The 1,153,433-nt window shown below is 37.6% G+C and overlaps 1 protein-coding gene and 1 non-coding gene across 2 annotated transcripts; both read left to right on the top strand.

The window, feature by feature from the left end:
* The first annotated feature begins 114,431 nt into the window (after positions 1–114,431).
* Positions 114,432–863,466, top strand: SOX5 (SRY-box transcription factor 5). The gene is made up of 16 exons (XM_052640182.1): positions 114,432–114,488; positions 276,812–276,853; positions 462,884–463,115; positions 520,194–520,404; positions 607,990–608,076; positions 619,697–619,869; positions 624,720–624,788; positions 702,805–702,928; positions 735,173–735,258; positions 774,577–774,723; positions 810,346–810,523; positions 823,835–823,980; positions 850,782–850,890; positions 853,448–853,621; positions 860,689–860,905; positions 863,163–863,466. The coding sequence occupies exons 3-16, from the start codon at positions 462,885–462,887 to the stop codon at positions 863,464–863,466; spliced, it is 2,256 nt and encodes a 751-aa protein (XP_052496142.1). The 5' UTR covers positions 114,432–114,488; positions 276,812–276,853; position 462,884.
* Positions 715,129–715,200, top strand: TRNAC-GCA (transfer RNA cysteine (anticodon GCA)). The gene has a single exon. It is a non-coding gene; the product is annotated as a tRNA-Cys (tRNA).
* Positions 863,467–1,153,433: the final 289,967 nt, after the last annotated feature.

Consider the following 1,153,433-nt stretch of genomic DNA (forward strand, 5'->3'; position numbering starts at 1 on the left):
TCCAGCTTCAGGAGAATTTTTGCTGGGTGTGGGACTTAGTCCGACAGTGCCTTAAGCAGTGCATGGTACACTGTTCACACCTGCCAAAACCTGTTTAAACAGGTCAGATCTACACTTTCTGATTCTTAATGTCCTTGGACAGAACCCTCCTTTTCCAGGAAGTGTTCTGATCTTTTCTGTTGTTGTTGTTGGTCGTGTTCTGTTTTTTAAGAAATTTGTAGTCTGAGGTGGAGAGGTGAGAGATAGCTTTCCTCACCTCTCCTTCTCCCATGTATTCACGTAGGAATCACAGGAAGATTTATCTCTTAAGTCAAATTGAATAAGGCTGCCTCACCCTCCTTCCCTTCTGCTGGTCACTCTCTATCTGCTTACGGAATTTAAAGCGGATTCATTTTCATCACATGCCACTGATACGTCAGAAATGATGTGTATCCCCTCCATCTCTGTTAATCAAGTGTCCAACAGAATCATAATCACTGTCACAAAGCATATTGATTTCAGTTCTAAGGACTGACATTGCTCTTTGTTACAGTTATGCATGTTCCAGGACTTCCAGCAATCCCTGAAGAGGTCCCTTTGCATAGTGTGGATAAACATCAGAACACAATCTCATGTGTTTGAGCAGTATCATTTCCTTTATTTTCTACTACTTAATGTAATTATTGACATCATTATCTTATATTAACATAATTAGTCATAATAGCATAATTATTGACTCTCAGGCCACCATTCTACCAGAGTGGTAGAAAATGTAGTATCTGTCCTTCCTGTGTCTTCTGAACTCATCCCTTTGATTAGGTTGTCAAAAGTCTTCCAGGATCTTCCAAACAAAGGTAACAATTGGGGTGGAAGATGCCTCCACATTATTCCGTTATCTTTACATTGTGGTAGCAAGACCTTCTGAAGACCTGACATAAGTCAGGGATGTTGGAAACGGAAGGTAGGAGTTAGATGGATGATGATGGTAGCTAGGCTGAATGAAAGGTTGGGGGTTAGGGAGGTGGAGTCTTGGAGCACTGAATCAGCCACAGCACTGAGAACAATGAGAAGGAATATAAGGGACTTCCCTGTGGTCCAGTGGTTGAGAATCTGCCTTCCAGTGCGGGGAACTGGGGTTCGATTGCTGGTTGGGTAACTAAAATCCCACATGCTGTGGGGCAACTGAGTCCATGCGCTCCAGAGCTTATGTACCACTGTGAAAGATCCTGCATGCACAGCTAAGACCTGTGGCAGCCAAATAAATAAATATTTTTAACATTCTTCAAAAAGAAGGAATATAAGAGGAGAGCAGGTTGGCGAGGGGGGATCATGTATAAACTGGGAGACATGTGAATGGCCATGTTGGAAATGTAGATCAGGAGACAGATCTGAGCTAAACTAGAGAGCAAGAAGACAGTGCAGCCAGGGAGAGAAGTCCATAGGACCCACTGCTGGGGAATGGACTCCCCCTCCTGTTCCAAGACCTGTGATCCTCCTTCAGGCCATGTGGCTGCCAGATGTTTATTTCTGAATCACAGCTCTGCAGGTAGTCTCACCTTACTCAAAAATCTTCTGTGACTCCTCTTTAGCTGAGTTCTTTGATTTGGAATTCATGATCCTCTCTGTTCTAATCCATTCTCCCACTGTAGCTTCATCCTTCCCTTTCCTCTACCACATATACATCCTTACACTAAAACCAAGACCATTTTCAGTTTTTTTAACAAGACCTTGATTCCCTACTTCCATGCTTTCCTTTTTTGTTCATGCTGTTCCTTTTACTGGAATTCTCTTTATTCTAAAAGCTACCTGTCCAAATGTTTTTTCCTCTATCCTTTCTTACAAATTATTTTTCTCTTTTGAACTCCTGTACTTAGTCATGCCTTATTAAACATATGTACTCTGATATATTTTTGTCTGGTATGTGCCATAAATTCATAGATTCTCTGTGTGTTAGAATTGGAAACAGCTTTAGAATTCCACTAGTTCAGGTAGCCTCAGCATTGTGTTTTAGTGGAACATAGATTTTAATAATTGCTTACTTCTCCCAATTTTCAAAAATGAAACAGTTAATGCATAGAACTTACTGAGTTTTAAGTTTATCTGTTAGGATTGTGCTCAGTCGCTCAGTCCTGTCCGACTCTTTGTGACCCCCTTGAAAGGTAGCCTGCCAGGCTCCTCTGTACATGAGATTTCCCAGGCAAGAATACTAGAGTGGGTTTCTATTTCCTTCTCCAGGGGATCTTCCCAACCCAGGAACTGAACACATGTCTCTTGTGTCTCCCTCACTGGCAGGTGGATTCTTTACCAATGAGCCACCTGGGAAACCCCACCTACTGGGGCTGGTGGTCTTTAAGATGTCTCTCACGGGATTCCCCTTGTGGTTCAGTGGCTTAGACTCTCCCTTCCTAATGCAGGGGGCCTAGGTTAGATCCCTGGTCAGGGAACTAGATCCCACATGCTGCACCTAGGAGTTTGCGTGCCACAACTAAAGATCCCACATACTGCAACTAAGACCTGGAGCAGCTGAATAGATAAATAAGTGAATAATTTTTTTTTTTTTAAAGATGTCTTTTGCCAGAATCCTCACTTCCTGGAACTGATACCGAGGTATAACCCTCTCTCCCTGAGTGTGGGCTGAACTTACTGACTTGCTTAAAACAATGATCACAAATAGAATACAGCGAAGGAATGTGATGTCTCTCATTTATTTACATGAGATATTATTGAACAGTGCTGAAAGCACAATCATTTAATGCAAGTAATAAGGGAAATTGTATAAGCTGTCTTAACCTGTAATCATTATACCTGGAATACCTATATTATGGTATTCATAAATCAAGTAAGTTTTTTCTTACAGTTTATCATATTTTAAGGAATGCTAGCTTTAAAATGACCTATTTTTTTGATACTATAGTTTATAAATGGATTCCTTAATTCCAGTGATTCAGAGTACTTTTACTCTTATCAGGGGCAGAATATGTTTCAGTTGACATGCTTCAGTGGTCAATTAGATATGTACTTTTTGATTTTTGTTAGCATCACATCTAACTTCTTTCTCCCTCTACTCTATACTATTAATATAGCATGCTGCTGCTAAGTTGCTTCAGTCGTGTCCGACTCTGTGTAACCCCATGGACGGCAGCCCACCAGGCTCCCCCATCCCTGGGATTCTCCAGGCAAGAACACTGGAGTGGGTTGCCATTTCCTTATCCAGTGCATGAAAGTGAAAAGTGAAAGTGGAGTCACTCAGTCGTGTCTGACCCTCAGCGACCCCATGGACTGCAGCCTACCTACCAGGCTCCTCTGTCCATGGGATTTTCCAGGCAAGAACACTGGAGTGGGTTGCCATTGCCTTCTCCGATTAACATAATATAACATACTATGGTATTATTATTAAATTTGGGGTAAGGCAAATCAGTCATTTCAAGGTATTTCTGGATTTTATTTGGATGTGTATAGAGTTCATGTATTTTTGGTGATATTAAGAATGTATGGCTATAACATTTGCCTGGGTATTATGTTTTATATCCTTCTTTCTCTTTCACATATCAACAGATATATATATATATATCTGTTGTGTTCCATGTTTTTTGATGTCTTTCCTCTAATAACAGTGGATATAAAAATGGCCTCTTTTGTGAGATTTGTCTTATGTTATGCATGCTCTTTCCTTTGGTCCTTCTAATTCACAATGAATCCTGATATCCTTTTAGATTTGGTGCAATTTTTGAATGTGTGTTGTTTTTTGAGATTTAGTGTTTTGTTGTTGTTCCTCTTGTTGTTTTCCCCCCATAACTAATGTGAAGTCAGCAATTTCATTTTCCCTACTCCAGGCGCTCTTGTCATCAGCTGTCCTTGTATAATGGCTTTTGATATGTCCCATTGTGACACATTGGACCCTGTCCCTAGTTAATCACTCATTTTAGGAGACTGATTCTGGGCAACAATGATTATATCCTCTCTTCACTTTCAGTGTTAAAATCCTTGGCAGTTCTTTTTACTCTACCATTTTCTGTGGGCTGCAGCTTAAAACACCCAGCCACATTAAAACTCGCAGTAGAGTTGGCAACGTGTCTTTTCTGGGTACTCTGAGGAAACTCTCTTAATCACACCAGTGGCCTAGGACCTTGTAGTACTTAGTATGTGCTTAGTCTCTCGGTCATGTCTGACTCTTTGTGACTCCATGGACTGTGGCCCACCAGGCTTCTCTGTCCATGGGCTTTTTCAGGCACGAATACTGGAGTGGGTTGCCATTTCCTCTTCCAGGAGATCTTCCCAACCCAGGGATCAAACCCACGTCTCCTGTGTCTCCTGCATTGCAGGAGGATTCTTTACCTGCTTAGCCATCAGTGAAGCCCCAAAGCCTCCTATGACTTATATTTATGCAAGCATCAGCTTGAAGTTCTTTGAAAACATTTTCCAAGTCCTTTCTTACAAAGTGATTTTAGTACAAATTATAGTGAAAAATACTTATATAAAGCTATTCTCTATGGGCCTTTGCAGATATATTCAGCAGTCCAAGAAATCAAGGTATTTATGAATAAATAAACAATGAAGCTAAATTCCCATAAGCATATGCATGTTGCTATTTTGTTGTATCTTCTTTTAGTTGAACGAACCCTACAGAGGCGCATATGTAGGAGTGTGTGTGTGTGTGTGTGTGTGTGTGTATGAGAGAGAGAGACAGAGAGCAAAAGAGGTGTGGGAGAGAATGGGAATGCATATATATGATATAGAAATACCTGAGGGGACATTTTAGGACATGTCTGAACTCTCTTGCATCTGACTAGAAGATGCAAGAGACATCTGACATGACAAAAAGATGAGAACTTTCTACCAGTTGGATTTTCATATTTTATTTTGGGGCTTAAATAACAAAGAGATACTTAACAGAGGAAAAAAAATTATTAGATTAAATTTATTGAGCTTTTATGAAGACCTTATGAATGTATATTTGTATATGCATATATGACTAACTGTATGTATATAATTTATAGCAAAAACTACTCTTGCTTCTGGTTTTGCTGAAATTGATCCAGTTGACATATATTGCCCAAAGAACAGCACTGAAGAAAAACATTTTCGATGTGTTAAAATCAGCTTTGATTGCAATCATTTTATCCCTAATATCTGTAGAGTTATTGACTTCTTGTAGAGACAGGAAAATGCCTCTTTCTCCATCCTCCACCCCAGACTGCATGAGCATACATTTGCTCAGTCACACTGGTTTGAAAAAATAATAGGAACTTCCCTGGTGGTCCAGTGGTTAAGAATTCGCCTGCCAATGCAGGGGACACGGGTTCTACCCCTAGTCTGGGAAGATCTCACATGCCGTGGAGCAATGGAGCCTGTGTGCCACAACGACTGATCCTGTGCTCTAGAGCCCGTGCTCTGCAACAAGAGGAATCACCCTGCAGTAAGCCTGCACACCACAGCAGAGAGCAGCCCCTGCATGCAGCAACTAGAGAAAGCCTGTGTGCAGCAACAAAGACCCAGTGCAGCCACAAATAAATAAAATGAATATTTTTTTAATAACAGAGAAAGGATAACTTTGGAAATAAATATGTTTAGGTCAGAACCACTCATTGTTAGAGGGACTGAGGAATTTGGATGTTTTTTGTCTGTTTGCTTTGCATTAGAACAGTATTTTATTAAGTAGCTAGTCAGTTGTTCTGTCATTGCTGGAAACTTTCTAGAGAGTTACATTTTGGCCCTTGCTCTTTTACTTAATTGTAGAGATGTGGCATGTGCATAATTCATGGTTAGCATAATATATCTTAACATGTATTCATCATTATCATAAGAAATTTCATGGTTATTATAAGATAGAGCCACTGAGACTGATGCTTTCAATGAATAATCCAGACACTTAGGGCATTTTGAGCAACTTTTTTTAAGACAGCTGTCATGGCATCTCAGTACAAAGTGGACTATGTCTCAGCGAATTAAATTGCCTCTTGAAGTGGAATACTTTTTTCAATAACTGATATTGGCATTAGAGTGTCAGGATCAGCAGTGACTTCATGCTTTCATTTGGGGGTGAATTAGGAAGCCAAGCTTGCAGGTTTCTTGTGTATCTGTCTTCCACGTGGCAGAAGGTGACAGCTGCTGCTGGCTCATGGCAGGAAGTACTGAGGCAACCTATAGGTTAGGCTAAAAGTCTGGAGACCCCGGGCTTTTGTTACTTCTGACATTTGTAGTGGCAGGGCGGAGGAGGAACATTTTTCTGTATAAAACTATGCCAGGATCATTTGAAAGACGGAGGTCAGCATGCTAGATAAACACAGATAAACTCTCAGTTAATGTACACATATATAAAATGTGCACAGACACATGGTGGTAGAGCAGAAAGAAATTTTCAACTGAGTGCCTGATTCCCACCCCCTCCTGCCCCAGCGTTAAAATATCTCTGGGTTCTCACAACTTGTGCGGGACGTGTAGACTCTCAGTTACCCAGGAATTTGGGACTATATGAATAGGCAGTACACTGATTTTAAGACCCAAAATATGAAAGTTGAAAGTTTTGGAAGAACCATTACTGGATGGCTTCCTGGAAGAAAGAAGTTGTAAGGAGAGATTAACAGAAGGAATAAAAAGTCTCTCGGTTCACAGACTGAAATCCATTATGCTATAGGATCTTTACCATGATTTGAGTGGTCTGTTTTACTGTTCAGGGGATATGTTGCTTAGTGAATATTGGTCTTGTTGCAAGGATAATGTCCTATATGAGTCCAGAAAAGCTCATGCATCTCTCTTGTGTTTAGTAATAAATTGCCACTAACCATCAGGTAAAAGTTCATTTTACAGGATTCCAGATGGTGCATTTAACACCATTTTTAAGGCTTCCTGTAACTAGCTAACGTGTACAGTCAATGAAGATATATCTGAATTCCTGGATCCTTTAATTCTTATATGTAGGGTCTCCCCTTCATCTTTCTTCAGGCTTTTCCCTTTTTTGGCATGTTTTTCTATTTTTCTGAACCCAGAACTTACACTGGCAGGATTTCAGCCTCAGAATTCTGTCAGCCTTTAAAGACACAGCATTGTGCTTTTGTGAAAGTTATTTTAAAGTAAGTTTTAAATTGTTGATGACAGCAATGTTTGATTTGGTGCTCGGGTATTCCCTGAAGCCTAGGGTTGTTTCTTTCTCATTGAAGCACTTCAGGAAAAGTTTGTACTAACCTTTGTTCCTTTAGGAAAGCGCCTCTAGATTTTTATTTACCTTCGAGATTGTCTTTGGAAAATGAAGGGTTTTTATGCCCTGTTTAGTCTTAGCAAATTAAATACTGTGTGGAAAGGAGAAGAAGGAGTCATAAAATCAAGGGAGGCAAAGATGATAAGCATCAAATCAGAAGAGATAAATTTTTGCCGCTAATAATAAACCTTTGTTTGAAGCAGGACTTTGGAAGCACTTAGTTGACACAGTAAAAAAAACAATGACATTCACTAGGGATAGGTTTGTTTTCTTTTTCTGAAATTAATTTATTAAATGAATTCATGTTCATGAGTCAGTTGGAAAGGCATATCAGGAAAATCAAAAGTGTGACCACATAAACTGTCTAGGATTTGTTTATTTTGAATTTATATAGCCTCTTTTCTCCAGAGATTTGAAGACGCTGTGGAGAAAATTTTAAATCTTTTAAACAATAGACAATAAGTCGTAAAATGTGAACTCCTGCCTGGATAGGTTATAATCTCTAAGGTTTTTTAATGTACCCAGATATAAGCACTTCCAGTTATGAAGGAAAAATACTTAAAATATGAGATTCTCATCTGGCTGGATACCAAGAATGAGAGATACTTTGTGTGAACCTTCATTCTTTTAGATTTAGGTCTGTTTTTTCCTACTTATTCTGACATTTGAAGTTAGGGATTTAACCTCAAATATGAAGCATGTTGTAAATTACTAATATGAAACTACTCTTTCATATTCTGGAGGAATTGAGAGTCAAAGCTACTCAGGCCAGTGATGGAAATGTGATTTCCTCCAAGACCAGTGGTAGGAGAATATTGGAGATGACACAAGAGGATAAAGACTTAACCAGAAGCACAAAAGTGAACCGTGTAACTCTGTGTGGGGTAGTAAAAAGTGGGTGAGTCAAAGCACTTCTCTCATAGTGTTTTTCTTAGATTTAAATGAAAAATAAAAACCATGTTAAATACTGGAATTAATGTTTTACACATAGCAAATGCTCTGCTAGTGCTATTGACACCACTGCTAGGAGTACAACCACAGACTATTTTAATGTAGCATTTCTACATGTTGCAGTTCATGGGGTCACAAAGAGTTGGATGTGACTGAACAACAACAACGTTTCGATGTAGCTGATTTTTACTTTATTCCTCACCTCCATGGAATGAAATATCTTGATACCTTTTTTAAAATATTAAGAATCCATATATATTTTCCTAGGCTTGAAATTGGAACTTAAATTTGGGAAAGTTTCGTAAGATATTTTAAAATCTAGTTTCTTTTGACTTAAAATTGCCATATTGGGACTTCTCTGGTGGTTTAGTAGCTTAGACTCTGCACTCCCAATGCAGGGGTTCAATCCCTGGTCAGGGAACTAGACCCCACGTGGCACAACTGAGCGATCACCTGCCATAACCAAAGATAGCACATGCTTGCAGCTGAGACCTGGTGTGGCCAAATAAATAAATACATAAAAATGATTTTTTAAATTGCCGCTGTTGAAGACATTGTCATTTTGAAAACTGGAGAAATGTATATGGCAGGGCGGTGGTGAATGACTTTCCATTGAGAGTTTGTTCACTTGCATATGTATTCAAAGCTGTCATCCACATAAGGAAGTAAGAATTTGAAGAAAAAGGAGTGAGGAAGGGAGAGGGGAGTGGAAGCTGGCTGCGTAGTACCTCTGGGTGGTAGTGTTTAAAGAATCAATGTTACCCCCTGGGAGCACACAGTGGTTGTTGTGGGCCACCCACTGGTACACTGTGCCCTTGTGCAATTCTTTTCCTTAGGAAAATGTCCTGAGCACTCACACACAGTTCCAGACCCACAGATGGCTGAGTTTCCACAGGACCGTAGTTCCTCAAGTGTTTGCCCTGACCTGAAGCACCAGAACTGCAGTGAGAATACAAAAGACAGTCTTACAAAGAATCATGCCCTATTGGCTTGTTGAGTCATTTACCTGCTATGAAGGATCTGTTCATTATTTTAAGCCATATTATAGCTTTAGCAATGTTTAAGGAAATTTTTACCTATTTTGGTTAATTGATTTAGTGTCGTAGTTAATGAAATCCCATTTCCAGATATCCATGCGACAGTCTGGGACTGCTTTTGTAGCTCGTGATATGTAGAGAAAGGAAAGAACAGCTTGTTTTGTTGGAAAGAGAGAAAAAAGCCTTTTGAGAATGAGAAAACTGCAGAAGATGAAGCTCAGCCCTGATTGTTTTGAACAGAAAGATCCAGTGATTTAAAAACCATAAGTGCTGTCCTCTGAAATATACATCATGTTAAGTAAGCCTGCTTGGTAATAAGCATCAGTCACTTCAAGATTGTGACCGAATTATAGGTTAGATCCACAATTTTAATTACAAAGAAGAAACTCAAGTAGATGAATAAGAAAGACTCTAAACTATATTTTAGCCTCCTTTTAGTAAAAACTGTAAACCACTTGGTGAAACTACCTTTATGACTATGGCTGTTAAAATATTTTAAAAAATCATTAATTCAATGAATTATATGGAAGTTGGGGTGATGTGTAGATTAGGGATCAACAGTTGTTGGTGTGTAGGTGTTCGTCTGTGTGTCTTTCTGTGTAGGCCCATGTGGAGTTGTGTGGGTGTCCTAGGTGGCAGAAATTGTATAATCTAGGAAATAAAATGGTTTAGCCTTTTTCAAACTGTTCTTTCTTAAGATCACAATATCTGATGAGTACAAGTTTGCCTTCTAGAACTGGGAAGTGATCAGTTTTTCATTAGGAGATCTAGAGAACAACGTTGCATAGAAAAATTTTGTGTTGTTTTTACTGCCCCATTGTTTTACGTGGTTGCTACAGTTAAAAAGTTGGATCACCAAGAATCACAATGAGAATGCCACAGCTGTTGCTTCTCAAATCTTCAAAAGATATTTTCCTTACTTATTTATGAGTTTTACAGAATAAGTATTTAAATCTCCAGGTCATGCTTATCCCTGACAAACGTGTAAAAGGTGAAGAGAGAAACTAGCATGAAAAGTACCTGTCCAAGACTGATGGTTGTAGAGCCTGGCTGGGTGTGTTGGGTATTTGGTCCTGACCAAGGACACAGAGTTTTGCAGGTGGTGCTGGAGAAGGGGCATCTTGGGCACAGTGTAATGTAGTCTTAGATATTTGTGACTTCCCTAATTTCTCGGTGAGGAGACCTCAGAATCATGTGGTAACAGAGTTAACTTTTCCTGTGAAGTTGTTTTGCAGCATTGCTACTGAAAACTTCATGAAAAAAGACGAGGCAGATGATTATATCTTCAACAAATAAAATCGGCTTTAAAGAGATATTTCTTCTCTTCAAAAGTTAAATGTCCTGTAATGGTCCATTGGAAAGCAGAGACATTACTTTGCCAACAAAGGTCCGTCTAGTCAAGGCTATGGTTTTTCCTGTGGTCATGTATGGATGGGAGAGTTGGACTGTGAAGAAAGCTGAGCGCCAAAGAATTGATGCTTTTGAACTGTGATGTTGGAGAAGACTCTGGAGAGTCCCTTGGACTGCAAGGAGATCCAACCAGTCCATTCTGAAGGAGATCAGTCCTGGATGTTCTTTGGAAGAAATGATGCTAAAGCTGAAACTCCAGTACTTTGGCCACCTCATGAGAAGAGCTGACTCACTGGAAAAGACTCTGATGCTGGGAGGGATTGGGGGCAGGAGGAGGAGGGGATGACAGAGGATGAGAATGCTGAATGGCATCACCAACTCAATGGACGTGAGTTTGAGTGAACTCCGGGAGTTGGTGATGGACAGGGAGGCCTGGCGTGCTTCGATTCATGGGGTCGCAAAGAGTCAGACTCTACTGAGTGACTGAAGTGAAGTGAAGTGAAGTGAATGGTCTCAGATAAACTTTTGTCTAGGGTTCTAGTGAAGGATATTATGAAGTTTCTCCAGCATCATTTTAAGATGTGTTATTTCTTAGACTTAGTTTTCTTTTATTCTTTTCATGAGTGACTCAGATTTCAAAGATGAGACACCTTCCAAAATAATACTCTAGGTAAAAAGAAGTTTATATTTAATGCTTAACAACATTAGTCTGCTGGGTACCACATACAAATCCTGATTTATATAGTCTAAAGCCTGCATACTAGATGCCCCAAATGAAAAGTAGGATGTAAAGCAAACTTGACAGAGCAAAATATCCTTTCATGGAGCAGACCCCAACTTTTTTGGCCCTAGGAACCGGTTTCATAAAAGACAATTTTTCCACACACTGGGCCAGGGATGGGAGAATAGTTTCAGGATGGCTCAAGCACATTGCAAAATGCCACTGCTGATCTGACAGGAGGTACCAATCTGTGGCTGAGAGGTTGGGGACCCTTGCTTTAGTGTATACAAATAATGCAAAGTTTAATGTTTGCACACTTTCTTTTTGAATTTCTTTGGGCTAGATCCACCATGAGTATTATTTAAAATTCTAGGATTTGTGTTTGGGGATGCCTGAGGTAACCAGGTAGGCTGCAGTCCATGGTGTTGCTAAGAGTCGGGCATGATTGAGCGACTTCACTTTCACTTTTCGCTTTCATGCATTGGAGAAGGAAATGGCAACCCACTCCAGTGTTCTTGCCTGGAGAATCCCAGGGACGGGGGAGCCTGCTGGGCTGCTGTCTATGGGTCACACAGAGTCAGACAAGACTGAGGCGACTTAGCAGCAGCAGCCACAGCAGCCACAGCAGCAGAGGTAACCAGTATGTGCATTATTCCTTCACTTAATTTTCTAAATTGATGAGTGTGTTTAAACAAGGGGGAATTAGAGGAAAAAAGTTAGTCATAGAGGAGAATTCTATGGTCTGAGGTCCTCCAGCAATAAAGAGTAATTAGCATAGAAAAATTTTGCTGCCAGTTAAAGAAACTAGAAATGTAAGTGTGTGAGTCATACATGTGGATACACATATTTCTTTTATCTATAAGTTCATACATATATATATATTATTAAACATATCTGTAGTGTATTTTATCATATACTTGTGCCATAGATTTATCGTGACTAAAATCCTGCAAACCTGGGAATGCTTGTCAGTTTCCCATATTATATTATGTCAGTGGAATTCTGTCTTTAACCTTTTGTGGATGTGAAGACCTGATGTATTTTCAGGAAGAAGAAAGAACCCAGAAAATAGAGCAATAGGCCAGTGGCATGGCCAGCAGCAGTGCATCCTCTAGTTTCCAGATATCAGATTTCCCTACTTGACTGCTGCCAGCTTCAGCCTCTGTCAGGTCAGAGCCACTTTGTATGTAAGAACATCACTTTATTTTCAGGGAAACTCGGTTGCCTTTAGTAAGATGCAGCCACGGAAAAATCCAATCCACCAACAGATAAAGATTAACATGTACTGTCTTTCTCCTGGAGATTTTGTTAGTGGTGTCAGTTGTGTAGACTCTTTCAAATGGTTGGATACTGGGCATTGATGACTTCATTTCCTGAGCCACATCTGAGCCTTAGAAAGTGGAAGAGGTTCCTGCTTCCCAGAGTGGGAACACTTGCTTGGAGATGTTCACATTTCCATAAGAGGACATTACACTGGATATTAATATTAGTTACTGAGGCAAAAATCAGGTAGAGGGAGGAGAAAGAGAGAAATCACTCAAGGCTAGTGCTGTTTTCTTAGGATGCTGTTGGAGTGTTAAGGAAGAAAACCCCCTGAGTTACTGATGAGGCAGCTGTAAGGAAGGGAAATGACAGATGTGATGAAAGTCTCAGGGCCTGTCCTAGAAGAGGTCCCAGCACTGGTTGTGTGAGCATTATTTACATGACGACAAACAGATGGATATGTTTGATCAGGTTCTCTGTGGGCCCCCTTCAGAATTCTGTTTAGCATTCTGAATCTGCAGTTACAAACGTGTGCATTTCTGATGCTTTTAGAGGAGCAACTTCCGTATCTTATTTTTTTGTGGGACTTAAGGTGAAGAGCAACTAAAAAGCCTCTTGATGAAAGTGAAAAAGGAGAGTGAAAAAGCTGGCTTAAAGCTCAACATTCAGAAAACGAAGATCATGGCATCCGGTCCCATCACTTCATGGGAAATAGATGGGGAAACAGTGGAAACAGTGTCAGACTTTATTTTTTTGGGCTCCAGAATCACTGCACATGGTGATTGCAGCCATGAAATTAAAAGATGCTTACTCCTTGGAAGGAAAGTTATGACCAACCTAGATAGCATATTAGAAAACAGAGACATTACTTTGCCAACAAAGGTCTGTCTAGTCAAGGCTATGGTTTCTCCTGTGGTCATATATGGATGTGAGAGATGGACTGTGAAGAAAGCTGAGTGCCGAAGAATTGATGCTTTTGAACTGTGGTGTTGGAGAAGACTCTTGAGAGTCCCTTGGACTGCAAGGAGATCCAACCAGTCCATCCTAAAGGAGATCAGTCCTGGGTGTTCATTGGAAGGAATGATGTTAATGCTGAAACTCCAATACTTTGGCCACCCGATGTGAAGAGTTGACTCATTGGAAAAGACCCTGATGCTGGGAGGGATTGGGGGCAGGAGGAGAAGGGGACGACCCAGGATGAGATGGCTGAATGGCATCACCGACTCAATGGACATGGTTTTGAGTGAACTCCGGGAGTTGGTGATGGACAGGGAGGCCTGGTGTGCTGCGATTCATGGGGTCTCAAAGAGTCGGACATGACTGAGCGACTGAACTGAACTGAACTGAAGGTTGTTTACCTAATGTTAAAAATGACACTTTGTTATTTAATGTAATTGTTTCTATTGTGTTACGATTTCTTGTGTTGTGGTAATTTATTTCACTAAACACACTGTAAGACAATCATAAGAGATAAACTAAATTTGATACTGTATGCTATTTTGTGAGGAGACATGTTAAAGAACTTAATAAACAATCTTGTTTTCATAGTGGGGCTTCCCTTGTGGCCCACCTGGCAAAGAAACCACCTGCAATGCGGGAGACCTGGGTTTGATCCCTGGGTTGAGAAGATCCTCTGGAGAAGGGAAAGGCTACCCACTCCAGTATTCTGGATTGGAAAATTCCTTGGACCATAAAGTCCATGGGATCTCAAAGAGTCGGACATGTCTGAATTCACAGTAAAGTAGAAAAGTATAATTTAATCTTCAGGAACTGGGATCAATATGCTCTGTCAGCAGGGTGGTGGTATTATTTCCCTTGGCTTAAACAAAATTAGAGTGAATGTGGAAAATTAGTAAAACTTCACAGTCCTGTCAGCCTACTTTCTGGAATATTAATGTATGTCTCTAAATTGCAGAACTCATGAAGCTTCTTTTCTTCTAATTTTTTGGCTCATAATTTAGCTTTTTCTTGCCACTTAGCAGCCCTTCGTGGGTTCATACCCTTCTTCCATCTCTGCTGGCATATCCAGAGCTGTTTGTGCATTGTGATGACTCGGTTTGTAGATATATCAAGTGCCTGTTAAAGGAATTGTTGCAAAAGATTTACAGAACATTTCATAGTTTATGTTAACTGATTTAACCGATGGCCAGGGCAACCACCTGAACTTTCAGGTCACAAGAATTAAAACGCTTTGATGAGAACCAGAGGTAGTTTTACCTTGAAGTGAGGGAAGCTTACGTTCATTCCATGGCCTTGGTTGAGTCCTAGTTAAGTGTTCACATGGGCACGTGTGTTTGTTAAATTTGCAAAATGATTGGTGTCACCATCTATTTGTATTCCAACTTCTTCTCCATCACTATTCACCTTAATATATAGTGTTGGAATGATTAGGGCATTTGAGGAATCATGTAAAGAAAAACTGATTTGGGGATGCAGTTCATTTAGGTTGAGTGGGAAATATTTACATCAACCATTGCATCAGTCATTCTCATTGCTGGTTATATTATTTGTAGCTGTTCCCTAGGGCTCCTAAGAATGATCCTACTGCTGACTTCTCTAAGTGTAACTGCAAGTTTTAGGGCCAGAATCACACTGTTTTATGAACATCTTCTCTGTCACCAGAATGGAAATGTATTAGTCATGGAAGAGAAGCTGCGTTTGAATGTATGGGTGTTGTTGTTCAGTCACTAAGTTGTGTCTGACTATTTGCAAACCCATGGTCTGCAGCACTCCAGGCCACCCTGTCCTTCACTATCTCCCCGAGTTTGCTCAAACCCACGTCCATTGAGTCAGTGATGCTATCCAACTATCTCATCCTCTGTTGCCCCCTTCTTGTCTTGCCTTTAATTTTCCCAGCATCACTGTGTTTTTCAGTGAGTCAGCTGTTCACATCAGGTGGCCAAAGGATTGGAGCTTCAGCTTCAGCATCTGTCCTTCCAATGAGTATTCAGGGTTGATTTCCTTTAGGATCGACTGGTTTGATCTCCTTGCAGTCCAAGAGACTCAAGAATTTTCTCCAGCACCACAGTTCAAAAGCATGAATCTACGGAAAATTCCTCCAAATCCTGTACCTCATAAGAAACTTTTTAAAGGCTTTCATGTATTTGTTACAGTCCAAAAATTTTACATAGCCTTACCAAAAACAAGTTGTAAAGTTGAAAGAATCTTTCCTCGACTGTCTTTAACAGCAGGGAGAAAAATAAAATCTATCAACCATGCTATTAGAAATATTGAGTTATCTTTCTCTTATATGTATAATTCTGTTAATTAAATTATTTTTGTAAAATTCTACTCTATACACAAAATCCTCTCTGTGAAGTTATGGTTACTGTGAAGAGATCATAATTTTGCATTTTTTTTTTTTTTTTTTACAGAAGGCATCCCAAATCATTTACGTTTCCGGCTTCTTAAAACTTTTATCCTCCCCTAATGGGGACACATTTTATAATACTTGGATAAATGCTACATACTGAATGATCATTGTCCTAGTTCAGTCGTTAAGTAATGTCCAGCTCTTTTGCAACTCTTAAGAATTATGGCCCACCAAGCTCCCATGTCCATGGGCTTTCCCAGGCAAAAATACTGGAATGGGTTGTCATTTCCTTCTCCAGGGGATCTTCCCAACGCAGGGACTGAACCCATGGCTCCTGCATTGCAGCTGGATTCTTTACTGCTGAGTCACCAGTGAAGCCCTTAAAAGAGTAATGAATCAACCATATCCTCAGATTTCCTTTAAATACTGAAAAATACTTGCTATATGACTAGGAATTTGATTGAATTAATAGAATATCCCAAGTGTAATTCTGAGTGTTTTTTATAAGTCCTAGTCAAAGTTTTATTTATGCAACTTCAATTGGTTTTTCAAGTTAGTAAACCTCAAGAATTAGTTTCCTTTTTAGTCAGATTCTGTAGAAGAATATCCATCTTTTTCACCAGTAAATTTATCGCCCAGTGTGATGAAATTGGATACAATTGATAATGTTGATGTCAGTGATTCTGATCCTGGACTGTCATTGATCTTGGTACCCTGTCCCCACTGTTCACTTTTGGCTCAGGTAAGAACTGGAAGCAAATGTATTTGAAATGCAGGAAGCTATTAGAACCTTTTCTTTTCCTTAGTTCCCATCCTTACTTGCACCTTTCATTTAGATTTCTTTAGTTCTCACTAAAGATAGAGCAGACACTCGCTAAATGTTTGTGGGGTGAATTACAGTAGTTACTTATTTAGCCATGTGTTACCGCTACCTTCAACTCCTCTAGACCACTGGCAGATATAGGGCATATACTCCTCCACTTTTCACAGCAGCCATCCTAGTGTCTTTGGTATAGTGACACTAAATACATGTGGTGTCCTAAAAAAGTCAAACTCTAATCCATCAAGCATACTGTTGTAGTATTTCACTCTTTTGATAAACATACTCCTTATTACCTCACTTGCCAATTCTGATTATCGTCCACTAAACTGTGTTGAATCTCTGTTAAAATGTACATGAATTCCTGCAACTTAGAAAGTGTTGCTGCTGCTGCTGCTAAGTCGCTTCAGTCATGTCCGACTCTGTGTGACCTCATAGACTGCAGCCCACCAGGCTGCTCTGTCCACAGGATTCTCTAGGCAAGAATATGGAGTGGTTGCCATTTCCTTCTCCAAGAAAGTATTGCAACTGGACTCAAATCTTGGGCATTATTTTCTTGAATTTCTTGCTTCTGTTTTCTGTTCCTATATGCACACTTTGTGTGAATAAGATGAGCATTAGCAGATTTATCTACATCTCTTCATTTCTATTCTACAGCAATAGCTCCTTAGAGTAATATCTGAAGTTATAGTAATTTTCCTCATATCAGAGACTTTCTAACTATGTTAATGGAAGTTAGACCGGTTGCAGAGACATTCGTGAGAACTACCTATGCTGTAACATTTAGACAATTTATTTGATCTCTCTTTAGCTTACCTGCTCATGCCTTTGGAACATTGGTGTTGACCTTGTTGGAACTTTGTCTATAATCATGATAAGTCCTTCAATAAACTCTAACAGAAAATGACATTTAAATTTCCAAGTGATTTATTAACCCTTTCAGTGCTTAGGGATGTGCCGTGTCTACCCTAGAAAAGCGGTACTCTTGTGACACTGTTTTCATGTATTATGTCTTTGAATGCCCAATGCTTAATGACTTCAGATTTTTTTTAAAAAGAAGAAGAAAAGTATAAACATGAGATAATACTAGCATTGCCTATTGCTGATAAAAAGTGAGGAATAATCTTTAAGGAAAGCGGGAAATAATAAAAATTCATCAGCCATCAAGGGGCCACCATGTTTTTCAATGCAGCGATGTGACTAGCCTTGTGTCTGGGGTTCCATGTCCTCACTTGTAAAAATCAGGGAATGCATTGCCCCTGTTTCTTCACCTGGCCTACTCTTGATTAGCCAAGATTCATTTCAATCATCCTTTCATTTGGAAGACATTGCCGACTCCTGAGGTGGCCAGGTCCCTTCCCTGTACATACGTATGGCATTCTGTTGAAGTTAATTGTTTATTACTTTCTCTCCCTTTTTAAACCATGAGTCCCTCAAAGCCAGGGACCATATCTCTGTACCACCAATATGAGGCTCAGAGTGGAACATGTAAAAGAAAGCTGATTAAAAGGGGAGGGAGGTGGGAGGGGGGTTCATGTTTGGGAACACATGTAAGAATTAAAGATTTTAAAATTAAAAAAAAAAAAAAAAAGACAAGCCAAGTTCACATTCCATCCTGAATGCAGATCTTTGCTCCAATACCAACTGGCTATGTAGTCTTGGCCAAGTCACTTAATTTACATAGTTTTTTGTTTAGAGTATTTCTTTTTAAATTTATCTGGCTGCACCAGGTCTTAATTGCAGCATGCAGGATCTTCAGTTGCCGCATACAAACTTAGTTGTAGCATGTGGGATCTAGTTCCCAGACCAGAGATCGAAACTGGGCCCCCTGCTTTCAGAGCATGGAGTCTCAGCCACCGGACCACCAAGGAAGTCCAAGGTCTTTGTTTCCTCCTGTGGAATGGGGATAATAATGGCTGCCTCATCTCAAAGAATCACACATGACTGAGCGATTAAGCATAGAGCACATCAGTGTTATTGTCAGACTAAACTAGTTAGTAGTATTTGTTAAGCTCTTAACAAAGCACCTGACTTATAGAAGTCAATCAATTACTGCTACGACTATTATCATTATTAGCCAAATACCTTTTTGTTGAAATAAACTTAATATATGGTCATTTCATTCTGTTTACTAAGAAAAAAATAGGTCCTTCTGAATTTAGATATAGGACAAAATGGCCATCTGTTGGAAGAGTCTGCTAATGTTGTTTGTGTGCATTTTTAAGAACTTTGAAGGGTCTAAAATTTTTACCCTATTTGCAAGCTAATGCATTAGCCTGCCACAGTTTCACAGACATTGACAGAAGACACTAAAATCCTGGATCAGCAACAAAGGACAGTTTTCACTCACAGCAATAGTAGTAGCCAGAGTGTTAGCATTTATACTAGTTCCCTGAACCCTAATTGCCATTCAGTTTTTCCAGTTTTTCCAGTAGTCATCTATGGATGATTTAGTTTTTCCAGTAGTCATGTATGGATGCAAGAGTTGGACTATAAAGAAAGCTGAGCACAGAAGAATTGATGCTTTTGAACTGTGGTGTTGGAGAAGACTCTTGAGAGTCCCTTGGACCACAAGGAGATCCAGCCAGTCCATCCTAAAGGAGATCAGTCCTGAGTGTTCATTGGAAGGACTGAAGCTGGAACTCTAAATTTTGGTCACCTGATGCAAAGAGTTGACTCATTGGAAAAGACCCTGATGCTGGGAGGGATTGGGGGCAGGAGGAGAAAGGGATGACAGAGGATGAGATGGTTGAATGGCATCACCGACTCAATGGATATGAGTTTGGGTAAACTCTGGGAGTTGGTGATGGACAGGGAGGCCTGGCGTGCTGCAGTTCATGGGGTCACAAAGAGTCAGACATGACTGAGCAACAGAACTGAAGTGATTCACAGAGAGCCTGGCAATGCATACACTTCAGGGGAGAAAGCCTGAGCTTAAGGAACCTGACTCTTTTATATTAGGAATTTAAGCATACCTAACTTTTGCCACTGAGTAAACTTGATCCCGTGTTCTTGCCTGGGAAATCTAATGGACAAAGGGGCCTGGTGGACTGAAGTCCATGTGGTTGCAAAGAGTTGGACATGACTTAGCAACTAAACAACAACAACAACAACAAAACATGATCCTTATTATACTGGACAGTGGAACAAACCTCCCCTATGCCTAGGAGGGGGGACCCTGCCTCTATCTTCTAAGGTTTTCTCTATACACGTGTCCTTGAAAAGGTATTTCTGAAGAAAGCTGCTTCACAAGCGGTAGAGAAACACAAAAGACCTCTAGAGATTGGTCTTTCAATGTGGGAGTTTGTATTTCTATACAGCAGGTTTGCAGCTTTCGTAGATTATTGAAAAGATTTGTTATTTTTCTGTTGCTGCCTTCTTCAGCGATCAATGCAAAGATACAGAGGAAAACAATAGAATGGGAAAGACTAGAGATCTCTTCAAGAAAATGAGAGATACCAAGGGAACATTTCATGCAAAGATGGGCTCAATAAATGACAGAAATGGTATGGACCTAACGAAAGCAGAAGATATTAAGAAGAGGTGGCAAGAATACACAGAAGAACTGTACAAAAAAGATCTTCATGACCCAGATAATCACGATGGTGTGATCACTCACTCTTACCTAGATCCAGACATCCTGGAATGTGAAGTCAAGTGGGTCTTAGGAAGCATCACTAAGAACAAATCTAGTGGAGGTGATGGAATTCCAGTTGAGCTATTTCAAATCCTGAAAGATGATGCTGTGAACGTGCTGCACTCAATATGACAGCAAATTTGGAAAACTTCACAGTGGCCACAGGAATGGGAAAGGTCAGCGTTCATTTGAATCTCAAAGATAGGCAATGCCAAAGAATGCTCAAACTACCACACAGTTGTACTCATCTCACATACTAGTAAAGTAATGCTCAAAATTCTCCAAGCCAGTCTTCAGCAATACATGAACTGTGAACTTCCAGGTGTTCAAGCTGGTTTTAGAAAAGCAGACGAACCAGAGATCAAATTGCCAACATCTGCTGGATCATCGAAAAAGCAAGAGAGTTCCAGAAAAACATCTATTTCTGCTTTATTGACTATGCCAAAGCCTTTGACTGTGTGAATCAAAACAAACTGTGGAAATTCTGAAAGAGATGGGAATACCAGACCACCTGACCTGCCTCTTGAGAAACCTATACCCAGGTCAGGAATCAACCATTAGAACTGGACATGGAACAACAGACTGGTTCCAAATAGGAAAAGGAGTATGTCAAGGCTGTATATTGTCACCCTGCTTAGTTAAGATATACAGAGTACATCATGAGAAATGCTGGACTGGGAGAAGCACAAGCTGGAATCAAGATTGCCAGGAGAAATATCAATAACCTCAGATATGCAGATGACACCACCCGTATGGCAGAAAGTGAAGAGGAACTAAAAAGCTTCTTGATGAAAGTGAAAGAGGAGCATGAAAAAGTTGGCTTAAAGCTCAACATTCAGAAAACTAAGACCATGGCATCTGGTCCCCTCACTTCATGGGAAATAGATGGGTAAACAGTGGAAACAGTAGCAGACTTTATTTTTTGGGGGCTCCAAAATCACTGCAGATGGTGATTACAGCCATGAAATTAAAAGACACTTACTCCTTTTAAGGAAAGTTATGACCAACCTAGATAGCATTTTAAAAAGCAGAGACATTACTTTGCCAACAAAGGTCCATCTAATCAAGGCTATGGTTTTTCATGTATGGATGTGAGAGTTGGACTATAAAGAAAGCTGAGTGCCAAAGAATTGATGCTTTTGAACTGTGGTGTTGGAGAAGACTCTTGAGAGTCCCTTGGACTGCAAGGAGATCCAACCAGTCCATCCTAAAGGAGATCAGTCCTGAGTGTTCATTGGAAGGACTGATGTTGAAGCTGAAACTCCAATACTTTGGCCACCTGATGCGAAGCTCTGACTCATTTGAATAGACCCTGAGGCTGGGAATGATTGAGGGCAGGAGAAGGAGATGACAGAGGATGAGATGGTTGGATGGCATCACCGACTCAATGGACATAGTTTGGGTAAACTCTGGGAGTTGGTGATGGACAGGGAGGCCTGGCATGCTGTAGTTCATGGGTTCACAAAGAGTCGGACAAGACTGAGTGACTGAACTGAACTGAACTGAAGTGAAAGTTGCTCAGTTGTGTCTGACTCTTTGCAACCCCATGGACTATGCAGTCCTTGGAATTCTCCAGTCCAGAGTAATGGAGTGGTAGCCTTTCCCTTCTCCAGGGCATCTTCCCAACCCAAGTATCCAACCCAGGTCTCCCACGTTGCAGGCAGATTCTTTACCAGCTGAGCCAGAAGGGAAGCCCAAGAATACTGGAGTGGGTAGACTATCCCTTCTCCAGTGGATCTTCTCAATCCAGGAATTGAACTGGGGTCTCCTGCATTGCAGGCTGATTCGTTACCAGCTGAACTATCAGGGAAGCCCATTGCTAAATCATGTCCAACTCTTTGCACACTCATGGACTGTAGCACACCAGGCTTCCCTGTCTTTCACTATCTCTCAGAGTTTGCTCAGATTTGTGTTCATTGAGTCAGTGATACTATCTAACTGTCTCATCCTTTGCCACCCCTTTCTCCTTTTGCCTTCAGTCTTTTTCAGCATCAGGGCCTTTTGCAATCTTAAACAGAATGTGAACTAAAAAGGTTGCTTTTAAAGCCCTAATTCGTCATTCAAATGCTGACATATCTGAAGACACCAAAGAGGTAAAGACTAAGGAAGAGAAATACTACATACAAAATACGGACGAGATACCGTAATGCGTCCTTATGACTGAGGCAACTTGCTGCTTCCAAATCAGGGACTCTATTTGGCTCATGTTAAGACTGGAACTAAGCCCGGAGAAGACAGCCTGGACCCTGTCCATAGGAAGCAAGCGTTGAGAGCCATTGCTTCGGGGAAGGTTTTAACAGGGCAAAGGCGAAGGGTGACATTCTCTGCAAAGAGGATATTATTACTTATTATGATGCTTATTGAAATAATTTAGCACGTCAAAAGATAACCGACTTTATTTTTAAGATTGGATGCACATTGTTGTGATTATCTGATGTAAGCTGTACATAATAGGAAAGTCAAAGATCACTCGCATAACTGAAATAAATTTCCATTTTCATTTCATATTATTGAAATGTATGCTTCTGACTTTCCCCATTTACTTCGCTTTATTTTCAACATTCTTCTAAGCAAAGTGTTATAAATACCACGATGAATTATTTTATGATCCATTTATCTCAGTAATGGTGACCTCTGTCACTTGAACCACTGTTCAACGTATTGCCAAAGAGCAAAGATTAAGGCAGAGGGCATTTTGTGGAATTAGTGACTACCGAAGAGCTGATAGCCTAATGCCAAACCAGTCATTAGGACTCAGGAAATGTTACAATCTGAAAGCATTATGATTATATAACAAAAATAAGAGACAAAAACAGATGGCTTAAATAAAATTGCTGCTAAACCAGGGTTTCTCCTTCTTAACACTATTTACATTTTGGACTGGATAATTCTTTGTGTTGGGGAGCTGTCCCAGATGTACTCAGAGATGTTTAGAAGCATCCCTGGCTTCTGTGGTCTAGAGTAGTGTCCCACCCCCGCCTCGCCCACCAGTGTGACAATCAAACATGTCTGCAGACATGGCCAAATGTCCCCCAAGGGGCAAAATCACCCTTGGTGGAGAACCACTGTGCTATTTCCATTTTAAAAAATGGGAACATCTATCAACGAATAAGAAGGTAAATACAGAGTGTAGCATAATCCTAGTCAATGTTCACAGCTCCAGAAATAAATGAATGCTTCGGTGATTTGAAGGTTTTCAAAATGACCTCTCCAAACTGCAGGTGGCCTTCCCCAGTAGCTCAGCGGTAAAGAATCTGCCTGCAATATAGGAGACAAAGGTTTGATCCCTGGGTTGGGAATACACCCTGGAGGAAGGCAGGCAACTCACTCCAGTATTCTTACGTGGAGAATCCCACGGACAGGCGGACTGCAGTCCACGGGGTTGCAAAGAGTCAGACGTGACTGAAGTGACTTTGCACACACAGGTACTGCAGATACTCTGTTACAAAGCATGGCGGAGAAGAAAGAAGACAGGACTTGGGCTCTTGCCTTTTTTATGCTGCTTTATAGTTTAGTGACTTGGGAGTCACATCACAATTTTTCAGATTTGTTTTAATCTGTAAGAGAAGGATCATCCCAGTCATCCCTACCTTCAAGGATTGCCGCAAGGATTAGATCTGATAGTTTAAGTGAAAATGACTTGAAAAGTCTAAAGAGCTCTGTAATTGTTAGGCTGAGAGGAATAAAATGGTTTTGTTTTAAGAACTTCTTGAAAGTTTTGAGCATTCCTTGAAATAACTAGAGGAACCCTGGGGCATCACAAAAAAGGATTTGAGAATCACTTCTTTTGAAGTTGCCCTTTAGCCCTGCTTAGCTCACTTGTCTGTGTTCTTGGTTGCCGTGTGCTGAGTGGCTGTGACAGAAGGCACGCTTGAAGGAGTGGTGGAAAGGCTTGGCTGACAGCAGCGAGGAAGCCATGCTTGGTGTTTAAGAAGCTAAGTACTTTGTTCATGTTTCTTCAGAATCCAAGAAGTATCTATAAATTGAGTAGCTAGAGACTTTAAAGAGGAGAAAATAAGGTTAATAATGTAAATTTATTCAAAATGGATATTGCTGATTTTAGTAACCATATTTCTGACTTATGACGTTATATTTCTTTTTATTAACTAAAAATACTTTGTGAGTTTTAATAGCTTTATTTTGGTCAAAAATGAATATCCTTTCTCTATTTGATGCTGAAACATTGTTAATGCAGAATTGCCACAAACTTTTCCCTCTTTTAAAAAATCAGTGGGAGATTTCCTGGCCTGAAATTATATGAAAATATATGCCTGAACTTTGAGAAATAGAATAATTTAGTCTAAGGTTAGAATGGATCTTAAAAGCTAGATGATCCAATATGTCATTCTGTTCAGAAATCCTTTTCTTAGACCTCTGAGACATGGTCTTGCTTTACCTTCTCTGCCACCTTCTTTGGTAGAGAATATATTTGGAAGATTTTGCAGATGAAGAACTGAGGTTAAGTGACTGACTATGCCCAGGATCAGTTGGGTAGTATGTAGCAAAGCCAAAACGTTAACCCGGTCTCCCTGAATCTAGAGCCCTGGCTTAAACCCTAAATCATTTGATGTGCCTCCAATCAGTCATATTACTGGGCAACTAATTTAAGAAAAAGTTGGTTTTCACAATGTACTGAAATCTAGTACCTCCTCATAATCCTGCCATCAAAACAAAAACAAAAATATGACTTTGTTCTCATGTGAAACATGAGACAATATGTTTTGTCTATATTTTTCCAAATGGCAGCCCTTGAAATATCTGATTGAACTTAGTGACTGGTGCCCTTTCTTGGTCATTTTTTTTTTTTTTAATTTCACAACTTCTTCTTCTTATTTTATTTCTGGCTGCACTGAGTCGTCCTTGCTGTGTGTGGGCGTCCTTTAGTTGCAGTGAGCTGGGCTACTCTCTAGTTGCTGTGCTTGAGCTTCTCATTGCTATGGCTTCTCTTGTTGCGATGCATGGGCTCAGTAGTTGTGAGGCATGGGTTTAATTGCTCTGAGGCTCATGGAATCATCCTGGACCAGAGATCATATCCGTGTCCCCTGCATTAGCCGGCAGATTCTTAAACACCGAACTGCCAGAGAAGCGCTCTCTTGTTCTTCAGTTGAATCTTTTTCAGATTCAATGCATCTTGTCCTCCTGTTTGTACTTGTTTCAGCACGGTTGTCATACCCACTGTGTTTCTGGTTGACTTTTCTGTTTTGAATGCTTATCCAATCCCCCGTCTACTGGATGAAAATCGGTTTTGGAACCCATATTTAAAATACTGCCTTATTACATATAGAGCATTGGTTATATCTAACTTGAATTTGGACTGAATAGTTATTAACTATATTCTCTTCTTTCCACTGCCACATCTCATCCTTGCTTGCATTGTGATTGCTGCCATTAAAAATTACAAAGTCTTGTGTACTTATCTGAAGATTATCTGAAGCAGATCTTTTTGTCTTAAAATTTTTATAAACAAAGGACTATGTTAAAGTAGGTTAAAGTTTCAGTGCATGGATTTATTTCCGTTATTTCAATTTAAAGATCCTTTTATGTTTTAAATTTTCCTTACAGATTAGAGTTCCAATCTGATAAGTATGTCTTCATCTAGCCCTATGATTACTGCATAATTATTCAAGTGTTTAGAGTAGGATAAAATCATAAATATTATTTGTATCCTTTCCCATTAATTATTAAGCACATGTCTGTTTCAGGGAAATTTAATCTATATGTTTGATTCATAGTCCCATAATTTTTCAAAATGTAATTTTGTAAGAGCCATCTAGCGTCAGTCATTTTTATGGTGTGTGTGTGTGTGTGTGTGTGTGTGTGGGTGGGTGGGTGCGTGCATATATGCACACACACATTCCTAACATCAGAAGGTCATATTTTGTTTTTAATAAACAAATACCTACAGATTAAACATGTCTATACTTGGTTAACTAGTTTCTGCCATCTACCACTGGAAAAATATATTTTCATGACAGATTGAGCTACCCCCTTAAAATAGACTGACCAGATTCCCAAAATGTTCGGCATTTGGGTAGAATTTCTTGGGGCAGTAGTAGGTTTCTGTTGCTCCTTTATTGGTCCATAGATTAAGACAAATCAATTTTAAAAAAGCAAGATATAAATAAGCAATTGGCAAAAGATATGGGATAAGATTAGATTGGTACATGAATGCATTGTGAATGTTATATGTAGGGAACCATACATTGGGCATGGACTATATTGGACCAGCATGCTGGGCTCCATGCTGTTGAAAGGGTCTTATACCTTAGGTGGCCTTGACCTGCTTCAAGGGAACTATGAATAAAGGATAAATCATGATTCTGCCAGTAGGTGATAATAAAATAAGCACTCTTTATGGTCAGCAGGAAGACAGAAGCCACTGTGATTATTTTAAAAAGGGGCATCTAATAGTGAGAAATTGTTGCACATTGACAATAATAAACCGTGAAAAAGCAACCTAGAGGTCAGGAGCAGGAAGAAGTTACTACCACCCTTATGCTGGAGACAAAAGGGATGAGTTTGGCAGGATGATCACAGGGTTGCTGGGGTCACTGGACACAAGCGGGAACCAGGGGAGCCTGTTCAGCAGGAGGTGGAACCTGGTAAAAATGGAGCTGCTGCCTGAGACACATAGCAAAGGAAAGAAAGAGGGAGAGACTCAAACAGCAGAGGGTCGAGAGGTGTTGAACCTTGGAGACAGTCAATGGGAGTTTGTTTTTCTGAAGTCTTTATTTTGAATGTGTAATTGTCTCTATGATAAAATGTTTTTAAATAGTAAATGGGAGAGGAGACACAGGAGTGCATGTGTGCGCATGTGGCTGCCTGCACCCCCTCCACACACATACCCATGTGTGCGCCCATGCAGTTTTACACCAAGCTCCAGACTACCTACTCCCAGTATCTTAACTCACCTGCAAGCTGACTACCAGGGGGGCCAGGGAAACTTAACCCACAAGACTGAGCACATGTCAGGGGTCAGCAGACCAGGAGATGGACAAAGAAAGGATCTTAGGCAAAGACGCTAGCAGACCCTCGCCCAAGATAAATAAGGCAGTGACTTTCCTCTTGCACAAAGTTCTAGAATTTCCCATTGGTCCTCTGACTTTCTCAGTCCCTCACAAGGTACCCTCTACCACAATTTTGTTCCTATCAAAGTGGGACTGGGCACACATCATGTAATTATTTGACCCACTCTCTGTCACATTGAGCCTTTGGATACTGGAGTGTCCATGTAACACACCAAGTTTTTGCACACTTCTAACACACTTTCCCGGACTGCAAGGAGATCCAACCAATCCATTCTGAAGGAGATCAGCCCTGGGATTTCTTTGGAAGGAATGATGCTAAAGCTGAAACTCCAGTACTTCATGTGAAGAGTTGACTCATTGGAAAAGACTCTAATGCTGGGAGGGATTGGGGGCCGGAGAAGAAGGGGACGACAGAAGATGAGATGGCTGGATGATATCACGGACTCGATGGATGTGAGTCTGAGTGAACTCTGGGAGTTGGTGATGGACAAGGAGGCCTGGTGTGCTGTGATTCATGGGGTCGCAAAGAGTCGGACACGACTGAGCGACTGAACTGAACTGAACTGAACTTTCCGGAGAAGGCAATGGCACCCCACCCCAGTACTCTTGCCTGGAAAATCCCATGGATGGAGGAGCCTGGTAGGCTGCAGTCCATGGGGTAGCTAAGAGTCGGGCACGCCTGAGCAACTTCACTTTCACTTTTCACTTTCCTGCATTGGAGAAGGAAATGGCAACCCACTCCGGTGTTCTTGCCTGGAGAATCCCAGGGACGGGGAAGCCTGGTGGGCTGCAATCTATGGGGTCGCACAGAGTCGGACACGACTGAAGTGACTTAGCAGCAGCAGCAGCAGCAGCACACTTTCATTTACATGCAGTCTACGTGGTTGACTATACAAGCACTGATAAATTTCAGACAAACTCCAGATTAGTTGGAGTTTTTGTTTGAAATCCTTACCTTGCATGGAGAGTGAGGACTTGGGCAAGATATGATGGTAATGACAACATGGGTTCTTCTGTAGTGATGCTCTTCAGCACACATTGAATGCAGTTAGTTGATCAAGAAAAACCGTGCTCAAGTTTTTTATGTTCAGCTTTGAAGACTGATAATTAAGATAGCAAAATGGGAGTACACTAACTTTATAATTATTTGAATTAATATATAAAGTATTGGAATCCAGCTGTGCTGGTTTTGTAATAATAAGTGGGTAGTTGATTCTCAAACATCTTTAACTCCATGGGATGGGGGGGGTTATGGAAGGGAGGAGATATATACATATATAGCCAATTCACTTTGTTGTACAACATTGTAAAACAACTATATTGTTCCTTGCTTAGTTGTGTCTGACTTTTTGTGACCCCATGGACTGTAGCCTTCTAGGCTCCTCTGTCTGTAGACTTCTCTAGGTAGGAATACGGGAGTAGGTAGTCATTCCCTTCTGCAGGGGATCTTCCTGACTCAGGGGTCAAACCCAGTTTTCCTGCACTGCAGGCAGATTTTTACCATCTGAACCACTAGGAAAACCCAAACTATACCCCAATTAAAAAAAAATCTTTAACTCTAAAAAAGGTGGAGTTTGATTGTATACTACTAGAAATAACACTTTTCTAACCAAGAAAAATATGAAGTCTCTTCTGGGGCCGTCGTATATGACTGTGCAAGTAATATATTTTATGGATTGTCCACCTCGGGGCATCTTCTCTTATTCACACCATCAGTTGACATGCCAGCAACAGCCCTGATTTCTCAACACTGACATTATCAGGGGAAGTACTGCCAGGAGAAGTTTCATGGCCTCCTCTAAAGAATGAGGTTGACTTTTAGTACCCACACAGAGATTCTAAGAGGCCCCTGTGAAGAGTATCTTGATTTTGAACAGGGCAGAGCTATTGCTGGTTTTAGATTTTCATGTTTGCCTATTTGCCTTTAGGCCAAGAATAATTTTATTTATCTTTACTACTTTCTTGTTAATACTGGCTAAACCATTGTGTAAGAACAAAACTTTTTATTATATTAAATGATTATTAAAACTATGGCATGGTCTCAGTGGAAAGGTACTAATATATTTTTGTGTGTATGTGTGTGCATGTGTGTGTTTGTGTGCACACATGCATGTTCTGTTACTTAGTTGTGTCCAATTTTTGCAACCCTGTGGACTCTAGCCCAACAGTCTCCTCTGTCCATGAGATTTTCCAGGCAAGAATACTGAAGTAGGTTGTCGTTTCCTCCTCCAGGGGATCTTCCTGACACAGGGATCAAACCTATCTCTCCTGCATTAGCAGGCGGATTCTTTTACTGCTGAGCCACCTGGGAGGCCCAGTGTATCTTTGTACTAATATAGAAATCAGCATTTGTATATTTTACAAAAGTAGTTTAGTAGCTTAGTTTTGAAAACTGGCCTAAGTCCTGAATTTTAAATTGTTAATACAGTTTGACTTGTTCACACAAAGGGAAAGCCACCAATACATTGAGGAAGAGATTTTTAAAATCGGGTTAAAGGGGATACGTTTTCAGGAGTGGATGGCAGACTCAGACCATGCAGTAGTGAAGTGAGAGGTACAGGCATCAGACTAGGTCAAAGGTCAGACCTAGCACCACTTTATGTTAACTGGTTCAGTTTCCTAACTGCTATGTACCTTATGCTGTGAAACATACCAACCTGTAGAGATTTCTGTCAAGATCCAAGGGTAAATGGATCCTAGAGTGGCGCATGATAGAGTGGGCCAAATAAACCTCTTATAAAAGTTTATTTTTCTTTAAAAAATGTCAACTTTTTCTTGAGCTATCGTTTATGTTCAAGTTCAAATTAGGTAACATTTTTCCCCTTTGGCTTTCTTACACCTGTGTGTTGCTTCTGTCCTTGTTAGCGCCCTATCTCTAAATCCTTATACCCAATGCTATTCTTTTTAATATTTTATTATTATTGCCTGCGCTGGGTCTTAGTTGCGACACTTGGGATCGTCAGTCTTTATGCCAGCATGGGAACCTTTATGGCGGTATGGGGGATCTAGTTCCCCGACCTGGGATCCAACCCAAACTGTCTGCATCGGGAGTTTGGAGTCTTAGCCGCCAAATCATCAGGGATGTCCCCCAGTATTGTTCTTGAATTGTTCTGAGGTAAAGGTTTTTGATATTAAACATCTGGATGTGTAGTTGTTTTGTGAGATGTTTTTTTATTTCTTTTCAGTATGTTCCTTATTTATTCCTTTTCCTCATGTCCCTAACATATCCTACTTATTGATAATGTATGTTTCCCTTGTCTTTATTAGAAAACAGAGAATGGCAAAATGCAGCAGCATTAAGCTTTAGCTATGCATCGGTGTAGTGCCTCCCAGTTTATCAGCTTAAAAATCCTTTGAATCTCTGAAATTGAAAAATCTGAAATTTGAATTGGTGATGCATTTGAAATTATGTCAGAACACCGTTTTACTCAGGCCTCCTTTTTGATGTGTGTGTGTGTGTGTGTGTGTGTGTGTGTGTGTGTGTGTGTGTGTATTTGTATGTGTGTTGATTCAACATGTGTATATATTCTATTTTCCCCATCTGGCATCTGATTTAGCACCAGCCTATCTAGCTGTTCTGTGTCAAGAGGGCTTTAGCCTTTTCACTATGAAAGAGAAAGAAATGAAATAATAAAAAGGAAAAGTCTTCCGCTATCTCCTCCTCCTCACTTTTTGTTTAGTTGTTTCTAAGCAAGTTTCTTGCCATTTACCTTTGCATCTGCACTGCTTATTGATTGGCAATTTTAAAATTGTTTATTGTGCTCTTTTGTTTCACTGTTCAAGAGCTAAAACAAAAGCTCCCGGGCCCTGTGAGGTACACATTTGCATGCGGTGAGCGTTGCCCGAGGAAAAAGTAATTGCTAATGCATATTTATGGAGCACAAATTTGCCATTTGTTTATGCATAAAATTATCAATAGTGCAGGGCGGCCCAGCCGTAGAAAATGGTGACCTTTTTAGCTTAATAAATAGAAATCAGCTGTTATTGTGAAGAGATCAGCCATTTATTCTGTGTTGAGGGACATTGCCGGGAAAATGCAGATTGGGGCTGGCAATATCATTAAATGGAAGGCCAATGACCCTTTCCGTAGAGTCTATTATACTTTATCTAATAGGGGATAAATGACTCTGGTTGGCAAATGGAAAAAAAAAGAACAACAGTTTTTTTTTTTTTTTTCTTTTGTAGTTTTATAACTCTGTGGATTTTAAGCCATAAAACTGAACAGGAAGCCTCATACTGACCTGTTGCTAGGATTCTCTCAAAAAATATCTGTTTTAAAGTTGCTTTTCCTATTGGTTATTCTCTATTTCAGTTTGTACCCATCAAAACAGAAAGTCTACAGGAGTATTTGTATTTTACAGTAAATGTATTTTACATTGGATATCTTAAAAATATTAAAAGTAGAAAACGATCCCCTCAAAATAAAGTTAGCAATAAATTGTAAACTGAAGTTTTCTTTTTAAAACTAAGCATAAGACTTTCTCACTCATAAGAATGGCTTCTGAGAGGACTTCTCTGGTGGTACAGTGGGTAAAAATCCTCCTGCCAGTGCAGGGGATATGGGTTCCATCTCTGATCAGGGAAGATGCCATGTGTCACAGAGCAACTACTGACCCTGCACTGTAGCGCCATCGAGCTGCAGCCCTGAAGCCCATGTGCCTAGAGCTTGTGCTCTGCAACGAGAGAGAAGCCCCCACAATGAGAAGCCCATGCAGTGGAGGGAAGAGTAGCCCCACTCCCTGCAACTAGAGAAAGCCTGAGCACCACAGGGAAGACCCAGCACAACCACAACTAATTACTTTTATAAAACCTTCTCATCATTTCTTTTTTTTTTTTTTTTTTTTGCCATACCACATGATTTGCCAGCATCTTAGTTCCCTCAACAAGGATTGAACTCAGGGCCGCGGCAGTGAAAGCATGGAGTCCTAACCACTGAACCTTCAGGGAACTCCCAGCATATTTTCTTACTATGTAAAAACCAACAGACAGTCATTGTATCTTTTTTGGTTGTTTCACTGAGATGAAATGCCCTTAGTTTCCCCAGAGCTTGCTTGAAACTATGGTTTAATGTGGTGTGATCTCATGCTACATTTTTTTGGCCAGTGTCTCTCTGGTAGGCTAGTGATCATTTTGGTCTTTTAGTTTTTGTTTTTGTTTTTTTTTAATTGAGTGTCCTCAGTCATTATAGAAGTCACTATGAAGTGGAAGTTGTGTTTTCTTTTTCAGTGTTATAATGATTTGATGCACTGAAAATTTTATGTAAGTTACAAGACAAGTTAATGCAACAGAAATGTGTGAATCCGCCTGGGAAGATGGTGGAGCTCTTGGAAGCTCCATGCATGCTCCTTTGTAATTGTGAATCCTAACATGAGTGCCCTGGACTAGGTTTCAAGTTTCAACAGTGGTGGATTTGCAGCACCAGTCTTGCCCTCGTGCCACACTTGAGCACGACAGTCCATTCTGCAACATGTCACCAGTGACTGAATAACCTTTTACTGGCAGAAGTAGGTCTGTTGTTCTCTTTTAAAGTGGAGGTTGTAAATAGGATTCAGACACTAGGGTACATTAGTCCATAAAATGAATATATATTTTATGTCATTTATAAGATATTGATTTTAGGTCCATTAGATTCATGGTGCCTAGTAGGAGAAAAAACAATGATTTAATGGGTAGGTTGGAATTTCAGAAGGAAGAACAATGGTGATTAACCCTTTCTTCTTCAGCTTCCTGCCCCCAGTGTATAATATTGTCAAGGGGCTGAGGAGAGGACACTAGGAGACAGGGACACTTTATCACCTGTCTTCCCTGCACTTTACAAGGGATCACAAAACAAAATTCAGCTAGATTATTACTATGTCTCTGAATGTGACAGAACAGATCACTCTCAGTTGATGACTTGCCAAAACTATCTTTTATAAGGTAATTTTTAAGTTGATGGATATATTTTATTTTCCAAAGCTCAGAGCACATTTATTTAGAGACTTAATAATTTAAGATATTGCTTATGGAGATTAAAGATATGAAGAATACAGCTTAGATTTTTTTTAAGGGTCTTTTTCTCAACTCTAAGAAAGGAAAGATCATCCAGCTGTCATGTCAGTTATACCCTTTCTTAGGCAAGTCTTAAGTGATATTGATGAGAATGACCACCATAATTTTTAAAGTAGGGTGTTGCCTGTTCCAAAAATACATAGATAATTACTGGTTTATATAAGCCTCTTTTTTGATAAGAAGATGACTGAAATATCACTTCATTTCTATGTTATTTGGATATAAAGCACTTATAATAATTCAAGTCAATTTCGCTCAACTAATGTTACTACTACCTGAAAGGAATTTCCTCTTAGGCTGTTTTGGCAGCTATATCTTCATTATTATATCTGAAAAAACCTAATTACAATATAGGTATGAAGATTTTAAAAATTCCAATCATCATTCCAGTCTTGTGACATACTGATATATTATGGTTAAAGAAAAATATGCCAACTGAAATCTGATTAGCTTAAAACTTGACCTTACATAAAGATTATGGTATCAACAAACATTTTTTTAGAACATATTTTAGTTCAGGTTTTTCAAGTTCTGGGACAAAAATATAAAAATGCAGGCTCCCTCTTGTGGGTAAAATTACCAGCTGTGTATTTCTGTATTGCCCACTTATGGGATATGACAAACTTTTTTGTTTCATTTTTAAGTAAAGTCTACTGTGGCAGTGTCTTTACAGTTGCTTAGATGTGCCATTTCACTTAATTGATAAAAGTAAAGTTTGGGGTGCCTGTTTAGTATAATTTATTTTTAATGAAAATAGACAGTTTTTTTTTTTTAATTGGCAGACCGTATGTAGACAACCTTTATTTTACTGCAACAGCATAATTTCTCTTTTTTAAAACTTTTAATTTTATATTAGAGTTTAGTTGCCTAACAATGTTATGGTAGTTTCAGGTGTACAGCAAAGAGATTCAGTTATGCATATATACATATCTACTCTTTTTCAAATTATTTTCCCATTTAGGTTGTTCCAAAATATTAAGCAGAGTTCCCTGTGTTGTGCAGTAAGTCCTGGTTGGTTATCCACTTTAAATATAGCAATATTTACATGTTGATCCCAGACTCCTTAATTAACCTTTCAACCCGTCTTCTCCCCCCCCACCCCCTCTTAAGCATGAGTTAGTTCTCTAAGTCTGTGAGTCTGCTCTGCTTTGTAACTTATTTTTATCATTTCTTTTTAGATTCTGCATATAAGCAGTATCATATGGTATTTCTCTTTCTGACTTGCTTCACTCAATATGACAATCTCTGGGTTTATCTTGTTGCTGCCAATGACATTATTTCATTCTTTTTAAAGGCTAAGTAATATTCCATTGCATATACACACCACATCTTTTTTATCCATTCATCTGTCAATAGACATTTAGGTTCCTTCTATGTCTTGGCTGTTACAAACAAGTAGCAGCATAACTTCTGATGTTCAAAATTTAATAACTTTTGTCCCTTTTAAATACTTTCCAAAGCAGTAATTAGTGAATTGATGAAATGATGTGGAGTCTTCTGTCAATGTGGTGACTTTTTGTGCTTATTAACAAAAGATCTGATACTGGAATAAAGTAAAAGCCCCTCTACTAATCATGGTTTAGATGGATAACAGTATGGTAGTGAAACTACCCTAATACCATAAGCCTTGTGACCAAAATAGTGAATAATCAATGGCATAATAAGAATGATGATGAAGAATTACTCAATTCTCCATAAATTGAACTGATAGTAAAGAGGCTGAACTGGCGCCAAGGCTGTGGCTACCACCAAGTACTGATTCTTTGCTTTCAAAAGTCTGATTCTTGAGAATTTCAACTGATTGCCAGAGATAGTTTTTGTTTTAGAACTGTCTAAGCGCTTCCCTGGTGGCTCAGAGGTTAAAGCGTCCGCCTCCAATGCGGGAGACCTGGGTTCGATCCCTGGGTCGGGAAGATCCCCTGGAGAAGGAAATGGCAATCCACTCCAGTATTCTTGCCTGGAGAATCCCATAGACGGAGGAGCCTAGTAGGTTACAGTCCATGGGGTTGCAGAGTCTGACACAACTGAGCTACTTCACCTTACCTCACCTAAGGAACTGATAACAGCCAGAGTTTCATTCACTTCTGAAGGTGGCAAGAGCAATATTTTTGAAACTGGACTGGGCAGAGCAGTCACAGAGACACAAGCAAGGAATGTCAATGTAGAGACAGCTGAATGGCTCCCACTAGACAGCTGTCGTGTTGACCTTGGCTGGCACACATTTGAATGCAATCAACGAGGACACTTGAAAGTTTTTCATAACTCATTCCAAGAAAGAAGAACCTTAATGCTACCTGTCCTAAAGTATACTCAGGATGTTTATATCAAAATTGTACAAAATGAACAACTTAAGATTAATAAATACAGAGGAGGGGGTGACAGAGAATGAGGTGGTTGGATGGCATCACTCACTCAATGGACATGAGTTTGAGCAAACTCTGGGAAACAGTGAAGGGCAGGAGGAAGGGCAATAGGAAGCCCGGAGTCCTGCAGTCCATGGGGTCACAAAGAGTCTGACACAACTGAGTGAGTAAACAAAAATAGCAAATTAATATATAATGCCTTTAACAGAATTTATATGTATATAATAGTTTTTGGATTAATTCTTGTGGTATTATGATATCAAAGTAATGCCTCTTTTTCAATAAATAATAACTATGTATATATATAAAAAGATATTTATGTATCTATATAAATTTATTTGAAAACCATAGACATCTCATGCTTCTAAAGATTTATATCTTGATATATTTACTAAAAAGGAACAATGCACTGTTAATGGTCTACTTTTATTTTTTCTAGATCCCTCTTGCTAATGACACGAGTCCTGTCTGAATCTACTTACAAGATTCTGAAGCCTGAACAGAAAATTTTGGCACTGCACTGGGTAGGAAAAAGATACACTCATAAAACACATAATACATACCTTTGAAAAAATTGATTATTTTAAAAATGGAAGTTTATGTGCCTTATTTTTAATTTATAAGTAAAATATGTGACATATGCATATAAAGCTATAATACATAGTCTTTTATGTTCAGATGACAACTGAATTTGTAATTATAATTTTCAGACTCATTATGAAGGTAATGTTTCTAAACTGGCAGATGAAAGCAACATTTCTTTTCTTTTCATTTCCTTAATGAGATACACATTTCTTAAAGTTGCAAAAGCTTTTCTTCTTCATTGAAATGTTTTAAAAAAAGCATTTGTTACTACTTTTTGTTGTTGCTGAAAAAGAAATACTCTGGGTCACAATGGGTAGGTCACAGATTTTACAAAACTTCCCATAGGCTATTAAGTATTTCAGGGTATGTTTTTGTAAACACATACAAAAGTACAGGTTTGCTGAGGCCAAACAGGTATTTTCCAATTTGCTTGGCAGGAAAATTTATTGGGCATCTATCTGTGGGTGCGTTTATGAAATGCTTATAAAAGTTATACTCTTGGGAACAGGAATTGAATGTTTGACCACAGACCTGGAGTTAAAAATCCTATTATAGTTCCATGACTGACTGACTATCATATGAATGAGAGCAGAAAAGGTTGGAGGAAAGGGGTCCTATTGTTTAGAAATGTGTTACCAGTAAAATGGAAAAGGAATTACCTTTCTGTTTAGTTGAAGAGAAGAGTGAAAAAGTTGTCTTCCTGCAGAATGCATTAAAATTTATTTCCTAATATACTTGAAAAGTCATATGATTTATGTTTCTAGAACTTCAAGATACAGGTTTATTTGTGAAAACCTTTACATTCAATGGTAGTTTTTTTATCATCTTTAAAAATGGAATTGTTTTAAATCCCCCAAATACTTTAAAATATTCATAAATAAGACTTTATATATTCACAGACAAATGAATCAAAGTAATATGGGAGAAAGCATTGTGAGTATAGCTTTAATGATAACAGAATGGAAATGGAACTGGAATAAGTCACGAATTATTGCAGATATGAAACTTTTATAGTTTTACAAGTAAAAACAGAAATATAAATAAAATTAAATGGGAAATGGAAAACTAGGACTACTTTTAATAAATACAGCAAACATCATATGTAAAGAGCTATTATTATGAGAAAGGCAGTAACATCTTAATTTAAAACATAACAAGATATAAGAACAAATAATTAATGAAGAATCCAATTCTCATGCAAACGGCTAGTAAAAGAAATGCAAAGTTATGCTTCACTTAAAATCAAACTAGTAAAAAGTAGTTTGGAATAATGTTGTAACAAGAATGTAGGGAGTTGGGTGCGTTCAGTAATGTTGGAAAAAGTTTATATTTGTTCCGCTTTTCACAAAACGATTTAACTATCTCTGTTAAGAGCCTTAAGTGTTTCCAAAGCATTCTATGCAACATTTTCACTTTACTAGTTTGGAAAGGTTTGGTTGGAAGTAATCCAAATTGTTTTTAAAAAGGTAGAACTTTATCTTTTCTTATGTGACGTCTGTGTAAAGAGATCATCAGGAGGTTCCTTAGTCTTTAGGGACCCAGATCCTTCATCTTTTGCTCTGTCTTCCTGAAACTTTTACCTCATGTTTTGGGATATCCAGTATTGATATTCCATCAATAAAGTCAATATCCTAGCAGCATGAAAAGAATATTTCTAGAAGATTTATGCTCTTTCCCTGTTGTTATTGTCGCTAAGTTGTGTCCAACTCTTTGCAGTCCCATGAACTGCAGCATGCCAAGCTTCCCTGTCCTTCACTATCTTCCAGTTTGCTCAAACTCATGACTACTGAGTTGGTGATGCCATCCCACCATCTCATCCTCTGTCACCCTCTTCCCTCCTGCCCTCAGTCTTTCCCAATGTCAGGATCTTTTCCAGTGAATCCACTCTTTGCATCAGATGGCCAAAGTATTGGAGCTTCAGCTTCAGCATCAGGCCTTCCAATGAATATTCAGGGTTGATTTCCTGTAGAATTGACTGGGTTGATCTCTTTGCTGTCTAAGAGAGTCTCCAGAATCTCCTCCAGCACCATAGTTCAAAAGCACCACAGTTCTTAGTCACTCAGCCTTCCTTATGGTCCAACTCTTGCATCCATATGTGACTGCTAGAATAACCATAGCTTTGTCTATATGAACCTTTGTCAGCAATGTGATGTCTCTACTTTTTAATATGCTGTCTAGGTTTGTCATAGTTTTTCTTCCAAGGAGCAAACATCTTTTAATTTCACGGCTGCAGTCACCGTCCACAGTGATTTTGGAGCCCCCCAAATAAGCTGTCTCTGTTTCCACTTTTTCTCCATCTATTTGCCATGAAATGATGGGACCAGATACCATGGTCTTAGTTTTTTGAATGTTGAGTTTTATGCCACCTTTTTCTTAGCTGAAACTCTCCTTTTTCATCCTCAACAAGAGGCTCTTTAGTTCCTTTTCACTTTCTGCCATAAGAGTGATATCATCTGCATATTGTTGATATTTCTCCTGGCAATCTTGATTCCAGCTTATATTTCATCCTGCCTGGCATTTCCCATGATGTACTCTGTATGTAAATTACATAAACAGGGTGACAATATACCACCGTGAAATACTCCTTTCCCAGTTTTGAAAACAGCAGGAAATATTCTGGCAGCAGGAAGGGAATATTTCTAGAAGATTTATGTTCTCTCCCTATATGGATATCTTTTGAAAAGTGTCCATAGCTGTTCCACTTATATTCGATTGACTAGAACCAAGTTGCCGTACCATGACACACTTATAAAGAGTTTGGAAGATATAGTTTTATTTTGGAAGATAAATTTGAGGAAATTACTATTGTTGGAGAATAGAGGCTAGATATTAGGGCACAACTAACATTATTTGGTAATTTCACTTCCAGAATTTCTGACTTAATGAAATAATTAAAAGCAACAAACTTTATGTAATTATCATTTGGAATGATGCCATGATAATAGTTTTCTGAATGTTGAGCTTTAAGCCAACACCTTCACGCTCCTCTTTCACTTTCATCAAGAGGCTCTTTAGTTCTACTTCACTTTCTGCCATAAAGGAGGTGTCATCTGCATATCTGAGGCTATTGATATTTATCTTGGCACTGTTGATTCCAGCTTGTGGTTCACCCAGCCCAACATTTCTCTTGATGTTGCCTTCTCTGATGTACTCTGCATAGAAGTTAAATAAATAGTGTGACAACATACAGCCTTGACATAATATCCTTTTCCTATTTGGAACCAGTCTGTTGTTCCATGTCCAGTTCTAAGGGTTGCTTCCTGACCTGCATACAGCCTTCTTAAGAGGCAGGTCAGATGGTCTGGTATTCCAGTCTCTTTCAGAATTTTCCACAGTTTATTGTGATCCACACAGTCAAAGGCTTTGGCATAGTCAATAAAGCAGAAATAGATGTTTTTCTGAAACTCTCTTGCTTTTTTAATGATCCAACGGATGTTGGCAATTTGATCTCTGGTCCCTCTGCCTTTTCTAAAACCAGCTTGAACATCTGGAAGTTCACAGTTCACATACTATTGAACCTGGCTTGGAGAATTTTGAGCATACTTTACTAGCATGTGAGATGAATGCAATTGTGCACTAGTTTGAGCATTCTTTGGCATGGCCTTTCTTAGGGATTGGAATGTAAACTGACCTTTCCAGTCCTGTGGCCACTGCTGAGTTTTCCAAATTTGCTGGCATATTGAGTGCAACACTTTCACAGCAACACCTTTTAGGATTTGAAATAGCTCAACTGGAATTCTGTCACTTCCACTAGATTTGTTCATAGTGATGCTTCCTAAGGCCCACTTGACTTCACATTCCAGGATGTCTGGCTCCTGGTGAGTGATCACACCATCGTGATTATCTGGGTCGTGAAGATCTTTTTTGTACAGTTCTTCTATGTATTCTTACCACCTCTTCTTAGTATCTTCTGCTTCTGTTAGGTCCATACCATTTCTGTCCTTTATTGAGCCCATCTTTGCATGAAATATTCCCTTGGTATCTCTAATTTTCTTGAAGAGATCTCTAGTCTTTCCCATTGTATTGTTTTCCTCTATTTCTTAGCACTGATCACTGTGGAAGGCTTTCTTATCTCCCCTTGCTAATCTTTGGAATTCTGCTTTTAAACGGCTATATCTTTCCTTTTCTGCTTTGCCTTTTGCTTCTTTTCTTTTCACAGCTATTTGTAAGACCTCCTCAGACAGCCATTTTGCTTTTTTTGCATTTCTTTTTCTTGTAGATGGTCTTGCTCCCTGTTTCCTGTACAAATTCACGAACCTCCATCCATAGTTCATCACGCACTCTATCAGATTTAGTCCCTTAAATCTATTTGACACTACCACGCTATAATGGTAAGGGATTCGATTTAGGTCATACCTGAATGGTCTAGTGGTTTTCCCTACTTTCTTCAATTTAAGTCTGAATTTGGCAATAAGGAGTTCATGATGTGAGCCACAGTCAGCTCCTGGTCTTGTTTTTGCTGACTGTATAGAGCTTTTCCATCTTTGGCTGCAAAAAATATAATAATCTAATTTCGGGATTGACCATCTAGTGATGTCCATGTGTAGAGTATTCTCTTGTGTTGTTGGAAATCATGAAATCATTAGCAAGTTTAATTTTCTTTATAGTTTGTACACTTTTAACAAATATGATTTAGCATTACATATTTAATATTAATTATTGAGAAATATGAAAAGTATAGAATTCCAAATGGTTACATAAGTTGCTTAGTGCCTCTGTCTAAAATACTCTGTGTGTGTCTTTTCAAGGAGAGATGAAACAGCTTATCACTCATCTTTTTTGAGTGCTTTTCATGAAGTCAGATTGCAGTAAGCTTTTCTTCTCAGTAGAGCCATATACAGTTTCTCAGAAATCTTGATTGTATTTCATCCCAGCTACATATTTTTATATTAAGGCAGATTGAGATATTTTTCAGTGGCATTTGACAAGCACCTTAAGGTTGTTGATAATCATTCTGATTTCAAAGACAAAGTGCGAAACTTTGAAAGACTTTTCTTTCTTGTGTCTAAGTGACAGTATTTGAGTACTGCAATTCTGGACTAAGAATATTCTCTTTTTTCTAGGAGATTTTTTTTTTCTTTTACCATATTATATTGCATTAGAATATTAAAGGAGTGAGAATTTTTCTGGAAGTAAGTGAAAACTCACAATTAGCAATCTGTGAGAAATCATGGCAGAAGTTAGGATGAGAATGTTTTTTTCCTGCTGAGCCTAAGCTGACTTAACTCTTTGGAATTTATAAGAGAAGCATAATGTTGAGATGCATCAACTTTGCAGACATGCTGTTTGGGCTCAGTTTCTGACAATACCACTTAGGGCTGTCTACTGTTGGGTATGTTCCTTAAGCACCAACCATTCCTCGCATGTAAAATGTAAATAATAATGGAAAATGGTTTCAAACAAATACCACATGGACACTGGTTTAACTACACTGGTTATACAAAATAAACTTTAAAAACCAAACCATTACTGGAGATAAAGTTACTCTATAAGTGATTGAAGTTTAAATTTGATTGGAAGATAGAATGATATTAAATCTAAGTGTCCCTAAGAGCATAACCTCAAGACAGATTAAGGAAAATTTGACAGAATAGAAGGGAGAAATAAACAATACACAGTAGCAGTGAATATTAACTTACTTAGTAATTGATGGAATAAAATAGAAAAGAATCAGTAGAGGGGGATAGAGTTGAAATATAAGACTAAGAAACTTGACATTGTAGACATATATAGAACCTTGCATGCAACTGCAAAATTCACATTATTTTGAAGAACAATGGAATAATTACAAAAATTGACCGTATGCTGAGTCATAAATTAGGTCTCAACTGTTTTCAAAGAATTGAAATTATACCAGTGAAATTAAGCTGCAGGTGATAACAAAAATATAGCAAGAAAAAGTTTAAAAATTAAAAAGAAATCACAATAATAATTATAAACATTTTAGACTAACTAAAAATGTGTATCTTATAAATAACAATTGTAGAACACCATAAGAAGCATTTACTGGTAAATTTATACATTAAATGTACTAAAGAAAATAAACTGAACATTAATAAGTCAAGACTTTATCTGAAAAAAAAAGAATTAAAGTACAAAATTAATGAGGTCAGAAGCAAACATATAAAGAAAAGAAGCAAGACAGCCTAAAATTGTTACAAACGCTGAGTAAATGTTTCAACATTCTGATGAGACTGAACAAGTGAACAAGTGACGAGAGGAATATCTAGTATCAGAAATGACAAAGTAACATCACAACAGATGTACAGATATTAAACAGCTAATAATGAGTATCAGGAACTTCATATTACCAGGTTAATATTGGGAAATAAGAAGAGTTAGATGAGTGGTCAAATTCCTAGAAAAATACATCAATGATCAAACTATTCCTAAAAATACATAACTTAGCCATATTTACTTTAAAAGAGATAACCTGAATGATTTTATTAACATTAAGGAAATTTTATTTAGTAATCAAAAATTTTCCTACAAAAGAATTCCAAACACAGAAGTCTTCACAGGCCAATTTAAAGAAGAAATAAGTCTAATCCTATGTAAGTTTTTGTTTTGTTTTGTTTTTCAAAAAATAGAAGAAGAGGTAATAATCCCCAATTTATTTTATAAGGATCATATAATCTTGACACAAAACCTGGCAAAAATAGTATAAAAAAGGATATTCAGGCAAATCTCTCTCATGAATAAAATGGAAAAGCTGTCAATCAAATATTAGCAAACCAATTTCAGCAATATATGAAAAAGTTCATTAATCGTGAGCAAATTTGTTTACTCCAGAAAATCAGCATTTGTTAGCATGTAAAAAAATCAGCCAGTGTAATACAAATTAAAAGATGATGATATCACATGGTTATTTCAGTTAATGCAGAAAAAGGATTTAATAAAATATTTCATTTATTCCTTATTTTTGAAGTTCCTAAAAACTAAAAACAGGAAAGAACTATTTTAGTGTGATAAGAAATACCTATTGCAATCATAAATTAAAATAGTAAAATGTGGAACTCTTTCCTAATGAGATCAAGAGCAATATCAGGATATTTGTCATTGAGCATTTTACCTGTAGAGCCTAGACAATGCAATAAAGCAAGATAAATGCAACTATTGGGATTGGAAAAGAAACTACCATTGTTATTGGCAGATGGTATGAATTAATATGAGCATTTAAATTTGGTGCAAACAATACAATATGTACAAATCAACTATATTTCTATATATCAGCGTCAATTTTTACCTAGTATTTAGTAACAAGAAATGAGTAGTACATCTATAAGGAAAATTTTGAAAGTTCGAGAAAGATTTTAATGTATATTAAATGAAATAAATGGTGAGATATACCATATTCATGTACAGAAAGAGCCAATATTGTAGCAATGTCCCCTAATCCAAGTAGATTTGCAATCAAAATGCCAATTGCTTGTTTTGTCTTTGTTGGTTTTTGTCTTTCTTTGTTATTTGCTTGGATTGTGTGTTTGTGTGTAAGGTTGCACGCCTTTGTGTGTATTCACCCATGTGTATGCATATGTGTGTGAGTGTGAGTAGTTGTGTATATGTGTGTGAGTGGGTGTGTAATGTGACAGGTTGATTCGAACATGAAAAGACAAGAAGAGTCAAGACACTCTTGAAAAGGGGGTGTATGGGTAGGATTACTTGTCCTGTTAATTTATAAAGTATTATAAATTCTGAAAGTGTGGCATTGCTGCTGGGGTAGGCAAGTAGACAAATGAGAGACACTAGAGAGCTCAGTTAAGAAGCAACAGTTAGAACCCTGTATTTAACAACTGATTTATTCAAGATTGAGAAAGGAGTATGATGGGGCTGTCTGTTGTCACCCTGTTTGTTTAATCTATGTGCTGAGCACATCATGAGAAATGCTGGGCTGGATGAGTTACAAGCTGGAATCAAGATAGGAGGGAGAAACATCAACAACCTCAGATATGCAGATGATACCACTCTAATGACAGAAAACAAAGAGGAACTAAAGAGCTTCTTGATGAGGGTGAAAGAGGAGAGTGAAAGAGCAGGCTTAAAACTCAGTATTAAAAAAACTAAGATCATGGTGTCTGGCCTGTAGAAATAGTGACAGATTTCCTCTTCTTCAGCTCTAAAATCACTGCAGATGGTGACTGCAGCCATGAAATCAGAAGACGTTTGCTTCTTGGCAGGAAAGCTATGACAAACTTAGTGCGTTGAAAAGCAGAGACATTACTCTGCCGACAAAGATCTGTATAGTCAAGGCCATGGTCTTCCCAGGGGTCATGTATGGTTGTGAGAGCAGGACCATAAAGACGGCAGAACTCTGAATAACTGATGCCTTTGAACTGTGGTGTTGGAGAAGACTCCTGAGAATCCTTTGGACATCAAGGAGATCAAACCAGTCAATCTTAAGGGAAATCAACCCTGATTACTTGTTGTAAGGGCTGATGCTGAAGCTGAAACTCCAGTAATTTGGTCATCTGATGCTAACATCTAACTCATTGGAAAAGTCCTTGATGCTGGGAAAGATTTAGGGCAGAAGGAAAAGAGGATGTCAAAGGATGAGATGGCTGGATGGCATCACCGATGCAATGGACATGAACTTGGGCAGACTTTGGGAGATGGTGAGGGACAGAGAGGCCTGGTGTGCTGCAGTCCATGGGGTTACTAAGAATCAGACACGACTGAGCGACTGAACAACAGAGAGCTCAGAAACAACTCTTGCATATATGGACATTTTATTTATAATAGGGGTGGCACTTCAAAGCAGTAGAGAAATAGCAGACTTTTAAAAATACACGGTATTGGGAAAATTGACTCTTCATTGGAAAAAATGAAATGGAATCCCTACCTCACACACACACAGATATCAATTTCAGTTAGTGTAAGATGTGAAAAAAAGAGAATCTCTTAAGATACTTTCTGGTAAGAAAATCTGGGAAAATAACTTTATGACCTGAATGTAGAGACATATTCCTTAGATTAAAATGCACACATTCTACATTATTTTTTAAAATACACTTAATCTTTAAGAGCAGTTTTAGGTTCACAGCAATATGAGCAGAAGGTTTAGAGGTTTCTCATATACCACTCCCTGCAACCCCCCTACACACACACACATGCCTAGCCTCCCGCAACGTTAACATCCCCCACCAATGTCAACATCCCTCACCAGAGTGGTACAATTTTTACAACTTCTGACACATTAGTGTCACTCACAGTTCATCATTTAGGTAGGTTGTAGTTTATTTTATTGTTTATCGAGAAAATGAAACATAAAAATGAGTGAAAAGAGAGGACATGGAGTGGCAGAATAAATTTGCAAAGATTCATTGACACACTGATATCCAGAATAGATATTTTAAAACCACAGATCAATGTGAAAATTCACATAATCCAATAGAAAAATGGTAAAAAAAAGAAATCCAAATGGCCAACAATACATCCAAATGTCAAAACATATGAAAGATGCTTAATATCAGTAATAGTCAAGGAAATACAAAGTGAATTCACAGTGAGATACTGCTACATATGCCTCAGAATGGGGAAAACTAAAATGGTAAGCAGGTCAAAGCAATGACAAGATTGCAGAACAATAGCAATGTTCATACAGGGCTGATCAGAACAGAAATTGGAACAGCTACTTTGGATAGATAGCTCCTACTTAAGCATAGCAATCCTAGGTATGTGTATCCTAGCAAAATATGTGCATATGAGCACCAAAAAATTGATGCTTTCAAATTGTGGTGCTGGATAAGACTCTTGAGAGTCCCTTGGACTGCAAGGAGATTAAACCAATCAATCCTAAAGGAAATCAACCCTGAATATTCATTGGAAGGACTGCTGCTGAAGCTGAAGCTCCAATACTTTGGCCACCTGATACGAAGAGCCAACTCATTGGAAAAGACCCTGATGATGGAAAAGATTGAAGGCAGGAGGTGAAGGGAGTGACAGAGGATGAGAGGGTTGGATGGCATCACTGACTCAAGGGACATGAATTTGAGCAAACACTAGGAGTTAGTAGAGGACAAAGGAGCCTGGCTTGCTACAGTCCATTGGGTCACAAGGAAATGATCACAATTTAGTGACTGAACAAGAACTAAATATGTGCATACATGTATCAGGAAATACTTACAAAAATGTTCACAGTAGAAATATTTGTGTTTGCCAAAAATTAGAAATAATTCACTGATCAAGAATAACATGGACAATTGTAGAATAGTCATCATGTGAAGCAATGAAAATGGAAGGCTTTTAGTGATCTACTTAATATTAAGCAGAGAAAAGCAAAGACATAATACAAACAGATGATGTATGGTTGATGTGTGGTAGATTCTAGGCAAACAATTGTGTTTTTCAGAGGTGCATTATGGGTGGTAAAGCTATAAAGAAAATCAGGGAAACATTACTGTAAGAGTCAGAGGGTGCTGATCTCTAGGAATGAGGAAGAGACTGAGCTCATGGAGGGAGAATTTGGGTGAGGGAGCATTTTGGGTCCAAGGGAGAGTGCCACTGGTGCCCTTCTAGTGATTATGTGGGTGTATGCTTTCTTATTATTTGCCTAACTGTACATATGGTATACACATATTCAATATAATTGTTAAAGTAGTACAGCAAATAGTTATAGTAAGTTTTATTTATTTCTTTAGTGGTATATATTTTCATGAGGGAGAACTGGTTGCAAATAGCATAAACTGATACATCTTTCAAAATTAGGTAAAATAATTGAAGGTGTTTGTAAAGAATCTCCCACATTGGAAATGAAGAATAATAGACTAGTAAAATAGGCAGGTATTCTTTTCAGTGTTCTTTTTCTAAGACATGTAATAAAGGATATCAGGCATTGCCTTTAGATTGACTAGAATGTTTTGAGAACTATAAAATTATAAATATTTTATTTGTATATGAATTGAATGCATTGGCAGGTTAAACCTTTGCACCCATCAACAATACCCACAAAAAGACTTTGTTGGATATCTGATTTTATACTGCATTGACCAAAAATAAGTTCTACACAGAGGCTTGTAAATCTAAGATTTTACAGAGATAAGTTGAGGATAGTGGTTAGTTATACCATTGGTGGCAAGTTATTTTTGTTTTGCTTATTTCCTTCTGCATTAACATTCTTTTAAAATGTCACTGCATTTATAGTTGTTTGCTTTAACCACTTAGCCAGTTAATAATTTGTGAACCTAAGTGATTGTTATTTGTGTACGCCTTTGGTCACCTCTCTCTTTTACTTGCAAATAAGCAAGCTCTTTGCTTTAACTGTTTATCAAATTCACCTTTTTTTCCCCCCAGTCAACCTTATCTAGAAAGTAAAACTCTTTGCTGCCTGAAAAAAAAGAGAATAATCCCAATATATTGTAAATTGTCAAGTGAGTTCTTTATAATTAAAGATTACTCTGCAATATACAATTTTTAAGGCATTTATCCCGACAGGGTTCAGTGGCCTTTGAGAATGAGCCACTTTGTTGACAAATCTATCATCTAAATTGTGCAACATTAATGAGAACTCAGAGCAGCACACGTTTACATTTTAATGTGGGTGGCAGTTTAAGAAGAAAAAAAAACCCACCAAAACAAAATGCTGAATATGATTGAAGTTGATTTAAAAAAGGTCTGCCACCTGTGGATAAAAATGTGCATAACTCTGAACACATAATAATTAACAAGACTGAAAGGCCATGGCAAAATCCAATGACTCTCTGAAATCAAAACCCTGGTTATTATTAAAAAAAAAAACACACACACACACAAAAAGAAGACACCAATTTTCATAGTAAATATGAATAACGGGCTTGTAATGTCACTTACCTGTGCAACTAATGATCCTTGCTCCATAATTTAATCCACAGTTCTTTACTGATGTATGGTAGAATCCATTCCTAAAAGTATGGTCTTTGATATGAAAACCTCATTTCTTAATTAAGACCTCATTATGTGGTCTTATATTTACTGAATTGTATAAAATTTCTATATCTCCTTTTTCATAACCATTTATAACTCACTGTAGGTCATCTTTTATTGCTGCACCTCGATCTCGTGAGTAAAATTCCTTTTTTTAATACACTTTCAGCCTAGTTTTCTCAAGTTAACCTTATAAGTAACACCATGCATATTTAAATCTAATAGCACTGGACTCATAATTTCTTCTCAACTCAAAGTTATTTGTTTAAATGCCTGATTATGCTTGATTGTCTTTATGCTCTACCTACAAGTATCTAAGCTCCATCTGCATAGTTTAGCATAAAGTTATTAAGCTTATTTTCTGGGTGTTTCAAGTGTATGTACATATAATGCACTGGGAGAATTTTATTAGCACAATTTGAATTGCAGAGTTCATTTCAAAATGTACATCAGCTTAAGTAACATAATACAGTCACTGTTGAGGTATTGTACTGGTCTTGGAACGAGATATTGCTACTTGAGTAGACGATGCTGATCCTCTTAAAGCAGACCTAAAATACTAACCTGGCAGAAAATAATAGTTTATGTAGAATTCCTTTGACTGGCTTTTAGCTTTTTGATTGATAAAAAATAATGAGAGAGATTCATGGAAAAATCACAGAAAAACTAGAATTTTATTACTTTTATTTAAAAGTCAGATGATAATATATATCTAAATCCTTTAATAATAATTGCTTGAACAGTATTCCCTTATTCAGCAATTGTTTGTAATTAAGAGGATTTTTCCTTCTAAATAAAATAATGCATGAATTGTTGACCAAAAGGCTTTAAAATACTGTATATAAGCAAGCAATTTCTTAGTAGTTTTGTATCTTTCTTTAGAATACTAAGCAACAAGGAAGCAATTCTAACAATAATAATTTAATTTTAGAAAAAAACCTTGAACCCAAACCATCTCCATAAAACTTTTTGCATAATTAGGTTATATCTCTTCTCAATGGAAGAAGTCTTGCCCAGAGTCACATTCTGTAAATGAAAATACATTTTGCATAAATTAGTGAAGTTGACTGCTGAGATACTTTATAAAATGTAATAAATATGTTCCAATTTTTAAAGTCATTAGGAACCATAATTTTAATTTTCTTAGGTGATGTGTGTATCTATGTATCTTTTAGAGAATTTAAAAAACAATACATACTTTATAGTGAATAATTGGTGTTTTATAACATAATATTATTTGAAATGACATAATGTAAACATGATGTTTGACCTGTAATTAGGAAATTTTATTTCCTCTTAACATGGTAAAGCTTTTTTATACAGTGTTGTTTTAGGCATTTCAAATCTGTGTGAAAGGAATGAACAATTTTCTTCTAAGTATTTGGAAGAAAAGTTAAATTTCTATACCACTGTCAAAACAAATTCCAGGAGGATTGAAGTTTTAAATTCTTAATAAAAGAAACTATAACAGTATTAAGAGAGTATTGGTGAGTATTTATATAAGTGGAGGGAGAGTTGGAAGTTATTATTAAGCATTGCACCAAAGGCAGAAATCACGAAGGAAAACTTTTTCTAGGTTTGATCACAAAATTGTAAAACCTTTGCATCTTAAATGATAGAAGAGACAAACCAATGAGAAACTAAGAAATGTATTTACAATATACTGGGTTTAATGGTATAAATTGCTGTTAAAAAATACTATTGGCAATTTAATATGTTAATTATGAAATTAAAATATAATTTAAACTGCTTACAAATTAAGGGGAAAATAGAGTTACAACTTGAATATTGAATTAGAAGGAGGAAATCACATGGGGGCTCAGTTCAGTTCAGTTCAGTCTGCATATCTGAGGTTATTGATATTTCCCCCGGCAATCTTGATTCCAGCTTGTGTTTCTTCTAGTCCAGCGTTTCTCATGATGTACTCTGCATAGAAGTTAAATAAGCAGGGTGACAATATACAGCCTTGACATAATATCCTTTTCCTATTTGGAACCAGTCTGTTGTTCCATGTCAAGTTCTAACTGTTGCTTCCTGACCTGCATACAGGTTTCTCAAGAGGCAGGTGAGGTGGTCTGGTATTCCCATCTCTTTCAGAATTTTCCACAGTTTATTGTGATCCACAGAGTCAAAGGCTTTGGCATAGTCAATAAAGCAGAAATAGATGTTTTTCTGGAACTCTCTTGCTTTTTCCATGATCCAGCGGATGTTGGCAATTTGATCTCTGGTCCCTCTGCCTTTTCTAAAACCAGCTTGAACATCAGGGAGTTCACGGTTCACGTATTGCTGAAGCCTGGCTTGGAGAATTTTGAGCATTACTTTACTAGCATGTGAGATGAGTGCAATTATGCGGTAGTTTGATCATTCTTTGGCATTGCCTTTCTTTGCAACTGGAATGAAAACTGATCTTTTCCAGTCCTGTGGCCACTGCTGAGTTTTCCAAATTTGCTGGCATATTGAGTGCAGCACTTTCGCAGTGTAATCTTTCAGGATTTGAAACAGCTCAACTGGAATTCCATCACCTCTACTAGCTTTGTTCGTAGTGATGCTTTCTAAGGCTCACTTGACTTCACATTCCAAGATGTCTGGCTCTAGATTAGTGATCATCTCTTCAAGAAAATTAGAGATACCAAGGGAACATTTCATGCAAAGATGGGCTCGATAAAGGACGGAAATGGTATGGACATAACAGAAGCAGATGGGGGCTAGATATATAAAATTTTTTTCTAAAATTCGAGGCATGCAAATTAATTGTGAGAGCCTAGTTCATTTAGCAAATTGGCAAAGATTAAAAATACCACCATAACCGAATACTGAAGAAATTTCAGTGACATGAAGCCTCTCATTTACTGAGAATAGTAGTGTCCATTGTACTGCTGCACCAAAGATTTAGTTCATGCAGTGCATGTTAAAATTTGATAATGTTGATGCTTGTGCTCTAGGGAGTCACCTTATATTAGACACAAACACACACACATATATATAAAATGTGTGTGTGTGTGTGTGTGTATATATATATATATATATATAAAATGTGTGTAGTAACACAAAATTTAGAACAGCAATTTGTAAAAAGTATGGGTTTTGCATTAAAGATATTGTAGTATTTTTATATGATAGAATATTAATTTCATGTAAAAATGTTATCAGTTCAGTTCAGTTCAGTCGCTCAGTCATCTCCGACTCTTTGCGACCCCATGAATCGCAGCATGCCAGGCCTCCCTGTCCATCACCATCTCCCGGAATTCACTCAGACTCATGTCCATCGAGTCAGTGATGCCATCCAGCCATCTCATCCTCGGTCATCCCCTTCTCTTCCTGCCCCCAATCTGTCCCAGCATCAGTCTTTTCCAATGAGTCAACTCTTCGCATGAGGTGTCCAAAGTACTGGAGCTTCAGCTTTAGCATCATTCATTCCAAAGAAATCCCAGGGCTGATCTCCTTCAGAATGGACTGGTTGGATCTCCTTGCAGTCCAAGGGACTCTCAAGAGTCTTCTCCAACACCACAGTTCAAACGCATCAATTCTTCGGCACTCAGCCTTCTTCACAGTCCAACTCTCACATCCATACATGACCACAGGAAAAACCATAGCCTTGACTAGGTGGACCTTAGTTGGCAAAGTAATGTCTCTGCCTTTGAATATACTATCTAGGTTGGTCATAACTTTTCTTCCAAGGAGCAAGCATCTTTTAATTTCATGGCTGCAGTCACCATCTGCAGTGATTTTGGAGCCCCAAAAAATAAAGTCTGACACTGTTTCCACTGTTTCCCCATCTATTTGCCAAGAAGTGATGGGACCAGATGCCATGATCTTCGTTTTCTGAATGTTAAGCTTTAAGCCAACTTTTTCGCTCTCCCCTTTCACTTTCATCAAGAGGCTTTTTAGCTCCTCTTCACTTTCTGCCATAAGGGTGGTGTCATCTGCATATCTGAGGTTCTTGATATTTCTCTGGCAATCTTGATTCCAGCTTGTGTTTCTTCCAGTCCAGCGTTTCTCATGATGTACTCTGCATAGAAGTTAAATAAGCAGGGTGACAATATACAGCCTTGACATACTCCTTTTCCTATTTGGAACCAGTCTGTTGTTCCATGTCCTGTTCTAACTGTTGCTTCCTGACCTGCATACAGGTTTCTCAAGGGGCAGTTAGGTGGTCTGGTATTCCCATCTCTTTCAGAGTTTTCCACAGTTTATTGTGGTCCACACAGTCATGGGAAACAGGAACTGTCATAAATATTCAAGAAATATTTGTTGAATGGATACATGGATGTGTATGCACACATACACACAAAGGGTTTCTATCATGCATACACAAAATACTGACAGAATATATGCTAAGATAAATAAAATACTCAATGGCTAGATTACACAATTATCTGTAATCTGATTTTTTAAAAATTTTACCTTTTAAATTCTATGTATTAGCTACCTTTCTACAATAAAAATACATTTTTCTTTTAAGAAGAAATACATATTTTTTAAACTATAAATGTAAGTGTAGCAATCAAGCAGCTTCCCCCCACCCCCCCCCCCCCGCCATGTTTTCTTCTAGTTTAATGATTTGGGATCTTATATTCGAATCTATTATCCATTTCCAGTTTATTTTTTGTGAGTGGTATATGATAGGGGTCCAATTTCATATTCCCATGCACAGTTGTCCAGCTTTCCCAACATCATTTATCAAAGAGTCTATTGTTTTCCCATTTGGGGGCCCTCATTTCTGTTCCATTGGGCTGGCTGCCTATTTGATGTCAGTACCATACTGTTTTGATTTCTATAGCTTTGTAGAACTGTCAGTTCAGTTCAGTCATGCAGTCATGTCCAACTCTTTATGATGCCATGGACTGTAGCATGCCAGGCTTCCCTGTCCATTACCAGTGCCTGGGGCTTACTCAAACTCATGTCCATCGAATTGGTGATGGCATCCAACCATCTCATCCTCTGTTGTTCCCTTCTCCTGCCTTCAATCTTTCCCAGCATCAGGGTCTTTTCACATGAGTCAGGTCTTCCCATCAGGTGGCCAAAGTGTTGGAGGTTCAGCTTTAACATCAATTCTTCCAATGAATATTCAGGACTGAATTTCCTTTAGGATGAACAGGTTGAATCTCCTTGCAGTCCAAGAGACTCTCAAGAGTCTTCTCCAACACCACAGTTGAAAAGCTTCAATTCTTTGGCACTCAGCTTTGTTTATCATCCAACTCTCACATCCATACAGGACTACTGGAAAAAGCCAAAGCTTTAACTAGACGGACCTTTGTTGGCAAAGTAATGTCTTTGCTTTTTAACATGCTGTCTAGATTGGTCATAACTTTTCTTCCAAGGAGCAAACATCTTTTAATTCCATGGCTGCAGTCACCATCTGCAGTGATTTTGGAGCCCAAAAAATAAAGTCTGTCATTGTTTCCACTCTTTCCCCAATTATTTACCATGAAGGATGAGACTGGACGCCATGATCTTAGTTTTCTGAATGTTGAGATTTAAGCCAACTTCTTCACTCTCCTCTTTAAATTTTTTTTCAATATAAATTTATTTATTTTAATTGGAGGCTAATTACTTTACGGTATTGTATTGGTTTTGCCATACATCAACATGAATCCACCATGGGTGTACACATGTTCCCCATCCTGAACCCCCCTCCCACTTCCCACCCCATACCATCCCTCTGGGTCATCCCAGTACACTAGCCCCAAGCATCCTGTATCATGCGTCACACATGGACTGGCGATTCATTTCACATATGATATTATACATGTTTCAATGCCATTCTCATATATCATCCCACCCTCGCCCTCTCCCATAGAGTCCAAAAGACTGTTCTATACATCTGTGTCTCTTTTGCTGTCTCGCATACAGGGTTATCGTTACCATCTTTCTAAATTTCATATATATGTGCTAGTATACTGTATTGGTGTTTTTCTTTCTGACTTACTTCACTCTGTATAATAGGCTCCAGTTTCATCCACCTCTTTAGAACTGATTCAAATGTATTCTTTTGAATGGCTGAGTAATACTCCATTGTGTATATGTACCACAGCTTTCTTATCCATTCGTCTGCTGATGGACATCTAGGTTGCTTCCATGTCCTGACTATTATAAACAGTGCTGCGATGAACCTTGGAGTACACGTGTCTCTTTCATTTCTGGTTTCCTCAGTGTGTATGCCCAGCAGTGGGATTGCTGAGTCATAAGCAGTTCTATTTCCAGTTTTTTAGGAATCTCCACACTGTTCTCCATAGTGGCTGTACTAGTTTGCATTCCCACCAACAGTGTAAGAGGGTTCCCTTTTCTCCACACCCTCTCCAGCATTTATTGCTTGTAGACTTTTGGATAGCAGCCATTCTGACTGGCATGAAATGGTACCTCATTATGGTTTTGATTTGCATTTCTCTGATAATGAGTGATGTTGAGCATCTTTTCATGTGTTTGTTAGCCATCTGTATGTCTTCTTTGGAGAAATGTCTATTTAGTTCTTTGGCCCATTTTTTGATTGGGTCATTTATTTTTCTGGAATTGAGCTGCATAAGTTGCTTGTATATTTTTGAGATTAATTCTTTGTCAGTTGCTTCATTTGCTATTATTTTCTCCCATTCCAAAGGCTGTCTTTTCACCTTGCTTATATTTCCTTTGTTGTGCAGAAGCTTTTAATTTTAATTAGGTCCCATTTGTTTATTTTTGCTTTTATTTCCAGAATTCTGGGAGGTGGGTCATAGAGGATCCTGCTGTGATTTATGTCAGAGAGTGTTTTGCCTATGTTCTCCTCTAGGAGTTTTATAGTTTCTGGTCTTATATTTAGATCTTTAATCCATTTTGAGTTTATTTTTGTGTGCGGTGTTAGAAAGTGTTCTAGTTTCATTCTTTTACAAGTGGTTGACCAGATTTCCCAGCACCACTTGTTAAAGAGATTGTCTTTTCTCCATTGTATATTCTTTCCTCCTTTGTCAAAGATAAGATGTCCATGGGTGCATGGATTTATCTCTGGACTGTCTATTTTGTTCCATTGGTCTATATTTCTGTCTTTGTGCCAGTACCATACTGTCTTGATGACTGTAGCTTTATAGTAGAGCCTGAAGTCAGGCAGGTTGATTCCTCCAGTTCCATTCTTCTTTCTCAAGATTGCTTTGGCTATTCAAGGTTTTTTGTATTTCCATACAAATTGTGAAACTATTTGTTCTAGCTCTGTGAAAAATACTGTTGGTAGCTTGATAGGGATTGCCTTGAATCTATAGATTGCTTTGGGTAGTATACTCATCTTCACTATATTGATTCTTCTGATCCATGAACATGGTATATTTCTCCATCTATTATTGTCCCTTTTGATTTCTTTCACCAGTGTTTTATAGTTCTCTATATATAGTTCTTTTGTTTCTTTAGGTAGATATATTCCTAAGTATTTTATTCGTTTCATTGCAATGGTGAATGGAATTGTTTTCTTAATTTCTTTTTCTATTTTCTCATTATTAGTGTATAAGAATACAAGGGATTTATATGTGTTGATTTTATATCCTGCAACTTTATTATATTCATTGATTAGCTCTAGTAATTTTCTGGTGGAGTCTTTTGGGTTTTCTATGTCGAGGATCATGTCATCAGCTCCTCTTTCACTTTTATCAAGAGACTCTTTAGTTCTTCTTTGCTTTCTGCTGGTAGAGTGGTGTCATTTGCATATCTGAGGTTATTGCTATTTCTCCCAGCAAACTTGATTCCAGCTGTGCTTCATCTAGCCTGGCATTTTGTATGATGTACTCTGCATATAAGTTAAGTAAACAGGGAGATAATACGCAGCTTTGATGTAGTCCGTTTACGATTTGGAACAAGTCTGTTCTTCCATGTCCAGTGCTAACTGTTGCTTCTTGACATGCATACAGATTTCTCAAAAGGCAGGTCAGGTGGTCTCCTATTCCCATCTCTTTCAGAATTTTCCAAGTTTGATGTGATCCATGCACTTAAAGTCTTGGTCATAGTCAATAAAGCTGAAATATATGTGTTTCCGGAACTCTCTCACTTTTTTGATGATCCAGCGGATGTTGGCAATTTGATCTCTGGTTCCTCTGCCTTTTCTAAATCCAGCTTGACCATCTAGAAGTTCTTAGTTCACATACTGTTGAAACCTGGCTTGGAGAATTTTGAGCATACTTTACTAGCATGTGAGATGAGTGCAACTGTGGTAGTTTGAACATTCTTTGGCATTACCTTTCTTTGGGATTGTATTGAAAACTGACCTTTTCCAGGCCTGTGGCCACTGTGGAGTTTTCCAAATTTGCTGGCATATTGAATGCAGCACTTTCACAACATCATCTCTTAGGATTTGAAATAGCTCAACAGGAATTCCATCACCTCCACTAGCTTTGTTTGTAGTGATGCTTCCTATGGGCCACTTGACTTCACATTCCAGGATGTCTGGCTCTAGGTGAGTGATCACACCATCGTGGTTATCTGGGTCATGAAGATGATTTTTGTACAGTTCTTCTGTGTATTCTTGCCACCTCTTTTTACTATCTTCTGTCTCTGTTAGGTCCATACTATTTCTGTCCTTTATTGTGCCCATTTTTGCATGAAATGTTCCCTTGGTATCTCTGATTTTCTTTAAGAGATCTCTAGTCTTTCCCAGTCTATTATTTTCTTCTATTTCTTTGCATTGATCACTGAGGATGGCTTTCTTATCTCTCCTTGCTATTCTTTGGCACTCTGCATTTAAATGGGTATAACTCTTTTTCTCTCCTTTTCCTTTTGCTTCTCTTCTTTTCACAGCTATTTGTAAGGCCTCCTCAGACAATCATTTTGCCTTTTCGCATTTGTTTTTCTTGGGAATGGTCTTCATCACAGCCTATTTTACAGTGTCACAAACCTCTCTCCATAGTTCTTCAGGCTCTCTATCAGATCTAATACCTTGAATTTATTTCTCACTTACACTGTATAATCTTAAGGGATTTGGTTTAGGTTATGCCTGAATGGTCTAGTGGTTTATCTTCTTTCTTCAATATAAGTCCGAATTTGGCAATAAGGAGTTCATGATCTGAGCCACAGTCAGCTCCTGGTCTTGTTTTTGCTGACTATATAGAGCTCCTCCATCTTTGGCTGCAAAGCATGTATCAGTCTGATTTTGGTATTTACCATTTGGTAATGTCCATGTGTAGAGTCGTCTCTTGGGTTGTTGGAAGAGGATGTTTGCTATGACCATTGCATTCTCTTGGCAAAATTCTGTTAGCCTTTGACCTGCTTTGTCTTGTATTCTGAGGCCAAATTTCCCTGTTACTCGTATCTCTTGACTTCCTACTTTTGCTTTCCAGTCCCCTATAATGAAAAGGATATCTTTTTTGAGTGTTAGTTCTAGAAGGTCTTGCAGGTCTTCATAAAACCGTTCAACTTCAATTTTTCAGCATTACTGGTCAGGGCATAGACTTGGATTACTGTGATATTGAATGGTTTGCCTTGAAAATGAACAGAGATCATTCTGTTTTTGAGATTGCAACCAATTACTGCATTTTGAACTCTTCTGTTGAGTATGATGGCTTCTCCATTTCTTCTAAGGGATTCTTTCCCGCAGTAGTAGATATAATGGTCATCTGAGTTAAATTCACCCATTCCAGTCCATTTTAGTTCGCTGATTCCTAGAGTGTCGATGTTCACCCTTGCCATCTCTTGTTTGACCACTTCCAATTTGCCTTGATTCATGGACCTGACATTCCAGGTTCCTATGCAATATTGCTGCTAACAGCATTGGACTTTGCTTCTATCACCAGTCACATCCACAACTGGGTGTTGTTTTTGCTTTGGCTCCATCCCTTCATTCTTTCTGGAGTTATTTCTCCACTGATCTCCAGTAGCATATTGGGCACCTAGCGACCTGGGGAGTTCATCTTTCAGTGTCCTATCATTTTGCCTCTTCATACTGTTCATGGGGTTCTCAAGGCAAGAATACTGAAGTGGTTTGCTATTCTCTTCTCCAGTGGACCACGTTTTGTCAGAACTCTCCTATACTAGTTTGAAATCAGGAAGTGTGATACTTCCAGCTTTATTCTTCTATCTCATGATTGCTTTGGCTATTCTTTTTTTTTGTTATTGTTGTTCCATACAAATTTAAGTATTGTTTTTTCTATTTCTGTGAAAAATGGCCATTGGAATTTTGATAGAGATTGTATTGAAAAGTTGAAAGTTAGTCACTCAGTTGTGTCTGAGTCTTTGGGACTCCATGGACTGTATAGTGCATGGAATTCTCCAGGCCAGAATACTGGACTGGCTAGCCTTTCCATTCTCCAGGGACTCTTCCCAACCCAGGGATCAAACCCAGGTTTCCCTCATTGCAGGCGGATTCGTTACCAGCTGAACCACAAGGGAAGCCAAATGTTTTTCTCATGATCGCATTTCTTTTTTTCTAATTATGTCATTTCTATAGATGTAGATTGCTATATAGACATATCTAAATATTTTTGCTATTTTAATTAGAGAAGAAATTAGGATGATGAAATGTTTTTCAGAATTTTCAATATATTAATGTCTATGTGGCTAGGATAATATGCTATAATACTGCCACCAAGCTTATCTGGGATTTACTTACAAAATGCCAGTGGTGGCTTTGGGGTATACTGCTTCAGAGTTGTCTGGTGTTACATCATTCGATCATTCATGTTGTGCCAACTTTTGCCTTCATTTGAATCCCACTTGATGTCCCAGTGGCACTGAGAATAATACCCTAGAAGTCAGATTTTAGAATATTTTGTGTAATGGACAATAGAAATCACTTCTTTTTAAGATACTCACTTTTGAAAACCATCATTAAATTCTTCTACCACTCTCCTAGCATTTTCATCGTCCCTTTTTAAAAAATGAAGCAGTTATCTCATTATCATGATCATAATTCATCTATGAATTCATAGATGTAACTGCAGTTAGGTTTTTAAAAAGTTCTCCTGCATTCTCCCTTTTTCTCACTTTCATAACTGAACCCTTCAATAAAAAAGTGATTATTACCATAAAATGATCCGGAAGACAAAGCAATTTGTTAAAATAAAATAAAATATATTTGATAGATTGTTCAAATGAGCTCATCTCTTTGGATTAAAAAAATCCCTCACAGAATGAATTCTATAATCTTCCACTATCCAACATACCTCTGGTAGATACATGAATTTTGGTGCATGACCATTTACTATATCTTTAAATTTTATAGGTACTGATATTTAAAAGCATAAAAAAATTTTACTTTTAGGAATAGTTTTTTAACAGTGAACAGTATGTTTTCAGCAGTAAACAATATGATTTTAAAAGAAAATGTGTACATTAACACTAATAATTTTATAAAGGAGTAACAGTTGCTGACTTAATAGAACCCACAATGTTGATAGACCCTTAAATAGAAAATATTAAAATGTTTATGTAATGCCATTAGAATACAGAAGGGTAAGTAAACTGAACAGAAATGGAAGATCAAAGCTAATTTTAACATTTGTATTTATTTAAGAAACCACTGTATTTATTATCTTTATCCCCACGTCTCTCTTTTGTTTTAAAAGTACTATTATTTAAGAGTAAGAAATGTCTATGTCAGAATACCCAATTTACATTAAAAACCAGACCTTAAGACTATCTGTGAGGCAGAAATAATCCAACTGTTATTTCTGGTATAAAAAGTTTTCTGAATAACATCATTTGCCCAGAAGCTGTTTTCCAACCTAATAACTCTTGGAATTACAATCTAAAATTTTCGGAGGATTAAGGCTACATGGCACTAGAAAGTATAAGTGTCCAAGAATGTGACCAGGGGTAAAATCTGATTTAAAATCTCTTTGAGAAAAATCCAGTTTGAAACAGTAGTCTTGAGAAATGTATAAATTTTTCTCAGCAAGCTTGTCTTAGTTAAACATGTACTAAATACTTCATGAATCTCCAAGACATTCATTAACAGGGGTTTTAATCTACTTTTAAAAAATTTTAACCACCTGCTTCAGTTCCCTTTGAAAAAAATTACTGATGGTGGACAGAAATATGGCACCACACCTTCTGTACTGGTTTGCCTTTTTAGTAATTTCCTTCCTTATGAGATATTTTGGAGTTGATATGTGATGTAAACCAAGTGTGGAGATGGCATACCCATTTAAAATGTGCCTACCATCTTTCTATTCCAGTATGTTTGTAAATGTATCAAGAGTTGGTTGGATAAAAAGAAAGCAGAAGACATCTCTGTGTAGCAGTTGTTGGTGTCATCAACATGTTGATGATGATACCATCAACATATCAACCATGATGCCGGTGGTGGCAGAGGATACAGCAACATGTTAAAAGGGATAAGTTAAAGTGAGTGAAAGTTGCTCAGCTGTGTCTGACTCTTTGCGATGTCATGAACTGTAACCTGCCAGACTCCTCTGCCCGTGGAATTCTCCAGGCCAGAATACTGGAGTGGGTCTCCAGGGAAATCTTCCCAACTAGGGCAAGAGGGATACTGGGCCTAAAAATAATTGTAAGGTATCAGGGTATAGTTGACGGTGAGTGCATCAGTACCTCTAGTAAAAGGCAAAATGCAAAGATTCATAGTTCGCATCTGAGAACTTCTCTTCTGGATGCTGTCTTTCATAGATGCCACTTTTCTCAAGATGGTATCAGCTGACCAGTAGTTTAATCATAGGCGTTTACTGTAATGTTTGTCCATGTTGAGAACCTGAACTTCACATCTTTTAGAAACAATAATTTAAAATGTGTTGTTCCATAATGTCTTGGAGAAACCCAGTGATCACAACTCATTTCAGATCAGTTCAGTCACTCAGTCACGTCTGTCACCTTGTGACCCAAGGTGTGGAGCACACCAGGTTTCTCTGTCCATCACCAACTCCTGGAGTTCTCTCAAACTCATCTCTATTGAGTCAGAGATGTCATCCAACCACCTCATCCTCTCTTGTCCCCTTCTCTTCCCACCTTCAATCTTTCCCAGCATCAGGATCTTTTCCAGTGAGTCAGTTCTTTGCATCAGGTGGCCAAAGTATTGGAGTTTCAGCTTCAACACCAGTCCTTCCAATGAATAGTCAGGATGATTTCCTTTAGGATGGACTGGTTGGATCTCTTGCAGTCCAAGGGACTCTCAAGAGTCTTCTCCAACACCACAGTTCAAAAGCATCAATTCTTTGGCGCTCAGCTTTCTTTATAGTCCAACTCTCACATCCATATATGACTACTGGAAAAACCATAGCCTTGACTAGATGGACATTTCTTGGCAAAGACATGTCTCTGCTTTTTAATATGCTGTCTAGGGTAGTCATAACTTTTCTTCCAAGGAGTAAGCATCTTTTAATTTTATGGCTGCAGTCACCATTTGCAGTGATTTCGGAGCCCACCAAATAAAATCTGCCACTGTTTCCACTGTTTCCTCATCTATTTGCCATGAAGTGATGGGACCAGATGCCATGATCTTAGTTTTCTGAATGTTGAGTTTAAGCCAGCTTTTTCACTCTCCTCTTCCACTTTCATCAAGAGCCTCTTTAGTACCTCTTTGCTTTCTGCTGTAAGGGTGGTGTTATCTGCATAACTGAGGTTATCAATATTTCTCCCGGCAATCTTGATTCCAGCTTGTGCTTCATCTAGCCCAGTGTTTCTCATGATGTACTCTGCATATAAGTTAAATAAGCAAGGTGACAATATACAGCCTCGATGTACTCCTTACACTATTTGGAACCAGTCTGTTGTTCCATGTCCAGTTCTAACTGTTGCTTCCTGAACTGCATACAGATTTCTCGAGAGGCAGGTCAGGTGGTCTGGTATTCCCATCTCTTTCAGACTTTTCTACAGTTTATTGTGATGCTCACAGTCAAAGGCTTTGTCATAGTCAATAAAGCAGAAATAGATGTTTTTTCTGAGACTCTGTTGCTTTTTCGATGATCCAGTGGATGTTGGCAATTTGATCTCTGGGCACTCTGCCTTTTCTAAATCCAGCTTGAACATCTGGAACTTTATGGTTCACATACTGTTGAAGGCTGGCTTGGAGAATTTTGAGCATACCTTACTAGCATGTGAGAGGAGTGCAACTGTGTGGTAGTTTGAACATTCTTTGGCATTGCCTTTCTTTGGGATTATAATGAAAACTGACAATTTCCCAGTCCTGTGGCCACTGTGGAGTTTTCCAAATTTGCTGGCATATTGAATGGAGCACTTTCACAGCATCATCTTTTAGGATTTGAAATAGCTCAACTGGAATTCCATCACCTCCCCTAGCTTTGTTCGTAGTGATGCTTACTAAGGCCCACTTGACTTCACATTCCAGGATGTCTGGCTCTAGGTGAGTGATCACACCATTGTGACTATCTGGGTTATGAAGATCTATTTTGTATAGTTCTTCTGTGTATTCTTGCCACCTCTTCTTAATATCTTCTTCTGTTAGGTCCATACCATTTCTGTCCTTTATTGAGCCTATCTCTGCATGACTAGGACTTCCTGGTGGCTCAGATGGTAAAGCGTCTGTCTACAATGTGGGAGACCCGGGTTCAATCCCTGGGTCAGGAAGATCCACTGGAGAAGGAAATGGCAATCCACTGGACAGAGGAGCCTGGTAGGCTATAGTCCATGGGGCCGCAAAGAGTTGGACACTACTGAGCGGCGTTCCTGTATTCCGTTTCTGTATCTCTGCATGAAATGTTTCCTTGGTATTCTAATTTTCTTTTAGAGAGCTTCAGTTTTTCTCATTGTATTGTTTTCCTCTATTTCTTTGCACTGATCACTCTATATAATCATAAGGGATCTGATTTAGGTCATACCTGAATGATATAGTGGTTTTCCCTACTTTCTTCAATATAAGTCTGAATTTGGCAATAAGGAGTTCATGATCTGAGCCACAGTCAGCTGCTGGTCTTGTTTTTGCTGACTGTATAGAGCTTCTCCACCTTTGGCTGCAAAGAATATAATCAATATGATTTTGATATTGACCATCTGGTGATGTCCATGTGTAGGGTCTTGTCATGTGTTGTTGGAAGAGGGTGTTTGCTCTGACCAGTTCGTTCTGTTTGGAAAACTCTGTTAGCCTATGCCCTGTTTCATTCTGTACTCCAAGGCCAAATTTTTCTGTTACTCCAGGTGTTTCCTGACTTCCTACTTTTGCATTCCAGTCCCCTATCATGAAAAGGACATCTTTTTTGGGTGTTAGTTCTAGAAAGTCTTGTAGGTCTTCATAGAACCATTCAACGTCAGCTTCCTCAGCATTACTGGTCAGGGCATAGACTTGGATTACTGTGATAATGAATGGTTTGCCTTGGAAATGAACAGAGATAATTCTGTCATTTTTGACATTGCATCCAAGTACTGTATTTTGGGCTCTTTTGTTGACTATGATGACTACTTCATTTCTTCTAAGGGATTCTTGACCGCAGTAGTGGATATAATGGTCATGTGAGTTAAATTCACCCATTCCAGCCCATTTTAGTTCACTGATTCCTAAAATGTCGATGTTCACTCTTGTCATCTTCTGTTTGACCGCTTCCAATTTGCCTTGATTCATGGACCTAACCATTCCAGGTTCCTATGCTATATTGCTCTTTATAGCATCGGACTTTGCTTCCATCACCAGTCAAATCCACAGCTGGGTGTTGTTTTGCTTTGGTTCTGTCTCTTCATTCTTTCTGGAGTTATTTCTCCACTGATCTCCAGTAACATATTGGGCACCTACCAACCCGGGGAGTTCATCTTTCAGTGTCCTATCTTTTTGCCTTTTCATGCTGTTCATGGGGTTCTCAAGTCAAGAATTCTGAAGTGGTTTGCCTTTCCCTTCTCCAGTGTACTATATTTTTCAGAACTCTCCACTATGACCCGTGTGTCTCGGGTGGCCCTACACGGCATGGCTCATAGTTTCATTGAGTTAGACAAGGCTTTGGTCCATGTGATTAGATTGGTAGATTATGATGAGATATATAGTATTTAGCAAATATGGTTTGAGAGATATGTAATTCTTTTGAGATACCCTGAAATCCACCTCTGAACTAAGACAGAGTTGCAAAGAGCTGTGTCCCTGACTTCTGATGACTCCAGATAAGCAATTTTTATGACTTATGCTTTAATGAGGTATCACTGGTCCTCATTGAGGGCTGCTATATGAAGAAGCCCTTATGGGTATTTTATGCCTACCAAGAGTTGCGTCACAATGAAGTTGCCTATTTCATTATGAAGGCAGAAATATTTCATTGCAACCTACTGTATCCACTCTTAAAGTCTACTTGTGAGAATTTTCTAACTCCTCTTATCAAATGCTGTTCCTGATATATATATATATATATATAAAATATTTATTTATATAAAATAGTAAGTGCCATTTATCTAAAGCATGTGTGTGTGCGTGGTAAGTCGCTTTAGTCATGTCCAGCTCTTTGTGACCCTATGGACCATAGTCCTCCAGGCTTTCCTCTGTCTCTGGGATTCTCCAGGTGAGGATGGTGGAGTGGGTCACCATGCCCTCCTCCAGGGATTCTTCCCCACCCAGGGATTGAACTTGCATATCTTAAGTCTCCTGCATCAGCAGGTGGCTTCTTTACCACTAGCACCACCTGGGAAGCCCATCTAAAGCAGGAGTACATAAACTCTTTTCATGCATTTTATGCATTTACTGTTCATCCTCTTTAATGCTTAAATCAATGTGACTACATTTTTTAGTAGACAAGTTAGCTGAAGGAGGTCCAAAGATGTTAACTTACTGTTATAAAATAAGTTGTGTGGATGTAGTATACTGGATGATGACTATAGTTACTAGACTATTTTTGTCTGATGATGCCTGTGTATTGTGTAATTGATCAACGTTCCTTTACTCATTCACTACTAAAAAGCTTTGTGCCAAGATTGGAGTCTCCCTAGCCAAAGGTATAGATATTGATGGGATGTATTTACCATCATTGTGCCCCTCCTTTTGTTTTTATTTCTAGCATGTCATATACTTCTAACTGGTATCCTGTTATATTTCATGTATCAGAGAAGGAAGATATTACACATGCAGGGAATGATAGAGGGACAAGCTGTGGAGAAAGAGTGAGAATTCCAAAAGACATAGCTAACCAGTCCATTCTAAAGGAGATCAGTCCTGGGTGTTCATTGGAAGGACTGATGCTAAAGCTGAAACTCCAATATTTTGACCACCTCATGCAAGGAGTTGACTCATTTGAAAAGACCCTGATGCTGGGAGGGGTTGAGGTCATGAGGAGAAGGGGACGACAGAGGATGAGATGGCTGGATGGCATCACTGACTCAATGGACATGAGTTTGAGTGAACTCTGGGAGTTGGTGATGGACAGGGAGGCCTGGCGTGCTGTGATGCATGGGGTTGCGAAGAGTCAGACATGACTGAGCGACTGAACTGAACTGAACTGAAGAGAGTGATATCTGAGGTGAACCTTGAGTGGTGAAAATGAGGAGAACTTGAGACAATGTTAGCAAAGGGGCTGAGAAAAACCATGAGGTTCATTTTGGCTTAGAAATATTAAGACAGCAGTGATATAATCAGTCTGTAAATTTGAGGTTGTTTAATCCAGGGACATTATGCCTAATCTTATCTGATTTTAATAAATAGTAAGAGTCCATTGATTTGTTTTCTCCCTAAGAAAAATGTCAATATTTAGCATGCTTTTTTCCCTACAACAGGGCTTTTATATGGTGTGTGGCATGATATGGATTTTGGGTGAGAGGGGGAATTGTTGGAATTCAAGAGACCAAAAATAAAATGTAATATAAATTCCACAATAGAAACTTTATAGATGCATTTGATGAGAGTAGTGCTAGTAACCACGGTGATTCTACAAATTCATCTGAATGACACTTTATTATACAGCTTTATGGCTGATATACTACCAAACTGTTTATACTGAGTCCATCAGCTAAAGTCTAGCTGAGTCCATCTTTTCTTTTCTTTTCTATTTTCTTTTTTTTTCTCTTCTCATCCTTTTCTCTTTTCTCTATTGTCATTGTTTTGAGTATACATGTTTATAATAAAATGAGGTATATATTGACATGCAGTATTATATTAGTTTCAAATGTCCAACAAAGTGATTCAATATTTTTGTATACTGTGAAATGATCGCCACAGTAAGCCTAGTTGACAGCCATCCCCATATGTATTTATTTATTGATTTTTCTTATAGTGAATTTTAGGGCTTCTCATGTGGCGCTAGTGGTAGAATACTGTAGTGCCAATGCAGGAGATGCAGGAGATGTGGGTTAGATCCCTGGCTTAGGAATACCCTTGGAGGAAGGCATGACAACCCATTCCAGTATTCATGACTGGAAAATCCCATGGACAGAGCAGCCTGGCAGGCTATGTACCATAGAGTCGCAAAGTGCTGGACACAAATGTAATGACATAGCACGCCCAGGAATTTTAAAATCTTCTGTCTTAGCAACTTTCAAATATACAATACAGCATTATGTACAATCTACACTCACCGTTCTGTACATCACATCCTCATGACTTAGTTCTTTATTCTATAAGTTAATACCTTTGGACCTCCTTCAGCTAACTTTTCTTCTCAAAATTTTAGCCACACTGATTTAGGCAGTATAGAGAGTGAGTAGTAAAAGTATAAAAAGAGAGTTAAAAATATACTCTTGTTTTAGATATACTGCAGTTAATTTTTTCTCTCTAAAATTTAGTGTTTCCCATTTTGTCACAGTCTGTATTTTAAATCTCAGTGACAAGAATATAGCTAACATATGTTGAACACTCATAAGCACTTTATAAGCATTTTACATGTGTCAACCATTTTAGCTCTCAGACAATTCTATGAGATGTTTTATTATTATTTCAATTTTGCATTTGGGAGAACTGAGGCACAAAAATTTTTAAAGTCTTGCTCAGGCTTACACAAGAGAATTAAAAGACAGCTTCTGAATTTGAATCTAGACAGTCTTGTTCTGGGTCTTATACTCTTAATAGTATGCTATTTCATGAACCCAAAGTTGAGGGACATTATTACCTAAATTTAATGTCCCTCCAGAGACTAAAATATGAATCCTCGATTAACCTTCTAGATTTATCATCAGAACTCCAACCCTTGAGAGCTAAGAGGCATATGATCCACCTTCCCATTCATTGCCAAAAACCTCTTTTCAACATTATTATAGATAATTTCCCCTCCTCATCATAGATCCTTTAAAAAGAAAGGTTAATGCATCACAAGAAAGTTCATTCTACTTTGGAGCATCTCTGTTTGAAAAATACCACCCTAAAACATCTGTTCTCTCCTTTACCATAGTTTTTACATCAATTAGACATGAGTGAAAACATACTGGTTAGCAGTGAGTGTTTTGTAGTAATAATCATAGCTAACATTTATTCAGTACTCACTGTGTGCTAGGGTTTTTCTAAATGATTTCTGTGGATTAACTCTGACCGTTATTTACAATCCAGAGACATGGATACTAAGTGAGAGGGACGTCAAGTAATTTGCCTGTGTCCACAGTTAATAGACAAAACCAGCCTTCTATCCCTGTACAACTCGTACCAAGCCCTGTCTCCTGAGTTACCTTTTCTCCATCATACTCTTTCCCCTCAATCAACCCATCTCTTATCATTGACTCAATAAAATTAAAAAAGCCTCTTGATCATGCCTTTTAAGTTTGTCTCCTTTATGCTGAGACAGCTTTTATTCTGATACTTCCTACCCACTTCACCTCACTCCATCTCACCACCCCTCCTTCAAGTTACTATTTGTATCAGTGAGGTAGCTTTCTTCGAGTTGTCTTTCCTCCAAGAGTTTATTATTTCTACTTCTGTATCTTTGCACCTGTAATTCTACTTGGAATTCTTTTTTTTTTTTCACTCTCTTTGTCACTTTTTAAACTTTAATTTTTCTTTCAGAGTCTAATTTAATACCAGACCTCTTCAAGAGAACAAGCAAAATAAAGTTTCCTCCCTTGCTAAAGAATTATCCTATGGAATTAGAGAATCTAAGACATGCAAAATGACCCTGGACAGTTTTTAGGCTGGTTCAACCTCATTGCAGAAATTCTTTCATATCATTGTTTGTAAATCACCATCTCACTTGAATGTTTTTGGTCATGGGTATTTCATTTCTTTTCATATCAGTCAGATTCAGCGTTGGACACCTCTGATACTTAGAAAGAAAGTTTTTCCTTTTAATAAGTTGTATTTTCCCTCCCAGTAATGGCTTGTCATTGATCATAGTGCTTTCATTTAATCTATTTCATTGATTGTATTCCATTTAGCACTTTGTAGTATGTTAATTGTATGGTTCTTGAGATCTGTCTCTCCAGTAAGTCTGAAAACCCCTTTTAATTAAAAATCATAATTTATGCTTTCCTTTTTCACTCAGTGCCTTACAAACTTTTTAGCATAGACTAGATATACAGTAAATACTCAGTAAACAGTACATTGAACTAGACTAATAGTTCAATTTATGCGCCTGTATTGTTGTTTGGTCACTAAGTTGTGTCCAACTCTTCACAACCTCATGGACTGCAGCATGCCAGGCCCCCCTGTCCCCTATCATCTCCCAGACTTTGCCAAAATTCATGCCCATTGAGTTGGTGATGTGTCCTACCATCTTATCCTCTGTCGCCCTCTTCTCCTCCTGCCTTCAATCTTTCTCAACATCAGGGTATTTTCCAGTGAGTTGGCTGTTCATCAGGTGGCCAAAGTATTGCAACTTCAGCTTCATCAGCATCAGTCCTTCCAATGAGTATTCAGGGTTGATATCCTTAGTACTGATTGGTTTGATCTCCTTGCAGTCCAAGGGACTCTCAAGAGTCTTCTCCAGCACCACAGTTTGATTGCATCAATTCTTCGGCACATGTGTATATGTGTGTATTATATATATAGTTATGCAAGTAAAAGTGGATTTTTTTGTATTAACCTAGCAATTACACACAATAATAATAGTGCCCAAGGATAGTTAGAGTAATTCCTAACTTATTTTCTCTCTCTCTCTCCCTCTACACACACACACACACACACACACACACACACACACAGCTTGCACTTTGAATGTATGGGATGGCAGGTCCCTATGGTGTCCAGCACACATTCATATCACACTTTTATGACAAATATTTCAAATATTTTAATGTATTTTGCTCATTAGGAAAAACTACCAGAAATCGAGATCCGCTACCCAGTGAATTGAAACCTAGATAGGATAGTACCTTTACTTCTGGAGAGGTGGACTAGAAGAGTGAATAAGAGTGGAGCTTTTGGACTTACCAGTCCCTGACTAGCTGTGAGATCCTGAGCAACTTCCTCAATTACTTGTTGCTCAGTTTTTCCATCTCTAAAATTGAGATAATAATACCTATTTCGTGGACGTTTGAGCATCAAATGGATTGATGTATAAGGTACATAGAGCACATATCTAGACTTCAATAAATGGTATTATTACTGGTAGAAAGAACTCACCTAGCATCTGAGAGAAATATTATAGCTAAGATAATATAAGAAGGAGCTCTAATGATCCCTAGTGATCATACTTACTTTAGTTCATTTTTCAAAACTCTATACATGTTTATTTTTCAGAGAAATTCTTATGATTTTTCTTTTGCAGTGGAGCAGCTAGTTCAATCCACCTTACTTTTTAGACATTTTCTGGTATTTATTTAACATTTCTGTTTGTTTAATATTTCTATTATTTGCTAACACAAATAATATCTATTTTGATATTTTTATCAATGTTATTTTTAGAAAACAGCCAAATAATCCTCAATCTTGACTTATTTTTGATTGCCCAAGCATTTAAAGCGACAAATAAATGTAAAAGTGTCAAAGGAGCTTAGTTTTATAAGCCAGTGATGATAAAATGCTATTATGATGTTTTATAGCACTTTGCAGTTTTTAAAGTGCTTTCTTATGCATTATGTCATTCAACGTGCTAACATAGTAATTCTCATTTATAGTTACTACTCTGATGTAAACCATGTTCCATTTATCAGCTGAGTCTAGCCAAATTTACGGAACTTTTGGAGGCCATGGGCTTTTAAAATAAAATGTAAAAATATATTCAAGAGTCACCAGTTGTACAATGAAAAGCACTGTCACCCAACTCCTTGCGTGGAAGGTTGGAAGAAGGACTAAATAAAAACTGGAGCTTCTATCCTGTCAATCTAAAATTTAGAAGCCAAATTATGATATAGAGAAACCAAAAGGCACCTGGAAAAACTTTGTGGATCATTCATGTATATATACATGTGTTGTATACATAAAGCTATATGGTAAACATAGGAAAATATTATTTTGAAAAACATGATTTCTGCAAAATACAAAGCATAAGATCAAATGAGACAATGATTAGAAATTTGAAGATGCTGATTTGGAAATTTTGTTTTTCATAAGAACTTTGTCTGACTTTTTGATTACCTTGAATACCTCTTCCCCGCAAGTAAGACTGAGAATATGGGTCCAGGTATAAGGTAGCTGACCATGACTTTCTGTACTCACAAAGCAAAGCTGGCCACTCAAACTTGTAAAAAGCCCTCCACCTCTCTTCACACTTCCAAAGGGTTAACTGAGAAGTGATCTATTGTATTCCTGATGGTTTTCTCCAGGGAAAGCCCAGTGGACTCTTTTAGGGGACTCTAAACAATGAGCTCAGTGAGGCTTTTCTGTCTAATTACTCAAAGACAGGGATGCTAAAGAGGAATTAATGACAGTTGACAAGTGCAATTAATAATTATAGCAAAGCCCGGAGTCATGCAGCAGGCAGATGACAATAACGGGGTAGCTGTACATGGCAGCTTTCATCAGTGTGTGCTCTGTGTGTGTGTTTAAAGTGAGAGGCTTTGTGCAGAATGGGCCACGCTTCATGCTGACAGGGTAGGAACTATAATTCAGCAACTCTAATGCATTGAGTCAGTCATATTCTCATTCATGCTCTCTTCTCTCTCTCTCTGCTTCGCCCCCCCCCCCCGACCCCCCCCCCCCCCCGCTCCTCCCTCCTTGCTTTCAGCTCTTCCAATCTGGTGGAAGATGCATAGTGTAACTTAAACAAAACTTAACAGGAAAGAGCTACAGTTTAGCTTGCAGGATCAGCTGGTGACAAAGCTACTTAAAATTCTTGGTGGGCAACTGAGAGAAGGGCCAGGAAAAGGCGGTCGCAGAAGTGAGATTTCCATATCAAAGGGCAAGCTTTGGCTCTGAATGGTAATTAAAGTACCCCAATTTCATCTTTCTGGTCAAGTCATGAAAGAGGAAAAAAATTAGAGAAGAATTTTTCACTCCCTTCAGACTCCAGAAACGAAAGCCGCAAATTAAATGAAAGTTGAGCTAAAAGGTGTCTAACACTTCGATCTTTGCATCTAATAGAAGCTATGAATTTTCTCAAGCATTTATTCAGTTCACATCTTCATTCGGCCTGATTATGAAGGGTATAATGTCTGCTTACGTTTATTGCTCACACATCTTGGGCTTCCTGAGTTTGCAGAGGGTATTAGTTTTCATTACACCACCTTGGCAGTCCCATCATTGGGGAAGGGTTTGTACACTTGGAACAAAACTAACCTGCTTTAAGAATTACTTCTTCAGGTAACAACAACAAAAAAGCATAAACTGACATCATATTCAGTTTTAGATAGCTGTTGCTATGACTTAGCAAATACTTGTATCTCAAAACACTGCAGGTTGGATTTTTATTTGCTATAAATTGTGCCTCTGCTTTCATTGACTGCTGGAGCTATTTTACTGTTTCTTCTTCAACACTCCCATTTCCAAGGTCATTGCTTTATGAAATAATTATTTCAAATTGAAGTATGGGATGTATAAGCAGTTTCACATTTGTTAAAGAAGAATACCACTTATGTTCTGGGAAATAAGGACTTAGAAATCTTGTTTCTTTTTTTTTTGGATGAGATGTTAAACTTGGACCTACCTCTCTATTCGTTAAAGATCATAGAGCTTTTTTTTTTTTTTTTTTTTAAAGAGCCCAGAAGCCTGGCCAAACTCCAATGTAGATAATTACATTCCACCTACCTAATTCCCTAGCTGCTTTAATTGGAAATAATTCCACTCTACTCTGCATCCCCCTTTCTTCTTGTCGTTAAACTGCTTTGTAGCTTCTTAGGCATCTTTCATGAACTACCATAGATCTTCGACCTTCATAGTATTCTTTTGGATTTGGGATAAAATGATTTATACAGCCATGGATTAGTACTTAAAGGTTTGCTCAACACAAAACACAAGCACACAACACACATACATAGCTCTAACTGCATTTCAACTCACCTTCCACAATTACATGGGACCCAGTTTGCTAAGTGGAAATCTGTTTTCATAAGAAGAATTAGTCCATGAATTCTCAAATGGTATTGCTGCTAAACAGGCAAAACTTGGTTTTTAGGAGGTAAAAAGACTTACCCTTTGAGTGCTAAAAGCACAGATACATATACAGTAAATATACAATATATCTTGTGTATGTATTAAAATTTCACAGCGAGGCCTTAAGGGAAAAATGTCTAGAAAGGTTCATCAGGGAGGATGTTAGTGAAAAAAAATAGAGACATTGATTTAGCCCTATAAACACCTGGGTTTAATGACAATAGGGGAGAGAAAGAATGGCAGAGTCCAGAAGAACCCACCTCCACTCTTTTTGCTTGCTTTCTTTTCTTGTTACTCTTCGTTTGTCATTGAAGTTTGTGATACAAATGAAGAACCAGTGTGATCTGTTACTCTTTCTTACTGCTTCTCAAAAAGTGACATGGTTGGACCATGGAGTGGAGTGATGAATGATGGAGGAGATATATGCTAAAGGAAGCACTTAATAGAAAAAGGGTAATCAAATTAGAGCCAAGGAGAAAGATCACAAACAACATTAAAAGTATAATATATTAAATCCTATATTATATTAGAATTAGCATTGTAAAGATAGTAGGAAATATTAGTTACATAGATATTTTAAGGAAGAAAAAGTATGCATAATCTTCTGGACTTTAGTAAAGAAAACAATGAAAACAATAAATTAAATTAAATTCAAAGAATGGGTTGAATATAGTGACGCATTTTCTGACTTTCTCTTCCAAGAGAGTGTACTGAGTCTGGAATATCACAAAAGAGTTAAGAATATTTAAAAACTCTGGGCAGATGAGACCCTGAGTCTATCTAGTTCAGTATTGTACAGTGGCACCAAGAATATATTATATGAATACATTGTTAGCCTATAGGTCAAACAGAAAATGTTGATAACACCCAAATAACTAACTGTAGCTTGGAAAGCAATGGATGACATGTTGGTGATGATGGTAGTGGTAATGGTGGTGGTGGTGGTGATCATACTGATGTGACGTGAGCTTTGAGTCAGGAGATGTTTAAGCACTTTCCTTATATTAGCTAGTTTAATTCTCTCAAATACCCTGAGATAGTCCCTTTAGCCATCATCTCTATTTTTATTGACGAAGAGGATATGGCATGGATAGTTGAACAACTTGCCAAAGAACTATTTTTGAGTTTAAGGATTACAATAGCGCATCATCTACAAAGCTTTATTAGGACTTTATAATCTTGTTTTTATTTCCATTGTCTTAGGAAGGATTAAATACCATGATGAATAACAGAAAATATAATACTATCTGTTCACAGGAAAATATAGGGTTTTCAAGGTTTTATGAAATGATCTTTTTATTTTCCTTTCCAAAGACAAACTATGTTCAGATTTTTACTTTGAAGTGTGCTCCACATTCTTTTTATATGGTAACTCATTCAATTAATTGGGGAATTATAAAGTCAATCTTAAAAGATATCTGTATAGGAATTTCCCATTCCTGTTTGAATAGACACTGTGTTCTGGCTTCTCTTTTGTTTTGCCCTTTCCATCTTTGCCTTAAAGGCAAAAAAAAAAAAAAAAAAAAAAGACTTGAGGGGACTTCCAGAGATGAATAAGATCTATTGTGTCTTTTGTACCATTTCTAGTTCAGAGTTTACTAGATAAGTTTTCATGTGTGGTTCCCATGTTGGTATCAATAATTAATCAATCAAAGAAAGATAAGATCTTAGATCCTTTTCAAATTATCTGCAAACTTTCAGAATAAAGAAGTGGGGAAAAAAAAAAAAGAGATGTAATTGTGTTTCTCCAATCCTGTCTATGAGGAGCTGGGCAGGAATTTAAATAATAATCTTACTCTCTAACAAAAGTTTGTGTCTGAACTGCTTGGTAGGGACACAATTGCCTTCTGTCTCCTGGCTTTCTCTTTGTTCCCATTTCTTTCCTTTTTCCTTTTTCTGGTCTTTCTTTTCTTATCTCAACGTCTCAATGTATCTCTCTTGTTTCCTAGCTCAAGTGCATCATTTTCTGCTATTGTGCTTAAAAAACTTGGCTGCAGGGGCTCTGAAATGAATAAAAATGTAATCCTCACTGTGCCCATTGTGTGTTCTCATTTGTTTTTGCTGTATCGATTTATCAGCGGAGGGAAATTACTTGCTGGAAGAGAGGATGCCAGTCAGAATGACATTTATTTCATAGTACAAGGAGGCTCTCCAGCGTGTTTCCATGTAACCCAGATATTGGAGCTGTAAAAGGGCTTGTAACAAGGTTTAGTGCTATGATTAGATCGTGTGGAGCACCTTGCTTTCATAACAACAGGCACTCTGCAGGAGCTAGGGCCTCGGGTTATGGTCAACCCCCTCTTTTTTTTTTTTAAGCATAGACGCAGAATTCAACAATTCCCTCTCCACCTAAACTGTTTCTATTCCAAAAGCCAAATCTTGCAGACTTATAAGAATAAAAGAGTTATATTTTTAGATGCCTAAAGCCTTCAGAACATCAAATTAAATGCAAAAATAGATGAAACACTTGCCTATTAATCCCCTTAACTTTTTTTTGGCCTTTTTCCCCTTTATTTTAGAGAAATTGTTCCATTTTAATTCACCAAAGCAAATCTTTTCATTCAGTGATTGTAAGTTACATGTGCTCAAGGCTACCAATTACCTGTGAAACCAAACACATTCTCTATGTAAAAACTAAGGCAAGTGTGGCAAATTTTACAGCAACTGTTTTGGGCTTAGATACTTAGAGGTAAAATTTCATAGGTCTTTGCTTTTATTCTTGTAAGCCTTTAATTTAGGAAATTAACTGGTTTCGTTGTCTTCTGAATTTTCCATAGATCTGATATAACTGCAATTTTTCATGGTCATTTTTTTAATCCTTTATAGAATGAGAGAAATGAGTCTGTTTTCTAGGGAACTGTGTTCATTTTTCTGAGTGTAGAGAAGATATTTTCTTTTTTGCCCATCTTCTTTTCTTCTCATTGTCAAGATTTGTTCATTTTATAATGTTGAGATCTGTACAACGGAAACAGTAAACTTAAGCTGGTAAATTAGAAAGAAAACTACTTTTTTTTTTTTAAGCAGTGCTTCCTTGAACTGGGTTTGTGTTACGAGGTATATTGTGCTCTGATAGAATATATGCCGTGTAGATTCCTTTCTAAAATATTTGACAAGGGACTTCACTAGTTATCCAGTCAGTGGTCCAGACTCTGTGCTTCCATGCAGGTGGTGCAGGTTCAATCCCTGCTGGGGGAACTCAGAACCCATATACCTTTTGGCATAGCCAGAAACAAACAAACAAGCAAACAAAAACAAACCAGTGATCTAATCTTTAAAAAAAAAAATGACCAGCTGAATTCAATAAGGACTGGGATCTTTTCCTGTGCTTAGTCCCTCCGTTGTGTCCAACTCTTTGCTTCCCTATGGACTATAGCCCGCCGGGCTCTTCTGTCCATGGGGGATTCTCGAGGCAAGAATACTGGAGTGGGTTGCTATGCCCTCCTCCAGGGGAGCTTCCCAACCCAGGGATCAAACCCAGGTCTCCCACACTGCAGGTGGATTCTTTACTATCCGAGCCACCTGGGAAACCCTCAAATTTAGTTGTAAAATTTAATATAGACTGTCAGACCAGAGGAGACAAGGCAATATGTGTGGTATCTATTTTATTATGATTTATTAAATATAGAGAGTCATTTTTGGAATTCAGTTGAGTCATCTAAATATTGAGTGAGGGAATAAAAACTACTGTTCTAAGTCATACCTCTGACATATAGTTCAAGATTGCTGTTGTTCAACATTTGTATGCTTTTGGATGTGAGTTAGATACAAAATTAAAATTTTATCAGCTCCTTAAAAATTAGGATAAGAATGAACCAAGATAATTTCCTAAATACCAGGTTGATAAGAATAATAGCTAAGAACTGTTATTTATCTTGAAGAAGTACATACAGTAGGTTTAATTATACAAAGTCTTAGTAGAAGTAAGTCTTTGTGTTAATCTCAGTTGACTCACTCAGCTTCTGTCTGCTACCCAAACAGTGTACAGTTCTCTTTTGAGCCTTCCAGTATAGAACAATATAGCTGCCAACTCTAGGAGATTTAGTCCTGGATGTTGGTTTTTACTGTAATACTCAGATGTTAAGTTTAACTAGAAAAGATTACAGGAATTATAAAGGACAAGTGATCTGGAATCTGATTTTTCACACTCTGAATGGAAAGACCTTCAATTTGAGAGCCGGTATACAATACTCAGAATTGTAGGCCTGCCTCTGTTAAGTGCCTTTCAATTAGAGTTGTTGGGAATGCCCAGGGGAAAGGTAGGGCGTTTAAATTAAACATATTAGACCTTGGCATATATTCTCAGAATTGGAATTCTATTTCGGTACCTTTAGTGATAATTCTTAATGAACTTACTTTGTATCTTTGAGTAAGTTGACACGCTAAATGACTGGGCATCATATTTGAAAAACTACATTAAAATGGAGTTTTGAAAAACCCAATTGTCCATGTTGTTCTTTGTTGAGCTTTTTGAATTCCAAGATGTTTCAGAACTTCAAAAGGAAATGCTGCGGCCTGTAGATTTTTAACAAAATCCTACAATGGCTGAACCTTTCAGCAAATCTGTCAGCTTCTCTGTTCCAAGGACAACTGCAGTGTCATTTTCTGCTCCTGCTGATATTAATGGAAAACCAACCTTTTGACATGTTTAGGCTGTGTCTCAAAAGTTGTCTGTCTTACAGGGGTAATAAAGGTTAGAAATCACTAGCTGCAAGTGATTTGTGTCTTAACTAAAATTCCTTCCATAAGACCTGCTTGGAATAGGTAGCCATAAATACTGCAGTGATGATGTAAAATGTGCGAGGTGAATAAATTATATGGGGAAGATGCTACCTGGTAAATTTATATACACACACAAACACACACACAGAACAAAACTTTACTATTACAGACTTTCAACTTTCAATTTGTGCTACTGACAGCAACTTTATTCTGCTGTACTTCAAACTGGAGTTGGTTTTGAAAATAGGCAGTTTAAATAGATTTCTGAAGTCTTATATCTTGGCGATTTTACTATTTCCTAACTCCTATGATCTCTCATTCTCTGAATTTAAACTGGACATATGCCCACTTCTGTATCTTAAGAAACAGGGTTTCCTTGTGGTCTAAAGACCACAATACCATTTCCCTTCTTTTTTTCTTTTCCTGTAGGAAATCAACTTGAATAGAAAGGGAAGAAAAACACTAGTATCAGAAATAAGTACCAGAACAAAAGTGTTCTAAGGGTACTGCGTGAAATAAAAGGCCATTTAATTTGAATGTGATGGTAGGTTTTTAGTGGTGAGATGCTGAAGTAAATGTGCAAGTATGGGACCTGTTTTATTTCAGAGAGGTGGTTTCCAGCTACAGTGGTTCCTTCTAGGCTGATCAGTGGCATGGTGGCCTGGGATCTCACCCCACTCTTTGTGATGCCATGTGATTGTGAAGCAACGTATGTGAACTTGCCTGGTTGACAGCTGTCAACTGTAAATGGCCATATGTAATGATGAGTAAAGTTGCTGTCAACTGTCAATAGGCCATATGTAATGATGAGTCAAGATTCAGGCTGCTTTCTGATTCGGTGTAAGAATAGAAATAAGAAACAACACTGAAACCTACCCCTGAAAGGTCTAAGACAGGTATTCTATTTTTAAGGGGCTTGTGGGAATCAACACTTGTGTGCCCCCTATTTCTCTGTAGACTCCTTTTCTCGCTGTATGAGAAAATTTTTGCTCATTCATGCCTGACTCTGAACTGAATGGAAAGAGTCTTATCAACCTTACAAATCCAAGACCAGAACCAGTGATTGCCCAGGGGGACATTCAAATGGGAGGGCATTTGGTTTGTAGGGTAAATACAAGCCTGTGAAAGAACTCTTTGTAGTCAATCTCCCCTCCACAGTACAGAAGGAAAAAAAAAAAATCATTCAAGACTAAGCAGTTACCAGGCTCTATTCTTAGGCTCTGTTCTAATATGATGGGCAAGTATGGAAGTATTGCTTTGGGACAGATATTGTCAGTCCAGAGAGATGATCAATGGCAAAGGAATCCTGGACTTGTAAGGCTGCACAAGCCATTCTTTAGCATCTTTTCTACTGAAGGGACATGTTTTTAACCACCAGCTCCACAATCAGTCACTCTTGTGTGATTTCTTAGACTTTCACTGAGTACCACCTGCATTTGATCATTTTAACAAAAAGATCCTCTTCATTATGTCTTTCACGACTTTCATACGTTCACTCAGAATGAAATATTGTGGAAAACACAATCAAGTAGTCTTAACCACGTTAGAGAGAAACACTCTGGAGAGAGAGATGATAGACATAAAGAAGCTACAGTTGGATGATGACTGTCAAAGAGAGAGAGTGAGTGGACCTAGCAAGGCTAAACAGAGGAAAACAAGAAAGAAAAAATCAGCTTCCTATTTCCTCCTACGAATAAAGCAGTGGGTACCATCTATTTTTGCCTCCCAGCTCCCTGACTGCTACAATCTATTGAATGTGAAAGTGGCTCAGTGGTGTCTGACCCTTTGTGACTCCATGGACTGTAGCCTGCCAGGCTCCTTCGTCCATGGAATTCTCCAGACCAGAATACTGGAGTGGGTAGCTGTTCCCTTCTCCATGGGATCTTCCCAACCCAGGGATCGAACCCAGGTCTCCCGTATTGTAGGTGGATTCTTTATCATCAGGGCCACCAGGGAAGCCCAAGAATACTGGAATGGGTAGTCAATCTGTTTACCTCAGGAATGTTGGTTCTCTGAGCCTGGTGTTTGGGGAGCCACTCTAAGAATTTACTCTCCAGAGGTAAATCACCGCATGTCAAACCTGGATCTCCTCTGCAAGTCTCCCATCCAAAGTCCATAAAAAGTGCTTCCAGAAAATTCTGTTCTTCCCATTTTTCCTCCTCTGAAAAGGGTGGTGCAATACAATTTCTCCTCAACCATTTATTTTCTAACAAGTTCAGTAAAATTTCATCTGAAACAATTAGCTCCAGAAAGACTTTTCCTGGACCCTAAACTTTAAGAGACAATATGGGGAGAAATTTTATAGGAATTGACTCTTGGCTTGCTTTTTAAAATGCTCTAAGAGCTCCTTATGGCTTTTTAGTAAAGCCTTAATATGCCCACAGGGCTCTGCTTCTCTGGCTCAGCCTTATCTTACAGTGTTCTTTGCTTCAACTGCTCTGATCTTTCTTTCCACTCCTCGAGAGTCTCAAGCTCTTTCCTGCCCCAGGACTTAGCATGAACTCTTCTCTTTCTGCCGCTGTCTTTGTGTGTTTTCTGTTTCTCTCTCTTTGTCTCTGACTATTTGCCTCTCTCACCCTATCTCTGTCTGTCTCTTTGTCTCTGCCCTTTTTTTATTTGTCTATTTATTTGTCTCTGTCCCTATCTGTCTCTCATGCTTTTAAACCACCCTCACTATGTTCTGAGTGAACTCATAGTCGTCAAACAGATTTTATTTCAAGCCTAAGTTCTTCAAGGAGCCTTCCTTAAGTCTGAGTCTAGCTATGGTTTCCTTATTATCCATCCTCATAGTACCTTCCTTTCTACCAGAACTGTCTTGCTCTGGAATTACCACATACTCATCTTTTTGTGGTTAGTGAGTTAATGTCCTTCTCCCTTCCTTGGAGCTTTGAGTTCCAAGCAGAGACCAAGCCTTTCTTTCTCCCCTGTCTCTACCTCCCAGCGCAGGGTTTGGCAGAATGTATATATACACACACACATTGTACTAATGAGTGCTCCTTCTGTGGCATCTCCAAAAGTAAATCACTCTTGTTGATAGCTGATACATTTCTCTTTTCTTGAGGAATAGACATACTTTTTATTACTTTTAATGCTCTTTTTATATGCCATTATATTTCTATTTTGAAAATGATTGATAGGAATCTTGTAATTTTTTATTCCCAGTTGCTAGAACTTCTCATGTTTTGACATGACTATTTCATAAATCTTTTCTCTTTTACCTATAGTCTTTTTACTTTGTATTTCATTACAAGCTATCTCAAAACTTTTTGGAAATATTTAGGGGTGTCTGATAATAAATAAGTGAGGTGAATCCACCCCAGGCAAGCTCATTTCCTTACAATTATAGTGGTGTTTTAATACTTTATTCTTTTGTAAACATGGCCCAAGAAGAATTTTGGTTTTTTTTTTTTTCTCAATTTGTGGGAAACATTTAAAAAATATCTTTTACTTTGCACCTGTACACTACTTCTCTTCCAAGAATATTTAAGCTTTAAGCACTTTCCAATCATTACTTGATTAGCTGCCAACATTCAGTGTTTATAATATGGTGGAACTGAGGCAAAAAGAGCCAAATTTTTAGAATTAAAAAAAGAAAGTTGATAACATGAGAATGTATTCCTGGCTCTTAGTCTCTTGCAGTTTCACTCAGGTGGTATGATACTAGGGTGATAATCATTGATGTGGAATTATTATTTTAATTTCCTTGAGCTGTTTTTTTAGTTTGAAACATTGAAGTTTTATATGACTGACAGTGACTGATATGATCATTATAAAATATTGCACTTCTAACAGTCTTTTTGAATAATCAGTATTTATAAATAATTTGAGAAAATCAACAGGAAAAACAATATTCAAAAAAATTAAAATAAGCAATTTTTAACAGTCAACGTGATGTGATACCTAAGTAGACATTTTATGAGAAATATTATTAAAATGTAAGATTCAACAAGATTAAAACCAAAATTTTTAATGTATATGCATACCAACTACATAATGTTGAAGGTATAGATGTCATGGCCAAAGGCTGAACTTGGCTCACATCTGAAATGTTCACTCAATGCTGCTGCTGCTAAGTTGCTTCAGTCGTGTCTGACTCTGTGTGATCCCATAGACAGCAGCCCATTAGGCTCCTCTGTCCCTGGGATTCTCTAGGCAAGAATACTGGAGTGGGTTGCCATTTCCTTCTCCAATGCATGAAAGTGAAAAGTGAAAGAAAAGTCACTCAGTCGTGCCCGACTCTTAGTGACCCCATGGACTGCAGCCCACCAGGCTCCTCCGTCCATGGGATTTTCCAGGCAAGAGTACTGGAGTTGGGGGGGTGGGGGTCACTCAATGCTAGACACTGATATTAGTGCTTAGCAGATGAACTAATAAACACAAAATACTTGATACATATATAATTCTTCATTGAATCCATTTTCTCTTTTGGTTAAATAGAATGTTGAATTTTTCATAGGTTAAGACAGAAAAAAGTCTAAAATGGATATTTCCTTCTTTCTGTAACTAAAGGCAGAGGAAGCCAGCAGAGTACAAAGCTGCCTACATTGGCTTCTTATGTATCTCTAGGCTCCATTACTATCTGCATGTCTCAAATCAACCCCTGGGAAGTCATCTTTCTTTAGGCTGTAACAGAGCACCCCTGGACTTTCCACCCAGATCAACTCTAAATTATATGGCAAACTCATAGACTCGAGATGAGTGAAGTACAGTACAACAGGCAGCGTGGGAGAACTTTCTTCTTTCTCTGTTTCTGCCTCCAAATAGGGGAAACAATGGTTGGTATAAAGCCATCAACCTTTACACCAACTTACAATTGGAATCTTCACAACACATGACAGAAATGACTGCACACACGCATACAGCACTGTTGGATGGTCGTTTTGATCAGTTTGCAAATTAGTAACAGAGGCACAGAGACCATAAATGGAAAAGAAAAACATGAGGTTGTTTTGGCTACTTCAAAATTAGGAATATTGCTAGTCAGGTGGAAGTTCCAAGTATAGTTCAGTGTATAAACTGTTATTAAATAATACTGGGACCTTACTCTGGTGTTATGTTAAAGGACTTTCAGTAGATACAGTTATAAACATAATATGTTTATACCTTAAAGTTACATAATAGCTACATGTATACATCATGCAAAATCTTGTTTTCTTGTGTTACGTGGTTAGTTAAATCATTAATATTACTATTCTATGAAGCGTTAGGGTTTTTAGAATGATTTTAGTTAAATATTATATGCAAATAATACATAAAGAGTAATACATGGATTGGTTACATGAAAAGAGGATCATTCATAGAAAATGAAAAATTAACAAATTAACCAGTTAAAGTAAAATAGTTCATGTTTGGAATAACATTTTTAGTGTTAATTCTTTTTCTTCTTGAATTACTAAAGAATGTATTATTGAGCATTTCCTACTTTTAATGGTTTGGTTATGGTTGAGATAAATATAGAAATTGCTGTTATTACCTTAAATTGGAGTATTATTTATATATTTATAACATTCAGCAAAATATATTTTACGCAGAAAACATTATAGACTCTGAAACAAAGGAAATAATAGAGATTATTTATAAGCTGGCAACAGAAATAGAGCTTTGTTTGTTAAAACCTTTATAATACATCTCTAGTAAATTATGCATTTATCTAAATAATATATGTTTTATGATATAAAAGTAAATTAGCTAGAGTTCCCAGTTCATGGGGCTATACATGTATTTTAAAATTTTTGTTGCTTTCTTTCTGATTATAAAAGAAAAACTTATAAAACTAATATTCAAAGTAATGGAATTACAAACAAGAAAGCAAAAGTCTCCACAATTGCATTTTTTCCAGAAATAACCACTTTAATAGTGTGTCTTATATCCTGTTACTGTATATAAAGATATCTCCCCCAGCTCCTTAAAATGGTGTCATAATCTTAATTTTGTGTTGATTGACATAAGAGTTATTTTCCATTATTTCCTTTGGCAAATTATGTTACAAATGAATATTTTTATTCATGTATCTTAGCACACTTAGGTGATTATTTTGATAGGATAAATTACTAGAAGTAAGAATTAGTGAGTTTAAACTCTTATACATTTAGAATTTTCACACATGCTGCCAAATTGCCCTCAGAAAGAGTACAACTTTATACTCTCACTCACTATATATGAGGATTTGTTTCCCTCCCAGCTATTAGCACTGTGTCTGGTCTTTTAAAATTTTATCAGTTGGATAGAAAAGTGATATTTCATTGCAGTTTTAATTTCTTTACTTTGGTTATTACTGTATATACATGTTTAGAATAGAATAGGATGGTTTAAGAAGAGGAAACAAGCTATATTTATACAGTTCAGTGTGAATAAAGATCAGGTTGGTATAGAAAATTGAAAATGGGCCTTTCATATTAGTGTATTTCATACAGTGTTTACAAAATGCCCTCATTTTTTTTTGTAAAAACAGTTTGCCTATCATCATATATACATTGAACCATTTGCTTCAGTGGAGCAATGTGCAGAACTGTAGCAAAACCTTTTTTGTAGTGAAATTATTTTAATACTTTTCAGGCAAGAAATTAGTTTCATCAAGAACATTGATTTAATTTAGAAGAGATGCAGTATTTATAGCCATAGCCAGGTTAAACATTTTCCTCCATTTCTATATCAGAAAATAGCTTCTAACCAGTATCTAGCTCCAAATCAATTAGTTCAGTTTAAGGTTTTCAAATTTTATTAATACTCTTCCCATCTTTATGACACTTCTTTCTCTGTGCAAACCTTTGAGTTTCTTCCCCTAAGTTTACAAAATAGACAAGATGACTTTTGATGACCAGCTGACAGGCCCAAAGAAAAGATTGCAGTTTTGACGATAATAAATTATTTTGGTTTACAAAGATGATTCACAGGTTTTTAACCAAAACCTTCTGGTCTTCTTAATATTACTTTTCCTAAGTGTCCCAAAGTTCATTACCAAATTAAAATTGTCTACAGTAAGAAAGCTTATTTTCTTTTCAATGGCTTTAATAACAGCCAGAGATTTTTAGCAACTGGTTGATTTTTGTGAATCATCCAATACTTGCTATATTTTAGAAATATAAATTGAAGGGAAATCCAGAATACTGATATCCTGCAAATGTAACTTTGCTGTTTGCCAGACCTGCAAGTTGTAGATTTTAGCTACACAGTTTTTGAGTAGAGACTGAAAGTGAAGTAAATTTTCCCGTGTCTTCTGCAGGGGCCTCTCTGGTCATCTGAATGTTGCAAACTAGAAATGAAGCTTTGATCCATGGAGCATACCTTATACAACAATAGTGAAAGTAGAATATGGCTTTTATTTGTTACTGAGCTTCATTTTAGATAATCTCAGGATGTGAACCTTAGTTCTGATTTAAGAGGCTTTCCTGCCGAAGTCATGGCCAGTAACAGAGTGGGAGTTTGTTTTCAATTCTCCTAAATTTTGTTCTTAATGTGAGAAGTATTTTAAGTTTTAAATTTTCACTGTAATTATTTTAAATCATAAAATAGGGACAAGGAGGATTTTGTAATCAAATCAGGCAAAGTCCCTCCTATATTTAAAATATGAGTATCTATATTGAAATTATTTTAAGTTGTGCCCAAAGCTATGTTTATTGAACTAGTAAGAAAATATCTTGTTGTTTTAGATGTGTTGATATACTCTGGTATTATACTTTATTTTTTAATTGCAAATAATATGGCTTAATTATAACTAAGGGAAATCTTGATAATGAACCTTACATTCTTTGCAGTAATATCCAGGTGTGCTTGGGCATTCTCTACTGTTAAAGATTTGTTAAAACTGAAGGAGGGGATTAAAAGTTCATCTAATCAGTATTTCTGTTTCATGGTAACACACGTAAACCATTATGCTTAAGTGAAACTCTAACCATGTCAAAGAGGATTGATAATCTATTCTCAGTGAATACTTGAGTTATACATTGTTTTTAAATCATGCCATTAAGAAAAATCAATACAGTAATAAGTATCTCAAGTTAAAAATGTGCATTGCCTATTAATTTTTCTGGACAAACAGAATGACCATGTGAAAAGCAACCCCGTCACCATAGATGTTGTTTAATAGTAACAGCCACTTAGTGGAATCACAGTATTTTACATGCGAATTTCCTCTGTTTGCCACCAAACGAAAAGTGATCTGGGGTGAAATTTAGCTTTCAGTCTTACCAGTCTTGAGATATATAGTTAGACACTAGTTTGGGATAGAAAGTGAAGTTTGCCTTTATACTGATTTTACTGGGGGAAGGAAAGAGAAGCTAATCTAAATAGGAATTTGGCCAATGAAACAGTAATGTGTAAAATAAAGAAGTTGAATACTTTGCATGTGTGTAAGGATTTAATTTTGTCACCTGAAAGTGTTGGCATTTGACTTGAAGACACAGTGTAGCCAAATTACCATACATTGCATTTGTGTACAGAAAACTGATTGTTTTTTGGAGAGATGTAGTTTTTTAGAATTTGTTGCAACTTGACACAGTGAATTTTCAGTATTGACAAATGAAGAGCAAGAAGCAAACAGCGGTGAGTGAGGTGTTAATGGTCTGCCATTGAATTACCATTGACCTCCTACTAAAATCAGAATTTTAATTTTAAGCTTGAAATTTGGCTATATCTTACACATTAAAGAAAAAGAAAACACCTTAGATAAACTAAAATGATTTTTTGAGACAGGTTAATATGAATACAGCCACTACTTGGGGGTTTTATTTTTTAAAATGAATAGTCAGGCAGTAAATAGGATTTCAGGCTATGTCACATTTAAGGATCTCTTTATATAGTGCCATAACTTTATGTGTATAAAAAGATACATACATTTTGCTAAAATTAGCATAAGGCCTCTTATCTGGGGCTGCGTATTCCCTCTGTGGCAATACAGCTTTATTTCTTATGCCTTCTATACCCTCATCAAGCGTATATACTTGGGACATTGGCTTGAAAGGGAATGGGCAGGTTAAATCTCCTTTTTTTAAAAAAAAATTTTTAAATGGCATAAAAATAAATTGTAGGGGTGTCTTCAGACATTCTGAACCATCTTCGGGCTCTGAGATAAGACTTTTCCTAGTAGAAAACTTTGTTTTCTAGTCTTTAGCCATTTCTCTTCTGAGTGTTAGATTAGACATTTCCAAGCGTTTGTCTGGTGTGAAGTTTTTCAGGTGATTTCAGTTTAATGCAACCAGATAATTGTAGCTCCAGGGCTTAGTTAGGTTGTAAAGCTGCTAATCCAGACAATATTACGCAGTCACATGTTGTGCTTATAGGAGACACCCCTGCCTCTGCCTTTAATGATCTCTCCCCATGCTGGCGATTTTGAGTTTCAGAAGCCCTATAAAAATGAGGCACACTAGGCCAAGATTAAGTCTGGACAAAAGAAAAGTAGAATATGCAGTTTGGGGCAACAATGTGAAACCTTAAATCTTTTGACGAAGATAAAATTTGATATCTTTGTGGCATTAGCTGCTGCTTTATCCCTTACCGTTCTTAAGAAAATGTAGTATAGAATTTGAAAACTGTGTCTTCTTTTTTGTTTAAATGAGCTCCTGCCATAGCAGCTATACTCCAAGCATTTATAAATAGTTTAATCAATGACTGCAGTTACTCTGAGTTATTTAGAGGGATGCTCCCTTTTAGTGGAGTGCAGTAATTCACTTTCCATATTTATTCCACTCAGAACCTCTTCTGAAGAGCAGTTGTAATGCAATATTAAATAATTATAATGTTGGGATTCTGAAGGTTGTTACCTTTATCTCTCACCCTGACCAAAATTTGGTAGTTCTATTGTAGTTAATATAAAAACAGATGCTTATAAATAAAAGGCGCATCTCTTCATTTGTCAAACGTTTGTTAGCTCCTGTGGTTCACAGGCTGAGGAACAACTGGGAAATAAAACAACATCCAGGAAAGGCAGTTTATATGTGATTAAGCCTTTTTATTCTCTCATCAGATGTTAGAGATGGGTAGACGTCCTGCTTTAGAGTACACTTCAGGATGGCACGTGCGAATGGGAATTAGGATTCTATTATGTCCAAGGCTAAGTTCAGGATTTGGACAATGTAAAATATGTAGGATCTAAAAGGACAGAAAAGCAGTTAGAAATTGAGAGCCCAAGCACTGGCTTCATTCAGGATAACAAGTCACCTCGGGGCAGGAAGACTGTCCTCTGCAAAGTGCTTAGCACAGGGTTTAGCTCCCTGTAAGACAGCTTTTATTCCTTGCTTCCTCTTCCCTTCCCCCGTTTTTCATCTCTTCCTCCCTGCCTCCCTCTGCCTCTCTACTATCTATCGTGGCAGGAAAGGATGTACTATTTTACTCAAAAAAATTTTTTTCTTTTTGTTTTTTTTTTGGTGTGGACGATTTTTAAAGTCTTTATTTAATTTGTTACCATATTGCTTCTGTTATTTTTTCATGATTTTTTTTTTTTTTTTGGCCTTGAGGCATGTGGGATCTTAGTGCCCTGACCAGGGATGGAACCCACACCCCCTGCCGTATTAGAAGGTGAAGTCTTCCTGGACCACCAGGGAGGTCCCCTATTTCACTCCTAAAGTGTCCTCATCTGTAATCCATTCTTCCACTAACTTTATGTTTTCCAAAACCTTCCTGTTTTGGTGCATTAGCAATTATACTGAATCTCTTTGTCATTCTGGAAGGAGTTTACCAAAAAGGGAATGGGCAGTTTTGACTTGTATTTTTTGTACCTTGGATTACAGGGAGATTTGTTCCTCTTCAGCTGAAGTTGCCAACATCATGGCCATTGAGTTGCTTCTTAGTTGTTGTGACCCAGCAGGGTCCTCTCTGGGCTGTGAAGAGGAAGGATCAGGGATGCCTAGAGACTGTGTTGGCCTTTCCATTTCCCCTACCCTATCATTTTCCTTCATAGTCTCAAAAGTTGCCACTGTCCACAGTGGTACAGAATGCATAAATACATGGCAGTACTGTTCCATTAGAGGTGGTCGTGACAGTGGGAGAGGGGCTGTAAAGAGGGAAAAGAAAGTAAGAGAAAAGAAGCCACTGTTCTTCATTTAAACATGTGGAAATATTCCATACTTTGCATTAAAAAAATATAGCTGCTATATTTGTTATCCTAAATTCAAATTAGTGTGGACTGACTTGATCCATTCTGGTCATCGTTCCACTTTGAATGTCAAAATTTTAAAATTTACTTAAAATGTATAATTTTGCTTTAATGATATAACTTACAAGGTGATCATCATTTGCACTTGATGCTATCTATGGAGGATATGGGAAGTACTGGACAAAGATACTCCAGAATAACATTGTAGGGTAGCTGTGTGAACAAAATTTTTACATATGAAATAAGTAAGTAAATGAAATAGTAAATGAGTTTTAAATAGCTTATTCCTGTTTTGAAAAGTACAGCTTGTTTATTTTAAATATTTAATAATTTTTTTATTGATTGTTGCTTTACTTATTAAAAGCAACTTTAAGGTAGGTCTATAGGCTTAGAGCTTGAATTATTCAAATTGTAAGTTAGTTGGAAGACTATTACAAAATACAGTTGGACTTCTAATTGTTAGAATGTTTATTGTTATTATACAGTATTCTATATACATGAATTAAACTTGCTTTATTAATAACTTTGGTATTGACTAATTAAAGTTCAGTTAATAAATTGAGGTTCATTTGGTTCCATATCAAGTAACCTAGTTAGCTTACTTTTTTAAATTGTGGAATATTGGAGCATCATAATGGCCCAAGTCTTGGATAGACAAGATCCAGTGTAGCTCTGGTGAACTTGCCTCAGGAAGAGTTAATGGACACCTCTCTAACTCCAACCCACCCCAGTACCACCCTGCTCAAACCAGTGAAGTGATTCAGCTGCCCTGACTTCCAATGGATCCCTGAAATGAAAACATTTATTCAGACCCAATGACGTACTTAATTCAGGATATACATAAACCACCAGGAGATATACTCTGAAGTTATTGTACCAGTTTCTAAAGAAAAGCAGCAATCTATTGGCAACCATTTCATTTTCAAAAGGTATTTGCAGCTTTAATGTTCAAGAGACTTTGACAAAGTTCCTTGTTACTTTTCCCACCTGATACCCTATTCTAAGCTTCTGGACTCACCAAGCATTCCACATCTATTTGGGGGGTTGTATTCATAGATACCGACTTATTATTTTTTTGGCAGAGGTTGACCTTTCACTGAACACCGCAGTGTTTATTACTCTCACCTGCTTCAATGCTCTTGTAGCACCCTATCTGAATAATGCCAAAAACGCAGGCTAGTGTCGTTATGGTTAGAGGCTGAAAACTTTCAAAGAAGAAATGGTGTCTGATAAATGTCTTTTATTGCCAATCAAGTGCTTTGCAAACTTGTCCAGCTCTGCCTCTTGTGTATATTCCTCCCCTGGTTTCCAATGCTGCTTTTCAGATCCTTCTAATTAGAAGATAAGGAAACGATAACCAAATAGCCCTGTGTATATATATCAGGCAGAGACTTGCTGAGGCGGGGGCAGCTGCAGTGAATCAGGTTTCAGATCTCTGTGCTCCTGGTCCGGTTTTCTCTGGATGGCCTGCAATAATCTGGAATTTTAAATTTCTTCCTGTGGAATTTCTAAATTTTATCTTCAGAGCCTTCTCACATTTACAGTTGATAACTCTTTTGTCATTAAGTTAATTAATTTCATGTGTAGCCTGACTGACTAATGTTTGGGGTTAGAAGAGTAAGCAGTGCTCCTTAGCACTAGGTATACAGATGAACAGAGTAAAAGCAGAATGGTACACATCCTATCACGTGATACAGTTAATCTTCTCCATTGCCCAGGATGGGTTATGCTTGACTAACTAAAGGAAGCCTTAGGTATAAGTTACCTTATATATATCTTGTATGTAAGTAAAAAAAATCAGTTTTTACTCTTGACTACCTTAAATAGCTAAATTTGACTGTGGAGACTTAGATGAAAATTATATCATTAGCATTTTGAAGTATCAACCTAAATCTCATGTTAAAATTAAATACATAAAAAATAAGCACATACAATAAAGGCTACTCTTAAAAAGGTAAACAATTCTGCCCTTCCTCCCCCAGGTCTTGTTTATGAGGTTCATTTGGCTACAATAATTCTTAACTAAGGGTGAAAGGCATATTTTAGATCAGCTTTTTTCCAAGATATGATCAATCCTGTGTTAGTAGTATACAGATTAATACAGTCATTCTGTTATTATTTTATTTTATGTGTTTTTTGTTTGTTGATTCTTAGTTTTGAATAAACTGCAGCAATACATATTTGAAGTCTGGTGATTTCTAGTAATTAGAATAGATATAAGCCAAAATTAAGCTTAGAAAATTGAAAATAATTTAATTAGCCTATGTCTCTGAGCTACTAAGCTGTACTCATATGATAGTTCTAAAGCCTTTTTTTTTTCATAGGTTACATGGTTGTAATAAGCTTGAAAAAAGGTTTTCCAGGTCCACAGCAGAATAATGTAGCAAAGCAGAAAGATGAAGGGCCATTCCATAGGTGTCATAGAGTGAGCCGGTGCAGGGGAGGAGACAAAGCTAAACAAAATAAAACATAAAAATTCGATGCAAGTGCTGCAGCCAGACTAGATTGATCCCATTTAGTGGAGTACAGGACTCACATCCTACACACTGTTGACATTTTGAACTGGTTAATTCTTTTCGGGGGGAATGATGTGGTGTATCTGAAGGAGGAGATGTTCTGTGCATTTCAGTATGTTTAGCAGCAATCTTGGCTTCTATCCACTAGATGCCCGTAGCAACTCCTCCCCCCGCCCATTTCCCCCACAATTGTGTAAACAAAATTGTCTCCAGACAGTGCCAAAGGTTGGGATGGGGGCACAAAATCTACTCTTGTTGAAAACCACTGATGTAGCATTTAACAAATGTATAAACCTTGATAGTCCTTCAAAGTATGATTGTGATATTTATTATAACTCTAAGTCATCAAAGTTTATCTTTAGCTTTCTGTCTTTAAGATGACAGGTACATATGTGATATATTTTAGAAAGTTCCATATTCTACTGTTTAAAAAATTGATATTGTTTACGTGATAAATGCCAGTGATTTGAGAATTTCAAGTACAAATAATCCTTTATATTCCTGTGCCACTGGAAAAATAAAACTTCAAATATCACTATTCATGAAATATTTGCCTGCCTAATTATGCAGTCAAATATTATAGGTCCTCTGGCATGACCCTTTAAACTGATACTAAAATTATCCCTAGTTTTGTGAGCACACATTATAAGAGAGAAGGTTGGAAACAGCCCTAGCACAATAGGAAGCATGAGGAAGTTGGCCTGGGATTCCATGTTTAGATTTGGATAGCCAAAATTGGATACGGGTAAAGAGCCTGTGAAACAAAGAAAATTTCCTTAAAGATTGTTCCTGATTCTTTGAAAAGCAAGTTATACCTTTCCTTTATTCTACTGAGTATATTTTCCTACATAAAAATCACGACACAAGCTCCAGTCTTTGATCTGTTCATAATTGAACATATTGGAAAAGATTGCTTATAGTCTCCAGCTTGTTCTTTCTAGGGATCTATTTTAAAAATCTATCTGGTTATTTAATGCCAAATATGCATATAGGCCTTCCTTGTGCTGGTTACATAGCATCCAAGTAGGATCAAATAGCATAGTTGACAGTTCGTTCTATTGCTTTCATATTTTGAATGTTTCAGATTCTGAGAACTCTCAGACCTTACCAAGTAGGTAGTCCCTTCGAGAAAACAAAGGTTGTGGAGGATTGGCTCCCTGTCCGCAGTTACCTCAGATTAAAGTCTGCTTATGTAATACAGTCAGACTTTGGATCCTACGTTGCCAACTTAAGTATATTATTTTCACTCTGCTACATTTTCACTCTTATTCTTTGATCCTCTAGTTCTAATTTGTGTCTGCATTTGCTTAATATAGTTTAGTGTATGACGTGAATCTATTGTTTTATGGTATGCTTTTGGGATATTAAGGGCTTCCCTGGTAGCTCAGCTGGTAAAGAATCTGCCTGCAATGCGGGAGACCCTGGTTCAATTCCTTGGTCTGGAAGATCCCCTGCAGAAGGGATAGGCTACCCACTCCAGTATTCATGGGCTTCCCTGGTGGCTCAGACAGTAAAGAATGCGCCTGCAATTCAGGAGACCTGGGCTCCATCCCTGGGTTGGGAAGATCCCCTGGAGGAGGACATGGCAACCCGCTCCAGTATTCTTGCCTGGAAAATCCCCATGGACAGAGGAGTCTGGCGGGCTACTAATTTTTCTTTATATTTTTTTGTTTTCATAATTCTATACAATTTTTTTCCTATTACTTTTATTTTTGGTTATAATTTCTTTGTGTATCTCATGTTTTTCCATTATAATATACACATTAGTATGTTCTATAAAAGCTTTATAGGCTTCCCAGGTGGTTCAGTGGTAAAGAATCCTCCTGCCAATGCAGGAGATGGAGGTTCAGTCCCTGGGTTGTAAAGACCCCCTGGACAAGGAAATGACAACCCACTCTAGTATTCTTGCCTGGAGAACTCCAGGGACACAGGATTCTGGCAGCCTACAATCCCTGTCATCACAGATGAGTTGGACACAAGTTAGTGACTAAGCAACAACTACATAAAAGTTTTGTATCCTTATTGTATTTTCTTTGCATTTACTTTAAACATTGTTCATTTACTCATTTCTTCTGTGTGACTCTTAGCTTGTATTTTTCTATTGGTTTTTACACTTTTCTCTTTTATAATAAGGCTTGGCATAAGAGGAACAACCATAAAATCTGTTGAGATGGCTAAAAAGTTCATTTGGGTTTTTCCATAAGACGTTACAGAAAAACTCAAAAGAACTTTTTGGCCAATCCAATAAGTTCTGAGAAAGAGGTTTTGAATATTTTACTTCTTCAGTACCCTAAAGCCTACTCTAAAATCTTGCGTGTCAAAAATTCAACAGGAGCCAGACAGAACTGGTGAGGCCTGGATATGTGTCCCAGTCACGTGGGCAGCTTCCATGTAATACCAATAGATTGATGCCATGTGAGAGGGTGGGAATAACTTTGCCAGATCTTCCAAGTTTTTGAAAGGTATCAGAAATATGGATTCTCTTAATTTCTAAATACTGCAAAGTGCTTTAAAATTATTAATGCAGCACATGTCAAACAGAACACCAGCAGTAGTATCCAGCTACTTCTTAAGAGTGTGTTGGTCGCTCAGCCAGGTCTGACTCTTTGCAACCCCATGGACTGTAGCCCACCAGGTTCCTCTGTCCATGGGATTCTCCAGGAAAGAGTACTGGAGTGGGAAGCCATTCCCTTTTCCAGGGGATCAAATTATATTGCTATCCAATAGAATGCTTAATTAAATCAAGAGGTTCACTCTTATCATCGTTCTAAGAGCCTGCCTTTTTGTTCTAAGTGCTGCTCTAACAGTTTTAATGTTTTTTTTTTGGTGATTTTTTTTGTTTTGTTTAGTATTTTAAAGTCTTTATTGAGTTTTTTATAATATTGCTTCTGTTTTATGTTTTTTTCCTTTTTTGGCTGAGAGGTATATAGGAGGTTAGCTCCCTGATAAGGCATCAAGCCCATACTCCTTGCATTGACAGGTAAAGTCTTAACCACTGAACCACCAGGGAAGTCCCCTAGCAGTTAAAATCTTAATGATCAGGATTCCTCCTTCTTTTAGGAATATATTTATTTTATGGTTTTTTTACTTGAATTTTGAAGGTATTAAGTACTAGAAGATTTCTCTTTGTATTAAGAAATTGCCCTTAAACATTAACAGCCGTCGTGTGTGGTCCAGTCTTCTTGTTCTTTGTTACTTTTATTTTAATACTACCTATAGAATTCTTATTAAATGTAAAGGAAATTTCTAGAATTCTCCCCAAACTGTCATAAGGGCAAAAAGATTAGCCAAAGATATTAAGTGTTTTAGAGAATATTAAATAAATTGAATGTTGAATAAATAGAAATATGCTAATTGTTGAATGAAGTATAAATTAGGGGAATGATGGGTGTTTTTGGAAAAAAACAGTATAATCTTGCTTTCAGGATATCATAGTAAATTGATCAAGAGAAAAAAACTCATGAAAAAATGAATGAACACAAGATGAAGTTAACTAGGATAAATTACAGAAAGTCATTGTTCATAGATTGATTTTCTAGACTTGTTAAAAAACTTTTAAGAGAATTATAAAATTTAAAAGGAATTGGTAATCCTGTTATAGATTTCTAGGTCCTAAATACTTTGTATTTTGGACCCAGCACTAGTCTAGAAATAGTGAGGGTGTCAAAGTGAAAATGAATTGAAGGTTTTTTAAATGTCTGAAATACGTTTTATCATTAGACACTTTGAACAACCCTATGGAGTAATCAGGAGACATTATCCTCATGGAAACTGAGACCGAGGAGAGTAAATGATGTTTCCTAAGACACACAGTTAGTTTTTACATGTCATTAGTATAATTCTAGCCCTTTCCTTCCTATTCTGTCATGCTGTTCTGCCCTGTTATCATTGGTCGCTGGCGTGGTCATCAATCATGAAACATACTGGGGAGTCCTTTACTCTTTGAGGGTTCATGTGTGGGGATGCTAGATAATACTCAATAATTGACAATGTGTATGTCACTTCAAGTTTGAGTCTTTTTGTTTGTTTTTAATGCTGGTTAGAATGTACAGGCAGCTAACGGTAAACCTCTAACCTACACTCCTTTTTGATTACATAGTAATTTCAGTTGGGTGAACTATGTGCTTAAGACTTTTTTCCCCAAGAGTTGTGTTTGTGATTGAGCTTATTAAGTCTAAACCCTTCATATTAAATAAATGAGAAGTAAGGGAAGTAGTCACAAAACATAATCCTGGGGATTTTCTTGTTTCATCCATGTGCTGATTTTCCACTGATTGTTCTAAGCATGGGGCTTGGAAACAGAGAAGTAAGCCTTGTCACTGACCTTTCAAAAGAAAATAATTCTACTGTGACTATTTTCAAATGAAATTTGAAGAAAGGGAGGAGAACCTTCAGCCTCTTGAAATAATGGCTCCCTTCATCCTGTTCAGTTCAGTTCAGTCACTCAGTCGTGTCTGACTCTTTGCGACCCCATGGACTGCAGCACACCAGGCTTCCCTATTCATCCTGTTGGTCCACCTCAAAGCAAGAGCTTCTACACGAGGCAGAGAGAACCAAGGCATCATCTCTGTGCACCTTATTGTTGTTGTTATTTCTTCTCTTAATCCTATGGAAGCCTTGCAGGTTAGATATATGGAAAAACTCCTGATATGAATTCTTCAAAAATAAATAATGCAAAATGAGCACAGGGTCCTTCAGTAGTGGTTGATAGTTCTCTTGATTTTTAATTTTTCTGTTTCTATCTTGCCAAGAGACAACAACAACAAAAACTCCAGCAGGTCAATATCATGTGTGCTTTTGCTGATACCATGTGTGCTTTTTGTTGATATAATATTTATGTATATGTCTACGGACATTAATAGGAGACCTCTAAAAATGGCGAAATTTAGCCTCTGTGTGAGGTTCCTGTCTTTTCCTGAGATCCGGAGCTGATCTAGGTGAATTTATTACTCCTGGAACGGTCTTGCTTTGTTTTCTTTTGTTTTTATCATCTTCCAGATTGAACCCTGATCATAGGAGTGACAGTTCAGTCCAGCAATTTGTCCTTTTTCATTCAGTGTCCCCTGTCCTGTCTCTTCTTCCTCAATTTCTCTCTCTGCTCCAGCCCATTGCATGTTTTTTTCTGGAAGTAAACAGGAGATGTTACAGATATTAACACTGTGCTCCAGTGCCATGCGTTTGGGTGTGCTCTCTGTGCATTTCCCTGGCAGTCATAAATTAATTAAAAGTAGACAGGAACCACAGGAAAAGAAAGTTCTCCCTTCTTCTCCCCACCCCCGCCCCCCAGCCCTTTCTTTTTCTACGGGTAAATAGCTAGTTCCTTTGTTCCTGGCCACACTATTTCATTTCTGCCATCATTGTCCTCATTGTTCTCTGAAACAGGAGGGGTCTAGGCCAGGAGCAGCAAGGTCTCAGCTAATGACGGGAAGTCTTTAAAGTTTGCGCTGCATTTCATCTTCTCTGTGGGAGTTTTAGGACGTATCCAGTGTTTGATCCCCACCGCGCAACTTTGCTTCTAGTTAATTAACAGATCCCCCATTACACAGTCTCATCTAGAAGCACGTGGGAGGCCTATTGGGAGGTAATTCAAGGCCAATCTGAGTGATGGCAGGAATTAGAGAAATCAGTTGTTTTAGGGCTAATGTTCAGGAAATAAAGATGTCCCATTTTAGAGATCGCATTGGAAATTTTTGAAGATTTTTCTTTTTTATTCATGACAACAAGATCAGGGAATTTTTGTCCACATAACCTTCCCGTGACTATTCAGGGCAGTTTGAATTTAGAACTCTATAACTACCTGGAACAAAATTTTTAAAAGACAATATTATGAGATGTAGCAATGCTAACAAGAATTTGAGTCTCTCTTTTATTGTTAGTGGTCTTTTTTCCTGCCCAGCCTATTAGCCAGGTCACAACTGTCCACAGCGAATTTTCCAGGGCACAGGAGGCAGATAGCTGGTTAGGACAGCTTAGTAGTGGCTCATTTTACAGCCAAGGCTAAATCATACTTTGTTCTTGTGTTGTTGCTTTTGTTTCAAGGGTCTCAAAGTGATTTACAAAGAATACACAATAGCTGTAGTATTAGGAGCCCTCCCCCTTTTAGCCTCTTTCCAGATGAACATTGCCAAATAAAGCTCAATTGCCCAAAGTTAGAAGTTGGCATATGCGTGCCAGGAACAGAGCCGTCATGTTTCAGTGACTCTGAGGATCAAGGGAGCCCAGGTTTTGATGGCGCTTGAAAGGAAGAATGCCTTGTTCAATTTCTTACCCTTCTACAGTTTCCTGGGCCCTATGAGCAATGACCCCCTTTATCTAATGAATTAGGAGGTACTCCTGCCTTGCAATTCTCAGTTCGACACTTGGCAATGAGAATCAAGCCGGGGCTATTTAGTGCAGCAGTAAATGGCCCGCCACATTAGCCCCCTGGCATGCTAAGCTATTAGGTTGTTTTACTGTTGTTAAAGTTACATTTGTTAGGTAGAGTTGCTGCCCTTCCACACAAAACTCAAGCAGCGCCTGCTACTTGTGGAGGCAACACATGCAGGAACCGTGTGCCATCCGGGACCTGACTGGTCAGGCAGCATGCCTGGGGTGCAGAGAAGTATTCTTCTGTCTGAGAAAGTAGGAGCCTGGATTATGATGATTAAAAGCGAGCAAGAAAAGGGGACAACTGGACAATACTGGTTTTTGCACTTTGCTGTGACTAAATTAATTACATGGGCTTGATTAACCATTCATTCCTAGCAGTTCTTAAGTGAACCACTAATTGTCACAGTGCCATAGAGAAGGCAGGCCAGAGGTACTGAGTAAGCTGGGGGAGGCCGCCACACAGACCAGCAGCCAGTGCCACACACACTGGAGCTGCGCAGAATCTGAGAAACCATGAGATCTGCATGAAAATGAAGGAGGAATATTCAGGGTGCTTTGGTGGTGTGTGTGTGTGAGGGAGAGAGGGGGGGAAAGAGAGAGAATATTTCTGCAAAGAAAGGAAAATGCCAGTACTATATAGCTCGACGCAGCCAGCTTGCAGGGTTGAGCTGGCATTTGGCAACTTGGTAGCGGCTGCCAGTGTGTGTGTGGTGGGAGAAGAGGGAATAGACAACAAGAAAAACACATAGAGCTTAAAAAAAGATGTAAAATGATTCACTTCATGCCATATGGACAAAAATGTTGTCACGAAAATAAGGCCAAAAAATAGTGCCAGGTTAGACTTTTAGTTCAAAAACATATGTATAATCATCCCCATGAACATGAATTTTAATTAGTATTTTGATAGAGAGAAACCAGATATTTTTTTAACCTGCTCTGTTCTTGTTTTCTGTTCCTCTCCCAGTTTTAGCCTCCATTAAACATTCATATACTGTATGTTTTGTGTCTGTATGAGGAAAATGCCTTATCCCTGGATTGGTGGGAATGCAAACATCTTGGTTTTCTGTGGCATACAAAATATCTTCCCAGTGGCGCTCGCAAGCAGACACTTATCACAGGGAAATCTAGAGCGCGCTCAGCCCTGGGTACACCGGGAAGGAAGGAAGCCATATGCCTTTTCCCTTTGTCAATGGAGGCATCTGCACCCATTTGGTTCCCCAGATCCGTTCTTCACACCCATCCACATCTCGTCTCTCTGGGATGCCTTTTAAAAAAGAAATAAATTCAGTGTATGTACATATCACAATGTGACAGGGCAGTTCCAGAGAAAAACAGATGAGATGGTGACTTTAGAACCCTGGAAAAATGTTACCTTATTGATGAATAAACTTAATAAATGTTCACACTTTATTATTAGTTACATCTCCACCTATTCCTAAAAGGGATTGGAGATGACAGTACTTATCGGAAGAGACAGTGCTGAATCATCTTCTCTTAGCAAATTCTTTCCCACCTTAAATGAGGTGCTTCGATTAATGCCCTGCATGTGATAATGAGATGATGATATAACAAAATGCTTATATTAGCCATGATCTTGCTGCTTAAGGAGCCATTGACACCCCAGATTTTTTTTCTCCCTAAAGGAAGACAGGGGAGTCAGACACTTGAATTTAAAAAGGATGCAAGTGAATAACAAAATCTGGTATTAAAAATCAAATCTTGTTGCAAAAGATTTAACCTATTTCATCATCTTTATTAAAATCCCTGAGCTTTCCTCTGAATGTTAGCTGTATTTCATTCTACTCCATTCTACCAGGGGCTTTCCTGGTGGTTCAGATGGTAAACAATCTGCCTGCAATGCAGGAGACCTGGGTTCGATCCCTGGGTTGGGAAGATCCCCTGGAGAAGGAAACAGATACCCACTCCAGTATTCTTGCCTGGAAAATTCCTTGGACAGAGGAGCCTGGCGGGCTACAGTCCATGGTGTTGCGAAGAGTTGGACACGGCTAAGTCGCTGAGGGTCTGACTGGAGAAGGAAATGACAACCCACTCCAGTGTTCTTGCCTGGAGAATCCCAGGGACGGGGGAGCCTGGTGGGCTGCCGTCTATGGGGTCGCACAGAGTCGGACACGACTGAAGCGACTTAGCAGCAGCAGCAGCAGCAGCTTTCACTTCACTTCATTCTACTCGAAGGGCAAAGGTAAAATGAGCGGCAGTCTTAGGAAAGGTACATTTTACCATCTTCTGGGTTCTCTCGGGGATTTCTCAGACTTTTGTGGTTTTTTGGCAAACACTAACACAACCAGTCTTTTTCTCTTCTCTTCTTCCTCTTCTCCTCTGAGGAAACTTTGGTCCCTCCAGTAAGTGTGTGATGCCTCAAAGGCATTGGTTGAGTACATCTTCTTGCTGCTGGAAGTTTTCTCTGGGCTTATTGTCTAACTTCTACTCTTCCTCAAAGCCATTAGTCATCATTCCTTTAATGGCTACAGCAACAGCGGGTAATGTGACCACGGTGACCTCAAGCCACAAACTGAGATTCATGTCTATCCATCACATCAGGGCTACAGCAAAGACGCCTGAGCATTATTTATGCTGCTGCTGCTAAGTCGCTTCAGTCGTGTCCGACTCTGTGTGACCCCATAGACGGCAGCCCCCCAGGCTCCCCCGTCCCTGGGATTCTCCTGGCAAGAACACTGGAGTGGGTTGCCATTTCCTTCTCTAATGCATGAAAATGAAAAGGAAAACTGAAGTCGCTCAGTCGTGTTTGACTCTTAGCGACCCCATGGACTGCAGCCTACCAGGCTCCTCCATCCATGGGATTTTCCAGGCAAGAATACTGGAGTGGGTTGCCATTGCCTTCTCCAATGCATGAAAGTGAAAAGTGAAAGTGAAGTCGCTCAGTCGAGTCTGACCCTCAGTGACCCCATGAACTGCAGCCTACCAGGCTTCTCCGTCCATGGGATTTTCCAGGCAAGAGTACTGGAGTAGGGTGCCATTGCCTTCTCCAGCATTATTTACAGGCTGCCTTATTTTTGGAAGAGTGGAACAAAGCTATTGCTAAACACATATGCTTGCCTTCAGAACAGTAACTCAGGCTTATATTTCCTCGAGATTGTTTCTAAGCTTTAATGTCAGACTTTTGTTGGGTCCAGTAGATTCAATAATTCATTCTCTCATTCATTTATTCATTCATTCAATGACTACTTTCAAGCTCCTAAGGTTCTAAGTGTAAGGAAAGTGAAGGGTTGCTCCTTGCTACCTAGATGTTTATACAAAAGAGAATGGTTTCTGATTCTTATGTTTTTAGGATTTCTAGTGGATTAGATTACTTTAGCATATCAAGAAAGTCTTGTGAAACAGAGAAAAATTTAGAAAAGTTCTAAAATTCATTTTCTGTCCCTTCATATAAACCAAAACTATTTCATGGTTGTTTTACTCATGAATATCTATATTCAAGACTAGGAATAAATTTGAGCTCCAGTAAAAGCACCAAAGTTAATTCAGGCTTCCTAACTGTACTCCTCTCCCATGCCAGAAATGTGATATCAGTTGACACCAGCTCAAGTAGATCAAGGCAACCTGCTGACCCACCAGTGGTTTTTGAGAATTACATGAGGAGTTAACAAGATTATTTCAGTTTATTAATTGTAACATTATTTGCAATTCTAAATATTGGAAATAACCTAAATCTCCATTCATAAAAGACCTGTTGAATAAATTAAAGAATGTCCGTACAAGTAGCATGCAATTCTAAAAAATAAGGTGGAAGGTTTCTATGCATGAACATGGAGTCATTTCTAGAATACATTTAGATAAAAATTTTTTGCAGCTTCAAAGATTGGAGACAATATGCTATTTTTTGCATTGAAAGAAGGGCAAATAAGAATAAATACATATATTAGCTTATTTTTACAAAAAGAAATACAGGAAGAATAAGCCAGAATTAATGAAAATAATTGCATATAATGTGTTGGAGGGAGTAAACAGAAGTGATAGAGATGGAAATAAGTCTCCTAAGATCTTCCCAGGTGGCGCTAGTGGTAAAGAACTGCCTGCCAATGCAGGAGACTCAGAAGACGCTGGTTCAATCCCCAGGTCCTGAAGATCGTTGGTCGGGAAGGTCCCCTGGAGCAGGAAATGGCAACCCATTCCAGTATTCTTGCCTGGAAAATCCCATGGATAGAGGAACCCAGTGGGCTACAGTCCATGGGGCTCCAAAGAGTCAGACATGACTGAGTGTGCTCACACACACACACACACACACACTCACACACGGGAGTTACCTGTATATATAGTTTTGGCTATGCAAATATCATATATATTTAAGAAATAAAATTTAATCAACAAGGATGGAAAAATATGTATGATATTAGTTACTAACATTGATGGAAAGCTGAATGGTGATCATTGTTGATGATACTTTGGACCATTACTCTACTAGAGGACAAAGAGAAAGTGAAGGGGGAAGCACTTAAGAGATTGATACCTACTAAATTATAAATATTACTGCTACTTTCCTATTTAATCTTCACATTTTGTTTATCTTTAATTTCTACAACTAATATGGATACATTTTCCCTCTCTCATATTACTCCTTTTGTCAAGAGAGGAGAATAAGTGAAAATATGATTATGTTCTTTGCAGCTGAGTGTGGAGAAGCTCTATATAGTCAGTAAAAGCAAGAGTCGGAAAAAGTAAGATCTGACCATGGCTCAGATCATAAGTTCCTTATTGAAAAATTCAGGCTTAAATTGAAGAAAGTAGGGAAACCAGTAGGCCATTCAGGTATGACCTAAATCAAATCCCTTATGATTATACAATGGAGGTGATGAATTGATTCAACAGATTAGGTCTGGTAGACAGAGTTACTGAAGAACTGTGGACAGAATTTTGTAACATTGTACAGGAGGTAGTGACCAAAATCACCCCAAAGAGAAAGAAATGCAAAAAGGCAAAGTGACTGGTTATCTGAGGAGGCTTTACAAATAACTAAGGAAAGAAGAGAAGGACAAAGCAAGGGAGAGAGGGAAAAATATGCCCAACTGAATGCAGAGTTCCATAAAATAACAAGTAGAGATAAGAAAGCCTTCTTAAATGAACAATGAAAAGAAATAGAGGAAAACAGTAGAATGGGATATACTAGAGATCTCTTCAAGAAAATTGGAGATATCAAGGGAACATTTCTTGAAAGGACAGGCATGATAAAGGACAGAAGTGGTAAGGACAGAAACAGAAGAGATTAAGAAGGGACAAGAATACACAGAAGAACTGTAACAAAAAGGTCTTAATGACCTGGATAACCACAATGGTGTGGTCACTCACCTAGAGCTAGACATCCTGGAGTGTGTAGTCAGGTGGGCCTTAGGAAACATTAATTTTTCCATCTGATGCTAAGAGCAAACTCATAGGAAAAGATCTTGATGCTAGAAAAGATTGAAGGCAAAAGGAGAAGAATTTGGCAGAGGATGAGATGGTTAGATAGCATCACCGACTCAATGGACATGAATTTCAGTAAACTTTGTGAGAGTGGAGGACAGAGGAGCCTGGTATGCTACAGTCCATTATGTTGCAAAGAGTTGGACAGACTTAGTGACTAAGCAACAATAGTTTTATCAACCTTGGCAATAATTTGAATCAGTGATGTAATTTCATATCATGTACTCTGGGACAAGGTCAGGTACAGAATCAGTGCATATATTTTGCCAGTGTCTAAGTCATTGTGACTGGTAACAATGTAACACATTATTGAAAGTATAACTTGATTCCTGAGTCATATTGTTTTTTCTTTTTAATTGTACTTACAGCACAAACAATGCTAGTAATATACCATTTTCTACTAATACATGAGTAGCTCCCTAGGAGTACAACGTGCTTTACAAGTTAATCCTTTACGAGTCAATAAAGTAGAAATTATTAAAATTATTTTGAGAAAATTAAATATGCCTATGGAAAGGAAGAAGAAAAAATATCTGATTGTTTCTTATTTATTCAACCAGTTGGTTTTCCAGTGGTTCGAAGTATCAAAAAAAGTTTTAAAAATTTGCTAGCATCTGCCCTGGATGATTCTGATTCTACATGTTCATGTGGGCTATTTTGTAAACAAAGATATGAAGATGTGTATCATTTTTAAATTGGTTTTTATTGGGCCTATTTTAGGCAATGGATTTTTAAAAAATTCCTCACCCTCGCTTTGATTTTGGCAATGGGTAGGTATAGCTATAGCTTCCTCTTATCAACTCTTGATCCTGATGTTACTCCTCACACGAGGGAAGCAAAGGAAGAAGCGTTCTGTTTGAAAAATCTTGAGGTTCACTTTCTTTATCTGTAGTATTTGTGTTCAGTGTAATAAAATTTTATGAGTACCTACTGTGTGTCTTGCATAATTCATTAAGGACTTGAGTCATTTTTTTAAAATCTAATGACTTTCTGTTTATAAAGGTAAAATTTCATAGAATTTCACACAGTATAAGCAGACAGAGGATTAAATACACATAGTGGATAAAAAGCTGGAAGATAATAGAACGATGTATAGAGTGAGCACCCTGTATGTTTCTAACGAGAATGAAAGGAATTTAGGAAGCCTAAGGAGACTCTGAGAGGGTAAGGTTTTAGTTATAAGTCAATGATCACGTTATTAAAGTTGTACCGTTGTACTTATCAGTGCTTTTCATCATGCAGTGACATAGTGAAAAAAATAATGAAGTGGAAAAGTCAGTTCCCCATATCAAAAGATCTGAAATAAAAGTGCTCTCAGCCAAAGAAGACAAGATCTGGAATTTTTTAAAAATGTGGATATATAGAATAAATATGCAACCCTCCTGATAATGTTGGCTGATGAAATGAAATTCACCAACTGTAATTCTGGCACAGACACACATAGTGCTGCACACACACATGCACACACACACACACCACACACACACCACACACACACACACACACACACACAAACACCCTCTGCATATCCTTAATCATTTGCTATCTTATTTACATTTCATTTACTAGAGTAAATTCTATCATTTGAACTTTTAAAAAATATATTTCAATATTACTTAAGGAAAAATAAGAAATAATGTGATTGGCTTTCAAATAGCTTATTACCATTCAAATACTCTCAAGCTAAATTATATTAGGAAAAAAAGGAAGAAACCCTGTTTCAGCTTCCAAAACATTCTAAATGGAGACTTAGCTCTAAGTAATCAAAATTGCTTTAGTTGTGCAGAGCGGCATTAAAAGCCTTGTCCACTAATTGAGTGAAGCGGCACTACTGGAGCAGTCTTGTCCCCTCATTAGATGGTCTTGCAGGCACTGTTTGTCATCCTGGGTTGCTGGGCTCAATCTAACAGTACTGCTGGCTCAAATTAATGGTAATTCATTATGACACACTATGTCCTTCCCCTCAAACAACAATGTGAAGCCTGTAGGGCATCTGCCTGCCACTAGTACTTATTTATCATGTTCCTTCCCACTTTAGTTCAAGCAACCACCTTTGTATGAACCTTCTGACTACTTTAGCTAACTGGTGATTGGAGATGGAACTGGACTGAAGAATTACATTCAGTTCCCCTCCTCTAATGTTATTGGGAATAAGAGAGTGTCTAACAATAGGCTGGAAAATGATGCTGTGTTCTGAAGGAAGCATGCATTTGTACCTGTGTGTATAGAGACTTCTGTTGGAATACAAATACCTCCCCTGTAACAAATCACGGGGAATATTGATAGAAAACATTGAAGCAGAATGTTCATAAGTGTGGTATAAATCCAAAGAAAATAAAATTGTTCTGACTATATGGGTTTGGTGATTTAACACATTTAGAAAGAATCTTCAGATTTATGCGATGAGCATTGCTGTTCAAAATGCTGCTTTTCTACTTTGGCAAGCAAGCAGGATGCTACTCCTAGGGATGAGGTTCTAGTGGTGATGCAATTGGACACTTCCTCCCAGCAACTCTGAATTGCATGTTTGCATCTATCAGTTATTGTGTTGATTCAGATCATTTGTTCTGTCTATGGAAGAATGACTCAACTCTACTGGTAAAGAGGAGCTGAACAATGTTTGAACACAGCTTTTCTCTGAAATCCTTAAATGGCCCAGGAGTGTAATAAAGGTTGCATGTATTGACTAGTTGACTCCATAGGTTGGAATTGGTGGTTCATAGTCCATATGGGGTACAGGAGAGTTGTGGCACTCACTGTTTTCCCAAGGCAGTGTCTAATCTCACTGTAGGGCATCTACTCCAAGCAATGTGGGCCTGGTGGGATTTTAACAGCATTAAAAGCCTGCCTACTCACACACCATTTATTGTTCTAAATCCCACAATTAAATTAATTCCTTTGGGCTATATATATATTAAAAAAACATGACAATTTTCTTGATATAATCAAATTGCTTAGACTAGTTAATAGACTACTATTAATTAGCAACCATTTATTCATTTATTTATCTAATGTTTATTTCTGTTAACTCTATTCCTTCGTAAAATACACTTCATAAAATGTAAAACAAAATCCATCCGTTCAGGACTGCTCATTATTTCATTTCACAAAATTCTTTGCATAAAATATAGATATATCTGCTTTTACATAGCAGTTTTTTGCTTTTCTTGACTGAATGCCTGCTCTCTTCACCAGATCGATTCCATCTACATTTTCTTCATAATTTCAGTGAAGAACAGAACTCACACCCATATCCAGTCCATTTGCAAATCCTATCTCTAAAAAAATATGTATTCTTATTTACCACTGTCGCTTTAGCTCAAGATGACATAAAGTATTGCCTGGAATATTAAAACAGACTCTCCACTACCATGGTCTATTCTTAAGAGAGCTTTGGAAATAAGTGGGGTCATTTTTAGTTGTCAGAATTTCTGGGGATTATTATTGGCAATAGGTGAGCTGAGCTTAGAGATGCTAAATGACATGTTGTGTGCTTGAGGTCAGGACAGAGGGGAGCTGGCCACCCAAAATGCCAGTAGCAACTCTATTGAGCGACACTGAGCCCATTAAAAACTTCAGACATAGAATATCCTACTTCTGTCCAAACCCCTCCAAAGACTGCTATTTTTTCTAAGAATAAAAGCTAATATCTTTCCAGTGGCATATAGGCCTGACACAGTCTGTCCTTTCCCCTGCCTCACTTATCTGACCTCATTTCTTAATACTCATTCATCACTCATGGCACAGCAACCACTCTGAAAATACAGTCATGCCAGCATGCTTTTCCTGTTGACTGAAAGTTCCTTTTCTGGTATGTACCTCTCACTCCCTCACCTCTGTATTCAAAGGTCCTCTTTCTCAGTTATTCTGCTTAAAACTGTGAATCCTCCTCTCAGATTCCTACCTACAGCTGTTTGTCTCCAGAGTACTTGTCAGAATCTAATATATTATGTTACATTCTTGTCTATCTTCCCTCACCAGACTATGAGCTGCATAAACAATTCTTGTCTGTTCTGTTCCATGCTACTATGACATCTATTTCTGCTTTATTGACTATGCCAAAGCCTTTGACTGTGTGGATCACAATAAACTGTGGAAAATTCTGAAAGAGATGGGAATACCAGACCACCTGACCTGCCTCTTGAGAAATCTGTATGCAGGTCAGGAAGCAACAGTTAGAACTGGACATGGAACAACAGACAGGTTTCAAATAGGAAAAGGAGTATGTCAAGGCTGTATATTGTCACCTTGCTTATTTAACTTGTATGCAGAGTACATCATGAGAAATGCTGGACTTGAAGGAACACAAGCTAGAATCAAGATTGCCGGGAGAAATACCAATAACCTCAGAAATGCAGATGACACCACCCTTATGGCAGAAAGTGAAGAGGAACTAAAAAGCCTCTTGATGAAAGTGAAAGAGAAGAGTGAAAAAGTTGGCTTAAAGCTCAACATTCAGAAAACGAAGATCATGGCATCTGGTCCCATCACTTCATGGGAAATAGATGGGGAAACAGTGGAAACAGTGGATGACTTTATTTTTTGGAGGGCTCCCAAATCACTGCAGATGGTGACTGCAGCCATGAAATTAAAAGATGCTTACTCCTTAGAAGAAAAGTTATGACCAACCTAGATAGCATATTCAAAAACAGAGACATTACTTTGCTGACTAAGTTCCATCTAGTCAAGGCTATGGTTTTTTCTGTGGTCATGTATGGATGTGAGAGTTGGACTGTGAAGAAGGCTGAGCGCCAAAGAATTGATGCTTTTGAACTGTGGTGTTGGAGAAGACTCTTGAGAGTCCCTTGGACTCCAAGGAGATCCAACCAGTCCATTCTGAAGGAGATCAGTCTTGGTATTTCTTTGGAAGGAATGATGCTAAAGCTGAAGCTCCAGTACTTTGGCCACCTCATGTGAAGAGTTTACTTATTGGAAAAGACTCTGATGCTGGGAGGGATTGAGGGCAGGAGGAGAAGGGGACTACAGAGGATGAGATGGCTGGATGGCATCACTGACTCAATGGACGTGAGTCTGAGGGAACTCCGGGAGTGGTGATGGACAGGGAGGCCTGGTGTGCTGCAGTTCATGAAGTCGCAAAGAGTCAGACACGACTGAGCGACTGAACTAACTAACTATGACATTGGTTAGAATAATGTTTGGTGTGTAATAGGTGCTCAATAAATAGTTTTTGAATGGATGAATTTAAACTCATAACAACCTTGAGCAGTATTGCATTAAAGAAGTGGACATTTAAAAGCTGAGATGTCGGGGACTTCTCTGGTGGTCCAGTGGTTGATAATCTGAGTTTCCAACGCATGGGGCACAGGTCTGATTCCTGGTTGGGAAAACTAAAGATTTCACATGTACTGGTGCCATCAAGCATAATTATAGTAAAAAACTAAAAAATGAGAGGCTGTTTGATTTGGCAAGAGACATATAGCTTACGAAAGAGAGAATTTTGCATCTGTTTCTACATACATTTATTTATTCATCATCTAAGTATTTCTTGAACTCCAGTTTAAATCAGGCACTGTTCTAGGTACAAAAGGTAAAGCAATGAAGAAAATTGGCAAGGTCATTAAAAAAAAACCAACAAAAAACAGTTTTAGAGATGCTAAGTGCTATGCAGCAAATAAAAGGAAGAAGGGATTGTGACAGGTGGTGGGAGAGTGCCTCCAATTTTTGTACTTTTCCCAGTTTAATCTGACTAGCTCACATCCATGTTAGTAACAATTACTTTGTCTGATATATTGGCAAGCACTTGAGAAGGCAATAGGGAACTGATACATGGACAAGTATCTTTTGAAGTTGTCTATGTAGTCTATTCAGAGAAGGCAATGGTACCCCAAGAAATTTTAGTTGAAGTATAGTTTACTTATAATACTGTATTATTTTAGGTGTAAAGAGGGGAATAGTGATTCAGTAATTTTGCAAACTATATTCCATTATAGGTTATTATAAGGTAATGGCTTTAATTCCCTGTGCTATACAATATATCCTTGTTGCTTATCTGTTTTATACATTGTAGTTTGTATCTGTTAATCAGTTCAGTTCACTCACTCAATCGTGTCCGACTCTTTGCAATCCCATAAACTGCAGCACACCAGACCTCCCTGTCCATCACCAACTCCTGGAGTTCACTCAAACTCACGTCCATCGAGTCGGTGATGGCATTACATACCCCTAACTTGTTCCTCCCCCTACCTTAACAACAAGTTTATTTTCTGTATCTGTGAGTCTGTTTTCATTTTGAATATTCATTCATTTGTATTTTTGTAGATTCCACATACAAATGATACCATACAGTGTTTGTCTTTTTCTGTCTGACTTATCTCACCAAGTATAATATTTTCTATGTCCATCCACATCCCTCCGAATTACATGGCTGAGTAATATTCCAATCGTCTTTTGGGGCATTTTGGTTGCTTCTGTGTTTTAACTATTTTAAATAGTGCTGCTGTGAACATTGAGGTGCATGTCTCTTATCCAGTTAGTCTTTTCATTTTTGTCCCAGATATATACCCAGGAGTGGAATTTCTGATCATATGGTGGTTCTATTTTTAGTTTGTTGAGGCACCTCCATAGTGTATCCCATAGTGGTTGCACCAATTTTACATTTCCACCAACAGTGTCCAAGGATCCCCTTTTCTCCATACCTTTTCCAACATTTGTTATTCGTAGACTTTTTGATAATAGCCATTCTGGCAGATGTGAGATGATACCTCAGTGTTATCTCTGCCACATACTGACCATGTGACTGTTAGCAGATAAGTCTCAGTGTCCTCATTTGTTATGTGCTCACAGTGCACATTTCATAGAGTGGTTGTGAAGTAAAGAGCCAGTGCAGATAAAGTGTCTAGTGGGTAAAAATGAGTTAGTGATTTTTTTTAAGTCTTGGTTAATATTTAGAAAATAGACGTGGACGGAGTACTCCAGTGGATGTCTGTGTTCTGGGGAGGAATATAGGGTTATTAAAAGGGCACTAAGTGCCAACTCTGGAGAAGGCAATGGCAACCCACTCCAGTACTCTTGCCTGGGAAATCCCATGGGCGGAGGAGCCTGGTAGGCTACAGTCCATGGGGTCGCGAACAGTTGGACACACGACTGAGCGACTTCATTTTCACTTTTCCCTTTTCACTTTCATGCACTGGAAAAGAGAATGGCAACCCACTCCAGTATTGTTGCCTGGAGAATCCCAGGGACGGGACCCTGTGGGGTCGCACAGAGTCGGATACGACGGACGTGACTTAGCAGCAGGTGCCAACTCAGAACCTTTTCAAAGCTGTTTTATCCACACACTTAAATAGCAGTATACACTTTGTATAAAAGTTTTGATGTTCTATTTAGTAACCTTTTTGTTACTATGAAAGTTATATAATTTATTGGAGAAATGTTTAAAAAATGTAAATTAGCAAAAGAAACTAAGAAACTTTTATATTCTAAAACTAACATTGTAACATTTTGGCTTTTTTTTTTTTTTGAGTTGTTTTTGTATCTTGTATGTGAGCCTGTGTGTGTATCATTGGTTATATAAACTACAGATCTTCAGTCTATTAACCAGAATTAATCTTTCAGAACATTAATATTTTGGAACAAAATTAGTGCTTAGAAACTTTTGGATGCTGGAGTCAAAGGAATTTGTATTTGAATCTGGGTTCTGCTAATTATTAAGCCTCTTTTCCTCAGCAAATTAGTAAGGAGATAATCTGTAGTTTATTTAACCAGTGCTCCTGTTAGCCACTTTGACTCACTCTATTTTTATGTTGCTAATAATTTCTAGATGAATATATTTGTACATACCTTTTCTGGTTTTTGGAATTCTTTACTCAGTATGTATTTTCCAGAAATGAAATTGCATATGAACGTGTGTGGGCTTCCCTGGTGGCTCAGACCGTAGAGAATCTGCCTGCAATGTGGGAGATCTGGGTTCGACCCCTGGATTGGGAAGATCATCTGGAGAAGGGAATGACTAACCCATTCCAGCATCTTTGCCTGGAGAATTACATGGACAGAGAAGCCTAAGGGGTTATAGTTCATGGGATCGCAAAGATCCAGACATGACTGAGCAACTATCACACTGGGATGAACATGTATAAGATTGCTGGTATAGATGATTCAAATATTTTTTCAAAAAATCTGGACTACTTTTAACTTTCAGTAGCCACACTTGAAAGTCCTATTGAAAGACTAATCTCTGAAGACTAGTTTAAAAGTAGAACGCTTTCCTTTTATTTTATTATTGGTATTTAATCTTGACATGCTATTAATATTATCTGTCGAGGAATAACCTATCAAAATATTAAATATCTTTTGTATCATCTTAACATAGACTTTTCAAGACAGATGTGGTTAATTTTCCTTTTAAATGTGGGATTAATGTGTTAATGTGCCTTTGCTTTATCTATGAAATTTTTTAAACTTGCTTTTTTGATTTATAATTTATATACTATACAATCCACTGATTTAAAAGTGTGCAATTCAGTGTTTTTCAGTAAATTTAAGAAGTTCAATATTACCACAATATAACTTTAGAACATTTTCATCTAACAAAAAGAAGCTACATATTCATTAAAGTTACTCCCCATTACTTCACAAGTGTCTTCTCCCTGTAACTCTAAGGAACTGCTAATCTGCTCAGTGTCTTTATATATTTACCTATTCTGGACATTTCTTAAAAATGAAATCATATAATGTGTGGTCTTTTGTTACTGGCTTCTTTCATTTGGTATAATATTTTCAAAGATTATCCATGTTGTAACATACTTCGTTTATTTATATGACTGAATAATATGCCACTGTATGGATATATTACATTTTGTTTGCTCATTCATCAGTTGATGGACACTTAGACTGTTGCCACATTTTGGCTATTATAAGTGGGATTACATTTGAGTACAAGTTTTTGTATGGACATATGTTTCATTTCTCTTGTGTATGAACATAGGAGTGGAACTGCTGGCTCACATGGTAACTCTCTATAACCTTTTGGGAACTGCCAAACTATTTTGCAAAACACTTGAAGAATTTCACATCCTTATCTGTGATGTATGTTTTTTTCCAATTTCTCTATACCCTTAGCAGCACTTGTTATTATCTTTTTTAAAAAATAGCCATCCCAGTGAATGTGACATAGCACATCATTGTGATTTTGGCTTGCATTTACCTAATATTGAGTATCTTTCATGTTCTAATTGACAATTTTTATATCTATTCTGGTAAAATGTTTATTCAGATTCTTTGCTTATTTTTTAATTGGTTTGTTTGATGTTTTAACATAGAGTTGTAAGAGTTCTTTCTATATTTGTATACAAGTCCTTTATCAGATCTATGATTTGTAAATATTTTCTCCCATTCTATAGGTTACCTTTTCACTTTCTTGATGGTGTACTTTGAAACAAAGATTTTGTCTTTTGATGTAGTTCAATTTATCAATTTTTTTCTTTTGTTATTTATTTTATCTGTTGGTGTTATATTTGAAAAATCATTGACAAACTCGGGGTTACAAATATTTATGGTTTCTTCTAATAGCGTTATGATTTTTAGTTCTTAAATTTATTTATATGATTCATTTTGAGTTCATTTTTATATGATTTTGAATTATGAATCTAATTCCATTCTTTTGAATATGGATATCCAATTTTCCAGGACCATTTGTTGGAAAAATGATTATGTTCCAATGTGTTCATCATTCCAGTCAATCTGATGCTATTTAGAGTTAGCACCAGATCTCACAAGCTAATGGGTAAGGTCCCCAGGTAGATTGCCCTTACTTCAGAAGACAGCTACAAGTGGGGTCCCCAGGCAAGGGAGACTTTTCCCAGGGTGAATTGGATATAGACTTAGGAATTCCCATGACACTTCTTCAGGCTCAGTAATGTACTAGAATGATTCATAGAATCCATGAATGTGGTTACTTATGATGACTTTTATTGTAAGGGATTCAGATGAACAGAAGAGGTAGAGGACACGTCTAAAAGGGTTTTGGTGCAAGAGTCGCTGTCTTGTGCCATCCTCCTTGAACATCATTCTGTTCACCAGGAAGGAAATTCTGAGATTGTTGTTTGGAGATTTTACTGACATAATTATAGGCGTGGTTGGCTTAGTCATTGTTATACTCAGTCTCCAGCCTCTCAGTCTCCTCCCCCTAGAAGTCAGTGTAGGGGAGAAGGTCAGGGGTTGAGGGTGGGAGGTGTCTCAGTGTTCCAGCCCTCGAATCACTTGCTTGCTTTTTCTGATATCCTCCCCCAGCCTCAAGCGGTCTGGAAATCCTCTTAAGAGTCATTTCACTAGCATAACGAAGTCATACCTGTCACTCAGGGAATTCCAAGGGTTTTCAAAGCTGCCTGTCAAGAACCAGGAACAAAGACTAGATTTATTTATTTTTTTGCCATACTGTAACTGTTCTCTACACCCGCCCTGCCCCCCATTGAATTGTCTGGGCAAGTGTGTCAAAATTGATTGACCATAAATGTCAAGGTTTGTTCCTATGCTCTCAATTTTATGCCGTTCATCTGTATTTGTATTTTTATATCAGTACCACACTGTCTTGATTACTGTAGCTTTGGCTTTAGTTTGGAAGTTGTGAAGGATGCATTCCCCAACTTTTTATTCTTTCATAGGATGGTTTTAGGTGTACTGGATCCCTTGCATTTCATATGAATTTTAAGGACAGTCTGTCGGTTTTTACCAAAAAGGCCAGCTAAAATTTTGATATTCTGTTAGATACACTGATCAATTTGCAGAGTACTTCATGCTAAGAATATTAACTTTTCTGATCCATGAATGTGGGATGCCTTTTCATCTTTCTTAGATAGTCTTCCATTTCTTGCAGTAGTGTTTTAATTTTTAATATGCAAATCCTCTACTTATTAAATTTATACTTAAGCATTTTATTTTTTCATGTTGTTGTAAGGGAAATGCTTTCTTAATTTTATTTTTGGAGTGTTTATCACTAGTATATACAAATCCAATTGACTTTTATGTATTGATCAAGTATCCTGCAACCTTACATTAGTTTTAATAATGTTCATTACTTTTAATCATTTCTTAAAAATAAAATATCAATACTTAGGATTTTCTAGATAAAAATAACATTGACTACAAATAGAGATAATTTACTTTTTCCTCTTCAATCTGGATGTGCTTTATACCTGAACATAGCCTCCCTTTTAATCTTGAATAGACGTGGTGTGAGTGGGCACTATTGTCTTATTTCTGATAGCAGGGGGAGAGCAGTCAGTCTTTTACTACCAAGTATGATAGTTTTGAGGTTTTCATAGATGCTCTGTATTAGGTTGAGGAGTGAAAGTGAAAGTCATTTAGCTATGTCGAATTCTTTGTGACCCCATGGACTGTAGCCTGCCACTCTCTTCTCTCCATGGAATTCTCCAGGCAAGAATGCTGGAGTGGGTAGCCAGCCCCTTCTCCGAGGGATCTCCCCAACCCAGGGATCAATCCCAGGTCTCCTGCATTGCAGGCAGATTCCTTACCATCTGAGCCACCAGGGAAGCTTTTTGAATGTTTATTTCATGAAAGGGTGTTGGTATTTGTCAAATGCTTTTTGGCAGTTATAGAAGTGATCAAATGGTTTTATCTTTCATTAATATGGTATTAAATGTGTTATATTATTCGATATTTAGATGCAAAATCAACTTTGCATTGTTAGGATAAATCTGGTCTAGAAAAGTTTTACAGTGAAATTACTTAATATTTCTTCCAAAGTTATGTAGTAGAAATCTTGTTTAATTCCCTTTGTAACATTTATTTTTTTTCACCTGACTATTTTGAAATTATTTTGATTTGTCACTAAATACATTTCTTTCTTTTTTCTTTTTCTCAGCATTGCAAGAAGTAGATAATATCAAGGACATCAGGAGTGGGAGAGATTGGAGACTCAGCAGGTCAGAATATTGCATTATCATTTGCTGATCATTCTTGTCATTAATTTTGAAATTCTTGATCTCTTGCCACTTGTTTATTTCTTATCTGTGATTACTTGGTGTGGTCTTCAGTGTTGCAGCTAACTACTAGAGCCTTTCTATAATAGGTCCAGCACTTGGGCCTTCTCTTTTTAAGATTTGAAGGTAAAAAGTAATTTGAAGAGATTTTCAGGAACAGAGGACATTTTCTTACCTTTCAGAGTTACCCTGATTTCTGTTATCTATCTTATTGTGTGAATAGTTTTGAAATGAAGACTTTTCCATGACTTTTTCGGAATCAAAACCTTAAAACACAGAAAATATCATTACTTATGTAACTGTAATGGCAGAACAGTTGGGTCATGAAAGTCAAGTTTCCTTTCTTTTCTGCTGGTATTCTCTCGGTGCAAGGACACCTCTAAGAACTCACAATATTCTTCGAGTCTGTTTACTAATGTTAATTTTAACTACTGAATGTTGGCTACCATATATAAAGTGAAGGTTAATTAAATAATTTCTCTGTAGATAGAACAATCTCAATAGTCAAAGGGTCTACTGTGAGCTTTTGTCATCTAATGTGGAAAGTTTAGGGTAAGACACACTCCTCAGTAAGCTGGGCACAGCCATGTTGGTCTCTGCAGTCCCCTTGGTCCTGAGAGTCACCATGAATGACTGATGACTTGTGATGACTGATCTCTTGCTTCAGGGAAGCCTCCCTGTGGTTGTCTTAATCAGTGGTGATAAGTCTTGCTATTATGGCTTAGTTATTTATAGAAGCTTGGGGGTCCTCTCTTATAAGCCCTCCAGTGTTACCACTTCCACAAGTTTACTGGAGTTTGACTTAATGTCTCCACACCCAGGTCTCCTGGAGAGCAGCTACCAGTATTTTTTTTCATGTTTCATCACACAGATAAATGGCTTTGTTCTTCAGTCTGATCACATCTCTTCAAGTGAAATGGTTTATTCAGAATGGAGCTAAGCTTAAAGTTCTTCTGCTTGGTGCTTCAGAGATTTAGTCGTTTTCTAGCATTAAGAACTAGACAGATTTTTATTATGTATCTTGTGAGAATACTACCCTCCAGCTTAAAGGAAAGATAATTACAAGTGCATCTTGATGCATCATATGTACTCAGATCTCTGCTCTTAGCTAAATTAGGTAAGAGTCCTTCAAAGAGCTGTGTTTACAATGATATGCCCAAGAAATTGGGTTTATAAGTATGTCTGCAGTGATTCTTAAAGAGTTGAGAAGCACTTTTGGGTCATACTTTCATAAGGAGTTTTCTGGTAGTTAACATCTCTTGACTTTCAATCTGTGACTATCATTGGACTAAACATTAGAAAGAAGCATATTGAAACCAATGGCAGTGAATTTTCTTGGATACTGGCAGTTATGTATATATTGACCTTAAATTGAACACAGTTGTTGTTTGAGTTTTGCGTGTTTGGAAGCAAAATCAAGAAGGAAGAGACAAATATCTCATAGATCCCTGATAGTCTTGAGGGATAGAGAGAGCCTCAGTCTCATTCACCTGTTTTACAAACCTACATTGCCTCCCACGGTCACATGAAATATTAGTAGCAGAGATGAATCTGTGTTTCTTGACGTGCTGCAGATGCAGTGCATTGTGGGCTTTACAGCTATGGAACTCAAACAGTTCTGCACCCAACATTGTACACGCAGATAAAAAACTATCTTCATCCTGTGTCATCTTCACCAGTATATATTTTGATAAGGAATGCCATTGATACTTGTACTTCACTTTGCACTGATATTCAAAGATATAAGATTTTTTTTTTTTTACTGTTGTGTCTCTGGAGAAGTTTCCTATTTAGTTGGATGAAATGAAAAGATGATCATTCATTCATTCATACAACAGAAGTTCCTTTCTTCCTGGAGCTTTCATTCTAGTGAAGGAAAACCTAAAATGAAAATTTTAATGTATATGTTAATAGGGATACATACTAAGGAAAAAATAAAGCAGAATAAATACAGAATGATGGGAGACTGTATCTGATACTATGTCTAGGGAAAGCCTTTCTGCTAAGGAGAGAGTGAAGCGCAGACCTGAATGCAGCATGAGAGGGGGAAGTGTTTAGAGATATGAGTGAAGATTTACAGTCATGGGGAAGAACGAGTATAAGGAGCATGCGGTTGAAGGGTTGTCAAGAAAGGTATTTGGAGAGTCAGAGGAGAGTGAAGAGTGGACAAGTACAGTCAGAGGAGAGTGAAGAGTGGACAAGTAAGAGATGAGAAAGCGTGATGTGATGTTCATTATATACAGTCTGGTAGACTGCAGCAGGATCTTGGCTATTATTCTGAGTGAGATGCGGATCATTAAGGGGACTTTAGCCAATAAAAGGGCCTGATGTAGCTTGCATGGTTTAAGGATCACTTGGACTTACAGGTTGGGTAAAACATTAAAAATTTTTTCTTTATATACAGAATACAAATTATGAATGAAAATAAACTTTAACAATGATTAGGGCAGCATTATCTGATTAAGGTTTTGACTGATGAGACTGTGTTCAAGGAGTTCATGTTAAATAGTACAGCTATCACCTTTTGTTTTTGTGTCCTTAATTTGTAAAATTCCTTAGATTTATAATCATGTTCTTGGGTTTTGTATAATAGCTTATTGTTTCATAATAGTTGTATTAATGACAAGGATATATACCAGAAGTTTCTGTATCTTCTAAAGAAGTTTGTGTAACTTTGGTTAGTTGCTTTGCATACTTGAAATTCCCATTTGTTTGTCATTTTTAATTTAAACTGAAATTAGGTTGTGTAAGTCCATAAAAGTCATGAATTTTATCTTCCAGTTGTAAGGGAGAATTTTTGAAAATTATGTTATGGTTTATTGTAATGATCACATGACCCATAAGGCTATTTATAAGAAGAAAATGTGGAATAGTTAAAAAAAATTAAAACCTTCATAGGACCTATAGGGCATGAATTCTGGAATCCGCTTTGAAATTTACCAGCCAGATGACTTAGGGTCTTTAACCTGTGTTTGCCTGCTAAGTAACCAGCACTGCTTTCTCCCATAAGAAGAATTGCATTGCTACTGTTATCTCTGCAGTTCCATTACATTTGTTGAACCAGTATGCACCGTGTGTAAATCAAATTTGGTTGAATTAGGAATCATTTTAGATGTGACCATTATATATATATTGTATAAATGAAAAAATAAGGATGCTTATAAACAACAGAGGAAATTGTTCATATTTATTTTCAGAAGAATTCAGAAAAAGGTATGTTGATATTTGGAAGGAAATGTTGTTTCTAAAATTCTCGTTGCTATCATGTCAAAGAATCAAAGTGAAAAGTGAAGTCGCTCAGTCGTGTCCAACTCTTTGTGACCCCATGGAACATAGTCCACCAGGCTCCTCAGTCCATGGAATTTTCCAGGCAAGAGTACTGGAGTGGGTTGCCATTTCCTTCTCCAGGGGATCTTCCCAACCCAGGGGTTGAACCCAGGTCTCCCACACTGCAGGCAGACACTTTACCATCTGAGACACCAGGGAAGCCCCAAAAGAATCAAAATGATTATTAAAAAAGGAATTTAGGAGGTAGGGTTGCCTTCTCCTATCTGTCTGACAGCAGCAGTTTCCAACTGCCCAGTGACTATTTACTAGAAATGTTTCAGAATTCTGAGAAAGAAAAGAAAGAAAATGAAGTTGCTCAGTCATGTCCAACTCTTTGTGACTCCATGGACTGTAGCCTACTAGGGTCCTCTGTCCATGGGATTTTCCAGGCAAGAATACTGGAATTCTGACTTAGAATTCTGAGTCAATGCGTTAAAAAAGTATTTTAAAACTATAAGTAGGAGTATAAGCTTAGATTTTTATTATATAGCTATTAGAATATTTATGTAATACATGTATTTTATTTTCATAAATAAATATATAAAATCTATTTTCTTATATATATATATATCCTTAAAGTTTTAACTTATTGTCTCCATTTTCTTTCTTCCTTTTGCTCCTCAATCCTCTTCTACTTCTCTCATGCCAAACTTTGCTAAAGTCATCAGTAATCGCCTTTACACTAAATCCATGTGGTTATTATCAGTCATTATCTCATTTGGCCCTTGAGTTCATCCAACTGCTTGAATGACTTTCCACTCCACTTAAACTTTTTTTCTCATTTGCCTTTTGCTGAATGAATCTTAGTTTCCAGTGTATCCCCGAAATATCTTTCAAAGTGTTTTGCTCATAGCACGTGCTAAATGAATTTAGCTAGAAGATCCAAAACCAAATATTACAGTGTGAGACATAATGTCAAAAAGGCTACATAAGATCTGCAACCTGGCATTCTATAAGGGTTTTTAGAAAAGATAAAGTTTCATAGACAAAACAGTATTTGAGCTGAATCTTTAAGGATGCCTGTGTAGGGGTTAGTTAATTAGTATATATTAAGTATGTATACATTATTCATTAATATACATTAATATATTAGTATATATTTACATATATATATATATATTTACATATATATACATATATATATATATTAAGGTCCTGGTGTCTTAAGTGTCTTTTTCAGCTTGGGTTGTTTGGATACAGCACAGAGTATATACAAAAGGAAGATGGTGACTGTAAAGATATGGTGGGCTCTTTACAACATAAAGAGACTTTATAATTCAAAGTCTGTAAAGAGGACTTGAAATCTCATGCTAGTGATTAGACTTAGTTCAACAGGACTTGGGAAGCCATTATTATTATTATTATTATTTTTTTTGTTTTTTAAGGGAATATGGGTGGTGATCAGTTCTGTGCCTTGGATTAATTAACTAACTAATATAGTGGTAGTATGAGGTTGATTGAAAGGGGAGAAGCTGAAAGGGGATGGTGGGACATTATTGTAGTTGTTAAGCAAGAGATCCAGAAAGTCAGGACCAAGATAGTAAAACCTGGGGACAGATAGGAGCAGAAATCCTAAGATGGAATCAATAGGGCTAGATTTCCTGGTGCAATAAGGGTTTATATTTTAACCTTGAGTGATTGGAATAAAAGTTTTGCAATTCACTGGTACACGAAATCTAAAAAATTTTTGTCTTTATTTATGTATTTTTATTGATGGGAAGTACATGAATTGTTTTGAGTCTGTACCTTTGAAATATCAGTGTTGATATGTTGAAGATACTGGGACCAGGCAGGGGAGTTGAGGATGACGCTCTATGAGATTAAATAATAGTAAAAGTTGCCTCTTTAGAAGAACAGTTTAGAATGAGGAAATAGCCTGAAAGACCAACAGTCTTGAATGCCATGTGGAATTTTGGAGAAGACCAAATGGAATGGTCGGCATGCAAAAACTCTGATGTTTGACTTGTAGTTTTGCTGCTTGACAAACTACGTGGTTCTGAAGTAGACTTTGGTTTATTTATTCATTTATTTTGGATTTCTGCACAAGTCCTGCCTGAGTGGTCTGCAAATCATAAACACTAAGTGCACAGTCAGTTGGCCCCCTAGAATATAATCGTTTCTGGATTATGAAACTTTTCTGATATATTGAAAATTGTTTAGGTGTTCCTTAATTTGTTGGTTCATTCATTCATATATTCTTACTGAGTCCTAACCTGTGGCACATGTCAATCTTTTAATTATATTAACTTTTCCTCTGTCCATTCTTGACTAGAATTTTCACTGGCTCAATTTAGCCTATATTCTCCGTAAGTTATAGGAAAAATGCTGATTGATTTAAATTTTGTCCATCTATAGAATCACGCCATCCAGATCTCAGATGATGTCTGCTCTTCCTCAAGTTGGTTGGGGGAAGTGATGGAGAATGTTACTTTTACATTTATAACAGTAGGAAATACATTCATCGTGCTGATTCCCTTTGGATGCTTGTAGTGAAATACTTAACTCAGGAATGATTTAAATCATCCTTCTTAAGAGTAGTTAAACACGCTGATGTTACAGAGCTCTGACAAACATAGCTATTATCATATGACTACTGAGAAGTTTTTGGACAGGCGTGCCAGTTTGAAGCAGGGAGCTCTCTCCCTGAATGCTGAATGAGTGCTTGCCTGGGGTGTCCCCAGGAACAGGAGCTGACACAGGTGTTCAGCACAGTTGCTTACTGCTTCCCATCAAGTAGGATGGGGGGTTCTTAGCGCTGCTGGTTTGTGGCACTCAGCATATTTGGCAAGCAGTCAGCCCTGGCTGCGGATTTCCCTGGGGAAAATAAAAGCCACAGGGAAGTCATCAGTGTGACCTTCTGCGGGGTAGTTGGCACACTGCTGCTCCACAGGAAGGCTTTCAGTTGTCATTTTCTAAACGGGTAGATATCAGGTGCTGATGGAGGCTCTCCATTCAAGGTGGGAAGTGGTGAAGGAGAGAAAATATTGAACAGAAGCTTACCAAATAATTCCCAGTCATGAAGCTTAACACCAGCTGATCTGCTGATAAAAGGGATTGTTTTGTGTGTGGGGGAGGGAGTTTCTTTGGTTCTGCAAGCACAATTATAAGCTTTCCTATTTAAGTCTGACCCATCATATTGAAATGCTGTCACTAGTATCATTAGCAAGTAAAGTGTTGATAACATAGTCAAATGCACAGCAGAGTTCTGGCTCTTAAGTGTCTGGACTAACTCCCAATATTAGGAATAGGAGTCAAACTGCCATCACTTTTCCTGTGCTAACAGACGCCCTGCCATTAGCAGTCTGAAGGCAATTTTAATAAAATACATAGCCCTGCTGAGTTGGTCTCAAAAGATAAATAAGCAACGTAGAAAAGAAGCTTTTGTTTAAAAGTAATTATTTAAACTATGCATTACAGGTAATTTTCTTTTACCAGTACGGCAAATGCTATCAGAATTTCAATAATGATTTGGTGGCACTTATCTAAATAATGTGATATTGTTGTTTCAAAGACTTAAAGCATCGTTTTATTTTCACATATATACAAAATGAGGGCAAATTGGATCCAGGTATCAAGTGCATGTGTTTTACAGTTTATATTACTTTTTTTTGGGGGGTGAACAGTGTTGTATTCTTGGACAGATTTATGGAAATGTAACAAGCTGGTGATAGAGTTCTGGAAACTGCAGGCTTGACTTCCAAACACAGATTAAGAACAGGAGGGCAACGAACATCTTTTTATTTTTCCTTTTGCTGTCGGAAAGGGAATCATATTTCAGTTTTTTTTTTAACTCTTTTAATAGGATACTTGTACATAAACCACAGTCACAAGGGTGCAATAAATGTGTGCCTGTATCAGAGGGGCCAAAGCTTTGTTTGCCAAAAGGTAAAGAAGTCTCAGAAAGCTTTTTAAGAGTCTGTTCGGAAACCATTTAAAGTACCCCCTTTCTTTCCCTTCTTAATAGTGACACGCTGGCCTGAGATCCATAATACAGAACTAGCTCTGGCCTTACAAAGGGCCCAGTAAGAACTTACTACATAAATGTGAAATGTAGAGCATCAGGAAGGTTCCTGTTTCTAAGTGCCAGTCAGGCAAAAGGCTTCCCATGTGGTGCTAATGGTAAAGAACCCGCCTGCCAATGCAGGGGACTTAAGAGACAGACATGGGTTCGATCCCTGGGTCAGAAAGATCCCCTGGAGGAGGGCATGACAACCCCCTCCAGTATTCTTGCTTGGAGAATTCCATGGACAGAGGAGCCTGGCAGGCTACAGTCCATAGGTTCGCAAAGAGGTGACGTAACTGAGCATGCGTGCAGCCAGACAAATGTGCTTTGGACTGAGGCAGACCTCAATTCAAATCCCACTCAAATCCCAGCTGTTTTCTTTTCTTGATGTATCAGTTTTATCGAGTTATACAGCTTCTCTAAATCTTTGTTTTCTCATCTATAAATTGGAAATAATAAAACCAACCTTGTCTGATTGTTACATGGACATAATGAGACCATACATGTAAAACATTAAGGATGGTGTCTGACACAGAGTGAGCACTTAGAAAATGTTTGTTTTATTTTGTTTGTTTATTTTTATATTAATGAACTTCTAACACAGTTTTATCGGAAGGTTACATGTTAAATATTGTGCAAGGAGTTGGGATAAATAGGTTGATCAATATATGGTCTCCACTTCAAAATTTAAATCTAATGCAAGACAGAAATGTTAGCAGGTAATTCAAATACAGTGTGTCTGCCACTTGTTGTTTTCTTATTGGTCTTGTGGACATAAATGGGGCAGGGCTTAATCTTGACCATGGGAAAAAACTACTGTAAAATCTTTGTTTATTAAGCTTCTAAAGGGATGATGCTCTGTATTTCCACTCTGAGCTGTTGTGGTCAAAACTATTTTTTTCCAAGAGTGATTTCCCAGCTCCTCCTTCTTTCTCTTCTTTTACATTTATGTGAACTTTCTCTTTGATTGTTAGTACCATAGTTAGATGATACCTGTAGTCAGAGAGAAGAGATAGGCATAAATCAATACTCAAATGCTGCTCAGCACCTCTGCTAAAATAATTTGGAGGAACAGTTAAAAACATAGATTTTATTCTCATACACTGCTGAATGGAATGAAAGTTAGTACAAGTCTCTTGGACAGGAATTAGATGATGGCTAACAAATCTACATATATATACCATTGTGACCCAGCAGTCCCATTATTAGAAATTTATCTTGCAGATATGTCTTTAACAATGTAGAATCACATGCCCAAAGTTAGTCATTGTGGCATTGTTTATAAATGTAAAATATTAAAAGTTATCTAAATGTTCGTACATAGGAGAGTAGTTGAATACATGACTGCACTATGGCATCACCTTATAATGAGGTACCATGCTGCTGTGAAAAGAATAAATGGATAGAGAGTCCTTTTCAGTCAATACTACTAAGTGAGAAAAAAAATAAAGAAAAATAATATCTAGAATTAAAGGGGAATAAGAAAACATATCTGATAATTGGAGAAAATAGGAAACGTTAAGTCAGGGACTCCTGAAATTGGTTGTTACTTATAGAGGTTGGGCTCAGTGAATGGGTATTGATAGAATGAAAATAAGGTAGAAATTGTGGCAGAGGAGGGTGACACTTTATCTGAATATCCTTTTTTTTTTTTAATAGCTCTGAGTTTCACTTACTCAAAAATAAGTAATTAATTAAAATGAGCTTCGCTATTCAAGGAGCCTCACATGAAAACCAAAAAAGTAGCAAATTGTATTCATATGAATTAAAAATGAAGAGGGAAGGGGATAAAGAGTTAATTTGAGTAACTTTGCCAAACAGAATTTTGATTTTATAATTTAAGATTAAAACAAAATAACTATTGAAGTCTTATAAGAAAATTTGTTTTTCACACAGTATAGATTAATGATTCTGTTTTTCAGTATCAGGGGTGAAAGTTAACATTTCTGAACTCTTGGTTATATCCGGAGCTTGTGGATAATAAGGGCTATTTTTCTCACCATAAAAGAAGGCTAGAATGAACCCTGTGGTGTTGAATTGGAATCTGAGTTATCAATTGCTTATGGCATGTGTTATAAAGAAAGAATTGTGTGTGTGTCTGTGTGTGTATCCATTTATACATTCTCTATCTCTGTCTGTTGGAAGGATGTGAAAGCAATAATACCTCAATACTGATGAGTACTCCTAGTACCTAGATCTTGGTTTCTAAGCATCATTTTCCAATAAAGGACACTGAGAACCTTTGTAGAAATGGATGATTTTAGCACAAGTACAGGAAAGTTATATGATGAGAAACTGGAACATCTTGTGGTTCAAGAAAGTAGGGAATGACTTAAAAAGGATGAAAGCATGTGGAAAGGACATAGGAGTCAAATTGAAGTGACTCACAATGGCCACATCTGGAATATTTCAGCAAGGAAATATGATAATAATGAATTATATGCAATATAGTCCATGATGCTATAAAAATGAAAAAATAATAAATGGGAGAGAAAGGAAAGCTCTTTTATAACAGGAGAATATCAATTAATAACTGTAGAAGAAATGATGGAGATAGAAAATGACTCTTTGGTAAATACCACATTAATAATTTTCACAGGCAAGAGTCAGACTGGATGCTAAATCAGTGGTGAAAATCTGATGATAGATAGGATACTTACATAGTGTCCAAATATTAATATACCTTCTCAGAATGATTGCTATTTACAAAGGGGACAGTAGCAACTTTAGAGTGGAATATCCTGCGAGACACCATCTAAAACAAGTGATCGAAGTATCCCCAGTAATGAGACTAACCAGCATCATGTGCCACTCGTGTGACTCACTGAGAAAGGTACAACAAATCATTTTTGTTATTTTCTTACCTAAAATGCATAATATGAATTGTCTCATGAGGAAATACTGGACAATTGTAAACCAACAGACATACTACAAAATAACTGAGCAGGTCTCTTTAAAAGTGTCAGGGTCATGCAAAACAAATAAAAATGGCAATTGTCCCAAATGAAAAGGGACTAAGAAGACAGGATAGCTAAATATCAGCTCCTGGTCCAAGAAAAGGACCTGAGTGAGACAATTGTTGAAATTTCAATAAGCCAGTATATAAGCCAGTTGTTTTCTGTTAATTTCTTGCTTTTGCTCATTGTGCTGTGGATTTGATATTTGTTAATATGCAAGGAAGCTGGGAACTTTGTACTATTTTTGAAATTTTTTTCTAAATGTGAAATTATTTCAAAATGAAATGTTAAATTGAAAAATAAAAAAATTTAAATATGTACCTTAAATAAGATGTGAAAGTGAAAAGGGAAGTCTCTCAGCCGTGTCTGACTCTTTGCGACCCCATGGACTGTAGCCTACCATCCTCCTCTGTCCGTGGGATTTTCCAGGCAAGAGTACTGGAGTGGGTTGCCATTTCCTTCTCCAGGAGGTTTTCCCGACCCAGGGATCGAACCCAGGTCTCCTGCATTGTAGGCAGATGCTTTACCAGCTGTACCACCGGGGAAGTCTAAATAAGATGTATGTCTATATTACCGATTCTTCTTTACTATCATAAAAGAAAGAGTTTGTTTTGTAAGAGGACATCATCACTGGGCTCTCAGAACAAAGAGTCATCATAGAGCATCATGTATATTGCACTGTGAACTTGGTCTTATTCTGTTAACTGACTGTCATACACTGTGTAAACCTTGAGGGTACTTACTATCCCTTTGCATTTTCTAGTCTATTTGCCAATAAAATAGGGCTAATGATCTTAGCACTATGATTTCTAACTATTCACATCAATAGAGTAGAGCAGAGGTGTCAAGTGTGGAGCCCGACAACAATGATTTTAAGAAGCAATCAAGTACAGATCAGGATTTAATGCCAGTGAAGGACCAAGTATCTTCTGGGTAGGTGTAAAACTCCAGAGTATAAAAATATTTCCAGAGAGGGAAGATAGAGCTAGTACATTCAGTTCAGTGGATGTGTATGAAGAGATCATAATCAGACCAAAACTAGAAAGTCAGTAGGAGCAGAGTACATAGTGTGGCCAGTCAGTGGTTTCTGAGAGTCCAGAGTCTTAAGTTATAAGCAGGGCTTGGCAATGCTGGTGAGCTTGATGGTGCCAGTGAGGTGGTGGTAGTATTGCACATGCTTGATGACAGCATTAAAGGGCTAGGATGAAGGATTGATTGCAACGTGTGGTTGCATGGAGTTCTGTGTACAAGCACCTTGTTTTCACATACATTCCTACTCAAAAATTTCATGTTTAACATCGTTGGAAGATGTAGGTGAGGAGATTGATTTCATTACCTATGTTTTTATCGATGAGGAAACCCAGATTCAACATTTCCAAAATCCTATGGCTAATAAATACAGAAAGAATTTGTAGTCTGGTCCAGAACAGTCACTTGAGTTTACTTACCTCCTTCTAGCATCAGAGAAACCCTTTTATATACATGGCATTTTTGCAAATAAGATTATTCAGGGACATGTTTTTCCTGATGGAAGAATAGATCGATTGATTCTCTTTGATTTTTCAGAGGGATCTGTGACTTAAAAGAGAATCAAGTATAGATTTTTTCCTTCCACACTAGTGTACAATATGGAGTGGAAGTATTTTTGCCAAACTTGAAGATACATAACTCTGCTAGTAAATGTACTCAAGAAGCATCATTATCAATAGCATTTAACACAGAGATTGTAGGACTTGCCCAGAATCCCAAGAGTAAGCTGCGAAAATAAAATGTGAACTTTGTTGCCAATAGTCAGGACAGAGATTATCCTTTGGCCAGATTATGAATTATCTTCAGTGAAGATGGTTCTTTGATAGTCCAGCACCAACCAAGGGGACTAGATATCTGCTTCCTAGGCTGGGTAACACTCACTGGAAGAGGACGGGTCCAAAGGAGCCTGAATAGCAAGCAGTGGAGTTCTGATGCTCTGTTGTGACGTTAATTAGCATTTTGAGCATTATGGTAATTTGAATAAAATTCTGTAGGGTTGCTTGAGAATCTTGGGAGTGGAGTTAGAGGCAATAGTACCTATGTAGAATGAATAGCGTTCTTACCTATGTAGAATGAAAAGCAGTTGAAATCTGACAGAGACCTTGGGATGAATATTCTGAGCGTGTTATCGCATCCAACCCCTGAGAGTTTTAGCTTCCCAAAGTACTCTGGGACATTGAAGAAGTTCCTCCTTCTTCCCTTTGAAGAATACTTTGAGTGATGTCAGAGTCTTTATATGACTGACATTTGCCAAAAAGATCATGGTATCTGCTAAGACACACAAATATTGTCCTATTTATGAATGTGTATATTTCCACGACAGAGTAGATAACAAAAGAAAACAAAACCCTATTTAGTTCTTTACCATTAGATCAAGAGTTCCTTCTAGAGAAGGGAGTGGCTACCTACTCCAGTGTTCTTGCCTGGATAATTCCATGGACAAAGGAGCCTGGTAGGCTACAGTCTAGGGGAATCACGAAGAGTCGGACACTACTGAGCGACTAACACATTTCTGAAGAGTTCCTTGTCTGTTACATATATTTGACTTCCAAATCAAGGATTTATTAAAGACTTAAGAGATTTATAAAGACCATATAAAATGTAAACTTTAGTCTGATCACTGATTTAGAGCTTAATACTGAATCTAAGTGCTAGATGATGCTTACCTATTAATAAGTCTCTGATTTTCTAGACAAGGAGTGAGGCTCAGTGAAGTTAAATGTTTCATCATTTTACACAGTTAATAAGCGACAGAGCCAGAAAATGAACCCAGATTTCTTGATTTCAGGCCCAGCTTTCTTTGCACTACGGCATGGTGCCTTATGACACGTATGAGATTAGAGCAAAATTATATTTGTTGAAATGCATGAAAAGTGTTGTGGGTCTTTTGTTGATGTTTTGTGAAGAGAGTGAGTTTATTCCCTCCTTGATTATTTTTTGTTTTACACTGCAATTAATAAATGAACAATATCCTCTGCCTACTTCAGATAGATAAGGTTCTATTAGTTTTTTGTTTTTTTTTTTTGATGGTCTGCCGATAGGCTTGGAAAATCCTTTCTTGTCTCAGGACTAATACATGCATACCTTTGAGTTGCTAGCACTTGAACTGCTAGTCCATTAAGTGACTAACCTGAGAAATCACTTCTCTCCTGAGAGGTGCCCTGGATTGCAAATGTCTTTTGATAGTACTGCAGTGGTAGTGTAGGGATTTGCAACTGGCAGGCAGGAATTGAATTGCCATCATTTGGCTTTAGTAGGAGTTAGAGTCTTGTCTCCAACATAAGCATGAGCCAAGGTACTGTCTTCTTTTTTCTAATTTTAGTTGGAACCATTGGCACTGATCTTACCTAGACAGACTAGTGTTATTTCTACCCAGCACAATCTGCTGGCATGGGCTCTCTTCCAAGCCATGCAGTTGAACTTCTCCCCCTGGTTTACCAAACAGAGAGAGAGATGAATGGATGCAGAGGACAGGAGCAATCACCTTTTTCATTAGAAGCCATCCTCTCAGGCATAGAAATTCTAGATTTAATTGGTTTGATGTATGACTCAGAGAATTGGCCCTTACAACTGAAAATTGTGGCGTGCTTTAATTGTGGGTTATGAAATAACCAATCCAGTGTTTTGGTTTTGGGAAATGGCTGTTGGTATATTTAACTGCTCAAGGGTTGGGAGGAAAGGAGAGAAGTGATGTCTGCTCTCCAGCCCTCGCCTGTTCATTGCTGGGGAAGATGAGTTGTACAGTTGTCCTGTCATTACCCCTAGTCGTGGGCACCCATCCCTGAATGCGTCTCTCAGGGCCTCAGTCACACTGGCCACGCTGAGGCTTCCATCTGCATCTCTTTATCAGAACCCTCGGTGAGACCCCTATCAGAGCATCAGCATTCCCCCTCAGGTAAGTCCCATGCCATGGCAAGTGAAGAGGGGACATCAGAGCCTCTGCAACCTTGACCCTCTAGGTAGCCATATCTGTGCCCTTCCTCCCTACTTCAGTTTGTCATGGGATGTCTGCTACAAGGCTGCTGTCTCACAGAGGGCCATTCAGAAAGCAGGCCTCAGAAATAGAGGGGTTTATACGATTTCCCATTCTCACCCCAACCTAACCTGCTCTTGACCTGTGGGAGCAGGAGTGTGAGTTCCTCATATTAGCATTTGAGGTCTCTTCTCCCTGGTGACTCTTCCTTCTAAGTTACAAGTGCCCATAACCCTCACATTCTTTCACTGTTTCACATAAATAATGGTTTTCCATACGTAAAAGTAGATTTTTTTTTCTGGTTTCTTGTGACTCATCTGAGAAAGACTATACATGGGGTCGCAAAGAGTCGGACACGACTGAGCGACGGAACTGGACTGAACTCTACTGAACTGATACGTGGGATTCCCTGGTGGCTCAGACGGTAAAGGGTCTTCCTGCAATGCAGGAGACCCAGGATCCATCCCTGGGTCAGGAAGATCCCCTGGAGAAGGAAATGGCAACCCACTCCAGTGCTCTTGCCTGGAAAATCCCATGAAAGGAGGAGCTTGGCAGGCTATAGTCCATGGGGTCACAAAGAGTTGGGCATAACTGAGTGACCTCACTTTCCTCACTTTCTTTCATACAAGGAATGGGGGGTTAACACATAGTATTATTTCACAGAACATTATGCAGGAAACCCAATAGTCAAGAGAAAAGACACAGATTATCCTCATGGGGTGCACAGTGAGATCACACAGAGTTTATTAGTTATTATTGTTCTTCAACACGATAGATACAAACACAATCACAAATAAGAGATTCTAATAAACAACTAGAGAGTATGTTTACATTTTATGGAAAGGAGGGCTTCGAAGTGTGTACCACATCCTGAAGGTCTGGTTGAAAAATAGCAAATCGTTATCCAAGTAGAAAAGAATTCCATAGATTTATTATTTATTCATGGGCTTTCCCAGTAGCTCAGCAGTAAAGAATCCCCTTGCAAACAGGAGACGCAGGTTTGATCCTTGGGTTGGGAAGATCGGATCTCCTGGAGAAGGAAATGGCAACCCACTCTAGTATTCTTGCCTGGAGAATTCCATGGGCAGAAGAGCCTGGCAGGCCCCAGTCCATAGGGTAACAAAGAGTCAGACACGACTGATACACAGTCCTGATTTATTTGGCTGTGCTGCATCTTAGTTGCGATACACAGGATCTTTCTTGTGGAGCACGAACTCTCTAGTTGTGGTATGTGGGCTCAGTAGTAGCTGCAGCACATGGGCTTAGTTGCTCTGCATCGTATGGGATCTTAGTTCCCAGACCAGGGATTGAACTCACATTCCCTGCATTGCAAGGTAGTTTCTTAATTACTGGATTATCAGGAAAGTCCCAAATTCCATAAATTCAAACCACCACTCTTCTCTCTCTCTGTCCCTCCCTTTCTCTTTAACACTGTTTTGTCCCCGTGTTGGATAGTCATTTTGGTAAAACGTCTGGGCTCCCTGTCTACCATAACCTGTTGGCTGACTTTTGCCTCCTTTTCAATCATGAATGAGCTGCCCTCTTCTAGGGTGGTAGCCTGATACAATTAATAATAATGAATAATAATCATTAAACACTTAGATCTTGATTTATGATGTCAGATAGATTATGTTGCTTAATGATCAGAGCAGCCCTTTGGGAAAGGTACCGCTATTATCCTTATTTTACAGATGAGCAAGTTGATGCAAAATAAGAGAGCAGGCAACCCTGAAGCACATACGTGGGCACCATAGGATTTTATATGCCACCAAATTCTGAGTCTCTATCGCTTAGGAATTATTCAGTTTCAAATAATAGAAACCTGAGTGATGGTAATTTGAACAAGGTAGTTTTTCTTTAACTATACAAGAGGATCAGATGCGGTGCAAGCTGCTTCACCATCCTTTGAGGGATCCGGACTCCCTCTAGTTTTCTCTTCCACCACACTTGGGCTACATCCTCATTCTAAAGATCACAAGAGACTGGGTATGGCTTTAGCAGTGTAGCTCTATCTCACATCAAGGCAGGACACAGGAAAAGCACAAACAGCGAAGAACAAAAGTGGCCAAAACAGTCAGAGCTGTCCCCTTTGAAAGGATTTTCACTGAATCTTCCCCCAAGTTTCTACTTGTATCTGAGTGCTTTTAGTAGGGTTCTATTTATGCATTTAACTGTTCTACTTGATTACTGGGAAAGCATATCAGATGGTCAGTTAGAGTTCTCCACCATACTTCTCTATCTCCCTGACATGTTGCGTTTTCCTGTAGCGTAAGAATAGGAACAGGAAGTGTTTTAATTATTTAAAAGAAAACAAATTTTCCTTTTTTATTATTATTTAAAATAAACCAAATTTTATTTGTTTCTTTTCAAACTGACAGTTTCTTTGTTTCTTCAGGTCTCCTGCATGGTTATGCTTATTAAAACACACACACACACAAACACACACACACATACACACACACACACACACAAATGTATGTCTCTTGAATGGAAAGATACCCATCTTCTGATGGGATATTTTCTATAGAATCTTCAGCACATATTTAGCACACGCCTGCTTATAAGGAGATATTAAACTGGTCTGGAAATGGGGAAATGAGGCAACATTACCCAAGTGTAGAGAAACTGTCAGGTGATTAAACCTTGCCTCTATCTTCCAAAATGCTAATTGACAAATGACTCGTTATAGGGATAGAAATGTTTTCCTGTAGAATAGACCGTTCTGAGTTGTATGTATTCCATCATGTACCATAATGAAAAAAAAAATTGCTAGTCAGAGTATTATATGCAGGAAGTAGTATGCTTCCACATTTATGAGACTATAATCCTATGAAACTACTTACTCATTTATCCCAACATTTGAATAAAAACAAGAGGTTGACATTTAAGTTGTGAGAGAGTATTTGGTTGAAAACTACAGTAAATTGTCGTGTGGATTAAAAAAAATCTGATCCATCTGTCTTTGACAAAAATTTACTAGTGTTTTCTCTGCTACCTCAGTTTCTCCCTTTAGAAAATGAAGGATTTTTTTGTGGAGTTTATGTCAGTAAGATATATTGCAATACAATGATAATTCACAGGAATTCTGACTAGCTCAGTGCTAATGCCATGCTATTCTGTTTTTAGACATCTGTAGTACAGATAATTGTTTTATTATATCATTGTGAATGTGGTTAAGATAAATATACTATTGTTGTGATAAGAAATTGATCTTCAAATACTTTATCTATAAGAACCATGTGCTTCAAAGTAGGTAGTACAAAGCTGGGACAAACCAAATAAACACTTATCAGTGGCTTTATGTATGAAAAATATGTAAACAATTAGGTTGACTACATTCACTCCAGATATTTCTTGAGGTTTTGGGTTTATTCTTAATAAATCCCTAACACCAGTGTTTCCTAATTTAGTTAATTGAATTCTTTTTAAGCAAGGATTTATAGACTTTTAACATTGGTATCAATTGTATATATTCTCATCCAATTTGGTTTAGCTCCATAAAAAGAAATTTGGGAAACTGTGAATATAAACTAGAGTTAAGCAGTTAGGATCATTTAGGTGTATAACCTTCTCTGATACTGATTAACTCTTCTTAATTTTAATTGGGCACGTATATTGCATTCTTCTCTTTCCTTTCTTGATAAATTTGCCAATGATTATTATATGCACAAAGTAAATATGTATGATAAAGCTAATTAGTATAAAAGTTTTTGCTCTATTTATTTTACTATTTCATGTGAAAGTATTAAATGGGCCTAAATTAACTGAATAATTGTTAGCTCCTCTTAGTTTATATGTTAAAATCATTTTTCAGCAACAGAAAGTGAGCTGGATTTTTAAGATTTGGCCTTTATGAACAAGTTGGTTATTTCCAGAAATATGAATTTACTTGTTTTTGAAAAGATGACTATTTTAAGAATGGAATTTCACATGATATTCAGTATTCATGACCTGACCACATACATATTTTAGTGTTGTCTTTATAAAGCAATTTATTTTAACTTGCAGCTAGTAGATAATTCATTAGTGTTTTAGAGATAAAGATCACTTAATTTTTGTAATTTTCCAAAACATAATTTTAAAGACTATACCATGGCCATTTCTAATGCCAGCCTTTCAATATAGATGATCTTGCAATCACATCTACTACCTAAAGAATCTAAACTGTTTTTTCTAGTCTATAAACTCCTATAGTTGACAAAGGGATGTCTAAGAAGATAATTCTATTGATTAATTCAATTAATTTCTGGGTTAGACATAATGTTATAAATTGAGGATTACTCATAGAAATTGAATATAGAGAGAAAATATTTTCAAGTCTTTTTTTTTTTTTTTTGGCATATTGACTAATACTGAACTCCTGAAAGCTTTCCAACCTCACAGAGCTTCAATAAAATTCTAATGGGGTCCTGAATGCCAGCTCTAGTTTTGTTGCCTATAAGGTGGATGTATGAACAACCTTTTACTAGCAGGATGTCTTTGTTTTAATTTCCATTGAAAAACTCATGGACTAACACTTCAGTTCAGTCGCGCAGTTGTGTCTGACTCTTTGCGACCCCATAGACTGCAGGACTCCAGGCCTCCCTGTCCGTCACCAACTCCCGGAGTTTACTCAAACTCATGTTCATCAAGTCAGTGATGCCATCCAACCATCTCATCCTCTGTTGTCCCCTTCTCCTCCTGCCTTCAATCTTTTCTAGGATCAGGGTCTTTTCAAATGAGTCAGTTCTTTGCATCAGGTGGCCAAAGTATTGGAGTTTCAGCTTCAACATCAGTCCTTCCAATGAATATTCAGGACTGATTTCCTTTAGGATGGACTGGTTGGATCTTCTTGCAGTCCAAGGGACTCTCAAGAGTCTTCTCCAACACCACAGTTCAAAACCATCAATTCTTTGGTGCTCAGCCTTCTTTTCAGTCCAACCCTCACATCTATACATGACTACTGGAAAAATCATAGCTTTGACTAGATGGACCTTTGTTGGCAAAGTGATGTCTCTGCTTTTTAATATGCTATGTAGGTTGGTCATAACTTTTCTTCCAAGGAGCAAGCATCTTAATTTCATGGCTGCAGTCACCATCTGCAGTGATTTTGGAGCCCCCCAAAATAAAGTCTGTCACTGTTTCCATTTTTTCCCCACCTATTTGCCATGAAGTGATAGGACCAGATGCCATGATCTTAGTTTTCTGAATGTTGAGTTTTAAGCCAACGTTTTCACTCCCCTCTTTCACTTTCATCAAGAGGCTCTTTAGTTCTTCTCAGTCTCTGCCATAAGGGTGGTTCCATCTGCTTATCTGAAGTTATTGATATTTCTCCTAGCAGTCTTGATTCCAGCTTGTGCTTCACCCAGTCCAGCATTTCTCATGATGAACTCTGAATATAAGTTAAATAAGGTGACACTATACAGCCTTGATGTACTCCTTTCCCAATTTGGAACCAGTCTGTTGTTCCATGTCCAGTTCTAACTGTTGTTTCTTGACCTGCAAAGAGATTTCTTAGGAGGCAGGTCAGGTGGACTGCTATTCCCATCTCTTGAAGAATTTTCCACGTGTTTTTGTGATCCACACAGTCAAAGGCTTTGGCGTTGTCAATATAGTAGGAGTAGATGTTTTTCTGGAACTCTCTTGCTTTTTTGATGATCCAACAGATGTTGTAATTTGATCTCTGGTTCCTCTGCCTTTTCTAAATCCAGCTTGAACATCTGGAAGTTCATGGTTCACATACTGTTGAAACCTGGTTTGGAGAATTTTGAGCATTACTTTGTTAATGTGTGAGATGACCACAACTTCGGGACTTCTAATATCTTAGCAACTAAATAGCAGCAAATATGTATTGACCTGTTGTCCCTGAAGTATATTTTTCATATAATTATAGTTAAGCAAACTGGATTTTTGTCTGTATCTTTGTATGTGAAAGCAGGCATCTCGACATATATATGTATGAGCTGTGAAAGTGTGCTTAGTCGCTCAGTTGTGTCTGACTCTTTGTGACCCCACGGCATGCCAGGCTCCTCTGTATATGTGTAGTGTCCATATTTATTACATAGTAGTTAGTCTGTTGAGGGTTTCATCAGATAATAGATTCTCTAATGCAGAAACTGTTTTATTCATATCCTATCACCCCCAACAGAGTATAATACAATGTCTTTTACACAATGGTTGCTAAATTAGTGGTTGTAGTGAATGGTGACCCAAAGAATACACATTTAATCAGAGAGAAATGTACTGTTTGATTCTGATACAGGTACATGGGAAAGATGTCACTTAAAGAATGTCCCCATTATTGTCAATTAGAAATACTTTATTCTTATCTACTTAGATGGAAGCTAAGCTCTGCCAGTTTTATATAGTTTTATTTGTAATTGTGAACATGTAGAACCACATGAGGCCATCAATCAGAAGAGAGATGAAGGCCCAACAGAATTATTTCTGTAGGTGGCCAGTTTTTTTTCAATCAAGGACAGCTGAAAGGTCATGATTAAAACAGTGATTTTCCTGAAATTGTAAGTAACTGTTAGTGACTGTTTTGCACAAAGATGTCAAAACTACTTTTTTGCCTCTGAGAAGGAAAATTATAAGTTCTTGAAAATGCTGGCAGTGCTCCAAATTTCACTTGCACTACTGTAATGTATTTTAATTACTGCACTTGAGTCAGTTTCTTAAAAATATGAGGAAAAAATAAAGTAGTGTGATAGTAAGCATAGAGTATAAACAGTAGTCATCTAAAGCCTTCTTGATAGGTGCATACTCATTACTCAGAATTAGCCGAGGAGTAGGACTTAACAGTTTTTGCCCAAGGAGTGTGCATAGCATTAATTCATAAATCTACAGAGAGATGAGGAATGATATCACTGTATATTTTAATTAGATTATGGCAGTGATATTTGAGATACTTAGTAATTTTTTTCACGTAGGTCAGTTAGCAAAGGCAGCCAAGGATAGCGAACGTTGCTAGTGATTTTTGTAGGTGGCCCTTTATTTTCTGAGTCAGAATTGACTCTGGTCCCTGGGTGATGGCAGGGAGGACTAACTGCTGGTTGTCATCATCCTTCAGATGAGGTGTGGACGTGAAGCCCTAACCATTTTGTAGTCATTAAAGATTCCTCGGAAGCTATGTAGCAGAAAGAGTTTTAACCACGGTGTCCTGGTCAGTTGCCAAATCCGGTAATTGCATTATGCCTTCCTGCAGGTTCTGTTTTTGTTTATTTGTTTGTTTGGGGTTTTATTGTTATTTTTACTTGCATATATGGGGCTGTAGTTTTGGGGGGTGGATCTCTCCTTGGTTTTAAGCTCTGTGTGCTTTTAGTCTTCCTTAGGCTGTACAGGAATAGAACTGAACAGTTTTGTTAGATGCACATTATTTTAGCCTGCCTTAATGGTTTATGTTCCATCCTTTTTACATGGGTTTAGTTTCATATTTGGAGAGACATGTATAAGGGAACAAAAGAAATGAATAATGATGTAAGGGTCAACAAATATGGTGACAGACATGGGCTGCTTTTTGAGATATAGTCCCAGTATACCTCCTTTACCTTGGAGGAAAACTCCAGAAGGCAGAGAAGATGAATGTCACTTGCTGGGTTTGAGGAGGGAATCACAAGAGAACATGAGAAGTGTTAGTTCACTTAGAATTAAAAACTGGTAAAGTTTCGTTTGAGTCCAAGAATGACATGGTTCGTTTCCATGTTAAATGTCAATCTTTTTCTCCCATTGATAAGCTTGTTAAATTTGGATTTGTAAGGCAGAAGGATATGTCTCTGATTTTAAGAGCAATATTTTGATATGTCATAATTTTGATGGCCATGTTTTGAATTAGATATTTCACTCATGATCATTTTTTTTTTGTAATCTACAGGAAGATAAAATTCTATCAAATCAACATTTACTGGATGCCATCCATATTAAAAGAATTGCATTTGATGTATTACTCTTGAAGATACTTTATTTGGTCCAAAAAACACTGTACCAAGTATTTATCCTGTTATATCCCTATTGGGTTGAAAGCATTTTTTTTTTATTCGTTTTGTTGTTATTTTATTTGTTCAACAAGGAAATGGTAAAACAAAATTTAGAGTAATTTAGTTCTAGACTAAGCATAAATTTCATCCATTAGTCTCAAAACTTATCCTGCCAACAGCATTATATAGTAGAAAAAGCATAAGCTCATGTGTCAAAAGAGCTGTTTTTTAATGCTGGCTCTTACAAAGTCTATGATTTCCAAATGGGTAAGTTGCTTTAACTTGTGTCAGTTTTTTTCATTGTGAATAGGCATGATTGTAATATTTTGACCTACCTACAGAAACAGTTTTAATCAAAGGGAAAAAAACACATTTCCTTTTGAAGTAAACTCTAATCTATAATATAGTACTTTCCTCACTAATATTATTTATATTTTAAAATATTGTTGAAGTGTAGTTGATTTACAGTGTTGTATTAATTTCTTCCATACAGCAAAGTAGCTCAGTTATGTATATATATATTTCATGTTCTTTTCCATTATGGTTTTTCATAGGATATTGAATATAGTTCCTTGAGCTATACAGTAGGACTTTGTTATTTATACCTCACTAATGTTTTATCTTTCATCATATTGACTCTACATATAATCTTCAATTAGAAATTACTCTTCATAGATTTTCTGGAATCTTAGTTTGAGATTGAAGCTATTCTGGGTTCTGTGTGGTAGAGTGATTCTCTTCTGTTATAGCCTCTATAATGTTTTCCCAATACTAGATAGTTTTATTTTCTCATTCATCTTTTTACCACATCTAAATCATGTAAGATAAATAAATGAAAGACTTTAATACTTCTTTGCCAGGCCCAGTTAATCTGAGAGTATCTGGACCTGACAGAATCCGTTGTCATTAGAATGGCAGAAGGCTGAAAACTGAGTGTCAATCAGCCACAAAGAGTAGGTGATTGGAGCAGATCTTAGCAATATGGGGAACTCATACCTATGAAGCATCAGTGACCTCAGGGAAGGAAAAAATCTTGTTAGACTGGCTGTGGGCAGTGCAGTTTTCCTGGAGGTAAGGGTGACCTGTCATGACTGGTAACTCCATCAACAAATATGAGGAATGATCAAAACGATCAGCTGGCTGTGAGTATCAGAGACCCTTGACAGAAGTAGCAGACAATCCCAGGAGACTATTTTCAACAAGATAAAAAACCCGATGACCAAGACCGTGGAAGCTAAGTGTGGACTCAGTAAGGAAGCAAACACAAACGTTAAGTTTACAAAACTGCACTAAACAGTGGGATTGTGGTGACTCAGACCTTGAGGTCTGCCTGGTTGGAGACCAGAGAGTGAAGTAGCTCATACCAATATCACTCTCTTTGGCTTTCCTGCTGTAAGATCTCTTATCAGCTACCTCCTGTCTCACTCCCAGATTCACACAGGGCAGGAGAAGAGAGAACTTACATCAATTTGAGAACATGACTCTTATTCTCTTCACTTTTACCTCAAACTAAAAGGTTATTACTACCTTATTTTCTTCTGTTTTCCCTCAGCCATCTTTTCCTCTTGAAGTTTCTGTAATCATTGTACAAAAGTTGCATAAAAATTCATGTGGTTTAAGACACATTTTAGCACTTTTTAAACATATGACACTGTGATGAATCTTAAATCTCTGTGTGCATGCTCAGATGCTCAGTTGTGTCCAACTCTTTGAGCCCTGGACTGTAGCCAGTGAAGCTCCTCTGTCCAAGGGATTTCTCAGGCAAGAATACTGAAGTGCGTTACCATTTCCTTCTCCAGGGGATCTTCCCAACCCAAGGATTGAACTCGCATCTCCTGCATTGGTAGGCGGATTCTTTACCACCTTACCACCTGGGAAGCCCCTTAAATCTATGACTTAATTTAATTGACTCAAATTTTTTCTTGGTGATGAATAAAATATTGGGTTGTCCCCAAATCCTGGATGAAATACAGAGCTTACCTGAGTCAATTGTTGCCAACAGTGGCTTCAAAGACAACCTGAATCATAAAGACATATGATATCGCTGATAGCACATGATGTCACAGACACTGATGGTCACTGGTGCTTGAAGGAGCCACAGTATTTTGAAAAATCCCCCGAGAGACTAAGCCACCTATTCTCCATCTTGCCACATTCTCATTATAGAGGAAAAGAGCCATCAGAGAGGATTCTGCACAGGAGACTCCATACAGGTTTTTAAGAACTCTTGTCTTCAGAGCAGGATTTTTTTGCATCTGACATCTTTCTGCTCATAGAATGTTATGAGTCACCGCTTAAGTAATGCCTGTGTTCTCCTTTTGTCTATGTACATGCATGTGTCCACAAATGATGTCCTGGTGTTTGGAAAGAAAAGCGAATCTCCTTTCTTTAGTGGGTTCTATCCCAATACAGAAATTCTGCTTAGTTTCCTGAGATTGAGGCTTAATTTGGCATTTTCAATATTGATTTCTTTGGTCACACTATCCTCCAAAAATGCTAATTTTTATTTCTAAAAGAAACATAACTTTCTGACCAGGACAGTTGAATAATACATGGAACTTTAAATTTTTTCTCATTGCCTACCTGAAAACAAACAAACAGATATTTGCACAGTAATTGTATCATTGTTTACAGTTTTGCTGTTGAATTAACATATGTGTTGTTCTATTACAAGTAGAAGGCTTTCTTTTCTTATTGTTAAGTGCTGTAAGGTATCTGCCATTTGGTAAGCTGAATGTTTGGAATGTGTCCCAGTATTAGAAACTTGTCTCAATTGTTGTTCGGTCCATAAGTTGTCTCCAACTCTTCGTGACCCCATGGACTGCAAGCACACAAGTCTTCCCCTGTCCTTCACCATCTCCTGGAGTTTACTCAAACTCATGTCCATTGTGATGCCTTTCAACTGTCTCATCCTCTGTGGTCCTCTTCTCCTCTTGCTCTCAATCTTTCTCAATATATCTTAATATTTGGGCAATGTCTTGATTTTGTTGCAGGAAGGGGCGCCTCTTCCACAGCCCAAAAGTGGGCTCTTGTCTAACACTTGGAAGTGAATTGTCTAAGGAGACATACATGCTGACAAAACAAGAGACTTTATTGAGAAGGGGTGCCCAAGTGTAGAGCAGGAAAATAAGGGAAGCTAGGAGGACTGCTATGCTACGTGACTTGCAGTCTTGTGTTTTATGGTGAAAGGATTAGTTTCTGGGTAGTCTCTGCCCCATCATTCTGACTCAGAATCTTTCTTAGTGGTACACGTGTTTCTCAGCCAAGTGGGATCCTGCGAGGAGGATTCTGGGAGGTAGTAGGGCATATGGTGTCTCCTTTTGACCTTTGCTGAACTTTTTGGGTTGGTGGTGGCTTATTAGTTCCATGTTCCTTACCAGGACTTCCTGTTGTAAAGTAACTCTTGCAAATAGTTACTATGGTGTCTGCCTAGGTTGAGCGATCTCAATCAGTGCTTCCTCTGCGGCTGCTAAGTCACTTCAGTCATGTCCAACTCTGTGCGACCCCATAGACGGCAGCCCACCACCTGGGATTCTCCAGGCAAGAACACTGGAGTGGGTTGCCATTTCCTTATCCAGTGCATGAAAGTGAAAAGTGAAAGTGAAGTCGCTCAGTCATGTAAGACTCTTCGCGACCCCATGGACTGCAGCCTACCAGGCTCCTCCGTCCGTGGGATATTCCAGGCAAGAGTCCTGGAGTGGGGTGGCATTGCCTTCTAGCAAGTTCATAAATAAAGCATATAAACATAACATTTTTTTATAAAGTATATATACATAAAATTCTTTACACAAAGTTTTCATAGGCAGAAAATAGTATATAGTGTCAATGAAAAAGAAATACAGTAGGACTTGAGAAACGAAGGGATTGTGAGTAAGAACTAGAATTATAGACTAAAAAAGAACAGCTATTTAATAATAAGGAGTTGTAGGTTTTGATACTCTGATTTTCTCAAAGACAAAGACCTCATCTGAAGGCTAGCAGGCTTCCACTGAGGGAGAATTGGATATTAAGGGAGACTTGGTGAGACTCCTGGGTGAGACTCTCCTAGGTGAGACTTGAGGACACTTGTGCTTATTTGATGTCCTCGCTTAGAAAAACTGCACACTCATTTTGCACTATACTCATAGTTGGTACAGTGTTAGAGAATACTTGAAGTCACCTCTCAACAGCATCCCAAAAAAGTGTATGTATTCTGAATATTGGTGATTACATGAATGTGAGAAAGCGCTCTCTTACAAAAAGTAATTTCCATAGTGTTTCAAACTTAAGAATTTAAAAGACAAATACGGTTTTATTTAACATGGAGATATCTCAGGCTCTTAGGTCTTTGAAGTATTTGAGAACAGATATGTTCCTGTTTATTATGCTCTCATCGTATATTTCAGCAATTAGCAGTCAGGGAGAGACTTCTATGGATACTTGGATACTGAATGTCTGTACTATTGGAGTTTGAATTCTAACAGCCATCTCAAAGCCCTGTCTACTGAGCTAGTTTCCAGTGACTGTCAGTGAGTAAGAGGAAACTGAGACATGTATGGGGAAAAGTTATTGTAGCAAAAGCAAGATGGGATATGGTGTACTTGACTTAGGATAGGCATTCCCTTTAGGTTTTCTATCCTTGTAGATAATATTTTCTGTGGAATACAACTCATGTAGTAGTATTGAAGCTAATGGAATATAATTTTCAACAAATCATTTTTGGTTTTTGTTATTAAAATATTTATTTATTTGATGTTTAGTGAGCTATTAGCCAGCATTCGAGGCCCAGTTTAAATGTCTTCCTATTTATAAAATTTTCACTCACTGTTTTCAAAATATTATTTTCATTTTTCTCTTTTAAATAAATATATATTAGTGGATTTATCTTGTTTCTCCACACAGTCTATACATAATAGATGCATTTGCTATTACAAAGAACAGAATACATTGGATGAATTGTTAGCAGTCCTTGGCTATATATTTCTCAAAATATTGATTATTCTGAGAGCTTTATATCATGTGTGAGTTTTCCAAAACTTTTGGAACGTTCTAAAACAATTTTTTCAATTTATTTTTAGCCATGTAATGCAGCTTGTGGGATCTTAGTTCCCTGACTAGGGATGGAACCCAGACCGAGGCAGTGAAAGTGCTGCGTCCTAACCTCTGGACCACCAGAGAATTCCCCAGACTGTGCTTTCTTGCTTCATCTTCATGCTGCCTGTCTCAGGCTTTTTGCCTTATTCATTTAAATTCTACCTTAGGAAGTGCAAAGGAAGAAATGAAGGCTTCAAATCATTTGAAAAAGAGGAGAAGCATTCAGCCTTTGTTCACTCCTGGCTTTTGATCATAACCATAATTCTCTGTAAGCAATCCGATAAAACTTCCCATTGAGTTGCATTTGTGTTTCCTTTGAGCTTGAATTTACAGACTACCATCAGTAGATTAAAAATCCATTAAAATCTATAAGAAAGCTGAAGTTACGTATTCCTTTTGCTGTAGTAAAGATTTTTTCTGAAAGATTTTACATTAAAACTCTGTTCCTAAGTAGTGATATTAATAGGCCATTTTAAAATCAAACTTGGCTTGTCCTCAAGGCATGGAAGACTGCACAACGAGTAGCTTCCCATATTCCATGCAATTGCATTTTGGACAGATGACTGAGACATAGTTGATTCTTTTCTCATGTCAGAAAGACAATGCTAGACTCTATTAACAAACAGCAGACAACCTCAAGGATAAGTGGTAATGAGGGTAGTTGGCAAAGAACATACTAGGAAGGGGTGATAATAGATTCAGAGAGAGAGAAAAAGTGCCCAAGTAATTGTCCCGTAGATAGTGAGAAAAATGAAACAGGAGAAGGGATTAGAGGTCAAGGATAAAGATGTAGATTTAAGCTAATATATAGATTAACAGTAACCAAAAATCACAATGACCAATTTATAGACGCACTTAGATAAAGTGCAGACATGAAGAAAATGTATTCCTGTCTGTGCCTTTTCAAAGTGATGCTTTTCTTTGAATGTGATGCTTTATACTTTTTCTGCAAATTATCATGCTCTCAGCATCTTACCATCTTTGCAGATATTTAAGAATTAAATATAATGTTGAGATGTCATATCTGTCGCTCAAAAGGCAGCAAGACTTCAGTGGGTTAGAATGCTATGCTTCCCTGTTTTCTCGGGTGATTTTTTCATTACCAAGTCTTAGATCAATCAATTACACTAAGATGCTATGAAGTATTTCTTCCTGTTATCTTTCTACTCTATGTGATACCCAGATTCTTCTGAGCCCCCCAAAGTAAATGTCCTGGATACAATGTCCTTATATTGGGTTGATTTTTTTTAAGCTAGAGTTTATTTCTATTTAAAACTGCTCAAGTCTTTCAAATGTCCAAAGCCCCAGGGATATCTGAGTTTAATACGGTGTTAACAGTCAGGTTGTGAGTGTCGGTTCATTCATTGCTAATGCCTCAGAAGGATCCAGGGAAAATTATACAACTTAAATTTTTTTCTTGTATTCTTCTGTGAAAGCTCATGTCTGGTTTGCTTCCTACAAAGATGTTAATTCAGTGATGAAGAAAAAAATGCTGGTAACAAGCATTGTGTTTGCAAGGGAGAAAGGTGTGTGGTCAGAGAAGAAAACCATCAAAGCATTGACAAGTAACAATATTACTGCACTACAGAACAAATTGATCACACGATCTCAGTGTTCGGGGCTCCTAAATTATGCTGAGACAATTCAGAATCCTTTCTCCATCTTCTCCTTCTCCACAGCGGCCCTATCTAACTGCTTCCAAGTTTTGATGCTTCTAATTCCCAGATTACTGTTGGAGTTTTCCTGAGCTTTTTACTTTTTATCAATATAGTTTACCATTTGTTTTTACAAACGCATGCCATGTTCATTGGAGAAATGCTAGGAAAAAAAGATCAGAAAGAAGAAGATAATGTTGAAAATACAGCTCTCATTCTGCTATCTAAAGATGATGACCAGTAAGATTTTGGCATACAGTCTCTTATTTTAAAAATAAATTTGTCTAATAAAGATATATAGAGTATATTAATATGTCTATAGTAAATGTTTTATACTGTAATGTTTTTAGAGTATACTTTTTATATTTAATGGTATGAACATCTTTTCATGTAGTTGAATATTCTTCATATATCACTTTAATGACTGTATAGTATTCTGTATTCAACTACATCAATATACCAGAGTTAATGTGTCAAACTTCTTGTTTTGGAGCAATTGGTCTTGCTTTTTCTTTCCTACTTTCTGTTCTCATTTCCATTCCTAGGTCAGTACTCTCATCCTACCTTGCTGGGACTATTTTAATGTTAATTGAAATGATTGCTTGCGTCCAGTGAACTACCTAATCCTTCCATAGTATGTTAAAAAGCAAAAGCAAAAAAATGAACAATTCATAAGATTGTGACTTGAATAGAGGCTTTAATGGTTTCAGTTTTCTTCAGGTTAAAGTTTACATTTCTTAGCATTTATGTTTGGCTCTCCTTTAATTTAGTCATAATTTAACCTACATTCACTCAGCTCATACTGTTCTTGATTTCCTGAGTATTTTGCCACCTCTTTGGCCAGTGCTCTTTCTTTTGCCAAGACTACCTTTTACTTTTGTTTCTTCCTGGCAGAATCCCACTCATTCTTTAAAAGTGAGTTCAGTTCCGCTTCCCTTACCCTCTCAGTCGAATCAATTGCTCCTTTCTCTGGGCTCCTAGAGAATTTTGTTGTTTCCCCTGTTGTGTCATCTAATGGGAAGACATAATATAACAAGAAGCACATAGTCTTTGGACTGTGACAGTCCTGGGTATGAAGGTAAGAGTCAGCTCTTATAACTTCTCCATCTCAGTTTCATCATTTATTCATTCATTCAACATATGTAAGTAAGTGCTTCCTGTGTGTTAGGCCTTGAGTGGAACTCTGAGAGACAACAACAAATAATATTTATAATGGGAAATATTTATTATACAGTACCTGTGTTCCAAGTACTTTTCACGTGTGAACTCATTTAATCGTGACAACAGGTTCTATTCCTAAGTACCATTTATGAACGAAGGAATTAGGGTGCCAAGCAGTTAAGCATTTGTGAAGGTCACATGGCTAGTAATCTGCAAAACAGGGATTCAAACTCAGGTGTTCTGATTGCAGAATCTGTTCTCATAGTCGATATGCTTTATTGTCTCCTAAAACAAAGTTAAACACACAGACTCTGCCTTTCTGAAACTTTCAAGCAAGTGGGTGAGGCATATATCAGATAAATATAAACAAATATAAAATTATAAACAACAAATATAAAATTATATGATGATATAATGCAGGCAAATATAAAATTATATAATGGTAAGTGCTTGAAGGGGACGTGCAGGGTACTAAGAGACACAATAATAGATTTGACCTACTCGTGGGAGTTAGACTATGTTTCCTAACTTCCTTCCTAACAATGCACCGTTTGAACTTAGTTTGGCAGGAAAGTGGGAGTGAACCTAGTAAGGAAGGGAGAGAAGAATGTCACCAGGTTCAGCAAACAAAATGTGCAAAAACTCTGAGCCGAGTGAATGTAGGTTAAAAACTCTGTATGCCCTGTAGAAGGGTCTGAGAACAGTGGCATGACTGGAGAGAAGCTGAGGTTACAATTAGGTGGGAACCAGAGTCCTTTTGGCCATGTTAAGTCTTATCTATTCCAGGAGCAATGGAAAGTGATTACATGTGTTAAGGAGGGGATTTCATGAGCATATTTTTATTCTATAAAGGTCTGTGTGCCTGTAATATAGAGGAGGCTTTGCGATAAAGACAGCAATTTAATACCTGTATAGGGGAAAGTGACACTTAGGGGAAAGTGTTTAGTAGAGTATAAGGTCTGCAGTGGATGCTTTCTAAATGCTGGTGTCCTTCTTCTTTCACTGTTATATCCATCAGATCTAATATAGTACTTTGCAAAATGTAGTAAGACAATAAGTGCTTGTTGATTGACGGAATGAATCAATAGGTCATTATATATTTCTCGAAGATTTCCAGAAGCAGGAAACTCTGTGCCACACGAAGCAGTCCATTAAACAGCTTTATGTGTGAGAAGCTATTTTTTCCAGCCAAAAAAAGCTCACTTCCTATAATTCTACTTAATTTTGCCTTGTGGACCTGGGTAGAGTAAGTATAAATCCTCTTCTGTGATAATCCTTCAAGTAGTTGAAGACAGTTGTTTGAAATATTTCTGTCTTCAGCCACATAACATATCACCCAGACTCTGCCTCATTCTGTGTGCCATCCTGAGGCCCCTTTATTTCTTCAGCTGTAGCACTGAGTCAGAACACCCCGTGTATTCCACCCAGTTCAGTAATAGTGAGGCCATTAAGCATTCAGGGTGACTATTGTAATTCACTCAGCTCAAAATTACATGAAATGTTTTGAAAGTGATATAGCCCATACTTGAGCTGTGGATTGTTTGAGCTTATCTAGGCTACTTTAGGAGAAGGCAATGGCACCCCACTCCATTACTCTTGCCTGGAAAATCCCATGGGCGGAGGAGCCTGGTAGGCTGCAGTCCATGGGGTCGCTAAGAGTCAGACATGACTGAGCGACTTCCCTTTCACTTTTCACTTTCATGCATTGGAGAAGAAAATGGCACCCCACTCCAGTGTTCCTGCCTGGAGAATCCCAGGGACGGGGGAGCCTGGTGGGCTGCCATCTATGGGGTCGCACAGAGTCGGACACGACTGAAGTGACTTAGCAGCAGCAGAGGAAACACTGATTGAAATCGTTCAACCTAGCCAGGCACTTCTGTTACTCTAGGAGGTGGGTCATAGAGGATCTTGCTTTGACTAAGTTCAAATATATATATGTTGGCTCAAGGATCGAAAGTTCTCATGTGCTATAGAAAAGCTCAATCAAATCAGTGAAAAATTTGTGATGTTTTTGGTAAGAATTATTTGGAAATTTGGGTGTTTTCCTCATATTTCACATATGGAATATTTTCTCATACATTGTGTTATGCCTGAAATAATTGATACACTATATATTTAAAATGACTTACTAGACGTTTACTGTCTAGTGAGCACAGAGATGAAGAAACTTGGACTCAGAAAGATTACACATAGGGACAGCTTAATTCTGTTCCTTGTAGTGCACTGATTTCACAATAGCAAATACAAAATAAATTTAGTTCTAGGGAAAGACAGGGAGGTCTTTGCAGTCATTTATTGAATGCAAGAAAGTTCATGCATACTATTTTCAATACATTTAAAAATTTTTAATAATGTTAGCTCTTCATGAAATAGAAAATTAGGAGTCAAAATATTTTTTCAGTAATAGAGTAGTATATTGGAACATAAAAAATATAGCATAAGTATGGCCCCAAAGAAATACATAATCTTCCAGAAAATGGATACAAGTAACAAACACAGTTGTCTTGCATTTTGATGCTGAAATATGGATCTTAGCTTCTTTGTGGAAGAAATATCATAATGATGTAAATTATGATGCTGGTGAATGTGGCACTACCTTCAGAAGAATTATCATTTGGAAATTTGAATTTTTTTCCTAATCATTCATTTAGAAGTTTCCCAGTGAATTATATCTATATCAAATGATCTGTCATTAAGGTGTATTGAGAAAGTTTTACCTTCATTAAAAGTATCTCGTAGGTGAAAATAAAACAATCTCAATAGCATATGTTTTTCCTTTCCTCTCCATCATCAACAACAAAACCCTAATTTGGACAACTAATATGCCTAAGTATTCTCTGAAAAGAGCTACAATATATTTGAACTGTTTAGTTGCTCCCACAAATCATTTTGCTGTACAGCTTTGATCTTGAAATATGTGGAGTGATGCCTGATTTATGCTCTTGGTCCTTCTTGCAGACAGTTAAGTGTTCTCACTTAATGGTATTAAGTAAGCCCAAAGCTGCGAATGGGCTTCCTTGACCCGGGACATTTGAAGAAGACCTATTCCTTTAAATTATATACCTTGTCTTTTTGGTTCACTTTGTTATGGTCCACAAATGCCTTTTTGTTCTTTAGGAAAGTATTTGTTCACTGTTGTTTTCACTTGTCATGCCCTGAAATCTCCTTGAGTTATAGCTATTATCTTTAAATATTTGGGAGACAATATTCAAAGAAGGTCCAGTTCAGTTCAGCTGCTCAGTTCAGTTCAGTTCAGTTCAGTTCAGTCGCTCAGTCGTGTCCGACTCTTTGCGACCCCATGAATCGCAGCACTCTAGGCCTCCCTGTCCATCACCAACTCCCGGAGTTCACTCCGATTTCATGTCCATTGACTCAGGGATGCCATCCAGCCATCTCATCCTCTGTTGTCCCCTTCTCCTCCTGCCCCCAATCCCTCCCAGCATCAGAGTCTTTTCCAATGAGTCAACTCTTCACATGAGGTGGCCAAAGTACTGGAGCTTCAGCTTTAGCATCATTCCTTCCAAAGAAATCCCAGGATTGATCTTCAGAATGGACTGGTTGGATCTCCTTGCAGTCCAAGGGACTCTCAAGAGTCTTCTCCAACACCACAGTTCAAAAGCATCAATTCTTCAGTGCTCAGCCTTCTTCACAGTCCAACTCTCACATCCATACATGACTACTGGAAAAACCATAGCCTTGACTAGACGGACCTTCTTCGGCAAAGTAATGTCTCTGCTTTTGAATATGCTATCTAGGTTGGTCATAACTTTTCTTCCAAGGAGTAAGCGTCTTTTTAATTTCATGGCTGCAGTCACCATCTGCAGTGATTTGGGAGCCCCCAAAATAAAGTCTGACACTGTTTCTACTGTTTCCCCATCTATTTGCCATGAAGTGATGGGACCGGATGCCATGATCTTCGTTTTCTGAATGTTAAGCTTTAAGCCAACTTTTTCACTCTCCTCTTCCACTTTCATCAAGAGGCTTTTTAGTTCTTCTTCCCTTTCTGCCGTAAGGGTAGTGTCATCTGCATGTCTGAGGTTATTGATATTTCTCCTGGCAATCTTGATTCCAGCTTGTGTTTCTTCCAGTCCATTGTTTCTCATGATGTACTCTGCATATAAGTTAAGTAAGCTGGGTGACAATATACAGCCTTGACGTACTCCTTTTCCTATTTGGAACAAGTCTGTTTTTCCATGTCCAGTTCTAACTGCTCAATCATGTCCAATTCTTGGTGACCCCATGGACTGCAGCATGCTAGACTTCCCTGTCCATCATCAATTCCCAGAACTCACTCAAGCTCATGTCCATCAAGTCGGTGATGCCATCCAACCATCTCATCTTCTGTCGTCCCCATCTCCTCGTGCCTTCAGTCTTTCCCAGCATCAGGGTCTTTTCCAATGAGTCAGTTCTTTGCATTAGGTGGCCAAAGTATTGGAGTTTCAGCTTCAGCATCAGTCCTTCCAATGAATGTTCAGGACTGATTTCCTTTAGGATTGATGGGTTTGATCTCCTTGCAGTCCAAGGGACTCTCAAGAGTCTTTTCCAACACCACAGTTTGAAAGCATCAATTCTTTGGCACTCAGCTTTCCTTATAGTCCACCTCTCACATCCATATATGACTACTAGAAAAACCATAGCTTTGACTAGACGGACCTTTGTCAGCAAAGTAATGTCTCTGCTTTTTAATATGGTGTCTAGGTAGATCATAGCTTTTCTTCCAAGAAGCAAGCATCTTTTAATTTCATGGCTTCAGTCACCATCTGCAGTGATTTTGGAGCCCCCCAAAATAAAGTCTGTCACTGTTTCCATTGTTTCCCCATCTATTTGCCATGAAGTTAAGTGCCAAAGAAGGTTATTTGAGTGCAAAAACTATTGTCCTTTCCTAATTTAAAAATTCTAAGTAGAAAGTACTTTACAGAAAAAAAAATCTGGCTCTACAAAAGAATAAAAAGTTGGGTTTATTTTACATTGTACATACGTGGAGGTGAAAACTAAGGAGGTTGTAAGCATACCCATTTGGCAAATATAGACCAAATTCTAAGAGGTATATATATAGAGAAAGCTATTTTGAATTATTATTGTTCATTTTATTTTTCTTTCCCACTGAACTTTCATCTGTCTAAGAGTGAAAGCTTACTCATTGTTGCCTCCCAGAACCTAGAACTATATTCAGTACACTTGAAAATATAATGATAACATTAATATTTTTAATTGCTCGCTATGTGTCAGGCAGTATTCTAAGTTCTTCCCTTGTGTTAGATCATTCACTTGTCATAACAACTCTTTTAGACAGCCATATAGTGATCTCATTTATGAAAGAGGAAATTGAGGCATGGGGATCTTAAATGTCTTGAGTACCTTGCTCATGATTACAAAGTAAATAGAGATTTATACACTAGAACAGTATAAATGAGTGAAAAGAATTTACGTCTTATATTTTGGTATATTATTAGTAAGATATAATTTATTACTCTGTGATTAATTTAGCTGTATTCATTTTGCCCTGGTTATCCTTGGTGAATGAAAATAGAGGTGGGATTGATTGACAGAATACTGAGCAGCAGGGTAAGATGATTAAACCTCCAAGCATAGAGAGTGGAACAATAATTGACTAGGCACTATCTATTTTGCATTTCAGTAGAACCAAACCCAAAATCGATGTTTAGGGTGAATATCTGCTATCATGAATCCTTGACAAGCCCCAGTTAGTCCTGTCACTGAGACCAATACACCATTCCTCAGTGAGGTGCAGCCTCAACTTCAGAACATTCTGCTGCCTCTGCAGGTAAGGAGTAGGGGGAGTAGACAGCTTGTCCTGAGAACCTATGCAACATGAAAATACTTCTCTTGAAACACTGGTATTGCCTTAATGTGAGATGCTCATACCATGGGAGACCCAGGAGATTCGAGGCTTAGAAAGTGGTCGATTCACATCTCCCATGTCATGCTCACCCTGGATCATGAGTGAGCTGAGTAGAATGGTACATAGTTACTTTAACAACAAACTTCCTCCTATTTCTGCTATGTTGAAATAATTGAAATTCTCATAAGAAAAGGCATGGATGCTGTGACACTGAAGTATGATGCACGTATAACCATGCAATTTGAAATATATATATATATATGAAGGAAATTTTATAATTTGTAACATAAGCATTGCTTTAACTTCTATGAAGCTTGAATTTATGCTCCATAAAATTCTGGATAAAGGGAAGGATGAAGAAGAAAGCCGAAGGAATGTTAACTGAGAGAACAGATTAGAGTGGCACAGAAATGCCAGGCATAAAAGGGCCGCATGCACGCCCCATTGTCGTTAAGTGATTGCCATCTTCCAGACTGGGCCATTTGGGATGTTGAAAGGTCTATAGCACACTGCATGTGTGCTAAGTCACTTCCGTCCTGTCCGACTCTGTCTGACCCTATGAACTGTAGCCTGCCAGGCTCCTCTGTCCATGGGATTCTCTACGCAGGAATGCTGGAGTGGACTGCCATGCCTTTCTCCAGGGGTATCTTTCCGACCCACAGATCAAACCTCTGTCTCTTATATCTACTTTCATTGGCAGGTGGGTTCTTTACCACCAGTGCCATCTGGGAAGCCCACAAACACAGGTCCTTAAACTTAAGATTTAGAGACTCACTTGCAATGGCTCTTCTAGGAATGACTGGATCCCAAGGACTAATTCCTATTAACCAAATTTACTAGAAATTGATGTATACAGTTAATTTGAGACATTTGATAACTATAAATTTCCTCAGTAGAAAGACTTCCTTGGGCCACTTATTAATATATTTCTAAAGACTGTTTCATGAACTCGACTGGAGGAGGGAGTCAGTAAGATGGTTTTAACTGAAGTCACTGGGCTCTGAGGCCTTATATGCCCTCTTCTCTCCTGGAAGATTTAACTTATTAACTCACTAAATAGACCAGGATACTCAGCCAACTATCAATGGTAACGTACAGGGCCTCTTTTCTGTGGAAAGTGTTGAAAATAAATAGTTCTCTTCTTTTGGCTCCTTTGTGTTTTGTTTTTCTAGATACCATTCAGTTATATAGAGTCTTCTCTAACTTTAAATGTTTATTTCGCTCATGGCTTAAATAATTTGCATTACTTATGTTTTAGATTCCTTGATAACATTTGAAGATCTGAATTAGGTTTAAGTGGTACTGTGATACCATTTATATGTTAACAAACCACTTCTCTAAGTCATTTTTTCCCTGGGGATGTTTTATATTGATTTCTATTAAATTTCATTTCAAAAAGTTTACGCTCTGAAACTGTCATCAAATTCTGTTTCTATTTGGGCCTGTAAATGATGGGTATAGTGAGGAAACCACAACTTTTGAAGTTAGGCGGATCTAGATGTAAACACTAGCTGAACAATCTTAGTATATTACTTGATCTCTCTCATAGTTTCCCCATCTATAAAATAGGAATAACCAAACCTGTTTTATAGGTTTCATATAGTATAATATGGAGAAGGAAATGGCAACCCACTCCAGTATTCTTGCCTGGGAAATCCCATGGACAAAGAAGCCTGGTGGAGTACAGTCCTTAGGGTCACAAAGAGTCTAACATGACTGAATGACTTTAGCACACCACTTCTAAGGGGCATTTGCTGAAGAGTTCACTGTAGACCACTCACTCAATTCAGTCCTTCCAATTACCTCTCTACACCTTTGCATCTGGTACTCCGTCAATACAATATCCTTTTCCCAGTAACTCTTCATTTTATGATATTTTGACTAAAGAAGAACAAAAGAAGGTGAGTAGAAATAGATATTTAAGTGCTTAAATTAAAAAAAAAATCAAACTCATGTTTTGGTACTACATGTAAGGTGGTCATACTTTCCAAATTGATAACTAGCTTGACTCAAGGTCTGAAGGTGATGCTAAGTATTCAAAACTGAAACTTCCATAAAGAAAGTTTGTTACCATGACTCTGAACCATAGCCAGTTAATGCTGTTGACTGATCACCAAGGATTTTCAAGGGTAGTGGTCAGTTTTATCGCCCTTGTCTGGATGCCCTGGAGTCTGGTGGCAACTATGTACCATTTGTAAAATTGAAGTGCTACATTCATCCTTGAAACAAATGGCAAAGCTATTTAGGATTGGTTTTAATCTGATGGCTCTGGCAGGGATCCCACTGGGACACACAAATTAAAACATAGTCTTGGGTCAATTATAGCAGTGTATCTTTTGAACAAGAAAGAACTCAATGACTGGCTGGACAAGAGTCTGGTGACTTGCTGAGTATTATTAATTTTGTTGTCCCGAGAGAATAATGAAAATAGGACCTATTGTTTAGCCCTCCAGCTACAATTGTACACCATTGTCTATATGAATAATATCTTAAGTAAACCCCACAGAATATACTTATGGGGGAGGGAGATAAGCACAGTCATTCCTTTAATATAGAAACAATCATTAAATACAGAAATAGTGGGATGACTGTAAATCCCAACTGTAGAGTCTGTGGAAGAGAATATTCTGGAGACAGAAACCTTGGATTTTGTTTCAAGATTATCCTGACAGTCGCTGTCCCCATAATCTTCTGTTTAGGAAATAACCATAAAGTGTCACAGTGAACATGACAAAATATCACATTTGTATTTTTCCAGGGTTTTTATGATGATTTTTCTGAGTGTGCTCTCTAGAAAGGCACAACAGTGCAAGGTTCAGAGATTGCCTGTATTTGAAGTCAGGCGCCAACATTTATTAGCCAGTTATGGGAGCTTAAGAAACTTACTTAACCTCTAGGTTACCTCACTTTCCTCAGCTAAAAAAATGGGATAGTAATAATACCTTCCTAATAATGTTTGTGAGAAAAATAAATGATCATAATCTCCATCCACAGAAAGGCCCAATAAATGTTGGTCGTTATTGATTCTTACCTTGGTCTAAGATGCACTTCAAACACAACCCAGGTTTAGATAAAGTGCTCTATGATTATTCAACCTAGTCACCCAATCTAAACAAAATTGATAAAAATAAAGCTTGACTTGGATGTTTTAAATATAGTGTGTGTGCATGTGTGCTCAGCCACTTCAGTCGTGTCTGACTCTGTGCGATGCTATGGACTGTAGCCTGCCAGGTTCCTCTGTGCATGGAATTCTCCAGGGCAAGAGTACTGGAGTGGGTTGCCATGCCCTCCTCCCGGGGATCTTCCCAACCCAGAGATCAGACCCATGGCCTCTCCTGCATCTTCTGCATCGCAGGCGAATTCTTTACCACTGAGCCACCCAGGAAGCCTAAGTCACTTCAGTCATGTCTGACTCTTTTTGACCCTATGAACGTGGTCCACCAGGCTTCTCTGTCCATGGGATTCTCCAGGCAAGAACACTAGAATAGACTACCATACCCTCCTCCAAGGGATCTTCCCCACCCAAGCATGGAACCAAGGCCTTATATCTGCTGCATTGGCAGGCAGATTCTTTACCACTAGAGACACCTTCTGTAAATTATCACATCTAGAAAAGATCATTTGGTCTGCTAACTGACAAATCACCAGAAATTAGCTGTTTGTCCAAAGTCTGAAGTTTCAAATACAGATACCAGGGAAAAGGGACTTTTAGAGGTATTAGCAAGGATGGGCAAATTGAAAATATGAGACATGTAGAACATTTAAGTCCAAGGTTTTCTTGGTCTCTGTCTCTTCCCCACTCTAGTCCAGTACACACAGTAGTACCAGGGAACAGGAAGAGACCGCTCACTGCGGTGATGACCTTGAATATGGCAATGGACCTTTTTCATTTAAATTTAAGCTTTCTATAGTCTATCAGCCCTACACTCATTTGCACTACCTGTCTGCTCACTTGGTATGAAACTTGCTTATATCAGAAGTGAAGTGAAAGTTGCTCAGTCGTGTCTGACTCTTTGCAACCCCGTGCAATTCTCTAGGCCAGAATACTGGAGTGGGTAGCCTTTCCATTCTCCAGGGGTCTTCCCAACCCAGGATTGAACCCAGGTCTCCCACATTGCAGGCTGATTCTTTACCAGCTGAGCCACAAGGGAAACCCTGTATCAGGGTTCTCCTTAAACCCTAGCAGTCTGTGGGTGGCCTTAATACTTGGCCAGTGATTTAGTGTAACACAAACTACTATATGTTTATAAAATAATTAAAACATAGTCTTTAGTAAGTTTTTCCCACTCATCTATAAAGATTTAATCATATGTGTTTTCTCCACAGTAAATTTATTCTCCATTATTTTTTTTTTTTTAGCTTTAAAAAAAAAACCAAAAAACAGTTTTTGTCTGTCTGAGGAATCTCAATGGGATTGTTTTTAATGGGACCTGGCAGACATTACCTTTGGGGGGAAGAAAAAAAGCAGCTAGTTATATGATAGAGGGGTCATTGCCTAGGACAGGGTGTCCAAGATGAGAAACCAGATACCTGTAGTAACATGATCTGTGACATCAGAGGAGCCCTCTCCAGGGAAGATATTTTAAATTTTGTTAGTATAGGCAGCAGATAATGTTAATACACCCATTCCTATGTTATTTTGTTTCTTATCAGTTCAGTTCAGTGGCTCAGTCGTGTCCGACTCTTTGCGACCCCATGAATCGCAGCATGCCAGGCCTCCCTGTCCATCACCAACTCCCGGAGTTCACCCAAACTCACGTCCATCGAGTTGGTGATGCCATCCAGCCATCTCATCCTCTGTCGTCCCCTTCTCCTCCTGCCCCCAATCCCTCCCAGCATCAGTCTTTTCCAATGAGTCAGCTCTTCGCATGAGGTTTGTTGTTTCTCATAGCTCTTAGGTAATTGACCCTTGTCATGATGGCTCCAGGGATCTTGTGGCATGTATCGTGCCCACTGAGGACAGAGTGAATGGTGGGGGGCATATAGGAAGCTGTATATGAATACATAGTCTATAGGTGCAAAAGACTATGACCTTTGCCTCCAGTGAACTTTCTGTGCTTTCTGTGAAGAAAATTGATGCTTTATGCACCATTGTGGAAACAGAGCTTCCAAGAACAGAGTATGGCTTCCATGGAAATACTGTCAACCCAAATCATGACTGCGCTTTTTTGATATGTCCTAATTTTATTTTGTGTTGGGGTTGTTTTTCCCCTTTCTGGTGTTCCAAAGTTAGATAACACCTAATCATCATGTTTAATTGAAAGTACTACTTGGAAAACTGCTGGAAAATCGTCCTATTACATGAAAGGTACTAGAGAACTAAACAAAAGGGATGCCAAGAAGACAAAATGTAAAGGGTTTAAGGTATGATTCTAAATATAGTTGTAAAAGTTGAGGATATTTGCATCCTGTCTCTAGTTTTTGAACAACTATGGACCATGTTTTTTGGACCTTCAGGTAGGGTTAGCCTAGAATGTTTCATAATCAAAAAGCTCTTAGTTCTCTAGGCAAGTAATTCCAGAAGTACAGCTAGTCAAAAAAGTTGGCTCTATGTATCCGCTTAGGATTTCTGCACCTTGCTTTCTGTTAATCTGTAATCACTAGTTGGTTGGTTGGTTATTATTTTCTCACAGAGTTGTGTCTACTTCTAAGAAAGGAAACTTGTATATATTTCTTTCTCTTTTTGTGTTTTTTCCCTATTCTTTTTCCTCACTAATACCTGGAGTAGTAATTTGGCATGGTCCCAGTGATTTTCCCCCAGGCTCCTTGGATCTCTCCAAGCGATGATCATATCTGCTAGAATAGACATAGGAAAACAAAACGAAAAAAAGGGCAGCTGTCTGTAATTCTTTCGGAGTGGTCCTTTAAAGTTGGGTGATTCTAAAAGTCATCTAAAAATTATGTCAAAACTTGGGTTTCTGGGTCCCACTGCCCAAGATTCTGATTCTGTAGGTGTTAGTGGCTCTTTAAAAGCTGCATTTTTGCCTGCTTTCCTAGTGAGACTTTGCTTTACGGATCCATCATTTCCACAGCTGGTAGAAACTAGGGGTAAGTAACTGATACAGTCTTATTCTTAAATATGACTGGACATCAGAATTTACAGTGGATGTTTATAAAAATGCCTGGACCTCACACCCAGAGATTCGGATTTATTAGGTTTGATGTATAGCCTAAGCATCTCTGTTAAAATATTAAAGTAACTCTCTCCCCACCACCACACTCCACAGGTGATTTTCTTCTGTGCGACCAAGATTGATAACCACTGCCTTAGCCCTTAACCTCAGTGTGTCGTTATTCGAATACTCCTCAATGATTACCAGGTAGAAAGCTGGAAAAGGTTGCATTCCTTGTAAATAATGAACACAGGGCAGAAAAGGCCATTTTATCAGCTGCCCCTCATTCAGGCATTGATTTAGTCTCCAAATATGACAAGCTGGACTTAATTTTTTAGGGAAAGAGTAAATGAGACCCACAGATAGCTGGAACACAGAGACCTCTTGGTTTATTTCTGAAGTGTCATGTCAGTCTGCCCACTTAAGTGATTAAAGGAGAAGCTCTAAACTGCAAAGGGAACTGGGCCCTGATTTGTTCAGGGTCAGGAGCAATGGCTCGAAACCATCTTGTTGGCAGATATTCCTTTCATGTTATTAGGCTGTCAGTTGACAGACTTTTGCAAGATTTATGGCTCAAAACTCAAGTGTCCACATGTGTGTGAGAAGTGGGATGTTGCGATGGGTCTGATCCCATTGGATGAGGTGAGGGAAGAGGAAAGGCCTGAGGCTACCAGGAACCAGGCCCTTTGGGGGCTTCGACCTCCCAGTCCCACTTTCTCTGTTTTATTTTTTCCTTCCTCTCATTCCAGTGAACCTTGTATTTCGTTTCTGGGAATTTCTGCTCTTGGAAATTAAAATAGAAAATAAGACTTCAAAGGGAAGCACCTAATTTTTATGAAAAGATTCCTAGGGTGCTTTTAATAAAGTCCTCTTGAGGGTGTATTAAAAAAGATTTAGGAGCCCTGTTCCCTGCAACTTGAGAAAACTGTCCTTTCAAAGCAAAAGGAACTGTACTTTGTTGGACCTTTGTGAGTCTTTCTGACATATTTGAATTGAAATTTCTGATATTTAAAAGCTCACATTCTCTTCACAGCAGGGACAGTAATTTCCCTGCGTCTCTCTGCTTTTCCCTCAGATGTTTTTCTCTCTCCTGCCAAGAGAGACCCTGCTGCCTGTCTCTGTCAACTTCCCTCCTCACTGGCTTCCCTCCTTCACTTCCTCCATTCCACACAGAAACTTTCTCAGAAGAAATGCTACCATGATCCTAGTCTGCTTGAATCCTTCTGTGATTCTCCAGGATGTATGAAATCCAAACTTAGAACAGGATACAAGGCATGTCTGGGGCTGAGAATTTGTTCCTACTCCAACCTCCAAGCCTGCTTGCACACACGTGTGTGTACATGCATACACACACACATGTAGTTTTCAAGCCATATGAATTATTGTCATTCCTCAGAATGCCATCTTTTCATATTCTTCCCTATCTATCCACATTCTCTTCTTTCTCTCTAGTAGACACCATAAACACCAACCCTAACTTTGAGACTCTCCTTAAATACCTCTTTCTCTGTAAAAATGGAAGCTTTCCACCTTAGTCACAACCTGTCAGGGATATCTCCTTATACTTGCATGCATGCATGCATGCCTGACTCTTTGCAACCCCACGGACTGTACTCCATCAGGCTCCTCTGCCCATGGGATTTTCCAGGCAAGCATACTGGAGTGGGTTGATATTTCTTACTCAAGGGGATCTTCCTAACTCAGAGACTGAACCCCCTGCATCTCTTGCGTCTTCTGCATTGGCAGGTGGACTCTTAAGCACGGAACCACCTGAGAAGTCCTAACTTCTAATACAGTCTACCAGTAATCATGCAGTATTGGTGTGTTGTATGGTTCTGTCCCCAGAGATACTGTTTGAAGGCAAGTTTTGGGTCTTACTTGTTTTACTACATTGCATCAAAAAATGCTGAGCAAAGACCAGTCAAGTAGCCTTAGAAGCTATTGGCTGACTTAAAAAAACAAAAACAAAAACAAAACACCTAAAACTAGGGCTAGGAATTGCTCAAAAATATGTTTTGGGGGCAGAGGAAAAGGCTTACAGGTAAAATATATGGAGAATAAACGGATTCACTTTTGTCCTATTTCTAAGGCACCCTAATTTCATAACCAGACTTACTAATACCCACTGTATTCTGAAATTCCAGTAGACCAAAAAAGAGCTGAAAAGGATACTTCAGTGGAATAGCTATTTGCCAGGCCACATTTCTTTGTTTTGGTGGCTCAGGGACAGGGCTGTATGTGCTCAGTCATGTCTGACGCTTTGCAACGCCATGGACTGTAGTCTGCCTGACTTCTCTGTCCATGGGATTTCCCAGGCACGGATACTGGAGTAGGTTGCCATTCCCTACGTCAGGGGGATCTTCCCAACCCAGGCATCAAACTTGCGTCTCTTGTGTCTCCTGCATTAGCAGGTGGATTCTTTACCACTAGTGCCACCTGGGAAGCCCAAAAGGGAGGAGTGATTATCTCCAAATTCTACATGAATGCATGTGAGGTCGTAGATGAAGTAAAGAAGGTGCAGTGACTTGGCAAAGCCTTTTCATTAGTGATATCCCAATATGCTGTGTCCTGTGAATGCAGAGCGTCTCTTTGGCTAATAGATTAACTTCAATATTGAAAGCCAAATTCCATTATTTTTGGTAATTGGGAGGAGTATTTTGTGCCATATGTATTCATATATGCTTGATAATTTATGTATGAAAAACTCATACAGATATTTTGTTTAAACTCAAACTAGATAGTATAAATCTTTTTTTCTAAAGTAGTATAGATATCCATTGATTTTCAAATTGTATTGGTTATATTCAATACTTGTATACATGTGGGGAGATGGGGTTTTCTGTGGGCTTAGAGAAATGGCACATGACAGAGGGCCCAAGAGCAAGTTTTAAGACTGCATCTCCTGCCACTATATATGTCTGAAGGTTAAAGAAAAAATATTTTCCCTACCTGGGAAAGCAGATCAACTCCCATCCTTTCTTCTGGCTTTTTCCTACCCAAGAATGTGTCTCACACGTGCTCCCAAATATGGCACCTGGCTATGTGTGGCATTTGCCCTGTTTCTCCTCTTTGACTGCAGCAGAGATGCCACCTTCCACCCTATGATCTCCTTGCAAAAGGCTACAAGTTCCCTTGCACTGGGTCTGCCTGCTATTTCTTGGGTGGCAAAGGAGAGCTGGCTTGTGTTTTTAGTGTTACCCATGAATTTTGTGAAACAACCCTTTTATTTCATATTTGTCTTTTCTTTTCTCTGGGACTCTGGCATGAGTCTGTGAGAGAAATTGTGGGGTCAGAAAGCAATCTTAAGCCATATAACCCACTGTACTTAGATGTGACACTCTCCTCTGAAATGAACTCATTGTCCTTGGACTCAGTTTATGAGCCTCTGTTCTTATTTTCTCCCAGGATGCCCTTGGTGCTTCAGGCAAATCTACACCTGTTGGGCTTTGTTTGTCCTCCGGACAGCAGGATATATATGAATTTGTGCAGCCAACGGGCTCTGGGGGTGAGAATGGCTTAGGTCAGTCAGATCTATGACTTACTCTATACCTATAGTGACAGTTATATAGATGAAGGGCTAGAAGACCCCCTAAGTCCTTGAGGGAAATCATTTGCTCAAGCTATAATCAGACAGTATCACATTGGGCACTCTAGTCTATGTCTAACTCCAGAGTCATATACTTTTAGTATTTCTCTTTTCTTCTCTCTCTTTAGCCTTCTTATTATTCTGTTGCTATGTCATGTCTGACTCTTCGCGACTCATGGACTGCAGCATGCCAGGCTTCCCTGTCCTTCACTATCTCCCAGAGTTTGCCCAAGCTCATGTCCATTGAGTCAGTGGTGCCATCCAACCATCTCATCCTCTGTCATTCCCATCTCCTCCTGTCTTCAGTCTTTCCCAGCATCAGGGTATTTTCTAATGAGTTGCCTCTTCACATCAGGTGGCGAAAATTTTGGAGCTTCAGCATTAGTCCTGCCAGTGAGTATTTATGGTTGATTTCCTTTAGGATTGACTGGTTGGATCTCCTTGCAGTCCATGGGACTCTCAAGAGTCTTCTCAGCACCACAGTTTGAAAGCATCAATTCTTCAGTGTTCAGCCTTCTTTATGGCCCAACTCTCACATCCTTACATGACTACTGGAAAAACCATAGCTTTGACTAAGTGGACCTTTGTCAGGAAAGTGACATCTCTTTAGCCTAGGTGAAGACATGTAGTAGGTATAAAATAAATGTTGAATGAACAGATGAATGTTGTTTATATCAGCATCACATGCATTGCCTGGCAAGTTGGAAATACTGTGAAGACAATGCACAAGTAACACTACTGTGTATAAAGGGTTTATTTAAAAAATATCACTTGTTAAAATCTAATTCTGAAGAACCGACGTAGGGTTAGAATTTAGTATGCTGCTGCTGCTACTAAGTCGCTTCAGTCATGTCCGACTCTGCGACCACATAGCCGGCAGCCCACCAGGCTCCCCCGTCCCTGGGATTCTCCAGGCAAGAACAGTGGAGTGAGTCGCCATTTCCTTCTCCAATGCAGGAAAGTGAAAAGTGAAAGTGAAGCCGCTCAGTCGTGTCCGACTCCTAGCAACCCCATGAGTCCACCAGGCTCCTCTGCTCATGGGACTTTCCAGGCAAGAGTACTGGAGTGGGATGCCATTGCCTTCTCTGTGAATTTAGTATAAAATCTTGAATTTTTAAAGCCCCCAAAAAATAATAATAAATAACCCAGAGTCTTTATGGTCTTCCTCAGAGTTGATGATAGTTTCTGACAATAAGTATTTGAAGTGAATTTTTTTGGAGACTTAAACAAATCCCATAGAATTTTCTTCCTTTTTTTTCTTATAAATTAATTTATTTTAATTGGAGGCTAATTACTTTACAATATTGTGGTGGTTTTTGCCATACATTGACATGAATCAGCCAGGGGTATACATGTGTCCCCCATCCTGAACACCCCTCCCACCTCCCTCCCCATCGTATCCCTCAGGGTCATCCCAGTGCACCGGCCCTGAGCGCCCTGTCTCATGCATCAAACCTGAACTGGCCATCTATTTCACATATGGTAATACACATGTTTCGATGCTATTCTCTCAAATCATCCCACCCTTGCCTTCTCCCACAGGATCCAAAAATCTGTTCTTTACGTCTGTGTCTCTTTTGCTATCTTGCATATAGGGTCATCATTACCATCTTTCTAAATTCCATATATATGCGTTAATATACTATATTGGTGTTTTTTTTTTCTGACTTACTTTATTCTGCATAATAAGCTCCAGTTTCATCCACCTCATTAGAACTGATTCAAATGCATTCTTTTTAATAGCTGAGTAATATTCCATTGTGCATATGTACCACAACTTTCTTATCCATTCATGTGCCGATGGACATCTAGGACACATGTACCCCAATGTTTATCAAAGCGCTGTTTACAATAGCTAGGACATGGAAGCAACCTAGATGCCCGTATAATTTTCTATAAGATGTATCTTTTAGGTGTATACATTTTTAAATAGTGCAGTTTGTGTCGGTACCTTATTTTTTAAGCAAGACTGTAGCAAACATTGGGAAGCTCATATCATACTTAAAAGGGCTTTTAGGGAATCCCCTGGTGATTCAGTGGTGAGGGCCTGGCTTCATTCCATAGTCAGGGAACTAAGATCCCGCAAGCCACATGGAATAGACAAAAATAAATAAATGACTTTTATTTACTTGAGAAGAACTTTATAACCTTGAAAGATCCTTCATTTTTATGCGGTTGTTACCATTCATTACAAGGATCATTTCATTCTCCTCTTAAGTTCACTTTTACGTTTGGAAAGTAGTTGATGTGTCTACATGGAAAATGTTACATTCAAAACTGCACATCCTCTTTTTCACAGAAATTCAGGTTATAGTAATAATGTTTATTTTCTGATATTCACAACAGTGATACATACTAGACTCTGCATAGAATAATATATATGGATACATTTACATACATACACATAAGAATGAGTCCCTATTAACACACACATGCTCGCCTGCCCATCTTTTCATTGATATGTAAGATTTTCCTCCCACCCTAGGAGTTTGAGTTACACAGTGATAGGACTTCTTTTATACTTGCTAATTCTATTCTCTATTATATTCCAAAAGGCATCATATTATCTGCCTTGTCCGATTTGCTTCTGTGCTCATTAAAGTGGCCTGCTGTGAAGTTAATTTTTCTTGCTCATTTTATTGGTATTTTGGGAGAGTGAGATTTTTTCCAAGCAGTTTCAGCTTTAGTATAGGGTTGTAGTAGCTGTCAAAAGAATGCTTTAAAAACCATCCTCTAAAATAAATCAAAAATAAAAGCTGCTTATTTTAGCATCTCTATTGAAATATAAATTACAGGTCATTGATCTTTTCCCCCACTTCCTTGCAATTATTTTTATTGAATTTTTTAAAAAGTAAAACAATGCAGTGTATTAAAAAAAAGCAAATAAACCTCTATGATAAGAATAGTACTGAATGGTTTGTAAATGGCAGCAACACATTTTTTTGTAGGAAAATAGCATAATAAAACCTAGCTTTGTTTTAAATCTCTACAATAGAAAATAAAGTGTAGCAGTGATTAGGTGAGTATACTTCTGAGTCAATCTAAAGTCTCAGCATGGAGGGACAGTTTTAAATTCTAAAAGTTTAGATTCAATTACTCTTGTCAGTTCAATGTCTTACATATATCTAGACATAGATTTATACATAAAATATAATCCATAATGTATAATAAAATATATAAATAATATATAATTATATATACAGCATAGATCTATAATATATAAAATATCTGAGTATATATGCAAGTTGAAATATATTTTAAATAATACATATTTATATATGTAGAACAATATAATACATCTACATATACACACACCACCAGGTACAAGATGGATAGCTGATGAGAAGTTGCTGTGTAGCAACTTCTGGTGCTCTGTGATGACCTGAAGGGATGGATATAAGGAGAGGCCAGAGGCTTGGGTGGGAGAGTATGTTTGTATAATTATAGCTGATTTGAATTATTGCATGGCAGAAACCAACACAATATTGTACCAATTTAAAAAACAAGCCAACAACCAGAATCTAAAAAAGTTATATAATGTATCTTTTAAATACTACATAGTTCAGTTCAGTTCAGTCACTCAGTCGTGTCTGACTCTTTGTGAACCTGTGAAATGCAGCACCCCAGGCCTCCCTGTCCATCACCAATTCCCAGAGTCCACCCAACTCCAAGTCCATTGAGTCAGTGATGCCATCCAACCATCTCATCCTCTGTCATCCCTTTCTCCTCCTGTCCTCAATCTTTCCCAGCATTGGGGTCTTTTCCAATGAGTCAGCTCTTCACATCAGGTGACTGAAGTATTGGAATTTCAGCTTCAACATCAGTCCTTCCAATGAACACCCAGGACTGATCTCCTTCAGAATGGACTGGTTGGATCTCCTTGCAGTCCAAGGGACTCTCAAGAGCCTTCTCCGACACCACAGTTCAAAAGCATCAATTCTTCTGTGCTCAGCTTTCTTTATAGTCCAACTCTCACATCCATACATGACCACTGGAAGAACCATAGCCTTTACTAGATGGACCTTTGTTGGCAAAGTAATGTCTCTGCTATTTAATATGCTGTCTAGGTTGGTCATAAATTTTCTTCTAAGGAGTAAGCAAGCGTCTTTTACTTTCATGGCTGCAGTCACCATCTGCAATGATTCTGGGAGCCCCCCAAAAATAAAATTTGGGACTGTTTCCACTGTTTCCCCATCTATTTGCCATGAAGTGATGGGACCAGATGCCATGATCTTAGTTTTCTGGATGTTGACCTTTAAAGCCAGCTTTTTCACTGTCCTCTTTCACTTTCATCAAGAGGCTCTTTAGTTCTTCTTTAATTTCTGCCATAAGAGTGGTGTCATCTGCATATCTGAAGTTATTGATATTTCTCCCAGCAATCTTGATTCCATGTTGTGCTTCCTCCAGCCCAGAGTTTCTCATGATATACTCTGCATATAAGTTAAATAAGCACGGTGACAATATACAGCCTTGACGTACTCTTTTCCTATTTGAAACCAATAACGATACCAAAAAACAGACAAGGGATGATGCCAGTAAAAGCAATATCATTTTTTTTTTTTTTTTCCGAAAAGATAGCAGTCCAGTGCTTTGCCTGAGACGCTTTTGGCAGGTGAGGACACAGAGGAGCCAGAGACTGCCTGGTTTTCAATCCTGGCTCCACTGATTCACTTCATCTCTCTGAGCCTCAGTTTGCTTATTTGCATAGTAGGGATAGAGTGCTTTCCCTATAGAGTCTTTTAGTGGCTTACGTGAATTTGTATTTGTAAGGCACTAAGAAAATAATGCCTGATATACAGTAAGCTTTGTATTGTGTTTGTTTAATAAAGATCTCAGTAGCTGGAGATGATAAGAAACAAAATAAATGTTATTTAGAATAACAAATTGCTATTTTTACTATAGGCCTCCCAGGTGGGTAAGTGGTAGAGAATCTGCCTCTAAATGCAGGAGACACTGGTTTGATCCCTGGGTTGGGAAGATCCCCTGGGGAAGAAATGGCAACCCACTCCAGTATTCTTGCCGGGAAAATCCCGTGAATAGGGGAGCCTGGCAGGCTATAGTCTGTGGGGTCGCAAAGCATTGGATGTGACTGCATACACGCATTTTTAGTAAAATAGAGAAAGTGTGTAACTTCTCCAGATCCATTTAGAATTCAGCATTTTGAGACATAACAAATTATTTTCCTTTGGAATATATCCTTAACTAAAAATCCCACAGTATGGTACAGGGTCAGCAAAACAGTGAGAGGAGGAAGTCCACATCATATTCCCAGAACAAGTCCAGGGGCCATGCTGGAATCACAGTACTGCTTCTAAAGCTTTTATCAGTCCAACAATGACCACTGAGTTAAGCTCATCTCTTCCAACTTGTTCCACAGGCCAAGAGTTCTCTAAATTAATAGGTGTGTTTGGAAGATGTTTGTAGGCAACGTAAGTTTGCCAAACACTGGAGTAAACACAGTTTAATGACAATCTTACAGTAATGGGAACGTGTGTTAGTATAACATATTATAGTACATATTATTTTACTTTGTGGAAGTAATGCAAATATTAGCTGAGTGTACTCAAAAGGTCTTTGAAATAGCACTTGAAAGGTTTAAAAGTCATTATGTTTGTGTTCTCTTTGTAAATAAATGATGAAAGAAAAGGATATTTACAAGTTATCTGGAATTATATTCAATTTCCTCTATACTAAAAAGATGGTCTATTTAAAAAAATAATCTGTACTGCTTATACACTGGATTAAAAAAATGATTTGCAAAAATATCTTTTTGTGTGCATTTCATTATTAACACTAAAATTATGTCACAAAATGCAATTCTTTTTTTGAAGGGAAATGAACAAAATGGCATGTTTAACTATCTTTTACTAATAATTTTTCTAATTTAAAATAGAAAAGTAGGGGAAAAGAGAAGTAACATTTTGATGTAGGAAGCATTCAGGAAGCAGGTGAAAAGTAACCTTTAAATATTTTCCCATCTATTCCCCCGGTTTTCACTTTCTTGCTGTAAATACTTACAGATACACAGAACTAGTGGCTTGCTAGTTAGCACATTACTAGTGATTTATTGTGAATTAACTACTTGTTTCCATTCATGGACATCCAGAATAATTAGCAACTGGGACTTGTGAATCTAATTTACAATTTACACTTTAACACAATTGACATAGGGCATGCAGTTTAGTAAACAGACAGCATCACTATTTTTCTTTTTGATAAATAAGTTAAATGATCATTTTGGTTTTGAAACTGAATATTACATGCATAGGAGTGAGAAGTTAAGTATAAATATATATGTGTATTGGAGCTTTCTTAGTTAAAAAGAAAAGCATATATTATTGTAATGTTTAATTTTGACAGTAATTTAAGGAAGAAACTTTTAAGTTTATACACACTGAAGTGTGTATATGTGAACAATAAAGCATAATCACAATTGCTACTGATGGGTATTACTTCTATCTCATAACAGCTAGTGCATTCTATATCACAGAATATGGTGTTATTGTGTGCCAGGGGACTCACTGAAGAAAACGGAGTGAAAGGTACAAACTTATGGAATATTTCCTCATAGAGATCCTTCTCAGAAACCATATGTAGACAAGGATTGTTGACCCGTGGGCAAAGATGTGAAAAGTGAAGTCGCTCAGTCATGTCTGACTCGTAGCAACCCCATGGACTGCAGCCTACCAGGCTCCTCCGTCCATGGGATTTTCCAGGCAAGAGTACTGGAGTGGGTTGCCATTTCCTTCTCCAGGGGATCTTTCTGACCCAGGGATCGAACCCGGGTCTCCCGCGTTGTAGACAGACGCTTTGCCATCTGAGCCACCAGGGAAGTCCATGGGCAAAGATACATGTTTATTTTCATAATAAACCACTCAAATAATCTGCAATGTATACTATACAGTTTAATTTCCAGTATATTATTTCTCTTTGATTGGAATAATCTTATTGTGATGAATGGTTTGAAACATGTCTGCCATTTTCGTCATTTTATAAATTGGAGATCCAAGGCTTCCTGCACCTTTTGTCTGACTGGGGATATAGGGATACAGTGAGGGGAAAAAGAGACGAGAGAGATGGGGGAGGGAGAAAGGGAGAGAAAGAAGAGAGAGAGGGAGAAAGGGAGAGAGAGATGATAGATGAAAGATATACATACATACAAGCATATATATGTATTTCAAATCAGTTCAGTTCAGTTCAGTCGCTCAGTTGTGTCCAACTCTTTGCGACCCCATGAATCGCAGCACACCAGGCCTTCCTGTCCATCACTAACTCCCGGAGTTCACTCAGATTCATGTCCATCGAGTCAGTGATGCCATCCAGCCATCTCATCCTGTGTCGTCCCCTTCCCCTCCTGCCCCCAACTTTCACATCCATACATGACCACAGGAAAAACCATAGCCTTGACTAGACGGATCTTAGTTGGCAAAGTAATGTCTCCGCTTTTGAATATGCTATCTAGGTTGGTCATAACTTTTCTTCCAAGGAGTAAGCGTCTTTTAATTTCATCACTGCAATCATCATCTGCAGTGATTTTGGAGCCCCAAAATATAAAGTCTGACACTGTTTCCACTGTTTCCCCATATATTTCCCATGAAGTGATGGGACTAGAAGTCATGATCTTTGTTTTCTGAATGTTGAGCTTTAAGCCAACTTTTTCACTCTCCACTTTCACTTTCATCAAGAAGCTTTTCTAGTTCTTTTTTAATTTCTGCCATAAGGGTGGTGTCATCTGCATATCTGAGGTTACTGATATTTCTCCCGGCAATCTTGATTCCAGGTTGTACTTCCTCCAGCCCATCGTTTCTCATGATGTACTCTGCATATAAGTTAAATAAGCAGGGTGACAATATACAGCCTTGACGTACTCCTTTTCCTATTTGGAACCAGTCTGTTGTTCCATGTCCAGTTCTAACTGTTGCTTCCTGACCTGCATATAGGTTTCTCAAGAGGCAGGTCAGGTGGTCTGGTATTCCCATCTCTTTCAGAATTTTCCACAGTTTATTGTGATCCACACAGTCAAAGGCTTTGGCATAGTCAATAAAGTAGAAGTAGACGTTTTTCTGGAACTCTCTTGCTTTTTCCATGATCCAGTGGATGTTGGCAATTTGATCTCTGGTTCCTCTGCCTTTTCTAAAACCATCTTGAACATCAGGAAGTTCGGGGGCATGTAAAAGAAAGCATTTTGCTGAAAAAGAAGTTGAAGAAAAGATATTTTTTCCACCTTTTCATCCCACTAACATTTTAGAGGGACTCATCATCATTATCTGAAAACATTTTGAAGGCTCATGTGGCATTCACACTCTTTCGAGTTGTTTAGACTAACAGAATCCTTGTATTCTAGGTGCTTATAACTCAAACCAGATAATGCCAGCCTGAAATCTACAAGGCGGAGATTGTATAATAAAGCATAGAATAAATACAGGAAACGGAAATTACTTAAAGAGAAGGCCCAAATATGGGAGTTTGAAGGGTAGACAAAAAGAGTGTTGCTGAAGTTTGATCTTCTCTAATGCAATATCTGCAAGTAGCTTTGGCACCAAGATCATAAGGCTATCTCCCAGAACCTGGATCAGAAGGCCTACTGTTTGTGAAGACAAATGCAGACGTGTCTGCAAAGGGGCAATTCAGAATAACAGACCTTCTTACTGCTGTGTGGTTAGTTTGGAATGTTCTTAATCATTTGCTTTAGGTCATTTATGAAAGCTCTATTGTGTCATTAACTAGATGATTCTATGATTTGAGCTTATTTCTTGATATTTAAAAAGCTTTCCAGGGCTACCCTTCTCCGGTTTGCATTTAAGTGAAATTAAAAGTCTGACTGTTCGGTACCGCCTATAGACTAGCTGAAGTAGTTCCTCCAGCTCACATCCTTAGGGCCTCATTAGGAGGAAGTTCACAGCATGCCTGACACTGGTTAATATTTGCAGAGCTCATTTACCTACATTGGAAACAAACCAAAAAAAGGCCAGTCAAATCCTCCTGAAGTGAAGAAGGCTGAGGGCATCAGTGCCCATCATCTGGGTCACCTCTCTCTGTCAGAAGTGGATGACCCACCAGGCGGTGACTTCTTATCTCTTTTAAGCTGAAAGAGACCTGTTGAAAATGTGTCTCCAAGTACCTTTGTTGTTAAAGATCTGGCAGGACAAAATAGGTAACCCATAAACCTTGAGAGAAAAAGTGATAACAGAAAGGATTCCTTTCCAGAACAAGATGTGTCCTTTACATAAACCTAGTTAGCCAGAGAGTTTATTTTACAAGATAAAGGGCAATTTGGCTGCCCTGTTGGAATTCTAATCTAATGCTGCTAAGTCACTTCAGTCGCGCCTGGCTCTGTGCAACCCCATAGATGGCAGCCCATCAGGCTCCCCTGTTCCTGGGATTCTCCAGGCAAGAACACTGGAGCAGGTTGCCATTTCCTTCTCCAATGCATGAAAGTGAAAAGTGAAAGTGAAGTCGCTCAGTCGTGTCCGACTCTTTGTGACCCCATGGACTGCAGCCTACCAGGCTCCTCCATCCATGGGATTTTCCAGGCAAGAGTACTGGAGTGGGGGTGCCATTGCCTTCTCCGTTTTTCCCTATTCAGAAATGCAGGGTATGGTGATTTGTAGTTTTCCGAGAAAACTGCTCAACACTGTCTTCATTCCTATTTCTCATTACTGTTTTTATAATTCCACTTTGTGATATTGTCTGATATATGCCATTTACATTAATGTATCCATATTGGGCTTCCTTGATGGCTAAGCAGTAAAGAATCCACCTGCTACTGCAGGCGGTGGGTATTCTATCCCAGGCTTGGGAAGATCCTTGGAGAAGGAAGTGGCAACCCACTCCAGTATTCTTGCCTGGAGAATTCCATGGACAGAGGAGCCTGGCCAGCTACAGTCGGTGGGATTGCAAAGAATCGGACATGACATAGCAGCTAAACAACAACAATTGGGAAATTAGATGTGAATAGTTATGGGCAAAAGTCCTTAACAGTTGAACTCTGTCTTCTCATTATATCAAATGTATTTAGGAACCATTGTGTTTGTTCTTTCATGAAGATGATTTTGGCTACATTGAGATGAGTGTGCATAAATCATAGGTACTAGCCAGTTAATCTAGAAACATCCTCAACCTTTGTACATTATTGGGCTAGAGATTATTAAGTACCTGGTCTCTTTGCTAAAGAGGGTCTGGTCTATTGCGCTTATTATGATAAAAGCATCCTGGAGAACATATGTCAAAAGCTGTTGAACTCTAGTAGGATTTTTAGTAATTTAATTACTCTCAAAAATTAAAGTGATCAACCCTAGATTCAGGGTTTTTCTGTTTCCTCTACTTATCCTTTTCTTTCTGCTTTTGTTGAACAATGGTTTTTTTGAAAAAACAAGTTTTGAATTTTTACTAATGACAGTTTTATTGAGGGTGTAAGTGTTTTCACATTGTCCAGCAGTTTCCTTACCAATGATTTCCATTGTTTTCATGTGAACCATACAGTTTTTTCAAAACCATATTTTTGTATCCTTAGTTTGTGGAATTCTGATTTTTGTAAATGAGTAAAGTTCTTAAATTTGCAGTTATTAGGAATGAATGACACACATTTGTGGGTTTTGTTACTTAATACTCTGCTACTCCAAATGATATTCCAAAGAGCAAAGTGCAACTTTCCCTTTTGTCTGGATCCTAAAAACTGTATTTTTCTGTTTGTTTGTTTGTTTAGTTTGTTTTGTTTTGGGAAGTTTCTGGATGATAATTTTTATAATTATGAGCAATAGCATTTTGAATTGTCAAATTCAATGAAATGCTGTTAGTAATCACCTTCCTTTTCCTCTTTGCAATATTTGATTCTGTTGAGCATAGCAATTACTTTAAGCTTTCATCTCCTCACATTTTATTTTCCTACACTTAATTGGTTTTTAGCCTACTATTCATATTTGTTCTCTTTAGCTAATATTCATTAATAGTAAACTTACAGGCCCTGACACTCATGTTCTGATATTTATAGTCTCTGCTTCAGGAAATAAATCCTATGGATATATTCAGAATATACCTCTGCTTGAAATACCGTGTGTGTGTGTGTGTGTGTGTGTGTGTGCACGCGCGCAGATACATGCTCAGTCATGTCTGACTCTTTTGCGACCACATGGACTGTAGCCCGTCAGGCTCCTCTGTCCATGGGATTTCCCAGGCAAGAATACTGCAGTGGGTGGCCCCTTCCTTCTCCAGAAGATCTTTCTGACCCAAGGATTGAACCTACATCTCTTGAGTGTCCTGCATTGGCAGGTGAATTCCTTGCCATTGCATCACCTAAAAAGCCCAGGAAATAGTAATTATCTTCAAATACTTGATACAGGGTGGGACTTAAAAGAGTGCTAGCAGTACCAAAGCCACTTTAGGAAAATTAGTTTATTTTCTAGTGAAAAAATATTATTTTTTTCTTAACCATAACAACTGAGGCTCAGCAGGAAGTAATTTTCTTGGCCAAGAGTGTATGGTTAATAAGTAGAAGATTCAAGACTTTCTAGAAAAGGTACCCATTGGAGGGTGTCTTGGAAATACCTGGAGCTGAGCCCACCTTATCATCTCTGAGCTTTAGTTTACTCGACTGCAAAGTGGGAATGATGATGTCTATTTCAACAAAGCTGTTGAGATCATTAAGGAATGTATATGAAAATGCCTTGTTAACTTTAAAGCTCTGTAGGTGAGGAGTATGTATTTTTATGAGTGTGTTGTTATTGCTTGTGCCTGAGGCTGTATATATGAGTCTTCTCCTGAAAAGTAGTTTTTACAGCTTCTCTATAAAATACATCATGTCTTCACTGTCTAGAATTTTTTTTTTAACTAAGCTATTCTTCTCAGTGATGTGCTGTTTAGTTAATTCAGTTTGGGTCAGAAAAATATAGAGAAGAAAACAGTTCAGTGAGGTTGAACTGTGTATATTAGTCAGAAGTGTCTCATGTGAGAAATGGCAACTCACTCCAGTATTCTTGCCTGGAGAATTCCATGGACTGCAGAGCCTTGCAGGCTACAATCCGTGGGGTCCCAGAGAGTGGGACATGACCTAGCACACATACATGTATGCCTGTATGTTTCGTGTGCACTCTTTCCTCCCTCTCTTTCAATGTAACCATGATAATATTTTATACTTTTTTTCATCATTCACCTTGTAGTCTTTAACTAATCTTCCTTCATCCAGTCTCCTCTCCTACGTCAGTCTTCTATACTGCCAATGGAGTGATCATTCTAATAAAAGAAATTTGATCATTTCATTGCACTGATTATAAATATTAAATGGTTCAACATTGTTGGGACTTTCCTGGCAGTCCAGTGGTTAAGACTCCGTGCTCCTGATACAGGGATATATCATGAAAGCTCCATGAATGTTATAAAATCGAACATATCTAACTAAATGCAAATTGTTTCTTATATACTCACTCTCAAACACTGAAAATTGCCAGCCATTTTATAAACAGAATTACCTTTGACATTTTTATTATTTCAGCAACTTCATGTTAGAAAAAAATAATGGTATGTAAAGCTAAGTGCTAAGATGTTTAATTTTGTCTCTTGATTGAAAGAACAATGTATATGGCAATAATCAGTAGATTTTGCTTGTACTTTTCTAGACGTATGGTTATTTACATTAAAACTAAAATTATTGGGGAAAAAGTTAATTATTGGGATAAGAATTTTTGCCTAAAGAAATGTCCTGGTTTAAAATTGTTTATTATAAAATCTAAAAATTCTAAAAATATTATAAATGCATTTTATTTATAATGATTTGTTGTTGAAAATATTGGTGTGAATATAATTTTCTCTCCAAGTACAATATCCTGAATAATGTTATATCCATAAGGATTGCAGATCTTTGCAGTCTGTTGGCATCACGTTTCTGCATAATTATTCACCTTGTCAATTACTTGGATATGAGTGTTGAATGCTTTGAGTGTTAGTTTGAATGATACTGATCCCAGAATATTCCCTGGAATCTGTTCCTTAAAATAATTGATAATATGAATTTGTTTTATTATCATATGCTGTCTTCTAAAATTAAGATTAGGGAATGGGAATATGATGAAGAGCTGTTAATGAGATGCTGAGTGATTATGCCTAAATTATGGATATTGAGTTTATTGGGTGAAATCTATTGAGTTTCAAAACCAAGTGACAGGTTACTCTAGTTGTTGGCAGTAACATGGAAAACAAGAATCTCAAAGTCAGTAAATTCACAGAGTATTTTCTCTTAGAATACTCTTTGTAACAAAATAAATGTTTTCCTTAAGATTCAAATTATTTTGAGCAATTTTCTATTTAGGAAAAAGATAATTGATTTGTAATGTTTATAGGGAAAACCCAAGAACATAATATAGAAGCAGGGACTCTATCTTACTCATCTTGTGGCTTTGGATTTAGTTTGGTACATTGTAATAACTCACCAACTGTTGTTTAATGAATGAATGAATGGTTAAGGGGATGATTGGACAGAGAGAGGGGGAGTGGGTTAGATGAATGGATGAGTGAATGAAGTAAAGATCTGTCCAGAAGTCAGGGAAAAAGTTATAATAAATATAAACAATGGTTTTAACAAAGTCCTATATATATGATATACCCAAGAATGATTTCATACCACACTGCATTATATCCCTTCAAATGAATGTCATTTTTCAAGATTATTTTGGTCTATGATTGCTACTGTTTAATTTTGAAAATATTATCTTATTTTAAATTCATAATAATTTTGAAGTTATGTAATAAAACACCCACTATGCCTCATTATTTTATAGGAACATCGCAATACTTTAACAAGATGTTTTGCCAAGTGTTCTCACCCAATTCAGGAGACCAAAAACAGGCTTGAGATGACTTTTGTGTCTCTGAAACCACATATGCCATCAGAGGAGTTTTGCTTATTGAGATGTATCTCAAAAGTATGTTGCAGTTTCTGAATGACAGTTCCAAAAACAAAGCAATGGAATTACTGAAATAAGTTTGTTGTTTCCAAAGAGACTACTTCGAAGGGGAAAAATTCATTTCAAATACGTTTAAAAAACAGTCTCATTAAATTGTTGTTCATACCTTAAAGCTATGTTTAATGACATAAAGATAATGTGATTTGACCCACTAAGAAAGTTACAAATATGTATCAATGATTTTCTATAGAGTCAATATTTTTTCTAAGTACATATTCGTTCTAAGTGTGAATTATTCCTGTAGCATCTTGGACAATGATAATTTGGTTTGATTTATTCTGTAAACTATTGCCCTGTATTGAATGAAATTCTGAAATTTTAAAACGTAGGACTAATGCTTTGTTGATTCCAAAGGAGTTACGGATTTTTATTTCATTGAATAAATATTTTTATGCTGTTAGCTAGTGTGGTATAAAACAGTGACATGATATGCTGTCTTTTCTACCACTTCTTTTATGGAAGTGTTAATGTGACCTACATGCTAATTAATATTATAAAATTATTTGAAAAGTTTTGGTTGTCTAAATGTGTTGGGTTTTGGTTTGAAAAAATCTGACCTAGGTAAAACTGCCTTTGCTTTAATAACTAGTTCATCTTTAACCAAGTCTTAAAAATTCTCCTTAGGAAAGGAACAAAAGTAAAATAAGTAAGGTATCTTCAGTTAGCAATTAGTATGAAAACAAATTACATATATCCTTTTATTTTGGAACATTTGGAATTGTTATATAGAGCACATACTAAGTATAAAAGATTAGTAGAAGTGAAAAAAAAAAAGATTAGTAAGAAGTGGAACTTGCGTGATGATTACTGCTGCTGCTGCTGCTGCTAAGTTGTTTCCGTCGTGTCCATCTCTGTGTGACCCCATAGATGGCAGCCCACCAGGCTCCCCTGTCCCTGGGCTTCTCCAGGCAAGAACACTGGAGTGGGTTGCCATTTCCTTCTCCAATGCATGAAAGTGAAAAGTGAGAGTGAAGTTGTTCAATCCTGTCTGACTCTTAGCGACCCCATGGACTGCAGCCTACCAGGCTCCTCCATCCATGGGATTTTCCAGGCAAGAGTACTGGAGTGGGGTGCCATTGCCTTCTCTGTGATGACTACTGGAACTCATGTAATTACCATATTATTACTCTATTTACACTTGAGTAAATAGAGTTTTGTTTGTTTGTTTTTTGCTGTTGTTTAAAGTTTTGTTTTTATCTTTTATTTTATTTTTAACCACATTGTATGGCAAGTGGAATCTTAGTTCCTTGACCAGGCATTGAACCCTTGCCCTCTGCGTTGGGGAGATGGAGTTTTAACCACTGGCCCCCAGGGAAATCCCTTACATATGTTTCGATAAATAAATATTGGTACTTCACTTAATGTAACTGATGGATTCAAGAGGAATGACTTGGCTAACTAATTTTTTTCATCTACATTATATGAAAGCATATTTGTTAGCTTTCTGTCCAGACAGGTCCTCCAACAAGAGTTCACTTGCAAATCAGTTGTTGAAATTGAGGGTAGATTGCCTATAGGATTACTGTTAAGAGCTGGATCTGCAATCTGCCTACCTAATTTCATCTAGATATCTAGTTTAAGCATACAGATTTATTGCTTTAAAAGTTTTAGTCAACCAGTGAACAAATGGGTCACTGAAGATTAAATGAAATTAAATGAAAAAAATATACCTACTAAGTTATACCTGTTAACATTGAAAGGTGAGAAGAAACTTTTAATTATGAGTTACATTTGTTTTTCTGCATTTGTTTAATTATTGTTCTAATTAAGCTTATAATCTCTACAGAGTGTACTGTTAAATATATTTCACCTATTTTGAACTTAGTACAGTAGTATTTAAATGTGTTACGATAATTGTGTGCAATTCCAAGCATTAATTTAGTTCAATGAAGATTTTTGTTTTGAATTTATATTTATTTAATCAAATACTTATACATTTTAAGACATTAAAATATGCTTAACTATGAGTAAGAATGCCAGAATACCGGAGAAATGCTATTTAAACAAAAATAGTGATCAAATAGCTCATGAAGTTGAAATGAAACTCAGTGAAATACAATGAAATGAAAGATAATGAAAATGGAAAGAGAACACTGGAGTTGAAAAATTTATATTTACTTAATCAAATACTTATATTTACTTATATAAATATAAGTCAAATACTTATTTTTACGTAAATACTGACATTTATATTTACTTAGTCAAAAACTTATACATTTTAAGAAGTCAAAAAATGCTTAAGTATGTGTAAGAATGCCAAGATACCATAGAAATGCTAATGAAACAAAAAATAGTGGTCAAATAGCTCATGAAGCTGAAATGAAACTCAGTGAAATGAAATGAAATGAAATGAAATGAAACACAATGAAAATGGAAGGAGAACACTGGAGATGAAAAATTGGAAATATGAAGGGAAGTAAAATGTCTTTAGACTAATCAAAGAAACTAGGGACACTTCAGAGAACTTAATACTGTTTTCATACCACATATAGCTTTCATCCCATGGGCTCAAGCACTATTACTTATAAAAAAACATACATACCCACAAAGTTTACCTTCTTAATGAACTATTCATTGATAGAAATTTAAGTCCATGGACAGAATATGGTGATGCTTTCAGAATGCTCTGTTTCTTTTGTTGTGCACAACTGATGCTGTTCTTTCAAGAATCAGCCTTAGAACTTATTAATTTATTATTATTAACGTATCCAAGAAAAATAAATTTAAAAATTGTTCTTCATGTTAACCTGAAACTGTCACAACTTCGTTAATCAGCTATACCCCAATACAAAATATAAAGTTTTTAACAAAAAGAATATGAAAGAAAAATTGCAAAGAACTCCCTATATGGCCACATTCCATTTGTACCATTTTGTAGTATATGAAAAAGATTGTTCTTGCAGTGAAATATATGAAATATGATTTAGTTGCATAGATTTTATTAAGTACTAAGTTCTACTAGAATTATGCTGGGCACCAGTGATTTCATATACACAACAGGTAAACACTGAGAATATGATCTAGTATAAGTTCTGGGAACTGATGTCAGGGAGGAATGAATACAGGAGGGAAGAAAAGGCAGAAGGTAAAGCAGGGGAAGAGGAAATAGTGATGTGCCCTGCCTCTGAGGTGTATATTAGTACAGCTCCCCAGAAGCAGATCCTGAGACAAGGATGCAAGTGCAAGTTATTTATTGAAGAAGTGCTCCCAGGAGAAACCAGTAAGAGAGTGGAAGAAAAAGGACAGGGAAGGCTTGATTTCAGAAGTATGATTTCAGAGAGGGTGTGATTTCAAGAGAAGTCCTGAACTAGCCTTGTGGGGCACTTGGGTTATAAATTATACCTTAGAGTTTTAACCTTCTCAAGGCAAAGGAGTTGGATGTCACTCTGCCCTACCAGACAGTCATGGATTATAAGCCGACAGAGGGTAAGACCTGCATTTCCAGGCACTTTCAGCTCCCTGCTCCTACAATACAACGGTCCCTAGTAGTCTAAGGGGAATCCTCAGAAGAAAGTTGCAGGAGCTAAACAGGAGAAACAGAGCACATGGAAGCTGGGAATTGGGTCCTTAGAACCACTAAAGAAGGGGTCTAGTCTGAGGGGACACAATAGGGTCCATAAGTAGAGTTTCAAAATACAAGCTCTTTTTTGTTGTGTCTCCACCGCCCATCCTGCTCTTTCTACATCTACTCCCATCCCTTGCTATTGCTCTTGAGAGTTTTTAAGTCCCTAATACCCTACAGCTGCCATTCCCGTGCAGGTCCAGACTTTTCTCAGTTGGTGCCACCTTTTCTTTTCTACAGCTGAATGACCAACTTATTTCCTTTTTAAAATATTTCTTTATTTTTAAATTTTTATTGATTTGGCTGCTTCAGCACATAGGATCTTTGATCTTCCTTGCAGGGTACGGGATCTTTAGTTGCCACATAAAAACTCCTAGTTATGGCAGGGGGCGGGCAGTGTAGTTTGCTGACCAGGGATCAGATCTGGACCCTCTGCCCTGGAAGTGCAGAGTCTTAGCCACTGGGCCACCAGGGAAGTCCCGGGTCTCATTTTCTTAGCTCAGCTAAGCATTGAAGATAGATTGGTTTGAATGCATTCACATTATCTTTTAACAGCTGTGTATTAACTGAAGTGAATATCTTAGTCATGTTATTTTATTTTAGACCGTTTAGTGAAGAGAACTTGACACTGTACAAGGAAAGAGATTTTCCACTGTGGAGGCCACCAGATGGGCAGAAATAGCCCTACATGTTAGACTCACTTTCTGCACCTCTGAACCCAAAAGGTTTTCAGTAGCTGCAACTTTTTTTTTGGTTTGTCTTAAAATGACTTCATGTCATGATAGTAACACTGAGGAAGCCGCGTCCAAAAAATTGAGTTTGATACTAAGGAATTTTGGAAATTATTTGAAAATACTCAATTTAACCAACAAATGATGAGTGAAGAAAAAACTATAACTCGTTTTTCATCTATCTTAGAAATCATGAATGTATTTTTTTCTATTCCCAACAGTGCTAGTAGAGTATGCCTAATTAAATTCTCCTGTCTTATCTAGGATTGACATGCATATAATTTTTTTGTAAGAAAGCTGTGAAAAATACATATTGGAATTGTTCATTAAATTCTGCAGATGTTTGTAGAGATGCTTCAATATGAGGAGACTCCATTTAGTAATGCTTAGAGCATGATAGGATTTCCCAGGTGGCTCAGCAGGTCAAGAATCCACCTGCAGTGCAGGAGACACAGGAGACATGGGTTTGATCCCTGGGTAGGGAAGATCCCCTGGAGGAGAAAATGACAACTCATTCCAATATTCTTGCCTGGAAAAGGCAAGAATAGACATAGGAGGAGGAACCATAGACAGAGGAGCCTGGCAGGCTGCAGTCCATGGGGTTACAGAGAGTTGGACAGGACTTAGCGACTGAACACACAAACAGAGCATGAGAATACTTGTTCTCAAGGAGGACACACTCATCTTTATTCAATTTCAAATTTTTTGCAGAGATTAAAGGATCAAATAGAAATAAGAAAAGATACTCTCAAAGTATAAATTTGTTCCTTTTTACAAGGCATGATTTACTTCTACGAATAACCCCTAAGAAGTTTTTAAATTTTTTCTATTTTCAAAATAAAGTACATACTAAGTTTCAATATAAAACAGTACTTTACTATTTTATTTTTCATTATAATAATATAACATACTAATTATAACTTATATATTATATTACAAAAAATCAGAGTAGAAGAAAGAGGAGAAACATGAATGCATTTTACCCCACTAACATAAGATAATCAGTTTAAATGGATTTTTTTGCTGCCTAATATTTTACTCTTTATATGTACATTTTTGTGTCCTAGGTTTTTGTTTTTCACTTAACTTCAAAATATACACATAGTTCTGTTGTAAACTCTTCATGAATCTTTTTTAATGCCTCCCAAGTGTTTCACTGAATAGGTCATTAGGTAACAATTCCCTAATTATCGGGCATCTAATTGTTTACAAATTTCTTCTCTTGCCGTTTCTAAAGGATAATCAGCTGGACTTTTAGTGATCAGACCTCTCCAGTTAGCTGTGCAGAAGGTGTATTTACACTTTGTTGTTTAGGGAAGCTTCTGTGGTTCTCTTATATTTCCTTCTCCTGCCAACTGAAGCCATCTACTTGGAAGAAAACTTTATGTCAGGGTAGGTCCTAGACAGGGCTGACTAGGCCTGGAGCACCATAATGCCTGTGTGCTCAATCGTGTCTGACTCTTTGCAACCCCACGGAGTGCAGCCCACCAGGCTCCTCTGTCCATGGGATTTTACAGGCAACAATACTGGGGTGGGCTGCCATTTCCTTCTCCAGGGGATCTTCCTGACCCTGGGATGGAACATGTGTCATTGCATTGCAGGCAGAAGAGAATGTGTCTCTCTTGCACTGCAGGCAGTGGTAAACACTGAACCACTTGGGAAGCCCTCAGGAGTCCCTGACCGTTATCCAAAGTCAAGCAACCTAGATCTGAATGGCCCTATAGAGCTTATACTTGACAAATGTTTCCACAGGCTGAGATTTTCTATCCATAGTAGTGAAGGAGCACTGTGTATTTTGAAATCAGAAGACCCTTGAGAGTTGCTCTTGAGTAGAGTGAAAGTTCCTGTGGGCTTCCCTGGTGGCTTAGAGGGTAAATAGTTCACCTACAATGCAGGAGACCCAGGTTCCACCTCTGGGTCTGGGAAGATCCCTTGGAGAAGGGAATGGCAAACCACTCCGGTATTCTCGCCTGGAGAATTCCATTGGCAGAGGAGCCTGGTGGGCTACAGCTCATGCAGCCACAAAGAGTCGGACATGATTGAGTGACTAACACTGCACACACAGAGTGAATGTTCCTGCCATTCTCCTGGTTTACCTGGAAAATCTTCTAGAAGAGGAAGATTCCCATGAGCAGCTTGTATAAAGGAAGGCAGGCTAAATAGAAGGTGGGGAGGTGGGGTGTTCTGGGCATGGGTTAGTCTGGTAGGCTGCATGTTCCTTCCCCATCTCCCAATTTAATTCTAGAAACTGAGGATCTCAGTAACCAGGGAGGCAAAAGTACTTTGGAAATAAACCCGCATGGAGGTACGTGTGTGCGCACGCACTTTTAGAAGAGAACATTTGTGAAAGGCTTGGCTAGTGCTTTAAAAGGAATGAAATCCCTTTTACTTTTCACAGACCAGGATAATCTCTTTGGTAAGAACTTAGGGCAGTAATTAGTCCGACACAGAATTCCACACCAGAATTTTTATCTATGTTTAATGTCTTAGAATAATTTTAGTTTTATTGTAAGGTTGCTCCTTGTCACGAGTTTGGCAAAGTGTGCTAGAACAAAGGTAAAGTCACTAGGATCCAGGGAAGATGCTGTTAATCTGAGAACTGGACCATAGATAGGAGAGGTCGCAGTCAGGATAAGTTTACTTATTTTAGTAGTCTTTGGTTTTCTAGAAAACTCTTTTAGAAAGGACATACTACTTTGAAACAGCAGTAGGCAAAAGCAAGACCAAACTGTGATGTAATCATCAAGAAAACCATATTTATAATAAGGTTAATTAAATTTGCTGCAATCTTGAGACAAGCATCCTGTAAGTGTGCCAGTGAATCTGGTCTTGCTTTATCAGACTGAAGGGCACCCCCTCCTCCTCCCAGAATGAGGAGCTCCTTGCCAGGGGACGCACACAGGCTGGCAACAATAACTAATACGTTATGAGAGGTTAAACAAGTTTAAATAGAATTCCTCTCTGAACTGAAGGGCAAATTGTCAGAAATTTCTTTGTCTGCTGGTGATGCTGTTAAATTGAAAGCACACTGGGAGACTTGGTAGAAGCAACAATGGTTGAAATGATGGCCTGCTGTTTGGAGCAAGCATCCTGGCTCCACCAATGGGCCAGACATCTGCTAGCAACTCCTTGTCAGGTTCTGCCCCACACAGGGCGCAAGAACACTTTGCAACATCAGAATCTTTGAGTTCTACAGTGTATGCTACCTCAAGAATGTTTATGTTCTAAAACAGAGCTAATTAAACATTTCAAAGGGAAACATTATTTTAACACTAATTAGATATGATTACAGCTTTTTTTTCTGTGTGCTCAGGCAGAGCTGCACTAAGCACCTTCATTTTGCTTCCTTTGCTCGGTTTGGTAACTGAGTTTTGCCAAATAACGCAGTGCTGTCCTGCCTTGTGGTGTTCATTCCAGCATGCTGACAAGTTGAAAACCTTTACCAAATTTAAGATGATTTCAACAAAGAACAGCAGCAGTAACAACAATGATAAACTGGATTGTATGCTTCTTGGTAGGAAGGCGTGTTACCATAACTTATACCCACTTGTGGCCTTTTTTGAGACCCTTTAAAGGTGGATTCTTTTATTTATTTCAAACCTGTAAGGTTGATACAAGCCACAAATATCTCAGTTCCACAGATGAGGAATCCAGGACTCAAGATAAGCAGGTCTGAAGCAAAGCAAGACTGGCTGAGATGCACAGTTCAGAGCTTGGTTTCTGGGGAGCATCCCTTTAGGAGAGCTAGAAAAGTACTTTTGCGCAAGGCAGTTAAAATCCACCAGATAAAAACTTATCAAATATTCATGAAAGCCATACTGGATTGGCAATATATAGACATGAGACCTCTTTAATCAATAACATAAGAAATGCTGCAGTATACTTTTAACTAATGACCAGAAACATCTTAAACTCAAAGAAACTAGTTTTACCCATCCATTCATATGACAATTTACATTTTTACTTGTGTGTTCAGTATGTTAATGGTCTTCCTTGGTGGCTCAGATGGTAAAAAAAATCTGCCTGCAATGCAGGAGACCCCGGCTTGATTCTTGGGTCTGAAAGATCCCCTGGAGAAGGGAATGGCTACCCACTCCAGTATTCTTACCTGAAGAATTCCACAGACAGAGGAGCCTGGTGGAAGCCTATAGAAATTCACAAAGATTCAAGATAAGATTTCTCAGAATCGAAAATGCTTGCAGTTGGAAAACAAATTAGTTGAAAGCCTTTCAGTGATAGAGGGAAACCAAGGATTTTGAATGTTTACTTCTTAATGAATTCAATGAGATGATACATTTCTTAGCTTCTTAAAAGCTATTTATGATTAAGAATACAAAGTATAGGGAAATAGGTATCAAATGGTATTATGATAGACTGAATATATATTATTTTCTGTGATCTTGAGAAATACTGCACTTTTTATGCCTTTTCTCAAATTCTATGAAATCACACTTTTTACAAAAGAAATAGAGAAGTTGGTTCTCTGCAGTCCTAATTAAAAAGAACTTTAATGAAAAGTTCTACTTCCAACCCAAGCTTGAGGGCATAGCAGTAGCAGGGGAGTGTTGTGTTCATTTGCTATTTGAGTAGTTGAGGAAGGAGTTGCCTTTCAAACAGCAAGCAACTAATATGATGCCCTCAGGACACTGCTGTCACATCAAAGTTGATTTAAAACACACACACACACATCATTGTCACCATCATCATCATCATCACCAAGTAGTTAAAATTTTAACAAACATACCAGAGAATTTTCTGCAGTTATAATTATGCAGTTGAAATGATGGCTATGATTTTACCAATAACACCCGAATAAATGACAGATGATACCTTGTCTCACTAAGTGGGTATATCTAATTTTAATAAAAATTTCCATGACTGTGTAGGATTTTTTTCATGAATTATGGATTCCTTATGTACACCTTCACCGATATCTCTAAAGCTTGGAATAAGAAACTATAGAAGGATAAAAGTACTTCCTAAATTAGAATGTTCCTCTTTCTTCCTCCAATTAGATTTCATTCCCTATTTTCTCATTGCTATTAATATCCCTATTTTTCCAATCTGCCATGACTTTAAATGTGGAATCTCCTTTTAGTTCTTGCTCTCCTTGGCATCAAATGCATTCATAAGTTATATTATTTTTTTTTGTCTATGATGTTTTTCAATGATTTCCCTTGCTATTCCATGGACACCATTTTTTAATAGACCCTTTTCAGCTCTCTCCAATACATTTCACTTGTTTTACAAGTGGTCTTTTTTCCTAATTCTCTTTAAACTCATCTCTCAGGCAGTTACCATGATATCTTCCTATAACAAAGCCTTTTCTTTGTTGATTTTTTTGTTTGAGAATTTCCTTACTTCCCACTGGAGTTCTTGCCTCTACTACCAACCTACCTTGCCACAGCTCTGTTCTAGCCAGAATCCCAGATCGTCTCCGTTCCTGTGCCTAAGAACCCTGATTTTACTTAATGTCTGTGCTTCATGTGAGATGTTGACTATTTCTCTTTAAAATTTTTTTCATCTCTTTTGGCTTTTAAGACAATGCTAAGCCAGCTTTTCCTCCATCTTTCTACCTACCTTACCTTAGCATCCTTAATAGCATTTTTCTTCCCCTGCCCACACCTTAAATGATGGCTTCCTTATAGGTTCTATTTGATCTTTCTCCTCTTACTTTGCCAACCTTCTTGGAGTAACTCTATTGACATCAGTGGCTTTGACTACCGCCTAAATGCCAGTGGTCACTAATTTTTATCTTTAGCCTGTAAACTCAGCTATTACATGTGCTTACTGGACATCTGCACTTGAAGGCACTACACATACCTCAGTTTTTAACGTTTCTAAGTTGATATTATTTTCCCCACTCCAACCAAAATCTTTTCTTAATTCTATAGTCTATTTCGTTGTGAATGAACCCATTACTTCTGCATTTTGGCTGAGTCAGAGCCTGAGAGTCTTCCTAGACAGCTTAGCATGCAGAATATTATTTAGAACCAACTGTTGGTTGGGTGAAGGATATGGCAGCCCACTCCAGTATTCTTGCCTAGAGAAGCCTATGGACAGAGGAGCCTGGTGGGCTGCTGTCCATGGGGTCGCAGAGTCGGACACGACTCAGGCGACTTGGCATGTATGCCTGCATTGGAGAAGGAAATGGCAACCCACTCCAGTATTCTTGCCTGGAGAATCCCAGGGACAGAGGAACCTGGTAGGCTGCCATCTATGTTGTCACACAGAGTCGGGCATGACTGAAGCAACAGCAGCAGCAGCAGCAGTTGGTTGGGCATATCTTTATGCATTCTTCATGTAGAAGGGGGAAAAAAACAAATAATATATAAAAAAGTACAATAATGATAGTTTCTAACTTTATTGAGGTATAATTGATATATATTTGCAGATTTTGTAGTGTACAGTTTGATAAATGTTGACGTATGCATACACCCCAAAACAGTTAACTACAATTAAGACAGTGAATATTATCTCCAAAAATTTTCTCATGTCTGTATCTTCTTTCTGTCACTGTATATTAGTTTGCATTATCCAGAATTTTATACAAACATGATCATCCATTATCTATACACTTTTCTTTGATCTACTTTCTTGCCATAACTAATTAGATTTATCCATGTTATTATGTATATCATAATTCATTCCTTACTATTGCTGAATAGTGTTCTTCCCTGCTAGCTCAGTGGTAAAGAATCTGCTTGCCAATGCAGGAGATGTAGGTTTGATCCATGGGTCAAGAAGATCTCCTGGAGGAGGAAATGGCAACCCATTCCAGTATACTTGTCTAGGAAATTCCATGGACAGAGGAGTCTGACGGGCTACAGTCCATGGGGTCACAAAAGAGTCACACATGACTTAGCAACTCAGCAACAACAACAACAGTATTCATGGTACAAATATACATAATTTATTTATCTATTCACTTGTTGATAGATGTCTGGATTGCTTCCAGTTTGACTATTGCCAATAAAGTTGCTACTATCATTCATATCTACATTTTTTATGGCTATTATTTTTTAATGTATCTAGAGTTAGTGCCTAAAAGTAGAATAGCTGGATTATAGGATAGATGTGTGTTTAACGTTTTAAGACACCGTCATTGTTTTACCCACCAACAGTGTCTGGGGGTCCTGGTTCCTCTACATCCTCACCACATCTTGGTGTGGTTAATATTTTAATTATTAGTCATTCAAATAAATGTGTAGTTATAGCTCACATTGGTTTTGATATTTTTACCAAATAACTATGTTGAGAGGATTTATATGTACTTATTTACCATCTTCTTATCTTCTTGAAATGTCTGTTCATATGCCTTGCCTGTGTTTAAATCTGGTTTTCTCATTCTTTTTATTATTGAGTTTTGAAAGGCCCTTATATACTCTGGACACAAATCCTTCATCAGTATATTGATTTGAAAATATTTTGCTGTGGCCCATGAGTTGACTGTTTTATTCTTTAGGAAGCATATTTCAAGGAATCCAGCTTTATATTTTTGATGAAGTCAATATTTTTTTTTCTTCTGTTATTTATGCTTTTGGTGTTGTATCTAAAGATACAACCCAAAGTCACAAAGATTTCCTGGTATGTATTCTTCTAGAAGTTGTATAGATTTAGGATTTATATTTAGGTCTTTGGGAGTTAATATTAGTAAATGGTGCAAAGTGTAGATCAAGGTTTTTATTTTTTCACATGAGTATTCAGTTATTTCAGCCACAGTTTTTGAAAAGGCTATACTTTCTCCACTGAATTTTCATTTTGCACTTCTGTCAAAAGTCAGTTTTCCATATGTCTATGGGTCAGTCTCCAAACTCTGTCATGTTCCATTTGTCTGTTTGCCCCTTTTTGTGCCAGTACCACAGTTTTTCAAAGATTGATGTAGTTTCATAATAAGACTTGAAATAAGGTCAGGTTAATACATCAATTTTGTATTTTTTTCCCTCAAAGTTGTATGGCAATCTCAGGACCTTTGCATTTCATATGAATTTTAGAATGAATTGGTCCATTTGTACAAAAAGTCCTTCAGAAATTTTGATTGAAATTTTGTTGGAAACATTTTTTGTAATGTGTAGAATAATTTGAGAATTGATATCTTAATAATATTGGGTCTTCTGAGCAACAAAGTAGACCTCACCATTTGTATACATCTCTATCTTGAGAATGATTTATAATGTTCAGTGTAGGTATTGCACTTATTTTTCCATCAAATCCTTATTTTATAATTTTAGTGCCATTTTTATAAATGATACTCCATTTTAAATTTAAATTCCTGAATGTTTCTTTTTGGTATAGAATATGACTGATTTTATGTATTATTTTTCTATTCTGCAACACTGATAACTCATTAGTTCTATAGCTTTATCATAAATTCGTACTTTGCTGTATAGACAATTATGTTGTCAGCGAATAAAGAGAGATTACTCATTGCTTTCATATCTAGCAGCCTTTTGTTGCTTTTTCTTACCTTATTGTACAACCTCCAACACAAGGTTGAGAGAAATTGTGATAGTGGACACTTCGTCTTATTCCTGATCTTTGGAATCCATTCTTTCTTATTTAAGTCTTATGCTACAATCTAGGGTTTCATTTTTGTTTTTTTTTTTGTAAATGTTCTTTATGATGTTGAGAAAGTCCTTTGTACTTTAAGGACACAGAATTTTCATGAGAATAGATATTGGACTTTATAAATGCTTTTTCTAATATATTGATATGGTCACACAGTTTGTTAATATTGTCAAGTTTACTGGCCAATTTTAAAACTTTAAGACAACCTTGCATTCCTAGTATAAACTCCACTTGACTTCCATTGGCTAACATTTTGTTAAGAATATTTTCTGTCTATGTTTGTGAGTGATATTTGTCTGTATTTTTCTTGTATGTCTTTGTCTGGCTTGGTATTAGGGTATGTTGACCTTACAGAATAATTGGAAAAGTATTTTTTCCTTTTCAACTTTGTGGAAGAATGTGCACACAAATTATTCTTTTATTAAATGTTTGATGGAATTTACCAGTGAAGCAATTTGGAGCTAGATTTTTCTTTGTGGAAAGGTTGGTTGGTTTATTTAACTAAAAATCTCATTTTTAAAATAAAATGAACAGAATGCTATTTGTGTTATCTAATTTTTTTTTCTTATGTAAGCTTTGGAAATTTGTACCTTGTAATGAATATGTTCATTTGGTACAAGTTGTCAAATTTTTTGTCACAAAGTTGGTCATAATAATATTATAACAATTTTAACATCTGAAGAATCTCTGGTGATGCCATATCTCTCATTCCTCATGTTTATAATTTTTAGCTCCTTTGCCTTTCTTTTTTTGATCACCAGCTAGAGATTTGTCATTTTTATTGATCTTCTCAAAGAAGTGTAATTTGGTCTGATTAACTTTACCTATTGGTTTTTTAATCTTTTATATCATGGAAATAGTTCTTCTGCTTGAAGGACTTCTTTTAGAATTTCTGTGTCGTGTATCTTTTGGTAGTTAATTTTTTAAACTTTGTATTTCTATTTGATATTTCACCTTTCTTTTTGAAAGATACTTTTTTTGGGTATAGAATTCAAGGTTGTCAGTTGTTTTCCTTGTTTTATCTATGGGTTTATATGTTTCATAAGATTTGAAATTGTTTTCTGCCATTATTTCTGCAAATACTACTTTTCCCTCTTGACTTCTGTTTCCCCGTCTGCACATATAGCAGAATGTATGGCTCTTGGAATTATCCCACAGCTCTGAATCTCTGTTCTTTTCTTTTTTTTCCCTTTTTGTGTCTTTTTTAGTTAGGTTACTGTGTATTTCTATTCAAGTTAATGCATTTTTTTTCTTTAGTCTCTTATGGGTCATTTGTTCCATCCAATATATTTTTAAATTTTAGGCATTGTTCTTTTTTATCCCTAGAAACACAGTAGTTTTCATATCTAGAAATTAGGTTTGGGTCTTTGTAAGATTTTCCATATCTTTAGTTAACGTTATCTATCTTTCTCCTAGGTTTTCGGACATATGAAATAAAACTAAACACGTGCAAGCATGCTAAATCAGTTCAGTCATGTCTGACTCTTTGTGACCCTATGTCCTCTAGCCTGCCAGGTTCCTTGGTCCAAGGGATTTTCCAGGCAAGAATACTGGAGTGCGATGTCACGCCCTTCTCCAGGGGAAATCAAATAACTAGCTATTATTTAATATTTTTGCTAATTCTAAAGTCTGTGTTAGTTTAGGATCAGTTTTTCTTCTAATTTTAGGTCAAATTTTCCTGCTTTTTTGTATGCCTGGTAATTTTTATCAGATGCCAAATTTTGTGACGTTTACCTCATAGGATGCTGGATACTTTTGTACTCCTGTAAATACTTTTTAGCTTTTTTTCTGGAGCTCAATGGAAGCAGATTAGTCCTGTTGGATGTAGATTATGGTTTATAAGTTGGGACCAAACCAGGATGTTTTTTCTCATATCAATATTTTTTCTGCCATGAAGACAAGACACTTCTGAGTGCTCTAAGATAGCTCAGTGAATTGTTAAATTGTTAGTTTTTCCAGTGTGGTTGATGGGAATAGGCTCTATTAGCTTGTGTGAAGCCTAGTTACCGTTTCCTCTCACTTTGGCAGGTGGCTCTTTTCCTAGCCTTGGGCAGTTTCCCCACACATCTACCAATCAGTGTTCTGCTACCTCCTTGAAAGGAATCCTCTACATCTCCCAAATTCTCTGTTCAACTCTCTCTTCTCTAAGGGTTGGTGCAATGAACCCTAGCAACCTTTGTCTTCCTGGATTCCTTTCTGTTTCATCAACTCAAGGAGTCTGTCAGGTCCAACTTTCCAGAGCCTCCCCTCTCCCCAACTTTCCATCAGCTCCCCTTTCCAGAGCCACAACCTCTAAACTCTCAAGACTTTAGCCTGGGGCAATAATAGAGCTCATTTCATTTGTTTCCGGGTTCTCAGCAATCAATATCCTCTGTTGCCTGGTGTCCAGTTTATTAAAAAGTGTTAATTTGCATATTTGTTTATTCTTTGTTGTTGTTTCTGGTGACATAGTAAATCTAATCCCTGTTACTTTATCTTGTCCCAGTAATATGTGTTTTAAAGGAAAAATGAAAATGCATAAGTGAATAAAGTAAATGTTGATAAGAATCAAACATTAATACATTTTTCAAATTAAAGAAGGAATTCCCTGGTAGCTCAGTGGTAAAAATCCACTTGCCAATGCAGGAGACATAGGAGACGGTGGATTCAATCCCTCTATTGGGAAGATCCCCTGGAGTAGGAAATGGCAACCCACTCCACTATTCTTGCCCAGAAAATTCCACGGACAAAGAAGCCTAGTGGGCTACAGTCCATGGGGTGGCAAAGAGTTGGACATGAGTGAGAACCACAACAATGATGGCAGAAGAAGGTATCTTTATCAACACCCTCTCCACCAATTTCCCATTATAGAGAGGCAAAGAGAAGTGGAAAAGATGGTATTTCTGTACACCACTATTAATACTATTAGCATCAAACTTTTGTTAGACATAGTCTAGAACAGATCTCTATTTCAAATTTTATACCTCATTAGAGGCATGACATAGAGATCAATACCCTAAATCTTTCTTCCATATTTTGGGGGCTCAGTGTTATAAGGACTTTTATTTAAATTCCATCCCAAGTGATAGAATGGAGAAAGAGGCTGGAGAGAAGAGGGAGTGCCATGTATTTCCCTCCTTCTGGTTTCTTTTCTCTCTGCATTATACTAGTCAGCACCTGGTAGTACCTTTAATGCTTTTCTTTTCCTGGGAAAAACTGACCTTAGTTGAGGGTCTGATCGCTCCTTTTTCAAAGTGGGAAAAAATAGGACAAGAAGAGATTTTCTGTATTTCTCAAAATTTGATTCAAAGAGAAGCACATGAAAGGGGAAATGTAAAATAAAGCCTGGTTAATTTAATCCCAGATATTTTACTACTAAGAAACCTCCAGCAGACTTTGAATAGCTTACCTCATCAGCCAGTGATTAATTCAACAGTTGGGGTAATTACATTCCCGAGCCTCCTGAAAACTATACCAACTTGCCTTTTATCAGATTTCAGACCCTAATAACCCACATTTTTATTACCACCTGTTTACATTGTTATTAGAATTTTGGACATATGGCACATTGCTGTAGTCATATAAATAATAATCAAACAGACCAGTTTAGAGTATTTGAGAAAGAAATACTTTGTTATTCAGATGGGTTTTATAAAATCTGTTCCATTTGTGTGTGTTAGGATTAACCTGTATCAGAGAAGTTACATTTTCTTTGGGACAATGAGTGTCCTTTCTGAAATGGGTAGGGGGTCATTCGGCCCCTGAAGGATTATTCCAACTGTTTACAATGCAATAGTCCATACTGGTCAAAGAGAGACTGTTTAATCTAGTATTTTCTCTTGTGAGTGTGTGTTAGTTGCTTGGTCTTGTCCGACCCTTTGTGACCCCGTGGACTGTAGCCTGCCAGATTCCTCTGTCTATGGAATTCTCCGGGCAAGAATACTGGAGTGGGTTGCCATATCCTCCTCCAGGGGATCTTCACGACCCAGGGATCAAACCTGCATCTCTTATGTTTCCTGCATTGACAGGTGGGTTCTTTACCACCTGAGCCACCAGTATTCTTTTCACAGTCAAAATTTTTCTTCATACCACTGGTAATATTATTAATAAACTTCCATTCTTTTTTTAATTTATCTGTACACATATTTAAATTTGAAAACCTTCTAATTCTCTTTCAGTATATCCATCATCTTCTATTACTCAAGTACAGCTCCCAGAATTGTTTTCTTAAAACTTCTTGCTGACAGATTTTTTTCCGTCTTTTAATAATACTTTGCAACTCTTTGGATATAAATATGTTTCACCTGGTATGCCATTTTAATAACAACCTGAATTAAATCATGTAGGAGAAGAAAGATTTCAAAGGAGATTTAAAACACTCCATATATACCTTGTTTTTAGAAGTGAAGGGAGAGGTTTGCAGAAAGGTTTCAGAGCCATTTATAAAATTTTGGGAAGGTGTGTCTTTTTTCCCAGAATGTGCCAGTGGGTTTATATTTGTTCTGTTTCTGATCAAGAAATACCTACCTAATGCATATGTCCTATTCCTTCCGCTAAAGCTTTTGAGCATTAGTGATTTTTAAAAGCTATCTTTTAAAAATATGTGTCATTTGATAGAAATTTACTTATGTGCTACTTTAAGTGTTAGGATATTTAGTTCAATTTTTCTATAAATTTAATTGAAAATCTGAAGCTGATTTCAGCTGTTATTAAGCAACCTTAGTATTTAAAAAATAAATTTTGGTTACATTTGTGCATGCTTTGGAAAAGTAGAAGATTTATTTTTACTTTCTATTCAATGCCAGCAATGAATGATATACTACTTAGGAGTGAGTACATATATTGTTGAAGAGATTTTTAAGATCTTTTGTTAAGGAGGAAGAATGTGTTATCTGTCTTCATACAGCAAGCTACTAGGTTTGATCTTTTGTCCCAAACAGAGGAACTCTCAAACTAGTAAATTTTTTTGATAACCTGAATATATATATAAGACATCTCTTGATTCAAAGCTGAGCTATAAAAATGTATTCAAGTGGCATTGGTTTTTCAATTAAGACATCATTGGGATAAATGTTACCTACAGGATTATAGTCTTTATCTGTGAGGGTGAATATGATCAATTCCACATGCCATTTTTGGAAAATTATTTTTTTTCCTAATTTACATTCTTAATTCATATGACTTCTCTAGGCGTGCATTACTCATCATCCTTTGATGGAAAAAGCCTTGGCCCATTCACATATCCTTCTTAACAAAACCTTTTCTTTTTCTGAACATCACTCCTTCTTTAGTTCTCCACTTCACATGCCCACCCCTTTGCCACCCGTATAACTTCCCATCAGTGACATCATCTGTATGATTAGGATCAGAAATGCCAACCAGCCAGCACTGACCTGCACTGTAAGACCATCCATTACTTTGGACTCTTTATCCTTGAAAAACACTTAAGTGACATGAAATGTGGTACAGGTTTTTGTGTGTTTTGTTTTCACAGCCAGGGTGAATTTGCTTATAGAAGTCTGGAAGTAAGCTGTTTATCCAACAAACCCTAATACATGGAAGCTACACCACCTCAAGAATGGTCTGAGGCTGTGATGTTTTCTTTTCAATTCGGATTCTAATTATGGAACATATATTCATTTGTATCTAGAAAGGAAAGGATTTTTTGATCCAGGCAGAGGGCAGGCGGTGAACTCTTGTGTCCCACAAAGCTTGCCTGAGAGCTCATTTCTTAGCACCCTAAGCTGTCTCCCTAAGGCACTCCATTGGCTAAAATCACCCTTTGAGCCGAATTTGAAATGCACCGACTTCAAATATGAGCATATAGAGAGCAAATGTCCTCCAAAAGATTAAAAATTACAGTATGTATCTTTAAATATAAAATTGCTCAAAACAGCAAGATTGAAATGGTTTATTTATTTATTTATTTGAAAAACCAACAAACAAAAAACTGTTTTGTGGGCTAACCACAGAAACAGGTTCTAAATACATTAAAATATTTTATCCCATTATTTGTTTTGACCAATTGACCACAATATTAAAAATTCAATCATGGAGCAGCTGACAAGTGCAGTTGCCTAATTTTATTTAAGAGTTTTTTTCCTTTTTCCATTTTTCCATCCTGTTAACGCTGCTGCCTGTGCCCAGACAGTAATGGGCTTCTTGTATGCCCACGACTGTTATGATCATGTAAATTTATTGGTGCTTAGAAGAAGCGAGCTATTAAAACATCACAACAGCCATTACAGCCGGGCTCGTGTTGGCTTTCGCTCCCAATGAACATATGCTTCCGAGTGAATGCCTAAACTCTTATTTATGGATTTAATTTAATATGCGGAAAGAATTCAAAATTAAATTTTGTGTCTGCCTCCAGAGAGTGTCAGTGTATAATAACATGGTAATTTTTACACATCTTTATGAGAAATGGGAAAATTAATTCTTTCTGACAAGTTGTAATTATTCGACTTGGAACAGTTGCAGCTGAGCAGTTTGCATGCCTGTTGTCTGGTGTTTCGCAGTGTAAGGGGAAAACTCAGGAATGGAGATATATTGTGCATCTGAGAGTTTCTAATAGCTTCTGACATTTTAGCCTTGCATATTACCAGGGTGCTCTTTAAGGAGTCGAGGTATAATCTATTATGTTGCCTGGGACACACACAGTTCCAATAGCTGAAACATCTACAGCAATTTTTTAAATATGGGAAATATCTCTCAGATCATCCTGTACATAGCTGCAATTTATGGGATAAATTTTTATGTCTCTTAAGTGTGTCTATTATTATCTGCTTCTTCACCTGCATGTACTGAGAACAGAAGGTCATGTTATATGAGGAGAATTTTAGACTAGTATTTTTAAGAGTAAATATGTTTAAAATGAAACTGTGTGTTTTCTTACCTGTCCCATGACCATGTTTTCCCATCCTGACCCCTCACTATCTACAAAGGTTGGGTTTTGATTATAAATGCCCATTCTCCATCTAATCTTTAGATTTGATACTTAAGTGTTCATGAAAATGTAGGATTAATTTAATGCACAACAAAACCCAAACACCACTGGCTATGTTAGCAAAGAAAATATGGAACATGTTGTATGTGAAGAGATGGTATGCTGATTGACAGGCCAGCCTGGAGGGGAGTGGTGTCATCTCTGTGTGTAGGATCAATATAGTCCTTGCAAAATAAATGCAAACTTACAATGTAAGAAAGTGTTAGCAGATGAACATGAGAAAAATTCAATTGTCAAAAGCAAGCACATTTCCTTTTTTGCTTTGGTGCTTCTGCTACGAAACACAAGGATAAACAAGTGACGTGCTTCTGTTTTCTCAGTTGGTGTACTGAAACTTTGACATTGTTTTAACTGGCAAGGTTTTGTTAAAAGTTTATCTTGAACAATGAGATGTGAAGCAGAGTTCTACCTACCAGTGGCCTCCAAAATAGCAATAATGCCTGTGCGTATGAAGGCTAGAGTTCTAACCAGGGAATTGTTTTCTGCCATGCACTTGTTTCTTACAAGTGCCATTAGCTACCAGTTTGTTTTTACTTTCCATTCAAAACCCCTCAACAGTGGACCTCTCTATTCTAAGAGATGCTGCACCTCACCAGCTGTGGTGTATCTGATTTTATCTAGTTAAAAGGCACAAACAACATCATGATCCTGGATGAAGACAACTCTGGGCTTCACATATTCCCTTGTCACTGATTCTTACAGGTCAGCTCTCACATATTCTCACATTGTAATGGAAGATCAAGAAACATGACTTCCGCAGGTTGGAAATGTATGCATGATAGTGTGTCAAGGTTAATGTTAAAAAGTTCTAGAACAGAGTAGGAGACTCACTGAAGGGAGCTTGAATACAGACTCCTCCAGGCTCTCCTCCACCCTATAGCAGAATTTCAGGAGAGGAGGTGACTGGCAAAAGACATGTTATTTTATTTTACTAGACCACAGAGGCCACCTATAGTTGTCAATGACTGTACTTATTTTGGTGTTTAATAAATTAACAGTTTTTCCCATGCACTACAAACCCATAAAAGAGGCTGGGTTTTGAAACCTAGACAATCCATTTGAAATGCAAATAGTATACTTCATTTTTATCTGTTCTTATAAAACCCAGATACTTTAAATTCTGGACCTTGATTAGCCCCGTTTAGGAATAAATGGTATTTTTGAAGTATAGCATAAGATTTCCAGTGAAAACAGATCTAAAAAGATTTTTTATAGCATAATAGACTTATTAAAACTAGTTTATTTGAGGTATATTAAAGACCCTCAATCCATCTGAATGCATCAGATAACATCCATATTTAGAAACAACCCCAAACAAACAAAAAACAACTTGAGAAGTAGAAGCAGGGTCTTTTCCAAAGCGGAACTTTGATGGTAAAGCCGCTTCTAAAAAAATAGGCATAGCAAGTCCTCCCCTTGAGGTATGCTTGAAAGGGGCCAGGAAGAGCCCCTGATCAGTCAGAACTGCTTTGCCACCCCCAGCCCTACTGCCATGAGAGGCTGAATTTCACTTAAAAACTAGAAGCGCTTGGTCAGGCACTCCACTGCCCCCATTCGTTTAATTTAGTCATTCACTGCACCTAAGACAGGCACCATTATAGCCCTCTTTGCATGGAGGAGTGGTTGATAATTGCCAAGGTCACATAGCCAGTAATCACTGAAAGTGCAACTTAAACCCATGGGGTTTACCTTACAGTTTACTGTAAGTTATTCACTTCTTTTAGTGGAAACTGTTGCTCACCCTCTCTCCAGGGCAACTACTAACACAGAACAGAGAAGAAACGGGAATTTGGACCTCTGTAGATTGGATTGAGAGGGAGTGTCCGCCCAGGACTCTCCTCCCCTCCTTTCCATGGTCTCCCATCTGATTTCCCCACTTCTTTTAAGGGCTTCACACCTCAGTCCTCCTTGATTTCTGTCTCTTCTGTTATCCTGTTCATCACCACTGACTAATATTATTTTGCCTTTAATGTCTTTCTTAGATGCTTCTTTCCTTTCCAGTCCTGTTTTCACCATCTTACTTCAAACCCTGGTTCACTCCCAACTTGTGTTAAGTTGTTTCAGTCGTGTCCGACTCTTTGCGACCCTGTGGACTGTAGCCAGGCTCCTGTGTCCATGGAATTCTCCAGGCAAGAATACAGGAGTGGATTGCTGTGCCCTCCTCCAGGGTATCTTCCTGACCCAAGGATTGAACCCACATTTCTTATGCCTCCTGCATTGGCAGGCAAAGAGTCAGACATGACTGAGCAATTTACACTCACTTTCCTTACTCGTTACCACTAATGCCACCTTGCTCCTATTGGGACTGTTTATAGTAGCCTTCTGTCTTCCAGCTGTCTCTCCTTGGGCAAACTGTTGTCAGGCTCCTCTGAACTCTGTTCTCCACTAAGCTATGCCTTCTGGTCTTCCATCTCTGCCTTTGCCCTGTCCAGCTTTAGCATGAATCTCACTGAGTCAATTTAGCCAGAACCCCTCCCTCCTCAATATCAGCTCGCCTTCCATGATCAGGTTCTTCCGCTTCCACAATTCCCCAGGTGATGTCTGGTCACCTTGCCTGCATTTAGTAAGAATCCTATTTGGTTGATCTTGCCAGAAACCCCTTCTTATCCCTGATGTTTCCTCTCAGGAATTTCCATTCACTGACCCCCACTCTACTCCCTTGGCTATACATTCCCACTTTCCCTTTTCATATTCAGTGTTGAGCCTAATCTCTCTCCTGTACTGCAAAATCCCAGTGTAGTATTGTAGTCCCTATTCTTCTTCTGAAGTTCCTTGGAATAAAATCTGCCTTACTGTTTTAACAAGTGGCATGAGTCACATAGCTTCTTTAACACTTTCCAGTCTCTCATAACTCCTGTTGGTTAAATCACCCTGAAGTACACCTGTGATGGAGCTGTTGCCTCGTTCAGCAGCCTTAGTGGTTCTGTGTGTGTGGGTATGCTCAGCCCCTCAGTCATGTCCAACTCTGCAGCCCCATGGACTGTAGCCCACCAGGCTCCTCTATCCAAGGAATTTTCCAGGCAAGAATACTAAAGTGAGTTGCTGTTTCCTATTCCATTAGTGGTTCCATATCATCTACAAAAAAATGTTTTAGTTTCATATTTCCGGCTGATTTCCCAGTAATTTCACGCGTGAACTTTGTGTCCCAACTAAACTAGGTTGCCATTCCCTGAATACAGGTAGGTCTTCCCGGTCTCCATGCATTGGTTCCTCTTTTCTCCTCCACTGCTTGCCCTGAGTCCTCATGACATCTCTTTTAACCAGGCCACATGCTATTTTCTCTCTATGTACCCATGGATCCCATCATGATGGTCATCCTCTGTCCTCCAGAGCACTTGGTACCTTTCCTGTTGTAATCACTATTGTTGTTTAGTCGCCCAGTCATGTCTGACTCTTTTGCGACCCCTTGGACTGTGGCTCGCCAGGCCTCCCTTTCTCTCACCATCTCCCAAAGTTTGCCCAAGTTCATGTCCATTGCATTGGTGATGCTATCCAGCCATCTCATCCTCTGACTTCTCCTTCTTCTCCTTCTGCCCTCAGTCTTTCCCAGCATCAGGGACTTTTCCAATAAGTTCACATCGGATGACCCAAATACTGGAGCTTCAGCTTCGGCATCTTCGGCATCAGTCCTTTCAATGAGTATTCAGGGTTGATTTCCCTTAAGATTGACTGATTTGATCCCCTTAGTGTTCAAGGGACTTTCAGAAGTCTTCTCTAGCATCACAGTTCAAAGGCATAAATTTTTAGGCATTCTGCCTTCTTTATGGTCCAGCTCTCACAACCGTACACGACCACTGGGAAGACCGTGGCCTTAACTATATATATGGACCTTTGTCAGCAGAGTAATATCTCTGCTTTTCAGCACACTGTCTAGGTTTGTCATAGCTTTCCTGCCTACCAAGAAGCAATTGTCTTCTGAGTTCATGGTTGTAGTCACCATCTACAGTGATTTTAGATCCCAAGAAGAGGAAATCTGTCACTACTTCCACCTTTTCCCCTTCTATTTGACATGAAGTAATGGGGCCAGATGGCGTGATCTTAGTTTTTTTAAAACTAAGTTTAAACTGGCTCTTTCACTCTCCTCCTTCACCCTTTGCAAGAGGCTCTTTAGTTCCTCTTTGCTTTCTGCCATTAGAGTGGTATCATCTATATATCTGAGTTTGTTGATGTTTCTCCCTCCTATCTTGATTTCAGCTTATAAGTCATCCAGTTTGGCATTTCTCATAATGTGCTCAGCGTATAGGTTAAACAAACAGGGTGACAGCAGACAGCCCTGTCTGATGCTTTTCTCGATCTTGAACCAATCAGTTGTTCCAAACAGGGTTCTAACTGTTGCTTCTTAACCTGCACACAGGTTTCTCAGGAGACAGGTAAGATGGTTTGGTATTCCCATCTCTTTAAGAGCTTTCCACAGTTTGTTATGATCCACACAGTCAAAAAGCTTTAGTATAGTTGATGAAATAGTGGTAGAAGTTTTTCTGGAATTCCCTTGCTTTCTCTATGATCAGCGAATGTTGGCCATTTGATCTCTGGTTCCCTTCCTTTTCTAAACCCAGCTTCTACATCTGATAGTTCTCGGCTCACATAATGCTGAAGTCTAACATGCAAGATTTTAAGCCTGATCTTACTAGCATGGGAGATGAATGCAGCTGTCTGATGGTTAGCACATTCTTTAATACTATCATTCTTGTGAATTGGGAATTGTAATCATTATATGTGGTATTTATTTACATTATTTTACATACGTCTTGTCTCTCTAAGGTAGTAGGTCCTTAGAAAGCAAAGAATGTGTCTTATGTTCATTTATTTTCCCCAGAACAGTAGTGAATCCCATAGACTAGAAGCTCAGTGCTGCTGCTGCTGCTGCTAAGTTGCTTCAGTCATGTCCGACTCTGTGCGACCCCATGGACTGCAGCCTACCAGGCTCCTCTGTCCTTGGGATTTTCCAGGCAAGAGTACTGGAGTGGCGTGCCATTGCTTTCTCTGGAAGCTCAACAATTGCTTGTAAAAAAAAAGTAAAAGCGTCAGTTGCTCAGTCGTGACCAACTCTTTGCTCCTCCATGGACTGTAGCCCACCAGGCTCCTCTGTCCATGGAACTGCTTACTGAATGTATTAAAAAACCTAACCAGCTGAAAACCACCAAGAACAAGCCTGTAGTCTGACAAAATCAGAAATATTGACTTGTAGTAAGGGAGGGGATTTCAAAGAACCATGGAATTGGATTGACAAGAGTTAGGAGGGAGCAACTTTTGAGGTAGGGTTTCTGTTAAAGGGTTCTCAGGAGAACCTAAGGGAAGGAATGTCAGTTGATATTTCTTAAGTGGGATTTGAAGTAGAAATTAACTCGGAATTGGATGCTGTCATAGTTTAGACAAGTGCAGGTCAGCTGCAATTGGGTATTCCTAGTAAGAATGAAAATACCAAATAGGGCTGGGGTGACGTTGGTGAGAGAGGTCCTAAGGGCATTGTACTACTACGGCATGGTCTCGGAAGAAACAGTGTCTTCTGTTTTTAGTGTTTGGCTTTTTCTGTGTCTGTCCTCCAAGCCTGACATAGGGCAGGGCTGCATTTCCTCCTTTTCAGCCTCAGTTCATTTTCCTTGTTTCTGTTCAGGACAGATTTTGACATTTATAAATAAATAAGTGAATTTTTAAAATACAGAGGATAATTACTCTTACTTTTTTGGATTATGACTTAATTGGAACCTGAAACTAAAATTGTTGAACGGTTGGGAGGGTATTACTCACCCTGTGCTCAGTGGTTTAAAATTAAATCTTCATACACTCATATGCTAACTCACTTCGGGTGTGTCTGACTCTTAGTGATGCTGAGGACTGTAGCCCACCAGGCTCCTCTGTCCATGGGATTCTCCAGGCAAGACTACTGGAGTCGGTTGCCATGCAACCCATGCATCCCTCCTCCAAGGGATCTCTGCGACCCCGGGATCGAACAGGGTGCTTTAGCTCTCAAGCTAACTGTCTCAAGTCATGCATGAGCCACATGTCTCAAGTGAATTGACACTTATGTCTACTTTTCCTTTGAACAACTTTCTTTTCCTTGCACCACCAGATAATTCTGTATTTTTATTCTACTCTCCATTTTCTGGCTCATTGTTTAGTCTTTAATTATAGATATGGAGCTGTAGAAATGTGCTAAGAACATTTTCACAATTTCTTCACATTCTTGTCCACCTCCCTGCCTCTCAAATGCCTTTAGTTTAATGGATCAGAAGCCCGCTTTTGTTATGTGTAAGTGTTTGTGGGTGTGTGGTGTAAATAAAAACACATTTACACCCACCCCAACACACACACAAGAAAACGAGTATACAAGATACTTTTTTTTTTTTATTAAAGTTTTTCCCTAGAGCAGAAACAAGTAGAATCAATGTTAGAAATTGTTAAGCCATTTTCCTTTGATCCTGCAATCTTCAAAATTAGGTTAAAACTCTTTATGGCGGGCTTTTTCATGTCTTTAGACACAATATTCTGTGTTGTAGAATTTCTCATGGTGGTGATTTTTAAAAAGTACCAGATTCCATCTATTCCAGGATACTTTCCCTCATTCCTTTTGAATAAACCCACTAATAAAATCCCTAAAAATTTATTTTTTCTTTACTTGGATACCACAGTTGAAATCATATATTATTTGGCTCAATTTAAACATTAATGTTTTGTCACCTGAATTTATCAACCTGTCTGCAGCCAGATTGTTTAGAAGCAACAATCCAAAAAAAAAAAAAAAAAAAAAAAAATGACCTCACCATTTTAGAATTCACAACCAAAGGTGTTCCATTAGCCAAGGGCTCCATTTCAGATTCAAGAGAACAAGGTAATTTGTCCTAAAGTAGAAGCCTCCTTTCCTAATTTTGTTGAATGTTACCTGGGCAGCCCTGGTCATACCACAGAGAGAGAGCATGTCAATATTTCTGGTGTGGGCTATATATCAGAATGTGATTATAATCATTATATCCGTATTTGCATTTCTCTGGTGCTCTGTTTTCTTTTTAATTGGGTTATAAAACAATTAGTTATCACCAGGTCTTTTTAGAACTCCCCGAGTGGGCCCGGAGCTGTTTGTTCTCCGAGGACCTTAGGGGAGGGGGCCCTCAGGAATCTCATTTAGTTACAGCAGGGTGAAGGTCAGAGAGAAACAGTTTTTGTTCTTTTGCTATTGCTCTCTGTTGTGACCTCTGTTGCATTGTTTGGCTTCCCTGTTCCCCCCTCCTTGTGCTTTGAAGAGCCGCACACCAGGTGTTCCTGTTCTGAATTACAGATGAAAGCAGCTCATCCCTGGACTAATTAACTAGTAAACTGTACCCGCCTCCCATGGGTTTAATTGATGCTGCTCTTAAAAGGGGAAGGCACTTCCCCATCCGTTCCCCCCGCCCCCAACCATTTCACACCAAAGTCCTCTCTTCTTTATTTTTCTCAAATGTAGAGGATGTTCCAGATAATTTTGACATCTAGATAAGGTCTGGGGCAGTAGCATAGATCATAAAATGATCACTCTGGATGAAAGGAAACCACTCTGAACTTTTTTCATGACTTTTTAAAGCTGTGTGTGTGACTCTTTCTCCAGGGAGTGTCTTGTCCTGAGTGATCTACTTGCTCACAGTAGCAAGACCCAGAATCTCATCAGTAACTTTCTGCATTTCTGCATCTGATTTTCCTTGCTTTCAAAGCAAAAAGCCAATAGGCCAACCAGTGTTGTCTATTTTTATCTTTGATTGTGGTATTAGAAATACTGAAGAGCTATCACATTTATAGTATTACGTAGCATACTATCTTGTTTTCTAGAACCCCAAAGCTCGTTGATTTTATTTTCATCTGCAAGTATTCTTTTCTCCTAACATAGTGGACTTATCCTGTAGCCAGTTTTTTTGACAGTGATGGGCATTTCGGGGAAGTGCAGTGATGGGCGCATGTGCAATACAGAAGTCTAGCTTTTCCTTTATTCTTGTCCTCATCTTTGAAGTGTCTGATCCTAGTTTTTTAAACATCAGGATTTCAAATTTGTTGTATGGATTTTGTAACTTTTCCCATCGTCATTCTGCTGTGATCATATTGCTGTTGTTGGTTTTAAAACTTGTTTTGATCTTAAAACTAGAATTAAAATATTAGAAGTAAGTTTTTATGTGTGAGAATGTTTAAAATGCTCTCAAAGCAAAATATTTTGTGTAACCTTTCACATAATTTCATTAACTATGTATAGAGTTGACAGTGCTGTACTGGATATTTATTTGAAAGTTGCTAAGAGTAAATCTTAAAAATTCTCATCACAGGAAAAAAATATGTATGGGTGGTGGATGGTGATAAAGCTTATGGTGTTGATCACTTCACAGCATATAACAAAAAAGAAAATGAAAATTATTTCTGTATAAATTTGGATTCCTAAGACTACTTTTCAGGATCTCAGCCCAAGTATATAGATATTTCTGAGTAACTTAACCTTAAGAACCCTCCTTTCCTTTTCCTTGTTTTCCTCTTTCTGTAAGCCCTGATGGACATTTATTTTGGTACTAACTTCCAGAACAGGATGTGAAAGACGCAATTTTTAAAAAAGTCATACATATAATTATTTCTCTAAAGTGTAAGACAATCCTCGTTTTTGTTTTTGTAAAAGGCATTACACCTTAAAAAACAGATCAATCATTGTGTTGGAAGCCTTTGCTCTATGGCTGAAGGATTTCCTTATTGGATTGCACACTAGGTATGCGTGATGAGATTAGAGGTCAAACATTTTTATCCTGAACATTTTAGTTTGCTTAATTGGAAGCTACTTGAGAATGGCTGTTGTCTGAATCTATCATTTCTGTATCCCAACCCATAGCAGAATGCTTTGGTGCATGTGTGATCAATACATCTTTGCTGAATGTAACTGAATTGAGCTAAGTAAATTTTTACTATGTATTAGGTGTTGAAGAGGGCCAGGAATGGGAAGGGAACTCAATAGCATGGTAGAGCAAACAGCCTCTCTTAAATTATTAATGAAATGATAACAAAGCTGTGGTCATGCTCCCTGAGTCTTTTAGGACTTGATTGAGTCTGAATTAGCCTCTGACATGAGACGGGGTAAAGGGAAGAAAAAATGCTGAGAATCTAGTTCAGTGTAGACAAAATGTGGCTGTAGAGGATTTGTCCCAGCGATCCTGTGAAGTCTGAAAGTGCTTGTTTTAAACATAGACACAGTTTTAATAACACAGATGTGTACCACTCTGTCTCTCTCTCTTTTTCACACATATCCTACACATGAATTTATCCTATATGCCATTACTCACGTAGTTCATAATTCTTAAAGTATAAATAATGGCAGCTGCCGATCTAGTCATCCACCTGATATTCACTTATGTTGTACGTTTTCATCTTCTGCATATTCTTACAGTGAGATTATAAATATATTAAAGTTAATGCTGCATGTTTAAAATGTTAGTTTAGCAATGCATTTTAATATAAAAGGATTACTTTTAGAGAAATGGAATCAAGTGGTATAAATAAATTCAATGAGTAATAGTTGAGCTTTTACTTATATGATAGATGCCGTACTAGATTCTGGGTTTTGAAAAATGCATTAGATAAATCTCTGGCCCTCTAGAAACTGCCAATCTAATGTCAAGGAACTTCAAATGTATAAAACCATGCAATACAGTGTTGTACATGCTTTAATAAAGACATTTATAAGAACTGTAGTGGTACCCAGAAAGAGTACAATCTCTGAAGAGATTGATGAAAGTTCAGAGCCTGGTATGCTGTAGTTCATGGGGCTGCAAAGAGTCAGACACAACATATTGTCTGAACAACAACAGCATCACCTTTGGAGTTGAATCTAGAGCAATGAATTTTTGAAGGCAATTCAGAGATTTCTAGTTTGGAATAATTAGAAGAATGGCAATGCTTTGGGAATCAGAAGGTATAGGTCTGAGGAATGGAGAATAATGAGTCACTTGTGAATATGATGGATGATAGTGGCTTAAGTCACCTTGAGAGACAGCTCTAGGTAAAAAATATGGACCTGGCACTTAGGATAGAAATGAGAGTTGAATATGTGCATGCACACACACACACACACACACACACACACACACACGCACACACACACACATGCACTTACTTGGTTGTTTTTGAGATATAACTGCTAATTGAAGAAGCCCAGAGTTAAGCAGATTTGCCCATGCAGAATATGTGGAGGAAGAAGAGGAAAGTCCACATGGAAAAGGCCTCCAAAAGGTAAGGAGAAGAGCACAGTGGTCAGTGTTGTCTTGGAGTACTAAAATCACTGCGGCTCCTGTCTGCTTCCTGTTCTCTTTAAGGATCTGAGGAGTATGCGGGGCTCACTTGTTTTCTTTTTTTCTGCTCTGTCTTCCCCACTTCCATAGTCCTTACTCTCAGGAAATATACACTTCTCTTTCTTTCACTGCCATTCCCAACAGACGATCCTTAACTAAACTTCAATAATTGAAATGAAATATCCATATATGAATAAGTTACAAATTTTGAATTCCAAAGTCCAGCAGATTGGAGCTGATTCAGATTTATATGAGATTCTTATAGAGCATGATTTTTTACCATCTGCCCTTTCTCTTGTTCAGATAAGCAGATTGTCCTTAGCCTTTCATGTTCTCTCCCAATATGTATCTTACTCATTGTGCTAAACAGACTTTCACAAGACATACTGTCCACATACGTTATTCTCCCTAGACTCATAGTTGTCTTCAATAATAATAATTTCATATCATAATTTGTTGAAGCATTTGAATATATCAGCTCTATATTTCCACACCACTGCTTTTGAATATGTTATTTCAGATCTGTCTTCCTTTCTCCTTGGTAAATTCCTAACATATCCTATAGTTCTTTCTCCTACTCCAATCCCTATTTATTCTTGCCTATTCCAGAGGCAAGCACTGTTAACAGTTTCTTGAATATCCTTCCATCTATATGCAATCTTAAATACATACACACACTTGCATTTCTGACGTATTCCTCTCCCATACTTGTAGCTTGGGTGTGAACTCAGCCCATGTCTGGCTTTGTACATGATCTTTGCGGCCACAAGACAGAATTGTACAGGGATGGGTATGTACCCAAATCAGGCCTTCTCTGGGTTTCTTTGAGTTGCATACAGAGGGTAGTTATCCCTTTCTAATGGAAAACTGGAGCTGTTTTGTTTGAAAAACATACCCATTTTGTTTGAAATTTTACCGTGGGCATATTAGAGTTAGATAAAGATAAATATATACAATTCTACTCTTAAAAATAAAACAAATGGACAGAACTCCCACACTCTATGCTTGGCTTTTCGATCTTTCTAATCTTCAGTTTCATTCTTTTATTTTTAGTTTCATTCTTTAAAACTCTTCACCCTGTATCTTTTGGGTTCCCTGTATTCAGTGTGTGTCCCTTTATGTAATTAGGACTCTCAGTTTAGCAAAATGAACTCAACTCAGACTAATTTACACTGGTTTGCGTTTAGAATCCGTTTTCCTCTCCTCCTTCTGTGTCATCTTCTAATTGGCTCTGCTCTGATTTATTGCTGGGCTTAGGCTATACTCAGGTGTCCTCCATTCTAACAGCTCCAGTTCTCCATTAGAAAGGGATAACTGCCTTCTGTATGCAATTCAGAGAAACCCAGAGAAGGCCTGATTTGGGTACATACCCATCCCTGTACAATTCTGTCTTGTGGCCGCAAAGATCATGTACAGAGCCAGACATGGGCTGAGTTCACACCCAAGCTACAAGTATGGGAGAGGAATACCTCAGAAAAAAAAAGAGAGTGCTCTTTTTTTTTTTTTTTTTTTTCTGAGGCATGGGATCGCATATGGGGGCGATGACATGTGTAGCTAACACACTCCACAGCATTTCTTTTAGAAAAATAGTAAAAGGTACATTGGCCATAACAAAAATAATATTCCTATTATACTCAACTTCTTTTTAAGAGACAGACTAAACTCTTAATATGTTGCTAATGACAATAAAGGGCTTATTCAACTGAAAAATTGGTGAGTGTTCCTTCAAAAGCAACTTCATTATGGATGTATTTTCAATATTTAAACTGTTTTTTGCTTTAAATTAGTATCATCCATCCAACTAATTATTCCCATTAAAATCACAATGAAAGTTAAGTCATGACTATATGTTTATGTAGATTATTAATCGTCAGATATTCTGGTAAATGTGCATAATTATGTTCAAATCTATCAGCAAAGCCCAGTATCTCTATGTGCAAATTCTATCTTGAGGCTTTCCACTTCTGTTCTTTTCTCCATTGCCACTGGAAGGTGGCATAGGTGGAGTAGGAATATTCCACCATTTTTCTGCTGGACTTTAGCAATAGTTCCCCGATGGGCCACTCCACTTACCGTCTCACTCATCTCCTACAAATCTGTTTTGGAGGAACATGTCACTCTGCTTTGACGTGAGAACATGTCAAACACTGTCTGCAAATCAGAGCCTTTGCATACACTGTTCCTGCTGTGTAGACCTGCCCCCACCCCCACAGCCACCCACCAGATTCTGCTGTTTCTCATCCTTCAGGATTCTGCCAAAATGTCAGGTTTAGAGAATTTTCCTTGCTATCCTAGCTAACTAGTTAGCTTTAAGTGCCTTCCCAAGAATCCTGTTGTAAAATTTTCAGAATCACTTCCTTTATGTGGGATGAAATACTCACTGGTGCTTTATAATTGGAAATGACTTCTTATAGAGTAGCATACAGATGGAATACTACTGGAAGGAAGTAGAGCCAGGTGTTGATTGTCAACAGTGAGAGGATGGAGAAGTTGTCCTCCAACCCCTTGGAGCCAGTGATTTTTAACAAGGCATGATATCTTTAGTAAATTGCCAGGGATTCAGATAACTTGCTTGAATAGGAGATTTTAAAAAAACAGTGCATTGTAGGCTGATACGACTCAGTTGCAATGTTTGTCTTTTATTGTCTAATGGTTTCTTGTTTTCCAAGAGGAGCCTGGCGGGCTATAGTCTGTGTGGGGTCACAAAGAGTAGGACATGACTGAGCAACTGAGCATGCACACACCCTATCTCATTTTGTATCCTTCCCTTTTTCTCTCTGGTTTTCCATCTTTTTTTTTTTTTTTTTGGTATGCTTACAATTATATAATTTTATGTCATTATGTTTACTTATTTACTGCGTATCTGTCTCCCCTACGTCATTGTCAGCTTCAGGAGAGGAGAGTAAAGGTTGGTGCCTGTTTCTTCACTGTACACTATTAGTATTTACTTAGCACAGTGGTTGGCACAGAACTTTTGCTCAGTAAATACTTGTGAGATATCTAATAGTATGAATTAAAAATCCATTCATCTAAGAATTAATTAAAAATATTCTTCTACATGATATTAAAAATAGCAAAAACAAAACCAAAACACCAACAAGAGCAGCAAAAACCACTGCTAGAAAGAGAAAGGAAGCTTGTCAAAATATGGGACTCAAAAACCCCAAAAGAACCTCCAGAGAAATTAATCAAGGTTGGCTGGATGCTTACAAAAAGACAAAAATGATTTCAAGAGTAAAAAGCATCCATAATAAAGCATGTTGTACCAAGTCACAGGAGATTGGGGTATGTGTCTGGTGGGATGGATCATATTTCCCTCAGGAAAATGGTACACTGCCAAGGGGACATGGGCTTACGTGAGGGCTGCAGGGAACAACTGATGTAAAAATTTGACCAAACTACATGGTATTACTGTAAGTCACTCACTTTTCTATGAGTTTGGTTTGGGGCTTAAGCTTCCCAAGTTAAAGTCAGGTGGGTATGTTTCATACTCGTCCAAAAGGGAGTTGTGATTAGTTGTCTCTTTGGGGAAGGACTCTGAAGAGATTCAAGAATTTAATGGAACCCTGTTCAACATTTGGTAACAGCCTAAATGGGGAAAGAATTTGAAAAAGAATACATACATGTATATGTGTAACTGAATGACCTTGCTGTACACCTGAACAATAACACCATTATTAATCAACTATACTCTTTACCAAAGCAGGAGTATATGAGTGGAGTCTCTGACTTTATTTCTAAACTGTGGCAGCAGGAATAATGGCAAAATTATGAGGGAGAAGCTTAGGAACTCTGTCAATCTCTGCTTTCATGTTGCTTATAAATGAATCCAGAAATACAGAAATTGGGAAGTGTCTGGCAGCGTGATTTGATAACATTGATAAGGTAATGATCTAAACTCGGTAATCAACTTAATTTGTTTTATTTGGTCTTCATTTAAAAATATTTATTTATAATGTGCAAACTTACACTACATCCTTTTGTAATATATATCAATCATCCTATGCTCATTCACACTAGCACATGATTTTAAAACTAGTTTTTTGAACTTCAAAAAAGTCATCCCTGAGAAGCCTTTTTAAGATTGGACCTGAAGCAGGAGGTACTTAAGTGAAAGGTGGGAGGAAAGGAAAGAATTCTACCAGGTAAGGAGCAGTTCGTGTGAAGGTGGGTGTTGAGATGAGTCAGTCCACTGTGGGTAGTGATACCAGAGAGCAAAGAGTCAGCGAGCTAACTTATAAGGTAGAGTGCTACATACAGCTAGATTATAAAGAATTGTGTGTACAGGTGTAGGATTTTGACAGAAGGAATCCAAGAAGCTTATGTTAGCTGAAGAATGACAGGGTCAGATTTGCATCATAAAACAGTGTTTCTGTAGCCTATTTCATTAGTCCAAACAGATTCCTGTGGGCAGAGTAGGATGCTGGTTATGGAGATGCAGAGAAGCTGAGATTAAAAACCAGTTACATCTTGTAGACTCTACAGGATATAATTATTTATTAGTTATTTGTTAGTTAATTAATGGGCTTCCCTGGTGGTGCAGAGGTTAAAGCGTCTGCCTGCAATGTGGGAGACCTGGGTTCGATCCTTGGGTCGGGAAGATCCCCTGGAGAAGGAAATGGCAACCCACTCCAGTATTCCTGCCTGGAGAATCCCATGGACGGAGGAGCTTGGTGGGCTACAGTCCACGGGTCGCAAAGAGTCAGACACAACTGAGTTAATTAATAATTATTTACTAGTTGACTAAGGATATGAAGAAGGAAATGGCAACCCACTCCAGTACTCTTACCTAGAGAATTCTGTGGACAGAGGAGCCTGGTGGGCTGCTGTCTATGGGGTCACACAGAGTCAGATATGACTAAAACTACTTAGCATGCATGCATGCATTGGAGAAGGAAATGGCAACCCACTCCAGTGTTCTTGCCTGGAGAATCCCAGGGATGAGGGGGCCTGGTGGGCTGCCGTCTATGGGGTCACACAGAGTTGGACACGACTGAAGTGACTTAGCAGCAGCAGCAGGCTGAGGATAAGGTGGGGTGAGGAGAGGAGTAAGGATGATTACCTGTTTGTTTGTTTCTTCCTAGAGCAGCTTTGTGGTGGCCTTACTGAAATGAGGAAGGCTGCAAGGGGTGCCCAAGGTAAATGGATCCAGTTTTGAGCAGGTTGATTGTGTGGGTTCTTAAAGGCCTCCAATGGAGACACCATTTATTTGAGTAAGTGGGTTTTGAGCGTATTATAATTGTCCGGGAAGGACATACAGATTTTGAAGGCACTGGCATGACATGTAGGTGGGAATTTAACATACGGGAGTGGATAAGATCATATAGTGATTGGAATGCAGGTCTGAGGGTGGCCAATCTTCAAGGATTGAGCTGAGGAAGGAAAAGGGTTCAGAGAGAAGGAAAAGGTGTCCCAAAAACCTAGAGAAGAGGCCACATATAAGGAAGGGAGAGGCCAGCCATCATTGAAATGCTACTGAGTCATCAAGCAAAGTGTGGATCCGATCCCTTGGATTCGGTGGTGAGTGGGTCACTAGAGGCCTTGAATCAGTAGCTTTGGGAGAATCATGGTTCAGAAACTAAAGTTGTGTTGAGTGGGGAACAGAGTAAGATAGTGAGGGAATGTCAAAAAATGAAAGTCTTAGGTTTTTCCCTCTTTGGAGGGAAAGTGATGTCTAAGGAAAGTTTATTTTTTGTTTTTAATTTTATGTTCTTAAGAGGACAAAGGCTTTTGTTTGTTTAAATGCTGAAGGAAAGAGAGGGAAGGGTGTTCAGGTACGTGTACTGAAAATGCGTGTGTGTATATATATATATACACACACATATATGTATATTTATTTTAACCTAACCCATCTATTAGACCAGCATAGATACAGTTTTTAAATGTTTTCTGAGTTTTCTTTTTCTTACTTCTCAAAGATCAGGGTCAAAGGGAAGAAAATAGAAGGGGCAAAGAGGTACCTTGCAGTGATTGAAAAGCATATTAGATTGTACTGGGTCTAATTATGTTGCCACCAAGTTTGTAGGTGCTCAGTAACTATTCATTGAATGACTGAATAAGATCAATAGTAAGGAACAAGCCTGCAACTGTTGTTTTCTGATGGGATCTGTGTTTATGTCTTCAAAGTCTTCACGTCCCTCATGAAATTGCTTTGTGATTCCTTCATTAAGGAAACTTTGACCTATATTATAAATCCACAAAGAAAATTTTATAATGAGGAATTGTTTTTGCATTAAGAATAATGGTTTCTAATATATTTTTGACCCATGATTAAAAATGAATCTAATTTTGATGTAATTCATTATTCTCTCTTTGGGAAAAATTAGCTATATTTATAATCATCAGAAAATGTCTCTCATCTTCCTTCACAGAGATTCTCTTTGTGCTTAGAGTTTGAAGAAATCTATGATATCACTCCATTATTCAGAAAGGAATCCGGAGGAAACAAAACCCTGTTTTACATTTACCAGCGTATCTGAATATGTGCCACAAACGCTACCATCTTGTATTTATGGTCCCTCTTCATTTCTTATATGCTGGATGACTAAATTAGAATAAAGGCTGAATAACCCCTTTTAGATTTAGAAAGGACAGTGGCTATCTGAGAAATATTTTATTCCATTTAGTCCATTAGTCTCTCATGGAGACAGTGCTGAATGTAGCTCACTGGACCCTAACTGTTCTCTTCCAAATAAAAACTCTTGACCAAATTTGTGTGATGATGTAGTCCTGGGGATCTATTCAAAATGCATTTTTTTTTTCTTTTTTTGGTATTATTTCATAATATTCCACAAGTGATTTATGCAAGAATATTTGCATAACGAAAGGTGGTTTTAATGTATGCTATTTTCAATGAGGCCTGCACTTTCATATTGCTCTTTTTGCTGGAGGAATTACTGAAGAGTCTCAGGGGTTTGGCTTTCACCCTCCTCTGTAAACTAATCAGGAAATGGTTTTTTTTTTTTTGTCAGGAAAAGCCAAACTCCAAAATTATTGTGTGGGAGAAGAACAAGTACAAAGTGATTTAGGACAGCAGGGAGATCAAGGGAGGCTAGAGATTTTTTTTTTTTTTAATTAAGAAAAATACCTATAGTATTTCACGTGCAGTTCATGGACTTGCAGTTGGACATGACTTAGCTACTGAACAACAAAAAATTTTATGTGTCTGTTACTAGTCTAGATTTCTTTACAAAAAACTTTTACATGAGTATTTTATCAGCCATTTGATTGAATTTTAAAAATCAACATAACTGGAGACTTCCTTGGAGGTCCAGTGGTTAAGACTCTGCCCTTCCACTGCAGGGGGTGTGGGTTCAATCCCTGCTCTGGGAACTAACATCCCACATGCTCTGGGGCAGAGCCAAAAATAAAAAAAAGAATACAGCTGTTTATCAATTTTTAGTCACAAAAAGGGTGGTACTGTTCTTTCAGGGAGAGGTGAGATTTTCTATATTAGCATGTAACTAACTTCTGGAAGGATACAGTGAGAATTAGAGGGGATGGGGGACAAGGTCACTTACTCATTTGGGAGTACCAGCTGCTCAACCCCGGTACCCAATGGGATAAGGATGTTTAAGAAAGGACATCTTCACATTCTACATGCAGTGATGATTTGCAGTTTTTGTTTTTTTTTTTTCTTTTTGGTACACACAATTATAACTGTCTCTCTGTTTTTGGAATATGCCTGATATGTATACCAAAGTGATTTATACTCAACTCCCAATTAAATCTGAGCATTGGCACAAGGAATAAAAAGAAAGGTGTCTATCTTCTTGTAATTTAAAATTGCTTTTGAGATATATTCTTTGACTTCCTGCCACATACACAGCTTCCTTATAATGTTTTTAGTTAAACTATCCAATTATTGATATTTCAACCACATGATGGTTGGGCAGTGAAAAATGGCCTGTAGGTAAGATCTAATGAAGGAAAGAGTTTGGAGAAGGTACAAATTGAAGCCGCTTGCTTATGAAGCCTTGCCTGTAAATAAGGAGATGGGAGAGGATGAGATGGTTGGATGGCATCACCAACTTGATGGACCTGAGTTTGAGCAGGCTCTAGAAGTTGGTGATGGACAGGGAAGCCTGGCGTAATGCAGTCCATGGGGTCACAGAGAGTCGGACACAACTAAGGAACTGAACTGAACTGAAATAACTGTGAGAAGGACTTTTTATGTTGTTGGTTAGTATGTATATTCAGTGTAATTCAGAGAACTTAAAAAGGAAAGAAAGTATTTTCTGTGTTTCTGAGATGTAGTGGTGCACTTTGTGGTATTATCTGCTGATTTTTTAATAGTATTGGTGATAGAATCTTTCCTATGCAAGTACTTCTTTTCAACAAACAAAAGAAACAGCTATCAGGATACTAGTGGGTTAGAAGAAATGGGCACTAAGGAAGTTGCTGTGAAGAAGATGTGTGTAGGGAGTAGTTGTCTGTATACCTGGGTGAGGCCAGAGGAGATTCATAGTCAATGAGAGACCTGGCTGTGACTGCTCGGCTCTCTTCTGTAATGATTTTAACAAAAACTTGCTGGTGAAATCTTGGCTTTTGTTGGTAAGCTTTGTGCTTCACCTCTCACCTTGGTTGACATTGAACTTGCCTCTAAAGGCTTCACAGCAGCCCAGCAGTGATTTCTCAGCTCCTTAAGTAAACATCACATTACTTCAAGTTAACATCACATTGTGTCCTTCAAACACTGTTTCTGTAGAGTTATGTTTGGCTGACCTCTAATTCACTTATAGAAATTGCTTTTTAGAAACTTTCTCCTTCATGTTTTTCAGAAGAGAAATGGAAACAAAATAGCAACAAAAGAAAATTATGTTGGTTTATCTCACTGAGCTGTTTCAAGAGCATGATGCTTTATCATTTAAATATTAAGGACAGTGACATTCATTTTACTAATTAGCCAGATATCTTATTTATCCTACTTGGGTATGTTTTTAAGATATAGATTACCTTTTAATATTATGATCTGTTGTTCACTTTTGTCTTACAGACAAAATATCAAAAAGATGCATAACATTCTGTGAAGGCACTTCGATGCTTGGGGTGATAATATGCTTTAATCTGGGATGGCAGTTTGTCTTGGGTCATAACCTTCCCCTTCTTACTGAACCAAACTTTTATCTTGTACAGATATTTTGAATGCCACCATTGAGCAATTTAGAATTTTATAATGCTTAAAAGTAGAGGAGGAACTTCCATCTGAGGAAAGATACTCAGAACCAGTGTCCCATTGTCTTAGCCTGTAAGTCAGGTTCTTCCCTATGTTATATTTATGGATCTGTAGTCATTTTCAGTTGTCATAAAAATTTATATAATCTGGAGCCATTTTCTAAAATTCTCTAAGTCTTGATAGCTTGTTATAAGTGCTGGATTCTTCCAAATTAAGTGTCTTCTTTTGTAAGCATTTAAAGCCCACAGTGAGGAAAGTAATGTAATGAGTGAAATGAACCTGGTCTAAGAATTCAACTAGCCCCCGATTTGCAAGTTGGAGCTCAATTCTGCTCTGAGCCCAAACCTCATGTTACAGATAACTGAGGAGGAGGGGGTAAGGGTGACCCTGGGAAACCCTGGAGAGCATCTGCCTCAAGCAAAGGGAGCTGTTTTGATTTTTTTTTTTTTTTCATATTGGGTTTATTGTTACTCAGGCTTCTCTCGTGGCTCAGATGGTAAAGAATCTGATTGCGATGCAGGAGACCCGAGTTTGAGTCAGGAAGCTGCCCTGAAGAAGGAAGTGGCAGCCCATGCCAGTATTCTTGCCTGGAGAATTCCATGGACAAAGGAGCTTGGTGGTCTATGGTCCATGGAGTCACAAAGAGTAGGACATGTCTGAGTGACTAACACTTTTACAACTTGTTACTCAGTCTTTTTTTCCAGCAAAGTTAGAATTCTAGGTGCTTAAGTAAAGTGTCCTGATTTTTGAAGGTTTTAGATGTTTTTCTAACAAGGAACACAGATGCACACTGAAGACTAAATAAAACATAACTGTAGAGTCACACCTGCTCTTTAGATAACCTGTTTATGTCTTTTGCCATAAAGAAAAGCTATATGTATATAGTATTATCTTTTTTTCTGTCAATTCAATAGATTATGTCTTTACTTAGTCTTAAAAGGACTAATAGAACAGTATATATATATATGATATTACGTGGGATAAAGGCTGTTCAACCCTTGACTTGTGTATTTATTTTATTTTTGGATGCACTAGGTCTTTGTTGCGTGCGGACTTTCTCCAGTTGCTGCAAGTGGGGGCTACTCTTTGTGGTGGTGCACAGGCTTCTCATTGTGGTGGCTTCTCTTGTTGTGGAGCATGGGCTCTGGGGGTTTGGTCTGCAGTTCGTTGTGGTGCACAGACTTACTTGCTCCATGTGATGTGGGATCTTTCTGGACCAGATTTCGAACCCGTGTCCCCTGTGCTGGCAGGCAGATTCCATTTCACTGTGCTACCAGGGAAATCCTAACCCTCTGTTTTTGAAAGCCAGGTCATAATTTCTAATGGTACTTCTCGTTCTTAGCTCCAAATAAAATCATTTAAATTTATGTTGGTTGGGTGATGGGCACGGGGTTGAAAAGCTCTGAAATAATAGTTTGAAATACTTTTATTATACATAATAATAAATGTATATAATATGTATATACTATGTATAATAAAAGCATTTTTGCTCTCTGGACCTTTATTGCTTGTGGCATTTAGAAAAGTAGCCAATTTAAAGTGGCTGACTTTAGTAAATATTCAATTACTGGTTTAAAAGTAATAGCTCTTTTAAACAGAAAATAGTCTTGGTGTGGATATGGAGACTAGAGCTCTAATGATACTGTTAGTGAGAATATAAATTGGCACAACCACTTATGAAACTTTAGTATCTACTAAAGTTGAATATATGAATGAATAACTGTAATTCCAATTCCACCTCTAAGTATATATCCGATAGATATGCTTACATATGTTCCCTGAAAGATATGTACTAGAATGTTTGGAGTAGTACTGTTACAATAGCCCAAACCAATAAACTATACAAATGTCCAACAAATATAGAATGCATAAACAAATCATTGTTTATTCTTAATGGGGAAAATTATAGAGTAGTGAAAATGTATGATCTATAGCTAGCTGCACACAGCTGTATACGAACTGCACAAGTGTAATGCTTAATGCATGAGCCAAACACAAATGGATATTACTGTTAATATGAGTCCACTTATATAAAGTACAATAATTGACAAAGCTGTTCTATGGTGCTTCTAAAGCAAAGATAATTGTTACCTTGGGAATATTAATAACTGGAAAGGAATAAGCAGAAGGGCCTTTTGGGGAAGCTTGGCGATGTTTGATTTCTTGATTTAGGTATAGGATTTTACAGATAAACTCAATTATTATAGAGATTGAGCTGGATGCTATGACTTGGGCACTTTTTCTTTGTGTATTATTCTTTAATAATACATTGAAGTAGAAAAGAGTAATAGGTCTTTTAAACTCAATTAAATAATTATTTGTAATAAAAGGAAGTATATTTATCTTTAATATCTTCTGATATTACCTATTTCAGTGTAAAATTAGGATAGAGTGGAGTAAGCATTAAATGGAGGTACTCTGTAAATTATGGTTTTACATAATTACATTTAAAGTGTGACGTTTGCCAAGTTCAGAGATATTTTTAAGAATTTGCTTTCATTTGACAAAGTTTTTAAAAAGTAAAATGTCCTCTCAAGTGTAAATCAGCTGATCATGTGTACAGCATACTCAATATAATGCCTATAATTTTTCCATGATTTCTTACAGTGCTTACTAGTGAATAGTTTTAATGATGCAAAAAATTTTATAAAATGGGAACCTTCTATTTCAATTTTGAATTTTAATTTAATTCACTCTGAGGGTTAAGGAATTTTAGATTTGTTACTTGGAGGATTATACCCAGACAAAGTTCAGGAATATCCCTTTCAAACAATCCAATGCTTGTTTAGTGTCTAATACTAAAAGGAAATTCCAGTTTAAATTTGAACCATAGATTAAGTTTGAAATTTTTAGACTTATATATGACCAAAAATTATTATACAATAATCCCTCTTCCTTTTTTGGCATGAGAAAACAATATCAGAAAGGTTAAGGGATATGTCTTCACTGTAACACATCATTAATACTTCTTTTTACTGAGACCAAAACTCTCCAATATTTCCCAATGCTTGTCTCTTCGGTCTACAGAGAGCTTTCAGGTACATGATTTCAGTTACTTCTGGGTTTAACAGGAACACATTTGAGTAATTTAAAGTCATTCTCATTTATCTGCCACATGCCTGTTTATAATAACACTACATTGGTATTGGAATATTTTCCTATTTTGTTATTCTCCTTGACACTGTAGAGGCCTTGATTAAGAAAAAATGGAGGTCGATTAGATTCTATTTTACTTGAAGCTTTTTCAGGTTTGGCCAAGGCAATAATGTCTGCTTTCATCTGCAGATGAATTTTCCTGCCTGCAATTGAATAAATACAATTACTGTTGAATAAGGATTTCCTAGCATTTTTAAAAAGGATCTGCAATCATGTCAAGTAATCTCATCTAATGTTTTTGATATTATCAAGATGTTTAATCACGTTTCATAGTTTCTTTTTGTTATTGGGGCATCAAGAACTGTCTCTGCCAATGATTTCAAGGTAAGGGCCTAGGAATTCTTCATTTTTATCTAATTATCAGTTTGAGATATATAAGGTCCAGCATTTTAGTATCATTAATCATATATACATGTACTCCCCATGAATGATCTCTGTTTCCAAGGCAAACCATTCACTATCACAGTAATCCAAGTCTATGCCCCAACCAGTAATGCTGAAGAAGCTGAAGTTGAACGGTTCTGTGAAGACCTACAAGACCTTGTAGGGTGTTAGAACTAACACCCAAAAAAGATGTCCTTTTCATTATAGGGGACTGGAATGCAAAAGTAGGAAGTCAAGAAACACCTGGGGTAACAGGCAAATTTGGCCTTGGAATACTGAATGAAGCAGGGCAAAGGCTAATAGAGTTTTGCCAAGAGAACGCACTGGTCATAGCAAACACCCTCTTCCAACGACACAAGGGAAGACTCTACACATGGACATCACCAGATGGTCAACACCAAAATCAGAATGATTATATTCTTTGCAGCCAAAGATGGAAAAATGCTATACAGTCAGCAAAAACAAGACCGGGAGCTGACTGTGGCTCAGATCATGAACACCTTATTGCTAAATTCAGACTTATATTGAAGAAAGTAGGGAAAACCACTAGACCATTCAGTTATGACCTAAATCAAATTGCTTATGATTATATAGAGGAAGTGAGAAATAGATTTAAGGGCCTAGATCTGATAGATAGAGTGCCTGATGAACTATGGATGGAGGTTCGTGACATTGTACAGAGACAGGGATCAAGACCATCCCCATGGAAAAGAAATGCAAAAAAGCAAAATGGCTGTCTGAGGAGGGCTTACAAATAGCTGTGAAAAGAAGAGAAGCTAAAAGCAAAAGAAAAAAGGAAAGATAAAAGCATCTGAATGCAGAGTTCCAAAGAATAGCAAGGAGAGATAAGAAAGCCTTCCTCAGCGATCAATGCAAAGAAATAGAGGAAAACAACAGAATGGGAAAGACTAGAGATCTCGTCAAGAAAATTAGAGATACCAAGGGAACATTTCATGCAAAGATGGGCTCGATAAAGGACAGAAATGGTCTGGACCTAGCAGAAGCAGAAGATATTAAGAAGAGGTGGCAAGAATACACAGAAGAACTGTACAAAAAAGAGCTTCACTACCCAGATAATCATGATGGTGTGATCACTCATCTAGAGCCAGACATCCTGGAATGTGAAGTCAAGTGGGCCTTGGAAAGCATCGCTATGAACAAAGCTAGTGGAGGTGATGGATTTCCAGTTGAGCTATTTCAAATCCTGAAAGATGATGCTGTGAAAATGCTGAACTCAATATGCCAGCAAATGTGGAAAACTCAGCAGTGGCCACAGGACTGGAAAAGGTCAGTTTTCATTTCAGTTCCAAAGAAAGGCAATGCCAAAGAATGCTCAAACTACCATGCAATTGCACTCATCTCACATGCTAGTAAAGTAATACTCAAAATTCTCCAAGCCAGGCTTCAGCCATATGTGAACTGTGAACTCCCTGATGTTCAAGCTGGTTTTAGAAAAGGCAGAGGGACCAGAGATCAAATTGCCAACATCCGCTGGATCATGCAAAAAGCAAAAAAGAGTTCCAGAAAAACATCTATTTCTGCTTTATTGACTATGGTATGGTTTTTCCAGTGGTCATGTATGGATGTGAGAGTTGGACTGTGAAGAAGGCTGAAAGCCCAAGAATTGATGCTTTTGAACTGTAGTGTTGGAGAATACTCTTGAGCATCCCTTGGACTGCAAGGAGATCCAACCAGTCCATTCTGAAGGAGATCAGTCCTGGGTGTTCTTTGGAAGGAATGATGCTAAAGCTGAAGCTCCAGTACTTTGGCCACCTCATGTGAAGAGTTGACTCATTGGAAAAGACTCTGATGCTGGAAGGGATTGGGGGCAGGAGGAGAAGGGGACGACAGAGGATGAGATGGCTGGATGGCATCACCAACTTGATGGACTTGAGTTTGAGTGATCTCTGGGAGTTGGTGATGGACAGGAAGGCCTGGCGTGCTGCAATTCATGGGGTCGCAAAGAGTCAGACACAACTGAGCAACTGAACTGAGCTGATATAGCAGTATATATATATATTTCAAATTTTAAGTAAAGTTTTTAAATGTTTTAATCAAATAATGCATCTGTCTGTGTTAGTCCCTCAATCATGTCTGACTCTTTGCGACACCATGGACTGTAGCCCCCCAGGCCTCTCTGTCCATGGGATTCTCCAGGCAAGAATACTGGAGTGGGTCACCAGTTCCTTCTCCAGGGGACCTTCCTGACCCAGAGCTTGGACCTAGGACTCCCACATTGCAGACAATTTCTTTACCATCTCAGCCACCAACAATCAAAGTCCATGGCAACTGTGCTGTACCTTCTCACATCCACCAGCCTTATGGCATTTTCCAAAGGAAAACATTTTTATTTTTTTTTAATTTCTTCTCCATACTTCTGTGTCAGGAATTTTTTTAACACGGAGTTGATTATTGAGGTTCCTATGCTTGGATAGTGGGGTTAAAGTTGCGTACAAATTGAAATTTAGCATAGGCAGCCACCCACAGTGGTATTAGTAGTATTGTGACTTTATCAGTGGTATTAAGAGAATTCAGATATATTTGCAAATGAATTGAAGTTGTTACAGTCTATCTTGAAATATTGTTTACACTCCTCTCTACTTTTAAATTAGATCTTTTTATTTAATGCATTAGTAAGGAAACATATCTATCACTATATCACAGATTTGTTTAGTATTTTTATGTTTCAGGATAATTGATTTCCTTTGCAATTCTGGATACTTTGTTTTGTGCCTTTAAAATATTATTTTGAGAATAGTTCCATAGGCTTCACCAGACTGCTAGCAGAGTCTATGCCAAGTATATGTTAAAAATCTATGTTGTCGATACTATGTATATAGCACTGTTTCTTGATTTATCAAATGGAGTCATTTTGAGGCATCCACTGGGTGCCAAAAAGAAGAAGATTCAGCTCACTTAAAACATTCTCTCATTATTTCTCCTATCTTTGATATAGCACACAACTTTGCTTCTCTATTAGTTATCTTTTAAATTTAGGTTTCTATTTATACCTTTAATTAATATTGCTATTTGCTGTGGCTTGTGATGTTCCATTTTACTAAGGGAGTATTAGCATTCCTATCCTTTTCTTTAGTTTTCATTTATTCCCTCCTCCTTCACAATTTCTGTCATCTATACTTCTATATTAACAGTGTCAAAGATAGTAACATTTGCATTTTGTTCTAAAAACCTAATGATGTTCTGAAAACATAATTAAATCCCCAATTATTTATCTATATGTTGATTCTAAAAGTTCAAGATCAGTAAACAGTATTTACCTTGTAATGATTATGCAGATTTTTACTGTACATCTAACAAGCAAACTAAGATTATATGTCCTTTTTGAGCATCTCTTTGTTTTTCATGTTGAAATTTCAAATTGCCTTCCTTTCTTCTTCTTCATTGATTTCTTTGCAATATTTGCCTTCATCATATCCTCAATTGTTTTCTAACTCTAGCATATCACTTATTCTAGTATGCACCTTCCTCCCACTTAAGGATTTTTCTTGTTTTTTCTTTCCTACAGACTTCCTTTTCTGAACTCTTTTCTGACTTATTCTCATTGTGTTTTGGATTTGCTGCAGAACTTATCAGGGTACATCCTCAAATAACTTACGAAGAAACTATGTGTAGGAACAAACATTCCTGAGACCTCACGGTCTCAAAGTGATTCCATTTTATTCATACACTTGATTTTTATAACTGTGGAATAAAGAATTCCCAGTTGATAATCATCTTAGCTTTTTAAAATTGCATAAAGATATATCAGAACCAGTAGTTTATTTAATTGATATTTTGCCTTTTAAAAAATAACCTATTTTTAAAATTTTATGTTACATTTATTTATCTGGGGCTGCATCAAGCCTCAGTTGTGGCACACGGGATCTTCCTTTGTGGTGCAGGGCCTGGCTAGTTAAGGGACGCAGGCTCAGTAGTTGTGGCCTGTGGGCTTCGTGGGACCCAAGGCATGTGGAATCTTAGAACCCTGACCAACCATGGATCGAACCTGAGTCCCCTATACCCTAACTTATTAAATTTTAGGGTAACGAGACTAGACCATCGGTACTTTTATTGAGAGTAGTAATGTCTTCCAGATTTGATTAATTATCCTTGATTTCTGTCACTTTATTTTTTCTTTTCTTTCTGTGTTAAACTTTCTGTATTGATTCTTCATGGATTTTCTCATATATTACATGGTAAAGTGTCTGCCTGCAATGTGGGAGACCCGGGTTCTATCCCTGGATAGGGAAGATCCCCTGGAGAAGAAATGGCAACCCACTCCAGTACTCTTGCCTGGAAAATTCCATGGATGGAGGAACCTGGTAGGCTATGGTTCACTGGGGTCACAAAGAGTTGGACACGACTGAGCGATTTCACTTTCAGTTTTCAATCTCTAAACCTATTTTTGGAGTTTAAAACAAACTCAGTCTATCCACTTTTGATATTTAAGTATACTTTCTTCTTCTCTGATACTTCTTTATTCATAGAATTTTATAATTTTATAAAATCATTGTCTTTTCAAGTCTCTGAAGATTTTGAGATTTATTTTTAAAATTTTCTCTGCCTTGAATTACATGTTTCCTCTAGAATTTCTTTTTTTAATTTGATCTTTTTTTTCCCCCAGCTGCAAACTTTCTTCAAATATTGCTGATTCTTCATTGCCTGTGTGTTTGTGTGTGCTAAGTTTCTTTGCGATCCCATAGACTGTAGCCCTCCAGGCTCCTCTGTCCATGGGCTTTTCCAGGCAAGAATACTGGAGCGGGTTGCCATTCCCTCCTGCAGGGGATCTTCTTGACCCGGAGATCGAACCCTGCATCTCCTGTGCCTCCTGCATTGCAGATGAGTTCTTCACTGCTGAGCCATCATGGAAGCCAATTTATAATTGCCTATATAAAGTTGTAAAGAGGAGTAGACTGAAGTCTGTGTCTGGACAGTGCTTGTCAATACAGGCTTCACTTAGAGGGGTGATCAGAAAACCAGTTTTTGTCTCCTCAGTCCTTCAAATCAGAGAGATCTTTTCTTAGAAGATTGTCAATCTCATTAGCAAAATGCTTTTTTTTTAAATGGGATTTTTGCATATTGCTGAATTCTAGGCAACATGCATACCATGAGGAAGCTAATGAGTGGGGTTCTGAATCCATTAATCATCAGGTTTTCCATTTCACCTTCTCTTCTTGCTGTTCAAATTGAGGAGAATTTCTGAGTCCTGAACCTTCCTAAAGCTTATCAGGGCATCTAATTATATTGTTATTTGTAGCCTTTCCCCAGCTCTTCCAGGTTACAGTTTCTCTGTTCTGTTTCACCATTTTTTTTCCTTGTCCTTTTCATTGCCTAATAATCCGTCGCAAATTCTTATCAACTAACCCTTTCATCCCATGTTTTTATTGTTGTTTTTTTATGTCTCTTTATATTTCTGCCTAAGAGATTGGACTGCCCACAATCCTAAACCAGAACCCTTGCTCAGTTGAGTTGCTCAGTCATGTCCAACTCTTTGCAACCTCATGGACCGTAGCAGGCCAGGCTACCCTGTCCTTCACCAACTCCTGGAGCTTGCTCAAACTCATGTCCATTGAGTCAGTGATGCCATCCAGCCATTTCATCTTCTGTCATCTCCTCCTCCTGCATTCAATCTTTCCAAGCATCATGGTCTTTTCCAGTGAGTCAGTTCTTCGCATCAGGTAGCCAAAGGATTAGAGTTTCAGCTTCAGTGTCAATTCTTCCAGTGAATATTCAGAACTGATGTCCTTTAGGATTGACTGGTTTGATCTCCTTGCAGTCCAAGGGACACTCAAGAGTCTTCTCCAACATCACAGTTCAAAGGCATCAATTCTTCAGCGCTCAATTTTCTTTATAGTCCAATTCTCACACCCACACATGACTACTGGAAAAATCATAGCTTTGACTGGAGGGAATTTGGGCGGCAAAGTAATGTCTCTGCTTTTTAATATGTTGTCCAGGTTGGTCATAGCTTTTCTTCCAAGGAGCAAGCATATTTTAATTTCATGGCTGCAGTCACCATCTGCAATGATTTTGGAGCCCAAGAAAATAAAAGGCTACCATGGTGGCTAAGATGGTAAAGAATCCGCCTGCAATTTGGGAGACCTGGGTTCAATCCCTGGGTTGGGAAGATCCCCTGGAGGAGGAAATGGCAACCCACTCCACTGTTCTTGCCTGGAGAATCCCTACGGACAGAGTCTGGAGGGCTACAGTCCAGGGGTTCACAAAGAGTAGGACATGACTGAATGACTAAGCACAGCGAAGCCTTGCATACCATAGAGTAATAATACAGGTTTTGTAGCGTTTATAATTATTTGAGCTGAACTATAATTTTGTGTTATATACAAAAACAAAGCATTTTGTATGGTTTCAGTTCAGTTCAGTCGCTTAGTCGTGTCTGACTCTTTGTGACCCCATGAATCGCAGCACGCCAGGCCTCCCTGTCCATCGCCATCTCCTGGAGTTCACTCAGACTCACTTCCATCGAGTCGGTGATGCCATCCAGCCATCTCATCCTCTGTTGTCCCCTTCTTCTCCTGCCCCCAATCCCTCCCAGCATCAGAGTCTTTTCCAATGAGTCAACTCTTCGCATGAGGTGGCCAAAGTACTGGAGTTTCAGCTTTAGCATCATTCCTTCCAAGGAAATCCCAAGATTGATCTCCTTCAGAATGGACTGGTTGGATCTCCTTGCAGTCCAAGGGACTCTCACGAGTCTTCTCCAACACCACAGTTCAAAAGCATCAATTCTTCGGTGCTCAGCTTTCTTCACAGTCCAACTCTCACATCCATACATGACCACAGGAAAAACCATAGGCTTGACTAGATGGACCTTAGTCGGCAAAGTAATGTCTCTGCTTTTGAATATACTATCTAGGTTGGTCATAATTTTTCTTCCAAGGAGTAAGTGTCTTTTAATTTCATGACTGCAGTCACCATCTGCAGTGATTTTGGAGCCCCAAAAAATAAAGTCTGACACTGTTTCTACTGTTTCCCCATCTATTACATTATTTTTTTGAGAAATGCAACCCTAAAAATGATAAAACAAAGAAAGATTGTATTTCATTTGTTCTGAACAGCACTAAGGATGTTTATCATATTTAAATATCTCTTTACTTTATGATACTTGAGTTACCAAATAACAACCCCTTTATATCAACCTGTACCTTTACCTCTGCCTTATTAGTGATTTACACGTAGTGGAAGATCTGTTTGTAAATCTAACTTGATTATTTTTTTCTTCCAGTGTAGATGTATTCAGTATTTGTATATTTGAATACATATTATTTTATTATAAATTATTGTTTTTTTTCCTTCCTTTATATTACGGTTAGGGCATTATATTGATTAGGTTAAATTCAGTGTCTGAGTAATTTAAATTATTTATTACTTTCATTTCAGAATAATAAGGGGTCAATAAAAAAATCTTTAAAAATGTTTCTTGGGTCTGATAACATTGAAAAACAGTAATCTGAATCATTGGAATAATTTTTTTTTTTTTTACTTTAAGTCTTTATAAGGGGCATGAAAATAAACTTACAAATATTTAAAGAGAGAAATTGAACTCTAAAAAAATGTTTTTTCCACTGATGCTTTTTAAAAGCAGTGATTCAGAAATAACTACACAGAAGTGTTCTATATCCCTGCATATGATAATAAATCAGCCACATTCTATCTGCCTGTTCTTTACTCGATGAAGTCTTACTTGGATGTTTTCCAACAGAAGCCAAAAACCTTTTGAGATAAGGGTCATAGAGTAGACAGTTTAGGCTTCATGGACTACATTGTCTCCATTGTCTCCGTTGCAACTACTTAACTCTGCCATCATGGCATGAAAGTAGCCATATGCAATTCACAGTGTGGCTGTGTTCCAATAAAACTTTATTTACAAAATTAAGTGGCAGCTTGAATTTGAAACTAACAGGCTATAGTTTGCCAGTCACTGATCATTATGATTATCAAATCTTTCCATTCGAATGGAATGTCATTAGTGATGACTTTTAAAAAAATTAATTTATTTATGTTTTGCCTGCCCTGGATCTTGGTTACTGTGCACAGTCTTTCTCCTGTTCCACTGAGTCGGAGCTACTCTTCATTGAGGTGCATGGGCTTCTCACTGCAGTAGCTTCTTTTACTGTTGCGCACAGGCTCTAGGCATTCAAGCTCAGCAGTTGTGGCACACAGGCTTAGTTACTCCAAGGTAGGTGGGATCTTCCTGGACCAGGGATTGAACCCATGTTCCCGGCATTGGCAGGTGGATTCTTAAGCACTAGGCCAACAGGAAAACCCAGTGAGGATGTTATTATCCATTCCAAAGGCAAAACTGCTTAAACATCTTGAAATATTTGCCTGAATTTTGTAGTTTAGCCACGGTAAATACGGCTTTAGAGGTTCCTTCTTCCCTATTTGGCTGTTTGTTGTGATGATTGATAACCCTAGCCTTCTTTATATGTGGGAAGAAAAACACTATTAATCTGCACCATTCTTGGTGAAGGCAAGACCCTTTACAAAAGCTGAACCAGAGATTGTTCCATTAAAAAGGAATGTAGAAAGAGTGGAAAATATCTATAGTGAATTAACCTAAAATAATTAAAGGTCATTGAAAAATAAATTTATGAGTAATGATTGAAGTTATGATTAGTAAAGAAAGAAGGAAGCTTTTGAGTGCCTTATATGCGTCATCACATATTTGAAGAATTGCCATGAAGAAGAATTCTAAGGTTTAATGGTTAAGTTTCTTTTTTTTTTTTTTCTGTTTCAAGATATTTAACAAGAAAACCTTAAAAAAAAATCCACTTCATTAGAGGTTTACACGTAAGAAACCCCATGGTTGTGAGAATCAGTGGATTTCACAATTCAGTCTACAATTAAAATTATTGGAATTTCCAACTTTAAAGGGTGTGAATTCAATAAACATTGATTTAGAGCAAAACCAGACAGATAATAAATTTCTTCTCAATGATATATACAGATTTATTGGTAATAAAGCAACTGATACACAATGCTCTTATTAGTGGTAGTAATGACCTTCTCTTAATTGTTTCAGTTAGACCCTGGTAAGACCCAGAAGTTGACAGTGTTGACTGGTCTAATATATCACTCATAGCTACACTGTACACACTCTTCATTCCTTACATCACAAACGTATGTTTTGACTATGAACTTTGCCCTTTGATAGTTGTTATCTAATGTTTAACATATTCCATGAAGCCTTTTCTAGATTTCTCTTGGTAATTTCAAGTTTAGAAATGTTATTTGTTTACTACAAAATTCTCTGCTGGGGGTGATTTTAACCCCCAGGGGACATTTGGCAATGTCTAGAGTCCATGGGGTTGCTAAGAGTTGGACACGACTGAGTGTCTTCACTTTCACTTTTCACTTTCATGCATTGGAGAAGGAAATGGCAACCCATTCCAGTGTTCTTGCCTGGAGAATCCCAGGGACAGGGGAGCCTCGTGGGCTGCCGTCTATGTGGTCGCACAGAGTCGGACACGACTGAAGTGACACAGCAGCAGCAGCAGCAGCAGAGACATTTTTGTTTGTCACAGTCTGAGGATGTTATTGGCATCTAGTGAAGTAGAAGCCTTGGGTAGTGCTAAACTTCCTACACAGCACAGCAGTCTTCCAGAATAAAGACTTTTCTGACCCACACTGTCAGTAGTCCTGAGGTTGAGAAACCCTGACTTAGTGTAAAATTTCGGAAATAGGCCTTCAAGATCCTTTAAATCTATTCCATGTTAATTCTCCTCAATCTGGTCTCCGTTGATGGAGATACTTGAAAATGCAGCACTTTCCTATATATATTTGAATCATAGGGAAATTATTGGTTGTCATTGTTTCCTTTCAGATCAATCATCCATTTGTTTATCAAATATTTAATGAGCGCTTGATGTGAGACCTAGGCTGACTGTACAAACTAATTTAGTTTGAGTGAAATACACACACACACACACACACATACTACCAGTGTAAAATAGATAGCTAGTGGGAAGCTGCTGTATAGCACAGGGAACTTCAGCTTGGCGCTCTGTGATGAGGGGGGTGGGGGGAGGGAGGCTCAAGAGGGAGGGTGTATATGTATGCACCTAGCTGATTCACATTGTTGTACAGCAGAAACTAACACAACATTGTAAAGCAGGTATATTCCAATAATAAAGAATAGCTGGTAGTTCACGGGAAAAACAAAACAAAACTAAGAGAAGGCCTTAGTTGAGATTGTTGTTAGGCTGTTAACATGGTTCTGAGACCAATTCCAATGTGGGGAAGGGAGGCTCCCCCACACCTTCAACATGCAGTTCTTGGATAGCAGCAAGGTATTTGACAATTCATCTAAGTTATGACACAATCTATGGCTTCCCTGATAGCTCAGTTGGTAAAGAATCTGCCTGCAATGCAGGAGACCCTGGTTTGATTTCTGGGTCAGGAAGATCCGCTGAAGAAGGGATAGGCTACCCACTCCATTATTCTTGGGCTTCCCTTGTGCCTGCAATGTGGGAGACCTGGGTTTGATCCCTGGGATGGAAAGATCCCCGGGAGAAGGGAAAGGTTACCCACTCCAGTATTCTGGCCTGGAGAATTCCATGGACTGTACAGTCCATGGGGTTGCAAAGAGTTGGATACGACTGAGTGACTTTAACTTCACTTACATCACTTATAGAGAGAGCATCAGATTGTAGGTGAAGGGCTCAGGACTACAAGACTATTGCCCACTCACTGCTTCAGACACCAGTTCAAGCCAAATTTATCACCTGTGCTTCTGATTGACTGATTATAGATTGGAGGCTTCAAGACCCCCTTCTTAGGTTCCATTAATTTGCTAGAGCACCTCACAGAACTCAGAGAAACATTTTACATGCTTGATCATCAGTTAATTATATATAACTCAGGAATAGTCAGATGAAAGGGATGCACAGGGCTCTCCAGGTATGCTACCATCACAGCACCTCCACATATTCACCAAGCAGAAGTTTTGGTGAATCCCATTCTTTGGGGGATTTATTACATAGCTAGGATTGTTTGAATCCTTGCATGCATGCTCAGTCATGTCCAACATTTGTGACCTCATGGAGTGTAGCCCGGCAGTCTCCTCTGCCCATGGAAATTTCCAGGCAAGAATACTGGAGCAGTTTGCCATTTCCTTCTCCTGGGAACCTTGGGACTGAACTGTGTCTCACGTCTCCTGCATTGGCAGGCATATTCTTTTACCACTGAGCCACCTTGGAAACCTGATTGAATCCTTGGCTGTTGGTAATTGATTCCATCTCCAACTTCTCCCCATTTCCCAGGAAGTAGGGGGTGGGAAGGAACATTCGAACCCTCGAATCACATGGTTGGCTCCTCTGGCAGCCAGCCCCCAATCCCTAACCTGCTTCCCCAGTTAAGTTCCTCATTAACATAACAAAAGACACCTCAATCATTCTCAGCACCTTTTGGGAGCTGTGAGTCAGGAAGACCTAATATATATATCTATTTCTTTTAAATCACGATGTCACAGTCATTAAGGTGCTTACACTGTTGTTGTTGCTCTATATGAATTTGATAATGTTTTGTTACATGATAGCAAATCTTTGGGCTTTATTAAAAGCAAGGATAGGCTTGTCGTGAATTTTGGGAAACTTTATTTGCATTGGCAAGATGATGGCACAAGATAGTTGGTTTATAGCGTCTTTTGGTTCTCTGTCTTTGCTTAAGTGCTACATAGATCCAGCCAGTTGGAGAACAGTTGATGAGTGTTGATATCTCTTAGAGGCAGGGGGGTAAAGCCCATGACTTCTGTCAAGTTTGTTTTGGAAAGGTGAATATCATTATTCCATAATGTGTCATCAGACAAAAATGTCAGTGAGATTGGGATTAAAGTTGGCATTAAAGTAAGTTTGTGCTTTAGTATATTTGAACTTGTGGATATATGTTTTGTAGTAATTCTGCTTTATTGTTTTTGGAAACTAGGACATAGATTGTATGCTTAGTTTATGAATGTGGATTTTAAAATAATAGTTTTTTAAAATAATCAGAAATATTTTTAGCATCTAATATTATTAAAATATTTTACCATTAGTTATGTTGAAGTGCTTTTTGTTTTGCTGTTGTTTGAAACTCATTTTCTTCTTTGTGCTATTAAGTGAGAAAATAAGGAAACACCTATAAAGAGACCAATCTATTTTTACTGTGTAATGATCCCCCTAGTGGATATGAGAAGCAGCTAAATTCAGGATTTGCATAAAGAAGCAGGTGATTGTGGGTGAGACTTCACTACTTGTTTCTCACTTTCAGAAGTGTTTTACCAGATCAGGACTGTTTCTTCTGTTTTTAATAAAGGAACTCCCAGTGATTAAATCAACTATTAAGAAAGCCTTAATGAGGCAGAAAGTGGTAGGAGTGTAAAAGTCTTCAAAATTGCAAAAAAGATAGACATCTTCAACAAAAATTGAAGTGATGCTTTTCAAAATACTAGATAAAGATTAGTGTTTGTACTAATTATTTGTGCAAAACTTATTTTGTATGCTTTCATTTGAATTGGCTATTTTCAAGTAGTCATAGTGCAACCTGGTGTGGCTATATATCCGACCTGGAGTTGGAAGATTTTTTTTGAAAACAAGAATACATGTGAAGGAAAATTGATAATATAAAATTGGTTACTTACGATGAAAGTGCTGTTTGAAGTCATACTGTCAAAGTAAGATGTTTAAAGCAACTATTCATAGTAGCAATATAATAAAACTTTCAAAGTGAAGATTCATTTTTTATTGAGTAAAATGTTACTGTAATATTAAACATACAGGTTTCAAATATTGGAAATATTTCAGAAATTGGAAATAGGAACAACAGAATAAAGACAAATGCCCTGTGAGGCAGAAAAAAAACTTAAAACATTGCTAGCTCAAAGAGCTTTACTGTGTTCAAGTAAAAATAATGCTGCTGCTGCTGCTAAGTCGGTTCAGTTGTGTCCGACTCTGCGCGACCCCATAGACGGCAGCCCACCAGGCTCCCCCGTCCCTGGGATTCTCCCGACAAGAACCCTGGAGTGGGTTGCCATTTCCGTCTCCAATGCATGAAAGTGAAAGGTGAAAGTGAAGTTACTGAGTCGTGTCCAACTCTCAGCGACCCCATGGACTGCAGCCTACCAGGCTTCTACATCCATGGGATTTTCCAGGCAAGAGTACTGGAGTGGGATGCCATTGCCTTCTCCGAAAATAATGCTAATCTTGACCATATAATGAAGCCAATATCAATATAACATGGTGTTGCCTGCATGAACAGTGCTCTGACTTCCCCTCCCCCCACGACCTTGTTGGCTCATGGAACTGCTACTGCTCTGAGAAAGGTAACATTTCAGTAGGAAAATAGCCTGTTTCTTTGAAAAGGGCTTAAACCACAGTAGAGGATAGTACTCTGTTAAACAAGATGCATTTTGTAAATGTAGTGTATCAATTAGTCATGTTTGATATTCACTTTCTATCATAAAAGCTGTGTAAAATATAGAATAAATGCATATGGTATTCATGTAAACATAATTGTCTTAGTTTGTAATGGCCATCAATAATGTGATTTTAAACTTTTCACTGTCTTTTTTTATGTTAAAAAGATACCTGTAGAACAAATAACTAAATAGTTAACTGTTTGACAGAAGTGAAGGATACAGTGTGTGTGATATAGTGTAGTAAATGACATATAACATCATTCAGGTAATGAGAAGTTCTACAAGTTTTGCTTGATTATGAAAAGAAAACCCCATTTTTCAATGATTAACATTCTTTGATGACAGTAATGACGATGCATGAATTGGATGAGAAGATAGGAAACAGGAAGATAAAAGGATGGAAAATCTATAATTAACAAAAACCATACACAATAATTAGTGTAAGTGAAATATATTTCCGTAGAATAAAAATGGAACAAAGTTAACAATGAAAATCATAGACAATTAGGGTGGATGTAGCTTGAATCATAGAAATAGTGAAAGGCAAAAGATAATATAATATAACTTGTACAGAGAAACAATGGAAATCTGTTCAAAAGCTCTTTTAAAAGGCCTCCCCATCACACATAATGTATCCTATTCTGTCTTTTCATTAGCATGTTTTCTTTAATGTTTTTAACTTACAGGATGCCTGAGGAAAATAAACACTTGGCTTGATTTGAAAACTTTAGCTCTGCCATATCATATTTTGAATAAGTATATATGATATATGGATTTACTTAAATATTTACTGGGCTTTGCTTTTGAGTGGCCTGCTGGTCCAAACTGCCTAATATTTAAATGTTACCATAGTGATGAGTAGTAGGCACTGTCATCTTTCTCTTTTTAATTAAGGAACAGATGCAGGTAATGCTGATCTCTCAGTGACCCTCTTTAAGTTGGCATCAACACATTGATTGTTTCAATTCTTTTCTCTCCCCTGCAATCTTAGCATTGTCCTTTCTTCATATCAAGGTCTTCATCCTCTTAGGTTAAAGATGCTGAAATTTCTTTCAAAACCCTTCCTTTGGGAGCTTTATCTTAGAGAGAAAAAACACACACTTCCACTAAACACCAGTGAAACACTAATGCGTTTTTGTTTTGTTTTGTTAACGAGAAACCCTGGCTTTTTCCACTTTAAAATTCAGTATCGTGTGAGTGGTAATTTGTTAAAATTCTGTATAGCCCACAAAGACCATAAATATTTCACAACTTCTTAAGAAAACAAAAATGCCTTTTCCTGTTTAGTGTATTTACCAACAAAGTATACCTGGAAGATTTAAGTAGTGGTATCAATGCTATCATTCTTCATTCAGCTATAATCTCCTAAACTACACTAATACTCTAAGTACATGCATGGTGCTGTTTTAGATGTTTTTATTTTTTCAAATAAGAAAAATTGATGCCTCGAAGATGTTCACAGCTTGTATGTGAAAGTGAAAGTCGCTTAGTTGTGTCTGACTGTTTGCAACCTCCAGGCCAGAATACTGGAGTGGGTAGCCATTCCCTTCTCCAAGGGATCTTCCCAACACAGGGATCAAACCCAGATCTGTTGCATTGCAGGCAGATTCTTTACCAACTGAGCCATCAGGGACGCCCAAGAATACTGGAGTGGGTAGCCCGTCCCTTCCCCAGTGAATCTTCCTGACCCAGGAACCAAACTGGGGTCTCCTGCATTGCAGGTGAATTCTTTACCAGCTGAGCTACCAGGGAAGCCCTTATTTGTATGTATGCTTGTATGTGAGGTAAACAGTAATGAATATTTAAACCTAGTCATAATATGCTCTGATGGAAGAAATGATATTTTCCTTGAGAGAGTAGAGAAGGGGATTAATAGATACCCAATAGACAGAGGTACAGAATATACATAAAATGCTTGTCCTAACCAATTTGTATTCCTTCCACTTAGGATTTAACTTTAACATTAACTCAATATCTATGGTTCTTCCTTATCTCACCTCAATTTTATGGCAATTTTATTTCATTTGATTTTTGTATTAGATTTCATTGATGTTGGAGACTAGCTAATCAAATTTATTATCCCTTTTAAGGTATTTCTAATTTCTTTTATGCATGTTAAATAACATGGATTCCAATGCATTTTTTTTTCCTCTTTTGATTTCAGCCCTTTTGACTTCACTTTGTCTTTGTGATCTTTAGGCAGGTATATTTCATGAATCATTTCACATTTTACATGGCATTCGGAAACCATTATGCACTTTTGAATATTTTCCCAGTAGAATGGATGGTCTGTAAGTATGCAGATCACGTTTATTTATACAGTTTTCAAACGATGACTAAAGGAAGTACTTCTTATTTTTTTATTTGAAGCTTAATTTATTGATATATTCAATTAACTGTTTCCATTTATAGTATACGATTCAGTAAGATGTATGTACCCATGATATCACTACCAGTCTACTTACAGGGCATTTCTGTCCTCCAAAATTTGCTGATGACCCTTTGTAGTCAGTTCCTTCCTTTACCTCTGGCCCCAGACAACCATTGATCTGCTTTGTAGATGTATGAATTTCAAATAAATGGAATCATACAGCATGTACTCTTTTGTGCCTGGCCTTTCACCTAACATGTTTTTGAGATACAACATGTTATTGTATGTGGCAATAGTTTATTCCTTTTCATTGTGAATTTCATTATGCGGATATATCACATTTTTTAAACCCTTCATCTTATGAAGAGTATTGGAGTTTGCTTTTTTATTTCATTTTTTGGCTATTCTGAATAAAAATACTGTAACTGTGTGCAAGTTTTTGTCTGATATATATTTCATTCTTTTGGGCAATTACATAGGACTGGATTACTAATTATATACATATACATATAATTAGTATATGTATATAAAAATTGGCAACATTCCAAAATAGATGTGACATTTTTATATTTCCATCAGCAATATATGAGTGTTTCTGTTACTCCATATCCTCACCAACAGTCAGCATTGTCAGTCTTTTAAATTATAATTATTTAAATATGAAGAAGATGATCTCTCATTATACTTTTAATTTATATTGTCCCAATGCCTTGTGAAGTTGATTGTCTTTTTGTGAGCTAACTGGTCATTCATATATCTTTTTTGGTGAAAAAAGTCTGTTCAAACACTTTGTCCAGTTTTAATTGGATTGTTTATTGTCTCTTGAGAGGTTTTATGTTTTTCTGGATACAGCTTCTTTGTCAGATACTTGTATTGCAAATATATGCTCCTGTGTTTGCTAGTGTGTGTTCAGTCGCTCAGTCATGTTTGACTCTGCAGGTCCATGGACTGTAGCCCGCTAGGCTTCTCTGTCCATGGGATTTCCCAAGCAAGAATACTGGAGTAGATTGCCATTTCTTCTTCCAGGGTAACTTCCCCACCAAGGGATTGAACCCACACCTCCTGAGTCTCCAGCATTGGCAGGCGGATTCTTTACCACTTCACCGCCTGGGAAGCCCAGGTGGTGTTTGCATGTCTTTTGTTTTTTTTAAACACTGTATTTTTAAGTCCAAATATTTGATTTTTATAAAATTTAATTTTTACCAATGTTTTATTTTATAATTTATGCTTCTTATGTTTCCTTTGACAAATCTTTGACCTCCCAGGGACAAAGGTTTGCTTCTGTTCTTTTAATACTTTAAGATTAAGAAGTAAGTAGTAATATGGTGGCCTAGTCTATTTTATTACTGAGACAGGATCTTCTCAGTTATTAAGGAAAGAATGAAACAGGGTTTCCTAAATTGTGAAAAATGAAAGTTACTTACTAAATTGTTTAAAATTGTATTAAAGCTTCTCTTGCCTTTTGTCATTGATCAAAATTTGTTCTGAATATTTTTCCCAGAATATTCTAATTTACATTCTCTGAATATAGTAATATTAAATGATCAAGTCATTGATGGCAAAAATTTATTGTCTTAGAGTTGAGAAACTATTTCACATTCTTTATGTGCAAATTGAAATTATACAAAGTTATATTTTGCCAAGTCTTCAGTTTACTTCTTGCAGGTTTGTTACTATTCCCTCTAAACATTTTGAAAAGCAAAATGGGATTGAATCATTTACTTTCTCTTTTCCAACCAAGAAGAGGATTTGGATGAAAAACTGATAGTATAAATTCTAAGTAAGTGTGGTTTAGGGGCGAGTTTGTCTTTGACTTGGCGAATAAGGTAAGATAGAGGCATTGAGATGAATTTATCAGCTGCCAACAAATGTAGCTGATATTATCAGAAGGACTAAACTAATGATTGCCTTCATTCTGCAGTAAATGATACACAGTGTCTCTTCTTCTTAGTAGTAAACCATTCTAAGGGCTTCCCTGGTGTTTCAGAGGTAAAGAATCTGCCTGGAATGAAGGAGATGTGGGTTCAATCTCTGGGTCAGGAAGATCCCCTGGAGAAAGAAATGGCAACCCACTCCAGTATTTTTGCCTGGGAGAATTCCATGACAGGGGAACCCAGTGGGCTACAGTTCATGGGGTCACAAAGAGTTGGACATGATTTAGTGACTAAACAACAACAAACCTTTCTAAAGGAGTGATCAGACAACTCAAAATAATAAGTCAGATCTGACTGGACTGTGTATGGCTTGAATGAAACAATGGCAGTCTGAGATTGTACGTAATGATCAAGGCTCCCAGTTGTGTGGCTGTTTTGGAATAAAGTGATTGCATCTAAAACCCAGCTGTTGCGCTGGACATAATATTGTATTCAGGATAGACCAGAGTTCTGAATTAATCTGCATTCATCTGCAAAGAGATCTTTTGTTGGATACATTTCTGAAAGTGTCCTGCTTCTGGCACTGCTCAGCTGGTTTATGTTGATGGTTTATTGGGCTTCCCTTTAGCCTCAGATAATAAAGAATCTGTGTGCAATGCAGGAGACCCAAGTTCGATCTCTGGGTTGGGAAGATCTCCTGGAGAAGGGAGTGGCACCTCACTCCAGTATTTTTGCCTGGAGAATTCCATGGACAGAGGCACCTGGTGGGCTACAGTCAATGGGTTGCAAAGAATCAGGCATGATGGAGTGACTCACACTTCACTGCTTCACTTACTGCATCATCATTAGTTATATGTTAACAACTGTTTGCTGTGCCACTGTATCAGGAGTCATGATGATGATATCTGTGTCTTAGATCCTATGTTATTTAAATTTTTCTTTAAAAATCATTACTTTAATGGAATTTTTTCAGAGCTTGCTTAAATTAGTCTATGAAGTAAATTGCATGATCTTCTAAATACGTGCATTTGCTTTCCCAGAAGTTGTCTTTAGATTATAAAAGTAGCCTTTACAGTGAGTAAATATTTCTTTGGCCTTTGGAACAATAGAATCTGTAGTTGATGGTTCCTACTACCAGTCCATTCTGAAGGAGATCAGCCCTGGGATTTCTTTGGAAGGAATGATGCTAAAGCTGAAACTCCAGTACTTTGGCCACCTCATGAGAAGAGTTGACTCACTGGAAAAGACTTTGATGCTGGGAGGGATTGGGGGCAGGAGGAGAAGGGGACGACAGAGGATGAGATGGCTGGATGGCCATATGAGTGGCCATGGGTGTAATCTGAGTGAATTTCGGGAGTTGGTGATGGACAGGGAGGCCTGGCGTGCTGCAATTCATGGGGTCACAAAGAGCTGGACGCGACTGAGCGAATGAACTGAACTGAACTACTTAGAGTAAATAATCAGTTGAAGCCAACAGTGGTCATTTCAGTACAGGCTTTGTGAACTCATTTTGTTGTGGTCATCTTTCCTTACGTCTCCATTTCTCAACACATTGGTTTTCTAACTTCAGTATTAATATATACTCAGTAAATCTTCTTGTGTGTATATTCACAATGAATGAACCAAAAACACAGATAAAATTTTATTCCCTATCTCTATCAGGATGCATGTGAAATTATAACATTTAAAGAATAAAGAGATTCAAAATTTGATCGCAAAATAGACACTCAAACTTTTTTATACCCTCTTTTCTTGTTCTAGAAAAGCAGTCCTCATAACAGTTTTATTCCTTCCAGCTTTAAACCTCCAAGACTTTCTTTAATGATTTTTTTCTTACCAGAAGACACATATGTTGGCTATGAAAGGAAACACTGGTATTGTTTATCAGGGAGAAGATGTTAATGAGCTACGAAAAAATCATAACTCCACTACATTGTGCACATAGATTTGTATCCCATAGTTGAGAAATTCCACTCGAATCATCGTTCATTGCATAACTTTGATATACGTGATTGGCTTCTTCCTAGGATGCTATGTAATAAGTTCACTGTTTCATTCTTTCATAAGTTAGACTATTTTATAATGCTTTTACACTTTCTTCTTCACAGTTCAAGTGATAATTAAGATAATGACATTGAGGGAAAAGTTATTATTGAAGACTTCTGAGTTCCTGGAAACTAAGAAGGCTGAATAATTTATAAAATGCAAAGCAAAGATTTTAGCATCTTCTCAAACAAACAAACAAAAAAATAGCACACAGCTGCTTAGGTAACATCAACAATTTACTTTAAATGCTTCTTTATTTATTCCTTGTATATGAACCTCTGGTACAACATATAACAATTAGAGGCCAACTTTAATTTGCTTCGCAATTTGAACTTGGTAATAACAATGTGTTTCTATTATGGATCCTTGAAGAAGCCTCTTGGGTTCAACCCGAGATTGTTTCTCTCCTTTACATCTTCACCCTTGCTATGTTAGCCCAGGCCTATTAGTCAGGGATTTCATTTTGCCACCTCAGAACTGCTAAGGCAACCTTGTCATTGTAATTTTCACGCCCTTTCTTTTTCTTTGTTCTATATGTCAGTGAAATCTTATCTCCACAGTCTTCTGTCATAGGTTAATAGCTTGGAACAAAGTTCAGTCAGAGTCTCGAGCATAATAGAACAAAATGCATAGATGAAAAAATTAGTAGCCACTGCCCTTCCTTGTACTTCATTCAAGGGCTCTTTGTTGAATTTTGCTCATCGGTGAAACTGAATTAGTAGATTTGGTGGGATATTGTCAAATGTGCATATACACATAGATTTTGGAGACTTGAATGCAACTGTGTTCTAGATGTGCCAGGGACATTATAGTGCCCTAGATATGTTCTTGATGTAGATTTTATTCTCTCATTGATGTGATATTTAAGCATATTGTTAAATCCCCAAACTCTGAATAGTTTGTGGAAATTTAACATCTGAACACTATCTTAACATTTTTAAGCTTTTAGAAAAGAAGTATTGGTTCATTTCCATATACTGCATTTATTCAATTAAAATCACCTTAGCTAACAGGTTAAAGTCATGGGTCATTGTACTTATTCTACTCATGCCGCTGCTTGCTCAAGGTCATTTGGAAATTACACAGCGGAGAAATTTTCCATAGAAATAAATGGCATTAGTGCAAATTTACTAGCTGGATTATTTGAGAAGAAATATATTGACACCATTGAATATTATCAACAATTCCACTGCCATCACTTCCTCCTCCTCTACTCAATGAGCTGTTAAAAGACACAATTTGTTGTACTATGTAGCTAACAAGAAATAAACAACATGCAGCAGGTGCTATCCAGGAAGGCACTGAGCGTTATTGTACTAACTGTGCCTGACTAATTCTAGCCAAAACAACAGCTCCATATTCAGCAAAGGAGAAGAACAGATAATTTAATGGAGATTTGGAGCCTAGTTGTTTATCATGTTGGGGTTATACTTGGAAAATAGAACCAAGTGAGAGGCATGGCGTGAGGAAATCCTTGGCTGCAGAGACCTTATCCTCAACTCATGAGCATCCAATTCAATGGAAGATAATGGTGTGCTGATGACTTAAAATATTGGATAATCCAAATTTTTTTTTCTGTAGAGTTTTAGAAGAGCTATAGGATCATTTGGGCATGAATCTACCCTCTACATCATACTTCTTTTAATATTAGCATTAAAACTGACTCGAGTTCACTAAGAAAGTCACACCAATTTATACTCTAGGGAGGTGAAGGACACAGCATGGTAGAAGTGGAAAAAAGCTAGAAATAACATTTGCCATTCATAATCTGCAGAAAGAATAGAGATTTTGAATGATATAAGTTCTTTTTTCTCTCGTACCAGTGAGTTGATGTATATCGTTTTGCTTATTCATTTACTGAATCATTACTAATTTCTATTTACTATGCTTGGCATCTACTATATGTCAGGAACTGTGGACAGAGCAAAACAAAAGACAAATGAGGTCCTTCTTGTGTAGTGACTGTATTCTACTGGGAGAAGTAGACAATTATTAAGTTAGAAAGAGTAATTATAGATTGAAATGAGTGTGAATTTTGAAGGAAATAAAAGGATGCAGACACTTGGAGAGAACTTCTATAGGAGGTTTTCCTTTGAGTGTGGAGCTGAAGGGTAGGAATGGGTCAGACATGACAGGAATTACAGAGGAATATTTTCCTGGACAAGGAATAGCAAAGGAGATGTCTTGGAAGGGAACAAACCATTGCCAAGTTCCAGGAGCAGGAATGAAACTGGTATAGTTAGAGTGTCATAACTGATATGGAGGGTAATTTTAGAACATAAAATTGGAGAGATAGGCAAGAGCCAGATCAGGGGAGTGTCTTATAGGCAGTGGCTCAAAAGCTTAGTTTTCTCTTTGAGAGTAATAGAACCAATTAAAGGATTTTAAGATGAGAGTGGCTTGAACTGATTAATTTTTTTGGGGAAAAAAAAAATAGTCTCTGTCCTCTTGGTGGAGAAGGGATTGGAGAGAGGAAGAGTAGAATGGAAAGATTCCTTATGAGTTCATTGCAACAGAGTTGATAGATGGAAGGCTAGGGATGTGATTGCAGAGCTGAAGAAAAATGTGGAAGTTAATGCATACTGCAGAGCTTAAACTGACTTGACTTGCTAATAAACAGGATAAATGGTGAGGAAAAGAAAGAGATCAATATTTTCCTGATCCATATTTTCAGACAGGGTACTGGATAGAGGCACATGACATTTAATAAGATGGGGAAAGCTGGGGAAGTCCAGGTTTGAGCAAGTAAAGAGTTCTAGGACTTTTTGGATTTATTAAGTATGCAAAGCCAATTCTGCATTGAAGCAGAGATGTCAACTAGGTTAGTTATGTAAGAGTCCAGACATTTGAGGAAAGATCTGGGCTAGAGATATAAATTTATTCCTCATAAGCATATAAAAATGGCATCTAATGTCATTGACTTTGATGAGCTCCCCAAAAAGGAGTGTAGATAAAGAAGAGGTCTCAATACCTAGACTGAGGTACTCAGCTTCTAAGACTGAATAATGGAATGAGACAAAGAAAGAAACAGCCAGGGGCATAAGAGGAAGCCAGCAGAGGAGAGAGTGGCAATGGTGTCGAGACTACTGACTCTGGAAAAATTAATTTTTAACTTTGAAATGAACCATTTTCATGCAGTGGTGAGGAATGGGAGCAAATTGGAGTGAATAGATTTAAGAATGACATGAGTGGTTTGGAAGTGGAGACCTTGACTTCAGAATTGTTATTCAAAAATTTTATCTGTGAATGGGGAGGCTTAAAGAAGGATAATAGTGGATAATATAGGCATTCAAGGGAAGTTTTATTTGTTTAATTATTTAATTTAAATACGTATAGTTATTTGTTTGGCTGCACCAGGCCTTAGTTGGGCACTTAAGATCTTTAGTTGCAGGATACAAGCTCTTAGTTACAGCATGTGGGATCTAGTTCCCTGACCAGGGATCAAACTTGGGTCCCCACATTGGGAGGGTGGAGTGTTAGCCACAGGGAAGCCACCAGGGAAGCCCCTATTTGTTTATTTATTTTTTTAAGATCAGAAAAGCCAGAATACGTTTGATATTCTAATTAATTTTTTTAAGATGGAAAAAGCCAGACTATGTTTGATTATCTAATACCCACAATCCACTGAAAAGGGAGAGATTGTAGATGTAAGAAATGGGGCTACGAACTGAAGTAGAGTAATATTTTAAAAGAAGCATAATATCCACATTTATTTATTTATATTTAAAAGAAGCATAATATAAACTCCATGAACAGCATTTGTGCATCTGCAGTACACTTACTGTGGCATAATATCATTATCATCATACAAGAATAGGGTTGGAATGTACCATTAGAGCTCATCACAAGCAAATCTCCGATTTTACGACTGACTAGTGAAGGTTCTGATATAAGCTGAGACATACACCTTGCCTCACAGCTAATTAATGAAACAGGGAATGTCAATTGGGCACTGTTTGTTGATAAAGGGGGTGTATATGGGGGAGAAAGCTTTTTCCTACTTAATGTCATAACCAGTGTATTTGTATCCATGAGCCCACCTAGTGCCTCTTAAGCAAACCACTAGGTAGAACAGTGGCTCAGGTTGAGAGGTAGTTGGCTTTAGTACAAGGCACATTGTGTCACCCAGTCTTCTCTTCATGATGAAGCACTCATTGCCTCAGCTGCTGGAATTGCTGGCATCCCCAAATTCTCAACTGAGTCACTTTCTAAGACTTACTTCACCCAAAGAGAGCTACTTTGCCCCATGACCCACCCTCTTCCTGTGGGCACCCTGCATCCAGTGATTGGTCAATGAAGAAATATAAAGGTTTAGCTCCTTCACCCCAATTTAGAATAACTCTGAATGACTGCCAAAAATGCTTGTAGAATCTTCTGAGGCTTCATATTAGTATTTAGATCACATTACACTTTAGCTCCTCTCTCTGACCAATCCCGTTGCTTTCCAGTTTATACTCTTAATCCCAAGAGTATGTCAAGTAATCTTACTAGTACATTTTCATCCCAGGATCTGCTTCCTCAGCGATCTTGACCTTTAAAACCCACAAAGAATATAAACCAATAATTAAAACTACAATACTAATCTTGGGGTTAATCAGATACAGCTTAGTTATTAAAGTAACAACTGTTATATAGATTATTTTAGCAAAGGGAATGACTGAAGTCTGACTCTATGTCAGGGTTATGTTGGTGGAAAACTAACTCCTTTTGAAATGAGACCTTAGCTGGAAATGGGAAATTTCTGGGTATCAGGTTTTGGTCTTATAGAGAAATAGAAGATAAAATTTTTGAAATGATCAGAGCCTCAGCTCTGAATTTTATGCACAGAAATGATTCCAGGACTAACCAATAACCTTTGGCTAAGCATGAAACATGTTGATATATAGTGAACAAGAAAACTATGCTGGGAGTTCCCTGGTGGTCCAGTGGTTAGGACTCAAGTCTTCCACTGTGGGAGGTTCCTCCTTGGTTGGGGAACTAAGATCCCACAAGCCATGTTATTGTTTAATCTTTAAGTCATTTCTTTAGTTGCTCAGGTTTGCAACCCCATGGACTGTAGCCCACTAAGCTCCTCCGTCCATGGGATTTCTCAGGCAAGAATACTGGAGTGCGTTGCCATTTCCTCCTCCAGGGGATCTTCCCAAACCAGGGACTGAACCCACGTCTCCTGTTTGACAAGTGATTTCTTTACCACTGAGCCACCTGGGAAGCCCCAAGCCATGAAGTGTGGCCAAAAATGAAAACATCAACAACAAACTGCACTTTGTGAAAGACACATAGATACCCAGGGTTAACATATGTCTGAACATATGAACACGTATAGCTAATTCCAGAATTTTCTTTCTGTTGAGAATATGGCTCCTGGCTATTACTTCCCTTGGTCAGTGTAGGCTCAGGAGCTGGATAGACCTGCCTCTTTAGGGAGAAGGATGTAACAGAGAAAGGCAGGAGAAGGTGAAAGCTGAAAGTTCAAGATAGAGAAACTTTATAGATTTCTAGGAAGAAAAATTTCTGTACTAAAGGAAATTTTGTCTTTGTCCTCACATTTCTAGATTCCTTCTGATGTTCAAGAATATTTAGTTTTTCAAGGGGGTAGTAGCATTCAAGTCCGTTTGTGTAAGCACTGTGTCCATTTCTTAAAACCTTTCCCTGTTAATAAGTCCTGAAATTTATAGGTAGAGGCCATTGAGTAGAGGCCAATGAATTCAGTAAAATGATCAAATTAATACCAATGTTTCAAGCAACTGAAAACTCTTTGTGTGTATGTGTTTGTGTTGTTAGGGCCGGAAATGAAGAATTAAAGGAGGGTTTGTCGTGCACAGCCTTTACATTTTAGACTACCATCAATCATTTCAGAAGGGAGGCTCTACTTGTAAATTATTTTCCTGGGGAAACAAAAGAAAGGAGGAAGTAGCCAAGATAATTTTGAAGAAGTACAGATTTATGGATGACTTTCTCTGAAATCCCATTACTTATTACAAAGTGAAAAAAAATTAGAGAATATGAAATTGGCATTCAGTTCATCATATAGAGCAACGAGGGAAGACTTAAGGGTCCAGAAACAGTTAAATTCATATATGAAAGCATGATACTTGACAGTGGTAGCATTAAAACTCGGTAGGGAAAGTACTGGCTCTTCAGTATATGGTGCTAGGACAATTGGTTATCCATATGGAAAAAAGTAAAATTAGATCCTAGTGACAGAATAAATTCCAGGTGGCTTTAAAATCTGAAAGTTAAAAGCAAAACTTTAAAAAATTCTACAGTCAAAAATAGGAGTATTTTTATGACCTGAGGTTAAGGAAGGATTTCATAAAGGAAAAGATTAGTAAATTTAGCCTCATTAAAACTGTATTTTCTATACATCAAAAGATACCATTAAAGAAAAAAAAAAAAAAACATGGACAAAGGGGAGATATTGGAAAACCTATAGCCACCAAAGGATAAGGATTTAGAACTTTAGCATTAGGAAAAAGGTGAACACCCTAATATTAAAATGAGTAAAGGAAATAAAGAGGTATTTTACTGAAGAAAAAATATAAGTATTGAATAAAATGATCTACAACATCACGAGTTGCGGTGGAAATTCAAATTAAAATAACAGGCCATTTCAATCTCATTATATTGCCAAAAATGAATGACAATACCACTGTCTGGGAAAGTAAAGAGCAGTGGGAACTCTCCTACAATTCTCGTGGCAGTGAAAATTGATATAGTCACTATATCAATGGAGAGCAATTTGGCAATATGCAACTAGGAAAAAATGAACAATCAAAATATTCTCAATAGATAAAAAATAAATTATAGGGTTTATTCATCCAATGGTTAAAAGGAATGAACTGGGTTAAAAGGAATATCATCTAGATAAATATGAAAATGTTACATTCTTTAGCTAAAATTGATCCTCTTTGGACAGCATGGAGAAAGGTTGCTTTGAAAATGTTGATGTGGAACACACAGTTTAGTGATATTTTAATTGATTGGATAGCCCTAACTGTAAATATTGATTTGTGGATTGGACAAGGTGTTCCAACCATTAGCATTTTTGATAATTAACAAATCACCCTAAACCTATTGGCTTAAAACAGCTATTATCATTATTATTATTATTATTTAGCTCGTGTTTCGGTGGACTGGGTGGGATGGTCGAGACTGCTGGGAAAATTGTGTCCTTTTTCCATGTGGTCTGATATCTTCTAGAGATTAGCGCAGGCGTCACATGGTGATCTCTGGGTCCTAAAGACCGTCAAGAGAGGACATATCCCAAAGAACAAGTACTTTCTGGGACCACAGCTAATGTTCAGTGCTCCAAAGCAAGTCACATGGCTATGCTCAGACTTATGTGTGGAGAAGCCTCCACCTCTTAAGGAGGAGCTTTGAAGTTACATTGCAAAAGGGCATTTGCACAGGCATGGGAAGAATTTATGGACATTTTTACAATCTATTACAGATATCTTTATATAGGTATCTGAACTTGGCCTGGGAACCTCTCTTATATTTATGTGGATGATGATCCTTAAGAGTTATCACAAGATGCAGCTTTTATTAAAATGGCTATACCCCTATTTTAGTATCCAGGACCATTATATCTAACAACTTTCTGGCTGAATAGACTGTAGGCTTTCTGGACCTGACTGTTTCTAGTAGGGTGGAATTTACTGATGAAGCAGTCTACTTCAGGGGCTCTGTGTAGTTCTGCCCCTACAGTTTAGGATAGATATCACTACCCAAGACTGGATATGAAATAAAATCCTTTGCTTCCCTGATAATGTAGAGGCCCTATTTGTGAGGAGAGAATTCCCCTTGGTATGATCTTTAAAGTAGATCCAATAAGAGAAAAACTCAGCAACATTTGGCTCAGGCTTGGAAAGTAAATAGTGGCTTCCCTGGTGGCTCAGACGGTAAAGAATCTGCCTGTGATGCAAGAGACCTGGGTTCAATGACTGGGTCAGGAAGATCCTCTGGAGAGGGAAATGGCAACCCACTCCAGTATTCTTGCCTGGAGAATTCCATGAATAGAAGAGCCTGATGGGCTACAGTCCGTGGAGTTGCAAGGAGTTGGACACAACTGAGGGAGTAATGCACACGAAATTTCAGGAGATGGAAAGAGTGAGTGGGTAGGTAGACATGAAAGGATAGTTAGTGAAAAGAAATGACTGGATCACTCTAAAAGCCCCTACCTCGCCAGGGTTTTCATATGTCACAGATTGAATGATTGGATTCATTTAAAGAAAAATACTGTATTTTCAATCTTAATATGGATTCTTATGTTTTAGTAAGTAATCAGGGCCATTTGCCCCTATCTCACCCCATTCTGGGACTGTCTTATTAAAGTTCTTTATAAAATGTCATCATCCCCTATTCAATTATTACCTCTTCTTTCAGGGACGAACATCTAATTTTTATTTTTTTACTTTGAGAAACTTCTCAAGTTTTGCCATCAGCTTTAACCAGTGAGACACCACGGATATAGTGTATGATGAAAAGATATCATCATTTTATTACTTACAGAAAGTATAATTCATGATTCAGAATTTAGTGTGAGTCAGACTGTAGAATTATACTTCATTCATATTCTATATTCTCTTTATCATGTGTCAGTTTAAATACAAGACTTGTGATGTTTAAAAACACCAACACTTAGTGGGTATTCCTCTCAGAAGGCGAGCATCTCCAAAACATGGTGATTTCTTGTCAGGCAATGTCACAAAACAAGCCTTTTTTTTTTGAATTGGTGAACAAAGAACCAAACTTAAGAATGCACTTGGTCTTTGTTATTCCAAAGTTGTTCTGAATGATGATTAAAAGAAAGAAAGTAAAGAAAATATAACAGCAGAACTCTTGCTCTCTGGAATGTTTTTCTGTTTTTTCCATAAGGTGTCGACAGTTCTCTGTCAACTTGAAGGCTTGAAAAACAAAAAGCAGTCTTGTTTGTCAGGTGTTCCGCAGTCTCCCTGCCCCAATTCTCCCAAGTGCACAGAGCTCTGGTTCAGATGTTTCAGTGTTATGTAATTTATTCTGTCGCTAAATGTCATTTCCCCGCTATCTCATGATTTGCTTTCAGATCCAATGCCTACAGCACACCGCCAATTACCCTGAAAAGTGCTTGTGGTACATATCTCCCTCTATCTCATATGGGTAGTGCATGGGTAAAACTCAGTTGCTAACAAGAGTAATGAAACTTTGATAGTAAAATATACATGTATTTTGGATATATTTTAATCCAAATATTTGAATTTATCCAAATATTTGTCACATATTTTGATGTTATTTTCATTGAGGGGACTTCTTGATCATACAGTTATTTTCTTATTGTTTGTGTTTCCTTTACAAAGACTCACACTAACATGTGATTTTATCAGTTCACTTACTGGTAACATACGTTTCTTGGAGCTCTCGGAGGTGATTCAATCAGTGGTCTGTAACCCAACTATAAGAAAGGAGTAATCTTCATGGTCATGTAGACATGTAGTGAATGTGACTTTATGTTTCCCCCTTTTTTAAAAAAAGTGTTTATTTTTAACTGGAAGATAATTGCTTTACGTTATTGTGTTGGTTTTTGCCATATATCAACATGAATCTGCCATAGGTATACACGTCTCCCTCCCTTATAAACCTCCCTCCCTCGGTAGCTAAGTTGTGCCCAGCTCTTTTTGACCCCATGGACTGTAGCATGCCAGGCTCCTCTGTCCATGGGATTTCCCAGGCAAGAATACTGGAGTGGGTTGCCATTTCCTTTTCCAGGGTCCATCTACCATTCATTCTAAAATGAATACTTGCACTGAGTTTAAAGTTAAGGATTTGAAAAAGGCACTTGTAAACTAGAGATTTGCTGTTTCCTTTAAAATCAAGATCTAAGTGAAAGAAAAGTAGTGAAAAATGTTTTAACAAGGTTTTTAATAAAGTGGTTTAAAAAAATGAAGTGATATCCATTTTCTGGGGATTTTAAGGTATTTTAAATCAGATATTAAGATTCTGTTAAACATCTAAAATATTTAATTACTATATGTATATTTTGAGCATACTTGTTTATCATCCTTAAGTGATTCTACTTAGTCTTACGTACCAGTTCCTTTCATTGCAGGAAAAAATATATATGTACTTTCCTTTTCTTTTAATATATAATAGAGATGGTTTAATAACTGTAGAAACTCACTAGAACTACCTTATAATGTTTATTATACCAAATCTAGTAGAGATCCAACTAACTTTACATAAATGAAGAAGGAAAAATAGTATCTGAGAATCCCCATGTTCAGAACACATCTTTCATTTACTTTATTCAGGTCTCATCTTAAAGAATTCCTTATAGGAATCTCTATGGCAATCTGGTGTTTAGACCAGGGAGGAAAGCACAGAAGGCATGGCATTTTACCAGTCTTTCTGCTCTTTGTCATCTGCTGTTTGGTTATCACCTAGAGGGTACTTCTGTGCCTCAATTTCCCACATTTATCAAAGATGACAATATAAGCTCTGGAGTATATACATTAAAAATTTCACCAATGTTGAATTTCCTATTTGGTTAAATTTTTTATATGCGTGAATATTATAAAGTATGTATAATCATATATAAATTCCTAATATTCATGTATAAATACAAGCCTAAAGCTTTTCCTTTAGAAAGTCAGGACATTAAAATATTCATGCCAGTTTTTCCAATATATCAATTTATGGGACTGGATCTGGCAAAGCTATCATTTGTAATGACGACTGGAATGCAGATGGATTTTAGTGACTGTATATAGAAACTGGGGGGAAGGGAGCAGCAGTCGTTCTTTGTTGTTCAGGATGAAGCAGAAAAATCTGCTTTCTCCTATATATGGAAGAGTTTGTTAGAAGCAAGAACTAAAATAAGGAATTACTGATCGGCTAGAAATTGCATTTCTTTTATCTTCCCACTTCACTAATATTTTTACCCTCTGGAAATGTACAGATATTTTTACAGAGATATATTACTGACTTTTGGATGAGTACCAGTATTTTTCATTTGCAATGAGGAGAATATAACTGGTGTTATCTAAATATTCTTTAACGAGTCATCAGAAATTTTATTATAGGCATCTCAGGCATAAAAACTGATAATTAAACATTTTATTCCATTCTTAAGTAAATCGGCAATGATCTCAACCAAGTGACACCACATATCTATCGACTGTGATGTGATTCGGAAAGCACTTTAAAAGTACTTCTATTTTAAATATATGTCACAAAAGAAGATTTACTGCCATAATGGGCAACATTGCCAATAGGGTTATATACTGTTTCTCAAGTGTGTTGAGATGGAAATGTTTGCAGATGACTGATTTAGAGGACAGGATGATGCTTTATCATTGTAAGACTCTATAGCCCTATTCAAGTGGAAACATCTAATCATCTGAAATAGTAGTGATTAGAGGATAGGTAGATAGGAAGACTGAAGTTAGTGTTTAATAAATCACTCAAAATATCTTCATTAATATTAGATTGCCAAATTATTCACTTACATTCAAATAGTCAAATTCATACAAATGTTTCCTCTTGGTGCTTTTCCTGTTCACCAACTAGTATTTTCTTACCTTTTCTTGATTCAGCAGGTATGGGTGGAAATGTTTTGTAGCTCAAAGCCTATGGAAACTTCAGTACGGTAGCTTTTAGTAGTAGAAACAATGATACTATACTGTTCTTATATAAATGAAAGAAATTATTTCAGCATATAAATGAAAACAACAGACAATTGCTAAGACAGATTATTCAGAACTCCTAGTTACAAGGAATAGGGGGAAGTCTGTCTTCAAAATGAACCCTTCCCCCTAAAATCCATATTCACCATGAGATTATGCTGAAAATATAATCAACGTGTTTTTGATTCAGTAGCCCCATATTGACACATGCTTTATTTTTTTTAAAGGTGAGATTTATGGAAAGTCATATCTATACTTTCTGTGTTTTTAAAATGTGAGGGCAGAGATACTTATTGATTGCTCACAAACTTCCCTCAGGGAGGAGGGATGTAAGTTTCTCCTCTTGCTTTTTGGCCTGTTTCTGAGATAATCAGTAGAAACTCACTAATGGGAACAGTGGTGAGGACTAAAGAACCCTGTCTCTCTTTTTCATTAGACTGAGACCCTGTTAGTTCTGTTAAAAGGAGAGGGAAACAAGAGTTCCTTTTATTTTTGCCCGTTGTTCAAATACATGGAGACTGTGAATATTTAGAGCAGTCTATTTTTAAATCATAGCTCCTTTCAGTATTTTAATCTTCCTTTTCCAGTGGGGAAAGAGTATTTAAGAATTATCTCCTAGAAAAGTGTAATGTGATTCCCCCCCGACATGTTCTAAACACATTATCTACTGTAGTAAACTCAATGATCTCAGAATTTATAATTAGGGGTCACACCTTAACTTGAAGTGCTTTGCTCCCCAATATATCACATTCCTGATTCCTTTTCAGAGTATTTGCTCTCTGCTAAAATAAAAACTACATAATATGGTATTTTAATCTTCTTATCAAATAAATCCAGCCTCCCCACACAGACCTTTACACCCTTGTAACCAAATAAATTTGTCTGACACTTGTAGGCAAAACACCCAGTTGGTTTTACCTGTAGACTTTAATAAACACACAAGGTAAAAATAGAAACAGCAGTAGATGAGTAATAAAGATAAGAGATATTTTCCTGCTTCATAGTACTCTTTTGCATATTAACATATGTACAGGGTAAGTGTTTCATTTAAAACTTAATGTCTCTCTTTGAAAATTTGTCAGTATAGCTTTTTGTCTTATTAACTCATTTCATTTATATATTATGATTGAAATTTTAGTAATTTATAGACCAATAATTTTGATGAATTCTTAGTAGCATTGATTATATAATTAAAACAATTCTAAAATTTTATATGTCTTTATAGATGTACATATAAAATAAATATAGCAAGAGAGAGGAACACCCTGGATGGTTCTTTAAACGTGTGGTTCAGTGTAGCTACCTGATCAGTGTCCAACATGAAGAAACATATACAGAAGTCCTTGGAACTAAGTTAATTAAATGTATATTTAAATAATTAATAAAACAAGCCCCTGTAAGTTTTGTGAAAACATGATATCTGTACATCATTTTTGTTTAATGATCTTAGAACCCTGTCTTTGGTTGGTACTTTCAGAAATACTCTTGAAATGTACTGTGACAAAAATGAAGATTTGTTGAATGAATGAATTATAACATTCTAAACCTTGAATATTTGACCACGCTTTCATATTTTACAGTTATGTGATCATCAAGTTTGGGAATTCTCAGCCTTAGTGGATTTTTATCTAGTGACTAATTTAAAGAAAGAAAATACTTTAAAGCATAACTGTTTTCCTGAATTTTGACTCTCCTAGATCTGTCAGGCCACTCAGATTCCACAGAGAGAACCACAGTTATTAGAAATGAAATAATAACATTATTTTTAAAGTCTGGTTTTATGGATGATACATCAGTACCTGGGAATTCATTTCTGAAATTTTCTCCTCTGACTAGCCCCATTAATATAATTGGAAATGAGTTTTTCCTAAGGCATAGCAGTTTGCTCCTCCTTGTCTTCTTTCTCCACTCTCTCTTCCTCTGTCTCCATTAAATTCTCACAACAGCTCTATGCTTAGGTCAAGTTAGAACTTGACGTAAGAAGGGAAGGAGGCCCCCTTCTTGTTTATTAAATTCTGTAGTTCAAAGTCTATATGTTTAAGATTACTTTAAAAACAGACAGGTTTTCTATTCTTGAGGCACTTCTGCAACCCTCAGTTTCCCAAATCATTTCTTATGGGAAAAACATAATGAGTGTCTATGAAACTTGCTATATATACTGATTTTACCCAATTGGAGTTTCTTAACTAAGAGTTTATTTTGACAATGAAAAAAAAATTGTTCAGTATTTTCTCTCCCTTAACAGCCAAATTGTGTTTGCCAATGCTTCCTTTGGAAACAGACAGTAATAGGTAAAATAGTTTTAAAATCATTTTGAATACTCTTGGCTTTCTCAACTACCCAAAAGAAAACTTTTGATTTGGCAAAGCTAGTTTGAATTGAGAAATACTTTAAGAAGTATTTTACTACCAAGTAAAATATTTTTAGTGTAATTTAAATACTTTTTTTTTTTGGTAGGCCTATGCTTGCTTGTCTGTATGGACAACTTAACACTGTTTATCTTACCTTTGGGATTTTTTTTGTTTTTGTTTTTGTTTTACTAATTTAAATGTGCTGACTTAAAGCTTTTATTTAGAAGAGGATGTCAGAGGGATGGATATTTTCAGTTAATTGCTTTGCCCATTTAAAAATTAATAATAGTTTTTCTTTTTATTAATAACAAGATGGTTTTTCTTTTTTTTAAAAAAAAGGATCACTACTTCTTTCAAATATGGCAAGTTTGAAATCATTGGTGAAATATCTTTCTAGATGCACCTCCCTCCCATTTTATTAGAAATTAGTTAACTAAGGAAATAATAGACTTATTCAGCCCATGATCACTAGCACATATGTATATTCAGTTCAGTTCAGTTCAGTCGCTCAGTCATGTCCGACTCTTTGCCACCCCATGAATCGCAGCACGCCAGGCCTCCCTGTCTATCACCAACTCCTGGCGTTCACCCAAACTCATGTGCATTGAGTCAGTGATGCCATCCAGCCACCTCATCCTCTGTCGTCCCCTTCTCCTCCTGCCCCCAATCCCTCCCAGCATCAGGGTCTTTTCCAGTGAGTCAACTCTGCGCATGAGGTGGCCAAAGTATTGGAGTTTTAGCCTTAGCATCAGTCCTTCCAATGAACACCCAGGATTGGTCTCCTTTAGGATGGACTGGTTGGGTCTCTTTGCAGTCCAAGGGACTCTCAAGAGTTTTCTACAATGCCACACCTCGAAAGCATCAATTCTTCTGCTCTCAGTTTTCTTTATAGTCCAACTCTCACATCCATCCATACGTGACCACTGGAAAAACCATAGCCTTGACTAGAAGGACCTTTGTTGGCAAAGTAATGTCTCTGCTTTTGAATATGCTATCTAGGTTGGTCATAACTTTCCTTCCAAGGAGTAAGCGTCTTTTAATTTCATGGCTGCAGTCACCATCTGCAGTGATTTTGGAGCCCCCCAAAATAAAGTCTGACACTGTTTCCAATGTTTCCCCATCTATTTGCATGAAGTGATGGGACCAAGTGCCATGATCTTCATTTTCTGAATGTTGAGCTTTAAGCCAACTTTTTCACTCTCCTCTTTCACTTTCATCAAGAGACTTTTTAGTTCCTCTTCACTTTCTGCCATAAGGGTGGTGACATCTGCATATGTGAGGTTATTGGTATTTCTCCCGGCAGTCTTGATTCCAGCTTGTGCTTCTTCCAGCCAGCGTTTCTATGATGTACTCTGCATATAAGTTAAATAAGCATATTATAGCCAAATAATTAACAAAATATAATCATATAAAAATATGGAATAAAATGATGCTGATGCTGAGAAAGATTGAGGACAGTAGAAAGGAGTGACTGAGGATGAGATGGTTCGATCGCATTATTTACTCAATGGACATGAGTTTGAGTAAACTCCGGGAGATAGTGAAGGACAGGGAAGCCTGGCATGCCGCAGTCCATGGGGTCACAAAGAGCCAGACAAAACTGAGTAGTCACAGCAGCAACAACAGTGAAATGAAATCCTGATTTAGCATAATGATATTTGCAATACTTCATTGTGACTAAGGATAAAGGCTCTGAAGACCAAATGCCTATGTGACAACTTAGATGCTTCCATTAACTAGCCGTGACCTTGGGCAAGTTAGTTAACCTCTATAAAATGGGCAGAGAACTTGGCCTAACTCATAGAGTCATTGTGAGAATTAATGGAGACAGTGTATATGGAAACAGAATACATAGGTGGCCAGAATTCACACTCAATTGTGTAATTTTTACATAGCCCAAAGGTGCCCAGTCAAGGAGATGAATGGGGGTTAATGGGACTGAAATTCACCCATTGGATCTCATGCTGGCCATGCTCTTGCTTGCAGGACAGGACCAGTGAGTGGGAGGTGTCTTTTTGAGTAAAGGTCATGGATAGGGTAGTGGTGGCTCTGTATGTCAACTGTCTTTATTATCATCCTAAATTAAAACACACACCCTCCTTTTTCAGGTGGTCTTTGGGAATTTTGAAGTCATCCTGTCTTCCACATAATTGTTATGAAAATGTGATGTTAAGGTAGTTAGAAAGCAAATAAGGCAGATATCCAAGTGAATATGTTTAAGCTCCATTTAGCCTCATTGATATTATGTAGAATTTATCAATCAGGGAAAAGATACCCATAGTTAGGATTTAGCATTCATAATAATTAAGGTAGAATGCATAGTGATGAGATAGGGCTATCCATTAGAGGACAGCTGCTAAAGGACAGTACATGCCTCGTCAATTTATATTGATTTTTCCTGGTGGCTCAGATGACAAAGAATCTGCCTGCCATGCAGGAGACCTGGGTTCGATCCTTGGGTTGGGAAGATCCCCTGGAGAAGAGAAGGGCTACCCACTCCAGTATTCCTGCCTGGAGAATTCCATGGATAGAGTTGCCTTGCAGGCTACAGTCCATGGGGTTGCAAAGAGTTGGACAAGATTGAGTGACTAACACTTTCAGCACTTCAGTTTATAGAATAAAATAGGAGGCAGGTCACAATTAGAAACTTCATGAGGAGGACCGTTTTTTAAATTAAGGTGATCATTGATAATAACTACAGGTATTGTAACAGGTAGGATGCAGGGATGGATGTTTGGATTGGTACAGTGTACCATATTTATATTTTATTTTCATTATTTTCTTCAGACAGTAAAATGTATAGAAGAATATTTTTGTTCTGAAATTTTATTTTTAAAATGTCATATAGGGTTTTAATTAAAGGACAATGAAAGAGCAAAATAATGAATTAGGAATCTTAGGTCTTGGAGAGTTACACAGAATATGAAATCTATTATATTTTGAAGCTAACCTTGCAGGGAAAAAAATTAAAAAAGCTCTCTCCCATATTTTCAGTGACATGAAGGAAGTTAAGTGTGAATCCCATCTCTGTGGGGAGACTGTTTCAGTCACCCCTTTACTGACTCCACCCTTTTGCTTTCTGAATCTAGACCCAAATTCCATTTTCTTTCTTAAACCTGTCTTCTCTCTCCACCCCCTCTATTCAAATATCACTTAGATGTATTAGGTTCGCAATTTCACATCATTCAATGGTATAGATACAGCCATCCTGGTGTAAAACCTTAGAAGTCACATTAACTCCCTTAGCCTTCTCAGCTGCCATATCTGGCTTCCACAGCACACAGATTTTTTTTTTTTCCTCTCTATCTTTAATGCATCTTCTCCTTTCGTTTGGCACAGCAGAGACAAAATACCCTCTATCCCTTCCAGCTGAAATCCTGAAGTAGCCTTGAAATTCTTTACCTCACTCTTTGTCTTTTCCAACACCAATCAGTGGTTTTAAGAGTATCACTGAAAAACCACTGACTATGCTGTGGCCCCAGTCTAGGTTCCCAGATCTATCTTGCCTTAATCGCATGTAAGCAGCCTCCATAGAGACGTAATGGGCCACGGATATTCCTTGTTAAGATCTCCATGTTTCAGTTTCTTTTGTTTTCATTTCTGTTCCTTCTTGCTCCCCTTCTACTCTTTCCCCAGGGTACGGTCTTTGTTTTAACCCTATTCTTAATCTTAATACACTTGCCATGATGCTTTTCAGATGGGTACTCTATCGCTCCATAAATTAGCTCAGCTTGCCTGCCATAGTTGTAGAGAACCTGCACTTTCCACTTGTGGAATGAAAGAAATCTTATACCTATTTGTGTATCTGTATCACTTCATACAATGGGAGCCATTATGCTGGTTTAGTTGCAGGTCTTTCCAGCAGATTATAAACTACATGAAGACATCTTCAGTGTATATTGGAATTTACCATTACCTGGTGCAGTGCCTGGAAGATAGCATATGCTTAAAAATACCATAGAATAGATGTTGCAGAATTTTGGTGGTCAATACACATTTTAAACCACATACATATGATTATATATATTTTGGTCTTTATGATTCACAGCATAATGTCTGATGGCATAGTCACTATTAATAATTTTTTCCATCTGCTATAAGAAAGAAGTCCCTTAATACACTTTATAGTATTTATTCTTACAGTGTATAGAAAGGAAAAATGTAATTTTTATTAGAAAGTTAATTGGAAATATGAGAAATTATCAGGTATTTGATTAGTAAATCTATTTTTAGTTATCCTAACACATGAAAATGAATATACTGTAAAGGCAATGGTCATTCTAACATGTAAGCAATTATAAAAATTGTGTTCTGTAATATGAGAAAAAGCCCTCTTTTTAGTATTAGGTCTGCTGAGAATATCCAAAATAACTGTGATATCCATCATCAGTACTATAATTTTATACATATATAAAATTATATATACATGTATAAATCTTTGTAAAATCATCAAATGAGAAGTATACTCCTAATAATCAGTGGTTTAGAATAACTGTGAAAAATAACTTCCAAAGTGTATTAACGATAAGAGAATCAATAGCACAGATATCTATGAGTTAAATTAAAACAAAAAATTAACAGGGGGAAAAAGGCAAACAGCTTTTGTATTCCTGCAATTCAGGTGAGGTATCTTCATTTTCCTTGTATTTTTTTTTTTTCTCATTAACTGTAGAAACCCATAGAAATAAGTCTCTGTGCAGCTCCAAATGTCCCCATTTCATTTCAGATAGTATTTCCAATAAGGGTACTGTTTTCTTGCAAAGAATATTACATCTCACTAATTGTCCTACAAATCCCATTCTTAATTAAAATCAAAATCTTTGTAACAACTTTACTATATAGCTTAAGAATATGTGATCTTGTTTGTTTGGAGGACGATGCTCTGGATGCATTTTTTCCCCCTTTCAAAAAGGAGCAGCCTGGTGAGAAAAATTTGCAGCAATTGATTTTGTTTGTTTGTGGCTGCAACCATAAAAACTCCCAAGCAATACTAAATAGTGCTTGTGGGGCACAGGTCCGGCAGTTCATGGGTATACAGTAAGTTTTATAATACTATTAATACTAGACAATAAGACAAGATATAATAATTCCAATTTCATCATCTATCTCTGTTTTATACTAAATTGTGCACTCTATTAGAATAGGCTGGCTATAACATGGCATATTTAATTCTGCATTTAGTCTCTGCTTTGTTACTCGTGCACAAATATAGCAAGTTTGCTTCTCAAATGCCATGTCCCAGCCCTCTAAGAACAACAACAACAAAAAATTAAATACAAACTAAGTTTGAATAACAGTAATGGTGGGAAAATCTATCCCAGGGTTCATTCTTTTTACAGGGAGTTGGCAAACCAGGAAGAATAGACTTTGTCATGTGCAAATATGGTGACCATAAATGGTGCTAGAGGCTTTTCCATTGTCCTCTGAGTTTGCCATGAGAGAAAGCGGGTGAGAGAAAGAAAGACACGTTTGATAGAGTTGTGAAGAATGTTTGAATGGCTATTGGGTGTTGAGCATTGTCTTGCAGTGACCTCAATTCGGTACAGTAGAGACCCTTGAAAGCACTGTCTGAAGTCACAATACCACTATTCTCCTCCATTTACTAAAAGGGATTAGTTAAAAGGGTGACGTTCCGTGCAGAGAGTTCCAAGTATTCCATGAAACAAAAGGCTCTGAAATGTTTTTGAAGTTATTTTTAATTGAGTTGAACTAATTTAATAAAGGTCCTAAGGAGGAAAAAAAAATAAAGGAATGTGATTGTTTTATGATTCCTCACAGATGGAATGGACATTTATAGCATACTTTTCCTTTAGTGTTCCAGAGAACAGTAGCTCCATTTACAGCTACTGTTAGCAATTTAAAACTGCTCCAAAATGAAGTCTTTCAAGAAGTTGACAGCTTATAAATAAATCTGTCTGATAAAATTGAACATAAACTGCATCTGTGGTTAGTTTGCCAAAATTAATTCTACATTTAATTAGAGATAGCAGTCAAACATATTTAATAAAAAACAGTCTTGGAGAGTAAATCAAATGAAGTCAGATTTTAGCAGACGTTTTGCATTTTTTTTTTTTTTTGCGAGGAGTGATGAAATGACCTCACCTCTCCTATTCCCAGTTATATGGCAACTCTGTAGAGTTATGGGGAAGCCAATGAGTTCATGCTGTTTGGAAAGGTTCCTTGCTCAGCTTAGGGTAAAGAGAGAAAACGATCATTTTGTGATTTTGCTTGATTCCATCATTGGGCTATACTTTGATGCCATATGTATTAAACTAGCAAGTTATTAAGCATATTACTGCTAATGATTACAGAGACTAAGCTAAGGTGATTCTAATTTTTATATATATATATATATATATATATATATATATATATTTATACACACACACATATACAGGTTCATAGAATTGCCCTTAAACACTTTTTGCTTCCTTGGCAAACATTTTTTAAATTATAAATTTAACCATTGCAATGAGATATGTTAAGATCATATATTAGATACAATGCCTTTTCTTCCCTCCACAAAGACTTCAAAAAATTAACTTTGCTTATCAAATATTTGTGCTCACTCTGCATAGTGTAAGCAGTATGGTATAGCTCTGGTGTCCTGGGGAAGATGCAGAAGCACACAGATCAGTGAGAATGCAGTGAACAATATTTTGGAACAAAAGTGACTTACAGTCCAAAGGGCAGAGAAACAGATCTTCAAACACTGGAAGTTTCAATACATAGTCCATAGTCCTATGTGAAGTCTACAGACAATAGAAACTAGTATTAGCAATAACAGTTTCAAATATGTATAAAAATTGTACAGCTTATATGTACCTGCACTAATGCACATAAAAATTGATACCAATTAAACCAAATTTTATTTTGATCTTTTTAATGGTGTGATGTTACTTTCTAGCAATATAGAAGGATATAAAAAAATAATATGGAGATACCATTGCTGTAGATAGTTAATGTCAAATTTGGAGTAAAAAATATTTTTTATCTCCTCTATGTGCCTAGCATTGCAATTCTAGAGACAGTTAATCTATACTAAACATTTTTCCAAAGTATCGTCTTATTTTGGTGTCATGTCATTATTCATATAATTTCTGACTAAAATATGCAGGTGTTTCTCAGTGACATAGCTTTTATGTGTCTTTTAGCTTTTTCGTCCTTTCAGAATTGTATTTTTATTTTAGATACATGAGTTTGCTTCCTAAGGTACTTTGTGAAAGTTTTGCTAAAATTTTTTAGAATAGTAGGATGTAAAAGTGATATACCTTTATTCCTGTATTTAAACAATATGTAATTATTTTGAGGTTTGACCTGTGAGCCTTACATTACTTGTACTGTGAATAAGTAAAGCAGTAGAAAATATATATAACACAACAATTTCTGTTCACTAATCACTTTTAAATAATCATGGAATAATTATGCTGTTTTAAAACACACCGGTCAACTTAGATGCTAATGCATTATAGTTTCGTCATTTATCAAAATACAAAGCAACTACAGACTATAAATAGAAAAAGGTATTTAAAAAATCAGTTTACTTCAAAAGGAAGAGTTGACCAGTTCAGTAATTTTTGTAAAGTCTTAATGATCAGTGAACATATCCCAAATGATTGACTGACCTCATTAACAATTTATATATTTGAACTGATGAAACAATCATTTTAATCAATGGTCTCAAACTGGTATATATATTTCAGTACCATTGGAGGATTGGGATATTATTAATGCAACTTTGTAGATAAAAACTAAATGACTGTCCCTCTCCTTTAACAAAAATATAAATAAATAAAACATCTTCCTTAATATAGGAAATATATAAAAATACGACATTTTTTGATTCCCATGTCATGCAGTTTTGTAGATCCTTGGAAAATAACTCCCCCCTCCCCAATTTCATTAACAACTTTGTTATCATTTATAAAATGAATAGCTTCAGAAATACGGGTTAATAGTTACATGATTCCTGTGGTGGTGTTAGAAAAACTCTTCCAGCAGTTGATTTTATCTTGGGCAAATCGCTTAATCTCACTGGGTCAAGGTTTCTTCATCTTCAAAGTGAAAATATTGACTAAATCCTTATGCAGCTTCTTTGTCTTTAATTCCATGTAGAGCTTTCTAGCCAGTCTCCTTTTTCTCTAATTTCAAATAGATGCCATGTATTTTCGTCATTTTGGCTGGTTTGATGAGGTGACATTGACCAGAGCAAAACTAGTGGAAGGGGAGACACAGTCTGTAACCGACACAGTTCATTTTTGCTCTATCATCAGGTGTAGAATATTAATGACGATTAGAGAAGTAGGTCAGTTGATGCTCCCGAGGCATTTGGTGCAGAGGTGCTAAGTCACAGTAACTATATTTTCATTAAAAAAAAAAATCTACTCAGAGTAAAACTTGTCATTCTTTCATTGCTAATGAGACTGAGAGGTTTGGTTAAGAAATGCCTGAAAAGGTGCTCTACAAAGATATATATTCTAAAAGGCTAAGTAAACTTTTGAAAAGCCATGTAGTTCCTTGATATCAATACTTTTGGATGTGTAAGTTTAGGACTTTATGGAGAACACAGAGAAAATTGCCCTTTGGTGTCACTGCTCCCACCTCACTTGAGGTTCTCACTGTCTGTCCATGTATCATAGAATGCTCTTGAGTGGACTCCTCGCCTCCTGTCTCTCGTTTCAGATCAATTTATTTCATTGCTGATGCCAGTAATGGTTTGAAAAATGCAGATCTGGGTATGACATCTTCCTGATTGAAAACCTCTAATGACTTTCAGTTGCCTCCTGGATAAAATCTAAACACCTAGCCAGGTAAACAGGACCTTGATCTATCTAACCCCAATGCTGCTTTCCATCCTCCTCTTTATATAGTTACTTAAGGTATTCAGATCCATTCTGGATGTGTGTCTTTCCATTTAGAGCCTTCAAAACTATGGGTCATTTTTAAAAGGCAGAACAAACATCCTCTCTTTGGTCACGCTTTCCTTTTCTCAGGCACTTCTCTGGTTTATCACTCTGTGTTTCTCTGTATCTCCCCGAGTCCATACGTAGCGCTCCATAGTCATCTTTTTTTTTTTCCTAATCAGTTTTTTTAAGTATACACCACCAAATGAGACATATATACTTAAGAATAAATAAATCAAAGGTAACTCTGTAAGACAGTGAAATACAGCTGATAAATGAAATTTATGTTGTTGCCATGTCTTTTATGGAGGTCATGTCACCTATGTACATATTATAAGTATTAAATTTATGCCTCTTTCCAATTCTAATATGCCTATGCATTGTATTTCAATGAAAATGAATGGTTCTTAAGGTTTTTCAAAGTCTATGTATTTAATGTAACATTCATAATTGCTGTGGATATGTTGTTAAGATTTTAAATTGCCATTTTGAAGCCAAACGTGAGATTTCAGTTTACATACATATATGTGTATATAAATGAAAATACCTTTCAAAGAGAAGTACCACCTTCCATAAATTAGTAATTTCTTTTAATTGCCTCAAATGTTTCAGTCTCGTGTGGATTTTTGAAGTTGTATGCAGCTTTGATGTTTTATTAATTATTTTCAAGGTGGCTGTCTTTCCAGAGCGAAGCATACATATTGATTTTGTGTACGATGAAGACTGAAATTTCTCTCTTGGCACTGATACTTTTTGCAATCAGATCTAGAAAGGGTTTGATCGTTTTTGAGCAACTCTCCAACAGTTAACTGCTGGCTGCCAAAGTTCAATTTAGATAACTGAAGGGGAAGAGTTTAGAAATTTCACACATTAAATGTGTGATGGGAAAGACCCAATATAATGTATTAAAGATGCAGCCATTGGAAGGAAAACATGGAGTATCATAAGAATTGTGTGCCAGTCTCCAAAGGTTTTCAGTCAGGTTTGGTTCAGAAAAGCCCTTGAATGTGTTGGAAGCAGATCTTGGAAGGGATTGTGTGGTGTGTCGGGGAAAGCACCAGAGTAAGTCTTGGTTACACATCGTCTGTAAAATCGACTGGGGTAGCATGACAAAACTTGGTCTGTGTAGTTTGCCACTGCCAATCTTCATGATTGATACAGATTGTTGGAGCCATATCTATCATATGGTGCTCCATATTGATTGTTAAAATCTGCAAAAATGAATTATTTGGAGTGTATTTTTTCCATATCATTGGCTAATTTTCCCTGTGTCAAAGAGTTTAAAAGCATTTGACCTTTGCTCTGAATTTGCGGTTGTCACCATGACTAGAGGGAAACCGTATCACCACTTCTTTATGCATTATACTTGAATAATGATATTGTAATCAAATTCTTAAGGAACATAGTAGAGGAGAGAAGGTTCTCAGTAAGTCGGTTGTTTCTATTTTTAGGGATGGTTTAGATATTTTGTTTTTAAAATTGCCATGTAGACTTTAAGAGAATTAGAAGTCTCCTGCCAAATAAATTCTTTAGAAGAGCTTTCCATCTTACCCACCATTACCAAAAAAAGGAGAAAATGGCTTTGGATCTTTTTTAGTATTGGGATTCGTCCTGTTTATCTATAGAATTCAAATGTGATCAACATGAATATGAAAATGCGCCAGACTTTTTCAAATTGAAAAGAATCTGCATGTTTGCAAGAGACGAGTGGCATAGGAGAGTTTCCTTTAAATCACCTATAATATCAGGATCATTATAAAGTTAAGCAATCCAGAATGCAGGATTATACAGCTGGAATGAACCCACATAAGAATGAAAACAGATGGTATTATCATTCTATCCCAAGCACTGTGTGGATTTTTTTGGTCAGAGTCTGATTAAGGTTTCTGAAATTATTAAGTGGGTAGATAATAGAGAATAAGAAAATGAGAGCACAGAGGGCTTGCCAAGTCTTTAATGCTCCCTTAAAACTGCCTGCAGGTTCAACAAACCCATTCCTGGGTTTTGTGGGTTTACAGGGTCCCTCTCCAGAAAAGTTGTTTTGGGTGATGGTCACCATTTTAATTAAAGGAATATCAAACTATATGTTTAGAAAGATAATAATAAGCCACCCAAACCCAGATGCTAGATGCCACACATGTTGGAAGAGGGCTAAAGAAGAAGAAAATCCAAAAACAAAAAATCAAAACCCCAAACACTCCCTTTTTCTACAAGCTGGATTTAAGTTAAGCCAGTGGGGATAAAGTTATGAGCATTTTTGTTTTCCATCTGCAGTCTTCCTTCTCCGTTTCCTCACTCCCTTACTCCATACCTAATTATCAGCTATTCTATTTCTTACTCTTCAGTGAACATTTGTGTTTTCTGAGTGTTTCCTTTGTATCACATTGGGCATCAGTATAATTCTACTTTGACCTCTTCAGCTCCTTTAAAAAATATCATGAATGAAACAGTTTAGCAAAAATCAAACAAATACAACTCAAGCCATGAGATTCTTTGATTACTTCCAGTTTTATTCCAACTGGGGAAGACTAAAACTTTATTTCAACCACTTTTTTAAAGAAATTGTGGTTCAGTCATACCTTTAATTTTCTTAAATAAAATAATAAAAGTTTCTCAAATTCAAGTGGACAGTTTTAGATTATGACTCCATTCTCCCATATATCTGTCCTCAGTTTTATAGTAAAACCACTTACAAAACTAAATATCTTTTCCTTTGTTCCTACTATGCAGTCAACTCAGGTCATAGCCCTTTTATGTGAAATACAGAATTTTTACCAGTGACACTTGTCTCTCAAAAGAAAAATTAGACAACATATATTCTTGATTTTCCATTTAAGTCTTAAATGCTATGTTTCTAAATGCCAGTGGTTATTAATGAAGTAAATAGTCTATCAGTTAGTGCTTCTATCACCAGTCACCTCCACAAATGTGTGTTGTTTTTACTTTCTCTCTGTCTCTTCATTCTTTCTGGAGTTATTTCTCCACTGATCTCCAGTAGCATATTGGGCACCTACCGACCTGGGGAGTTCATCTTTCAGTGTCCTATCATTTTGCCTTTTCATACTGTTCATGGGGTTCTCAAGGCAAGAATACTGAAGTGGTTTGCCATTCCCTTCTCCAGTGGACCACACTTTGTCAAAATACAGCAAAGTCCGATGTTGTAAAGAGCAGTACTGCATAGGAACCTGGAATGGTAGGTCCATGAATCAAGGCAAATTGGAGATGGTAAGAGTTAACACTGACACTTTAGGAATCAGCTAAAATGGATTGGAATGGGTGAATTTAACTCAGATGACCATTATATCTACTACTATGGGCAAGAATCCTTTAGAAGAAATGGAGTAGCCATCATAGTCAACAAAAGAGTCTGAAATACAGTACTTGGATGCAATGTCAAAAATGACAGAATGATCTCTGTTCATCTCCAAGGCAAACCATTCAATATCACAGTAATCCAAGTCTGTGCCCCAGCTAGTAATGCTGAAGAAGCTGATGTTGAACTATTCTATGAAGACCTACAAGACCTTCTAGAACTAACACCCCCAAAAGATGTCCTTTTCATTATAGGGGACTGGAATGCAAAAGTAGGAAATCAAGAAGCACCTGGAGTAACAGGTAAATTTGACCTTGGAGTACAGAATGAAGTAGGGCAAAGACATAGACTTTTGCCAAGGCAACACACTGGTCAGAGCAAACACCCTCTTCCAACAACACAAGAGAAGACCCTACACATGGACATCCAAGATGGTCAACACCGAAATCAGATTGATTACATTCTTTGAAGCCAAAGATGGAGAAGCTCTATACAGTCAGCAAAAACAACACTGGGAGCTGACCGTGGCTCAGATCATGAACACCTTATTGCTAAATTCAGACTTAAATTGAAGAAAGTAGGGAAAACCACTAGACCATTCACATATGACCTAAATCAAATCCCTTATGATTATGCAGTAGAAGGGAGAAATAAATTCAAGGGATTAGATCTGATAGACAGAGTGCCTGATAACTAAGGACGGAGGTTTATGACATTGTACAGGAGACAGGGATCAAGACCATCCCCAACAATAAGAAATGCAAAAAGGCAGAATGGTTGTCTGAGGAGGCCTTAAAAACAGCTGTGAAAAGAAGAGAAGTGAAAGGCAAAGCAGAGAAGGAAAGATATATCCATTTGATGCAGAGTTCCAAAGAATAGCATAGAGAGATTAAAAAGCCTTCCTCAGTGATCAGTGCAAAGAAATATAGGAAAACAATAGAATGGGAAAGACTAGAGATCTCTTTAAGAAAATTAGAGATACCAAATGCAAAGATGGGCTCAAAAAAGGACAGAAATGGTATGGACCTAACAGAAGCAGAAGATATTAAGAAGAGGTGGCAAGAATACACAGAAGAACTGTATGAAAAAGATATTCCTGACCCAGATAATCACGATGGTGTGATCACCAACCTAGAGCCAAACATCCTGGAATGCAAAGTCAAGTGGGCCTTAGGAAGCATCACTATGACCAAAGCTAGTGGGGGTAATGGAATTCCAGTTGAACTATTTCAAATCCTGAAAGATGATGCTGTGAAAGTGCTGCACTCAATATGCCAGCAAATGTGGAAAACTCAACAGTGGCCACAGAACTGGAAAAGGTCAGTTTTCATTCCAATTCCAAAGAAAGGCAATGCCAAAGAATGCTCAAACTACCACACAATTGCACTCATCTCACATGCTAGTAAAGTAATGCTCAAAATTTTCCAAGCCAGGCTTCAACAGTACATGAACTGTGAACTTCCAGATGTTCAAGATGGATTTAGAAAAGGCAGAGGAACCAGAGATCAAATTGCAAACATCTGTTGGATCATTGCAAAAGCAAGAGAGTTCCAGAAAATCATCTATTTCTGTTTTATTGACTGTGCCAAAGAATTTGACTGTGTGGATCACCACAACTGGAAAATTCTGAAAGAGATAGGAATACCAGACCACCTGACCTGCCTGTTGAGAAATCTGTATACAGGTCAGGAAGCAACAGTTAGAACTGGACGTGGAACAACAGACTGTTTCCAAATAGGGTAAGGAGTACATCAAAGCTGTATATTGTCACCCTGCTTATTTAAGTTATATGCAGAGCTGGGCTGGAAGAAGCACAAGCTGGAATCAAGATTGCCGGGAGAAATATCAGTAACTTCAGATATGCAGATGATACCACCCTCATGGCAGAAAGCAAAGAAGATCTAAAAAGCCTCTTGATGAAAGTGAAAGAGGACAGTGAAAAAGTTGGCTTAAAACTCAACATTCAGAAAACTAAGATCATGGTGTCTGGTCCCATTACTTCATGGGAAATAGATGGGGAAACAGTGGAAACAGTCCCAAAATTTATTTTTTGGTGCTCCCAGAATCACTGCAGATGTTGACTGCAGCCATGAAATTAAAAGACGCTTACTCCTTGGAAGAAAAGTTATGACCAACCTAGACAGCGTATTAAAAAGCAGAGACATTACTTTGCCAACAAAGGTCCATGTGGTCAAGGCTATGGTTTTTCCAGTGGTCATGTATGGATGTGAGAGTTGGACTGTGAAGAAAGCTGATTGCCAAAGAATTGATGCTTTGGAGCTGTGGTGTTGGAGAAGACTCTTGAGAGTCCCTTGGACTGCAAGGAGATCCAACCAGTCCATCCTAAAGGAAATCAGTCCTGAATATTCATTGGAATGACTGATGCTGAAGCTGAAACTCCGATACTTTGGCCACCTGATGGGAAGAACAGACTCATCTGAAAAGACCCTGCTGCTGGGAAAGATTGAAGGTGGAGGAGACGTGGATGACAGAGGATGAGATGGTTGTATGGCATCACAGACTCAATAGACATGAAGTGAAGTGAAGTGAAGTGAAGTGAAGTGAAGTCGCTCAGTCATGTCCGACTCTTTGCGACCCCGTGGACTGTAGCCTACCAGGCTCCTCTGTCCATGGGATTTTCCAGGCAATAGTCCTGGAGTGGATTGCCATTTCCTTCTCCAAGGGATCTTCCCAACCCAGGGGTCTAACCCGGGTCTCCCGCATTGTAGACAGACGCTTTACCATCTGAGCCACCAGGGAAGTCCCAATAGATATGAGTCTGAGAAAATTCCGGGAGTTGGTGATGGACAGGGAGGCCTGGCGTGCTGCAGTCCCTCCGGTCGCAAAGAATGGGACATAACTGAGCGACCAAACTGAACTAAAATATCCTATTAGCAAGAAAGCAGCAGATTTATATTGGAGGGTAAAAAACAATGCAATCTAAAGAGCAGAGACCAAATTTCTCGGACATACTATAGTCATTAAGATTTCAGCATAGGGCACAAAACTTTTGAGAGAATTGTGATAAAAGTCTCAGATAAATTGTGAAAGCTAATTCGAGTGTGGTTTGGAAGGCTTTGGGATTTTCTTTTACAGGTACAAATTTTGTTCATGTGAAAAAAATTAGACTGCTTAAATTGAGGTTTATTTGGTAATTTACAGAAATAAACATTGAGCATGACACCAGGTTTGTGTGGGAGTAAGGTAAATTTGGGCTCAATGACTGATGTAATGTTTGAGTATAAACATTAGATTCCATATTGCAACTGTCTGTCACTACTCTTGTCATTAATCAAATAGGTTCTAAGATGTACAGCGATGTTTAACTGTATTTAATATTGTTAGTTTTTATAATCACTGCTGTAGCTATCCAGGTGCAGATGGTAGCTTCTTTTTTTTTCTTCCTGATTTAAGATTGTGAGATCATTCACTGTCTTTCTATAGAATTAGAATCAGATACACAGGTTGGATTTGATCTATGGAGTTTGGTATCATCTATGATCTAGTGGAGATGTAGAATTTCAAAATTGTTTGCAGATGGTGACTGCAGCCATGAAATTAGAAGACACTTACTCCTTGGAAGGAAAGTTATGACCAACCTAGACAGCATATTCAAAAGAGACATTACTTTGCCAACAAAGGTCCGTCTCATCAAGGCTATGGTTTTTCCAGTGGTCATGTAAGGTTATGAGAGTTGGACTGTGAAGAAAGCTGAGCACCGAAGAATTGATGCTTTGGAACTGTGGTGTTGTAGAAGACTCTTGAGAGTCCCTTGGACTGCAAGGAGATCCAACCAGTCCATTCTGAAGGAGATCAGCCCTGGGTGTTCTTTGGAAGGAATGATGCTAAAGCTGAAACTCCAATAATTTGGCCACCTCATGTGAAGAGTTGACTCATTGGAAAAGACTCTGATGCTGGAAGGGATTAAGGGCAGGAGGAGAAGGGGACGACAGAGGATGAGATGGCTGGATGGCATCACCAACTCGATGGACATGAGTTTGGGTGAACTCCGGGAGTTGGTGATGGACAGGGACCCCTGGCATGCTGCAATTCATGGGGTCGCAAAGAGTCGGACACAACTGAGCGACTGAACTGAACTGAACTGAAAGTGTTGAGAGAAGAGGAAACAAATTCATATGATTTTTGTGTGTAGCCTGATGATAGATCAAGCACACCTATAATCTCATTAGTAAATGTCTATGATCTTACAAGTAAAAAGTGGTTTTTGGGAAAAAAAAATGGAGGCAGTTAGTTAAGTGAACTTATTCTATATATGTCTACATTGAACTTTGATGGTAACAAAGATAGTTATGTATTGAGTGCAAATTAATATATATTCAGCATCTTTATAGTAAATGGTGGTGGTTTAGTTGCTCAGTTGTGTCTGACTTTTTGTGACTCCATGGCCTGTAGCCCACCAGGCTCCTCTGTCAGTGGGATTGTGAAGGAATAATAGTGGAGTAGGCTGCCATTTCCTTCTTCAGGGGATCTTCCCAACCCAGGGATTGAACAACCCAGGTCTTCTTCATTGCAGGTAATTTCTTTAACCACTGAGCCACCAGGGAAGCCCCTTAGTAGTGTTTAATTTCCAGTGAACCAAATTTACTTTAAATCTCACGGATTAAAGACTTAAGCCAGCTTTTAAAGACAAGATATTTCTTAAATTTCCATGTTATCACGATTGTAACTGGTACACTCTTTAAGAGTCATGTTATAAGGGACTAATTAGAAAAAAGGAAATACATACGCTGGTCAAAAAAGGTAACTTCTTAGACTACTATGATTTTATTAGAAATTTATGAAGAAGTTGTCTGATAAATTTGTCAAGAAGTTTCCTCTATGTTCAAGTTTATTATTTTGCCTAACAAATAGTCAAAAGCTGAGAGCAAAAATAAAGTAGAAAGGCAATAAATAATTTTTTAAATTGTATTTATGCATGGTTTACAAAACCAATTGCTTAAATTCATTGTGTGTGTATTTTTCTTTTAAGAAGAGATCAGAAGTGTGCAATCAGAGCACTTTCTAGGTAACAGATCTAAATTTGAATCATTATTGAAAACTTCTGTTTTCTAATACAGATGTTCATTTGAAAATGATAGATGGTCCTTCAGGAACCCAGAAGTGTTTTCATAGATTCTCATGCCTAGTTGGCAGTTTTATTGAAAATGACTGTAAATCAGGAAAGAGAGCTGAAAACACATTTCATGTCATCTTTAAAGAAACCGTAAGTTATTGTGGCAGAAAATGAAGAGGCCATTTTTATAGAAGATAGCAAGATAAGATGTTGAAATGGATAGGGGGAAAAAAAAAAAAAGACATGTTTCAAAGAAGTACCTCCAAGAGTTACTTGTTAGTTACAGTATATATGGCAGGGGTATGGAAGATAAAAATTAAAGTTGTCTATGAAGTCCAAAGTGTAAATGAGCTTTAGCCCATTTACATGTGCAGCTTCTTCTTCATTTTTTTTTTCTTTCTTTTTTTTCTTTTTTGGTGATGGTGATGGTGTGCTTCTTTTACAAGATGTTTATTCACTGGAAAAATGAATTTGAGCTTTTATACTGTGCTTCTTCTTCTTCTTCCCCGCCCCCCCCCTTTTTTGGTGATGGTAAGTGTTCTTTGACAAGATGTTTATTCACTAGAAAGTTGAATTTGAGCTCATATAGTGTAAGAACCAGGTGAACTCCCATTCTCCAAATGCATCTGTTGTTTGCTTCTTCCAGAATAAATATCACAATTCTGGATGAACAACAGCTGGAAGGCTTGCATGTAGTTCCATTCCTCATGGGTCCACAGGATGAAATCACTTGTGCATCACTGACAGTTTCAAATGGAGAAGAAAAGTGCATTCCATCATGATATGTCACAGAAAAATCTTTTTTAAAAACTATATTTTCCATTTTTGAGCTGTACACTTTAGTATAGTGAATGAGTTGAAAGACGTATCTTACACCCCAACCTTCTCTAAGACTTATTTTTGCTTTTTTTTTTTTAAGTAATCTTTTCTAAATTAATGTGTCCTAAGTACCAAAGTCTAGTTTGACAATGCAGTCAAAGTACAAGCTGTTTGATCATTGTACTGCTAATATTTGTATGGGTATCTTTTAAAGCATGTAAAACTTTAATATTAATGTTTCATTTTATTTTACTTGTTCAGGTGAGGAGTAGGTTTTCTTTGGCAACGTCTCATGGAGTAGTGGGTGAAACAGTGCTAACAGACAAAATCCTGGCCTGGGAGTTAGTGGCTGTGGCCATACTTAATGCTGCTACGGAGCTTTGCGGCCATGGGTCAAGGCTCTCATCTCCTTGTGCACATTTCCTCCTTGATCAAATGGAGGGTTAGCTTTGGATGATTTTCTTTTCAAACCTGGGAGCCTGCAGTGTCTTCTAAATAGGTCTCAAGTTTCTTGATATTTGCTGCCATCATTGTTCGCTGGTATTTCTGACTTTCACTGTAGATACTACCAGTTCCATAAATTTTGGTGGTTGAGTATATTTAATGATTTACTTTATCATGCAAATCTTTTATATGGCAGTCTGTTTTTGCATTCAGGAGCATACATTAGTTGTCACTGCTCTTTGCAGCATTGATAAACTTATCAGATTTAGTTGCAAACATATTTAGAAACCATGCCATGTGCTTGATTCACAACTGAAGAAATAGAACATAGCTAACACATTAATGGGAACAGAGAAACCTGAATTCCAGTCCAAAGTTTAACATTAGCTGACTCTGGGTCTTTGAACAGGTCACTTGTGTTTCAGTTCATTCATCTCAAAAATAAGGGGAAGAGGGAATTCTTTGGTGGTCCAGTGGTTAAGACTTTGCCTTCCAACGCAGGGCGTGAGAGTTAGATTCCTGTTTGGGAAGCTAAAATCCACATGCTTTGTGGCCAAAAACCCCCAAACATAGAACATAAACAATTTGTAACAGATTCAATGAAGACTATTGGAAAATGGTCCCCATAAAATAAGGGGAAGAGACTAAGTAATGTCTAAGATTTCATCTGACATTCAGGTTCTATCATTTTTTTCCTATAAATGTTATCATCAAAGTGATAAACAAATTTGCTTAGCATTTTCATAGCCTACTCTTTCTCAAGCATTTTTAATCCTCTTTTAATTCAGTGATGTAACACACATTTATTGACCACTTACTGTAAACTAAGCACTCTGAGTCAGAAAGTACAAGATTTGAATACAGTTATTACTTAAAAGTGGGCAAATCTTCTCACCTTCTTGAGCCATCTGCAAAATGAAGATAGCAATAGCTGCCATACAGGGTTGATAAGAGGATTAAATAAGGCAATAAAGTCAATAGCCCAGTTCCTGCCAAATAGAATGGGATTGATATTCTTATTAACAGTGTCTTATGCTATGCATTTAATTTTAAACCATTAATCACAGGGCATATTTAATGGTCTATACAATATAAATATAGTAGAATATCACTTGAGTGTAATGGATTTAGAATTTCAGATGCAATTTTATGTTGATTGAGTTTCTTATCCTTTCTTTTGGAAACCTGGTACAGAAATACTTGTCTCCTCTTGTACTTAGGATTAACTGAAGTTAAAATGAGATAAGGCAAGAAAATTTGCAACATAGTATTTGGCATGTAACACTTGAAGATGTTTGTTTTAGGCAAAACTTCCCAGGTGGCTCAGGCAGTAAAGAATCTGCCTACTATGCTGGGGACCCGGGTTTGACCCCTGGACCAGGAAGATCCCTCGGAGAAGGAAAATGGCTAACCACTCTAGTATTCTTGCCTGGGAAATCCCATGGAAAGGGGAGCCTGGTGGGCTACAGGCCAAGTGGGGTCACAAAGAGTCGGACACAACTGAACGACTAACACAAAAACTACTACCTGTGGCAATTAGGGAAAATTAGTCTAGTTTTGCTCTAGACAAAATTTATCCATGTATTCATTACCTGTGGTAGAGAATTGACTTGAGAATGAGTGGAAATAAACCATCTGGGGCAACAGAAATATGTTACCTCTTAACCTGAATGTTATTACATAGATAAGTACATAGGTAAAAATTCTTTTAGCTGTATTAAGACATTTCATTGTACTGAATGTAAATTATACCTAAAAATACTCATTTTAATCCCAACACATAAATGCTACATTATATTTTATAGCTAGGAAATTATCAGTTAATAATAATGTTTTTCTAATGCCATAGCTAAAATGTTACTCTCATACAATACTTTTTTCAACAATACATAAAAGTGAAAAAGAGCACCATGATTCCTTGAAGCCCCTGGTGCCTGAAAGTTGTTGGAGGAACACTCAGCGGTTCTATGTATTTCACCACCCAATTGTTTCAATTTGGCACATCATATTTTAGGATATTTATTGCCTGCTTACTTCTGAAATCTATTCTTTCCCCAGTGCAGACAAAACTGTACATCATCGAGTATTATTCTTATGAGGGCCTGGTCAAAAGGACCTGATCAATCCTCTGGCCTCTTTCTTCATGTATTTATCTGAGATGAGGACTAACTTATGACTTCTTCCAATCAGCCTTTATTTAGGATCGGGTCTGTAGGATGGAGTGGAAATGGCGGGGGCGGGAGCGGAAGCGAAAGCACAAATATATACATACAGTGTGTGAAAATAAAGAAAGGCATCTTTTGTTACAGCTGGTTGCAAAAGAAGTTTCTGCTTGCATGGCTGAAGATGGTATGAGATTAGTGGGGTTGCAGCGTTGTCAGGACAAAGACAGGCTGTGTGCGAGGGATCAGTGTGTTTGTTCAGCAGAGCTTTCTCTCCAGTTGTTGACAGATTTAACTGGTGTAATGTCAGGCCTGGCTAACTCCTCCCCATGATTGTCAAGAGGCAGTCTTCGCAGTAGTAAATGGCCATGTGGAGTATACCATGAATTCCCTATTTGTGTAGTAGCTGTAGCTTAGGGTGGAGATTTAATATTGAATGGACTCCAGATTGTCTAAATTGCAATCACAGTGTTTATTTAAATAGCCTATGGGGACCATTAAAGCATTTTAACTTTTGCTCCTATGTTTCTCATGTTATGAAATCTTGAAGCACATGGGGGAGAAAAGGAAAATCCAGCCTTGTAAAAGCATTAGGATGCTAAAAGTTCTCCCTGCTGCCAAAAATGCTTCAAGAGGTTCAGTTCTCTGAGCTCACATGTAATGTGATGGATGGGATCCTGCTGTGGTCCCTAACTAGGGGATTTTCCTTATACAGATACACTCATCTGTCACAGTGTAACCACTACTGTCTCAGCTCGAGATCCTTCCCAGTATCTGATCTCCACTTAGGTCTGTCCTGATTACAGTTAGTTGTTACAATGCTGCAGCTCGAAAACTGTGCAAAACTCTCTTTTAATCACCTGAAAACTGAAAGTCACTCAGTCGTGTCTGACTCTTCTCAACACCATGAGCTATAGCCCGCAAAGCTCCTCTGTCCATGGAATTCTCCAGGCAAGAATGCTGGAGTGGGTAGCAATTCCCTGCTCCAGGGGATCTCCCTGACCCAGGGATCAAACTCGGGTCTCCTGCATTGCAGGCAGATTCTTTACCATCTGAGCCATCAGGGAAGCCCCTCATGTAAAATTAAAAGCTTAATAATTTCATGGCAACTATGTGATTAAAAAATTATTAAGCTTTTAACTAACCCGAGTTCGGTCCTTGGCTCAGGAAGATCCCCTGGAACAAGGAATTAGAACCCACTCCAGTATTCTTGCCCAGAGAATTCCATGGACGGAGGAGCCTGGCAGTCTATGGTCTTGGGGTTGCAGAGTCAGACATGATGGAGCAACTAGCACTTTCACTTTTTCACTTTTCCATAGAGAAGAGCTATGTCTTTTATTCTTCTGGGAAATCCAGGGTGAAGGTGAAACTCACTTTGGTGTGTGAGGCCATGGACTTGCCATGCAGAGGAAACATGTCCATCTGTTTCTAAAGCAGGACTTTGGAACACAGAGCATGACTTTAGTTTCCATGCTGTGATTAAAACACAACACAATTAAAAACACTTCACAGTCATTGTCAAAGGGCTCACAGAAAGGTCTACAGTCAGTTCCCTTCTTTAGGAAGATTTTTCTATTCTTTTGAAGATACAAAAGCCGGGGTGCATTTGAAGATACTAAGTATTATTTTCTGATTATGGCAGCAGTCTGATCCAAGAGATCTTTCTGAATCACTGAGCTCAATTTTCAACTTAAGAAAAATCCGTACTAAGTTTCTAGGGCTGTGCTAACTGCTTGGGGGTGTGTTGAAATTGGTTTCTACTCTTGAGGCTCCAACTCTAGGTGAGAGGACAAAGCATGCCTCAGTAGACTAGTTCAGGGCACTTTGAGGGCTCACTAGACCAGCCCCTCTGCATCATTTTGCCTTGTGTTTATAGTGTGACAACAATACCTATCTATCTCAGAAATAAACTGGCGGTTAAGGTGCTAATATATATGAAAGGCTTTGGCCTTTCTTGAAATAAAAATACTGTAGGAATAGTTTTGCCAAGGGCGTGAGAAAATCAGCAGTAGCATTTTGCAGCTAGGCAGTGGCCATTTAACTTGACTCAGATCATGCACAGCTGAAAGTTCTTTTTCATCACAAGTTTTCTGAAATATCTTTTTATGTATCCTCTCGATGTATAACTACAGGGTTAATTACTTCCAAATACATCATAATGTAGGAGTAGACATTTCCCTAATATTCTTTATTCCACCTTAGAATAAAAAGTCCCAGATTTCTTTTGATTCGGTGTTCCAAATATTTGGAACAATGTTATCGGTATTCCCCTCTTGGCCTGTTGTATACTTGCCTCTCATCTCTGATTCTTTTTTTAGAAACATTGTTGACAAAATCCATACATTTTAGAGAAGCCCTTTTTTACCTACTATTTTCCCTTTCTTGTTACAATAAACTTTTTTTTTAAGAATTGATCCATAGCTTCTTTATTCTCACTTTTAGTTTCCTCTTGCTTTTAACTACCTCTTCTTCACTCTATCTCCTCTCTCTTTCTTTCCTAATTGTGTAAGTATTGTGAACTATCAATAAAAGCTGTATAGAGGGGAGTGCAGAGAATGCTTAATCCATAAAACTGATGATCAGTCTCAGAATAACAAGAAGCTGACCATATGTCTCGTACTAGAGGGTGATATGTGCTTCCTGGGTGGCACTAATGGTAAAGAACTCACCTGTCAAAGCAGGAGACTTAAAAAACTGGAGTTCAGTCCCTGGGTTGGGAAGATTCCCTAGAGAAGGGCATGGTAACCCACTCCAGTAGTCTTGCCTGGAGATTCCCATGGACAGAGGAGCCTGGAGGGCTGCACGTCCATGGGGTTGTGAAGAGTTGAGCATGACTTAGCACATAGAGAGCGATACAGTATATATGACTAATTAGAAGAATCTCTGTTTGTTATAAGAGTTATACTAGATAAGAGTACATATCTTTCTTTTATCTGATATTCTTCTAATTTCCAGGGATATTTTTTCTAGGACTATCATCCCCCAAAAAGGATATTTTAACTTAATATATTGTTGAAAAGCACTGGAGTTTGGGACTAGAGGGGACTCAGAATTATTTTATTTTTCTGGAGCAAACTCTTGGTACTAATACTGTTGATGGTTGTTTTTTACTATATTACATTTTGCTGAGCCTGGGGACTGCTTTTGGAAGGTTTAGAAGTATCCAGGGAGGTGCCTGCCTCTTTGATTATTCATACCCAGCTCTTTATTTTTATTTGAGACATAAAATAAAAACACACCCTGGCTTCTGCTCAACCTCAACTGGCGTTCTTTTTAAAAACAAACCCCAAACTGACCAAATGGCAGCAGTACAAGTTTTTCTGAGAGTGACTCATCGTTCATGTCAATCAGAGTTCATTTATGGAAGCATTAAATTCTAGTGCCAGCCAGGCCACCTTTAGCCAAGTTAAAATGGGTTGTGATTTGGTAGGCTTGGAACGGAGGACCGAAAGGAAAACCAGAGTGATGCTATGACTCAGAAAGTGACTCTTTTTCTTCTGAATCAGATCCGAGCCACTGGTAGAATCAGTTCTCTTGGGAAGATGGCAACCTTCAGGTGAAAGGTTAAATGGAATCTCTGACCACCTATGTTCATCTTGTTGTTGGTTTCAACTCTGTGCCATTTTGGATAATTGCTTACTCTTCACCTTTTCCCCCATTGCTTAGTTGCAAATAAGAGTAATTTTTTCCTTTCTGTGTGCCTTAAGACATTTTTAAGGGTGACTGTGAACTTTTAACCACTGGTACGTTTTATACCAGAGGTGGTTTTGCTGCTTTGTTGTTTTAACTGATTTCTGCAAAAATGTACCACACTTTTGCCACTCTGCTCTTCTGATAAACACTGAAAAATGTTTCTGTAGATACTTACCCTCTGGAATTTGCTGCTTATTCTATTTATGTACAAACAACATCAATTCTAGTTTTCACACTTTTTTGTTCATTCTTTTTCTTAGTATTTCTCAGTTCAGTTCAGTCGCTCAGTCATGTCCCACTGTTTGTGACCTCATGGACTGCAACATACTAGGCTTCCCTGTCCGTCACCAACTCCTGGAGGCTGCTCAAACTCATGTCCATCGAGTTGGTGATACCATCTAACCAACTCATCCTCTGTCATCCCTTTCTCCTCCTGCCTTCAATTTTTCCCAGCATCAGGGTCTTTTCCAGTGAGTCAGTTCTTCATATCAGGTGGCCAAAATATTGGAGCTTCAGCTTCATCATTAGTCCTTCCAATGAATATTCAGGACTGATCTCCTTTAGGATGGACTGGTTTGATCTCTTTGCAGTACAAGAGACTGTCAAGAGTCCTTTCCAACACCACAGTTCAAAAGCATCAATTCCTTGGCTCTCAGCTTTCTTTATGGTTCAACTCTCACATCCATACATGACTACTGGAAAAACCATAGCTTTGACTAGATGGACCTTTGTATTTTTCTCTCTCTATTTTACTTCCAAAATGATTTAACAGGGATTAATTGCTTTAGAAAGCACTTACTGATCACCTATTATGTGTGTCTACTTCATCTTTTTTTCACTATGTCTTTGTCAGAAGCTCTTGAGTTGACCAAAAATTTGTTTGGGTTTTTCCATAATATGTTAAAGGAAAACTGGAATGAACTTTTTGGCCAACCCAAAATTTAGACTGTTTTTACTTCCATATTTGATTGATTTCTTTGTTGTTGTGTTCAGTTGCTAAGTCATGTCTGACTCTTTGTGACCTCATGGACTGTAGCCTGCCAGGCCACTCTGTCTTCCACTGTGTCCCAGGGTTTGCTCAAATTTATGTCCATTGAGTTGGTGATGCTACCTAACCATTTCATTCTCTGCCACCTCCTCCTTTATTAAATTAATTTAGTAGATTGATTTCTACTTCATGCCATCTTAAAGTTCAGGATTTTATTAAATCTTCCAAATACCTACATTGGTCAAATTGTGTGTGTGTGTGTGTGTTTTTCCTGTATTGACTCTTTTTAGTCAATAAGATCAAACTTTAAGAACACTCTACATTTCTCAGCCCTCCATATCAACCGATAATCAGGAGAGGGTTTATATCTTTTTGGCAAATTTATATGGTTGGTTCATTACAGAATTATGACCATTTTAATCCTCAGGACATTTGTTCATTCTGTATTTATTATTTTAATGCACAATTTTTGAAATCCTATTATGTATCTTTAGGTTATAAGTTCCTTGAGGTATAATATTTTTGGAAGGAAAAAAATAAAGGAATGCATGGATTAATAAGCATAGCCCCTTCTTAGGAGCAAAGCTCCTTTATAGTGAAGTTGTCTATGTCCTCATCCTACTCTAAATTAATTCAGGATTCATGTGGTTTTGTAATTATAGGTACTGAGCCTTTGTGTTGTTGGCAAAGGAGAGACAGAAAAGGTAAGGATTGATGCTCCGTGGAAATCAAGGGCCTGGGACTGAGGTGAGGAGATGAGAAGGTTGACGGTGGTCATTGTGGGCAACTGACAATTTAAAGTCATGGACTTTGGCATTGAACCTATTTAGTGATTAATCATTTTGGAGGTATCTGTCCCCAGTCTTTATCTTATTAGCTTGAATATTCTCAAATCTATCATCATGCATCCCAAGAGTTGATTAGAAGCAAGTGGCTTGCCTGTGGAAACTGGACTTCTGATCTTTGATTAGCAAGAACATCACTACCACACAGCATCCATATGGTTCTTGCCTTTTTCATGTCGTTGTATTTGATACCTGCAACTAGTTCGTTCCTCTTCCTTCATCTTCAAGGGGTTGGAAGACACTGAGTAATCAGACCTGGAGTCCAGAACAAGCGGCTAGTCAAGATCAGGTTCTTGAATTTAATCTCTCCGCCAATCCATTGTTGTAATTATGGTAACTGCACACGAATCTGACCATTGCATACCCTCTAATCCCCAAACTATTATACCCTTTTGTCCCTCATTGCAAAGCAAATTGCCATTCTTCATCAGGGAGGCTTTTCTATGCAACTGGGTTTAATTTTAAAATTAAAGCATTTGGAAATTAAGGATAATTACCTTCCAGTTTTCATTTTCAACCTCAGCTTAAAAATTAGTATCTCAGAGGAATGTGTATGAAATCTCTTTAGCTAATAGCCTATATTTGTGCCCTGTGTCCCTATACTCTTCTGAAAAAGAGAAGTTAGGCTATAAACTCTGTCATGTGAACACATCCTCATGTATTAACAGGCATATATTAAGAGTGCAACCCTTCTGAGATGTGAGTTCTTGAGTCATGAGTAAGTCATGAACCCTGAGGAAGTTCATATATGTGTATATATATATATATATATATGTATATATATATATATACACATATTCATTGTTCTATATAACATATTTATTGAGCACACCCTTTTTGAGTCCAAGGTATAGTAGAGAGCAAAGTGAGGTCCATAACCATAGGAAGACAAAGACAGTAACCTTGTAATGTTTTAAGGAAAAATCAAGCACATTTAATTTTACTATGGATGCAAAATTATATTATCTTACACTTGTTATTACTATGAATGTTTAAGGAGTTCTCATTGTTTTAATGTTATGCTTTTATGTATTTAAAAGCAGTTTGTCAACTATAAAAAGCTGGATATATAAAACATATGAGTTAGCACACAACTCTCATTGGAACTGATCTTGTGCCATAGCTACTGGATTTTCAAAAGTAAATTTAAAACATACTATCCCAGTGTATACAAGTTATCTCAAGTGCTTGAAATATTGCATTACAATCTCTTTGGATGAGGTTTGGGAGCCTGTAATTTTAACAAACAAACTAGCCAACTATAATGCTGGCTGTGGAAGGACCACACTTTGAAAAATGCCATATTAGAGAGTTTATCAGAGGGGGGCTTGGAAGGGACCCTCTGAGAATTGAATGCATCTCTCTTGTTGGTGCCTCCAACTCAGCAGCTGACATTGGTGATGCGTTCAGTATTTTTAGGCCATCCCTGTGCTAGGTACAAGCTCTGTAGAGATAAGTAAGTCATGGACCCTGAGCTCAAGGATCTCACAGTTTATATACAGCATTCTAGACTTCTCTGCCATTTTATAACTAGTTGCCATGCTATCCTGTGGCATTTTCCATTTATCTGCTATTTATATACTTACATATTAGTACATTGCCACATTGATCCTGGATGCTTGAGTTTTTCTAAATTACACATAGTTGTCATTACAGATGAAAACAGAGGCTCAGGGAAAACTAGTTATGTTGGCCAATTTCTGGTTATGTAGAGCAAGGACGTGGCAGAGCTCGATCCTCTGATTCTAAGTACAGAGTTTCTTTTTTTTTCTTTCCACTTCATTGCATTTCTGTGCCTTGTGAATATGAGTTTAGAATTTAGAGTATTTCTTTACCTCTCACAGGTATATCATAATATTCAGAAATTCTTCAATATGTGTGCAGGTTGTTAGTACCATGTTCCCAGCCACTGAAAAATGAACTCATTCAGTATCCTTAAGTAAAGCCAGATGGCTCCATTGAGAATGGCAAGGATCTCTTGTAAATAGGATTACTTGTACATTCCAGAAACTTATGACAACTGACACATGAACTAATACTAGGAAATAACATATAGACTTGCTGGGAGGGAGCCAGACTTTGACCACCTCCATTTGAAATGTTTCTCACATTAGAGACTCCTCTTAGTCTAACTAGTGCCATTGCTAAAGTTTATTTTTTGATTTACTATGTCTAACTGTTATTTGTCTGTTCATTCACTCATTCAATAAACATTTCCTGAGCACTAATTGTATACCAGAACAGGCCAAGTCACTAGTTATAAAATCATGAATGAGGCATGTTCCCTACCCAAATAAGAAGCAAACTATATGTAATGACCACAGAGGCGTGAATAAGGGTCTTTTCTATGATTTCTCAATTCTGACAGTTACCAGTGGAAATACTGGTTGGGGAAGTGAGTGTGTGGGTGAATTCTTCAGGAAGGGTTGAAATTTGTTATAGCTACGCATCTGGCAGTACTTAAGAATTATGCATGATTTCATGTTTCCATGGGCACATGGTACATTATAACACATTATGTAATAGGCTGGTTGATAAAGCACTTTAAAATAGTATAACATTGTGCCTCTCTTTCCTCATCCTTAAATCACTGTACACACATCAGTTCTCATAATATTATTCCTAGGAGTTGTTGTGAGGATGTTTTTATTATCAGTCATCGCTGTGGTAACATCAGTCCAGAGCTGAAGAAACTGAAATGCAAAATAACTTGCCCAGGGCCACTCTACAAAAGATTGGCAGCATCGCATCTCCTAATTCTCTTTCATTTTCTGAGTCTCAGAATTTCTTTGAAAGACTTGCTAGCCTGGATATTTTGTTCATTTATTTTCCTATAACTTAGCATGGTGCTTCATATAAGGAGTAGACTTTTCTGTGGGTGGTCCACTGGCAAGCTCTTAACTCTCCAGGGCCTTGTCTTGAGGAAGATATGGTTCCCACTCTTCTACTGTTTCCTACAGAGAAACCATAGTTAAAGAGCTCTGGCCTGTATACTAAGGAGACAGGTCTTTGTGGACTTGAATTTCAAACTTTGTAGGATGCTCATCAGTTTCTGTCACTCAGAAACACTTAAAGCCATTGATATTTAATCAGTTGTCCAGTTAGTTTCTTTTCTGTAAATATCTGCCTTATTCTGACATCATCTAGCATTCTTTAGCACAGACCGCAAGCTTACCATGTCAAAGATCAACTGTGCTAAAACCAGGAGAAATAAGAACTAAATGTGAAGATCTTTTCAGACTTGATTCCACTCAATGCTTCTTAGCTATGCGGTAGAGAAGCCTGGAAGAAAGGAAAAAAAAAAGCATTTCAGAGTCAGAGAAAAATTTTCTTTGCTCAGGCAGGTCAAGTCAGTTACTTCTCCCTTTCTTGTTGCTGTTTCACATCAGTTTACCAACTGCACAGTCAGGAAGGGAGTCTATCTTTTGAGTTTAGAAGCCTGTGATGTATGACTTGGTGTACATATGAGGATGTCATTTGATGAAAATTAGTTGACTCAACTCTTATAATATTGGTTTGCTTCTTGAATATATCTTTACGTTTTTTTCTCTCTCAAACTGCTATATTGAAAAAGAACAAAACTCCCGTTCGAACACAACAATTATTTGAAACCATTTTCCTCAGAGCAAGAGAATACTTTATATAGTAATGAGTAGCAAGCCGTGTTTTAATGTTCGCATGATTGACGCAATGGTTCACAACAGTTCCTCTGGAACCATTCTTGCTTCTTACATTATAAGTAAAGTCTGTTCAAAGAAGGGAGCAGAAGAAAGAAAGTTTCTTATCTGTCAGGTTGATACAATGGGTATATGGCAACCATATAAACCTCAAGTGACTCAGTTATTACAAGGGACCTAATTACTGACCTTAGACTTTTGGGTGACACTGAATACTTTTCTTAGGACCAGATTGCTTAGCTTTTCGCAAAAAAAAAATCCCTGTTTAGAGTTTTGCACAAAAGTTGTTAAGAGTGCAGTAGTAGCGAGATGAAGTGGGGTCTTGGTTTTTATAAAATGTTACTTCTATCTGGATAATCATCTGGATATGAGACCGAGTGTTATGACTACAGCGTGGGCACAGTGATAACTGGTTCTGGCTCCTCGGCAGGCACAGTGAGGCCAGGTGGAAATACTAACACAGATTGGAAAGCAAGACAAGCTGACTTTTGGTGGTAACCTTAATACTTGATGTTGTTGTTCAGTCAGTAAGTCACGTCTGACTCTTTGTGACTCCATGGACTGCAGCATGCCAGGCTTACCTTTCTCACTATCTCCTGGAGTTCGCTCAAACTCATGTCCTTTGAATTGGTGATGCCTTCCAACCATGCCATCCTCTGCTGCCCCCTTCTCCTCCTGTCCTCAATCTTTCCCAGCATCAGGGTCTTTTCAGTGAGTCTGCTCTTCGCATCAGGTAGCCAAAGTATTGGAGCTTCAGCTTCAGCAGCAGTCCTTCCAATGAATATTCAGGGTTGATTTCCCTTAGGATTAACTGGTTTCATCTCCTTGCTGTACAAGGGACTCTCAAGAGTCTTCTCCAGCACCACAATTAGAAAGCATCAATTCTTTGGCACTCAGCCTTCTTTTATGGTCCAACTCTCACATCCATACATGACTGCTGAAAAAACCATTGCTTTGACTATGTGGACTTTTGTCAGCAAAGTGACGTCTCTGCTTTTTAATACACTGTCTAGGTTTGTCATACATGTACACACATGTTCATTCTCAGTCATGTCCAGCTCTTTGCAACCTCATGGACTGTAGCCCACCAGGCTCCTCTGTCCATGGAATTTTCCAGGCAAGAATACTGGAGTGGGTTGCATGGCAAACCTGCATCTCCTATATTGGCGGATATGTTCTTTACCACTAGCACCACCCAGAAAGCCCAGCCTTCCCTGAGTACTTGCTAATTACAAGTATCTTAAGTTCTTCACATACATTGTCTCTGTGAGGTGACTTATTACCCTGAGCTGGCTGTAGGTGACAGAAACCTAATTCGAATATGCTTGAAGGAAAGGAAGTGTTATTTCACATAGTGTTTCACAAACTGCCTAGCTTTAGGCACAGTCATTTCAAGGTTTATGTGCTCTCCTTATCTCTCATCTTTCTTTGCTTTTCTCTGTGATGGCTTCAGTTTTAGACAGGCTTTTGTGCATATGACCTAAAAAGTTCAAGCTTCTTTCCTCATAATTCTATCAGAATTCCAACATAGGTTATCTGTTGGTTCTGCCTGTATATTGAGTCCATACCTGAACCCATTTTTGTGGTTGAAAAGATAAAATGCCTTTTTTTTTTTGGCCAGGGCATGGTTTGAGAATGAGGGACCAGTTGTTTCCCACAGGGAGAAAGAAAAGAAAAAAAAAATTAATGTGAAGTTGCCAGGCAGGTCAAAATAATTAATCTCCATGACACCATAGCAGTATCATTTTTTCTTATTCACAAATATAAGAACATTGCCCAAGGTCACAGAGCAAATATATGGGAGTACATGGACTATAACCCCATCTGTATGCCAATGCCCGTGTATCCGCAAGACACCTAACAAGGTTGAGTGTAAGACTAGAGGCAGAAGGTCTGGATGTGATTCTGACTCCACCTACCACTTACTAGAACTGTGCCTTGAGGAACAAGGTAATTTGTCAAGTCTTTGTTTCATTACCTATAAAATGAGAATAACAATTGTATCTAGTTCATAGGGTAAGACTGAAGATTAAGTGGCATCAGTGAATGCAGAGTGTTCTGCAGAGTTCCTAACATATTATAAGTGCTCAGTACATGGTGACTAGTATTATAGTGTTTTGTTTTGTTGTTTTATTTACCACAAAACTGTAATTTAAATCATCAGTTGTTCTGACTTCACATTTAGTTGCTCATTTACTCTAGGTAAAAAAATGGATTAATAAACCCAAGCCATCACCTGATCAAAACTCCACATTCTTCCATTACTTAACATCGCCAATTCCGTACATTTAATTTATTTTAAAAATATTTTTGGTATTACTTTTGTAGTCTGATACAATTAACTCTTTACTATTGCTTGATGAAGCAGTAAGTTTGTACAGAAAGGGAACCACATTTGTTGTGCACCTAAAACTAACACAATGTTATAAATTAACTGAGTAGTGAATGTTAGTCACTCAGTCATGTCCGACTCTTTACGACCCCATGGACTAGCCCACCAGAATCCTCTGTCTGTGGAATTCTCCAGGCAAGAAATTGGAGTGGTTGCCATTTCCTTCTCCCGGGCACCTTCCCAACCCAGGGATCGAACCTGGGTCTCCTGCATTGCACGCACATTCTTTACTGTCTGAGCTACCAGGGAAGCCGCCAAATTAATTCTACTCTAATATAAAATGAAAATTTAAAACAAAGGGGGAACCACATTTTTTTCCCCTACTGTATGTTTCACAGTACTTAGCACTTTGTGTATACAATGTAGATATTTGTTGATTTCATTTATTATTTTTCTGTACTTCTGATTATGGCTGTATCTTGAAAGACCCCTCATAGGAAATTAGCAGGCAAGATGTGGTTCCTTTTCCTTGAAATTTATAGGTGAATCCAGATTTGAGGGTGAGGCTGGGAATCAGATACCAGAAATCTGTGGGAAGAGAGGGCATGCCCCCTCCCCAGGTGCAGACGCAGCAGAGAAGACTCCTTGTTGGGCCTCTAAGTAGTCCATCCAGCTTTTCTTGCATGTCTACCTCATTTTCAAATAAATTTAAGGCAGCACGGTGAGAATAGAATTTTCTTTAGCAAATGCATTAAAAATCAAACTTTGAACTAGGTAAGTAGAGTTTTCTAAATTGTTTCAATGATTTGCAATGTCCCAGTGCCAAATGTGGGCTTTATTTATCCGAGAGGAAGAAAATAAGCTACTTAGCAAGATCACTCTTCTAACCACCAATCTAGCCTATTTCCTTTTAAGATAATTAAAGATTTCGGTAATACGGGAGTGTTTTGAATATGGATTTACTATCAATATCACACAGGAGAGCTGATTTCAGAATAAGGTGCAATTTAATGCCAGAATTTCAATATTTAAATGTCTTAGAGATTAGACTATAATGATAAATATGATATGCATATAGTATTTGTATATATATATGTATAAAACATTGTATATAATTACAGAGAGACTACTTCTGTAGCAAGTGATAATTTTAAACTCCTGAAATGTTATAATAAAGTGAAACAGCATAGTTAGATTAATGAAGTGTTTCTTGAGTCTTGGTTATAGACTATTCAAAAAGGAAGCACATATTTGACATATATTCTCGCAAGAATCATGAAAGGCTCTTTGACATTTGTCTTCACATTATTTGACCCTCCCACCAGAAGAAGTGACTTGAACAGAGCCTTGCTGCTGCTGCTAAGTTGCTTCAGTCGTGTCCGACTCTGTGCGACCCCATAGACGGCAGCCCACCAGGCTCCCCCATCCCTGGGATTCTCCAGGCAAGAACACTGGAGTGGGTTGCCATTTCCTTCTACAATGCATGAAAGTGAAAAATGAAAGTGAAAAGTGAAAGTGAAGTCACTCAGTCGTGTCCGACTCTTAGCAACCCCATGGACTGCGGCCCACCAGGCTCCTCTGTCCATGGGATTTTCCAGGCAGAGCCTTAGACAAAGCTATTTAAACCACCTTTATTTATTTATTTTTTAAGGAGTTTATAACAGCAACCTGGTCAAGGTTCAAGGTCGTGTGCTCTTTCCATGTGGTGAAATACTTTGGCCACTTTCTAAAGTGTAGCATTTGGACTTGCAGCCTAAAGGCTAAAAAGCCTATATCTTTTAACCAGCATAAGACAATAAGTATTCCCTCTATATTTACAGAATTTTTTTTTTCTTTACAAAAGTAATAACACTAGGTAAACAACAAAGTGCTGCTAGCATTTTGGAGTTTTCAACTAATTTCTCAGCAAAGAAAATATACTGTGCCCCGGTTGTATTTAGTGTAAAAATAAGAGGAACATCCTTGAGACAGAAGTGATTTTTCTAGTAGGTTACCTACAAGGATATATATTGATTTCTATTGGTAGTACTGGCTTCTGCCTACAGATGTACATTGTGTCCAGGGGTTTAGGAAACAGAGCTTTTAATTCTTTGTAAATAGTAGCATTGTATGAGAGGGAATTTAGTTTTTTTCACTGCAACTACAAAAAATATTGTGCACGTTGGTTTCAAATGAATTGACCTTTTGTTTCAATGAGGGCGGTGTGTTACTTGTTATGGAGTGACTCCATTTGCCCATGCAAATAAGCACAAAGCCAGGATATTATCAGGCAATGGCAAAATTAAGAGGTAGGTCAGATTTAATGGAAACATCTGTCATTAACCCTTTTACAGAAACTGCCTCGGGGAATCCTTGCAGATAAAAGCTATGCTAAGCTATCTTACCTTGCTTTGCAGAGCTGCAAAGGCATGGCAATCACAACACAGAAATTCTGCTCAGAGAATGTACTTGAAAGACTGGCGCGTTTTAGAATATGGAAGAGAACAACAAGGTTTATTTCGTGCGGCATTCTCTTTATAAAAAATTTAAAGTCAGTAGAACAATTAAGGCTGCTATTAATTTTTAGATTTTACACCACATAATGTTCCCCACTGTTGGCTACATTATGTCATTCCAGTGTCATCATATTAATACCTCAAATCACAAATGAAATATTTACAAGCTATTTTCTGAAATTATGTAAAACACAAAGTTAGAAAAAAAAGTGTACCCGTATCTGCACATGGTACTCCACGTTTGCCTATGTTGTGCAGTAGTGATAAGAGAAAGTTAATTTTGCTAACCGAGCATTTATTGAAGATAATTTATGAAAGTTGCAGTCACTTGGATGCCGTTTATTTTTGTTGCTTTAAATTATCTGTTACTAATAAAAGTATATATGAGTTGATATGCATTTGCAATGGAATTTAAGACACAACTTTAAAAGATCATAATCATGCAGTAAACTGCATTTGAAAAACATTTTTAAGTTTATGTAAGTGAACACTTAAGTCTTAATGTTAATTTGTTTAAAGAGGGCTGTGGGAAATCCCTGATTATCTCCATAGGGGGAAACATTCCAAAATGATATTTCAGGTATTTTAGTTATGTTTATTCAGAATATAACTGCCTTTAAAATTATCTTGCCTCTCATTTCTCTCAATATTTTTGTTTTCACATTTGCCTTCATTGTCATTTTTTATTATTTCTTCTTTATAGGATTGTTTTTGTCTCCTCTTTTAACCTTGTCTTCTTACTGTTCTGATGAGTATGCTGCTGCTGCTGCTAAGTCGCTTCCGTCGTGTCTGACTGTGTGCAACCCCATAGACGGCAGCCCACCAGGCTCCCCCGTCCCTGGGATTCTCCAGGCAAGAACACTGGAGTGGGTTGCCATTGAGTATAGCCTGGCTATTTCTTTCTTTTCCGGGATGCACAGGTGAAAATGCACCTCTCTTTTTACTGCTTCTTCTGTTAAATAAGGCTTTGCTGTTGCTATTCAGTCACTTAGTTGTATCCAACTCTTTGTGACCCCATGGACTGCAGCACACAGGGCTTCCATGTCCTTCGCTATCTCCTAGAGTTTGTTCAAACTCATATCCATTGAGTCAATGATGCCATCCAACCTTCTCTTTAAACTTATCTTAAAAAGCATTGTAAAATGAATAGAAGGATCATTTGCTTTCTCTATTGGGGGGCTTTTTATACAGTGTCTGATCCCTTCCTTTAAGTGGGAGGCACCCACACAAGTTTGTGTCAACTGCAGAATGATAAACCATTTTAACACATAACCAACCTCCTCAAAGCCATGAGCTTGAATTAGGTATAATTATTCCAAATATCATTTTAGACAGATTGAGAGCGTATGGCATGAAAGAGAATTAGTTTTAACCATGGATATTTATCTGCTCTAAAAAATACTAATATTCAATTTGTAAATTTAAACATTAAAGATGTTTGAAAACTATTATTGGACTTTAAAAAAGTCAAGTAACCTCAAGCTCCAAACATAGATTTAAATGGGCTTAACATTATTTTATGTTCTTTCAGAATTCCCCTATTAATTTTGCATTGATCACAAATTAGCATTTGTTTTCAAACTATCAGTCATCTTAGTTGCTTTCTGTGGACATGTGAGCATGGATTCCTATTACTGGATCTGTTCCTCTAGGACCATGAGCTGCTCAAAGGTGGGGATACGTCTGTCTGCTCTGACGATTGTACAACACTTATTTCAACAATATACACAATTAGGCACCCAATTAGTGTGGTTCTTTATTGACAGATGCTTTCGTACTCTAATACTCGATTTCAGTGTGTCACTCTGCCATGTATAGAAAGGCATGACATAAGAACCATCAAAAATCTGTATCACACATGATCCTCCACTTGATTAAATATCATGTTCAGTGCTACCCCCTTCTCCCAATTATGGTGGGGAAGGCCACTGGTCCCAAAGACCAGGCAGACCTGCTTAGTTATTGCTAATGATTCCAGCTACCTCCCAACAGCTCACAAAGGCATGATCTTTCCCTGAATATTTTTCTTTCTTACTCAGCTTAATAAACCATGGTATCTCTTACGTGTCATTGTACTTTGTTCTCATTTCCTAATTCATACTATTCTTTGCATCCAGTGACTGGACAAGATGTTTTGGAGATATTGACATTTGACTGAAATGTCTATTTTGAAAGAAGTCTTCTTTTTTTTCATGCTTATCATGCTTTAATGATTGTTGTCTAAGAACCCTTTTGATGATTTGTCTTTTTCTATACAATTTTTTTTGCTGTTGTTACAAAGAGACAGCTGTGAAATTTCTCCTCTGAATTTTTATCTGAGGCAAGACATCAACTTTTTTTTCCCTGTCCCATGGACGGTTGACCTGTATGTAGCTAGAAGACCCCTATCAGTTCACCAAGCTGTTTGGTATCTTCTCATTATATCTCTCTTTGATAATCAGGACATGATTCCTTGGTTTCAGTCAACAGAGGCCTCTTTCTTGAAGGAATTATCTCAAGTAGAAGCATCAGTATATCTGACTGATAGGCCTGCTTGACTTAAATCTAGATTCTTAACATGAAACATTCTCTTGCTGCTGATTTTTTTTCTCGAAACCAAAAGAGTGTATTGTTATACTAATAAGATATTCCGAACAGTCTGTTGGAATTATCTTTTAATTCTCATTTGGGAAAAACTTCAATTTACTTGATTGCATTTATTGGATAGTCATGCAATTCAGAATTCAAAAAGTATAGAAGTGTGTACCATGAAACCCAATAAAATGCACCTAAGTCATCAAAAAAACAAAAAAGAGAGTTTGTATCATGAAGAATATTTCCCCATTCCCGTTGTTCATTTGCCCAATTTCTGCTTTCTTCACTCCCTGAAAGGAACAGTTGTTAACTGGTTAACTTGTATGTTCTTCTAGACTTTCTTTGCTTGCTGATTCTTTGTGATAGTTCAGACATTCCCAGTCTCCCTGTTTAATGCATGTCCATGTTCACTTGATGTTCATAAAGTGTCTTACTATGAAGTGACATTTAACAATGTGCGTGTTGAATCTGGGTACTTTTTGCTTGGCTTTGCATTCATCTTTCCACTTATGTTTTGAAGAGAAATTTCATATTTTCTTTGCTCTAATTCTGGTTGCCAGGATGGCTGAATGCCATTCCTGGAAGGGGTGTGTGTTAGCGCTGGCACAGACGGAACCACTGGCACAGGAAAAGGAAACCATTCCTGTGTCAGGAAGATTTATCTATTCATTATTTTAAAAATTGTTATTGTTGCCATCATTGACCATTTATTGTGTGTGACCCATGTTCTGGGTACCATTTTAAACAAAGAACAAGGCATGTTCCTGGGTGGTGCCCAAGGAACTCCCAACTGGGCACGTTGGGACTCTGGTATGGTAAGATTACAATTTTGGTAGCCAGATCTTTAGCAGTAAGGAGAAAACAGTCTAGTATAATTGTTTCATCTGAGAAAAGCTATAAGCTTTTTATATGTGACCCTGGGGCCAATTAGTATACGGAAGGGGAAAGGACATAGCCTACCACTTTTATCTCTTTTATAAATTTTGCCCTTATAAGATTTCTCTTGGGCTTCCCTAGTGGCTTAGCAGTAAAGAATCTGCATGCTAATGCAGGAGATGCAGGTTCAGTCCCTGGGTTGGGAAGATGCCTCGAGAATGAAATGGCAAACCATTCTAGTATTCTTGCCTGGGAAATCCTATGGACAAAAGAGCCTGGTGGGCTACAGTCCATGGGGTATCAATGAGTCAGAGTGAGTGAGCATGCACACAAGATTTCTATTGGAGAAATATTTCCACATCTTTTAAAATGTTTGAAATCCCAGGCTGTAGAAAACTAAATGTTATGTACTAAGTAGCTTCAGTCATGTCTGACTCTTTGTGACCTTATGGGCTGTAGACTGTCAGGCTCCTCTGTCCATGAGATTCTCCAAGCAAGAATACTGGGGTGGGTTGCCATACCTTCCTCCAGGGGATCTTCCCAACCCAGGGATCAAACCCAGGTCTCCTGCCTTACAAGTGGATTCTTTATTGTCTGAGCCACCAGTGAAGCATACTGGAGTGAATTCCGGTGCCCTCCTCCAGGTTAATCTCCCTGACCCAGGGATCTAACATGGGTCTCTTGCATCTCCTGCATTGGCAGGTGAGTTCTTCACCACTAGCGCCATCTAGGAAGCCCAGATGCCATAGCTAGAGTCAAGAAATCTTTCTTAAAGCCTTGCTGTGCTTCATTTTCAATTCCATGTTGCATGAGGTGCTACAATCTGATGAGAACAAGTAGCAGCCCACTTTTCAAAAGAGATCCCGCTTTGGAAGAAAGAAAGTGAAATCGCTCAGTCATGTCCGACTCTGCGACCCCATGGACTGTAGCCTGCCAGGGTCCTCTGTCCATGGGATTTTGCAGGCAAGAATAGTGGAGTGGATTGCCATACCCTCCTCCAGGGGATCTTCCCAACCCAGGGATCAAACCTGGGTCTCCCGCATTGTGGGCAGATGCAATTTTGGAAGAGTTGAGTGTAAATATAATGTGATTGAATTGATTTATGCTTTTCATGCATTAGAGAAAATCACTATGTACTGGGATTCTGTAGGCAGGTTTTTTTTTTTTTTTTTTTGTAAAGTTAAGGATCTCTTTATAAAGTGAATAATACCCCATTTGTTCTTTAGGTTTGCGTTTTTGATTTATATTTTCTTTAAGGGAGAAACATATATCAAATAAGAGAGTGCACAGTAGCACTGACTTCCTAAATTATCCAAAAGGTGTAACATTCAAGGATACACATATCAGAGGAAAGAAAAGAAGAAGCGAAGGGGACTACCGTTTCCCTGGTGGGCCAGTGGTTAAGACTCTGCACAGAACATACGTAAACACACACACACACACACACACACACACACACACACACACACACACACACAAAAGGAGCAAGTAGAGGATGGAGAGGGGACTTATTTACAAATAATGTATAAAGGGATTTCCAGGTTTTACAGTGTTAGTAGAGGAAACATGGCAGCAGAAAATGATCTTGCAATATTTATTGATGGCTGTGTAATGAGGAATATAAAGACACCTATGTAATTCTCTCTCCAATATTTTTGCTTAATTCTACTATTGGTTACAAATTATGGAAAGGAAATTATTTCAGAGTTAAACTTCAGCACTTTCTTAAAGTTGTTACTTTATATTGTGAAGTCAGTCAGTTTCATTTATCTGGTTGAAGTTTACATGTTAAGGCTAACTATAAAAACAATGTTTCACATGACACTAGCAATAAATAGATGATGACCGAGCTCTATTAAATACAGTCAGATACATCCTAATAATTGTAAAAGCACTAGCCGTCTTTAAATAGGTTGTGAAAACTTTAAAAAAAATCAAGACAATGTGAAATTAGAAAACATTTTTTTACTTTAAATTGGTTAATTCATTATAGATGTCAGCATATGTAAGGCAACTGAGTAGTAGCAGAAGAGACATTCATTAAGTTAAATATTAAAAACCTTTTAAAATTAGCAAATTAGTATTAAACGTATTGAAAGTAATATAAGTAGAGATTATCCATGTAAAGAAATCCATCCCACTGGAACCTGGAATGTTGAAAGCCGTGTTTTGTTGTTTTGTGTGTTTTTTTTGCTGTTGTTGAGTGCAGTCTTCTATTTACTCAGTCATCAATAGTTTTCTGGGTGTGTCATTCCTTTCTAACTTTGATCTATATGCCTTGGGTGGGGCAGGAATTGGGGCTTCCCAGGTGGTGCTAGTGTTAAAGAACCTGCCTGCAGTGCAGGAGACATAAGGGACATGGGTTCTATTCCTGGGTTACGAAGCCCCTGGAGGAGGGCACAGCAACCCACTCCAGTATTCTTGCCTGGAGAATCCCATGGACAGAGGAGCCTGGCGAGCTACAGTCCATGGGGTCACCAAGCATTGGACATGACTGAAACAACTTAGCACACACACACAGGACAGGAATTAATCGGGAAGCACAGACTTTGGGGATTCCCCACGTGAAGAAGCTGTGGAGGAAGATGAGGCAGAGAGACTGAGAAAGGCCAAGCAGAAAGGCAACAGAGTCGCCCGAGATGCCTTCCCAACTCCTCCAGGGAGGCCAAGAGCTGATGGATTTGTGTGTGATGGTCTTAAATGCTAAACAGAGGTTAAAGAGGATGAGGCCAGAGAAGTGGCCGCTGGACTTGGAAATTAGGTATCAGTTACCTTTGGGAAAAGAGCTTCCATGAGAAGGTAGGAGCAGAAACTCCAGTGGATTGAATACTGTACAGGAGATGAGTGCGGAGAAAGTCGACGGGGCCAAGTTTTCGGGCAATATGGTTGTTGGTGAAAAGGAAAAGGAAGCAAGAAATAAGGGAAGCTGGATCAACAAAAATAATACAATGATTTACTACATGTTTGAGTACTATTTGTTACAAATAAACTTCCTTAAAAGGCAGTTTTCTTCTTTCCCTAACTTACCCCAAACAAATCTTGAATGGTTAGCACTTTTTTCAAAGACTTTATAGCAATTTGCTTGTGGGTTTTCAATTTGTCTATTTTTTAAAAGTAAAAAATTACCGGAGTAGGTGTTCTTGTATTGAATCAGCTTTTCACCCTTGCATTGGACACTATATGATTATTTTTTAATTCACACTTGTGGTCTACTTGGTAGAATTTGCTTTTTTTTTTTTTTTAAGTGATTTTGGTCTGTAATACTGTTTGTGTGTGGTATATACATGATAATGGCACCCCACTCCAGTACTCTTGCCTGAAAAATCCCATGGACGGAGGCCTGGTGGGCTGCAGTCCATGGGGTCACAACTGAGCGATTTCACTTTCACTTTCACTTTTCACTTTTATGCATTGGAGAAGGAAATGGGAACCCACTCCAGTGTTCTTGCCTGGAGAATCCCAGGGATGGGGGGGCCTGGTGGGCTGCCATCTATGGGGTCGCACAGAGTTGGACACGACTGAAGTGAGTTAGCAGCATACACATGATACTGTCATGGTCTGACTTGGTATCAGGATTGTGGTAATGCTATAAAAGAATTGTGAGTCTTTTAATCATTTTATTGTTTTGGGAAATGTTTAAACAAGAAAAAAAAATGTCTTCAGCTTAGTTTTATTAGAATGAATATAAAATTATCTGAGTCAGGAAAAAAAAGAAATATGTCTGACATTTTTTTAGAGATGGGTCTTTAACAATCATCTCAGTTTTTCTTATGGTCATTCTCCTATATAGGCTTTCTGTCTCTTCTGCCTCTTTGTAATTTCTCTTTAAGAAAATCATTTTTAGGATGGGGAAAAGAGTATATTTTAGCCCATGGAGAAGGAACTAATAGATGAGAAGGAATTTATGATAGAAACAGAGGACTAATGTAATTAAGAAGAAAATTTTTTTCTGGAGGAAGGGGTGATGGAGTAAGAATATATTTAGAAGGGTCAGAAAGAAGCAGAAGCATTTATCCTTCAACTTGAGAGAGGCAGGTAAGGTTTGGCCAAAACAGGCTAAATTTAGAGGTGGAGGAAACTGTAATTAAAGGCGAAGAAAGCTAACATTTATTCGTTTATTCTCTGTCAGGCATTTTGCAATGTGTTATGTGGAAATACTCACACTTAATCTTCATACAACTCTATGAAGCAGGTTTTATTCTCTCTATTCTGTAGCTAAGGACACCAACAGGTTCAGTAATTTGCTCAAAGTATCACTTCTGGAAACCATGAATCTTTTATTCGTATTTACGCAATATGATTACAGAGCTTTAAGTGAAAACAGTTATTTTTGTTTCCTATGACTAGAATAAACGACAGAAATGGTATAGACCTAATAGAAACAGAGGATATTAAAAAGAGGTGGCAAGAATACACAGAAGAACTATACAAAAAAAGATCTTTATGACTCAGATAATCACAATGGTGTGATCACCAACCTAGAGCCGAACATCGTGGAATGCCAAGTCAAGTGGGTCTTAGGAAGCATCACTAAGAACAAAGCTAGTGGAGGTGATGGAATTCCAGTTGAGCTATTTCAAATCCTAAAAGATGACACTGTGAAAGTGCTGCACTCAATATGCCAGCAAATTTGAAAAATTCAGCAGTGGCCACAGGCCTGGAAAAGGTCAGTTTTCATTCCAATCCCAAAGAAAGGCAATGCCAAAGAATGCTCAGACTACCACACAATTGCACTCATCTCACACGCCAGCAAAGTAATGTTCAAAATTCTCCAAGCCAGGCTACAACAGTACGTGAACTTTGAACTTCCAGATGTTCAAACTGGATTTAGAAAAGGCAGAGGAACCAGAGATCTAATTGCCAACATCAGCTGGATCATCAAAAAAGCAAAAGAGTTGCAGAAAAACATCTACTTCTGCTTTATTGACTATGCCAAAGCCTTTGACTGTGTGGATCAAAACAAACTGTGGAAAATTCTGAAAGAGATGGGAATACCAGACCACCTGACCTGCCTCTTGAGAAATCTGTATGCTGGTCAGGAAGCAACAGTTAGAACTGGACATGGAACAACAGACTGGTTCCAAATAGGGTAAGGAGTGTGTCAAGGCTGAATATTGTCACCCTGCTTATTTAATTTATATGCAGAGTACATCATGAGAAATGCTGGGCTGGATGAAGAACAAACTGGAATCAAGATTGCCAGAGAAATATCAATAACCTCAGATATGCAAATGACACCACCCTTACGGCAGAAAGTGAAGAAGAGCTAAAGAGGCTCTTGATGAAAGTGAAAGAGGAGAGTGAAAAAGTTGGCTTAATACTCAACATTCAGAAAACTAAGATCAAGTCATCTGGTCCCATTACTTCATGACAAATAGATGGGGAAACAGTGACAGAGTTTATTTTGGGGGGCTCCAAAATCACTGCAGATGGTGACTGTAGCCATGAAATTAAAATATGCTTGGTCCTTGGAAGAAAAGTTATGACCAACCTAGACAGCATATTAAAAAGCAGAGACATTACTTTGCCAACAAAGGTCCGTCTAGTCAAAGCTATGGTTTTTCCAGTGATCGTGTGTGGATGTGAGAGATGGACTATAAGGAAAGCTGAGTGCTGAAGAATTGATGCTTTTGAACTGTGGTGTTGGAGAAGACTCTTGAGAATCCCTTGGACTGCAAAGAGATCCAACCATTCCATCCTAAAGGAAATCAGTCCTGAATATCCATTGGAAGGACTGATGCTGAAGCTGAAACTCCAATACTTTGGCCACCTGATAGGAAGAGCTGACTCATTGGAAAAGACCCTGATCCTGGGAAAGATTGAAGGCAGGAGGAGAAGGGGATAACAGAGGATGAGATAGCTGGATGGCATCACAAACTCAATGGATGTGAGTCTGAGTAAACTCTGGGAGTTGGTGATGGACAGGGAGGCCTGGTGTGCTGCAGTCCATAGGGTCCCAAAGAGTCGGACATGACTGAGCAACTGAACTGATGACTGGATAGAACACATCTACTGTTAGGCATATATGCTTGTATTTGTGTATATTTGTATATATGGTCACAACTGCCAATAGATTTTCTGTGTATCTAAATATACAAATATATAAGATTAGGTATGTGGTTATATAATTCATGTGAACAAATTGTACAGCTAGAGATTTACCTAGAAGGAGCCCTCTCCAGGGTAATAATAGCAACGATGATAATAACTTCATTTATTGAGGAATTATGTATTGTCTAATTGCTGACAATTTATATTTTTTATATTTTGACTCTCACCACAATCATAAAAGTAAGAAAAGTGATCACTAGTTTTATCGATGAGCTTATTAAAGCCTCAAGAATTTCAGAAACTTGCCTGATGTCACAATGATGGTCCTTACTAAGCAGGCAATCAAACCTAACTTTAAAGAACTGTATTTCTCTATCTACCAGACACATCTTCATTTTGGATTTTCATTTATTATCTCTCAGAATTATTTAAGTTGCTTTTTTCTGTTCACGGAAGCCCCTCGAATGATACTACTGACTTTCCAGATTCAGCTATGTGAATCTTTGATGGTTGAAGGACTTTTTTTTATGACTCTGCTAGATAGTTTTTCTTGGCCTAAGGTAGTCTATTTGAAAAATCAAAATAAAATTAAACAGACCCTCATTCTTACTCCACTGAAATGGCATGCACAGGGAGTACATTTACAAAATGTTTGTTGATGATGTTTGTGACCCTCCAGATAAGGCATGCCTTATTCAACAGGACTCAAGAAATGATACACCTGTTTATTTGTACAAAAATGAAAATCGACACACTTTTTAAAAAATCCCGTGGCCATCTGACTGGTGATTTTTCTACTTGGTAAAATTAATCAATGTCAACTTTGGACAATTCATAGTTCAAGGAACTTCAAAGACATTTGTCATGATCATACACAGTCACTTACTTACTCCCTTTTTCTTTTTCGCTTTTACTTTTATGCCTCTGTGCCCACAGCATGTGAAAGCATTGAAAGAAAATAAGAATCTTAGACTCATAAACATACCTGCTTACCATCTGGCAGGCATCCCAGCAGTCTGGTGATCTCCTTAGTTATCCAGCAGATAGTAGAAAAACAAGAGCCCTGTGAAGATTTCACATGTTGCCATATCCCTGCCAGATGGTGATTTGTAAAACATGGACAAATTGCACTGGCTCCACTTTCCTTCCGACAATCACAACAGAAACACTGTAGCAATTGTGTTTCATTTGAAAGCAACTTCTATTAAATAACTTTTAAGGCATAAACATCTGAAGTTGATTGGGATAAAATGTAGTGTCATCTCCAAAGAGCTAGTCCTTTACAAACGTGCTCTGTGCACTGCCACTTCCAGCGTGCATGCTCAGTCATGTCCTACTCTTTGCGACCCCATGGGCTGTAGCCTGCCAGGCTCCTCTGGTATTTTTCCATGCAAGAATACTGGAGTGGGTTCCCATTTCCTTCTCTAGCTACTTCTAGGATTCTCCCTAACAACAACAACAAAAAAAAGTCTATATAGGGTTGGGAAATGTCAACATCATGGGACATTTGATTACTACCTACTGATTCTTTGCCGCAACAGGATGTTTTTCCGGCATCTAATGATGGGCTGCAGGGCTAAAAACTTGTATTGACAGATTTGCCATTTGGGGCAACTACCTCACATTGAAATGCGAAGAACTGAATATGGGTAGAAGCAGGGAATTCTACTCTGTGTGTTAATGATGAAACAGTACGTAGTTTTAAAATAATATTTTCTCACTGTTTCAGTTGTTCTTGTGGCTGCCTACATAATACTCAAATCACTGGTGAGTTCAGATGAAAAATGTCAAACAAGCGGATTAGTCCTGGGTAAACAAACTTGTAGTTTGTGGTTCTAACTTTTTCAACAAGTTCTGGTCTCAAAGCATACTTGGCCAGAGAAGGATATCTTTTCAACTTTTTCAGTGATTCAGAAGTCTACCTGGATCTAGCAGACAAAAACTTTTCTGATATTGAGAGAAAATCATAGAAGATAACCAACCCTTCTTCCCTATTGCAGTAGTTAAATTTGCTTCGTTGTTTCTCTGCTCTGGATAGAGTGTACTGGTTGTTTTGTCCTGATGATATGGATGCAGTTAACTTTTTTTCCTTTTTCAGTGGGAGCTTTATTAAGATATATTTAAATACCAATTATCCATTTAAAGCATACAATTTGGTTGTGTTAGTATATTCATAGAGAACAGTTGGGGAAACATCATCATCATCATCAATTTTCAAACATTTTCATCACCCCAGGAAGAAATCCCAAATTTGTTAACAGCCATTCCACATTTATCCCCAAACTCCACAGCTGCAGGCAACCACTAATTTACTTTCTCTGTAGAGTTGCCTGTTCTGGACATTTAAATTAGGTGGAATCATATACGATCTTTTGTGACTGATCTCTTTCAATTAGCATAATGTTTTCAAGTTTCACCCATGCTGTGTGTCAGTATTTCATCCTTTATATTGCCAAGTAGTATTTCCTTGTATGGATATACCACATTTTATGTATCCATTTATCATCTGATAGACATTGGAGTTGTATCTACTCTTTGTGAAAATGTAGTTATGCACATTTGAGTACAAGCTTCTGTGTGAATATATTTTATTTTTCTTGGGCTTATATACCTAGTAGTGGAGTTGCTGTGTTAGTTGGTAACTATATTTTTCAGCATTTGAAGAGTACAAGGACTGTTTTTGTTTGTAAGTTCTTAATCCTTACAGGCCAGGAATGTAGTTAGACTGTAGACCCACTGAATGTCTGTAAAATCTAGTATTTCAATTCCTATTTCAGACTAGTAAATGAACGTGGATTTCAGAATTAGGCAAACCTAGATTTTAACCCCAGTCTCACCACTCACAAACTCTATGATATTGGGCATATGACCTAATATCTCTTAAATTTCATTCCATCGTCTGTGAAATAAGGATAATAATACCAGTTTTGCATGCAGTTTGTGTGCATTGAATGCGATGATGTATTGAAAGCAACTAGCACAGTCCTAATTACACATCAACTTTCCAATAAATGTTATTTTCTTTTGATTTTATGCTTTTGAGTACCTAAGATGTAGGAATCGACTTAAGGAAAAACTCTGGGGTTGATTCAGGTGTTCAGGTGCATGTCTTCTTGGCTGAATTATAGACTACTTGGAGGGAGCAATCACATTTTTATGTTTATTATTTAGGACTATATTTAGAATTTAATAATCAGAAAATCAGGAAAAAAATGAATGTATTCAAAACACTGCTGTAAATTTTAAGAACTCGGTGTTAAAAACAAGACTTTATTGCAACACTTATGCAGTTGTGTCTACAACATTTTAGTATTGGGGGGCTTATTCTACATGTAGACCATCTCATAAGGAATTGAAATAAGAAGGAAGGATGATTCTGAGGATTCTTTTTGTGTTTTTACTGAAATATATTTGATTGGCATATAACATTGGATAAAGTGTAAGGTATTCTGAGGGCCTCCCAGGTGGCACTAGTGGTAAAGAACCTGTCTGCCAATGCAGAAGACAGAAGAGACTCTGATTTGATCCTTGGGTCAGGAAGATCCCCTGGAGGAGGGCGTGGCAACCCACTCCAGTATTCTTGCTGGGAAAATCCCATGGACAGCGGAGCCTGGTGGGCTACAATCCAAGGGTCACAAAGAATCGGACACGACTGAAGCAACTTCGCAAGCACACAAGGTATACTGAGCAATCATTTCTAGTTAAAGTTTCAAAGTGAGACCTTTCCATAAGGACCTTTCAGATAATTTATGATTTTCAAACACTAGGCCTTTGGCTGACCTAGAATTGGGATGTCCAATTAGTTCCATAGAGATGGAACTTCCTAAGAAAGGTATTATAAGTCATAAACATCTGAAGTCTTTAAGATGTCTTCAGGGCTGTCTCCTTGACTTCAGCATAAACCTTGCTTAGAGCACACAGGACGATGTGAGTATTGAAAGGTCATGAGCAAAGGGGATTTCATCTTCTTTCCCAAGATTGAAATACCCAATGGGAGATGATTTTCTGCATGCAAAATCTGGCGTTATATTATGTCACCTAAATCCTTTTTGCTTCATTTAAATCCATTTCCATTAAATCCATTTTCATGAGTCCAAGGTATTATTAAATAGCATGACAATCTGTTAAAAGAGCAGGAAAATATCTATCTAGATTAGCAGGCTTTCTCCATATCCCCTAGTCTTTTAAACTATCCCAGAAAGGTGCAGTGTGGCATCTATGGTTGACCAGTGAAATTGACATATTTCCTTTTACCAGTCTTTGGGGGTCAATTGTGCTGACCCCTTGAAGCTTTAGAAGTATTTGAAGAAGCCAAGAAAGTTTTATTCACGGTTCTAAAGAGAGGTGGGGAGAAGAAGAAAAGCAAAAGTGTAAATGGGCTGGGAGATGGGGCTCTGGTTTATTAATAATATTGTTTATAATTATACTTGGACACATTTTTAAACCTTTTTTTATGGCTTCAATCTCCAAGTTTAGGTAACCTTTTTAAGTTTACCCTTTTAAGATAATAAATTTGACTTTGTTAATTATATGTATTATCATATATCTCTTATATTTTTGTGTCAAAACAGACTATTTGAATTCTAATAATTCCAATCTGCATTATTAAAATACACTACTGGACTGATATCACAGATATTAATAAACTTTCCAGGTGGCTCAGTGGTAAAGAACCTGCCTGCCAATGCAGGAGACACAGGTTCGATCCTTGGGTCGGGAAGATCCCCTGGGGGAGGAAATGGCAACCCAGTCCAGTATTCTTGCCTGGAGAATCCCCGTGGACAGAGGAGCCTGGCAGGCTACAGTCCCTGGGGTCACAAAAGACTTGGACATGACTGAGCATGCTTGCTAGACTGAACACTTCTCACAGACAACTCATGCTTTCTTTTAAAATGAAATTTGAATTTCAAGCCTAGATTACTTCATAGTGTCATTTTAAATCGATAACATCTGGAAGGGGTGGGGAGGGGAGGGGAGGGGAGTTTCCCTTTCAGCTCTTAGATTGTGTTTCAAGCCCACCAGAAAATTTGGACTGCTGCAAGTTTAATTTTTGCATCACTGCCGTTTTGTTTTGTTTTGTTTTGTTTTCTTAAATTCTCTCCTCGCACACTCCTTCCCTCTGATTATAGTCTCCTCCCCTGCTCTTAAATGTGTCTATTACCCTCAGGCTTTGACCTTGGGCAGACTGTGAGCACAAAGTCATGTTATTTAGAGTGAAGTAACACCAGTAGTCAGGAAGGAACAATGTAGTTCAAGCCAGATAAAATAAATCTCTCATTTCCTGTCAAGGGGCTGAGCCAAAAGCAATGATGAGAGACAGAGGGGGCAAGCCGCGCAACTGGAAACACAGACGCTGGGGAAAGGCAAGACCACAGGCCTGCTTTGAATGCAGACAACAAAGCCCAACCGAGCCAGAGTGACAGGAGAAGCCGGAGAGCTCGGGAGTAAACCAGAACACAGAAAACGGGGATCTCGGCAACTCCCTGCCGTCCCGAAAGACGTATTCGAATTGTTTGAGTAGAGCGGAGACTGAGACATTGAGGGATTCCCCTGCACCCACTGGGAGTTTCATAAACTTTGAAACACACCTGTGGAGCTGCTGCTTTTGACTCAGACAGCTTTAGAATGTAAGCCAGACAGCATCTATCTCTGAGTCACTGTGGGCTGCATATTAAATATGCAAATAGCCACAGGAAGGAGCTCTGGCACTCAAAGGACTGACATCGAGGTGATCACTGTCCCCATCTTTAAGAACTTTGCCTTCTGAATGACTGCTCATTTACTAAACGAACACTTCTGGAGCGGCTGCTAGGTACAGGTGCTGTTTAAAGTTATTTCAGATATTCCTCTAATCCTTAAAACAAGCCAAAGAGGAGGCACCGTTTTCCCCTTTTTTTATCATTGAGAAGCCTGAGGCACTGAGAGGGGAAAGAACTACTTGGGTCTCGTGGTACGTGAGGCATAGAGCCTTGATATGAAACCCGGCCCTGCAGATCCAGAGTCCACTCCCTTAATTAAGCCGCTTTGCTGGATACATGGCCACACTCTACTAGCATGACATTTTATGTACCTTAGTTGTTTGCAAGCCCTGCTCAGATTCTTTTGAAATCCCCTTTGTTTCAGGAGCACAGTGCTCATGTCTGTATGCTCCTGTCAGATCCAAAAGAGATATAAAAATTAGTGAGTGTGTGCTACATTCATTAACTAAGACGTGTGTGCTAACTTAGAGGCTCAATCGTGTCTGACTCTTTGCACCCCATGGACTGTAGCCTGCCAGGCTCCTCTGTCCATGGATTCTCCAAGCAAGAGTACTGGAGTGGGTTGCCATTCCCTTCACCCAGGCGATTTCCCAGACCCAGGGATGGAACCTGAGTCTCCTGCATTACAGGCAGATTCTTTACTGTCTGAGCCACCAGGGAAACCCACTAGCTGTGCAGAGTATTTCACTTTTTGTCTGAAGCTCTTCCAAGATGGTAAGGGACTGAGGATTTGTTCATTCATCCATTTGTTGCTTCAGCAGATGCTCATTATTGAGTGCTCACTACACGTTACACACTCTGATGGCTGACACAGAGTCAATCAAGGATGCATTTTAGATCCAATGTGGAATAGGATATACTGTGTAAGGGGGCTTCCCAGGTGGTGCTAGTGGTAAAGAACCCACCTGCCAATGCAGGAGACTAAGAGATGAGGGTTTGATCCCTGGCTTGGGAAGATACCCTGGAGGAAGGCATGGCAACCCACTCCTGTATTCTTGCTGGGGAATCCCATGGACAGAGGAGCCTGGCGGGCTACAGTCCCATAGGGTTGCAGAGAGTCAGACATGACTGAAGCGACTTAGCACCCACAAGCATACTGTGTGAGGAATCCTTCACAGATACAGCAAAATTCTTAAAGATGACTCCTAGTTTATATTTGGAGATAGGAATTTTTTTTAGGATGAAATATCATTTAACCTTTTGAATCAAACATTTAGAAACTCATGTAGAGATAGGAGCATTCTTTAAGAGACTCTATCCACTTAGTGCCAAATAACAATGGACGTGAATACTTTAGAAAAAGCATGCCTCATTGTGAGAATGTTTCTAAGGCTTAATTTGTAGTCTTCTGTAATCCTCCTTGCACCTCTTAGACTAGAGAAGGTAGCAGCATTTTGGATCTAACCATACACTGTGCCTAATTCTCTTGTGGCACATAACATATTATTCTACACTTAGGTGCAATAGCATATTTACCTGCTAAACTAAGCTTCCTGAGTGGGGTATTGCATTCTTCCTCTTTGTGTTCTACTGCCTGTTGTAGGATCTGGAATTTAAAACTTACTCGATATACAACTTTTGAATTAATGAATAAATACATTTTGCATATACACATAAATCAGAGCCATGCACACACCTTTCCATGTGTAATATTATGCAAATCATGGATGGTTCAAGACAAATTGTGCTATTAAAGGCAATGAGTGTTCCTTTTATAAAATAATAACCATAATAATATAATAGATAATTTATTTGAATGTTTACTATAGGAAGCCTAATAAGATCCGCTTCTATGTATTTAGTATGGGCTATTTAATTTAATCCTTACCCTAATTTTATGAAGCATGTACATGCTTTGTTTTAAGGTCCAATGGAAAATGAGGGCATTTCCCTGGAGAAGCCCATGTACTGCAACGAGAGCGTAGCCCAAGCTTGCTGCGACTAGAGAAAGCCCACTGTATTACAGATTCTTTACCATCTGAGTTAACAGGGAAGCCCAGAGAAAGCCCGTATATAGCAACAAAGACCCAGCACAGCCAAAAATAGTTTAAAAAATTTTTAATGCACCATAACTGATGGACTTGTTACTTTAAATATTATATAATTAAATATATTCTGTTACTATTACTAATGAAAAAGACTCAGGGAAATAAAAACATGTTAATCTCCCTCCCTTTCTAAGAAATAATAAAGTAGTCCCAGTTCAGGAGGTTGATATTTTTTTTTCTTTTTAGAAATTCCATAAAATTTCCAGATCCTCAGAAAAGAGAAGTAATGTAACTCAGGGAAAGGTTTTGTTTGGGTGATATGTGATTGTATGAGGAAACTTGTGCATTGTTAAGATAGGTGAGCCACAGTGATACCCCATAATAGACTAAGAAAACCCTTGCCTGAACCCCTGGAGAAATTCAGTAAGAAAATTGTATCAGACCAGTCAGACACATGTGGGTGGAGAAGATTGTTCTAGCTCTATCACGCTTAAATTTGAATGAGAAAGATCCCTTTGATAGAGTTTGAATTTTGTTTGTTGAATTGTGTTTGTTGCATGTTTAGTAATCTGTCCCTATGTGACAGAACACAAACTATTTTAACAAAATGAGGAAACTAATTCAGGCGTTCAGACATTCTGTTTCCTGATGCCCTAGTACATGCACATCCAGGTACCCTATAAATACGGACTAGTCTTTTGCTTTCTGATATTTGTTGACCTTTTACCTCTCTGCTTTGTCATCTGTTGACAGAAAATGGGACTTTTGCTTAATCTAACCCAGGATGTTTCCTTTAAACAAAACAATTACTTCCTTTCGACAGGAAATTTATGAACCAGAAAGTCTGTGTAGACAATTCATCTCTTCTTTAGGTACTTTGCAACACAGTGTGAAGCTAAGGTCGGCTCAGGCTCTGGTGGGGAATAATATCAATTATTTTTATGAATCAAAATGCCCCAACTTGGGCTATCTGTTCCCATCTCTCCTCTGCTAATATTCATAGTTAGGATATGACAATTAAACACTGGTAAATCATAGATAACGCATTCTTGGAGAACTGTCTTTGCTGAACGGATTGTGTGCTTCACAAAAGCAGAAAAATGAAATCATCGAGAAACAAGGAATGGCAGACGCTAGTACTGACTGTAGTGCAACCACGTGTAAAAAGTGAAACTCAGGAACTATTCTCAGTATGGACAGAAAATGATAACGAAAATACATATCTATTGGTGGATTTCTTTACCTTTCCTCAGGAGGAAACAACCCATGAAATCAAGTATAATGATCCAAACAGATAAAAGGAGATCTATTTTATGCAACATACAACTAAACTGTGGAATTCATTGCTGCTGTCACTGAAGCAAATGGCTTACTTTAGTTTTTAAAAAGGGGTCAATCATTTTTATGAACATGGAGAGCCCTGTGATTACATTATCTTGAGCAACTTTAAGAAAGTCCAGTCAATCACACTTAAGGTCAGATCAATAGCTTGGTCAGGAAAAAATATTTCCATATTTTGTTCATACAGCATACTTGTTGGTATAGCACACTTGTGGGCTTTACTGGTGGCCTAGTGGTAAAGGATCCGCCTGTGACTGGGGAGACTCGGGTTGATCCCTGGATCATCCCCTGGAGAATAGAATAGCGGCCCTTTCCAATAGTCTTGCCTGGAGAATTCCATGGACAGAGCAGCTGGGCAGCTACACTCCATGGGGTTAAAAAAAGAGTCAGACACAACTTAGCAACTAAGCAGCAACAAACATATAGTACACAATATATTACTGATTTCTAGATTTTGTTTTTGGCCAATATTCATGACAGGTTCTAGATTAGGATAAAAATGGTACAAAATGTTTTGTCAGTTTTAACTACTTTATTGCTGCCTTGTATATGTGATACTATAAAGGTACATATTGATATTATTGTGCAGAAATTAATGAATAATTATCAGAACTAATAATACTAAGGCTTCCTAAAGTTGTATTCTTTTTTTATATATGTGTCTTTTAGTCCTTTATTTTTGTGATAAAAATCTGATGTTAATCCAGTTCTACATTAATTTTTTTCTGATATTTGAAGACATATTAAAAAGAGTTAAATGTAGTATTGCTTAATCACTTGGAAATTAGGTAAAAGTGGTCAGTACTGTGTCTTGCGCATGGCAGTTGTTAAACAACTTTAATGATTAATTTGGGGCTTTAACAAAAGGACTTAGTATTACTTAATGTGTACTTAATGTTTATGTTTAAATGCAGTTTAAAATAACAGTTACACTTATTATTAACCAATGCATTAAATAAAGGACATCTCACCCAAATTTGTTAGTTTGCCATTTGTCACAAGAACATTCTCAAATTTAGGGGTGGTGTTTTGAAAAATTACTGATTATTTCTTTATAGTCAGATCAAATATTGTTACCTAAAGATGTATCTAATTTTCACTTAGACATTTTGATGTTTCCTGAGCATGGCGAGCAATTTTTTATTTCATCTGTGTTTTAATTTTTACAAGGCTCTTGCAATATTCTGTTCAACATTAGGCTCCCCTTATGTGAACAGTCTGGAAAGTGATTTTTTTTTTCTTGCAGTTATAAATTCACAAGAGAAGCTCAACTTTGATAAAGAGATAAAATGAATGGTTTAAGGACTTTAACATATGTGGTTATGGTATTCTATTATACATATATAGTCTTTAATCAAAGGAACTCCGAATACTTTAATGTCCTCATAAAATTCGTTTTATAACTGACAGTATGTCTTAAACCCCAGATTGATTCCTCTCTCTGTCTTCTCAATCCAAGAACTTGTCATTTTTCTTGCACATGGTATCACTAGTAAGCAGTTCTCTGGAGCTTGTAACTTAGTATTCTCAACTTGACAAACATGTTTAATGTTTATAATAAAGGGACTGAAGGTATACATATATCCAAGATAAACTTACTTAGTAAGTTCCCGAGTATTCAGTGAGCCTTATGACAAACAAAGTTCTCCTATAGGGTTCAGAAAACAGAGAAATTCCCCTTCTTGGCCCCCACAACCATCAAAACTAACCTTCAGGACTGTTCACTCTGGTGTCTCTGGTCCCTTTATAGAAAACTGCTGCTGCTGCTGCTGCTAATTTGCTTCAGTTGTGTCCGACTCTGTGCGACCCCATAGACAGCAGCCGTTTTCCTAAATGTCGAGATTTTCTACTTTAAGAAATATTAGTGCATTTTGATTACTGATGAGGGGGGATATTCTTTAATTTAGAGCTATACTTAATTAAAGTATGCTCGGGGTTCTTCACAAAGGTTTTTCCCCTAATCACAAGATAATCCAAACGTTCAAAGGAATTTTTAATAAGCATTGCAGACATTTATCTCAAGGAAATATATAATATTTGTGGGGCAACATCAAATCGTTTACGCTTTTCAATAATCAGAGAGAAATCGTGCAGATTTGGAGCAATCCAAGTACATAATGTCTTGTGACAGTGTAATAGCAATAGTGCTACAATTACTTTCTTCCTACCATGAGCGAGTATTTACTAGGGATTTATGTTGGTAGATTTGTGATATTTTTCACTTGACAAAGTTTCATCACAAGCCATTTTATAGTTTAGGAAGTGAAAACTCAGAGTTGTAAAAGTAACATGTCCATGGTCATAGAGTGAGAAAGTTAGGACTATCAACTCTAATTTCTATTCATTTGTCTAAGTGCTAAAGAAGTGATATTTAGAACTATTTTTTTCTATGTGCTAGTCTTTTGAATTTATCTCAAAATATTTCCATAATTCTGCATTAAACACTACTGTATGCTCACCACAGTTCTAGGTTTCACATATACATGACTCAGAAATCATGTTACATTTCCTGGGAAAATAATGCTAACATAATTGAACCAAGACAAGCCTGTGTGAGCACTTTGGTATGAATTTAATTTTTATTTTTTAAAAATTGATATGTATATCTTGTTTCCGTAATAAGATTAAAATCAGCAAAGTTAGGAAATAAGTATTCACTTCTATTGTATCTGCATAGATAGGCTTGCTATGGGACCTTGCCACTTCTGACTGGACACAATAGGTGATTGATAAAAGTTTCTTGATTAAATGAATAGCTTTTCCTTCGGTAAGTTTTTAATTCAATATGTTTAATACATTATCCTTCTCATATTTCTGTGCTTAGAAACATATGAGAGAGTTCAAAGGAGTAGGGGAAATTAATATGTATATATTGTAGGATTTGGATAAAATTTTCACTGATATGAAAATGCTGAGATTCTTCTATCATCATTATACCTAGAAAAATATTTTACCATTTTTGTAACCATTTGAGCTTTAACTACTTTAAGTATATATGATTTGCCTTTTGTTAAATATGAACCATATTAGATTTGTTAATATACAGGCGAGCCCTATTAGAATTGACTTTTATAGTTGCAGTGTTTCAGAAGTTTTTTTTTGTTTGTTTCTATCATCAATGAACTTAAGAATAGCCCCTTGCATCTAACTCATCTCTGTATTATCTATCCAGTGTTGACTTTAGTGAGACCTTGAACAGTCACCACTACACAATATGCTTTAAAGTTTTAAAAGCTATTTGTTTTGGCTTGTTTTAGTCTAGCAATTGAGAAATTATTTAGTCATAGCTGATCTTACTTACACACAGGAAAAACCATCAAATCATCATCTCTTTTTGAATCTCTATGTTTTTTCGGAAGGCTTCATTACTTCTGGGGATATAAGTGAGTCATATGTGTTGGGAAAGCTCACAGTTTCCATGATTGCTCACATTTTTTGACTTTAATATTTACCATTAAAAATGACATTTTATTCTGCCAGGAATATGGGAAAGGGGGTCGATCTCCAGAAGTCTCTTTTCTTCATAGTAAAACTATGATTGAATAAGACTATGCAATAAATAGGTGTTCTTGTTTTCATTCTGATGCTAAGGATCAGAAGAAAATGTAAGAAGTAAACTAGTTGTAAAAAGCAGTGATCAGCGTGAGAATAATAATTTATAATTTTTAATTGAAAAGTCCACATAAAAATCATAGAGAACTCTGCAGCTGACTTGAGGCTGATGTGCTCCAAGTCTGCAAACCAGACTGAGGCACTGTAAACATTGATGAAAGTGTATTACAGCTTGGAAAGAAGATTCAGAAATAACAGATCAGCTGATGTCCATTCATTTTCTATCATATACTGCTCAAGAGTGAATAGTATAGTATTGAAATATTGAATTATTTTCAGTTGAACTTCAAACCTAAAATATGTAACTTCTTGTCATGGGTAGTAGATAAAAAACATCTTCTTAATCTTCCTTTACCTGAATTATGTTGGGCTTTACCTGGACCTCTTTGCCCTCCTTTGCAAAAATGCAAAGCAAAGTGGGGGTTGAAGTTCCCATTATGTCAACAGGTCTCAAGAATGTGGCAATGTTTGGTTGTGTAACTAATTTGTTTTACAAAAGGAAGAGCCCTCCTTAGGATTTTTGGAGCTAACACTGAAACTCCCCAAACCTCATCACACGTCACAGGACTGTGGCGAAATACTGTTCTCTGGGTCATTGGGAATCACAACAGAGCAATTCCCTCTTGACCCCTGGCTTCTAGAGTTGGCATTGTCACAGCTCCAGAAGGTAATGGGAAAGCCCAAACTTGACAGTGCAATGAATATGCACGACCACTGCATTCCCTGTGTCTCTGCCACTGACAGAGCTTCCTGGGAATTCAAGGCACATGCTTTGCTCTGAAAAAACCTCCACACATTCCACATGGTTTCTGGCTGAAAGGTTTATTTGGTGACTCATTTACATTTATCTTCCTCTGTTAATTTTGGTAGGGTATTATCTTTGTTTCTAGCAACTATATGACGAAAGTTCTCTAAACATGAATAAAATATACGGGATAGTTTTGTCAGATTTTCAGTCTCCATTTCTACTCTTTTCCCCTTTTGGATCTCTTTTTAGGGAAAGGGGAGTGAGTGGTTTCAGAAAGCATCTTTAAAGTATTTACAGCATCCTGCATAACTCTTTACGGGTTTAGCTGTCAAGTTTGGCTACTGCTTTTATCACTACTCTGTGTAACAATTTGCAGTAGACCTAGTAACACTAGCATTAAATGTACATTATAGCATGTAGTGCCACTAAAATGCAGAAGTAGTGTTGGAAACTGCTAGACAGACACCAATTAGTCTCTATTTTGAGGAAATATTTTAGTGAAAGTGAATAAATAATTCTTGTAACTATAGATATGTACAAATGCACATTTATGAGATGTAACATCTTTTCATAAAATTTTATATTTAACTTTGGAATAGAAATACGTTTGACTGGAATATTTTGAACTTTTTAAGTTAAATATCACTTAAATGATATATTTCATCATATACTTCTCACTGCATTTTTTATTTGCCAGCCTCCTTGACTCTCCCCCAGTATAACTCTGATCGTAGACTGAAGCATTTTAAGTCAACATCGGGACAAGGTAGCTGTCTCTTTTTCTTAGCTCATTTAGCTCTTTTAGCTGTAGTTGATTCACAGCAAGTTTATATCCAGATTCACAGAATTATTGATTAAAGTCATAAAATATCATTACCATCCATACATGGGAGCTCGTCTTGTGCCATCAATGACAATGCTAAGGAACAGACTTCAAAATGGTTAATTTCAAGGTATCAACCTATCCGCTTTATCAGGATTCACTCTTTTCACTATCTGTATATCCGCTCTATGTATGTGTATATATGTTATTTATTGGAATTGTCTTAAGTGCATACTTGAATAGCTCACAAGGGTCAAAGAGAGTTCAAATGATAGAAAAATGGTTTGTTATTTTCTCCCTCCTCCACCCCCCATCACTAATACTAACTGATGAAGAGTGCAAGGCAGAGTCCTTCAATTTAAAGAGACAACCTTGTTCATTCGGAGGGTGAGAATGCCATTTTTGTGAAATACTGTAAATAGTAATTCACAAGAGGGTGACTTTTTTATTGCTTTTACATTGATAACATGCCTTGTGAAGACTTACAGTTATTCTGCTGAATTTAAGAGAGATAAGGATGGAATGTGTGTGTTAATTTAAACATCTGTACATACAATGAAAGAATCCTTTATTATGCAGGAAATCAGATCCTTTCATGTGTTTACCAATATCAAATAACTTTTAAAGTTGTTATCCAATATGTGAATACTTTATTCCTTTATTCAGGTTTTCCTTCCACCCTGCCTTCCTGAAATATTGAGAAAAGGGCCCTGATCGTAATATAAATCCCTGAATCTACAGTTTATAAAAGTGAATTTAAATCACATCTAGAAGGAGTATCACTAGCCATAGCAGCATCCAACTGCAGAGCAAACCACAAGAACTGAGAGCTGATGTCGACCAAAATAAGGGCAGCTTGCTGTGTATTCAGTTTGTGTACAGCCTATTATTCAGCTTGATGAAAAATAACGGCCACATGTACAGGTTGCTGGTGAACATAAAAATCACATACTGATTCACTCCTCAAGAGAAGTACCTTAGCAATCTCAGTTGGCTACCTTGCACATTAACCCTGTATACCTTCATGATATTCTTTTTGGTAAGGTACAGTAGAAGCATTTGAGAGTTGGAATGCAAAAAGCTGTTAAGCAAATGTAGTGTTGGAATGTTTAATGGCGTTAATTATCATTTATACACGAACCTACTCCTTCTTAAGGCCCAGAAGGCAGTGAGTCACTGGGTTGTCATTAACTGTCATTATTGCTGGTCAAGTCAACTTCCTATTCATAAAAATAAAGAAAAAAAAAATAATGGTGAAAACATGTCATTCTATATACAGTATTTGTGTTGCTAACTATCTTATTCCCTATTCTGTAGGCATTTGGAAATTAGCTGGATCTCAATATTTTTATCATTACAATTAAAGCTTTAAAAAAAAATCTCTCTGTATATGTGTGTATAATTTTTTCCTTTCCTTGAGATTCTCCTTGTATGGGGTGGGGGGAAATACCTTACAAAAGATCTGTAGAGAAGTTTTGTTTTTGTTTTAAATTGATCATCTCTGAGGGACAGAGATCAATTTGGAAGGATAACTACCTAGAGATGGAAACAAACAGCTGGCCAGTTCAGGGCAAAACTTTCTCCAGTCTGAGAATTTGGCACTGTGCAATTAACCATTCATATTTTGTAATGAATGAGGGGCAAACAGTATAATGAATAGTTGTAAAAGTTTAAGTTTCATAACGTTAAAATATGTGCAATTATACTTAGTGAGGGAGATGCTTTTCTTTCTTTCATTAGGAAATTATTTATACATAAGGGCCAGTGAGTTGAAGGACTGTGATTTATTTTTTTGACCTAATATAGTTATTACATTTTATTTATGGTCACTATTCCTGGATGTGATATCATTTACTTTTGGTTTCTGACAAAAGAAGGAAAAATATCCCCGTAGTTTTCTTCTCTGCTGTTTCTTTGTTGCTTACTTTCTTTGTTTCAGGGTTGCTGCTTGGTTTGATTTATACATTGTGCTAGCTTCAAATGATCCATCAGGAAAGCTGGTGTTTATTTCTGATTTTGAATTTTTCTTTGTAAATGTTTATTTGTAACTGTTGTTTTAGGGGTTCATGTGTGGACTGTGTGTACTAAGAGTGTACGACAGGCTGAAATGTAAACTATGGTTGTTATCAGTGGTTAGTATTTACTGAGTAACTGCGTATTCTAAGTCCGGAGTTGGTGAAAGTAAAAAGTAGATGGCATTAGGATAAGATATAGGTACAAGTTGCCAAAAGTAATTATTTTAAGTCTTCGACCCTCGGAGTCACATAGAATCTTCTCACAGCGGCCAGTTCTGCCATCATGTAGTATTTATTGAGAAGTCATAGTTTGCGAGGTACAGAAAGAAGCACTGGAAGAGAGAACCATGATTTCAGACAGAAATGTAAAACAGGATTTGGGAGACTTTGAGCTTACATCGTCAGGAGATGCTGGGGTTTAGCATTCTGTTTCATGTGGAGACCCGCAGTTAATATGGTCCTTGTTGAAACTTAAAACAGCTCTATTAGGAGCTTGATTGAGAAGTGAGGGAAGAAGGCTAGAGTAAACAAAAGTGTGCATTTTCAAGACAGCCTAATTGTATACAGTACATTTGCTTCCGCAGTTCCTTCTAATCCATCGAATAGTGAAAACACACGAGTTTGTTCTATTAAAGTAGATAAAATTGTTAGGTAAGTAGAATACGTAGACCAGAAGGAGGAATGGCATCCGTGTAACAATTCCCTATTGTTCAGAGGATCACAGAAGTACTGTTGCCTGCCTGTCGCATTCAATCAACTTGGGGAAAATGCTGCTTTGGAGAAAAGGGAGAAGGAAACTCTGAAAGTATTTGCTTACACCTTTTTTCAAAAATTCCTCCGGAGTGGTGGTGATGAGCGTCCCAGGAGCAAGGGAGAATGTGGGTTTGTGAAGTGAAAGAGTTATTGGCTTCCCCTCACCCCCATTCCTGTCTTTTACTTTGGTCCTGCCCAGGAAAACTGCACGGCAGTCGGAACTAATTGTAACTCACTCAGGAAAGTCTTCATTAGCACCACCACACATGGTTACCAGATGTGCTGAAAGGCAAGGCTAGGGAGACCGGGGCTGAGACATCCAGGGAGAAGAGAGAAACAAGTAGCTTCATTTGAAAACTTAATAATCTGCCTTTTGTTTCCAAGTGCATTGTGTTAGAGAAACTGGAGAGAAGGGAGTTTGGGAAGATGAAATGCCTCCTTATTCACTCATTCTCTGGAAGCTCAATGAAATTTTTTTTGTCTTCTTCCAAAGATCAAACCTTTCTGTGACCATCAGTGGATTGGGAATGTTTTACTTTCTCTGTCAGAAGTGAAAAGTACCTGGATTATCAAAGGAGTCATGTTTTTCTCATGGCTGAGATTGATACTTCTAAATTGGTGGTCTTTGAATAGAAAGACTTATAAAAATGTAAATGACATGTAAAAACTGTTGTGTTCAGATTGCAATTCCAACTGAGAGTTATTGAAAACAGGCGAACAGGGTTCTTCTCACCTATTCCTAACCTTGATCCAAGTCAGGCATTGAGTGAAAGTGTGAAAGTATAAGTCACTCAGTCGTATCCAACTCTTTCCGACACCATGGAATTCTCCAGGCCAGAATACTGGAGTGGGCAGTCTTTCCCTTCTCCAGGGGATCTTTCCAACCCAGGGATCGAACCCAGGTCTCCTGCATTGCAGGCTGATTCTTTGCCAGCTGAACCACAAGGGAAGCCCAAGAATACTGGAGTGGGTAGCCTATTCCTTCTCCAGCGGTTCTCCCGACCCAGGGATCAAACCAGTCTTCTGCATTGCAGGAGGATTCTTTACCAGCTGAGCTATTAGTGAGTGTGGCATTATGTCTTCTTTCAAACAAATTGTGCTACTTTTGGCAGTAAAAAGTACTGATTAAAGACCCTGAGATTAAATATTTTATTTGCAGTACCTATGGATAAGTTCCCTGGAAATTTGGATTTATTCCTACTCACTGTATGTTCCACAAGAGATTAAATGTGATCACAGAATTTCTGTTTCTGAAAATGTATTCACCATCTTCTGACTTAACTGCATACCTCTGTCTAGAGACACAAGTTATTTTGGAAAGCCAGTAAGAACACTCCTATCTAGATGAAACCTCTCGTTCTCAAAATGGAACCTTTTTCACTGCAGGAAATGATGACATTAAAAAAATGACACAGTAATTTGGATTCTCATAAAAACATAGCAACTTTGTTATTTATTTATTCAGCGCCTGGACTGGCATATTTTTTGAAAAGTTCACTTTGCAGTGATCCTGGAGTTTCAAAGTAATTTTTAAAATTAGATATCAAAAATCTTGAACTAATGATTTGTAAAAATCTTGAATTCTACAACTGAAAATGTCAAGACTGCCTAGGTATTTTACTAGCAGTTTTAGGACAGCACCTTTTTGGATGATGCTCAATTTACCCTTCCATTTCTAACACTGCAGTAGAATTATACAATTGGTCTTGTAAGAACATGGCTTAATTTTATTGTTAGATAAATGACTAAGTGGTTATTAACCTGTTGGGAGTCATGGAACCATTTGAAATTTTGATGAAATCTATGGACCTTCTTCTCACAAATGTATTTGTACACAGACTTTTAATGTAATTTAAGACAACAGCAACCTCAAGTGTTATTCTAAGAATTAAATGTAGAGACTTTCCTGGCAGTTCAGTAGTTGGGACTTTGCCTTCCAATGTGGGGAGTGCAAGTTCCATCCTAGGGTTCCACATGCCTTGCAGCCAAAACAAAACAAAAAACATAGAACATAAACAATATTGTAACAAATTCAATAAAAATTTAAAAAAAATAATTAAATGTATTGATACATATAGTGAGTGAGGTTGGAACCCAAACCTTGCAGATATGAAGTGCTGCACTGATGCCATGTTTGAGCTATCAATGTTCTTCAATTCTTTAATTAAATAGAGTGATCTAGAAATACCGTATGAAAAAGGATATTGAAAATTAATTGTCCTCCTATTAAAAAATTTATCTTTAAACTACTATATTTCAAATTTTTAGAGCTTCTTTCCTAACTCTTCTTCATTCAGGAACTTAAAAAAGCATAAGAAGTTAGGAAAGAAATAATATTAGAAGACAATGATCAACATTTAATCCATACAAATGCAAAAATATCAACCCAATTAAAGAAGTATTCACTGTTCAGGCAAAGCTAAGGCAAAATGAAGTTGCATCTAAAAATAAAAATGTTGGGTAAGTTTTGGCTCTTGGTAAATATTTCATTGAGTACATTTAAATTAACTGTGCTTTAAACTTATGAGGCGATCTCTCAGTTTTAAAGTAATTATTAACAGTTGCTAAGCGATATAGAAAATAGACAACAATGTAAATTTGCTATTAAAAATGTCATCATTGTGTGGGAGAAACTACTTTTTACAATTTCTTGCTATGTTTCTATATAGGAGAATATGATGTCATTATTATTTCTCATAAATATAAAATAAGGTTATTGATTTTTAAAATAAATTTGCTTAGCTTCTAAATAGCACCAACTTATTTGTTGACTTAGGTCCTTAACATTCTTGTGTTTGGGTAAAATGTCTTTTTTCTTTATTTGTTTTTAGAAACTAGTAGAAAGTATATTTTAAATTAACTAAATAATATTAAATAGATGTTTACTGCTAATTAGTGTATGGTTTGAATTGTAATTATGTCATCCAAAGGGACTTTATAAATATAGTCTAGTTAAAGCGTGATTCAATCTTCAGTGATTCACGGAGGCATACATTCATTATTATTCATTTAGTGCTCTCTGATTTGAGCTCTAAATGTAATCCAAGAAAAGATGGAGGGATTTTACTTTTATTGTCATGATTTAATATAGCAGGTCCCTTAGTTATCATCCTATACTAATCCAGGGATTGTTACAACTTCTTAGAGTCTGTTATTTGATTTTTAAATCAGTCTGTTTATCATACTAGCAGAGCAGCATGTAAATTCAAGAGGTTAGAGGAAGATAACCCATCTCATTACAAGACAATAAGCATATATTTTTCTACTGTCCAAATTTTAGTTTAACTTTGCTCTTGGATATATTACTATGTTAAAAGTCTTAACCATGGTTTCTATTCATCTAAATTATAAAGAAATTACCAACTTCATTTATACAACAAACTTTATTAAGTCCTAAGTCCATGTTGTGTGACAGGCATTGTGCTAAGTGCTCTGAATAGGATACAATTATGATCTGCCCTGAGAGATCCTACAGACTAGAATAAAACACTAAAACACTGAAAAAGTACTATTTATTACGAAACTGTTGACTTTTACAAAAGTTTTTTTTAAGATTTATCTGTTTAGTTATTATTACTATTTTTTGGCTGTGGTTGGTCTTTGTTGCTGCGAGAGGGCTTTCTCTAGCTGCAGCGAGCTGGGACTCTTCTTTCTTGCTGTGTGTGGGCTTCTCATTGTGGTGGCTTCTCTTGTTGCAGAGCACAGGCTCTAGGCACTCAGGCTTCATTAGCTGCAGGATGTGGACTCAGTAGTTGTGGTACATAGGCTTTCTTGCTCTGTGTCATGTGGGATCTTCCCGAACCAGGGATCAATCTGGTGTCCCTTGCATTACAAGGTGGATTCTTCAGTCCTGAACCACCAGGGAAGCTCCCAAAGTTTCAACTGCACAGAGCGCTCAAGAGAAAAGGCAGCCAGAGAAACCCATCTCACTCCCAAATCCTCGAAGTCATAGAACAGCATTTTCCAAAGCTCAGAACTGCAAGGTGAGAAACATGGAAGAGCAGAGAGAATTGTGAACAAGCAGTTAATAGGGACGAGCCTGGGGAGGCCCTTGCAAGCTTGTTTAAAACTGCTGGTCTTTTCTTAGACTTGCGGTGGTGATGGAAACTTTGATGTGATTGGATTTTCATTTTTACTAGATGAGTTTAGGTGTAAGGTCGAAGATATATTGGAGGGGAACAAGACTGGAGACAGAGTGATATGAATAGCCTATGATAATGATCTAGAGAGAGATTACAGTAACTTAAAAGCAGAGCCAATTTCTAATATTGGGGGACTTGAGGGGAAGAAGGAAACTGGTGGAAGAGTGAGCACATAAAGAGGGGGTTTCCATTTGAGGACCTCTGTATGTCCTAGTCTTGCTTTCACATTGCCATCCTTAGGACTTTTCATCTTGGTCTTAAAAAATACCATGTTATACTGCTGCTGCTGCTGGTGCTGCTAAGTCACTTCAGTCGTGTCCGACTCTGTGCGACCCCATAGACAGCAGCCCACCAGGCTCCCCCGTCCCTGGGATTCTCCAGGCAAGAACACTGAAGTGGGTTGCCATTTCCTTCTCCAATGCTACCTTCAGATAACCACTTAAATAACCTTTACAGAAAGAACACTGCTTTTGGAAATCATGTTGAAGGGAAGTTGCTGCTGCTGCTGCTGCTGCTGCTAAATCGCTTCAGTCGTGTCTGACTCTTAGCAACCCCATGGACTGCAGCCCACCAGGCTCCTCTGTCCATGGGATTTTCCAGGCAAGAGTACTGGAGTGGGTTCCCATTGCCTTCTCCATGAAGGCAAGTTATCATTCACCAATTTCTATCTTATCTTACCTTGCTCTTTCCTTATCTTGCTGTGTCTGCTCAAAGTAGAGTTATAGAGGACAATAGAGTCAGACTTGAGAGGTATTTAGGAGGACAGATTAATGTCACCTAATCTTTTGCTGGATGTTGGAGATTATTCCTGAATTTCTAGCTTTGGAGTTTCAGTGAATAGTGGTGTTGTCTAGAAAATACTGAGGAGAGGCAGGAGGAGGTAATAAATTTGATTTAATTTTTTTTTCTCTTTTTTAAAATGTAAATTTATTTTAATTAGAGGTTAATTACTTTACAATATTGTATTGGTTTTGCCACACATCAACATGAATCCGCCACAGGTATACACGTGTTCCCCATCCTGAACCCCGCTCCCTCCTCCCTGGCCGTACCACCCCTCTGGGTCATCTCAGTGCACCAGCCGCAAGTTCTTAACATACATACTAAATGATAGTACGTGGAACCTTTATTCATCCAGTAGCAGTCCCTTGACTGTCACTTTTATTTTTGTCAAGTGGTTGGGCAGCTGGCCGTTTTCAGCACATTGTACTGGATTAGTGAGAAAAGGGCTATCTGAACTCTCTGACCATACCTCAAAAATGAAAAAGACAATGGGGCACCACATGATTTAAACCTGACTTATGAGATTATTTATTTTTTATTTTTTTTACTTTTTAATTTTTTTTAATTTTAATTTTTACTTTACTTTACAATACTGTATTGGTTTTGCCATACATTGACATGAATCCGCCACGGGTGTACATGAGTTCCCAATCCTGATCCCCCCTCCCAACTCCCACCCCATATCATCTCTCTGAATCATCCCCGTGCACCAGCCCCAAGCATCCTGTATCCTGTATTGAATATAGACTGGCGATTCATTTCTTACATGATAGTATACATGTTTCAGTGCCATTCTCTCAAATCATCCCACCCTCTCCCTCTCCCTCAGAGTCCAAAAGTCCGTTCTATACATCTGTGTCTCTTTTGCTGTCTCACATACAGGGTTATCGGTACCATCTTTCTAAATTCCATGTATATGTGTTAGTATACTGTATTGGTGTTTTTCTTTCTGGCTTACTTCACTCTGTATAATCAGCTCCAGTTTCATCCGTCTCATTAGAACTGATTCAAATGTATGCTTTTGAGTGGCTGAGTAATACTCCATTGTGTATATGTACCACAGCTTTCTTATCCATTCATCTGCTGATGGACATCTAGGTTGCTTCCATGTCCTGGCTATTATAAACAGTGCTGCGATGAACATTGGGGTACGTGTCTCTTTCAATTCTGGTTTCCTCAGTGTGTATGCCCAGCAGTGGGATTGCTGTGTCATAAGGCAGTTCTATTTGCAATATTTTAAGGAATCTCCACACTCTTCTCCATAGTGGCTGTACTAGTTTGCATTCCCACCAACAGTGTAAGAGGGTTCCCTTTTCTCCACACCCTCTCCAGCATTTATTGCTTGCAGACTTTTGGATCGCAGCCATTCTGACTGGTCTGAAATGGTACCTCATTGTGGTCTTGATTTGCATTTCTCTGATAATGAGTGATGTTGAGCATCTTTTCATCTGTTGGAGGCAAGAATATACAATCGAGTAAAGACAATCTCTTTACCAAGTGGTGCTGGGAAAACTGGTCAACCACTTGTAAAAGAATGAAACTAGATCAGTTTCTAATACCACACACAAAGATAAACTCAAAATGGATTAAAGATCTAAACGTAAGACCAGAAACTATAAAACTCCTAGAGGAGAACATAGGCAAAACATTCTCCAGCATAAATCACAGCAGGATCCTCTATGATCCACCTCCCAGAATACTGGAAATAAAAGCAAAAATAAACAAATGGGATCTAATTAAAATTAAAAGCTTCTGCACAACAAGGGAAACTATAAGCAAGGTGAAAAGACAGCCTTCAGAATGGGAGAAAATAATAGCAAATGAAGCAACTGACAAACAACTAATCTGAAAAATATACAAGCAACTTATGCAGCTCAATTCCAGAAAAGTGATTTAATTTTTAAAAATTTATTTATTTATTGGCTGCACAGTATGTGGGGTCTTAATTCCCCTACCAGGGATCAAATCTGCACCCCCTGCATTGGAAGCATGGTATCTTAACCACTGGACAGCCTGGGAAGTTCCTAAATTTAATTTTAAACTTGCTGAACTTGAGATGCCTACAAGACATCCATGTCAAGATGTGGACGAGTAGAATATGGTAGTCTGGAGTCAAGAGAGCAGATTTGAGGGTTCTTTTCACATAGATGGTGCTCAAAAGCATAAGAGTAAATAATACATCAGGGGCTTCCTTGGTAACTCAGTGGTAAAGAATCCATCTGCCAGTGCAGGTGTTATGGGTTTGATCCCTGGGTGAGGAAGATCCCCTGAAGGAGGAAATGGCAACCCACTTCAGTATTCTTTTTTTTATTTTTTTTTATTTTTAATTGAAGGATAATTGCTTTACAGTATTGTGTTGGTTTCTGCCATGTATCAGCATGAAACAGCCTTAGGTATACATATGCCCCTCCCTCTTGAACCTCCTTCTTACCCCCCTAATCCCACCCCTCTATGTTGTTACAGAGCACCAGTCGGAGCTCCCTGAGTCATAGAGAAAATTACCACTGGCTATCTATTTTACACATAGTAATGTATAAGTTTCCATGCTACTCTCTCCATTCACCCCCACCTTCCCCTCTTGCGTCCACAAGTTTGTTCTCTTTGTCTACAACTCCATTCCTGCCTTGCAAATAGGTTCATCAGTACCAGACATTTCTTCAGAAAGGACATATAGATGGGTAATAAACACACAAAAAGATGCTCACCATCTCTCATTATTCAGTTCAGTCAGTTCAGTTCAGTCGCTCAGTCGTGTCTGACTCTTTGCGACCCCATGAATCGCAGCACGCCAGGCTTCCCTCTCCATCACCAACTCCCAGAGTTCACTCAAACTCACGTCCATTGAGTCAGTGATGCCACCCAGCCATCTCATCTTCTGTCATCCCCTTCTCCTCCTGCCCCCAACCCCTCCCAGCATCAGAGTCTTTTCCAATGAGTCAACTCTTCATGTGAAGTGGCCAAAGTACTGGAGTTTCAGCTTTAGCATCAGTCCTTCCAAAGAACACCCAGGGCTGATCTCCTTTAGAATGGACTGGTTGGATCTCCTTGCAGTCCAAGGGACTCTCAAGAGTCTTCTCCAACACTCTCATTATTAGAGAAATGCAAATCAAAACTACATGAGATATTACCTCACATGGGTCAAAATGGCCATCATCAAAAAATAAATGCTGGAGAGGGTGTGGAGAAAAGGAACCCTTTTGCACCGTTCAGTTCAGTTCAGTTCAGTTGCTCAGTCATGTCCAACTCTTTGTGACCCCATGAACCACAGCACCCCAGGCCTCCCTGTCCATCACCAACTCCCAGAGTTCACCCAAACTCATGTCCATTGAGTCAATGATGCCATCCAATCATCTCATCCTCTGCCGTCCCCTTCTCCTCTTGCCCTCAATCTTTTCCAGCATCAGGGTCGTTTCAAATGAGTCAGCTCTTTGCTTCAGGTAGCCAAAGGTGGAGTCTCAGCTTCAACATCAGTCCTTCCAATGAACACCCAGGACTGATCTGCTTTAGGATGGATTGGTTGGATCTCCTTGTAGTCCAAGGGACTCTCAAGAGTCTTCTCCAATACCACAATTCAAAAGCATCAGTTCTTTGGTGCTCAGCTTTCTTTATAGTCCATTGGTGGGATGTAAATTGATACAGTCACTATGGAGAGCAGTATGGAGATTCCTTAAAAAACTAGGAATTAAACTACCATATGACCCAACAATCCCAGTACTGGGCATATACCCTGAGGAAACCATAACTGAAAAAAACACATGTAACCCAGTGTTGATTGTAGCACTGTTTACAATAGCTAGGACAGGGAAGGAACCTAGATGTCCATCTACAGATGAATGGATCAAGAAGCTGTGGTACATACATACAATTGAATATTACTCAGACATAAAAAGGAACACATTTGAGTCAGTTCTAATGAGGTGGATTAACCTAGAGCCTATTATATAGAGTGAAGTAAGTCAGAACGAAAAAAAACAAATATTGTATATTAATGCATATATATGGAGTGCACTCCAGTATTGCTTGGGAAATCCATGGACAGAGGACCTTGGAAGGCTATAGTCCATGGGTTTGCAAAAGAGTTGGACATGACTTAGTGACTAAGAAGGCAGCCTAGTATAATATCATGAGGAATTTCCAGTTCTAAGGGTCTGGAATCTCAGAAGCCAGTGAGACATTGTTTTGAGGAAATAAGAGTATTTAGCTGTAATAGATGTACTAGGGAATTAAGCAAGTGAAGGAATATGTGAATCAGCATCTGCTAGTTTTGTCAATGTGAATGAAGAGTTTCAGTAGACTCAGAGGAAATTTTGAAAAATATTTTTTCAAAAATTTTGTGCTCAGAAAAATTCATGTTAAGCAGAGACTATAACTATACCAATATGATATGAAGCTTTGTGGGTTCACCTGGCTTTCAATTCACTTTTAAAAGTTTAGCTATGTATAAATCTTTCTTAACTGCTTCTTTACGTCTGTAGTGTGGGGTTTTATATTTATATTCGCAATCTCTGCAAAGTCCTTTGGGATGGCGATATACTACTGTTCCCTTGGTGGCTTTCTCTTCTAGTGAGTGGGTGAGATTACATTAACTCTGTTGCAGATGTACAGTGAAAGACTTTAATGAAATCTTTGTATGCAGTTTAACAGCCATAGCTGAAGGTAACAGCTCCTCTATAGTCAAGGCTTCACCAGTTCTAGGCATAGCACTAACGGGGATTTCCCTAGCCACTAGTTTCCTGGTAGCTCAGATAGCAAAGAATCTGCCTACAATGTGGGAGACTTGGGCTCGATCCCTGGGTTGGAAAGATCCCCCGGAGAAGGGAATGGCTATACACTCCAGTATTCTTGCCTGGGGAATTCCATGGACAGAGGAGCCTGGCAGGCTACAGTCCATGGGGTCGCAAAGAGTTGGACATGACTGAGCAACTATCACCAGCCACTAGTTAATTATAGTTGATGGTTTTTTAAAAAAATATATTTTTCTCTGAGATAGATAAGAACCATTTTATACTCAGAACATCTAATATAGAGTTGGAGGAATTCTTTGCATGTTAAAATTATATTATCTTCTGTAGTCCAGGAAGTATCATTGGAACCTTCAGTCCCATGATTACCCTGTCAAAATCATTTCCTTTAGGAAGCAACTGCCAAGGCTAACTTCAGTTTTCCTTTGCTTTTTTGTTTCCTGCTTTGTTTACCCTAATTATCATGAGGCACTTTTCTTTTTACAATTTTTTAAGTAAGACTGTAAGCCTATAGCTATGTTGAATCTGGTTATTAAAAAGAAAGTTAAGCCATCTTATTGGATCTATTCAGATTCTAAGATTCTATTTACATATGATAATCCAGTCTATTAAAGGGATGTGGATTAGAAAGAAAATCTGGTCTCCAGGAGCTAATTGTTGTATACAGAGTTTCTATGATTTTTATTATAGTCCTTCTAATCATAATATTCACCTTAGTGAGAGCCAACTCAGTTTTCTGATTTATTTGAGAAGAAAATTGGGTGGCCACAAATGAATATTGTTATTTATTCCATGGAATGTTTTTTTTTTTTTTTTTTCCCCAGAAATTACAGTCACTGGTATTTTTTTAAGTGTGCTGTTTTATTTTGTGAATAATTTTGAAAGTTTCTTTTGGTATTTTACCATCTCCCACTTGTTTATTAGCTGTCAGGTAATTTGAGGATTTGAAAGGAATATTTTACTCTTCCCTGTAATAAACATTAGGTGCCACTAGATAGAAGTAGAGAGTCCCTACAGCCTGAGAACTCATTCATCTGTGACTATTTGAAGATCAGACAGTCATTCTTCTCTGTATCTAAAATAATATTTTCTTTGAGAAAACTTCTAACAAATTTATTATGGTAAAAAATAGAAATGGAGATGTTTAAGCAAGAGAACTAGAGTTGAAGTAGCATATTTCAATTCTTTTTCTCTGGATTGGATTCTATTTACTGCTTATGTAACCTCCAGACCTTTTGCACGAGTCTGGTAAAATCGATTAGAGGCACATTGAGACACACTGAGTTCACCATGGTCTCAGTTTCCCAGCTGCCACACTGTTTGGGCCACAGTCTGTATATAGCGGATGCTCAGTCACTCAGCCCTGTCTGACTCTTTGTAACCCTACGAACTGGAGCCCGCCAGGCTCCTCTGTCCATGGGATTCTCCAGGCAAGAATACTGGAGTGGGCTGCCATTTCCTCCTCTAGAGGATCTTTCCATCCAGGGATGGAACCCATGTCTCCTGCACTGGCAGGCGGAGCCTTTACCACTGAACTGCCTGGGAAGTTCAGTACAGTTTGTGAGTATTCCATTTCTCATTCGAATATTATCCTTTAAGTACAAAGGTTCATTCTCTCCAAGTTTGCTAAGATCCCTTTTAATGAGCTTTCTGTTTTCTTTTAAAAAAAAAATATTGTATACCCTAAAAAAGACAGTTAACCTTTAAAAAATATTTTCCACAGGTTTCTATTTTTTTTTTTTGGCCCTGCTGCTTGGGGGATCTTTAGTTCCCCAACCAGGGATCAAACCCAGGCCCTCAGCAGTGGAAGCAAGGAGTACTAAGCACTGGACTGCTAGGGAATTAATTACCTCCACAGTTTTTTTTTATATGATTAATAAAGAATGTATTTTTAAGTTACTGCAAATTTAAAATTTAGTAAATGGAGGGATTTTAAGAATCACATTTTAAATATACATATAAGTTACCATGTTAAGAGAGATAATTTCTGGAATTCCCTATTTGATAGAGAAATTCTGTGTAGGGTATTAATATTAATCTACTTTGCTCAGTGAAAATCTAAGTGTTTAAAATTAGGCTTTATAATCTTTTCTTAATTAGGTCAAATGAAATTCTGAACACTCAGAGTTAGAAATTGGGTATGTTATGCAGGGAGATGAAGGGTTATAGTCTTTTATGATGCATTCTGTCTGACCCTAACACATTATGGACCCCTTCCACTTGTTACTTTGGCAGCATCTGTGAGTATAATAATTTGGAATTAATGTTTGAAAATTATTATACATATTTAGAAATATCTGAAATACAGTCAAATTTAGTCAACTTGTTTTGAAGCAACATATTCATCTTGAGCAAATGCCTATGAATTCTCATATTTTCTGAATTCTGGTGGTTATTTTTAAGTTATACTACTTACATTTCATAACTGCCATATAGCAGTTATTTAGGAGGTTAAATCTAAATCAATTTGGTTTGGTTAATGTGTATGATACAGTACAATGTTGATGAAATTACATTGTCTTAGTATAAAATTAACTTGATATTTTGCTGGGTGAATGAGATATACTTTATAATATATCAAAAGAATTTGTTTTGTAGTTAAAACCAAATAGATCTTTACAATGTATAAAATAGAAGAGTACCATCTTGGAAAGCATAATTAACTCATTCTAACCATTATATTTCATTTCAGTTATATTCCAAAATGCTGAAGCAGTAATGTATTTCTTTGTACTCTAATAACTTAGTAAAATTAAAGAATATTCTCATAGTACTTATCTTAATTTAAATTTGCTTCTAACATGAAGGGAATCTGGCTAAATGCTTATTATAAGGTCACAGTATTTTAAGAAAAGCATATCAGAATGTTAAAACCTAACATGCTGGAGTCCAGAAAAGTGGGTTTACCATTTACTCATGTAAGCCCAGGGCAATTTACATATTACCCTAAATCACAATTTCCTTAGATAATGAAAACACCTTGAGGACAGGGATTCAATCTATTTTATCCTGGTGGCTCAGATGGTAAAGAATCCACCTGCAATGCAGGAGACCTGTTTTGATCTCTGGATCCAGAAGATCCCCTCAAGAAGGAAATGGCAACCCACTCCAGTTTTCTTGCCTATGAAATCTCATGGACAGAGAAGCCTGGAGGGCTACAGACCATGGCATCATGAAGAGTCAGACAAGACTAAGCAGCTAAGCACCTTCACTGTTGTATTCACAGTGCCTGGCACATAGCAAACACTCAATAAATACTGAATGAATTAACGAACGGATACCTGTACCTCATGACTCTTGTAAAGATTCAGTTAAAAATAAATAGTTAAACATTTTTAAATAGGTAAATAAATACACATGTATGTATAGATGAGTGGTGGTGGTGTTTCATCGCTAAGTTGTGTCTTAAATCTTTTGTGACTGCCTGGACTGTAGCCCACCAGGCTCTTCTGTCCATGGGATTTCACAGGCAAGAATACTGAAGTGGGTTGCCATTTCCTTCTCCAGGGGATCTTCCCGACCCAGGGATTGAACCCCTGCATCTCCTGCTTGGCAGGAGGATTCTTTACTACTGAGCCACCAGGAAAGCCCTTAGCAGAGTATATTTAATTGCTCAACTAACAGAATTTATATCATGATTCTTCTCTATTAACTCTAAGGGTAAGTATTTTAAAAAACCCCAAATGTAGGAATGTTTTTTGCCTATGTCAAAATTAAGTACAAGAAGCGATCAGGATTAGCAATTAATTTGGTTGTTTATCTTGTTGAGTATAACTTGAAATAATGTTTACAAACCCTCTAAACCAGTCAACACGTTTTGTACTGAGATAAATTCTCCTCCTCCAAATCAGATGCCGTAAGACTTAAAATGTCTACAAGATAATTGTACATTTTATATCTGGGATTTGGACAGCTTTTCTGGATTTCAGACTAATATGAAAAATTTAACATTCATCCAATTTCTGAGATTTGTCTTAACTATGCAGATCAAGTAATAGTGCTTTTCAGAAAGGAAATGAAGTGGCTTTAAGAGAAACTTGAAGAATAATCCTCAAAAAGCTCTTGATGCAGCTGTTCTATCATGTGTAACAAACATCTGAATTTACTTCCTGAATGTGCTCATTATTTGATAGCTGCATATCACATAAGGAACATAGCTTTCGTGAATGTTCCCTGGGAATTATGACTCACAGATATGTTTGTAACTTCTTTATATCCATTAAATTGAAATAGAAAACTTTGGGTTTCATATTTGGGAAGGGGTACAATTTGTCAAAAGCAATGCCGTTATACCTTTGGCTATTTTACAAGGCAGAAATCATCATTTTCCCTTGAGAAGACATCCAATGCAAACAGTAGCAATCGATTTAAAGAGAGAAGAATTTGAGTTCTTTACTCATGGTCAGAAGTTTTGTTGAGGGCACCATCTTCCAGTGGGGCAGTGAAGGTAAAAGCCGTTCATTCATTCATTCAATGGCATTGAACAAGCATCATATTAAAATGCTTTTAAATTATTTAATTGAAATTAACTTTCATCAAGGAGTGGTTATCTTTATGAGAAGATCATCCCCTTTAATCAAGCTCCTTGGGCTTAGGCATGGGAGCATGTGTGGAGCTGTGATATCGACTGAGTCAGCCCTGCTAGTCCTTGAGAGGAAGATGCCATTCTGTTGCACAAAGCATTGTGCTCGGTGCTGAGGAGGGACAATGGTGAATCGCTTTTACCACTAGAGGTTATGTATAGATCTCTAGATCTCATGGGATTCCCTGGTGACTTGGTGGTAAAGAATCCTCTTTCCATTGCAGGGGATGCAGATTTGATCACAAATTGGGTTCGGAAGTTCCCCTGGAGAAGGAAATGGCAACCCACTCCAGCGTTCTTGCCTGGGAAGTCCTGTGGACAGAGAGGCCTGGCGGGATACAGTCCACAGGGTCGCAAAGAGTAGGACAGGACTTAGTGACTAAACAGCAACAATTAGATCCCAATAGAATAGTGGGCAAATTGCAATTGCTACCCAGTTCTGATTGTGTCTTGATCACTTCCTCTTAAAAGAATTTCAGGCATTTTGTACTTATTTTTAAGATGATGGCAGAAATCTTGATGTGACCTGCAATGTCAGTTGTTATGTTTTAGGGTCCACCTGCCCCTCCAGACTTAGCTCACACAGTTCTCTGCCTTGCCACCTTAATTCTAGACATGTCCTTTTCAGATCAATTCATGTGTACTCTCTCAGACAGCAGAGTCTCTGCCTCTGTCTTCTCCCTTTCCACCAAATTCAGCTTAAATTCTTACTTCACATCTTAGAAAAAGGTGTCAATTTCTCAGGTAATCCTCCCTTAATAGGTTAAAATTTCATTATACCATGTACCTCCTTTGAACATATACTATATTTAAATTTTACATTTACTTAAGCATTTATTTGATTATTTTCCTCACCAGCCAAACTTTAAAGACCATGAGGGCAAAGACAGTGCCTGCTTTTAGTCATTTTATCTCCAGTGCCTGGGATAGTGCCTGGCACATAGATACTCAAAAAATTTTTCTCAATGGGTAAAGCGATAAATGAATGAATGAATAACACAATATACAAACAAAAATGCTATATTCTATAAAAAAAAGTTTGGGAGTTTGGAACTCCCAAGGCACTATGGGAGTTCAGAGGAATAAATGAATTTCCCAAATAACTAACATGGGATACTTGAAAGTAACAACTATGGCTGCATTCTGTAAAGGTACAGAGTGAAAATCTTGCCATATCAGATTGGATGATGCAAGCCCTGGCTTTCCACAATTACTGAGCATCTGTCCTATATCAGGCACTCTATTAGGCACTTCAGTGAACCACTCAGATAAGAATTATACTCCTCATCATTAGTTTATGATTCTGGTGCTGATTCTATCAGTCCAAAAAGTGACCGTGGAATTCTCATTTTAAAAAGTCCCTCTGAAATTGCATTTTTGTCCTTTGGAAGAACTACTTAATTTGCTGGTATTTCATTTGAGGAGCCCTGGACCTTGATTATTATTGGGCAATGGCATTAGGGTCCTGAGAGGTTACCCTTAGTAACTCTCTTGTGTTGACAGGGTGAAAAGTGTTAAAACTGACATGGAAATCATCACATCTTCAAACCACTTAAACCTGTCTTGCTAATGAAAGTCTGCCATGCCCGGCCTCTGTCAGTCCCTAGGGCAATCTGTAGGAGGAAGAAACCTCAAGTGTGGATGAATTCCAGCCCTGCTGGGGAAGGGCTGGGGGAGCCTGGCTGTGTCTCTCAGGGCTCCTGAGGCACTTTGGATTCTGTCTTCATCTCATGCAGGGTTTCTAGTCTATTTGGAGGAGACAGCTGTCTTGATCTTGACCTTTCATTCACTTCCACTTAATAGGTGGTTCTTTTTTTTCTTCATCTTTTGATAAATATCCTGGAGTTCCATAGCCCTGCCTATGCTCTTCCAGTGACATCACCCCGTGGTGGTTACAGCTCTGTAGCTGCTGGTGAAGACCTTTCTTGGAAAAGGGACCAGGCCCAGTAGGCTCTGTGCCAGCTGTGTCCAGCTTCCTCCATAAACCCACAGTTGTTGGGATGTTCTCTGCAGCGCAGATCACTTCTTCTTTAATCACTGGTAATAATGAAGTTTTTGTCATATTAAAGGGGAAAGAAGAGAAGCGATTGAGAATAGTTTGAGAGGATGACTGTGTTGTCCCTCAGGTCCAGTGACAAGAGGACTACAATGGGTAGCTTTCAGAACTACATATGGTCTTCCTTCCGAGGGAGTTGATTAAGCGACTCCGGATGAAATTGAAATCCTGTGATTTGACCTTTGTCTGGCCTGGGAGGGCTGCAATTCGCATAACAATTTCCTTTTGTTCTTTGTTTGGAGTTATTAATCCAACATGAGCCTCGAATTAATCAGGGGTAGTGCATAGCTCCATTTCTAATTCACAGCTCCACTGCTTGTGTCTTTTTTAATTAAGGCCGAATGATAGCAAGCCTTAGCTCTGATTGCCACACTGGCTAACCACACATTGAGGGATGAAGAGGCTAAACAGGCAGAAGGAGATTACGTCAAGGTTTCACTTAATTGTTTTCTTCCTTTAAGTAAAGAGCACTGACTGAACCTTTTTAATTCTGGCCTGGGAGAGCTCCTTTTACATGTGTTACTTGTCTTGACTTTGGGATGCAGTGGAGAGAAATTCAAGTTCTTGTTAGTACCCTCAGGTATAATGACCAAAGGGATTACCCAAGTCACTGTTGCAATTATAGATTGAAACTCTTCATGGGAGAGGGGAGGTTGGTTCATCATGGGGCCCATGTCAGAGAACTTTGACCCTTGGCTGCCTGTACACTGGGGCTTCCCTGGTGACTCAGATGGTAAAGAGTCTCCCTGCAATGCAGGAGACCTGGGTTCAATCCCTGAGTTGGGAAGATCCCCACCCCAGTGTTCTTGCCTAGAGAACTCCATGGACAGAGGAGCCTGTCAGGCTATAGTCCATGGGGTCACAAAGAGTCCAACATGACTGAGCAACTAACACTTTCACACTTTACCTATACAGGGGTTGATACCTCTGAAGCTCTAAGGACTGTTCAACATTGCTCAGTCAAAACTTTGTAAAATGAATAAATTGTAAATGTGTCTAATGTGACTTAGATTATTCTAGAATTCAGTATCATATGGTTCTGTCTTCTACTTCATTGGAAAGGATGTAATTACTAGAAGGACCTAATTATAGTTTAGCTTTACCAAGTAGGCTTTGCTACAGTGTGGAACCCAGGATGTATCTTGTGGAATTTTAGTAATACCTTTTTCCCTTTGGTAAACGTTATTAATTGCCTTCATTCCTTCAACTGCTTCTCATGTTTTAGAAGGGAAATATGATATATAGATATAGATCAAATGATAAGTAAAATTGAACTCCAGTTTACTATGCACCTCCCTGGAAGAAAATGGCTCCTTATAGAAAATCAGCTCTGAGACTCAAAATCATTTAATTAACCACTGTTCCAGTGAATTTAAGATCTCTGTACAACTCCACAGGTAACTTATTCCTCCCTCCAAATGTCTGACTAATCTGGAAGAAACTGACTCTTCATTACCCTAGAGGTCAAGCTTGGGCAGAGGTGTAGAGTGAAGTAAATACAAGAGCCTAACAGGGGCGTGATATTTTCCTTTGTGAGACTCAGGTTTTAGAATAAACAAACAAGCAGTGGGAAGTTTGACCAGGTAGTCTATATAGTTCCTTTCATCTTTAAAACTGTAATTCTGTTTACATATTCCATCAAATCCCAGGTTTGATCATTTACTTCACTGATCTTTGTTTTGTCTGTCTATGAAAATAGTAGGCTTGCACTGGCTAGTTCAGTTCAGTTCAGTTCAGTCGCTCAGTCGCGTCCGACTCTTTGTGACCCCATGAATCGCAGCACGCCAGGCCTCCCTGTCCATCACCAACTCCCGGAGTTCACTCAAAGTCACATCCATGAAGTCGGTGATGCCATCCAGCCATCTCATCCTCTGTCGTCCCCTTTTCCTCCTGCCCCCAATCCGTCCCAGCATCGGAGTCTTTTCCAATCAGTCAACTCTTCTCATGAGGTGGCCAAAGTACTGGAGTTTCAGCTTTAGCATCATTCTTTCCAAAGAACACCCAGGGCTGATCTCCTTTAGAATGGACTGGTTGGATCTCCTTGCAGTCCAAGGGACTCTCAAGAGTCTTCTCCAACACCACAGTTCGAAAGCATCAATTCTTCGGCACTCAGCTTTCTTCACAGTCCAACTCTCACATCCATACATGACCACTGGAAAAACCATAGCCTTGACTGCTGCTGCTGCTAAGTCACTTCAGTTGTGTCCGACTCTGTGCGACCCCACAGATGGCAGCCCATCAGGCTCCCCCGTCCCTGGGATTCTCCAGGCAAGAACACTGGAGTGGGTTGCCATTTCCTTCTCCAATGCAGGAAAGTGAAAAGTGAAAGTGAAGTTGCTCAGTCGTCTCCGACCCTTAGCGACCCCATGGACTACAGCCTACCAGGCTCCTCCATTCATGGGATTTTCCAGGCAAGAGTACTGGAGTGGGGTGCCATTGCCTTCTCCTAGACGAACCTTTGTTGGCAAAGTAATGTCTCTGCTTTTCAATATGCTATCTAGCTAGAGATGTATGTATATTTTCTACAGAATTAAAGTCTGGGTAATGTTTTAAATTTAAACGTATTATTGTGTTTCAAACTGACCCCCTCTTATGGTTGCACTCAGTGTTACATTGTTTTTGTTGATATGTGAATCCCGCCAGGCTCCTCTGTTCATGAACTGTTCATGGAATTCTACAGGCAAAAGTGCTGGAGTGGGTAGCCATTCCTTTCTCCAGGGGATCCTCCAGGGATTGAACCCAACCTGGGTCCCTTGCATTGCAGGAGAAGCCCATATTGTTCTTATTGATGTGTGAATTAAGAATTACCTGTGAAAAGGGATACAGTAAAGAATAGAATTCAATTTGTAGAGGAAAGGACACTGAGCTGGAAGTTAGGGAACCTTAGGTCAGGTCATAGCTCTGTTCTTACTTGCTGTGTGCCCTAAAGTGTTTATGTCTTATTTCCAACTTAGGCAGAATTAGGAAGAGTAAACCCAAGTTTTCTTCCAACTTTGACTTTCTATAATTCTGGTAGTTTTTATTATGATTAGGACTTTGAGTCTGATACATCAGATATATGGAATGTTGTGTTTTTTGTTATAGAATATTTTCAGCTCTTTATCGATAGATACATAAAAATACAGGTAACATTTCTAAGCAAATGATTAAAAAAAACAGCAACAAAATTCAGGGAAATGTATTTTCATCTGCATTTTAAAATCTAATTTTTGACTTTTAGAATAACAGGCAGTGAAAGTGACCAATGAGATTGGGCTGAAAATATCTTTGTGAAAGAATATAGGAAGATAAAGGGAGATGGGGATGTGAAGGGAGGTTTAATAGGATAAGGATGATTTGAGCATGTTTATAGGTTAAGAAGAATGATTTGATAGAACAGAAGATACACTCAAGATGGGGAGAATTGGTGAAGCAAAGTCCCAAAGTGAGGTGAGCCGAATGGATTCGAACTACTGGTGGTGGTGGTAGGGTTAACTTCAAATAGAGGGAGAAAGACGCTCCTCTGACCCTGCAGAGACATTGATTAGGTGCATTGCAGAAGTGATGTGTGTATGGATGGAGCAGGTAGTACCTATCTAAGGGAAATGAGGTCATCTGAATGTGGTGGGGTAGTTTGTTAAAGAGAGAGGTAAAGGTTTGAGGCAGCTACAAAAGGGAGTGAGAGGAGGTAGAAAGGCAAGGAATCTTGAATGGGCTTCAAGCCCAAGTGTATGTGGGGTTCTGGCAAGGGTCTGTGCTGTTGTATAATTTTCTCTGGCTGTGTTCAGCTGCCCCAGGAGGTTGTGGGGTGGGAGGGGTGATGAGTTTCAGGAAAGGCAGACTATATACTTCACTGGGGAAGCTCCTGGGAAAGAGATGCGCAGGGGTAAAGAGGAATTGATATGCCTTGGTGCATTGATCATATTAATTCCTCGATTTTGAAAGATGAAAACAATTTTTGACAGTTTGAAGAGAGAGAGACAGAGGCTACAGGAAGCCAGATAATGCCTTGAAGTCAAATGTTCTTGTCTCTACACTCTATATTGTCATTTAATAGTTGAACACTTCCCCTTTCATTGTTGCCATCAAAATTATTGGATTGAGTCATTCAAAGGATTATATGGATGAGAACTTGTAAGGAAACTCAAAAGTAAACCTTGATTTTACTTTATGAGTAAATTTTGAGTAGATTTTGCTTATGGTAGATTTTGATTTATGAGTAGGTTTTGCTTTATGGTAGAGGTCAAATCCATGGAAAATCTAGAAGCAGAATTTACCATGTATTTATGGACACCAATCTTTGGCTCTCAGTACTGTGTCACTGCCTTTTGCTCTTTTCCTCTCTTGGCTGAGATTCAAACAATAATTTTAACCTTTGGCAAAGGCTGGTAGCCCTATGCAAGTCAAGATATTATTGCCACATTTCCAAACTGTGGATGCCAAACTCTTTGGGGTTGTGATACACCCAGATGGTCTTCATTTTTTGCATTTCTGCAAATGTTATTACCAAATACAACAATTTTTCCTCCAAAGTCATTAGAGCCCATTTGGCACCTTCTCTAGTCTGTCCTACTTGTAACCTTTTAATTACTTTGTGAGAGGACCTAGTGGTCTTGTTGCTGAGGGCCAAATGACCAAGGGGTTAATGGTTTTCCTGTCCCTGGCCAATTGGTTTTTAGTCAGTAGTTATTTATGGGAAAGTCCAGGGACCATTAGTTTTCGAGTATGTACAGCTGTACTCTTCACAATTGCTAGTCCATAAGCAAATGTGGACTTACTTTTTGTGTACAGTTTTTTTTCTCCCTGATTGATTATGCCATTTATGAATGATTCTTGATGCAAAACATGGCATTGGATTCTATTTTATTATTTGGATTCCATATTTCATAGGATGCTGTCATCTTGATTTAGACAAGGCACAAGAGTACACACCTCCTGCCACTAGTGACAAATTGTTCCTGCGTAGCAAAATATCAAATCTCACCTACCGCGTATTAGCTGTACCAGTCTCCATACATTGGCATAGGTGCTGATGATCCTCATTGTAAGATCAGTGACCGGTTGGCCCTGGTCTTTTTCTGTCTCCTGCTCTGTTCTTTTGGACATAAGGTAGAGATTACTATTAATGGTTCTTTCAGTTTCTAGGAGCTCCTCCCTCTGTGCTGTCTTACTGTGATTTTTTTTTTTTCCTGCCCTCATTGAATGGTAGTCTTTGATGTCACACAAGAGAATACTGTTGGCTAACAGTCTGGAGACTGCTTCATTTGAGCTAACCACCACATGAAAACAAATGTGATCCATCATATTTCATTAACTAGCTGTCCTCCTTTTGGTTGCCCTTTTTGATGTCAGAGTGCATCCTGACAGGAATCAGAAAGATATGTGTGATTAAGAACAGTAATAATGCTTATTGCATTGTATTGTAAATTACCTTCCTGGGCCCTGCTACTTTATCAGCCCCACTGGCATTGGCTCCCGTACATTTTTGACTACTCAGTATATACAGTGTATTAGCGCAATGGAGATCATTATGTGGCCTGTATTTGAGTCATTTTTATTTAAGATGCCAAACAATAAGCTGTTGATTGGGGGAACAAGAGGCGAACAATAATGTTCTGTGTCACATAATACACCACCATTTTCCAGCTTTGCTTTAGAAGGGCCCTCTTTATTGTTTTTGTATAAAAATGGTTCTTAGGAGGAGGAATATTTTGCTGAGGTATGTCATTATTTTGCAAATTTCTATTATCTCATCATGTTGTCTTCATTGTAAATTGCAGCTAATTAGGAACCTAGTTAGAGCCCCAGCTTTGAGGCTGGCTTTTTTGTGAAAAGAGCCCACCGATTACCGCACTACAAGAGAGGAAGGGAGAGAAAAAGGAGATTAATCTGGTTACCTAGGCGACACTCGCTTCCATCTGCGAGGAACAATACATTTTTGTTTCCTTGGCTCAGTTCAGATCTGTTTTGTTTAGATGGAAAAAAAAAGAGAGAGAGAGAGAAAGAGAGAGAGAAAGAGAGAGAAAGAGAAGGAACCTAGCTGGACAACAATGCTGAATTTTGTCTAGCCCAGGCTTACAGGCTTGATTCCTCTGCAAGTTAGGGGTCTCAGGGGAGTGAGAAGATGAAAGAGATAAGCTCCAAAGTTGTCAAAGGTCATGACCTTGCCACACAAAGCCAGCAGTTTTACCTCTAAATCCCCTTCTCCCAAAAAAGCACTTAATGAAATAATATACTGTGCTTCTCAACACCCCATAGTCTATATTAAGGACTAAGGTCCCACAATTGTGCATTTAAAAGGAGTCATTTTTAATTTCATACTAAATTATCAGTGACTCTAAGAAGTTACTTATGGGTCCAGTTTTTGTCTCAGCAAGTTGACTTTGACTTTTTAAATTTTTTTTCCTTTTTATCCCAAGTAGCTTTCCCCAAACCTACTTTTTTTAAGGGGGGGGGGGCAGGTGGTGACACATAATGTTTAAGTTATGATTTTACTTTCCAGTTAATAAAACAAAACTATGGAGTCAACCCCAGATTGAGACATATTAAGCAACTTCCAGTTGCTTTTGTTGTATGTCAAACTTCTAAGTCTTTAGAATAGGATGGCCATTTATTTCGCTCGGGCATCATGTGTGGGTGTTGCCAGACTGTTGGCGGCCTCTTATACAGGCACCAGAAAAAGGGCTGAGAATGGCAAAAAAGTGAAAGAATCAGGCTAAAAGGCTCAGGAATCTCAGGGCTTCTTCAGGAGAACTGGCTAAACCCACAGTTTCTGATGAGCATAATGCTTTCAGCATCATGTTTTCACTGGTTGGTATGCCATCCTGCATAATGAGTAGTTATCCAGGAAGGTTATGTGTGATGACATACAGTTAAAGGAGGCTCCAAGAGAGGAATGTTGGCTTATCTGTGTTTCTAGTCATAAAATGCATTGATTAAATCAGAGCAACTGGCGTATTTTAAAATACCCTGTAGAATCCATGCTCCATGCCCCGAATGTCTCATCATTCCTCTTTCCAAAATACATTCTTAATAAAAGGAAAATAAATATTTTCATAAGAACTAGAGGTTACTAATGGTACTCAGTTTGCAGTATACACCAATAGGCTTTTCTCTTCAAAGGGGATTACCCATCTCTCTTGTCTTACTTGAAAAGATACTTACCCAAATTATTCTGTATTTATCACTCATCTGGTCACCTAGAGCATCTGTATTCTTTCTTATCCTCATTACAGCATTAGAGCAATTCCAAATGATTCATCTCATATGATTTATAAGGAGTCCTATAAAACTGAAAAATTTTGAACTCATGCAATCCTAATTCATTCTACTATTAATAAATTTTATAGATAAAAACAAAATCTTCCTTCTTTTCCCAAACTTACCCTCAAAATGATTCTCTGTTTTTTGACCCTTTGCAGGAAATCAGATCAGCTTTCCAATTTACATGTGTACCGCAACTGAGACAAGATACAAATTAGTTTACTATAGCAAACCTTCAACAAGAGTCTTCTCTCAGTAACTTATTACTGGATAAGGTCAAATGACAACATACTGCATTGTTATTAAAAGCTGGAACTTCGTTCTGAAGTTTGTGAAACTAAGGTTACTCTTGGCAATGGCAGAGACTAAATGTGCTGTTGTGTTCTAGAAATCCACTTTGAAACAGACAGATGATATGGCCTCTTGCTATCTGAAAATGAACTTTTTTTTCATTTAAACTGTGAAGCCTTTTTAATCTTTAAAGGGACATGATCTCAATACCTTTTTTTAAATGAAGAATTTTAGTAAGTTACATAGTTATACAGAGAATGAGTTGTGGCAAGGAAGTCAACACAGCTCAGAATAACTTTCTTTACAGAAAGTATTTGCATTCTAAGGATCCCCGTGTCCTTTTTTCATCTGTCTGTAGAGTCAGTCCATCCAACCCCTATTCTCAGCTTAGCAGAGTCACATATGGAATTTAATTTCTTTATAAAGGCTTTGATTGATTATATGCTGAGAAGGTAAAGAAATGAAAATGAGAAAACTGTTTAGCATGTGCAGAAGCATATTTTTGTTCTTTTGAGATAAAACAGGATTCTTTAACCACAAAATATGTTAATCTAGCATGGGAATGCAATTATCACCAGATGAGATGGCAATAGCTACTTGCTTACCAGGATGACTGGTGTTAATAGACAGTAAAGAAGGATGCATTTACCTGATGGATTTAGGAAGGATTTGGTACTTCTCTAATACCTAAGTGTCTTGTGGCTTCAATCCTGACTTACTGTTGCTTGCTCAAGGCCTTAGGCTCCCCGTCTTAGAAGGTAACTTCTAATATTCTGCCCTGAAAAAGTGGTTCAAAATGGATGCAGAGGAAAGAGTGCCACCTGCTGATTTGTCATCCTAAAGCAATTCTGATTTCCTAGGAGGTTTCTCAGACAAGATCTAGGAAAGCCTGACACTATTTAGGTCAGAAATGACAAGGACGAAGCCTAGAGTGGTGAGGCTATAGGTCTATGTGTTGCCGGGTAGATTAAGAGGAATTGAAGGATTGATTGCAAAATATTTTCGTTCAGTTCAAAATACTCAATATTGTGGGTCTTAAAACATTGAAAATTCATTTCATCAAGTTTTCACATTTTTCTTCTTACTAGTTACAGGGAAACTTGTGGACAATAAGGAAGTGACTTCTTTGTCTTACGAAATTTCCTTGTCTGGAATTAACTTCTAGACTCTTCTCAGTGCAAAACATGTCTAATAAAAGCCACTTTGTGATAGTGGAAGTTGCTCTCATGAACATGACTTTTTCTTCATTCTGTTTTGTAAGGAAACATGCTTCTTTCTTGTTGCCTGTGACACTATCAAAGAAGACTGCTTAAAGTAAAGTAAAATAAAAAGATGTATTAACTTGTGCCTAAATGCATTTGCAAATTAAGTTTATAGAAATTCATCATTTCTGTTTTCCCTGCTGAAGTTTGCAATCAGGGAAATTTTATAAGTTTTAAAACAATAATTGATATGTAATTGCTCACAAAATATTGGGAAGTTAGGAGAAGTAATCTTTGTCTAAGAAAGACATGAATTTCTAGCTGATGAATGCAAATTGAAGTAAGCCCCGGGAAGAATTTTCAATTGAATGTGATTCTGACATCATGTAGATCCGTGTACCTTTTTTATTGGCCACATCTGTAGCATTTTGTATCAGTTTGACCACACCTGGTTAATTGATAGGAGAAAACACTGTTTTTCTGAGTTAAATGACAGAGGGAATGGTCCCTAATAATACCCAGCCTTTAAAAATGACACCAAATAAACTATAATTTTAAAAATTGACCAAGATAACTTTTAAAATTATACTTATTTTAAGTATAAATTTAAGTATCAGGGTGGGCTGATGCATGCTTATCCAAAGTGAAACTCATCACATATTGCAGCTTATTTATCCTTAATTGTTACTTGAGGACAGTTACTGTTAACCTGTGCCTCCAATGTTAAGGTGATTTTATCCCTAATCAACTCAGGCATGAATCATGTTGCAGGCACAGCAAGAAGAATGAGCAACAAAGGAGTTGTTACCACAAAGGAACAACTCTCAACATGGGCCAGTCATCAATAGCTTTTCGTACTCTACAAATAGAAGTTGTCAAAAAAAAAAATGTGTATATATATAGAATCCTTTTCTTTTGGAGAAATAAAAAGACAATAAATGGAAAGAAAAAATAAGAAAATGTAGTCACAAAGCATTTATTTGTAGTGTTAGCAAAGTGAAACATATTTTCCAACCCTTAAAAAATAGGAAACTGTTATCATGTCATTGATATGAGTGATCATGGTGGCAATTTTTATTTAGGTGAGATGAATCTGCATGTGTGTGTGTACACATACTTGTCGGCTTGTACACATATGCAGTATGAGGAACACTATTTTCTATTTTTGTGTGTTAGTTACTTAGTCGTGTCTGACTGTGACCCCATGGACTGTAGCCGGCTAGGCTCTTCTGTCCATAGGATTTCCCAGGCAAGAATAATGCCATGGGTTGCCATTTCCTTTGCCAGGTGATCTTTCCAACCCATGGATCGAACCCAGGTCTCTCACATTGTAGGCAGATTCTTTATCATCTGAGCCACAGAGGAATTTGACTAATTTCTGTAGCTGTTTTGTAAATAAGCAAACCTGCCCATGTATAAATAACTCCACCATATTATAGACTGTTTTCTAAATAGAACACTTCATTGTTATATCCTTGTAATGATTTTCCCACCGATATGTCTTTTGTTTTTAAATGGTAGCTAAGTGAGGTGATGGCTATATATTTGTTGTTGTTTATTTATTTATTTTTCAAATACTAATGTATTTATTTGAATCCTCCGGATCTTACTTGTGGCACCTGGAATCGGGATCTTTAGTTGCAGCATTCAACTGCTGCCTTCTTTACCTACATTTTTTTTTTCTTATAGGAATCATACCTCTTGGGATACACTTTAATTTCATCACTGATGGTTACTTCATTCTTGTATTTCTCCCCAAACACATACACATAGTCATTCATTCATTTTACACATATTAATATTTATTAAGTATTTATTTATTCAGTACCTGTGTGTGCCAGCATTGTTCCAGGGATATATCTTGGGATACACTGTGTATTAAGGAACAAAACCAATGGAGATCACTGCCCCTGGAGAACCACATTGTAGTAGGGAGAGAGGTGTAAAAGTAATAAGCAGATCTTGACTCTAAAAACTTTGACAAATGTACTGAGTAATAGTAGTTGTTCAGTATGTTTTCAAGTTGTTTTAGTATAAGGAAGTACATGGAAAATAGTTCTGTTTCTGGAGTGGTAAACTGCATCCAAGGTATCAACTACATTTTGATGATTGAATGAAGGTGAGGAAAATTCCAAGTGATGGGGACATACTAGAGATCCGACCATTTGTTCTTTGGAAGAACACTGCTGTTGCTGCTGCTAAGTGGCTTCAGTTGTGTCCAACTCTGTGCGACCCCATAGACGGCAGCCCGTCAGGCTCTCCCATTCCTGGGATTCTCCAGGCAAGAATACTGGAGTGGGTTGCCATTTCCTTCTCCAATGCATGAAAGTGAAAAGTGAAAGTGAAGTAGATCAGTCGTGTCCAACTCTTCGAGACCTCATAGACTGCAGCCTACCAGGCTCCTCCATCCATGGGATTTTCCAGGCCAGAGTACTGGAGTGGGGTGCCATTGCCTTCTCCATTGGAAGAACACAAGATGCACAAAATAATTCCTGAAAGAAATACCAACTTTGCTCATTGTTCCTTCTGTAACTCTTCAATGCTTTTTATCTTATAAGATGTTTTAGTGGAATATTTTGCTGTTGTTCAGTCACTCACTCATGTCTGACTCTTTGTGACCCCATGGACTGCAGCATGCCAGGCTTCCCTGCCCTTCACCATCTCCTAGAGCTTGCTCAAACTCATGTCCATTGAGTCAGTGATGCCATCCTCTCATCCTCTGTCACCCCCTTCTCCTCCTGCCTTCAATCTTTCCCAGAGTTATGGTTTTTTTAATGAGTTGGCTCTTCAAAACAGGTGGCCTAATTATTGGAGCTCGGCTTCATCATCAGTCCTTCCAGTGAAAATTCAGTATTGATTTCCTTTAGGATTGACTGGTTTGATCTCCTTGTTGTCCAAGGGACTCTCGAGACTCTTCTCCAACATTACAGTTCAAAGACATCAATTCTTTGGCACTCAGCCTTCTTTATGGTCCAATTCTTATATCCATATATGACTACTGGAAAAACCATAGCTTTGACTACGGACCTTTGTTGGCAAAGTAATGCTGCTGCTGCTGCTGCTGCTGCTAAATCGCTTCAGTCGTGTCCGATTCTGTGCGACCCCATAGACGGCAGCCCACCAGGCTCCCCCGTCCCTGGGATTCTCCAGGCAAGAACACTGGAGTGGGTTGCCATTTCCTTCTCTAATGCATGAAAGTGAAAAGGGAAAGTGAAGTTGCTCCAACTCTTAGCAACCCCATGAACTGCAGCCTACCAGGCTTCTCTGTCCATGGGATTTTCCAGGCAAGAGTACTGGAGTGGGTTGCCATTGTCTTCTCCGAAAGTAATGTTAGGGGAAGTTATTAAGGATGAGTGGGAACACAATACCATTTGACCAAACAAATATTTTGAAACATTCTAAATAAAATAAGACGTGATATCTCTAGCTTATAAAGTTTTAAATTCTTAGACATTTTTGATTACATACATAGGCTTATCTTTATTTTGGGGGGCTCCAGAATCACTGCAGATGGTGATTGCAGCCATGAAATTAAAAGACGCTTACTCCTTGGAAGTAAAGTTATGACCAACCTAGACAGCATATTAAAAAGCAGAGACATTACTTTGCCAACAAAGGTCCATCTAGTCCAGGCTATGGCTTTTCCAGTGGTCATGTATGGATGTGAGAGTTGGACTGTGAAGAAAGCTGAGCGCCAAAGAATTGATGCTTTTGAACTGTGGTGCTGGAAAAGACTCTTGAGCGTCCCTTGGACTGCAAGGAGATCCAACCTGTCCATCGTAAAGGAAATCAGTCGTGGGTGTTCATTGGAAAGACTGATGTTGAAGCTGAAACTCCAATACTTTGGCCACCTCATGCGAAGAGTTGACTCATTGGAAGAGACCCTGATGCTGGGAGGGATTAGGGGCAGGAGGAGAAGGGGACAACAGAGGATGAGATGGCTGGATGGCATCACCAACTCGATGGACATGAGTTTGGGTGAATTCCGGGAGTTGGTGATGGACAGGGAGGCCTGGCATGCTGTGATTCATGGGGTCGCAGAGTTGTACACGACTGAGCAATTCAACTGAACTTATAGGCTATCTTAATGCTTCTGTTTTCATTTGACTTTCATAAAATCATGGAAGTTTCAAACGGAAGGCTTTACTCTGATCTTATTACTCACTTCTTGGGGTTTAGCATCCCTTTGAAAATCTGCTAAAAAACACAGGACCCGTTCTACAGTTTAATATATATACATAAAACAGTGCTCCAAATTTCAAGTAGTTTGTGGATACCATGAATCCAGTGAGTTGCCCTTGGATTTGACCTAGATCTAGACTAGTCTGTTCAGTTTATAGATAAGAATATACAGATTCAAGTATGTTGCGGTTTATTTAAGACCATAAAGTAGTGACTGTCAGCCTAAGAATAAAGTTTTCTGATTCCTAACTTATGTGAATTATTTCCACTCTCCATCCTATTCTGGATATTTAAAGCTGCATTATAACCTAAGCCATAATTCTAAGATTTAAACCAACACTGTCCATGGGATTTCCCAGGCAGGAATATTGGAGTGGGTTGCTGTTTTCTTCTCCAGGGGATCTTCCTGACCCAGGGATCAAACCTACATCTTCTGCATTGCAGGTGGATTCTTTACCACTGTGCCACCTGGAAAGTCCTGTTATTCAAAATATAAATATTTAAATTATCCTCTTGAAAATGATATATTTTTAATAAAATACTTATTTTTTCTAGTTAATATTAAAATGGAGAGTCATAATACCTTAAAAAGGAATCTCAAGGAACTGAGAACCTATATTTCTTTCCTTTTTTGAAACTAGATCTTAAAAATATACCTGCAGATATAATCCAAGCTCTGCATCAAGGATGTCCATCCTTTCCTCCTGGTAATTGAATTCCACTGACTGACATAATTAGGCCCTATCTGTTAAACCTGTTGTGTCAAAATCTTCTTGAAGTGTCTTCATTTACATATTTCTAACATTGCAGAACAATCATAATAGTCGGTTCTGTCAAGGCCCATTGTCAAATGCTTTCATTCTTTGATTGACAGTGATAATAATTGATACTATGGGTCCTTTATATTAGAGTAGTTGTTTATTTGACATAATATTCTGGAAAATGTGCACCAAAAATCCTTTAAAAGTGTTTTGGTTAAAAGTAGTTTCATCAGTTTTTCATCCATTTTTCCCTCCTGTCATTTCAAATGGTTTGGATCAAACTGTCCCTAAATTATTAGACTGGAAAAAGAGCAATCTTAGTCTCTTATTTCAGATATTTTCTGGTCTCTATAGTCATTCCTCTCTGTAATCATTTACAGTTTACACAATGGCAGATATATATAAAAATATCTAATGAGTTTAAACCAAAGAAAGTATCCTTTTTCTCTTAGCCCATGCCTTTAATTTAATTAGACTTTGCAAGACCTTTTAGTAACTAAGGGAACTGACACATTATAAAGTAATGCAAAAGAACGTTAGGGACTTAAGTACTCCCTAATTCTCACTGCTTCTGTTTTTTCAGTTAAGACATTAACACTAGTCAGTTAAGACCTATTTGGAATTATCTGAGGCAGACTAATCAAAAAAGGCTCCCCTGCCTGATTTTTTGAAATCCTGTCATTATACAAAGGAATAAGCTAAATGAGGGCGGAAAGGTTATCTTTACTGCTGATAAAAGTGATATCAGAGAATGTGGGCAGGACATCTTGCTAATACCAAGTGCCAAGATTAGTCAGATTTGCTCACCCAGTCATGGCAGGAGTGGCCAGGGGCAGACCTCTCTCCCCAGGGACAGAACCAAGCAGAACTTGTGATCCCCACAAGCACCCATCTTCCAAGAGAATAAAAAAAGAGGAAGGAATTGGGCAACTTTATGTCCACTTTCTCCTACAAAGCCACACACACACATAGTTACTGCCTCTCTCTTAAAAAGCAGTAATAGAGGGGACAGTGAGAAACGAAGAGGGTGATAATGGGGTTGACTCCACAAGTAATGACAACAACAGGAAAACCTTTTGCCACTAATTTTCTCCCGTTTTATGTTCTCTTAACATCTTAGATTTAATTATTAAACCATGAACAAGACAATCTATGAAATGAGCTCTCTTACCTTACTTTTCAAGACAATCTTCTATTTTAATATTCTTTCTGTTCTACTATTCTGATGAAAAGATGGGGATTCTCTTTCTGTACATAAGCGTGACCATGGGATGCTCTAACAAAAGCTTTCCTATTCATTGACTAGGTCAGTATAATAATTCTTTTTCATTGATGATTACTACAAAGGCCTTTGGCATCAATGGTCCATTTAAATAAGCCAGTGATAAACCTAGCCAAAGGAAAGAATCCAGAATGGATATCAATGCAAAACAATTCCAGATGGAAATAGAGGGTTCAACTACCATTTAGGGCAATTTTTTCTTCTATATTTGGTTCCATTGGAAATTTTTCTGAAATGAATATTTAGTAAAGCTGTTCAAGCTTTGATAATGTATGTTACAGCTAGTGAAACAAATGCACATGTTTGTTTATGTTTAATCTCTCTGTATTTTATAAACATTTTCTCAAGATAGTTTCAAGTTCTCTTGTTACTAACAGTTGTATCTGTGATGTGATTCATTCATTCAGTAGATATTTGTTGAGATCCTAATGTATGTTGGATACTATTCTAGGGCATTTCTCTTATTTAATAATAGATTTAAAAGAAATGTAATGAGGAAAAAAATGTGTAAACTAAAGGAGATGAGAGGAGAGAGGGCCTATTTGAGATAAAGTTCTTTCCAAAAAAGTGACACCTGATCAAAGTACTTAATGAAGTGAAGGAACAAGCCCTGAAGATGTCATATGAATTCTGAAACTGCAAGCCACACAGAATGGTTGCAGATACCAAGGCTCTGAGGCAGAAACATGCTGGACAGTTTGCACTAGCATGTAGCCAGATGTGACAAAGGGGTTGCAATTTGAACATGAATTTGATATTTAGTGGTAACAAAGAAATCAGCATATTTTACTGAAAACAAATATATTCTGTGTTCACCACCAACTCAATGGACATAAGTTTGAGGAAGCTCTGGGAGTTGGTGATGGACAGGGAAGCCTGGCATGCTGCAGTCCGTGGGGTCACAAGGAGTCAGACACGACTGAGTGACTGAACTGAGCTGAACTCTTTCCAATAATCATCTGATCATTCAAGTTGCTCTTCTTCAATTATTAATAACAGCAACTTCTTTGAGAGGCTATTCACATAATTTAAAATTTGCCTAGTTAAGTATACAAGTCAGTGATTTTTTAAAATGTAAACTTATAGAGCTGTGCAACTATTACCACAATCCAATTTTAGGACATTTCCATCATCTTCAAAAGATCCTTCATGCCTATTTCCTGACAATCTCTGTTCCCACTCCCAGCTCCAGGCAACCAATAATCTGTTTTATAGATTTTCTTTTTTGAACATTTTCTGTAGTTGCAATAATACAATATGTGGTTTTTAAGATTTGGCTTCTTTCACTTGGTAAGGTGTTACAGAAAAGCTTGAATGACATTTTTGGCCAACCCAATATAATGTTGCTAAAGTTATTCCCTATATGAACGTGCATCAGCTGTCTGTTACACTTTACTGTTGAATACCATTCCATTGAATGGATAGACATTTTGGTTTTTGTTTTACTTGGTGATGGAAATCTGTATTTTTATTTTATTTTTCTACTTTTTGCCTATCATGAATAATGTGCTGTCACTTGCACATTCATTGTATGGATGTATGTTTTCATCTTGTTGATTAGAAACCTCAAAGTTGAATTGCTGGGTTTTATGGTAAACTTATCTTTAACTATTAATGAACTTGACAGACTGTTTTCCAAAGTAGCTATATGGTTTTGTATACCTACCAGCAATACATACCTGTTTCAGTTTCTTCATATCCTAGGCAGCATTTGGTTTGTCTGTCTTTTTGAATATAGTCATTATTGTGGATATAAAGTGTCATCCTCTTGTGGTTTTAATTCGCATTTTCTTCATGATTAATGTTTCTAGCACATTTTCATGTTATTTAACTATATTTTCTTTGTTGAAATGGTCATCCTGATTTCTAATAAATTTTTGATTGTTCTATTTGTTTTATTAAGTTCTTTGTATGTTCTAGGTATAAGTTCTTTGTGTGCTGTGTGCTAAGTTGCTTCAGTCATGTCTGGCTCTTTCTGACCCTATGGACTGTAGTCTGCCAGGCTCCTCTGTTCATGGGATTCTCCAGGCAAGAATACTGGAGTGGGTTGCCATGTCCTCCTGCAGGGGATCTTCCCCACCTAAGGACTGAACCCACGTCTCTTACATCTCCCACATCTCCCTCATTGGCAGGCAGGTTCTTTACAACTAGTACCACAGTCTGACTTAAATGTTTTTACTCCAGTCTGACTTACATTTTTAATAGTCATTAATGGTGTCTTATGAAGAACAAAAGTTTTAATTTTCAAAAAGTTTACTTTATTATTTTGTTTCTATTTTGTGTGTTGCTTTAAGATCAGGAAGATTTTCTGTTTTCTTCTAAACAGTATATAGCTTTAGTCTTTACATTTAGGTTGATGATCAAGTGTGAGGTCTTTTTTGCTTGTTTTTATTTTGGTGTTTTTTTGATGGCAGTAAATGTGTGTTAGCACATGGAAATCTAATTGCTTCAGCAATATTAGTAGTTGTTGTAGAGATTTACATGTATACAGTTTAAATGATCACAATCTAGATTAAATTAATATTAACCAAATTTTTATGAAGTATAGATACTCTGCTCTACTATAATTCATTTCTCCCCACTCCTTGTATAACTAATATACATTATGTATATATCAGTTCAGTTCAGTCGCTCAGTCATGTCCAACTCTTTGCAACCCCATGAACTGCAGCATGCCTGGCCTCCCTGTCCAACACTAACTCCCGGAGCCTACCCAAACTCATGTGCATTGAGTCGGCAATGCCATCCAATCATCTCATCCTCTGTCGTCCCCTTCTCCTCCTGCCCTCAATCTTACCCAGCATCAGGGTCTTTTCAAATGAGTCAGCTCTTTGCATCAGGTGGCCAAAGTATAGGAGTTTCAGCTTCAACATCAGTCCTTCCAATGACGACACAGGACTGATCATTACGATGGACAGGTTGGATCTCCTTGCAGTCCAAGGGACTCTCAAGAGTCTTCTCCAACACCACAGTTCAAAAGCATCAATTCTTCGGCACTCAGCTTTCTTCACAGTCCAACTCTCACATCCATACATGACCACTGGAAAAACCATAGCCTTGACTAGATGGACCTTTGTTGGCAAAGTAATGTCTCTGCCTTTAATATGCTGTCTAGGTTGGTCATAACTCTCCTTCCAAGGAGTAAGCGTCTTTTAATTTCATGGCTGCAATCATCATCTGCAGTGATTTTGGAGCCCAGAAAAATAAAGTCAGGCACTGTTTCCATTGTTTCCTCATCTATTTGACACGAAGTCATGGGACCAGATGCCATGATCTTCCTTTTCTGAATGTTGAGCTTTAAGCCAACTTTTTCACTCTCCACTTTCACTTTCATCAAGAGGCTATTTAGTTCTTCTTCACTTTCTGCCACAAGGATGGTGTCATCTGCATATCTGAGGTTATTGATATTTCTCCCAGCAATCTTGATTCCAGCTTGTGTTTCATCCAGCCCAGCATTTCTCATGATGTACTCTGCATATACGTTAAATAAGCAGGGTGACAATCTACAGCCTTGATGTACTCCTTTTCCTATTTGGAACCAGTCTGTTGTTCCATGTCCAGTTCTAACTGTTGCTTCCTGACCTGCATACAGGTTTCTCAAGAGGCAGGTCAGGTGGTCTGGTATTCCCATCTCTTTCAGAATTTTCCATAGTTTATTGTGATCCACACAGTCAAAGGCTTTGGCATAGTCAGTAAAGCAGAAATAGATGTTTTTCTGGAACTCTCTTGCTTTTTCCATGATCCAGCAGATGTTGGCAATTTGATCTCTGGTTCCTCTGCCTTTTCTAAAACCAGCTTGAACATCTGGAAGTTCACGGTTCACGTATTGCTGAATCCTGGCTTGGAGAATTTTGAGCATTACTTTGCTAGCGTGTAAGATGAGTGCAATTGTGCGGTAGTTTGAGCATTCTTTGGCATTGCCTTTCTTTGGAATTGGAATGAAAACTGGCCTTTTCCAGTCCTGTGGCCACTGCTGAGTTTTCCAAATTTGCTGTTACTTTCACAGCATCATCTTTTAGGATTTGATATACTCAGTAATAAAGTATGATAGTTATTGATTCATATAATCTATGCCTCTTAAATAATTTTGGAAAAAAATAGGACAAAAATATGACAAAAAATCATTTGCACTTTTTATAAATAACTCACATATTGAGATTTCCTGGTGCTCTCCTTTTTTTTTTTCCATTTTTCCCTGTAGATTGAATTACTATCTGCATATCTGCTTTAATTTTCTTCCCCCACTAAACCTCAATATCTCCATATTCCTTTTGCTAGTATATATATGTATATATTATATTTATAATGTCTATATATGTTCTAACTATATACAGAATATTATAATGCATTTCTATTTATAGAAATAAATTTCATATGCTAATATTATGAGGCCAACAGTACAGTTATACAATTATTTTATAACTGTTTTTTTAACAAAATTGTCTTTTATAGACATCTGTTAAAGGAAAATGAGAAGATACATATATTTATACTGTCTTTACAGTGCTCTATTTCTTTATATGGCATCAGGTTACCATCTGGTGTCATTCACTTTCAATTTAAAGGACTTTCTTATCTCTTGTAAGAAAGGTGTATTAACAATAATTAATTCTTTTACTTTTTTTTCAAATGGAGATAACTTTATTTCTCTTTCATTCTTTGAATCAAAATATAGTTGCTGAGTAGTGTTATGTTACGTGTACTACGTAGTGATTGGGCTTCCCAGGTGGCGCTAGTGATAAACAGCCATCAGCCAGTGAAGGAGACATGAGATTCGGGTTTGATCTCTGGGTTGGGATGATTCCCTGGAGGTGGAAATGATAACCCACTCCAGTATTCTTGCCTGGAAAACCCCATGGACCGAAGAACCTGGCAGGTTACAGTCCATAGAGTTGCAAAGAGTCGGACACAACTTAGCGACTTAGCAAGCGCTAATGGTTGGACATTGCATACATTAGGAAATTATCACTGTGATAAGTCTACTAACAATCTTGTCTTCAACAAAGTTGTTACAACATTGTTGACCATTTTCTTCATGCTGGTATCATATTTCCATGACTTTTTATTAGGTAACTGGAGGTTTATACCTCTCAATTCCCTTCACTTATTTCACTTCCCTTACTCGCTCCCCTCTGGCAACCACCTGTTTTTTCTCTATGAGTCTGTTTTCATATTTTTTAATTTTTTTATGGATTCCACATATCAGTGAGATCATACAGTATTTGACTTTCTCTGTTTCTGACTTATTTTATTTAATGTAATATCCACTCATATTGTCACAAATGGCAAAGCTTCATTTTCTATGGCTAGGTGATCCTCCACTATATATATATTCCACCATGTTTTCTTTATCCCTTCAACTATTGATATGTAATTTATTTTGGTGGGGCACATTTTGGAAGCCTTGTGACAGTTATTCCTTCAAATATTTTTCAGCCCTTTTCTCTTTCTGTTTTCTTTCTGGGGCTCCTATTATTTATATGTTGGTGTACCTGAAATTTTCTGACGGGTCTCTGAGGCTTTGTTCATATTTCTTCAGTCTCACTTCCCCTTTAAGATTAGATGATCTCTATTGATCTGTCTTCAAATTAGCTGGTACTTTTTTTCTGCTACTCAAATCTGCTGTTGAATCGTTCCAATAAAATTTTCATTCCATTTACTATATTCTTCCAACTCTAAAATTTCTTTTTTTTCAGAAAAGCATTTAACCTCTTGATTGATATTCTATATTTGATGAATCATTATTGCTGAGCTTTCTGCCTTCTAAAACATGTTTGTATATATATATATAAATAAATATATTCATTTCATATTTTATATTTATATAAATGTAAGTATTTATATATATATTTCATATATACATATATGAAAGTGAAAATCATTCAGCTGTGTCCAACTCTTTGTGACCCCATGAACTGTATAGTCATGGAATTCTCCAGCTATAATACTGGAGTGGGTAGCCTTTCCCTTCTCCAGGGCGTCTTCCCAACCCAGGGATTGAACCCAGGTCTCCCGCATTGCAAGTGGATTCCTTACCAGTTGAGCCACAAGGGAACCCTGTATAAAGTTCAATCTCTGGTCAGGAAACTAAGATCCATCTTAATCACTAGACTGTCAGGGAAGTCCTAAAATATATTTTATAAGAAAAAAATTGTTAAGCATATTTGCAACACATGACTTGAAGTTTTTATCTGCCAAGTCCAACATTGGGGGCTCCTCAGAGACAGTTTAAATTAACTACTTTTCCCAGTGTTTGGATTATAATTTTTTTGTTTCATTGAATATCTTGCTATCTTATTGTTGAAAACTGGATAATTTGATAGCATACTTTACTAACTCTGGATTATGAGCTATCCCTCCTCCCACCTCTAGGAGTTGCTGTTTTTGCTGTTAATATTCATTTGTTTAGAGATTTGCCTGGACTAATTGTGTGGATTTTATCTTGCCCACAGTGTGCATCATTGATGTCTTCTCTTCCTTATTTTTTTAATTTATTTCATTTTTTTTTAAGTCTGGCTTCCTATATTTCCCCTGAATCAGCTTATTTTTCAGACAGTGATAAATCAGAGGTCATTCTTAAATATCTGGAGCCAGTAAGATATCCATCCTTTGCCAGTGGATCTGTGTGTGAGTTGAGAAACACAAAATTCAGACACTTTATGAATACGCCTCAGCTTTTACTTTCTGCATGTGCAAGGCCTCACAATAAGGAAAGTATGATAGCTAGGTCTGTCTTCATTATCTTGTAATTATCTTCATAGCCTTTCTGACACCAGGAATATGTGGGAATTGATCAAGGCCCACAGTGGCTGTCTCTTTCACTGTATCTCTCCAAAAAATTTCTTGTTTGTCTGAAGATCTATTGCTAACTCCAACCAGTATTATAACCTCATGTAAGCTATGATATTGGCTTTTCCTGATTGTCACAGAGTTAGCTGTTGCTTTTGATTGCACCTCAAGGCATGGGCCTTATCAGGCTCTACTCCAGATCATTTCTTCCCTGTCTGGAAAGAAAGCTGATGTCCCTTACAGCTTTTCATGCCCTGGTAAATACAGCAGTAAGGAGCTGGGAACCAGTGAAGGGGTAGAAGCAGCCCCAGGATAAAATGCTACACTGACTCCCATTGTTTTTTGGAGGTGGAGTAGTTTTTCTTAAATAAGCATATCACTGCATTTTTGTATACTTGTGGTAAATTTTCAGAGCTCTGAAATGTTTGTTTTTGGCAATTTTAGCCAGTTTTTTTTTTGTGGCTCTGCATGGAGACAATTTGCTAAGCTTTTTACTTGGCCATTTATAAAAGCTCTTCTTCAGTATGTTTTCCTTAGTTGAAATTTACAAAAAATTAGCCATCTTAAAGTACCCAGTTCATAGTCATTCAGAATGTTGTACAGCCACTACTTCTATATGTCTCCAAACATTTTTATCACCCCAAATAAAATGTTGTACCCATTAAGTAGTCACTCCATATTTTCCCCCATGCTCACATTTCACCACCCCCTGGTAACCACAAATCTGCTTTCTGTCCTATGGATTTACCTACTCTAAATATTTCATATGAATTGAATAATAAAACATGTAAACATTTATGTCTGTCCACTTTTACGTAGCATATTGGTTTTGAGGCCCATCCACATGGTAGTATGTGCTAGTACTTTATTCCTTTTTATGGATAACTAATATTCATGTATTTATATATTTAAGTGGGGCTTGCCTGGTGGCCCAGCTGGTAAAGAATCTGCCTGCAATGCAGGAGACCCATTTTGATTCCTGGTTTGGGAAGATCTGCTGGAGAATGGATAGGCTACCCATTCCACTATTCTTGGGCATCCCTGGTGGCTCAGATGGTAAAGAATCTACCTGTAATGTGGGAGACCTGGGTTCAGTCCCTGGCCTGGGAATATCCCCTGGAGGAGAACATGGCAACCCACTCCAGTATTCTGGCCTGGAGAATGCCATGGACTATTCCATGAGGTTGAAAAGAGTCAGACATGACTGAGCAACTTTCACCAGATTTTATGTAATCATTTGTTGGTGGACATTTGGGTTGTTTCCATATTTTATCTCTTGTGAATGATGCTCCTGTTAAATTCATGTATATATATTTGAGTCCTTGTCTAATTTCTTTGGGTATACACATAGAATGAGGGTTTCTGGGTACTTCTATGTTCACCTTTTTCAAGGGACCATCAAACTGTTGTCTGTGCAGCTTTACTATATTTTATATTCTCATTAGCCATGTTATGTATGCTCCAAATTATCCACATTCTTATCACACTTATTTTCTATTATTAAAAAAAATTACTGTAGTCATCCTAGTGAGTGTGGGAGTGAAGTATTATTGCATTTTCAGTTCAGTTCAGTCTCTCAGTCATGTCCGACTCTTTGAAACCCCTTGGGCTAGAGCACGCCTGGCTTCCCTGTCCGTCACCAACTCCCGGAGTTTACTCAAACTCACATCCAATGAATCGGTGATGCCATACAACCATTTCATTCTCTGTCGTCCCCTCCTCCTCCTGCCTTCAATCTTTCCCAGCATCAGGGTCTTTTCCAATGAGTCAGTTCTTTGCATCATGTGGCCAAAGTATTGGAGTTTCAGTGTCAACATCAGTCCTTCCAATGCATATTCAGGGCTCATTTCCTTTAAGATGGACTGGTTGGATCTCCTTGCTGTCCAAGAGATTCTCAAAAGTCTTCTCCAACACCACAGTTCGAAAGCATCAGTTCTTCAGTGCTCAGCTTTCTTTATAGTCCAACTCTCACATCCATGCATGACTTGGGAAAACCACAGCTTTAACTAAATGGACCTTTGTTAGCAAAATAATGTCTCTGCTTTTTAATATGCTGTCTAGGTTGGCCATAACTTTTCTTCCAAGGAGCAAATGTCTTAATTTCATGGCTGCAGTCACCATCTGCAGTGATTTTGGAATCCCCCAAAAATGAAGTCTATCAGTTTCCACATCTATCTGCCATGAAGTGATGGGGCCAGATGCCATGATCTTAGTTTTCTGAATGTTGAGCTTTAAGCACACTTTTTCACTCTCCTATTTCACTTTCATCAAGAGGCTCTTTAGTTCTTCTTCGCTTTCTGCCATAAGTGTGATGTCATTTGCTTATCTGAGGTTATTGATATTTCTCCCAGCAATCTTGATTCCAGCTTGATTCATCCAGTCCAGCATTTCTCATGATGTCCCTTGCATATAAGTTAAATAAGTAGGGTGACAATATACAGCCTTGACATATTCCTTTCCCAATTTGGAACCAGTCTGTTGTTTAATGTCCAATTCTAACTGTTGCTTCTTGACCTGCTTACAGATTTCTCAGGAGGCAGGTCAGGTGGTCTGATATTCCCATCTCTTTAAGAATATTCCAGAGTTTGTTGTGATCCACACAATCAAAGGCTTTGCATGGTCAATACAACAGAAATAGATATTTTTTCTGGAACACTCTCGCTTTTTCGATGATCTAATGGATGTTGGCAATTTGATCTCTAGTTCTTCTCTCTTTTCTAAATCCAGCTTGAACATCTGGAAGTTCATGGTTCACGTATTGCTGAAGCCTGGCTTGGAGAATTTTGAGTATTACTTTACTAGCGTATGAGATGAGTGCCAATTGTATGTTAGTTTGAACCTTCTTTGGCGTTGCCTTTCTTAGGGACTGGAATGAAAACTGACCTTTTCCAGTCCTGTGGCCACTGCTGAATTTTCCACATTTGCTGGCATATTGAGTGCAGCACTTTCACAGCATCATCTTTTAGGATTGGAAATAGATCAACTGGAATTCCATCACCTCCACTACCTTTGTTTGTAGTGATGCTTCACAAGGCTCGCTCGACTTCACATTCCAGGATGTCTTGCTCGAGGTGAGTGATCACACCATTGTGATTATCTGGGTCGTGAAGATCTTTTTTGTACAGTTCTTCTGTGTATTTTTGCCACCTCTTAATATCTTCTGCTTCTGTTAGGTCCATACCATTTCTGTCCTTTATCGAGCCCATCTTTGCATGAAATGTTCCCTTTGTATCTCTAATTTTCTTGAAGAGATCTCTAGTGTTTCCCATTCTATTGTTTTCCTCTATTTCTTAGCATTGATCACTGAGGAAGGCTTTCTTATCTCTCCTTGCTATTCTTTTCATCTCTGCATTCAAATGGGTATATCTTTCCTTTTCTCCTTTGCCTTTCACTTCTCTTCTTTTCATAGCTATTTTTAAGGCCTCCTCAGACAACCATTTTGCCTTTTTGCATTTCTTTTTTCTTGGGGTTGGTCTTGACCGCTGCCTTCTGTACAATGTCACAAACTTCCCTAATGACTAGTAATGTTGAAATGCACCTGTACTAATGTGCTGTGAAGCAGAGTTTCACAGAATTGTGGCTCTGTGGGGGAAGAACCAGGAAGGCTTTTCTGGGGAATGATATTTGAAACTTTAAAGGAGTTAATGAAGCAATGAGAGGGCAGGAAGATCTTTACAGATAATGGAGAAAATATTTGCAAAAACCCTCATGGCAGAACAGTATGATGAATTCAGAAGCGTAAATGAAGATTGTTGTGATGTTAGAGAAGAAACGAGAACATGGTACAATATCTGACTGGAAAGGTAGGGGATATATAATGCTTTACCTTGTAACTTTTACTCAACAACATGGTGTATATGTTCCTGGATGACATGATCATATTCACTTTTAAAAAATAATTCTGGTTGTTCTGTGGATACTCAAGGAAAGTGGAACATCATTAGATATGATTAGACAAACTAATAGACTGTTATAGTGTTCCAAACACATTGTCATGGTACCTGGAACTAGGTAGAGAAGATGGAGAGATGAGTTTGTAATAGAGATTTTTTTAGAGATGAACTATCCCCCCGTGGATTTCTTAGAATATGTATTTATATCAAAGATTCAGTCTGACTTAGTTCAGGTGGGCAAACAAGGAGTAAGGACAAGTTAATTTCAGTCTATCTCTCTCTTAAGCACTTATTTTTCTATCAGTATTTATATTCATAATCTTTCATTTATATTTCATTATCTATCTTTAAATATATACATGTCAGTGTATATATTTAAATATCATATCCTGTCTTTCAGTACTGTGGGGCTAATAAAATCTTAATAAACACTAATTGTTATCAAATTTGCCAAGAAAAGACTCTCACAAATCTTGTTAGTTTTTAACATTCTGTTCATTTTGGAGTCTAGAATGTATCTCCAGCAGGGACTGTGCTTGGAAGCACCAGGGACTTCTTGGAAGAAAATATACTTGACAGATCTTGGGTCAAACCGTAATTATCCTTCAGAAAGACTGATTCTGGACATATTGTAGGTAATGCATTTTTATACTGTCAGGATTTATGTCACTTTGTTGTCCAATTGTTCTAGACATTTTTTCTATCAAATCATGAGCATCTACAGAGATGTATATAATAATAGCTTGTTTTCTTCTATTAGACTCCAGGTGCAAAGATGCTCATTCTAACTTTTCCATATATTATCTATGAAGGTTTGGAAAATTAGCTAGTGAACCTCACCTCATGACCATAAATGTGCCTGTATTAGGCTGTGAAGAAAAGAAATCTCACTATTCCTTTAATTTAGGAATTTCCTCTGTCCTTCCTCCAACAATTGCCCTCCCCTCTCGCCATCAACCGTGCCATGCTCACTTTTGAGTTTTCTCTCCTGGAAGAATGCGTACAGACTATAAGAAGTTAGAACAAAACTGCAGAGAAAACAGATTGGAAGTATAATCTTGAATAATGGAAAAAAATGAGAGAAAATAAATCCATATACTTAGATATAGATGCAAATAGAGACATAGGTATCTATATCGTAATCTGTATCTATCAATCAGTTGATCCACAGCACCTTATGCACCTTTTTCTGAGGGGGATTCATATTATTTAGTTAAATTTACATAGCAAAAGGGCTAATTTGATACTGCTCTCTGAAACTTAAAAGATTTATTAATACTTAAGAAGGTTTTTCATAACAGGAAAATTCAAGTAATACTTCCTCTTATTATTACTATTATTCCTTCATTTTGCTCTAAAATTCCCTCCCTTTTCTGTTTCATTTATTTCGTTCTACTATGTCTTTACTCATTTATTTCATATGCCTTCTTTATGCTTATCTTTGTAGAGAAGGGAATGACAATCCACTCCAGAATTCTTGCCTGGAGTATCCCATGGACAGAGGAGCCTGCTGGGCTACAGTCCCCGGCATCACAAAGAGTTGGACACGACTAAATGACTAACACACACACTTGTAGAGATACTGTTTTGTCTATTGCTTCTTGAATTTTCTCTTACTATTACTTCAACTTAAAAGGACTTTTTTATCCAAAAGATTCCTAGAAAAAAATATTTTCCATTTTGGATCCCTTGTGGCTTTGGGACAACGAGGGAGTAGGTAGGGGGTTGTAAGTGAAAAGGTTACTGAGTCTGCGCCCCAGAGGTATCTGGAAAAATGTGTGGCATGTTGACAGTCTGAGATGAAGTTGTCATAATGACAGTTTGGAGTCTTGTCTGATTTGACAGCATTTACTTGCTTTGCTGCTCCAACTGGAAAAGTAAACATTGTGTCTGGGGACTAAATCTACTCGTGTATTCTTGAGCTAGATTAAAGGCAGATACTAAATGGTCTATGTAGGTTTTCTTTTGTTTTTGGTCTTAATTGTCTGATTTACCGATGTTCTTCTGTTCTATTCTTTAGTATGCCTTGAGGTACTTAAAAGGAAGTGATTTGATGTATGTATTGATGTCATTGCAAAGTCAACAAGCTGACTGAAATTCTAGATTTCATTGATCATATATTTATTATTTTGAAAAGTATCAATAAATGTGAATTGACCTATGGAGTGTTTTAATTCCAAATTGGCTGTGATATCTAATCTATGGACCCAGAGAGTGCATTATACAAATTCTGAATGTTATATGTCCAGCCCAGGAATGGAATAAATCTTCGTGGAATTACCTCAGTAACCCCAGTGGGGTTAATTTTCAGTATGCACACTGATAAGGAAGGGAGAGATATGAGCAGAATGAAAAGTAAAATGTTAAAATCATTTTGTTACCGGTCTTCTTACTTCCACATCCTACTGTGCAAAGTGGTTCAGTAGAAGTTTTACAAGCATGAAATTACCTGCATGAAGTTTATCTTGTCATGTGTACTTTTATGATTGTGACTTAGAGCTATCTAACCAAATTTTCAGTGGAACAAAAGAAAGTTCATGTTGGCTTTGATTAACTTGTTATATAGTGAAAGTTTCCTTTCGTTTTAGGCTGTAAATGTTACTGTGTTATGTAATATGCACTGAAAAAAGAAATTAGGAAAAAAATGTGTATATTTAAATGATTGTTTATACCTGCATTCTTAAGAGTCCTAAAGACAATTGTTTCTTGATAATCAGTGATTATTGGACAGTCAGAGAAAACTCGTGAAAAAATTTTTTTCTGAATATGAGATGATTTATAGAATACAAAATATTAAACTTCTGAATGACTATTATAATTTTAATAATTCATATTAAAAAAATTATTATTTATGGCTGCATTGCAAGTAGAGTATTAAATCTTTTAAATGGTTTATTTGCACAATTTGACTTTGAAACAATGCCAGTAAATATGGTCAAGTTAATAAACTGACTAGGGAAGGAATCTTTTTTATATGTCACATGAGTTTCTGCAAAACTTCTGAAGTAATATTCTTCCTGAGTATAATAAGGGGGACAATCTAGCTTTCTAAAATGTCTCATTGTTAACTAAAAATATTGTTATAGGTATTGCCAGAACAATTATCAGCACTCTTCCGAAAATATTTGGAAGCTATTGAGATACAGATTTTAAGGAAACTTATTTAAGAAGGAATTTTCTTCTTTAATAAACAGTACTCAGGATTTCCTAGAACTGCAAATTTATTATTTTTTTATTGATGTTAATGAAGGCTGATAGCATTATGGTGCAAGAAATTTGACTATTGGAAAGCTGCACCATAGAAAATAGGTTTGTATTTCCTCTATCTTTGAAGAGCTAAGGACGTTTTAATAAGTGATACCTGGAAATTATTGACAAGATGATCTTGAAGCCAGTCCAAGGTGTTACCAGTTATGGATCAGTCCAGGACATCTTTTTTAGACTGTCAAGATGAGGTCTATATTATTTATGCTCTACTCTTTTAAGTTCAATCTGCATAATTATACAAAAGGTAAAAAAAAAACTCCTATATTCATTTATCTGGTAATTGCATCTGACCCATTATGTTAATACATTATTTTATTATCAAAGGAAGGAATTTGAGGTAGTAACCTCCTTTGACAGTACTATGAATTTCCTGCTGCTGCTGCTGCTAAGTCGCTTCAGACATGTTCGACTCTGTGCGACCCCTTAGACGGCAGCCTACCAGGCTCCTCTGTCCCTGGGATTCTCCAGGCAAGAACACTGGAGTGAGTTGCTATTTCCTTCTCCAATGCATGAAAGTGAAAAGTGAAAGGGAAGTTGCTCAGTCGTGTCCGACTCTTAGCAACCCCATGGACTGCAGCCTACCAGGCTCCTCCATCCATGGGATTTTCCAGGCAACAGTACTGGAGTGGGGTGCCATTGCCTTCTCTGATGAATTTCCTAGTATCTACAAAATAATATTTTAATATGGATACATATATATACATCCTGCACCATTTGGCTTGGGGGAATCTTAGTTCCTGGTACAAGGACTGAACTCAGGCCTCAGCAGTCTGAACCACTGAACTACCATGGAATTCCCAAGTCATTTTGTAATTGGAATATTAGAAATGTGTTGTAGAATTTTGGGTAATTCATTTAGAGGAAAACCTAAATAGATCTGTGCTATGTATTTAGTGTGGATATCCATATATCATGGCAGAAATATCAACCTATTTGATTATGGGATATTGCCCTATACCTCACTGTCTATTCTATGTAATATATGATATATACGCCATATTATATTTCTCTAAACCATTTTTTTTTTCAGTATTCTGAAGCTTATTTGACCTCTGAGGTTTTGGATAAGAACATTCACCCATGAAAAAGGGAAAGTGAAAGTGTTAGTTGCTCAGTTGTGTCTGACTATTCGTGACCCCATGGATTATAGCATTGCAGGCTGCTCTATCATGGAATTCTCCAGGCAAGAATACTGGGGTTGGTAGCCATTTCCTTCTTCAGGGGACCTTCCTGACCCAGGTGTTGAACTCAGGTCTGTTGCACTGCAGGCAGATTCTTTACCATCTGAGCATCCAGGGAAGCCCTATATAAATATTCACTTATTTATGCATTCACCTATATAAACAGTTAAATTGAAGTCTATCAGTAACATAGAAAAATGTAAAAAAGAGTTCAAATTTTGCCTTACAAATAGCTGTGAAAAGAGGGGAAGCCAAAAATAAAGGAGAAAAGGAAAGATATAAGCATCTGAATGCAGAGTTCCAAAGAATAGCAAGAAGAGATAAGAAAGCCTTCCTCAGTGATCAATGCTAAGAAATAGAGGAAAACAATAGAATGGGAAAGACTAGAGATCTCTTCAAGAAAATTAGAGATACCAAGGGAACATTTCATGCAAAGATGGGTTCGATAAAGGACAGAAATGGTATGGACCTAACAGAAGCAGAAGATATTAAGAGGTGGCAAAAATACACAGAAAACTGTACAAAAAAGATCTTCACGACCAAGATAATCACGATGGTGTAATCACTCACCTCGAGCCAGACATCCTGGAATGTGAAGTCAGGTGGGCCTTAGGAAGCATCAGTATGAACAAAGCTAGTTGAGGTGATAGAATTCCAGTTGAACTATTTCCAGTCCTAAAAGATGATGCTGTAAAAGTGCTGCACTCAATATGCCAGCAAATTTGGAAAATTCAGCAGTGGCCGCAGGACTGGAAAAGGTCAGTTTTCATTCCAATCCCAAAAAAAGGCAATGTCAAAGAATGCTCAAACTACCGCACAATTGGCACTCATCTCACATGATAGTAAAGTAATGCTCAAAATTCTCCAAGCCATGCTTCAACAATACATGGACCATGAACTTCCAGATGTTCAAGCTGGATTTAGAAAAGACAGAGGAACCAGAGATCTAATTGCCAACATCCATTGGATCATCAAAGGAGCAAGCGAGTTCCAGAAAAAAACACCTATTTCTTCTTCATTGACTATGCCAAAGCCTTTGACTGTGTGGATCACAACAAACTGTGGAAAATTCTGAAAGAGATGGGAATATCAGACCATCTGACCTGCCTCTTGAGAAATCTATATGCAGGTCAGGAAGCAACTGTTAGAACTGGACATGGAACAACAGACTGGTTTCAAATTGGGAAAGGAGTACATCAAGGCTGTATATTGTCACCCTGCTTATTTAACTTATACATAGGGTACAGCATGAGAAATGCTGGGCTGGATGAAGCACAAGCTGGAATCAAGATTGCCAGGAGAAATATCAATAACCTCAGATGTGCAGATGACGCCACCCTATGGCAAAAAGCAAAGAAGAACTAAAGAGCCTCTTGATGAAAGTGAAAGAGGAGAGTGAAAATGTTGGCTTAAAGCTCAACATTCAGGAAACGAAAGTCATGGCATCCAGTCCCAACACTTCATGGCAAATGGATGGAGAAACAGTGGAAACAGTGGCAGACTTTACTTTTCTGGGCTCCAAAATCACTGCAGATTATGATTGCAGCCATGAAATTAGAAGATGCTTACTCCTTTGGAGAAAAGTTATGACTAACTTAGACAGCATATTAAAAAGCAGTGATGTTATTTTGCCAACAGTGTTCTGTCTAGTCAAGGATTTTCCAGTGGTCATGTATGGATGTGAGAGTTGAACTATAAAGAAAGCTGAGCACCAAAGAATTGATGCTTTTGAACTGTGGTGTTGGAGAAGATTCTTGACAGTCCCTTGGACTGCAAGGAGATCCAACCAATCAATCCTAAAGGAAATGAGCCCTGAATATTCATTGGAAGGACTGATGTTGGAAGCTGAAACTCCAATACTTTGGCCACCTGCTGCAAAGAACTGACTCATTGGAAAAGATTCTGATGCTGGGAAAGATTGAAGGCAGGAAGAGAAGGGGACAACAGAGGATGAGGTGGTTGGATGGCATCACTGACTCAATGGACATGAGTTTGAGTAAACTCTGGGGGTCGGTGATGGACAGGGAGGCCTATGGTGCTGCAGTCCAAGCAGTCCATAAGGTCGCAAAGACTCAGACACGACTAAGCGACTGAACTGAACTGAACTGAATCTTGTCTAATTACTGTTCATATCTTCTACCTTATGTATGTAGCATTTTTCATTAATTCTATATCAAGACTTCCATCCTACATTAGATAACATCTATTCAGCAAACTATTGAGCACCTACTCTGTAGTAGGTATTTTGCAAGTTTCTAAAGAAACAGTTAAAAAGCAGAGACATTACTTTGCCAACAAAGGTCCATCTAGTCAAGGCTATGGTTTTTCCAGTGGTCATGTATGGATGTGAGAGTTGGACTATAAAGAAAACTGAGCACAGAAGAATTGATGCTTTTGAACTGTGGTGTTAGAGAAGGCTCTTGAGAGTCCCTTGGACTGCAAGGAGATCCAACCAGTCCATCCTAAAAGAGATCAGTCCTGGGTGTTCATTGAAAGGACTGCTGTTGAAGCTAAAGGTCCAATACTTTGGCTACCTGATGCAAAGAGCTAATTCATTGGAAAGCACCCTGATGCTGGGAAAGATTGAGGGCAGGAGGAGAAGGGGATGACAGAGGATGAGATGGTTGGATGGCATCATTGACTTGATGGACATTGGTTTGGGTGGACTCTGTGAGTTGGTGATGGACAGGGAGGCCTGGCCTGCTGTGGTTAATGGGGTCACAAAGAGTCGGACACAACTGAGCGACTGAACTGAACTGAAAGAAACAACAGATAGAGGATGAGATGGTTGGATGGCATCACCGACTCAATGGACATGAGGCTGAGTAAACTCCAGGAGTTGGTGATTGACAGGGAGGCTAGAGTGCTGCGGTCCATGGAGTCATAAAGTGTGGGACACAACTGAGCAACTGAACTGAACTGAAAGAAACAACGTCTCTGCCCTTGAGAATCTTCTAGACCTTGCAAAGAAACAATACAGGGGAATGATAGAATAACAGAAGCATGAAAGATACAGAAGTAGAAAATAGTAGGTTGATGATTCTTTTTTGGCAAAGAGATGTAAGAGAATGGACAATGTGGCCCATGAAGAATAGGGAAGGCATCACAGAGAATGTGATGCAATTTTCCAAGTATATCGCAGTTAAAGGGAATAGCTGGAGCATAACACAGATGCAAGGAGCAGTGTGGTATTGACATGGAAGGAAAAGTAATTATATTGCAAGGGAATGGTGGGGAATCTGGTAGAAATGTGTCTGGAGGAATAGTCATGGATCACGGCCACACTAAGGAGCTTGGACATTATTCTGTGGATAATGGGAAGCTATTGAAGGATTTATGGAAGTGAGTGCTGTGATCCATTTTGCATTTTGAAAAGGTCTCTTGTGAAGTCTTGTAAAGATGTACTAGATGGGAACAAGACAGAGACCATTTAAGAGAATAAAGCAATTAATGGGACAGATGTAGTAATCTGAAGCACAATTTTGGTCTTGATTTGTCAAAACATATCTTTCTTATTTTCTTTTTATTCCTTTTCCTCTCCTTTTCACTCTTTCTCTTTTTTAATTTTACTTTATAATACTGTATCGGTTTTGCCATATATCAACATGAATCTACCACGGGTATACATGAGTTCCCAATCCTGAACCCCTCTCCCACCTCCCTCCCCATACCATCTCTCTGGGTGATCCCAGTGCACCAGCCCCAAGCATCCTGTTCACTTTGCTCCCTGTTCTTCCTTCAGCCCTAGAATTATATTATGGTTCATAATGACACTATTTCTTTATATACTTTTCAATCTAATTAATGTTTGTTTAAATAAGTTTTTCTTGTAACTCACTGTTTAAATAATCTTTGTGTAAATAAATCTTCTCTTTCTAAAGTTAAGCCCCCTGGATATTTTACTGTCATCTACTGTAACAGTTTTCTCACCTCTTTTTTAGATGATGTTAGTGCTCATGGGCTATCTATTCAGTATTCTACACTCAGTCAGTCTTCCTAACAGTCTACAAGGTCACTTATTCAAGTAACCACTCTCTGTTTCATCTGAAATCATAACTTCCTATTCAACATTAAATGAAATCTATTTCTTCAATTCTCCTCTAAGGGAACCACATAGGATGACCCCTAGTATACTGTTCACACTGTATTCTGTGTGAGCACAACACTAGAAATTTCATATGAATACCTCTTCCTGAAGTTAGTGCAAAGGAAGCCCTAACTTTCTTGCTCCAGCTAAACTGGTACTTCAGTCTTATGAAATTTCAATCCTTTTGATTCTTCTCTTTCTCTTTACCTATCAGTTCCTTCTACTTCACTCAATTTCCTGTGAGTCCAGACCCATTTGGGTATCACTTCTTTTACTCTTGTGAGAGTTTCAAAGTCCCATGTCACTCTTTTTTACTACATCCACTTTGGTTTAACCAGTCTTTTCTGTTTCTATACCTATTAAGCTTTTCTGAAGGAAATCATGTAATTGTATTGTCAGTGCATGCTAATTTTTCATCTTCTTCCTTAACTGAGAACTTCCTATACTTCTTCCCCAAATAACTCTCAGATTCTTTTGCTTGACCTTACACACAAATACTTCCCATGATCCAAAGAAGCTAATCCAAAATAGTGAAAGGAATAGATATTATTTTCCTCCAGTCCTCACACAACTATATGTCAAGCTCTCATCTCTACCTGTTTATTCTTCCTAGGTGACCTAATGTAGTCTTCTATACTAAAAACCATCAATAGTCTGATGACCTTAAAATTTTTATTATCAGTCCAGATCTCTTCCTGGAATTCCCATATTTATATATTCAATTGATTACTTGACCTCCCTATCCAGATGTCTGGTAAGGATGTCAAATGTAACACAGGCAGAATAGACTTCTTCATTTTCTCCACAGACCTGCTCTTCTGTTTTTCTTCTCTATCACTGTTAATAGAATGATCTTCTAACCACTTTCTCAACTCAGAGAACTGTGAGTTATTTTTGACCCTTATTGTTATCGCTTGCACATCCAATCAGCCATCCTTTGTATTACCCCCAAAAGATAACACGAAGTTGGTCATTTTTTAATCATTTCTTTTATATTATTTTAATCAAGTTACCATCACCTCTCACTTGGATTACTGTACTAAGATCTAATAAGACCTTGGTTGGTTTTTCCACTTTCAGTTTTACCCCCTTACAATTGTTTATCCTTTCACATAGCAGCCAGGATACTCTTTTTATAATGGATATCCTATAATATTCTCTTCTTGCTTAAGCCTTTCAGTGAATTCCTGTCATCCCTTTTACCAGAGCACTCAGGATCCTCTTTGATGTGGTTGTGGCTGCTTCTCTAAGATAATTTTGTAGTGTTGTCCTTCTAGCCTGCTTAGGCAACTGTGTTTCACTTCCACTGGTCTTCTGTATCTCACACATTAAAATCTTGCATTAAAACTTACTTCCATTAGTGGTGTCACTGGACAGAATCTCAACACTTAGTCATTCTCGATCATATCATTCATTTGAATTTTCTTCATAGCAGTTATCACCATTTGATCTTTTGCTCTGGCTTATTTATGGATATTTTTTGTCTGCTCTTGTCTGTCTCTTTTTTAAACTGTATCCACGCCTTCTAGCATAGTACTGACACTTAGAAGTCACTCAATAGCATGTTAAACCAATCATTGAAGTTAGCCTTATTGACTGTAATAGCAAGTAAAACTAGTAATTAACTGAACTCTACTACGTTTGTAGTTGAGAAAAGAAATATTTTTTCCTAACTAAGAGTTAAGGAGTGATTTTTTTTTTTTTAGGTGAGCCTTTGATTAACACAAGGTGAGAAACTTAAAAGTAGAATTTCAAGCTTTTTTTTTTCCTGAGAGAGAATGGGGTATAAAGAAAAGTTTTGCTAACTTGATGAAGTTTGTCACACACACCTTTGAAGGATCATAAATGGGAATTATAATTCCCCTAAGCTATTTTTCTTTCCTAGACCATTAAATAAAGACTTTCATGGATACTTTGTAAATCTGGTACCACCCCTACTTGATAGTATAATGGTCTGTCATTTCAATGAAAAAAAAATCATTCATGTTGATGAAATAAAAGATCGTTCAAATCACTTGTTTAGAATCATGTAGCTCTGTCAGTTGATTAAGTTTTTCTTTGTGTGTGTGTTTTTTTTACTTTCTCTATAGACGTATGAGTCACCCAGTTGATGAAAGACATATTTTGTTCTTCTAATAGTGCATTAGGAGTCATGTAATGAAATATAATTTATTATTGCTACATTATTCAATTAATTAATGAAATATAATTTATTAGTATTACATTATTCAATTAATTTGATTGATGTTGGTAAATAACATTTTATTTTTATTTTTTTACTTAATGAGTACTTACAGTGATGAAAGGCCTTTACCAACCGCCCCCCCCCGCCCCCAAATTTTCACTTGGTACATGTGACTTATATTTTCTCTCTGCAAACTTCATGAGGACAGGGATTTTTCTCTGAGATTGCATAAAAGCCTGACATCATGTTCCAATCAAATCTTATTGGGCAAAAATAAAATATAATTAACACCAAGTGTACGTTAAAATTTTTCTTACTCTGATAGCTTCTATAGTAGGCCAACCCCCACCCCTGCTGCCAGATGTCCACATACTAATACCTGCAACATATAAAAACTATGTTATATGACATAGTGAGTGGAAATTAAAGTTGCAGATGAAATTGAGATTGCCAGTCAGTTCAAATAAAGAGAGCATCCTGATTAATCCAGGTGGGCCCAGTATAATTATAAGAGTCCTTAAATGGGGAAGAAGGAGGCAGAGAGATGGCCTTCTGTAAAAGACTCAACATTGGTAGCTTTGAACATGGATGGGGCCAACAAACAGATAATGCAGGAAAACTTAAGAGGCTAGAAAAGGTAAAAAAAAACTCTCCCCAAGATCTTCCATAACAAAATGCAGCCCTACCAATAACTTAATTTTAGCCCAATGAGACCACTTTTGTACTTCTGACCTCTAAAACTTTAAAGTAAGAAATGTGTGTTGTTTTAAGTCACTAAGCTTGTGATAATTTGTTAAAGCAGCAACAGGAAACTAATACAGGTTCCCTTTTGCTTTTCTTCTCAGAAATAAAGAATGGAAGTGCGTAATTTCAAGGAAAGAGAGTAGATTTCCTTTGTGTATCTATGAAGCTTAATCGTTTAGCAATAGTATTTTATTTAAGTTCTTTTTTTCACTATGCATACTCCTTAGATCACATATTATGAGAAAACATAGACCCAACTTGGCCATTGTAATTTAACTACAAACTTTTAAGTTGTCTGCTTTTGGTATGCATGTCAACTTAATATTAGTTAAAGAAGGAAATATATAAAAACAGAAATATTTTAAAAATGCTAATCATCCTGACTTCATCCATTTAGAATATATAGCTCTTTTACAAACACTGGGCAGTAGTTTCTCTTTTCAGTAACAACAAAAAAGTGATTCAGATGATATTTGTAGTATATGAGCTTGCAGAGGGGTGCTTAAAATTAAGAGAGCACATAATTTTAAAGCATTTTCAAATACTTTAAAGACACATATTTTTAAGGAAACAATTGTACTGATTATGATTATCTGTCCATTTTATCAAATGCCTGCTCAATATTTACCAAGTGCTATTTTCAAACTTTGATTTGCTAGATCTACAGAAAGTCTAATTTAAGCATTTAGTGCCAATTTAAGGGAAGGATTAGATTTATAGAAAGAAAATGTGTACAGTTAGAAATTAACCCTTATTTTGACATTTTAAATTATTCACTGTTTAGAGTTTCTTTCATTTCCTCATCAGACATTGATGGTAACACAGATTATACATTTCCGTCCAGTCTCTCCTCACTACTTGACTAGAGTCAGAGATCCAGTTCATATTGGACAATTTGCTGTTTCGCGAAATGGGCCATATTCTCTCTTCCTTCTAGCATTGTGAGCATAGTGTTGCTTTGTAGGAAACATGCTGATATACAACCAGCTCCTACATTCACCCTTTGGTGGGTTTCTGAGTCACCCAGGGCTGAGCTTCAGTTGAAGAGTCTCCTCCATAGGAAGTGTTACTTGACCCAAAACTGAGCTAGATATTTCTCCCATGTTTTGTGCATCTTGTAGGCCTTTGTAATCTAAACTTAGGGTTTTCCAGGTGGTGCGGTGGTAAAGAATCTGCCTACCAAAGCAGAAGATGCAAGAGAAGCAGATTTGATTCCTCGTCAAAAAAATTCCCTGGAGGAGGAAATGACAACCCATTCCAGTGTTCTTGCCTGGGAAATCCCATGGACACAGGAGGCTGGCGGGCTACAGTCCATCAGGTCACAAAGAGTCAGACATGACTGAGTGACTCAACATTTGTTGTTGCCATTCAGTCACTCAGTTCAGTTCAGTTTAGTCGCTCAGTCGTGTCCGACTCTTTGCGACCCCTTGAATCACAGCACGCCAGGCCTCCCTCTCCATCACCAACTCCCAAAGTTCACTCAGACTCATGTCCATTGAGTCAGTGATGCCATCCAGCCATCTCATTCTCTGTCGTCCCCTTCTCCTTCTGCCCCCAATCCCTCCCAGCATCAGAGTCTTTTCCAATGAGTCAACTCTTCGCATGAGGTGGCCAAAGTACTGGAGTTTCAGCTTGAGCATCATTCCTTTCAAAGAACACCCAGGGCTGATCTCCTTTAGAATGGACTGGTTGGATCTCCTTGCAGTCCAAGGGACTCTTAAGAGTCTTTTCCAACACCACAGTTCAAAAGCATCAATACTTCGGCGTTCAGCTTTCTTCACAGCCCAACTCTCACATCTATATATGACCACTGGAAAAAAACCATAGCCTTGACTAGACAGACCTTTGTTGGCAAAGTAATGTCTCTGCTTTTGAATATGCTATCTAGGTTGGTCATAACTTTCCTTCCAAGGAGTAAGTGTCTTTTAATTTCATGGTTGCAGTCACCATCTGCAGTGATTTTGGAGCCCCAAAAAATAAAGTCTGACACTGTTTCCACTGTTTCCCCATCTATTTGCCATGAAGTGATGGGACCAGATGCCATGATCTTCGTTTTCTGAATGTTGAGCTTTAAGCCAACTTTTTCACTCTCCTCTTTCACTTTCATCAAGAGGCTTTTTAGTTCCTCTTCACTTTCTGGCATAAGGGTGGTGTCATCTGCATATCTAAGGTTATTGATATTTCTCCTGGCAAACTTGATTCCAGCTTGTGCTTCTTCCAGCCCAGCATTTCTCATGATGTACTCTGCATATAAGTTAAATAAGCAGGGTGATAATATACAGTCTTGGTGTATTCCTTTCCCAATTTGGAACCACTCTGTTGTTCCATGTCCAGTTCTAACTGTTTCTTCCTGATCTGCATATAGGCAGGTTAGGTGGTCTGGTATTCCCATCTCTTTCAGAATTGTCCACAGTTTATTGTGATCCACACAGTCAAAGGCTTTGGCATAGTCAATAAAGCAGAAATTGATGTTTTTCTGGAACTCTCTTGCTTTTTTGATGATCCAGAGGATGTTGGCAATTTGATCTCTGGTTCCTCTGTCTTTTCTAAAACCAGCTTGAACATCTGAAAGTTCATGGTTCACGTATTGCTGAAGCCTGGCTTGGAGAATTTTGAGCATGACTTTACTAGCGTGTGAGATGAGTGCAATAGTGCAGTAGTTTGAGCATTCTTTGGCATTGCCTTTCTTTGGAATTGGAATGAAAACACACCTTTTCCAGTCCTGTGGCCACTGTTGGGTTTTCCAAATTTGCTGGCATATTGAGTGCACCACTTTCACAGCATCATCTTTCAGGATTTGAAATAGCTCAACTGGAATTCCATCACCTCCCCTAGCTTTGTTCATAGTGATGCTTTCGAAGGCCCGCTTGACTTCACATTCCTGGACGTTTGGCTCTAGATGAGTGATCACACCATTGTGATTGTCTGGGTCGTGAAGCTCTTTTTTGTACAGTTCTTCTGTGTATTCTTGCCACCTCTTCTTAGTATCTTCTGCTTCTGTTAGGTCCATACCATTTCTGTCCTTTATCGAGCCCATCTTTGCATGAAATGTTCCCTTGATATCTCTAATTTTCTTGAAGAGATCTCTATTCTTTCCCATTCTGTTCTTTTCCTCTATTTCTTTGCATTGATCACCGAGGAAGGCTTTCTTATCTCTCCTTGCTATTCTTTGGAACTCTGCACTCAGATGCTTACATCTTTCCTTTTCTCCTTTGCTTTTCGCTTCAGTCACTCAGTTGTGTCCAGTTCTTTGCCATCCTATTGACTGCAGCACGCCAGGCTTTCCTGCCCGTCACTGTCTCCGGGAGTTGGCTCAAATTCATGCATATGCACAATCCAAACTCCCTCCACTTGTAGCACTTATCACAGAGGTTGTCCTGCTGGAAAAGTTTCTCTCTGAGTTTATAATCTTAAAATTGGAAAATAATTTAGAATGTAGGCTATTTCTGTTGTTGTCTCTGATCATTTTTGAGGATCCTGACTTTCGAAATTCAAAACACATTGAGTTTCATTTTTAAAATTTTGTTTCATTTCTGTTTTAATTAATTTCCTTTTAAAATATGTATAAAGGAGACTCTTGTAAACTTCTGTCGGTAAAAATAACTTCCCTTACTCTACATGAAATAATTTGACAAATTATAAATTGGAACAAAATTTATAGGAAATCTGGTCTGTACATAAGTTCTACTTGGTCAACATCTACACCATAGAAATCTCATTTTCTGTTAAAAAGCAACTTTTTTTCTCTAATAGTGTTTTATAAATACAAATTTTCTTAGATTTAGAATGTTTATAATTCTGAATTTTAAGGGCTTTAGTCCTTTTAGTAAGCTATTTCATATTTATGACTTTATGATATTTACTTAATTTATGTAGTAATTATATAATTTTAGCCCAGGAAGTAAGTTCCCAGTTCATCTATCCCAACTCCTAAATTTACAGATGAGGAAAACTGATGCCCTGTTCTGCAGTTACTGTTCAGGTGATTTTAGATGATAGACATATTTCAAAGGCCAATACTCTGCTCCCATGATTATTCACATTATTCCAGAATGGCACAGTGCTACCATCTTATTTATCTTTGGGGAAACTAAACATCTCATCTAAAAGCATGAAGCAAGAATTGGAGCTACCCAAAAAAGACTGGAGAGAGAAGAAAACAAAAGATGCTTAAAAGTCCCCAAATGACTACACAGTCTGTTCCAATGATCCATTATTGGTATAAAGTGATGAGGACACCACCCTTTTCTAAACACAGATGCTTAAGGCTTCCCTTAGGGACTTGAGGTATCCAGGTTTGGTTCAGTACAATGGACTCCAAGTACCAGTGACTGGTAACCTTAATATTTTCTGCTACTTGCTCTCCAAGATTTAGCTCAGGTTCTTGACTAGGCTGATTTGATTGTTTGCAAGAACGTGAAAAGGCCTGGCAAGGGCACAAAATGACACATCTGCTGTGCTGACCTATAAGGTAGCCACTGGATGTGACTGCTGAGCACTTGAAGTATGACTAGTTAAAATGAAGATGTGCTAAACATGTGCTCAATTCAAAGGCTTCGTAAGAATATATGAATTTAAATTATGAGTTTAAAATATATTATCTTTAATATAATTACATGTTGAATTGAATATACTTTGGATATTTTGGGTTAAGTAAATTATTCAAATTATTTTCACCTTTCTCTTTAACTTGTTCTTTAACTCTTTAAAAATGTGGCTGCTTAGAAAAGTTAAAATTATATATGTGATTCATATATATTATGATTCATATACATATGTACATATAAATATATATTAACATATATTGATTTCCATGAGGATGTGTTATTTTAAAAGGTAGAGTTCAATTCAGTTCAATCACTCAGTCATGTCTGACTCTTTGTGACCCCATGGACTGCAGCACAACAGGCCTCCCTGTCCATCACCAACTCCCGGAGTTTACTCAAACTCGTGTCCATTGAGTCAGTGATGCCATCCAACCATATCATCCTCTGTCGTCCCCTTCTCCTCCTGCCCCCAATCTCTCCCAGCATCAGGGTCTTTTCCAATGAGTCAGCTCTTCCCATCAGATGGCCAAAGTATTGGAGTTTCAACTTCAGCATCAGTCCTTCCAATGAACATTCAGGACTGATTTCCTTTAGGATGGATTGGTTGGATCTCCTTGAAGTCCAAGAGACTCCCAAGAGTCTTCTCCAACACCACAGTTCAAGAGCATCAATTCTTTGGCACTCAGCTTTCTTTATAGTCCAACTCTCACATCCATATATGACTACTGGAAAAAACATAGCTTTGATGAGATGGACCTTTGTTGGCAAAGTAATGTGTCTGCTTTTTAATATGCTGTCTAGGTTGGTCATAACTTTTCTTCCAAGGAGTAAACATCTTTTTATTTCATGGCTACAGTCACCATTTGCAGTGATAGAGTAGGTAACATTAAAACCTCCAGTGTCAGTAAGTGGTACCAAGACTCTCAGTCACCAAACCATGATTACCATCAACTGTATACCTGATTTAGTTAAAATGGTTGACCACTATGGAGCTCTAGACACATTCGTACACATCTCTGAATGGAGATTTAGGAGACTCATAGGCTTGTGAATAAAAATAGCAATGGTTCTCCACCCTGACTGCCCAGTTCTCTATATCATATATATAAAAGAAGTGGGAAAAGTTGCACTCACTTGAATATTATGAGCATTCCAGTTCTTTCCAACTTCAAAAGCGAATGTAGCATCTCTTCTGGCTTGAGGCTGAAAACTATGAGATAAAAGATTTGTTCTGTAGGTCATAAAAATGGAATTTTATGAAAAGCAAGCAGTTTATGTTTATAGTCATTCAAAATACTTTCTCCAAATATATTTCCCAAGGCTTAGAATTGGAGTTCCAGTTCAAAATGTTCTTTAGTGCTCACGTCCTTATCAAAGAGGTACACATAGATACTATCTCCATCAGTCATACTTCACTGAATAGTCTGGATGCTGATCATATAAAGAAAATGATATAGTCTCTGGCCTCTAGGTAATACACTATAGGACTTCTTCAATTAGTAAATCAGTATTGCATATTGCAATAGAGTGTTGCCATAAATATTCCAATGACTTTGGCAATATTTTCATATATCACTGTATGAGGAACTCTAGTTAATTTTCCTAGTTATCAGTGAGTGCACTTGTAGAAAACAAGGAATTATATTTATGAATGAGGAAGAATAACTATTGGATATTAAATGAAAATTTAGAAAAATGAACATCAATTTAATAACATTTATGAACCTCTTGAAGAAATATGCCTAAGAACTCACATCTTGGGAAAGAAACAAACAAAACAAACCTTATCTCATATTTCAGGCTTCTTCATTCAGAAATAATTTGTTTAACAGCTGTGTTCTATGATTTTCTTTAAAAAGTAAGCTAAATAAATCAGAATTGAAAACCAAGCTGTTCACAAGTCTCTGTATGTGTATGTGTGTGTATAAAACATATTATAGAAAAATAATATAGTGGTAACCTAGGTATCGTTAGTCACTGTCATGGAATTTCCTGATTAGTACCAAGGCCATATATTGACTATGGACTTCCCTGGAGGGTCAGCAATAAAGAATTTCCCTGAAGGAGACATGGCAGGAGCTGTGGGTTCAATCCCTGGGTTTTGAAGGTACCCTGGAGAAGAAAATGGTAACCCACTCGAGTATTCTTGCCTGGAAAAATCCCCTGGATGGAGCAGCCTGGTGAGCTACAGTCCATGGGGTTGCAAAAGAGTTGAACATAACTTAGCAACTAAACAACATGTATTGCCTAAAATGTTGGCCATTACAGATTAGGAAACATAATTAAGTATGTAGGTAGAAAAACTAGACTTGGAGATCCTCGCTACTGTTTGAGGAACCATGTACGGACATAATTTGAAAGTGTTTGATATCTATTAACATGTTGAGCTTCAGATTCAGACTACCAGAGCTTTTAGAAGGACCTCTGTTGGCTCTGTTCTGATCATGGCACCCAAAGAGAAGAATGTGAGGGGCCACCAGTGTATGCCCATGCAGACCCAATACACCGCTTCTTGCTCTTCAGTACAATACATCAAAGACTCAGAACAAGGAGTTCTCCTCCAAACAGCCCAACCCACATCTGGTGTTTACCCAGGTCTTCCCCATCCCAGCCTCCCTGGGAAGACCTTGTTGCTAGGTGCTCTCCTTTGACCCCAAGGTATAGTTCAGGGGCTATATGGTTCCTTGGGATGATGAAGAACAGATACAGCATGATGTGCGGTTGAGGGTGAGGAGAAAAGGAAAGTTCCACCTCTCTTTTTGTCTGAAAGGATAAATAGGAATAGGCCAGTAGTGTTGTCATGTTGGCATACGTTTTAACTGTATTAGGAATAAGACAACCACAAAAATGTGTCCCCTTACCTCCCAATATTAATGGTAGTCTTCTCATAAACTGGGCATATTAAGGATGTTTGTTTACTTTCCATATTCTGTTCAGATTTTAAACTCATCCCCCTCGTAGTTATCAGTTATCATATTCATATGATATATATGATATGTCATATAGTTTGAAAGCAAATATATATGTGTGTTTATACATATATATGTGAAGAAAATTATATTTAAAGGAATGAGAATGTTACCAGTGGCAGTGAATATTTAAAGAAAAATGAAGCAATGTCTTCAAAGTTGGAAGGGAGGAAAGATATTTAACTGTATTTTATATTATGCAAAAGATAATTTAAATCATGTGATAACTCAGGTTATTACTCACTTGCCCTATGTGAAAAGATTATTCAAGAGGATCAACCAGAAAAACAAAACAAGAAATCTTAGAAAAAGGCATGTACAGAATTCAGGCAGTGAAGTATGACCATAGGAAGGAAGGAAGCCAGGAAGTAAATGAAAGAGAATTTGTTAGGTACTGGTGCTTGGAAGGTTCCCCTTCAAAGATGAAAAATTAAGATATAAGATTGCATTTTTTATAAGGCCAATAAAACATTGGTCTACAGTTTAAAACAATATTGTGTGTGTGTGTGTGTGTGTTTTAATGTTTAAAGCTGTAGTGGTCAAAATGTGATAAAAAGGACCTAAATGATAAAACTTCATAATTACATTATAGCTAAATTTTTTGAGGTGAGGGAGGAGGATAGGTCGAGATAATGTATACTAATTACCACATGTTTCATAGCAAGAATCTCGAAGAGTCGGACAGGACTGAGTGACTTCACTTTCACTTTTCACTTTCATACATTGGAGAAGGAAATGACAACCCACTCCAGTGTTCTTGCCTGGAGAATCCCAGGGATGGGGGAGCCTGGTGGGCTTCATTCCATGGGGTCGTGAAGAGTGGGACACAACTGAGTGAATTCACTTTCACTTTCCATTTTCATGCATTGGAGAAGAAAATGGCAACCCACTCCAATGTTCTTGCCTGGAGAATCCCAGGGACAGAGGAGCCTGGTGGACTGCCATCTATGGGGTTGCAGAGTCGGACGTGACTGAAGTGATTTAGCAGCAGCAGCAGCAGCAGCAGCAGCTTTAATTTGGAGAAGGCAATGGCAACCCACTTCAGTACTCCTGCCTGGGAAATCCCATGGACGGAGGAGCCTGGTAGGCTGCAGTCCATGGAGTAGCAAAGAGTGGGACACAACTGAGTGACTTCACTTTCACTTTCCACTTTCATGCATTGGAGAAGGAAATGGCAACCCACTCCAGTATTCTTGCCTGGAGAATCCCAGGGACGGGGAAGCCTGGTGGGCTACCATCTATGGAGTCGCACAGAGTCGGACACGACTGAAGTGACTTAGCAGCAGCAGCAGCAGCAGCAGCTTTAATTGATAATTATATAGTATTAAATATAATTTAAATTCAGAAAGGCAGTGATTGAAAGAACTAAGAAAAAAACACATCTAAAAACTTAATGGAGGAAAGAAAAGGTGTGAATGATGGTTTTAAGTTTCCTAACTAATCAAAATTTTTATATGTAGTATTGGAAGGTGATAAATTAGTAGAGTACATGGGAAATTGATTTATTCCTTTTATAGGGATGCAAAACTCAAGACTGTTATTAGGTAACTTTCTGTTAATGTTGACACTGATCTTTAATTTCAAATAAATGAGTGATAATTTATAGCTAGGTATGGAATCCAGAATGAGAAAAATATATAGGTTTCTACTGACATAGCCTTAGATTGATTTATGATAAAAGCAATAAATTCTTTATCATATAGATTAAAAGCAAATATTTCACCATATTTCTAACATATATTGTAAAGAAGAATTGGATAATGATTGCAAAGGACATTGAACAGCATAGAAAAATTACGTATAGCGTTTTAGGTGATGTATATGAGAAAGCTTGGTATCACATCTTTAGTCACATCACATTTTAATTTTTGATAATCTGTGCATGCTTTTTATTATTAATTCAAAAGTTTTGATTTCTAATTTAAAAATAAAAGACATAGTGTTAAACTTTGATATTCTTGACTGGTTCTTGTTTGTTATTGGCCACATTTAGACTTCATTTTTATTTAAGATTGAAGACATAAGTGTTGAAATGTGCAACATGGTATTCTTTCATTTATGACTGAAAGACAAATTTTGGGACATCGAAAATATCATGAGTCAATCTGTTCTTGGAAAATTACCAGCCAAATTTTGCAGAGGTTTAAATTAAGTTAGCACACCTTTGGGTACTTACTCCACCAGAATTTATTGAAGATTAATAATAGTTGTATGAATCACATGTTATAATACGTTTTTATCCAGTAAGGTGTCATTTAGCTCCCTAAATCCAAAACACACAGTGTGCAAGCTGTCCCAAACTTGTGAACAGGTTGTTTCAAATAGTTTGTTTGGAATTTACAACACATTTGTCTACAGAAATAAAGTTATGAATTGTGTTTGGATAATCAGATAGCCCACAAAAGCTTATTTGATCTACAAATTTTTGACTGGGCTACAGTTCTAACAGGTAGACTACCAGTCTAGGGGAGCTTGTGGTTCAAGAGGGACAGGAAAAGCGTTTTTTCCCCTGAGGTGCAGGTAGCTTAGAGTGTTTCCAACACTCTAAATTTTGTCTTCAACACTTCAGCCTCTGTTTATGCATCCTCTTTTGCTGTTATACCATTTTTCTATTTATTCAAACATCAATCCTGTCAAGTGTACTCTTTTGGAAGCAGGGACCTAGGAAGAGTGCTATACTAGAATGGCATCACTTTAGAGCATGTTTAAAACCCCAAATTATCTCTTCCTACATCCCTCTGAGTCTCCTCCATACTGTTGATGAGTTCAATGAAATGTTAGAAAAATTAATCTGTAGTAAATTCATTCATATGAAGTTGTGGATGATAGTCTGAATATACATCATATCTTCTTGCTATTGTCCTTATTTCTCGTATCCAAATAGTTTTTATCCAGATATGAATTTATTGATAATGCAGGGAAAGTAATGAGGTTAAATACAGAGTTCAGTCACAATAGAATAAGATATTGTGCTGTATTTGAGAAAAGGGCCCATCTTACACACTCTTAAGTCCTCTTCTAACTCCTTTCCCATCTTTGCCTCCTATATTTGCTTTTCACAATTTCTTTTTCCTACTACTTCTAACCAACAGATTTTTTTTTAAGGTGGCATTAAAAAAAAACAAATAGTGGATTAACAATTAATATGGGATCTTGGAAAGGAATTTGATGTTCTTGTACAGAAAGAACTGAATGTGTTATTATAACGACATAGTTTACTGACTTTTGTGACAGTTATAAATCTACCTTCAAAAAATGTCTAAAGAACTTTCAAGTTATCTCAAGTACCATTTCCTTTTTTATCCAAATTCCAGTCTTAACAAATCTTATGTTCATCTGCTTTTCAATAAAATAACTAAAATTGGTCCAATCAATGAATTTGTTTCTTGGGTTCTAGTAACTTTTATTTTTTTCTCTTTCTTCTCCTTCTGTTAACCTTCCTTCTCATTTTTTTAAAAAAATTTTGAATAGTGTTCACATCATAGAAATGTTTAAAGACATAGTCTGTAAGAGACAATTTCCCCAAGATTTAGTCAAATTGTCAGTATTTTTTTTCAAGCAATTTTGACAAAATAGGCTTTACATTTATTTAATTCCAGACAGAATGTTTTTTAAAAAATCAGTTCAGAGAATAATATTTTCTGACTATCCAAGGATTTAATTGTTATTTACGTTAAAGGAATTTAAATTTCTTCACTTTTTAAATTTTTAATTTGAGGATAATTGCTTTTTAATATTGTGTTGGTTTCTGCTGTACAACAACATGAATCAGCTTAAGTATACACATATCCTCTCCCACTTGAGCCCACTTTTTTTTTAAATCAGCTGTTTCAAGAGTTGAGGGAAAAATTGTTTTGTCTTTTAAATGTACAGATTTAGCTTATATGAAAATGTCTTTTTTACTTATTAGTGTGCTTCATTGTCTGTTAACTGTATTTGAGACTGAATAGCTGGAAAGAATATGTTAATTCTAATTTACTCGTCATAATTTTGCTTACAAGTAGTTGAGAAGGATAACTTTTCTTAGGTTAAGTAGCATATTAAATGGTGGATTAAATACAAATCTCAGAGTATAAAACTTTTGACATGCTTGCTAATCTTAATAGCCAAACTTAGTGCTTGTTATGCATAAGGTACTTATGTTACGCCTATTCATTAATTTATTCCTTACCGTAACCCTATCAAATGGGTAATATTATAATTAGTCTCACTTAACAGATGGGGAAACTGGGGCACAGAAAGTAGCTTTGAGTGTCAAAGACAGTATATGAACCTGGACATTTGGGCTGACTAAAACCCATGGTCTTAGTCATGACATCACATTGCCTCACTAGAAGGACAAATGTCACACTGCAAAGTTTCTGTAATACAAACAAATGATTCATAGCAGAGGGCACTCATGACTATAGTAAAGACAAAACAAACCACACTTCAGAGCAACCAACCAACCAACCAATACAAATCACCAAAGAATTTTAGATTTGAATGCGCGAAGAATACATAAGACTCTAATCAATGAACTTGTTGTTTGTTGCTTTCTTTTGTTTCATTTTTTAAATAAGCTCATCAGATTCATCTTAAGAATTAAGGTCTGGTTTAGCTCTTTTGCTACTGTACTGAGTTGTCAGGTGGTGCTTGTGGTAAAGAACCCTCCTGCCAATGAAGGAGACATAAGAGACACTGGGCGATCCCTGGGTCAGGAAGATCCCCTGGAGGAGGGCATGGCAAGCCACTCCAGTATTCTTGCCTGCAGAATCCCACTGACAGAGGAACCTGGCAGGCTACAGTTCATACAGTCACACAGAGTCAGACATGACTGAAACAGCTTAGAATACACATGTTAATGAGACAAGATACCAATAAAGGAAGATTTAGGAGGTGCTTTTTCACTGGCTATTTATGTAACAATGTTTCAAGATTTTTCTAAATCTCAGTTCAGTTCAGTTCAGTCGCACAGTCGTGTCCGACTCTTTGCGACCTCGTGAAGGGCGGCACGCCAGGCCTCCCTGTCCATCATCAACTTCTGGAGTTCACTCAAACTCATGTCCATCGAATCGGTGATGCCATCAGCCATCTCATCCTCAGTCGTCCCCTTCTCCTCCTACCTTCAATGCCTCCCAGCATCAGAGTCTTTTCCAGTGAGTCAACTCTTCGCATGAGGTGGCTAAAGTACTGGAGTTTCAGCTTTAGCATCAATCCTTCCAACGAACACCCAAGGCTGATCTTTAGAATGGACTGGTTGGATCTCCTTGCAGTCCAAGGGAATCTCAAGAGTCTTCTACAACACCACAGTTCAAAAGCATCAATTCTTCTGTGCTCAGTTTTCTTTATAGTCCAACTCTCACATCCATACATGACTACTGGAAAAACCATAGCCTTGACTAGACGGACTTTTGTTGGCAAAGTAATGTCTGTGCTTTTCAATATGCTATCTACGTTGGTCATAACTTTCCTTCCAAGGAGTAAGCGTCTTTTAATATCAAGGCTGCAATCACCATCTGCAGTGATTTTGGAGCCCCCCAAATAAAGTCTGACACTGTTTCCACTGTTTCCCCATCTATTTGCCATGAAGTGATGGGACCAGATGCCATGATCTTAGTTTTCTGAATGTTGAACTTTAAGCCAACTTTTTCACTCTCCTCTTTCACTTTCATCAAGAGGCTTTTTCGTTCCTCTTTACTTTCTGCTATAAGGGTGGTGTCATCTGCATATCTGAGGTTATTGATATTTCTCCTGGCAATCTTGATTCCAGCTTGTGCTTCTTCCAGGCCAGCGTTTCTCATGATGTACTCTCCATGTACATGATGTTCTCATGATGTACTCTGTTAAATAAGCAGGGTGACAGTATACTGCCTTGATGTACTCCTTTTCCTATTTGGAAACAGTCTGTTGTTCCATGTCCAGTTCTAACTGTTGCTTCCTGACCTATTTTTATTTAAATTAAGTATTTGAACATTTTCCGTTGCTACTTTCCTGTGATTAACAGTCTACAATGCCTACATATAAGTAAAAAGTGATTAATGGAAATTAACTTACTTTATACTTGTAACTTAAAAATTTTATACTAGGCAGGTGCATAATGAAATAAAAATAATTTATTTTATCTTATCTTCAAATATGAGTGATTTACCTTTAGATTGATAATTTAGCTCCTTTTTGTCAACCTGCTTTTATAGATTTTTTCCTCCTAAACATATTTGGAAGATTTTCTTTCTTAATGTTTTATTTTTTCTTATATTGATAATGCATTTCAAATTTTCCTTTTTTTAGTTTCTTCTGATTATCCTAATTTTCCCCTGATTCTTATTTTTATATCACTAAAACTTCATCCTTAATCACTTGTTTTCCTTTCCTGTATCAATCCATTCATTTTCAAATTACAACTCCAGAAATTACTTTTCTGTTTTATTTTCTTGCAAAATGATTCATACCTTTCCCATTTTATCTTCCTGTAATTCTTATCCAGAGCCTAGAGTTTTCAGAGAAACAAAGTATGGGTCTAATTGTTCAGGAAGACCACAGTCTAATATTTTGAAAAGAAAGGATAGGCTGGTTATAAATTCACCTACCAATAATGATTCTTCTACCCATAACCCCTTTATCTTTTAAAACTAGATCCTGTGTAGGCAACTTTTTTTTTTTTTACCTTTCATTTGGGATAAGAGCATAGAGTCTTGTTTGCATCACTAAGATAAACAATATTATTATCAACAATGGCAGCTATAACAAAATTTAAAAAAGGAAAAGCAAAAGAAAAAAATTAAGACTCTATCCAGGATATGTTTAGTATCCCAACATTTTAGTTTTGTAATCTGTATTACCCTGAGTTGTGTATGCTCAGTTTCTGATTCCTAAATACAAATACTTAACTGATATTATAGCTTGAAGAGCACTGGTATCATCTACTCTTTTTTATCTCAAATTGCAGATAAAGCAGAAGTGTTGGTGTACAAGGTCTCAAGGCACATCTCTGATCTTTTCCCATCCTTGTGCCAAAGCAGTATAATTTCTTTCATATTTGGAGATGTTATGCAAGATTTTATTAAATCCCAAATTCATATTTATTGAGTGCTGAAATGAATAACTAGTAAAATCTTGAGAATCAATGTTTCTTTAATTTGGAAAAGGAAATGGCAGGCCACTCCAGTTTTCTTGCCTAGAAAACCCCATGGACAGAGGAGCCTGGTGGGCTACAGTCCATAGGGTCACAAAGAGTTGGAGATGACTGAAGCAACTTAGCATGCATGTTACTTTAATCCTACTTCTTTTCTAAATATGGTTCTTATAGAGCTTCAATGTTTTATCTATACAATGGAAAAAATAATAACTATTATTATTTATTTTAGGGGAATATATAATATGGTGAGTTTAAAGTACTTGCACAGTATTTAGCATTGAATGTGTGGTCACTCAGTCATGTCCAACTCTTTGTGGCCTCCTTATACTACAGACTACCAGGCTCCTCTGTCCATGGAATTTTCCAGGCAAGAATACTGAAGTGAGTTGTCTTCCCCAGGGGATCTGCCCAACACAGAGATTAAATCTGTATCTCTTCGGTCTGCTGCATTGGCAAGTACATTCTTTACCGCTGAGCCCCCTGAGAAGCCCATATTTCGCATTAAGTACCTCTCAATCAATGTTTTTACTCCTACCTGAATCTCTTATGGCAAAATAATTAACAGAGTTGGGAAAGGTACACAGTTTAATAGTAGTTCTAGTTTTCTCTCCAAAATGTGAGAATTATTGATAAGGTATTGAACTGATTACATTTTTCATTTCTTAGATTTGGGAAAATGTAAAAAAAACAATCTACAGAGCTTTGCCGTCTATGAGTCTAATGTATAGTATATGTGCTTAATTTATATTTATTTAAATCTAAATCTCTCCACTGTAGAAGAAGCAGTAGTGGTAATTGTGGTGGTAATCTCCCTGGATAAAATGTATGTGTTGTAAAAAATAAGTCAACTGACACATCTACTAGAATCGCTATAGTAAAAACACACAATCCAAAACAAATTGGAAAATAATAAATGTTGACAAGGTTCAGGCCCTCTTAATGTTGCTTATGGGAATGCTATTAAAAAAGATTTTGATGGTTCCTCAAAAGCTGAACAGAGTTACCATCCATATTATATACCCAAAAGAGTTGAAAACAGAGGCTCAAAGACATATAGCAGATGAATTGTAGCACTGTCACAGTAGGTACAATGTGGAAACAACCTACATATCTGTCAACAGATGAATGGATAAGAAATGTGGTATATCAGATCATAGAATATTGTTACCTAGAAATGATACATGCTACAATATATATGAGCCTTGAAAATATCATGTTAAGTGAAATAAGCCAGACACAAAGAAATAAATATTGTGTGATTCCACCTATATTAAATATATATAAATTTTTTCATAAGAAACAGAATGTAGATTAGAGGTTATCAGAGGTTGGAGTGGAAGGTAAGACTGTGAGTAAAAAGTTTCTGTTTGGCATGATTAAAGCATCTTGGAAATAGATAGTGGGGCAGTCACACACATTGTGGATGTCATTAATACTACTGAATTGTATACTTACAACAAAATAGTAAATTTCATTTCTACATTTATCTCCATCCTTAAAGAATTATAATGTAATATACCATATACCATTGGATTATACACTGTAAGTGGGTGAATTGAATAGTATGTGAATTATATCTCAATAAAGTTGCTAAAAAGCTGAAAAATCTTTGAGGTTCTCCTTTGTTAGGAGGAAGGGAGTCATTACTTTTCTGTTCATATGATAGGCTGTGGGGATAGGCCATTCTAATTCATGTCATAGTATAAAATAGAATGCTGCTGTGATTAACTGTTGCCCAGCAAGAATATGTTATACGTTAACAGTGCACCCATGCATACTGACATGCTATCAGGAAGTAAAAGGTTTCTGTGTTTCTCCAACTTGGTGAATGAGTCACTTAGCTGGGGGAGGGGACTACTGACCACAGAACATCAGAGTCCTGCTTGTTAGAAAGTCATTGTGGGGTACTGTCTTCATGCTAGAGCTCAGGTAAAATATTCCTAGTGTTTGCTGGTTTGATTATAAACCAAAAGAATGCAACTTGGAGCCATACCCTGGCATCTTTGAAATGGTGCCTGACTCTATTATTTCATACATTTTGAACTTTTTTTTATTATGTGCACCTATCACTTTTCACCCTGAAAGTAAGTGGAATAACAACTGATGCCCCAACAATGAAAACTAAAATGAGCTAGTTTATTAGTCTGGGCTAAAGCCACACTGAACAAGCAGAATTTAAATTGAAATAAAGTGTAAGATTGAGGGCAGAAGGAGAAGAGGGCATCAGAGGATGAGATGGCTGGGTGGCATCACCGATGAAATGGACATGAACTTGGGCAAACCTTGGCAGATGGTGAGGGATAGAGAGGCCTGGAATGCTGCAGTCCATGGGGTCACAAAGAGTTGGATATGACTGGATGACTGAACAACAACAAGGTGTAAGTAGATGTTGTTGTTTAGTGGCTAAGTCATGTCATACTCTTTTGACCTCATGGAGTGTAGCCCACCAGATTCCTCTGTCCTTGGAATTACCCACGCAGGAATACCAGAGTGAGTTGCCATTTCCTTCTCCAGGGGATCTTCCCAACCCAGGGATCGAACCCATGTCTCCTGCTTGGCAGGTGAATTTTTTTTGTTACCACTGAGCCACCTGAGAAGCCAAAGAAAAATTTGAATAAACATTATGACAAACAGAGAAAACAGCAGAGGACAGAAGCCTTACTCCAGAGATGACTCAGTACATCCTGATAACAGAGATAAAACTGCTGTGCTTGGAGCTTGGTAGCAATAAAGAAGTCTTGTGTAGGCCTTAGTATGGGTGATGGATTTTATTCTAATTAAAAATGTGAAAATTGAAGGATTTTAAACATGGGAAATAACTTGATTTTTTTTTTTTTTTTGGAAGCAGATCAACTTGAGTATTGTGTGTGGAACAAAATGGAATGATGGGAACAAGGGTGTGTAGAAACAGATTGAGAGGAAATTATAGTACTTTAGCAGGAGACGATATTCTTTTGTGGTAGGAATGACATTAGAGACAGTGAAACAATTCAAGATACATTTAGTACATGGAACTAGAAAGACTTTGGAGACAAATAGATTTGAGACCCTGAGGTAGAGAGGAGAATATAAATAACTGAATCCTAGGTTTTGGACCCAAACATTTGGGTGGATGTTGACTCCATTTATCATGATAGAAAAATTGGGGTGAATAGTGCAGAGGTGATGAGGTTTACTTTTGGAACAAGTTGAGTTTGAGGTGCTTATAAGACATCCAAGTGGAGATATAAATTAGAAGAGGGGTCTGAGATAGAAATATTGTTTTGGAGTCTTGAAATTTAGGCCTTGTCAAAGTTGAAAGATTAAATGAAATTGTCTAGTGGGAGACAGAAGAGTGAGAATTGATGCTCCAACCAAGCAGCCACAACATTCAGCCACATTGTAGAAGGAACAACACTCACAGAATTGCAAGAAGGGGCTGACAGAGAAAGATGATGAAAAACAGGGCTCTGCTGTAATGGAAATAATGAGAAGAGAATGTTGAAGAAAGGAAGGCTTGGCCAAGCTTAAGAATTGAAGTTTCCTCTAAGTTTAGTAATATGGCAGTCATTGTCAATCTTAGAAATAGTAATTTTGGTAGTGCTGTGTGGGTGAAAGCTGTATTGTTATTCCTTGAGAAGTGAATGTGAGGTGGTTAATGGTAACTGCAAAAGTAAAACACCTTTTTGGGGAAGTTTAGCTGAAAAGAGTTCAAGAAACAGTACTAGAGAGGCATGTAAAGTCCATGTTCTGCCACCTACTATTTGTTTGAACATGGAAAATTATTTAATATCTCTGATTTTGTACCCCAATAGGATCTTACTAACAAGAGCGCCTACCTGAAAGGGTTTGTTGAAGAGTGTTTATGACAATGTCTTGCTACTTAGTAAACATTTAATAAATGTAAACTGTGCTTACCCTTGATCTAGATATTATAATATCCATGATATTACAGGGATCTTCTCAGTCACAAAACTAAACTTTATATTCTTCAAAAAAATTAGATGGAAACATCAAAGCCAGGCCAATCAATATAATGACAGAGAAATTAAGGTCTGTTTATTCTAAGTAATCATTTAAATTTCTTATTATTGGTTTAAAAGTCTTTCCAGTTTCCTATTCTCTTATATCCAATTTTTTTAAACATATTTCCTACTATGCTAACATGTCTCATTGCAAAGAAAAAATGCAGTATTTTTGTTATAGACATTGGCTTAAATTGTTTTCAATTTATAAGGATATCTTAAAAACTATTGTTTTTAATCAGAGAAGACATTTATTTGGGGAAATATTATTGTAGATAACTTACAGACCATACATTATCTTCCTATTTCTACTCCATGTTGCTTATTATCTGTATAATTTTCTGAAAAGAAACTGTTTTGGCAGATACTAAATCACTAAATTAAAAAATAATTTAGAATACCTTGCATACTTACTTTTTGTATTTCCTATTTATGTATATTTAATATGCCTTTAAAAAATACCTGTTGAGCTTTTCAGATTGCTCTGTTTCAATTGCTTTTTTTTGAGCTGTAATCCATCTATTTTAAACACAGATATTTCTCACATTTCAATTTAAAATGCTCAGTTCATTACTATGGACCCACCTAGTGTCGACTTCTCAAATTCATTTTTTTTTACCACATATGCATGCTTATGCTATATATCATATAATAAATGAATTGCTTACATAATCTTAACATTTAAAAGCTCATTTCCAGAATCTTAATGTTTTCGTTTCCTTTCTTATGGCATGCATTGTGTGCAACATAAACAATCTGAGAATAATTGACTGTGGGTTAAACATACAGCTGCTAGAAAACAATCTTATTGCTCTTTTCAGCATCATTCACTCAAGAGGAAAATGTAATCACTGGTATGAAGGGTAGTATTATTGAGAGAGGTCATTTTACATAGGAATTTGTATGATTTATTTGATGCACTGGAGTTACTTTTCTAAGTTTATAAACAATACCTTATTGGCTGAAATAACTGTTAATACTTATATTGCATTTCACAGTTTACAAAGCATTTTTCATGTATATTGTAATATTAAATATTTATAACATCTTTGCTGGATAGGAATTGTTATCATCCCCAAGTTACTAGTGAAGCAGCTGCGGATCAGAGAGGTATGAGGGTAGAATTGTGACTTGAACCTAAGTTCTCTGAATTCGCATAATAAATGTTGTATTGATGCCTGATATTATGTTGCTTCTGAGATATTTTTTGGTATATAATCCAATCAGTACATATCTGTTATAGAAAACTATGTACTCAGTATGCATATTACCTAAAATTTGGTCTGGATATCATGTACCTAAATTGTTCAGAAACTGGCCTGTTTTCAAATTACATTAATAAGATTACATTAACTTTACTGGGCAGTTCAGTATAGTCTTCACTGCACTTCTGTAATCTTATTTCTCATCAAATAAAGTATTTTGTTTATATCAACTTAATATAATGTTTATTTTCAATCTATACAATATATTGAAATATAAAACTTATTACTTAGCTTTTAATGACAATCACTGCACAAAACTTCCTGCTTTTCAGTTTCTGCCAAAATAGAAACAGACTTGTTCCTTCCCCTTGTCTCAGAGGGAAAAAGTCCAGTACAGGCCATTTACCCAAGCAAATCTCTTAATGTGTTCACTTGCTTTTGGGGGAGGGGGAGGCAGAGAAAGGGGATATTGGGTTTCCCTTTGTAAAGGAGAGGGAGAAATGGAAGGGAGAGGAAGGAAAATGTTGCATTCTCATCCTTTCTCACCCTACACTTAAATCTGGAAAACTGAATATGTAAAAGGACTGAATAGGTGTCTTTGAAATCTTGACTAAATAAGGCAGTAATCTGCATCAAGTAATAGTGCAGAACTTCTAAGGTAGAATATTATTGTGGTCTGCTAGTGTCGAGGTGCTACAGTGTCGATTGTAAGAATGTAAAAACATAGGTCACTTAGCTCTGTACGTGTGCCTAGTGGTCGTGGTTGTTAAACACTCATAGAATCACATGAGGACCATAAGCTCCTATGCAGAGGGTCAGTACAGTTTTCCAGGGAAGTTGTCCAGTGATGGAGTGCCTTACCTCTGGCCTTCTTGCCTGAGGCCCTCACTACCACCTGGCTGCTGTGGTCAGTGACTCTAAGGCCAGTGTCTATGGCCCAACATGCTCTGGCTGTCAGTGCTAAGCCCTAAGTAGTCAGTAAAATTAAAGGACAAGCTGATAGGCAAGTGGGTCATTCCCTCAAATGTGGCTGTACAGGCCACCGGAGATTGAGAGGAACTGTGCGTGGCCCTGCCCACGTGCTCTGGCTTCTAGGCATGGACAATTTGCACCTGCCCCCAAGAGAAGGGCAGTGGAAATACTGCCCTACTAAGGCCACGGTCAGAGAAGGCGATGGCACCCCACTCCAGTACTCTTGCCTGGAAAATCCCATGGACAGAGGAGCCTGGTGGGCTGCAGTCCATGGCGTCGCGAAGAGTCGGACACGGCTGAGCGACTTCACTTTCACTTTTCACTTTCATGCACTGGAGAAGGAAATGGCAACCCACTCCAGTGTTCTTGCCTGGAGAATCCCAGGGATGGGGGAGCCTGGTGGGCTGCCATCTATGGGGTCGCACAGAGTCGGACACGACTGAAGCGACTTAGCAGCAGCAGTAGCAGCAGCAGGGCCACGGTAGATGGCATCTGCGTAGGCCACGTTGCTGACGTCAAAGCGCACACCAGGCACGTTCCCTTCCGTATCCTGTCTGCGCAGGAACTGCCAGGAATACCCGCCACCCTTGCCCTGGTCCTGGTCTTCGCCATGGCCGAGATCTGCACTCCTAGAGACTGATGCTTCAAGTTTAGTTCCTCGCACGTGCAGTTTACCAGCTTTCTGATGTCATGGGTCACTGTCAGAGATTCATTTATCAAGGTGGGCCAGAACTTACCCTAAACATGTAAATATACTTTTGATTTTGTAGATAGACTGATGACGATATATACGTACTTATATGACCAAGCATACATTTATATTTAAAAGAATCAAAGGTTTATTGCCCTATTTGATGTGCTTGAAGTATTCCTCAGGTATTCCTCTGCCATGCTTCCAGAATCTGATGTACTTGAAGTGTTTGAAAAACACTAAGGTAAATGGTCGCATCGGGTTAGCTGGTATATTACATGTATATATATGAAAGTATGTATGTAAGTTTTATTTATATATGTGGTAAACATATATCAATGAGTAGTAAAGTATATGACCAACACTTAGGGAATTACCCATTGTTATTTGGACTTTCCACATTCAAACAATGAAGGATCTTCTCTAGGAGAGTATTATGTTGGCTTCCTTTTCAAGGTTGGCTTTGAAGGATCTGTGTATGTTTAATTCTTCAGGACATCCTATATTGGAACCCCTGTGCTAACAGGACAGCTATATATCTTTCAGTGAGACATAAAGTACTTAGTAACTCAGGCATGTCTTTTCTGCCCCAGGATTAGTTGCAAAGTAAATAAAGGGGATATAGTGAAGGAGTGTTTCTGAGGAAGACATGAGAATTGTGGGAAACATGATGACAATTAGTTGTATAGTATTTGAGGACAGTGAAAAAATTTAAGAGGGAAGAAGAGCAAACTGTGATAAAATAACATGTAGGGACAGTTTGAATGTACACTGTAGCAACTTGTTTCTTTGTATTATTGATTTACTTTCAGAGAACAATTTAGTACTTTGTAAGAGACACTGAATTTAAATGAAATGAAATCTCATTTGTTGAAGTATTTTAAAACTTAAAATCCCTGACTTTTAAAATTGCTGAAGTGCTTGAATTTAAATAAAAATTAACATATAGTACATGTTATGAAATGTTTGTAAATACCTGCTTTAAATTTATTTAATATTCTAATATTTATCTCCCTAAGATAATATATCTTAATTTTCATCTGCTGACATTTAGAATTATTTCTGATGTTATGGCATTCTAAGTTTTCTAAGGTTTAGTGGAATTCTCTTCCATCCAAACTCTGCTCCAGCTGCATACCCCCCAACTCACCATTATTCTCTAATTTAATATTTCTAATTCCATTACCTAAGTTTTGGGGTTTTTTGTTTTTGAGAAAGTGTTCTAAGGCTAAACAAGTCTGGGGATTACTGCTTTATAATTAATCAGTCACAACTAGTTTATTAGCAGCCTAGTTTTATTTATAGAATGCATATTTAAATATTATACACTGTAAATGCATTTGCTATCTATGGGATAAAATTTGTAGACTTTCAACATTTTGTACTTCATTTGTTCCTGCCTGTGTGCATGCTGGATTTAGGATATAGTCAGCTGTTGTGATCCTGTTAAATATATCTATGAAAGCTCTCTAAGATCAGGTCATTAAATTAACAAGTCTGGTGTTCCCTGATACTGAATTTTGCTCTTCAATGAATATATCAGATTCAGAAATCAAGAACAATTCCTTGAATTCTGCATCTGCTTTTATAATTTCTTAAACTGTAGATATGCAGACAGAACTGCTTATATGTGACAGAAAAGTATGATTGTATGTATTTGACAAAAATTATAGAAAAGTAGAAATGAGATAAATTTACTGTTTTGAACTAATAGAATGTAAGTGATTTCTCATTTGTGTTTTTCATAACTAATCTTATGTTCAGGCAGTAATTCCCACTTTCTCCTTTGCTTCTTTAGTATCTTGACAGGATAGCTTCTTATTGGTTTAATTACTTAAGGATTTGTTCAAATATGTTTTCATTTAGGAGGGTATTTGCCCTTTTTTGCACTTAGATGCATCCTTTAAAATGTTCTTTATGTAACAAGGCAGTTTCCTTTTAAAAGAATTCACTCACTTCCCTTAAGTTAAAAAAGGGTGGGCATCTTTAACATATGTGTTGGTATTTATCATTCTTCTGCCATGCTTCCAGAATATCAGAATGATAAGAGGAAATCATTAGATTCTCTCCATTTAATTTAACAGTTTTAATTGAGCAGGATCATTATTGCATTTTCTTTCAGTGAATTGTGGGTTGCTTTTTCAGTGAATCAAACTGTTCAGGTTGCTTATGAGGTTCAGCCCTTGGCATAATGTCACTAATGATTTCTACAGGACCTTGAAATAAAGCATCAGGAAAATCTATCAACAAAGAGATATAAATGGAATATTTTAGATCAAAAATAAGATTCAAGTCTTTGTACTGGAAGAAAAGGACAGCAGTGGGCAATTTCATACTTGATCATTGTAAATGCAATCAAAATGGCAGTTACTGCCTAATTGCCAAAGTAGCATCTGGAAAAATGTAGTGGTAGTTGTATAAGACAGGGATTATTACCAATAATAAATTAATAAAGCCCATTACTTTTTCCTCAAAAACTTTAGACATTTTAAATTTTCTGTTTTTCTTCCTCTCACTGGTGCATATTTCCTAGAGTATGCTGTCAGTTGATGCTTTTCTCTTTCTAATATAACTTTTAATATGAAGACCCTGTGTTATTTGTAGAGTCTTTTTTATGGAAGGGAGTAAAATATTTGTGTGTGTGTATGTGCATTTATGTGTGGGGTGTTTGCATGTATGTTTGCAGAGGGATGGAGAAAAGCTATGGAATTTATGCTTTCATTTTATCAGAGATGAACTCTTTTCTTCTGTTATTTCAAGAGCATCTCTCAACAGTTGCTGACTAAATTGCCAGAATCAATGGCTTTTTAAATAGGCCTCTTTTAGAAAAAAAAAATGTCATTATGTCTGTCCTTTCCTGAAACTTTATTTTTCTATTTTAGTACTTTAGTCATCTTATTAAATAGACTTTCATACTTACAAAATAAAATCTACTTTTACTATGATACTTCTACACACTTCAGTTTCATATTTCCTTCTCAAAGTTAGAAACCTTAACTCAGATGTTCTGCCACTATGTCAGATTCAACTTAGCATCACTTTTCCCACAAAAAATCCCAACTTCCAGATTTCTGTTAATTCCACCACAGTCTTCTGTGGACTTTGACCCTCCACCCCTTGCTGACTTCAGTCCTAGTCTAAGGAAAGCTTCTTTGAGGAGGTAATATTTAATCATGGTGTAAAAGCGATCACGGGGAGTACAACCTGTCATTGGGAAAAATATGGTGCAACAGCCTGATACCAGGACAAACAGATATAAGGTCCCAAAGGCTCCTGATGTTTTCTTCAGGTAGAGCATGCCATGGGTATTATAGAACATTGAAATGTTCTATGGAGGGTCTGGAGGATACAATCATTAATAAGACAGAGCATGCATCTTTTTTAGAGCTTAGAGCTAAGTAGTTGGAACTTACTTTCTACCTGGTATTATGGCAATCCCAAGAAGGATAACAGGTGAGGGATCAACCTGGGATTCCAGTGGAGTCTTCTGCTTCAGTAGACTTAAAGGGGGAGTAGCAATTAGCCTGATAAAAAGGGGTAAGGGAGTGTGGAAGATGTTCTAGGAGGAATGTGCTTTTCACACAAGAGCATTGAAGGAAGGATTAACAGGCTGCTTGCCAACAAAGTTCATGGCATACAGGGAGAGATTTCATGACAGAGCATGAAGAGTCTAATATGACAGGTTAAGGACTTATTATTTATAATTAGGCTATCAGCTCTCATATTCTTCAAACTATATCAAATCCTCTTTTAAAGAAAAAATTATATACCCCAAAGGATATATTCAGTGAGGTCTTTGAATTTAAGTTAAAAAAACATTTATTTCAGAAACTAAAATTATAATCTGTGAAAATATCATTAAATTAAGGATTATTATTAAAAAATGAGAATTCTGGTCTTTTTTAGTAGGTAAAATACTTTTTAATAACAAAAATTATATATAAATTACAGACCTCTCAGAGTAAGATATGTGGGGTCTGCTGTTATGAATTGAATTAATATTGTGTATAGTTGATGAACAACCATTGGAGAGGTTATATTTTAATTAGATGTGTACTTAACTAATGTATGTATATTTAAATTTTATGAAAGCATAGTGGATTCACATTCAGAATAAAGGAAAAATATAAAACTCTTCCAAAAGCATATAGCAGAAGGGATTTAATCATAGCTATCTTCCTTCTGTCCAGTTCTGACTTCCCCCCTCCCTACAATTATAACCATTTTTATTTTATTTTCTTGTATATTCTTTCAAAGTTTTCTTATGTACATATCAGCAGAAAGGAATTTGATGTCTTATTTTCACAAATGTTATAGCACATTTTACTCACAGTGCTCAGACGTGTACCTTGCTTTTCTTCTCTATGCGCGCGTGTGCACACATACACATGTATACGGGCTTCCTAGGTGGCACTAGTGGTAAAGAACTTGCCTGCCAATGCAGGAGACAAAAGAGACGCAGATTTGATCCCTGGGTTGGGAAGATGCTTTAAAGGTGGGCATGGCAACCCACTTGAGTATTCTTGCCTAGAGAATCCCTTGGACAGAGGAGCCTGATGGGCTAGGGTCCATAGAGTCACAAAGAGTCACACACAACCGAAGTGACCTTACGCACGCATGTATGTGTGCACATACATACACACACGAAATTTTTATATTGAAGATGTTTTGTATCAGTGAGTACTTACATTCTTTATTCTTTTGTTAATAGCTTTGTAGTTTAATATGGCTTTGTTGTTTCCCTGACTGGATTGTTAACAGTTCTAGGCTATTATGTGCTGTTCCACAGTAACTAAATTTGAATCCATGACATCCTGCACATTTGAAAGTATATCTCTAATAAATTCCCAGAAGTGGAATTGCATTTGTAATTTTGGTAGTTATTTTCAAATTACTGTCCAGAAGGTTTATATCAATATACATTTCTACTAGTAATATACAAGAGCACATGTTTCCATAAGTCACCAGCAGACTGTAGGTGTTAGTAAGTTTTTGCTGTGTTAACAAACAAGGCCACTCTCTCTATGGGTTACTGTTTTTAAAATAATCTTTTCTTGCATGTGTAACATGAAGTCTCTGTGGGTCAGCTGTGTGTTGACCTTATCAAACTAAGTCTCTTCTCATTCCTAGGACCTAGGCTGATTGAATAGCTCTTATCTGAGATATACTGTTTTCATGGTGGAAGACAGAAACAAGATAAGGTAGCTGAACCAAATCAGACATTCACAGAGAAAGCTGCATATTCCATTGACCAAAGCACATAACATGTCTAAGATAATGTCAGTGGGGTAGGAAATGAAATCTGTTGCAAGGGAATTTAACAAGGGAGAGAATAAATTATTTATGAGTACATAATACAGTCTAACAAAATGTTTAATTTTTCATTTTTGCCAAGCTAATAGGTTAAAAATATAATAATCACCCTGTAGTTATAAACTGCATTTATGTTAAAGGATATTGAGCATCTTTTTCTTTGTTTAAGAACCAATTCTATTTCCTTCTCTTTGAATAAGTTACATCATTTGTCTGTTTCCACTGTTGGATTGTTGACCTTTTCCTCATTGATTAACAAAAATCTTTATATATCATGGAAGTTATTGAATTCCTTTGATATAGGTTGCATAAACTGTTTTTCCAAACTAGTAAGACTACTCCAAGTTTATACAGCAGTTTACTCGTTCTCTTCTGGTAGATTTATGGTTTTATTCTTTACATCTAAATCTTTATCCATTTGGAATTTTAAAAATTATTTTTCTTATTTGCTTATTTTTCAAGACAGACTTTTTAATTAGCTTGTCTAGTATTTTAAGCATAGGCTGGTATTTTAAGTTGAACTTATTAAATCTATACATTCATTTAGAGAGAAATCATATTGATGCCACCTATCCAGGAACATAGTATATCTTTCCATATTGTGTTAAAGCATTCTTCAGATAGGTCTTTCTATGAATGATTTTATTCTTAGATATTTTATTGTTTGTGTTACTAATACTGATGAGGTCTTTCTTTCCCATTATCTTTTGATAACTGGATGTTATATATACAAAGTTATTGATTTCTGTATACTACATTTGTTTCCTGTTATAATTCTGAATTCTTATAGTGCTTCTGAGATTTTCAATTGATTCGCTAATCTATATTTTCTTAACTCCAACAAACTAATACTAAAATTCTTGAAGGTCAGAAAATAAGTTATTTTAAAACCACTTGTTATTTAAACTACCCACAGCATTTTGTTTCACTGAATAATACTTTTATCATTTTATCTTATGGTGTGGTAACTTTCAAAAGTAGCTCTCTTGTCAAGTAGAACAGGCATGAGGTTTGTAATTGGAAGAAAGTGAAAATGAAAGTGAAGTCACTCAGTCGTGTCTGACTCTTTGCGACTTCATGGATTATAGCCAACCAGGCTCCTCTGTCCATGGGATTTTCCAGGCAAGAATACTGGAGTGGGTTACCATTTCCTTCTCCAGGGGATCTTCTTGATCCAGGGATTGAACCCTGGTCTCTTGCATTGTAGGCAAATGCTTTACCACTTGAGCCACCAGGGAAGTCCATGCGTTCAAATAGTGGTTTTGCCTATTGCTAGTTATGTAATCCAAAGATAGATAATTTTTGTTCCTGTACTTCGCTTACCATTTCTGTGACATGGAACTAATATTCATAACTGATACATTCCAGATTTGTTTTAAAAATTAAATGAATTAACCTGTGTGAAAATTGTAGATTTCTAGTTCATAAGAACTTGATAATTTTTTTATTGGAACAGAAAGTCCATATTTTTCAGTAGCTCCTAATTCCTTGAAAAAAAAAAAAAAAGGTTATCTTTGTGCCCAGAAAAGAGGTTCATAAAAAACATAAAAATTGTTATGTGTATTTATTTGTTTTTTTTCCCCTCAATAAGTCTAGTAAAATTCATTGAACACACTCAATAATAGAAAAATGCTTACTAAGATGACTTATACTTTTAAGATTAAGAATAATGGTTCACCTATAAAGGCTGAGTAAATGTGAAGTTTGGTCCCCAAACCAGGAGGGGCATGCATTTTTATTTTTTTAAGGTATGCTTGTGGTGTTGGCATATCTTACAAATTCCTAGTCTTTTACTATATGCTTTAACTTTAAGTGAAAAGTGAAAGTGAAAGTTGTTCAGTCATGTCTGACTCTTTGGGACTCCGTGGACTATAGAGTCCAGAATTCTCCAGGCCAAAATACTGGAGTGGGTAGCCTGTCCATTCTCCAAGGGATCTTCCTGGCCCAGGAATCAAACCAGGGTCTCCTACATTGTAGGCAGATTCTTTGCCAGCTGAGCTACCAGGAAAGCCAAATAAATGTTTCAGATTACAGACCCATGATTTGTTTAAAGGGCTTCCTTGGTGGCTCAGATCTGCCTCCAATGCATGAGACCCAGGTTTGATCCCTGAGTTGGGAAGATCCCTTACAGAAGGGAATGTCAACTCACTGCAGTATCCTTGCCTGGATAATTCCATGGACAGAGAAGCCTGGCAGGCTACAATCCATGAGGTCACAAAGAGTCAGACACAACTGAGCAATTAGCACACACACACACAATTAAGTATTTTTAAATACTAATACACCATTCGATACCTAAATAGTTCTTCAACTTCAGGGAAATTTACAAATACCAGTATATCTTTTTTTCCCCATTTATGGAAGTGTGCATTATAAACAATGATGTTTTAATATATAAAGATGGTTTACAATACAAGTGTAAATTTTCTATCCATGCTTACTGAATAATTGTATGAATATATTCTTTTGATAATATCTATTTTCTTTAATCCTGTGCATATTCTGACTGAATTATTTTCTAAACTGTTGCAGTAAGTCATTTTAGTTAACAATAATGTGAAAAAAAAAAAAAAAGAGGAAGCTGTGTATTTGGCAGGAGTTCTACAGAGTGTCCACAAACTTCATTTTGAAAAGTAGGTTTTCTTGAACACAATTTACCTGTCAGGATTTCTCACATTTCAACTTTTCAGTTCGTCTTTGAGTTTCTCATTTGATATTTTGAAATTTAAGATAAAGACAGAATCCCTTGTGTTTATTTCTCCCTGCAATGCCAGTCACTGTCATCACACAATGTAACATATTCAATATAGTAATAAACTGCCTTTACTTCTCTCATTAAATCAGACAATACCAATAAATGTAATTGCACTTAGAAAAAAATGAAAGTTGTGACTTGAAAGTTTAAGCACAAAATTTTCAGAATCACAAATAGGTGAATTTAGTGATAAAATTAGTTCTTTAGAAATGTGTTTTTGTGTGTATATGTGTGTGTGACCAGTTAAGTTCTCCTAGTTGTTTTAACTTGATTGAACTTAGCCAAATAATTAATCAAAGATCCTCTGGAGAAGGGATAGGATACCCACCTCCAGTACTGTTGGGCTTCTCTTGTGGCTCAACTGGCAAAGAATCTGCCTGCAGTGCGGGAGACCTGGGTTCGATTTCTGGGTTGGGAAGATCCCCTGGAGAAGGGAAAGGCTACCCACTCCAGTAGTCTGTCGTGGAGAATTCCATGGACTGTATGGTCCATGTGGTCACAAAGAGTCAGACAGGACTGAGTGATGTTCACTTCAATTAATCAGATACTTTTCTTCACAATCTTTTATGAATTAATTAATTTTATATTTATTTATTTTGACTGAGCTGTGTCTTCACTGCAGCATTTGGTCTTCTCCAGTTGCAACTCATGGGTTTTAGTTGCTCCAGAGCACGTGGGATCTTATTTCCCTGACCGAAGGATTAAACCTGCATCCCCTGCATTAGAAGGTGGATTCTTAACCACTGGAGCACCAGAGGAGGCCCTTCACTATCTTGTTGTGGAGTTATCACATACTTTAAGGGGTTAAAATAAAGTACAAGAATTGTTCTTAAAACATTTAAAAAAATGGAACATTTTTAAACTGAAAACTGAAAAGGGTAAGAAATTTTATTTTGCAGATTATAAATTGATTTATCAAAGAAGAGATTACAGAATTGGAATATGAGAGTCAAGAAGGACTTTAAAAATCATCTTCCCTGAGATGTTAAAGGTATAGGCAAGATTGCATCACCAGTGAGGAAGCAATTGAGGCTCCCCTAGAGCTCAGGCCTGCTTACTTACAGCTTAGCCATGCTTCTTTCCTCTCAGCTGTTCTAGATGTAAGTAGACTGAACATTATTAATAGGTAACATTTTCATTTACTGTGAATAGGATATATTTGTCATTTACTTAGTATGCAAGCAAAGAAGAATATACAGAGTAGACAAAGTGGGATCAAAAATGAAACTAATTGTTCAAATATTTTCATATATTACTCTATCTTCCCTTATTTCTGTTCTGATTAGTTAATATTAAGAAACAGCCACCTCAAGTGGAAAAACTTCCCTGAAAGGTGTACACTAAAATATTTTTTATAAATTATCTACTAAGTAAGAATCCAAGCCACATTGTAGCAATATTACTACTTTTCACTTTGCTGCTGCCTTTAGGTAAAGTATCAGTATAGTGTGTTCCCTAAATTTCTTTCTTAGTTGAGAAGTACATAACAGAAAGTTTGGTGATCAAAAAGTACACTTTTTAAAAGTATGATACCATTTGGATAGATTCTCTTCTCATGGGTTATATATATATATCTTTTTTTTTTTTTTTTTTACTAAATAGGAATCTTGACTTTTACCATCAGAGTGATTGGTTCATGTCTTTTTCAGCCTCTTGAATTGGCAACAGTTAAACAACACTACTTAACACAAGGAGAGATGATTGTGTAATGAGTAAAAGAGTAAAAGTGTAAGTTAGATTAATTTTCCTAATAGATACCTTTTCTTAAAATGATTCTTTCTGTAAGACAGAAATTTTACTTCCGAATAGTTATGTGGTGACCAGAAGATGATATTCAGTTGGTAAATCATGTTCAACTCTTTGTGACCCCATGGACTGCAACGTGCCAGGCTTCCCTGTCCCCTCTCAAATCATGTGCATTGAGTAGGTGATGCTGTCTAATCATCTCATCCTCTGCTGGCCCATTTTCCTTATGCCTTCAATCTTTCCCAGTACCAGGATCTTTTCCAGTGAGTTGGCTCTTCACAATGAGTGGCCAAATTATTGGAGCTTCACCTTCAGCATCAGCACTTTCAATGAATACTGAGGATTGATTTCCTTTAGGATTGACTGGTTTGATCCCCTTGCTGTCCAAGGGACTTTCAAGAGTCTCCTCCCGCACCACAGTTTGAAGGTATCAATTGTTTGGTGCTCAGACTTCTTTATGTCCAGCTCTCACATCCATACGTGACTACTGGAAAAACCATAGCTCTGACTGTACAAACCTTTGTCGGTAAAGTAATGTTGCTCCTTTTTAATATGCTGTCTAGGTTTGTCATAGCTTTCCTTCCAAGGAGCAAGCGACTTTGAATTTCATGGGTGCAGCCACCATTGACAGTAATTTTGGAACCCAAGAAAATAAAATCTGTTCCTGCTTCCACATTTTCCCCTTCTATTTGCCTTGAAGTGATGGGACCAGATGCCATGATCTTATTTTTTTTAGTGTTTAATTTCAAACCAGCTTTTTGACTCTCCTCTTTTACCCTCACCAAGAGGTTCTTTATTTTCTCTTCACTTTCTGGGCTTCCCTGGTGGCTCAGACGTAAAGCATCTACCTGCAATGCGGGAGACCCGGGTTCGATCCCTGGGTCGGGAAGATCCCCTGGAGAAGGAAATGGCAGTCCACTCCAGCACTCTTGTCTGGAAAACCCCATGGACAGAGGAGCCTGATAGGGCTCCATGGGGTCGCAAAGAGTCAGACACGACTGAGCAACCTCACTTCTGCCATTAGAGTGGTATCAGCTGCATAGATACCTACATTCTGACAGAAAATGAGATGGTTGGATGGCATCACTGACTCGATGGACATGAGTTTGAGTAAGTTCCAGGAGTTGGTGGTAGACAGGGAAGCCTAGAGTGCTATAGCCCATGGGGTCACAAAGAGTCGGACATGACTGAGTGACTGAATTGAACTGAATTGCACAAATAGGCCCCCTTTATCTGCAGTTTCACTTTCCCTAGTTTCAGTTACCCATGGTCAACCATGGCCTGAAAATATTATATAGAAGATTCCAGAAATAAAAGATTCATAAGTTTTAAGTTGTGTACCTACTCTTAGTAACATGATGAAATCTCACGCCTTTCTGTCTTTGCTCTGCCTGTGATCCCCATCCATTGACAGTATTATGACTCTAACCCAGGATGACTTAAGCACATTGATCCTCTTCCTGACATATTATCAGAAGGTCAATCGTAGTTTAATGCTATCGTAATGCCTATGTCACTCACCTCACATCATCTCATTACATAGGCATTTTATCATCCCACATTACCATAAGAAGAAAGGTGAATACAGTATAATAAGAAAAGTGAGGGCTACTATATTTTCCTATGGAGCCCCCAAATCATAATCATATTAATAAAGATAACATTTAGAAGTTAATTTTAAAGAGAGAGCCAAATTTTATGATGAGTATACTAATTCTGATATTTATTATCACCATCAAGTTGGGATGAGGGTACTATTCTTTGTTGTTGTGTTAATCACTCAGTCATGTCTGACTCTTTGTGACCCAATGGCCTGTTGCCCACCAGGCTCCTCTGTCCATGGGATTCTCCAGGCAAGAATACTGGAGTGGGTTGCCATGCCCTTCTTCAGGTGATTTTCCTGACCCAAGGATCAAACCTGGGTCTCCTACACTGCAGGAAGATTCTTTACCATCTGACCCACTAGGCAAGCCTCATCTTTAACTGTTTTTAGTTGTATAAGAACAATCTTTAATGTGAAGGTATTTGTGAGGATGGTGCAATCATCACTCAACCTAACTTTGAAGTTTAAACATTCACTTAGCATTAAAACAGCTTTAGAAGCACTTTTCTATACACTTGATATTTAATAGTGTTAAGGCGATGGCACCCCAGTCCAGTACTCTTGCCTGGAAAATCCCATGGACGGAGGAGCCTGGTACGCTGCAGTCCATGGGGTCGCGAAGAGTCGGACATGACTGAGCGACTCCACTTTCACTTTTCACTTTCATGCATTAGAGAAGGAAATGGCAACCCACTCCAGTGTTCTTGCCTGGAGAATCCCAGGGATGGGGGAGCCTGGTGGGCTGCTGTCTGTGGGGTCACACAGAGTCTGACACGACTGAAGCGACTTAGTAGCAGTAGCAGCAGCAGGGTATATTTGAGAATTTGGGAACTTTGGAGGAAAGTTACCATAACTTTGGTGTTACCCATTTCTTCACTTATTAGTTTTGGGATATCAGACAAATACTTTGTAAGCCATGGTTCCCTCATTTGTATTTGGGATGATACAATTACATATCTTATATAGTTGTTTTGAATATTAAATGTGATTATTTTATGTATATCACAGATACTGGTAGAAAGTACTCAGATATTGAGAGCTATCACTTTTAAATTACTAAAAATTATTCTGAAGGAGATAAATGGTAAAACATCAAACAGTGGGAGCTATTACTGGGAATAGATCATGTCTTTGAGAGAAGTATGAGACTGGAGTTTCTAAGGTGACCACGTTCTTGAAGTGTTGTGGAAGAACACTAGTTGGCCAAAAATGTGATCTGAGGAAAATTCATATATTTATTCTAACTAACCAAGTAATAATACAGAAGAGTGTGAGGATGGAAAAACCTTGAACTTATAGACCATTGTATGTCAATTTTCTTGCATAAATGTGTTATGGGGAATTGAAATGTAGGACTTTGAAAAGAAAGAGATGTTATTGAATTTCTTAGGTGTGTTTCTAAACAAATTCAATTACAGGACTTTATTCTACTCTAAGTCACAGTTTTAATCTGCCCCTGATAGATCAGTGGTGAGTTCACCAGGTATTTGGTGAATGGCTCACAAATGTACATTGATTGGAAGTTCTTTTGTTTTTTTAACATTTTGTGATAAAGTTAAATAACTGCAGGGGAAGAAATAAGTGAATATTTTCTTAATGTCCATTGAGGCAGGTTAAGGCAATATGATATTGGTAATTGTCTGACACTGGTATTAAATTCATTGTAGTTATAATATTAAAAATTTCATTTCTCAAAAATAACCTTACAAATTCCATAAACTGATAATAGGAACATATATCAAATATTAAGATGCTATCTCTACCTGTGACTACATATTTTAGTTATTGAAATAGAAGATGTTCAACAATTCTATTTTTAAGTAGGGGAATGGACTTTCTTCCTTTTAAAATGAGAAATATTAGAAAAAACTGGCCTGAAACAGTGCCTGAAAGAGGTTAAATTTGGAAATAACTTGTTTGTCATTGTAAAAGATTCTGATGTTTCTTTGAGAATTCTCCAGCAGTATTCACTAGCATATCTTATATTTTCCTAGCTTATGTGAGTATCATTTTTATATCTACAATAGAAACAACATAAGCTCAAAAGCACACTTTTTTCAGCTTCATCCCATTTTCCATAATACTGCTACAACTATGTCAAAGAGACTCATTAAATGTTTTATGGGCTTTCTGTTGTAGTTTGTGCTTTGGTTCCCTCTGAAGATGTATTTATATTCATATCAGTGTTTGTAGATCATTTTGTATTTCCCACCAATTTAATTATTGTTCAGTAAGTTCTTGTCATTGCTTTTCTTTCACTTGTTTTTGGTTTTAACTTTGCTTACCATATTTACCTTAGGGAGCCTGCATATGAAACAATTACTTTGAATTTTGCTCATATATATTTTAAAAATTAGATTTATTGGAAAATTTTCTTGATTCTACTTTTAAGGCCACAGGCTATAGCATGCTGTTAAGCACTTAATAAATGTTCAGTGAATGATAAAGTGTATCCCAGTCTACATACATTATGAAACTTCCTGGAGATCTACCTATAATAGTATGGGAAAATCACATTGAGGTAGACATTAATTCTAATGTACAAAATACCAGATATATAACCAATTGAATATCTTGAACTATTCAGGTAATTGATAAATAATATAGATTTATTCAACATATATGTGCCAGTTACTAGCACATATTTAATATTTCAACATTTTAACATTTAATGTAAAATAAAAAGATTTTTAGTAACAATTTACGGTTAAGCATCAGGTTGCTTGGATCAGTTCAGTTATTTAATAAAATTACCAATGACAGGATTTGAGAGAATATTTTGAAACTGCCTTCTCTTTTGCTGACTTCTAAAATCTTGCAAAAGATATTAATTTGCAAGGTAGAATTAAAATGAAAGAAAACTTTTGCAACCTAGAGAGGTACATTTAAAACTATTTCATTTATCAAATGCAGTACTAATTTAGTGACAGTAAGATTATATCATTAACAATTATGTAAAAGCCTTTTAAATCACTTAAAAAATCCCATGTACCATCTTGGGATTTTCACTGAACTATAAATTCTGGAATGTTATTTTATTGTGTATTATGGTATCAAACGTGAAATAAGACCTGGCTTCAGGAAACAAATGGGCCACTAACCAGTTGTAAGACTTTAAATTCCTTTTGCCCAAGTTTAAACACTGGGAAACTTATTAGGAATATACATACCCATACACTTTTCTATGCTGCATATGATCTGTGAGTTAATCTATGTGAACAGAATTCTTTATGAGCTTGGAGTTCCATTCATTTAAATTATCATTAGGATATTCATTATTATATCTGACAAATTTTCTGTCTAGTTCCTAGTCTGTTTCATGCCATTTAAGGATAATTTTCCAAGAAATACTTTGTATTTTTGAAGGGCTACAGGAATGTTTATGTAAAATATTAAGATCTTAAACTAACTTATAAACCATTTAACAGTTTCCTATATGTCCTTTTTTGTTTATTTGGGATGTGTGTACTTACACATGCACATATTAAATGTCTATAAAAACAAAGCCAAAGATAAGGGTTATTCTGATATGAGCATCTTTCCTTTACACTACAGTTGGCCTCAAACACTCATACTGTCTTTCTTACCTGCTCTGGTGACCTTCTGAATCAGAGTTTTAGAGAAACAACCAGAGGTAGTAGCTGTAGCAAGATAGCAGCTGGGACCATACGGATCTCAGCATCCTGCCTTATGGCCATTATCTTTGTTTCTATCTTTATGCTGCCACTATGTCTCCTTCTTGTGTTCTCCCTGCATCCTCTCTTCACTGCCTCCTCCTCTTCCTGACCCCAGCTCCCCATTGCCCCTTGTAACTTACCCTTCCTCCTTCATTTTTCTCTGTTGATACAGGATGAAACAAGATTCCCTAATTAAGTCTTAAAAAAAAAAGACTGTTCTTTAAAGTGTATGTAGCCAGGCATGCTACCATTTCCTAAATCCCATAACCAACATTAACAATAGAAAAATTATTTTGTATACTTTATCAATTAGACTATATTAGGTTGTAGGGCCCTGAAGTGCTGAAATAATAGATATTTAAAATAAATGCAACAACTTTCTCATTTTTCTCTGTAGGAATAGGTTGTTGCTGTAATAAAAAATAATTTGAGGCTAATAACAAGAAAGTATAATGAGTAATATCCTTTCCCCTTCCCCAACTGCTGAAAATGAAAATCATGTCAGCATCCAGTCATTTTTGCCACATCCCTTGTTAACAGCTTTTTCAGGGTGGGTCATGATTCTGTGTTTTGTTAGTGTCTTAACTCCATAGTGACATGCTTAAATCTTATTCCACATTGATTTTGTAGTGTATATATGTGTATTTTTAGGATAGTCCATGAATGATGGACCTCATTATTAAGTTATTATCAACTTTGGCAAAAATTTTATAACCTTTGAGCGAAAAATAAATTGATTAATATAATAAGGTTAATAATTGATTTTGCTCTTTGGAATTTGTGTGTGCTGTCTCACTGTGTATGTCTAAAAAAGTAAACTTACTGTCTGACTGTCGCCAGGAAAAAAAAGTGGGACCTAATCAAACTGCTGTGGGGTCAACCCTTGTGGTTTTAAAGGCCCTTAATGTTGTCCAGCTGCAAAATAAAAGGGATTGGGAGGGGAAGCTAGAAGGAGTGGAGGGGGTTGGGGGGGAATGTGTGGAAAAGAACAGGGAGTCTGGCTTTTATTTTTTTTTTTTTAAAGTGAGTTCAGTGCCAGCCTGGACATTGGCTGTGCAGACTATTGAGCCATTGTCTGCTCCATTTCCAGAATAGCCCCCAGTTAATCACTTCGGCTTTGAAGGGAATTTCCTCGTGGAATTCTCCACAGAAAATCTAATCAACTGACCTGCCCTCTCAACAATGGAAGGCTTTTTTTTCTCTCTTTCCCTTATTGGGGCGGGCTCTGTAATGTAGCCTTTTGTGCCGAATGAACCCTCCCAGTAGGAGTGGAGAGCGTGTGTGAGTGACTGAGTGTGTGTGTGTGTGTGTGTGTGTGTGTGTGTGTGTGTGTATGAAGAATGCACACTATCTCGTGTTGGTGAGTGTGTGCTTACTCCCTGACCAGATGCTGCGGTGCACGGGGCAGCCACCATCTCTGCATGCATGTCTGTGTAAGTGTCTCTCTCTCTCTCTGTGTATGTGCCTCTGTGCCTCTGTCATTTCATGTCAAAGGTACATTACCTGATTACCTTCCTCGCCTGCCAGATTTTTATCTAGATAATTGGAACTGCTATGGAGGCTGTGCCTTGCCAGCCAGCTTAGGAGCTGCAGAGCCCTAGTTTGTCCACCTTGTTATCTGTGGCTGCCTGGGCAGAGGAAATTAAAGAGATCCCCAGCCAGGGGAGCGCTTCCTGCCCGACTTCCCCAGCCATCCCAAGCAGGACAGTTTGTGAGGACCATCTTTTTGTTTTCATCTGTTGGTTTGGTTTGGGGTTCTGTTCCCTGGAGTGTGTGTTATTTTGGCACGTGGATACCTAGTCCCCTCCACCTCGCACATCGTGTTTTATGGAGTTTGGAGCTGAGGAAACTTTGGTTGGGTTGCCAGGACGTTCGCACCACTTTGTGGAAAGCGCGAGCTAACAGTGAGACCGACAGAGTGAGTGACAAGTTGTTTACAGGTTTCCTTGAAGGGGCCTCTGCTATATTTCAATCTGTCAAAGTTGCTTTTCTTCCCTCAGAACAATGCCTGATTGTTGTGTGCAAGTGTGTGTGTGTGTGTATGTGTGTGTGTGTGTTTCCGTGTGCGCACGGAGAGAGCCTAGAAAAGGGTGAGAAGGCATAACAATTCTTTGTGTAAAAATGCTATTACTAACATTTTATCTTTTTGCTCTATGAGTTAATCAATGCAGTTGAATCGGGGTTGGGTTCGTGTACAGATTTCTCGTTTAATCAGTAGCAAATGCATTTTCAAAAATCGTATTTTGTGTATGTATGTGTGCATGCGTGTGCGACTTTTATTATTTAGAGGAGAGAGTATGGGAGACACACTAAATGAGTTGACTTCTCACATTTGGTGATGTCTAGAAGGGAGAATTAAAAGGAAAGGACAGGCACCCTGAGGTTGTCTAGTGCCTTGCAGCCCGAGTGTGCGGCTGGAGGAGGGGGGAGCGGCCAGACCCCGCTGCTGGAAGTGCGCTACCCCTTTAAGAGACTGGTCAAGGAGTCCTAGGAGTGGGAGGGGGGAGAGGGGGAGAGGGGGGAGAGAGAGATTGAGAGAGAGAGTGAGAGAGAGAGAGAAAATCAATTGGTTTAGAAGGTTTGGACTCACTTGACAGGTTCAGTTGGAGACGATCATAGGTGGCTGCTGTGACAAAGGGAAATTGTGCTTTTCCAGCATGCTTACTGACCCTGATTTACCTCAGGAGTTTGAAAGGTGAGTACAGTTTTCCCCCTCTGATATATTGAAGTGCAACTCTCCCATTTTACAGTAGTCTCTGAATCCACTGGAAGATGCTCGCCTAAAACGTGTTTGTTAGAGAAGCTTTTAGCGAGTGCTTCTGCAGTCTTGTTAGCTGATTTTTGTTGTGATTGCCCAGACCAAATGGAACTGATTTGCAAAGTCTCCGAGATCTCTGCTAATGTTTCTAGGTTGTGTCCTATAACAGGAAATTAAATGAACATTAAGCATCTCTCTCTTTCTCCCACTCTCTGCTTTTCTCTTTCTCATTCACTCTCTTACTCTCTTCCTTCGTTGATATTTTTCTCCCCTTCCACACCTTTTTAAAATGCTTTTGTGCAGAATGTTACCATTTTCAACATCTCTGTGTCGTAATTTCTGGGGTGACAGAGGGCTTTGGTGGTGATTAAAACGGACGCTATAAGTTCCTATTTGATCCTTCTGTAAAACTTTGGAAGCTGCTCAGTAAAGCACATGATCTTTTGTTGATATAAGAGAGCAGATTTTTTTTTTAAAGAAAATGTAACATCACAGTAATCTATTAGTACACTACTCTTGAAATGTCAAAAAAAAAAAAGAGAGAAATGGGGATGATCCCTTTCTAAGTTTTGTGGCCACTTTTTGCACTGTCTTAAATTTTGATTTATTTTATTTTCTATTTTGCTCTGTGGGAATAAGTTTTTTGTTATTATTATTTCTTATTAGAGAAATATGTGCTAATACCCTTCCATTTGATGTTGTTGCAAGTAAAGAGAGCTTTGAAAGAATTTTAGCCCTCTTCGTGTTCCTCTAAGTACACATTGCAATTTTAAAATTTGAGTTCTTATCCCAGCATAAGTTCATTTTTTGGAACTATAAATAGAATTTTGTTTGCCATTAAAAAGAATTCAAACTTTGTATTCTGTATGGTGAATTAGAAAAAAAAGCTAAAAAAAGCCAGGATGCATGATACCCAGGCTTTTTTTTTTTCCCTTTTTCATGAAAGCTACCTTCTGTATAAACATTTGTTGTATCTGACTATGCAATGCAAGCTAGGTGCTAGACCAGCTGGTTAAAAATATGCTAAGTCAAGCTGTTCATCGCTCAAAAGACTGAATTTGATATGAAAAGACGAAAAAAGAAAGGACAAAGATTAAAACATTCTAGAAGTGAAGCAGTGGAAGAGAAGAAGGGTATTGAGAATAAAATAATGCTTGAATATGGTCATATATTAGAGAAACCAACATCAGATCAGGGAAGAAAATAAAATAGCCAGTACATATACTTTAATACTGTCTTCTTTCTTTCATTTCATCTTCTTTTTTTAAAAACTTAAGATGCATCTTCACTACATAATTCCAGCGAATGCCTGAGCTTTCTTAACAGTTTTGAGTGATTTTTTTCCCCAAAGTTCTGTATATTAACTCTTTAGAATAGTTAGGTTTTTTTGGTAAACATAGCCTGTTTCATATGTAGATACTGAAGTTGTTTATATTGGAACATACTGTCGCTTAATACTACAGTGAGTTTTCTGGTATGTACAGAGCAGCACGAAATGATAGTATGCTTTAACTCTATACTTTTCAAAAATAAAACTCTGAGTCTGATTTGTAAGTCTGTTAACCTGACTGTTCTTATAAAAAGGTAGTTACATATTAACAGGCTGTAGCCTATTCCTTTATATAGGCAAGCTTTCCTGCTGTGAACTTTATTTGTATCTTTTCAATTATATCTTTTTAAACTAAACTTTTCCATTTGCTATCCTGATACTCAAATCTCTTAACATTTTTTTTTTCCTCCTAGTGAGAATTTCATTTTTTATCACCCAGAGGCATGCTTTTCTAACTGCCTAATTAGATAAGCAAGTGATAATCAATAGAGTTGTCAGTATAGATAGCATATTTGGAAATATTAGTAGCTAAAATAATTTTGAAAAATGTCCTACAGTGTAAAATTTCTTAATAATTTCCCCTGTGGTTATAATTGGTAGTACATACAAAATCTCAGTAAATCATTACTATTTGTTTACATTGAATATGTACGGCTGAGAGTATCTATAGTGACCCACACAGAGTATATATCATGCAGACTCAATATTGAATATTTATATTCTCCATAGGAGGTATATATGCTGTAATTATACTACTCTCTTATATAGTCAGTGTTCTTTTTGCCTTTTCAACTCTCTGCAACTTTCATTGAATATGTAGGTCATTTCTATCAAGTGTTAATTTTTATTCTATTTGCTCACCTGATATAGATGAGTAGTTCACTCAAACTTAGTCATAAATTCAAAAAGAAGACTTTTAAATTTCTATATGAAATAAAGAAGATTGCTCTGGAGGGCATTAATAAGTTGCTTAGAGTTTATGTATTTTGGAAGTTGTAATTTTTTTTTCTAGTTTCATCGATTAAAGTCTTGACTATCTTCTATTATCCTTTCCAACCTGTAGACTATTTGAAACTTTAAGGAATATTCAAAACGAGTATCTGAATCAAAATTTGGATGTAGATTTCTATGTCTGTATTATCAGCTGTAGAAATGAGCATGATCAATACTGTCCTAAACAGTTGTTAAATAATTCAGAAGCAGTAACAATTTCATTGCCTGCTAAAAAATATTCAAGAGGTAAAATAAAAAGTGATTACAAAAAGTAAAGAATTTGAAATACTTAAATTTTATTTTCAAGCATCTCTAACATAACTGATTATAATTAATGAAAAACATAGTTCTCAGGTGGGTGAAAATGTAAAGCATATTCTAAGGAATTATTTGTAAGCAGTTTTTTACATCATCCTATTTAGAAGAAAGATAACTGGCAGCATAGTCTAAATGTTAGTAATAGTGTCTAGAAGGAGAGCTTGAACTCTCCTAAAATTTTTTAAATGAAGATAGTGAATTTATATTTTTACCTGAAAATAAATAAAAAAAATTGTGACTAAGGGCTTCTCCTTTCAGAATATCATTTATTGTTTTCATATTCTTAGAATGAAAATATTTAAAACACTTGTCTTAAATAGACATATCAGTTTGTTTCTGATAAGTGATAAAAGTATTTTGTTACTGTCAATAATAATTCTATTTTTCCTCATGTATATATTTATCCTATTTGATTATAATATAATAGTTTTATGACCAAGCTACTTGTCACACTTTCTGATCGCTTTAATGTTAGAGACTTCATTAAAAAGCTAGTATAACATGATTGCTTAAGAAGACAGTCTGTTAATGTCTAGAAAAAAAAAAAAGTTGAGCTTGAAGGTAGTAGAATGAAGCAAATTAAGCTTGTAATAGCACCTATTTGATGGCTTCTCTCAAAACGGGTGCAGACAACACACTGCCAGTTTTCTACATGTTGAAGGGAACACTACAAGAGTCAAATCTTCTGCAATAAAAATTTAAATTATTATTTACTTTATATTCACATCTAATTTACATATGGTTATATTGACTAAAGAAATAATTTTTCATATTAAAAAGTTTGTTTTTCTGAAGAAAGAAATATGCATCAGGTATTATAAAAAATTAAAATTTATAATTACTGTGAAAAATTACCATTAATGGGCTGCAAGAATATTTCTGACATTAGCAGTACTTTACCTAAAGTTTGGCCAGAGTAATAAAATACTTATTACTAGGGACAGATTCATACAGCTTAATTGCAGCCTCTTTTTTTTAAAAAACCATTGTACTCATTAGTGGATACATTCAAGTTAGCAGGTAACCCCTAGGTGTGAATCAAAGGAAAGTTTTCCGCTCACATTCTGTCAGCTAATGGCACCTGTAAACCTATTTAAGTCTGATAGTGTATTTTCAGGATGTTCTGATATTTGCCTTTGTTCATTTTATTTACTCACTATTACTTTGTAGAGGGAAAGGTAACTACAACTGATTATAGATTTTGATTACCATCCCAATAATTTGCAAGCTAACTTAGCTAAGATATTAGCTTGGAATACAGCCTGCGTGCAGCAGTAGACAAACTGTACTTCCATGACACTCACCCTGGAGGACTGTCCTGAAGACTTAGCAGGCAAACCCGACTGACTCCCAAGAGCAATTAAGGGTTAGATGTCAGGTAGTTCGGTGTTTAGCAGGCTGATAGATATAGAAATGTGTGGATGTTAGGATTACTTCACACATTGGTATGTTCTTATCTTGTGTTTTTAAAGTATAATAAGCGTACAGTAATATATTTATCTGTGCTTAGGGAGCTTTTAACTAAAGTCTGTGTATGTACCATACCTGAGAGGCAAATAATAAGACCTATTCTAATACTTGAGCACATTACTCCTCCATAGAGCTGGAAGCTTTTTCAAATGGATTACATTCATAATGCATTTAGAAAGCAAAATTACATCCATGGATAAAGTCTGATTTTTACTGTCTGTTCTTTCCACTATCAATTCTCCAGTCACCTAATGAGTATGTGTATAATGCAGATGTGTATTACGTATGTTGAATACCTCCCTTTCTATAGACTAGTTACATGTAACTGATAGATTTTGGTTTTCTTCCATAATTTGTTACTTATTTATAATTCCAATGAGGTTAACTAACAACATGGAAAATAAAGCAGTCTTGATATTTCTCTTGTTGGGACTTAAATGTAGTTTAATATGTCAGGTTTCTGACTCAGGTGATGGCACTCAGATAGAAATATGTTCAAAGATTTAACCAAAACATGAAATATCTTCCTTTTAGAGGAAATTTTTTGTTGAACAAGAAATGGACCAAAACATAGCAAATTCTTTCTTGCTTCATTCATTCTGTCTCTCTCCCCCCCCCCGCTTTTTTTTCTTTTCGCTGATTGAGAGCTTTGTCGTTTATACTGAATATAAGGTTTGAATGTTACATAGATGAACATAATCAAGTGATAATCCTGGAGAAGAGAAAAATTTAAAGACTGATAATAGTTTGCTTCAACAAACAGCGTTTATTTGGACTTTCTTTAGGAGAATGCCTCCTAATTCTTCATTTCAATCAGGAACTAATAATGGTGCAGGAGGTGACCTTTTCATCCTTTCTGACTTCTGTGTTTTCTCCTCTAGTTTGGAGGCTGCTCTTCCTCCTCTTTAGCATTATCTATTCTTCTCTTCACTTACTAGTTGAGAGTCCATACATCCCTGGAGATACTGTGGCGTGTGGTTCTGCTTGTCCAATAGGGGGATGTTGTATTTCTCCACACTCAGTATCCTTTTCCCTCCGAGCCTGAGAGTAAAACCTCAGCGGTACTCCCTGCCTTTGCCAGCCTGAGGAGTCAGAGACTCAAAGTTGTTCCCAGCTCTTGCGCCTTCATTGTAGAGCTGCATTTCTGCTCAGTGGGCTGCCGAGAAGGACCAGACCGAAACAAGATTTAGAAGAATTCTGGTGAGAACTGTTTATAGGGATATGGTATTTTAAAAGAATGTCGTAAACAAACAGAATTGTGGCATAAACAAAGATAATTAGCATAAACAATGTCGTTTTAGGACAGGTGGTTTTAAAAAACAAACAAAACAAAAAACCCAAATATGAACCCAACTTGTATGCTGCCAGTTTGGAACCACTGAACCTTAATCTGTACTTCATGAGAATTACCCAGGTTTGTTGATAAACTTATTAACATGCTTTTTCTGTTTCTTTTGTATCATTTTCCGGTCATTATGCCCTTTTGTCACCCAGCTTGAAAGTAATTAATCTATTACAAGGTAGTTTAAGGACTTTTTACCCATAAAACTTGACAGAAGGAAAACTAAAAACAAAAGCTTGTGGTGGTTGTTCGTAGACATCTGAAATCGGTGTCGAAGCTTAAATCAGTTCAAACCTGAACTCAGCTCATTGTATTTCAGATCTCTCTTTCTTTTTATGTAAGTGACATTTCAGTCACTTGGCTGTTTAGTATTAATACATTTACTTTTGTCTTGCCTTGAAATTCAGAGATTTCTTGCCATGGCTGAATCATTACTTGTGTTTTATGTTTATTTCTAAGTGTTGCTGATATCTGCTTCCTATTTTCTCTATAACTCAGTGAAGGTGGTACAGCAGTATATAAATGTGGCTGGTGATCATGCAGAATGAGGATGCTAACTATTGTGAACTACATTATTTAAACCTACTACTCTGTTGTGATGAACTTTATATGCAGACATTTAGGTTTATCACTAAATGACATTTTTTTCTTAATGCCTTGTACTGGAATATCTTGATTTAGATGAAATGTGAAGTGTAGAGAACAGAAAGCTGTTTTTTTTTTTTTTCTTGTATTAAGGACCAAAGTTCTTTATGGGAATTAAATTTTTTTTTCTATTTGTTTTCTCATGGAGATTGGGGATCAGGAATTCAAAGTAGGTATTTCTAGTATTCTGTAGCCCTTTTCTTTGCTGAAATGAAAGCATTTGTGAATGAGTTTTGGTTTCTTGGAGTTATAAAGATGTGTGTAAACTAGTAAACCATGTCTCATTCATGTGCTATGGAGATTTCTCGTACTTCAGGACAAAAATAATTTGGCTACTAACGAATTAGGGCTACCTGCCAGTGCCAACACATACTGTAGGTAAGAGGAACACTATAAAGAAAAGCTTCTGGCAGCAAATCCGTTGAAACTTTCATATGTGACAGTGTTTCTATTTCTGCTCTTCACATCTTTGAAAGAACGTGTTTTTTAGAAAAGAAAATGTTAAAAAACAGAAGATATAATCTTTCTTTAAAATGTATTACTAGCTTCATTTTTAATATTTCTCATTATGGAGATGCCTAGAATTTTCCTGTGTTCTTTGCACACATGCCTCCCCTCTTCATCCCGATAAGTTCTGTGACACTGAAACCTAAGAATCAGATGCATTGAGAGTAGATGTAATATGAATTACTGTAGAGGGCTCCCCCCAAAAAAGGTACACTCAAAACCTTAAAAGATTTTTATATTGGCAGTTTAAGAGAGGTTAGTTGGGACACTGAGCAACAATTTCATATAAGATGTGTCCTCTCCTTTAGGGCTGCAGGAACATTATTGAGAAAAGAAAGGAAAGAGTTAACTTGGTTTGCTTGTTGATAGTTTTTTAATCTAGTAGTATAACAGGACACAGGCCCAAATCCTGTTTTCTTGGTATATTTTTAATCAAAATTTATTTTAAATGTAGTGAATCATTTACTTTATTACTGAATTTGGTTTTGTTTTTATATGAATTAAGATGATGACACCAAGGGGGTAGATTGTTTGAGAACTGATTGTGGAACTTTCACAGAAGGTCTGTTAATTTGTCATTTTAAACAATTTTTATGTAATAAAAGAGCATCCTAATGAAAAAAAAAGCACAAAGATTGAAAGCGAACAATATGCCTTCATGTAAGAGAACACAAGATGAAAAAGTAAAGCTTTATTTATGCTATTAATTTTTCAGCGACAGTTAGGATAAGTTCTAAACATTGACAAAGTTCTAAAACATTTTTATTCTAATTCTAGAGTCAAGGTATTACTTGTTTGCTTACATTTCTTCCTTTGGGTTATTTACCCTGAGCCAGAGTTTGTTGGGCAATAATTTACAAAGTCCAAAGACTTTTTTTAAACTCGTTTCTTGATGTCCTTTTGTTTCAACCCCCATTTAAAAATTTTGCTATTGAGTTTCGTAATATGTTTGAGAAGAGTTTGCAGGAAGGTGTCATAAAATTAATGTTAATATTTTTTCTTTTTTTATCAGCACTACAAGAGGTCTATGTTGAATACTTGTTAGGACAGTGTGTAGTGAAAGGAGTGAACTGGTAATCAAAGTTCAATTTTCTGATTCATTCACTAATTCAACTTTGACCTTGAATGAGTGATAACTGAATATTCAATATCAGATTCAGATTTTCATCTCCCCCACAGTATCATCAGGATGTAAAGAAAACTTTTAATATGCAAAGTACCATTATCCAAGCAGAACACCTTGGAGTGGAAAAACAAAGATAAAAACAAATGTTCCTTCTGAGACAAGTACTCTGTTTCTCTCTAGTTCTAAACAGAATTTGGGAAACAGAGGAAAATGTATTGTTTTTAAAGCCCTAAGGACTGTGGGAGATAAATATGATAGTGTAATCTTTTCTTAAAATTTTAGCATTACTGGAAGAATAAAATGGATCTGATTTGACCTATAAATAGTTTCAGAATATTTAATGCTTTAAAAGCATTCTTTTAAAGAAAGAAAAGCATATCCAGATGCTCTTGATATCAATTTAAGGAATAGAAGTGAAGAAGCAGAATAAATAGACTTTCAAAAGTAAATTAAAAGATAATTTGGAGTCACTAACAGTTATGCAAATAATTTATTTTGAAGAATATGATAGACACATATACACATACAAAAGTTTGGAATTCAGGAGAAACTTTTTTGCTTATAGAATAAGGCAATTTTGAATAAATTGATTTTGAACAAATCATACTAAATCCTGATGAAGCTGTAGTTTTGGGGAGAAAATTTTGAAAGGAAGAATATATTTTGTAAAAGTACAAAGCCCATTCCCGCTTTTTCATTTGCAGCACAGAATCTTATGATATGAGCAATAAGGACATATAATAATATTCTAGCTTTAAAAATTGGAAGGTCAGATTGTAGTTCATATTTAATGGAAAATTTGCATTCAAGAGGTTGGCTAAATCAAGATATGCTTGAGTAATATTTGAGGATATTTGAGATTTCTGGTTCAGATTAGAAATTTAAGTGCTAAAATATTGACACACATATAAAATGACAGTTTCATAGTGGATTTTTAGTATTTCTCCTAATGCATAGAATAATTTCCTCTTTTTTTGGTAGAAATTGACATTTTTCAATGTCTTCAATGATTTGCTTTTAGAAGTTTAACAGAATAGAAACTGTTATTAGCTGGGTATAAGTTCTCAAGATCCAGTTCTTCTGTACATAATGAAAAGAAATTTGGGGTCTTAGTGTATGCGTCTATAACATTTGAAGATGGGTTGGGCAATCTCTAAAATCTCTTAACTCCTCTAACATCTCATTGCTTTGAAATAAATACATTTGAAAGATTCCTAGCGCCTTACTCTAGTGATCAGAATTCTTACATTTCTGCATCTACTTGGGCACAGACTATCTCATTCAACCAGCCTTTAACATGTGGAATCACTTCTCAATTTCCCTGTTAATAGAGCGATGTTGTGCAGGAACATGCAACCATAGTATATTTTAGGAGTTCTAAATCTAAGTAGTATGTATAATTCTTACTCAGTATTAAGTACTCAAATATGCTGTGTACTATTTTGAATCTAAATGTTTCAAAAAAGATTCACAGTCTAGATGTTTGAAACTCTCAGGTGCATCAGATTCCCAGCCTCAACTTTTATAAGTATTGCGAAAAAAAAAATATATATATATATATTATATAGATTGTTAAACAAGGCACTGAGGGGGGGTATATGAAAAGCAGGAGAGTGGCATTTTAACTCAAAGAGCTGAAAGTCTATTTACAAAAATTAGATAAAATAAGAAAATGAAGACTGGACAGTAGAGCATTAGGACAACGGTAGGGGAGGGCGGATAGCTCTGGACAGTGTATGTCTTTATATGAATAAATAAAACATTGGCCTGGAAAGTGGCAAGATCAACTAAGATTGCAAACAGGTAGTCCAAAGAAAAATTTTAAGTGGTTCTCAAAATAAATTAGACAACTATTAGTATTAGCATCAGGCCAGTCAACCTAATATGCATTAGTAGTTGGCAATGTCAGGAAAATGTTAAACAGTAGGAAGCAAGAAGTAGAGGAACAGCCAGTGAAAGATGCATTAAAAACCTATATAATCTGAGAGGGCCAAGCATCATATATTGCTAACATCTTCTGTTTGGCAGATTTTGTGCTTTTCTAAAACCACAATATTTTGGGGATAAAGTTAGTTATTCTTGCCTGGAGAATCTCATGGGCAGAGGAGCCTGGAGGGCTGCAGTGCATGTGGTTGCAAAAGAGTCGGACACAGCTGAAGCGACTAAACAACAAAATACTATCAGTTACATAATCTTTGACTACATACCCAATGACCTTCTGTGTTATCTACATTTTGAAAATATGACTGTGGTATCAGGAGGTCTCTGTACAAATGAGTTGTAAATTTCAAATATAGATTTATATATTTGAGATAAGCTAGGTATTAAGTATATGTTAAAATTAATTATTTGCTGAATAATTATGATGGTGAATTTTTTTTTTATTCTATTCCTGCCAGTTTAATTTAGGGATAAGGAATAGATTTTATTCTCTTATGCTTCTGGAACAGGTATAAAGGATGTTTAAAAAATTTTAAAAAGCAGAAAAGAACCGTATTGAAACAGAATTACATTTAGAGGGAGGGAAATGTGCAAATTTCCTACTGTTAAACAAGAAAGAAAATCTGGAAGTTATCCCAGTTGGGCAACTTACTGCTAATATATTTTATAATCCAGTATTTAGTGATATACAAAGTTGGCATATGTTCCTAGAGTTTCTAAATCAAGAATTAAAACTTTATGATGTATAAGTCACTTACATTTTTTGGGTTTCAGCCATACATCTATAAAATGGGCTTTAAAATGAGTATAAAATTATTTATCCTCTGATGCTAATGAGGCATCTAAAACTTATGAAAATTTATAAAAATATTTGGATATCTCCGAATGCAAGCCATTCAATTCAAACTTGAAAACTAGGTTTAATTCTGGACAATATAAACTGGTCAGAACGTCAAGGAAAAGTGTATATTTTTGTTTTATATTTGAAAATTATTTTAGCATATAAAATATGTGTAAGAAATTTATTGACTTATTTTTAAAAATTTATAATTAAGACAAGTATAATGGTTTTACGTGTACTTATGATTATTGATCCCAGGTAACTTGTACCTAAATAGCAGCGATATAGCTATAGTTTCCTCTGACTGCTTACTGCTAGTTATGAAATACCTAAAAGCACATCTCTTCCCATTTTATGTGTAAGAAATCTGATACATCAAAAGTTGGTTTTTTTTTCATGAAATCTGTATAACAAGTATTTAAGGAATGAATTTTCTGATTAAACATATTCCTATGCCTTAACCTATGCAAATTAAAATTCATTTATTTGTGTAAAATCGTAAAAACAAATAATTCTATAGAACAAATTATTGGAGAACAAAAAATGATTTTCTGTTAAGGTAAAAAGGTCACATATTATTGATTTTTAAATTATTATTTATACACATATTTTGAAAATTAGAAAATTTTAAATAACTTGAGGAAACTTACTTATGCAATCATAGATTTTCATAGTAAAAATAGTATGACTCATTTTGTATTAGCTACCTATTCCTTTAGACCAGAGGTAAAGCTTGGGAAAATTTATAGATTTCTCTTTACGGGCAGCTGTATAATATGCAAAAAAAACCACCCCAGAAACAGAACCCTTATTTTTGATATAAAATTGTTTTCCACTGATATAATCTGTTGAAAGCCAGAAGCCATCCAAAGTGCTGATACCAATTTAAGAAGATGATCTTTTGCCTTAATTATACATCTGGGAAATATTAGCTGAACATTTTGTGGAGAACAGTGAATACCTTATTTGCCAGTTGTCTAAAATGCTGCTAATGATCGACATAGTGCCAGTGTTTTGATGGCTCAAACCTAGGCTGAATATGAATACAAAGAACACAGTTGGGGGAAAAAAAGCACACATTTTATACAAAACAGATTTCAACCATCTGCTTGGCACTTAAGTTTGTGACTATAGGCGATATATGAAAGAGACCACTGTCCACGTTATGAATGCTATCACTTTTATTGGTACCTTAGAAAAACCATAGGGTTTTGCAAGCGTATATAACCAATGATTTTCTTCAGCTAAAGAATGAAAGCAAGGTCCTCGGCCAAAATTTTGTTCTCTCCATAATCTCTTCTATGTCAGTCGTCTTTTCCTAGCAAAGTGGGATTCGCTAAAGTAGGTCTTTAGGGTTAAAATATACCAGACAGCCCTATGCAAGTGGCCCTTAGGAGAAGAACCCCAGATGGTTATGAGATAAAATACTGTTTGCTTTAGGAATAGGTTAAATTCCTGAGTCTGTTGCTTGAATACTGTGGTGCATGTCAAATCAGCATGGAAGTTAATGGTCCAGAAGCACTTCTGATTTTAATGCTTTCCCATTTGTTCTGAATTTATAGTATTAAATCAGGCCGGTGCTATTTCGTCACTAGTTCAGTAAGGGAAAATCATACTACCGACAGCAGACTATAAGCAAAATCAAATTGTTTGACCCATTTCATTTACTTTAAAGGTATAGGAGAAATTCTCACTAAAATGATATTGGTGAATATTATATACTAGAAGTTTATAGATTTCTAGAGTTGCAGGCAAGAGATGTTGTTGTCTGGTACTTAGGACGTAGTAAGCAAAAAATGAATTTTTGACAAGTCATTTGACCTACTGTATTTTTCTTATCTGAAGTATATTTTGTATTGTAAACATATGGAAAATTGAGTTTGTAGAATGTGTTAGCTTACTGATTTGTCTACACTGTATGAATTAGCATAGATATATTGAGACCTTTTTTAGCTTTTGTGGAAGAAATACGTAATTTAGTGAAAAGTATAAAGAAATGTTCTCAGAATCTGTCTGTACCTGTGCTTTCCAATATGGTAGCCACTAGCCACATGCTACCATTGAGCACTTGATATGGGGGTGATCTGAATTGAGATTTGCTGTAAGTACACACTGGAGTTTTGAAGACTTGGTTTGAATGAAAGGATGTAAAATACCCTAATAAGATTTCTTAAATATGATTATATATTGAAATGATAACACTTGGATATGTTGGCTTAGATAAAATGCTTAAAGTCTTTTCACCTGTTTCTTTTTTACGTTTTTAGTGTGGCAACTTGAAAATTTCAAATTACATATGCAGCTCATATTTGTAGCTTACATTATATTCCTATTGAAATATGCTATTTTATGCCTTTCTGTGGAGGGAGGGAAATTAAAGCGTCTACCTTTGTCTAGATTCCAGTAGTTGACAGCTCAAAAGTGTGGCAGTGCATCAGAAAGATTTAAGTTTTTATTAACAGTCTTCCTTCTTAGCTTTCTTCTACAAGAAGGTGAAATTTTATCACTTTAAAAAAGCCCTAATAGTAACACTGACTTTCATAGATGCTTATATCATTTACCCAGTGGATATTGTCAGTTTCTCTAAACTTCTGTGGAGTTACAATGGAAAAGAAGATGTTTGCCTAGGAATTGTTTGGATTATTTTGGAGATTATATGTTTGAAAGGTACAATTTTATTTACTTTTATGAAACGCAGTATGTCTGTAATTTCTTCACTGGATATAAAGAAGTTGTTGGTAAGTAGGAATACCTTCTCTTTTTGCATCCCAGCTAATACTTCACACAGTTTCTAAACTTGACCCTCAAGATGTTATCCAAGCTCTTTATCTAGAAAGATACCAGTAACACTCAGTGTGTGCCTAGACTGCCTCACAAAAATCTTATCTCTATTTTATGAATGAAGAAGATGAAACAGAGAGAGTTGCCTAATTTATCACAGGTAATAAGTGGCAGAACTGGGGTACCAACTGAAACAGTCCAGCTCCAAAGACCTCACTTCCAACCATGAAAGTATAGTACTGATCTTGATAATAAACTACTTCCATAACTTTATAATTATCATTTATTTTACTGTTAGAAATGTCTTTATTCATTGAACAAACATATTTCATGTACCTGTTTTGCGAGGAATCATTTTAGTTGCTGAGTAAGTCACAAAATTGCAGACTCTGTAAATAAATAACATATAATGATTGTGATATAGACTTCTAATTTTTCCTCTTGGGATGAATTCATTCATGGCACAAGTGCTAGGTGATGAAATCCAGACATCTGGACAATTAAATAAAGGGTTTCTTGGTAAAGGTTCCCTGAAACTATTTTTGAGAGATACCAATTTTCAGTGCACATTATGGAGGGAAATTCCTTACTGTGAGAAGTATAACCATATAAAATTTCTCAAATATCTCTTTCTCAAATCCTTTACAGTGAACTACATACTGCATATGTCTTTATGGACAGGCAGTGCCTTCATTCAGAAAGTATGTCTAATTAGTTTTTGCTATCTTAATTGGGCAACAAGCTTCTTTACTGTAGTTTTTAAGTATGTCAGTGTTCACATCTTATATGGTGTTTTATATGGAAATTTGTGATGAATTGGTAAACAGTTAATACGATATTGCTCCTTTGATCTAACTTGTAGCTATGACCTATACTGATTTTATTGGGTAGCAGGCAGAAGTATTGGTAATTTTGAGTAGAAAACTCAACCAGGTATGTGACAGGTAAAAAAATTACAAATTCTTGGGAATAACAAGGCATTTGGGAATGGAAATGAACCTTGTGGTTTTACTACACAGATTTTCCAGTTTCACTATTAAATTTATATATGATAATACAGACATGAGTTGTTCCATGGATCTCTGTTTTATGTGTTGGATCTTTTAAGTGTTTTTTCCATATATAGATATGGCTGTGGTTTCTGGTACTCTCTGATTTCTCAGTACTTGTTAGCTCTAGTTCCTGGTAGACCTTGGAATTAGACTGCTAGAATTTATTCTACAACTTCACCACTTATTAGCTATGTGACTTTTGCAAATGACGTAAACTCCCCATGCCTTAATTTCTTTATCTGTGAAATGGAGATTATAATAATTCCCCCATTTAGGTCATTTTGCTGCTTAAATATTAAAGAAAACATATGTAATTTCATTTGCTCAAGTAATGACTATTATTTCTTCAAACAAACTTTAATCATATAGAAGGAATTCTAAGAATATTTCAAATAATATGGCAAATGATATCAGATAGCATACTAAAACATAAATATTAAGTACTTAGTAAATAATTCTGAAGCCAGTGGTTTGTATAGGATTCATTAGAACTTCAGATACTTCCTAAATGGATTAAAATATTAAAAAATAAAATATTCACATCATAGAATAGATATATTTTACATATATAAATATAGTTTATATAGAATGTATTATACACATTTTTTACAGTTACATGTAATACATATATTATGCACAGTATATATATTTTTTATAAAGTGTGTATAGATAGATGTATAGACACAAAATAAGGAAAGAGAATTATTTCTAAAATCTTGTCTAAGAATAGCTCTGTGTTTCCTAACAGTTATGAGGTTTATGGTTACCATATTCTGATAAGAGTAAAAGCTTACCATTTAATCCGTAATCTCAATTGTTTTAGGGGACCCTGATGTCTAAGGGAGTGATTTATGAATTCGTAAATTGTCTTCAATAGAAATACTGCAGAAGATTCATAAGGATTCTTCACATTGCCATTTTTAGTAGAGACTAGATAAGAGAAGGAATGTTGAATGATAACTAACTTAAGTGAAGGAAGGCATTTCTATAAGTAGCTAAACTAATGTTTGCCAGGTATGTAGATTTCCTGGTGAAAGGATACTGGCAGAGATCTAAGAAAAGGCTAACATGTCCCTTAAACTATCTCCTTTAAATAACAGTTTTTACATCCAGGCTGTTGCTAAGAGATGAGGAACAATCACTTCTTGACTGAGTTGTATTCTTGCCTATATTGAGGGCACTCCCACCTCTGTCCTTAAATTGACTCTAGATTTAAGACTACATAGAGACAAAGCAAGAAGTTTCCTCAGGAAACACTTTTTGGATCTGCTCAAGTACCTTCAGAGCATCATATTGAGATCATAGAGTTTGGTATAGTACACCATTAGTGGCTGTCTTCATTTGAAGCATGTTAAGGCTGTCTGTTATTTATTGTCCACTGTGATAACTGTTTTGTTTGCACATTTTGAACAATCTGTATCTCATTGGACCCTCTGGGTTGATTTCACTTTAAAAATTACCCCAAATTATAAGTGAAATAAGTTAACAGTTGATTTTATATGCTTTCATATGATTTAGTAGTACATCTACATTTAGAATGGTGTAGACACAGAAACATTCCTGCCTTGATTTATTCATTTTAAAATATTTGGTGAATATTTAATATGTGAATAATTTGGCAACATGAAAGTACACACCAATGTGAATAAATGAATGAGCAGGAGTGGCAAGAGCAGGAATAAAAAGCAGTCTACAGTTTATCATTTTATCGATACAAGAGTATCATTTAAAAGCACTGATTTTTCTTTTTTCCTTTGAAAGCTAAAGTATTTCCCAAACTGATGGTTTTTGTGTAGATATAACTGTTTTAAAGCTGCTATTTATGACTATATCTAGGCACTTATAGCTTATGATGTCAAATCTAACTCATAAAAGCTGGAAAATTTTTGATTTTACAAATCTTTTTGAAAATTTCTTGCAACCAAAAATAACCTGATAATCAAAACAATCACAATTATTAAGAGATACAGAATTCTTCTTAATATTGTCCTTTACTTCAGAAAATTCCAAATCTACGAAAAATTTGAATGTGTTGCACAGTGAACATTCGTATTCTTTCACCCTAATTATTAACTTCTGGCCCCTTTGCTTTTTTTTTTTTCTTTTTTGAAAATAAAGTAAATTGCAGGCTAACAGTGGTAAGAATGAGGGTATTTTCCTATATAACAGCAATAACAGAACATCCAAGAAGTATCATTAATATAGTAATATTATTTGATATGGTCAGTATTTTCTAATTGTCTCAGTAATGCCGTTTTAAAGCTTTTTTTTTCTCTTTAAATCCAGGATCAAGTCAAGCATCAATTATTGCCTTTACTTGCCATATCTCTCTAGGTCTAGACTTTTAATTGTAAATAATAACCTGCTATCTTTTGTCTTGACATTATTTTAATCTCATATAGTTATTTCACAATCAGAATCTGGTTGGTTGTGTCCTCATGATTAGATTCAGATTACATACAGATTTTAAAGATAGGTATTATACCATTGTCTTTTAAAAAATCAGACAAGATTGTAATTAGATGGAAGTTCAAATTCTCTGTACCAAATCATGGAGACTTTTTTTTTTTTTCCCTTGGCTTATAGATTTTAAGAGATACCCTCTATCATCAGAAAGCTATCCAAGCCACTGTGATTTGTCTTATAGACAGTTTGGTGTTTGTTGGTACTAGTTGAGAAAATAGGACCTCCTTAATCCAAGAAACCATGACAACTTATCCATAAAGTCTACTCTGAAGATGCCCATAAATACCCAAACTTTTTCAGGTAATAATTTAAAAATATTGATTACAAATCTGTGTAATAGCACTATAAAAGTATATTCTGTTATGGAATTTATAACCACAGTGGTCCCTCTTTATGAAAATAATGCTAGAAGTCAAAACAAATTCAGGTCTTTTCCTCGTTCTTCATTCACCATTCCCACATCTTGAAAATCAGAAATAATCTTTTTTAAAGTTTCTAACATTTTGTAAAGTTTGTAAACTAGGCTATCTTATTCCAGAGCCACACTAATGACCTATATAACTGCCTAGGTCTGGAATATTCTACCATTCTTCAACTTCACTTCTCACTCCTCAAAAAGGCTCTAACACACAGACCAGAATTAATGCCCCATAACATGTACTTTCTTCTCCACTCACAATGTGAATTTTAAATTTTGGAAGAAATTAAGAGATAAGTATGAACTTCTTTTGTTTAACTCTACTACTTAATAAATATTTTAAGATTATGGAATAGAGATCTTTTTGTTAGCAATACCCTAGCTGCTTTATGACATGAAGCAGTTATTCAAACAGAGTGTTTAAGAATTTGAAAATCACTATTTAGAGGTTGCATCCTATTTAGACACTTGCTCCTTGGAAGAATAGCCATGTCAAATCTAGACAGTGTTTTAAAAAACAGAGACATCACTTTGCCAACAGAGCTGCATCTAGTCAAAGCTGTCATTTTTCCAGTGGTCATGTTTGAATGTGAGAGTTGGACCATAAAGAAGAGCACTGAGCACTGAAGAACTGATGCTAAATTTTGAACTTTGCTGTTGGAGAAGACTCTTGAGAGTCCCTTGGACTGCAAGGGTATTAAACCAGTCAATCCTAAAGAAAATCAACCCTGAATATTCATTGGAAGGACTGATGCTGAAGCTGAAACTCCAATACTTTGGCTACTTGATATGGAGAGCCTACTCACTGGAAAAGACCCTGATGCTGGGAAGAATTGAGGGCAAGGGGAGAAGCGGGCAACAGAGGATGAGATGATTGGATGGCATCACTGACTCAGTGGACATAAGTTTGAGCAAACTCAGGGAGATAATGATGGACAGAGAAGCCTGGTGTGCTGCAGTCCATGGAGTTGCAAAGAGTTGGACATAACTTAGCAACTGAACAACAAGAGCTATCAGTTGCTAGAGTAACAACAGCACAAGCTGTAGAGTCAGATGCCTATGTTCAGATCCTGGCTGTTTATTTCACTGGCTGTGTGATATGTAGCTAGTACTTAACCTCTCTGAATCTCATTTTCCTATTATGTAAAAAAAATACTGTTAAGTAATTGAATAAAAAGTGCTTTAATTGGACCTAGAATAGCAAACACTGAATATATATTAGCTAGTATTATTGATGGCAAATTGTTGATATGTACTTCCTGAATGGCACTTGAGAGAACAGATTTTTTTAAACAACAGTAAAATATACATTCCTTCATGAAATATTTATTGAGCACTTTGTATATACTAGACAGTTCTGGGTTTGGAGATTTAATGATGGACTGGGCATATATGACTCTTGTCCTCATCAAACTTACAGTCTGATAGGGAGACAGGCTTTAAGCAGTTGCAATAAATAAAGGTAAACATTGTGAGTGGAGAAGAAAGTACATGTTATGGGGCATTAATTCTGGTAGCCTTTTTGAGGAGTGAGAAGTGAAGTTGAAGAATGGTAGAATATTCCAGACCGAGGCAGTTATATAGGTCATTAGTGTGGCTCTGGAATAAGATAGCCTAGTTTACAAGCCTGGTTCAATCTTAAGCAAAATATATACCCTTGGGTAAGTTGTTTAGCCTGCCTGTGCCTGCCTCAGTTTCCTTATTTGTTGAGTGAACCTAGGAACAGTACCTACTTCATAGAGCTGTTCTGAAGATTAAAAGTGATGATTCAGGGACAACTCAGAACTGTCATTTTGACATTGTAAGTACCCAATAAATGTTGGCTTATATTAATTATCACAGGATTCAGTTTATATAAAGTCCTGATGACACTAGTAGTATATCAACTGAAATGCTTGAAATTACTCCTTGTGAGGGACTGCACCAGGATCCCGTGTTGCTGATTTCTTTCAGTTTTTATTCTCTTTCCCCTGTAAATAGTTACAGAGCTTTATTTTGTAGGTTTATAGTAGCCTGATCCTCAAAACATGTCAGAATATCAAGCTGAACATATTTATATTTGTCCTTGTTGTATTAATAAAAATGGCATTTTGTGAGGGCAAAAAATAACCTAGTCAAATTACTGCTGTCAGGTAAATTTTAAAGGGGTTTGAATGAATTAAAAAATGAAGCATTCTGCTAGTGTTCTTGGAAAGTTTATGGAACAAAGTAGGCTTTACCAGTGTGAACAACTTAGCTGTTTTCTCTGCAGGTTACCCTCTTCCCCACATGACTCAGTAACATAGTTACATTTATTGGTTGTTTACTTACTTTTAATGCCCTTCATTCCACTAAGGTTTGTGAGGGGTGAGAAACAGAGTTCCAGAATGGATGGTTTGAATTGAAAAGAGACTTTGTGTGGTTAGAATGATGATGAGTGGAGAAATTGTAGGGAAGTTTTGGTTGTGAACAGCCTTTTGATTGTTGCTTTTTATTAAATGGAAATGCTAAAGAATGATTTAATCTTATGAAACTTATTGTTCTCTGCTAATTGATGGGGTCTGATAAACTTCAGTGCTTTTTTTTTTTTAATTGTAGAATTTCTAAATGTAACATTTTCAGTTGCTTCAGTATAAATTGTCATGTTATGTTAGGGCTCAAAACAATTGTATTTCTAAAAATTGTTTTGAAAGGTGTTATATATCCTCAGGTGAAAACAGGTTCATACAAATTTTTAAAAATGTGCAAGTATAGTTATCATGACATATGCTATTTAATTATATTCTCTGTTGTGACCTTAGTGTGATCAGTTGTATTCCCTGTTTTTGGAAAAATTTTTTTTCTTTCACACTGTTCTTTAATTTCACTATTTCTATATTGGTTATTCATTGGAAAATGCTGCACCCATGACCTGTGAACTTTGACTCATACTTTGAAGACCCCTTAATTATTTAATTGGCTACTCAGCATAATTCAGCTCACAATAAAAAATTTGAACTTTTTTTTAAATTAAGGAAAGAGTGTTAAGGGTAGGAGTTGTAGGAGCAGCATTTATTACTTTTAACATTTTTCAATTATATATTTGCTTCCGACCTTTTTAATTTCATTTATATCATGTCATGTGTAACTTTCCTTGTAACATAATTTTATATGATTTTTGTAAGATTTTGTATTAGTTTGTTGATTTTACAAATTTTCAGGTGAGAATAATCCATATTTTGAGGAAAATGTGCCACAGTATCTAAGGAGCTGCGCTCTGGAGGGTTGTATCAAATTCTTTGTTTCATTTTGAATTTCTACAATACGTCTCTTGGAAATACATTTTTCATGTTAAGATTTTCTACATTTATTTTTTAGAAGGCAGATTCAAAAAAATATCAGAAAACTCAATCAGTTCTAATTTTGATTAAATATTTTCATAATTACATTTATTTACATAAATGAGTAATAACTAAGTGATAATGAATAGGTTATGTAATGTAGTAGTGGGTGATAGAAATTAAGACATTTATATGATAGACAGTTTTCTTTGGAGTTTCTGATTTTTAAGTGTCCAAATTTTTACTAATTAGTTCTTGCCTACAACTTTTATTAGGTACAAGACCTGGGATGCTTAAAGATCATTGTCAGAAGGATAGCCACATTTTTTTCATTGAAATTCAGGCAAAGGAAAAGGCTGTTTTACTGTATCCATGAGCAGCCAACATTAACTTCCTTATTTATCAATGACTATTTTGCATATGGAATAAATATTGAAAAATCAAAGAAAAGTGTTTATATTGCTTTATAAAAATACATTTATGTTTTCCATACTTTACTTGTGTTGACTTAGAGATAAACAAAAATGCAGAAACATATTTTTAAGAAGTTTATAAATTCAGTTGTCTGATAGGTTTTATGCATTTTCCCAGTGTCAGTTGGAGAGCTTTAATATTAAAAAAATTCCATTTCAGTTAAGATGGCTGATCAGTTCCCATAAAATTCCTTGGCCACACATAAGTACTGAGCTCCATGAATATCCACATATCTGCTCAAAAAGGCCTCTGCTAATAGATATTGAATCTCTGAGACCTCAGTTTTCTTGGCTGCTAGGACTCACGGCAGCTTGGCCGTGTGTTTCCCTGGTGCTCGGCCCTACTCAAGACTTCTTGGCTTTTCACTCAGTATTTTCCTGGACTGATCTGGCTTCTCTTCAGGTTTTCCTATTTCTCCCAAGAATCATTCTCTAGCCCAGTGTCCTTCATCTTTAATTCAATGGATTTTCACTGGGGAGCTCCATGACTGTTCCTGGTTCCATCCTCTCCAGCTGCTTCTTGATGCTCTGGTTATTTTGCAGTGCATTCCACAGCCATCTAATAGACACTGAATCTTTGAGGTTCTGGAAAATGTCACAACCTTTCCGAGACAAATTTCAAGGTGAGCTTCTTTGTGAAATCAAGTGAAACTGAACAGAAGCACTGTTTTGCCTATTTGTCAAAGATAGATTTTTACATTATAGTTTTATTTCTTTGCAACAAAATACAGATGATAAAACTTGTTACTAAACAATGATAGAGAGTGATTGATTTGTAGGTACTAAACAGCCTATGAGTTAAAATGGGAAAATTAAAATAACTCTTTGTTAGTGGTCATCATCATTAAACAGGTGAAGTATTTTCCACTACTTAGGAAAAGCACAGTCTCACATCTTAAGTTTTATAGCTATACTGGTATATAGGTATGCATGTATGCCTGTCCAAAAAGTAAGAGAGCCAGATCAAGAGTTAGCAGAAGACAGAGAGAGAGAGAGGGAGGTGGGGCCTAGGAGACAAAGAAAGCAATGAAAAATGAAAGGGAGTGCCTTTTGTAAAATACCATGAATTCTTCACTGAAGTGATATACTTCCAGTGGAAAGAATAACCCTGCTTTCTCTCACATGTAGAAGTTATCTTAGAATCAAGAGCCACAACAAAGAGGTTATACAGCTTATTTTAGGTGAATTTGATTACTTGATATAATGGTGAGGGACAATGAAAAAGGACTTTGCTAATAAAAATTTTTGAGATAGTTGATACTTGTAATCCAGACTGCTGTTCTTTTGGAAAAAAGAAAAGCAAGGAATGTCCAGTTTTAAAAAATGAGGTTCTCAAATTAATTAGGACTATTCTAGTTTTATTTTTATTTGTAGAGCTAGATCCTTTGTTTCGTCTTCATTTTTGTACTAAAGATAATAGAGAAGAATCATGGGGTCCTTCATGGCATGTAACAAGAAATTCTTTATCCTGTTGCTGAATGCATATCCATGTTAAGTCCTCTTGGAAACAGGCTTCTTGACATCTCCTTCTCTTCTGAAATTGGTGAACCTTCCAGTCTAAGTTTTTGAGAATTGTGCTTCTGATAAGCAGATTTCTTGGGCAGCCTTAACTATTCTCTTTCACACCATTTCTTTCTTTTTTTTTTAATCACTCAAATATGTCACCAAAATATGCTTTTGATAGGACAGAAATGGATGTGGTAATGTTTCTGTTGGATCAGCTAACTGGAATAATGGGCTAATTACAGCTCAAGCAGGCAGGATTTCTCGGCTCTTGTCTTGTCCTAGCAAGGATTTGAAACAACAGAGTAGTTTTGTAGCTCAGTTACAACTCAAGCAGAACTTATTTAAAAAACTAAAAAAAAAAAATTTTTTTTTAAGAACTGTTATTAAATAGACAGTGGATAGTACACTCCTGAGATACGGGAGCAGGCCAGCCCCAAAGGAGAGGCCATGATCCCTCTTGGCTTCCCCTTTTTACACTTCCTGGTTCCTTGTGATTCTGCCCTGTACAAGATAGGGCTTGTGCCCACCACCAATCAGGAAAGAGAATGCAAATTGGTGTATGCTCAAGGCCAGTCAGGAAAGGGGGCATTTCTGGGCACATGTAAAATAGGGCTTTTACTATTTTACTATTTTAGTATTCATCTAGGTGGGTGTAGACCAAGACTTTTAACTGACAGTTGCAAGTTACCAGGCTCTATTGTGCATGTCTTTCCCATAATTCAGTCTGTTATAATCAGATATATGTAGGTAATATTTATGAACTCTTAAAGGGCTCCTGGCTGCCTAAGTTTACTTGAGGACACAGCTGAGCCTTAAGGGAGTATGTGCTAGAGTTGGAGAAAAACTTGTGGTTAGTTTGTATCCATTGTGTGCCTAGGGCACATGCAACAGGAGTTGAAAAAGTCTCTCTGGTTATTTTCCTAGCATATCTGTGAGCTCTCCAGGGTGTGTCTGTGGTGGGGTTTAGAGATCAGTTGGTGTTCTTTTCCTCTAGGCCACCCCTCCTTGCTCATGCCTAAATTCCTACCTAACACTTTGAAATGAAGTACTAAAGAAAAAAGCATAGAATTTTAATAGACTGAACATAATCTAAAAATTAAGTTGTCCACATGGGGATATTGATCAAAAATAGATTAAACCTGTTAATTGAGAATATTTTATATCTTTATAGTATTTACTTTTCTCATATAGATGACTCTTTGCCTGAAAAACAGCTTGTTTTTTCCCTCCCCTTCCACTGCATATATAACAGGCTCAGGTCCTACAGTAAAGAAAAAGAAATAAACTTTTATTGTAGATTTCTTCTAATTTATTTGATGAGAGAAACTTTCTTTTTAACAACACCTATTTACTTTTTGGAACATGTGTCACTGAATACATTATTGAAAATGCCTATGTAAAGAGAATCTATAAATGTGAGGCTGAAGAATACAAGTCCAGATTCAATCAAATCCAATAAAATAAAAAAATAAAAATGATAGTAAATTAATGTGGATTAGCTATTACAAGTCATCCTAGTGTTATGGAAATATTACATTGATTGTGTATATTGATTACTTTGGTATCCTCTTATCCTTACTGAATCTGTATCCTCACCTAGTACCTTACAGGGCTGATATGCAAAGGCTTATTTCCAGTATGGCTATATAGGTTATTGTTAACCAGCATCCATGCTACTTGGTTCATGCCATGCTATACTCCCTAGTGAGATATTTTAATTATCATCTTTAACCACATATTGTGAGGATCAAGAGAAATAAAATATTACATATAATATTGTCAGAGCAGCATACAAAAGTATATCATTTGTCAGGTTTTCAAAGTGCATTTATTTATAAGAAAATTGGGATAAGGAAATGGGTTTTATATTGTTTCTTAAAAATGTTATTGGATGAAAACAGATTTATTTTGGTAAAACGGTGTATGGCATTGTGTATTGATCTTTAAACAATGTAATGTGATTTAAACATCTCAAGATTTTAAAACAGCACTGTAATTACTTTCCTAGGTATAGATTACTGTTCACCATTTACATTTACTATTCATCTTCATATTTAACTGGATCTTGGGATGGAGTTTTCAAAGGAAAATGTTTATGGAACCTATCAGTAAATTGCCAATTATATTATAAGATTGCATGTGAAGTATTTCTTATTATATGAGAGGAGTGCTAGAGAAGATTATGTCAGGGACCAACTATGAGCCACTCTACTATAATTTGAATATTAAGGAGATGATAAAAATCATACTAATGTAGAACTTGCTTTCCACTAGCATTGAATTTACTCACTAAATTAATTCAGATATAAAACACAGAATTATTAAAGCACTTTATGCATTCTTGGTGTGTGAAAGTCTATTGAATTTTACCTGTAGCAAAGAGCCAGTGCTTATGTGTGAGGTTATAATTGTAGTTTGTGGCTATATTATAAAAACAGTATATAGCTATGATAATTGTATAAATTCAAATCCTTGGTAACATATTTGTGATAATTTATTGATATGATACATGAGTTTTCTATTTATTTCATGAGATAAGGATTTAAAAAATGTAAAATTGAAACTATATAAATTTAAAAATATGAGTTTATCCAAGCTTTTGTTAGGTTCAAAATGATGACCATATTGAAGTATCAATTATTAAATGGCCTAAAGTCAGTAGTAATAATTTATATATCTTGAACAAATCTTTCTGGTATAAACATTCTGTGAATTCCTTGATACATTTTTTTTCAACTTTTTCTCTTTATATTTAACATTATAGCAAATATTCACTTATCCTTTAAGATTATATGAATTGAAAGGTTAGGTTATGGATAGCCTGTTACTACTGGACCTTATAAATATTGTAATATTTCTCCATTGCACCTGATATAAACATGAATCGTTTTTACTCATACCTGAGGAACTTCTGATAGAGAAGAAAGCATTACCTCAGTACGTTTGGTGTGTTCAATAAAAGTTCACCTTAATTTGTCAACTTATATAAGATTTTTAGCTTCAAATATTTTATTCTACATGTTGTCTTTCATATAATTTTTTTATGTTAAAATTCTGATTCTGGGTAGAAAACATCCAGGAAGGCTTACCCTAAGTTCCAGAGGCTAAGACAGTGAAGATTGGGTAGTATGTCTCATTACCTGTGTAATTACACTGATATGACGTGCTCCATGTGTTTCATCTCCAATGTTAAATTCATATCAGAAGTTTGATATATCTGCTGCCTTTATAAATTTTTATGATCATTAAAAAATACAGACACACTTAGATATTTTATTTGGATACAGTTCAATAAATATTCATCCAGTATATTCTATAACCAGAGCCTTTTTAGTTGGCATTTCAGAGACATAATGGAGAAGGAAATGGCAGGCCATTCCAGTATTCTTGCCTGGAGAATCCCATGGACAGAGGAGCCTGGCAGGCTACAGTCCATGGGGTCACAAAGAGTTGGACATGATTGAGTGACTATCACTCACTGGGGGAAATAATCTCCCTCAACAGCGTTCATTTGGATGATAGAAAAGTTCATGTAAACATCACAAAAGTAAATAATGAAGCAGCTACAATAAATCCTCGTATAACTGCCTGGAGCTCAAAGTAGGGAAAAATAAATTCAAACCAGAAAAACAGAAGAAAGTTTCATAAAGGTGCTGATTTCTGAACTGGGTCTGGAGGTTGGTCGTACAAGGTCTTGGAGACCCTGGCCTAGGGTTGCAAGATTGAGCTCTGGCATGAACCAAACTGTATAATCATGCTCAGCTTTGGACTTACAAGAATCTTCTATAACTAAAACGTAAGGTATAAAATACATAAGCTGGGGACAACCTGTGGAGGGTCCCAAACAATAGGATTGGCTAGTAGGCAAGGGAAAAGTTAATTTTTCAGCTTGGAGCAGGAATTGCATGATGGGCTTTATGTTAACATATTTTGGGAGCATTTGCTTCTTAATTTAATAACTTCTGATAACTCTGCAGCATACTCATGCTAAATAACTCAGGTACTTTGTTGGTATTCAGGGGATGTTCATTAAATAATTCCACCTTAATCAGACCTCCTGGCTATTTTGTTGTTGTTGAGTCACTTAGTGTGTCAGTCACTTAGCCGTGTCTGACTCTTTGTGACCCCGTGGACTGTAGCCCGCCAGGCTCTTCTGTCCATGCGATTCTCTGGAGTAGAATACTGGAGTGGCTTGCCATTCCCTTCTCCAGGGGATCTTCCTGACCCAAGGATCAAACCTGGGTCTCCCGTGTTGCAGGCAGATTCTTTACTGTCTAAGCCACAGGGAAGCCTGCTCCACCACTTACCTAGTTACTTAGGTATTGATTCCCATCTCTACCCTTATCTCTGGGCACTCTATGTCACTCTACACTTATTTCTGTGCTTTTCTTTCGTGTGTGTGTGTGTGTGTGTGTGTGTGTGTCACTGTTATCACCTCATCCTTTAATTATCTCTTTAGACGTTATCTGCTTTCTGATGCCTCTTTTGACTGACTTAGAAAGTTATTTACTTCCTCCATGACTTTCATGGGATCTTCTTTCTATATCTGTTTACAGCATTTCTCACAGCTGTGTCTTACCAGGTTGTGATGTCACTAGACTGTGAGTACATCAGCTATGATTTAATCATCTTTATTTCCTTACATCAAATATAGTATCAACACTCAAGAAATGCTTGTTGAATTGGATTGAATTTTCAAACAGGATAGATTTTATGGCCATTGAATATATATATATATTATATATATATATATTTATGTATTTATTTATGGTGGGGTCTATCTGACACAGTCACATTTGAATACTGTAGAAACCATCATTTGTCAGTAGTATTTGACTTTCTCTGAAATATCAATATCATCATCTACAGACTGGTTTGAACTTCTACTACACATATGAAGCTAAATGTAGTAAATTGGAGAAATATATATAAGGCACAAGTGACCCATGAATGTAGCCAGATTTCCTGTTCTCTGTACTTATACAAAACAGAAATTGTTTTTTTTTTTTCTCTTTGGACACAAAATCCTGGGTTTATTTTGTGGGTTGTTCTAAATTTAAAGGGAAAATACATAAGTGCGGTGCGTGGATAGTTTCAAAATAAGCATCTTTTGAGGAATCTTGGTAATATTCTTGTATTCTAAATGCTATATTGATTATTCATGGCAGCATGGCATTAGACAATTTGTCTTGTTTTTTTATCTTTCTTTTTTTTTTCCTTTTATTTATTTATTTATTTGTTTTTTAATCAAGACTGAATAACTGTGTTGGCAACCGCCACATTGGGTGGGATTCAGAAGGAGGTATACTAGAAAGGAGTGAAAACAAAGGTAGCTTTGGTCTTTTTTAAGGAGGAACACAGTAGCTAGTTTATAGGATTTTTCATCTCTGAGAAAAGTGTGGGCTCAAGGAGAAAGGGTCCGGTATGCCTACTAGTCCTTTTTTTTTTTTTTGCCCTGCAGACTATAATCATTTCTGTGCTCCTTGCCCTTAATGAAATAATTGTTAATATGCTGGAAGTCAGCGATTGCTGTTTTGGATAGAATGAAGGAGTTTTACTTTGGAAAAAATAAATTAGTAATGGAGTGGCAAGGAAGAAAAGACAGAACAGCTTTTCTGTTTTCCGGTTTGGATTCTGCTAGTGGCTTTGCTGCCTTGCCTGCAGTGATGGGTATTGCCAGAACTTAGGGAAAAACAAAGCTAAAATGGCAACATCTCTTAGGAAAATCTGTAAGATTGTAAGAAGGCTGGGTGCTTGTGGGAAGTGGGAGTTGGAGAGCAGATGCCTTTGGTCTGAGTTTCAGTCCTCACAGTCTGTTTGCTTTCTTGCTTTGAAATATTTTTTGTTTCTACCTCCTTGGTTTACAGGGAGCTGGGGAGGCTCGTTTTTGTTGTTGTTTTGAAATGTAAGTTTGCCAACAAGTGAAACAGAAAATAACTGCTGTGACAGACATGTCCCCAAAGACCTTTGCTTCTAAGGGAAACACCTCTGCTTCATGTTTAAAAACAGAGGCCCCAGCATTGGAAAACCAAAGTCTTTTTGTCTGTAGTGCAATATGAAAATGTAAAATTGTCCCTGTGGAATTTTTAGGTTTTTTTTTTTTTTTTTAAAGGTCATATCAACTTTGAGGTCTTGGAGCCATAGTTTCACTGCTGCTGTGATTCACATTGTTTTCTTTTTTTTTTTTTCTTTTTTAAATTCTTAGTGCAGACATTGTGTTAGTAGTGTGCCAGTGGTGAACAGCTGCTTTAAATTCTACTTATGAACGGAAATTTGAGGTTTTTAAAAATGTTCTTATTTAATCACGATCAGACCTCCTCTGATTGATGCACTGCTCCTGTTGATTATTTTTGGACTTCTTTATTAGGCTTCTTTGGCAGTACAGAGCTGATTTTAAGTTAGTTCCCTTTGAAAGGGTATATTAGGTGGATGGTGTACCAGTAATTGTTTACACACTGTAGAAGAAAGAGTCATGTATGTATTTGAACAGTCAAAAATTATTTTATGTGTCAGACACTGTATTAGCCCAAGGTGCACAGCAAGAAGAAAATATACATGGTCTCTGTCTTCATAAAGTTGCCAGTCTAAATAGTAGTTCTACCTAGTTATCTCTTTAATCTTTTTAATATATTATTTTTACAAAACATGCTGTTAGCCTTTATCAGCATTGTTTATTTTAGACCCCATCTTAATGAACAAGATACTTTTGACTTGAATCATGCTGAAGTACATACCCTTTACAAACTGTTTATTCTGAGTCCCTCAAAGTTAATATGGACATTTAAGTCTAGGTGAAAAAAATTTTTTTTTCCAGATTTGTGTACTGATATACTCACTTCATGGGAAATAGATGGGGAAACAGTGGAAACAGTGTCAGACTTTATTTTTGGGGGGCTCCAAAATCACTGCAGATGGTGACTGCAGCCATGAAATTAAAAGACGCTTGCTCCTTAGAAGAAAAGTTATGACCAACCTAGATAGCATATTGAAAAGAAGAGACATTCCTTTGCCAACAGAGGTCCATCTAGTCAAGGCTATGGTTTTTCCTGTGGTCATGTATGGGTGTGAGAGTTGGACTGTGAAGAAAGCTGAGCGCCAAAGAATTGATGCTTTTGAACTGTGGTGTTGGAGAAGACTCTTGAGTCCCTTGGACTGCAAGGAGATCCAACCAGTCGATTCTGAAGGAGATCAGCCCTGGGATTTCTTTGGAAGGAATGATACTAAAGCTGAGACTCCAGTACTTTCGCCACCTCGTGCAAAGAGCTGACTCATTGGAAAAGACTGTGATGCTGGGAGGGACTGGGAGCAGGAGGAGAAGGGGACGACAGAGGATGAGATGGCTGGATGGCATCACTGACTCGATGGACATGAGTCTGAGTGAACTCCAGGAGTTGGTGATAGACAGGGAGGCCTGGCGTGCTGCTATTCATGGGGTGGCAAAGAGTCGGACACGACTGATTGACTGAACTGAACTGAACTGATACTTATTGTCTCCAATTTATAGACAGTTTTTGACAGGGGTATCTCTTAAAGGATAGGATCAAACCAGTGGCATTCATGTTTTCTTTTGGCTCTTCGTGAGATGCTTTCATGGAAAAAAAAACAAGAAGCTTCTCCTTCTGATTCATATGTAATCTCTGTGAATGTTTTGATTCCTGTAGTCAACTAAGATCTAAATAAAAATGGGAAATAGGATGCCAGAAGCAAAATGTTATTGATCCATGCTGGGAATTTTGTTTCTTAAAACTAGTTTATTACTCATTTAAAGAATGACCTGACTAGGCTACCTGAGTTCTTTAAAGATCAGACTAGACAGTCTTAAAGTTTTGGAATGTACACTGAAGATCACTTTCAACTGAAATACAAGTAACTAATGGGAATCAGGGAATTGTACCTCAGGTATATGAAAATTAAGTGGCAAATTATTGGAAATAAGGTTTCTTTTCTATCACTGTGGTAGAATAATTTTATTATATTAGAATATTTCTGTTTGGAAATGTATTACAATTAACGCTTTTATACCCTCCCCCCCCCTTTTTTTTTGTTTTGCAGCAAAAATAAGAAAAACTTGCAGAAAAGAGAAAATGCCTAAAGTGAATAGACCTTTGAGCAAAAAGGGTGCTGATTAAATAAATACCAATATTTGGTAACAGAGCTACAGACAATAGATTAGATTTATAACAGAGTCTATTAATCATGTATGGGATTTTCTGGGACAGTTTTAATGTCAAATATTATAAGAAACCATTCAAATTATCCCATGGTTTCAGTATTTTGGAATCTAATTTTCCAGACTGTCTTACTCATTCATAAGTGGTACAAATATATTTGCCAGAAGATATGTCATTTTTTGGGTAGGTTTGTTTTTTGTGAAAGTTTGTGTATTTAAGCCATGTTAGAAATCGGCAGTAGAAATAATGTAGTGTTTAAAAGCACGGACTCTGGGACCAAAACCTCAGAATTGAATTCTGCCCTGATGCCTACTAATTGTGCAACTTTGGACAAGTCACTTCAGCTCTGTCCCTTGGCTTCCTTAACCATAAATAGGGATAGGATTAGTGACTGCTTGTACAGTGACCAAGATTAGATAGTCAGGTACGTCGGGAGATTGGTAGTTCAGTTCAGTCGCTCAGTCGTGTCCGACTCTTTGCGACTCCATGAATTGCAGCACACCAGGCCTCTCTGCCCATCACCAACTCCCGGAGTTCACTCAGACTCACATCCATCAAGTCAGTGATGCCATCCAGCCATCTCATCCTCTGTCGTCCCCTTCTCCTCCTGCCCTCAATCCCTCCCAGCATCAGAGTCTTTTCCAGTGAGTCAACTCTTCGCATGAGGTGGCCAAAGTACTGGAGTTTCAGCTTTAGCATCATTCCTTCCAAAGAACACCCAGGGCTGATCTCCTTAGAATGGATTGACTGGATCTCCTTGCAGTCCAAGGGACTCTCAGGAGTCTTCTCCAACACCACAGTTCGAAAGCATCAATTCTTCGGCGCTCAGCCTTCTTCACAGTCCAACTCTCACATCCATACATGACCACTTGAAAAACCATAGCCTTGACTAGACGGACCTTTGTTGGCAAAGTAATGTCTCTTCTTTTCAATATGCTATCTAGGTTGGTCATAACTTTTCTTCCAAGGAACAAGCGTCTTCGAATTTCATGGCTTAAAAAGTTAAAAGTTGGCTTAAAACTCAACATTCAGAAATGAATATCATGGCATCTGGTCCCATCACTTCATGGGAAATAGATTGGTAGTTAGGTAGATAGAATAACAGAGAGTCATTTCATTTTGTGTGATGTGTTAGATAAGTGTCCATTTTGTTTCTGCCACATTTAAGTGAAAGAACCATAGCTAAAATGACAGCAACACTGACATATTCTGGGATACTTCTCACATCAGATATTCTGTTCACTGTTAGATTCATGTTAAAGCAAACGTCACAAACTGATGGACTGGCTGTAGTGTATGTTGCTTTTCTGTTGATTTTACTAGATTTTTACTAGCATTAAAATTTTGGAGATTTCTTCTAAAACTCCAGATTTGGGGGTTTTCCTCTTTATTAGATGTTTTGACAATGTTGAGCCAAAAGTCTCCCCTGAAAACTGTGAGCCTGAGCAAGGTCACAGCCACCAGTCTAGTCTGGGCATATGCTCTAGAGATGGCCACCATCTTCCTGTGGCCAGGACCCCACACAGTGCAGGCATTTGCACAGTCATATTCTTTGCTCAGTGATACTACCTGTCTCAGGCCTGTAATTCTCTGAATCTTTGTGATATCCTGCAGTGCATCCTGATTTTTAATCGAATTTTTAAAATAATGTTGATTTCAGGCAAAATACTTAATTGATGATTTAAGGAGTATTAAAGAGTCTGCCTTCAGTCTAGGAGACCCGGGTTTGATCCCTGGGTTGGGAAGATACCCTGGAGAAGGAAATGGCAACCCACTCCAGTATTCTTGCCAGGAAAATCCTATGGATGGAGGAGCCTGGCAGGCTACAGTCTCTGGGGTCACAAAGAGTCAGACACAACTGAACAACTTCACTTTAGGGAGATAAAACATTTGAAAACTGTGATCAGATACAGCTGAACTTTAGTATGTACCATATGCTTACACCTAGGAATATGCTTAGCCAAAAAGAACCAGATTCATTACCTGAAATGAGTTATAAGTTATGATTTTTATTCTGAGTTTTTGATTGATCCTAAGATGTTGTTGATTACTTTTTGTTGTTGTTGTTTAGTTGCTAAGTTGTGTTTGACTCTGTTATGGTCCCATGGATTACAGCCTGCTAGGCTCTCCTGTCCATGGGATTTCCCAGGCTAGAATACTGGACTGGGTTGTCATTTCCTTCTTGAGAGAATCATTACTAGCTTCAGGTTTTTTAACTTGTACTTAAGACTTACTGTTAGTTCTTTGTAGTAGATTAAATGACACTTGGAGGGAAATAAGATGTTAAAATTGTATGCCCATTTTACCTTGTTAAATGTCTCTTGGAACCATATGCTTTAAAGCACTAAGTAAAAAATATTCTATAAAAGACCCTAAAAATTGTTACAAATGGGCAAACAAAGTTAAGGAAATTACTATGGTTATATTTTTAGTAAATATAAAATGTACTCATCATCTGTCTATATTTATATCAAACTTAAATACATGCTAATGACTAGAAAGAAGAATGAAGAAAGATTAATCGTTTCAAGTCTACTATCAATTTTACAATGTAACTTACATTACTTATTACCAGTTTTGTCCTATTGTCTTTAAAACTACTTCTAAATATTTTCAAATATTTTGCATTTTCGTATTTTAAATATTAATAAGACATTTATATAATTTGTGTATTTTATAAAATATTCACATTATCAGTTACTGTGTCATGAAGAATGATCCATAATCCCTAGTAGATGTCCAATCGATTGGTTCTCATGAAACTTCTTATTTAGACTATTATAATTTCCATTTTCCAACATTTTCTACTCTGACCTTAGGCTGATTCAATTCTGCTGCTCACCATAATATATACCATAATATAAGTATTAACAAACTGTACCCATTCTTTTTAAAAAGAATAAAATCTTAGCTTTCAAAGGAACTATAAAAGTCAACTAGTCCAGGCTTTTAGAGGTATGCATGAATCCTCTCACTAGCATTTCTGATATGTGATCTATCTGTCTTCTGTTTGGGTGCTTAAAGTATTGTGATGTTCAGTATCCAAGTGTATTTGATTGACTCTGACAGTTGGAAGGTTCTTTAAACACTAAGCCTAAATGCAATTTCTCTTAATTTCTGCTTTTAACTCTTATTATATCACTGTAAATCTTTTGTATATTATATAGCATTATAATTATATGTTTATATGCTAACTTCCACAAGATAGGGCCCCTGGCATGGAGTAGACACTCAGTAAATATTAAATGAATGAGTGAATAGTTCTGCCTCTGTCCTCTAAAACCACATGATATAAATCCAAAAATTATTTCTGCCACAGCAGAAGGTTACCTGTCAATAATTTTCTTTGATCTGTATAGAGAGCTGTATGTGCCCATAAATAGCACACAAAAAGAATCCATGTATAAAATTTTAGAAGTTAATACTTCTTTGGATACTCAAAAATCCATGATAGAAATCCCCGTAAGCAGAAATTGCCACCCAGGTTGGTAAACATGTTTAAAATCTAAACTTTAGTCATTACTCCAGGAATGATGCCCATGTTAACACAGAAGTGGGAATTCTAATGATACATTCCTTGATAATACTCTGAATTCAAGATTCAGGAAGTCTACATGGATTATTTATTAGAAAACAAGCTGTACCCAGAGTTTGTCGTTAAAACAGTGTTGCTAATATTGCTAATATTAAAGTTCAACAAGCGATATAATTTAAATGTAATTTCCCTTAGAATATAATTTTACTGTTTTTTATATTTGCTCACAGTATCCCATAATTTGAAAGAGAGTTTACATTTCTTGACAGTACTATGACATCAGTGCTTATTAATTCTGAGTAGTTTCTAAATACTCCATGAGCTGAGGGGATATAGTCCATATGGCAGGTAATTGGTGATGTTTAAACTATCTTGATGGCTTTCCCAGGTGGCTTGGTGGTAAAGAATCTGCTTGCCAATGCAGAAAATGCAAGAGATGCAGGTTTAACCCCTGAGTTAGGAAGATCCCCTGAAGCAGAAAATGGCAACCCACTCCAGTATCCTTGCCTGGAAAATCCCATGGACAGAGGAGCCTAGCGGGTTACAGTCCATGGAGTCAGAAAGAGTCGAACATGACTGAACACATGGCAGAAAGTATCTTGATATCACTCCATTCTGAAGTTGCTATGATTTCAGTCTGCTTTTTGGTGATAGCCAGTAGAAATCTACCTAGAACTCCACATTTTCTATTGGTTTTCTTCTGCCAAATGATTGATGGAGCATTCTAACTCTATTGTTTCCTCCTTTAGTTTTTGTGGTTACATTCACTTACTTTAAAACATTTATTAGCAAAGCATTTTAGGTGAACCACATGGTCATTTTGGGATGTGTATGGCTGAAATTATTGATGATAATTTATAGGGAAAGAACAGTGTTAATCAACTCTTTTGGCAGCTAGTTACAGAAATTGACAAGTTCTTACTAGTTTTTTTTTTTTTTTTAACTCTCGTCATAGCTAGATTTTTCAGGTTAAAAATCATCCTTTAGGATATACCTTTATGGTCCTCAGATAGTCATAAAAAAATTCTTGGTATGAATCTAAGCTAAACTCTTGAGTTTCTTACAGTGCTAGTATATCAAGTCCAATGCTACAGTATGCCTCTGTCCCACATTGGTTCTTTACAATAAAAGTCCAGTTTTGTTTTGTTTGTTTTTGATCTGAAATTCTTAAGTTCTACTATAGAATGGGGAAATTGTTTATGTGAACAGAAATTTTTAATGAAACTTTTGGAATGACTGAATCTTATAATAACATGTCCTACTCTCCTTTATCCTCAGAGGATTCAGTTTACCCTTAAGAAGGGGCGGAAGGAATCTATTTGATGTAAGCTGTTTGGAAATAAATTTCGTGCAGCAAAAACCATATTCTGAATTCTTAGCAATGGGGAATTGGTACATTGGTGATTGGAAGACTGCTAGCCTAGCTCTTGGGTCACCCAATAGTGACTTCTTTTAACTTAGTTTGAAAGTAAAATTATTTGAAAGTGCAGAATGCTGCAGTACCGATAGTAGAACTCATATACTCACTTTTCCCTCAAGATGCAGAAATCTTAGTCTTGCACAGTAAGTTTTAAATCTATTTTTTTAATTCAAAAATAAAAAAGTTGGCTGTATAGGTATATTAAAATAACTTTTGGCTCTTTAACATAGGTCCAAATATATTAAACACAGATGGTTTCTCATAGCTAATTAGATTGTATCTTACCCTAACCTTAACTATGCTTTACAACTAAGTGATTTAAATTATATTCAGTTCAAGTCAGCTCAATTCTAAATAACAGTAATCATAAATAACATTATTTATACATGTAATATGTTTTGTACAATGCTCCATCCTTTTAGATGTACTCATTTATTTCTCTCAAAATACGTAACTAAAATTTCCTATAGTGAAAAAATGAAGACTAAAGAGGATAAGTAACGTGGTCAAGATCATAGAGCTAGGACATAGCATAACTAAGACTCAGCCCAGATTTTATCTAATCAAAGCTCATGTTCTGAAATATTGCCCTCAAACCTCCATTCTGATTTATTACAAACTGTGCTAGATCTTGTATCCGATTAAAAAATGAGTGATAGTGTTTGTAATTCAAAGAGCTTACAATTCAAAGTTAGTAATTCACAAAACAACTCATGAAAATGAAAATCCAAAATGAGTGAACTTATGTTCATTTTGGTTAAAAAGTTTCTTCTGAATGAAAAGTCCATGAGATGGATCTCAGTATTGGAGATACTGGAAAAGGTCAGTTTTCATTCCACTTCCAAAGGCAATGCCCAATGAATGTTCAAACAATCACACAATTGCACTCATTTCACACGCCAGCAAAGTAATGCTCAAAATTCTCCAAGCTACGCTTTAACAGTAAACCGAGAACCGAGAACTTCCAGATTTTCAAGCTGGATTTAGAAAAGGCAGAGGAACTAGAGATCAAATTTTCAACATCCATTGGATCATAGAAAAAGGAAGAGAATTCCAGAAAAACATCTACTTCTGCTTCGTTAACTATGCTAACGCCTTCGGCTGTGTGGATCAAAACAAACTGTGGAAAATTCGTAAAGAGATGGAAATACCAGACCACCTTACCTTTCTCCTGAGAAATCTGTGTGTAGATCAAGAAGCAACAGTTAGAACCAGACATGGAACAACAGACTGGTTCCAAATTGGAAAAGGAGTACATCAAGGCTTTATATTATCACCCTGCTTATTTAACTTATATGCAGAGTACATCCTGCGAAATGCTGAGCTGGATGAAGCACAAGCTGGAATCAGGACTGCCAGGAGAAATATCAGTAACCTCAGATATGCAGATGACACCAACCTTATGGCAGAAAACAAAGAACTAAAGAGGCTCCTGATGAAAGTGAAAGAGGAGAATGAAAAAGCTGGCTTTAAACTCAACATTCACAAAACAGAATATGGCATCTGGTCCCATCACTTCATGGCAAATAGATGAGGAAACAGTGGAAACAGTGAGAGACTTTCTTTTGGGGGTCTCCAAAATCATGCAGATGGCAACTGTAGCCATGAAGTTAAAAGACACTTGCTCCTTGGAAGAAAAGCTATGACCAACCTAGACAGCATGTTAAAAAGCAGAGACATTACTTTACCGACAGAGGTCTGTCTAGTCAAAGCTGTGGTTTTTCCACTAGTTGTGTATGGGTGTAAGAGTTGAATCATAAAGAAATCTGAGCACTGAAGAATTGATGCTTTTGAACTGTGGTGTTGAAGAAGATTCCTGAGAGTCCCTTGGACTGCAAGGAGTTCAAACCAGTCTATCCTAAAGGAAATCAGCCCTAAATATTCATTGGAAGGACTGATGCTGAAGTTGAAGCTCCGTTACTTTGGCCACCTGATGGGAAGAACTGACTCACAGGAGAAGACCCTGATGCTGGGCAAGATTGAAGGCAGGAGGAGAAGGGACTACAGAGGATGAGATGGTTGAATGGCATCATCAACTCAATGGGCATGAGTTTGAGCACACTCTGGGAGTTGGGATGGACAGGGAAACCTGGCGTACTGCAGTCCATGGGGTCGCAAAGAGTTGGACACAACTGAGCGATTGAACTGTACTGAGTATTGAAGATAAAGACAGAAATGTGAGATTTTGTTATTTAAATCTAGAATTCTCAAGCGGATCACTTAGTGTAATAAAAAGTTTTTCTAAATTTGGACAAAGATAAAAATGAATAGATGTGAAGTATAAGGACAGATTTTTAAAACAAACTCTATTAATGATAATCATAATTGATTATTAAATATCTTCATCCTTGAGAATTAATAATTTCCTGTGATTTACTATTTTTATTACATAGTTTGAAGTTGTCCTTATAACCTCAATGTCTGTGCTTCTTCCCTGTGCTTATTTTCTACACCATTATATTCTACATTATTTTTAAAAAATAAAAATTGAAATATCTACTTCTAGATATACTTCAAGGAAATTCTGAGTTGGTTTAAAGTTGCTTGTTTGGTCAAATCAGTATCTATTTAGCTAAACCTAAGTTGAATTGTGGAGAAGGAAATGGCACCCCACTCCAGTACTCTTGCCTGGAAAATCCCATGGACAGGGGAGCCTGGTGGGCTGCAGTCCATGGGGTTGCTAAGAGTCGGACACGACTGAGCAACTTCACTTTCACTTTTCACTTTCCTGCATTGGAGAAGGAAATGGCAACCCACTCCAGTGTTCTTGCCTGGAGAATCCCAGGGACGGGGGAGCCTGGTGGGCTGCCGTCTATGGGGTCACACAGAGTTGGACACGACTGAAGCAACTTTGCAGCAGCAGCAAGTTGAATTGACCTAAATTAATTCAAACCACTAAACATACTGAATATATCATGGAATATTAATAATGGAGGATCATGTGTTACTTTTACATTAGTGGAAACAAAGTACTAGTAAAAAGTTTTTAGCAGTCAGCTTATCCATTCTGCTCCCCCTCTGTAATTTTTTAAAAGACTGTATCATATAGTTAGCACCAACAATAGTTGATTTCATAGGAAATGAAATTATTTTGAACTCTGAGGATGGAAGAAACACATATTTTAACAATTAATGATAATTATTTTGGAGATTGTTCCACAAATTATTTACAAAGCTTGAGAGTCCTTTAGAAGTTTCCTCAGATAAACTGGAGCTTAAGTTGCCTTCCCAAAGTTTCACTTGTATGAACAAGACTGAAATTCTGGATCAGACTGAACTATCTAGGCAATACGATAACACATATTATCTTTTCTAAGCATTTAAATGGAGAAATCAGTAAGATTCAAAGTAAGAAATTGATAACCTAACACTGGGAACATATCCTGGGAGAACAGGATATCATCTGCCTTGTGTATACATTAGGAATGAGCTGTGATTCTGTACAGTGTTTACTTTTAGAACAATCATTAAATAATTGCTTATCATGGTTCCAAGAAAATAGCATTGCAAAGAAGGTGCTAAAAAATAAATAAATAACCTAATGAAAAAATGGAGAAGAAAAAAGATTTACTTGGTATGGGTCTAAGAACAGTGTTCAATAAAAGCTTGCATTCCAGTAAAAACAACACAAACTATAAACATATTTCTAATTCTTTGGAGAAAAAATTTAGTTTTAAAATATACATTTATATTTATTCATAAAAATATATTCCATAATGAAAATGTGATAATAATTAGATGAGGTCTAGCTCAAAATTCTAGTTCAGCCACTTTCTAAATGCAAGACTTTTATCAACTAAAGTAACAGCTCTGAGTCAGTTTCTATAGGTAAAATGGAGGCCATAATATCTGTTTTGTAGACTTTTAAAAAATTATTTGAGATATAATTTATACTCTCCCATTTAGTGTACAGTTTGGTGATATCTGGTATGTTCACTGTTACTCAGTTATCACAACTTAGTTGTAGAGTATTTTCATCATTCTAAAATCCATCTTGTACCCATTAGCAGTGACTCTCCATTCTCCTCCATCTCCACCATACCCCTATCCTAGAAAACGACTGATCTACTTTCCTTATAAATAGATTTGCTTACTCTTGATATTTCATGCAAATATAAACATACCGTATGTGTCTTTTTTAAATTTTTTATTGGAATATAGTTGATTTGCAATGGTAGTTTCAGGTGCACAGAAAAGTTTATCGGTTATACATATACATATATGCATTCTTTATTTAGATTTTTTCCCCATGTGGGCCATTACAGAGCATTGAGTAGAGTATATGTGTCTTTTTTTAAACTGGTTTCTTTCACTTAGCATAATGTTTTCAAGGTTCATTCATGATGTAGCATGTATCACTACTTCATTCCTTTATATTACCAAATAATGTTTCATCATATGGATATGCCAAATAATGTTTCATCGTATGGATATGCCAGATTTTGTTTTTCCAGTCATTAATTGGCAATATCGGCAGTAGTTCTATTTGGGGGCCATTAGAAATAAATACTGCTGTGCACATTTGTGTGCGAGTTTTTATGTGTAGGTATTTTCATTTCTCTTGGGTATATACCTAGGACGTGAATTTCTGAGTCATGTTCTTAATCTATGTTTAACCTTTTAGAAATTGCCGAACTTTTCCAAAGGTATCACACAATTTTGTATTCTTGCGAACAACCTATGGTAATTCCCATGTATTCACATTCTCTCCAACAGTTATTAATATCTGTCTTCTTAATTTTAGGCATCTTAATGAATTATTAGAAGTATTATATTGTGGTTTTGGTGTGTGTTCACCTAATGGCTAATAATTTTAATCATGTTATGTGTTTACTGATCATTTGTACATCTTAGATCAAATGCCTATTCAGATCTTTCATCCATTTAAAAAATGTATTATATGTCCTTGTATTGCAAGAATTGCTTAATAGTTCTTTCAGTATTTACCTATACACACATGAATTGTTAGAATTCTTTATACATTTATTCTAGATACAGCTCCCTTATCAGATATAAAATTTGCCAGTATTTTCTCCCATTCCTTGGGCTGTCTTTTCACTTTCTTCCTATTGTCATGTCCAGCACAAAAGTTTTTAATTTTGAGGAAGTACAATTAATCTATTTTTTTTCTCTTGTCTCTTGTGCTCTGGTATCAGATCTAAGAAATCATTGCCTAACTTGAGGCCATGAAGTTTTTTTCCTGTGTTTTCTTCTAATAGGTTTATGATTTTAACTCTTATATTTAAGTCTGTAGTTAAATAGAGAGCTGTTATGATGACCAGAAAATGTATATTTAAAGCAGTGACTGGTACATATCAGTGCACTATTAGTGAGTCATCCAATACCTCTCTGAAATGAAAGTGGATAAATATGTCCTAGAAAGTATCTTATTTCCCACTCATAGCGTTATTGTTCTTACTGCTTTTTGCAGTGATATGTGGTGGTACTAGTGGTAAAGAAACTACCTGCCAGCGCTGGAGACATAAGAGACATGAGTTCGATCCCTGGATTAGGAAGATCCCACGGAAGAGGGCATGGCAACCCACTCCAGTACTCTTGCCTGGACAATCACCATGGACAGAGGAGCTTGGTGGGCTGCAGTCCATGGGGTCACAAAGAGTCAGACATGACTGAGCGACTAATATGCAATGCCCAGATCTCCCACATTGGAGGCAGATTCTTTACCATCTGAGCCACCAGGGAAGCCCATATAACAACTATACATTATTTTAAATAACACTTCCATAGAGATTTGAATCATTATAAGTTTCTATCAATAAGTTATAGTAATTAGAATGCAAAAAGATGGAAGGAAAAAGAGCAAGCTTGAGCAGATTAAGGTTCTGTTGCTCATTATGTAAAAGTTTGTAAACATGAAGACATGTTACAGTATAATCAAAATATTCTCTTTGGAAAACGTATTGAATTTGAGGAAATTTAGTTTATATGTGATAATCATTTAAATTACTTTTAATTTTCTTAAGATGTCACAGAGTTGTGCTATCTTTTGTGGTTTGATTTTTCCTTTTTAAAGTAATATGTTAGTGTGTGTTGTGGATAGCTGATAGATGATCTGCAAATGTTTCTGGAGAGTTTAGTAAGTATATTAAAGAAAGGCAAGCTGAGAAGTTCATGATGGTAAAGAAGTGAATTTTTAAAACATTGCTCCCTCTTACAATGGAGTATATAATTTTTTATTTGTACCCCACTTTCTTCTGAATGACTATTCTGCCATTATGACAGTGAAGGTGTTGTTTTTGATACACTTGAATATGCTCAGCTTGTTTTCTTAAGAACCCAATATTCATTAGAAAGAGATTATTTAGTTATTTCTGGAAATAGACTACCACATGAAGCAAGTTGGTATACACATGGCTATTTCTCTAGTACCTACCCCAGCCATGGATGTGGCAAGAGATGGGCTCTGGAAGCAACTGTAGTTCAAAACTCTAAAAATTATGTTTTGTATTCTGAATATACATTTCATGTTAAATATAAAAGTATACAGATTGGTGAAGGAATCACAGTTTACCTCATATAAAAAAGGATAATCCTTTTAGATCATTAACAGAGCTGTGTGAAGAAGCCTTGCACTAAAGCTGCAGCAGTCTTTGGATAAATAGAGGATTTAATAACATTCAAATATTTGTCCCAACCTCAGAGGACATCCTGAGATGGAACTAACTTTACAGATGATACAGCTCTCTCTCTTTGGGTTCTGGTGGCTCTTGCCCAGGGATTTCCTTGGCCTTTTAATGTGTTTCTCTGACTCTTGAACTAGTGCAGTTAACAGTAGCTCTGAGTGAGATTTGGCTTTAGTCCTTTATAAATAATGTCAGCATCGTATGTAGGAATGACAAATCTGAAAATAGGAAATGCATATTTAAATCTCTGGAAAATCTGCCCCATGGTTTGATGTTCTTAGACATGTGAGAGCCAGGTTTTGAAAGGATTAATTAGCTCAGTCTAAATGTCTTTCAAAGTTCAGAAGCATTTCTCACAGTTGTTACACGCTCTTGAGTGTTCCCGTAGCCGATCCCCTTCATATTCTAAGGAAACCCATTCTTTAAAATGTAAGATACATACCTTTGACTTCAGCATTTATTTTATCTCAAATACACTATGCTATCTTTTAAAGGAGTGTGTCATTTTCTAGAGTCTTTAGAAGAAATAACTATCTTGCAATTAAAAACAGTTGATAGTATTTTGGTAAAAAAGAATCCAAAACAAGTAAGTTTATATAGCTATTAAAAATGTTTTCAGAGAACTGTGTGTGGATGGTTTCATGGAGTGAAAACTAGTATTTTAAGAAGTCTTTAAATGATCATGCCTCCATAAACGTGCCATCAGCAAAAACACAACAACAAAAAAGCAAAGCAAAAAAAAAAAAAAGAGAGAGAGAGAGAGAAAGAAGGCTGGGGAGGATTCTGTCCCCTTTGGAACACAAAGGTCTTTCAGTTGTGGGTGATTGGAATGGGGGTGTTTGGGTAGTGGAAAAAAATGTTCTAGCATGTGGTAATGAGGTTAAAAAAAAAAAAAAACAGCAATGGATGATTACTTTTCTCCATCAAGGCTCCTTTATCCTCATAAGCTCAGACAGTGGTCAACATGTTAGACACCCCTCCCTGTTTTATCCATCCCTTAACTGTGTTCTTTGACAGGACTGGTTTATACAGCTGGGCCTTTGTTCAGCTTTGAGGGAAATACTACAGAACAGCATAATATATGGCAGAACACCTATAAAGTGGTAGATGGTAAACACTCTGATCCTATGCAGGATTCCACCTTGAAAGTCTGCTTTTGTTTGATTAGTTTTTCTTTTAGGGATTTGTAAAGTGAACACCTTTAAAACTTGTGTTTTTTGTAATGAAGATTTTATGGTGATATAGGAAAATTGATTGTGTTAATCAGTAAAATTTCTTACCAGGTATAATTTTAATAAACAAAACTGAAAGCCGCTCACCTATCTTACCGACTAAAATTTTAGTCTATAATTAGACATTTCTGTTATAGAGACATAGTATTTTAAAGAACATTTAACATGGTATACACTTAGCCATAGAATTGACTGAAAAGAGAAAGCAAATAGGAAAAGGTATTGATTTCAAAATGTTTATCTATATAACATACTCTAAATTTGTTTTTTTAAAGACAGAATTTGTTAGTGACATTACTGTTAGCCCAATTTTTAATCTACTATAAACCTTATACTGGAAACTTCTTGTGTCTTTATACTAGTCATACCTTTATAAGAGTTTGTTGAATTTCTTCTCTATAGTGTATGCCGTGTCTTTTGAATTTTCATTTCAGAGGCAGTAAACTGGTAGCCTTTACATTCCTACTGAATAGTTTGTACCCATTTATAGAAAAGAGCTAACATTCCAAAGTCATCCACAGTGGCAGTATGAATCATACTTTTAAAGCATTTTTCCCCCTAAAAACAACAGGGAATGTGCTAAAACCAGAAAGATTAATGGGGGGAGAAGATAAACAGTTAAGATGTAAAATGAGTTTAGAGGTCAAGCTAGAAAAATAAGAAAGCTTATGGATTTAATTCGTATTCATCCAAGCAAAGAAGCTTTGGCATGAAAGGGACCAGTGAAGAGGCTCAGCATTCTTAGCGCATCAGCCATAGCTGCATCCTGCTGTTTTGGAGTTTGGGTTGATAGATGCTCATCATCTTTGGCACTGCACCCTTCCTTTTGGACTTTTCTTGATTATTACGCCAAATTCTTCATTCTGCCTGGAAGTTCAGAAAACTTGTCTTTGCCTAGTATGCCTATCTCTCACATCAGAAGCTGTTGTTGTAGGAAAGATTTGTGCACTATATATGTGTTCTTTGCTGTCTCTTTTGAATATAATATAAATATTTTCCACTTTATTCAATTTTTTCAACAGCTGTTATAGAAACAGGCTGAAGTCAAGTCTGTATGGGGTATGGAAAAGAGAGTGAGTCCTCTTAATTGACCAGAATTGAGCAGAATCACATAAAATTTTCTTGTTATTTGGATTCCAACGAGGGTAGAGGTCATAATATTTTTCTTCATTGGACTTCTTAGACAGTCATTCTCAACAAATCTGATGCTGATATTCAGTATTACTTTTAGCTATGAGCCTCCTTTCTCATCTCTGCTAGGGAAAAAAAAATCTCACATCATTCTCTAGAGGTTTGCTTTTGAAGGCTTAACTTGCTTGATTTCACAATGACCTTTGAAAACAAAAGAAATTAAAACTAGACTGGTTACTTGATTATTTTTGTCATCATTATTAGATCCTATATAAATTAAACATGCCACAGATTTTATTTCAAGATGTACACCATACTAAGAATAAGTCACTTTTGATTATAGAATAATTTGCTATTTATTTAGATTTAGCCAGTAACGTGAGAAGAGAGAGCAAGAGTTGGGTGGACACTGTTAAGAGGAAGCTCAAATAAGGAGACAGAGAGGGAAGCTCAAATTTGGGGGAAAAAAAAATATATATATATATATATCCTTGTGATTCTGCCATAGAGAGATTCTCCTGGGAGAGTCAAAATGACCAAGTCGTTAAAATAAGTGACATGTCTTTTTTACAGAGGTGTCACTATCATTAAGCCTAAATAGATGTTCCTTCCTACTTCAAATCAAATTGATTTTTATTTTTGATATGTGCACCTTACCTAACCAGTTATTTTCATAAATGAAAAACTGTATTCTTTTACTGTGGCTAACATAGATATAGTGAATAGGTTATTGCAAACATGTATATGTGTATGTATACACACACATATATATGTACATGTGAACATATGTAGACACATGTACATATACATGTTTACCTCCTCATGAGGTAAACATGAAAACAATCGACTGGCATTATTTTAGTGATCAATAGTTAAGAGATTAGTACTACTCCCTGTAGTAGTAATACTTAGAAATACTTTCCTTTTGGCTTTTTTCTTTATTTTTATGAGTTAACAAATTGGAAGGAGTTTGTTTATATTTCTTTATTTTTCCTTCAAAATACATACAACTTTTAACCAAATAGTTTTGAATTCTATAGCAAGTAAAAATTGTTAGCATATGTTACGATTAAATTAACATGGTCCTGTCTTATCGTTAAAGAGGTTCCATTTGAAAAGCAAAAGAAAAGAGTATTAATGTCAGTTAATATCAGTAAATATCTTTCCTCTCTTCCTCTTTCTTCTTCTCTCTCTCTTTTTCTCTCTGTCTCTGTCTCTCTCTCACACATACACAGGGTTGCTTAAATACACGAGACACAGACTTCTCTACAAGGTCAAGGATGGAACAATAGGAATTGAATTAATCCCTGTTTCACAGCAGTTGTTCTGATAGAGAGCAAAAGAGATTGCCCTTCTCAGGTATTCTACAGACAGCTTTAAAGATTACCTTCTTTGAGATATTGAGAATGGATATACATCTCCATGTTATTCTTCCAGTATTCTGTCCAGCTAAGTACAACCTGAAATTTATACATGTGGCAACCATGTGTCTCAGAAAAATTCAACAGGCTTCTGATTTTTTAGCCTTTCCTTATTTCTTTAACTCAAAGCACACAATTACTTGTTGAACAATCTGTCTCAACTTTTGATTTAAAAAATGGTACTTTGGTTGTTGTTGTTACTTCTTATTAATGAGAGTTTTACAATGTGTGTAGGAAGAGATAATTTTTGTTAATCCCTAGATTTTCCCCTTCACTCCTCTGTCTGTCCCAGGAATGGATCGTGTGGCTACTCAGTGCTCAGCTTTCAGACTCATAAGGAGCCGAGCATCTGGGGAAACTCAGGAGGTGAGCACTTTCACGCTGACTCAGAGACCAGCCGTGTGACTCCAGTCTGGCGCTGTCACGCCTGGTTATGGAAAGGCAAGAACAATGCCTCCCTTGAGAAAGAGGAAAAAAAGTCTAGTGCAGTCACAATTTTGATGTAAAATTTAAATCATCCCTCCACATCCTGTGGACTTAGAGCTGTCAGAAAGGCAAAACTCATGCTCAAATGGAAAAAAGCTTTTTATTTCCTTAAAAAGTATACCCTTTCTAACTCTAATAACAAGTTTCAGAACCACAAATCTTAATGCTAGATTATTCCAAATAATTTTTAAATAATCAGAACAAAAAGACTTTATTTTTTAAACTGTAGGTAGCTGAAAGTTAAACATTATTTTCCTGTTTGTTTCTGATTAATGACAAATGTACAACAATACACAAATTTAAAAAGTCACAAGAAATTAGTACTTTTCTTTCATACTCATTAATTTGGTCATTTTACCTACAATGTAAAAGAAATTTCTCTTCAACATTTAAAGGTCTTAGTCATATTCTATCCTGTTTTAAGCAGATTGGCTGAAATTTAGTGTATCTGATGATTAAAAAGAATCTGATCAAATGTTTAATAGCTCAGATATAGGTGTTACTATTTTTGAGATAAGGAAACAGAATTTTAGCAATTACTGAGTAAGTTTAACTTAGGGCTTTTTAAAGTACAGAATTCTTATTACCATATTCTTGTGCTATAAATGACAAATTTTTTGATAATTTTTTAAAGAATCTAGAATTCTATAAGAGCATTTACTTTCTCTTGTCTTTATGAAAGTAACTGTACCTCAGATCCATAAAAGTTCACCTTACCAATTTCTTTCAGTCTTAAACAGACTTATACTGAACTCTGTTTTTTCTAAGAGAGTTTAAATGTAATGCTCTTTATACCTTTTTATTTATCAGGAATACTTTTGTTTTAAGCACTTAATTTTAAAATAGCACAATTAAAGCATAATATGGTGTTTTGGCCCTAGAGCCCAGCTATTACATTACTCATCATAAATCAGTCTTCCGTTTAGAAAATTTTCTTGAGGTCTTCATCTAATAACGTATGGTCTAACTTTGGAGTCAGTTTTTAGTAATTACAATTAGTAAGACCATAAAAGAAAGTAGGAAAGGAATCAAACTTTGAGTTCTGAATCATTGTAGCCTGGAATTTTTCTATCATAAACTGTTATTAAGTGTTTACCTTTGGTATTTGTCTCTCTTGTTTAGAATACAAAAACAAATGTACATTTTAAAGTTTATTTTGCTACAAACTTTAGGTCCATTTATTCAGTTCTGAAATATACTTGTCCAACTAGTAAAGAACTCATTTCTTTCAGATACTGACAATAATTAAGTTCTATTTCTGAGTCCTCTCTTTCTAACTTCTGATGCATACTATTTTTCTGTTTCTTTTCCACACTTCCCTCAGAAATCTCTCTACCTCTTCATTTTTTTCTCTTCTTATCCTTTCCTCTTTCTCTGACTGGACAGGCTGGGAAAAGTTACTCGGTAAGAGAGAGATGCTAGTAAAGAGAAGGCAGAAAGGTGGTGAAACAGTTCAGAGTGGTGCTCTTCTTATCAACGAGAAGAGATAGCATAAGGAGCTTCTTTGTCTCAATGCAGAGAGCATCTCAGGACCAGATATATGACAAGGTAAACATGGGAATCCACTTTGGTCACTTTGAAAGTTCTTTGTGACTATGACGTTTTTCATTAACACAGTTTTAAATACAGTTTAAAATTTTGTAACATTTATTAAATTTTTTGTAAATTTAAATTATATTTTAGAACAGAATCAATTTATTCTTAAGTAGCAGTAACTCAAAAATTGCTTTTGATTTTAGATTTTAGTGCTGTGGTAAATTTTGTTTGAAAATACTGGTAGAAATGAGTTTCTGGTGACATGTATAGTAAAGATTACAAGGGAATCTAGACTTCTTTATTACTCTGTGTCATCTGTTTTTATATTTTTGTGAAATCTGTATATCTCCTTCTGTTTATAGTGTATGCTAGGACCTGATGAACTTGCCCATGCTTCTAAATAACAGTGTAATAAATATGTTCTTTGTGCACGGGCAGCAATGGGTAGAGGACATAGATTGGCCTGTTCTGTAGGAGAAACTGATGGCAAAGAGGATTTATAGAAAAGAAAAATGTAAACATTTGAAAGACTACATATTTATCACAAGTACCTTTTCTATCTAAAAGACTTTTAAATATTATTAATATATATGACATACCTGGTTACAGACTTTGTATAGAATTTACAGAGTATACACAAAGCTGACTCTAAACCTAGTAGGAAAACAAAGATGTTCAAAACATGGAAGGGGGAAAAAAGAATATACCATAAGATATGAAGAACAGTAGTTGAGATTTATAGGTAGAAAGTATGAAACTGATCTTTTTCTTTAATGAAAAGACATGCTAAGTTTGTGTAAATCTGTGTTTATAAGGAGTGTTAGTATTTTCTTTGGTAAGTGGACAGGAGTCAAAACCTGTCCATTCAACATCTGTGTTGATTCCCTAGGTGGAATACTTAACCATTCTATTGAGAAAAAAAAAAAAAATCTTTGAAAAACAATGGAGGTTAATTTCTTATCTTGAATAACCTTCTCACAATAAGCTTAGTTACAAAAGCAACCAGACAAGTAAAGGTAAATATCCTGAACAAGTAGTTTAATTAGTAGGAAAACTTGGCATAACTTCTAGAAAAATAGTACTAATATAATCTTTGGATATGAACGATTACCAATTTTTATTGTATTTGTAATATTTCATGTTTGTTATTCCCTTAAAAGAGGATTCATCCTTTCAAATATTTCAGTTGTTTTTGAAATGTTTTCTGTCTGCCATACTTAAAATTTAACTTGAGAAAACGGGTATTAAAAGGGAGTATTTAGGAGACGAATCAATGGAAGTTTTAAATTATATAGACGTCATGGTCCAGAATTTTTAAAGTTCATACTCAGAATGTTTAGTTTTGTAGAATCGTTTAGAGAATAATTACATTTCTTTGCATATAACTTGATTTCTCTTCATTTGTCTTCTGTGCTCTATCCTTTTCATATGCTGGTCTCCCAAAGTTGGACGGAGTGCAAAATTTGGATTTTCTCCCCCTCCCACTGCTCTATTTTCTGTTTTTCTCTTGGAGAGACAGCTTTGCTCTTGCACTGCTGTTTATTATAGTGTGAAGACAGAGTAGTGTAACAAAAGATAATTAACCATTTTTATGACTCAGTTTTATTTTTTATAGACCAAAACTCGTAGGAATGCCGAATCAGAACATTGTGGAAGAAATCAATGACAAATAATTACAAGTATTGGTCAATGCTCTACCTGTGTTTAAAAGATTACAGTGACTTAGTTACTTCCACAGAAGTAACTTTAGTTACACAGAAGTCCTCCATTTTCTGATAATCTGCTGTTTCTTTTTAAAATTCTCCAGTCAACAAAGATTTATTTCTAAAATGAATTTAATATTTTCCTCCAAGCTGGCCTTCTTTCTAAAATATGTATTTTTCTTATTAGCAATATCATTCTGTAACGTCATCAAGGAATCTGTTTATCTATGAATTATCTCACCCCATCATTCCCTTTCTCTGGTTTCCACCCTCACCCTTCTATCAGTTGCTGGTTTCTGAAGGACTTCCTTCCTAGAATGTAATTTTGATTATGTTATTGTGTAGCTCAGCAGTCATCTCCAGTTTCCTTCTACCTCTAGTATCAATCTCACATTTGGTGCAGCCGTTCACACTTGTTAGAATCTAACCTGAATCATAATCATCTGGTCCCTGCCTTTCACCTTTATCTGCTTTTACTCCTCGTAGAATATTCCGCTTGAACCAAACCGTTCTACTCACTATCACGTATCATTCTCTGTATTTCTTTAATCTGCTGATGTCATTTCTCCTATCTACAATCTCCTCTTCTCTGTGTCTAATTACACCTGATCCATCCTTCATTGCATTGTTGAGTTCCTGTGATCTGTAGGAAGCATTCCCTGATTATTGTAAGCAGGGTGTGCATGCCTGCTAAGTCGCTTCAGTTGTCTCTGACTGTTTGTGACCCCATGGACTGTAGCCCACCAAACTCCTCTGTCTATGGGGTTCTCCAGGTAAGAATACTACAGTGGGTTGTCATGCCCTCCTCCAAGGAATCTTCCCAACCCAGTGATCAGACCCAAACATCTCCTGCATTGCAGGCGGATTCTTTACCATTGAACCACCAAGGAAGCCCTTAAGCAGGACAGTATCTCTCTAGTATCTATTGTCCATGCTACTGCTAAGTCACTTCAGTCATGTCCAACTCTGTGCAACCCCATAGACGGCAGCCCACCAGGCTCCGCCGTCCCTGGGTTCCAGGCAAGAACACTGGAGTGGGTTACCATTTCCGTCCCCAATCCATGAAAGTGAAAAGTTAAAGTGAAGTCACTCAGTCGTGTCTGACTTAGCGACCCCATGGACTGCAGCCTACCAGGCTCCTCCGTCCATAGGATTTTCCAGGCAAGAGGTACTGGAGTGGGTGGCCATTGCCTTCTCCGATCCTCCATAGTACTCATATTTATAAAAATCATTTACCTTAAGTTATTCTTTCTTGATTTCTTAATGATGTTGCTATCTGTAGGCACATGATAGTCTTTCCATAAATGTGTTTCTGTGAATGAATGAATGAACTACTGAATCTATGTCTTCTATTTTCATCTACACTGTTCTTTAAAAGTAAACTAGAAGCCTCTTTGTATCCAAGTTACCTGTTACCTCTGTAACACAAAGGTAACTTGCCTAGCACGAAATAGGCACTCTGACCATTCATTTACACATATAAAAATACAATGAGTGACAACTGTGTGCTAGGAATTATGTGGTTATATAATTAAATGTAACTCATTTAATATAGCAGATTATATTATTTAGGGAAAAAGTACAGAACAATTTGGAAATATTTTTATTCAGCTTGGAAAAATCACATGAAATGATCATCAGTAGACCTGTATTTTTTTTAAGTGGTCTACTAACAAGAGTTGATGATACTGTCTGAAGTGGGGAAAAGTCATTTCATCTATGGTGGTTGGGGCAGGTTTTAATAAGAGCTGGGATTTTAATTTATTCTTTCTAGATTTTTAAAAATATTTTTATACATAACTGCAAACCTTAAAAGAAATAATATATCATTCTAAAAGAATAACCAGTAGAAGGCACTGCTTCCTAGGACTTCATCTCTGAATTAACTAGTCAAAGGTTAAAATGTTTAGAGAAAAACAGAAACTTAAGGGTAACTATTATACACAGAAAGCACTTGCCAATCTGAGTCTTCCATTTTGTACTTGGTCCGTATACAAATTTCTTTGACTTTGTACGTATCATTTTCAAGAATAATTGCAGCAAAGAACATTTGCTAAGCAGACGAGTTAAATTTAAAGCAGTAAGTAGATGAGATTCTGCAGTAACAGACCTATTAATAATTAATGCTGTAGCATTTTTTATAAAGTTACTTCACTTTTATAATATTTTACTTATTGCATTTTAAAAAGAACTATAGGGTTTTTTTTCCACAAGTACTTAAAACCTAAATAAACAAGGTTTACCAAATCCTCTACATAGAATTATTAAAAAGAAAGTCAGTGTTATCACTGAGCTGGATTTCTTTTTTTCTGACATTAGAGCATTTTCTAAGCCTACACGTCCTGTAAGACTGAATCTTGCAACCGTCTACAGTTAGAGAATAGTAAGATAGTTTCTGGTTTTCAATAGTAGATTTCATCAAACACACATTGATTGAGAGATGACTATATTCAGAAAGGATTTTAAGTCCTGAGTAAGTAGTTGTGGAAAGTAGCTGTGGACAAAATTAAAGTCTTCCTTCTTCAATCTTACAGTGGGGAAGACAGATAAAGAAAATAATTAAAATACCGCAGGTGGTAAATGCTTCGAAATGATGTTGGAGCAGAAAACTAAATGAGATGAAGGAACAAGAAAGTGTGTAAATGGGTTAGGAGGACTTCAGATTGAGAAAATCCCTAGTGTGAAAAAATATATTTCAAATAGTGGTGAATTAGTTTTCTGTGGCTTTGTAACAAATTATCAGTAAGTTTAGTGATTTAAACTATACAAATGTATTCACTTAACGTTTCTAGAGGTCAGAAGTCTTACAGTCAAGGTGATGGCAAAGCCCATTCTTTCTAGAGGTTTTAGGGGAAAATCTGTTTCATGGCCTTTTATAGCTTTTTAGAATATGTTCTCCGGCTTGTCATTGCATAGTCCGTTTTCAAAGTCCTGCATAGTATCTTCCTATCACTCTCTCTGGCTCTGATACTCCTGCCTCCCTCCCTTATAAGGACCTTTATGATTACTTTGGTTACACTCACAATATCCAGAATAATCTCCTTATCCCAAGTCCTTAATTATATCTACAAAGTCCCTTTTGCCTTGTAAGGTAACATATTCCCTGGTTTCAGAGATGAGAGTTTGGGCATCTTGGGTGGGAGGTATTTTTCTGACTTGCACAAATAACAAATACCACCTGTTAACTGCACATTAGAATCACCTGAAAGTCTTAGAAATTTCTGATAAGCTATGTGCATTCCAAAAACAATAACATCAGAATATCTGGCAGTGAGACTCAGGCAGCAGTAGTTTTTAAACCTCTCCATGTAAATCATTGCAGACGGTGATTACAGCCATGAAATTAAAAGACACTTACTCCTTGGAAGGAAAGTTATGACCAACCTAGATAGCATACTAAAAAGCAGAGACATTACTTTGTCAACAAAGGTCCTTCTAGTCAAGGCTATGGTTTTTCCCGTGGTCATGTATGGATGTGAGAGTTGGACTATAAAGAAAGCTGAGTGCCAAAGAATTGATGCTTTTGAACTGTGATGTTGGAGAAGACTCTTGAGAGTCCTATGGATTGCAAAGAGATCTAACCAGTCCATCCTAAAGGAAATCAGTCTTGAATCTTCATTGGAAGGACTGATGTTGAAGCTGAAACTCCAGTACTTTGGCCACCTCATGCAAAGAACTGACCCATTGGAAAAGACTCTGATGCTGGGAGGGATTGAGGGCAGGAGGAGAAGGGGACGACAAAGGATGAGATGGTTGGATGGCATCACCGACTCAATGGACATGGGTTTGGGTAAACTTGAGGATTTGGTGATGGACAGGGAGGCCTAGCATGCTGCGGTTCATGGGGTCACAAATAGTCGGACATGACTGAGCAACTGAACTGAACTGATGTAATTCCAATGTGTATTCAAAATTGAGAATGTGAGTTTGAGCAAACTCTGGAAGATAGTGAAGGAGAGGGAAGCCTGGCATGCCTCAGTCCATGGGGTCACAAAGAAATGGACACAATTTGGCAACTGAACAACAAACAGTTCATAAATTTTTTAAAGCAGAAACCCTGAATTGCATTTTTTAATTCTCATTAGATAAGAGTCTTATGCATAATAAGCAGTGATTAAAGGGTTGTTGATGATATAAAGATTCCTTTTTGTCCTGGAATTAGACATCACTTCTTTGAAGAAGATTTTCTTATCCATGCACAAAGTGAATTAAAGACTACTTCATAAGCTACAATAGTCATTGTTATAGTTATAAATGAACTGTATAGTTATAAACTAACTCCAGAAGTTAATATCACACTAGATTGTAATTGTTAGTCTCATGTCACTTTCTTTGAAGTCTGAGTTTTGTTCCTTGTCCATCTCACACCACAGGAATGACAAAAAGCATCTCTGAATGGATATAGTACAGCATGCCCCAGCTTAGATCCTCAAGCTGTTCTAAGGTGTTCTTGCTCTGGAACATAGACGTGTAGTGTGAGCTGCAGGAATTGGAACCCTGCATTTCCCAGATAGACAATACATGGAAATTTTCAATGCCTCCTTAATGCTTTTTTTCAAAATTGAGACTTTCATCTATCCAAAATAAAACCTTTGGTAGATGAAAAAAAATTCAAGAATTTGATGGTATTGGCTATTTTGTTATCAATAGTTTTAGAAGTAGAAAAGTCAACACAGATAATGCAACCAACAGATTATTAACTCTTAACATAATTTATGTATTTTGTTTTGCTTCTCATTTTCTAGCCTATTACTCAACTATAACCATAGTCATTATTATTCTAGTAATTTAAAACATCTTGAAGAAATCTTTTACCTGAGCTACATAACAGTACTCTTATAAGTCCAACACATTTAAGAACATTCTATAAGTCTCTAAGAATGGAATTGAAATAAACCTGAAATATATAATATTTTAGAATCAGTTGATTTTTAGCACCATGACTCTTTGGTATTTTAGACCTTATAGTTTTTTCTCCGTAACATGATATGTGTATGGAGAGACTCTTTATCCAATTAGGTGTAAAAATAGTTTAGATATTGAAAGAACTGGAAGTTTTGCAAATAGCAGTAACTAACTATCTACCTTATATACCTTTTATCTACTTTAAGACTTTTAATTTTCAGTCATTATTAATAATGATATTAATAAAGTAGAAGTCGGCAGAAAAGTAATGCCTTCTGAAAGTCATAGAATTGTATTAACTAGCCAGCTGGCTATTAAATAAACCATCTGATATGGTTTTCTTTTTGATAACCCAGAAACTGACTCTTACTAATAGCCTGAAATTTTCAGACAGCTAAGAGACTGACTGTATTTAAGACTGAGGTAGGCACCAAAATACCAGTTTGTTAATTCCAGCAAGAATAGTAATCCTACACAGACCATAAATAATATGGTTTATGTAATAAGTGAATAAAATTGTAGTCAAGTTTCATGTAAAACCAAGAAATAATTAAACATCTCTTTATTGATTTAATGTGATAAATCACTTCTCAAAGACTTTGTGTATTTAAGTATGTTCTGTCATCTCATTCTCTTTATGAGAATCATTTGCTTGGACACAGGGAGCTCAAATTCCATGCTTTGTGACAGCCTAGAGGGGTGGGATGAGGTGTGAGGTGGGAGGGAGTTTCGAGAGGGAAGGAGCTACATATCCCTATGACTGATTCATGTTGATGTATGGCAGAAACCAATATAATATCATAAAGCAATTATCTTTCAATTAAAAAAATGAATTTTTTTAAAAAAGCAGTTTACTAGGAGAGCATGGAAACAAAACAGTGGGAGTTAAATATCTCTAGTGTTGAGTTATCATATAAAGTTTAATCTGTCAATTTGGGGATAAAGTGTTGCCAATGAGACTAAGAGCTTCCCTGATAGCTCAGTTGGTAAAGAATCCACCTCCAATGCAGGAAAAACGGGTTTGATTCCTAGATGAGAAGGGATAGATTACCCACTCTGGTATTCTTGTGCTCCCCTTGTGGCTTAGCTGGTAAAGAATCTGCCTGCAATGTGGGAGACCTGGGTTTGATCCCTGGGTTGGGAAGATCCTTGGAGAAGGGAAAGGCTACCCCACTCCAGTATTCTGGCCTGGAGAATTCCATGGATTGTATAATCCATGGGGTCACAGAGTCAGACACGACCGAATGACTTTCACTTCACCACTTCTTTTTTTTTTTTATTTTAATTTTAATTTTTACTTTATTTTACTTTACAATACTGTATTGGTTTTGCCATACATTGACATGAATCCACCACGGGTGTACATTCGATCCCAAACATGAACCCCCCTCCCACCTCCCTCCCCACAACATCCCTCTGGGTCATGAGACTCAGTCTTTTCTGTTAATCCCAGGCCCTTGCTCTTTCTCCATACTTAGAGTATACTTGGGGTAAACCTTAGTAATGAGATCAGAAATGGTTAAAGATCCCTGAAATGCACTGGCCCAGTCTGTTTCTGTTTTTAAACAGTGCTTGGTAACCACTACTATTTCCTTTCTTTTCTGTGTTCTTCTGCTGATCAAGACTTCTGCTAATAACATTTTTTCTTTAACACTTGATAACTCATTTGATCAATTTATTGTCAAGTATGACTAACCAGGGAACATTTCTCTATTGGAGACTGTGTATCCAATGTTGATTTTACAGTTTAACTCTTAGAATGCAATCTGCATTGTCATTTTTGAGTTGTTGTTGCTGCTGCTGTTGTTTTTGTGTTTTTAACGGTGGTGGGTCACACTGTAGTTTTAAAGGTAGTGAAATAAACAGCAGTATTTTTTACTGAGTGTCTACTCTGAGCAAAATGCTCTGTAAGTCATTTTTCATGTGGAACATAGTTCATTCTCAAAGTATTACAGGTAGATATTACATCTCACTTTAAAGATGAGTAAACTGAAATAGAGATTAAAGTAAGTCTCACAGCTAGTAAGTAGCAGAATCAGTGTTTTATTTTGTGTTTGTCTGATTCCACAGCCTTTATTTTTTTCTACTCTGCTATTTTATCTTCACAGAATATATCCAGCATTTAAATACATTTGTCTTTCAAAACTTCTAACACTAAGAATAGCATCACTCAACAGAGATTAGAGCCCTCTCATTTGGTAGTACGTTTTAAATTTAAAAATCAGTGATATATATGAGTGAAGTGATGTGGTAGTTAGTTCACACTTTCTTGTCTCCTGTATCAGTGGTATAGAATAAGAATGGATGATTTTGTAAACACTCTTTGTTGAACAAAAATTAGAGTGTTTTTCAAGGTCAAATCAAGTTGTAAATACCAGACATTTTTTTAATTAAAAAATTTAACTCTATTCTGCTTCCATGAAAAATTTAATGAAAAGAAAATATGTCTTATGTTTCACTAAACATATTTGCCATTTATTTTTAACCTCTGATAACATTCTCAATCAGACTCAAGTACAAAAAAAAATCTAAGTGTATTGTCATATAGACATTAGCTTGTCAAAACAAAACATGCTTATTTAATTTATTTTTTCTTTACTTAGGTATTCTAAGGAAGAAATAAGTCTGAGAATCTACAGCTAAATATTTCATGAAACTGTGGAAATAAAATTGAAAGATTTTTTCTATTCTTATCATTTTTTTTAACTACCTACAAATTTTATATTAGAACTAAAAGCCAAAATTGGGTGATTTGGGGATATAAGAGAGAAAAGTCCTTAAATATTTGAGGATTAACAGTGATTGTAGAATTTCTTCAATTCTTAATAAGCTTTAAACAAATATCAAACTTTTTGTTCTGTGACCTGAGGTTTGCCAATAACCAATATTCCTACATTTTACAATAATCTTACTTTTAATGCAGTTTTTTTAATGACAGTCATTCATTTACTTTGTTTATTTTTTGGTGAAAAAATTTTTAGTTATTTCCCTTCCTTTAACTGCCAACAGGATTTGCTATTCATGGATGTTCTGTCTTCAATAAGGTCTATCAACGTGTAAAATGAGATGGGTATTTTTCTTTCCTTTAAAATGGAATGGTCTTTCATTATGCAGTGTTCTTAGGTGAATTCTCTTGTTTAAGAAGCCAGAATACAAGAGAGTGCTATATTAGTGTATTATTCTCACAACAAACAAGCACTGTTCTGTTGCTACCTGCTTGGCCATTGTTTCTGATTGTGTGTGCTTTGCAGTGGTATTTGGATGGTTTCCTGCTCTCTGCCAGCACAAAAAGGCATTTCTGTTACAATGGCCCCTAACCACACAATGACGGCATTAAGGATTTATGTGGAGGTTTCATTATTTTCTCCTCTTTTGTTCCTTCCAGGATGTCTTCCAAGCGACCAGCCTCTCCGTATGGGGAAGCAGATGGAGAGGTAGCCATGGTGACAAGCAGACAGAAAGTGGAAGAAGAGGAGAGTGACGGGCTCCCAGCCTTTCACCTTCCCTTGCATGTGAGTTTTCCCAACAAGCCTCACTCTGAGGAATTTCAGCCAGTTTCTCTGCTGACGCAAGAGACTTGTGGCCATAGGACTCCCACTTCTCAGCACAACACAATGGTAGGTTTCTCGTGGTCTATTGTGCCTGCACTCACTTTGTGACCAATCTGCTCCTCTAGTAGTCTGGCTTCAGTCCTATGCTTCGTAATTATCATCTACTTAATAGTCACACACAAGATTCACTCCTAACATCTTAGAATTCTTTATAAGTACATTGATTCCAGCAGGAAGTATACTTAGACTGTTTTTGTTTTGTTTTGTTTTTGTTTTTCAAGAATTCTGCTTTTGAGACACTCCCAACTTAATTAGTGGAAAAACATAATCTAAGGATAATATTAACACATTTAAAGTTAGTCCTCAAGAAAGTTAGATATCTTTATATTTCTAATAAAGAGATATATTTCTAATAAAGAGTAATAAAACTCTAATAATTTTTCCAGAAAGAGCTATAGCATTGTTTGAGCATTTCCACCATGATAAATCAGGGTTTGTTTGTTTTTTTTCTTTTTCAACTTTTGCTTCCCTCAGATTGGGTTCCAATATTTCTTACAGTATTGGGAATATTACAGAAGTGCATGTTTCATAGAGACAACACATTTCTGATGTAACTGCACTAATTCCTAACTCAGTTCCATTCACTCTGTTGCTTTGATAATTCAGTAATTCCCTTGTACATCCTATTCTAGAATTTGAAGCTCTGGATAATTTATCTGGCCCCTGCTCCTGGGGGCTGGATCACCACAGAAGATTAGGAAGCCATGATTTCACAGATGAGAGGGAGAAGACAGCATAGTATCTTTGGCTGAAGCTTAAACAGAAGACCCACACACAAATAAATAAGGCCTTTAGGTTCTTCTTAGGAACTTAAATGCACAGAAACAGCATGCTGGCAAGGTAGCCTGGCACTTAGCTGCCAGTCAAGCCACCCTTGCCTTTTTAACATGACTTCTTGGGTGGGTGTCACATTTTTTGTGGCCCCTATTCTTCTCCTTCAAGGATGCCAGTGCTGTTAGTTTGAACCAGGTCACACCAACAAAAATATTTCTTCATACATTCTCATATCTTTAAAAAAAAGGCTCCGATTCTGTTAAATATTTATTTATTTATTTATTGCAGGATGGTGGGACTTCTCTAGGAAATGATTACACATCATAAATGTGTTTGGTACCAAAATACACCTACTTGTTTATGTCATTGAATTACTGGAAATAGAATTAAACCAACAAGAAGAATCAGATTATCTTCTAATATCTGTGAAATAAACACTGTCCTTTGATAATTCCCATTAGATTTAAATACTTCCATTCAAATTTTAAGCCTCAAAGGCAGAATTTTTGTGAGCATTTTTGACTGTGTGCCAAAATTTTCTTACCAAGAAGAAGGTTTTAGCTAACCCTTATATAGTACTCTTACAGGTGTGTTGTTTCAAGCGCATGATATATATTAACTCATTTAGCCATCACAATAATTCAATGAGGTGTTATCATTAATCCCATTTTACAGGTGAGGGGGAAACTGAGGCACAGTGAGTCTAAATAGTTTGCTCCAGATCACAGCTAGTAAGTTGGAGAACCAGAGTTTACCCAGATGGTCTGGCTTTGGATTTCATGCTTTTAAATTTTACAAGCTCTTCACAATAATGCACACACATTTAATATTCTGATTATCTCTTATTTGTCAAGTTAAATCATACTATCCAGAAGTCCTCCTTCTTTCCCCTCTACTATGAGGTCATGTTAGTAATGTGCAATGATATAACTTCTTGGCCTCCTTCACAAAGGTTAAAACTAGAGAAAGAAAGGGGGAAAATGACAGCAAGCAGCTCAACAGGGTAGAGAGATCAGACTCCCCGTTTGACATTGCATCAGTGCTCATGCTTTTCTCCCTCAATATGTTGACCATTGCCTTCTTTCAGGGAATTTCATGTGGGCAGTGCTTCTTGGTTTGGTTTTCCTGTAATACTTCTGTAAACATAAACACACAAATTTAAAGGAGGGACTATAAATAATTATTGCTAGAAGAAAGGGGAAACTGTCTTAAGTACACTCAAGGATGGATACGAGAAAAGTATGTTAAATTGTTAACACATACTGTCGTTGGCGCAAGTGGATGCTACAGTGCAGGATGTTAATGAAAATGGAATCCAGTTTGTAATGGAGAATACAGTCTAACTAAGTAAAACCTATGAACTACCTTCTTTGTACCAAGTTTTTGTTGTGCACTATGGAAATAATTTTCATAAGGCATGGCTCCTTTCCTCAAGCAACTTTACCCAGGAGAGAAATTCTTAACTAGGGTCTGTGGCTCTCCTGAAGATAAATGGAGAATTCTCTGTGTGCACACATGTGAGTAGGGTTATGGTTTTAATCAGATTCTCGAGTAGATCTGAAGCCCCCAAAGTTTAAGATCTGCTGTACTTGATGTTAATACAGTGTGCATTCAAATGATTTAACTTAATTTTAGTAACATCAACACTGATATTTTCTTTTACTGTATATGTCTACTTGGTTTCTAAATTTGTTCCTGCCTCAAAAATTTCTTGATTTCTTTTATATGATCTCAAATTTCCAGCCTCTCCTTTTTCCCATCTTCCTTTCAACTTCCACTAGACTTGATTGCCTGAGAAAAGAGTTGGATTATTTATCCCACTTTGGAAACTAATGTATGTCCTTGTTGCCTATGAGATTTAGTCTACAACTCTCTTCGCATAAAGGCTCTATATAGACTGGCACCAAAATATGCCTTTTGTCTCCTCTTTGGCCACATCCTGCCAAAGACCCAGTGCTTCAGTCTTGTGAAGGTTTTCATGAATGTTCGTAAACGTACCAGGTGACCTCTAATGATACAAACTTATTCTTTCTACCTGGAAAATTCTTATTTTACTTTCCTGGTAAATTGTGTTTCTCCCACAAGACTGAATTAAAAATTGCTTCTTTTTAGATGCTTTCCCTGACTTCCCAAGGCAGAATGGTTGCTGTTCTTTATCCATGGTACATGCTTATATCTTTTCTCATGGTCTGTGTTATAAATTATGTATCTACATGTCTGCCTTTCTATGCACTGTACTTCTCCTTGAAGGCACTGCTGCTGCTGCTAAGTCACTTCAGTCGTGTCCAACTCTGTGCGACCCCATAGATGGCAGCCCGCCAGGCTCCCCTGTCCCTGGGATTCTCCAGGCAAGAACACTGGAGTAGGTTGCCATTTCCTTCTCCAATGCACGAAAGTGAAAAGGGAAAGTGAAGTCGCTCAGTCATGTCCGACTCTTAGCAACCCCATGGACTGCAGCCCACCAGGCTACTCTGCCCATGGGATTTCCCAAGCAAGAGTACTGGAGTGGGTTGCCATTGCCTTCTCCCCCTTGAAGGCACAGTTATATATATATACACACATGTTATATATAGTTGTATTTCTGATACCCAGCATATAATAGATACTCAATTTATGAGTACTGATTAAACAGCAAATTTTATATGGATGATTAAATAGGAAATATGTTTTGAGCAAAGATGTTAAGCCATTATTCATGGTGAATATGCTGATTTTCTAAAAATTTTAGAGCTAAAGTAGAATATACTAATGTAGTACAGAAAGTATGCTATAATAGCCATGATATATTTAGCTGTTAAGCTGATTAAGATATAATTTTACTTAGTTATCAAAATGATTAAATACATTCATAGAATTGTTATTCAATACAAAATTCTTCATTTTTTTCTGAATACTAGGCCACTGTCATATTCATGTAAGTCCTTTTATTTCAATAGTAACATACATTATTTTTTTCCTATTCAGTATCTTTGAAAACAGAGGGAATGTTTCATTATCTTTGTATCATAGAGTTGAATTTAAGGAAACCAAAAAACAGGTTACCAGATTTCATTGCTGGTTTATATGTGACATTTATACTCCATTCTTTAATAAAAAAGAGAGATGTTGAGAGGTCTACATTTTGTTTTGCCTACATAGTTTAGAGACAAAGTAAAACTTCTGAGTAATCCCTTTAATGCCACTTTGAGGTTATAGAGAAATGCTTTCAGTATAAAATGTAGGTTGGAAAATATTTCCTGAGATAGAAGTTCTGTACACCTCATGACTGCTGCCATATATTGAATTTGGGGAATTAGGGTCCTGTGTTCATATTCCAGGTATGCAAGTGTTAAGGTTTGAAATGGGTCAGATAAAGATGGAATTCTTCCTTTCTGAAGTTGTGGTTTTTTGCCTTGATATTTTGAAGAAATCAGCTAAATGGCTAATTAAGACTAACTCCCCAAACATTTATAACTGTTATAAATACTACAAGTCCTGTTCTTGGAGAGTTTTACTTACTGTTCAGAATAATATTATACTATAATAATATTATAATAATATCACATAGGTATAAAATACTGTCAGATTTCTAGTCAATATAAGATTGAGATACAGAATTATAAATATAAAAAAGACTGATTCTGTTGGTCCTTCTCTGAAGCTCTCATAATCTTGTCAGGAACCCCCATATAATCTTCAAAAAGGTAAAAGACAAGGTTGGCAAGTCTGTTTATGACATGAGTGGAAAGGCAGTTCTGGGCTTTATGTTTATGAAGGACGAACTTTCTTGTCGCCTCTGCCTGGTTTTTTTTTTTTTTTGACATGAGTTTGGAGGCTGTGACTTCAGATTTTCAGAGACAAGCAAGAGACACTATCATTTCTGGCTCATTTTTAATGATAGTTCTGACATAGGTAGACTTATTTCATAATGCAAAGGACTATCCAGAACATGTCCTTATGTCAGTCAACATGATTATTTATGAGCACAAGAGGGAAACAGAGTAAGTCTGGAGGGAAACAGAGTAAGTCTGAAGGGAAATCAAGTAGCAGTGTGAGAGGCAGCCAGGGTACTCGGTGGTGGCCATGTTGGTATTCATTTTATCTGGTTTCATGCTACTTCTGCTGCTTAGATGATTGTTATGGTGTCAAAAGGGATGTGAAATGGAAAGCTTGACCACCTGTGCTTACTGAATAACCAACTGTCTTTTTTTCCCCTATAAAATGTTTTCTCTTACCTCAGACAAACTCTCTTTTGACTTAAGTTCCTCTTGAGTTGAGTGAACAGTTTTGTATGACTGCAGAGTGGGGATACACTGCTGCTTCCTTCCCAAGATTGATTTTTAAAGTATACAGTTACTTAAGAATACAGTTTTTAGAAAACTAATTTGAATGGTTCTCTCAATAAATAACTGAATTTTATATGAAGTATATACTATATTTGCATATAATTGTTTGAACATATAAAGACCCAGTGGATTTGTAAGCATGATGCTATAATATACTCTCTTATCTCATGAATTGCTTATATTAATAAGATTTTTCTGGAATTGTTGAAGAACTTTGAGTATATGATGTGCTGATTAGGTTTAGTAATTGGATGTATCTTCATGTATTTAAGCATGCAGAGACACTAGTTATCATAAAGTAACATTCAGTGTGCATTGGTTTCTTCCTGAAGTCCAGCAGCAGAATAAAAAGGTGTTTTTTTTAAGCTGATCTTCTATAGCAGTAGAACATATAACTGAGAACCAAGCATGAAATTATAGCAAAGCTCCAGTGTATGAAATGCAACCTTTAACACTTATACACTGAAAGGATTCATTCAGTGCCCATGACAGAGAGAGACTTTTACTTGCTCAGGCTCACTGTCAACTCTTGGGATCTTTTATTTACCCAATATAATTTTAATTGCTATATGATAGCTGTGTCTTGAAATACCATTTGTATAAATTTTGCTTACAATCTGACAGTTGTTAGTAATGCATTTTCGATGTTTGACTAGGATAATTTTATGTGTGAAGTACTGTTCAGAAAACTTGAGAAGGAAAAGAGAAAACTACATGTGTTATTTAAAAATAAGTCACAGAATAGGACCTTAATTATGGTATGGTAAAGATTCCTATTTTTATATGGTGGTTTTTATAAGCTTTTAAATTTCTGGTTACCTTTGTGCATCAAACTAGCATAAGTTATTGTGATGGTATAATGCATACTGTTGTTAACACTAGTACAATTATTTTGCCAGTTCTAATAATGACAATTTCATTGTTTAGAAAGAGCATTCTCCTACATTCTAAACAAAAGTGTAATTACTTTTGAATGATGTGGAATGTGCTTAGTTTAATACCATGGAGAATAGATTCAGAAAGATTCAGATAAAGTAAGCTTGGAAGCCATATGTGCAGTGTAGCAGTAAAAAATTATGAGAGTAGGCAGTATAAATCTACACACACACACACCCGATTTCACACACTTTTATCTATAACTGTTGCTTCTGTAAGAGATAGGCTTGCTTATCTAAACAAGGCCAATTCATTTGAAACAAGGTGAAAATGATGACAAGTTTGTATTTGTTTTTTATGCTAAATTGATGTTTATCGTACAATGAAATTACATTGTTTTGAACATTATTCTGTAAATGTTGTCAGAAAATACCACACAAAGGAATTTATTTAGATAAAATGCTAGGCTTGTATTTGAATGTAAGTGATTCAATCTTTATATTTCCATTGTTTCTGAAAATTACCCTCAGGCTAGAAGGAGTGTGTGTGTGTGTGTGTGTGTGTGTGTGTGTGTGTGTGTGTGCATGTGTGTGTGTGCGCGCGCATGCACTCAGTTGTGTCTGACTCCGCAATCCCATGGACTTAGCCTGCAAGGCTCCACTGTCCATGGGATTTTCCAAGCAAGAATACTGGAGTGGGTTGCCATTTCCATCACCAGAGGATCTTTCCAACACAGGGATCAATCCTGTGTCTCTTGCATCTCCTGTGTTGGGAGGTGATTTTTTTTTTTTTTTTTTTTACCAGTAGTGCCACCTGAGAAGCCCTTTCCTAGAAGGAATGAGGACATATGGAAACCAATTAGTTGGGATCTGTCAAACTCATCTATTAAGTTGGTCAATAGATCTGGTTGTGTCCTATTACCACACAACTCCTTTCCATCCAGGTGTGAGAGCATCTAATATGAGATGGAGAAAACCTTGATTCATGTGATGTCCACAGTATTTGAAGTACTACTGTTGAGTTTAAAGTTAACCAGGCTTTGAGAAATGGATGTATTCTTACATACCAAAAAGTACTATGTGTATTGCCAGATAGTTCAGGACTCTTTTTTAAAAATTAATTAATTTATTTTAATTGGAGGCTTATTACTTTACAATATTGTAGTGTTTTTTGCCATACATCAACATGAATCAGCCACAGGAGTTCAGGACTCTTAATGAGGATCCACCGTGACCTTCTTCACAGAGTGCTATGCAGTGACAGGGGAATAAGTAAGAACTTCTCATGCTGTGGTAATGGGGCAAAATGTGTTTGCTTAAGAAGATCTGGTCTAATGGAATTTAATTGCTCTCATTTAATAGGGGTGTTGTGAAAAGATTCAACTCAGATATATACAATGGATACCTATCAGCAGAGATGCAGAAATGAATAAGAATTAGTCTTTTTCCTCATGTGGCTTTTTGTTTAGTATGGGGGTAAGATGAGCACAAAAGTCACCAGATTGTAATATAAAATATTAGAACCCTGATACAGGCTAAAAGGTGCTAAGCAGATTCACAGTTGAAGTATAACTCATCTATGGGGATCAGAAACATATTAATATGAAACTGTCCCATGAGAAAATTACTAGATGCCAGGATATTAAAAATATATGCACATTGGATCATTACTATTAATGCAAAGTCTTTATTTTATAATTTTGCATTGTTTTGTTTTTGCTTAAATATCTTATTCCCAGAAGAGATAACTAAGTAAGAAAAAAAGAGGAAATATATACGAAAGACAAAGTGCCTGGTAAAAGGTCTTATATAAAATATAACGTCAGTAAAATATATGCCTCATTTTAATAGGAATAAAAACAACTACTTTAGTTATTAGTGTTCTGAATATTTCCTTTCTTTAATCTGGATAACCACTTTGAATGAAAATGGGAAGGAAGTGGAAAGAATGGTGGAATATTTGACTAGGATGCTAGAAACAGCATGGATACTAGGAAGCAGTGCTGGAGACAAACTTGAATGGTGCTCCTGATTTTTGTGGACGGGATAGGTGTTCATCTTTATCCCATTCATTATTCTTGTCTATTTGAAAAAATAGTCACTATCTAAACATTGAGAGTTATTTGGTAGAAATTTTTAGGACTTCAAACCTGAGAGACAGCATCTCAAGTAACCCTGGGAGAAGTGCTCCAATGAGACACAGGGGGAAGAGTCAGACTTACAGAAGTTTTGCATCAAGGGGAAAGGTAGTCTGAATGTCAGAAGATTACTGTTAATTAAAGAAGAGCCGATATCTCCAGTTAAGGAATTTAGCGCTTTTCTTGGTATGGGAAGATGTTAAGAGTCTGCGCCCACTGAAATCATTCCTTTCATATACATCTCGGCTCTCTGGGGCCGATGTCCTGTATTTTTAACCCCCACCCCACCCCTGCTCTTAAGTGTTCATCATAGGGAGCGGCTGCAGCTTAATGGCTGCCAGATTGCAGGTATTGTTCTCCTTCCTGGGTGCCCTCTAGGCTCAGAAATTTATGTTCGGAAGGCAAGAATCACTAGTGGCTGTGGCATCCTTGTTTATTCATATGGCAGGAAATACTCCATTTCTCATCTTCATACCTGCATGATGGGATGATTTGTATTTGGAAGTTAAAAATAAAAGTTTAGGAACCAACCTTTATTCTTTTTCTCAGATGTTTCTTATAAATTTTATCTCATTTTTCTTCCTTTAATCCTTTTTATTTGCTCCTCTTCTTCCTCTCTCTTTCAATTTACTTCTGTCAGAAAACATTCTTAATGGATCTACTCGTGGATCTCAAAGGAGCCATTATCAAGAACGGAGAATCAGCACCATTGTGCTCTGATACGGACTTCCTTCTTAGTTACATATACTGCCTCTTGGGGGATTGCCAAACCTTCCCGCAGTTAGGCTAGTCACTGTATAGAGATCAGCTGGTTCTATGATAAAGTTTTCACTGATTTTTTTTTTTTTTTAACAAAGACTGTGTAGTTAGATTTTAACAAAACTATATATTTCTTCAGTTTATTCAGGGATTATGTTCTTCTAACTTTTCATGATGCACTGTTGATAGTAGTGATCATTTCATTTTTAATATCCTAACATGGCAAACAAAAAAGCCTTATATTGATTTGCAAATTAGTTTTTGAAATTGTACTTATCAGTGAATCCAAGTGTCTGGGACATAGTGCTTTAGTGGATGTCCAAGCGCTTTGTGTGCCTATGACAAAGTTTCATTTTAAACTATTTGACAACTTCTGTTACTATTTTCATTCAGTTCTTTACTATTGCTCTAACTCGATTAATTGTTTTTGTCTTCATATTTATTTCCAAAATTTGATATTTTTATAGAGGCTGCTAAAAATGAGAAATAGAAACAGAGACCATTTTACATAATTAGAAAGCAATTTTGATGTTTGTATCACTATATTAACTTAATGTAAGTCATAATAGTGATGAGTTTGTCATTATTTCTTATTTTATATTAATACTTGCAAAGGACAGTTATTTAAGATAATCCAAAATAAATTAGAATTCTGCAGTGCTGGTGCCTGAATTTTTAAGAATTAGAATGAAATCTACAAGACTCAATAACTAACTTGCTAATGAGACCTCAAAATATTTCAGATAATACTTAAACCATGCTTCCTCTTGGCTATGTTAGTTAGGTACAATGATCTATTGTACCTAAGAAGGTAAAGTAATCTTTGTATAGCAGTCTCTTTAAAAAGCACAACCATTAGCACTTAATTTGGATCTTAAGAAAGTAAAGTCATAAAAATAATATAAGGTAGTATTGAACTTTCATGGCAATTCCCTTTTCTCACATAGTTTGACAATTAGGCTCACATAGCTTCTCTTTTAAAAGTTTCAACAAATACCTTGATTTGGGGGGTGTTAACTTAAAAATACAAAGAAATCGTATAGTGTAGAAAATCTAATGAGAAGACGTGGGACAGTTACAAGAGAAATGATTCTTTGAGAAATGACAATCTGAATTCAAAATGCTTAGAACACTAATGCTGCATTAGATAAATTTAAAAGCATTAAATGTATTTAAATTCTCTATTTCTCCTGTAAATTCTGAGATGCCATAATTTATACTAGCATTAAAACTGAATTCATGGTAGCAGTTCATTTTGCTACCATTTTTGACCACTGTGTGCCATTTCCCCCCATTTCTTGTTCTAGAAAGTTAATTTTATATTTTTCTCTATTCTGCTAGATAAGGAGAGAATGTTCTTTCTTATTTGAAATGAGAAATAAATATAAAGCTAACTTAGGTTGACAATTGTAATCAGTCTCTTTGGTTATATATATTCTTTGTACAAAGGCAAAATGGTTTCAAAGTTTCTCCCCGTACACCGTTTTTAGGAATGATCCATGTGAGTAAGATGAGGTGTGTATGTAAGTAGAGCAGCCTTGGCTGGCTCTGTGACACTGACATCACATGATAAAGTAAATGAACACAGTGACTGGATTTTGTGTCTTATTTAGTCAAGGCTGAGTCTGTGGCAGCAGAGCAAACAATGTTATCATTATATAGAGAAGCAGTGTTTACTTCAGTGTCTCTTCTTAGCTCTTAAAGATCTAGCCTGACTCCAGATAAAACAGTTAATCTTTTGGTGCATGTCCCTAAGCAAGAAAATAACATTCTAAGGGCTAATAAAACTTTTTAAAATGGAGGTAAGATATGAAAAAGGAATATAATCGCAAAGCTACCATTAAGTAGCTTTGTACAAAGTATGTACAAACACAGAATATGTATTGTGTACAAATATAAAATATGTACCATGTAAAAAGACAACAGAAAACAAGTTACAATAACGGTGTTCCACTTAATAAAGTACTAAGCTCTATAACCAGCTCTCTTGCCACTTCTAGACCCTTCCCTCTATGTACGTGTACGTCTTGGAAACGAGCTAGCTGTGCTGTTACAGGGATCCATCATCAGGCTTTGTGGCGGTGACTGGCATGCTTTGCACACTTGGGAGACAGGACTCAGAGAGCACACTTCTTGTGTATCTGAGATTCTGATTTCCCTAGGGTTATCAGTGGAATATAAGAAGCAACTGTGAAAGTCTTGTGTGAATATATTTTACAGCCTATCTTTAGTCTGATCTTTGCAACCCAGATATGGAAGATTTCAAACAGTCGACACTCTTGAGAATATGGCATTCAATAATTAATAATAATAGGAATGTATAGTGTTTCACTGTTTTCTTTGTACCAACCGCCCTGTGTTTATTATCTTAGTCAATTTTGTCAAACCAGTGAGTTCAGCAACTGTGATTTTTTTTTTCCCATTGTACAGGCAGATAGCTGTCTTAGAGAAAGGGATTTGCCAAATATATATAAGGGGTATAATTTGGATTTGTGACATCAGAACTTAGTATCTGTGCTCACTGCTTTTCCATTCATACAAACATTAAAATATTTTTTTCATAGTTTATCAGAATATATAATTTTAGAAGCTTTTAGAAATACTTGTACAAAATGCAGGTGAAACAGCTGTTGCTTGATTATTATACCTTAACTCAGAGTTAACTTGATTTTTAAGTGTTTTTAAAGCTGGATTTAAATAGAGCAACAGGTTTAACTATTTCAGAATGTGAATTTGAAGTTCTACGTTGGCTATTGGGCGATATGTGAAACTTCAGATGATTATTTGCTAAACCTTTCATATAAAGATTACTATTAAGTTTTGCTCTGGCTCTAAGGCTGTTGGCGTAGCATAATTGTTTCGACGAGGCCTCTAGTGATAAAACTACCAAGGAAGTGCCAGGTTCTGCTGGTTGGCCTCTGTATGGCATTTGGCAAGTTATCAAAATTCTCTGTACCTTGTTTTATCATCTGTAAAATGGGAATGATTACAATAGCATCTTATTTTGAGGATATTGGTAATATTTAAAGAAGTCAGTTCACATAAAGCACTCTGGTACTTGGAATGTAGCAGGAGCTTAGTAAATCTTAGTTATTAGCTAAAGTGACTAAGGAATGTTTAAGTTCTTTGATCTCAGAGAAAAATGGCACATTGTATTAAATGTCAGTTGCTTTAAGTTCCTGTAAATTTAAGAAACTTACAAGAAAACCCTAAGTTAAGGAAAACTACTTTAGAAATGAGAAATCCAATAGAAATCTCAAGCTTTTGTGATTGAAAAGTTTGTTTTACTTATTTTTTTTGTAATTTGTAAAGGAGACGATTCATTCAATCTGAGATACTGTCCCTCAGTCAAATACTTTCGACAGATTTCAGTTGTCACAGATATTGTTCATTGGCAGTTTACATTTTTGCTTAATGTTATTTAAGGCTATTCATCAACTGCAAACACCACTGCAGTAGAAAGCTACATAAGCCAAGTCAGAACTGTTTTGATATGATGATGAGATAAAGAATGAGGTGGTAAAGTGCCTACACTCTCCCTTAAACAGTGTGGGTTCTAATCATAATCCCGTGTTTTGTGATGTGTGTGACCTTGTCTTCGTTTTGTGGCATCTCATGTATCTTTGTTTTCTCATCTAAAGCTGGGGATGATAATAGAACCTTCTAATATATAGAGGGGTGTAAGGATTAAATAGGGCTTCCTGGTGGCTCAGTTGGTAAAGATCTGCCTGCAATGCAAGAGGCACAGGTTTGATCCCTGGATGAGGAAGATCCCCTGGAGAAGGGAATGGCAACCCACTGCTATTCTTGCCTAGAGAATTCCATGGACAGAGGAGCTGGGCGGGCTGAAGTCCATGGGGTCACAAGGAATCAGACATGACTGAGTGATTAAAACAAGAATTGAATAGCACAATTCTCATAACTGGCCTTGAACCACGCCTGTTGCTTAGGAAGAACTTAATAGATGCTTATTTATTGAATAGTTTTCATGCTATTGACTAATTACTGTTAATTACCAGGACAAAACATTGTCTTCTTTTAGTCTCCCAATAATCATGCTTTCCTTTTAGTAACCTGGAGGAATATTACCAACATTCCCCTCCCCATTTAAGTGGTTCGGTAGTCTTACCACTTAGCTCTGTCAGTATCTTTGGATGTAGTTTATCTTGAAAATGAAAACTCTTATTTACAGGAGAAATGGTTCCCATGGGTAAAAGGTCTGTCTTATTCAGTTCTATATACCCTAGAGTCACACAGTGGCTGACCCACAGCAAGTATCTCAAAATAGTTACATGAATGAATGAATGTCTCCAAAATCTTTGTTCAGAGAAGACATCCTGAGTGCAACTTTCCTTATCTACATGTCGAAATAACAAAACTTAGTGAGAGTTGATATAATGATTAAATGAAATAATTACCTGGCACAGTGTTTGTCATATCATGAATATTCAGTTAATGTGAGCTCCCTTTTTAACCCCCTTCTAATTCTTTCAGTCCATTTACTCTCTAAAGAGTGATAGAAGTCAAAGCATTTCTTCTGTAGCTTCATATAATAATACACCTCTCTCCAAATAGTTTACCAAAGGAAAGCAACATCAAGACAAAACAACAGAAATATTTTGCAACAAAATATTTTAAAAGTTGCTTCAGTTTTCTTGTATGGACATACTAAAGACTACATGATGATTTTCTTTTAGGACACAGTTAATGAAATTTATTACTATAGTTTTATTATTATGTTCACTTTTGATTTTTAAGTTTCAAGACATTTAAAGATTTCTATTTGATTTCAGGTATTTTAGAGGTGCTAAAATCCCTAGGGGATTTAGATTTTTATTTGTATTATATTTATTGATCATTTAAATATAATACTAATTAGTATTATATTTATTGATCATTTAGTCCTTCTCTCATTTCTGTTTGTCTATAAGAGTAGCTTGAGATGATATAAAAAGGGTATGATATGGATGAGAGGCACAATACAAATGAATTTTGGAATGTAACAGTTCAACCTGTCAGAATTTGGGCATCTGTTAAAAAACAAAATTCAACTGAGTAGATTTTAAAGATCTCATTGCCTTTATTCAATGGTTAATGAATTGGACAGCATTCCTATCTAGCAGATAGAAGGGGCTCTGAAGACCTGGACAAAATGAAAGACTTTCATAGGCCAAAGGGAGTGGGACAAGGAAGTGGTACTAGCGAAAAAGCAGATTGGTTGTGACAAGGTCACTTTGCTTTAGGGGATGACAGTGCCCTAACAGGCAAATTACCTAGCAGTGATTCCTGATTGACTGGTTCAAGATTCCATTTCTGGGAGAGTCCCAAACTTTAATGAAGTTAACTCAGTTTGGTGACATGAGGCTTAGCATAAGTGACTCCATTTGGGGCCTGTTGTCTTGCTTTTAACACATCTAAAGCCAACACACCTAGCCGTAGTATGTGTTTCTCCAGGTCTTAATTCTGTCAGTTGAACATATATATCTGCCCTTTCTTTATTGGATAAAACTGACTTGCCATTTTCCCAGTGTGTTTCATGTGATCTTTAAATTTCCTATCATATAAATTCTTCCTCTTCTCTTATGTCCCCTTCACTGAGTCTATAATTATTTTTGTTTTACATAGATAAAAACATGTTTTCCCCCATTTTTTACATATGGTGTTTTGACTTCATGCAGAGAGAACTACACAGATGACATTTTTAAAAACTCCATATTTTACTCAGTTTTACATTCTATGTTCCATAACCTTGAATATCTCCAAACTGTCCTTACCTAAAACACTTTATAGTGTTATTACTAGATTTATACCAGTAAAGATACATCAGCTTTCTTAGGGATAATCTTTAAGCAGACCTTAGTAAGACAAGCTTTGAAAACTATCATTCCTAGGAAAGTAAATCTCGAATCATGAAACATCAGTTTAATCTCTCCCCTTGACAACTTAACACGACAGATTGAAATATAAAAGCCGATGCAAGTGGGATCAATGGATTATCTAAGTCCCTGAACATCTTCTCTTAAACTGGGGACTTGACAGAGTGGTTGTGAGAGGAGTATGTGTTGTGTGTCCCTTGTCATGTTCAGAGCATTAAGTTTTCAGAGATTAGTGCTGAGTAGATGTGGTCTACCTGGACATGAAGCAGGGAGAAAAAAATTCGGAGGGAGTGAAAGAGAAAAGAGGGGGCTACAGGAAGAGAGGGATAGAGAGATTTACATGTGAGAACTCAGGGGGCTTTGTCATGGCAATTGTATAAAGTGATATACAGTGCAAATCGACTTGAGCATGTCCCCGGATAGCAGGCGGTTTACAGCCTCCACGAGCTGAGATTACTGCTTTATCTTGTCATACTAAATTAACATGGCAGCACACTGTTAAACAGTGGTGACCTCTTCATCTGGGGAAATTGCTGCCTAGAAGAGAGATGGTATTTAAGACTCTCTCTCTCTCTCTCTCTGTCTCCCTCCCCCTCTCCCTCTCTCTCTCTTCCCTTATACCCTTAGAGCAATTTGGGTTAGACTATAGCCATTTAAAAATTCTAATAGAAAAGAAATTTTGTATAAAGTTGACAATAGATAAGATACAATTATGTCAAATGGCCACTTTACATAAAATAATAGATTTCATTAAAAAGTGACATTTCATCTTTATACACTGGCATTAAGAGTGTGTTTGTTTTTGATTTTAATCTCTTTTTATTCTACAAATAGTCTATTTATGTAAGAGTTATTTTTTATATAATACTTTCCAAAAGAATTGATTGGTGATGAAGAGGTCGGGGGAAATAAGGCTCAGATGCTAGTTCTTCCACTCGTTATAGGGATTGCTCAAGAGAACCAGTAAGTGAACCATGCCTTAAATGGAAGTACGCAGGTTATTTCTTCTTCTAGAGCTTACCTGGCACTGCTTCAGTCTTCAGGTTCTTTTTAATTTCTCTTTTAAAAGAGGTGAGAGAGAGAGAAAGTCAAAAGATTAATTTGCCTCATTCTTCTGACAGACTGCAACTGCACCCTTCATGTGTTTTCTAAGTTCTAGATGTAAATAATACTCTCTTTCTTCCCTGTCTTAAAATGTTGATAAATTAACCAAAATCGAGTACATATTTTTCTGTGCTTGGTTTATGCTCTTGGAATTTGAATCAAAGGAAGGCATAATGTAAAGATTCAAAATGCCATAAGTGTTTATTCCTATATGTCCCCAGCTGAAAACTCTTCATCCCTAAAGTATAGCCCTGTGAATTGCTTCCTCACTAACCTCTAGAGCTAGTGCTTTAAATCTGATGTTAAATCACTTTGAGGACTGCAGTGTGAGCTTTATGGAATCTGTGAACCCCTTGAAACTGTGTGATAGATATACTGACACATTTTTCTAGAGAGTGTTCACAGCTTCCCCCAGTGGGCCTTAGCCACCAAAATAGATAATTACTTTCCTATAGTGTAAGCCTGTCTTAGGGCATTACTGGGGTACATCCTCACACTGGGGCTATATATCTGGCAAGTAAGATACTGACATATAGACACAGTAATTGGAAGTGCTTTCACCAGGTCTGCCTTGGAGACTTCACTGGGCTGCCATGCTGGAAGTAGTCCTGTAGTTCATAGGCTGCTCCTGACCACTTAAAACTGTTCCTCTTAACATCTTTTTGTTTTTTAGTTTTGCTTTTGCAGATGGTGGAGTCTGCCTGCAGTGCAGGAGACTCACATTTGACCCCTGAGTCCAGAAGATCCCCTGGAGAAGGAAATGGCAACCCACTCCAGTATTCTTGCCTGGAAAACCCCATGGACAGAGGAGCCTGGCAGGCTACAGTCCATGGGGTCACAAAGATTGAGCGACTTCACTTTACTTCACTTTCACCAACATCCTTTCTCTGGGTCAATTTTTTTGAGCCATAGATTGGCTTTAATTCTAGTATAAGGATGTGTTTCCGTTCTCCAGTGCCATGAATTCAAAGTCCAGACAAGGAAACACACAGTTATTTAGCTTACAAGTGATGTGGAACAGAGGTAGTGTGTGTGTATGTGTGTGTTTTCTTTTTTCTTGGTAAATTGCTATCTTCTGCCTGCTACAGAACTATGAAAAAGAAAACACACAGATTCAGGGGAAAATTTGACTAGTTAAACCCTTCCTAAGATGCCCTGATACCATACTGTTTGACTAACATAGGGTGTTTAATGTCAAGAAAGTTTGCATTGTCATAAACATGGTGCTTTTCAATGAAAAGAAAATGACAAACCATTCTTAAGTTGCTGTAGTAATGCTCTATATTGTTATAGAGGTGACTCCTGAACACAGTCCTTTTTTCCTTCTCCTCCCTGTTGATAATTTTTTCTTCCCTAATATATTTTTTGTCAGATTAAATGCATTAGCAGCTTTCTACTTAAGAGAGAAAGTCACTTGTTAGCCCCCAGCTCTTATGTTTAACTATTTCTAACATTGAGAATTATTTTTTTGTTGTTAAGTTCAGGACTTAGAGATAAATTGATATGGTATCACCAGAATTTTTTACATTAAGTAATTAATTTTATTTTTAAAATGTTTGGCTCTGCTGGGTCTTTGTTGCTTTCCATGGGCTTTCTCTAGTTGAGAATGGAGGCTACTCTTCATTGTGGTGTGCAGCCTTCTCATTGAAGTGACTTCTCTTGTTGCAGAGTGCAGCCTCTAGGTGCATGGCTTCAGTAGTTGCAGTGCGTGGGTTCTAGGGTGTGAGCTTAGTAGTTTCAGTGCACAGGCTTAGTTGCATGTGGAATCTTCCTGGACCAGGGATCAAACCCATGTCCCTTGTCTTGGGAAGTGGATTCTTATCCACTGTGAGACCAGGCGAGTCCAATATGGTATTATCAAAAATATTAAGCCTTCCCCTATCTCTTACTTCTCCTTCCCTCTTATTTAACAAATATATTTAATGAGAAACCTGCAAAATCATATACTAAAACTTGGAAGAATTTCTCTGAGGTAAATTGTGAATTTGATATAGAAAGTGATGGAGGACAGATACCATTCTATGTCATGAAAGAGCAGCATGTCAAAAAGTAACAGGACTGCATCCTGGTAAACTTCACTATCATCTTCTAACACAGAACCATGTGGGTGGTTTGGAGGGGGAGGGTAGCCTGAGTGTCAAACAACCAAAACCATAAGCATTAATCAATCATAAATATGGGATGGTAGAGAGCCTTATTCTAGGACGGGATGCCTATAATAAATAGCATACTTGATTATTGTAGGTTATTTTTGAGGAGATCTTCAATATTTAAACCTGGGTTGGGAAGATCTGTTGGAGAAGGAATAGGCTACCCACTCTGGTATTCTTGGGTTTCCCTTGTGGCTCAGCTGGTAAACAATTCGCCTGCGAAGCAGGAGACCTGGGTTTGATCTCTGGGTTGGGAAGATCCCCTGGAGAAGGGAAAGACTACCCACTCCAGTATTCTGGCCTGGAGAATTTCATGGACTGTATAGTCCATGGGGTTGCAAAGAGTTGGACAGGACTGAGCGACTTTCATTTTCACTTTCAATATATTTTTTAATATAAATTTATTTATTTTAACTGGAGGCTAATTATTTTACAATATTGTATTGGTTTTGCCATACATCAACATGAATTTGCCACAGGTGTACATGTGTTCCCCATCCTGAACCCCCCTCCCACCTCCCGCCCCATACCATCTCTCTGGGTCATCCCAGTGCACCAGCCCCGAGCATCCTGTATCATGCATCGAACCTGATCTGGCGATTCGTTTCACATATGATATTGTACATGTTTCAATGCCATTCTCCCAAATCATCCCACCCTCGCCCTCTCCCACAGGGTCAAAAAGACTGTTCTATACATCTGTGTTTCTTTTGCTGTCTCGCATATAGGGTTATCGTTATCATCTTTCTAAATTCCATATATATGCGTTACTATACTGTATTGGTGTTTTTTCTTTCTGGCTTACTTCACTCTGTGTAATCGGCTCCAGTTCGTCCACCTCATTAGAACTGATTCAGATGCATTCTTTTTAATGGCTGAGTAATACTCCATTGTGTATATGTCCCCCAGCTTTCTTATCCATTCATCTGCTGATGGACATCTAGGTTGCTTCCATGTCCTGGCTATTATAAATAGTGCTTCGATGAACATTGGGGTATATGTGTCTCTTTCAATTCTGGTTTCCTCAGTGTGTGTGCCCAGCATTGGGATTGCTGGGTCATATCACTTTCAATATTTAAAAAGTCAATGTCATACAGTATTTTCTAGAATAGGCAGAAAAACTGAGTGAAATAAAAATACAGAGAAAGTCTATAAAACAAGAAGTAAAAGATTCAGTTATCACTTTAACTGTAAATGGGAAAACTTTCTTTAAATTATTTTTTCTGGATTAAAAAATATATCTAGTTTTATACTCCTTAAGAATTTTGGACATATGTGTAGGGGTAAAATATAGTAAGGGCTCTCCAGGTGGCTCAGTGGTTAAGAATCCACTTGCCAATGCAGCATGCATGAGTTTGATCTCTGGGTTGGAAAGAACCCCTGGAGAAGGAAATGGCAACTCATTCCAGTATTTTTTCCTGGGAAATCCCATGGACAGAGGAGTCTGTCAGGCAACAGTCCATGGGGTCTCAAAAGACTAAACAGCAACAACAAAATGTAGAAAACATTCACAGAAGTCAGAGGTATCATATTATCAGACCAAATACCTGGGATAGAGTACTTTTATGTTGTATAGAAATAGAATGTCATGAACACTATACGTGAAATGAACTTTAAAAAGAAAAAAATTATACTAAACGAAAGAAAGGAAAAATATTAGAAACATGAGATACTGGTAGAAACATAGGTATACTGAGATTTTGCTGCTGCTGTTTGTTTTTGGCCGTGTGGCGTGGGGTATCTTAGTTCCCTGAACGGGGATCAGACCAGTCTCCATGCAGTGGAAGTGTGGAATCTTAACGACTGGACCACCAGGGAAGTCTCTGTAATCAGAGATTTTTAAATAGTCTTTTCTCTTTTACAGATGGATGAAACAGAACACAGATAAATACATAAAGTATTTGATGAACATACTTACTGGAATTGACTTAACAGCTCTCTATATGTAGGTCACTTAAATTTTTTTAAAGTGTACACTACTAAATAATTTTTATATTAAAATAAAAGCTACAAGATGCTTATAAAACAATAGCATGGATATAAAAACTTTTATGATATGTTGAAATTTTTGATATTAGCCAAATGTATAGTTTTAGTGCCTTCAATATTAAATAGAATGAATGGGGAAAGAACAAAACATTCAGACTTTGAAAGCAAAAACACATTGTAATAAAATCACCCTAATAAAGTTACAAAACAGACCCTGAGGAATTAAATAAATGAATTAAATGAACTAGAAGAAAATTGGGGAAACTTCTCCCTAGATTAATAAGTGAAAAATCAAACAAACAAACAAACACATATATACAAAATAAGAACTGCTTGGGGGTAACCTTATTACATTCATGGAGATCTTATAAATTGTTTATAATCTTAACATTTTCAGAATTGTATTCTAAAGATCACATGTTCTATGCAGTGTCTAAAGCAAAGGTTTTATAGTCACATTAATTAGGGAAGCATTTCATAATGTAATTCATAATCTCACCTCTTGATACTGACATTCCACATGGTATGTTAAATGTTTTGAGAAGTTGGTCCTTTTTTTCAGAGACCTAGTTAGCTTTATCTTGCATAATATTTTCCACACTTAATCAATCATAAAGCTTTTCTTTAATATATTTCCTCTTGAATCAATCCCTGGAAAGTTATATCCCATTGACCATATACTGGCAAATACAACTATTTAAACTTATTAACAAATTTTATAATCTCATTGAAATGGATGATTTTATAGGACTACAGAGAAAGTGGGAAACCTAAACAGACTCTATCCATTAAAGACTTTTTTTCCAAGTCAAAGAGTAGCTGAAAAATTGTTACCCCTAACCAGTTCAGTATCTTCAGGTTCTAAGAAACAGAATTATCATGTTGTATAAAATTTTTTTCCAGAGCAAAATAATAAACTCTCCAATTAGTATAACTGTACTACCTGACCACTCCCCTATAAGAAGTTCCATCTTATTTTGAGTATATATGTAGAAGTTCTAAATAAAGTATTAGAGAAACTTGTTACTGCATTTTACTAAACTTACTAGACCATGACTAAGAAGAGTTATTTCGGGAAATGCAAGCAGAGTCTGATAAACAGAAATATAGATTAGCATAATCTATGTTAGCAGTTGGGCTTCCCAGGTGACATTAATGGTAAAGAACCCGCCTGCCAATGCAGGAGACAGAGGAGATGCAGGTTTGAGCCCTGGGTGGGGAAGATCCCCTGGAGGAGGGCATCACAAGCCACTCCAGTACTCTTGCCTGGAGAATCCCGTGGACAGAGGAGCCTGGTGGGCTCCAGTCCATGGGGTCACAAAGAGTTGGACATGTATGTTAGCAGTAGCACAAACTACTGCCTGCGGGTTTCCTGACTAAATCTGGCTTAATGGCCAAATCTGCCCTACGGTCTGTACTTGTTTAAAAAAAAAATTTGAAGGACAATTCCTTTAAAATGTTGTGTTGGTTTCTACCATACAACAATATTAATCAGCCATAAATATACATCTGTCCTCTCACTCTTGAACCTCCCTCGCACTCCCTATCCCATCCTGACCCTTTATGTCATCACAGAGTGCTAGACTGGGCTCTCTGTGTTGTACAGCAGCTTCCTACTAACTATCTGTTTTACATGTGCTAATTCATATGTTTCAGTGCTATTCTCTCAATTCGTCCCACTCTCTCCTTGCCCCTCTGTGTCCACAGTCTATTCTCTATGTCTGAGTCTTTATTCCTCACAGCCACCGTCATCCATATACTATGGTTCAAGATGGCTCTTGCACCACAATGGCAGAGTTGAGTAGTTGCTACAAAGGACCTATTGCCCTAAACCTGAAAATATTTGCTGTCTGGCCTATTACTGAAAATCTTTGTCAATCTCTGGTCTATATCCTCACCTGCTCAAGGAGAAATCTTGTTTGAAAATCCTCAGAAAGGTATTTGATACAGTTCAACACCCACTGCTTTATACACAGTCTTCATAAATAATCAATAGAGTAGTACTGGTATAATCTCAAACTAACAGATGCTTCAGATTTAATGATAAAATTCTCTAGTTCCTTGTACAGTCAGCAACAAATCAGGCTCATTTATTATTGTGGCTTCCACTGAATGTTTTATCAGGTTTATCCCTGTCTCCTTATCCCCTTTTCCCTATCTTCTTTCCTCCATTTTTTCCCTCCTGTTTTTTACCCTTCTTTCCTTTATTTCTATTTTAAAAATTGTGGAATTTTTTATTCAAGAAAAAACAGTAGGATTATTTTTCCAAAATTATGATAAATTTTAGTTAAGGAGGAAAGGATATGGGAATTTTTCTAGAATTATCAAACCTGAAATGATCTTCTGAAGTCCTTGAAGTGAAGTGAAAGTCACTCATGTCTGACTCTTTGCGACCTCATGGACTATACAGTCCATGGAATTCTCCAGGCCAGAATACTGGAGTGGGTAGCCTTTCCCTTCTCCAGGGGATCTTCCCAACCCAGGATCGAATCCAGGTCTCCCACATTGCAGGCGAATTCTTTACCAGCTGAGCCACCAGGGAAATGCTGAAGTTCTTAGGTATCCTGATGAAAACCTTTCAGCAGATAACTTCTTAATGATAAAGAACATATTTTTTTCTCTATGCTCTTTCATTTTTTTTTAGAAAAGTTAATTTACATTTTCTCTTAATAATGTCTCATCATGTGTTATTGTTTTTAAGCCAAAAGATTATGTTTCATGAGTATTGAATAGAAGCTTCCTGCTTCATTTTAAGATTACTCACGTTCATGGACAAAGAAAAACTTCCTCATAATTTGTTACAGGTCTAACATTAGGTAAGCTGCACATTCTCGGTTTAAACATGCCAAGAAAATCCACTGTCCTATGGTCGTAGCCTTGAGCCAGGACTGTTAGACACAATAGGAGGTTGATGGCTTACTCTTGAGCTGTTCACTTTTGCTAGAAAATGTCTGTTAAAGCTTGATGGTTTCTGGGCTATTAAGGAGTATCACGCAACAAAATTCTATTGCCTTTTCCATCTTTTGAGATGGAAAGCAATACAAGTACAGAACTTCAGGGAGTTTGTTTTAAGTACAGTCTGTCTTCCAGAGCATTTTCTCATTATTTATAGAACTAATCATTTCCCTTAAGAGTTTGCTTTGGTTTTGAAGTTCAGTCTCACTGTAGAATTTATCTATGCTCAGCAGAACCCTGGTATCACCTTGTGCCTCTTCAGGTTCATCTTTGGTTCTGGGTCATCTTGGGATTTTTTTTTTTTTTTCATTCTGTTTCCCTTCCTATAACTTTAGTTTTTGGTTATTACATTCTAAGTTGCTGCTTGTAGTATTCAAAATTTCTCTTCTACTTGGTTTTCAATTACTGAATGAAACATAGTGTGTTTTTACCAAACATTCTGTTCTTGTTTCCTCTCCTTTTTGAGGAATCTTTTAAAAGACAGTAGTTTCACTAGCCCCTCTCAAGTGTCTAGAGATGTCTAAGAGCAACTGGATTACAGAGTTATCTATTATAGCGCTTGGAGTTGCTAAACTTGATTGCCTCACTGCGGCTAGGAGTTGACAGCCAGCAGTGACTACCAAGGACAAAGTGTGGCACTGGGATGGACTTCCTCTTTGACCAACTCTGATGTCAATTTACTATACTTAAATAAACTAATGTTAAAATACCATTTCATGAGCTTGTTCACCTAAGAATTTAGATGAGAAAATATCTTTTTGAATTTTTCTGGAAATGAATTCTGTTCTGTTTTGTAGGCCAAAGAAAAATTTTCCTAATTTTTCCCTTTTATTTCAGCTTTCAATAAATTTTCTTATGCTCATTCATAATTCCTTGATTTATTACAGAAAACAATGTAATTTTGTGAATCACCATATTTCAGGCACCTAATATTCAACATTTTTTAATTCAGAAAATTTGATGCAAAGTACCTACACAGATAACCACACTTTTACCAGAGGCTTTAGCTCAGTAGTAAAGTCCATCCAGTAAAAGTCTTTTGTAATCAAGTTATGGGGAAGTTCTTTATTTAATAATAAGTTAAATAATAGTAGCACAGTGACTAGTTAAACACATGTAGCTCTTTGAACTTGCTTTATGAATACAATTCATCCTTGTGTGTTTTATTTCCACTGTGGGTAGTATTCCTTTACCAGTAGACTCCCATATATCCTTTGTGGCAAAAAAAAAAAAAAAAAAAAAAAAAGGAAACAAAATGATATAATCTAAAGCAAAAATCGTAGTCTGTTTTATTTAAATAAAAAATATAGTATGGAAATTAAAATATATGCTAAGAATCTGCAGTTGAGGTGTGCTTGAGAATGAGTACCTTGGCTGACAGACATATAAACTGATACTTTATATTAAGGGTTCATTAACATATAGACAAGTGGTTTACTTTTAGTGTCAGAAGTGACATTAAAGTTAATTCTTGGCCCTGGAATCAAGGGCTCAGAGATATTAATTTAATGAAAAATGAAAATATGAATTTTTTTACAGTGAAAGAGAATTTTTGCTTATTAGCTAAAAATAATGTAACTTTTAAAAATGATTATTTTTTATTTGCTAAAGCTGTCTCATATGAAGAAAGTAAGATATTAAACTAGACCTTGCTAATATTTTACAGCATTAGAGAGTTTGAGACCAAAGGTCGTTTTGTCTATCTGTGCATTTGGTGAATATATTTTATTCTACTGGTTTAGCGTTAATTTGTCACTGAATATAAAAACAATCTATATACTAGGAATATCTATCACCTCTGATTTCTAGAGTACACTGGCTAATATGACTAGCAAGATTTGTGTCTCCATTACTTGCGTAGTTACATAGGCAGCCTTCAGAATTTTTTTAACGGTAACTTTCTCCCCGAGTGTTCTAAAATCAAGGATATATTAATAATGATATAATACAAATCTCAAGCTGTATAGCAAACTAGTACTATATAGTCCAGCTAAATATTATTAATAATATGATCATAAAAGTATATATTGAGAACTGTGACTTCAATATCCCTAAAAAGGAAAGAAGTAATTTAAACTAATAATCCAGTATTTTAATAATTCTGCTTCCAATCGATACCCAGAATACATATAAAGTTTTCAGTTTTATTTTATTTATTTTAAAATATTTATTGAGATATAATTCTGTAAGCTTGCTGAATACAATCGGAGAAGGCAATGGCACCCCACTCCAGTACTCTTGCCTGGAAAATCCTATGGACAGAGGAGCCTGGAAGGCTGCAGTCCATGGGGTCGCTGAGGGTCGAACACGACTGAGCGACTTCACTTTCACTTTTCACTTTCATGCATTGGAGAAGGCAGTGGCAACCCACTCCAGTGTTCTTGCCTGGAGAATCCCAGGGATGGGGGAACGTTCTGGGCTGCCGTCTATGGGGTCGCACAGAGTTGGACACGACTGAAGTGACTTAGCAGCTTAGCAGCAGCTGAATACAATGTGTTGATTTGATTACATATATATTTTAATATGAATACCCTTATCAGTTCAGTTTAGTTCAGTTGCTCAGTCATGTCCGACTTTGCAACCCTGTGGACTGCAGCACACCAGGCTTCCCTGTCAATCACCAACTCCCAGAGTTTACTCAAAGTCATGTCCATTGAGTCGGTGATGCCATCCAACCATCTCAGCCTCTGTCCTACCCTTCTCCTCCTGCCCTCAATCTTTCCCAGCATCAGGGTCTTTTCCAATGAGTCAGCTCTTCACATCAGGTGGCCAATGTATTGGAGTTTCAGCTTTAGCATCAGTCCTTCCAATGAACACCCAGGACTGATCTCCTTTAGGATGGACTGGTTGGATCTCCTTGCAGTCCAAGGGACTCTCAAGAGTCTTCTCCAACACCACAGTTCAAATGCATCAATTCTTCGGTGCTCAGCTTTCTTTATGGTCCAACTCTGACACCTATACATGACTACTGGAAAAACCACAGCCTTGACTAGACAGACCTTTGTTGGCCAAGTAATGTCTCTGCTTTTTAATATGCTGTCTATGTTGGTGATAACTTTTCTTCCAAGGAGCAAACGTCTTTTAATTTCATGGCTGTAGTCACCATCTGCAGTGATTTTGGAGACCCCCAAAATAAAGTCTGCCACTGTTTCCACTGTTTCGCCATCTATGTGCCATGAAGTAATGGGACCAGATGCCATGATTTAGTTTTTGGAATGTTGAGTTTTAAGCCAGCTTTTTTTCTCACTTTCATCAGGAAGAGACTCTTTAGTTCCTTTTTGCCGTAAGTGAGGTGTCATCTGCGTATCAGAGGTTATTGATATTTCTCCTGGCAATCTTGATTCCATCTTCTGCTTCATCCAGCCCAGTGTTTCTCATGATGTACTCTGCATAACTTAAATAAGCAGGGTGACAATATACAGCCTTAACATACTTCTTTCCAAATTTGGAACCATTCTTTTCTTCCATGTCCAGTTCTAACTGTTGCTTCCTGACCTGCATACAGATTTCTCAGGAGGGAGATCAGGTGTCTGGTATGCCCATCTCTTTAAGAATTTTCCACAGTTTGTTGTGATACACACAGTCAAAAGCTTTTGCATAGTCAATAAAGCAGAAGGGAATGTTTTTCTGGAACTTTTGCGTTTTTGATGATCCAATGGATGTTGGCAGTTTGAACTCTGGTTCCTCTGCCTTTTCTAAATCCAACTTGAGCATATGGAAGTTCACTGTTCATGTACTGTAGAAGGGTGGCTTGGAGATTTTTGAGTATTACTTTACTAGCATGTGAGATGAGTGCAATTGTGCAGTAGTTTGAGCATTCTTTGGCATTGCCTTTCTTTGGGATTAGAATGAAATCTGACCTTTTCCATTCCTGTGACCACTGTTAAGTTTCCACATTTGCTGGCATGTTCAGTGCAGCACTTTCACAGCATCATCTTTTAGGATTTGAAATAGCTCAAATGGAATTCCTTCACCTCCACTAGCTTTGTTCTTAGTGATGCTTCCTAAGGCCCACTTGACTTCACATTCGAGGATGTCTGCCTCTGGGTGAGTGATCACACCATCATGATTATCTAGGTCATGAAGATCTTTTTGGTATAGTTCTGTGTATTCTTGTTACCTCTTCTTACTATCTTCTGCTTCTGTTAGGTCCATACCATTTCTGTCCTTTATTGAGCCCATCTTTGCATGAAATGTTCCCTTGGTATGTCTAATTTTCTTGAAGAGATCTCTAGTCTTTCCCATTCTGTTGTTTGCTCTATTTCTTTGCAATGACCCCTAAGGAAGGCTTTCTTATCTCTTCTTGCTATTCTTTGGAACTCTGCATTCAAATGGGTATATCTTTCCTCTTCTCCTTTGCTTTTCACTTCTCTTCTTTTCACAGCTATTTGTAACACCTCCTCAGACAACCATTTTGCCTTTTTGCATTTCTTTTTCTTGGGGAATGCTCTTGATCCCTGCCTCCTGTTCAGTGTCATGAACCTCCATCCATAGTTCATCAGGCACTCTATCAGATCTAATCCCTTAAACCTATTTCTCACTTGTACTGTAAAATGGTAAGGGATTTGATTTAGGTCATATCTGAGTGGTCTACTGGTTCCCTACTTTCTTCAGTTAAAGTTGAGTTGGCAATAAGGAGTTCATGATCTGAGCCACAGTCAGCTCCCAGTCTTGTTTTTGCTGACAGTATAGAGCTTCCCCATCTTTGGGGAACCATATAATTGATCTGGTTTTGATATGGATCATCTGGTGATGTCCATGTGTAGAGTCTTCTCTTGTGTTGTTGGAAGAGGGTGTTTACTATGAACATTGTGTTCTCTTGGCAAAAGTCAATTAGCCTTTACTCTGCTTCATTCCGTATTCCAAGGCCAAATTTGCCTGTTACTCTAGGTATTTCTTGACTTCCTACTTTTGCATTCCAGTCCCCTATAATGAAAAGGACATCTTTTTTGGATGTTAGTTCTAGAAGGTCTTGTAGGTCTTCATAGAACCATTCATCTTCAGCTTCTTCAGCATTACTGGTCTGGGCATGAGTGAGTGAGTGATAGTTGCTCAGTCATGCCTGACTCTTTGCAACTCCATGAACTGTAGCCTTCCAGGCTCCTCTGTCCATGGAAATCTCCAGGAATGATTACTGGAGTGGGTTGCCATTTCCTTCTCCACTGGTCAAGACATAGACTTGGATTTCTGTGATATTAAATGGTTTGCCTTGGAAACGAACAGAGATCATTCTGTTGATCCAAGTACTGCATTTCAGACTCTTTTGTGGACTATGAGGGCTACTCCATTTCTTCTAAGGGATTCTTGCCCATACTAGTAGATGTAATAGGCATCTGAGTTAAATTCACCCATTCCAGTCCACTTTAGTTCACTGATTCCTAAAATGTCAATGTTCACTCTTGACATCTCTTGTCTGACTGCTTCCAATTTACAATTCATGGACTTAACATTCCAGCTTCCTATGCAATATTGCTCTTTACAGCATCAGAGTTTATATATATCACCAGTCACGTCCACAACTGTGTGTTGTTTTTGCTTTGGCTCCATCTCTTCATTTTTCTGGAGTTATTTCTCCACTGATCTCCAGTAGCATATTGGGCACCTACCGACCTGGTCAGTTCATCTTTCAGTGTCCTATCTTTTTGCCTTTTCATACTGTTCATGGGGTTCTCAAGGCAAGAATACTGAAGTGGTTTGCCATTCTCTTCTCCAGTGGACCACGTTTTGTCAGACCTCTCCACCATGACCTGTCTGTCTTGGATGGCCCTACATGGCATGGCTCTTAGTTTCATTGAGTTAAACAAGGCTGTGGTCCATGTGATCAGATTAATTTTCTGTGATTGTCATTTTCAGAGGCTTATGGAAGCTTCCTGATGGGAGAGACAGACTGAGGCAGAAACTGGGTCTTGTTCTGATCAGGGAGAAGGGGGACATAACTCAGTAAATCTTTAATCCAGTTTTCTGTTGATGTGTGGGGCTGTGTTCCCTCCCTGTTATTTACCTGGGGCCAAACTGTGGTGGAGGTAATGAAGATAATGGAGACATACTTCAGGGGTCCCATGCATGCAGTGCTACACTCAGTGATCTCAACCCAGGCCACCAGGCCACTGGTGACCCACGCTTCTGCCAGAGCCTCCTGGACACTCCTGGGCAAGTCTGAGTCAGTCTCTTGTGGGGTCACTGCTCCTTTCTCCTGGGTCCTGATGAGCACAAGGTTTGTTTGTGCCCTCCAAGAGTCTGTTTCCCCAGTCTTGTGTAAGTTCTGGCAGCTCTATGGTGGAGTTAATGGTGACCTCCTCCAGGAGGGCTTATGCCATACCCAGGTGTACTGCACCCAAAGCCCCTGCCCCTATGGCAGTCCACTGCTGACCTGTGCCTCCAGAGACACTCAAGCACAGTTCTGTCTCAGTCTCTGTGTCCTTGTTCATGCAAGGTTTGTTTGAGCCCTCTGAGCATCTCTAGCAGGTATGGGGTTTGATTCTAAATGCAATTTCACCCCTCCTCCCATCTTGTTGGGGCTTCTCCTTTGCCCTTGGATGTGGGGTATCTCCTCAAAGTTGCTCCAGTGCCACGCAGCCACTGCTCCAGCGTCTGCCACCTTGCTGGGGCTTCTCTGCCCCTGGATGTGAAGCTAAGAAACACTTCTATCACATTACATTGTTATGTTATTATTATTATTTTTTATGGTGGGAACGTTTAATATCAAGTCTTTTAGCAACTTTGAGGTTTATGCAGTATTGTCTATACAGTTTTCAGTTGTTTTGATGCTTGCTTTGTATCAAATCATAAGAGACTCTAGTTTCAGATCATTTAACGACAGATAATATACCTTCTAGAAGATGAGAATTAGTCCAGCTATATGTGTGTTTGTACTTACAGTTTTGAGGATTTAATATGAAAGCTTGCAAAATCATTGGTCACCGTGTTGGAGCTATGCTGCTGGTGCCTTCTAGTTGCCAAGTCTTGTCCACCTTCTTTGTAACTGTGCGGTTCTCCAGGCAAGAATACTTGAGTGGGTTGCCATTTTCCTCTGAAGGGCTTCTTCCCGGACCAGGGATCAAACCTGTGTGTCCTGCATTGGCAGGTCGATTCTTTACCACTGAGCCACTTAAGGAAGCTCTGTTGCAGGTAGACAAGTTAGATAAGCGTAACATACACACAACATTCAGTGAAAATAAATGTAATATAAGGCTTGTGTTAAATCAGTCTTTGCAAAGATGTAACACTTCCACTAGTCTTAGAATAATGAGAAGAAAGAAAAATTGCTTGGAGAGAAAACCTGTTGACATAGACAGGGCCCTTTTATCCATCAAGCATTATAGGCATAGTACTTTCAGGGATCCATGAGAAGGTTTTGAGTTCTTTTAAAATATGAAGAAAAACATGAACTTTTATATTGAAGAAAATGTTTTAGTATATAATGCTATTATTTTTATATTTCCACCACTGGACTCACAAAATATAGTTTTAAATATATTATGTATTTTAAAATTATTATTATCATAAATTTTTTAATGGTGAGAAAGGGGGTTTGTGAAGACAAGATTTCTTAGGGCCCAGGAAGATGATTATGTAGCCCTGGTGGTGGGTAAAACAGTAAATAATTTTGAAAGAATTTCACATAGTTGCCTTTTATATAGAGCTCCTACTTGGAGAAGGCAGTGGCAACCCACTCCAGTACACTTGCCTGGAAAATCCCATGGACTTTACCATGGACAGGACCTGGTAGGCTGCAGTCTATGGGGTTGCATAGCATCAGACACAGCTGAGCGACTTCACTTTCACTTTTCACTTTCATGCATTGGAGAAGGAAATGGCAACCCACTCCAGTGTTCTTGCCTGGAGAATCCCAGGGACGGGGGAGCCTGGTGGGCTGCCGTCTCTGGGGTCGCACAAGAGTCGGACACGACTGAAGCGCCTTAGCAGCAGCAGCAGCAGCAGCACTGCTTCCCTTCTTTCTCTTCTCCGATCCTCTTACCTACTCTCTTACATTCCATGTTTAATTATTCTGTGTCTGAGGTCAGAATGTCATTCTTATTTATAAGTCACTTTTTAAACATAATCCTCTAGTAGCTTGAATCGTGATATTGAACAACTGATCCCAATATTCATTTACCTTCCCATCCAAAACAAAGGTCAGGTTACTATTTACTTCATACAATAATTTGTGTATTGTATGAAGTGTAGCAGTTTACATAAAGGTAGAAGTTTTTAGTAACTCTGTGTAATACAATTAACTATAAGACAAAATAAATTTAATAAAAATATGAAAAGAACAAAAATCATGTTCATATAGTACTGTTTTTCTTTCCATATTTTATTTCTTCACTTGTTGAGTATTTCATTCAGATATAGTGAAACAATCAAAAACTGACATCAAAAAGAAAACTTTTGATTTTTCGTAACTGAGATGCCTTTTAAGTTTAATATATGAGCCATATATATATACATATATGTACATTTTGTATCTTTAGATATTTCTCACAGAGATACTGTTTATTATTTTTGAGGAAAATATATGATATGCCTTCAGATTTTTCCTGTGTAATTTTAAAAGAATACAATTGCCCCTTCATCTGATTTTGAATAGTTAAGTATTTTTGTTACTTGCAAATAGCTACCAGATTTCCATGGTGGAGAAGGGGATTTTTATATGATCCCTGTAATTATAAAGAGATTTCCATAGTGAGTCAAGTGCCTCATTTATGCACCTCTACTGAAAAAAATAAAAACAACATTGTAGTAAATATTACATGAGTAGCAATAGTAAAAAAAAAAAAAAAAATTGCAAGATCAGGACAACCAGAAATCATCGAAAGAAATATGAATATAGCAAAACCACTAGGAATGGCACAAATCCAATTTAGGATTAAAATTAACACAGAGTCCTATTTTCATGTCCAAACACCTGGCTATATAGCTAAAAGGGAAAAGTAGATTGGATAGTTATTGTGGGATTGTGATAAGAACCTTAGACCTTGTAGCTTAGCTACAAATAGGCTCAACTTCTGTGTTGGACTATGCAAGTGGAACTGTATTGGTTTTCTAGTGTACCCTAAGTAGTTTGAATTGTTGTGTTTAAAAATATATATATAAGCTATTTGTGAAGTTATATATGTATATAAATTCAAGATTAACTTTTATTTTCATTACTCATTATAATGTTCATTGTTATATGCTTTTTTGTCTGGAAGAAGACAAGAAATAGAGCCTGTATTGGTGAAACATGTTAGCATTTGATAGGCCTCTAAGTTTATAATGGGAAAAAGTTTGGAAATTGGCTATAATTCTCACTACGGTTTTGTTTCTGCCTCTTCCTCCATCTCTGTAATATTCTAGTTGAATGGCAGATGGTTTCTCAAACTGTGTTAAATCTTTGAGAAATAGTTCAGCTGTCCTTTTACTTCTGACATGAAGTTTTGTATGCTACTATGTTCTTCATTGTACTTTCAATTACTTCTCTTTCATTCTAAGCACCCTCTACATTTAGTCTTTACTTCAACACTCTCCAGTACTGTCTGCACCCAGGTGTATTATGACTACCAGAATGACAGGAGAAAATTGTCACAAAGGAGGCCGTGTTTTACCTACATCTTAAATGCCGCATCCTTCAAGGTAGTGATAGGGGAGAGAAGTCATCTCAATTAAGCTAACATTTATGCAATATTTTAGGTATGAAATATGCTAGATGAAAACATGAAAAGGGCACATTTTATCTTTGAGAATTCACAATCTCAGAAAATGGATATGCATAAAAATCCTAATTAAGGCTTTGATAATACTGTGGTGAATGTTACAAGTGGAGGGGTTTATGGTATACTGTGGGAGTTTATGGGCTTCCCTGGTAGATCAACTGGTAAATAATCTGCCTGCAGTGCAGGAGACCCCGGTTTGATTAATGGATGGGGAAGATCTCCTGGAGAAGGGTTAGGCTACCCACTCCATTATTCTTGGGCTTCCCTGGTGGTTCAGATGGTAAAGAATCCACCTGCAAAAAATAAATATAAAAAGAATCCACCTGCAGTGTGGGAGACCTGGCTTCAATCCCTGGGTTGGGAAGATCCCCTGGAGGAGGACATAGCTACTCTCTCCAGTATTCTTTCCTGGAGAATCCCCATGGACAGAGGAGCCTGGTGGGCCACAGTCCATTGGGTGACAAAGAGTTGGACACAACTGAGTGACTAAGCACAACACATGGGAGTTTATGAGGGAAGAACAGCATTTTCTGGCTGAAGAAGAAAAGGAGCAAATGGTTCCAGAGCAGTGCTGCTGAAAATGTGGTCTGTGCTTCATCAAGAAAGTCTTGGTAGGAAAAGAACAGCAGCTGAACTCAACTTAAGGGTGCTTATTGATAGGACTGATTTCCGTTTGGGGGCAGCTTGTTGTGGATTGGTGCTTTGAGAACCCCTCCTCAAACACATCCAGTTTATGTGTGCAAATCACAATAAATTAAAAATGAGTTTGATTCATTTCAAATGTGGGGCAGTAGGGCGGCTCTTGGAGGGTCTCACTGAGAGGGTGGAAGTGAAGAAGGGCTTTCTAAAAACGAAAACAGAGAAGCTTAGTCTTGCCTTCAAGCTATGATTTGAAAATGCAAGATGTGGAGAGAAATTGAGTGGAAGGAGATATTCCAAGCAGAGCAAAAGGAAAGAGCTCAGAAAAAGGAACACATCTAGGTATGGCTGTGAAAATTTGTACACAGTGTATTCCTGTTTATGTGTATTCAGGAAATTTCTAGATATGTGTGTGGTGGTGGTTGTTAGTCTCTAAGTCATGTCTCTCTTTGGGACCCCCATGGACTGCAGCATGCCGGTCTCCTCTGTCCTCCACTATCTCCCAGAGTTTGCTCAAATATATGTCCATTGAGTCGGTAATACTGTCTAACAATCTCATCCCCTACCGACTCCTTCTCCTTTTGCCTTCAATCTTTCTGAGCATTGGAGTCTTTTCCACTGAGTCAGCTCTTCATATCAGGTGGCCAGAGTATAGGAGCTTCATCGTTAGTAACAATAGGTAATATTGGTTATTTGATTAGAGTGTTCTTTCAAAGAATCTAGTGAAAAGGAAATAATATTTATCAAAAGGTAAATATGGGCTAGGAATTCTGTTAAACCTCTGTATTTGTCAGGTCAGGTAATGTTTACCTCTGAAAACACAGTATCATTATTCTCATTTTCTTGATATGGATACCAAAGCAGAGAAAATAAAGTCACAAGTCCAGTAAGAATGGGACTGACTCAAAAGGCCATATTTTAGTGGAATAAAGTTGAAAAATTAGATTAATGGCAGATTGTAAGGGGCCTTGAGTATTATCAGAAATTTGGAGTTTATAATCTGTAATTGTTGGGGAACCATGAAAGGATAGAGATGCACAAATGGCTTTATAAACATACTGTTTCATGAATTAAACATTAATTTATGATTTATTTTTGACTCTAAATATGTGTCTTAGGATAGAAAGCAGAAAAGTCTAATCCTGATTTGTCTCCAGACCAAATCTGTGGAAGCAGAATTGAACCAGGGTTTAATCTGGGATGGAGTGAGAATAAGGGGAGATGGGCCTCCTGTTTGAACAAATCCTTCAAATATTTTGGCCAGTAATTGACTGATTTGTGGTTTAAGTAAACACATAAGGTATCAAGTAAGTTCTGTGAAATAAGACCATCCATTTTTTCCTCTGTTCTGTATCAGGAAAAAACAATGCTACTGAGGACTGGATTATACAGAGGTTGCAGTAGGCCTGTGAAGAGTATGAGAAAGGACCAGGAATATCTATATTTACTTTTCTTGCTCAAATATGAAAAAAGTAGTTTTTACTTGCTTCAAAGTACTTGCAGTATATTTTCTTCCCTACCTTAACATTATTCCACCAGACCAGTCAAAATGTGGCAAAATCAAATAGATAGTTGAGCATTTTGGAAACATCAACAAAAAGAAATCTTATTTGACTTCTTGTTCCTAGAAATGCTGAGTTGAGCTGTGAAACAGAACAGTTTACCTCAAGTAAAAAAGGCATCATATGAAATCTGGATTATACCAGTTAATATTAAAAGTAGTTGAGATTTTAGCACAGTTGTTGAAAAATCCAGATAAAAGGAAAGAAAGAAAAAAAGAAGGAAGGAAGGGAAAGAAGTTAAAGTTATGTACCTGGGATTATTGTCATTTCTCCCCATTTTCTTAAAAATGTCATTTTGAATTGAGAATAAAACTATCTAATTGATTTTTAGTTTATATGTACATATATCTATGAGATACATACATATGTATAGTATGTGTGTAAGTTTATATTATTAGAAATTAGTCAATTATATTGACTTTTGTATGCAGAATTTATTTTTAATGTCGTCTCTATTATTTACATCTAGCTGCAGCTTAATTTACAGATCTACTTTTCACAGTAAGAGGGAGCACTGTCCATTTGGTGGTGGCATAGTACCTAGAAAAAACCTATTCCTTTCCATAGGGACAGACAGGCCATTTAATCCATTTTAGTGAAGGCAAATAATAAAAACTCATAACCTGTTTTATATTTTTATCCATTTTTTAAAATTTAAATACAGAATGGTAAGAGTTTTAGAACAGTTAAAGCTTGAAGGTAAGATAGTTATATGCTGGGGTTTTTTTGTTTGTTTGTTTGTTTTAATTTTCCACTCATAGGCCTATAGAATTTTAAACCTGGCCTTAGCTCTTAGAGGTCTTTTATTCCACAACTCTCATTTTTGATACAGGAAAAATAAAGTTCATAGAGGTTAAGAGACTCACTTATGAAAAAAGTAGTGGCTTTTGCTCCACTCCTGTGTGATTGGGAGAATGATGGTGCAACTTTAAAGAGGAAAAGCAAAAATGAGCCAAGAGCAACAGCTGGTTGGGGTGACAGGATTCTGATTTCACATGTATGTGTGTTGCGTTTGATGTACTGAGATATTTAGGTGGAAAACAGACTATTAGAAATGCATGATTGAAACTTTCCTGCCAAGAGATAGACATGTGAAAATTACATGCATATATCCAAAAGTTCAAATTAATTTACTTCACAAATATTTATTAAGCATTTACAATTCCTCAAGGAAGTAAACCTAGGCCAAATTTTAAAGCTTGAATTTAATTTGAAAGAGGCAGAGAAGTGAGAAAATGAAGTGTGTGTGGCCTGGAGAAAGCAAGGAGTTAAATGATGGTTGTATTGCTAAGTGGAGTGGAAAGTGATGATTCCTAAGTTTGTGGATTATTTAAAGGAGTTTGTAAATTTTTTTTTTTTTTTTTCTGAAAGCTGGGTGAAAGCTACTGAAAGATCTTCATATAAATGTTAGGAACAGACCCCTAAGACAGAGAGTTTAGGGGAAAAAGTATGAAATTATTCTGACTGTTGAATATATTTTAGAGGATTTAAGGTCTTAACAGGCAATGTTGGGGGTAAGAATGAACAGCAGAGGATGGGCCACCAGAAATTCAGGTAAAGAGTTGTCAGTCATCTCAAATATTTTGAAGTCATGAAATATGTTGGCTTCAGCAATTGGAAGATGATTTGTTTTCCCTCTAGGACCTCAAATAATGCTTTTCAGAAAGTAAGCATTTGGTTAACAACTTTTGTGTGCATTCCTCATTCATGTGTGTGAATGGTGGGGCGGGGGAGGGCAGTGTTTAAAATGTATTTAGAAGTTTGCCAGAATACTTTAAAGTTGGAAATACAAGTTAAAGAAGATGAAATATAAGATGTAGCCAATTAAAAATATCAAAGAATATGTTTTTTTTTTTTTTGGAACATGTCAATAAAGCACATTATGAAACCAAATGGGTGTATTAGAAATGTTGTATGGGATTGGGAGATGACATGGAGATAAAACAAACTTTGATTAAAAAATTAGATTATGGTTAGTAAATTTAGAGCAATTACTTGTTTTCAGCCTAGTAAAAAGCTGTATAGCATAATGGTTAGAAACACAATTGAAGGAATAGAGAGATATGAGTTCAAATTGTTTATTAACTTGAAGTACCTGACTTAAACTCAGCGTCTGTCTGTGTAAAAGCAGCCATAATAGCACTTCCTTCATAGGTCTATTAGGAGGGATCAAAGTAATAGCCTACTAAAAACTCATTACTGACTCATTAATAAGTTTAGTAAAATCATGCTTTTTTAATTTTGCTACGAATATACATTTAGGTTCTGAATGAAATCAGAGGTTAATTATGGTAAATAAAGAACACTGTAATACAGATATATTAAATGGAAAAATCCTGACGCATGTTGCAGTCAGTGGTATGTAAGATGGCCATATAAAAACTCACAGTTATTCAAATTGTCAAGTTATGGAATTGACATCCGAAGAAACGGTGAAAGCTTCATCATTTTGGGTCATTTTGAATCAGATTCTACCACACTCAAGAAATCCTGTGGTCAAATTCTTATCCTTTCCACCAGTTGCATAGTTCTTCCAGGTACAGACCTGCTATTGACTTTCCTGTTTCCATGCACAAAGCTGCTATTCACTTCCAGGAAAATCGGTGGCTCTGTGGAATTGGATAAAAATTTGGCCAACAATGAGCGATTTGAATGAATGAATTTGGAATTGGCAAGAAAATACAAACATATGCCACATTTACTTGGTACGTTCATGCTTCAAGAGAACTCAGGTAGCACATAAATTCTGTGCAAAGAGCCAGAGATTTTCAACAAGAAACTATGACAAAAGCAGCCTAAATCTTTTCTGTGTATTTTTGCCATATTCAAAGAACAAGGCAAAAATATCATATTTAATTCCTGCTCATTGGAATGACTCTTCTGGTAAAAGATTGTCTTCTGATATGTCATGTATGCGTGCATGCTCAGTAGTGTTTGACTCTTTGTGACCCTACCCACTGTAGCCCACCAGGGGCTTCTGTCTGTGTGATATCGTGGCAAGAAGACTGGAGTGAGTTGCCGTTTTCTCCTCCAGGAGATCTTCCCAACCCAGGGATCGAACCCATGTCTCCTGCATTGCAAGCAGATTCTTTACCATTGTGCCACCTGGGAAGCCTAGTAGAGTCATGTAGAGCACCTACTATTTACAGAGCTGCTATCAGAGAACAGGACTAGCAGTTTTGTTTTAGGCTAAATTAATGTGTGGATTTATTAACTTTTTTTCAGATACACTTTTTTTTTTTAAGTCAGTCTTCATTAGCTTGACTCATACTGGACTACTTGCAAATTAAATGTTATCCTTTGCTTTATGTAGGCAAGATATAACCAGTGTGTGGGGGACCCACTTGTGTACTGGTGTCATTAGAGGTAGTCTGAGCTTTCTCCTATTTTTAGTAGTAAGCAAATTTCTTCTCTGGATATTATTGCTCATGCAGTTTTTAGTACCAAAGATATTGGGCCTTTAAAAAGGAAGAGATGTTACATTTCTGACAGCTTCTCCCTTCCACTGACTGAAACAATAAAAATAAACATGAAGCTGTCGGAATGGCCTCTGCATTTAATGTTATTTGCATGTGATTTCCTTTGCTTCTCTAGATAATTGAATTTACTCAGACAATTTATTTTTTAAATGTATAGTCTCTGTGAACAGAAACATCTTAACTAAAGACAACCCTTTTATTTCCTCTTAATGAAATATATACATGTGTGTGTTTACTTCTGTTAGAACCAAGGGAATAGAAGAAAAATAATGGAAATATCAAAAATGTACTGTAAAAAAATTAATTAAAGAGAGGAAGTGTGACTCTTGTAACCAAATATCCTCTCTTTGTGTTCACCCCCTGTCTATGTTCAAGGTCTCTAGGTGCTCAATGGGAGCTTTTTAATTATTTTTCCCTGTTTGATGTGCTAAGTATAATGAATGGATAGCAAAGGACTTTTGTAAGAAGCCACTGTGTTTGTATCATCTCAGAGTTGGTAAACATAGCAATACCTGGATAGGTTACCATCCTGAGACTCAGTCTTATAGATCTCAGACTTAAAGAGACTATTTAAATTGAGCTCTATTAGTCAAACTAAGTAGCTTTATGACAAATAAAACTATATTCTTTTGCTGTGGGGAGAATGAAGAATACAAGCCATTATTTTGGATTGCCACTTTTGTGGGTTATAGAGCATCAAATCAGAATCACATGGGATATCAGAAATATTCAGGAATGTTAAGAAATTAAGAATTCAAGCAGAATTGTAAAAGAGAATGAATCTGTCCAAATTCTAAAATTATTTGTCTTCTTTTTATAATAAATTAGGATTTAGTATTTTATTATAAATTAGGATTTAGTATAATAGAATTTCATTTTTAATACATATACCCCAATAAGTTCCCTTGACAGAATTTATTAGTGGAGCAAAACCACCATCACTTCTTATTTAGACCTGTGACCACAACTCAATAAAGCAATCATAGCAGTAGATTTCTGCAGAACTTTTTTGTTGTTCATTTTTATTTTTTCCTCATTTTAACATCACCTCTAAGAAGTGTGGAGGTGGAACATCCAGAACCAAGAATTCAACATTCTCAAAGTCCATTGTACATAAGGGAAAGATGTGTCAGTTTCTAATGTCCTTCTTATTTTTTATGGTGCTATCTTTTTCTCATACCTTAGTCTTACTTGCTAGAATAATGAGGACAACTCCTTCTTCTGACATTTTATCCTAATTTCTCTTTTGTGTACTCTTCAGGTGCTCATTGTTGTTTCCATGTACCTGTTTTTCTTTCCAAAATGTTGTTCATCTTTCAATGTCCAATTGTAGATAACAATAAAGTATCAAAAATTTTACATGGTAAACTGGAGTCCCTGAAGGAGAAGGTGATTCGCACTTAGAACCGCCATGTTTAGAAATATGTGAAGAGGACCCGGCCATTTGCTCCTCTCCCTGAGTGGACATTTTCTGAGAATTCCTGAACTAAAATGTATTTTAGTTAAAATGTATTTTAACCATCCACTAGAAAATAATGATTCATAAGTCATTTTACTACCTTTGTAACCTGAATATTATATTTCAAGGTGCATCTGTATTTGAATGTCCCACATACAGATTTAAAGATCTCAAACAATAAATGCATCATTTGAGTCCTGAGGGAGATTATATAGCATCTCTTAGTTATAGTGCTAGGGTCAAAAGTTAGGGCTAATGCTCAAGGTATAAACTAATTTAGTTATATTGTGTTTCTTAGTTTTTTACATATACTGATTCTATTTTAACAGTCATCTCTGTTTGCTCACCATTCTGTTTTTGTCAATACTGTATTCACTATTCCAACCTCCCAAGCAACAACTGTGTTTACTTTGACTCCTTCCTCTTTATTTTCAGGTTATGCAGTTTTAGCATTACCTACTTGAGTTTGTCTCAATTTCAGTTTGATGGTTTGGTTCTTTTTCTTTCAACTCCTGTGTGCCTGCTCAGTTGTGCATGACTCTTCGTGACACCATGGACAATAGCCTGCCAGGCTCCTCTGTCCATGGGATTTTCCAGGCAAGAATACTGGAGAGGATTGTCATTTTTTCATCCAGGAGATCTTCCCAGCTCAGTGATCGAACCTGCTTCTCCTGCATTGGTAGACAGATTCTTTACCACTGAGCCACCTAGGAAGCCCATAGAGTCTAGAATACTTCTTTTGTCTGCCAGATCAAATATAAATAATTTTATTTCACTTTCATAACCATTCATTAAAATAACCCTCTATGATAGTATAGTCATTTAATATTCTCCATTTCTTTGTGTTAAGCCACTATATTCTTTTGTGTGTATGTATGTGTGTGCACGTGTGCATACTATAAAATTTTCTGGATGATGCTTCTGGGAAAAAATGCTCTTTTTCCTCTTTACCTGTTTATTTCTAGAGTTATACCAAAAGCTTCTGTACATAAAGGAATAAATTATTTAACTTAATATATTTTTAATAAACACTAATAATAAGGTCTAGATAATCAGACCCATTCCCTGACTTCATGGTATAGAAAGAAAACTAAATAAATGATCCCAAAACATTGTGCTAACTGGTATGATAAAGTAGTTTCTATCTTCCTTTGAGTTTCAGAATTTTCTCTTTGAATTTCATGTGCATGTATAATTTGCTACTATATAATTTGGTATTTATCATTGTTATGATTACTCATTTTTTCTTGTGTATTTTAAATGGCTCTCTAATTTTCAACTCTGAGGGGAGTGAATCAGCTTGATTTTTTAATACCTTTAGCATCTCTTGTAGAACCTGAATCAGTTAAGGAAGGCAGTATAATTTAATGATGACCAACATGGATTTTAAAGTTAGATGATCTTGAGTTTAATAACCCAGTTTACCATCTCCTATTATTACCTTGGGTAAATCCTCATCTGTTTAATAGGAATATAACAGTCTTTGTACAACTTCTGTGAAAATTAAATAAGGTAATATCCATAAAACTTTGGAACAGTACCTTTTAAGAACTCAAATAATGGTAGCTATATTTTTATTGAAACCCTCTAATGAATTTGAATGGATTTTGTGCATGTGGTCAGAAAAATGCCTAGTAATTTAGAAATAATACTAAGTCTTCCAAACTATAAGACTAAAATAACAAAATTTATATATAACATTACTCATATTAATTGCAAAAAATGTTTGCAGAGAACCTAATGTTTTGCAAAAAGAATTCCAGTGTCTTAATGATTTTGGATGTGATAAGATGGTCTTTATAAATCTGCTAAAGTAGGCTCAAGAAATTTTGATTTATACTTTGAATAAATAGTTTGGCTAGTGGGAAAATTTTATATGTGTGGACTTCTTGATAACTTACAAATGAGAACTGAAGCTTATGTTTCCTCTGTCTCAAATCACTGCTTAATATCAATTCATGTTAAAGGTCCCTTTTAAAGAAATGCTGTTTTTACTATAAGTGGAGTACTCTATTGAAAGTCTTAATTAATGTAGAAAAAAAATAGCTCTCTAGCTTTTTAAAAGCAGAAAGATGGGATTATTGTAATGATATAGCATTTGACTGACATTGGGTTATGAAATCAGCCTGATATTCTGGGGCACTGATGTTGAGGGGCTCTATTCAAGGTGCAAATAAAACAAAGAGGAGGGAAGCTAGAAACAGAGTCAGTACTTCATCTGTTTTTCCTTATATTACCTCTGCTGTTTTGTATTTGTAGTGTAAAGAAACCTAAAAATTTGTTTGCAAGAGAATCTAGTGGTGCTAATGTTCTCATAAAGAAAGAATAAAAATGATATGTCCATCTCACAAGAAGAAAGAGAAATATGAAAAAAAAGTTGAAATATGGCATAATAAGTAATTGGTATCATGTATTTATGAAAAATAATTCATTACTCTAATTTTTTTTCAGACTTTGACTTTAAAAAGTTTTATTTCGTAATGAGGAGTAATTGAACATTCTTCCTTTGATCATTTTCCAGAGTTCTCACTTTGTAGAGAACCATTAAACTGTGAAATTTGAAAATTGAGTATGTGACAGAGATAAAAGCACACTAATGTTGCATGACATTTTGTGAACTAGTTTTTTTTTTCCTTAAAAAAGTTTGTATTATCTTTAAAAATGGGCCACCTCAAAAATATTTAAATTATTCTTTTAAAAATAAGATTCCATGGATGCAGTTTGATTTCAGCAGAAAGAACGACAAAGCTACTTATATATGCAGTTTCTCTTTTTGGTGGGGTGGGTAGAAGAGGGGGTTCTTCTCCTCTTTTCCACTTTCGTGGTAAAAGGTCTGACTTTTTCTTTTTCTTTTTATATATTCTGTGTTTTATTCATTGATGTACCCTCATATGATGGCCTGAAGCATATTTGATTTAGGAAATACTCATATAGCCCTTGCCATTTCTCAGTTACCATCTTAGTAGTTTTGTACCTTGTTATATGTCTATTAACTCATATAATCCCTTACCTAATATAACTCATTATTTTTTAATTTCTAATCCACTAATGACCCAATGAGGTAGATGATAGTATTATCCCCGTTTTACAAACACAGAGATAGATTAAATAATTTGCCCAGGGTCACACAGCTCGTGAATGTGGAACCATGATTTGAGTCAGATCTATTTGGGTTCGCATTCTCTGCACTTAACTGTGAACATTGTTTTGCTGACTCACAATAAGCCCTTGAAATACTTTTATTACACAAATCAAAGAGAAAATTGAGTAATTGAAATATTTCTTATTTTTTAATAATTATTTTATTACTACTCAATTCTGGAGGCCTGGTATTATATCATAACACATATGAATTACTTATTTGTTATCCCATTTTCTAGATGAAGAAACTGAGGTTTGAAAAGTTTAAACAATTTCTTCAGGATTAATAAATGACAGTCTCCTGATTTGAACCTGGTGTACTGACTCCTGGTTCTAGTAGGCTTCACCGTTGCTGCTTTCTGACATCATAGTTTACTGGGTGAGGGGGTCACAGTTTATTTCACTTATCACTGAACATATAGTCAGTTTCCAGTTATAAATATAAACGATGCTAGCAAACACTTAGCTTAATAAGATTCTCCAGGCAGGAGTACTGGAGTGGGTTGCCCTTTCCTTCTCCAGGGGATCTTCCCGATCCAGGGGTCGAACCTGGGTCTCCTGCGTTCCAGGCAGATGCTTTAACCTCTGAGCCACCAGGGAAGCCCATTAGTAACTTTACCGAGTATCTATTCTGTGTACGAAACTGTGCTCATTCCTCTGTGCAATGAAAAGAATTAATTTCCCAGACAGATCACAGGTTGAAGAATTCCTCAAGTATCATTTCTTTCTTCAGACTCATAGTGAATTGGTATCTAGTCAAGTTTATTAACAACTACAGTAGGATTGTTCTAAAGGCTTCTTAGAAAAATGATAGGTGAATTATTATGTATAATTAGTGACTAGTTTTTCTTTACTTCTTAAAATATTATATAATCCGCAATGCTAGTGTGAAATGAAAATGTTTTGATGTGTAGTCTAATTTTTGTTTAGAAACATCTTACTGTTGACCTTTGAGCCCTCAGGGAAGAGATAATCAAATGTCTTAAAAGTGTTTTTGCAAGATGTTTAAAGGTAAGAAAGACACAGCACACAAGTCATCAGTAGGAAGATAATGAGCCTGTCACAACACAAAATGTTCTTTGTTTTTACAGGTTCTATTAGTTAATATATTAGAATTCTCTAAATGCCACTTTTGGTTATTAAGTGGTTTTGAGAGCACATGAAAACATACATTTTACTCTTGAACACAGCATTTCTGAGATTCTTATTAAATGTGATTCTGGAAAAACAGCCATTAGACACTTCTGCCCATGTAGCATACGGATGCAAATGAAGAGATTTTCCGAAACCATTTTTCCTGTTTCTACAATCTCTTATTAAATCAGAAAATTTGCCTTTAAATTTCTGTTTCACTCACTGGTATTAAATTAGATGGCGAATATGATACTGCTTTAAAAAAATCAAAAGAAATATACTCTCATTGTTTTATTTTTATTTTATAAATGAGATTAAACTATTAACAAATTCAAACCAAAATTTTAGTATATTTCTAAAAATAATCTATTTCCTCAATGAAATAGACATAAATCTGATTCTTTAACCTGTACAATTAGTATGAAATCAGCAAATCCACCTCAGTTTCAGTGTGTTTCAGTATTTCAGCATGGCTATTTAAAAAATGTCAGCATTGTTTTTCTCCAAAATGTACTGGTCATTTTTACCTCTCTTGTTAGTCGTTCAGTCACGTCTGGCTCTTTGCACCCCAGGGATTGAACCCAGGGGATCTTCCTGACCCAGAGATTGAACCTGGGTCTCCTGCACTAACGTCCTCATTAATATGGTGGTGAGTATCCCGGCCTGTCATGCAGGAGACCGGGGTTCGATTCCCCGACGGGGAGGCAACACACCCTTTGGGGCTTCCCTTTTAGCTCGGCTGGTAAAGAATCTGCCTGCAGTACAGGAGACCTGGGTTTGATCCCTGGGTTGGGAAGATACCCTGGGGAAGGAAATGGCAACCCACTCCAGTATCATTGCCTGGAAAATCTCATGGACAGAGGAGCCTGGTGAGCTGCAGTCCATGGGGTTGCAAAGAGACGGGTACGACTGAGCGACTAACACTAACACTCCTGCACTGCAAGCAGATTCTTTACCTGTCTGAGCCACCAGAGAGGGTTTGCTAATAAATCTTCCTTGCCCCTCAGGCTCGTCTCCCCTCTGGGATATAGTACCTCTGAGCTCACCTCTCCAATCCATTGTTCGGTAACTTTATGATTGCTTTCATCACCACTGCAGCTTTTAGTCATCTCCCTTTTTCATTCTCTCCCTCTTTTTCTCTTTTATTGCTTACAAATTTTCCTATATCAGTAGTTCTCTAACTTTAAGGTGTACCAGTCTCCCCTGGAAGTCTTGTTAAAATACATTTTAAGGCTTCACCTTTGGAGTTTCAGATTCAGAAAGCCTGGGATAAGGCCTGAGAAGAATGTGTTAAGTATTCCCATGTGTGCGTTAATCATTCAGTGGTGTCCGACTCTTTGCAACCCCATGGACTGTAGCCTGCCAGGCTTCTCCATGAAATTCTCCAAGCAAATACTGGAGTGGGTAGCCATTCTCTTCTCCAGGGAATCTTCCTGATCCAGGGGATCGAACCCAGGTCTTCTGCATTGCAGGCAGATTCTGTACTGTCTGAGCTACCAGGGACACCCAAAGTATTCCCAGGTCATGCTAATAATGATACTGCTCACTAACCACAGTGTGAAAGGTACATTTGTACACATCACCTGTCATCTTTTGTTGTTGAGTACCATTTGAATGCATCCTAAGAGAGAATTCACTTTTAAATGTTCATTTAATCTTCTGATCAGTAATTAAGTATGAGTCAAAGGTAATGTTTCATCTTAATGTTTGGTAAAAAAAAATGCAAACTGATTTAGACTTTTACTTAATGCCAATCTATTGTGCAGGAAAAGAATTTTTAAAAGATTCTATATTTTTAGGCTTGGAAAAAACATCTAATAGCTTTCACTTCTTTTAACATTGTCCAAAATACATTAAAAAATACTTGAAATATGGATTGTATTATATATTTTAAAATATAATGGAGCCCTTTTTATAAAATAATTATCTTTTACCTAAATTTGATGAAGGCTGTCACTGTTTAGAATGTTAGATCTGTTCTTAGAGTAGGTTGTGTCTCCATTACAGAGTCAAATGAACTTCTGAGGTTTCTACAGTATTCTTTAAAAATTAGATCTTGAGCAGGGATATGGAATATGAAACTTTCCATAGACCATGGAGAAAAAAATATGCAGTATATATTTGAGTATTGTGGAATTTCCACCCAGTTTTTTTTTTTATTGTGATGACTGAATGATTATAATCATTCGATTATAAGAGGTTGAAATATGTAAAATGTAATCTCTCCTTAAAATCTGGCTTTGGATTCCTATGACTAGCTTGCAGGCGATCTAGACTAGGCTGGTACAGCACACTTAGCATGCAATCCCCTAGGAATCTTTAGAAAAACACATATACATAGCTTGCTGATCCCATCCCTAGACAGATTTATGAACCACTCATCTACTATCTGGAATCTCAATTACTTTACCTTGTTTAAGCACTGAGAATTGTTGATCTCGTGAAACTCAGTAAGTTTTACAAATACGTTATCAGTGGCCTTTTCCAGTATAGAAAGGTGAACAGTTATAAGTTCCATCTTTCTAGATGACTGAAAGTGACTCAAGCAAAACTACCTCTGTCAGTTTTTCATTTATTTGAATCACTAGATCTAAATATATGTTAAAAAATTTAGAAAGGATTTTAAATCAGACAGCATTGATAACCGACAGTAATCAGAAGGATAAAAGATACTCTTCAGAGATCTATCAGTACTGACTTTTCTTTTTCAAGTGTTGGGTACTGACCATATCCTATTCCCAGAATATTGAGTTTAATCATGCTAACCAAAGAAAGATTCCTAATGTTCTCTAGTGAGATTTTTTAAGTGTTGGTTTTTGCCTCAGTGTATCCTTCCTCATATGTATCCATCCCATTTTCAGCAAAGTCCCTATTTGAAATTTAACTGGTATGACTTTTCAAAATGGTGACATTCATTTATAAAAGTTAACAATTTGTTCTGCCTTCCGTTTCAAATTTATGTGTACATTATCACAGGGTAATTTCTGAGTAAGAAATCAATGCCCTAAATAAATGTACTCTCATCAATGTGTTTGTTACTCTTTATATTAAAATATTGATCTCTCTCTAAAGGTTTATCTCAGAATAGTAAAACTTCAAGCTATTGACGCAGATGCCTTTATGTTTATCTAAATAAAACTGCAATGAAATCTAGTTTGAGGCTTTTTTTACATAAAATAACTGGTCAGTTTGAAGTCATCTAAGTGTATATATTGATGAGTTTATGGTACTTTATTGGCAGGTGCACATTTAGGTCAGAAGTTCTTAACCTGGATCCCATGGTATGTAAGAGTACCTAAGGGATTTCACAGAGGAAGTACATAGTCGGAACTATGAGAGTAGAAAATTAACTCTCTAAAACTGTATGTAAAATTATGTGTGCAGTATCAGGAGTCTTTGTCTGCCTGTATGCACCTGTATATGTTTCGGAGGATATTTCTAGGTACCATCAAGAGATCTATAATCCAAAAGAAGTAAGCATGCAGAGGTTTCATGCAGAAATATAATGAAAAGTTTGAGGTTTCATGCAGAAATATAATGAAATGTTATCTTAACCAAAATTTTTACAAATACTTTTACACAATAATGATTTATTTTTTTCTATTACTAAGTGAAATTTGGCATCTTCTAATTTGACAGAGTAAATTACAGGTAGAGAAAATTAGCTTCAAAATAAATATTTGTAGTAACATTTTTAATATAATTTTTAAATTTAAGGAATAATTAAATAATATAGATTTTAAAAATTGAGATATAATTGACTGGTAGCACGTTAGTTTCAGATATACAACATAATGATTTGCTATGTGTATTTATTAGAAAATGATCACCATAGTAAGGTCTACTCTCTTAGCCATTTTCAAGTATTGTTGTTCAGTCACTAAGTCATCTCCCCTTCTTTGTGACCCCATGAGCTGCAGTACAGCAGGCTTTCCTGGCCTTCGCTATCTCCCAGAGTTTGCTCAAACTCATGACCATTGAGTCAGTGATGCCATCCAACCATCTCATCCTCTATTGCCCGCTTCTCTTTTTGCCATATTCTTTCCCTGCATCAGGGTCTTTTCCAGTAAGTCAATACTTAGCATCAGGTGGCCAAAGTTTTGGAGCTTCACCATCAGTCCTCCCAGTGAATATTCAGGACTGATTTCCTTTAGGATGGACTAGTTGGATCTCCTTGCAGTCCCAGGGACTCTCAAGAGTCTTCTCCAGCACCACAGTTCAAATGCATCAGTTCATTGGTGTTTAGATTTCTTTATGGTCCAACTCTCACACCCGTATATGACTACTGGAAAAACCATAGCTTTGACTATACAGACCTTTGTCAGCAAAGTGATGTCTCTGCTTTTTAATATGCTTTCTAGGTTGATCATAGCTTTTCTTCCAAGGAGCAAGTGTCTTTTAATTTCATGGCTGCAGTCACCATCTGCAGTGATTTTGGAGCCCAAGAAAATAAAGTCTGTCACTGTTTACATTGTTTCCCCATCTATTTGCCATGAAGTGATGGGACAGGATGCCATGATCTTCATTTTCTAAATGTTGAGTTTTAAGCCACTTTTTTCACTCACTTCTTTCACTTTTATCAAGAGACTCTTTAGTTCATCTTTGCTTTCTGATATCAGAATGGTGTCATCTGTGTATCTGAGGTTATTGATATTTCTCCCAGCATTCTTGATTCCAGCTTGTGTTTCATCCAGCCCAGCATTTCACACAGTGTTCTTTCTGCAATTAAAGTGTTATCATCTGCGTATCTGAGGTTGTTAATATTTCTCAAGGCAATCTTAAATCCAGCTTGTGAGTCTTCCAGGCTGGCATTTTGAATGATGTAGTCTATATATGTTAAATAAGTAATGTGTCAATATACAGCCTTGACATACTCCTTTCCCAGTTTTGGACTAGTCTATTGTTCTAAGTCCAGTTCTAACTCTTTGTTCTTGACCTGCATACAGGTTTCTCAGGAGGCAGGTCAGGTGGTCTGATATTCCTACCTCTAATAATTTTTCACAGTTTGTTGCAATCCATAGTCAAAGCTTTCGTATAGTCAATGAAGCAAAAGTAAATATTTTTCTGGAATTCTCTTGCTTTTTCTGTGATCCAACGAATGCTGGCAATTTGATCTCTGGTTCCTTTGCTTTTTCTAAATCCAGCTTATACATCTGGAAGTCCTTGTCTATTGTATGGAATACAATATTATTAACCATGCTGCACATTACTTCCCAGTATTTATTTTAGAACTGGAATTATGTGCCTTTTGGACATTCTCATCCATTTCAACCAAAAAATGTAGTTTTTCAGATATTTTTCAAAGTGTTGTTTTGCTGTTTCCTGGTGATATCTATAAGAATAGTTCATTGCTAGAAGAAGAACATGATTATGTCAAAATTTGTTTAGCACCAAAGAGTTTTCTCTATAGATCTGTAGTTCATTTTATGTTATGTCTATGCAATGCCAAAATTAATGAACTTGTGTTAATGGGAATCTAATTAAAGTTAGTCCAAATCTTCTGTACTGTTTATTCTAAGTTCAAAACTTCATTGAATTAGAAGGAAAGGTAGAGGTAGCCACACATTTCATAAAGATAGATAAAGAAGCATAAACTAATGAGCGTCATTATTTTGTTAGCCATTTAGAGCTCAAATTTATGTGTTTGCTTTATATAACTTTAAATCTTCAGGTTTAGTTTTTTTGGAGTATGACATAAACCTTATATTTTGGTGGGTAGAGCTTTATAACCCTGTAAATAGTTGGATTAATTCATTTCAAGATGTGTACATCATTTCTTTAAGAGTTGAATGTATTGGGGTAAAAGCTCTTCATAATTATTAAGAAGTGTATCTCGTGCAACCATATCATTGATAGATACAGACATAGGTAAAAGCTTGTGGCCTTTTTCTTTTTTTTGCTTGTGTGTTTTTTAGAGTGAGGTAGTATTAGCATGGTCATTGAAAGTCAGGGCTCTGAAAGCCAAGAAGATCAAGCTGATTATACTTTATATTTTAATAGTCCTATGACCTCAGTCTGTGTGCCTCAATTTCTCTAACTCTAGAGTACAAACTATAGTTAGAATTGCCATGAGAATTCACTGAGTTAATGCATACACATCGTTTTAAACTGTGCTGGACACAAAGTAAATATTGTGTAAATACTGGCTGTCATTCTTAGTGATTATAATATCATAGACTGACTACTAAATGTAATGTTTTTACTATCCTGTACAGATTTAATTTCAGTTTATAGGGCTAAAAAGTAAGTATGATGATGTGTTTCTTGAGGCCAGAGAAAAGAATGAAATATCATTCTGTTAATAAAAGGAAGAGACACATCTGTTTGGGCTTCCCTCGTGGCTCAGCGGTGGAGAATCCACCTGCCAATGCAAAAGACTGGGGTTCAATGCCTGTGTTATGAAAATCCCCTGGAGAAGGAAATGGCAACTCATTCCAGTCTTCTTGCCTGGGAAATCCCATGAACAGAGGAGCCTGGTTGGCTACAGTCTATGGTGTTGCAAAGAGTTTAGCAACTAAACAACAACGACATATCTGGTTGAGTTGCCTATTATCTTTTTTTTTTTTTTAATGTATTAATTCTTCTTAATCACCAAACTACATAAAGTAAAATTTGAATATTAAGATTGAAATATACTTTTCGTAAAAGGGTGTTCATAGCAAAAGACTATCTAAGGAATTAATAAGAATTGATTTTTGAAAAGATACTTTGATGAGAGTATACACATGGATACATTAGGTACTTTATCTCCTGGTTGCAAGGGTACCAGAAAGCAAGATTAAGTAAAGCTTGTTCAAGAATAACAAAGATTCTTAACCTCAATCTAGAAGTTTAGAACACTATTTTATCATTAGAATTTAGAAGTTACACATCACATTTCTGAGAGCTCCTGCAAAATACTGAAGCTTTGTGCACAAAATTTAATTAAATATATATTGCTGGCTTAGACCACTAATGCATTTGTTAGCAGACTCTTTGGATGTTCACTTCCCAGGAAAGTGAAGGGAAATGTGCAGTTATTACTTTAGGCATGGTAAATCCAGTCCCAGGGAAGAAACTGGAAACCATAGGACTTCCTTGACTGAAAACTGTGCCAGTACTCCATACACAGACCATTCACCATGCAAATGAACAATGGAGCCCCGCACTGAAACATCTGTTAACTACATGAAACTGTTAAAGGGATTAACAGTGCCAGAGGCTGAAATGTAATCAGACAGGTGAAATAGCAATAAGATAAATATTCCTACATGAAATAGCAATAATGCTAAATAATTAACTTATTTTTGTATGGCTGTGGTAACTGAGGTTAGAATCCTTATGAAATACGTTAAACTCTTTACAATAAATCCTTCCTCTTTGCAAAGTGTAGAGAATTAGAGACGTGCAAAATGGGATATGATTTTATTTTACTTTAGTTTGAAAAATTTTCTCATATTTTAATAGACTTCATTGCATACGGTTTGGGTGCCATTCTCTGTACTGATGATTCTGCAGAACGATGTGTGTAGTTTTCAATTATGGAATGTGAAGCTCAGATGCCAAATTCTTGTTTGTAAAGTTTATCATCATATAATGTAAAAGCAGAGTATAAAATATTCATGTTTGAAATGAAGCTAAAATTGGAGTGTTTCTGCTTTTGACCCTGGAAATAAGTGAGAAGAGAGATTATGGAAAATAAATACAGCAGTTTTGCTATATTCCAATTTGGACGTTAAACTGAGCTGATGTTTATTATGGGTCATTCATAAAACCATTCCTTAGTTTACTGAATGAATATGTGGTTGCCCTTTTCAAAGGTATCTGCATATGTATGTTTAAGTATTTGAATTTGTGTGTCATTTTTAAGTAAATAATTACAAAAGTGTACCTTCACTTAGCCTGCAGGGTCTTGTAATTATTATACTAGGTGTATTGATTTCCAAATTCAAGTATATTATAAGCTAAGATTCATCTATCAATGTATTTTATAGAATATTTAATTAAGGAATAGTAATTGTAAGGGGCATGTTCTGTTTGTAGGAAATGGAAAGCATTTGGGGTTTAGAATCATAATTTTGAAAATTCTTTTAACACACATTTTTTGCTTATGCTTCTTCCACATTGCCTTGATGTCACCCAACAAACTGATGTTTGTACCATAGCTAATGTCCTTGTACTCACTAATGCATGCATGCTCAGTTCCTAAGTCGTGTTCAAGTCTTTGTGACCCCACGGACTATAGCCAGCCAGCCTCCTCTGTCCATGGGATTCTCCAGGCAAGAATATTGAAGTGGGTTGCCATTTTCTTCTCCAGGGTTTTTTCCTAACTCAGGGATTGAACCTGCATCTCCTGTATCTCTTGCATTGGCAGATGGGTTCTTTACCACTGAGGCATGTGAGAAGCCCATACCCACTAATATCCTTTGACAAAAATTATACAAACAGATTATGATTATATTTGTGCTGATATCCCTATTTTTAATATATTTTAAAAAAACAGAGTATTATTTGGCCTTGGAATACGGAATGAATCAGGGCAAAGGCTAATAGAGTTTTGCCAAGAGAAGGCACTGGTCATAGCAAAGACCCTCTTCCAAAAACACAAGAGAAGATTCTACACATGGACATCACCAGATGGTCAACACCGAAATCAGATTGATTATATTCTTTGCAGCCAAAGATGGAGAAGCTCTATAGGGTCAGCAAAAACAAGACCGAGAGCTGACTGTGGCTCAGATCATGAACTCCTTATTGCCAAATTCAGACTTAAATTGAAGAAAGTGGGGAAAACCGCTAGATCATTCAGGTATGACCTAAATCAAATCCCTTATGATTATACACTGGAAGTGAGAAATAGATTTAAGGGCCTAGATCTGATAGACAGAGTGCCTGATGAACTATGGATGGAGGTTCGTGACATTGTACAGGAGGCAGGGATCAAGATTATCCCCATGGAAAAGAAATGCAAAAAAGCAAAATGGCTGTCTGGGGAGGCCTTACAAATAGCTGTGAAAAGAAGAGAAGTGAAAAGCAAAGGAGAAAAGAAAAGATAAAAGCATCTGAACGCAGAATTCCAAAGAATAGCAAGGAGAGATAAAGCCTTGCTCAGCGATCAGTGCAAAGAAATAGAGGAAAACAACAGAATGGGGAAGACTAGAGATCTCTTCAAGAAAATTAGAGATACCAAGGGAACACTTCATGCAAAAATGGGCTCAGTAAAGGACAGAAATAGTATGGACCTAACAGAAGCAGAAGATATTAAGAAGAGGTGGCAAGAATACACAGAAGAACTGTACAAAAAAGAGCTTCACTACCCAGATAATCATGATGGTGTGATCATTCATCTAGAGCCAGACATCCTGGAATGTGAAGTCAAGTGGGCCTTCGAAAGCATCACTACGAACAAAGCTAGTGGAAGTGATGGAATTCCAGTTGAGCTGTTTCAGATCCTGAAGGATGATGCTGTGAAAGTGCTGCACTCAATATGCCAGCAAATTTGGAAAACTCAGCAGTGACCACAGGACTGGAAAAGGTCAATGTTCATTCTAATTGCAAAGAAAGGCAATGCCAAAGAATGCTCAAATTAACACAGTTGCACTCATTTCACATGCTAGTAAAGTGATGCTCAAAATTGTCCAAGCGAGGCTTCAGCAATACATGAACCGTGAACTTCCAGATGTTCAAGCTGGTTTTAGAAAAGGCAGAGGAACCAGAGATGAAATTGCCAACATCCACTGGATCATGGAAAAAGCAAGAGAGTTCCAGAAAAACATCTATTTCTGCTTTATTGATTATGCCAAAGCCTTTGACTATGTGGATCACAATAAACTGTGGACAATTCTGAAAGAGATGGAAATACCAGACCATCTGACCTGCCTTGAGAAACCTATATGCAGGTCAGGAACAACAGTTAGAACTGGACATGGAACAACAGACTGTTTTCAAATAGGAAAAGGAGTACGTCAAGGCTGTATATTGTCACCCTGCTTATTTAACTTCTATGCAGAGTACATCATGAGAAACGCTGGGCTGGAAGAAGCACAAGCTGGAATCAAGATTGCTGGGAGAAATATCAATAACCTGAAATATGCAGATGACACCACCCTTATGGCAGAAAGTGAAGAGGAACTAAAAAGCCTCTTGATGAAAGTGAAAGAGGAGAGTGAAAAAGTTGGCTTAAAGCTCAACATTCAGAAAACAAAGATCATGGCATCTGGACCATCACTTCATGGAAAATAGATGGGGAAATAGTGGAAACAGTGTCAGACTTTATTTTGGGGGGCTCCAAAATCACTGTAGACGGAGATTGCAGCCATGAAATTAAAAGACTCTTACTCCTTGGAAGAAAAGTTATGACCAACCTAGATAGCATATTCAAAAGCAGAGACATTACTCTGCCAACAAAAGTCTGTCTAGTCAAGGCTGTGGTTTTTCCAGTGGTCATGTATGGATGTGAGAGTTGGACTGTGAAGAAAGCTGAGCGCTGAAGAATTGATGCTTTTAAACTATGGTGTTGGGGAAGACTCTTGAGAGTCCCTTGGACTGCAAGGAGATCCAACCAGTCCATCCTAAAGGTGATCTGTCCTGGGTGTTCATTGGAAGGACTGACGCTAAAACTGAAACTCCAACACTTTGGCCACCTCATGCAAAGAGTTGACTCATTGGAAAAGACCCTGGTGCTGGGAGGGATTGGAGGCAGGACGAGAAGGGGACGACAGAGGATGAGATGGCTGGATGGCTCACCGACTCGATGGACGTGAGTCTGAGTGAACTCCGGGAGTTAGTGATGGACAGGGAGGCCTGGCGTGCTGCGATTCATGGGGTCGCAAAGTCGGACACAACTGAGTGACTGGACTGAACTGAACTGAACTGCGAGTATTATTGAGTACTTTTAGTATGTTTTAATCTAGTAAAAAATATTATCATTCATTTTTAAAGATTAAACATGAAATCCATGTAATTTGTCATTTTTCTGATTTCCACAGATCCTTACTAACATGTTTTAAAATGAAGGACGAGCATGTAAACATGGGTATAAGCTATTTTCCTGAAAATTAAATATAGTCACAATCTCATAAATTTTAATGGAAATTTTTAATGGTCTAGAATTAGAAAATAAATCTAGAGAGAGATCAATTTCCTCAAAGATGTTAGGATGTGACTTATTTTTAAGAAAAGCTCTCTTTTAAGGGAAGTCGAAAGATTATGGGCTTGTCTGGTAGCTCAGCTGGTAAAGAATCTGCGTGTAGTACTGGAGATGATGGTTCACTTCCTGTGTCAGGATGATCTCCTGCAGAAGGGATGGGCTACCCATTCCAGTGTTCTTGGGCTTTCCTGGTGGCTGGATGTTAAAGAATCCACCTACAATGTGGGAGACCTGGGTTCAATTCCTGGGTTGGAAATAGCCCTTGGAGTAGGGCATGGCAACCCACTTCAGTGGGTTCTTGCCTGGAGAGTCCCCATGGACAGAGGAACCTGGCAGTCTGCAGTCCATGGGGTCACAAAGAGTTGGACTCGACTTGAGCGACAGCACAAAAGATTATGAAAGTAAGAGATTATACAAAGAAAACCTTTAAGAAAATAACTTTTTCTTTGTCATTTCAATATTATTTCTCTTGAAAATGTTTGAAAAAATTAATATAATGCTGCTTATATAAAATATAAGGGCTTCCATGGGGGCTCGGTGGTAAAGAATCTGCCTCCCAATGCAGGAGATGCAGATTTGATCCCTGGGTCCAAAAGATCCCCTGGAGAGGGAAATGGCAAGCCTCTCCAGTGTTTTTGCCTGGGAAATCACATGGACAGAGGAGCCTGGCTGACTAAAGTCCACAGAGTCACAAAAGACTCAGACACGACTTAGTAACTAGACAACAACAACGTACGAAATATGCGCCCCTCCCCGCCCCGAGTTACATAGATTGCCAAAGTTCTACTAGATATTATGGGGGAAAGAATGTCTAAAGGAACACCAAATTATGTTTACCTTTTAGAATTCTTGAATAGATTCTTTTCACACATATAACACAATCATGAAGAGGCAAAGTCTGCAAGAAACTTTATTTTGTAGGGCAGATGAGGCTTAATGTGCAGAATAGCAAAGAGTATCATCAGAACCAGTGGTTTAGGTAAGGCGTGGAATTGGAAAGATCTTCTGCAGAAGCAGAAATGAAATTGCAGTATTCCTCTCTGATGTCAGAATCTCCTGTGTGTCTGATGCCTTCTTAAAAGCATGAGAGGGAGGTGGAGAACAAAATGAGGACCCTGCTTTATTTAGGAGTACCATTAAAAAGAAAGCTGATATATGGAATGTTATTTGTTTGAACATTATAATATCATGAGAAGGTTTATTACAGGTGACCACCTCATTGGATGTTCATAGGAAAAGCTAAGACTTTCAAATAAAAGCTATATGTATATATATATATATATGAAATCAATATAGGCTTTGCAGAAGGCTTCATTGCTATTTTAACTCATTCTTGGGGAGAGAATCTTCTTATTTTTCCCTCTCCTATGAATTGATCTTTGTCTCACTCTAGTGTGAGGCTGTAATGTTGATGTATTCTTTTCTGAAATTTCTTTATCCCTTTTGCTCCTGCACAGTGGCGTTTCACTTTTTAATGTTGCAACTGAATAAGCCATGGTGAAAGTTGCTCAGTCATGTCCAACTCTTTGCAACTATGTGGTCCATGGAATTCTCCAGGCCAGAATACTGGAGTGGGTAGCCTTTCTCTCTTCCAGGGGATCTTTACAACCCAGGGATTGAACCCAGGTCTCCCGCATTGCAGGTGGATTCTTTAACAGCTGAGTCACAAGGAAACCCAAGAATACTGAAGTGGGTAGCCTATCCCTTCTCCAGAGGATCTTCCCAACCCAGGAATTGAACTGGGGTCTCCTGCATTTCAGGAGAGTTTTTTACCAACTGAGCTAACAGAGAAGTCCTGAATAAGCCGTGTAACCAATTAAAATTCAAAAACTTATTGAATTTTAAGCAAATGTATACATGTATATATATATATATTCTTTTTTCCTTTGCTTTCTCTTTCAGGAAGTTGATGGCAATAAAGTTATGTCTTCATTTGCCCCACACAACTCATCTACCTCACCTCAGAAGGCAGAAGAAGGTGGGCGACAGAGTGGCGAGTCCTTGTCTAGTACAACCCTGGGAACTCCTGAAAGGCGCAAAGGCAGCTTAGCTGATGTTGTTGACACCTTGAAACAGAGGAAAATGGAAGAGCTCATCAAAAATGAGCCAGAAGGTAAAGGACTGCAGCCAAAACAGATTTGTTGCCAATCTCCTAATCTTAATGGTTTGATTTTAATTCCCAGTTCCCTTCTCTGACACACTCTCAGTGTTAGGTTGAAAGAGCGAGAAATGTAATGCTATGAAGGTGAATATTCTTTTTTTAGAAATGTAAGTGCGTTTATCCCAATTTTATAAATCATTAATTCTTGTGTGATGTCTTCCTTTTTTTCACACGTGAGTAAGTTTTGGTTGAGTACAACTTAAAGATTCAGGAATAGAATGTGGCAGCAGAGCCCAGGATAGTCACCGCCTACCTGCCAGATATCTGCAATCTAGTTGGTTCATTTCTAATCTGGCCCCTGCCCAAGCCTGCCCTGCCCACTGCCCCACCCCCACTCCACCACCCCTGCCCAAGGGCATTTTACAACTTTGTTACATTTTATATCCTTTATACATTAACACCTCTTAGGCTATATAGACAGGTCTATTTTTTTGTATAATCCAAAATTGATGTGCTTGAATGTAGTGTGTATTTGAAAAGTAATGATTCTCTAACTCTCCTAACTGTGTTGACGTTTCCATTTTTTAACTTCCAAGATGCCTTTCTTTTAAGATTTAATGCACTAAATATCTTGAATAGTTACAGATAGTATCCTGCAGGTGATATGCTCATGGAGTAACCTTAAAATTAAAGCAAACAAACTGATAAAGCAACTGATGCTTAACTGACAGCCATCTTTTATGCTGCAGATATTCACTAACTTCTGTTTAAATCTGTGTCCATCCTAAGCATGGATGCCATGTTGCACACAAGAACATGCCTCCTATGTCAGAGTCAGATGGAAAATTAAAACAAACAAACATAAAACAGTGATATAAAAAGCCGTACTTCACACCAAAAATATACTGCATTTATACTATTTAACACTGAGTTGCGCTCAGTTCTAGTCTGTTGTTAGGACACTGGTAAATTATATCTGGCACAAAATGTATGTTAACCAGTATTGGGAGTCATGTGGTAATTAAATATTTCTGGGTTTCTACCAGATGCATAGCTGGTACATGGATTTTAGTTAAAATTTATGTAATTCACATGATCTTACAGTTGGAAGGAATTTTAGAGATAATCTAGTCAGCCAAAGACTTTTTGGCTCTAATCTGCATGGAGATAAAAATGGGGCTTTGAGGAAGACCTAGACAACCTTTTTTCTTTTAATGTGCTGAAGTTTTTTCTGATATTGAAAATAATATTTTCTTGCTATAAAATTGTTTTACAAAACAATAAAATTAAAAGGAAGAAAATAAAAATGACCCCAAATAATTGCTTTCTGATATAACATCTTTATGATGTTTTTGTCTTTATTTTTATATATGGTGTTCATTTTCCATGATTAACTTTCTGCATTCAAAATTATTTCTCATCTTCTATGTTAAGATACAGTGTGATTAACTGAAGTCCAGAGTTCATTCAAATTTCTTTAATTGTCACTGTGTGCTTTTCTGTTCCAGGATGTTACCAAATAAACATTTAGCTGTTTAGTTGTTACGTCTCCTTGAGGTCCCTTTAGCTGCAACAGTTTCTCAGCCTGTTCTTGTTTGTGATGACCTTGAAAATTTTGAGGAATGCTCTTCAGATAGATTGTAGAATGCCCCTCTGTTAGAATTTCTCTGGTGATTTTCTCTCAATGAAACTGGGATTGTGGGTTTGGGTTGAAAGACCACAGAAACCAAGTACTGTTTGCGTCGCATCACAAGAGTACATCCCTACTATGTGACTTATAAATGTTGACGTTGACCTTGATCACCTGGCTGATGAAGGGTTTGTCAGGTTTCTCCGCTGTAAAATCTCCCCGCTCCCTTTCTGCACCATACTCTTTAGAAGGAAGATGCTGTGTACAATCCGTATTTACAAAGTGGGAGCCTTGATCCCCATCCTTTACAGTGGATCATCTAGAAATTTATTTGGAACTATTCTTTATGGGCAATTTATCTCTTCTCTGCCATATATTACTTTATTCAGTATCTTATATCCGTATCGACTCATGGATGTTTATTTTATGCTTTGAGTTATAATGCAAAATTTTGTTAGGTTATTCCAGTTTTGTTCATTGCGGGGGTGGGGGCTGGTTCTTTCATGTCACTTTGACATACCACTGTGATTTTGCCTTTTTTTTTTTTTTTTTTTTGAGCATTTTTTACTTTTTGGCAGTGTAAGATTGTGCAGATTCATCTTGCATATTTCCTATTTATCTTGAAAGCCCTAAGAAGCCCTGGTTTTTTTCTCTAAGAAGCCCTGGTTCCTTTTACTGGAGAACGTTGTTAGAAAGCAGGATCTGGATATGAAGTGTGCTCTTTGCTACTCAAGCATCATTTCTTCTAGGGCCTTGGCCTCAGTGTTTCATGTGAGCTTCCTTCCAAGTGGGTGCGCAGACTCTCAGTTTCAAAGTATATGGCAGACTGAAGCCAAATGAATAATTCCTAACAGGAAATAGGGCAAGAGACCATGCTTCCCAGTTTGCTTTGCAGGATACATTCAGAGGTATTGGGAATGAGGAGAAAATTGTAGATAACACAGTCAAAGGAACAGAGATAGAGCATCCAAGGCAGAAAGAGTTAAGACAAGGAAATATCATTATTGCATGTGGACATGAGAGTGTTTTCATTACTGTATTTTCTACAGCTTTTCTGTTTTTTTTACTTTTCTCCCTAAAATATGTTAAAAGCTTAACTCAAGGCTGACCTGTTATTGAGTAATGTGAAGACATGAGAAAATACAGAGATAGTCTTTATGGAAGAATGGAATATAACTTGAACATGCCAAGCATCTTAAAGCCTGATTCCAGAAAGATAGTGTTTGTATAAATACAAAACCACTAAGATGGCTCTATGTTTATGTACACACGCTCGCTAGACATGCTTAGAGTATGCGGAAATGTAAATAGACTTACTTGTATTTATTTACTTACTTACAATGGGTATATAATTGATTGACAATGCGGTAGTTTCTGGTGTACAGCAAATTGATTCAGTTGTACATATTTATATGTATATATTCTTTCCATATTCTTTTTCCATTATGACCTATCACAGGATAGGTCTCACAGTAAGACTTTGTTGTTATCTGTTTTATATATAGTAATTTGTATCTGCTAATCCCAAACATCTAATTACCTTTCCCCGTCCTTTCTCCGTTGATAAATTTGTTTTCTATATCTATGAGTCTGTTTCTCTTTTGTAAATAAGTTTGTATCATATTTTATATTTTACATATAAGTGACATTATATAGTGTTTGTTGTTCTCTTTCTGACTGACTTCACTTAGTGTGATAATCTCTAGGTCCATACATGTTGCTGCAAATGGCATTATTTCATTCTTGCTTATAGCTGAGTAATATTACATTGTGCATGTGTGTGTGTATATATATATACACCCATCTTCTTTATCCATTCTTTAAATGTCTATTAGTGTACATTTAGGTTGCCTCCATCTCTCAGCTATCTTAAATAGTGATGCTGTAAATATTGGGGTGCATGTATTATTTTTTTAATTAGAGTTTTCTCCTGATATTTGCTTAGGAATGGGATTGCTGAATCATATGACAACTCTGTTTTTAGTTTTTTGAGGAACTTCCAGACTGTTTTCTGTAATGGCTAAAGCAACTTACATACCCACCGATAGTACAGGAGGATTCTTTTTTCTCCACACCCTCTCTAGAATTAGTTATTTGTAGACTTTGTACTGATGGCCATTCTGATGGGTGTGAAGTGGTACCTCATTGTGGTTTTGATTGCATTTATCTAATAATTAGTGATTTTGAGCTTCTTTTCCTGTGCCTATTGGGAATCTGTATCTTTGGAGAAATTAGATTCACTTTTATTGATAACTAAATTTGCTCTTGCATAAATGGTTAAACTCTGTTAGGAGATACATCAAGGAGAAATTTATGTATGTATTATGTAAAGTGGTCATCTTAATCACCAAGAAAAAATGACAGGGCAGAAATTTGTATCATAGAAAAGGAATATAATGTTAAAGGAAATTTCTTCCATCTTTTTTTAACTGCAAAGAAAGAAAAATGGAGAAACTTATCTACGGAGATGTATAATAGACTTTATAGCAAGTAGAAAGTTATATTCTAAATACTCTGATTCTTACAGTTTCTATTTTCAAATAGGGAACTGATGATTGAGAGTGTCATAGGGTGACTGTTGGGGTCGTTATTCAAACTGGTTAAAAACTCCATTAATTAAAGGGTATATTTAAACGAGAGAATGGACACCAGAACCTGACATCATCCAAGGATCTGGACAGTGACACTGCAAACAGTGTCTACACCGTGTGGTAGTAACTACAAATGATCTGTAGTTCTGGGATGCAAGAAGAGGAATAACATATACAGGAAAACATTTAATGACAAACTACAAAACATTGTTACAGTTCTGTGATTAGTGCAGTAATATGGGGATGAGGAGAGTGGAGAGCAGGTGAATGAAACTACTTTACAAATATCTGCCATGGAAAAATCTTTTCTTCCCTCAAGCTATTTTTTTCCCATTGTTTTTCAAAGGCCATTAAAATGAACAGCAGGTTGTGATGAAAATTTCATTAAGCCCCAGCTAAATCATTATGAGGAGGCCATATTCATGCCTTTGCTTCCTCTCATTGAGGGGAGAATGCAGATTTCAATAGAAAGTCTGTTTTATTTCCAACCTTATCCCTGCCAACAGCCAACTAGCAGAAATTCAGAAGTTACAAGAGAATGGTGTATCATGCAAAAGGAGGCTACCGAGATAAAATGGTTAGAAAGAAACTTCTATTTGCTTATGAGTTGAATAAAAAATGGCTCTATTATCCCAGATAGCTTATCTTTTCAAGCAGTTAATTAAAATATTTTAAATGATATAAACAGATGGAGATATACTGATATATTTGTGTTTATATCTTTTTCTTTCATCAGAATTTTTGCTTGTCTTTACTTGAAAAGTTCTGGTGCTAGAGTCTCATTTACACAGTGAGACTTCAACTGATGTGGACCTGCCAAAATTCACCATAAATTTTCAGTTCAAAATGTCTGATCTATGTAATATATATTATGTAATATAATATATTGGTATTTTGCATTTGGTAGCAGCTATGCTTTATCAGTTGGTTTTTTAACTATCAGACTAAGGGGTTAAGAGTGACAGTGAATTGTTAATATTATATTATGTGATACATCATTCTTATATCTAGGCATTGAGTGAATGATATGTATTTGGGGGAAAATGATTGTATTAAGTGCATATCTTTATATGAAATGGGTTTCCTGGTGATTTGCATGGTAAAGAATCTGCCTGCTCTGCAAGAGACCCAGGTTCAGTCCCTGGGTTGGGAAGATCCCCTGGAGATGGGAATGGCCACCCACTCCAGTATTCTTGCCTGGAGAAATCCATGGTCAGAAGAGCCTGGTGGGCTAGAGTCCATGGGGTCACAAAGAAATCAGACACAACTGAGTGATTTTTCACTTATATGAAATACTTTATTCAATCTTTACATAAACCTCATAACCAGGGCTACTATGAGAATCTATTTCCATTTCTGGAAATGCCATACATATAATTGAAATATTCTGACTCTTCTTATTTCCATTTTCAGATGAGGAAACTAGTGATTAAATATGTCACAGGGTGACTATCAGGGTCATCATTCAAACTGAAGTCAACCTTAAATTAAAATTAATTCCCTAAATCATTACTTTTACTGTTTTTTTCTAATTAGGAATTTTGCCAGTAATAATGTTACACTTTAGCATTTGTGTCCTTAGAACAATTGAATGAAAAGTAGTATTCAGTAATTTTCAGCTAAAGTGATTTCTGATTCCTCGATGATGATCAAATTTCCTAAAAGTTTCAATTGAAAATAGCTCAGTTTAAACTGTTTGCATTTAAAATGTTATAGAAAAAAATGCCTTGGAAGATAATCTTAAGAAAAACCTGTTTTAGAAAAATGTCTGGGAGCAAATTAGTTTGGCATGTTAGAATTTCAGAATTAGAATGAAATGAAGACATATTTTAGCCCTCTCCGAGAGAGAGATCTGAGGTAGAGATGTACTTGAAATCATACAGCAAGTTAGTGTTAAAGCCAGAATAAGAACCCAGTACACATCCCACAGGTCCAAGTGCCTTTTTTCCAGTTCGCTTATATCATACATTCTGGTATTCTTAACTCTCTTTGTCTTTATTTTTTTAGAAATAATGTCATCATTTCATCTTTGTTTTAAAGAACATATCACTGATAATTAAATTTGAGCAAATCTAAGACAACCAGATATCTTAATTCAGCTAATAAAACCAAGGTAGATGGGTATTTGTATACCCATCTCAAGGTTCAGGTAGCTATGAGTGATCTATAAATATGTATTAGCATAAATTTATGGGTCAGATCCAGAATTTAATTTTCATTCAGACTTTAGACTCATTAACAGTACAGGTCAAAATAATTTTTACCTTGACATGAACTTTATATATCTCATTTAAAATATAATACTTTTAGATATAATATTATAACAGGCTTCATATTTTTACTTTTCTATACTAATGTCTATGTTACCTCCTATGTCTTTTGGGAATGGCTTTTTCAGCTTATTTACATGTCTTCCTGTTTGAAACACAACAAAAATCTTTTCTTGATTCCTATTCCCTCTATCTCTAATTCTGTGTAATTCCTTTCCTCATTTCTCCAAGTCCAAGCTGCTAGAAAGAGTTATTTACATTCATTAAAGTAACTTTAAAATCTTTTTTAAGAACTGTTACATGCTTCCCTCCATTTTTGCAGTAACACAACTATATTTTGACTATTTATTTGTCAAATTTCTGCCCTGAGATTAAACTCCATAAGAGTGAGTATAGTGCACATTAAATATTTAAAATATTTGTTGAAAGGACATTTATACTACTTCAACATTGCCCCATTGCTGTCTTGGGAAAAGTAAAGAAAGACCTTAATAAATATACACCTCATTTAATCCTCAGAAACTCTGAAGCTGGTATTATTTCTTACCTTAATAATAAAAAATCAAGACCTAATCACTTGATCATATTCTTATAAGAAGGAGGAACTAGAATTAGAATGAGCCTCTTTTCCTTTGCAAAACTACTTGGTATTGAACATAAGACCATATATAATCTGACTCCACCCTTTTATCTCCTTAACCTTACTTCTTACCACTCTCTAAGGTACATGTTATCATATTGTCTTATTAAAGAAATTGCCTGCAGTTCTCTCAGCACTCTCCTATTTTAATACTACTCCGCCTCTTCATATGATGTTTCCCCTGCCTAAAATATTCCATCTTAGGCACCTAATGAATATATATTCACCTTTTAAGACTTACCATCTTCTCTAAACACCTTGGTTAGAATTTGGCTTAGTCTACACTGCTAACACTAATTCATCTCTGTTAGTTCTGAGCACACTACCATCATTATTTATTTACCTTCTATCTTCCACAAGTATATGAATGTTGAGATGAAGAGTTCTTGGTTTGATTATCTGTGTCTCTCTACTTCCTAATAATGAACTTTGTACATATAGGTGATTGTGTTACCCGTGAATGACATAAACACACTAATTGATATTTTATAGCCAACTTTCCCCTAAAAATTGAATGGATTTCATTTACTGTCGTCTTTCTTCATGTCCGACTCAGTTAACCTCCGTGTTTATCGCATATATTTGTCCCCTCCATTCTTCCTGTCATTATTGAGTCTTTGAGATCATTATTTTCAATTCTTTCTGTGATTTACAGCTTATTGTCCCAGATAACGAAACTAGATATTATAAGATCCAGGATACAAACTAAAATACACACCTAACAAAAACTTTATATGCTTTATAGTCTCCATAACCTTTTAAATAACTATAATATTGCTGATCCCCTGGAGAAGGGCATGGTTAACCACTTCAGTATTCTTGCCTAGAGAATTCCATGGACAAAGGAGCCTGGTAGGCTAGAGTCCATGGAGTTGCAAAGAGTTGGACACAACTGAGTATGTCACAAAGAGTTGGATGCACTTCCACTTTTCACTTCTTTTCAATATTGCTAATATATTGGCATTACCTATGAATCTGTGGCCCCAGATTATAATTCCCCCACTGCTATAGGCAAAGTCAAAAGTGAGCTGAATTGATCTATGTATAATTTTCCAGAGTTCAAAGCTGCGAATGCTTAAATGCTTCTTTAATCATGTTCCATCGTAACGGAGACCAGCACTCCTTTCTAGGGTAGAGCTGGACTGCAGAGAAAGTTACCACTTCTTATGTTGGGTTCAAAATGCGAGCAGTTTACAGTTGAATATCATCACTCCAACACCCCAATCCTGCCCTGACATGGTTCGTCTCAGGAGGCCTGTATTCAAAGAAAAGTTAATTAATTCAACACCTTCCCTTTTCCCTTCAGTCTTTCAAGGACTCTAACATATAATATTCTCTCAAGGGTAGAGTTTCCAAACTCAGGATTCACAAGTTCCTTCAGAGGGCTATAAATCCTAGAAATTGTACCCCAATGGTGAAAATATGTGTTGCTTCATTTTTGAAGCCTAGTTCAGAGTTCTTACCTGACTTTCAAATTAGTTCATGATGAAAAAGAGGAACTACACTGTGAGTCAGTGTTGGTTCTGCCACTGATTGCTATGTGTAAGACGTAACTTAACACAGTTTAGTCTCTGATCAGTTTTGAAGCAATCACCTGCAAGTATCTAGCAGTATTTCGGAATGTCGTTGTATCAATTTGGCCACATTTGGGGGAATGCAGGTTTTAATTTTAAATAAGGATTTCTTTGCATGAAACAGATCATCTATGTTATAGTTCATATTATAAAAGCCATTCTGTTTACTTGCTTTTAGGTTGCTATAGTAATTGTGTTAATGTAATGGATATCTGTTGGCAATGCTAACTGCCCTACTTCCATCATAGGGTGTTGAAGGAAACAAATGAGGTAATGCACCTGAAAGTACTTTATAAATGATAACCAACTTGGAATTATACCAGTGATTGTCATTATCACAACTTGACTGGTTAGAAACATTGCGAATTTAGGTGTACCAGAAACATTACCTAGCTCCAATGATGCTCTCCCAGGATATTTATGACTACTGAAAAGTTCTGACTCAGACCTGCAAAATTCTGAAAATTGAGGATATGTAATCCACAACGAAAACAACAAGCCCAACATTCAGAAAATCCTGGGATAGCAAATTGTTTTGAAGTTTATTTATATATATTTTCCTAAATCAAATGTGTTTAGCCAAGTTTGTACCTAAAGAATTACTTTTCAAAAAGAAAGAAGATATCTCTATATGGATGAAATTGCAACATGAGACTAGGAAAAGCAATTTAACATTGGATTTGTGGGTTTCTTTTTTTTTAAATTTATTTATTTAGTTGGAGGCTAATTACTTTACAATATTGTAGTGGTTTTTGCCATACATTGATATGAATTAGTTATGGGTTTACATGTGTTCCCCATCCTGAACCCCCCTCCCACCTCCCTCCTTATCCCATCCCTCTGGGTCATCCCTGTTCACCAGCCCTGAGCACCCTGTCTAACGCATTGAACCTGGACTGGCGATCTGTTTCATATATGATATTATACATGTTTCAGTGCTATTCTCTCAAATCATCCCACCCTTGCCCTCTCCCACAGAGTCCAAAAGACTGTTTTATATATCTGTGTCTCTTTTGCTGTCTCGCATACAGGGTTATCGTTACCATCTTTCTAAATTCCACATATATGCGTTAGTATACTGTATTGGTGTTTTTCTTTCTGGCTTATTTCACTCTATATAATAGGCTGCAGTTTCATTCACCTCATTAGAACCAATTCAAATGTGTTCTTTTTAATGGCTGAGTAATATTCCTTTGTGTATATATACTACAGCTTTCTTATCCATTCATCTGCTGATGGACATCTAGGTTGCTTCCATGTCCTGGCTATTATAAACAATGCTGCGATGAACATTGGGGTACACATGTCTGTTTCAATTCTGGTTTCCTCGGTGTGTATGCCCAGCAGTGGGATTGCTGGGTCATATGGCAGTTCTATTTCCAGTTTTTTAAGGAATCTCCATACTGTTCTCCATAGTGGCTATACTAGTTTGCATTCCCACCAACAGTGTAAGAGGGTTCCCTTTTCTCCACACCCTCTCCAGCGTTTATTGTTTGTAGACTTTTGGATAGCAGCCATTCTGACTGGCGTGAGATGGTATCTCATTGTGGTTTTGATTTGCATTTCTCTAATAATGAGTGATGTTGAGCATCTTTTCACATGTTTGTTAGCCATCTGTATGTCTTCTTTGGAGAACTGTCTGTTTAGTTCTTTGGCCCATTTTTTGATTGGGTCATTTATTTTTCTGGAATTGAGCTGCAGGAGTTGCTTGTATATTTTTGAGATTAATTCTTTGTCAGTTGCTTCATTTGTTGTTATTTTCTTCCATTCTGAAGGCTGTCTTTACACCTTGCTTATAGTTTCCTTCGTTGTACAAAAGCTTTTAATTTTAATTAGGTCCCATTTGTTTATTTTTGCTTTTATTTCCAATATTCTGGGAGGTGGGTCACAGAGGATCCTGCTGTGATTTATGTTGGAGAGTGTTTTGCCTATGTTCTCCTCTAGGAGTTTTATAGTTTCTGGTCTTACATTTAGATCTTTAATTAATTTTGAGTTTATTTTTGTGTGTGGTGTTAGAAAGTGTTCTAGTTTCATTCTTTTACAAGTGGTTGACCAGTTTTCCCAGCACCACTTGTTAAAGAGATTGTCTTTTCTCCATTGTATATTCTTGCCTTCTTTGTCAAAGATAAGGTGTCCATAGGTGCATGGATTTATCTCTGGGCTTTCTATTTTGCTCCATTGATCTATATTTCTGTCTTTGTGCCAGTACCATACTGTCTTATTCTTATTTGTATAATAAATGTGAATGTATACTGAAGAAAAATATAATTAAGGGTCTCCTTTGCCCAAAATTTCATAATTTTCTAAGATTTTAGCTTTCTCTTATTTGTTCTTCCTTTTGTCCCCTATTTTGATTTCTTCTTTTCATTTCTTTTGTGTGTACATGTGGGTATGTGTGTAGTCCTCCTTTCAGATCCCACATATGCTTGGTTTTATTTAGCATCTGTCTCTGTCAGTGTTCTTCCTTCTTAGAGTATAACGCCCACACCTCCAAAATTGTTACACCATGATGAGTGTACCCCTTGTGTGTAAGATACTGCTTTTTTGTGAAGTTTTGTTTCTGTTAGAACTAGACTTTATCCTTTTTTATAGAATTGGGACCTTTTCTAAAAAAAAATTATTTATTTTTAATTGAAGGAAAATTGCTTGACAGTATTGCATTCATTTCTACCAGACATCAACATGAATCAGCCTTAGGTTTACCCATGTCCCCTCCCACTTGAACACCCCTCCTTCAGAAAAATCCTTGCCACATTTTTATATTTCAAGACCCTAAAGTCACAACCTATTTACAAAGTCAGTCAGTGTTACTTTACATGAAGCAGTTCATTGCTTTTAGCACAGACTTCACAAAAAAGTTAGTTCTCTTTTTGTAAGAACTAATAAAATAATACTGGAAAAGAAATCACAACCCAGTCCAGTATTCTTTCTTGGAGAATTCCATGGATAGGGGAGCCTGGTGGGCCCTAGTCCATGGAATTGCAATGAGTTGGATGCGACTGGGCAACTAATATACACATAGTAAAATAATGTAATGAGTTTGAAAAAGTATATATTGCGACAGATCTCAGGCCTTCACCGTCAGAGTCATCTACAGACCAGAGCCCATCACTGGGTGAAGAAAATATTGGGAGTTTTATTGTCATTAATTTTCTCTGTGTGTGTGTGTCTCCCTCTTTCTTTGTTTCTCTCCAGCAGATAGAGCAGGGAATTTTGCTCTATTAATTAGAAAACCTTCAGTGGATATCACTCTGACAATATGCAGTCAATATACTACATATTCTTAGTGGCAAATACCACTTCAAAGATTGGATTGGACACATTTTTAAGTTTGTAACTAGATGGTAACTCATAACCATCTAGTTACAAACTTTAAAAAGTGCGTAAATTGTTGGTCATGAATTACACTCTTTTAACACTGAAAAATATGTGTGAATATTATGTTATATATCTTTTGATATTTGTTTCTGTCACATCTAGTGAAAATAATTCAATTTAGTGGCTTGTACCTTCTATGGTACTTTACGTGTGCTTCCCACCCCCACCCCAATAATTTTGTTAATGGACTTTCAATTTCTATTACAAATATGTTGACATATAGACCTATTAGATTCTCGAAATGGATATAAAGCTTTTTTTTTTTGGATAGAAAGCTTTTTTTGCATGTTTTAAGACGTATTTTAGGGGTCCTAAAGTGGATGTTATAAGCAGTGTGTTTTCATCTGTGCTGTGCTGCAGCATCAGATGGAATTATTCTGTGGAAAAGACAGGCCCCTAGAGCGTGATATTTGGCCTTGTGAACATCCCTATAGGCATTGAATGTTTGATGTTTGAGTTTACATTACAAATCACAATGTCCGCTCTTTTATTTTAAATGTCTGTTGTTGAGCAGCCCTTTAGAATTTAAATTGAACCATATCATATTAACAGACAAGTTGAACTGAACTTCAAAATTACCCCCTAATTTTACCAACTTTTTAATTATTATTTTTATAGGGAAATCATGGCAATTGGCTTTTCTATATTCAAAATGCCAAAGCATTCCATTAAATTAAGCATATTGCAATCCACTTTGAAATTCAGTCTTGTTTTAAAACCACATTTGATGAGGTAGGAAAAATAAAAAGTGAACGAATCAGGGGAAAAGCCTAAAGATACTTTAATTGGCAGAGGTTTGAGTTGCTTTTGTTTAGTTACTTACTGTCCTTTGACAAAGTACAAGTTGAAGAGGCTTTGTAAGTGCTGTTCCACTGAAGGACAAACAAGGGTACTTTTCAATTGAGCCCTTTTAAGTTTTGTTCCTCACGCTCCCGCTGCTGTTGGAGGCTACTCCTAATGCATTGTGGCTCCGTGTTCATCTGCAGTCTGTCACTGGAAAATGTCTCTTCTCGTTGAGCGTGCTGGAGTCTAACCTCCAGGCTCCCTTTTGAAAGGCATCACTGTATGGAAATCGACACTCATAAAATGATGATAAAGAAAGAGTTTGTTTTTTAAAGGTCAGGACAAGAAGACACCCTCAAATGTTGTAGAGCCTATTTCTTCCGGAGTAAGTGCTTTAACTTCAGCACAGAGTACGCTGAGTTTGAAGCCTTGTGATTTTTCCACACTGGAGTGAAACTTATTCAAGCTCATCTTCTTTTCAAGTGGTATCCATCACAGTGGTTTATCTTGATGTTGATTTCGTTAAGTGTGATAGAAAATTAATTTATATTTTCTCCAAAGATATTCTGACTTGGGTTGTAAAAGCTCAAGGATCGCCTTTGGGAGTGTTCTTTAGGGCAAGAAATCCCTGAGCCGAGATCACAGTTGTCTGTACAAGAAACACACTCATCCAGGAAAGCTTCGATTTTTCTTTTTAACTAGAATGTGTACTTCTGTTAATAAAATGTTCTATGTTCTTAATGTTCATCTTCTGTGAGCAATCAAGGCAGCCTTCTCTTCTCAAGTCCTCCGTTTGTGTGTTTCATGAGAAGAGTTCTACTTGATTCCTGTTCATACATGAGTTTATCTACCAACAGGACTTTGCCAGTCACTGCAAACATGTCTTTACCCAAATGTTTCTAATATTTCAAAAGCCTTTCAGATAAATGAAGTACCCCTGTTTCCCTTGTCCACACATATAACCCTCTCAGTTCCAGAGCTGGAGTTTTAATGCATGGAGCACTTGAAAAAGACCCATTGACCCAGGTTGAACATGGACATTAGCGAACAGTGCCAGCCCTTCTCGTTGCTCTAGTCCCCGTAGCTTTTGGAGATGTCACTTATTCAAGAGTCAAGAGCCAGCCACCTGTTTCATCAGCCTCTTCCCCCTCGCATTAGAGGTTCAGGCCCTTGCTGAATCGTAACTCTCTAATCTGGGGAACACATACAGCATTTTTCTGAAGCTGATTTGTCAGGCTCAGCTAGCTGGAAGATTCTGTGTGTTTGCGTAAGTGTATGTTTTTCAGTTACCCTTGAGGCACTTGTCACGACCGTGCATATTAAAATTAATCAGACCTCCTCGGCCCGAGTGTCTGTGTGTTTAACACGAAGAAGTGGATATCAAGCAAATACTCTAATTAAATGGGCCTGCTTGGTTTTGTTCTAGTGGATCCTGGGTCTTTTTCCTTTAATAGGAGTTGCTTATGTGGAAGGCACGGACAGCACTAGAGTCGGTGGAGAGCTCACTCAGAGTTTCCTTTGCCACCTGCTCCCAGAGTTCTGAGACCTCAAGGACTCCCAGCGTGCCCTCCTTAGCCACCCTTAGTGTGGCGGAGAAATATGTCCAAGATCATGAGGGAGCAGCGAGGCTAGGACAGAACAGGCTGAGCATATGACCTGGACATTTGGGTTGATTAAGATAGGCTCTCACATGCTGATAAACTTTGGACACCAGATTGTGCTCTGTGCTCCCACTCTTGGATGATGGAGTTCGACTCTGAGAGCAAGGTCTTGTGGAGAATTCAGAACTAACGCCTTTTCTTTATATCCTGAATTTGAAAGTTAACTTTTATTCGTGTATCTGTTCAGGTCATCTACATATATAGAAGCTATTTTATGAGACAATAAGTAATAAATATAAGTGTATATATTAGCATATATTGTGTGTATGTGTGTATATATATGTATATATGTGTGTATATACATATGTATATATATATAAAATTTCACTTTTACTCTATTTTTTGGCTTTAGCTTTCTTTGATTTATGTTAGACTTTTCTCTTTGCTTTTGGGAAGACTGTCATGGGCAGGACATTTTCAAACAAACTTTGACAGAGAGTAAGCTGAAAACACTGAAAATGTCTCAGGTTCCCAAAGCAGTAGCTTTCTTGTTTGCATATTTAATGTCATAAATGAGGTAAGCTTTTAACAACCAGAAAGCTTATGGATTTTAGTTCCAATCCATCCATATTACTTGGACTTTTTTTCGTATTTTAGAAAATAGAAACAAAATTTTCTTCATAATGTTTCACATTTGAATTTATATATATATATACTCTTTATATAAGGAATAAAGCATAGATCCAACATTGAAAACAATTTAAAAAATAATGAAAAATCTCTTCAGTGTTAGAAAGTTTGGAGTTACAATTTAGCAGATCTCCAAATAACCATGGCAAGTTATCTGGTAAAAGATTACTCTGGCAGGACATGGTCCATAAAATTGATTTGTTCCTTCCCAAATTGAAAGGGTTGGACAGTTCCAAAAAAATGAACCATTGTTTTACAACTTTTGTTCCTTTCCTCCCATTGTGTCTAAGAGGTAAAAAGATTGACCCATTAACCTGTATGCTCTCTTTTTTGTGTGGGCCTGCAACTCACGTGTGGAGCTCTCTATCGACAGTGCCAAGCAACTGTGTGATACATGACAGCATCATACAAACCCTTCCCCTGCTCACTTAAGTTGCTACTTGTTATTTATTAACACAATGCGGACTGTTCAGTGTGGGTGTATATGAAATAGAAAAATAAAGGCCCTGAACAAGTAAATACATCTTTCATCATTCCTTTTGTTCGGTGTGTTTACTGTGTGCTATTCTTGGTCCATAGAAGTTGTTTGACAGTTCTTCAAAAGGGTGAGGAACCTTTTCTTGAACTTTTGTTTTGTCTGTAGAAAAGTTTTCTATCTGCCATTCTCTTTTCTTTGCAACTTATCTATAAAAAATTTTAAAAAAGACTTTTATTGCTATTAGTATGACAAGAATAGGTGATTATGAAACATGATAGACAGTTTTATCTAATTTGTTTGAAATGGACAGTTAAGAGACTAGAAGTCTAAGACAGTTTTCATTTTTAAACTTTAATTAGACAGAGAGTGCTATATTCTACAAATCACCTTTTTACGGAAATATTGAGCCTTGATTTCATTTGTGATTGAGTTCTCTCCTCCCTCCATATTAATGTAATATCAATGCCATGCTCATTGCCTTGTATAATTACTGAAGAGATCAGTAGCTGGGAGAGCATGTCTTAATGGAGCATGTCTGTTTATTATATCAGGACAGTGCTCCTAAGGTGATATTTTGTTTGTAATAGGTTAGAATTGCTTTGCTGTTTCAAGATGTTAAATCTGTTTCATAGGCCTTTTTTTTTTTTTTTTTCTGAGGAGTTAGGCTTTGTAGAAATTGTGTGAACAGTTCATACACCATCATGTGACATTAGTCAAGTGGAAGACTTGGGAGCAGAAAGCAGTAGAAATGAACAAAATGCACCCTTTGCAATTTAGAGTCTTGTTTCCTTTCTCTGTCTTTTTTTTTTTTTCCTTTTCCCAGCCATAGTGTTTTTGCATCAGTCTTTGCTCTGGCACTCTTAGTATTTTTCATCTCTGTCAAGATACCATGGTTAAGGGATGAAAAGCACCTAAACAGGGAGGTAGCAGTTTTGAGAGCAATTCCCTGAAAATAGGAGGGTGGGTTCTCAGCCTTCCCCTACAGGACCACACTCCAGACTTCCCAGAGAAGTCACATCCAACAGCAAAGTTAAACGGATCAGAAGTAGACCCTGCTTGCGTTTTACCTCCCCGACGCTTTAGTGTAGCTCTGTGTGTCCCATGCTGCCGGAGCACAGCCACCTTGCTGGTGTGCTTAGTTTTTCCTCCTTCCAGCTCATTCCATTAGAAGGAACCAAGAGAACTGACGGTAAATTGAAGTTGTATGTATTTTTTTAAGTGCATCTTTTTCACTTAAAGAATATTGTCCATGCGTGTGCTAAGTCACTTCAGTCAGGTCTGACTCTTTGCGACCCTATGAACTATAGCCTTCCAGGCTTCTCTGTCCATGAGATTCTCCAGGCAAGAACACTGGAGTGGGTTGCCCTGTCCTCCTCCAGGGGATTTTCCTGACCCAGGGATCAAACCTGAGTCTTTTATGTCCCCTGCATTGGCAGGCAAGTTCCTTACCACTGGCACCACCTGGGAAGTGCAAAGAATAATGTAATTAGGGGTTTTTAAAGAACATTAAGTCAAAAAGCATAGTAAACCTGAGAGTCCTTGAGTTGTCTCTGCAGGATTTTTTCTTTTGTTTTCTAAATTTAAAATATTCAGATTAAGAATATTTGCAAGTTTCAAAGTATATTCCATTAAATAGGGAAATACTGCTTTTTGAAATGGTTTGTTTAAATTCCAAACAATGTGAACCCTTTCTGAAATAATGTCTAATAATTGTTTTGAAGACTTAGCATTAAAGAAATATTAATATCTACTATCAGTTATTTTTATCAACATCTCTGCTCACATACAGAGGACAAAATCTTGCCAACTCCATTAGACCCCTGAAATTTCCCTAGAATTAAGGAGTACACACACCCAAAATAAATAAAATAAGTTATAATTTGATTTTAGGATAATTTATCTCACTTAATCTCTAAGAATTTTGACTTCAAACAATTTTGAAAAAAGGAAAAGACACAGATCAGGATCTCAGTACAGAACAGAAGCTCCCATTCTATTCATGTTTTATTTTTTCATTACCTTTGGATTCCTGCTAACATCCTTTGTAAAGCCTCTCTTAATGCCCAGAAGAGAGTCAATACCTCCTTTCTGTGTAATCTCTTTTTTTTAATATTTGCTCTCCTATTCACTCCTTCCTTCATTCTGATAGGAAACACTTATTGAGGTCCTAGTATATGCTAGCTATTTTATAGGTAAATGTAAACGGAGATCAAAGATACATTTCCAGTTAATTTGCTCATGGTATTTTGGGAGAAACAAACCATGTGACTTGGTGGGGAGAGGAACTGAGAGTGAGGAGATACAGGAGGCTCTATAGCTGGTGGCAGGGGTGGGGCTTACACCAAAAGGGAGCATATAATGAATCCCTGTAATTATTTATCCTCAAAATTAATATTTATGTATTGATGGACATATCTTTTTTTATGTCACCTGTAGAGGTCATGTGACTGTTATGACTTCTTAGCCAATTTTGTTTACATGCATGTGCAGAAAGCTGCTGTGGTATTCACCAGATCTCTCTATATATGTAATATAACTTCCTATTTATTTTGGCTATACTGGGTCTTCATGGCTGTGTGTGGGCTTTCTCTAGTTGTGGCAAGTGGCAGGGGCTACCTTCTCATTGCAGTGCACAAGTTTCTCCTTGTGGCCCCTGGTGTTGCAGAGCACAGGCTCTGGGCACGTGGGCTTCAGTGCTTTTGGCACATGGGCCCAGTAGTTGCAGTTCTCAGGCCCTAGAGCGCGGGCTCAGTAGTGCCTCACAGCATGTGGAATCTTCATGGACCAAGCATTGAACCGGTGTCCCCTGCATTGCAAGGCACATTTGTAATCACTGGACCATTAAGGAAACCCTGACTTCTTTTAACTTGTTTTTCTCATCATCTCATCTTTTCAAGTGGGTATTTTCAAGTTATTGATTTCTGCTTATCCACAGCTTTCTGGGGGAAATTTACAACCCTAAGGAAATACTCTAATTGCATTCTCCCAGGTTCTCAGACTAATAAGGCTAAGAATATAATGTATCATTTCCGCTTTCTCCATCTTCAGCCTTTACTGACTAATATAATAGTGGATACTGTCTTTGAACTCTTATTTTAGCAGAATAGTAAAAGTGAGCCAAAATCATGGTAATAATAATAGGTACATAACCTAAATCTTACTCAGAGCTAAAATTCACTTAGCTTTGTAAGTTCCTGATTCATGTACTCATTCATTCACAAAATTTAAATGCTTAGCCAAAACTCTTTTAAAAATTATTTGCCCTGTAATTATAACCTCACTTTTATCTTCTACATTTTATTTATTTTGAGTGTAGTTGATTTATAGTACTGTGTTAATTATTGCTGTATAGCAAAGTGACTCAGTTGTGCATATACATATATTAATTTCCATATTCCTTTCCATTATGGCTTATTATAGGATATTGAGTATAATATGCTATGCTATACAGTAGGACCTTGTTGTTCATTCAGCCTGTATATACCAGTTTGCTGCTGCTAAGTCACTTCAGTTGCGTCCGACTCTGTGCGACCCCATAGACGGCAGCCCACCAGGCTCCCCATTCCTGAGATTCTCCAGGCAAGAGCACTGGAGTGGGTTGCCATTTCCTTCTCCAGTGCATGAAAGTGAAAAGTGAAAGTGAAGTCGCTCAGTCGTGTCCACCTCTTAGCAACCCCATGGACTATAGCCTACCAGGCTCCTCCACCGTTGGCAACCACAAGTCTGTTCTCTACTTCCTGATTCTGTTTCTGTTTCATAGATGGGTTCATTTGTATCATATTTTAGATTCTACATATAAGTGCTATTTGCCTTTCACTTTTTTCATGTGGTATTTGTCTTTTACTTTCTGACTTGACTTTACTTAGTGTGATAATTTCCGGTTGCATCCGTGTTTCTGCAAATGGCAGTATTTTATTCTTTTTTACAACTGAGTAATACTCCATTGTATGTATATACCACATCTTCTTTATCTATTCATCTGGTGATGGACATTCAGGTTGCTTCCATTTCTTGGCTCGTGTGAATAGTGTTGCTGTGAACATTGGGATGTACGTATCTTTTTGAATTATAGTTTTTGTCTGAATATATGCCCAGGAGTGGGATTGCTGGATCATATGGTAATTATATTGTTACTTTGCTGAGGAACCTCTATACTATTTTCCACAGTGGCTGTACCAACTCATCGTCCCACTTTCAGTGTAGGAGGGTTTCCTATTTCCTACACCCTCTCCAGCATTTATATAACCTCAATTTTAAACAAAACTGCTTGAATTCTAATACATACAAGTATATAACAGGTACATATGGAACAAAGTATTAATACATTTTCCCTGATATACTCACATATCATGCTGGCAGTTAATAAAATGCAGTGCATATTTTAAAAATTATTTTCCCAAAGAAAAAATGGTGGAACAGCCTCTGGAATATGGAAGTAGACATTTAATTTCTTCTCAAGAGTGGAAAAAGAGCCTCAGTTGGCATGTGATATGGTACTTGTGCCATCTTATGTATTTTATTGGGTCTCCCAGAGACCTTTATTAGACTGGGTGGGTAGGTTAGCCTGCAGCTGCAGTGAGTTCACTTCCTGTCTTACTCTCCAGCCTCATTTCTCATTTCCTAGCATTCGTAGCATCATTCTTTATGACTTGTTCTAGTAATGCTGAATTGCCCATGCCTTTTTGCAGCTAGCATGCTTTTCTTTGCTTATGATGATGTCTGTTTACAGTGTCTTTTACCTTACTTTGCTCCCGGATGATTGCTGTTCATTCTTAATACTTAGTTTGTTTCACCCACCTTGCCAGAAATTTTCTGCTAACTCTAATTGCCCTCACTCTCCTCCCTTGAGAAATTGTTTTGTCTCTCGTCTCCATTGGACTTTGACCTCCTAAAGCAGTGGTTGTAAAACTATGGCCTGTAGGACAAGTCTTGACTGCTGCTTAGTTTTGTATGACCTATGAGCTAAGAATTGGGCTTCCCTGGTAGCTCAGACAGTAACAAATCAGGAGACCTGGGTTCGATCCCTGGGTCAGGAAGATCCCCTGGAGAAGGGAATAGTTACCCACTCCAGTATCCCAAGGACAGAAGAGCCTGGCGGGGTACAGTCCATAGAGTCACATAGAGTCAGATACGACTGAAGTGACTTAGTACGTACCAAAATTCTTGCCTGGAGAATTTCATGGACAGAGAAGCCTGGCAGGCTACTGTCTATGGGATCACAAAGAGTTGGACACAACTGAGCAACCAACACATGCACACACATGAGCTAAGAATTTTTTCCCATCTTTGAATCTTTGAAGATAAAAATCAAGAGAGGATGATTTTATGACACATGAACATATGAAATTTAAATGTGTGTCTTTAAATAATAGAACATAGCCATGCTTATTCATTGACCACATATGGAGGTATTGTCCTATAATGTACCTTAGTGATGTAATAGAATTGATTATAGCCTACAAAACCTGAAATATTTGCTACATGGCTCTTTATAGTCTGCCCACCGCTGTCCTACAGGGCAGGAACACAGTCTCGGTCACCCCATCATCCAGAGTTCCTAGCACAGTGACTTCTAATTCAATGAGTTAACTGAATGGTGGAATAACCTCTCTCTGATCTAAAACAAGGCATCTACTTCTGGGTTTCTAGTTCTCTTCTTAGGAAGTTTAATAAAGGAAATACTGATTTATGAATACCCAGATGCTAGATTTTGCTCTATCATTATCTGGATAATCTTGGACAAATGCTTTATTTCCCTTTATTTGAAAATAAAATTATTTCATTAAATGAGCTGTATAGTTCTTTCTAGATATAAAATTCTAGAAACATTTTAATATTTTATAAAATCAGTATGCAAAAATGCTTAAAAACAGAATTGGAAGGCCCATATTTTATTAAGAAATATGAGCAAAAGGACAGAACAGTGAACTCTCACAGATCTGTTATATATGAGGTTTATCATTGGTGCTGATTATGTGTTCTGTAGTCATCCAAATAAAAATGAAATTTGCTGTTGGTCTGTACTAGGCATTTCTATCTAGGGATAGAAGATAAGATCGTTTGTTGTTAAGATCTGTGGCTTATAACTTACCTGCATTTCTTTGAGTTAAAATTTTATCTGGATAATGAAAGGCAGACATTGAATGTTAGTTTTTGCCAAAATCCTGAATTATCCTGTTTACTTCTCTTTTTCAAAATCATGCTCACTCTCTTATATGAACCTACTTCCTCAAAGATATTGCAAGGGCCAGAAAGAGCAGTGTTGATACCAACCTATATACTTCATTTTATAGATTAAGAGACTTACAGAGTTCTTACATCTCTAAAGTGACTTTAAAAAAAAAAATTCTAATAGGAGTGCCAGCTATAATCTTGGGCAGTCATAAAAGTATCTTGAATGAAAATATCACAACATAATATAAGGATTCTTTGGACGAAAATTATTTTTGTTATTTATACCTCTTTCTAACATATTATTTTATTTTTATTCATTTTTTTATTTATGGCCATGCTGAGTCTTCATTGCTGGACAGGCTTTTCTCTAGTTGTGGAGAACAGGGGCTACACTCTAACTGAGGTGTGCCGGCGTCTCTTAACGGTGGCTTCTCTTGTGAAGTACAGGCTCTAGGGCGTGCAGGCTTCAGTAGCCTCAGCACATGGGCTCTATAGCACAGGCTCAACAGTTGTGGTGCACGGGCTTAGATGCTCCACGGTATGTGGGATCTTTCCAGGTCAGGGATTGAACCTATGTCCTCTGCATTGGCAGGCAGATTTTTTAACAACTGAGCCAACAGGGAAGCCCTCTTTCTAACCTATTTTAAAAGGCAATCAAAAAGGCAAACAAAATTAAACTTTAATTCTAAATATTCTTACTTCCATGAGTCTGGCTTCCCTGGAGGCTCAGAGGTTAAAGCGTCTGCCTGCAATGCAGGAGACCTGGGTTCGATCCCTGGGTCAGGAAGATCCTCTGGAGAAGGAAATGGCAACCCCACTCCAGTATTCTTGCCTGGAGAATCCCAGGGATGGGGGAGCCTGGTGGGCTACAGTCCACGGGGTCACAAAGAGTCAGACACGACTGAGCAACTTAACTTTCACCTTTCAGCTTCCATGAGTATATTCCTGAGTAAAATTGATCATCACAAAAACCTATAAAAATTCTATAGGTAAAAGTTCTTTTAATGTTTCCAGTAATTTAAAGTTATTAAAGAAGTGAAAAACTCAGGCATATCCATGAAGAACTTCAGGAAAAAAATCTTTTGTAGAAGTTCTGTGTCAACTTCTGTGACATAACCTCTCATAACCTCAAGAGATAATAAATAATTTTTTGCATAGTCTCCTCACTTGTAGTATTATGGCCCTGCTGCTTTGTAGAGTCTTTTCCCATTGCCTTCTATAGGAATCTCATACTGAAGCACTGCAGCCCTTCAGTATGGGACATCTCGTTGTGAAAGAGGGTACATTTCCTATCAATCCACTTGCTTCAGTCTTTGCTTTATGGGCTGTCATTCAATCAGGTCAGCTACTAGGAAGTATATAAAAGGCAGTTCAAGAGAACTGATTTCAATGAGATCAGAACATGCTATATGTAAAGCATTTTTAATTCTACAGGGGATATATGTTAGGGGAAATTAGTGTTATTGCTACTACTTAAAGTTTTCTCATTCCACTTTTCACTCAAATATTTGCCAAGCACCGATTTCTCTATTTGGAATTCTGAATGTCCTTAAAACATAGTTGAAACACATCTATAAATAGGTATTCTTTTAATTAAAAAAATAAAAAGGATCACAATACTCTTACATTTTCATTTGGATTTTTTTTTTCATCTGAAAATCTATTATTGCTTAAATGTCAAGATTCACCTTGTGATTCTAAAGGAAAAAATATTTCCCTTATTTTGCTTCATGTGATATAATTATGGCATATAAATGTCAAAATATTAGTAACACTATTTGTTAAAATGTATGAACTTATTTCAATAAGAATAATTTAGCAGTCATCTCTCAAGTTACATTCATAATATGCAAGGAGATTATTTTGCTAATTGTTAAGTATATAGACATACCCTTTTGAGAACTTAGAAATTCTTAACTTCCTTCAGAAAATTCAGGGATACATGTTCTTTCTTCTTAGCAAGCTGGTATATGAATGAGTAATGAGAGTTTAAAAAATATGTAGTTTGTGTCTAAAACAAAGTAAGCATTTACTTGCTGAAGGTGGGTTTCTACCTGCAATGACGGTTACAGGACAGCATGTGTTTTTATTAAAAGACATTTGAAACAACTTATTTCCATATATCTGCTTTTGGATTTCCTGAAAATAGTGTTCAGAAAAATTCTGTGATTTTTACGTAGGTGAATGAGCCGATGCTTTTGTACCCTTTCTTTTTCTTGGGGTGTCCCTGAGCTCTACCCAGGCTGAGACAGATGGCTGCTGATTTAGTTGTGTGCGTGGGAGAGAGGGACTTCCACATGTGATTTTTACCATTTGGTAGTAATTAGTTTGTTGTATAAATTAACATTAACTGAACCGTTCTTCAGGCATTGTTTGTAATTATCTTCTTTGAGTCTCTGAGTTGTGTAAAAAGATAAAAAGCAGAGAAGAAATTGTTCTTTATTTTATACAAAGTGGACCAATCTATCATTAGGCTGAATAGATCAACAATTATTGTTTGTATGCCCAATAGACCAAAAACTTTGAAATGACAGTAAAACAGAAAAACAAACCGAAAAAGAAACCAAAAAAATTTGGAACTTAACGCTTGAGAAATACAATTAGATGTTCTGAAAATGTATAATTTTTACTTTAAGATAGAACTGAGTGTAAGGGAAAAGTGCAATACAGTTTGAGGTATTTTTCTTCACATCTTTTAGAAAATAATTTTTTTTAGTTCTCCCAGTAACTTCCATTTGAAGGTCTCTATTCTATCTTTTTTCTTCTTTATATGTTACATACTGTTTTTAGGTGCTTTCATATAGAAACATTTTCATAAACATTTTATGAGAAGCATTTTTAAAGATATAGTGTCAATATTCATCTTCCTAGGCAGAGCTATTCACTAGTAAGTGGGACTTTGATAATTCAGATTTTAAACTTTGTGATGGAGTCACCATTTCCTCCCCACTCCCACCCCAAATGAAGATATTGTATATGAAGGAAACAAATAATAAGCAAACTGTGTGTCTTAAAATTCCCCTTCAGTTTGATTTTGGCCTTGTTCATGTTATTTCTGGGTTTGAAATATTCCTCTTGTGTCTTTCTCTAAAGAGATCTAATAAGTAATACCATATAACAGATTGTCCTTTAAAGCTTAAATGTTTCTTTCTGAAAAAAAAAAAAAAAAAAGAAAAGAAACTCCCATCTGTGTTTTTTCTTTGGAAATTGCTCTAAGAAACTACCAAGAAGAACAAGTTATTGCTAGACATATTTTGACCCAAAGTATTTAAAGTATGTCATTGCACTTTTACTGTCCGTAACACAGTCATAATTTTGATGTTGACAAGAAAATATGATGGGTATTATCCTACTAAGAGCTTCTTTATTGCAGCCCATAACGTAATAAAACCTCAGTCACAGCAGAATTAATATTTGTGTTAACCTGCTATTAGATTATTAATAAAACTGAAAATGTATACCATAAGTAGCTATTTTCTGTCATACAATTTCAGATATTGATCAGGTGTTACTTGTAGAAATTATAATTACCAGCAGTAATTTATTTCTTTGCTTTTTAAAAATTATTGTTGCACTTTATTTCATGGATACAATTACTTAGTGGATCTCAAAGATTTTAAAATATACCAATACAATTGCAAATTACTTGGAATAATAACAGTTTTCCTTTATTTAGCATGGCTTTGTTTTACTGTATTTTCTTAGTGAATGAACAGAATTAAGGCACTGTTTTTACCATGACTAAATGGGAGATTTATTCCTGAAATGCAAGATGGTTTGACATATGAAAATCAATGAATGTAATACACCTCATTAACAGAATGAAGGAAAAATTTTAAAGAATTGAAATATATAAAACATGTTCTCAGGCAATGATGATGAAATTAGACTAGAAAACTATAATAGAGATTTGTCTTTAAAATTCCCCAGTATATGGAAACTAAACAGCTCATTTTATTAAAACTAAGATGCTTTAAAACCTGGGTTTTGTTTTGAGTTGTTGGGTAAGCCATTCATTGGGCTTCCCAAGTGGCATTAGTGGTACAGACAATCCCACCCCGCCCCCCGCCAGTGCCAGAGACAGAAGAGATGAGAGTTCCATCCCTGGGTCAGGAAGATCCCCTGGAGAAGGGCATGGCAACGCACGCCATTATTCTTTCCTGGAGAATCCCATTGACAGAGGAGCCTAGCAGGCTATGGTCCATAATGTCGCTAAGAGTCAGTCACTACTGAAGCAACTAAGCACGCTTATTCCTATTATTTCAGGATTAACAGAGACATGCTTTTTCTTTTTTTAAATCATTTTTAGTGAGAGTGTTTCAAAGTTTCTGAGTAATTAAAAATGTGGGATTTTTAAGTATTTCTAATGCAGAACTTATTTTTATGAAATAGGAAAACGCGAAGTACTATATGCCTAGAAGTTGGCCTCTCTTTAAAGTGTATCATGTTGCATAATTAACCAAGATTCTGAATCATGCTTCTCCTTTAAATGTATATCACTATTGACAATTTGAAGGCTCCAAAGTTTCTGAATTTTCACAAACCTTGCCTCCTCAAATCTTGCACAAAAAATATCTACAAATCTTGCACAAAATGGCTTGTGTGCGTTTACTTTCTGAAATGAGAAAAAAGAATCATTATGTCTTATCTCTTTATTTTGGCTATAAATGAAATAAACATAAAAACCTTATGCTCTGTGCTTTTCAGAATCTAGAGCTGGCTAAGAAGGAAGCAGCCTTAATCCTGAGCATATTTCCTTTCCCTGCTTCACGGGATAGAAGTGTATTTTCTTGTAAATTGGGCAGTATACAGAATTTGGTCAAATTTTAAAGGGCAAACTTTGTGTCTTCTCAGAATCATTCCACATACTACGTGTTCCCTGTAAGCGATATGAGTATAATTTTGGTAAAATATTTTAATAGAACAGTTTTTGACTTGTACATATTAGGATTCTTAATATTAGGCCAAAATATTCCTCTGTGTGAGAGAAAATCGTCTTTATGTTCCTCAAGTAAATTTAGATCCTTATTCCTGGAAGGGCAGCAAAATAAACACTCTGCTTCCCGACTGTTTGATTTTGCTTCACTTATGTACTTGTGTGCATAAGAACATATAAATCTAGGCTTACATGCACTTTTTGAGGAAATCACACTATTCTACCATCCCCACCTATACAGACTAAACCATTTTTCCATTATTCCTGAAGTCAGCATTTTTATCTAATTTTTTTTATTTTTAGATGAAAACAATCGACTATTCACAAATTACCTACACAAAAACCAACTCTGGATATTTTTTTGGCAACCACTTGAAATGCAGACTCCTGTATGACATGATATATTTTGGATCCAAAGATAAGAAGGGAAGGGGAGAAAAAAAGCAGCTCTTCTGTGGCTGTGGCCGTGAAGCTCAAAGAGAATACATTAATTAACCCAAGAGAATTTCTAGGAAGCTGGAGTGAGAAGCCGTAGCTTTGAAATCTAGTGATCTTTATCCACTGTTGGGTTTGGGTCAAAGACCTTGGACAGAGAAGGAAAAAAAGGAAAGGAGGTACATTATAGGAACCAGATGTTAAAAACTGATAAAGGCTACCAGCCCCCTGCCGCTGCTATCAACCGCCACCTCCATCAAAAAGGTGGCGTTCTCCTCTGAAGCCCCTCTGTCCTTCGAGCAGAGAGAGACACACACAATTTTGGCTCTGCAGTTTCCTTTGGCCTACCTTGTCGAATGGCCCTAGAAGACTAAACAGGTGTTATCTACTTTTGATTTCAGTGCATTTAAATTAATCCTGTCAGCTCAGCTGTTAAAACAACTGTCATCTCCAGCTGTTAGTAATTTTCGACTGGGCACTTTCACAGGTTGCCAAGATCTGAGCCTGCATCGTGTGTCTTTCTGAATGCAGTAAAGTAACAATTGTGGGTTTTTAAAGGGGCTTGTATTGTGATGCTGCACACATGAAATGATCGTAATAACAATAATTTCCAAAGATTTTCTGGTGCCATATTTTGTGGTGTATAAATAAACCATGTGCTGAATGCCACTCCTATCTATATTCTGTGATATGTTACATAACTTTTTTTAAATCCGGTGACCAATAAGTCAACTTGGAGGTATAAAAGAGAGAGGTCTGATGAAGAAGTTAAGAGATAGAGATAGTACTGCACCTGCTTGTGATGATTTCTGTGTTTCCAGAAACAATAGTTGCCTCAGGTAGACTTACGGTTTTTCTTTCACTGAAATAATCCGTAAAATATTTTGTTACTATTTAACAGTTTGAATGACTCTTCACTTTGAAGCCAAATATAAGGCTTCTGGCTACATCTCCTCCTATTGAAATTTTAATTCATAAGAGGCATTTGTTGCATCGTTTCAATATTTAGAATCTATTTCAGTTAGTATGTATTCAAATCTAATATTGCAGGGGAGAGAAAAGGCCATCAGGAAACTCAGTTTATTATCAACAATTGGAACCTGCTAAAACTGTGCAGGAATCTCAACACTATCAAAAAAGACTTCCATTTGCCACTGATGTAATCACCTGGAACCAATGAGTTTTCCTCCTATCCTAATCTTACACACTGAAAATGGAAAAAATTATCAGTTTTCTGTTTCTATTACAAAGTATAAATTTGGGTTAGCTTTTTACTGTTAAAAAGTATATTTCCAAAGATAATTAAATATATATAACATTAATTTTAAATTGTTTGTATTTAGGAAGAATATAATCATGCCAATAATGAAAACAGTTTTCAATGTAAGGAATCAGTCCTAAAACTTCTGGTTATCTTAAAATATTTTATTTGATTTTATGTAATACTGATGTGGAAGGACTGTGCTCTACATTTAGTAATTTCTAAGGAATTTCTGATTCCATATTTTAATTTATTTTAATTAATTTAATTTAGCTAATTTTTGAGAGGATATGCATGCACAAGGTAAACAGTAAAAAAAAAAAATGTAAGAATGTGTGTATAATAGAAAGCATTCCCTCCTTTTTATTCCTGTTCTTCCTTCACCCAATTTTAGCTCTAGAATGATTCATGTAACATGTTTTCTCCAGTATATCTCCAGAGATATTCTGTGCATATGCATGGAGCAGTCTGAGTGCATTGAATAGGAGCACATCAGAAGGCTACAATGCACACACATACACACACCCTAACTTGGATGTCATTACCTCTGATTTTACATATTAATTACATAATGTTTATTACCTGAGAAAGCAGGTGATAACGTCATGTATACATGAGCAAGAAGGATAATATTATAATGCATGTGATATATAGGTATGGAAATTTAATATTTTTTTATAGCTGAGGATTTTAATTCACATAGAACAAAACTCTGTCTATACTTAACAAAACTAAGATGTATATGCACTTTTGATCTAGTAACTCCATGATTGGTAGCTGAATATTCTCACAGAGATGCTAGAATTTATAAGTATTTTGTTTGTGACATTACTGTTTACTTTCTAAATGTCAGGAGGCTGGCTATATTATTGGGCATTTATAGATGGATTTCTGTGAGATTGTTAAACATTAGGGAAATTTATCCATAGAAATATGGAAAGATATCCATGATTTTTAAGTTCAAAAAGTTGAACTTAAAAAGTTTGTAATAGTAAATATAGGATTATAATGTTTCTATTTTTTATTTTTTTATTTTTTTTGTTTTTGATTTTTTTTAAATTTTAAAATCTTTAATTCTTACACGCGTTCTCAAGCATGAACCCCCCTCCCACCTCCCTCCCCATAACATCTCTGTGGGTCATCCCCATGCACCAGCCCCAAGCATGCTGTATCCTGCGTCAGACATAGACTGCCGATTCAATTCTTACATGATAGTATACATGTTAGAATGCCATTCTCCCAAATCATCCCACCCTCTCCTTCTCCCTCTGAGTCCAAAAGTCCGTTATACACATCTGTGCCTTTTTTTGCTGTCTTGCATACAGGGTCGTCATTGCCATCTTTCTAAATTCCGTATATATGTGTTAGTATACTGTATTGGTGTTTTTCTTTCTGGCTTACTTCACTCTGTATAATCGGCTCCAGTTTCATCCATCTCATCAGAACTGATTCAAATGGTCCCAACCGATTATAATGTTTTTAAAAGTGGGGCTTCCTCCGTGACTCAGTGGTAAAAATCCACCTGCAGTGCAGGAGACTCAGGTTGAATCCCTGGGTCAGAAAAATCCCCTGGAGGAGAAAATGACAACCCACTCCAATATTCTTGGCTGGGAAATCCCATGAACAGAGTATCCTGGTGATCTGCAGTCCATGGGGTTGCAATGAGTTGGACACAACTGAGTATGGATGCACACATTTTTAAAAGTATGTGCATGTTTATATGAAATTTATTTTAAGTATCAAATATTTATCTAAAGTATATATATGCTATTGATACATGTTTTGCTATATTCTATTAACATTTGACTAATTACTAGGAATTAGATCTCTAAAAACTGAGCAATCTTTATTAATGCCTAAAAGAATCAGTTACTGATGGATTTTGCTTTTAGTTTCTATGTATATTATTTTACATAAGCAGAAAGAGTCATTAAAAATAAAGGAAATATATGTGAGTAACCACTAAATTAGGTGATGGGGTGGAAATGGTGGCAATACAGTGGATCATGAATGCATGCTAATTTGTGCCCAGCTCTTTGCAACCTTATGGAGACTGTAGCCTGCCAGACTCTTCTGTTCCTGGGATTCTCCAGGCAAGAATATTAGATTGGTTTGCCGTTTCCTCCTCCAGGGTATCTTCCTGACCCAGGGATTGAACCTGTGTCTCTTATCTCTCCTGCATTGGCAGGCAGGTTCTTTACCACTAGCATCACCTGGGAAGCCTACAGAGAATCATACGAAAGACATAATAAGGGTAATAGATTGAAATATAGCGAGAGCTTTGCTTCTTTTATTTCTGAAGCTATATTTGCTGAAATACCTCCCTTTAAAAATTTGATTTTAAAAGAAAAAGCAGAATACGCTTGCTCACACAAGCATACACAAAGAAATAGTCTGAACTGTGAAACAGGTATGCCTTGCTCAAAATTTTGTTGTAGTTCTTTGTTGTTTTAGTCAGTAAGTCATGTCCGACTCCTTTGCGATCCTATGGACTGTAGCCCACCGAGCCACAGGCTCCTCTGTCCATGGGATTCTTCAGGCAAGAATACTGGAGTGGGTTACTGCTTCCTCCTCCAGGGGATTTTTCTGACCCAGGGATTGAACCCATGTCTCCTGCATCTCCTGCATTAGCAGGTGGATTCTTTACCACTGCACCACCTGGGAAAGTATGGTCATTAGGAAGGTTAAAGTACCTTGTGACTAGAAAAACTATACATAGAATTTGTGGGTGTTTTATTGTAACTTATAATTGTTACTGCGATTGTGACTCTGTTTTTGCTAAACACCCTATTGTTTAAAAAACAAAGCCAAAAATCAGTGCAGTTTGCTAAATGCAACCCTGTCTTTTCCTTCCACGTCGCTATTCTTACTACTCCTACTGCAGGAAATTTTTTGATGGAACAAGCATTGTAATAGCACCTCAAGCTTGGGTTTACATGTTACATTGATTCCAAAGCTATACACCAAAGATCAAAAGAAATGTTTGAGTAGAGCTGACTCAAGTGAACCTCTTTGTATTTAGGTCAGAGTTAAACATGTCTCTACCACCTATTAGGAGCCTAGTGTTACAGTCAAAGCTGATCCTCTGCTCTAAATGCTCAAGACTGGGGAGGAGAAGGTGTCGGGGCATGGCTTGACCTTTCCTCTGGGTGCAGAGGCGCCTTCTAAAATAGTCCAGCCCTGTGCCTTCTGATGGCTTTCTTAGGAGCAGTGCTGAGAAAAGGTAGGTCCAAGTGTAGAACACTGAATTTCCACCAAAGTATGGGAGGTTATAATGGAAGAGGAAAAAACCCATGAGGGGAAATGGAAGAGTCTCACTTTTCCTTGGCTCTGTAAGGCTATTATTGTGAGTCAAAACAGAGAGAGAATTCAAAGGATTGACACTTGCCTTTTGTTTTTTCATATGCCTTTTGCCAGAAAAAAATGCAATTACTCATAAAATTGGGTATCTAAACCTTAAAATATTCCCAATTCCATAAATTCAAAGAAGATATTACAGTGATATGTTCTACCTGTATCACCACTTAGAATTAGTGGTGAGCAAAGGCTTTACACTGATCAGACAAATTTCAAAATTTAACTGCACAGACAGTAAATTATTCTGTCAAATATTAAATTTCAAGATTACTAATAGGAAATGATAGCTGTATATAGAAAACATGTAGACTACTAAAATTTTTGCTTAGATGATTATCTTGACTTTGCTTTGAATTATATTTGGTTGTGTATATATATATAGACCAGTCCAGTTCTTGTCTATCAGATTCCTAAGATATTGTGTTGGGATTGTATAAAATACATAAACAGGTTTCTCTTTTAGTGGTAGATAATCGAAGCATAAAAAGCAAAACAAACTAATTTTGATTAGCAAAATTTGATTTTGCTAATTTGTTAAATTTGTTAATTTGTAAATTTCAAAATTTGTTAATTTTGATTTGAAAAATTGTACTAACCTTAGTAATGCTACTTAAAAAAAAAAACAAAAAAAAAAACAGATAACATTTCTTGGGGCTTCCTCAATGGTTCAAGTGGAATTGAATCTGCCTGCAGTCCAGAAGATGCAGGAGACATGGGTTCTATCCCTGGATTGAGAAGATCCCCTGGAGGAGGGCATGACAACCCACTCCAGTATTCTTAGCAGGAAAATCCCTTGGACAGAGGAGACTGAGGGGCTGCAGTCATGGCATTGCAATGAGTCAGGCACAACTGAGCATACACACACATTTATTGAACATGCAACAATTTTTTTTTCCTTAGGCATGATGTACTTCATTTCTTCATTTGTTTTCTCTGTCTTAAACTATCTACCTACTTACCTACCTATAAGTAATCTATCTACTTACTTACCTACCTTCCTCACTGTAGTTGAGTTCGGATGTCTCTAGGGGCTAAATACTTTGACTAAAAGTTAGTAAAAGCATGATTTGAACTTTAGAGCTGTCTGATGCAAAGCATCATCCATTAAACTCTATATTTCTTACAGCTTCAAGAAATATGATGAGCACAGTTAATATGAATGCATTTTGGAAATAATGAATGAGTTAATTCATTTCTTTATTCATTTCACAGACTTCTTTTTAAACAGCTGGGCTTGCAAAATACTGTGATATAAAACAAGTAACAGGTCAGCCTTATCATATAGAACATTGCATTCCTGTGATGAAGACTTTTTCTCCAATGTATCAGTAGCAATGATAGGTAGCTAGAGAAAAAGTCAGACATCAGGTAATGATAAATTCTATTTTAAAAAGGCAGAGGTATCTTGCTAGAGAAGAAAGTAGATTATTTTGTGATAGAGTGATGTCGTTAAAGATGGCCAATATCTGAATAGGCAGCAACTGAGGCGGGGAGGGGGTGAAAACACTCTAGGACTTTGTCAAAGGGGGTTGGGATGGGGTGAATGTTTAATAATTTAAAACACAGAGATTAATTTGCATCAGGTATCATCAGGGGAAATAAATAAATAAATAAGTTTATTGGGAATATAGGACAAATAAGTTGAGAAAAGGAAAGCAAATTAGGTCCTAAGTATATTTTAGAGTCATTTCAGAAGTCCTAAATGTTACTCTAAGGAATTGAAATACACTGAAAAGCTGCTGAAGACTTTCCAACAAAGGAATGTTCTGATCAGAGTTCTATCCTCAGAAACCATTTTTATCATTGATTATTGCACCTTGCTACACACTTGCTTGAGTTACTTTTGGCTAACAATGCTAACAAGCAGTTGAGTCATGGATGTCCTCATAAAGATCAGTATCTGTGGAGGTTTTTTTTTTTTCCATTTTAATAGGATTTTATTAGTGTTGGTATATAGGCACTGTAATCAGTTAGCTCAGGGTATCTTTATGTCACTTTTACTTTATGTAGCTTTATGTTACTTTTTAAAAATAAAACTTAAATTTTACTGTAATATTTATTTCTGCCGTGAGATTTTAAGTATCCTGAGGCCAGGAAGCTTGTTTATTTACTAAATAGCATGTACTGAAACAGACTTCAATACATGATAGTTGGCTATTTATTGTTTATTGAATGAGGTGATTGAAGAAACATTGGCTGTTTACTAGTAATTTGCTAAGTGGAAAAAATGTAAACAAACCTCAAATCATAACTCTCTGGCTTCCTCTATCTGCAGCTCTATCTGAACAGATATTCATACGCTGAGCTTTTGTCACCGTATCATAAGTTTTCACACTGCTGAATGATATTCTTCTTGTACCATCATTTTGAAAGCTTTTAGCCCTTCCCTTTCCAGGATAATATTTATATGTCCTTTCAAATATAGCTAAACATTACCTCTTCTAAAAAGGATTTTCTTCCCTCTTGTCAGGCTGGTTAGAAATTCAGCCTCTGTGCTCATTTTTTACGCTTACATAAGATTTACTATTTATACTGGATAGCACTTAATCACTCTTTCACAATCTCTTTCTCCACTAGACTATAAATGTCTTGAGGTCATGGACCGAGTTATTTCATTTTTGTATTTCAAGACTAATACGATACTTCATTGTCCTTTAGTCATGATTTCGTGCCAGACTCTTTGCGACCCCATGGACTGCAGAATGCCAGGCTTCCCTGTCCTTCGCCATATCCCAGAGTTTGCTCAAGCTCATGTCAGTTGAGTCAGTGATGACATCCAACCGTCTTGTCCTTTGTCACCCCCTTTTTCTCCTGCCCTCAATCTTTCCCAGCATCGGGGTCTTTTTCAGTGAGTTGGCTCTTTGCTTCAGGTGGCCAAAGTATTGCAGCGTCAGCTTCAGCATCAGTCTTTCCAATGAATGTTCAGGACTGATTTCCTTTAGGATTGAATGGTTTGATCTCCTTGCTGTCCAAGGGACTCTCAAGAGTCTTCTTCAGCACCACAATTTGAAATCATCAATTATTTGGTGCTCGGCCTTCTTTATAATCTGACTCTCACATCCATACATGACTGCTGGAAAAAGTACTTGGTCAGTAGCAAATTGGTATTAACTATTTGATGAAAGAGTGATGGGTTAAAGGTTGGGAGATTTGTGAGGAGGACATGAGAGTGCTCTGTGATGGAGGCACTTAAGACCTAAATAAGGTTTTTGTCTTTATGAACAGAGAAGAAAGTAAGTATTTCAGAAATATTGAAGGGTAAAAATTAATGACATGATGGCAGATGTTATGTGAAGATAAAAACAGAACCAAGATAGAGAGACAAAGTGACTGACAGTATGAAGTTGCCATTAAATGAAGTAGAGGAGTAAAAAGTAGGACCTGGTTTCTTACTGAGACAGATGATGAGTCCTTTCCTGGACATGATAATTTTGAGGTGCCATTGGGGATACTAAGGTTTTTGCAAGTAGTTAGTAAGAAATCTAAATTTGAAAGCAGTCAGGAAAGGACATAAGAATTAGTATGTTAACCATTCACATAGTAATGATAGGTGAAGTCTAAGTGCAAGAGATTATAATAGAGAATTTAGAGGAGAGAATGTGGGGCACCTACTTATGGCCAATTTGGAAAAGCAGTACCAGAAAACAGTGCGAGAAAAAAACAAGAACAATTTCAGCAAAGCTAAATTCTTACCGAATGAGGCTTTCTATGTTTTTCCCCAGGTTTAGTGAATTGTAATTGACGAAACTATAAAATATTTAAAGATTTTATATATGTATGTATTGTGAAAGTATTTCCACATCTAGTCAATTATGCAGTTTTGGAGTATCAGAGAAGAGTTGCTGAAGTAGTAGTTGTTAACAGTAGAATATTCTGTAGTGTGGTTGATAAGCAAGTAGTGATACAGATCTAGTCCAAAGCCAGATGGCAGAAGATTAAACCCACAAAAAGGAAAGCAAGTAAAAGGGTCCATTATGTGAGCAGCAGAGTTAAGATAAATAATTTTTTATCAGACATTTCTACTTTCACCTAAAAGAGCATTCAAACCCACAGAAGATGCTTATGTGGAGTGTATTGAAAGGTACTGTAGAAACACGTATATTTTACAAACAAATACAGTTGTCATGTAACTTTCCTTAATATCTGAGAAGACAAGGTTAGGGTAGACTCTTTTTAAATATTCTCCTTTTCAGTATTAATGATCATCACACAGCCAAACCATATTTATTTCCATGAATGAACCATGTTTTATGAATGTGTTATATTTTGAGATAGAAGACTCCAGAGTTAATCAATATATGAGGAATCTCAACTATATGGCTAGTGTTTTTAATGAAACTGCGTGGTGAATATCCATTGACTTGCCCCTTTATAAGACCATGAATCATGTCTCATGCTTAAAAAAGGTAAAAAGAGAATTAAATGTCCCCTGAAGCAACAATCCCCAACCTTTTTGGCATCAGGAACCGGTTACATGGAAGACAAATTTTCCCATGGACTGAAGGGGAGAGAGGGATGGTTTTTGGATGATTCAAGCACACTATGTTTATTGTATACTTTATCTCTATAATTATTACATCAAGATCCCAGAGGTTGGTGACCCCTGCCCTAAAGTGTGTTCCCTGTCTAATAGTTTGAATTTTATATTTGTAGCTTATATTGCCTGAGGATCGCATTCTTTTTATAATAGCTGAGTGTGAATTCTGAAGACCATCATCTTCTTTACCAGGATTGCTAGGACATTGTAGTTGCAGAGAGTGAATTGAACTAAAATACTTTATTTGTTTCCTCTAAATGTAGAAAATTGTCCATATAGCCGAAATCATGAAAATCATTTAAATCCAAAGCCTGAAGTAGGAGTGAAATGTAAATCAAAGACCCTCTGTAATTTAATAATTAGTAATCAACTGAAAATATGTATAAATAAAACTTCGGTATAAAAAGAAATGTTTAAAAGTGGGGCAAAATTCTTAGGTGTGAGAATTCATGCACTGCTAAAAAGTTAAAAGAACCTGGGGCACCTGTATTGTGGGCAGATTCTTTCCCATCTGAACAACCAGTAAAGCCCAAAATATTTGTATATAAAATATGGGCAACCTTATGACCTAATATTTGACTAAATCAAGCTGATTTTTTTACATTTCACCAACAAAATGTGAACAAAATGTTTTTTAAGTAATCATTCCTATAGAAATGTGGACTCCACTCTGTTGAAATTTAGGATGAGAGGTAACACACTGGATAAGTCAGAGGTTTACTGTGGCTGAATTACCACTGTCTGTTGACAACTGCCTGTAATATATCTGTAGCCATAGGTGTTTGGAAGATTGAAAGGAAGCACAATTAAGGTTGTCACACCATTTTCTTATTCTTTATCTTCTCTCTTCCTCCTTCTTCTCTTTTCTTGTTTTTCCCACTTCTGTTCCTCTTTCTTCTTATTAACCACTGTTTCATAATTAAAACAGGGCTTCCCAGGTGGCTCAGTGTTAAAGAATCTGCCCACCAAGGCAGGAGACACAGAGGACATGAGCCTGATCCCTGAGTTGGGAAGATCTCCTGTAGGGAAATGGGAAATGGCAACCCACTGCAGTATTCTCGCCTGGAAAATTTGATGGACAGAGGAGCCTGGTGGGCTACAGATCATGGAATCGCAAAAGAGGTGGACATGCCTGAGCGATTGAGTGCGTGTGTGCGTGCACACACACACACAATTAAAACAAGTCCCCATTTGTGTCAGGGCCAGCAAGTCCTCTTCACTGGGATTTGCTGAGAGCTATCACTAGGCATGGGTGCTGTACAACTGCCCCAGGAGCCAAGGGAAAACAGATAACAAGACTACCTGTTCCTCATGAAGCTTCTCATTTGCTATTTAGAAAAATAAGCCAAAGAAGAATGGGATGCCACCATGGTAGTATTTTCCTAAAGGAGTGTTTCTCAAACTGTGGCCCAATGCCCAACTAACTGCTTCATAATAACAGAGTGCCTTTTAATATATGTGTTAATTTTAACAAGTTCTCCAAATAACTAAATGTTTTACATTATTATTTAATTTTATAATCCTATAAGGCAGGATTATTCCAATTTTACAATTAAGGAAATGATTATAAAGGCTATAGATGATACTCCTAAAGAAATTTCTAATGAGAATGCTTGTTTATTTTGTGATATACTTTCTTCTTTCAGGCCTTTACTTTTGTAAACATAGTTTGCTACGTGAGCAACTGCAGTGATATTTTTCTTAAATGCGTTGCTTTACAGGAGGGTTTAGGGGAAAGGGTAAAAATAAAAATTTTGGCTCTCCATCTTCATTTGTGGATTTGTGGTGTACACACTTAACCCCTTGATCATGTGTGCTTGTGTGTGTGCTAAATTGCTTCAGTCATGTCCAATTCTTTGTGACCCTGTGGACCATAGCCCAGCAGGCTTCTCTGTCCAAGGGATTCTCTAGGCAAAAATACTGGAGTAGGTTGCCCTTCTCCAGGGGTCTTTGTGATTCAGGTGTTGAACCCACGTTGCTTATGTCTCCTGCATTGGCAGGCGAGTTCTTTACCAATAATAACACCTGGGAAGCCATATGAGCATGTATATAGAAGTTTTATTTTGTTTTATAAAGAAAAGTTATGTTATATGTTATATAAAAGTTAGCTAAATGTTATATCATTTGTGTCCCAGTTTTGAAGTATTACTGTATCCTGCTTATCATTAACGTGTATATTTTAACCTAACCCTTTTATACATCTATCTGACAAATGTTTATCCATATATTAATGTATTTATGTAGTTCTTAGTATATTTGGGCACTGGGTTGCCACAATTTCATGAAAGCCTTATCAGCATTTTTATATCACAATTAAGAAAGCCTAATGACTTCTTCCATTATACTTACTGACATTTTTGGACCTCACTCTAAGAATATTTCAAGTCTTTCAAATGCACTGTTATTTGTGTCAGTGGCAAATTTTTAAAAATTGTGTATTTCTATTCAATGCCTTTAGGAGATTAGCACTGAAATTACATTATTGAAAATTAATCTAGGTTATTATTTATTGTGAAATGCATTGTATCCAACATTAAATCTCCAAAGGTACAATGAATAGATTGTTCAACTTTATATAGTTTTTCAGTCAGAAACAGCTGTAGTTATGTAACATGATCTGCTTAATCTTATCTCTAGAATACTGTCTGTAATTTAGATAAACTTTCAGATAAACTTTCTTCAGATTAATAATATTGAAAACTATTTTTGTGTGTGTGTAAGTTAAGGACAACAAAAGTGTTAGTTGCATTTAGGCTGAACTCACCTTGTTGAATAAACAATTCAGTAGTTAGTATCTGAACCCTGCTTCTGATTCTAGTAAGGGTATAGACCTTAATTTGCAGTGTTTCAAAATGGCAGCCATGGGAATGAGAAAGACCATAATCTTCCATTTTTTGCAGGCAGCACAAATCATCAGATCCTTAGACTTAGTTCAACATACACTTATTAAATGCATGTTGTATCCAAGTCAGTGTTTTAGGTACAGGAACTATCACAGTGACAAGACACAGAACTGTAAATTTATGAATTTCCAGTGGGAGAAGTCAGATAATAAATGTAGTGATTAGGTAAAAGACATAGTTTGTCCCTTAAAGATAAGTGATATGGGCAGAATAAGGAAGTGGATAGAGATTGGGAAATGTAGGTAGTGATCGATTTATAAACTCTTCCTGAAAAGATGACATTCGAGCAAAGACTTGAAGGAGTTAAGAGAGCAAGCTATGTGGATAATCTGGGGGGAGATCCTTGTAGTTAGAGAGAAGAGTACAAAGGGCCTGGTAGGTTTCAAGAACAGCAAGGAGGCCAGTGTGGCTGAAATGAGATGAGCAAAAGGAAGCCAGGTGGAAGTGAGTTCAGAGAGGTAAAGGGGACTTCGATGCTGGGATGTTGGAGTCTGCAGCAGGTACTTGAGATTTTACTGAGAGAAGTGAAGACTATCAAAGAGATCCCAGCAGAGCAGTGGCTTGCAATGTCTTTATAGCATGAAATTTTACCTGTATTTTCAGACTTCTCTGGAACAGTGCCAAGGTTTTAGAGGTTATAGGAGTTATCCCAGAAGTTTTCACTTCAAATCAAATAGATACGTAGAATCTGCTTTCATATCTGGACCTTTTTTTTAATTCTCCAATAGGACCTGTTCTAAGATTTACATTTCTTGTTTCTTTTTCTTTTTTTTTTAGACCAAATAAGCAGAATTTCCAGTTTTTGGTCTTTTCTCAGGATTATTTACAGACAAAAGGTCAAGTGGAGGGTAACTCAGTGATCCCGTCATTGCTTCATAATTTAGGAATTTGCCAGGTGACCCACATATTCTGATGCTTTTAATAAAATCATATTCTATGGCCAAGATGCATCTGTGTGTATCCTCAATACTTTAAAAGAATATTTCTGAATCACTTCCCCAAAAATATTGAAGACAAAAGTTTTTAGGTATAAATATCTACTAACCTGTACCAGTACCTAGTCTGAAAACAAAACAAAACAAAAATGATGCCTTCATTTTAGAAGAGTTAAAACAGTTAGGTACCAAAAGAACAGAAGGTCATCGGAAATCCATTCTTGTGTGTGTGTGTGTGTGTGTGTGTGTGTGTGTGTGTGTGCATGTGTGTGTGTGTACACGTGCATGCTTAGTCATGTCTGGCTCTTTGCAACTTCATGCACTGCAGCCTGCTAGGCTCCTTTGTCCATGAGATTTTCCAAGCAAGAATTCTGGAGTGGGTTGACATTGCCTACTCCAAGTTCCATTCTAGTAATATGATTTAAACTGATTAAGTGTCTGATGTTGATTAAGACCATTTTGAAACTAATTTTTTCAAATTTCACATTCAAGTTAGACTCATACTTTGCTTCTTTAAGGTGTATTCAGTACAGTTACTGGTTTCTCTTTAAATAAAATTATCTCATGAAATAAAAAGCATGGAAATAAACATACAAGCTTAGCTCCACCTTTTCTCATATATTGGTAAATATATTTTACCTTAAAGCTTTGGCAATGTGGAAAATGTTTTAGTGTGCACACACATATAATACTGAATAATAATGGATAAGCACACTAAATTAGAATGAAAGTTACTATATTGCTAGTCTCTTTAGGTGGTTTCCAGATAGCTCTTTCATGCAGTGGAATTGTAAAACTCCAGCCCTTTGCTGCTTCTGCTAAGTTGCTTCAGTCGTGTCCGACTCTGTGCAACCCCATAGACAACAGCCCACCAGGCTCCGCTATCCCTGGGATTCTCCAGGCAAGAACACTGGAGTGGGTTACCATTTCCTTCTCCAGTGCGTGAAAGTGAAAAGTGAAAGTGAAGTCGCTCAGTCGTGGCCGACTTAGCGACCCCATGGACTGCAGCCCACCAGGCTTCTCCGTCCATGGGATTTTCCAGGCAAGAGTACTGGAGTGGGTTCCCTTCTCCACCAGCCTTTTGCAGTTAGGAGCAATTCGTCTTCAATTAAGAAAATGAGTTTAGGAGCTAAACACAGTTTGAGAGCCTAATCCAGACTTAATCCCTGCTAACTAGTTCCCAGTAAGTAGACTATAAGAATTTCACCACCAATGATAACCATATTTTTACCTGCCAGTTCTCCAGCTTTCACTGTCATTAAACTACTTGATCAAGTTTTTGTGTTAGTTATGCAGCTCAACTACAAATATGTGCCCTTTTGGTGGTAACTTAGGAAATTCTACTACTCATTCAGATATACTTTTCTTTAACCCTTTTCCTGGAATGTATCATCCAGGGATGCTTAAACGTCTTTGGAATAATGATATGTTTATTTTCCCTGCTCTTCTTCATTGACTGTCACTATCTTCTTAGGGGCTTCTGAGGGGCTTTATTCAATGTTGAATTACACTTCATACCAAGAAAGGAAGAATTCAGCTGCCAGATGGGACTTCTAGGCAAAGAGACTTTGAATGAAATAGTATATAATTTGAGTTGTAAACACCACGGATGCATTGTAGTTTAAAAGTGTTCATCATAACTGAGTTGTAGTTAAAAGGATTTGGGTAGAGGATTGGGTATTGATAGGTAACAGTTAGGGGTTTTACAGACTCCCTTTTATGTGGCTGAATGGGAGCTACATATAAGTCAGGTTCAGACTCTTAAATTACACCCTCCTTTTTGACCTTGTCTTGCAGACTCCAGAGTATTTTTTGAGTTCATTAGTTGAATACTACCCAGTCATTTAAATACCAGAATACTCCATTTTTTTGAAGATTGTTTCCAGGAAAGGAAAATGATTATCAATAGAGATGCTACAAATACTTTTATATTTTGTGTGCATACACATACACACACACACACACATATTCCTGAAAATGGCTTTCTGTACACTGTAGCTTCATTGTATAACAACCACCTTTGGAAATTCACTAATAGTGCACAGGAAAGGCTCTGTTCTGTGGCTGGTTCTACCCACAAAACTCCCATTCAGCATTTTTTCTGTTTTCTAGAATTATTTGAACAGTTAATAGGCACATACAGATGAACACACACTCAAACATACATGCTTCTCCCACATCACAAAAACCACCCTCACATGTGACGCACCTCTGATCCTCAGTTCAGCCACAAGGCAAGACTTAACAGACTTGTGTCAACTCTACTAAAAAGGTATTCAAAAGTAGTCTCAAAAGGTAAAATTTAAGGAACATAGTTGAGGGAGGGGAATGGGGAAATTATATTTAAAATCATAATACAACTTTTCTGTACTAAATAGAATAAATCTCAGGAGCATCTCTTGCCAGCATTTTTCATGAATTCTATGTTCTTTGAAAAATCCTATAGAAGTTCATTCTTTAAACATAAAGTATAGTAGCAATAGACACTTGATGGCATTAAGGTTTATACTTGAGGTTTCTTATGGTATAATAGTTAAAAATATGTTATTTTGTTTTATAATATATCAACTGTTTTATTAGAAATCACCTTTCTAAGTTAAACAGTACATTTTAAAAGCTAAAATGTAGACCTAAATAGATCAATCCTAATTTAGTTAGCTCTATTATCAGCTGAATATATGAACATGTGTATCTAAAAGTTGTGTAGAGGTGGTTTAGTTGCTCAGCTATGTCCAACTCCTTGCAACCCCGTGAACTATAGCCTGCCTGGCTCCGCTGTCCATGGGATTTCTGAGGCACGAATACTGAAGTAGGTTGCCATTTCCTTCTCCAGGGGATCTTCCCAAGATCCTTACTGACTAAGCCATCAGGGAAGCCCTCTAAAAGACACATTTTTATGAAAAAGGCTAAATTTAAAATTGTCTTTTGCAGAAATAGTGTTTTTAAATGTTCTTATTACAAAGATCGTAAAATATTTCCAGTTAGAATTAAATTTTTATTTTTCTTATGTTTATTAAATGTGAAAGACATTTTCTAACTTGTTGCAGGAAATGCTAAAATGAATTAGCAGTACCTCTAAGCCTCCCAGAGGAAATCAACAATCACACTAGTAGTTCATGGCAGTTTTCTTATGGCATCCCATTTAACCCAATAGTTTATAATCTACTGTCAGATAGTGATACATGGAACTGTTAGACAACAGGATTTGTGAAAAGTATTTAGGCATCAGCTATATGGTTGTATTCTTGAAAACTGTCATAGAGAGTTTGCATATAGAAATTAAGACCTTACAGTGAGTTAGAACTTATAAATCAATGACTATAAATATATGTTTAGGTGAATAATAATCAGGTTATATTATTCACCTAAATGTATATTTTATATGTATAGGGCTTGTATTTTATATATGTATATATATATATATATATATATATATAGTGCCTATTTTATAGTCACTAAAATAAACCAGTAAGAACAGTATATCAATTAAAGAGAAAGTCAAAGTCCTGCATATTATATCTGAATGTATTAAAATAGAGAGTCATTCCTTTTTCGATAAAAACTTTTCAATAGTCTTCCCCTGTGGTTTCAATGAAATGCCTTGTTAATTCATTTGACATGGATTATTTTAAAGAATGATTATACAGAAAGCATACTCATCTTTCTAGGTTTATTTTCAGTAGCTTATTCAACAATTTAAACAGGTATAGCCATCATAACCTGTGAAAGCAAGAAACTTTGGGAGTATTCTCTATTGGGAAAGTTGATATAAAACATTAGTACCGAAGTCACAGAATGTAAGAAGACACTCAGTCTGGCTCTTGCACATGCAGAGTCAACAAGTGCAGGAGCCTGAGAGTAAGTCCCCTCAGCTTTGGCACTTCTGGGGGTGCCTTTCTTGACTCATCCTTTTCCAGTTCTGAAGGCAGAGACTAAGTTTATCTTGCCTTTTGCTATACCATGTAGTGTAACACATACACATTAATGTACTAAATTCAAAATGTTGTTCCCTACAGCTGCAGCATTAACTTGCTTACCCTAAACATACATCAAGCAATTGACTAGACTCTGTAGGAAGACTCTTCTGCATTCTTAGATCAAGAATTTGATGGCTTTCCTAAATACAGAATGGCATTAATGTTTATATAGGCATTCTGTTTGTTTTTCCTTCAGTTGGTTCTTAAATATTCTTTTTTTAAAAATTTTTACGAGGTTGTGTTGGTTTCTTAAACCATTTGTGTGCTTAAAAGTTACTGTTTAGGTTTGGATGTCACAAAATGCACACTGTACCTTCTGGGCAAATAAAAAGATTTTCAAGGGTTATTTTCTCCATAAGCTACTTTTGATTAAAGTGCTGATTTTAGAAGTTTGTCCCTCACCCCGAGAGCCTAACAGAGTACATGGCACAGAGTAGACATTTAATAACTATCTGTTGAATAACTGGCATATACTGTACCTACCAATTTTTTTACTTTAAAACTTGGAGTCACTCATGACTCACATGGATTTTATCAAGAATTCTTGCAGCAATGAAAAAGTATACAAATATGTATCTACTTATTTTTACATGAGGAGAATTTAGTTAGGGAAAGATTACTGTAATTTCAGTGGAAGTTCTAAAATCCTAGTGAAAATCTTATAAGAGGAATGTTTCAAATTTTTCCCAATTTTGCCTGCTTTTGTCTTTGAAATTTTTGCCTTGTTTGAATTTGGGTTTGAATTTTCAAAAAAACTTAATTGACATCTCAGTGGTTTTCTTTGTAACAGTTCATTTTACAGATAATTTTCACACATAAAACTCTAAAGTCACATATAACATAAACTATTTTTATGGTTGGAAATAATTTTGTCAGATGCTGTGGGATGATTTTATCTTATATTCTCTACTTATTTTTGGTAGACTCCCTTGTCTGGAGACAAATTTGAAACAAGTAAACATTTTTATTTTGCTCTCTGTTTAACTATGGTAGCATCAATATTTCAGTTGATCTGTGCTCTTTGCGAAGAGCCAGGTAAGCTATGTTTTACAAGTTACTGAGTCCCAGTATCTCCTACATACAGACTACTCTATTAATAAATGGATGGCCATCTTTATGATTCAGATCATCTTGCATTTTTTTTTAATTGACTGAATTTGTGGTCTAATTCATCCAAACTTTAGGATTTGATGTACTTTCACAAGAATGCAGATTGTGGATGTGAAACTTGCAATTAAGTTTCCATGCTGCTCGTTTCAGTCATGTCCAACTCTATGCGACCCCATAGACGGCAGCCCACCAGGCTCCACCGTCCCTGGGATTCTCCAGGCAAGAACACTGGAGTGGGTTGCCACTGTCTTCTCCAATGCATGAAAGTGAAAAGTGAAAGTGAAGTCGCTCAGTCGTGTCCGACTCTTAGCGACCCCATGGACTGCAGCCCACCAGGCTCCTCCGTCCATGGGATTTTCCAGGCAAGAGTACTGGAGTGGGGTGCCATGACCTTCTCCTAAAGTTTCCATAGAACGTAACAATCTTTATGTGCTCAAAATAGCTGTCAATGTCCAACTCATTAAACACTGCAGACATTAAACACAATTTCTTTCTCCAGTGAAAACAACTGGAAGCTACAGCACACTTGCATAGTTAGGCAAACTGTGTCGCAGGAATAGAACTGACGTACAAAATGATCTATTATTCTATATTTGTGAGGTGGGCTCTAGAACACTATTTTTTTTTCTGTGTAGCATGAGTTCTATGGCATTGCACACCTATGGTAATAGCCACTTTGTCTTAAGAAGAGATGCCTCTGTGTAACTAATGTCTGGTGGATAGCTTGAAAAGGAGAATTTTGCTCTGAAATTTTGATCATCAGCAATTGGTAGACTGGTAGCAAGGCTTATTGAGATAGAGGAATTGGAAGTAGAGTTTTACCAAGTCCAAATGACAATTTTGCCTATAAGAATAAGGCAAATTTTTCTTGATTTTAAATGAATATTAATTATCATAGAACAGGTGTAAGGATTAAATGAGATCGTACACATAAAAATCCTATTACTGGGCCTGGCCCTTAGTATGTACTCAATATTTGGATATTGTTCACAGAGCTCTCCTTTGTGTGTGGATGTGCCATGCTTATGTATTTGAATTGGCAAGACTGAAAGGGAGAGTGTAGTTATGTGATAAATATTAGAACTGAATGTAATATCATAAAGATTGCTATCGAGCTATTTACTGTAGGTATCATGTCCAGTTCTTGATAAAGTTTTTACTTTTTTAAAACAGTGCTTTTCTTAAAAACTTATACCAGAGTTAGGAAATGCTTATGTATATTTGCAAATCATGATGCTGAAGATGTGATTATGAAATAATAAAACTCATATAAACATGGAAAAGATGATTTAAATGAAGAAAAATAGTGTCTTCTTGCAATTAAGTAGAACACATAAACTGGGAAAATTAAAGCAAATGTTATTCAATTACATACATTTGTTTTCCAGTTTTATAGTTAGAGTGGTTAACTTATTGAGCCCAACTGGTAGACACATTTTATATGAATCTGTTTCTATATTTGATGTTCTTATATACAAATTAAAGATTTATCACTGGTTTACTTTACATGGTTAGTTCTTTTTAGAATGCTTATAGAATATATCATGTGATAGTTACCATATAGTTCATTCTAAGAATGATGAAGGTTGATCTTGATAAAGCTGAAGTGTTATATTTCACTGAAAAGCACAGATTTGATTTTGAAAAGTTTGGAACATCTCAGTGGTCCTTTGTGTATATATATATATATATATATATATACACATAAATATGTATATATATTTTAATTTTCCTCCTCATATATATCTGGTAATGTTCAGATCAAGGAGAATTGATTTGATTTATATTCAAACAATAGTAAAAGTTATTCTGTGTTGTATTACCTTTTTCTTTTATCTCCTTGCAGACCTTGAAATTGAAGTTGACACATTTGTAAATATGATTTTCTTTCCTAGGTCTTTGGAAAGTTTATTTATTTGGCAAATAAATTATCCTGAGAATTAAATGGTAACTTTGGGTATATTAGCACACTAGGAAATTAGCTTTCAGAGATCTAGGTTAGTTCTCTATGTGTTACTACTACTATGAAGGTAATTGGTTCTAACATGATAATTAAAAAATTGAGGCTCTCGGTGTATAACTCAGCTCTTGAAATAGATTAGGCAAGAAAGCTAAAATATATACCACAAATATTAATCTTTTCTGCAACAGTTTTAACTTTGAAACAGCTAGCCAGGCAAAATCTGTACTGAAGCTAACACTTAGGTCATGTACACGCATTTAACCCTGACTTTGCGCCTATGACTGACTAACTGACTTGCTCCTATACACTGATGCCTTAACTTAGAGAGTAATCTCTAAAGAAATATTGTGTTCTCTTTGAAGAACAGGCCAAAGACAGAATGAGGAGAAGGAAATGGCAACCCACTCCAGTATTCTTGCCTGGAGAATTCTATGGACAGAGCAGCCTGGTGGGACTACAGTCCATGGGGTCCCAAAGAGTTGGACACAACTGAAGGACTGACTGACACACACACAGGAAAAATCACAGTAGTAGTTCACCTTATCCTTCAGATCATGTTTACTAGAAATGGTAGTTTTCACCCTATCACTACTGGTAAAAATAGAGGAAGAAACACATTTTCATTGAATATTGTTGGAAATAGGTATTATTACTATTGGAATTAAAATATATTAGGGATAGGGTAAGACAGGTTTTGAAAATATTAATGTAATTTAATGTTTTTGTTTGAAAAAATGATCCGAGTTAACTTATAAAAATGGATAACCTTTGATTACATTATAATTCAGTCATTTATTTAATTCTCTTCCTTTCTCTCCTTTTCTTTGTTTTTTATTTTTTTCTTTCTCCCTCCCTTTCTCCCTTCTGCTTTCTTCCTCCACCCTCTTTTTCTTCCTTCCTCTGTATCAGAGATTATCTGTGACATATATCATCAGATGTCAAGTAGACAGAATTTAAGAATTACTGATATTATTCCTAGCTGGGTGATAGGGAACCCCAAAAGTCCCATTCACTGTCCTTTGTGTTGTAAATGGTTTGGGATCCAAGGAAAGATATCTGAGGAACAGGCAAGGAGAATAGTCAGAAAAACCTATCTTTTTATTTATATACCATCTCATGCCTTTTAAACAAATACATAGTAGTATGCCTTTTTTATAAAACTATTATTTCTTGGACATCTTTCTTTCTTATAACAGCCATGGAGATTTATGATTTATACCTAAGATTTTGAGAATGTTTATACTTAAATAATGCAGTTCTCCAGTCAGAGGAAAAGATTCATTGACAGACCTTGGGGTAGGTTATAAATATTCTCTTTGGCCCTTAGTGTATTTGTTTTTATCTTGTATGGGTCTTCTCTGGACTTTCCATGTGGCTCAGTACTAAAGAATCCACCTGCCAAATAAGAGACACAGCAAATGCAAGTTTGATCCTTGGGTCAGAAAGATCCCCTGGAGAAAGAAATGACAACCCAATGCAAATCCCAATGGACAGAGGAGCCTGGCAAGCTACATAGTCCATGGTGTCGCAAAGAGTTGGACAAAACTGAGCACACACACACAATGGGGCTTCTTTAGCAAAAGAAACAGTATACAGAAGCAGTATAACTTATTGGTACTTAATTTATTTCTTTGTTTAGAATCACTATCATTCTCTATTTCCAGTGAATGGTACCTTGCACATATTATGTGCTTGATACATATTTACTGAGTCAGTCTAATAAGCAATAATAATTTCTGCTTTCTACGCTCTTGTCAAACTGCATAAAGCCCAAAATCTGTTGTTCAATTATTATCAGGAGCTCAATGGCAAAATAAAATATTCATATCTGATTAGTGTTAGCCTAACCTTACCTAAAGTTTTCAACATTGTATCCCTGGTTGAAGCAGAATTTCATGTTCCATTCTTAGGCCATTGTACAGTTGTTTGTTTGTTTGTTTGTTTGTTTTAATTAAACTGTGCTTTGGCATTATATCATTAGTGTGCATTGAAGAATTTAAAAAGGAATGTTCATTAAAAATGCTATTTCAAGGATATAGTTCACTAAATCAAATCGGATATTCCATTAATGAGGACCCATGGGAAGATTTTTCACTCAGATTTGTGCATCAGGAAAAGGTTTTTTATACCTATCCAACTGATTTGTTTCTATCTGATGGATATTGTGAAACTGTAAATGGCTTCTCTTGTAGGTCTGAGTGTGTAGGAGGCACTGGCAGTTGTACCAGACCTTAGGTTTGTATATGCTACTCTGTGATCTGACCCCCTCGATTGATTTTATTTCAAATCTTTCTTCTACATTTCTCACATATTTTTATTGTTTCATTTTATTTCTGTCTATAACTATGAGTTTTTAATAAGCAGAGAGCATAAAAATAATGAATATTTCAGTTTTTCAAGACGTTTGCACATCAGTTTTAGGTACCTTCAACCCTACTTTTATTATACCTAGGATAGTATCTATGGAAATACCAATATTAAATAAATATATAAGTAGCTATCCTTTTCATTGTGTCCACATGTCAAGACAACTTTCCTTCTTTTCACATTGTTACTCCCTCTGCTGCATCTCAGGTCCAAACAAGAGTACTTTCTCATTTTCCCACTCTTTCCCCTGCTAATGTTGCTGAGCCATGATCATTTAACCTGGAACCATAGTATCATGAGCTTGTAGTTTTGAAATATCATTTCCTTTACAATAATATCAGCAATATTTTTATATTTTGTAGTTTGTCTGTACTAAGCTGAAGTATCTCTGATTAATTAGAAAGCTAGCTGTATGGTTTATTTCTCAGCTAATACAACTTTATGCACAATACAGTGTTCTGATAATAACAACTGAATATTCCCATGTTAGCAATGAGTGTTTCTTGTAAGGAATATAATTATAATAAGTTGGTATTGATATATTTCAGAGCAGTGTTTATCATATGTACACACTTTGGATCAAATGTATAATTCTCTTTAATAATAAGGTCAGTTCAGTTCAGTTGCTCAGTCGTGTCCAACTCTTTGCGACCCCATGAATCGCAGCACGCCAGGCCTCCCTGTCCATCACCAACTCCCGGAGTTCACTCAGACTCGCGTCCATTGAGTCCGTGATGCCATATCCAGCCATCTCATCCTCTGTCGTCCCCTTCTTCTCCTGCCTCCAATCCCTCCAGCATCAGAGTCTTTTCCAATGAGTCAACTCTTCGCATGAGGTGGCCAAAGTACTGGAGTTTCAACTTTAGCATCAGTCCTCCCAAAGAAAACCCAGGACTGATCTAAGAATGGACTGGTTGGATCTCCTTGCAGTCCAAGGGACTCGACTTTCAAGAGTCTTCTCCAACACCACAGTTCAAAAGCATCAATTCTTTGGCGCTCAGCTTTCTTCACAGTCCAACTCTCACATCCATATATGACCACTGGAAAAACCATAGCCTTGACTAGACAGACCTTTGTTGGCAAAGTAATGTCTCTGCTTTTGAATATGCTTTCTAGGTTGGTCATTACTTTTCTTCCAAGGGGTAAGCGTCTTTTAATTTCATGGCTGCAGTCACCTTCTGTAGTGATTTTGGAGCCCCCCAAAATAAAGTCTGACACTGTTTCTACTGTTTCCCCATCTATTTCCCATGAAGTGATGGGACCAGATGCCATGATCTTCGTTTTCTGAATGTTGAGCTTTAAGCCAACTTTTTCACTCTCCTCTTTTACTTTCATCAAGAGGCTTTTGAATTGTCCTTCACTTTCTGCCATAAGGGTGGTGTCACCTGCTTATCTGAGGTTATTGGTATTTCTCCCGGCAGTCTTGATTCCAGCTTGTGCTTCTTGCAGCCCAGCATTTCTCATGATGTTCTCTGCATATCAGTTAAATAAGCAGGGTGACAATATACAGCCTTGACATACTCCTTTCCCTATTTGGAACCAGTTTATTGTTCTATGTCCAGTTCTAACCTTTGCTTCCTGACCTGCATATAGGTTTCTCAAGAGGCACGTCAGGTGGTCTTGTATTCCCATCTCTTGCAGAACTTTCTACCGTTTATTGTGATCCACACAGTCAAAGGCTTTGGCATAGTCAATAAAGCAGAAATTCATGGTTTTCTGGAAATTCTCTTGCTTTTTCCATGATCCAGCAGATGTTGGCAATTTGGTTTCTGGTTCGTCTGACTTTTCTAAAGCAGCTTGAACATCTGGAAGTTCACAGTTCACGTATTGCTGAAGCCTGGCTTGGAGACTTTTGAGCGTTACTTTACTAGCGTGTGAGATGAGTGCAATTGTGCAGTAGTTTGAGCATTCTGTGGCATTGCCTTTGTTTGGGATTGGAATGAAAACTGACCTTTTCTAGTCTTGTGGCCACTGCTGAGTTTTCCAAATTTGTTGGCATATTGAGTGTAGCACTTTCACAGCATCATCTTTCAGGATTTGAAACAGCTCAACTGGAGTTCCATCACCTCTACTAGTTTTGTTAGTAGTGATGCTTTAAAAGCCCACTTGACTTCCCTTGCCAGGATGTCTGACTCTAGGTGAGTGATCACACCATCATGATTATCTGGGTCATGAAGCTCTTTTTTGTACAGTTCTTCTGTGTATTCTTGCCACCTCTTCTTAATATCTTCTGCTTCTGTTAGGTCCATACCATTTCTGTTCTTTATTGAGCCCATCTTTGCATGAAATGTTCCCTTGCTATCTCTAATTTTCTTGAAGAGATCGCTAGTCTTCCCCATTCTGTTGTTTTCCTCTATTTCTTTGCATTGATCAGTGAGGAAGGCTTTCTTATCTTTCCTTGCTATTCTTTGGAACTCTGCATTCAGATGCTTATATCTTTTCTTTTCTCCTTTGCTTTTCACTTTTCATTTCACAGCTATTTGTAAGGCCTCCCCAGAGAGTCATTTTTCTGTTTTGCATTTCTTTTCCATGGGGATGGTCTTGATCCCTGTTTCCTGTCACAAACCTCCATCCATAGTTCATCAGGCACTCTTTATATGAGATCTAGTCCTTTGTTTTTCTCACTTCCAGTGTATAATCATAAGGGATTTGATTTAGGTCATACCTGAAGAGTCTAGTGGTTTTCCCTACTTTCTTCAATTTAAGTCTGAACTTAGCAATAACCAGATTCATACTAAAATGCAGTACTTGGATGCAGTCTTAGAAACAACAGGATGATCTCTGTTCGTTTCCAAGGCATACCATTCATGGTCATAGTAATCCAAGCCTATGCACCAACCAGTACCGCTGAAGAAGCTGAAGTTGAGCAGTTCTATGAAGACCTACAAGACCTTTTAGAACTAACACCCAAAAAATATGTCCTTTTCATAATAGGGTACTGAAATTCAAAAGTAGGAAATCAAGAAACACCTGGGGTAACAGGCAAATTTGGCCTTGGAATACAGAATGATGCAGGGAAAAGGCTAATAATGTTTTGCCAAGAGAATGCACTGGTCATAGTAAACATCCTCTGCCAACGACATAAGAGAAGGCTCTACACATGGACATCACCAGATGGTCAACACCGAAATCAGATTGATTATATTCTTTGCAGCCAAAGATGGAGAAGCTCTATATAGTCAGCAAAAACAAGACCGGGAGCTGACTGTGGCTCAGATCATGAATTCCTTATTGCAATATTCAGAGTTAAATGGCCACTGCATTAGACCCATGATATTTTTAAGAATTTAAATGTATTGTAGAGTAGAGTTATATAACCTTAAACTGTCACAGCCACTTAGTTCTGCCCTATTTTGATATGTGAAATCTCATATGCTAACTCAATCAATATTTACTGCCTACTTTGTTTTAGACACTATCCTAACTCTTGGGGATACAAAGAAAATAGGAAAATAAGACATAGTCTCTTCTCTCAAGGTTCTTACTGTTTAGTTGAGAGGCAATAAAGAAAAAGTCTATAAATTATAGCATATCCTTACAGATGTTTTGGTAAGATAAAACTGGTATTCAGCAGGTTCAACATTAAAATCATTCCTTGTCTTTAGTAAGATTGCTGTGTTATATTTAGTCGTTTAGTCATGTCTGACTCTTTGTGACCACATGGACTGTAGCCCACCAGGCTCCTCTGTCCATGGAATTCTACAGGCAAGTATACTGAAGTAGGTAGCCATTCCCTTCTCCAGTGATATCCAAATCAAACTGGGACCTCAGAGAGAACTTTCAGGAGTAGGATGTGCTTAAACTGACCTCTAAAAAAATGAGTGAGCATTAGTTAGAGGAAAAGAGAATAATGAACCTATGTAGCATTCCCATTAATTGGTTCATGATCAGGTCCTTGTGTGAACAAGTCTTTATTCAAGCAGTAAGTACTTCATGAGGCAACTGAGCTTGTCATGGGATACTTTCAGTTCTCAAAACCTTTTTCTTTTTTAAGTGGCTAGAATGACTTAAAAGCACATCTTACATACATTCAGCCTTGTTTTATCAAACTTAAATAATTACCAAATTTGAATCTATTTTGTATTTACTGAATTTGAGTTTCTTTTAAAATATAATTATGACAGAATTGATGATGGAAAAAGGTAACCTGACAGTTTTTCTGTATTTCCTAAAATATTTATACCACAGACAATATTGATGCTTCAGAATTTCAGATCTCTTCCTGATCCATATATTCAAAATCATATATTTTACTATGCCATTTCCTTTCAATAGCATGAATATTTACTTTATCTGTTGTTTCTACTGAGATAAACCTATAGCTAGTTCATTTTTAATGAGTATCTAATTTTTTAAAAGTACAGCTTAAAGGGATCTAGAGATTATGTGCTTCTAGTTTATTTTCTACCCCTCCACGCCAGTACTTGGGACAAAAAATGTTTTGTGGTTTACCAAAAGCTATAGGTAATTTGGCAGAGTACCCATGGGAGAAATAGTTTCCTCTGACCTTTTTTGTTCTGCCTTACAAGACCTACATGGACAGTAATAGTGATTCTCAAACCATGATCACAGAGAACCCTGCATTTCACTACTAAAGTCAATAGTCTTTCTAAATCATAAAAGAGAAGATTAAAAACATGTTAATAGAAATTATTTGTTTGATTTGAAGTTTTTCTTTTATAATTTTCTCTTAAACTTTTGATGCTATTCTTTGCTTATCTGATATAAAACAAATGAAAAATGGTATAGATAAATATTAATAAACATTCAAAAACAGTTAAACTTACCTAGCATGAAATGTACTTTGTGGATTTGTCTTTTTAAAATCATAGTTACCTTCCTACACTAATATTAGAATTTATTCTAGGAAAATAATTCCTGAACAATAATGGTAGGAGCATAGGTTTTTACCACCAGAGAAGTAGGTGTTTAATAAATATTTATTTATTTATTATAAATTATTTCAAAACAATATCTTATTCCATTCATGTCACCATTTTCGTAGACTTTTCTTAAATTTCTTAGTTACTAATCAAGATATAAGCAATTATTATTATCATTGAGAAGAAAAATATGTATGTTTAAACTAAAGACTTCTTATAATTAAATAACCTGTTAACAAGAGTATAGAATCTACTTTTCGGTATTCTAAGTGGAAGGATATCTTCCTGGTATGACTGGGATAACAGCTGTTGTGGGATAAGTCAATGATTTCTTGAGATTGTTATCCTATTATCTATTGTAAAGATAATGGACCTTTATCCCTATTGCACTAAGGGAAATATCATCCTTGGGAAAAGAATTGGGTGAGTATCAAAAGAATGTCCTAAAGATTCTTTTGAAATAAAAAACACTGAATTGATATCTAGAAAGATGGTACTAATGTTAAAGAAGCTAAAATAACTTATTTTCCCACTATTTTAAATTTCCTCATAGTCTGTTTATAATTCTTGCCCAAACAAGAAAAGGAAATGCCAACATAATTAGAAGAAAAATTTTAATGTAACATCACTGTTAGAAAAAAATCTGTAATTCTTCTATTGTTCCTTAATTTTTGAGAAACTAAGTAGATTTAGATGGACTTATTAAATTTAGGAATCATGTTTTCTTTATATCAAAGGATTCCAGTGCATTCTATTTATATATGTGTGTATATATATATATATATATATATATATATGTATTTTTCCCAACTGTCCATCACGTCAGTGTTTTATGAATACTTTAAAAAAATACATAGCATTAATTCACATTATTTTCCCAATAAGTGATTTATTCATGGATTTCTAATGAGTGAATTTTTACTTGATAAAAAACAAAACAAAAAAGTTTGCTCAGCTATATATTTTTTCTTGTAATTCTTTCTTAGGAAAATAATTAGATAAAAAATAACCTTTTGAAATAGACATCAAAATTTGCTAAATATTTGTGATGATTTAGACTTTTCATTGAAATGCTTTTATTTAATTTTGCAACTCCATCCACTTTAATTTTTTTCCACAAATAATTTAATGTTTAGTTTAAACACAAATGACACCAATTCATCATTTATACTAATCCTATAACAACAAACGGATGGAAATGGAATAATCATGTATTTAAGAAAGTAGATTTTAATTTACAACTTCTAACAGTGAAACATGAAATCTATGACTGTCCAAATGTCTAAATTCTTAGTAAAAGCTGTCAGGTTGGAAAACAACCACCTCATAAAATTTACTGTATATAACTTACGTTATAAATGTTTTTTAAAAATGAGTATCAAAAACACTTGCCAGTTTTTATGATCTTTCCCAAAGAGGAAGTGCAAAGCTTTGATTAATGGATGACAGATTTTTTTTTTCTTTTTTAATGCCGTGAAGAAAGCATTGCAATACTTCTACAAAACTGAAATAATACGTAGCCCTTTAGAGAAGTCTGTATACTCCACAAGATCATTTTTTGCTCCATGTTCCAATTTTATCTGTTTATATATTAATTGATGTGTTAACAACTAAATTAGAGGTGTCCATAGGTTTCCATGGAACTTAAGATGTTCTGTCAGCCAGCCCTTCATCTTGCCAAAGAGAGGCCTACCAGGATATTATGTTTTATTCAAAGCTATCTAGTGACTGATGGAAGAGCCAGGATAGAATCTAGGTATTTCTACCCTCAAGCCTGTGTTTTTTCCCTTACTCCTTGTTTTCTTGTTTTGGTAGGTTTTTAAAAAGGTATTTCGGGGAAATTTCAGGGGTAAGTTATTCAGCAATTAATTTCTGATTGAATTACATTGTTTAAAAGACTAAGCTAATTAGATCACAGAAATTTAGTTTATTTCTTACACCATTCTTCTGGGTTATTAATTCCATAGAAGGGAGAGTACCTGATGTGTTCACTGATGAATTTCCAGATGCTTGTCCAATGTTTGGTTCATAGTAGAATCTCTGTACGTTGAATGCTGAAGGCATGAACTTGAACTTCCTATTTGGAGGCTCCCATGGCAATTGAACATTAACAGAATATCTTGCCAATTTTGTTCAGATTTACTCTGAAGTGAAATGAAAAAACATTTATGTGCATGAGATGGTTTTTGTATGCTAGTTATTTAATCTGGGGATTAATACCTTCCTTTCTACTTCTTACAGTGGTATTATTAGTATTAACATATAATAATAGTATCATTTTCTGTTTTGGTAGGACAAAAGCAAAATGTTCTAGATATAAAAGTTTTCAAATTAAATTCATGTTTGGCTAAAGTGAACTTCTCTTTCACTCAGCATTTGGCCTAGTTGCTAAATTTCTAAATAGTACTAAGCTAAAACTGTTTTAAGTTTTGCTTAATACTGTGTAGTAAAACAAAATCATTTAATCATCCCTTAATCACCAAATCCCGGAGTTCACCCAAACTCATGTCCCTCAATTTGGTGATGCCATCCAGCTATCTCATCCTCTGTCGTCCCCTTCTCCTCCTGCTCCCAATCCCTCCCAGCATCAGAGTCTTCCAATGAGTCAACTCTTCGCATGAGGTGGCCCAAGTACTGGAGTTTCAGCTTTAGCATCATTCCTTCCAAAGACATCCCAGGACTGATCTCCTTTAGAATGGACTGGTTGGATCTGCTTGGAGTCCAAGGGACTCTCAAGAGTCTTCTCCAACACCACAGTTCAAAAGCATCAGTTCTTCGGCACTCAGCCTTCTTCACAGTCCAACTCTCACATCCATACATGACCATTGGAAAAACCATTGCCTTGACTAGACGGACCTTTGTTGGCAAAGTAATGTCTCTGCTTTTCAATATGCTATCTAGGTTGGTCATAACTTTTCTTCCAAGGAGTAAGCGTCTTTTAATTTCATGGCTGCAGTCACCATCTGCAGTGATTTTGGAGCCCCCGAAAATAAAATCTGACGCTGTTTCTACTGTTTCCCCATGTATTTCCCATGAAGTGATGGGACCAGATGCCATGATCTTCGTTTTCTGAATGTTGAGCTTTAAACCAACTTTTTCACTCTCCTCTTTCACTTTCATCAAGAGGCTTTTTAGCTCCTCTTCACTTTCTGCCATAAGGGTGGTGTCATCTGCCTATCTGAGGTTACTGATATTTCTCCCAGCAATCTTGATTCCAGCTTGTGCTTCTTCCAGCCCAGCATTTCTCATGATGTACTCTGCATATAAGGCCTGGCGTGCTGCAGTTCATGGGGTCGCAAAGAGTCGGGCACGACTGAGCGACTGAACTGAACTGAACTGAATCTCTCCAAACTGGTGCATCTTCCAGGATCATACAATGACTAAGGTCCTTTTCTTCATCAAGTTACTGTTTCTTATACATACAGGAACTAAACATTCCTCCTCTATCTTTTATTAATTTGACATTAAACTAACATTTTAAGGTTGTTTTTTTAAAGATCTATTCATTGAGTAGCAAGGTAGACTCTCATAGGACTTACAGTCTAGGGGATCGAGACAGATGAGATCATTTCAGGAAATTCCCTAGTGGTCCAGTGATTAGGTCTCAGCACTTTCACTGCCAAGGCCCTGGGTTCAATCCCTGCTCAGGGAACTAAGATCCCACAAGCTGCGCAGCACAGCTGAAAAAGAAAATTTTTTTAAGGATCATTTCAGATTATATGTGCTGTGAATAAAGATAAGTCTGTATAATAAACAATGACTGTGATGAGCTAATTTAGATAATGATCAGAAAAGATCTGCAAAGAAAGTGGCATTTGAACTGAGAACTATTGAGGATGACAGTGTGGTTTCTTCATAAGGAAGATTTTCAAGGTGTCTAATACGAACAGTACTCATTAACTTGGTGATCAGATAGCTTCCAGGCTTATGAATCTGATTTTACCAGCACAGTAAGAGCAAATTCACCTCTCTGTAGTAGACTCACTTCATCTAAACTCAGGAGGTTAACTTATTTAACCAAAATGCAAAAATACACTTTTAAGACAAGTAAATAATTACCACAACGTTCAGAGTACTGAAAATCCTTATAGAAAAACTTTTCTTCCTGTAGACATATAGATTCATGTGGAAAGCCAAATAATTGTCTTAAAGATATTGGTAAACATGTTATTAGAACAAGGGAGTTATATGAATTTGGTATTTATAGCTAATATACCTACAAGAGCAGGGATGTTTTTGCCAGTGAAACTGACTTATGTTGGCTATAAGTGTCCATCCTGCCAATGTGTCTAGACTCTGGGTCATTTTGACTGAATCTACTTTTATGCTCCTTCCCTCTGTGCAACTCAGACCTTACCAGCCCCACTCCACCCACAGTTTTTTGATGCCCAGAACTTACTCTCCTGTTGACATTCTGTTTTTCAATATGTTAATACATTCAATCATAATACCCTGTATGGTTACATTAAATACTTAAGGACCTGAAGAGCTATTTTTTTACATATTCTGATTTTGTCCATTATGTTTTGATTCTGTTTTTAATCTGTTAGAGAATTCTATTTTGTACTACCATTTATATGAGGAAAGCATAAAACCTGGCATATACTCAGTGTTTATGTCTACCTAGTTGAAAATGACTCAGGATCAGAGCTTATATAGAAAATTGTAATTCTCAACCTCCTGAAAAATGTGCATATTTCACCTTATATAAATAATAAATGCTATAAATACTTTTAGCTCCGCACTTCTGCTGTCAGTTCTGAGCCTGTGAAAGTCTTAGTCTCTCAGTCATATCTGACTCTTTGCAACCCCATGGACTGTAGTCCGCCAGGCTCCTCTGTCCATGGGATTTCCCAGGCAAGAATCTTGATGTGGATAGCCATTCCCTTTCCCAGGGGATATTCCTGACCCAGGGATCGAACCCAGGTCTCCTGCATAGCAGGCAGATTCTTTACCATCTGAGGCACCTTAGGGTTCAAAACAGAAAACATGCTAGGATACTTTATGATATGCTAATAGAGATTAAAGTTCATGCTTGTTGCATGCCTCAGATTTGCTAGAGATAATGCCATACAAATGTCTAGTCCATGAAAAACCATATGTATTCAGTTTCAATGTCAAATCTCAGTCTTTTTAACCTAAAGTCCCCTTAGTTACTTTTAACCTTAAAACATTATTTTCCATCAGTTTAACAATCATCATGACTCATTGTTTCAGTTGAAGTTAGCCTAAATAAAAGTAGTGTCTGGATTTGGCCTTTAATTTAACTTCAATTTTCCAAATTCTCTCAACTGTGTTGATTTAGGAAGAAAGAAAAAACATACTCTCCAAAGAAAGACTGATTGTTTTCTAAAGAACAGACAGGGAAGAACAGAGAGAGAGAGAGAGAAAGGCACACAAGAGAGAAGAGAGAGGAAATAAAACACATTCAAGTTGTTTTAAGGTTTATTTTGTGTCCAGTATTTTTTGGCTGATACCTTTCTTCAGTTTTGATAGTCTACCTGAATTCATCTCCCTTCTTTTCTTTTTAATCAGTTAAAGGTAATTTTTAAATTACTTTAAATTCAGGAGAATAGTGGGTAATACAATTAAACTATTTTGTATCCCCTTTGATTTTCTGTTAGAAAAAGGCAGTCACAGCTGTTTTGAACAATCAGACCTTGTGTGTTTACATGTTTTCTTTGCTTCCATGGGTTTTGGAGTTATCTGTTGGTAGCAGTTATCTGTTAGTAGTATAATAGCACATAGATTAGAAAGAGGCAGCCTTTAGCCTCATGGTTAGTTGGCCAGAGCAGAGTTGAGAAATTTTTTGTTGTTGTTTTTTAATTTTCCAAAGCAGCAGCAGAGATTTCCACTAAAGCAGAAAGGAAAGAAAGAATAGATAGTTGAGCTTCTTACTCTTCCTTAGGTAAGAAATCTTACTGTTGTTGCCTTGCCCTCTATCCGAAACAAGGATACCACTGTCTCGATCTTCATAGGATATTTGAGCTCTAAGATGTCACCAGGGGAATGTGACTGGCAAAATCAGCTAACAGAGTAAAAATGGTTAATAATCACAAAATGAGCTCTTCTGTTACAAAAGAGGAGTGCCACCATTCTCTTCTGATTCGTCCTTGCCTTTCAGAAATTATTTCTTCACCCTCGGGCACCCAACCCTAAGTCTCTGAGTGTTTAGGTTGAGAATAGAGGCTTTTACTTCCCTGCTATTCTCCTGGTCCTTACTGAAACACACTATCTTATCATGCTGGACTCAAGTTTTAAAACACCAGTTTTCTTATTTTAAAGTCCTGTTTAAAACACTTCTGTGTCTGTATATTGTTCACTCCATCAAAACACACTCTTACCACCTTCCCAGGGCCTCCCAAATATGATCAAATCAATTGCTTTTTATGTTTCAAATACCTACCAATAATGCCAAGTAGGACTTCTGCACGTATTCTGTACGCTTGTTTGCTCTACCTCCTGCTTTTGTTGTCTTGTTCTAATCTCCTCTTTTGATTTAAAATAAATCCGCCTCATTTAAGAGGTTTTGACTAGCCTTAGCTCTAGTATATTTCTTTCTAAATTTTTTTCATAGCATTCAAATCCAGGATCACCTGGTTAGTATTTTTTTTTTCCTTGTGGTTCATATATATCAGCATTTTTAATTTTTCCTCTCTGGCTATAAAATCCATATTAAAAAAAAAGCAGGGACCAGGTATTTAACATCACTTTTTGAGCGTACAAAATACGCAACAAAGCACTGAATATGTAACTTACATTTTTACTTTTTGGGAGTTTTATAAATGGCATAATCTTTAGTCTTTTAATAAGAAAACTCAAAATTCACTTTAAAGATTAAGAAAAATGAGTATTGATTCTGTTGACACAAAGCAGTTAGGGATTAGTCAGATTTTAACTGAATAATGTAATTTTAGGTGTGGCTATTTAATATATGAGATATACAGTATCCAGATTTTTCTAATGTAATAAATGCTATCAATCTTAACTGGCAGTAAAAACTTTAAAAGTTTTGTCAGTAGCTTATAGAAAAAACAACATTGATTTGGGGAAGGGTGCATGGATTATCATGCTATCTATTAATAGTATCTGACATTATCTTTTAAACTGGAACATGAACACACACACAAGCACAGACACATACACAGAATTTTTCCCTAATAAAAACATAACATATTGAGATGTTAAATTATTTACCATTATATATATACATATGTCCTGTTGGGTTACAGTCCATAGGGTTGCAAAAAATCCGACATGACTGAGTGAATGATGGCACATGCATGTGCATATGTAATTTATCTATTTTTATGTTTATGTCTATATGTGCATATATATATATATTTGTGTATATGTATGATCATATATTAAAGACACAAGGAAAACTTCTGGGAAATTTCCAAGAGCTCTATATTTGAGATAAAAAAATGCCAGGAAACTGAAATGGGCCAGTATTTATTACTCATAATGTACTTTGCTTCAATCTCAGAAAAAAATAATTTCATCATAAGGACTAGAAGTAGTTTTAGCAGATAGTATGACTGTATCATAGGTATGCATTTTAAAATCACAGATATCTTTGTACTAGTCCAAGAATTAAAAAACTCAAAATGAATGTGTTTATTTTTTTTATTTATATACTAATATTTATTCAAATTAATTCTACTTGTTCAATTATTTTTGTCATTTGAATGTAGGCCAACACTAGGTAGCAAGTATCACAAGTTTTAGAAGGCTCTAAGTTAGACCCTTCAGCATAAGTAAAGTCGAATGATTTCATTGAATTCAGACAATTATGTAATGAGTGTATCCCTCCTCATTGCAGCGATTACTCTTGAACTTGTTCTTGTGGCTATAGCATGAAGAGGGAAAAAAATCAACATTTTTCAAAATAGCATTTATTAAGGCTTCTGTGAGGCGATAGTATTATTAAATGACAATTTTTGAAAGTTGTCATTTTATATTTGGGGCACATGAGGTAAACATTGGACTTCACTTTGGATAAGTTTTACTGTAAGACTGCTGAAAGCAGTAAAGATACACAGTGGTCATCACTTGGAATGATTTCACTAGTAGTTATTTTCTTAGATAGAATGACTCAAAACCTTATATTTCTTACAATAATGTAGACTGTACGCTCATCTGACCATTTTGATCTGAGATATTTTGTTCTCATTTTTCTTTTTTTTTGCAGGGGGAGTTACCCTCAGTACCCCAGTTTCAGACACCAACTTCAGGCTCTATCTGCTTTCATAAACCACTTATTTATTTTTATTAAACAAATGATTATTTAATAAATAAATAATATATTAATTTCATAAATATCATAAATAATATTACTTGCAGCATGTGGATACAGGATCTTTAATCGTAGCACATGGGCTCTAGTTCCCTGACTGAGGATGGAACTCGAGGCCCCAGCCTTGAGGGTGTGGAGTCTTAGCCATTGGATCATGAGGCAGGTCCTTGATAAACCATTCAGACATTTTTCTGGCCTTGAGCCTAACCACTCTCTTATGGAAAAGACCTGATACTCTCTCTGTCCCTCTCTCTCTCCATCACCAACCACCCTCTTTCCCTCTAAATCTACAACTCAGGATAACAGAGCTTCTAGTACAAGGTCACTGCACTACAGGACCCTACATGCAATTTAGCTTTCCCAGCTCTTCCTTCTAAAAGAGGGGAATTTATCAATCTGATTATGTCAATTCCCTGCTTAAATTCAAAGCCTTGTTATAGGGCATGGCAACCCACTCCAGTGCTCTTGCCTGGAGAATCCCCATGGACAAAGAAGCCTGGCAGGCTACAATCTATGGTCCATGGAGTCACAAGAGTTGGACACGACTGAACGACTATGCAGAAGGTATTTGAACGACTATGCAGAAGGTATTCATGATTCTTTATGGTCTGCCTTTCTAGTTTTAGCTCTCTCCACTTTTTGATATCCATCTTTTGCCGTAAACATATCACACTTCTTTTGGTTAACTGAGCATGCTGAGCTCTTGTTATCCTATATTTTACCAGATTGCCTCCCCTGCTTGGGTGATAGTATCCTCTTCAGTCACATGAAAAACTCCTCTTAGTTCTCAAAATTTAGCTCAGGTAACCTAGTTTTCCTTTGTAGACCTCCTTGCCTTAATATCCTTTCTTCCCTGAGCTGAACAGCCTCATTTTGTGAGCATTCTTCTGTCACTGCTTCTAGTACAGTGATAATTTATGTTTCTAACTTATGAGCATTTTTAGGATGAGGAATATATCTTTTTGTCTTTGTATCCACAGTACATAGGGGAGTACTAGTGCACAGTGGGCATAAAATGAATATTTGTTATGTAAGTTAAGTTAGTGAACAGCAGGCATTCCTGCTCTAAATTCCTAACTCATGTCGATTTTTGAAGAGATTATAAAAATTTGCAATATTATGCCCCCAATTTTCTTAGAAAAATGAAAGCAAGTAGAAAAATTACTTATTCTCACCTATATGTGCATAGTATATAATGTGCAATTGGTCTTTTACTTGAAATCAATAAGGAGAGTTACATTTAAACTGGGTTCAGATTCTAAGTCAGTAGGAAGGACGGAATTACACTTGGAAAAACTTCGGAACTTGCCACAATGAAGACCATCCCACCATCATCATGTGGTCAGTCCACCAAACCACTGCAGCATGTTGCTGTTTCTTTGGTTGAGCCTCAAATGAAGTTGTTGACTTGAGTTTTGTATTGAATGAAAAGTTTTTGCCTTTAAACATGAAACCAACGTTTGGCAGAAGGAGATGCTCAAACTGGGAGAGGCAAACAGGAGCTGAGACCAGCTAAGGCATCAGCAGTCTCCAATCATTTGTCATGTGTCCCCTTACTCAGTGCAGTTTATTGACAGCAGTGGCAAACAGTGTCATCTGCCCTGCCTAAATTTTACTTTTAACTTGCTATTCTTTTATAGATGAATTAAATATTTATATAATGAGACTCCATAAGAAGGGAAAGAAAGGGAATTTTTTAATTTATCCAACTGTCACAGTTTTATAAATCCTTCAGAGAATATGCACATGTAGATATGTTAAATGTACATGCAATAAGAAGTTATGTATTTATAAGTATATGTACATATATAATGCAATTTGGATACAGAAGTAGATGTTATGGTTACAGTTTATATGTCTGTGACATAATGGATGCATTCAAAAAGAGCCTAAATTCATCCAAAATTAGGGAAAATGTAAGCCCCAAATCATGTAAAGGACATGGAAATTAAATGACTATTAGTTTTCTGTAACCTATGCTATTCTGTACTTCTTTACTTAATGTATTTAATTAGAGATAATAAATATAGTCCTGCCTATATCTACAGTAAAACTCTTTTGATGTATAGCATCTATGGGAGATAATTAAGAAACTAAGATAATGCATATTTATCATTTTATGCCTTAATTATCAGTAACTTGAAAAATGGTCTTCCCACAGGGCAATAACTTCCAAATCATCCGTAAACTTGAGTCATCTTAAAGCAAAGGAGATCTCTAAGAATCTGGCAGAAATTCCTATATTCATTTATTCATTCAACAGTTAATTTCACATGTGACTAATATATGCCAGGCTTCCAAGTAGGAAACAGAAGTACATAGTGAGTGAGAAAGCTTAGTCCTCAGTTCTCCTATAGTTTATATTTTAGTGGGAAGGGAGATTGAATGATTTCCATTATAGATAAATGCTATAAAATATAAAGAACATTGGGCAAAAATTGACTAAGAGATAATAGGGTTATATAGATTTAGATGGCATGTAAAAAGGCCTTTCTGAAAAGGTGAGATATGAGTTAAGATGTTAATAAGAGAAGATGTCTGTTATGTGAAGTTTTTGGAGAGGATTATCCAAAAAAAAAAAAAAAAAGTGAACAGACAGTTGAGCCACAAATGAGTGAGACTGAACTTGGCCAGTTGAAGTATAAAGATGACCACGGTGACTAGTGCATGGTGGGAAGAGTAGTAGAAAATGCCTCTGGAGAAATAAATGAATCATTGTGGACAGTGACTGCAGCCATGAAATTAAAAGACGCTTGCTCCTTGGAAGAAAAGTCATGACAAACATAGACAGCATATTAAAAAGGAAAGACATTACTTTCCCTACGAAAAGGTCCGTATAAGTCAAAGCTATGGTTTTTCCAGGAGTCATGTATGGATGTGAGAGCTGGACAGTAAAAAGGCTGAGCACCAAAGAATTGATGCTTTTGAACTGTGGTATAGGAGAAGACTCTTGAGAGTCCCTTGGACTGCAAGGAGATCCAACCAGTCAAGCCTAAAGGAAATCAGCCCTGAATATTCATTGGAAGGACTGATGCTGAAGCTGAAGCTCCAACTTTGGCCACCTGATGCAAAGAGCTCACTCATTGGAAAAGACCCTGATGCTTGGAAAGATTAAAGGCAGGAGTAGAAAGGGACAACATAGGACGAGATGGTTTGATGGTATCACCGACTCAATGGACATGAGTTTGAGCAAACTCTGGGAGATGGTGATAGACAGGGAAGCCTGGAGTGCTGCAGTCCATGGGGATGTGAAGAGTTGGACATGCCTGAGCAACTGAACAACAAAAGCTTATAGAACCTTGTAGCCCCTGGTAAGAGATATGGATGTTATTCTAAGCCTCCAAGTAATCAGGGATATCCTTGAGAATTCAAAAGTCATTACCATCTGTGCTCCAGGTGGTATTGCATTGTTGTTGTTGTTCAGTCACTAAATCATGTCCAACTCTTTGTGATCTCGTGGACTGCAGCACAGCAGGGTTCCCTGTCCTCCTGTAACTCCCTGAATTTTCCCAAACTAATGTCCATTGAGTTGGTAATGCTATCTAAGCATCTCATCCTCTGTTTCCCGCTTCATCTCCTGCCCTCAGTCTTGCCCAGCTTGAAGATCTTTTCCAATGAAAAGACCTTTCCATTGAAAAGGCTCTTTAGATCAGGTGGCCAAAGTATTGGAGCTTCAGCATCAGTCCTCCCAGTGAATATTCAGGACTGATTTCCTTTAGGATGGACTGGTTTGATCTCCTTGCAGTCCAAAGGACTCTCAAGAGTCTTCCCCAGAACCACAGTTGGAAGGCATCAATTCTTAGGCACTTAGCCTTCTTTATGGTCCAACTTTATGACTACCAGAAAAACCCTAGCTTTGACTATATGAACTTTTATCGGCAAAGTGATGTCTCTGCTTTTTAAGAGAATGTTTAGATTTGTCAGAGCTTTCAAGAAGCAAGCGTCTTTTAATTTCATGGCTTCTGTCACCATCTGCAGTGATTTTGGAGCCCAGGAAAATAAACTCTGTTACTGTTTCCACTTTTCCCCATCTATTTTCCATGAAGTGATGGGACTGGATGCCGTGATCTTAGTTTTTTGAATGTTGAGTTTTAAGCCAGATTTTTTCTCTCTCCTCTTTTACCCTCATCAAGAGGCTCTTTAGTTCCTCTTTATTTTCTGCCATTAGAATGGTATCATCTGCATATCTGAGGTTGTTGATATTTCTCCTGACAGTCTTGATTCCACCTTGTGCTTCATCCAGCCCAGTATTTCGCATGATGTCCCCTGCATATAAGTTAAATGAGCAGGGTGACAATACACAGCCTTGATGTACACCTTTCCCAATTTGGAATAATTGTTCCATGTCTGGTTCTAATGGTTGCTTCTTGACCTGCATACAGATTTCTCAGGAGGTAGGTAGGGTGGTCTGGTATTCCTATCTCTTCAAAAATTTTCCACAGTTTCTTGTTATCCACACAGTCAAAGACTTTAGTGTAGTCAATAAAGCAGAATTAGATGTATTTCTGGAATTCCCTTGCTTTCTCTGTGATCCAATGGATGTTGCCAATTTGATCTCTGGTTCCTCTGTCTTTTCTCCACTCAGCTTGTACATCTGGAAGTTCATGGTTCATGTACCGCAGAAGCCTAGCTTGAAGGATTTTGAGCATAATCTTGCTGGCATGTGAAATGAGCACAGTTGGACAGTAGTTTGAATATTCTTTGGTATTCACTTCTTCGGAATCGGAATGAAAACTGACCTTTTCCAGTCCTGTAGTCACTGCTGAGTTTTCTAAATTTGCTGACATACTGTGTGCAATACTTTAATAGCATCATATTTTAGGATTTGAAATAACTCAACTGTAATTTCATCACCTCCACTGGCTTTGTAGTGATGCTTCCTAAGGCCCACTTGACTTCACACTCAATTCTATTTGCAGTGTCATTGTTAGTAGGGTTGGTGAGTCAACATGGTTACTAGATAAGAGAGCAAACCTCGAAGTATGAGTTTGAATTCCTCGCTAGGTATGTGTCCTTAAGAAATGATTTAACCTTCTCAAGCTCAGTTTCCTCTGTAAAACAGACAATAATAATAGTACTTACCTTTTAAGATATTTTAAGAATTAAATGAGATAATTGCATAAACTACCTGTGTGGTACATGTTAAAAAGTCAGTGAATATTAAATAGTTCATTGTTATGATAACCAAGATAGAGAAGAGGGAGCAAAGCCTAACGTGGCTATAAAATGGGAGCTACTCATAATACTAAGAGTATTTGTTTGATTTAAGGCTTCAAAGTTATCACTTAGTTCTTGTAATTGTTATCTTGTAAGTTATCACTTAGTTCTTGTAATTGTTATCTTGTAAGTTCATCCTAGCTTTTACAAAAGCCAAGTCTCATAAGGTTAATTCTGGTTAGCATATGCACAAAAAGAGATAGGTAGCTGTGTTTTGCATATTTTAAAAGAGCATCACTGGGGAAAATCTTGCTGTAATGTCATGTATTCAGATTATAGATGTATCCCAGAAAATGATTTCAATAATTCAGTATTTTGCTGTGTAAATTGTATAGTATTACTTTCTCCAGGTTTTCTGTGGTTGGCTGATATAATATTCCAGCAATATATTTTTTTTTCTTCAGAGAAAATGACCTAAAGAATAAGTCTCATTAAAAATAGAGGACTTCTCAACACACAGTTATCATTTTCCTTAGGGTAATATAATGTGAAGACTTTATCATCTCCCTTTATTTCTTCTCTTTGCCATGTTGATACTATCATGGTATAATTATAATAGTAACCAAAATGTTAATGATATGCCATTTTTAATTTTTGGAGAAAAGAAAGGAAATAGAAATATTATTTTTCAGTGCCAGTCTTTCACATTACTCCAAACTTTGAAACTCATTAGAGAAATATTCAAGCTAATTTAATTTATGATTATAGACAAAATATTTGTAAGACTGGAATTTATTTTTTGGCCTCTTTCTTACCATTGTCCAGCTATAGGATATCAGTTTGCTTTAGAGAATATACGTTTACACACCCAAGTTCCTACTTGGAGTCATTAGTTCTAGAATTCTGCTTAATAAAAAATGTCTCCAGTTGCAGGTTTCTTCACAATGGCAGTAGAAGAGGACCAAGATGATGATGGGGTTGATGAGGATGAGGCAGATGCTGATCGCAGCCATCTTCTATTAAGCATTTAATACATCTTAGACACTGTAGTAGTGTCTTACTCTCTCTTGCTAGTCCCTATAAGGCAAGCAGGCATGCCAACTTCACTTTTAAAAATGAGCAAACTGAAACTAATTAAATACCTTGCTCGAACCCACTTGTTAATGAAGAACAGAACCAGCAAATCTAGTTCTGACTCCAGTTTTCTTCTCCCCGTACTACACTGGTGGTGGTGTTTAGTCCCTAAGTTGTGTCCAACTCTTTTGCGACCCCATGCACTATAGCCCGCCAGACTACTCTGTCCGTGGGATTTCCCAGGCAAGAATACTGGAGTGGGTTGTATTTCCTTCTCCAGGAGACTTTCCCTACCTAAGAATTGAACCTGAGTTACCTGCATTGGCAAGTGGATTCTTTATCACTCATGCGCTAGTAATGAAATCGATTTTTTCACCTACCTACAAATGTTAGCCTTATTCATCTTGATTGTTATTAACATCTTAATGTTTTATAATGATATTAAGGTTTTGTATTGACTTTCCTGGCTGACATCTTTGTATCTCTAAAACCTGCAAAAATGTAAAAACTCACTTTTTTTCCCCTTTTTCAATGATCAGCACCAAGTTCTGACTTACTGAATGTCCTGGTAACAGTGAAAGAGTTACACAAAATAGTTATATTGACAGCTTACAGTTTTGATATTCTAAATAGACCCATCCTTTCTATACACACTGCCAGTGGATTTGGTGATCAAATTATTTCTGGTCATAGGTAAAGGTGAAGAAATTATAAGTATTTATGCTTTTAAATATAAAATAATCAAAATAGTCATGCTTAAAACTTTTAGCTAGAATTAATAATGATTTAAAAAGGAAGCCCGTGGTAGAGTTTAGAATGCTGAATGTTCATATCACACTCATGAGTTGCAAAAATAAGATTAACCCTATTATGAGAATCGCCTTTCTGCTACTTTTGCTTGGAAAACAGCTAAACACCGAAGATGCTCTTTAAATGAAGATTGATATTATTATTGATAAGCCACCCAAACGTGAGAGTTCTTGCATAGATTTGCTTTAAGACGCAAAAGATTGTTATGAACTCTGTCACTCACTGAGCTGCTTGAGAGTTGGTTATTTGAACCGTAAATCACTTATAAAGATGGAAATGATGATTGGGATGGGGGATACTGAGAGGAATGATGACAAGCACCTAAAAATACTGTATTGAGACACTTAGAAAAAGTAATATAATACTTTCAATAGCCCCATATGGTAGATATGTTATAGTTATATTTATTTTACTGATACTGAGGGGCAGGGGGTTAAGTAACTTTACAAGATGTTTAAGCTTGTAAATGAAGGAAGAGGACCCTGGCTACAAAATCTCAGCTCTTAATACACAGCTCCACATAGATTTTTGCCTGAATTAAAATAAAATATGTAAAGCATTTAAAAATTAACACCACTTAAGCTCTCAATTAATAGTTGTTAGCTATTATCATTACAATCTACGAGTGCATAAAAAGTATTCATTGTGAGTTTAGACATAAATTTTTTTCTTTAATTACAGATTTTTAAAAATCTCTAAATAGTTGAAGATGTAAAGATTTTGCATAATATCACTAAGTCTTGTTTTTAACCAGTTTTGCTATTAAATCCTGATGTTTTTATATAATCCAATGTGTATCACATATTTATAAAAGGAATCTGTATTGTTGATTTTAAAGATAAAAACCTCAATGGAGAAATAATCTTACACTGTGTATTACACCAGTTTATACCAGCTTAGAGTAAAAATAGAAGGCCAAAGATGGAAGCATCAAAAAAAAAAAATGCTCACTCCTTCCTAACTACTTGTTATTCCTACTGTTTCTTTTATTCTGTTTATTGAGTTGAAGATACTCATTCAGGAATTCCAGGTCTGTAGATATTTAGGAAAAGTACTTGAAAATTCTGTTTCTATTTTTTATTTCTATCGCAGCCACAGTGTATAAAGGCAGACATGCAAAAATGCTGGAAAAAAATTGTAGATCTTCTTGAACTTTGAGAAAAATGTCCATTTTGGCGAAGGGGGAGGCACATGGTTGGATAAATTTATACATGCACCTCAAATTTGGGTGCTGGTATGAACTGCCAAAGTTCAGAATTTTCACATTTTTAATATACCAAGGTGGGTTAAAACAGCTTATTAGTGTAAGGAGTATTTTTGAAACTGTTGACATTTGGCTACTGTTCTTTCATCCACTGTTCTGTAGTCTTGACAGAAACTTGGTTTAGCTTGCAGAGAGAAAGTGAAAGACAGAGAAAGGTGTCTATATGAAATGCCCCAGAGAGCCGCAGAACTCCTGTATGGCAACATTTAGGCATTGAGTGTGACACAGTATTAACCTTTTTAATGGATGTGTGTAATAAAGTGACATGTAAATGGAGCACAAGGGGAGATATGACACTATATCTGGAAAAGGATAAAACAGTTGGTTGAATACTGGGCTATTATAGCAGTTTGCAAACCTTGGATAAACTCAGTCAGCGGTTGTATAATTGGTTATTCAATCCCGACCCTTGTTCACAGCTCAAAGCCAGGAACACTGAGACCTGTTGCCAATTTGAGTGAATATAGTGACTGTACTCGGCCGGGGCCTAACATTGGAGCCAGGCCTTTTCCTGTGGGCTGGTTTCCACCATGTCTGGGACTGGCTCAGTGACAGTGGGTCTTTTGTTGTGAAAGGCTGGCTGGTACTCCCCTCCTTTGCAAAATGTCTAACAGCTACACAAATATAAGAAAATAGGAAAAGAGACTTACTGTAGCTTTTCTCTTAGCAAGTTAATGTGGAGTTAGTTTTCCTTTCTTTCTTTTTCGTTCTTTTCTGTCGTTGATCCTTTTTGGGGAAAGTTTGAGTTAAGTAAATAAACAAAAAGAGTGATATAAAAGCCTGCTTCTTGATAAGAATTGAACCTTGATAGGCTCTGTTTAGAATATGTGTGGAAAAATGTATAGTAATTTGATTCACAAAAATTGGTTTTTAAATAAGATATTTTTACTTTTCCTCCTTTCTTCTACCAACATGTAGGTACTGAGAAGACTTTTTTTTTTTTTTACTGACTATCTCTTCCATGGCTGAAAGACACAGCATGTTTATAAATCTGTTAATGTATTTAACTTTAGGAAATAAGCACTCCACCTTTTCTTCCCAAACACTCTGGTGAGAGGCCAACAGACTAGCCACTTACTGTTTCTAGTCTAGTAAAATTTTAGAAATAAATCAGTGAACATTTTGATTTGAGTGTGTGGTACAAGGAATGCCTAGTCTTCGTACAGGGCCCAATTCATAAAAGAATCTGTTACAAGCTTGTAGTATTTGCCAGTTAGGTGCTGTTTACTGATAGGGGTGACAGTTCCCAGCTGCAATCAATTATGCTTCCATTATTTCTGTTGTTTAAACATGCTTTGGAATACCAGTTCAGAGGATTTTTACAAAATGCATCGAAGTTCGAAAACAAAGCAGAGAGCATGTTAAAAAGAAAACCCAAGTACACTGGGATTGGATAATTTTTTTCTCAGAGTATTTATCATCTCTTTGCCACCCCCCTTCACCCTCCTGTTTCCACCTCACACACCCAAGCATTTAGAAAATCACACACACAACACATAGTGTTTGATTTAATGCAGGGTTGCAATTCAATCAAGAGACTGCTGAGGTCATATAATGTAAATGGCTACAGTACTTCTTGGCTCAGTTATAGCCTTGATCATTCAGAGCTTTGTTTTTGTTAATTGAGTAACCCCCTGCTGGGGAGAGAGCTCCTAAATATTTTGGACGATGTGTCACTAAAAAGAATTTAGAGACTAGAAGGTAGTGGTCTGAGGGGGTGGGTGATCTGAGGAGGTGAGTTTCTGCTGGGGACAAGGGAAGAGAAAAGAGGTTGTTCTGAAACCGTGACAGGACAAAGGAAAGAGAAGCAAATTGTTTCTGAATAGAAAATTAATCATTGAAAAGGGACTGGCTATTGTGAAGCAAGCATAAAAATAGAGGGCACGTTTAACCTGAAATATATGAGAAAAGACACTATAGAAACTCCAGTGGTGGCCTTTAATGGAAAATACACCCGGCCATCTCATTATAAGTACATCCCTGGGAGCCAAGTGTTATGAGCATTAGTAAGAAGGTGGTATTATAAAAAAAAAAAAAAATTGATTATAATCAAGCTTAATGTATTTGCAGCTTAATAAAAGTATTGTATGGAGGTAGTGAGTATCATGGCATAATACAGACCTCTAAGTATTGGATTGTTCATAAGTATTGTATTTCATAATGTTAATCTGTGGAGGCCCTTACTTCCTGATGGGAAAATAGAAACCCTGTATTGGTAAAGAGAAGATCACAGAATTGTAGACCGGCCCCTATTAACCTCAGAAAATACAATTCAACATATATCTTATCATCTTAATCTCCCCAATATTTTTCTAGTTTATAATACAATGTTGTATATAACAAACAGATGTCTCCCCTAGGTCACTGTTTGTAATTTAGTAAATTGTAGGTGTCCAACTGGAGAGCCTAGAGCTGCTGGCGAAGTATGAATGCTTGAGATGCCTCATTAATTTAATGTAGGTAAGAGGCTGGTGGGCTTAAAGGATTTGGTAGCAGCCCCATAGAGAACTACCTAAATGAATTCAAATAGTGTGGAATAAACTTTTTTTTTTCCTATGATTTTTTTTCCCCTCCATGCTGTGAAACCCTCACTGATCATTATTTTTTAGGCACTTTATGTGTCATAACAAAAACAGAAAGGCTGAAATATGTATGAAAACACGAGTTTCAATTAAACGTAAATCAAGTATTTTTTTAAGGTGTTGGTTTTTAGTCTTTATACAGCTTCATTTGGCGCATAACCACGTGTTTTGAGATTTGGCTTTTGGCTGCTTTATCATTTTGAGGGTGCTGCACTATAAGCTGAACAATCTGCTGAGAAGAAAAGGGAGGGAAGTAAATAAGCCAAGTTCTACATATAGAACTACGGACTAAAATGATTTGGCACCTAGTGTAAAATAAGAGAGCTTATTAGATTATATATCCACTTTAATATACTTCATACATTTTGGAAATATTCTTATAAATAATGTAATCCCCTAATTAAACAAAGTAATTTCTCTCTTGTTCTTTGGTAGCTGCTGTGGGACAAAGATGTGTTTTCTTGCTTTAGAAAAAGAACACTTTTTTTTTTTTAATTCCACAACCATATATTTTAAGGAGATAATGTGCCCCTGTCTAGTAATAAAGATTTATTTGGATGCTTACAAATTTATTGCAGTGACTTTTAAGTTTAGTTTATCAAATTTATTGCAATAAATTATTTGCTTTCTGCAACTAAAATTGTAAGCAGCTACCACACTTGGAAGGACTTTTTTGAAATGCTTGAAATTTAAGTGAAGATCTTGACTCCTTTCATTGGAACAGTTTAATTTTTGAGGATTAGATATGCATTTCTAATTTAGCGTAATTTTAACAATGTTTTATCTGATTCATCTTCCTAGAATAGTTACTAGATTTTTCCAAATAGTTTAGGGCAGTAAAGGCTTTTTGAAACCTTCTTCAGTATTCGTCCCAGTGTTCCCTTTGGATAGAAGATCTGATGTCCAACAACAGAGACCCTGTGGGGCTTAAACATACTCTGCATCTTTTTGTGAGAACTGAGATAGCAGGTTCCTGGGGGGTTTCAATTCCCTCAGGGAAAATTCTCAGAGGTATAAACACTTTCAAATTTCTGACATGTGGAACACAGACCTTTGTGGCTTTTGAGAGAACATTCCCAAGTTTATAAAAGCTTGCTCTCTGACCCTCAGGTCAGAAAATTGGATGGTCTGTCATTTTACTGGATTCATCCATCCTTTTGTGATAAAATTTTGACCTACATCTTAGTTTTTAAACTACTGATGTTTCATTGCACTTCACCAAAATCTCTAGGCTGTTTTAAATCAGCTTTTCACTATCATTTTTTTTTTTTCATTCTTTTAGATCAGTAACCCATTAGGGAAGTATGGGATACACGTCATAGTATGGTGGACAGTCTTTGTGCTCTTTTACCCGCCCCTCCATCACCCAATTTTTCTCCTCAAATACATTTCTAATGAAATAAATGAGTTGAAATTATATATAAATATTCTATATTAATTTGACAAAATACATGTATATGAAAGATAAAGATTCAGGTGATATGCATTTCTGTCTACCATTTATTACATATATGAGAGTTAAGTTCAGTGATGACTTCGGATAGGTGAGCACAGGAGAAGAAGGGTTGTTTAATGGCATTCTCTCTCATTTCTCCTCTTCTCTCTCTCCCTGCATACGTCATTATTCTTTCAAAAGTTTATGTGAGAATGTTCTTCTCTCAGTTATTAGATGTAAGACATGATCTATAGATGTTACTGATTGGTGTTTTTAAGAATGTAGAGAGAATAAGCAGGCAAAATACTCCGGTGCTGTAGAAATCCATGTTAATTACATTCAAAGTATAGATTATGTTTTCTGCCATTGACACCGTTTCCAGGATTTGTGACTTGTTGTCCTGCCATTTTTTAAAATTAATAATGAATATTATCCCATTCATTTTTCTCTTATTTACCAAATTACTTGAACATCATCCCACCTTCTTCTTTAAGCCTACCCCCCTTAGTTCTCAACCATTCCAGAGGGCTGTGCTTGTCATTTGACTGACACCACAGGCATTCCTCTCTTTCTTTACCACTTATATTATGTGTGTAGTACATTATATGAAAGAATAGATACGTATTTCTAACATGTAGTAATGTGGTTCATGGTCCCTTATTAAAGATTTTTTAACAAAAATTTTCTTCACAGTGCTACACTAATCATTCTTCTTCATTGCCCCCCTTTTTAATAAATAAAATGTGTATCAGTTTCTGGTAGTTCATTATTGCATTTTACTGTAAGTTTGTTTTTCCTTTGAGATGCTATTATTTCTTTGAGTTGTAACATAGAAAACTGTTGGAATATATTTGAATGGTTTTAGTTAATAACGTTTAAATTATCACTCAAATGACATTTTGGTGTTAGTAAATGTTTTTTTTTACCTTTCAAAAAAGAGTTCTATAGATTCTACTTTTTGTTCTTCACTTGAGAAAAGGTTTTCAAATTTCTGAAGATTTAATGGAATATTTTTATACCCTGAAGAGTGTTTACTCATCATAAAATTAACTCAGGTCTGGGAAAAGGTCTGACTCCTGGGACTCAGCTAAGACATTAGAGCCAGACCTGTCAGTGGCCTGGAGTTTTACATTTTAAAGAAGCTTCCCCATGACTAAGGACTCTAGGTGGATAGGGTCTACATTTGTTTTCCTCTTGTTAGTATCCAGCATACCTGGAAAAATACATGGTACCCACTATTTGTTGAAACAACCCACTCTGCTATTCTTCAATTCTTACCTTTTAGTTTACTGTTGCATTCCTAGCATGCTTTAGTTCATATCATATTCCTAATTACAGACAAGATGACAAATTGATCCCACTTCTGGAAATTATTGCCTCATAGAATATTTTATAGCAGGTTCAATTAATTGATAAACATAATACTAGAAATCTATAGCAATGCTACAATAATAACATTTGGGAAAAAAAATCTACCGGCACATTTATTTACTATTTATTAATATAATGATTCAAGTAAGGCATTTTTCTGTTTACATTGACTGCAGTAAATTAAACAAAAGGAGAGCAACTCAGTAACTCTGTAGCATTTTGAGTCCAAGGTTTAGCATCTGATCACTGTTAGTCTATACATCTAAACAGTGCGTGGTATATTATAAGAGATGGTGAATTTCTTGAAGTTCAGAGGCCATGTCTTAGTATCACAGTGTAACAATTATGGCTTAATGATAACTGTTAGATAAAAGAATGAATAAATAGAATAGGAAGCCTCCTGCTCGAGTGTGTGTGTGTGTGTGTGTGTGTGTGTATGCACGCCTTCATGTATGTATAAATTGTGCAAATAAAATGTAAAAGTATCTATATATTTTTAAAAATAGTCTAATAACGCATTATATCATGCCACTAAAAGCAAAGACAATAGTTTTGTGCATTCATTAATTCCAGAAATTAAAAGAATATACAAACAGACTGTACTTGACTAACTTTATACCCACTGCTTTTAACATTGAGAATGGTTACATTTCTGGTAATTTAAGAAAAATGAAAGCCAAACTACGCTTTTTGCTATTTTTCCAGACTTTTTTAAAAATTATTTTTGTCTTCTTTTACTTGTTCCTTCTTAAATGAAAATGCTTTTTACACATTGATTTTTTTTTTTTGCTATTCTGCATTTTGTTGGTTCACAGCAAGTCATACCTAACACACAACTTTAAGTTTCATTGCTGATTAGATTGTATCTAGGCTTGTGGACATTAAATGTCATTTTGCAAATAAAACTATTGTATTTTCTCATCTAAATTACTCTAAAAATGACACGATCCAAAATCCATGAAAGGTTATGAGAGACCAAATATAACAAGTTGTTGAGCCAGATGGACGACTTTGGTTGTGAAGGCTATGTGCAAATTTAGATATATAATTTTAAGCAAATCAGAGGATTTTTCTCCTTAATTTTAAAATCTGATCTATGTATTAGAACATAAAAATATAATTTGAATTATAAGTAGCTTTGCGGCTCAACTGTTCAACTACCTGCATATCACAATCTCTGATTTATCATATGAATCCTGTCAGTTTTTATTGTTCATATCTTTTCAGGCATCTGGCAAGCTGAGACTGTGATTTGTTTTCACATATGTTGTGATAGAGAAGATTCAGGATGTGTAGTGGTTTAGCATCAGGCTCTATGTGCTTTAATTCTCACTTCCAGTGGTAAAACATTCTGTCATATTTTCAAAGTATTGGAATTCTTACTCTAATGTATGTTAAGTGAATTTCTATTTATGTGCTTTTCGGATCTCCTTTATCATCTCTACCACTCACCTTCCCATTTATAAACAACAGTGATAAAATTCTTCAAATATGGTCATTAATTTTTGTCTTCAACATGGTCTAGATACCTAATCGAATGGATGGTTATCTGAACACACTCTAAGAGTTGGGTAATTGCTTCATTTATAATTCAAATACATATTTATGTAATTCTTAAAATATATCAATAGGCATTTAGAATTTGCTTAGAACTGTGCTTCTTTACTAAACTGTGATATAGTTAAGCAATCAAACTTTTCCTGTTTGTTTATAAATTTGTCTCCTGAAGTTAAGACTTTTAAGTATGCCGCATTCTTATATACCTTTTACTATAATTGAGTTCTTATGGCTTGTCTTTCTTCTATTTTTCTTCTTCTATCATATATATGTATATACAATGGAAATGATACTATTTCAAATAGATGGAAAAAACAGGTACATAATAGGCATAACTGAACAAATGTTTTAATAGTTTTAGCCTGTACATTGAGGAAAGTTAAGCGGGTGGGTAATGTTTTAGATATTTCAATATTAAGAAAAACTGATTGTACATTAAAATATCAAAACTTGAGTCAGCAGGCCAAAGATTTTTTTTTTTCCTCCTAACCAAGCTCTTATTAAATTTCAAGTGGAAACAAAGAAATTACAGTTGGTCTCTGAGAAAGTTGGTTATTGCTGGATGAAATAGCCTTGAAAATCTTTTATGAGGAATATTTTAACTGTTATGAATTGACTATTAATTGATGCCATCATGACCACCTTCCTCCCCATTTTCTCTCAAGTTACCTTTGCTCTCCTGTTCTATCCCTCCTGCCTTAGTAATCCTGCTACTTCCTCCTACCTTCTACTCTCATCCCCTCTAATTGTACCTAATGGTTAGAACTTAATTCATATTTCACCACCCACACTATGCTGATATCATAAATTATTTGGATACAGATGGACAATATTCATTAGATGTGCACTCTACCAAAAGAGCCTAACACAGGAGTGCTGCACACTCCCATTTTTATTAAAAGTAGAAATGCTTTTCCTGTCTTGGGGGTTGGGGTTGAATTGACCATGATGGAGAACAGGGCTACAGTGCTAATAAATAAAAATAATAACTATTACTGCCGGCTGAGTGACCCTGGGAGAAGAGAACTACAAAGCTATTTGTTGTTCCCTTTCGCTTGTCAACAGCACTGGCTTAAAAGCTTGAGCCATTGTTGAGGACCTAATGGAACCTTTGGAAAGTTAGAAAGACAATGGTCAAAAATATTTTTGTACGTCTGTGCTTTTTGGGGACAATTCATACATTAACCTAATGGAAGTGACAACTATTTTTGTCCTTCTTACTACTTTGTCCCTCTTACTAGTATATCTCTTTCTTTGTCATCTTTTTTTGACATGAACCAACTGAGAAACTCATTGGAATGACAGATAAATCGATGAAACTAATAGTAATGATCAAATTCATAAAATACATAGAACTATTGAAAAAATAAATAAAACTATAACTGTTTGATGTAGCATTTGATCTCTGGGTAGTTTTAATGATGGGTAAATTGATGCATGTGTATATATATTTCATTTGGTTATTGATGTATTTCTCTTGAGATGTTGTATGCTAAGTTGTAGTTGTAATGTTAGTCAAACTTTTTAAATGTTACTGTGAACCCAACATTGTCTTCCATGCTTTACATAAATTATTTAATTCTGTAGGCAATAGTATAAGTATAGTTATTATCCCCTTTTATAGGTGAGTAAATTGAAGCACAAAATGGTTAAATTACTTGCCAAAGATCACAAAATTAGTCATAGTAAGTGATGGTGTCATGTCGTATGACTTTTTTAAAATTTTTTTTACATTTTGTAGCAAAACATAAGGGAGATTTTGTACATGAGAAAAAACTCTTTGCGGTTCCTTTTTGAAATGCTGCCCACAAAGTACTTATGTTATTTTTTGCTGGGGTCTAATATTTAAAACAAGAAAAAAGCAGAATGTTTTAGTCTATGCAAGAAATGCACTTACTTGCCAAGTGACGGAGTAGATAAAACTAGGAGAGTTTCATAAGACTGTCTCTTAAAGGATATTTTGTGTAGGAAATATAGAGTCATCTTTTGAAGAGGAAGTCCAAGTTTATTGATATATAGCAGTTATATCTTATTGATTATGGTGTATTTAATCATTGATGAAAAATATCTTTCTAAAATGTGGTATAAAAGTAGGCATAATTGAACAAGCGTTTTAATAGTTTTAGCCTGTACATTGAGGAAAGTTAAGCGGGTGGGTAATGTTTTAGATATTTCAATATTCAGAAAAACTGATTGTACATTAAAATATCAAAACTTGAGTCAGCAGGCCAAAGATTTTTTTTTTCTCCTAACCAAGCTCTTATTAAATTTCAAGTGGAAACAAAGAAATATTTTGGCACTACTACAAGTTAAATATTTCTAGAGCTTAATTCACTTCAGGATGATTATATATAAAAGGAGGCTTATTGAAATCCTAGTGCTTTGGAATTTCAGATGTGTTTCTATTGTGTGTTGTGGTGTGTCATTTTTTTTTTAATTTCCTAGAAGAACTTGACGTTTCCAGTAGCAGACTAGCTGGGTACTTGGCTAATGGGACTGTTACAAGGCCTTCTGGTCTTCAGTGCACAGGTACTTTCCAGATAATGTAGAAGTTTTTATATTAGTCCATTACATTGTTTAATATTTAGCCCCAGATGTTATCTAGACATGCAGCTATTATCAGCATGAATTGAACTCGTCCTGGTATGTGATATCCAGATTCAGCACAATATTCCCCCCAAAAATAATCTTATCAGTAATGGAATAGCTAAATAGCAAGATAGTAAATTATAAATAACTTTTTAAGGAAAAATATAGTTAACCAAATGTACTAATTGATCTTTTCTTTAGTTTAATGGAGGACATCAAGTGAAAACTTCTGAGGGGAGAGTACTGAATTAACAGTATCTGAGAAACCTATATGCAGGTCAGGAAGCAACAGTTAGAACTGGACATGGAACAACAAACTGGTTCCAAATAGGAAAAGGAGTACATCAAGGCTGTATATTGTCACCCTGCTTATTTAACTTATATGCAGAGTACATCATGAGAAATACTGGGCTGGAAGAAGCACAAGCTAGAATCAAGATTGCCGGGAGAAATATCAATAACCTCAGATATGCAGATGACACCACCCTTATGGCAGAAAGTGAAGAGGAACTAAAAAGCCTCTATGAAAGTGAAAGAGGAGAGTGAAAAAGTTGGCTTAAAGCTCAACATTCAGAAAACGAAGATCATGGCATCTGGTCCCATCACTTCATGGGAAATAGATGGGGAAACAGTAGAAACAGTGTCAGACTTTATTTTGGGGGGCTCCAAAATCACTGCAGATGGTGACTGCAGCCATGAAATTGAAAGACGCTTACTCCTTGGAAGAAAAGTAATGACCAACCTAGATAGCATATTCAAAAGCAGAGACATTACTTTGCCAACAAAGGTCAGTCTAGTCAAGGCTATGGTTTTTCCAGTGATCATATATGCTTGTGAGAGTTGGACTGTTAAGAAGGCTGAGCGCCGAAGAATTGATGCTTTTGAACTGTGGTGTTGGAGAAGACTCTTGAGAGTTCCTTGGACTGAGAGGAGGTCCAACCAGTCCATCCTAAAGGAGACCAGTCCTGGGTGTTCATTGGAAGGAGTGATGCTAAAGCTGAAACTCCCAATACTTTGGACACCTCATGCGAAGAGTTGACTCATTGGAAAAGACCCTCATGCTGGGAGGGATTGGGGGCAGGAGGAGAAGGGGATGACCGAGGATGAGATGGCTGGATGGCATCACTGACTTGATGGGCATGAGTTGAGTTGACTCTGGGAGTTGGTGATGCACAGGGAGGCCTGGCATGCTGCGATTTATGGGATCTCAAAGAGTCAGACACGACTGAGCGGCTGAACTGACTGACTGAATACTAACAGAGGTTCACCACCCAGACCACCTATCATATAATTATTGTCTAAAACTAGATGAGGTGAATAAAACTGGACTAATATTTCGTTGTGAAAATTTTCAGTCTCATTAAAAACATGTTGTGATGTTTGGTATATGGAAAAGAACACCAAACTATGAGTTGGACTTCAATTTCTGCCTTAATTATTAATTAGATTTATGATCTTAGGCAACATTTAACCTTTATTTATATTTTCAGTCTATAAAATGAAGTGTTTGGCCTAGACTAGTTATTACCCAACTTGAGCAAAACAGTCATCTCCCAATACTAGTTTCCTTGGTCAAATATGTAAATAATATTACATAATCCATGGGCTTCCCTGGTGGCTCCTGCCAGTGCAGGAGACATGGGTTCAATCCTTGGTCAGGATGATCCCCTGGAAAAGGAAATGGCAACCCACTCCAGTGTTCTTACCTGGGACATCCCATGGACAGAAGAGCCTGGCAGGCTATAGTCCATGGGGTCACAAAGAGTTGGACATGACGTAGCGACTAAACACAACAACAAATGTAACCCATAACTCACTTAAAGATCCACAGTCTATTAGCACATAAAATGATCTACATCTTATAGAGAGGAATGTAAATTTGCTTTATATTAATTAGGTTTACATGACAATGGAATGCTTATTTGTTTTAGTTTCACTTGTAGCCAAGCAATTTATGTTCCATTTATGTCTAATATATATTTTAGTAAATTACGTTTGTGGAATGTTTATCTAAATGTTATCTAAAGATCCTTCCAGGTTTAAAATGCTGAATCCATGACATGAAAATCTACATATGCTTTTAATTCTTGACTTTGAAGGAGATATTAGTATATTTTTGACTTTCAGCCCTGTTGTTGTTCCTAAATGCTTTCATCCCTAAATGTTCTCCTATCACATGTCAGAAATAACACAGCTTAGTTTAAGCCACAAAATGCAAGTATAAACAGTGGTAGATTTGGTATGACCTAACTCCTGGGACTTTTTGAAAAATCACATATTATCCATACATATTTTTTGCTTGTTTGATTTTTCAATGAGTTCTGCCACTGCAGCTCAAGGGAGATTAAGGGAAAAAAACCTACATAAACACAAAGCAAAAACCTGAGCTTGTGTGTAAAGCTACTGCACTGGAGCGAATGTGGTTTAATTCTTGGCACTGGGAGCTTGTTGGAGAATTACAGTATGTTGGCATGAGTCTCTGGGTCTCATTGTTCCAGATGAGGGAGTCAGTCTTAAGAGTGTTTGGCACTGAAGGGAAAAAGGAGTGAGAGTTATAGGGAATGAACAGGCCTAAAGAGGCAGGATGCTGTTGTAACAATGGCTGGCACGATTAGAGGGGCACTGCTGGGGATTGCCATAGGCTTGATGTGAAGAAGCATATGTGAGCAAAAGAGGCAAGGGTGAGAAGGGAAAGGCAAGCAAACTTACCAAATCATAACATTCTGTCCTGATGGTAGAAAAAGACAAAAGTAACCCAGTTATAGTCATCTTACTAACAATAGGTTGACTGATAAGGAGAGCTTTCAGTTCTCTCTAATTCATCTTTTAGCTTCTTTCTTAATATTTATTTTATTTTTTCTTTAAAATATATATACATTTTTATGCTTCACCTAAAAAAGGGGGATTCTTGAATTAAGAGGCCATGGTTTTGTATTCCATCTGTTCTACTTTCTGGCTAGGTGATGCCGGGTCTTGGTTTTCTTTCTGAGCCTTGGTTTTCTCATCTGCAAAATGGACATAATAATAATATACACCATGGACAAATTATTGTATCTGACAGCATTCTGTAAGCTGAAATGTCATGCAAATAACAATAACTAATATTACCCATCATGCTTATTGTAATAAAGAGAACCCTAGCTTTAATTTTGATGGTAATCATGATACTCTGATGCCTGGGAGAAGTACAACTCAGGAGACTCTTTAAAGCATTTAAAATAAAATTATGATACATCTTAATATGAAAGTAATGGCTAATACAGAATTTAAACATTTGGAAATAACTATATGTCCAGAAACATGTCATACTCAATTGTATAAAATACAATCCTAAGTATGTATATTTTTTTTAAGTCGCATTTTAGAAAATGTTTAGAAAATTGAATATTTAATAGATAACTACTCTCTCTTTGACTCCATAAGCACTGAAGCAGCCGTTAAAAAGTTGTGTCAGATTTCACTTTAATCATATTCACATATTAATGAATACGTGTATTATAAATATTGATATTTTGCCATTTGCTCTTTCACAGTTCTAATCATTTATATTCTATGGGATCTTTACTGTTTTCAGAGAAATTCAGTCACTGGTACATGTCCATTTATTGTGATCATTATTGTGAGATAATTTCTTAACATTTCTTCATGAACTACTCGTGGAAATAAATTGGAACAGTAGCAGTTGTAGAATACCAAACATGGATTTGCTTAAAGCTGTTTGTTTTAGATTAATTAAAATAGAGGGGTGAAATGGGTGAAGAGATATGCTTTAGTTCCTCCCAGAGCTAGACAGTGTCAGAGTCCTGATGAGAACCCAGATTGCTTCACATATAGCCCAATAGTCCTTCCACTATGTGAATACATTTTCATTTCAATGCATATATCTGCTCTATGGTCATAAGTGAAAGTTAAATCATTATAGGTTCTCTTTAAGTCATCCAGAATTCCAAAGTTCAAAGTCATACAGTGGTATTACATCCTGAACATAATGAAAGCTCTAAGGAATCTTGGCATTTTATCTCTTCGTGCTGCCCATAGGAACATATTACCCTGGGATATTCAATTTATCCTTTCAAATGTTTACTTCATCCATCCACTGAAGTTAATAACAAGAGTTTGTCTATCTATGACTGTTTTGCAGGTAAAATGCAGTGATATGTATGTATTGGAAAGAGCAAAGGCTTTGGGGTCCAATAAGTTGAAATTAGCTCTATATTGATCAAGTCACGATCTTTCTCAAAGCATTTGTTTCTTAATGGTGAAACAGATGTACCAATATATAATTCAGGAGATTATTATGAGAAGCTTGAGATACCTATTGTAAAGGACATGATGCACTATTTAGCACTTAACCTCAAAATAGTTACTATCATTATCATTTCGTTGACAACAAGAGACTTAGGAATCTGTAGAGAAAACAAAACGAAACAAAACCTTAGGCTAAGACTCGGCTCTGCCCACTAAACATTGTGAAACCTTAGACAAGTCCTTTTTTTAAAAAACAAACAAACAAACAAACAAACAAAAACCTGGAAGATAGATACAATAACATAATCTGAATCTTCAGGTGTTTGCTTTGATTAAATGAAGACAATGCTGGTAAAACCATCTAGCATAGTTCCTGCACACAGGATGTTCAATACATGTTTATTGAATCTGCGTTTTAAAAAATATACCTCATCCAAATTCCAAGTATTATTGTCTTTATTCATCCAAAGGCACAACAACCCTGAGTTAGATATATTTCTGATTTTACATCTTTCAAATTACTTGGTCTTAAAGAAGTTATTCATTTTTCTGTAGTGTACATTAAAATCAGGTACTTGGAAAAAAAAGTGGCTTTGTATGCTAGCCTTCTATCTTCATGCAAGTTAATAAAGAGGCCAGGAATGTTCTGCAGGTTTCAGAAATCTGGCGGCTGTTTCTTTAACTCTGCAACTTAGACAGAAGACTTCTGTTTCTTTATGAGCACACTACAGTGAATATTTTGTCTAGCTGCAGGGGAAAAGCTTTGTCATGGACTTTGCAGACAATAGCCTTAAAAGTAAAATGGTCTGCTTTTGGTGCTGGAGGTTCAGGGGCCTATTGTTAGTACACAATGAATTTCTATTGCTGCATTCCTGCTTTGCAAAGGTTTGTTAGCTTTTAGTGACTGACAGTACTCTATTGCAAATACCATATTGGCTGTGCCCTGTTTACATGCTACTCAAGAATTTTTGTAGGGTGCTGGTAAAAAGAAAACAGTGGTGTGTGTTTGACCTACTCTGATAAGGTTTAAAAAATGATTTCACTCACAAAGTGTTCACTAGGAATGTAGAAACATTGAAAATTCCTGTAGAAGTGTTTTAAAGTTACTTTTAAAGCCTTAGTGAACGGAAATATTGATTACAGTAAGAAGAGATATAATGCATTTTATTACTCAGAATTGCCATTATCATCTTCAAAACAACATGGTAAACAAATAGGAATATTTTAAGGAAAAGTAAAATCTTTAGCATCCTTTTCCATTAAATGTGACAAATGAAGAGGTATATTTTGTTACAAAGGAAAAAATACATTTCACACATTCCATGTAAATGTGCATACAGTAGTTGTGTGTGTGTGCACACACTATATATACAAGCTATTTGAAGGAGTAATTATTCAGATATTTCAGCATTTTATTCTCCCCAAGTTTTTGGCATGTGAAGAAGAAGGATTCGTGTTGTCACAGTTTTTCCAAGGAAAATTACACCTCACCTCATTCAAAACTCTACACAGGCTTCTTGACTCTGATAGCTGTTGTCTTTAAGATGAGGGCCTGAGAATAGTAGAAAGCATTAACCAAGGAGATGCTTTACAAATGCATTTTATTGTGGGGAAAATTAACCCGTTTCTAATAATCTTATGGTCTCTAGGCCAGACGGTTCCTTTGATAAGTTAACATGTACTCCCTTTATGCTCTTAGTAGGGGGTAAACAAATGTCTGAACAAACACAAATACACATAAACACCAATGTGGAGAATGGCAGTGTGTGTCTTCGATCTAGATAATAAGTGTGGGTATTGTTATTTAGATGGAGCATACTGGGACACTTATCTTTTAGTACACACCATTTTCTAACTGAATGCAGTGCTAATCGCGGGATTGAAAGCCATTGTAATTGTGTACCCATCTAAATGCTGACAAGAATATACAATTACATTATTTGGAACTGAGTGTAATGTTTGGGTGTTTTATTAGCATTTATGTTTACTTATACATTAAAATTCAGCACAAAAGGAGATCAAAACCATGTGACATAAAGAATCAAGGATCAAACTACCGCATAACTCTGCTCTCTAAAACCTCTGTGTCCTGTCTTAACACAGGGCATTTTTAAAGAGTATGATACAAATCTGAAATAAGCAAGTAAGTTTCCATTACGGGCATTACTCCCATCTCTAGATTTTGCAGTGTTTGTAAAGCTTCTTTTATACCAACTTATTTTTATATGTTCCTGATACTGGCAAATCTTTCCACAGTGTGCTTACCACCACGATGTTAAACACATATTATAAAGTGGTTGTAATTGTAAACACACAGAGGGATATAATTACATGTAGCAGATTTAAGAGCTAATTCTTTGCCTTTTTTTTACTCTGCATTTTATCAACATAATTATTTTTTGACTGCAGACTAACACCCTGAAATTGACAAGCATCCATTATAGCAGGAATTTGCTCACCAAATTGAAAAACAATGAATTGCAGGTTTATATGTACCCATTGTCATAAAGAATTAGTTAGGCTTTGTTCCGCAAGAGGAAAAAGCTAATGATTTTGAAACAGCAGGTGACAAAACACATTCTTTTTTTTCCTCCCCTGTTATCAGTGTGTTGATGAAGTCATTATGAACTGGGGGCGGGGTAGGGGTGGCCTTATTTTTAGCAGATAGACTTTTAATGAACTACATTAGAAAGATAGTCATGTTGATTTGCCTACCTTTCTTTTTTTCCTTTACTCAGAAACCCCCAGTATTGAAAAGCTACTCTCAAAAGACTGGAAAGACAAGCTTCTTGCAATGGGATCAGGGAACTTTGGTGAAATAAAAGGTAATATATTTGCAATTATTTTGATCCAAAGTATACCAAAATGAGTCTGATATTTAGAAATATGAATGGTGGCAAACTACTTTTGCCCCCATGCATTCTGTTTTTGCTGTTTCTTCTCTCTCATTTGAAAGAGGATATACGAGAGTTCTTACTTTCTCTCTGTGCCTTATAATAGTATGTTGTCTTAACAGAATGACCTATATTTTTAACAGTCTTTGGTTTTCATCATTTTTAAAAATTTTAAATGATTTACCTTATAAGTACAAAAGTATCTACAGCAGGGTTAAAACTGTATATTACAAGAAAATACTTTTACACAGTCAACATATTAAAATTATGAATGTACATAATCTACATTTAAAACCAGGAATGATGCAGGATGAAGATTTAATTCTTCGTATGAAAATAAAGTCAAATGGTCATTTCAATTAATTTAAAAGTGTGTTTTCTACTAGCATAGTAGGCCACCCATGGTTTTCTAGTGTTGCCAATAGGACACTTTTGATTCTAAGTTCTAAAGGATTAATTTTAAAGAAGAATATACTTACCAATATCAATAGATTTTGTTACGTATTACTTTGTACATTTTTGATAGAAACTGAATATATATTTAAAATATCACCAGATTTGTATTAATATACATGTAGAAATATGTGTATAAATAACTTTTTTGCATATGTCTGTTCATGCACGTGTTCTCCCAGTGAGAGGCAATCGTCCCTCAACATTCTGCTACTTCAGAGCATCCTAGAGAAAGACAAACCACAAATCAGTCTGCTCAAAAGTTTGACTTAGGTGATATCAGCCATCTCGGATTGGAAAACTTCCAGAAAGTGTTTGAGTATTTCACTTTTTATCCAACCATTTGGAGTTTGGCTATGGTTTGTTGTGAATGGGTGGTAAGAGAATAAATTCCTGCTAATCCACAAATTAAGTAACCATAATCTATAATGAAATGAGATTCAAGCAAATAGTAATTAATATCCTTTACAGAGCTTGAAGACAGAGGTTAAAGAGAACAGTGAAGTTTCTTCTTTTTCTGAAGCGGCAGGTCCTTTATTTGTGGGATTTTAACCCGTTTGCACCTGTGATATAGGACATATTCTCCAAGGTTCTTTATTCTGCTATGACCTGGGTAATAACTAAGCTGAGCCAAGAAGACTGCCTGTTCGCAGGCTTGTGATCTCATTCCATTGGAGGACAAGCATGTTTCCCTACCTCGTTTTCCTCACAAGTCTAACTTGAAAGCAGCCAGCAGCAGTGATGATAAGCTTAGAGGAAAGAAGCTCAGCTGTCCTTTCAGGCTTGCCTATGGGGTTAGTTCAGGAAGCTGCAGTACAGTCACAAAAGAAGTTTCTGTCTTTAATTTTGAGTTTTTTAAGCTGAACATTCAGAGCACAAGTTTGGTTATTGTCCTGTGTTTCTGTTCAAAAGGCAGTTTTCTGATGCATTTTAAAAGCACCTGTAGATCTTTCTTCTGCTGGGGGGCATGGTTGTTAGCTGCTTGGATCAGGTTTGGCAGAAAACTCGGGGGGGAAGCACTATGTTACTTTTCCTACCGACTGCCCATGGCAGTTGCAATTACCGTCCATTGTTCATAGCTGGCGCAGAAGTGGAAAGGGTACAATAGTATGTTGCCTTCTGGGGGTAAGGGAATTTGACTTAATGGTTTTAGGGGGTCAGACACTATGATTACGTGCTGCCCAGGAATGTGGTTTTCATGCCACCTGAGAAGAAGTTAGTCGAGAACAATGGCCTAGCTGTTTGGCAGCTATTTTTTATGAGGCAAATAAAGGTGTAAGTCTCATGTATGTGTAGACTGTTTTCTGTCAGGGTAGGGAACGATAGGCATGACCTTTGTATAATCTGAAAATATGAACTTACTCAATTATTAGCTAATTTATTAGGGATAATTTAGAGTAAGGTAGTTGACTAGAACCTTTGCTTATATTATGAAATTTACAGCCTTTACAGTATTTACTGAGTCTTCTTGTGACTTGAAACTACTCTTCTCTACTTACACTGGTCAGTTTTCACTTAACTGTATAAAATGAATTCCAGGAAGCATGTGAGTAAGTAAATGAATGTGCCTGTACATATGTGTGTGTGTCCATGCTTGAGCATGTAAGACCGTAGCCAAGTGAGGGCAGAGCACGCTTCCTAAGTGCTGCCTTTAGGTTGCTGTGAGTGAATTGCTTTCAGGGCATTTGGACAAAGACTAAACTTACAGCTTGTGTGTGTGTGTTTTAGTCGCTAAGTCATGTCCGACTCCTACAGTCCCGTGAACTGTGCCTGCCAGGCTCCTCTGTCCATGGGATTCTCCAGGCAAGGATACTGGAGTGGGTTGCCGTTTCCTTCTCAAAACTTACAGCATGGTGAAGTTCAAAGAAGCATTTCCTACTATTACTTACTTAAAAAAGAAAAAATCATAAACTTTTAAAATAGAAGAAATAAATAGTATCTGGTTTGGATAGCTTAGCTATCAATAAAGAGTTACCATACCCACTTAAATTCAATCTCATTTCTCAAGAAACAATGTGAGTTAGGAAAGGTCACCAACTTCTAAAAGCATAAAGTATTTTTCATGTTGGATTATCTTGCCTGTTAGAATTTAGACCATCTTATGGTCTGGTACTTTGGAAATGTAAAGTAATTAGGCTTTAAAGTTACATTAGAAAACAATCCTCTGAAAAACATTCAAAAAGGACAATGGATTCCATTTTCCAGGACAAAAGAGTTTGACTAAAAAGCTCTACTTGTAGCAGACAGTCAATATATGTTATAAACATATTACCTGCCTAAAGAAATTATTTTTTCTTCTCTAATCAGTCATATAGTGTAACGAGCCAGTTTGCAGAGGTTTTGGCCTTATCTATAGTAGAAGCACTGAAGTAATGGTTGTGTGAAGAAATATATTTTATAGCCTCATAGTTACTGAAAAGGGGAAAAAAACAGTGCCTGCACTCCAGTTGGCAGCCAGTAGTGTCACACATTGTTTCAGCTAGCATGAAATTCCATTACACTGAAGGTCATTGCTTTGGCACTTCACCTGAGGACAGTATCTGGGGATCCGTGGCAGCTTTGGCTAATCTAAACAGATCATTTGTTTTGCAACAAAGTCATTGCAAAATGTGTGTTTTACTGAGTTCAGTTTATTTGTAGAATTATAACAGAAATATCTGCATGCAAAAATTCTCTTAAATATTTCTGTTTTGGTCAGTTTCTGAAAGCAGGGCATTGTTCGAGCGGTGTTCTGGCTAGACCACTCAGAAAAGTCTAAATCAGTCTCTTTACCTGCCTTGTTTGAAGAATTCTTGACTCTTGCGTTCTTTCCCATTGATGTCCCGGTAGACGCTTCTCACCCTGCTCAGGATACATTAATTTAGGTCAACCAAGTGTTGTATATGATACTCAGGAAAATGCCAGCTGCAGTTGGTATAATGAAAAAATGGCTCTTTTGGAAAGCTATACTTTTTTTTTTCTTTCTTTCTAAAAGATGGGACATAAAAGCAAACACACCAAACAGCTCTAGAATGAGTTCAAGGAAATAATCTATTTAGCAATACTGTGGTCTATCAGAACTCATGAATTACAGACATGCTTTCATAGTTTCAACATGTCGATTAAAGTAGACCCTCTCTTAGGTGACATAAAATTTTGAGAATTAAGAGATATGTAGATTTAGTGTATGACTTGTAAGAGATAGTTCTCTTTAAATAGCATTAACGAATTTGAAAATAAGCAGGCGTGAACCAGAATCAGGTCTTAGGTAATCTAGTAAAACGTATCCCTGGGTTTTTGTAAATTTAAAACAAGGAAACTAAAAATCTGAGCATTTAGATACATTAGGATTTGTACAACTTTGAAGTTGTTTTAAACTCACTCTTAAAAATCCAGTAACTATTTAAGAAACACACGTTTTGCTAATTACCTTGTGACTATTTCATTTGTGCATAAAATATATACATATATATATTTATATATGTCTTCACATTTTTTCAGAGGGGTTGGAAATGCTGATTATTTTCTGAGGGAACTTTTGGATCTAGAATTTGTTTAACATAAGAGACAGCCATAAGGAAGGTACATAACATATAGTCATTTACTTCTAAATAAAGTAAATGTTTAATGTTTTTAATCTACTAAGCTTGTTTTATAGTTCCTTGTAGTTGGTTATGAGTAATGTTTTCAGTTTTTGTAAAAACTATTTCATAAGAACTGAAGAAAGACTACTGGTGTACAGAATATAAATTTTTAAAATAAGTCTGGCAGTGTATATAAAAGCAGAAAGTGACTTTATGTTTTCTGCAAATCAATTACTTACTCTGTCTTAGAAAGCCAGAGTCCTTATGCCAGTGTATAAGCACAGCAAATGATAGAAAGGGAACAGTCAGCCACTGGCTCTCCTGGATCTGTAAATTGATAATCCAGTTCACCAGCTAAGTTTTACACACCTTTTACTGAAGGGACTTAATAAAGCATGTTTTAAGCAGATACTGTTACATAGTTAATCTGGGTTTTATTATTGAACATAAAAATATGCTCTCCTCCACATTTTCTCATTTAAAAATACATTCATTCATTTAACAAGTATTCATTTGTGCGAAGGGTGTGAAGATTCTAAAGTTAAAATAATTATAAAAACATTATTTATTTATTTTTCTTGTAGATGGGGACTCCAAAGCTTATGCCGTCCAGATCACTGGATAACAGAATTAACCTAAAGCCTTTTTTTTTTTGAAGTGAACAATTCTCTAACAACTTCACTTTGACTTTTCACTTTCATGCATTGGAGAAGGAAATGGCAACCCACTCCAGTATTCTTGCCTAGAGAATCCCAGGGACGGGGAAGCCTGGTGGGCTGCTGTCTGTGGGGTCGCGCAGAGTCGGACACGACTGAAGCGACTTAGCAGCAGCAGTATTCTCTACCTAGAGAAGCATGGTGCAGTCAAAAAGATGTGGTGTCTTGTTGCCCAGATTCTTTCAAGGACTTACGGAAATCAGGCTACTCTTTTAGTTTGTTTCCTCATCCACTCATTTAAAAACAGTTGTATTGATTACATGCCCATTTATGTACAGGCACTTTATTAACATCTTCCTTACAGAATTATTGTAACAAAGTCATTTATTCCCATTTTAGGTAGGAAGAAATTGAATCTCAAAGAAAGAGATTAATTATCCAAAACCATATGTTTAGTTATGAGAGAATCAAGAGCTAACTTTAATTCTGTCTTCAAAGTCTGTGCTGTTTACACGATGCTTGGTAGTCAGTCTCCAGTAAAGTTGGAATGGGTGATCTCTAAAATCCTCTAAAACTTGAAAACATATTCAGACCCACGACAGCTAGACGAAGAGTCCCTCTAAGATACACCCATCTTTAGCCTACTCACATGGTGAACTGTCCTTGTACATTACCTACCTTACTAGTAGCCCGCAGTTTGGAACCCAGTACGTATTTCATGAATGAATGACCAAACCATGCCATGTTTTGAGATAGTTATTATTGACTGTATTCCAGTCTCTACATGCAGCAAATGTAATGCCATATTTTTTAAACTGTTGTTTTACATTTTAAGTACAATATCCAAGTAAGTGGATGGAATAATTTTGGGAGGAGTTTACAGAATTACAATCTCCATTAAAAAGTGAAAGTGAAAGTGAAGTCGCTCAGTCGTGTCCAACTCTTTGCGACCCCATGGACTGTAGCCCACCAGGCTCCTCCATCCATGGGATTCTCCAGGCAAGAATACTGGAGTGGGATGCCATTTGTCCTCCAGGGGATCTTCCCGATCCAGGGATCGAACCCAGGTCTCCCGCATTGCAGGCAGATGCTTTAACCTCTGAGCCACCAGGGAAGCAGACTTGTGTAATAAAGAGATTGTATAGAACTGTACTTTTTTTTTTAATAAAAAGTAACAGTGGTACTTGTTTTCACTGCACAATGATAGTACATACATCTTCTTCAAAAACCCCAGGAACAAAATATCCAGTCATGGGGTAACAATGATAAAGACCATAGCTACTTTTCAAGTGTTCCATTTCACTCTAATTGTAGTCGCTCCTAAAACCGATAGCTTTCTATATTATATATATATTTTAAAATCCAAGCCAAAGTCCACCATTTAAGATATTGAAACAAAGGGAATTCCCTGGTAGTTAGGACTTTGTACTTTCACTGCTGAGGATTGGGGTTCAATCCCTGATGTTAGTTAAAACTGCAAGCCACCCAGTGCAGCCAAAAAATAAAGGTATTGAAGCAAAAAGGAACTATTTTTTCAAAGTAAGTTGCAGAAACCCAAAAGTAACTATATTTATCATATTAGCAATGTACACTAGAATATCAATGTAAACTGTCATGTAGAAAATGATGATACCCCTGAAATAATTTTAGTTGATTCCAATTTCTAAGAATATCTATATTGCAGTAAAGGGTATGTAATTAAATTTTATCAAAGTTTGATTGCATTCATTGTCAGTGAAAAAGACCTATTCACAGATGTTTGTAGGTTGGATAACTTAAATATTCCTTTGATGAGTCAGAATAATGCCATTCATACCTTGTGATGTTGGGGTCTAACTTTTTACTCTTGTTGGATAAGACTGCCACTGAAAAAAGCTTTAGTAATACATTTAGAATGCCTTAAGTTAGTTTCTATTCATTATATTTTTAGTTCATTCAACAAATACTGCTGTCTGTCTTGCCATGTGCTATGTTCTGGAGATGTAGTGATAGCAAATGGAGTAGACAGATTTCTGCCCTTCTGGAGCTTACAGTCTAGTAGAGACTCTTTCACTGGGCAGAATTTTTAAGGGCAACACAATGAATGACTTTTAGATCCTTCAAGTGGAATACCAATTGAAAGCAGCAACATTTCCATAAAAAAAATTAAATTGAGTAGAGTCCTATCCAAATTATAACAGTGATAATGTAAGGAACACCAGCAATAAAAGAACAAAACATCCTGGCAAAGATTGACTGTTGCTTTGAAACAAAGAACTAAATGTGTGGCAATGTTTTCAAGGGAAGAAACATGATCTCTAATTTACTTTTAGTGTTGAAATTCTAGGCCTTTTCCTTTCCTGAGTGACTCTTCCTTCCTTTTATTTTTCCTTTATTTGGATCAAAACTTCCAAAAATTTACTGTGATTTTGATTGTTCAACTTCGAGCCAAATATCTAGTCTATTTTGGTAGAACAATATTTGGGAACTATCAGCTTCCAAAGATTTTTTTTTCTCATTATATCAAATGTATTTGAAACCATCCTTAATTTAAATCATTCCAATAAAGGTTTTTATCTATTTGCATAGAATTTTACATTATCAGTCAATTAAGGACTTTGTTCTTAAGTTTATTTATTTAATTCATATAATAAAAAGTGATAGGGTGTCTTGGCTTCCTGGTTGGCTCAGATAATAAAGAATCTGCCTGAAATGCAGGAGACTTGGGTTCTATCCCTAGGTTAGGAAGAGTCCCCTGGAGAAAAGAATGGCAACCCACTCTGGTATTCTTGCCTGGAGAATTCTATGAACAGAGGATTCTGGCAGACTGCAGTCCTTGGGGTCATAGAGAGTCGAACATGACCAAGTGACTAACACACACACACACACACACACACACACACACACACACACACACACACACAGGGTGTCTACCATGTGTGAGGCACTACTCGGGGGATATAGTGTTGAACAAAACAAGCTAGTATTCTGCTATCATGGAGCTTATTCTCTACTGGGAGATTCAATAAATAAATATCAGTAACATCACAGCATATGGTGTTGACTACTAAGTACAGAATAAAGGTGGAGTCACGTGATAGAAGAGGAGGGGGTGGCTTTTTTAATTTTGGTGTTCAGGAAAAGCACTCTGGGAGAGGAGTTGGCATTTAAGCTACTATTTGGATGGATTGGAGTCGATTGGTTGATTGGTTGGTTAATCATCTCTCTTTAAATGTAGTCTCTCTGAAGCAGACATTCTGTCTGGCTTGTACAGTGTAGTGCCCCCAACTCCTACAATAGTGTGAAGCATGCAGGAGGAATTCTGTGCATATATGTTGAATGAATGAAAGAAAAAAACAAAAAGCTAGTAGTTCTTTGCCAGGGGAATTTGGTAATGTCTGGAGACATTTTGAGGTGTTACAACTAGGCAGGGTGTGCTACCAGCATCTATACCACATGACTCCCCAGAAAGTGAAGCATCCAAACGAAAATGTCTATGGCATTGAGATTGAGGAACCCTAGGGGAAAAGTTTACCAGAGGGAAATATTTGAAATACAGAGGCCTTAAAATGGGAACAAGTTGCATGTTGGTATTCGGGAAACTGAAAGAAGGCAATGAGACTGCAATATTTTGGCAGAGAAAATGGGAGAGGAGATAATGCCAAAGAAAGGCAAGGGCCTGATCATTCAGGGCTCTGTAAGGGCAGGGAGTTTGGAATTTATTCTATGTCCAGTATAAAGCTTTGAAATGGTTTTATTCTGTTGCGTGATATGAGCTGATGCGTGTGCATGCTAAGTCGCTTTAGTCGTGTCTGACTCTTTGCAGCCCCATGGACTGTAGCCTTGCCAGGGTACTCTGTCCATGGAATTATCCAGGCAAGAATACTGGAGTGGTTGCCATTCCCTTCTCTAGGGGACCTTCCTGACCCAGGGATCAAATCCGGGTCTCCTGCCTTGCAGGCAGATTCTTTACTGTTAAGCCACCTGGGAAGCCTGACATGATCTGGCATTTCTTCCTAAATGACTGCTCTGAACGTGTGTTTGAAGAATGGGTTTTAGGAGGAGAAGTAGGAGACAGAATGTTTAGAAACTGTTGGGGGAGTCATGGCAAGAGAGGCGAGATGGTAATAGCCTGAAATGAGGGGCATTAGTGGAAATGAAAATACATGGACTGATTTACAATATGGTCTAATGATGAGAAGATTCCCAGTGAATCAAATATGGAAGATGAAAGAATATAAGCAATGTTTACGTGGTGATATCTCTTCCTGAGGTTGGAATGACTGAAGCTAGTTCCCTTCCTTTATGACTTCCTTCACATTGGGTTATGGAATGTTCTGGTGTGCACTTCTGCTCTGGAACTTACAGAATTAAAAGAATTGCTTTCATGATAGCCATTCTGTAGTCGCTAGGCAGTAGAAAGAACTGAAATGTAAGGTATTTTTGTCTCTTAAGCCTTCATTCTTAGGGAATCGAAGCAAGATTAGCATAAATTAAAACACGCAAGAGTGCAAGTAACTGAAACATGAAAGATGAAGGGAAGTTGGATAAAGGTTCACAGAGTTAGAACTGAACAGAGACCATAAAATTAGATTTCAAGTAAAAATATTGATGTCTATGTGACTAAGTGAAGACAGGATTTTGTTAATATTTCATATACTAAATGCCAAAATGATATTTGTTTGTACCCATTATCAAATATATATATATTTCTTTATAGATTGGTATTATATTAGCTATAAAATAGATAATAGTACCATAAGCTTTTAAATTATATGTATTTACAGGAAATACTTGTATTTGCCAAGTAATAATAATAATAGTAATAATATTCATTGTAGAAGATTTTATAAATGTTACAAATATGAAAAGATTACAGTGACCCATTTAATGACCCATCACCTAGAAATAAGCACTATTAATATATAGATAAACTTTCTTCCAGTCTTTTTTTCTATAAACGTAGATATGTGCATGCCTTGAAGTGTTTACACAAACGTTTCATTTCTATCCAACTTTTTCAGCTAGCTTTATGTCATGAACAAGTTCCTATATTATAAAATATTCTTAAAATACTTTTTCTTCATGGGTACAAAATACTACCATCTGGATGTCCTGTAATTATTTGATGATTTGGTATTTAGATTGTTTCTAATATTTCATATAAGAACTTTATTAATACTTCATATCCTGTAGTCCTCTTGGGTTAGATTTTTAGAAATGAAACTGCCTCCTTGATTCTCACCCATAAACCAAACTCTTTCTCAGACCTTTGCTCTCAGTAAATGGTTCTTGCATCTTGCCAAAAATCTAGGATTTGTCCTGAATCTCCTTATGAGTATTATAAAACATGATATGCATCACATTTCCTAGTGTATATTCTGAGAAATGTGATAGCAATTTACTCCTCTGCTGATGGTGTATGAGGATATACATTTTACCATCATTTGAATATTTTCATTGAAATATCTTTCTAATATATATTTAGATTGTTTAATGTTAGGATTCTAAATAGAATAGTCATATTGTTATTATTCTTATAAAAATTTTCTTCTGTTTCATGGAATACAAATATCTGGAGTATAATAAATCCTTAACAATTTATTGAGCACCTGTCCTGATTAAGACTAAGAATTTATAATAAGGAGTATATGATATGTTTCTTGCCTTCTATTCCACTCAGAACTTCCTTTCTGGATATTTGTTCTATAGCCTATGTAAATTATATTTGAACTTTTATTTCCATTTCAAATGGGCACATGAAAATTATAATCTACTTACTACTTCCTAAAAGCACGTGATTTTTCAGCATAAATTGATGAAGAGAAATGTAGTGAGATGGGGAATGGTGACTGAGTTATAACGGATCTTTCTATCTAATTCACATATACAGGTGGCAAATACATTATTGAAGTAGTGCTTAGTGTCTTATGTTTGAAGTGAAAATCGTTATTAAAAAGTGTGTTCTCTCCTACTGCTAGTTCTTTACCATAGGGTCTTGTCTATCTGATGAATCTTAAAAGAACAATTAAAAGTGATATTGTCTCTATTTCAGTGAACTGCTCACATTTCTGGTGTAACAAATCAGTATTTTAACCTGACTTAGAAGATTCACTGGCGTGGTTTAAGTATCTCAAACATACTGCTTATTTTAAATTATTGTGTGATTTGTCCTCCAAATCTTGGGTTTAACTGTAACCTTGAGTGGCCATAATGTTAGTTTTATAGCTATGTTTCATTATTTCATGATAGCATAAATTTATATTCTCAAACTTAAATATTTTTTCTGCTAGCTCTATTCTATCTTTGAAGAAAGCCTCTGAGTGTCATTTGAGAAAACAGTCTAAAACTTGATGGGTTAATAGTTGTTGTTTTTTTTTTCTTTTTAAGTGTAGGATTCCTTAATTCTGATTTTTAAAAATTCTGATTTTAAGAAAAGGAGATATCTCTGATAATGATAACTTGATCTCTTAATAAGTTATTATGTTTTCGTGTTTTTGTCTTGAATCTTTAATTTGATTTTAAAAACTACTTAAAGCCAAGAACTGTGCTTTAAACCTCTTTTTATTTCTATCAGGCCCCAGATTAGAACATTAAGAATAATAAATGCTTAGCCAAAAGTATTTCATTTACTTGTAAAATTAAAGGGAAAAAAGCTATATAGATTGTTACTTGTCATAAATACAAATTAATCAAAATATCTGTTCATCCTGATATTCTGTAGTGGATAAATAGCCATCACTTTTTACTATTGAGTTACAGTTTGAAAGAAGGTAAGTACATGTTTGTTTGGGTGCCAAACCTTTTATTTGTAATATTTCTCCACATACCCTAGTCATTGTCATTGAGGAGCCACTCTCTTCTCATTTTTCACACGTCTTATTGCCATCTGATTCTCAGGGACTCCTGAAAGCCTAGCTGAGAAGGAGAGGCAGCTCATGGGTATGATCAATCAGCTAACCAGTCTGCGAGAGCAGCTGCTGGCTGCCCATGATGAGCAGAAGAAACTGGCTGCGTCTCAGATTGAGAAACAGCGCCAGCAAATGGAGCTGGCCAAGCAGCAGCAAGAACAGGTGAGTCAGAAGTAGGGACACAAACAGTCTAGAAAGAGCTAGAGGCACAGGCATTGTTTCGCCTGTAGCTTATAGGTCACTCTGTGAGGCAAAGAAATCACTAAAAGCTTCTCTCCTCTCTACCTTGCATAATAAAAAGGCAGAATACCAAAGTAAACAAAAAAACTGATCTGAAAAATCTTATCAACTATTTCAGTGGTATGCAACATGGAAGTGATAGTAATCAAGGTGATGGATAAGAGAGAAATACAAAAAGAACCATGGAGAGAGTCAAGAGAACATTTCTAGTCAGGGATGTTATGAGAGCTTTCATTTGACCTGTTTGGTCTGAGCTTTGAAGGCGAGGTGTAGGATTCAACTAGTGAAGTAAATTTCCAATTATGGGGCAGGAAGTTTGGTTAGGAGTCTATTATAATAATCTAAATAAGACATGAGACTTAAACAGTGTAATCACCATGGAGAACGGGTGGAAGAATCACGTATAGTCGAATTTTTTTAAGTGGGCTAAAGAGAGAGGAGAAGGGTTGAGCCTGGGTGACAGGCAAAGTCCAAAGGCAGGTAGATTTGGAAAAGCAGATGGCTTTTTTGTATTGAATTAGAACTGTTTTCAGGTTGCCCATCTGAAACTATGAGAAAGAATATTCAGTTTAGTTCAGTTCAGCCTCTCAGTCGTGTCTGACTCTTTGTGACCCCATGGACCACAGCATGCTAGGCCTCCCGGTCCATCACCAACTCCCGGAATTTACCCAAACTCATGTCCATTTAGTCAGTGATGCCATCCAACCATCTCATTCTCTCTCTTCCCCTTCTCTGCCTGCCCTCAATCTTTCCCAGCATCAAGGTCTTTTCAAATGAGTCAGCTCTTTACATCAGGTGGCCAAAATATTGGAGTTTCAGCTTCAATATCAGTCCTTCCAATGAACACTCAGGACTGATCTCCTTTAGGATGGACAGGTTGGATCTCCTTGTGGTCCAAGGGACTCTCAAGAGGATTCTCCAACACCACCGTTCAAAAGCATCAGTTCTTTGGTGCTCAGCTTTCTTTATCAATAAATAGTTTGAAACAGAGGGCTGAGCTTAGTTTCTGTGATTATCTACATAGAGGAGAATAGTTTAAGCCCCTGGAGAAGGTAAGTTTAATTTATTAAAAAAAAAAAAAAGTAATCAAGTGCTTCTTGTGGGCCAGGTATTGTGCTAACTACTGAAGTTACTTCAATTAAACAGAAAGACAAAGCCCCTAAATTCTAGTGGAAAGAGACAATCAAGAGGAATAGAAGAATTAACAAAATAACTTCAGATAGTGATTGCCCACAGCAGTCTAGAAGAACACCATTCTTTTCTTATTCATAAGAAGAGCTGACTCATTGGAAAAGACCCTGTTGCTGGGAAAGATTGAAGACAAGAGGAGAATGGGTCAGCAGATGAATGAGATGGTTAAAAGCATGACTGACTCAATGGACATGCATTTGAGCAAACTCTGGGAGATGGTAAAGGACAGGGAAGCCTGGCATGCTGCAGTCCATGGAGTTATAAAGAGTTAAACATGACTTTGCAACTGAACAGCCTTCAATACTTTTAGCTATCTGAATTCAGAAAATCCTAGGAGCCTCTAAAACTGGAGCTCAGATGAAGATACTTCTTTGTAGCGAATCCATACTTCGATGGGTCTGGGAGCATGCTTGTCCTCAAAAATCTTGGCAATAATTAATGGAGAGCAATGTACCTTACTTTTTCTTCTAACATCCTGGACTATTCTCAGATGTATTCCACAGATTCTAGAATTTTTTACTTACTCTGACATTCTCCTTAGAAAGTGAAGTCGCTCAGTCGTGTCCAACTCTTTACGATCCCATGGACTGTAGTCTCCCAGGCTTCTCTGTCCATGGGATTTTCCAGGCAAGAGTACTGGAGTGGGTTGCCATTTCTTTTTTGAGGGGGTCTTCCTGACCCAGGGATCGAACCCAGGTCTCCTGCATTGCAGGCAGACGCTTTACCCTCTGAGCCACCAGGGAACTTAAGAAATCATTAGGTACTTCCTAAAATGTCTCCCTTGTATTGGAGAGGTGCCAGGTAACGATGCCTACACAGCCTGGGAGAAGATCCCTTCTGGAGGCTACAGGTCAGGTTCCTGGAGCCCATTCTGCTCTCTCAGGTCCCCTCTGGCACACCTTGCTGGCTTGTAGCCTGCTGGACTCCTTTGTCCATGAGAGTTCTCCAGGCAGGAATCCTGGAGTGGGTTGCCATGCTCTCCTCCCAGGAATCTTTCCAACCCAGGGACTGAACGCAGGTCTCCCACATTGCAGGTGGATTCTTTACCATCTGAGCCACCAGGGAAGCACATGAATACTGAAATGGGTAGCCTATCCTTTCTCCAGAGGATCTTCCCAGTCTTCTTCAGGGAATCAAACCAGGGTCTCCTGCATTGCAGGTGGATTCTTAACCACCTGAGCTACCACTGTTGAGCCCCAATTTGATGCCAGATTCTGTCCTAGTTAATGGAATACAGAAGAAATAAAATAGACAAAAATCCCATATTTATTCAATTCTAGTTAGGAAAAGGTAGACAATAAATCAGTTAAATATATGTTGAAAATGAAGCAGAGACATAGGGATGAGGGCGCCAGGTAGAGAGGTAGGCTTTTTTAGAATGAGTGTTCAGGGAGGTCCCATTGACAATATAACAGTTGAGTAGAGACTCGTAGGTGGTGAGAGAGTGAGCAGTGTAGTTATCCAGGAAGATTATTCTAGATGGAGGGGAGAGTACGCGCAGTGGCCCAGAGGCGGAAGTATTCTTGGAAAATAAGCGTATCCTTGGTGTGTTCAACAGATGGTGGAGCAGTGTGGCAATAGTGAAGAGACAGAGAAGAGATGAGATTGGAAAGATACAGGGCCTTGCAGGCATTATGTGGAAACTGAGACATAGGGTTTTGAAATGATGAATAACATGACACATGTTTTAAAATGATCTGTCTTTCTGCTAGGTTATAATAGGCTTCAGGGAGCAAGGGCAGAAGCAGAGAGAGCAAATAGGAGGCTATCACACCAATACAGGCCAAAGCCAGCAGTGACTTAGAACAGGAGGGAATGTGGAGGTCTATGAGGTAGTCAGTTTCCTGAGAAAATTTTAAGACACTTATAAAAAGATTTAAATATCAGCTGAAATATTGATATGTGGGAGGAAAGAACCAGACTAAAGAGGAGAGTGATATTTTATTTTCTACCTTTTCCTTTCCTACTTTTCTTCAAGAAAATAAAAAGGAATTTCTTTAAGCTGTTTTCTTAAGATAAAATGAAAGTACTAAAATAATTATAATTGCACCAGTGTATACAGGGGAAATAAAAAAATGCTTTGTGAAGCTATGAGGACCCAACTTCATTATATAAGTTCTCTGCTTTCATTCATAGTAATTAATGGACCCTGTATCTATTTTTTCCTGAATTTTTAGCTTTCTGAAGCAGAGGTTAAAGAATATACTTTCATAATGAAAATGATAGTGATCATAGCATTAGAAATAAGAATTAGAGCTTATTTGTAAGAAAGCTAGAAGTTTTATGAGGTCAGAAGTTACATTTTTGTGAGAAGGTTTCCTGCCCTATCTCATATAATTAAGTGTTTAAAGTTTTCTTCTCGTCTCTTCAGTCATACATGTTGCATCAAGTGTTCCTTCTGTATTCCTTTGCATCAGACTTTGTGTAAATGGTGAAAGGAAAATCAGCATGGTCCCTAACATCACTATATTTATGGATTCCTTCTGAGGAGACAGAAATCTGTTGATTAAAACAAACGTGAAATATAACCTCATAGAATGTGTTAAGTGGGTAAAGGATGTTATAAAAAGGAATAATGGTGAGGGGGCGGGGAGATTGTGGTAGTATGGCTTAGAAAACACTTAAGATGACCACATTGAGGGCCAGTTCTTGAGTTTAGTTTTGAATCTGTTGAATTTGGAGTGCTTTTGAGAATGTTTGTTAGATAAATGGGTCGAACACTTATAGCAAAGATCAGGCTAGAGAAACAAATTTGTAATCACTTGACATATGTGTGGACATATAGAAGGAAAAGAATAGAGTCTAAAATTGAGCCTACAATATTGAACGACTGAAGAGAGCCACTGATGGTCTCTGAGAAGGATCAGACTCAGAGGCAGGAGCAAAACCAGGAAAATGTGATGATAGAGGAGCCAAGGGAGAAAATTCAGGCAAGGGAAAGCACTTGAGTCTTGAATTCTGATGAAAAGTCAAGTCGTGGGGACTAGGAAACACTTCAGAATTTAACAAATTGGAAGTGACTGGTGACTTTATTAAGAATCCATTTAGTAGAGAGTTGGGACAGAGACTGGAATTGAATGTACTGAGGACTTGGGAGTTAGGGGTTTGTGGGAGGCAGAAATGATGGTATTCACCGAGACACAGAAACGTACCAAAACCTCACTAAAGAATATAGCATCTTTTAATACTTGGTGCTACTCTGGACTCTGTTTCATAAACAGGAGGATGTGTGACATTATTTTCCTTTTCTAAGGGCTGAAGATGTCAGAGACAGTACCTCCTTACTAGATTGCCAGAAAGAGGGATTTTTGAAACTCTAGCATTTCAAATTGGATTGGGCCACTGTTGTCTTGCCTTAGACTTCATTTGTTTTAGGCCAAAAGAAACGTTACTGTTCCCAAAGTCGAAATATCTTATTTGATCCTACTTAAGGATGAATTGCTGGTCCTGTAGGGACGTGAACACGTCTATTTTCACGAGTTTAATCAATGTCATATCAGACTTTGTGACACAGAACACTGGGAATTTCCCCCTGGGACTGCAATACACTCTTAAATTTTCCGTGTGCCGTTTCTCCACAGATCGCAAGACAACAGCAGCAACTTCTGCAGCAACAACACAAAATCAATTTGCTTCAGCAGCAGATCCAGGTCAGAAATCATAATTTCATATGGACTTCCAATTAAGAAGTAGATTTTGTTTCTCAGATGACCTCACTGAAGTGAGCTACAGAATTAAAGCTACTTTCAGCCCAGTCGTGGCATGTGGCCCCCCTGTGTCAGGAGAATCTTGCCTGTCACGGGAGTGGCAGAATCTTGCCTGTGTTGAGGAGTTTCAGGGATAGCAAGCTGGTGGCAATTTTTATCTTACTCCGAAAGGAAACTTTTCTGGAGAAATGTTTCCTTTTCTTTATTCTTTAATGTTGAAAACATGCATGTAAATGTTTTTAATGGGGCAGGTTCCCAGGAACCAAAGCAGAGAGGTATCGCAGGTTTTCTGTTAGCAGTAGCAGAGAGAACTTTTTGCAATAGGCTGAAGAGCCACACGGATTCAAGGTGGAAGTCAGGGAAGGTAATGATTTTGTGTTCAACTCAAATTTCACCCTTCTATTACCTGGAGAAACCAGGACTGACTGAGGGCTCTGTAACTTCCATATTTTTCTTCTGTGAAAACTTGTAATGATGAGAAGCAAAGCTGCTTGGGGTAGCCTCATGCCACCACTTGCTTGTGAGACACACTTTGACACAATCTGTTTCCCTTTCTGAATACTCCTTTTCTGAAAGCACTTATTTCATAGAGTATTTATGAGGATTTAGTAAAATTGTGGATAGAGAACTTCAGTGTAGTTTTAAGGCATATAGTAAGTGGTCAATATATATTTGCTGTGACTAGCAAGAAGAAGATATATCTTACTTGACATCATCCATCTTAAAGCAGCTGTTAGATTTGCAGTTAGAATTTCATCATTCTCTTGAAGCTGTATCTTGAGAATCCAATGTATTTAAGTGTAAATATCATAGATGACAGAAGCAAACATGTCAGAATGATTTCATTTGCATGTTTATCATATTTAGGCTTCTTTGACAAAAAAAATTTATCCCATTTTTTTCTTACTGGGTCAGTTAGCCTTAGTTTCTATACTGTGGGTTATATAGCCAATCATTCGTGTTCCATCTGAGATTTTAATAAGCTAGTCACAGCTTTTAATGAGACAGAGAAACATCATCAGTGAAATATCACAGCTAAGACTCTTTGCCTTCCTTAAGTATGAACAACAGATTTCTAATGTGATATTGTCTGTCTATCCATATCTGGAGTATGGTTATTCATTCAGTGCTTTAAAACTATTTATTGGGTTTTGTGTTTAATCTAAGCTTACTGACTTGGAATATAACTAGTTGATGGTACCAAGTTAGCCACACTTAAAATGATTTGGCTATTGAAAACTGAAGATAATAAAATTATTATGGCAATTTCTTGTTATAAATAAGATAAAATTGCGTAGTGAGTGATGTGGGCCTTTACAAGTCACTTGGTTTCACTTTAATTTGATGAGGATACCAATAGTTTTGTTTTTATAATTTTTATGAGATTGAGATTGTCTTTTGTTAAATGGAATTGCAAAACTATATGCAAACCCATATTATAAATGTGTGGAAGGGTCAATCAGCTGTATTTTCTGACCATTTAAATTGTTGGACACCTTAGTACTTTTTTGGAATTATTCCGTAATTATGACCACTGTGTTAATAGTGTGGATTTAAAACACTGTCATAATGTCAACATGTGGACATTGGTAGATTTCTTGCTCCAGAGCTTGGAGCATTTTAATTTGTAAGTCAGAGCATTTTTTTAAATGAAATGCCTTAAACTGTTCTAGAAATGATAAGACTTCATTGTGACATCACATGACTCTCTTCTAGTGAGCAGGAGCCAGCTGTAATGGCTTGCTCAAGATCACATGACTTAGAGATAGAACTAGGGTTAGCAAAGCAAAGTTTTCTGACTGTAGAAATTTTGCTGACTATGAGAATTTTAGAAGGTTAGAATTTCTATTTGATCAAAATATTACCCTTCTGGCCCCCACTAGTTAACAGGATAGGGAAAAGACAAAAAAAAAAAAACAAACTGGTAGTTCCTAAAGGAAATAATGTCACACTGCTGGCAATTTGGGGGAAACATTAAGAGATATAGGGTATTATATCTGTGTATTTGTCCTCTTTCCAGTGTTAGTACAGATAAATGATACTGACAGAGTCAAAAGCATCAAACTATTTTTTTTTTTAAGTCTGGGAATGTTTCAGGCAAGAAATAAGTACTGAACAAGAGTGACAGTCTGAAAGGAATCAATTTTCACAGCTTCTAGTATACTCATTAACTAAAAGAATAGTTCTAAAGTATATTTTATAAATTGTGAATTTGGAGCTGTCTTACAAACACTCAGTAGTTATGAAAATCACAATATATGTAAATTAGTCTATTGAGAAGTTGTTCAAACAGTTATGGGAAGCACTGATGTAGTCACATGTGTGGAAATAGATGATTAAAAACATAGAAGATATCCTTTTTGTTCCCCATATAAATCCTTAACCATATTTCCTTTTAAGAAATTTTCCTTTTCTTTAATTCCTCCTTTTTTTGGCAGTATAGGAGAGGGAGGTAGACGATTAAAAATCAAACCTGTTATTGTAGAAGGCAAATTAAATTTATAACAAGTATTATTATTAAATGAATTTTTGTTGATGAATACATAATCAATGCTCATGTAAGAATTTGCTGTAGATTAAATTTTATTTGATAACTGAAAATACTTATGTAATATATTTTGAATTTGATCAACTTTTTTCTTAAGTATGAAGCTTTAAGACCTTGTAGAAATAAACATACCACTTACATTATTCATCCTGCTTGAATTTTTTAGATATTTTATGCAATTGTTCCTTTCAACCTTAGGAAAAAAATACCTTTTAGTTCCTTTATTGATATAATAGTGGACTACAATGTAATTAGTCCAAAACTGGGACAGGTTTTACAATTTTTGTTTCAACTATAAATATATAAGACATTAACTTGCTGCACATATTAGGAAAGACATGCAGTAAATACATTAGATGGGTTAAGCAGATCTGTGAGATAGATTAGATTGATAGGTAAGAGAGCAGAATGAATTTTCATACTTGATAGCTACAGTAACCGGAGGGTGATGTTTCCTAAAATTCTCTTCATTCTTTTATAATATCTCTTTAAAGTAGAGGTTAACTTAGTCATCTTTATGCCATTTGAAGTATATTTCACTCAACTTAAAAAACATAGAGTAAGTCTGTATGTGTGTGTATGAACAAACATTCACATATGCTAATGAACCAGGTTATTTAAAATATTTCTCTTGACCTTTTAATTACATATTTTTTCAACTCAAGATATACAAGAACGGTGGTAAGTTTTACTCCATAGTTATTTATTGAAGAGAATACCATAAGGACTGGCAAATTAGCCAGTTTATTTCATTACTTAGGACCAATTATTTATGAACTGTTTTTATCTCTTAAAAAAACAACCTCAGCTCTAAAATTGCATGATCTTAATTGGGTTGAAAACTCAATCAACATTACTTCTTTATAAAGACTTTATAAAGTCATAGTCTTCAAAATTTATTCACATATCTGACTCATGAGGATTAAAAGAAGAATTAAGAAAGCTTTCTGTCATTCTTTGGAGGATCATAAATCAATTCATTCTACAAATAAAATCATACATAATATCAGAAACATCCTATCTTCCTTTAAGAACATCTCTCTTTATGAGATCCTTAATTTTAGGAACACTAAGAAAGTTTAATCTCTTTCTATTGTTCAACAGTGCTCTTCTTTAATATTTTTGTTTATTGTCCTTAAAAAGGAGTATTTTGCACTTTTATTTACTGTGTCTAGCTAACTTTTCGGAGAAGGCTATGGCACCCCACTCCAGTACTCTTGCCTGGAAAGTCCCATGGACGGAGGAGCCTGATGGGCTACAGTCCATGGGATCGCTAAGAGTCGGACACGACTGAGCGACTTCACTTTCGCTTTTCACTTTCATGCATTGGAGTAGGAAATGGCAACCCACTTCAGTATTCTTGCCTGGAGAATCCCAGGGACGGGGGAGCCTGGCGGGCTGCCGTCTATGGGGTCGCACAGAGTCGGACACGACTGAAGCGACTTAGCAGCAGCAGCAGCAGCTAACTTTTAATGCATATTATTATATACGATTAATTTTATACATATTTCAGAAAAGAATATCCTTATAGGTTTTTTGAGGGTAATTTCTTTTTCTTTTGCTGCATTGGTTGTACTATAATGCCCAACTTCAGCAATTTTATTTTTGACTCATCTCTTTTTTTATAATAAATCAGCTTATTTCTAATATTTCTAGGTGGTTTATGTTTCTAATTATGGTCCTAGACCAGTGGTTCATCTTGACCTGATTCACTGTTACCGAAACCTTTTAAAGTAAATGAATGAGTGACCTCTATTCAATATCCATTATGGCAACAAACTGAATGTTCCTAGAGACTTGTTTCTTTTTTGTCTGGAAGCTTTGTGTAGGACATAGTTTCTACAGCTGTGGGTGGAGGGGGCGGGTGGGAAGGTCCTAGCTTTAAATTTCTTACCCTTTTCCAGTAATACTTAATGGAATTTAAGATTCTTACTAGCATCTTAGGGGGTCGGCTCAACTACATGCTCTAGTATGAAACTGACTTAAATATTTTTAAAGGTAAATTTAAAGATATTATACTTCCTTTCAAATGCATAATTTCATGATTACCAAATGGAAGCTCAGTGTTTAAACTTATATTTGTTGCATTCTCTCTTCTGATAAACTTGTCCAGCTATTGTTCATTGTATTCTCTTGAGAGCAAAGAATTGGTATTTAATAACCCGTGTCATTATTTCTGATTCATAAAGTAAGCATGTGCAAGACTAATAGTAGCTTTGGGAGACTTATTCTCTCTAGGACTAAGCAAATTTCTATTCTTAGCTGTGCAGTGTGTATATTCCATTGTATGTTTGAAAGAGCTTGATTCTTTGGGGGTTATAAGACTATATAACCGTATGAAATTTAAGTGTATTAAATGGTTAAACAAAAAGATAAAGAGGAAGTTCTTTGGATTTTGACAAACTCTGATTCAGATTCTCCATCTTTATACCTCATCTGCTGGGTGATCTTGGGAAAACTGCTCAATCCTTCTGAGTTTCGTTGTTCCAGTCTATTAAATGGGGATTATAGAACCTAAGTCATACCTAGTTAATGTAGGGATTAAATGGCATTATCCATGGCATGCAGGGAGCACACAGTGCTAAAGGTTTTTTGCCTAAGTTGTTAGAGAGAAAAGCTTCTTTCTGTTTTTCTCATGATGGACAATTTAATGAATATTTCTAGCAAAAGAATAATTTCTAGGAAAAACAGTATAACCTACATGGCAGCAGCCACTGAAAACTGTAAGTTCTCTGTTCCAAATTTATATGATTTTTCGAACTACAACAGATTTTTAGAAAGCCTTTATTTAGACACATCTCTCATTTTGACATTTGTAAACTGAAACCAAGTAAGGTTAGAAGACTTTCCCAATGTCACATAAGTTGTTACTTGCAGAATGATGGCTGGATTCCAAGTTTCTCGAGTCTTGGTCCAGTTCATTTTTATTTTACTGATATTCTACCATTTAAGGTTTAATGGCCCAAAGTTTTTAAATGAGTTTTCTTTCCCTGGGAACTTATTCCTACAAAGTAAAAATACATCTTGACTTATATACAATTGAATGATGAAGTTGCAGTCATAGGCTCAACCAATTTGTGATAAAGGTTTCATTTTATTGGAGCCAGAATTCTCTGAGCTCATTAAGAGTTTTGGTAATTCTCGATAAATTATTATGCAGAAGGAAATCCATTCAAATATTGTATTGAAAACATAATAATGTTAAAGGTGAAATAATAGTACCTGCCTGACCTGCTGATTTATGATTTCTTTCTCTGAGTGTGGTAAGCTGGAAGCATTTTACCCCCCCTCAGCACTACCCCACACACATGCATGAGCACAAAGAGATTGCAAAGTAACCTTGTCTCTTTAGGAAACTGGAAATGCCAAGAATAAACGCCGTATAATTAAGGTAGCATTTCAACCAGAGAAGGAAATGTATTAACTCCTCGAGCTCTGAGTAATGTTTTACTCTATGAAATAAAATGCACTGCACCTCGAAGGATATAGTTCTTGGCATTCAGATAGATTTTTTAGAGGAGAGAACCTGAGAATACAAAGTAGGAGCTTTACGAATGATTTTCCTCTCTTCCTTGTACTTTCTGGAAGGAGAATTTCCTATTGAGAAGATGAGTGTCCTAAGAGAGCAGTGATGATAACTGCAGGTCTGTCCTTTTACTCAGAGGGAGCCACTTCAGAATCCTTACAGCATATGCATGTGTACTAAGTCGCTTCAGTCGTGTCTGGCTCTGTGCAACCCCGTGGACTGTAGCCCGCCAGGCTCCTCTGCCCATGGGATTCTCCAGGCAAGAATACTGGAATGGGTTGCCATTTCCTTCTCCAGAGGATCGTCCTTGCCCAGGGGTTGAACCTGAATCTTTACAACTCCTCCATCGACAGGTGAGGCCACCTGGGAAGGCCCTTTCAGCATTCTTTTTTTTTTTTTTAATGCGTCTCATGGCAATTGCCTAATGATAGAATTTTGATCTTTCATATTATTTCTTGATCTGGACAAAACTGCCTTTGTTCATAGAGATACAGATAGATTGATGTGCATATATCACAACCCAGGAATCAAACTGGGGTCTCCTGCATTGCAGGCAGATTCTTTATCAACTGAGCTATCAGGGAAGCCCATATGTGTTTTACTTTTTATTAATGTTACATGTGCCTCATGGCTTAAAGAGTACTGGAGAATAATAAAAAACAGCCCTCCAGAGCCCAGGCCTCTATACTGTGCCCACATTTTTACTCAGAAGGCGCCTCCTTACAATCTGCTTTTATTTTTAGTAGCTTTCTATTATTTACTTCTGTATATCAAATGGACTTTCTCTAGTGGCTCAGAGCGTAAAGAATCTGCCTGCAATGCAGGAGACCAGGGTTTGATCCCTGGGTCGGGAAGATACCCTGGAGAAAGCAATGGCTGCCTACTCCAGTACTCTTCCCTGGATATTACAATGCTATGTCTGACTCATCAACTTTAAATATCATTAACTTGGAACTGGAAGACATAGTTCTGGTATTGCAACCCCAGCAGCCTTTCCTGATCCCTTCCCTAACCCTGTAATATAGTTGCACATGTCATTGAAGTTCTTCTAATAGATATTTTTAAACTTTAGTTAACGTACACCTCTTTTCTCATTCAATCAACTATAAATAATGCCTCAGCATTTGCCTTGTTGGATGAGGATGACACCTCTCTTCTCCCACACCTAAAAGTGCTGATTCCTGTTATTTGAATGTTTATGCTAACTATATATATAATATATATGTGTATATATGTATATACAGCTGGGCTTCCCAGGTAGCTCAGTGGTAATGAATTTGCCTGCCAATGCAGGAGACACAAGAGATGCAGTTAAATCCCTAGGTCAGGAAGATCCCTTGGAGAAGGGACTGTCAACACACTCCAGTACTCTTTCTGGGAAATCCCATGGACAGAGGAGCCTGGTGGGCTACAGTTCATGGGGTTGCAAAAGAGTCTGACATCTGACATGATTTAGTGACTACACAACAGACACACACACACACACACACACACACACACACACACACACACACACACACCCCTATTGTGCTTTATGTGTTGATTAATCCTAAAGATTGAAAATCAATGAATGATTTTTATGTTAAAATATGAGACTACCTATTTTTCTTCATAGTCTAATAGGATTCTCCTCATTTCATTTCTGTGTAGCTTTCAACTTTCCAGTTGCCTTTTCGTTAGCCTTTCTTCCTCAAGATATTTGCCTTATCATCTCCATAAATTCTCAAGAATAAACCAGACCTCCACAATCCAATTTTCCTTGATACCTGCTTCAAGGCAGGTTCTTTCACTTTCATTTAAATTAGTCAGTCCTACCGACATTCCAGGATGTCCCTTTATAGTTCTCCAGGGCGGGAAAAATCACTGTTTCCTATATTGTCCTCCTTGGTTTACCTCCTTCTCTTGGTCCAGAATCACATCTGATATAAATCACATATCAGAATCACATCCAGATATAAAGTTTTTGGCATAAAGAGTTCTAAATGTACACATGTGTAATAATGCTTCATTTTACCCCTCTTCTTGATTAGTAGTTTGGTGCAAGTAAAATTGTAATTGAAAGTAATTTTTCTTATATTTTAAATTAACTGACTCATCATCTTCTAGCATTTGAGAGAAATACATTGTTGATCTGATGTTTCTGTTGGTGAAAACCAATATTTTCCCTTCCTGAAAACTTTTAGTATCTTCTATTTACTGTGACATTTCATTGTAAATGAAAAATATCAGATATATATTGATATTTTGTTATTTATTTTGTAAAAACTATGAATTTTTATTCTAAAGTTATATTATTTTGGTCTTATTTTATCCCCTTTATTTTTCATTTTTTTATGAATCTCCTATTAGGCAGACATTGTATTTTTTGTGTTAGTAACTATGTTTCTTATTGTTCATATTTTGTTCTCTGTTTCTTTGTTTTTCATTTTAGGTGATACCTACACTTTATCTCTTCAAATTTTTAATTGGATCTTTGAGAAGTTACCTTTTTAATTTCGATGAGAAACTTGTTTTCTGATAATTCCCTCTTCAGGATATTCTATTGTTTAATGGATTGTTTCTCCTTGAATATTTCCGGGTAAACAAATTAGAGGGTTTTACCAAAAAATTAAGTTCTCATTTCCTTAAATTATCTTTTGTCTCATTTTCACCAAGTTGCTTATCTTGAGGTTACTATTTCAGCTTGAAGTTCTGCTTGAATTAGAAAATGATTGTTCAGTTCGGTTCAGTCACTCAGTCGTGTCTGACTTTTTGCGACCCCATGAATTGCAACACACCAGGCCTCCCTGTCCATCACCAACTCCTGGAGTTCACCCAAACTCATGTCCCTCAATTTGGTGATGCCATCCAGCTATCTCATCCTCTGTCGTCCCCTTCTCCTCCTGCTCCCAATCCCTCCCAGCATCAGAGTCTTTTCCAATGAGTCAACTCTTCACATGAGGTGGCCAAAGTACTGGAGTTTCAGCTTTAGCATCATTCCTTCCAAAGAACACCCAGGACTGATCTCCTTTAGAATGGACTGGTTGGACCTCCTTGCAGTCCAAGGGACTCTCAAGAGTCTTCTCCAACACCTCAGTTCAAAAGCATCAATTCTTCGGCACTCAGCTTTCTTCACAGTCCAACTCTCACATCCATACATGACCACTGGGAAAACCATAGCCTTGACTAGACGGACCTTTGTTGGCAAAGTAATGTCTCTGCTTTTGAATATGCTTAATTAAGTTAAATAATTTGTGAAGGAAAAGATAAATAGAACTCAGTATGACTTTACGATACCGTATTGGTTCCCTGTTTTCCCTTGAAGGAGAAACAAAAGGAAAGCTGAAGTTGCTTCATTATCATTGAGTATTCTAGAAATGCTTAATTCTTAGTCTTCAGTATGCTAGACCTCACCGCAGAATTTGTTAAATTGATCACTCCCACTTTCTTGGACTACTCTTCCATTGGCCTCCAAAAGACCACAGTCTGCTTTTCTTCCCCATTCTCAGTTTACTTTGGTAGGTTCTTTCCTATCCCTAAAAGGATAACTTGCAGTTATTCTCCATAATCTGACTTCTGTATCTCCATTTATTTCCTAAAGATCCTGTCTAATGTCTTTGTACAGCATCGTATAGACAACACTCCATATTTATTTGGAGAGTCTCTGTCTCTCACCAGGACCTCAGAGTCTAATATCCAGCTGTCTGCTCAGCCTATTTAAAGGGATAACTGATGTGCACCTCAGAATTCAATTTCCCAAACAGAACCTTTGATCATCTCCCCCATCTCATTATTTCCTGATTTATCCCACTGTGGATATGATACCATTTACCTAGTTGTTGTTGCCAAAGACCTAGGAGATGTCTTGGTATCCTCTCACTCTCTTATGTCTCACAGCTAATCCATTGGAATTGGCCTTTATCCTCAAATTGAGCAACTTCTCCCATGACAGTCTAGTATAAGTTATCATCATTTCTTACCTAAACTGTACTAGCCTCCTAACCAAGCTGGTCTTCCTACTGACTCTGTTGAGCTGCTAAGTAGGTTTTTCATGTAGCTGCTAGAGTAATCTTCTAAATTTAATTGTACTGTTTGTACTTGCCCAGTTGTGTCCGACTCATTGTGAGCACATGGACTGTAACCCGCCAGGCTCCTCTCTCCATGGGATTTCCCAGTTGAGAATACTGAAGTGGGTTGACATTGCCTCCTCCAGGTGATCTTCCTGACCCAGAGTTCAAGCCCACATCTCTTGTGTCTCCTGTATTGTATGTAGATTCTTTCCTACTGAGCCGTTAGGGAAACCCAATTAGCTGTAACCGTACTCAAAATCAGGTCACTGAAAATGAATTCACTCTTCTTACCTTAGTGTATTGGGCTATTCTTGATTGTTCCAAACTAAAACTTTGTCCCTCATTCCTCCCACCCTAGAAACTAGTCCTTTCTGGTTGCAAGGACTGTGGCAACCATGTTCTAACAGCAAAATATTTGTATTTGTTATTCTTGTGACCTAGAATGCTTTCTTCACTTCATCACTTAACTCGGATGCTTACCTCATTTAGCTCTCTCTCCCAGTGCCATCCTCCTTAAGGAAGCCACCTCTGAAAAGTGAAGTAGTCCCTGCCTTCTCCAGTCAGTCTCTGATCTCTTGTCCTGCTTGCTTGTCTTTATAGCACTATCACCCCCTTCAGTTTACTGGGTTTTTGCTGTTCCATTGCTGCTACCAAATGCACCCTAGCATGAGGTTCTATGGGGTCAAAGATTTTATCTGCCTTGGTCACTACTGTATCCAAAGAACCTGTAAATGTTATGGGCATATAATGAGAACTTAAAAATATTTCTTAGTGTATGACTAAATGAATAAAGTGATGGCACATTATCCAGTCCATAGTATACATAAAGGTAAATAAGACAGTAATTTTCTCAAGGGATTAAAGTAGATGCTATGAAAGTGAAAGTCACTCAGTCCTTTCTGACTTTTTGTGACCCCATGGACTATACAATCCATGAAATTCTCCAGGCCAGAATAGTGGAGTGGGTTGCCATTCCCTTTTCCAGGGGACCTTCCCAACCGAGGGATCGAACCCAGGTCTCCCACATTTTAGGTGGATTTTTTACCAACTGAGCCACCAGAGAAGCCCAAGAATACTGGAGTGGGTAGTGTATTCCTTCTCTAGAGGGTCTTCCTGACCCAGGAATTGAACCGGGGTCTCCTGCATTGCAGGTGGGTTCTTTACCTGCTGAGCTACCAGGGAAGCCCTTGAGAGCCATCAGGAAGAGATAACCAACATTCTCTAGCACTGCATGTGATTTGTAAAATCATTTTGTACTTTGTACTATGAAGTAGTTGTTGTTTAGTCACTAAGTTGCATCTGACTCTTGTGACCCCATGGACTGTTGCGCATCAGAATCCTCTGTCCATGGGACTTCCCAGTCAAGAATACTGGAGTGCATTGTCATTTCCTTCTCTGGGGGATCTTCCCTACCCAGGGATTTAACCCACCTGCATTAGCAAGCAGTTTCTTTATCACTGAGCCACCAGGAGCTTTAGGGAATCCCCAGGAAGCAGTAGACCGTTGCTTTTTAAGTGGTTGGCACTTTGTAGATGTCATTTCATATGATTATCACAAGAATCAGATATGTTATGCATGTGTGTGTTCTCGCTCAGCCGTGTTTGACTGTTTGCAATTCCATGGACTGTAGCCTGCCAGGCTCCTCTGTCCATGGGTGTTCCAGGCAAGAATACTGGAGTGGGTTGCCATTCCCTTCTCCAGGGGATCTTTCCAACCAGGGGTTGAACCCACATCTCTTGCATCTCCTGCATTGGCAGGTGGATTCTCTACCACTAGCACCACCTGGGAAGCCCAGATAGGTTATGGCATTATCTCAGTTTTAGAGTGAAACTGAGGGGTGTGTGTGTGTTTGTGTGTGTGTATGTCTCTGAGATCCTGACAGCTGAGTTACTATGTAGACTAAAAGGTGCCTTCTTCCTCTCTCTCCTTTATAGAGTTGCAATGAGTGATGTAATTCAGATACTCCCTACAAAATAAGATTAATTGATTTTTATCAAACTGAGTTAAACCTATTAAATTAGCAAATGTGGTACTATTTTTTTAAATAACTTAGTTTTGCTTTCTACAGTAAGCCAGGTTTTACAGTAAGCCAGGTAAGAGGGTTCCTTTATAAATGGAGTAAATAAGTACTTATGAATGGAGGAGAGATATGTTTCACCTGAGCAAATATTGCATATAGCCAAATCCTCACTTATAAGTGATAAAAAAAGATAGGGCGACATGTTTATAAAAGATAAATACCTTGGAAACTATTTTATGTTGATGATTTTGTTATACCTAAAAGGGAAATTAGGATCAGTGAACTAATGTGAACTTTCACTGCATACACATATGTTTAACTATAATAGAGGTAAACTAATGAGCTAATTTTGATATTGTAGACATATAATTAGAGATTACTATTATAGTATATACATCTATACATATACATAAGTGTCTGTACGTACACCTTTTTGAATCATTATTTTCCCTTCATTTCTTCTATTTAATGCCCAAATATGTAATAAAATATTTCTTCTCCCATAACCACCATCTAGTCCTGAATACATGTTTTGCTCTCTTTATCTTCTTTTTCACAACTTTGCCAATATCTGTATCCATACCTGCTGCTTGAGTGGCTGATATAGCTATTAGTTATCTTCTTTACTATTTTTTATTTTCTCTCTCGCAAAGATCCTTTTTCTGGCTAACTTCTCTCCTGTTTCTTCTCATTACTGAATTAGGTTTTCTGTTTCTATTGAATAAACATTTGTTCACAAATAAGCCAGGTGAGTCTAAAAGATTGTTTTGCTTTAATTTTTAAAGTAAATGATTTGAATTACAACAGGGTGACTCAAGAAGGAGAGAACACAAGAAAACGTATAAACAGGCTCAAATAGAGGTTGCACTGGATGTTAGTATAATATATTGTTGTAGTCTTTTCACGATAGAGGGTTTGTTGTCTTGAGCACTTGTGTCAAGCAGCCAGAAAAAGAGGAGGAATGGTGCTGCCATAAGGTAAATCAAGAGATAACAATAAAATTTTTCTGTTGCCTGGTGGAGGTGTTTAGGATGTGTTTTCTTTATATCTTCATCCGCCCCTAATTGAGAATGCTTTAAAATTGAATGACTAGCAGTCAAAACGTGTTTGCTTCAAGCTGAGAAGAAAAATGCTGGTGTCTCCGCTTCCAAACTGATTGCGCTTTGTACACAACTGACAGCTACAGTCACTTTGAGTGACTGATAAGTGGGAAGCTTTGCCACTTATCAAGGAATGCAGGCTGAGAAGAAAAGACTAGAGCCGTTTAGATGCTTTGGCATGTTCAAAATAACATCTTACATCAGTCAGACTCAGAAGCACTAAGAGACATTTAAAGTGAAGTAATGTATATAGAAATATGGTATATGAGTATGTGTATATGCAGGGAGACAAAAATTATTCAACAACAGACAGCTGCAAAGAGGTGAAAGAGAAAGCACTGTAGTTAGGGATCAATATTTGTGAATGAATCAGTGGTTAAATTATTTACACACATTTGATAAGATTTACCTTTAGTTTGAGAAACTAAAATTAAAAAATACTTCACTATTGATCTCCACCATTGTCTACAGAAGCAACTGCTGCTGCTGCTGCTGCTGCTAAGTCACTTCAGTCGTGTCCGACTCTGTGCGACCCCATAGATGGCAGGATTCTCCAGGCAAGAACACTGGAACAGAAGCAGCTAGTTTTGACCAAAGGGATACACTTAAATAGACAGCAATTGTCTATTTATCTGAGTATTTAAGTAACTGTCTATTTAACTGAGGAAGAATCCCAATTCTCATCCTCTCTTTTCTCTTCTTGTGTAAATAATTTTTAAATACATATTTAAAGTATTCTGTTATATCTAACATAAATAGCATGATTATATAATAAAATAGAATCAGAGCATGTTCCAATTTTAAACATAATCTTGAGACTATGCTAATGAAAGAATATACGTATTCACTAGAATATAATTTCCACAAATAGGAATTTCTGAAAAGGACAATTTTTTATATTCAGTTATTAGGCTTATATATACAGTGTGTATATATTCTGCTATAAATTTGCAAGGACATTCACATTTCAAATATTTTGTCTGTCTATTCACATGAGTTATTCATTTTGTATGTTCTTTGGATTCCAGATGAGAGATGCAATATACCTCAATGATTTTAACCCTTTTGCTAACACCATTCTGTCCATTTAAATCACTTGTTTTGGTTTGAAAACCCATACACATACTCATTTTTGTCAGACCAAATCTCTTCAAATTTTAGGTTTGGGGAAAAAGTCACAATAACCATAACCAGGACTTCCCAGGTGGTCCAGTGGTTAAGAATCCACCTGCCAATGCAGGAGATGCAGGTTCTATCCCTGGGTCAGGAAAATCCCCTGGAGAAGGAAATGGTAACCATTCCAGTATCCTTGTCTGGGAAATCCCATGGAAGGGGGCGCTGCGGCTGGCAGGCTACAGTCCATGGAGTCGCAAATAGTTGGACATGACCGAGGGATTGAGCAAACAACCATAGCAATAGTTAATTTTTCAGACTTCCTCACCTTGAGCCTGTGTCTTGGAAGGCTTAATTTAATGGATATTTTCTTGATTATTTAAGGGACAACCAACTGCATGCTTCAAGGGTATAATTATAAAACCTGCAAATTATTTCACTCTTCTCAATTACTCTAGGACTGAAGACTACTAATATTTATATCATTGTAAAAATGGGGGGGTATGTTTGAAGATAATCATTTATGTAAATAGGAAGAAGAATGTGTTGGGACATTATGACCTTCAGACCAGTCTGTGAACTGCTTGCTGTAAGTCCTTACTGAGATAAGGAGCTTGCTAAACCCATTTCAGTTCAGCTGACACTTTTTCACTGTAAGAATTTCTTGAAGGAAGCACTTTGGTGGTTTATATCCTAGTGCAAATGCCTGACCTCATCACAGACCAACACCTTGAGAAGTACTGAATTAGAATTCTTTGATCAATAAAATATTAATATAGACAAATAGTCTTCAGATATAACTTAATCCAACTTTTTCTTCTTCTGTAGATGGATAAAATATGGTCCAAAAATTTTAAGGGGTGTGCCCAAGTCCCATAGCAATTAGGTATAGACCTTGATCTCTTAGTCCTGGTTAATCATATTAAATAACCAAGGTCTGAAGCATTGCTGAGCCCAAAATGAGCAGCAGTCCTACAGAGCCCATCAAATTATGTTTATTACTTTATCTAGAATTTGAAACAGATATTAAATCTTTTACTAAAGAAATTTGGAACAGTATTTGAATGGTTCTATGAAAATTGTAAATGACACATCATTTAGAAGAAAACAATTAGAAAATGCTGTTCAAATTCTGATTCACTAAAGTTATCAGTTATATCACTTTGGAAGGCAAGCATGCAAAACTTTTCTAACATACATTTCATTGGCTCCTGAGGGTTTCAAATTTTTTAAAAATCATCATTTTTACAGTGAGCTAGTATCTCTGCTTGACCCATTTGAATCAAAATTTGTAACATGTATCTTCAGAGTGAATAAACTAAAGAAAGGAAAAAATTACATTCTTCTAGTGTGAAATAATATCTGATTATGTCTCTAAGAAAAATGTTTGTTTCATAAACAGTAGCTGAGGCTCTTTCAGAGTAAAACTGAAATATTTTAAAGCACCTCTTTGATTTCCAGATACGTTTAAAAACCTAAATTAGGAAATGAATATTTTGGCAAAGAAAAGTATTTTCCCATTATGTAATTGCTTTTTCTTTTTCTTTCTCTCTAAAATGATGCCCATTCCCCAGTCTCCCCATTCAGGGTATTTGATATACTTCAGTCGTTTATTGAAAGCTTTATCTTTCAGTTTCCTATTGTTTTAAAAAATCCACTTTCTTTTTGTTCTGTAACAGGTGCTTCATTCATGTAAGGAAACAGGAAAGATCTTTCTCTAAAATCTTTATCCCTTGAGACGTTGAGTGAAGTGTCTCTTTTGTGATTAAAAAAAGGCTACTGCTCTTAAACATGTTGCAAGCACAATCTTGTGGTGTACAGATACTTCCATCAACATATCATTACTTTAAATGTCTTCTCTTTAACCTGTCTTCTACAGCCTTGTATCTTTTTCTCTTTTGTGCTATCTCTTACCCAATTTCTTTATTTTCATTTATTCTCATGCTTATGACACAAACTCTTTCCTAGACAACAGATATCTCAGAATTTAAGAGAAAGAATACAATGCAGAATAAGTATCTATAAGATGATATTTTGTAAATATTTACTTTAAAAACTTTGTATCCCAGTAACATGAAAATGCTGATTCTTATAGTTGTGAAAGAGTTTAGATATCTTATAAATCTCACTTCTCACAGTATCACAGTATATTTTATTTTTCTTATATGATCACTGTAAGGTATAATGTTAGTGCATGTAAACAAAATCCCACTTTATGTAATGTAGCAATTAGGTTTTCATCCATCTAGTATATCTGTGCTCATCCATGTCATGCCACAATTCAAGAATCTGATGATTTTTTTTTTTGCATACAGTCATAATCATAGAAATAAAGTAAGGGTCTCTTGCAGGGAAAAAGTAAATGATGAAGCTATTCAATGGACATTCTTTGGTTATTGCTAAATTAAAGGAAATTATGATCACAGTACGTATAAAATATACTAATGAAGTTCTCAAATACATGCTATTCCTTTACCCACTTTGTGAAGAATATTAATTATTAATGGCTACTGATGCTAAAATATGATAGTATTTTCATTGTTTATTCTTTATCTGATTAAATCCTCAGAACTTTATGTTTTATCTAGAATGGGAAAGAGGTGTTCTGTAAACTTTAGGTACCATATTCCAAGCCACATAGAATTAATCTCCTTTAGCCCATTTCCTCCATCTTTATTTATTTAATAGCATTTTGTACCTCCTTCTTGTACTTTTTTCTTTTTTTTAATAATTTGATTGATTTTATTCATTTTGAGACTTGATCTAGGAAAACAGAAAAGAAATATGGAAAAAATTCTTGAATTAACCCTATTTTAATGTTTTATGAGTTTTTTGATACAAGGACATGATACCTGGAAAATGGAGAGGCAAGACTTCGAAAATTCAAAATTATCTGAGTTTTCACGGTAAAAGATAAAATGATTTTATTTTGTTTGTGAAAACATATTTTGCAACTACTTCAGTTCCATTTAGATCAACCTTCTGTGATATAATTTTGACAGGTCCCTGAGATTATGAACCTTAAGACATTGAAATTTTTTGTTCAATCTCTTCTTCTGATGATAAAGATTACAGTAGGAGGTTTGGTCTTTATCTTTAAGGGTTTTATAGCCTCAGAATGAAACTGAAATGCCTACATGAAGGAACAATTTTTGATTTTTAATGTATTTTCACTGTGAGTATCCTAGAAAATCTACGGAATGTATCTGTCTCAGAATATTTACTTCAGTTCATTTTTTTTTTTTTACTCCAGTTACTAACTTCTAATATTAGATTAGTTCATGTTTTTTTCTGTTTGAAATCTTTGTCTGATAAACGCACATTTAATCTCTATCCCATACAAATGCATCCCATAAGCACTCATTTACAGCTTGGTTCCTTTTATTGATTCCTTTGCATAAATATTAAAAAATTAAGCATCTTGTACTTGAAGTGTGTCTTTCATTTTGAAATGTTTTAAGAATACTAATGAAAAGTTTATTCAGTTTTCATCTTTTCCCTTACTAACAGCCGTTCAGACAATAGAGCTATCATTATAATTTACCTATTGAAATTGCAAAGGAAAAGCTCATCAAGGAAAGATGTGCAAAGTTAGGTGGACATCTTCCCCCAGTGCCATTGATTGTTCAGATAACTGGAAAGTGGTTATGAGCTTTTACTCTTTATGATACTACTTTAACTTAAAGGAGAAACAGAAAATAACCTCAGGATGTGCTGTACTTATTTCATTACTACCTGCCCCCTTTCTCCACTTTGACCACTATTAAGTTTTGTTCCATCCTGACTGTGTTAAGCTGTACTGTATGTCAGTGGGATATCTGCCCACATCATCTGTTATAATGATCTGTTTTTGCTCATAGGGACTCACTTATTGAGGCTGTCTTTTTACAATCCTACGAACCTACCTGCTTTCATAGGAAATATAATTCTCTCCTTATGCAGTCCTGAGCTTAATAAGCATGATGATGAGAAATGCTACAGGCCTCTTTTTTTTTCAGTATGTAATAGCTTGCTAAAAGGAAAACAGGAGTAATTAAGTAAGGAAACAAATGCATGTCATTTATGGGTAGTTACTAAGGCAAAAGGAAGAAAATAAAGTTTGAATATGGACTGAAAATTATGAAATATTGATTATATTTTAATATAATATTTTATATAAATATAAATATATAATTTATATAAAATATTTTATAATTCATATAATGAATTAAATTTAAATATTTTATAATTCACTATAATATATGAAACCAGCACAATTGGATTTTTTGACCTTTTAAAGTCTAGTTAGAGGTTTTTATATATATCTATATATCTATATATCTATATATCTATATATATCTTTATGGGAAGTATAAGGGACCTCACAGTACTACCAGTTAGGTAGGGATCAAATATGCCAGATATTCTGCTCAACTGTAATGAAGATATTTTTATCTTCTTTTAAAAAATGTGCACACATCACTAAGATTTTCAGAATCCTGTGGGGAAAAGTTGATAATATAATTTTATTACTACAAGAGTAAACTGAGACCATAATTGTGGCTATTTCATCTTGAAGGCCAAAGTCAATTAGGGATAAGAAATGTGAACAAAAATTGATAGAAAATCAAATTTAGAAAATCAACTGATAGAAAATCTATGCCTTAAAAATCAAGGCATGGAAGTGCAGAGGGATTTCTTTGAGTGTGTGGACGATGGCCATATATTTAAGGAAGGGGTGTTGGGAAAGGGAAGAAGAGAACAGATTGGAGGAAGAATGATGAAATGTTACAGGATTTAGAAGCTGGAGACTTGGTTGTTTCCTGGTTGTATGACTTTGGACAAGTCATTTGATGTCATTGATTTTTAGCTTCTTCTGTAGTTTCGAAATTTTAGTACCTGTCGCATGACGGTTGATATATAATAATCAAATATCATGAAGTGAGTATGCCGTAAACTTAGTAGAGCACTGGAGCAAATGCTTTTGTTGGTGGCAGTTTATCTTCCCTTTCTCTGCTTCATGTCATTGCTCTGAACTTGAAATTTGAATAATCAGCATCTCAAGTGTTTTTGTTTTTTGTGTGGTCCTCCCCCCGCCCCAGATGGATGAAGGTATGAGAGAAAAAGCAGAATTATGAATTTACCCTTCAATTGATAGAGTTAGCTTTAATTAATTAGAATACAGAGTAGTATGTCTATATCAATATGGTGTCTAAACCAGTTTGTTTGATTACAACCCCATCTCCCAATGTTATACCTTATACCACAGTTTATTGTCATAAATAAAAAATAATAAACATGTCTGCTATGGTTCAGAACAATGGACAGGAGAGGTGTCTGACAAAAGCATTAATTATTCCAAGGTTCTTTTTATCTTTTCCTTTATTAATTACAGTGAATGTTAACTTTAAGTATTTTTGTTAATTTATATCTCTGAATTAACTTTATCTTTTGTCAAATTGAATTCAGGTATCAGCCTACTTCCTAAATCTTTAAAGTAATTAATTTGTACATAAGCACACTAAATCATGTGATTTACCAAAAGTAGGAAGTCAAAAGATACCTGGAATAACAGGCAAGTTTGGCCCTGGAGTACAGAATGATGCAGGGCAAAGACTAATAGAATTTTGCCAAGAGAACGCACTGTTCATAGTAAACACCCTCTTCCAACAACACAAGAGAAGGCTCTACACATGAACATCACCAGATGGTCAAAACTGATGTCAGATTGATTATATTCTTTGCAGCCGAAGATGGAGAAGCTCTATACAGTCAGCAAAAACAAGACTGGGAGATGACTGTGACTCAGATTATGAACTCCTTATTGAAAAATTCAGACTTAAATTTAAGAAAGTAGGGAACACCACTAGACCATTCAGGTATGACCTAAATCAGATCCCTTGTGATTATACAGTGGAAGTGACAAATAGATTCAAAGGATTAGATCTGATAGAGAGAGTGCCTGAAGAACTCCCGATGGAGGTTTGTGACCTTGTACGGGGGCTGTGGTCAAAACCATCCCCAAGAAAAAGAAATGCAAAAAGGCAAAATGGTTGTCTGAGGAGACCTTACAAATAGCTGAGAAAAGAAGAGAAGTGAAAGGCAAAGGAGAAAAAGAAAGATATATCCATCTGAATGCAGATTTCCAAAGAATAGCAAGGAGAGATGAGAAAGCCTTCCTCAGTGATCAATACAAAGAAATAGAGGAAACCGATAGAATGGGAAAGACTAGAGATCTCTTCAAGAAAATTAGAGTTACCAAGGGAACATTTCATGCAAAGATGGGTGCACTAAAGGACAGAAACAGGATGGGCCTAACAGAAGATTTTAAGAAGAGGTGGCAAGAATACACAGAAGAACTATACAAAAAAAATCTTAGTGACCCAAATAACCATGATGGTGTGATCACTCACCTAGAGCCAGACATCCTGGAGTGAGAAGTGAAGTGGGCCTTAGGAAGCATCACTACGAACAAAGCTGGTAGAGGTGATGGAATTCCAGCTAAGCTATTTCAAATCCTAAAAGATGATGCTGTGAAAGTGCTACACTCAATATGCCAGCAAATTTAGAAAATTCAGCAGTGGCCACAGGACTGGTAAAGGTCAGTTTTCATTCCAATCTCAAAGAAAGGCAATGCCAAGGAATGTTCAAACTACCATACAATTGCACTCATCTCATACACTAGAAAAGTAATGCTGAAAATTCTTCAAGCTAGGCTTCAACAGTACATGAATCAAGAACTTCCTGATGTTCAAGTTGGATTTGGAAAAAGCAGAGGAACCAGAGATCAAATTGCCCAGATCCAGATCATGAAAAAGCACGCAATTTCCAGAAAAGCATCTACTTCTACTTTATTGAGTACACCAAAGCCTTTGACTTTGAGGATCACAACAAACTGCAGAAAATTCTTCAAGAGATGGGAATACCAGACCACCTAACCTGCCTCCTGAGAAATCTGTATGCAGGTCAGGAAGCAACAGTTAGAACTGGACATGGAACAATGGACTGGTTCCAAATTGGGAAAGGAGAATGTCAAGGCTGTATACTGTCACCCTGCTTATTTAACTTATATTCAGAGGGCATCATGCAAAATGCCTGGGTGGACAAAGCACAAACAGGAATCAAGATTGCCAGGAAAAATATCAATATCCTCAGATATGCAGGTGACAGCATCTTTATGGCAGAAATTGAAGAGGAACTAAAGAGCTTCTTGATAAATTGAAAGATGAGAGTGAAAAAGCTGACTTAAAACTCAAGATTCAAAAAGCTGAGATCATGTCATCCAGTCCTATCACTTCATGGCAAATAGATGGGGAAACAATAGAAACAGTGATAGACTTTAATTTATTGGGCTCCAAAATCACTGCAGATGGTGACTGTAGCCATGAAATTAAAAGACACTTGCTCCATGGAAGAAAAGCTATGATCAACCTCAACAGCATGTTAAAAAAGCAGAGACATTACTGTGCCAACAAAAGTCCATCTAGTCAAAGCTGTGGTTTTTCCAGTAGTCATGTATGGATGTGAGAGTTGAACTGTAAAGAAAGCTGAGCGCTGAAGAATTGATGCTTTTGAAGGAGATAAAACCAGTCAATCCTACAGGAAGTTAGTCCTGAATATTCATTGGAAAGACTGATCTGAAGCTGAAACTACAATACTTTGGCCACCTGATGCGAAGAATTGACTCACGGAAAAGACCCTGATGCTGGGAAAGATTGAAGGCAGGAGGAGAAGGGGACGACAGAGGATGAGATGGTTAGATGACATCACCAACTCAATGGACATGAGTATGAGCAAGCTCCAGGAGTTAGTGATGGACAGGAAGCCTGGCATGCTGAAGTCCATGGTGTCACAGAGCGTTGGACATGACTGAGTGAGTTAACTAAACCAAACTGAATTTTAGTTTCATGGTGGGTCACAATATCTCTGAATGTTACAGAACTTAAGGTTCTTCCATATCTTTGGATTCAAAATTTTGTAAATATAAAAATACTGAAATCAACTATATGAAAAATTTAAATCAGTTTTTGTTACAGAAGTATGGAAGTTTTAGCAAGTCTCTGGAGAGCAGGAAATATTTAAGCTAAGTTCAGGTTTCATAGAGGTATCACTAAAGATGATCTCATTTGCGAGATAATGTGATTAAAGCTCCTTAATTGTTAACTATTCTTGAAGACTGAACATTCCTTTGGAGAAATGACTTGTCTCCATTTAACATCACTTATCAGACTCTGTGCTAAGTAGGCGCATGCCTCACCACTGATATTTCTGTATAGAATTCATTCTTTAGAAGGATTATTTGGAAGCAGTTGATTGCTTCATCACAACTGGCACTTGCCTCCAATTGTGTCCAATACCTTCGTATAGCTGTGTTTTAATGGATCACTACTAATGTTGTTATTGATCATAAAAATTAGGTGCTTAGAGTAATAATGGAATCTCCACAAAGCAGAAGTAAGGATATAATTTCTGTCTGACCTTTTCAGTGTTACTAACCTATTATATAATATAAAATTAATGTAAGTGTAAGTTATAACCATTTTATTTCAAGTATTAAGCTCCTGAATTTGTTATAGTTTACTACATTGGAAAAGACTCAAGTTTGAGTTATAAGTCACAGAAAAAATAACTTTACCGGTGCCATCATGGGTTGCTTTAAAAAAAAATTAAAACCCTACACTTCTCAAAGAGATAGTTATCCATTGCTAACAATTTGTAATGGATAGTTATCATTGCTAACAATTCCATGAAATTCTATATTAATTTTTGACTTACAGTTAATATGGATTTCTCCCTTCTGATATACTCATAGATACTTATTCAAAATTGTATAAATAAATATTTTTATTAAGTGAAAGAAAGGAAAATAGCTCAGTTGTGTCTGACTCTTTGTGACCCCGTGGACTGTAGCCTACCAGGCTTGTCCCACCAGGGATTCTCCAGGCAAGAATACTGGAGTGGGTTACCATTTCCTTCTCTAGGGGATCTTCCCAACCCAGGGATCGAACACAGGTTTCCTGCATTGTAGGCAGGCACTTTACCCTCTGAGCCACCGAGGAAACCCCATTTTTATTAAAATTGACACTATAATTTCAGTGAAGCATTTTAAGAATACTTAGATTGATTATCTCTTTAAAAACTTTTTTAAAAAATATAGATCATTTCTATTTTTTGCCTTTGATTTACATATATATATTTAATCAACTTATCTCAAAGCTAGACATATTTATATAGAAAATTATATACTAATGGAGCCATAGTGTTAAAAAGTTAATTTTAAGTATTTCTAGCTTCAGTGGTAGCTTATAGTATAAAATAAGGTGAGCAAATAAATCAACCAGTGTATATTGTTAGGTGAACAGTACTGGTCATAAACAACAACAACAAAAAATGTCCTGTCCATCCCAAATAATTTAACATCAGAGAAAGAGAGACTAAACAGAGAGAGAGAGAGAGAATGTGTCCCTAATGCTGTTAGTGGAATTTGAAAACCTAGTGCCACAGCTTTCATGATCAGATAATACTGATAGAGCCAATATCCTCGATATGCTCTGTTTTTCTTTAGTTAGTAAGTCGTGTCTGACTCTTTTGTGACCCCACGGACTATAGCCCGCCAGGCTCCTCTGTGCATGGGATTTCCCAGGCAAGAATACTGGAGTGGGTTGCCATTTTCTTCTCCGGGAGATCTTTCCGACCCAGGGATCACACTTGTGTCTCCTGCGCTGCACGCAGGTTCTTTACCACTGAGTCATCTGGGAAACCCAGAGACTCTCTTGGGCTGAAATAATGATATTAAACTCTCTATATCATCCACGACTGCAAAAAATTTCTGCATACTTCAGTATGATATTTTGGGGAAGTAAAATTTTCATTCACTAATTTTGGAACTACTGTTGTGTTAGTGTCAGAGGCCCACTGTAATAAATTCCCACAAACTGGGTGGTTTACAATAGAAATGTATGCTATCTCACGTCCGGAGGCCAGAATCTGCTGTTAAGGTATCTGCGGAGTGTTTTTCTTCGGCAGGCTCTGAGGGAGAGAATCTGGAGCATGCCTCTGCCCCAACTTCTGTTGGTTGCCCAGTATCCTTGGGGTTCCTTGGCTTGTAGGTACATCAGTTCAGTCTGTGCCGCCAGCTTCCCATCCTCTTCTCCTCTATATATCTGTGTATCTCAGATATCTTTCTAAGAACACCAATGTTTGGGTTTAAGGCTCAGCCTGAATCCAGGATAAAGTGAAAGTTAGTTGCTCGCTAACTGACTCGTGTTTGACTCTTTGAGAGTCCATAAACTGTAGCCTGCCAGGCAGAGCTCTGTCCATGGAATTCTCAGGGTAAGAATATTGGAGTGGGTTGCCGTTCCCTTCTCCAGGGTATCTTCCCGACCCAGGTATTGAACCTGGGTCTCCCACATTGCATGCAGATTCTATATCATCTGAACCAAGTCTAGGGCTTCCCTGGTAGCGCTAGTGGTAAAGAACCCATATGTCAGTGCAGGAGACATAAGAAATGTGGGTTCGATCCCTGGGTTGGGAAGATTCTCTGGAGGAGGAAATGGCAACCCGCTCCAGTATTTTTGCCTGAAGAATCCAGGACAGAAGAACCTGGGGGGCTACAATCCATTGGGTCACAAAGAGTCGGACACAACTGAAGCAACTTAGCAAGCACATGGAATCAAGATGATCTCATCTCTAGGTTCTTAATTACTTCTACAAAGAGCCTAGTTCCGTATAAAGCCACATTCACAAGTACCAGGGGTTAGTACTCTGACATATCTTTTTGAGGGACACAGTTTAATGTACTACAGTTATTAGGATTGTTTATGCATTGTGCTATACTTGTTTTGACTATTAGATATCTTATTTCTTTGAGAAAGTGTTGAGTATTAAGAAGAATGAGTACATGACTGCCAAGAGCACAGTTAAATACATAAAACTGCTTTATCATTCCAGATATCTTTGCATTTTATCTTTTGATCACATGGGATAGTTTTTTTTTTAAGTGGCTATTATTCATAAAGACAGTATTATTATGAGTGATATAGTTGATAGCACTCTGAAGTTAGCTTCAGTGGAGTTTGTTTAAATCTTGGCTCTGTCAGTTAGTGATTGCATAAACTTAGAAAACTGTTTAATCTTTTTTAAGTTCCAATTTATTCATTTGTAAATTCTAGGTAATAGTAGCATGTGAGAAAGTTCATAATTAATGATGGTTATTGTAATCATATGTTTCCTCCAGGTGGACTCTGGCTGCCTGGTTTGTCCTGAGGTTACAACCAATAGACATGTCTTATAGCTCAATTGCTGAGCATGTGGATGTAGCCTAAGGGTCATTTGTACCTAATCCATATTTGTTCAGCCGATGAAATCTGTACAAATTGCCTTCATCATTAAGAAATTTTAAAATACCAGTTCTACATATTTTTCTTTATTCAAATCATCATAGGCTAGACTCCTGACCATCTGGAAAGAGAATTATCTATTACGCTTGGGCTGTGACTCATATGATGCCAACATACTTGATAAAATCACTCAGATTTTTAACCAAAAGATCAAGATTGACTAAGTTTTTATTGAGTTAACAGTGGTGCCTGGGGTATTGGCATTGTTCTCACATTGTTATACAGTAGGAGTGGCGTGGGGAGAATTGCAAGGACTCATCAGTCAGATAGAACAGAGTTTAAGTGGCTGCTTGTCACTAGTAGTGTGATTAGAGCTATTCACTCTCCTCATGTCTCAAATACATGTGATATAGCACTGGTATTTTGTTATAATTATTATAAATTAATTAAAGCACCAATTTAGTTAATGCCCAGCTGCTTGATAAATGGTAGCTGAAAATAAAATATTATCAGAAATGGTAGTTAAAAGAAAATAATGGTAGTTAAAAAGAAAATGTTATGATCTCTGTGGTGAAGATGATGATGATAAGACATGGGATTTCCAGTGAAGTGATTTATTTCATCCTGATGTAAGAGCCAGGATGTGCCTTATTGTGTTAGGACAATTATTTATCAATATAGTGTTTTAAAGCCTTCCTGTTCTGCTTTCTGACTGGAGTTACTTTGGGTTCCTATTAATATTTTTTCTTTCATTGTATTGACTTATAACTAATATTGGGCTGCCCTGGTGGCTCAGCTGGTAAAGACTCTGCCTGCAATGCAGGAGACCTGACCTGGGTTCGATCCCTGGGTTGGGAAGATCCCCTGGAGAAGGGAACAGCTACCCACTCCAGTATTCTGGCCTGAAGAATTCCATGAACTGTATAGTCCATGGGGTCACAAAGAGTCAGACACGACTGAGTAATTTTTACTTCGATTTTCTTCATAGCTAATATTACATCTTATATTTTTTATAATTTTATAGGCTGTATCAAATCGAACAACATATATTTTCATAAAATGAATGTGTATATAGAAATATATATAACATTGAAGACATAGATATATGCTTCAAGATTTTTGCTTCAAAGATCTACAGCAGATGTGTGCCGATACTGTTGATTTGTTATAAATACATATTCAAATGCATAATTGTTTTCTTTGTATAGTCACACACACGCACTTTGTTGCTTGTATTTTAAAGTTTGACAAATACAATACCCAAAACAAGACACAGAAGTGCTGCTTAAATGTTAATTGATGGTGTTCAGTTTTCAGTTTTATGAAGACTCTCCACCTGTATTGTGTGATGTGCATTATCTTATTAGTTTATTTTTTATTTGCCAGGTATAAGTCCCTATCAAGGAACAGAATTTTTTTAAGTGACACATGATAATATGTCATAATTTAAAAGTAAACATAACAAAATAGAAATAGACTTTCTTTGAATTTAAAGTGCCTCTTTTGTTTTTGTTTTGAGAATAGTACATTTATAATTAAGAGAAGATAGAGCTACACACTTCGTACATTTCTAACTTCAAGGATTCCGTGAACTGATGAAGTCTGTATTGAAAATAATGTTTTTAATATCATGATGCTCTGAAAATATTTTAGGCCAAATGCTTTTTTTTTACTACATGTAAGAAATGGTTTGTCTAATCCAATAAACAACTCTTTTTTTCTCCATGTATGAGTGTGTGTGTGTATGTGTGTGTGTGTGTGAGAAGAGTTTAACTTCTTATTCTGTAATAAAACCATTTTCTTTGAGTAAGAGTAACCATAGTTTTTGAGTAAGAGACTTTGTCCTTCAAAATACCATAGAAATTAATACTTTTCAGAAAAGTAGGTCTTTCTGTCAAAATTATTAAAAAAAAGAGCTAAAACATTCCATTCTTTTTAGGTTCAAACTGTTGAAATATTGGAAAGTATTCTCCAATACAAAAGTATTCTCAAAAGTATAATTTAAAATTCATTAATACTATGCTAATATCAAAATAGTATTTTGCTATAATAAAATTTCCAAAACTCATCTAATTTCCCATATTAATATTACATCTAAAATATTATTGTGATTATATTAATACTATATAAATTTATTACTGTCCATACTGATTTAGTTATTTCCTTTATATAGGTCACAAACATGTGCAGAAACATACTTACTATCCACAACGTCTTTTTTCTAGCTTTTTATTTTGTATTGGGGTATAGCTGATTTGTTGTGTTGTGTTAGTTTCAGGCCAACAGTGAAGGGACTCAGCCATGCATACACATGTATCCATGTGTCTCTCTTAAACTCCCTTCCCATCCTGGCCACCACAGAACACTGGGCTATACAGTAGGACTTGTCAGCTATCCATTTGTGTCCATGTCTCTCCCAAACTTCCCAGCTATCCCTACCCCTGAGCCTCCTCCCAGCAACCATAAGTCTATTGTCTAAGTGTGTGAGTCTCTTTCTATTTTGTAAGTAAGTTCATTTGTATCATTTCTTTTAACATTCCACATATAAGGAATGTCATACAATAATGTCATCCTTCTCTGCCTGACTTATTTCATTCCATATAAAAATCTCTAGGTTTATCTGTGTGCATGTGCGTGCACTAAGTCACTTTAGTTATGTCCAACTCTTTTTGACCCCATGGACTGCAGCCCACCAGTCTCCTCTATCCATGGGATTCTCCAGGCAAGAATAATGGAATGGGTTGCCATTTCCTTCTCTTAGTTTATCCATGTTGCTGCAGATGGCATTATTGCATTCTTTTTGATGGCTGGGTAGCATTCCATTGTATGTATGTACCACTTCTTATTTATCCATTTCTACAACTTCTAAACCAGTATCATTACATGTAGGAATCTTGTTTAAATTAGAGATGTAGGAATGATGTCCTTATTCCCTAACTCCAATACTGTCTATATTACTGGAGTAGAATTAAAGTTGCTTTCTTAAGATTTTGGTCTTTCTTAGGGTACTTATTAGTACATCTGAAGTATAAGAATGCTGCTATTTGAATACATTTTTCATTTTCTTTTCTGTAAAACCTCGAGTCTGGATGTACTAGAAGGTTCTTCTGTAACTGAGCTTCCAATGTGCTTGTGCTTGTGCTTAGTCATTCAGTCCTGTCCAGCTTTTTGTGACCCCATAGATTGTAGCCTGCCAGGCTTCTCTGTCCTTGGAGATTCTTCAGCCAAGAATACTGGGGTGGGTTGCTATGACCTCCTCCAGGGGATCTTTCCAGCCCAGGGATCGAACCCAGGTCTCCCGTATTGCAGGTGGATCATTTGCTGACTGAACCACCAGGGAAGCCCAAGAATACTGGCGTGGGTAGCTTATACCTTCTCCAGGGGATTTTCCTGACCCAGAAATGGAATGAGGGTCTCCAGCATTGCAGGTGGATGGATTTTTTACCAACTGAGCTACCAGGGAAGCCCAGGCTTCCAATAGGAATTCTGAACCCATTTTTTTCAAATTCTTAACCTCATACTCTGTAGGAAATAGTTCTGGACAAGGAAATAATTCTTACTTAATGCAAACAGACTTCCACTCCTATGAAATGATTTCTATGATGATGGTATATGTTGAAACAGATGATGATGTATATGATAGACAAGCCATGTATTAACATTCTGTCACTGAAACATCAGTCATGTATTATATGAAGTTCTAGTCCTATAAATCTATGGTTTCAGTTCAATTTAGTTGCTCAGTTGTGTCTGACTCTTGGCGACCCCACGAACCGCGGCACGCCAGGCCTCCCTGTCCATCACCAACTCCCGGAGTTCACTCAGATTCATTTCCATTGAGTCAGTGATGCCATCCAACCATCTCATCCTCTGCCGTCCCCTTCTCCTCCTGCCCTCAATCTTTCCCAGCATCAGGGACTTTTCAAATGAGTCAGCTTTTCGCATCAGGTGGCCAAAGTATTGGAGTTTCAGCTTTAACATCAGTCCTTCCAATGAACACCCAGGGCTGATCTCCTTTAGAATGGACTGGTTGGATCTCCTTGCAGTCCAAGAGTCCTCAAGAGTCTTCTCCAGCACCACGGTTCAAAAGCATCAATTCTTCTGCGCTCAGCTTTATTTATAGTCTAACTCTCACATCCATTCATGACTGCTGGAAAAACCATAGCTTTGACTAGATGGACCTTTGTTGACAAAGTAATGCCTCTGCTTTCTAATATGCTGTCTAGGTTGGCCATAACTTTCCTTCCAAAGAGTAAGCATCTTTTAATTTCATGGCTGTAATCACCATCTGCAGTGATTTTGGAACCCCCCCCAAAATAAAGTCAGCCACTGTTTCTACTGTTTCCCCATCTATTTGCCATGAAGTGATGGGACCAGATGCCATGATCTTCGTTTTCTGAATGTTGAGCTTTAAGCCAACTTTTTCACTCTCCTCTTTCACTTTCATCAAGAGGCTCTTTAGTTCTTCTTCGCTTTCTGCCATGAGGGTGGTGTTATCAGCATATCTGAGGTTATTGATACTTCTCCTGACAATCTTGATTCCAGCTTATGCTTCTTCCAGCCCAGCGTTTCTCATGATGTACTCTGCATAGAAGTTAAATAAGCAGGGTGACAATATACAGCCTTGATGTACTCCTTTCCCAATTTGGAACCAGTCTGTTGTTCCATATCCAGTACAAATAGCTAGTTATAAGAATTCTAGTCTTCTAATCACTTAATGTCAAAACTTTGAATTTATTGTTGATATTTTCCTCTTCTCACTCTGCTTTGTATAAGATTATGAGTATATTGATTTGTCTTCATGATACTCCTTGCATATTTTCTTGTTGGTGCTTTTCTGCCTCAAATTCAAGTTCTCATTCCACTCGTCTCTGCAGTAACTACCTACCTGCCCAGTTTGACTCTAGTAACTTTGCCCTCCAGTTGTCTTTCTGCACTACTGTTAGGTCAGCCTTACTGAAGAAAAACTCTCCTGGTTCCCATCCCCTGCTCAAAAGCCTTTGACAGCTCCCAGCTGTCTATGAGATTACATGGTTTGTTTTTAGCCTGCCCTTCAGGACCCTCTACTATATGGTGCTCTTACTTGGCTAATTTACTTTCACTTATTTCCTTTTATGAGCTTGATGATCCAGCTAAATTAACTCTTCTTCAAACTCTGGCTTCTATGTTTTTACTCATGTGTGTTCATTTTCCTGGAATAGCATTCTCTATTCCTTCTCTCCATGTCAAGAACAATCATAAACACCAAGTCCATCATCTTATACATAATGAGTTCCCCAGACTTCCTAGAAAGAAAGTCTCCTGAACTTCTATGTCATTTACAATTCTATTCCTCTTTTGTTGTCTTATTCCTTTGTACCTTGTGTTGCATTTATTTGAGTGATTTTTAATTTTCTCTCATTGAAAAGAGAATCTCAATAGCATTTTTCCTTGTACTTTTACAACATATATTTGATTCTTTTATGAGAATATTAATCGCTTGATAAAAACAGCAATTAAAAAGAATTAAAAGTCCTCAACTTCCCCATCTATAAAATTCTGGCATAGATTATAAAAAAATCTACCTCTAAAACTCAGTGGTGCTGTAATCAAGTTGAGTCTTTACAATCAGCAACATTCTCAAGTTGGTTTTTAAAATCTGTATATGTGCAAATTAATTTTTAGTAAATTTCTTAGGAAAAATGAAATAGGTGCCTATTATTAAATATTAGCATAATTATGTTTTTCCAAAGTCCCTAAAAGAAAAATGTAGCCTTAAAATGAATAAATAAATGTTTCAGTTCAGTTCAGTCGCTCAGTCATGTCCGGCTCTGCGACCCCATGAATTGCAGCATGCCAGGCCTCCCTGTCCATCACCAACTCCCGGAGTCCACCCAAACCCATGTCCATCGAGTCGCTGATGCCATCCAACCATCTCATCCTCTGTTGTTCCCTTCTCCTCCTGCCCTCAATCTTTCCCAGCATCAGGGTCTTTATTTATTTTATATTGAGGCTTAGAAAAAGTCCAAAGCTAAAATTCAGACAAAAAAATTAAATGATTGTACAGATTGCGACACTTAAAAAGTTAAAATATTTGCTCATAATCGTTGCTCTTAGGATATTCTACACTTCAGTCAGTTCAGTTCAGTCGCTCGGTCATCTCCGACTCTTTGCAACCCCATGAATCGCAGCATGCCAGGCCTCCCTGTCCATCACCAACTCCCGGAGTTCACTCAGACTCACGTCCATCGAGTCAGTGATGCCATCCAGCCATTTCATACTCTTTTGTCCCCTTCTCCTCCTGCCCCTGATCCCTCCCAGCATCAGAGTCTTTTCCAATGAGTCAGCCCTTCACATGAGATGGCCAAAGTATTGGAGTTTCAGCTTTAGCATCAGTCCTTCCAAAGAACACCCAGGACTGATCTCCTTTAGGATGGACTGGTTGAACCTCCTTGCAGTCCAAGGGACTCTCAAGAGTCTTCTCCAACACCACAGTTCAAAAGCATCAATTCTTCGGTGCTCAGCCTTCTTCACAGTCCAACTCTCACATCCATAAATGACCACAGGAAAAACCATAGCCTTGACTAGATGGACCTTTGTTGGCAAAGTAATGTCTCTGCTTTTGAATATACTATGTAGGTTGGTCATAACTTTTCTTTCAAGGAGTAAGTGTCTTTTAATTTCATGGCTGCAGTCACCATCTGCAGTGATTCTACACTTACCCCTCGTGTAAAAGGCCCTAACCTCCTCAGGGTACAGAGTTTCATGACACTGAGTTCTCCTTGAAGTCAGTCTAAAGCCTTGCACATTTACTCTGACTCACACTGCTAAAACATAGACCAGTTTATTCAGGGTGGCCAGCACTAGGAGATGAACAGACAAGATTTCTGCAGTTTGCTTCAGTGTTTAGAAGTCATTAGAAGTTTAGTCCTATGCGTGGCCCCACTTTTCTTTTAATTAATTAATTCATTTTTATTTTGGGTTGCACTTGGTCTTCGTTGCAGTACGCGGTCTTTCTCTAGTTGCAGCAAGTGGGGGTTACTCTCTAGTAACACTGCCTAGTCTTCCCATTGCAGTGGCTTCTCTTGTTTCAGGCCACAGGCTTTCGTTGTGCAGTCTTCAGTGGCTGCAGCATGCTGGCTCAGTAGTTGGAATTCCTGGGCATGGGCTCAGTGGTTCTGGTGCATGAGCTTAGTTGCTCAGTTGCATGTGGAATCTTTCCAGACCAGGGATCCAACCCATGTGCCCTGCATTGGCTGGCAGAGTCCTATGCACTGCTCCACCAAGGAAGTCCTCAGCCACTCTTGATATCTAGTGCTCACTAAAGTTTGAGTGACCTTAAAGCATGAGCATCAGTTCAGTTCAGTTCAGTTCAGTCGCTCAGTTGTGTCCGACTCTGCAACCCCACGAGCTGCAGCATGGCAGGCCTCCCTGTCCATCACCAACTCCTGGAGTTTACTCAAACTCATGTCCATTGAGTCAGTGATGCCATCCAACCATCTCATCCTCTGTTGTCCCCTTCTTCTCCAGCCCTCAATCTTTCCCAGCATCAGGGTCTTTTCAAATGAGTCGGTTCGTCACATCAGGTGGCCAAAGTATTGGAGTTTCAGCTTCCAAATGATTCCTTCCAATGAAAATTCAGGACTGATTGCCTTTATGATTGACTGGTTGGATTTCCTTGTAGTCCAAGGGCCCTCAAGAGTCTTCTCCAACACAACAGTTCAAAAGCATCAATTTTTTGGTGCTTGAGCATAGAAGTAAAATAAAAGTATTGAGGAGCTGTGGATGCCAAGAGAATGAAGAGGCTTTTTCATTAGGACTAAAGACAAGATTCAAATTGATGGCAAAGGGAATCGTTCAATAGAATAAGATTTAAAGCTGGTTGTTCCTATAACCCTACACTGGTTAATACTTAATTATTACTGTATAATAGCACACATAGGAAATCTAATTTCTATTACTGACCACTTGGACAGCATAGAGAATTTTTTGAATCCATGACCTAAGTTAAAATGTCTTAAAATAGATGATCTTAAAGCATAGATATATAGTGTGAAGTCTGATATACAACCATATCATTTGTGGATTATGTAGATATAGCCATAGGTGTATCCTCTATCCCATTCTGCAATAATTTCAAATATATTAATAGTCATATTGATTAGGGCTAAAGTATCATAATACATAAAGAGTTTATATTGACATAAAAATGTTATTATAATGCTTTATTAAATACAAAAGCCCCCAGTTTAATATTTTTATTATAGAATTTTTGACAAGAAATTTTAAAATACTATTTATCTGAACCTTTGTATACTGACCTCATGTGATTTAACTTAAAAGTTTAGCCCTATTTTGAATAAACATATTTTTCTTTAATGCTAAAAACATGCAAAATAATTTGTCATTATACAGTATAATTTTCTTTACTTGACATAAATTACGATATACTTCATTCCTCTGTAGTAGACTTTGTGACTTTTTAAATTAGTAATAGGAGTTATGTTGTAAACTTAATTGGGCCAGGTGTTAGACATGCTCTCATTTTTAGTCCTTGCTGCCCAATACCCCTGTAAGAATTTGTGTAACTGGGTAGAACTTATCCAGCAATTGACTAAATATCTTCTTTGTTGGATTTATGTGCATCCTAATAACATGTGGTCTTTAGTTTGAATTCTGTCTATAAATACTGAACTTAACATTTCATATCAGAGACAGTAAATGGGAAAGATCATCACATGATCCTAATTTATACTCTTTTATCTAATATTATGGCTGACTCATATAGTTCTTTTTTCCCCTCTCTGCCTTTTGTTTACTATATTCCAAATTGTTTTTAAACTGTTACACCGGGGATTATGTCCCTTGGGAATGGTCCATTACGTTTTGAATATCAGTGCCATTCCAAGTTATTTCAACCATGGCATTAATCTCACTTAAAGCAATAAAAGGCAAATAGTGGTAAGAGGCAAGATGCATAAAGCATTACTTTAAACAGTTAAAAAAAAAGATGTTAAATGTTCCCTCTCTGGGAGCTCCTGCAGCTCTTGATACATTTGTGTGCAACTGAGCAGGAGGAAAGTAGCAGTGGGATTATTAGTGGAGAGAGAAGCTTACAAGGAACATGAAAAGGGGACCGCTTCACATTTGGGCTCCTTTCTTCCTGCATCCAGTTAAAAAGAGAGAATCATTTAAACAAGCTCCTGTAGAACTCTCTTTTATTGGTTTCTTTTCTTAGGTAAAGTTACCAACAGGTTCATTCATAAGGTGATCTTGAAGGTTGTTTCACTGTCACTGAGCCACAGTTAAGGTGGTTTGTAAAGGGTACCACCCAAGTATAAAGATGCCTGGTAGGAAAATAAGGCCTTTATACAAAAAGAGCAGCAGCCCATCAGATCTTTGCTTTTCAAACCAGGCAGGTTCCCCCTTACAAAGATTAATTACAGTCAGGTTGAGAAGACACCCTTGCTCTGTGTGTGTGTGTATGTGTGTGTTTCCCCCTCTAACATTAGAAAGATAAAGGGTGTGATTAGTGTGCACAAAGCCTCTGATCAAACCAGCTCAGAGGTTTGTGACAGGCAGTTCAAACACTTTATGGATCACTGGTGCTGACAGGTAGATCACACAGGCCTTAAACAGATGTTTAGTGAGAAGATGAATGTGTGAGATCTCAAACGTACAGCGCTCTTTTACTTGGCCATTTTAGTCTGTGAAGTATTAGACATTGCTAAAGAAACCTACTCCTTTACAAAGGTGCAAAAGTTACTAACAAGCTTTCATTAAATTTCAACCTTTCTCCTCTCAAGATATGATACAGCTTAGATTTGAAAGTTATCAAACTTTCTACAGGAACTGATGAATACTACTTCATCTTATCTTATAGTTTATGAAATGCTTGTTGATTAGTTTATGAGTGTTCTACCTCATAAGCTGTATTTGAGAAGTTCAGCTAGAATAGGTTAGTTGGAATAGGATACTCAAAGTAAATTATATTTGGCCAAAAATCACAAGTAAGTAGAATGTCTTTTGTGCTCTTAATACATATATAATTTTGAGATGATATTGGATGAAAAAATCCATAATGAAAATATACCAGGCATATATATGCTTAACTGAATTTCCATAGTGAGTTGTATATCGTTAGTAATCATTCGTAATACTTTACAACTGTGTGTAACTAGGAAACGCTATGAAAGCTTTCATTTTCCTTCTTTGACAGGAGGTTTTATATGTGTACCCTAAAGATAAGTTAATAGCAGCATCAGTTATTTTATTTCATTACTATGACAGGGAATGTGGACCTGAGCTTTCTATAAGTTGCAGTATATGTCTTGCTGGTAGTAACAAGTTTCCTGGGTGGCACTACAAATTTCCTTCACATTGTTATTGTAGAATAATACAAACTAGTAGAAAAGAATCTTCAACTGATCTTGGTATTTTTAATACCTTAAGGCCATGACTTGATGAGAATAGCCTTATAAATTCTTAGGAAAACACTGATATATGGTTGATAAAAATAAGGGAGAACAATTGATTCTGCGTATTTAGCACTAAAAATTGCAGTTGTCATTGGCAAATGACAATTTTTCAACTTGTTCAGTGTTAAATTCAAGTTAAAATATGGTTATCAACCTTATCACCACTGATAGAGTAGGAAACTGCAAGAAAGATTAATGAACTTGCAGGCACAGAAAATTATTGCAAAATATATCATGAAATATATGAAATAATATGAAATTATTATATGAAATAATATGAGATACAAAATATTAAAAAGGAGAAGATGCATGGTGAAGGAAGTAGAAGAGGAAAATATGAAGTGGAGAGGGATGGATATGTCATAATGATTTAATGGAAAGAGCCATGTAGTTCTGTGTACTGTATCTATTACTATCTGTTACAGAACAATCTAAGACTGTCTCTTAGAAAGCACACTGTGTGAACTTTCTTCTCCCATTTCCCCAGTCTATTTTTGGTTGTGTTGCCAGGCTCATTGAGAATCCAAAAGTATCTTCTACGTCTAATCAGTATTTACTGAAGGTAATATGTTAACACTCAGAGGTAATAAAAAGATGAATACGATGCAGCCCTCAATTCCTGAGGATTTTAGATTTAGAGGCAAAAGATGCTTGATAGTATTGAAACTTACAATTCTTTTGAAATATTTCTCAAATGATACCGTGGTGTGTGTGTGTGTGTTTCCTGTGAAAATTAAGGGGAAGCGTTTGGTGTATAGCTCAAAAATTTCATACGAAAAACAACTTTGCCTATCCCCTGATTTAATCTGTCAAAATCTATGCTGAATTTCAGTCACCTTGAAGGATCCAGGTCTGCTGTAGTTGAATTCTTAGTGTCTGGGATGTCAGACAGGAAACAGTTTTACCTCAGCTCATCCTGTTCTTCAGCATTTTCAACTCACTGCTTATTTCTTTTCTTAAAAAAATAAAGATGTAAGAGTTGTTTGTAAGCAACTTTCACAATTATTTCTTACCCAGAGTGTGGGACTGCCTGTTTGAATGTTTCCAAAAGTATTGTTCTTATGTGACAACAGGTCAGAAAGACTCTGCATTAATTACACTAACATATGGTTATTAACAGATTCTAGCTCAGGGAGCAATACTTTACAATGTTATCTTCCACATAGTCAGATGTTAGCCATATTGTCAGTGCTGGCAGCTATTGTTTCACTCATTTACTTCACAGAGCTAATTACTCCCTAATAATAACTTTACCTTGGAGTTTTTCACTTGCTTGTGCCAGCAAACCTGTTCACACTACATATGCTAATTATTGGCACTTATTCATTATGTTAAGATAGCTTTAAGTTCAAGCTGTGCAGCCTGGCTTTCGGTATGGAGCCAGCTGGCTGCAAAGTTCCACCTTTTTTTACTAAAGTCATTAAAAGTTTTAATATGGGCCCATCTTGTTCTCTTTACAAGATTCAGTCTTTCAGGAATTCAAATGAATGTGCAGTTACCCGTGGACAATTACAAATTATAATAAGAAGGTCTTCGGTTCTGTGAGAAATTCTCAAAGCTTGCACTCACTGTGGCCCTTCCTGTTAGATTAGAAAAGATGAGCAAATTGTTTTACATTTAAACTATATGGTCACTAGATCACTTCGGTTATACACAAGCATACATACATGGATATACATTCACAGGTACTCAAACACATACTCACCCTCTTTCTGGTTCATTTTCCTTCAGAAGAAGTTTAATTTACTGGTGCTATTAATTTATGCATGTCTAAATGATAGAATCTGGAATTCTTCTGCTTGTGTAACATCCTTTCTCATGTTTTTTTCTTATCATTTCGAGAGACTTAGGACTACTGCCAGGGCCAAAGACTGTCCTTGAACTCTATTCAGGATTCCCATTGATATCAGCAGGAGTTAATATTTAAGTGTTGTTTCAGTCAAAGTAAAATATGGTCTTCTAGTTTTAATGAACAAATAGCTTCATTTGGTTCAGATCCAAATATAATTAGTAACTAGTACCACTCCATTAAATAACCTAACTTTGATGTGTATGAATTGAAATGGATTTGACCTTTTGAGGTGGTAAATTTGGGGAGGAATCTTTTGAGACCTAGAAATGAATATATACTCAAGCATAAACTCTCATTGAACTTAAGTTTTATTTTAAAAAGATAACTTTTAAAATATTCAACCTTCTGATCTTCACTTTAGCTACAATGAGTCTCCTTAATCTTTTATATTATTTATATTGTAAGATAGGCACCAAACACAGGAGTCCTGAACATACAGGTACTTAATAAAATCTGCTTCAGGTTTTATTAAGTACGTTGTAAAAGAGAAAATTAGATGATACAAGTCTATTTCAACCCGCAGGCAAAGGCAAGAGGCTTAGGTTATACTTTCAGCTTTGTATTCCACGAAGCAAATCTATCTTCTTTTTTTTTTTTTCTCCTTAATTTTTTTTAAATTGTTCCTCAGTGATTTGCTACTAGGATACCCATGGATAGTGTTCATTTAGTCTATGAAATGCTAACTACCAAGTTCCAGAAATTTTAAGGGCTAGTGTAATTTAATGTGTGTTGAGGGTAGAGAAAGGATATTAGACAGCACATAGAGTTAGAGGAGGGATAGAAAAGAAGGTAAAAATTGTTTTTCTTCCTACCAGGTGCTCCACATGAGCTGTAGTAATGACTGGAGACAGTCAGTACCAATTACTAGGATATTAGGAAAGGGGTTGCTTGTCCATACACATCCACCCTTGCTAGAGACCTGAAAATGTTTTCACTGGAGTAGAACATCTATTAAATGTTTTGCTTACATTTTAAATAATGATGTGATAATATGGTTGGCTGATGAGAAAATCAAGTAGTCGTGGTTGAAGTAATCAACAACTGCTAGTTCTAAATATTCAAACAAGTTGGGAAATAAAGACTTTTTAAATTTACTATTATGTTTATAAAGACTGACAACTCACTTGTTGTCACTTGTTTAATATGTGAGTTATGCAATCCTATGTTCATTTGGAGAGAGAGAAAGAGTTTGGAGAAGAGTGTAAATAATGTTAATAAAAATAAGACATTTAGCTGCAACTTAGGAGAAGGATGCTTTTTATTTAAAAAAAAAAAGTTTTCAAGAGACTCTAAAATTCCAATTTGTTTTGTCATAGCTAAAGGCAATTTTCTGTGATTTTTAAAATTATACTAGGTCTGTGTGAGATAGAAAACATGTGGTTGCTGTAATTCGTGTATGGGTACACACTGAGAATTACTACAGTTTCTTTTCAGAGTGGTTGAAAAGTTTGATCAAAATGAATAAAAATATATTTGCAGGGTTTAGAACTTTAACTGAAAGGTCTAAATAGGCCACCTTCACTTAATTTAAAAATATATTTGTACAGAATAAAATCAAAGATAAAATAATTAAATAGATCATTGAAAATAGTGTATTTTAATTTTTAAACAATTAAATTCTCCATAAATTTTAAGACTGGGATATATGTTATGTTTCTACCTGAGGCTTTTGAGGTTTTGAAATTTTTATTAGCTATCAACTAATAAAAACACTTAATGATACGTAAGTAGCCATAGGTGACTCAGGAAGGCCTCGTTTGGGCTATCTTCTAGGTAATGTAGTTTCATGCTTTTTTATTAGCTTGACATATTTTATTTTTTGTCATCGTGATTCTTCTCTACATGTTTATCATTAGCCCATTCTCTACTTTAGAAAAGAGCATGGTTTGGTTATTTTTTACCCTCTCTTCCATGTTTTGACATTTAAAATTACTGTTGCCACTACCAAAAGGAAGAGTGTTTTTGAACCCTTTATAACCAGGAGAATATGCTCAACTGTGCTCCCCTCCACCTACTCATCCCAAATTGTGGAACTTTTACCTGTAGCTCTTTGAAGAAACAAGTGCTCAAAGGCAAAAGAACCCATTTCTGGGTAAAAATACTTTTTAATGGATCTCTGTACTTAGAGGAAGTACAGGAAAAATCTCGGGAAATTAATATAAGAAAAAAATATTTATGGTGACTTCAGAACATAGGAGACTGCTCTCAAAAACTGTCACCAAAACTGGGCTTCTTCTGGAACCAGATATCAATACCAACATTAGGGTCAGAAAATAAGCTTTGGATCACCCGTGAGGTGATGCAACTTAACATGAGACTCCCTCATTAACCTTAGGTGAACTTTCACTATCATAACAACAACAACAAAAAAAGCATGAAACTTTAGAGATAGAAACGTCAATCATGATTCTGTCCATTTTGTGTCAGCCTTGGCTTTGCTCCATGTTCCTTTCAATCCAGCATCAAGACATAAGGAACATCTCTGGTTTGGAACAATGATAGTCTAGTAACAGAGAGGAAAGGTTAAAGCAGAAAAATGCAAGAGCTCTTAAAGTTTTGCTGAGTTGCACCCATCATTTCTTCTCATGTGGTATGTGTGTGTGTGTGTCCTAAGTCACTTCAGTTGTGTCTGACTCTTTGCGACCCTACAGGCCATAGCCTGCCAGGTTCCTCTGTCCATGGGATTCTCTAGGCAAAAATACTGGAGTGAATTACCATGCCCTCCTCCAGGAGGTTTTCCCAACCCAGAGATTGAACCCGTGTCTTTTGCGTCTCCAGCGCAATGGAACCTCACTCCAGTACTCTTGTCTGGAGAATCCCATGGATGGAGGAGCCTGGTAGGCTGCAGTCCATGGGGTCGCTGAGGGTCGGACACGACTGAGCGACTTCACTTTCACTTTTCACTTTCGTGCATTGGAGAAGGAAATGGCAACCCACTCCAGTGTTCTTGCCTGGAGAATCCCAGGGACGGGGGAGCCTGGTGGGCTGCCGTCTATGGGGTCGCACAGAGTCGGACACGACTGAAGCGACTTAGCAGCAGCAGCAGCACTGGCAGGCACTTTCTTTACCACTAGCACCACCTGGGAAGCCCCTAGTGTTGAATAGGCCAAAGCAAGTCCTATGCCCAATCCCGATATCAGTGGTATGAGAAGTAAAATTCTCCTGCAGGAATCCTGTAAAATAGGGCATCAGCTATTTTAAAAATAAACTCTACCACAGGGCCTTGTTCAGCTACGCCCTTGAAAACCTAACACTCAAACAAAAAACAATTACCGGGGGAGATATCTCTAAAATCTAATTTAGTTCAAACTAAAGAAACATATACTCAGATTAAAAATTGCAGAACACACAAAGCAGCAATTCAGAAAGAATTAGAGTCAACGGTAATACTGAAGTATTTAGCCCGCCCACCCCAAAAACTTCAGATATTGGAAACATCATATAGACAATATAAAATAAATATCATGGAATGCTTAGGTAAATAAATACTGAAATCATAAAAAGAAGAAGCATCAAAAATGGTCAGATATCAAGAGATATATTTTAAAAATTATAATAGAAATGAAAGCTATGAAAATCAGAATTAAAAATTAAGTGAGTGGACAGCTTCTGGCTTTTTCTCGCCGGGACCAGACTAATCATCTCCCCTCAAACATCAAGAAAACCAGACAAAGTCTATGAAATGAAAGTATTCAGACATTGCACAGGGGCATCTCAGTGTTCCTTGAGAGAAAGGTGGTGAATGAAGAGAGCCCCATGAGTGTCTCAGCTTTCTGCCTGGAGAGAGAGGGCACGCAGGCAGAGCCTGACAATCTTCCTGAGTTGAAGAGCTAGAAAGCAGGCTTTCAGAATACCAAGGCAGGTAAATAGATACATGTGCCCGACCGAGCACTAGGGAGGATAGTTTTGCATAGGAGAGAAAATGAAACGCGCAAACTGACTCTCACTGTCTTGAAATCTTCAGAGGGTTTTTCTGTCAAGTCTTTACTGATTAGTGATGAGTTCTAATGTACATAAACTACTGAAGGAACCTTTGAAAAAGATATAGCAGAAAAGGTGATCCTCAGTTGTCACATGTGGCTAATGTATTTTGTATTTTTACATGCCAGAGTGAAGAAAATCCTAACACATGCAGCATTATGAGTCGCTTTCAAGGATATTACCTTAGTTCAGTTTAGTTGTTCAGTCGTGTCCGACTCTTTGTGAGCCCATGGACTGCAGCATGCCAGGCCTCCCTGTCCATCACCAACTCCTGGAGTTTACTCACACTCATTTCCATTGAGTCGGTGATGCCATCCAACCATCTCATCTGCTGTTGTCCCCTTCTCCTTCCGCCTTCAATCTTTCCCAGCATCAGGGTCTTTTCAAATGAGTCAGTTCTTCGCATCAGGTGGCCAAAGTATTGGAGTTTCAGCTTCAACATCAGTCCTTCCAATGAATATTCAGGACTGATTTCCTTTAGGATGGACTGACTGGATCTCCTTGCAGTCCAAGGGACTCTCAAGAGTCTTCTCCAACACCACAGTTCAAAAGCATCAATTCTTTGGCACTCAGCTTTCTTTATAGTCCAACTGTCACATCCATACATGACTACTGGAAAAAGAATAGCTTTGACTAGATGGACATTTGTTGGCAAAATAATGTCTCTGCTTTCTAATAAGCTATCTAAGTCGGTCATAACTTTTCTTCCAAGGAGCAAGCATGTTTTAATTTCATGGCTGCAGTCACCGTCTGCATAATTTCATGGCTGCAGTCACCGTCTGCAGTGATTTTGGAGCCCAAAAAGATAAAGTCTATCACTGTTTCCACTGTTTCCCCATCTATTTACCATGAAGTGATGGGACCAGATGCCATGATCTTAGTTTTCTGAATGTTGAGTTTTAGGCCAACTTAGCCTGACAGCTCTTCTAACCTTGACCTAAAAAAGCTTTAAAGTAAAACCTCAAAGGATCAAATTGTTTCAAAGTTAGTAACGTACATCCCAGGATTTGGCTTCCTAGATGGCTCAGCAGTAAAGAATCCAGCTACCGGTGCAGGAGACACAAGTTTGATCCCTGAGTCTGGAAGATCCCCAGGAGAAGTAATTGGCAACCCACTCCAGTATTTCTCCTGGGAAATCCCATGGACAGAAGAGCCTGGAGGGCTACAGTCCATGGGTTGCAAAAGAATCAGACACCACTGAGCAACTAAACAACAACAACAATAAATCCCAGAATAAACCCCCCCAAATATTTAATGAGATCATCAAAAAAGGAAAAATTCAAATTATTTGTCATCTAATTCAAATTTAGCATGCATGTAAAGAAGCAACAAGATATAACGTGAAATCAGGAGGAAAGTCCATCAATAAAAATCAAACTCAAGTGGCACAGATGTTAGAATTAGTAGACAAAGATGTTGAAACAGCTCTTACAGATATACTCCATATGTTCAAGAGTATGATGAGAAAATGAATGAAAGATATAAAAGAGTTTGAGATTGTACTTTCAGATATGAAGAGTACAATATCTCAGGCAAAAATAGGCTGAATGGGATTAGAAACCGCAGAAGATAAGATTAGGACACTTAAAGACATGGCAATAGAAACTATTCAGAAATAAAACAAAGAAAAAAAACATTAAAAATACAGTACCAGTGAGCTGAGGCATGAAATAAGTGGAAACATAAAATACTTGAAAAAGTAGTGTACCAAAAGTTTCAAAATCAGTTTTGAAAGTTATAAACCCATATGTCAAAGAACCAGTAAACCCCAAACAAATAAACAGGATCAAATTGCTGAAAAGCAGTGATGAAAAGGAAACCTCAAAGGAGCAGTCAGACATAAAGATTACATTCTATACAGAAGAGTAAATTGTTGACAGGTTCTTCTTATGCTATATATGATGTGGTATAACATTATTTGAAATAGACTATTTATAAATTTAAAAGTGAAAGTGAAGGTCGCTCAGTGGTTAGCCTTTCCCTTCTCCAGGTGATCTTCCCCACCCAGGGATTGAACCATTGCAGGCAGATTCTTTACCAGGTGAGCTACAAGGGAAGCCCAGTAATACAGGAGTGGGTAGCCTATCCCTTAGATCTTCTCAACCCAGGAATTGAACCGGAGTCTCCTGCATTGCAGGCAGATTCTTTACCAACTGAGCTATGAGGGAATTTAAAGGTATACTATAAATCGTGGAGCAACCACTAAAACAAAACCAAAGAAAAAGTAATACTTAATAAGGCAATAATGGAGATAAAATAGAATCATAAAAAATAATCCAAAAGAAGGGAAGGAGAAATAAAAAGGGAACAAAGAACAAATGAGATAAATAGAAGACAGTAAGATTGTAGATTTAGTCTCAATCACATCATTAATCACAGTAACTGTAAATGATCTAAACAAACTAAGATCAGAGTTTGCTGTTTCAAGTTTGTCTTGAAAATAAAAGTAAGACCCACTTACATATTGTCTACAGGAAATTTCTTTAAATGTAAAGAGTAGACTGGTTAATACATAATGGAAAAGATACAGCAATAATACTAATTTAAAAAGAACAGAATCTCTATATATAAAGCATATTCAGAGCAAAGATATCAGGAATATTGAAATTCATTTCATAATGATAAACTGGTTAATTCATTGAAAAGACATAAAAATCCTAAATGTGTTGTGCACTTAAAAACAAAGCTTCACATTCTGTGAAATGAAATGTCCATATTTAAAGGAAAAAAGAATGCAAATCAAAAATTTTTGTTGAGTAGTTCAGTAACTCTCTCCCTGTCAATAATTGAACAAAAACACTATTTACCAATCTGACCTAACTTATATTTATAGAACAGTTCACTTAACAAGAGCAATTTTCTTTAAAATCCAGATAGAAAATTTAACAAGCATATCATATTAAGTCTCAATAAATGTAAAGATTGAAATAATTGAAATATGTTCCCTGATCACAATGGAATTAAATTAGAAATCAGTAAGCAAATAATATCTATGAAATTCCAAGTTATTTGAAAACTGTTGTAAATAACATACTTCTAAATAACCTATGAGTCAAAGAAGTTTGGAGAAGAAAATGGCAACCCACTCCAGTATTCTTGCCTGAAAAATGTCATGGACAGAGGAACTTGACAGGCTACAGTCCACAGGGTTGCAAAGACTTGGGCACAACTTGAATCAAAGTTGACAACTTGAGCAACTTGAATCAAAGAAGATATATGAATATATCTTCATCAATTTTTGATAAAAGTACCCAGGCAATTCAATAGGAAAAAAATAACCTTTTTAACAAATGATACAGGAACAGTTGTATATCTGTATGCAGGCAAATGGATATCAACTATTTTCTCATGCCATGTACAAAAATTAACTCAAAATGGATCTATAGAAGTGATAAACCCATATACTATCTAGAAAACATAGAATTAGTTACCTTGGGTTAGGTGAAGATTATTAGATAGCAACCCCCTATAAAAAAACAAAAAGATAACAAATTGGGCTTCACCAATGCTAAAACCTGCTGTCAATTTTTTAACACTATAAAAGTAATGAAAAAGCAAGCCTCAGACTGATAGATTTGCAAAACACATCTGAGAGGACATGTACTCAGAATATAACAAGCTATCTCTAGATAAAACAGTAAGAGAAGCAATTCAGTAAAGGCAACCAAATAATTGACTAGATTCTTACCCAAAGAAGATAAAAGGATGGCAATTAAACATATAAATATGTGTACATTATTAATCTTGGGGCTTCCCTGGGGGCTCAGAGGTTAAAGCGTCTGCCTGCAATGCTGGAGACGCGGGTTTGATCCCTGGGTCGGAAAGAGCGAGATGCAAATTAAAATCACAGTCAGAAACCTGTACACACACACAGATGGCTAAAATTAAAATGTCTGACAATACTACAGGTAGGAAAGATTGTGGAGCAACCAAACTCCTTAATTCATGGCTGGAATTCAAAACAGCAGTGTCAATAGAATGAAGGTCAAAATGTAAGTAAAGATGTAACAGGCAAATAAAAATCGAAAGAAAGCTAAAGACCTATACTAATATCTTTAAAAAATACATACTTTAAGCCAAAAAGCATCATTAAGAATAAAGAGATCTGCTACATAATGAGAAAAGGTTTACTTCACCAGGAAGATATTACAGTACCATTCTAAACTTGAGTGAATCTTTTGAGATGTTCTCAGATTATAGGAAACAAAGGAGTACAGGGAGAGATTCTGAAGTGAATGATCATTGTGAAGGACTTTAGTTAACATGCCAATCTCAGTGATTGGCAAGTTGAGTAGATATGAAACTACTAAAGATATTGAGTAGTTGGAAGGGAATGAAAACCATATTCTAACAAGAATTTTTGGAACCTTGTGTCGAATGTTTAGAGGATAAATATTCTTATCAAACATACACATACAGTATCATTTTTAACTGGATATATATACTAAGTCTTGGGCTTCACAGGTGGCAGTAGTGGTAAAGAACCTGCCTGCCAGTGCAGGAGATGTAAGAGACACTGGTTCAATCCCTGAGTCAGAAAGATCCCCTGGAGGAGGGCATGGCAACTCACTCCAGTATTTTTGCCTGGAGAAGCCCTGACAGAGAGAATCCCTGGACAGGAGAATCCCTGGACAGAGGAGCCTGGTGGGGTACAGTCCATGGGGTTGCAGAGTCAGACATGACTGATCATGTACACATCCCTGGCAGGAGATGAAGTAGGAGGGAGATAGGCCAAGGCCACTCTACAGGTTGAGGATTTAGAGCTTTGTTCTTGAGGGTAGAGAACTAGGAAGTAGTTTTAAGATGAGGAGAATCGCAATTTAGGCTCAACTGTTGGCTGACTGGAAACCAGGTTTAAGGCCCTGTGATTAGTGGAAAAAGAGATTACCCAAGCTACTAAATAAATTATAATTGGAAATTGTTGTTGTTTAGTTGCTAATTCATGTCCTACTCTTTTGTGACTCCGTGCACCATAGCCCGCCAGGCTCTTCTCTCCATGGAATTTTCCAGGCAAGAATTATTGGAGTGCTTTGCCATTTCCTTCTCCAGAGGATCTTCCTGACCCAGGGTTCAAACCCACGTCTCTAGCATTAGCAGGTGGATTCTTTACCTCCGAGTCACCAGGAAAGCCCACAACCTTCCCAGGTGGCACAGTGGTAAAGAATCTGCCTGCCAATGCAGGAGACACAAGAGACTTGGGACAGAGGAATAGAGTCTATGAGATTGCAAAGTATCAGACATCACTGAGGACTGAGTCTGCATGACAGAATAAATACATGAATCGTAGAGGATTTCCTCAATAGATATGTACCAGTTAGGCAATTTATTGGACCATCTTTTATATAATATCATTGTCTGGCATATGAGGCAACAAAATCATTGAATGTACAACTGAGTGAACAAAAGACTTCATTTTAATGTATCACCTGGAAAACTGAGGGATAGAACTTGACTATCCGTTAAGTCCTGTTCTGGCAAATATGTTAGCCAAAGATGAACTTATTTTGTATTCTGTGGTATAAAATTATAATTCAGTCTGATGAATGAAATAGTGCAGATATGCTCCCTCCCCCAGACCAGAAAGGTGCAGGGGCATGAACTAAGATCAGGGGCCAAGAAAGTGTACAAAGGAGTTTATGTTTCACTTCCTAGAAGAAGTAAAGCCTGAGCTGACTATTCAAAGATAAGTAGAAATCAATCAGTGAAAGAAATTGACAAAGTGACCCAATTTGAGATAGTGATCACTTGAGTTAGAAGCAGATTCTGTAAGGAAAGGGACTAAGTTCAGTTTTACCTGTGTTGAGTTTGGGGTCCAAAGCAAAATTGTATACATATATATGAATATCAAAAGGCATTTCCTTTAGGCAACTTCAGTTTTAACATTGTACTGTGTGTGTGTGTGTTCAGTCATATCCAACTCTTTATAACCCCTTTCTGACTGTAGCCCACCAGGCTCCTCTCTCCATGTTCAGGCAAGAATAACAGAGTGGGTTGCCGTTTCCTACATCAGGGAATCATCCCAACAAGGGATCAAACCCACATTTCTTGCGTCCCCTGCATTTGCAGGCAGATTCTTTACCACTGTGCTACCTGGGAAGCCCAACATTGTACCTTAAGTGTATCTTTTTTAATGGAACATATCTCTCAGTAAAAAGAGGTTATTTTCCTGTCTCTAGGATATACTTTATCCTTTGTTCCTCATTTTCATCTCATGTTTTTCTCTATGTCTCTCTTTAGCAATGTGTATTACCTTTCCTTACTCTCCTGATCTTCTTGTAACAAAGCTCAAACAGGATACCAGGTGATATGTTTGATGTATCTTAAAGGGCTTCAATGCAAAAGTAGGAAATCAAGAGATTCCTGGAGTAACAGGCAAGTTTTACTTTGCCAACAGAGGTCCGTCTAGTCAAAGCTATGGTTTCTCCAGTTGTCATGTATGGATGTGAGAGTTGGGCCATGAAGAAAGCTGAGAATCAAAGAGTTGATGCTTTTGAACTGTGGTGTTGGAGAAGACTCTTGAGAGTCCCTTGGACTACAAGGAGATCGAACCAGTCCATCGTAAAGGAAATCAGTCCTGAATATTTGTTGGAAGAGCTGATACTGAAGCTGAAACTCCAATACTTTGGCCACGTGATGCAAAGAACTGACTCACTGGAAAAGATCCTGTTGCTGGGAAAGATTGAAAACAGGAGGAGAAGCGGGTGACAGAGAATGAGATGGTTGGATGGCATCACCAACTCTATGGAATGAGTTTGAGCAAGCTCCAGGAGTTGGTGATGGGCAGGGAAGCCTGGCCATAGTCCCTGGGGTCGCAAAGAGTCAACATGACTGAACAAATGAACTGAACTGAACTGAACTGAACTGAAGGGCCTCAGGATGAGTACTTATAACCTGAGTGACATGATGGGAAATGCATTCATTTTTACCTGACAATAAAAGCATAACAATGGATGAAATGAGGTGGTCAGAACTCCATGGACTGAAATAGAACGCAGAATGATTTAAGTAAATTGGAGAAGTACGGTTAAAAAAAAAAAGAAAGTTGTATGGCAGTGTTTGTACAAGGGAAAGTGAACAAGAAATGTTTGAATGCTGGACTATGAGAACAGCACAAACTGGGCAGCAGAAAACCGAGTGTGCCAAGTTTTCCAAAACTTGGTTTTAAAAGAGTGTGTAGCAGTACAACATAAATAAGAATGTACAAGTTGGGTATCTGAAACATAAACTCCTTTGTACAAATTTAAAACCTGTAGGAGAATGCTGTAGCCAGTCTGGTTGCAGCAGAGAAAACAGAATACTTACAGATTCGAAGAGGTTAAATAAATTAGATCTAAATGGCCTGGAAACAAAATAGTGATATTGACTTAATAATAACAAACATCTAATATAAGAAAGAGCAGTTTCAGTTATATGGGAATGAAAACAGAAAGAAAATGAGCTTATACCACAGCTTAGATATTTTTGTCAGATAATTTTCTGAAAGAGATACTTATGAAATATTGGTGTAGATGGCGGAAGTTAGAAAAGATTTTCTGATCTCTTAAAGAAAGAGAATGTGCAGTCATCCCTCAGTATTCCCAAGGGATTGGGTCCAGGAGCTACCATAATACCAAAAGCTGCAGAGGCTCAGATTCCATAGTCGACTATCTGTATCTACTTTTTCATATCTTTGAATTCAACTAACAGTGGATCATATTGTACTATAGTATTTATTGGAAAAATGTATGCGTACCATTGGACCCAAGCAGCTCAAGTGTGTATTGTTCAAGGGTAAATTTAACTCATCCATTTAACTATTCAACAAACATTAGTTGCACACCTACTATTTCAGATAGTCCTTCTACCTGTATGGTACAGATAAAACTAAGCAAGAAAAATGCAATCCCTGCCCCATAGAGTTTGCAATCTATTTAACATATAGTATTATTTGCATGATTGTGGATAGAGGTGTTCTTTTCTGTTCAGTGATAGTTATTCACACAAAAATGGAAAATTTGAGACCCATTGATGGCAGTTACTTAGGTAGTATTTAGCAGAGGATCTCTTAAAATCTTGCCTACTAGAAAATGAATAAGGGGAGACAGAAGTATAGAACTTAAGTCAGTCATGAGAATCCACTGGTTACACAAACTGGTTATACCATTGCTGTAACTTTATAGCCACTCCCATTATGCCATTAAAATTTTTATTATTACTATGTAGCCATATGAATCTGATGAAATTATTTTACAGTAGAAGGACAAATTACTAAGCTGTCCATAAAAACTGCTTAAGTAAAATGTTAAGATTTGCAGTGTTTCCAATACTGAGAGTATATCAAAACCACTTGATTAACTGGAGCTGTTACTTCTTGATTATATAATGGCACAGTGTAGTTGGAAACTTGTCATTAATGTTGTCATATGTCTAAAAAATAATTGTCTAAGTGCAGCCCAGTATTAGAGGTGACTAAATATCATGTTATAATTGAGATGAGAACTATATCTTTGTATTGTTGAATTAGTGATGTCAAGCCATTCTACTTCACCGCCCCAAAGGACCATACAAAAGGCATTTGCAAGCAAGATGTAAGTATATCATCAGCATAATTGTAACCCAAAGGATCTACAGAAAGAGTTTGTGTGCGTGGGCCCTGAAGGTCCCGCTGTTCTTGAAGGATTATCAGGATTTAATGGAAAGCACAGATGGAACCAATACTATTGTCTGGAGTATTCTAGGGCAGAGGCTAATGTGAGAAAGGTGCCCAGTGGCCGGCTGACTGTAACAAAAAACAAAACTTTTTGTTAAGATGGAAAAAAATGTGAACCAGTGCTACCCAAATAACATTGATTCAGAGGAAATAGTCCCCAGTGCTTCATTTTAGCCATTGTAAAGATGGTCATATGTGGTGTGCAGCTGTAAGTGGTTCTTTCTGAATTTTTAGAGACTGAGCCGTTACTCTCGGTGTTTAGGCAGTTTCACTGGATATGGACCATTGCAATCGTATAAGCTCTCTATTGTGTGACTACTAATTTAGAGTGTTGCCATAAGCCAGCCACAGGATCCATGGCTTCTGTAGATGAGTGAGTCATGTTGAAAAACACTCTGAATATGCATTCTCAAATGTATTATTTGAATTTAGATATATTTAAAATTCTATGAATTCCTTATCAAAAATGTAATATAGTCATTGAACACGTTGTTTTCTTTTAGAATCAGTTCATCTAAAAAATACCTATTTAAAAGTAATGCTATCATATCTTTTTTACACTAAGTGTAAGTGTAGCATTTCTATGCTAATATATATATACATGCATATATATATAATTGGTTATACACATATATACATATGTATACACACACGTAATGATGTCGGATATTAGTATGCATTTCAGAAACCCTGATGATTTTGATCATAAATTATTTTGCCTTAGGTTCACAAAATTCTTCCTTGAAAGAAAACACTGTTGTTCCTTAAGACCACACATGTAGGCCTAACTAGACATTTTTTTGAGGTTAAGTGGCATTACTATGACTAGTATCTATTTATAATATATATGAAAACATTAACAAGTCATAATGCTGTCTCTCTGAACCTCAGCACAGTCATCTTTGCACGTACCCAGGACCAAAGAGTAAAGTAAATCTTCAGTAACAAATTGAGTTTACAAAGGTTCATGTGTAACCTTGATGCTAAACTCATACTAGAGACTCTCTTTTTCATAAAGGCTTCCTGTCCATAGAAAGGACTTTTGAAATACCCCCGGAGTTAGTTTGCATGGAAAAACACCTAGATACAGTGAACTGTTCCACTTAGTGTTATTGTCTCCTCCAGATTTCAGTAGTAAATATATCTCCTTCAAATTTTTTTCTACTCTGTAACAATAAAAAATAACTTGTAATCTGAAGGGTTACAGAAGGGAAACTCCCCTTTTTGCCACTGCCCTAGTCAAAAAACTAACTGAGCAGGTAATTACTGCAATGTTACAGAATAAAGAAAAAATATGTCATATGGTTCTCTTAAAAGAGAATTTGTATTTCTGTGAAAGCAATTGATATTTGAACCATTTCCTGGTTTTCTTTTGAATAATTAAAATCAGTTTGAGAGCCCAGTATTTGCGAAGTTTGAATGGCATTAGAGAGTCGCCAATTGGCATCACTTGGTAGTTCTACTATTTGTTTCAGTTTTGAGTTGGGGAATATTTTTGTATTCTGAGAGAAGCTGTTCTAAAATATGTCATCCATTTCACATTTTCCCTTCTTAAGCTGATATTTTTATGCAATACAAAAATAAATAAATAAAACACTTACTGGGGCTACAGGATGGTCATAATATCGAAAAATTGGCCCTTGGCCAAATTAACCAGGAAGTGGCAAAGATATGGCCAATTTTTTTTTTCATTCTGAATTTAATATCTGGCTCATTTTTCAGCGTCGATTTTGCACTAAGTTGAGTTGTTTTCATTCAGAAGAACCTGATACTATTTTGGCATTCTCTTTTTATAGACTATATTCTGTTCTACAAATGTTTTCTCTCTAATTATAGCTCACGTCAATACCTGGATTAAAGAATTAGAAATTATACCAGAGACTTATACTATATTGTAAATGAATTTCACACCTAAAGGAAAATTAATTCTGTGACAGTTATATAGAAGATATTGTGCTTAATTTTACTGACAAGCTATAAAGACACTAAATTGGAATAGGCCTGTGTATTATTACAAGTTACCGTCTATAAAATGCCATAATAATGGAGTACCTAGTTGTATTAATTAGACATAATATTCTATACTATATCATCTATATCATTAGACTTCGGTATTAAACTAACGATAGGGAAAGTGTTAAATCGGGAGTGTGAAGTCAGTGGTTTTCAAATCGTGGAGACAGGATCACATTGGGTCCATGGAGTTCCTCCAGTGGATACCTGGGATTGGATCATAGTATTGGGGGATATGGGGCTGGGCAGGTGTGAGTAAGTCAGAATTTCACCATTAGGTTCTACATTGAGTTTGTATGGGGAAAAAAAAGATGTTTCTGCCTTGAAAAAAAAAATTTGAAACCCATATATGTAAAGTTGAAGACTAACATAATTCAGGGAGTGAGTGATCTTGACTTCCAGAATCCCTTGTCAGCATATTTCACTGCTTTATTCTTATTTTTTCATACAAATATATAAACAGCCACAATTATAATTTTAAAAGTTGCTGGACTTCTCAAATCTCCTTTTGTCTTCACTTCTTGAAAAAACAGTTTTCTTTGTTTGATCTCTTTTCTGATTTTCAGAGTAGTTTTTTTACCATAACTTTTAACCATGAAGTTATACTTTCTCCACCCTCTTCCTTATCCACTTTTAAAGTAAAAGTGAGAGAATTTTTTTAAAAGAGAAGAAAACAAAATTAAAAAAAAAAAAAAAACTAGAGAAAAGAACATTAGAAGATAAAAAGAAACTGCTTTCAGCTATTTTCATCAGCTACTACCCTTGACTACCCACTGGCCCAGTTCATCATCAACTGCTTTGTTTCTCGGTAGCTTTCTACAGTACCGGTCTAAGAGTTGTCTGTGCTTATGAGAAATAGTCAAGGGAGATGCCAGTCTCAACATACACATGTATTTACACAGGTGCATAAGTTGTTGATTATGTATCTCTAAATATTTTTACAGTATTATGCTTAGGCCACCCTACTCTGGTTCTGATAAATTAAAATTAATATGAAAAAATAAAGAGAACTTTTAACAGCCATGATTATGTGAATTGCCATTTTTGTTTTAAAAATTAAAGATATAGAACGAGGGTTGACATTAAGCCAGTTGCACTGTTAAGAAGTCATGTAATTTAAATGATAGATGAGAGCACCCGTAGTTCAGAAGCCTTTACATCACTTTAAGCACTACGGGGTAGCTGTAAGGAAGCATTTTAAACTTACACTTTTGAATTTTCAGCTCTTCGTATCAACTATCATTGTATTAAATGTCTTTTAAGGTACCTTTATCTATAAGCCTATTTTTCCAGACACACAAATTCTAATGTGCTTTTAAAAACATGCAAATATGTAATTAAAAGAACTGAACAAATAGCAAGTCCATAAAGGAAAACCTGCAGTTTGTCATTTTCATTAGGACATGTATGTGAAAGATCCTGTAAAGAAGCACTGATCAGAACAATACTAGAAAGTTCCAGCTGATCTAGTAGCTGCCTTTATGTAAGACAATAGATCTTGTGAATATTCCTGTTTCTCTCCAGGCAGCTAGCTAGTCTGGTTAACCGAAATTGTTGAGTAATTGTTCTGTGGTTGAGAACAAAATGCTGAATTAAACTGTTCCCAGCACAATAATTGTGTGATTATAGCATTTATGTTGCTGGCCAAAGGAACAGTCATTAGGTTTGGAAGACTTACCAAAACCACAAGTACAAAAAAAATGCAAATCACATGTAAATTGCCGTTTAATACCTATAGTGGCTTAGAAATGGAACGAAGAGTAGAGCACATTTCTAGTTAAAGAGATGAACCTGGAAATCTTGATCTTATATTTTGTGCAATACTGAAACTAGGAAGATGTTGAAAAATACATTTTCAATATGGTTTACACTTCTCTACACTGCTTTTATTCTCAGCCATGCCTTTATTTCTCTCACATCACTCTCTCTCCTTTCTTGTACTCCCAGTTGCATCTTTCTTAACCACATTTGTTAACTTCAATATTTTAACTCTGTTTGCCTATCTGAAAAGTTTTTCTTTTATTTTTTCCCTACTTAAAATTATGCCGTGAAAAGAACTTATAAACCAATGGGGTGTGAGGGCTAATGCAGAGAAAGATTTAATAAGAAAGCTGTCAACAAATACATTTTGTAAAATGTCAAATAAAAAACAGTTGCTAATAAAACTGAAGTGCTCTTATTTCTTTTCATTCTGAGCTATTATGCTTTCTATTGCTGATAAATGCATGTCCTGAAACATTGGAGTTTTTCCTCCTGTCATAGCATTCTTCCAGGTGAACCATTCATGAACAGACTAAGGTGTCCCCATGATGAAGATCAGATCTTGCTAAATACATGTGTAATGTTGATGTAAGCTATGTACATTGAGTTAATAAATGAAAAACAATCTCATTGTGAGAGATGAATGACCCAATAAGAATGAATGATAGATACACATTTTTCTGTATCATTATGAACTTAATTCAAAGATGTTTATAGATGATTTTACAAAAGTTTTCAGGCTTATGGTACATTTCATTTCGTCTTTAAAGATATGCAATGAAATGTATTGAACAGTAATTCCACCGGCAATGAGGACCATCACACACAAAGCAGAATAACTGCAAGGCTGAAAATTTTTTGTTATGCGTCTTCTTTTTCTCCAGTTTGAAGTATGACTAACATTGAGATTATGCCAAAGTTAGAATTTAGTTTTCTTATATATTTTCATGTCACATTAAAATTTTTGTAAAAGCTACCACAATAATTATTTAAAATGTCTTTGTAAACAAGTTCATATTGATACAAATATGGTTCTGGTATATGTTGAAGCGTGCAGTTTTTGTTTTGCCTTTATTGTGCGTGTTTTTATTCTTCTGAAGTGTGTTAAGCTCAAGAAGTCAATTTTAAAAATAAGGATTTAGTGCTTTATCAGAGTCTATACTCAAGTTCTTAAATGGTATTTTATTTTATAAGGTCAATTCAGCATTCACTTTCTTTTTTGCTAATATCTTAACATTTTCCTTTCTAAGGTTATCTTCAAATTTGCGATAAACATGCTCATTCATACCATATATATTCAAACATCTGTAATATTTTAGTCCTTTTTGTTATTTCAACAAACAAAATTTTGTACAAAGAAATTAAAGTATATGTTCACAGTTTAGAAGTTTTGTGTGCGATGTTGACATTTTTAGAAAACACAGTGGCTTTAAATTTATTCATCTTGATTGTTTTCCCCAACAGTGCAATCTTCAAACTGTACAGGTTTTAAATTGCTAACCACTACATAATATTAAGTAACCTCTAATTCCTGCCAACCACCCACACATTAATTAGAACAAACTCAGCAATTTTAATGATCCCACTTGTCAATTGTAAAGTACATTTAGAAAATAAGGATCATATTTCAATAATCAAATTATATTTTTCATAGAGTCAAACAGAGTCAATTCCCAGGTAAATACTGCAGTCTATTCTAAAATATACCTCGTAAACCTGAAGCTAGACAAAACCACTCATTCAAAAAGAGAAATTGTTATTTTTGGAGTCCATATTTGAAAACTAACATTTTCCCCTCCATCTAAAACCAAATACTTTCATCATAATTTTGCACAGTACTAAATCTCTAAAACCTGGCTTAGTCTGTGGACACTTTTTATAAATGTTCTGTCTGTCCTGTCTGTATATGTCAGGTGCAGAATTCTATATAGGTCATTGTGTTGTCTAAATGACCTATAACTTTACTAATTTTTTGCTGACTTTGGCTGTTAATAATTAAGAAAGTTGTGCTAAAATGGCCCAGATTAATGAGATTTTATTAATTTATCTTTGCAGCCCTCCCAATTTTTGCTTAAGTATGGAGATTTTTTTTTTAAATTAGATGTCTATAACTTTAGAATTATTTTGTCTTTCTGATGAATTGAATCTATTATTGTTATTTCTAAAACTTTTGTATCCACAATAATCCTTTATGTGTTAAAGTCTATTTTAATATCAAAACAGGTACCTTAGACTTTTTTTATTTACCTTTTTTTTTTTTTTTTTGGTAAATATTTGCCTGGTATATCTTTTTATCTTTTTTTGTCATGGTGATTTAAAGTTATCTCTAGCAAGCCAGGTATAGCTAGATTTTCTTAAAATTTTAATTTGTTGGTCTCTGCTTTTTAATTTATGAGCTTATTAATCACACACTTGTTGTGATTAAGCTTGAGTGCATCATCTTATCCAGGCTTTCTATTTATACCCCATTTCATGTGTATTTTTTACTTTGTAATTTTTTATGTACTAATTTTTAGTTGCCTCAAATTATTTTCTCTTTATTGTTTTGGATATTATCTATTCTATTTCTGTTTTTATGTGTTGCCTTTGATTATTTAAAATGCTTACTTATGGTAAGAGAGTTTAAAATTGACAAATTTTGAATTATAAAATAATCTTAGAATTCCTAACTGAGTATTTCTGTCTTGTTTTACATGTTATTGTTGCTGGATTTAGCTCCATCTTATTTTTAAAATCCAAATATTGGACATTATTTTCATTGAACAAAGTTTTTAAAACACTTACATATTCACTAATTGACCACCATTTAGAAATTTGTTGTCAAGCTGATTGTTATTTTATGGCTTCTATCTGGCTGATCTTAAGATTTCTCTGTGCCTTTGTTTTTCTGCAGTTTTATTACAGGGCTTTAAGTGATATTTTATTTTCATTTATTCTGATTGTGTATATTTCAGTTGTTGCATCTATGATCTATATTTTTCAAATTCAGAAAATTTCTCAACCACTAATTTTTAGAATAGTGACTGCATCTGTTTTTCTTTTTTTCCCTGTTCTCTCCTAAAATTTTGACTTGGCATTTGTTGGACTATCTCATTCTAGCCTCCATAATACTTGTCAGCTCTTTTTTATTTTCCATCTCCTTGTCTCCTTGTGGACTGAAATAATAGCTAGTTCCTTTAGATCCCTTTTCCAATTAATGATTTATTTTAACCACATTTGTTGAATTTTCTATCTATCCATTCAGTGAGTTTTAAATTTCATTTATTTTGTTTCTCAAAATTCTATTTAATCATTTTAAAAATCTTCCTGAACATCTTTGATCACTGTTTTGTTTCTAACTGACTGTTATTCCATCTTTTACATAAGTGAACATTTTAAGCACTTTTTTATTCTTCACCTAAAAATCCAAATACTCAGATGCCTTTGGGTGTTTACATGTTGCTTCTTGATTCTGCCTTTACATATATTAGATTAATCTTCATGTATTTGTTGAATTTTTTTATTGTGAGTTTATACTTGGCTGAACTTAATCTGTGGAAAATCAGAGTAACTAAATTGGTGATGCTTGTTTACTGGAGTAGAGTATACTGCCAGGTCTAGGAGGCAAAAAACTAGACCACTTATTTCTTATTTTGTAACTTTGGTTTTCACTGGCCATATAGGAAGCTTGATTTGAATTCCTGACCCAACTGATGTAAGATCTGTGGTTGAATAATGTAGTATATTATTATCATTAGTATTTTATAGTAGTAGAATGTAAACTCCATGAAATCAGAGATGTTAATATGTTTTTCTGTCACCATAGTTTTTCAAGTACTTGGGAAAATGTCTCGTACTTTGTACACACTCGATAAATAGTTGTCAAATAATTATCATCATCAGTGGTTTTCCACCAAACTATTGTAGAGACATCCTAGTATGCTTGCTTAGTTGAAATATTTTATTTTAAACTTACCTTTTACCAGTGCCATTTCTCCTCATTGGTGGTCCTGGGTTAGTAGAGAAGTCTACTTTAGTAGTAGTTAGTAGAGTTCAACTTTTTAGAGATGCAAGGTTACATCATGCGTTCCAGATACTGTTACCTAGTTGCATGCTAAGTCACTTAAGTCTTGTCTGACTTTTTGTGACCACATGGACTGTAGCCCACCAGAGTCTCTTGTCAAAGGGATTCTCTAGTCAAGAATACTAGAGTGGTTTGCCATACCATCCTCCAGGGGATCTTCCTGACCCAGGAACAAACCCACATCTCCTGCGACTCCTGCATTGCATATGGATTCTTTACCATCGAGTCATCAAGGAAGCCCATTACCTACATTTGCTATCAACTTAATCCTCACTCTCCACATACTTTCAGGTCCTTCCTTTTTTCCACGTCCAGCTTCCTTGGAGGCTCTGCATCAGAAAGTATGTTGGTTGTTGTGTAACCAGGATCCACTTGTAGCAGAGATTTCTAGGGTATCTAATATTCAATGCTGTTTTATTATATTTATTTATATTATATGTACTTATTTTTTAAAGTATGTATTGAATTAATTATTTTAAGGCTGTGTCACTCACAGTTTTTGTCATTCAAAAATTTTTCATAGAACTTATAATTTGTATTGATCTGGTAAGATTTATAAGTATAATATTATTTATTCAAGTGAATGGAAAGCATAGTGTTTAAAAGCCTAGTTTGTATTTGGCTGCCTGAATTTGAGTTCTTTTTATTTGTTAAATGACTGACGAGACATGCCTTAGTTTCTTTATCTGTAAAATAGTGATGATGGAAGGATCTATCTCATAGAGTTTTTGTACATTTGGATGAGTGAAAAATAGAATTGTGCAAAAGTCAGCATAAAAAAATGCATCATGAGAGAAGCTTAGGGAACAGGAATATGTATTAATATTATCAGTAATCTATCAAATACTTTTGGTAAAAGACTAGAAGTTGGAAAGAATTCAGAGTCAGCCCATGTTTATGACCATTTTATTAGATGAACAATTTAGTCATGAAATTTTCACTTTTTTTGGCTTAAATAAAAATTATTTCTAATCAAGAAAGCAGTCTATCAGTTCAGTTCAGTCACTCAGTTGTGTCTGACTCTTTGTGACCACATGGACTGCAACACGCCAGGTCTCCCTGTCCATCAGCAACTCACGAAGGTTACTCAAACTCATGTCCATTGAGTCGGTGATACCATCCAACCATCTCATCTGCTGTCATCCCCTTCTTCTCCTGCCTTCAATCTTTCCCATCATCATCTTTTCCAGTGAGTCAGCTCTTCGCATCAGGTGGCCAATATATTAAGGTTTCAGCTTCAGCATGAATCCTTCCAATGAATATTCAGGACTGATTTCTTTTAGGATGGATTGGTTGGATCTCCTTGCAGTCCAAGGGACTCTCAAGAGTCTTCAACACCACAGTCCAAAAGCATCAATTCTTCAGCACTCAGCTTTCTTTATAGCCCAACTCTCACATCCACACATGACCACTGGAAAAACCATAGCCTTGACTAGACGGACCTTTGTTGGCAAAGTAATGTCTCTGCTTTTTAACATGCTGTCTAGGTTGGTCATAACTTTTCTTCCAAGGAGTAAGTGTCTTTTTATTTCATGGCTGCAATCACCATCTGCAGTGATTTTGGAGCCCAAGAAAATAACATCTGCCACTATTTCCACTGTTTCCCCATCTATTTCCCATGCAGTGATGGGACCAGATGCCATGATCTTTGTTTTTTGAATGTTGAGCTTTAAGCCAACTTTTTCACTCTCCTCTTCACTTTCATCAAGAGGCTCTTTAGTTCCTCTTCACTTTATGCCATAAGGGTGGTGTCATATGCATATCTGAGGTTATTGATATTTTTCCTGGCTATCTTGATTCCAGCTTGTGCTTCATCCAGACCAGCGTTTCTCATGATGTACTCTGCATATAAGTGAAATAAACATGGTGACAATATACAGCCTTGATATACTCCTTTTCCTATTTGGAACCAGTCTGTTGTTCCATGTCCAGTTCTAACTGTTGCTTCCTGACCTGTATACAGATTTCTCAAGAGGTAGGTCAGGTGGTCTGGTACTCTCATCTCTTTCAGAACTTTCCACAGTTTATTGTGATCCACACAGTCAAAGGCTTTGGCATAGTCAATAAAGCAGAAATAGATGTTCTTCTGGAACTCTCTTGCTTTTTCAGTGATTCAGCACATGTTGGCAATTTGATCTCTGATTCCTCTGCCTTTTCTAAAAAGCAGTCTATACATTTAGCAAAATACCTATGGTATTGTACCACTCATCTCTATTTAAATGATGTCATAATGTGTAGGCAAGTTACAGAGCTTTTTTTTCTGAAAATTGTCTATTAAATTTGCCAGGTATTAAAATTAGCCATGCCTACATATTTTGAATGTATTTATAATGGTATATAGGGCTTCCCCTATATACCAGTGGCTCAGTGGTAAAGAATCCTCCTGCCTATGCAGGAGACATAGGTTCAATCCCTAGTTTGGGAAGATCCCCTGGAGAAACAAGTAGCAACCTGGTCCAGTATTTTTGCCTGGGAAATCCCATGTACAGAGGAGCCTGGTGGGTTACAGTCCATGGGGTCACAAACAGTCAGGCATGACTTAACAATTAAACAGCAAATAATGTAATAATCCTTCTTGACTAGATTTTAAAACTTTGATTATATAAATGGCACTGTGTTTGGAGGATTGTCCATTTATAAAAGTATTCACATTTCAGCTCAAGAAATATCTACCATGCCTTTCTGGTAATTTCTCACATGTTTTATTTTCAGTGAGTAATGTTCTGGTGAATGGCTTTCTACTAGAGTGTTCTAGCTACAGTAGAGTTTGACAAGCATTTGAGTACTATGTTCTAAGAACAACTGCAAGACAACATACATAATCACTCTAAGAACATGTAATTTTTTAGTCCTAAGGAAAGAAACTATACATTAACTTGCCTATACTATGGTCACATGTGGGGAAGAGGTATGAAATGTTATTTTTGGTTTTATCTGCAGGAACATTGCCTTAATGGCTTTCCCCCAAATATATAACATTGTTCATTAGACAAACCCCCATATGCTAGCCATTCACACCAATCTAGCACCTGCTAGCTAAAAAATTGAAATTACACACTAGAGAAAAAAGCAGTATAATCACATTTACTTTCTTGAACAAAATAAGAATAATGTATGGATTTTAAGAATGCAGCTATTTACCATTTACTTGAATTTTTATTCAAGAGGTTTGGGTTTAGAGGTTTTCTTTTCGTGTTTTTTTTTTTTTTAGCATATGCAAGATTATATCTATAAATTTAGTTCACGATTCTTTTTGTGTTTCCATGCCTTTAAGTTGCATTGCTTTAAATAGTATTGATAACTGACGTAGCAAAGAGCTCAAGTGTATTTAATAGCACACAATGTTTCACATTTGAAATTATTTTGTAATTTTTTATGTATGCATTTGTAATTTTAACTTAAACAACACCTAACTGATGTTCTTGGCTTACTTCAGTGACATCAGAGTTCATCATTTCTCTCATTTCTTAAGGGTTAATGATGGACTCAAAATGTAATTGTTGACATTATTGACACTAAAACTAGGATCTGAGAAAGGTGACAGATTGGGTAGTAAACAGTGGCATCAATGATTTGCCATGTTTGGGGATACTACTTTGAAGAAAAATCTTGAATAGCAAATGAAAGTAAAATAGAGCCTAGGCTTCACTGTATAAAAGGAATGCTTTAATAAACTAGTTACTATTATAAGAAGAAACTAAACTAAAACACAAGTAGTCTCTTCTAATAGTTTCTTATGTAATCACTTTCATTGACTTATATTGAGCAGCTGCGATGTGCTTGGCATTAACCTTGGTATTGTAGATATCGATATGAGTGAGCTATACGTTTCCCTTAATGCAGCTTAGCCATGGAGCCAGATATGAATAATTTCAACCTAATGGGATAGTCTCACAGAGTACAGACAGCAGAAGGAAGCATTGGTGAAAACAGCACTCTTACCTTCAGTTCAGTTCAGTTCATTTCAGTCGCTCAGTCGTGTCCAGCTCTTTGCGACCCCATGAATCGCAGCACGCCAGGCCTCCCTGCCCATCACCAACTCCCAGAGTTCACTCAGACTCATGTCCATCGAGTCCGTGATGCCATCCAGCCATCTCATCCCCTTCTCCTCCTGCCCCCAAACCCTCCCAGCATCAGAGTCTTTTCCAGTGAGTCAACTCTTCGCATGAGGTAGCCAAAGTACCAGAGTTTCAGCTTGAGTATCATTCCTTCCAAAGAAATCCCAGGGCTGATCTCCTTCAGAACTCTTACCTTAGGTTTTTTAGCATCTTCTCTTCCATTTGCCTGGAACTCTTTTCCCCCAGATAACTGAGACATTTATTGTCTCACTTCTTCCAGGTCTCTGTTTGTGTCACTGTATCATTGATTCCACATTTAAACTTGTAGCCTCCGCCCCAGAATTCCTTTTCTTCTGCCTTTGCTCTAATTTTTTCATAGTATATACTTGTCTGTCTTATTTATTACAGTAATCCTAGAGCCTCTAACAGTGTGTAGCACAAAGTGGCCACTCAATAAATGAATGAACGTATTTTGCTTGGCGAGTTTGGTTAGTCTTCATAGAAGCAGTGACACTTAAGCTGGGTTTTGAGGAAAAGTAGTTCTTAAGTCTAAGTCATGTGGAGTTTTCAGCTGTGTGTCATGGTCTCCAATTTGAGAACAGGTTCAAGAACAAAAGGATTTCGTCTGGAAAGAAGCATAAATCCAGTGAGGAAGTGTAAACTAACTTAGGCAAGACATAGAAAATATTAAAAGACTTCACAATCCAGTGCTCATTGCATAGAATAAATCCTAGTGGTATAGGACATTTCAGTAAGAAATAAACTAATAAATTTCAAAGCAATTGGTAATGATTTCAGGAATCTCTGAAATGAATGTCGATTTTATATACTTTCATGAAAATCAGAATTTACAATTTATTTTTAATCCTCCATTAGTCAAACTTCGAAGAATTTTTCTGCCAAAATAGGCAACAAAGACTCACAATTTAAGATAGGTTCTATCAAGCAGTGAATACAGGATATGAATTTCTGTATTAATTACCTTCTTTTGTATGCCAGTCATTATGATGTCCTGTTGCATCTCTGTTTTACTGAACAAAATTTCAGAGAATTAAAGTAATGCATATACACATTGAAAATTTGAAAAGCTTTTGTACAGAAAACATAAAGCAAAATAAAATGTAACATAAAGGTGTAAATCAAGGTCAAATGCCACCCTTGCTATAAAAATATTTTAAATTATAATAGAACTTTATTTTTTAGAAATAACTTGAATGTGACTCATATTTATGCTGATAAAATATGTGCAGATTTTGTCACAGTGTTTCTGTATTCATTATATAAATCAGTATTTTTATTTTAGAAAGTTATATAATTTATTCAGAAGAATTGAAGAATTTATGTGCTAGGCTTATTGTTTTGGCTAGCTATATGATAATGTGTAAGTTTCCAAATTACTTGTTTTTCTGTCAGTTTTGCTCATTAATTAAAATTGGAAATGACAATATCTGACATGCTGATCTCCAAGAGACTGGATAAAGTAGAAATGAACTAACGCATGTAGAAGTGCTTTATACAAATACAAACATCTTTCTAATATAAGACATGAGTGTCTCAAAGCAAATTCAGTTTTCTTTCTGGCAGTAGTGAAGTGATATATTTTAAGATAATATTTATTTTTTACTTTGGTTAATTTTTAATTTGAGATATAGTTCACATGCTATACAATTCACCCTTTTTGCGTGTGTACAATTCAGTGGGTTTTAGTATACTCACAGTGTTTTGTAACCATCATTACTGTCTAATTCCAGAATATTTTCTTCACTCTAAAAAGAAACCATGTACCCATTAGCAGTCACTCCTAATTCAAGCTTCTCTATAAAGTGGTGATTTTTGAAGCATAATATTTTAAAGAACTTATGTTGAGCTGAGATTTATATGGCATGAGAAAAAACCCCACTAATAATGTATTATAGGTCACTGAGCAAAATGTCATAAATTAGAAATCAATACATAGTGAATTTTATTAAGTTTTCTAATCATGGACTCTTGAGAAATATAATTGAAAAAATATTATATTTCATGTTGACCATTCTATTTTGTGTTGCCTTTCATTTGTGTGTAAATGACAATTGGCATAGCAATGTGTGATGTATAATAAGATTGTATTGGTATTGCAAAGCCTAATTCTGTCCATGTGAACAGAGAACCATGCATACTGATAGGAACCAGCCTGTTTTATTATCAAAAACCATATTAAATGATACGAATAGTCACACACATGTGAAGAAACAGAATTGCAGTATAAAGACTTCCATTTTATCCTGTAACTACTATCAAGCTATGTAAAATATGTTGTTTAGTCACTAAATTGTGTGCAACTCTTATGAACTCATGGATCGTAGCCCCTAGCCTTCTCTGTCTATGGAATTTTCCAGGCAAGAATAATGGAGGAGGTTACCACTCTCTTCTCCTGGGGATCTTCCCAACCGAACAATCAAACCCATATCTCCTGCATTTGCAGCTGGATTCTTTATCACTGAGCCACCAAGGAAGCCCTGTAAAATATGACCTTTAAGAAACAGATGATAACCTAATCCTAAATAATACATCCTTCAAGATATTTTAATCATTGCCTTTTAAAATACTTTTATTCAGCTCAAAATTGCCCTTGGGAAATAAAATAGCCCTATTTTTCTATACTCTCACAATTGCTTTCTTAATGAATGCTGAATTTGCCACCCTTAAGTTTCTTTGATTACAAACTTTTAAAACAGATTTATTCTTGCCTGAAGTCAACATACATACTTTGTTTAAGCATGTGTTATTTGTACAGTAAGTATCATCATTTTGGTTGACATGAGTTAAATACATGATATGGTTCTTTATAAGAATGTAACGCTTAAGTTTTGAAAATAAAGGCTTCTATTAGACAAGAAGAACATTTAAGTCAAACCTGCATAATATTAAGGATGAAATTTCATTGCCTCTTAGTGACAGAGGTCTTAATTCTGCATCATTTGAAAGTGGTCGTATCCTAGTAACAATGCCAATAATAAACACATCATGCAAAAGTAAAAATGTAATAGTGAAATGAGCCATTGAAAGGAAGAGTCAGTGACCATATAATATTTTAGTTTCTATCATATCTAGTAGCAATCTGGTTAAAAAGAAATGACAGTTGCCCTGAAGGAAATAAAGTGGAGGTATTATTGTAGTAGTAGTTTGGAAAGAAAATTGCACTGTGTCTTGACTGGATTATTTCTCCATCCTCGCAAACTATCCCCACCTCTCAGTGGTGCTGCTTCTTGCCTTCTTTATACAAATTGAGTTTGTATCATCTAAACTCATAGGGCCCAGGGGCCCTTTGGTGACAGGGAGGAGGAGGAAAAGGGGAATTAGAAAAAGAAAATGTGACAGGCAGTTTTGAAAAGAGAAGCAATTTTCCTTGTGGGTCTGTTTCTAAATAGGAGTTCTTTAATGCAATATTTTGCTTCTGCAGAGCAGTCAGTCAGAATCAAGTGCACGCTTGTGCTGTTTTGTGGGGCTTGGCACTGACAGGTTTTATTTAGGAGGGGTAGGGATACAGGGGGATCGGATGTGGGGAAGTTAGTATTTTGGCTGTATCAGCCCTGAAGGCAGAGTTAGCACTTGCATTGGGACAAAAGTATTTGTAGTCATCAGATAACTTTGCAGTCAGCTTCAATAGCATCACTCTTCTTTTTTTTTTTTTTTTTTTTTGGCAGCCAAGCTCTTAGTAGAACCATCTGTCTTTCTATTAGTATTTTTGAGGCCTGTTTTGAAGCCACTTTGCTTGGCAAAGTCATTTTCATCCTTGGAAACGATTTTTTAAAAAGTTATGTGGCTTTTTGCCGAAGAAGACTACTATGTAAAAAATCCACATGGCTGTTCATTTTTGTTCTAAAAGAATATGGCTACTCGTCTTTGTCTTGAATCAAATGAAATTAGAGGTGATACAGCTCCAGTGTGACTGTTGAGAAGTGAGAGGAAGAGATTGCAATTTGAGCAGTGTTTTTATGTTCCTGTTTCACTCAATGAGATGGTCTTTAGTCTTCCTAGTAGATCAATTGGAAGATAAATTGACTCCTTTTTTCTAAATTTTAGTGTAGGTTTTGTTTTTGTTTTTTCGTTTTCTAAATACCACTTCATTGGATAGGATAAACTTACAAATTGACTTTCTATTATATGAAATGAGAAAACACAGGCTATTAGTGGTCATTGAGGACCCTATGCCTCTTCTTGCTAATGGCGGAAAGTCAGCTTTGTCATCTTGGTTACTCCAGTTTGGGTAATTATATCCTGCCTACCTAAACCCCTCTTGTCATCTCATTTGGATATTATATTTTCCATTTTCTCAAAAACTGCTGTAGAGTATCGTTGTGTGCTTCTAAACAGCTGCTGTGCTCCCCACCAAAGGTGGCTGAATTTCAGCTGGAGGTGAACTGATCCCTATAGACCACGTGTGCTTGAATAATATAATACTCACCGGACTAAATTCTTGCAGAACATTTGAAAAGTTTTTGATTTTACATTTTGTTTGTAATTGCGCTGACTTAAATCATAAAACTGCCTTTCATTTTAACATTTGTGTATGCCATTTAAACAAGTCTTCAATCACAACTTCCTGTATTTTGAGCTCTCACACAAACTGCTCCTTAGTTTCATGGAAGAGTCTCTCTAGTTTTCTGATTCCTATATTTTCTCAACTTAGTAATATCTTCCAGGCCTCTCTTCCTGGGGTAAGTCTAAAGCCCATTGCTGTTCAAAAGCAGCTTTGATTTCCTCATAACCTATCCTTGCTGAAGCCCCCCCTATCCCCCTGCCTTTCCCCCACCTGTATGCTGAAATTCATCTTCTCTGATTATCAAGCACAGTGACCAGAAACTCACAAAAGGGAAGACTGACAGCATCAAAATTCTGACTGTCTCTCCTCAGGTGCTAGCCTTTTCCATTGCCCTTTTTAATCATCTATGATTACTTTTTCTTTTCTCACCATAATCATCCCAAACTTCCATACCTTCTCTGAACTCACTTCCTCAATCCCAACATCTCTCATTTTCAGGATATGAGCTTTGCCTTCAACATTGAGAAAATTTCTTCCATCAGACCTGGTTTTCCCTAACTTCTCATATCCTTGCCTGTAGAACATTATCTGCTTATCCACTTGTATGGCTCCAATCCTCAGGGCCTGGAGAAGCAGATGTTCCCAGTTGAAACGAATCTCCACACCTCCACCTTGCCTTTCATCCTCCTCTGCAGTTGTGGCCCACCAAGTAACTTCTCTTTCCTACATTTCAAATTCTCAGTATCCACTTGCACCTGTCAGCTAATAAATGTGCTACTGCCTAAAACTCTGCTACTGAAGTAAAATCTCTGCATCCCTATGCAGCTATCATCAAATGTCTCTCCTGACATCTCATCCAACCTTCTCTGAAGAATTATCTACATTTGCCTTCTCCTTTTTCTTGCCTGTTGTTCAGTGTTTGGCCTTCTCTGGTGGCTCAGATGGTTAAGACTCTGCCTGCAATGTGGGAGACCCAGGTTTGATACCCGGGTAGGGAGGATCCCCTAGAGAAGGAACTGGCAACTCACTCCCAGTATTCTTGCCTGGAGAATCCCATGGACAGAGGAGTCTGGCGGGCTACAGTCCATGGGTCTCAGAGTCAGACACGACTGAGCGACCAATACACACGCTCAGTGCTCAACCTTTAGGAATATGCTATCTTCCATTCTGATGAGTTTGATATTGTTAGGTTCACCACACTCTTCTAATTAACAATTTCAACAATATTTTGTCTCTAAAATACTCTTTCTATAGCACTTTTCACTGAGACAATCAATCTTAGTATTTCACCTCAATCTTAGTATTTCATTGGTTTTTGTGGTGCTGTACTCATGATTTTCTTCATTCTTATCTAACCTCTGTTCTTAGACTCCTCTTCCTCTGCCCTTTGTTGAATTATTGTTGTGACCCAGATGATTATAAGCTGTCTTCTCTTTATCCTTCAAACCCTCTTTATAGATTATCTAGTCAACTCTCATCAACAAGTGACTCCCCAAACCATAGGCTCTAAAAATCTCTTTCACTAGCTTCAGATGGGAGTATCAATCTGCTGATATCTGCTGGTATGATATCTCCAGTGGAACATTATTTTGACACCTCTAATACATATGTTCAGAAACATGTTCATACCTTTCTATGAAAGAAATCATTACCCCTAATGCTTTCTTAGTTTGTTTTTACCAATATAAATAGTTATATAGGCTAAACACTGGGAATTATCTTTGACTCTGGCCTCTTCTCCTTTTCTTTTATATATATATATATTTTTTTTTTCTTTTTTTCTTTTAGGTACAGAGCTTTCTTACATACTCATACATGTATAACCTTTGCATCATCGACACCTACCTAGTCTCCACTTTGCTTTGCCTTTCAAATCTCTCCTCCATATACCCACCAGGGTATCCCACCTAAACTACATCCAGCAGAGCTTACAGGGGAAACTCTGTATCAGGTTTCTTTTTCTGATACACAGACTGATATACACTGACTTTCTAATACTGATTCTTCCTTTATCTTTTTGCTCTTCTACATTGCTTGGTTTTTCCAAGCTATGGTTTTTCCAGGTCATGTATGGATGTGAGAGTTGGACTGTAAAGAAAGCTGAGCAACAAAGAATTGATGCTTTTGAACTGTGGTGTTGGAGAAGACTCTTAGGAGTCCCTTGGACTGCAAGGAGATCCAACCAGTCCATCTTAAAGGAAATCAGTCCTGAATATTCATTGGAAGGACTGATGCTAAAGCTGAAACTCCAATAATTTGGCCACCTGATGTGAAGAACTTACTCATTTGAAAAGACTCTGATGCTGGGAAAGATTGAAGGCAGAAGGAGAAGGGAACAACAGGATGAGATGGCTGGATGGCATCACCGACTCAATGGACATGAGTTTGAGTAAACTCTGGGAGTTGGTAATGGACAGGGAGGCCTGGCATGCTACAGTCCATGGGGTTGCAAAGAGTTGGACACGACTGAGCAAATGACCTGAACTGAACTGAACACTGCTTGGTAGCTTCCCTCTCACATGATTTTTTTTTTTAAATCCCTGATAATTTGCTCATTTCTCATCTCCTCTGCTTAAAGTTCATTCCTCACACTCCCACCTTTTTGCCTGGCAAACTCCTACTTATTTGTTCAGAGTCTGTATCTGCTGGACCTGTCTCCATGAAGCCTACCTTAACTTCTGGCTATGTTAGGAGTTCCTAGCTTGTACTTTCATAGTATATCACATACAAGTCTCTGTTGTTGAACTAATGCCAGTGTTTTCTAGTTATCTATCCCTTTGCCTCACCAAACTCAGGACTTCTGTAGAGCAGATATTATCTGTGCATTCATCTTTGTATTCCTAGTTACCAAAAAAGTGTGCATTCTATTAGAGTTAGTAAAAATGTTGATTGAATGAATAATAAACAGACCTATGGGACTAGAAGCTTAATTAATAACCTTAAATATCTACTTGGTATATTAGTTTCATGGAACCCAATGTAGATTTTGCAATAGAATATTTACATAAAATCCTGGAGAAGGAAATGGCAACCCACTCCAGTATTCTTGCCTGGGAAATTCCATAGACAGAGAAGCCTGGTGGGCTACAGTCCAAGGGGTGTCAGAGAGTCAGACCCAACTTAGTGACTGAGCGTGATTTACCTAAAATGTAAAATATTTAATTATTAATAATTGGTAAGTGTTTAGTCATTCATTTACAAGTGTGATAAAGTGATTATGGTGGATTCATTACATTTTAGGGGTCAAGATTACATTTAGAATCTATGTGGTAGAACTATAAAAAGTGTTAAAACATAGTATTCCATCCTAAAGTTTAACATATATAGGAAGTAGCCTCTTAAATTCATTATGTATTATTCTAATTTGTGAATATCATGCCCCCACTAAGAAGACCAAAATTTTGTGACAAAAGTATTTTCCTAAAACTGAATTATAGATGTCCCATATTTTGCAAACCTAAATTAGGAGCTTGAAGGGATTTCATCCATTAAGTAAAGGAAAATAAAGTTAGCAGTGAATAGTACTTGGAAATAGTCAAAGTTGGCAAATATATAAGAATAAATTACTAACCTTATTGCATTGATTTTAGAATTTACCCAGGAAACATTATACTGTTTTGATGTGATATAATGTGTCCTTTTCTTCCAAAGGTTGGCTAATTTTTAGCAACAAGGAGCTAAAAGTTACGTAAGATACAACAGTAGTACAGTTGATGCTCATTATTTGCACTACTTATGTTCTATAAAGGTGACATGAACACTGAATTAGCAAATGCTGAGCAACTGTTTCTAAAGGAAACACAGACTTATGGTCCGAGGAGCCTTTGGTCACACTATTTTCATCAACTGATCAATACATGTACTTGTTTTATGTGTGTTTCTGTTTAAAGACAACTTATTAATATGTATTATTGATTCTGTGTGCATTTTAAACAGCAAAATCATCAAAATTCTTGCTACCTTGCACAGGTCTGTAAGTGTTCACAAAAGCACTAGTACAAGTAAATTTGGGGAGGGTACAAGTAAATTTTAGTGAGTAGGCAAATTGGCAAATACAGAATCTGCAAATAATGAGGATGAACTCTATTTGAAATGTGGTTTTAGTTGCATAGATGAATTAACCACAGATCTTGGATTATATATGTTTTACTATTTACTTTATTCTGAAAATAGTTTAGTACAGTGCTCTGTAATCTGTCCTATAATATTCTAAAATAAACACACCATTGGGGCTAGGAAATTAGGTTTATTTTTTATTTTAGTTTTTCCTTTCCCTTATAGTTCCTTCTGTTCCCCACCCCCAGTTCTTTCCAAGTGTTGTAAAAGTGTACTAGATTATTAGGAGATGTAGTTTCAATGTTAACTTTGGGATCTTGAACAATTTATTTGGCCAAACTAAGTCTCATTTATTTATCAGCACAATGACTGTACTATGCCAGATAATTTTGAAGATCTTTCTCAGTCTTGAAAGTATTATTTTATATATGTGGATCTTGGAAAATTCTGGCACTAAAAAAATTATAATACTAAAGCAAAATATTTTTTAAAAAATTATAGTAAAATAACAGATTTTAAAAGCCCTCAAATTTATTGTCATGTATTCTTTAAAATACTAAAAATTTTACCTGAAAGATTATTTAAAATTATTTGAGTATAAATGAATTACCTGGATAAAAACTGTCACACCCACAAGTAGAGAGATTTATGTACATGCAGTAACCAATTAAACAGTATAACAAAAAAATTAACTTTTCAATAGCACTATAAATATTTTTAAAAACCTTAGAAATAAAATTACCAAGGAAAATGCAATAAGTATTTGAAGAAGATTCTAATAAATTGAAAGATATAACCTGCCATCAAGCAATTAGGTTAACGAATTCAATAAGAAATTCCATATCCTAGAATTAATGTGGAAAATTAAATGTAAATAAAACCAGGAAATACTTGAGAAAGAAAATAATAATGATAGAATACTAATATCTGCAAAGCTGTAATAATTAAAACATGTTATTAGAACATGGATAGGCAAGTCTGTCTGTTCAGTACAGATGTAATATATTTCCAGTATTTCTGTATTACTTTGATATTTCTTCATGCATGCATATTCCCAAGAATCATGGATTTATCTTAATGTATGTGACCTTTTATCTATATCTTAAGAACAGGAACACAAAGCAGCTGGTATTTCATGCTGCCATTTTTCTCCAGTGAAACTGAATTCCTTTCTGGTTGTTAAAGAACTTTGTTGTCCACAGGCCTTTTGTGGACATTTGGAGTTGGAGCACGAAGAAGAAATTACATAGACAGAATTATATAATACATTCTTTTTCTTTATTTATTAATTATTAATTCATATAATAATTAAGATGCTGCTCTAAACCCTAAAGTTGCAATTATAAATAAGTTACAACCTCTTTCCTAAATGAGCTCATAGGTCTTAAGGGAGGCTCAAGTTATACAAGTAACTATTACTCAATGCATTAAGTATTGTATTATTTATTGTAAGTATTGTAAGTATTTGTAAAATTAAAGAAGTAACAACTGTTTCTGTCTGAAAACTGGCATCATAAGAAAATGCTTCACAGGCAAAGGCATTATGTAGGCCTCAAAAGCCTTTGAAAAATAAGTAGAATTTTTTGCCAAGAAGAACAGGAAAAGAGAAAGTACTAAAAACAGAGGAGAAAAATGCTTTTGAGTCTCTTCAAGCATGGAAAAGCACCATGTATGCAAGGAAGTCTTCATGATCCATTGAGGCAAGAGTACAGGATATCTGAAGGAGGGCAGAAAAATGGCTGAAAAGATGGAGTAGGAAAAAACTGTGAATAAACTTGAATAATATATAGAAGGATTTGGTCGTTATTCTCTTAGTGAAAGCAAACCATCCCAAAGCTTTTCATAAGAGGAGCATGTGAAATACAGATACAAGGCTCATTAAGAAACAATTCTATAAGGAATATAGTTTAACATGCTCTCAGCACCAGACCGTAAGAAGCAGAGTCTCCCTTTCAAATACTTATATACCTGAAGTTGACGTAGTTGCCTATAGAAGTGAAAGTTTAGTCACTCAGTCCAACTCTTTGCAACCTCATGGACTGTAGCCTGCCAGGCTCCTCTGTCCATGAAATTCTCCAGGCAAGAATGCTGGAGTGGGTGGCCATTCCCTTCTGCAGGGAATCTTCCCGACTCAGGAATCGAACCTGGGTCTCCTGCAGAGCAGGCAGATTCTTTACCATCAAGGCAAAACAAGAAGATTAAAAAACAAAAACAAAAAACCTCTTGACAGTGACTTCAGCATTCTTTAAGACAGTACTTCTCAAACCTGCATGCACATTGGAATCATCAGGGGGACATTAAATAAGGCTAATGGCTGGGTCTCAATGCTGTGGGTTCAGATTTAATTGGTCTGGAAACAGTCTGGGCACTGAGTGTTTTTCAGAGCTTGCTAGGTGATTTTAAAATGCACATTCAAGTTTAAGAACTACTTCACTAAAACAAGAACCTATTGTTTCTGCAATTGTACAAGTTATTTTCCCCAAATTTTAAGGTCTCTGAAATTTGGATGCCTCTTCTAACCCTTGTATATATTCCATTCGAAGTTCCTTTCTTCTTATCTCTAAAGTGCTCTTATTAAATTTATAACCATCTTATACATCATTTGACCAGTGGTGTCTCAGAAAGGCAATGTACTATATAAAATATAATAACTTATTTCCAAACAAGGAAATATGAAGGATGCGTAGTAGCTGGTGATAACCCTTAACCAGTATGGCTGGTTTGTTGTTTGTTTCTTTGTTTGATTGTTATTCTGGTCTGTGTCCACTGCTTACACAGACCCAGTCCCCACGCTGTTTTTCTTCAAATGTCTGCCATTATTTCAGGCCACTTTTTCCTGCATACCTGCTCAGCATGCAGTCTCTAATTTTAATCAATTGTTTTCCAGTGGTTTCTTAATAAGGTTTATCTTTCCCCCAGTATGTTCAAAAAAATTTTGGCTGTAGTGGTATAACATCTACAACCTTCAGCTCTAACCTTAAAACACTGTCTTTTTGTTTTCTGGTTGTGTTGTTCACTTTATTTCACTCTGGTGGCAGTGATAGATAGGTTTTAAAATACTTTTTGCTAAAAGAAATGCTTTCCAGTTTGGAGTCGTTTCTGAAAACTGATCTCTCATTCTTCAGTGCTCTTTTCTCTCTCTGCCTGGCTGGCTGGTGGACTGGCTCTTTCTCTCTCTCCCCAGTCCCCATTCTCATCATGCCTTCTCTCTCTCTCTCCTTTTCCCTCTCTCTCTCAACATTCCCCACTCCCCGCCAACAACACCCACTCACCAACCAAAATCTCAGAAATATCTCTGAGGTTTAGTATGAAAGATGAAATGAAGGAGAAACTGAGGGTAGACTTTTGACATGAGAAATGAGAATAAGAATTACGTGTCCTAAGACTGTCAGTGAGAGAAAAGGAAATCAAGTCTGGGAGATATTTCAGAGTTGTTATTAAGGTTAGCAACTGAATGAATTTGTTTTGTGTTTTTGTTTTGTGTTGTGTATGTACTTGTTTTACATTTAACTGTTATCCACACTGTAATATAAGCTCCATGGGCATAGGATCTTGGTTGTCTTGTTCAGAACAGTGTCTGTACTACCTAGCTCATTTTCTTATACATAGCATGTGTTCATAAAATAGTTATTTTTCAAATAACTGCATTAATGTGAGGGAAAAATAGTAAAGGAAAACAAAATGTCAGATGTGTGATTTTTAGCATGATTATAAATTCTCATTCATACGTTCACAGACAAACACTAACCAATAACCATGTCCATGAGAGAAATCCTGTTGAAATGTTTGAAAAACTATCTTAGATATTTCAGTAAATGACAACTTCTGCATTTAGTAATAATGTGACATAGCTTCAGAAATTACTGCATTAGTTTATATTTCTAAAAATTATTGTTCAAAGAAAATAGTGATGCCATTGTATTAGATTATTGAATTATATGAATCCCACATTCTGAGAGTGACAAACGAAAATTAAAGTGTGTTCTAAGATGGCAACCAAAACAGAGGTCATATGATTTGAAAGTGAAAGAGAAAATCACTCAGTTGTGTCTGAATCTTTTAACCCCATGGATTACACAGTTTAATTCAGTTCAGTCGCTCAGTCGTGTCTGACTCTTTGCTTCCCTATGGACTGTAGCATGCCAGGCCTCCGTGTCCATCACCAACTCCAAGAGTTTACTCAAACTCATGTCCATTGAGTCGGTGATGCCATCCAGTAATCTCATCCTCTGTCGTCCCCTTCTCCTCCTGCCCTCAATCTTTCCCAGCATCAAGGTCCTTTCCAATGAGTCAGTTCTTCCCATCAGGTGGCCAGAGTATTAGAGTTTCAGCTTCAACATCAGTCCTTCCAATGAACATTCAGGACTGTTTTCCTTTAGGATTGGTTGGATCTCCTTGCAGTCCAAGGGACTCTCAAGAGTCTTCTCCAACACCGCAGTTCAAAAGCATCAATTCTTCGGTGCTCAGCTTTCTTTACAGTCCAACTCTCAGATCCATACATGACTACGGGAAAAACCATAGCCTTGACTAGACGGACCTTTGTTGGCAAAGTAATGTCTCTGCTTTTTAACATGCTCTCTAGGTTGGTCATAACTTTTCTTCCAACGAATAAGTGTCTTTTTATTTCATGGCTGCAGGCACCATCTGCAGTGATTTTGAGGCCCAAGAAAATAAAGTCAGCTACTGTTTCCACTGTTTCCCCATCTATTTGCCATGAAGTGATGGGACCAGATGCCATGATCTTTGTTTTCTGAATGTTGAGCTTTAAGCCAACTTTTTCACTCTCCTCTTTCACTTTCATCAACAGGCTCCTTATTTCCTCTTCACTTTCTGCCATAAGGGTGGTGTCATCTGCGTATCTGAGGTTATTGATGTTTCTCCCGGCAATCTTGATTCCAGCTTGTGCTTCTTCCAGCCTCGTGTTTCTCATGATGTACTCTGCATATAAGTTAAATAAGCAGGGTCACAATATACAGCCTTGATGTACTCCTTTTCCTATTTGGGACCTGTCTGTTGTTCCATGTCCAGTTCTAACTGTTGCTTCCTGACCTGCATACAGATTTCTCAAGAGGGAGGTCAGGTGGTATGGTATTCCCATCTTTTTCAGAATTTTCCACAGATTATTGTGATCCACATAGTCAAAGGCTTTGGCATAGTCACTGAAGCAGAAATAGTTGTTTTCTGGAACCCTCTTGCTTTTTTGATGATCCAGCAGATGTTGGCAATTTGATCTCTGGTTCCTCTGCCTTTTCTAAAACCAGCTTGAACATCTGGCAGTTCACGGTTCACATATTGCTGAAGCCTGGCCTGGAGAATTTTGAGCATTACTTTACTAGCATGTGAGATGAGTGCAATTGTGTGTTAGTTTGAGCATTCTTTGGCATTGCTTTTCTTAGGGATTGGAATGAAAACTGACCTTTTCCAGTCCTGTGGTCACTGCCAAGTTTTCCAAATTTACGGTGGCATATTGAGTACAGCACTTTCACAGCATCATCATTTAGGATTTGAAATAGCTCAACTAGAATTCCATCACCTCCACTAGCTTTGTCTGTAGTGATGCTTTCTAAGGCCTTCTTGACTTCAAATTCCAGGATGTCTGACTCTAGGTGAGTGATCACACCATCGTGATTATCTGGGTCATGAATATCTTTTTTGTACAGTTCTTCTGTGTATTCTTGCTACCTCCTCTTAATATCTTCTGCTTCTGTTTGATCCATAGCATTGCTGTTCTTGATTGAGCCCGACTCCAGGCCAGAATACTAGAGTGGTTAGCCATTCCCCTTTCCAGGGGATCTTCCTAATCCAGGAATCAAACCTTGGTCTCCCTCATGACAGGTGGATTCTTTACCAGCTGAGCTACCAGGGAAGCCATACGGTTTGAGGAATGGTTCAGTTGCCTGAAAGGAGATAGATGACAAAGTAAGTCTAGAACAGAGAAGGATCCAAGGAACCAGATCCTAGATGTAGTTTTGACATGCCCCCACCCCATTCCATGGCCGTGGCAAGTCAGTTCTCTTTTGGCCCTAGTTGCCTCTTCTATTAGAAGCTTCCCAAGAGGCACAGTGGCAAAGAATCCTTCTGCCAATACTAGAGGTGCAAGAGACACAAATTTGATCCCTGGGTCAGAAAGATCCTTGGAGAAGGGAATGGCAACCCATTCCAGTATTCCATGTAGAGAAGAGTCTGGTAGACTACAGTCCATGGGCTTGCAAAGAGTGAGACGCAATGGAGCATACGTGTGCGTGTGAACATGTGTGCGCACACACACACACACACAGACACACACACCTCTTCTGTAAAGAATAGAGAACGTCTTAATACTCTCTAAGCTTTCTTCCAGATCTTTATTCAAACATTTAAAAACTCAATATTACACATGAACATGAGAATTATCTTCAAGTAGTGAAGAACTTATAAAATGGTACAGTTTAGTTAATTTTGTTTTAGAAGGTAGAATTAGTCCCAACAGATGGGATTTATAAAAAGAGATTTTAGTTCAACCTAACCGGTACTTTTAAAATCATTACATTCATGCAATAGGAAAAGACTTGTAGTGTGAAGCATCAATAGATACTTCACCACTGTCAAGGATATATGTAGGGAAATTATTCATCAGGTTAGAAAGTGAACTTGATATCACCTTCCAGTTATAGTATTCTGAATCTGCTGTCTAAAGCAGTCCCAAGGCAGTCTCACATCCAGTGTTCTAGCAAACTTGTATGCCAGTATATTGAACTGAATATTTTTTTTCCTTCTATCATAAAATTAGGAGGGTTGGGAAGTATGGAATATCAAGACTTCTTCTCTTTGATTCGCTCTAATACGTTCAGCAGGTTCAAGGTCAACTGCCGCCATTAATGATTCCCGTATTCCCTCCTGATCAACGGACACTGGCTGCAGCTGCCCAGCAAGGATTCCTCCTTCCTCCAGGCTTCAGCTATAAGGCTGGATGTAGTAAGTACCGTTGATTTTTCATTTGGGAGTGGGTGGAGGGCATGGCTTTAGGCAATTTAATATTCCTGCCGCACCAAGAAATGAGATCACCCGTATAGCATTTTTATTTTAAAGGGGAAATACATGGAAAATGAACAAAAGGATTTATGTTGTCTAGAATATTTCTGTGTTTCTGAAGCCAATATTTAAGTGTCTAGAATATTTCTGTGTTTCTGAAGCCAATATTTCCTTTTTATAATTTGGTTTCATAACTTTTATTTCCAGTGTATTCCTAAAATACGAGTATGATTTTCAGGTTCAATTTATTTTTACATAGGTAAAATAGGAATATCCCTGGCTTCCCTAGTAGCTGCAGTGCGGAAGACCCATGTGTGATCCCTGGGTAGGGAAGATCCCCCGTAAAAGGGAATGACAACCCACTCCAGTATTCTTGCCTGGAAAATTCCATGGGCAGAGGAGCCTGGCAGGCTTCAGTCCATGGGGTCACAAAGAAAAGACAGGAATATGCATTTTAATAGATTTCCATTGTGGAGAAGGCAATGGCAACCCACTCCAGTACTCTTGCCTGGAAAATCCCATGGATGGGGAACCTGGTAGGCTGCAGTCCATGGGGTCGCTAAGAGTCGGACATGACTGAGCGACTTCACTTTCACTTTTCACTTTCATGCAATGGTTAAGGAAATGGCAACCCACTCCAGTGTTCTTGCCTGGAGAATCCCAGGGACAGGGGAGCCTGGTGGGCCTCGTCTATGGGGTCGCACAGAGTCGGACACGACTGAGGCGAGTTAGCAGCAGCAGCAGAAGGTTTCCATTGTGCTTTGAGGTAAACCCAAGTTTCCTAATGTGAATTAGCCGGCCTTCTATTATCCACCTCCTCCCTATATTTACAGCCTAGCTTCTCACTGGTATTCTTCTAGCTTTTAGACCAAACCATACTCTTTCTTAACTCGTGACTTGAATTGTCTGTGTTCACTCTCCTTGGTGTCGTGAACCTCTTCCAACTCAGACCAGGGAAGGCTGGCCTGAACTAGTTAGATCCCTTTCTCCAGGTTCCTTTGGATACTGTATATTTTCTTCCACTTCAATTGTAAACTGAGGGCCAGTGCTCCTTTTGTTTCATTTATTGTTATATCTAAAGTTTTAGTACAATATTCAACTATTTGTTGAATGAATTAATGAGCATTCATTACAAACAAAAAAAGGCATTTTTACATTGATAGTCTATATTGAGATGACTGTTTATATTGCTTATTAACTTTAGTCGCCTCTGTTTTTATGACCTTTTTTTTTAACCAAAATCAAAATTCTACACTGTTTTGGAAACAGTCTAATACTTTATTTTCCAAAATTCAGATACTCAAAATGCAAACTATAATCTGTAGATAAAAATAGTAACAAATTCCAAAGAGGGACTAGGCTGCTAAGCTAAGTATCTTCCAGAACATCATTATCATGCTCAAAACATACAGAGAAAGCAAGTATATTGAAGTATTTTCATAGATCAAAGTAGAATACCATTGAAAACAATTAGCAAAATATTATCACTTTATATATTTATGTAGAATATTTTGTAAGTTCCAGTAGATTTTGTTTCATTTGTATGTTAATAAATTGTCCCATTAACATCCTGCTGTGCTGCAACACTTACTGCATTTGAGAAATTCTGTTAAATATTACTAGAAATCAGATATACTTCCTGCTAAATGATGTCTTGAAATTTCATATTTAACATTGATTTCTAGTTTTTATACCTTCCTTTATACAATATTGAAGAAATGGGATGTAATTTTTTAAATATACAGAGCCGTAAATATGAGTAGATGCAACTATGGAGTCTAGGTAAAAATGAACTGAACTGAGGAGTTTCTCACTCTGGATCTTTAATTTATTCATTTAATATGTTTGTCACATAATTGTGTCTTTGTAGACTGATTCATCCAGAAATAGCAGCTTCTTTTTTTTAACTAAGGACTACATTTATATTCTAAATATTTAAATTCTAAAAATAACTTAAATTTTAAGAAGAAAATTTTAAATTCTATCACTACATTAATTTCTGAGTTTTTAACTATAAAATATATTTTGTTTCCATATACCTAAGAAATTACTATTCACATTAAATGCATGTTGCCAGTGTGTTTTTTTGTAGCTTTGGTTACTAAAGTGAAAGAAAAAATGCTTTTAAAAATCAGATTGCCTCAGATTGCACCTGCAGTACATACATACAGACCAGTTCTGTTTTCCAAAAAGAAATGTTTTAAGCAACTGTAAAAATAAGTCCCATTTTCAGACACTTTCTGAAGAGAATACCTCATTGAGTGTGAACAGTAGTATAACTATGGACCTGGAAAAGGTCAAGAACACCTCTCCCTCACTCGCATTTGATGAGTTGGCATAGTAAACTTGTTCAGTGTAATGTGGCATGGAGAAATACATCCCTTCCTAAAGTGAAAGTGGAAGTGAAGTCGCTCAGTCGTGTCCGACTCTTTGCGACCCTGTGGACTGTAGCCCACCAGGCTCCTCTGTCCATGGGATTCTCCAGGCATCAACCATTTGATATTTATAACTTCAGTGCTAAAAGTTATAAATGATACCACATCTTTAGAATGTTTGGAAATAAAGTAGGATAAAATCTCTACAGCTGCTGGCAAGCTTGAAACTACATTCATGCCAAACTGAATCTAAGATGAAGCCAGTAGCAAAATAAAGTGCCACCCTTCTTGACACTCTCATGCTCTGAGTCAGTTTGAGTTGAGGAGCTAGGTGGAAGCGATAAATAGTCCAGACTGTTTCCTCCATAATCATGTATCAGGAGAGGAACTGAGATAGGGGAAGAAGCAAATCTCTCTATCATCCCTCTTCAATGGGACTTCCTGTTTTATCCCCCACCCTCAAATTCTCTGTTATTTGTGACGTCTCTGGCTCTCATTTGTTTTGAGTAATAGTACATAGTTTTCAGTGAAAGTGACACTGACTAATCCATCTTGATTTGAGTCCCAAGTAAATAAGAACAATGAACTATTCTTAATATACACAAAGGCTTTTCATCACTCCATTCAAGAAGGTACTGATGATACATTTTTCTATTTAAACGTGATTTGTCTTGATAAATAAAATTAAAATCTCTGAAACTACCCAAGAAAGTTAAAATAATATCAATGGGGAAAAAAAAAAAGCACAAGTTGGGTAACCTAATCATCATACATTGAGTTAGTAGCTTCTGTTTTCCAAAAAAAGAAGTTTTTCATTGAAAATAAAGGTATTTTGCCTATAATGAATATAATTGTAGAAATATCGTATGGAATGGACACCTACAGAATATGCTTGCTGGGATTTCTATTAACTACTAGAAAACATATCATTAGTTCACTTCAGTTCAGTTCAGTTGCTCAGTTGTGTCCAACTCTTTGCGACCCCATGAACCTTGCAGCACGCCAGGCCTCCCTGTCCATCACCATCTCCCGGAATTCACTCAGACTCACATCCATCAAGTCCGTGATGCCATCCAGCCATCTCATCCTCTGTCGTCCCCTTCTCCTCCTGCCCCCAGTCCCTCCCAGAATCAGAGTCTTTTCCAATGAGTCAACTCTTCGCATGAGGTGGCCAAAGTACTGGAACTTCAGCTTTAGCATCATTCCTTCCAAAAAAATCCCAGGGTTGATCTCCTTCAGAATGGACTGGTTGGATCTCCTTGCAGTTCAAGGGACTCTCAAGGGTCTTCTCCAACACCACAGTTCAAACGCATCAATTCTTCAGCGCTCAGCCTTCTTCACAGTCCAACTCTCACATCCATACATGATCACAGGAAAAACCATACCCTTGACTAGATGGACCTTAGTCGGCAAAGTAATGTCTCTGCTTTTGAATATGCTGTCTAGGTTGGTCATAACTTTTCTTCCAAGGAGTAAGCGTCTTTTAATTTCATGGCTGCAGTCACCATCTGCAGTGATTTTGGAGCCCCAAAAAATAAAGTCTGACACTGTTTCTACTGTTTCCCCATCTATTTCCCATGAAGTGATGGGACCAGATGCCATGATCTTTGTTTTCTGAATGTTGAGCTTTAAGCCAACTTTTTCACTCTCCTCTTTCACTTTCATCAAGAGGCTTTTTAGCTCCTCTTCACTTTCTGCCATAAGGGTGATGTCATCTGCGTATCTGAGGTTATTGATATTTCTCTCAGCAATCTTGATTCCAGCTTGTGCTTCTTCCAGCCTCGTGTTTCTCATGATGTACTCTGCATAGAAGTTAAATAAGCAGGGTGACAATATAGAGCCTTGACATACTCCTTTTCCTATTTGGGACCTGTCTGTTGTTCCATGTCCAGTTCTAACTGTTGCTTCCTGACCTGCATACAGATTTCTCAAGAGGCAGGTCAGGTGGTCTGGTATGCCTATCTGTTTCAGAATTTTCCACAGTTTATTGTGATCCACACAGTCCTAGTCAATAAAGCAGAAATAGATGTTTTTCTGGAACTCTCTTGCTTTTTCCCTGATCCAGTGGATGTTGGCAATTTGATCTCTGATTCCTCTGCCTTTTCTAAAATCAGCTTGAACATCAGGGAGTTCACGGTTCACGTATTGCTGACGCTTGGCTTGGAGAATTTTGAGCATGACTTTACTAGCGTGTGAGATGAGTGCAATTGTGCGGTGGTTTGAGCATTCTTTGGCATTGCCTTTCTTTGGAATTGGAATGAAAACTGACCTTTTCCAGTCCTGTGGCCACTGGTGAGTTTTCCAAATTTGCTGGCATACTGAGTACAGCACTTTCACAGCATCATCTTTCAGGATTTGCAACAGCTCAACTGGAATTCCATCACCTCCACTAGCTTTATTTGTGGTGATGTTTTCTAAGGCCCACTTGACTTCACATTCCAGGATGTCTGCCTCTAGATGAGTGATCACACCATCATGATCATCTGGGTCGTGAAGATCTTTTTTGTACAGTTCTTCTGTGTGTTCTTGCTACCTCTTCTTAATGTCTTCTGCTTCTGTTAGGTCCAGACCATTTCTGTCCTTTACCAAGCCCATCTTTGCATGAAATATTACCCTGGTATGTCTAATTTTCTTGAAGAGATCTCTAGTCTTTCCCATTCTGTTGTTTTCCTCTGTTTCTTTGCATTGATTGCTGAAGAAGGCTTTCTTATCTCTTCTTGCTATTCTTTGGAACTCTGCATTCAGAAACAGCGTACAAATAAATAACTCAGCCAGAGACTTCAGAGCAAAGTGGCTAGATAGAAAAGAAGTTTTATTGAATTTTGTAGTCTACTCTTATCTATGAATATGTAGATCATATTTGCAAATGTTGATATATCACCAGAATTTTAGTTCTGTTTTGGCATTTGCTCTTAGTAAAAATCTATCATGAACCCACACTTCTCCATGTATCTCTATCTAGTTATTGTTTTCCTTACTTATTTCTTAAAATGCAAAAATGCTTCCAGACTTCTAACGTAAAATAATGGTACATTATTAAATTGAGCATATTTAATATATGCAAGAAACACCTGGAGTAACAGGCAGTTCTGGCCTTGGAATGCGAAATGAAGCAGGGCAAAGACTAGTACAGTTTTTCCAAGAAAATGCACTGGTCATAGCAAACACCCTCTTCCAACAACACAAGAGAAGACTCTATCCATGGGCATCACCAGATGGTCAACACCGAAATCAGATTGATTATATTCTTTGCAGCCAAAGATGGAGAAGCTCTATACAGTCAAGAAAAACAAGATCAGGAGCTGACTATGGCTCAGATCATGAACTCCTTATTGCCTAATTCAGATTAAATTGAAGAAAATAGGGAAAACCACTAGACCATTCAGGTATGACCTAAATCAAATCCCTTATGATTATACAGTGGAAGTGAGAAATAGATTTAAGGGCCTAGATCTGATAGAGTGCCTGATGAACTATGGAATGAGGTTCACGACATTGTACAGGAGACAGGGATCAAGACTATCCCCATGGAAAAGAAATGCAAAAATGCAAAATGGCTGTCTGGGGAGGCCTTACAAATAGCTGTGAAAAGAAGAGAGGTGAAAAGCAAAGGAGAAAAGGAAAGATATAAGCATCTGAATGCAGAGTTCCAAAGAATAGCAAGAAGAGATAAGAAAGCCTTCTTCAGCAATCAATGCAAAGAAACAGAGGAAAACAACAGAATGGAAAAGACTAGAGATCTCTTCATAAAATTAGAGATACCAGGGTAATATTTCATGCAAAGATGGGCTCGGTAAAGGACAGAAATGGTCTGGAACTAACAGAAGCAGAAGATATTAGGAAGAGGTGGCAGGAATACACAGAAGAACTGTACAAAAAAGATCTTCACGACCCAGATGATCATGATGGTGTGATCACTCATCTAGAGGCAGACATCCTGGAATGTGAAGTCAAGTGGGCCTTAGAAAGCATCACTATGAACAAAGCTAGTGGAGGTGATGGAATTCCAGTTGAGCTGTTGCAAATCCTGAAAGATGATGCTGTGAAAGTGCTGTACTCAGTATGCCAGCAAATTTGGAAAACTCAGCAGTGGCCACAGGACTGGAAAAGGTCAGTTTTCATTCCAATTCCAAAGAAAGGCAATGCCAAAGAATGCTCTAACCACCGCACAATTGCACTCATCTCACATGCTAGTAAAGTCATGCTCAAAATTCTCCAAGCCAAGCGTCAGCAATACGTGAACCATGAACTCCCTGATGTTCAAGCTGGTTTTAGAAAAGGCAGAGGAATCAGAGATCAAATTGCCAACATCCACTGGATCAGGGAAAAAGCAAGAGAGTTCCAGAAAAACATCTATTTCTGCTTTATTGACTATGCCAAGCCTTTGACTGTGTGGATCACAGTAAACTGTGGAAAGTTCTGAGAGAGATGGGAATATCAGACCAGCTAACCTAGCCTCTTGAGAAATCTGTATGCAGGTCAGGAAGCAACAGTTAGAACTGGACATGGATCAACAGACTGGTTCCAAATAGGAAAAGGAGTACTTCAAGACTGTGTATTGTCACCCTGCTTGTTTAACTTATATGCAGAGTACATCATGAGAAACGCTGGGCTGGAAGAAACACAAGCTGGGAGAAATATCAATAACCTCAGATATGCATATGACACCACCCTTATGGCATAAAGTGAAGAGGAGCTAAAGAGCCTCTTGATGAAAGTGAAAGAGGAGAGTGAAGAAGTTGGCTTTAAGCTCAACATTCAGAAAACGAAGATCATGGCATCCGGTCCCATCACTTCATGGGAAATAGATGAGGAAACAGTGGAAACAGTATCAGACTTTATTTTTCTAGGCTCCAGATCACTGGAGATGGTGATTGCAGCCATGAAATTAAAAGACGCTTTCTCTTTGGTATAGAAGTTATGACCAACTTAGATATCATATTCAAAAGCAGAGACATTACTTTGCCGACTAAGGTCCGTCTAGTCAAGGCTATGGTTTTTCCTGTGGTCATGTATGGATGTGAGAGTTGGACTGTGAAGACGGCTGAGCGCCAAAGAATTGATGCTTTTGAACTGTGGTGTTGTAGAAGACTCTTGAGAGTCCCTTGGACTGCAAGGAGATCCAACCTGTCCATTCTGAAGGAGATCAGCCCTGGGATTTCTTTGGAAAGAATGATGCTGAAGCTGAAACTCCAGTACTTTGGCCACCTCATGTGAAGAGTTGACTCATTGGAAAAAACTCTGATGCTGGGAGGGATTGGGGGCAGGAGGAGAAGGGGATGACAGAGGATGAGATGGCTGGGTGGCATCACTGACTCGATGGACGTGTGTCTGAGTGAACTCAGGTAGTTGGTGATGGACAGGGAGGCCTGGCATACTGCCATTCATGGGGTCGCAAAGAGTTGGACATGACTGAGCGACTGAACTGAACTGAACTGAATATATGCAATAACTGGAACACAGTTGTGTAAAAACACTACTTTAATCAGTCAACTCAATTCAGAGACTATTTCATTCAGGAAAAAATAAATGATCTTTATTTTTAACTAAAAAGTTTTATGAAAATTGTCAATTCAGTTGTTGTATGTAAACACACCCCAGATTTTATGTTGTATAATTTAAGATCCCAATTTTAAATTATATTTGTGGATATTAGCTCATTTGAAGTAGAAAGCAATCATTAAAGCCCTTGGAAATAAATTTTAAAGACTAAATAACAAAGGTTCAAATTCTGAATTTTAAAATAAATGTAATCTACAAATGAGTTGGTTCGAGTACACTTTGGACGGTTGAAGACTCCTTGGACACAGTCCATTGGCTTCTGCTGGAAAGCTCTCTAGATATCTGCAAGGAGATCCAACCAGTCCATTCTGAAGCTGAGCTCTCTTCTGAGTCTCTTCTGAGCTCTCAATCAAAGACTTGAACCTGAGAACTGCAAAGCTTGTATCCAGTAGATATTTTTGAAATAAAATGTACATACCTTTTATACCCATAGAACTGTTTTATGTTGGCAGGAAAACTTTTGTCCTGGCTCACCATAGAAAAAAATCTATGAAAATTTAAAATGATTTTTAAGATGTATGTTGGTTTTAGCTCAACACTTTAGACTTGAGAAAGACACTTGAGATAAGGTGGTTGAAGGCCGTAAGTTTGGTGAATACCAATTTCTCTGACCCAAACTTCGAGTCCTCTTTTTTGTAACACACAGCTTCCTCATACCCTGTCTCACACTCAGGTTAAGCACTATTCCTTCAGAGCATATATCTGATAGGCAGAAATTAAAGGAAGAAGTTCTTCTCTTTTTACTAATGACTATAGTCCTCTGCCTCTCTCCTTTCTATTTCACTGTAAAACTTCTAGCCATGTAATTAGATGCTTTAGAAATTTTGGACAGGAAGATATTTTATGTGGAAATTTTAAATTTCCACATAAGGAAATTTCCACATAAGGAAGGCAAAATTCATAAGAATAGCCTCACAAACACATGTGTGTGTGCGTGTGTGTGTGTGTGTGTGTGTATTAGGAAATAAACAGTTGTAAAAAGGTTGGCTTGATAGTTTTGGCCCAAAGTGTCAAAATGCATGTCCTGTAGCCGCAGATATTGTATCTTCCCCATAGATGGGCTGTCGTGCCCAAACTGGGTGCTAAAGTACCAGGGTGCTGTAGCTAATTCACAGGGCACAGAGGATGTTTTAAAATTTCAAGGAAAATACAGAGGCATCTCTAAAACACCAAATAAAAGGCATGAGTTGTTTGGAACTTGTTACTTAATAAAATGGAGCAGTTGGGCATTTCTTTTGTCCTAAGGGTGCCATGAAAGAATTATTGAGCCATGGATGATGCCTGAATCTAAGACATTTAGGAACTTATGGCCTGTTATATATTCATTTTAAACATTATAACTTTTTAACTTGATAGTTATTCTTGTTGACCTATCACATGACAACCACAGAATAGAATGTTGTAACAAAACTTACTTTGCACTTATAGGGATATGTGTAGTATCATACAAATAAACAGTTGATTCGCTGCATCATGCTACTTTGATTGGCCTTGTGCAAGTTATTGAGCTTCAATTTCCTGACCTAAAATGGATTAATCAAATTAATTAATTAAATTAAAATGGATTAATAACACCTATTTTACTGAATTGTTATGGAGAGTGAATAAGATTATATATGCAAGAGTGCCTCCCATTGTATCTATCTCATTAGGTTACTTAAAAATGCTAAATACTGAGCATAATACCAGCAAAAACTGTCTCCCCCCACCAAAATAATATTATAGACCCACATCCAGCAGTTAATGACATTTCATGTTCCACCTATATAGGATCAAATTCATTCTGCCACACCTGAATGATGTTTCCTCTGACTAGGAAAGTATTATTGTTAAGAGAAAAAATATTAGAGTGCTGATAGAAACATTCATCTCATAGGACACAATCTAAACCCTAACTGTTTTAATTATAATCACCAAGTTTTAAACTTTTTATCATTTTCCACTCACCTATTAGAGCTCAGGTTGGAAAAGATCATGTGATTTTTAAAAAATGTATTTAGTCATTGTTTTGGTTGTTTGAAACATGAAATATATTCACATATTCATTCTGCATTTTAACACATTGATTAATTTTTCAGAAATGTGCTAAGTAAAATAGCTGTATAAAGTTACTGATTGAAATATTTAATTGCCTTCTGAGATTAGCTTAAATAAATGGAAGTCAATGAGTCAAGCTTAATAAACTTAAAATATGCTGTATTTACTCTTCATCAGTTTTCTGAACAGTATTTCCGCTTCCAATAAAAAAGGAAACTCTCAGTTAATTAGTTCCTCATATTCCACGATAAAATTAATGTTTAGGAGTTAAATACCATAAACTTCCTCAGGCACATTTGCTGATGTGTTCCTGTTTTTAGTTAATGTCACATGTTTCATTGTTTAATGGGGGTGTCATGTGGGTTTCATTATATCTCTCTGGTGCAGAGGGTCCATGTGTCTGGCATTTTAGGAGACTGCATGCTAATTTCTGATTTAACTGTGTCAACTGTATCAGCTGACATATAGGTCATTGACAGTTAGTGCTGAAACAATCACCAAATCACAAGCTAAAAACCATTGACATGGTATGCTTTTACTGACCTGACAAAATAGGAAACATGTGTTGTCAGGATCACATACTGTAGATTCTTTGTAAATAAGCAGAGAGAAGATGTAATCATATCTTCAGGCTTCTGTGTGTGTTAGAATTATTGTGACCAGCTCTTCTTCTTCCCTTGCCACCCCTCCCCAAATCTTAGAAATCAATGACAGTGGGCAAACATAACTCAGTTTAAAGCTTTGTAAAGATTTATTTTTGTAAAGAAGAGTTTTGTAACTAAAGAGTCAATCAATTAAGTTCTCATGTTAGATTGGTGGCATTAAAATATGAAATGATTAAAAAGTAAAAAGAACTGAGTACAGAAATTACGTGGTGACAGCCACCTTCCAGTTCCCATGAATTAGATGTTTCTAGGTCAGTAAAATAGTTGTTTTCCTTTTTGCCAAATAATGGAGTTTACAATATTCATCACTGAGAAAAGATATATATATATATTTATTGTGACAGTGTCATAACTTAGTATAGAAATGATAGCTTATTTCATGCCTTATTGTTTACATACAGAGAGACATATTAATGCTAAGCAGTTTATCTCTGTGAAGTACTAACTGTGCTATATTAATAACCAGTATTTGGTCCAGTCTCCCCACCGCCCCCCACGACACACAAGCTGCTGCTACTGCTAATTCGCTTCAGTCGTGTCTGACTCTGTGTGACCCCATAGACGGCAGCCCATCAGGCTCCCTCATCCCTGGGATTCTCCAGGCAAGAACAGTAGAGTGGGTTGCCATTTCCTTCTCCAATGCATGAAAGTGAAAAATGAAAGTGAAGTCGCTCAGTCATGTCCAACTCTTAGCGACCCCATGGACCGCAGCCTACCAGGCTCCTCTGTCCATGGGATTTCCAGGCAAGAGTACTGGAGTGGGGTGCCATCACCTTCTCCAACCACACACACTACCACCACCAAAACACACACATACCAGCAAACAAACAAACAAAAAAACACAATAGCCCTTTCTTTGATAAATTCTTCAGATTTCATTAGACTAAAACTATAATCTTTTAATCCATCTTGTTTGCTTTTTAACAGTTAAGAATATTAAGAATGCCTTCAGTTAAAATATGAACTGATTCAGCTCAGTGTTTTCTTTTTGACATGATACTCGTTCCTGGTACCATAGTAGTTCAGATTGGCTAGTGACACTGTGTTTCAGCCAAGAGGCCTCAAAATGTATTACCTTATGAATTTGTATCCTAGCCCTCAGAATTCCAGGTTTGTATTATAGTTGCCACAGCAAACATGGAATCTTATCTTAGTAGTAAGCTCACACTAAGGTCATCAAACTGTATAAGCCCAGTATAAGTGTAAGCCCAGAGGAGCAATATATTATCTGAATAGACGTAACTGTTAACAATACTGGACAACTCTGTTGCCCAGTAAATGTGCTCTTTCACTATAGAAAGCTCCACTAGAAGGCAAACTTTAATCATAATGTTGACGGGAAAATATAGAAGCAAAAAAGTATTTAACAAAACACGGTAAGATAGTATTTTGTTTGTAACTCTATGATAGAGATCTGTTTTCCATGAGAACTGAACAAGTCATGCTCCTGGAACATCATGAGAATCAGATCCTGTATTAGGTTTAACTATACTATAGCAGGGCTTCCCTGGTAGCTCAGAGGTTAAAGCGTCTGCCTGCAATGCAGGAGACCCGGGTTCGATCCCTGGGTTGGGAAGATCCCCTGGAGAAGGAAATGGCAACCCACTCCAGTATTCTTGCCTGGAGAATTCCATGGACGGGGAGGAGCCTGGTGGGCTACAGTCCCTGGGGTCACAAAGAGTCGGACACGACTGCACAACTTCACTTCACTTCACTTCATACTATAACAAGCAGAAACAATGCTAGCTTAAATGTGGAAAAACAATATTTTTTACTCATGTAACAATTCAAGCCTTGTTGATGTGGTAGCTCCATGGTATCAGGTCCTTCCTTGTTCTCTTCTTTATCGTATGGCTTTCCACAATCTGTGGTTCCCATCTCATGGCCTTAGATACCTTCTCCAGCTTCTGTGACCCAACTCCAGCCAGTGCAAAGGGTGGAAGCTGGGAGAATTACACAACATTTTAAACAGTACTATGTCACTAATAATTTTTTTTTGCTTTATGTTCATAGAACATATTTAAACTTTTCTTGATCCTATTAATATAGTCTCCTCATAACAACCCTTTACACTTTTTCAGATTTATTAAAGATAGCATTTGCTGTCTGTACAAATATTAAATAATACAGAAGTATATTAAACAGAAGCTAAAAGTTACTTGCCTGTGCAAATATAACCAAAAAAAATCATGGCCATCTTTCTTCCATACAGTAACTAAAAGTTATCTGCCTACACTGATACCTTCCTGTCTATAACCCCAATCTGTAGAGGTGATCACTGTTAAGTTTGGTACCTATTTTTCCAGAACTATATACACATATACTATATACACTAATGCATATATACTCATCCATAAATATGTATTTATTTATATGCAGGAGTGAGGATATCTGTGTATTATAATATATACTATGTAACATATATATATATATATATATATATATATATATATACACCTCATGTGTGATATGTACTATATAATATATAATATATGGGAGGATAAATGTTTCTGCTATATTCTACTTATAAAAGAAAATCATGGCCATCTTTCTTCCATACTTTCAGACTTAAATTATTCTGCATCATGTTTCATTAAACTGAATAAACTATATTTTATGTTCCTAAGCAATTAACATTTAAGTTTGTCTACAGTACTTCACAGTTTTAGACAACGCTACAATAAACATTTTTGTGTGCACATATTTGCCCCAAATGTATTATTCCTGGAATCAGTTCCATGACCAGAACATAGTGTTTTTCTTTGATATATATATTTTTTTCCTTTTGAACATTTTTCACCTGAGAGATTATCTCTAAATTCTAATGCTCTCTGAGTTGGTTAATGGAGGATTTAAAACTTTAAAAATTGACTAATCTGAATTAAGCTATGAATAAGCATGAGCGAGACTTCTAATCTGAAACTGTTAATTGTCTCAATTAAATAAATTCTTTCAGAAAAAAAATTATGCGAGGTGTCAAAAGATGTTGGTGGTCACAATCCCTTTTCATATTATTCTGTGCCCTTGGGCAAGTTGTTTTCCTCTTTGTACCTTAGCTTGTCATCTTTGAGGTAGCTCCAATGATGTCTGCCCTACTCATTTCGTAGAGATCGTAAACGTTAGATAGGGCAAATCTATGCATTTCTAAACAAGTTAAATTATTCTATAATGTATCACTGTTTTCTTCTTTGGAATAAAAGCTATGACACACCTAGTTCAGTTCAGTTCAGTTCAGTCACTCAGCCATGTCCGACTCTTTGTGACCCCATGAACAGCAGCACGCCAGGCCTCCCTGTCCATCACCAACTCCCGGACTCCATCCAAACCCATATCCATTGGGTCAGTGATGCCATCCAACCATCTCATCCTCTGTCGCCCCCTTCTCCTCCTGCCCTCAATCTTTCCCAGCATCACAGTCTTTTCAAATGAGTCAGCTCTTCGCATCAGGTGGCCAAAGTACTGGAGTTTCAGCTTCAACATCAGGCCTTCTGATGAACACCCAGGACTGATCTCCTTTTGAACGGACTGGTTGGATCTCCTTGTAATCCAAGGGACTTTCAAGAGTCTTCTTCAACACTGAAGTTCAAAAGCATCAATTCTTCTGCGCTCAGCTTTCTTTATAGTCCAACTCTCACATCCATACATGACTACTAGAAAAACCATAGCATTGACGAGACGGAACCTTTGTTGACAAAGTAACGTCTCTGCTTTAAATATGATGTCTAGGTTGGTCATAACTTTTCTTCCAAGGAGTAAACATCTTTTAATTTCATGGCTGCAATCACCATCTGTAGTGATTTGGGAGCCCAGAAATATAAAGTCAGGCACTGTTTCCACTGTTTCCCCATCTGTTTGCCATGACGTGATGGGACCGGATGCCATGATCTTCGTTTTCTGAAGGTTGAGCTTTAAGCCAACTTTTTCACTCTCCTCTTTCACTTTCATCAAGAGGCTCCTTAGTTCCTCTTCACTTTCTGCCATAAGGGTGGTATCATCTGCATATCTGAGGTTATAGATATTTCTCCCGGCAATCTTGATTCCAGCTTGTGTTCTTCCAGCCCAGTGTTTCTCATGATGTACTCTGCATATAAGTTAAATAAGCAGGGTGATAATATACAGCCTGACGTACTCCTTTTCCTATTTGGAACCAGTTTATTGTTGCATGGATGTGTGAGTTGGACCATAAAGAAGACTGAGCATCGAAGAGTTGATGCTGCTGAACTGAGGTGTTGGAGGAGACTCTCGAGAATCCTTTCGACTGCAAGGAGATCCAACAAGTCCATCCTAAAGGAAATCAGGCCTGAATATTCATTGGAAGGACTGATGCTGAAGGTGAAGCGCCAATACTTTGGTCACCTGATGCGAACAACTGACTCACTGGAAAAGACCCTGATGCTGGAAAAAATTGAGGAGAAGGGGATGACAGAGGATGAGATGATAGTTGGATGGCATCATCGACTCAATGGACATGAGTTTGAGCAAGCTCTGGGAGTTGGTGATGGACAGGGAAGCCTGGTGTGCAGTTCCATGGGTTCACAAAGTCGGACATGACTGAGTGACTGAACAAGAGCACAACAGTAAATATGATTATTAATTATTAAATGTACCAACCCATTTTCAAAATTCAGAATTTGATATGATGAAAAGGATTTCAGGAATTTACCTACTTTAGGTCACTCTACTTGCACTGTTTTTTATTCTTTAGGGGGAGGGAAAATTTCATAACATTTCTAAATTTCCAGAGGTTTAAAATTTACCATTCTTGGTGAAATCTGTAGGCCAGGAGTTATCACAAGTATCTATTCCATAGTCTTATTATTAGAGTGGTTTAGGAGCTTCCTGTTCTCAACCTGTAGACTCTGGATACACTGCACAAGGAAGGATGTCTGTCATCAAAGGTGTCAAAAAATGAAGTGCTTTTTAAAACATGAAATACTTGCTAAGCCATCATGTTCAAAGTGGAAAGTAAAAGAGAAATAGCATTTGAGTTGGTCTCTCTATATATAGCATATATATTTACTTACTTATTTTTATTCTTGCCTGCTGCATGCAGGCTTTCTCTAGTTGCAGAGAGTGGAAGCTACTCTTGGTTGCAGTGTACAGGTTTCTGATTGCAATGGCTTCTCTTGCTTCGGAGCACAGGCTTTAGGCACAAGGGCTTCATTAGTTGTGGCGCACAGTCTTAGTTGCTCTGAGGTATGTGGGATCCTCCTGAACCAGGGATCAAACCCATGCCCCCTGCATTGGTAGGCGAATTCTTAACCCCTGGACCACCAGAGAAGTCCCTTGAATTGGTCTGAAGTGGCTTGTATGCATGCCTCTCTTCCAGATCCCTACTTTTCTAATGCATTCATCATTTTGGATGCTTTTCTCTGTGCCCTTCAAAATACACAGAGGCAAAAAGTAGACAGCACTGTCATATAGATGCACGTATAGAAGCAGTTCCTTAATTAATGATTCTCTTTGTACAGCTTAAAATGAGTTGCTATGTAATACTTAAATGATGCCTTGGTTGAAAAGGTAGAATACAGAAGGAAAAGGATACTTGTTTGATTCACTGTCACCTTTTCAGGGATACTCAGATTTCTTAGATAAGTAATCCAGGAATTTTCATTGGTACTAGAATTCATTAGATTTATGGGGAAAAGGTGAGGAAAAGAGGCAATAATTTTTATATGCAGAAATGTCTTCCCATTTGGAAACATGTTTCTTGAAGAGTTTATAAATTAATCTGTTACTAAACTAGCCAACTAGGTTAACTATTAAATTAATTAGGGTAAAGTTTTCCTTTACAGTGCTACATTAAGAAGACAAAAAAAATTTATTTTAAAAAGTCTCTTACTGAAAAAAAATTTAGTTTATGACAAAGCAGTTAAGAACTAATGCTCACCTAAAGATAGCTTCTTTTTAAATAGTCAAGCAAGATAATTTATTAATTCTACTTTCTCAAATAAAATTCGTATGAAATATTTATATTTGTAACTTATTTTATGAGTTACTACAAAATATTAGCATTTTTCATAAAAGATTTCAAATATTAAAGTCATATTATACTATTCCAGCAAATCTAGAAAGGCTTTACAGACTTTCTGCATTTAGAAGCCCTTTCACCTTTATTGTGCCATTGTGCTCAGTCATATCCAACTCTTGGCAACCCCATGAACTGTAGCCCACCAGACTCCTCTGTCTATGGAATTTTCCAGGCAAGAATACCAAAGTGAGTAGCCATTTCCTCCCCGAGGGGGTCTTCTCAACACAGGGATCAAACCCGCATCTCCTTTAGCTCCTGTGATGGCAAGCAGATTCTTTACCACTGAGCCGCTGGGAAGTGAAATGATTGGAAACAGTCACTATGATGAAGGATTTTGTTTTTATCATCTGTTTTCATATAAAACATCTTTTTAAAAAGTTGTGCTACATATGCACAATGGAATATTCAGTTCAGTTCAGTCGCTCAGTTGTGTCCAACTCTTTGTGACCCCATGAATCACAGCACGCCAGGCCTCCCTGTCCATCACCAACTCCCGGAGTTCACTCAGATTCACGTTCATCAAGTCAGTGATGCCATCCAGCCATCTCATCCTCTGTCGTCCCCTTCTCCTCCTGCCCCCAATCCCTCCCACCATCAGAGTCTTTTCCAATGAGTCAACTCTTTGCATGAGGTGGGCAAAGTACTGGAGTTTCAGCCTTAGCATCATTCCCTCCCAAGAAATCCCAGGGTTGATCTCCTTCAGAATGGACTCTTTGACACCACAGTTCAAAAGCATCAATTCTTCGGCGCTCAGCCTTCTTCACAGCCCAACTCTCACATCCATACATGACCACTGGAAAAACCGTAGCCTTGACTAGACGGACCTTAGTCAGCAAAGTAATGTCTCTGCTTTTGAATATGCTGTCTAGGTTGGTCATAACTTTTCTTCCAAGGAGTAAGCGTCTTTTAATTTCATGGCTGCAGTCACCATCTGCAGTGATTTTGGAGCCCCAAGAAAATAAAGTCTGACACTGTATCCACTGTTTCCCCATCTATTTCCCATGAAGTGATGAGACCAGATGCCATGATCTTCATTTTCTGAATGTTGAGCTTTAAGCCAACTTTTTCACTCTCCTCTTTCATCAAGAGGCTTTTGAGTTCCTCTTCACTTTCTGCCATAAGGGTGGTGTCATCTGCATATCTGAGGTTATTGATATTTCTCCTGGCAATCTTGATTCCAGCTTGTGTTTCTTCCAGTCCAGCGTTTCTCATGATGTACTCTGCATATAAGTTAAATAAGCAGGGTGACAATATACAGCGTTGACATACTCCTTTTATTACTCAGCCATAAAAAGGAATGCATTTGAGTCAGTTCTAATAAAGTGGATGAACCCAAAACCTATTATACAGAGTGAAGTTAAGTCATAAAGAGAAAGATAAATATCGTATTCTAATGCTTATATATGGAATCTAGAAGAATGGTACTAAAGAATTTATTTAAAGGTCAGCAGTGGAGAAAGAGACATAGAGAATAGAATAGACTTATGGACATGGGGAGAGGGGAGGAGAGGGTGAGATGTGTGGGGAGAGTAACATGGAAACTTACATTACCATAAGTAAAATAGATAGCCAACAGGAATTTGTTGTATGGCTGAAGAAACTCAAACAGGGGCTCTGTATCAACCTAGGTGGGTGGCACGGGGAGGGAGATGGGAGGCAGGTTCAAAAGGGAGGGTATAAATGTATACCTATGGCTGATTCATGTTGAGGTTTGACAGGAAACAGCAAAATTCTGTAAAACAATCATCCTGCAATAAAAAATAAATTAATTTTAAAAAAGCAAAACATCTTTTCTAGTAGATACCTTGACCATATTCAGGTACTTTAATGTTAAGCATCATAATAGTGGGTTCTTATTCATGATCAGAAATTTATATTACTGACTTTTAATATCCAAGGGGATATGAAAATATACAAAAGAGATAAAATTATGGAATGTTAGAAAAGAATGGTTTGATATGTGAAAATATGTAACAAAAGATTATTTGACTACCTCCTTCGAGTCCTTATTTCTTCATATCCTAAACTCTAGGCTCCTTTTTCTGCCTTCATTTTCTATCCTTCCTTGTATCACTGGCAGCAGATCTAAAACACCAATATTGCTTGTGTTAAACCCTGTATAAAAAACTAATTTGTTCTTTATTTGTATAATTATTTGCTTACAAGCTATTTCTTCTGTTAAGCCTTAAGCTTTTGAGGAAGAGTTGTCATCTCTGTCTGAAATTTGTTAATTTCTTAATTAAATAAAATATAGCTTCATATATTTAGTCCATAAACATTTTATAGCCTTTAATGGTCAAGGCACTATGCTAGAAACTGGGAATTTAAAGATTAAGTAGACATAATTCTGCCTTGGGAGGCTAACAGTCTGGTTAGGGAGAGTGAGATATAAACAGATGTGATATAATAGAGCTATGCATAGAATTTCAACAAAAGTGAGTGGAAAGGGAATGAATTCAAATCTAAGCTTAGTAGAAGGTGTCAGGGAAGGCTTCTTGGGGTGGGGGTCCCTAAAGGATCATGCCTAAAGTCAAATCCTGAAAGGCAAACTAAGCAAATGAAGTTGTTGGAATGAAAGGATACAGAATCAACATTCCTGGTAGGAAAAAACAAAAAATTCAGCCTTGATAAAGGCTGGAAAATGCAAGATGAATTAGAGTATACATGGACCTTTAAGCAGTTTGGTGTTGAGAGTGAGCTTTAAGGTAAGAAATGACAAATGAATTGTTTGAGGACATAAGAGGAGACCAATTCAAGGAAGTATTTATAGACCTTCTATGTTGGCTGAAAGTGTTAGTCACTCAGTCGTGTCCTACTCTTTGCCACCCCATGGACTGTAGCCCGCCAGTCTCCTTTGTCCATGGAATTCTCCAGGCAAGAATACTGGAATGGGTAGCTATTCCCTTCTCCAGGGGATCTTCCTGACCCAAGGATCGAACCCAAGTCTCCTGCATTATAGGCAGATTCTTTAACGTCTGAGCCACCAGGGAAGCCCCAAGCAACTAAGGCACTTCTTTCGAGCCAGAATCAAACCAGCAACCTAGGGATGTCCACGTTCATGAAGTCTATAGGCCTCCGCTCTACGAGTTGAGCCATCAAAGGGTCCACTGTGCTGCAGGAACTGGAAAACCATTTAAGGGCTAAAAATCAGGGTTGAGGTCATACTGGCATTTAACCATCAAGCCATTCATTCATTTATGGATTTCATCCATGTCAAGATATACTTTTCTTGTTTACTTTTGAACTGCTAGTCCTTAACACACAGTATGTACCTAGTAAGTATTTTTTACCATTTAAGTACAACCAGTGAATACTTACTGTGTACCCGTAATTAGTGCCTCTGGAAGCTGAGTAGAGAATTCATTTCTTTAGCTGAATACTGAAGCTTGGGAACCTGATTGGTAGGTTTTCCAGCAGTAAGAAATGAAAACCTAGGAGTTAAAAAAATAAAGTTTGTAAGTGATCAGCCATGAAGGATTAAAGGAAGGGAAAGATCTAGGATACTTCATATGTACAGCATAGGTAACTAGGTGTCACCAAAATTAATAAAAATACCAGGAGTAGAAGTAAGTCCTGCAAGAAGGGTGATTAATTAAATTAACTGTGAAGATTGAGCTTCCTATGGGACAGATGGTGGGGGTCAAAGGAGTTGTCCAAAACAGTATGAGAAATATAGGCTAGAGTCATTGACTTAAAATAGTTTGTATAAGGTCCTTGGACCAAGAGATTGGATAAGATCATTCAGATAAGGGAAATCAAACGAGAAAAGCCAAGCACCAAGGATTAGACCCCAAGGAATATCAGTATTTAAGGAAGGAGTGAAGGGAAGTAGAACAGCCTATTGCAGAAATAATAAAGTCGGCATGAACAGTGTATGAGGAAAACCAGAAAAGCACATTATAAGAAAAGTCAGAGAGTGTAGTGTAGTTTGAGAAGGAGGGAGTCATTAACAGTATCAGCTGTTGCACAGCAGTGTTCATTGAAATTTGGCAAATCAAAGGTCATTATTTCCAGGAAAGTTTATGGATGGAGAATTAAATTGTAGTAGAACGCTTTAAGATTATCACTGAAGACAAGTTTCCAGCATATAGGCAAGTTAGATGAGAAGAAAGAAAGTAAATAAATGACTCCTTACTAAGGGATTTTGGAGTCTAGATAACTGGTTGTTTTTTAGAATAGGAGATAATTGTGCATATGCTTAGGGACATGGTATGAATAGATTCTTACCTTGGCATTTGAGGTGCTTCACAGACTCTAACCAACCTTCTGAATATTTCTTGATACTGTATGTCATAGGTTCAACTGCTGCTGCTGCTGCTAAGTCGCTTCAGTCGTGTCCGACTTTGTGCGACCCCATAGACGGCAGCCCATCAGGCTCCCCCGTCCCTGGGATTCTCCAGGCAAGAACACTAGAGTGGGTTGCCATTTCCTTCTCCAATGCAGGAAAGTGAAAAGGGAAAGTGAAGTCGCTCAGTTGTATCCGACTCTTAGGGACCCCATGGACAGCAGCCTTCCAGGCTCCTCCATCCATGGGATTTTCCAGGCAAGAGTACTGGAGTGGGGTGCCATTGCCTTCTCCAAGGTTCAACTGCAAGCTAGTTCTTAAAGACATTTTATTCATTCATTTTTCTGATCCTTATTTTTAGGCTTAACCATTTATTCATTCAGCAAATATTTATCGAATATCTAAGCACTAAGCAGTGCAGTTTTAGACTTCTCTCCTCTTCCCTAGTTATTTTTTATTCAAAACCCAACTCAAGACCAGCCCCTCCTCTGATTCTTCCTACAGTGATTTCAGCTCAAATAAATCCCTCTTTTCTTTGGTAGTTGCTGCCTTTCTTATTCATATTATTTTAATCTGGTGGCTTTGATTCACTTCACTTTCCATATTAATGGCTTATTTTGTAACTGAAAGGGTCATGAAGGCAAGGAGAACTGGATCTTTTATTACTTTGTAACCTATATACAATATCTGACACATGCTAACTGAATGAACATTAAATGAATATATCTGTTTTGAAATTTTAAATATATATTTGTATTATCCTCTATAAATGTGATACTTTTCTTACCGCAATAGTAAGTACTATCTGTGAGAGCCTGAACATTTGTTTTTAATTTATAGAATGAGAACAATAATCTACCTTACTGAATTGTTCCAAACATTAAATGAGATTTTATACACAGAGCAGTAAATATATTCATTCATATATGGAGGGATTTATATGTGTATATTTATATGTATATATATGTAAAATATTTTAACAGTGCCGAAAGTCAACAAATATTAGTTGCCCACATTTCAAGTCAGTGGGAGCATAGTGAATAATTAATAATTGATGTTGGAACAACTGATGTTGAAACACTTTGAGTAAAAAGGATTTTTTTCCTTAAACCCCATCTGACAATAAAGTATAAACCCAAGTATAATATTTTTCTCCCCCCTCCCCGTATCTCTTTTCTCCCATCAAACTGGCCATCAAATGTGTCTCCCCTATCCTATATGTTCCTTCCTCTCTTTCTCTTATGATTAGTTTAGGCCATTATCATTTCCAGCTTGATTTACTGCAGGAGTTTTTAACATGTCTATTTGTCTCCAGCCTCTCCCTCTTCCAATCGATTCTATCCCTTGCCACAAAATTGATCTATCTAAAACACAAATCAGACTGTGTCACTTTCCTGCTTAAAACCTTTCAGCAACTTAAGGTTGCCTTCAAAGTAAAACATAAGACTCTGCAAAATGTGTTCTACCTGCTTCTTTAGCTGCAGAGCTTAACATTCCCTTTCTGCATCAGACACACTGAGACTGTTGAAATACCCCTGGAAGTATAGGGGCTACACGGATAACGGCCATTGTTCTTTAGCTGCAGAGCTTAACATTCCCTTTCTGCATCAGACACACTGAGACTGTTGAAATACCCCTGGAAGTATAGGGGCTACACGGATAATGGCCATTGTTAACACTGTGCTATGAATAGCACGGGGCTCCTTCCAAGCAGAAGGAACCCACAAGTTCATCTGTTAGCCCAGGAAATGAAAGAAAGCAACTTCCTTCAAAAATTCCATCCCTAGTGTCCTTTTAGAATTGAGGGCAAGAGGTGAAGGGGGAGACAGAGGATGAGATGGCTTCATGGCATCACTGACTCAATGGTCATTCTTGTTGTTCAGTTGCTCAGTCATGTCCAACTGTTTGCGACCCCATGGACCGCATGCAGCACACCAAGCTGCCCTGTTCTTCACCATCTCCCAGAGTTTGCTCAAACTCATGTCCATTGAGTCAGTGATGCCTTCTAACCATCTCATCTTCTGTCGTCCCCATCTCCTCTTGCCTTCAATCTTTCCCAGCATCAGGGTCTTTTCTAATCAGTCAGCTCTTTGCATCAGGTGCAATGGACATGAGTTTGAGCAATGTCAGGGAGAGAGTGAAGGAGAAGGAAGCCTGGTGTCCTGCAGTTCATAGGGTCACAAAGAGTCAGATACAACTCAGTGACTGAACAACAAGTGTCCTTTTTAACTTCATCTTATTTTACGCTCCTATAGAACTCCCTCCACTGGGAAGTTAAAGTGGTAGGAGTGGGGGCTTTTAAGTATTAATCTGATAAGATGATTAATAAGAGCAATCCTGGTTGCACTAAGTGGTGGAGGCTTATTGTGTGACTTTTCAGAAGACATGGAAAGTAGGCGGTAAAAGGCTCTTGAGAGATAATTTGTGGTGAAGTGCCATTTTTTTCAGATAGTTTAACAAATAACCTTCCTCAATGCTCTTTCCAGGTTAATCTACCCTACCTTCTTCTTTTCGGGAAGTTTCCAGAGTGCCTTTTGCACTGTTCTACTTTGCTCATTGTATCCCTGGATTGGTTTACATGTTCATGTCTGTAACTTTTTTAGGAACTCTTCTAGGGCAGAGATTGTGTGTGTGAGTGTGTGTGTGTCTGTGTGTGTGCGTGTGTCTGTGTGTGTCTGTGTGTTTGCATTTGTGTATACGTTTTAATTTTTATAATGCCACAGACTTTCCAGATCATTTATAATTAGTTCAGTGGATGAAAGTGTTTGTGAAAGTGACCCTGAGCAAAAACATGCTTGCTTTTGACAATCTTGTTGTTATTCTATCACCAAGTAGTAGTCAACTTTTTTGTGACTGCACAGACTATAGCCTGCCAGGCTCCTCTGTCCATGGGATTACCCAGACAAGGATACTGAAGTGGGTTGCTATTTCCATCTGCAAGGGATCTTCGTAATCCAGAAATCAAACCTGAGTCTCCTTCATTGGCAGGTGGATTCTTTACCACTGAGCCACCGTGGAAGTCCTTTGACAATCTTCCTAACCTAAATAACTTTGTTGTTTTTCTTACTCTTTATATAGAAAAAAAAGAGTCTCTTCAATAGTATCACTGGAAAGAACTATTTTCTAAATATTCATTACTTTTTAATACTAACATATATAATATGATTTCTGAGGGGTTATTGGGTTATTTACTATTAGATATATCATTTATATCAATAGATACTCTAAGCTAGATTGTATTTTGGAAACTATTGATTAACATGCCTCAGTGTATTTTTCCACTTTTTGAAAAATTTTAGTTTTGAGCTAGAATTTTCCATACTTGGCTTAAAAGAAGACACAAGTTTGGAAAGGCTTAAGGAAAAACTGTTCAAATGGTTAAAAACCTAGGAAAGACTAGAAGAAATTACTTTAGGTGAAAGTCAATTTGAATAACTTACACATGGTTAAACTTTAAAAGTCAGAATTTTCCATTATCCAATTTTTTACTAAGTAAGTATCTCATGAGGTATTTACAAAACAAACCAGTTGTAACATTTTTAGTGCAATTTATAAAGAGTTGGCGTAAATAGATGACAGTATTTATTTCTGCAAAAGATACTTTTTCCCCAGCAGTTTCTGAATTTCTCTTTCCCCGTTAAGAACTACTCTTGACCTTGTGTTGAAGTCTTATAGATTATGTGTCCACTTCAGGACACTGACAGGTGCATATAATTTATTTTGAATCTCCTTAATTGAGTTAAATTGTTACATTGGCCTTTTTCACATTTATGGTGTTTGTATTCACTTTGTAACTGGGGCAGATTTCAATCAAACTAGTTCTTAATGTTTTCGGTCTGAAGCAGTGATGATAAAGTACATATGCTTCAAGTTATGTATGTTAGTATGTTGAATGGAGATAGCTGCATTAATATGGTAGCTTAGATACAAACCTTTTGAAATTAGTTGACATCCTATTTTTGATCTTATGTTTATCTTGAAACTGTGTGTGATTACAGGTATATAAAGGCAACAGTACTCTTTTTAATTCTTGCTGCCAGTTTTTTTTTTTATTTTTCCAATTCACTTTAACATCAACTACATTGATATGAAGTTGCTTATGGCAAACATATTATTTAGTTTCCTAAGGCTGCCATAGTAAAATAAAGCAAATTGGTTGGTTTATACAACAGAAGTTTATTTTCTGACAGTTCTGAAAGCTCAAAATGCAAGATCAAGTTATCAACAGTATGGATTTCATTCTGAGGCCTCTTTTCTTCATTTGTAGATGGTTGTCTTCTCCTCTATCTGCACATACTTGTCCTTCCTTCTGTGTTGCTCATGTCCTGATCTCTTTCTCTAAAGACACCAGTCATATTGGATTAGAGCCTACTCATATGACCTTGTTTTATCCTAATTACCTCTTAAAGGACATATCTCCAAATATAGTTACATTCTGATATACTGGAGGTTAGGACTTTAACATATAAAGTTTGAGGGGACACAATTCAGCTCATAACACACACATACATTATTTAGCTTGCATGTGTATATGTATGTTTACACATTAATACATGTATAATATGGCATATGAATAACATTATATTTATGTACATATATATGCATATTCAAAAGAAAGAGAGCCATATTCATTTTATTACTATATATTCATGGATATAGGAAATGAAAATAAGATTCTAATATGCATGTTCATTTTTAAATCTTATGGAATAGTGTAGATTTTAACTAATGTGTTTATATAGCAGGCAATACTCAATTTGTTATTAAGAATTATATGCTAATAGTTGGAAAGTGCTCTAAACACCTATGTGGGTATTTGCAATCAACTCAAATTTATAAGTAAATCTGTATCCCTAGGTTAGAATTTGGAGTCATCTTTAAGATCTTCTGTTACTTAACTCCTTTAATTAAACTTGTTAAAACTTCATTTCATATCCATTGCCTTTTCGTAGCCAAATATCTTCCAGTCCGGATTATGAAAAGTTTCCCAGATCCCTGCTTTCTGTCTCTTTTCCTTTTATTCTATAACCTGTGAATTAAACTGGTTTTCTCTCCATTCCTCCAGCGTATCACACCCATGCTATGATACATTTCACCCTTGCTAAAACATCTCCCCCCACACCTGCAAATCTTCCAGGCCACACCCACTCTTATTTTCACCTTTTATTCTTTAAATATTGAAACCTAGAATTAGTTCTCCCTCAAGTCCTATAGCACTGATGGTCAACTCAATAAAATTCTTCTCTAAGAGAGACTTAGAGTAAATAGATGCAGACAAATACAGTTTCTTTTGTTGTTTTTGTCTCCCATAAAAACTAGCAGAGTGCTAGTCATGTGGTGGATGATGTAAGTGCTTATTAATTGATTTCAACAAGTAAATTATATAAGATGAATTATCACTCTGAAGAGCACCATAGCCTCTAAACTTTTGCTGTCATTACTTTTAGCATTATAATCATTAAATAAGTAATATAAATGAATGGTACAATTTTAAGTATTTAAATAGTTCTAATAGTCATAATATTTGGAGTGGGTTGCCATTTCCTTCTCCAGGGGATCTTCCCGACCCAGGGATTGAACCTGGGTCTCCCGCATTCCAGGAAGATGCTTTAACCTCTGAGCCACCAGGGAAGCCCAGTTTAAATAAATTCAGATGCAAATATCTAAACTTCCTTTATAAAATCAGATATAGGATCTTCTGGATTAAATATTTAAAATTCCAAATGATAAGTAAAGCCTTGTCAGATAATATCAGTTGTCCTTTTTCCTGTATCACCATTTTCTTTTCTATGTACAATTTTTCTTATTAGTATATAAGTGTAGTATCATTTTTACAAATGGATACCTGTCTAGTAAAATTTTCTTTATTACACGTCCTCCAGTATCTATTACAAAGTATGTCACTGAAATTGTCTTGTTTTAGCACTTCTGCAGTGCATACAAATAGTCTGGAAATCTTGTTAAAATTTAAATTCTAATTCAGAAGGTTTATGCTTGCTACTTTAATAAATTCTCCCAAAGCTTCGTGGCTTAAAATAAATAATTGTTTGAACACAGCCATGTTCCAGCTGAGTCTTTCACATCCTTTCAAATCAAGGTGTTGGCCTGGGCTGCAGTCATCTCTAGGCTTGACTTGGGGAGAAATCCACTTTCAAGCTCCCTCCCTTGGTTGTTGTCAGGCCACCTCCTTTGCTTGCTGTTGGCTGGAAGACATCAGTCCTTTGCAATGTGGTCCTCTCTATAGGACAGCTCCCAATATAGCTGCTTGCTGAGAAAAGGGGTGGTGGGGGAGCAAGCAAGACTGAGCCAGAGTTTTCTTGTAACCTAGTATCAAAAGTAATATCACATCACTTCTGTGTATTCTGTTCATTAGAAGGTAGTTACTAGGCCCAGTCCATAAGGGGAGGGAATTGCACAAGAACATAAATACCAGGAAGTAAGAGTCACTGGGGCTTCCATCTTAGAGGCTGCCTGCCACCTTAGGTTTGGAGTACAACCTGAAATTCTGCTGGGCTTCCCCGGTGGCTCAGTGGTAAAGAATCCGCTCTCTGTACAGGAGTCACAGGAGACTCAGGTTCAATCCCTGGGTTGGAAAGATCCCCTGGAAGAGGGCATGGAGACGTACTCCAGTATTCTTGCCGGGAGAATCCCAAAGAAGACGAGCCTGGTGCTGTACAGTCTATAAGGCTGCAAAGAGTCAGAGATGACTGAGCAACACAGCATGCACACGCATTAAAATTCTGCTAACAAACTCCTCGGTGATGCCAGTTCCTATCTTCTGTTCATTCTCTACGGATCACACTCACTCCCGTTAGGCTTTCTTAACCCTTGCTCCATTGAAATTGCCCTTGTAGAGATCTCCAATGACTTCTATATCACCAAGTCCAACATTTGAAAAAATTGATTATTCTTCCTGAAAATCTTGCTTTACTTGGCTTCTGGAACACCAACTTTACATCTCTCCTCTGTTTTTCTGCTAGTTACCTATCTTCTAACTATAAATGTTAAGATATCCCATAATCCAGTCTTTGGATCTCTTTTTTTAATCTATAGTTAACACTTGACTGGTTATAGCTTAAATTCAAGATACATGCTGACCACTTTCAAATTTCTGTCTCCTATGTGGATTACTCCTCTAAAATCCTAACATGTTTATCAAGTTTCTCAATGAACACCTCTACATGGAGACTGATAGTTATTTCAGGCTTGAAATATCCAAAAGAGAACTCTTTATTCTTTCCCCTTCATTTTCCTCACAGATAGTCCCAACCTGGCAGTTTTGTTTACATCTGTGTTTGCAAATCCAACAAATAGTTCCACTTCCTAATCAACTGTCCAGTGAAAAACCTGGGAAGAATCTTTCAGTCTTTTATAACTCTCATATGTAAACAATCATTAGGTCTTGTCAGTTTTGCTTCTTAAATACAGCTTGACCTTCTCCAGTATTCTTTATTCCAACATCACCACCCTAATCTGAACCATCATCATATATTATACAGAGTTCTGCATGTTTTTATTATTGATGACAGCTTCAAACCTCTAGCCCAAGGGGTTTTACTCAACCCATCTTTTTTTCCATGTTCATGGTTTCTTTTTCCCAGTAGGACAAAATTTAGATTCTTTATGTTGTTCTGTTCAGTTCAGTTCTGTCACTCAGTCGTGTCCGACTCTTTGCGACCCCATGAATTGCAGCACGCCAGGCCTCCCTGCCCATCAGCAACTCCCGGAGTTCACCCAAACTCACGTCCATCGAGTCCGTGATGCCATCTAGCCATCTCATCCTCTGTCGTCCCCTTTTCCTACTGCCCTCAATCTCTTCCAGCATCAGAGTCTTTTCCAAAGAGTCAACTCTTCGCATGAAGTGGCCAAAGTATTGGAGTTTCAGCTTTAGCATCATTCCTTCCATAGAACACCCAGGGCTGATCTCCTTCAGAATGGACTGGTTGGATCTCCTTGCAGTCCAAGGGACTCTCAAGAGTCTTCTCCAACACCACAGTTCAAAAGCATCAATTCTTTGGCTCTCAGCCTTTTTCACAGTCCAACTCTCACATCCATATATGACTACTGGAAAAACCATAGCCTTGGCTAGACGGACCTTTGTTGGCAAAGTAATGTCTTTGCTTTTGAATATGATATCTAGGTTGGTCATAACTTTCCTTCCAAGGAGTAAGCGTCTTTTAATTTCATGGCTGTAATCACCATCTACAGTGATTTTGGAACCCCGAAAAATAAAGTCTGACACTGTTTCCACTGTTTCCCCATCTATTTGCCATGAAGTGATGGGACCAGATGCCATGATCTTCATTTTCTGAATGTTGAGCTTGAAGCCAACTTTTTCACTCTCCTCTTTCACTTTCAGCAAGAGGCTCTTTAGTCCTTCTTCACTTTCTGCCATAAGGGTGGTGTCATCTGCATATCTGAGGTTATTGATATTTCTCCCGGCAATCTTGATTCCATCTTGTGCTTCATCCAGTCCAGCGTTTCTCATGATGTACTCTGCATATAAGTTAAATAAGCAGAGTGACAATATACAGCCTTGACATACTCCTTTTCCTATTTGGAACCAGTCTGTTGTTCCATGTCCAGTTCTAACTGTTGCTTCCTGACCTGCATATAGGTTTCTCAAGAGGCAGGTCAGGTGGTCAGGTATTCCGATCTCTTTCAGAATTTTCCACAGTTCATTGTGATCCACACAGTCAAAGGCTTTGGCAGAGTCAATGAAGCAGAAATAGATGTTTTTCTGGAACTCTCTTGCTTTTTCAATGATCCAGTGGATGTTGGCAATTTGATCTCTGGTTCCTCTGCCTTTTCTAAAACCAGCTTGAACATCTGGAAGTTCACAGTTCATGTATTGCTGAAGCCTGGCTTGGAGAATTTTGAGCATTATTTTACTAGCGTGTGAGATGAGTGCAACTGTGTGGAAGTTTGAGCATTCTTCGGCATTGCCTTTCTTTGTGATTAGAATGAAAACTGACCTTTTCCAGTCCTGTGGCTACTGCTGAGTTTTCCAAATTTGCTGGTATATTGAGTACAGCACTTACACAGCATCATCTTTCAGGATTTGCAACAGCTCAACTAGAATTCCATAACCTCCACTAGCTTTGTTCGTAGTGATGCTTTATAAGGCCCACTTTGACTTCACATTCCAGGATGTCTGGCTCTAGGTGAGTGATCACACCATCGTGATCATCTTGGTTGTGACGATCTTTTTTGTACAGTTCTTCTGTGTGTATGTTTATATTGTACATAAAGTCATACACAATCTGGCCTCTGATTCCCTCTCCAGTCCCATTTATCTCTACTTCCCTGCCTGTAGTCTATACTTACAGTTCAGGAACTTAGCTATGATATAACACTCCCATTTGACCTTGAGTCTTATTGAAAATTATTTTCCTTCCTGAAATGCTCCCCTTCTTTGCCTGGCTTGCTTTCACTTCATTCATGTTTCATCTTAAACATGACTTCATCCTAGAGGGTGTCTCTGATCTTTTAGCCTGGGTTTGAGGTACCCACAGTATAGTCCATAGCATTGTATGTGTAACTTTTACTTTGTTTTATACTAATTGAGTTATTCTTTGTCTTTTTCTCCCATTAAGCTGTAAAACCACATCAGGGGAAATAAATTCAGGCATTTTGAAGCCTGAAACATGTAATTTTGGGGACTGTATTTAAAAATAAAAATATGGAAATTACATATATATATATTTATATATATGATCTACATTATAGGCTTCCCTGGTGGCTCAGTGGGAAAGAATCAGCCCACAGTCCCTGCGTAGGGAAGACCCCCTGGAGGAGGGCACCATAGTCCTCTCTAGAATTCTTACTGGAGACTCCCATGGACAGAGGAGCCTGGAAGGCTGCAGTCCCTGGGGTTGCAAAGAGTCAGACACGACTCAAGTGACTGAGCACACACACGCATGGTCTACCTTATATACATATATATATATACACAAAGTAAAGAAAAAAAATACTTCTTTATAAAAAGGATCACAACAAAGTAAAAAGGAAGCTGACAGATATGAAAACATATGACCCTGTGAACACACTGCTAGGAGCCCTTTCCAGAACCCAAAGTTTAAGCTTCATTAAATTTCCAGTAAATACACCTCTTGACATGAGTCTTCTTGAAAGCTCCATTTCTAGTGTCAACAGCAGTGTTTAACACAAATCAGGTACTCAATAAATATTTTTGAATGAATTATTAACCGAGTTATTTGCAGTTATATTTCTATACATTTGACATTCAACAAGTTTTTCACAAATTATAGTTCTACAAAAAGCTTTATATATTAGAAAATTGTTCTTACAGTTATTATTTTCCATTTTGCTACAGTTTCATTTCAAATGACTAATAATGTACATGTCTGTTAGCATATCACCGGGCTTTGTGCAGATATCCATTGTACCTCTTTATTGAGTGGAAAAAAATTTTTATTTGCATCAAAAAATCTCCTATAATGTGTGTATATATGTATAGATGTTTGTGTATATCTGTGTTTTTGTAGATCATCTGTATTAAAACTTTAATTTTTAATTGCTTAAATTTTTTAGTGTTTTAGGTATTCCCATAAACAGAAAGCCTTTGGGGAGAACCACGTGTATTCTTCTTCTTTTACAGTATATTTTTTAAACATTTGTCTCTGGAAATAAAGATAACTAGTACTTTACATGACTTTTAAAAATGCATCAGATTTTTTCTTTATATGAGTTTGTCCATGGACCATTATTTAAGAGGTTATTTGAATCAAGACAGTAACATAGCATTCAAAAGATAAGCTGCTTGGCCTAAATATTGAGAGTTTAGTTTGTTAAAGTAAAATTAAGTTTAGTTAAATTCTTTTTATAATAACATTTTAAATTTGCTGAGGACTTGGTGTGCTTATATCAAGATTATCAGGTGTGATGTGTGTGTGTGTGCGTGTATGTGTGTGTGCGTGTGTTATAAAGTGCAGCCCTCTGATCAATACGCACTTTTTCCTCCCATTTTCCTAAATACATCATGAAAAAAGGATGAGGTTTCCGCCTTAATTGCTTGTGCCTTTTATTCACATTCCTCTCTCAGCCAGAATTGTGAAAAGAGTGTTAGTAAAAAGCTGCACAATAGAGCTTTTCATTAGGCCTAGGCAAGGCACACAAAAGAAGGCTTTTGGAAAGAGTGAATGCATGAGTTTAATTTGCAGGTGGAGAGTAGATAAAAGGTGCTGACGCCTCTGTTATTCTCTTACGTAGGTGACCCTTACCCTGTACAGCTGATCCCAACTACCATGGCAGCTGCTGCCGCGGCAACACCGGGCTTAGGCCCACTCCAACTGCAGGTAAGTCAGGAGACAATACACCGGAGACAAAGGTTAAGTAAATATCGAAAACAGCTATTATCCTGTTAACGCAGAATATAACTGACTACGGATATTTGCCTCACACTTTTTTGTTTTTGAATTTATGTGTACTGATTCTCAACCCAAAGTTGTTTTTTTTTTTATTTTTAGTCCTGTTTTCTGTATTAAAGATAACTTGTAATTTTTTTATTGCCTGATATGATTTAACAAAATGAGCTGTAGTTTTACTTTGATTACTGTATGTCATAATTTCATCACAGAATGGTCTTCATCAAGATAAAAAGAAGTCAAAAGCTACAAAAGATATTCAGATACTTACGGATCAAGATAGCTTAACAAAAATTACATTTAAAATTGTTCAAGATGCTCAGTATTTTTGAAGCACTCTGTAGATATCTTTATTTTCCTGCTCATGCCAGCTCAATTGGATAAGCAAGAATAAGTAGACCAAATAAGTAGATGCCTAAATGAATACAACTTTATCACAACATCCACTTTTTTTGGCCCAGCAGAAGCTATATTCCCATATATCCTTGAATGTCAGTGATAACTCTGTCAGATGCCCAAGTGATTTTAGAAATTTTGTCTCTAGAGTTGGAAAGAATATCAATTAAATTCTATTAAAGGTATCTTTCATTAACTGTTTAAATCTTTCAGTCAGCATCCTCTCACCCTCATTTCTGTTTGGGACTTTATAGTTACACAGTTAATGGGAATAACAAATCATCTAATAATAGGATTAATCTCCCCTTGTGAGAAGTGTTATATTTTCCTTTGCCTGAAAGACACAGTATGCTGGTAAAGTCAAGCATGAAGCACTCATGCTTTACAAAATTAAGTTGTATTCATGAAAGTGCATTGTCATGATAGATGACCTTAGCCTATAAGGAAAATACAGTTTAAATTGTAGCATCAAACGACAGATGCATCTGGTCAGCACAGGGAATTGTCAGAAGACGTGGTGGGTTTCTGAGAAACTGGTTGAGTCTCACAGGAGGGGAACACAGGAGGAGCTGAGACATACCGTGTTCTACAGAGGTTAATAACAGTCATTCCTATTCTACCTTTTCTCCAAAAAACACTGCGGTGTGAGTTTCTGTTTCTTTGAGCTGGAAATAACTTTAGGAAGTGTTGGAACCATGGGGACAATAAAAGTAACAACATTTGTTATCCTTTGAAATCTGAAAAATAACTACAATACAGAGAAGTGGCTATAATAGGTAAAACTAAAAAGAGTAGTGGGATTAAAGGAAGAGGGAAGAATATCCAGCAGTAGATTTGAATGTGGAAAATAGGAGTTTTAGAGATCTAGGCTGTCAGTTTTCAAAACAAATTAGACATTCTCATTTCCTTTCACCATTGGATCAGTGATGAGAGGGAACACAGGCAAGCTGGAGGTATCGCCTATGTTTCATTGTTATATGCCAGTAGAAACCGGCTTTGCTAGGTAACAGTCCGAACTTACACTTTTCTAAAAAGAATAGTATTAGAATATTTTTACACAAATTAAGTTTTATTTCTGCCCTTATGATATGATATCAGATTCCCTTAAAATGTAAGTATATGAAAACTGTGTTTATCACAAAACAAGGAAAAAGACACCAAACATGTTTGCTTTTGCTTCAGCTATGGTAAAGAATCTGCCTTCCGATGCAGGAGATGCAAGAGATGCAGGTTCGATCCCTAGGTTAGGAAGATCCCCTGGAGGAGGAAATGGCAACCCACTCTAGTATTTTTACCTGGAGAATTCCACAGACAGAGAAGCCTGGTGGTCTACAGTCTGTGGGGTCACAAAGAGTCAGACATGACTGAGCACAGCCCAGGGCAGGGCAACTATAATTTGATCTATAAAGGGGATAAAGATACTTTATGTAAGGTGGCTTTGTACTCATTAAAATATATGAATTTTAGTTAGGAACTCAATTTGGGCTTACCAGGTGGCACTAGTGGCTAAGAATCCACCTGTCAATGCAGCAGATGGAAGAGACACAGTTAGATCCCTGTGTTGGGAAGACCACCTAGAGGAGGAAAAGGCAACCCACTCCAGTATTCTTGCCTGGAAAATTCCATGGGCAGAGGAGCCTGGCGGGCTACAGACCATGGGGTAGCAAAGAGTTGGACATGGTTGAGTGATTGAGCACATACAAACCAACAATGTAGAACAATAAGAAAGTTAGTAATCTCACCTTTTCATGATAAGCCGTTAACTTCTCTCAAAACACCAGTACACACACACACACACACACACACACACGCATCTTTTTGCTTGTGATTAAAAAGAAGTACTCAAATCCAAATACGTATTTCAAGCACATGTCATAGCAGAGAGTCTGGCTTTTCTTTGAAGTGGATACCCTCACCTTTGCTCAGGTGCCTATACCAGCCTACTTTTCTACTCCTGTTCCTAACAATATATTCACAGATCCATAACTTCAGCATTCCCCAGAGCTGCAAAGGAGACTTGCATACTCTTCCTTCCCTTGCATTAAAACAGCATCCAAATTCTTTTCTTCTCCACAGACCTTCTCAGACAGGGCAGGGAAAAGCTCCCTACAATGTCTAGGCAGAAGTCTTCTCTTAATCCTAACCCAACGTTCACTCCAGTCTTGTGAACCTACTTCTGTGAAGCTTCATCTCAATGGAGTATAATATATGAGCCAGTTGTAATTTTCTCCAAACTTTGCTTTTAATTATACTGATAAATCTCCATTTTTCCATCACTTAATGGTACCTGGAGTAGACTTCATCACTTTGAGTCCCTTTCAGTAACTAAGATTATCTTTCTTTTATGGAAATTCAGTCCCATGTTCTTATGCTAGTTCCCTGGTAAGGCTTTCATACAAAGATTAACTCATTTAATTCTTATTGCAACACTGTGTATTATGTCTTAATAACTCTATTTGACAAGAAAACTGGGTCACAAAGTCCAATATCCATGGTTTTAAAACAATTTTATATGTTTTTCCAAAAACAGGAGATTTTATTTTAAACATTAGAGATGTTGCCCTTCTTTAGACATTTGCTTATAACTCAGTAATAAAATTATGACAATAAGGCTGATTAATTGGTACTCATACAAACCCTATATATGCATTGCAATACTGAAGGAAATAGGACTCATAAGGACAGCTGTTTACTTCAGACTCTGAGTTTTCTAGTTCATAACTCTTTACACAGATATGTCTTGATTCAAGCTTCTCTTTTTGAACATCTAGATCTAAGAAAGAACCCTATAAATATATTTCTACTCACAGTTGACACTGTTTACCTACCATTCATTTTCCTTTGAAATTATCTTTTGTGCATAATTGTTCACACTTGGAAAATAATCAGTAAAACCAATAGCCAAGACCTTTATTAAAGAAGAAATAATGTGAAGTACAATAGTCTTAAAAGACAAGCAAAATGACATGTTTTAAATTAGACCACTATTTATTACTTAAATATCACTTCAAGTTCCTGGATAAAATAAGAAAATATTTTTCATACAGTAAGAAATACTTTGGGATTCCGTGGTGGCTCAGATGGTAAACAACCTGCTTGCAATGCAGGAGATCCAGGTTTGATCCCTGGTTTGGGAAGATATCCTGGAGAAGGAAATAGCAACCCACCCAAATATTCTTGCCTGGAGAATCCCATGGATAGAGGAGCCTGGTGGGCTATAGTCCATGATGTCACAGAGTCATATGCTAGTGTCCAACTAACACTTTCACTTTCATGAAATACTTTACATTAAAAAATCACCTTACTATATATACATTGTAGGAGCAATTAAAATAGTCTCTGTGCATGCATGGTCATTCGGTCATGTCCAACTCTTTGTGACTCTATGGACTGTAGTCCACCAGACTCCTCTGTCCATGGGATTCTCCAGGCAAGAATACTGGAGTGGGTTGCCATTTCCTTCTCCAGGATATCTTCCCAACCCAGAAATCGAACCCACGTCTCCTGTGCGTCTCCTGCATTGCAGGCAAATTCTTTATCACTGAGCCACCAGGGAAGCCCCTAGAATAGTCTAAGTCTTGTCGAATATTTATTTTTATTTTTATAGAGAAATATGAGCAAGAAAAATGACAATCTGAGTTCTGTATAAAACATACAAATTAACATGTTGTGCTCAGGCACCATTTTATTTATTTCTATTATAACAAAATATCTGTCCTTGTTTCCTCTGAGCCTTTTCATAAGCTTTTAAGCCTTTCCTGGGTTTCAGATCCATATATCCAACTATTTGTTGGCAACTAAGAGGAAACATAGATATTTACACGCACAATAAACCGACTACAAAATGGACCTGACCACTTATCTTCCTTGACCCCTGACCTGCTCATTCTTTGATCTTAGCAAATGGCTCCATTCCATCTGTTTCTTAACCCTGGAAAGCATGAGCACCATCTTTAACTTTTCTTCCTTCTTCCTCTGGACCTATACATTCATTATCTTTCTATTCATTCCACCTACTAAATACATCAATCATCTGGTTTTTGTTTTTGTTTTTGTTTTTGTTTTGCATATTAACTGTCACTCTGTGAATCTTGCTACCCTCCTAGCTTGCATAATTAACACTAGTAGCCCTGGACTGAAGCAATTTAGCAGCAGCAGCAGCCCCTGAACTGGCCTTTCAGTCCTCATTTTGCCCTCTTCAACACACTCTGTCCTGTATACTTTTGTCAGAATGATCTTTATGATTCTGATCATGGCCTTCTCCTACTTAAATACCTTAACTTACATGGTGTTTTCAAGTTCTCTCTCCCTTCTGAATCTTTACAGGTGGTATTTTCTCTCTGGGGAACCCTATCACCCACCTTTTTTTACCAAGCCAACTCCTACTTATCCCTGAGATTGCAAATGAAAGCCTCACTTTTTCAGGGAAGTCATCATTGTCTTCAGGTCTGGATTAATGTAGCTTTTATGTATGCCTAGAGTACACTGTATTTTCCCTCTCATGGCACTTGTGGAAAATGTTCTAAATCCTACTTTTTGGCTACTACCAGATGGCATAATCTATGAAGTGATTGACTCACCCATCATTTGCACTTAACCACGTACTTGAAGTATTTAAGGGACTTAATAAGTATTTAAGAAACTAAAGGATGAAGAATTAATCTTAACATTACCCTTAAATTATGTATCATTAACTCGCTACTCTTCTTTATAATAGTGGACTTGAGCTGAATATTAATGATTAATTTCCCATATAAATTAATATCCATCTTTGTGGAAACTCTACATGCCTAGTACCTTGTTTGGCACTGCACTGTTTAAAAATTACATTTATAATAGTTCTGCTCTACACTGCCTTATTCATTGTGCTCCGGCTAACTAGATGATTTGCTGTCGCTTGACTTGCCAGGGTATGCTCTCACTTTAGAGTTTTACATTACCTGTCCCCCTGCCTGGAAGGCTAATTCACTTCATTCAAGAATTTTCTCTAATGTCCCCTCTAGTAGTCTTGGTCTAAGTAACCTCTTGAAATCATAAAATAACTCTCCCAGAGATACCACACTTCTGTTTCCCTTATTCTGCTTTTTTTCCTAAAGCACTAGTCATCTTCAAACATACTATATAACTTGCATAGTATGTTCCTTTTTTATCATCTGCCTATTTCAAATAATGGAGGGAATGTCATGTTGTTGTTGTTGAACAATAATGTATCTCAAGTGCTTGGGAAAAGTAGGTGGTATTCAGTACATAGTAATCAAATGAAGAAACTATCATAAGCTAATGGTCATCATCATTTTTAACAAGATAACAAAGCAGTATATGTTTAATTTCTGGAATAAATGATATTAATTTAGATACCATGGAACAGTATGTTTTCTCAACCCTTATTAAAAGATTCTTAGTATGTGAGAAAGCCATAGCTCTATCTCTTCTTTTCCTTCCTCCTTTTATCTTATTTATAAACATGGGCTGCTGAATAAAGAATGTGTTTTAGCATTTATTACAGTTTATATAATTCATTTACATCATAATTTGTGAGAAAAAACAAAGATTTCAACATTAGTTTATGTCTGCGTTGTTTGTTAACATGTGTACAGACGTACATAGGAATATGAATTGCTAGAGGTGCGTTTGACTCAGTAGGACTCACTGTGACAATACAACACTAAAGGGAATTCTTTCCAAATCGTGGAGAGATGTATTCTCAACATGCTAACTAGCCAGTTAGCAATCTCATATCCTCTTTACCCCATTCTCTTTTTTCTTCCCCTTCTCTTTTTTCCTTTCCCCTTCTTCTTCAAACTACTTATTTTTCTTCCAAAAGCCAAGGATGCCTTTTGATATTTGTTCTCCTAATATTATCTTTTTTAAAGGAGGGATATTAACTTACATAGAAAACTAATCTACCTTCATTTTACATTAAGAAGTGAATATAATTATTTAAGCAAAATAAACTTTCGTTTTGAATCTTTTAGACATTTGTGACTAGATAAAATCAGTTAAGCAAATTGTCTATAATTAATGAAACCAGATGATGGCAATAGTCCATGTAACAGTTATTTCTCATATTTATTGTCATTAATTTGCATTTTACTTAATGGGCATCATGAACTTTTTAATAAATAGTAAGAATTGTAGTGTAGTATCCTATTTCTGTTTTTTAAACTAGGTTTTTAAGATTGGAAATTAGAAGGAAATATTTATCCACTTATTTCTCACTTTATAAATACCATATTTGTGTTGGCCAAGATGGTTGCCACCTGTTCTACCTATAGGAAGCCAAAAATGTCGACTCCAACCAGTGATTAATAATCCTAAGCAGGGGAAAAAAGGTTGAAATTCTTTTTGGATGTACATATTTTACTCAACTGAACAAGTAGCATTCATTCCAGAAATTTTATTAAATTAATTTACCTTTTACTGATTTTAGTAGGATTATTTTTAAAGTGCATAATAATATTTTTGGAATAAAGACTCAAACTTACAAGTTGTCGTAAATGAAATCCCATAGAGCTACAGTTCCAGCAACCCCTAAAATCAGTAGCATGCATCCTCCAAGATACAGAAAATGATAGATGACATGTGATCAGAGGAGAGAATGAATTATATAGAATATCAACTAAAATCAATCTTTTTTTCCTAGCTATCAAAGGTACATGGAAGTCATGGCAGAAATGGCTTCAGTTTCTCTCTGGCCAAAGGTAGCAACAAGATAGATGTGGATGAAAAAATGAAGTTCATCTTTTTATCAACCTCCTGCCAGTCTCTGAAGGAGGTCAATAATTATGACAGGACACAGACAAATGCTTCATATTTCCCAGAACGCTATAGTGACTGAGCATGTCTTCATGTGTCTGACCAAAGAAACGCCCAGAAAATCAATAAGGAAGTAATAACCGTATGGAGAGGTCCAGACATGAGGCTTTTTACCTTCTTATTGAGGGAATTGCTTACAAGATTAATTCTTGTAAAGTACTCATCTTTATCTGCCTAAACGCTCTACTATTCAGTTTATCTCTGAGGTCACCATCTTTTCCACACAGGGTGGAAAATAATCAACTGCTCTTCATTTCAGTCGCAACCCTGGTGTGTTGTTTGCTGTTGGACTTCTGTCTGCATGAGTGAATTTTCTTGCAGGTTAAAAGAATGAATTCCCTCCTTTCCTCTCCCTTCGACCCTGAGCCTGCAGGGCAGACAGACAGAAGCACACATATGATTAATACAGCACAGCTGCAAGTGTTAGTCATTTGCATATGTATTAATAGAGGCAAAAAAAAAAACCCAACAACAATTAAATTATATACAGAGACATTCTGCATACTAAAGAACTTATGTAAATAGGCCTGAAAAAGTGCAGCCAACATTTCCCTTGACTTCTCCAAGCCCATATGGGCTAGAGTCAGAACCCAGCAGTGTTCGAGAATCTCCTTTAACGAAAAACCTGGTAGGAGCTGCATCCATAGTTATTACCACCCCTAGGGTTCCCGGGAGCTGTTTGACATTTGCACAATGGAGACAGTACTGGCAGTGTCTTTTCCACACTATTCCTGTATTGCCTTGTTTCCAGCAGTTTCGTGGTGTCTCATTACGTGCCAGCAGAAACATCAGTACACATGCGCTTTTCCACACTATTCCATTTTTATTGTAATGACCAATTAAATGGTAAACTTTAAAACTGTATTTGAAGTTCTCCCATTGACTATACTTAAGTAATATAAACGATTTCTCAATGCCAGGTTTCCTGGTCACAAGTTCATGCCCATTCCTCGATGGCATTCTGTGTTCCCTTAATGTTTCTAACCTAGTTACCTTATATAAAAGGATTGCTAGGCTCAAGGCCGACAGTAGATGCAATCCTAGAAACAACACCAGTTTGTTGTAATTTTGAAAGTGTACAGGTTTTTTGTTTTATCAAGAAAAACAGAAATACCCAATTCTCTAGTTTTGGTTATATATAAGAAGGAAGAGAAACTAAAATTCTTCAGATTCACAGATTGTATTTATATTAGAAATCAGGTCCTTAAACATAATTGTCAGTTTAGATTATGTTACTTTAATTTATTCAGGAATGTCTTATGAAGACAAATTCAACCTTAGAAGTATAAGTAAAAGTTATCGGTTGAATGGCATCACCAACTTGACGAACATGAGTTTGAGCAAGCTCCATGAGTTGGTAATGGACAGGGAAGCTTGGTGAGCTACAGTCCATGGGGTCACAGAGAATTGGACACGACTCAGTGAACTGAACTGAAAAGTTATTGCTTAATAGAAATGATAAGAATCTTGAGCCTAAGGAACCCAAATGAAGAGAGATGCTCCTTAAGAGAAACAAACCTTGGTTTTGGTACCAGAAAATTGTTGAACGTTATCCACAAATATGGATAATATTTGGATGATTAAATCTCAAAGCATGCAGCTGGAATATGTAAATTATATTGCATATAACAGGTAAACATAAGGCAGAAGTCTTCATAGTTAATTAATTTTATACAGGAAAGCTTAGTCTCTTAGCAGGCAAAGAAAAACTTAGTCTCTCAGCAGGCAATAATTAGAGGAAAAATAACATAGACTAAAGCAAAAAAATTTATTATTATATTAAGGCATTGTCTTTAGTATTTTGAGTCATTGATACTTAATGAGAGGCAGTGTAATATAATGGTTAAAAGTGTGGTTAAAATGGTTTAAAACCACAGCCATCTGTGCCTTAAATCATGGTTCTGCTATTTACTGCCTCTGTGATTCTGGGCAAGTTACCTAACCTCTCCATGTTTTAGTTTTTGTTGTCTGTAAACTGTGGATATAAATGATATGTTATTGTGAGGATTAAATGAGGTAATATACAGATAGTGCTTAGGGCAATAATAGAATTAATTATAATTTATCAAATACTGTGTCCTAAGTAATAATAAATGCTTGGTATTGTTAGTTGATTGGGCTTCCCAGGTGGCACAGTGGTAAAGAATCCTGAGTGCACACACGCATTATTAATTGATTAATATTATTAGCTGGTATTAAACTAATTTTTATGGCTTAAAAAAGGCAGCCTTGCAAAGGAAGACTGGGCACACTTTAAAAATGTTTTAAAATTTATTTTTGTATGCACTGAGTCTTCGTTGCTGCATGCTGTCTTTCTCTAGTGGCAGCAAGTAGGGACCGCTCTGTTTCTCATTGAGTGGCTTCTCTTGTTGCCGAGCACAGGCTCTAGGGCACATGGGCTCACTAGTTTTGGCACTTGGGCTGAGTTACTCTGCCACGTGTGGAATCTTCCCAGACCAGGGATCAAACCCATGTTTCCTGCATTGGCAGGTGAATTCTTAACCTGTACCACCAGGAAAGTCCAGCATACTTTTCTTATTGTAGATTTATTGTGCAGTTCAGCATCTAAAGCAAGTTAATAAAATTGAAACACATTGTCTTATTTACAAGGAAATGATTTCCGTCCCCTGTGTGATATAATTTTAAGGCCCATCACAAGAATCTATAGGAAGCAATGAGTTTAATTATTCAAAAAAAAAGCCGAGTAGTTACTTGGAGTATAGATCTGTGGTTTGCTATTGCTCATTCTTTATCTCAATATTTGTATCGATAAAATGACAATAATGCCTCCTGTCAATCCTATTTTTCCATGCATGTAATGCAAATGAATTGTCTCTGTGAGCTGCCAGCAACTATTCTAAATAAATGGCTTATAAAATTTAAAATAAGTTATTTACATAGATGCTTTTAAGGTAATAATTTATTTTAAAATAAATGATATAAAAATTTTTCTGGTATAACTCTTCAGAGCATACACTTCTTGAAATATATTAATAGAATATTTTCTAAAACATCTATCTCTTATTCTGTCCCCTCATTGTAGGGCTAAACTGTTTCTCAGGGTTTCCCAGGGAGCTCAGTGGTTAAGAATCCATCTGTCAATGCAGGAGATACGAGTTCGATCCCTGGATCGGGAAGATACCCTGGAGAAGGCAATGGCAACCCACTCCAGTGTTTTTGCCTGGAAAGTCCCATGGATAGAGGGGCCTAGCTCTCTAGGCCATGAGGTCGCAAAGAGTCAGACATGACTGAGCAACACACAAACACATACACACACAAACTTTTCATTAGTTTCTTTAAGGAAATAGTTCCTATGTTTTCAAACTTGAATGTGGAAGCAAATTATTTCATAAACCCCACAGTATCCTGTAAATTTTATTTACTCAGCAAATATTTATTCTTTGTAAGTGACTTAGCATCATACAGAATGCAAAGATAAATTAGCTAAAAATTCTTAAAGGATCATAGAGGAGCTTGAAATATAAGAGAATGAATGACGTGCAAAATGGAATAGAATTTGAAGAAAGTCATACAGCCTCTTGTCCTACTCCTATTTGAAATAAAATGGACCTCAAAGACCTGTAAAAGCAATTGTTTCAAACTGTTCAGAAGAGTCTAAGTGGTTCCAACCACCATCAAACAGTACCATTCACTTTTATTTGTTTTATAGATTGAATTCTACTGGCTGAGATTGTTTGAATAAAAGATTCTCCTGCTAAAACAGAATTTAAAAACCCATCCTTCTATTGCAGCTCTTGAATATTATTGATGAGGTAATTTAGACTTTAAATAGTGACCTGGATAAATCAGACATTAACAGAAGTGTGCCTGGAATCCTGGCAGCTGAAAGCTAAATCTAGCTTCTTCCCGTTGTTCCATGGAATCCTTAAAAATAAATGCATACATTCATGTATATTATTTTTAAGTTGTTTTGTATAAAAGGAGGGGAGAAAAATTGATATTTTTGCATTTAGACCATTAAATTAAGGATGCATAAAACAATGGGTAGGATTTGCATACTAGAAACAATAGCAACCTTCTGAATTGCTTTCATTTTGCTGAGTTCACTGATTGTGCTCTGTGAATTAATTCTTTTGTGAAAAGCTATTGAAAGATCAAGGAATTCAGAAAACAAAACAACAGAGAAGCGTGTTGTTTCATATCTATTTTTTCATAAAAGGTTCAAAGTAAGATTGTTTACATCACAGGTCTTGTTGATAGTTTATTTGGTTCTTAGAAGAAAGATAGTATTCAAAAGTTGATTGTATAATAATGCAGATAAGATTTTGCACTGATGAATGAAGTGTTCTGAGAGAAAGACCAAGGAGAAAAACCGTTACAATATTGAGCTACATTTGGTTGGCAAGGATCTTTGTAAGACTTGAAAATAGATCCCTATTTGATTCCTTCAGATAAAAAGCATAAGCCAGCCCAGCATATTTCAGATTTACTGTTTCCTGTGGAAGTTCCTCAGAATTGTTCTGCCAAACCGATGGTTTGAAAAGAAACAGGAGGAGGGAAAGGAACCTTTAATTATTCCATCTTTCTTAATCCTGACCTTTCGCTTGATGCCATACCGCCTTTTTATCCCCAGTGGCTTCTTGGACAAAGGGAAGGGGACAGGAAGAAATGGAGGAACATACACAAAGTATGTTCCCCAACGATTTAGTGCGGTGGGCCAGCATAATTACTACCTCCAACATGGAAACTGCAAGTGTTCTCTCTTGCTGTTGCTATTCTAGAACTTCTTCAATGTAGAATGAAAAAGATAATCGTAATAGTTAAAATTGCAGTTATTTCCTTTTTGAAATGAGGCAGAACTACTGAAAATATTGTCTCTCCATCTATAATAGTTGCTTTATGATATCAAGTTTCCCTCTGAACTTTGACTCTGTTGTACTCCACTATTACCACCCCACTCCATACTCTTGCCTGGAAAATCCCATGGATGGAGGAGCCTGGTGGGCTGCAGTCCATGGGGTTGCTAAGAGTCAGACACGACTGAGCGACTTCACTTTCACTTTTCACTTTCATGCATTGGAGAAGGAAATGGCAACCCACTCCAGTGTTCTTGCCTGGAGAATCCCAAGGACGGGGGAGCCTGGTGAGCTGCCGTCTCTGGGGTCGCACAGAGTCAGACACGACTGAAGCGACTTAGCAGCAGCAGCATACAACTCATAACTATGACTAGCTTTCCCCTGAAATTAGTTCTCTGGTTTTCAAGGAATATTAAATTGTTAGAATGAGTATAGTTAAAACATTTGATTAATGGATAGAAGATAAGTCACAACATTAAATGATAGAAAAGAAGTAAAGGCCCTAACTTTTCATTTTTCAGTTCAGTTCAGTTCAGTCAATCAGTCGTGTCTGACTCTTTGCGACCCCATGGATTGCAGCACGCCAGGCCCCTCTGTCCATCACCAGCTCCCAGAGTTCACCCAAACTCTTGTCCATCGAGTCAGTGATGCCATCCAGCCATCTCATCCTCTGTCGTCCCCTTCTCCTCCTGCCCCCAATCCCTCCTAGCATCAGAGTCTTTTCCAATGGGTCAGTTCTTTGCATGAGGTGGCCAAAGTATTGGAGTGTCAGCTTTAGCATCAGTCCTTCCAAAGAACACCCAGGACTGATCTCCTTTAGAATGGACTGGTTGGATCTCCTTGCAGTCCAGGGGACTCTCAAGAGTCTTCTCCAACACTGCAGTTCAAAAGCATCAGTCTTCGGCTCTCATTCTTCTTCACAGTCCAACCTTCACATCCATACATGACCACTGGAAAAACCAGAGCCTTGGCTAGATGGACCTTTGTTGGCAAAGTAATGTCTCTGCTTTTGAGTATGCTATCTAGGTTGGTCATAACTTTCCTTCCAAGGAGTAAGCGTCTTTTAATTTCATGGCTGCAGTCACCATCTGCAGTGATTTTGGAGCCCAAAAAAATAAACTCTGCCACTGTTTCCACTGTTTCCTCATCTATTTCCCATGAAGTGATGGGACCAGATGTCATGATCTTAGTTTTCTGAACGTTGAGGTTTAAGCCATTTTTATTCTCATCTTAATTTGATTCATCTTACATCTGCTTTCTTTCCAGAGGAATTTTAAGTTAGCATGTTTCAGTGTCACCTTAGACACAAGCTAGCATTAAATGCAGTATAAAACCAGAAAATATATAGTTTTCATGAGCTCAATCTTTGCTCTGTAACCATTCAGTAATTTATAGGTATAGTAGTACAGTGATCAGTTAGATGACCTGATGACTTATGTTTTTTTCTTTTTTTTTTCCTTTCTTTAAAGCTTGTTCCTCAATTTGTAATAAATAAATAAATAAATAAATAAAATTTAAAGTAACTTTTAAAATGTGTAAAATAAATCCTACAAATAAATAATATTTAAATGGTACCTATACTTTGATGAGGGCTTCCCTGGAGACATAGATGGTAAAAAATCTGCCTGCAATGTAGGAGACCCAGGTTCACTCCCTGGGTTGGGAAGATCCCCAGGAGGAGGAGATGGCAACCCACTCCAGTGGCATTCTGGAGAATCCCACAGACAGAGGAGCCTGGAGGGCTATGTCCATGGGTGGCAAAGAATTGAACATGGCTGAGCAACTTTGACTACAGTATGATGGATTATGAGCTTGAGCTCTAATGAATACCTCTTCATCTCAGTTTCTTTCCTTGTGAAATGTGATAATTTTGTTCCTTCATGATAAAGCTGTTGTGAGGATTAAAAGAGATACTGTGTTCAAGATGCTTAGTAGAGTATAAGCATAAGCATTTAGCCATCATTAGAGGCTCTTATCCTTGTCATTATATCCTGTATTCAGGGATTTCTCCACTGTCAGAAATGAGTCCAGCAAATTCTTCCATATTTTAAGTTAGCAAGTATTTTTCTAAGACACAGCAATTATGTTCTGTACTACAGAGGTGAAGGGCTTCCCTGGTGGCTCAGAGGTTAAAGCGTCTGCCTCCAATGCGGGAGACCCGGGTTCAATCCCTGGGTCAGGAAGATCCCCTGGAGAAGGAAATGGCAAGCCACTCCAGTATTCTTGCCTGGAGAATCCCATGGACTGAGGAGCCTGGTGGGCTGCAGTCCACGGGGTCACAAAGAGTCGGACACAACTGAGTGACTTTACTTACTTACAGAGGTAAATGGCAAATGGAGTTATCCATCTCAATTTAAGTTGGTGTTGAATACACTCTTTGGGAGCCATGCCGTCGTATTTAAAATAAGCTGAAAGTCTTTATGAAAATATCCTTAAGTATGAAAATCTTTCTTCTACATGTACAACTACACAGAAACTGTTTCAGTTCTTCCTAAAAATAACATATCTCTCTATTTCTTTCCATTCCATAAGTTACTAGAATGTCTTTGCTTCTGTGACATTGATGATTATTTATGAATAGAACAGACTTTTCCTTTTTTTTTTTTTATTTGAACATTATGTTTTATTGGTACAGAGCATGTGTTTTCTTACTCTAGTGACTAATGCCTTTTTTTTTTTAATTTTAAAATCTTTAATTCTTACATGTGTTCCCAAACATGAACCCCCCTCCCACCTCCCTCCCCATAACATCTCTGTGGGTTATCCCCATGCACCAGCCCCAAGCATGCTGTATCCTGCGTCAGACATAGACTGGCGATTCAATTCTTACATGATAGTATACATGATAGAATGCCATTCTCCCAAATCATCCCACCCTCTCCCTCTCCCTCTGAGTCCAAAAGTCCGTTATACACAGCTGTGTCTTTTTTCCTGTCTTGCATACAGGGTCGTCATTGCCATCTTTCTAAATTCCATATATATGTGTTAGTATACTGTATTGGTGTTTTTCTTTCTGGCTTACTTCACTCTGTATAATCGGCTCCAGTTTCATCCATCTCATCAGAACTGAATCAAATGAATTCTTTTTAACGGCTGAGTAATACTCCATTGTGTATATGTACCACAGCTTTCTTATCCATTCATCTGCTGATGGACATCTATCACAGCAGGATCCTCTATGATCCACCTCCCAGAATTCTGGAAATAAAAGCAAAAATAAACAAATGGGATCTAATTAAAATTAAAAGCTTCTGCACAACAAAGGAAAATATAAGCAAGGTGAAAAGACAGCCTTCTGAATGGGAGAAAAGAATAGCAAATGAAGCAACTGACAAACAAGTAATCTCAAAAATATACAAGCAACTTACGCAGCTCAATTCCAGAAAAATAAACGACCCAATCAAAAAATGGGCCAAAGAACTAAATAGACATTTCTCCAAAGAAGACATACGGATGGCTAACAAACACATGAAAAGATGCTCAACATCACTCATTATTAGAGAAATGCAAATCAAAACCACAATGAGGTACCACTTCACACCAGTCAGAATGGCTGCGATCCAAAAATCTGCAAGCAATAAATGCTGGAGAGGGTGTGGAGAAAAGGGAACCCTCTTACACTGTTGGTGGGAATGCAAACTAGTACAGCCACTATGGAGAACAGTGTGGAGATTCCTTAAAAAATTGCAAATAGAACTCCCTTATGACCCAGCAGTCCCACTGCTGGGCATACACACCGAGGAAACCAGAATTGAAAGAGACACATGTACCCCAATGTTCATCGCAGCACTGTTTATAATAGCCAGGACATGGAAACAACCTAGACTTTTCCTTTTGAAGGAGAAGCTCTATGTATGTTGATGGAAAGTTACAGTGTTTTGTTATAATGGGGAGAGTTTTCCAGCACGGCTGGATGGTGAGGGCATAATAATGGCATCCAAAGCAGTTGGTATGTCTTGATTATTCTAACCTCCCAAACTGCTCCCCAAATAGGGGATTAACAAATAAGGGTTCTGCTCTCAACCTGCTTCTAAAGTGATATGTGAGTCTGGTCTCAAGTGATTTAACCTGGCCAAATCTCAAAGTTATCTTATTTTTAATATGCTTGTGAGTATAGCTGTTCTACCTGTATATCATGGAAGAAAGGAGGAAGTGAAACAAAGAAAGCACTATGAAAGAAACTACAGCTCTGGAAATCCCCAGAAGGAGACTTTGCACCTTACAAGTGGCCTTCTCTGATTCGTGATACACTTGTTCATGTGCTGTCAAAGAAAACATGAGAAAGGTGCAGAGGCAACCATTGAGCAGATGCATTCAAAAGAAATGCTGTAGAAGCCTGAAAGGAGTAAAGCTAGCACCAAAGGTTGTGTTATTCTGTTACACCATCATGAAAGGAGGAGGAAGATGAGCAGGTCAGTCCATGGCTAGACCACCCAGTAGACAACCTAATCCCGGCCTTACACCAAGGAAAATAGGGCTGTGTGGAAATGTAGCCTGAAGTGGGGTCCAGCTGCTGCTGCTGCTGTTAAGTCGCTTCAGTCGTGTCCGACTCTGTGCGACCCCATAGATGGCAGCCTACCAGGCTCGCCTGTCCCCGAGATTCTCCAGTGTTCTTGAGTGGGTTGCCATTTCCTTCTCCAGTGCATGAAAGTGAAAAGTGAAAGTGAAGTCGCTCAGTCGTGTCCAACTCTTAGCGACCCCATGGACTGCAGCCCACCAGGCTCCTCCGTCCATGGGATTGCCAGGCAAGAGTACTGGAGTGGGGTGCCATGGCCTTCTCCTGCTACTCCCATTCAAAAAGTCAATAAAGAAACAAGGTTGGTGAAAAGGAAAGTTTGTTTTATTTTGGATGCCAGTGGGAGAAGAGGGGAGAGACTCCTCTCCAAAGGCTGGCTCCATCCCTCAACCCCCCTACTCTGACAACCAATGGGCTAGAGTCTTTATAGACAGACGGAGTGGATTACATGCAGAAATAGCACAGTCAGCTCTGACAGTCATCTTGAAATTGGTCATCAGCGGTCTGACTGATCAGTGTCATCTTGATTATTTTAAGTACAATTAATCTTCAGTGCCAGGCTCGGTTTGTTTCCATTTCTTGAGGCCATTTCTCAAAATTGTGGCAACTTATGTCATGGTTACAGTCCAGTCATCATATAGTTAACGTCTTCCACCTGATAGGGATTTCAGTATGTGTAAGACAGCTCACAGGATATGGCTCAGAGTATTATCTATAGTCCTTGAGAAGGAACTAAAGATCCTTAATTATGTTTAATGACTAATCTATTATTATTTGGTCTCCTTTGACTCTTTTCTGTTTGTTTCTACATGTTCTCACTTTTCTGATTAAACTTACATTCTTTGGCTAAAATTTTTCCACGGACGAAAGGCAGGCTGAGGACATGGGGGACAAGGACCATACAGTCCTGCTCTATGTCAGAAATAAATAAATAAATAATGGTTTGACATTAAAAAGCTTCATAGCACTAATCAGAATCTGTGTTATTTTGAATGATACAGCCAAGTGGTTTGGCACTGTAAACATTTTAATCCTTAGGGATATTAAAGATTTTAAAATAGGAAGCTATTTTCAAAAATCTACCTCTTTTCCTCTTGGAAATCTGTCTCTCTTTTACTTTTATATCTTCCTGTTTCCCTGTTTCTTATCTTTTCTGCTGTATATTTTTAGTTGCCACCCCTCTGTTAGTCCTTCTCTACCCGTCTTCCCCTTTTCTCTGTCCTTCAGTTGTTTCCTCCTCTCTCTTGTTCGTCAAGATCTGAGACACTAGTTATCCTTTTATTCTCCCACAATTGTGAAAAATGAAGCTGCCATCTCCTTTAGAACTATTTGCTTGTTAGCTAAACAACTATAATAATAATCCAATGAGTCAAGAGTTTTAATTTTGAATACCAAATGGCAAGGATGGAGGCTATCAGAGCAAAATGTATCTGGGCTGATCTTTTCCGCCTAAATGGAAGATCTCCTGGAGAAGGAGATGGCAAACCACTCCAGTATTCTTGCCTGGAGAATTCATGGGCAGAGGAGCCCAACAGGCTATAGTCCAAGTGATTACAAAGAGCCGGACACTACTGAGCATATGGAAGCATATTTGATAACATTCTAAATGATTGTAGAAGATACTAGCCTAGAGATATCTTCATCCATAATTCATCTTTTCTGTTAAAAAAGCCAAGTAATGCCATGAACACATCAATGATGGAGGCTTCCATTTAGACCATAACACCAGCTCTTTTGAGATTAGGAAAAAATGTGGATTCTCTTGGAAAACAAAAGTATAGTGATGGAAACACAGCTCATTATTTTTATGCTAAGAAAGTACTGAACAATTGGTTTCTCAGCATCAGCTGAAATGGAAAGAATTGCTTTTTACTTTGTTTATTTAATAGTCTACTATCAGTACTTTATAATACTGCTATCTCAGATGGTGGCTGGTGACCCCTGGCTACCTGCTGTCCTGCACACTCACACCATTTATTATTCATTCTTTATGTGCATGTGGACATATGAAAGATAGAGATTAAGTCTAAGGGTTGTAGTGTTTTTAAAAATCTTTATAATCTATGAAAGAAAGAGTTAGTTGCTCAGTCATGTCCAACTCTTTACAACCCCATGGACTGTAGGCCACTAGGCTCCTCTGTCCGATTATTATTATTATTTCAATTAGTATTCCAATTATTTAAATTATTATTATGACTGTTTAGCTAATAAATTGTTTAGCTAATAAACATATAGTTCCAAAGAAGATAGCAGTTCCTTCTCCAGCAGATCTTCCCAACCCAGGGATCAAACTCAGGTATCCTGTATTGCAGACAGATTCTTTACTGTCTGAGCCACCTGTTAGCAAATTCCCACTTTACCTTGATTTTTCTCTTGGGAAGGGAGGTCAGAATTATAAGAATGCTAAGTCAGAGTTGTTGAATAAGATCATTTTTTTATATGTGTAATTGTATTATTTATTTTTTAATTTATAAAAAACATGCAGTACATTTGACTATATTTGGGGTATACAGTTCCATGAGTTTTAGCCACTACCACTATTAGAAGAAACAGTAAAAAATCTGCCTGCAGTGAGGAGACCCGAGTTCAATCCCTGGGTGGGAAGATCCTCTGGAGAAGAGAATAGCTACCCCTTCCAGTATTCTTGCCTGGAGAATTCCATGGACAGTGGAACCTGGTGGGCTACAGTCAATGGGGTCACAAAGAGTCGGACACGACTGCGCAACTAACGCTTTCACTATTAGGACACAAGACAATTCTATTACCTCTCCCCCCCCCCCCCCCCCCCCACCACACACAATTCCTTTGGTTTCTATAACCACCTAGGAAGGGAATTCTCTCATCTCCTGCCTGGGAAATCTCAACCTTCATTGACTGGACAGCTGAAGCCAAGAAAAGCCAACCTTCTTAGACTTCAACAACTGTTTTTACATTCCGTCCTTTCTAATATGGCTTTCTACTCTGTCTCTCTATTGTCCTTGAATTCAACATTTCTTTGTTCATACTCAAGAAAGTATACATTTGGTTTTTTTCTTTATATTAATGTCTCATCGTATTTTGCTGCAGCTTGTGACTCAAAATTTTGCTAATCTTTATTCATCTTATATATATTTTTATCATAGTAAAATGTACATGGCATAAAATTTGCCATTTTAACTGCTTTTAAGGGTACAGTTCAGTGGCATTAAGTTCACTCACAGTAAACAACCATCACCACTGCTCATCTCTGAAACTACTCCATCATCACAATCTGAAAGTCCTTACCCATTAAAGTTATTACTTTCTGATTTTCCCATACCTCAAGCCCCAGGTGTAACCACTGTTCTACTTTTTGTCTCTGAATTATCTCTTCAGGATAACTCATATAAGTAGAGTCCTACAATATTCGGCCTTTTGTTTCTGGATTATTCATTTAGCACAGTGTCTTCAAGGTTCATCCATGTTGTATGCATGTGTCAGAATTATCCTCCTTATCAAAACTGAATAATATTCTATTGTTTATATATACCTTGTAATAATATTCTATTATACTGTTTATGTGTACCACATTTTTGTTTATCAGTTTATCTGTTGGTAGGTATTTGGGCTGTTTTTACATTTTGGCTATTGTGAATAATATGAACATGAATGTGCAAATATCTGTTCTAATCCCTGCTTTCAAATGTTTTGGGTATATCCTCAAAAGTAGGATTGCTGGATAATATGGTAATACTGTGCTCAATTTTTTAAGAAATTGACATAATGTTTTCTAGAGACAATGCAGAAAGAGTCCAATTTTTTCCATATCCTCACCAACATTTGTTATTTTTCTAGATAGCCATCCTCATGGGTGTGAGGTGGTATCACATTGTGATTTTGGTTTGTACTTCCCTAATGGGTAGTAATGTTAAGCATCATATCATGTACCTTATTAGCCATTTCTGTATCTTTAGATCGTTTTAATAGTACTCGTGGTAATTGATTCCTGAATAATGTTTGCTTTGTCATTTTCCTCACTTTAAGTGGGTCTTTAATTAATATTTGTTGACTGAAAGAGGGACACATGAATGAATGAATGAGGAAAAGAATAAGTACTTTTACCATTACTAACCAGAGTATTTATATCTCAGTACCCACTAGATTTGCTACCTGAGTCAGGTTTCTTAACTTTGCTAGGCTATATTTTCATAATCTGTAAGTGGGGCTACTAATACCTGCCCCATTGGATCATTATGTAGATGAAATACTGTGCAAAATACTTCTGAAACAGTGATATAGCAACATGAAATGAAAATTTGCTAATAAAAATGTTAATTAATAAGTATCTGTTTAAGTTCTATAATACTTAAATGCTGAGTGTTTCTTTGCTGTTTACATCTTAGGAGTACCCTCTTAAAAGAACATACATCTTTTTAAAGCACAAATTTCATAGGAACTAGATCAGTATCTTCCAAGAGATGCTTGTTGACTAAATTAAACAATGATGAATGAATGCATATGCACTCACACATACACACAAACACACATATTTTTAAGCTGCATTTGACCTGTGTGGCTTTTTTCCTTACTAACAGTGAATCCAAAATATTGTGTTGCCTCAAACTCTATTGGATTGTTATTTTAAAAAACCATTAAATCTCTGGTAAAGTATTGAGTTAAAGGGAAAGAGTTAAAATTGGGTTTTGTTTGTTTTTATGGCTTAAAATGATAAGCTCTGGGTGATTTTTATTTAAATTTTATGTCATACTTTTCCAACTCTACTGCATTAGTAACACAGTATCTCTTATCTCTATTAATAAAATAATAGTAATAATATTTACTAATTAAATTAATAAGGCTATAGTGCAGCATTTATAGAGGGTATTGTGATTCTTTCATTAAAGTTTGTGGCAAGTGTGATATACTAGAAAAGTACTGGATCAATGGTAAGTCAATTTGATGTTGATAGACTTTAATGGGTAAATCCTCCCAATTATGTAAGAGGAAACACTACTGAAAAATGTGTTTCCTATACTAAAGTATTTTCACTTTAAATCAGATTGACTTTATCTTCATTTTTTTTTCAATCATCCTTTTAATTTTCAAACTGACTGAGATCTGAGGTTGGTGTTCACATACTGATTTCAACCAAACGTCGAGGTATAAGATCAAAAGAGGAATAAAAGATGGTAGAGATAAAAAAGAGAAATGTTAGATTTTTTAAAAAAAGCTAATTTGTCACTTCACTCATTGAGTATGAACTGAATAGACTTCTAACCCTTAAAATACTTTTTTCCCCTCTCTTTATTGCCTGGAATCTTAAGAGCTTTATCATTTGCAGTCATAAAATGAAAATATACACCAAACCCTCAAAGGGCAAGTATGAAATTAAATTATATTTGGGCAGCTGTAACCTTTTAAAACGATCAGATTCCAGTTAATGTATTTCTTCCTGTTCCAAGTGCTGCCATGGTGTTTGATGGTGGGAAGCAGTCCAAAGGGCATTGGGAGATAATAAATTCACTGTAAATTTCACCCCAAGGCATGTCTCGATACACCAAGGCCTCCATTTAGCAAGACTGACCTAAAACTCTTGTCACATCCAAAGGTCACTGAGGTTGGGGTTGGTGTGTCCCATCTATCTTTCCTTGATGTAAAGAATGACAGTTGAAACAGGACTGTGCTCATAAACAGTCATCTGAATATGAAAAAGACGCTCACTTTGGAGTAGGTGGGGAAAGTAAAGAGAGAACCATCTTTCACAGTGGGACTGGCAAATACTGTGCTTTTTGCAAAGTCAGTGAAGGGTTGACGTGATCTCATCGCTTCTGTTTCAGAGCAGCCATTAGTTTGAAAGGAGCAATACTGGATTTGGTTGATTTAGAATCAGGTGTTTATCTCTCTTGCTTTTATTTATATTTGTTTCCCAAAGCCTAGGGTGACTTTTAGTAAATATTTTTTAGATGAATGTAATATTTCCAACCTACTTTTACTTTAAAATAATACCCCTTCCCTGATTTAAAGCTGTTCTCTTCAATTAAATTAATTTACAAGATGAACCAATGCATGTGAACAAATTAAGAGAAAAATTATTTTTTAAAAATTAAGCTTAATATAGTACTGAAATACAGTGTTGGGTTTTTTTTTCCTCTATTGTCCACTTAACCATATCCTTTTTTATTGTGGCAAAATATGTAGAACAATAAAATTTATCATTTTAGTTTTTTTTAAGTATGCAATGGGCTTCCCTGGTGGCTCAGAGGTTAAAGCGTCTGCCTATGATGTGGGAGACCTCGGTTCGATCCCTGGGTCGGGAAGATCCCCTGGAGAAGGAAATGGCAACCCACTCCAGTACTCTTGCCTGGAGAATCCCATGGACAGAGGAGCCTGGTGGACTACAGTCCACGGGGTCGCAGAGAGTCAGACACGACTGAGCGACTTCACTTCTTCAGTAACATTAAATTCCTTCCCAATTTGTGTAATCATGACCATTATTTCTTTCCAAAAATTTTTAAGTATCCCAAATGGAAACTATAACTCCTGATTTCTCATTTCCCTCCTCCCATCTGCCCCTGGTAACTTCTTTTCCACCTTCTGTCTCTGTGTATTTGCCTACTCTATGTACCTCATATAACTGAATCTTACGATATGGGTCCTTTAATGTCTGGTTGTTTTCACTTAGCACACTGTTTTCAAGATTCATCAATGTTGTAACTTGTATCTGTTAAATTATTACTTTCAAGAATGACTTCATTTCTTTCAAAAACAGTATTTTTCAATATTAGAGAACAGGAATATATAAATTATCCATTGTAATAATCATAAGTAATATATAGTGTAATATGGAGAAATAATAGAAAACTTCTGGACAGATATAACAGAAGATTGAAGTCTTATACTTCTTCTTAGGGAAAAACATTATTTTTTTTTTCATAAAGACTAGGATCTCTGTTTATTGATATGTTCTAACAGTCTGAAATAGTGTTTGGTGCGTAATAGGTGCCCTATAAATAAATATTAAAAGAATCAATCAATGTAAGGCAGGAAAGTAGAAGTTATAATTGATTATTCCTCTGAACTACTTCAATGACATGTGAGAAACATGTCCTGCACAATTGAAAAGGAGGCCATTTGTGATCAGAGGAGATAATGGAAGTCAAAACGCACTCTAAATGCAAGGTTTATTTTTGTTATTTTAATTGATTTAAGAGTAATATGTGTTTTGGGTACTGCAAATATTAATAGCTAATTTTAAATATATAGTTTTTATATTTTTAAATGGTCTAGGAAAATCAAGGTTAGTAACTAAGAATCAAAGCAAAATACAAAGCTTTAAAAATAAGATTAAATTTTTAGTATAAATTCTACAGGATTTCCCTGGTGGCTCAGTGGTGAAGAACCCACCTGTCAATTCAAGAGACATGGGTTTGATCCCAGGTTGAGAAGATCCCCTGGAGAAGGAAATGGCAACCCACTAGAGTATTCTTGCCTGGGAAATTCCATGGCCAGAGGAGCCTGGCAGACTATAGTTCTTGGGGTCCTAAGAGTTGGACATTACTTAGTGATTAAGCAACAATAACAATATAAATTATACAGGAAAGAGCAAGTATTTAAATAAGGATGAGACTCAGAATGTTGAAAATTTTATATCCAAATTTATTCTATAATTTATTTTGAATCAATTTTAAATCATGTAAAAAAGTAATTAGGTAAATGTCATTTTAGTTAAAAGTGGGGTATGGGTGAATCAAAACCTTCCAGTCAAGTCTTCATATTGTACACAGACTAACCTCCTGGAAATGCAAATCTAATTACATCATTCCTCTTCCTAAACTGTTCCAAATTCCCACCTGCCTTTCCAGACACCTCTCCCCTGACACTGGAGTTTCTCTGACCTTCTGTGTACTTGTCTTTTTCTCTCCTACCACAAGGTTCTTCGGCCAGTACTTTTTTCTGCTCCATGTATATAGTCACACCATAGCACCCTTCTGATCTCCAAGGAATCATATTTAGAGGGAAGACTTTCTTGGTTTGTCTGATCATATTATAGCTGTTTCTTAAATGTTCTCCTCTTTCCCTGTCTCTTAAATTCATTCTCCCCTATGAATTGAGTAGAAAATCAAACTGAAGCAGTGTTAAGATTCACTGGCCAAGTGGAAGGAAGAGGATGAAAATGCTAGGGAAAATGTTCCCTGGGACTTCTCACTCCCTTGCCACCCTACCTCTGTACCAATGTAGTTACCAGCAGAAGAGCCCGGTCTCTGTCAGAAGTACTATTAGAATTGCCCTCCCTGGGCCTGCTCATCAATTTACTCCAAAGCGTCAGAGCCAACTATTGTGTTTAAATGACCAGAAAAGAGCTTCATAAGGCACAGAAGTTAAGCATTATAGGCGCTTATAAAAAATTTTGATTTTAACCTCAGCTTACCTATGTGACTTCGGACAAACGACTTTTACTTTCTGTGTACTTCAGTGTCCTCCTCTACAAAACAGTAATGTATTTCCTAAGGCTGTTGAGAAAGTTCAGAGAGACATGGCCTGGGCCTGGCACACTGTAAACTTCCTATAAACTTGAGCTATTATGATTATTTTTGCTGCTGCTACTATCATTCTGTATGTAGATTTCTTTTGAAATTTAAGCTAATTCATCTTAATGTAGGTACTCAACCAACACTAATAACAATATGCAATATTTTCTTAATATTAAAGGTTTATAATGAAGTATGAGGGAATATATAAGGGGAAATCTATATAAAGAGTCTTTTAAAATTTAACCCATGATATGTGTTGTCTGTTAGTACTAGCAGTGATTTACACGTATACATGCACTCCAGTAAGACGTGGTGAACTTCCCAGGCAGCATTAGTGGTAAAGAATCTGCCTGCGACATAAAAAGAAATGGATTTGATCCCTGCATCAGCAGGATCCCCTCAAGGAGGGCATGGCAACCCAGGTCAGTATTCTTATCTGGAGAATCCCTTGGACAGAAGAGCCTGGTCGGCTACAGTCCATGGGATTGCAAAGTCAGACCACGACTAAAGTGATTTTGCATGCATAGACACGGAGGACAAAAAAAATCTTTAGTGGTTGTGTGCTTTCTTCAGGGATAGTAGAGTTCTATCACTAGAGACTAAAGAAGTTTCTTACTCTTGAAGATTTTAACTCCTGGTCTTGAAAACTGTCTTTGACTCAGAGCTTAGGAAAAATCCTTGTTACCTGTGGCTAACAGGAAGGGATATAAGTTTATCACGTGAAGTTTCATGTAGTAACATTGCTACACATATGGTAAGTTTATATGATACACAGTAGAAGAGAGAATTTTAAGGAATACTGACATCATTACTTATTTAACTTGGACAATTAAGGAACTTTCATTTCCCTGTTGAACATACAGAATTGTTATGGTGATCTCTGAAATAGCATGAAGACTTCTAGCAGAGTGGATGTTGCATCATAGTCACTGAGAAAATCATAGATCTTGCACTTCCTCTCCCAAACGTGCAAACTATTTTCAAGCATCCAGCAAGTATACATTCTGGAAGTGAGTCTGTTTAATATAAAAGATTATATATATATACACACATATATATGTGTGTATATATATATAGTCTAATTTTATATGAACTAGCATTTGTTTTCTTTTTGTACTGAGTCAAAATATGCTTTTCAATGTTTTGATTGCTATTATACACCCCCTTCAATCTATGGAGATAACAACAAACAGTAATTTCACAGTGATGAGCTTAGTCAAAGATAAGTGTCCGCTTTAAAAAAATCTTTCTGATAATACTCAGCTTTTCCGTATTTAATGGTGAATTCTTGGAAACAAAAGATTTTTTTCCCCTGAGAAACATTTTTTATTGTTACTTTGAAAGGAATTTAAACAGTGTTTTATTCCCATAAAGTAAACTAATTAAACATATGAGTATAGTCACTGATATAGAAAAGATTTGAAGAGCTATCCAGCCAGTGTCGTCCTTACCTTGCCAAATGGAGATGTATTTACTGGTTGGTGACCTCAGGAATAGATGCAGAGTGTTCATCTTCCCACAATAATGAATGGCAAGTTTGGAGCAGCATAAAAAGGGTCAAGCGAATAGGTTATACATCATATGGGGAGGCAGATGTTGGAACATATTGTAATGGATTACTGTGCAGTACGTGAAGATGGCTTGTGGAGTAGGAAAAAAAAAACGAAAGGAGTGAGAGAGAAAGAGATAAACTATCAGTTGGTATTTTCTTTCCTGACTCTTGCATATATATTTGGTTCTTTAAGGAACTTCTTCAGTTATAAAAGTCAAAATGTTTTTCAAGCTATTCAAGACTTATTGGTGTGTAATAAAAGGAAGAAAGCCTTTTAAAATCTGTTTCATTTGAAGTGTTTCTTATTTATATGCTTCAGTATCTGCAGTGAAACAGCATGAGAGCATCCTACCTGTGAAAAAGGTCTTAAGATTTAAGGAAGTTCAAATGTGTTCTTTAATTTTTAGCAGGATGCCATCCTCACACCTTCTCAATGCTATATCCCTCTTTGATAGCTCCATATGATTTCCAGGTATCACACTGAGTGAAAACAAATTTGGGATAAAATAACAAAGCTCATCTATGTATTATTAATATTTGGTGATATAATATCGCTTTTGTACATGTATTCACTATAGTTTTTTTAATAGAAAAATCACACTACAGCCAGACAGAATACTTTACTTTTCTATTCTAATTTTTCAAAGACATATCACCCAGGAGTAGTGTATTTCAGGAGATGTGGGTCATGATAGCAGTAGTTTCTGTCTTGGAGCCCTTGCCAGCCAGCCCCATATTTCCTCAGGCATGTTTTCCTAGTGGCTCACCTGTTTTCTATGAAGTCAAAACATTCCTTTCCTGAGGTGGATAACAATTATTTTCCCTTGGTGGCTTGTCTTCTTCCCGTAATCCTGAACTCACCTTTGCATGTCACCTGACCACCCACCTTTTGAAGACTATATCCACTCAAGTTATTCCCTTGCTTAACATGCTAATGAAACTCTGATATTTCAACAGCTTCAAATCATTCATTTTTTTTTAAATTAGGAACCATTGATATGCTATTAGTTGAGGATGAGTTGGTTGGATGGCATCACCGACTCAATGGACATGAGTTTGAGTAAGCTCTGGGAGTTGGTGATGAACAGGGAAGCCTGGCATGCTGCAGTCCATGGAGTCACAAAGAGTCAGACATGACTGAGTGACGGAACTGAACTGAACTGATCCTTCATTTCTACAAATCTGTACTAAGTCTGAATTTACTTTTTCTTTCAGTTTGATACATTTCTTTTTTTTCTTCTAGTTTTGTCAGGAACTGTGTCCAAATCCTGGATCTTCCACATTCTGTAAACTTATTTAAACTTGCTTCTAGAAGTGACTGTGATGGACACAGACCATCACTCCCATTGCCCCCTTGAGAATAACTCCTGAACTGGAACACTAGTCTGGAGGTGAAGTGAAAATTCCCCCCAAATCCCTCCAGGTGCCTTTCTTTCAGTCCCTTTCTCCCAGGGCCTGTGGTGGATCTGGTGAAGTGGCAGGAGTAATGCCTCACTTCCCAGCCCCCACCACACTTACATGGGTTAACCGCCAAGAAAGTTGTGAGTAGGCAACTCTAAACATCTCCTCACTACCCCAAGCCTTTCACCCTCACACAGACTTGACAGAGAGTCTCAGTCTTTAGAGCTGGCTGTCAACCCTAATTATATAGTCATGATTTTCTCCCAGCAGTCACCTTGTCCATGCCAAGTCACTTCAGTTGAGTCTGACTCTTGGCAACCCCATGGGCTGAAGCTGGCCAGGCTCCTCTGTTCATGGGATTCTCCAGGCAAGAATACCAGAGTAGGTTGCCAGGAAGATCTCCAGGGGATCTTCCAGACCCAGGGATTGAACCCAAGTCTCTTGCATTGCAGGCAGTTTCTTTACCACTACCACCACCTGAGAAGTCTTCAGTTCAGTTCAGTTGCTCAGTCATGTCTGACTCTTTGCAACCCCATGAATCGCAGCATGCCAGGCCTCTCTGTCCATCACCAACTCCCGGAGTTCACTCAGATTCATGTCCATTGAGTCAGTGATGCCATCCAGCCATCTCATCCTCTGTCGTCCCCTTCTCCTCCTGCCCACAATCCCTCCCAGCATCAGAGTCTTTTCCAATGAGTCAACTCTTCGCATGAGGTGACCAAAGTACTGGAATTTCAGCTTTAGCATCATTCCTTCCAAAGAAATCCCAGGGCTGATCTCCTTCAGAATGGACTGGTTGGATCTCCTTGCAGTCCAAGGGACTCTCAAGAGTCTTCTCCAACAGCACAGTTCAAAAGCATCAATTCTTTGGTGCTCAGCCTTCTTCACAGTCCAACTCTCACATCCATACATGACCACAGGAAAAACCATAGCCTTGACTAGATGGACCTTAGTTGGCAAAGTAATGTCTCTGCTTTTGAATATATTGTCTAGGTTGGTCATAACTTTTCTTCCAAAGAGTAAGCGTCTTTTAATTTCATGACTGCAATCACCATCTGCAGTGATTTTGGAGCCCCCCAAAATAAAGTCTGACACTGTTTCCACTGTTTCCCCATCTATTTCTCATGAAGTGATGGGACCAGATACCATGATTTTCATTTTCTGAGAAGTCTTAGTGGTTAATAAAAGTTATCAACTTTCAGAACTCACTGTGGCGTGCTAGTATTGCTTGATGGATACAAAGAGTGCATGGTCTTTTAAAATCTTTATTGCACTTCTCTACTACAATTTTTGAAAATTTAAAAATTTAAAAATTATTATTGTGTAAGTATATAAATAGAAAAATCAGATGAGAGGAAAATATGTTTAATTGTATTACTTTTTGTTGTCATCATATTGTTTATCATTATGGACCTTTCAATAATAGCTATACACTGCTATTAAACTGGATATTCTCAGTCTGATAGGTTTTATTCTTTGAAGTTAAATTCAAATTTCAAGAACCCTTACAACTGAATGATTAAAAAAACCCAACTTTTTAAAAGAGCAAATGATCTGAATAAACATTTTACAAAGAAGCCATAGAAATGACTAATAATGGGCCTTCCTAGGTGGTCCAGCAGCTAAGATTCTGAGCTTCCAATGCAGGGGATTCCAGTTCAATCCATGGTAGGGAAACTAAGATTTCTCATGGCATGAGGGGCTGCCAAAAAAAAAACTAAAAGTTAATTTTAAAGAAAGAAGATTTTTTAAAAATTGCTAATAAGTACATGAAAAAGATGTTCAATATCATCAGTCACTAGGGAAATGCAAATTAAAACCACAATAAGGTACCACTTCACTTCTACTAGAGTACTTGTGATCAAAAAAGATAGACAGTACCAAAAAACTGATGATAACACAGTGCTACTTAGAACACAGAGAGGATCAGCCACTTTAGAAAGTTTGGCAGTTTCTTGTCAAAGTAAACATTAACTTACCATCTCTGTATCCTTGGGCTCAGTTGTGTCCGATGCTTTGCAACACCATGGACCATAGCCTGCCAGGCTTCTCTGTCCATGGGCTTTCCCAAGTAAGAACACTGGAGTGGGTTGTCATTTCCTACTCCAGAGGATCTTCCCAACCCAGGAATTGAGCCCTGATCTCTTGCCTCTCCTGCAAAGATAGATTCTTTACCACTAGGGCTACCTGGGAAGCCCTTTAGATTCATAGAGGGACTATTCTTGATAACCTAAAATTGTAAACAAACAAAATGTCCATCAACTGGATAAGCAGATAAACAAATATGGTATGTCAATGCAAATGAGTGCCATTCAGCAGTACAGTGGAGCAGAATACTTATACATGCTATAACACAAAGGAACCTCAAAAACATGCTAAGTGGAAGAAGACAGATCTTTTTTCTTCTGTCTCCTCCAGTTCTGCCCCACAACTCTCCATGTTATGTTCACTTACCTGAAATATCTCTCCATTCTAACTTTCTGTTGCAACTCCCTTAAAAACTTCTATTCAGTAGGACTGTAGCTGGGTGCCACCTTATAGTGCTTTAAACGACAATCACAGCCAAGGAATCTGTCCCATCTAGAACAAAGCCATTTATCTTCTCTTGAGTGGAGCTGGGAGTTAGAACAGTGGGAGTGCAAGCTGTGGGCTCAGTCTTGAAACAGCAAGGAGAGCAGGAATCTAAATTCACATCTGCCCTCCAGATCATACTAGTTCATGGAGGTGAAAATATGCATAACATAGAATTTGCCATCTTAGCCATTTTTAAATGTATGTTTCATTGACATGAATTACATTCACATTGTTGTGCAGCCAAACTGACCGTCCATCTCCAGAATTTTCTCATCTTCCCAAATTGAAATTCTGTAGCTATTAAGCAGTTATATCCCTTCCCACTTCCCCAGTCCATCCTCGGCGTCTGGGAACCACCAGTCTTTATGTCTTATGAAATCTACTACTCTAGGTACCTCATATAAGAGGAATCATACAATATTTGGCCTTTTATCATTGGCTTATTTCACTTTGCATAGTGTCTTCAAAGTTTGTTCATGTTATAGCATTTGTCAGAATTCCCATACTTTTGAAGGCTGAATGACATTCCATTCTATGCACATTACACACTTTGCTTATCCAATCCTCCCTTGATGGGCACTTGGATCTCTTCCACCTGTTGGCTAATTGTGACCAATGCTGCTGTGAGCATGGGTATAAAAATGTCTGTTTCAGGCCCCACTTTCAGTTGAAATATATATCCAGAAGAGACTTGTTTTTGGATCATATGGTAATTGTTTCATTCTGAAGAATTACCATAGTGTTTTCCAAAAGCAGCTACACCATTTCACATTCCCAACATAAAGGCTCAAGGATTCCAATTCCTCCACGTCCTCACCAGTACTTGTTATTTCTTTTTTTTTTTTTTAATGATGACTGTCCTAATGGGTTGTGAAGCAGTATCTCATTCTGGTATTCATTTGTACCCAGCTATTTTGAAGGTACGTTTGTCCAGATGAGAGAATGAACCATATTTTATTAAATACTTCATTAACTTGATTTGTAAATTGTCAATTTTTACATACGTGGCGTGGATTTTGTATTTGCACTTTTGCCCTGGAATCTAGGTCTATCATGTTTTTCATGCAGTGTGCTTAAAAAACATAAAAAAAAAAAAAGAGCCTATGGTATTAAAGCAAGAAGTCCATGTTTAAACTCAAGTTGCTTTCATAATTTTCTGTGAAGAAACATTATGAAAAATAATGTACAAAGCAAATTTATTCACATTGAAACATGCTGATATGTTTTGAAAGATTTTCTTCAGTACATTAGTTTCTCTTTAAACTCCACATTTAAGTTACATTAAGAAGCTGAAATTAAGCCATAAAGATAACACTTATGGAGGCTTGAAATTGCTTTCTGAATATTTTCCTCACAAATGTTAGCTCTATGTCCCTTCCCTTAAAAAAACAAACATGATTGTCAGACATATCATATCTAAACGTGAATCTCTCAGGTTAGATTTAAGCTTTAGGAATATCAATTTTTAAAATCATAATAAACCACAATACACACATTTTAAAATTTCTAATCAAAATAGTTAACACATTATAGACATATTAACTTTTATTGCCAGATTTAAGTCACTGCACTTAAAAAAATAATTGTGCCATTTCTCTACATGTTTGAGCTTCAAAATTCTCTTAATAAGGCAGTTTTTAGCTTTGTGATGTTCTTTTTGAAGATTTAGGACTGTATGTGTTTGTTTATGTGCACGTTTAGAAGTTACTACTTCTAATTTCTGAGTGAGAGCTTTCTCAGTCACCAAGTATGATAAACAACTTCAACTTTCAGCCTTGTTCCTGTTTAAATTCTTGTGATAGATTAAAACAACCTCATTGGTCTCATTTAATTAAATATTGAAAATATATAAAAATCATTTATAGATATAGTATGCCACTTTTATGTATCATTGATATGAAATTTCAGTTGGAGAAAAAGATTCTACTTCTAAAATAATATTAAACAATTAATTTAGCAAAAACAATACTAAGTGGTTGTGCAGTGTATTAACACTCTTCACTCAAATCATGGAATCAGTTTTTTTTTCCCTTTTCATTTTCATAGCTGTTACTTAAACTGTCATTCAGATTACCACTACTAAATTTTGATAACCTCTGTAACTCTTGTCTTTTCTTTATTCTATTTTAAACCATCAAACTGATTGCTCACAAGCTTTCAGTGGCTTTCTCTTGCCTACATATTAAGTTTAAACTATTTTGCTTATATTTCAGGATTTTCTGTAAGTTGAATTTAGCCTAAACCCAGAACTGTTTTATTCTTCCCAAGGTTTGAACTCAATTAGGTCATTGTCCTGTCTACCACCCCTGTGCTCCCATTTGCCATCCACATCATGCTGTCTATTCCCATTGTGACAGTCTGCTCATTCCTGCTCCTGGACCTGGCTTTAAGTGGTGCGCAGTCCCACCTCTCTTTTTATGCTCAGCTTAGCTACACCTCTATAATGAAAACATATCAGAATGCCCTGAGTCATTTCCTTTTTTTTGGCATGCCTTTTAACAGTGGCACACAGTTGCCGTATACTTATAGTCCCAATATTTTATGTTTACCAGTGTTGACCTAGGGAAGAAACTATGTTTATACATTTTCTGTATCCTCCACTGTACCTAACACAGTCCAGAGTATGTAGTAGGAGGTTAGCATGTAAATGTTGCCTAGTTTCTCACTTGGTATAATTGCGTGCATGCTTAGTCGCTCAGTTGTGTCCAATTCTTTGCAACCCCAGGAAATGCAGCCCGCCAGACTCCTCTGTCCATGGAATTTTCCAGGCAAGAATACTGGAGCAGAGCTGCCATTTCCTTGTCCAGGGGAACTTACTGACCCAGAGATCAAACCTGCATCTCCTGCATTGGCAGGTGGATTCCATACCACTGAGCCACTGGGAAGCCCATTTGGTATAATTAATCCATGAATAATTATGACTTATTACTTATTGATCAAGCATTTTTTACCATGTGTTTTTCTGAGTGTTCTGTACACATTTTGTGATGTATTTCTCACAGTAACCATGTCAGGTTAGTTTTATTTATCCCTGAATTTGCAGATTAAGAAATTGTTGTTCAGAGTGATCACTCAAGATCACTAGTTTAGAGTTGGGATTAGAATTGTGGTTTGCCGTGGTGGCTCAGACGCTAAAGAATCTGCCTGCAATGCAGGAGACCTGGATTCCATCCTTGAATCCGGAAGATCCCTTGGAGAAGGAAATGGCAACCCACTCCAGTATTCTTGACTGGAGAGTCCCATGGACAGAGGAGCCTGGTGGGCTGCAGTCTATGAGGTTGCAGAGTCAGACACAACTAAGCGACTAACACTTGCCTTCCTTTTAACTCTCCCTCCAAAAGTAAATGGCCCTTGAAGCGGCTTAAAATGCTCAAGATACAAAGATGTAATTTTAAGGAACAATTTGAGGCAAAAGTGAGAGTTCCTTTTATGTATTGGTAGATATAGATAAACATACTTATGAGCACATGAACACCAAGACCCTAAGTAACCAGTGAATAGATTCCAACCTAATTGTACATCATTGTCTCCATTAAAAAAGAAAATCATTGTCTGAACTAGGTGTAGGGATAGGGGAAGGGAAAGGGAATAAGAATGCAAAATTTTAAGTCATATAAAAAATAGAAACTCTAATGCTCTGTGGGATCAGGGAGTTTTAGAGATCAAACCAAATCCTTAACATATTTGTTTCCAGATAAGGGTCAAGTTATTCTTCAAGGTAAAAAAGTGTTTTTCTGTCAGTCTGGTTAACCTCATGACCTGAGTGTTCTCTTTAAGCTTCAGCTTTTTATGCTTAGAACCTCTCAACTTCCCTCTGATGTTAAGAACAACTTAACTGTTTTTCATAAAAGTACACTTATTATAATAATCCTTATATTTAACTCCAGGTTTTGTCTGCTATCCTTTAAAGAGAAACATGAGCCAGTTTTGTTTTTAAACATGTTTATTTATGTATAATTATGTGCATGTGTGCTCAGTCACTTCAGTCTTGTCCAATTCTTCGGCGACTCCATGGACTGTAGCCTGCCAGGCTCCTCTGTTCATGGAATTCTCCAGGCAAGAATACTGGAGTGAGTTGCCATTTCCTTCTCCAGGGGATATTCCCCACCCAGGGATTGAACCCTCGTCTCTTGCGGCTCCTTCACTGACCACTGAACCACCAGGGAAGCCCATATATATAATCTTAAAACTATATAAAATTACTATTTTATATATTACTACTAAAATTACTGTTTTATCTATTACATATATTAATAGTATGTAAATAAGATCTGTGGTTAAGGGGATGCTTGCTACTTCAAGTGGCTTTCAAGTCCCTGTAGATTCCATGCACCTCCCCTCTCAACAAGGTCAGCCAGTGATTCTGAGATTATATACCTCCTTCACCTCAGGTGGTGCTAGTGGCAAAGAATCTGCCTGCCAGTGTAGAGACATGAGTTCAGTCCCTAGGTTGGGATGATCCCCTAGAGTAGGAAATAACAACCCACTACAGTATTTTTCCTGGAACATCCCATGGACACAGAAGCCAGGCAGTCCATGGGGACATAGTCCATGCGGTCACAAAGAGTCAGACACAACTGAGCACAGACACACACCACAATGGTACAGATACCTATCATTACACTCTAGTCTGCTTGAATAAATGATATAAGATGCTAATCATCTCTTGACTTTCTTGTTTTATTATCGGTCAACACACCCATCTTAATGGATAAAAAAATGGATGTAAGTTTTTGAAAACCTGAATTAAAATTAGTCTCAGCAGCATTTATTTTTTAAGTTGCCTACCCTTGATATATAACCAGGTATGAAAACCACTGTCAGTCTCTTTAAATCTACTGAAAAGTTATTTTAACGTGTGAATGGTCAAATTAGGTCCCAGCAGTATTAAAACTTCTGGTTTATTTATTTGTGCAAGCCCAATGTATATCAGATCCTGTAAGAATGAAGCCTCTTTATGTTTCTATAATATATCATAAATTCAAGGAGCACATATATTTGACACAAATTAAAATATGTTGGAAATGAATATTTCCTATTTCCAAACCTTGTCAAACTAGGCAAATTAGATGTTTGTGGTGAAAAGTTAATCACAATTGAGTAAATGTGGTTCTGTATATCTGCCCCTTGCGTAGCGAAAACCAACTAGAAAGGAGAGAATTAAGCATTGCTCCTTAATGTTAACTATACTGAATGTTAACCTTACTGAGGAGTAAGCGTATGATTTTTTCATCATTAATTATTTTATCTCTATATTTTGTAAAATGGTGTGTTTCCAGTATACTGTTCTGATAAAAGTGTTTAATTGGGCTCGTGTATTTTAAAAATTTATCTTCTTTTCTACTCAGGAATTTTAAAGACAGTTTAATTCAGATAAACCTTAATTAATAAGTAAAATGAAAATATTGCATTTATTTGAATGAAGGAAGAACATATAAGATTTTTTTTTAATTCCAAGCATATACCATCTCCAAACTCAATTCAATCAAGTGTTTCAGTCATACTTATACTTGTATTTTTAATAATAGTTCTAATACTTCCTGGAAGTTTTGAATCTTTCTGTAGTGATTGATGTTTAAACATTTAATCACCATTTATAAGTGATAATCATCTATTTAATTAAATAATACAAATAGTCATTATTCTTTAAATACTCTGCAATAATTTTGTAATGATCAAATTTAAATTTTGAATAACTAATTTGTTCACAATTTTCTTCTTAGCTACAGAGGTTAAAATATCCCATGTCATTTTTGTAATTACTAAATAATCTTATATTTTTGTGTATACTAAACCAGTAATATGTTTTGTTAGCTTCTAGAAGTAATTGCCACTGTAATTTTAAAGATAAGGATACCATTTACAGTACAATGTGAAATTTGCAATATGTGTTATGGTTAGCCAACCAGTATTTTAAAATACAGATATTTTAAATTTCAGTATACTGGGAAATTTTTAATTTGCAAAATGATATCCTGGGATATTCGTTATTTTCTTAATAGCTTCAAAACCAGTACAGGATGATGACAGAAGAAATTATTTTCTGAATTGCAGAACTTAATACATAGGTTTTTAACAGAAGTGCGGGAAATGAGTCATTTCTGATACTTTAAAAACGGTAAACTCCCAGTCATCATCAATTCAGGTCAGTCACTCAGTCGTGTCCAACTCTTTGCGACCCCATGGACTACAGCACACCAGGCCTCCCTGTCCATCACCAACTCCCAGAGTTTACTCAAACTCACGTTCATCGAATCGGTGATGCCATCCAGCCATCTCATCCTCTGTCATCCCCTTCTCCTCCTGCCCTCAATCTTTCCCAGCATCAGGGTCTTTTCAAATGAGTCAGTCATCATATTTGACATCATATCCTTTTACTTCTGAGGTAATATATTAAAAACTGAAAGCTGCACAGTCATGTCTGACTCTGCTGCCCTATATAGTCCATGGAATTCTCTAGGCCAGAATACTGGAGTGGGTAGCCTTTCCCTTTTCCAGGGGATCTTCCTAACCCAGGGATCGAACCCAGGTCTCCCACATTGCAGGCCGATTCTTTACCAGCTGAGCCACAAGGGAAGCCCAAGAATATTGGAATGGGTAGCCTATCCCTCCTCCAGCGGATCTTCCTGACACAGGAATTGAAGCAGGGCCTCCTTCATTACAGACGGATTCTTTACCAACTGAGCTATCAGGGAAGTCCAATCTATTAAAGCCTTATAAATTAAATCTTATTCTTTTTTCTGATTGGGATAAGAAATAACATAATTCCAATTCATGCAAAATAATGTGGGGGAGGACAGTCATTATTGGTAAGTAAGTAAGTAAGTAAAGTCCCTCAGTCATGTCCAACTCTTTGTCACCCCGTGGACTGCAGCCCACCAGGCTCCTCAGTCCATGGGATTCTCCAGGCAAGAATACTGGAGTGGGTTGCCATTTCCTTCTCCAGGGAATCTTCCCAACCCAGGGATCAAACCCGGGTCTCCCACATTGGAGGCAGACACTTTAACCTCTGAGCCACCAGGGAAGCCCTTCATTATTGATAGTATTAATATACTTCTCTGTAATTTCTTTTGTCAGGAATGTATTTTGCATTAGTTTGCATAAAAAATAAGTCATTTTTACAGTAATTTCAATGTCCTGTTTTTGTTTAGACCAAAGTTGCTGAAAACTGTGAAAAAAGTATAAATATGTTTTCATGTAAATAAGTGCTAGTTCTCAGTTTTCATTGTTTCATTTATAGAGAGACCCCTCTTATCAGAGTCTCTGGTTTATCCTGAACAGTTTCAGTCTTTCATATTTCTTTCAGAGAAAAACCAAGATAATCCAGAGAACTATTTGACAGTACTCTTCCTTGAGAGGTTTATCTTTAGCATCAATCTTTTTATTACAGAAGTTCTAGCTTGCATAGTAAAAGCTATCCAAGAACTCTTAAGACAAATAAGAAATGAGAAATTGTGTTGTATTTTATACATATATAGACATACATATGTGTAAGTGTGTGTATACTTATTTATTGGAAGCTTCCCTGTTGGCTCAGACAGTAAAGAATCTGCCTGCAGTGCAGGAGACAGGAGAGCAGTGCAGGAGATCTGGGTCAAGAGGATCCACTGGAGGAAGAAGTAGCAACCCACTGCAGTATTCTTGCCTGGAGAATTCTATGGACAGAGGAGCCTGCTGGGCTACAGTCCATGGGGTCACAAAGAGTCAGACACGACCGAGTGACTAGCACACATACTTATTTATTAATACTTATATGTGTATATATAGATAGTTGCTTCTTCAGTCAGATTTTTTTAACTTTCACAAACTGCTACGTGGAGATGAAAGAGTGTTACTGTAAACATTTGATGTGACTCCTGAATCGAAAGCAACCTACTTGTTTTAAGATACTACATGATATGGCTATAGTTCTCAAGTAAAACTTTCCCTTATTATTAAATGGATTTGTCAAAGAATTTTTGCTGGTTATTTAATAAGAAATATTTAGTGATGGCTTAGTCAAAGAGTATGCATTTTAGATAGTATTCCTTAAAACCTTAATCCTCAAGATTATCTCAAGTTTGTCTATGTTTATATATCAAGAAGTAAAGTGGCATTGTGGCAAGCATCCAGTTAATTTTAATCAGTGCAGGTAGACTGACCAAATAATGTTCTTCAAATAGTCTCCTTCCATTCCTTTCCAGTGGCTTTTTTGTATTTCTGCACAACTAATAATCAGAAAAAAGTTGTGACAGTTGTCCATTTCAGCAAGTCAAAGAGGGGAAACATACAGAGTTTGAACCAGTATGGATAGTAAAAACTTTACTTAGTATATGAACCTACATTCTTTTGTAACACACCACGTAAAATTTAAAAGAGAGGGGGGAAAGTTATTAACCAAATAACATGATATACAGTACCAACCCTGATGTTGGTAAAGAGTAAATATGGATAGCTGTTATTTGCTTGAATCCCTGGTTATACTGAAACTAAAATTCCTTGTGTGTGGTGTATGTTGTTTCCCCCCTGAGAAGTAAGTCATGAAAGTTGAAGTGACAATGTCTATCTTTAAATATTCCAAGGCACTAAAGAAAAATACCCATAGGAAAAATACCACATCTTATTATAGGATTATAGGTACTTTCTGAGAGGTACATTTATTTCATTGCTGATAGTCCTTTTATTTTTTTTTCTCTCTCTCTCCTGTAGCAGTTATATGCTGCCCAGCTAGCTGCAATGCAGGTATCTCCAGGAGGAAAGCTCCCAGGCGTATCCCAAGGCAACCTTGGTGCTGCTGTATCTCCTACCAGCATTCACACAGACAAGAGCACAAACAGCCCACCACCCAAAAGCAAGGTACCCCTTTGAAGAAGCTACATGTTTTGGCATTTAGAGTTTGCTTTTTGTTTGATGATATGTATTGAGTACCTATTATGTACCAGTAACTGGCCTAAATGCTAGATCTTCAAGGAAACGATGGTTAGTAGAATCAGTAAGGATTGTGTCCCTATAAATTTACTCACGTAACATTTAGTCACTCATTTATTCAATGAACATGCATTATAGCTGCAGTAGAAAATGTGAGTGATACAAATATTTGAAAGGTAGTTGTGCTGTCGCCAAGAATGTTATAGTCTTATAAAATAGATACCCATGCTCTATTATATAAGGTCTTAGAAGGAGTTACAGGGAAAGAATGTTAAGTTATTAGGACAAATATATTATTAATACCTTCAATGAGGGACCTGCAAAGATTGTTCCAAAGGAGAACTGAAATAGACCTTAAATATGAGTATGACTGGAGCATAGAGAAAATGTTTTATTTAAATATCAGTAACTGGTTATGTGATATAGTATAGGTACAATTTCAGACATATTATCCAGGCAATTAGAAAGATAATGCTAGTGTTAAAGTTAGAGTATTTTGAAATAGTTTTGTTTTTAGGGCAAAGAAAGCATTTCCCGAGAGAACCTCAAAAAGGATCAGGGGGTTTTCAGATAATTTGTTTCTGGCTCAAAAGAAAGAAGCAGAAAAATTAATTTAAATTTCTTCATAATTTTTAAGCTCTTACCTAAATGATTGTATATGAATATATTAAACTTCCTATGTAAAAAAGTAAAAAGAGTATCCATGAAGTAATTTTCTCAGACATTGCTCAGGGAAATAATCACACATTAACAGTTAGAAAACCTTCAGTAGAAAACTTGACACAGTGAATTTACCCACCAAATATTGCTGTTTGTCTTTTGCTGAATTACCTAGAAATATGCTTCTGCTCTTTATTTTAAGAATTCATCTTCAAATGTCTGAAGAGTCATAGGGTTAGAGTAGTCACAACAATAGAAAAAATACACAGAGGAAAAAAATCTAGAAATTTTTGAAAGAGAGAAAGAATCCTGGAGTTTTTTAATCCTCCTCTAGTACCCTGGCACATGCTTTTCATAGTCAGTGTATTAATCCAGAATAGAAATTGGGAAAGAGAACGGTTGGATTGGGAAAGTGTCCTCCAGCCTCCATCTTCCCAAACTCCCCAAGTCTGTTTTTTCATACTAATAGATAAATACATTTGGAATAATAACTCACCCTAGACATGGACCTTAGATATGATTCACTAGCAACATGTACAAAGATATAGAGGAAAATTATGTACTTGCTACTGTGATGTTAGGAAATATGATAAGCCACTTTTAAGAACCCTTTCAGCTGTGTAATGGACCTTCCATGTTCTGTGCTTGAGGTGTACTTGAGGCATGGTGCACTTTTCTATATAATCACAGCAGAACATGTTTTTAAAACTTGGTAAAAATGGTGACATTTGTTAAATATAATTTAATTTTAAAGCAGTGATATTTTGGTGTCTCCATAGAACAGTAGTTTCAAAGTATTCCATGTACAGGCTCAATTCAGTTAGTAAATTCAGTCACTCAGTCGTGTCCAACTCTTTGCGACTCCACGGACTGTAACACGCCAGGTATCCTTGTCCATCACCAACTCCTGGAGCTTACTCAAACTCATGGCCATTGAGTCAGTGATGCTATCCAACCATCTCATCCTCTGTCTTCCCTTTCTCCTCCTGCATTCAATCTTTCCCAGCCATGGGGCTTTTCAAATGAGTTGATACTTTGCATCATGTGGCCAAAGTATTGGACTTTCAGCTTCAACATCAGTCCTTCCAGTGAACACCCAGGGCTGATCTCCTTTAGGATGGACTGGTTGGATCTCCTTGCCATCCAAGGGAATCTCAAGAGTCTTCTCCAACACCACAGTTCAAAAACATCAATTCTTGAGCACTCGGCTTTCTTTATAGTCCAACTCTGACATCCATACATGACTACTGGAAAAACCATAGTTTGACTAGATAGAACTTTGTTGACAAAGTAATGTCTCTGCTGTTTAATATGCTGTCTAAGTTGGTCATAATTTTTCTTCCAAGGAGCAAGTGTCTTTTAATTTCATGGCTGCAGTAGCCACCTGCAGTGATTTTGGAGCCCTAAAAAATAATGTCTGTCACTGTTTCCACTGCTTCCCCATTTATTTGCCATGAAGTGATGGGACCAGATGCCATGATCTTAGTTTTCTGAATATTGAGCTTTAAGCCAACTCTTTCACTCTCCTCATTCACTTTCCTCAAGAATCTCTTTAGTTCTTCCTCACTTTCTGTCATTAGGGTGGTGACATCTGCATATCTGAGGTTATTGATATTTCTCCTTGCAGTCTTGATTCTAGCTTGTGCTTCATCCAGCCCAGTATTTCTCATGCTGTACTCTGCATATAGGTTAAATAAGCAGGGTGACAGTATACAGCCTTGATGTACTCCTTTCCTGATTTGGTACCAGTCTGTTGTTCCATGTCCAGTTCTAACTGTTGCTTTTGACATGCATACAGTTTTCTTAGGAGGCAGGTCAGGTAGTCTGGCATTCCCATCTCTTGAGGAATTTTCCACAGTTTGTTGTGATCCACACAGTCAAAGGCTTTGTTATAGCCAATAAAGCACAAATGTTTTTCTGGAACTCTCTTACTTTTTCAGTGATCCAGTGGATGTTAGCAACTTGATCTCTGGATCCCCTGCCTTTTCTAAATCCAGCTTGATCATTTGGAAGTTTACAGTTCACATACTGTTGAAGCTTTGCTTGGAGAATTTTGAACATTGCTTTGCTAGTGTGAGATGAGTGCAATTATGCGTTAGTTTGAACATTCTTTGGCATTGCCTTTCTTTGGGATTAGAGTGAAAATGACCTTTTCCTGTGGCGACTGCTAAGTTTTCCAAATTTGCTGGCAGATTGAGTGCAGCACTTTCACAGTGTCATCTTGTAGGATTTGAAATAGCTCAACTGGAATTCCATCACCTCCACTAGCTTTGTCTGTAGTGATGCTTTCTAAGGCCCACCTGACTTCGCATTCCAGGATGTCTGGCTGTAGGTGAGTGATCACACCATCGTGATCATCTGGGTCATGAACATCTTTTTTGCATATTTCCGTGTATTCTTGCCACCTCTTCTTAATATCTTCTGCTTCTGTTAGGTCCATGCCATTTCTGTCCTTTATCGAGCCCATCTTTGCATGACATGTTCCCTTGGTATCTCTAATTTTCTTGAAGAGATCTCTAGTCTTTCCCATTCTGTTCTTTTCCTCTATTTCTTTGCACTGATCACTGAGGAAGGCTTTCTTCTCTCTCCTTGCTATTCTTTGGAACTCTGCATTCAAATAGGTATATCTTTCTTTTTCTCCTTTGCCTTTTGCCTCTATTCTTTTCACAGCGATTTGAAAGCCCTCCTCAGACAACTGTTTTGCCTTTTTACATTTCTTTTTCTTGGGTATGGTCTTGATTCCTGCCTCCTGTTCAATGTAACGAACCTCTGTCCATAGTTCTTCAGGCACTCTGTCTATCAGATCTAACCCTTTGACTCTATTTGTCACTTCCACTGTAAGGGATTTGATTTAGGTCATACCAGAATGGTCTAGTGGTTTTCCCTGATTTCTAAATTTAAGTTTGAATTTGGCAATAAGGAGTTCATGATCTGAGCCACAGTCAGCTCCCAGTCTTGTTTTTGCTGACTGTATAGAGCTTCTCCATCTTTGGCTTCAAAGAATATAATCAACTGAAAATTGGATTAAAGATTTACTGAGCACCAAAGCATTGATTGGGCTTCCCAGGTGGCTCAGAGGTTAAAGCAGACGCAATGCGGGAGACCTGGGTTTGATCCCGGGGTCAGGAAGATCCCCTGGAGAAGGAAATGGCAAACCAGTCCAGTATGCTTGCCTGGAGATTCCCATGGACAGAGGAGCCTGGTGGGCTACAATCCATGGGGTTGCAAAGAGTCGGAAAGCGACTTAACTTTCTTTAACTTTCAACTTTAAAAGAATTGATGCTTTTGAACTATGGTGTTGGAGAAGACTCTTGAGAGTCCCTTGGACCACAAGGAGATCCAACCAGTCCATCCTAAAGGAGATCAGTCCTTGAGTGTTCATTGGAAGGACTGACGTTGAAGCTGAAACTCCAATACTTTGGCCACTTGCTTCGAAAAGCTGACTCATTTGAAAAGACCCTGATGCTGGGAAAGATTGACAGCAAGAGGAGAAGGGGACGACAGAGGAGGAGTTGGTTGGATGACATCACTGACTCAAATCGACGTGAGTTTGGGTAGGCTTGAAGGGTTGGTGATGGACAGGGAGGCCTGGAGTGCTGTGGTTCATGGGGTCTCAAAGAGTCAGACATGGCTCTGCAACTAAACTGAACTGAATTGAACTGAGCATGGCCCAGCCCGTCAGAACAAAACCCATCTTTCGCCTCAGTGAGTCTCTCCCATCTGGAAGTTTCCATAAGTCTCTTATCCTTCTCCATCAGAGGGCAAACAGAATGAAAACCACAAGCACAGAAAAGTAACCAATCTGATCACATGGACCACAGCCTTCTCTAACTCAGTGAAACTGAGTCATGCCACATAGGACTACCCAAGACAGATGGGTCATGGTGGAGAGTTCTGACAAAACATGGTCTACTGGAGAAGGGAATGGCAAACCACTTCAGTATTCTTGACTTGAGAACCCTATGAACAGTATGAAAAGGCAAAATGATCGGACACTGAAAGATGAACTCCCCATGTCAGTAGGTACCCAATATGCTATTAGAGATCAGTGGAGAAATAACTCCAGAAAGAATGAAAAGATGGAGCCAAAGCAAAAACAGTACCCAGTTGTGGATGTGACTAGTGTTGGAAGTAAAGTCCAATACTGTAAAGAGCAATATTGTATAGGAACCTGGAATGTTAGGTCCATGAATCAAGGCAAATTGGAAGTGGTCAAGACAGGAGATGGAAAGACTGAACATTGACATTTTGGGAATCAGCGAACTAAAACGGACTGGAAAGGGTGAATTTACCTCAGATGACCATTATATCTACTACTGTGGGCAAGAATCCCTTCGAAGAAATGGAGTAGCTATCATAGTCAACAAAGGACTCTAAAATGCTGTACTTGGATGCAGTCTCAAAAATGACAGAATGATCTCTGTTTGTTTCCGAGACAAACCATTTAATATCACAGTAATCCAAGACTATGCCCCAGCCAGTAATGCTGAAAAAGCTGAAGTTGAACAGTTCTATGAAAACTTACAAGACCTTCTAGAACTAACACACAAAAAAGATGTCCTTTTCATTATAGGGGACTGGAATGCAAAAGTAGGAAGTCAAGAAATACCTGGAGTAACAGGCACATTTGGCTTTGGAGTACAAAATGAAGCAGGGCAAAGGCTAATAGAGTTTTGCCAAGAGAATGCACTGGTCATTGTAAACACCCTCTTTCAACAACATAAGAGAAGACTACACATGGACATGCTAACACTGAGAAAAATATGTAACTGTAGCGGCATAGTCATTGTCACACACAAATAACTCTCTAAAAGTATTATTCCAGATTTCCCCTCCATGATTTAGTAATGTGATTTCACATCATGGTTCATAATGATGCCTTACATTAGGGCATTTCATTTTATGACTTTAGAGTACATAGTTCACTTGTAAAGAACTGATGGGTTTTTCTTGGCCACTAGATAACTTTTTATCATTGATACTGAGTGTTGTTTGCTCATTCGTGTCCAACTCTTTGCTACCCTATGGACTGTAGCCCACCAAATATCGACTCCTCAAATCCCTAAATAGAATAATCATGAAGTCTTTGATGTCAGTCATCCTCATTCGTTTATGCATCTATTTATTTACTCATTATTTATTCATGCATTCAAAGATTTATTGAGCACTTGCTGTGACACTTCCTTAGGTAAACCATGGCAAATATAAAAGTGACGTAAAGCTTTCCAAGATAAAGACACTGTTTTATGAGGTATATGGTTTTGGATATTCATAGAACTCCACAGATTGGATGTGAAGATTGATTTTTCCAGTAATGTTAGAATGCCACCATATTGTATGGTTTCAAGTACCTCCCTTTATTTAGTGCTACTGGAAAAGTGGATTGTGTTTCTATAGCTATGATTATATACTGTTTAAAAAATACGTTTATACTTTATCACTAAATTTCACTTCTGGGAAATTAGCCTTCATGAATTTTCTATCATATAAAGTTTAAGAAAGCAGTTGAAAGTGTATTTCTTACCACTTGCAATTATTTTAAAGTACATAAGAATTTTAAACCAGGAAAAAATACCTCTTTTAAGATAACAACCACAATATAATAAAAATATGTCTGTTCTTTGCTCAGTTTCCTCTAGTATACTGTTTACATCCATTCTTATTGTCAGAAAATGTCTTAAATGTGCTTGTGTAAAGTTTAGTGGGTTAAAAATTGCCAGAGCAATAAATATTGCTATTGTCATTTTAATGAAGAACATGACTAAAAAAATACAAGCAACAATAAATAAAGAGGATGCATTTCAATACATGAATACCGTTTCTTAGAGACTGGAATTGACATTTATACATAGCATAATAAACATTTTGCCTTCACAGAGCCATTTCACTTTAATATAACAGTTATCATTTATTACTATATATAAATATATTTTGAAACAATCAATCCTGAGTGTCCGGAGGGCATTTTCTGTTTGTTTTATTGGTGGATTTTCACATGTATCTTATTGTAAGATTGAATTATTTTACTAAATAGCTTTGTGTTATCTGCCTTCCTACCTGGCATAAAGCAAATGTAAAGCTTTTATTGTTTGGAACAACAGAATCATAAGCCACATCCAGGTGATGATGTAAGGAAAAGGGTCTTATTGGCAGCTGTCAAAAATCAACCATGTGCTATGAGTTTGCTTGCCTGCCCTTCGTCCTAGGTGTGCCTTTGACTCACAACTCCAGAGAAGGACACAAACAAAACTTATTTGCAATTTGCAAAAAAAATGGAAGGGGGGAATCAAAAGGAAGGGGCTCCAAAAGACTGTAAAATTGTGCAGCATGAGTCCTCTGATGCATGCTGTTTTCAATCTGCTGTGTGCCAGTTGGAGGCTTGGGGAGTGTGTGCGCGCGCGAGAAAGGATAATGCTGAGAAATGATAGAGTGGCTGTGACCTCCAAGCTCAGCCTGGAAATCCAAGACATTGATTTCACTTAGCATTCCTGCTGAGAAATCTGGCGGAGTTCAGTTGTAATAAAAGAACAAGATTCTGTTCTAATGGTAATGGCGTATGACAGACATATCACTTTGTCTGTCCTCAGCACCAGAGAGAGGAGAATTGGAGAGAGGTCACCTGACCTTCCTGGGGTGTTGTACGAGCGCTGTGCTAAGCTTTGAACTGCCGCCTAGGAACGTAATTATTTATAATATTAAATGATAAAGAAACCTTTAGAGGACTCACAGTGACCCTTTAGAAACTGCGAGCAGGAAGTGTATCCCATAAATGTGAACGCACGAAAAAAAATCTGCTCTCTTCAAATACTGCATTGGAAAATTTGGATAGCATTGCTGGTTGAGTTATATATCTTTAAACTTACTATTTGGAACTATTTTCATTCATGCCTGACATACTGTCATTGCTTCACATTTCCTTATTATTTTAGGCCTTGATGTTATTATTCACAAAGATGAGATTCTTTTTTTCATAATGTATTTTGCCAAATATTGAAGAGTTAAGGTCTTCGGCAGGTTTTTAAAATTTCTCAGATGTTACGTAACATCTTTCTTAATACACTTGTCTCTTTAGCACACATTTAATTTTTTTCTTTCTGGATCCTATTCCAAGACTAATTTTTTGTATTTAGTTCTTCAGAGATATCCTCTTAGCTCATGTGTATCCTGCCAGCTGAGTTTATAGCTAAATATTGGTTTAAAAAAACAACTTTGAAAGTATGAGCTTGTATATATGAGAGATCCGTTTAAAGAAAATTTTAGAAATAATTCTGTTTCTCATATTCAGGAAAATTATTTAGTCATAGTATTGTTTAGCACTATTGGTCCTTGAATCTCATAGGCAGCATTGCTGCTCTAAATCTGCTTATATTTCTCAACAAATATTTAAATTGATTTGTTTATAGTTTAGCATTCTGCCACAGAATAGGTAAAATTTATTCAGTGACTTTCATTTTTGTCATGTATTTTGTGCCACATATTTCTTTGTTTTAATGGTTTTCTGCATTGTTTGCTGCAGTTTTTTTAAGAAACCTAAATAGCCTATCTTTTGTGATAGTAATCGATCTCTTGAAAATATTTGTTTGGTAAAAATAAATTATTTCTTTTAAAAATAGCAGAATCAATACCAGCCTTAAAATAGTTATCAAAGGAGGAAAAGTATTTTTAGTTGGTTTCACATGCAACTCACACAATTATTGGTAATGAATAAGCTTGTAATTTCCACGTTAGCAAGAAATCCTCATATGTTATAGATGTGCTAACCATCTGAACTTCACATTTTAAGTGTTTTGCTATTGCAGAAGTAGCCACCTCTTGGGAAAATTTTAAGTGCAACTTGTAAATATTATGAAATGTCTCTTGGTGCTTGATGAAAACTTATATGTTGCCTGCAGCTAACCAAGAGTAGTTAGTTTGAAAAGCTGATGACAAGAGAGAATTCCTGGGTGCTTTTCTTTTAACCTTGCTCTGACCCTAGTCATACCCCTGGTCACAGTTGTGTCCCTGTCAATGACAAGAGCTCATAGATTGTCCAAATCAATTTTTTTTTTTGTTCTTTTCAAATACTTCTGGCAGTGATGTTCCCATTTGCTCAGCAGTAGCACCTGGGAGTCATGTAAGGGAGAAGAAATATTTTCCCAACAACCAGAAAAAACCCTAGCCAGCTGACCAGACACAATCAGATCCTTTCATGGGCAATATCCTTATACAGATTGGTTCAAATTCTGAAGTAAGAAGTAGTACTCCATTTTTATCTTATCTTCTTTCACAGACACCAAAATGAAGACCTTTTCTGATTTGGTAGCCAGGTGCTTATGTTAGTAATGTCAAGAGGGCGATGACTCCTCTTAGAGCACTTAGTTTTGCTGTAATGGTACCAATCACATAATTTTAAGCATTTTATCAGTACACGCTGATCTACAGGGTAGAATTTTGTATTAGTTTAATACTATGAGTCACAAACTGTGGTACACATACACACAAGATTATTTAGCAGTATATGCTGGGAGTATGAGAAATCAGAGGATAATAATGATTCATCTTAATTGAAAATTCTATTAAAGGATTTGGAAATGAAATTCACTTTGCTAATTTTGAGTCAGTGTTTTATAATGCCAGTTGGGGAAAGGTTGACTGCAAAAGTACGCATACAGTGTAACCACATCTAAGTCAAACCACCACCACACTAATGATGAAAACACTATTTTTAATATTTGACAAAAACATCCTTTCAAGATAAAGCAAAAGACTTCAAAGAGATTTTATAACTTTGAAATCTACCAGGAGGTACTGAGGCCTCCACAGTAGTATTCCATTGTGAAAACTCGAGAAAGCAATGCTCAGTATAATCATAACTTCAGTGAATATTTTCACATTTTATCTGGATATGAAGACATTTTAGTAGTAGTAGCTGCCAAAGATATAATTTCCAATATGTGAAAAATCATAGAATACTGCCATTTGACTTGCTCTTTTCAGGTCAAGATCTCAAATAATCATTACTCACTATGCAGGGCTAGAACTGGCTTCCAAATACAGTTATTTCTAAGTAACCCACAGGACTTAAATAGCATTAATCAAAGAGGCGCTTCCATTTATCTATAGGCATGCTCAGTCATTTCAGTCATGTCTGGCTTTTTGCAACCCTATGGACTGTAGCCTGCCAGGCTCCTCTGTTCATGGGATTCCCCAGGCAAGAATACTGGAGTGGGTTGCCATGCCCTCCTCCTGGGGATCTTCCCAATCCAGGGATCGAACCTGGCTCTCTTGTATTGCAGGCGGATTCTTTTCTGCTGAGCCACTGTGGAAGCCCAGTTATCTATATATGTAAGATCAAATATAAAACCACTGATCCCTCCTGAAACTGTTAGACCTGGTACTTTTGTAGATTTCATTTCTCCTAAAACTTCAGAACAGAACTGAAATGTTAGCCTCAGCTAATTATAACCACATTTAAATTGGCCATTTTCTATTCTTATGCTTTAAACACTGTCTGGCATATCAATTAAATGCTAGAATCTCTCTAACACCTTGCTCCATACAGCTGCTTTGTGCTTCGTTGGACAGTTATTGAACACCTACTCCTTCCCCCGTATCTCAGTATCTATGAAATAGCAGTTTTGTGAGCCTTTGAGATGTGCTATGGATGTGTCGCACTCAAGAGGTGGGTTCATTTGAGAGGAATCACTCCATAGAGTTAAACTGTAAATGTGGCCCATTATCATTATTATCATCACTTCCTGGGTGGGACCCATTTGTAGTAGGTCTAACATAGTCACCCTGTCATTTTAAATAAAATAGTTTTCTTCTTGTGGCCCCTTGTTGCTAAACTGAAATATGTTAAATGAGGTGTTATCAGCAGAACCCCTGTGATCAGCCTCCTCCTTTCCTTTTCATCTGTATTCAGTTGACAGGAATCTCAAACAGCTACGTACTTAAACAGAGGCTGTTCTGAGCGCTGTGGTATTAAATGTCCAAGTAGGTCATTTGGTGATATATTCGTATGACTCAGAAGCCAGGGGGTGGGGGCAGTCACATGTGTAACATAAAAATTATAAAACAAAGAGACAGACTAGTTATAATGCTGACATTTTTTTTAAAGGCAAAATATACAGAGGGATTTAGGTAATGTCCTTTGAATTCAACTGGCCTGGCCTGTGTTCCCCAGTATACCGATTCTGTTTTGACAGGAACCTGTCTGGAACACAGCAACCGGCTCTGATGAGCCACGTCAAAGCTTTTCAATAAGGCAAACCATGGGAGAGGCAAGAGGATGTTGAGCATGTGTGGACATAGGAAGATCCACAGAATCACATTTTTTAAGTGGAAGTTGCCCTCTAAAATAGGTCCAACCCAGTGCAGATTCATCATCCAAAAAGCTAAAGGTTGAAAGCATTTTAATGTTAGAAACAGGCAGTCAAAACCTAAATATACAGGGAAGAAAAACAGAGCAATGTGAAAGGATGTCCCTGTAATAGGTGGTATCTAGTACAACGTCAATAAACGTCAACAAACATCAACAAGTCAGACTGAGAAAGTGAAGGTGCTACTTCTGTAGTTATCTTTCCTTTTAGGGAATCATTTATAATTTGGGCTTCCTAAAACATTCTTCAAATCGGTTAAAATCCTTTCTTTTCTACCCTAAATTATTGATCAGTTCTTCATTTGAGCTCTTGATTATTGACCCCTTTTCACCCCTTTAGCCTGACCTGTCCTCTAAATGTTTGAATAAAGAATTGAGAAGTGAAGCTGTGGAGGACTACCGTAAACCTCAGATTTGATTCATTTGCAATCCTTCTACTTATTCTTTCCTATTGGTAAAATAGAAAGAATTTTAGTAGTCTGTTTAACACAGATGCCACAAAGTAGGGATTTGTTTTCTACGTGATAACAAATATTTAGTCTTATTTAGATTGATGGAAAATAGAGTATATATATATTTGTTTGTTAAAGTTTATCAATAGATTTTTCTCTAGAGAGAATAACACATTCCATTAACATTTTTGAATATTATAAAATAGATCATAGAAAGAAAACAATACAGTAATTAAACAGGTGTAAATGTAGAAGTCAACAAAATAAAGAGATATAACCTTCTAAAGTGAAGGCAGATAAGTTCAAAACCCAAAGTATGCAGCGTTGTCTTTATTTAACAAAGGACATCCAGTGTTTTATTTATAGAATTAAAGAAGCTTAAGTAAGAAGGAAGTTCAGAAAGTATCCAGTCCAGCATACAATAACTCAGTCTCAAGGTTACTTTCCCTCTGCCTAGTGTGCTACTGTGACAGAGGGAGCCCACCACTGCAGGAGGCAGCATTATTTTATTCAGGGTAACTCTTTATGTCAAAATATTCTTATTGAAGTAGAATTTTAATCAGCTTTCCAGGATTTCAAATTATGTTTTCACTAAATGACAATTGTATTTGTTAATAAAGTAATAAAAAACCCAATCCAAGCTGGATTAAGCAAAAAGGAAATGTATTCACATTAAAAAAAAAAAGTTATTCTGACTTTAGGTATGGTTTAATTAGGAGCGCAAACACTTGGAAATGTTTTCTAGCCATTCAGTTCAGTTCAGTTCAGTTCAGTCGCTCAGTCGTGTCCGACTCTTTGCGACCCCATGAATCGCAGCACGCCGGGCCTCCCTGTCCATCACCAACTCCTGTAGTTCACCCAACTCATGTGCATCGAGTCAGTGATGCCATCCAGCCACCTCATCCTCTGTCGTCATTATCTCTGTCCTTTTCTCATTCTTCAAAGCTCTGTCCCCTTTTAGTGTTCTCTGGTGCCTATGCTTACATCTATCACTGACTGATTCAACAAATATTAGTTTATGCCTGTCATGTGCCACGTTCAGTTCAAGGCAGAACTACTGCTACTACAGCTATGAACAGGACAGTTTGTCGTCTTAAGATTTTTCAGTTGACTGGGAAGTGATAAGCTCTGAACAATTAAACAGATAATTTCATATACCCATAAGTGCTATGAAGAAAATAAAACATGGTGAAAAAGTGCTGAGGGACAGCAAAGTAATCTCCTTGAGACAGAGCTTATGGGGAAGTCTTCTCTGAGACCTAAATCATGAGAAGGAAAGTACCTACAAAGGTCTGGGGGAAAAGATATTCCAAACAGGAGGAATAGCAATTGCAGGGACCCTAACATATGAGTGAGGCTGACAAATTCATGGTTTAGAAAATAGGCTGGGGTAGTTCCCAGGGGGCACTAGTGGTAAAGAATCCACCTGCCAATACAGGAGATTCAGGAGATGCGGGTTCAGTCCTTGGGTCGGGAAGATCCCCTGGAGAAGGAAATGGCAACCCACTCCAGTATTCTTGCCTGGAGAATCCCATGGACAGAGGAGCCTGGTGGGCTACAGCCCATACGATCGTGAAGAGTCAGATATGACCAAGCAACTAACACCTTCACTTTTCACTTTCTTTTTCATACTAGTGCTCAGTAGAGTTTTAGAATTGTAACTTTACTTAATGTCTTCTGAATAGGTTAACAAGTCACATAAGAAAACAGACCCTAATTTCTAATCAGATTTTTAATTTTGACATTTGCTTTTTAAATTTTGATTTTTACCCCAAACTTTATAACCCAGTGTGGTTTCAATGATCTGCCAAGTGCAACAGACTTTTAACTCTCTTTTTAAAAAGTCAGAGAAAAATGTGCTACAGTTTTAAAACAATTACAACAGGGTAGTTTTAAAATTATGAATAGCATTGTTTTCATCATTGAAATAAATTTGCAGTCTCCTGATTGAGGATGAGTTTGATTTTTGAGAGGACAGCATTCTTTCAAAATCCCTCTCTCTCTCTCTCTCTCTCTCTCTCTCTCTCTCTCTCTCTATCTATATATATACCTTCTTCCTTCCTTCCCTCCTTCCCTCCTCCCTTCCCCCTTTCTCCAGCTATAAGCTTTATAAAAGTCACAGTTTTTGTCATATAAACATGCAGTGTCACCCACTTAAAAACAACTTTCATAAAGTTTATGTAAAACTTCTATAAATAATGTGATTATTTTCTTGTTAAAAATCATTAAATGACCTATTTAAGCATGTGCGTTCATGATGCACTTAAAATCCTATGTTTTACTTAACTGAGTTTACATACAAAGTTCTAATGTATCCATTTTATTGTATTATATTCCATAAAATAAGATTCCTTTTTAATTATACTTCTTTTCACATTTTCTCAGGCATATACAATATGGTAGTGGTATTATTGAACAAAGTTAACTTAAGGAGAAATAGGGTCTATTTTAATCCAAAATATTAAAAAGTATAAACTAGTGGATTTCTCCATCATCATTCTTATAGTTTCTCATTTCTTCTAATAATCAACTAAAGAACACCAATCATTCTTAATTATAGTTTTTTGAATAAAAACCAGAGAAAAAATGTGTAAATTGACCAGCATTAAGTGTTGGAAAAAAATACCTTCTTCAGATGCACAGTGAGTAGTATAATTCACACACTAACTGTGAATTATTGTCTAGAGTCTGCTTAATATAATCAAAAGAGTTTGCAAATACACAGTCTTTTATCTCACATATCTTTGTTTGAGACAGAGGGAATACAGAATAAGATTCAAAATATAAGACAACTTTCTTTTTTTTTGAAATGGGGAATCATCTTTTAATTATCTTATTTTACCTGAAAATATATTTGAAATTTTTATATAGTGAAATAAGAATTTTGCTCATGAAAATTTTAATCATAAATATTACATTTGATAAGTACATTATTAATGGCTCAGAATATTGAACATTCCTAAGAACTTGTTTAACCTAAAACACTTGCCTAAAAATGCAAGTGAAATATGAAAAGCTGGCAATTTTCCTTAACCTGAATCATGTCCTAGTGCGTCATCAGGTTCTCATGGGAAGAATGTACCCCTTTCCTAGTCCTGGATATCCTTGTAGATAATTAGATGCTTCTTAGAATTCTACCTCCACCTCCCCCTACCCCGGCCCACGTGTGCTTCAGGACTTACAATTGCAATGTCCCACAACTTTCAGCTCTTGTACTTCCACCATAGACTAGATGAAAACGTTGGGTTGACATTTTTAGAACCTAGACATTCATCCTTTATGATTTGGGGTTTTCAAAAGAATAAGGATTAGATCTCTAAATTTCAAGAAAATGAAGATCAGAATTCTCATTTTAGATTTTATTTTACCAAGTAATATGAAAGGAAAAAATGTATATTTAAATGTTAAAAAATACATGTTCTCCGAAATTGTTTATGAATAATAGAAGAGACTGAAAACCTTACATCTTCATAAAACCACAAAATATTTTTATTAAAGCTCTGTTAGAGTTGTTTGCAAGACCAATTATCAGTGAGATTCCGTATGAGACTTTCATTTAAATTGAATCTCTCAATAGCCAAAAAGTCTTATTTTTTCTTTCTTAGTGTATAATCTGAGCTGTTATGGTTTGTTGTACAATTTTGATGACTTTTGGCAATGTAGAGTTTTGGTAAATAGGAAAAAAAAGAAAGGGAGACTAAAAATAGAAAGGATGAAATACTGCAAGAAAAAATTTTGTGGTATTTCCAGTAATACTCAACATAAGGAAAAAAATTTGTTTTGTGAAGTATGTATAAAAGCATTATGACAGCAGTAGGAATGTCTTTAAATAGGTACAGATTTTTATTTTCTGTACTTCCCCATGCAACTCTTTTGAGGATCAGAGTTTCATTTTAAGTCTGCAGGAGCTCAACAGTCAGGTCAACCCTATATAAATACAGGGCAGGACCAAAATTTTGGGTCAAACGATGGAATTTTTAGTGCCAGTTTTCATGCAAATAGTGCTGTCATTTATCTAAAAAAATGATAGTTCTCATTCAATTTTAAGAGAACCTCTGGGTAATTTTTGTTTGATTTGATTTTGCTTGTCTTTTTCTATTAGTATACATATGAATTGCAGTGAGCGCAAATTCTGATCTGTTATACCTGAGACTATAATTCACGAACTTGCAACAAACTAAGTGAAGGAAATATCAATTCCGGAAGATAAATTGTTTTAGAAACACTCTCTTTACCCATTGAGTTTTAAGTGATTGATCCATAATGTACACTCAATAAATGTTCACTAAATTAAATGTTTATAATGTAACCCAATCTTAATATGAATTGAAACCTTAGTTATCACTATTTGTGATATAGTATTCACTATATGTCAGTTTTTGCAATTAAAAGTATTAGTATGTTATCTAAGATAATAAATCTGTTAGTTTTTTTTTTTTTAGTTTAGTTACAAATTCTGTAGCTATTGTCAGGTAAACTTTTGGGCTTTTGTTATAACCATGTTATTTTCTAGAATTCTAGACATATAAAGTAAAACATTAAGGAATTTAATTCAATTAAATATTAATTATTATTAATATTAATATTAAATATTCAATTAAATTTAATTCGAGACAAAAATATTAACTTTTTAAAAAATGTTCTTTCAAAATATATTTAAATCCTGGTTTTAAAAACAAGATCCACTTAGAATGCACAGATAGTAAAATATGGTTTATCCTAGATGAAATATCTTCTAGTGGGAAAATAGGAAGGAGAATATGTTCCTTTGGAAAGAGACATACTCCAAGCAATAGACTTGATGTTTCTCTTGAAACAATGCTATATATTTGTTCACTGGTTTATATGATTTTTTAAAAACTTGTGTAATGACTATGTTATTAATAGATGAGGTTTCTAGAGTCACTTTTAGAAGCTGTCAAACAACATTTATTGAGGTTTCTTCAATAAACAACTTTTTAGCACCTTTAATATACTGGTGCATGCGTGTTAATTCACTTCAGTCATGTCCAGCTCTTTGCAACCCTAAGGACTGCAGCCCACCAGGCTCCTCTGCCCATGGGGTTCCTCAGGCAAGAATACTGGAGTAGGTTGCCATGCCCTCCTCCAGGGGATATTCTCGACCCAGGAATGGAACCTGTGTCTCCTGTATATCCTGCATGGGCAGGCAGGTTCTTTTCCACTAGTGCCACCTGGGAAGCCCATACTATACACGACACTCATAGAATAAAAAAGAATGATAAATAACACTATACAGTGTAATGGGAAAGACAGCAAATAAATTAACAATTAAAATACCATGAAGTAATGATCAAAGAATAATATGGAGGAAAGGAAGAAAGTTCCCAGTACAGTCAAGGCGAAAAATGAAAGGGTTCCAGAAGGTATGTCATTTAGAAGATTTTTAAAGGGAAATGAGATAACCTCTGCAAGGATATATAGGTATGAAAGAGTAGAGTATGGAATTTCATCTGAATTTTAAAGAAATAAATAACTAACACGAACATATCTCTAGTTTGGTGAACTTAAGAAGAATAAAAATGTAAAGATAAAATGTCTAAAAGTATAAGTCTGACCACCTTGCCATGGCTTTCTGTAATCTAGCTCCATTCACCTCATTAGCCTAAATTATTCTACTTTTCTCCTAATCTCAGCAGTCTGTGTCCCAAATGGAATCATTTCCCTCATGTGTCATGTTATTTTACCTCTTTTTGCCTGTGTTTGTGCCATTCCACCTCTCTGAAATGCTTTTGTCCTCTTCATTCCATTTGCCCTCTTCATTCCACTTTTCCCTCTTGCCTTGCACCAACTCATAAGCTGTGTCTCAACTATCACCTCTACATAGAATTGGCTCTTCCCTCATATACCACACTGCATAGACATGTACTTTTGGTATAGTATCCCAGCATCCTGCACAAGAGACATGGGTTTGATCCCTGAGTCAGAAAGATCCCCTAAAGTAGGAAACGGCAACCTGCTCCAGTATTCTTGCCTGAAAATTTATAAGGACAGAGGAGCTAGGGTCCATGGGGTCGCAAAAGAGTCAGACACGACTGAGCGACTGAGCATGCATTCTTATAACACTTGATTGCACTTGCATTCCCTTGTGTGACTCTGAGTCACTTGACGACAGGGAGCTTATCATATTCATCCTTAGCACCTGGTGTAATACTTGACATATAATCATTGCTCTAGTTTTAGTAAAAGAGTAAACAAGCAAACAAATAAGCAAATCATCTGTGGAAGTAACCTATTGTGTTAAATAAAAATGTCTGAATTTTGGACTCCTTAGATGGCAGCACCAAAGATCCATGGCTTGAGAATAATCTCAGTGCAGCATTGAGCAGAATATTATTGTACCTAAGAATAGTAAACTAATGCTATTGTACTATGTAGAAAGAACATATGTACAGAAAGGTTATGGAACCTAAAATTAAGGTTTGTCATTGTTTATCCTGTCAGACTTTCACACTGGATTCAGGAAATATGAGGGCTCTGATCATTTGAGAGATATCATATGTAATGAAACTTATATAATTTATCAGTCCTTGCAGTAGTCTGAGTGAAGTATAGTCATCCCTTGGTATTCATAGGGGTTTGGTTCCAGGACTGCTTTGGACACCAAAATTATAGGATGTTCGAGTCCTCTATGTAAAATGGTATGGTACAGTTGGCTTTCTGTATCAGCTGTATTTGATTGAGTCTGTGAATGTGAAACTGGTGGACACAGATTATAATTATACTCACTACTTTTTTTGCCCTGATTCTGACAGTGAAAATTTGATTTTTTTTTTGAATTCTGAAGCTAGAAAAAGAATATCTTAAAAAGCTCAGCAATATTCTGTCAGGTCTAAATTAAAGAATTAATTAGTATTCTGCTTTATACATTAGCTTCATTAATTTGTTTACTATGAGCGCATCTTCAAGTGAGTGGCCTCCCTTGTGTATGTTGATGAATGAAGTGTGTGCTGAAATGCAAGACATAGGTTTATACTAATACAGGCACTTTTGTTATACTGTTTAACTGACAGAGTTTTAGGAGGGAATTTTTTTTATTCTCTCTTATTTTTATAACATTATCTTTCTCTGCTTCTCTTTTAGGCCAATCTACTTAAGTATGGCAGAGAAATATTTTACCTATATACACACTTGCTTATATTATATATAAGTATTATTGATGTTATATACATTATATATTATATATATATGTATATGTATATATATATATATATATATTCCATTCTTTACTGAAATAACCATAAATGCAGGTTCACTTTATTTGGCAATCTAATGACCCAAAGCAACATTCAAAATAAAGTTAAATCTAGGTAAATGCCCTTTCTCCTTAGTTTAGTTGAAAAGATATCATTGAAACTCTTATGTAATGATATCATTCCAGTTGCTATATAAAATTTTTCAAGCCATCCAGACTGTGGGATGTATTATTCTTTTAATGTTATGGGTTGGGAAAAATTAAGCATAAGGCATTACAGCTGAGTTTCACTACACATTAATTATTTTAATTGACAATTTCTTAAATGAATATCTGATAAATCAGTCTTGCAATTCCTCATGCTTTATGGCATGCTTAACTCAATACAGACACTTTAGAATCACTATGCTGTGAGAGCATAATACAAATTTGAGATCATTATAATTAAAATCATACTCAAACCTCATGCTCAGTTCTAAGTCTTTTCATCTTTTTTGAATTTTCTTTGGAAGATAACCTTGAATTTAATATTATAACAAGAAGAGGCAGAATATGTAATCAAGCCAAGCATCTTCAATACGTTGAGAAAAAAATGTTTCATCTCTAGGGTGCAACGTTAAAAACTGGCCTTAACTGCCATTCTGTATAAATAATCCTCATCCCTTAAAATTTTTTAAAGACATCAGTTCCCTCCTGGTCACTGCCATGAAGACAAAGAATGCCTTAATGATTCTATTAAGGTTATCATTAAAATAAAAGAAGATTTGGAGACATCAGCTATAAATCACTATAAAATGGCCCGTGGCTAACCCTTGACATAACTCACTTGAAATAAACCTGGGACCATAGCCTTTGGTCAAGCCAGTAGGTGAGCTAAAAGTCTTTTCCAACCTGTGCTTCCTCACTAAATGAATGGAGAGCATTTGGATATATACATAAATTGACATATGTTTTATGTTGAAACAAGTCCACTTAAATAACAGTATTGAGGATGTTTATGCATTTATTTGAAATATTTACTCTTTTGTAAAAAGAATGTAATTTAGTTATATGCTTACTTATAGCTATTTTGTTAAAATATTTCATGATTTGATATTATAAACTTTTTGCAAGAACCCAGATTAATATTACCTAAATTGAGCTCATAATGGCCCCTATCATAATGTGGTATAAGAATTTTTTCAGAATTATGAAGAAATTGCAAGATTTCAGTTATTAGTCTGATTCCTCAAAGAAGTTATTGCTAACAACTTTTTCCCCATTGGCATTTAGCTGATAAAGATGCGACTCTGAAAACTTGCCTAGACTTACAGGCCAGTAACTTGGATTTGAGTCCCAAGCTTAATAAAGTTATGGCTGTTGGCAAATCTTTGAATAACTCTAACTTCAATTTCTTTGTCTGTGAAGTAAGATTGATAATGTCTCACACTCTTGCTGGGAGACTTAAAATAAAATAAGACAAAATATATGAGGATTTTTTGTAACATAAAGTTTAGATGTCAGGGTATAAATTGAATAATATTAGAAAAGCAGTTTTAAAAATGAACAGATATAATAAAAGTATTCATCTTATTTTTTAAATTTATTAGTATTTAGATTACTAAACTTACTAAACTTTTATATGTGTTATAATATTTAACTGATTCTCCCTAAATATATATATAATAATAGTGTAAAGAATTATTAGTATTTAATTTTTTTTTTGAAAACTGTCTCTCTTGATGACAAAATTGCATTATAAAGTCAGCATTTCTTTTGCAGTGAGAAGTTCTCAGGTAAAGCTTACATAATTTTGGTATTCCATTGGCATGTACTATGCCTTTTGTTCTATTTACTCTCTAATAGATTAATTATGAGAAAAAGAAAAAATACTTTGTCAATAACAATTGGAAAGTAATTGCTTTGGATGAGTATCTCAAAGAAGGGAAAATAGTTATTTCTAGTAAAAAATCATCCAATCCACAATAGCAAATTTTATAGTACTTAATGTTCTAAAGGCTCATACCCTTGACACCTCTTTGTATTTTCAGACTCTTCAGAAAAAGGTGTCAGGATCAACAGAATAAGGAAATTATAACCTTTTGAAAAGTTTTGAAAATTTCATTTAAATTAAACATCTGACATCCAAAATCCACATCCTAGTCCTAGACTAGTGAATCGAACACATTGTGACAAAGTTTAAATAAAATGCAGACTTTTTTCAGAACTTTCATGACACTCTTTTGGATTAATCACAATAAAAAATAGTTGGCCTTTAAATAACATGGGTTTGTACTACATGGGTCCACCCACATGAAGGGTTTTTTTTTTTTGCAAATATATTGGGAAAGTTTTTTGGAGATTTGTGACAATCTGAAAAAATTTGCACAAACTGCATAGCCTAGAAATAGAGAAAAAATAAGAAAAAGCTAGGTATGTGATGAATGCATAAAAATATGTGTATAACATGCAAATATGTATTGATCATTTTTGTATGTTACTTGTAAGGCTTCCAGTCAACCTTAGGGTATCAGCACTTAAGTTTTGGAAGAGTCGAAGGTCATACTTAGATTTTCGATTGTGCAAGGGGGTCACTGCCCCAGACTTCTAAGTTGTTTGAGTTGTACAGTTAACTAACTGTATTAAATTTTTCTAGCAACTTACAAGGGTTTCCCTGTAGCTCAAATGGTAAAGAATCTTCCCACAACACAGGAGACCTGGGTTTGATCCCTGGGTCAGGAAGATCCTCTGGAGAAGGGAACGGCAATCCATTCCCTCCAGAGAAGGGAAAGGCAACTCACATAGCCTTGAACTGTTGTGTCATTCATTGTCTATATATTGCTTCACCAAATGGAATATAAATTCCTTCTGCCCCATGACTAGCACCATAGGGGATAATATCTAAAAAAGATGCTTGTGGGACAAATTATAGACTAAACCTATCACATGACAAAAAAAATGAGACCAGGGCAAATAGGACAACTCTTCTAAATCTATATTCAGAAATGAAGATCACTAATATTACTCTCATGGGTGAAAATTAGTCTGGGTTAAAACAAATGGAAGTGAGAGAAATGAGATTTGCATTTATGTTTTATTTTTACTTATCTTTGGACTTTGTACCCCTTGTATTCAATGACTGCCCCTGAATGCACTGAATGAAGTGAGAAGAGTTGTAGTTTGGATGTACTGATCTAGTAAAGTTTCAAGTCCAGTCAACAGGAAACCTGTCACTAAGGAGTTCCTAACAATGATTCTATTAGCTGACATCTCTGAGTAGAAACCAGCGGCTCCCGGAGATGTCAAGGCTTCAACCCTAAGGGGGAAAAAGCAAGAAGAAAAGGCAGAAATGTTTTGAAGACTGGGAAGAACTCTGCAGTGAAGAACTCATTTGAAAAGATTCAAATGTTGAGGGATGCCTCATGGTGGTACATATGCTCCTATTTTCTTATTCACTAGTCAAAATGATGTTCACAACGCATGTAGATGTAAAGAATTGTTAAAACACTTTATGAAAAATAACAATAGAAAGAAACAGAATTTAATGAGTCACTGAGTAATCGTAACTGTCCATTTTAATTAATATTTATTAGTTAATATTTAGTATTTCTCTATTCAAACTGTATGTGGGTAAAAAAAGACAATATACTCATGCCTACCCAAGAAAGTTGTTCTATAAAGAGTGTGAGTACTCAACTAATCCATAAAAATCCCTTTAAAGTCTAAAGTCTTCTTAAACTACTTAAAATCTGATTATTTTGCCATCAACACTTCAGGAAAACAGCTAACACAATAAACTGAAACACAGTGGTATGATTGTTCTAGTCACTAATAACAAGTTGTTACATTAGCCTTCCCTAACCTTTGCTTTGTCTCCTTCATCTTCAAATCTATCACACACACATGCACAGTCACTCATACACACAGAAACCTACACCTGTGCATGTCCATCTCCAAGATTCTGAGCCTTAGACAATTTGACCCTCTTTCAAGTCTTCCCAGAATACACTAATATGCTGATTAACTGTATTAAACATGAAGTGGCCAGTCATAGTGGAGTCTCCAGACTGCTGGGGATTTGAGCCCATTAGAACCTATGCGTGCATGTGGGGAAACTAGAAATGAGATCTTTGATCTAATTAGCTAGAGTTCCTATTAAATGTCTTATGTATGATTGTGCCTTCTATTTCTTCTCCCTTTTTCTCCTGGGTTGGCTGTTTAAAGATGATCTATCTGTTTATAACCAGACCAAACTTCTCCCAGGACCTAGAAAAATTTCAGTCCCTAGATTGAATGCTTAGATATTTTTAAAGGAATGTTTTAGCCCTGTGAGGATCTTCTAAGTATTTCATTTTGTTTTATTCAAGATCAACACATTCTTTTCACATTTTTATGAGTGTTTCCTCCTCTGAATAATAGGCCTCCATGTGATTATTTACCGCTCCTTCTCCAGTGGCTCAGTGGTGACAATTTCACCTGCAGTGCAGGAGAGACAGAAGACATGGGTTCTATCCCTGAGTCAGGAAAATCCTCTGGAGAAGAAAATGGCAACTCACTCCAGTATTCTTGCCTAGAGAATCCCATGAACAGAGGAACCTGGCGGGCTAGAGTCCATAGGGTTTCAAAGAGTCAAACACAACTAAACACACACACACACATATGTGACCTCAGCGGGGCAGAGAGTCTATATTGTTCTGCTCTACTTTTTATATTAATTCCTTCTGTAGATTCAGGTGGAGAGGTTGGTTTTATAATTCAGGTATAGGTTTGAAGTACCATTCCCAACATAGAGGTGGTAGAATTTGATCAGCTATGGCTTTCATTCCCTAAATTTTAATGTATGAATCTGAATTGCTCTGAGAGTTTTGCTGTGTGAATCCATGCCATCATTTGATAACTTTGCAGTTCTTCATTTTTTTCACACATCTCCAGGTGGAACTAACAGAAATGTAACAGTGACAAATACTCTCTAGTTACTAGTTTAAGGGCTGGTTAGGTGGTGTCAGGAAAACACTTAATTCTTCCTTTTCATGGAATGGTCAACTCTTTAATTTCTCTAAGAGCATTTTTAAAAGCTTTTGCAGATTTATATTTAGAGGTTAATAAGAGAGGAGCTGGTATGCTTATTAACATCAACTCATTGCTCTGTGCTTTCTTTTAGCCTCTTAACAGAAGAACTGTTAATCATTTTTAAAAAATAATAGCAATCAACCTGATGTAATAAACACCAAGAGATGAACTAACAATTATTATTAGGAACTTGAAGCTGTGTAGGAATATGAGGTTAACCAAGGTTAAATCTGAAACACCATACATTTTATACTCTTTCATATTATAACTCTTCTCATCAAATATTGTTGTTCACACTTGTATTCCTCCTGTTGCTCTTCTTTCCAAATAGTTCAAAAAATTTACTCGATGGTATCTCTGTGAGTATGCTTTCATTTGGTATTGTGAGCTAAAGATTTTCCCATATGACATTCTTCTAAGTAATGTACAGAAACTGTTTCTACAGTTTATTTTTAGAAAGTTTTGAAACTAAAAAGTAGCAGTCAGAAAGTTAATCTAAAATAAAATTTAGGTAATCTAAAATTAAAATGATGATCATTGGATCATTGAAAAAAGCAAGAGAGTTCCAGAAAAACATCTACTTCTGCTTTATCCACTATAACAAAGCCTTTGACTGTGTGGATCACAATAAACTGTGGAAAATTCTGAAAGAGATGGGAATACCAGACCACCTGACCTTCCTCTTGAGAAATCTGTATGCAGGTCAGGAAGCAACAGTTAGAACTGGACATGGAATAACAGACTGGTTCCAAATCAGGAAAGGAGTACATCAAGGCTGCATATTGTCACCCTGCTTATTTAACTTATATGCAGAATATGTCATGAGAAATGCTGGGCTGGATGAAGCACAAGCTGGAGTCAAAGTTGCCAGGAGAAATATCAATAATCTCAGATATGCAGATGATACGACCCTCATGTCAGAAAGCACAGAAGAACTAAAGAGCCTCTTGATGAAAGTGAAAGAGGAGAGTGGAAAAGTTGGCTTAAAACTCAAAATTCAAAAAACTAAGATCTTGGCATCTGGTCCCATCACTTCATGGGAAATAGATGGGGAAAAATGGAAACAGTGACAGACTTTATTTTGGGGGTTCCAAAATCACTGCAGATGGTGACCACAGCCATGAAATAAAAGACGCTTGCTACTTGGAAGAAACCTATGACCAACCTAGACAGAATATAAAAAACAGAGACATTAATTTGCCAACAAAGGTTCATCTAGTCAAACCTATGGATTTTCTAGTAGTCATGTATAGATGTGAGAGTTGGACTATAAAAAAAGCTTAATGCCAAAGAATTGAGGCTTTTGAACTGTGGTGTTGGAGAAGACTCTTGAGAGTCCCTTGGACTGCAAGGAGAGCCAACCAGTCTATCCTAAAGGAAATCAATCCTGAATATTCATTGGAAGGACTAATGCTGAAGCTGAAACTCTGATACTTTGGCCACCTGATACAAAGAACTGACTCACTGGAAAAGACCCTGATGCTGGAAAAGATTGAAAGCGGGAGGAGAAGGGGACTACAGCAGATGAGATGGTTGGATGGCATCACTGACTCAATGGACATGAGTTTGAGTAAACTCCGGGAGTTGGTGATGGACAGGGAGGCCTGACGTGCTGCAGTCCATGGGGTCACAAAGAGTTGGACACCACTGATCAACTGAACTGACTGAACTGAAAATTAAAATCTCAAAAGCTAAGTTATAAATGTTAAGGAGAAGGGACAGTAAATATTAAAAGAGAAGGAAAGAAAAAGAAGAAAAGAATGATGTCTAGTTCTTAAAATACATAAATGAAACTGAGGAACATTCATGAGATGTAATTGCGTATGAGATGTAATTGCGTATTATTGTTGAAGAATCAGACACAAGGATTTTTTCAAGAATCAAAATGAGGTCTAGGTAAAAAGTGCTTTGGAATCGTATAAGAACTTCATGTATATTAGCTACAATTTTCTCTTACAGAGGCTATGATATCACTACCTCACAAAATACCCCCCAATTTAGTGACTTTAGACAATAAACACTTACCTCAGATGATTTCTGTTGGTCATGAATTTGAGGGTAGCTCACTTGGTTCGATCTAGCTAAGAGTGTCATGTGATTGCAGCCAAGGTGTCAACTGAGGTTAGTCATTTGAAACCTTGTCTGGTACTAGTATATCCACTGGGGTTACAGTCTCTTGAAAACTTGACCTCTCCTGGTTATGTCCACTTCCAAAGTGGCTCACTCACATGCCTAACATATAAGTACTGGTTATTGGTGGGAGGCCTCAGTTCCTTGCCAGGTGGGTCTCTCCATTGGTTAAGTGTCCTCAAGACATGACCCTGGCTTCCACCTAAGGGTGATTTGTCCCTGAAGACTCGTTTGACAGTGTATGGAGATATTTTTGGTCACACTGCAACTGTAGTTGAGGCACTAGAAACATCTACTGGTAGAGGCCAAGCATACTGCTAAACATTCTGCAATATACAGTCATTCACAACAAAGAATTAGTCAAAAAACATTAGTGCTGAAGTTGAGAAACCCTGTCCCAAAGCAAGCAATCAAGAAAGAGGAAGGTTGGAGCTGTGATGTCCTTTATGACCTAGCCTCAGGAGTCAAACTGTCATTTCTGCAATATCCTGTTGGTTATGTAGATCAGTCCTCTTCATTGTGGGAGGGGGATACATAAGAGCATAAATACTAGGAGGCAAGAATTATTGGGGGCCATCTTGGATGCTTTCTCCTTAGAAGGAAAGCTATGACAAACCTAGACAGTGTATTAAAAAGCAGAGACATCACTTTGCAGATAAAGATCCATATAGTCAAAGCTATAGGTTTTCCAGTGGTCTTGTACGGATATGACAGTTGGACCATAAAGAAGGCTGAGTACCAAAGAATTGATGCTTCTGAATAGTGGTGCTGGAGAAGACTCTTGAGAGTCCCTTGGACTGCTAGGAGATCAAACCAGTCAATCCTAAAGGAAATCTTTGCGACCCCATGGACTGTAGCCTACAAGACCCCTCTGTCCATTGAATTTTCCAGGCAAGAGTACTGGAGTGGATTGCCATTTCCTTCTCCATAAAGGAAATCAAGCCTGAATATTCATTGGAAGGACTGATGCTGAAGCTGAAGCACCAATACTTTGGCCACCTGATGCAAAGAACAGACTCTTTGGAAAAAAAAAAAACACTGATGCTGGGAAAGATAGAAAGCAAGAGGAGAAGGGAACAGCAGAGGATGAAATGGTTAGATATCATCACCAACTCAATGGACATGAATTTGAGCAAACTCCAGGAGATAGTAGAGGACAGAGGACCCTGGCGTGCTACCGTCCATGGGGTCACAAAGAGTTGGACACAAACTTAGTGACTGCACAGCAACAAGAACATCTTGGAGGCTAGCTATCACAGGAAAACTGGGTGTGTAAAAAAATGGCATCTTTTTGGTTTAGGAATTTCAAAGAAGTTTTTCAATTAGAAAAAATACGTGAAATATTACTAATATTCCAGAAGCTACAGTCTTTCCTCTCTGTTTTCAAATGTATGTGTAGGTGTATTTTTGGGTATAATTTACACTTTTGAGGCTTTAAATCAATAAGTCAGAAAACAAGGAAAATAAATCTATTAAAGTATTTTTAGGGAAAGAACAGAGGACATTTTAAACAACAAATTAGATGATGAATACGATTTGAATACCTTTCAATTAATTAAGGGCCAGCAGTGTAAATGTAAACACAATGTGTGATTACCACATTGAAGCAAATATCCCCCAACTACACTGCTAGCATCCACTTTTAAAAGAAGCAGGTGTACATTAAGCAAAAGTGTAAAATGGCAAAATGAGGAAGCCAAATGAGAAGCCAGAACATATTACCCTCAGCTAAATAACTTAAGACTTGAATTTAAATGGCAATAAAGTCTAATGATAGCATTAACACAGCCAAAGCATACCTATCAGAGAATTCGTGGAGCACTCTCTCTCCTGCTAACAAGGCATCTTGTAGTCTGGAAGTGCCATAGCAAGGGTATGTTCATGAAAAGGGCTTAAGAAGTAAGATGCTGTCTAAGATGATAGCCTTGATTTTTAGGTACCAGGAAGTTACTAGTTAAATTTGGCATTGGAGTGGCCACCTGATTAGGATTCCTAATTCTTCACATGCTAAGGAAATAATTTTAAGATTGTTAAAATTAGTTTTATATATTAACTTTAGTTGACTCTCTTTTGCACATAAATGTAAACCTTTTCTCATCTAAATTCTCCATGAAGGAAAAAGGAGGGAAACACGTCTTTTGGTGATATCATATTTGTTCTGTTTTCATCTCTAGTGTTTACTGTTTTTTTCTGCTAAACTGTAAGGAGAAAATGCCTTACATGGGTGCAAAAGGTGAAAGAGGGCTCTTACAGTGAATAATAAAAATAGAAGAAAAAGATGAAGTAGACACAAGCTAAGGAAGAGAGGTGTGGCCACAGCGCACATTATGCATTTCAGTCTTTTATGTAGCTTACATGCTTATTTTAATGTGATTACTTCATCAGAGAGGATAATAGCAGCATCATGATTAATTTTGCAATATGTTTCATGAATGCTTCTGTTCCTCCCCGTATGTTAGTACCGCTACTTCCTTCACGTGAGTGTTGATGATAGATATGGGAACGATTTTCAAATTGTGCACAAGTAGTCTGATAGTATATATATACATACGTGTGTGTGTATATATATGTATATATAAAATCTTTGCATGGCTGTTAGAGAATCAAAGTATATTTATAAATGAAAGTGCTAGTCACTTAGTCATGCCTGATTTTTTGCAACTCCATGGACTGTAGCCCACCAGGCTCCTCTGTCCATGGAATTCTCCAGGCAAAGATACTGGAGTGGGTAGCCATTCCCTTCTCCAGGGGATCTTCCCAACCCAGGGACCAAACCACACCTCCTACATTGCAAGCAGATTCTTTAGGGTCTGAGAAACAAGGGAAGCCCCATTTATACAACATATTAAATCCATTGACAAAGTGTCCTTAAAGAATTCATTTTAAATAAGACATAGTTTCACATACCTCTATACCTAGGGCTTGAATAAAAAGTAAGCACACTTTTTTACATCTTTGTTACTGGACACACAAAGCAAAAGCCTCAAAGCCACATATCTTGATGTCAAGTGATGTACATTTTTTAATGCCCAGCATAAAATACCCATTGTTAAATAGTTGAAGTTCCATTTAATAAATAATGAATGAATGGATGGATGATTAGGTAAGTGTATATGGTCTTGTTCTTTGTCGTCAGAGTGCTATACATTTGTTAACTACCAAAGAAATGTTTGATTTTCAATAACTACTTTAGGTAAATATTTAAGGAAGTGAAATTTGGAGACAAGTGTGATATGACATGAATTACATCATCAACTATATAATGAGAAGAGAAAGTAAATAAAGATGAAATTTTTATTCTGGAGATCATGTGCACATCCCCTTAATGGTGCATTTTGTGGTCCAGGCTCCCACATGTTGGTAGAGATCTATGTTGTGAAGGACAAGAATGCAAATAGGAAGAAAGGAGTAGACCTCTTTAGGATACTGGTATCCCTGTTCTCTAGTTCTCTATTAAAATTCCTTAGCAAAAATATGACTCGGAGAAGGCAATGGCAACCCACTCCAGTACTCTTGCCTGGAAAATCCCATGGATGGAGGAGCCTGGTAGGCTGCAGTCCGTGGGGTTGCGAAGTCGAACATGACTGAGCGACTTAACTTTCACTTTTCACTTTCATGCATTGGAAAAGGAAATGGCAACCCACTCCAGTGTTCTTGCCTGGAGAATCCCAGGGATGGGGGAGCCTGGTGGGCTGCCGTCTATGGGGTCGCACAGAGTCGGACACAACTGAAGCGACTTAGCAGCAGCAGCAAAAATATGAAGGAAGGCTCAGGAGCGTGGAGAGAGAAATAACCCTCCAGGATTCTGGAGAATGATTGTTCTTTGATAAATTGTTTGATTTCTGTAGCGAATTTGGTCTTTGCACATTACAGAATTATGAGTATTATGCAGTTGTAATATAGTAGCGTGTCTTTTTCTAGAACAGACTTTTTAAAAGCATTTTACAATTTCATTTGTTCATTTATTTTGCCTGTGCTGAGTCTTCATTGCTGTGGGCTTTTCTGTAGTTGCAGCGAACAGAGGCTACTCTCTGCTTACGGTGCACAGGCTTCTCTTTGTGGTGGCTTCTCTTGTTGCAGAGCATGCGCTCCAGGGCGTGTGGGCTTCTGTAGTTGCAGCATGCCAGCTCAGTAGTTGTACCTCATGGGCTCCAGAGAACAGGCACAATATCTCTAGTGCACAGGCTTAGTTGCTCCATGGCATATGGGATCTTCCTGGATCAGGGATTGAACCCTTGTCTCCTGTATTGGCAGGTGGGTTTTTTACCTCTAAGCTGTAAGAGAAGACTTAAGGTTTGAAAACCAAATGAATATATATTACCTTTATATAGTTATTTTACAGTATGTGTTAAGTTTCTAAGGAAATGGTTGCTGCATTAATGATCATAATTGATATTTCTTTGGTGCGTTTAAGGCAATATATTTGTGTTAAGCTCTTTTCTTTATCTAATTTATAATTTATAGGTATGGGAGATTTTCATTGGCTGGGATACAAATTCATTAGAATCTCTGCAATATCTCTAGTACTGTAACCACAAGCTGATGTTAAGTGAAATGTTTGCTTTCAGACAACTCATAAGAGCTGTAAGTGGGCCATTCCTGAACTATATGTTTTTTGGATTGTCCTTGTTTTGCATTCTATCCTAGACAACTAAGATTTAATAATTGCTTATTCAGGGAATTTATAGTCATGAATAGGTTCCTAAAACTTGTATTTGGATGTACAAAACAGTATTTTCTTGCACGTTATTGTATGAATTGTTATATTTTCTGCCATATTATACATGAACACTTGGTATTTTTCACAAAGAATAGACTAATGTAACAAGTCTTTAGTATTATTGAGGGAAAGTTTTGGTGCTATATGGTGTAGTGAACAGAGAAGCATTTAAAAAATCACCAAAACAAGTTAACAACTTGTGCTTCAACTTTTAAACTATATATATAAAGTCCCAAATGTGTGTGTTAGTTCATTTTATTGCATGTATACTGAACTTTATGTGGTTTATTATGTGATAGAATTATAAGGTGTAGGGCTGAATTTCAGAAATTATATTTCATCAGCATCTCTTTAAGTTTAAATTCGTCATGTAAATGAAAAGGGTATTGTATGTTGAGTCCAAAAACCTGGGTTTCATTAGACCTTTCTGAGCCTTCGTTTCCTTTCTGAAGTTATTAATCACTTCACAGTATTAAAGATTAAATAAATGATTTGAAATATTTATAGTGAATTGCATAACTATGTAGAATATTACCTTTAGTTAGTTAAAATGTGCTTACCTTAGCTACACATTTAAAAGCTTAAATGCTTGCCTTATAATTTCATGTACAAGTTTAGAGCTATTCAACAGCAATATAGCTAATAGTTCTTCTTAACTATTACTTTGTGTATAAATGATAAAAGTATGAAATATGCTATCTCCAAAACTTTCAACTGGCAACCACATTCAACAGTTGGACAAGTATTAATAATTAAAAGGAACTTGCTTTCCTCAGTGCCTGATGGTGTACTTTCATATAAATGCCATCTTTTCTAGTACTTTCCTAACCTTCAAAATAACTAACATTATTTCATATGTAAACTAATTATTTATAATATAAACATGTTTTATTTGTTAAGAATAGTGGTTAATCATGCTATGTTTTCATGTTTCTCCTAAATGATAAGATATCACAAGTGAAAAACAACATAGAAAAACCTTACTTTTTGCGTTTATGGTACATATTTGTAATTATTTGAATGCACATCGTAAATAGTCCACCTCCATTTTATAGTTGTGGTTTTACAATTTTCATCTAGTCAAATAAAAAATAATTAATAGGAAATGGACAACTACTGTAATTTTTGTATTCTTCATGAATAATGGGCATTTGGTATAATAGCTCAGTAGTAAATTATTTAAAAAACCAAATTGGGAAATAATATCATACAGTGAGTCAAAATTATTTATATAGTTACCAGTATAAGGATCAGGCTTGTGGATTCTTATATACCACTAGCCTGGTCATACAATGAAGGAGAAGGAGAGGCTGTTTTGAATGATATATCTATCAGCTTTGGAGCCGTCAACCTCTATTATGTCCTTGGGGCTTAGTGCTTTTTGGCTTTCAGACATCTGAGCTGCCTTGAATGCAGGAGAATATTAAGATTCCAGCAGGCTTCTTGATGTCATCAGTGCTTTTGGTAGTTTTTTAGTATGGGCTTATAATACATAGTGCTTAAAGCTAAGCATATGACATTTCACCCCATCAGCACCCATGTCTTCATCATCTTCATGAACACCCCTTCACCCCAGTACACACACTCAGACTTGATTTCCCCCGTGCTCATAGATCTCTGTTGCCCCTCTGAGGATGTGTTCCTTTCTTTCTGCACAATCAAGTGAAACAGCCACCTTTAATTTCTCCAAGTATCCCCTCAAGGGCTTCCCTTGTGGCTCAGCTGGTAAAGAATCTGCCTGCAATGCAGAAGACCTGGGTTTGATCCCTGGGTTAGGAAGATCCCTTGGAGAAGGGAAACTCTACCCACTGCAGTATTCTGGCCTGGAGAATTCTATGGACTGTATAATTCATGCGGTCGCAAAGAGTTGGACACAGCTGAGTGACTTTCACTTTCACTTTCATCCCCTCAAAACTTTTGCAAGAGCTGTGGGGTGACGCGGTCAAAAGAGTTTTCAGGCTACCATGAAAAAACCCAGTAGTTTCATGCAGACACTAGCAAGCAGGTACAACTTTTATAACGGGAAAAGTGCCTTCTGTATTTACAGTTGCATAATTGAAGCCACATCTCTTTATGTCTCCTGCCTTGACAGGCGGGTTCTTTACAATGGGCGCCACCTGGAAAGCCCCAGTAAATAGTTGATAAAACTCTGGTATGACAGGATTTTTAGGTTGAATAACAGAGAGAAAATCTGAATTCTAATCCATAGTGACCCATGGAATCTCAGCATCATTTAGTTTGTTATGCATATGCATGTTTTCATTTCATATTGTTAGCTTACAATATGTTCTGGTAACATTTTAAAGATTTGAGATACCATTATGTATTTTTAATGTTACCCCCTTACATTGAGGAAGGTTTTTGGAGACTTTTGAAGCCTCATAAATAAAATTTTTAAATAATCTCCCTTTAACTATGTAAGGTTCAGTTCAGTTCAGTCACTCAGTCGTGTCCAACTCTTTGTGACCCCATCAATCGCAGCACGCCAGGTCTCCCTGTCCATCACCAACTCCCGGAGTTCGCCCAAACTCATGTCCATTGAGTCAGTGATGCCATCCAGCCATCTCATTCTCTGTCGTCCCCTTCTCCTCCTGCCCCCAATCCCTCCCAGCATCAGAGGCTTTTTCCAATGAGTCAACTCTTCGCATGAGGTGGCCAAAGTATTGGGAGTTTCAGCTTCAACATCAGTCCTTCCAATGAACACCCAGGACCAATCTCCTTTAGGATGGACTGGTTGGGTCCCCTTGCAGTCCAAGGGGAGTCTTCTCCAACACCTCAGTTCAAAAGCATCAATTTTTCGGCTCAGCTTTCTTCACAGTCCAGCTCTTACATCCATACATGACCACTGGAAAAACCATAGCCTTGACTAGACAGACCTTTGTTGGCAAAGTAATATCTCTGCTTTTCAATATACTATCTAGGTTGGTCATAACTTTCCTTCCAAGGAGTAAGCGTCTTTTAATATCATGGCTGCAATCACCATCTGCAGTGATTTTGGAGCCCAAAGAAATAAAGTCGGACACTGTTTCCACTGTTTCCCCATCTATTTCCCATGAAGTGATGGGACCAGATGCCATGATCTTCGTTTTCTGAATGTTGAGTGTTAAGCCGACTTTTTCACTCTCAAATGGTTGTGTGTATCAGAATTACTTGGGAAAGCTTGTTAAAACATAGGTTGCTGGCACCTATCTCCAGAGTTTCTAGAATAGAGAATCTGCCTTTCTAGCAAGTTCCCAGGTGGTGCTGATGGTACTAGTTTAGAGATCACATTTTGAGAAGTTCTCATCCACACTGGAGGATAGGGAAAAAAGGCACAGTATTCTGGGGATCTGCCATCATGTATAAGGATTATGACTGACTCACTCACTAAATGTTGAAAGATCTGGGAATGATTTTTGCTCTGTAGTTTTTAAAATATTTTGCTCAAAATTATGTATTGAACCAGTCATGGAATTATTATACTTCCTTCCAAGATTCTATGAATTCATATAAATACGGTATCATGGTCAATAATTTTTTATGCATCTATCATGATCCTAGATTGCCACTTGAATTATCTCATGGATTTTCAAATAACTGTTATTTTCTCTGAAAAAGAAAACAGAATTGAAAAAAAAGTTCAAGTATGATTTTCCCTAGCCTATTCATGAGTTTCTTAAGTGGAGCTAACCATGGAATCGAATAACAGTAAATTACTTTTAAAATATAAACTTGAAATATCATATCATGCCATTTTTGTAAAGTGATTTATTTCAATGTTTTGGGTAAATATATACATAGAAAATTTTGTACACATTAATAAATATGTTTCCATGTCACCAGATCACACCATTTGATTCTAAATTGTTCTGCTTTCAACAAGTTATCCTATTACTAGTAGATATTTTATGTTCTTGACTCATGGAGATGAAACTAAGTGGCAACCAAATTTTTGTTTTACAATAATACATAGGTAAAATTGGAGATTATATAAATAGTAAAATACAAATGACACCATATTGCAATTTTAGAGCACAAAAAAGGAATAACTTTCTTAGTTTGCAATGAAAGAACAGTAATATAATGTTAAGGTAATCTGATTCTTTTATATTGTGATAGACAGTTTAGTGATAATTATACCCATAAATTTTATATTTGAACTTACAAAAAAGCTGACGTAGAAAGGTATAAAATAGAATATTTTATAGAATAGAATGTAAACTATGTACACTTGACCTATTCAAGCAGAGAACAACTGGAAGTCACCATACATGCTGAGCTGGCCACATGCTGATCTTCATACCACCATGTAATACACTGTAAGGAAAATCTGGATTTTTAAAAATGTAATGCTAAATGTTTAGAACAGTATTGCATATAAATAAATAATATATGTTAACATAATGCTAATTATGTGTATTTTCATTTTTAGATCAAACCCTAAAGTGTTTCTGTGAAACCTAGGAAAAAAGATTTCTTTTTTAGGAAAGAAAGTTTTCTTCTTTTTTTGTGTGTAATTTGGAGAACAGTTCTAATCAGAGGTACACACCATTTAACTCCTCCATCATGGAGGTTCTAGGTATACTGTCTAAGCACCAGGATCCAAATATGGTTGGGACTCAACACCTATTCTTTGCAGGTTGAAAAAAAATCTACATTATAGTTTTATGCAAATTATGCACTGTCTCTCAATAAAAGTGAATAGTACAAATAATATCTTTGTTAATATTTTTTGCAGGTGGCATCAGTTACATGCTCTGGATAGTGGAGTGCATGTGAACTTTGTCTTATATAAAAGGTTTTTCATAATATGTAGTTGAAAGTGCCATTGTTGACACCTAACCAAACGCTGTAATGTTCAAGCCGAATGTTAAGATCACGGACTGGTAGTATTTGATGGGAAATGACAGGCATTATACCTATGTTTTTCTAGACATTTTTAATCAGACTTTCCTTATCACAGCTCATGTTCTAATGATCATTGCAGGATGAAGTGGCACAGCCACTGAACCTATCAGCTAAACCCAAGACCTCTGATGGCAAATCACCCACATCACCCACCTCTCCCCATATGCCAGCTCTGAGAATAAACAGTGGGGCAGGCCCCCTCAAAGCCTCTGTCCCAGCATCATTAGCTAGTCCTTCAGCCAGAGTTAGCACAATAGGTAAGTTCTGTTTCTTTTGTTCTTGTTGATTTTCTGTTTATGACAATTGAATGAAAACATCTTTTAATGGCAGATCACGCATAGTCTCTACGTGACTTTAGTTCCAGAGGAGAATTTCAATATGATGAACTTCACAGGTCTGTTTTAAACATGAAATTGAAGTGTATAACTAAATTCCAAGTGCTAATGCCCCCCTGAAAATCTAATTGAATTGGTTATGTTTGTTGATATGACTGATATTCTTAAGTTTATGAAAAAGAGGCCTAACTGGCTAATCACAGAGAGCCTTGGTTCCAGATTGTTGTTGTTAGGTGACTTGCCTTTTGAGTCACTGAAATTTATTTCCATTTGTGTGATGTGTATGAAGTATACATGATGATGAAGTACATTCTGCCTGAATCATAGTCAGCCATCAGGATGTCAAGTTTTTCTTTTTGTTGTTGTTTTTTTTTCAGTTCCATATTTCTTGAGATTTACTTCACTACACCAAAATATTATAAAAAGTTGGTCACTTCATTTCTTCACGATTGTCATTTCAGCAAACAAACACTGGAAAATGCTTCTATAAGCTTTTTAAAATTCCAGTAGTCTTTATTTTAGTAACACATAAATTAGACTGTAAATACTTATTTCAACCCACATTTATTAACATTTATTATTTGCCTGCAGCTATGTGGAGTCTATCACAGATCAGCCCTCAAGGAGCCAGGGTCCAGTTAAGGTGGGGGGAATTATCTGTCTTATAGTTTAAATCAACTGTTGCAAGTGCTGTTCTAGCACCCAGATAACAATCCTATAATCAAAAAGATGAAACTATTAAATTCTATTTGGGAAGGATTAAGAATAGACTAATTCAAATGGAGCCTTAAAAAAAGATGTATCCCTAGGTATTTTATGCTGTAAGATAGAACCCAGAGTAAAATATCATATTTTTGAGAAATACACTGATTTGACTGGAATATAGAATGAGTGTGTAGTGGAAATCGATCAGAGTTAAAACCGAAAGGGGCAGATGGAGTCTGATGGGATGCTACCCTAAGAAGTTTTTTACTTTTTCTTCAGACAGCAATTTGATCAGAATTTTAAGAAGAGTATTGGCAGCAAAGATTAGAATCAGGGAAGTCACTATTTTAGTGGAGGACAAGAGTAAGTTACGCAAGCTAGAAATAAGCAACGATAAAGCAAAGGACAGAATCAGTTGAAGAGATATCATTAAAGACTAATTGATGTAACTTACCCACAGCTGCAGTCCATGGGGTCGCTGAGAGCTGGACACAACTGAGCAACTTCACTTTCACTTTTCACTTTCATGCATTGGAGAAGGAAATGGCAACCCACTCCAGCGTTCTTGCCTGGAGAATCCCAGGGACAGGGGAGCCTGGTGGGCTGCCATCGATGGGGTCGCACAGAGTTGGACATGACTGAAGCGACTTAGCAGCAGCAGCAGCGGCAGCATCCACAGTAAAATGGATCTGGTGAGGTTCAAGTTAGAGACAAGGAAGTCGGGGGTTTTGAATTTACAATATAGAAAGGATAGTGCTTCCCCACACCCTGAACTGTGAAAGAAAGGACCAGAGCAGATGTAGGGTGGGGCAAGACAAAAATACGTGTTGAATTTGAAACTTCAGGCATCACTTTAGGTAGAGAAGTTCAGGAGGATGTTGTTAATTAGTAAATCTGGTATGTGAAAGGGATGCTAGAATTTTAGACATGGAAATTATTCCTTAATGAGGTTCTGGAAGCCATCAGAGCAAATAAGTTCACCAAAGAGTGTGTATAGTAAGAAAGGATGTGGGGTAAAAAGTCAGAGGTATTATATGTTGTGTATAGTTATTTCTTGTTGTTTAGTCACTACGTTGTGTGTGACTCTTTTGTGACCCCATGAACTGTAGCCATGCAGGCTTGTCTGTCCATGGGATTTTCCAGGCAAGCATATTAGAGTGGGTTACCATTATCTTCTCAGGGGATCTTCCCTACCCAGGGATCAAACTCACATCCCATGCTTGGCAGGCAGATTCTATGCCACTGAGCCACGTGGGAAGCCCATAATTATCTCTTACTGTGTAACAAACCAACTTAAATTTCACCAGCTTAAAAACAACCAACATTCATTACCTCGTAGCTTCTAAGGGTCAGGATAGGGAAGCAGCTTAGCTGCTAGTTCTACCTTAGGGTCTTTCTTATGGTTCCAGTCAAGATGGAAGCCAGGGACCTGGACTTTATTGGGGATATAGGATCCTTTTCCAAGATGACTTACTCACATGGCTGTTGGCTGGAGACCTCAGTACTTTGCCATGTGGATGTTTCTATAGAGCTGTTCATAGGATGACAACTAACTTTCCCCAGAGTGAGTGATCCAGGAAGGAGAGCAAAGAGAACGCCACGGTGCCTTTTATGATCTAGTCTCCAAAGTCACTCAGTCTGTTCTCCTTTATTCTTTTCATTATAACAGAATCACTAAGTTCAGCCCAACTCAGAGAAAGGGGAATTAGGCCCCAACTCTAATCAATATCAAAGTCTATCTTTGGGCATGTTTCAAAAGTACCACACTTTTTTTGTGTTTTCGGCTTCCTTCATAGCTCAGTCAGTAAAGAATCTGCCTATAAGGCAGGAGACCTGGGTTTGATCCCTGGGTCAGGAAGATCCTCTGGAAAAGGAAAGAGCAACCCACTCCAGTATTCTTGCCGGGAGAATCCCATGGACAGAGGAGCCTGGCAGGCTACAGTCCACAGGGTTGCAAGAGTTGGACATAACTTAGCAACTAAACTACCACCACACTTTTTTTTAAGAGGGAAACTGATAAAGAACAAGTGAGCATATTAGAATAAAGATGATGAGAAAACAGTGACCTGCTTGTCTAGGACAAATTGAAATTTGAAAAAGGAAGGGGTTATGATGGTGTCACATTCTGTAGAAGAATGAAAGAACATGAAGAAGAAAAGCCTTCAGATCTACCTGGAACTCATGGACAGGTAGACTGTAACAGACAGGCTTTGTAGAATGGTTTAGGAGACTTCCAATTACAAAGATTCGAAGCACATGAAGACAGAAAGTGCAATGGCTACATGAATCAGTCTTTTTGTAAGCTTGGTGTTGAGAGGTGATTATATTTTGAGAAGACTAAGTAGAGACAGGTTTTAGAATAGGAAATTATATGTGTATATATATAAACGAAGATGAATTTGAGACATTTTTAGATATGAAAGACTCCATGGGTGATGACAGATCAAGAAGAAATGAGACAGCATTAGCTTTGGAAAGAAGAAATGCCCCTTTTTTCTCGAAGACTGAGGAAATGAGGGGAGAAAAAGGGTAAAGTTACAAAGAAATTGTGAGATGGACAGAAAGAAAGCTGAAGGAGCATATTTCCAGTGCTTCCATCTCCACAACGTTCGCTTCCAGATTATTTGCCAAGAGCAAGTCAGTCAGGGCCAGTGGGGCGGCCGTAGAAGAGAAACAAAGAAAATGGAGGTTTTAAGAATTTGAAAATGGTTTGGGGCACATGTGTTCTTTTTATCATTATGCACCATTCTGTTATGATCTCTCAGTTACTCTGCTCAACATCCAAAGTAGACACCAAGATAAGATTTGCTTTCATGTCCAAAGCATGTAAAAGGAAAAATATTTTATTTGGCAAAAAGGATTCACTTCCATAATAGACATGAAAGCTCATAAATATGACACTGTTGGTGTATGAGATACTTTTGTAATAGCCCCAGAACAGGAATCTTTAAGGGAATAACTGATATATTTGCATTTTTTGTCATGTGAGGAGTTTTTCTTTCAGCATTCTGAGGATTAAGTATGACAAAATATTTTAGAAAGGCAAGAATGTATTTAATGACATTTATCATCTGACTTTTCCACTACTGAAACTTCTCCTATTTTCTTTCCCTGAGAAGGCCCTTCACCACATACACATCCCTCATATTTTCTGAGGATTTGATGCCACTACAATTTACTTTTCTCTTTTCAACAAATGCAGATGTTGAAAGCTGAAACTGTAATGAGTAATAATGTAGTAGGATAAAAGCTGTGAGCATTAATGGTGTTGTAAAGGTCACCCCTGAAAGAAAAATTAATGTGTTATGCCCTTAATAAGCCAGGAAAAACTGTGGATCGAAAGATAACTTAAGTTATCGTTAATGACATGGGTCTCTTTGCTATATATCTATTAGCTACAAGTAAAGAGTGTGAGTTTTTGAGGTTGGTGAGCAATATTACACTGCATTCTATAAGAATACTTTTGTATGATATGCAAATGATAGGCAGCACCATTGAAAGCTCCTTAAAAAGCATGAATATTTCAGAAGAATAGTGGATAATTTTAGAATCTTTTGACCAGATGTTATCTTTCCTTTACTGCCCTTTCCAACCTTTCCTGTGTATATGTATAACTTTCAACTTTTATCAAAGCATTTTAGTCTGTTTTCTCACTGTTTATTTTAAAATTATACACCTTTAACTAGGGCTTCCCTGGTGTCTCAGTGCCCGTGCAGGAGATGTGAGTTCTATCCCTGGGTCAGGAAGATCCTCTGGGGGAAGGGAATGGCAACCCTCTCTCGTATCCTTGCCTGGAGAATCCCGTAGACAGAGGAGCCTTGGGAGGCTGTATTCCATGGGGTCTCAAGAGTCAGACACAACAGAGCGACTAAACAACAGCAACAAATATCCCTGTCATCTAGTCAGAAATTGTTACTTTCCAGGTAAGGAACTGCAGCTGAAAGAGGCTAAGCGTTTACCCAGGGATTCTGAGTAAGTCCCTGTCACAGTGAGGACAGTCCTGTGATTCTGTAGTTCTTACCACTATTGGAATTGTAAGGAAACAAATGCACGTGACCACCTAGTCACTTACTCAAACCTCACAGCGAGTGGAGGTTGAGGCCTTACAGTCATGGTCTCTGGGTTGCATGCCATCTTTTTTAGTTGTTACCTGTTGGCAGCCTCTCTGCCTCAGATGTTCTTCTCAGTCATCTATTTATCCTTTCCTTCATTCATCCCATAAATGGGTATTGAATATTGTCTCTATGCCATACATTTTGCTAAGTATGGAGGATAAGCAGATGAAAGTCTCAAACTAAGGATTTAGATATCTAGAGTCTTTGTTCCATCATGTCTTCAGAGGATATTGGAACATATTATTCTTGCCCTTCATTCCTCAGAGGCATTAACGCGTGAAATGTAAAACTTTACTGACCAAATGTAGGAGACGCACATTGATTCAGTAAAATGAAGGGCAATATTTTCAAGTCCAGTAATGTGATATTTATCTCTACAACTTGCTAACTTAAAATACAATGATGTGAATAAGCATCTTAGCTGTAAATTTCATTAGTTTACATTTTTAATGAGAAAAAGCTTCTGTGAAGGTAGGTTATTGAACAAGAACACTGTAATCATTTCTTAGAAAGCCACTAGATTATCAGGAAGTTAAGCATATTATTCAGCATCTAACAATTAATATTTGCATAACACTTTACAGTTTAATTTCACATTTATTATCTAATTCTCACAAATTTTAATAGATGAAGAAATGGCTGCATATCAGGATACCAAAAATTTGATGTTGATAAGTGACCTCAGAAAACAGAAAAAGCTTAATATTTTTTGAATATTACTTGAAACACATGTTCCCTTACTTTTACTACAGCCAATAAGTTCTACATAAAATAATTAAATGCAGTAAATAAGAATTTGTATTACCCTGATAGTACACTTTAAAGCCATGAATTTTAAGAAACCTGTGTCATGTGGTTCGGACTCCCATTTATATGATGAAGCAGATCATCAATGAACTTGGAATTACAAAGGAAGATACTTTCAACTTAGAAATATGCATTTATTCCTTCAGCAAACTCTACCATGGGCCAAAGGAATAAAAGGCTGAAAGGAAAAAAAAAAGTTGCCCTCAAATAACTCATAGATTCGCATGAAAGACAAACTTAGGAAAACAAGAGACAATGTGACAGTAAAAGCATCTCCAAGCTTTTGCAGGAGCCTGGAGATGAGAAGTGCTAAGGGTGCCAAGGAGCTTGTCTGGGGTATGTCAGGAAAATTCTTAAGAAGGCTTGACATTTGAGTAAATTCCCAAACACACCAGAAAGCGCCTATTTCAGTTTAAGAGGAAAGCTCGGGAGACAGAGGAGGGGGTGAAGAGGAAGGCTTGTCCTTGGAACAGGAAATCGTTCCGTGCAGCTTAAGCACAGAGCTCTTGAGAAACCAGCAGGAAATGACGTGGGAAGGATAAGCAGGGTTGATATCATGAGACTATTAGGCCATTTTAAAGTGTTTGGAATTTATCCCAGAATGATGCTTTTGGGGGAACATTAAAGAGTTTCTTGTTCCAGGATATTTGGAATATGATACTGTTGTTATCTCTGGAAGATTCACAGTCGCATTAATGTATTCAAGAGTTGGGGAATACATGTCACAGAGAAACCTTTTAAACTTTAATTTAGTATTTCCCTTAACTCTTTTGAACATGGAATTATTTTTTCACAGAATATTCAGATCGTCGACTTAAGAAGTGCTCCTTTAAGCTCTGGGGTAGGAAAGTGAAAGTGAAAGTTGCTCAGTCGTGTCTAATTCTTTGCAACCCCATGGGCTGTAGCCCACTGGACTCCTCTATCTATGGGGATTCCCCAGGCCAGGATACTGGAGTGGGTAGCCTTTCCCTTCTCCAGCATATCTTCCCAACCCAGGGATCGAACCCAGGTCTCCCACACTGCCGGAGGATTCTTCACCATCTGAATCACCAGGGAAGCCCAAGCATACTAGAGTGGGTAGCCTGTCCCTTCTCCAGCGGATCTTTCCGACCCAGGAATTGAACTGCGGTCTCCTGCGTTGCAGGCAGATTCTTTAACAGCTGAGCTACCAGGAAAGCAAGAGTTGAGTTTTTAATTGGGTAAAGTGAAGTGATTCAGATTTCCTTTTTTGGAAGATATTGGACTGCTTCAGCTGGAAGCAGAGTATGAGAGAGATTCAAGGGGTGTATGCTTAAAGAGGGAAAACAGTTAAGAGGTGAAAACATTAGCCCAAATGAGATAGGAGGTGGCTTCAGCAAAAGCAGGAGAAAAAGCACATTTGAGAGCTAAGGAGGAGGCATAACCCCAGACACTGGTTGTCTTGTTTTGTACATATGAACTGAAGGAGTTATCTTAGTTGGCTCCCAAGTGACTGGATGCGCAACTGGAAAGGGACATGGAATGTAGGAAGAACAGAGTGAGGTGGTGGGAAGATGATGAATTCCATGCTAGACATGCTGCGTGGGACAGTCCAGTAGAGAAGCTTGGTAGACAGACCTGTATGGCTGGAAATCAGAAAGGGTGTGAGACTGGCAGTAGATACTTCACAGTCTTTGGGTTCATCCCTTGAGTCTTAGGAGCTTCCTTAAGACTAGTTCCCATATATTGGTTTGGAAGGCTGTCACAAAAAATTACCATAAACTGGGTCTCACTATTTGGAAGCTAGAAAGAAATCCAGAGTCAGGGAATCAGCAGGCTTAGTTCCTCTGCAGGCACTGAGAGAGAGTCTATTCCACACCTTTCCCAGCTCTAGGGCTTCAAAACCACTGCAGGTGGTGACTGCAGCCATGGAATTAAAAGACGCTTGCTCCTTGGAAGAAAAACTATGACAAACATAGACAACATATTAAAAGCAGAGACATTAATTTGCCAACAAAGGTCCATCTAGTCAAAGTTATGTATTGTTCCAGTAGTCATGTGTGGATGTAAGAGTTGGACCATGAAGAATGCTGAGCACCAAAGAATTTGATGCTGTTGAACTTCTGTTGGAGAAGACTCTTGAGAGTCCCTTGGACTGCAAGGAGATCCAACCAGTCAATCCTAAAGGAAATCAGTCCTGAATATTCACTGGAAGGACTGACGCTGAAGCTCCAATTCTTTGGCCACCTGATGTGAGGAGTTGATTCATTGGAAAAGACCCTGATGCTGGGAAAGATTGAAGGCTGGGGGAGAAGGGGTCAACAGACGACAAGATGGTTAGATGGCATCCCTGACTCAATGGACATGAGTTTGAGCAAACTCTGGGAGATGGTGAAGGACAGGGAAGCCTGGCATGCTGCAGTCCATGGGGTCACAAAGAGTCAAACACCACTGAGCAACTGAACAACAATCCAGCTCCTAGAGGCTTCAGCAGTCCTTGGTGTTCCTTGACTAATAGATACATAGTTCCAGCGTCTGCCTCCATGCTCCTGTAACCTCCTTCCCTGAATCTGTATGTCAAATCTGTCCCTCCTTTCTCTTAGAAGAACACAAATCATTGAATTTAAGGCCCATCATAAATCCAGCGTGATCTCACTTCAAGATCCTTAATTTACACATCTGCCGAGACTCAGTTTCCAGATAAGGATGCCATTCACCAATACCAGGGGTTAGAACACAGCCTGTCTTTTTGAGACACAATTCAACCCGTTACAAGTAGTTTGCTGTTTTTCCTTCTGCCTTTTAACAGGCTCTTCCCTTGTGGAACAGCCATTCATTCACTCTTTCTGTTTAGATTTTATCCCCTCTAGATTGGACTTCCCAGTTAGTCCCTTCTTTTGGCCCCTTAAAATATATAATATATGTGTATACATTCAGTCATGTCCAACTCTTTGTGACCCCGTGGACTGTAGCCCACCAGGATTCTCTGTCCATGGAATTCTCTAGGCAAAAATACTGGAGTGGGTAGCCATTTCCTTCTCCAGGGGATCTTCCTAATGCAGGGATTGAACCCAGGTCTCCTGTATTGCAGGAGGATTCTTTACCACTGAGCCACCAGGGAAGCCCAAAAAATATATAATAGGGACCTTTTTAATTTTGAGAATTTTGTTGGTTATGGTTAAGAAGGAACTCCAAGGTATGAAAAATCAAACTGTTGTAAGTGTAACACAGTCACAGACTCTCACACCTTTCTTACATTAATGATTCCTAACCTGCATTTCCCAAATGTCATTTGAGGTGCTAACTGGAAGCCATATTGGTCTTTGCCCTCCCATTTTCCTCATAAGAAGCTTACGAAACCTCTCCTAAACACTTACCCTTCCTTCTGATCCTGTCTTGAGATGCACTTATTGCTCAAGTATATAATGAAGGCAGAATAAAATGTATCAAGTGATCATTCGAGGTCTTTTGAACTCTAATGGGTGACTCCCATTTCACTGAACCTTGGTACCAACAACAAAGGATATCCCCTCACAGATTTTATCATAGTGGTCAAAGCTGTGCAACAGGACTGCTAAGGATGAGCATATAGTGAACAATGAAAGAGGAAAAAAATACAAGAACGTTTTTCTACTGCCTCCTCAAGTGTACTAAATGTTATCTACTCCTTCACGTGTTATTTCATTTGATTCTTCCATTAGCCTTATGTTCATTTTACAGTTGAGAGAAATGGAAACTCAGTGAAATTAAGTGTTATAATTTGGCAAATATCACACTTCCTAAGAAGTAGAAGCCTGGATCCATGTGAATCCAATGCCCAAGTTTTACCTGTTTCACTATGCCATTCTGTAACTAAACTAACAGTTACTGAATAACTTTCATGGACCATTTATTTATGCTAATAAACCATATTAACTCATTTAATCTTCACAAAGCCATATTATCTAGTGAGGTTATTCCATTTAACCAGTGAGGCCATTGAGATTTTAGAAAGGTAAAACAATGTGTACACTTTGTATGCAGCAAGTAAGTAATAAGGTTCAGTTTTATCCAACTCCAAAGCACAAATTATTTTCTGGTGATTGAAATCCTGGACCAAATTTAAGGAGCAGATGAAGAAAGATCTCAGGCAAGGATATGAGGATGGAGTAATTGAAATGAGGATCCAGTGCTGGGATGAGAAACAGGGAAGGAAAGAGTTTCAGTAACAAGGGGATTGCCAGTGCTCTTTCTGCCATGAATGGAAGGTGTCCCTTGGGTCTGGCATCTGAAAGAGCAAGGGCAGTGGAAACAAGACTATAGTGAGATTGTGAAGGGAGGTAGGAATGAGAGACTGTGCTATGAATCTTGAGAAATTTGGTTTGGAGGGAAGAGAAACATGATTGGAAAGAGAGGGCAACACAAAGTTGAGAGAATTTATTTGCTTGTTTCAGAAGGAGGGGCTTAGGTACTTGCAAGTGGAGGTGGTAGCAATAGTAGAGAAGTCCGAGTGGATGATGGAAATGTGAAAGAGAGTGACCAGTAGAGAGGTGTAGAAATCTAGAGTGTGAGTTTAGGGGATTCGCCTTGATTTTTCATTGAAACAGAAGGAGGCAATGGGTACAATTGGTGATAGATTTGAAGCTGGCCTGGGGTAGGAGTCTGGGTGGGGCATGAAGGTGAGAGTTCAGCCTTATTGGCCTTCCAGAGTTAGAGATGAGGTCTTTTACTGAGAGAAGAAACCAGCAAGACTGGGAAGTAGGTGACTGTGATGAGAACAAAAGATAAAGAATCAGCAAACAATCCTATTATGATTCAGCTCTGTAATATATAAACAGCTTTTTGGTTTAACACAGGAGATACACGTTAGAATTTCATGTAGCATTTTAACTAAAGCTCAAGTCTCTGAAAGCAAGAATATTTCTTTTAAAGTGAACACCTGTATCTACCTGCACAGCCACACACACCTCACACTGGAAATAGCCGTTGCAGAACATATGTATGTTTGTCAGTTATGCACCCCCAAAATAATTTTCATCCTTTCTGCATATATATTAATAATTTCTCCTGTACAGTGTTATCTTGGCAGTGCCTAAAAAGCATAAAGAATTCATACTTTGACTCAGTGCCGTGTCCCGAACCATTTCCAATATATTTGTGCTCTGGAGAAGCTAAATAGATTACAGAAATGCATGGTACCATGGTATCAGGCCATACATAAGCAAGGTTTGTAAAAGTAAAGAGTTAGTCGCTCAGTCGTGTCTGACTCTGTGTAACCTAATGAACTGTAGCCCACTAGGCTCTTCTGTCTGTGGAATTCTCCAGGTGAGAATTCTGGAGTGAGTTGCCATTCCCTTTCCATGGGGATCTTTCCAACCCAGAGATCGATCTCAGGTCTCCAGCATTGCAGGCAGATTCTTTACCATCTGAGCCAGGGTTCAGAGGATAGGGAAATCAGGCTGACCTTCTTAAGATCTTTTGCTAAATGAACATATTCCAAAAACATCCCTGTCACGTAAGGGCAGCATTTCGTTCTCGAGTAGTGTTTGTGAACACAATGAGTTAGAGATAATATTTAAGTATCAGGTCAGGATGCTGAGCATGCTAGAAGGTTAAAAATGACCATAAGTTAAAGTACATGTTAACCCTAAAGGCTAATCTGACCTAGATCTAACCAGTTGTTGTTTATTCATATTGTATTTGTAATGAGCAAGGATGTGTTGTTTTTTTTTAATATGTTCCAATGAATTGAGCTCAGAAAAGCAAAATAGATAGTATCTCAAGGCTCCCCTTTCTGTTGCCTACCCTGGAACTTCTCTTTCTGCCTCAAGATCAGAGGACAATGCTCAGTCTGTGCATAATAAAGGGAAAAAGACATGCCACATTTAGAAGCCTTCCAGCACCAAAGCGCTGTGCTAATCTGACATCAGCTTCTTCAGTAGAAATGTCTAAGCAGCACGAAAGTATTCTAGGTTTTTTTGGCAATCAGCAGATCAGATAGAAGAGTCTAGTAATATAACGAGGATGTGTAATCTGACATGATTAGACAAGGCTCTTTAGTACCAGAACATTCATAATTGAGACAAAGAAAGAGTATTAATAACACTTTCCTAACACGGCAGTTAGCCATTTTATATTTCCTTTCTTTAATCTTAGTGTTTTTCAACAAATCAGGGGATTTAATAGCGTGTTTTGGCAGATTAGAGGATTTATGGCCCAGATGTTTTTTGTTCTAAAAATGGATTAGGGTGTAAAGTTTGCTGGAATCCATGGAACATGTTGAGGCAAGCCGGTCATTTTATGTGTGATTAGTGCCTGCCTTCTGTCTCACAGTCCCTCCATCTGTCACAATTCACCAATGGATCTGGTTAGATTTAGCCTCATGTCACAAACAAGTCCCTTTTCTGGGCAATTTCATATTATAGATTCAGTTTATGCCATTTTATGCCCTAGTTAAAAGATAGGGACAGTGAAAGATGATATATTAGCTCTCCTTTCAATATTTGCAAAATGATCCCTTTCCCTCAACTATTCTACCCTAAAATCATGCAGATTATCAGCAGAGTGTGCATCAAATTAAATGACCAGTGTTAAAATTAAAATTAAAATTAGCCTTTCTCCTTACACGTGTTATTCTTTAAAAAACATAGCTTGGCCTTTTTTATTTTTTAAAAAACTATGGATTGTGAAGTTGCAGACACAACTTGGTCATTTGACCATCCTATTAAGAGTGTGAATTAAGTGTAATTATAGTTACCCAGTAGCCACCATTTCTTATCCAACAATTACAGGAGCTCAGTTACATTTGTGCTTGAAATTTAGCCTCTTCACCACCGCAAGTTTGTATCTGTCACAAGCCACTGCCACCTATGGTTTATTTCACCATGGATGGATGCAAGGGGGAGAATGCTCTTCTTCCAGAGTCTGTTAATAATGATTTGTTCCTTCTGTATATGACAAACCTAATAGTGTCATCAGTTCATTTCAATTCAGTCGCTCAGTCGTGTCCGACTCCTTGCGACCCCATGAATCGCAGCACGCCAGGCCTCCCTGTCCATCACCAACTCCCGGAGTTCACTCAAACCCACGTCCATCGAGTCGGTGATGCCGTCCAGCCATCTCATCCTCTGTCGTCCCCTTTTCCTCCTGCCCCCAATCCCTCCCAACATCAGAGTCTTTTCCAATGAGTCAACTCTTCCCATGAGGTGGTCATACTCAAACTCTAAATTGACATTTCTAATACTATGAGAGTATCAGTAAATAACAGTGATAATTATCAATACTTGTATCCTCTGGTAACATTCAAATAATCCTCAAAGGGAAAAAAAAATGAAAGATAGGTTGTATTTTTGCACTGCAAGATACTCAGGTGACTAAAAAAGTTTATTTAAAGATTATGTTTTAAACATCTTTTCAAACATGTGGAACCAGCTGTATTTCACTTAAATATTACATTTTGGTAACAGATGTTTGGCACCATCTTGATGTAATTGTGTGAATCAGTCATCATCAATTATTCATTCATTCATTCATCTCAGACTGATTCCATTCAAAAAATTAGTATATGCCAGACACTAGCCACTCCAAAAAAGAAGTGATTTTTATGGTGGAAGGTTAACCCATCTATACATTTGTGCGAAACATATCCTTCGTTCTGTTACATCTTCAGGTTATTTAAATGACCATGATGCTGTCACCAAGGCAATCCAAGAAGCTCGGCAGATGAAGGAGCAGCTCCGGCGGGAACAGCAGGTGCTTGACGGGAAGGTGGCTGTTGTGAATAGTTTAGGTCTCAATAACTGCCGGACAGAAAAGGTGAGTTCCTAAAATAATGGTTGGCTTTCCAAAAATACTTAAATTGCTTGAATGTCTTCTTTATCATTTTCTTTTCTCACCATCCTCAGAATGACTGTTCTCCCTCCCTCTTCCCCTTGATCGGTACAGAATTCTTCATGCCCATCCTAATCAAAACCATCTGGAAATGTGAAGGGTTGTAATTCTCTTCTATCCATCTGAACCTTATTGACAATTACTATCCCCTCTTCTGCCATCACTTTGTATTAAAATAAAGTGGCATTTGAAATATCTGGGTCTAAGTGAAAGTTTTGCTTTACAGAGATGCTCAACTTGTATTTGGGGATGAGCTGGATTTGAAAATGCTGAATCTTCTTTAATCAGCATAAGCTTGGATGATACCCATGCTCGAGGTCTAAATATCTAAGAGCCTGAGCTTGTCATAATATGTTTCCAGCACAAAGCACTGTCACGTTGTAGGTGACTGCACAATTGGAAATTTTGACTTGATTATAAAACAAAGTTTTTTTTCTTTAAAATGGGAACAGTATTGGTATACCTATTATTATACTTAAGCCCAGTGAAACTTCTGAATTTATCTATGCTATAATTCAAACTATTTTGCCTAAGCTACATTGTATTTCATTCAGAAAAAATAATATGTTACTATAGAAGGTTTGAAGTGATTATACTTCCTTTGGTCATATTGGTATTTTTAATTCAAATTTTAAAGTGTCATTGAATCCCCTTTTGCTCAAAATCCAGTAGCTAAATACAGTATATAAGAGAAAAAATAATCAGCTACTTAGTAATAACTCAAGGAAGCTTATGGGTCAAACGGCATCATCCAGAATGGACAGGTTGCTCATTTGGATAACTTTCCGGTTTCCCAGGTTTTCTATGGAATTTTACTTATAATCTCTTAGTGAAAGTGAAAATGTCACTCAGTCCTGTCCAACTCTTTGCCACCCCATGGACTGTAGCCCTCCAGGCTCCTCTGTCCATGGGATTCTCCAGGCAAGAATACTGGAGTGGGTTGTCGTTCCCTTCTCCAGGGGATCTTCCCAATCCAGGGATATAGAAGCTAGCAATTTGCATAGTGAAGGTGTGATCCTGCCCCAAGTGTACTTTATCTGGGCTACAGTAATTTCAAACTATTTTGTCTAAGCTACATTGTATTTTATTCAGAAGAAGTAATATGTTATATTAGTATAGAATGCTTGAAGTTATGTACTTCTGTACTTCTGATCTGACCATGGGTCAGAAAGATGGAGACATGATTTCAGTTCTGTTGTTCCTAGAGGGGAGAGCCAAGCATGGTCAAGTGTTCCTCTCTGGCAGTCTCACATCCTAAGAAGAGCAACACTGGTACAGCTCGAAGGACACAAAAATTTTCTAGCTAAGCACCAGAAGGGAAGGGGGAAAACGAAGTGACAACTCAAAGAAGGAATGATAGCAAGCATAAAGGAATTTATATTCAAATACTTAAACATTCTTGAAAGGATGCTTGAGCAGAAATTCCTTTTCTCTGCACCCCATGTAGAAATGAGTTTAACACTCAGCCAGATGCTAATGCAAAGTGACTCAAGCTATTCCTCGCAAGCATAGCTAAATTGCCGTTATTTGTTAAGCGCATTGAATTCAGCTGTGGATACAGCAGTTGGTTGCATTCAGCCAGCATCTGTACCCTTTTTTTTTTTTTTTTAATCCTCCAAAGCAGAGACAACTCTACCTATCTCCCCCCTCTCCTCCCCTGTGCTGGCTGGGAATTGTCAAGTGACAACCGACCAAATCCTTTTGGACAGGAAGCCTTCATCCAGAGTTCTATATACTTGCAAAACAGGCCTTGTGGTTGGATCAGGGAACCCATTAAAAGCACTTTGATGGTATGGAAATTCATCTTCATGAAGCTCCTAGGCCCCTAAGCAGCATGCTGTTTAGCTGTGGTTACAGATCAGTCATTCACATCGGAGGGCAATAATTGTGCTGACGGCTTGTAAGGCAATGGAAGTACATAAAATAATCCTGGGCCTTCCACCATGGCACTGCGAGTTAATCTTCTCTAATACAGATCAGCTGTTGTTCTAACACATGACTTCATGCCGGCTCCAGTGACTCTGCTCAGCCTTTTGATTAAGTAACAGGAGTGGAACCATCTGCATTCATTTTATTCCATAGTGTTCATTGTTCGGGACCTTATTTCCACTTCATCTTCTACTTCCACAATCAGACTTTGTTTTATTTCTCTGGTCAGCATCTCCTATTTGAGCTGCATGAGTGAGTTGCCTCTGTTGAAAACTACTCCTTTCAATTTTCCTTTCTCTTTTACAGAATTATAGTAACTTAAAAAAAATCATTTTTGAAGTAATACCTGCCAGAATCTGTTGGCCAATTAAGATATCTTCATTCTCAAGAAGTTTATGCTCCTGAATCTCTTCACCATGCCCTTTCAAAGCAACTGAGTTACATCTTCAACTATGATCTAATATTTTTATGGATATTTAAGTGAAAATCTAAAAAAATGAAATTGCATCATGTAACTGTAAAATATGAAAATGTAAAAATCCATTATTGCAGTAGTCTGGCAAACACTTGTAATGTGTAAGTAAACCTTTTCAGCTGGAGAATTCAAATTAGTTCATCCCTTGACACTTGAGACTGAAGCTCTCTTAGAAGCAGGAATTACTGTGGTTGCCTTTTCCTGTTGAACTGGCTTAGCTGACATTTGTACCAAGTTAATGATCAATCTATGTCTTGCAACTCATGGGAATGAAATAACGTCAAATTTATATCTTTTAATTAGTCATTATTCAACATTAGGACCCATATGTATCAGGAACAGTGCTGCTATGTACTTGCATTGAGAACAAGAAAATATGTTCTCTGCCTATTACAGAGCTTACAGTTTAGATCAAATTATGATTTTGATTGTTAATCATGGCATATTTATGTGGGTAAATTCCTACAGGAACTGAATTAAGACCCCGTGTTGCTGAGCGTATCAAATCAGTTATATACTGACTCAACAAAAGTGGCTGCTTGTTTTTCCACGTGAAGCAGCATCAGTAGACATACGGTGTCATCATTTTTTAATCCCTACCTTTTTAATAGATTGTTGTAATCGACCAACTTTATCCATGGCCAAAGTATATAGTTAGATCAGTAGTTGGCCTGAAATTTTGCTTCACAGATCCTAACAAAAGGAATAAAGGCAGCATATATATATAAATTCCTCTTCCCCTCCTAAAAGGATGACATTTTTTCTCTTTAACAATCCTCCCAACTTCCTAAACCCTGAAAGTATGTGACATAAATGTAAGTGAGGAAGAAGGAGAGAGAAAGATAGAAGGAGCTGGCATGACCCAAGATCCAAACAATTGGAAACCTATAGCAGAGATCTGTTTTCTAGGGTACACAAGTCTTATACATGTTAACTTTTCTTCACATTTCAAATGACCAACATGCTTGTCTTAACTAGAATGTCTTAATTCTGAAAAGCTGTAATTGGGCAGTGAAAACAATTAGAGGTGTGAAGAGTGGGACAAATGTTTTCCAGTCATATGTACCAAAACACATAATGAAAGTCGTTTGTACTGAAACACATTTTAATTGAAGACTTCTAAGAGATTTTTCATTTCTTTACTTTTCTTGGAAGTGTTTCAACATACCCAAGAACTGTGTATGTCAGGTTTCTTGGAAACTCTGGGACACAGTGTTATTTATAATTGTCATCTCTGGTTAATTATAGCCTGATTGTATATTCAAATAATGTTATCTTTTAGCACTCAGCTCGGTTACAGATTAGTGTTATGGATGACTAACTCATCTTCTCAGGTAGAAAGACTCAGAAGTCCCTCATATATACATTTGTTTTATAAAAACCACCTACTTGCATTTTTAACACCCAAATGGCACAGCTTTGACCAGCTTCGTATTCAGGTTCTGACCTTGTGTTTGAAGGTATCCTTGTCTGTGTGTACTCAGTCACTTAGACACATCTGACTCTTGGCAGCCCTATGGACTGTTGCCCACCAGGCTCCTCTGTCCATGGGATTTTCCAGGCAAGAATACTGGAGTGGGTTGCCATTTCCTCCTCCAGGGGATTTTCCTGACCCAAGGATTGAACCTGTATCTCCTACATCTCCTGCATTGGGAGGTAGGTTCTTTACCCCTGAGCCCTCTGGCACACACTGAAATGTGGAACACACCAGAGCTTTCTTTTATCACTTCCCTCACTCCCATTGTAGTTGTCCTGGAAAGATGATGGCCTATGCTGTAACATCTGTTAGAAAAGCTTTTTGTGACAAGTATCAGGATATCTAACTACTGTAACTTCAACAAATAACGCTTAGTTTGGAGCACATAATGAAGTTCAGGAGTAAGAGGCTGGTAGCTTTAGTTTGTCAGCTCAGTAATATCAGAGTTGAAATCATGATTATCTAGGTTGTTCCCTTAGCATCACAAAATTCTGATGCACCTACAACTATCCCTTGAAGGCATGCATACTCAGAAGTTATTTTCTCTTCACTAAAGCTCCTTCTTCATTCACAGAGGGATATTTCACTTCACCCTTCATGCTGACTTCTGTAAATGTCTCATTTGGGGAGAGCTGGGTTATTTGCACATTACTGGTCAAGGAAGAGAGATCACAGATTATTTTCCAGGACTGAATTAAAGACCTTATTTTATCCTTTCTGAAATCAAAGGATAGCTTTTTGTTTTTGTTTTTTTTTTAAGAAAGGCTGACTGCCACATATAACACCTCACTTGGGTGTGTCTGGAGTCATGGAAGCTTGATTAGCCTACCCTCTTCTACGAGGGGACCTTGAGAGCTTGTTTGGAGGTTCTAGCAGGGAAGAACAGCTTCTCTTGTACCCCTGACTGAGGAAGCGCCTTCCCCTACTGTGGAAGGTCATCCTCTTCCACCAAGCTTGCAGCTCCAGGAGGGATGCACGTGGAGCCATGAGGCAGAAAAGGGAATACCTGTTTAGCCAGCTAGATCAGCCAGTCAACCCTGAAGACCAGTGGGGTGACAGAGGTCACAGCCAGATCACCCTCACATCTAAGGGATATCTTAAGATCAAAGATTATATTGGTGGGGACCAAAAGCAAGACCAGAATGGCTTTGTTGTTGTTGTTCAGTTGCTAAGCCGTGTCCAACCTCATGGATTACAGTCAGGCTAGGCTTCCCTGTCCTTCACTATCTCCCTGAGTTTGTTCACACTCATATTCATTGAGTTAGTGGTGCTGTCTAACCATCTCACACTCTGCTGCCCCTTTTTCCTTTTGCCTTCATTCTTCCCCAGCCAAGAAGTTGGCTCTTCACATCAGGTGGTCAAAATATTGGAGCTTCAGCTTCGGTATCAGTCCTTCCAATGAATATTCAGGCTTGATTGCCTTAGGATTGACTGGTTTGAACTTGCTGTCCAGGGAACACTCAGGAGTCTTCTCCAGCACCACAATTCAGAAGCGTCAATTCTTCAGCACTCAGCCTTCATTATGGTCCAACTCTCACATCCATATATGACTGCAGGAAAAACCATTGCTTTGACTATATGGACCTTTGTCAGCAAAGAGACGTCTCTGCTTTTTAATGCACTGTCTAGATTTGTCATAGATTTCCTTCCAAGGAGCAGGCATCTCTGCTATTGGGTAGGAAAATGTCATTGTCAGCCACAGCTACATTATAGAAATGATAATCGAGGTTCTCAAATATTTTCATCATAAAGCTGGTTTGTTTTGGTTACATTTGATGTCATCTATCTACCTATCTTTGCTCCTCCCTACCTTTGCTCCTCTCTGTTACATGCCCAGGGCCTTATACCTTGTCTGTGTTTTCAGAAGGAATTAAATTTCATACAGGCATGCATACAAGAAAACATTGCTTGGAGCCAGGTTAAGTCAGTGAGTGTATATTCATTCACATAGTTTCTACATATTATGGCCAACTTCTGTATGACTTCTTATATATAAAATAGATGTCACTCACAAAAGTAAACCTACAAATATGTACAAATATGTCTTAAGGTAGAGAATTTATGCATCAAACATTAGTTGCCTGAAGTGTGCGTGAAATCTAAACACCTGCACATGGTATGCATTAATCATTAATTGCAAGTAAGAATATCTGGAAAAGTGTCTTACTTTTCCTTCTGAGATTCAGTGAAATTCTTGGCAGATTTCTACAGAATAAGATGAAAATTTAGTGAATAGGTGTATATTTTGTAATGATTTACCCAATAATGAAATCAATTTCTCTGTTTGGTGTCAGTCACATTCATAAGAAGCCTTACCACTTACAACATGGATGGACTTGTAAACAAAAGTTAGTATTTTTACTCTGGCACTTTGAAACTCTTCCATTACAACCTCCTCGTTTCTGCCATTGTCTACCCTATTCTTTCCCTTTAACAGAGTGCCGAACACGCAATGACAGTGACCAATGTTGACTTAATGTGGATGTTTAATAATGAAAAAAAAGTGTGTCAGTCCCAGCATTAGTTACAAATGGCAGTAAGTGTATCAGATGGCAGCCCTGTAATAATTTTACATCCATCATTCTTTCCTGATGCTTCGCTAGCCAGCTGATGGATGGGGCCAACAGTGTTAACTCTTCAGAAACTGACGCAGTGTATCTAGTTGAACATTATCTAACACATGCTCCTGCTCTTAGATAAGGAGAAGGCATGTGAGGAATTGTGAATTACAGGTTTGCTTTGAAAAAGAGTATGGAGGAACTCGCGCCTTTGTATTCAGTGGCAGGCATTACAATTAATTAATGATTTATGGATGGCTTTTGGAGATGTTGCCTTTAGCTAAAATGAATTAGAGAAGTCAAATAAGAGCTAGACATTTCAGTGCTAAGAGGAAAAACTCCCATGAAGGAGGAAGCCATGTTAGGGAAATCGTTCAGGGGGGAATGAGATAGATCATTGCAACAGTGGGACGAAATAGGTTTTTCTTGGGGTGCCCATGGGTGTTTGTCAAGATGTCCCTTGACTTTCAAACCTTCTGATGAGAATTTACTTGGGAACAAACTAAAATAACACAAATGATTAAGATTCTGTCTTTATAAAAATAAGAGTATATATTATTTTTATCTCTACATGTAATTATTTATTTGGTAACTTTAATTAAAAGATACATGAAATCTGAAATTGAATATTTGCCTTTTTATTATTGGATTCTCTCTAAATATGTATGTAAAATGGATAGAGAACTGCTTTCTAGGCAACTCATTATTAGAAAATCTAGACCAGCTTTTTATATGCAAGTTGGCATTTGATCCTTAGGTTTTCTTTTCTTTTGTTTTTCTTTCATAAAACCTTCTTAATTCTGAGTGTCTTAGCTAGGGAACACTTCTTATGGGACAGGAGGGGAGAGGAAAACCCCTTGGTGAATATTATCAGCACAGAGCAGCCAGTTTTCACAGACCATGACAAAAAGGCAAATAGGTATTATGTCATCACCCATCCATCACTCTATATGTCAGCCTTTCAATAATTCCAATCGACATTCTCGACAGGCTGATGCAAGTTAAAGGGGCTGTTTGTTTCTAGAAATTGAGTATAGGCTGTCTATAGCCTTTTGTTCCAGATGGTTTTCTTCTGTGTCTTTTCATTTCTTTCTTTTTCTTTCTTTTCTTTTTGGGGGTATTTAATTGAAATACATGCCGAGTTTGCAGACTGCAAAGATCAGAGCTGTTTTCGTCCAGCAGTGGTAACTATGCATTAAACATTTTGATTTGTTTGAGCTTGAAGTTTAGTCCTTTTTTGCCATTTGCTTCATGGAGTTTGTGTATATTTACAGCCTCTGCATTTAATGGCCACATGCCTTATTTTCACAGATGGCCAGTGGAAGACTTTTTCTTTCTCTTAGTATAGCCTGCTTTCAGTTTTGCTACATTTGTCACAGTGCCACTACTTGCAGCTAGCAAGTGCCCACGCTTGGTGGGGAGCAATTATGGTGTGAGTTTTTAAGGAGCTTTTTAAAGGTTTTTTTTTTTTTTTCCAGTAAACTTTTTATGGTTTAATTTTCAAGCCTAGAAAAGCTGTGCATGTTTTCAAACAGAGAGTCTTGTGTTCTTTACATCATTCTGGTAGAGGGGTTAGTGCAGGATGGTCCAATAAAAAGAGACACACAGGGCATGCCAAATTGGGCTTTCAGATAGACACCCACAGGCCTCTCTGATGATTGAAATTGTCTATTCATTTAAGGATATGAGGATAAGCTCACGATAGGATTCCTGAAAAAAGCACATTTGAAAACACTGTGTGGAGATAATCTAGATATTTTTAAAGTACATTTCCATGTTGCACAGATAAAAGACCAGAAGAAGAATAAACAATCATTATGCCAAGATGACGGGGTTGTAAATTTACATGTATGTATGCACATTTCTGATTTTTTTCAAATTTTCTAAGTAAAATAAGAATCACTTTTGTTGTTGGACGAGAAATGTTATTTTTAAAGACCTGGTCTACTAAGAATGGCCTTTCCTTCCCTTCTCCCTTTCTCCCTTTCTTAGCCTCAAGATTAAATAGTTGTCTTTAAGACAGTTCAACATTAGGCACTGAACTAATCAAAGAACCATTTGTTTTTCAGTTATTCTCATACTTAATAGATATATTGTGTTTCCTTGTTGTTTATTTCAAATAACATTAACAATATGGATTTTAAATTATGAGGAAAATATTCTGAGTTTAGCATTTATTTCAAAGGGTCCCATTGTGTCTTTCCACTTGCACCGTTTCTTTTACAGATGAGAAAGACTTGTTTATGAGTATACAAGTAATAAAGGAGCAATAATGGCCACTGATATATTTAGTTTGCATCTTACCTTTTTCCAATTGCTTTCACATTAAATTTCAGTTTAGTACCATAGTATAAACAGAACAGTATTCATATCTTTGTTTTAAAAATTAAAAAAAAAACAAACTTGAGATGTGAGATTATTATAGGAGTTCAAGTGGTAGATCAGTTTTTAAACAAAGGTCCTCTGGTTTAAATTTCAGTCTCTTTTCTAATGGACCATGCTGAAGACATACAAGAAAGTAAGCCAGTGCCTGTTTGATTAGCTTGTACCCCAGCGTTGGCCATGTATTTCATTTAGTACATTTTTGAGGACTTACCACACACCAAAAATCCTTTTAGCAACCAGCATCTCCATAGCTTCTGTCTGTATCTTTTCTTCATTTCTTTGTTTTTCCTGTTTCTGTTCCCTTTCTAGGTCTCCCTTTTTTCACTACACACAGCCCCCTTCTTTTGAGAATGAGCCAGAAAACAGAAAGAATATGTTCAATCTTATTTATTTTGCTTCTCATAGCAGCACTCATAAAACATGTGAAGTTTTGGCTGTTCATTAAAATGAGATTTTAAATATCTATTCTACTGTTAAGTTTTTCTCTAAAACTACCATGGATAATTGAAAAGTGAACTATAACCCTGTTATGCCTGTTTCTATTTGTCAGACCCGGTATTTTGGAACCAAACCATTTCTCTTTAAAATAGTCTAATTATATTTATTTAGCTGAAGTAACTACTGGCTACTGAGGCTACATTCATAAGAAGGCAGACAGTTTTACAACTTTATTCTATGAAATGGAAAAATGAAAAAGTTCTATACGATTCTGTAGCTCAGTAACTGAGTTACCCATTGTTTATAGAACAGTTATCATCAGACTTCATTCCAGCTTTGTGTTTACATCTATGCAGCCCTCCCACCTACCGGACATCCTGTGTAGGTTGTGAATTCTGTTTTTCTTTGTTGGCCTCGTATTTTTCTCACATTAACCCTTCAGGTCTGACTTGATGTGCATAGTATCTGTATCTACCATGGTTTGAAATAAACTCTGTTTTTTAGACTTTGGCTGACTTCTGACACTTGAAACCCAGGTCTTAGTTTTATCCTCTCCTGCCTTCTCCTTTCCACATGTACAAACCATAATCACCCCTGGGACATATAAGCAAAGTCCTGTATTTTACCATAATATTATTCATATGACCCTCTTTGTGAATTATATGCTTCTTACGGATTCCTTTGATTTGCTTTCCTGTGCGTTACACCTCCACACTCAGTAAGATCTTCCTCTACATGACAGTAATGTTGAATTCGGACAGAAGACAGTGTCCTTCACGATGTACCTAAATATGTAAATCAGAGTATTATTGGACAGTCCCTTCACAAAATTTATTTCAGTAATCATATCTTTTTTAGCTTTTGTTTTATAATTTTAAGTTCAGTTCCGTTCATTCGCTCAGTTGTGTCTGACCTTTGCAACCACATGAATCGCAGCACACCTGGCCTCCCTGTCCAACACCAACTTCTGGAGTTCACTCAGATTCACGTCCATCTAGTCCGTGATGCCATCCAGCCATCTCATCCTCTATCGTCCCCTTCTTCTCCTGCCCCCAATCCCTCCCAGCATCAGAGTCTTTTCCAATGAGTCACCTTTTCGCATGAGGTGCCCAAAATACTGGAGTTTCAGCTTTAGCATCATTCCTTCCAAAGAAATCCCAGGTCTGATCTCCTTCAGAATGGACTGGTTGGATCTCCTTGCAGTCCAAGGGACTCTCAAGAGTCTTCTCCAATACCTCAGTTCAGAAGCATCAATTCTTCAGCACTCAGCCTTCTTCACAGTCCAACTCTCACATCCATACATGACCACAGGAAAAACCATAGCCTTAACAAGATGGACCTTAGTTGGCAAAGTAATATCTCTGCTTTTGAATATGCTATCTAGGTTGGTCATAACTTTCCTTCCAAGGAGTAAGCGTCTTTTAATTTCATGGCTGCAGTCACCATCTGCAGTGATTTGGGACCCCAAGAAAATAAAGTCTGACACTGTTTCCACTGTTTCCCCATCTATTCCCCATGAAGTGATGGGACCAGGTGCCATGATCTTCGTTTTCTGAATGTTGAGCTTTAAGCCAACTTTTTCACTCTCCTCTTTTACTTTCATCTAGAGGCTTTTGAGTTCCTCTTCACTTTCTGCCATACGGGTGGTGTCATCTGCATATCTGAGGTTATTGATATTTCTCCCAGCAATCTTGATTCCAGCTTGTGTTTCTTCCAGTCCAGCGTTTCTCATGATGTACTCTGCATATAAGTTAAATAACCAGGGTGACAATATACAGCCTTGACGAACTCCTTTGCCTATTTGGAACCAGTCTGTTCAATGTCTAGTTCTAACTGTTGCTTCCTGACCTGCATACAGATTTCTCAAGAGGCAGATCAGGTTGTCTGGTATTCCCATCCCTTTCAGAATTGTCCACAGTTTATTGTGATCCACACAGTCAGAGGCTTTGGCATAGTCAATAAAGCAGAAATAGATGTTTTTCTGGAACTCTCTTGCTTTTTCCATGATCCAGCAGATGTTGGCAATTTGATCTCTGGTTCCTCTGCCTTTTCTAAAACCAGCTTGAACATCAGGGAGTTCACAGTTCACGTATTGCTGAAGCCTGGCTTGGAGAATTTTGAGCATGACTTTACTAGCATGTGAGATGAGTGCAACTGTGTGGTAGTTTGAGCATTCTTTGGCATTGCCTTTCTTAGGGGTTGGAATGAAAATTGACTTTTTCCAGTCCTGTGGCCACTGCTGAGTTTTCCAAATTTGCTGGCATATTGAGTGCAGCACTCTCACAGCATCATCTTTTAGGATTTGAAATAGCTCTACTGGAATTCCATCACCTCCACTAGCTTTGTTCGTGGTGATGCTTTCTAAGGCCCACTTCACTTCACATTCCAGGATGTCTGGCTCTAGATGAGTGATCACACCATCGTGATTATCCAGGTCATGAAGATCTTTTTTGTACAGTTCTTCCATGTATTCTTGCCACCTCTTCTTAATATCTTCTGCTTCTGTTAGCTCCATACCATTTCTATCCTTTATCGAGCCCATCTTTGCATGAAATGTTCCCTTGGTATCTCTAATTTTCTTGAAGAGATCTCTAGTCTTTCCCATTCTGTTCTTTTCCTCTATTTCTTTGCATTGATCACTGAAGAAGGCTTTCTTCCCTTCTTGCTATTCTCTGGAACTCTGCATTCAGATGCTTATTATATCTTTTCTTTTCTCCTTTGCTTTTCATCTCTCTTGTTTTCACAGCTATTTGTAAGGCCTCCATTTTGCTTTTTTGCATTTCTTTTCCATGGGGATGGTCTTGATCCCTGTCTCCTGTACAATGTCACAAACCTCATGCCATGGTTTATCAGGCACTCTAACAGATCTAGGCCCTTAAATCTATTTCTCACTTCCACTGTATAATCATAAGGGAGCTGATCTAGGTCATACCTGAATGGTCTAGCGGTTTTCCCTACTTTCTTCAATTTAAGTCTGAATTTGGTAATAAGGAGTTCATGATCTGAGCCACAGTCAGCTCCTCGTCTTGTTTTTGTTGACTGTATAGAGCTTCTCCATCTTTGGCTGCAAAGAATATAATCAATCTGACTTTGCTGTTGACCATCTAGTGATGTCCATGTGTAGAGTCTTCTCTTGTGTTGTTGGAAGAGGGTGTTTGCTATGACCAGTGCATTTTCTTGGCAAAACTCTATTAGTCTTTGCCCTGCTTCATTCTGCATTCCAAGGCCAAATTTGCCTGCTACTCCAGGTGTTTCTTGACTTCCTACTTTTGCATTCCAGTCCCCTAGAATGAAAAGGACATCTTTTTGGGGTGTTAGTTCTAAAAGGTCTTGTAGGTCTTCATAGCACCATTCAACTTCAGCTTCTTCAGCATTACTGGTTGGGGCATAGACTTGGATTACCGTGATATTGAATGGTTTGCCTTGGAGATGAACAGAGATCATTCTGTCGTTTTTGAGATTGCATCCAAGTACTGCATTTTGGACTCTTTTGTTGACCATGATGGCTACTCCATTTCTTCTGAGATATTCCTGCCCGCAGTAGTAGATATAATGGTCATCTGAGTTAAATTCACCCATTCCAGTCCATTTTAGTTCACTGATTCCTAGAATGTCGACGTTCACTCTTGCCATCTCTTGTTTGACCACTTCCAATTTGCCTTGATTCATGGACCTGACATTCCAGGTTCCTATGCAATATTGCTCTTTATAGCATCGGACCTTGCTTCTATCACCAGTCTCATCCACAGCTGGGTATTGTTTTTGCTTTGGCTCCATCCCTTTATTCTTTTTGGAGTTATTTCTCCACTGACCTCCAGTAGCATATTGGGCACCTACTGACCTGGGGAGTTCCTCTTTCAGTATCCTATCATTTTGCCTTTCCATACTGTTCATGGGGTTTTCAAGGCAAGAATACTGAAGTGGTTTGCCATTCCCTTCTCCAGTGGACCACATTCTGTCAGACCTCTCCACCATGACGCACCCGTCTTGGGTTGCCCTGCAGGGATGGCTTGGTTTCATTGAGTTGGACAAGGCTGTGGTCCTAGTGTGATTAGATTGACTAGTTTTCTGTGAGTATGGTTTCAGTGTGTCTGCCCTCTGATGCCCTCTTGCAACACCTACCATCTTACTTGGGTTTCTCTTACCTTGGGCGTGGGGTATCTCTTTATGGCTGCTCCAGCAAAGCGCAGCCACTGCTCCTTACCTTGGATGAGGGGTATCTCCTCACTGCCACCCTTCCTGACCTTCAACGTGGGATGGCTCCTTTAGGCCCTCCTGCACCTTTACTAGTTGCTCAGTCATGTCCGACTCTTTGCAACCCCATGGACTGTAGCCTACCAGGCTTCTCTGTCCATGGGATTTTCCAGGCAATAGTACTGGAGTGGATTGCCATTTCCTTCTCCAGGGGATCTTCCCAACCCAGGGCTCAAACCCGGGTCTCCCGCATTGTAGACAGACACTTTACTGTCTGAGCCACCAGGTAAGTCTTAACCATAATTTGAAGTATCTTCCTTGAATTTAAGAAAATGACTATAGCATTCTCAACTATAAATGGAGTGCCTTTACATTTTGAAACTAATTAACAGTTTCTGAGGAAATTATCATCATAGATAGAGAAACATGTATATCTTTATATATTTGTCAAAATATTTTAGTTTTTTTTGAGCAATTCCAGTCAAGTGGAACATAGAATTGAAAGAAAGTGAAAAGGGCCTTTAATGCAACCTATTATCTGATGTTGAATTGCCAGGCAGGCAGTCATACGGCCAATACTTGAAAACCTCCAGGGAGGTGAAAATTTCTGCATCCTCAGACAGCCCACTCAAGGAATAGATATCTTTTTTTTAATATAACTCTTTCTTCAGTGGTTCATATGCTTTCACGTGGTAACTTACAACCATTGGTCAGTATTCTATTGCTTTATTATATATGGCCAAATCCTGTCTCTTTTTCACAAATATAGGTCTTGGTTCTTCATAAACCTGGAGTTTCTTAAGATATGTAAAGACAGAGATTGTTGATCTCCTCTTCAACTCTCTCTTGTAAGGCCCTATGCACTTTCTCCATGAAGACAACAACTATATTGATAGGAACATAACCCAAAGCTGAGCTGAATTCCAAAACACTATGGCCATGAGCTTCCCTAGTCTGTTTTCCAATTTTTGTAGAAAAATAAATTAGACCATTACAACATAGTTTTTCTTAGTAAATTTGTATTAGCTTCTTGTCACCACCTCCTCTACAAAGGGCCCTGAACAAATCTATAACAGTCAGCTCTGTCTTTTCCAGAACATACATTAAGTGCTCAGGTCATTGTTCCTCAATTTTTCTCTTTATTCATGAAAATCAGAATTAGTTCTTTATATCCAACTTTCTAACATTTCTCTCACTTTACAATCAGTTCTTCAAAAATTATAAGTAGGGATTCATCGATTTTACCCACAAGTCATTTTTCTGTCTTGGAGATGTATTCATTGAGATGAAGATTTGAATTCATAGAAGCTGTGTATTTCCTTCAAAACAATTCCGTCTACCTTCAGCTTCATAATACTTCTTAAGAAAACTTGATCTGCCAATACAATTCACTTTGATCAGATTTCCTGATGAAACTAAGTTTCTATGAAATTCAGCAAGGATTATACTTTGAGGGACATATCATGAAGCTGGCTTCCAAAGTTCACAAAATGAAATTAAATTGGTGGAAACAAAATTTGGGTTCTAATTTATTATTTTCTTCACAATAGGAATCTCTGAATTTGGAAGGGAAAAAATCAGGATTAGATAAGGCTTTTTTTTTTTAGATGACTAAACGAAAAGATATTTATAGACCTTTCCTATCCCTTAGTTCATACATTCATATGATTCTCTGATTGAGAAAATGAATGGAAAAATACTCCTAACGAATACCAAAGTGTCTGCGAAATTCACACTTGACCAGAATAAAATAAGTGAAAATTTTCTTCAGATTGCATTTTTGTTGGTGTTGGACGAAAGTGTGTATGTGTGCATGTGTGTTTGTACATTATTTGTTGTAAAGCTTTTACAACAAAGCTTTCTCTTCCATTTGTGCAGTTATATTACATGGGTGGATGCTTATTTTTTTTTTAGAAAATGGCAATCTCAGTAAACAAGGGTGAAACTGAGAGATGGAGGGTTGTCTTAGGCACGTTCATTGTTTCTTTATATCCTACTTAAGCCGATGAAAAAAAATCTCCAACTGATAAATCGTTATGACATTATAAATAATCTTTTATCTTCTTTGGTGGTCTCTGAGGTTCACATAATTGGAGGGTTAAAAACCTTTTTTGTTTCTTTCTTCTTCCCATGCCATTAGTATAGAAGGAGATCATAAAAAAGGCCAGCCAGAAGGGGTTTAACTGTTACTGAGTCAACATTTGACAGTCACACTCTATTCTGTCATTTCATGCATGTGCTTTTTATGACTTTTATAGCTCTGTGGGCTTTATTTCAGGGATGTTCATTATGATAGCTGATCCACAGCCCATCTCTTTGTGTTTGTTTGTGTGATGGTAAGCACAGCTCATCACTTATAAATCCCAATTTCAAGGAGTCATAGAGGAAGCATCTACTCATGTACTGTTTAGGCTTAGGATAGTAAGGAAGTATATCTACTTCCTGTAAAGCACAATTTGTGTGGGTTTCTTTTGTTTTGTTTTGACTCCTCCATGAAATATCAACAAGGATGTGCATTTGAGCCTTTACAAACACAGTGAATTTTTAGTTGTTTTCTATGTAAGCTGAAGAAATGGAATAGGAGTACTTTTCAATTTAAATAATACTAGTCTTATATCACGCCTGAGTAATAAATGGAAAATATAAAAGATTAAGTATATTGTCAGGGATGATACACAGGAGGAGAAGAAAAATCCCAACAACTTTTAGAGTTGTTACAAGTATCTCCATTTTAATGCATATTTGTCCACTATGGTCATGGACAATAAAGGATCATAATCATAGCAGGATACTTAATATGCATATTGCAATAACTATTCCTGTAATTTTTATATTCTAGGAAGAATATTTTTCTTTTCCATTTCTCTCATTTAATTTTTCTGTAATGTTAAAAGTATATCTTCTTCATTTTTTAAACTTAATAAGTACCTATCATATATTAAAACCCCATTTTACAAATTAGGACCCTGAAACTCAGGGAGGTTAATTGTCTTAAGTAATATGGCTAATGTATATGACAGAGTTTAGTTATCTCATGTTCCTGATCCCAAAGTCATTATTTTCTATATAGGTTATTGCCTGTATTTTTAAATATGTCCTTTAACCATTGATCTGTAGCCTTTTGCCATTTGGAATATTGTTGGCCTAAAAAGCACTGATCTTTAATGACCGCTTCTAATCAACTAATTACCCACATCTCTTTAGCTATTTCTTGGCTCTCCTTGTTGATTCCCACCATAGCCTGGTGTCATGGACGAACAGTGCATGTGCTGTTTTCCATTATTCAAGTTATTGGATAAGCCACAGAATCTGAGACCAGCTGCCAGGTCCCTAAGAGAATACTAACACATTAATAATGGTTCTTTGAATTTGAGTTTTAGAGTTATTCATCTGACCCCAAGAAACTATATTGTCTAAAACTTTCTTTTCTTCTGTAGATTAGATACAATTCACTTGAATGTTTGTCCAAGTCAACATGGGATCAGAAATTTTTTTTTCTAGTAAAAACAGAATTTACCTAAAGTTTCTCCTTGATCTTAGTAAACTCACAAAGTTGTATAAGATTTGATTAGCCAGAGAGGACTCATCTTTCCAAAGGAACTCTAGTTGTAATCCAATAGGAAGTTTTTATCCAAGAGAGAAAGCATATGGGTCATCTTCTTTGGTCATTATTTGCAAATCCTCAGGACTGTTTCATGTTGACTTCTTTGTAGTCATTAATCTGTTTACACCCTGTATTCTGATGTTCCTCAGGGCTGTTCAGAATTTTGGCCAGTAATGCTATAAATTTGCTTTTTCTTGTTGTTGTTGTTCACTTTATTTCTAATAGGAAAAAAGTTAAAGAGAGAAGATGAATGAATCTTGTAAGTTTCAGGACAGTGTTTGAATAGCATTGAGAGGGCAGTTTAAAGAATAAGTGCTGTACTGATTTGTGTTCCAGAACCCTGCTCTTAAGAGTGGGGGTATGTAGGGGTATTTTTCTGTACAAATTCTTGACTCATGTGCTCTTTATCAGCCAGTGGAATTAAGAGTATAATTGGTAAAATTGTCACCTCTACATATCAATGTATTTTTCTAGTTTCACAAAAGCATTTTCTTCGCTATTTCTTATTTTCAGCAACTTCCCATTTACCAGCTCTCTACCTGATATATACTGCCCTCATTTTGATTCAGCTGCCTCTATTTCAGTGCAGTTCAGTTTTCAGTCAGTCATGTCCAACTCTTTGCAACCCATGAAATGCAGCATGCCAGGTTTCCCCGTCCATCACCCACTCCCAGAGCTTGCTCAAACTCATGTCCATCAAGTCAGTAATGCCATCCAACTACCTCATCCTCTGCCATCCTCTTCTCCTCCTGCCTTTAATCTTTCCCAACACCTGGGTCTTTTCCAGTGAGGCAGCTCTCTGCATCAAGTGGCCAGAGTATTGGAGCTTCAGCTTTAACATCAGTCCTTCCAATGAATATTCAGGGCTGATTTCCTTTAGGATGGACTAGATGGATCTCCTTGCAGTCCAAGGGACTCTCAAGAGTCTTCTCCAACACCACAGTTCAAAAGTATCAATTCTTTGGCACTCAGTTTCTTTATAATACAACTCTCATAGCCATACACGACTACTGGAAAAACAATAGCTTTGACTATGCAGACCTTTGTTGGCAAAGTAATGTCTCTGCTTTTTAATATGCTGTCTAGATTGGTCATAGCTTTTCTTCCAGAAAGCAAGCATCTTTTTATTTCATGGCTGCAGTCACCATGAAACCAGCAGTGGTTTTGGAGCCCAAGAAAATAAAGTCTGTCACTGTTTCCATTGTTTCCCTTCTATTTGCCATGAAGTGATGGGACAGGATGCCATGATGTTCATTTTTTGAATGTTGAGTTTTAAGCCAGCTTTTTCACTCTCCTTTTTCACTTACATCAAGAGGTTCTTTAGTTCTTCTTTGCTTTCTGCCATAAGGGTGGTGTCATCTGTGTATCTGAGATTATTGATATTTCTTCCGGCAATCTTGCTTCCAGCTTGTGCTTTATCCAGTGCAACATTTCGCAAAATGTACTCTGCATATGAACAGCATGAAAAGGCAAAAAGATATGACACTGAAATATGAAGTCCAGTGCTGTAAAGAACAATATTGTATGAATCAAGATAAATTGGAGGTGGTCAAACAGGAGATGGCAACAGTGAACATCAACATTTTAGGAATCAGTGAATTAAAATGGACTGAAATGGGCCAATTTAAATCAGATGGCCATTATATCTACTCCTGTGGGCAAGAATCCCTTAGAAGAAATGGAGTAGCCCTCATAGTCAACGAAAGAGTCCAAAATGGAGTTCTTGAGTGTAGTCTCAAAAACAAAAGAATGACCTCTGTTCGTTTCCAAGGCAAACCATTCAGTATCACAGTAATCCAAGGCTATGCTCTGACCCGTAATGCTGAAGAAGCTGAAGTTGAATGGTTCTATAAAGACCTACAAGAACTTCTAGAACTAACACCAAAAAAAGATGTCCTTTTCTTTATAGGGGATTGGAATGCAAAAATAGGAAGTCAAGAGATACCTGGAGTAATAGGCAAGTTTGGCCTTGGAGTACAAAATGAAGCAGGGCAAAGGCTAATAGAGTTTTGCCAAGAGAATGCATTGGAATAGCAAACCCTCTACCAACAACACAAGAGAAGACTCTACACATGGACATCACCAGATTGTCAATACCGAAATCAGACTGTATTCTTTGCAGCCAAAGATTGAGAAGCTCTATAGGGTCAGCCAAAACAAGACTGGGAGCTGACTGTGGCCCAGATAGTGAACTCCTTATTGCCAAATTCAGGCCTAAATTGAACTAGGGGAAACTGGGAGCTGACTGTGACCCAGATAGTGAACTCCTTATTGCCAAATTCAGGCCTAAACTGAACTAGGGAAAACCATTAGACCTTTGAGATATGACCTAAGCAAATCCCTTATGATTATACAGTAGAAGTGACAAATAGATTCAAGGGATTAGATCTGATGAACAGAGTGCCTGAAGAACTATGGATGGAGGTTTGTGACATTATACAGGAGGCAGTGATCAAGAACACCCCCAAGAAAAAGAAATGCATAAGGGCAAAATAGTTGTCTCAGGAGGCCTTACAGATAGCTGAGAAAAGAAGAGAAGTGAAAGGCAAAGGAGAAAAGCAAAAATACACCCATTTGAATCCAGAGTTCCAAAGAATAAAAAGGAGAGATAAGAAAGCCTCCCTCAGTGATCAATGCAAAGAAATAGAGGGAAACAATAGAATGAGAAAGACTAGAGATCTCTTCAAAAAAATTAGAGATACCAAGGGAATATTTAATGCAAAGATGGGCACAATGAAGGACAGAAATGGTATGGACCTAACAGAAGAAGAAGATATTAAGAAGAGGTGGCAAAAATTCACAGAAGAGCTATACAAAAAAGATCTTCATGACCCAGCTAACCACAATGGTGTGATCACCCACCTAAAGCCAGACATCCTAAATTGCAAAGTCAAGTACACCTTAGGAAGCTTCACTAAGAAAAAAGCTAGTGGAGGTGATGGAATTCCACTTGAGCTATTTCAAATCCTAAAAGATGATGCCGTGAAAGTGCTGCACTGGATATGCCAGCAAATTTGGAAAATGCAGTAGTGGCCGCAAAGCTGGAAATGGTCAGTTTTCATTCCAATCCCAAAGAAAGGCAATGCCAAAGAATGCTCAAACTACTGCACAATTGCACTCATCTCACACGCTAACAAAGTAATGCTCAAAATTCTACAAGCCAGGCTTCAACAGCACATGAACCATGAACTTCCAGATGTTCAAGCTGGATCTAGAAAAGGCAGAGGAACCAGAGATCAAATTTCCAACATCTATTGGATCATCAAAAAAGCAAGAGAGTTCCAGAAAAACATCTATTTCAGCTTTATTGACTATGCCATAGCCTTTGACTATGTGGATCACAAAAAACTGTGGAGAATTCTATGGGAATGCCAGACCACCTGACCTGCCTGCTGAGAAAAGTGTGTGCAGGTCAGGAAGCAACACTTAGAGCTGGACATGGAACAACAGACTGGTTCCAAATTGGGAAACGATTACGTCAAGGCTGTATATTGTCACCCTGCTTATTTAACTTATATGCAGAGTACATCATGAAAAACGCTGGGCTGAATGAAGCACAAGCTGGAATCAAGATGCCTGGGAAAAATATCAATAATCTCAGATACACAGATGACACTACCTTTATGGCAGAAAGTAAAGAAGAACTAAAGAGGCTCTTGATAAAAGTGAAAGAGGAGAGTGAAAAAGCCGGCTTAAAACTCAACATTGAAAAAATGAACATCATTGCATCCTGTCCCATCACTTCATGGCAAATAGATGGAGAAACAATGAAAACAGTGGCACTTGATTTTCTTGGGCTCCAAAACCACTGCACATGGTGACTTTAGCCATGAAATAAAAACATGCTTGCTTCCTGGAAGAAAAGCTATGACCAACCTAAACAGCATATTAAAAAACAGAGATGTTACTTTGCTGACAAAGGTCAATCTAGTCAAGGCTATGATTTTTCCAGTAGTTACGTATGGATGTGAGAGTTGTACTTTAAAGAAAGCTGCTGCTGCTGCTGCTGCTAAGTCGCTTCAGTCATGTCCGACTCTGTGTGACCTCATAGACAGCAGCCTACTAGGCTCCGCCCCTGGGATTCTCCAAGTGCTGTAGAATTGATGCTTTTGAACTGTGGTATTGGAGAAGATTTCCAAGAGTCCCTTGGACTGCAAGGAGATTCATCCAGTCAATCCTAAAGGAGATCAGCCTTGAATTTTCATTGGAAGAACTGATGTTAAAGCTAAAACTCTGAAACTTTGGCCACCTGATGTGAAGAACTGACTCATGGAAAAGACCCTGATGCCTGGAAAGACTGAAGGCAGGAGGAAAGGGGATGACAGAGGATAAGATGGTTGGATGGCATCACTGACTTGATGGACATGAGTTTGAGCAAGCTCCAGGAGTGGGTGATGGACCGGCAAGCCTGGTGTGCTGCAGTCATGGGGATATAAAGAGTCAGTCATGACTGAGCAACTGAACTGAACCCTGCATATAAGTTAAATAAGCAGGGTGAGAATATACAGCCTTAATGTACTCCTTTCCCAATTTGGAAGCAGTCTGTTGTTCCGTGTTCGGTTCTAACTGTTGCTTCTTGACCTGCATACAGACTTCTCAGGAGGCAAGTAAGGTGGTCTTGTATTCTCATATCTTTAAAAATTTAGAATGGATTAATTTCATTATGATAACTTTGGGAATCACGTTTATCAGTAATATTCACACATTTGGAAAGGAACTCTTTAACCTAAGTTTCAGAATCAAATGGTTGAGTTTTAGTCATGACAGTGCACAGGTGGTCTCTTTGGGAAGGGGATGGCCAGTGATGTGTGGGATTAGACAAAATGAAATGAAAAGAATCTTCCCAGTGTACCAGCATCTGTGCTTTATATCATTTGGCTGATTCTCCTACTATATTCCTGAATAGATTGAATTTAAAGTTTTGAAGACTATTCTTATATCCAGGTCATTCTTTTGGCAATTCAGTGTATTACCAGGAATCTTGTTTATACAAAGATACCTGTATACAGAAGAACTAAATATGAACTTTTACAGCAGGATCAATTTTTGTCTGGAATTGTATAGCTAATTATTTACAATAACCAATGTATTATATATATTATATATATATGTATATATATACACACACATATATACACATACACGTATATATAAACATATCATATATTTATCAAGTAACCGTTCATGTGTTTTATGATATTCCCCCTTACCTTAATTCTTCTGTCTTCTGAATTTATTGTCAGTGAGAGTTTTTAAATTGTGTCAATGTTACCATTTTGATTTACATGCTATTAAAGGTCAGTTTCCATTCCAACCCTAAAGAAAGGCAATGTCAAAGAATGCTGAAACTACCACACAGTTGCACTCATCTCACACGCTAGTAAAGTAATACTCAAAAATTCTCCAAGCCAGGCTTCAACAATACGTGAACCATGAATTTCCAGATGTTCAAGCTGGTTTTAGAAAAGGCAGAGGAACCAGAGATCAAATTGCCAACATCTGCTGGATCATCAAAAAAGCAAGAGAGTTCCAGAAAAACATCTATTTCTGCTTTATTGACTATGCCAAAGCCTTTGACTGTGTGGATCACAATAAACTGTGGAAAATTCTGAAAGAGATGGGAATACCAGACCACCTGACCTGCCTCTTGAGAAACCTATATGCAGGTCAGGAAGCAACAGTTAGAACTGGACATGGAACAACAGACTGGTTTCAGATAGGAAAAGGAGTGCATCAAGGCTGTGTATTGTCACCCTGCTTATTTAACTTATAAACAGAGTACATCATGAGAAACACTGGGCTGGAAGAAGCACAAGCCGGAATCAGGATTGCCAGGAGAAATATCAATAACCTCAGATATGCAGATGACACCACCCTGATGGCAGAAAGTGAAGAAGAACTAAAAACCTCTTGATGAAAGTGAAAGAGGAGAGTGAAAAAGTTGGCTTAAAGCTCAACATTCAGAAAACGAAGATCATGGCATCCGGTCCCATCACTTCATGGCAAATAGATGAGGAAACAGTGGAAACAGTGTCAGACTTTATTTTGGGGGGCTCCAAAATAACTGCATATGGTGACTGCAGCCATGAAATTAAGACACTTACTCCTTGGAAGGAAAGTTATGACCAACCTAGATAGCATATTCAAAAGCAGAGACATTGCCTTGCCAGCAAAGGTCCACAGTCAAGGCTATGGTTTTTCCAGTAGTCATGTATGAATGTGAGAGTTGGACAGTGAAGACAGCTGAGCACCGAAGAATTGGTGCTTTTAACTGTGGTGTTGGAGAAGACTCTTGAGAGTCCCTTAAACTGCAAGAAGGTCTAACCAGTCCATTCTAAAGGAGATCAGTCCTGGATGTTCATTGGAAGGACTGATGCTGAAGCTGAAACTCCAGTACTTTGGCCACCTCATGCGAAGAGTTAACTCATTGCAAAAGACCCTGATGCTGGGAGGGATTGGGGGCAGGAGGAGAAGGGGACAACCCAGGATGAGATGGCTGGATGGCATCACGACTCGATGGACATGAGTTTAAGTGAACTCCAGGAGCTGGTGATGGACAGGGAGGCCTGGCGTGTTGCAGTTCATGGGGTCACAAAGAGTCGGACACGACTGAGTGACTGAACTGAACTGAACTGATAAGGTGTTTTAGTTAAAGTTACACCACATCTTCAATTCCTCCAGTCACCTCTCCTTTTCCCTATTAACGTGTCTGATAATTAGCTTAAATGACTATGCAAAAGGTCACAAAAGAAGTACAGCTTACTGTGTTTACTTCCACTCTCTCCTACTGACATCCTCTTAAGTATCAAATTCCACTTTGGAGTAACTAATTGAATCATTTTATTATACGCTGTGCTTTAGAGGTAGATGATTCAGTTCAGTTCAGTTCAGTTCAGTCACTCAGTCGTGTCCGACTCTTTGCGACCCCATGAACTGCAGCATGCCAGCCTCCCTGTCCATCACCAACTCCCGGAGTTCACTCAAACTCATGTCCATCGAGTCGGTGATGCCATCCAGCCATCTCATCCTCTGTCGTCCCCTTCTCCTGCCCCCAATCCCTCCCAGCATCAGGGTCTTTTCCAATGAGTCAACTCTTCGCATGAGGTGGCCAAAGTACTGGAATTTCAGCTTTAGCATCATTCCTTCCAAAGAAATCCCAGGGTTGATCTTCAGAATGGACTGGTTGGATCTCCTTGCAGTCCAAGGGACTCTCAAGAGTCTTCTCCAACACCACAGTTCAAAAGCATCAATTCTTCGGCACTCATCTGTCTTCACAGCCCAACTCTCACATCCATACATGACTACTGGAAAAACCATAGCCTTGACTAGACGGACGGACCTTTGTTGGCAAAGTAATGTCTCTGCTTTTTAATATGCTGCTGCTGCTGCTGCGAAGTCGCTTCAGTCGTGTCCGACTCTGTGCGACCCCATAGATGGCAGCCCACCAGGCTCCCCTGTCCCTGGGATTCTCCAGGCAAGAACACTGGAGTGGGTTGCCATTTGCTTCTCCAATGCATGAAAGTGAAAAGTGAAAGTGAAGTCATTCAGTTGTGTCCCGCCCTCAGCGACCCCATAGACTGCCAGCCCACCAAGCTCCTCCGTCCATGGGATTTTCCAGGCGAGAGTCCTGGAGTGGGGTGGTTACTTATTGTAAAAACTACTTGTGACTTTCTAGCTTGTCCTTTACTAATTTTAGTAAATTAGTCCTTTAGCTTGGCCTTTATTAATTTGCTCCTTGGTAAGATGGTGCAAGATCCATACAGCTGAATGCCGAATCTTCAGAGTCACTTAACATTTCATTCTTTTTTTCACTCTGACTGCCTCATTTTGCTGTTTCTTCTTAGAAGACTTTACTTCAGAATGAAGGCACTGTGCTACGTATGTAGCATTATTGCCCTATACACTTTAAAATCAAAACCTGAGAGGCAATCCATGCCCGTACATTCCTCAAAGATAGTGAAGTCTTCATTGACCCAGAGACTCTAATATTATGCTGATGGAATGTGGTTTGTTCTTTTTTTCTTTTTTAATGTAACTGTCTTCTATTTTAGCAGCTACATTTACTATAACGATAGCCTGTTAAGCTGGTGTCCTTGGTGCTCCTGGGCTTGGCTGAATATATACAGCAGACTCTCAGCAAAAAAAATTCAGAACATACAAAGCAGCTGAAATTACCATTTTCATCTCCAAAACAAATTGGGCAAGGCTGTATGTTTTTAAATATATAATTTATTTCAATGTCAGTAGTATATAATCTTATAGAACTAAAGTTGATATAAACTCTTTTGTTTCCAGGTCCCCTATTGTATTTTATATCAATTGACAATTTAAGATATTTTTTCTATTAAATCATGTATCCAGCTTTGATGAACAGAGACATGGATTCCAAAGCCACTAAATTAAGAGAATTTTTCATCTAGTATAGTTGTACTACTGTCAGAGATTTTTGTAGATATAAAGTACGTACTGTGTGAAGAATTTCAATATCCTGTTGGTTCTTGATAGAAACATTCGTTGAGTCCCTTCCCTGTAATAATTATCTTAAATAGTTGATTATTTTCTGTGAACATTTTATTGTGTCATTTTATAGCTGTTCTGCAGTAAATGTGATTCATTTGTGTAATTCATGACTGTGTTCCTGAGAAAATGAAGTGCATAATTAAAAAGAAACCTGGGCAAGTTTTATGAAATCCAATAGGTGCTTTTCTGAAAGCTGTTCTGGAACCATATCACCCTCAGATCAATGATGGAGAGTGCTAGAGAAAGTTGTAAACCTTTTATTGTATGCTTTTCTGTGCTTAAAAATCACCCAATTACTTAACTTGGAAATAGTTTAAAAATCTCATGTGGTTTAGATTAAGCATTATATTTTTCTTGAAAATAATTTACTTTGTGATGCCATGTTCTCGTGAATTCAAATCAAGCACTGCATGCTTTCAAATGACTTGATGTCTTTGCAGATCTAATTTTGGTATATTTGTTATCTCAAATAATTCGCCAATTCAATATTTTGGCTTAGCAATCCAAATCAAATTGTGGTCCAAGTAGCAGGCACTCACATCAAATGTACAGAGACTTGACAAGCAATTAGCAATGAATATTTAAACGTCTTCATTACCCTTACATGAGAGATGCAGATGGCATTTAGGGAGATGGCAACCAGAGGACACTACTGTGAATTACGTTTCTATCATTTGGTCACCTGACTATTGGAAGACTTTCTCTGGGCCCCATGCCACTTCTATACTTCTACTGTCTGGCTAAAAATAAAGTAGGCATTCCAAATGCTGTAAAAACAGGTTGCTTCCATGAAATTTCTATGCACATTTTGTGATTTTGGAAGGTTGTCTCCAAGGATCCCAGCAAACATCCTTGTGGCTTAGCAAACCCAAATGCCAAGATTGTATAAGGGGATTCTGTGAATCAGAGTTCCTTCAAAATTCCTACTGATTGTTGACTTCAGTTACCTCAGTATAACGTGCTGAATGTGTAAAGGTGAATAAATCAATATCTCATCACTTCCTGAAGCAAATGTACTCAAAGGGGGGAAAAAATAAGTTTTAGAGTTGTTACAAACATGGCCCATATATGGCCCAAAGAGGGGGAAAAAGTCTTTGAATAATTATAATTTCCAGACTGAGATCTCATTATAAAATTTTTTTTAAGGAAAAAACAACACTGGAGAGTCTGACTCAGCAACTGGCGGTCAAACAGAATGAAGAAGGAAAATTTAGCCATGCCATGATGGATTTCAATATGAGTGGAGATTCTGATGGTTTGTGAAAGTTTTCATATCTATTCCAGTATTGTGCACAAGTATCTGTTTAATGCCAATTAAAACTACTAAAAATTATACCAGACAGCCGCCTCATACCTGATCATTACAGTAAGAGTTCACATGTTCTCCCCAGCACACTCTGTGAGATAACATCTATTACAGATAAAAGAGATTCGCCCTTAGGAATCTGTAGTCATTTTTTCTAAGACCACAGAGCTGTAAGTGCCAAGGGGCAGGTCTAAGATTCAAGATGGTGTGATTATAAAGCGCATGCTGTCAATCATCATTTCCCCTCTCAATTCCATATTTCTTACACCTGAAACAAACTTTTCAGAAATCTGTTATCCCTTAGCTCATTTTAAAGGTTTCATTTGTCAAACCCTGACCAGAATACAGAGCTCAGAAGGCATTTTCAGGATAGTTTCTTGCATTTGGGATCCTTTCCCTCTTAATGCTATCTACCATACAATCAAATGTCCTGCCTACACTCTGTAACACATCTAGAATTCAAACTGTGCAGCCTCACGCTTCCCACATGTAACTCGAGCCTTCTGTTGTCTATATCATCTCTGAATGTTCTAAACATCCACAGGGACAACTAAATAAATTGATGCTCTAATTCTAATAGCACAGCAAAGAGGGGAAAGAGTGCTTTCCCTCTCACACTTAGCGCCGACTGGGAACCCCTCTCCCAGATCAGGTGGCATACACGCATTTTAAGAGCATGGTCCTCAATTTTGTTACTACAGCAGAAGATCCCTCTATATAGAAAAGACTGCCCCAGTTCCAACCAGTGAGAAGGTAAGGGACTAGCCAAGCCTGAGCATTTGACCAATAATTCTGTAGAGGCCAAATTTGAATGAATTGGATATCTAAAAAAAGTCTGTGTTTTTCTAGTCTGTTGGATCCAAACATTTCCTTCCATCTTCTACTCTGCTTAGCTAAGATAAACCTGATCTAAGTACTTGCAAAGAACTTGTTTAGCTTTGATGAAGTCACATAATGTTCATTTTAAGGCTTATGTTGCTGTAAGGTGTAAGAACAAGAAAAGGCAGATGTGCAGATGACCATTTGCTAGCTACAAACCCATTTTAGAGAGATGCCACCATATATTGGCACTCATTTTTGTCAGTAAAACAACACTTACTGGTAATAACACATTTCATAAATTTTAAGTTGTATTAGCATGATAAAATATACCCATGGTACTCAGCATTAAAATATCAAAATGTTTGTTGCTGTTATGTGTTAAACTCAGTCATGCTTGTATGCAAAATATTTTCCAATCTTCATCAGACCAAAGAGTATATTACGAAAGAGAAATAATGAGAAACTCCAAATATGCTGTGTTTTCTGTTTGCTGCTGTCGAGGTCTTCAAGTCTGGGTCATTTTGGTTAATTCCTATTCCTTCAGATTAAGACAGGAAAAGGAGTATGAAGGAAGAAAAAAAGCAGAACCAGTGCTTTTGTTGATTATACAAATTCTCAAAAACCCCAAAATATTGAAATTTTTACCCACTACCAGAATATATCTCTTTCATATTTTATAATGATAACCCTGGAAAACTTAGTGCCAGAGATCTACATTTTGCTTCTTCTTATTTTCTTTGCCTAAATTCAAATATCTCAGGAAGCAGTTTAATCTGCTGAAGCCATTCTACAAAATTGGATAAAGCGTAGAGGACTGATTGAAGCTCCTAAAGGTTCCAGTGTCACTCCTGGTTGTGTTTCATCCCGAGTCTCCCTGATTGAAATGTACTTATCAGTGGATCTCTTTGGATAAATTAGATGTTGGGGGAAAATTCAGGAAATTGAACATATTATCTTTTTCACCTTATATATGTAACTGTAGACTTCCTAAGAAACCATTGTAATGTAACTATTCATTTGTTCTTTTCCCACCATTTTTGTACATCTTTTGAGAAGCAGACTAACATTGCTGCATTAGCACATTTCATGCATTTATTAGCACATAATTTCAAAGAAAAGCCAAACACAATACAGGAGATATCTGTATTGTATTTTAACCTCAAATATCTATTTAGTAGTGTTTTTATTTATATAGCCTCAGGGGGAGTAAAAGGACATGAGTAGGCTATGTTCTGACAGTCTCCAGGTAACAGAGATACTTCTTTACCGACAGTCACCCGTTTTGCTGAATAGATTGGTGTCTCACAATTTTGTGAGCTTTTTAATGTAACATTTCTACACTACCAGCATGCCTGTTGACCTAACCCAACTATCTTCTTTGCAGTTTGCATTGAATATTTTTCTTGTGACGGTTTCTTGTGTGGTCTTGAAAGTGAACAGTGTACAGTCCTTTGAAAGAAAGGAAAAATATATTAGAAATGAATTTAAAAATACAAATATATTTGGTACCACAAGGCTTATCACAAAAAACTTCATAAACAAGCATCTGACTCAAGAACTGGAAGTACCGTTATCAGATATGCTTTTAATTTTCAGATATTTTAATAGACTGTAAAACAATAATGCAAGGAAGGGATTGCCAAAAGTTTTAACACTAATGTGAAGCAATGTTCCCTGTTTTTAGGAAGTGCTGGAGTCTCAGAATCAAGAATTTATAGAGAATCCAGGGGGCGTGGTAGCAATGAACCCCACATAAAACGTCCAATGAATGCCTTCATGGTGTGGGCTAAAGATGAACGAAGGAAAATCCTTCAAGCCTTTCCTGACATGCACAACTCCAACATCAGCAAGATACTGGGTAAGAAGAGTATTAAGGGTTCAGTGATGTGTGAAATACAGGTACAATTTTGTTCTCAGCATTTGCTGAAAGAGATTGGGTTTGGAAGCTAAACAGCTCATGTTTTCTACATATCTAAAAAAGAAGTACCCTTATTGAGCCTTTTCTTCTCACTATGAAGCATTCCACATTCATCAAGAAATAATGCCCAAATTCTGTGTGTTTCTATACTGTTAAGTTGCTTCAGTCATGTTCAACTCTGTGAGACCCCATAGACGGCAGCCTTCCAGGCTCCTCCGTCCCTGGGATTCTCCAGGCAAGAACACTGGAGTGGGTTGCCATTGCCTTCTCCAATGCATGAAAGTGAAAAGTGAAAGTGAAGTCACTCAAGTCGTGTCCGACTCTTGGCAACCCCGTGGACTGCAGCCCACCAGGCTCCTCCATCCATGGGATTTTCCAGGCAAGAGTCCTGGAGTGGGGTGCCATCACCTTCTATGCTAGTTGTTGCAATATTTTCTCTTCTCTAAAAATCTAAAAAATACTTGTACTAAGACTAAGGGAAAGGGTTCTTTTCATACAAGACTCTCAGCATTGGTATTGATATTATTTTCCTTTGTAAACACCATAGAATTCATCATGTCACTGGGGCAGGAGTGAAGGAGGAGATGATGTCTGTTCTAATACTATACCTAAGAATCAGTCTAGGCTGCCAGCTCACAATTTGTTGGGTGTGCATTATTTAGTTTTTACTTTTGGTAACCTTACATGTATTTTCAGTATCATTTAAAAAGGGACTTTTCCTGCTATTGCAACTTTTACCTTAACAGATGACAAAATACATACATAGACACTGAAGCACACGACAAAACTGGGTGAGAGGAAAGAGTACTGATTATAATGAGACCTATTAGATACCAGTTTAAGTCTCAGAAAGAAGGATGGGAAGATTCCATTTCTTTGGTGTAGTTCTCTTGACATCATCATCATCATCATCTTCACCACCTTTATCTTCAAGAGCATAGTGTGTAGGTTCTGGACAACCTAAGCAAATTTTTATTATTCTTTGAATTCTAAGAGCTAAATAATAAAAACTAGAAGAGGAACACTGTATCAGCACATTTTGTCTTTGACAAATAAGTAGCAAAATTTGTCAAAGTTATTAAAGCATTGTTACAACCCATATGCACTTGGAATTACATGCAGCTCATGCAGTGTGCCTTTTGATTCTTTACATGTAAGGAATCGATCATCTGAAAGTAGTTACTAAACATGCAATGTGTTTTTATGATCCCATATTTTCCAACAATGGTAATAGATGCTTCCGAGTCCACAGTGTACATTTGTAATGAAGCAAAAAGAAACAAAAATCATTTACTGCTTAAACTTGTGACTCAGTTTTTATCAAAATGATTTTGAGATCTTTAGATGAAGCTTATCTCAAAATATATGAACATGTCAAGCTTTATGTGTACATAAATAGGGATATATTTATGCATAAGTGTATCCATCTATAATAAAAAACTGGAACTGAACAAAAGGAAATCGATATGTTTCTGCACCTCTACTATCTCTCATCTGTTTTTCTTTTTATGACTATATATTCTACCTTCCATATGAATTTTTTCATTTAAAAAATACCATATCTGTTTCATTTGGAAAAACTCTATAAAACAATAAAATACTTTATGTAAGCGTATCTCATATTTTAATACATCAGTTATAATCACATTAGAAATTCCCAAATTTCAAAAAAAAACTAAAAACTAAGACTATTTAACCTGTGTGTATATCATTCAATTTATGTGCCTGAATACTAAAAAAATAATAATGACTGATTAAAACCTTACTCCAGATATAACAGGAATATCATTTTGGATGACATGAAATAATTTAGTAAATAGAGCAAAAGCCTTCTTGGGAAAGAGATGTCTGGCTAAAAGAATTCCTTTCTGATTTGAAGGAGAAAATATTAGAATGACTATATGATCATATGACTATATGATAGTGACTATATGATATGACTATCATAATAGGCTGCATGAAAGAGAATGCTGCCTAATTTAATTAAAATTTTTCAATGAAATCGTGCTAATTAAATATATAGCAGAAAAAAATCCACTAAGGTCTTGGGCTTCAATATTTAGTCATAGCTTCAAACAAATAAATGATCTTCAAATACCCACAAGATCATTCTGAATGGCTCATTTCATATAAAAGTACAAAGAAAGCTTGATGTTTTCCTTTTTACTGATTGTTTTGGATAACAGCCTCCGACAGCATGCCGCTAATTCATTCTGCTTAAAACAGGCGCTTGAGCTGGGTTGACATTTTACGTAGTCTCTGGGGATCCTAGTTGACATTTTAAAGGGCTTCTAAGCATTTTATAATACCCTAAAATCTGGTTTTAATAAGCCATTCTGCTGAAATTGTTAACATAAGGAATCACCTTTTACTGTTTGGCACTAGATCAGGAATGGGGGACATCTTTTTCTGATTAGATATACAGTAGTTGGAGGAAAATGTGCAAATTCATTACAGACCCCATGGAGATGACACTGTTGCTCAGCTCAAACCCTTCATTTTTATTATATTGCCAGGTTTAGAAAGGGAAAGAGCACTTTTAAGATTAATTTTTTTTTTTCATTTTGAACGTCAGAAATTTTTGATTGAATCTTCCTATATGTCATCAGGAGGAATACCTAAATGTACTTGATTCTTTTTTCATTGTCAAACGCTAGTCTTTTGAAAACAACAGGTGACTTACTTCTTGTACATGGTCAGAGTGAGGAACCAGCCACAGCCAAATCAAGGAGATGTTTTCATCTTTTGAAGGTATCCAAAATGCTGTCCTCCCATTTTCATCTGCTGTGTTTAGGGGGTTGCATTACTGTTACAAACAATGGTGGTTGTACCTGCAAAGCCACTGAAACCAAACCAAACTTGTCATTTGATTAACTTCATTCAGAAGCTATTCCTAAAAAATGGAAACTGCATTTGCCACCAGACTGAACCACTGTACTGATGAGTCATAAAATAGAGTAGTTAGCTTAAGCATTAACTGGGTCAAAATGGTCCTTTAATTCTTAATTTTGAAAAGACATGTAATAGTGAGATGGCCCTATTTTTTTAAACATAGTTTATAATTCAGTGATACTTCCAGAGAATTTATATTATCCAATGTCAAATATTTTGATTCCAGTTCATACAGAGTTAGAACCCAACTTATTTGAGAATTTATGCATCTTTTACTATCCTTTTTCCTGGGCATGTTAGCCAGGACAATGTTAAGTTCCTCTACTCCCTATTCCCACTGCAAGATCTTGACCATTTCATTCTTCCTCCCTAGGCTATTCTTCTCTTTCTATCCCTATAGGAGTCATTTTTGCAGCAGTGCCTTCCTGACCTGTGGTATCCTGATCCCATCTCCTTATGATATGTTCTCTTAGCTTCCTGTACTTTCCACAATTGTAACTGAAATTATACATTTGGCAATGACATATTTAATCTATTTCTCCTTAGCTGGAATATAAGCTCGAAGAAAATAATTATCATAATGACTCATCACAGCATATAGTTAATATAGCATCATGCATATAGTAGGGAATCTTAAAATAGCTCTTACCTTCCAAGGTATATTACTATGAGGCATAAACATTCCCTTTCCTTAGAGAAAATTTCTTTTTTGATCTAACAGAACATTTAAACTTAGGGAAGAATCTTTGGCAATTCCTATCCTAACTGAGAATGCTAGTTCTTTTGTTCTACTGGTGATATTTTAAATCAACTATTCCTTGAGCCACTGTTCGATTTATCTTGTTATTGAGTAAGTTATTCTGGTAAGTTCACTTTTCCACACCCTGTTCTGAGGTTAAAAATTCTGGTATACATACTTAGAAGACAATCCACAAGAAGAATTGATCTAGTTCAATAGTATTATAGCTTTATTTGTGTTTATATTTGCCCTAAGAGCAGCATGATTTCCAAGTGCCTCTAGGAAATAATGTTAGATAATAAAGAGTGTGAGCATGTACCTACAAATGATACGACCTGAGCAGCTGACTAAATGTTGGACACTGCATTTAAACACAAACTTGAGAAAGGAATCGAAAAATAAACTCTGATATTTGAACTGTAACCTGAGTTCCTATTGGCTCTCTAGGTTGGAAAAAATTTGTTTACAAATCTTTGTAATATTTACATGGATATACCCACCCAGGCAACAATCTGTTCCAACAGGAAACAATTCCAAGGGAAGAGAAGTCCCTTTCTCTTCATTTCTTTAATAAATGTAACAGCCCAACAGTTAGAAATAGACATGGAAAAACAGACTGGATCCAGATAAGAAAAGGAGTACATCAAGGCTGTATATTGTCACCCTGCCTATTTAAGTTATATGCAGAGTACATCATGAGAAACACTGGGCTGGAAGAAACACAAGCTGGAATCAAGATTGCTGGGAGAAACATCAATAACCTCAGATATGCAGATGACACCACCCTTATGACAGAAAGTGAAGAGGAACTAAAGAGCCTTTTGATGAAAGTGAAAGAGGAGAGTGAAAAAGTTGGCTTAAAGCTCAACATTCAGAAAACGAAGATCATGGCTTCTGGTTCCATCACTTCATGGGAAATAGATGGGGAAACAGTAGAAACAGTGTCAGACTTTATTTTGGGGGGCTCCAAAATCACTGCAGATGGTGATTGCAGCCATGATATTAAAAGACACTTACTCATTGGAAGGAAAGTTATGACCAACCTAGATAGCATATTCAAAAGCAGAGACATTATTTTGCCAACAAAGGTCCATCTAGTCAAGGCTGTGGTTTTTCCAGTGGTCATGTATGGATGTGAGCATTGGACTGTGAAGAAAGCTGAGCTCCGAAGAACTGATGCTTTGAACTGTGGTGTTGGAGAAGACTCTTGTGAGTCCCTTGGACTGCAAGGAGATCCAACCAGTCTATTCTAAAGGAGATCAGCCCTGGGTGTTCATTGGAAGGACTGATGCTAATGCTGAAACTCCAATACTTTGGCCACCTCATGCGAAGAGTTGACTCATTGGAAAAGACTCTGATGCTGGGAGGGATTGAGGGCAGGAGAAGAAGGGGACGACAGAGGATAAGATGGCTGGAAGGCATCACCGACTAGATGGACATGCGTTTGAGTGAACTCTGGGAGTTGGTGATGGACAGGGAGGCCTGGCGTGCTGTGATTCATGGGGTCGCAAAGAGTCGGACACGACTGAGAGACTGAACTGAACTGAACAACCCATATTGAGGAATTCTCAACATTTGCAGGAAAGAACAGTACATTAGTGAGCTGTTTGTATTTGAGATGTGTTATGGTTGAATGATGAATTCATTCGAAAAATTTAAGAACTTGCTTAGATGGCTTTGTAAGGCAGGTAAAGGCAGCAGTACCAGTACATATTAGGCTAATTCCTGTTATTTTTTTTTCTTTGTGCATTTGGGTAGAGTTTTGGGCTTCACTGGTGGCAATAGTGGTAAAGAATCTGCCTACCAGTGTAGGAGACACAAGAGACACGGGTTAAATCCCAGATCAAGAAGATCCCCTGAAGGCAGGCATGGCAGCCCCAGGTATTCTTCTCTGGAGAATCCCATGGACAGAGAAGCCTGGCAGACTACAGTGCATAGAGTCACAAACAGTTGTACACAACTGAAGGGACTTAGCACACACGCACGAACTGATTACCTGCAGATAAACATCCACAAATAAACATTACTACTGCTATTTCTGTTACTACTACACATAGCCATACTGATAGAAGCAGAACTTTAAGTCACATCTGTATTGTGAATAAGCATAAACCATTTTTAATTAAGCTTCAGACTTCAAAAATCAGTTGTTTTTCGCAATCCTCATTGAATCCAAACCAAAATTAAAAGTGAAAGGGAAAACCAATTTGGACTAACATTACTAATACATACTTTATCACAGGAAGTGACAGTTTTATATATTCTTGAAAATATTTTAAGAGAAATATTACTGTAAGTTTTGCTTTCTGGCTTAAAAATATTTGATAGATCCTATGTAGTAGGTGGATATAAGTATGTAAAGACACATGTTGAACCACACTTTTGATTTCTGTCAAACCTGAATCAGTAATCTTCAATTTAATAGTTGTGTGAGTTTTGGTAAGTTACTTCATCCATTTGAACTTCAACTTTTTCATCTTTGGAAATGGGTATAAAGGCTGTCTGCTAGTGAGATTGTGGTAAAAGGTAAACATGAAAAAACTTATGTAAAGTTTTTAGCAAGGTATGTAATGCACAGTTGTTAACCCATGGCATGTTCACTGATTATTTTTTATAATTAAAATTTTAATAAAATGAATTTTTTAACTGTAATCAAGTTAGCATACTTAAACATTTGGGGGAGAATAAGCAGTACATGTCATATATGTTAGAAGGACTTCCCAGGTAGCTTAGTGGTAAAGAATCCACCTGCCAATGCAGGAGACTCCAGTTCAATCACTGGGTCAGGAAGAGTCCCTGGAGAAGGAAATGGCAGCCCACTCCAGTCTTCTTGCCTAGGAAATCCCATGGACAGAGGAGCCTGGTCTTTGTAGCCTGGCTACAGTCTATGAAGTCACAAAGGAGTCGGACAGGACTTTGCAGCTAAACAACAACGTGTTAGAAACCTTTGTAGTAAGTAATAAACTCCCACATAAAAATATTCAATAGCTAGACAGTTACCTTCATATTGAAAATACATAATGAGTCTTTGCCTAACTTTTCAGTTTATAGTTGAATTACATCATGGTCTAATGTAGAAATGAGAGAGATCACCATTAAATCTACTGTGAGCTTTTAAGTATATAAGGTACAAGTTTGACTAAGTTGTTAATTCAAGGCAAAAATATATATATATTGCTTAATGTCTGTACCTTTGAGTACACAGTTTTCTTGGCACAGACACCAACAGCTCAGTCAAAGCTCACTAATCCTAACCTTTTTATATATTTCTGGGATATGGCCAACATTTTTACTTTAGATTTTCATATTCTCAATTATGCTTTGTTAGGATCCTCAGCCACTGTGCAAATGGGAACTTTAACCTTTTTTCCCATAGGATCTCGCTGGAAAGCTATGACAAACCTAGAGAAACAGCCATACTACGAGGAGCAAGCCCGTCTCAGCAAGCAGCACCTGGAGAAGTACCCTGACTACAAGTACAAGCCCAGGCCGAAGCGCACCTGCCTGGTGGATGGCAAAAAGCTGCGCATTGGGGAATACAAGGCAATCATGCGAAACCGGCGGCAGGAAATGCGGCAGTACTTCAATGTTGGGTAAGGAGCTTCCGGTCCGGTTCTTTTCCCATAGGGAACCCTTCCGGTTACTCTTAAGGGGTTGGGAAGTGTATTTGTTTAGCTGCAAAGCAGCATTTTGAGAAAGAACCTGGCACAGTGTATTTTGTGTGACTAAGCTGTTCCCCTTATAATATTGAGGAAGAACATTTCAAGTGAGTTCACTCCAGGCTCCTAGAACAATGGCTCTGACCAGAGCTTTGTTTAAAGGCTGGTTTGAAAATAAACTGAGAGTAAAGCATTTTGAAGCTTCCTATTAAAAAAGTAGAAGTCTTACTGGTTTTCTTTTTTCTTTTTCTTTCTACTTTTCATTACTTCCAAGGCCTCACAGTGTAGATTCCTTAGCAACTAACGACTTAATTGAGATAATATGATATAAAAATGAATCGAAAGAAAGACTTGTTTCTGAATATAGAGGGGTCTCTGGGCTCTCAAGGCACATACCTGGCCTTAGAAAAAAGATCACATAAAGTAAGTATTCTGTTTAGGGCATAACAAGGTTGTGAGTGGACAAGTTTCCTTCTGAATTAAGGAGGCCTCACTCAGTATGGGGACTTCCCTGGTGGCTCAGACGGTAAAGCATCTGTCTACAATGCAGGAGACCCAGGTTCAATCCCCGGGTCAGGAAGATCATCTGGAGACGGAAATGGCAATACATTCCAGTACTATTGCCTGGAAAATCCCATGGACAGAGGAGCCTGGTAGGCTACAGTCCATGGGGTTGCAAAGAGTTGGACACGACTGAGCGACTTCACTCACTCACTCAGTATGGGGCTTCCCAGGTAGCTCAATGGTAAAGAATCTGCCTGCAATGCAGGAAATGCAAGAGATAGAGGTTCCATCCCTGGTTTGGGAAGATCCCCTGGAGTAGACAGTGGCAGCCCACTCCAGTATTCTTGCCTGGAAATTTTCATGGACAGAAGAGCCTGGTGGGCTACAATCCATGGGGTTGCAAAAGAATGGGACACAACTGAGCACCCACTCAGTATATCTTACCCTGCTCCCTATGGCAAGGCCAAAAACCACACTGCATTGGCAGAATTTTCTCAAAAAACACAGAAATAAAGTTTTCATATTTGGAACAGTAAGATCCTGTGAGCTCTGAAAATGGCAAGAAGATACTTTAAAAAAAAGAAAGAAAGAAAAGCTTTTCAAATATCTCCTGTCCCCTTCATTTCCATGAATGTGTCTGCTTGATCAGTCCAAATGGTCTGTGATTTATATCTCAGTGCCTGACTCTTCATGTGGAGCTCAAAACCCAGCCCTCCTTGGGGAAAGAGTAAACATGAATGAATGAAAGAAGACATAAATGAACATCATCTGTTAAATCCTTCTTATTGAGACCAATTACAGGATCTGTGGATCCCAATGTAATATGAAAGTGCAAAGTGAAAGTAAAGTCGCTCAGTCGTGTCCGACTCTTTGTGACCCCGTGGCCTGTAGCCTACCAGGCTTCTCGGTCCATGGGATTTTCCAGGCAAGAATACTGGAGTGGGTTACCATTTCCTTCTCCAGGAGATCTTCCCAACCCAGGGATTGAACCTGAGTCTCCCACTCTGTAGGCAGAGGCTTTACTGTCTGAGCCACCAGGGAAGTTCCCTAAGTCCTTGTTAAAAAGTTTTTAAGGAATTTCAAGATAGTGACGACAGAACTCTAAACCAAATGTGGGATTTTTGTAAGCCCCGGATACTGTACAGCTGCAGAGGTGGTGCACCCACAAGGCCAGCCCAGCCTTCTACCCCCACTGATGATCTCCCCATTTCAGGGATGAAGTGGACCATGTGCTAGTGTTCACTTCTAGTGGGTTCTGGGCAATAAATTTTTATGTTGAGAGCTCAAGTACTTCAGGATTTTTCCATTAAAATTGCATTATCTTTAGGTTTAATCTTTTTAAAATTGTTTCAACATGTTACAGTGAAAGAAAAATTTACTTTGTGTCAAGGACTTGAGTTCTGTTTATTAATCTTTCTGTACCTCAGTTTCTTTTCAGAAATTAAAAAAGTAACAGTCATTTTGAGAATCAAATGGGCAACACGTGAAAGTGCCTTGTAATCTATAAAGCATTATATTTAAGTAAGGTGCTTGGACCACAGTAGGATACCATTTTCAAACGTCAGGCAGTAGGGTGAAAATCAAGACCTTCGACTTGGTCCAGCCAAGCAAATTCATTATAGAATAAGGCCTGCATCCAACCCTCCACTCACTCATTCAGGAATTTTTGGGAATTCCTCTCTAACAGGCAACAAGCACAGATCCCCATCGCGACGGCTGGCGTCGTGTACCCAGGAGCCATCGCCATGGCTGGGATGCCCTCCCCTCACCTGCCCTCGGAGCACTCCAGCGTGTCCAGCAGCCCGGAGCCCGGCATGCCTGTTATCCAGAGCACGTATGGTGTGAAAGGAGAGGAGCCACACATCAAAGAGGAGATCCAGGCTGAGGACATCAACGGAGAAATTTATGATGAGTACGACGAGGAAGAGGATGATCCGGATGTAGATTATGGGAGTGACAGTGAAAACCATATTGCCGGACAAGCCAACTGATAAGGGTCAAAAGGTTGTTGTGACCTTAGGACTTAAAGAAGCCCTAGCTGGTTCATCCTTACCAGTGGCCAAGCACATTAACTTTCTCATACACTGACTGTTACTTTAACTGTTAGTCTTAACTAGTTGGGACATCAGCTGACTAATAGACCTCAGCCTCAAAAGGCTTGGAAAGGAAATAAAAATACAACAAGCAGACAACAATATCAACAACAAGAGATTGAAATAAGCTATGGGTAAAATAATGCCAGTAATTCAGCTGCTACATCCAAGCACTGAAGTCTTACCCGTCAACTTTTTTTTTTAATAAACTTTATGGCTGTTTGTTCTACAATGTTCTAGAAATTCTCACTCAGGTACACAGTGCCAACAAGTGGCTTGTGAATGTGTTTTGTTGTTTTGTGCTACAATTTTTAAAAGAAATAAGTTTTGTTTTGTTTTTCGGGGTTTCTGGGTTTTTTCCTTTCCTTTTCTTTCCTTTGGTTTATTTTTTGTTTGTTTGTTTTTGTTTTGTTTTGGTAATGCACCTGACAGAGAAAAAAAGAAAGATGACTTTCTCTTTCATTCTCTCCACCTTCTCCATCTCTATACTTTAAAGATGGAAGTCTGTGCATGGGGGGGCGGGGGAAGAGGGAAAAAGAGCCTGTTTTTAACTTCCTTGGTATCCACCACAAAATAAGCAATCATTTTCTTTAGAGGACTTTCCTTATCTGTTGCACACCACACTACATCTTTGAGTAAGTGCCAAATTTGTACTGAAGTGTTGACCCAGTTGATTTTTTTCCCTTTCCTTTTTCCTGTTCCTTCTTAAATTAGGACAGTGTTATATCCTAGACAATCCCTTGAAAAACCTGAAATACCAGCAGCTGGTGAGATTTGACTTTTTTTCTTTAATGGAAACTGTAGGTGCTGTTCTCAGGTGAAAAGAGAGAGAGAGACATAAGAAATTTAGAGAAAAAAATATTTTCTAATCTTGGATTTTTGTGTGTATGTATGTGTGTGATTATGGTACTAATAGGAATAATGTTGGATCATTGTGAGTTAAACCCACATCTGGGGATGAAATCCCACATCCTTCTAAATGACTGGTCTGGAAGCATCCTTGACCTTGACTTTGCACTTCAAATGACAACTTAACCAATATAGGGCTCAGAAATTATATTTTTAAATTTCTAATATGATTATTATTGGATGGATCAGGTGGCCCTGTATAGTAGAGGGGTGCGTGTGTAACGTGGAAGCCGAATTCTCCCAGATGTTCCACTAACATTTGCTACTTAACGATTTCTGTTTTGTTTTTCCTTTTGGTAACTTCGAGCAAAACAGTCGTTTCCTTTGAATATATTTGCCCATTTTCTAGAAATATAGGATTAGCTTATTTCTTCAACATTCCATCCTTTCCTGATCAAGAAATGGAACTGATGATTTTATAAGGTATTCTTAATCCCTCCATGAAATGAGATGGAGGCCATTTGCATTTCAGAATTGTGGGCCAGCTACATTTCATGCCATAAAAAGCAGGACTTGTTCAGAAGTCATTGCAATGCTTGCCACTGCTCTACTCTTGCTGTAAGATGTATCCTCTGAAGTCCAGTTTCTGATTCCAGCAGAGTGTGTGCACAGAGCAACAACTGATGGTGAAAGGACTGCTTAGTTAGACTTTGCTAGCCAAGTGCCAAAGCAGTTGTAGGGCTTGTTCAAATAAATGGGAAATCATCTAAAGTGAATCAGCGCTGCTCATGCTGAAGCATTAGACAGTAAATACTCCAACCAGTAGATTGGATGTGCTATGGTTTTCACTCCAGTCATCATTTTCCTATCCCACCCTCCCCAAACCTGACCCTTAAGTTTGAGTTTTACATATAAATCAGAAAAAAATCCCTTTTTATTTTTCTCTCTCTCGAAAGACTTGTTCTGGGGTTTTGCTTGGAGGAGCTAATCATACCCTGCATGTCAGAGACCTTGTTTTGTTTGTTTTTCTGTTTGTTTTTGATGACTGTATTTTCATTTGAACTGCCTCTTTTTGCTAGTGTTGTAATGATGATGATGATGATAAAATAATAATAATAATAGTAATAATAATAATAATGGTCAGCTGTTCCCAGATTAGTAAGTTATGTATAATTTATTTCTCCCTTTCTATTTTATTCTCCTCTGATTTGGAAGTGCAGTCAATAAGTTGTTAAATATTTAAAACAAATTTCCATCTCCAACATGTGTGTGCATATATATATATACATACACATGTGTGTATATGTGTGTATGTATATACACACACACACACACACACATATTCACTCACACTGTTTCATTTCTCCTTCCATAAGTTTTCTCCTTTTAAAAAATTTGGCCCCAACAAACGTCAAGTTCTGGTGTTTTAATACATACAAGTGAATTACTAAGAGGGTTGTGTTCAATTTTAATTAACTTATGCTCTCTTCACTCATTTTATTTAATTGCCACAGTCATCTAGAGCCAATTTTGTTTTTGTTTGTTTTGTTTTGTTTTTAAGCACTCTGGATAAAAAAAATAGACACTTGTTTTTATATCATTACTATGTACAATGTGAAAACAGATTTTTAAAAATTTGTTGTCTTTGTTAACAAATTCTTTCTGACTCATGTGCGTTCACCTCTCACTTTTGCTGGATACTTATTTCCCACCATGTTAAAAAGATGCTTTGTTTTCATTTCATGACTTTGGGGTACAAGAATACTTTGTTTTAACTCCAGGTAGATGCCTCAGAGGGCATTCATGACCGACACCAGTTCTAACACACTTACCAGTGAATTGACAAAACACTTTTGTTTAGTCTTTTTTTGTTTGTTTTTTTTTATCTTGTTTTATTTGAAGAGGAAAATGAAATTGTTAATGGTGACCTTTAACAGCTGAAATTCAAGAGTTGATTTTAATGTTACATAGTTAGGTTTCTGTCAGAGAGATGAAAATGTGCATGGGTTGAAACGAAGAGCAAGTTCATAGCTTTGCATTCTGTTCTCTTGTTTTGATGTCCAATTCACTGAGGGTCACAATTGTTTTGCCTTAACTTTCCCCAAAAGAAAACAACAAAATCATGTTAATGTTTAAAATGCTTTGAAGTCATTTGATAAAAGGTGCTATGAATGGCAAAGTATTGGGTTAGCACATTGCCTTTGGGGCATTTGATTGGTTTATAAGTTTTGTAAAAGATCCTAAAAGCTGTATTCTTTTTCTCTGCCCCATAATGACCAAAAAAGACCAGAGAGAGGGAATGCGAGTAAGAGCAAACTCAGATGAATATAAAGTCTCCCTTCTCTTTCATTCCCTACCTACCCGTTCACTTTTCACATACCACCCCCCACCCCAGTCTCTCTCTTTCTCTCTCTCTCTCTCTCTCACACACAGACACACACACACAGACACACACACACACATGCTCACCCCAGTACTGAGGGATAATCTTGCCAGAATTCTGTTTTTGTTTTTGTTTATGGCTGTTGTAATCAATTTTTCTAAAAATGCTCATATTTTAATATGAATCTAGGAGAGCATCACTGGAGAAAATAGGTTACAGTTATTCATATATAAGATACTAAGAATTTGGCCAGTAACTACAATTGAATAAAATACAAGACTGTTCTTCAGTCCACTTATACCTAAATTAGTTAAGTCGATTCTTAATGTTTATTTGGCATCTGCAGTTAAGAGTTAACCATATATAAAATCCCTCCCAAAGAGCGTAATCATTATTGCAACCAAATCCTCTTTATAAGAAACAAATATAAAAGAATTTCTTTGATGAAACCATTTCATAGATTTGATTTTGACATAGACATTTTACCTTCATTCATTTAAAGAAAATTATCTTTAAATATTTTATGGTCCAACTTCAGATATTTTCTTAATCCAGAAGATGTTATTGTTCCCAGAAGAAATGTCTTATATCACATTGAAAACATCAAAAATCATTACATTTTCATTTGTTCTGATGGGTAAATTATTTGAATTGTAATAAACAACTGTATATTTACAAACAGGTTTATAAAATATTTGTCTATCAAGTTAATAGTAAAATAAAAATTATAGGGTCTGCAAGGAAAAATATGAAGCCCACTTAAAGTGGTTCAGAGATCTCGTTCATCTTATAGGGCATAGGTTTTTGTTTAGACAGGCTTTTACAGTATTTAATTTTAATGTTTCCTGTAACTATCGGTTTCCCAGGTTGAAGATGTTAGGTTTTCTACTGATTGATTCCTGTCCTCCCCAGTGTTTCTGTCACTGGTTCACTAGAACAGTATTTATACAGCTCCACTGGCTCTAAAGCTCTTAGTCCTTCTAACATTTTGGATTTTATGAGTAAAAATGGGAAAAAGTAGAAAAGAGACAATCAAATGCCTGGAGCTTAAAACAAAGTATGTGCAACCTACCATCTCACTTGAAATTTAATAAAATAAATAATTATGTAAATATAACATAGAGTTATAGATTTATATTTTGTTCATAACACATAGTGTAATATAAGTTGTATATTTTCATGTTTTTGGTTTTATGTTATCATTCATGCCACAATAAAAATAAAACAGGAGTTTATGTACTCTTAAAAAAAAAGATGTGGGTTGCCACCAGCCTTTTTTTTTTTTTTCGGTTTGTTTTTTGTTTTTATTTTTTGTTTTTGCATTCTCTTTTTTCAGTATTACTGCCATGCAAGGCACCAATAAAAACAGCAAATGTGTTCTTTACCTATTATACTGTGTTTCTTTTCACAATTCTTGTTATGGTGGTTTAATTATTAGTTTTCTTATGAAAAAAACAAAAGTATGACAGATAATTTTGCTTTCACTATAAATAACCCCTGTTCCGAAACTGACTTTGAACTGAGAATTAAGGGTTTAAATCTTAGAGGTGAACATTCAAGGAAGCCTCTTCATAAGTATCTCTCATCCGAGAGCTTCACTATAATGTCAAAAGTTATCCTTTTGTATATAACTGAGTCTAATAGGCTTGAAAATCCTGCAGCCCAAAGCACCCTAAATATGTTTTTCCTGAATTTGACACCATCCCTGGGGCAAGCTTTCTATGCTTTAGAATTAAATTTCATTCTATTGTTGATATAGAAATTCTTAATTTCAGATTATGAAATTAATACGATCTATAAATTCACTTTACGGTATCTAATTTAGAATAATGGATATTTCTACATTGTTTAACATTCTGACTTTAATTTCTGGATTCTATTCTATTCAACTTTGTAAGCAAATGTTACAACAAGAAGGCTTATTTTCTTCCAGTGGCCAATTTTGCTCATCTCTTCCACCATAAAATGTTTTTCTGTCTATGTGTAATCATTTGCCATAAGGGTTTTGGTTGGTTGGTTGTTTACTTGGTTGGTTTTTAGATAAGTATCAAGACACTGGGTCAGATAACATCTGGTTCAAATGAATATGAAATAAATATATAAAGAAGATATGTTCTACATTTTGCCCATTGAGTCCCTTCACAGAAGTAGTTTACGATGTCTGCTCCGTGGGCTGCCTGCTTTAGAATTAACTGTTTACAAATGTAGATTCTTAGGTCGGCCTCCAGATGTCAAGAATCAGAATATCTAGGAATAGGGCTAAAGCTGTTGCTGTTAACCAGCTCCAAATAATTATTCTTCATGCCCTGGTAAAACAACCAAGCGGTGGGTCTGTTTTCCTCTTTTATCTACCTATTGTACATGTCAAATTCTGCAAACGGTATGCCCTACCACAGTTTAACCTTAGGCCTCTATAAAAACCTCTATGAAGCTGAGGGTCAGTGATTAGGCAAGAGTTGGAGATTGGAAACAGCTCAGAGTCTGTCCCTGCATAGGCTGTTTTTAGGGGCATTTGATCTATCAGAACATGTCCACATGTTATCCTTGTTTCTCTGTGTCTCCTTTTGTTCATCATAGCAAAGCAGTAGGCTTCAGAGACGCCATGCCTGTGGAACACTGAAAATACAACAGAAACACACATTTCCATTAATACCCACTTAATATTTGCCAAAACATTGAGGTACTTTTGAAAGAAAAATATCCAGTGTAGTAGTGGAGAAACAATCATCCCATCTAGTGTTTTAGTTAGGTCACCTATTAGTCATCACAGTCTCATCCTATTTCTTCAGGAAATGGCATCATCAGGGTTTGTTAAGTACATATGGATGGGGAAATCTTGTCTGCTTATGAAACCTTGACTCACCCAAGGTGCCAAGTCCCACCTTTGGCTTCTCTCCTACCAAATAAAGTTCACTTTGTTATGTCCTGTCACACTATTTTAGAAACATTCTTTTCTTGAACTTTATGTTTTTTAATTTCTTATGGAAGATTTAGGACTAGCAGCATGCAATAATAGATGGTTTTCTTGTTGCCAATGCCTTGAACAACCAAAAAAATTCTGGCAATAGTGAAAAGAAAACCATTCTTTTTTTATTTCCTCAATTTTGACAATTTTAGAAGTTGGTGTTTGAGGAAGTTGACATGTGTGTTTTTTAAAAAATCAAGATTCTGTCATTCTTACCAAATTTTAAACTTCAGAAGTCATTCGTACTTATAACTTGACATCATCATTGAAACCTCAATTATAACAATGGAGGTGAAGGTAAGCATGAATTAGTTCAATATCTAAGTTAAAGAATATTTATGAAAAAAATTCTAATTTATTTTTCTTGAGTTTCTAAAGGAACCTAAAAACTAGCTGAGAAGACCTGTTTTATAAGTAAGCATTGTAATTAGTATGTAAAGCATATGCAATAGTATTGCTAAAAGTTCTTAAAAATAGTTATGTTTTATTAAACAGGCTTAACATCTGTCCTACAATTTATTTTGTTCTACCAATTTGCTTAGCAAACTATTTTTACCACCAGGAATGAACCAGTTCAGCTCTGATCACAGTATTTCATCATTTTGCAATGAGTCCAGTATATATGCGTGAGATTTTACTCTCCCTATTATTACCATTTTCTAAATATAAGAGTGAATATGGTATAGAATGGTACTTTGTTGGTATTCGCAATATAACCAAGAGGATGAAAATTGTTTTATCATTAACGTCTCTATTGATTCAATTTTTAAAAGAAAAAAAATTAATGAGAACAATTGTAGGAATCCAATAGGCCTAAGTAAACACCATCATTTTGTACATTGCCTGTTCAATTTAGTACTAAATTTCAGAGTCTGGAAAGCAATCCTAATTCCACACAAACTGTAAAATATATTTGAAATAAAGTCTTGTTTATAAAATCACTGCTGTAATAACTTTTCTTAATAAATCCATGTGGTCCTGGTAGGAAGTTGGAGAAGCCATAGAAAATGTTTAGATAGTTACTTATATGGAAGATTGGCTTTTTTCAACTTGTTTTAATATTGGCCTTCAGTAAGCATTCATTTTGCCTTATATTTCAAATCTACAGTTGACTAGAGTACAAATTTGTAAATTATGGTTGCATGAACTTAAGTTTGTTCAGGACTACAGTCATTATTCAGTTCAGTTCAGTTCAGTCGCTTAGTCGTGTCCAACTCTTTGTGACCCCATGAATTGCAGCACGCCAGGCCTCCCTGTCCATCACCAACTCCCGGAGTTCACTCAGACTCATATCCATTGAGTCAGTGATGCCATCCAGCCATCTCATCATTAGTGGGCCTCAAATAATTGCACAACTTGTCTTTCTTATTTGGAAATGATCTTCAAGCATCATCATCTGCTACTAGGTTAACATGCACAAGAGGAATTAATCTGCTTTCTTATAGGCAGGACTTACTTGACATCAGAAAAATTAAATTGCCAGTGGTATAACAGTGGGCACAAATGTTAACCATAGATATTGAGGAGAGAATTTTAGATTCTCCTCATTAAAGAGTTAGCCATCTCCCTCAAGCCCACTGATGTTATACATCTACAAGCTTTGATATTATAACTCATTACATCACATATCTTAGACTCTTGCTTATAAAATCCTCTAGTGCAGTGTAATCTTTGTCTTCTATTATTAAAATAAAAACTTTATAAGGTCACTTAATTTTTCAGATACTTCAAGATTCCCCCAAAGTTTATGTTGGCAAACTATGATAAAGTTTTATAAATGTTATGTTTTTCATGTGCTTTAAACACACAATGCTTGAGTTTGCAACTTGAAAAAATATTTAGACACTTTTATGAATACAAAATACAAGTCAAGTAAAATGATAAAAATCATAGGAGGTGGTATGGTTTGTCTTTCCTTGTCTTAATGATTAAGTATTTGGCAAATATGGATGATGCTAACCTGGTTCTTCTGGCAATAAAAAGCCAAATTCTCGTCAAAGTTGATGAGTCTCTGCTCCCCAGTGCATCATGTTGACTTTATATAAATGCACAGGCTCTTTCACCCACTTTCAAAATTTGGAGTGGCTTACAATAAATACACAAGTACAAAAAAATGCCAGCATAGTTAGCGCATAGCAAAATAAAGGGAAAATAAGTAAAGAGTAAGAAATAAAAAGAAATCACACATATGCCCACACATCATAGACACACACACACAGATCCCTTTTTCTTACACTTTACCTTTTGTCTCTTTACAAAAGAGTGTATGTGTGTGTGTGTACACTGAGGATGACAACTCTAATCACTAAACAAAGAACAGCTATTTTTGTAGCAGCCACAGCAAGGAAACTACATGGATTAGAGAATTCTCATTGCTTAATTGAAGGAAGCATGCAAGTTTATCATGAGAAATAAACCTTCATTCCCTAAATTCTCAGATGATTTCACACTTAAGGGATAAGGAACAATACAAAGAGTCACTTTTATGTAAGTAGATTTACAAAAGCTGTAGATTTGCTTCATATACGCTTACTCTGTTAGTCCTTAAGCAGAGTTTCATAAAGACAATTTGCAGGGGGTCAGAGAGAAAGATAGTATACATATGAATAGATAACTGGATATATGGATTAAGCAAGGATTTACAAAGGATAAACCTGGAATAATTGTGATTGTGATGAATATTTATCATGTCCCACAGACTAGCTTTTTCAACTATCAGATGTTTTAAATTGGCTTTTAATTATGCTGTGTTCAGTATTATGATAGTTCTATGCAAGATATAAAGCAAATAAGACTAGCATACATTTTAAGCAATAAAACAGGATAAGAATATGATTAATGAACCAAACTGTAAGTGACATGGGATTTCAAATCAGAACAAGAATCATTTTAATATTTACTGAGACTTCAGTTTCTAAATAAATGTAGTAAGCGATGAATGGCCAACATCCCCCTAGAAAAACTAGAAAAAGCTGGAAAAATACCCCCCAAATTATATTTTAGGGCATTGGAAAGCTATGGAAGAAATGAGGGCTAGATGAACCATAATGTCAGGAAAGCAAAAATTCATCTAAGATGAAGCTGATGATTGCTAGCCATTTCTATTTGGAGAAAGCATCAAATTCTAGGTTTTGCTATAAAAGATTTGGCACCTTAAGTTAAAGAGACCCTAGCAAAGTAGTTGTGTGGCTCTAAAGTGCCCGAGTGGAAACTTGAAAGTGAAAGAAAGTGAAATTATTAGTCACCTGGTTGTGTCTGACTCTGCTATGCTGGACTGTAGCCCGCCAGGCTACTCATTCCATGGGATAATACAGGCTCTCAAATACAAGACTGGTTTAATTAATAGCATATTTGCTGAGTTCTGGGTCTGTGTGGGATGCTGGAGATTTATGGCAAGATTCCAAAAGAAAGACTGAAATCTGTGTCATTTAGTCCTTTGGAAACAAAGATCAGCTGTAAATATGGGACATGACACTAGCGTACAGCCAATCTCCCTCTCAAGACACTTGCCATATTTTATCTTCAAGGGGTAACATACTGGACAGTTGTGCCGGAAACCCTGTAAGAGCAGACCTGAATCCTCTGTAGATTTTCATGGTTGGGGAGACAAATATGCACCATGCTCACAAGAAAAGCCTTAGAAAATTACACTCTGAAACAAAATACAGGTACCCTGAGCACTACTAAAACTGCCAAGCAACCTTGACACAGATAAATCTCTGGTAAAGGTAAAATGATCAGCCCTTCACCCACCTGTCTAGGACAAGAATATGAAATTCCACTCTAGCGGAAGATTAAATCATACGGGTTCTTTAATTTAAAAGATAAGAGGAAAAAACTAAGCACATAGAAAGGGAAAAATTGATTGATAAAGGAGAAGGAAACAGATGTAGGTCCACAGATGATGCTGACACTGAAGTCAGCAAAGGCTTTAATATAACTGCAACTAATACATTTTAAAAATAGATGAAAATAGACACAATCGATGAGATCTACAAATAATAATCAGATACAGAAGAGCACAGAATGAATGAAAATGTTTAATAAAATATATAAAGTTATCAAAAGTAATTAAAGAGATCATCACTGAGAACTATTCACATAAAAGATACTGCACCGATTTAAGAAGCTCAGTTAATCCAAGCAGGATAAAAAATTTTTTTTTAAAGTACACATATACATTTTCTAATGAAACCGTTGAAAACTAAAAGCAGTTTTTTTAAACCAGCCAGAGGAAAGAACACATCTTTGTCCAAAAAGCTGGGCAGCTGACTTCTCAACAGAAAAAAACGATGGAGTCTAGAAACAATGAAATTTCATTTTAATACTGCTACCAGCAGAACTTGCCAAAATAGAGTTCTACATACTATAATGAAGTTGCAATAAAGTTACTCAGAGCAGGCTAAAGCTTGGAGGACCCATCACCAATGGCTCTGACTACATGCAATATTAAAGGCAAGTCTTCAAGCTGAAGGAAAATGATTCTACACAGAAAAAAAATAGAACTATTAGTGTAAATAGTACTGGAAATGATAAAATATGTGAGATATATAAAGAGTTTGGTGTGTAGAAAATGTTTTGTCAAATTTTTAGTACACATAGAAGTACGTGCATAACACTTATAATGGAAAGAGGAATGGGATAAATGAATTACTCAAGTAGATGATCATTTTTATAAAAATAATATATTTTTCAATGTAATACTGAAAAGTCATGTAGGAATTGTTTGTGTAGGGACGTTATTATAACATTTTGGGGGGAAAACGTCAATTTTCAACTTCACACTTTGGTTTTACTACTTAGTGCTATAGTTGCTATATTAGTTTACTAGGCTGCCATAAAAGAGCCCACAGATTGAGAGGCTTAAACTTTATTTTCTCACAGTTCTGGAGGCTAGAAAACTGAGTGAGATGAAGTTGTTAGCAGGTGGGTTTCTTCTAAAGTGTTCTTCCTTGGCTTCAGAAGGGCACAATTTCCTTATATCCTCACACGGTCTCTTTTATGTACAAACATCCCTCTTGTCCCTTTGTTCTAATCTCCTCCTCTTATAAAGGCACTTCTCAGATTGGGTTAGAACCCTCCTTAAAGACCTCATTTTAGTTACTTCCTTAAAGGCCTTGCTGAAATCAAGCAGGACCCACCTCAGTTCAGTTCAGTTCAGTTCAGTAAATAATAATGGAAAAGTCGTGTCTGATTCATTGCGACCCCATGAATCATAGCACGCCAGGCTTCCCTGTCCATCACCAACTCCCGGAGTTCACTCAAACTCATGTCCATCGAGTCGGTGATGCCATCCAGCCATCTCATTCTCGATCGTCCCCTTCTCCTCCTGTCCCCAATCCCTCCCAGCATCAGAGTCTTTTCCAATGAGTCAACTCTTCTCATGAGGTGGCCAAAGTACTGGAGTGGTCATCTGAGTTAAATTCACCCATTCCGGTCCATTTTAGTTCGCTGATTCCTAGAATGTCGATGTTCACCCTTGCCATCTCTTGTTTGACCACTTCCAATTTGCCTTCATTCATGGACCTGACATTCCCGGTCCTATGCAATATTGCTCTTTATAGCATTGAACCTTGCTTCTATCACCAGTCACATGCACAACTGGGTATTGTTTTTGCTTTGGTTTCATCCCTTCATTCTTTCTGGAGTTATTTCTCCACTGATCTCCAGTAGCATATTGGGCACCTAATGACCTGGGGAGTTCCTCTTTCAGTATCCTATCATTTTGCCTTTTCATGGAGTTCTCAAGGCAAGAATACTGAAGTGGCTTGCCATTCCCTTCTCCAGTGGACCACGTTCTGTCAGACCTCTCCACCATGACCCGCCTGTCTTGGGTTGCCCTGCAGGCATGGCTTGGTTTCATTGAGTTGGACAAGGCTGTGGTCCTAGTGTAATTAGATTGACTAGTTTTCTGTGAGTATGGTTTCAGTGTGTCTCCCCTCTGATACCCCTTGCAACACCTACCATCTTACTTGTGTTTCTCTTACCTTGGGCATGGGGTATCTCTTCACAGCTGCTCCAGCAATGCACAGCTGCTGCCCCTTACCTTGGACGAGGGGTATCTCCCTACTGCTGCCATTTCTGGCCTTCAGTGTGGGATAGCACCTCTAGGCCCTCCATTCAGGTATGACCTAAATCAAATCCCTTATGATTATACCGTGAAAGTGAGAAATAGATTTAAGGGCCTAGATCTGATAGATAGAGTGCCTGATGAACTATGGAATGAGGTTCGTGACATTGTACAGGAGACAGGGATCAAGACCATTCCCATGGAAAAGAAATGCAAAAAAGCAAAATGGCTGTCTGGGGAGGCCTTACAAATAGCTGTGAAAACAAGAGAGGTGAAAAGCAAAGGAGAAAAGGAAAGATATAAACATCTGAATGCAGAGTTACAAAGAATAGCAAGAAGAGATAAGAAAGCTTTCTTTAGCAATCAATGCAAAGAAATAGAGGAAAACAACAGAATGGGAAAGACTAGAGATCTCTTCAAGAAAATTAGAGATACCAAGGGAACATTTCATGCAAAGATGGGCTCGATAAAGGACAGAAATGGTCTGGACCTAACAGAAGCAGAAGATATTAAGAAGAGGTGGCAAGAATACACAGAAGAACTGTACAAAAAAGAGCTTCACAACCTAGATAATCATGATGATGTGATCACTAATATAGAGCCAGACATCTTGGAATGTGAAGTCAAGTGGGCCTTCGAAAGCATCACCACAAACAAAGCTAGTGGAGGTGATGGAATTCCAGTTGAGCTATTTCAAATCCTGAAAGATGATGCTGTGAAAGTGCTGCACTCAATATGCCAGCAAATTTGGAAAACTCAGCAGTGGCCACAGGACTAAAAAAGCTCAGTTTTCATTCCAATCCCAAAGAAAGGCAATGCCGAAGAATGCTCAAAGTACCACACAATTGCACTCATCTCATGCTAATAAGGTAATACTCAAAACTCTCCAAGCCAGGCTTCAGCAATACGTGAACCGTGAACTCCCTGATGTTCAAGCTGGTTTTAGAAAAGGCAGAGGAACCAGAGATCAATTTGCCAACATCTGCTGGATCATGGAAAAAGCAAGAGTACCAGAAAAACATCTCCTTCTGCTTTATAGACTATGCCAAAGCCTTTGACTATGTGGATCACAATAAACTGTGGACAATTCTGAAAGAGATGGGAATACCAGACCACCTAACCTGCCTCTTGAGAAATCTGTATGCAGGTCAGGAAGCAACAGTTAGAACTGGACATGGAACAACAGACTGGTTCCAAATAGGAAAAGGAGTATGTCAAGGCTGTATATTGTCACCCTGCTTATTTAATTTATATGCAGAGTACATCATGTGAAAGGCTGGATTGGAAGAAACACAAGCTGGAATCAAGATTGCCGGGAGAAATATCAATCACCTCAGATATGCAGGTGACACCACCCTTATGACAGAAAGTGAAGAGGAGCTGAAAAGACTCTTGATGAAAGTGAAAGAGGAGAGTGAAAAAGTTGGCTTAAATCTCAACATTCAGAAAATGAAGATCATGGCATCCGGTCCCATCACTTCATGGCAAATAGATGGGGAATCAGTGGAAACAGTGTCAGACTTTATTTTGGGGGGCTCCAAAATCACTGCAGATGGTGATTGAAGCCATGAAATTAAAAGACACCTACTCCTTGGAAGAAAAGTTATGACCAACCTAGATAGTATATTCAAAAGCAGAGACATTACTTTGCCGACTAAGGTCCGTCTAGTCAAGGCTATGGTTTTTCCTGTGGTCATGTGCGGATTTGAGAGTTGGACTGTGAAGAAGGCTGAGCGCCAAAGAATTGATGCTTTTGAATTGTGGTGTTGGAGAAGACTCTTGAGAGTCCCTTGGAGTGCAAGGAGATCCAACCAGTCCATTCTGAAGGAGATCAACCCTGGGATTTCTTTGGGAGGAATGATGCTAAAGCTGAAACTCCAGTACTTTGGCCACCTCATGTGAAGAGTTGACTCATTGGAAAAGACTCTGATGCTGGGAGGGATTGAGGGCAGGAGGAGAAGGGGACGACAGAAGATGAGATGGCTGGATGGCATCACTGACTCGATGGACGTGAGTCTGAGTGAACTCCGGGAGTTGGTGATGGACAGGTAGGCCTGGCGTGCTGCGATTCATGATGTCGCAATGAGTGGGACAGGACTGAGCTACTGAACTGAACTGAACTGAATCAGGGAAGGGAAGAGTTGCAGAGATAAGGGAGGATCAGGCAAGAAACAATGGTAGATCCTTGGGGCAGGGCCCTGGTTCCACCTCAAGGGACAAACACTTTTTAAGAACTAAAACCCAGTAAAAGGAAACTACAGGCATACTCTATACCAGAGAAGACCACCTGAGGCCAGACTAAAGAAAACAGAAAAGCTCATCAATTACCTGAGTTGAGATTAAAGGAGGGCAGGCCCTGCACACACACTAATCTTTCGAGCAACCCCACCCTTGAACCATTGCCATAAAACTCACCACCAAACTCCTCAGGGTGAGAGACATAGTTTTTGAGGGCAAGAGAAGAACTGTACAAAAAGATCCTCAGGACCCAGATAATCACGATGGTGTGATCACTCACCTAGAGCGAGATATCCTGGAATGTGAAGTCAAGTGGGCCTTATGAAGCATCACTATGAACAAAGCTAGTGGAGGGGATGGAATTCCAGTTGAGCTATTTCAAATCTGAAACCATGATTCTGTGAAAGTGCTGTACTCAGTTCAGTTCAGTTCAGTCGCTCAGTCGTGTCCGACTCTTTGGGACCCATTGAATCGCAGCACGCCAGGCCTCCCTGTCCATCACCAACTCCCGGAGTTCACTCAGACTCATGTCCATTGAGTCCGTGATGCCATCCAGCCATCTCATCCTCTGTCATCCCCTTCTCCTCCTGCCCCAATGCCTCTCAGCATCAGAGTCTTTTCCAATGAGTCAACTCTTCACATGAGGTGGCCAAAGTACTGGAGTTTCAGCTTTAGCATCATTCCCTCCCAAGAAATCCCAGGGTTGATCTCCTTCAGAATGGACTGTTTGGATCTCCTTGCAGTCCAAAGGACTTTCAGGAGTCTTCTCCAACACCACAGTTCAAAAGCATCAATTCTTTGGTGCTCAGCCTTCTTCACAGTCCAACTCTCAAATCCATACATGACCACAGGAAAAACCATAGCCTTGACTAGACGGTCCTTAGTCGGCAAAGTAATGTCTCTGCTTTTGAATATACTATCTAGGTTGGTCATAACTTTTCTTCCAAGGAGTAGGTGTCTTTTAATTTCATGGCTGCAGTCACCATCTGCAGTGATTTTGGAGCCCCCAAAAATAAAGTCAGCCACTGTTTCCACTGTTTCCCCATCTATTTGCCATGAAGTGATGGGACCAGGTGCCATGATCTTCATTTTCTGAATGTTGAGCTTGAAGCCAACTTTTTCACTCTCCTCTTTCACTTTCATCAAGAGGCTCTTCAGTTCCTCTTCACTTTCTGCCATAAGGGTGGTGTCATCTGCATATCTGAGGTTACTGATATTTCTCCCGGCAATCTTGATTCCAGCTTTAGTTTCTTCCAGCTCAGCGTTTCTCATGATGTACTCTGCACATAAGTTAAAAAAGCAGGGTGACAATATGCAGCCTTGACTTACTCCTTTTCCTATTTGGAACTTGAAACCAGTCTGTTTTTCCATGTCCAATTCTAATGGCTCCAAATTTGGAAAACTCAGCACTGGTTATTGGCCTGGAAAGGGTCGATTTTCATCCAATCCCTAAGAAAGGCAATGCCAAGCAGTGTTCAGATTACTGCACAATTGCACTCATCTCACACCCTTAAAGTAATGCTCAAAATTCTCCAACTCAGGCTTCAGCAATATGTGAACCGTGAACTTCCAGATGTTCAAGCTAGTTTTAGAAAAGGCAGAGAAACCAGAGATCAAATTGCCAACATCTGCTGGATCATGGAAAAAGCAAGAGAGTTCCAGAAAAACATCTATTTCTGCTTCATTGACTATGCCAAAGCCTTTGACTGTGTGGATCACAATAAACTCTGGAAAATTCTGAAAGGGATGGGAATACCAGACCACCTGATCTGTCTGTTGAGAAATCTGTATGCAGGTCAGGAAGCAACAGTTAGAACAGGACATGGAACAACTACTAGTTCCAAATAGGAAAAGGAGCACATCAAGGCTGTATATTGTCACCCTGCTTATGTAACTTATATGCAGAGTACATCATGAGAAGTACTGCACTGGATGAAGCAAAGCTGGAAGCAAGATTGCCAGGAGAAATATCAATAACCTCAGATATGCAGATGACACCACCCTTATGGCAGAAAGTGAAGAGGAACTCAAAAGCCTCTTGATGAAAGTGAAAGAGGAGAGTGAAAAAGTTGGCTTAAAGCTCAACATTCAGAAAACGAAGATCATGGCACCTGGTCCCATCACTTGATGGGAAATAGATGGGGAAACAGTGGAGACAGTGACTGACTTTATTTTCTTGGGGTCCAAAATCACTGCAGATGGTGACTGCAGCCATGAAATTAAAAGATGCTTACTCCTTGGAAGAAAAGTTATGACCAACCTAGACAGCATATTAAAAAGCAGAGACTTTGCCAACAAAGGTCAATCTAGTCAAGACTATGGTTTTTCCAGTAGTCATGTATGGATGTGAGAGTTGGACTATAAAGAATTGATGGTTTTGAACTGTGGTGTTGGAGAAGCCTCTTGAGAGTCCCTTGGACTGCAAGGAGATCCAATGAGTCCATCCTAAAGGAGATCAGTCCTGAGTGTTCACTGGAAGGACTGATGCTGAAGCTGAGACTCTAGTACTTTGGCCACCTGCTGTGAAGAGCTGACTCATTTGAAGAGACCTTAATGCTGGGAAATATGAAGGCAAGAGGAGAAGGGGATGACAGAGGATGAGATGGTTGGATGGCATCACCAACTCAATGGAGATGAGTTTGAACAAACTCCGGGAGTTGGTGATGGACAGGGAGACCTGGTGTGCTGTAGTCTGTGAGGTTAAGAAGAGTCCGACATGACTGAGTGACTGAACTGTACTAATCTGAACTGTCCACTGTATCCCCATTTGCCTGGCATACAAATACAGTTATTATTTTCTCCTTCACCTGAAACTGTGTCTCTGAGTTTCGCTTCTGAACCAGGGTACAGTGAGACTGAGTTTTTGGCGTCATTACTACCAAATAGAGTCACATTTTGAGGTTCTGGGGAATTAAGGCTTCAACGTATGAATTAAGAGGGGACACATTTTACTCCATAGCAGTTGCCTCAAGAGGATTGTAAACAACAAACTATCATTTCAGCTAATCTTTGAATCAAAACCTGAATGATTTCTCTGGTTAAACCCAGGGCTGTTTCCTATAGAGATTCCACTGGTATTTTTTCCCTCCCCTTCCTTCTCTTTCCCTTCCCTTCCCTTCCCTTCACAAATGTTTTGCTTTCTATAGATAAGAAGAACATATTGCTCTAATCATTCATTCATTCACTTATTTAATACTGACTGCCTTTCAGCTAATAGGCAAAGCATCAAGGATAAAAGTTTCTAGTTTGGTAGGAAGAAGGAAACACATAGAACAATGGATGTGAACTGTCAGCCTGTCCTCTGAAATTCTTCCGTAGATTTTTTGGACAGCACATAGTTTTGTTTTAAACCAAATTAGAATGCATTTAAGTTGGGCCTGCACTCTCCACTGGGCAACTACATCATTGCCCATCATTTTACCTGGCTGCTTCACACAGTTAACAAAACTGCCCTCCACTGAAAGCATTTGTTACCAAATATGGATTAAGCACTACTTTATATGTGTGTATAAAATATGAGAGAACAAAGGGGAAAGATTATTAATTACAGCTAGAATGTTAAGGGAATATTTCTCAGAAATGAAACTTGACCCCTAAAGAGCAATTTTAGTAAGTAGAGAAGGAGAACATGATCTCTCCCTAAAAGGAAACAATGTAAACAAATAGGTGGGATTTTGAAAGCCTGTGGCATTTTTAACAAAGTGGCCTCTTCATACATACAGTGTGGAAGAAACTATCAGATCAGGCTGGGGAGAGAAATCAGAATCTGACCAACAAAGTCCTTGCAAAATCGTTTTTAGAAACCATATCATTCATAGTATCTTATCTCATTATTTTCGTTATTATTCTAACAATCGCAAGCTGCTTTATTGATATGCAATTCACATATCACTCAGTCCATCCATTTAAAGGTACAACTTAATGTTTGTTTGTTTGTTTGTTTTACAGTATTCACGTGTTGGGAAGCCATTTTCACAGTCAATTTTAGAGCATTTTTATCACCCCCCAAAGAAACTGTCCCCATTGCCAGCCACTCTCCTATTCTCCCAGTCTCTCAGCCCTTGCAGCCATCCAGGCATAAGTATTTTTAAGCAACAGAATCATATGGTCATGCCATTGGTTTCACTTAAGGATGAGAGACTGGTTAGGAGGCTGAGAAGAGGGAATTCCCTGGTAGCCCAGTGGTTAGGACTCCATGCGTTCACGGTCGCAAGTCCAGATTGCATCCTTGGCTGGGAAACTAAGATCCCACAAACCATACAGTGCAGCCGGGGGAAAAAAAGAGGTTGAAGAGATAGTCCAGATGAGCAGTAATGAGTAAACTATAGCAGATTTGCCTGGAATCTCATGAAACACAAGCAACTTAAAAAGAAAGGTCTTGTTGTTAGGTGAATGCTCCCTTTCACAGCTTCAAATCTATGATTTGAAGTTGATAAGGTAAGGACTCAACTAAGAGGAAAACCCATCACATAGCCTTTCATCAACTCTGAGACCCTATCCACTATAAAATACATTATTAATTTATAAATCACTAAGAAAGTGAAAGTGCCAATTAATCTAAGATATGCTTTTTTTCATGGGAGCTTCCCCGGTGGTGCTAATGGTAAAGAACCTGCCTTCTAATGCAGAAGACAAGATACACAGGTTTGATCCCTGAGTTGGGAAGATCCCCTGAAGGAGGGTGTGGCAACTCATTCCCGTATTCTTGCCTGGAAAATCTCATTGACATAGGAGCCTAGCAGCTACAGTCCATGGGGATGCACAGAGTCGGACAGTACTAAAGCAATTTAGCATACACACACATGGATTGCATGGTGCATACTGATTTTAGAGACATTAAAAATATGGAGAAAAATGTGCGTCTTGGAATCCATGAAATATAGAACAATATTATTCATAGCAATGAATTACGGTTCATTCTTTTTTAAATAATATATTTATTTTACAAGTTGTATTTCACGAAGTATTTTAAGTTCCAAAAGCAACTTATTCCATTTACTTAATGCAAGTGGTTATTCATAGAAAAGAAAACTTTCTCAAAGAGTTACTTTTGCTGATCAACTGGTGGTCTGTGAAAACTTAGAGGGGTGGGATGGAGTGGGGACAGTGGGAGGGAGGTTCAAGAGGGAGGGAATACATGTATACTTATGGCTGATTTACACTGTTATATGGCAGAAATCAATGCAACATTGTGAAGCAATTATCCTCCAACTAAAAAAAAAAAAGTCTTAAGTTCAGTAAACCATGCCTGTTGTCTTTTTCCAGTGGCTTCCTACCCTGTCTGGTTACAAATCTTCAGAAAAAAGGAAGTTACCCAAGTTACCCAAGTGACCACTGGCATTTCTGTCCTCCTCTTCCTTCTATTCCTGTTCTGCTCCTAGTTTTGTCTGCTCCTGGCTTCTCTGTTCATATTTTCCTGTTAATACTTATTTTACTTGTTTTTACCTTTTTCCTTGTATCTTATGTAGCTTTTGCTGCTTCACCACATTTCCTTTGAGTGTTTTACTCGTCAGTTGGACTCTTCCTTTGAGCTTCGTCTCTTCTATCTCTCTTCCCCCAAATAGTAGGGATAGGGCAGGGGAGACAGGACATTGGGAGCTTCCAGCAGTCTCTTGACTTAGATCATGACACCAGGAGGTCTGAGTTCACACTAGTATAATCTGCTAAAAACATAACTAGGCCTATTGAACATGACAAGAATACCTCAGTTCAGATAACCATCCCATTCTGGGGCACACTCACTTTCATTTCTGGGTAGTCATGCACAAAGCTTTCTTTTTCATTTCTTCCCAACAAATATCCACCAAGTGTGTAAATGTGTGTTTAAGATTAGCTTGTTGTTGTTCAGTCATTCAGTCATGTCTGACTCTGCAACCCCATGAACTGTAACATGCCAGGCTTCCCTGTCCTTCACTATCTCCCAGAGTATGCTCAAACTCTGTTAAGTCTGTGATGCCATCCAACCATCTCATCCTCTGTCGCCCCCTTCTCCTCCTGCCCTCAATCTTTCCCAGCATCAGGGTCTTTTCCAATGAGTCACCTCTTTGCATCAGGTGGCCAAAGTATTGGAGTTTCAGCTTCAGCATTAGTTCTTCCAGTGAATATTCAGGGTTATTTCCTCTAGGATTGACTTATTTGATATCCTTAAGGCCAGCTGCCCAGGCTCTATTCCAGTTGTGGGTCTTCCTTGTGGAACTGGGACCTGGTTGATGATTCAGTCGGAGGTAGAGGCTCCTCATGTTACCAAAAACGATATATGCCTTTCAATGGTTTTTGAACCAAGAGGTGCCAACTAAGCCAAAGATAGAGAGAAGGGAGGATGTATTACCTGCAGCAAACGAGAACATCAACTACCTTTCCCAATGCAATGTCTCCCCAGACAGCAAAACTGGGGAAGATTTAAGCTGAGGGTATATGCACATTCATGAGGAGGCTTGAGCAGAGAATTCAACATAGAATTGGGGCAAAGGTCAACAGCGTCCAAGCTTTAGTTGATTGAAGTCAGAATGGTCAACATCATCATTCTACCCTCTACATGGGTGAGGGCCTTAGCTGCTGCAGAACTCAAAGACTGTATCAAATGGTTGCTGTTTTTGTTCAGTCGCTGTCATGTCTGACTCTGTGACCCCATGGACTGCAGCACAACAGGCTTCCCTGTCCTTCACTCTCTCCCAGTTTGCTCAAACTCGAGTCCACTGAGTCTGTGATGTCATTCAACCATCTCATCCTCTGTCGCCTTCTTCTCCTCATGCCATTAATCTTTCCCAGCATCATGGTCTTGTTGTGTATATATTCTTGAGGAAGAACTAGGACTCTGTTTTACTGCTGAAGTACTGTTTTATTTATTTTTTAATATTTGTTTATTTGGCTGCACAGGGTCTTAGTTGTGCAACGGGGGATCTTTAGTTGCATTATGTGCGATCTATTTCTCTGACCAAAGATCAAACTCTGGCTCCTGGCATTGGGAGCAAGGAGTCTTAGATGCTAGACCAAAAGGGAAGTCCTGAATTATTGTTTCTTGACCGTTTTTCCTTTGATCCTGAATTCCCTTGCCTCCCAGAAAATCACTGATTACGAAGACCTGGTCAAGCACAAGCACTGTGATCTGCCTTGGGTCAAAAAATGGCTTCTATTATGTTAAGAAAGCTATGCCTAGTTCACTTACCCCAGGGACCCCATATATGCTTACAATGACCCTTTGTGATATTAGTCTCTCCTAACTATATCAGGATTTGTTTTTTGTTTTACAACATAAACCCTGACATAGAATGTAATTCCTTTTCCTTCATTTTGCACTACAAAGTGTTGATGCCTACAGTAGGTTTTCCTGAAAATTGAAGAAGACTAAGAGGATTCATCTTGCAGCCAGACAACTGAATTAAAATGCCAGTGATGCTTCTCCACTGCTCTTCAGTTCAGCTTGAATGCTTCACTTTCTTGATTCTCCTCTCATTCTCCCACACCCTAATCCCATTGCATTTCTTATTCTGAACCAAGTTATTTATTTTGCTTTTACATTTCATTCATACCCTCTAGGATTCCCACACCCATGTGCTTGCAGATTTTTTGAGGACAGAAGAAGAAAACCAGATCTTTCCTAAAACAAATGTTTAACTGGAGATGGACACTACTATGACTACATAGTAGAACAGTTTATGCACAAGGGACGATCTATGCACAAGGGGAGATGCCCACACCACGTGCTTCTGGGCCTGCTCTACAGTTAATCAGCTTTATGATCTTACTCAAGTCACTTATTTTTTCCATGATGTGAAAGAATAAGGAATTAATGGCTTCAAATATTCCTTTCAATTCCAAGATTCCATAAATCATTTAATCTAAACAAAATGAAGGTTCAAAAAAGAAAGAAATGTCTTGAATAAAAATCGTCTTGAAAAGAAGTAGGCACAGGAATGAGAGAGACGTTTACAGAGGGCTCACAGACAAGGAGGTGTGGGTATGAGCAGAGTTTGTAGTGGAAAGAGCATGAGTTTGGAGGAGATAATGGTTTGGATTTTAATTGATCTCCTTAAGCTTCAATTCTAATAGAAAATGGTAAATCAATTTTGTTTTGTTTCTTTTTTTGGTAAGAATTCCAAAGAATTGGTAAGGTGAGAGTATTTTATATCATTTTAGTGAGGTTTTGCCATGGTTCTCTGCTTAAATGTCTTCTGTGAATGTCTTCTTTTCTAATATTCCTTATTTATAGTAGAATTTATGACTCTTTTGTTGTGTGTCTCCCTGTGAGCTTCATATATTTTAAAATATTATTTAAAGTACAGTATTATATTTATTATTTTGCAACTCTCATTTGCTAATTAGACTGTGAACTTCTTGAGGGAAGGGAGGGTATCTTTTCTGATTCTGAATTCTCATTGCCTACGATGGTTGGTACATGACACTTGACAATAAATTTTGCAAAATAAAAAAGGCAATAAAATAATGGATGGATGGTTCATGGACAATGGGGGCTTTGCTAATGGGTCTTGGGCATAATTCCTTACCAGTGAATTTTCTATTCATTTTTTCAAAAGCAAAACATTTAAAATTACTCAGAGACTGAACTTAAAATAAGTAAATGATCTTAATGACATACTGGGATTGTTACTAAATTTTGAAGAATGACACCCCTTGACACTTAATAACTTGCTCCTGAGGTTGGTCAAACTGTAACTCAGCCTTCAGGCATCAAACCTGTTAGTGTCTCAAGGCTGTTTTTATTAAATGCATCAACCAACCTAATCTAAGTAAATAATTCATTATATATCCTTTACTCTTTCCTCCTAATTTTGGAAGCATTTTCTAATTGTTAACTTCCTGAAAAACCAAACTGAACAAGTAAAACGTAATTAGAATCATTTTAGCAATAACACACACACACACACAACCTGCTCTCAGAAACCATGTCTTTTACAGTATTCTATAATGTACATATTTTATTACTTAAAGCAGAACCAAAAAAAGGAGCAGATTGGAACTGCTACTTTTCCTGAGTTTCTCTGTTGAATACATTTCAGTGTCTTAAGTTTTCAGTTTCAGAAAGTATTTTTCTGGCTTTCTCTTTCATCAGACAGCAGGACAACTTGTGAATGGGTTGATTTTGAGAGGAAGTTTGTGAATCTTTAGACCTTAATTAATGTTCAGCCTCTGTTAGTTTCCAAATTCCACCTGAAAGGAACACTGAGGAAATGAAGTAGAAGCGATTTTGATTCTCAAAGGTTCTTTTGTCTCTTTCCTGATAGGAAGCAAAGTTCTATGTAGGAGGTGGGTAGTGCCATCGTAACCTACTTTATTCTGCCTGAATAAGGAGGGTCAATGTATTCTCCTATCAAGGAGGAGGAAATTGCATAGACAACTTCTGGAATGACAGTAAAGACGTCCTTGACAGCATGCTGAAAACAGTGGTAAAACTTTCTTTTTTCCCCATAGGGAAAAAAAGAATCAGTATTGAAATGACAAGTAAGGTAGATGATGGACAAAATGCATTATTCTTGAAGTGTCTCACAGTTTTTCTGAAAGAACTATTACATTTCAAAGACAGAATTCAAATGATTTTAATAATAACATATCAGCTTATCAATAAGACAGTGGAGCTGTTCTTTGAAGCCATGTTTTAAAAATCTCTAATGTTAGCTTTGTCTCTAAGCATCCACTGCCATAAAAACAACTGATAAAAAAAAGAAAAATGTCTTACTTTATGTTCATATAGGAATTTTTTAATAGAGTTTCCAGTTTGTGGACTTTAACTTCAAGAATAACAAATATGGGAGTTTTCAAAATGTTAGTGACTATCTTCTTGAAGACAGAGGATGACAGAGGCAACAGCGGATGAGATGGTTGGATGGCATCATCAACTCAATGGACATGAGTTCAAGCAAAATCCGGGAGATAGTGAAGGACAGGGAAACCTGGCATGTTGAGTCCATGGGGTTGCAAAGAGTCATACATGACTTAGCAACTGAACAACAACAACAGATCCTCTTGAAGAGTTTAACCAAACTGAAACTACCTTCCTTTGAGCCAGTAATCTTTGGGGCAGCTTAGCAATTCTTTTTTATAATTTGTGGTAACTCTGCGAATTGCCACAATGACACTACAATTGGGCTGGTCTTGATTTTGACTACCATGGTTCCACCTGATAAGTTACCATTCTTGTTCTACTATATCAGATAGATATATTGGACTTAACCCAAAACAGAGATTCACAATACAAAAGAATGTCAGTTTAAGGTATCATGATCTTACATTAATAATTTCGTAATCCAAAAGGAACAATATGGATGAGCATCTTTTGAAAAAAAAAGTATTTCTCTTTGGTTTTAAAAGCAATGTGTTGAAAATGTGGGAAGTATAAAATAGGAAAAAATGTAAGAAATAGTCACTTTGAAGTTTTTACACCTGGAGACCTACCTCTACACATGACACTTAACAAAACTGAGACTACAAGTTTTCCTCCACTTTTGGTGGCACTTTGTCCTGAATAAATTGACAATAAGTTGAAAATATCCTGTCAAAATGCATAATATGTGAACCTAATAAACATCATAGCTTAGCCTAGACTACCCTAAACATACTCAGAACACTTACATCAGTCAACAGTTAGACAAAACCATCTAACACAAGCCTATTTTATTTAAAATAGTGTTGAATATCTCATGTAATTTATTGAATATTGTACTGAAAGTGGCAAGGAGAATAGATGCAAGTGAATCCCTTGTTTATCCTTGTGATCACATGGATGCCCAGCATCATGAAAGAAGAGAGAATATGGTACCATGTATCACAAGACCTGGAAAAGGTCAGAATTCAAAATTCAAAGAACAGTTTCTACTGAATGCACATTGATTTCACATCTTCATAAAGTCATAAAATCATAAATTGAAGTCGAGATTCTCAGTTGAGATAATCTGTACAATGATTGTGACATTTATATCCTTTATTGTTTACAATCTCAATGTGCTAATTAAACATGTAGGTAATTTTGAAATTTTGTTTTATAAATAACATTCTTGTCAGCATTTATATATGTAAATCTTTGTTGGTAGGTTTTTTTTTTTTTTTCCATTATAGATAAAAGCAAGTCAGAATGTTTGAAATGTTTCTGGCCGAATTTCTTTCCAGAAAATGTATCATACCCACTTTGAGGCAATTGTATCTCTGTTCCAAATCTCTGTTTAACTCAAAAAAGATTTCTGTTTTGAAAGTAAGGAACGTAGAATCTTTATGGAAGGAATAAATGACCTCCATTTATGATAAATGACTCTTTTTCACACACAATTTCAACATCGTGAGTCAAATAAATACCCTCACTTCTGCCCGGGAAATTCTTAAAGGTAGGAATAGCATAAAAATGATGAAGTGATGAGTATTCAGATACTAGGATTGGATGCCCAGCCTTGCTACCAGCTGTATGTATGTGATCTGAGGGTGTTCAGTTTAGTCTTCACTCCTGTAAAAAGATGTCATTGGACAAGATGATCTTTCAAAGTTTTCTCCCAGTTGCAAAAATTTTTTTTAAGAATCACCTTCTTTAGGAGTAATGTATGCATGCGTAGGTGTTCAGTCCCTTCAGTCATGTCTGACTCTTTGCAACCACAGGGACTTAGTCCACCAGACTTCTCTGTCCACTGGGATTCTCCAGGCAAGAATACTGGAGTGGGTTACCAAGCCCTCCTCCAGGGGAACTTCCTGACTGAGGGGTTGAACCCATGTCACTAATGGCTCCTGCATTGGTGGATGGGTTCTTTACCACTAGTGCCACCTGGGAAGCCCTTAGGAGTAACATATATACTACTATATATAAAACAGATTAACAGTAAGAACCTACTGTATAACACAGGGAACTATATTCATTATTTTGTAATAACATATATGGGAAAATAGTCTGAAAAAGAATTTTTTTAAAAACTCATCTTTTTGAAGCTCTCTTTGATCACCTCAATCAGTATCAAATTCTCCTGGGACTTCAGTGGTAGTCCAGTGGTTAAGACTTTGCCTTCCGATGCAAGAAAAGTGGCCCTGATTGGGGAGATTAGATCCCATTTGTCTTGTGCCCAAGAAAACAAAACATAAAATGCAAACAGCATTGTAACAAATTCAGTAAAACTTTAAAAAAAGTGGTTTTTTGAAAAAATAGAATTCTCCCTCTTTTCCTCTCCAGTGGCAACTTGTTGTCTGTCCAACACCTTGATCAACACATACACTGGGGAAAGACAACTTTGAATTAATAATTTATGTGAATTTTAAACTATTTAATAAATATTATCATCATGTCCATGATGATGGACCAGGTCACCTGGCTTGCAAATAACAGATTTTTTCATCTTGACAATACCTAAACAAGCCCAATCCCTTCTTTTAAAAAAAAAAAATTCTGAAATAATACGTTGCTGTTTTTCAATTACTAACTTGTGTTCAACTCTTTGAGACCACATGAACTGAAACATGCTAGGCTTCCCTGTCCTTCACTATCTCCCAGAGTTTGCTCAAACTCATATTCATTGAGTAGATGATGCCATCCAACCATCTCATTATCTGTAGCCCCCTTCTTCTCCTGCCCTCAATTTTTCTGAGCATCAGGGTCTTTTCCAATGAGCTGGCTCTTCCCATAAGTTGGTCAAAGTATTGGAGCTTCAGCATCAGCCCTTCCAATGAATATTCAGGGTTGATTTCCTTAAGGATTGACTGGTTTCAACTCCTTGCTGTCCAGGGACTCTCAAAAGTCTTCTCTAGCACCACACTTTAAAAGCATCAATTCTTTGGTGCTCAGCCTTCTTTATGGTCCAACTCTCACATCCATACATGACTACTGGAAAAACCATAGCTTTGACTAGATGAACATTTGTCAGCAAAGTGATGTCTCTGCTTTTTAATACACTGTCTAGGTTCATCATCACTTTCTTTCAAAGCAGAAAAGCATCCTTTAATTTCATGGCTGCAGTCACCATCTGCAGTGATTTTGGAGCCCAAGAAAATAAAGTCTTTCACTTTTTCTCCAGCTGTTTGCCATTAAGTGGTGGGACTGGATGCCATGATCTTAGTTTTTTGAATGTTGAGTTTTATGTCAGTTTTTTTTACTCTGTTTCACCCTCATCAAGAGGCTCTTTAGTTCCTCTTAGATTTCTGCCATTTGAGTGGTATCATCTGCATAACTGAGGTTGTTGATATTTCTCCAGGCAATTTTGATTCCAGTTTGTAATTCATCCAACCCTGCATTTCTTATGATATACTCTGCATATAAGTTAAATAAGCACATCATCATTTTTATAAAATCTACTTAGTTGTTTTGAATGTGTTGTTGGTGTTCAGTCTCCAAGTTGTGTCTGACTCTTTGTGACCCTATGGATTGCAGCACACCAGGCTTCCCTGTTCTATCACCGTCTCTTGGAGTTTGCCCAAGTCCATTGAATCAGTGATGCCATCCAACCATCTCATCCTCTGTTGCCCTCTTCTCCTTCTGCCTTCAGTCTTTCCCAGCAGCAGGATCTTTTCCAATGAGTCAACTGTTTGCAACAAGTGGCCAAAGTATTGAATACAGAACACAGTTTTAGGGAATCTTGTAGATGTTTAAGAATTATTAGACTATTTAGTTTCTACTTCGTGTTATAGTGAGAAATTAAAAATAATCACTATTATTTTAATTAAAACCTCACACAGGTTACAATGACTATTATTAAAAAAGATAAGAGACAGCAAGTGTTGTTAAAGATGTGGAGAAAAGAGAGCCCTGTACACTGGTGGTGGGTAGGTGAATTCATGCAGCCACTATGCAAAACAGTTTGGGGGCTCCTCAAGTCATTCAAAATGGAACTATCATATGATCCCACACCCCACTTCTGAGTGTATATACAAAAGAATTGAAATCGAGATCTTGAAGAAATATTTGTACTTTTATGTTCGTTGCAGCATTGTTCATAATTTCTAAGTAATGGAACCAACTGTTGATGTTTATTGACAAATGAATAGAAAATTAGAATGCATATATGTATACTTTTAAAGGCTGTGTTTGTGGCAGTATTGCTACAAGGCACTAGATAACCATCTGTTGTTGTTTAGAGGCTAAGTTGTGTCCATCTCTTTGCGACACCGTAGACTGTAACCCTCCAGGCTCCTCTGTCCATGGGATTTCCCAGTCAAGAATACTGGTGTGGGTTGCCATTTTTTAACAAGGACAACATTGATCCATAGGGTAAGATCCATTCATGGGCTGGAAAAGCCCCTTATCAACTCACTAATTCATTCATCATGGAAGAACAGCCTAACTTTCCTCCATTTCTCAGACAACTCCAAAACCCAAGCAGATAATTGATACTGTTATACATTATTGAGAACGATTAATTTTTCATTACATTTGAATGCAATGATAGTTAAATTTTTATTGAAGTATAGTTGACTTACAATATTGTGTTAGTTTCTGGTTTATACCAAAGTGATTCATGTGTATATATAATGTGTACATGTAAATTATATGTATATGTATATGTGTGTGTATATATTTATATGTATATATATATTTTTTCAGAATCTATTCCATTACAGGTTATTACAAGTTGCTGAATTTCATTCCCTGGGCCATACATAGATATACACAGGTCCTTGTTTTATATTTGTTGTATATATGGTACTGAGTATCTGTTAATACTAATTTATCTCTCCCTGCCCTCTATCCCTTTTGGTAACTGTAAATTTGTTTTCTATGTCTGGAAGTCCATTTCTGTTTTGTAAGTAAATTCATTTGTATCATTTCCTAGATTCTACATATAAGTGAATTCATATAATATTTGTCTTTCTCTGATTTAATATGATAATCTTTAGGTTGTTTGCAATGATACTTAATAGTTATCAGAGAAATTGGAGTCAAGCCACTCCCAAACACAGAGCACAACACAAAGAAGAGGGAGAAACTAGCTGATAGTGGTGGTTTTCTTCAAGAAATAGTAATTAATGATTACGCTAGAAAGTGCTTTCAATAAAATGGACACAGGAGTTCCAGGAAAGATTCCTACCAAACTAGTTTGTTTGAGTGCTTCCAGTTTTTACAGTTAAGAAATCACCACCTCAGGATACACACTATTTTCTTTCTTTTAACATATTTTTGCCTGATACATGAATACAAGTTAGATCACTCTGAAAATCTCCGTGTCTGCAGCTCTAGGTATTTGAAAATATTCAAAAGAAGATTTCACAACTTTTAAAGGGCATTATGGTCATTTTTGCTAAATAAAAATGAGTCCTCAAGAAAATACTATTTTGGGGTGACAAAGTGATAATGAAAGAAATGTGCTTAAAATGGACAACAAATATGCTTTCAAACTGAAAAGATTAAATAAAGATATGCCTGTGGATGTGATTGAAACTGGAGAAGTGCTGAAATTCAGAGCTGTGCACAGAACATCTAAACTGGAATAGCTTTAGTGATGTCTGCCAGGAAAATCAAACTTCATTTAAAAATTGTTCTTAGAATTTCTTCATGTCAGTGACATTCTGTGTGTGAGGGCTCCGTTAGCATACAATCTAACAGAAGCTGTGTACAGCTGATTGGAGAAAGAATACCATGATTTACTCTGGTATTTTAAAATGTGCTATCCTTCCCTTGTGTTCTGAATATTTCTGCTCATGGAAATGTGATTTTTTTAACAGGAGCATTTTTTTTTATGACATTTTAGATCTCAGCCACTCAACTTGCCTTACTAAGCCCAAGCAAAGGGCTTTTCAAAGAATAAAGTGAAAGGAAAGTGTAGCTCTGGAGTCATGTGACTGGAAGTGGTTTCTAACCTTGACATTTTTCTTTGACAATGAAAGGAAAGAATCGATGAGTCACAATTACTTCCTGAACATGAAGGCAAAAGGAATGAAGGGGAAAAAGTGTGTGTGGGATTTCACATCCATCTCGCAGTTTCCTTAATGGTATAGATTTTTATTAGTACTTTTTTCATGGTTTTAAGTCTGCACTTACTTTTTATAGTTAGTTTTTTTTCCCCTTTTAGATCAAGGGATGAATTTCACAGAATTTGATCAGTTCTTGGATAATCCTGAATAAGGTGACTCTCTCTCTCTCTTTTTTTTTTTTTTTTTTTGGTATTTTGTTAGTGAATGTTCATTTCCTTACAAAAATCTCAAGAGGTTTTTATGGTGATCTCATTGACCTGTTTTAACACACTCCAAGAGATGAACAATGGGAAAAAAATAAGAAAAATTTGTGCTATTAGTTGAAATGTTACTCAGAAACCGAAAACTTGAAGGTCGTTCATTTATACATTTGTAAGAAATTAAAACTGAACCCTATCCATCCAGGTCAGTGTTCTGCTAAAAACTTTGTTTGAAATAATCCAGTATTCTTTTTTAATATAAATTTATTTATTTAAATTACTATCATGAATTTACCTCTCTATCCATACCCACAACTTATTACCTCCCTCAACATGAATAACGTCCCTACAGATAAAATATTTAAGTTTTTGCAGTACAGTAAAGTTACTCATAAAATTGTGGGAGACAATGTGCACAATGTGTTTGGGGGAGAATTTTTTAACCAAGATGGTATACTAGAAACAGTCAGAGAAAAAATAAATATTATAATATTTAAAAATGTAAAATTTTTATAGGAAACAATATCACAAATGCCATAAAGACAAAATTATTTGAAAAAGATATTTGTGATTTAGAGATTAATAAGGGCCTCCCGGGTGCCTCAGTGGTAAAGAATCTGCCTGCCAAAACAGGAGACACAGGAGACCGTAGTTCCATTCCTGAATTGGGAAGATCTCCTGGAGAAGGAAATGGCAACCCACTCCAGTAGTCTTGCCTGGAGAATTGCATGGACAGAGAAGCCTGGCGGGTTGCATTCCATGGGTCGTGAAGAGCTGGACAGGACTGAGCGACTGAGCATGCACAGAGGTTAATAACTCTAACAAAGCTCTTACACATTGATGAGAAAGCTCAATTAAAAATTGGGCAAAGCAAATGAAGTAGCAATTCACAGAGAAGTAAATCCAAGTGGCCTGCACACATTTGAAAAGATGTTCCAATTTACTTGTTGTCGGAAAAAAATGCAAATTAAATGTTTAAAATAGATCCCTTTATAATCATCATAGTGTCAAAGCTAAAAAGATCTATAACACCTATACTCAGCCAGGAAGAAATGTGAAGTTAGACTTTTTGAAAAGCAAACTACTGTTATTTAGTGAAACACACACAGAGACACACATTTATTGATGGATAATGCTTGCTACTCTCCAATATCAATTTTTCTCTTCCCTAAGCATGTAGTTAGATTACATCCTTCACCACCTCCCCCTCCACAATCTCACTTGACTGAACTCTGGCCAATGGCTGAGCAGTACTAGTAGGTTGTCTGGTCTCTCCTTTTGTATGAACACTAATCCCATCCAGGAAGCCCTGCCCCTGCATCTAAACCTAATTACCTCCAGGAATCTGTGTGTGCTTGCATGCTCAGTCACTAAGTCCTGTCAACCCCATGGACTGTAGCCCATCAGGCTCCTCTATCCGTGGGATTCTCCAAGCAAGAATACTGGAGTGGGTTGTCATGCCCTCCTCCAGGAGAATCTTCCTGACTCAGGGCTCAAACCCCAGTCTCTGACGTCTCCTGCATTGACAGCCAGATTCTTTACAACTGAGTCACTCGAGGCTACACTTCTAAATGCACTTGCTTGATAAATTAGGAATTGGACATAGGAATGTTGGGGATGGGATACAAGCATTCAATCCATAACAGGATCATGAGTTGGGGAGCCAGGAAGATGGCAAGCCTGAGTCATACTATCCACTCTACAGAAACTGGTACTCCCATTGACCTAGCAATTCCTCTCTTGGGAATCTATTCTAAAGAATTGAAACCACCAATGTGTATGGAAATATGTACAAGGATAATTATTGCAGAATTGTTTGCAGTAGAGTTTAAAAAATTTAAAAAACTAGGAACAAATAGAATGACTGTGGATAGGTATATAATTGAAAAAATATGGTAATTTCATACTTTGGAATATCAAGTGGTCCTTAAAATGAAGAGCAGCACACTACTTGACCTGAAAGGACTTCCAAGAACTTTTGCTGAAGAAGAGTAAGATATGAAAAGTGTACCTATTTGTTGGGACCTGACCTGAGCCATGACAGGCTCGATGGGCCACACTAGGCCTAGGCCTCAGGTTCTTGTAAGCATGAGTCATAATTCTGGGAAGCCCCACCAAGGTCCCCGATGACACCAAGGTCCCTGATAACACCAAGGTCCCCGAAGACGCCAAGGTTAAGTCAGTCACCACGATGACCCAAGGTTGAGTCAATCACCACACGCCAACTACACTATTGCTGAGACAAAAGACCGCCTGTATATAAGCAGCTGTGATTCAGAGCTCGGGGCTCTTGTCAAGACTCTACTGTGCTGGATGAGACTTGAGCCCTAGCTCGAGCTAGCAATAAACCCCTTTATGCTTTTGCATTGCTGTGGACATCTTATTCTCTCAGTTTTGGGGACTCGGACACTGGGCATAACACTATTCTCATGCTATTTTGGTAAACCAGTATGTGTGTGCATGTGCTTGGTCATTCCAACTCTTTGTGGAATGCCAGGCTCCTCTGTCTATGGAATTTTCCCAGCAAGAATACTGGAGTGGGTTGTCATTTCCTACTCCAGGGGATCTTTCTAAACCAAGGATTGAAACTCCATCTCTTGCATCCCTTGCATTGGCAGGTGGATTCTTTACCCCTGCGCCACCTGGCAAGCCCTTGGAAAACTAATCAAAAGCCTAAAAATCACACATATATGTTTATGTTTGTATAGACAAATATATGTAATTCACTTAATTTTGTAAGCATGGAATTATAGAACTGGACATGGAACAACAGACTGGTTTCAAATAGGAAAAGGGGTACGTCAAGGCTGTATATTGTCACCCTGCTTATTTAACTTGTATGCAGAGTACATCATGATAAACGCTGGACTGGAAGAAACAGAAGCTGGAATCAAGATTGCCGGGAGAAATATCAATAACCTCAGATATGCAGATGACACCACCCTTATGGCAGAAAGTGAAGAGGAACTAAAAAGCCTTTTGATGAAAGTGAATGTGGAGAGTGAAAAAGTTGGCTTAAAGCTCAACATTCAGAAAACGAAGATCATGGCATCCGGTCCCATCACTTCATGGGAAATAGATGGGAAAACAATGGAAACAGTGTCAGAGTTTATTTTTGGGGGCTCCAAAATCACTGCAGATGGTGATTGCAGCCATGAAATTAAAAGACACTTACTCCTTGGAAGAAAAGTTATGACCAACCTAGATGGTATATTCAAAAGCAGAGACATTACTTTGCTGACTAAGGTCCGTCTAGTCAAGGCTATGGTTTTTCCTGTGGTCATGTATGGATGTGAGAGTTGGACTGTAAAGAAGGCTGAGCGCTGAAGAATTGATGCTTTTGAACTGTGATGTTGGAGAAGACTCTTGAGAGTCCCTTGGACTGCAAGGAGATCCAACCAGTCCATTCTGAATGAGATCAGCCCTGGGATTTCTTTGGAAAGAATGATGCTAAAGCTGAAACTCCAGTACTTTGGCCACCTCATGCGAAGAGCTGACTCATTGGAAAAGACTCTGATGCTGGGAGGGATTGGGGGCAGGAGGAGAAGGGGACGACAGAGGATGAGATGGCTGGATGGCATCACTGACTTGATGGACGTGAGTCTGAGTGAGCTCCGGGAGTTGGTGATGGACAGGGAGGCCTGGCGTGCTGCGATTCATGGGGTCGCAAAGAGTCGCACAGAACTGAGTGACTGAACTGAACTGAACTGATATATGCTAAACTGTAAGATGGTTTCCCTGTGTCAGTGTTTTTGGGAGGTTCTGGCAATATTAAAATAAGGGAGAAATTATAAAGAGAATATACTAAAAATCATACAGAGTATACATTATATCATAGTATGTATGTGTTTATGTAAAGTTATAATCGATGGATTTCATATATGAAATAAATTGATTTCAAAGTTTGGACTATATATATATTTAAAAAATATTTCTATGCTGCCTGAGATCCCCTTCCTGTATCCCTCATTAGATCTTTATTTATTTTTATTAAAAGAGATTTGTATATGAAACTATTTCTTGGCATTAAAATATTATTTCTATAATCACTACTTTATTCAAATTACCGTTTGTTGTTGTTCAGTCACTCAGTAATGTCTGACTCCTTGAGAACCCATGGACTGCAGCATGCCAGGCTTCCCTGTCCATCACCAACTTCCCAAGTTTGCTCAAACTCATGTTCATCAATTGTGGGACACCATCCAACTATCTCACCCTCTGTCATCCCCTTTTCCTCTTACCTTCTGTTTTTCCCACCATCAGAGTCTTTTCCAATGAGTTAGCCCTTCACATCTGGTGGTCAAAGTATTGAAGCTTCAGCTTCAGCATCAGCCTTCCAGTGAATATTTAGGGTTGATTTTCTTTAGGATTGACCGATTTCATCTCCTCACAGTCCAAGGGATTCTTCTTCAACATCACAGTTTGAAAGCATCAGTTATTTGGTGCTCAGCCTTCTTTATAGTCCAGCTCTTCCATCTGCACATGACTACTGGAAAAACCATAGCTTTGTCTCTATGGACCTCTATCAGCAGAGTAATGTCTCTGCTTTTCAATACACTGTCTTTGTTCATCATAACTTTTCTTCCAAGGAGCAAGTGTCTTTTATTTTCATGGCTGCAGTCACCATCCGCAGTGATTTTGGAGCCCAAGGAAATAAGGCCTGTCAGTTTCCATTTTTTTCCCCTACTATTTGACATGAACTGATGGGACCAGATGCCATGATCTTTGTTTTTTGAATGTTGAATTTTAAGCCAGGTTTTTCACTGTCCTCTTTCACTTTCATCAGGAGGCTCTTTAGTTCTTCTTCACTTTCTGCCATAAGAGTGTTGTCATCTGCATATCTGAGGTTATTGACATTTATCCCAGCAATCTTGATTCCAGCTTGTGATTTATTCAGTCCAGCATTTCCCATAAAGTACTCTGCATATAAGTTAAATAAGCACAGTGACAATATACAGCCTCAATGTACTCCTTTCCTAATGTTGAACCAGTCTATTTTTCCATGTCTAGTTCTAACTGTTGCTTCCTGACCTGCATGCAGGTTTCTCAAGAGGCAGGTCAGGTGGTCTGGTATTCCCATCTCTTTCAGAATTGTCCACAGTTTATTGTGATCCACATAGTCAAAGGCTTTGGCATAGTCAATAAAGCAGAAATAAATGTTTTTCTGGAACTCTCTTGCTTTTTCCATGATCCAGCGGATGTTGGCAATTTGATCTCTGGTTCCTCTGCTTTTTCTAAAACCAGCTTGAACATCAGGAAGTTCACGGTTCATGTATTGCTAAAGCTTGGCTTGGAGAATTTTTAGCATTATTTTACTAGAGTGTGAGATGAGTGCAATTGTGTGGTAGTTTGAGCATTCTTTGGCATTGCCTTTCTTAGGGATTGGAATGAAAACTGACCTTATTCAGTCCTGTGGCCACTGCTGAGTTTTCCAAATTTGCTGGCATATTGAGTGCAGCACTTTCATAGCATCATCTTTCAGAATTTGAAATAACTCAACTGGAATTCCATCACCTCCACTAGCTTTGTTTGTAGTGATGCTTTCTAAGGCCCACTTGACTTCACATTCCAGGATGTCTGGCTCTAGGTGAGTGTTCATACCATCGTGATTTTCTTGGTCATGAAGATCTTTTTTTGTACAGTTCTTCTGTGTATTCTTGCCACTTCTTCTTAATATCTACTATTTCTGTTAGGTCCATACCATTTCTATCATTTATCGAAGGACATTTTCTTCTAGCATCTTCTAACATCTTTCAGCTAGCATCTGAAATGGGTGCAATTGTGAGGTACTTTAAATATTCTTTGGCTTTACCCTTGTTCGGTATTGGAGTGAAAACTGAGCTTTTCCAGTCCTGTGGCCACTGCTGAGTTTTCCAAATTACCCTTATGCATACATAAATGAGAAGAACTAGTAGAAAAAGCAATACCAATACACAAGTAGTACATTACAAAGAGTTTTATACACTTCCCATGTTCTCAGCTGAAGGAGTTAAATGAGAATATTTGACATCAGTTTGTGAAAGATATTCTTCATCTCAAAAGAAACCTGACTAAGTAAGCATTTGCTAAGAACAGGTACAATTCTGCCATATACAAATTATTCACCAAGAGAAAGAGCTAAGGACTTAAATGGGAATGCTTTTTTTTTTGGCTTGGCTTGGCTTGTTTCATTTGGGCATGTGCTCAGACAGTGTGGGTCAAAGGTTTAATGAACTTCTGATGCAACTTTGGTTGAATGGATTACTTGGGACACTGGTGTCCTTTGGTTTTTGTTTTTGTTTTGTGTTTTTAATCCAGCTACTGCTGCACAGTTAAACAAGTTTCCTTTAACAAATGAGAGGGAAGATGACCTTGCTAACCCCAGACTTCACAAGGAAAAGCCCAAAAGCAGTATAATATTGAGATGAGACCAAAGTATGAACAGAAACTAAGGATGGTGGCTCATTTGTCACCAGCGGCCTAGGTAATGTTTTCTTTTCTATTAAATTTTGTAAACCATTAAAGCTAGAAATAAAGCCACATGCCTGTCCTAATCCTTTTTATTTTCCACCTTGATTCTGTCTTCCAAAACTTATAGGGTTGTCTCGGTCAATACAGGCTACTATATCAAAAGTATCATAGACTGGGTGGCTTATATAATAAACATTTAGTTCTCACTGTTCTGGAGGCTAGGAAGTCTAAGATCAAGATATTTTTGGATTCAGTGTCTGGTGAAAATCTGCTTCCAGATTTGCAGATGGCTATCTTCTCATTGTATGCCCACATGACTTAAGAGGGTGAGCTTCAAAATCTTCCTCTTTTTATGACGACACGTTCTGGCTCAGATGGTTAAGAGTCTACCTGCAATGTGAGAAACCCAGGTTAGATCTCTGGGTCAGGAATATCCCCTGGAGAAGGAAATGGCAATCCACTCCAGTATTCTTGCCTGAAAAATCCAATGGATGGAGGAGACTGGTGGGCTACAGTCCATGGGGTTGCAAAAAGCCAGATAGTACTGAGTGATTTTCAATCCTATGTTGGGGGCTCCACCCACACGATCTCATTAAACCTAATTACCTCACAAAGGCCCCACCTTCTAATATCATACTACTGGAAGTTAGAGTTTCAACATAGGAATCAGGAGGAAGAGTGGGGACACAAACATGCAGTTCATAACAAGGGCTATGTTTGGTTTGGCTCTTTTAATATTGTTTGGGAACTTGATTTTGCAGAAAAATTCCTACCCTTTTTATTATTTTTTTTAACCACAAGTAAATACAGTGTTGAAATTAATTTGACTACTGATCCTTTTGAGGTTGAAGATGTGATTATTAATCAGTCTTCTATGGTGAAACCAGATGGATGTTTGAGATCTATTTATTTTCAAAAATGTATAGATCATAATACCTATCCTTCAGAGATGCTGTAAGCTTGTAATTTATACAGTAATGTGCCTGGCCCATTATTGGTGATTACTGGTTCCAAATTGGGAAAGAAGTATGTCAAGGCTGTATATTGTCACCCTGCTCATTTAATTTCTATGCAGACTACATCATGAGAAATGCTGGGCTGGAGGGATCACAAGCTGGAATCAAGATTGCTGGGAATATCAATAACCTCAGATATGCAGATGACACCACCCTTATGGCAGAAAGTGAAGAAGAACTAAAAATCCTCTTGATGAAAGTGAAAGAGGAGAGTGAAAAATTTGCCTTAAAGCTCAACATTCAGAAAACAAAGATCATGGCATCTGGTCCCATCACTTCATGGCAAATATAAGGGGAAACAATGGAAACAGTAACAGACTTTATTTTCTTGGGCTCCAAAATCACTGCAGATGGTGACTGCAGCCATGAAATTAAGAGATGCTTGCTCCTTGGAAGAAAAGCTATGACCCAACCTAGACAACATTATAAAAAGCAGAGACATTAATTTGCTAACAAAGGTCTGTCTAGTCAAAGCTATGGTTCTCCAAGTAGTCATGTATGGATGTGAGAGTTGGAGTATAAAGAAAGCTGAGCACAGAAGAATTGATAATTTTGAACTGTGGTGTTGTAGAAGACTCTTGAGAGTCCCTGAGACTGTAAGGAGATCCAACCAGTCCATCCTAAAGGAGATCAGTCCTGGGTGTTGATTGGAAGTACTGATGTTAAAGCTGAAACTCCAATACTTTGGCCACCTGATGCAAAGAGCTGACTCATTGGAAAAGACCCTGATGCTGCGAAAGATTGAAGACAGGAGGAGAAGGGGACGACAGAGGATGAGATGGTTGGATGGCATCACTGACTTGATGAACATGAGTTTGAGCAAACTCCAGAAGTTGGTGATGGACAGGGAAGCCTGATATGTTGCAGTCCATGGGTTCTCAAGGAGTTGGACATGACTGAGTGATTAAACTGAACTGATAAATACTAGTGGAACGCCATTTGTACCTCTGCAATCTAGGTCAAGTTTCTTCTTGAGTCTTAATGTTCTCATATATGAAAGCAATATTGATAAATTCTTTCTTAATAAATCATTGTGAGGAATCTTTTAAGATATGTGAAAATACAAGTAATTCTGCATCTCAACAATTAAGGATGGTAAAAAGAACATTCTGGTAACGTGTCATCTCATTTTTTTTCCACTTTAGCTATCAGAATCTTGAGTGAAATTTATCACTTGTCAGTAAAAAAAAAATGTGCTCTTCATTTCAGCATGTACTTTATGACTCATTTCTGGCTTAACATTCCCATCCCTCTTTTTTTCCTTCAATCATTGCACTTTTCATTTCGACTATCATATGAATTATGTATATCCTTGAAAAACATTTAAAATTATTCCTGGGTAAACAAACCTGTATACCTACTTTCTCAATTACCACATTAGTCATAGACAGATACACTTAGGTCTTGATATTACCCATCCTCTAATTATATTTTTCAAAATATGTTTGGCAAGTTGTTAATATCTCTCACCTGAAAATAAAGCTCCAAATTTTCAAAAGGTGGGAAAATATCTGACTAAACAGAATCAATTTCTTAACTATGAGCCTTTATGTGTCACCATGAATGATATACACTGTACTCTGGAATGATGTACTCTGGGACACAGAGTACATCATTTCTCAAAATTGAATTAAATAGAAAAATAAAAAATAAAAAAACACAGGGATTAACTGAGAGCAATTAACCTACACAGGTTACCTGTTCTTTTCAAAGAATGCTATGAGATGAGCACTGGATCACTGTGTTTTGGGTTTTGACAGAATGTAAAGCAGTCACACTCTGCTTATGAAACAAAGTTTGGCACAGGGAAAGCACCTATGTCAAGCCATCACCTTTTCTTCATCAAATTATATGCTAGATTTTGAAGTCACCAAAAGGATGGATAAGATAAGAAAGCAGACAGTAATAAGTCTTTTAAAGATATGGAAAACTTATATTGCTGGTAGAAAGATAAAACTGTACAGCCTCTTTGGAAAATAGCTTGGTATTTCTTCAAAAATTAAACACAGAATTAACAAACATGCCAACAATTCTACTCCTAGATACATACTCCAAGAAAATGTATGTCCCCACTAGACCTTATATGCAAATATTGATGGCAGATTTCTTATCCAAAAAAGTGGAAAAACACAAATTTTCATTAACTGATGATTACATAAATAAATATGGTATAGCCATACAATGGAATATTATTCGACCATTAAAAGTACTTATACATGCTGCAACGTGGGTGCACCTTAAAACATTACACTAAGTGAAAGAAGTCAGTCACCAATGATCACATATTGTGATCACACTTCGTGTCATTTACTGCAAAGGTCTAGATTAGGCGCATTTACAGAAAGAAAAATTAGATCAATGGTTTCCAGTACCTGCTGGAAAGGGGAATGGGGAATAAATGCTAATGGGTACAGGGTTTGTTTTGGGATCATGAAAATGTTCTGAATTTAGGTGATGGTCATGGTTTCACAACTCTTAGAACTGAATGAAACAAATGATAAATTATATACTTTAAAACAGTGATTTTTAAATTGTGCTAAATATGCATAAATGTTTACCATCTGAACACTGTACATTCATAGTAAATACTTTCACATTACTGTTCAACTGTCACTGAAACTTTCTTCACCTTGCAAAACTGAAACTCTATATTCATTAAACAATAATCTCTCATTCTTCCCTCTCTTTGTAAGCTACAATTCTACTTTATGAATTCGACTACTTTATAGGTCCTCATATAAGTAGAATCATATAATACTTGTCCTTTTGTGACTGGTTAGTCACTTAATGTCTTCAAGCTTGAATTTTATGATATATGGATTGTACTTACTGTTATTAAAAACATATGTGTTATATATATATATATATATATATATATATATATAAAATTAGAGATTCAGAGAAAGAAGTGACAAGAAAGGAGCAGAATTATAACCCTTAAGGATAAAAAAAGGTACAACTGACAGATTCAAAAAGCTAAGATAACCCAGTCCAAGGTAAACAGACCAAAAAACCTACCTAGTCCCATTGGAGTAAACTTCTGAAGACCAAAGATGGGAAGAAAATCTAAGTAGCCATTGGGGAAAAGACACATTACCTTCAAAGTAGCAACAAGACTGATAACTGACTTTTAAATGGAAATAATAACCAACAAGGATACTTTAACTGGAGTGGCACTTTAAATGCAGAGAGAAAAGCTTTTGAGTATCTTTTTAAAAATAAAAGTAAAGGGACTTCCCTGAAAGTCCAGTGGTTAAGAATCCACCTGGCAATGCAAGAGACATGGGTTCAATCCCTGATCCAGGAAGATCCCACATACTGTCGAGCAACCAAGCCCATTCACCACAGCTATTGAGCTTGTGCCCTAGAGCTCATGCTCCACAATGAGAAGCCATAGCAATGAGAGGCCCATGCACCACAGCTAGAGAGTACTCCCTGTCCTCCGCAACTAGAGAAGGCCTCCACCCAGCAAGGAAGACCTGGCAAGGCCAAAATAAATAAACAAACAATTAAAAAAAAATTATAGACATTTTCAGACAAACAAAACAAAATTTTCAATAGCTTGCCTATACTAAAACACACTAAACCAAAAAAAAATGAGAATCCACAGAAAGAATAAAAATGATCCTTGATACATTGTGTTGCAAAAGGGGATGAATGAACACTAGAAGCAATAAATACGTGAGTAACTGAAATTAATATTGACTGTTCAAAACAACAATATTAATGTTTTGTGATATTTTAAACGTATGCACAGCAAAATGCAAGAGAATAATAATGCAGAACATAGGAGAGGAAGAACAGACTAAAATGTCATACATTTCAGGTAGTAAATTAGTAAAAGTAATAATCTATATTACAATTACATGGCTACATGCTGTAATCTCTAGGTAACCAGGAAAAGTGAAGTGAAAGTGAAGTCGCTCAGTCAGGTCTGACTCTTTGCAACCCCATGGACTGTAGCCTACCATGCTCCTCTCTCTGTGGGGTTTTCCAGGCAGGAGTACTAGAGTGGATTGCCATTTCCTTCTCCAGAGGATCTTGCCAACCCAGAGATTGAACCCAGGTCTTCCATACTGTTGGCAGACGCTTTACCATCTGAGCCACCAGGGAAGTCAACCAGGAAAAAGAAAATACAAATAATAATAAGCAGATAACTAACTATAACATCTAACTAGCAAATTAATAGATGGAAATATAGATTACAAGCTTTCTGTTAATTAATCCAAAGGGAGAGGAAATAATATATAGAGATGAACCATAAATGTAGCTTAAAAGTAGTAAGATGGTAGACAAAAACCTAATGAGGTATGTAGGGAATTACATTAAATGTAAGCATGTTTGCATCAAGCAAGATAGAGAATATCTGATATTGAGTGATATTAGAAAAAAAGATGGTCTTGGAATTTCAGAGTACCGAGGGAAATTGGAGCAATTAGAGAGACTCAAAGAGGACGGGAGATATTGGGAATCAAAGTCCATGGGGTGGCAGGGAGTCACCTGAACGGTAACAAAAGGTATTTTGAGGTACTGGTGTGTGTCAGCACTCATAAATGATCAATTCCTTAATGTGTGCCAGGATTCGCAAATAAGAAGGCTCATATGCATCCAAAAGTATCAGGTCTCAAATCAACACCAAAAAGTAATGTGTGGCAAGGGTCTTATCTGTCTTCAGTTCAGTTCAGCCCAGTTTAGTTGCTCAGTCATGTCCGACTCTTTGTGACCCCATGAATCGCAGCACGCCAGGCCTCCCTGTCCATCACCAACTCCCAGAGTTCACTCAAACTCATGTCCATTGAGTCAGTGATGCCATCCAGCCATCTCATCCTCTGTCGTCCCCTTCTCCTCCTGCCCTCAATCCCTCCCAGCATCAGAGTCTTTTCCAGTGAGTCAACTCTTCACATAAGGTGGCCAAAGTACTGGAATTTCAGCTTGAGCATCATTCCTTCCAAAGAAATACCAGGGCTGATCTTTAGAATGGACTGGTTGGATCTCCTTGCAGTCCAAGGGACTCTCAAGAGTCTTCTCCAACACCACAGTTCAAAAGCATCAATTCTTCAGCACTCAGCTTTCTTCACAGTCCAACTCTCACATCCATACATGACCACTGGAAAAACCATCGCCTTGACTAAACAGACCTTAGTCGGCAAAGTAATGTCTCTGCTTTTGAATATACCATCTAGGTTGGTCATAACTTTCCTTTCAAGGAGTAAGCATTGTTTAATTTCATGGCTGCAATCACCATCTGCAGTGATTTTGGAGCCCCAAAAAATAGTCTGACACTGTTTCCACTATTTCCCCATCTATTTGCCATGAAATGATGGGACCAGATGCCATGATCTTAGTTTTCCGAATGTTGAACTTTAAGTCAAGTTTTTCACTTATGGTCAATTATATAAATGATTTTTCTTTGGTACTTCTATTGTATTAATGATCACTCTTTTTAATACTTAATATTACCAAATGTCAATATCAAGTAAATATAGTTTTCACAAGTCATTTCCATATATATGTATATATATTTATTATATGCTACATATAACTTATAATAAATATGTTTCCAAGTATATATTATCATATATAATAAAAGTATAAGTAAGTAAGTAAGTGTTTTTGTTGTTCAACAATGCCCAACTCTTTGTAACCCCATGGACTGCTGCTCACCAAGCTCCTCTGTCCATGAGATTTTCCAGGCAAGGATACTGGTGTGGGTTGCTCTTTCCTTCTCCAGGGGATCTTCCCAACCCAGGGACTGAACCCAGGTCTCCTGCATTGCAGGCAGATTTTTTTACCGACTGAGCTACAAGGTAAGGCCAAAAAAGTATAGCTTGTTAATATTATGAACCAATATAGTATAAAATATTATATATATTAATATGTATGTTATATATTATACAGACTGTATTAAATATACAGACAAACCTCATTCTATTGTACTTCATTTTATTGCACTTTGCCCATGTAATGAGTTTTTACAAAAGAAGGCTTGTGATAACCCTGCCTTGAGCCAGACTATAGGTGCCATTTTCTAAGACCATTTGCACACTTCATGTCTTTGTGTTACATTTTGGTAAATCTTATAATATTTCAAACCCTTCACCAGCAAAAAAATGAGGACTCACTGAAGGTTCAGATGATGGTAGCATTTTGTGATTATAAAAATTCTTTAATTAAGATATATACTTTTTAAGGATATATGCTACTTTTTATTTAATAGACAATAGTATAGTATAAAATAACTTCTGTGTGCACTGAGAACCCAAAAAAATTCATGAGAATCATTTTATTGAGATATTTGCTTTATTGTGGTGGTCTGATGCTAAACCTGCAGTATAAATAAAGTTTGCTCTAACATCATATATTAGAATATATAATATATGTATTATATTATATATGATAATATATCATATCTATTCCATATAAAATTATATGATATCTATTTTCTTAGGAGATGCCACAGATTTGATTCCTCGGTTGGGAAGATCCCCTGGAGGAGGGCATGGCAACCCACTCCAGTATTCTTGCCTTGGAGAATCCCATGGACAGAGGAGCCTGCCAGGCAACAATCCATAGGGTCACATAGAGTAAGACATGGCTGAAGCAACTGAGCATGAGCACATTATATGTATTTATATATGGGGAGAAATAAAATATTTTTACAATATATTGATTCATAATTGCAATAAACTAACTTTTTAATATTACCTGCTTTCTCTCTTTTATAACAGTTTTATAGAGATATAATTTATAAACCATAAAATTCACCTCTTTAAAGTGTACAAGTCAATGATTTTTCATTTAGTCACAGAATTGTGTAAACAATGTCACTATCTAATTTTTGAACATGATCATGCCACCCAAAAGGAATTTATGCTCATTATCAGAATCTTTTTTTCTTCTTAAAGAAAACCTCTGAAAGTTTTAGTATAACCACATCATAAAAAATGATTTACTTTTTATTGACACAGTACTTACTGTGATTTTAAAATATGTAGAGTATGATGAAACACACAGAATAACTTATGGTTTGGGGGAATTCATAAGAATTCACAGGAATTCTGATTTATTTTTCTCAAATCCTGAAGATTCATGTCTGTCGGGAGTTTGGACATCCTATCCTTGAGTAAAGAGATGGAGCAGAGCTTCCAGTTGACCCATGATGAACAGACACCATGAGTAAGGGGAAAACTTTCTGTTTAACTGTTAAGATTTGTGGTTGCTTGTTATCCAGTTTAACTAAGCCCTCCTGATCACTGTGATCATAAACCATGGTTTATGGTTTATGGTTTATGGTTTTATAAAACATAAAAACAATAGCTCAACTAACAAGAATGAAGGGAGGATATGAAGTGGGAGGCAATTTTCACAAGCTGAGAAAGGCAGAGATAGAATTTGTTTAAAGATGAAATTGTAGTTGAAAATAATGCTGCAAATTTTTAAGTTTTTCATCATTATTAAAAAAAAAACTCTATCAGTTCATGATTTTTCATAGTAAGCAACAGGAACAAATGCTATCAAAGCTTAAGGAAAAAAGGTTAATAGAAAGATAATAGCATAGGTCACAAAATCAAACAGAAAATAAAAACTGGGATCAGAAGGCTAGTAACTAGAAAAGCTTTGGGGGACTAAATAGCTAGATTAATGAACAATTTCTTGGGAGCTCTGTCCTCATTGAATCAGCTTTTAGTATTTCTTACCTCAGTGTTACTCCACTTATGATTTAAATATCTGGGAAAATACAATGATTTGCATCTGCGAAATAAGCATTTATCTCTTTGCCAAGATTTGTTAGGGCATCTTGATTGATTCTCCTACTCAGAGTGGATACACTGGGGCTAGACTGTTCTGCAATTTACAACACTAACAAAAGGAAGAGCTTAAAGAGTAAAAGTTTACAGCTCTAACAAGAAAAGTCTTCAGTAAGCAAATGCTTCATGGAAAAAAATTCAACAGAGGGATGGATAAAGAAAACATGCTACATTTATACAATGGAATATTATTCAGTCATAAAAAGGAGTGAAATGAGTCATCTGTTGAGACATATATGGACCTAAAGACCCTCATACGAATGAAGCAAGTCACAAAGAGGAAAAAAAAAATTATTTAGTAATGCATATGTATAGAATCTAAAAAAATGATATAATGAACTTATTTACCAGGCAGAAATTTGAGGCACAGATGTAGAGAACAAATGTGTAGATACCAAAGCGGAAGCAAGGGGGAGTGGGATGGATTGGGAGATTGGGATTGACAAATATTACTACTATGGATAAAACAGATAACTAGTGAGAACAGACTGCATAGCGCAGGGATCTCCATTCAATGCTCTGTGACCTAAGGGGGAGGAAATCCAAGGAAGAAGGGACATATGTATACATGTGTTTAATTCACTTTGCTGTATGACAGAAACTAACAAAAAATGTAAAGCAACTATACCCCAATGGGAAAAAAAATCTCTGTTCAGCAAAACTTTCACTTTCATTTCAATTAATTTTCTTGAGGAAACAGTTTTAAGGAAAATGTTTATGTGTAGTACGGTCTCCATTTTTAAATGTATGTATACAGGAGAAATCTATACTCTTTGTGAGTAATCAGGATCAATATCAATAGTGATAAATTGTGTTGGTAGTATGTATCTTGATGTAATGTGATGTGATGAAAATAACACTTTAAGCATATGGTCATTCTCCCCAAAACCCATAGCCCCAGTTTAATCAGGAGAAAAGCAGACAAATTTCAATAAAGGGATATGCTATAAAATACCTGTACAGTATTTCTCAAAACTATCAAGGTCATTAACACAAAGAAAATCTGAGAAACTGCCATAGCTAAGAAGATCAAAAGATCAAACACCTAAAATGTGGTTTCCTGGATGGGATCCTAAAACAGAAGAAAAAGGGGGGCATTAGGAAAAAAAGACTAAGGGAATGTGAATAAAGTTAATAGACTATTTTTCTGTAAATATCAAAAAATCATTCTAAACCTTAAAGCTTATTTTTAAAAGAGACATTTCAAGCACTCTATTGTTTTATCTATATTTAGCTATTGAGGATGTCTGCAAATAAGTTCACCAACCTACTCTATACTGAAAATACTCAAATCATTATTTTTAGCTCATATTCTTCCTTGACCCACACACACATGCACACAAATATACACATTGTATATTCATGCATGTGTGTGCCTGTTGCCAGAAAAATATCTTGATATGGACATGCTTCAGATCTCAACATATCTCTTGGTAAGTAATAAGTTAATGATGCTATGCCAATGTGTTGTAGGAGCATACTTTCAATGTCATATTATAATTTATTTAATAAGTGTCTGTGAAAAAGTGAAAGCGTTATTTGTTCAGTCGTGTCTGACTCTTCGTGACCCCATGGACTGTAGCCCACCAGGCTCCTCTGACCATGGGATTCTCCAGTAGAGCATACTGGAGTGGGTTGCTATTCCCTTCTTCAAGGGATTTTCCCAGGCCAAGGATTGAACTCAGGTGTCCTGCATTACAGGCAGATTTTTCATCATATTTTTCCTGAGCCACCAGGAAAGCCAAATAAATGTTTACAGGGTTTTACATGGCACTCTTGTAGATACTGTAGACTTATCTGTGAAGAAGACATACACATGTCTTGATATAAAAGTTTGAAATCTATTGAGGGAAGCAGACATGAGCCAATATTAACACTATGAGCTGTGAAAGAAACAAAAATTTGTTCTCAACTGTACCTTACACCTGTCTCCTTTGCAGTTCTTACCACAGAATCTCCTGTATGCACTTATGTATTTATCATTTCAGGTACACTGTGCACATAAAAATGTTTGTGGAAATATCTGTTTCCTTCTTTATTCATTTCATTTGTTGAATAATTAAATGCAGGAGAGGACTGCACTTGTGGTTGTATCATGTTTATGACACTGTGGGCTAAATGGTCAAGTGAAAAGCATACACTGAGTTTTGATTCCTTTGATTCTAACTTTTGGCACAATATTAACTCACTTTGTCTCAATAAAAAAGATCTTCATGACCCAGATCATCACGATGGTGTGATCACCAACCTAGAGCCAAATATACTGAAATGCAAAGTCAAGTGGGCCTTAGGAAGCATTACTACAAACAAAGCTAGTGGAGGTGATGGAATTCCAGTAGAGCTATTTCAACTCCTAAAAGATGATGCTGTGAAAGGGCTGCACTCAATATGACAGCAAATTTGGAAAACTCATCAGTGGCCACAGGACTGGAAAAGGTCAGTTTTTATTCCAATCCCCAAGAAAGGCAATGCCAAAGATGTTCAAACTACTGCACAATTGCACTCATCTCACACTCTAGTAAAGTAATGCTCAAAATTCTCCAAGCCAGGCTTCAATGGTACCTGAACCATAAACTTCCAGATGTTCAAGCTGGATTTAGAAAAGGCAGAGGAACTAGAGATCAAATTGCCAACATCCACTGGATCATTGAAAAAGCAAGAAATTCCAGAAAAATATACACTTCTGCCTTATTGACTATGCCAAAGCCTTTGACTGCATGGACCACAATAAACTGTGGAAAATTCTGAAAGAGATGGGAATACCAGACCACCTGACCTGCTTCTTGAGAAACCTGTATACAGGTCAGGAAGCAACAGTTAGAACTGGAAATGAAACAACATACTGGTTCCAAATAGGAAAAGGAGTACGTCAAGGCTATATATTGTCACCCTGCTTATTTAATTTGTATGCAGAGTACATCATGAGAAACGCTGGACTGGATGAAGCATAGCTGGAATCATGATTGCCAGGAGAAATATCAATAACCTCAGATATACAGATGATACCACCCCTATGGCAGAAAGTGAAGAACTACAGAGCCTCTTGATGAAAGTGAAAGAGGAGAGTGAAAACGTTGACTTTAAAACTCACCATTCAGAAAACTAAGATCATGGCATCCGGTCCCATCATTTCACGCCAAATTGATGGGAAAACAATGGAAACAGTGACATCCTTTATTTTGGGGGCCTCCAAAATCACTGCAGATGGTGAGTGCAGCCATGAAATTAAAAGACACTTGCTCCTTGGAAGAAAAGTTATGACCAACCTGGATAGCATATTCAAAAGCAGAGACGTTACTTTACCAACAAAGGTCCATCTAGTCAAACCTATGGTTTTTTCAGTGGTCATGTATGGATGTGAGAGTTGGACTATAAAGAAAGCTGAATTCTGAAGAATTGATGGTTTTGAATTGTGGTGTTGGAGAAGACTCTTGAGAATCCCTTGGACTGCAAGGAGGTCCAACCAGTTCATCCTAAAGAAATCAGTCCTGAATGTTCATTGGAAGGACTGATGCTGAAGCTGAAACCCCAGTACTTTGGTCACCTGATTCGAAGCACTGACTCATTTGAGAAGACCCTGATGCTGGGAAAGATTGAAGGCAGGAGGAGAAGGGGACGACAGAGGATGAGATGGTTGGATGGCATCACCACTCAACGGACGTGAGTTTGAGTAAACTCTGGGAGTTGGTGATGACAGGGAGGCCTGTCGTACCGCAGTCCATGGGGTTGCAAAGAGTCAAACATGACTGAGAGGCTGAACTGAATTGATGACTTAGTAACTGCTTATGACAGCTATGGGGACAACCATCCCTGTTTGCCAAGGACTTTCCTCCACTTAGTTTCAAAAGTCCCATATCCTTGAAAAATCTCAGTCTTGGATAAACCTGGATGGTGGGTCACTCTAGAAAATTATGGAGCATATTTACACCTTTTTCATTAAAAATATCCTTAAGAATGAAGTGATTCAGTGGATTTGATCAATACTCATCATGGAGTAGGAAATGGCAACTCATTGCAGAATTCTTGTCTGAGAAATCCCATGGATAGAGGATACTGGCAGGCTACAGTCCATGGGGTTGCAAACAGTCGGATGCAGCTTAGCAACTGAGCACACACACATCGTTTACCATGTGCATCTCCCTCCAGACCTTGCCTTGTTAACCCTCACAGCAGCCCTATGATGAAAGTAAGCACAGATTATTAAGACATGGAACTGGATTTCAATCCCAGGATCGTCCAAAACTAAGATTAAGTTCTTGGCCACAATGTTTAAATGCAGTGAAACAGTACGTAATGTTACTGAGTTTTTTCCCAACTCTCAGAAACTTCCAGATCTACCACTAAATCAACTAAGCTTTTTAGGTGCTCCCTCCTTTTTAAAAATATTAGACTTTGTAAATGCAGATCTGCCTTGAGAAATTAGCTTTCTCAGAACAAATGTGTGTGAAGCTTCTTCAGTTTAGTTGTACTGAAAGTTAATCAATTTGGAGAAAATCTGACCCTTGTCTTCTTGGAAGATTGTTTGTTTGTTTGTATAGCTTACAATTCGCTTGCCTCTGTGGAATAATTCTGGCTGGAGTCACTTTCTCCAAACATCTGATTTAAACATTTATAGTCCCTCAGATTCCATGGGCTTGGGTGAGCTTTTCCAGACAGGTTAGCGATTTCGAGTTTGGCAAGCACTTTGGCTTTTCAGTCTGTTTGGAGTGAAAATCAATTTACACTCTTTGCAAACATGTGACAGCATAAATCAGGCAATTGAGTTCACTCTTAAAACACAATAGGGGCTTGTTTCATTTTGCTGAGGAGATGGACAGAACACTTTCTACGAGTTTCAAACATATCCCTTGTCATAGCATGGCGACTTGAAAAGCATACTGTTCTACAGCTCTTAATTCAATAGATGATAAAACAGAAGTGAGAGGGGTTAGATTATTTGTCAAGGGCATCAAACAGGAAGGCAGGAATGAAGTCAGGCTCAGAACTCACAGGTTCTAAAACCACTGACCATTCTGGGCTGTTAAATGCCTTTTTGAAACACCCCTGATACTTGATGCTCACATTTGGTAGCATCCATTGTCCTAATGGCTTAAGAGATAAAGAATCTGCCTGCAATGCAGGAGATGCAGGAGACACAGGTTTGACCCCAGGGTGGAGGAAATCTCCTGGAGAAGGAAATGGCAACCTACTTCAGTATTCTTGCCTGGAAAATCCCATGGACAGAGGAGGCTGGTAGGCTACGGTCCATGGTGTCACAAAGAGTTGAACATGACTGAGTACACACACAGATACACACATGTAGATTGTTCTAACTAACCTATTCATAAAGTCTTCCCATTCAGATATCTTTTAATTAAAGATGGTCTAAAGACAGTGGAGCTTTCAATCAAAACTCCAAAATAGTTGGGTGCTATAAAACTAATTTAAAATGGGATAAAGTGGAAAATAAATGAGCTGGTTACAATTACACTACTTAGGTTTTAAATGGCAAGTAATTCTAGTGATTAAGAAACTATTGATGTAATGTGGTTTAAAAAAAAAGCATAGAGTAAAACAAAGCTGAAATTGAGATTGGATCACTTTTCGCATCTGTCCTGGGAACATTAGTAGGAGATTTTTGGGGGGGGGAGGGGGATAAGATGAATAAGTTTTATTTTTTTTAATTAATTTATTTTAATTGGAGGTTAATTACTTTACAATATTGTAGTGGTTTTTGCCATACATTGACATGAATCAGCCATGGGTTTACATGTGTTCCCCATCCTAAACCCCCTTCCCACCTCCCTCCCCATCCCATCTCTCTGGGTCATCCCAGTGCACCAGCCCTGAGCACACTCATGAACCTGGACTGGCAATCTGTTTCACATATGATAATATATATGTTTCAATGCTATTCTCTCAGATCATCCCACCCTTGCCTTCTCCCACAGAGTCCAAGAGACTGTTGAGCATATTTTGCTGTAAAAAACTAGAAATCACTAAAAATCCAACATTTTTGTATTCTCTAACTTTATTTGCAAATTCTTTATGCTATCTCTTTGCTCAATATATACATTCTGAAATAGTCTGCTATTAGCTTCTCAATGGAGAAGGCAATAACACCACACTCCAGTACTCTTGCCTGGAAAATCCCGTGGGTGGAGGAGCCTGGTAGGCTGCAGTCCATGGAGTCGTGAAGGGTCGGACAAGACTGAGCGACTTCACTTTCACTTTTCACTTTCATGCATTGGAGAAGGAAATGGCAACCCACTCCAGTGTTCTTGCCTGGAGAATCCCAGGGATGGGGAAGCTTGATGGGCTGCCGTCTATGGGGTTGCACAGAGTCGGACGCGACTGAAGTGACTTAGCAGCAGCAGCAGCAGCAGCTTCTCAATACTTTGGAAAGAGATTATTTTGACTTTCCCCCTCAGTTTCTTAGCCTAGTTTTATCAAAGTAGGTCTTGTGTTTTTCACAATCGTAGACTACATTTCTGGTAGATTTTAATGATTTACCCCAACCCCAAACCTCGGGAAAATCCTATAAGTTTTGTCTTTTAGTTTTTCTTTCTGCTTTGTGTTTCAAACTGTCAGAATGCTCAGGATGCAGGATTGTGATGTGAGTTTTTCTTTGGGGAAAACTACTTAAAATTTGAGCTAAAGGAGAGAGCCACTTTACCCGGAAACAGAGTCTTCAGCTGAATGTGGACATGTACGTATCTTAACTGATATTGAACCACTGTGACCAAAATGAAAATTGTTGACCAGAGAGAGTAAATCCAATGTTTAGGACTACTCCAGTGACGGGCTATGTGCCGACTCTCCTGCTAGTCCAAATTGTTCTGAGAAACTGGCTGAATTCATTACAGAAAAATCAGTCATTGTATGGCAGATACGTTGTGGTGACCCCTAATAATTTAGTAGAAATCAAATACATTTACCTATTTATTTTTAATTTTTTCAATTTTGTTATACAATTTTAAAGTTTACTTTCCATTTACAGTTATTACAAAATATTGACCATATTCCCCCTGTTACAGGGCACATCCTTGAGTCTATCTGATACCCAAGAGGTTGTCCTACCTACCCCACTTCAATATTGCTCCTCCCTCCTCCTCCCCGGTAATCAGTGGCTTGTTCTCTGTAGTTGTGGAGTCTGCTTCTTTTTCTATTTCAGGGTTGATTTTTTTTGGTTGCATTTTTTTAGATTCCACATATAAGTGATATCATACAGCATTTGTCTTTCACTGTCTGACTTATTTCACTAAGCAGAATGCCCTCTAAGTCCATCCATGTTGCTGCAATGGCAAAATTTCATTATTTCTTATGACTGAGTAGTAATTCATTGTTTGTGAGTGTGTGTGTACATAATATATATATACATAAGCTTTCCTAGTGGCTCAGATGGTAAAGAATCTGCCTGCAATGGGGGAAACTAGGGTTCTATCCCTGGGTTAGGAAGATCCCCTAGAGGAGGGCATGGCAACCCACTTAAGTATTCTTGCCTGGAGAAGCCCCATGGCCAGAGGAGCCTGGCAGACTATAGTCCATGGCGTTGCAAAGAGTCAGACATGACTGAGCGACCAAGCACAGCATCTTCATATATAATCTCTATCCACTTCTCTGTCAATGGATATTTAGGTCGCTTCCATACCCTGGCAATTGTAAATAATCCTTCTGTAAATACTGGGCTGCATGCATCTTTCTGAATCAGTGGTTTTGTTTTTATTTTGGGTATATACCCTGGAATGGAACTCCTAAGTCATATGGTAGCATTTTAAACTAATATCAGGAGCTTATTGACAGAAGAAACTTCATAAAGTACAACAGCATTTAGTTTAGGATAGTGTTTTACTTCCACATCTTGGACACATTCAGACACTGGTCTGTTTGCATATTCATCTCCATCACCACACCCAGATTCTAGTCACTGAGACTTACTGGAATGAACTCCAAAGCATACAGGTGCTTTTGTGATTTAATCCAAGAGTAAACCTTGAATATGATGGTTGGGAACAGTTTACAAAGATCTCCATGTGTTTTCTAAACCTAAGGTCCCATGGAGTAGTTTCCAGATGTAGTGGTCATAGATGAAGTTTATGTCAGCCCTGAAACTTTTGAAAACTATTTCTATATTTTAAGGTAGCTTTTTGCATTATAATTCTGTCTTCTCCAAGTTCAAGCCTAGGACTTCATCTTTCTGTCCCCTTTGCAGGTGAGACACAGCCATATAATCTAGGTCCCAACAATAAGATGAAACCAAGATGATGACTTCCCTATAGCAGAGGGAACCCTGAAGAATAAGGCCTGTGCAGCATTCATTTTGCTGACCTGTGTAGAAATATATAAGGATGTCCCAGGTGGTGCTAGTGGTAGAAAACCCGCCTGCCAGTGCAGGAGACATTAAGGACACGGATTCCATCCCTGGTTTGGGAAGATCCCCCGGCAACCCATTCCAGTAGTCTTACCCAGAGAATCCCATGGACAGAGGAGCCTGGCTGGCTACAGTGCATAGGGTCGCAAAGAGTCAGACATGACTGAGTGACTTAGCACGCATGTAGAAGAATATGGCCCAGGAGCACAGGACATTGAGCTACCAGATGCAGCAGGGACAGAGGGCCAAGATTAACTTTCCAAATATCTATGCTCATCTTCCCAGGGAAGGGGTACCCTATGTCAGTGAAAGTGGTATTATGCCTGCAAGCGTTCCAGTGGTATATTTGGATTTTCTTCCTGATGTAGAGCTTCTGAGTCTAATTGATTGGACGTTAGGCAGATTATGTGAACTCCAGAGTATGACTTGATAAATTTGCTTAGTGTGTAAACTAGCTGGAATAGATTCCATTGTTGGCAATTAAGAACATTTACCAATGTAGAATAGCTTCCCAGGTGGCTCAGTGGTAAAGAATCCACCTTCCAATGCAGGAGGCAGGCACAGAAGATGTGGATTTGAACGCTGGGTCAGGAAGACCCCAGGAGGAGGAAATGACACCCCACTCCAGTATTCTTGCTTGGAGACTCCCAGGGACAGAGAAGCCTTGCAGTCCATGGAGTCGCAAAAGGTTGAACATGACAGAGCACACACACGTGCGCCAATGCAGAAACTGGGATCAGAAGTGATTGTAAGCAATAAACCTTCAGGGAAATAGGAATCTGTGGATTTACTGTTAGGTTGCATTGGTTTTGCAAACAAAAAACAAGAATAATTCACTTGTTAACAGTGAATGGAGCTATGGCAGCCCACCATGAAATGTGGCAAAACGATTGAAAAAACTATTACTGTAGTCGCCTGGAATGATGTGTACATGGAGGGAAAAGGACCATACCCTACAACACTATCAAAGCCAGGAGGCATGCTAAGGCTTCAGAGTTGGAAGAGTCTTGAAACTGCACTAGAGAACAGAAGGGAGAATGACTATCTCAGACTACTAAACTTCAGGCTCAAGATGTGATCAGACCAAGAGAATGCTCCAAAATAAATCTTTTGACTAATCCATTGGGAAAAGATTATCTTCTAACATTGTTTCTCTTGATATCATAAAGATACTGACCACTAATGATATCATAAATAAACTCATTGATGTCCATAATATTTCTCACTCTCAGCTACAGCGTTGCAGTAGGAATTGTTTTTAAGATACATGTCTGCCTCAGTCTAACAAGAACTTAAAAAGTTTACAAAATTAAAAAAAAAAAGTTTACAAAATTAGACTTTGCTTCAAGATTGCTCTCTTCTTTCCTTTTTCCTTAAAGTCTATTTTTGCAGAAGGTAGACATGCAAAGTTATTTCTTCATTGACATAAAACTTAATAATATAACAAGAGAAGAAAGGTTTTAATTAAATAGGTTTCTGCTTTGGTGGTGCTTCCCAGGTGACACAGTGGTAAAGAATCTACCTGCAATGTAAGAGACACAAGAGACATGGGCTTGACCCCTGAGTTGGGAAGGTTTCCTGCAGTAGGAAGTGGTAACCCACTCCAGTATTCTTGCCTGAAAAATCTCATGGACAGAGAAGCCTGGTGAGCTACAGTCCATGGGGCCATAAAGAGTCAGACTCGACTGAGCAACTAACCACACACACACACACACACACACACACACACACACACACACACACACACACACAGAGTGCTCTGTTAAGTGCCAAATGGTCAAACTGTCTCCTTTCAAAGAAAATACTTATATGACCTGATAGTTTCAATTGACAATATGGACCAATTATTGACATTTTTTTCTACACAGCTTCTTTTCGACTCTTCAAATGAATATTTTTAAAGCCCTAAATGGTTTCTTACTTTTGTGTTTCTGCTTTGTGTCTTTACTTTTAAGGAGAATGTTTTTACCCTTAATAAAATAACAGAGTCACTTATTAGTGTTTAGGAGGAAGAATGCCAAAAAGTGGCAATGATCTATTAATCTGAACCTGAAGCCTTATGGAGGTCTCAAGTTTCTATACTATTTATAAAATAGTCTACATGATGTAATTTTACATTCTATTTATATCATTATTCTTTATACAACATAAACATAGAACTCTGTGATGTTATTACATGTCATAAATGTCATCATAAATTGTCTTTACACATCATAAATATCTTAGTTTGTGACATTATTACACCTTCGGGTGTCTCTTTCCATATTTATGGTAATTACATCAAAGTATTTACTATAATTATGTCATTTGATGATATTACAGTAATTACTTCAAAAAATGATAGCCCATGACTAATGAATTAAAATCGCATGGAAATTCACATTAAAAATGACATTAAAATAATGCTAAGGATCTGAGATAGCCCACAAGAACAAGAACATTCATTACTGAGTTTTTAACCTCCAAACTTGGCTCTACAAGCTTTTCTCTTGTTGAAAATTTTATCTTTATTGAGGACCAGGAAATACTTTGTAATGGTGTGGTAACCATCAAGACATTAAAAAAAAATTGAAACCTAATTCTTACATTACTTTCAGCAAATTGTTAAAGCCAAAATATAACTTTAAAAATAACTTACTAACAACCACATAAGATAATTCAAATCTTCCTCAATCTCTACTCCATTCAGGCCCTCTCAGTCTATTACCTATAGTACCTAAAAACAGGCCTATAAAATGCAATTTTGATATGTATTTATATATTCTAGGTAACAGGATGGGTGCATATTCACTGATGAGGGATTTGGTTTTGAGCTGGAATTTATATTCATATATCACAAAACATATAACTGGGAAAACAGAGAAGTCAGTACATATACTCTCTGCCTCCAGATAGCTTACCTACTAACTTAACAATGGCTGAAAAATGCCTCTCAATTTTGAGCAGTCTTCATGGAAAAAGACCCTCCCAGCATCCCAGGAAAGCCTTTTCTGAGGTTACCCTTGATTGTTGTCGAGAACACATTTCCATCTACAGTATGTCTGCTGCATACGAACGAGTTCTGTTCTGAGAGTGCATTTGTGGGTCCGATCTGTTCCTAAATTTTGGCTGACCTGGTGGCTCAGACAGTAAAGAATCTGCTTGCAGTGCAGGAGACCCAGGTTCAATCCCTGGGTTGGTAAGATCCCCTGGAGAAGGGAATGGCTACTCACTTCAGCATTCTTGCCTGGAGAATTCCATGGACAGAGGAGCCTGGTGGGCTATGTCCATGGAGTCGCAAAGAATTGGACACCACTGAGCAACTAACACTTTTCACTTTTCAACAAAGTTAGCCTAGGTACCCAACTAACACAATAGGCTATATAGTACTGAACTGTAATAGGTTTATATTAATATATAATAATACTTTTCACACAAATAATACATAAAAACAAACACAAAGAATAAAGAAAACATTTTTAATCTTACAGTACAGTACTTTGAATAGTACAGTAGTACAGTCCCACAACTGACACTTAAGGGCTGGCATTGAGTGAACCGGCAAGAAGAGTTACTGACTGGTGGAGGGTGAGGAGGTGGGAGATAGTAGAGCTGAAGGACCATCGGCAATAGGAGGCGAAGGGCCAGCTGCACTTTCACTCCTGCCTGAGGTTGATGGAAAGTGTAAGCCATCTTCCTCATTCACAGATAACTGAAGAAGTGTGGTCAGGTAAGAAAATGAGGAGCAGTCTTCTGATGGATAACCCAATAAGGAATGCTTTTAAAAGCTGCAAGCTTATTAAAATTTGCAAATCTATGTTCGCTACTCTTTCCTGACATTTTCTATCTTATATATTATCTATAATGAGTGCGTGTGCTTAGTCACTCAGTTGTGTTCTTATGAAATGTAGCCAGCTGGGCTCCTCTGTCCTTGGGATTTCCCAGGCAAGAATAATGGAGTGGGTAGCCATTCCCTTCTCCAGGGGATCTTCCTGACCCAGGGATCGAACCTGGGTCTCCTGTAATGCACGCAGATTCTTTACCAGGGATAAATAGGAGGAGGAAAACATGGTAAGTGTAAGCTGAGCCTGACTGGAAGAGGGTTAACCTACAGAGTAGTGCAGTAAGTTCTGTACATACAAACCTTCAAGTTTCTAACTTATAAAGATGTTTGTAAACTTATATAGATAATATATAGGATGAATGTGGCAGGAAAGAGAAGTGAACACTGATTTGCAAATTTTAATATGCTTGCAGTTTTTAAACAGATATGACTGAGAAAGTGACTGCAGAACCAAACTTAAATAATAAGGGAGCCACCAGTGTGTTTGGAGGGAGAACATGCAGGTAGAGAAGAGATGTAAAAAGGACTTGAGGCAGCAGCCTGTTGTTGCGTTGGAAGGTCAAGGAATCCTGTATGCTATGGGAACAAGGAAGGGAATCAGGAATAGGAGATCGGTCAGTAAGGTGGAGATAGGATTTGCTTTTGGACCTGTGAAGTATGAGCCCCTCATTGGCCATCTAAGTAGATATGCAAAATAGGAAGCTGGTTATTCAAGCCCAGATATGCAAATTTGGGATTCACCAGCATAAAGATGCTATTTAAGGCCAAGACATGGGATGAGATTGTTTAGGGAGTAGCGCAAATGGAATGGAGAGGAGGGATAAGGCCAATGCCCTGGGGAACGTCAATGGTATTGCTTAGAAAGAACAGGTGGAGCCACCAGAGATGACTGAAGAAAACTGGCCAGGTAAAAAAATGAAAAGCAATATTTTGATGGATAATCCAATGAAGAGTGTGTTTAAGCAGAGAGAAACTGATGGATAGCGTCAAATATTTCAGAAAGGCAAGTGCCATGACGATTAAGGTGATCATCAGACACAGTTCTAAAATGGAACATTCCCACTCTCTCTGATCTAGACATCTGCATGCTAATTATCCATCCTTTGGACCCCAATTCAAGGTTCTGCTAAAGAAAAATAATAGTGGGTATAAAAAGCTTTATATTTCACAAAGCCTATATATGTAAGTTACCACATTGCATTCTCATAGCAAATTTGCATACAGCAGACAATGAAACCGAAACGTAGAAAGGTTTAAATGACTCATGAAGTCTCAAATCCAAGTCTTTAAACCTAAATTCATCCAATACAGACACTTCAAAACATGTCTCATTAAAGTTTCTCCTGCTCTTCCCATCTTATTGCTCTCTCTCAGATTTCCAAGGTCAGAGATTCTTAAAGTGTGGACCAGTGACCCTGGGGTCCCCACATCCTACAGAGGACCAGTGATGAAGACAAAACTATTTTCATAATCAAATTGTTGGCCTTTCTCTCTGTCTTTTCAGGATTAGAATGTGGAATTTTCCAGAGGCTTCTTGACATGTGGAATCTCAACAGAATGAATGCATAAGCAGTGAGAATCCAGCTGACCTCTATAAAACCAGAAATTAAAGAGATTTGAAAAAAATGTCAAACAGTGTAGCTCGTCTTACTTAGTTTTTGTTTTGCTAAATGTAGTTTTTATTTCCTCAAAATAAATATTACTGTTAGCATGAAATTAATTTTTACCATAAATTTGAATCTAAATGAATGAATTCTTTAAATTCTTGCTTTTAGTTTTAATATGGAAAATAGCAGCAAATTGGTTTACATTTAAAGAAAACCTTTTTGGGTCCATAGTAATTTTGATAACCACTATTTATAGCACTTGAGTCCCATGCCTATCCACTTTGTGTTCTTTTATATAGTGGTGGTTATTTATTTTGGTTTCCTTTATATTATCTTTATTTATTCTTCCTCAATAATAGTCCTTCATATTGGACTTCATATTTTATTTTTATTTTTGGTGTCCTTGAGAGTATTTCTACATGAGGGTAGTTAAGAAATTTCTAAATAATGCTTAATGGTTTTTCATAGATTGGTGGATTTCCTAAATATGTTTTCTAGTTAATTATTTTTTCTTTAAAAAGCACTTTTGATTGTAACTTCACTTGAAGATAACTTGAAGAGAGCTTCTTCTCTTAGGACTTCAATTATCTAACAAATATTTATTGAGAAATGCTATACAGAAGGATCAGGAAAAAATCAAGGTAGATGAGATATAGCTTTCTCTTTCTGGGAATTTATAATCCAGTAGGAAAGAGAAGTGGGGAAGGCAATGGCAACCCACTCCAGTACTCTTGCCTGGAAAATCCCATGGATGGAGGAGCCTGGTAGGCTGCAGTCCATAGGGTCGTGAAGAGTCGGATATGACTGAGCAACTTCACTTCCATGCATTGGAGAAGGAAATGGCAACCCACTCCAGTGTTCTTGCCTGGAGAATCCCAGGGACGGGGGAGCCTGGTGGGCTGCCGTCTATGGGGTTGCACAGAGTCGGACACGACTGAAGTGACTTAGCAGCAGCAGCAGCAGGAAAGAGAAGACAGGGTATCTCACCATATATAGTATGGTGAGATAATATATATCTTACAGTATATTTTTGGTTCAACCCATGTACCATGTGTGTGTGCATACTAAGTCACTTACAAGTCCAACTCTGTGACCCCATGAACTGTAGCCTTCCAGGCTCCTCTGTCCATGTGATTTTCAGGCAAGAATACTGGAGTGGGTTGTCATGCCCTTCTCCAGAGAATCTTCCTGACCCAGGGACTGAGCCCACATCTCTCATGTCTCCTGCATTGGCAGGTGAGTTTTTTACCACGGGCCACCTGAGAAGACCCTGTACCATGTACCCAGGTAATTGTGCAACTCTTTCCCTCTGAAATTCTGTTTTTCAAAAACTTGATATTTTGTTTATTTTAATTTCCCTATTATACCTACAAATATGGTGTAGGGATAATACACTTGTTAGGCAGCTAGCTAGGGATGAGAGGTGAGGGATGGTGGAGGTAGAGACTCAGGACCTTTGAACTGCCTTACCCCTCCCAGACAAGGCTGACATACAACTTGCAGTCAGTTTATCCTTAAGAAGCAGGAAGGCAAAGGGAACGGGAAATTCCCTAAGGCATGCAGGCACAGTTTGAGCCAAGTGCTAATCGGAGCTAATGCTCAACTTCATTATATCATCATTGTCAGATAATTTACATGTGGTTTCACCCTGCCACCATGGGCTTAGCTTAGTGAACTTTGGAAAACAACATGGAACTTTGGGGAAAATCATGCACAGTAAAAGTTCAGTTCAGTTTAGTTCAGTCGCTCAGTCATGTCCAGCTCTTTGTGACCCCATGGACTGAAATGCTCCAGGATTCCCTGTCCATCAGCAACTCCCGGAGCTTGTGCTCAAACTCATATCCATCGAGTCAGTGGTGCCATCCAACCGTCTCATCCTCTGTTGTCCCCTTCTCCTCCTGGCTTCAATCTTGCCTAGCATCAGAGTCTTTTCCAATGAATCAGTTCTTCACATCTGGTAGCCAAAGTATTGGAGTTTCAGCTTTAGCATCAGTCCTTCCAGTGAATATTCAGGACTGATTTCCTTTAGGATGGACTGGTTGGATCTCCTTGCAGTTCAAGGGACTGTCAAGAGACTTCTCCAACACCACAGTTCAAAACCATCAGTTCTTCAGCACTCAGCTTTCTTTGTAGTCCAACTCTCACATCTGTACATGACTACTGACCATAGCTTTCTCTCTATGGAACTTTGTCAGCAGAGTAATGTCTCTGCTTTTCAATACACTGTCTAGGTTTATCATAGCTTTTCTTCCAAGGAGCATCTTTTAATTTCATGGCTGCAGTCACCATCTGCAGTGATTTTGGAGCCCAAAATAAATAACTCTCTTACTGTTTTCATGTTTCCCCATCTATTTGCCATGAAGTGATGGTACCAGAGGCCAAGATTCAGAAAAAAAACCCAAAAAACGTTGAGTTTTAAGCCAGCTTTTTCTCTCTTCTCTTTCACTTTCATCAAGAGGCTCTTTAGTTTTTCTTTGCTTTCTGCCATAAAGGTGGTGTCATCTGCATATCTGAGGTTATTGATATTTCTCCCAGCAATCTTGATTCCAGCTTGTGCTTCAACCAGCCCAGCATTTCTCATGACGTACTCTGAATTTAAGTTAAATAAGCAGGGTGACATTATACAGCCTTGACATATTCCTTTCCTGATTTGGAACCAATCTGGTGTTCCATGTTCCAGCAGTGGCCTCAGGACAGGAAAAGGTCAGTTTTCATTCCAATCCTGAAAAGGTCAGTTCAGTTCAGTTCAGTTGCTCAGGCGTGTCCGACTCTTGGCAACTCCGTGAGTCGAAGCACGCCAGGCCGCCCTGTCCATCACCAAATCCCGGAGCCTACCCAAACTCACGTTGATTGAGTCGGTGATGCCATCCAGCCATCTCATCCTCTGTCATCCCCTTCTCCTCCTGCCCCCAATCCCTCCCAGCATCAGGGTCTTTCCCAGTGAATCAACTCTTCACATGAGGTGGCCAAAGTATTGGAGTTTCAGCGTTAGCATCAATTCTTCCAAGGAATACCCAGGACTGATCTCCCTTAGGATGGACTGGTTGGACCACCTTCCAGTCCAAGGGACTCTCAAGAGTCTTCTCCAACACCACAGTTCAAAAGCATCAATTCTTCAGAGCTCAGCTTTCTTCACAGTCCAACTCTCACATCCATACATGACCACTGGAAAAACCATAGCCTTGACTAGACGGACCTTTGTTGGCAAAGTAATGTCTCTGCTTTTCAATATGCTATCTAGGTTGGTCATAACTTTCCTTGCAAGGAGTAAGCGTCTTTTAATTTCATGACTGCAATCACCATCTGAAGTGATTTTGGAGCCCCCCAAAATAAAGTCTGACACTGTTTCCCCATCTATTTCCCAAAAGTGATGGGATCAGTTGCCATGATCTTAGTTTTCTGAATGTTGAGCTTTAAGCCAACTTTTTCACTCTTCTCTTTCACTTTCATCAAGAGGCTTTTCAGTTCCTCTTCACTTTCTGCCATTAGGGTGGTGTCATCTGCATATCTGAGGTTATTGATATTTCTCCCGGCAATCTTGATTCCAGATTGTGCTTCTTCCAGTCCAGATTTTCTCATATAAGTTAAATAAGGAGGGTGACAATATACAGCCTTGATGCACTCCTTTCCCTATTTGGAACCAGTCTGTTGTTCCATGTCCAGTTCTAACTGTTGCTTCCTGACCTGCATATAGGTTTCTCAAGAGGCAGGTCAGGTGGTCTGGCATTCCCATCTCTTTCAGAATTTCCACAGTTTATTGTGATCGACACAGTCAAAGGCTTTGTCATAGTCAATAATGCAGAAATAGATGTTTTTCTGGAACTCTCTTGCTTTTTCCATGATCCAACGGATGTTGGCAATTTGAACTCTGGTTCCTCTGCCTTTTCTAAAACCAGTTGAACATCTGGAAGTTCACAGTTCACGTATTGCTGAAGCCTGGCTTGGAGAATTTTGAGCATTACTTTATTAGCGTGTGAGATGAGTGCAATTGTGTGGTAGTTTGAGCATTCTTTGGCATTGCCTTTCTTTGGGACTGGAATGAAAACTGACCTTATCCAGGCCTGTGGCCACTGCTGAGTTTTCCAAATCTGCTGATATATTGAGTGCAGCACTTTCAGAGCATCATCTTTCAGGATTTGAAACAGCTCAACTGGAATTCCATCACATCTACTAGCTTTGTTTGTAGTGATGCTTTCTAAGGCCCACTTGACTTCCCTTACCAGGATGTCTGGCTCTAGGTGAGTGATCACACCATCATGATTATCTGGTTCGTGAAGATGTTTTTTGTACAGTTCTTCTATGTATTCTTGCCACCTCTTCTTAGTGTCTTCTGCTTCTCTTAGGTCCATATGATTTCTGCCCTTTATCAAGCCCATCTTTGCATGAAATGTTCCCTTGGTATCTCTAATTTTCTTGAGATCTTTAGTCTTTCCCATTCTGTTGTTTTCCTCTATTTCTTTGCATTGATCACTGAGGAAGGCTTTCTTATCTCTCCTTGCTATTCTTTGGAACACTGCATTCAGATGTTTATATCTTTCCTTTTCTCCTCTGCTTTTCACTTCTCTTCTTTTCATAGCTATTTGTAAGGCCTCCTCAGATAGTCATTTTGCTTTTTTGCATTTCTTTTCCATGGGGATGGTCTTGATCCCTGTCTCCTATACAATGTCATGAACCTCCATCCATAGTTCATCAGGCACTCTGTCTATCAGATCTCTGTCTATCAGATCCCTCTAATTTATTTCTCACTTTCAGTGTATAATCATAAGGGATTTGATTTAGGTCATACCTGAATGGTCTAGTGGTTTTCCCTACTTTCTTCAATTTACGTCTGAATTTGGTAATAAAGAGTTCATGATCTGAGCCACAGTCAGCTCCTGGTCTTGTTTTTGTTGACTGTATAGAGCTTCTCCATCTTTGGCTGCAGAGAATATAATCAGTCTGATTTCGGTGTTGACCATCTGGTGATGTCCATGTGCAGAGTCTTCTCTTGTGTTGTTGGAAGAGAGTGTTTGCTATGACCAGTGCGTTCTCTTGGCAAAACTCTATTAGCCTTTGCCCTGCTTCATTCTGCATTCCAAGGCCAAAATTGCCTGTTACTCCAGGTGTTTCTTGACTTCCTACTTTTGCATTCCAGTCCCCTATCATGAAAAGGACATCTTTTTTAGGTGTTAGGCCTTAAAGGTCTTGTAGGTCTTCATAGAACCATTCAACTTCAGCTTCTTTAGCGTTACTGGTTGGAGCATAGGCTTGGAGTACCATGATATTGAATGGTTTGCCTGGAAACAACAGAGATCATTCTGTCGATTTTGAGATTGCACCCAAGTACTGCATTTCAGACTCTTTTGTTGACCATGATGGCTACTCCATTTCTTCTAAGGGATTCCTGCCCGCAGTGGTAGATATAATGGTTATCTGAGTTAAATTCACCCATTCCAGTCCATTTTAGTTAGCTGATCCCTAGAATGTTGACTTTCTCTCTTGCCATCTCCTGTTCAACCACTTCCAATTTGCCTTGATTTATGGACCTAACATTCCAGGTTCCTGTACAATATTACTCTTTACAGCATTGGACCTTGCTTCTATCACCAGTCACATCCACAACTGCGTATTGTTTTTGCTTTGGCTCCATCCCTTCCTTCTTTCTGGAGTTATTTCTCCACTGATCTCCTGTAGAATATTGGGCACAGACTGACCTGGGGAGTTCCTCTTACAGTATCCTATCATTTTGCCTTTTCACACTGTTCATGGAATTCTCAAGGGGAGAATACTGAAGTGGTTTGCCATTCCCTTCTCCAGTGGACCACATTCTTTCAGACCTCTCCACCATGACCCGTCCATCTCGGGTGGCCCCACAAGGCATGGCTTAGTTTCATTGAGTTAGACTGGCTGTGGTCCATGTGAGCAGATAGACTGGCTAATTTTCTGTGATTATGGTTTGAGTATTTCTGCCCTCTGATACCCTCTTGCAACACCTACCATCTTACTTGGGTTTCTCTTACCTTGGACGTGGGGTATCTCTTTACAGCTGCTCCAGCAAAGTGCAGCCACTTTGGACAAACAATAGCTCCTCACAGCTGCCCCTCCTGACCTTGAACGTGGAGTAGCTCCTCTCAGCTACCACTCCTTGGACGTGGGATTGTTCCTCTTGGCCAATCCCGAAGAAAGGCAATGCCAAAGAATGTTCAAACTACCACACAATTGCATTCATTTCACACACTAGCAAAGTAATGCTCAAAATTCTACAGGCCAGGCTTCAACAGTATGTGAATCTTGAACTCCCAGATGTTCAAGCTGGATTTAGAAAAGGCAGAGGAACCAAAGATCAAATTGCCAACATCCACTGGATCATGGAAAAAGCAAGAGAGTTCCAAAAAATCGTCTACTTCTGCTTTATTGACTACAGCAAGGCCTTTGACTGTGTGGATCACAAAAAACTGTGGAAAACTCTTCAAAAGATGGGAATACAAGACCATCTTACCTGCCTCCTGAGAAATCTGTATGTAGATCAAGAAGCAACAGTTAGAACCGGACATGGAACAACAGACTGGCTTCAAATCGGGAAAGGTGTACATCAAGCTGTATACTGCACAGTATAATCCGTCACTCAAATAATGAAACCTGATCTAAACCCAACCCCTATCCTTAGACTCAATTCCCTTATAAACACACTTCCCCTGTATCGCTGGACTGCTTTTACTCCCAAGAGATTAGTCCACTCTCCCTATGCCCGTGTATCTAGCTTGAAAAAACTTGCTTTGAGCTTAAACCTCAAGTGATAGTTTGCCATTCTTTGCTTCTTATCACATGGACCAAGATTGCTGGTCTTTATCCTTACCTCCTTGCTTGAAAGACTGACATAACTTTAGTCAACCTGGTAACAAGGCCAGCATTTCTGACTGAGACTTCATCAAGACTTCTAACATCACCTAACTGAGAAAGGATTGTCTGCCAGATGGGTCAGTCAGTCACGCAGTTGTATTTGGCTCTTTGTGACCCATGGGCCATAGCCCGCCAGGCTCCTCTGTCCAGGCAAGAATACTGGAGTGGGTAGCCATTCTATTCTCCAGAATCTCTTCCCCAACCAGGGATTGAACCCAGGTTTCCTGTACAGGCAGAGTCTTTACCATTTGAACCACCAGGGCCTCTATAATTTGTCAAGAAAGATATTTTCTGTTATGGTCCCACTTGATGTGTGGATTAAATGTCATGGAATCCTCATATTTGGACTATATGTTGAAAAGAAAGTGCCTAATAAGGGGGAATTTGATACTCTGTCTACCAGATTCTTTCTGCACAATTCATACCAAGATCCTATGCAATTTGCCACATGGATTTATATACAGGATGTGAGTTCAAAGATTATAAAGTTATCATTACAATAACACTTGATTCACCAATTAATTAGCTGAAACAGATTAGCTGGATAATCATGACTGTAAGTTAATAATTACTGTAAGTAAGATTAGTTGGATAATCATGACTGTAAGTAAGTTAATATTTTTCTCTTCCCATTTTTGGGAGAAAGAAAAAATACAGAAATTCAATCACCTGTTAAAGTGAACAAAAAAGCTCATGTATAAAGATGGTCTAGTTCTTTCTATCATCCAAACAAAGATTCGTTATTATGATTTTTTATTATGTTATTGAGATAGCTACTAATCTACATGGAAAAATTAGTAAGACTTGAAAGTGAAGTGAAAGTGAAAGTGTTAGTTGCTCAGTTGTGTCCAGTTCTTTGCAAACACATGGACTGTAGTCCACCTGGCTCCTTTGATGTGGAATTCTCCAAGCAAGAATACTGGAGTGGGTTGCCATGCCATTCTCCAAGGATCTTCCTGACCCAGGGGGTCAAACCTGGGTCTCCTGCATTGCAGGAAGATTCTTTACCTTCTGAGCTACCAGGAAAGCCCAGTAAAGACTTGAAACTAAAGCAAAAATCAAAACAAATTAAAAAAAACAAAAAACACCTTATCAGGAAATTTATTTCGTCTCAACAAAACACTCTATCCTTTGCTATAATTTTAGTGTCTTGTTATTATATACTATTATGTGACTGTTGTGAGTGAAACAATAATTATAATAGCATTTTCTATTTTGGAGTTAACAAAACAGGAAAAAAAATGCAACAAATTTTTGTTATTCTTGTTTCTGCCTCTCTCAGATGAAGGAAAAAAGGAGAAAGTTTGCAAAAACATGATTTGGTTCAGTATCTAAGTGTTTAATTTTGGCCATGTTTTCCAAATTATTTACCTTAATGCTGCTCCATGGCTTCAAGTCTGTTTCTGCATTAATGCTGCATTTGTAACCATATCTTGGTAGGAGTGTTAGCTTGAAAGGATTAGAAGTAAGATATGGAATCTGGTCCCCTTAGGTCATTTGTTTATATCCAGCTGAAGTCAGCAGTGGCTAAAATTCATTACCATCTGGCAGTTTTTCCATGGCCTCTGTGACAGAACCTGTGGTTCTAGCCTAGTACATACTAGACAGATGTCCGGGTCATAAAAATCACAACGATTCTTGGCATTGTGTCACCCCCTTGTTGTCAGTACCATCACACAGGCGAGAGATCGAAGTGGAATAAAGAATGAGCTGTCTTCATCCCATCCAGTGGTCCATTGGCAAACAGATTCTCAGACCTTATGTATTCTGTGTGGGGGAATAATGCTCTTGGCTATAGTCAAAGGGAATGGAAATAATGCTAATGGGTACAGCATCTCACAGCACAACACGATCAGGTATTCTGATTTATCTCCTTGCACCAGTACAAAATTAGATAAACTGGTTAAGCTTTCAAATATTTCCTTTTCAATGGCAAGTGATGTTTCATGTACTCATGTTGTCTTAAGGCTTCCCAGTTATTGGATGAAGTGTGGATAGTGAGGTTCATCTGTAAACTTGAGCGAGCACATGCACATTGAATGTCTTTACAAGTCAGTACTGTAAGCCCCCCTTACCTACAGATTCCGTATCCAAGGAGTCAACCAAGGAAGCTCAGGCTGTGTTGTTGTTATTCAGTTGCTAAATTGTGTCTGACTCTCTGCGACCCTGTGGACTGCAGCACGCCAAGCTCCTCTGTTCACCATCTCCCAGAGTTTGCTCAAATTCATGTACATTGAGTCAGAGATGTTGTCTAATCGTCTCATCCTCTGCCATCTCCTTCTTCTTTTGCCTTCAGTCTTTCCCAGCATCAGGGTCTTTTCCAATGAATTGGCTTTTTGCATCTGGTGGCCAAAATATGGGGGCTACAGTTTCAGCATCAGTCCCTCCAGTGAGTTTTGGGGGTTGATTTCCTTTAGCAGGAACTGCAGTCCAAAGGCCTCTCAAGTGTCTTCTCTAGCACCAGAGTTCGAAAGCATCAATACTTCAACTCTAAGACTTCTTTATGGTCCAACTCACATCCATATATGACTACTGGAAAAATCTTAGCTTTGACTATATGGACATTTGTCAGCAAAGTGATGTCTCTGCTTTTTAGTATGTTGTCTAGGTTTGTCATAGATTTCCTTCCAAGGAGCAAGCATCTTTTAATTTCATGGCTGCAGTCACCATCCACACTGATTTTGGTGCTCAAGAAAACAAATCTACCACCGTTTCCATATTGCCCCATCTATTTGCCATGAAGTGATGAGCCCAGATACCTTCGTTTTTTTTTTTTTTTGAATGTTGAGTTTTAGGCCAACTTTTTCACTCTCCTCTTTCACCTTCATCAAGAGGCACTTTAGTTCCTCTTCCTTTCTGCCATTAAGGTATTAGTTATCTATTTTATATGTATTAGTGTATATATGTCAATTCCAATCTCCTAACTCATCCCACCCCTTTCTTCTCCCCTTGACATCCAAGGTTGTTCTCTACATCTGTATCTCTATCTGTTTTGTAAATAAGTTTATCTGTATCATTTTTCTAGATTCCACATACTAGCAATATTATACAATAATTTTCTCTTTCTGACTAACTTCACACTGTATGACAATCTCTAAGTCTATGCATGTCTTTGAAAATGGCATTATTTCATTCTTCTTTTTTTATGGCTACTAGCACCTCTTCTTGATAAGACTATTCTTTTCAATTTAATTGTCTTGATTGATATCTTTATAAAAATTGCATGAGTGATAAGTTGCTTCAGTCATCTCTGATTCTATGTGACCCTATGAACTAAGAGCCCACCAGGCTCCTCTGTCCATAGGATTCTCCAGGTGGGAATACTGAAATGGGTTGCCATGCCCTCCTCCAGAGAATCTTCCTGACCCTGGGATTGAACCCAACTCTCCTGTGGCTCCTGCCTTGCAGGCAGATTCTTTACCACCGAGCCACCAGCGAGTTCACAGTAAATATAAAGATTTATATCTGGACTATCAATTCTACTCTATTGATTTGGGTTCATCCTTATGCAAATATCATACTGTCTTGATTCCTGTAGCTTTGTATTAAATTTTAAAATTGGAAAGTTTGAGTCCTCCTATTTTCTTTATATTTCAAGATTGTTTTAATTTTGGTCCTTTGAATAGCAGCATAAAATTTAAGATCACTTTGTAATTTTTTTGCAGAGAATTGAGATTGAAAACCATGACAGGAGGCGATAGTGGTAAAGAATCCACCTCCCAATACAGGAGACGTAAAAGGCACAGGTTGGATCCCTGGGTCTGGAAGAGCCCCTGGAGGAGGAAATGGCAACCCACTCCAGTATACTTTGCTGGACAATCCCATGGACAGAAGAGCCTGATGGGTTATGGTCCCTAGGGTCACAAAGTGTTGAAGAGCGCTGAAATGACTTAGCACACATGTATGAAAGAAAAAAAGAAAAAATTGAGACAAATAAGAGGATCTGTATTTGGAATTCATGTTATTCACACTATCTGTAGACATGGTTGATATACACAAATGAAAGAAGAGTGAATTGTCACCTTTCTGTTGATGCTTTTCATTGAGATGATAATATTCCAATTAAAGTATAAATTGATAAATTGGTCTAAATCTCAAGGTTATCAGTTTTGTCATCAATTCAGTTAAGTCACTAAGTTCTGTTTGACTCTTTGAGACCCTATGGATTGCAGCACACTAGGCTTCCTTGCCCATCACCAACTCCCAGAGCTTTCTCAGACATATGTCCATCAAGTCAGTGATGCCATCCAACAATCTCATCCTCTGTTGTTCCCTTCTCCCTCTGCCTTCAATCATTCCCAGCATCAGGGTCTTTTCCAGCGAGTCAGTTCTTTGCATCTGGTGGCCAAAGTACTGGAGTTTCAGCTTCAGCATTAGTCCTTCGTGAATATTAAGGACTGATATCCTTTAGGATGGACTCGTTGGATCTCCTTGCAGTCGGAGGGACTCTCAAGAGTCTTCTCCAACATCACAGTTCAAAAGCATCAATTGTTTGGTGCTCAGCTTTCCTTATAGTCCAACTCTCACATCCATACGTAACTACTGGAAAAACCATAGCTTTGACTAGATGGACCTTTGTTGGCAAAGTAATGTCTCTGCTTTTTAATATGCTGTCTAGGTTGGTCATAGCTTTTCTTCCAAGAGCAAGCATCGTTTAATTTCATGGCTGCATTCACCATCTGCAGTGATTTTGGAGCCCAAGAATATAAAGTCTGTTACTGTTTCCATTGTTTCCCCATCTATTTTCCATGATGTGATAGGACCAGATGCTATGATCTTCGTCTTTTGAATGTTGAGTTTTAAGCCAACTTTTTCACTCTCCTCTTTCACTTTCATCAAGAGGCTCTTTAGTTCCTCTTCGCTTTCTGCCATAAGGGTTATGTCATCTGCATTTCTGAGGTTACTGTGTTTTATCATAGGATATAATTTATATAAGATATGCAAAACCACAAGCAGTACAAGAGATAAAATAATTTAAAGTGGTAATATCACATGTCAGAATAAAAACTATTTCTTGTGGGCCTTAACAACGTTCCTAGTATGAGTAATTAGAAAGACATGGAATCAGACCTGTCTACCATGTTTAAGACCAGCTGTTTAAAGCACTCTTATGTAATCTTTTATTTCATTATATTCAGGGACATAATTAGAAGGCAAACAACTTGTTTTTAAAAATCATAAGTAGATGCATTTTGCATCCAGGAGTTTTGACAGCTATTACTGCAGCTTGCCTGTGATTTTTCCTTTCAGTTTCTAATTTGTTGTACAATCTCCATCTTTGATTTAGGTTTGTAAACAGCATATCTGTCTTTCATCTTGAATCCTCAATGCCTAATCCAGTACTCCGTGAAAGCAGGTGATCAATAAATGCTTCTTGAATAAGTGAATGAAACTTAAGGCACTCCTTTAAGTAAGATATGTGAGTGGTTGAGTGCTGTAAATTTCATTTGAACTAGCTAAGGTAAAATGAACAGCTAAATATAAGCTAGGTTAACTAAGGAAGAGGATCATAGCTTCACTCATTCTCAGCTCTCTTGCTATACATTTCAGAGTAAAAGGATGAAATGGCAAGGGATGAGTGTCAAGAATGACATAGAACAGTTACTCTGCATTTAGTCAAATGTTTTCTATTGCAGATATTAGCAGTTGTCATTCCTTCCTTATTTCCATTTCCCGACTGTAATAAGGCTACAAAATGTGCAATCTTGCCATTCAGATGAGGCCGAGTTTCTCTATTCATATAATCACAACCCAAGTTATCATGAATTAAGTCATATGCCATTCAAAAATATGATGTTCACATTTATGAAAGAATTAATATGTGCAGTTACTTTGCCTTTAACAAATTATTATTAGGCAGGGTATGAAATGCATTGGGAAGAAATACTTAACAGATGATGCTGTGACAATGTGCTATTAAGCACGTTACTGTAATGTCAATATTATTAAACCTATGTACCCAGCTAATCCATGAATATAAATTACTTTTGTATCAGCCACACTTTATTATTTATTAGGATCAGTGTAATAGCTATGACTGTTCCATGGAGGCAAACTAAGGGCATGTCTCCATCAAAACTGGAGCCTAGAGAACCATTGCATCCAGATCTTACCTAATGGTGCATCCCTTAGGCACTATTTCTCCAGACTCTTTTGTTGAATCAGATGTGACTAAAAGATGTGATTGTTTTTCAGTGCCAATCAAGATAGCCATGATAACTATTCCCATAATTTGTTAAGTCATACCAGCTACCTGGCACTGTAGCCAAGTATTTCCATATATTGCTGTAAATTATCTCCCAGTTTCTGTAAGGTATCATCCCCAATTGCAGGAGGAAAAACTATGACTAACAGAGAGTAGAAAGTACCCAGTCTAAAGAGACATAGCTTCAGTGCAAAATCTTGGGTCCAAACTCAGTTGTCTTTGTTACCAATTGTAGATTTTTACATAGGACTGAGTTATGGAATAAGCCATGGACATATGGAATAATTGGAAAATTTGGAAAATCTGGAATAACTCATTTGAGTTCACTGCCAGCTGATGATACTGTTTTTTCCCCCTTAGCTTCTCTCTTTGCAAAACAGAGATGACACTTTATTATAAAAATCGTTGTGTGCCATAAGTGTAAAATTATTTTAAAAGGTTTCCCACAAAATCACTGCTATTTCTAAAGTACAATTGGACATTTGGTTTTATTATCCCCATTAGAAAAGTCTAGTGTAATGCACGAGATTATGTCCTTATTTTCAGCCCTTCTTCTACCCAGTCTAATGTATGGTTTTGAGATTTCAGGATCATTCTTCGTATAGGTTGTCTTCTATTTCCCAGTACTAGTTTTATCAGTAATTTTCCCCGCTTTTAGGTCTTTTGGATAATTAAATAAATATGTATATGTGTTCACATAAAACTTTCCTCTTGTTTTCATGCCCTTCAAAATCTGAAGGAAGGTAGAAAGCATGGGGTTAGAGGAGAGAGAGCATTTGTTGAGATGAGGGAGAAAAGGCCCCAGTGTCTGTGGCTCCATTTGCCTTCTGTATTCTGCTAAATACAAACAACAGACATTGCAACTCAAACTGACCTTTCCTCAGAAATATGCCTAGAGCCTGTTATACAGAGTGAAGTAAGTCAGAAAGAGAAAAACAAATATCATATATTAACACGTATATATGGAATCTAGAAAAAGGATACTGATGGACATATTTGCAGGGCAGGGATAGAGGCACAGACATAGGGAACAGACTTGTGGACACAGCAGGGGAAGAAAAGGGTGAAAGGAATCAAGAGCGTAGTATTGAAACATATATATTATCGTATGTAAAATAGACAGCTAGTGGGAAGTTGCTGTATAATAGGGAGCTCAGCCTGATGCTCTGTGACAACCTAGAGGGGTGGGATGGGGTGGGGGATAGGAGGGATGTTCAAGAGGGAAGGGACATATGTATAGTTACAGCTGATTCATGTTGTTGTATGGCAGAAACCAACACAATACTGTAAAACAATTATCCTCCAATTAGAAATAGATTTAAAAAAATACACCATCTGGGGAACTCTACTCAGTGCTCTGCAGTGACCTAAATGGGAAGGAAATCTAAAAAAGAGCGGATATATGTATATATATAAGTGACTTGCTTTATTGTACAGTTGAAACTAACACAACACTGTAAAGCAACTATACTCCAAAAAAAAATTTTTTTAAATGCCATCTTCCTGACAGTACTCCATCTAATACTCATTAGCAGTTACACATATCCCAAACACCAGCAGTGTCCTTTAATATTTAGATTCATTTTTACAGCTCCCAAGAACAAGATGCAAGCTGCAAGTTTCTTGGAAAGGATGTTAAGTCAACAGCTGGCCATTTCTCTCTTCTTTCTCATGGAAATCTGTGTTTTTCGCATGATTCTGCTCAAAAATGAAACTGGAAAATGAACTTGTGACACTATGCCATAGACGGCTAAAATCGACTGTATGCTCTTGCCCTGTCTCCTCCTTCCATTTCAATTTATTTTTATTTTCGTAGCCTAGCTCTTTACTTATTTGAAGGTAAAAACCAGAGGATGGAACCTGTGTCTTGATCTGGGAAGGTCCGTAAAAGCTCCATAGAGGAGGTGACCATTAGAACTGAATTTTTCATTTGAAGGTGTGTGTTTCCTTTATCAATAGGATGGACAGACAAGCAAGTACCTCAGGCTGTGCTTTTGGAGTGATGCAAAAGGAGACTCTCCTTTGCTTAATTCTAATTAACCACATTGTGTTTTGTTGTTGTTTAATCTCTAAGTCGAGTCTGACTCTTTTCAGACTCTGTGGACTGTAGCCCGCCGCTCTTCTGTCCATGGGATTTCTTAAGTAAGAATACAGGAGAGGGTTGCCATTTCTTTCTCCAGGGAATCTTCCTGATCCAGGGATCAAACCTGTATCTCTAGCATTGATAGGCATGCTCTGTACCACTGAGCCACCAGGGAAGCACCAGTTAAGCAGATTATGGTTGCATAATCAGTTCAGTTCAGTTCAGTCCCTAAGTCATGTCTGACTCTTTGCGACCCCATGAATCTCAGCACGCCAGGCCACCCTGTCCATCATCAACTCCTGGAGTTCACTCAAACTCACGTCCATTGAATCAGTGATGCCATCCAGCCATCTCATCCTCTGTTGTTCCCTTTTATTCCTGCCTCCAATCCCTCCCAGCATCAGAGTCTTTTCCAATGAATCAAATCTTCACACGAGGTGGCCAAAGTACTGGAGTTTCAGCTTTAGCATCATTCCTTCCAAAGTACACCCAGGACTGATCTTTAGAATGGACTGATTGGATCTCCTTGTAGTCCAAACGACTCTCAAGAGTCTTCTCCAACACCACAGTTCAAAAGCATCAATTCTTCGGTGCTCAGCTTTCTTCACAGTCCAACTCTTGCTTCCATACATGACCACTGGAAAAACCATAGCCTTGACTAAGCGGACTTTTGTTGGCAAAGTAATGTCTCTGCTTTTTGATATGCTATCTAGGTTGGTCAAAACTTTTCTTCCAAAGAGTAAGCGTCTTTTAATTTCATGGCTGCAGTCACCATTTGCACTGATTTTGGGGCCCAGAAAAATAAAGTCTGACACTGTTTCCACTGTTTCCCCATCGATTTCCCATGAAATGATGGGACCAGATGCCATGATCTTCGTTTTCTGAATGTTGAGCTTCAAGCCAACTTTTTCACTCTTCTCTTTCACTTTCATCAAGAGGGTTTTTAGTTCCTCTTCACTTTCTGCCATAAGAGTGGTGTCATCTGCATATCTGAGGTTATTGATATTTCTCCCGGCAATCTTGATTCCAGCCTGTGCTTCTTCCAGCCCAGCGTTTCTCATGATGTACTCTGCATACAAGTTAAATAAGCAGGGTGACAATATACAGCCTTGGCATACTCCTTTCCCTATTTGGAACAGGTCTTTTGTTTTATGTCCAGTTCTAACTGTTGCTTCCTGACCTGCCTACAGGTTTCTCAAGAGGCAGGTCAGGTGGTCTGGTATTTCCATCTTTTTCAGAATTGTCCACAGTTTATTGTGATCCACACAGTCAAAGGCTTTGGCATAGTCAATAATGCAGAAATAGATGTTTTTCTGGAACTCTCTTGCTTTTTCAATGATTCAGCGGATGTTGGCAATTTGATCTTTGGTTTCTCTGCTTTCCTAAAACCAGCTTGAATATCTGGAAAATTCATGGTTCCTGTATTGCTGAAATCTGGCTTGGAGAATTTTGAGCATTACTTTACTAGAGATTACTGAGATTACTAGAGATTTACTGAGATTGCCTGTTACTCCAGGTGTTTCTTGACTTCCTACTTTTGCATTCCAGTCCCCTAGAATGAAAAGGACAACTTTTGGGGGTGTTAGATCTAAAAGGTCTTGTAGGTCTTCATAGAACCATTCAACTTCAGCTTCTTCAGTGTTACTGGTTGGGGCATAGACTTGGATTATTGTGATATTGAATGATTTGCCTTGGAAACAAACAGAGATCATTCTGTTGTTTTTGAGTTTGCATCCAAGTACTGCATTTTGGACGCATTTGTTGACCATGGTGGCTACTCCATTTCTTCTAAGGGATTCTTGCCCACAGTAGTAGATATAATGGCCATCTGAGTTAAATTCACCCATTCCCGTCCATTTTAGTTCGCTGATTCCTAGAATGTCAACGTTCACTCTTGCCATCTCCTGTTTAACCACTTCTATTCTGCCTTGATTCATGGACCTAACATTCCAGGTTCCTGTGCAATATTGCTCTTTACAGCATCGGACCTTGCTTCTATCACCAGTCACATCCACAACTGCATATTGTTTTTGCTTTGGCTCCATCCCTTCATTCTTTCTGGAGTTATTTCTCCACTGATCTCCAGTAGCATATTGGGCACCTCCTGACCTGGGGAGTTCCTCTTACAGTATTCTATCATTTTGCCTTTTCATACTGTTTATGGGGTTGCTTAATAGCAGTTGCTAAAACCCACTGTTTCTGTTTTACAGTTATCATTCATTTAGATCAGGTCCTTATTAGGGTGCGTTACCTATTTTTTTAAGAAGAAAAAAATTCTTGTAGAATGTTAAAATCCCTCTTGCAGGGTTAAAATTTCAATCAGATTTTAATCGATCCCAAATTAACCTCAATTAGGGCATCATCATTGTCAAGATTGTAATATCCTTAATTGCTGAGCTGAATGTTTATCACTTTCAGCAGTGAAAAAAATAGTGTTAAAGTGAATAGAGTGAAATAGTTGGATATGAATTTATATTTGCTTGAAATATGCATAATTTTAAGAATTTGATTTTTTTATTACATTATCTTTATTACAAAGATGAAGGGCTTCCCAGGTGGTGCTAGTGTTAAAGAATATGCCTGCTAATGCAGGAGACATAAGAGATGCAGGTTCAGTCTCTGGGTTGGGAAGATCCCCTGTAGCAGGGCATGGTAATACAGTCCAGTATTCTTGCCTGGAGGATCACATGGTAGAGGAGCCTGGTGGGCTATAGTCCATGGGATTGCAGACTTGGACACAACTGAAGTGATTTAGCACACACACACAAAGATTAGAAAACTTGGTTTTGTGTAACATTTATTTAACATTAACTCATTTAGCAAAAACTCACTGAATGGTCTGCTGCTGCTGCTAAGTCACTTCAGTCATGTCCGACTTTGTGTGACTGCATAGATGGCAGCCCACCAGACTCCCCTGTCCCTGGGATTCTCCAGGCAAGAACACTGGAGAGGGTTTCCATTTCCTTCTCCAACTGAATGGTCTACTCCATATCAATTACTTCATGTATTGTGCTAGGTGCTAGGAAAGAGGAAATTCATAAGACCCAGTTTCACTGAAATCTGCTTTGGTTATAAACTGATAATCTTCTGCAATTTCAACTGTTATTTTTTTCTTTCAGTTCAGTTCAGTCACTCAGTCATATTCGACTCTTAGTAGCCCCATGGACTGCAGCATGCCAGGCCTCCCTGTCCATCACCAACTCCAGGAGTTAACTTGAACTCATGTCCATTGAGTCGGTGATGCCATCAAACAATCATATCCTCTATTATCTTGTTCTCCTCCTGCCTTCAATCTTTTCCAGCATCAGGGTCTTTTCAAATGAGTCAGCTCTTTGCATCAAGTGGCCAAAGTATTGGAGTTTCAGCTTCAACATCAGTCCTTCCAATGAACATTCAGGACTAATTTCCTTTAAGATGGACTGGTTGGATCTCCTTGCAGTCCAAGGGACTCTCAAGAGTCTTCTCCAACACCACAGTTCAAAAACATCAATTTTTAGGTGTTCAGCTTTCTTTTGGAGAAGGCAATGGCACCCCACTCCAGTACTCTTGCCTGGAAAATCCCATGGACAGAGGAGCCTGGAAGGCTGCAGTCTATGGGGTCGCTGAGGGTGGGACACGACTGAATGACTTCACTTTCACTTTTCACTTTCATGCACTGGAGAAGGAAATGGCAACCCACTCCAGTGTTCTTGTCTGGAGAATCCCAGGGACAGGGGAGCCTGGTGGGCTGCTGTCCATGGGGTAGCAAAGAGTCGGACACGACTGAGCGACTTCACTTTCACTTTCCCCCTCAGTATGTCTATCCCACCAGAAAGCTTTCATAAGCCTCTTATCCTTCTCCATCAGAGGGCAGATGACTGAAAACCACAATCACAGAATGTTTTTCTTAACTTAGATTTAATAGCTTTTTAAGGGCGTATGAGAAATTCAAATAGTATTATTTAATGTCATCTAGGATTATTGGAAAAGACTCTGATGCTGGGAAGGATTGGGGACAGGAGGAGAAGGGGACGACAGAGGATGAGATGGCTGGATGGCATCACTGACTCGATGGACATGAGTCTGAGTGAACTCCAGGAGCTGGTGATGGACAGGGAGGCCTGGCGTGCTGCGATTCATGGGGTTGCAAAGAGTTGGACACGACTGAGTGACTGAACTGAACTGAACTGAGGATTATTAAAATTTTAAAAGATGTCACATCAAAGCACCTAGTACTTTGTCTTGTGTACCGTAAGCACTTGACACAAAAATATTTTTATTATGCTGCTACTACTACTTCTATTACTACAAATACTACTACTATATTTAAGCTGCAGGTCTAATGCTGCAATTTCTTGCATCCTGGATGCAGAAGAATTAAAATCTTATGAGAATGTTGGCATCCAAAATAATGCCAAAGTAAAGAATTTGCAGCTATGATTTGTGCTACAAATTTTGCTACAAGTTTAAATAGGATCTTGAAATTCCTTGAGTAATTTGGTGCAAAATTTTCTCAGCCAAACTAAATAAAATTTGTATCTTGAATATGGTTTTGACCAACAGGTTAATAGGAATTGGTCAATTTAATTAACATGGTTATATCTCTTGCTTGAGCAGACACAGTCTTTCTTACTCAAGCCAAATTGCAAATTTGAGGTTTTCTTGGATCCCACTTATTTCTCCTGTTGACCCCTTTATTACTGAGTAAACTGGATTAAGTAGAGGCCAGCCAACTAAAAAGCAACTTTTTTCTTTCATATCACTCCATTTCCTCTGTGCTCTGTTAAATCTCCTTTTCTCACCCCTTGAAATATTATGTGTTGATCCCAAATCCTTCCTCATCATTTTCAATTTGAACTAGTTATTTCATCTTCTAGTTCTAGTAAAAGTTATGCTACACTATATGCTAAGTCACTTCAGTCGTGTTTGACTCTTTGCAACCCTGTGGACTGTAGCCTGCCAGGCTCCCCCATCCATGAGATTTTCCAGGCAATATACTGGAGTGGGCTTTCATGCCCTTCTCCAGGGGATCTTCCTGGCACAGTTCAATCCAATATTTAAATATTAAATCTCTCATCCAATTGAAACATTTCTTTTTCTCCTACAGTTCATAAAATCTTATTATTTTCCCCGTCTTTTTTTTCCACTCTTCCTCCTCTGTTCACTGTGGTCTCAGGGCTCCTTTTAAGGGAGGAATCGCAGAGGAGACAGAGGCAAAGGATACAAGGGTGTAGCTTGACTGGTAAATGTTCAATCTGACATGGGAGCAGCTATCCAGATGTTGATCTTTTCTCTGAAGAGCTCTTTAGAGATTCCCCAATGGGAACTCTGGCTTTAGTTTCCAGATTACTTTCCCTATACCTCCCACACAATCCCTGGGCTCCCCAAGTTCACTTTCTGTGCTTAAAACTTGCATAGAGTTTCAAGAGAATTCAAGGTCAGGTTCCTTCATCATCAGTGCGCATATGTGGCTTCAAGAGAGAAACCTTTACACTGTCATTGGTATGACTATGGCACACTCTTTTTGATATTCCAACAAAGATTCAGCCAGCCTTTTACATTTAGACTACTTTTCAGACATGAGTCAGATACTGGTTCCTGAATCTCTCATGTTTGAGAAGACACTGGAATGGGTCCCAATAAGGTGCTCTTGACATCCTCTCCTTCCCCATCCCTGTGTGCTTTCAAGGTGAGTGATGACTAAGACTTGCCTGATATATTGTGAGTCATGTCTTAGGATGATCTAACACATATTTATTATTGTGAAGGGATATGAATATTCTTTATTCTCAGATTTGGGGACCTCAGCCAAAATGGAGACTACAGGAATTTTTCCTTTTAACATCAGGATATACAGAGTAACTTACGTTATTTTTCCCTTAAAAAAAATGATTTTATTAACTTTTTATTCGAGGATAATTGCTTTACAATGTTCTATTAGTTTCTGCTGTACAACGAAGTGAATCAGCTATGTGAATACATATATCCCTTCTCTCTAAAGCTTTCCTCTCACATCTTCCCCCATCCCACCCTCTCTAGGTTATCACAGAACACCAAGCTAAGCTCCTTGCGCGACACAAAAGCTTCCCACTAGCTGTTTATCTTACGTAGTAGTGTGCATACATCAATCCTGCTCGCCCAGTTTCTCTCAGCTTCCCTTCCCCCCATGCCCATTGTTATGTTCTCTATGTTTGCTTCTATGTTCCTGCCCTATAAACAGGTTCATCTGTACCATTTAAATGTCCCCTTGAAGAGAGAGATCATGTCTTATTATACAAGGTTGTAGTTATTACAGAAAAGATCATGGTTCCTTGGATATATTATATTTTAATTTTATATTTATTGACTGATTCTATGGTTAGGAGTAGTTTTCCCACTTCCATATTCTTCCTGTGTGCTCTGCTTAGTTGCTCAGTCATGTCCAACCCTTTGCAACCCCATGGACTGTGGCCTGCCAGGCTCCTCCATCCATGGGATTCTCCAGGCAAGAATACTGGGCGTGGGTTGCCATGCCCTCCTCCAAGGGATTTTCCCAACCCAGGGAGTGAACCCAGGTCTCCCACAGTGCAGGCAGACTCTTTACCGTCTAACCACCAAGGAAGCCCATATTCTTCCTAAATGCAGCCAAAAATCTCTCCATTACCAAATTCAGCCTGGTTCCTGGGAGGAATGAAATGGCATATTCAAAGGTTTTAACTAGAGAGAGGTGACTGAAGGACCTGATTACAGTAGTGTTGCGGAGTTAAGGAAGTGCGAAAGGGAAAGCGACAGTGGAGAAGTCACTGCCACCCAGAAGTCTGAGGGAGCGGGAGCAGGAAAGACATTCCTGAAGCATCATGGAAGCTGGGGTTGTGGAGGGAAAGTGGTCTGATGGGATCCAAGGCGACAGGGAACCACAGCTGCTGTCAGACCAGTGCCAAGGCAGGAAGGAAGCATGGGTCTGGGCTCAGGGTGATAAATACCCAATCTTCATCCTTTCCCATCCGCCTGGCTCCAGTGGTTGCCTGCCATTGGCTGAATCAACTGGTAGCCAGATAGCGAGGGGATCTGAGCAATGCTGCTCTAGAGGTCACCCCTGACAGATAGAGATCAGGGCAGAAAAATACAGAGAATGGGTCATGGAAGGAGGAGGGTGGCAGATAATAAGAGCATGTTACTGTGGTTGAAAAAATCACACTAGTATATATAAGCCATTAGAAAGGATACTATGTATATGTATTTCTTTCATATATATGAGAATATTATGCAACATAAACTATAAAAATAAAATATATTTTATTTATATATTTATTTTATATTATTTATATTTATATTGTATATAATATTTATTTCTATATTATATATTATTTATTATATTTATCAATAATAAAATATTATTGTAATCATATATTATATTGTTATACTATTATATGGGGCTTCCCAGGTGTGTGAGTGTGTGCTAAGTCACTTCAGTCATTCAACTCTGTGCAACCCTATGGACTGCAGTCTGCCAGGCTCCTCTGTCCATGGGATTCTTCAAGCAAGAATACTGGAGTGGGTTGCTGTGACCTCCTCTAGGGGATCTTCCTGACCCAGGGATCGAATCCATGTCTCTTAAGTCTACCTGCACTGGCAAGCAGGTTCTTTACCAATAGTGCTGCCTGGGAAGCCCAAAGTGGCCCAGTGGTAAAAAATCCGTCTACCAAAGCAGGAGACATAAGAGACGTGGGTTCGATCCCTGGGTTGGGAAAATCCCCTAGAATAAGAAATGGCAACCCACTCTAGTATTCTTGCTTGGAAAATTCCATGGACAGAGGAGCCTGAGTGGGTGACAGTCCATGGGGTCTCAAAGAGTCGAATAGTTTAGCTATAATATTACTATTTAAGTACTATATTATATATGTATTCTGTAAAGAACCTGAAATATACCCCAAACAAGTATTTAACTATATACAATGTCATATATAATATATATATTTATTTAAATTATTGCTTTCTGGTGTACTTCACATTTATTTCAGAGTAAACACATTTTGAGGGGATAACTTGAAATCTAAACCTATCTTGATTTTTGTTTGTTTATTTATATGGTGCCTGTTCCAAAAACAGTTTGGATGATTCACACAGGTATATATATATATATATATATATATATATATATAAATAACATAGCGAGATGAAATCAGATAAAAGAAAACTGAAAGGATAAATGTGTCAATAATTGAAATTAATTCACAAAACATTTGTAAAGTGAAAGCCGCTCAGCCGTGTCCGACTCTTTGTGACCCCAAGGACTACCAGCTAGGAAAGAATCTGCCTGCAAAGTGGGAAACCTGGGTTCAATCCCTGGGAAGGCTACCCACTCCAGTATTCTAGCCTGGAGAATTCCATGGATTGTATAGTCCATGGGGTCACAAAGAGTCGGACACGACTGAGCAACTTTCACTCACTCACACAATGTAGGCCATAGTATGGGCCATAAATTTGGTTTAAAATTTTCTTATGGTCAATTCCAAAAATATTTCTCTCATATAGTATTTATTGAGTCCCTATGATGTTTTGGGGGCTTCCTTGATAGCTCAGTTGGTAAAGAATCTGCCTGCAATGCAGGAGACCCCAGCTGGATTCCTGAGTGGGGAAGATCCTCTGGAGAAGAGATAAGCTATCTACTCCAGTATTCTTGGGCTTCCCTTGTGGCTCAGCTGGTAAAGAATATGCCTGCATTGTGGGAGACCTGGGTTTGATCCCTGGGTTGGGAGGATCCCCTGGAGAAGGGAAACGCTACCCACTCCAGTATTCTGGCCTGGAGAATTCCATGGACTGTATAGTCCATGGGGTCACAAAGAGTCAGACACAACTGAATGACTTTCACATGTTCTTTTTAGGTGCTGGTAATACTGCAGTGCACACAAAAACAAGATCACAAGGGATATATATTCTATTGGAAGGTAAAAATGTAAAAAGAAAACAAACATTTAAGATAAATTCTGATTGACACAAATGTTATGAAGAAATAAAGTAGGGTAATGAGATAGGGCCTGAGGCAACTTTGGATATTGTCATGAGAGAGAAAAACCTCTGTGAGGATCATTAATACTTATACTGAAATTTCAATGATAAAATAATCATGGTCAAAGAAGGTGGGAGCAGAGAATGGACTCTGAAAATATCTGACCCAGCTAAATTTTTTTTGTTTAATTAATTAATTAATTTATTTTTGGCTGCTCTGGTATGAACAGGCTTTCCCCAGTTGCCACAAGCAGGGGCTACTGTTTTGTTGCGGTAGGTCGGATTCTCATTTTGGTGGCTTCTCCCGTTGTTGAGCTTGCCTGGTGGCTCAGACAGTAAAGAATCTGCCTGCAATGCAAGAGACCTGGGTTTGCTCCCTGGGTCTGGAAGATTTCCTGGAGAAGGGATAGGCTACCCACTCCAGTATTCTGGACTTGAGATTTCCATAGACTGTATAGTCCATGGGGTCGCAAAGTGTTGAACACAACAGAGTGACTTTCACTTTCATCCTATAAATATATATATATATATGTCGTTTGTGACCTTGAATATATTTCCTTTTAGGAATAAAGCAATACTTGCTAGTTAAATTTAGCTGGTTTGGGTATACAGAATATACAGACTATTTGGTATATTTGGTATACAAATATACAGAATATTTGGGTGTGAAAACTTCCTGCTTATCCATAGTTGGAATATCCAATGGTGTTCTTCATTGCACATACCACTTCTTTTTCATTATTGTTTTAGATGTTTTAATCTTTATCTTTCAAATCTGATCTGTTTGACAAAACTTTATGTAATAGTTACCATGGGTCAGGGGCGGCAGCCAAGAGGAGTGACCAAATGTCCAAGGAGTGGTGGCTATGCAGATGCAGGAGGGCCGAGAGGAGCTACTCCATCTTCAAGGTCAGGAGGAGAGACTCGTCTAAGGTAAGGAGCAGTGGCTGTGCTTTGCTGGAGCAGCCGTGAAGAGATACTCCACATCCAAGGTAAGAGAAACCCAAGTAAGATGGTAGGTGTTGTGAGAGGGCATCAGAGGGCAGACACACTCAAACCATAATCACAGAAAAATAGCCAATCTGATCACACAGACCACAGCCTTGTCTAACTCAATGAAACTAAATCATACTGTGTGGGGCCACCCAAGAAGGACAGGTCATGGTGGAGAGGTTTGACAGAATGCGGTCCACTGGAGAAGGGAAAGACAAACCGCTTTAGTATTCTTTCCTTGAGAACTCCATGAACAGTATGAAAAGGCAAAATGATGGGATACTGAAAGAGGAACTCCCAGGGTCAGGAGATGCCCAATATGCTACTGGAGATCAGTGGAGAAATAACTCCTGAAAGAAGAAAGGGATACAGCCAAATCAAAAACAATACCCAGTTGTGGAAGTGACTGGTGATAGAAGCAAGGTCCAGTGCTGTAAAGAGCAATATTGCACAGGAACCTGGAATGTTAGGTCCATGAATTAAGGCACAATGGAGGTGGTCAAACAGGAGATGGCAAGAGTAAACATTGACATTCTAGGAATCAGCGAACTAAAATGGACTGGAATGGGTGAATTTAACTCAGATGACCATTATATCTACTACTGTGGGCAGGAATCCCTTAGAAGAAATGGAGTAGCCATAACGGTTAACAAAAGAGTCTAAAATGCAGTACTTGGATGCAATCTCAAAAATGACAGAATGATCTCTGTTTGTTTCCAAGGCAAACCATTCAATATCACAGTAATCCAAGCCTATGCCCCAACCAGTAACACCGAAGAAGCTGAAGTTGAATGGTTCTATGAAGATTAAGACCTAACACCCAAAAAAGATGTCCTTTTCATTCTAGGGGACTGGAATGCAAAAGTAGGAAGTCAAGAAACACCTGGAGTAACAGGCAAATTTGGCATTGGAGTACAGAAAGCAGCAGGCCAAAGGCTAATAGAGCTTTGCCAAGAGAACACACTGGTCATAGCAAACACTCTCTTCCAACAACACAAGAGAAGACTCTGCACATGGACATCACCAGATGGTGAACAACGAAATCAGATTGATTATATTCTTTGCAGCCAAAGATGGAGAAGCTCTATACATTCAGCAAAAAAGACTAGGAGCTGACTGGCTCAGATCATGAACTCCTTATTGACAAATTCAGACATAAATTGAAGAAAGTAGGGAAAACCACTAGACCATTCAGGTATGACCTAAATCAAATCCCTTATGATTATACAGTGGAAGTGAGAAATAGATTTAAGGGATGAGATCTGATAGACAGAGTACCTGATGAACTATGAACGGAGGTTCATGACATTGTACAAGAGATAAGGATCAAGACCACCCCCATGGAAAAGAAATGCCAGAAAAGCAAAATGACTGTTTGAGGAGGCCTTACAAATAGCTGTTAGAAGAAGATAAGCGAAAATCAGAGGAGAAAAGGAAAGATATAACCATCTGACTACAGAGTTCCAAAGAATAGCAAGGAGCGATAAGAAAGCCTTATTCAGTGATCAATGCAAAGAAATAGAGGAAAACAACAAAATGGGGAAGACTGGAGATCTCTTCAAGAAAATCAGAGATACCAAGGGAACATTTCATGCAAAGATGGGCTCGATAAAGGACAGAAATGGTATGGACCTAACAGAAGCAGAAGATATTAAGAAGAGGTGGCAAGAATACACAGAACTGTACAAAAAAGAGCTTCACAACCCAGATAATCATGATGATGTGATCACTCACCCAGAGTCAGACATCCTGGAATGTGAAGTCAAGTGGGCCTTAGGAAGCATCACTACGAACAAAGCTAGTGGAGGTGATGGAATTCCAGTTGAGCTAGTTCAAATCCTGAAAGATGATGCTGTGAAAGTGCTGCACTCAATATGCCAGCAAATTTGGAAAACTCAGCAGTGGCCACAGGACTGGAAAAGGTCAGTTTTCATTCCAATCCCTAAGAAAAGGTCAAAGAATGCTCAAACTACCACACAATTGCACTCATCTCACACTCTAGTAAAGTAATGCTCAAAATTCTCCAAGCCAGGCTTCAGCAATACGCGAACTGTGAACTTTCAGATGTTCAAGCTGGTTTTAGAAAAGGCAGAGGAACCAGAGATCAAATTGCCAACATCCGCTGGATCATGGAAAAAGCAAGAGAGTTCCAGAAAACATCTAATTTCTGCTTTATTGACTATGCCAAAGCCTTTGACTGTGTGGATCACAATAAACTGTGGACAATTCTGAAAGAGATGGGAATACCAGACCACCTGACCTGCCTCTTGAGAAACCTATATGCAGGTCAGGAAACAACAGTTAGAACTGGACATGGAACAACAGACTGGTTCCAAATAGGGAGTACATCAAGGCTGTATATTGTCACCCTGCTTATTTAACGTACATGCAGAGTCCATCATGAGAAACGCTGGGCTGAAAGAAGCACAAGCTGGAATCAAGATTGCTGGGAGAAATATCAATAACCTCAGATATGCAGATGACACCACCCTTATGGCAGAAAGTGAAGAGGAACTAAAAACCCTCTTGATGAAAGTAAAAGAGAAGAGTGAAAAAGTTGGCTTAAAGCTCAACATTCAGAAAACTAAGATCATGATATCTGGTCCCATCACTTCATGGGAAATAGATGGGGAAACAGTGGAAACAGTGTCAGACTTTATCCGTTTGGGCTGCAAAATCACTGCAGATGGTGATTGTAGCCATAAAAGTAAAAGACGCTTACTCCTTGGAAGAAAAGTTATGACCAACCTAGATAGCATATTGAAAAGAAGAGACATTACTTTGCCAACAAATGTCCATCTAGTCAAGGATATGGTTTTTCCAGTGGTCATGTATGGGTGTGAGAGTTGGACTGTGAAGAAAGCTGAGCACCGAAGAATTGATGGTTTTGAACTGTGGTGTTGAAGAAGACTCTTGAGAGTCCCTTGGACTGCAAGGAGATCCAACCAGTCCATTCTAAAGGAGGTCAACCCTGGGTGTACTTTGGAAGGAATGATGCTGAAGCTGAAACTCCAGTACTTTGGCCACCTCAGGCAAAGAGTTGACTCATTGAAAAAGACCCTGATGCTGTGAGGGATTGGGGTCAGGAGGAGAAGGGGACGACAGAGGATGAGCTCCCTGGATGGTATTACCTACTCGATGGACGTGAGTCTGAGTGAACTCCGGGAGTTGGTGATGGACAGGGAGGCCTGGTGTGCTGTGATTCATGGGGTCGCAAAGGGTCGGACATGACTGAGCGACCAAACTGAACTGGTGTTTCCAAGGGGGCTTCCGTGGTGGCTCTAATGGTAAAGAATCTCCCTGCCACATGGAAGATATAGGTTCGTTCCCTAGATTGGCAAGATCCCCTGAGTAAAGGAATGGCTCCTCACTCCACTATACTTGTCTGAAGAATTCCATGGACAGAGAAGCCTGGCAGGCTACAGTTGATGGGGTCGCAAAGAGTTGGACATTATTGAGCACGTAACACACCATTTGTCCAAATGTATGCTTTGTGTCATTGTGATTAGTCTGCTAGGTCTACTGTAGTAGAAGGCTGTGGACTCAGTGGCTTAAACAATAAAAATTTGTTTCTCACAGTTCTGGAGATTGTAAATACAAGATCAAGGTGCCAACAGGTTTGGTCTGGGTGAGACCCTTCTTTCTAGCTTACAGGTAGCTCTCACTGTGTTTTCCGTATGGCCTTTTCTCTGTGCATGCATAGAGAGATTTCTTCTTGTAAGGACAACAATGCTATTGGATTATGACCCTATCCTTATGAACTCCTGTGTACTTAGTGACTAAGTCGTGTCAGACTCTTTGTGACCCCAGGGACTGTAGCCTGCCAAGCTACTCTGTCCATGGGATTTTCCAGGCAAGAATACTAGAGTGGATTGCCATTCCCTCCTCCAGGGCATCTTCCCAACCCAGGAATCAAACTGTGTCTCCTGCATCTCTTGCATTGGCAGGTGGATTCTTTACCACTGAGTCTCCTGGGAAGCCCTCTTATAGTATGATCGCATATAAACTTCATTATCTTAAAACATCTATCTCCAGTAGTCACATAGAGGGTTAATGCTTTAACATATGGGTTTTGGAAAGGCACAATTCAATCCTTAACAATAACAAAGAACTTACATATAACAACTTCAAATAGTTTTGAACAAAATCTATCAGGTACCTGGTTAAGTGACACAAAGTGAATATTCTAAAAGAAAGATTAAAGAAGGCTCAAGTTGTTTTAAAAGAGAAAAAGCAGTATGACCTGAAAGTTTATGGATGTCCTGTTCTGGAAATATTGAATCTGAAGATTTGAATTTGTTGAATGAATAAAAGTAAATATCAAAACAATTTGCATGTCTAATATTGATGTACCCTGTTCCTATGCCAAATCCAAAAGTATGACTTTGTGAGTCTGGCAATGCCTAGCTCATGATGAGTGTCCCTGGTTGCCTAGTCATTTGCTGTTTCATGGTAATGTTCTTAGGGCTTTCCAGATGGAGCGAGTGGTAAAAATCTGCCTGCCAATGCAGGAGACACTGTACACTCAGGTTCGATCCCTGGGTCCAGAAGTTCCCCTAGAGAGGGGAATGGCTACCTATTCCAGTGTTTTTGCCTGGGAAACCCTGTGGAGAGAGGAACCTGGTAGGCTATAGTCCAGGGAGTCATAGATAAAACTGAGCACACACAGGGTGATGGGGAGGGTAATATTCTTAGTGTTTACAGCACCCAGTAGCATCCAGAAGATGCTCTCTGAATGGTTTATAGTTCTCTGCTGCAGTGGGCATTACCTTGTTGAGGATGGGTTTAGGAGTCTGCTGGGTCTACTCTGGGATGGATCTGAGCCAAAATTCCATTTATCATTGGACCTCCATAATTCCCCACTATGCTGGGCTGGTGGACTACAGTGGGATTTGGAATCTCAAGGATTCACCATCAGTTCTGGTCCAGTAGCAGTAATTCTTGAAATGTTTAGGCATTTCTTCCTTTTATCCCAGTTCATAGTTGCACAGGTAAATGACCATAGGTCTCTTTGGTTGGGAGGAATGTTTGCATAAATGTTTTTGGCAATGTAGCATGGTCCGTTCTCAAGGAGATATGGCCTTCCATCCAACCAGTGTATAGACAGTCTAGCTGGGAATAGAGTTAGGGACTGTGACTGATTTTATTTTCATTTAGGGATTAGGTAAGACTTTAGTAGAATGCCCATTTACACTATTCATGATGGGTCCAGTACAAGCACCACCATGATCAATGGATCACTGGCAAAGATCTCTGCACAACAAACTGTTCTGATGATTACTCTGGGCCTGCTGCACATTACAGTGATTATCCACACCTTGTCACTAACAACTTAGTATTCCACTTGACCTCTACAGTTTCAGGATTCCATCATCGTAGTTGAAATCAGGGCACTCTTTTTAATGGTAGCATTTCCCACTGTCACTCCTGAATTTCAGGTAATCAAGCATCTTTCATCTTCACTTGTGTACTTCTCAAGACCTTAGTGAAGAGGGAGTTCTCTGGATCCTCCAGAGGAAATAGATAAGAGGCATATCACACATTAAAATTTCACCCCAGCCCCTCCCTAGCCCTTGGGGTCAGCAAACATTTTCATTAAAGAGACAGTAAGTAAAATTTTCGGTTTTGTGGGTAATATGGTCCCCATCGAGACCACACAGCTCTGTTCTGGTACAAAAGTAGCTGTAGGCAATATATGAAGCAAGAAGTACGGTTGTGTTCCAAACTTTAATTACATAAACATTTTTCAGACTGTATGTGGCCCATGGGCCATTGTTTGATGATCATTTTCTACAGTATGTCCAAGATGTTCTGGCATCTTGACTCTGTTTACTGCAAGGCTATGTTAGGTCCAGGTTTCGGTCCATCCCTCAGGCAAACTGATAAAGTCATTACCATATCCCTTGAATTACAGATCTCTGGTGGATGTTTTTATATCAGTGAGTGTAATCAGTTTTTAAGGAACCTCCACACTGTGCTCTGTAGTGGCTGTACAGTGTGAGGTGATACCTCATGGTAATTTTGATGTGCATTTCTCTAATAATTAGTGACGTTGATCATCTTTTCATGTGTTTGGTGACCATCTGTATGTCTTCTTTGGAGAAATGTCTGTTTAGGTCTACTGCCTATTTTTTGATTGGGTTGCTTGTGTTTTTTTGAAAGATGAGCTGCATGAGCTATTTGTATATGTTTGTATATAGAATTATATCCATGTGAAAGTGAAAAGTGAAAGTGTTAACTGTCCAACTCTTGCAATCCATGGACTATAGTCTATCAGGCCTTCCTGTCTTAGGAATTTTCCAGGCAAGCATACTGGAGTGGTAGCCATTCCCTTCTCCAGGGAATCTTCCTCAAGCAGAGATTGAACCTTGATGTCCTGCATTGCAAGTGGATTCTTTACCATCGGAGCCACCAGGAAATCTCATATATATATATATCCCTTCACACACACATTCCCTAGAATAACTGGCAAAATCTTAAAATTCTTTTAGTGTGTGTAATACTTCCTCCTGGTCACACTTTGTACCTGTTAAGATCTGAGACTAGAAACAATGAGAAGTAGCTGTGAGTCACTGGGTGGATCAACTGATTCCTTGCAAGGCCTCTTGTATACTACAAATTCTTATGAGAAGTCACTACAAATTTCTCAAGAAAGAGAAAATTAAATTCACATGGTGGATTAAGTGTTGCTTCCACCAGGAAGAGAGAATCAGAGGAATTTGTGAGTTTCAGTTTCATTGAAAACTGCCAAAGGTCCCCATCCCAATTTTTAGGGTCTATATTTTTCCTCTAATCAGTTCTCTTACTTATCACAAGAAATGGCAAGATTGTATATTAAATTTATATAGTAATCCTGGTACTCCAACATCAGATTTTATATCTGCATTTTAAAAAAAATACATTTTGACCTTGTGGCTCTGAGAAAAAAGACCACCTTTTCATCAGTTCATAGTTGATTTTTAACTTCTTATCTTGATCTTGAGTAGTGTCATCATTTATTTTTCCTCCAGTTTTCTAGCATAATTAGAATCAGCCCATCTATTTCCAGTCATGACACACCACCTGACTTACCTATAATGTGTTACTGCAGCAGACACTTTGTCGTCCAAACTCTTGACTTCAACTGGTTCCTGACTTTAGTGTACAGATGACGTAAGTAGCTATATTGTTATGATGTGTCATGGGGTGTTGGGGTCTCATTTCTATTGTCAGTGGGGCCATTACTGCCTTAAAATCTGATCAATCAAATCTAATTCTAGATTCCTCTCTATAAAGTTTTCCTTCCTGAAAATCACTTCTGATATAAAAAAATTCTATATTTATGAATTTTAAAGAAAGAGGCACCTTAGATGTTACAGGAATAAAATACAGGATTTAGGGGTTGGCTTTGGAAGTTCCCTGGGCTTTCCTGGTGGTTCAGATGGTAAAGAATCTGCTGACAATGCAAGAGACATGGGTTCAATCCCTTGGTTGGAAAGACCCCTTGGAGAATAGAATGGCTACCCATGCCAGTATTCTTGCCTAGAGAATTCCATGGACAGAGGAGCCTGGCGGGCTACAGTTCATGGGGTTGCAAAGAGTCAGATACGACTGAGCAACTGAAAACAACAACAAAGTCACACAGCTGGGAACTGGAGAGAGGATATGAAGACCAAGGTCGCAAAAGTCTAAAATACCTAAACTGTGCAGACACTAGTTGATACTCGTTATCACAGGGCCATGAAATGCCAAGTGATTTCCATTCTCTTTTGTGTAGTTCTTTACACTTTGTAACATTCCACCACTAAACATGAACTGCTTTTGTACAAATGACTCTTAAAATTATTTTTTTAAAAGGCGTTCTCATGTTGAGATTAAGAAGTTTGGCTCTAGGTCTTGGCCCTTGTTCTAAATGCTTCTGTGGTCTTTTTGCCTTGACCAGACATCATACCTATAACGTAACACTGCAGATGCTTTATTGTGCATTCTTTTAACAAATTAACCCTCTCTATCAAAAAGGCCCCCGAGAGCAGATATCCTATCATGACTGTCTTTGTATCTGCAGTACCCCCTGACAGTCCTTGACCGTGGTGCTTAGTAAAGAATTATGGAATGAGTTATCTTGGGGTTTCTTAACCTTTATAAGAATCATTTATTTAATTATCTGTAGTGTGACAGTGTAGATTCATATAATATCTAAGATATAGATCTACAACCTCTTATCTGAAGTTCTGAAATCTATAAAGCTATGGAAACAGAAAGTTGTGTTTATAACTCACTTGGCAGTAACATCTGACCCAAGTCGAACTCATTTGGCTGCAAAACTCATCTGAAGTGACACGAGGCTACTTATAATCTGTATTTATCATACTTAAAATAAATATTAATATATTTCTCTGCAGAAAGAGTCATGTATTTTGGGTTGCTGCCCCAGACTCCCTCAGGAATCTTACCATAACATTTGTGAATTCCCTTATGCATGGGTCTCTTTTGGCTAAATGAACATGACCTGGGGCAGCAACCCAAAATACATGACTCTGTGAAGTTATTCATGTTAGCTGATCTACAGGAAGCCTGTGAAATTTAGCTAACCCAGCCCCGCTTGCCATATCTCAGCTGCCCCTATAGCTCCATGTCTAGTCTGGCCCTGAAGGCAGCCCCCACATGACTCTGCCTGGTAATTTGGAGCTATAAGTAACAGAGTTCTTCCTTTCATCTATATGAACCTCAGTCTGCACGTCTGCTATGTCCCACCATCAAAACAGTCTTTAAGTCATAAAACATGGAGGCAGAGCTTCCATCCTTGTTTCCTACCGTAGGCAGGCAGGTGCATGGTGCCACCAGGGAGTTGTTCTCTGCTCCTTCCCTGCTCTTTCTCACCATGTCTTCCATAAACAAACTTGGCCATGAGGTTCCAGGATTCATATACAGGGAGGAATATGTGAGAGAGAAACGGGTGAGATGGCAGGGCTGTTCAGGCCAGTGGTGTTTGAACTGTCTTCACCTGAAGCCATCTGGCGCATTTTAAAAATATAACCAATTCTGAGACCCTAATCTGGACCAATTAAATGAGAATCTTTGGGATGGGACCAATGCTTCAGGATTTTTTTTTACAAGTTCCACTAGGTGATTCTAATGTGCATCCAGATTTTGTGAACTGTGGATTTAAACTTTGATTCAAAAGCCCCTTCATGTAGCTAAATGTTAGTTTAGTCTGGCTTCCTCAGTTCAAAACCTCAGAGGGCTAATTGACAGGGCAGAGTTCACACATGCCTCATTCACTGGCTTTGTCCCACTGTAATGCCATCGGGCTTCCTTGGTGGCTCAGATGGTAAAGAATCTGCCTGCATCGTGGGAGACCTGGGTTTAATCCCTGAGTTGGGAACATACCCTGGAGGAGGGCATGGCAACCCACTCCAGTATTCTTGCCTGGAGAATCCCCATGGACAGAGCAGCCAGCTGGGCTACAGTCCACGGGCTCACAAAGAGTCGGACACGACTGAGCAACTAAGCACAGCACAATGCAACTGGAACCTCACCTGGACACTCAGCACCTTCCAACTATAATAATGCTATCAATACAATAGTAGATAAAAACCTTGTTGTTTTCCTTAATTGATTCCTTTATGGACTCATTTTAAAAATGTAACATGTGAAAGTGTTAGTCACTTAGTCATCTTCAACTCTTTGGGATCACAAGAACTGTAAGCCACCAGGCTTGATTATCCATGGAATTCTCCAGTCAAGAATACTGGAGTGGGTAGCCATTCCCTTCTCCAGGAGTTCTTCCCAACTCAGGTATTGAACCAAGTTCTCCTGCATCACAAGCAGATTATGTACCATCTGAGCCACCAGGGAAGCCACACATAAAAGCACGAAGCATAGTTTCAACTTTGTGTCATTTTTCCTTCTTGTTTGAAAAATAAAAAGAACAGGGCAAAGCTGGATTTTACAAATGTACTGATAGAATACACCCTATTCCAAATTCAGGTTTTATTACTCTTGCTTTTTAAATATTGAGGTTACCCCACTCCAGCACTCTTGCCTGGAAAATCCCATGGACGGAAGAGCCTGGTGGGCCGCAGTCCATGGGGTTGCTAAGAGTTGGACACGACTGAGCGACTTCACTTTCACTTTTCACTTTCATGCATTGGAAAAGGAAATGGCAACCCACTCCAGTGTTCTTGCCTGGAGAATCCCAGGGATGGGGGAGCCTCATGAACTGCCGTCTATGGGGTCGCACAGAGTCGGACACGACTGAAGCGACTTAGCAGCAGCAATAGTAGACGTAAATTGTAGCATTCTTCAGTTATTTGAGGTGAGACTTTACTAAAGTACCCCAACAGATTTCTTTAACTACATGTGCTTCCAATTAGATAACTTCTAGTCAGTTGTCTACTTGGCAATTTTAGTAGGTCTGGAATTGTCCTTTGTAGTCTTTCCTGCTGTTAACTGACATTGTTTTGTGTGAAGATGGTTGTGGTGGGTTGCATACAAGGCCCTGATTCAAGGATCTTCCTATACCCATGCTATTTGCCATCTGACTTATCATGTTTATCTGTGGCAGTGAGGGTTTGCCTGCTCTGAGACTGAGCTTTAAGAGGAATATTTCTACTTGTCCCTTGTGCTGTCTGCCATTGCCATGAGTGTAGCCTCCTCCAGTTAACTGCTGCTTTGTCATTATGGGTCCAAGCATAAACACACATTAAGTAGGTGTAAGCACACATCCATAGAAGAGGCTGAATCTAACTTGAAGATGAGGAATCCAACTGAGCCCAGCCAAGAGCAGCTAACTCCCCATACATCCACAAGTGTTCTATTTAAATAAATGCTTTTATAACAGTGTGTTTATTTATTGTGAAGTCCTACTGTGGCAATAGCTAGCTAATACAGCTGTAAACACATAAAGATTTTATAGAACTCATCATTTTATAGGACTCAAGGTTTGATTATTTTCACTACACATAAAATGATTTAAATACATTTACTAATACAAATATTGCAGAACATTATCTGGCATATACTGTTTTGCAAATTTAAGTTTTTTCTTGAGGTCAATTCTTTAGAGTGAACATCTTAGCTGCAGTTGTTTACAATAATTTTATCTTTAGATTGAATGACACCAATATCCATTTTGTATCACAAGGTTTCAAATTAAAAGTATGTCCTTTTTTTAAAGTATATTTTTCTTTTTTAGACCTGAAGTTTTACATCATTGACATTTTCTAATATATTGGATTAATATGATGATTGGATTGTGTCAATAGACTTCGAAGTGTTTTTACTGATTCAATCAGTATAAAGCAATGATAACTTTCACTTTAGGTAACCAGGCCTGTCATTTAAAAGCTACCATTTCATTTTTTCCTATTCATTGATTTATTCAATGGGTAGGAGGCTATATATTGTCACCCTACTTATTTAACTTCTATGCAGATTGCATCATGAAAATTTCCAGGCTGTATGAATCACAAGCTGGAATCAAAATTGCTGGGAGAAATATCTACAATATCGGATGTGTAGATGATACCACTCTAATGGCATAGTGTAGAGGAACTAAAGAGCCTCTTGATGAAGGTGAAAGAGAAAAGTGAAAAAGTTGGCTTGAAATTCAACATTCAGAAAATTAAGATCATGGCATCTGGTCCCATCATTTCATGGTAACTAGAAAGGAAAAAAGTGGAAGCAGTAACAGATTTTATTTTCTCAGGCTCTAAAATCACTGTGGACAGTAACTTCAGCCATGGAAAATTAAAAAGATGCTTTCTCCTTGGAAGGAAAGCTATAACAAACCTAGACAGTGTATCAAAAGGCATACACATCACTGTGCTGATTAAGGCACATATAGTCAAAGCTATGTTTTTCCAGTAGTCAGGTACGGATGTGAGAGTGGGACCATAAAGAAGGCTGAGCACCAAAGAATTGATGCTTTTGAATTGTGGTGCTGGAAAAGATTCTTGAGAGTCCCTTGGACAGCAAGAAGATCAAACCAGTCAATCCTAAAGAATATCAGCCTTGAATATTCACTGGAAGGACTGGTGCTGAAGCTGAAGCTTTAACACTTTGGCCTCCTGATGTAAAGAGTTGACTCATTGGAAAAGACCCTGATGCTGGGAAGAAGGCAAAAGGAGAAGGGGGAGGCAAAAAATGAAACGGTTAGATAGTATCACAGATTCAATGGATATGAATTTGAACAAATCCCAGGAGATAGGGAGATAGGGGGCCTCCCTGCTGGCTCAGCAGTTAAAGAATCTGCCTGCAATGCAGGAGACATAGTAGACTAGGATTCACTTTCTGGGCTGGGAAGCTCTTCTGGAAAAGGAAGCGGCAACCCACTCCAGTATTCTTGTCTGAAAAATCCCATGGACAGAGGAGCCTGACAGGCTCTGTCCACGGGGTCGCAAAGAGTCAGACATGACTTAGCGACTAAACAGCAACAACGAAAGAGTGATCATCTCATATGATTAAGATGTCTTAGATTCAGTGCAGTTGATGGTGAGTGGGTTAGTCTGATTTTACAAGGGAGTTGTACAACATTGTACTAGAAGCTAGGAGTGTGAAATTGTTGTTTCTACAAAATATGCATAAGTCTCATAGCTTGAAAGTCAAATAAATAATTTTAGTTCTTGAGTTGAAATACTGAGGAGTACTTCACTTCCTGATTCTTCCTTCTCTAAATAGATTAAGGATTACATAAAAGTCAATGTTTGCTCATTTGTCCTTCCAGGGAGATTTCACCTGACTGACTCTTTATCAGTTTCTCTTTAGCATAACTGTTTTCTGAAATTTCTCTTTCTCCCTTCTGTTCCTCCTTTCCTCCCTTCATTCTTTTATACCCCATTCGCTACCATTTGCTACCACCATTCACTCTCTTTCCACCTTCCTTTCTTTCTCCCTTCCCTTCTTTCCATCTTCATTCTTTTGATTGATCAAAATAAAAAAATCCAAGACAGAGAGTCTTAATTCCCTTCATTCTTCTTCTTCTTCTTCTTTTTTTTACTTTACAATATTGTGTTGGTTTTGCCATACATCAACATGAATCCGCCATGGGTGTACACGTGTTCCCAATCCTGAACCCCCCTCCCACCTCCCTCCCCATACCATCCCTCTGGAAGGAAAGCAAAATAAAACTTTTTAGACTAAAACTATTTAAAAACTATCTCATGGAATTCTTATAAAAATTAGGCCATGAATCCTTCTTGTCCTTCTTTGAATTCAATTCATGGTGCCTGTGTTGTGCACAATTTATTTCATGCCCAAGAAGTCCCTCATGCTCATGCTTAGTCTTTCAGGCGTGTCCAGTTCTTTGCTACCCCACAGACTGTAGCCCATCAGGCTCCTCTGTCCATGGGATTCTCCAGGCAAGAAAACTGGAGTGGATAGCCATTCTCTTCTCCAGGGGATCTTTCCAACTCAGGGATTGAACCCAGGTCTCTCTCCTACCTTGTAGGCAGACTCTTTACCACTGAGCCACCTTTAATCAATAAAGTGTGTGTTTAGAATGAAGCATTGATTTATAATGGGAATAAACATTATGAAGTAGAGGAGAATAACCCTATTGGATAGTTTTAATGAAAGATTGTTACGATCATGAACTTTAATTTGGCTTTCCTAAATATGGAAAAAAACTCTCTTCAACAAGAATGGCTCAGATTTATTGATCACTTTTGCTGTGCCAGTCGCTTACAAACATACAAAAATTGATTACTTACTCTCATTTAATCACAGAGAAACCTATGAAAGAGAAAATCTAGGTATCTTGCTAAATTACACAGTCAGGAAGTGGTGGAGAAGGGATCAATCCTACGTCTTCACGACTCTGGAGTCGAAATCTTTAAATTCCATTCCAAAATTGCTTAGACCTCTAAAACTGAAAATTAGTAGAGAGATTAAATTCAAATCAAAAGAATTTCTAGTAAAATCATCCAACTACCAGCACACAGCCATATATAAAGCAACTTAATATTTTTAACAGAGGAAAGATCAAAAAGGTTTATCAGAAAACATGAGTTACACCCAAAATATCTGAGAAAAAAACTTTTTCATTTCAAGTATTTTACAGGTAGCTTAAACATTTAAGTATTTATTTGAAAAATACACATTTGGAAGGGATCTATTTGCACTTCCTTCTAGGGTAAATGAACGTGTTGTATATCTTTAAGTTGGTTTAGAATTCTGGTAAGAATTGTACAAAGGGAAAGGACCCCATGCCTCAACTTTGTGTCGGCTCATCTCAGGAAAGAAAAAGCATGGAAAAGCAATGGCTTTTCCAACTCAAATAATCAAACCCACTAAGTGAGCATTTAACACGCAGGGCATTAGGTTAGGAAATTTTTTGACCACCTGGTGCAAAGAGCTGACTCATTGGAAAAGACCCTGATCTTGGGACAGATTGAAGGCAAAAGAAAGAGTGGCAGAGGATGAGATAGTAGCATAACCAACTCAACGAACATGAATTTGAACAGATTCCAGGAAATAGTGAAGGACAGGGAAGCCTGGAATGTTGCAGTCCATGGGATTGCAGAGTTGGACATGACTTAGCAACTGAACAACAACAATAACAGATTAGGAAAAGTTAATACTAAAGGCTGATAGGACATCAGAACCTGAGTTCTATTTGAAAGGGAAGATACCTGCCCAGTAGGAAAGGGATGGTACATAGTCATTTTTCAAAACGGCTATAGATAATTAGAGAAAATAGAGAAAGAGCCATTCAAGTAGGACTGATGAGGAAAAGGAAGATATGGGGGGCGGGAGGTGGTACCTCAACTTGGGGCAAGTGAAATGGGTAAAGTTATTGCTGTTGAAGACACCTTTGGCAGTATAATGTATGTAGTGTGTGGGAGCCAGATAAGAATGAGATATCAATACATTAAGCCATCAGTCTTCACTGGACACTGTGTAATAATCATACATAACACGTGTCTAAACTACTACATGCCATGGATGCTAAGTCACTTCAGTCGTGTCTGACTCTGTGACCCTATGGACTGTAACCTGCCAGGCTCCTCTGTGCCCGGGATTCTCCGGGCAAGAATACTGCAGTGTGTTGCCATTTCCTTCTCCAGGGGATCTTCCCAACCCAAGGATCGAACCCTCATCTCTTATGTCTCCTGCATTGGCAGGTGGGTTCTTTACCACTAGCACCACCTGGGAAGCCCTATTTTTAATTTGCCTGAGCCAGGCAGGCTTAAGTTGTGGCATATGGGATCTAGTTCCCTGACCAGGTATTGAACCCAGACCTCCTGCACTGGGAGCCCAGAACCTTATCCACTGGACCACCAGAGAAGTCCCAGTCACTTTTTAAAAACTTTTTATTTTAGATTGGAGTATTTTTGATTAACAACGTTGTAATAGTTTCAGATGTACAGCAAAGTGATTTAGTTATATACATACATGTATCTTTTTCTCCCCCAATTCTTTTCCCATTTAGATTGTTACATGATATTGCAGTTTCCTGTGCTAAACAGTAGATACCCGTCACCAGCTGAAACCACTTATCTCAGACTGGGACTTGAACCTATGATCTTTTAACTAAAATCACATACTGGGTCTCAGTACTTAAGCACAGGTTTTGTATGTCTAATCACAGAGAGTTCAGTGGTAGACACAGTGATAGGTAGGAAGTGGATTTATAATATTTAGAGAGAAATACACTCCACAGACAAAGAGATATTGCTTATATGTGGAATTTGAAAAGAAATGATAAAAACAGAAACACACTCACAGACATAGAACAAACATGGTTACTGGGGGGGGGCATGGGGGAAGAGAGAGCAGGCAGTTCGGGACTGACATGTACACACGGCTCTGTTTAAAATGGATCGCTAGCAAGGGCTAGTCACTTTTATGAATCCTTGTTATTCTAAGTATGGTTCATAGACCAACACCTTGAATGTTTCCAGAGCTTGTTAGAACTGCGGAATTTTTGTCCCCATCCTAGACTTACTGAAACAGAATTAATATTTTAAGAAGTTTCTTAGGTGATTCACACACACACATTCATTTACACTTTGAGAAGCTTTACTTGGGCCATCCTCATTGCAAAGATGAGGGGGAAATATCATTATTATCCCCATTTTAGATATAAGAGAACTGAGGCATAGAGAAGATGAATAAATTAAGTTAACTAAGCTTCTGCAGTTAATGGTAGAGAGATTTAAACCCATGGAGCCAGAGCTCTTGTCCTTAACAAGTACATTATTCCGTTTCCTCGATCAGCTCACAATGGGCCCAAGAAATTGGGAAGCAATTGCCGGTTGGATTTGCCCAAATATTATACTCTTGCCTGGGAAATGGAGAAGGCAGTGGCACCCCATTCCAGTATTCTTGCTTGGAAAATCCTATGGATGGAGGAGCCTGGTGGGCTGCAGTCCATGGGGTCGCTAAGAGTCTAATACGACTGAGTGACTTCGCTTTCCCTTTTCACTTTCATGCATTGGAGAAGGAAATGGCAACCCACTCCGGCGTTCTTGCCTGGAGAATCTCAGGGACGGGGGAGCCTGGTAGGCTGCCGTCTATGGGGTCGCACAGGGTCAGACACGACTGAAGCGACGCAGCAGCAGCAGCAGCATCCTTCAATAGCACTTTTTAAAAAATATAAATTTATTTATTTTAATTGGAGGTTAATTACTTTACAATATTGTATTGGTTTTGCCATACATCAACATGAATCCTTCAATAGCATTTACATTTCTTCTTTTGATTCAGAATTTAGGGAAAATTTCAGAGCTCCATTGAGAATAGAGGTAGCTGAGTCTGAAATGAGAACTAAATTCTGGCTATTATCCTGGACATTTAAAAAGAAATTAATATGCATGTGCTTGTAAAAAATCAACAGTACACGCATGCTTGCTCAGTCACTTCAGTCATGTCTGACTCTTTGTGACCCTATGGATTAGCCCACCAGGCTCCCCTGTCCATGGGATTCTCCAGACAAGAATAGTGGAGTGGGTTGCCATGCCCTCTTCCAGGGTATCTTCCTGATCCAGGGATTGAATAGGCATCTCTTGAGTCTCTAGCATTGCCACACAGATTATTTACCACTGGGAAGCCCAATAAATGATTCATTTCTATTAATTTCTCCATTCTAGGAAGTGTGAGTGCAGCTAAAGCACTCAGTCCCTCCGGGTACATGTTTGGCATTGCTCTCTGGACCTCCTCTGTGCTTCCCAAATCAGCTTGTACAGCGATGACCTCATTTTTCTTATGAAAATCAAGTTTTCTATCCCAGAGAACCTCATTCTCTCCATCTGTTGCTGCTGCTGCTGCTAAGTCGCTTCAGTCATGTCCGACCCTGTGCAACCCCATAGACGGCAGCCCACCAGGCTCCCCCATCCCTGGGATTCTCCAGGCAAGAACACTGGAGTGGGTTGCCATTTCCTTCTCCAATGCATGAAAGTGAAAAGTGAAAGTGAAGTCACTCAGTCGTGTCAGACTCCTAGCGACCTCATGGACTGCAGCCCACCAGGCTCCTCCATCCATGGGATTTTCCAGGCAAGAGTACTGGAGTGGGGTGCCATTGCCTTCTCTGTCTCCATCTGTAACTGCTCACAATTCAAATGAGTTCTGCATTCAAGTTTTTAATTACACTAAATTGAAGCTGTGCTGTGCTTAGTTGCTCAGTAGTGTCCAACTCTTTGCAACCCGTGGAGTATAGCCTGCCTGGCTCCTCTGTCCATGGGATTCTCTAGGCAAGAATACTGGAGTGGACTTATATTTTAAGTATACTCTGGAAAAGTTCTATTTCTGTTTCCCTCCTGTTCCCATGCACGCACCCCCATCACCACGCCCCCCACCACCACACTGGTTTGGGGTCTTTCTGTTGGGTGGTACCACTATGTTCTTATCCAGCATTCTCTAAAGACTCTTTCTGATTTGCTTGCAGCAGTCATAGTGGAGTCATATCCTAACTCTGGATCTTTGGGTAGTAAGACATTTGCATGTTGAAATATAACTGAAGAAGATCTGAAAGAGGACAAAGAATCTTGGAGCAAGTGATAATTTCTGGGCTTTCACGTATTACCCATCTTGGCTTCTTGCAACCCTCAGGAACTTAAAAGTCAACCTTTTGCTTGCTGTCATGCATACTGCTTATGTTCCAAGTGACTCTAAAAACCAATGAGACGGTGATGCTTTGTACAACGTATGTGCATGCGTGTGTGCTAAATCGCTTCAGTAGTGTCTGACTGTGACCCCATGGGTTGCAGCCCGCTAGGCTCCTCTGTCCATGGGATTCTCCAGGCAAAGATATTGAAGTGGGTTGCCATTTCTTCCTCCAACAATGTATGTGGGTACTAATAAAATTGTCAGTCTATTAAAGCCTATTTTACTATTGATCCTGAAGATCATCCTGTAAGCCTAGATTTAAGAGGAATGAAAATATACCAAATAAATAATTAAATGAAAATGGTATGATTCTAGTAGGCATCTTATATGAACCTTTAAATATGTAATTTAAGGGCAATCAGCAAAATGTTTTCGTAAGCAAGTTCTTTTCAACATTGTGAAATAAGGCATTGGCAAATTAACAGCGATTTTTCACTCTACTATGGGTATGAACCTCACGTTTAAGTTCTTAAAAAAGAAATAAGATCTCTTTTATTTTTTTAAAGGTTCTTTTTAAAAAGTATTTTCATTTATTTACTTATTTGGCTATGCCAGGTCTTAGTTGAGGCATGTGGGGTTTTTAGTACAGGCATGTGCACTCTTAGTTGCAGTCTGTGGGACCTAGTTCCCTGACCAGAGATGGAACCCAGGTCCCCTGCATCGGGAGCACAGACTCTTAGCCACTGGATTGCTGGGAAACACCCAAGTTTTTTTGTTTGGTTTTGTTTGGTTTTTTTGAGTGTTATAGAATAAAGCTAAAGTTCTCAAGAGTTATATTTTGAGGTACTAAAAAAATCTTTCTTGGTGGCTCAGATGGTAAAGAGTCTGCCTACAGTGCCTACCATGAGGGAGACCAGGGTTCAACCCCTGGATCGGGAAGATCTCCTGGAGAAGGAAATGGCAACCCACTCCAGTATTCTTGCCTGGAAAATCCCATGGATGGTGGAACCTGCTAGGCTACAGTCTATGGGGTCGCAAAGAGTCAGACACGACTGAGCAACTTCACTTTATCACTTTACTTGAAGAAACATTACATATGTAAAATGGAAGAGAAAAGACTAGAGGCAAAATCTAATTATACTGGAGTCCATAGAAGTTTGCAGAAGCTGGGGGAGACAGATCTAGATTTTAATTGTTAACAAAGTTACATTTTAAAAGTTTTATTTTATTATTTATTTATTTGGCTGCATCAGGTCTTAGTTGCATCATGTGGGATATTCCCTGTGGCACGCAGGCTCAGTAGCTGGGTCGCACAGACTTCCGGGCTCTGTGGTTTTGGATCTGAGTCCCCTAACCAGGGATCGAACCAGCATCCCCGGCATCGCAAGGTGGATTCTTAACCACTGGACAACCTGGGAAGTCCCAGCAAGTTTACTTTTATTTGTTCCTTTCTGTGTGATCTGAGATCAATTCCCTGTTCTGCTCTGTATCTCAAAAGGCTGATAATATCCTCTGTCTATGGGATTTCTCTGGCAAGAATACCAGAGTGTGTTGCCACGCCCTCCTCTAGGGGATCTTCCTGACCCAGGTATGGAACCCAGGTCTCCTGCATCGCAAGCAGATTCTTTACCATATGAACCACTAGGAAAGCCCATAATCCAGCTTACAGTCTGGTGGGAGGTTGGCGGACAGGAAAAAGGATGCCAGAGGATCTCTTCCTCTTCTTGCCACAGGCTCACTAAAGTGGTGACAGCTCTTCCCACGTCTCTCTGGACAGCACTTTCCAGTGAGATTGCTTATGCTCTGCTCCTGAGTTTTGATAATGCCGTGGCTTCCTTTCTAAGGTAGAAACTTCCTTCTGTTGCCAGTCTTGGAGGTGTCTCTCTATGCCCTGGTTGGCTTATTAGGATTTCTGACTCGGTTCAGTAGTTCTTTGTAACAAATTCATTTTACTGAGTTACTGAAGGTCAACACTGTTTTCCCAAAGAGATCTTATGTATACCAAAGCTGTTAGAATCTCGATTTCTTCCTCTAGGAAATAAATTCAGCAATACCTTTCTAATGACTATAGACAGTGTATAAAACAGGAGTTAGCAAATTTCCAGACATAGGCAGGCCACTGCAGGTTTTTATAAAGAAAATATTAAATTGGAGGATAACAACTTTACAATGTGGTGTTAGTTTCTGCTGTACAACAATGTGAATCAGGTATAGGTATACTACATCCCCTCCCTCCTGATCCCTGCTCCCACCACCCTTTCATCCTACCCTCCTATGTTGTCACAGAGCACCAAGCTCAGCTTCCTGTTACATAGTAGCTTCCCACTAACTATCTAGTTTATACATGGTAAAGAAACTGCCTGCAGTGCAAGAGATGCAGGAGACTCAGGTTCAATCCCTAGATTGGGAAGATCCCCTGGAGAGAGAAATGGCAACCCACCACAGTATTCTTGCCTGGAGAATCCCATGGGCAGAGGAGCCTGGTGAGCTACAGTCCATGACGTCGCAGAGAGTTGGAAGCAAATGAAAGACCGCGCAGCAGCAGCAGTATATATATATGTCAATCCTAATCTTCCAATATATATGTATAAATATATATCAATCCTAATCTTCCAATATATATGTATAAATATATATCAATCCTAATCTTCCAATATATATATGTATATATACATATATATATGTCAATCCTAATCTTCCAATTTGTCCCACCCTCTCCTTCCCCTACTGTGTCCCGAGGTACATTTTTTGCATCTGTGACTCCATTCCTGCCCTGCAAATAGATTCATCAGCACCATTTTTCTAGATTTCATATATGTGCATTAATATACAATATTTATTTTTCTCTTTCCTGACTTACTTCACTCTGTATGAAAAATTGTATGTTCATCTACATCCTAATGTTCTTTTATTTTATTTTTTCTAATGTTGCTTTTATGATACAATGGCAGTGTTGAGTAGTTGCTACAGAGACCATGTAACTTGCAGTGCCTATTTACTATTTGGCCGTTTTCAGAAAAATTTTGCCGACCCCTGGCATATAGCATACTGCCTGTCTTACAGTAGATGTTACATAATTGGTAGCTTTTAATTTCCTCTTCTATCATACAGTGATGTTTCTAGTTACATAGTTCCAGTTATGAGGCTACATAGGGAATTATCCTCAAGGTGACATTAAATAATCCCTGTAAACTAAAATTGGTAAGGCACATTAGAATTTATCTAGGTCTTTCCTTCTATTTTCAAGTGATTCCTGTGGTCTATTATCATACTCAGAATCGTTGATAGTAGATCCAACACAAAACACAGAAGAGTAGCTTAACATGGGTGATCCATGCAATTTTTTAAAAAAGCTTACGTTATCCAGGTCACATCCGAATGCATATTGAAGTGATGAAGTTAAACAAAGAAATACTTTTCAAGTCCTCACTTGTGTAGATGATGCAGACTACATGAAAGTGTAATAACTACAGTGAGTAAAAAAAAATCAGTGGAAGAAAAATTGCTTAATCTGCTCTCATTTATAAAGCAAATATGATGTCTATTTTTGAAAGAATTGGCAGGTTAATTAAGAAGTCTGTTAATGACTGTGCTAGGGACACTGACTCATTTTTAATGTAGCTTGATGTTCCTTGACATACAGATGTAACTTATGTTTGTGTGAGAAATTTAGAATCAGGTATGTGAGAAATTTGTTATACATTTTGCAGGTAACTTTTGCCCAAAAGTTATGCATGTTTCGAAATTGAAAGACATACATATATTCAAGTAATTGCATAAGGATGTTCTTGAAAATGCATGGGAATCTTGCCCCAAAACTCTAAAATATATTTTCTTTAGTTATAAAATAGGAATCATTATGATCTTTTATGAGGATCACATGAGTAGAAAGGTGTAAGATGTTTAACTTAGTCCCGAGAACATAGTAATCACTCAAAAAATTCTAGTTCCCTTCTCCATTTCTTCAGGACACAAATTTTAGCCAGTTGAGTCTCATTTAAAGAATATTTATCTTGTTCTAATTGATTTATATTATACATTGCTTACCAAATATAAAAGAACTACTGTTTCTCAGAATATCTGATTCATGGAAATCCAAATATCAAAGTGTAAGATGATGAGTTGGCATTATGACAAAACAGGAATCTAATCAAGGTTTTTGCCTATTTATATGTCATAGCATCTTTTAAATAAAGAGTAACATAAAAGATGTGATTTCAGGAAACCATTAAGTTTTGTTTCATTTTACAAGGAAGAAAATAAAGAATGGATATTTTGCATTCATGCTGTACTAACTATTATTAGGGAAACACCATTGTTCTAGTATATTAAGGAAGCTAAAGGAAATTATTTGATCAATCTTAATTCATCTAACTATAATTAATGTCATTAAATATGTTTCCTACAAAGAAGTTATAAGTCATAGACAAGGTTTGTTTATTATTAGCACTTACACACAGTAGAGACGATGAAATTGTTGAAATATTTTCTTAAATCTTAGCACATGAATACCACTCAAAAATGATGTCAGAGAAATGATATGGTCTTATCATCTCAGTGGATGATTTCAGATCATTCCAGATATTGCATGCTGAATCAAGTGGTTTTAAAGGCACACTTGTGTGTGAAAAAATCCTTACCATATAGACAAGCTAACAAATCAATACTATGAACATCTAAAACTCAGAAAAACATTTAAGAATTTTCAATTCACATTTATGAGAAAATGTTGAGGCTAATCAACAACTTCACAGACCTATTCAAAATACATTCAATTCTTGTTACTTATTGTGATCAAAGGAGCCCCAGGTTTGGTCAAAATGAACAACTGGGCAGATGAAGATTTGAAAAAAATGTTTTTTTTGTTTTAGTGACGGAAGCATCAGCAGGCTGATTAAGACAATGAAATCAAGCTTATATTAGTATGGCAATCATATTTTAGGCTACTTGGAAAACTACTAGGTCATTAAAAAACCCAATATTGAGTATCATGGTCTAGACCTTATTTCAGAAAATTAATTAAAACATGCCTGAATTTGTAAAACCCAATAACCTAACAATCAGAACTTTTCAGCTGGAAGATCACATTTAGAATTGCTCAGTTCTGATCACAATGAATATCAAATAAATGAAGTGAAAAGAAAGGCAATATATTTAAAAGCCTCAGTGCTGTGGGGAAAAAAAAATTAATGTTACTTAGTGCAACTATTTCATATTGTCAATTTAAAAGCCATATGCGCTCTGTAACAATGTTTTTGAGTTCATCTGATCCAACACTGAACTTCTGCACTCCAATCTCTTAATATTTTGTTTTACTCTTAGACCCAGATTTTATGTAAAAGATGCGTCACCATTTTAGTTACCTAAAGACCAGCCTTAAGATGACATTCATTGAAGAGCCATGCTCTGGAATCTTCTATTTCAATAAGCTTGAAAAATTGGCATGACTGTAAGTCAATTTTGTACTTCTACTTCTCAAATGAGAAGGGATTGCACTTCCCAGAGAGAGGTATAGAAATGCTGTTCATCATAATTAGGAATGTATAACAAGAAATGTGAGACTTAAACATATTTACTGCAAAATGTAAATACTGCAACAAAGTGGGTTGGGCACCTGTCTCTCATCCGGATTTCCCTAGAACCAGTTCCAGTACACAGGTAAACACAGGTGTAGGTCTTTTCCAACTCGGAGTATGTGACCCTAAAATTATATGCTAAATCATCTTCTAATAGCCACTTCAGTTAACAGCTGTACGAACCTCAAAAATTAACTAGAACCCAATCACTTTTGACAGTAGTTGAAGAAGTTTGTATATACACACATACCAGCATATATGTATAATAAAAATATATACCTGGAGAGAAAACTTTTTTAGAAAATGAAGGTAATAGAGATATGGAAGTTGATAAACCAAAATGGAATAGAGGGATGGTGAGGAATCTGTGGAAGAGAAATCATTTCTAGATCACGATTAAAAGAAAAAATGTGAAAAACAGAAGTGTACAGCTGATTCATAACTTTGTTTACTCACTCAGAAAGGATGCCTGTCTAAAATGAAGATAACTTCTTTATTAGCCAACAGAGAGTGAACTTTATGCTATCAGGGACTTTGTTCGTGACACCCTTCCCATGATTCTGTGCAGTGTATCAAAGCACTAGCAGTGAGTCACAGTCTTTCAGAGGAGGCTGGATTCCAAGATTCAGGTGCACACACAATTTCCAGAATTAGCTTTCCATGGAGTCCATTGCCTCTGCATGCATGTGTACATGTGTGCTCTGTAGTATCTGACTCTTTGCTACCCCATGGACTGTAGCATGTCAGGCTCCTCTGTCCACGGGATTCTCCAGGCAGTGCTGGAGTCGGGTACCATTTCCTCCTCCAGGGTATCTTCCTGGCCCAATCGAACCCACGTCTCTTGTGTCTCCTGTATTGGCAGGCAGACTTTGTCACTGCACAACCTGGGAAGCCTCTCATTGCCTATGAGAACGCTTAATGACTTGAAAAGCCACCATGAAGTAGGATTTGTGCTTTTCCAAAAGAGGCTTCTAATTGACTTCCTGATAACTAATCTACTGGTAACTGAGGACATGCCAGAAAAATCAAGGATAGTCTAACTTTTTAATACTGGTCACTGCACATAAGGCTTCCCAGGTGGCGCTAGTGGTAAAGAACCTGCCTGCTGATACAGGAAACAGAAGAGATGCCGGCTGGATCTCTGGGTGGGGAGGATCCCCTGGAGGACGGCATGGCTACAGTCCATGGGGTCACAAAGAGTCAGACATGACTGAAGCAACTTAGCACTGCACGCAGCACACTGAAGATAACGGGGATACAAATTTTGGAATGACTGATGCGGAAATTCCACAGTGAACACTGAGAGATGGAAACAGAACTGGGTACATCTTTTTAAGGCAATGGCACCCCACTCCAGTACTCTTGCCTGGAAAATCCCATGGGCGGAGGAGCCTGGTAGGCTGCAGTCCATGGGGTCGTGAAGAGTCGGACCCGACTGAGCGACTTCCCTTTCACTGTCATGCACTGGAGAAGGAAATGGCAACCCACTCCAGTGTTCTTGCCTGGAGAATCCCAGGGACAGGGGAGCCTGGTAGGCTACTGTCTGTGGGGTCGCACAGAGTCGGACACGACTGAAGTGACTTAGCAGCAGCAGCAGCAGCAGATGGCATTTAAATAAATAACTACAGTTTATGGCAAAAATGGGAGGGCCTTGGAAGAAAGAGGTAATGAGAGATGCAGGTGAAAATTCCAAAAGTATGTTCAAAATGGACCAGCACTACTTGAGTCTACAGCCTCTCGGGCTAGTCTCCTATCCTAACCTAACACAGTGTTCACACGTCCTTTATGCTGGGTAACAAAAGGTGGCAGTTTTAATGGACTGGGGCTTCCTGTGACCACTGGCAGGGTACAGGGTATAAAGATACTACTGTTCTAAGAATGTTGCATATTTACAAGTATCCCAAGACATATCAGCCCATGAATTTTATAATAAAGTAAAATTCAAACTTCAAAGGATAGCACTTCTAGTACCATCAATATTTATGGTGCTAAATAACAGCATTTCCTACATTATCACTTAATTGAAGTCACTCAGTCTCCCACCCAGAAGTGGGAATAACTTTGTTCCCTACACACCAGAGAAGTACTACTTGTAACCCCAAGACTAACAAATATTCTCCATCAAAATATCTCCTTTGGCCCCAACTAGCTTCCTTGTTGTCAGGGGGCCTAGTGACAGTCCTCATGCTCATGCTAAGTCACTTCAGTCAAGTATGACTAGACACACCTTTGTTGATAAAGTAATGTCTCTGCTTTTTAATATGCTATCTAGGTTGGTCATAACTTTCCTTCCAAGGAGTAAATGTCTTTTAATTTCATGGCTGCAATCACCATCTGCAGTGATTTTGGAGCCCCCCAAAATAAAGTCAGCCACTATTTCCACTGTTTCTCCATCTACTTGCCATGAAGTGTTAGGACAGGATGCCATGATCTTCGTTTTCTGAATGTTGAGCTTTGAGCCAACTTTTTCACTCTCCTCTTTCACTTTCATCAAGAGGCTCTTTAGTTCTTCACTTTCTGAAGATATTAAGAAGAGGTGGCAAGAATACACAGAAGAACTGTACAAAACAGATCTTCATGACCAAGATAATCACGATGGTGTGATCACTCACCTAGAGCCAGACATCTTGGAATGTGAAGTCAAGTGGGCCTTAGAAAGCATCACTATGAACAAAGCTAGTGGAGGTGATGGAATTCCAATTGAGCTATTTCAAATCCTGAAAGATGATGCTGTGAAAGGGCTGCACTCAATAGGCCAGCAAATTTGGAAAACTCGGCAGTGGCCACAGGACTGGAAAAGGTCAGTATTCATTCCAATCCCTAAGAAAGGCAATGCCAAAGAATGCTCAAACCATTGCACAATTGCATTCATCTCACATGCTAGTAAAGTAATGCTCAAAATTCTCCAAGCCAGGCTTCAGCAATATGTGAACTGTGAACTTCCAGATGCTCAAGCTGGTTTTAGAAAAGGCAGAGGAACCAAAGATCAATTGCCAACATCTGCTGGATCATCGAAAAAGCCAGAGCATTCCAGAAAAATATCTATTTCTGCTTTATTGACTGTACCAAAGCCTTTGACTGTGTGGATCACAATAAACTGTGCAAAATTCTGAAAGAGATGGGAATACCATACCACCTGACCTGCTTCTTGAGAAACCTGTATGCAGGTCAGGAAGCAACTGTTAGATCTGGACATGGAACAGACTGGTTCCAAATAGGAAAAGGAGTACATCAAGGCTGTATATTGTCACCCTACTTATTTAACTTACATGCAGAGTACATCATGAGAAATGCTGGGCTGAAAGAAGCACAGGCTGGAATCAAGATTGCTGTGAGAAATATCAATAACCTCGGATATGCAGATGACACCACCCTTATGGCAGAAAGTGAAGAACTAAAGAGCCTCTTGATAAAAGTGAAAGAGGAAAGTGACAGTGCCTAGGGCGTGTCATTGACCTTGCAGATTGAGGATCAAGGTTTAGTTGAATTTGACTTGTCATCTTGAACTCATTTTATTTTAATCAGTTTATGTTTTGACCTTGGGCTATGTCGTTCTTTCAATGTTGTGCCCTGCCCCCTTCCCTCCTGTTTCATGCTCTTCTCCTGAGCCCAGTCCAGGGCACAATTCCTCTACAATCTTCTGGAGGGGTAACCAGAAAATAACTGGCCTTTGGAAGGGAAATACTGTGTAATATCCAATCTCTCTAGACACTCGGGCCTTCATCTTCCATGTTTCCTACAACTTGTGCAACAACAGCTTTTCTCAGTGAACCTGCTAGGGCAGGTGACAGACACCCGCTAGAAGTTCATCTGTTGGTGGCATCCCTTCAAAGACAATTGGGCTTCCAGGGATAATGTTTGCCACTTTGGGAGTTAGTCCTGCAGGCCATTTGGGCCCAAACCCTTACCACCCTTCTCCCAAAGTTACAAACATACCCCTGGATCAAATCTCCCCTCCACTTTTATGAAACACCTGATTTGTTGCCTCTTATCAATTTATTCTTAAGCCACTATCTAACCCCTACAACCAGGCAACATCACTCTACCTCGATTATTATTAAAATACTCTAATGCCCCTAACAGGACAAGATAACCCACTCCTTTGTCATTACTTCTGCTATTACCTAAAGTGGGTCTGTGACAATGAAATGTTTACCACTGGAAACACCCTGAACTGCTCTTATGGAGGACTAGGGGAGGAAATCAGTGACATACATTCCCTCAGAGCAATAAGAGGATAAGGCTTATGGCTGTTTCACCAGGTTCCCAGTCTCAGGCACTGGATTGCTTACATCATGATATCTATTCCTATCTGCAGTGGACAGACCAGCGATGAGTTAAGATTGGTGGTGGTGGTTTAGTCAGTCGTGTCTGACTGTTGCGAACCCATGGACTGTAGCCCACCAGGCTCCCCTGTCCATGGGATTTTCCAGGCAAGAATACTGGAGTAGATTGCTATTTCCTTATCCAGGGGATCTTTCCAATCTAGGAATTGAACCCTGGTCTCCTGCATTGCAGGCGGATTCTTTACTGACTGAGCTATGAGGGAAGCCCAAGTTAAGATTAAAACTCCTTAATCCTACCCAGCACTGGACATGCTGGAGACCTTTGGGACACCCAACTCCAGCCTGGGGATCCCAGGAGATCAACCTGCCTCGACCTGTCTAGGGATCTGGTCCCCAGGAGGTTGTCATGCCTCAGCCTGCTCAGGGGATCCGCCAGTTCAGGGGTCCCAGGAGGTCGACATGTCTTGACCTGCCCAGGGACCCAATTCTCAGGAGGCCAACCTGCCCCAACCTGCCTGGGGATTCGATCTCCAGGAGGCTGTCATGCCTCAGCCTGCCCGGGGATCTGCACCCTGATCCGGGGACGCCTGGTTCTCAATTTGCAACGGTACAGGGTAGGTAAGTCTTTAAAAAGACTCACCCCTAAGGAAATCCACCCATGGAAATAGAAGGAAGTCTATTAGTTGTGGGACTGTGCCCAGTCTCAGCAATAACTCAGGAGTCCAACGAGAACCCCATTGCCTTTCTGGAAAATCTAAAAGAGGCCCTCCAAAAGTTTACCAATCTGGACTTATACTCTTATGAGGGACAGATGATTTTAAAGGACAAATTCCTGTCTCAATGTGCACCAGACATCAGGATAAAGTTACAACAGCTACAGCAGCAGGACCTTGCTGCCTGTTTACATGAGCTGGTCCAGAGAGCCACCAATACCTTTTATAATAGAGAACAGGAGAGGGAGGCCAAGGTGCAGGAAAGGGAGAAAAGGAAAGAGACAAGGCATGCCCAGATGTTGGTCGTCCTCCAGGGAAACTCTATGGCATACCCTGAGTCTTTAAGGCACAAAGCAGATGTCTAATCTGTAGACAGATGGGACATTGGGCCAAAGAGTGTCCAAACCATGACAGTTCAGTTCAGTTCAGTTCAGTCACTCAGTTGTGTCTGACTCTTTGCGACCCCATGAATCACAGCACGCCAGGCCTCCCTGTCCATCACCAACTCCTGGAGTTCACTCAGACTCACATCCAACGAGTCCGTGATGCCATCCAGCCATCTCATCCTCGTTCGTCCTCTTCTCCTCCTGCCCCTAATCTCTCCCAGCATCAGAGTCTTTTCCAATGAGTCAACTCTTCGCATGAGGTGGCCAAAGTACTGGAGTTTCAGCTTTAGCATCATTCCTCCCAAAGAAATCCCAGGGTTGATCTCCTTCAGAATGGACTGGTTGGACCTCCTTGCAGTCCAAGGGACTCTCAAGAGTCTTCTCCAACACCACAGTTCAAAAGCATCAATTCTTTGGCGCTCAGCCTTCTTCACAGTCCAACTCTCATATCCATACATGACTACTGGAAAAACCATAGCTTTGACTAGACGGACCTTAGTCGGCAAAGTAATGTCTCTGCTTTGGAATACTATCTAGGTTGGTCATAACTTTTCTTCTAAGGAGTAAGCATCTTTTAATTTCATGGCTGCAGTCACCATCTGCAGTGATAGAGCCCCCCAAAATAAAATCTGACACTGTTTCTACTGTTTCCCCATGTATTTCCCATGAAGTGATGGGACCAGATGCCATGATCTTCGTTTTCTGAATGTTGAGCTTTAAGCCAACTTTTTCGCTCTCCTCTTTCACTTTCATCAAGAGGCTTTTTAACTTCTCTTTAGTTTCTGCCATAAGGGTGGTGTCATCTGCATATCTGAGGTTATTGATATTTCTCCCGGCAATCTTGATTCCAGCTTGTGTTTCTTCCAGTCCAGCGTTTCTCATGATGTACTTTGCATATAAGTTAAATAAACAGGGAGACAATATACAGCCTTGGCATACTCCTTTTCCTATTTGGAACCAGTCTGTTGTTCCATGTCCAGTTCTAACTGTTGCTTCCTGACCTGCATACAGATTTCTCAAGAGGCAGGTCAGGTGGTCTGGTATTCCCATCTCTTTCAGAATTTTCCACAGTTTATTGTGATCCACAGAGTCAAAGGCTTTGGCATAGTCAATAAAGCAGAAATAGATGTTTTTCTGGAACTCTCTTGCTTTTTCCATGATCCAGCGGATGTTGGCAATTTGATCTCTGGTTCCTCTGCCTTTTCTAAAACCAGCTTGAACCTCAGGGAGTTCACAGTTCACGTATTGTTGAAGCCTGGCTTGGAGAATTTTAAGCATTACTTTACAAACCATGACAAGTGTCCTAAAATGGTTTTCTACAAATTCCATCAGTTGGGACATTGGGTGGCACTCTGCCCTAGGGACCCAAAAGCCTCAAGGTCAAGCACCAAGCCTTCTCTCATGATGGTTTGACAGGATTGAAGCAGCCTACTCCAGCCAGCCTGCCTGTCACAGATAACCATCATGGGACTGGAGCCAAGGGTGCAACTGGATGTGGCAGGTAGGTCCAAGAATTTCCTGGTTGATACAGGGGCTACCTACTCTGTCCTGACCTCCTACCCCAGAGTTTTCTCCTCCCAAACCTGTACTATTTTGGGTGCTACAGAAAAAACAATTACAAAAATATTCACCTGAGCACTTCTTTGTTGCTGGGATGGATAGATATTTTCCCACCAGTTTCTGGAGGTCCCTGGGTGTTCTACTCCCTTATTGGGAAGAGATCTTTCCCTGCCTTTGAAATTTTGCAGCTATTGCAGTCCTGATAGACGATGCTTTAAAACTCTCTCTTAGGGGCAAACTAAATTTTTTATCAGCCACCAAGTGAAACAACTTCTGAATGGGAGAGGCCATTTATGGATGTCTGATCAAAGAATCCTCAGATATCAAGTAGTGCTGATGGAAAATCCAGGCCTGACTTTATCCCCATGTGAGGTTCTTAACCCTGCCACCCTCCTGCCTTTCCCTGAGGGCTCTCTCCCCTTTCACTCTTGCCTAGAAACCTTGGACCCCTGGACAAAACCAAGAGAGGGGTTGTCAGAAGATCCTCTGATCCTGAGGAAATCTGGTACACCGATGGAAGCATCTTTGTCTTAGATAGAAAAAGAAGAGCTGGATATGCAGTAGTCTCCAATTTTGAGATCATAGAGTCTAAACCTTTGCTACCACGTACTTCAGCAAAATTAGCTGAGCTCATAGCCCTGACTCGAGCTTTAGAGCTGGGAAAAGGAAAAAGAGTAGCCATCTACACTGACTCCAAGCATGCGTTTGTGGTGCTACATGCACATGCTACTATTTGGAAAGAAAGGGGCCACTTGACCACCTGAGGGTCCCCAATCAAATATGGTGATCGAATTCTTAGACTTTTGGAGGCAGTTCATCTGCTCACTGAGGTTTCAGTCTCCTACTGTTCAGTTCAGTTCAGTTCAGTCGCTCAGTCATGTCCGACTCTTTGCGACCCCATGAATCGCAGCACGCCAAGCCTCTCTGTCCATCACCAACTCCCGGAGTTCACTCAGATTCACGTCCATCGAGTCAGTGATGCCATCCAGCCATCTCATCCTCTGTCATCCCCTTCTCCTCCTGCCCCCAATCCCTCCCAGCATCAGAGTCTTTTCCAATGAATCAACTCTTCGCATGAGGTGGCCAAAGTACTGGAGTTTCAGCTTTAGCATCATTCCTTCCAAAGAAATCCCAGGGCTGATCTCCTTCAGAATGGACTGGTTGGATCTCCTACTGTAAAAGGCACCAAAATGGGAGCACAGAAGTGGCACGAGGGAACCAAGCAGCCCATCAGGCAGCTAAGAAAGCAGCATTACAGAACAATGACCTAATAGGGATTGCCACCTTAGTTCCACAGACAAATTTGCCAGAAGCTCCATATACTGAAGGTGAGACTCTTAAAGCTAAGAGTGAAGGCTTTCAAGAAGATCATTTATATGGGGTGGTTCCACAAGGAGGGACTCCTTTTTCTGCCTGGGAACCTTCAAGGGAAGTTGATTAACTTCTAACATGCCACCATTCATTTGGGGAAAAGGCCCTCCAAAGATTACTAAAAAGGTCCTTCAGAGGAACAGGCCTCCAAATGCCTATAAGGCAAGTGGTCTTCTCTTGTCCCACTTGCCAATTAAACAACCTCCAAGGAGCTCAAAGACCCCAGCTGGCCCAGCCTGTCCAATGACGTGGGACATACCCAGGAGAGGATTGGCAGATGGACTTCACCCAGATGCCAGTTTCTCAAGGGTATAAATACCTATTAGTCATGACAGATAAATTCATCGGATTGATTGAAGGCTTTCCCATCCAGCTTGAGAAGGCTGAGGAAGTGGTAAAAAAAAATTGCTCCATGAAATCATTCTGAAATTTGGTCTGCCCAGGTCATTACAAAGTGACAATGGGACATCATTTACTTCTAAGGTCACCCAAGGGTCTCTAAAGCATTGGGCATTACTTATTATCTCCATTGTGCCTGGAGGCCTAAGTCTTCAGGAAAAGTAGAAAGAGCCAACCAATTCTTAAAATGAGTGAAAAGAAAGATAACCCAGGAGACCTCCCTGGGGTGGAAGGAGGCTTTACTGACAGCTCTCCTCCGCACCCGCATTGCCCCTAAGAAACAGGGTGGTCTCAGTCCTTATGAGATGCTATATGGGAGACCTTTTGTTTATGTCAATGACCTCTTCCTAAATCCAGAGGCTCAGACCCTCCGGTCTTATACCATGGCCGTTGGGCAATTCCAACAGGATAAATGCTTGTGGGGTGTCAACCAGGACCCAAAAGATTCTAAAGAGCCACCACTATATGCTCCAGGGACTCAAGCCCTAATTAAAGTCTGGAAAGATGGGTCCCCAAAGGCTCAACTCCAGCCCACGTGGAAGGGCCTTACCCTGTAATACTTTCTACCCCCACAGCAGTCAAAGTTCCAGGACATGACTCCTGGATTCACTACTCACAAGTCAAGCCGTGGAAGAAAACAGAAAAGGACACTCAATCCACTTGTGAGCCCCTGGGAGATCTCAGATACCAATTCAGAACTACAGATGAATGCCATTCTAATGAACACCACCAAAATTAAATTTCTGGGATAAGATTTCTCAGGATAGCTGTAAAGAGCCAACACAGCTTGGCAGGGGTTGCACTCCAAAACAGACAAGAGATAGATCTCCTGATCCTTGAATAAGGAGGGACTTGAGCCATCTTGAATGAGACGTGTTATTTCTGGACAAATACCTCCAGCTAATTTAAAGTCTCACAGTCCTCAAGAAAAACATTCAGACCCTACAGGATCTCAAAGAAAAAGCTGGAGAGTTCTCAGGGTGGCTACAATCTCTTTGGGGGATCCTCCTGGTGATGGGAAATTTGGAGTTGGCTAATGCCCCTAGTAGTCCCTGTCATCACCATATTGATGCTGCTTATGATTGCTCCATGTATTATCAACTGTCTAACCTGTTTTTTTTCTGCCCAGGTCAACATGCTACAACATGCAGTGCCAGTTGAACAAGGATATATAAAACTACAGCTGACCACAGAAAATATCACTCACCCTTAGATGGACACCCTTATAAGGACTCTGAGGCTTGAGACTAGCAAGAGGGGGAGGCCCAAGTCCCCTTGCCATCCCAGCAGGAAGTAACCAGAGAGACCTCAATACCCCTATTTCCAAAGAATTGGGCCTCCCATCTCTTGAGGGGGGAATGTTAGGTAGTTAGAATAGGAAAAGGGAGTCCAAAATGGTGGTGGCTAAAAGACAAAGAAGGGAAAAGCCCGTGAAAATAGAACAAAGGAAGGTCCGAGGACCGGAGTAAGGACCTCAGGTAAAACAAACAGCTCTCCTTGCTAGCCCAGTTTACATAGGGCAGGCTCAGAGGGAGGAGAAAAAAACATATAAAAAGAGGAGCCAAAATTGAGCGAGGGGCTTCTCTTTGCATCTTTTGGGTCACCCTGCCCTCGAGGATGCATTTTCCTTTACTTTCTAAATGAAACTGAGCTGTAACATGGGGTTGTATAACACTGGTCTGTCCAAGGGCTATAACACTGTTAACACAAGCTGTAACACTGAAGTCTGTCACTTCAAATTTTTGCTGTGGCGAGACAGAACCAAGGAAGTTACACACTTCCCTGACAACTGGTCTCATGAAAGCCTACTGATAAAAAAGTCAATTAATACGCCCTATCACTCATCGGACGGACACGACTGAGCAACTGAACTGAACTGAACTGATCACTCATCGGACATATACAGCTATGCTAGAATCCTCTTAGCCCCTGATTTGATGTATTTTACTGTAATGTAATAAATGAATGATTAATGGCCCTTTTGGACTTCCACTCTCTCATTCCCTCCATGACTTCCTCCAACTTCTGTTTTTATTTCTAGGTCAATTACTAAAATGAACTGTTCTTATGTTTTAGGTCCCTCCCATTCCCTGCCCCACCCCACCCCCACCCCCCATCTCCCCCCACCCCCACCCCATTCAAAGCCAAATTTAATAGTCCCACACTTGCACACTTTGTCACCCTGAAGTCTGTTTCCTATTGAAACAATGTGGTGGCAGTTTTTGACTCAACAAAATGGGTAGTGTGTCATAAAATAACTTTAAATGAGAGGTAGAGATCTGTATACTCATCATTCCTCCATTTATGAGGGGTGCTGTGACCTTTGGAAATTTACTCAATTTTCTCCTGTTATGATTTTATAAAATACAAATTGTGATGGACATTATTTCATGATGTCATAGGAATATATATCTATGTTTATCAAATCTGTTATAATACTTTAAGTAATTTAAATAATTTAAAAATTTTCCACTTAAATGATTAATTTTTAAATTACAGACTTCTCAATTATCCCAATGGTTTCACCTTAAAAAAATTGACTTTATCTCTTTGAAACTACAGATTTTATTTTGCTTTCCCTAAGTATGTCAAAGTTAGTTTGTGAACAGATAAGTCTTATGAGCTCCAGGGACTATAATCAAAAAACAAAACATTTGCAGTAGGTTGGTATTGAAACCTGCTGTTCTCTTTCCCAGTTTTTCCAATTTAGTTCGAATGTTCAACTGTTTAGCAGGCTCAGATAACTTAATCAATGAAGCTCTTATTTTTGGCATTCTCACATTCCAAATTAAAATTACATTATATTTTTTTTGGGAAAACCCCCCACCAGTACCATCTGTGAATTGAATGGTGTCATTACATCAAAGTACTGCAATTAGAACAATAGGGTAAAATTAATGCCAATGTTAAGTACAGATGTGCCAGATATGATGGGTAGTTGATACACAATTCAAATTGACAACCACGTGCAATGTGGAAAGTATCCAGGCATAACCTCAGATCCAGTTGGCCAATGGATGTCATGATTGCCTCACAGAGAACATATTTAAAAGAGATTTATTTGGCAGTAAGAAAGAGTTAGTTTCAAAAGACTATAGTCTATCCTGGGTTACTCATGCAAAATGTTCATTATCTCAGGGTAAAAATGGGCCCACAGAAGATAATCCAAAGGGAACATAACATTCCATAGCCAAAGAAAAAAATTCCCATTTTTTTCATGAATATAACATTTGGTATTTGCATTACATGGCAGATCATATTGCATTATTAGTCTAATGGTGATTCATTTTCATTTTTTTTAGCTGTGACAAGCTATTAGCTTTTGCAGGCAATAGAGTTGTTTTAGTATAGGTTAATAGGATAATACATTTTATTATTTAGGTTTATCATCTGCGAGCTCAGATTTTTAGAATGTATAATCATGGTTTAGAATTTCTTTCAGTTTAGGATGTTCTAATGTTGGGTATGAGTGTTAGTGGTAAAATGACGGTTTGACTTGCACATCATAAGATGTTTAATCTCTGTCATTATATGTTGATGTGTTTGACAAAATGTGATATTAAAAGAAGAGATGTAAGTTGTAGAAGGTGTCAGAGTATTGATGGTCAGTGGGCTGTCTTGATCAGCTCTTAACTACAAATGGTAAATGGCATTTTTAAAAAAATTTTATAATTTTCTACTGCATCCAGAAATTTTTAGCAACAAATTTAAAACATTTTTGTGTGTGTGAATAGGTGTAATTAACCTATAAGCCTCATAGCAGCAGCCTTTATTTAAACAAATAAATTTCAAAAATGAGACAATATTTATAAAGCAGGGATAGCAGTTGACGGGTCAACAATTATATGGAGATATTGACTAACGTGTTTCTGTTCACAGAGGCTAGCTCAAACTGAGGTCAGGGTGATATTTTTCTATAGAACAAATAATTGCAGTCCAAGAATAATGGCATATCAATGTTCTTTTCTGAAATACCACATTTCCACATTCTTTTCCTTCATTATTGCTCGATTTTCTCAGTATTAAACAAAGTTTAGAATGGAAAAGGGAACATAAAATAATGTAAGCAAAGGAAACCAGGAGGCATATATTCTCATCTTTTCACCACTCGTTACTAATCTCAAACTTTATCAAAAGTTGCTTCGTAAGCACTAGTAGAATACATTATAGCCTATATTACTTAATATTTCCCCCAGTCAAATGCCACAGAAGCCAATGGCAACCCACTCCAGTACTCTTGCCTAGAAAATCCCATGGATGGAGGAGCCTGATAAGCTGCAGTCCATGAGGTGGAAGAGTCGGACACAACTGAGTGACTTCACTTTCACTTTTCACTTTCATGCATTGGATAAAGAAATGGCAACCCACTCCAGTGTTCTTGCCTGGAGAATCCCAGGGACGGCAGAGCCTGGTGGGCTGCCGTCCATGGGGTCGCACAGTTGGACATGACTGAAGTGACTTAGCAGCAGCAGCAGCAGTCAAATACAGTTTTCTAAATAACAAAAGTAGGTTCATTTTTAATAACTTAGAATAATAGATACTTGTTGAGAACATAGTATATACAAGGAGTTGTAGATAAACAATGTTGACTAAAACTGCTCTCAGTATGATTATCATCTTATAAGAGGTCCCAAATAACTGCAGGCAAAGCAAGAATGAAAGAAATCGCTTAAGAGAGGTAAAGAGCTTTAAGGAGGGAAAAGTTGCTTTAGGTTAGCGTCATCAGGACCCTACACAGTAGAGGAGACAGTATTGGCTGAATAGATGGAGAACCCCTGGTAAATGAAATAGAATGATCAAATCAAGAAAAAAGTTAGAAACCAAGAATCATTTGTTTATTCAACAAGGTGAGACACGGAAGTGGTGTGGATTAAAATGGTGGAGGTAAGGTTCTGACTCAGGAAAGACTGACGGAGGCTGAGAAAAGCCTGGTTATTAAGATGTGAGATGGAAGAACTGAGGAAAAGATAAGACTGATTGCAATTACAGTTGAGTGCAGTTGAAGCACAGGAAGGAAAGATTATGCTAGAAAGAAAAGACCAGAAGTAAAATTTGTATAAACTTGGTAGGTCCCTGAATACCTTGACTAATCCTGTTTTAGCTTCAGCCAAAAAAGATATTCACAGCTCAGGTTACTGGGAAGAACTCAGTAGAGATGACCTTAAAGACAACCAGAACCATGGACACAAACAATGTCAGGAAAATATTATTCTCTGCATCCTCTCTTTGACTCTTTTTAGGCTTTCTTCTCTAGAACAACGTGTCCATTTAGAAGGAAGTTTTAAGCTTACAGCCTTGCAGTACTGGTATAAGGGAGGTTTATTTAGCTCATATGTGAACAGTTTAGGGAAAGGCAATGAGTGGTCACATAACTATACTTGGATCATTTACTGCAAACCACTGTGAATCATATATTCATCCCTCTGGTCAATGGGCAGCCCACATTCCTCTACAGAAGCACCCACCGAGTATAAATGAGTATTTTCCAGAAGAATGGGGCAGGGGAAGGGGAAGACAAATATTAATTCTTAAAGCTTAGTGAGACTTCAGTTGATATACAAGTGCATTATATATGCATTATATATAATGCACTTGTATATATCATGTATATATAAGATATATATATCCTATATATCATGCATTGTTGTTCAGTCACTAAGCCGTGTCCAACTCTTTATGACCCCGTGGACTGAAGCAAACCAGCCTTCCCTGTCCTTCACTATCTCCCTAAATTTGTGCAAATTCATGTCCATTGAGTTGGTGGTGTTATCTAACCATCTCATCTTCTGCTGCCATCTTCTCCTTTTGCCTTTAATCTTTCCCAGCATCTGGGTCTTTTCCAATGAGTCAGCTCTTCTGATCAGGTGGCCAAAGCATTGGAGCTTCAGCTTCAACATCAGTCCTTCCAATGTATACTCAGGGTTGATTTCCTTTAGGATTCCTGGTTTGGTTTCCTTGCTGCCTAAGGGACTCTCAAGAGTCTTCTCCAGGACCACAATTCAAAAGCATCAATTCTTCGGCACTCAGCCTTTTTTATGGTCCAACTGTCACATCTGTACATGACTACTGGAAAAACTATAGCTTTGACTATATGGACCTTTGTTAGCAAAGTGATGTCTTTGATTTTTAATGCATTGCCTAGGTTTGTCATAGCTTTCCTTCTAAGGAGCAAGTGTCTTTTAATTTCATGGCTGCTGTTACCCTCTGTCTACAAGCCTTTTATTGTCTTTGCTCCTTCCATCTAAAGATAATCCCTGAAATAGATCACAATATTGCTCATTCACTTGAAGAAACTGCTCTAGCAAGTCTCTTCTTTCTCTTCCATCATCAATTTTGTCCTGTCTATGAGATCTTTCCCATCAGCATTATTCTTCAATCTTAGAAACAAAACTTTCTCTTGACCACGTATTCCCCATCAGCTACTGCCCTTTTATACTGTTCCCTTTAAAGACAAAATTTCTTAAAACAATTATCTTTCCTCTAACTTCAGTTTCTCAGATTTTATTCTCTCTTAAGCCCACTCCACTCAGATTTCTGTCCTTCACCAATGGTTTCACCAATGATCTTCATATTGACAAATTCATTGAACAATTCTTAGACCTCATCTTATTTGACCACATGGTAATATTTACTATGTCATCCTCTCTTTCTTACTACTTCTGCCTTGTTTTTCAAGGCATATTGAATTTTCAACTTAGAATGTTTTGTCAGTCTCCTTTGATAGCTCCTGCTTATTGTCAGTTACTTATTTGGGGGAGCCCAGTGTCTCCAACCTTGATCCTCTTTTTCTTCTCTAACTTTACTCCCTTGATGATCTCGTCAAGTCTCATGACTTTAAACTCCTCTGCCAGCATTAAAATTTACATTTTTAGCCATTATCTATTCTCTGAATTCTAGACCCATTTGTCACAGTGGCCTACTCAACATCTCTATGTAGATGCCCAAGACGTATTAAATTAACATGTACGTACTTCAACTATTTAATCTTCTATCCCCAAACCTACTTACCCACTGTTATGGGCTCAGGTGTGTCCCTGCCCCCACACCCTCAACGCCGATTCAGATGTAGAAGACTTAACCTCTGATACTTCTGAATGTGACTGTATTTGGAGATAGGACTTTTAAGACATTGTTGTTAGTCGCTCAGTCATGTCTGACTCTTTGCGACCCCATGGACTGTAGCACATCAGGTTTCCTGTACTTCATCTTCTCCCAGACCTTGCTCAAACTCAAGTCCATTGACTTGGTGATGCTATCCAACCATCTCATCCTCTATCACCCTCTTCTCCTGCCTTCAATCTTTCCCAGTATCGGTTTTTTATAAGAAATTGGCTCTTTGCATCAGGTGGCCAAAGTATTGGAGCTTCAGCTTCAGTGTCAATCCTTCCAATTAATCTTCAGGACTGATTTCCTTTACAATTTACTGGTTTCATCTTGCAGTCCAAGGGAATCTCATGAGTCTTCTCCAACACCACAATTCAAAAGCATTAATTCTTTGGTGCTCAGCTTTCTTAATGGTCCAACTCTCACATCCATACATGACTATTGGAAAAACCATAGCTTTGACTAGACAGACTTTTGCTGGGAAAGTAATGTCTCTGTTTTTTAATATGCTGTCTAGGTTTGTCATAGTTTTTCTCCCATGGAGCTAGTGTCTTTTAATTTCATGGCTGCAGTCAACATCTGCAGTGATTTTGTAGCCCCCCAAAATAAATTCTGCCACTGTTGATAATTAAGGTAAAATGTTCTTTGGGTGGACCCTAATCCAATGTAACTGATGTCCTTATAAGAAGAGATTAGGACACACAGAGAGACACCAGACATGTGTGCAAAGAACAATCATGTGAACACATAGAAAGAATGCAACCATCTGCAAGCCAAGGAGAGATGCTTCAGAAGAAACCAAACTGGGACACCCACATCTCAGATGGCTAGCCACCAGAACTGTGAGAATATAATCTTCTGCTGTTTAAATTCAGTCTCCTAAGTCAGTTCATTCTAACTATTCTTTTTGCCTATGCCAAACACTTTGGAGTTTTCCTAGATACGTTTTTCCTTTTACATTCTATGTTCTGTCCATCCAGAAATCCTGTTGTGCTTAAATTCAGAGCAGAATCTCTACTTCTCAGTAGCTCTTTTATGACCTCCTTGGTTCAGACCATCATCCACTCTTGACTTGATTACTGTTATGGTCTTTTAACTGGTTATCTCACTTATATCCTCATTCCCTTGCAGTCTATTCTTCACACCTCAGGGGACTGGTACTTGAAAAAGGAAGTCCAATAAACAGCAAATTGGAAGTGGTGCAGGGGAAATTATGATGAAGGTAGTAAAAAGGCACAAACTTCCATTTATAAGAGAAATAAGTACTACAGAGTGCATGAATGCTCAGTTGCGTCCAATTCTTTGCAACTCCATGGACTGTAGAATGCCAGGCTCCTCTCTCTCTCTCCATGGGATTTTCCAGGCAAGAATACTGGAGTGGGTTGCCTTCTCCTTCTCACGGGGATCTTCCTGACTGAGGGATCGAACCTGTGTCTTCTGCACTTCCTGCAGATTCTTTTACCACTGACCCACCTGGGTAGCCCTTCGCTCCCAAATAAGTTCTATAAAGATAACTAACACTGCTCTGTGGTACATGTGAAAGCTGTTGAGAGAGAAAACCCTAAAGGTTCTCAATGCAAGGGAAAAATTTTTTTTAATTTCTTTATTATTATACTTATATGAGATGATGAGTATTCACTAAATTTATGACAGTAATCATTCCAAAATGTACATAAGTCAAATTATTACATATTTCAAATACATACACAGTGTTATATGTTAATTATATCTCAACTGGAAGAAAAAAATGTCAATTCTCTGCTCAAAGTCTTGTATTGACATTAGGTCCCCATTTTTACTCAGAGCAGCAGTCAAAACCTTTACACTTGCCATCAAGCCCTAGAATATCGCTAACCACCACCTTTTACACTTCTGACCTCATTTTCTGCTGTGTTCCCTTTTACTCAATCTGTTCCAACATAGGTGGCATTTTGCTAATCCATGAACACTCTAGGCATGTGCTAGCCTTAGGGCTTTGCACTACATGTTGTACTATCTAAAATGTTCTTCTTTCAAAATATTTTATCCTCCCTCATTTTCTTTAAATCTTTGTTCAAATGCCACCTCAGTGAGACCTCCTACCTTACCTTATTCCCTCACCCTACATTATTTCTCCTATTACCTGTAGTACCAGTCCACCTTATATTGCTGTTTGTTTTCCTCTATTGCACTATGTAATTTTTTACTTACAATATTTTAAAACTTGTCTTTTTGTATTCCTCCTCTAGAACAGCTCTGGTGGCTCAGATGGAAAAGAATCTGGCTCCAATGCAGGAAACCAGGGTTCGATCCCAGGGTCAGGAAGATCCCATGGAGAAGAGACTGGCAACCCACTCCAGTATTCTTGCCTGGAGAATTCCATGGATAGTAGAGCCTGGCAGTCTACTGTCTACGGCATTGCAAAGAGTCAGACACGACTGAGTGAATAACACTTTCACTTTCTAGAACACAAGCTCCGCCAAAGCCACAATTTTTCATCTCTTTTGTTCAGCAATTGCCCTGAAAGATGCCTGTCACATCTGTTCAGTTCAGTTGCTCAGTTGTGTCCAACTCTTTGTGTCCCCATGGACTGCAGCATGCCAGGCATCCCTGTCTATCACCAACTTCTGGAGCCTACTCAAACTCATGGCCATCGTGTCAGTGATGCCATCCAACCATCTCATCATCTGTCATCCCCTTCTCCTGCCTTCAATCTTTCCAGCATCAGGGTCTTTTGAGATGAGTCAGTTCTTTGCATCAGGTGGCCAAAGTATTGGAGTTTCAGCTTCAGCATCAGTCCTTCCAGTGAATATTCAGGACTGATTTCCTTTAGGATGGACTGATTTGATCTCCTTGCAATCCAAGGGACACTCAAGAGTCTTCTCCAACACCACAGTTCAAAACCATCAATTCTTCAGGATTCAGCTTTCTTTATAATCCAACTCTCACAACCATACATGACTATTGGAAAAACCATACCTTTGACTAGATAGACCTTTGTTGGTAAAGTAATGCTCTCTAGCAAAATATGCTGTCTAGGTTGATCATAGCTTTTCTCCCAAGGAGCAAGCATCTTTTCATTTCATGGCTGCAGTCACCATCTTCAGGGATTTTGGAGCCCACCAAAAATAAAGTCTCTCACTGTTTCCATTGTTTCCCTATCTATTTGCTTTGAAGTGATGGGACCAGATGCCATGATCTTAGTTTTCTGAATGTTGAGTTTTAAACCAACTTTTTCACTCTTCTCTTTCACTTTCATCAAGAGGGTCTTTAGTTCTTCACTTTCTGCCGTAAGGGTGATTTCATCTGCATATCTGAAGTTATTGATATTTCTCCCAGCAATCTTGATTTCAGCTTGTGATTCTTCCAGCCTGGCATCTCTCATGATGTACTCTGCATATAAGTTAAACAAGCAGGGTGATAGTATATAGATTTGATGTACTCCTTTCCTGATTTGGAGCCAGTCTGTTGTTCCATATCCAGTTCTAATTGTTTGCTTCTTGACCTGCATATAGATTTCTCAGGAGGCAGATCAGGTGGTCTGGTATTCCATCTCTTGAAGAATTTTCCATAGTTTGTTGTGATCCACACAATCAAATTCTTTGGCATAGTCAATAAAGCAGAAGTAGATGTTTTTCTGGAATTCTATTCCTTTTTCAATCATCCAACAGATGTTGTAAATTTGATCTCTGGTTCCTCTGCCTTTTTAAAATCCAGCTTGAACATCTGGAAGTTCATGGTTCAGGTACTGTTGAAAGCTGACTTAGAGAATTTTGAGCATTACTTTGCTAGGGTGTGAGATGAGTGCAATTGTGTATAGTTTGAACATTCTTTGGCATTGCCTTTCTTTGGGATTGGAATGAAAACTGACCTTTTCCAGTCCTGTGGCCACTGATGAGTTTTCCAAATTTACTGGCATATTAAGAGCAGCACTTTCACAACATCATCTTTTCTGATTTGAAATAGCTCAACTGGAATTCCATCACCTCCACTTGCTTTGTTTGTTGTGGGCTTCCTAAGGCCCAGTTGACTTCACATTTCAGGATGTCTGGCTCTAGTGAGTGATCACACCATCATGGTTATCTGGGTTATGAAGATCTTGTTTAGTTCTTCTACGTATTCTTGCCACCTCTTCTTAATATCTTCTGCTTCTGTTAGGTCTATTCCCTTTCTGTCCTTTATTGTGCCCATCTTTGTATGAAATTTTCCCTTGGTATCTCTAATTTCATATAGTAGGTGATTAATATATTTATATCTTGTAGACTAAATAAGTGAATTGAATATACGATATAAACAGATGTTAATTAAACAACACCAAGCTTGAGACATAAAACATCGTTAACACTTTGAAGCCCTCCATGTACTATTTACACTCACTTTCCTGTCTACTTCCAGGACATGAACACAAGCAGAGTTTTGTATTGATCATTTCCTTGAACATCTTCATAGTGTACTACTACATATGTAGACATGTCTAGATAAGATGCATCCTTTATTTTACACACATTTTAAATTGAAACATGTATCTTACTTCCTCTTTTGCTCAATATTGTATGTTTCATCTGTGTTGATATTAGTGGTGGAGTTTATTCATATATTTTAATACTGTATTTTTCTACTAAATAAATTCATTACAATTTTAAAAGTCTTAGATATTTGACTTATTTTTTGTGTTTGTACATATCTGTTGGTACATATATGCAATAAGAATTTTTCTAGATTATTTCATAAGGAATGGGATTGGCTGGTCCAAGATTTTCCTGTAAGCTATAAGACAGATTCATTAAGTTTTTATCTTTTCATTAAGAGAATAGTATTGAGAGAGCTGCCTTTTTCTGGTTTGAAGTTTAGTTTTCTTGCCATATATGGATGAAAGGTTCTAGCAAAAGTTTATATCCTGATATTGACAAATAACCTCATTCCTGTTTCCCATTTTGTTACCTGATCAGATTCATTTTCTCTTCATTTTAGTTGAGCTTATTTTCCTTTAAATCTAGCAATGCATTATCAATGTTGTTTATTGACTCTTTCCCAGCGAGTGTTTTTTCAGGATACCTTGTCTGCCATATTGTAAGAAGCAGCAGGAAGCTTAAACTTTCATACTTTATTTAAAAACTGTCACATATTGGTACTTTTGGTGTTGTTATTTAGGATATAGTAAATGTTATATAATAACAACTGTGTTTTGGAATATTAACTTGACAATAGCAGCTGGCATCAAGGAGCTATTGATAATGAAAGGTGATTTTTTTATATATCTAGTACTATAGTAGAAATTATCAGATCATCTGAGTAAAAGAAGGATGTTTTATTAAATGGTGTTGTGACAAACAGACAACCATTTGTATAAAAATAAAATTGGACTTATGCCTCACACTATACACAAAAATAAACTCTGAATGCATAGGAGATCTAAATATAAAATATTAAAACCATACAAGCTTTTCTGCTATATTTTCTAGTAGGTGAATTTCTTTAGAACCTGATGAGAGAGAAAAAGCTCTCTATGACTCAAAATCCAGTTATTCTGTAATTAAATATTGGTAAATTTAAATCTATAAAAATATTTTTTGAATGGCAAAAATCATCATAGGCAAATTCAAAAGACAAATTGGTAGAAAACATTTGTACTGTGTGTCACAAATTGAAGGCTAATATTTCTAATATATAATGAGCTCTTTACAAATTGAGAAAATGGAAAATTTTAAAAAAAATGATATAAATTTGGGCTTCCCTGGTGGCTCAGATGATAAAAAACTGCCTGCAATGCAGGAGACCTAGGTTCGATCCCTGGGTTGGGGAGATCCCCTGGAGAATGGCAACTCACTCCAGTATTCTTGCCTGGAGAATTCCATGGACAGAGGAATCTGGTGGGCTACAGTTCATGGGGTTACAAAGAGTCGGACATGGCTGAGTGACTAACACTTTCAAACACAAGAATGATTTTCAATTTTACTCACAATAAGAGAAATTCAAATGAAAGCCATTAAGATGCAAGTTTTACATGTTACTTTAGCAAAAATTCAAAAGTTTAGCTCATACTCTGTTGTTGAGTTTGTGAAAAAACCGATACTCCAGTATATTACTGGTGGAAATGCCTACAGAACAAAATCCCATAATATCTATTATCTAATAAAACTACGTTTGCACTTACTTTTGTCCACCAAACCTTAGGTATTCATCTAGATACTAATGCATCTCCTATTAATGGAGATGAAAAACATGCAAGATATTCAGTGCACTACTATAGCAACACTGTTGTTCATTGTTCAGTAGACAAGTCTTCTCTGACTCTTCTTCAGACCCCAAGGTCTTGAAGCACAGCAGGATCCCCTGTCCCTCACCATTTCCCGGAGTGTGAACAAGTTCATGTCCACTGAGTTGGTAACAGCATTGCCTTATATTTAATTGCAAATTTTCAGAAACAGTCCTGTGCATGAAAGACTAACTTCTCCCGTGTTTCTTTTTCCGTTTCACATTGCTACAACCATCCTCACACTTCTGACACCCCATGAGGTGTTTTCTTCCCCAACACCAAGTAAATCTGAGACATTAGCTGGGTGTCCTAAAATTTAACTCAGTTCTGACACTTGTCTTGACAGCTTCCATAGGTTAAAGGCTCAGCCCCTTGAGATTCCCTCCTACCTACTTCAGAGGCCAATCACTAGTCCAGGTTGTTACCCGTGATTCTGATTATGAGCTATAAATTGGAGGATCCCAAGATCCATTTGGCAGGTTCCATCACTTTGCCAGAGTAAAAGAAAATAGCTTACTTACTGTTTAGTGTCAGTTACTCAGTCACATCCAACTCTCTGTGACTCCATGGACAGCACCCCAAAAGGCTCCTCTGTCCATGGTATTCTCCAGGCAAGAATACTGGAGTGGGTAGCCATTCCTTTCTACAGAGGATCTTCCTGAACCACCAGCTTATTATAAAAGGATGTGATAAGGACACAGACAAACATTCAGATGGAAGAGATACACAGAGAAAGTTATATTGGAAAGGGTAAGAAAGCCCCATGCCCCCCTGTGGTGCATCTCTCTCCCAGGAAATCCATGTACTCACCAACTTGAAGCTCTCTAGCCACCACACATTTGGTGGCTTTTTATGGAGGTTTCTTCAGGCCACCATGTTGCTCATTAACTCTGTTTCTAGCTTCTACCCTCTCCCTGGAGAATGATAGATGGAGCTGAAATGTCCAAGCTTCTATCATAGCTTGGTCTTTCTGGTGACCAGCACCTATCCAAGAACCCACAAGATTCACCTAATTAGACAAAAAGACACTGCTGCCATTCAGGACATCCCAAGGGATTTAGGAACTGTATATCAGGAACTAGGGCTTAAGATCAGATATTACAGCAAAATATGTTTCTAGTCATCATATCACTGAGGGGAATATAAGAGCTTTAGTAGCTCTGCACTAGGAACCAGGTATAGAGACCAATATATATTTTCTATTACATCACAAACCCAAATTCCCATATACAGGACATTGGTTGCATAAACTATGGTACATCTCCCTAATGATATAGAATGAGAAAAAGCTCTAGAATTGATATGTATTGATTCCCAGGATCTATATTTCAAGTTAGAAAATCAATATGTGAAATAATATTTCAGTATGTGAGAGCTGGGCCATAAAGAAAGCTGAGTGCTGAAGAATTGATGCTTTGGAATTGCGGTGCTGGAGATATTTTGAGAATCCCTTGAACTGCAAGGAGATCAAACCAGTCAATCCTAAAGGAAATTAACTCTGAATATCCATTGGAAGGACTGATGCTGAAGCTGAAGCTCCAATACTTTGGCCACCTGATGAGAAGAGCCAGTTCATTGGAAAAGACTCTGATGCTGGGGAAGATTGAAGGCAGGAGAAGAAGGGGACAACAGAGGGTGAGATGGCTGGGTGGCATCACCGACTCAATGGACATGAGTTTGAACAAGCACCGGGAGATGGTGAAGGACAGGGAAGCCTGGTGTGCTGCAGTCCATGTGGTTGCAAAGAGTTGGGCATAGCTGAGCTACTGAAGAAAATGGGGAAAACCACTAGACCATTCAAGTATGACCTAAATCAAATCCCTTATGACTATACAGTAGAAATGAGAAATAGATTTAAGGTACTAGATGTGATAGACAGAGTGCCTGATGAACTATGGATGGAGGTTTGTGACATTGTACAGGAGACAGGAATCAAGACCATCCCAAAGAAAAAGAAATGCAAAAAAGCAAAATGGCTGTCTGAGGAGGCCTTAGAAATAGCTGTGAGAAGAAGAGAAGTGAAAAGCCAAGAAGAAAAGGAAAGATATATCCATTTGAATGCAGAGTTGCAAATAATAGCAAGGAGAGATAAGAAAGACTTCCTCAGTGATCAATGCAAAGAAATAGAGGAAAACAATATAATAGGAAAGACTAGAGATCTCTTCAAGAAAATTAGAGATACCAAGGGAACATTTCATGCAAAGATGGGCTCGATAAAGGACAGAAATGTTATAGACCTAACAGAAGCAGAAGATATTAAGAAGAGGTGGCAAGAATACACAGAAGAACTGTACAAAACAGATCTTCATGACTCAGATAGTCATGATGGTGTGATCACTCACACTCACCTGGAGCCAGACATCCTGGAATGTGAAGTCAAGTGGGCCTTAGGAAGCATCACTACAAACAAAGCTAGTGGAGGTGATGGAATTCCAGTTGAGCTAGTTCAAATCCTAAAACATGATGCTGTGAAAGTGCTGCACTCAATATGCCAGCAAATTTGGAAAACTCAGCAGTGGCCACAGGACTGGATAAGGTCAGTTTTCATTCCAATCCCAAAGAAAGGCAATGCCAAAGAATGCTCACACTACTGCACAATTGCACTCAACCTACATGCTAGTAAAGTAATGCTCAAAATTCTCCAAGCCAGGCTTCAGCAATACATGAACTGTGAAATTTCAGATGTTCAAGCTGGTTTTAGAAAAGGCAGAGTAACCAGAGAACCAATTGCCAACATCCGTTGGATTATCAAAAAAGCAAGAGAGTTTCAGAAAAATATCTTCTATATCTGCTTTATTGATTATGCCAAAGCCTTTGACTATGTAGATCACAATAAACTATGGAAAATTGTGAAAGAGATCAGAATACCAGACCACCTGACCTGCCTCTTGAGAAGTCAGGAAGCAACAGTTAGAAATCGACATGGAACAGACTGCTTCCAAATAGGCAAAGGAGTTCGTCAAGGGTGTATATTGTTACCCTGATTATTTAACTTATATGCAGAGTTCATCATGAGGAATGCTGGGCTGGAGGAAGCATGAGCTGGAATCAAGATTGCTGGGAGAAATATCAATAACCTCAGATATGCAGATGGCACCACCCTTATGGCAGAAAGTGAAGAAGAACTAAAGAGCCTCTTGATGAAGGTGAAAGAGGAAAGTGAAAAAGTTGACTTAAAGCTCAACATTCAGAAAACTAAGATCATGGCATCTGGTCCCATCACTTCATGGCGAATAGATGAGGAAACAGTGGAAACAGTGTCAAACTTTATTTTTTGGGGCTCCCAAATCACTGCAGATGGTGACTGCAGCCATGAAATTAAAAGATGCTTACTCCTTGGAAGGAAGGTTATGACCAGCCTAGACAGCATATTAAAAAGCAGAGACATTACTTTGTTAACAATGGTCCGTCTAGTGAAGGCTATGGTTTTTCCTGTGGTCATGTATGGATGTGAGTGTTGGACTGTGAAGAAGGCTGAGCGCCAAAGAATTGTTGCTTTTGAACTGTGGTGTTGGAGGAGACTCTTGAGAGTCCCTTGGACTGCAAGGAGATCCAACTAGTCCATCCTAAGGAGATCAGTCCTGAATCTTCATTGGAAGGACTGATGCTGAAGTTGAAACCTCAATACTGTGGCCACCTGATGCAAAGAGCTGACTCCTTTAGAAAGATCCTGATTCTGGGAAAGATTGAGGGCAGGAGAAGAGGACGACAGAGGATGAGATGGTTGGATGGCATTACTGACTCAATGAACACAGGTTTGGGTAGACTCTCGCAGTCGGTGATGGACAGGGAGGCCTGGGTTGCTGCAACTCATGGGGTCGCAAAGAGTTGGACATGACTGAGTGACTGAACTGAACTGAACTGAACTGAGCTACTGAAGAACAATAACGCTTCCTATGATGTGAAAAAGAAGGGGAAATAAGATTGTGTTTTTGCATTGTGTGTGTATAATGCTTCTCATTACAAAAAAGAAACATGAGAAGACAGTAAAGACAAAATGAAAACAAAGGAAACTGATTATCCACAAGGGATTAGATGGGACAGAGGAGGGAGTATTACTTTTCTGTGTTACTCTTTTATATCATTTTCCCATTTGAAATTATATTAATTCTGAACAGATTTAAAAGTTTAAATCAACCAGGAGATTTCAAATCTTCTAAAAATGAATACAAATAGGAGCAAATAAACCTAACTATATATAAAGTGGACAAAGGTAATCAGGGTGGAGATAAACAAAGAATTTACCCAAGCCACTTTTGAACAAAGTATTTTGATATCTTCACATTGAGACACAAAGAACTACTCCACCAAACCCATGAACATTACTTAGCAAAGTTTGAAAGTGTTAGTCACTAGGGCATGCCCTAGTCTTTGCAAGCCCATGGAGTTTAGCCCACCAGGCTCCTCTGTCCATGGAATTCTCCAGGCAAGAATAGCGGAGTGAGTTGCCATTTCCATCTTCAGGGGATCTTCCCAACCCAGGGATCAAACCTGGGTCTCCTGAATTGCAGGAAGATTCCTTACTCTCTAAGCCACCAGGGAAGACACTTACTTAGTAGGATAGTTGTGATTAGTGGTTATGGTGTAACAATTTTGAAATTAATTTTTGTGAGTTGCAGGGTTCAGAAAATGAGTGCATACATGTGTGTGCTCAGTGGTGTCCAGCTCTTTGTCACCCCATGGACTGTAGCCCACCAGGGTCCCCTGTCCATGGAGTTTTCCAGGCAAGAATACTGGAGTGGGTTGCCACTTCCTTCTCCAGGGGAACTTCCCAAACCAGGGATTGAACCTGCATCTCTAATGAGTAAATATATTCATATTGTTAGCAACCAGGATTCTCACTACTGGTGAAAAGAGAAAGTAATAAGAAACTGGTGAATGCAAGGGAGAATTCTGTTTTCTGGTGCTGATTTTGGATTTATGGTTAATAACATGAACCTACAGCATACATGGAACAACAGACTGGTTCCAAATAGGAAAAGGAGTACATCAAGGCTGTATATTGTCACCTTGCTTATTTAACTTCTATGTAGAGTACATCATGAGAAACACTGGGCTGGAAGAAGCACAAGCTGGAATCAAGATTGCCGGGAGAAATATCAGTAACTTCAGATATGCAGATGACACCACCTTTATGGCAGACAGAGAAGAAAAACTAAAGAGCCTCTTGATAAAGGTGAAAGAGGAGAGTGAAAAGTTGGCTTAAAGCTCAACATTCAGAAAACTAAGATCATGGCATCTGGTCCTATCACTTCATGGGAAGTAGATAGGGAAACAGTGGAAGCAGTGTCAGACTTCAATTTTTGGGCTCCGAAATCACTGCAGATGGTGATTGCAGCCATGAAATTAAAAGACGCTTACTCCTTGTAAGGAAAGTTATGATCAACCTGGATAACATATTAAAAAGCAGAGACATTACTTTGTCAACAAAGGTCTGTCTAGTCAAGGCTATGGTTTTTCCAGTGGTCATGTACGGATATGAGAGTTGGACTGTGAAGAAAGCTGAGCACTGAAGAATTGATGCTTTCGAATTGTGGTGTTGGAGAAGACTCTTGAGAGTCCCTTGGACTGCAAGGAGTTCCAACCAGTCCATCCTAAAGGAGATCAGTCCTGGGTGTTCATTGGAAGGACTGATGTTGAAGCTGAAACTCCAGTACTTTGGCCACCTCATGCAAAGAGCTGACTCATTGGAAAAGACTCTGATGCTGGGAGGTATTGGGGGCAGGAGGAGAAGGGGATGACAGAGGATGAGATGGCTGGATGGCATCACCGACTCGATGGACATGAGTTTGAGTGAACTCCGGGAGTTGGTGATGGACAGGGAGGCCTGGCATGCTGTGATTCATGGGATCACAAAGAGTCAGACACGACTGAGCGACTGAACTGAACTGAACAGCATACGTTCATGATACATATCATATATTTATGTCTCATGATCTATATGTAACTCATGGTATATGTGTATGTATGCGTGCAACTCACTATATACATTTTTTAGTTTTGGCAGCAATGATTCTCTGCAGCAGTGAACTTATTTAGCACCTAACTCTAGGTTTCTAAATGCCCTTCTTCACTGAAAAGAAGGGCACCTTATAAAAATGGTTAGTCACAGAGCTAAGTAAAAGAAAGGACAAATAATGCTAAGATAATGGCATGAACAGAGGAGCCTGGTAGGCTACAGTCCATAGGGTCACACAGAGTTGGATATGATTGAAGTGATTTAACATGTGCGTGCGCGTGCGTGCACGCGCGCGCACACACACACACAGAGGAAATCAACCCTAAATATTCATTGAAAGGACTGATGTTAAAGCTGAAACTCCAATACTTTGGCCACTTGATGGGAAAAGTCGACTCACTGGAAAAGACCCTGATGCTGGGAAAGACTGAAGGCAAAAGGAGAAGGAGGCAGCAGAGGATGAGATGTTTAGATAACATCACCGACTCAATTGACATGAATTTGAGCAAACCTCGGAGACAGTGAAGGACAGGGGAGCCTAGGGTGCTACAGTCCATGGGGTCACAAAGAGTTGGATACAACTTAAACACTGAAAAACAACAACAACATACTAAAAGGACAAAGGAGCCAGCTTGATGAGATTCCCACTGGCCAAATCTGGGTTGATTTGAGTAGCTAAATAAATAAAGTTGGTAGTAGATTATCACACACTGAATTTATAAAACAAACAAACAAAAAAACTAAAACAAGCTAATAAAAGCAGGAAAGAGGGAGAAATATGATTGGAAAAAAAATTATAATAGAAAGTCAACCAATACTTGTTGGAATAACAGATTTGAGAAATCACTATTTAAAATCATAGAATAACTGACTTGAGGAGAAATCACCAGTGAATGCTGAAAAAACAGAAGGGTGGTTTTGGAGGAATAGGATATTTTTAAACAGTCTGAAGTTTTTTCAGCTATAATTTATTAATTATAAAACTGAAAAATATATCTTTACAGTAGAAAAATTTGATGGGTGCCAATTGATCAGATTTAATATCAACAATAATGGGACAAAATGACCAGTTGTGACTTCTGTGGGGAAGCTTGAGAGGCGCAGTGTAGATCATGTAGAATTTCTTCCCCAAATACATAGTCTATATCTAACCATGAACAGTCAGATAAACCCAAATTGTGTGACATTTTTTAAGAAGTCACTGTCATAAAAGAGAAAGAGAGGAAACAATGCTTGTGAAAGAACTACTGGTATATGTAGAAATTCAGACCTGTCTTAAGACAGATGATTAATTCAGTCTTGGATAAATTTTAATTATTGTTACTATTTTGGCTGTACCACTCTCCTTGCAGGATTGAGGTTTCCTGACCAGAGATTGAACCTGGGGCCACAGCCGTGAAAGCACCAAGGCCTAACCGCTGGACCCCCAGGAAACTCCTAGATAAAGTTTACTTTAAATGGACTCAGCTTTTCAGAAACTGTAAAGAAAATTTGCATTCAAATCTTCAAGTTACTTTACTTATGAATGCTTTAGCTTTCTTATCTATAAAATGGGCATAATAATAGTACCGATCTTGCAAGTGCTGTAAGGATTAGATGAATGAAAAATATCTAAGGAAAATAGCAATGGCATAGTGTATATATTCAACAAGTCATATCATTAAATAATAAAATAATTTATTGTCCAAATTATAATACTTTTGGGAGTGAAAGAGAGCAACATGAATAATTAGGTCAGGATAGCAGGTGTGAATAAGTGCTCTAGCATCTCAGTCCTGAAGTAAGCATGTGTTCAGATTTGAGGAGATAAGGGAAGATGACCGGCTTAATGAGGGTCAAGTTCAGGGTTTAGCACTCTCATCAATCAAACCGTTGTTATTTCTGAATATACCTACTTAGTGGAGCAAACTGCAAGTCTTTACAGAAATTTTAGAAACTCTCGCTGTCCTCGCCTTAAGGTTTAGGTCTGCCATAACCAGATGCCTCCGTTCATTATTGTTCCCTTTCTCTCCTTTCTTCATCAATCTCTTTAAAAACCTATTTTTAAAAGTCCATTTGTACTTCTGCACCCTATTTCCTCCCACCAGATCTCTCATATTCTGTCATGCGTGCTTCCACTCTGAATAACCCATCAAACGCTGAAATAATGGGTGGTTTAACTAATATCCTATAATGCAGGACCCATTAGTGCAATACAAAATAATATTATGAGATTTTATTAGCTCATATTAGTAAACACAGATTGCATTAAAAGCTGTTCCTGTTTTATTTTTGAAATGCTTGGATAGGACAGACTAATATAAAATATCCAAATTATGCTGTTCTGAAACTATAAAGTTGAGTTCCCCACTGAGCAGGTTATGTTAAATCTTTTCCTGTTTCTTTATTCTTATGAAGGATAAGGAGATGGTGACTACAGGGTTTCTCTTTGTTCACCTTGCCTGCTGCAGAGGAAAGAGTTTAAGAGCACTTCCCAGGAAACTATTTCTGACCTCCTGTCCCTTGCTTTCCACCAAATACCAGTAACAACATCAAATGCCACTTCTTAACATTAAAAATGAGATATTATCTAACATTAGAGTCTACATAGCACAAGGTAAAGGGGCTTTTTGGCAGGTAGCCAGGTAATTAGCTCAGTGCAGACCAAACAAGACCGTTCGATGCCTCATTGGAAAGTCTGGGCTATGCTTCTAAAGTCTCTCATCCTTGCTGTAGGAAAACTTGTTAAAGAATTAATTTCATATTTTCACTTTAAGTATTCCTCTTTTGAATTTTTATCACCCCCTACAACTATACCAGCTCTTTCATTTAACAAAGCCATTATCACACCAAGGTGAAGGCTATATAGGTTTAAAAAAACTCACTCAAAATAATAGTGCCAATCTATGTTTTCCTATGCTAATAATTTTGGGAATGAGAGTAGAGTGACACCAAATGACCGTTTCTGATGTCTAAAAGGCAATATGCTTCTATTAAGCAAGGAAGAGCCTCATGCATTGGTAACAGAATCCAAGTTGGTAAATCTAACTGAAATATTGCAATTTTTACTTTGTGAGTGATGGATTTGTAATGTCTGTATCCAGAGTATGGAATATTTCAAAGGTTTTTTGCTTAAACTATCATGCTTATCTTAAGTAATAACCATAGATTATAGATCACAGAAAAACATTTGAACCAGTGGCTGGCTACTTTTTGAGCACAACCAGAAGTATTTTTATCAGAAGCATTAATTAATCAATAGAGTAGAAAGGAATCACCTACTGAAAATACACAAGCCATACGCAAAATTCTCTAGTGGATGTCTCTTCCATTGTGACATCCATTTAGCTTGTCCTTTTGCTGTGCTAATCCTTTGGACCTACTGCCTTACCTCTCTGTTTAGCAATACATTTCCCAGAAAAATTCTTATAGTTATTACTTCTATATTGAGTGTGTGTGTGCTCAGTTGTAGCTGACTCTTTGTGACCCCAGAGACTGCAGGCAGCTAGGCTTCACTGTCTATGGGATTTCCCAGGCAAATTACTGGAGTGGTTAGCAATTTCCTTCTCCAGAGGATCTTCCCAACCCAGGGATCAAACTCACATCTCCTGCATTGGAAGATGGATTCTTTACCACTGAACAACCTGAGAAGCCCTTCATTAGCCACAATTCATCCTTAACTAGTTTTGACTAACCCCGTTTCCCCTTTGAACTACTTTCTTCTCCCTTTTGCTTTGCTTTTTCTGGCATAGAAAACTTGTTTCTCTTCTGTCCCCTCTGTGTATCTTCCTCTTTTCCACATTGTGATTTTACAGTAACTTCTCACTGTTTCATTGGGAAAAACTAAATTTGAGTATAAGAAAACCAATCCCTATCATCTTTTGGAAAGTTACATCACACGATCAAATACCCCTTTGACTGGCATAACTTTCATGTCTATATTGTTTAAGCTAAACAGAATAAAGGTAATCCAAAAGATTGGAAAAGACTATTGAGCAATTCAATCTGAAAATGCCTTTATATTCAAATAGAAAAAGTTGTATTCTATTTCTACAATACGCATGAAGTTTATAAGCACAGCCCCAGCTTTTCTTAAAATAAGAGTAAGCAGTGAAAAGTAACAGACCACCTGCACAGTTTAAAAGGGCATGAAGAGGCATAAAAATAATCATTGATATTGTTGTTTAGTCACTAAGTTGTGTATGACTCTTTTGCTACCCTATGGACTATAGCCCATTAGGCTCCTCTGTCAATGGAATTTTCCAGCTAAGAATGCTGGAGTTGGGTTGCCAATTCCTTCTCCAGGGTTTTTTTCCAACTCAGGGATCGAACCCGCATCTCCTGCTTGGCAGGCGTATTCTTTACCACTGAGCCACAAGGGAAGCACCAGTCATTGATTTAATAATGTGAAATGGAAGTCCTGATTAAAAAAAAAAAGACATCCTTGGTAGCAATCACTGGGTAGCTTTTGGTGTGATGATAGACTAGTGGGCTTGAGAGAGCATGGGTTTGATCCAATGTGTTTCTTATGTTCCTGAGAACTTCAGTATTTCATTGAAAGTAAATTGTAACTCTTTTTCTCCTAAATTCTATCTGTGCAAGGACTTCCCTGCTGGCTCAAACAAAGAATATCCCTTCAATGCAGGAGGGCCATGTCTATCTCCTCCAGTACTCTTGCCTGGAGAATCCCATGAACAGAGGACCCTGGTGGGCTCAGCACACGGGGTCGCAGAGTTGGACATGACTGAGTGACTAACACTTTCAAATTTTCACGTGAATGTAAGCAGCTTTTGGTAGGAGAAAGTTTTCTTCAGGAAAGAGTTGTCTGTAGGAGGCACCTCTTTCTCTTCTCACTAACCTTAGGGACTCCTCCCATGCGCTACTCAACTCTAGCCAAACCACAGCTTTCAAATCTTTCGATCACACAATATCTTGCCTAACCTGTTGATACTTTCTGTAGATAAAAGAAGTAGAAATAAAGAATAAGTGATGAACAACTGACCAGATCTCTTCCCTAGATTCCCCTTCAGTAATCTCTCAAACAAACTGTGTGGATAAGATAGCATCTAAAGAAAGATCATAAGGAGTCGATAAACCTACACACAGTGGAGGATGGTGATGGCACTGATCTCCCACCCCAATGATAAGCTGAGACTGTTGTTGTTCACTTGCCAAATCACGTCCAACTCTTTGTGACCTCATAAACTGCAACATGCCAAGCTTCCCTGTTCCCCACTGTCTCCCGTATTTTGCCCAAGTTCACGTCCACTGAATCGGTGATGCCATCAAACCATCTCATTCTCTGTTGTCCCCTTCTCCTGCCCTCAGTCTTTTCCAGCATCAGGGTCTTTTGCAATGAGTCAGCTCTTTGCATCAGGTGGCCAAAGTATTGGAGCTTCAGCTTCAGCATCAGTCCTTCCAATGAATGTTCAGGATTGTTTTCCTTTAGGACTTACAGATTTGATCTCCCTGCAGTCCAAGGGACTCTCAAGAGCCTTCTCCAGCACCACAGTTCTAAAGCATCAATCCTTCAGCGCTTTGCTTTGTTTATAGTCCAACTCTCACATCCTGAGGTTACTTCTCTGTTTCCCTTTACAAGCTTTCATGACTGAGCAGAGTTTTTGGAGGTAGTTTCTAGAGGATGTGGAGTCCACCACCTTTCCAGATTGCTGGCATTCTGATTAAAGTAACCCTTTCTTTCTGCCAACATCTGTCCATATTGATTTTGTAAGCAGTGACCAGTGGGATCTGATTCGATAACATGAATAACTGAGGGAGGAAACTTTAGGTTTTATAACACTTTTACTTATCTACATGTTTAACCATTGTTTAAAATTATTTTAAAGATCTTGTATGTATTTTTTGTTAGAAAGAGGAAAAAACCTAAGAAAGGGGTTGGATATAATAATTGACTGAGGATTGACATGTTCCTAAAAAATATTTTAGTTGAAATTTGCTGATCTTACTGCTCAGTGATCATGCCTTCCCACAGAACTGTATTTTAATAGCAAATAACTGACCCCTCTCAGGGTGCTCGTACCACTAGGGGTATAAATGACAAGCTCTCACTTTGCTGCAGTTGATCACATTGCCCCAAACTGTGTTTCATTTTATGAGAACATGCAACCTGTGTGAGTGGAATGCTTTTGATTCTACAGCCTGTGGACTGGGACAGTCAACCCCCAATCAGGCAATTTATGAAAACATGGTCATTCCTCATCTTGAAATCTTTCATTTACAGGTTTTCAGGAACACATGAGATATTTTTTTTTTTCCTTTCTGGAACTTTAGTCATAAATGGACAATCTTTTTTTTTTTTGAAAAGGCAGTTAGAACACAGTACTTGCTAAAGCTCCTTGAATCTTTTTTAAAAAAATATTCTTTCTTAAATTTATTTATTTTTGGCCACTCTGTTCATAGCATATGGAATCTTAGTTCCCTGACCAGGGGTCAGACCCATATACCCTGCAATGGAAGCAGAGTCTTTAATTCCTGGGCTGTCAGAGAAGTTGCAAGCCCCTTGAGTCTTGAACAGCTAAGTGGAAACAAAAAGTTACATCTCTATGGGAAAAAGCTTGTGTTCAGCAATGAGCCATAGACAATAGAATTATGTCTTTCTTTCTTGTTTTTTTCTGTAATATTTTCCTTGAACTATTCACTTATAATTTTAATTGAAGGCATTCTCTCTCAGAGCTGAGGTTGTTGCAAATGAATCAGAGCAGCTTAACTTGTCAAAACATTTAGAGATCTGGATGAAATAATTAAAAATTGCATGGAAGATTAGTACATGAGCAAATGCCAAACAATGTCACAGAGAGATATTATGATCAAGAAGTAGGCAAAATAAAGGCCTAATGTGTCAACAAAATCCTGTCATTGATGCTATGATTCCAGAAAAGGAAAATGCTATATGAACACAAAAAGACAATATAATCATGAGAATTTATGTCAGACCAAGAATTGTTAATATAAGCCATAGAAATTTATTGGCAGAATATTAATTGACTAATGATATGGGAGTTTAACAAGGCAGGAATTTCATGACTGATCTGCACTTAATCTTTTCCCTGATGAATGTGACTGACTTCTCTCTCCAACTGTGAGCTCTGCCCCTTAAGGTGAAAAAATAAAGGGTAACAATATTTGGCATATAAACCGGCCCTTCATGTCCATGATATGGACAATTCCATCCCACTGTTCTTAAAGAAGTCATATGTCAACTCCCCAAGGTATCCAGGGCTTCAACAAAAGGAATTAACTCTCAAATTTATTTTTAATTTATAAATGTCTTCCCAGTTAATGACTCTACTCTTTAGATCTGTTGCTGTTTTTTAGTCACTAAGTCGTGTCTGACTCTTTGCGACTCTATGGACTGCAGCATGTCAAGCTTCCCTGTCCAAATTTATGTCCATTGAGTCAGTGATGCCATCCAGCCATCTCATCCTCTGTCGCCCACTTTTCCTCCTGCCCTCAATCTTTCCCAGCATCAGGGTCCTTCCATCCACTGGAGAAGGGAATGGCAAACTACTTCAGCATTCTTGCCTTGAGAGCCCCATGAACAGTATGAAAGGCTCCTCATATTGGCCCTCATTTAATCTCATTCTGCCCAATAACAGAAATAATCAACAGCTATCTCTGCTATCAACATTTTATATTCTTTTACTCAAGTTAAAAAATAAGCCAAAACTCAAAAACAAATGAAACAACTAAGACTAGAAAGTTCATGAAGACAATTCTATAACACCGTGAATCCTTGTATCTCGGGAAGATAAACCAGCTATAGACAGTTCAAAGTGATTTGGTCAAAATAAATCTTGAATCTCAAGACAGCAAACAGATACATCATTTTGACCTTGAGGTATTTTTTAGTTGTATTTTTCAATTACTATCACAGTTGCAGAACTGAGAATGAAGGCAAAGATCCTGATCCTTTAAACTTCTTGCATTGCCTTAATCTTAGTTATCTATAAGAGATTATTGAAAATTAATCCCCCCATTCATGATTCAGATATTTTTCATTGCTACTATCTGGAAAGGATGCTTTTGAAGTAGAAACAGGCTAAGAGGTCTGCTTTCAGTTAAGATTAGAATGTCAACCTCTGAACTCTCTCTAAAATACATTCTTTGAAATAATGATCCAACTTTCTCATAAAAATACAATGATACTTTGAAATACATATTCTATACCCTAACTTGGCATAATGACCCCCATGTATACAGGGGATTGCAAATTTTTCAGGCAGCCAACATTTCACCTAAAAATGTCAAGCTATTTATGGATAATTTCAGCTAACATAAAGAAACAATAAATTATGTAGTGAACAACTTTGTGAACATTAGGCTTGACACCTGACCTAGGGGTGTAGTACTTGAAAGCCCTCTGCAATGTTGTTCAATGCTATCCCTCCAAGAAAACCACAGTTCTGAATTTTGCATTATTAGAATGTCACTCCTATTATTTTGTCTCTGCTATTCCTAAATAGTGAATGAAGTAGTTTTGCATCATTTCAATGTTTATATAAATGGTCTCACACTGCATACACTCTGTTGTACATTTTAGTCACTTGATTTTTTTTACTGTTTATATTTTCCAATATTTGATTTCCACAGTGTATTTAATCAGTCTACTCATGGTGGATTCGAGTTGTTGCTAGATTTTTTTGCTGTTTCACACAGTACTGCGTTCTTGTACATGCTTTCTGGTGTGCATCTGTAAGAGTTTCTTTAATATATAAAATCAACAGTGACATTCTCAATGTGACTTACAAATATTGAATTGTTTCCAAAATTGCACTAATTTGTATTTCTACCAAGAAGATATAGATGTTTCAGATTCTTCAAATCTTTACCAAAGCTTTCTTTTATCAGAATGTTAATTTTTTGGTTTATTTGGTAGGTGGGAAATGTTTTCTGATTGTTATTTTAAATTGTATTTCTAAGATTAGTCATACGGTTAAGTACTTTTCATGTTTTCATTTTGATTTGTTTGTTGAAGTATAGTTTACAATATAGCAAAATACATTCTCTTCTGATTTCTTATGATTTTAATGGTGATTTGGGTTTTCTCATTTATAATATCACTGTCTTTTCCCCTTTTGAGTTGCCCTATTCTGTATGGAGTTATCTATATTTTTCTTAAAGTTTTACAGGTGTTCTTCTTAAATTTGGAAAATTTTAGTAGTCTACCTTAAAGAAGATCTCCTCTAAGTTCTTATAAAGTTTTTAGCTTTGTCTTTCACATTTAATTCTGCTCAGTTTGGAACTGGTGGGTGTATATGATGTGAGGTATGGACTCCTTCGGGTTCTTTTCCATTGTGAATAGACAGCTACCCAAAAATGTATATTGAAAATACCATTCTTCCTCAACAAGTCTACAGTGTCATATTAAAATTGTTTATAATTATCTGGTTCTGTTTTCCAGCTCTGTGTTGTTTCTTGGTGAACTTTATCTCCATTCCAATACCACAGTGACTTAACTGTTTATTACTTCAATATAAGCTTTGGTATATGAAAAGGAAAGTGTATGCCTGACTCTTAAGGAGTGCCACCAAAAATATTGTTGGGATTTTGATGGACTTGCAATGAATCTTTATCTCCTTTAATCTTTTAAAATATTTTACAGCAAAATTTAGAAATATTTCCATGAAGATTATTCTGATATAACACAGTACATCAATCTAAAACTTATGTTCTTAAGAACAACAAAAATCTTGCTCTTATTGCTAATGATCAGGGTTTTAGGAGGGATGGGGAAGGGAGGATTTGAGCAGATGGGAGATAGAAATAGCCCTGTACCTTTCTTCATGATGTCTCAATGCCTCTGCATGTGGTCTCTCCACAAGGGCCAGTTGGTGGAACACCTCACAGCCAAGGTGATTGAGACCCAACAGCATTCTAAGAGATGGAAAGTGGAAGTGTCAATTTCTTTAAGACCTATATTTGGAGAATGGCACAGTGTCATTTCCACTTGATTCTATTGGTCAAACAGTTACAAAAATCAGATTCATGGAGACATTTATAAATCCCACTGCACTGTGGGAGAACTGTCAAAGAATACTTAGACTGTGTTTTTAAACTATACAACTTTTGTGCAATTGATTATGAGGAATGTTCTATTTTTAATGCTATTGCAAATGGTGTCTCTTTTCAGGATTACATTTTCTAGTGGTTAGTTGCTGATTGATAGAAATATGAATTAATTTTTTATCTGACAATGTTGGTAAACTCCCTATGAATCATCCTCATGTATCTTTTGATATTTTTAGATTTTTATGTACAAACTCATATGATCTCTATATAACAACAGTTTTATTTCTGTTTTTTTTAAAACATGTTTTCTTTTTTCTTTTTTACTATTCTTGCCTTATTGCACTGCCTAGACCTCTAGCACAGTGTTAACAGAATTGAGAAAAGTAAGAATTTCTAAATTCAAAAGAATTATTTCATCTTTTTGCAATAAATTGTGATGATTGCTACATGTTTTTGTAGATGTTCTTTTCCAGGTTAAAGAATTATTTACTATTTTTAGTTTACTAAGCTTAAAAAAATAACACAATAGATGTTGAATTATATTTAATTTTTCTTTGCATCTTTTGAGATGATCATGATTTTCTCCTTTGATCTAGTGAGTTTTTAATGTTAAATCACTTTTGTATTCCCAGGATATGACCAGTTTGGTCATGAGATAATACTTTTTATACATTGGTTTATTATATTTGCTAATATATTTTAACACTTTTCCTCTTAATTATATGACAGTCAGAGCCATATTTTTTTCATATTGTCTTAGTCTGTATTTGTTATCAAGGTTATGTTAGGGTTCTCAGATGAGATGGGGATTAATTATGCTTTTCTCCTATAATGCAGTGTAATTTACAGTGTAGATTAGAATAATTTGCTCCTTGGCTGTTTGGTAGATCTCATCCTTACAAAAAATCCAGGCCTGCTATTTTTCTCTTCTGTGGGAAAATATTTGATTTTGATTGATTTGATTTTACATTTATAAGATTATTCAGGCTTTTCTAACCAGAAATGATTTTGATACATTGCTTTCTTTTTTTCCTTCCTTCTCTCCTTTTCTTTCTTACCTGATGCTAAAAACAGACGAATGAACAAAAACAAAATTTCTTGATTCCTCTTAAATAATCACTAAGCTCTAAAATTTTTTCAAATCACCTTAAACTTTCTTTTGAATAGTATATTAATTCTAAAAACAAAGTTAATTCAGGAGAATTCTATTTGTGATCACTATTCAGTCACTCAGTTCAGGCACTCAGTTGTGTCCGACTCTGCGACCCCATAAATCACAGCACGTCAGGCCTCCCTGTCCATCATCAACTCCTGGAGTTCACTCTAACTCATACCCATTGAGTCGGTGATGCCATCCAGCCATCTCATCCTCTGTCGGCCCCTTCTCCTCCTGCCCCCAATCCCTCCCAGCATCAGGGTCTTTTCCAATGAGTCAATTCTTCGCATGAGGTGGCCAGAGTATTGGAGTTTCAGATTCAGCATCAGTCTTTCCAATGAACACCCAGGGCTGATCTCCTTTAGAATGGACTGGTTGGATCTTCTTGCAGTCCAAGAGACTCTCAAGAGTCTTCTCCAACACCACAGTTCAAAAGCATCAATTCTTTGGTGCTCAGCTTCCTTCACAGTCCAACTCTCACATCCATACATGACCACTGGAAAAACCATAGCCTTGACTAGACGGACATTTGTTGGCAAAGTAATATCTCTGCTTAGTTCCTTTTTAATTGTATTCCTCTCTTTCCCTTCTCCCTCCGCTTTCTATTCCTGCCTCTTTTTTTCTGTTTTCCTTCTTTCTTCCCTTTCTTCCATTTCACAAATAACTATTGACAACTATGTCCCAGGAGGGTTTCCCAGGTGGCCAAGTGATAAAGAATCTGCCTGCCAATGGAGGAGACACAGGAGATGTGAGTTCAGTCACTGGGCTCGGAAGATCCCTTGGAGGAGGAAATGGCAACTCACTCCAGTATTCTTGCCTGGAAAATCCCATAGATGGAGGAGACTGGCGGGCTACAGTCCATGGGGTCTCAAAGAGTAGGATACAACTGAGCACATGAAACTATCCAGAAGGGTAAGTATTTTTATTCCCTTATTACACCCAGAGAGTATTATATCATCGTTACCTATAACATCTTTTTCCTCCTTGAGTGAGTACTGTGGTTAACTCATCTTTTGATAAGTCTATTCATTTCACTTCAATTAAAGTGATATTTTAAAAACATAATTCTGTTTAGATAGTTCCCCTCCCTACAACCCTGTTTCCTCATTCAGTAATGAAACCCAAACTCCAACTATAGCCCACAAAGTAGTACAGGGCTCCTGACTATCAATATCATCTCTGCTGTTGACTCCTCCCTCCCAAGCTCACTACACTCCCATCCACCTGGTCATTTTTTCTAGTCCTTAATTCTAAACTAGAATTCCCCTTGCCCCCACCCTGCCCAGAAAACACAATAGCACCAACTTCTCTTTGAATGCTCATCCCCACGTCTCCATACTGCTTCCTTACTCTTGTCACTCAGATCTACTTAGGAGTCATCTTAGAGTTCTTTCTTGACCATCCCATACTACATAACCTTCTAGTTATCATATCACATCTCCCAATTTTATTTTCATCTTAGTCTTTATCACTGTCTGGTAATTTTTCAGTTCAGTTCAGTTGCTCAGTCGTGTCTGACTCTTTGCGACCTCATGAATTGCAGCATGCCAGGCCTCCCTGTCCATCACCAAGTCCTGGAGTTCATTCAAACTCATGTCCATCAAGTCGGTGATGCCATCCAGCCATCTCATCCTCTGTTGTCCCCTTTTCCTCCTGCCCCCAATCCCTCCCAGCATCAGAGTCTTTTCCAATGAGTCAACTCTTCGCATGAAGTGGCCAAAGTAATGGAGTTTCAGCTTTAGCATCATTCCTTCCAAAGAACACCCAGGACTAATCTCCTTCAGAATGGACTGGTTGTATCTTCTTGCAGTCCAAGGGACTCTCAAGAGTCTTCTCCAACACCACAGTTCAAAAGCATCAATTCTTGGGTGCTCAGCTTTCTTCACAGTCCAACTCTCACATCCATACATGACCGCTGGAGATATCATAGCCTTGCCTAAATGGACCTTTGTTGGCAAAGTAATATCTCTGCTTTTGAATATGCTATCTAGGTTGGTCATAACTTTCCTTCCAAGGAGTAATTTTTAGTTTAATTATTTATTACTTGTCTCTCTTCCCACCTTTACCCACCAGAGTGTAAACTCCATGAATGATTGTATCTTGTTAAATGCCAATTTCCTTTACCTTGAAAATCACCTGATCAAAATTGTATCTGCAAAAAAAGTGATTAAAAGTGAAAGAATATGTTCTTAATTTAAAAGCTTATTTTTATTCAGTGCCTACTATGTGCAAGATATTTTGCTAACCACTGTGTATAGATTATCTCAATTATTCCTCAGGGCTTTCCTGGATCCAGCTTCTAACTCCTGCTTACTTCTCCAGCCTCAACTCTTGTAACCTTTCCCTCCTTTATGTCCCTTCACCTCCCCTCAATCCACCTCTATTTGCCATTTTCAGCCACACTCAATTCACCTTGGTTCCTAAATCTGCAACGATTCTTTCACCTTAGTGCCTTTGGATTAACTTTTGGAAATGGATCTCTGTCCTTATTTGCTGAACACACTCCTACTCGTCCTTGGAGTTTAAACTTAGACATCCCCTTCACTCTACCAGTTATTAAACTTGTGCTAGGTTCCAAGAAATGGGTAGACAATGACATGCAAAATTGGTGTGGTCCTAGTGCTTCAAATCTAATGGAAGAAACAACAGAAAAAATATCTCCCAAATAGACATGAAACTTCAAATTCAAGATCCAGTCTCAAGGAAAGATAAAGAGTGCCTGCCAGAATCTGACATGCACCACACACATTAAAAAAGCTTCTTAGAGTAAGTCATTGCTTTAACAGAAGTCCTTCCCCAGTCCCTCAAAAGCTGTGTGGGTTCTGTAAGTTCTTGTAACACACAATACTTAGCAACTACAAAAGTTTATTGGGGTTTTTAAGTTGTCTGTTTGGGCAACTAGATACAATGTATTCTTGACAATTATTTTTAACAGGGACCATTTTAAAAGATTTTATTGAATTTGTTACAATATTACTTCTACTTTATGTCTTTTTGCTTCTTGGCCCCAAGTCATGTGGGATCTTAGCTCTGCAACCAGGGATCAAACACACAATCCCTGAAATGCAAGATGAAGTCTTAAACATTGGAACACTAAGGAAGTCCCAACATGTTCTTCATTATTGTATTGCAACAATTATCACAGATCCTATTGCACAGTAGGTACCCAAGAAATGTTTGCTGAGAAATGTATTGAAGGTTCATAACATAGCAAGAATAAAACTAATATTTCTAGAATGAATGACCAAACACAGTATGCTATAGACAGGCTTGAAGATTCATTCACGTAAACTGGACACTAATGCAATCTATTGAATACACTAGCTTTTCTTAGTGACCATGTCACACTGTAATGATAGCATCACGAATAGGAAACAGTCATATAACCATCCTGTACTACCCATCCCAGAATTTATAGTAACTGACATATATTTATGAATAAACTTGTCTCCCAGTTTCAGAGCATAAGTCAAATTATAGGACATGCTGAACTTCACTTAAATTTCTTAGATTTTCCTATTTTGCACATCAACTTTTATATTGTTTAGATTTTTTTTCTTTATGCTTAATTTGCTTCTTCATTTGGATGATGCTAATGGGCTGTTATTGACTAGTGTCTCCAGTTCAGCTCATTGCACACTGGGCAGTATTCATAAAATGCTCCTTATATGCCAGCTGAAATTGGTAGTGGTTTGAAGGCAGAGAGCCAAATTCATCAAAAGGATAATAGCTAAATATATTTTGTTTTGTTTTCTGAATTTTAATGACTGAATGGAAGACTTATTCATTATTTATCTATTTTTGAATTTTATCAAATAGTTCTAGTGGTAATTACCCTATCTCTGTATTTATAGAAAAGTGGCACATTATCAAGATAATAGCCTGATTCCATATTTATGAAGTATCTGTTAAAATTATAAATATAGATACATGGAACTATGTGATTAATGCCAAAGAAAGCCACTTATAGGTTAAAAATGGGGGAAAAACAACTAGCTAGCACCTTGGTGAAATTAGTCTTCTGTATTTGAGTTCCATGTGGAAAAAATTATTATTCTCCTTTAAAATGCAATTTGTTTTAAAGGGAAATGTTCACTTACCTTATTAATCAATAATATAAAAGTTTAAAAATAGGTATTTTATTATACTCTACACTGAAGATTAAATAACACACAACCTCATTTTTTTTTCTTTTGGTATAAAAAAATCTCTACACTAAATTGTGGGTGTGGATGTCAGTGACTTCATATATCTAAACTTTTAGTTATCATATTTCTGAAAACTCATATTGATATTTATTCCTTTAGAGAGAAACACCAAGAGAAAAACCATTTTATTGAGATGGAATTTGAAAATAAAAAGAAATGAAGGCAAATCAACTTTTAAAGGAAAGTTTGGAAGTAGGAAATAAATAATATTAAAATTTTAAGGCATCTGAATTTTGTGCATTAATTAAAGTTATATTAAATTGTTACTTTAAATTTGTAAATATTTGTAAATTGGAAATTAAGAAATTTATATTTACATTTTTTGACTGAAATTTGACAGATGAGTAACTTGAGACTCTCTCAGCTCTATTTTTCTTCTGAATATAGATCATATGCATATACAAGCGTGTACAGGGTGTGATTTCCAATGCTTAAAAGCAGAATGAATTGGGAGTGAGCTGATTCTTCTCCCCAAATGAATGGAATTGCACTTCCCTGAAACTCCTGGAGTCTGCCACATAGCTGTTGTAGATAAGGCAGACTGGGCTTCCATCAGACTCCATGACCTGAACTCCTGACAATAATTTCCCCTTTTCAGAGGTCATCCTGGGAAGACATGGTACTGTTGGTCACAAGTTATCACAGGGATTCACAATGAATCCTTGCAATTTGACATCTTCTAAACACAGGGCTTCAAAAATTCAACAAAAGGAATAAATTGGAAAGAATAAACTTCACTATTAAATAAATTTGAAAGTTTATATAACTATATTCTCATAGCAGCTTATAAGTATACAGTAACCATAAATCCAGCTTCCCTGGTGGCTCAGCAGTAAAGAATTCACTTGCCAATGTATGAGACATGGGTTCAATTCTGATTAGGGAAGATCCCCTGAAGAAGGAAGAAGGAAATGGTAACCCACTCCAGTGTTATTGCCTGGGAAATCCTATAGACAGAGTAGCCTGGTGGGCTACAGTCCATGGGGCCACAAAAAGTCAGACATGATTTAGTGACTAAACCACCACCACATAGTGCAAAGAACAGTTTTCTTTCCAAAACCACTGGAGAGTAAGTTGTTGACCTAAGTCTCATTCCTTTTAAATATTTTAGTATGTTATTTCCCCCAAATCAGGGCATTCTCCTAAGTAAACACAATATAACCATCAAATCAGGAAGTTAACACTGATGCATTGCTGCTATTTAATCCACAGCTCTCAAGATTTGCCAGTCATCCCAATAACATTATTTATGACCAAGGATTCAATCCAAAATTTCAAGTTGCATTTATTGGTCATGTGTCTTAGTTCCTTCATTCTGAAACAGTTCCTTAGTCTTAATTTTAATTCACTTGATACTTTTGAAGGCTAGGCTTCAAAAGGCTAGCTTGAATATCTCTTAAACTGAGCTTATCTGATGTCCCTCGTGATTAGAAATGGGTTAAGTATTTTTGACAGGAAAAAGCACAAAAAACTGATTCTATGTTTTTATTGCATCTTATCAAATAGCACATGATTTTGATGGGTTCGTTATTGATGCTGTTTATTTGGATCACTTGCTTAAGGTGATGTCTGCCCAGGTTTCCTCATTTTAAAGTTACCTGTTCCTTTTCTACTTATTAAGTACTTAATAAGTACTTTTGTAGCTAGGAACTTTGAAGGTATGAAAATTGTTCATTTTTCATCAAACTTTATTCATTTATATAATTTCAATTTATTCACTCATTTATACCTGTTAGACTCATGATTTCCAATTTTATTAAATGAGTTGTGATTAGTTGCAAGCATTATTTATTCTGATGACAAATTGTCCCAGATCTGATCAATAGCAGCCCCTTCACTGTGCTCCATGTCCTTTGGACTGATCTCCATCCGATTTCTGGCATAAGACATTTCAGACTTCTTATGTTTCTTTTATTACAGCCCTGGAATAAACCATTTTTCCAAAGATCCTTGATCCTCTTAGTGGAGAATGGAATTTAGAAACCAAGATCAGGGATGTAAGCATGTTTTCCACGATTGACTTGCGCTGCTCCCAAGTCCTCTCAGGACACAAAGCTAGAAAACACATGCAAGTATGTATGTTTGTGGGTATACATACGTTTACCTACCTATCCGTCTTTCTATCTGTCCACTTATTATCTCTATCCACCTATCTCCCCATCCTATAATATTCACAGATACTTCCAATTATAATCCCAAACTACAAGATTTATCTTAGTATCTCACTTTCAATATTTGTAACACTTGTTTTCAACCATTAGAAACCTAATTCCCTTGTCATTTACAAATTTATTTCTTTGGTCAAGTCCCTGTAGGTAACCAATGTCTCCTCTCTGCTGCTAGTCCTCCAGTATGCATGCCTTTCTCACCCTGGCCAGGCCAGGGTGTCCAGATACTGTCCTTATCCTACTTGGTCTCTGAAATATTGTGCTGGGCCACTCCCAGGCTTAGATGTCTTCTTCATGTTGAGTTAGTCCACTCTCCACTGCATGGAAGCCCTCTTATCTGAGCTCCAACATTCCATTTCGCGCTATGATGACCGATCACACATTTCTATGAACCCAGATCGTCTACCTGGTTCTGACATACCTAGTGGCTTTAGGGTTGACTAGTTTAAGAAGGAAATAAAATAGGGACAGATGAAATGAACAATTTTAAAATGCAGACACCCACCACCTTGTATTACATAAACTTCAACATTATTCCAAATGTATTCAAATACTTATTTGAGCCTGAAGAAAAGAGTGTGGAGAAAGGCATTCTTTTCAATGTGAGTAAAGTCACAAAATGGCCTTGGTAAAATGTTTGGCTTTTAAATACCCCCATAGTCCCTCCAAGAATGAAGTAGAAGTCCTGTTGTTAAACCTTTCCCACTTTGTATGAGAAAGGCATAGCTATGGCCTCAGGGGTGCCCTCAATTACTCAAAAGTATTTTTTTCTAGATTGTTTGTTATCTTTGCCTGTAGAAAGATAGCCTGGTTCAGCAGCTAAACTTTTAAAAATGTTTGTGGTTTTACTGGTGTTTTATTACTTATATATTTGAGAAGAAGCTTCTGGCAGACAGACACTTGTCTCATTTCCTTGTCTCTACCTCTGGCTAGCTTTGTGAACTTTCATGGTTTAATCTTTCCATTGCTCAGTTTACTTACTCATAAAATGGGGGTGATCATATCCACCCCAGAGAATTAAATGAGGTGTGTGCAAATTATTTAATGCCTTAAGAATAGGAACCAATAATGTTATTTATGGGCTTCCCTGGTGGCTCAGATGGTAAAGAATCTTCCTGCAATGTAAGAGTCCTGGGTTTGATCCTGGGGTCAGGAAGATCCCCTGGAGAAGGGAATGCAACCCACTTCAGAATTCTGGCCTGGAGAATCCCAAGGACAGAGGAGCCTGATGGGCTTACAGTCCACTGGGTCTCATGGAGTTAGACACAACTGAATTAAATGTCAATTATCAATATTAATATAGTATTTGTCAGAATTCATGTATTGATTAATCAGTTTTTACCCTCTTATTAAGCAAGAACTAAGCCTTCTTTATTTGAACAAGATTTGACATATCTTAAAATATCTCATGATGATTCTATCACTGAACTGGAGCTACTCGGTTAGTTTCAAGGATGGGGGTGTTTATTAGATGCACATTACACCCAAGAGTTTAGAAAAAGCAGTAAAGAACCCTGCTCCCAATTAGAATAGAGATTCAGAAAAGCATTTAGATACATTCTATATCAAAGACTCAATTGGCCCTAGAGATTTTCCCCAAGGAGGATACCATCAGCTCACTTTAGCCCACATCAGGGGTTCACCACTTCTTGGAAGGGTGTGTCCACATCAGGCAGTTCAATATCAGCTGATATTCAGCTCTTAGGTAAAGTAAGTGACCTAAGAATTTAATTTGCACGTGGACACATCAGTTGTGGCTTATTTAATTTCACATAGGCTAAAAGCAACTTTAAAATTGCTCATGTTCTCACTACTTTCTTTTACAACATACCCACTCAGTGGGCAAGCTGTAAGAGTTGTACCCTAGAGAAACTTTAAAAAATTTTATTTACATAAAGTATGGAACAATTCATTACAGGAAAAGAAATCCACTTTTAACACAAAGTCCATCTTCTGCCCATATGGTTTTCCTTTTCTTTGAGTTTGAGGATTCCGCCCACCAGTAGTCTCAGGAAAAAGGAAAGTGTGCATGTCATTTGTTACTTACTTTCTCTGAGACATGTGAAAGTTTTAGGGTAAATTTAGATGGCCATTTTGCCCACCTTGCAGTCTGTAAGCAAAGTTGATTATGAGCAGTCCCACTGGAGCACAGCATGCTCCTTGAGAAGAGAAGGGGTTGGCTTTGGCTTTCAGAGATCCTAGACACCGCTTGGAGGCCAAGAACAAAACTGAGAAATAATATAGATTGCAATTCACATGATGTCCACTCTCTTCTCAAGTTCCTGACCTTGGCTGACAAGGTTAATACATTGGGGAATTGAAATAAATACATGTAATAACAGTATTATTATTTAGAAATGTTTTCAAACTCTATCAAATATAGTCTCTAATAATAGAAACAAGAAAAAAAAGGAGACTCATTGAACAAAATAAAGAAGTGTGCGTTCATCAGGCTTCCCAGGTGGCACTAGTGGTAAAGAACCCCCTTGCCAATGCTTGAGACGTGAGAACATGTGGATTAGATCTCTGGGTCAGGAAGGTCCCCTGGAGGAGGGCGTGGCAACCCACTCCAGGGTTCTTGCCTGGAGAATCCCAGGGACAGTGCAGCCTGGTGGGCTGCCGTCTGTGGGGTTGCATAGAGTCAGACGCGACTGATATGACGCAGCAGCAGCAGCGGCAGGAGTGTGTATCAATCACCTTCAAGCACTTGAGGGAACTGCTCCATTTTACAACGCCTAGAGTTTAAGGCACCATGCCTAGGACCACCCCCACCCGATTTTCTCTGCAGTGGCCATGTTGTCCTGGAGAACCTTCACTCCCTTAGGCTCTCTCTGTGATTTCTACTGATATCTGGGTCCGCATCTTCTTTTGAACAACATCTCCTTTTTCCAATCATTCTTTGGCATCCCTAACTTTAGAAGACAAAATCACAGAAATGTATTTTTTATCCATTCATTCATTCATACATCTACTTAACAAATACTCCGTAAGCATCTACTCAGTCAGGTCACGTGCAAAATGTTAAGTATACGACCACTGACTGTCTGCATCATCTCCATTGTCACTGAGTTTTCAAGTGTGCATGTGTTAAGTGCGTGCTAAATCACTTGTCTTGTCTGACTCTTTGCAACCCTGTGAGCTATAGCCCACCAGGCCATTGCCGCATCTGCCTCCAAGGGGTCTTCCCAGTGCAGGGACTGAACCAGAATCTCTTTCATCTCCTGCACTGGCAGGTGGGTTCTTTACCACTAGCACCAGGTGGGAAGCCCCCCAAGCCCACCCCCGACCCCGACAGCACCCCCAGAGAAGGTTATAAACAATAAATAGGTTTAGCCTAAATGCCCCCAGGTAGTATCAGCCTGTGAGCACAAGTGCTATTGTATTAGCATTAAATAACCAAATTTCCCATTGTCTCTGCAGACCCATTCTCCATTCTTATCAGCTCTGCTCTCTGCCCTTGAGGCTGACCTGGGTGGAATAAATCCAGTTTCTCTGACCTCTGCCTTCTGCTTCTCCTATACCCGTGCCTTTGTAAAAACTGCCTCTGTAAATAAATCCGCCCTGCCCTCTCCTATTGAGTATGCCATCTGTTTCCTGTTGGGACTTTGATGATCACACAAAGTTACCCTTTTCTATTTCTGGGGCTCACAAGGGTCAATGTCAAAAGCATTCAAGAACATATTCATGCCTTTGGGGCTACTGTTCTCCTAACAGGCTCCCTTTGCAATTGTTAGCGTCCCCTGTGTATTTAGAATATCTGCTTTCTCCTATAGGTGTCCCTCCATTTCTGTAACATCATTCAAAAGGTATTTGAGTACCTATCTATGGCATCTGGGATATAATAAAGAATTGAGGCAGGTAAGATCCCTTGCTCTTTGGAGTTTACCATAGAGGAGGAGATAGAAACCTTAATCGAGTGTAGAATATTCTCTATTGTAAAAGCTACACGCGATGGGTACCTGGCTCCAAGGCAATGTATTACAGGGGAATTTGCCATAGTTACGGTGGTGAGAGAAGATCCCTTTAGTAAAGTGATAGCTGAGCTGACTTATAAAGAACACATACATATTAGTGGGGCAGACAGTGAGTAAGATTTTTCAAACCGATAGAACACAACATATAAAGTTTGGTGGAAACATAGACCATGACGTCCTCATGAAACTGAAGGGCAGCCAGGGTACCAGGCTCACAGAGGGTTGTTGTTGTTTAGTTGCTAAGTTATGTCCGACTCTTTTGCGATCCCATGGACTGTAGCCTGCCAGGCTCCTCTGTCCATGGGATGTCCCAGACAAGAGTACTGGAGTGGGTTGCCATTTCCTTCTCCAGGGGGATATTCCTCACCCAGAATGTAACCCATGTCTTCTGCGTGGCAGGTGGATTCTTTACCACTGAGCCACCTGGGAAGCCCCATCACACACACACGAAGGGGAGGGGAAACATAACACAAGACTCAGCTAGTGAGGTGTACAGAGACAAGAGCAGGCGGAATCTAGACCAGTAAATTAAGGCATCTAAAGTCATAGTACAGAGCTTTGTTCTCCCAAGTTTGCCTTAAATCCTGACAGAGGTGGGGTTATGCCAGTTTGTATTTTTAAAGCTCTCTCTGAGTGTTGGATAAAAAATAAACTTGAGGGCTGAAGAAACGACAGGGGATATCCATTAGCAAATAACAGAGGTCTAGGCAAGAGATGAAAATAGCTTGAAGTAATAGCAGTGGAGATGGAGGAAATTTGACAAATCTGATAGATGTTTAGGAGGCAAAGTCAGCAAAAGCTTGGTGATGGACTGGTTCTGGGTGGTGGGGGAGAGGAAGATGCTGATTTCTGGGGTTGATGGGAGTACCAGACCCTGAGATAAGGAACACTGGGAGGAGCATAGATGTTGATGGGATTTTAGAGGATTCCATTTTAGCCAGGTTGAGTTGGAGGTGAGTTTTAGAATCCAAGGGGCTTCCCTGATAGCTCATATGGTAAAGAATCCTCCTACAATGCAGGAGACCCAGCTTTGAACCCTGGTTCAGGAAGATTTCCTGGAGAAGGAAATGGCAGCCCACTCCAGTATTCTATCCTGGAGAATCCCATGGACAGAGGAGCCTGGCAGGCTGCAGTCCAGTGGGTCACAAAGAGTCAGACATGACTGAGTGACTAACACTTTCACTTTAGAATCCAAGGGCAAGTGTAGAGTGTGTTGCCAGTTATAGAGTACATATAGAGTGGCTGTTAGACAGCCATTGTTGCCTCATCCTTGTTAGAGCATTACTCCTTTGAGGACATATTCTATGATTTTCTCAGTTATGAGGGAGTGATCTCATAACTTTTCAAACAGTTGAAACTGTAGTTCTTGGCGACAAATAGAATCAGCTTGCCCCAAAGGGAACTGTCAACAATTCCACACTTAAAGGATGAGTGACACACCTTTCCCTTCTCTGGACTCTCCATTCCAGCATTAGCTCAATTCATCTCTCATCCTGGATCCCAAGGAACAAAGCCTCTTGTTACTCCAAAGGTAACGTGCCCTCTGTCTCTGGAACTTACTTTCATCATTATTAATCCTTCAATGGCTTTTCAGTGCACTTCCAATAAAACCCAAACTCTTTGTGGTTTGGCTTTGCCTGCCCCCTCAGCCGCTCTTCACATTCTAGTCCTCTTGCTCACTCATTTTTGGTGAGGATGATTGAATGATTGGTGGGGAGTGATGGAAGAGATGGGAAAGCCTGTGCTGTGTTGTTTAGACTTCATCCAACAGGGAATGACAAATCATTGGAGATTTCTAAGCCAGGAAGTAATTGGGTCAGGTTTGTGTATCAGTAAGATTACTTTGGCAGCAGATGTGTGTGTGTGTGTGTGTGTGTGTGTGTGTGTGTCTGTGTGTGTGTTTGATGCCTGGAAATGGGCTAGGAACTGGTACCCCACATGGAAGATAAAACCACAAACACAGATGCAGTGGCTGTGAAGAAAGACAGTGGAGGATGGATTTTGAGGGATCTGGAGGAAGAAGAACCATTAAATTTGGACTATACATTCTCTGACCTCATTTTCAGCCCTGAAATTCTAGGACCAATGTATTAACTCCTATTTGGGTCTCAGAATGTGGGTGAAATATATTCTTAAAATGTTTCTGTATTTCCAAAATTAAACACAAAAAACTTACATCTCTTAGCCAAAAACACAGCTTAACTATACATTATACAAAAGTATGGTTTTCCTGGGATGCAGTCGGACTGAGAAAAGTGCTCTGATTGGGTCACCTTGAATAGAGCAGCAAAGTGGATGAGTTGTAGACCTCAGACTAAAACATCCTAATAAGCTTTTCCTGCTTTGTCCTCATGACATGGCTGTAGATGAATACACTGTAAATTAAAAAATGGCCCACACTTAATTTGGGCCCACATTTAATTTGAGAGGAATTGATACTAGTATTTCCATGCATGCTAAGTCGCTCAGTTGTGTCTGACTCTTTGTGACCCTATAGTTGTAGCCCACTAGGCTCCTCTGTTCATGGGATTCTCCAGGCAAGAATACTGGAGAGGGTTGCTATCCCCTCCTTCAGGGGATATTCCAAACCCAGGAACTGAGCCCATGTTTCTTAGGTCACCCGCATTGGCACGTGGATTCTTTACCACTAGTGCCGCCCAGGAAGCCAATATGTCCATATTCCTCCTTTTTTCATGGTCACCAATGTATATATTTTTGACATATCATTTATTAGGATTTTAATAGCAATAAATAAACAATTGCTGATGTAGCAGAACTATGAACTGGCGGAAGGCTAGGATGGAGTAATGGGTAATATAAACCAAGGGCTAGTTGGTATTAAGCCTGGATGAAACAGAACCACAGAAAGGACAGATATAAGGAATACTAACTGAATTAACCAATCTTTGAGTGAGATGAGCATACATGAATTTGCAGAAACTGTTTAGACCAGTGTTTACTAGGTCTGCGTAAATTCCTTTCCTAATTATCTTCAACGTATGTCATCAGAAAACACCGAAGACGGAAGAATTTCCTTCCCAGTCCCAAGGGATGATCCCTTTGGGAAATTGTCAAGCAGTGGCCAGAAGACACGCAGGGGGAGAGTGTGACCTGCCAAACTATAACTATTCAGTGGCTTCAAAGAAAATTTCCATGTCCTTGCCAATGTGGTATTTTTCTTTTTGCAGTGAAAATTAGTGGAAAAATATCCAAAGCCATAACAAGTCATTTGAAAAACTTGAGGGAAGGGGATTATTCACATGCTTTAAATAGTAATTTGTTGATTTATTTCACTTTCAAAAGAAGAAACAGTTCCATGAATAGTTTTCCTTATTTCCAAAAAAGTCTTTATATATACTTCAAGTGTCTCAAGGACCTTATCTTGTACCCCCAATACAAACATTATATTAAAAATAGTTTCAAAACTATTTAGTTACTTCAAGTTTGTAGCACATGATCCTCAGCCTAACATTTCTCATTTCTCTGCAGAGGTTTTTAACTAAAATAGATACAAAATAACAGATTAATCCCATTACCGAGATTCTGACCTCAGAATGATGGCCTCCTGGACAAGTTTAACCTGTGCCATATGTCCAGTCCCTCTAGCTAATTAATTATTAGCTATTCATTGCTAGCAGTTTCTACACCTACTTCAAGTGCCAGCTCCCCTGGGTTGAGTCATTTAATGTAAAGATCTTAGTCTTCCTCATCCATAAAACAGAATTTATATTATAGCTTCCACATAGTTTGTTTTGTAAAGAGTTAACTAAAAATAAAAATTATTTTTATTTTGTTTTCCAATGTGTGTGTGTGTGTGTGTACGTGTTAGTGTGTGTTTATGTGTTAGTGTGTGTGTGAGTATGTGTGATAATAGCATTGCCAATTATTTTTAAGATGGCTAACTTGCTCTTTCCCTAAGCCATCCTCCTAGAGGTAAATTACTACTGAAAAATTTGCTAATTTACAAATTGTCACACAAACAATTCAAGGGTACATACTACACTTTCAAAAAACTTTCACATCTTTGTAATCACTGTCTAAGTTCAGATCTTCATATATGGAGGGAGCCAAAGGTCACTTGTCCTAGTATAGCACCATAGTTAAGGCTTCTCCACTGGCTGGTTCTAGGTGTCCTAACAGGTTGTAACCTCACTGTGTATTACTTGCCTCCTCCGAAAAATGGGAACAATCATAGTACTTTTATCATAGCATTGCTATGACTCACTGACTGGTAGATGTTGTTAACAAGAAGTTTCAAGAATGATTTCCAGATTTCTAACAAGGATAACTGGGAGTATAGAGCTCCATCATTTGAAATATGATCTGCAGGGCGAGGGGACAATATAAAAAGAAAGTCACAGTTAAGGTGGGTTCAGTTTGAGCTGCCTGCCAATTCTGTTGACCTGAGAAATGTTCAGTATAGCTTTGAAAATAAGGCTAAGATTGTTTTGGGTTTTGGAGTCCATTTTCCTGAAATATACTGTGTTGAAAAAGTGGCTCAGGGAACTTTGTACTGTTAAAGGTACACTTGAATCTAGTACAACCTCTTCATTTGGCAGTTGAGGAAACAATTCTTTAGGTCACACTACTTATGATAAAGTAGCTTGTTATGTTGGTGGTCCCTCATGAACCACAGCTCCTGACAGCCACATGCTTGTGCAATCTCTGCCCTGTGAATCTATGATTCCTCATAATGAATAGAATTTGGCAAAAGGTGATAGAATTCCAGTTACTTAAAATCCTAAAAGATGATGTTGTTAAAGTGCTGCACCGAGTACTTTCTCTCTCTCTCTCTCTCTCTTTTTTTTTTTTGGTGGGCCTTATTAAAGTATGGGCTTTAAATTTTATTATTTATTTTTTTTACTTGACAGATAGACTACACAAAAAGGATCTTAATGATCCAGACAATCATAATGGTGTGGTCAATCACTAGCGTCGGACATCCTGGAGTCAGGTCAAGTGAGACTTAGGAATTATTACTACAAACAAGGCTAGTGAAGGTGATAGAATTTCAGCTGAGCCACTTAAAATCGGAAAAGATGATGTTAAAGTGCTACATTCAATATGGCAACAAATTTGGAAAACTCAGCAGTGGTCACAGGACTGGTAAAGGTTAGTGTTCTTTCCAGTCCCAGAGCAGTACAATGCCAAAGAATGAACAAACTACTGTATAGCTGTGCACATTTTGCATGCTTATGAGGTTATTCTCAAAATCTTTCAAGCTAGGCTTCAGCAGTACACGAATAGAGAGCCTCCATATGTATAAACTGAGTTTAGAAAAGACAGAGGAACCAGAGGTCAAATTTCCAACATTCACTGGATCATAGAGAAGGCAAGGAAATTCCAGAAAAAAAATCTGTTTCGTTGATTACGCTATAGCCTTTTACTGTGTGGATCACAACAAACTGTGGAAAATTCTTAAAGAGATGGGAATACCAGACCACTTTACCTGTCTCCTGAGAAACTTGTATGCAAGCCAAGAAGCAACAATTAGAATCTTACTTGGAACAACTGACTGGTTTAAAATTGGCAAAGGGATATGACAAGGCTGTATATTATCACCTTATTTATTTAACTTGTACGCAGAGTACATCATGTGAAATCCTGAGCTGGTGGAATCTCAAGCTGGAATTAAGGTTGCTGGGAGAAATATCAACAATCTCAGATATGCAGATGACTAAACAGCCTCTTCATGAGGGTGAAAGAGGAGAGTGAAAAAGTTGGCTTAAAACGCAACATACATAAAACAAAGATCATGGCATCTGGTCCCATCACTTCATGGCAAATATTTTTATTTTCTTGGGCTCCAAAATCACTGCAGACAGTGAGTACAGCCATGAAATTAAAAGACACTTACTCCTTGGAAAGAAAGCTATGACAAACCTAGACAGCATATTAAAAAGTAGAGACATCACTTTGCCAGTAAAGGTCCCTATAAACAAAGCTATGATTTTTCCAGTAGTCATCTATGGACGTGAGTTGGACCATAAAGGCTGAACACTGAAGAACTGATGCTTTCAAATTGTGGTGCTGGAGAAGACTCTTGAGAGTTACTTGGACTGCAAGGAGTTCAAACCAGTCAACTCTAAAGGAAATAGACCCTGAATATTCATTGGAAATGCTGGTGCTGAATCTGAAGCTCCAATATTTCGGCCACCTGATGCAGAGAGTTAACTCACTGGAAAAGACCCACTTGCTGGGAAAAACTGAAGGCAAATGGAGGAGAGAGAGGCAGAGGATGAGATGGTTAGATAGCACCACCAACTCAATAGACATGAATCTAAAACTCTGGGAGATAGTGAAGGACAAGAATAAGCTGGATATGACTTAGCAACTAAACAGCAACAACAATAGTTGATTTATCACATTGTGTTAGTTTCAGGTGTACAAGAAAGTGATTCAACTACACATATACATGTATCTATTCTTTTCCAATTCTTTTCCCATTTAGGTTATTACAGAATACTGAGCAGAATTCCCTATGCAATACTATATGTCCTTGTTGGTTTTCTGTTTTAATACAGGGCAATACTTTGAGGTATACAGCTTGAGATGACTTGAGTGGTTTTGTTTTTGTGCTGTTGGAATCTGTAAGTTCCACTGAGAAGTCTGGCTGTTCTGTAGGAGCAGTGACAAGGAGAGGGAGATGACCTAAGACATGGAGGAGAAAGTCCAGCTGAGCCAGTGTCCTTATGCCAGGTAACCTCTTCTTCTTCCCTGGCCCCAGCTGAATGCAGCTTTGGGTGATCACTCTCAAGACTCAAGACTGGGTTTGGCTGAGTCCAGCCAACACACAGAATCATAAGAGAGGGATTTTTTTTTAGCCTCTAAATTGTAGGATGATGATTTTCAATAGAAAATAAGAACAAGCGCAGAACCAGGACAAAAAGCTAGGTCTTCTGAGTTCTAAAACTAAGGTCATCTAGGGCAAGAAATTCTTACTATGAGATTTTCCTCTTCACTTTCCAAAAAACTTAATAAAGAATGCAGGGTGAATAACTCTATTGTCCAGTTTGCTCAAGTGCAAAATGTATATAATAATTAATTTCTTGATTAAAACATACTATATATCCTGAGATGAATGAAAGTTACCTGTTACTTAACCATGAGATAGATTTATCTTGCCATTATTCCTTTTGTCCATTCATCCATCTATCCCTTATCCATCTATTATGAATTAATCTATATCAAAGAACTAGACTACAATTCTATATCAAACATCTGTTTTAAACTGTGACTTTCTGAGCCACCAGAATACAGCAGAGGTTGAATGAAAAAGCCAAAATTTGCTCTTTCTTGTCACCTCAGTTTTAAGTGTTTGTAATTCTGATTAGAGGAATACCAGTGGATACAGTTTTTACTTTGTCGAATGTCTCAAACTATTATTGAATTTTAACTCTTTGTGGAATGTGGTTGATTGAGAAAAATCATCCGAACTTCAATAGTCACAATCTTCTGAAAAAAAAAAACTGCTCTCCAAATAAGTGCATATCTGGCATGCATCTTTAAAAGGAAGGAAATCACTTTCTCCTTTTTATTTTATTTTTTAGCATGCAGTCCAATAGTTTGTGGGTTCAATATTAGATATTACTCTTGAACAACAGGAATCCTATTCATTTCTATATTAGAATTATATTTGTTTGGAAACTGCTCAGAAGTCAGTCTGACAGCTTGACAAGGCTTGTTGCCATGGAAAACGTTTGTGATGTTATATAAATATATTCCCAGGTCATGAGTTGCCATGTATTTTTTGGACATTGATGCTAAGAGGAAAATGACTGAACATTTTTTTTAGAAAGGAAGAATAACATAGTAAACAAACAATAATAACAAGTAATAAATATGTGTATCCAATAAACTGAGGTTCTGTTTTTTTAAGAATTAGACTTACGTTCTCACAGCCATTTTAGTTATAAAAGTTCATTTATGGCCAAGGCTCCCCCCCCCATTAAAATATTCTTATTACTAGTCATTTTGCAATATTAATAGCCCCACTATTAATAGACTAAGAGACAAGGGAGCCATTATTTTTGCTCTCTATCTGTTATTCCATTAAGTAAGACTGCCAACCTGTGACTGCTAGCAGCTCTATAATGAACCGTGTGCTCAAGCCACGGGGTATATCCTAAGTAAAGTTGTCCTCACATGTTGTTTTTGGTGCCTATTACGACTAGACAGGAAAAAAAAGTACAACAACAAGATGCGAGGAGGGAGCACTCCATTCAGGTTAGGATTTAAAATAGTCGTTTTCTTTGGAATTGATGGGAGGTGGAAAGGGGTTGGGGAAATGATGTGGAAAGTCATGGGTGAATGTCTCTGTCATTTGTCCTCTTATGACTGCTGCCCTTTGTGAGAGCTCCAGTGGTACCTACAATCTGACACATACGAGCCTGTTATCCATCCTGGCTTTCTCTAACACACTATCATTCATTCAACCAGTAATGAGACCTGCCAGATTCTTACGCTTGGGCAAACACTGCTTGCCTTAGGAGTCAGTGTTAGCTGTGTGCGGGGATTCTGCCTTCCCTGTTGTCTGTGGCCTCTGCTGCTGTTTACCCCGTGAATCAATAAAGCAAGCTACAATTACTACTGCCTTAGGCTCAGACGGTAAAGCGTCTGCCTACAATGCAGGACACCGGGGTTTGATCCCTGGGTCAGGAAGTTCCCCTGGAGCAGGAAATGGCTACCCACTCCAGTATTCTTGCCTGGAAAATCCCATGGATAGAGGAGCCTGGTAGGCTACAGTCCATGGGGTCGCAAAGAGTTGGACATGACTGAGCGACTTCAGTTCACTTCACTTTAGGCCGCAATGGAGAGGGTGGGTGGCTCTCTGATATGAAAGTGTGCTATCTTTCTCTTGTGTGCGTGTATCCTCAGTTATCAGATGTGTCCGACTCTTTGTGACCCTACGAACTGTAGCCCACCAGGTTCCTCTGTCAGTAGGATTCTCCAAGCAAGACTACTGGAGTGGGTTGTCATGCCCTCCTCCAGGGGATCTTCTCCACCCAGGATCCAACCAACGTCTCTGCTGTCTCCTGCTTTGCAGGCAGATTCTTCACTGCTGAACCACTGGGTTAGCCATGAATACAAATGTAGATTTCTACCAGAATCCGTATGCCTTGGTGCATTGTAATCTATTGTGAGTTATACCACTAATGTTTTAAAAGTCCCCATTTTTGAGAAGTATTTACTTTTTAAAAATGAATTTATGGAAATTCAGTTTGTTCTATGATAATATCACTCCTCTTCACTTGAGAATAATGGAATGGAATGCAGCTATCTATGATCCTGAATGTTGGCCCTCCTACTGAGACTGTGCCAAACAAAGCAACACCATCTCATTTGTATAGAAGGGCTTCCCACATAGTGCTAGTGGTAAAGAATCCACCTGGCAATGCAGGAGATGAACGAGACCTGGGTCAGAAAGATCCCCTGGAGGACGAAATGATAACTCACTCCACTCTTCTTGCTGGGAAAATTCCACGGATAGAGGAGCCTAAGATTGGTCACACAAAGCAACATCATTCCATTTGATAAAAAGAAAAATAAAAGCCGAGGGCAGATTGGTGGATAAAAGATAATCAGACATTTATTTAATTTTTATTTTTGCAGATTGCCTTGGGCTTCCCTTGTGGCTCAGCTGGTAAAGAATCCGCCTGCAAAGAGTCGGACAAGACTGAGCAACTTTCACTTCACTTTACAAACTACCATATCTTTTGCTTCTCTCTTCAACCCTGCAAGGTGTATAGGCAATTGATATTTAACCATTTTACAATGAGGAAATGGAGATTGAGAGTTTTAGGGATTTGCTCAAACCCCACATTTTGTAGGTGATAAGAGTTGTGCTTTTTGCTAGTGTCACGTTGCTAACAACTTATGCAGGACTTACTAAGCACAGAATTTGCATCAGTGTGCTTTCTCTATTCTAAGCTGAGAACACTTTTTCATTAACAAGTCCTCAAGTTAGGATGGAGACAGGAGAGGAATGCGTGGGTGGAGATGAACTTCTCCAGGGCTCCTCCAGCCTCTCTCACCTACTGCAGGGGGTGTTCTCTTTGGGTAAGATGCCCTGTTGTTTTTCTCTCTACATGCTTGGAGCTTTCTTTGCACTGGAAATTGAAGGCACAGAAATAGGAGGACTCTGATGTCATCCAAACTAAGGAAAACAACTCATTTTATTTTTAAACACTGCACCTCTGACTATTTTTGCTGTCATTTATCCAGGTAACTCTGTCTGCAGGAAAATGAAGGAAAAGTAACATTTGCTTAAATGATCTCCATTCTCTAGTTTTTTTGTAGCTACAAACATAGCTCATGAGGAGATTTTAAAAAATTGGCCCAGGTGTACCAGGAAAATATGAGGAAAAGTTTCAAATTTTTCTAATTTATTTAATGCTAATATCCTTAATTTTTAAATAAAAAATTTGAACTTTATAAATTTTAAAAAATTGACCTTCATTTTAAAAAAATGCAGTTGTTTTGTACTTTTGGATTGCCTCAAGCATCTTCATAATGTTTGTGCGTAAGAATCAGTAAAATTATAATAAAATCTGAAGTTATCATCTGATTAAACATGCTAAAGTATTTGATGTCATATGGTACTGTCCTTAAAATATTTAGTTTATTTTTCTTCTTTTATTTTAAAAATAAATGCAACCTATAGTCATTGATTAAGCATATTGTATTCCAAGCCTTTTCAAATAAATAATTGTATTTATTATAGAGAGCAATAGTACTGTTTACAAGTAATCTGGTTTTTGGTGAGAATATAATTTGGTGCAGCCACTATAGAAAACACAATGGACAGAGTGATTTTTCTTTTCCTATAAAAATCCTGAAGGCACAGAAATATGGCCTCCAGAAGCCTGAGTCTTTCAATGACTACTAGAAAGAATCACTGCTTTTTGGTGATCCTTTGTTACTGTAGCCTAGCCTAGCTTAGCCTGGCTGATAGAGCATTTGACAGATGAGGAAGACTGGGAGAAAGGAAGTGATTCACTCAAATTGCCAGAACAAAGTTAAACATTCACTCAAATTGCCATATCAAAGTTAAACGTCAACTTTTCTGGTTCTTCTGTTCCAGACTTGCAACCTCAATTTAGGCTCAAATAGTATGTTCTCCAAGAACCTCAGAATTAAACTAACACCTGATTTAACTCCTATGTGTTAGATGTGACCACATGTGAAATAATGTGTTCTTTTGACTGAATTGAAAAACAGATTAGATAAAGGATAGTGGTATTGGATATTTAAATGAACAAAGATTAAATCTAATAACAAGACATTTTATGGATGAACAAAACTAGCGTGGTTTTTAAAATATCTAGAAAATTAAACTCTCCGAGCCACTTAAATTTTCTAGTTTTTCTATTCAGACAATCGGTAGGTGATTCCCAAATAGCTACTTCCACCTACTTATTATAACAGATTGAGAAGAGGAATATCAGCCAAGAAGACAGTTCCTAGAATACTCTGACTAGATGAGACTTCTAACACAATTATAAGAAGCTTAGAAAATTCACGTGCCATTTACATTAATACCCATGGATCCTTGTCATCTAAACATGCTGATCTACGTTCAAGTGAAAATGCACTTTGCAAACAGCTTTTGGTTGAAACATATTTTTGCAATATATTGACTTGGCAGCCCAATTTCTTCTTTTTATTAAAAAGAGATTTTTGAATACTGAATGGAATATCTTGGCCACTTCAAAGTCACACAAATTTCACACTCAGTTTTCATTCTGTGTTCTCTCTTACTGCTGATATTTTAATATCCCTTGTTTAACTACTTTTTATGTCATTTATTTTTTGTATTTTTGGCAACCTATGTCCCATTTCCTTTAAGCTTTAAGCAATGCCAATTACTTTATTTCTTTACCCGATGTTTCGCTCATTTCCTCTCTAAGCTAATCTTTCAGGATTTATGAGAGATATATATTTCTTATTCAGAATAGTCTTTAGGAGCAATAGTACTCGAACTCCACAGGAAACAGGAAACATTTTAAAAAATAATTTTCATTCTACTTTTAACTGTCAGAGTGGTCTTTCACAACTCACTTAAGCCTTCAATCCTTTAGTTTCCCCATCTATAAATATGAGTAACTGCCATCTTCTTCATTTTAAACTCAAAGAATATTTTAAGAAAATGAAGTTGTGTGTCTAAAACTTTTCAGTCTTGTAGAAAGAACTAGATATATTTAAAATATGTGACACAAACCTGTATACATTTGTGACAATGGAATTTTAAAACAATCATACTATAATCTTTGGCATGAGCTAGCATGTTCAAAGCACAACAGAATTGGAATATCCAAGCATCAAAGTAAATAACAAGTTGATTTCCCAAAGGACTTAGACTTGTATCATTCCAGATATCAATGTCTGATGAGTGGGATGGGTTTGGGAGGGAGGATCAAGAAGGAGAGAACATATGTGTAAATACAGCTGATTCACATTATTGTGCAGCAGAAACTGACACAACATTGTCAAGCAATTATATGCCCCAAAATTTTTTTAAATGTCTGATAAAACAAAATATTTCAAATAATCAGAAAAAAATAGGACTTGATTACCTGAATAAAGTATCAAATTACCTGCCATTTCTGGAAGTGTTCTCGGTATTAAAATAGTTAATTGGTAAAAACAGCTAACAGTTTTGACAGTGTTGACTGTATTTTCATTCCTATGTGGGTGTATATTACTTTATCTCATTTATGGTCATTCTCTCACAACCAAATGAACTATATGTTTTTCTTACTTTCTCCATTTTATATACTCAGAAAGAGCCATAAGAATTAGTTAATCAATTGGTTCAAGGTTACAAAGATAGTAATCAGCAGTGCTCAGATTCAAAGAAAAAAGTTTAATTCCTGAGCCATATTTTAACCACTATCATATAACCTTTTGTGATTATCAATTTATTTTAGGGAACTTATAGTAAGATTGCAGATTAATAGGCAAAATGAGGAAGCAATACCTTATTTTAAGCAATCCACCTTATAGGAGAATTCCCTACCCCAGAAGCTTTGTCAATAACATCTTTCCAGAGCAGAGGGTTGTGGAGGTATCTGCATGGGGTCAGAGAGAAATAAATGACTAGAATGTTGGGAACTTTATGAACCACATTAAATGGTGCATGTTTGTTTACGACTCAATAGAGTGTCTTAGTTTCATAAAGAGAAGATTAGTAGGAACATTACAACTGAGTTAAAACATTTTAGAAGCTGTAAGTGATAAAGAAAGGAGGCTGACTCTGGTTTGATCTAAAGACCTAAATAAAAGCACTTCAATAAAAGTTACAATATGAAGACAGATTTGGAGTTAATTTGTTGTTATTGTTCAGTTTCAAAGTAGTGTCTGATTCTCTGTGACCCCATGGACTGCAGCACACCAAGCTCCCCTGTCCTCCACTAACTCCCAGAGTTTGCTCAGATCCATGTCCATTGAGTTGGTGATGCCATCCAACCATCTCATCCTCTGTTTCCCTCTTCTCCTTCTGCTCTCAATCTTTCCCAGCATCAGGGTCTTTTCCAATGAGCCATCAACCAACATTCTGTGAACATTCTATCCTGCATAGCTTCTCCAGAGTGCAGTTCACAAACAGAGCAACAGATGAAAGCCTATATCACAAGTCCTTTTGATTTATTTTCAATGACACTGAACATACATTTTTAGTGTGCATCTGAAGTTGTTGTTGGGTGGGGGCTCTTAAAATGGTAAGAAAAACACTCGCAGTGAGAAAAAGCCAGAATTCTTGAAATCCATCAGAGAGATGTCCACAGATCCTTAGCACTCCTAGCATCCTTAGCATGCATAGGTACTTAATCATGCATCACACTTTCTGATTAAAGAAGTAATACTATTTGGAATGTTCTTTATTATAAGAGATGAGGAAGGTTGCTCATTTGTTTAAAATAAGAAAGCCCACATCAAGATTCTATCAGATTTACTGAAATAAATAGGCATAAAATTGCTTACATAGACCATTTCTGCATCCCCCCACCCCCCGCCCCTCAGATCATCTAATCATCTAGAAGTTGAAAGCGCTTAAGCTGGAAATCCATGCAGTCAGAGATTCTGGGTTTGTTGCTGAATTCTTGATATTCAGCACAAAAACTTGCACCTAGCAGGTCCTCAATAAATAAATAGTCCTTGAGTGAAGCACGGTAAATGCAATAGGTAATTGTTCTCAGGAATTTTATAAGCATGATCTTCAGGAGTGAATTGAAATTATTTAAGTTATAGAACTTTTGGAAATATTTTAAATCTTTCCTGCTGCTTTATGCTTGGACTCTAGAGGCTTGAATTCAGAATTTAAGAAAATTGGAGATAAATGGTCCAGATAGTTCTGGTTAAAACAGTGAAGCAGCTCATCTATTCTAAAGAAAGAGTCTTTCTTTTTCAGTAAGACCTGAGCTTAGTTGTGTTTCCAGAAAGCCCTACTTTCATAAAAAGAGGTTTGTATCCACTGCAACTTAAACAGGAGACGGCAATACTAGGGAGCAGAATTCTCGGTTTAACATCTTTCTTAAAAATTAAGAACACCGAACCAGACAGCCTGCAGGATACCACTTAGAAAATTTTCATTATATTTAAACAATTGAGTATCAATGCTAATAACTAATTCCTGCTGGGTTCAAGAAAAAGGAAACTATTCATTCACACTGGAATATGTCCTTCACATGAAATGTTCGAAGTTGTATTAATGTGTTGCAGATGATGTTGTCAAGAAAGGGTTCTGACCCTAGAAACACTACTGAACAACTTGGGAGTTGGTTATACTGCATTTATTCTCTTTCTTTCCTGGAACACTTGATATGTTCCTAGCCACTGAATAAGGTATGTACAACAATAGAATCAAACCAAGTGCAATAAAGGGAACTTAAAAGCTGCAGTTTGTGGCATAACTGCTAATGGTATGACTGACCTATAGTCAGAAAAAAATTTTTTTAAGATTTTTTTAAATGTGGACCATTTTAAAAGTCTTTTCTGAACTTGTTACAATATTGTTTCTGTTTTTTATGTTTGTTTGTTTGTTTTTTTTTTTGCCACAAGACATGTGAGATCATAGTTCCCAACCAGGGACCAAACCCACACCCCCTGCATTGGAAGTCTTAACCATTGGATGGCCAGGGAAGTCCCAGAAAAGTTCTTTTCCCGTGACATTCTCTCCTCCATCAGACTTCTTGAACAAATTATATTTCAGAAAATGACACATTATATGTCTCGTTCATTTGGAAGCAGAATAACTGTATACGAGAATGTTCTTTAATTCATATTATTCCTGCATTGGATGTCATGAATAAGACAGTGCTGAACTTCCCACTCTGAGCATTAAGTACCGTCATGTATGTTCTCAGGTTGTTTGCAAACCTTCCCACAGTTATGTGTTGAACTAAAGGGTAAAAAAATAAAAATTTAGGTGACATGACTAGATTTGTTTAGACCCCTGATGGCTTACCTCCTACATTATGAAAAGGATAGAATACACTTATGAACCCTAAAAGCACCGCATCTGAAGATTAATCAGTCAACAACTAATTATCAAATTATCTACCAGACACATAGAGGCACAGCGCTATGCCAAATCTAGGCAGGCCATGCCAATTTAACTACCTTTGTTTGTTTTAAAATTAACCCCAGTCTTCTAATAAGGTGATTTTATGGAATACATAAATCCAAATCAGTGATCGATTTTCTAGCATGTGAATTTGAAAGCTTTGATTGAAAATGTTCTAAATAATTTTAATCTGTTTCTTCCTAGCCATAACAGTAAAGCTGAAAGTAAGCACTTATACAACATGGCCAAATATTTAGATAAAGAATGAGTTCGTAACCAGCAATATCTTAAAATGTGTTTGAGTTATTCTATATGCTACTTAAATAGTTAAACTGTCAGCCTGGGATTTTGTATATATTCCTCATTAGGTTGCCTCTAAGACCCCAGGGTAGGTATATCTGAATTTTAAAATTTTGTATTTTTCCATGGTTTATATACCCCATAAAATGCCTTGAGAACTTTATGAGGGATGTTACATTAATATGTGTTATTATAAATATGATTTAAATATCTAAAGCATTACAGAGTGATTACTGTTCAATAAGGCAGCACGCATAAAAGGGTTATCTCCACACTGTGCTTAGGTTTCTACAATATAATATAATGAATTGTTCAATACAGTTTGCATGCTATCTGTCTCTGTTTCTTCCTGGGCTCGAGGGAAGCTGATGTGCAATCCTCTAACAAGACGATCATAAATTGCAGAACAATAAACAGCCCTTGAGATTTTTAGATAGTATGTGGTTAGCATGCAATCCATCTTGGGAAACTTGATTTAATACCTCCAAGGAACATCTCTGACAAGGCTCAACATTGTTTTAAACTGCTGCTAAATCAATTAGTGCATTGGAGAATCCTAATGTCTTTGCCTCTTTCCTAGCCCATCCCAAGAACTTTGGCTGGTTGTTTTGTAAAGCAAAAGATTTAGGGGGCCACTGCATGGATGCACTCGGGTTCCCCTGGAAAACATTAGAAGTAATACTGTATGAAAGGAAGGATCAGCCAGTCTCCCTAAATCATCAAGATCAATGAGGACTTTGTCTTCAAAACATTTCCATTTTTCTGAATTACCCTTCTTGTGACCAAAGAAGGATGAATTTAGATAAAAGGCAACTTTGATTCTAAAATCAAGACTGTAAGTCTAAGTACCCCTCCCCCTCCAAAATGAACATGTAGTTGCTCTAATCTATACCTTTCCTTTGGTGTGTATATCTTGTAACTATGTATATTCATATTAAATTGGGGAATCTCAAGACATTTATAGATATTATCTAATCCTCACACATCTATTAACTTGTAAAGTGAAAAAAAAAAAAACATTAAAAACTACCAAAACACAAAACTTTCCCAGGGGAAAAAGAGATAATGTCAACAATTTCTTAGTTCATGATAGATCATTCAATTCTTTTTCTATGCACTAAATATAATGATTAAAGTAACAATTGCTTTGCAAGGAGGAAGATCATAACCTCCCCTTAAATTTTATGGTACTCCCTCTTTTTCTTAAATAGTGTCTTTTTTTTTTTTTCTACATTAATTTATTGAAAATGATTCTTGGGCAATTACTCATCTTTATTTCCACCTTTTGTTAGGGTGCAATACACTTGCCTTTTCAGTATCTCCCAGACCCAGCTGGTTCTTGTTGCCGGCAGGGAGAAATCACAGATTGTGCTGAGGGGAGAGCCTCAGCTGTACCCCTAAGCCATACATCCAGAGCAACTTCCCTCCACTTATGCAACTAGGGCTAATTGACTGGATTAATGAACAAAGAGAAATAAAGCAATTAATCAGCCCAGCTAAAAGAAACTTCTCTTTTTTCCTTTAACAGAGCTAAGTACCTGTTTAACCTGATTAAAAAAAAAAAAGCAGCAGTCTGTTTTGGTGATGTGTAAACACATCAACTCTTTCCTTTTTTTAAAAAAAGAATTATTAATGTGTCTATTTTTGGCTGTGCTGGGCCTTTGTTTTTGTGTGGACTTCTCTCTAGTTGCGGTGTGTGGGATTACTTTGGTGGCTTCTCTTGTAGGAGCACAGGCTCCGGGGCTTTCGGGCTTCAGTAATTGTGGCCCATGGGCTCAACAGTTGCAGCTCCTGGACTCGAGCTCAGGCTCAATACTTGAGTGCATGGGCTTAGTTGCCCTGCAGCATGTGGGATCGTCCCAGATCAGGGATCAAACCAGTGTTTCTTGCATTGGCAAGAAATTGAATTCTTGCCACTGAGCCACCAGGGAAACAAACCCTCAACGTTTTCTTAAGTCCAAGGTTAGTTTCCTCTGACAAACTGATAATTTCAACTTTTTTTTTTTTTTTTTTGGTCTCTGTCCTATCCTTTAAAGATACATATGGTTTCTGGAAGCCATCTAAACTTCATGTTAAGTGAAGTCGCTCAGTCGTGTCTGACTCTTTGCAACCCCGTGACTATAGCCCATCAGGCTCCTCCATCCATGGGATTCTCCAGACAAGAGTACTAGAGTGGGTTGCCATTTCCTTCTCCAGGGGATCAACTCCCATACATAATAGGTCCCTTACCATATTTTCTCCCTTAGCTAATCAAAAGCCAAAAGGTAAAAGCTTTTTTTCTCCCCTCTTCAAATAATTGAGTGAGTATTTAATTAGCCTGATTCATTATTTAGAGCCCGGATGAAGCTCATTTTTGTAATCCATAAGAACTATGGACATTGTTATGCTTCACTTTATTTATAATGTTATTTCTAGACAAAGAAAGAAATAATTGAATGATCTATAACCTACAACTCTTGCTTCATTCTATTGCTATTTTTGAGGGTTGTTACTATTATTAAATAATAAATTACAATATGCTGCTACTGCTGCTAAGTCGCTTTAGTCATGTCCGACTCTGTGTGACCCCATAGATGGCAGCCCACCAGGCTCCCCCGTCCCTGGGGTTCTCCAGGCAAGAACACTGGAGTGGGTTGCCATTTCCTTCTCCAATGCATGAAAGTGAAAAGTGAAAGTGAAGTCGCTCAGTCGTGTACGACTCTTTGCGACCCCATGGACTACAGCCCACTAGGCTCCCCCGTCCCTGGGATTCTCCAGGCAAGAGTACTGGAGTGGGGTGCCATTGCCTTCTCCAAATTACAGTATAACTGACAATAATTACTCCTGTGTTTTAAAAATTTATCAGTTCCCATATGTATATTTGTTTAACTCACTGCTGCTGCTGCTGCTGCTGCTGTTGCTAAGTCGCTTCAGTCGTGTCCGACTCTGTGCGACCCCATAGATGGCAGCCCACCAGGTTCCGAAGTCCCTGGGATTCTCCAGGCAAGAACACTACAAGGCTATAATGCAGTTTGGCAGATTATCCTCATGTTATGTAAGTTAAAATGGGGGCATAAAGTGGAAAAGCAGCCAAAGGGACAGGGAAAAGCCAAGGCCAAAGTCAGGCAATTTAAATATTTTAATAACTTTTGTAGTGTTTTGATTGGAAAAGAGGCTTAGAATTAAAACGAGAGAATGTTTTGGTATTAGGTGTCTTTTTAAAAAATTATCCAAGAGTTCATTCTCACACTTTCTCTCTTTGTCCTCTGAGGTATCAATGAAACTACTACCTACGGGTGCTTGCCAAATACAGCTGTATTTCGTTTAGTAGTTGTTAATAAAAGAAGAGATTCTGATCACAGGATTGGTTTCAATAAATCCTATTCCTGTGTTATCTTTCATGGAACCTAAATAACATCTTCCTCGTAGTCAAACCTTTCAATGATTTCAAAACCGAACAGGACTTGCCACACAGCAGGGGCTCCATAGTTGGCCCCTGTTTCATTGATTGTTATAGAAACCACTCTTGTTCAAAACATGAACTCCCAAGATATAAGGGGGAAAAAATGACATGGTAGAGCTTCTTTCTTGTCATTTCCTTTCTGCCGTGATCCTATTCAAGAGTCTTTTCTACAATTTTCTCCTTTCACCTCATTCAGATGTATCTCTGTAGTACTGTCTGACCACATTTTAAGTAATCAGAGGCTCATGGCTCAGTGTGTGGGTTATTCTGGCCCACTGTTATTATTATTTCCTGAAGCTTTTGGATGCCCTAGGACCATTCCTTTTCTTGTTAGTGTCTTTATCAGAAAGTGAAAACAAAAAAGCATTTAACTGAAATTGGTTTGGTTTGTGAATTTCTCTTTCTATAGAGCCTTCCCAAAAAGAATGCTTGAAAGATATATTCTCTTCCTTGGAGTAATACAAACTCTATATACCATCAACACGGATAGTTACTAGTTTTCCTTTTATAAGCATACCTTCAAAAATGCTTTCTAGCAACTCATTTCTGAATTGTTATTCAACAAATAATTCTTGGTCATTTTGTTGTACATAAAAATTTAAAAAGTGGAGACAACACAAAATACTTTAATGCAAAGCATTGTATTATTGTAAAAGATAAGTTAATTAAACACTATATATTATATTAATGCCAAAGAGGGCGGAGAAAATTAATTCTCTGGGAGAATCTAGGAAGGCTTTATAGGGAGGTGGCTTTTGAGCTTGGTGCTGAATGATGGGGGATTTCCCTGGTGGCTCAGATGGTAAAGAATCTTTCTGCGATGCAGGAGACCTGAGTTCGATCCCTGGGTCAGGAAGATATCCTGGAGAAGGAAAAGGCTACCCACTCCAGTAATCTTGCCTAGAGAATTCCATGGACAGAGGAGCATGGTGGCCTATAGTCCATGGGGTCACAAAGAGTCAAATACGATTGCACTGAATGATTCCTAGATTGTAGACTTGAATATAAAGCTAAGACTTTGATTTATTCTATAAAAGAAAGGAGGCACCAGTAATTTTTAAAGCCAGAAAATATCAGGATCCCACACTTACTTAATAACGTTTAAGGTACTCTCTTATTGCTTTCTAGTCTTAAATTTCCTCTGGCCATTTGATAGTTTTTACCTTTTCTTTAGATTATCTTTTATTATCCTATGATAGAACATTTCTGGCTCTTTGACTTTTCTCAGGTAAAAGCTGGAACTTGAAGTCAGAGTAAGCTGATGGTGCTTTTAACAACGTCACCAAAAACATTTGAAATTAGTCCCATTTACTTTAGATGGTTTTTAAAAATGCATCTTAACAAACAATGTGAAGGTAACAGATATATTAAATGTCAGAGTCCTAGTCATCTTCATCAACCCCACACAGAGACCCTTTACCAATTCAAACACCTTTCTCAGATGCTTGCAAATGCTTCTCAATATAAATTACTATATTAATTACTTTATTCTTATCGCCAATTTTTCTTAATATAGATTAGCTTCCAAATACCATGCCAGAAGGTGAGGATAGGAGGATAGGAAGTGTATAACCTATATACAATGATCATAATTTTTTACTGAAGTATAGCTGATTTACAATGTTGTGCCTATCTCTGCTGTATAGCAAAGTGACTCAGTTATGTAGATATATACATTCTTTTTTAAATATTCTTTTCCTTTATGGTTTATCACAAGATATTGAATATAGCTCCTTGTGCTATATATTAGGACCTTGTTTTTCCATTCTAAATGGAAATAGTTTCCATCTACCAACCTCAGACTCCTAGTTTATCCTTTTTCCTCCCTTTTTCCCCTTGGCAACCACAATTCTCTTCTCTATGTCTGTGAGTTTGCTTCTATTTTTCAAATAAGTTCTTCTGTGTCATAGTTTAGATTGCACATATAAGTGATATTATATGTATTTGTCTTTCTCTTGCTGACTTACTTCACGTATATGATAATCTCTAGCTGCATCTGTGTTGGTTAAATGACAGTCAGTTCAGTTCAGTCGCTCAGTTCTGTCTGATTCTTTGTGAACCCATGGACTGCAGCACACCAGGCCTCGCTGTCCATCACCAAATCCTGGAGTTTGCTCAAACTCAAGTCCGTTGAAACAGTGATGCCATCCAACCATCTCATCCTCTGTCATCCCCTTCTCCTCCTGCCTTAAATCTTTCCCAGCATCAGCATCTTTTCAAATGAGTCAATTCTTCTCATCAGGTGGCCAAAGTATTCAGCATCAGTCCTCCCAATGAATATTCAGGACTGATTTCCCTTAGGTTGATGGGTTGGATCTCCTTGCAGTCCAAGGGACTCTCTAGAGTCTTCTCCAACACCACAATTCAAAACCATCAATGGTTTGGCGCTCGGGTTTCTTTATAGTCCAACTCTCATATCCGTACATAACTACTGGAAAAACCATAGCTTTGACTAGACAGGCCTTTGTTGGCAAAATACTGACTCTGCTTTTTAATATGCTGTCTAGGTTGGTCATAACTTTCCTTCCAAGGAGCAAGTATCTTTTAATTTCATGGCTGCAGTCACCATCTGCAGTGATTTTGGAGCCCCCCAAAATAAAGTCTATCTATGTTTGATGCAAGATACAGGATGCTTGGGGCTGGTGCACAGGGATGATCCAGAGAGATGATATGGGGTGGGAGGTGGGAGAGGGGGGTTCATGTTTGGGAGCGCATGTACACCCGTGGTGGATTCATGTCAATATATGGCAAAACAAATACAGTATTGTAAAGTAAAATAAAGTAAAGATAAAAATAAATAAAATAAAAAATAATAATATGATGAAAAAAAAAAAAAGTCTGTCACTGTTTTCACTGTTTCCCCATCTATCTGCCATGAAGTGATGGGAGCAGATGCCATTATCTCAGTTTTCTGAATGTTGAGTTTTAAGCCAACTTTTTCGCTCTCCTCTTTCACTTTCATCAAGAGGCTTTTTAGTTTCTCTTCACTTTCTGCCATAAGAGTGGTGTCATCTGCATATCTGAGGTGATTGATATTTCTCCCGGCAATCTTGATTCTAGCTTGTGCTTCATCCAGCCCAGTGTTTCTCATGATGTACTCTGCATATACATTAAATAAGCAGGGTGACAATATACAGCCTTGACGTACTCCTTTCCCTATTTGGAACCAGTCTGTTGTTCCATGTCCAGTTCTAACTGTTGCTTCCTGACCTGCAAACAGATTTCTCAAGAGGCAGGTCAGGTGGTCTGGTATTCCCATCTCTCTCAGAATTTTCCACAGTTTGTGGTGATCTATACTGTTAAAGGCTTTGGCATAGTCAATAAGCAGAAGTAAATGTATTTTTGAAACTCTTTTGCTTTTTCAATGATCCAGTGGATGTTGGCAATTTGATCTCTGATTCCTCTGCCTTTTTTAAAACCAGCTTGAACATCTGGAAGTTCACGGTTCAAGTACTGTTGAAGCCTGTCTTGGAGAATTTTGAGCATTACTTTGTGAGCGTGTGAGATGAGTGCAATTGTGCGGTAGTCTGAGCATTCTTCGGCATTGCCTTTCTTTGGAATTGGAATGAAAACTGACCTTTTCCAGTCCTGTGGCCACTGCCTAGTTTCCAAATTTGCTGGCATATTGAGTGCAGCACTTTCACAGCATCATCTTTCAGGATTTGAAATAGCTCAACTGGAATTCCATCACCTCCACTAGCTTTGTTTGTAGTGATGCTTCCTAAGGCCCACTTGACTTCACATTCCAGGATGTCTGGCTCCAGGTGAGTGATCACACCAACATGATTATCTGGGTCATGAAGATCTTTTTTGTACAGTTATTCTGTGTATTCTTGCCACCTCTTCTTAATATCTTCTGCTTCTGTTAGGTCCATATCATTCTGTCCTTTATTGAGCCCATTTTCACATGAAATGTTCCCTTGGTATCTCTAATTTTCTTGAAGAGATCTCTAGTCTTTCCCATTCTATTGTTTTCCTCTATTTCTTTGCACTGATCACTGAGGAAGGCTTTCTTATCTCTTCTTGCTATACTTTGGAACTCTGCATTCAAATGGGTATATCTTTCTTTTTCTCCTTTGCTTTTTGCTTCTCTTGTTTTCATAGCTATTTGCAAGGCCTCCCCAGACAGCCATTTTGCTTTTCTGCATTTCTTTTTCTTGGGGATGGTCTTGATCCCTGCCTCCTGTACAATGTCACAAACCTCTGTTCATAGATCTTCAGGCTCTCTGTCTATCAGATCTAGTCTCTTGAATCTATTTCTCATTTCCACTGTGTAATTGTAAGGATTTGATTTAGGTCATACCTGAATGGTTTAGTGGTTTTCCCTACTTTCTTCAATTTAAGTCTGAATTTGGCAATAAGGAGTTTATGATCTGAGCCACAGTCAGCTCCTGGTCTTGTTATTGCTGGCTGTGTAAAGCTTCTCCATCTTTGATTGCAAAGAAAATAATCAACCTGATTTCAGTACTGACCGTTTGGTGGTGTCCATGTTTAGAATCTTCTCTTGTGCTGTTGGAAGAGGGTGTTTACTATGACCAGTGTGTTCTCCTGGCAAAACTCTATTAGCCTTCATTCTCTACTCCAAGGCCAAATTTGCCTGTTACTCCAGGTGTTTCTTGACTTTCTACTTTTGCATTCCAGTCCCGTATAATGAAAAGGACATCTTTCTTGTGTGTTAGTTCTAGAAGGTCTTGTAGGTCTTCACAGAACCATTCAACTTCAGCTTCTTCAGCATTAATGTTTGGGGGATAGACTTGGAATACTGTATTATAGAATGGTTTGCCTTGGAAATGAACAGAGTTCATTCTGTTGTTTTTGAGATTGCATTCAAGTACTGCATTTCAGACTCTTTTGTTGACTCTGATGGCTACTCCATTTCTTCTAAGGGATTCTTGCCCACAGTAGTAGATATAATGGTCATCTGAGTTAAATTCACCCATTTCGGTCCATTTTAGTTTGCTGATTCACTCTTGCCATCTCGTGTTTGACCACTTCCAATTTGCCTTGATTCATGGACTTAACATTCCAGGTTCCTATGCAATATTGCTCTTTACAGCACCAGACTTTGCTTCTATCACCAGTCACATCCACAACTGGGTGTTGTTTTTGTTTTGGCTCTGTCTCTTCATTCTTTCTGGAGTTATTTCTCGACTGATCTCCGGTAGCATATTGGGCACCTACTGACCTGGAGAGTTCATCTTTCAGTGTTGTATCTTTTTGCCTTTTCATACGGTTCATGGGGTTCTCAAGGCAAGAATACTGAAGTGTTTTGCCACTCCCTTCTGAAGTGGACTTAGTTTTGTCAGAACTCTCCACCATGACCCATCTGTCTTGGGTGGCCCCACACAGCATGACTCATAGTTTCACTGAGTTAGACAAGACTGGGGTCCATGTGACCAGTTCGGTTAGTTTCCTGTGATTGTGGTTTTAAGTCTGTCTGCCCTCTGATGGAGATGGATAAGAGGCTTATGGAAGCTTCCTGTTGGGAGAGACTGACTGAGGGAGACTTGTCCTGATGGGTGGGGCTGTACTCAGTAAATCTTTAATCCAATTTTCAGTTGATGGGTGGAGTTGTGTTCCCTCCCTGTTATTTGAAATGAAGTGAAAGTGAAGTGAAAATCACTCAGTCCTGTCTGACTCTTTGCGACCCCATGGACTGTAGTCTACCACACTCCTCCATCCATGGGATTTTCCAGGCAAGGGTACTGGAGTGGGTTACCATTTCCTTCTCCAGAGGATCTTCTTGACCCAGGAATCGAACCCAGGTCTCCGGCATTATAGGTAGATGCTTTACCATCTGAGCCACCAGGGAAGTTCCCCTGTTATTTACTTGGGGCCAAACTATGGTGGAGGTAATGAAGATAATGGAGATCTCCTTCAAAAGGTCCCATGCGGGCACTGCTACACTCAGTGTGCCCAACCCTGCAGCAGCCCACTGCCGACTCACACCTCTGCGTGAGACTCCTGGACACTCCCTGGCAAGTGTGTGTCAGTCTCTTGAGGGGTCACTGCTCCTTTCTTCTGGTTCCTGGTGTGCACTAGGTTTGGTTTGCGCCCTCCAAGGGCCTATTTGCCCAGTCCTGTGTAAGTTCTGGCAGCTCTATGGTGGGGTTAATGGTGACCTCCTCCAAGAGGGCTTATGCCATACCCAAGTCTGCCTCACCCAGCCACACCCAAGTCTGCTGCACCCAGAGCCCTGCCCCCGCAGCAGTCCACCGCTGACCTGTATCTCCACAGGAGACACTCAAACACAGTTCTGTCTCAGTCTCTGTGGGGCTCTGGGTTCTGGTGTGCACAAGGTTCATTTGAGCCCTCTGAGCATCTCTGGCAGGAATGGGGTATGGCTCTAACCGTGAAGTCGCCCCTTCTACCATCTTGCTGGGGCTTCTCCTTTGTCCTTGGATGTGGGGTATCTCCTCAAAGTTGCTCCAGTGCCACGCAGCCACCGCTCCAGCGCTGACATTATCTCATTCTTTTGCATGGCTGACTAGCATTCCACTGTATATATGAGCCACATTTTCTTTATCATTCATCTGCCAATGGACATTAAGTTGTTTCCAAGTCTTGGCTATTGTGTATAGTGCTGCTATGAACACACAGGTGCATGTATCTTTTTGATTTATAGTTTTGCTTGACTGTATGCCCAGGAGTAGGATTGCTGGATCATATGGTAATTCTACCTTTAGTTTTCTGAGGAACATCAACACTATTTTCCATAATGGCTGCACCAATTTACATTCCCACAAATAGCATAGGAGGACTCTCTTTTCTTCACACCCTCTTCTGTGTTTGTTATTGGTAGACTTTTTAATGACAGTTGTTCTAACAGGTGTGAGGTGGTACCTCATTGAAGTTTTGCCTTGCATTTCTCATAACTAGTGATATTGGTCATCTTTTCATATTCCTACTGGCCATCTGTATATTTTCTTCAGAGAAATGTCTATTAAAGTCTTCTGCCCATTTTCCTGATTGGGTTGCTTGTTTTTTTGTTGTTGTTGTCAGGGATCATAATTTTTAATTTATATTTTTTTCTGAAGTGAAAATATTTGAAGGCAAGTAACATGGCTTATATATCTGTATACCCCCAATAGCAAAGAGCACTAACAAGTCACCTAACTTCTCTTGATCTCGTGTTGATTTTCCAGAGGGTTATTTTGGGAATTAAATGAGTTATTGTGTCTAAAACTCATCCTGAATGCTCACATATTATACAGGCATACTTCATTTTATTGTGCTTTAACGTTTTATTGCACCTTGCAGATACAGTGTATTTGACAAATTGAAGGTTTGTGGCACCCCTGCATTGAGCAAATCTATCAGTGCTTTTTTTTCTTTTTAAAATATTTGTTCACTTTATGTCTCTGTGTCACATTGTGGTAATTTTCTCAATATTTCAAACTTTTTCATTTTTATTATATTTGTCATGATGATCTGTGGTCAATTATCTTTGATGCTACTGCTATGACTCACTGAAGGCTCAGATGATGACCAGCACTACTTAGCCATAAAGTATTTTTAAATTAAGGTGTAGGTACGTGGCTTTTTTAAAGACATAATGGTGTTGCACAGTTGATAGACTACAACATAGTGTAAATTTAACTTTTATATGTACTGGGAAACTGAGAAAAAACATGTGTGACTTGCTTTATATTGCTGTGGATCTGAAACAGAACCCATGATATCTTGGAAGTGTACCTGTATTTATGGCTCAGAGTAGCTGTCCTATTTGAATTCAGTAAATGATTGATTAGTTTAATCAGGGCCTCTCTCCTTTGCACATTCCAGATTGAGAATCAACTTCTTGCTTACCAAACAAACTCGTTTAGTCAAAGGCAGCTTACTAATATCCCATTTCATTGACACTGAGATGCAGGTATGTTAACTTCGTTTCAAAGTAATTCTATTGCCTTCATGAAATTGTACTTTGTGACTTTATCCCCACAGGTCACTTCTAAACTCCAGCAAGGAAATAATGATGGGTAACACTACAGTAAAGGTGATTGTCTTTGTCTTTGTCTTTCTGTGGCTTCCCTGGTGGCTCAGACAGTAAAGCATCTTGCCTCCAATGCGGGAGACCCAGGTTTGATCCCTGGGGTGGGAAGATCCCCTGGAGAAGGAAATGGCAACCCACTCCAGTACTTTTGCCTAAAAATTCCCATGGAGGGAAGAACCTGGTAGGCTACAGTCCATGTGGTTGCAAAGAGTTGGACACGACTGAGTGACTTCACTTTCACTTTTCATCTTTTCTTAGGATCGTGCTTGCAGCAGGGATCTGATGCCATATGGAGGTACGCTTCCTTACTATCAGGATATGGATCTGTGGTGTTGTTCAAAACTCCCTTTTCCTTATTAAAGGTATGCAAAAGCCTAAAAATAAATTTTCTGTTCTTTCATTCTTCACTTTTTCGCAAACCTCTGGGGACAACTGCCATCCAGGCAGTTCCAGGGAGGAAAGCAAAGCTAAAGTGTTCAGAGGGTAAAGCAGGGAGGCAGGTACTCTTGCTATGGGATCGGGATTAAAGCCAGGTGGGAGGTCCAGAACTCATTAGTAAACTATTAACCATCATGATTACATTAGGTTAGTTTTGGAGGCTCTTCCTCCCCTAACCTCTAAGAAGGAAGAGATAGTTGGTGAGTCAACTGGGCTGTTGCTGTTGTAAAAGGACTTAGCATTACAGCAAAAGCAATAGGTGGGAAGTGGTGAGAATGGGCATTCTTGCTTGTCCTCAAGGCCTAGCATCTGTGCAAAAGCTGTGACTCCTTGGAAGAGTGGTCCTCTTTGTTGTTCTGATTTTATTATTTTGTTTATTTATTTTTAATTTTTGGCTGTGCGTGAGCAAGGGTGACTTTTTAGTTGTGGTGTGTGGGCTTCCTGTTGCCATGGCCTCTCTGGTTGCAGAGCACAGGCTCATTAGTTGTAGTACCTGGGCTCTAGGGCACAGCTCAGTAGTTGTGGCTCATGCGTTTAGTTGCTCTGTGGTATGTGGGATCTTCCTGGACCTGGAGTCGAACCTGTATTTCCTGCATTGGCAGGTGGATTCTTTACCACTATGCCAGTGAAACTTTTACCCCCCAGAAGCCCTCACTTGTTTTGCCATTATGCCCAAAACCTCCATGATACTTATCCTCTTTCTATAATAGGCAGGTCATCTGGGAAGAGCATCAGATAAAACCACTTCAAACCACTCAGATTTTAAATCCAGTTAATTTATCAGTTTAGTTTTGTTTTCTAATAGAACTCTAAGGGATTTAGACATGAAGTGGGAAATTTTCAAAGGGTAGCTCTCTTTGAGGAAGATAAGAGCAAAATCTGGATCAGGAGACTAGCCAGGAAAAGTACTCAGATAGTACTAGTACTCTAACAATACTAAGAAGGAAGTATGTACACAGGAAGTGATGAAGGTACAAGAGACCACCTTCACTACTTCAGCAAAGTGATCAAGGCTTCCTCTATCCTCTTTCCTTCCTCCTGGTGGAACTGTATCATTTTGGGACTATGATCTAAAGCATTTCATCAGCAGCAAATAAATTGTGGGCTTCTTAATTTTAAGAGATGACTCATATCTTTATTCCTACCCAAGATAAAAGATGAATTCCAGAACAGTAATACTGGATATCTAACTCTTAGGATGATAGCCAATTAAGAATATCTTTTGCTTTTTGCTTTGTTTTGTTCCATATGATTTAGAGAACATTCTAGAAAAAAGACAATTCTGTCTTCAACTGAAACCCACAGGTACTTGAAATTCTCAATACTGTTTTATTCATTTTCTCTATTTTGAATCCTCAGAAATCTTGGTTTATTTGTCACTAAAAAAAATCAAAATATTATGTAAGTGGTGAGATTTTATTAAGGAAAATTCTGTCTCCATTTGCACTGATAAAAGCAAATGTTATTCCAGAAGAAAATCATAACTGAACTTTGAAAGATATAAAACTTACTATCTTTTTGGACCAAGTTTTATCAAAAGAAGAAGTGAGCTGTAGGCTGACTTGAGAGTAATATTTATATCTGAGCCTGGATTTGTAAAGAGTCTACAGATATTGGAAATTAAATAAAATAATTTATCTGCATATAATTAGTCTGAATATCCTATTTGCTAGAGTTCCAGAATGTTTTTTTATAATTTTTCTTGTAGAAATCCATATAGTCATGATCTCAAGAAATATAGATTGATAGACATAGATATAATTTCCCCTATATTTACCTTTTATTTCCAAAATGTCTATTGCTTGATCTGATTTAACTGGTATTGGGAGAAGGCTGGGTTCCTTGGACAGATGTGGAGTATTTTTTAATGTTTTGTTAGGTTTGAAATATTTCTGTATTTTCACTTTCTTTCAGACTGTTTGATCTTTCAATGGTATCAAACGTCTTGCTAGGTTTAAAATTTTAGAAAGCGCTTTTTCCTCTTCTATTTTTAAACTAACATGAATCCATTTATTCAAGGGAATTTTATTGAACACAGAAGTTGAAAAGAATACTTATAAAACAGCATTATGAAATAAGATCAGGGACATTAAATTGTTAACTTTATTGACTGACTATGCAAAGCATTCTAAACTCACTCAGAGAGAAGCACTGAGGGGCTAAGTTCATTGCAGGGCAATTAAACAGAAATTTCATGCAATGTGAACCCAGCTTTCAACACAGAATGAAAGGGCTTCAGGATTCATACATTGCAGATTGTACTAGTGTATAAAAGACATAAATATATACATCTGCAGAGATAACAAATAAGCAAAGCTTTTAAATTATCTTGCTAGATCATTTAGTATTTCATGTTTCAAATCTCAAGAAAGAATTACAACACTCACAAACATAAAATACAGATATATATAATCACATTTTATGGACTCCTGCATGAAGATATATTGTGGTATATTCTATTAATTACCAAAATGATTATTCAGTTTCCTGGTTTGTAGGAAAGAAGTTGATAAATTTACAAAACGTAAGAAGCCCTCCTCAAATCAGACACATAGAAAACAATCAACACGCCAAGCTATTTCTGTTAATTCGTGGGTGCATACACCAAGGAGGGATAACAAAAAAATAATTCTAGGCACCAAGGATTCTAACAACATGGGATAAAGGATATAGAAATATAACAAGATTCTCTGTCTTGATAAGAAATGAACTATTACTGCAAAAACAAGGACTATCCAAGAAAGAATGAGAAAACCCGTGCAAGTGTTAAACTGAGACCTCAACTCACGGATGAGGTGAAAATTATGCATTCCCACCATAAATATCCTATTATAGAACATTCATTTGCTCTTTTCTTCTAACTTATACCTAGCCGTTGCGTTTATTTTCCTGTGTTTTCCCTTTCCCTGTAGCTTTTCTCACTTTATATATGGCGGGGGGAGGGGTTGCACTCTCCTCTCTCCCCTCTCCCTTTTGGTTGCATGTGGTATCTGCAGATGCAGCCCACACAGTTCTCTCTATGAACATCCACTGATAGACAGGTGCGGAGATTGATCACAGCTCCGTAACAGTGCTGGAAATGGCCGCCAGTTGTGAAGAAGAATAACAGCTGGCAGCCATTCTGATTGGTGCTGGCACCGAGGCTTTCTTATGAGATCCAAATGCCTTGAGAACCAAATGTTCCTGGGATACAGGCTTTCTGCAGCCAACAAAGCTTAGGTCAAAAAGCTAATTGGCTACTTGAAACTTTACTTAGATATCTTCAAGAGAAACAAAAAGGGTTGTTTCTGTTCGCTCACGTATGCATGGACTAAGGAGCGATGGCTAAACAGATAGATGAGAAAAAGCCAAATGCTTCTTTGAAAGAGCTTTTCTTTCCAGGTAAGACAAGGAAAGGTTTTGAAATAACAACACGAAATACATTTTCTATAGAAACCAAACTGTTATTTCGTACATTCACCATGTAATTGGGTCTTTGGTGATAGAAAATCTTCTCCATTGTAATTGTTCAGAGCTGAAGGGGTCTAGAAAGAGAAAGAAAGAAAAGAGAAAGAAAGAGAAGAGAAGAAAGAATGAATGAAAGATCCTTTTCAGGAGAGAGTTTGATGAGATTCAAATAGAAATCACAACTCCACACTAATAAAACGCTATGTCCTAAACATTCCCTGTCATAGCCTATGTGAAACATTGCTGTTCTCTCTCTCTTTGTCCCTCACTCGAATACCAGGGCCACTGTAGGGCATGACACAGAGAGTGAAACAGTCCTATGGTATTCTGATTAGACTCTAACAAAGGTATTTTGCAAAATGCTTTTTCACTAGTGGACAGTTCAATAAAAGAGGGAACTGGGAGATCAGAACCTCCAGGACACTGTCATTAATGAACATCCAGTTCACACTGACCTCTGCACAGTGCTGTGTTGGACACCATAGAGAGCAGTACACAGACATGCTCCCCGCTGTTCTTTAAAGTTTACAATTGAGAACAGATGACAATGGGCTGACACAACTGATAACACTGTAAGATCATGTACTGAAATTAAAGCATGGAGCAAACAGAAAGGAAAAATTGAGTTGTAACGTACAACGTAGTGTGTGTGTGTGTGTGTGTGTGTACGTGCTCAGTTGTGTCCGACTTTGTGACCCCATGGATTGTAGCCTGCTAGGTTCCTCCGTGCATGGAATTTTCCAGGCAAGAATACTGGCGTGGGTTGCCATTTTCTCCTCTGGAGGATCTTCCTGACCCAGAGATCAAATCTGCGTCTCCTGTCTCCTGTATCCTGCATTGGCAGGCAGATTCTTTACCACTGAGCCATCAGGGTAGCCCATACAACAGATTAGGATATTAAAAAAAAAAAATCACTGTTATGTCAATCACTGGGAAGGATCTTCATTATTAGTTAAGGAGAAAAAGTCTTATCACAGAGCTGGAGCGTGAAGAAATCTTTATGTTAAGAAATCAAATGAAGAACTTGGCAAACTGGGGGGAATATAGTGTACCTGCTGTGGGGATCCGAGGCTGACAAGGTCAAGCACTGTGTAAAGGCAGGGAACAGACTGACACTGCCCAAGCGGAGGACATGGACTGAAGCCTAGGGTGAGAAGAGACTGTAGCTAGATGCCACTTGATACAAAATTAAAGCTCAATCTTGTTTGTATGTTTCAGAATTTCATTATATCATAACATGAATGAATGCACCTATGAAAAAGTGAAAGTTTTAGTTGCTGAATCACTTTTTGATTCTTTGTGACCCCAGTAGCCTGCCAGGCTCCTCTGTCGGTGGGATTTCCCAGGCAAGAATACTGCAGTGGGTAGCCATTCCCTTCTTTAGGGGATTTTCTCCAACCTGGGTCTCCTGCATTGGAGGAAGATTCTTTACCATCTGAGCCACCAAAGGAGGCCCCTCCAGTGATCTTGCCTGGAGAATTCCATGGACAGAGCAATGCACCTATCGCATGTGGGTGTCTCCTACCTTGAAGTAGCTAGCTGTCTGGTGCCCACTTGCCATTCTGCCTCAGGGTGACATAGGAAAAAGAGAAAAGTTGGGGGAGAGAGATATCTTGAGTGAGAACAAATAATACAGAAACCACAGAGGAAAGAACACTCAAACATTTGTTTTCTTTTCCACTTTTATTACTATAGAGTTAGTGGTGGTTTCTGTGTCTAAGTGTAGAATGTATCTCTTGAACTCATTTCTCTCTCTCTCTTTTTTTTTTTTTTTGCAGAATTACCTTATTTGAACTAATGTAAATTTTTATTTTCTAAAGGAGATCCTTTTTCCCAAGGAATGTGATCTTCCCCAGGTAAAATCATGAATGTTATCCAGCCCATTTGAAGCTAATTCGATTTGACCAGCAAAGCATCACTCTTGAACAAAGAAAACCCCAATGCATAATTGTGGAAGTTTTTGCATTATTAATATTTCCCTGAGCTTTTTCATAGTCCAGTGTCACTCTTTTGGAAAAGTTTAAGATTTCAAACCACGAGAGTCTGTGGAGGTTGAGATGGTCTAGACAAGAACAATCAAAGAAAGGTTACAGGAACTCCGAAGAAAGGTGACAGAACTGGCCTTATTTCACTCAGGAAAGAGAAACTGAAAAGCAGCTGCAAAGAACAACCTTACGTAATTGACAAAACACGGTTAATTTGTATATGTAAACACTTCAGTTAGACAAAAGGAAGAACTCTTAAAGAAGGTATGCAGAATTGAGATTTTGGAGTTGTAACAATGATGGTCCTTAAGACTGGGATGGACACAATTGGCCAATGCAGAAATTCACCTGTCTGTGGACATCGCGGGCTTAATTCAGACCGTCCTCCAAACCTATCATTTGATGTTACTTCCTGCCTAATGCATATGTAAGATGATATGAAAAGATGAGATATTGCTGTAAATCTTTATTAGTAAGCTCACATTCTTTGTTAGAAAGAACCAGGAAGGTTAATGCCATCTCCTTTTGACTCAAATCTGAAGTTGTTTTCTCATCTTCCCACCACAAATTCAGATTTGCTTTCTTTTCATCAGAATTGTCTTGAGAAAATTCAAGGATAATAAAGAACTGTGTATTTGGTTCACTACTCATATCTTTTCTCATTATTGTGCTTCTTTCACTCGGTTAGTAGAGTTTTTTTTATCAATATAAACAGTACTTTTTTTTTAAGATTTCCATTTTCATAGTGTCATTACTGACACTGACAGCTGCCTAACAGTCATGTGAAATATATAATTGCCTAAGGAAGAACATTCCATGACCGACTCTTTCTCTTTTATATTAAAAAGAAGTTAGACAGGCTTGCTAAGCCCCAGGCTTCAGAATTTTATGTCAGTTCAGGAATTCTTTTTATTTTCCAGATATTGTATTCATATATTTTTCTACATATATCAAATGATTTTCTCTGAAATAAGTTCAGTATTAATAATACAGGTATTTCCTGCTTTGTCCCAGGGATTGCCATTTTACAATTGTTCTGGATCTTTCTCTACAGCACCTCTGCCAGGTCCAAAAAACCAGAAATAATTCACGTCCTTAATTAATATGTCCTCAGTAAGAATATAATCCTTTCCATAAATTCCAAATATTATCTAATCTGCTTTCTAAATTTTGAGTTTGAATTTAATGTTGGCTTTAAATTTTTTTTAATTGAGATATAGTTGCTTTATAATTTTGTGTTAGTTTCTGCTGTACAACAAAGTGAATCAGCCATTCCTGGCGCACATGCTTGTCATGTCCAACTCTTTCAGACCCCATGGTTTGTAGCCTGCCACATTCCTCTGCCCATGGGATTCTCCAGGCAAGAGTACTGGAGTTGGGTTGCCATTTCCTTCTCCAGAGGATCTTCCCAACTGAGAGACTGAACCCGTGCCTCCTGCAAATCCAACATTGACAAGCAAGTTCTTTACCACTAGCACCACCTGGGAAGCCCTCAAATCAGCCATATGTATACATATATCCCCTCCATCTATTTTTTTTTTTAAGATGAATTGCAGCACGTATACTTTTTTTTTTCCTGATGGTGCCTTATTTTTTCACTGTTTGCTGGAAAGGACCATCCTTCAAAGCACACCCCCAACTGCATTAACATTCCTCCACTTGCCCTCTCGCTACTCCTTTTACCTTAATCAAAAACTCTCATTTGGGACTAAAAAGGAAATACTTGAACTTTTTATGAAGTTTTTATCTTTACTTTTCTTCTTTCAAGGACACATCACTCTGATTCCTTTAACATTTTCTAATTGCTCATTTTAACAGCCCTGATCATTTTTGCTATGATCTTTTGGATTCCCTCCAAGTAATCCATAAGTATGACATTCCTGTTTCTTTGCAAACTGGTCGGGAAATGATGATATTATATCATAGCAGAGAGTGATTCCCCAAGGAATAAAATCTACAGGAGAGTTAGAGAATTGAGGGCTGAGAAATTAATACAGGCTGTGCAATTTATGTTAGACTGCATCTCAGTCCTAGACTTTAGGCAACTGTCATTTTAAGTTACTTCCTTTATGCCTTTGTTCATTTCCCTCTAGCCTCAGCCAACTTCAAGTAAAAATGAGAGAGACAGGAGTATTTGCTTGTCTCTTTCTTATCAGCCTCCAAATACTACAGATCTTTAAGGCATTACTTTGTACCTTCACCATTTATTTTGGGGGTCCTAGGAAGATGTCTGACATAGTCTCATTTCCCATGGCTATTCTTCATTTGCGCCACTAACTACCACCAATAGTACAGTGTGCATTTTCATTCCTGCCGAAGCTTGTCCCTGTTATCAAGAGAAATGAGGCCACTTCAAAATACAGAAGCTACTAATCTGTTCAGATTTTTATGCAGGCATGTTCTGGGGTCCTCTGATGTGACCATGCCAATGTCACCACAGTTAGCAACACTATTTTACTGGAGCACGTGGTGGCTCAGAATTTCTATTTAAGAGGTGTCCAGGCACCACGATTGGAAAGGAGAGAGCTTGGCAAAATTTGTTCTGAGGCTTTGTTTGTATTACTTATTCATAATCGGGTTTTGTTTCTTATACCTTTAGAGGAGAAGGCATTGATGGATACGAGCTAACTCAGTAGCCTTTATCAGAGTGTCTCTGGATTAATTCAGAGCTGCAGTCAACTCCAGGGGACCATTTTCAGGGTCTGAGATTAGCTCCCAACACTAAGTCATTGCTCAGGGCTCTTTGCAAACATTCACTCCTCAAAACTCACTGTTAGGCTTCCCAGGTGGTCCACAGGGTCCTCCTGTCAATTCAAGGGACGCAGTTTGGATCCGTGGTCCAGGGAGATTCACATGCCATGGAGCAACTAAGTCTGTGCACCACAGCTGCTGAAACTGCTCTAGAGCCCAGGAACAACAGCCGCCAAAGCCCACGCACCCTAGAGCTCGTGCTCAACAGTGAGAAGCCTGTGCATGGCAACAAAGAAGAGCCCTCACTTTCCACATCTAGAGAAAGCCCATGGACAGCAACAAAGACCCAGTGCAGCCAAAAATAAATAAATAAAAATAAATCTTAAAAAAAAAACAAACCCTCTCTCTATTCTTATAAACTCGAGATGGGAAAGAAGATGGAGGCACAGAAATTGCAGTGGCATCCATGGTGTCAAATTCCTCTTGGAAGTGACCTCTGGTTTGTCTCCCTAGGGGCACCTTAGGAGGAGATGTTTTTCCTGCTCCTATCCTCTTTATTTTTGTATGGAATCAAAGGTTGGTGGGGAGTGCAAGGAGATGACATAGTGGCAGCCATGTTGGGGCACCTGATTTGAAGAGGAATTTTGCTTTTCCAGACATGTCTGTCCAACTGGAGAGGCAGCAAGACAAACCCCTTGAGCATCTGGGTCTGTCAAGAACCCTGGAAAGAATGGAGGGCACACATAATGATAAGAGGAGAGCGCAGTGGTCTTTTCCCCACCAAGATGTTGCCAGCCAAAGGGGAACACTGTGACTCAGGGGGTGGAAAACAAGGAGGAAGTATCTAAAGGGCTTCTGAGTGCTAAAAACAAACTTCTGCTTTTTAAAATATTTTACTCAATTTATTTATTTCTCATCATTTTGTTGGTAGTTTTATTTTCTTTTATTATTGCTATCTATTTTGACTTATTGTTAATGTGTATCCTTTTAAGTTCTTGTTTTAAGATTTTATAGTTTGGGACTTCGCTGGTGGTCTAGTGGTTAAGAATCCTCCTTGCAACGCAGGGGATATGGGTTCAATCCCTAGTCCAGGAAGATCCCACATGCTATGGACCAACTAAGCCTGAGCATCACAATTTCTGAGCCCATATGCCCTAGAGCCTGTGCTCCACAACAAGAGAAGCCACCACAATGAGAAGCCTGCACACAGCAACAAAGAGTAGCCCCCATTCTTTGCAACTAGAGAAAGCCCAGGTGCAGCAAGGAAGACCCACCACAGCCAAAAATAAATAGGTAAATACATCTAAAAAACAGAAAGATTTTATAGTCTGATTTTTCTCTGGAAGAAAATTTTATGCTTTTACACTTTGGCTATTTTTTTGTTTGTTTGTTTTCTCCCTCTATTTTTTAAATCATTAGCTACTTTCTTAACTATTTTTACTTTCTTCCATAAGTTATCTTTATTTCATTTTGGGGGGGATCAACTTTGTTTCATCATCTTTATTTAATTATTTGTTTAACTGAGTTTATTCCTTTTTCATGAGCTACTTCTCTTCTCTTTGAAAATTGTTTTTAAATCTTCTTTCTAGAAGTCAGGAGGGAGGCACAGTCATGGCGACAGAGAAAATCACCAAAAACGGGGAGGCCTTGAAAACAGCAGCACTTCTGTGCTCCCTTAATACTTCCCAAATCCCTTTTTAATGTCGAATCTGCTAAAACTTTAACTTGAGTGACTCAGGAGACCACCAAGTTTCAAATTTCCTCCCAGGATAATGCTAATATTACCTGCACTTAGAGCACGTTGGAACTGCCCTAATCGCAGTGTTTTCTCAGTTTCCTTATGAAGGGAAACATTATTTAAAATCCGCAGGCTCTGCCATATATGACTGTAGACACCGGGCAGAGGTCCAGGTCAGAGCTGGGCGAAGTCACTCAAAGCAGGGAGGTAAGAGATTTCTTTCAAGCAGGGAACGTTAACAAAACATCCCTAGTTTAACTACAACAAGGGCTTAGGCTGTCTTTTCGTTTTTACTAAGATGCTCAGAAAGGTGACGCTGGAGAGGCTGCTTGATGAGTTTATGAAGGAGCTATGAAGGGTCAACCAAAGCTAATATGCATTTTGCTTTTTTGGCTGCTATGGACTATCGAGGAAGAAGAGAGCATCGTTCCTTCTAGAAGAAGGGACCTATTCAAACATGGTTTTGTTGTAAAGGTCTGAATGTTGAAAACAAAATCAAATAAACACTACACAAAATAACTGCAAATTAATTTAACTTTAAGAAAGAAGGAGGGGGAGTTGGGAGAAGTGGAAATGCCTTGATCAGGAGCAATCGTGGATACTCGGCCTCAGAGAATGGCAAGCGTTGAAGGGGTCTCTAGAGGTGGTGATTTATATAATCATCTTCCCAGCACTAGACTTTACTTTGCCTTGCTCTGCTGCCCTGACTCTTTGATGGGACATGAAGTGCTTGGTAAAAATAGCCTTCAATGCTGAAACTCTGAAAGCAGTAACAACTGGTCACTCATATCTGTGTTCAAAATCCAAGAGTTACCAGGAAGCCATTTTCCTAGGCATGGATTTATATAACTTGCTGGGTTGTATTTAAAAGATTATCTTGATTTCTCTTCATGGCTTAACTCATCATTAGGACTTACTAAATTTAATGGTGCTCATCCATCCTTAAGTCCCTTAATTTCCTCTTATTTGAGAGAGAAAATTATTCCCTTAGTGGTACTGATGGCATTCCTTCCCACATTTAATTCTGCATGTCCTAAATCTTTTCCCTACTGAAGACCTATATTCCTAGGCTTTCCCTTATCAATATCCAACTCCTTTCTCTCCAAAAGGAAAAAAAAAATGTGTTTGAATGTATTAAAGCATTAAGTTTACCAACAAAAATGGAAGGCAAGCTGAAGTCTAGTGCTAGGAGGATGATTATATAAATCATGGAACAATAGCAGCTATGGAATATTATATATCCAAGTTACAATAATAAAGCATGTAATGGAAATACATGGGATAAAAATAAACATGTAACAGATACGTGGGGTAAAAATATATGGGGTAAAAATAAACGTGTAAAGTTTCATACTGTTTACAGAAAACTCATTAACTTAACACTAAACCTCCCTATTTGGGGACTAAAAAGCACATTTATAAACCACTTCTGGATTAAAAAGAAAACCTAAATAGAAATGACAAACCTTTACAACTACATGACCATGAAATCACATAAATCAAACTTAGAAGATTAAAAAGAAATAAGTGTTCAGCTCAAGAAACTGTCAGAAGGAAAGTAAGTAAAATAAATCCAAATAAAATGGAAGGAAGTAAATATAAAACAGAAACAATGAAATATAATACTACAACCAATGGAAATAATCAGCAAATCCAAAAGATCATTCTTTAAAAGGACCATAGAGTAAACAAGACCCTGGAAAATTAATCAAGAGAGAAAAAAAAAAGAATAAGAAAGAGGAAATAACTTATAGAGAAGTAAAGATAACGATAACCCTGTATGCGAGACAGCAAAAGAGACACAGGTGTATAGAACAGTCTTTTGGACTCTGTGGGAGAGGGAGAGGCTGGGATGATTTGGGAGAATGGCATTGAAACATGTATATTATCATATATGAAACGAATCGCCAGTCTAGGTTCGATGCAGTATACAGGATGCTTGGGGCTGGTGCACTGGGATGACCCAGAGGGATGGTACAGGGAGGGAGGTGGGAGGGGGGTTCAGGATGGAGAACACGTATACACCCATGGTGGATTCATGTTGATGTGTGGCAAAACCAATACAATATTGTAAAGTAGTCTCCAACTAAAATAAATAAATTTATATTTAAAAATAAGAATTAAAGAAGTGGAGAAAAGGAAAAAAAAAAAAAAGAATTCAAGAAAAAGCAAAGCTAAAGTGATGGAGAACATCAGTGATTGCCAGGATTTGGTGGTTAAGGGCGGGTGGAGCTACAAAAGGGCAGTATGAGAGACTGTTTTAGGGCAATGAAACTATTTTGTATCCAAATTGTTGTTCATACATTAATGCACAAGTGTTTAAACTTATAAAACTGTACCTGCCTAAAACTCAATTTTACTGTATGTTAATTTTTCAATATAATTCTAACCAAAAAAGAAATTAAATAGACTGAAACGAACACTAAAAAAGAAAAAAAAAAGATCCATAAGAGACTATTGCAAATAAATTTACTTAATAAAAATTTAGAAGACTAGCTAAAATGAAAATTTTAAAAAAATAGGGGGTTTTAAATTAAAGTTTTGGATGGACCAGTTATGGTAAGAGAAACTAAAATGGAGATAAAGATGTCCTTCTACAAAAGACATCAGGCAAAGATAATTTTATAGGAAAGATCTACTAAACCATTAAGGAACAGATCCTTCCTATCTCTAATAATTTGTTTTGCAATATGAATTATGATGGCAAATTATACAACTGACTTTTTGAAGTTGGTAATTTTTTTATACAAAACCAGGAAAAAACTAGAAAAGATCAACTGGTGGATAATTTCATTATGGAGGTAGGTAAAAAATTACGTATGTTAAATTAATACAGCAGTCCTTCTTAAAAACAATGCATCACGACCAAATTTGGTCATCCCTGGGATGCAAAGGTAGTTCACAAGAAAACCTAGCAGTCTAAAACATTGTAATTCATCGTTTTAAACAGTGAAAAATTTCTTAAAAAAAGAAATTGTATTGAGATATAAAATTTGACCTGAAGTTGAAAATTTCCCACAATCATCCTGGAGCGAAAACTAAGGTGAACTTCCATTATCTAGAGCCCAAAGAGAATTTTCTGGGGCTTGCACTTTGCTGATGCGAAGATCCTGTAGGTAGGAGGGTGTTGACTCTGCCATGTAAAGATCCACCAGTGGTAATGGTAGTGAATTTTACTTTAACTATGGGAGTCCTAAGACGATATATAGCTTAAAGCGGTATAAGCTATTTGTGTGTCTCTTTTCTCAAGCGTTCAGCGGGTCTTATTTACTTTCTCCCTGTTGTCTGAGTAGAGATTATGGCAAGTTGTAAGATGAAAGCTTCTCCTCCAAGGCCAGAGAGGGGCCATTAGCAGTGGAGGACAGTGGCGCCCAGCAGAGCACTCTTCCCACGAAGACCAAGGGCTACAGTTTGGGGCTGATGATTATAACAAATTTATCAGTGGGGAATTATATCATACTCAATTTGTGTATTAAAAGGATAGAGACTCTCATTCTTTAGCCATAGTCTGAAAAGCCCAGGAGGTATGAATTTCTCATTTCCTCATAGATAGTAATATATTCTAAGGTCTTTTATTTTCTAGAATGTCTTCTTTTTTCCCATTTGTATTTTTTCCAGTTTCACCTAGTGGAAATCTAATATGATAGCTACCATTTATGTAGGTTTCCATGTTGACTCAGCAGTAAGAAACCCACCTGTGAGGCAGGAGATGCAGGTTTGACCCCTGAGTCGGGAAGACTCCCTGGAGGAGGAAATAGCAACCCACTCCAATATTCTTGCCTGGAAAATTCCATGGATGGGGAGTCTGGTGGGCTACAGTCTGTGGGGTCTCGAAAGAGTCAGATACAATTTAGCAACTAAACAACAAAAACAATCCATGCAGATTCAGACTGTAAATAATAATTTATTATTGCATTTAATTCTCACATTGTAGTTAGATATTATTTTCTACATATTACAGCTGAGGACACTGAAATTTAAATAAAGAGACTTGCCAACATGAGTAGAAGAGGCAAGATTTGAACCATTATTTACCTGGATCTGAAATCTGTGTCCTTACTCACTAAACTGTATTGCCTGTTCTCTATCCTTTTGATTAAAAACAAAAAGTTCAAACAATAGCTTTCTCATTCATGTCTATTTCCAGCTCTCCTTAGCAATGTTTGGTTATGCTGCTGTGCTGTGTTAACTAGAATCAGTCGTGTCTGACTCTTTGCAACCCTCTGGACTGTGGCACGCCAGACACCTCTTTCCATGGGATTCTCTAGGCAAGAATACTGGAGTGGGTTGCCATGCCCTCCTCCAGAGGATCTTCCTGACCCAGGGGTCCAACCCACGTCTCTTATATCTCTGGTATTGGCAGATGGGTTCTTTACCACTAGTGCCACCTGGGAAGTCCTGTTTGGTTATAATCAGACTTTAAAATGATTGTCTGTAGCAGAGCTGTGAAACAGGCATAATTTTAATGAACATGTATTTGTTGGATCAATCAACATTTGGTGCAGGAAAAAGAAAAGACTGTATATTGAGAAGGAAGAGTAACAGAGAATGGGGGAATTTCAAAGTTATTGGAAAAGTTGGGAAAATAGTCTATAGGGTTGTTTGAGGCAACTCCTGGAAATCATGAGTTGAAATCACACACTCCCTTGCTGCCTGTCAGTGCCCAGAATGTCCCTGCTACTGCTGCATGGATTGTAAATACAATTCTTCTCACAACCCAGACAGCGAGAGAATGGACACTGGTAGCCTGGTGCAGACATTTCTTTCCACTCTGCGTGCCTGCCAAAACCGCCAAGAGGTACAAGGAAAAATTTCCCCCTCTTCTCTCTGCCTTGTGAGCCACTCCTGAGTACACCTAACAGACAGGACTTCATTTCCATCTGGAATCCTCACAGCTAAAGTGTCTAGAAATATATTTTTAGCTTTCTCCACTTTCAAAATAGAACAGGAATAATAGAACCCCTACTCCCCACCACGCTGGATGAATCCTGAAATTGAGGAGCTTCCAAATGTCTGTTGGGCCCATGAATATTTTTCTCCTGTGAATTGAATGTTCACACCCATTGTTGATTTTCCTTTTCAGCTGGTTGCCTTTTCCTTATGATTTATAGACATTTATTTATTAACTTATTCTGAACACTAACCATCATTGGTTGTAGGTGCTACAGATATCTTTCTTCAGTCTAGCTTTTTCTGGTCATAAAACAAACTTTTATTGTAATGTCATCAAATTTATCAACAGTCTTTATAATTTGCGCTTCTTGTGCACTTTTCAAAAGTTATTCTCTAACCTGAGGTCATAAGCCAAGTCTGTACGTTTTCTTCTAAGTGTTTTAAAGTTTTACTCTGCACATTTAAGTTTCTGTCTATCTGAAATGTATTTCTGAGAACTGTAAGAGAGAGAAGTGTAATTTTTATGCTATATAATAACAAAGAACTGCACAGTTTCACCATTTATTATTTCATCATTTACTGATACATAATCAAAAACTCTCAAGAATTCTGTTCCCCTTTACACTTGGGACTCTTCCACAGCTCCTTAATTTCATCTAATTATCTTTTTGTCTATTTCCATTGCAATGCCACAGTTTTAATTACCAGAATTTTATCGTATATTTTTATGACTCAAAGTTAGTACTAAGTTCTTATACTTTTTCTTTGAAGTCACTGGCACTTCTCGACCCTTTACCATCCCATAAAATTTTAGAATCAGTGCATTTCCATGAAAAGAAGTTGGGGTCTTGTTTGGACTTGTATGATATTTATAGATTAACTTGGAGGTAATGTACTCTCCGGAGATGGTGAAGGTTAGGGAAGCATGGTGTGCCGCAGTCCATGGAGTCGCAAAAAGTTGGACCTGACGGAGCGACTGAACAACAACGTACAATCAGTGTTCAAATACTGAGTATTCACATCCTCATCCTTGATCCACTTTATTTGGGTGGATCTTCTTTGATCTCTTTCAATACGTTTTCTAAATGTCTTCATAAAGTTCTTAAATGTATTTTGTTAAACTTATTAATAGGTAAATTACTGCTTTTTATGAGTGGAAATATCTTATTAGTTTTTATTTTTGGTTGTTGATGACATATAGAAACACCATTAATCCTACAACCTAGCTAAACTTGAATTTGTTCTTACAGATTCATTTGGATTCTTTTCTTCTAACTAATCATAGTGTCTCAGAATACTGTCAATTTTGTTTTCCCCTTTTCAGTCCTTACACCTCCTATTTCTTGTACATGTGCTAAGAAGTCCAGTACAACGTTGAATATGAATGCGCTTGGAGTGAGGGACACGTGGATTAAGGGCCAGCTGGTTCTCACCAGGGGTGCTAATCTGTAAGGGGCGCTAAAACTTCAGTGGAATAAATCAAATATACAGTGCCAAAAAACTCAGGTTTCCACAAGCGATTCCTTATATTATTGGCAAAATGAATATTGGGCCTGCTCTCACGGAAGCGGCAATGCCCTGAATGGAAATTTAGAAAAAAAAAACCACCCCTTGCCAGCCAGCTCTGAAGCTAGCTCGTAGACAGTCACCTGAACTTGGCAGTCACCAACAGCTAAAGTTCTGAAACAAAATAATGATTGCATAGTGCTATTTACCAGGAATAAGTGCTTTTCCTTATATCTAAATTTTAATCACTTTATTGTGATGCTTCCCAGACACACCTGGCCCAAAACAGACTAAAAAAACAAACAAACAGGAAAACCAAAAAAAATGTAGAATGTTAACCTAACCTTAAAAATTAGAAACATTTTGCCTTTTTTACTTCAGTCATTGGAAACAAATTAGTAAGCACATTTATATATGAATATCATATTTATTAACAGAAAATTGGTGTCTCTCCAGCTTCGCTAAGTCAATTGGAATGAAAATTGCTTAAAGATTATTTTCAAAGGGCACCAAATTATTTGCTTGTTCAATTTAGGTTCTGAGTGAGGGCCTGACAATTGCCCTATGAAAAAATGATCTGCTTCTTTGAGAATGTTCTGATTATCTAAATTTATCACTTTCCAGATAGCAGAAATTATCAGAAAGTTAAGCATAACTGTGTGCACAGATACACGTGTGTGCTAATCACTTCAGTCATGTCCAACTCTTTGCAACCCCATGGACTGTAGGCCGCCAGGCTCCTTTCTCCATGAGATTCTCCAGGCAAGAGGACAGGATGGGTTGCCATGTGCTCCTCTAAGGGATCTTCCCAACCCAGGGATCGAACCTGCATCTCTTACGTCTCTTGCATTGGCAGACAGGTTCTTTACCACTAGTGCCGCCTGGGAATCCCCCACCACCACACATACAGAAATACACTCAAATATTTCAATTTAGAACAGGGGTTATGGACATTTGTCCATCTGCCTTTTGGGAAGAAAGGCCCCTTTATATACATTTGACATATCCTTGATTTTCTTTCCTCCTTTAATTCACAGCTAAACATTTATATTATCTTGGTCTTTGTTTTGGGCAGTTATTTGGATCTAGACCAACATCTCACAATTCAGTCCTGCCACTCACTCATGTTTGCTTCAATTTTTCATTTTTCCGTTTTTCTATCTCCATGTCATACTTTCTTCTGATCTTTGTTAATTGTTTTGTTTTGTTTCATTTTCCCCCTCTGTCACTCACTTTACAGCAGATCAGAAACTCTGTAACAGAGTGAGGAGAGAGATTCCAACCAAGATGTGTGTAGGTCATGGGATCTGGGGGGAGGGGTAGAGATTTGAAGAACAAAGAGAAGACTTAGTCAAGGATAAACAAAACTTGTGTAGATCGGCTACCAAGTAGGTCTGAGATATATATAATAGGTTTCAAATTTAGAACAAGCTACCATGCAAGTTGCCAAGTAATAAATATACTTTTTTCAATTATAGACACAAGAAAGGTTTAAAATACACACACAGTGTGTTTATTAAAGATGAAAGTGAAGTAATAACAATTAGAATAAGTATGAATTTGATGAGAACTAAACAAATAGCAGAGGAAATTCCCAGTTAAGCATAATGTATACATAGAACCATTTTATTCCTAAGAGAGCAAATATTTATCATCTGAGTCCACTTAAAAGTTTATTTGAATACCTGACACAGGCCCCGTACCTCCCGTGATGTTTAGAAATAGATATTTGTTCAGAGGACCTGCCTGGAAGATTCCCAGCTGTTGTTGAATATTCACGCTACAAGTGATCACTTTCAAATGGTCCTGCCTTTCCCCATCGGAATCATCCCAAGGATGGAGACAGAAGCAGAAACAGAAGTGCTACCAACTGTATTGCTTTTCCACAGGAGCCTGCTTTCTAGTGGAGAGACGTAGACATATAAACAAGCCAAGAGTACAGTTACAGGGCGTGAGAGTAAAGCTAAAGAATGCAGTGGATGGTGAACCGATTTACTGGGCAGGAACAGAGGCACAGAGAACAGTCTTGTGGAACCAGAAGGGGGAGGAGAGGGTGGGACGAACTGAAACAGTGGCAAGGACCGACATACACTACCATGTGTAAAACAGATGGCTAATGGGATGCTGTTACATAACACAAGGAGCTCAGCTCGGTGCTCTGTGATGGCCTAGAGGTGGAATGGGACTGGGTGGGAGGGAGGCGATATACGTATACTTATGGCTGATTTGCTTTGTTGTATGGCAGCAACCAAAACAACATTGTAAAGTAATTATCCCCCAATTAAAAAAAATACTTTCCTTTAACTTAGCAAAAAATATAGACCATTAAATAAAAGAAGAAAATAGTGTTACATTTAGAAGTATTAACAATAGAAACCATCATTCAAAACAAACTTTTACTTTAGAAAATTTACTTAATTAAAATTTGTTTATACCTATGTTTAAAATAAAATTTTAATCATCCTTCAAAAAGAAAAATACATTAGAGCATGGATGAATGAGGGGGTAGTCCCACTGGGGAAGGGGGAAGGTCAGGAAGTTTCTAGGGGAGGGAATCACCCAGGACAGAGGTCTGGGAGGCTGGGAGGCTGCAAAATCCCATGAGACATTGTGCTATTTTGAACACTAAGGATTGTGGACTGTGGGCTGCACGCTAGCAGATGAGGGTAGACAGTGGGTTCATGGAGTATCCTTATGACTTCATAGGGAATATGGAATTTTTCTGAGTGAGATGGGGAATGTGGAGGATGGTGAAGGGAGGAGTCAGGAGGCGAAGAGTCTAGTACTGACTGTCATCATTCAACTGGATCATGGTAGATAAATTACCTAATAATATGGTGGATGTCAGTTTCACATTATGAGAAGAGAGGGGGCAGAAAGAATGTATGGGTGGAGTCCTTACCTCTTTTGATCTAGGCATTGATAAGAGCTATCATTTCTGAGTGTTTATGATAGACACTTCATTTGCTTTGTCTCATGTAATCGTTGCAACAACTCTGTGATAGATATGATTACCCCCCATTTACTAACAAGAGTCTGAGTTACACTAACACATCCATTAAGAATCTAGATTTGAACCTATCTGTGTTTTTCTAAAGCCAATGTGGTTTTAACAGGATATTTTTGGCACTTCTATTCTAAAAAATAATTAATAAAATTTTTACTATTTTAATAAAAACATTATTAAACATTATTATAATTATTTTATATTTTAATTAAAAATTTAGTAAAATCAGATGTAACACAGATCTTATTTGAAAGATGGTGGCCAGTTTCTATCTTCTATTTGACAGAGTAAAAATAAATGTGTTTCAAAAGCAGTACATCAATTGATTCCACTTAAGGGTAAAGAGCATTTATAGATAGTGGAGGCTGTTAGCCATAGTTGTGTTATGGGAATGTTTTCTCTAGAGTTTTTTGATTGGTGAGAGTTTTGCCTATCTGAACTATTTAAAGTATTGTTCTTGGCAGATGTAAGCAGTTGAACAGGACAGGTATTTATGATTCTTTTAGATTCATGGTTTAATCTGGAAACCTCACCTAATAACCAAATCTGCATTTTCTGTGTCTCCTGCATTGAGGACAGATTATTTATCCACTGAACCACCTGGGAAGCTGTCCCCCACCACTTGAAGGAATAGAAATTGTTTACCATAAGTCAGACAGAGAAAGACAAATTTATGATATCGCTTATATGTGGAATCTAAAAAAATAAATGGTACAAATGAACTTATTAAAAAACAGAAATAGAGTCAGATGTAGAAAACAAACTTACGGTAACCAAGGGGAAGGAGGAGGGGGTCATAAATTGGGAGACTGGGGCTGACATGTGTGTGAGTGTGCTCAGTCACTCAGTGTGTCTGATTCTTTGCAGCCCCATGGCACACTACTATACAGAAAATAGATAACTGTTAATAATAAGATCCTACTCTATGGCACAGGGAACTCTAGTCAATACTCTGTAATGACCTAAATGGGGAAAAAACCTAAAAAAAAGAGTGTGTATATATATATATGTACATGTATTATTGATTTACTTTGCTGTACAGCAGAAACTAACATGACATTGTAAATCAACTATACTCCATTAAAACTTAATTAAAAATTTTTTACCATATTGTTATCATCATATCATAACAGGTACTATAGAAAATGTTTTATGAAGATGGAAGATGGAGAGGATAGATGTTTTAAATTACTTTAAGAAAATCTCTCTCATTTATTGTGACCAAATTATTTGTTTATGTGTATATATATATGTATACATCTTATCTTGAAGGAAAAAAAGACCTATGAAAATTCAAACTTGCAATATTCATAAATTAATAAGTAACATTAATTCAATATTTCTGAACTTTTAAAGATATTTGTCCCTCTAGATACAATTGAGAATTCTATACACACAACCTCCCAGTGTTCTGATCTAAGAGTGTTTCCTTTGTGAGAGACTCTTAACATCTCTTAAATGTACCTCCTGGTCAGAAAGATATTCCTAAACTTTATTCTATATAGTTTCTCTTACAAGAAAAGTGTTTTTCCCCTTTTAATATAAGAGGACTTATATTAAATTATGGAGGATCTCCCTGGTGGCTCAGATGGTAAAGTGTCTGCCTACAATGCAGGAAACCTGGGTCCGATTCCTGGGTCAGGAGGATCCCCTGGAGAAGGAAATGGCACCCCACTCCAGTACTCTTGCCTGGAAAATCCCATGGATGGAGGATCTTGGTAGGCTACAGTCCATGGGATGGCAAAGAGTTGGACACGACTGAGCGACTTCACTTTCACTTATAACATATCACGTGTTTTATAAAATTATACCTTATCAGTCTACCTGTTCTAAAAATTCCAATTTGCCACTACAGTCTAAACACTTTCTGAATCACAAACCTGAATGTATACTTGAGTGATTTTGCATAATCTCAGCCCACTATTCCAGGGACCTGGGTGAAGGCAGGAAGAAAAATTTAAAACTGGAATATGAAAAGGCATTCCCAAAAAACTAAACATGAAGTTTTCTCTGAAATTGTGAAATGCTCCACAATAATGCAGTTGGCAATTAATTTTTTAGCTGCCTTAAGAGAAATTCACTTGTCTTCAGCCTCAATGGTTTCTCCTCTTTGATTATTCAGACATACATCTAAACAACTTTACCAGACTTCATTTGAATTATACTTGTCTTTTTCAGGCACATTAATTAAAGAACAGTTGAAATTCTAAGAGAAATGTCTTCAGCATTTCTTCTTAGAAGGAAGCATCTCTATGATGACCTTCTACCATGTTACTCAGCTGATATTCAGATGCATCTATTGCCCTTGAAAACTGTCCTTGAGGAAACAATATACCGCAAATGAATGCAAAGTATGAGATTCCCCATTATTATAAAAATCAAATTACTTAATGTCTAGTTAACACCTTAGATACTGTTACACATTGTGTGTGCTAAGTTGCTTCAGTTGTGTCCGACTCTTTGAGACGCTATGGACTGTAGCCCACCAGGCTCCTCTGTCCATGGGATTTCCCAGGCGAGAATACTGGATCATGTTGCCATTTCCTTCTCCAGTGGATCTTCTTAACCCAGGGATCAAACCTGCATTTCTTACGTCTCCTGCATTGGTAGGCAGTTTCTTTACCGTTAGTGCCACCTGGGAAGCCCACACATTTGTAAATGATCATAAATGAAAAAGAGGAATGATTATGTTTAAAATTTGGTCATTGAATTTACTAGCAGTTTGGTTGATTCCATTGTCCCCATGCCCTAGTGTCAGCTGCCCAAAATCTCACACACTGGTGATTGGTAAAGCATAGAAAACCCTAATAAAAAATGTTAGTGAAGTTATTAAGCCATTACTATTCCCACTGCTCTCTCTTCTCCTCTCTTCTGCATTTCTTTCCTCTACCTGCCAAATAGGCACATTGTCTGCAAGTGGCCTAATCATTTTGCACAGCTTTATAATACCATTAAGATACATTCAAAGCCAACAGAAATAGCAAAGTCCACAGAAAGGTGAGCTGTTTACTATTCACATGTACTAAAAATTGCAATTGTGATAAATACAATAAAAAACTATTGAATAAGACATTCAGGGTTTAAAAAAATCACTTTGATGAATCAGCAAAGTGATGAAATTTACTGATCCCTTGTTTATACTATCTTCCTGTTACTCTCTGATAGCTCCTATCTGTTTCTTTATGTGTAGGTGCCTATCGGAGTAATATCTGCAGGTAAGAACCTGGCATCTTCACTTGGATGTTAAAGGGATCTCTACGCCAATATTTTTGACAGATTGAGATATAATTCACATATTACATAACTTATCCACTTTCAGAGTATAATTCATTGTTTGTTTGTTTATAAGTTCACATAGTTGTGCAACAATCGGCATGATTCAATTTTATTTTCTTCTCCAATCCCCAAAGCAGTCACTTGCTACCCAACCCCAGCCCTAGGCAACAATTCATCTAACTCCTGTCTCTATATAGATATTCCTATTCTGTATATCTCATATAAATGGAATAATACAATATATGGTCCTTTATGACTGGCTTCATTCACTTAAGATAACGTTTTTAAGGTTCATCCATGTTGTATTCTTGATGCTGGGAAAGACTGAAGCAGGAGGAGAAGAGGACGGCAGAAGATGAGATGGTTGGATGGCATCACAAACTCAATGGACATGAATTTGAGCAAGCTCTGAGAGTTGGTGATGGACAGGGAAGCCTGGCGTGCTGCAGTCCATGGGGTCACAAAGAGTCAGACACTGCTGAGTGACTGAACTGAACTGATAGCCGATAGCATTCCATTCTAAAGGTATAGGTTGTTTCCATCTTTTGTCTATTATGAATACTGCTGCAATGGATGTGAGATGGTGATTTCTCACTGTGGTTTTGGTTTGCATTTTTCTAATGACTAATGGGTTGACCATCCCTTTATGTGTTTACTGGCCATTTCTTATATCTTCTTGGAGATATCTCAATTCAAATTCTTAGTTGATGTTTTGTCCTAAAATATACTGTAATAGAGGACTTCCTGGTGGTCCAGGGGTTAAGAGTCCACCTTTCAGTGCAGAGGATATAGGTTCCATCCCTGCTGTGGGGCAACTAAGCCTGCATGCTGCAGCTAGAAAAGCCTGCATGCCACAGTGAAGACCCAGTGCAGCCAAAAAAGATAATATAGTAATAAAAATTTTGAGGTAACACCCACAGAACAGGAGCTAGTGGTCACTATAAAGATAGCTTATCACTCATAGTTCTCAAGAGAAGGCATCTTAAGCTGCAGGAGGCAGGGGGGTGGGGGAGCCTGGTGGGCTGCCGTCTATGGGGTCACACAGTTGGACACGACTGAATTGACTTAGCAGCAGCAGTAGCAGCATGGACTGTAGCCTGCCAGGCTCCTCTGTCCATGGGGATTCTCCAGACAAGAATACTGGAGTGGGTTGCCATTTCCTTCTCCAGGGGATCTTACTGGTCCAGGGATTGAACTGGCATCTCCTGCAGCTTCTGCATTGGCAGGTGGATTCTTTACCATTGAGCCACCTGTGAAGCCCTCATGTTTGAATCTGGTTCACATCAAAGAGATTTCTTTGTCTTTTGTCATTGTGGTGCTTTTCCTTGAATTCTGTATGCCTTCCAGTCTTTTTGTTGAAACTTTAACATCATATTTAGAATAGCAGAGGCTGAGATTTATGGCTGGAATTAGGCATGCCTTTTCTTGTTCTGGGTTTCCTGATGGCTCAGTGGGTAAAGAACCCTCCTGCAATGTAGGAGACACAGGAGATGCGGGTTCAATCCCTGGGTCAGGGAGATCCCCTAGAATAGGAAATGGCTACCCACTCCAAAATTCTTGCCTAGGAAATCCCATGGAAAGAGGAGCCCTGGTGGGCTATAGTCCTTGGGGTCACAGAGTCAGACACTGCTGAGTAACTAAGAACTTTCTTGTTCTAGGCTGTTAGTGTGAGATTTAGATTCTGCTTTTCTGGAGTTGAATAGTATTTGGTATTTGTTACTGCTGCTGCTGCTGTATGGTTATTATAAGTGCACCACTAACTTCAGATTCCTCTATAATTATTTTGTATTTAAAATGGGAGCTGGTTTACAGAATGTTTTTCTCAATATCTCTTCCAATCTTAGTTGAAGTCTCTCCTTAATTCTATCACTCAGAGTGGCTCTCTCTATGTGCTCCTGTTTCTCTTAAACCATATACTGCTGCTATTTGTTCTTCTAAACCTATTAGTCTGGTAGTAGAAGGAAGTATGGGCTTCCCTGCTGGCTCAGTGGTAAAGAATCTGCCTATAATTCGGGAGTCTCAGGAGACACGGGTTCAATCCCTGGGAAGGTCCCCTGGAGGAGGGCACAGCAACCCACTCCAGTATTCTTGCCTGGGAAATCCCATGGACAGAGGAGACTGGCAGGCTGGAGTCCATACGGTTGCAGAGTTGGACACGACTGAAGTGACTCAGCATGGCAGGAAGAAGTATGGAGCTTTTCTCTGCAATGAAGCCTCAGTCTTAGGAAGCACTGTGTCCACACACTTAGGTTACGTGGCCTTCTCTGTATTCCTGCCCTTCTTCCACTTTTACTTACTGGCACAGCACATATTCCTGCCACTAACCCAGGAGGAGAGGATTTTTTTTTTCTATTGCCCTCCGCCAGCTGCAATGACTTGTTTGTAAAGCTTATGAATAGTCAGCTTGTATTTTTAGAGCATATTTCTACAAGTCATAAATAGTTCATTTTAACTAGAAGTCCATTATAATCGCATATCTGGTCTCTCATATTTCCACCAAGAATAAAAATACAACCTAGTCAATTCAACAACAAAGTCAACTCATAGTTTGAATGAGTCTTTAACAGTACCCTAAGGGAGAGTATTCTTTGTTGTCTTCCTTAACAGTTTAAGAACTTTATTCAATAAAGAAGGTGGTGTTGTTTAATCACTAAGTCACGTCCGACTCTTTTGTGACCCCATGGACTGTAGCCTGCCAGGTTCCTCTGTTCATGGGACTGCCCAGGCAAGAATACTGGAGCAGGTTGCCATTTCCTTCTCCAGGAGATCATTCCCAATCAGGGACTGAACCCATTTCCTGCTTGGCTGATGGATTCTTTATCACTGAGCCACCAGGGAAGCCAATGAAGAAATTAACTGCTGTTTCCATCTTCCCACAGCACTATAGTAATGTTTCCTCTAGACTCTTTTTCTTCCCATATACCTGCACCCCTAGGAGTTCTTTCCTCATGTTAGCCCATAGTCAGCCTTTACTAATTTCTTAAAAATTTCTAGCTGGATCATTTTTACCACTGTGGAATTCTGCAGATTTTGCTTCAGATAAGGTAGCATTAGCTACCTTACATCAAATACATAAATAGCATTAGCTACATCACATCAAGTAAGGTAGTGTGGCATTACTCGTTGTCTTTGGATTTCAGGTTATTTGCTTGTCCTGTGAACTTTGCTCTGTAAGTAATTCAAGAAAGGATGTCAATTTGAATTTGAAGATTGTCCAGTGATTTCATTTTTGTAGAATGGGCACAGTTGTTTTCCATTTTTCTCCATCCTAAGCAGAAAAGGGTAATCTGCAATGTGTGAAATAATTTTAACATTGCAGGGTGGAGAATAAGTATGGCATGACCAGACAACAGATGCAAGAAAACCAAGGAGTAGGTCTTTAGTAATTCAAAGGTAAGTGGGTGATTGCTCAGACTAAGGTAGTGATGGTGGAGGTAGAGATAAACTAACTTACTCACGAGATGAACAAGAAGTAAAATCAACACGTTTGGTTACACATTGGATAATGCAGAGAAGGAAGATGAAGACAATTGTCCAAAATGAAGCCTCATTTCTGATCTTTGGGATAATGAGTCACTTCCCTAGTGTCCAGTGGTTAAGAATCCACTTTCCAATGCAGGGGGCATGGGTTTGAACCTTGGTCGGGGGAACTAAGCTAGCTCACCACAACTGTTGAGCCCACACACCATGACTAGAGAGAAACCTGCATACCGCAACGAAGAGCCTGACCACTGCAATGAAAGATTTCACATGCTAAAAGGAAGATTCCATGTGCCACAACTAAGACCCCACACAGTCAAATAAATAAATTAAATAACTTTTAAAAAAACAACTAAATGCAACACAGTACCCTGGATTGAATATTGGAATAGAAAGAGGGCGTTAATGGAAAAAAAAAACAGATGAGATAATGAAAAGACAGGGAACATTAGAAGAGGATAATTTTCAGGGGGCGTTATTAGTCTGATTTTGTACATCTGGAATTTGAGTTGCCTTTGAATCAGTTGGAGGCCTTGAGTGGACTGTAGTATATAACTATATAGAAATCAGAAGAGCTATCTACAGAATTAAAATTATAAAGCATTTTCTTGCAGGACATAAAAAAATCCATGGTTCCTTGAAGTCACAGATATAGTATAAAATGAGACGAAAAGAAGGCTTAGAATAGAGATTGAAGGAACACCTTTAAGAAACACTCTACTTGTTCTATGACTATGCTCCAGTCATATTAACCCTCTTAGTTCATGGACTGTGGTGTGTTCTTGCTCATCCACGTCTTTGCGCATGTTTTCTCTGTTAGGATTGTTGTTCTTAATTTCCATCAACTTTCCTTTCTCATGCCCAAAACACCTCTGCTAACTTCTATAGGGCTTCAAGATTCATTTAAAATTGTCATTTACTAGAATGCCTTTCCCCACTTTTTGCAAATCAATTTGTTCCATCCCATAATAGTTTAGGTCTCTATTACATGCTTCCACCCTGGTCTTCTTTATGACATTTTCCCTTTAATTTCTTTTTTAAAGAATATTTATTTATTTCATTTCTTTGGCCACATTAGGTGAAGGTGAAGGTGAGGTCATCAGTAGTATCCGACTCTTTGCAACCCCATGGACTGTAGCCTACCAGGCTCCTACGTCCATGGGATTCTCCAGGCAAGAATCCTGGAGTGGGTTGCCATTTCCTTCTCCAGGGGATCTTCCCGACCCAGGGATCGAAACCAGGTCTCCCGCATTGGAGGCAGACGCTTTAACCTCTGAGCCACTATTAGGTCTTAGTAGCTGTGGCATGCAGGATCTTCATTGCATCTTATGGGACCTTCCTTTGTGATGCACAGACTCTCTAGTTGTGGGCTTAGTTGCTCCTTGGCATGTGGAATCTTAGTTCCCTGCATTGCAAAGCAAATTCTTGGGAATCCCATCACCTTAATTTCTTAATCAGCATCTATCTCCTCCCAGACTGAAAGCTTTATGATTGAATGTATTTATTTATTATCACCATTTTACACCAATAATTGTGTTACTCAGACCAGAGTTTATCCCATAATTAGCATTTAATAAATATTTGAACAAATGTGTTTTTGTATGACTAGTAACTGTTTATTGATCACCTGAAGTTGAGGACTAGGGCTCATCTGAAATTCATAAAATAATACTGAATAATTCCTGAAATATTGTAGAGGAAAATGAGATAACATCCTTTTTAAAATAAAAGAATCTTTTATTTTATTTTGTACTGGGGACTCAACGGACATGAATTTCAGCAAACTTCGGGAGATGGTGAAGGACAGGGAAGCCTGATCTGCTGCAATCCAAGGGGTCACAAAGAGTCAGACATGCTTAGTGACTTAACAAGGACATAGCCGATTAACAAACAATGTTGTCACAGTTTCAAGAGAACAGCGAAGGGACTCAGCCGTACATATATATGTATTCATTCTCTCCCAAAGGAGTTTTGAATGGCCTTTTACACACTGCTGTATTTAAAATGGATAGCCAACAAGGACCTACTATATACAGCACATGGACCCTGATCAGTGCTATGTGGCAGCCTGGATGGAAGGGGAGTTTGAGAGATATCTTAATCATTAGTCTTGAATGCACTGAAATGGGAAAGAAGAGCTGAAAGTTGGGTGATAGAGAGGACAACATGGATAGCATACATTATTTTTTATGATCTGCTTAGGTTAAAAACCAGAATTTGGATAGTGAGGAAGTTAGGTGTGGATTAAAAATAAAGTCCTTCTCATGATTCATCTCTCTCTCTCCTCTTAATACTTCTTTTCTCAAATGTTTCTTATTAAAAGTGTTCATATCCTGAAGAAGAAGAAAGAAATCTAGAGAGACTTGGATATATTACCTATTCTCTTCTCATTAGTTGAATCTAATTATTTTAGTCATAATCAGTGCTTTTGTTTAGAGTCAGGAATTATTAGGTGTATTCCTGTCAATGCTTGCTGTTAATCTGGTGTCATATCCCATTCTCTTTGCTAATAAGTTAACAGAGAAGAATGTACAGAACTAAATGCATAAGGTCTAACAAGGTGTGTAATTATTGTACAATAACCTTAACTCAGGAAGCAAAAAAAAAAAAAAAAAAAGATTTTGAACAAAGGACATGATGCTTGGAAATCTTTGCTGTGCAGTTATTGTAACTTAACTGTGCAACAGTTATATCACTTTTGTGAGATTTTAAAACATTATAACACAAATTGTTAACAAAGGAAGAAAAACATTGGGAGGAACTGTAAAGAAAATGCCAATTTATGAAATAAGTTTTACTATTTTTAACTTCATTGCAGTTAATGTTGCAGTAGATGATAATTTCCTTGCCTGTTGGAGACTCGTTTTTAAAAACTGTCTTCCAAAATTAGGTGAAATACTATAACAGAACTTACTTCTCTTGAGCAAAGAGTTGAAATGATGGTTTATGAAAAGTGCTTATTAAACAAAATAGGAATACAAAGTTTAAAATTTCAAGCTCTTAGAGACACCAGCATTCAAACTTTTCAGAGCAGAAACTGAACAGTTCATAAGGCTGTCAGTAAGGAATATAAAGAACCCCAAATTAAACTAAATATGACTTTATAGCTTAATATCTATATTTAACTGCATGTAGGTGGTTCAGTAGAGGAGGCAGTCTATTGGTGCTAGAGTATCTTTAGGCTAATATTGTCTTTTTGCTACCCGAAAGAATATTATTCCAACCACGGTCCTTTCAACAGTTGCTTCAGATTCGAATCTTTTAGAGAAATGGGGAAAGGCTTTACTAAATGAATGATGAAAATTTCTTTAACTGCTAATGCTCTAAGATGAGGACTTTGTCTTATGCAACTTTCCATTCCCTTAATCATAAGGAAATGCTATAGAAATTATGATAGCTCAAAAAATAGTTCTTCAATCAACTAAATGTACGGAGATAAAATTAATTAGATAATTTAGCTTTTTATTGAGGTAATGATATGATTGTACAATATTATATGTTTCGGTGTACAACATTGTAATTCACAATTTTAAAGGTTATATTCCATTTATAGTTATTATAAAATATTGGCTCTATTCCTTATTCTGTACAATATATCCTCGTATTTATTTATATCACACATAGTAGTTGAACCATAAAGAAGGCTGAGCACAGAAGAATTGATGCTTTCAAATTGTGGTGCTAGAGAGGACTCTTGAGAGTCTGAAAGGAAATTGAACGAGTCTGTCCTAAAGGAAATCAATCCTGAATATTCACTGGAGATCAACTGATACTGAAGCTGGAGCTCCAGTACTTTGGCCACCTAATGTGAAGACCTGACTCACTGGAAAAGACACTAATGTTGGGAAAGGATGAAGACAAAAGGAGAAGACAGTGGCAGAGAATGAGATGGTGAAATAATATTACCAACTCAATGGGCATGAATTTGAGCAAACTCCAGGAGATAGTGGAGGATAGCCAAGGTCACTTTTATAAAACTTAACCAGAATTAAGCTTGATTTGTATAAGCCTTCTGGCTGAGTTCCCTTCTGGAAGAAATATCAACCAGCAGCAGCAGCCTGGGGTTAATGTTAGGAAAAGGAAAGATGAGTCATCCTCAATAATACTCAAAATGGAAGTCCAAATTTTTAAAATAAATATGTTTGTTCCCCAATCATCTTCATTCTGAAAATCACCTGGAAGCAGGTGAAGGACTGTTGCATTCAGTGACCAAATTGTGCTCCTAAGGCATATGACCTAGGGAAAGGGGAGCTAGGGGAGGCAGTTTTTGTGATAACAGGTGCATCGTTGTCAGATGGTAAATGGTCTGAAAAGGCAAAAACATAACATATATTTGTTTCAAGGGCTACCATGAATTCAGCTGCCCAGTAGCTCAAAAAATGTCAACATTGGTGAACCAGACCCAGGCATTTTGGAGAAGCTCTGAGCATCAGGGTCTCCACTGAGCCAGGAGCTTAGCTTCCTGTTAAGGAGTAAGGGATAAAGTTTCATCCAGAAGAATAGCTGCGACTTTTGTATGTATAACTGAGATGCCACTGGGGCCAAACAGGGTACATCCTTGAATGTAATATTCCCAATTGATAAATAATGCTTTTTGATCCTTTCCCACTACTAGTCATTGAGTCACAATTAAACCACTTAGAATGAAATGTCAAATCAGAGTTGCAGAACACCTCCGTGGACCAGGCATTAAGTTCTGACAAAGAGCTCAGGAGCAAGCTAGTAGCTGATTTCCTACAGGTGTGTGCCTGGCAGCATGTCAAGGAGGACACAAGTTTAAAACCCAAAAGGCTCCTGCCAGGTGGAGGCTGCCTCCCTTTGCTAGAAGCTCCGGTTGTCAAAAACATCAGTTTTAGAGACTCATACCATCCCCAGTACCCAATGTGCCCATGTGGTGCTGGACCTCCTTTTTGGTGATGAGGAACCAAAGACACAGCAGTTGTTCTTTGACTGCTGGATGGACTGAGCGTTGTGAATCCATCCTTTCAGTCCTGAGAAGATTTACTTGGCAAATATGAGTTTTCTCAGAACTGATTAGCTACTCCTGGTGGCAGAAATATGATAACTCATCAGGGCTTATCTGGGCTATTGAGACTGAAATTTTTGACTTAACAAAAAGACATTACCTCTCTAATGAAAATTTTAATGTCAGAGGGAAGAATAACACTCCTATTCAATCAGGAAGCCCCTCTGGTGGTAAGTGGTACTAGCACTTCTCTCTACCTGCAACTCTCCCTAAATTTCAATAGGCTCCTTTGGTACTCATATGACAAGGAAGTACACGTGTATAAGACACCAACCTGTAGAAGCAGCAAAAACAACACACCAGGTCTCATTAGCCTTTCTCCTCCATCTGATCCCTGCCCGCAAACCTATCCGAGAGATCCAGACACCCCTTCTCCTCTGGGTTTGTGTAGGATGGAGACTATGGCCTCATACCTAACAGAACTATAGGAGACAGAATCCTTCCCTTTCCAGTATTCCCCAGCACACTGAGGAAATAGCTGAGGTTGGGGACTAGCGTGAGCAAGGGAACAGGGTCGGAGAGAGAGAAAGAGAGCCTTCATGATCACGAGAAAGGCACATTTGTTTTGGTGCCAGTCAACAAGGCACTTCCGGTTTGGAGTGACTGTATCATGATTCAGCCAAAAGAACTTCTAAAGCTTTTACATCCAAAGCTCTCTGTTCGATTTAGAGCCTGCTTGACTCCTTCTCTTCCTGTCTGGAAGAAAGAGAACAACCACACACTTACACCACTGAGGCAGCTTGTTTCTACCTTACTTCCTGGCGCTCAGCCTTGCTGAAACGTAAGATAGGAAGAGTCCCTGACTCTCCCATTTCACCCACTACTCGAGAGAGAGCATTTGCTACTGGATCCCAAGAAGGCTCCTCAGACCCCCTAACCCAGTCCACAAAGAGGCATTGTTCTTTCCTCTTCCAGGAAACATTGATGTCTCTGTCAGCATCTCATCCTTGTCACCAAAACTCATAAACTTGGAAGGGTCTGAGATCTTACTCTTCTGACAAGCTAACAAGTTAGCCTGCTACAGTTTCTCCGCTGCTAGCAGAAGATACCCAGTTCCTGGGTTAGAGGCAAAGGACTTTATTACTCATGGCAGAGTGAAAAAGACAAAGCTTCATGTGTGCATTGGGTCTTTGTCCCTAAAATTCCACAGGGCCCAAGCGGATGCTAAACACAATATCTATGCTTGTGTCATAACTGAGGAACCCTGCACTTAGGAAACCCTAGTGTTTTAAAGAGGCTGTTAGGAGAACTGTCCAATCTTTATACTGAAGGAACACTTAATCTCTGTTTTCTCAGGCTGTTTCCTATGCAAACATCCACCAAAAGAGAGTCCAGAACATTGACCTGAAAATGAGATGTGCAGAGACAGCCATAGAGAACTGTCTTCCAAAACCTTTTCACCTGATACTCCATGGTTAAGAAGCACTCTCTATTGGAGATCAGTAGCTATTTTTCAAAAGGAGAAAAAATATCTCACAAAGATGAAAAGGTTTCATCTCAAACACGGAAGAATTCTGCTGTGATTATTGTACATGGGCTTATTACAAGCCCCATATAACCTGCCTTAGATCTTGTGGTAGGCAGAATAATCCTCCTCCCCCCTAAAAAAGATGAGTACACCCTAATCTCTGCATGCATGCATGCTCAGTTGCTTTGGTGATGTCTGACTCTCTATGACCCCATGGCTCCTCTGTCCATGGGACTCTCCAGGCAAGAATACTGGAGTGGGTTGCCATACCCTTCTCCAGGGGATCTTCCTGACACAGGGATCAAACCTGGATCTCCTGCATTTCAGGCAGATTCTTTTACTGTTGAACCACCAGGGAAGCTCTCCTAATCCCTGGACTCTGTAAATTTTTAACCTTACAGGGTGAGGGGAATTAAGGCTGCTCAAGATTATAAAAGCGTCATCCTGATCTCTGCCTTCTTCACATGAAGTTCTTCCTATGTGTATCCAATTTTCCTTTGTTTAAAAGAACATAAGCCATATCTGATTAGTGAAAGTGTTAGTTGCTAAGTCATGTCTGACTCTTTGCAACCCCATGAACTGTAACCCACCAGGCTCCTCTGTCAATGGAATTCTCCAGGCAAGAATACTGGAGTGGGTAGCCATTTACTTTTCCAGGGGATCTTCCTGACCTAGGGATTGAACCCTGGCCTCCAGCATTACAGGCAGATTCTTTACTGTCTGAGCCACCAGGGTCCACCTACTCTAGTATGACTTCATCTTAACTTATATCTACAATGACCCTATTTCCAAATAGGTTGCATTCTGAGATACAGGGAGCTAGAACTCCAATATACACATTTGGAGGGGATATAATTTAATTCATTATAGTATTCTCAGCTATCTTTACTAGTGACAACTTTGTGTAAAACTAAGGATTTAATGTTATTAATTGTCAATCCAATATCATTTCTCCCACTAAAGACTTTAGGTTTGTCAGATTGTCAGGTAATAATGTCTAATATAATAATCTACATGAAATGTTTAATGAAAGCAATTACTGAAACATTTATGTAGGTAAACATCATTTAATTGTCTTCCCACAAAACGGCAGTATAACCAGAAAAGTTCAAATTATTATCAATGAAAGAATCTCTGTAAATCAGGGAGCTTTAGTAATTATTATTATCAGACTAAGTCAAACAATACTGTTTGATTTTTGTATTATAATAAGAATACCATGTTTTTCATGGGCTCTGATTAATAGTGAAAAATAATACATGTATTATGTATTGAGTACCATTTTTAAGTGGCTTTGTAAGCATCTTTGCTTTAAGATTGGTATGGAAGAGAGTTCGGCCTTGTATTTAAAATAAAAGGAGCCCTTGCAATAATTGTTCTGGGGAACCTTGTAGAAGATGTAGTGTTCATTTAATTTTCTTTCTCACTTTTCTTTTGCCCTGGTCATGTTTTAAAAACCCATTGAGAAAGTACTGTGCAAAATACAACATGGTACTAGGTGCTAGAAATGAAAGCCCTACTATTAAAGACCTCACAGTTCAGGAAGGGGAACTACAACCATAGGTTAATAATGGTAATATATGGTATTTCGGCTTCTGATCAAGCAGAAATACCATAGGTTAATAATGGTAAAATATGGTATTTCTGCTTTTGAGCAAGATGAAGTAACAGGAATTTAACCTCCTGCTGAAACAATTCAAAAAAGGACAAAATCAATGACTCTTAAGACATGGAACACCAGACAACAAAGGACAGTGATTCCTAAGATATGAGAAATTAATCTTTGTTGCTGTACCCAGTTGTGTCCCACTCTTTGTGACTCCATGGACTGCAGCCTGCCAGGCTCCTCTCTCCATGGAATTTCCCAAGCAAGAATACTATAGCAGGTAGCCATTTCCTACGCCAGGGGATCTTCCCAACCCAGGGATCGAATCTGGGTCTTCTGCATTGCAGGCAGATTCTTTACCATCTGAGCCACCAAGGAAGCTGACTACTCAGACTAGTCAGAGGTGGGCCCAAAGTAGCCACAGACTAAAAGCTGCTTTTTTCTAGTTTAACAAAATTTAAAACCAAGAGCCAAAAGGGTCAAACTCCTTTCAAGTAACTGAAATGTCTCTCAGAACAAAGCCACACAAAAATATCCATACCTCGCAAGGTTACATTTACAGTGTCTGGCACCTAATCAAATATTATCAGGCATACAAAGAAGCTGGAAAGTATGACCTATATGAGGAAAATAATATGATGTGAGCTGTAATATTGAGGGTATACATAAGCAATAATGGAGTACAGAGGAAAGGATATTGAACTCTGCTTGCTCAGTATGCCTGAGACAGTTATTTAAGGAAGGCTTCGTGGAAGAGAGAGCCAATGTGAAAATTAATGAATAAATAGGTGTTAGCCAGCTGAAGGTAAAAGACTTTTGCGACACAGACCACAAGCTGTACCATACACAGCGACATGAAATTACAGATTCTCTATGGCTAAACAAAATACAAGTGGTTCAGTGTGGCTGAAGACAGAGAGAGGCAAGAGAAGACCTGGAGTCAGAACTTGAAGTGGGTCCTGTTAGGCAAATGTTTTCTGTCAAGGTCCAGAGAGCCCACATGCAGCTCGATGCACACTCTTTGTGTATGTGTGTGTCCCTTGGACCATAGATTGCAGACTGCCCCCCCACACCGGGAGGTGATGGGGGATGACTGAGAGCTTTTCAAAAGGAAAAGACCTGTTAGGTATGCATTTTAGGCTCATTTAGCCAAATGTGGGGAGGATGCATTAGGCAGGGAGATGGTAGAGAACTATTGTGTTAGCCCTATTGAGAGAGAAAGGGGTGAGAGTTAGGGCTGGTTTCACATTTCTGAAACACTGCACAGAAATGTTTAATATAGGGTTGTATCATAGGCTAAGGGATTATCAGCATACATTGGATTGGCCAAAAAGTTTGTTCAGGTTTTCCTCTAGCATCCTATGGAAAAATCCGAATGAAATTTTGGCTAACCCAGTATCTCAGTTAAACCTGGGGTGTAGATAAGATCATGGAGGGAGAACAAGGTGAGGGAGAAGTTTTGATTGAAAAACTATGTATTTAGTGGCAAGGAATCTGCACTGGTGAAGAATCTGCCTGGCAATGCAGAAGACTTGGGTTAGATCCCTGATCTGGGAGGATCCCCTGGAGAAGGAAATGGCGATCTACTCCAGTATTCTTGCCGAGGAAATCTCATGCACAGAGGAGCCTGCGGGGTTACTGTCCATGGGGTCACAAAAGAGTCAGACATGACTTAGGGACTCGACAACAGTATGTATAGACAAATTTACTTATAGAGCATTCATCCTTAGTATAATCCTGTATAGCAGATTTCATGACCCCTGTTTTACAGACGGAGAACCCAAAGCTCAAGGGGCTGTGCAGCTCATCCAGAGCCACCAAGTAGAGGACAGACTTGGAATGTAAAACCAGTCCACTGGGTCTGAAAGCTCTTACTCTATTCTCACTGGATACTCCTCTCAACTTTCCTTATGGCCTTCCATTGCCACTGAGGCCTCTGTCCACAGCACTCACCTCCTCACTTTGCCTTCAGCTATTTGCAAGTGGTCCAGAGACACAAGACCTCGCCAAGCTGCTCACAAAGGAAACAGTTCCTGTGTTGCTGCCCAGAGCCTATTCTGCCACCATTTCCAAAGGGTATAACATCCTTCTTGGCAATCTATTTTGCCTCCAAGTCCTTGAATTTCAACCAACCCCATTGCCCTGCTACAAATCCTTCCAAACTTAAAAATTCATACAGTTCATACGCACAGAACTCACAAGATCCTTGAGACACTCTACTGTAGTGAGGAATTTCTAAAAGTCAGTCCTAGCACTGCAACTGTTCACAAAGAGAAACTGGCCAATATTCATAATTCTACAAACATATGGTAAGGCAGAGCATATTTTAAATATCAAGAACATTTACTTGAGACCTTCCCAAATGGTTTCAAAATTTTATTTGGGGTTTGGACATGGATCAAAACCTGTATTTACCTGAGAGATCATGGCCTGCCTAAGCCTTTGAGGTGCACACATTTTTCCTTAAATATACAAGTTAATTAGATTAATTAAGTTTTGCATCCAGTTTTGCACTGAAACTGGGAACGGCTTTGATAGATAGACAGTACTTCACTAAAGTAACTCTAACATACTTCTCTTAACACAAGTTTCATTTTTATTTGTTCAGCACGAAAAACAAACACTAAACATATGGAAGGATAACAGGGGGTGCTGAAAACTGAAAAATATTTTATGTAGGTTTAATTTTGGTTACATAGGACTTAATGTTTTGAAGGATTTAGTGCAGATTTTTCTTCAATCCTAGGGAATTTGCTGATATGAGAAAAATAGAATTGTGTTTTTTCTTGAATAAATACAAGCTTTGGGAGAAAGGCAGCACTGTAGATCCATTTTACTAACAGGAATCTGAAAGAAACAGAGGAGGGCATAGTTCACAGATTTATTTCAACACTGTAAGCAAACTTGACTCCCAATTTTTTTTTCCTAATATTTTCCAGATCTGTTCTAAAACTAGAAGTGGAATAGAAATACTAAAGAGAGATGATTTAGGAATTAAGATTGACTCTGTAAGAATCTTTAGTAGCATGAATCATGAAACAGTGAAATTATATAAATGCGATATAAATATAGTTTTTAGTTTAACAACAAAACATTTGCAATGCCATAGATTGCTTTCGAGTACTTAGCGCTAATTTTCTGAATTCCAACCTTCTCTCCATCCCTATTTTGCCCATATGTCCTACCTGACTTCTTTCTTGAAACCCCATTGTTTCCACTGAGTTGTCCTTCCCTGTTCAAAGTATCTAAAATTCAACTTTTCACAGGAAATTTACTTTGATTACAGGGCAAGTGGGGATATACAGAGATGGGAAAATGAAAATGACCTCCTTTTTTTCCAGCAGAGTCATAAACATCTGACTGTTCTTTGTCATTGTATTCAAATAAAATGAATTGTAAAGCCTCCCCAGACAAACACCTTATTATGCCTTGTTACATCTCTTCATACTTTTCTAGGAATGTAGCTTATGGATAAGTATTCTTATAATATTAAATTCATGGACAAATTTATTCCTTTTCATTAAAGGATTCAAAAGAGAGTGATGTTTTCTTCTGTATGAAATTAAATTTTTTACATGTGGATACATATATATATATTTAGAGTATTAATTTTCTGTGCTTAAATGTAGCATTTTAAATATTCATTTTTAATGGCAAACATAATAGCATATTTTGTCTTTAGAACAGTATTGTTTCTGTGAAACATGAGATCTCTTGAAGATATATAAGCTTTGAGAAATATGAATATAATAAAAGAGGCCAATGTCACTGACATATCGTGAACACCCACCACTTGTTTTTTAAATAGTAAATGCAAAACACATTCTAATTAGTAGCTATAATCCTGTTACTTGAAAGATTTATCATGTTGACTTTACTGCAAGTGTACCACCTTATAGATCAGAAATTTCTAGTGAAGTGAAGATTTGCTCTACAAATAAAAGAAGATATGGCTGCATATAAATCTGGGTGTGTGCATAATTGAGAAAGCTATAGAAATGAAAATGGGGAGGGAACCAGCAATTCCTGGAATTGATGCCCATTGAATCTCTGCCCATTTCTAAAAAAGAACCTTGAAAAAAACAGATTCTGGCAAAATATTGGTTTCCATTACTTTTCATTTTCTCTTGCCAGGATCAGAACCAGATGTTCTGTAATATAGCAAAGTCTGTTCTATTGGCATTTTTGGTCATATTAACTTCAGGAACTACTGGAAATTTTATGTGAGAAGATTCACAGGTGATTAGCATCCAAATTTCCTGAGACTTCAGGGGTTTTGACGGGGTTGGAGAAGCGATGGCATACAGAGAAAGTGTCCAAATATCCTATGTTCTCTTCTTGATGTGCTCATATTCATAATGAAATACATATGCTCATATAACTTATCTTACAACATATGGTACAATATAATTGAAGAAAGTCTATGCAATTATTTCACCCCTCCAAAAAAAGAAAACAGTTCTACATTATTAATAAAAATAAATCAGGGCTTTGGTGTGTGCTAGAGATACAGATTTCAAATATAGCCTCCACAAATGTCCCACAAGTTTAAGTGGAAATAAGAATGGAACATCGTACAACCAGGTTGCTGTTTAGGTGTCATTTCCTCTTTTTACCCCCAACTCTTATATCTAAAGTAAATGACTTCAAAACTGACAACTCACACATTTAGAACTTGAATTATGTGGATGATCATAATTAAAATTGGATCCATTGCTTTCATTCTCTGCAATTTTTGTCGTCTCAGTTAATGGTGGGAACGTCTTTTAAAAGGCAATAGCATATTTAAAAGTACTCCCCTGCCCCCAAAACACATACTATATTTGAAGAGCTGATCAAAGTGCTCTTATTTAATAGCATTTCTAGGTTATCCTGGCAATTTCTACCGTAGACCACCCCTGGAGGCTCTCTCTTGATGTTCTAGCAAATTGACACAGCATTGACTATGTAAGTTTCAACTGGATATGCTTATAATTTAAATTTTATAATAGATATTGTTTAAGGCAGTGAAACAAAGCATGTATATTAGTAAAGAGAAACAGAAAAAATTCGATAATAATATTTTACTTTAGTGAAATTACCTTTCTGAAGAGGCTCCCAATTTTTCATTCTATTGGCTACTCCTATGGTGTTGTGGAGATGAATATGATGAGACAGTAATTCTTCTATAAGAGAGGGAGAAGTCTTACATTGAGGTCTTTAAACCACTTTGAGTTTATTTTTCTATATGGTGTTAGGGAATGTTCTAATTTCATTCTTTTACATGTAAGTGTCCAGTTCTCCTGCATCAGTGGCACAGTGGTAAAGAAACTGCTCTCCAATGCAGGAGAAACAAGAGGCTCAGCTTCGATCCCTGGGTCAGGAAGGTCCCCTAGAGTAGGAAATGGCAATCCATTCCAGTATTCTTGCCTGGAAAATTCCATGGACAGAGGGGCCTGATGGGCTAGGGGCCTGATGGGCTATGGTCCATGGGTCACAAAGAGTTGGATATGATTGAGCATACGCACATCCTGTCCAGTTTTCCCAGAACCGCTTATGGAAGAGATTGTCTTTTCTGTGTTTCTCCGTTGTATATTCTTGCTTCTTTTGTCATAGATTAATTGACCAGAAGGGTGGGGGTTTATTGGGGGGATCTCTATTCTGTTTCATTGATCTATGTTTCTGTTTTTGTGTCAGTACCGTACTGTTTTGATTATTGAAACTTTGTGGTGATGGGTTGTTTGGTCACTAAGTCATGCCTGACTCTTGCGACCCCATGGACTGTAGCCAGGGTCTACCTGCATTGCAGGCAGATTCTTTAAACTTTGTAGTCTAGTCTGAAGTCAGTGAGCATGATTCTTCCAGCTCTGTTTTTCTTTCTCAAGATTGTTTTGGTAGTATGGGGGTCTTTTGTGTTTCCATACAAATTTAAAAATTATTTGTTCCATTAAAAACACCTTTGGTATTTTGATAGGGATAGCACTGAATATGCAGATTTCTTTTTGGTAGTACAGTCATTTTTAAAATAATGTTAATTCTTCCAATCCAAGAATATGGTATATCTTTCCATCTGTTTGTGTCATCTTTAATTTCTTTCATCACTGTCTCATAGTTTTCTGAATACAGGTATTTTGCTTCCTGAAGTGGGTTTATTTCTAGGTATTTTACTCTTTTTGTTGTGATAATAAATAAGATTGCTTCCTTAATTTTTCTTTTTGATAGTTTGTTAGTGTCTATGGATGTGAGAGTTGAACTGTGAAGAAGGCTGAGCGCCGAAGAATTGATGTGTTTGAACTGTAGTTTTGGAGAAGACTCTTGAGGGTCCCTTGGACTGCAAGGAGATCCAACCAGTCCATTCTGAAGGAGATCAACCCTGGGATTTCTTTGGAAGGAATGATGCTAAAGCTGAAGCTCCAGTACTTTGGACACCTCATGCGAAGAGTTGACTCATTGGAAAAGACTCTGATGCTGGGAGAGATTGGGGGCAGGAGGAGAAGGGGATGACCCAGGATGAGATGGCTGGATGGCATCACGGACTTGATGGACGTAAGTCTGAGTGAACTCCGGGAGCTGGTGATGGACAGGGAGGCCTGGCATGCTGCGATTCATGGGGTCGCAAAGAGTTGGACACGACTGAGTGACTGAACTGAACTGAACTGAGAAGTGCAACAGATTTCTAGACATTAATTTTGTATCCTAAAACTTTATCAAATTTATTGATAAGCTCTAATAATTTTCTGATGGCATCTTTAGAATTTTCTATATATAGTATTATGTCATTTGCAAACAGTGACAGTTAAACTCCTTGAGAAAAACTTAGGGAGAACACTCTAACTATAAATCATAGCAATATTTTTTTGATCTGTCTCCAAAAGCAAAGGAAATAAAAGCAAAATTAAACAAAAGGGACCTAATTAAACCTAAATAAAAGCTTTTGCACATCAAAGGAAACCGTCAACAAAGGAAAAGACAACCTACTGAATAGGAGAAAAATTTTGCAAATAATATGGTCAATAAGGGGTTAATACCCAAAATACAGAAATAGCTCATACAATTTAACATCAAAAAAAAAAAAAATCCAATTAAAAACTGAGCAGGAGAATTGAATAGCCACTTTTCCAAAGAAGAAATGCAGATGGCCAACAGGCCCATGAAAAGATGTTCAACATTGCTAATCATCAGGGAAATGCAAATCAAAACCACAATGAGATAGCACCTCACACCTGTCAGAATCTATTGTCAAAAAGAACACAAATAATGAATGTTGGCAAGGATATGGAGGAAAGGGAACTCTCATACACTGTTGTTGGGAATGTAAATTGGTGCAGCCACTGTGGAAAACAGACTGGAGGTTTCTCAAAAAAATAAAAATAGGACTGCCATATGACCCAGCATTCTACTCCTGAGTGTGTGTTAGTTGCTCAGTCATGCCTGACTCCTTGTGACCCCACAGACTGTAGCCCACCAGGCTCCTCTGTCCATGGGATTTCCCAGGCAAGAATAATGGAGTGGGTAGCCTTTCCCTTTGCCAGGGGATCTTCCTGACACAGGGATTGAACCTGGGTCTCCTGCATTGCAGGCAGATTCTTTACCATCTGAGCCACCAGGGAAACACTTATTCCTGGACATATATATGAAAAAAATGGAAACACTAACTTGAAAAGTTACGTGCACCAAATATTCATAATTCCATTGTTTATAATTGCCAAGGCATGGAAACAACCTATATGTGTGTGTGTGTGTGTGTGTGTGTGTGTGTGTGTATTTACATAATGGAATACTACTACTCAGTCATATGGAAGACTGAAATTTTGCCATTTTCACCAACATGAATGAACTTGAAAAATATTATACTAAGTGAAGTCAGACAGCAGAAGACAGATAGTGTATGATATCACTTATATCTGGAATTTAAAAATACAACAAACTAGTGAAAATAACAAAAAAGAAGTGACTCACAGATATACAGAACAAACGAGTGGTTACCAGTAGGGAGAGGAAGGGAGAGAGGGACAATATAGAGGTATGGGACCAAGAGGTACTAACAATTGTCAACAAAATAGACTATGGATATAAGGATATATTGTACAACACAGGGAATAGGCCCAATATTTTATGATAACCATAAATGGAGTATAGCCAACGATACTTCGGTCAAAAAAAGTGGGAGGGGAAGGGAAGTGAAGTGAAGGGAAGGGAAGTCACTCAGTCGTGTCTGACTCTTTGTGACCCCGTGGACTGTAGCCCACCAGGCTCCTCTGTCCATGGGATTCACCAGGCAAGAATACTGGAGTGGGTTGCCATTTCCTTCTCCGGGAGGGAAAGGGGATCACTAAAGTGTCAAACTTTTCAACTCCACCCATTCTACACCCAAAGAACGTTTTATGGATGAGCTTCTAGCATCATGTTTCATTCCCTGTGGGAAGAATGAGGATCAGAAAAGGTTTCAGTGGAACTAGGAAGGCTATGACTGGATATTCAGAGTCCCTAATGACAAGACTGGAAGGTTGAGCTGGAGTTCTGACATTTCCCCCAATTCCCTATAGTAGAGCTTCTGTGACCAGATCAATGTGAAATTTTAGGCAAGACTGCTCCCAAACATATTAAACTCATAATCTATCAAAAGACACAGCAATGCAAATTCTCTTTGAATAGAATTTTTCCTTAATATTTACCAGCGAACATTACCTTCAGTTCAGTTCAGTCACTCAATTGTGCCCGTTTGCAACCCTAAGGACTGCAGCAGGCCAGGCTTCCCTGTCCATTACCAGCTCCCAGAGCTTGCTCAAACTCATGTCCATCGAGTTGGTGTTGCCATACAACCATCTCATCCTCTGTCGTTCCCTTCTTCTCATGCCTTCAATCTTTCCCAGCATCAGGGTCTTTCCCAATGAGTCAGTTCTTTGCATCAGGTGGCCAAAGAGTTGGAGCTTCAGTTTCAGCATCAGTCCTTCCAAAATTTAGGACTGATTTCCTTTAGGATTGACTGGTCTGATCTACTCGCAGCCCAAGGAACTCTCAAGAGTCTTCTCCAACACCACAGTTCAAAAGCATCAGTTCTTAGGCGCTCAGCTTTCCTTATGGTCCAACTCTCACATCTGTACATGACAACTGGAAAAAACATAGCTTTGACTAGACGGACGTTTGTCGACAAAGTAATGTCTCTGCTTTTTCAATATACTGTCTAGATTGGTCACAGATTTTCTTCCAAGGAGCAAGTGTCTTGTAATTTCATGGCTTCAGTCACAATCTACAGGGATTTTGGAGTCCAAAAAAATAAAGTCTGTCACGGTTTCCATTGTTTCCCCATTATTTGCCATGAAGGGATCGGATGCCAAGATCTTATCCAGGAATTAGTTGATAATTCACTAAAAGACAGAGAGAAACATACCTATGTGAGGGCTTTCCTGGGGGGCTTGATTGTTAAAATTGTAGGGTATAGGATAAATTGAATGGAAAAGAGAGCTGATGAGGTAGAGGGCAAGGTGTTAATGTCTAGTCTCTACCTGTTTCACAATTTTTCCTTAAATTGGCTTTGACAATGAGACTCAGAATTAAATTCAGACATGTCATAGCTTGCCAATGCTGTGAATAATGCTTTGTTTTTCTCCATTCACACTGCCTAGGGATGGATTACAAGGGTATATTACTATTCTAATTTCTAAAATGGTAAATTACCTTTGGAAAGAAGCAGAGTCCCTTCCAGAAGGTAGGTTTTGGAATCTCTGGAAGCATCATGAGATATTTTTTCTTAAAAGGCTGGCAAAGTGCCCATTGCCTGAGGAAAGATTTTGTTGCCGTATTTGCCAGAGTATAAAATATAATTATACCCTCTGAACCAATATGCTTCCAGCTACTCCCAAATATCTAATCAGCATTGATCTCAATTACTCTCCCACCTTCCCTGATAAAAGAGATTGTCAGATTTTGACACCAAGGAAATTGTAGGTGGCCTTCTTGACTATCTGACAGTCCCTTGGGGTGGTGAAAGAGAATGTAAATAGACCCAATCTGGAGGAGAGTGGAGGGCAGTACTTAAATACATTACAATAAGAATGTATTATAGTCAACAGATAGGATGATCAGAAAATTCATTTGATCTGAAAGTTTAAAAGAAAGCAGCCCATTCTCCTTAGTAGTGAAGGCTGTGAAAGAAAGTGGTGATTCTGGTTCAGAAAGATGGCAAATAGTGTAATAAATTATGCCCTCATCCTGGTTGGGCGTCCTGGGAGTCAGTTGGGTTTAGGATTCAAAGAGTTGAGAACTCATTGTTGCAATCTAAGAGCTGCCCAAGCTGACTCAAGGGATTGTTAATTACCCTCCCTCCCTGAAGAACTGCAGCAGAAGCGTGAGCTGTGAGAGCTGAGAGCATCGTCACTGGGTGGACTGGTTGTTGTTGTGTTTAGTAGCTAAGTCATGTCTGGCTCTTTTGTGACTCCATTGACTGTAGCCAGCCAGGCTCTTCTGTCCACAGGATTTTCCAGGCAAGAATTCCGGAGTAGGTTGCCATTTCCTTCTCCAAGGGATCTTCCTGACCAAGGGATCGAACTCATATCTACTGCATTGGCAGGTGGATTCTTTACCATTGAGCCACCTGGGAAGCCTCAGGTGGACTGGTGTCACCTGTCACCTGTGATACCTCATGGTAGCACAAAGCCAGAGCAGCAACAGCCTGGGACACTCCAATGTTCTCCCTGCTGGGCGGCATCTAAGCCCTGAGGTTAACAAAGGGTCTACTGGAAGAAAGAAGCAGATATTTTCTGGTTGATATGACTGACATGTGGGGTTTGCTATTGGAGTTTATGGGGAAGTTTATGCTGATAGTCTTCTTTAGAGACACTCTCATCTCTCAGATTGTAAATGCAAAAACTTAGATAGGAGAAAGATAGTCGTAACTAAAGTTGCACAGAAATTTAGCCCCATGACAGGAAGTAGAATCCAATCACAGTATCTCATCCAGGGTTCTATTCATTACACTAGACAACATTTTGGTGGGGGGAGACTTTTGTTTTTATTTTTTATTGAAGTAGAGCTGATTTACAACATCTTGGGTGTACAGCAAAGTGAATATTCAAAACATAAACTTATTCAGATTCTTTTCCATTATGGGTTATAACAAGATATTGAAAACAGTTCCTTGTCCTATACTGTATGTCCTTGTTATTTATTTTATATACAATAGTGTGTATATGTTAATCTCAAATTTCCAATTTATTCCTCCCTTTATCTGTCCCCTTTGGTAACCATAAGTTTAGATTTTTCTGAAGTTCAACAACCTTGACATTGCTCTTTGAGGATTGCTGACTTCATTCATTTATCATTCATTTTTTTCACTTGCTCAATAAATAACTATCAAACAACTATTACATATCAGTGTGAAAGTGAAAGCCGCTCAGTCATGTCCGACTCCTTGAGACCCCATCCACTGTAGCCTGCCAGGCTCCTCTGTCCATGGAATTAGCCAGGCCAGAATCCTGGAATGGGTGGCCACTCCCTTCCCCAGGGGATCTTCCCAACTCAGGGATTGAACACAGGTATCCACATTGCAGGAGGATTCTTCACTGTCTGAGCCACCAGGGAAGCACATTACATACCAAATGCTCTCCTAAATTCCAGGAATACAGAAGGGAAAAATACACATTGTCTATCTTTGTACAGCCTTTTTTTTTTAATTTGCATACTTATGTTCAGAGAAATAAAAGCCATGTTGAAAGTCATGACCAACAGAACATCTCAAAACTAAAAATCATGCTCAACAACTGGACATGATCAGTAAATTCCATCTTTTGAAGACTGTCTGGTCAAACACTCCACCCTCATATATCAGTGAGCTTGTAATGATCATTGGACAAGAGATCATTTGTGGACTAACGAGAGTCAGGTAAGGGGTCATTGCAATCAAAGCTTGTTTTCCGTACTCATCTTTTATCTTCTGTGTTCTCTGGTATTTTTACAAGAGTGGCATCCTCTCTTCGCCTGAGTGACACAATAGGCCTCCTCAGTGTTTTCTCTTCCTCTTTTCTTTCATTCCCTTCAGAAAAGGTTATAAATTGATAGTGAGAGTTTTTAAAAAATTTATTGGTATATACTTCCTTTACAATGAGTTATTTTTGGCTGTACAGCAAAGTGAATCAGCCATATATATACATACAACCTCTCTTTTTTGGATTTCCTTCCCATTTAGGTCATCATAATTCCAAAAGATACTTGCCCCCAATCATTACTGCAGCACTATTTACAATAGCCAGGACATGGAAGCAACTTAAGTGTCCATCAACAGAGGAATGGATAAAGATGTGATACACATATACAATGGAATATTCAGTCAGTTCAGTTCAGTCGCTCAGTTGTGTCTGACTCTTTGCAACCCCATGAATTGCAGCACGCCAGGCCTCCCTGTCCATCTCCACCTCCCATAGTTCACACAAACTCACATCCATCGAGTCGGTGATGCCATCCAGCCATCTCATCTTCTGTTGTCCCTTCTTCTTCCTTCCCTCAATCCCTCCTAGTATCAAAGTCTTTTCCAATGAGTCAACTCTTTGCGTGAGGTGGCCAAAGTACTGGAGTTTCAGCTCCAGTATCATTCCTTCCAAAGAACACCCAGGACTGATCTCCTTTAGAATGGACTGGTTGGATCTCCTTGGAGTCCAAGGGACTCTCAAGAGTCTTCTCCAACACCACAGTTCAAACGCATCAATTCTTCGGCTCTCAGCTTCCTTCACAGTCCAACTCTCACATCCATACATGACCACTGGAAAAACCATAGCCTTGACTAGATGGACCTTAGTTGGCAAAGTAATGTCTCTGCTTTTCAATATGCTATCTAGGTTGGTCATAACATTCCATCCAAGGAGTAAGTGTCTTTTAATTTCATGGCTGTAGTCACCATCTGCAGTGATTTTGGAGCCCAAACAGATAAAGTCTGACACTGTTTCCACTGTTTCCCCATCTATTTCCCATGAAGTGATGGGACCAGATGCCATGATTTTCGTTTTCTGAACGTTGAGCTTTAAGCCAACTTTTTCACTCTCCTCTTTCACTTTCATCAAGAGGCTTTTTAGTTCATCTTCACTTTCTGCCATAAGGGTGGTGTCATCTGCATATCTGAGGTGATTGATATTTCTCCCGGCAATCTTGATTCCAGCTTGTGCTTCTTCCAACCCAGAGTTTCTCATGATGTACTCTGCCTATAAGTTAAATAAGCAGGGTGACAATATTCAGCCTTGATGTACTCCTTTTCCTATTTGGAACCAATCTGTTGTTCCATGTCCAGTTCTAACTGTTGCTTCCTGACCTGCATACAGGTTTCTCAAAAGGCAGGTCAGGTGGCCTGGTATTCCCATCTCTTTCAGAATTTTCCATGGTTTCTTGTGATCCACACAGTCAAAGGCTTTGGCATAGTCAAGAAAGCAGAAATAGATGTTTTTCTGGAACTCTGTTGATTACTCAGCCTTAAAAAGGAATTAAATTGTGCTATTTTCAGGGATGTGGATGGACCCAGAGACTGTGATAGACAGTGAAGTAAGTCAGAAAGAGAAAAAAATATTGTACATTAATGTATATATGTGTAATCTAGAAAAATGGTACAGATGAACCTATTTACAAAGCAGAAATACAGACATAGACTAGAGAACAAATATACAGACACCAATGTGGTAAAGGGGGAGAGGGGAGGAATTGGGAGATTGGAATTGATATATATACACTACTATGCATGGTGAGAGTTTCAAGGGCCTTTACTCAGGTGTTTTAGCAGAAATCAGAGCATTAGAATTAATAAATCCCTAGTCAAATTTAAAGGCTTCTCTGGTGGCTCAGTGGCAAAGAATCTGCCTGCCAAAGATGCAGACATGGGTTTGATTCCTGTGTCAGGAAGATCCACTGGAGACGGAAATGCAGCCCATCCCAGTATTCTTACTGGGAAATATCCATGGGCAAAGGAGCCTGGTGGGCTATAGTCCATAGGGTTGCAAAAATGTCAGACACTATTTATGACTAAACAGTAACAACAGCAGAATTTAAACCCAACACACTAGATGTGATTTAATATAGCTCAAGTACATAATTCACAGCCACTATTTTTCTAAAAACATAAGAACATGGGCTTGTTTAATTGATCTTAGCTTTAATCCTACATACAAGTTCCAATGTTAAAAAAGCTATAGAGACAAGAGACAACAGAAGAAGGAATATTCACAGATACCAATACCAAAGAGAGACAAACATATGCCATAATCCTGGAAAAATTCTACCAAGGGTAAGGCAGATGAAGTTTGATTTAGGAAAAGCTATTACATGCTTCGACATTGAGTGGATATTGCCTGGGAAAAAAAAAAAGTTTAAAATACAGTGTGTGTATATGTGTGTGTGTGTTCTATGTCACTCAGTCGTGTCTGACTCTTTGCGACCCCATGGACTGTAGCCTACCAGGCTCCTCTGTCCGTGGGGATTCTCCAGGCAAAAAATACTAGAAGAGAAGAAGTGAAGTCACTCAGTCGTGTCCGACTCTTTGTGACCCCATAGACTGCAGCCTGCCAGGCTCCTCTGTCCCTGGGATTTTCTAGGCAATAGTACTGGAGTGGATTGCCATTTCCTTCTCCAGAATGGGTGGCCATTTCCTCCTCCAGGGGATCTTCCTGACACAGGGATCAAACCCAGGTCTCCTGCATTGCAGGCAGATTCTTTACCAGCTGAGCGACCAGGGAAGGCCTAAGATACACTGTATTGCTCATCAACTCAGACACACAGCCTGTACAAGTCAAGTCTTCATGAGGTGCTGCTTTTGGGAGAAGTTTGAAGACTGTTTCTGTCTTTGTTTCTTCAATTCCAGCTATCTATATCTACCCAGATTTAGCAAATTACAAAAGCCAAAAGAGCAGTAAATTAATGATATGCTTGCTTTGCAACTTGAGAGGTAGAGTTTTTAGGAGTCAAGTGCGCTAGGTCAAATAGAGATTTGAAAAGAGTCCCTGACTAAATAGTGTAGCATTTCATATGGTCTACTAGTTATTAAAGAATATATTAATGTCTGAAAAAATTAGAGTTAGGTGCTGTGAAACTTGAATTCCAGCTAAGAAAAATAACAGGAGAAAATTATATCTCAGCTTCAGATAACCAACACCCACATTCACTAGTAAATATTCAGTCTGAAATATCTTGCTTCATTTGAGTAAAATCAAAGTAAGTAAATCAAAGAAATCTCTAAAAATAAGGTTGTTTAAGAATTCAGAAAAAAGTTTTCAGGAAACAAATCGGCACAGTCAATAAAATTTAACAAGATATGGCCATTATAATGCTATTTCCCTGTTCAAAGTGCTAGTTTCTCAGTCACGTCTGACTCTGCGATTTCATGGACTGTAATCTGCCAGGCTCCTCTGTCCATGGTATTTCCCAGGCAAGAATACTGGAGTGAGTTGCCATTTCCTTCTTCAGGGGATCTTCCCGACCCAAGGATCGAACCCTGGTCTCCTGCATTGTGGGGAGATTCTTTACCAACTGAGCCACCAGGGAAGTCCAATTTCCCTGTTAAGGAAAAAAATTTAAATGAAAAGTCAATAGGATGGACTATAAATGATATAAAGATGAACACTTCCAGGAAACAAATATGCTACAAGAAGTAGTAAAGCACAGAACTGACAAAGAAGCAAATTTTATCAGTCATTTGATGTAGAGACATATAAATTATCTTACAGCTTAGAGAAAAAAAAATAAGACTTTATGAACAAGGACTAAGCCCAGAGGGATGGGATGGTGGGATATGGGAGGGAGGTTCAAGAGGGAGGGGATATATAAATACGTGTGTGTGTATATACATATATAACATATATATACACACACACATATATATATATTTATGGCTGATTCGTGTTGTATGGCAGAAACAAATCAACACAATATTGTAAAGCAATTATACAATTAACTAAAATTAAATTTTAAATATATATATAAACAATGTTAAAAAAACAGGTACTGAAAAAATGAGAGAACTAGATAACAGAGAATAAAATTTGTAATGCACCTGAAGAAAAAGTGAGAACTGGAGAAAACATTCTGATCTAAAAAAGATTCATGTTAACAAATGTATAGGAAATTCCCTCATTTTTTATGCTAAATTACTGGGAGAAAGGCATGTCATTAAACATTTTCAGAAGAAATATTTAAAATATGAGGCATATGAACATCTCCTCAAGCACTGTGACTATATCACAATGTCATATAACTTTCCTACACAATATTAATAAAAGGTAATGTAGCTAAATATACAGAAATCTGAGGAAAAACCTTTGTAGAGTAAGATGCCAGAAAATTTATCTTTCATATGTGAAATATATTTTATATGTAAAATATATTCTTAGATATTCAAGAACATGGAACATACACTGCCTTCTATATAATTTGCAATCCAAGACAGAAAAAACAGACATAAGGTAAGATTAAAAAAACGTGAAATGTAAGCATATGCAATAAGTAATGAAACAAGTTAAATTTTATTTTAAATAATTATTTTATGCAATTCATAATTTTTTAAAAATAAAAGATCTCAAACACTCAGACTTGGAGAGAGAGTACTGATATAAATTGATATAATCATTTGTAGGATTGTTTTGAAATATATTTCAATATATATGAAAATATTCATGATGCTAAAGCTGAAGCTCCAGTACTTTGGCCACCTCATGCAAAGAGTTGACTCATTGGAAAAGACTCTGATGCTGGGAGGGACTGGGGGCAGGAGGAGAAGGGGACGACTGAGGATGAGATGGCTGGATGGCATCACGGACTCGATGGACGTGAGTCTGAGTGTACTCCGGGAGTTGGTGATCAACAGGGAGGCCTGGCGTGCTGCGATTCATGGGGTCGCAAAGAGTCGGACACGACTGAGAGACTGAACTGAACTGAACTGAACTTCTAAGGCTAATTCCTAAGGAAATGATGAAACATTTTTTCCAAGTATATTTTATCATAGTGCCATAAGACGAATTTAATCCTAGCCATTAAAATTACTTAGTAGCATATGCTGCTGCTGCTGCTGCTGCTAAGTCGCTTCAGTCGTGTCCGACTCTGTGCGACCCCATAGACGGCAGCCCACCAGGCTCCACCATCCCGGGGATTCTCCAGGCAAGAACACTGGAGTGGGTTGCCATACCCTTCTCCAGAGGATCTTCCCGACCTAGGGATTGAAGCCAGGTCTCCTTCACTGCAGGCAGATTCTTTACTATCTGGGGCACCAGGGAAGCCCCTAATGGAGCTTAAGTTCAATTTAATATAATACATAATAGTAGATATAATAGAGTACATAATACTACATACAATAAATAGTAAGTCATTTCTGCATGGTGCGATTATGGATGGTTTTAAAAAATATTTTTTATTTTAATTTTCTCCCAATACCATTTATTATTTTTATACAAAAATTTCATTTTAAAATGACTTCTGTATCAGATGTTTTATTAAAAATGGACTTCAACAGAATTTTTTAATGTTAACATAGAATTAAACTTTTTTTTAATTGTTGGATATACCTGTATTCATGATCCAAAATTAAAATCAGAGGCATTAATTCTGGTTATCTAATTAAAATTTCCCAAAAGACCATTTCTCTAGTCCACTATTTCTAGAAATATCCCCCTTATGTACTCTAGTAGAATTTATAGGCATGTCAAGTATTTCCCAGGCACTTTTGATGCCCTAATTCCAGTTATTTATTTTAAATAAATTAATTTTGTTTGTACTGCATCCCTTTCCTCTTGCATTGAGTTTCTGTCTGACACTAGTGGAAACAAATTGCAAAACAACACAACAAAGGTTTTCCTCACAGCTGCTTCAACCAGATGGTAGATTTAAGCTTCTGGAAACATATTAGGAAAGCCTATTCCCATATAAAGTCTATCTCAAGCTTAGACATCCCTAAGGCCCTTGCAAAACTCAGAGAGAACTGATAAATTGGAGGTGTTTTTCTGTACAGTAATTTCTATCTTTATGCTATTCAACTGCCATGAACTCATAGGCTATTCCTGGCTCACTCACCATTGTATCCATGCTTATATAACACTGTGACTAAAACACATATATTAGGTAATGCTGTTTATGCTGTTGTTTATTCACTAAGTCATGTCCAACTACTTTGTGAATCCCGTGAACTATAGCCCACCAGGCTCCTCTGCCCATGGGATTTCCCAGGCAAGAATACTGGAGTGGGTTGCCATTTTCTTCTCTAGGGGATCTTCCTGACCCCGGGACTGAACATGTATCTCCTGCTTTGGCAGGCTGATTTTTTTTATCACTGAGCTACCAGGGAAGCCCATTTCTGTTTATATCCCTTGCCATATTCGGACTCCTTATATTTCAAGATGCCATTTCAGAGAACCATTATAATCTATGATAATCCTTTTCCCCAAGAAAGTGATCTTTTTGAAGAACAATATGAAGATAAAGCAATAAACAGAAAAATCCAATTACTTGATTGTAGGATGACACTTTTATCACCACATTGGGGTAGTGACCACTGCAAACTTTTCTTGTTTTTAAGTACATTAGTTTGTACTTCTGAGTTGGCAGTTTACCATATGGAAACCAGAGGAGAGGGGAATGGGGGGAGGAAAGAAATAGGTGAGAGAGATTAAGAGGTACCATCTCCCAAGTGCAAAATAAATGAGTCAGGAGTATGAAATGTATAGTGTGGGGAATATGGTCATAATTATCTAATATCTTTGTGTGATGGCATATCATAAATAGACATTATGAAATGTACAGAAATATTAAATCACTATGTTGGGTAAGAGGAGCTAACATACTGTTGTAGGTCAATGACACTTCAAAAACAAACTCATAGAAAATGAGATCAGATTTGTGGTTACCAGAGGTGGTGCACATGTCCATCTCCCTAGTGGACAAAGGTAGTCAAAATGTACAAACTTCCAGCTATAACATAGATAAGTGATGGAGGTATAATGTACAACATGATATATGTAATGTAATTGACACTGTTGTATGTTATATATGAAAGCTGTAAAGAGAGTAACAACTGATGAGTCTGAGTCTGATATGAAAAGCCAACTCATTGGAAAAGAGCTTGATGCTGGAAAAGAGTGAAGGCAAAAGGAGAAGAGGGTGGCAGAGGAAGAGATGGTTAGATAGCATCACCGACTACAAAAACATCAACTTGAGCAAACTCCAGGAAATACTGAAGGACAGGGAAGACTAGTGTGCTGCAGTCTGAGGGGTTTCAAAGTCAGACATGACTTAGCTAGAAAATAACAACAACAAGAGAGTAAATCCTAAGAGTTCTCATCACAAGGAAAAATATTTTTTCTATTTATTTATTTATTTTTTTTACTTATATGAGATGATAGATGTTCACCAATTGCCAGGAGAAATATCAATAACCTCAGATATGCAGATGATATCACCCTTATGGCAGAAAGCAAAGAAGAACTAAAGAGCCTCTTGATGAAAGTGAAAGAGGAAAGTGAAAAAGTTGGCCTAAAGCTCAACATTCAGAAAACTAAGATCATGGCATCTGGTCCCATCACTTCATGGGAAATACATGGGAAAACAGTGGAAACAGTGTCAGATTTTATTTTGGGGGGCTCCAAAATCACTGCAGATGGTGACTACAGCCATGATATTAAAAGACGCTTACTCCTTGGAAGAAAAGTTATGACCAACCTAGACAGCATATTCAAAAGCAGAGACATTACTTTGCCAACAAAGGTCCATCTAGTCAAGGCTATGGTTTTTCCAGTGGTCATATATGGATGTGAGAGTTGGACTGTGAAGAAAGCTGAGTGCCGAAGAATTGATGCTTTTGAACTGTAGTGTTGGAGAGGACTCTTGAGAGTCTGTTGGACTGCAAGGAGATCCAACTAGTCCATTCTAAAGGAAATCAGTCCTGGGTGTTTATTGGAAGGACTGATGCTAAAACTGAAACTCCAATACTTTGGCCACCTGATGCAAAGAGTTGACTCATTGGAAAAGACTCTGACGCTGAGAGGGATTGGGGGCAGGAGGAGAAGGGGACAACAGAGGATGAGATGGCTGGATAACATCACCGACTTGATGGACATGAGTTTGAGTGAACTCTGGGAGTTGGTGATGGACAGGGAGGTCCAGCGTGCTGCAACTCATGGGGTCACAGAAACGACTGAGTGACTGAACTGAACTGAACTGAAATATCATTTCACAATGTATGTAAGTCAAATGATCATGTTATATACCTTAAACTTATTCAGTGCAGTATGTCAATTTTACCTCAATAAAACTGAGATTAAAAAATATCCTTTGTCTCTCATCTTACTAGTTCATAAGGGAAGTATAATCACAACGGTCTCGTATGATTATACAGTGGAAGTGACAAATAGATTTAAGGGATTAGATCTGATGGACAGAGTGCCTGAAGAACTATGGAAGGAGGTCCATGACATTGTACAGGAGGCAGTGCTCAAGAACATCCCCAAGAAAAAGAAATGCAAAAGGGCAAGATGGTCGTCTGAGGAGGCCTTACAAATAGCTGTGAAAAGAAGAAAAGCTAAAAGCAAAGGAGGAAAGGAAAGATATACTCTGCATTTGAATGCAGAGTTCCAAAGAATAGCAAGGAGAGATGAAACCTTCCTAATAGAGGAAAATAATAGAATGGGGAAGACTAAAAATATCTTCAAAAAAATTAGAGATACCAAGGGAACATTTCATGCAAAGGTGGGCACAATAAAGGACAGAAATGTTATGGATCTAACAGAAGCAGAAGATATTAAGAAAAGGTGGCAAGAATACACAGAAGAACTATACAAAGAAGATCTTAATGACCCAGATAACCACGATGGTGGGATCACTCACCTAGAGCCAGACATCCTGGAATGCAAAGTCAAATGGGCCTTAGGAAGCATCACTACAAACAAAGCTGGTTGAGGTGATGGAATTCCAGTTGAGTTATTTCAAATCCTAAAAGATGATGCTGTGAGAGTGCTGCACTCAATATGCCAGCAAATTTGGAAAACTCAGCAGTGGCCACAGGAGTGGAAAAGGTCAGTTTTCATTCCAATCTCAAAGAAAGGCAATGCTGAAGAATACTCAAGCTACTGCACAAATGCACTCATCTCACACACTAGCAAATTAATGCCCCAAATTCTCGAAGCCAGGCATCAACAGTACGTGAACCATGAACTTCCAGATGTTCAAGCTGGATTTAGAAAAGCAGAAGAACCAGAGATCAAATTGCCAACATCCATTGGATCATCAAAAAAGCAAGAGAGTTCCAGAAAAAAAAACCATTTATTTCTGCTTTGTTGACTATAGCAAAGCCTTAGACTGTGTGGATCACCACAAACTGTGGAAAATTCTTCAAGAGGTGGGAATACCAGATCACCTGACTTGACTCCTGAGAAATCAGTATGCAGGTCAAGAAGCAACAGTTAGAATGGAACATGGAACAACAGACTAGTTCCAAATAAGGAAAGGAGTACATCAAAGCTGTATATTGTCACGCTGCTTATTTAACTTATATGCAGAGTACATCATGCAAAATGCTGGACTGGATGAAGCACAAATTGGAATCAAGGTTGTCGGGAGAAATATCAATAACCTCAGATATGCAAATGACATCACCCTTATGGCAGAAAGCAAAGAAGAACTAAAGAGCCTCTTGATGAAAGTGAAAGAGGAGAGTGAAAAAGTTGGCTTAAAGCTCAACATTCAGAAAACTAAGATCATGGCATCTGGTCCCATCACTTCATGGCCAAATAGATGGAGAAACAATGGAAACAGTGAGAGACTTTATTTTTGGGGCTCCAAAATCACTGCAGATGGTGACTGAAGCCATGAAATTAAAAATGCTTGCTCCTTGGAAGAAAAGCTATGACCAACCTAGACAGCATATTAAAAAGCAGAGACATTATTTTGCCAACTAAGGTCCGTCTAGTCAAAGCTATGGTTTTTCCAGTAGTTGTGTATGGATGTGAGAGTTGGACTATAAAGAAAGCTGAGTACCAAAGAATTGATGCTTTTGAACTGTCATGTTGGAGAAGACTCTTGAGAGTCCCTTGGACTGCAAGGAGATCCAACCAGTCTATCCTAAAGGAAATCAGTCCTGAATATTCATTGGAAGCCTGATGCTCAAGCTGAAATTCCAATCCTTTGACCACCTGATGTGAAGAACTGACTCATTGGAAAAGACCCTGATGTTGGTAAAGATTGAAGGCAGGTGGAGAAGGGGACGACAGAGGATGAGATGGTTGGATGATATCACCGACTCTATGGACATGAGTTTGAGCAAGCTCAGGATTTGGTGATGGACAGGGAAGACTGCTGTGCTATAGTCCATGGGAATACACAGAGTCAGACACGACTGAGTGATTGAACTGAAATTATTGGTTCATATATTTTAAAAAAATCCACTTCTATCTCCCATCTTTTTTAAAAAAAGGTCCTCTTGGCCCCACATCTCCTAACAGTTATTTCTCCATTTTTACTTCCTTTTTTTAAGCAGTAAAATGTCTTGAATGTATAGTCTACCCAAGTTGGTTCCAATTCATCCCCCATTTTCCCTTATTTAGCACATGCAAATTTGGCTTCTGTCCCCCAAATTCCACCCACTGTTTTCCAAGTCATCATCTATTCTTTTACTTAAGTCAAAATCCAGAGTTTTCCCTATTCCTTCCTTCTCCTCATTCTCCTTATCCCATTTTTTAAGAAGTGCCATTGACTTTACATACAAAACCATGTCAAATCTGGATAATACATTCTCTCACCAGAATTACCATCCTAAGTCCTGATATTACTGCATGTCTTTCTTACTGTAATGAAAAATTCTCAGCTGATGTCTTTTCTTCGACTCTTTTCCTTCACAATTCTTTTCTGACAGACAACTCATAGTAATTTGTATTACATAAAATTTGTATTATTTAATTCCTTATATAAAATCCTCTTGCTATGGCCTGCAAAGTTCTATAAAAACTGGCCTAACATCTTCTCTGTTGCATCTTTTATCATGAACTCATTCTCCCCTTCTCATCTATATTAGTCCCCATTCCATCATTATCCTCTATAGGTCTTCTATTTATTTCCTTCACAGCATCTATTTCATTTTCTGCTCTTCACTTCCTTCCCTCCACCCTGCTCACCCAAATTGTATTTTTGTTCACATTAGGGATTTTGTTTCAATACAGTTCCTTGCATATAACATGTATACAGGGATTTTTGCTGAATGACTGAATGATAACACCTGGCAGCATAATAATACAACTACAAATACTTTACAAGAGCTTTGGAGACATTAAGGAGGAGATCAGAACTGTTAAGCATCCACTCCATGTTAGGAAAAATATTAGACATTGTCCATACACCATCTTATTTAATTTTATCCTTACACCTATCTTCTGAGTTACAGACTATTATCACATTTTCAGATGAAACCAAGGCTCAGATGAGAGTGTTTTCTTGTTCAATATCATATAAGTGGCCAAACCCAGAACTAACTACAAAGTCTGTGCTCTTTAACTACATTGAAGACTAACTATGTTGGTCTTCAGTTATACTTTGTAAATTAGTTATTATTTCCTGCATATCATACAAACACTTTTAATATATTTACTATTCAAAATATTTATGCATATTATACATTCCCCAAAATTACAAATGCCTTCTCAGTAAGATGACACTTACTCATCTTTTAAATTTTGTTGTTCCTAGCATATTGCCTGGCAAACAGAACATATTCATAACATTTTATGATCTTAAGTGAATTGAAGGCTGACTTTTCCCACTAACCTTTGTACAAAGTGTTTACCCTATTTTTTAGTCTGTTATTTGCCTGAGGATAATGTTCTTGTTAAGAAACTGACCAAGTACAAAGGGTTGATGTATTTTACTGTTGTATTTTTGCATTTCTCAGCACTGGAGATTAGCTAAGAGAAGTAATTTGAAAGATTCACTTCAAAAGGAACTCCACACTTCGATATGCTTCACAGAATAAAAAGTAATATAAGAATTTGATCTCTAATGACATGAAGAAAGCCAAGAAGTTACTGGCTGTATAGTAGGCAGCGTCTAGTAAGAAACAAAGTAACTATTCCGGAACTGGTTGTTAAAAAACAGAAAATTATTGTTTTTGAATGTTAGAAATCTGTTATTGATGTATCTAGCACACAGAAAGACTGCCTTCCACTACCATAACACCGAAGTGTTAACGGTCCAGTGATTAGAGTGTGTGTGTGCTCACTTGTGTTTGACTCTCTTCGATCCCATGGATGTTAGCCCACCAGGCTCCTCTCTCCATGGAATTTTCCAGGCTAGATTGAACCTACATCTCCTGTGAATGCCCCTTAGGTTCCTCTTTGGAACCCTGGTGACATAATCATATTGTGAGAGTAATACAAGGAGAGTGTGCATGATGGATGAGCCAGGAAGAATTTAGAGCATACAAGTTCACTTTTGAGACTTTCATTTATAGTTATATCATTTTTAAGTTATTGAAAAGGCTTTTTGCAAGAGTTTAAACTTGAAATCTAGCATGGCATCAGGAGAATTGGAAAGTTAACCCTCTGAATTTCAAATTTCCTAACAAATTACAACTATGACTCACAGGAATACTGTTGGGTTAAAGTATCTATTTGAAGAAATCATTTTTGGGGCTTCCCAGGTGGTGGTAGTGGTAAAGAACCAGCCTGCCAATGCAAGGAGACTTGCAAGAGACTTGGGTTTGATGCCTGGGCTGTGACGATCCCCTGGAATAGGAAATGGCAACCTATTCCTGTATACTTGCCCGGGAAATCCCATGGACAGAGGGGCCGGAGCATCAAATACAACTGAGCACAGCACACAGATACACTTCAAGAATGAATATGAAATGCATAAAAATACAATAAAATTAAGGAAGTCAGACTGAATGATTTATATCTTTTAAAAACTGGAACTAAATGAATTCATTCTTCATTCAAACATTTTTAACAGAGATTTTTCCTGGATGAACGTCTTACCTCTACTCAGTCATTTCCTTTTCCAGGGGCTCTTCCTGACCCAGGGATTGAGCCCAGGTCTCCTACATTGCAGACAGACTCTTTACTGTCTGCACCATCAGTGAAGCCACTTAACCTCAATAATAATAATAATAATAACAATTACTTACAATCATTTTCAGTATTATAACAATAGGGATAACAGCAAGTAAAACTCTTTAGCTTTATGTAATTTATAATTTTTACTGTGTCACTAAACTGTTTAGTTCAGGTGACTTTTACTGGTAGCAAGACTTTCTCAATGATGGAAGCAGATGTTGATTCACTTTCTGATACAAGCTCCTTCATCTGGTTATGATAACTCCAAAATGTTTCCCTGTCATTTTTGTTCCACAGAACAGATATGTCCCATACGTTCTGCCCCATAGAACATATTCCTGCACCCAACTTGAACTCTAAACCACATTTGTTGATACTGCAATCTTTCATAATAGTAGACAGTTCAAAGACTGTTCTTTATCTCCATAAAGCTGAAAAAATTCTTCCTTCATAATGTCATCATATTCAAATTGCTCATGTACTAAAAAAAAAGTATGCTCATGTTAGACAACATAAATAAGTGTAAGTGTTAGTCAGTCAGTCATGTCCAACTCTTTCAACCCCATGAACTGGAGCTCACCAGGCTCTTCTGTCCATGGAATTCTCCAGGCAAGAATACTGGAGTGGGTTGCCATTCCCTTCTCCAGAGGATCTTCCCAACCAAGGGATCGAAACCTGGTATTCTGCATTGTAGGCAGATTCTTTACCATCTGAGCCAGCAGGGAAGCTCAGACAATACATTTGCATTCATTAAGTTGTAATTTAAAAAAAAAAAAAACAAAAAAACTCTGCTCATATTATTTGTTCTATGACTTGGTATTCCACCTCATAAGCTAATTCCTGAATATCCATAGACATTGTATCATAGGAAAGCGATACCTGGGCTATCTTCTATGCTATAGATTTGCCGAACGATTCAGAGAAAATCTATTTAATGCAGGCCGTCACTAATGTCTTGACAGTTGTCTGTGATTTTTTTTTTTTTTTTACTATTTTGTAATCTAAAGTTCTTCTTTACAAGATGCTTCATACACACTATGATACAGTGATTCTGTTTCTTTTGGCTTTTCAAATCAATAGCTTTCCTTTGAAATAGTTTTTTTTTTTTAATTTTGAATTTACTTCTTCATGTCTTTTTAAAATATAAATACTGCTTATCTTACAATAGTTCCATTGTTTCAATGGCTAGTGTATCTCTGCAAATAACACGCCAGTGTTTCATGTTTTGGTGTCAATTATGGCTACAAAATTGAACTCAACACGTGACTCATACTTCCAAGTAAAATTAATATGAACTCTTTTGGTCTTCATGTATTTGAAATCACTTTCATATTCAGCATCTGGTTTATCATTAATAATGCATTAAAAAAATTTAGAACTCTTCAATGAGGCTTGTTTGCCATTTGCAAATGGGGGTTGAAATATTATAAATTATGTTTTCCTAATATAGTAAATAATGTGCATACTTGCTCAGTTGTGTCCAACTCTTTGTAACCCTATGGATGGTAGCCCACCAGGCTCCTCTGTTCATGAGATTTTCCAGGCAAGAATACTGGAGTGGGTTGCCATTTCTTCCTCCAGTGGATCTTCCTGACCTAGGGATTGAACAAGCATCTCCCATGTCTGCTACATTGGCAGGCAGATTCTCTACCACTGAACCACCTGGGAAGCCCACAGTAAATAATGCTAAATTATAAATTAAAAAAGAGTTCAGGCTATAAATGAAAGTGATTGCTAAAATAGCAAGTTACAAGAATAAATAAATGTTTTTTTCTAAATAATTTTGCATATCAAAGTTACAATTATAAAACTAACCTTGATAGTGTTACTGCTGTAATGTGATATCACAGTGAATATCCAATTTGTCTTATTCCACCTGGGATGAACCACATGAGTTCAAAATTATGCAGCCTGGTCTTTGTCCTGTGCCGTGAAACCAGCCCACCAATCAGGTGCTTGAATGTCAACACAATGACATTCTATGAATGTCTATGAAATTTTCCAAGCACTCTAAATTTCTCTATTATGATAAAAAATAGTTTCCAGATCTGTTCTACAAATCTAGTTAAGGCCTATCTTTAGGCTGTGTGACTGAGGGAAAACAATTGAGGATGTAGAAACAAATAGGACTGTTTTATTTCAGGTTTCTGTTAAGTTTCCTTATATGTTTCATAAATTTACCTCCCTGGGGTAAAGTAGAGGTGGTGTTATTGTCTCAATGCAGTTTTATTTTCCTAATAGTTCCATATATATCTTCTATGTAATTAATCTTTTATTCTGGTGCTGATTTAAGTTTTATCATTTTTTGTTTTATTTGCCGTGTAATTTGAGAAGCTGTATCAGGGCTACTAGGGCTTCCCTTGTGGCTCAGCTGGTAAAGAATCCGCCTGCAATGCAGGAGACCCCGGTTCGATCCCTGGGTTGGGAAGATCCCCTGGAGAAGGGAATAGCTATCCGTTCCAGTATTCTGGTCTGGAGAATTCCATGGACTGTATAGTCCATGGAGTCACAAAGAGTCAGACACGACTGAGAGACTTTCACTTTCGATATCAGGTGCTACTAGCAAAATGCCCTGTTAAACAAAAAGTATTTAGCATATTCTTTTTATGGTCCTAAGGGGTTAAAAAAAAATCATGAAACTTTGAGAAAGGATTTGATCTTTGGAAGGAGCCCAAATCACTTTAGGGGCATCCCTGGTGGCTCAGCAATGCAGAATTTGCCTGCAATGCAGGAGATGCAGGAGACGCAGTTTCAATCCCTGGGTCAGCAAGAGCCCCTGGCGGAGGAAATGGCAACCCACTCCAGTATTGTTGCCTGGAGAATCCCATGGACAGAGGAGCCTGGCAGGCTATAGCAGTCTACAGTCCATGGGGTTGCAAAGAGTCAGTCACAAAAGAGCAACTAACACTTTCACTTTGATTTTGTAAATCCCACTATTTCTAAAAGGAGTTATTGTTACATTACTATCGATAGCAATATAGTGTTTGGCACAATTGCTATGTTTAATATTAATTCTGGCTTGCTCATCTCTTGAAGTTTTTAAATTTTCTTTAGGGTACCAATGTCTCAGATGGTAAAGCATCTGCCCACAATGCGGGAGACCTGGGTTCGACCCCGGGTCAGCATCCCCTGGAGAAGGAAATGGCAAACCACTCCAGTACTCTTGCCTGGAAAATCCCATGGACAGAGGATCCTGGTAGGCGACAGTCCATGGGGTCGCAAGGTGTCGGACACAACTGAGCGACTTCACTTTCACTTCCTCTCAGTTTCACTTTAGCGAACCTTCCTATATTTAGGAAAATGATGTCTTAGTTATGGGTTTCAGGGTCAAACATCCAGACCACCATGGAAATGAATAACTCACAAGATTAATGTACTTTTCCACTCAAGAGTTCTTTTATAAAAATGAAAACAAATATTTTATTAATAGTTAAGCTTAGCATTAACGATTTTTGCCCCCACCCCCCATACACAAATATAAAGTACAATTCAGTGCTGTTCTTTCTAACATTTCATTGCTATTTCAACTTAAGTATCACCATGGTGTTTAACTCTGGCCAAACTTATAATGTTAATTTTAATCTATCTGCATTTCTTCCTAATACTTTTCTGTAGCACACAGATGGGCCTGGATTCCTGGTGAATGGAGAAGTGTAACATGATAACATGATAGAAGGAGCCGTGTATCTTCTTTAGGACATCTGGGTTTCTAGGCCCTGCGCTTTCTCTGTGTGTGCTGTGCTCAGTCATGTCCGACTCTCTGCAACCCCATGGACTATAGCCCACCAGGCTCCTCTGTTCTTGGGATTTCCCAGGCAAGAATACTGGAGTGAGTTGTCGTTTCCTTCTCTAGGAGATCTTCCCGACCCAGGGATCGAATCCCTGTCTCTTGCATTGGCAGGCAGACCCTCTACCACTAGCACCACTTCTCTAGCTCGCTTAACAACTTGATTATATCTGATTAATCTCCCTGTACCTTTGGTTTCTTCAAATGAAATGTCCTCTCAAATTCTGATGGTCTGTGAATCAAGCAAGAGGACCTCTGAGGTCCTCTCCATTTCTAGGATTCAAAAATCCTGCTTTTGTTTTCATTTTTTGTGGAAAACTTCTCCCTCTGAAAACATCCTGATAAGACTCTGTTTTCTGCTAATGTATTCTTAAATTCCCTTTTTCCTATCCATGTGCAAAAACAAGGCAGTTAACATAGAGTATCTTCATATATATCTTTTTAAATAATGTGCTTTTATTCTTCATCTGATTACCTTTTCACATTTGTTTTTTGCATAAAATTCTCTCTAAGTGCCTATTCTCCCATTAGGCATTTGGTTTACACTAGTGACTGTCAATTGTAATCATACCTTAAAAATATATAGAGAATTTTCTGAAATACTGGTGCCTTGGCCTTATTCAATGACCATTATTTGACTAGAGGTCAGACCTGGACATGACAATATTTAAGGCTCTATAGGTGATTCTAATTTTAACCTAGACTGAAAATTGCACACTAAACATGTTGGTCTCCTTAGAAATCCATAGGCTTACTTATCAAGTGCTTGCTAGATATATATTATTTTTCTAATGGCCTTAGCTAAAAGTACAGAGTTTAAGCCATAGGTTCAAAAAACATGTTTAAAGAGAAATCAGAGATTTGAAACATTTGAGCCATGGTATAGTCCCACAAAAAGCCACCATGATAAATATGTGAGTATTAAAGAAAGGAATTATCAAAATTATCTTTGGATAAGTAGAAGTCATATGTTTACTGGGTATAGGATAGAATAACTCAAGGATTAGGAAGAACCCATCAAAAGTAAAAACGGGTTGCCAAATACCTAATGACAGAAAACAATCATGTTTATATCAGTGCTCCAAGGTCTTTTCAATTTTCTAAGCAGTTATTTCTTAAAATGCTCAGGAAGCTCTTGATGATGGCAACCGTTAAAACGCCATCTCTTTTTCTGACATATCTTAACATAAACACGTGCATATTATCAAATAAAAAGCAAGACTTTCTTTGATGGCATTCAGAGAAAGTACAATGCATCAATCTTTGACATAATCTAAATCAAGGTATCACTTTTGAAGTGGCTATGGAAAACATGATAATTCTTAACAGCCTAAGTGGTTAAGAATCTGGTGGACAGAGAGTGAGATACTCAGGTCCTAAACTAAGCATGTCTCTTTAGGATGAGAAGCCTTAGTTGACCTGTTTCTTACATTTTTTTTTTTCCTCATGAAATTAATGGTTTATTTTAGTCAGGAGATATGAAAGCATACACACACATTCTACCCTGGAAACAAAATCAAGCACAACAGCCGTATGACATAAAATTGCATGGTAGGAGTATGGAGCATACTACCTACCAATGATTTTGCATACTGTTTATTTAAGGAGTTTCCCTGGTGCTCAGCAGTTAAGAATCTGCCTGCGGTGCAGGAGACACAAGAGCCATGTGTTTAATCCCTGGGCCAGGAAGATCTTCTGGAGGAGGAAATGGCAACCACTCCAGTATTCTTGCCAGGAAAATCCCATGGACAGAGGAGCCTGGCAGGGGTCCATGGAATACCATACAGTCCATGGGGTTGCAAAGAGCTGGACATGACTGAACAGTTACTTAAGGAGCATATGAATGAAATGCCTCTGCTGAGTAACTTACTACCTCTGATGCTCAGGTAAGAGTCAAGGCCACATCCTTATGAATACTCATACACTTCTCTCCTTGAATATTGAACCTTTCTGGTTACTTCTAGTTAAAAGATTTCCTTTTTTCTAGCTAAATCTTCATGGAATAAGAATGCAACAGAGCACTTTCTTTTGGAATGTTTCTGCTTTCCTCTTGGAAAAGAAGAAGCTTGGGGTTCTGTTTCTTACTTTTAATTAACTTGAAAAGAAACTCAAGGATATAACTTTTCAATGCTTTGGCATCTTGTGAATTGCCTTTAAAACAAGACACTTTTTTTTTCTTTTTAAAATAACTTAAAAAATCTTACATACACACACACACACACACACACACACACACACATTTTCCTTTCAGCTAAAGATCTAAAGGGCCACTAACTATTCAGCCAGATGGCCTCTTCATCTTGGAAAATCTAGATATTCTTTGGAAAGTTTGGTTGGAGTGTCATTTGTCCTTTGAGGGAGCACCATTGTGGAAAACACGGCAGCGCTAAGTGAGCGTGACTATAAATTCAGATCAATATGTGATGGTGATAGAAAATGCAGAGCATACCTAATCCAGCTAACTATGCCCCTGACAAATGCAGTGTGAGCACTGTGTCATTGGTGCCTTTCCTTTCTTTATTTGCATTATCCATCAGGACAGCCCATGAGGGAATGCCTGGGAACCGTGGAGCTCTCTGTAATAAGCCCCAGCACTAATGAGGCATAACAAATTTAGCAAGTATCATGTATAATCTTGATCTTTCATTGACACTATTACCCATATAGATTACGCGTTGCCATTTGTTATCCACCTAATGCAGATGAAATGGGAGGGTGGAGCTGAGTTACTCCTTCCCTAGTTAAAACAATTTTTAACGAATTGTCATCCTGCGAGACAAAAACTCAATAGTTCTGGCCTCTGTTTTTGCTGCTGCTGCCTCTCAGCAGGGCTGGCTGGCTGTTTTTGCAGAAGGTCAGCCAGATTTTGTCTTTCTCACAGTTTCGGTTTCCTCCTGGGAGTGAGGGTCTAATATATTTCTGTAACACACCGACTGAACCCAAGATAAACAAGTGCCCAGAGAAACATGGCCTTAGTATATGTCTCTCTTTAGCTCAGCAATGTAGAAATCAGATGTCTGCAGTGATTCTTGTCTGTAGGAATTGTTGAGCCACAGCCAAAAGGAGGAAGTTGTGGTGAGGCCATGTGTCAAAGATGAGACTTTGGAGTTAAAATTTATAAACAATCTCTGAACATTATGATTTCACAGAACTTAAAAAAAAAAGCTTGATTCATTGTCCCTCAAATGACCCCCTGGGATGAACCAAAAGTTAGCTCCATTTTACAGATGAACGCATTTTCTAAACAGAGAAGTCTTTGTAGGAAACAAAGGGAAATCTTTACACTGTGATGTTTAGCTCTGAAATTTTATGTGAAAGGGGAAATAATCATAAGTATTTCTTCCAATGAATTACACTTGAAAACATTTTAAGGCAGTAGTCCCCAGCCTTTTTGGCATGAGGGAGTGGTTTCGTGGAAGACAATTTTTCCATAGATGGTGGGGGGCGGGGGGAGGTGCTTTTGGGATGATTCAAGTGTATTACATTTATTGTATAATTTATTTCTATTATTGTTACATCAGCTCCACCTCATATCATGGGCTTAGATACCAGAGGTTGGTGACTCCTGCTTTAAGGGGACATGAAAAGGTACAAGTTCCCTTCTTTTTCTTTCTTTTTAAAATTCTTATTAAAGTCTCTGGAATGAATTTTACATTTCTCTCCACTAAGTTCTCAGCAAAAAGAAATCTGCTCTGGCTAATGTGTTTCATCTGTATTCACACTCAGGACACAATTATAGCCCATATCTTCGGTCCTTCCAAATTCTAAACTTTTAAAATCAAAAAAGGAAAATAGATGTTTTTTTTTCACCACAAATGAGTCTTACCTGATAATATTAAATTAAGGAAACTAAAAGGTGTTAAACTAGGAAACATACTAAAGGGAAGAAATGGAGAGTAGCAGTCACAGTTAAACAGTCACATTATAATTAAATACTTATGAAGTTTCCCTTAATGGGCAGTGGCCATATGCCCAGAAACCTTGTTACCTTCCACCTATCAAGTACTGAATTGGTCCAATGAAATTTCTTATTCAAGAGTCCCAGGTGTTTAGAGTTCGGTAGGAGGAAGAAAAGGAGAAGGCGATGGCACCCCATTCCAGTACTCTTGCCTGGAAAATCCCATGGATGGAGGAGCCTAGTAGGCTGCAGTCCACGGGGTCGCTAAGAGTCGGACACGACTAAGCATCATCACTTTCACTTTTCACTTTCATGCATCGGGGGAGGAAATGGCAACCCGCTCCAGTGTTCTTCCCTAGAGAATCCCAGGGACGGGGGAGCCTGGTGGGCTGCCGTCTATGGGGTTGCACAGAGTCGGACACAACTGAAGCGACTTAGCAGCAGCAGCAGCAGCAGGAGGAAGAAAAGACAGGGCAGGAGTTTATAGGCACACTGTCACCAACTTCCCAGTTTCACCTGGTACCAGTTGATGCTTTTGAACTGTGGTGCTGGATAAGACTCTTGAGAGTCCCTTGGACAGCAAGGAGATCAAACCGGTCAATCCTAGAGGAAATCAACCCTCAATATTCATTAGAAGGACTGGTGCTGAAGCTCCAATACTTCGGCCACCTGACGTGAAGAGCCGTTTCACTGGAAAAGACTCTGATGCAGAAAGATTGAGGGCAGGAGGAGGAGAAAGGGGCAACAGAGGATAAGATGGTTGGACGGCATCACTGACTCAATGAACATGAGTTTGAGCAAACTCAGGGAGATAGTGAAAGACAGGGAAGCGTGGTGTGCTGCAGTTCATGGGGTCTCAGGGAGTCGAATACAGCTTGGTGACTCAACAACAAAAAGTTCTAGGTTCACAGGAGAAAATTTTCACTTTCATTGTGTTTCTGGGTATGCATAATTTCTATATATTTCTTTCCTTCTTAGTACACTCTTGATGCTACTTTCTCACTTATGTCTTACTTATAGCCTCTATATTTATTTATACTTATAAAAATTTGTGTGCAGTGGCACTTGGAATTGCAAGCCTGATGTTATTCTGGCTTAATGGTAGAGAGAAATAGCAAAGTATGTTGAAAAATAGTATTCAATAATGGTCTTTATTTTGAGAGTATGTTAATGTTAACTTGGTATGATACTGTAATGCAAATTTTCAATCATTTTAATGATCTTTAAGATAAGGTAATTTGTCAAGGACAGCTTCATATAGTATATAAAGTCAACTGGAGTGTGATGCTGAAAGGTGCTCTCAAGTTTCAGGGTTAGATGTTTAGGATAGTTTGAGTTTAAACTTAAAATTGTTCTTAAATGGTATCAAGTTTTGTTTTAGTACAAAACATAAATAAAGGAAGAAAACCTCAATACTGTCTTTAGAGTTTTGAAATAAGTTGGCTGGATGGATTTACTTTTTTATTAAGCTGTGTTTAGTATACAATGTTATATTGGTTTCAGGTGTACAATGTTATGATTTGATATTTTTATACATTATGAAATAATCGGCACAATGACTCCAGTTACAGTCTGTCATTGTACAAAGTTATTTTAATATTATTGACTTATATTCCTTATGTGTACATTACAGCTCCATGACTTATTTAATAGGTGGGATATTTGTACCCCCTAATATCCATTATGTATTTTATCCATTCCTCACCCTCCCTCCCCTTTGGCAGCCACCAGTTTGTTTTCCGTAACTGTGACTCTGTTTCTGTTTTATATTGTTTGCTTGCTTTGTTTTTTAGATTCCACATATGGGTGAAATGATATGGTATCTGTCTTATAATATGTTGAATAAAGGATTGATATCTAAAATACATAAAGAAGTCAGATAACTCAATATTTTTTAAAAATAAAATAGTCAGAGGACCTGAATAGACACTTCTCCAGAGAAGACACACAGATGGCCAACAGGCACATGAAAATGTGCTCAACATCACTAATTATCAGGGAAATGCAAACCAAGACTACAATGATAAACAAACTTGCACCTTTTATCACTGGGTAATATTCCGTTGTATATATGTACCACATTTTCTTCATCCATCATGTATATATATAATATATGTATGTTGTATTACTTAGTCATAATAAAGAATGAAATCTTGCCATTTGAGACAACACGGATGGACCCTGAGGGCTTCCCTGGTAGCTCAGCTGGTAAAGAATCTGCTTGCAATGCAGGGGACCCTGGTTTGACTCCTGGGTCAGGAAGATCCCCTGGATAAGGGATAGGCTACCCACTCCATAATCTTTGGTTTCCCTGATGGCTCAGAATGTAAAGAATCTGCCTGAAATACAGGAGACCTGGGTTCAATCCCTGGGTTGGGAAGATTCCCTGGAGGAGGGCATGGCAATCCACTCCAGTCTTCTTGCCTGTAGAATCCCATGTACAGAGGAACCTGGCAGGTTATAGTCCATGGGCTCGCAAAGAGTCAGACACAACTGAAGAGACTAAGGACGGCGCACCACAGATGGACCTTGAAGATATCATACAAAGTGTAATGAGTCAGAAAAAGACAAATAATGTACAAATGGAATTACTTTTGTGGAAACAAAGATTCAAATTGAATTGAATTGAAGTCGCTCAGGCATGTCTGACTCTTCGCGACCCTATGGACTGCAGCCCACCAGGCTCCTCCACCCATGGGATTTTCCAGGTAATAGTCCTGGAGTGGGTTGCCATTTCCTTCTCCAGGGGATCTTCCCAACCCAGGGATCGAACCTGGGTCTCCCGCATTGTAGACAGATGCTTTACCATCTGAGCCACCAGGGAATATGGAAACAAAGATTCAAGTGGTATGTAATTGCAGCTGCCTCCCAAGAAATAGCACCCACAGGTGCAAGACTCAGTATCTTTCACTCAATAAACTGGAAGTAAATGTTGATGCCTACTATATGCAAAGGTCTGGAAGTGGGTCTAGTGAATTCAGAGAGTAAGATGAATTGCATTAGCATCTAATGACAGAGGCTGGCATGGGTCAGTCAGTCAGTCAGTCAGTTCAGTCGCTCAGTCCTGTCCGACTCTTTGCGACCCCATGAATCGCAGCACGCCAGGCCTCCCTGTCCATCACCAACTCCCAGATTTCACTCAGACTCATGTCCATCGAGTCAGTGATGCCATCCAGCCATCTCATCCTCTGTTGTCCCCTTCTCCTCCTGCCCAGAATCCCCCCCAGCATCAAAGTCTTTTCCAATGAGGAAAGTAAGTTTGAGAAAATAATGTGAGTGTTAGCTAAAAAAACAAAACAAAGCAATTGTCACTCTGTTTTTCTTTTTCCTGGACTGTAGTATTTTATGTGACTATGGTAGTTTGTTAAGAAGCACTTCTGCACATGTTATGTGTATATTTCTAGGGACAAAGCAGACTAACTTGAAAGAGCAAACAAACATGAGCACAAATTTCTAAAGTCTCAAGTGTTTAAGGCTAACCTTTGTTTAAGGTTTATCACCTAATTCCTATTTGCTTTTATGTGTCTATTAAGTGCTATTCCATTGAATATTTTATCACTGAGACATGTTGGATAGAATAATTTGCTTGCTAGCTAAGAACAGACAAATTGGAATATCTAATTGTTTGCTTTTGTATTAACAAAACATTTTTCCCTTTTGACTGAGAAATATGCTTACTCCACCAATTTGATTATGATATAAGCTTTTAGTTTCAAGATTTTTATATTTATATATACTTATTTAGGATTTAAAAAAAGAAATTAGCCAAAACTCAGCTAAAGTTGTTTCAATAAGCAACAATTCTTTTAGAATTTCACACATCAAATGTTTATCAAAATTCTATTGTCTTAATTAGAATCAATAACTTTTCACATTTTTATGAATGAATGTAACTTTTTATGGAAGAAAGAGCCAAGGGAATTGAAATATATCAGCCTGCTCTAATTGGAGATACTAATTCTTTCTAAATGGAAGTATTATTTTTTTAAAAAATGGACTACCTTCTGAAAAAAAATCTGTTAAAGATGTATGGCTAATGTATTCTTCTTTGGAAAAAATTAAACAGAAGTAACACTAAAAATTCCTGATGTTCAAGCTGGTTTTAGAAAAGGCAGAGGAACCAGAGATCAAATTGCCAACATCTACTGGAACATGGAAAAAGGAAGAGAGTTCCAGAAAAACATCTATTTCTGCTTTATTGACTATACCAAAGCCTTTGACTGTGTGCATCACAATAAACTGTGGAAAATTCTGAAAGAGATGGGAATACCAGGCCACCTGACCTGCCTCTTGAGAAATCTGTATGCAGGTCAGGAAGCAACAGTTAGAACTGGACATGGAAAAACAGACTGGTTCCAAATAGGAAAAGGAGTACGTCAAGGCTGTATATTATCACTCTGCTTATTTAACTTATATGCAGAATACATCATGAGAAACGCTGGACTGGAAGAAACACAAGCTGGAATCAAGATTGCCGGGAGAAATATCAATCACCTCAGATATGCAGATGACACCACCCTTATGGCCGAAAGTGAAGAGGAACTAAAAAGCCTCTTGATGAAAGTGAAAGTGGAGAGTAAAAAAGTTGGCTTAAAGCTCAACATTCAGAAAACGAAGATCATAGCATCTGGTCCCATCACTTCATGGGAAATAGATGGGGAAACAGTGGAAACAGTGTCAGACTTTATTTGGCTCCCAAATCACTGCAGATTGTGACTGCAGCCATGAAATTAAAAGACGCTTACTCCTTGGACGGAAAGTTATGACCAACCTAGACAGCATATTCAAAAGCAGAGACATTGCTTTGCCGACTAAGGTCCGTCTAGTCAAGGCTATGGTTTTTCCTGTGGTCATGTATGGATGTGAGATTTGGACCGTGAAGAAGGCTGAGCGCCGAAGAATTGATGCGTTTGAACTGTGGTGTTGGAGAAGACTCTTGAGAGTTCCTTGGACTGAAAGGAAATCCAACCAGTCCATTCTGAAGGAGATCAGCCTGGGATTTATTTGGAAGGAATGATGCTGAAGCTGAAACTCCAGTACTTTGGCCACCTCATGTGAAGAGTTGACTCACTGGAAAAGACTCTGATGCTGGGAGGGATTGGGGGCAGGAGGAGAAGGGGACAACAGAGGATAAGATGGCTGGATGGCATCACAGACTCAATGGACATGAGGCTGAGTGAACTCCGGGAGATGGTGATGGACAAGGAGGCCTGGCGTGCTGTGATTCATGGGGTCGCAAAGGGTTGGACACGACTGAGTGACTGAACTGAACTGAACACTAAACATTATTTCAGTCAGTCAAATCAGTTGCTCAGTTGTGTCTGACTTTTTGCGATCTCATAGACTGCAGCACTCCAGGCCTTGCTGTCCATCACCAACTTCCGGAGTTTACTCAAACTCATCTCCATTGAGTTGGTGATGCCATCCAATCATCTCACCCTCTGTTGTCCCCTTCTCCTCTCTCCTTCAGTCTTTTCCAGTGTCAGGGTCTTTTCAAATGAGTCAGTTCTTCACATCAGGTGGCCCAAATATTGGAGTTTCAGCATCAGTCCCTCCAATGAATGTTCAGAACTGGTTTCCTTTAGGATAGACTGGTTGGATCTCCTTGCTGTTCAAGAGACTCTCAAGAGTCTTCTCCAACACCATGGTTCAAAAGCATCAATTCTTCAGCTCTCAGCTTTCTTCACAGCCAAACTCTCACATCCATACATGACTATTGGAAAAACCATAGATTTGACTAGATGGATCTTTGTTGGCAGAGTAATGACTCTGCTTTTTAATAAGCTGTCTAGGTTGGTTATAACTTTTCTTCCAAGGAGCAAGCATTTTTAATTTCATGGCTGCAGTCACCATCTGCAGTGATTTTGGAACCCTCAAAAATAAAATCTCTCACTGTTTCCATTGTTTTGCCATATGTTTGCCAGGAAATGATAGGACTAGATCTTAGTTTTCTGAATGTTGAGTTTTAAGCCAACCTTTTCACTCTCTTCTTTCACTTTCTTCAAGAAGCTCTTTAGTTCTTCTTCACTTTCTGCCATAAGGGTGGTGTCATCTGCATATCTGAGGTTATTGATATTTCTCCCAGCAATCTTGATTCCAGCTGTGCTTCATCAAGTCCGGCATTTTGCATGATGTACTCTGCATACAAGTTAAATAAGCAGGGTGACAATATATGGCCTTGACGTATTCCTTTCCTCATTTGGAACCAGTCTATTGTTCCATGGCCAGTTCTAACATTGCTTCTTGACGTGCATACAGATTTCTGAGGAGGCAAGTCAGATGGTCTGGTATTCCCATCTCTTTCAGAATTTTCCACAGTTTGTGGTGATCCACACAGTTAAGGGCTTTGTCAAAGGCATAGTCAATAAAGCAGAAATAAATGTTTTTCTGGAACTCTCTTGCTTTTTCGATGATCCAGCAGATGTTGGCAATTTGATCTCTGGTTCCTCTGCCTTTTCTAAAACCAGCTTGAACATCTGGAAGTTCACAATTCACATATTGCTTCAGCCTGGCTTGGAGAATCTTAAGCATTAATTTACTAGCGTGTGAGATGAGGGCAATTGTGTGGCAATTTGAGCATTCTTTGGCATTGCCTTTCTTAGGGATTGGAATGAAAACTGACCTTATCCAGTCTTGTGGCCACTGCTGAGTTTTCCAAATTTGCTGGCATATTGAGTGCAGCACTTTCACTGCATCATCTTCTAGGATTTGAAATAGCTTAATTGGAATTCCATTGCCTCCACTAGCTTTGTTCATAGTGATGCTTCCTAAGGCCCACTGACTTCTCATTCCAGGATGTCTGGCTCTAGGTGAGTGATCACACCGTCGTGATTATCTGGGTCGTGAAGATCTTTTTTGTATAGTTCTAATGTGTAACAGGAAATTCTCAGGTTTTAAAGATGGAAAAGCATCTCACTTGACATCAGAAATACTGGAATCTTGAGGAGATTCTCTAAGTAATTCTGTGATTTGAATAGCCCTATAGCTGGCCTAATAATCTATTAGGTTCAGTGTTGGTTAGAAATGACTTCAGACACTTCTAAATGCATTGCAAAAATATGTCTCCCTTGTAGTCTTTACAGTTAGTTTTGTGCCTTCAGAAAGCAGTTTAAACTTTTCAGGATTTTCTCATGAAATTCTGATTCAAAACGCACACAGATCCCTATAGGAAAATGTAAAGTGATCCATAATACCTCAGTAGATCAAGCAAGTTAGGAAATGATCTTAAAAATATATTAATGAAATAAATGTACTTGAAAATGCAGAGCATAAAGAACACAGTTATAAGACTCTTAAGTAATATGCTTTACCTTTCTGTTCCTGTTTCTTCATCTACAAAATGGAAATAACAGTGGTACCTATCTCATCAAGTTATTGTTCACAATAGAGTTTATGCATGTAAAGTCTGTACAACAATTGTCTTTATCTACAAATTGGACATATCTCCAATGCAGATATGATGAAATGTATGTATATTTCTAATTGATCTTAACTGCTTGTTCAAAGTAGGGTCCATAATGTCTTTCCAGGATAATTTTGAAGAACTAAAATTAGATAACTCTCTGGAGCTGCCAAATTCCCACCATAGTGGTCCCATTAACTGAGTATGAGGGATTTATGCCTTCAATACTCTATTTCTCATTGTCTGAGATGAGCAATGACTTCTGATTACTCTACTCTTGCCTGAATCCTATGTGAGATGGGAAACATTTGTCGTTGTTTAGTCACTAAATCATGTCTAACTCTTTTGTGACCCTATAGACTATAGCCCTCCAGCCTCTGTCCATGAGATTTCCCCGGCAAGAATACTGGAGTGGGTTGCCATTTCCTACTCCAAGGAATCTTCCTGACCCAGGGATCGAACCCATGTCTCCTGAATTGGCAGGTGGGTTCTTTACCACTGAGCCACCTGGGAAGCATTAACGGGTTAATAAATTGGCTCTTTAGAACAACACCCCCCATCCCTCAATTTTCTCCTGTTTGCAACATAAATATCTGTGTGCATATATATATGTGGCAGGGATGATGGCTTCCCTGGTGGCTCAGCTCTACAGAATCCACCTTCAATGCCATAGCAGCAGGAGATGTGGGTTCGATTTCTGGGTCAGGAGGATCCTCTGGAGGAGGGCATGGCAACCCTCTCCAGTATTCTTGCCTGGAGAATTCCATGGACAGAGGGCCTCACGGGCTACAGTCCATAAGGTTGCAAAGAGTTGAACACGACTGAAGCTACTTAGCATGCATACACCCCTATGTGTGTGTGATTTACGGTCAGTCACTACAGGACTTCTGAACCTCTCCATGTGAAGTTTGTGTTGTCCTTGTCTTCAGCTCATGCACATTAACTAGGCACAAGAGATTCCAGATTGTAATTATGCAATGGTTTCTTCATGTTCCATTAACACCATCCAGTACGTGTTTATATTTAAACAATACATAATTAAAACAAACACCAAGCATCATTACAAGTCAAAAGAATACAAAAAGTCAAGTACATCTGGAGGTCGAGAGTTTCCATGGATCATTTTATTCCTTCACTGGGACCAATTCAGTTTAGTATAAACCCCTTCGAAAATTTAACTCCTTTATTGTATTTTAACCAGCAGCAAAGGTCAAAATTCCTGCCAGGGTGGGAGTGGGAAGTGGGATGGAGAATGATATTAAAGCAAACAGGGCCTTCCCTGGCTGTCCAATGATTATGACTCCTTGCAGTTACTGCAGGGGTGTGGGTTCTTTCACTCGTCAGGGAACTAAGATCCCATAAGCCACGCAGCATGGCCAAAAAAAAAAAAGGAAAAAATAAAATAAAAATAAAATAGCATGGAAGCATATACACTACTATATATAAAATGGATAGCCAATCGAAATTTGCTACGTGACTCAGGGTTCTCACAATGGGGTTCTGCAATAATCTAGAGGACTGGAAAAGGGTGGGCAGTGGGAGGGAGGTTCAAGAGAGAGGGGATATATGTACACTTACGGCTAATTCATGTTGATGTATGGCAGAAGGCAAACCAATATTGTAAAGCATGGCAAAACCAATACAGTATTGTAAAGTAAAATAAAGTAAAAATAAAAATTAAAAAAAAAAACACTGAAAAAAAAAAAGAAAATAAATTTTAAAAAATCTAAAAAAAAATATTTAAAAGTTTCCACCATATTGTTTAAAAGTAAGCAAAAGTACTTCTGGAAAATATTGTGGACATATTTAATTTGATTTAAATCCTCATGCTGTGTGTGTGGTTGTTGAAAAGACTCCATTTTATAAAGTCATTGTTGTATCAGGTTTTGAATGGAAGATATTATTCATGAAAATATATTGATAGCAAAGAAACAGCTGTGTGTCCTCAGCATAAGAATCACTCTGAGGTCTCATATGCCTCAATGCAGCTCTGTCTGGGTTTGGCATGGCTGGCCAGTCTCCCATTCTCTCCCTGGCTGCAGCCACTCATGAACAAACACTTAACTGCGGGGCCATTAGACTCACTTTGGTGTTTTTGCTCCATAGTGACTCTGACTCAGCCAGACCTTCTAGATTGCTGGCCTTGTTTCATTTGACCTTGAGAACCTACTTGCTGAAACTCCTTCCTTGAGTGACTTCCCTGGCTTCTAGACCCTCAACTTGCCCCAACTCTCCCCTCGCTGCAAAGTCCCTGACATCCAGTCGGGTTTCCAGGCCTGGACCTCTGTTTAATTAACAGCCTGTATGGCTCTGCCTTAAACTCCTGCTTGACTCCATCAGATTTCTCCAAAGATGTTTAGTGTTCAAGTTGGAAAGTGTGTAGCCACTCAGTTGTCTGACTCTGCGATGCCATGGCCTGTAGCCTGCCAGGCTCCTCTGTCCATGGTATTTCCTAGGCAATAATGCTGGAGTGGGTTGTCATTCCCTTCTCCAGGGGATCTTCCTGATCCAGGGATCAAACCCTGGTGTCCTGCATTGCAGGCGGATTCTTTACCAGTGAGCCATCTGGAAAGCCCAAATTGGAAAGAACAGATCAAAACACATTGATGCAAGTGATTGGTGTCAGTGGATGGCCAGCTGGTCAGGGATCAGGCACCTTCCAGGATGTCTTTGCCTGAGGTTCCAGGGGAGCCAGAAAACGTGTGTTACTTATCATGCGAAATCACACATCTATGCTCATTTATATCTATTGTTGTTTAGTCACTAAGCCATGTCATGTCTGACTCTTGTGACCCCATGGACTATAGTCTGCTAGGCTCCTCTGTCCATGTGATTTCCCAGGCAAGCACACTGGACTGGATTGCCATTTCCTTCCGCAGAGGATCTTCCTGACCCAAGGATTGAACCCACAACTCCTGTACTGGCAGGCGGTTCTCTACTACTGAGCCACCAGGGAAACTCCATTTATATCTGTATTTCTGTCTTTTTCTCATTCTTTGTTGCCTTTCTTTCTCTGTTTTTTTTTTTTTTTTTTCTTTCCTCATTTAGGTTAGCTACTTGTTTATCTCTCCTATCAGTCTTTTCAAATAACCTCTTTTAGTTTTCACTTTGCTGTTTTTTTCTAAATGATTAATTTTGTTATTGATTAATCTTATTTTCCTATACCTCTTCATTATTTAGCATCAAAGAACACAGACTTTGTAGCCAGACTGCTCAGGTCATAACCCTGGCTCAACTGAATAATAGGTTGTAAACCTTGGATGAATTATTTGGTCCCTCGTAATTCTGTGGCATCACCTATAAAATTGGAACAATGACAAAATTACCTCACTTATTTTGTGTTTACACTCATCACTCCTTCAGAGTGAAGGTAATTACTAGGCCCACCATCTGAATCTGTTATTTGATGTTATCATAAAAGCATATATATTACTTTATCACAGATCCGTTTTATAGATATGTCAATAATCATAATTCAACATCATTGTTATTTATATGACTTTATAATTTATGCATGTATGACAATTATTTTGAGAGAAGCTTCAGCAGTCTGCCTGAGAGTTCAATGACAAACAAAGGTTAGAAGTACTGCCTTCCAGAATGGCAGAGAAGGAGGCTGGGAGGAATGCAGACCCTTGAATTAGCCCATAGTGCCCTTCAGTCACACTCTCGTCTCTGCAGTGTTACATGAGACAAATGTTTACCCCTTTATGGACCACTGTATTTTGAAGTATCGCATTAAAGCCTGTGTTATAACTAACACTCTAAATCTAAAAGTTTACCAGCATGCAAATATCTTATTTTCCCTGAGAGTGAATGCTGTTTGGACTGAGTGTATTATTCTCAAGTTACATTCCTTCTTCCCCACCAGTGAGTTTGCAGACATTATTCTACCACCTTCTAACATGCAGTATTTCAGATGAGAAGTACAATGCCAGTCTAATACTTTTTCTCTTTTGTAAGTACTATCTTGAGAGTCCCTTGGACTGCAAGGAGATCCAACCAGTCCATTCTGAAGGAGATCAACCCTGGGATTTCTTTGGAAGGAATGATGCTAAAGCTGAAACTCCAGTACTTTGGCCACCTCATGTGAAGAGTTGACTCATTGGAAAAGACTTTGATGCTGGGAGGGATTGGGGGCAGGAGGAAAAGGGGACGACAGAGGATGAGATGGCTGGATGGCATCACGGACTTGATGGACATGACTCTGAGTGAACTCCGGGAGATGGTGATGGACAGGGAGGCCTGGCGTGCTGCGATCCATGGGGTCACAAAGAGTTGGACACGACTGAGTGACTGAACTGAACTGATCTTCAGTTTGTCTAGAAGTTTGTTAACGATTTTCCTTTAGTGTTGGAATTCTAAAAATTTTACAGTTGAACACAGTTTCTTAACAATCTCTTGTTAAGAAAGAGCTTTTCTGCAAATATATGTTTTATCTGCTTTAAATTTCTTTTATCATTTTTAATCATCATTCTGTTTCTTTCCTTTTCAGAGTTTAACCATTTTCATATTAGATTTCCTGAATCTATTTATCTTAGTTTTTTTTTCTCTAATGATTTTTAACTCTTTCATTTACTCTTACATTTACTCTGTAGTTGAGACAGATTTTGCATCTTTTAAAGTCTCAAAACTGACCATTGTCTATTTCAGTTTACAAACCTCCTAAGCTTAAATAATCATATTATCTTTTTCTTTGGGAACTCCTCTTTTTTCTGTGCTTAATATATTGAAGTAAAAGATGAAAAACATGCATGATAGGTGACATATTTCAGCAGAAAGACAGAAACTGTAGAAAATAGACAAAAATAATAGGAATGAAAACATGGTATTAGAGATGCAATATTTCCTCTATAAGTAGGACAGAAGACTGGACACAAAGAGAAAAGAGCAGTGAACTGAAGTTTAGATTAAAAGATATTATGTAAATTGAAATACAGTGAGGAAAAAATTTGAAAAGGAAAATAAACTGGGGCATCCAAGATCTGTGAAAAAACATGAAGTAGTTTAATAGGCATCTAACTGGAGTACTGATATAGAAGAGTGAATGATGCATAAAAAACAGGTGAAGAGATAATGGCCAAAATTTCCCGAATTAATGAAAGACAATGAATCACAGATCCAAGAATCCTGGAGAACTGAAAGAAGGAAAAATGCAAGGGAAAATACACACATACATATTCCAATCAAAATGGTGAAATGTAAAGACAAAGAAACTCTTGAAGACAACAAATGAAAAGAAGTGTTACTTTGAGGGGAACAATCATAAATTGCAATTGAATTGTCTTGGAAAGACATCAAAGTGAGAAGGCAGTTGAATTAGTGCTCTAAATGGCTGGAACACACACACACACACCAAACTAAAATAAAAAATGTTATGTCACCTAGAATTCTATTCTTTAAAATATTCTTCAGTAAAGAAAAAAAAATACATTTCAAACAGATTAAAGCTGGCAGAATTCACCTCCAGCAAACCTACACTAAAATAAATTAAGATTTATATATGGAAATGACATAATATCCATTAGAAACTTGATTCTAAAGAATGGAATGTACAAATCTAGAAGGAGTTGATAAGCCAGTAAATATAAAATATATTTTGAGAGGCAAGATCAAGAGGGTAAATTAGGATGCTGAACTCAGGTATCTATATAAACACATCAAAGAAATATTTCTACAGGTGGAACAGTTCTCACTGATAATAAACTGGAGTCTGGCACAAAGACTCTTCTACAACCAAGGCTGTAAAGAAAGAGCCACGGAAATCTGGGTAGGAAAGGAAGAGAAGAGAGCAGGTGGGGACCCCTGCCCCTAGAGGAGGGGGACATAGAAGAGAGAGTGGGACAGCACAGGCTCAGACACTCTCCTTGGGGAGTAAGTGGTTGAAACCATATATTAGGCACTGGGGGTCCCACCCTGGCAAGAGGAGTTTGAAAACCTACTGGACTTACAGGAGGGCTGTAACAAATCTAGACTCCACTTGTGAAGAGCATGCATAAGCTGAACAACTCCCAGGAGCAAGGAAGAAGAGGCAGACAGGAACTGCCCAGGGCTCAGTCTGGTTTCCTGCAGCTGCTCCAGCACATGCCTCTACCCACATCAGGTGCCAGTTCTGGCCCCTCCAGCTCTGGTGTAGCTCCCTGTGAAGATGAAGACTGCTGTTGTGGAGGAGAGAGCAGGTCAGGGGATGGAGCTGGCTTTGACCCTGCCCTGTATCTGAAGGAGGTGGGGGTGGCCACTGCTGGCACTGGTGAAGCTGGTGGGTAGAAAACTGTGTCGAGCTCTGATGGGTATGCTGAGACTGTCCCAGAGTGGTCTCTGACTCACACTGGGTGTGCGTTCCAGCACCACTTACTTCAATACTGCACCCCTATTGGGCAAATGTGGCTTTTCTGGGAGACGGGAGACCACACGCTTAGAAGGAATCAAACCAGCTCAGAGCTGACCTCAGGGCTCCTGCTCTAGAGCATTGGGACCCTAGCCTGCCTGCAACAGGGAGATGTTGGCCACTGAGCATTGGAGAAGCTCCAGCTCACACACGGCTCTATTTCTAACCCCTTCATTTCCAGCCCTATCTTCTCCCCATGCTGCCAGGACACCCTGGGAGATGTGAGTCATGATCAGTTCACATTCAGCTCTGCCACCGAAGCCACTGGGGACATGCAGACTGCACAGGAACATTCCAACACAAGAACATCTCTTCAAGATTGGGATAAGTAACTGTTTCACCTAGTTTCATAGAGACAGAGAAAGTTAAACAAAATCCAGAGGAATTTGATTCAAACAAAAGAACAATAAAAAAGCAGCTAACGAAATAGAGATAGAAACAAGAAAGATAAAAGCATATTAAACACAAAGTTGTAAAGATTTAGAAGATAATACCAATTAGAACAGAAGTCAAGGAAGTATAAAATAGAAGTAATAGAAAAATTCAGATAAACCAGATTTAAAAAAAAATCTCTAGGTATATGATCAGGAAAAGAAAGAACAGAATTTAAAAATAGGGACATCACTATAGGATCTATAGACACTACAAGATAATGAGGAAACATTATGAATAATATTATGCTTTTAGGTTAAAGCTCAGTGGTAAAGAACCCACCTGCCAATGCAGAAGACGTGGGTTCAGTTCCTGGGTCAAGAAGATGCCCTGGAGAAGGAAAAAGCAACCCACTCCAGTATTCTTATTTGGGAAATCCCATGGACAGAGGAGCGTGGTCGGCTACAGTCCATGAGGTCACAAATGATTTGGACATGACTTAGCAGCTAAACAAGTTAGACAACTTAGGGTAGACCATTTGAAAGACACAAATATCAGAGCTCACTCAAGAAGAATTAGATCACCTAAACAGTTGCATACTTATTGAATTTTTAATTATGAATCTCACAAAAAATAACTACAGGTTCAGATGTCTAAACTGCTAAACTCTACTTAAAAATTAAGGAAGAAGTAAAACAAATTATATACAAACTATTTCAAAAAGAGAGAAGTAAGGATCACATTCCTGAAGATTTTATGATGCTGGGATTATCCTGATAAACTAACCAGGAATAAAGAATCACAAGAGAAGGAAACCATAGAACAATATCCTTCACTGACATAGAGATAAAAATCAGTGGCACAATTTTATATAATTGAATGCAGCAATATATTGGGTTGGCCAAAAAGTTTGTTTGGGCTTTTCAGCACATCTTACAGAAAAACACGAATGAAATTTTTGACCAACGCAATATATTAAAAGATAATATAACATGATCATGCTGGGTTTATTTCCAGAATGCAAGGTTGGTTCAACATCTGGAAATAATTCAATGTGATTCATTTATTAGCAAACTAAAAAACAGAAGCAAAAACAACAAAAAAAACCCACAATTATTTCAATAGATGCAGAAAGAGCATTACACAAAATACAGCATCCATTCATTTAGAAATTCTCAGCATGCTAGAATAGAAGGGAACTTCCTTGATGTGATAAGGGGCATCTAAGGAAAACCAGCTATCATGATACTTAATTAGAGAGGATTGCACATTATCCCTTTATGGTTGAAAAAAGGAAAGCAAAATCATTTTCCATCTGGAGTGGAGGAAAATGAGAAAAAAAAGCTATTTTTGAACCCAGTAAGTCCTGGCACGATTATGTTATATTTAACAGTTAATTTTTAAACTCAATTCTCTCCTCTCTCATTCTCTAATAGGCAGTTAGAAGAAACTAGGAGGCACCTTCATCATTCTGCATGGAAATCCCTTTAACTAAATCATCTAGTTTATCAGAAAACTGCAAGCAAAAATGCTACACTTTCTGTAACTGCATAAAAACCTTTCCTTTGGTTTCCGATAACCTTATCCTCACTTTCCTTTAACTCTCCACCAACAGTCTCCTCAAAACCCTTCTAACAAGTGCCCACAGTCCAGTCCCAAAACCAATGCCAGATGGTTCAGGCTTTGTTACAGCAGCACCCCAGTTTCAGGTACAACCATCTTTTTAGTTATCTACTGATCTGTAACAAAGTATCGCAAGGTCAGTGGTGTAACGCAGCAGTTTTTCACCAGTCTCAATATCTTCATCATTTCATGGTTTGGGGGTTGACTGAAGGAAATGGCAATCCACTCCAGTGTTCTTGCCTGGAGAATCCCAGGGACGGGGGAGCCTGGTGGGCTGCCGTCTATGGGGTCGCACAGAGTCGGACACGACTGAAAGGACTTAGCAGTAGCAGCCGCAGAACTCTGCCAGGTAGGTCTTACTAGGGTCGCACATGTGACTGATATCAGATGATGGTTTAGCTGGAGTCATCTGAGACCTCCTCAGTCACACAGTGGGTTGTTGATGACCACTGTGAGGTGGGACCTCAGAGGGGACTGTTGATAAACAACTACACATGGCCTCTCCATGTCACCTGACATTCACGGCATAGAGGATTAGTTCCAAGGACAAGAGTTCCAAGAGGAAGTCAGAAAGAAGCTTCCGAAGTAATGCTCTATTACTCCCTTCACATTCTACTGCTTAGAAGCAAGTCTCTAAAGCCACTCATATTCAAGGGGAGAAGAATAATGCCTCATTTGATAAAAGGGTCTTCCCTGGTGGTTCAAACAGTAAAGAATTTGTCAGCAATACAGGAGACCTGCGTTGAGTCCCTGGGTTGGGAAGATCCCCTGGAGAAGAAAATGGCAACCCACGCCAGTATTTTTGCCTGGAGAATTCCATTGATGGAGATATAGTCCAGGGGGTTACAAAGAGTTGGATGCAACTGAATGGCTGACATTTCTTTCACTTTGATAAAGGGCGTATAAGAGAGTTTGTGTGTGTGTGTACGCACTCAGTCATGTCTGACTCTTTGTGACCCTGTGGACTGTAACCCACCAGGCTCCTCTGTCCATGGGATTTCTCAGGAAAGAATACTGGAGTGGGTTGCCATTTCCTTCTCCATGGGATCTTCCTGACTCAAGTATTGAATCCGCATCACTTCTGTCTCTGCCATTGGCAGGCGGATTCTTTACCACTAGCTCCCCTGGGAAGTCCCATGGGAGAGTTTGAGGACACTTTTGAAAATGATCACTCAGTAGCATCAATTATTTGGGTACAAACTGGAAAACAGTACTGAGAGTATTAACACCAAGCACATGCTGCTCCAAATTCCGAGGAGATTCCACTGCATCTACTGTGATAAACCTGGTATCCCAAAAGCACTAAGAACAGCATGACAGCGGAGAGGAGCTACAGGGACTTCCTCACGGCTCTCGTTCCTATCCCAGCTGCAATGTAAGCCTTCGAGTACTGTCAGTCTCCTTACAATGTTCCTCTTTCACCTCTATGTGTGGACCTTCTTAACTATTTTTTCCTCTTTACATCTCCCCAGGCTCTCAGAACCTAAGCGCCCATCATGCTGTTGTCCCTGTGATCCCTTTAGTCTTTGGATATAAGAAACAGAAACATACCCCACACCAAAGTTTTACATCATGTTTTCCTTCTTTCTGGTCAATTTCTAATCCTAAGTATTTCTTTTAGTTCCCATGATCCAGGCCAAGTTTTGAGGCCTGACTGTAGAGATCAGGTCCTTGTCTTCAGTCTCATTTCTTGCCAATTTTCCTGCCCGCCAGCCCCAATTGTTTTAAAGACAAAAACTTCCACTTGGGCCCCAAACCTCATAGCTGGGACCTTGTTTGCTACAGCCAACATGCCCTTGTCCTACATTCTGCCCACCTGCCAGGGAGACACCGATAGCTCACCTTAGGACATCTTCCTTGCCAGCCACCTGTCTGCCTGGAGCTCCAGCTTCTACTTGTTGCCAAAACCCCCTAGATAGCAGGTACTGCCGTCTCTTTGGATTTTCCAGCTGCTCGGCCCTTCTCCAAAAGACTATTAATTCTCCAGGTCGTGTCTTCCTCTGCTATAACTAGTTCCTAGTCTGGAAACATGCCTGTGTGCTCAGTTACTCAGTCATGTCTGACTCTGCAACTCCAAGGACTGAAGCCCACCAGGCTCCTCTGTCCATGGGATTCTCCAGGCATGGATACCGGCACGGGTTACCATTTCCTTCTCCAGAGGGTCTTGACCAAGGGATCGAACCTGTGTCTCTTGCATTTGCTGGCAGATTCTTTACCACCCAGCCACCTGGGAATCCTGATCCTGACTCGTGCCAAAGAGCAACTGACTTTCTCTCTGGCTGCCACTGCCTTCTCTTCTCTCCTATATCCCCACCCAGGGAGATTTATGGAAACAATTAGAAGTAAAAATTCATCATGCTAAGATCAGTCCAGTTTTTCTACTTCAGTTTAAAATGTACATGGACTCAAATCCTCTCACCTTCTCAATTGCTTCATCTCTAGGAAAACTGCCTGCTCCAACCTTTCCTGATGGGTTCCTAGGCTTTTTCCCCTTTGGCTTTCTCTTGGCTTCCAAGTCTGCAAACTCCATGCCTATGGCCTGCTGCCCTGGATTTCAAATTCCTGGCACCTTCACAATTCGGCAGTCATCTGGCTCTCAACACTCAGGCTACACGTTGTACCCTTGCTCAGCTTTCTGGCCCCTGCCTAACCAGCCCTACTAGCTGCCACCCACATTTGGTTAGGTTTTCTTATTACATCCGGAGAAGTAGAAGCTTCTTCAATGTAAACCTTTATTTCTGCCACTTGTATTAATATATACTTTAGACTTTTCAATGCATAACCAACACTAGAAGGAGAGGATGGGACGATTTGAGAGAATAGAATTGAAACATATATAATACCATATGTAAAATAGCTGACTTGGGTGAGTTCGATGCATGAAGCAGGGCACTCAAAGCTGGTGCTCTGGGACAACCCAGAGAGGTAAGGTGGGGAGAGAGGTGGGAGAGGGGGTTCAGGTTGAGGGGCACATATGTATACCTATGGCCAATTTATGTCAAGGTATGGCAAAAACCCATCACAATATTGTAAAGTAATTATCCTCCAATTAAAATATATACATAAATTTAAAAAAAAAGAACTTTTCTAAGTTTTCCTTGACCTCCACTCCACTTAATGGAAGATGGAGAATTTTATTCTACATTTGTGATGTGTTTCTTTTTTCTTCTCTAAGACTGCTCAAAACTGGCAAGAATTTTTGATGGGAAGAATAATGTGGTTAGCATGTTTATAAATTAACAGTCAAGGAGGTGTACAAACCCAAAATTATTCCCACAGGAAGCAAGTTGCTGGCTCTGACATTCTTTCTCTTTCTTAACTTGCCAGAAGCAGATGTTGACAGTTCTCTCATTTGGGGAATATATCCAGAAGGATGAATATTACCCTTGAGAAACACAATATACTGTACATAACTTCATATAAGCAAAGATGTAGTTTATTTAAGCTTAGAGAAAGTACATACTGACAACCTGGGCATGGAAAAGAAAGAAAGCCATGAAGTAATCAAAAAGCTAGGCCCGCCCTCAACTTCATGGAAGTTTCTAAGCTAGTTGAAAGGGGTGCTTGATAGCATTAGAGGGCTGCAGATGGAATCAGACCTAAGAGACCTAAGTCTTCTCCACACAAAGCCAGAATTTTCTGAGAAGTGAAAACTATCACCTTCCAGCTGGCAGTTTTGCCCACATTTCACAAAGAAATTCAATTTCTTTTAACACATAAAAAACTATAATTAACCTGTTTTCACTTAAAGCAAAGGGTATTTATAAGGAGCTGCTCATATACCAAACACTATACATGCTAATATGTTTGCACGTATGCATAAAAATTGCACATGACAGTTCCTGTTTCCAAAGAATTCAAAATATAAATTGTTAGATTCTGAAAAGCAAAAAGTCTGGTGGGAAAAAAGAAAACTAACTTATTTGTCTCAGAGTGCCCAGAAAAATCTAGCCTACATTTTAAGTGTTAGGCATTATTAGCATACATGTTTTTTCTTTTTAATGAAGCATGGCTGATTTTGCTGGGGTTTAAAACTGACACGCAACTCACAGAAGTGTGTCTGCCCTGTGGCATGAATGGATCCATAGACTGGGAAAGAAATGGAATAGCTCAGAGATTCCAGGAGATGAGGAAAATATTGAAGCCACCAGAGCCCAGTGGTGTGTGGCAATCAGAGATGGATGACTCCTTTTGAGCAGAAATGTCACGCTGACCTGGTGGAGAAGATGGCAGGAGGCAAACCCTGCAAGTAAGATCTGGCAGCTGCTATCAAAAGAACAGAGTCAATGTATAATCAGGGTGACCTGAAACCGCCAATCACATACCACTGTCTTCAGGGGCACAAGGCTCCAGCACTTTCTAATATGCAGCAGTCCTGTCTGCTCATCAGGCAGGAAACACTGATGCATCTGGGGTCTATAGGATTCTTCCCATAGCCAGTTCAGGGACACTGAGCTGCAGACTTTGATGAGTATGGACAGAGTCCTACCTGGTATTTGGTTTCAACATTAAGTGGTCATTAAAATATGTATCATATTCTAATGATACTTATTGAAGTTTTGAGGTCCTCTTAGGACCAGAAGTTTTGACAACTTTATTGGTTTACAGTGAATTGAGACTGATTTAAGAGTAGAACCTACATAATATTTTTAGCTTGGCGATGACTCAGTTCGAGATCAGTGCTGTCGGCCACGCTTGTCAAAATATCTGAGAAAAAGAAAGCTTATTTTATAAAATAATAAATACGATTTAACCCAAAATTTCTACTTCTGTGTATCTGTTATGAGGATGTAACCATAATGCAGCAGAAATTTACATAAAAAGAAGTTTGTGAAAAAATTAAGTCAATGATTACATTACAAAAAAGTAAATGGTTCTATATATTAGAAACATTTGTAATGAAGTATAAGAAAATGTTTAAAAATTGAACTTGATTGTCAGGAAAATGTTCCTAAAATTGAATGTTAAATGATAAAAGCAGATTATAAAACATTCATTCAACGAACATTTGTTGAGTGCTGACCTTGTAACAAGCATTGTTACAAGTCTAGAGGTATTATTGTGCATGTGTGTTTGCATGCTCACATCGTTGTGACTGACTCTTTGGGAGCCCACGGACTGTAGCCTGGCAGGTTCCTCTGTCCATAGAATTTTTCAGGCAAGAACACTGGAGTGGGTTGTCATTTCCTCCTCCAGGGGATCTCTCCCACCCAGGGATGGAACCCGGGTCTCCTGCATCTCCTGCCCTGGTAGGTGGATTCTTTACCACTGCTCTACTTGGGAAACTTGGGAAGCCCAGAGGTATTTTTAGGAACCAAAAAAGAAAAAAAAAAATCTCTTCTTTAGTGGGCTAATACATTCTGGTGTATCTTATAATGTCCTTTCAACAATGTAAACAAACAGCTATGCAAACAAAGAAAAGAAGCAAGCATAGAAAAGAAAGTGGAAGAGAAATGTAGTGGACACCACCACACCCATATTTCTAGGATTTCTCTATGCACAGTATCTCCCGTGTGCTTACCCTCCCAAAGTCAGCATCTGCATCTCTGTTGAAAAGCTGCTGTCTGGCTTGCTATACAGCCTGATTTGCCAGAGGTACCTGGAATATACCAGTCACCAGGGGCAGCCATTAACCACTGACTAAAGGAAGTGTGATATAATCACTGCATCTCCCTTGCTCTGGTTGGACCATCTCACTCCGATGGATCAAGCCAGAACTACCCTCTGCATGACCTTGTTGCTATCATACTTTTACTGCTGAAGAGTCAAAAGAAGGCCAACATTTGAACAGAGAAGGAAGGCTAATAATAATAAGCAGAGCTTACATTCATTGAGTGCTTCTTATGGTTCAGATTTTAACTTGAATTATCTTAATTTTCACAGCAACACGTAATAAGAAGTACTATTATTACAGGTAAATATAAGGCTGTGGGCATTTTCTTTTTCTTCCTTATACTTCCATGTCTGTCCCAATGTTCCACCATAATATGTGTTAATATTACAAGCATCTAGGACAGGAGCACCCATTTTCTGGCACACCGGCATTAAAAGATGTAGCAATAGCACACTCTTGGAAACTATAGAACATTATTGCTCTTGTGTGTGTGTGTGCATGTGTGTGTTAACCATTCAGTTTTGTCTGACTCTGAAGCCCCATGGAATAGAGCCCACCAGGCTCTTCTGTCCAAGGAATATTCCAGGCAAGAATACTGGAGTGGGTTGTTGTTGTTTAGTCATTCAGTCATGTCTGACTCTGAGACCCCATAGACTGCAGCATGTCAGGCTTTCTTGTCCTTCACTATCTTCTGGAGTTTACTCAAACTCATGTCCATTGAGTCAGTGATGCCATCCAACCATCTCATCCTCTGTCATTCCCTTCTCCTCATGCCTTCAGTCATTCCCAGCATCAGAACGAGTCTTTTCTAATGACTCTGATGCTCTTTGCATCAGGTGGCCAAAGTATTGGAGCTTCAGCTTCAACATCAGTCCTTACGATGACTATTCAGGACTGATTTCTTTTAGAATTGACTGGTTTGATAGGCTTGCAGTCCAAGGAACTCTCAAGAGTCTTCTCCAACACCACAGTTCAAAAGCATCAATTCTTTGGTGCTCAGCCTGCTCTATGGTCCAACTCTCACACCCATACATGACTACTGGAAAAACCATAGCTTTGACTAGACAGACTTTTGTCTGCAAAGTAATGTCATTGCTTTTTAATATGCTTTCTAAGTTTGTCATAGCTTTTCTTCCAAGGAGCAAGTGTCTTTTAATTTCACTGCTGCAGTCACCATCACAGTGATTTTGGAGCCTGAGAAAATAAAGTCTATCACTATTTTCATTGTTTCCCCATCTATTTGCCATGGAGTGATGGGAGCAGATGCCATGATCTTCATTTTCAGAATGCTGCATTTTAAGCCAGCTTTTTCACTCTGCTCTTTCACTTTCATCAAGAGACTCTTTAGTTCCTCTTTGCTTTCTGCCGTAAGGGTGGTGTCATCTGCATATCTGGGGTTATATTGGGTAGCCATTCATTTCTCCAGGGGATCTTCATGCCTTCAATCATTCCCAGCATCAGGGAATTTTCCCATACCAGGGATCAAACCCAGGTCTCCTGCATTACAGGTGAATTCTTTACTGTTTGTGCCACCAGGGAAGCTCTATTGCTCTTATGTGAAAGTGAAGTCACTCAGTCGTGTCCGACTCTTTGTGACCCCGTGGACTGTAGCCCACCAGGCTCCTCTGTCCATGGGATTCTCCAGGCAAGAATACTGGAGTGGGTTGCTGTTTCCTTCTCCAGAGGATCTTCCTGACCCAGGGATCGAACCCAGGTCTCCTGCATTGCAGGCAGATGCTTTAACCTCTGAGAATGCAATTCTTTATCAGGAAGGAAAATTATGACCAACCAAGGTAGCATATTAAAAAGCAGAGACATTACTTCGCCAACAAAGGTCCATTTAGTCAAGACTATGGTTTTTCCAGTGGTCATGTATGGATGTGAGAGTTGGACTGTGAAGAAAACTGATCACCGAAGAATTGATGCTTTTGAACTGTGTTGTTGGAGAAGACTCTTAAGAGCCCCTTGGACTGCAAGAAGATCCAATCAGTCCATTCTAAAGGGGATCAGTCCTGGGTGTTCATTGGAAGGACTGATGCTAAAGCTGAAACTCCAATACTTTGGCCACCTCATGCGAAGAGTTGACTCATTGGAAAAGACTCTGATGCTGGGAGGGGTTGGGGTCAGGAGGAGAAGGGGCCAACAGAGGATGAGATGGCTGGATGGCATCACCGACTCCATGGACATGAGTTTGAGTAAACTCCAAGAGTTGGTGATGGACAGGGAGGCCTGGCATGCTGCGATTCATGGGGAAGCAAAGAGTTGGACATGACTGAGTGACTGAACTGAAATGAACTGAACTGAAGGGTGTCTCTGAATCTTTATCAATTAATCCCTTTATGAACATGAACAAAAAATTACATAGTAGAGTGGATTTCTGCTATTGCCTCTGAAACTTGCTTCATTATCTTTGAATTTTTGTTCAGTCTAACTTACTTTAAATCTTCAGAACCACATGTTTTAAAAAATATTTTCCTTTTATTTTTTTCTTTCAATTTACTGTAAAGTGTTCCAATTTTATTATTTAAGTTAAAGAGTAGTAATTCTGGCTTTAAAGTTATACTTACATTTAGTTTAAAAATTTTTATAAGATAATGACATTTTTAAGTTTCTGACCCAACCTCCATTTGTCAAAGGTCTTCATATGGCACTCTCTTAAGCATAATCAGCATTGCTCTTTACCCCTTCCATAAGATCAAAGAGTGAAAAGGTCCATAACTGAAGTTGAACCACACACATTACTATGTACAATTTTTCTGTGCTGACTTAAGAAACCAGTCAACTAGGAAAGTGGTTCTCTACATTATTTCATAGTAGAAGTAGTTGCCTTAGACCAGATCAACTCTCCTGTTTGTGCCATAATTCAAATGGATAGAAATTCCTAAAGATCTATGTTACTTGGATTTTGGACATGTGGGATTAGGTCTAACTATGTATCTTAGACCAAAAGAAAATATAAAGATTAAATGAAAGACTAAAATTTAAAGACTTAGATAAATCTAAGGAAGTTTTAAGCTGACTAGCCAAAATGACAGCAGGGATGTGTCTAAACTTCAGGGATGCCCTTTGACCTGAAGTGAAGTCTTTAACAGAATCCAGCATTCCTAAGAGTAATGTTTTTTGGCGTTGAGTTGCATGAGCACTTAATACTTTTAACATTAAGATAAGAGAGAGATAACAGAAAATTGTTTGCATCTTAGTTAAATTTTGAAGGAAACAATAAAAAAACAACAGAACAGCAACAGAGAAAGTGGTTCTTGGCACACCCAAAGGCAGTGGCATAGGATGTGAAGGACCGGAAGTAATCTTTTTCAAGCCAGAGCCAAAGGTACTTGTGGGAAAGTAGGAAAATAGAAAATAAAAGTACTCTATGGGGAAGTAGAAAAGTGGAATATGAAAGAACATAGGAAGGGAATATATACTGATTATGCCAGAATGTTTGAAATTTTGGTAGAGTGCTATTCATCAAAATAAGTTTTTGATATTTTACATTTAGCTTGTAGATAGATATTTTAGGAAATTATCAAGATAACTTACCTGGACTTCAGGAAAAGCCTGGTCTAAGATATGACTGAAGGAGAATGGGTACCCTGGACCACAGCAGAGGTGATGTCCTGTAATAGGGGATTCAGATTAAAGCCTTTTATTTCAAAGGTAGACACTCCTTGTGCTTGACACTATAACTTAGTTATTTTATTGAGATTGTATAATGATTTTACAGGTCATCTAGGAGAAGTGAGTTTTCAGGGTGTTGTCTTAGGAGCTAAAAATAAAATTAGATTAGCAGTAATTAGTGAAGTGGGAGTAATTTTATACCTTTGACTGTTATCATTTCCCAAAGGGGTTTTCTCTTGATTTCACTTTCCAGTGTGTTATATCCTTTGTTGAAAGAAAATACCCCCTACAAGGGCAATTCTAAGGAAAGTACAGTAAATACGAACTAATGTAATGATGGGCTGCATAGAATGCTCTGTTTTCATGAGATGAACCACTAAAAATACTCCTTGCGGCAACAATGTGAAAGTAGCAATATTGTAGTTCAAAACAATTCCAAGCTATTATTTTATTTTGCAAGATGTTGTTGGCAGAATCTAGTCTCAATAATTACTTTTTTAAGAAGAGAGAAAAAACAATTTAATACACTCCAATGCCGACTCTAAAAATATCAGAGAACCAAGTATACAGGAATCAGACTATTAATAGCTTGAAACACTGTCAGTTGGTGGGATGGGACACACTTTTTTTTAGATTGTGAGCCAAAATCTAAATTTTACTGCAGAGATATGTACTTTGAATCTGTAGCACACTTAAAGGTGAGAAAAGGCTGTAAGTGATTAAAACTTATTTCACAACACCCTGTAAGAGACATTTAATTGTTTCAAGAGATGCAGAAATTCTCAAATGTGATTGACTCAATTAGAATTAATTTAAAGTGAAATGTATCAAATAGCACTTGTATAAAATTGGTAAGAATCATATGCAAACTAAATTATGATTTACTGTCACAATTCCAAAAATCTAGGAATTCTTTAAGCGTTAGCATCAATTTAACTAAATGTAGTAGGAAATGATTTACTGAAAGTGGGGTCCAGCTGCTTGCCTTTCTAAAGCCAATACTAGAAAGGCAAGGTTGATGGAAAGGAAAGTTGCTTTATTTTGGAGGTTGGCTACTGGGGGTAGGGGAAGGTGTACTCATGTCCAAAGGTCAACTCCCCCCTTGACAAACAGTGGGCAATAGGCAGAGGGAGGGGGCTACAGGTCCTTTCCAACCATTATCTTGAAATTGGTCATGCTGCGGTCTGATCAGTGGTATCTTGATTGTTTTAAGTACAGGTAGTCTTTAGTTCCAGGGTCAGTTTGCTTCCATTTCTTTGAGGCCAGTTCTCGGAACAGCAGCAGCTTATGTCGTGGTTACGATCTGGTCATCCTGTAGTTACCTTCCTCCTGGTGGGGGTTTCAGCATCTATATGACAGCTCACAGGATATGGCTCAGAATATTATCTATAGCCCTGGAAGAAAAACTAAACAACTGAACTTGACTTTATTTAATGACTAAACTATTTGGTCTTGTTTAACTGTTCTCCTTTGTTTATGCATCTTCTCACTTCTCAGATTAAACTTATTCTTTGGTTAACATTTCTCTACAGACAAAAGGCAAATAGAGGACATTGGGTGGTGGGGAGGACCATGAGGTCTTGTTCCATTTCAGTGGTACAAAAGTGCAGCAAACAGCACTCAGTCCTGAGAAAGTCACCTTTTAGCTGCTGTATATATTGGTTTGGCTGTCATCTTCTATTAGTTTACTCAGACCCACACTCTGAGCAACTGTTTCACCAGTGGCCATTTTCCCTGTCTTGGTCTTTCATTAGAAAATAGTAAAATTCCAAACATCATGACTCCAACCTTATGAGTAGGACAGGTGAAAGGTATTTATTTTTATCTGTGAAGAGAAGGCAGATGATTTCATAGAAAAGTAGGCAAATACTGGTGTTAGCACCAGAAAGAGAAGACAGTTGGAAATCTGTCCATGGATGATTTGGGAAAAGGTACTGAAGTATATTCCCTTCATGGATCACAGCCTTGTCATGGCAAAGGGCTTGCATAACTCAATGAAGCTATGAGCCATGCCATGTGGAGCCACTCAAGACGGACAGGTCATAGTGAAGAGTTCTGACAACATGCAGTACACTGGAGGAGGAAATGGCAAACCACTCTGATATTCTTGCCCTGAGAGCGCACTGTCGCAAATGGACAGTATTAAAAAGCGAAAAGATACAACACTGGAACATGAGCACCCCCTGGTCGGAAGGTATACAATATGCTGCTGGGGAAGAGTGGAGGGCAATTACCAATAACTCCAGAAATAATGAAGCAGCTGGGCCAAAGCAGAAACAACATTCAGCTGTGGATGTATCTGGTGGTGAAAGTAAAGTATGAGATGGTTAGACAGTACCATCGACTCTATGGACATGAATGTGAGCAAACTCCAGGGGAGCCAGACATGCTACAGTCCATGGGATTACAAAGAGTTGGACATGACTTAGTGACTGAACAGCAACAACAAAAACTGAAGAATATAATAACTCAGCAAATCTCTATAAAGGATAGTCCTATAGCAACCGCAAATAAACATGTTCAGTTCCCTCAAATTATGAAGTATATATTTTATTTTTCATTTCTATTGCGATATAATATAGCTTACATATAATCCAGTATATAAATCTTAATTGTACACCCCAATGAATTTTTTACTTATATGTATATCCGCTGCCAAATTCAGATATGGAATATATCTAGCCTCTTATCAGACATTCATATACCTTTTCCTAATTGATAACCCCATTACTCTGACACTTGCCACCCTCATTAGAATCTCAATTATTTTACATTCTGCCAATACTTCATATTATCAGTTTTAATGTTTTAATATCAGCCCTTCTGATTGAAGTGTAGAGATACAATATTATGATTTTGGTCTACGTTCCTCTAGTGGCTAATAAAGTCGAACACCTTTTCACATGTTTAATGCTTATTTGAATGTCTTCTTTTTTGCAAAGTTCCTATAAATGTCTTTTGCCAATTTTTTTAAATGGGCAAAATTTTAAAAATCACTGGGCATAAAAAAGGCAGTATCAGATTTTTGTTAAAATTATGAGCCTCTCTTCATCAAACAGCAGCATCAAGACAGCAAAAAGGCAAAACAGAGGGGAGGAGAGGAAATTTTTATATTCGAAATTTCAAACTGATTAAAGTTAACCATTTCTTCACTTTCCATGCACCACGAAGACAAGGACAGGATGTGATGCTTTCCCAGTGCTACATAGGGAGCTTGGCATAGAATAAAGTGAGGAATGAATATCTGTGAATGAATGCATGATGGCCTGAGTGAATGAATGGAGTAGTCCTTTCCCATTTAAAGATATACTGATTGTGACCATCTGATGCACAGTGTTTTCTAAGGCTAAAACGAAGCTCAGTATCAGCAGAAACAGGGACCTGGAATATTCTCGAGCAATACCAACTTGAGAGATGGCCCGAATGGTGACTAGTCCCGAGAACAGAAGCACAAATTTCAGTTGAGTGCTGTTAGGCCGCTCCAGTCTCCTTTTATTGGTGCCCTGGGTCAGAGTACATATCCAGCCAAAGTTGTGCCCTCTGCCTTGTGGCAAGGGTGTTCAAGGGGCTTCCTGGCCTGCTAGAAAGAGAATAACGCAAGAGTCTGAATCCTGACACACTGTCATAAATGGACCACAAGTAAATGATTTCCCATTTCTGGTTTCAGTTTCCCCAGTTGTAAAATAAAAGGGATCCTCTTATGGGCTCTCTAGACCTTACTTGCTCTGACATTCTGTCATTGGAGAGTCCACAGAAAACAGCTTTTATGGGAGAAACAGTACTAGACACCCCGGAGGTCAAGATGACCTAAGCAGTGTACTCTGCTCAAGTCCCAGAAGGCCCACAGTACCTTTATACTTGATCCAAAGAGCCAGTCTTTTAAGTTGTCCCAGCACCTAACTACTCTCTTCTGTAGGCTGAGATGAAAAATATTCCAGAACTCTTTGCAAAGGGAGCCCAAACCCAAAACAACAATGCTCCTTGGATACAAGTAACATTTTCTTCTAGAAATAGAAAATGTCCTCTAGCTTAGTTATAATTTCTGCAATCTGTTCTGCCAATTTTTTTTTTTTTTTTGGTTTGTATAACTGCTATTCAGAGTTCTTTTGGCAAAAAGGAAAATCTAGCTTATTTCTAATAGCTTGATAATTTTCATGGGATGTCCCATTTAAGAACAGATGAAAAAGTCACCATTGGAGTCTTATTCTAGAGAAGTTAATGCTGGGTATTTACTATTAAAAAAAAATGATCTATTTGAAGAGTAGAAGTTTCTTTTTGAAAGGAAAATATTGAAAGATTTCACCCTGGTATAAACATTATTTTCTCCTTTTTCAGTTGGAAAAAGAAATATTTTCAGCTTAAAGAGCAGTTATCCTAGAAAACATTATGTGTAATAGAGCATGCTAATTATTTTGCCTTTTTAAAAAGTAGCTTCTCTAATATCAATCACCAAATTTAGTAGTAGAAGAGATCCAATGGTCTGCATAATAAACCAATTTGGGCTCCCTGAAAGAAGACAGGAAAGAAAGATATATGAATGATATGCCAGTAACCAATCAAAAGTGAGGTACCAACATTGTAGCCAATGAAGAAAGCATTTATATAACTGATCTAAGGTATGACTGACAGCAGACATTATGTGAGGGAAGGAGGGGAGTTGATGCCTGGTCCTTAAAATGAAACAAAAACAAAAACAAAAAAACAGTGATAAATGTGTTATGTTCTGTTGACATTCTAAAAACAAACAAAACCTTCACGTTTGTATGAGCCACATGGAAGAAATGTCACTGTCAAACAAACATATCTTGCAATATCATCCTAAAATCTGATAATGGTAATAATGATAATATTGGCCAGGAACTGAACCAAACACCCTTTAATACATTATTTATAATTCTCAACTACTTTATAAGCTAAGTACCATATCATCACCATTTCATAGATGATGATAACAAGGTACAGAGGGGTTAAGAAATTTGCTCAAGATCAACAAAGAATAAAATTCTAGATACGAACACAGACAGTCCAGCTCTTAACCACTCCTTCTGTACAACTTCTACAGAGATGCTGATACACCCTATGGTACATTGAAAATGGCTACAAATTATTTGCTGCTGTTCAAATTGAGAGGCAAAGTCTAATCCAGTCTCTGTCCTCCAAATGGAAACGGGCCTTAGTGACTTTCTTGTTCATAGAATTCTGTACTTCTGAGGCTACTTCACAGGTAGCACCAAGCTTCCTCCTGTGCCTTTTGGAGTGCTCACTCTCCAGATTTTCCCTCTCAAAGTCCAGCTGCCATACCCTGTGAAGCCGAAGCAACATGGAATGGCCGTGGGAAGATGCTCTACCAATGTCCCCAGTAAAGCTGCCAGATGACAGCCAGTGTCAACCACCAGGCATTTGAGTGATCCATCTAGACATCTTTCTTAGTCCTGCCTTTAGAAAACGGCCATCTCAACTGCAATCACATGAGAGATTCCCAAGCAAGAACCAGCCAACTGAGCAAACAACCCACAGAACCATGACAGATTGGTTCTATAGGGTATTTGGGTAGTTTGTTACAAAGCAAAAGATAAAAGAAAGAGCACCTCCAATCAACAAACCATTTATAAATTGACTTTTTGAAACTCAGAACATATCTACCAGTAGGTCAGTTCAGTTCAGTCGCTCAGTCGTGTCCGACTCTTTGCGACCCCATGAATTGCAGCACGCCAGGCTTCCCTGTCCATCACCAACTCCCAGAGTTCACTCAGACTCACGTCCATCAAGTCAGTGATGTCATCCAGCCATCTCATCCTCTGTTGTCCCCTTCTCCTCCTGCCCCCAATCCCTCCCAGCATCAGAGTCTTTTCCAATGAGTCAGCTCTTCGCATCAGGTGGCCAAAGTATTGGAGTTTCAGCTTCAGCATCATTCCTTCCAAAGAAATCCCACGGCTGATCTCATTCAGAATGGACTGGTTGGATCTCCTTGTAGTCCAAGGGACTCTCAAGAGTCTTCTCCAACACCACAGTTCAAAAGCATCAATTCTTCGGTGCTCAGCTTTCTTCACAGTCCAACTAGACGGACCTTAGTCGGCAAAGTAATGTCTCTGCTTTTGAATATGCTCTCTAGGCTGATCATAACTTTTCTTCCAAGGAGTAAGCGTCTTTTAATTTCATGGCTGCAGTCACCATCTGCAGTGATTTGGGAGGCTAAAAAAATAAAGTCTGACACTGTTTCCACTGTTTCCCCATCTATTTCCCATGAAGTGATGGGATCGGATGCCATGATCTTCGTTTTCTGAATGTTGAGCTTTAAGCCAACTTTTTCACTCTCCTTTTTTACTTTCCTCTTCACTTTCTGCCATAAGGGTGGTGTCATCTGCATATCTGAGGTTATTGATATTTCTCCTGGCAATCTTGATTCCAGCTTGTGTTTCTTCCAGTCCAGTGTTTCTCATGATGTACTCTGCGTAGAAGTTAAATAAGCAAGGTGACAACATACAGCCTTGACGTACTCCTTTTCCTATTTGAAAGCAGTCTGTTGTTCCATGTCCAGTTCTAACTGTTGCTTCCTGGCCTGCATACAGATTTCTCAAGAGGCAGGTCAGGTGGTCTGGTATTCCCATCTCTTTCAGAATTTTCCACAGTTTATTGTGATGCACACAGTCAAAGGCTTTGGCATAGTCAATAAAGCAGAAATAGATGTTTTTCTGGAACTCTCTTGTTTTTTCCATGATCCAGCGGATGTTGGCAATTTGATGTCTGGTTCCCCTGTCTTTTCTAAAACCAGCTTGAACATCAGGAAGTTCACGGTTCACTATTGCTGAAGCCTGAACCAGTAGTTAGAATGTTAAAAAGTTGTAAAGTTCCTAAACCAATTCACAAAAGTCTGTTTAACTCACAGTGTAGCTTAAATTTGCAATCGAAATAGTAACAATATTGCTTTAAGACTAGTAATTAAACAGATTCAAAATATGAGGGAAAAATGAAGAAGTTATTTTTTTTAATTACCTTAAACCTTTGTGCTTAAGGGAAAAAGATTAAGTTATGAGAAAGAGATGATACCGTTTAGGATCTTCTGGTGGGAATTTTCTGGTATCTTTCAAGATCTCTATAAACTGATAGCATCTAACCTTCATTAAACCTAATTTCTGTGCTACAAAACATGGTCTTCCTTCAACCTTATGTCAGCCATAATTAGGGGTACAAAACTGAATTGTGTAGCAAAAATAAGAGTGACAAGAGGAAATTTTTTCCAACTACTATATAACAAAGATAGACACGACAGAAGAGTGAGGCTAAAAACAATATGATGGACGTTTGTAGTTTTTGTCACACAGCGTCCATTTACCTTTTCCCAGGAAAGAAATGGACGCCAAGAGGCTTTACTGCCGTTTGCAAGCTCAGTTGTGTCCGACTTTTTGCGACTCTATGGGATTATCTGGGCAAGAACATTGGAGCAGGTTGCCATTTCCTCCTCCAAGGATTCCCATTTTCTCCTACGTAGATCGTCATTTCCTCCTCCAGGGATCTTCCCAACCCAGGGATCGAACCTACACCTCCTGCGTCTCCTGCAATGCTGGCAGATTCTTTGCTGCTGAGCCACCAGGGAAGCCAAACTAAGATCATGAGTGATAGTTGCTTAGTCATGTCAACTCTTTGCAACCCATGGACTGAAGCCCACCAGGCTTCTCTGTCCATGGGACTCTTCAGGCAAGAATACCGGAGTGGGTTGCTATTCCCTTTTCCAGGGGATCTTCCTGACCCAGGGATCTAACCCAGGCCTCTGACATTGCAGCAGATTCTTTACCATCTGAGCCACCAGGGAGGCCTAAATCTGTCACTAAATATCTTTTTTACTCATATGCTAACCACACTCCTTCCCCTGCAAAAGGGAGCAATCCCTGCATTCAGTTTAGGACCTCCTGGTGATCGCAAGCGACCCTCATCAAGCCTCAATTTGCCTGACTACCCTGGTCTATTGACCTGTAAATTTAAAAGACAAGGAATCCAGTTTCTCCTCTTCCACACAGATTCAGTTTACAAAAGGTGGAAATGGATGCTGAAAAGCAACAGTAACTCCCATTCAGAGGCTGAAAGAGTGAGAAGGATTTTTAAAATCTCCTGAAAGACACTCTTAAAGGTCCCTGACCTAAAAGTGGGGACATTTCTCTGAATAGAACCTAATTCTGCCCTCTGGGAAGAAGGCGCATGTCAGTTTTTCTTCTGTAGCCTCTGGATCCACATTTCACAAAGTTGTTCCTTGTTTATGCAATTTCTTGGTCAGGTCTAAAGTGGATGTTGAGGGGTGTACTGGTGTGGAGGCAGGAAAGGGGGTTGTGCCAGCATCTCCTCAGAAAATAGATGGCATGTTTAAGATAACTTAAGGGGGATTTACTTTAAAAAAAGGACTTTTAACAGAGGTATGAGAAGAGGACAGAGAGAATGAATAATGCAGTCATCCAAGGTCTAATAGGCATCTTCCAAGGGCATTCAGCGGTAAAGAATCCGCCTGCCATTACAGGAGACACAGGAGATGTGGGTTCAATCCCTGGGTGGGGAAAATCCCCTGGAGGAGGCATGGCAACACACTCCAATATTCTTGCCTGGAGAATCTCATGGACAGAGGAGCCTGGTGAGCTACAGTCCATGGGGTTGCAAAGAGTTGGACGTGACTAAAACAACTGAGCATGCCTACAAGTTTTGGAAGCTCCATGGGGCTCCTCAGATCACTAGGCTTGGTAGTATGAGAGGAGTGAACAGTTGTCAGAATCCAGGAAAAGAGTCTTGTAGGGAAAGTCTTAAAGTCTTTCTGAAAGTTCTCTTTGTAGTCTCCTGCTACAGAGAACTTACTCCCTGCCTGTCCCCTTCTGTTTCTTTCTTCCTCTTGCTTCGTTCAGGCTACCTTGTCCTAAGAAGGGATGTGAAAACCAGGTAAGAGGCATGTTAAATGATGATGAAGTGAAAGAGTCAGTGGACAAAGAAAAGTTCTATTTATAATTATGACAATTTTTGTAGATTAAACTAGAACAGAGAATGTATCAGTCTCAGTTCAGTTGCTCAGTCGTGTCCGACTCTTTGAGACCCCATGGACCAAAACACGCCAGAGCTCCCTGTCCATCACTAACTCCTGGAGTTTACTCAAACTCATGTCCATCGAGTCGGTGATACCATCCAACCATCTCATCCTCTGTCATCCCCTTCTCTTCCTGCTCTCAATCTTTCCCAGCATCAGGGTCTTCTCCAATGAATCAGTTCTTCATATCAGGTGGCCAAAGTATTGGAGTTTCAGCTTCAGCATCATTCCTTCCAAAGAAATCCCATGGCTGATCTCATTCAGAATGGACTGGTTGGATCTCCTTCCAGTCCAACAGACTCTCAAGAGTCTTCTCCAACAACACAGTTCAAAAGCATCAATTCTTTGGTGCTCAAGTTTCTTTACAGTCCAACTCTCACATCCATACATGACCACAGGAAAAACCATAGCCTTGACGAGACGGACCTTTGTTGGCAAAGTAATGTGTCTGCTTTTTAATGTGCTGTCTAAGTAGGTCATAACTTTCCTTCCAAGGATTAAGTGTCTTTTAATTTCATGGCTGCAGTCACCATCTGCAGTCTTTTTGGAGCCCAAAAAGATAAAGTCTGACACTATTTCCACTGTTTCCCCATTTATTTGCCATGAAGTGATGGGATCGGATGCCATGATCTTAGTTTTCTGAATGTTGAGCTTTAAGCCAACTTTTTCGCTCTCCTCTTTCACTTTCATCAAGAGGCTCTTTACTTCTTTAGTTCAAGGGTGGTATCATCTGCATATCTGAGGTTATTGATATTTCTCCCAGCAATCTTGATTCCAGCTTGTGTTTAATCCAGCCCAGCATTTCTCATGATGTACTCTGCATATAAGTTAAATAAGCAGGGTGACAATATACAGACTTGGTGTACTCCTTTTTCTACTTGGAACCAGTCTGTTGTTCCACGTCCAGTTCTAACTGTTGCTTCCTGACCTGTGTACAGATTTCTCAGGAGGCAGGTCAGGTGGTCTGGTATTCCCATCTCTTTCAAATTTTTCAGAGTTTATTGCGATCCACATAGTCAAAGGCTTTGGTGTACTCAATAAAGCAGAAATAGATATTTTTACCAATGGCCAAAAGACACATGAAAATATACTCAGCATCACTGATCATTAGAGAAATGCAAATCAAAACCACCGTGTGATACCACCGCACATCTTTCAGAATGGCTATCATCAAAAAGATAGGAAATAATAAATGTTGGCAAGGACATGGAGAAAAAGGAATGCTCGTGTACTGTTGGTGGACTTGTAAATTGGTGCAGCAACTATGGGAAACAGTATGGAGTTTACTCAAAAAATTGAGAATAGAACTTTCATATGGTCCAGCAATTTCACTTCTGGGTATTTACCACAAGAAAACATAAAAACTAATTTGAACAACATATGCACTCTAATGGGTTGCCCTGGTAGCTCAGCTGGTAAAGAATCTGCCTGCAATGCAGGAGACCTTGGTTAAATTCCTGGGTTGGGAAGATCTTCTGGAGAAGGGATAGGCTACAACTCCAGTATTCTTGGGCTTACCTGGTGGCTCAGACAAGGTAAATTACTTGAGAGGAGTGACCTTTTCTCTCAAGTGACCTTTACTGAATGATTCTCAGTAAAGAATCCACTTGCAATGCAGGAGACCTGGGTTCAATCCCTGGGTTGGGAAGATCCCCTGGAGGAGGGCATGGCAACCCACTCCAGTATTCATGCCTAGAGAATTCCCATGGACAGACAAGCCTGGAAGCCTACAGTCAACAGTGTCACAAAGAGTCAGACATGACTGAGCGACTAAGCAGTATATGATGGAATATTACTCAGCCATAAAAAATGAAATTTTGCCATTTGTGACAACATGGATAAAACTGAAAGAAGATTATGTTAAGCAAAGAAAGTCAGATAAAGGCAAATGTTAAGCAAATTAAGTCAGATAAAGACAAATACCATATAATCTCATTTGTATGTGGAATCTAAAAAATAAAACCAATACAACCAATTAAACCAAACCAAACCAAACAGACTCATGCATTCAGAGAACAAATGAGTAGTTGCCAGAAGGGAGTGGAGACAAGGACTGTGGAGGAAATAGATGAAGGGGATTAAGAGATACAAATCTCCAGTTACAGAATAAATAAGTCATGGGGATGTGATATATAGCCTAAGGAATATGAGCAATAATATGTTTATGACTTTGTGTAGGGACAGATGGTTACTAGACTTATTGTGGAAATCATTTTTTAATGTATGCAAATGTAAAATCACTACATAGTATACCTGAAACTACTATCATATTGTATGTTAACTATATTAATTGAAAAAAATTATTAATAAAATTAAAAAGTCAACCTCATTCTTCCTTTAAAAAAAGAATGGATAAATATAGAATATAAAGACATATGGGTTAAAATAGAAAAAACATCATAATATTCTAGAATTGACTGTGCTAAGAAAATATTGTATGAACCTAAGTGGTCAAAAGGAGAAGCTGAGAGCTTATAGACAAAGTGTCTTTTGGGACACATTGAATGAACCACCAAGTAATTGTTTTAATCATGCGTCTCTTTTGTTAACTACACACAGCTCAGATCACACCTAACCTCTCACAAAAAGGCACAGATTATGATTCATCTACTTCCAATTAGCATATTTATTTCTGCTAACTGAAACAGTTATGACACCCTGTGAAAAGGAAATTCTTGAAAATCTTTGCACATAGCAAGCCTGTCCACTTGGAAACACATTTGTGTACTTTACAGTTTTGTACAATTTTCAACTTAAAGTGCTTTACACATATAATTTCAATTACTCTTCCCAACAGTATAATGTTGTTAGTATTATTTCCATCTATAATAAAAGGAAAGTGAGGCTAGAGTAGTAAAATTACCTGCCCAAGGATTCAGAGAAAGGGTTACAAACCCAGGCCTCTCACTTACTTTCACTCCATGATATGGAATGCCACTTGTAAGCAGTATACACTTCAGTCTCATTGTCCAGAATTCAGAACATCTCATAAGATGCAGACATGCTCCTAAAATCAGGATATCAGGCTGCCCTGGACCACACTAATAACAAGGAAATTTGCTCACATTTGCCTGTCTTAATTCTTACCTTTGTGGATACTACCACTCAAGCTTCCTGGTTTCCCCAAGCAAAGAAACAAATCATAGTGTTCCACACATACAGCATTCTTTCAAAAATGTCTATTAAATTGAACTTATAATTCCCATAGGGAATGGTCACACAGGATAGCATTTTTGGAAAGAACATCTTCTCCCCCATGTCTTAATCACTGAACTCTGCTAAAGAATTTTTATATTCATTTGTTGAACAAAGAAGAGT

The sequence above is a fragment of the Budorcas taxicolor genome, chromosome 5 (assembly GCF_023091745.1).
Source record: "Budorcas taxicolor isolate Tak-1 chromosome 5, Takin1.1, whole genome shotgun sequence".
Classification (NCBI taxonomy): Eukaryota; Metazoa; Chordata; class Mammalia; order Artiodactyla; family Bovidae; genus Budorcas; species Budorcas taxicolor.

What these genes read in the sequence shown, in the direction of transcription:
- SOX5 (XM_052640182.1), top strand. Translation starts at nt 462,885, where the DNA reads ATGTCTTCCAAGCGACCAGCCTCTCCGTATGGGGAAGCAGATGGAGAG. An exon ending in GAACTTTGGTGAAATAAAAG is followed by an intron (nt 608,077 to 619,696) that starts GTAATATATTTG and finishes TCTGATTCTCAG; the next exon opens with GGACTCCTGAAAGCCTAGCT. An exon ending in TGCTTCAGCAGCAGATCCAG is followed by an intron (nt 624,789 to 702,804) that starts GTCAGAAATCAT and finishes TAATACGTTCAG; the next exon opens with CAGGTTCAAGGTCAACTGCC.